This window comes from Zootoca vivipara, chromosome 6, assembly GCF_965207765.1.
Source record: "Zootoca vivipara chromosome 6, rZooViv2.hap1.1, whole genome shotgun sequence".
Lineage (NCBI taxonomy): Eukaryota > Metazoa > Chordata > Lepidosauria > Squamata > Lacertidae > Zootoca > Zootoca vivipara.
Window position 1 is genome coordinate 17,335,179 of NC_142589.1, and position 976,277 is coordinate 18,311,455.

General features: G+C 45.0%; 12 protein-coding genes, 1 long non-coding RNA gene and 2 pseudogenes across 28 annotated transcripts; 8 read left to right on the plus strand and 7 right to left on the minus strand.

The window, feature by feature from the left end:
- Positions 1 to 10,887: 10,887 nt before the first annotated feature.
- Positions 10,888 to 163,378, plus strand: SKI (SKI proto-oncogene). 4 transcript variants are annotated; one of them, XM_035118438.3, is made up of 7 exons: positions 10,888 to 12,948; positions 144,291 to 144,413; positions 146,200 to 146,318; positions 147,521 to 147,819; positions 148,283 to 148,590; positions 152,421 to 152,651; positions 157,060 to 163,378. In XM_035118438.3, exons 1-7 carry the CDS (start codon positions 11,998 to 12,000, stop codon positions 157,246 to 157,248), a joined length of 2,220 nt encoding a protein of 739 aa, XP_034974329.3. In that variant the 5' UTR covers positions 10,888 to 11,997; the 3' UTR covers positions 157,249 to 163,378. The 4 variants fall into 4 exon arrangements, with proteins under 4 accessions (XP_034974329.3, XP_034974331.3, XP_034974330.3 ...); XM_035118440.3 differs by having other exon boundaries at positions 147,521 to 147,813; positions 157,060 to 159,929; XM_035118439.3 differs by having other exon boundaries at positions 146,203 to 146,318; positions 157,060 to 159,929.
- On the minus strand, positions 150,717 to 156,263 carry LOC148685262 (uncharacterized). The gene is made up of 2 exons (XR_015950455.1): positions 156,143 to 156,263; positions 150,717 to 151,818 (listed from the first exon to the last, which is right to left on the minus strand). It is a non-coding gene; the product is annotated as an uncharacterized LOC148685262 (long non-coding RNA).
- A 19,420-nt stretch (positions 163,379 to 182,798) lies between the features above and the next one.
- MORN1 (MORN repeat containing 1) lies at positions 182,799 to 438,105 on the minus strand. Of its 7 annotated transcripts, XM_088671655.1 has the most exons (17): positions 438,022 to 438,105; positions 435,861 to 435,932; positions 435,053 to 435,151; positions 432,197 to 432,307; positions 430,318 to 430,408; positions 429,532 to 429,619; positions 405,700 to 405,796; positions 403,982 to 404,092; positions 400,123 to 400,246; positions 397,076 to 397,266; positions 369,029 to 369,147; positions 367,989 to 368,065; positions 332,815 to 332,891; positions 244,265 to 244,299; positions 213,206 to 213,359; positions 206,530 to 206,638; positions 182,799 to 182,927 (listed from the first exon to the last, which is right to left on the minus strand). In XM_088671655.1, the coding sequence occupies exons 1-16, from the start codon at positions 438,077 to 438,079 to the stop codon at positions 206,619 to 206,621; spliced, it is 1,524 nt and encodes a 507-aa protein (XP_088527781.1). In that variant the 5' UTR covers positions 438,080 to 438,105; the 3' UTR covers positions 182,799 to 182,927; positions 206,530 to 206,618. The 7 variants fall into 7 exon arrangements, with proteins under 7 accessions (XP_088527781.1, XP_088527783.1, XP_088527782.1 ...); XM_088671658.1 differs by lacking the exons at positions 182,799 to 182,927; positions 206,530 to 206,638; positions 213,206 to 213,359; positions 244,265 to 244,299 and adding exons at positions 316,230 to 321,917; positions 367,835 to 367,887; XM_088671657.1 differs by lacking the exons at positions 182,799 to 182,927; positions 367,989 to 368,065; positions 369,029 to 369,147 and having other exon boundaries at positions 206,533 to 206,638.
- A 2,937-nt stretch (positions 438,106 to 441,042) lies between these two features.
- On the plus strand, positions 441,043 to 455,362 carry RER1 (retention in endoplasmic reticulum sorting receptor 1). The gene is made up of 7 exons (XM_035118946.3): positions 441,043 to 441,148; positions 448,968 to 449,053; positions 449,691 to 449,795; positions 451,274 to 451,373; positions 452,676 to 452,754; positions 453,686 to 453,821; positions 454,548 to 455,362. Exons 2-7 carry the CDS (start codon positions 448,973 to 448,975, stop codon positions 454,635 to 454,637), a joined length of 591 nt encoding a protein of 196 aa, XP_034974837.1. The 5' UTR covers positions 441,043 to 441,148; positions 448,968 to 448,972; the 3' UTR covers positions 454,638 to 455,362.
- A 2,281-nt stretch (positions 455,363 to 457,643) lies between these two features.
- Positions 457,644 to 464,225, minus strand: PEX10 (peroxisomal biogenesis factor 10). 2 transcript variants are annotated; one of them, XR_015950457.1, is made up of 6 exons: positions 464,041 to 464,220; positions 461,313 to 461,393; positions 460,773 to 461,179; positions 459,793 to 459,968; positions 458,673 to 458,886; positions 457,644 to 457,838 (listed from the first exon to the last, which is right to left on the minus strand). XR_015950457.1 is itself a non-coding variant. In XM_035118942.3 (6 exons), exons 1-6 carry the CDS (start codon positions 464,156 to 464,158, stop codon positions 457,770 to 457,772), a joined length of 987 nt encoding a protein of 328 aa, XP_034974833.3. In that variant the 5' UTR covers positions 464,159 to 464,225; the 3' UTR covers positions 457,644 to 457,769. The 2 variants fall into 2 exon arrangements, 1 of the variants encoding a protein (XP_034974833.3); XM_035118942.3 differs by having other exon boundaries at positions 458,673 to 458,808; positions 464,041 to 464,225.
- A 14,534-nt stretch (positions 464,226 to 478,759) lies between these two features.
- PLCH2 (phospholipase C eta 2) lies at positions 478,760 to 799,585 on the plus strand. Of its 3 annotated transcripts, none has more exons than XM_088671661.1 (23): positions 478,760 to 479,143; positions 495,584 to 496,243; positions 685,218 to 685,364; positions 686,238 to 686,481; positions 687,181 to 687,310; positions 700,392 to 700,562; positions 705,940 to 706,033; positions 714,105 to 714,308; positions 715,405 to 715,525; positions 723,420 to 723,591; positions 729,381 to 729,488; positions 737,513 to 737,671; positions 752,300 to 752,392; positions 755,105 to 755,205; positions 757,383 to 757,480; positions 757,881 to 758,063; positions 759,762 to 759,869; positions 762,849 to 762,973; positions 766,740 to 766,824; positions 768,054 to 768,200; positions 772,854 to 772,933; positions 789,955 to 791,014; positions 794,372 to 799,585. In XM_088671661.1, exons 2-23 carry the CDS (start codon positions 496,156 to 496,158, stop codon positions 796,003 to 796,005), a joined length of 5,352 nt encoding a protein of 1,783 aa, XP_088527787.1. In that variant the 5' UTR covers positions 478,760 to 479,143; positions 495,584 to 496,155; the 3' UTR covers positions 796,006 to 799,585. The 3 variants fall into 3 exon arrangements, with proteins under 3 accessions (XP_088527787.1, XP_088527788.1, XP_088527789.1); XM_088671662.1 differs by having other exon boundaries at positions 789,955 to 790,294; XM_088671663.1 differs by lacking the exons at positions 478,760 to 479,143; positions 495,584 to 496,243 and adding an exon at positions 676,429 to 676,662.
- On the minus strand, positions 486,908 to 487,345 carry LOC118086486 (small ribosomal subunit protein uS19 pseudogene; annotated as a pseudogene).
- Positions 799,586 to 808,934: 9,349 nt separating the features above from the next.
- LOC118086931 (putative glutamate receptor) lies at positions 808,935 to 832,353 on the plus strand. 2 transcript variants are annotated; one of them, XM_088671664.1, is made up of 12 exons: positions 808,935 to 809,173; positions 809,479 to 809,543; positions 811,982 to 812,089; positions 816,855 to 816,886; positions 817,727 to 817,789; positions 818,153 to 818,332; positions 819,721 to 819,947; positions 822,639 to 822,730; positions 822,875 to 823,092; positions 824,795 to 825,020; positions 828,525 to 828,772; positions 830,713 to 832,353. In XM_088671664.1, exons 3-12 carry the CDS (start codon positions 812,017 to 812,019, stop codon positions 830,806 to 830,808), a joined length of 1,455 nt encoding a protein of 484 aa, XP_088527790.1. In that variant the 5' UTR covers positions 808,935 to 809,173; positions 809,479 to 809,543; positions 811,982 to 812,016; the 3' UTR covers positions 830,809 to 832,353. The 2 variants fall into 2 exon arrangements, with proteins under 2 accessions (XP_088527790.1, XP_034974923.1); XM_035119032.3 differs by lacking the exon at positions 808,935 to 809,173 and having other exon boundaries at positions 809,291 to 809,543.
- Positions 832,354 to 832,802: 449 nt separating this feature from the next.
- On the minus strand, positions 832,803 to 864,043 carry PANK4 (pantothenate kinase 4 (inactive)). The gene is made up of 19 exons (XM_035119830.3): positions 861,027 to 864,043; positions 855,357 to 855,439; positions 854,437 to 854,645; positions 853,312 to 853,495; positions 852,454 to 852,546; positions 850,804 to 850,957; positions 849,737 to 849,918; positions 848,736 to 848,817; positions 847,451 to 847,551; positions 847,006 to 847,161; positions 845,323 to 845,435; positions 843,221 to 843,308; positions 842,154 to 842,305; positions 840,390 to 840,445; positions 838,087 to 838,136; positions 836,558 to 836,662; positions 835,655 to 835,755; positions 835,051 to 835,119; positions 832,803 to 833,562 (listed from the first exon to the last, which is right to left on the minus strand). Exons 1-19 carry the CDS (start codon positions 861,160 to 861,162, stop codon positions 833,349 to 833,351), a joined length of 2,328 nt encoding a protein of 775 aa, XP_034975721.1. The 5' UTR covers positions 861,163 to 864,043; the 3' UTR covers positions 832,803 to 833,348.
- A 1,528-nt stretch (positions 864,044 to 865,571) lies between these two features.
- On the minus strand, positions 865,572 to 868,061 carry LOC118087103 (transcription factor HES-5-like). Its single transcript, XM_060276473.2, has 3 exons — positions 867,963 to 868,061; positions 867,526 to 867,691; positions 865,572 to 867,184 (listed from the first exon to the last, which is right to left on the minus strand). Exons 1-3 carry the CDS (start codon positions 868,014 to 868,016, stop codon positions 866,928 to 866,930), a joined length of 477 nt encoding a protein of 158 aa, XP_060132456.2. The 5' UTR covers positions 868,017 to 868,061; the 3' UTR covers positions 865,572 to 866,927.
- A 7,982-nt stretch (positions 868,062 to 876,043) lies between these two features.
- On the plus strand, positions 876,044 to 879,494 carry LOC148685263 (myotubularin pseudogene; annotated as a pseudogene).
- Positions 878,756 to 883,463, minus strand: LOC148685264 (transcription factor HES-5-like). The gene is made up of 3 exons (XM_088671666.1): positions 882,645 to 883,463; positions 881,077 to 881,263; positions 878,756 to 879,971 (listed from the first exon to the last, which is right to left on the minus strand). The coding sequence occupies exons 1-3, from the start codon at positions 882,705 to 882,707 to the stop codon at positions 879,709 to 879,711; spliced, it is 513 nt and encodes a 170-aa protein (XP_088527792.1). The 5' UTR covers positions 882,708 to 883,463; the 3' UTR covers positions 878,756 to 879,708.
- A 20,349-nt stretch (positions 883,464 to 903,812) lies between these two features.
- On the plus strand, positions 903,813 to 906,581 carry LOC118087696 (transcription factor HES-5-like). Its single transcript, XM_035120616.3, has 3 exons — positions 903,813 to 904,135; positions 904,655 to 904,832; positions 905,427 to 906,581. The coding sequence occupies exons 1-3, from the start codon at positions 904,070 to 904,072 to the stop codon at positions 905,657 to 905,659; spliced, it is 477 nt and encodes a 158-aa protein (XP_034976507.2). The 5' UTR covers positions 903,813 to 904,069; the 3' UTR covers positions 905,660 to 906,581.
- An 18,486-nt stretch (positions 906,582 to 925,067) lies between these two features.
- On the plus strand, positions 925,068 to 946,657 carry TNFRSF14 (TNF receptor superfamily member 14). 2 transcript variants are annotated; one of them, XM_060276178.2, is made up of 8 exons: positions 925,068 to 925,798; positions 935,617 to 935,725; positions 936,644 to 936,769; positions 938,046 to 938,201; positions 939,334 to 939,424; positions 940,847 to 941,034; positions 942,055 to 942,071; positions 943,696 to 946,657. In XM_060276178.2, the coding sequence occupies exons 1-8, from the start codon at positions 925,724 to 925,726 to the stop codon at positions 943,804 to 943,806; spliced, it is 873 nt and encodes a 290-aa protein (XP_060132161.1). In that variant the 5' UTR covers positions 925,068 to 925,723; the 3' UTR covers positions 943,807 to 946,657. The 2 variants fall into 2 exon arrangements, with proteins under 2 accessions (XP_060132161.1, XP_060132162.1); XM_060276179.2 differs by having other exon boundaries at positions 925,346 to 925,691.
- Positions 946,658 to 961,485: 14,828 nt separating this feature from the next.
- PRXL2B (peroxiredoxin like 2B) lies at positions 961,486 to 973,838 on the plus strand. 2 transcript variants are annotated; one of them, XM_035120873.3, is made up of 7 exons: positions 961,486 to 961,638; positions 966,211 to 966,415; positions 967,626 to 967,677; positions 969,024 to 969,087; positions 969,745 to 969,820; positions 971,792 to 971,910; positions 973,641 to 973,838. In XM_035120873.3, exons 1-7 carry the CDS (start codon positions 961,579 to 961,581, stop codon positions 973,665 to 973,667), a joined length of 603 nt encoding a protein of 200 aa, XP_034976764.3. In that variant the 5' UTR covers positions 961,486 to 961,578; the 3' UTR covers positions 973,668 to 973,838. The 2 variants fall into 2 exon arrangements, with proteins under 2 accessions (XP_034976764.3, XP_088527793.1); XM_088671667.1 differs by having other exon boundaries at positions 961,499 to 961,638; positions 973,621 to 973,838.
- The last annotated feature ends 2,439 nt before the right edge of the window (positions 973,839 to 976,277 follow it).

A 976,277-nucleotide genomic window follows, 5' to 3' on the forward strand; every position in this document is an offset into this window, starting at 1 on the left:
AATCAGCTGAGAGGCGCGTTTTCCCCCCATGCCTGTCGCTGGTTCGCTGGCTCCCTGAGCACACAGGAGGGGCTGAGGAGGTGACAGAAACAATGGTGGCTTACTTTCGGGGTACGTCTTACTTATCTTACTTCTAGAAAAACCCTCCCATGGCTTACTTTCTGACTACGTATTAAAAAAGGGGAAACACGGTAGTCCCAACGGTAACTGGAGAACACTCCATTGGCTACCCCAGATGTAGAATCTAGCCCTAGTAAAAGTAAAATCTACATTTGTTGTTCTGCCCATTTTTTATTTATTGATTTTGTTTCATTGTTACATTTATATCCCACATTTCTTCCAAGGATCCTCACCTCATGACAACCTAGTGTGGTAAGCTAGGTTGAAAGAGAGTGACACTGGCCCCAAGGTAACCCAGTGGGCTTCATGGCTAAGTAGGGAGTTGAACCCTGCTTTCCCAGGTCTGATACACTTTTGCCTTTGGACTCACCCACCACTGGCATGTGGCTTTTGGAAGGTTGCCCAGTAGGGAATATCGTGCTCAGATTGGAAAGGGTTCCTCGTGCCTGGTGTAGATGATCATTCACGCCCTTAGAATTCCCACATACTGTTAACCTTCCCTTCCATTTCAGACACACAGCAACTACCACAGGAACCTATCCAGATAGTAAACATTGCTGATATACTTGAGCAGCTGTTATTAAGTACAATGAGGGATGCGGGTGGCGCTGTGGGTTAAACCACAGAGCCTAGGGCTTGCTGATCAGAAGGTCAGCGGTTCAAATCCCTGCGATGGTGTGAGCTCCCATTGCTCGGTCACAGCTCCTGCCAACCTAGCAGTTCGAAAGCACGTCAAAGTGCAAGTAGATAAATAGGTACCGCTACAGCGGGAAGGTAAACGGCGTTGCCGTGTGCTGCTCTGGTTCGCCTGAAGCGGCTTTGTCATGCTGGCCACATGACTTGGAAGCTGTATGCCGGCTCCCTCGGCCAATAACGTGAGATGAGCACCGCAACCCCAGAGTCGGTCACCACTGGACCTAATGATCAGGGGTCCCTTTACCTTTTCCTTTATTAAGTGCAATGGATCCATTGTGAAATTTAAATGCTGCCCTTAAAAGAAAAGGAAACTATTATGGCAAATTTTAAACACCCTGTTTCTGAAGCCATTGTATGACAGGCTACTTCAGAGTAAGTACAGCATAAAGCAGGTGGAGGAGAGCATTTGCAATGTTTTGTCATATTTAGGTTGGGGTTGGGAAAGTGATCAGGCCATGTGAGAATAGGGGTTCACCAGCATGCACCAATTTTCATTTATAAAATCGTGGAGGGTGCACTATTTACCCCAAAGAAATTGTTCACATACTTTATTTAATGAATGAGCTCATTTTTCATGCCTCTGCCAGAAACAATAAAAGTTAGAAATATCCTCATAATTAAAATAAAGTGTTGCACAGATTTATGGTGAGAAATGTGAAATGTCAGCCTACTGACTTCACAAATAAACCTCACATTCATCAGAACAGGTTGCATTCATTAGCAGGAGAGCAGTGTGGGTCCACAACAAGCCCTGGGGGTTTTGTGCTGACCAGGAAGAGGGGGTGGGGTGGGGTTAGAAAGTGGAGAAGGTAAAATGCCAGTTTGTTTGGCTTGGAGTAACATGGCGAAAAGCAAAGTTTGTTAGGTACTCTTGTCAATGCTAGTCTGTGGATTATATAACTTAATTCTATGATGCCCTCACATATAAGAAGAGCCTGTTGGATCAGGCCAATGGAGCATTTCGCCCAACATCCTATTCTCATGGTGGCCAAACAGATGCCTATGGGAAGTCTGCAAGTATGACCTGAGCACAAGAGTACTCTTCCTTTCTATGGTTCCCAGCAACTGGTATTCAGAAGCATACTGCCTCTGATTCTCACTGTTTACATAGGATCATTGTTTTGGGTTTTGTTGACATCCATCTGTCTCGGGAGACAATGGAGGAGTGCACCTTTGGGGGTGAAGTCAAAAAGTTTACAGTGCCTGGAAGTTTACAGTGCCTGTTATGAGAGAGGCATGATTTGTTGCAGTTGGGGCAGATGAAGGCTTCTTGTTGTGCTGCTACATATGCACCATGGCTTTTCTTCTCTTCACACTCCTCCAAGCACTACGGTTGTCTGAAAGTGATTTCCACATGGCGGGGTTGATGTTGCCAGCCTTCATGTCTTGTTTGGAGACATCTTTGTAATGCAGAGTTGGACTACCAATGGGCCTGGTGCCTTGAAGCCAGCTCCCTGTAGACCACGTCCTTCAGGGATCCTGTCATCTTCCATTCGGTGGACATGACCAAGCCAGTGTAGTTATTGCTGAGACAGGAGTGTGAACCTGCTGGGAATGTGGGTTTGGGAGGGCACAACTTTGTTTGAGACTGTCCTTCCATGTGATGCTCAAAATCTTCTTGATACAGTGGATGTGGAAGGTGTTGAGGCATTGCTCCTGGCAGTTGTAAGTTGCACTTGAAAAAAACTACAGTAAAATTTAGGATTGACCCTGGAGCAGAAGTAAAGTATATCCCTGAGAGAGAATCGAAGAGAAAATCCAGGAGACAAACTAATGTGTGTTATATCAACAAAACAAGAAGGATATGAGAGCCTCTCAAGGAAATAGGAATACTGAGTATAAAAGGCAGGTACAGGGAATGATGCTAGCTTTCAGATCTCTATGGTCAACATACTGATTATGTTAATATTGGGGCCAAAGGTCGTAGCTATGGTCACTAAACGTAATAAAAATCTTAATGACAGTGAATCAACCAACTAAGCACATCACTGAACAAATGGGAATTTCCTGACATGGTTGAAGGCATCTGATGCTGCCAACACCAAGCCAGTTGTGAATATAGTGTCAGTTGTATATGTGCCATGACAATTATAGCTGATGATTAAACCAAAGGTAAAGAAGAAAGTTTATTACACGGAGCAGCTGTGCATGAATTAAAAGATGGAATGAAGCCTCAAAATAAGTTAGGTTACAGGAAACTGTTTTATACTGCACCAGACCACCGGTTCATCTGGCGCAGTATTGTTAACACTGAGTGGCAGCAGCTCCCCGGGGGGTTATACAAAGGTCTTCTCCAGCTTTACTTGGAGATGTCAAAGATTGAATCTGGGATCTTCTACCACTGAGCTACAGAACTTCCAGACTCAGTGGGTGCACTATAAAAATAAATCTGCTGGCGTTATATTGATGAACATGAATTCCCAAGACCTGAAGAGAGCAAGCATGCAAAAAACATTACAGTCTGCCCACATTCAATGACATCATTCACAAGTGTATTTAGTGCTGTGAATGCCCAGTCTAGCAGATCAAACTGGATGAAAGCAGATGAAAACTCCCTCTTTAACATGTCATATGGAAAATTGAGATTTAGTAGACTGCCTTTTGACATATCATCTGCATTGGAGTTCTTTCAAATAAGTTCATGGAATCTTACGGAGCACTGAAGAGATCATTGACAATATTCTAGTACTTGGAATTTCCAGAGAGCAGCAGAACAAAAACCTAATTGATGAGCAATAGGGAGAACATCCTGAAGCTGAACACCAACAATACTGTACAAATGCTGATTGGACAAAGTGAGCAAGTTTGGACATAACCTAGAAAGAGGAGGAATTAGAACCAGAAGGCCAAACATAAGCATAGAAGCAATAAAACAAAAGGTATCAACCTCCAAGAAGGAGCTAGAAATTATCCAGTGGTGGCTGGTGCCCTTTGGGACTGGTAGGGCAGAAAGCGCAGAGACAACTGGTAGGTGCAGCCAGAGCCAATGACAGGCAGAGCCCCCCTAATAAATAAGATAGCAGGCAGGCATGGGCTGGATGAGGGCAGAGTGAGGCTGGTGGGGCAATGACCTACTTTGTAATGGACCAGCTTCCACTGAAATCTGAGGGATGGTGAGCTACTTGACAAAATTCAAAGCAACATAATTGATATGATAATAAAGTCATTAAGGACACAGAAAGACATCAGGATACCAACGTGAAAAAGAGCTAGCAAATAAAATAAAAATGAAGGATGCCATCAGCCTAAAAACTATGCCAAAATACTACAAATAGGGGAGGCAACAAAACATTGCAGGGTGGAGCACTCCTGTTCAGCGCTCCAGGCAGCCATGTCTGTCTTCCAGAAAACTCCATTTAATTTTTCCTCTGCTGATACTCAGAATTCTATGTGCTCTGAGCATATTCAGTCCTAATAGGTCTGTTTTAGGTTTCCCCCCACTTTTAAGTTCCACCCCTTTAAATATATGTGAAGATCTACAGCTGTGACATGATTAGGGTTGCCATCTTTCAAAAAGTGAAAATCCGGACACAAAAGCTGTTCAGCTTTTAGCTAGTCACTATGTCGTCCCTCCACCCTCCTGTATTTGAAGATCATTCATGCATTTTGAAAACATAGATTGAAAAGGTGCATGCGGAGTCATAACAATAGATTCTACCACCCTCATTCATCTTGATCTGGACCATAAATTTTGTGTCATGGTCCGGAATTCTAGTTAGGACTCTCCACCACCCCAACTGGCTAGAGATCCTAGGAGAGGGCAAACACTGTCCTGCTTTCAAACACAAGGCTGTCCTTGCTTGATTTCTAAGTTGGTATATAGTGCAGTGGTTAAGTAGATGAGCTGGGAACTCAAATCTTGCCAGATCAGATAAAGAGCCTGCAAACCAACAAAGCACCTGTTCAGAAGCCTCTAGGTGGCTGTAGCAGCTACTTTCAGAAACTGAATGTTGCAAGCACTCTTTGCAAATACTCCTTTCAACAGCATTGCACACCACCACCACCTGTTTCATTCACTCTCCATTGAGCAGCACCTGGCTTCTAAATGGCAGAGAATAAGTAGATCCTCATGGTGTCAAAGGCCAGGACAAAGAGGTGTGCCTTAAGTATAGGACACATAGCTGCCAAGTTTTCCCTTTTCTCGCGAGGAAGCCTATTCAGCATAAGGGAAAATCCCTTAAAAAAAGGGATAACTTGGCAGCTATGATAGGACAAAAGCTGTATAATGAAAATGCCACACACTTTTGTGAGAAAGAATTTCCACAACTTAGGAGGTGACACAGTGAATGCCCTTTCTCGGACCACTGCTACCACCCCAAACTTCTGAAGGTGGTGAAACTGCCACAAGGACCCTCTCTGTTAATCTTAAAACCCAAGAGGGCCTGTACAGAAGAAGTCAGTCTTTCAGGCATCATTTATTGCTGCTTTTAGAACAGGGGTGGCTAACTCATGACCTTCCCATTGGCCATGCTGACTGGGGTTGCTGAGAGTTGGAGTCTTAACAACATCAGGGGGGGGCATCACTGGTACAATAGGAAAAGCCAGGTGCTACAGAGGGCGGGCAAGCGAGTAATATTGTGCAGAAGTGCTGAAAAAGGATATACTCTGTGAGTGACTAGCCACAATTTCTTACAGCTCCTATTAGAGCAGCATTCCAGAGAAACCACCTCTGACATTTTAGTTGGCAATATTTTATACATGTCTGCTCAGCAGTAAGCCCCACTGAATTCAAAGACTTACTCCTAGATAAGTGGAAATAGGATTGCACACCTACATGGAAGGAAGCAGCTTTGAGCATACTGGGACCTACATCTGAATAAAGCATAGGATTAGACTCTTAACACTTCTCTTTCAAAGAAGTCACATAAATATGATTCCATGGGTTAAAATGTTCCTCAGTGACTGAGAATAACTATTAAGGGGAAATCTGCTAGAGTTTTAGCCAAGCAACATGCCACTATATCCCCATGGTTAGTCTGCTTACTTTCTCTCTGATTTCTCCTAAATTCTTCCCTCTCCAAAATGTTTTGCAGAATAATCACCAGAAGTAGCCCAATCATCTTGTCAATCATTCACCCTCAACAACTGATAGTAGCAGAGGGTCTGATGTTGGGAGCATATTTCCTCTCTCCCTCCACTTGCAGGCACACACACATTTTCTGTGCAAGACACAGCCTATACATATATATGTACATGTCTGTTCCCCCTGTTGGGGACATGGAAGCGGCAAAGGGTGGCAAACTCTCCAGGATAGTGTGTGCAGTTTCCCCTCCAAATGAACCAGATGTGGGATGGGAAATGAGAAAGACAGAAACAAACTGCTGGCTTGTAAAATAGGGAAAGAGTAAACATTTTGTGGGTGTGTGCATGTGTTTTGTTTGTTTTTGTTGTTCTGGGCCTTTTGGAAACTGTGGATGGACTGAAGCTGGCAGGCAGAGATCAAGCAGCCACCCACCAGCCACAGGGTTCAACAGTTGAGAAGTTTACTAGAGCATTTGTGTTCCAGAAGCGATTGGCCTTTAAGTAAAAAACGAGGGTGGGGGGGCAGGAATAACTACACTATGGTGCTAGGGCCCTTCTTCTAATATTTTTCTCCCCTCCCATTCCCCCTTCCACACTGTTGAGCCCAAGGGGGGGGGGGATGAATTAACAAAAGGAAAGGAAGGGGAGGCAGTAAGGATTCGGATTCTTGACAATTCATTTCCTGTTGTTCAGTTTCCTAAAAAGAAATGCATTGCTTTCTTCTCAGTAGAGGTTGGCACATCCAGCCATTAAGTAAAATGCCATGGATTGTGTGGGTGTGATGTTGTATCCACTAGAGGCTAGTCTCTTTTCCCCATTAGGGCAAATGGGGCACTACCCCCCCCCCTTCAGTCTGCCCTCAGCCAGCTCCCATTTGCCTGCCTTCCAACTTGCAACCAGCCAGGAGGGGAGCCCTTGCTGTCAGCTTCCACCTCTGTAGTCACTGTGTTGCCTTTGTATAACCCAGCAAGGAGGATGGGGGACAGGCCTAGAATTAGTTGGCCCTGCCCATCATCGGCTTTGACTCTGTCTACTGTCGGGCACCCTGCCTTCTGCCCTACAAGTCCCAGTGGGTGTCACAGCCACACATGTTTGAATCCCACATGTATGTACCTCAAGGGGTAATTTAAAGAAACATATACATGGCCTATTTATTACTGGAAACCACTGTTCTGAAAGTATGGAATCTGTGTCACATGGACCCTTGGAGAGAACAGGAGTCAGAGCATGAGGTGTTTGATGAAGTTACTGTGCGATCCAAGTGTCCTATGAAGTAGGCCTGTCTATGTTAAAATGTGTAAATAGATAGCCAATAGATTGTCAGTGGTGGTAGTGCAGGGGCCCCAATCTACATAAAGTGTACCAGGCCCATGGAATCCTGTTAGCATCCTTGACCACATGCAGAAGGTTCAGTCACTGGCATAATCATATAAAGCTAGTGGAAGGCTCCTGTTTGAAACCCTAGAACATGGGTTGGCAAACTAAGGCCCGCGGGCTGGATCAGGCCTAATTGCCTTCTGGATCCGGCTCGCGGACGGTCTGGGAATCACCGCGTGGATCGCCAGCGCGCACGTTCTTTCCCTCTCCCTCACACGGCAGTGGCGGCGCCTGCTCCCTCCCTCCTCCTGGATTTCCCTGCCCTGCCTAGAGGAGGAAAGGGGCTGGGCTTTGTTGGTGCCAGCAGCAGCAGTGCTCGAGCGGCTGCCATTTAAAGCAGCTCCTCTCTGGAGCCCTTTCGTGCGTCGCTCATCATCCCTCTGCCGCCATCAGCCCCTGCCACTCACAAGACACAGGTAAGTAGCCACCGGGGCTCGTGGTGCTCTTATATAATCCCCCCCCCCAAAAATAGTCCGGCCCCCCACAAGGTCTGAGGGACAGTGGACCGGCCCCCTGCCGAAAAAGTTTGCTGACTGCTGCCCTAAAACATCAGTTTAGACCAGGCATCCCCAAACTGCGGCCCTCCAGATGTTTTGGCATACAACTCCCATGATCCCTAGCTAAGAGGACCAGTGGTCAGGGGTGATGGGAATTGTAGTCCAAAACATCTGGAGGGCAGAAGTTAGGGGATGCCTGGTTTAGACCATGCAGAGCAAGGTGGACCAATGATATCTGACTCATAGGGTTGAAGCAGTAAAACGGAAAAAAATGTTTTGGGATCAATTTTCAGCCTCTGTAGTGGAATTACTGGAATTGCAATTCTTTGGATTGTTCTTTGGCTGTGTCAGATGTTCAAAAGCAAGTTTAAATGAAGTTACAGAAGCTAGTTTTGAACTGTGGATCAGTTCCTATCTGGCGAAGTAGAGGTCTGTACAGTATAGGCTCTCACAGGCTCATCCAATGAAGTGTCTCCAGGGGCAAGTTTGGAAGTATTTTGCCATATTGAAACTGGTGTTTCAAGGTCCCTTGATTTTGAAGGCTAGTGAAAAAGACAGAGTGTGAGAGTGTGGAGACTTTATCCTGGATGTGAACTGAACAAAGGTACAAATTCAACTAGATACATTTAAAAATATTTGCTTTTTAATTGTTTCTGCCGTAAAATAAGTTTTGAAGTAATTTAATTGTGTTTCTCAGAACAAAGTGGAAGAAATACGGTATGTTAAATGCTGGTGTATTTGAAAGTTACATTGTGGAGAATACAAACTCACAATCTGAGACCCACACCAGGAGGGGGCAATCTTTCCTATCACTGTCATGCACACCAATTTGAGAATAAATGAATGTCTGGAGCAGTATATACCGGTAGAATATTGGGAAGGGGCTTTACTGTATTATCTTAGAAAGATGTTTAGTTTACTAACCTAACCTTCCCTGAAATTTTGCCTCTAAATGTTGTACCTAACTTTTTTTTCCAACTGCAGGATTGTTTTACACCTTTTGAAACCCTACAGCACATAGTGTTTACATGTCCTTTATATTGTGCTGTCCGGCAGAACTTATTGCTCCCATTAATTCAAAAATTTCCTGGGTACCTGGCAGATTCGCATTTTGCTTTTTTATTGCAAGACACAAATCCGTTTGTAACTTTACAAATGGCAAAATTTCTAACTTCCGTGCTGTCATACAAGAGATGTAATGGTTTGTTATATGTAATTTGAAATTCTTTTATTATAATTTTATCTAATTCTGCATATATTTTAACTTATTTTATTGTAACTAAATCGTGCATGCCCTTGTTCTTGTTATGTCTATGAGCTTAAAGCTGAAATAAAGTGATTGATTGATTTACACCTTTCTTTTTTAGAATAGTTTTTATTCATTTTTAAAGCGTTGTATTAAAACCAAATAATACTTTATATGATGATCCAATTGTTTATAGTTACCTGCCAAAAACTTGCACAAGCAGCTTACTTCAGAAAATCCAAAGGATGGTATCCAGCTAAGTCCTACTCAGAGTGGACCCTTTCAAATTAATGGACCTGTGAGTCATGTTACTGCTAATGCCTTTGCTTTGAATAGGACTAATGTTGGATAAAACCCAACAGATTTAACAGAACTAAGTGAGATGGAAAAGGAGAAGGTCCATACACACACTTTGCTTTTCCATTTTTTTTAGTAAAGGCCAGATACAACTGAATTAATCTGAACCTTGAAAAGTACATAAAACTAAAAGAGGAAGTAGGGAGGAGTGTTGCTCTTTCAACTTCCCCCTTCAGCTCTATTAACTTATTAAAAGATAGCAACCCTACTACCTTATGATCAAGGGGGCAGTGAGTGTTGGGGCTCAGAGGCTTTGTGGACACTAGCAAAGACCTCAAGGGTATTATTGTGCCCACAGGCATCACGCTGATGACCCCTGGAGTTCTTTCCACAGATACATGATTACACATATATGCGCTTAATTACAGTGGACATACAGTTGTTGCTTTCTTTGCAGGGGAAAAATATGTGTGGAAGGGCACTCACACGGTGTTATGCAGATTCAGCTTTTATTTTCTCACGTTTGTGCCTCCTGGAACCCTGGTTAGACTGTCAGACTAGGTAGGACCTGGGAGAGCAGGGTTCAAATCACCCCGCTATATCATGAAGCTCCCTGGGCATAGCTGTCAACCCTCCCTTTTTTGCGGGAAACTCCCTTATTCCAAGCCACAGCTGTCAGCCTTCCCTTTTTTTGCTGGAAATTCCCTTAGTCCAGTGCCGTTTCCCGCTGCTATCCTGGATTGTTAGATATACCGTAGACTGTCCCTGGGACAGGTGAGGCTGCTGCTGATCCCTTATTTTCAAATCCAAAAGTTGACAGCTATGTCACTGGGTGACCTTGGGCCGGTTACTACCTCTCCACTTAACGTGCCTCATAGAGTTGTGGGGATTAAATGAGGAAGATGTATGCCACCTTCAGCTCCTTAGAGAAAAATGTGGGGTATAAAACAGTAAATTAATAAGTGGCACCCAGGAGCACTGACCAGACCCTGACCCACTTAACTGCAGTCAGTGGTCTTTCATCAGACCCATAGCCTGGGGCTGCTTCTTCTGTTAAGTGCTTTCTCATTCTCTTGTATGAAACTTTGTCCACCGGCTCCAACCCCCCCCCCACCTTAAAACCCTTCCACCCCTCCCCCACAAAAACAACAACTAGGGAGAGAAGTTTGAAGCAAGCGCAAATTCATTCACAGAGCTGCCCTACCGCACGTCTCTTTCTCGCAGCCTCGAGGTCTATGAACCCAACACTTTACCCTCCCCATCGCAGCTCTGGGCTGCCTGCCCCCCGCCCGCGCCTTCTTCTGTTTCCCGGTGTGTGTGTTTGTGCGCGCACGCGCAGGCGTGTTATGTCTCGCTTGCCTTTTTGCAGAGCGGCTCGGAGGAGGAGGAGGAGGAGGTGGTGGTGGTGGAGGAGGATGAGAACAGAGCCGGAGGGAGGCGGCGCCTGTTCCTGGAAGAGCTCAGCCTGGGGAGTTGGTCACATTCTTGGCTGGGATTCAAGAGCTGAGGCAGACACCAACAAACAGTGAGGTTGGGGGGGGGCGCGGAGGGGGAGGAGTGCACAGCCAGCCAGCCAGCCTTGCCTGCCTGCCTGCCTGCCTGCCTGCATTAGCTCAGCTCTGAAACACCCTCAGTCTGGGCTGGAGCGTGGAGTTGGGAGGATGTGAGCTGCTGCGGCTCCCACATTAAAAAGGAGAAGAGGCGGAAAGCAAAGCCAGCCAGAGAGAAAAAGAAAGAACGAAGCAACTCTTTAAAAGAAAGGAAATCTTCCCTTCCCACCCCCACCCGCAGTTTCAAGGGACCACGAGTAGCAGAGAGAACAAGAGGGGGCGAAGAAGGAAGGAGACGCCTCGCTACAGTAGCAGCCGCCGCGGAATTTTGGAAGGGGGGTTTAATTTTTTATTTTTTTATTTTTTTATTTTGCTTTGCCTCACACTACATTATCCCGCTTCCGGAGATCGACCTTCTATATAAAAATACACACGCACATTATTATTTTCCTTTTAAGAAACATTTTTTTTGGTGGACATGGACAGAAAGGAGCTGACTTCCCCGACGCCAGACGCCTACGCCGCTGCTATTTGGACATCTTTCAAGACCCTCTGGTGCTATTGACTCTCTTCAGCCCCCTTTCCACGTTGTTGCTACAGATTTATTAGCAATTTTTTTTGAGGGGGGAGGGAGGGAGGTTGATCGGTCGGTTGTGTGTGAGCCTCGTGTGTGTTTGTGTGAACTGAACTGAAGACTGCTGGCTTGAATGGAGGTGGGAGGGCAAGCTACTCTTTGAGAAGGCAGTGCGCTTTTTCTTTTTATAACTTTTTTCTCTCCCCCTCCCCGAAGATATAAATATTTCCCCTGGATTGGCTCTTTTGCTCCAGTGCATTTAGAACAACAACAAAGAACCCCAAACTTATCGAGGGGGTGTTTGGAAAAGCGGACCAAAAGTAACCCACCGGGAGGAAACGTATTTTTCTTTTTTTGCGGAATAATATGAGATTCTTGAGTGGCTTCCCTCTCTCCTCCGTCTTCAATGGACAACAACAAATTTAAGAAGAGCGGCGTTTCTCGCCTTTAAAGGAAAAGAAAAATAGAAGCCTGGAAAAGATTTTAAGCGAGGTTCGGTTTAGTTTTTTGCATTGCCTTTGGTGAAAAACCTAGAAAGGAGGAGTTATTTTCTTATTGTTGTTATTATTTTTTAAAAAAGGAATAAAAAGGCGGGAGACCACCACAAAATAACCTAAAATGGAGACTGTAAGGAGCAGCTTCCAGCCTCATCCCGGCCTGCAGAAGACCTTGGAACAGTTTCATCTGAGCTCCATGAACTCGCTGGGTGGTCCAGCCGCCTTCTCTGCGCGCTGGGCGCAGGAGCTGCTGTACAAGCGGGAGAACGGCAAGGAGTCCTCGTCCTCGACGTCCTCCTCGGCGGAGCCTGTGCTCCACTTGCCGCCGATCCAGCCGCCGGCGGTGATGCCGGGACCCTTCTTCATGCCCTCAGACCGTTCGACCGAACGCTGCGAGACCGTCCTGGAGGGCGAGACCATCTCGTGCTTCGTGGTGGGCGGCGAGAAGCGCCTCTGCCTGCCGCAGATCCTCAACTCCGTCCTGCGCGACTTCTCGCTGCAGCAGATCAACGCAGTGTGCGACGAGCTCCACATCTACTGCTCCCGCTGCACGGCGGACCAGCTGGAGATCCTCAAAGTCATGGGCATCCTGCCCTTCTCGGCGCCCTCCTGCGGGCTCATCACCAAGACGGACGCCGAGAGGCTTTGCAACGCCTTGCTCTACGGAGGCGCCTACCCGCCGGGGCGCTGCAAGAAGGAGTTCTCCGGGAGCCACCACGGGGCCGCGCTCGAGCTGGAACTGACCGAGCGGAGCTTCAAGGTATACCACGAGTGCTTCGGGAAATGCAAGGGGCTCCTGGTGCCAGAGCTGTATAGCAGCCCTGGCGCGGCATGCATCCAGTGCCTCGATTGCCGGCTCATGTACCCGCCGCACAAGTTTGTCATCCACTCGCACAAGTCCCTGGAGAACCGGACTTGCCACTGGGGCTTCGACTCGGCCAACTGGCGAGCCTACATCCTCCTCAGCCAGGATTACTCCGGCAAAGAAGAGAAAGCCAGACTGGGCCAGTGCTTGGACGAGATGAAGGAGAAGTTCGACTACAGCAACCGATACAAGAGGAAAGCACCCAGGGTGAGTCCTCTTGGATTTGGTTTTGAGGGATTGGCGCTTAAATTTGGGGCTGGGGTCGCTAAAGAGTTGGGTTTCTTAAAAACTCTGCGGAGATTGCTTAAAAAGAAAGAAAAAAAGGTGTGTGAACTTCGGTGGCAAGGGTAAGGGTTGCAACTGTACAAAGACTGCAGCTAGATACTTGGTGCATCTCTAGCATGTATTATGCATATCCAGTGAGACCTACTTCTGAATAAAAATGCAGATAGAATTGGCTGCATATTTTACACAGTCCTATAGGTAGCCACTTAAGTGGCTATTGCCTGAACCATGTAGTAGGATCCTGGAAGGAATCATATGTAATCTCTTATTGGACTCCCACCAGCCTGTGGTTCAGGTGATAACTGTTTTAAATAGACCTTGTTCTCTCAGGTATTGGGAGCTACCGGTATGTAGCGAGAAGGCACTGCATGCTCACTGGGAAATAAGCCTCATTGTGTTCAATTGGGCTACTTCCTAGGTAAATGTGCATCTAGCTGTAAGAGTCCCGCACAACTCTTTCTGAAAGGAGTGATGTGTGTGTGAGAGCAGCTGGAAAAACCTGCATGCACCCCAAGGATGCTTATACCATGCATGCAAACTTAGGTGAAGCATGGCCCTAGGTGTGCAGACTCAGAAGTGAGTCCCATTGAATTCAGTGGGACTTAGTAATCAGAAAAGGATGCTTAGGATTGTACTTCTAGAGAATAAAGAATTGTCAGACTTATTTAGGAATAGAAATAGGGTTGTGCTGATAGGTTCTTAAGGTAACTCACATTGGGCTGTTTTGTCCTTTTTTCTTTTGCAACAGTCTCAAGGGAGCTGGCCTTTTCTTTTGAAATATACCCTTCAGTCTTTCTTATTTTGGGGTATATTTACTGCTGTGGACTAGCAGGGCTCTCTAATGGACTTTAACTGCAGCAGTAAAGTTGGATTTGTTTAAAAAATCCTTTTAGCCAATCTGTCTTTTTCGGAGGGGGAGAAGAGAGTCCACAAATTTACCATTATCCTGTTCACCTTTCTTGTTGCAAACTTAAGTCCTGTACATTTTATGCATCTGGTTAAACAGGACACAAAAGGTGGCTTACCATATTCTGCCCTTGGGTTTTGCATCTTAACAAACTCAAATAGGTATAGGTAGTGCTATAAATAGGGCAAGGAAAGATGACTGAATGAATCAATTGGTAATCTACAGGCAGAAATCACTGGCTTCTATCCTAAGGTTTAATCTCAAAACTTGACAAATGTAGTGAGGGAAACAGCTGAAAAGCTTCTAAATGTATTGCATTGGTAGGATAAACAAACACACAACCGGATAGATTCCAGACAGTGGAGGCTGGTCCATCAGGGCAAATGAGGCACCTCCCCACCAACCTCAGTCTGTCCTCAGCCAGCCCCCACCTGCATGCTTTCTAATTTACAACTAGCCCAGGGGGTGGCACTGCCTGTCAGATTCCTCCTCCAGTCATTGTTACCCTTGCAGAACTCAGCAGCCAAGATGATGGGGACACAACTAAAATTAGTTGGCTCTCCCTGTCATTGGCTCTGACCGCATCTACTGTTTGGGCTCCATGACTTCCTCCCTTCCAGTCACAACGGGCACCAGCCACCACTGATCCCAGGATGTTCCAATCCAGGGTACTTGCAAATGCTGTTGATATATGTGTGCAGACTACATAGTGTATTTTTGGTGCTCTGTACAGTGTTGATCTAGTCCCCCCTCCACCCCTTTTCTCTCCTGATGCTAGTTTGTGTATGGGTTGTATTTACACTAAGGAAATGGATGTGTCCTGGGACAACTGCTGTAGCAAGCTTTAAAATATGACAGGCAATTGCGGAGTCTGCCCAGCCAGACAGCTAGAAAACGTATTAGCAGAAGGTGTTTTTTAATCTGCAGCAGTACTTCAATTTCCAGACTTCTTAAAGTTGGTGACTGGGTGAGAAAGTTGGGAGGGGAGACCTTGTGTTGGCATCAATCCTGGTCAATAGGGGTACTTATGCTATGGGGTAGCTTGAAAAAAAATGCCCAGGGTCAGACAAGACAGACTCATTTAATACTTATTAAGGGAATATTCAGTTAAGACTTCTTTCCCTTCCTGGTCCCCTTTAAACTCCCACACACCTATTTTGGGGAGAATGTGCAGGTACTCACACACATCTGGAGATAAAGGCATGTGCAGCTTCTCCTTTTGGGAAACAGGCTGAATGTGCATACAAACAACAACAACAACAACAACAACAACAACAACAACAGAAACCCACCAGGCTTTGGGATATCTTTCCATTCCTGTCTACTTGGCTATTTCCCCTTTCAAAGTGAAGGAAGTAGTCCTTGTTTTCTCCTTAGTTCCCCTCCTCCTCCACAGACTCTGCATAAGAGCTATTGTAGGTCTAAAGACCCACATTATTTCTCATATGTGCTGCTAATGGCTTTTCTGTCTTCAGCTAATTATATGCTAAAAGTAGCAGTTTGGGGCATATGAATGGAAAGTGGAGGTGCACTGAGAACACAGGAGCCCTTTTTTTTAAAAAAAAATTGCATCTTTTTGAAGGCTTGTGGGACAGCCAACATCTCTCTCCATTCTGGGCAGTAATTTCTGTGCCCAAACCCTTGAGTGATCTTGCAGAACTTTCTTTATAGTGTCATGTTAGTGTTAGATGTTTGCACTGTACATATTTAGCCACCACCCCCAATGTAATGGACTTCCATTTTTATGGGTTTCACTTTTGGATATATGAAAGAGAATAACGAATTGATTTATGAAAGAAATCAGAAACTAGAATAGAAATTCTCAGTAACTTCAGGTGTGTGTGTGTGTGTGTGTGTGTGTGTGTGTGTGTGTAATGTGTGTATCTGGCCCACCACTTTTTTTTAAAGGCATCCATCAAATTAGTCAAGGATTGGTGTGAAACTTGAGACCAAATTAAAACCTTGGTGCTGATCATAATACATTGCTTGAAATAGTGTTTTCCCCATCAGACTGAAATGGGCAGCCTTTGCTTTTCGTCAATTGTGAGGCAGCTGTGGTGGGAAGAAAGCCAGGATATGCATATATCTCTGCCTGTGCCCCAAAAATGGGATGGAGTTTAAATATTATTTTACCTCCCTTCCCATGGTGAGTTGTTTCAAGACTTTTAACTTTGGCTAGAAGAACTTGTGTTTTTGCTCTTGAGAAGACTTTGGTAGCAGGCAGGCTACCTGTCTGGCATCCCAACAAAAAGCTGCTTCTCTCCCATTCATTTTTCCATCAGACATAGCCAAAGGGATATTGCATGTTTTGTGCTGTAGCAGATAGCCATGCTGGGAAGCAAAACAATAACCACACACAGAGCTGCAGGGTTGGTAGACTGTGGCCAGAAGCAAATAACATTGAAATAAAATTGAGGTCGCCTAGGGAGGAAATGGTGGTGGAAACCTAACCAATCTTGTGTTTGGCTGTTTGCATTTAACTATGTTGAAGTTCTGTCTGCATCTCATCCTTAAGCTGTGTGTGTCTTTTGCTCACAGCTGTCTGCAAATTGTGGGCCTCTGTGGGTTTTTGCCTTGTGTGCCCTGCATAATAATGATGATGATCCTTCTTGGGAGTGTGTCCCAGCTGTTGGATGGGGACAATGTGGATTGTTTGAATACAAAGAGGTAGGGGTGATCCTACCCCGCCCCCCTGGGTTTGTGGGAGTTAGCTGGTAGTAGGATGGCTTTATGTGGCTCTCCTGCAGTAAGCTTTGTAGAATAGTTCCCCAAAGTGGACTGTGAGATAAAAAACACATCTGTGGAAGCTGCCTCACCAACCACATTCTGCCCTCAGCCAGCCTCCTCCTCATAATCTAAAGCAAGTTCAGTGGGTGCTAGCTTCCTCCTCCTCAGTATTACCCTTGCAGAATTCAGCAGGGAAGAGGATAGGGACAAAATCAGAATTAGTTAACCCTTCCTGTCATTACCCCTGACCCTACCTACTGTCTGGGCTCTCTGGATTTATTCCTACCAATCACAGTAGATACTAGCCATCACTGCTCTTATACTGAGTCAGACCACTGGTGCATTTAGCTCAGGACTGGTTGACACTGACTCTCCAGGGGTTCAGATGGGATCTTTTATCAGCTGTGCCTGGAAATGCCATGGACCAACGATAGGAAGCAGGTGCTTGACCACTGAGCCTAATGTCCCTGATGTCTCTTTGGTGAGTTGATGAAAGCTTTCTGTGGTGGGTCTGTGAGATGCATTTTTCTCCTGCTGCTGGAGTCTGCCTGCATAATGCAAAAGTGGATGTTAGGCTGTAATTTGAAATCCAGTGATATTTTCCCTCCATAAGCAGAGGCAATACATCTCTGACTCCTCAGATACTGAGAACATAGGAAGCTGGTTTGTACTGCATCAGACAACCCATCTAGCTCAGTATTGTCTACACTGACTGGCAGTGGCTCTTCAGGGTTTAGGCAAGAAGTCTTTCTCAGCCCCACATGGAGATGCTGGGGATTGAACTTGGACTTTTCTACATACCATTGAGCTATGGCCTTTCTCCAGTAACACGGGATGATTCTTTCCTTTGCAAGCTTCCCAGATGCATTTGCCTGCCTAAGAAAATACTGGAATTTAGTGCAATTGTCTGCTGCAAGACAATTCTTGTGCTCACATATTGGCATAATTCTGTGTTCAGTAACACTTGGGTCTATTCCACCCATGCAGCAACCCTAGGAGGGGGAAAGGGTGTGTGTGTTTCAGCTTCTTTTGGTACCTCCCACCTTGAGTTTGGTTTCTCCTAGTATGTTATTTGTTTGCATTCCTAGGGCTTAATCATTCCTTTGTGGAGTTCTTCAAATCCCCTAAGCCACATCACCTTCTGGACTTTGTTCTTTTACCTTCTCCCCCCCCCCCCAAACACGTTCATTGTTGAGCTTTCCCTCCTCCCTGTCCCACCCCCCAAGTCTCTTAGTCTTTCCTCATCTTCTAACTGGTTCCTGCATCCTGGTCAACTGTATATGTAAAAATGATTTTGTTCAAGAATGAGTTTCACCAGTCTCTTCCCCCTCCTGCCTATATTGTTCCAATTCACAGCCTGTCTGATACATGTCTGCTCTCCTGTATGCTATGTCACTGTGGTGATGAAACATGAAGTCCTAGGTTCAATCCCTGGAAACCTGTTTGTGCTATGGAATTGCAGTCTTTAATGTGCCCTCTAGAAATTGTTTGGCTGTAGCATCCCATCATCCCTTACCCCATGCCATGTAGGAATGATCATAGCTCAAGGGGAGAGCATCTGCTTTGCATGCCAAGGGTTCCAGGTTCAATCTCTGGTAGGGCTGGCAGAAATTCCCTGTCTGAAAACTTAAACTGAGTCGCTGCCAGTCAGTGCAGACAATCCTGAGCTGCACTGAGTGTGAGGCAGCTTTCTGTGTTCACATTTTGCACAATGCGCATGTTCAGTAAAACTCTATAAAATCAAGGTTTTTCCTTTCATGCATTATATTTTTCCTACATGGATGTTGGAGAGGAGGGGAAACAGGTAAAATGTAATGCCCAGAAGTCACACACCGGATTATTTTCTTGTGTACAGTCACTGGAAATCTCTTGCCAGTTATGACTTTCATCCTGAACACTTTTGTGAAGAAAAACCGTGTCTGAAGTAGCTGTCAGATTAAGGGAAGAAAAGAGGAAATAAGCAGACACACACCTTTCTAAGCAGCAGCATTCCCTCAGGCCTGGTGTTCCCTGAGGTGGGAGGAATGTTCTGGATTGTCATATACAAACAAGCACAGCAAAGGTTCCTGCTTCTGTTTCATAATAATAATAATAATCCCTCCCAAGCCAGTGAAAGGTGTAGCAGCAAGAGATCAAAGAGCGGAAACCTATTCGTGCTGAGGTAATGCAGCTTTTGGAGTGATCTTGTGAGGCCATTGAGGCTTTTTGCATTTTGTAGTGGTTGCAATCCAGCCAGCTGGGAATTTGTGGTGGCGGCAGCAGCAAAAAGAACTCCTTGTGCCCTCCAGGGAAAATGCCTCTCCACCCCTGCAACCTTGGAACTGCTGCATGCCTTAAAGAAGAGATGGTTACACACCTCCACACAACATGTGAGCCCCCCCCCATTTTCTTTGTCTTCTGCATACCAGGCCTTTTGTGTAGATGTTTGATTGTGCAGGTGTGAATGTGAAGGATCGTGCTCCTCCCTAGGCTTTTTAGGCCATTGTGGGACAGCAGCTGTGCTAGAGTTTGGCTTAGTGTGTCGTCTTCAATCCCAGGATTGTGTTTAGGGTCTCTCCTCCTTAACCATGACCATGTAACCATTGAATGTAGACTCAGGTGACACACTAAGCTAATTCTTGCTTTATTACCATCCTGCAATGACCCCCAAAAAACCCTGGGGAGGAGCAAAGCAGCTGTGCTCTCCTTGGGAGCCATTGTGTGTATGTGCCAAGCCATAGTTTGGCTGAGCATGCAGTGTGAAAGTGGACTCAGTTTGGGGCCACAGCTGGTCCTGGAGTGCATGCTCTATGCATGCCTGCTGGCATCTGGCTGGTGGCTTGTTGGCATGTATTGGCCGGAGGAGATAGGAAGCAGGAGTGACTGGGCAGCATGCAATATAAGCCAGCCTATTGCTTTTTTAAAAATTCCTGTTCAGTTCTGTGGTGAAGCCTTGGGACACCCACAAAGTTAGAAAGCATGTGTTGGTCATGGTTCCAATCTGGTATGATTCATGAACCTTCTCCACTCCTGCCACCAATTAATAACATTAATTTATTTTAGCAGAGTAGACGTAGAACATAAATCAATTTGCCTGTCAATTAGTAAAAGCGATCTCTTAATACATATGCTTGGCTGTATTTTTGTTTTGTTTTAATGTATGGGGGACCTTGCAACACTAAGTAAGACCTATGTAAAATATAATTGCTTATGTTCCTTTCTCCACATTTTTTTCATGGGGGGGGGAAAGGAAGGCATTTTAATATATATATTTTCAAACCTGAGGAGAAAACATTTCCATCTTTGTACAGGTAAGCTTTGCATTCCATTCTGCTGCCTCAGGCAACTTTTCACACAATGGTCTTCAGTTTGCAAGGAGCCTGGAAAATAAGAGGACCAACATTAATACACTGCTGATTTGGGATGGGGGTGGAGGAGACAGTGTTTTTACATGAAGTGGGATGGGGGGGGGGACCATGAAGGGCAACTTTTCTTTGCTTACTGGAGGCGTGCTGTGTCCCCCCACTCCCCAGGTTTTATGACAAATTTTTAAGTACGTACAGGGAAGGATAAAGAACCTAGTGTATTTATAAGAGGGGCATCTACTCTAAGTATAGTTTATAAAATGCTTTGACTGGGAAGATAGGATGCACATTCTACAAATAAAAAGTATTATTAGGTCAATATCTAAGTTGAAACAAAATAAAAAAAATCCTTCCAGCAGCACCTTAAGAAACCAACTAAGTTTGTCATTGGTATGAGCTTTCGACTACATCAGACCAACACGGCTCCCTACCTGTAACAATATCTAGGTTGTTAGTGGAAGGACAGTAGCGCACATGCTTTTCTTGCAAAATATCCCAGGCTCAAATGCTGGCATTTCCATGTAGTACAGGGGAGCCCTGAGCCTGAAACCCTAGAGAGCTGTTGCCAGTCATTGTAGACAGTACAGTATGCCCCAAACTTCTGTGCAACTTACTTATGCAATTGCAATCTTGCGTGCTTTGGCAAAAAAACAAACAGAAAGAGGATGAAAGACTGGGGAAAAGGAGCTGTGTGAGATCTCAGAAGAGCTTCCAGAGCCCTCATATGACCTTCCTAGAGCCCAGAAAGCAATGGAGAGGGCTTTAAAACTGCAGGAAAACTTTGCATGGAAGGAGCATTTTAAGCCCTCCACCTTGCTTATTGGCCTATAGCAGGCATAGGCAAGCAACCTTGGCTCTCCAGATGTTTTGGAACTACAACTCCCATGATCCCTGACCACTGGCCCTGTTAGCTCGGGATCATAGGAGTTGTAGTTCCAAAACATCTGGAGGGCCAAGTTTGCCTCTGCCTGGTCTATAGGAAGGTCACATGAGGGCTCTGGAAGGCCATGAGAGGCTCCTGAGATCTTGCTCCCTCCGCATACCGGTCTGTGTTGAACAGGCAGGAATGGTTGCATGGAGGGAGCGGTTCCAGGGGTCTTCCTGACTTTACACAATTTTGCCTTTGCGTGCGGATCCCCAGAACATAACCTCTGCAGAGGTTTTGGACCTACTGCGCTAGATGGAACAATGGAACTGATTTAGAATGCCTGCTGAAAACTTTTTTAAAAAAATTCAAGCAAACCTAGACACATAATTTACTTATGTTTGTTTTAGTGTTTTTTTATCTGTGTTTTATTAATGCTTTGTGTATTTTAAGAAGTTTTGTGGATGTTAGCTGTGTTTTATTGATAATTTTGTTACGCACACCTCTTAGAGTTTTGTTATTAAGCGGACTATTACTTTTTCTAAATGACAGATGGGAATTCCTCTTCTAAGATGATGAGGTGTGTGTGTCTTCTGTAAAAAGAAAGGAAGAATGGTATTTGCATTCAATCATGTATCCAATGATCGGAAGGCCTCCTTCTGTCAGTGCAATTTCCTTCTGTGAATGGATGCGAAACAACCCAGTGTTTTTTCCCCATATGCAGGTTCAATCAATAGATTAATCAGCTAAAATGTGTACATTCAATTAAAATTTATTTGATTGGGTAGCAGCTGAGCATTTAATGAAACATTTTTGTTCATATTAGAACACAGCACAACACAACAAAACTACAACAGTGCCCAGTGAATTCCCCACCCCACATCTATGACCCATTTTCTTTACAGAAGAAATGTTCAGAGTGGTGGATTATTTTCCAAACATCTGTAGCAAAACCCTCAGTGGTCAATATGTATTTTTGTGACTAATAAGATTCAAGCACTAGCACATGATAGTAAGGTCAGTTTCTTGCTGCTAATGCAAGAAATGGGTGGCATCTTGATGCGGATTCCAGTGGCATTGCCTGACTAAGCAAGATCAGGCCTGATTAGTGAAAAGAGTAATCTTTGTGCCTTTCCATACCTCCATCTCCCCCCAACATCAACTTAAGTTAGTGGTATCATGTTAAAAGAATAAGGTCATAGACTCAGATTGCTGCTTGGTTTCCCATCCCCTTTTCCACTAGCCAGTTTGTGTAATGTCTGTCTGAAACAGTTGAGTAAGGGCATTGAAATAGCAGACAGGATATCAAGTGTTAGGAAGTCTGGGTTAAGTATAACAGAGGCTCCAGTATATGCTGATGGGTTCAGGAGAGCAATCCTTCCAGATTCAATGACAGGTTAGCTGCTGTTGAAGCGAGCCCCATCTGAGCCCCAGAAGTGTCTGTTGTCTTTCAACTCAACCATACCCTATTAATTTTTCTGTGGTTTATTAATGCTGTGGTCTGCCCAGGGAGGTGTCAGACCAGTCTCCTGATTTTGATCTCTGGACTCTTTCCTTCCTCTCTCTTCACTGAAATGGTTGCACAAACTGTAACCTCATCCTCACTCTCCAAAAGGCTTGCATAAGTTTAAGGTGGATTTCCCCCATTGTTAAATTATGCAAGCTTTAGAATGAAATATATTTTAAGCAGCTTTGCTACATTTTGTGGAGTTTGCTTTGCAAGCAGTTTATTATTTTAAATCTTTAACTGGACGTGTGAAAGAATAGGGGGGGTTACTTTATATTTGCATTCATACCTAACATTTGAACATTCAGTCCTGTTTAATATCCTCTTTTACCAGAATAGTTCTTTTAAAATATAAGGAGCAATGGGTTGTACCCAGCCATTATTCACCCATTGAAATGAATGAAACTTAAGTTAATAATACCCTTTAATTTCAGTGGATCTTCTCTTGAGTAGGACTAGCATTGGTTACAACCCAGTATCTTCTTTTCTCTGACTGTTTTTTGGTGGCTGAATGCACAAAAGCACACAGAACAGGTAGTTTCAGAAAAGTGTTGAGATAATCTTGACATAAAGGATCCCTGGCTTTGAAATAAGGTTCAGCCGCTTCAGGGAGCTCCTGTTTGTTGACTTTTGCCCAACATTTGCCTAGGAGTATTCTTCTAAAAATTAGAAACAAGGATGGAAACAAGTTTTTTCTTCAGTATTGGATTATGTCGGCTTTTAAAGTTGTTGGCCAGGATCCAAAGAACTGTGTCTAAAATTTTGAACTTTTCAACAGTATCCCTTCCACCCCCGTGCCATATGGCAACCTGCTTTTGAAATTCAGGGGAGTTTCCAAAGCTGTTTGTGATATGGCACAGGGATCTGTTCAGAGGATGATGGGTGGAAACAAACTCCTGGATGCATACAAAGTATTGAGCTGTGTTGGCTAGTTCAGTGTGCCCCAAAGCTTTGGTAATTGTTCCTGTGTGGATTGAAAATCTTCAGCTGCACCATTTGTAGGGTAAAATAGGTACTGAAATATATTACTTCACCTATGCCTCTATTTGAAATCTAGATGATTCAATTTTGTGTATTTAAACAAGGCACGTATACTTAATGGCATTTTCTTCACCTTGTTTATAACCTGGAGGTAAACTCTTAATTAATAGGTCTAGGAATTAGGAGTCTATCATAATAATACATTCAACATCAGAAGTATCGTATTGCTATAATTTATTGTGAAAATGCTATTTTCCCATATATTAGTGTGGATTGGTTTTAATAGGAAGTCTAGATTTTTATTTCCTTGTCTGTAAGTCATTTCCAGTTCCAAGAACGTGCCATCATTATGTCTCAGTCACCACATCCCAAGCGGGCCCTTTTTTATTGAGAGTCTGTACCGATGCGGTTGAACCACAAAGTTTGAGGTATGGGTTTTTCTGCCTCCATTCAGGCAGTCTCTGAGAAGGACCTCGTTTGAAACCCTAGTCTCTAGTCTAGAGAAGGGGTTGGCAACCTTTTTCAGCTGTGGGCCGGTCCACCGTCCCTCAGACCATGTGGTGGGCCGGACTATATTTTGAAAAAAAACATTGCATGAATTCCTATGCCCCACAAATAACCCAGAGATGCATTTTAAATAAAAGGACACGTTCTACTCATGTAAAAACACATTGATTCCCGGACCATCCTTGGGCCGGATTGAGAAGGCGATTGGGCTGCATCCGGCCCACGGGCCTTAGGTTGCCTATCCCTGGTCTAGAGCAATACAGTTGAGTTGTGAGGGGAGTCAACCCACTTCCTGCCTTGAGTGGGAAGGTGTGATGGGTGTGCCTCATAGGAACATTGTTACTGTTACTGTTTCACTGCTATGTTACCCTTATGGTTATTTACAAATGTGTGCATCATGGCCAGTGGGGAAAGGGATATTGGCAAAGGGGAGAGGTTTGGGGATACGTACTGATAATATTATCTTCTTTCTGCACAAACCTGTGGGGGGTATTAAGAGTATTCACTACATTTATCCGTTGCCTTATGTAATCAGCCTCTAGATGATGTACAGCAAGTGATATAAAACAAGAGTGGAAAGAAAAAATTCAAAACACAAACAGTTCAGAGTAATAAACAATCCAAGCAGCAAATCCAAGCAGTTTTTTAACATACAAAAACCTAGAAGAAGCACACATATATGCTAAAACAAACTATGGTAATTGACATCAAACTGAGTAGAGACTAACATCAATTGACGTCAAGGTAACACTAACATGTTAAGAAGATATTCAAAGGCCTGGGATAATAGAAAGAACTTTGCTGAAAATATGTTAAGTTGGTTGCCACATGGGTCTCTCTACAAAAAGGATGCCAACACCAAGCAGACATTCTGAGGAACTATCTACCTTATGATGTGAAGCAGACAAGGATTCAGGATTGGAAATTTTCTCTTGTTGAACCTGCTTCCCATATATGCTTAGCTGGTGCCAACATTGTTATCTTTTTGGCACCAGATAAATACCATGTTATTCACTTCTAGTTACCAATATTTACAAATTGTCTATCTGCATATATGTGTTGTAGAGCAGTGTGTAGGAGGACCTACTGGAAGGAATACTCATCTGAAATAGTGTGTGTATGGGGGTTTGGCTAGATGATTCTTGGTGTCCCCTTCCAACAATACAGTTCTATGCTTCTAAGAAATGAATGTATTTTCACTTAAATGAAGCCATTACTAAGAAATGTTGTTCATTAACAGAAAAGGGTCTCTTATCCCCTGCGTTCTTGACCCACATTCTTTTCCTGATGCCTGCAGTGTGTAATGCTCCTGTCTCAAAACACTACAGCAACTCTTACTTGAAAACATGCTTGGTGATAGTGTTGCAGGCTCAGCAGCATGCACAAGGTCCAGAAATAAAGATTACATGGTTTTATCTAGTGCAAGTCTTACTCAGAGTAAACCCATTGAAATTAATGGATAAGACTAATTTAGGCCTACAGTAGTAATTCCAGTGGATCTACTCTGAGTAGGATTTAGTTGAATAAAACCAACAAATGTCCTTTCTACTGTATAAATTTACCCATGTGTGCCTGCTTGGGGCTTTTGACAGAACAGAAACAACTGAAATGTGATACTACACAAAGAAGGTTAACTGAAGGAATATCTGCATTTTAAAAAAATCTTCTTTGCTTCGTAACTTGAACATTAATTCATTTTTAAATTGTTCCGTTTCTCCTCTTTGTTTGAATGGATTAAAAGTGTGACAGGAAATTAAAGGAATTGAGAATAACATATTAAGCATGTATAAGTGTTCATAGCATTTTTGCAGACTCACACCCCAAATATAGTTTTTTGAGTCACATAAACCATGGTTGGTTGCAGCCGTGTAGGCTCTTACACATGGCATTTTGTGCATAGTTATGTTTGTGTATGGAAATTAGAAATTGAGAACACAAACTCTAGGAAACCATTATTTCTAATAAGCCACTGTTGTTTCTGTTGAGTATCTTATCACAATGACACATACTACATTTGCAGTATTCTTGTAAGGCAACATCAATAAATATCTTGGGATTTGTTTTAATATTTAAACTGGGAACCTCCTCCACACTCTCTGTCCCCTTGCCCACTAGTCTTTTCCGTATGAAGTCAAAATAGGCTTAAAATAACATATATACATATATAGGCAAACGTAAAGGGACCCCTGACCATTAGGTTCAGTCGTGACCGACTCTGGGGTTGCGCGCTCATCTCGCATTATTGGCCGAGGGAGCCGGCGTATAGCTTCCAGGTCGTGTGGCCAGCATGACAAAGCCGCTTCTGGCAAACCAGAGCAGCACACGGAAACGCCGTTTACCTTCCCGCTGTAGCTGTTCCTATTTATCTACTTGCATTTTGACGTGCTTTCGAACTGCTAGGTTGGCAAGAGCTGGGACCAAGCAACGGGAGCTCACCCCGTCACAGGGATTCGAACCGCCGACCTTCTGATCAGCAAGCCCTAGGCTCAGTGGTTTAACCACAGTGCCACCTGGGTCCGTATGAACTCAAAATAGGCTTAGGATCAGTGATAACCTAAAATATGCATTAGTAAACCAACATGCCAGTTCTGCATTGCATAATGCAGAGCTGAGCAAGCCCACGTGAGTAGTTGAGAATCCATGAATGGAACTAAACACAACTGTTAATCTGGATGAGAAAAAAAAAGTCTTTTCACACAAGGAGAGGTGTTGTTTCCACATGAAGCATCTGGAGATTTGGGGCCTCTCACCCAGCTGCACTATGTATATGAGGATGCCAGGTTCATACATTTGGCTGTGTGTAAAATATCTTGGCTCTTTGGGGATAGCTTACACTTGTCAGTCAAAGACCTTGAAAAGAGCCCCTTCTATTTGTGTGCCTGTATGTTTGTCAGATTTGCATGAAAACAGCTCCTTTGTTACTCAGAAGAGACCTGTGGTTATTTAGGCTCTCCCTAGTCTCACTCCTCTGAAATCATAATCCTCTGTGACATCACAATTAGTTGCCACAGTGACCATTGTGATGTCACAAAGCAAGGAAGAAGAGTAGTGGTAAAATGATCTACTTCCCAGTCTCTGGGAGAGAGGTGTGTGTTTGTGTTAAATCCCCAAAAGGGGGAGAGATTTAGAACCGCTCCAGAGTGTTTTGCAGCGAGGCCCCATTGGGTGAAAATTCCCTGCATTGGATTCCTGCAAAGACCTTTCCACAATGTATAACTGGTTGCCAAATTTGCTCTGTTAATTATAATGGAAGACCCTCAAGGGGCCTATTTATGTTTTGGCACCAATCACCATTTGGAAAGGTTGCTGCTAAATATTTTGTGGTCAATTGCAAACCAGAATTTGCTTTCTTGGGAAAACTCCCCCCGCCCTACCACACTCCTCATCTGTTTATAGAAGGTTGGCACTGAACAATGCCTTCTCTGAACTGTGAGGTTACCATTACCAGATCACCGCTTCCCCCCCTCATTTGGATGCAGTCTTAAACTTTGCCTCCCCTCCCCTTTCCCCTTCCAGACTCTGCACAGCCTCAATGCATCCTGGGACTTCCCTTTTGCTGAATGAGCTTCTTGTGTGACAGGGAGGAAGCAAGGTCCCAGTTGGATTGATAGGAGATAGGGAGGAGAGGAGGCAGTCAGCAAGGGAGAGCAAACCAGCAGGCATGCAGTAGCAAAGGGGATATCCTGCTTTGTACACAGATTGCAGCAAGTAAGAATCAGATTCTGTTTTTGTTTTTTTTACCATTCGCGGTGCCCACAACCATTAACAAGGTAGTTTTCTGGAAAACCAGAGCAAGAAAAAAAAAAGGCATGTTAATGCGTGCTGGGAGATGAAAGGGCATAACTCATTAAACAAACACCTAACTCATTTCTTTGGAAGATTGGAAGTCATAGACCCTAACCCCAATCTTGAGAGTGTTGGTTTTAGGATGGCGTAACACCATCAACTTCAAACGATTCTGCTCTTGATTTACATTGGAGCGGTGTCTGAATCAAGCCTTGAGATGCAATCTCAGACCTTTTATGTGCCTCTTGCCATTCCTTTGCTCTGGCTGAGAAGATTAGATGCCATTTGTGCAATATCAGAGTTAGCAATGAGGTATTTTAAATCCTTTTGTGGAATAGAGGTGGTGCAACCATTTCTCACTGATGGCCAGTAGGAACCTTGCGTCTTCCTCCATTGTATACCTGCCTGTTGGTTCTAAATCAGATTTCCAGCACGATAGGAACATAGGAATGTGTCTTATGCCAAGTCATACCATTGGTTCGCTTAGCTCAATATTGTTTAAACTGACTGCCAATGGGAGATGCCAGGGATTGAAACTGATACTGTACCTCCTTGCACACAAGATGAATGCTCTGCCATTGAGCTATGACTGTTCCCTGTAGGCTGAGGAAAGAGTGCAAAATGGGTAGGTGCTAGTGTCTCAGAAAGCAATGGGGGCATCTAGGTTGTATCTTCACAGCATGACTTCCTCTGACTTGTTGGAAGGGGAGCCAGCTGTCACTTGCATTTCAAATACCACTTGCCTGAATGAACCACCCATATTGTTGCAACAGGCAGAGTGGATAGAATATTGGACTTGGGGAAGCAAGTTGCTTTTGCCTGGCCCACCTCACAAGATTGTTGCAAGGATACAGCAAGATAACCCAATTTTTAACCTTCCTTTTGAGGAAGATGAAAAATGTCATTGGGTTTTTTTGGGGGGGGGTAAGCACTGAAATGGTCAATTTTGCTGTCCCCTCTCCCCTGTTTAGTTGTCCTTCCACTCTGGAACATAGTTCTGGGCATGGGGGAAAAAACTTTTTTTGGGGGGAGGGGATATTCTTTTGCTAGAGGATAATTGAATCAGTTTATGGTGAAGGAGTTGGACAGTAAAAGGTATATCCCCAGGTGGGTGTACAAACCATTTAGCAAGTCTTTGTGATGTGTTGCTCCACATTTGGCTTTGCAAAATTATTCTGAAGGAGTTATTCCCAGAAACACAAAGGAGATTGTTGATGCTGTTGAAGAACAGTTTATTAATATACAGGAGCCGTTCTCCTCGGAAGTTCCTCCTATTGCTTGGTACCTCCTGTTTGTTTTACCTGTAGGCTTGCTTTATCTTAAGAGGAGTGTGAGAGAGAGAGTCTTGCCAAAATCATTTATGCTTTCAGTTGAATGATATGCAAATGTAGTCAATTAAGCAAGGGTTTTTTAATTAGCAGTTTAAGTTCATGTGCAAAGTGTCTTGCCTTAATTGCTTGACAGTTTTGTTGTAAATTTGTGAAGCCCCCCCAACTATCAAAACTGTGAGTTTTTTTCAGTAACATTGTTAATTCTCGTGAGTCTCACTCTGTACATTTGACCCTCATGCTTCTGTTTCTTCATTCATAAAGCTCTTTTGCAAACTGTGCAGAAGAGGTAAATTATGCCTCTTAATTACCTCTAATTAAAATATTGCTTTCATTTTCTTTCTAGAATTAATTGAGCTTTGGTGTATCAGGTCCTCCTCCGCCCCGCCTTTTCTATAGTTCTATAACAACTATAGAATTGCGTAGATTTCACTCATTCTAGCCAGGTGTCTGCAGTGCTGACGTTCAGTGTATCTTGCTGTATTGTAAGCAGGCTGGGTAACTGGTTTTCCATTCCACTTAATAGAAATTTGCAGTAGTGCTGATCTTCTGTTGTCCCTTCTTCCCCCAAAACTGCAATCCCAAGGTGGACAAAATTGGGTATTTATACTAGTACTAACTGGAAGACTTGTACAGTTAGAAAAACATTGTATTATCCAATCCTCAATCCTTCAACAAAAGAGTTCCCCTAAAATCCACTCTTTTCTTCAAAACCCCATATGGACCTTCAGGAGTACAATTGAGCACCTTTAAGAAATGTATGTTTTACCTACTTATTTAATAGGTTGACTCAATAACCAATAGTTTGCTTTTCCAGTCTTTTCTATCCTGCCTTTTGCCAGATGGTATCCAGGGGGCTCAAAATATAAAACAAAAATACATTAATAATGGCAAATTAAAACAGCCAACAAACTGATAGAGCCAGCAATTAAAAGCCACCATCAAGATAGCAAAAATATAATATAAATTGAATCTCAAGTACCATTGAAAGCCATTAGAGGCATGAGGAAGCACCATAGACTTCACCCATCGCCTAAAAGATGCCCCCTTCCCAGCAAAAACATGGCAATAGGCACATATGGTTTGGGAGTAAGTTCAGTGATTTGGGAACCTCCTCAGAGAAGCCTTTGCCTGCAGTAGCCATCACCCCAACCTCTGAAACAGCCCCCACTTCCAATACCCTCCTTTACGGTGCTGCTATTGATAGGGACTCAACAGGACAGTGGGTAGCCAATGTGTTGCCTTCCTAGTATTGTGGGGATCCCAAGTCCCATCATGTATACTTTCTGGCAGACACCTGGAGGGCAACAAGTTGGCTATCCCTGCATTAGGAAATGTTGTTATGCATTGTGTAGAGGAGTTTTTATTGCTTGGTCCACTTGTCTTCTTTGCTGTTGAATTTTTCAGCTAACATTCTAGGTCCTCATTTGCCCAGATTACAAGATGTCTTAATCAGATCATTTGAAGTTCAAGTGTTCATTAAACTGGTGCCCAGCAGCTTTGTTGTAGTTAAGGCTCAGTTGCTTTTCCCATTAAAAACAACAACAAGACTGCAAGCTCACCCCACCCTGTCTTGTGGAAGGACTTCATACCTCATCTGTTTAACTTTGCTTTAGGGTTGAAAACACTTAGGAGCAGAAAAACAGAGAAGGGGGTTTATCTGTGCTCCTTCTTCCCACTTCCCACCTCTTGGGAAAAGTCAGTTAAATCTGTGTGCTTTTATTGATGATTAAACTGGCAGTAGGCATACAAATTGTTCCTCTGAAGTTGGGTATCGGCTCAGTTTGAAAGCAGCTGGTTTATCAAACCTGTGGATTTGGAAAGGTGCTTGCTAGCTTTGTAAGCTAACAACTTACCTTCTAAGGAAAATTTAATATTTACTTTTTTAAACTATGTTTACTAGAAGTGATGCACAGCCTTGTTCACTATGACCCTGATAACAAAGGGTAACGAGTAAGGGGACACCCTTTGAATGAAGGGATGTCTGTGAAAATGAGGGGGACATCTGGCAGCCCTACTTAGGCATAATTTGCAGCTCATTTATGTGGAGCTGGCTGGGCTTTGCTGCTTTGTTTCATTTGCACAGGAATAAATCCAGAGCAATTCAGTGGAAATTGGTGGTTGTAATTGCAGGAACATGGCTTATGTATAATTTGTATACTTGTGCATTCATGACACAGTACTATATAAATAGGTCAACAAATCTTGAAACTAGCCATAGTAGCCAGGCAAAAAAAAAATCTCCATGATCTGCCCTCCTCCTTCTGACAGGGTCTTCTGACATTACACTAAGCTTAGGGCCCAGCACAACTTGGAGGGTGGGATGGGTGAGCCTTGCTAATTTCTGCCAACAAGGAGAAGGATGGTAGCTCACCTCAGCCACTCAGAAAGCAGTCTACCCCGATTTAGAGCTTATTAGAACCGCTGCATATGGTTAAAATGTGTTTAGTTGGTTATAAGTTATGAAACAATCCATGTTTTTAACTATTAATGATTGCTGTATTTGGAGTGATAAGTGTAACATTGTATTTAGAGTCCAGTCAAATCTGATATTGATTTTTGTGACGATTAAATGTGTTAAAAGAATTTTTAAGGTTTGTGTAACTTGATTTTTTAAAAATGTGTTGTATACGATATATATTCCATCTTGTGGGCTGTCACTTTGTAGGTTTTTTTTTTTTTGGTAGGGTTTGATTTCCTCTGCCCCCTCGCTTCTTGTGTGTGTCATGAGTGGAATAAGATATATCCAGATGCAATTTCATAGAGGTTTGCAAGTATATGGGAAATGAAATAAATATGCCAAGGAAAAATGTGGAACAACCTAGCCCTGAAACCCTTTAGAAACAGATAAATGGAGACGCCTCTCAGGGATAGGCACTAGAGTAATACTTTCTCCCCATTCCCTCATGTGTCTGTTTATTTAGAGATTTTTTTGAAAATTACAAAACAGCATTATATTAACTGTTACTCTTAAGTAGTTATTTAAAATATAACCACAATTTCCACTCACATATTCTCAGAGTCACTAGAGATCAAATCCACTGACAGTAAAAAACACAATATATTAAATATCACACACACACACACACACACACACACACACACACACAGTGTGTGTGTATGTGTGTATATGGATGGAGTTTAGCAGGAATTTTATGCATCCCTTTTACAAATAATTTTGAGAAATAGTCTAGATATTTCTTTTGCTATTCTGGGGTAGTGAGAACTGTTGTGTGACATCTTCCAAGGGGTCTTTGAGCCCAGGGGAAAAAACATATGATTTGAAGCAGCTAATTTTGGAAAGTGATGAAAGATAATGTTTTTAGGGTAAAAACAAGGGTTCACCATTACCTCCAAATCTCCATAAAGCTGGACTTTTATCACAGTTGAGCTCAAAATGCCTTGAATAAACTGCTACGTGGAGAAACTGGTTTTGCCAAACTTTTATTTTCCTTTCCTATTTATTTTTTTTTAAAAAAAGATGTAATAAAGCACAAAGAAATCATGCTGTACACCAATTCATTTTGCTCCCTGGTGTCTGCCCCCTTTGTGTGTTAGATTTGTTGCAAGGGGGGGGGGTTGGTAGGAAGATTGCTGAGTATCTGTTCTTTCCCTGCTTTGGGGGAGGGGGTGGGCTGGACCATGTAAATACAGTCTGTGTTGTTTAAATGTGTCAGAGGACAGGTTTAATTGCGTGACCCTCCCTCACCCGAGCTCCAGGCAGCAGATGGTCCCACACTCCTCTTTTCTTTTCATCCACGCCTTGTCGGCTACAATTCCCATGATGCCAATATTGTTTGTGTGTGTGTGTATTTGAAAAATGGGTGCTCTGTGTGTGTTAGTGAGCTGCCAAATATTCTCTATTGTTGTTACTAGCTTGGCTCTATTTTACTGACTGTAACAAGCATTAACCTCATTTGAACCCAAGAAACAAAAGTGGGGTGAGTGGGAGAAATTGGGGGGGGGGGAGCCGGAGGAAGGATGAAACTGAATTTTTTAAACTTAAAATACAGTACAAGCAAATCGAAAGCCAATAATATCATGCATTAATGGCAGCTTCAGGCTTGTAACATTCCCCCCCCCCCACACACACCTGCAAGTGTAATCTGCTACATGTCATTGACACAGCAATAGTGCATTAGTAGTGAATTTATACCGAATGGTCCACACACCATTCTGCAGTATTAGTTGTTCCTGAAATACTTTCCCAATGTTACCACACTTTGTTGTTGAGGGGGCAATCTTGCCCTAATTATAGGACTCCTTGGCGAGGAAGGGTGCGGTATCAATCCAATCAATCAATCAATCAATCAAATCAAATCAATCAATCCATAGCTACAGATATGAACCCATGTCCATGCCCAATATGTGGCTCAGAATAACATATTGCTACCATTGAATTGGAAACATCAGTTGCTTCCCCAGTTAAAGTGTATGCTTTCTGGGGAAAGGATCCCAGCTTCTTTTGGTCGTAGCTAAGTCTTTGTGATGTGCAGGAAATAGCTATGGAGCAAGAACTGCAAATACTTTGTAGTTCCTGCTGTGCATCTTGTACACTTGAAGCCTTCCCAGATGCAGTGCTAAGGAACCTTTACCTAATTCTATGCTGCCTACAGGGATGGGCTTCAAGGTGGCAGACAGAGAGAATCCCACAATGCTGAAAATTCTACCCATTTTTGTCTCTGGTGTTGTCTGTTGCTAGGGTGTCCCTCAATCCCCATGGACTGGTAGCCCTTCCTAGGAGGAGGGTTTTCCCGCCCTTGCTTTAAATAGAGTCCATTTTGTCCCCAACTTTTGTTGCCATAACTGGATATTTAACATTTATTTCCCCTTACACACCATATGCTAACCTCCATTAAGTTTTCACTCTGCAGGTTGGGCATTCCATACTTCTTAAAAAAGCTTTTAAGTCTGAGAAGAGTGGGCTTCTACAAGCCTAGCGCTCAAGGGAACACATGGCTTAAAAGGAGGGAGGGGGAAAGGATAAAGATGAGCCTTCTGCATTAGTTCTGCTGGCAGCCCACCATGGTTGCACAGCTATGGATTTTAAATAATTTAGCTAAATTCGCAGCAATGTCTGCAGCAGCAGCAGCATTGCTGGAAACCCTCGACTCAGCAGACAGACAGTCTGGCCAAGAGAATGACATGCTTGCATTCAATATCCCATCATGTCATTTGACTAAGGGATACTGTTTAAAAGGTTTACAATAGCTCTAAATCTGGGGTGAGTTACCTGTGTCCCTCCTGGTGTTGGTCTTCATCTCCCAGGGATAATGAGAGTTGCAGCCCGGTAACAACTGGAGGACCATGGGTTCCCCTACTTCTGTTCTACATAGTAGGGAAAGAGCCTGTACTCAAGAAGGCTGCACAGTGATGAAAGGGAAGTGAAAAGGGTTCATCTTCAAACCCTGCCTTATTAAATCTCTCAGTGTTTTTGCAGCCGCTAGCTCTCAGGAATGGTGAGTCATTCTCAACCTGGGAAATCATGAGAGCAGTTTAAAATGTCATGAGATTTCAAGTTAACAGTGACTTGCAGGAGCCGTTTCTGTTTTCAGGGGGATTTATGAGATTCTGTGAGGAAATGGAGACCAGACACAAACTGGAAGTCAAGATGTCTGAAAGTAGAAGCTGTTTTCTTTTTAAATGAAATTGCCAATACGTATCTCACTTTCAGTTTAACTTCACAAAATGCGAGCATTGTTAGCTCTTGTTTTCAGGGGAACAAATAAAGAAACTTGTCCTCTCATGCTCTTTAAATTTGAGACTTCTTTCTGAATTTCAGCAAACAAAAGCAAAAGCAAAAGCAAAAAAAAAAAACCACCCCAAAACCAATCTCATGCCTCTGTAGACTGAAATGCTCTGTTACAGTGTTTGCCCCCTAAATATAATGTTAATATAATTTGGAGGTGAACAAAGAGGGATTTAAAAAGGGTGTAAAGCCACGTAAAGTTTAGAAAATACCCACTGAAGAATAGTGAGCCAGAATCATAGCTGTCAAGTTTTCCCTTTTCTCGCGAGGAAGCCTATTCAGTATAAGGGAATTTCCCTTAAAAAAAGGGAGAACCTGACAGCTATGGCCAGAATGTATCTGGAATGCCTTCTGCAGAAACCCTATTGAAACAAATGGGGACTGTGTATAAGATTAGGAATGATCCCGGAACTGGTATGAGCTCTCCCCACAATTTTAATATGAACCAAAATGAAAACAAGGGAAAGTAATTATTTACTGTGATCAGGATTGGCACCATGGTGCTGGTGCATCCATTTATAGGATTTCAGGATGAGTTGGTCGGAGCAGTTCCCTTCTGCTGTTAGCTCTTCGGGTTGTTGTGCTTTTGTGAAAGGCATTGACACACAACCTCTGCAGACCAAATAACAAGAAAATAAAATAGTTCACTCTTTCTAAAGTCATCATCTAGCCACCCATCACTGTCTTTTCAGAAGCCCAGATGGTAAACAAGAGTGTGAGGTGAAAGGGGACAGGGGGTTTTGTCCTCTTTTCTCATGCCTGATTCTATTGTTTGTTTTTTAAAAATATGTTTGTGACCTTCACACATGCATGCATGCATGCATATGTGTGTGTGTGTGTGTGTAGTTTTTGTGTGTGTGTGTATAACACGCTCCATTCTAGCTTTCCCACTTTCTAAGAGGTAAGGCAGAATTTTTGTAGAGTAAAATAGATGTGACCACTGGTAAGGTTACTTAGCAGATCTAAGGACCACATAACCACAGTGAGCATTTCAGTGTGAGCATAGCTGCTGTGCAGACTTTCCCCAACATCCTTTTCACAAGGAAAATGATCGTTGTTTTCTTGTGTGATTGCATTCTGCTGCAGTGCACAATTGGCTGCTTTCTGTTCTTATCTGGTTTTCTTTTGAAGAACTAATGGCCCAGGCTTGCATTAAGTGGGTTTCTACTGTTGCCAATAAGCATAGGAAAATTGAATGTGGATTGTTGCACCTGCACCCCAGAGGCAATCATGTTTCAGCACTGCAAGATGATCCCTGGGTGTGGTTGGTCTGTGTGTGTTGTGAGAGGTGCTAAATAGTATGTGATTGTCAATGAGAGGGTGAAATTATCTAGGGAAGTAGATAAGCTTTCTAAGAGACCTGGAATTTTATCTTTGGGTTGCACCTATTCTAAATATTCTACCAGTTTTTGAGCTGCCTTTGTTCTTGTGGGAGTCTAGGGGGGAATCAAGTGAACAGCTAGAGGCTTTGACATGCAGAAATTGCTTTTGCTCTGATCAAGTATGCCTGGCAGTTAACCTTGTGTCAAAACTACAAAACTAGTCAGGATAGGCAGCAGTTGGCGAAGGTCCAGATCTGAATTTCTGGAAACATTTTCATGCAGGATGCCCACCCAGCTGCAATAGCTCATATGCCACAAGGACTTTGATGATCCATTGAGAGGCAAAGTCTTGCTTTTAAGAAGCCTGGGTTTTGTAAAGCAAAAGAGTAGAGATCCTGACTTTGCTTTCCAGTTCCACTTGATTGGAGCAAGGAGGCCAGCCATATTTTGGAAGATTATTGAAATCCCTGGGAACAGGGGTTACCAGCCTTTGTTTCAAGCATTGTTTCAAACTGCTGAATATTAATGAGGTGGTGGTGGGAGTAGTAGACTGAGAGGAGTGTGAGGTCTGGTTACACATCTCATTCTTGACAAAGGGGAGGAGGGCCCCCCTCCCCCCCTTTCCTGGCCCCACAAGAATATTGATGGAATCTTTGCTTGGGTTGCCAGGCTCTGCACTCTGTAGTTGTCATCTTGATTGTCAGCTGGGAAGGGGATTTAAAATGGACATTGTTACCCCCTCCCCTTTTCCTTGTGCTAATCTTATGTTACTCAAACCATAGAAGGGTTCATATACCTCTGAGATGCTTTATTCTGAGAACAAGGGAAGCTATGGAGCTCTTAAAAAACAAAACCCCACTACATAAAAATATTATGCTTCCAATGAGAAGTGTACTGTTGGGGTAGTACTGCTAAAATTGGAGTGTTTCCAAATGGAAAGTATTTCCTGGGTTGGTAAAGGTAAAGGTAAAGGGACCCCTGACCATTAGGTCCAGTCGTGACCGACTCTGGGGTTGCGTGCTCATCTCGCATTATTGGCCGAGGGAGCCGGCGTATAGCTTCCAGGTCATGTGGCCAGCATGACAAAGCCACTTCTGGCAAACCAGAGCAGCACATGGAAACGCCGTTTACCTTCCTGCTGTAGCGGTTCCTATTTATCTACTTGCATTTTGACGTGCTTTCGAACTGCTAGGTTGGCAGGAGCTGGGACCAAGCAACGGGAGCTCACCCCGTCACAGGGATTCGAACCGCCGACCTTCTGATTTGGGTTGGTAGGCTTCTGCTAAAATTGTTAGCCATTGGAATTGTTTTGAAAGCCCCAAGTAATCCAATGCGGGGAGGATGGACCCTTGAGGATGATGGACTTGAAAATCCCACAGAGTTGTAGAGCATATTGAACACTCTGCCTGTTTTCACGTGTCCCAGTCTTTCAGCATTTTTATTCGCATATTATCAGACTTTTTTTAATTAAAGGGGGGGGAAGAAAGCCACTGTTTTCTGATTTCTAACAAATGTACATTGCAGGGCCTTGACAATAGAGTAAGCAAGGTGCGGTTACTTGAGTACAAAAGGCAGCTTGGCTCATTCACTTGAGCACTAGGGCATTATAATGTTCAGTAATTCAATCTAAGTAAATTTGTTATATATATTCATCCTGTTTACCCCTGCCTCTATTTTTCTCCCATTCCCCAGATGTGGGGAACCATTGGCCAGCTAAACATTGCTGAACTACTATTCTCACCACCCCTTGCCACTGGCCATACTTGCTAAGGTTGATGGGAGTTGTTCTAGATTGCAGGCCCTTTCGACTGTGCTGTGTAAATAATAGCAACACTGTCACTGATGAGTATTCTCCAGGAACATTAACTGAATTCCATATTCAGCCATAGGGATGCTACTAGCCACAGTAGCTACATTGTACCTTCAGTTTTCAAGCCAATATGCTCCCCCTTTCCCTGGCCAATGAGGAACTGGAACTCACAACTTTGGTTTTGTCAAAGGCTTTTATTTTCAGATTGAAACTGTACATAAGACAAGACACAAGTTGCAAGAATCATACATTTAAATTAGAGTTGACATATTATATTTACTGTGAATGCGAGCTATCTATATCACAGAACCTAGGCAACAAAAAAAGTCACCAGAGACCGGGAGGCAGTGGTAGTTGTGGAGGTTTGCTTGAAACACCTTTGTGTGACAACTACTGGATTACAGCTAGGATAGCTTGAGTGTCTTTATGTGCTTGTTTGCATAACTCTGTGTATTACTGGAGGAAATTTAGTGGATAAACCTTTCTCCATGATTGCATCTTAATACTGGAAAAAAGCTTATCCTGTTGAAGGTATGTTTTGTCTGTGTGCTAAGGCCCAGAATAGGTGATAATCCAGGCAGTAAGGAAGAGTGGCATACAACAGAAAACACAAAAAGCAAAAGACATGAAGGCCTTCACCTCCTGGGTGAAACATCTGTGGAAGTTTTGGAGATCAAGTCCATTCTTGCCTCAGCGGAGTAACAGCAAGCAAATCTTATGGATTTAGGCATGTATCTCCTGGGTGATTTGCCACAGTGATGCATTCCAAGAGCAGGCATGACTCTTCAGAGGCAACACATTTCTACTCATTCTAACACAGGGGTAATATTTCCTTCCCTATATTTTTTAAATTTTAAATCTGGCATGAATTTCATCCCCACCTTAATGTTTTGCTCTGGGTTTGTATTATAAGGGACATGTTTGTGCTGAAACAAAAGAATTCCTACTGCTAACATGCAGGTCTGGGCAGGATCATGGCATGGCTCAGCCCATTTATCAATCTCCGCCTTGAAATCTGGAGGGGGGGGGAGTGAAAAATCTGATCCTGAATTATATGTGAAAAGCCACATTTTTGTGCGATCCTTCTAATATGTGTCTGAAGCCTAGAATTGTTATTTTAAAGATGAAATAATATTTGCTTGGGGAAATGATGGCTTGCAAACAAACAGTGCGGAAAAAACTTTTAAAATAGAAAACAACACACACACACACACACACACACACACACACACAGAGAGAGAGAGAGAGAGAGAGAGAGAGAGAGAGAGAGAGTATGTGACCATGAGAGACATGCTTCTGAAGCAGTATGTCTCCTTAATTAATCTATCATGTTTTGATCATCCATTGATTTACTTTTTACATTGTCAGTTGTATCTGTTTTGTTTTTCTTTCCAAGGTTTTAACCTTTTTAGGGGAATATTTCTATAACCATTGGTCTTGTGATGGACCCCCTTCAAATTGCAGAGGCCTCCAGGGGCATGATTTAAGGATGTGTACACACACACACACACACACACACACACACACACACACTGCTGGCCGGACCTGTTGAACCTCACATTGACCCTGAATGTACCAAGCTGCACATTCCAAGGGAAGATTGATAGTGGTGGACAAGCCACTTTTCTTGGAATTTTGTCTGCTGTTAATGATCTCATCACTGAGGAATTCTTTATAAGCTTCCAAGTATCTCCAGGGTTCTCTCATAACAAAGTTTGAACCCACCCCTCCCCCAAACATATGCTCTTAAAAGTTTGAACTTTGGGTGTAGCATGGATCTTGCTGCAAAGAGAGAGAGGAAAGAGAGAAGCAGACAATGACCCCAACCCTCTTTCTCAGCCTTCACCTTGTAACACTTTAAAATCAATATGTCATTTGTAGAATCTTGTTGGCCCATCCAATAGCAATATGATAGTCTTCCCTTTCTGTGTGGGATTGTGCTCTTTTGGGTAGAGGTAGCTAAGCATATCCAGGTAAGACAAGGGAAAGATGTCATGTATGAAACCCTGGTGAAGTGCTGCCAGTCATTGTGGACAATATTGAGCTTAATGGATGAATGGTCTAGCTAGGTATGTATAAGTCAGATTCCTGAAGCTGATGGGAATTGTAGTCAAACAACATGTGAAGGGCACCATATAGGTTACATTGCACATTGTCAAAGGGAAACTCCCCACCGGGAACAGATCGAAAGCTCTTTAACTTGAGCAGGCTGAAAGCAAAGAGTAAGGTTACCATAACTTTTGTCATAGAGCTTCAATATGCTGATGACAATGTAGTGTGTGCACACTCAGAGGATGTCCTCCAAACCATCCTAAGTATCTTTGCAGAAGCCTACAAAAAGCTTGGCCTATCGCTCAACATCAAAAAACAAAGTGCTGCACCAACAAACTCAAAACCAACCCCTCTGCAGCGTCACAAATCCAACTCAATAGTGTAATGCTGGAAAGTGTTGATCACTTCTACCTCAGCAGATACCTTTCCACAAGGGCAGACCTTGATGCCGAAATCTAGCATCGCCTGAGCTCAGCGAGTGCAGCTTTCTCCTGATTGAAGTACAGAGTGTTTGAGGACCAGGACATTTGCAGGGAAACCCAAATGTTTGTTTCTAAAGCTATCATACTACCAACTTTACTGTACACTTGTGAAACATGGACCAGTTATAAACACCATCAACAGTGTCTCTGAAAAATTATACATATCACTTGGGATGGGAAGACAGGCAAACTAATGCCAGTGTACTGGAAGAAGCAAAGATCACCAGTGTCAAAGCAATGATTCCTCAACATCAACTTTGTTGGACTGGTCATGTTGTTCAGATGCCTGATTATCGTATTCCAAAGCAACTACTCTATTCTGAACTTAAAAATGGAAAGTGTAATTCAGGTAGTCAACAAAATATGCAAATCTTTAAAAATGTAGTATAAAAACTGACAATTGAGAAGCACTGGCCTGCAAGCCTTTACCAAAGGTGTCACAGACTTCGAAGAGGCTCAAACTCCGGACGAAAGGGAGAAATGAGCTAAGAGGAAGGCACGCTTGGCAAACCCTGACCATGATGAACTTCCACCCAGAAACATATATCCCCACTGTGGAAGGACGTGTGGATCCAGAATTGACCTCCACAGTCGGACTCACTATTAAGACTGTGTTCATGGAAGGCAATCTTACTTGGCTATCAGTAATCGCCAAAGAAGAAGAAGAATTGGCTACCCCAGCCTTTAGTGCCACTTGGAAGTGCACATTGTGAAGAGCTTCCAACAAAGGTGAAAATGTAGGAAGCTACTTTATATCATATCAAATTATTTGTCTAAATTTGTCAGTATTGCTTCCTTGTACAGTACTGGCAATAGCTCTCTAGGGGCTCAGCTACAGGCATTTACCCATCCCATCACCTGTTGGGATGACAGCAGGCTTTGAATCTGAGACCTTTGGAATACAGATAATATGCTTGAACTATGGTTCATCCCCAGAGAAGTGAATGTTAGTACTTTTAGTTGCACTTTTAAAACTTGTGTGTGTGCGTGTGTGTCATGATGAGAGACAGATTGGCTAGAAGAACTGAAAACAGACACACAAATTGCTTTGCACAAGGCAAAGACTGTCTCCAAGGCGCCACTCTGTCATGACACTGGAAAATAAACTTCTGCTTTCAAAAATAAAATAAAAATACAATCAAATGTGGAGCAGAATGTCACAGCTTTCACGGAAGGGAGAATGAGAGTAGGGGAGAAGTGGGGTTGGTTTTGATATACCGTATTTAGCTCAGAGACTTTCCAGCTTGTTGGACAAGAGTATTGAGAAGCCCTGGGATTCTCGTTTTTCACTTTATCCTTCTGTTGCTTTGTGCTCTTAGGGGAACCACACCAAAGCAAGGATACAGGTGGGCAGAGTGCATAAGCCCTTTTGCTGGTTTCACAGTGGTTTCTCTCAGCTGTGTCTGGCTAGCTATGTCACTTGTGGACCACAGGCATGTGAATATGTATATCTCACTTACAAAATGAACTACTTTCACATTTGTTTTCTTTGGACCGTCTAGGGTTTATTTCTTGTGTATTTAAATGTACATAAATTATTAGACCACAATGCTACATGCTCACCCCGCTGCTCACATGCACTTTAATTATCAAAAGTAAATCACTTGCCCTACCCTTTGTAAATGTTTTGTTGCTTTACTGCTTAGAGGTGATTCTTAATTTTTATTGGTGACTCAGTGCTGACTGTGTGCATGCCCATGCTATAATTTGTTTGTATGGTTTACATATATAGTAGCAAAGTGTTTATTGAGTTGTACACTGTCCTTTAAAAAAAGCACTTGCTAATAAATGTTTGACATTCATGGACATAGGAATTCATGTGAATTAATGGAGAATGTGCAAAAACAGACAGCATATAGAGAGTTATCATACATTGTCCTCTCTGCAGGGGTAGTCTCCCATATGGCAGTCCTTTTGATCTATTTTCTTTCTCTAATATACGGCAACTTGGAAAGTATGCATATTGAGCATTCCTTTTGCAAACTTCTCTATACATGCAGCATTGACAATGTATGTGTGTCTTCTTCACTGGGTGATTGTAACTTGGAAAAAAGAGGGTACTACAGGCATCAGTCTAATGTGTCTAATTCGTTGAATCATGCCAAATTACACATACATGAATTTTTTTTGAAGAATTGAAAACTTTCTCCAGGGCAAGAATAATTAATTTTACTTACAGCAGTACTGTTGCATGTCAAAGCATGAAAATGAATGGAGGTGGTGGTGGGTGATGGGGAAAATCTTTGTCGCTTAGATGACAATCACATTTTCACACGCTCCTCCCCCCCCCCCAAAAAGCTGCAGAGCAACAGCAGCATTGGTGATACAAAAAGGAAAGGTCTGGCGTGCTTTTCTTTTCGGGTCTGGGAGCTGCTGACCAAATCCCTTCTTCATTACAAAGTTCAGGCACTTTTCTTTGTTTTTGTTTGGCATGCCCCTTTGTGTGGCTGTTTTTTCCACCCCTGACGTGACCATGGTCATCTGAGGATCATGTGACCACACTGGGGTGATCCTTTTCAGGAGAATAAGCAGATGCTATCCTGCTTATTTAAAAGCACAAAAGGATTGGCCTTTCACGGTGCCCCCTTGCATATTTTAACTCTATTTTTTCTTTCTCATCCCCTCCTCCCCAAATTTTGTGTGCGTGTGTGTGTGTGTGTGTGTGTATACATACGTATGCACATTGGGTTTGAGAACTGATGCATTTGTGTGTTGTGTTGCGTTGCGTTGCGGGGCTTTTCTTTCTGGCCTTTCAAGGGACAGAAGCTTGTTACTCCAAAAAGAAAAGAAAAATAACCAAATACATTTTCATGTTAGCTAGTGGTTACTTTCTAAAGTAGCCATGGTGTGCTGTAACATTATTGCATTACATAATACCGGGTGGCTATGCTAAGGAGGCTGGCACAGCCCCACCAGCTTTAGTCCACCCTTATCCAGCCTTCTGCCTGCCTGCCTGCATTTGTACATATAACAGGTCAAGGGGGTCGCACTGCCTGTCATTTCCCTCTTCCTCCTCCTCAGTCCCAGTGTTTCCCCTTGTAGAGCTCAGCAAGGAAAAAGATGGGGACAGTACTAGAATCAGTTTGCCCTGCCTACAGATGGGTCTACCTGCCTTCCACCCTACCAGCCCTAATAGGCACCCAGTCACCACTGTAGCAATTTTAATGTAATCTACAGCTAAAATGCTCCAGAGGACAGTATTTATTGGGTGACGGGAGGAAGAAAGGGGAGTAGCCTGTCTTGTGTCTTGTGTGGGCAAGCTTTTAAACTTATTTAATATGCAGAGAAGAGCCAAAGAGAGGGAGGGTACTATGATGCTCCTCTGCACACAAGTTCTTAAGTGGGCTTGAATGGATAATTTGTGCAGCTCCAGTCCTAGGTGACTGTGAACAGCCACATGTGCTGCTTTTGCAACAGACCTTTAGTACCTGTGCCCCAGCTACTGTTGAGAGGTTACAAGCAGGGAGCTGAGGCTGGGAGGGAGTGGTGCAGTAATAAACAATCAGGTTTGGATCTCTCTCTCCATGGGTGAAATCTGTCTCTATACCAAGTGGCTTATGCTGGTATTGTGAGCATTGTTTTCATTGCTAGGTATATAGACCACATACTTGCTTTTTATAGCTGGCTGTGATTGGCCCCACCATGTCCTGAGCCATGACCTTTCCCGCCTCCTTCTCCCCCGACCCAGGAGAGCCCCCACCTCTACTCAGCCTGACCTGCAAAGCTGAGCCGAGATGTTGTGGAGAGGGAAGATTTCCTATCTGCAGTACCAGTGTAGCCACCACTAGAGGCCGCTGTTGTGCAACCTCTCCTGTGCTCCCAGCATCCTTGGCTGTCAGAGTTTTGTGTTCGGAAACAGTGGGTTTTACCTGCTTTACCTGCCATAGGTGTGGCATCTGTCTACGCAAACTGTATGCAAACCCTCGGATATTCGCATGTGACGTTGTGTCCAAATTTCAACGCAATCGATCAAGCTGTTTCGGAGAAAGGTCGTGGGTGAAGTGTAAGTGCAGTTCCTCTCTCGGTTCCTTTGATTAATTACAAATGATGCTGTTTTGTGGAGGTTTTTTTGCATTTTTGCATTGCTTTTTTTATCCATAGTGTTTTTATGGTTAAAACAATATTTTGCTTTATTGTTAAAGGCGCTGAGAGTTGTTAGGAGGCCCCTTTTCCTGTCAACAGACCCACAACCCCCAGAATTCCTTGGAAAGAGGGATTGATTGTTAAGCTACTCAGAGTTGTAGCTGTGTGAGTGGGAATAGGGGGGTCTCCTAACAACTCTCAGCACTCCCTAACAAACAACATTTCCCATAATTCTTTAGGGGAAGCCATGACTGTTCAAAGTGGCAATATAACTGTTAGAATTGCATAGTGCAGATGGGGCTTCTCTGTGTGTGCCATGTTATTAAGTGCAGTTTTATCACTGCCATTTTTACCATTGGTCCCTAAGCCCAGCCTTTTACATCACTGGGAATAGCTTCAAGGTCTCGGGCAGTGTGTGGGGGGGGGTAAGGAGGCTCTTTCCTCAGATCCTTTTTAACTGGAGATGCCTGGGATTGAACCTGGGGCCTTCTGAATGCTAAGCAGGTGCTCTGCCACTGAGCTATTTGGGTGTCTTTCCCTGGTGATAGGGTGTGGCCCCTCTTTCCTGTGGAGTATTGTTTGTAATCTCCTCCCTGTGAGGTTTTGAAGCTGCTGTTCTGTGATAAGTTAAAAACATGTGTAGTGCACGTTTTGCAGGGTGCAAGGGCTACATTTCTTTGCATGTGTTAAGAAACTGTTTTCATGACGTCTTTGCCTCCAAGATTGCATCCATATGAAAATACCACTTGCAGAGAGTGGGAAGTACTTTTCTGTTGGATTGGAATGTTCAGCAGGGATATTGGCCAACCCTTCTATGAAAGAGCTACAATAGCTGCTCTCCTGACATGAGAGAAGTGGGTCAGCACAACTTGGAACTGGGTCAGCTGTCTCCAGCAAGGCGAGGGGGAAATCACTGTCTCGCAGATGGGCAAAGCTGTTGCAGAAACACACAAAAAAGGAGGCAAATAATAGAAAACTCCTGATTTAGGCAGTGTGGGCTTTATTCATGCTTTTAGCACAGCGCAAGCAGTTTTTACTTCCCAGATGAAAGACAAGTGTGTTGTAGGGGGTTGTCCTTCATTGAAGGTTTCAGGTGGTGTGGAATGCAACCTCCCCCCTCCTCTTTAGCTGTGCCCTTTAAGGGCATATTGCAATGGCACCCTCTTTCTCTAAATACCCTACATGAAAGTATGTTCTGGAAATGTGAGTACGAGGTTCAGGGTTATATGGAAATTTTTAGGCATTATGTGCATAGTCATCTCAAGCACAATATCAGTAGGGCATGTGACCCTCCAGATGTTGCTGAACTCCAACTCTCATCAGTGCCAGCAAGCATGGCCAGGGATTATGGGAGTTGTAGTTCAGCTACATCCAGAGGACCAACAGCTCCACACACCTGGGTTAAGAAGAAAGACTGCAGCTCAGTGGTGATTAGGCCTGGGCGATATATCAGTATATCACCCAGGACCAGTATGAGGAGCAGACCATGATGTTGGCTTCACCCAGTGGCTTATTGTTGGTGAAACCGCCACTGCTCCTGAGCCCCTCTGCTAGCAGCACCCTCCAGCAGCGCTGTTAGCAGAGGGACTCAGGTGCGGTGGCAGTTTCACCAGCGATATACTGCTGAGTGAAACCGCTGTTGCACTCTGCTCTCATAAGATGCAGAGGGAGAAACAAGCTGTATAAGCGAGGCGCCGATACAGCTTGTTCCTCCCCCTGCTTTAAACTGCTTGACTGAGGAGTGTGCAGCTGCCCTTACCTGAGCCAAACGTTTAAAGGAGCCCCCAACCTGGTGTTGGCTCCTGTAAGCCGGGGTGGGGGGTGGGGGGCTCAATGAAACGGCTGGAAGCGCAGTTGGCGTTCCCTGCAGTGAGCAGTAAAAGGAGCCCCGATGCTGGCAGAAGTGCTGGAGCTGTGTGAGCGTCTGAGTGAAACTGCTTCAGTTCCCGAGGGGAGAGCTGGGGCAGTTTCACCAGCTGCCTCGCAGGCAGAGGCCAATGCGGCTTGTTTTTTCAGTATCACGGTATATTGCCGAATCGCCTAGTGGTGATGCATATACTTTGTGTACAGAAAGTTCATATAGAATGGTTACATACATGAAAACAACTGCATGTATAAAAGCAATTAAAAATATAAATATAAAAACAGTTTAAAGCAACAACAGCACATACAAATAGGTCACATCCACGCCATACATTTAAAGCACATGGCTCCCTGCTCAATATTTATGGGAAATGCAGCTACAGTTCCCAGCACCCGTAACAAAGTTCTGAGGATTATTCAGGGGGAAGTAATGTGCTTTCAATGTACAGTATAGCGTGCTAGTGACCAAAATCAATTCAAATCCAAGACAGATACCAACCGGAATAAAGATTTTAGAAGGCTTATTGAATAAAGGTTTATAAAATTATGCATGGTGTGGAGAAACATCCACAGAAAAGTCATTCACTTCTTCTTTACATGCAAAAATGTAAAGACATTCAGTAAAACCAGCTTGGGCACTGGGAGAAACAGAATCCTGAACTAGGTAGGCTTCTTGCTCTGATCCAGCAGGGAAATTCTTACCCTGTTACGATTTTAATTCATTTATTTTTACGCGCACTGCTCGTTCTAGAGTGCATTGCACCATTTGTTTGTTTGTTTGTTTGCTTGCTTGCTTCCTTTTGCCTCTGTGCCACGTTGACATTATTTCATCCTTGCTCATGCATTTAAGGGTTTTGTGGGAATACACTGTTTTAATGTGTTGCTTTTTCTTGTGTGTGAATAATATGTTCCAGAACACACTGTAGGAGAGATTTTCCCTACTTCCCCCCGAGTTTGGTGTTTCCTGAATGGACTTTCACTGAAGCCTTGATTAAAATAATGCAGATCTCAGTACGTCCCATAAGAGCTATGAAGTTATTCCTGTTAATTGGGATTGCCCACAGCCAATGTCCCCCTTGATCATCAGTATTATTAACCCTACTGCTCTGTGCCAGTTGGCATTCAGTCTCTCCCACCCCCGATTTCCTCCTATGCAAGTGAGGGAGCACATAATAAATTAGTGCAGCCATTTGTTTGATAGTATTAGTTTGGTAGTATTAAGCTGTGATATATTACACCTTTGTTTGCATATTTCAAAAAATTTAAACCAGGTTTTTTTTAGGAAGACCCCCATCTGTAGCTTTCTAGTGACAAGTTTTTTTGAAAGTGCCTCACTCTGTAGGGAAGAAACCCTTGAAAGATTTATGCTCTCTATGCAGGGAGGGGAAACCCCAAGGCTCTCTATGCAGTTCTCCAGGCACTTTTATCTGGCCTTGTGACTCTTCCTAGGGCTAGGCCGTGCCTTCCTTGAGTGCTTTTCCCTGACTGGAATGCATCCTTGAACTCTGATAATGCTTCTTGCTTGCCTGGATAGAGAGAGAGAGTGGTGTGCAAATGTGTATAAAAAGCTACTGCACAAAGATAAATTCCATGTTTATTGCCTAGCCTGCTTTTGCCTCTGGCTCCACCCACCGCTGGCATGGGGCCCCTGGTAGATTGCCCAGATGGGAAAGCGGCCCTTTGAATGCAAAAGCTTCCCCACACTTGTTTTCGGCACAATTTTGCAGGAAGCTTTCCTGGGAATAGTTCAAGAGCCTTGGAGGAAGAGCTATTTCAATTTAAGAGTTTTGTCAGGGACAGGGAAATACCTCTTAATGCCTGAGACACTGGAGAGCAGTTGCCAGCCAGAGTAGACAACTGCAGGCTAATCTGACCTGGTTTTAAGGCAGCATCTTATGTGCCTCTGTCTGTGCATAGGTATCAAGAAAAGACAGGTTGGTGTGTTTTTTAAAGAGGCACGAGAGAGAGAGAGAGAGAGAGAGAGAATGCGACTGTTACCCATTCTCTTTCCTGGGGCCAGTTGCCACATCCAGCCTGTCTGCCTGAGTACAAAGGCCCCTGTTTTTGTTCAGGGCTTGCTTTTAAAACATGCACCAAGCCTTTTGATTTGTGTTGGGAAACGGGAGCCTCTAAGCGTTCATCTCTGCCAGAACAAAATGTTCAAGGCACTGCTGCGCTGGAGATGCAGCTGGAGGTTTCAGTATTAATACCGCATTAGCCAGATGGAAATGAGGTTGAAGGGTGTGTGTGAGAGAGAGCACATGGGAAAATGTCTTCCCTTTAAAGGAAACAGAGAGCTGAATTATACACATACAACTTTCATAATGTTACAAAATAGCAGCATCTGATTAATAAATATTTAGCATTTATGTAGCATTTTCTATTTTTTCATCTTACAATAACTCTGTAAGGTTGGTCAATATTGTCGCCTCATAATATTACAAAGGGAAGGGGAAAAGACTTTGCATAAAGACCACCATTGTGTTCATGGCAGTGGCAAGTCCCCTTCCCCCATTTGTAATTGCAATCCAATTTGTTAAGCCCCATTGAGTTCGGTGGGACTTACTCCCAGGTAAGTATTGTTTAAAGAAAGCATGCAACTCCCTTATTAGAAGAGTTCCACCAGCTACCGGTCTATTTCTGGGCATAATTCAAAGCTCTGGTTTTGACCTATAAAGTCCTATGCAGTTTAGGTCCAAGTTCTCTGAAAGACCTCATTCCCTCATAGGAACCTGACTGGGTTTTGCGATCTTTAGGAGAGGTCCTGCCACCCTCACCCTCACAGGCACCCTTGGTAGGAACACTGGAAAGGCTGCTCCCAGACTCTGGAACTCCCCACCCCCCCAAGAAGCTAAACTGGCTCCCTCCTAGTTGCCCCTCTGCCAGCAGGTGAAGACCTTTTGTTCCAAAAGGCTTTTGGGAATTGACAGCTTTTAATGAAAGGGCTCATGCCATGCTGTTTTATTGTAATTATTTGCATGTTTTAAACAGATTCTATATATGTATATGGGACGCGGGTGGCGCTGTGGATTAAACCACAGAGCCTAGGGCTTTCTGATCAGAAGGTCAGCGGTTTGAATCCCCGCGACGGGGTGAGCTCCCATTGCTCGGTCCCAGCTCCTGCCAACCTAGCAATTTGAAAGCATGTCAAAGTGCAAGTAGATAAATAGCTACCGCTACAGTGGGAAGGTAAACGGCGTTTCCGTGTGCTGCTCTGATTCGCCAGAAGCGGCTTTGTCATGCTGGCCAGATGACCTGGAAGCTGTACGCCGGCTCCCTTGGCCAATAACACTAGATGAGTGCCACAACCCCAGAGTCGGTCACGACCGGACCTAATAGTCAGGGGTCCCTTTACCTTTACCTATATATGTATATAGTTTTAATCCTATCAGTGTTTTATTAAGAATTGTTTATCTATGTTTTAAGTGATTCTTGTTTTTACCTGTAAGCCGATTCTGGTTTTTAACTGTAAGGGTATGTATAAATAATTATATAATACAACTACGACTAATAATAATATTGTAGGCACATCCTCTCAGTCTATATGTGCCAGCTCTCTTATAAATTCATTTTGGTGTGTTGTCTTGAAGACATTTAGCTTTTATCTCCAAGCATTTTTTTAAAATGTTGGTTAATGTATGGTGTGTTTTTTACGATTGGAATTCAAACACTGATATTTGTAATGAGAGAAATGCCCAGACATTAAATTTTTGGACTTCTGTTTTCAGACCTCTTCAAGTGCCACATCCACATCATACATTTAAAGCACATGACTTTCCTCAAAGAATCCTGGAAACTGTATTTTCTTAAGGGTCCTGGGAATTGTACCATTGGGAGTGGTCAACTTTCATTCCTATTATTCTTTAGGGGGAGTGCCATGACTGTTAAAGTGGTATATATGTGCTTTAAATGTATGATGTGGGATGTGATTCTGGATATCTAAGGAGTTTTATGTATTGTATCCAGAGCCTGGCGTGCTCTGGTCCATGGGGTCATGAAGAGTCGGACACTACTCAACGACTAAACAACAACAACAATCCTAAGAGAGAGTTTTTTGAGTGCAAAAATCCAAGGATAAATCTCCCACTGAAATCTGACCAAATTCTCTTTGGTTTTCATGCATTTCAGCTTCTCCTTGTGAAGGTCCTCTCATAAAAAGCCCTTGCTTTTGTTTTTGTTTTTTGTTGGCAAAATGCATTTTGCTGTGGAACACAGTTGGCAGTGGGTGAAGGGATGTTCATTACACTCTTATCACAGTAGAAATTTGTGCTTGGACCATCTGACTTCCCAATTGGAGGTTGTTGGGCTTTTTGTTTTTGCATTTAACTATCATGTGTCTTAATTATGAGATGAGTTTACCATCTCATCTCAGAAGGTCATTTGTTAGTTGTTGGTTCTGAGGATGGCCAGAAATGCACACAGTGATGGTTTAGTGTAGATGTTGGCATCTGGCAATCACTGGACCAATTCTGACTCACTGGCTTGTATAGTTTGGCACCCAAATTGCCAATCTCTTTTTTTTTTTTTTAAGATTAAAAAAGTTTTTATTGGTTTCCATTTAAAAATCACAGTGCACAGCAATAAATCACAATATGCAAAAGTACACACAAATAAAGATATAAACCTCGTCTAACACGCTCAGAGACGACGAGGCAAGAAAAAAGATAAGCCAGGGGAGAAGCTATAGGAAAAAAAAAAGGAAGAAGAGGAATGGAAAAAGGAAAAAAGAAGAGTTGAGGTTTAACTTCCAGTTACTTCTCTGTATCTCATCAATTACATTCCTTTTCATGACACAATTCTTAATTTGTCTACAGTATTGGTCTTCAGATGATCTGTTTTAGGCTCAGGTATACTCTGCTGGTTGGCTTAATTTTTTATTATTTAATTTGATTCTAGGTATTCATAAAATATTCTCCATTCCTTTTTAGTTTTCTGTTTCATCTGTCCTCTAATCCTTCCTGTAAATTTTGCAAGCTGTGCATATTCTTTCATTAACGATTGCCATTCGAGTTTGCTGGGTATGTTGTTACTTTTCCAAATTCTCGCTAGCAGAATTCTTGCAGCCACTATTCCATACATCATTAGCGTTCTGTTAGCGTTCTTTACATTTTCCGGTATTATATTCAATAAAAATACCTCTGGTTTCTTTTTAAATGTTATTTTTGTCATTTTCTTAAGTTCCTCATAAATCATACTCCAATATTTGTTTATCATGGGACATTTCCACCACATATGTATCTGTGTACCCACTTCTGTTCCACACCTCCAGCATTTATTGGATTGGCTTTTGTACATTTTGGCTAATCTATCTGGTGTTTGATACCACCTGTACAACATTTTTAAGATGTTCTCTTTTAGGTTGTAACAGGCAGTAAACTTCATGTCCTTTTTCCACAGCCTCTCCCATTGCTCCATGAGAATGTTATACCCAAAATCTTGGGCCCATCTCACCATTGATGTTTTGGTTTGTTCTTCTATAAGATCCCATTCGAGCAATAAATCATATATCTGTGAGATATGTTTCCCTTCTTTATTCATTAAGATTTTTTCAAATTTAGATTTTTCTTTAGCAATACCCAATTTTTTGTCCTCACCAAATTGCCAATCTCAAAGACAAAGGAACAGTTTGGGCAGCTGGTCAAGGGAGCTGGACTTGGGTTCAGTCCTGCAACAAAAGTTGTTATTGATTAGGAATTTGGTGGTCAGGTCTACATGCACAATTACCGGTAGTAGCCTCTTCAGTTCAGAAGCATCATAACATCTCTCCCCTCCCCTAATATATAAGGTTCACAGTTAATATTTCTGAATTTTTGGGATACTAGGGGCCTGGATTTCTTTTCTGGCCCTGCCTCTTTTTTGTCTCTAGGCTGCAGCTTCTTTGACTGCTAATCTTCCACCAGAGAAGGGAGTCTCTTGTCTAGACCTGTTATGCAGGCTGAGGATGGAATGTTCTCTGGATCAGGCAGCTTTCTATTTCATCCTTTTAATTATAGCCATACTTTGAGAGCAATGTACCATCTTGAAAACCCCAGTGATGCACAAATGGTCACAAGTAAGATAGACCCATTGTACTGTACCCCATTATGTAAGATCAGCAACCAAGGTTGCTAAATCTTGGTCTCATTTTTTTATTGCATTTGCAGAGGGGCAGCTGCAGCAGGGGGGCGGGGGAAGAATCTTGTGGCTCCTTAAAGATGAACACATTTATTTGAAGCTTTCTAAATGGAGATCTTTATCCCAGTTGGACTCTATATCAGATTTGATCTGATGGATGTGCTGTTGTTGTTTTGAACTGTTTTTATATATGCAATTGCTTTATTTATTTTAAATATATGTAACAGTTTTATAGATAGACCGTAAATATTGTAAAACACTTTGGGATGTGTCAGGAAGAGATTCATAAATGAAATAAATAATCATAACTATGGCAATAAACTTCAGTGGACTAATATCAGTTGCTTTCTCTTTTTAAGAATTCTAAAAGAGTAAAGGGTTTTTTCTGACCTTGGCTACAGAGATAGGTCTGTAAACAAGATAGGCTAGGCTATTTCTCTCTCCCCCTCCCCCACGCTTCCCTGCTATAGAATACTGCAAGGTCAGAACCCAGTGGGATCAGAGCCTTAAAGCATCACATTCAGCTGCAGTTGTGTGTCGAGGCTAAAGTGCTAAACCATTAATTTAATTACTCACAGAACAGCTCTGTCTCTCAGCTGAAATCCTTAAAAAGGCATTTCTCCACATCTGTGCCCCTGCATCTTCTGGGAGTAGCTTGCAATTAAGGTCAAGCCCAGTCCAGAGTATAGGGGTTTGATGTTTGGGGTAGCAGTGAACAGATTTTTAGAGGGGTGGGATTTATTCACAGTATGGCACTCTGCATTTGAGCTTTCCTTGTTGTTGTTGTTGTTGTTGTTGTTGTGTTTTTTAAACAGCTCTGCACAGTCCACGAAGGATGCAGTCTCAAACCATTTCAGCTGAGCTGGTGGCAGGAGCCCAGTAAAAGCTCCATTGAAATTATGGTGGTTGTGCAGCAGCAGAATGAAGCGGCAAGTGATGAAAGCCATTACAGAGTACGTCAGTGTTTCTCAAACTTGGGTCTCCAGTTGTTTTTGGACTACAACTCCCATCATCCCTAGCTAGCAAGGCCAGTGATAAGGGATGATGGGAACTGTATTCTGCAAACTTCTGAAGACACAAGTTTGGAAAATACTGGAGTGTAGATTATACTGATCTAGATGGATAGATAGTCTGACCGGTAAGAACATAAGGAGAGTACTGCTGGATCAGGTTAAAGGCCCTGCTATTCCATCACCCTGTTCTCGCAGTGGGCAACGGGCAGGGCATGAAAGCAAGAGCCCTCTGTTACTCATAAGAATGTAAGAAGAGCCTAGGTACTTTATCAGGCGAAATGCCCATCTGTTCTCATAGTGGCCAAGCAAATGCTTCTAGGATGCCACAAACAGATCTTGAGCATATCAGTGATCTTCCTACTTGTGATCCCCATCACCTGGTATTTAGAGAAGTAAATGGAGGCAGAACACAGCAATGGAGGCAGAACACAACCATTGTGGCTAGTATCCATCAATAACCTCCTCTATGAATTTTGTATGATTCTCTTGTATGATCTCGTATGATTGGTATGATTCTCTGCCTCCAGCAATGGAGGCAGAACACAGCCATTGTGGCTAGTATCCATCAATAACCTTCTCTATGAATTTGTATGATTCTCTTTTAGAGCAACTCAAGCTGGGTGTCACCACTCCATCTCGTAGAAGCAAATTCCATAGTTTTACTATGCACTGTGTGAAATCCTTTCTTTTATCTGTCCTGGATCTTCCAAGATTCAGCTGTTAGTCTTATGAGAGAGGGAGAAAAACCTCTCTCTGTCCCCGTCTCCAAATCTTGCATAATTAGAATTACAAAATAAGGCAGCTTCCTGTGTTTCCAATGGAATACAGTCATTTCAGGCAAATAAAGTCTCCCTTCATATGAGGCACCTCATGCTGAACAACTCACATAGAAGAACCTAATTTTGGTTTAGTTCATGTGAGAACATCCTCACTCTTGGTCCTGCACAAATCTTGCGTAACTGCTTCTGAAGCAGGGGAAGGTTCATCTCAGGCAGCCATGCTGACCTGCTTGACATCTTGTGTCTCCTCCCTTGATGCTGTCTGGAGAAATTTGCTTTATATTCCCTTTTCGAGTGGATAGGCCTGGGTGACATGTACTCAGCATTATAGCCTTGCAGTGGCTTGTAGCAAGACTGCTTTCTTTCGGTCCTCTCAGACAGCAAACAGTGTGTGTGTTAAAATGCTGTTCTTTCTGGGTGGGGGCACTGTTTCCTGCTCTGTATTTCAAGAGCAGTGTTGCACCTTCTTAGTCGATTTAAAGGGTTTAAAGAACTTGCAATGGATTTATCATACAGTGGTACCTCTGGTTAAGAACTTAATTCGTTCCGGAGGTCCGTTCTTAACCTGAAACTGTTCTTAACCTGAAGCACCACTTTAGCTAATGGGATCTCCTGCTGCCGCCAGGCCGCCACCACACGATTTCTGTTCTGATCCTGAAGTAAATTTCTTAACCTGAGGTACTATTTCTGGGTTAGCGGAGTTTGTAATCTGAAGCGTTTGTAACCCGAGGTACCACTGTATTAGTTTTAGGATGCTTCCAGGCTGTTGCTGCTTTTCAGGTGGGATTCAGTCACACGCCAGCCACTTCAGGTTGCGCAATTATAGTTAATGTGGAGGTCATGCACAACAAGCCCACTTCCCCCAAATATCGAACTTATTGCAACAAGAAAAAGGTGCTGGGGAAAATGTCTTTGGAAGTGTGGGATATCACTTGCTTTGATGCAGCATTGTCTAGCCTCCCTGCGGAGAAATCAGATTGAATGTTAATTTAAAAGCCAAAAACTAATGTCCAAATCAGGATAAATTCTCAATAACCAAGTTATCTGGGAGTGTCTGTAGCTGGCTAGTTGATTTAATCCAGGAGTGGGCCCCTATTTTTCTGTTGATGGCCACATTCCTTCAGGTGCAGTCCCGTGCTGGTACAAAAGTCCACCTGAGGCTCCAGGTTACCCACCTATGATATTATCAATCAGTTTAAATCTGCATTTAGGTATAAACAGTATGTTTGAGATGAGATACATATTTTCTTTGTTTTTTGGCTGATGCACACACATCTCAAATTGGAGACCCCAAAATGGACTTCTGCCACCATCAGTAGCTTTCTCTCATGTCTGATGCATGCTGAATTTGTCACCTGTTCCAGATTAGCTCCAGATTGGTGACTGCTAACTTTAGAAAGCAGACAGGAAGTGGGGGGAATATCATTAAAGATAAACTGCTTTAGCGATTACCATAGGGAACAATTAACAGGAGGCTTGTTCCCTCTTAAGGGAATGAGAGAACAGTTTCAGCTGGGTGTGCAGGATTTTGTTGAAGTCTAGAGATACTTTACTTGTTGGCAACGGAAGTCCATTTACATACTTAGGGGCTTCTTTGATGCCTGAACATTAATTCTTAAATTGAAGGGGGTTTGTACTATACCCTTACCATGTCTGTAATATACAATATATGCTTCTGATTAAATGGACTCCTAATCCACAGATCAATTTGTGAGTCTTTCAGGTGCCACAAGGCTCTTCGTTGTTTCTGCTTCAAGAGATTCACATGGCTCTGGAAATTGTTACAATTGAGGAGTGACCATTGTAAAAGAAAAAGAAGGATGGATGGTCTAGCTAGCAAACATTTTTAGAACAACCTTTTCTCACCTCTGGTGTCCAGCTCATAGCTGCCAAGTTCTCCCTTTTTTAAAGGGAAATTCCCTTATGCTGAATAGGCTTCCTCGTGAGAAAAGGGAAAACTTGGCAGCTATGGTCCAGCTGTTGGACTTCCATCAGCCCCAGCCATCATGGCCAATGGTCAGGAATGGTGGGAAATTTTAGTTCCATATCTGGAGGTCACCAAATAGGGGAAAGGCTACTCTAGAGCATCTTATAAATAAAATGCACACTATTATATTTTTCTAGGCCTCAAAAATATGTATAACATTGCCCAGCAGAAGGTCCTGAATTTGCATGTCCCATTTTTTAAAAGTGTTTTTCTTTCTAGCCATTATAGTTAGGGAGGAAATAGTTGCAAATTTAGTTACAAGCATGTTTTTCAGAAGTTTGGGGATATAGAGGGTGCTGTGATTTGAAAAGTCTGCTGGCCTCTCCAGGTGCTCCTTCCAAAAGGTAAACATGTTACAGTGGTACCTCTACTTATGAGCACCTCTGGTTACGTATCCATCAGGCTACACACCCGGCAAACCTGGAAGTATTTTTCCGGGTTTCGCCGCATGTGCAGAAGCGTTCTACCATGCCATGCGCATGCACAGAACAGGCACCTCCGGTTGCGAAAACCTCGGGATCCGACCGGAGCTCCAGAACGGATCCTGTCCGCAACCGGAGGTACCACTGTATTGCTACTTCAATAAAACTCCAAGAGGGAAGTTCAAACAGCAGTAATGACACCTTCTCAGAATCCAGAAAGGTTCCTCAGTAGCTTGCCCTTAAAGGCAGTGATTACTAGCTATGGTGGCTATGGTCTCAATCCATAGTTGGAGGCAGCATGTATTTGAAAACAAGTTGCTGAATCACAAGTGGGGAGAGTGGCTGTTACACTCAGGTCCTGCTTGCGGACTTCCCAGAGGATCATCCAGGCCCTTACATTAAGGGAAGTCCAGGATGATGGACATGATCATGAGTGTTAGTCTTTGGGGCTTAAGGTGACATACTGCAAGGAATTATTTGCTCAGAGTGGTTTGGTCCTTTGCATAGCAGAGCGTAAACTCTTGCATTAGGTGCTCAACAGGTGCACCAAGGACAAAATGGATTTGCTTGCTTTCCCGAGTGACCATCAGGAGGTGGGTGCTGCAGAGAGTGCTTTCCAGTTGCAAGCACCCTGTACGAGCAGCCCTCTGATGTGAAATGCTGCTTTTGGGCAGGTCTAAAAATGGTCCTTTGTAATGTTATAGGGAAAGTAAAATGCTGCCTCTCGTGAGTTTTCTTTCCAGGATGTGGCAAGTTGTCATTCTTTCCACCCTCACTCCTGTGAGTCAACACCTATGTGAATAGACAACCTGAGCCCTGGGAATGGCCTGATATTTCTTTCTTTACTTGGGCACTGTCCCTGGTGTCTGTCCAACTGCTAAATTCCCAACTATGGTTGAAGCATTAGTCATGTATCCACTTTGGCAGCCCGTCACCTCCCGGATGTTTCTTTAGATGGACACTTGCCTTGCGACTCTCCAAGGGAGAGGCATAAGAACATAAGAAGAGCCTTGCTGGATTGGATTAATACTCCAGCTGGTCCAACAGCATCCTGTTTCCCACAGTGGCCAACCACATGCACTTGGGAAGCCTGCAACCAGGGCATGAAGGCCTATCCTCTTCCTATTGTTGCTCCCCAGCAACAAGTGATAGAATGCCTCTGAATTTGGAGGTTCCATATAGCCACCATGGCTAACAGTCATTGATAGATTCACCATCCATGCATTTATTTTAACACCCCACCCCTTTAACAACTCCTTAACCTAGTGACCATCACCAGACAAGGCATCCCTGAGGTCACAGAATAACATCCAGTCCCATCTGGGAATAAAATTTAAAGGAGAATCCAGCTTTCCTATCTGTAATCCCAGTTCCATGTCTTTTGCAAACACATTACTCACCCCCCTCAGTCTCTCCAATTCATTGCAAAGTCATTTCAGATTTATGAGGTTTAAACAAATTTGCCTTTTTATTGCTTTTGTTTTAATTCCAGGATATATTATGCAAATTTAGTATGATTTATGCAATCTAGATTTTGTGTGTGTGTGTGTGTGTGTGTGTGTGTGTGTGTGTGTGAGAGAGAGAGAGAGAGAGAGAGAGAGAGAGAGAGAGAGAGAGAGAGAGAAACATAATTTTATTAGGGCAACACTTTGTATTTTGAGGTTGCAAATTAAGGGAGTGAATTTCTCTAGGCTCCTTTTTGAGTGACTCTGTGTGTGCACGCACACTCTTTGCATGCACACTTTGCACTACAAAATTAGTCACACCTCCCCCTCAAGCCCCCAGCCCTGTCCCATATGCTCAGTCTCATACAGAGTTAATGTGCAGGTATAAAAATAGCTGTTGCACATGCCACTTCAGAGATCCCAGTTAACAGGTGTACAGAGGATGCTTTCTAGTTGAGCTCGCATGTCTGTCAGTGTGTCTTTTTGAAATGCTCGGCGTACAGACGTGTGCTTGGGTAGAAAGAGCAGTATTGAAGCTGATTTGTCTCAAAATCTGAAACTTGTGGTTGACTTAAAATAATAAATAAATCAAAAAGTGGTTTCTGTAATGCAGCATTACAAAACTATGGCAGTAGACCTTGGACTGGCCTTCTTAGGCAGCCAAAACATAGTATCATTGGACCTGATAAGTGTGTCAGACTATCTCCAAGGTCCATTGCAATAATGGGTAAGTGTTTCATTCTCATTGCAGAAAATGAGTGCACGATCCTGCTGCATTCTTACACTTCTGCAATCTCCAGTGATAATAACATTTTGTAGACAACTTTGATTACTTGACATATCTCTCTGTGTGTGTTTTTTAAAAAAGATATTCCTGATGTAAGAGGAGAAAGATTAAAGTCCGGATGATTTGCAAAATACCCAGAGCAAATTTCCTTGTAGAGCTGCTTTTATATCTCTAAGTTGTAGATCACAGGACAAAAATGTCTTCAGACTAGAAGAAAAAAAAAGACTGTAGAATACTTACTGTCATCAATAATTTCTATAGTGTTTCCACTATATACACATATATGCCAGCACTTCCCAACCTGGTGCCCTCCAGATGTTTTGGACTACAAGCAGTTCCCATCAGCCCCAGCCAGCACACCCACTGTAGTCTAAAACAGTGTTTCCCAACCTTGTGCCTCCAGATGTTTTCGGACTACAATTCCCATCATTCCTGACCACTGGTCTTGCTAGCTAGGGATGATGGGAGTTGTAGTCCCAAAACATCTGGAGGCACAAGGTTGGGAAACACTGGTCTAAAACGTGGAGGGCACCGTGTTGACGAAAGCTGATATATAGGGTGTTACAGTTTTCATTTTATCCTCCCAACTTCTCTGCCAAGTTGGTTAAGGTTTGAAAGGCAAGAGTCTCTTGCCTAAGGCTTACCCAGTGAGTGGCCTTTCATAACTCTCATTCTTCATTCAAACCTCACCCATGTTCAGATCTTGCCCCTTTGTATCCCATTTGCACTGCTTGGCTTAAAAAAAAAAGTTGTTTAATTTTATATTCTTTACAATCCCTTACAATCCCAGTATCTGAAGAAGTGTGCATGCACACGAAAGCTCATACCAATGACAAACTTAGTTGATCTCTATGCTGCTGGAAGGAATTTTTTTATTTTGTTTCGACTACGTCAGACCAACACCTACCTGTAATTATATCACTTTAATAGTCATGGCTTAATCCCTTGTGTGTAAGTTTGGGGATGGGGAGAGAGAAAGGAGGAATGTCATAATCAAACTAAGCTCACAAGTGTATATGGAGCAGCATGATATACAATCATAGAAAACTGAGCCTAATTCTAAGTTAGACCATTGGTGCATCTTGCTCATTACCGTCTGTTGGACAGTGACAAGAGTTTCCTTATTGCATAGGTTTGGAATCAGTGGCCCATAAAGTCTGCGAACCCCTTGAGATCCTGTTGCTTCTTGACATTCTCCATAAACTAATTGTACTATTTGGGAAAATGTAAGCAATAAGTTGCAACGTGGTCAAGCTCCATTAGTGCTCGCTTTCCCTTTTTCTAATAACCATTGCGTTCTAAGTTGCTGTGGGGTGGGGCGTTTGTGGTGCTAGGATCACATTCCCTCCTAGGGGCCATATGGCAGTGGTTAAGCAAGGCCAGAGTCAATAGTAAGCAGAGCAACAAAACATGTTACCTTTTTACATTAGGTTGGTTTCTATACTTGCACACGCCTCTCCATCCCCCAGCCATGCAAGCAGGAAATCTTATCAGAGTTCAAGGACACATTATAGCCAGGTGAAAACACAGGAGAGTGTGAAGCAAGATAAGTGAGGGATGTGGCCTGGGAAGATAGACAGGGCTAGAGGGTGCAATTTGGCCTAAGTTTCCCAGCCCTGATTTAGGAACTACAGTACTATGCATCCTGGTGTGTCAGAGCAATCAGATCATGCAATCTAATTCTGAAGGTGCAATCTTTAACCCAGACATTGGGCAAACCTTCACAGTTAGTTCTTGTTTTTCTGTTTTTCCAAGCTTATTAGCAGCACTTCCAGCCACATGTGGGATTCACAAAATACTTACAGCTGAGGTCCTAATGAAGGTTTTAAAAAATGAACCACTGGTTTGCAAAGACTGTAAGAGGCCAATGCAGTGAGGCTCTGCTGTTAAGGCAGTCTTGAGCAAAAGTTGTGGGTTGGTTTTTGTGTGTGTTGTGTTTTATATTAAGGGGCAATGTTGAGACAATGCTGCGGCTGAAAATGAAAAGAGCAGGTAGGTGGAAGTGAGAGGAACATAATTAGAAAATCTGGCAGCCACTAGGCAACCTGTTTTAGGGAAGGGGGAGATTATATATATATATATAAAAGGATGTAATTAAATTTTGTTAGCAAAATAAAGACATGCAATGTTTCTTTTGTTGTCTTTAGGGTTTGTTAACCTCCCAAATGTGTGGGTGTGCACTCGTGTGTGTTTAAAGCATCACAGAATGTAGCGAGACACATGCACCAACTACCTTCAATGAAGTTGCCTTTTTGAAACCTTAACTTAAAAGACAAGAACATGTTCCCTGTTGTGCTATTCTGTGTAAAGTCTTGTTATGTTCAGGGTGATCTGGTGGAACTTTTGTTTTGAATATTAGTTCTTTGCTTGCAATTGCATCTCCAAACTTGCCCCCTGCAAAAAAGAAAAAGGGGAAAGGGGGGGGGCTAGAAACCATTGAAAACCCAGAAAATGGAAAGACTTTTTTAAAAAATAGTAGTTCTGGGTATCACAAAACGATTGAACTTGGCCCAAAATACCGTATGTCCCTTAGGAAGAGCATGGTGTGTCCATTCTTCATTCTCTTGCCATTCCAGAGGCCACAGAAGGCTGTAGGAGGAACTGGGAGCCCTGCACCTGGGCCTTGCAGACCTGTTTTTGCCTCCTCCTTAAAAATGGCCTTCTGGCAAAATAAGTTACTGAATAAGGTAAGCAGGCAATTGTTAGGCTTTTTGTAAAATAAGTAAGAGTTGGCAAGGAACCTACATCTCCCACCCAGCCATCATTAGGTAGTTTAGCTTTCTTGAGCAGCAACTGAAAGGGAGAAAGGGCAAAATGCTGTTTGAAAGCAAAATATTGGCTGTGGCTAATAATGAAAATGAATCTGGCAGGCGCCATAATAAAATGTATTGGAGATTTTATCCCACCATCCTCCCAAAAAATTCTCCTGCATAGCTTTAATTAACAAAAGTCACTGTTTTCCCCCTCTCTGGTGTTAACTTATTTATAGGCCAACCTGCATGTTAAAATCAGTAAATAACTTCCTGTGAGTGTTTTTAATAAGGATTTTGAAGAGTATCAGACTCTCTGGCACTGTTTTGATATGTTCATGTGGTTTTCATTTAGTGCAAGGACCTGAATTACATAAGCATAGTCAATAAAGCAGGATATAGCAAGCCCTTCTGTTGTCCAGATGTTAGGTGGGATAAAAAACAAGAAAGATGAGATAAAAAACAAGAAAAAAAACCCAGCAACAAACAAACACAACAACAAAACAGAAATTATGGTGTGGAGTTAACCCCATTTATGCTGAAAAAGAACCAACTTCAGTAATGCCTCCCTCCCTTGTCACCTGGTGGTAATTCTAACAGGGGAAGGGGCCGTAGCACAGTTGTAGGGCATCTGCCTGAAACCCTGGTGCTGCCAGTTTGTGAAGACATTACTAGATGGACCAGTAGTCTGATTTAATATAAGACAGCTTCCTGTATTTGTAACTAGCCAAGGGTGACCAACTAAAGAGACTGTTTACAAGCATGTGTAATAATTTGGTTGTAAGCAATTCATGTTTCTGAATAATGCAAGCAAATGTAGTGGTCTGGAGATGCTTGGGGATATTTCCACAGTAGGAGAAATGGTCTTTGTTGGTTTTGCTTTGCTGAGAGATACAGCTAAAGATTGTATGTGGGGGTTTCCCCCTGCACATGATGTGTGAGGGATGTGTACACACAGAGTAGAGTTTGGTAACAGAAGAGCCTGGCATTTGGGACAGCATTCCTCCATGCTGATAACCTGATCAAAATCTTTCTGTGGCAGGGAACTGCCAGGGACACACAGCATGCATTCCAGCACCTCTGTCCAAGTGTAACACGGTTTTGGAAGCCTTTCAAAGAAAAATGTGCGCAGATGTGTCCTTTGTTGCTAGACAGTCACATGATTGATCCGGTGCTGCTTTGAGATATAGGAAGCTCAGTGGACGCAATTGAGCCATTTGTGCATCTCAAGTATTTGGAGAGAAGCTGACAGGCCCCCTTTCCTTCTCAGTGGGAGTTGCACGAAACTCAATGCAAGTTGCTCAGGTGTTAACGGGGAAAGCAAAGGGGAGACATAGAAAATCCTAATACTGAAATACATCACCAACTTCCAGCTGTCCCAGTGTCATAAGACATGGGTTTAAAATGTCTCCATCTTAGCTGTCTCGGCTCTCCACTCCCTGCCTCCAGTAGTCTTCTGAAAGACTGCGTCAAGTCTGAGTGGTTATTTCTTTGTTGTTATCCTCCTCCTCTTCTCCCCCACCAAGTTATTAAAAAGGCAAGGAATGGGTTAATTAGGTACCGCTCAGAGCAATTGGGTGTAACTACCCTTCTTGATCACTATTCAAGACAGAAGCTGAGGCCAGTTTGGATTGTAAACAACAACATCGACCTCTTCCCCCCTACCCCAGAGGGGGGCAGACTAAACTTTATGGCTTGTTGGTATGTTTGTGTGAGGAGGAAGAAAGGGGAGGCCTACAATCAAGCATGCTGTAAATCATCTGTGTGGTTGGTGCTGGGGGAAGTCCTCCTGGGTGGGGAAGAGAGGTGATGGGGGGGGGGGGAGAATTCTAAGGTAATGAGATTATGAACTTTGGAGAGGGGTTGCTATACAATGGCCACAGGAAAAAAAGAGAACAAAAATATAGCAAAAAATAAATGAAAATGAATTTGATAGCTGACATAGCCCTGAGTCAGACATACTCAAGAGAAAGGAATTGTAGTTGGATGGTTAGAGGTTTGCTTGTGTCCTAAACTGGGATGACACATACAAAAGGCTTCACATTTCCTGCAGAAAGAATCCACATTGTGGAAGGCTTTAGGGGATATTTTTTAAGGGGGAGGAATGGGGTTTTTTGGACTGAATTTATTTGAGCAGTTCGTTCTGCGGTTTGGTTTTGGAAGAATTTTTGCTTTTCTGCTGAAGGAGTCTTTCAGGGTTTCTTCTTAGGAACAGTCTGTAACTCAGTGGTCACATCATTTGCAAGGTCCCTAGAACTCATGGCAATCCAGGGAAGCTGAATGTTGGAAGACTCTGGACAGATAAAGTATTTCCTCACACAGCACATAGTTAAATTATGGAACTTGCTCCCATAGGAGGAAGTGATGGTCACTGACCTGGATGACTTTAAAAGAGAGTTGGACAAATTCATGGCTACTGGCTATGTTCTGCCTCCACAGTTGGAGGGAGTAATGCTTCTGAATACAAGCTGCTGGAAATTGCAGGAGGATGGGAGTGTTCTTGTGCTTGGGTCTCACTTGCAAGTTTCCCACAGGCACTATGGGAACACGATGCTAGACTAGATGGGACACTGGCCTGATTCAGCAGGCTCTTCTTATGTCCTTCCGTCCCCAGGTTCAGTCCCCAGCATCTCCAAGTAATGCTGGGTATGTCCTCTGCCTGAAACCCTGGAAAGCTGCTGCCAGTCTCCGCAGACAATACTAAACTACATGGAGCAATGATCTGACTCAGTATAAGGCAGCTCCCTAGTGCAGTGCTTTTAAAAAATAGCAGAATATTTAATTGGGACCTTTATTGCACCATGGCCTATTATGTTATTGTCAGTAAAGTTACTTTGCTTTTGCACAATTGCACATACAGATTAATTTAGAGCTGTTTATTCTATGTTTTTCTCTTCAGGCAGTAAATTCATAATTTTGATCAGGGATTTTTTTAGGCTTTTAAGGAAAATTAGAGGACCAATTTGCATGCTTACTGAAAAGGAAGACTCTGCAGTGTTAGGCTGTTGCAAGTGAGATCCATATTTTAAAACTATAGTACTGTCTTTTGGAATGCTACCTTGATATATCAAATCAGACTATAGGTCTATGTCAGGGGTTGGCAAGGTTTACCTTGCCTGGGCCGGTTCACTCCAGCAGAGATCCCTCTGTGGGCCGGATCACGCCCGCAATTTCTGGCATCTGTGTAGACTCGATTCCCGGTGTCTGCGTCTGCGCAAATGCGATTTCTGGCACTGGGAAAGCGCAGCGCTGCTTTAGCGTAGCACCCGGGGACTCGCCGAGTGAGCAGCTCGGTTCAGGGGCAGCTCATGGGCCGGTTAAACGACCCCCATGGGTCGCTTGTGGCCCATGGGCCTTAGGTTGCCTACCCCTGGTCTATGTCATTATCTGCCCAATTAACTGCGGTTTGTTTTCTCTGTTTTAAATCATTTTTAGTATGTATTTTTATTGTTGCAAACTGCTTTGGGATTTCTTTTAATGGAAGAAGTAATTCTAATACATAAATAATATACCAGCCTTCCCTGAAGTTGTGCCCTCCAGATATTGAACTAAAGCTCCTAGCAGCCCCAGCCAACATGGTCAACAGTCATGACTGGAGTTATAATCCAAAATATCTGGAGGGTACCAGGTTGAGAAAAGCAGATCTGCATGGACTGTCAGTGGTTCTCAGGGTTTCAGATAGGGGCCTTTCCTAGCTCTGCCTGGAGATGCTGGAGTTTTGAATCTGGACTTTTTGCATTCAAAACAGGTCCACACAATCTGTGGCCCCTTGCATTTTTGCATATACTACTTCAAGGTTGTTACCCAAGTGAATAAGAATCATTATTATTTGCTTCCAAGCTTGGATGTGAAATCTCTCAACTGGAGATTTCTAATCAGATTGGCACACTGTTGTTGGATTAAAAACCCATGGTGGTGGCTGCCTTATTTGGAAGGCTTTGTATACCAGGTTGGGAATGGGTGGCTTGGTGGGAAGAAGAGAAGACCGCAAGTTCCTGGCTTTATGTGGGGTCAGACGGTCAGCAAGGATGATAGAAGGCTTGCAGTTGGCTAGGGTCCGCCATCTGGCAATCATAAAACCGGCAATACACATTTTAAAGAGGAGGAATGGCAAGGGAACAAGCTGCAGACAGTTGTCTTAAGATCCCGCCCCTTAAGCAGACACCTTTTTTAGAACTCCTTTTCTCTTTGCTAGTTGGGGTGTCTGCACTGAGGGTCAAAAGTTCGCACTGTCCAGATATATTCTCTCTCTCCCCCCCCCTTTCCTCTGTGGACAAACTTTCCCCACCCAGCCTGCAAGATGGGAACTGCAATAAGGGGGCAAAAGAATGCAGGCGAATCTGACTTCTCTAAGCCAGCCACTCCTTGTGCTTTTCCTGGAGGCTGGGGTCAGGAAAGATCTGATTGTTAGAAGTGGTTGGAGAACAGACAAATTGCAAATGTAGCTTGAACATTTTAGAATTCTCTGGTTAGCCAAACTGGTGAAGGCATCCTCCAAAAGCAATAAGCTGGCAAGTTCACCCTTTATCCTTATTGTTTATGGACTGTCCCCTGTTTTGTGTGCAGCCACAAATGTATAAAAGACTGCTCCCCTCCCCTCCACAACAATGTTTCCTCTAAGCCAGGTTTGAAGAATATGGCCTCCTTTGTGAGGCTTCCACTTCAACCCCATCCATGGATTTATGGATTCAATCAGAATACTCTCTGCCCTATAATGCTCCTTAATATCAGAATGCAGCATTTATCTTGCATCGTAACAGTTTAATAAACTACCTGCACAAAACTGTCCGTCAGAGACTCAACAATTGCACTACTGGCTTCTCAGAATATTGCAAGGTGTGAGGAGGGTTGGGTTGGGATTTTATAGATTTTGCCATTTTGATAATTCTCTTTGCTACCCAAAGTGGGACCCAGGTGGTGCTGTGGTTAAACCACAGAGCCTAGAGCTTGCCGATCAGAAGGTCGGCGGTTCGAATCCCTGCGACGGGGTGAGCCCCCGTTGCTTGGTCCCAGCTTCTGCCAACCTAGCAGTTCGAAAGCACGTCAAAATGCAAGTAGATAAATAGGAACCGCTACAGCGGGAAGGTAAACGGTGTTTCCATGTGCTGCTCTGGTTTGCCAGAAGCGGCTTTGTCATGCTGGCCACATGACCTGGAAGCTATACACCGGCTCCCTCGGCCAATAATGCGAGATGAGCGCGCAACCCCAGAGTCGGTCACGACGACCTAATGGTCAGGGGTCCCTTTACCTTTACCTTTTACCTTTTTGGATCCTTCATCTTGCATCCTGCAAGGGCCAAATTCAGCCAGCAGGCCTTCCATATCCAGCTTTCCCTCCCATTGATCCCTTCCCTCTGAACAGCTGCTGGTTGCCTCCCAGTCAAGGAAGCCCTTTTTCTCAAATGTGTAGACACAAGGTGAGTGCCCAAGAGTAAACTTGACATTGGGACACCAACAGCTACAAGGGAGAAACTCCAGCTCTGGCAGATAGGGACACTCTGAAAATTTCAGGAATCAAAATTATGTAATTTGTGTCAGATTCTGTGCTGGATGCATGAATCAACAAGAGTGACATTCCCTCCAACCCTTTTGCTAAACACCTTTTTGAGAATGCAGGAAGCTGCCTTATACTGAGCAAAAACATTGGTCTGCCTAGCTCAGCATTGTCTACAGTGACTAGCAGCAGTTCTCCAGGTTTTTTCAGAAAGAGGTCCCATCCAGCCCTACTTGGATTGAACCTTCATGCAAAGCAGATGCTCTACCACTCTGCCACACTCACCAGCCTTTTTCATTTCCCCATATTACAGCCAGTCTGTCTTCGTGCTTCAGTTACGTATTGTTTATTTTTTTAAAAAAGCATGCCCTCTTCAGGGGAATTGTTCTCCCTCACCCCCTTTACATTAGTGTAAGGACAAACCAGCTTCTCAAGCAAAGATAACATGTAAAGCTGGAATAAAATAACGAGGTTCAAGGTGTTATTATTTTATTGCAGTTGCCAAAGGTCTAACATGCAGTCAAACCCAGGTATATTGGCAATATGTATTTGGTAAACTCTTTTCCTCTGCAGATGCTGCATCTCCAGTGTAACAGTTTCATTCTGGAATGCAGCACTACACATCTGGTCTGCATTACCGCAGAGCTCTGTCATAAACGCCCAGAGAGCTACCTTGGCTTTTTATGTTGAAATGTTTGTATTACACAAATACCCCGTTGCCAAGCAATCTTTATTAAAAGAGCCAGTTTATGCTCCCTGCATTATAATAGAGAGGTGGGGGGGTGTCTCAGAAGGTCATATATGTGACACATCTGCAGCTCAAGTTCCTAGTCTCCAAGGCTGTGAGCTGTAGCTGTACTGGACGAAAGGTGGATGCCACTTTAGTCTTTAACCGAATTAAACTTTTAAAAATCCAGACAAATTTCCCCACCAAGATAGGGTTGCCATCTTTTCTTTTTACTATCTCTGAACCTTTATCTTTAACTGCATTATTATTATTATTATTATTATTATTATTATTATTATTATTATTATTATCATTAGCAGCAGCTTGTGCTGTCTTAGAGAAAATAACTTCATCAGCTAAATGGGAACAGGACCCATAAATACTTTTTAAAAAACGCTACATCAAGAGGCCTAGAAAATAACTGGGTTTGCTTGTTTAAGGGAAGGACTGTAGTTTAGTGGTAGATCATCTGCTTTGCATGAAGGTCCCATGTTCAATCCCTGACATCCCATGGTAGGGCTGGGAAAGGACTCCTGTTTGAAACCCCAGAGTGCTGCTGTCTGTCATAATACTGAACGAGATGGACCAAGGGTTTGACTGTGTAGAAAGGAGCTTGCTATGTTCCTTTGTCTTTTTAAAGAGAAAAATGTAAAGACACTAAGACTGCAAGCCTATATCCTGGTATTGCCGCATTGGACTCAGTAGGGTGGACCCACAGTTAGTCCTACTCTGAGAAGACCCATAGAAATTAATGTGCATGACTAACTTATGCCCATTTATTTCAGTGAGTCTACTCTCAATAGAACTTTGTTTGCTATAACTCAGTGGGGCTTTCTTATTGACCATTTTATAAGACCATCTTGGCCTATCTCCCCACAGAAAGGAGAGAAATTAGCTACTATATAGCTGCTATACATAGTGGGGTATATTCAATGTTTGTCCTCAGAGTTAGACACACTGATGCTAAGGACAAACCTAGGTCCATTAATTTCAGTGGGTCCATTCTGAGACGATCTTAGCTGGATCTAGCCCATTGCTTGTTTTGCTGTGGGGTTGTTGTTGTTTTTTAAACATAGTTTGGGATCATGGACCAGAACTTTTTGAACCGGTTCTGAAAAATTCACAGTTCTAAGCTGGTTTTCATGATGACGTTGGCTTATCCCCTTAACGACATACTATGGCTTTGCATTACATGCGAACCAGGCCTGCACAAAATAGTGATTCATTGAGAATTCTGGAGGAAGCCATGATAGTTTCCTAAATTGAGTATATACTTATAAAAGTTTGTAGTGCAGATACTCCCTGCTGCTTCTCCTCCCCCACTTCAGTGAGAGCCAAGGTTGAAATTTTGGGAGAACTAGCTTGTGTGCTTGCATTATCTGTTCCTTAAGCCTAGAGATAAATATTTTGCTCTTTCAGCTGCTTTCTTTTCTTTTTAAAGTAAAGGGCGTTTCTCACACCACTGCAGAATCTTAGTAAGAGACATCAAAGCTTGTATGGCAGGAAAAGGAAGAAGGCTGGCTGGCTAAGCTTTTTTAGCATTGTGTCAGTCGCAACTGTCTATCGGAAACCACAAAAAAAGAAGCTGTGCCTTAATCTGTGTAGACCTGCAGTCACAACATGCCTTGTTCTTGTCCAAGAGGCAACTTCCTTTCCAGCAGTATCCTTCTGTCCTCCCAAATGGCTACTTCCTCTTTTCAACTTCACTGGTGCAGTTCTGCTTCCGCCCCGAAGCATGTTGCTCCTCTGCCGTGCAATCGGGACTTTCAAGCTTGGCAGCTCCTTTGCTTGCAGAAGTGAGGTCCTCTTAGGTCATGGCATAAAGTGCATTTGCATGGGTTTGGCAAGGTGGAGGGAACGCCAATGCATCAAACCCAGTTGGCAAGAGGCCCTCTGGACGCTGTTTTAATTAGAAGCACCGTGAAAACTCCCTTTTGTGGTTTCACTTCTCAGGGTCAGAGTTGTGGGAAATGTTTTCTCCAGGTTCCAGCTGCCCTGGTTCTTTAAGGTGCATGTTCTGGCTCTTCATATCCAGGTGAGCCTAGGTGAGGAAGGAACAAGCAAGATAGCTCAGCCTTCCAGGTGTACCTGCCTCTGCCTGTGTTCCAAAAGAGGGCATGGTTGGGTAGGGAGCGTAGGTGCGGCCTAGATTTGGTGCAAGAAGATACGTGTGCTGAAATTCTCTGGCCTGTGGTTGCAAAGCACATAGGCACACTTGCTAAGGAGTCAGGCAGACAAGGAAGCATAAGAACAGGCCAAAACCTGATCTTCTCCCACATCCTGTTCTCACAGTGGCCAACCATATGAGCTCTGGTAGATCAAGTTAAAGGCCCTTAGTATTTCAGGACTGCAGATAAAGAGGTACCATTGTGTCAGGAAGGTAAACAGCATTTCCTTGCACTCTGGTACTTGTCATGGTGCCCCGTTGCACCAGAAGTGGTTTAGTCATGCTGGCCACATAACCCAGAAAGGTGTCTGTGGACAAACGCCGGCTCCCTTGGCCTGAAAGCAATATGAGCACTGTACCCCATAGTCACCTTTGACTGGACTTAACTATCCAGGGATACTTTACCTTTACCTTTTTTTACCTCTTTTGTATGTGTTTGTCCCGTGAAGTTCTGTTTTGTAATTTGGGTTATATAGATAAAATTAAATAAAAATACCTTTTATAAAAATAGATCACTGACTTCCTTAAAACACACACACACACACACACACACACACACACACACACACACGTGGCCAATGTGGCTACTGTAGGCAGTAAGATTCTTGGCAAGGATTATAGTCTGTCAGTGGCATTTGTGGTGAAGAAGCACTATATTATAGTTGCACCCTTAAATACTGTGAGGATCAGTGGGTTCCCTTTCTCTTTAAAACATAAAGAGGAAGTAGAGATGCCTACTGGGGTTATTTTTCCCAGCAACCTATGCATGACAACTGGGCTGAGCCCTGCTTCTCTCAGAGCTATTTAACAGCCCCATTGATATTCAAAGTGCATGGCTCCATTTGAATGATCTGGGCCAAAAGACCCACTGATGGTTCTTCCTCACAAGAAAAAGACAAGCTGATTCCTGCTCTTCACAACATTGCACATTCTCTTTATTTTTCAAAACCAAGGCAGGTGACTTCCTGATTCCTTTCTGATGTTGGGCTTGAAGGTTGCTGTTATTCAAAACTTCTCCCCTTCTTCCTTTGCAAGACAACAGGCTATTGATGGTTTGAATTGGTCAAAAACCAAAATCATTCCATCTCCTGTGATACTAAATCATTTTATAGCCAGAAGGCTAAGTGTTGCACCTCCCTTTTCTCCTTATTATGTCAGCTTGTTGTTGTTAATAAAACCTTGAAAGTGTGATACCTTTGCTGGTTGCAGAATCCAGTTTGGATAAACAAAGCTCATTACTCAGCACCACTGTCTTGCCACTGAGGGATTAATTCATTCAGGTCTAGTGTTATCAGTGCTGATAATAACATGAAAACATAGGGTTTCCAGGACTGCTTTGTTTCAAAGCATGGATATGACTGATCTTCACAGTATGACGAAGCTCTTCCAAAACCTAGTTAATAAAATGATATCATTGTGGCACCCAAAACTCAATTTTGCTAAATCCTTCTCCCCAATATGAACTGGTATGAATCTTCTTGGTGGCTGCCACATGATCCACATGTAGATGCATTTCTTTGTGCTCTTGCTTTCCTTAAATCCCTCGACTTTTAGTTTACAATAAAACTTGGGAGCTGAGATAAGGCAGAAACCAAAGGAACGTAGGAAGCTGCCTTATAATTAGTCAAGCCACTGGTCCATCTAGCTCAGTATTGTCTGGAATGATTGGTAGCCGCTCTCCAGAGTTTTAGGCAAGAGACATTCCCAGCTCTTCCTGGATATGCTGGAGGTTGAACCACACACCTTATGCATACAAAGCTGACGCTCTACCACTGAGCTACATTGTGAGTTGTGGGTAACGTATGCTTTCCAATGCTGCAAAGAAAAATAATGTGAGTAGAGGAACATTGCATTTATTATGCCACAAGATCTTGTGCAACCTTGCAGTAGTTTTTGAAATGTGGGACCGTCAACACCAGAATCATTGCTTGGTTTGCTTTGCTGCTGGAATTGTACCGCATTAGGGGTGCATTTTAAAACACCTCGGTGTGAAATAACATGCTTATAAAGTAGCTTGTGTGTGATAAGCATGCATAAGAAATACATAAACTTTCTTTCTCTCTCTCTCTCTCTCTCTCTCTCTGTGTGTGTGGGGGGGACGACGACAAGTTGACTGGAATTAAAAAGCAGAATGTGCTTTCAACCCATTCCCTATGCAGACTGTTAATGAGTATAAATTAAGATCCAGGGAAGGAGGGGGTATAGTTTATCCAGTGGAGTTGCCTATCGGTGTTCATGTGCAAAATTAGGTCCCATTTCACATGAGTACAGATTGAAATGATACCAGTTTTTAGCCAGAGTCCAGTTGCTCACGACAGAGTCCCTGAGATAGCCTTTCAGCAAAGAACAAAGTGTTCATCCCTTGACGCATGTCCCAGAAACCTCAAAAAGAAAGAAAGGGGGTGGGGGACAAAATCCAGAATCCTTACTTGAGCACTACACTTTCCCATCTATTCTGCAGGGTGCTTCTATCACTCAAAATGTCCCTTCTGCCCATCACAGGCTCTCATCCTGCCCCGCCATTGTAAAACACCCCAGAGTTCAAAAGGTCATAGCCTTTGCATGCCCTCCCCTACCTGCTTTTATTACTTTCCGTTGCCTTCTCATGACTTGGCATTTCATTACCATCAGCAGCTCTTGCCGAGGTATCAGACAGGTCAGGGATGGGCACTGTGTGTTTTCTCTCTCTTTTACAACACTCTCTGGTGTCTTTCTCAAGATCCCTTTATTTCTTCAGCGGCTGGACAGAGAGTATAAATAACTCCCAACCTTTAACAGGTTTGCTGGTTACTTAAGAGAGAGTGGCTTGTTTGCTTAACTGCTTGACAACTAAGAAGATTCCCCCCCCCTTAAAAGAAAAGAAAGAGGGAGGTGTACATCTCCTGAAACCTATTGTTGTGGGATTTTTAAAGTCTCTTGTCTCTAATAAAACAAAGGGGAGTGAAGGAGAGCACCAAGGGAAGAAGGGATTTTGTCTCCTATCCAGCCAAAACCTCCCCAAAATGGGGTCCTTCACTATAAGCTACTTCTGTTTCAAATATAATAAGAACAGCACAGAAACAACATAAAAAGCAGATTTGATTTTAAAATGTAGGTCAAACTGCAGCTACTCAGTTTGGGGTGTGTGCACATATTATTATTATGTATTTTTAAATCTGCATAAAGTTTAAGTATTGAAATATATTTTTGGCCTGCTTCACATCATCAGTAGCCTGCTGGGTCCTAACACCCGACAAGTGCAGTGGGGAAGCTCTCAGCTTTGTGCAGAAGGGCAGCCACGATTAAAATGGAACCACAATGGTTATGAATTACCATTGTGAATTATGGTTACAGGTAGGTAGCCGTGTTGGTCTGGATCGAAGTAAAATAAAAAAAATTCCTTCAGTAGCACCTTAAAGACCAACTAAGTTTTTATTTTGGTATGAGCTTTCGTGTCTGAAGAAGTGTGCATGCACACGAAAGCTCATACCAAAATAAAAACTTAGTTGGTCTTTAAGGTGCTACTGAAGGAATTTTTTTTATTTCATTGTGAATTATGGTTAAGAAAAACGAGCCATGGGGGCGCCCTGAAAGAGGTTGTGGCACCATAATGACTGGTGCACTCTTTTGCTTAGGCTTTTGTGAGTCAACTCCCACGTAGTCAGTGGGCTGCGGTACCTTGCGCTGCAATGAATTTGTTGTTTTTACAGGTGCTGCAAGAGCTCCCATTGTTACTGTCATTTCAAACTGAAATGACTGCACTTCTGGAATTAAATGAGATTGAGATTTTATGCATGTGTGAGAAAAAAAGGAAAAGGGAGTCATGCCAGTTATGATTAAAAGTCAGGAGATTGAAGAAAAAAAACAGAGAAAATGGCAATATGATGCAAAACCATGGTTTTTCTATACTATGTATTGAAACTATACTGTACTTTGTATTTTTAATACTTTATTATTAGGCAGAGTTGGGGTTTCTTAATTGGTGGTTGTAAGCCGCTTTGTGGGGGTGTGGAATCCTCAAAAAGCAGACCATGCATTTTTTAGCAAATAAAAAATGTTGCTTATTCCAAACAAGTTTGAGCAGTATATAAAATACATATTTATTTGTGTTTCATGATATGAGTGCTCGCCATGAAAGTTCATGGTTTATGTGTTTGATCTAATGATACTGAAAGGAAAAGTTTGAGCACCTAAACTGCTTTTTTAAACTCAGAGTTTATTTTTTGAAAACACAGTGTGCGTTCCAGGTGAACTGCTGAAAGGGAAATTCACAGAATAACTTTGGTGTGCAAATAGATGCCATGCACACATGTGTATTGATCTTTGACTCCATTTAACTGAGTGCCAATAAACATGTAGGATTCTGTGGGTTGTGTCCAGTGTTAGCCTTACTTAGAGTAGACCCACTAAAATTAATGGACCTAAATAATGCCTCTTAATTTTAATGGATGGTTTTCAGTGGGTCTGCTCTGAGTAGAACTGATATTGTATACAACCACATACCTATGGCATTTGTGCTGCTTTTGTTGTTAAATCCTGGACAGTTTGCATAACTCAACATCTCTTTTCTTTTCTCTCCCCCTTCATCTCCATCTGGTCGTGGTGCCACCTGTTTCTTCCTGCGCTGAATCTTGTACAGGTAAGTAATGCTGTACTCCTTACTCAGCGTCTGCTGTGTTAATTTCGCTGCTACCTCTTTGATGAACGTGTCCCACTTCTTGACTTGGAATAATGTATTTCAGCCTCTGAGTGACCTTTGGAGGATGTGCTTGAGCAGTTTTGCTAAGTGGTAGATGAGGATGGTGTGACATCTCAAGAGGGACTAACTGGCGGCTTTGCCAGTACTGCTGCTTCCTTATGGATACGGGCTAAAAATCAAATGCTCACTAAGGCATCTGAATGCCACAGCAATATAATATATTTTGCCCCTTGTTGTCACTTTGTTCTGGTTTCTTGTGAGCAAATCTTCAATATGGCTTGCTGCTTCTTTTTTAAATAGTAAAGGCAGTCAAGTATCTTTCAAATAGGCCAGTTGCATATTGTTTGAGTGCATGTGTGTTTGTAGTGGGGTGAGGTGCAGTTTGTTATGCAGTTTCCAAAACAATTCCCCCTCCCTTTATTCTGACCAAATATTTTTTTTAATGGTGTGGCACATTATAGCAGATACATATGGTACTTTCTCGCCGAAATATATATTGCTAGAGATAATTGAGTTTGGCCTCCAATTCTAAATATTTGTACTGAGGAAACACCAACATGACACCCTATTTTTGTGAAGCTGCCCTGGGATTATAACCAGCTGACCCTTGTGGGAAAACCTTCAGTGTTTGCAACGGTGTGAGTGTTTAAAATACTGGTGGTTAGATTGGAATGATAGCATAAGCACCCTGCTATGCATCTGACTGTGACTGTGAGAAGCGAGAGAGACAGAATTGAGCATTTGGAGATTTATGAAACCAGGGTACTGACTCAGCATCCCTTACTGCTCCCTTTGCCAATTGAAAATGATAATAGAAATTTTACACCCATCCACACCTACACAAAATTATTTATTGTAACCCACTCATTGTGCTTATGGTATGACATACAAACATAATAAGTAAATAGAATGAAATTGGAGAGGTGGACTACACATCTGAAATTGGGAGATTAATATTTCAGATGAGAGAGTTGAGAGAGATTGTGGCTTCCAGGATAAGTTTGTGTGAGAGAGTGGCCTTTCATAAGCAAGATAGCTATGCAAAATACTGTACTCCGAAATCCATGTTAGGTGCCCAGATACTCCTTTCCATAATATTACTTGTTCAGTCAGGGATGGGGAACCTGCAGCCCTACTAGTGCTGTTTCCCTTGTGTTGCATTTTAGATTTGTGAGCTCCCTGGGGGGAGGGAACATGCCCATTTGTGCTCTGTGAAGCAGACATGATGGGGAACCTGGCCCTCTAGATATTGTTGAGGACTCCAAACTCCTATCAGCACTGCAGTATCCTTCATTGTAAGTGGTCATGGATGGGTATTGTAACCCAGAAACAACTAGAGGAACACAGGCTCCCTATTGCCTGTGTTGGAGCATGGGGACAAAATAACAGTGCTCACAACTACAAGAGAAATAGCATGAATGAACGGTTAAATAGACAGCCCATATGAAGCTGTTTTTCACACCTGTCTCCTAGTATCAGATCTGGCACCTTTTGCATAAAAACTCACACCCTTTACACAGATTACTGTGTCCCTCAGGCTTTCAGAGTGACAGACTTTCCCCTTCTCGATGTCACTTGGGCAGTTAGATCCCTCCATAAGCATTGTGACATTTTAGTTGGCTGTGCTATCACCCCTTTGCTGCTTTTGGGGATGCCCTGCATCAGATTCCAGCCATTATTATTTTTAAAGTGTTATTTCCAATGTTCCATTGTTCTTGTTGTGAGGAGATCAGAAGGGCTCAGACTTCAAATATTATGATATGAATGATGGGCATCAGTTTTATTATGCGTATTTTTGTGGTGCAGACCTGTCGGAAGTTTTAATTCAGGTCCACATTGTAGTGCAGCAACATCTGGAGGGCCACATACAAATACATACAAGTGATGGTAAACATCACTATCTGAAGAAGTGTGCATGCACACGAAAGCTCATACCAATGACAAACTTAGTTGGTCTCTGAGGTGCTACTGGAAGGAATTTTTTTATTTTGTTTCAACTACGGCAGACCAACACGGCTACCTACCTGTAACCATCACTCTCACTGTCAGTCAGAGCAGATAATCCTGGACTAGATAAATGAATGAATCCTGTTATAAGGCCGTTTCTTATGGAAATATTTGGACCAGAGCTGGATATTGTGGTTTGTCAACACTTGGCAGGTCTACACAGTGGCTGCAGATGTGGCTGAGGAGAACTAGCTATTTGTCAGTTTGATAAAGGGATGGGAGAAGTGTATAAACGATTAAATGAGATGAGGAGATTGCTTCCCAGCAAAGCCTGTTTTTGCTAATGAAGAAATAGCTGCTTATCAGTCAGAAGGAGGTCTTTGAAAGCTTGTTCAAGGGTTAAAGTTACAGGCTGGAGTGCTCTTTACAGTCCTCTTAAGCATAAGGACTCCTTTGGAATGTGTGAAAGAGGCAAGTGATGTTGAAGATAAGAATGAACTCTGAACTGCCTTACTATGCTGCAATCCAATTTGTGCATTAATGTCCCACAACAGAAAGGGCAGAATACATTTCCCACACACTTGCGCTCTTAAAAAAAAAAAGTATGAGGAAACCACTTGGCTATTAAGATCCTTGAGAATAAATGAATATTACACAGACTTCTGAAGTGGAATAAAATAATTAAGTGGTGTTCTACAGTGGATCTTAAATAATTAAGCCTGGCTCATGTTTTAACTGGAAGGTGTGTTCAAACTAATTTAGCCAAATGTGACTGTTTTAAATAGTTATTTCATTTATTTACACCAGCGGAATAGTAGATAGGTAGTGAAAGTTCTTTGTGCAAAGCATTTTACATTGATGTAGCTAAATTAGCGTTAAAGTATGTGCATTCTGACACCACATTCTCAGGGAACAGTTTCCGGGAACTAGAGAGTCAGAAATGTGGTGGGAAAGAGCAGTGCACCAAGTGGCGCAGTGACAATCACTCAGTGGGGTGGGCACTTTTGTGGGAGGCAAAATCCCCATTGCAACTACAACAGGGTTCGGTAAGGTTTATCTTGCCTGGGCTGGATCAGTCCCGGGGAGATCCCTCCATGGGCCGGATCGCGTGTGAGTGTGCACGCCTGCGATTTTTGGTGTCTGTGTGCCCGCGATTTTCAGCGTCTGCACAGACATGATTTCCAGCTCCATGGAAGCGAGTCCCTGCGTCGCACTGCGCTGGTTTAGCGCAGCGCACGAGTGGGCAACTTGGTTCCGGGGAGGCTCGTGGGCCAGTCAAACGACCTCCACAGCCACTTCCGGCCCATGGGCCTTAGGTTGCTGACCCCTGAATTACAGTGTGTGATCTGACAAGGATGGGAAGGAAGAGGTGTTTAGGCTGGGTTGTGGGGGCAGGTCAACATCATCTTCCTTGGATGGGCATTTACTAACAGATTCCTTACCCCTCCACCCATATACATGCCTGTATTCTGAAAGGTTGTTCACGGTTTGATTAGCAAAACGAAGAGCCAGGGTAAGAAGCTAGGTAAGAGGAATTGTAAGGTGGTGCCTGCCATTCCCAAGTTTATGATGCTCCCAAAGCAGTCACCTAAGATACCGCTTGTGGAAAAGATCCATTTACCTACTGTGGACCCTTTTATTTTTCTCTTAGTGACCACCCACTTTTTGTAGGGAAGGGTCATGCAATTGTAAATGTCAGAGAGAAGCTTGCATGAACTTACCACTCAATTTTGCACCACCAGCCCTCCAAAATGTGCCTGCCACATGCTTACAAGTTGCAACCCCTAAAACATAGTTATGCTCTGTTGTCATGGTAATGCAGACACAATTAAAATAAAATAAAATAAATGTGAGTGCTTAGTTTTATTCTTCGACCCATTCAAATGTTTGAATAGCTTATGAATGGTCTGAATTTTATGAGGTGTTTGAAGTGCAGGTTTTGTGTGTGCATGTAGTACACAAGTTGGGAAGGTAAGTGTGCACATTCTTCTTCCCAACTTATGTATTTTGTAATGAAGAACCCACCACTAACACCCACCCTCACCCTCTTGAGCCACACTTCAGACACTAAGTAGTGCACGTGATTTTCTGCAAAGATAATCTCAGAGGAGAAGTGGGAGGAAGTAATGTTTAAAATGGATCCAAGGTTTCTTTTCTGTTGCAAGTTATTTAATTTAACACCACAGTCTGCAATCTTGCAGCTCCCTTCTGCTATAACCCTTTTTCTTCAAGGTGTCTGGACAGTGACAATGATGTATAAATGTCAAGGAAAGCTGTTCTTTTATTTCCACACTTGCATCAATATGATGCCAACTCAAATAAGGACAGGGAGTGCAAATTGTTAAGCTACTGCTGCATGGAAGGTGACGACTTCTTCTAGTGTTGCAGCACCATATGGATGACCCTAGTGCACACATGTTCCCATAGTCCAGGGCCCACTGGTAAATTCCAGATAAAAAGGTAAAGGGACCTCTGACCATTAGGTCCAGTCATGACCGACTCTGGGGTTGCGGCACTCATCTAGCGTTCTTGGCCGAGGGAGCTGGCGTACAGCTTCCAGGTCATGTGGCCAGCATGACTAAGCCACTTCTGGCAAACCAGAGCAGCACACGGAAACGCCGTTTACCTTCCCGCCGGAGCGGTACCTATTCATCTACTTGTATTTTGACATGCTTTCGAACTGCTAGGTTGGCAGGAGCTGGGACCGACTAACGGGAGCTCACCCCGTCGCAGGGATTCGAACTGCCGAACTTCTGATCGGCAACCCCTAGGCTCTGTGGTTTAACCCACAGCGCCACCCGCCACCCCCAGATAGTGAGATTCTAATTTAGCATAACATGCAAATCTTTCAAAACACAGTGAGGTTTTTAGGACTAAATTATTAAGTGCCAAGACCTCAGCCCCCCAAAGGGTCTTGCACATCACATACAGTTGATATGGAACCTAATTTCTGTCCCACGCTGTTAAGTTCTCGGGGACAGAGATGACAATCTGTGGTGGAGCCTCTGATATGATGCATCTTGAGGTCAAGGGAGGAGTTTGTCATAGAGGAGAATTCTGTGGACCACTGCTTAGCTTGAAAGGCCCATTCCAACTCCCTGTTCCAGTACTCATGGAGGTATGATATCTGTCTGTGAATCACTAATACAAGCAGGCACTGTGACAGAACAATTATGCCACTGAGAACCCCCCCCCAATAAAATAGAACAAAACAGAGCCCTTTTAATTTTAACGCCCCAGTAATATTGTTAAATGTCTTATGCAGCATGTTTAAAACCCCTGGAATCATCATCCTTACCAAGAAGAAGACCCTAGAACGCCTCTCCCTCTGTGTGTGTATCCAATTAGCAAACTGAGCCTGGCACCCAGAATCTCCTTCATTGACAATAGAGCAAGCACAGCTATCGAAGAAGTTTTATCACCCACTAGTGTATGCAGACCCATAAAAAATTGCAGCCTCTGAAATGGGGGGGGGGAGGCACAGTAGGCTTGGTTGGAGGGATTCAAGGAGGGGGCAAGGGTCACAGGTCAGGCCCTTTCTACAGGATGAACAGAAGCGGCTTTGACTCGTTAGTGAAATGACCGTAATGGATGATGGGCTTAAAAAACAAGGTCTCTTGGGAGGGTAGAGAAGGCAAGAAACAGAGAATCCCAAAGTGCCAGTATTTTAAGAAACACCCCCCCCCCCTTTCTCCTTTCTCCACAAATACTGCTGATGTTCCAAGATTCACATGCATATGTGGCGTTGTGGACAGAGAGAGTGTAGGGTTAGTAGTGTTCATGATTAACAACGAATAATTTTTTCCCCAGCTTAAAATGACCCCAAGGCAGCTTTATAGAAAAAAATAGGCTCAAGTCAACAAATTGAGGGCCATTTCAAATGATCACATCAGTAGAAGCAGTGAGCATTTTCCTTTGGGTATTCACATGTTGATACAGTCTTGTGAAATGACCCCTTGTGATAAAACTGCTAGCCTGGGGTGAGGGTGGAGAAAGGCTTGAGGGAAGGTTTTGTGTATGTTTGTTTCTTTTTCTTTTAAATAATGTGTAATAACTTTTGTTATATGAATACAGTTTTGCACTTTCTTTTTAAAATAAACTTTCACTTTCTTTGTGAATAAACAACATATTGCGCTGATCACCTCAATAAATGTTGTCTTGATTTCACCCTGTTCTTTTCTGAGTTAGTTTGAAGAACAATACATGCAAATATTATAGGTTCCACAGAATCTTTGGTCTGCCAAAGCCTAAGATGCAGGCAAAGAATGTTAGACAGGAATAGCAAAAAGTGTAAGGGTTGTGCGTTTTTTTCTAGCCGCTAATGCTGGAAATCTTGTTGCTAGTCAGCTAAAATACCTAGACCACAGAGAGCTAGTCACATGTGAGTGTTTTATTACCATAGAATTAGCTACCTAAAAAAAAATTAAATAGGCACTGCACTCCTTCTCTCTTTTTAATTTGTTCAAAGCCATACAAGGCCTTTTCAGCTTACCCGCTGAGTGTACATTTTGCTTTGCGTACCACAGCTGCCTGGTCATAGAAGGGAACCTTGAGAAAGGAGACTGTGTAGAGTTCTTTTCAAGGTTGCTTAATGATGTATTTCAAATACTAATGTGAAAAGGTGGTGGTGGGGAAAGTGAGAATGAACAGCACTTAGGATGGGCCACCCACCCCCATATGGTTGGGGAGAGGAGAATGGTTAAAAAGTGAGGTTTCAAATCCCAGGCTCTGTAAATGCCACCCACAGCTGAGTCTCTCTGACCCCGGAAGGAAATATATAACACCTTCTTCTTCTTCTTCTTCTTCTTCTTCTTCTTCTTCTTCTTCTTCTTCTTCTTCTTCTTCTTCTTCTTCTTCTTCTTCTTCTTCGTGTCTGTTTTGTGTCTGTTTTTTGTCTTTAGCTGTTTTATTGTGGAGGAGGGAGGTAAAGGGAGAAGTGAATTTAGAGAACTTGGAGATCATTCCTCTGCCCTTTCCCATGAGAATGGTATTACAGTATAAGAAGCAGGAGAGGAGGGGGGGGGGAGAGAGAGAATAAATATGAATGATAAGAGATGGGTTGAAAGTGGTGCCTGATGGGCAGCACCCTTTCAGGTTTCTTGAGCTTGCATTAATTTTTAATCACTTCCTCCAGTTGGTATGTAACAATCATCTTTAGGTTAACTTCGTGCACTGGCTCCTGTGTTTGCCGGGTTCTTGCTTTTTGCCTGCAAGCTGAGTAGGGCTGGATCTCTAAAATTAAAATGGGATGAAACATGACCTTAACATTTGGGTGAGATCCTGGCCTTGTGACACAGTGTAAAATCAGATACCTTTTGCTTGGCTGGTCTCTCCCCAACCCCCCTACTCCCTTTCACAAAACACCAGCTCCAGCCTCCTTGTGCTTCTAAGATTAATTTTCACATCTGGGTTGCAGAAGCAAAGGCAAGGATCCGTTGTGGATAATTATGGAGTTGACGTCCTCTTCTCAAGCAGCTGCTGGCATTTTTATACATGGCGTGTCTGTTACAGTTTCACCCGTAGGTTCAGGGAATTTGATTTGTACACCATTTCTCTAGTCACATAAATATTTGGGAGGATGTGTAATGTACTTATCTAGCATCTGTTTTTGTTTTTGAACCATCTAGTCCAGCAAGGATCAGGCCAAAAGCCCATCTAATCCAGCATTCTGCTGTCACAGTGGCCAATCAGATTCCCCAATAGAAGCCTTCAAACAGGACCTGAGTGTGACATCGCTCTCCCTACTTGTGACTCTTAGCAACTGGCATTCAGAAGCATACTGCCTCTGACAGTGGAGGTAGCACACACAATCTTGGCTAGTAGCCATTGATAGCCTTATCCCCTGTTAAATTGCCTAATAGCCATTCAAGTCAGTAGCCATCACTGCGTTTTCTCGTAGCAAATTCCATGCTTTAACAATGCAGTGTGTGGAAGTGCTTCCTCTTTTCTACCCTGAGTCTTCCACCATTTAGTTTAGCTGGATTTCCCCCATTGTTTGTTAGCAGGGAGAAACAAAACAGCCCAGATTGGTTGGTTCACAGTAAACCATTAACTACGGTTTATAGCAGTGGTGTCCAAACTTTTTTTCAAAGAGGGCCAGATTGGATGAAGTGAAGGGCCATGAGGGCCGACCAAAGGGCCAGGATTTTACCCCAGGAAATAAACTGCCACAGGGGCCGGATTAAACTGACGACAGGCCGGATTAGGCCCCTGAAACGGACTTTGGACATGCCTGGTTTATAGTGATGTGGGAAGTAGGCCACTGTCAAAACAAACTCTTTGCTGCTTTTAGAAATGTACAATGCAACTGTGCTTGTGTTTAGACTGCCAGGTGTCCTGCAAGGTGTAATTTAGGATAGTTTTTACGATTCAGGGATGTTGGCTGCCAAATGTAGGGAAACCACTTCATCTGTCAGAATAACAAGAGCACCTTTGAAGAGTAAGGGCCCCTATACACATCCCTTTTTATTGTGCATTCATAATGACTTGTTCTCATCATGATGGTATTGGTTTGATTAGACACGAGCCCCATTTTGAATACTGTTTTATATCTGCAGAAGTTTCAGGGCGGATGTACTTTGTTTCCAATCACTGCATGTCCTGTAACTTCCTGCTGAAATCCTGTAACTTTTCAAACTGCAAATGTTCCAGGGTTTTTGTTCTTTGTTTCTGCTCTGGTTTCTCTGGTGCTGTACTGCAAAAGGGCCCTTCTGGGCGGCAGTGGGGGGAAGCATTGCAGAACGACTAATAAAGCATAATGATGTGTGGACAGTCCAGTATAAATCCATTGCTAATGCATAATTATTGTTAAAAAATTACTTCAGTGGCACCTTAAAGACCAACTAAGTTTTTATTTTGGTATGAGCTTTTGTGTGCACGCACACTTCAGACCAACACGGATACCTACGCATAATTATTGTGTCAGTGACATTTTGGAGAATAAGTCCATCCCCCCCAAAAAATTCTAGAGGGACCCTAACAGATTTATTTGCGCAGTACTTTTTGTAGACTTGAGTCCTCTTCTAGCATCTGCTGAAGTGGACTAGTCTGTGGAAGCTTATGCCATAAGAAATTTGTTGGTGCCCCAAGGCTCTCTTGTTGCTGCAACAGGCTCCTATGACTATCCCTTTCACAGATGGATGTGTGTTCACTGCTAGGAAATTATTTAATGACAGGTGGCAACACTCAGACTAGTTCCAGTGGCTATAGTAGTTAGTGAGTGTGAGAAGAGGGGCTGCATAGTCATATTCAGAATAGTGCTCATTGAAATTAATGGACATGACAAGCTTAGGCTCATTATTTTTAATTGATCTACTTTGAGTAGAACTTAGTTGTTTACAACCCTAGTTACTGATTTATAAGTGGTTTTTTTTTTAAATAGTGTATAGGATTAATAGAGGGTGGGGAAGGTTTGATATGTGGTGTTTGCCTTTCTCAGTAGATAGTTGAGGAAAACCACACATGCCAAATTAAAAAAAATGCAGCAGAGTGCAGGTTTTTGCCATGTGCACGTGCCTTTTCTAGATAAATGTCTTCCTGTGACTTTAAGAATGTCTGCAAAATGAGTCAGCTCAGCTACAGGAGGCGTCAGACAGGCCAGGCAGACTGAGGGAGATGGGTGGGGGAGGGTGATGGTGAGGGAAGAGGTGGAGGGAGTGCGCTCAGAGGACAGAACAGCCACAGTCTGGGCTCTCAGCCTCCTGGCTAGACTGTAAAAACTTCTAATGGAGCTCCTGAGCTCAGCTCTCCACCCTCCCCTTCCTGAAGCTTGGCTGGAGGGGAGGGGGAACCTGGCTGGCTTTTTTGTCATGCTCTTCCACTGCACAGTGACCTTGCCTGCAAATAGCACACAGGAATTCAGAAGGGGTGCCTTACACTTGGAGTAATGGTGCAGGCAGAAAATGAGTGCACACATGAATGAATGAATATATATATCAGAGTGGGAATCTCATTCTGTTGCAACCCAGTTTTTCGTTCTGTGCTGAAAACATGGCTTGTGCTGTTTTAATATAAATCAGAGAGAGCTTATTCTGTGTCTCCCCCCCCCTTTCATTTCATCTGATTGCTTCTGTTGCAGTCTCCAAACATTTTCATTAAGGTGGTAGGCAAGTGGGTATATTTTTTAGGAAGGTGCCCCTTTTTTTGGGGGGGGTGAACTATGTGGATAAACAAGGAAGAAATTATCCAGTTACTCTGAACTGTGTCTGTATCAATGTGACATAATGAAATTAGTGATCACTCGGTGTGTAAAGTGTTTACATAAAGCAGAATTTAGACATTGAGTATTGAAAAGCGGACAAGTTGAAAATGTAGTGTGAAATGAGGAAATTAGAGATTCTTAAGTGTTTTTACATAAACAATTTTTAGACTTTTAAAACATATGCAAATGGAATAAGTAGACATGGATTTACGTTTTCTGCTCTAAAATATTTTAAATTTTCATTCCCTGGACAAGTTTTAAAAATAATGATTTGACCTATTGCATTACAGGATTTCCTAACTATTTTATTTTTAAAGAGTACGGTACTTCACTCTGAGTTCAGGGTTACATTGGAGTTCCATTTCTGAAATCTTTTCACCCCTTTAAAACAACCTTTTCACAATAAACACTATCCAGACATTATGCCCAAAGAGGAAATATCATCTAGTGTTGGGGCATTGTAGCCATATGTACCAGCCCTGACTTCTCTGATCTTGACCTCATTCTCAGCAAGGAGACTGAAAGGAGATTATCTTCATTCACTTGAATGTGAGTAGAAGCCTCTCTGCAATTGGTAACCCTGATAAAACAGGTCTCTTCATACCACAGAAGCCTCTAAAGGTAAAGGTAAAGGGACCCCTGACCATTAGGTCCAGTCGTGACCGACTCTGGGGTTGCGCGCTCATCTCGCATTATTGGCCGAGGGAGCCAGCGTATAGCTTCCAGGTCATGTGGCCAGCATGACAAAGCCGCTTCTGGCAAACCAGAGCAGCACATGGAAACGCCGTTTACCTTCCCGCTGTAGCGGTTCCTATTTATCTACTTGCATTTTGACGTGCTTTCGAACTGCTAGGTTGGCAGGAGCTGGGACGGGAGCTCACCCCGTCACAGGGATTCGAACCGCTGACCTTCTGATCAGCAAGCCCTAGGCTCAGTGGTTTAACCACAGCGCCACCTGGGTCCCACCTGATAAAACAGGTCTCTTCATACCACAGAAGCCTCTACACATATTCAAACAAACACAGACCTTTCCTGCTCAACACATGATGATATTATTTGATCACCTTTTATAAATCTCAAAATGATTTACAAAGGTATTATAAACAGCCAAAAATAGCTTTTGAAACAACTGAATATTTTTAAAAAACAATACAAAGTGAATACCCAAGGCAGAGACCCTTTAATCCAGCTGGAAAAACTTGTAGAAACAAAAATATCTTCAGTTGTTTGCAGACGTGCAGATAAGTGGGTGCCTGTCATGCTGTTGCACCAAACAGGGGCAACCACACTGAAGGCAGTGTTCTAAATTACTGCAGAGTGAGCTGCTGATACTTTTGGACTTGAAAGAGAAACTCTCCTGCAGAACACAATGACCTTCTGGGTATATAAAGGATAAGGTGGTCTCTCAGGTAACCTGGTCCTGCGTTGTATAGGGCTTTATTTGTTAGTACCAAAACCTTGAACCTGGCTCCAACATGGGTTGATATTTCCTTTTTCAGGCGTAATACGGTACCTGAACACACTTCTGTCATTCTGCCCGGACACTGAAGTCCAGCACCGAGGGCCTTCTGGCGGTTCCCTCATTGCGAGAAGCCAAGTTGCAGGGAACTAGACAGAGGGCCTTCTCGGTAGTGGCGCCCGCCCTGTGGAACGCCCTCCCATCAGATGTCAAAAAGAAAAACAACTACCAGACTTTTAGAAGACATCTGAAGGCAGCCCTGTTTAGGGAGGCTTTTAATGTTTAATAGATCACTGTGTTTTATTTTTCTGTTGAAAGCCGCCCAGATGGGCGGGGTATAAATAATAAATTATTATTATTATTATTATTATTATTATTATTATTATTATTATTTATTATTCTGTCAGATGACTCAAATAGCTGTGGGGAGGGAGTAAACATGGGTGCTATTGACTGTTCATCTCCTGCTTTCTTGCTGATTTTTCAAACGAATCTGCTTCTTGTTACTGAATCCTGAAGTTAACCTTTAGCCAGTATATTAAAAGGACAAATTCACAGAAGCAGGTTGTTCCACCTGCTTTCTTTCACTACCCTTTATTGTGTAATCTGTTACTGTGCCAGATGCTTCTTCAGACGTATATTAGAAATGTGTAATGTGTAAGAAAGGGGAAATTGATTATGCAGAAGTGGCTTTAATTAAAACTTGTTTTTCACGTCTGCTCTCCTTTGTTTATGTCTGTGTGGCAAGGCAACGCCACTCCCTGTAGTGGGAACTTCTTGGAGAAGTTCAGCTGCTGGTGCAATCAAAGGTAATTTTGTTTGTGCAAGATATTTATCTCTGAAGCAATGGCCAAGAATAGGGGTTAAGGAGAGGACAGGAGGCAGAAAGCACAGTGCCTCCACCTGACTGTCAATCCTTATAACTTTTTAATGGCTTCCTAATGGAGTCCCATGCCATTCTGTCTTGAGGTTTCCTGAAGTACATTGGTTACTACAGTTCTACAGCGACTTAAGGAATGAATGACAGCAAGCACTGATCCAAACAGGTGATGCATCAATTTGAGCATTTATCATCTAGTAGCTGCCTAATTCAGCATCCCCTCACTTGTTTCTGCATATGTTTCAGTTGGGCATCAAAGCATATTGTATCCAAAGTGCAATTCTTCTGGGGGAGACTGGGGCAATGTCCCAATTTGGGGATAGTTGTTTAGGTGATTAGAACTGTTCACATTACATTGGTAAAATAAGTAACCAAACTCTATGCGTTCTTGAGTGGCTTTCATACATTTTGTTTGGAAGCTAATGAGATGTGATCTTGCACGAATTTACCATACCCTTGGCTACTGGGGGACTCTTGAGAGTGGCTAGGCTTTTGCAACACATGCAGAGTTGTTCAAGGCAACTGCTTATGGTGGATTTAAAAAAAAATATTGTAATTGATAGTGACAACAATTATTGTTTCCAGGATAGCCCCAGTGTGAGATGTTAGCCACTCCAGGTCTACACTGACTGGACAATGGCTCTCCAGGAATCCTTCCAGCTGTACCTGAGATTCTAGAGAATGAACATGACACCATTTGCATGCAGACCCTGCCACTGAACTATGGATTTCCTACCTACACTAGAATTGTTTCAGTGAGGAATGTGCCAGTTTTCAAGGAAGGTGGCTCAGTTTTAGCCTTCAGGTGCAGACTGTGACAACATAACAAAATTTTGTTGGTTTTGGCAATTCATGGCACCCTTGAGTTGATAATTGAGGTTTCATTTTGTTTTGGGGAAAGCAATAAATAAATAAATAAATGCTAGGGGAAAAAAAACAGCTGGGAATGTCACCATCTAAAACAGCAGGGACAAACATTTCTGCTCTTTCTCTGGGTTCTCCAAACCGCTTGGTAAATGCCAACCAGCTTATATAGAGTCATGCCACTGGTCTATCTAGCTCTATATTGTCTACACTAGGAGCAGCTCTCCAGGGTTTCAGACTCAGAGGATATTCCCAGCACTACTTGGAGATGTCAGGGATTGAACCTGGGACCTTCTGCATGTGAAGCATGCTCTATTGCTGAGCTATGGCACTTTCCCACCTGGGTCGTTGCAGCCTCACCAGGGAAGTTTGAGAGGGCTTACGACCTGTACTTTTTTTTTCTGCAACAGTTTCTCTTCTTGATTACCTCTTTTTGTTTCTGGTTCTCTTTAAATGCCCATTACCAAAATACTTTTACAATGAATTTTTTGTCTTCTAACCCCAATGGGTCATAGTGACTTTAAAACTGCTAGAAGTATATCCTAGTCAGTTCCGTCTAGACTATTTCATTATCTAATCTGATAATCACAAACTGGAATGTCTGTGGAACTTTGTTTCTCATTTTTACAGTTTCTTAAATTATCACTTCAAGATCACTGTCAAAGTACAGCACCTATCTATATCCCTCATTGCAACTACTTTGTGAGGTGGGTTCTTGTGCCCATTTTACATATGAGGAACTAAGCTTTACTTGAATGGTAATCTAAGGCCACAGGCATGATTTTCAGGTGTGACTTTTACACACCCAATGTACAACACTACACAGTGTGGTGTAGTGGTTAAGAGCGGTAAACAACCGGGTTCGAGTCTCTTCTCCTCCACATGCAGCTGCTGGGTGACTAAACTGCTTCTGGCGCAATGGAAACACTGTTTACCTTCCTGCCGCAGCAGGACCTATTTATCTACTTGCACTGGCGTGCTTTCAAACTGCTAGGTTGGCAGAAGCTGGGACAGAGCAACAGGAGCTCACCACTGTCACGCAGATTCGAATGGCCAACCTTCTGAATGTGGCTATACCAAGTTCAGTGAAATCTAAGTTTATTTCCTAAGGTCTCTAGTGGTGCTGTCTATAACACCACAGGTTGTTTTTGAGATTTTTAAAGCCAGCCCAAGCTAGGATGGGTCTAGCAGGTTGCAATAATCTATTCTTTTATACCCACACACACCCATGAATTTAGTGTAGGACAGGGGAAAGAGGCAAGAGAGAGTACCAACACAGGTTAAAGATCTTGGCACGTGTGGAATCCAGGGGTTATCTGACCCCCTTCAAAACCTCTGTGCAAATGAACTCTTAGACTAACCTTGGAGGATTTATGAACCGATATCTGTGAATAGCGGTATCTGAAAAGCAATTTTGTCTTGATGAATGAGGGGTGGGTGCACAATCAGGTCTGGGTGGAATCGCTCGGTGATGACAAAGCCTGGAAAGATTTATTTAGGCAAGTTGCAGTAATGATTTACTATGATAATGGTCATCTACACATTCAGAAAACATTCTCTTATGCATGCTGAGGAATTTGGACAATTCCTTCCCTCACTACAATTTAATTCATAAATATTTGGCTTTGTGGGGGTGGGGAAAGGGAAGGTCTCACACCTTGTCAGCTTGCTTTTCAACCCCCTGTATGTACATATCCACCAGAAGGAAGGAAAATGGTAAAGGGAATAAATTATTAGACCTGTGGAAAATTGTACCAGTTCCAAATTAAAAATGGCACATCGTTCACTCTAGGAGCAGCCAAGCATCCTCTACCTGAGTTTGGGCCATTTAAAAAATGTTTTGGGAAGAGGGACTGGAAGAAGCAGAGAGGCCTGATGATTACGGTATATGTATATTTCTTTTCTGAGCCTAGTTTTATTTTAGAAAGTTTTCAAGTATAATCAAAGTTGATTAAGAAATGTGCCTTGTTTTCCTTAAAAATAGGAGGCCGTCTAATCTATATACCTACCTATCAGGCTGTCTTGCCAGCCAGCCACCAGCAACTCTTTTTAGTAACAAGCTACCGTATCATCTTCCACAGTTGTTACCTTTTTGACACTACCATTTCCTTGAGAGGGCATCTAAAAGATGCCGTGCTGAGTACCCTTACAAAAGGTTACATTGAACCAAGTCTCCTTAAGTGACAGTGAATATGAATACTGGGAGTGGGAAGCATGCAAACAGTCATGTTTCGCAGAATCCTTGCTCAGTTTAAATGGAAAGGTGGCAGAACCTGAGGGTTGCGTATGTATAGATCGAGCTAGCAAACATGGGAATTGGCCTTATACCAGGTTAGATATATGGATGTTAAAGAGCTTACGGGACAGAGTGGTACCCTGTAGAACTTCCACAGCAGAACTTCCATGAGACTGTCATGATCCTATTATTCTGGAACTGACTCTGCAAGTAAGAGGGGAACCACACAGCATTTTTCCTCCAACTCCCAAAAGTTACTCCCAAAAGGTCTTCCTCAAAGGGCCATGCCTCTGTGGTATAGTTCACAGAGTAAAGGGCATTAGAAAAGTTCTGATGGCAAAACCTGTCCCTTTTCAATTCATGGTAGGGAGTTTTTTTTATTTTGTTTTGCTGAAAACAATCTTCCCTCCTCCAGTTCCTGTGCCACCCAGTTCAGGAAAATCCAGCATAAAGGGAAATAAGATTCCTTAAACTGCAGTTCATGACCTTCCTTTTCTGTTTTTAGCTAACTACAGGTGCTTTTCATTGCTGTATATGGAGAAAGCAAAAGTTGCCTCTGTGCTTGCAGTTGTGTTTGGCCCTGTTGTGGGATGGACCACCCCAGGACTCATCCAACTACAGGATGTATCTGAGCACTGATCCAGATACTCATATTGTGGAACAGCATCTGATTGGGTGTAAAGCTGCCCATCTAGCCTAGTATGGTATATTCTGACAGGCAGTGGCTCTCAGGGATCTCAGTGAGAGAAGGATCTTTCTGTACGCTTCTGCAGGTGCCAGGGATTGAACCTGAGATGCAGAGCAGGGGCAATTGTGTCAGTTAATTGTATGCTTGGATGAATGTGGATTTTTTGAGCATGTAGCTCAGGGAAGGAAAAAAGAAAAGCCTTGTAACTCAGTCACAGGCAGGGATTTTACTTTTTTCTTACCTTTTCTTGGTCACATCAATCCCGACTTCTCAGAATCTGGGCATTAGAACCCTGATGAGAGTGAAAGAAAATATTCTAAGCCTCAGACAAGCAGTGGCACGTACCATCTGCCCAGAGGGACCTATCCTTTGCTTCCCTTCCCATCTGCTGTCTCCGAAAAGCACTAATGGTTCTCAGACTTCAGTGAACAAAGAAGGGAATAATATCTTGGCAGCCCTGACCTTGTTTTTCTTAGCGTGCTTTTCTCTCTCCCCCCCAACCCTGAGTTAGAGCTCTGGAAAATCGGGAAGACCAGAATAACTTAACCTGTCTTTCGTGTTCTGATAGTTTCAGAGTTGGACTCCAAATCAGGGTTCAGATCTCCCACTCAGCCTTGAAGCCTAACCTATTTTGCAGCACAGTTGTGAGGATAAATTAGAGGGTAGCAGGGAAGAGCTCCTTGGAAGAATGTAATGCAATGCATCATAAATATAACAAATAAAAGAGATATAGTGCAAAACCACAGTGCTCGTTACAGAATGACACTGGACACTATAACAGGGCATTTGAGAGTAGTGCTAATATCTGGGTGGTTATGGAAGTAATCTCTGCTCAGATGGCATGGCATGGCTAGGAGTCTTAACCTCAGTTGCAGCTTCTCTTGCCCTTTCTCCACCCGTTTCCACATGTTTCTGTGTGCCTTGTATTTTGGATATTTTGCTCTCTTTATGAAAGGCTTTTGGAAGCAAAGGAGCACAACTTTCACAGAAAGGAAGGTGGTGCAAGAAGTGGGGGACCAGGCAAGGATAAATCCATATGATTTTTGGTCAGTCATGGTGGAATGCTTCTGTGTATGTAGATCTCCTCCCCACTCCCCACCCCCAGCACTTTGGGGAGGTGGGTGGGGGGTTGGGCCTCTACCTTAATTGTCTCTTGATGAGAAAACCAAGTGGCTTAGCACCTCCAGGCTTTATGCCACATTCTAGATCCTTCTCTGTACTTTTTCTTCCTCTCCCCCCCTTCCCTCTTCAGTGTTTGTGGAGCTGGAGACTGGCAAAGGTTTGCTGTTTTGTCGGTTTCTATGGAGCAGAGAAAACATAAGTCAGCCAGGCCTAGAAGATTTTTTTTTAATGAAGGCAGAAAAAAAGGGGGTGGAGAAATATGATCCCACTGTACTCTACAGCCCAAATGTGGATTCCTCCTTCTTCAGTTGACTGGAAAAGCATTTCCCTGTCTTTTCTCTCTCCCACACCCTTGCAGCTAGAGTTGCCCAGTCCAGATGCTGAAAGTAATTTAGAATGTTTTTTTTTAAAAAAAAAACCAAAGGAGAAATTCCACAAGAGGTAGTTTCCTCCTCCATAGCACCACTGTGATGGTGGGTAGGGACACACACATCTGGTGAAATTGTAAGTTTTCTTTCTGTGTATCTTACAACAGAGGAGCCTGGACAGGGTCAAGTTGGTGAACTATAGTTGCAGACCCTGGAGAGGTAGCAACATGCATAATCTAAAAGGGAAAGGTTTCTTTTCTTCTTCTTTTTAAATGTATTTTTATTAAAGATTTCTTGGTTTACAAAAGTATGTGCAATGTCTTTTTTCAGTTTACATTTTCTACAGATCAGTTTCATTTGTTGAGACATTAGTGTTACATTAAGAAGAAAAGGGGAAAGAGGTGGAGGGGGGAATGGTGAGTGGGGGTGGGGTCTGGTGGCAGTGTTTCTATTTTGCTTAAGGTATGTGTGGGGTATTGTGTCAGCATCGCCTGTGCAGGTTCTCTTTGCTATTCACTTGTGTTCCTTTGGTGGTGAGAGAGGTTGGGATTGGCCCTAGGGTGTGGTTGTTCGTTTGTGATTGGCTGTGGTGAAAAAGGGAAAGGTTTCTTGCAAGAATTTTGAGATTACAAATTTCCCCCTTTTCTCCTTCCATCCCACTCTTTTAGGATTGACAATCTCAACTTGAAAAACGATACCTCGCTGCAGCTGTTAAAACTTATTATCTTCAAAATGTGTCTATTCAATTCTTTGCAAGTTCTGTTGGCTTGTAGAATTTGCCATTCCCCCCCCTCTTGTGCCTTTGGGCAGCTATCCAACAGGAGTTCAGCTCTCCACGCCCTTGTTTTGCTCACAACTCCAAACTTGAAGCTCTTCCAGTGAAAGCCAGGATTTTATTCCTGAAACGTTTCAGAACCTTTGTAAAAAAGAAGAAGAGCGTAACAGAACTGGAGCTAAAACCTAAACCAGATATGTTGCCAGATATTAGGCTTCATTATAATTCCAAAATGTTGGATGAAGTGCTCACTTCCTCTGGTTCCCCCCCCCCCCTTAAATTGAGCCTACAGTTTGTGACCTTGTTACGGCTTTCTTGGGCAGAAACCAGGGGAAATTCTGTGGTTAAGGCCGTTTTATGTTTTTCCTTGCTCTAGTAAAATTGGAAAAGGATTAAAAAGAAAGAAAGAGGCATAGAGAAGAGCAAAACTCTTCTGTAGGAAGGTAGTGAGATTTGCACTGCAGTCTTTTCACTTGTTTCTTCTTACGAGGGATTTCCCTCATTTTTAAATTCACTTCCCCTGGAAAAATCATAAACCCATGTGCCACAAGGTGGGGGTGGGGGTGGGAAGTGGCCCTTTCAGGTCTCCCCATCTGCCTCTTGGTTCTCTCCCCAGGCCACACTATTCACTAGCCCTATTTCATACCCACTTTGAGAGTTTTTCCATGACTAGAATGTGCCCATAAGAATGCCCATCTAGCCCAGAATCCTGTTTTCATAGTCACCAACCAGATGCCCTAATGAGAAGTCAGAAAGCAGGACCTGAACACAAGAACACTCTCCCCACATCCACTGTGGCTATTAGTCATTGGTAGCTTTCTTTTCCATTAATTTGTCGAATGCACTTTTAAAGCCATGTAACTTTTCCACATCGCTTCATTCCCCTTGATAGTTTTGACTTCTCTTTTCTGAACAGTGGTCCTCTGTTGATGCAGTAGACTCTGTTCGAAGAACAGTTTTCTTCCCTAGCCAGATGTTCTGGTTGTACAAAAGAAAGCACAGGTGCAGTACGACTATTGTGGCAACTTTTAAAAAGTCCCTGATCTAAATCCTACCTAAGGAACGTTCAATAATATTGTGCTCATTAGAGAAAGGATAAGCCACCAGAAGTCTGTAGAAAATTATTTCCTTTTAATTGTTCTCCAAGTCCAGCATGAAGGAATGCCATTCTATTCTGGCAAGAATATTTTCACTTGCTGCCCCTGAAGTCAGACCACAGTGGATACATTCAGATTCTATAAACAGAGCAAAAGTCAGAGCTGATATGTCTTTTGAAAGTTAAATGTCCAATTTTTGTACTGTAATGGCACAAGGGCAGCTCCTCACTGAGCTGTTCACCTTCACCTGCACTGTTCTGTCCCGGAGTAGAAAATACCAACAACACAGATGCAAAAATCCTCCGAAAAAAATCCCATGGGCCTCATAAAATGAAGGCATCTCTTCTCATTGCCTAAAGCAATCCAAATGCAGTGGTACCTCTACTTACGAATGACTCGACTTACGAATGTTTCTACTTACGAATGGCGCTCCGTCCGCCATCTAGGATGCTGTTTAGATAGGATTTTTTCTACTTACGAATTTTTAGATAGGGTTGCTTCGACTTACAAATTTTTTCGACTTAAGAATGTGCGTTCGGAACGCATTAAATTCGTAAGTAGAGGTACCACTGTATATTTGCTTCTTCAGCTTGCATTTAGCATGTAGTGTCCTTCAAAGTCTCTCCCTTTGTTTTCAGAGAAAAACCAATAATGCATGTATCTTGTACATCAGGGGCAAGGAACCCCATTCAGCCCAAGGGGGCAGGGACAATATGTTAGTGGTGGGTGGGGCCAGAGTCGAAGGGGCCAGAGCACCAGATGTGACTTTTGCCTTTGTATATTAGGTTATATTCCCAGCACAAAAGTCATTTAAAAATGCGAGCATATACCCCAACTAGGGGGTGCGGCTGGCACTGTGGGTTAAATCACAGAGCCTAGGGCTTGCTGATCAGAAGGTCGGCGGTTCGAATCCCCGTGACAGGGTGAGCTCCCATTGCTCGGTCCCAGCTCCTGCCAACCTAGCAGTTCGGAAGCATGTCAAAGTACAAGAGTTGCGATCTGGATTCAATTATTTTTGAATGTATTAATGTATTAATGTAATTAATGTAATTATTTTGAATGTATTCAAAATGAGCCCAATGGTCATTCACAGTAATTACTTCTTATGGGACAGTCCAGATGAGTAGAATCAAATTTAATTATCAGTTAATTATCAAATTTAATTATCAGGAGTTTCCCTTGGGGATTGTAAATTGTATGACACCTTCAGTAGATAACCACATGGTCAAGATAAGTAGCAGATTTTCTAGTGGGGTTTCCACCCACAAGTGACTATCTGGCCTGTGATGGTCTTGAATAGAGTCAAATGAATGGATTGGTGAGTTTTTCACATCCAGCTTTTAGCAGAGAATGTTTTTCTGGGGGCTTGAAAGACTGCTTGACCAATGTAGATACACCATTTTATATAGTCAGAAATTACCCGGGAATAGAAAATTTCAGATGTGGGAACCATGGACTGACTCCTTCAATAGGTACGTTGGGGAAAGTGGGGTGGAATTTGGGGCTGGTGGGCGTTGCAAGGCAATGTATCTTCTGGACCATTTCCACCCTAAAAATTATTCTCAGCTCCCTTTAGTAAACAGTGGCCTCAGTTGGCAGTTAAACAGTACAAGAGTTTATTTTTATTTCTTGGAATTCAGTAGACCTGAAATGGCTGTTAAATGTTAACTTTCAAAAGACACACACATCAGCATTCTCAGCCACAGTGAAAGTGAAGGTGGGGACAAAGTAGGCTGGAGAATTAGAGGAGATGTAGATTTTATTTTTTTGTTTCAGATGCTTCCAGAACATACTTGCTGTTCCAGCCACCTGTTTCTAAATAAATTATGCACCTTGTGAAGGGTGTGTTTGTGCCTTTTTGTGATAGATTTCACCCTTGTGGTAGCTCCTTTTCTTTGTCAGATATAGGGATCCCCTGTCACTATTTTCCTAAACCTCTTCTTGAAAACTTCTGCTCAGTGGTCTTTCGTGTAGACATTTAATAGAATATACAGACGGGGTGGCTAATCTGTAACCAACAGGCAGTGATTTCTACTGGATTTGGGGGACTCTTCACTGCCCAGTACCTGATGAGCAAGGGGGAGGGTAATGTGAAGAAATTATAGCACTTCTGGGAGAACAGAGGTGGAAATATCTCCCCCTCTTATCATTGGGGCATGCTGGCTAAGGCTGATATTAGTTGGAGTGCCAAACAATTTTCGGTGTGTGTGTGTGTGTGTGTGTGTGTGTGTGTGTGTGTGTGTGTGTGTTACTACCTCTGCAAATTCAGTTTATTGACACACAGAACAACACCTTTTCCCTCCAAGATAGAGAACTTGTGCTCCATTTTGTAAGTCATTAGAAAATATTCACACATATGTAAGCAAGCAAGGATAATTTGTTACATTGCCCTTGTAAAGGTTATGGTAAAGCCTAACGAGTTAGCGTACTTTTTTCTTAATCTAAAATATGCCCATGTTGAAAGTGTGGCGTCTGACAGTGAAAGGTCTTTATTATTGTCTTTGGGGACATGCTGCCTTTCTAGGAACTTTATGGAGCAAGGACTCTTTCCTTTATTTTTATTTTTTTAAAAAAATTGCTATTACTCAAGGCTTACACTCCAACCCACTGGATATAATAAGAGGAATCCAATTGGTGTCAAAATGGAATCCACAAAGCCAGGCTCTTGAGTTCTTAGAAGCAGGGTTCCAATGAAATCTTTATATGTTTGGAATCGTGTTGTTAAAAGTGGTGGGCATCTAGTGCTTTTTGGCCAAAAATAGCATAACTACCAGTACTTTGCTAGTACATTGTCCAAGTGAATGTTAATATGCACATGATTTTCTTTCTTTTAAATCAAACAGCAATATTAATGTGGACGTGTCTATGTGGTCCCCTGATTATGCATGTTTCCTGGGATAATGCTAGCTTTGATGTTTTTGCATGTGCTTTTTGAGCCTCCAAGGAACTTACATTACCCAGAGACCTAAAATTAGGATGAAAGTCTGTGGATGCAACCTTATATACACACATGTGGCCAGTGGTCCTAAGCATTTGCCACAAACCCAAGTGGCAGGTATAGTACTTGTAGTCTAGTTACAGCAGTTTAATTACCATAAACCTTCAAATAAATTAAGTTGCTTCAAGGAAAGAACATAGTGAGCCAGTTTGGATGATCCGATCTCAGTTTGATAAATATGCACTGTGATTAGAAACCTCTAATAGGGTTGTATCCAATTCTTGTCCTGTTCAGAGCAGACCCATTGAAATTAATTGATGTGACTAACTTAGGTCAGTGGGTCTAGTCTTGAGTAAAACTTAGTTGGATGCAACCTATAGTTCTCACATTTCATCCAGCCCGGGGGAACTATAGTTACCAGCTTTGTCACAAACCAGGATCATAGAATCGTAGAGTTGGAAGGGACCAGAAGGGTCATCTAATCCAAGCCCCTGTAATGCAGGAATCTTTGGCCCAACGTTAACTGTATCTTGGCTTGCACCTAAGCTGATAACCGTGCTTTTTCCAGAAATGGTTGTGGGTTTGTTTTTTAACTTCCTGGTTTGTTTACTTTTGTGCCGTGAAGTGGTTGCATGTACTGGTGAAAGGCTTGTGTTTTTTTGGGAAGGTACAGGAAAAGCACTGTCATTGCTAGTGATTCAGAAAGGGGCAAACACAACTGGTTTTCCACAACCATGATGAAAGCCAATTAGTACAAGCATGAGCTGGGCTAATCTCAGAAACAAACTCCTCCCACTTTGAAGAACACACAGAAACCGCTTTATCAGCTATGCATAACTGCTCCACCATATCTCCAGAATGGCTTCCCAGAAATCTGTTTATTAAGTGGCAAGTAGTAGCCTCTTTGATCACCTGGACCAAGGGCATGGGGGGGGACTGTGGCCCTCCAGATGCCATTGGACTCCAGCTCCCACCAGCACCTACCAGCTTTGCTCCAAAAAAGAAAAGAAGCAAGGCTCTTAGTAGCAACTGTCTACTGGTCATTTTAAACACTGTTGTTCAGACAAAGGAAGGACGACTTCTAAGTACAGCATGGGAGCCACTATTCCAAAATACCAAGTGAGCACATTCTCTTTTGAGACATGACTCAATAACTGAGATAAACAAAAGGAGGGAAAGGGTGAGGGAGGGCAGGAGTTAGACAGTAAGTCGGCGCGGTTACAAAGGTCATAGTTGTGCAACCTTGAAGGTACTAAATATATGCTGTATTTAGAAATAAATAACATCAGCTGTTTCATGCCTAATGATACAGTCTTTGCTTCAGAGGCATGATTTAAAGGAGGATGGGGTGAGGTTTTAAAGGAGGATGGAGTAAGTTCAGGGTGCTTTCCTCTGTGTGCTTTATGGAACTGGAAGTCGGAGGCCAGGAGCCAAGGCACTTTGCCCATGCCCAGTAATTAAATATGGCAGAAATAAACAAAAGGAAGAAAGGGGAGAGAAAAGAGGCCCCTGGGTCACCCCCTTTTACCAGTTAAAAAGAGCGATATATTCTTTTTTTCAAGGACAAAAACTGTGGTTCAAGTTAGACTAGACAGGCATGTCCAACAGGTAGATCGTGATCTACTGGTAGATCACTGGACGTCTGTGGTAGATCACTGGTAGATCATTTGCTCCCCCTAAAGAAGCTGAACAACTGTGGCTCCCCTAAAAAAAAGCTCAACATTTTACCTCCTTCCTAGAAAAAGCTCAACAACTTTCACCTGAACCCCCAAAAAGGGGGTAGATCACTGCCAGTTTTTAACTCTGTGAGTAGACCGCAGTCTCTTGGGAGTTGGCCACCCCTGGACTAGAGAACTGTGGATACAACTGGTCATGTATTTGCAGCCAGTTCAATCACCAGGTAGAAGTGTAAGCATTGCTAATTGTTTTGCATCAGGGCAACTGCAGGGAGAAGGAGAGAGTTGCTGCAACCAAACCCTCAGAATAGTTTACCCTCAGAATAGTACACTTATCAGTAGCTCTGAGGAGCCATCAGATCCAGTCACCTCTCTGTCTTTCAGACATACCCGCCACCCCCAAATCACCCTCAGGGCTACAGGAACAGAGCCAAGCAGTGCTTCAGTGCTGTCAGTGAAGTAGCCAGCTATATGAGAGGTTACTTGGGAGGTGCATGTAAGAACTTGCCTAGATCAGGGTCTGGCTGAGGGTCAGGAAGGGTTGGAGCCCCCAGCTCTCCTATACAAGCTCTCAGTCCGAGCAGCTTGAACTGCTGAAGTAATAATTTGTAATTTGCAAGCCTTGGGCTTCCAAATTTAGCCTTTCTGGACTGGGGGAAATGAATGGGGGTGAAATGATTTGACGGGATAGCTCAGTTGGCAGAACATGAGACTTTGTTGTTTAGTCGTTTAGTCGTGTCCGACTCTTCGTGACCCCATGGACCATAGCACGCCAGGCACTCCTGTCTTGCACTGCCTCCCGCAGTTTGGTCAAACTCATGTTCGTAGCTTCGAGAACACTGTCCAACCATCTTGTCCTCTGTCGTCCCCTTCTCCTAGTGCCCTCAATCTTTCCCAACATCAGGGTCTTTTCCAAGGATTCTTCTCTTCTCATGAGGTGGCCAAAGTATTGGAGCCTCAGCTTCACGATCTGTCCTTCCAGGGAGCACTCAGGGCTGATTTCCTTAAGAATGGATAGGTTTGATCTTCTTGCAGTCCATGGGACTCTCAAGAGTCTCCTCCAGCACCACAATTCAAAAGCATCAATTCTTCGGCGATCAGCCTTCTTTATGGTCCAGCTCTCACTTCCATACATGAGACTTAATAATCTCAAAGTCGTGGGTTCGAGTCCCATGTTGGGCAAAAGATTCCCACATTGCAAGGGGTTGAACTAGGTGGCCTTCATGATTCCGTCCAACTATGTAATTCTCTGATTCTGTATGTTCTTCAGTGGATGTAAATTTGAAAAAGCTGCAGTTGTATTTCAGAGCTCTGCAAGGCAGAAATGTGTGAATCAGTTCTACTGTGCTGTCAAAATCTCAACATTTTGCACCAGTCTGTGTGAATGCGCCTGCGTTTAACGATTCTCCTTTGTTTTTCTTGATGCTGAAAGCTGGATATATCATCTGGCTTTGGTCTCAAGGCTGTTTCTCCACTGATCCTGTCTGTACCCCCCTCCTCCAACCCTTTTTGGAACAATCAACAATTTAGTCTAAAATCATGCTGGATGTTTGGGCTGCAAAGTTTAGTTTATTTTGTCCCTCTTTTCAAGGACTTAAGATGTTGCTGCAGGCAGCAGTTAGTCTAGAGAAAGCGGGCTAATGGCTAGTCCGTGATGTTTGTACTTTATAAAATATTGTTTTCGAAGCTTGTTCCCTTGGCTCTGACGCCAGCCAGCCCTGTGAACTTGAGCAGCGATGTTTGATCAAGCTGACTCATTGCTATCAACCTCTGTTTCCTTGTATGTAAAACAGGATTAATAGAAAGATGTATTGGTTTCCAGATGTTACAAAGAGCTAAGTACCAGTACCATTGCTCAAAGATTTTCTGTGTTAAATCCTTGCAGTTGTAGGAGAGCATTCTGATAGGTTGCTTTTTTATTTTATTGGAATACCATGTGCAAAATGGACAAGAGAGACCGCCAGCTTTATAAGTGTCAGCTTTGCCTGTTTTGACACTGGATTTCATGGAGGTACTATTGATGTATTCTTCTTAGCCATAATGATTTTTGTTTTGTCTAACAGATTCATCTTTAGCTCACTGCTTTAATTTCAAAGGGCTTTCAAGCCCTCACCTTGAAAAGGCTATTGGTGAAATAGAAATGTCTGAAGGAAGGAATGACTTCAAATATTTTTTGGATAGGAGCATACTGGATATTTTGTTAACAGCAGCAGAGGCAGATTTCTTTCCTTCTGGCACTTCACAAACATTACATTTGTCATAGCAATAATGACAAGTATTCTAAGGTGTGGGTTCTCTGTTGCATTTACGTTTTGTGGTGCTTTGTGGCAAAATGTGGGGGCTGTTACTGTCAAGAAACAGTACTGTGCTAATAGACAAAACTAAAGAACAATGTTTTAAGTAATAACAAGCAAGTTTGCAGAAAGGCTAGTCCATTATATGGAGAGCAAGGAAGGTTTTAAACTGTTGCCTAGAGAGGCAAAGGGTCTAGTGGGCTTTCTTAATACATATCATAGCACATTCCTTGGAAGGCCTTGGGATTATAGACTGGATGTTTTCCAAAAACCTAAAAACAATTTTTTTTATTAAAAAAAACCCCTTTCCCTCATGTAAAGAATGTGTGTTTTGAAAGTAGAGGAACTGAGTCAAAGTTTGCTTCTCTACACAATTACTAGCATGGGAGATGTGTGCGGCATTCTGAATTTATAAATAAGACTTAAGTGGTTCTTAGGGAATTCCCCCCCCCAAAAAAAACCGTTAGAACATTTGGCATATTTAGCTGAATTAATGGATAAACTATATGGAAAATACAGCTTTTAAATACTTCTGTAGGTGCAAACCCTTTGTGGCTTACAAAATAAATGTTTGTCTTTTTTGCAAGAAAGCTACTTATTGTGGAAAAATAGTGGCACTCTCCATTTTGCCTGTTTAAAGAATAGTTTATAAAATTTATATTTCTTTAGAAATGGGGTATGTTTCTCATTACTTATTTAATAATTACTCTTACGTTCTTGACTGACTGTTCATGCTGTAGATGCAAAACCACTTGCATGTTCACCTTAAGAACGTAACATGCGATGTGGAAAATAGACTGCCCTTGAGATCTTGTTGGACTTCACTTCCTATCAGCCATATCCAGGGATGATGGCAGTTGTAGGCCAGCAACATCTGGAAGGCCACATCCTCCCCCCCCCACGGTATTTATAGCATTTATATTCTGTACCTTCAACATGATCATATTTGTAGACTGCTGGCCAAAATGTAGTAAAAGCAGTGTACTGTACAAAAGAATCAAACTAGCTGAACTAGTAATAAACCTCTAGAAGCCTAGGGAAATGTTTTAGCTGGACATAGTCAGACCATTGCCACATCTGCATCAATATTGTCTACGTTGCTTGGCAGCAGCTTACCAGAATTCACATGGGTGATCTAGTTGTAACTTTGAGCATCCACTTTCCATGCAAAAGGTCTCAGGTTCAATCCATGGCACCTCCATGTTGGGCAAGGAGATGCTCCCTGTCTGAAACCTGCCAATCAGTGGAGCCAATACTGAGCTAGATGGGCCAATGATCTGATGTGTAGGATAGCTTCCAATATCCTTGACTACTACCACGGGGGGGGGGGGGGTAGTCAACATGGACCCCACCAGATCTGTGTACAGTACTACTATGAAACTCTCCCAGCATGGCTGATGAACCGGAATGATGTGGAGTTGCAGATGACATCTGTAGGGCACCACATTGACTACCCCTGCTGTAAGGCAAAACAGCTGTATTATATATTGCAGATGACAGGCAAGAGACGATGACTTACTGTGTGTGAGGGGATTGGGGGCTTCCCTAGTGACCTGGTGAATTCATGACAAAAGCAAATTTAAATCCAGGGAATTTGTCATAACTCAGTCTCTTGATAGATGTGCTGCGCTATACTAAGAATGTCCACACAGAACTGAATTAAATGGGGCTCACTCGCAAATCAAGTAGTGTTGCAGTCTTGTCCCCCTTGTATTAGTCTAATCCTCCTTTAAACCAGCTTTGTGTAAAACTTGGACTTATGTTTAAACTTTTTCCTTCATTTCAAGCTGTTTCATTTCATAGTGCTCTCTAATTCCGCTGAACTTCATTCTGTGTTTCTCCCTATTTTATTTTCCTCTTTCTGAGCTGTCTCCTTCACACCTTATATTCACTTTATTCCTTCTTCCCCACCCACTTTTCTTCTTCCCCCTCCTGCTTTTACTCTGGTTCTTATGCAGCATATTTCATTGTCATTGAGCTGTAATGTATAATTCATCAAGCTGCGTTGAACCATGAAGCTATTGTATGAAAGGGAGATGGAGACAAGTTGAGCAAATGAAAGGCTTAATTCTAGTGTGGAGACTTGGCCTGCCCAGGCACAACTAATGCCAGCCTTCATTTCTGAAGAGCATGTCATTAAGCATGGGAATGGGTGGCCATTAGGACTGCAGTGTCCCACCAAAAGCAACCCCCTTTTCTTTGCTTAATCTCAGTTACTGACAATAACAGTATCCATTGTAAAGTGGCATAGCTCTTCCGAGCAGTGACATCGTTCTAATGCAGGTTGTTGGTATCTGTCTGTCTTCAGAGACAATGGAGTGCACCATCAGGGTTGAAGTCACAGGTGAGAGCTGAGTGCAGGGTGGAGACCAAAGGTGGACAAACTACTGCAGAAGTAACATGTGTCTCCCACTAGAGATACTACCCCTCCCCTAACACCCCATGCATCACTTACGATTTAGCATACGGTTACCTACTAACCCAGCACACAAAGCATACATTATAATTGTGGGTTTGCCAGGGGCACATCATAGAAACATAGGAAGCTGCCTGACACCCAAGCAGTGTTAGAAACAGAAATATGAAAGCTAGGAGCTAAATGACACTTTAAACCTAGATTATGGGTGCAACAACGGAATTTCTAGGTGCACTTTTTTAATAGCAAGAATACAAAGCTATGAATAAACTGAATGGACTGCTGCTAAAGTATTAAGTTCATTTTTCACATGGTCTAGCCCTCCCCCTCCCCCTCCCCCTAATATTCTTAAGAGGGCCTCTTTTCCAGTCTTCAGAGTGTAGCTGGAAGTGGGGAGGCAGAAAAAGGTCCTCATTTCCTTTCACTATGCAGTTTTAATCTGAAATCTTAGGCTCAGTACTGCGCTCAGAGCTCAGAAACTACTCACACTAATGAAATTCCCTGTTACAAAATGCGCCTAGAACAGTGGGAGTTTCAAACACTGCACCCAAGCCAGACCAGTGGTCCATCTAGCTCACTATTGTCTGCTGTGACTGGTAGCAACTCTCTAGGGCAGTGATGGCGAACCTATGACACGGGTGTCAGACGTGACACGCAGAGCCCTCACTGCTGGCACGCACCCCATCAGCCCATTCACGCTGTTGTTGTTGTTGTTGTTGTTTCCCCCCCATTTGTTCTCCCACTCCTTCTACAGCTTGTCTCCGCTACAGCTTGTATCCGCTGTTAAAACCCAGATCCTTTGTTGTTGTTGTTGTTGTTGCTGGTAGCCAGAGATTGGTTTTTTAACCCTTTCTGTGCTGTTTTTTCTGGTGCTTTGGCAGACTATGTTTGGGTGTAACAACGTTCGTTTTTTAAACCCGTTCTGTGCTGGTTTTTTTGGTGCTTTGGCAGACTATGTTGGTGCTGCGTGTTAGTTCCAGCGAAGGTATTATTCGTCATTTATTTCTGTTCTCTTCCCCCCCCCCCAAAAAAGCGCAGCAGCTTTGGGTGGGGTATCCCCCCAAAAAAGCAAAACAACTTTTGCACCCCCCAAAAAACCCTCCAAAACTTTGGTCACCAGCTCCCCCCAAAAAGCTCAACAACCCTGGGCACTTTGTGATAAATAAGGAGTTTTTGGTTTGGTTTAGTTAAATAATTAGTTTTTGGTTTATTAAATACAGTTATATATTACAATTATACATTTTTGTTATTTAAACTATAAATGTCGCAAAATTATGGTTTTTTTCTTGGTGACACACCACCTGAGTTATGCTCAGTTTTTTGGCGAATTTTGACACACCAAGCTCAAAAGGTTGCCCATCACTGCTCTAGGGCTTCAGACAGGAAGTCTCTCCCAGGAAGTCTCTCCTTCCTAGAGACATGGTGGATTGCATCTGGGACATTCTGCATACAAATCAGATGCTCTGCCACTGAGCTACAACCTATCTCTCCACCACCAGTCCCAACAATGCAGCTTGGGTCACTGAATCACATGAGCTGCTTGATCATTTTGGTTGTCCCTTTCTGAATCCTTTCCTGCTCTACAATATTTTTGAGGTGCAGTGACCAGAACATATACACATCATTCCAAGCACGGTTGAATCATGCAACTCCCATCATCAGCAAACTTTTTCAGCAGGGGGCCGGTCCACTGTTCCTCAGACCTTGTGGGAGGCTGGACTACCGGTATTTTTTTTGGGAGGGGGGAATGAATGAATTCCTATGCCCCACAAATAACCCAGAGATGCATTTTAAATAAAAGGACACATTCTAGTCATGTAAAAACACGCTGATTTAGAAGGCAATTGGGCCGGATCTGGCCTCTGGGCCTTAGTTTGCCTACCCATGTCCTTGACCATAGACAGGGCTTCCTGAGGCTAATAAGAGGTGGAAGTTACAATGTCAGGAGCACAGGTTCACCACACCTGCTCTAAAGGAAGACACCATTTTGTTGACTTCTTGAAAATTTCAGAAATGCAAAAAACAGTGCTAATGAAGGAGTTTGTAAATACAGTCTCACGCCCACACCAATTCTTTTTTCAATAAACAAAGCATTTATTTTAATTTAATTAACTCAGATTCCTAGAAAATATATGTTCCAAGTATAGCAACCACAACTTCCTGTAGTTTCATATGTTTGGGAGGGGGAAGGTAATTGTTGAAGCATCACCCCTGCTGCCCTGCAACATTTCCTCTTAATTCAGGATGGAAAAGTTTACTTTCTCATGTATTGATCTGTTGCAATGATAGGCACAGAGCCACAGACCCATTACTCACTCATTGCACACTCCACCCCCAAAACCTGACAAGTCATGCTCTTGGAATGTTTCCTACAGATTTACCGGCTTTAGGAAACAACTGCAGTTCCTCTACCACCCATCTGCATTTCTGTAGAGAGCAAATACAGGAGAATTAGAAGGTGGTGGTGTTTTTTTAAAGGGAGAAATTCCTTTTAGCAGAGATGACCCAAGATAGTTTGGTTTCTGAGTCATGGCTCTTCTTCTCCGCTCTGCCCCACCCTCACCATGGAAGTAAAAATATGATAAACCAAATCTTTAACAATTCTCCCCTAATTTAGCTTTTAAACCATTGCCAAGTCTGCTAAAGCCTCTCCTATCTTCCAGAGGGGAGGGGTTGCGCATGGGGCCCGCCTCGTGGTCAGCCCCCTGCACCAGCCCCTCCCCGCCGCTGCGTCATACCCCTCAGCCAGCCAATAGGGCTCACAGGGGGGCGGAGTCCAGCTCCGTTTAAGCGGCTGCTGCGGCGGGAATTTTTTCTCTTTGCTTCCTTCTCTCAGGGCGATGGGGGGAATGTGTTGGTTGTTACGTATTATTCTGATCCACTGGTTGGGTATGAACATGGGTTCAAATTCCAGTCAGCCATGAAACAACCGGTTTGGCGTGACTCATTGGATTATTTTGAGAATAAACTACAATGATATATAACTCATCCTGATATGGGGAAGGGCTATCATTGCCCAGTTAGGACTGGGAAAGATCCCAGTCTGAAACCCTAGAACGGGTGAGGCACTCATAGTCCTCCAGATGTTGTTGGAATGCCACTTCCATCATCCCTGATTATTGATCATGCTGCCTAGGGCTGATGGGATCAAGAGTCCAACTACATCTGGAGGGCCTTAAGGATCCCCACCCCTGTCTTAGAGTGCCACTACTACTCAGGATAGACAACTAGATGGAGTAATGGTCTTGATGGTATAAGGCAGCTTGGCGAGTGCTATTACACTGAGGAACTGTTTACAGGCTTCCGAAAGGCATCTGGTGGGCTGCTGTGAGAGCAGCATGCTGGACTAGATGGGCCTTTGAAATGATCCAGCATGTTCTTTGTATGTCCTTATTGGACACCCACACCCATTGGTGATCCACTGCTGACTCCAACCTACCCCTGTCTGGATTTCTATTTCTCCTTACTTTGTAGTTGCCTGTCTTCTCCAAGCATGTGAGCAGTGATGGTGATGATGATATCAAAGAGGAAGGAGCAGGGACCTCCATTCACCTAGTCCTCTTTTTTTCCCAACCACTGGTGTAGATTGAGCTCAGAGGGATGGCAAGCCAGTGGACAGCTAGTGGCAAGAAGTGGGGGACTTTCTTTTTCTATCAAGGCCTGTGCTCCCTGTGGTGGTGGTGGGGTAATTTGTCAGGGATCACATGTCAGCAATGGTTGGGTCAAGAACCCAAAATTGGGAAGGTCCACCTCTCCCCCCTCCCCCCTTTTCTCTCCCCAGGCTTGTGGCAGATGAGTGAGGGAGAAAGACAACTCACTCTTGCACAATGTCTGAACTGATCACTTTGCAGAGGGGCTTTAGAAATTAGGCCAAAGGCCACATGAAATTAAGCTGCAGGTTGTGCCCACCCCTGACCGAAATTCATGAAGATGTGAACTGGCTCATGCAAAACTCTGTTGAACAAGAACATTGGTAGTCTCATGTAGTATTTTATTGGGGGGGGGAATCTAAAAAATCCATCACTTACAAACCCTCTTTTTAAAATAAAAATAAAAACATGCACTCTTACTTAATGTACATTTTGGAAACTCATTATTTCTCCCTGAATCATTTCAATGCCATGCTAGAAAGGAGTGATTTCATGCCATTTTCTCTTCCCTCACCCCCACCCCAAAAAGTAGGTGGAATTACTCAGTACTTTGGTATAATTGTTCTGAGACCCTTTTCTGAATTTGAAGAGAAAATGTGCAGAAGAGATGTACAGCAGGCACCCAGTGTGATGGAAAGGTATAATTTGGCCACCTACCACTAGCTGCTGAAAAGTAATTTTAAAGGCTGGGTGCCGATCAGGATTAATCACCCAGTTCGTTACTGAAAAACACGTCTTTCCTTTCCCACACCTTTGTGTGTTCCTTGCTAAATAGTGGAAAGAGAGAGAGGAACAACCTATTTGACAGTATTTGCTTGGGAGAAAGATAGTCCAGCTTTAACCAAAAGGGTTCCCTTTGTGTTGACACATTCTGGTGTTCCCTTCCTATATAGGACTTGCAGAAATAATCAGTGGTCATTGCTGGTGGTGCAGAGATGAAAAGTCTGCCGCTGCCCCCTTTCCCTGCAGACTGTTTATGGGCCCTGTCAGCTCAGTTACCTTCAGTTGAACTCCATCGATGGACATGGCCAAGTGTTCCCCTTCAAATGAAGGGAGGATGGTGGTGAGGGGAAGAGCATTGTTGAAAGGAGGTGACCTCTTCGTCACCCTCTTCTGTCATCATGATGCCTTTATGGGTGTGTGTGTGTGTGTGTGTGTTAAATTCTTTCTGAACCACAACAACTTCCTATCCTCTTCCCCAAAGACATAGTGGGGATTTTTTTTCTTTTTTTCTTTTCAGCAATGCACCCCTCTCTGTCACTCTTATGTTTATTTGACTTAGACTTCATATTCAAAAGCTGTGGAGTGCCTCTTTTTTGTTTTTTAATTAAAAATAAATTTTATTTATTCCTTATGGAACGAACAGTATTGTATTTTCGTATATAATCAGAACTAAGTGACTCCCCATAGTGTAGTTGGGCTGACTTGCTGGGAGACCTTGAGCCAGTCACTGTCTCTCAGCCTAACCTACCTCACATGGTGGTTGCATGAGTAATGTGGAGAACCGTGTATGCTACCACAATGTCCTTGGGGAAAAGCAGGGAGAGGACATAGATGCAATAAGTAAATACATGTAACATTCCACCCCAGAACTGTGCAACAAGATTAATGATGTTAAATTCTCTAGAATAATCTTTTGGAGAATAGTCTCAAGAATATTCTTGAGAATATTCTTGATTAATGAGGTGTGTACATTTAAAGCAGCTGTGTAGACGTCATAGAATTTACAGTTTGTGGAGAATACTACCAGAGAATTTTCTAGCAGAGAATATTCTCGAGAATAGTCTCACCTCACATCACTAAGCAAGATTCTCTCATTGCAGTTCTCATATATGAATCCTAAGTTAGTCATGTCCATTAACTTCAGTGGGTCTGCACTGAGTAGGACTAGCATTGGACACAGCACATGAAAATCAGGTGTGAGAATTGCCAGTGAAAAGGAAAGAGGTGTGGGTGGAGGAGACTGAGAGAGAAGCATTATGTCACCAAGATTCTCCGCCAGCTGTGATGGAGCCGGACTATTGATGAATCCCTGGCTGTAGGCCAGTCTTTCCTGGACTCAAATGTAATTCAGGGAGAGGGCAGGGGAGAAGAAGGGCGGGAGGAGGGAGAGAGAACCAGACAGAGAAATTGATTGTTAGTTTAATGTGATTTGACATCAGGGAAAGTGGAAGTAGAGGACAAGGAAAAGCCACAACCTCAGTGCTACATTAGCAGCACTTTGACATTACAGAATTTATTGGTGCCCTGTTTCTCTCCTGGAGACAGACTTTTTAGAATCCTTTCCAGGGCAAGGGAAATATGGCCAAGGTTTGTGTATGAATGATATCTTTGTGTGCAGGAGACACAGCTTGCAGGCACTCTCCCTGCCCCCCCCCCCGGCTCAGCACCTACAGGAAAAGGATGGAGAGGGCAGAGCAGTCAAACAGCTGGAAGATGATATCCATCCTTGTTAAGGCCATCAGTAATTTCTCTGGATGGGGAAAGATCACAGCTATGAGTTGTCAAAGTGATCCAGAAACGTCCCTGGCTGGTTATAGAATCCTGTCCTTGACAAGAAAGCTATCTAGCAAACTGTATCTGGGCAAGTTCAAACATTTGGCTAAGTAATGATGTGCAACAGAGCCCAATTGGACTCCCTAATGTAGGATTGTTGGTAGGGTTGTCTCCTGGCAGTGTGGGAAGGGGTACAGACCTTGCTCCTTAAGTTGGGGTTGCCTTATATTATGAAATCCCTCATACCTTAGAAAATGATGGCTCTTCCAATGCTGGGTACTTGCAATTTGTTCCTTTGCATCATCGTACATATTACTCCTAATTCCATTTCATGTGTGTTGTTGCCTTGTCATAGGCTTGTTGAAGTTGTGTGAAGTATTATATTTTGAAGTGAGCATTTTGGTTATTGTTTCACACCCAATGCTTCTCTTGCTTATGTAACAGCACAATACCAACCAAATGTTGGGAATGTGTACTGAGTATTTGTGCAGGTTGTTGCTGACCACTGTGTGTTTATTTATTTACACCTTACTTTCCATCATAACATTTTACTCAAAGCGATAATATATATGATAATGTGGTGACTGCGTTTTGGACCAATTGCAATTTCCAGAACATATTTAAAGTCAGCCTTTAAAGATTGCAGCAGGAGTCCAATTTGGGCATAACTGGAGCATGTGTGACCTAGGGTCTACTAAGCACTGCAATATTTCTCGCTTTCCTTAGTATGTGGTTTGTTGGTTGCTTGCCATGCAAATAGGTATGGGAAGAGATTGCAGCTTATGTCACACACCAAGGCACATTAAGTTCTCTAAAGAGTGTGTTTCTTTTCCTCTCTCTTGTTGGTGTGGTTTAGGAGAAGTATGCAGACAGGCTTAGAGGTATGTAAGGGCATTATTGTGGAAGGTAAGAGAAAATGTCCTGTCTGAAGTAGCCACAAGATGAGAGCTCTGGGCCTGTGCTTTATACTGGGCAAGAAATCCTGTATTGTTTGCTAATTCTCTCCCAGACTGGAAAATACTTCACGTCTGTCCTCACGGAAAACATGTCATGAAAGAGTGTTTGTACGAGAGGCATCTTTGTTCATTGTTCCCCTCAGCCAGTGTAACTTGACATATTCTGCATTAAAGGCGGATGTACCTTGAAAACAGCATTTTGTTTTGAGAAAGAAAGAAAGAAAGAAAGAAAGAAAGAAAGAAAGAAAGAAAGAAAGAAAGAAAGAAAGAAACTGGAAAGCCACCTCAAGGACCAGGTCCTGAGCAGCGCTATGAAGCTAGAGCCAGATGTGAAGACAGGTCTCGAGGAGTTTAACAGGACAGCACTGACCGCTCTGTTATTTTCCCCGTTGCCTCCATGCCACACTTCAGCCTCCATAACTTCCACCCTTCCTTGCTATCTGCTTCACACCATCATCTTTTGTGGAAGATTAATTACCTGTTCATGGATGATATTGCTATCAGTGGCTACTAGCCATGATGAGGCAACAAGTCTCTGAATACCAGTTGCTGTTGTACTCATGTCCTGCTTTCAGGCTTCTCAGGGCAACCCAGATGACCACTGTGAGAATAGGGTGCTGGACTGTTTTGATGTATCCAGCTTGGACATCTTTAAAAGAGGACCAGGCAATTCATGGAGGATAAATCTTTCAATGACTATGTTCTCCCTCCACTGTTGGAGGCAATATGCCTCTGCATTCCAGTCGCTGAGAATCATAAAGTGGAGGAGAGTTGCTATTGAACTCTCTGTTCCTACTTTGGGGCTTCCTTGAGGTTGGTCACTATGAAAAGAGGATGCTCGTCTAGATGGTTATTTCGACCTGATCTTGCAGGACTGCTCTTACGTTTGCACATTTTGCTCCTCTTCTCTCCCCACCCCACCCACCCCCCGCCTCCCATGGGGCTTTGAGGTTTCTGAATGCAGTAAATAACATTTTTACTACCTTCTATTGTGGAAATGCGCATGCCTAACCTCACATTTCTAAATGGGCATATCTTGATGGCCCAGGCCAGCTGTAAAGTATGATCCAAGATCATACTATGACTCTCATGTTACACACAGAAGCAGGAGATCAAGTATGTCATGCAGGGGAGTGAGGAAACGCAAACTTGTGACATAGGTAGCCGTACTCAGAATGCACCCATTGAAAATAACGGCTATTACTAACAAGTCTCTTGATTTAACATTGGCTGTACTGTATTCTGCGATCCAGTGTGATGTAGTGGTTGGAGAGTTGAACTAGGAGCCCAGGGTTCAAATTCGCACTCAGACATGATACAACCCAGAATGGATATGTGGATTACTGGTTTGGAAAAGGGGTTTGGCTAGGTCTTATTACACGTACTATGTGTGCAGAAAACCCCAGGTTCAGTCCCCAGCATCTCCAGGTAGGGCTGGGAGAGAAACCTGCCTGAAATCCTAGAGAGCTGCTGCCAGTCAGTGTAGGCAATACTGAGGTTGGTGGATTTGGGATAAAGCTGCTTCCTATATTCCCATGGGTGATCTCTTGGTTACATGCATATGATGGTACTTCCTTAAAAGAAGGTATTTGGTGGGTTGGAGTCCATAACCCAGGTTGGGTATGGTTTAGGTTGGAAGTTGGTGCTTTTGGCCAGATGTGAGGGCTTTCTTTTGCACCCTGGCTTTCTGAGTGACTGGACTACTGCCACCCTTGTTACTTAAATGTCAAATTTGTCCCTAATATTCTTTTGAATCTTTTATGGCACTCCAATGTTGTCAAAAGAAGCTGCTCTGAATTTCTAACAAATGCCTTCTCCACCCTCACATAGTTCTTAAAAGTTCTGCAGGGTAGGGACTGTGAAGGCTCATGTGAAACATGAGAGGTGATTGCATGTTTTCTTCCATGCAGATAAGAGTGTTTTTTAAGAAAACAAAACAAAAGAGTTGTATGTTTGAGGTGTGGCATTGTTGGTTTCTTTCTTTTGCCCTGGTGTTGATGAAGCAAGTTTTTGTGAGCCAGTGTGGGAGTTGGAGAGTGGGAAGGAGAGGGTTGGTTTGGCAGGTTGATCAAATGAAGGTTTTAATCCATTTTCAATCCATCTGCCCTCTTATTACTCTCCAATCTTCTTTTGAAGATGTTGTGGGTCTCTTTACAGCGATTAAAGTACAATCCAGTTACGTGGATTCTGACGGCGTGCATCCCAGCCTCTTCATCCCCTCCACCCCAGATGCCCCATATTTTATGGTAGGGGAAAAGTGAGAGAGAGAGCAAGCAGATGGTATCAGCTAGAACTACCTGTTTGTACTGAATAGAAGTTTACAGGAGAACATCATAATGTTTGAAAGGGACACTGCAGGCAGTACATTAAGCTGCTGCCAGGAGCACCAGCTACTTCAGGCCTCTAGGTGCATGTTATGTCCCAAACTACCATGGAGCTGTCTTGCCTTAGGCAAACAGCTAACAACTACTGCACCAAAGTCATTCACTTAAAATTAATTCTCATTGTGTGGCTGTGGAGAGTACTTAGAAATCCAGAGAGCCACTCAACATGTCTGTTTGCTTGTATCTGTAGTTAGATTGATGGATAAGGTCCACTTCATGTATAGAATAATAGAATCTATCCTAGGGACCCTAGTTAGTCATGTCTATTAATTTCAGTGGGTCTACTCTGATTGGATTAGCAGTGGCTACAACCCTATATCTTCTCAATCTCTCTCTAATGACCCTTCCATCGTATGCTCACAACTGGACCTTTTAGGAAAGCTTTTCAGCCATTACTGTTTCTTTGGTTCTACATTTTAAAAAGTGCTTTTAACTGCTGTGGTTAAATCATTTTTTGATGGTGATTTGGGTATTCTCTCTAGATGCCTTGAGTGGCAAATACGTTTCTCTGCTACTGTAGTGTTTTAGTTATTACTTTAAGTTACTTTGTTAGGTGCCTTGGGCTGGTTGAAGAAAGTAGGGTGTAGATTGTATGTGTGTGTTTATGTTTGCCCTCTCCTTTCCCCCTCCTGCCTCTCTTGTCTTTCTGTCCGTCAAAAGTTAAAATTCTCAAGACTTTGGAACCATATGCGTCATTTGGGTTCTGGTAATAATGTGAAGCAGTGTGGGAAACCTTTTCTAGCCTGTTGTTGTTGTTGTTGTTTATTAAATTTGTACACAACCCTTCACCCATAGATCTCAGGGCAGTTGGTAACATAAAAATACAAGATAAAAAAACATAATAAAAACAAGAACAAACACAAATGAATAGCCTAGAAAGTGGGGTGTTTTTTTTCCTCATAGGGGAAAGAGCTGCTAAGTTTTTCTGAGGTACACAGAAATTTCTGAGGGGTGGGGTAGAGTTGGAATCGAAGGGTAAAAAGCTATTGCACAGTGCATGGGTGCAAAGCAACTATGGGGAGAGTGGGAGTTGTGGAGCCCTTTCTCTCTTCCCCTATCCACCCAAGGCAGAACTGACAAAGGGCAGTGCAAAGAAAACTCTGTCCCAAAAGCCAGTCCTGGGGTCGAGGTCAGTTATTCTGGCCTAGAAAACACAAGGCTCCCAGCAGCCGCCCTTGTCAACCCAGAGAGCGCTCAGTGACATGCATACCAGGATTTGACAATGAAACCAGAGGGGAGGAAAAGGGGGCAGGGCTATCTTTTTATAAACTACTCTGTTGTGGGAGGAAAGCCTTTCCAGCACAGACTCAGGGTAGCAGCAGTCACTCTGGGATGGCGACAGCTAACAAAAGAGCAGGGGGGGGGATGGAAAAGGGGGCTAAGGGCCCCCTTGGCGAGCTATTGTTTCCGAGCTCCATGCCGAATAACCGTGACTCCCGTGACCTCTTGGTGTGCTCTCCTGAATGAGGGCTTCAGGACACCTGCCACACCAAACAGCTGAGGCAAAAAGTATTAACGGCCTGGCTTCCCAGCACTGTTTAGCTGCTACTCCCCACCCCCCATTCCCTTGTAGCAGAAAGGATAACAAACCTTCCCATTGTCAAATCTGTCCTTTCCCCCTTCCCTCCCCCTTTCTCCCCATTCCAGTTAATGGTGCCCATTTTTTATTGGTTAAGGTTCCCATCTGCTTGGAAACCGGTTACGCTGTTAAGGAGGACTAGGGTAGGGGAGAGATTAAAACCTTGCCTCTATATGCCAGGATTATCATTATTAATAGTGGTAGCAGTATTTATTCTTTTGCAATGCCAAAAATGAGTGCAGATCTACAAACAAATATTTTTGTTCCCCAGCAGTAAATTTGCTTCTTTTTCCCCCAACCTAGATTGAGTCAGGCATCAGGGACTCTTTATGCACAGGACCTCTTTGGAATATTACCAGTGGGCTTCTGTGCACAAGAGTGGACCGTGCTTGGGCTTCGTTTCAGCACCTGTGTATAGGAAGCTATACCTTATGCTGAGTCAGAACCACTGGTCCATTTAGCTCAGCATTGTTCTGAGCACTGGCTGATGGCAGCTGTCCAAGGAGGTCTTTCCTAGTCTTATCTAGAGATGTCAGGGATTGAACATGGAGCCTTCTGCATGCAAAGCAGATGCACTAACCCCTAGCCATGACCTTCAAGACACGGGAAACTGACTGAGACTTGTGTTTCATCAGTACACAAACTGGTTGTGGCACTCTATAGGGTTTCGCTCAAGGAGCATTCCAGCCCACCTGGAAATGCCAGGGATCAAACCTGGGACCTTCTGTAGCAAAGCAGGGGCTCTACCACTGAGTTAATGTCCTTCCTTCGAAATCAAGGGGCAGCAGCAATATAAACTATCAAAACAAAGTGAGCTATCAAAAAAACAAAGTGCAGCTATCAGGGGATAACCAGCCCCCTCCAGATAATTATAAAAAGGATCTCAGAAAAGAGTAATCTTAATCATCCATCTCAAAATGGAAATAGGAGGGAGACAGACACACCTCCTGGATAAAGGACCTCCAGGTTTTGGGCACCTCTGCCGAAAAGGCCCTGTCCCCTCAACCCCTGCAAACACCAACATAACATAGAGGGATACAGAAAAGAGCCCTGTATGGTTCTGTGCCCTATAGTACTGTGTTTCAGCAGTAGCATATAGAAGTAAGCTAGATTGAAGCTGTTATGATAACCAGGGCCGCACAGGCACAGAAGCGATTTCCAGTGGCGCTGCGGACATTTTGGAAATGGGCAGGCAGCACTGGAAATCGCTTCTGCACATGTCCGCGGCTGCACAGAAGCAATTTCCGGTGCTGCCTGCCCATTTCCAAAATGTCCGCAGCGCCAGAAATTGCTTCTGCGTCTGCATAGACGCGATTTCTGGTGCTGCTCGGCAAGTCCCCGCACCGCGCTGTACTGCGCCAGTTTACCGAAGTGCACAGGGGACTTACCAAGCGGGCGGCTCGGTTCATGGGTGGCCCGTGGGCCGGATAAACAGCCCCCATGGGCCATATCCGGCCCATGGGCTGGAGGTTGACGATGCCTGCCCTGGTTCCTAATACTTCAGCAGTTATTGTCACATGCTGTCCAAACAGTTCTGGAGCACATTTTGCTAATAATACTTGATCACCACTGGCTACCTATTACTTAATTCCTGAATCCCATCTGAAGTGCTACCTGTCACCCTTTGAGGCTTAAATAGTTCAGATCTAGCTTACTTCCAAATGATACCGGGCAATTTACATCAATATAATATTGGTGGTCCATTGAGATTGGAAAGGGGACTGCACTCTGTATGAAATTACAAGGGTGTGTAGGCCAAAGGATTTTTTTCATCTCTTATTTGTATTCCTATTAAACCAAGTCCCAACTCTTTATACCAGATATAATCACAACTTCCCTAATGTTACAGTGCTTTTCTACCTCTTGTATCTGGTAACATATTTTTAAGGACAGAACCCCTTCATTTTGCCTTGGCTTATGACTTCCTGTGTGCACCTTATTTCAGGAGGCCTTTGATCCTTTAATTGGTTTCTATCCACCTGATCCCATTCCCCCCTCCCCTGGAGCTAAAATCTATTTTTCCATAATGCCTCCTTCTGCAGCTTCTCATTACAGTCCTTTAACCAGAGATCCTTATGAACTAAATTCTATTAAGTGTTGTTCTTCAATGAAATTACCTTTTAGGGCTATTTAATAAGTAGTGTACATTTTTCTCTCACTATACATTTCAGTGGATAGCCCATTGCCTCAAGAGGTTGGGGCACTTCCTATGGGAAATAAATTAGTATATATCCTTTTAGAAACTCTTTTCAGAAATAGAATGAATGAAAGAGGAATGATAGTTTTAAATTTATATGTGGGGAGAGGAGTGATATACTTCAAACTGCTACTTTTTGAACAATTAGAAAGAAGTGTTAAGTATACATATCAATTTATAAGAAAACCAATTGGTTTCATCCAGTGCTAGTCCTACTTAGAGTAGACCCATTTAAGTTATTGGCCATGAGTATATCTCTATTATACTTATTGGGTTGTATCCAACTATCTCCCTGTCTTCACAGCAACAACAAAAGCAACAACAACCCTGTCTCAAGTCACCAGTGAGCTAGGAAACTGAAGGCCTTAAAAGTATGAGTTACTGGTATATTCAAGGCTAGTCCTACTCACAGTAGACCCAGAGAAGGTAATGAAGACAACAAACTTACTGTAGGTTCATCAGCTGTGCAGTTTGTCTACCCTTGAGTATAACCAATAGGATTTTAAAACCTCCACTAACAATAGCATTGCAAACTATTCATCTAGAATTAGTGGACAGGAATGGGAGGACAGTTAGGAGAGGTGATGGACCAAGAACCTTCCCAAAGTGTTTAACCAGTAAATCCCATGACCTCTTTCCAGGTGCCCCAATTGGCTTTTCACTGGTAACTCAAGAGGTTGGAATATCTAGACCGCAAGTTGCTGACACATCATGTCAATGGAACAGGATTGGTTAATGTCAAACTAGCATGTCACTCTAGTCTATCATAGGCACCCACAAAAGCACACCTAGCTTTTTTATTGTTGCTCTAAACAGGATTATACTGATTTCTAACTGCAGTGGTTTTCTTTTCCCATCATGTTGTCAAACTGTAGAACTACTGGGCATTCTCCAGTCACATTCCAAGCCTCATAGAAATAACCAACATGGCATCAAATCCTGTGGACACACATAATAAGATGATTTTTTTAAAAATCCAAAACATGAATACAAAGCTGCATACAACCCTTTCTGATCTTGGCTGTTCTTCCATTCCTTTCGTTGTCCTAACTCTGATTTGGTATGCAGCCCATGGGGCGGTCATGCCTGCTGGCAAACAAAGGGAATTGGAAATCAGCATTACATTTGAACTCTCTCCCACCCCTTTGCTTTATTGATGCCCATAAGGCTGGACATTGTGACCACACTCTCTCTCCCCCTTTATTCAGAGTCCCCTTTGCCCAAAGAGAGAGAAGCTTAGAATACAGGCAAACCATTATTGTCTGGCAGTATGTGAGATAATATTCCTCATTTTTCTCGTTTCAAATGTGTAGGATTTCCCCTCTTGTTTCAAAATCCCAACTCCTAAAATGTCACCCAGGACCCTGCAGCTCAGATCCTTGCAACTCGACAGCTGGAATTTACTGCTTCCCACTGAGTCAATTAGGTTTTCTTCACTCCTCTCTATTCCTGTCAGTTGTGCTGGAGCCTCGCGCTTGGGGACTGGACGTCCCAGCTGCGATCATGCTTATGCTTAGCTGTCATTGCCACAAAGAAGACTGCAGCAGGGTGTGTACATAGGTGAGGATGCTAAGTGTTCCCTAATATATTGTGGCAATTCAAAGGGTGGGGCTGCAGCCCTCCCCGATATTGCAGAACTACAAATCCCATCTTCCCAAACAGTTGCCCACCAAGAGGGCCACGCCTCCCCACAGTTTCTGACAGTGGTAGGGGCTCTTCCTGCACAGGTTCTGTGTCAGCCACTGAATGCAGTGGACTCTGAGACTGAAAAGTCAACCCCCCCAATAATAATAATAATAATAATAATAATAATAATAATAATAAGAACACTAGACGCTTCCTAGGACTGCTGCATCATTTCTAATTATGCCTGGAGACATGACTGTGCTGGGATAACCCCATCCCCATCTTTGGTGAAGTCTTACTTGAATATACTAAGACCTTTTCAGCAGCTATGCACAGCTAAGAGACTGTGCAAGCAAGGAAAGAGCTTAATTCAAGAGCTTAACTTCATCCCCACCATACTGCTAATGCTGCTGTGTTTCAGCCTGTTGCCTTATCCACCAGGTTAAACAATTCCCAATCACTCTGTACAAAGCAATGAGGAAGAATCAACCAAGCTTCCCTGATTTTCACCTAGTGTGGGGCCTGCTTTGTTTTTTGTTTTTATTTTGCTGCTTGGGGAGTGCCTGGAGGCTTGCAAATAACCCTGGAGAGTCTGTCTTGTCCCTCACCTCCTCCTCCTGACTCTCCATGATGGCTTTTATGCTCCCCAGCTTTATAAGTGGTTCTTTTATGCCTTTCTTACAATTGAAAGGAAACCCCAAACAAACAAGGGGGACAACAACAGCACAGAGAGAGAGGGTAGAATGCTTGGTAATCCAGTACTGTACTACCAGCAACTACTGCAGGGAAATCCAGAGTTAAGAGCAGAAAAGCCAGGCAAGTGAGCAGGCTGCCCTCACCTCATCTCACCCTGCGGTGCTGAAAACTCTTTCTGGTGCCTGGTGTTCCCTATCAAATGTGCTTGATTAGTTGGTCGCTAGAGGGTGAGTTGAGGACAGTCTCCTTCGCTTGGAGTTGCATGCTGAGCTTGAATTTTACCCCCGCCCCTCACAACTCTTTTTATTTGCTTTGTAGATTACATTTTGAGTTATCAAAAGTGCTGCATAAACAGTGCTCTTCAACCTTGTGTCCCCAGATATGGGTGGACTACAAATCCCATCATCCACAAACATTTTAGCCTCAACTATCAAGGGTCATGGGAGTTGTAGTCCACCCTCATCTGGGAACCCAAAGTTGAAGAACACTGGCTTAGAAGATGCTGGGCATCATACTGTAAATGAGCAGCTAACCTTACTTGAACCAACTAGTGCAAAGCTTTTAAATCACATGCAGAGAATTTGCTTTCCAGCGTCTGTTTCATCTTGGTGTTTTGCATCTTCAGACTTTTTTCATTTCAAAGATGGGTAGTGGAACTTGGAGGAGGCACGTCATTAGGTTACAAACCAGCCATGTTTGCAAAGTTTTAAGAAACAAAAATCCCCCAGCCCTATGGGAACAAGGCAGAAAATGGAAAATAGATAAATAAAATTCCCATAGCAATATGATAGTTACCAGTACAAAGGTGAGGGCACCTCTCAGTTGCATATCAGGTACAGTCCATGTCCTGTTTTGGTTGATAGTTTAGTTTTTTTGTTAGTTTGTTTTAGAAAGAATGGAAGCAAACCAGAGAGGCTTGTCAAGGGTAGAGAGATTTAATGAGATAGGACCGATAAATGGTAGGGCTCCATTTTAAGAAAGAGAAATAGTAATCTGTGTGTATGGTGAAAGCTAGGGGTTGTGTTAAAAAGTTTTGTGTATCTTAAGAATCCCCCCAGATATTCTGTACATTTAGAAATGCTTTCATAAAGAAGAGGAAAAAAATAAAGTTTTCTAAGGAGAGAATGAGTTCAGCAAGGAAGAAAGATAAAGGTTCTTTGTGGGCAGAATTGCTGAGTGGTAGAACTTTTTTTTTTGTCTAAGCAAAATGCAGGATCTGCATCTCAGGAGGATTTAAAGTAGAGTTTGTCAGATATTGTTTAAGAATGCTTCTGCCACACAGTTTTAACTGCAGCATATGACCTGTGGTTTGGCATTTTCATTCCTGCAGCCCAGAGTGGTCTGGCTAGCACTGGTTGGTCTGTATTGACTTGGCAGGAAACTATTTGGGCAGTTTAATCCATGAGGCTCCATTCTAATTAGCACTTCTTTAGCTCAGTGGAAGTAGAGCAAATGTTTTGCATGGAGAAAGATCCAATCCTCAGCCTCTCCAGTTAGAGGGCCTTCAGGGTGATGGTGCTGCACTCACAGAATGCTTTCCCCAGTGTGGCTCACTTGGTGTCCATGCTGGAAGTTTTTTTGGTGCCAGGTGAAGAAGATGCTTCTCTTCTCCCAAGCTTTTTAATTCTATACATTTAGGTCTTGGAACAGTTTTGTCTTCCTTTTGTTTGTGTGATTTCCACCCCCACCCCCCAAAGTGCTACTTATTGATCTTATGCTGTTATATGTTTCAGTGCTACTTTTTATTAATTTTGTGCTGGTGTTGTTTGTATATATTGATAGCCTTTGGTACTGTCGAATTGCATTTGTATTTCATTGACTTTTAAATTGTGAGCTACGCAGAGAGCACAGTTGCTTGGGTGATATAGACATGCCTAAATAAAACACACATTTTGTCTTCAATTAATTGTACAATAAAATTAGGAGTTTAGGAAGGCATGATAGCGAGTTAGCTGATTTTCATGGGGACATGTCCCATTCAGCCATTTCTATGCTAAATCTGCCATCTAGATGTACCCTTAAATTCTGGACTTCTACTGTTTTAATAATAAAACTGCCCTATGCATGTCTACTCAGAAGCAGGTCTCATTTGTACTGGTACTTACTTCCATGTAAGAGCGCTTAGGATTAAAGCAAGGATAGCCAATATGGTGCCCCCAAGATGTTATGGACTACGATTCCCATCAGCCTTAATCAGAATGGCTAATGGTCAACAGTGGTGGGAGTTGTAGTCCAAAACATCTAGAAGGCACCATGTTGGCCACTTCTAAATAGGATTAAAGTCTAAATGACATATGACGTCCATTCCAACTTTGTGCAGCAGAATCCTAAACATGATCTACCTGCTGTAGCTCTAGAAGGCTCTGTACAAAAACTCCCTACTTCAGAACTAAATGCATTGTTCAAATTACAGATTATGTGAAAGTTATTGGATTCATTGGATTCCTCAGTCTTATGTGATTTATGAGACACACATTATTCCTCAGCTGTAGCAAATGCATTCATTTGAAACAGCACTTTCCACAAAGGAGTTTCCCATCCTGGTCAGTGAAAGCTAATGTTTAGAGCTTTTTTGCAGACTCTGGTCTGGTTTGCTAGTCCTACTCAGACCCATTGAAAACAACAGACATGACTAATTTAGGTCCATGAACTTCAATGGGTTTACTTTGAATAGGACTTAGTTGGCTACAACACAATGCTTCTATATGTGTATGTGTTTTGAGAGTTTGCTTCCACACAAATTAGGTCTCCAAACTTTTAGTGTTTTTTTAAAGGTGGATTCTAAGACGATCTGGACACCAGTTTGTAGTATGCAATGCAATCAAAGTTGGATCTGAGTAAACTTCACAGGAAATGAATGAGATAGTCTGGAAGGGTTGAGAGGAGAAACCTTGTTATGATAGGGGTGAAGCTGTGCTACGTTTAAACATTGTCATTACCAAAATTTCTAGAGCATCGAAAGCTGCTTGGAACAAGTTCCATATTCCCTCAATTGCTGCTTCATTAACAAACATAAGCCCTCAAATTCAGGCAACAGAGAGAATATAAAAACCCCATGCACACTCATACACAATTAATTTTTGAGATTTTTACACTACAGCCCTGTCTATAGTTCCCTGTGATGGTCAGGGAAAATTTTAAAAAAGCAAAAACCACCCAGGACACTAAATCCCAAGGCTGTAACATTTACAAATACTGTGCTGCTTACAGTTTACAAATTAATCAGCTCTGATGCAGTAGCCAGGTTAGAGCCTACCTTTTAAAAGGAGAAAGAGAGAGGTTATCATCAGGTATGGATTACCATTGGGCTATACAAAATTTGTTAGCCCTTTTCTGCTCTTCTTCTTCTTCATTTTATATACTGGTATATACTACTTGGTTGCCAGGGTAGTTTCTAAGCAGGTGGTTTCTAAGCAGTTTACAAGTATAAAACCAATTATAAAAATACCCATAATTAAAATACACAATAAAAGCACACAATAAAGTAATTCCATCAAAATGTTAAAATAAACACCCATAATTAAAATGTGCAATAAACAAGCCACATAAAACAGCACAACTACTAATACTATTAAAGCAGTAAATCTTGCAGTGGCCAAAACCATACTCCAAACAACAGAGGTTTTGCCTTGGACTTTCAGCTGCTCCCTCAAAGTGAGGCACATCGGGGTGGTATCTGATCCCCAATTCCAAGTGCCTCAGAAGTGCAGCATGAAAAGGACAAGCTGCAACTGGAAGGAATGACAGAGACTCTGAGTGCTTCCTGCTGCGTACAACTACGTCGCAGCTGGAGGTGGAGGCGGGTATTTTTCCTGACCATTGGCCATGCTGGCTGGAACTGGAACCCAATGACATCTAGAGCAGGCACCCCCAAACTGTGGCCCTCCAGATGTTTTGGCCTACAACTCCCATGATCCCTAGCTAAGAGGACCAGTGGTCAGGAATAATGGGAATTGTAGTCCAAAACATATGGAGGGCCTGATCTAGAGGGCCACAGGTTTCCCATCCCTGCTGTAGAGGATGCAGAATATTGCCAGGGAAAGATTAGCATTCATGGTAAACCAGAAGCAACCATTCCTAGCACAAGCTAGGGCAAGACATGGCGGCAGCTGACTCTGAAACATAGCTTTAGAGCTGGAAACCCCATTTCAGATTGTGGTTTGAAGAACCACTGCACACTTCAAAGTCTTGCTTTTTGTTGCATTGGGGATTCAATTGCTGCAAAGCAACAATTGGATGTGATCTGAAACATGAGGGAGCCCACCCATCCCCCAGCCAACAAACCAGCCTAAATCGCGCTCCTACATTGGAGCCCAAATAAAGCTTATAATTAAGGGTAATAGTGGAAACTTCATACGGCTCTACGAGGTCAAGTGGAATCTGGTTTCCATCATAAAAAGCTTCAGCCCCTTGAGGAAGCCTAGGAACAGACAGTCTATTCATGTCAACAAGGTGACCACCAAATTGGGGAGGGGGAACCAAACGGGAGTCTCTCACTCCTTTTACCTACAAAGCAGAGCCTAAGAAATTTTATTTATTTGCTCGACCATCTTTATAGGAGTAAGGAGCTATGGACTGATTAAAATAAGAAAATAAAAACCCCATTGTAAGGTGTGAGAGAGATTGTGGCATGAGGTGGGGTGGGTGGAGGAAGGGGGGGGAAAGGAGGAGGCCCCAGGGAGAAGTAAAAATGGCCTTTCACGGGGCTGAGCCCTAGATTGGGCCAGGTTCCTTGTAAAGAATGAGTCTTGGATGTGGTTGAAGGAATACCAGCAGCTTTAGCTTCAATTACGGTATATCCAAACACAAACCACATCTGCACCATATCCTTAAACCACTGTTATACTACTTAAACAGTTATGGCTCCCTGCCCCAAACAAACTGGTTTAGCAATCAACCCCTCTTCCCAGGGAACTTGGGGAATTGTAGCTCTGTGAGGGGAATAGGGGGTCTTCTAACAACTTTCAGCACCTTAGCAAACTACCATTCCCAAGATTCTTTGGGGGAAGCCATGACTGGTTAAGGTGACATAATAGTGCTTTAAATGTATGGCAAGGATGTGGCCATAGACAAAAACCTTTGATCTTGGGGAACCATCATGCAAACTTTGGTTACCATATTTTAAGAGAACAAACAAATTTCCAAAATATATACTGTATTGGTAATACTCATGCCCGCCCCACTGCCTAGTGAGTACAAGTTCATTCCTGCCCTACACTATACCTTATCCTTTGTTGTTGTAGGAGAACACATGTGGGTGTATTTGTGTCACAATTTGTTTTGACTGTGCCGGTGTGGAGCATCCCCAATTGCTTGTTCCGGAAATGAGAGCTGGGTCCATTCTGAAAGTGCCGTTCCCTCTTGAGGCAAGCAGTGTGTACAGCCAGCCAGCCCTCCCCTCTCTCTGGTTTAAGTTTTATCCTATTAATAGAGCTGTAGCAGACAGAATCCATGTGGCTGCTCAGTCACGCTGCATTGAAATAGCACTCACCCAGTTCTCCCCCTTTAGGCTTAATATCCATCATGTTACACAAGAGCTGAAAGCTGTGGCCCAGTTTCTACCTCTAGCCTCCCCTGCTGCTGCTGCTGCCGCCACCACCACCACCACCACCACATCCACCACATCCATCTCATCAGACATGTCATTTTTTGCATTTATATTATTTATTACTAAAATGACACCTCCTTGCAGTGAAAACACATACATTTCATTGAGTAGCAGCATGCAGCTTTATTGTTTTCCACTACTTTTTATTTTTAATATCAAGCTGTTACTGATGCAAAGCATGGTGGTTGGGGAACTGTTTGCTTTATATTGCAAAATCTACACTAATAATTGATTATAACAATTGATAATGATACAGGGAATCATGCTGTTTTTCAGAGGCCTCCCAGAATACCAAAAATTTCCTGATTCTGCCATTTGGCTTATATAAGGCCAAAACACCTTAGAGAAACTTTGTAGAGTAGTGTTTAGTAGATTCAGAAATAAAGTAAAATGAAAGCATAACTCAGGCTTGTTTGTTTAAAGCACTCTAACCCCAATCTTCAGTTGGAAAAAAGTATCCCAGAGTGGTTTAGAGTTATCACGGCCCTCAAGCTTACTGTCTAAAAGACAAAACACAAGAGGAAAAGGAATTGGTCAGGAGGAGGAGCAAAGCAAACTTAGGCACTAGTTATTCATTACAGAGTTCTTATAATGACCAGTTGGAATGAAAAGCATTCACGATAAGAAGGTTCCAAATTTGGTACAGTCTAAGGTGAGCAGCTGGAATGGCCTTGAATTCCCATCTCCCCTCTACTGCTGCCTGATTTGCTATAGCTAGTGGGAAAGAGCATGTGCTTTACATGTAGTATGGGTGGGGAACCACCGTTATCTGGTGAGACGGATCAGAAAGCAGTCACGTTTAATGAGCGACTCCCAATAATTTCACCTAGTATAAGGCAGGAACAGCATACTGAAGCAACAGCCTTACACCTTGCTGAGAAATCTCCCTCGTAAAGTGATGTTTAGTGCAAGTCATCATTTATAATCTACCCACTGTGATATTTAATTTTTGGCAAAAGTTTCTTGAATAAAATGCACTGAACCTTGCAGTGGATGAACAAACACTGTTTCCCCTCCCCTCCACAGCATACAGCACTCCCTCCTGAACGTGATGGCTTGTGCATAGAGCACATGATGCTTATTGCTAAAGGCAGTGCAAGAGGCTTTGGACATATAAGACAGTAATTGGCTGATTGGCTTCATCCCTGGAGCTCTGAGGAAGCTTCGGAAGCAATATCATTACTCACAGGATACAAGGGCCTTGTGAATTTGTGGGTGGAAGGTAGATCAGGATCTGCTTACTGGTGGATCTCTGGATGATTTGGAGTAGATCTTCATGGTTTTCTGGCTCCCAGTTGCTTAACAGTAGCAACAGCTAAAATGGCTTTCCTCACCTAAAATAAGCTGCTAAAATGAATTATGCTTACCAGGAACAGACTTCTGAGGTCAAGTTTCAGTGCTGCCAATAAATTCTTAAACTTAAAATGTTTTCATTGGTGCCTGGTTCTTTAATTATAATAATTTTATTATTTATCACCTGATGCTGGTCATAGAACCATATAGAATTGTAGAGTTGGAAGGGACCCTGAGGGCCACCTGGTCCAAGCTCTTGCAATACATGAATCTTTTGCCCAGTGTGGGGGGTCAAACCCACAACTTGGAGATTAAGATTCTCATTTTACAAAGGGAGCTATCCCAGGATAGATAATAAATCCTGGGTTCTAGTAAAAAAACAAACACAGAACAAGCACAAGTGGATTTGACAAAGCCTAAAATCCATGCTTTAGAATAAAAATAATATTCTACAATGACACTGGTACTTGGGTCTGTCTCTTTCTTTTCTGGACAGCTCCCTCCCCTCCCCACTCAATATTGGCAGCAAAAAAACACACATTTGTTTCTTCTGGTGATGCCTCACAAAGTAGTTGAGAAAGCAGATGTTTTTAATTCTCAATGGATGCTAACATGATCTCCCTCCTCCCCCAAACAGCAGGCGGAAGGTGCTCTGTCCCTCAAATTTGCCTTAAATCCATTTCTCTACCTGAGCCCTGGTATTTAAGCAACTCTGATTTCCTTCAGCCTACACGCTCAGGTTTCCCTAGCATGGGAGACGTTGATACTATTCGGAAGACAAATTCTAGAAAGATGCATTAGGGTGCAGAGAGACAACCTTCTCTTCTGTGTGTGGAGATTCCCCACTTGCAGTTCTTCCATTAGGACATACCAGTAATGGGAATCAGGCCTCTCGATCTATCATAATTGAGCTGACAATGCAAAGGGTTCTCCCTGTTCTGCTTGCCTTTAAGGCTCCTTATAAACAGTCTTCTTTGTGAAAGCAATGTGATGTACAGAATTCAGAACTGGTGCATCAAATCTTCCAGGTGCCACTTCACTCCTATACAATCAGAACTGTAATGATTACCACAGTCCATTAGGAAGGTCCTGTATGCAAAGATTCTCTAAAACGAATAGTGTTAATTCATCAACTGTCAGTGGCTGCTAGCGACAATATCTGTGCTCTGTCTCCATGAATACCAGTTGCTGGAAACCAAAGGTGAGGAGACTCCTCATTTGGTTATTTGGGGTTAATTGTTTTTGCCTCCCTAGCGTTCCACCCCCAACATTTTTTGCACTTCTACAAACCTAGGGGCATAATGCCTCCGTCATGGGTGTTTTGGCTACAAAACAATGCCAATAGAACAGATTGCCTCACCATTTCACCCCTCATGGTGAGCCACTGTGGAACTCCCAATATTTTTTGTGTCTTCAGACCATAGTATGTGAAATACTTTGCATGTGTGTGAACTGGACATGCATTTGCGGAATAGCTTGCTATTTTCGTATCTAATAAAAGAGCTCCAGCTGATTTGGCTATAGTTCCTCCCTAGGGTGTGCTGCTTTTGTCAAGTTTGGGTTTTCCTGTGGAACATTGTGTCCCTCACTGGATCCCTCCCTTTACCCAAATGTTGTGATACTGCCACAACATCAAATGCCTGGGAGCCAGGCCATCTCCCCAAATTTTACATTTCACTTCTGGTTTTTGAGGCATTTGGTTCATATCTTCAGACTCTGCCTGCCTGTCCCTTTCAGTGATTTAATTTTGCTTTATTTTTGCTGAAATGCAAATGTTCTGAATTTGTTGCTGCTTTTTCAAAGGCAGAATATTACATAATCATTCGTCTTTGGGAATTAGGTTTAAACAGAGAACCAGCCCGCTATTGCAGCATTCGTAGCACTAGGTTTAGCTAGCCCTTTACCTCTCCAACGTCATCATCCTTTTCCTGCATTTTAGTTCTCTATTTGCCAGTTTAAATCTGAACTGACACACTAGGTTCAAATCAAACAGCAAAATCATTGGTGCTTTAAGGTTACTTTTGGTATTTTGACCTCATTGCTTTTGCAACAAGAAGATAAGTTTGCAATAAGCTAGCTGGCCTGTTTAGTCTTTGGGATTAATTAGGAATATATTCAAGAGGACTTTTTTTGTGCCACACTACCCCGCCCCGTCAGTGATTGCAATGTGGGGTAAGTGGATGGAAAGCAAAAGTGATAAAAGCAGAGGAGGAGATCCTCAGGCCTGGGGGACCAAATACGATCCTGCAGGGCTCTCTGTCTGGTCCTCAAGTCTCTCCCAAGTCACCACCCCACTGTCTTCCCCAGGCCACACACCTCACTGGCTCTACTGCACACCCTCCAGGAGTATTTTTGCCTGGCTGGGATGTGTCCTTGAACTCTGATAATGCTTCTTGTTTACCAGAATGGAGGATTAGAGATGTGTGTGTAGGTAGAAACTTTCCTCCTGTGCAAAGGTAACCTTTATACAGTATTAGCTGCTCAGCCTGCATTTGCCTCTGGCCCCAGCCACTGCTAGCATCTGGAATAATGCCCTGAAGGAAATGTGGCTATTGGCCTGAAATCCCTCAGCCCTGTGCTAAAGCATTCAATAACTTTTCTCAGATATTCTTGGCCTTATTCTTTTACCACCTCCTGGACTATCCTACCTTTACAAGTTTGTTGGAAGGATAAAATGGCAGGGTCAGTGGGTGGAAAGACTATGTGTGCCACCACAAGCTTGTTGAGAGGGGGGGATGACATAAATGTAATGATAATTGCGAAAGCAACAACCACAATGATGTGATAAAAGGAGAAAGGTGGTGGCAAAGTGCTCTGATGGCATTCTGAAGTTTTGCAGACTGATATTCATTAGGAGGTTCATGGTTATCTGAGGACAAAGATAGCCCTCTTGCTTGAGCTGGTGTTGCTGAGAGCCACAAAGGGGAATATTTCCCCTTTTTATCTTGGTTTTGAAATTAAAATGAGATTCTCAGCTGGTGGGAGTTGGATGTGTAGCAATTTTTAAGTTTGCTTGTAAGACAGGAGGGACCTGGTGCTTCAGAGATAAGGATTCAAGACAGGAAGCTTCTCAGCCTGGGGTGTGTGTACTTTTTCACCCCCACCCCCAAATTAGAGCAAAGTGCCTTGGTCTGTGTGCTTTTTAGATTTCCAATAACAACCATCTTAGAGAAGCCATCCAGAGTTTGGAGTGCAAGAACTCAGAAGGAGGTAATTAAAATTTTACTCAATTAGCTATTCATGGATCAATCCTGATCGGACCAAGTTCAGCAGTTTAAAAGGCTATGGTATGTTTTTTGCAGACAATTAACTGAGGTTTAGTAACTTTGCAGATTATTCTAATTTGGTGCAGAATTGAAACTGTGTTGCTGATTATATGAGGAAAAAACATAGTGTTGCATTTTTCTGTTGTTAAATAAATATTATTATTTTTTACCCACCCTTCACCTTAAGGTCCCAGGATGGGTTACAACAATAGAAAATGCAATACTGAAATCAGTTAAAAACAATGTGCTGTTTTTCTACTAGCTCCCAAAAAATAATTCAAGCAGAGATTGGGAATCTTAGGCTCAGGAGCCAGATGTGGCTCTCCAGGCTTCTATTTTGCCCTTGGCACTTTCTCCCCAGGCCACACCCCTCACTTTCCCTGTTTCTCACCCTTCCTGAATGTTTTTGCCCGGCTGGAATGTCTCAATGAACTTTGCCAAATGCATCTTACTCACCTGGAAGGAGGATAGGAAAAGATGTGTGCCTTTGGCATGAGCCTCTGATTTGGCCTGTAACTTCCCCTAAGTAGATACGTGGAATTGAAGCACTCACATATTGCTCCCCTCTTAATTCCTGCCTCTTCTTTCTCTCCTGTTGGAAATGAGAGGGCGGAGATCAAGACCTCCTCCAGAGGTCTCTGTAGACAGGTGGTCTCATACAGGAGCAAGAGGCCTTTCAGATTATTACTTTTTTTTACTGATGAGCTCAGGATAACAGTGCTCAGGTTGGCATAGTGTGCAACGACAGCTTGTGGAGGAACCCGGGCCCCCCTAGCTCAGAATTGTATGCATTGCCTGACTATGCTTCTCCAGGGTTTCAAGCAGAGGCCCGTCCCCCCTGCCCCGGTGTCCTACTTTTAGATGGTGGAAACTGAACCCAGGATATTCTGCATGCAGGTCATGTGTCATGACATGGTCTAGAACAGGCATCCCCAAACTTCGGCCCTCCAGATGTTTTGGACTACAATTCCCATCATCCCTGACCACTGTTCCTGTTAGCTAGGGATCATGGGAGTTGTAGGCTAAAACATCTGGAGGGCCGCAGTTTGGGGATGCCTGGTCTAGAACCTTTTCAAACACTCTGGCTGTGTCTTTACCTGTCCTGTCCTAATTCTTTGGGACAAGGTGAGAACAGCATCCTATACAGCTAAGGGAAGGCAGGAAATAGAGATGCAGTTGAACAGAATGGAGTTTGGGTTTGGTTTTTGCTTGAAGATTTCTCCTAGTTTCTTCTTTACTCTAAGCACATACTTGCATATATCTCAGTCTCCGTCTTTCCCCCCTTGTTCCCCTGCCCCACAAAAACTTCACCATCATCATTCCTGTTCAAACAGTTCCCACACAACATTTGCCAAAGAAAATTGCCAGAGGAAAAGGGGGCATTTTTCTGCCTTGGTACCTTTGACCTCCTTCCAAGTAGTTGCAGTGACTGGCTGTTCTCCAGCATTTGGCTGTGTTGGATAGAAGTTTGTTTGTTTGTTTGGAAGGATGGAGGGGGAACCGAACGATTAGAGACAAAGATGCACCCTCCCCCTCCCCAAACAACATAGATTATAGTTTTTGCAGCGAGACCAAAAGACTGCCAAATGAGAAGGGACTTTGCTGTTGCAACAAACTTCAATGACAAGCAAGACAGCAGTTTTCTGTTGTTATTGTAACACTGTTATTCTCTATAGCACAATACCTGCATATGGCAGGTATTGTGCTATAGTCACATATGCAAAGATAGATAAGTCCTTGCCCCAAAGAACATACAATTTATCATTTACTATTTATTTATCACCTTCCGCAGACATAGCTCAACAACCTTTTGAGAGAGAGTTACTGGCCCAAGGTCCCCCAGTGTGCATATATATATCATGACTGAGGGGGTTTGAATCAAGGTTTTCATGCCCTGGTCTGGCACACTAACCACTGTGCCGCACTGTCCATATTTTGACACTGGTCAGGATAGCAAAAAGAGGGGAGGAAGAGAGATGCTGAGGATTGAACCTGGGACTTCATTGAACCTTAACCAACAAGTTGATGGTTCTGTATTTCTGGAAGTTAAGTTAGAGAAATACATAAAATTAAGAATGGGGATCTCAAGTCTTTTAAGTGCTGGTCCTTAAGAAGTCAAAAACAGCACATTCCAGATACAAGGAGGAAGTGGCAGAAGGCTTGGGGTAACCGAAAGTTATGCAGAAGTTCAACAAAATAAGGGGGAGACACACCCCAAGCATCCCAATGAGTCCTGAGCCTGCTCAATGGCCCTAAACTATTGACTGACAGGGAAAGGAACTGTAGGGGAAGGGGGATAGAGTATTTTGAAAACTGGGCAGGGGGTGGAATATACTGGAAAAGAGCATGAATGAACAGTTGCACTCCACACTGCCAAATGGATTGTAGCTCAGTGATGGAACATCTACTTTGCATGCAAAAGTTCCCAGATTCAAACCCCAGTTATCTCCAGGTAGGACTGGGAAAAACTCATTTCTCATTTATGTTAAGTTTTGCTGATGCTGGCTCCCAGCTGCCCATCTATCCCAGAATGAGCTGTGTGTTTATCATGCTGTTGTGAGCAATGATGCTATCGGATCTGAGTGGGGTGGGTGGTTTAATTCCCGCAAATCCTCTCCGGAATTATTTAGCTTGGTCAATCCTGTGGGTGTCTGGGAGTAACATCAAGGAGAAAAGCTGTTTATGTCTGGCAAGCAGCTTCTCGGAACTGTAAACCGAATCTGACTTCTGCTTAATATACAGATAGAGCAACACACCAAAGTTCCAAAGTTGTGGTTTTCCCATTGTGAAGATGTGTCTGAAGCATAAGAGAAACCAAAGTTAAAATTATAATCCTTGCACAATTTTGTTTAAAGGTGGCAACTGGAGAAGATCATGTTTATTTATTTGTACACAGTAAGCTTACTTGTTAGGCACAAACATGGGTAGCAGTTTGGTTCTCTGATGCCAGTTTCAGAAAACCAGCTTCTTTTGAGCAGAGATTTCGAACATAGTGCAGTGGGTGTGGGTGTGTACGGCCCATTCCATGCCTGTGCTTCATTTGCCCCCCTTTTTAGAAGGTGCCCCAAAGGTGTGTTTACCTATGTTTGGAAAACCTTTGAGGAAAATAACTTGGGGGGGGGGGATTAATTCCGAATAGCAGAATCAGGGGTAAATAGTAAGCCACCTACACCCCAATTTTAAGAATTGCTGAGGGGGGAGCAGCCCTCAGCAATGTTCAAGTGGTCCATGGTGGTGGTGGTGGTGAGTTTGGGAGCCACTGTATTAGAGACTGTTTTCCTTCACACAGACATACAGCATGTAGATCAAAAATTGAGTTGTTGCCCTTTGGAGTGACAGCCAGAAATTTAAAGGGTGCAATAGCAGTGCATTGTGAGTTTCTTCCTATTGTGCATTGATTAAAGGTACAGTAATTCTGTCAGAAACAAAGGTCTCAGTCCTAACTAACACACAGCAGTCTTAGCAGGCTGTAAAATAGCCCCAGTTTGGGGATAAATATATTAACCATGGCCTTGAAGAAAGCTTAGTCAACACCCAGCATACTGCAGGCTGCTGCCATGTGATCTGTTTCACAGGTGAACTTTTTTAGGCCTTAAAATAAAATTCAGCAGATGGAGGAGCATGCAAGCTATTAATGGTTCTTTAAAAATGACAATGAAGTCACCATTAATGAAATAAATATTATTATTAGTTTATTTCTGAGTTTTGCTTTCTCCTCTGAGTTTGCCATGACTCAGCTTCTTATACTGTTGCTTCATTTCTGGGACTGGTTCAGACAACCTTTGAAAGATCTGGTCTTGCCCTAAATGAAATCTCTGTTGGGAGGCAGTATGCCTCTGAATACCAGTTGCTGGGAATCTCATTTCATGAGTTGTGATTGCACTGTATTCTGCAGCCCCGCAGAGGAACAACTGGCTCTCTTCTCCCAGAACTGCCCACCACTAGGTTTGTCGACTTCATCTGAAAGGTTCAGGCCTTTAAACTACTAGGCAGTGGGCAGAAATTCATAAGCTGAACTCATTGCTTGCTATACCTTCTCAAACGTGTCTGTTGATTTTTTGACACAGATAGCACCACAGGAGTGTGCCAGAAAATGTAAAGTTCTAGATTTTTCTGAGGAATTATCAAGCTTTCTAGAAACAGAACAAGTTTCCAGGACACACACACACACACACACAGAGAGAGAGAGAGAGAGAGAGAGAGAGAGAGAGAGAGAGAGAGAAGCCATTTTGTGTTCTAGTAAGTATTGTCAACACTGAATGGCAGCAGCTCCCTAGGGTTTCAAGATAGTAAACTCTCCCAGCCCTACCTGGTAATGTCTTGAGATCGAAAGTTTTGAATGCAAAGCAGATGCTCTACCACTGAGCTTTGGTCTGTCCTACAAATGCCAGGCTGTTGATTCTTGTAGCTTAGCATTGTTGGCTTACCTTCTATATGATCCCTTTAATTGATGGCAACGCTGCTGGTAATGTGTTCTGCAATTCAAGCAGTGGTATAGGAGTAAAGACTTGAGGGCAGATGCCCCTTTAAACTTTTATCATTACACAATTCTATGCACTGCTTCTCTGTTTCCTTCTTGATCTTAGAACTTGACTATACTGTACTGAAGTTTCCTAGTCTTTTTAGTCTCCCCCAAGCTGTTTCCCGAACTTTCCCCCCTCCAGATTTCAGGCGGAGAAAGACGGGCCACAACTGTGTGTGGTATTCTTAGCCCACTGGCTCACTTCAAGGAACATTTGGCTATTTTTTGCAAAGCCGTGTTTCAAACCCCATTCCCCTCCGAAGGTCCCCCAGATTGCGGCTTGCACGACATTTCCCCATGGGTCCATTGTGGGGCGACAAAGTGGCAGCCAGAAGACAACATTGGAGAGAGCAGGACCTGGAAAGCAAATAGGCATCTCAAAATGACAGAGTGAAATATTTCCACTTGGGAAACACGAGACAGAGATGCCTTTGCTCCAGGAGTCTGGATCCCTGCCACCTGAGCCACAAAACCAAGTTTAAAAAATAAAATAAAACACTCCTAGACTGAAGTTAAGCATTACCTATAATGGATTGTTTAGACAGAGGTAGCTTTTTCTTTCTTTAAATATATACAGTCAGAATGCAGTTAAATCTTCCTTCTGCAATGCTTCTGGGCTTAAACCGAGCCATCTTGTTTATGCCTGACAGTCTGTACCAGACTAAATATTTTTTAAAGCAGCCCACAGAATATATATCCCCATACACATTTGTTAGAGTAAGTCTCAGCTTCTTACACACAGATACTTCATAATATGCCTAAATTCTGGCTATTTCCAGACAAGCCAAGAAGATAGAACTTAAGTGGGTTTATTATTTTATATAATTTTGCTTGTGTATTTGTTGCTTTGTATCTGGCAGCCATCAAAGTTCATTTGACTTAGGACAGGGTATTTTCAGTACCGTAATAGTACCAAGGACAGGGATTGCCCTGCCTATGTTGTTGGACTCCCATCTCCCTTCAGTGCCAGCTAGCATGGCCAATGATAGAGAACGTCACTAGGTTGGGGAAGGTTACATTAAAGTTCTACTCCCCACACAGCCACTGATTTGCATCCATGATGTGCAATACAGTTACCAACATAATGCAGGTGAAGGGAACTTTTGGCCCTCAAGATGTTACCAAACTACAACAGCATGACCAATGGTCAGGGAAGATGGGAGTTAAGCAACATCTGGAGGGCCAAAGGTTCTCCTCACCTGACATAAGAATGAAAAATCTGTGGCCCTCCAGATGTTGCTGGACTACAACTCCCATCATCCCTGACCATTGCCCATGCTTGCTGGGGCTGATCGAAGTTGGATTCCAACAGCTTATAGAATATATTTCCAGGAAGTTCAGCTGATTATTATTAGATTTTCCACTATACAGATGAAGATCAAGGACAACAAAGACATTAAAACTTCTAGAAACTGCAATTAAAATAGAGGCCATGATGAGTTTTAAATTGTATAAATTATAAATGAGTTTGCTAATATTATTCTATTATGTGCATTGTTGCATTCTTCTGTTAATACTTTGTAATGACTGGTGTTTTGAGTCTGGTAAGTTGTGTTCATACGTGTTTGTACCTTACACCCAATTTGCAGAAGCTAGTGGCTAATGCAAATATCTGTCTATCCATCTCTCTATATCTGGAGGGTTCAGTCTCCCCACCCTCGACATAATGCATTGAATTTAGAAGAAAGACTTCTGCTGCTTTTATTTCCCATAGAGCCCTCTTAACACCAGCACACTTTGACGCCTCTTTTCCTTTTAGCTTCTCATTTTATGAGCTGTGCTTGCATTTGACGGCACCCTGATCGTTGCCATTTTATAGTGCCACCTAAGTTTCAGTAACTCTTCTTAGGTCACTATGTGAATCAGCGTGCTAGTCGGAAGTGTCTCCTCTGCCTTGTCATCTACTCTGCCAGGCAACAGGGCCAGCAATTCCACAAAGCAGTGTGAACTGCTTCTGGAAGTGTGTGGCTTTGTGTGGCCTTCTCTAGTCTTCAGTCTTCCCTTTCCAGGTATCATTAACACAATGAGTTTTGGTTCAGGTAGTCATCAGCAGGGTCAAGGTTTGTTGCTCCATAAGTTTGTTGGTTAGTAGAAGCAACTCCTGGACTCCATATCTACCAGCAAAGGTTCACAAGTGAAAGAAATAACATTAAGAATGGTCTCCAACCACTGTCAGTACTGGTCTTGTATGCACTTCCAGATAAGAACATTGGAAGTTGCCTTATACCAGGTCAGAATATATGTCAGTCTAAACCAGAGTATTATGGTCTACTCTGACTGGTAGTAGTTCTTTAGGGCAGCCACCCCTTACTTGCTGACTAGGGTTGATGGGAGTTGGGGATATTCCCTGGAAGGAGAGGAAACATGAAGAGAATTGTTCCTTGTTTTGTACAGATCAGAAACATGTCTGTCAGCAATTTGGTAGCTTGTGGAGAGCGAAACATGACCTGGGGCTGACAAGTTCTGTAGTCCCACCTTTTAGCACATTGTTCTGGGGGTGCCCTTTCTTCATTTTAATAGCCAGCGAGGTGCAAATGGTGCATGTGCTTTGACAAGGACCTGGGAGATTTGGGTTCAAATACTCTGCCATGAAGTGTTTGCCAGTCAGGAACACTCTCCACCCAACCTACCCCACAGGACCCTTGTGAGAATAAAATAGGGGAAAGAATCATGTGTGCCATGATAAATAAATGTCCATTGGTACACAAGAAAAAATGAATCTTTGCGGCTGGGAATTCTGACCGACTGAGATGCATTAATTCAATACATTTACAGGGGCTGCAGAAATAATATCTCTCTTTTCTCAAAGAATAATTCCTATGCCCCTAAACCAGGAGTGGGGAACCTCAAGCCCTGGGGCCAAAGGCTCTTTCTGGGCCTCAGGACTCTCTCCAGGCCACATCCTACTTTATATGCTCCTGAGTGTTTCTGTCTATCTGAGGTGTCCTGGGCTGGTAATGCCTCTTGTTTGTCTGAATGGAGGATAGAGGTGTGTGTAGAAACTGCCCTACTGTGTAAGAGGTAAAACTTGCTTTTGTTGTTTTGTCCTCTTTTGCATCTGGCTCCACCCATCACTGTTTTGTGGATTCCCCTTCTCTCTCTCTCTCTCTCTCTCTCTCTCTCTCTCTCTCTCTCTCTCTCTCTCTCTCTCTCTCTCTCTCTCATATACACCAAGTCTCTGTGTCCCTCAATTACCTTTTCTGCACTGCACAATCAAGCTGTGTCCCTGGCCTTGTCTTGCACAATACCTGTTTACTCAGGAAGAAAATCAGTTAGCGTCTCCGGGGTTCCTTTGACTCTCTCAAGAAATCTAGCTTTGAGGTTTCTGGAAACCAGTATCAGACCGGCATTGGGTCTTGTGGTTTTTTTTCGCTCTCTCTCTCTCTCTGAGAAATCTGCTTCATTTTGTTTAACAAACAGCTATCAAGTAGTTGCCAAGACAGGAAGCTCCACCCTTACTCATGGTTAGAACGGATCTTGTCTCTCTGCGCAAACTATGAAAAGATAAAAGGAGGGGGAAGGGGACTACCACCTACGGCATTATAATTGCATGAGTCTAATTACTTTTGTAAGTTGTTTGTACACGTTCTTGTGCATGTTCGGCAGTGCTCTCATCTTCAAGTAATCCAAAAATGATTATTCAGGTCTCCTGAGTGTGTTTTGAAAATATTTGGGAATTATTTTGATTTATATTTAGGGGCATTTTAATATAAGGATGTAGAACGTAACCAGTTCCTGGTTGCTGGATCAGGCCAAAGGCCCACCTTCTCCCACATCCTGTTCTTGCAGTAACCAACCTGACACTTATGGGAAGCCTGCAAGTAGGGCCTCAGCACAACAGAACTCTTCCCCATTTGCAATTCTGGACAACTGGTATTCAGAGGCATACTGTCTCCAGGCATATGGTCTCCAGCAGTAGAGATACAACACAGTCATTGTGGGTATTGGGTAGTAGCCACTGATTTCCTTATCCACCGTGAATCTGCCTAATTACCTTGGTGGCCATCATTATTTCTTGTAGGCACCATCATTGCTTCTTTTGTATTCTGTGGTGTTGCATATCAAGCTCAACCCCAATGCATTTGTTATCAAGTGACATTTTCATTTATTTTCATGACATCTCCAGGAATTATAAGGGCTGGATATTTGCAAGAGTTAGTAGAATAGGAGGTGGAGTAGTGGTGGGGAAGCACCTCTCATATACCGATGACAGGCAGAGCCAACTAATTCTAGTTGTGACCCCCATCCTTTCCCCTGAAAAGGCAACATTGAGACTAAGAAAGAAGAAGGTGACAGCCAGTGCCATCCCCATAGACTGGTTGTAAGTTAAAAGACAGACAGGTAGCAGCTGGGGGGCGGGATGCACCCTAAGATTGGTGGGGTAGCTCCATTCACCTTCATTGCCCAGTACCCAGACTCAAGTCCAATATCTGTGTAAAGACTGGGTGGGAAATATATGGGGTGTGTGTGCTCTGCTCTTTTCTTTAACAGCCTGGTTGCTATGGAAAAATTGAGCCAAGGAGACCTCATGCATATAGGTCCCTTGCACCTGCTCCCAGTTCGTCAGATGTTTTCAAAGCCACAAGTGTAGCCTCCCTCCCTCCCACCGCACACTTTTCTGCCAGCTTGCAAGAGTCACTTTCACACTGGGGAGTCTATATTCTCAGCCAGACATCAACTACAGAAACTGTGATTAGTGTGAATGCTTGCAGAGTAATTACTTTATGCTTCCATGGATTGGAAACCACTCTGGAGCCACAAGAGGATATACCACCCTTGGAATGGTGCCAGTTAGAAATGGAGCCTTACCTATCTAGCATCTCATAGGTCTGTGCATATTTATTCATCACCTTTTGGGCTGTTTCACCAATATGGGAAGGAGAGGTATTACCTGGAAACTGAGAGGGAGGGAAAGTCAGAAGGTCTTTGAACAGCTATAACTTTCTCACCTGGGAAAGAACCCCTCTAATGTCCCAGAGGAACTTCGGTAAGTTAAAACACAGAAAGGTTGTTCTTTGTAGACAGGCAGGAATATTGTTGTGACATTAGCAACAATAGAGCTATTGCATTCATATACCCACAACCCTTTGAATGATTGGGAAATCGTTGGAGTAAGGAAGCAGGACAATGAGGCAAGGGTTTGTATAAGAGACTTCAGTTTGATGCCTAAGGGCATTCCTTATGGTCATTGAGAAATGATGGAATCACAATATATTCACCTGAATTGGGGGGGGGGGGAATATTGGGTATGGGCATAGTTCTGGGTCAAAAAAGCTGAATTGCAGCATTAGAGGATGATCCAGTGGGTCATCCAGCACACCTGTTGACCTTAAAGCAGCTCAGGTAGCCACAAAGTTTGTTGCAGCTTGCTGGGAACTGCAGGAAGTTTAATTAAATGCCCAACAGAAATTTTCAGCTTCACAAAATAATGGGATAATTCCCATGAGAACAGGCCACATTAGCTGGAAACTTTCCCCAGTTTTCTTGTGCGGTTTGGGGCTTCAAGGAAACCACAAACAGAAACCATCTTCTTGGCCTTAGTAGTGTTTTCATTGAGCTTCTTTTCCGTGTGTGCATGTGTGTGAATCAACTAGTACAGGAAATGCTCCCAGTTCTGGAGTGTCTATAGACATCCAGCTCAAAAACAAGCTGAAATTGTTCTAAATTAGTTTAGAGATGAGCTGCTTTGTTCAAGTGCCAGAATGCTTTCACACAAGGAAGCTGCCACACAGGCAAAAACTTCACACAAACTAGCATCCCTTTCACAGTGTTGTTAGTATATTCATTTTGCTAGTAATCATGCAGCATTTGTCCCAAGGAATCCCAAGGGAAACAACCCACAGCGGTATATAAAATAGGTTCCCAAAGTTCACCATGGTTATAGATGAAAGGAGTGGGAAAGTAGGAGTAAGAATTTCTGCAGGAAAATACCATTCCACAAGATGATGTGAAAATTAGTTCAGGAATAGGGTAGAATTTACTTGCAATAGACCCAGAGTTTGGCTGCATTTGTATTTCTGTACAGATTGTTTAGGCTGATTTGTTAAATGCAAGCCTCTTGGTATGTGAACATGTCATAGTTTGATGCTTGGGCATTTGGGAATTTCAGGAGATAGCTATAACACTGCCGAATGCCTTAAGCTTGAAAAGTCACTTCTGCTGGGTGCTGAAATTTTTGCTGGTGCATTCATCTGAAAAGAAACTAGCAGGTGCTCATGCCAGCTCTGTTATCACTTAGCCTGCTGCTTTTATTATTATTGCTTGGCCTGAAGGAGGAGGGCTGTTCTGAGAAGCAGAGGGTGAGAAATCTATTCCCACCAACCTCGCTCAGCTTTGCTACTGCAGTGCTGTGCTGTGCCGAGCTAGCAAATTTGGCCAGACATATCAAGCATGATCCTATTTGGCCAGTGCCAAAATTAGTCTGATTAATGGGGAATGACCTTCAGATGGATGGGACCAAAATTTCAAGAAGCACCTTTTGGAATCATAGCTGAAATATCTGGCTTCCAGCTTGTTTCTTTCTCAAAATGCATTGGCTGGGATCCAAAAAGCTACTTCCCGTGCACTCAAAGGCTTAGGCATGCTCAGTGGGTTGTTGATTTCTCACACTCACACACACAAACACACTGAGCTGCCTGAACACCCAATTTCTACAGATTGCTTTTGATAGTGTTCTCGGTTTCAGAAGAAGTCTGGCATGTGGCAAAATGGGGCTTCTATTCTTGAAACGCAAGTCCAAAACAAACCCCCTTGAGCATACGGTGCAGCATGTTTCTTTGGAACTCAGACAAGCACATTTAACACAGGACGGGACTGTGTAGCTGGCCCTGCAGTAAACTCTTCCCAGGTCATTGCAGTGCTTTAGGATGTACTGTAAAGGGCTTTCATTGCGGCAACTTTGCAGCCATGCTGAACTCTGGCATTGTCCTTTGGAAATATGGAGAATGCACTTGTCCGTTGGCTTTGATAATGTGATTGACAGGGAAATGCATCTGGTGAAAGGGGCTCTAGTCCACAAATGCTTTGTGCCATCACAGATTTGCTAGCCATTATGATGCAGTGAGTAAAGCATTAGTCAAAACTATTTTGATGACCAAGGTCAAGGTTGCAATCTCTTGATGTCAGATTCTTCCACAACCATGAAAGAAAAGCTGAACAGAAGTTGCTGTTATTATCTTCCAATCTTCTCCTTTACTCCCTAATCCTGATATGAATAGATATGCTTGGTTGCTGTCCAGGACAGCACAGAAATAATTGACCAGGCTGACTCATTCACTGTCATTCTAGACCACCATTCACAGGAGTGTGCAGACAATGCGGATGCATCACTCAAGAAAGCTTGGTTTTGCAAACCAAAACTGTCAAGAGTGGAGATTTGTTGATGCAGTCCATGTTGACCACTGGACAGTTTTCAGCCTCACAAGACTAGACTTATGGTGGTAGCTTTTGCAATACAAACCTAGATTACTGTCGCCACAATGGAATGTCTAAGCACTTTTTTTAAACAATGAATTTATTATTATCATTAATTTTATTTCTATATTGCTTTATACTCATGTGGTTTGTAACACATTAAAATATCAAATCAAATAATCTAGAATACAACAAATTTTAAACTTCAAGAAAACATTTCAGATCCTTCTCTAAGCAACATTTTGCTTTCCCCATATTTATTTATTTATTTGCTTAATTTATATACCTGCCCCATAGCAGAAATACTCTAGAAAGGCAGTGTGGTGTAGTGGTTAGAGTGTCTGACTAGAAACTGGGAGATCAGGTTCAAATCCCCACTCAGTCATGAAGCTCGCTGGGCAACCTTGGGTTGTTGTAGGGATTAACTGATTTTTTTTGGGGGGGGGTGAACCATGTACTCCTTAGAGGAAAAGGTAGGATATAAATGCAGTAAATAAGCCCTTCTGTTTACCTGCGTAAGAAAGCTAGGGGGGCCAGCCAGATGGAGAAGTCAGTTGCCAGCCTGGCATCCAGAGATCTCCATATAGTTGCAATTGGACCCTCTTCAGTTGCAGAACACTCATGACACCTGGGAATATTCTAACACTGTGTCCACCCAGACGGATGCTCTTATAACGTAGTATTGACAGACAGGTCTATTTCCTTCTTTTCTGCCTTGAACAGAGTGATGGTAGAAAAGCAAGGAACTGAGTTTGTGTTTTGTAAGATAATATATTTATCATTCTCCCCACTCCATCCCCCTTTCAGCAAATCTATTTAGGTTGCCTCACTTTGTACAAGCTATTTCTTACAGCTGTGTGCTTTTAAAACCTAGCTCAGCTCCCCCCCCCCCCCCCCCGCACACACTCACTAACCATCCCAATTGATTGTCTCAAGTCTGCACAAAATACTCTTTCTGGAAATGAGGAGAGTGTGGAGGGGGAAAGTGAGGGGGGGGAGAATGGGCAAGAAAGAAACACATCTCTGTACTGAGTTGAAGCACCTGCTGTGTCCGCCTCTCATTCCAGGTCCCCTCCCAGCCTAACTTCACAGCCCCAGTGGACAGGGCTGGGATCTGTCAGTGCTTGCCAAATATCATTCAGATGCTGTCACTGTTTCTTGCACAGGCAGAAACTGCAAAAGCAGAAGGAAGTTTTCTCCCCCTTCACCAATATTATTACTCCAATCATGCTGACTTCTCCACAGATTCAGAAAGTTCCCTTGCCACTCTTGAGACAGCCCAAACACAAATCCATTTTTTTTAAAAAAAAAGAAATAAAGTTTTGAAAAGGATGGACTTTGCAAATCCTACCACATTTGGCAATTGGCATGCCAGCAGCGGGGAGGGTTAGGGTTAACTCCACACAGGGTTACCGCTTTGTGTGCTCATATTGGGAGCTATCCTGGCACACACCTGTGGGGCTCTGGGTGGCTCATCATTATTAGCATAGGTCTCTTCGTCTCCAAGTTCAGTCATATCCCTTCATGAGAAGAAACTGCATGGTCTTGAAATGAAATTGACACTTCCCTCCCTGCCTTGAAGGGTAGGGGGAGAGAGCAATTACTATGAGGTCATTCAACCCACCCTCTCCTACCTAGTGATCTTGTTTATACTGGCTGGCTTTCGGGCTTTTTCCAGAGCCCCAGTTCAACCAGTAGGTACCAATCTGTTTGGCAAGCCACATTGGGGCCCTCGGAATTTATCTTCTGGTGTCTCTGGAGAGGAAAGGGTTCCAGGCGGCCAAAAGGGCTTGCTTATGCTTGCGGGTGATTTATAGGCCGAGCAGAGCAACTTGTGGAAAAGGCAAAGCAGATCTTGGCAACAGGCCACTAGAATCTGCCTGCAGCTGCGGCGCAGTGAAGTCATCAGCATAACAACCACTGCAAACAGAATAACAAAGTCTGCCCTGTTCTCATCTAAAATAATCTTTCCAATTCAAAGCCACAGCTTTAAAAACTTACCTTTCTGCATACAATTAGGAAACAAGGTAGCAGGCAAATTTGATTTGGGGCAAGTAGGGAAAAGACAGGTAGTGTTGAATGCTTTGATTTTATAGGCTTGCTTTGTTAAGAATATATTTTTAAAATGGTTTGTCTTTTAACATATACTAGAAATTTTGTTTCTCACCTCTAGCTTTTTTAAAAAGCAGTTCTAAAGTTTGGAGAACTACATAGGTCAGTCACAGAGCTTTGGGGAAACCATTCAATTTTCTGTCCAGTGGTATTCAAATCCCTTCTCCAGGAAACATAGCTAGAAATTAATTTTAAAGTGTTTCCCCAAATCTGGGTGGACATGAATCATTTATAGAAGTTGAAAACACCCAGGATGGTAAAAAAAAATCTGTTGAAAGACTTGTATGTGTTCCATTATAGAACACTAACCATGGCTTAATGTATGTAGATACACCTCTGTGAGCTAGAACACATGCCCTCAGTTGTTCTGTGACATTTTTGTTGGTTCTGATAAAGGTATAACTGTAGCTTGCCTTTAGGGTGTTTTCTAATGGACTCACACAGCAATGTACAATTTTTGTGTGCTACCTATAGTTTACCTGTGACCTGGAGTCCACAAGGAAAGAATGGTCCTGGTCACAGTACCTGTAACAATGCATCCTGTGAGACAATCTTGTGAGCTCGTAGGATAGATTAGAACAGACCATAGCTGCCAAGTTATCCCTTTTTTAAAGGGATTTTCCCTTATGCTGAATAGGCTTCCTCGCGAGAAAAGGGAAAACTTGGCAGCTATGGAACAGACACTTCTTTGCTCTTCAGATAATTGTGCCCATGTGGGTGTATTCCTGTCCAACTAGTGGTGGTTTGAACTACGTTTAATGTCTAAAAATGCAATGGAAAATGACAGGAATACAAATTCAAGCCAGTAAATCTTTTCTTTCTTCTTTTCAGGTACCATCTGATCCTCCTGCCCCCAAGAAACCCAAAATAGATGACTCCTTGCAGTCTCCAATAATTGGTGACAAAGAGAAACAGTCTAGTTGGTTACGGTCCTTGTCCAATTCATCCAGCAAGGTGAGTTTTAGGGGACTGGTCATAGGTAGAGCCTGTTTTGTGTGTTGCTGTTGTTTAGTCGTGTTAGACTCTCTGTGAGCCCATGAACCAGAGCATGCCTTGGAAATTCTCACTTTCTACCCAAAGCTTCTCATTTTTTATGTCCATGGAGTTTTCTTGGCAAAATACTGGAGTGGATTGCCAGTTCCTTCTGCAGGTGGATAAATTCTCGGCTATGACCTGCCCGTCTTGGGTGGCCCTGCACGGCATAGCTCAGGGGTCCCCAGACTTTCTGCGCGGCGGGCCGGTGCCCGCCGCGCCGACCGCACGGTGGGCCGGAGGGCAGGGGAGTGCGCGCGCAGCGGGCCGGAGGGCGGGGGAGTGCGCGCCCGTGCGCATGCGCACACGCACACGGGCGGGAAAAAAATCGCCAAAAATCGCTTGTGCGCATGCGTATGGGCCTCCCCCCGACCCGGAAGTGCACCAGAAATGACCTCTTCCGGGTCGGGAGAGGCCCATACGCATGCGCACAAAGGATTTTCGGCGATTTTTTGCCGATTTTTTAGATCGTCGCTGCGCCGCGCGCCGTGAGAGCGGGCGGCGGCAGCGGGCGGCGGGAGTCGTCGCGGGCCGGATTGGAAGGCCGATTGGGCCGCATCCGGCCCGGGGGCCGTAGTTTGGGGACCCCTGGCATAGCTCATAGCTTCTTGGAGTTATTCAAGCCCCTTTGCCACAACAAGGCAGTGATCCATGAACGGGGTTTTGTGTGTAGAAAGCCTTAAATTCAATCTCCAGCTAAAAGAAAAAGTTAGCAGGTGGTTAGGAAGCCCTTTCTGCACATGAGACTATGAAGAGCCACTGTCAGTCAGCCTAGACTCTAAAGGCAGCTTCCTTCATTTCCTACATCCATAGTCCAGAAATTTGGTTTAAAAATCTGATTTAGATTTATTTTACTCTCCTTGGGGTGGTGATGAAGAAACCATATATTGAGCAGTTCCAACACAACTGTAAAGGGCAAGGGGCCCCAAAAGATTTCATCAAGGACACCATCCATTAATTAGGTGGTTTCCAAAGAAAAACACCTTTACAGTGGGCTGCATCCTGTTAGCCCTACTCAGAATAGACTCATTGAAATTAATAAGACATGATTAACCATTAATTTCAGGCAGTAGGACTTTGTTGGGTAAAACCCAATGAGTTTAAAGACAAATTCCTCTTTTGCACTTTTTATTTTGCTTCATTCATGGTCAACTTCTCTTTTGGACCCTCTCTTTTAGTTTTAGATCTACTGGTATTTAAAATGAACAACCATAGAGGAGTTACTTTTCTAGATATTTCTCTTCCAACTAGGATAAGGTTGCAGTAAGAATCTTTTGCCGCAAAAAGGTGGCTGCAGAATATATACATACATCACGTTTAAAAAAATTAGAATGATCTAATAAACTGGGAATATAGGAAGCTGTCAAGTTAGACCATTGGTACAGCTAAACACTGAACTTGAATTGTTTTCGGTTTTATGGGCAATTTAAGAGTGGAAAATTAAAACCAGCAACAGAATGAAATTTAAGACTGTACTAGACTCCTTGAGTTGCATCCAGTGCTAGTCCTACTCTGAGTAGACCCATTGAAGTTAATGGACACAACAAACAGGCCCATTAATTTCAGTGGGTTTACCCCGTGTATGACTTTGTTGCCTAGGCCTTTTCTTTTTCACATGGACTTATAACCGCAGCTTATACCAACTTGGCCTGTCTCAATCACATGTGTGTATCTCACTGTTTCCTCTTTGTTTCCTTTTTGGCTCCAGCAGAGTATTGGTTGCATGCATCCACGACAGCGGCTCTCTGCCTTCCGGCCCTGGTCCCCCGCCGTTTCAGCAAACGAAAAAGACCTCCCAAACCACATCCCTGCTTTGATCAGAGACAGGTGAGGAGGCGGAAAGAGTGGCACAATAACCTGAGTCCAGCTCATTTTAAGCCAGTTAAGGCTGTAATCCCATTGCGGAGCTTCCTTTTACAAGTGACACATAATGTCCATTCCACATTTGCAAGGGGTTGTGTCCAACTAAGTTCCTCAAGACTCTACACCCTTTGAAATTAATGGACCCAAGTTACTCCTGTCCATTAACTTCAGTGGGTTTACTCAAGAGTAGGAGTAGCATTGGATACAGCCCAAGTAATTGATTTGGTGATGTGGCAGCACTTTGCAGCCCCCTACCCATTGATATTGGGCAGGCACCTTCACTGTATTGTTTTTTGGCACTTGCTAAAACATTTTTGTTCAAGCAAGCCTACCCTAATACGTAAGTTTGAAATGTATTTTTAAAACTGAATATTTTATTTAGATTTTTTTAACGCTAACTTGTTCTTTAGCAGCTGATGTTTATTGGTACTTTTTAATGTGTATCTTATATTTTATGAGAACTGCTCAGAGCTTTCAATGATTAAATGGTATATAAATCCTATCTATCTATCTATGCACACACACAAGAAAATCCTGCTGAAGAAAGTAGGAGTGAATGCCAGAGTAAACATTCATAGTATCAGTGTCATTTACTCACAAGCAATTTATATCACACACTGGTTCAGGCCCCTTGTTAATTTGCATTTTGTAGCACAGAAAAGGCTGCTGATTTGCCCCAGTAAATGTTTACATATTGCAACTATGAGTTGTATCTAGCAGTCCTACTCAGAGTAGACTGTCTGAAGTTAATGGTCATGACTAACGTGGAACAATTAATTTCAGTGGATCTATTCTGAGCAGGACCTAGTTGGACACAACATTATTTCTTTCTGCTAGCCTCCTAGAATATGATTGTGTTAAAGGTATGGGATATTAATGGCACAAACCAGTGATAGCCAACCTGTGGCCCTCCAGATGCCGCTGTACTTTAGTTTCCACCACCCCTGGCCCATGGCTATGCTGGGTGAGGCTGATGGGAGTTGTAGCCCCAAAACATCCAAAGAGCTGCATTTTTCCTGTCCCTGGTTTACTGCACTGATGATGAGTTGTATGTAAATCAATGCATGCAGACATCTCCTGAGCCTGCAAATGTAGTGGTGTGTGTTCCATCATTGAAGGTGTTACTTCTTTTTCTCCTTTCCAACTCCCCTACAACCCCTCTGCAGTTTGTATTCATACAAAAGTTTTGAGAATGCCGTGGCCCCCAACGTGGCCCTTGCACCACCCCCGCCTCAGCCAAAGATCGTAAGCAACCCCCCATGTGCCCCAGCAGCGACACGGAGCAGTGAGCCGTTGAACAGCCCCTCCCAGCTAAGGAAAAGGAAACATGTCGCCGAAAACCCAACCATTCCTGAACCTACGCCAACCGCTGCTGTAGCCACTGTCCCTGCCGCTGTCCCTGCTGCAGAAGAAGAAAAGGAGTCGGAAGCAGAAATCGAAGTAGAGACTCGAGAAGAATGTAAGTGTGAGTTACCCCATGTTACTTCATTTCTTATTTTCCTCTAATTCTTCCCTGGTTGTTTTCCTTGGGAACATTGCCATGGGGAGGGATGGAAGGATGGGGAACTGATGCAATTCCTGCATGGCTGGGGGCTATACTAGATTGACCCATATGGGGTACCTTCCAATTCTATGATTTTATGATTCTTAAGTCTATCTTCTCCCTGTTTGCCTTAAGGAAAGGAAAGCAGCTCAGCGGTTAGAGCGCTTGCTTTGCACAGAGAGACCCCTAACTTAAACCGTGGGTAGCCATTGCCAATCAGTGTAGCTATTACCTTACTAGATAGACCAATGGTCTGATTGGGTACAAGGCCACTTCCTATGTATGTCCTTTCTGCAAGCCAGACACACAGGTGATTTTTAGCTTTCTAATGTTGTTTTTGTTGGCGGGGGAACTGCCGCCTTTGTGTTTCTTTTCCCCTCCCCAGTCACCTCCTCTCTGTCCTCACTCTCCTCTCCATCCTTCGCTTCTTCGAGCTCAGCCAAGGACATGAGCTCGCCCAGCATGCAAGCCCCGCCCACTACTAGCAACGTCTTTGAAGTCGCCAGCCACGCTGAGCCTCAGAGTGGCACCAGCGGTTTGGAGGCTGAGCTGGAGCACCTCAGGCAGGCCCTGGACAGTGGCCTGGACACGAAAGAAGCCAAAGAGAAATTCCTCCACGAAGTTGTAAAGATGAGAGTGAAGCAGGAAGAAAAACTGAATGCTGCCTTGCAGGCCAAACGCAGCCTACACCAGGTAAGGCCATATGGAAGCATCATAAGGCAAAATGTGTGGCTTGCATCCAGCTAGGTTGTACCCACCCACCTCCATCCCCACTACAAAGGCAAGTACTACAGTCGTACCTCGGGTTACGACCACCTCGGTTTGCGAACAGTTCGGGTTACGAACTGCGCAAACCCGGAAGAGTTTTCGCCGGGCGCGCGCGATCGCGCGATTTGCGCATGCGCAAAGCGCGAAAATTGCGCTTTGCGCATGCGCAAAATGGCAGCGCCCATCGCGTTCGGTTTGCGAACTATTCGGGTTACGAACTGCGATCTGGAACGGATCGCGTTCGTAACCCGAGGTATTACTGTATTGTACCACTTTAAACAGTCATGGCTTCCCCCCAAAGGATACTGGGAACTGTAGTCTATTAAGAGGGTGTGGGTTGTTATGAGACACCCTACCCCCCCCCACAGAGCTACAATTCTCAGAGTTCCCTGGGAAGAGGGGACTCCTACCAACTCTGAGCACACTTAACAAACTGTTGTTCTCATGATGCTTTAAGCCAGGCATCCCCAAACTGTGGCCCTCCAGATGTTTTGGCCTACAACTCCCATGATCCCTAGCTAACAGGACCAGTGGTCGGGCAAGATGGGAATTGTAGTCCAAAACATCTGGAGGGCCGAAGTTTGGGGGTGCCTGCTTTATTAAGCCATGACTATTAAAGTGATATAATTACAGGTAGGTAGCCGTGTTGGTCTGACGTAGTCGAAACAAAATAAAAAAAATTCCTTCCAGTAGCACCTTGGAGACCAACTAAGTTTGTCATTGGTATGAGCTTTCATGTGCATGCACACTTCTTCAGATACACTGAAACACAAGTCACCAGACCCTTATACATAGTGAGAGGGTGGTGGGAATGGGTGATTGACTGACTGATGGCTGTTGATGACTGTTGGCATTTGATGGCATACACAATGTTAGAAGATGAGCAATTAAATAGTCCTGAGATGGTATGTTTGATGTTGTTGGGGCCAGTAATGGTGTTGTCCGGGTGTATGTGGCAGCATCTGGGTTTATTGCAGGCTCTGGTACCAGTGTCCATGTTAAGTCTGGTGGTTGTATTATTGTGGGTGAGGAGTTGTTTAAGATTGGGTGGCTGTCTGTAGGCAATGAAAGGTCTTCCTCCCAGAGCTTGAGAAAGAGAGCTGTGCTCATCTTTTAACATTATGTATGCCATCAAATGCCAACAGTGCCCTTCAGCTCTCTATATTGGAAAAACAGGCCAAACCCTACGCCAAAGGATAAATGGACATAAATCTGACATCAGGAATCACAAGACAGAGAAACCAGTAGGAGAACACTTCAATCTCCCAGGACATTCTATACAAGATCTCAAAGTAGCTGTCTTATTACAAAAGAATTTCAAAAATAGACTGGAAAGAGAAGTTGCTGAACTGCAACTTATTACCAAGCTTAAAACTATGGAGAGACCTAGTCTGAATAAAGACATTGGATTCTTATCTCATTATACATGATAAAGCTATTTTTAGCCATCTCACCCCTTGCTTTTTCCTGTAAGACCAATTGCAGTCGTTAACAGTCATCAACAGCTATCAGTCAGTCAATCACCCATTCCCACCACCCTTCTGAGTAATACCCCTCCCCACTATATATAAAAGGGTCTGGTGACTTCTGTTTCAGTGTATCTGAAGAAGTGTGCATGTACACGAAAGCTCATACCAATGACAAACTTAGTTGGGCTCTAAGGTGCTGCTGGAAGGAATTTTTTAAAAGTGATATAATAGTGCTTTTCAAATATAGTGTGGATGTGGCACCATTCAAATTAGTCATGTGCATTAATTTCAACTGATATGTTCTGGGGTATGGCTAACAGTGGATACAACCCTCTCTCCCTATCTGAAACACCCTTCTGGTCCTGAAAGTAAGTACATAAGAGCAGCCCTGATGGATTTAAGCTCAAGTCCCATCTGGTCCAGCTCTCTGTTCTCACACCTATTACAGGAAGCTCACAGGCAGGACCTGAACATAACAGCACTCTTGTGATTCCTAGCAGTGGAGGTAGAAGATAGCCATCATGGTTATGTTTTTCTTACTAGTATTCCTTATTAATAAATGAGTAAAAACAATATTTCTGAAGCAAGAATGGGTTGGTTTATTTTTTAAAAAAAGCAAACTAGAAACACCCAGACAGCTTGCAAGTGCATGCAAACTATGAGGTTTCACTTGTGTGGTTTATGGCTTAATATAACAGCTGAACAGAGCCACAGAAAACCTAGATTGTGCTCTGGGGCCTTATGTTTCATGAGACCCATTCATGGTATAAAGGAGGATCCGTGGGGTGGTAGTCTGCTTGCTGCTCCTGGGCTTTCTGGTTCTCTCTGAAGGACCTTGAGCCTGTTTCTTGAGAGCAGTCAGAGAATGCAGAGCAGGTGGAAGCTGTTCAGCTAAGCAAAACTTTTAACAGTGCCTAAACTAGGCAGAAGAGTACAGCGTCCCCAAATTCCATTAATTCTGTTGTGGAGGGGGCAAAGACTTTTCATGCAGAATGGCTGGGAAACAGCACAGGCTAGGATAACAAGTTCTGGCTTAGGAAATAAGGTTGTCAGACAAGAGAGATTTCCCATGACCCCGATGCAGTATGTTACTTAACAAAGGAAGGATTGCATCTGGAAATAGGAAGGAGAGGGGAGGGGAAGAGATATGCAACTCTGGTCTCCCTTTTAACACTAATCAGTCATAATATATAGTAAGCAAAGAATGAATGTAGGCTGTCCCCTCTGCTATCCCAACAAAAGAGAGAAAACTTTATGGTTTACGCATTACACATTTAAAGAAGTTGAGAGGGCCCCAAGCACCATGTGCCTAAAATATCTGATGCTGGACCACATAAATATGGAAAATGTCTCCATTTGGACTAATCACCCAACTCTGACCTCTGCTTTTCCACTGGCTCTGTTCTCCCTCTGAATACCATTTGCTGGGTTCTGCAGGAGGGGAGAATGCTGTTGTGCTTCTGGTTTGGCCACTGTGAGTAAAAGGATGTTGGACTAGATGGGCCTTTGGCCTGATGCAGCAGGGCCCTTCTTCTGTCTCAATGGCAAGGTCTTGTTGAGCAGTGGTGTTCCATGGACCAGTGCTGGTATGTGAGCCATTAGCTGCTGGTTCATGGTGACTCCACCACAGCCCAGGTTGGGTGGGACGCTTCAGGGATCAAATATGGTACCGGTCCTTGGCACCCTGGAGAAAAAAATAATTGCCAGTCTGTCACATCAGATAGTTCAAGAAGCCCTGTTGTAGAGAAATGTCTCCCTCCCCCCACCAACCATGGCACATCATCCCTCCCACTGGAGGCTCAGCACTTAAAATAATCAATAGACAAGACCATTAGCTTAAAAAACAAAAAAGGAAACATACAAATCATATACAGATCCAATACTGACTACCTAACTCAAATCTTAACATCAGAATGTCCATAAGTGCCTGCCTGTAATATATGTTCTAGAATTGTCTGAACAGAGTCGAGATTCTTCCAGAATTCTGTGATGTATTGGTTCTTCCTTACTGCATATGAACACTTATGGAATTCCATGCTACTGAATAAGATATCTTCATTTTCCATTGGCTAGGAACTGGTGAACACATCTATCTGCTTTATGTGGTTCTTTCCAATAGCAGGCACACCATGCTTAAAGTCCAATGTTCCTTTCTAACTTGCCCTCCAACAACCTCTGAAATGTTAAAGCTCTTGCCCAGTTATGTATTTCTTACTCCCCCATGCCACCTCTAACCACTTTTAAGGGTGTGTTTATCAAGTAAGCCATGCCTCCATCTTGTTCCAGGAGCTTGAGTTTCTACGTGTGGCGAAGAAGGAGAAGCTAAGAGAGGCAACAGAAGCCAAGCGCAACTTAAGGAAGGAGATTGAGCGCCTCCGAGCTGAGAACGAAAAGAAAATGAAGGAGGCCAATGAATCACGGATACGGCTAAAGCGGGAACTGGAGCAAGCCAGACAAGTCCGGGTATGCGACAAGGGGTGTGAAGCAGGCAGGCTGAGAGCCAAATACTCCGCCCAGGTGAGGACAGGTCCTTTGAGAGTCTCCTCAAAGAGCTCTAGGCCAAAACTTTGCAAGAGCTTTTCTTGTGGCTAAATATTCAGAAAGGCTTTGAAAGATACCATATTTTTCACTCCATAGGGTGCACCAAACCATAGGGCACACGTTGTTTTTAGAGGAGGAAAACAAGAATTTGGGAGGGAGGCACTGGAGGGGGAGCGAAGGAGGCAGCTGCAGTGGAGGGACCAGTCCGGCGAAGGGGGCGGGGGAAGCCCGCCCCCTTCCGACACCGGCTTTCTCGCTGAACGCGGCAGGGGGCGGGGTAGGCAGAGGAGATGCTGCTGGTTGCTCCCTGCCAACCCCATTTGCGAAAGCAGACTTGTTTTTGCAAATGGGGTTGGCGGGGAAGAACCAGCAGCATCCCTCTGCCACCCCCTGCTTCTCGCTGAACGTGGTGGAGGCGCAGGGTAGCGGAGGAGATGTTTCCGTGCTCCCTGTCAAACATCTCCCCACCCTTGCCTCATCTACAGCATCGCTACCGGGCTCCCCCTGCCTCCCCCCCTTCTGACACCAACAAAGGGGTGGTGGGCAGGGGGAGCGAGGAAGAGCAGCCCTCAATGGAGAAGCCTAACGGAGCCCCCACACTGTCTTTGGCTTGCGCCCTGCAGCAGGCGAGTTGGGGACTCCGTTAGACTTCTCTGCTGAGGGGCAGGCCACTGTGCACCCCTCAGCGGAGAAATTTAAATGAGGTGCGGGCAGCCAAGGGACAAGCCATGTAGCTTGTTCCTCCCTTAGCAGGATGAGGACCAGAACGCAATGGTGGTTTCACCTCGCAGTATATTGTGAGTGAAACTGCTGCTCCTGAGTCCCTCTGCCTCCAGCACCCAGCTGCAGCTTGTTTCTCACACTGGGCACTGGTAGAGTGACTCAGGAGTGACAGTACCACCCGGCGAAGAAGCCATTGCACTCTAGCTCTCGTTACAGTGGTGCCTCGCTTAACGAATGCCCTGTAAGATGAATTTTTCGCTAGACAAATGGATTTTGCGATTGGAGGTTGCCTCGTAAGACGACGAGGTTTTCTATGGCCGTGGCTTCGTCTTGCGAAGCGTGGCCATAGAAAAATGAACCTCCGACTGCAAAGTCCAGCCTGCAGTGAAAAATTGCCAGGGCTTTTTGCCGCCTGCCTTCCCCTTGGCTTGGGGAAGGCAGGCAGTAAAACACACCCGCACTTCGGCTCTGAGGGACGGAGCCCAAGTGCGGCGGTGCGGGGGCTGCGATGGCAAGCAGCTGTGTGCCAGGCGGCGGGGGGGAAGCAGCTCCCGCACTTCGGCTCCGTCCCCCAGAGCCGAATTGCAGCGGTGCGGGGGCTTTTCACACCGCCAGGCTTCGGCTCCAGGGGACGGAGCCAAAGCGCGGCAGTGCGAAAGCCCCCGCACAGCCGCGGGCTTTTTGCCGCCTGCCTTCCCCTTGGCTTGGGGAAGGCAGGTGGCGAAACGACGTCGCACTTCGGCTCTGTCTAGCAGGGGGGGAGGGAGAAGCAGAGGATCGGATCAGTCCTCTGCTTCTCACTCCCCCCCCCGCCCCGACAGAGCCGGCAACCCCGAGATCTGTGCTTTCTGTCAGCGGTGGGGGGGAGAGGAACGAACGGAAAGAAAGGGCTGCTTTCTCTCCGTTCGTTCCTCTCCCCTCACCGCAGACAGAAAGGAGACATCCCGGGGTTCGGAGAAGTGCTTGCCCAGCACTTCTCCGAACCCCGGGACCTGTCCTTGCTGTCGGCGGCAGGGGGACAGGAACGAAGGAGGAGAAAGCAGTCCTTTCTCCCTCTCCCCTTGCCGCCGAAGGATCGTTCTTCCGCTTCCCCCCCCCATCCCGCCTGTCACACAGCGGGGATCGTAGGGAGCTTATCAAGCCCTCTACGATCCCCGCTGTGTGACAGGCGGGATGGGAGGGGATCGGCGGGCGCTGCTTGGGGAAGGCAGGCGGGCAGGTGGCAACAACCCGTGGAAGCTCCGGGGCTGTTGCCATCTCCCTGCCTGCTTCCCTGAGCTGAAGCGCCCGGGGGACGGAGCCGAATTGCGGCGCGGGGGGGGGGGGGCTTTTGCCGTTTACCTTCCCCGAGCTAAGGGGGAGGCAAACGGCGAAAAGCCTCCTCCCGCGCCGCACTTTGGCTCAGGGACTGGCTTGGCGGCAGCGGGAAGAAGCGGAGGAATTCCTCCCCTTCTTCCAGCCACCGCCAAGCCAGTCAGCAGCGGGGGCTTTTCACCGTTTGCCTCCCCCTCGCAGCGCCGCAATTCGGCTCCGTCCCCCAGGCTGTTGCCGTCTCCCTGCCTGCTTCCCTGAGCCGTAGCGCATCGGGGGACAGAGCCGAAGATTGGCAGGCGCTGTTTGCCGGGGTTGACAAGCCCCGCAAGCAGCGCCCGCCGATCTTTGTGTGACAGGCGGGGCGGGGGAAAGGCGGAGGAACGATCCTCCGCTTTCCCCGCCTGTCATACAACACAGATCCGAAGATCGGTGGGCGCTGTTTGCAGGGGTTGACAAGCCCCGGCAAGCAGCGCCCTCCGATCTTCGTGTGACAGGCGGTGGGGAAGGCAGGCAGGCAAGAGTGCAAGCGCCTGCCTGCCTGCCTTCCCCGCCGCCAGTCCCCCGGAGCCCATAGGAACGCATTGATTAAGTTTCAATGCATTCCTATGGGAAACCGGGACTCGCTAGATGAAAAATTCGTTACACTAATTGACCCATGGAACGAATTAATTTCATCTAGCGAGGCACCACTGTACATTGCCCAGGCTTAGTAGGCAACAGCCATGGCTCAATGGTTAGAGATCACCTGTTTTGTGTACAGAAGGCCCCAGGCTCAATTCCTGGCATCTTCAGGTAGGGTTGGGAAGTACAAATACCAGGACATGCTTTACAAAATCAATTTATATGTAATAGCAACATGTGGGCTTTTCTGTGAAGAGAGTTTAAAGTGTTGTCATTCTGTACACCCAAAAAATTGTTAAATAGCTCCTTTACAGAAAAAAAGAAGCCAACTTCTGAACAAAAACCCTGTTAAATGTTACTTTTCCTCCTCCTCTCATTAACAGGAAGGGGAGCGGTCCCACAGTCCCTTTTGTGAGGCTTGCCAAATTTACAAGGGCAGAGAAGCAGGAAATGATGCAAATTTCCTTCTCCTCGCATCACGGGACGTAAGCGATGCCCAGACTAAACATAATCTGATTCAGAGCTTCATGTGCTGGGTGTCAACTTCCACTTTAGCTCAAGTGTTGTGGGGGCGGGTGGGGCTCCACAAAGTTTGAAGCCTTTTTTAAAAAACACACATTCATCTAATTAGGCTTTGAAGGTTCACCCGTTTGTTTCAACTTGCTCCGCTCCAGAGGGTTGCCTCTGCTTCTGACATCTGGATTTTTCTCTCTCTCAAGGGAGGAAAGGATTGAAGTTTGTGTGGGTGAATTTTGGGGTTTTGTCTGTTAATAAAAATATAATCATGCCAGAAGCCTTTTCTGTCTTACCTCCCATTCGCCATGTTGACGTGGGACGTCTGTGTTAGACGTGCTCGCCTTCTGTCTCCCCGGATTCTAATTCTGCTCATCATCTCAGTCTTAAGAAATAGCATCAGGGATGTTCAAGTCTAGATTAGGTTGGAGGTAGGTGGGAGGAAGGAATGAAGACCTGTGATTTTTCAAAGCAGTCAGAAGGAATTAGTGCACAGGCACATCCTTGCCATTTCCCTGCAACCCCCCCCCCTCCATTTGTCAGGATTTAGGTCTGGCATATTCATTTCTGAAGTAATCACATTGCCACGTTTTTTGCTCATCCTTTGAAGTATTAGAGGGGAGGTGGCCAGAGCTGAATGACTTGAAAGAGGCCCAAGACTCCAGAAGTGTTGTTTTGAGGGGTGGGGGAAGATGCAGAGATGGTAAGCAGAGAGAAGGTTTCAGGTCTCTTGCCACAGTGCAGCTGGCTTAGCAGCATCTGGAGGACACTGTTGGCTATCCTTGTGCAAGGCTGTGTATAAACCTGGAAAGATGGTGGGACAAGTATTCAGTGACCTCATTTTCTTTCCTGTATGTACATAGTTTAGAATTTGATCTAAGAACGGATAGGTTTCAGCTCTTGGACTGTGTTGCAGTAACTCAAGAGTGGGGATCCCCAGACTTGAACTGGTTCCAGACCTCCCAATCTGGTCTCTTGAAACCCCCTTCCCTTCAGCAGCCCTACTTTTACACCATGCTTGCCTCTGACCCCGCCCACCTACTGGCGTGTGGCTTTTGGAAAGTTGGCACTTGTAGCGTCCAAGATAGTTGGTATTAGGGAATGCGCTCTTTTCTGGACTTTGGTCCCGAGCCACCGAAGGTTCTATATGTCAGTTCTAATGCGTTGAATTGAGCCAGGTATCTCTAGCTTACTATCCATTCATTCATTCTAGATTGAAGACCTGCAGGTGAAGCTCCAGCATGCAGAGGCGGACAGAGAACAGCTGCGTGCTGATCTGTTGCGTGAGAGGGAAGCACGGGAACACTTAGAAAAGGTTGTCAAGGAACTTCAGGAGCAACTGTGGCCTAAACAGAGTGATCTGCCCGGCAGTGAACACACAATGAAAGATATGGACAACTAGGCCAGCGATGAAGAACGTAATGACATGGGGTCTAATTTGTAGGCCAGACTGACAATAAAATAAAATAAAATAATATGCACAGTGAGGGAGAGAGTGTGTGGGAGAGGCGCTGGGCAAGGGTCCGTGCCCTGGCAAACATGGACTTTGTTATTCATTGGAGGGCAAATGTTACTCTTTATAACAGAAGCACTGAATTCCGCCTCTTTTTTCAATCCATATAGCACAACATCTTCCTGTGCCTATAACATGAAGAGTGTTTATAACCTAAACTACTTTTTGAGTCTGCAGCAAAAAAAAAAATTATACCGTCTGGCGAGCAGCATCCATGTGAAATCAAAGACAAGGAAAGAGGGCTGCTTTCTGGGAACACTTTGGAATCATGAAAAAAACAAAACCCTTTTGTTATAAGCTATTTAAGAACACAAAACAATTGAGTCATGAAGACATGGTATTATAACCATTAACAAGATTTTTTAAAAATATATATATATATATATATATATATATATATATATATATATATATATATATATAAACAGGGAAGGGGGAAATACTTTCAATGCCTGATTTGTAATGACAAATTGTTACAGATGTTGGGTTCTTTCTTAGAGAAGGTCGTCAGAAAAAGCCCAATAATAAGCCATGACCGTTTCAATCCAGGGGATTTCTATGTGAATTTCAAATTTAGGTTTTTTTCCTAGTTTAACATTTTTGTTTTCCCCATGCTTGAACCAAGAAGAGGAAAGTCAGTGGAGGGGAAAGGGGGGTAGTTTGTATGTTTCAGTGGGGTGTAGGAGTGGAACTATATCCTAAATGAACCCAGCCTTATTAAAATTCAGTGTTTGTAAATCACGCCATAACTTTTTATATATATAAATATATGTCTGTTATTAACTGATGTGTTTTAAAGACTCACTTCAACGCCAGAGCACTTCAATTATGAGAAACGGATAGAAGAATATATAAAGAGAGCAAGAAACACAGAGAAAACACAAGACAAAAGTCGGCTGAAACATGAAGTTGCTTGTGAAAGATAAGTGGGAAAAAACAGAGAGTGGCATGCCTGCTTGGAAACCCTTCCGTTTTCCCAGAGAACTCATCCCCATGTTATCATCACCTCAGAAATTTCAGTATTTTATTGACTTGCCCAGGATCACGTGTAAGGATTTCAGTGTGGCCCACAGAGAGTGCTCAACATTGTATTAAAGAGACAAAAAAGAGGACTTTTGCTGCTGTGAATAAGCCTACATTTCTTATTCTTTAGGGGTTTTTTTGGTCTTTTGTTTTTAATGTGACAAATACTTTAATATTGGGATCTGTGCCGCAATTTCTTTCCTTCCCACTGGATATTAAAATATGCAGCAAGTAAACACACTCAGGGCAAAAATCCTATCCCCAGTGGGAGTTTTGCTTCTTCTACCTGATTGGGGCCAACACTTAGTACCCACTGGATTTTGTTTTCCTCTTGAAAAGCATTATTTTTTTAAAGAACTACAGTTTTTGTTATTATTTCCTCCACCCTTATTGCACCCCTTATGATTTAACCAACTGTCCACTGTGTTAGCAATCAAATCTCCAGGACCTACCCCCTCTCTTTTGAGAATAAGGCGGGTAGGAAATGTTACGGAACTGCAATTGTTAGAGCTCAGTGTCAATATAAGAAGCATAGGCTCAGATTTCCTACCTTTGCTCTCTGGCAATCAAGCACATCACGTGTTTCTTGATTCATGGTTGCTTGAGATCGGTGTCACACAAGCGTTCCAACATGGACTTCAGGGATCCCATCCTATCAGCAACAGGGCTATGGCAGCTGGTCGTGGCTAAACTGCCCCAGTTCAGGAATGAGCAATATTTTGATTCGTTCTTCCCTGCCAATACAGAGGTATTGATTATGTCTTTTTATTTTTTATTTTTACAGTCACTTCACAGGAATGGTAAGCAAACCGTTTACTAAGGGCGACAGTTTACTAAAATCCTTAACTGGGGGGGAAAGCCATCCCAAATTCACAGATTCTCTCTCCAAATTGCGTTCTGAAACACTGAAGAGAACTCTGCAATTCAATCCTTTTCCTGTAACCTAAATGCGGCTGTCTGTCCTAAAATTAAAGTATTGACTTTACAGTACACTAGGGGGGAAATAAAAGTTGTATTAAAAATAAAGCTGTTATTATCCATTCTAATAGCCATTGTAAGCATGAACATTGAAAAAGGAAGAAGTAAAGTGCATTTTAGTGGGGGTGGGGGTAGGGGTTGGCACAGGAAAATTTTTTAAAAGGAAGCTATATTAGAAAAATCAGGTGACTTAGAATTGAAATATGGGGAGCAAGAAAGCAACAAATATATATGGACTAATTTGCATGATACGAAGTTGTCTGCGTTTGAGGTCTTGCCCATGCTCGTATCCAATGAGTGGAATCTGCTCTCCCATCTTAAAGTGCAATGCAAACGGAATATTGATTGTGTTTATGCAGTTATTTTTTTAATATGGGGATTTTAAAATAATTTTTTTGCTTTGTATGTTTTTTCTGCAGTTATTAAAAAAACCATATGCATGGAATTAAAATCTTTGCCATACATATATATTAATTAATGGGCATTATCACTGTCTTAACGTAAAGGTGCATAACTTTTTTGTTTTGTTTTGTTTTGTTCTCAGTCGTATAAATTTCCAAGATCTATAATGCTTTTTTGTTAAGTTTGCAGTTATTTCCTTCAAGAGGCAACAAAATTACGTAGATGTGATGCACAGCTGTCTTCAGTGGCTCAAACCTACACTTGGCGATTCAGTTTCACTCTTGGGACAAGCTGCTGCTCACTGCTTGTCCCTCTCCCCTCTCCCCACCCCGGCCAGCCACCCCTCCTTTCAGCAGGGAGAGGTGTTGCAAACCCTAATTCTGGGAATACAGGGGTCATTCTACAAGACGATAATGACAAACCAGTTTCTGTGAAAGCAGCTTGCCCTCCAATACTGATCTTCCTCTATGCCCTCCAGTTGTTGTTGCACTTCAGCTGCCATTGACTCCACCCTGCATGGCCTATGGCCAGGGATGATGGGAGCTGTAGTCCCAATGACAAACAGAGGGGCCTTAAACCACAGCAGCCACAACCCATGTTTATGACACACACTTAGTTCACGCTGACTGACAGAGGCACAGCTTGGTCTTGCTAGCAAACTTGGGGGCACATTCTAGGACATTCCCTATAATCTTCTATGGAGTGAAATTGGGTGCGTTGACCAACAGGTCAGCGTGAAAGGTACAAACCCTAAAAAACATTGCCAGATTCATTGAAGCATTCACAAAGATTCAGAGAAGCCCACTGCGCCACATGACAGCCATTGCCCCTTTTCCCTCTTCATGAGAGAGTGTAAATGTTCCAAACCTTGAGGCTAGGCTACAGCAGCTGGCACAAAGCTATTCCTGTCAAAACAAACAGGAAAGGCATTGGGAACCCACAGCCTGGGCACATACTCATTCTTCAGAAGTCTCTGCTACCACTTCCAATTGTAGTACTAACCCAAATGCAAAATGCTGAAGTTTGTATCATGTCTCATCTTTTTGATATGGGCACACAACTTCAGTGCAAGCTTGTCTTTTTGCTCCCAGCCCACCAAGAGAAAAGGAGCTGTATTTATCAAACAGGAAAAAGATAATCTGCACCAACCACACAGAACTCTGTGTAGTCTTCTGCAACAGCTTAAAACAGAAGGAAGGAAAGGTCCCGTGATTTAAACTGCGTCTGTCCATCAGAATTTCACTCTTGCATCCTTCTCTGTAATGGCACAGGGCCTGCAATCCTGCTGATTTAAGGGACGTTCCACATACTATGCAAAGGCAAGCTCAACTTTGCTGCTGAATTATATACAGTACTCCACAAGAAGCTGCAACCATCCATAACTCCCTGTGAAATGTATGCTTATAACACTATAAGCAGCTTTAAAATTGTGTTTCTTGCATTCATACTTTATCTTATGTAGGTATGCACATAAAACTACTTAAGGTGTCAAGTATTAATATCAACAAATGCTGTGTTTCTAACACCTTGATCCTGGTCTGATTTTTACTGAAACCCTTGATGAAATAATTGCAATTTGTACAGCTGTGCCACATAATGATCACTCTTGAAACATCTATCTGCCAGTGTTTTAAGATTTGACTGTCTAGTAAGTGTTGAAACAGGGTGGGGGGGGATCTTTGTGACATAAGGCGGATAGAGGCAAAACAACAAAATCTCATTAGGTGAGTGAAGAATCATTTTTTAAAGACACCTTTGTCAGATCCAGATTTAAGCCATGACACATGTCATTTGGATTTTGATTGGGACTTAGTTCACTAAATATGGTGCAATCCTGTGCATGTCTACTCAGAAGTAAGTCCTATTAAGTTCAGTAGAACTTAACCATAGGTAAGTTGGATTATAGCTCAAGTCTGTATCCAACATCTGAAGGAAGCATGTGAATCCATGTGGATTTGATAGCATCTTTTCAGCCATGCGTCTAAAGTCCTGTTTAAAGGATTTCCAAGTCAGACAATAAAAGGGTAACAGAAAATTCAGCCATATCACAGCTGTTTGGGACTTATCCCACCTCAGGCTCTTGCCATCAGTTAACAAATACAATCTACCAAGAATAATTTCTGCTCAAGCGTCATTGCAACAAATGGGGCTTACCTTGGAGATGTTCCTAGCCCACTGTGTAAAAATATATATTCTCAACACTGCAGCATGGTCTCTAGTATTCCAGATCAGTAGCCGAGGTCTGAGGAAAGCTATATGTAGAAAACACAGAGTTAAGGTAATTAAAACAAAAACCAATCCAAACTCGAGGCTCCCAATCAATACATGAGAGTTCTGGGTGAACAAGGGCTCCCCCCCCCCCCGCCCAAACCATGCATCTCTGACATTGGTTTATATCCAGTGTTACATCAGAACAGCGGTCCATGAATTTTAATGGGTTCTTCCGAATGGAAAGTTGGGCACAACCCATTGAAGTGAATGGGGAAACAGCTGCCTATGCAACATTATTTTGTTCACAGCAGAGCCCCTACTCCAAAGTGCAGAGGGGCTGGTCAGGGAAGAGAAACTGCATTATCAATTCTGTAGAATATAATGTTCTTGTTTTGCTAACTTAAGCTAGTTATAGCTATGATCCTTTTACTGAAACAGAATTCGCAAATTGTAATTCCGTTTCCTTTAAGATGTTTTCTCCAAAAGGGGGAGAAGAAGTGTTTTATTACATCGGCTGTCAGTTCTCCAAATACATCAAATATATATAGATATATAGATATATATAATCTAGGTAATTGTATATTCAGTTTAATTCACTTTTTTATAAAAGATATTCAAATAAGACTTTAACGAAGGGGGGGAGGGCAGGTGAAGAATACCAACAGCAATAAGACATTTATATCTATGAACAAGCTAACAGAATAATAATCTTGCTTTTTTCCAACAGAACTAGCCAATGTAAAAAAAAATTAATTTGTAAATACTTTTTTTCATTTTGCAGTTGTATAATACGTGTATATGGTGGTGTTTACTTTTTCAAAACCTTTTTCTTACTTAGTTGTTTTAAGAGTTGTGTTTTTAAAACCAAGGAAATTTGTTAGGGGGAAAAAACAACCATAAAGAAACTTTTTTTTCTTATAAAAAAAATCAGTGTCAGTTCAACTTCCCATTATTTGCATATTTTTGTCATTCATTGTGAACTGTTTTATTAGTAAAAGCAAAGAAAATTGACATTTATTCTCCTCACATCCCCAAGCAGTCTCTGTGTTATAGAGAGGTCTTTTAAAGCAAAGAAGAGTACTAAGGAGCAAGTTTTTAATTGAGGGGGTAACGGCGCAAGTTTATTAATAGACAAAATCTTTACAGCATTTTTTTGTTACTTCCCTGTCCTCCAGCTGCTGCTGCTGCTAACTATTTTATGACTTACTCTCCTATTCTAGAACTATTTTATGTAATTAAATATGCTTTCTTGTTTATAAATGCCTGATTTACAAAAAGGAAAAAAAAAGCGTGGGGTATTTATCTATTTCTCTGTGTAACTTGATAGTCCTTTTCAAACACCCCCCAATCCCTTTTCCAACCTGGAAACAGATAATATTGTAAAATAAAGGACTTTATCAGATTATGTATGAAAATAGCTATGCTTATATATACCACAGTGACTGAATGTACAGTGTATAGGCGCATTATCAAAAATAAAATTGTTTGTGCAGAAAAAAATTAAGTCCACACACACTAAAGATATGTTCTTTTACTACTCTTGAGTAGCATGAACAAACATGCCCCAATTAATTGGTGCAATACTGCAGAAAAAATTAAACTGTTTTATAAAATTGTTTTATGAGACTATGAATAGCTCTTCATGAGATATACACCCCTGACCTCAACTGCTCCAATTGGACTGGGTATTGCAGGCCCCCACCCACACCTAAAGAGTCACCACAACCTTCCACTCACCCCTGTATACAGATCGGTGTGCCTTCTTAAGTGGTACCCTCCAGGAGATGGGATTCATCATGTGATTTTTCTGGTAAAGTAAAGCAGGGCGTCCAGATGTTGGGCATCCACTCCCACCCATCATCATGGCTTTGGGTAAGGAGACAGGGAATGCAAGTGTTGTCCATGGAAGGCATATTTAATAGCAAAAGGCCCAGAATGCAATATATTTCCCCACCCTAGCCTTCACCACCATAGCACCTTTCAGATATTTTGGCACACTTCCCTGGGCTGGATGAGGCTGGTGGGAGTTGTAGTTCAAAACATCGGGGGTGGGGGTACCAGGTTGACCAAAGGTTGCCTTGCACTAAGAGATAGTCCACCCAGCCCCAGTCCTAAAGTCCTAAGCACTCTTCCCAAGTGGAACAGTATCCCTTGAGAAGCTGTTTCCTCCAGGGCATACACTTGTGCTTACTCCTTGGCCCTGTTACCTGAGGCTCAACTAAAAAGGCCAGGGATTAAACATGGTGCCATTTTAAATGCACATTTTTCTGGAAATGTGCAAAAAAACACCATACTTCCACGATGAAACAGCAATTGCATCCAAGGCCTTTTCTCATGCTCAACCAAACCCCTTTTCAGTCTGTACATGTCCTTTAAAGTGCAGGTCCCAGAACTGGACACAATACTCAAGAGAACAAGAAGAACCAATGAAGAACTGTTGCTTCTGAAACTGGTTCAAAGCAACAGTTCTAAAATCACATGAGCTTAAATAACAAACGGGGTATTCTGCACACACACACATAGAATCTGCCATTGAGTTGGTTCCACTGCTGGTTCCAGGTCTTGAGCACCTTAGGCACCTTGAGCACTGCCCCACCAACCTCAACCAGTCCCCTCTGCTTGCCTGCTTTCTAGGGGGCGGCACAGCATGTCAACCCTTCTTAGTGTCAAGTGTACCCCTTGCAGAGCTCAGCAGGAAAAAAGATTGGGGACAAAACCAGAGTTAGCTGGCTCCGTCTCTACCTACACTACTGTTTTATCTTCCCAATGGGGACCTGCACTGGGGCATGACGTCTCCTTACACTCTTCCATGTGCCGATTCACTTGCTTCTCTCTTTGAGCACAGTCCACACCTCCCAGAAGAAAAAGTCAGGGGATGGAAGTTATTTGCTTAAGGTATTTATATACCACTTAATCATTAGCATTCCTAAGCAGCTGTTATCACCCTTCCTTGCTTCTTTTGCTGCTGGCTCACTCAGGGGCAGGTGAACAGACAGTAATGAGGAGGAGGGCCAAGAGATTCCAGGAATTGACAATGGTGCACACTAATGTTACCAGCCCCGATATGGTCCTATCTCCTAATTTACATTCTAGCCCTATCCTCTAACCATGGACATGCCTTCCTGGGACCTGGGCTCCTCTGGTGCCCTGGGCTGCTTTGGAGGATGGTGCAAGGTATAAATCTAATAACTCTTAGCACTCTTCTCCTCCAGCAGGACATATCCTTTCATCCTTTTAAGAAACTGAATGTTGGAATCAACTGTATGCCAATTTACAGTTTTAAAGAAGGTGGGCCGATTATGTTATTAAATGCTTGAAAAAAATCTGTACCGTTTGCCAGAAATAGCTACTGCTAAAAACAACCCCACACCTTTCCTAATATTGAGAGATTAAAAAGGGAGATGCAGCTAGAAAGGAAGAGCATAGAAACATATGTTTCAGCCATTTGGTGGTGCGACAAACCTCACAGGTTGCTGAGGAATGGTGGGGGGAGTCTGCTAACAGACCTGTGAAACCTATGCCCAGCAACAAAAACCACCACCATCTCTGGTGGTCCACCAATGGGTTTGATCAGTCCCCTCCCCCCCAGGTTTGTTCCCCAGCATGCTACAACAACACTCAGAAGAACATAAGAAGAGTCTGCTGGGCAATGCCCAAAGCCCAACTAGTCCAGCACCCTGTTCTCAAGAGTAGCCAGCCAGATGCCTTGGGAAGCCCCAAAAGCAGGACCCAAATGCAACAGCCTCTCTCATCACTTGTGATTCCAAGCAACTGTGGACGCAGAACAGAGCCGTTGTAGCCATTGACTGTCTTATCCTCAATGAATTTGCATTATTCTTCTTCTAAGGGCATCAACTCTAATGTATAGATTTCAGTAAGTACATAGGCATGTCCCTATTACAGAGTCAGACAATTTACCCCTCTAGCCCAGTATTTGACTAGCAGACATTCTCCAAGATAGCTACATGACTTTGTAAAATATTCAGTCACAAGTATGGATTTGCATGGTGTCAATTTTTTTTAAAGGATCTTTGAAGGAAAGCTGACAGTTTCTCCTAAGCAGGAGACAGCTTTTGTTTATTACGTTCTAAGATGCCATGAGCTGTTGCAAGGAAAGGCTGTGTTTGCCACCGAGACTGGGAATATGGAATGGTTCCCATTTCAGTAACAGTGACTGAGCCAAATATATCTCAGAAGATTAAAAAATTAATGACCCATCAGTACCATGGAAAATACAGGTTTTTCCTATAGAAAAGAAATTTAACCATTAAGGCTGCAGCTGAACATCAGTCAACTTTCTTTGCCTCAGGTTCTCCACTTCTCTCCCAATATCTCTTAGCTGAAAGTGCCAGGGATTGAGCCTGGGACCTCCTGAACACAAAGCACATGCTCTGCCTTGAGTTACAGACCTCTCAAAAAGCTGCTCATACAGAGTCAGACCCTTGAGTCCATCTACCGGCAGCTCAGGACTGTCTACACTGACTAACTGGTAATTGTTCTTTCAGATTTCGATAGCTGTTGGTAGACCATGGGGGTCATGGGTTCAATCCCCATGATGGGCAAAAGATTCCTGCATTGCAAGGAGTTGGACTACATCAGGCATGTCCAACAGGTAGATCATGATCACTGGACGTCTGTGGTAGATCACTGATAGATCATTGGTTCCCTCCAAAGAAGCTGAACAACTGTGGCTCCCCTAAAAAAAAGCTCAACATTTTACCTCCTCCCTGAAAAAACTCAACAACTTTGACCTGAACCCCCCAAAAGGGGCTAGATCACTGCCAGTTTTTAAACGCTGTGAGTAGATCGCAGTCTCTTGGGAGTTGGCCAACATTATCCTACATAATCCTCATGGTCCCTTCCTACTGTACACTCCTATGATAGATGGGGTCATTCTCAGCCCAACCTTGAGATGCTGGGGATTAAACCCAAAACCTTCTGCATACAAAGTGTGTGATCTACCACTAGATCTCTTCTATAAATATTACAGGGGGGCTGAGAGCCAGTGTGGTGTAGTGGTTAAGAGTGGTAGACTCGTAATCTGGGAAGCCGGGTTCGCGTCTCTGCTCCTCCACATGCAGCTGCTGGGTGACCTTGGGCTAGTCACACTTCTCTGAAGTCTCTTAGCCCCACCTACCTCACAGGGTGTCTGTTGTGGGGGAGGAAAGGAAAGGAGAATGTTAGCCGCTTTGAGACTCCTTCGGGTAGTGATAAAGCGGGATATCAAATCCAAACTCTTCTGAGGCAGGTTGGACCTAAACTAGCCATCAGCTGCTTTTATACATTGTAGGACAGCAACAGATGAAAATCTCTCTTCTTCTCCATTGCAGAACCCAACCATAACAACTACAATAAAATAATTTAAGCAAGCCATGCAAGTGAAGCCACTTTGCACAATACACAATAGCTTACACATTTTAAAAAATCAGATGTGGTCTGCCTGGATGGCCTCCTGCTTTTTCCATGGAGTGTATTCTGAAGAAAGGGAAACCAGCCTTTCACTGGAACTGATTCTTACCCTCCCAGATTCCAGCACCTTGCTCACTCAACACACAACCACATTAGTGCATGCTTCAACTTTCATGACCAAGGACCAAACCCTTCCTCAGCAGGTCTATCCAGCCATTGTTTACTACTTTGGAGTTTTTACTCAGCTGACAATCACGCTCATGTACAATGTCACGAATGCTGTGTCTCTTTTGCTTCCCCCTACCCATCAAGTTAAATCTTTCGAAAGCAAAGTGGAAACTTGATGTTAAATGGCAGATGCTTGCCGAGTTCAGCCTGTTTCTTTTCTTACTCTCCCCCTTCATTTCTATGCTGAGATGAAGGTGAAATTAGAAACTTGGAAGCAACCCAGCTGCCATCAAGAGCTAAATTTCTTGCTTGCAAGACAGGAATAACATATGAAGCTGCCTTTTACTGAATCCATCTGCATGGGTCCATCTAAGCTCAGTATTGTCCACACTGACTGGAAGCAGCCCTCCGGGGTTTCAGGCAGGGAGTCTCTCTCATATCTGCCTGGGATCCTCTGTATGCAAAGCAGATGCTCTACCACCAAGCCATGACCCTTACCAGTGATGAAGAAAGGTTTCTCATCCTTAGCACCAGAATGATCCTTTCATGAAGGTGCCTGCTTTGATGTAAGAGAGTAAAAGCAGTAACTCATGCTGCACTCCAGTGCATGCTTAAGGTAAAGGTAAAGGGACCCCTGACCGACTCTGGGGTTGCGCGCTCATCTCGCATTATTGGCTGAGGGAGCCGGCGTATAACTTCCAGGTCATGTGGCAAACCAGAGCAGCACATGGAAACGCCGTTTACCTTCCCGCTATAACGGTTCCTATTTATCTACTTGCATTTTGATGTGCTTTCGAACTGCTAGGTTGGCAGGAGCTGGGACCAAGCAACGGGAGCTCACCCCGTCACAGGGATTCGAACCGCCGACCTTCTGATCAGCAAGCCCTAGGCTCAGTGGTTTAACCACAGCGCCACCAGTGCATGCTTACTTGGCTGCCATTACCCGCCCATAGCTCCAACGGGATGTACTTCTGAGTGAACATTCACACCAAACTAATGAAGCCACTGTTTGCACCTGTCACCCTTTCCAAAGAGCAAAGCATGGCTGAGGAAGCTGTGGCCATGCTTGCTGGGGATGATGGGAGCTGGAGTCCCACAACATCTGGAGGGCCACAGCTTCCCCATCCCTGGTGTACAGTATGACAATATTCATGCTGGAATATTCCTGATCTTCCTGGGTAGTACCATTTCTCTCTAGTACTCTTCCATTTCTCTTTCTGGGCTCAGTAGCATCAGTCCAAAATGCTACTATAGCATACCTTATTTCTTCACCAAAGACTCCTGAACAATGTGCTACCACCTGGATCTAGAGTCATGCCTAGAATATAGATCTACGAAATCAATAAATTTCATAGATTTATGGGCTGGAGCATTTACATTTTGGTTGGCTTAAAAAAGTTTGAAGTCTTCATGGGCGGGAGCTGAGCTTAGCCTCCATTCAAAAGCGGACCCACCAATTACATTGTTACTAGCAGTTAGCAGACAAAAGCAGCAAAATCTTTTTAAATATATCAATGAACAAGAGCATACAATAGTATCTCCCTTATTAATTGGGGAGAAACAAAGCTGAAGGGCTGCACTGGAAGTCCCCATCTTCAGCTGCTGCCTCTCTCAACAATCCCTGGCTGCCTTTAGCCCAATGATGGCATTCTGATTATACTATCTAAACATACCCACCAGTCTCCCTGTCAGGATCTTAAACGTCAAAGATTCCACCACAATCTTGTGCTGTACAGTGAACAGGCTCGGCACCAGCAGCCGGCAAAGTCAGGCACAAGCTGAGGGTCTCAAGGGGCTTTTCCAGCCCAATCCAGTTACACCACCTTTCACTGTCTTCCCCACAGGACCCCCCCCGATACTTTTCAGGAGCAGGAAGTGGTACCACTTTTAAGTGGAAGCCAAGCTCAGCTCTCACCATTTTAAGTTAGCCAAGATGGAATGCCTTGATCCACAGATCTGTGAAATGGATTTGTAGAACCTGTCTAGATCTTTCTTGTAAGTAGAACTATAGATCTATAAAATCCAACAGGGGGGGGGACCATAGAGCCCAGGTTTTGCCTGAAGTTCAGTACTTGGCACCCCCAGGTAAAAGAACTCATCAGGGCTCGAAAGCAGACCTGCCTGAAACTCTAAAGGTGCTGCCAGGCCAGCTAGTAAACAGTCCCGTATGAGGTAAGCAAACCTCTAGTACACACACACAGATCTGGGAGTAAGCCCTATTGAACTTAATGGGACTAACTTCTGAGCAGATCTGGACAGAATTGCATCACAGAGAGGAAATAAAGGACTATAATCATGATTATATTCCACCTGTCCACAAAAAGTCCACAAGGTGACAAAATGGTCACTAAAAATAAGATTAAAAGTGCAGCCTAAAGAAAAAACATCCCTAAAACACAAAAATATGTGTTCTATGTATGTTTCAGTTTTATAAAACCAATAAATATCTTTTAAAAAGAAAAGAAAAAGAAAAAACATCCCAGAACAAAATGTAGGTTAAAAATGTGATCCTGCTTCCGTAGTTAAGATGGAACTTCTTTAGCAGTGACTGTGGCTACCATGAATAGTGGTGAAGCATAAAAGCAGTTCTTGTGAAAGAGGGAAAGAGACAGGGAGATAGTGTGCCCAATATAATTGCCACCTCACAATATTGTAAGCATGTTTAAGATGCCGGGGAATGCTATATCCACATTAATTCTATATACAGTGGTACCTCGGGTTACAAACACTACAGACTCCGCTAACCCGGAAGTAGTACCTCGGGTTAAGAACTTTGCCCCAGGATGAGAACAGAAATCACGCCGCTGCAGTGGCGCAGCAGCGGCGGGAGGGCCCATTAGCTAAAGTGGTACCTCAGGTTAAGAACGAAACCTCCGGAATGAATTAAATTCTTAACCAGAGGCACCACTGCACGCCAAAGGGCTGCAAACCCAGCACCCAAAGCTGCCAGTGCACCTACCATTACCTCCTATGATGCCCACTAAGGGACTTTGTAAATATCCCATCAAACCCCACCCCATCCCAATTCACAAGATAACTGTTTGCTCTTCCTGCTCACTTGCCGTTTGCACTGGCTTGGCCTCTCCTACCCCTTAAATAGACATGCATTTCATTGGATACCAGAATTGGACACCCAACTCCCTTCCGTTCTGAACAGAAGACGGGTCCAAAACTCTTCTCTCTATGGGCGATCATGGTAGCAGTCAGATGATCAAGCATTTTTTCTATTGATTGTGGGGTGCGAAAGGGCATGCTTGCACCATTTTGCATCCCCCTTCTCTTTTTAAGTTCCTTGATACGTGACAGCTATTCTGCGGCATGGTGCACAACCCACAGTATTCACCATTTTGCGGTGGGTGCCCATGCACCCCTCAAAATCCCCCGTGTTCCCACTGGACCAAAAAAGGTCACCATCCCCAAAGCTGACACCCTGAATCACAATCTCCATCCGTCCAAGCCAGCACATCAACAGCTTGGGCAATGGAGGCAAAACCAGCCTTCCACTACTGGCACAAAATGTTCCAGCCCAGGATTGAGGCCCCAAAAGGTTTTTCAATGGGTTTCTATGCCCACCAGATACATCACACCCTCCAGGGCAGAGGTGGGAGTCTGTGGGCCTCCAGATGTTGGACTACAACACCCATCGTTGCTATTGGCTATGCTGACTGGGGGTGAGGGGAGTCTGTGTTCATCAATGTATTTTGAAAGGGGGCGGGTTCCCCCCCCCCACTGCATGCCTGGTTCTAGGGCTCCAAAGAGGATAAACATCATCTCTTCACTCTCACACCCTAACTCATGAAAGCAGTGTTTGTGAAAATAGCAGAAAAGGCTCCACTCTTCTGCATCATCGACAAGGGAAAATATTAGGCCTGTCAATCAATTAAGATTCTTTAATTGGTTAACAACTGCCTGACTTCCTGTCAATTATTCACTCATATGTTAAGGATTGCATGTCAATTTCAGTGCATTTTTCTGCGCCACCCCACCCCACCCCCCAGATTCTTGAAGGAAAGTTGTCGCTTTCTCCTGAGCACAAGACAGCTTTTGTTTATTACATTTCAAGTTACCATGAATTGCTGGAAGGAAAGGCCACTGCTTTTGTCAAATCTGGGAATATGGAACATTTCCCTTTTCAGTAGCAATGCCCAAGCCAAAAAAAGACTCCGAGTATAAACAGGTTTGTAGTACATGGCCACCAACTTGGACGTCTTTAAAGAAGCATAGCACAAATTCACGGAGGATAAAGTTATTATGATTGCTACTAACCATGATGGCTGTGGTTTGCCCTTCATTGCTAGAGGAAGGAAGCCTCTAAAAGCCAGTTGCTAGGAATCGCAGGTGGGCACAGGGCAGTCTCGAGCAGGCGGGGCGCCCTGGCGCCAAGGGGTGGAGATCGCTCCGGCGCCCCCACCCTCGCAGGGCGCAGCCTACCGCCCTGGCGCACCGCGCCACCGGGGGTCTACCTAGAGCCGGCCCTGGGTGGGCAGACTGCTGTTGCACTCAGGTGATGCTGGAGAGCTTTCCATGGCTGGCCACAGTGAGAAAGGGATGCAGGACTAGATGGGCCTTTGGCTATTCTTATGTTCTCACCTGTCTTTTCCCTGCACATTCTTAGTTTGTTTCGTCTTAATCTGATATTTTAAACCTATGTCTAAAATTTGGTCACAAGTAGCTCTGACAATGTTCTAGGGAAAACCCCTGGTGGAAATATTTGAAATACATGTACAAATAACTTGGGTGCTTATCATGTTTGCAGCTGAGTGGCTCAGCACCCTTTTGGAAATGTAGGAGACTACCAGATTGGACCAGATGACCCCAGAGACCCCTTTCACCCTTAAATTTTTTGAGTCTTTAAACATGGAGCAGTACAGAGCTGTGTTAGGATGTAAAATAGCGTGACTCCACCATTTTTGAAAACGTCACCTGATTATGTGGGCAACCGTCCCAAATATGTCGGAAATATTTACAGACGTAATTGGGAAATCAGTGTACACCCTGAGCTGGATTACACAGGGCTGGATTAACCATTAGGCCATTATCCTTAGGCCCTCATACTTTTTTGGTGCTCTGTTTCCCAGTTCATTGGATGAGCAGGGGGCCAGAGTTGCTCTTGTGAAGACAGATGGAAGGGAAACCCACACTTGCAACATAAGCCCCTTGGAGAAGCAAATTGGTTCATGACTCTGCCGTAGCCAAAGCTCAGGAAAAAACCAAAGGATTGTGTCCAGCGTAGGTCTACTCAGAGTAAACCTGCTGAAGTGAATAGACAAATCGAAATGAGGTCCGTTAATTTCAGTGGGTCTACTGTGAGTAGGCCTTGGTTGGATTCATTCAACAACACACATATCTTAATCTCAGGGTTGTGGGTTCGAGTCCCAGGTAGGGCAAAAGATTCCTGCATTGCAAGGGGTTGGACTAGAAGATCCTCGTAGCCCCTTCCAACTCTGCAGTTCTATGATTCAACAAATGATTTGTGCTTGAATATTTTCCTCTTTGTATCAAATATACTTGTTCATTTAAATCCCACCACCACTACTCTTTAACTTTTATTTATTTATTGCTTAAACCCAGATACCACCACGCCAGTGGTACATATGCTTCTCTCTAACTCCAGCGAACCATCTGCTCCCCCACCCCCCACTTCCCCGAATATTAAGCAAAATTCATCTGAGAACATCTGCAGCAAAGAGATAAAACTTGCTGAAGGTGATAGGAAGGCGTACCAACCCCCCCCCCCACTCACCCCAGTAAAAATAAAATAAAAATCAAGGGCTGTCATAGTTAATGTGAATAATCCAGTTCTAAAGGCACTGTCAATGTGAAGGGGTGGGGAGTACAGATATAATAAAACCCATCTGGATGACGTACACCCCAGTGGAATCTTTATGGGATTGGCTTAGGCATACTATAAGATTACCTGACTGTCATGCTAATTCTCAATGACTTGCACTTGGGAAGAGGCAGGTTTTTCAGGAGATTTCATATGAGCAAAAAAAAGGTAGATTTTCATCGGACGTTGCTGCAGAGTTCCCCCATTAGCTAGATAAGCCCTGTATGGTGTCTTTCAGGAGCTGGGAATTTTGCCCCACACCTGTTAAGAGGTTATGTTGACAAGGTGGGGCACAAATGGCACCATTAAGCCAGTCTTAAACCATCTGACACCTCCCTGTTTGCCGGCTCCTTGAATTACAGCCCAGTTCCTTGCAGTATACAGAGACTGGCTGTGCTCGCTCTCTCTCTCTCTCTCTCTCTCTCTCTCTCTCTCTCTCTCTCTCTCTCTCTCTCTGTGTGTGTGTGTGTGTGTGTGTGTGTGTGTGTGTGTGTTCCTGACTACCGGAAGGAGGTGACTGGCACATAAGATTGTGGCCTTTAGTACTGTTGACACCGGGATCAAGCCAGGGAGCGTCCTGTTTTATAGGCAGCAATTCCCCTAAGTGGGCCATAAATACACGTAGTCACCAAGACCTATCAGCTGGATTTCGCCACCTCAACCTTGGTTTGTTTAACATACTCCCCCTCGGCAGCCTAATCAACTGATTCACAGCATTGAGGCTGACTCAAAATACAAAATATAAAAAAAATACGATAATGATAATGTGATAATGATGTGATAACAGTCAGAGCTGAATGTTAGGGACAGGGCGGGGAACATTTTTTAATCCTGAGGGCTGCATTCCCTTCTGAACAACCTCCTAGTTTCACGCACAGCTCTTTATGCTCCATTGAGGCTCTGCCTTGTCCATCCAGGGCAAGCAAGAAGCATGGTCAGAGTTCAAGGATGTGCTCTAGCCAGACAAAAAGACTAAGGATGTCAAGTAGGACCAGCGAGGAGTGTGGCCTTGGAAGGGGACCTGAGAATTCCCCATCCAAGTGTTTGGCACTTCCTCTGAGGTCAGCATGGCAATGTGCCTCTTGGCAGGCTAGTCACCTTTTTTTGGGGGGGGCAGGCTAGTAAATTTTGTGGGATGCTGATTTTCATTCTCACCTCAAAAAAAAAAAAGGATATTATAGATCTGGAAAAAGGTTCAGAGAAGGGAAACCAATACGATGAAAGGGATAGAGCAATTCTCCTATGGTTGCAGCACGAGCTTTTCACTTTAGGGGAAAGGTAAGTAGGAGGAGACAAATGTTACCCCCCCTCAATATTATCCTCACAACAACCCTGTGAGGTAGGTTAGGCTGAAGGACAGTGACTAGCACAAGGTCAACCCGTGAGCTTCATGGCTGAGTGGTGGGTTTCAGAAGGTGCCTGGTGTGGGAGAAGTGGAAGCTTTTGCCCCTCTCTCATAATATTAGAACCCATGGACATTGGATGAAGCTGAATGCTGGACAGAATCGCAGAACTGTAGAGCTGGGAGGGACCCTAAGGGCCATCTAGTCCAACCCCCTGCAAAGCAAGAATCTCAACTAGATCATATGTGACAGACGGCCAGCCAGCTTCCGCTTTAAAAACCTCCAGTGAAGGAGAGCAGGCCACCTCCCGAGGGAGTTCCGTTCCACTGGTAAACAGCTCTCACTCTCGGAAAGTTCTTCCTGAAGTTTAGTCAGAATCTCCTTTCTTCAACATAGTGCATTGTCAACACTATGAAATTAGCTTCCCAGAAGAGGTCATGGCAGCCACCAACTTCTATGGTTTTAAAAATGAGATTACACAAAATTAATGGAGGATAAAGCTGTTAATGGCTTCTAGCCCTAATGCCTTCATTCTACCTCCACCATACGTATGCCTATGAACATCAGTTGCTGGGAGCAGTGGTGGACCTCGGGGTCTTGAATTTTAGCAATGCCAAAATTTGGCGCCCCCACCTCTCGCACCCCATTCTAAATAATAGTTGGGCTCTGCGCCCAGGGCAACCAAATGGGTCACGCTCCCCTAATCCTGCCTCTGCTAGGAGTCACAATTGGGGAGAAAATGGTCATTGCACTCAGATCCTTCCTCGACCTGATGGAGCATGGCTTTTCTTATGTTCTCCCCAAGAACTCCAGGGAAAAGCTAAATTAGCATCAAAACACCACTTATTTTGGGTCTTTTTCTTGTATGCTTTCCTCCCTTTTCACTTCCCTCCTCGCCTCTCTTTTCCTCTTCCTCCCTCCACACACCTTCCCTGTATGGTTGATTATCTGCAATATTTGATGGATTAAAAAATAAAATAAAATAACCCCAAGCTGTCACTCTCGGGCTATTTTTAATCTACTGTAGGTGAAAGATCAGGAGACATTATTGGGGTCAGGAAAGATTTATAATGTCCTCAACACAGAGCTATGGGGTAGATGGTATATGGGTTGCCGCAGGACAAAGGATTGAAAGCACTGAACTCTGCCCACCGCTGCCCACCTCCCCAGAAGTCACTGCCACTGTGTTGATGATGATCACATTTATGTTTGGAGGCTAAATTCTCTGCAAGAAAGGAATTTCATAAATGTTTAACAGAGGCACCTAAATGCTGCAATGCAGCCTCTGTGCTTTCAACATGGTATGTATCTTACATATTCACATGGTTCAAGTACTGTTGGTTGCAGCCCAATGAGTTCTACTCAGAGAAGACCCACTGGCATCAACAGCCATGAATTTCAAAGGGTCTACTTGGTTAACATGGGATACAAATACTATTGGCTTATCCACATTTCCTTTTGTCCTGCTGCTACCCCCCCCCCAAGAGGGGGGGGGTGCGGACCTGCTCTTTAGCATCCAATTGGAGCAAATTCTATCCCCAAAATTCTATCATTTCAACAAGCCTGTAAGGCAGGCCCTCCAGCTGTTTTGGGACTACATTTCCCATCATCCCTGACCACTGGTCCTGTTAGCTAGGGATGGTGGGAGTTGTAGTCCCAAAACAGCTGGGGGGCCAAGTTTAGCCATCACTGGTGTAAGAGATAGCGACCTACCCAAAATCACCTGGCAAGCTTCATTGCCGAGGGTGGGATTTGAACCCTTGTCTCCCAGGTCCTAGTCAAACACTCCAACTGCTGCACCACACTGTGGTTCATTTACAATATTTGATTGGCCAGTTGTTTGGGGCGGTGGTGGGGCAGTGGGGGTTGTGCCTTCCAACCCTAGACTCCACTTCTGCACTTGCTGAAGCTGCCTACAGATAGTCCTGTTTATCTCAGCTATTTTCTTGGGATAAAAGACGGCTTCCCTAGCAGTTCCAGAGAACCTAACATCTGTTTAGCAGACACCTTTATGACACACTGGCTCCACCAGCAAACATGCTAAGATTTAGAGAGAAATAATGGTAAATCTTGCATAGGTGCGAACCAAAACACATGGGAGGCAGAACCCTGCCAAGAAAACTAAACTACCGGCTCCCCCAGCTCTGCCGATGATCCAGGAATTTATCAAATTGTAAACTGGCCAATAAAAGCAACGGCACTTAAATCATCCCAGCAGTTTCACTGCAGCAGGCTGGGTACTATGAAAAAGACTCCGCTGAGCCCTTGAGATGAAAGGATCCAGTCACCCAGTATTCTTCCAAACACCTCCCGCTTAAATTCCTGGTAGGTCCGTGGTAGGTGATTTGCAACAGAATGCTGAGAGTTTCCTACTCCCAAAGGTATAACAATGGCAAGTAAAATAAATTAGCTTCTGCTGCTTGTTTATCTCTTGACCTCAGTCTTCCACACCTGTAAAATAGGCATGTTAAGTGATTGCCTATAGTACAGAAAAAATGGGACAATCACCACCAGAACATTTGCAGTTACAAGATTTCATCAGGGCCATGCACAGACTGGAAATGAAGCAGTACATCCACCCCAAACCTTTTGCAGGTGCAAACAGCTTTGAAAGAGGGGGTTCTGTACAACCAAACCAATACCACCAGCAGCACAAATCATCATGAAGGCACAACATAAAGGGTATCTAGACTGGGGCCCCAAGAGCATAGAATTGTATAGTTGGAAGGGATCCCAAGAGGCATCTAGTAGACACCGTCCGATGCAGGAATTACAGCTAAAAAATCCCTGACAGCCATCCAACTCTGTTTAAAAACCACCAATGGAGGAGAATCCACCACCTTCCAAGATACTCTGTTCCACTGTCAAACGGTTCCTCCCATCGAAGAATTATTCCTAATGTTTATTCAGAATCTCCTTCCTTGCAATATGAATTCCTTGGCTTGGGTCCTACCCTCTGGTGGAGCAGAAAACAAGCTTGTTCCATCTTCCATGTGGCAGCCCTTCAGTTATTTGAATATGGTTCTCATATCCCTTCGCAGTCTTCTCTCTCCCATGCTTAACAAGCTCAGCACAAGGTTTGATAGCACAGATCCCAGATGCCAAATTGACTCTTCCTCCCCCGCCATTTTTAATAAAACCAACAGAATCCTTTGCCTTGGACTCTGCACAGCAGGAGAGGTGAATCAGTCGGAAAGAGCTTTTCTCCTCTGCGCAAAGGAGACTTGCAATTTGCCATGCGTGTTGCTGGGAGGAAGGGGGGGAGAGTCCAGCTCTCCAGATCTTCAAAACAAAGCAACGGCTTGGGATACAGTGACCCCCGCCAAGTGGGCAGAGGCTCTGCATGCTTCAATGGCAGCTTACCAGAGATGCTCTTCCCACTGAAATCCACATTTCATCCAACTTTGCTGATATGAGTCACCACTTAGGTACACACTAGCTTGCGGGAAAGTGCCTCAGTAGAAATGAACAGTGCAATGAACAGCGCGTGGCAGTGAATTTTGTGTCCCTTCCCCCTTTACACAGTCCCTGCAAGCCTTTCAGCTTTGCCCATGACTCAGAAGTGGATGAAAATTCAGGCGAGTTGCGGGAATGCAAAAAAAGAAAAAGGAAAAGGCCTATCTTTTGCGCGGATAGTGCCAGCCATCCTAATTCAAACACATCCCTTTAGTGTTGTTGTTTAGTCGTTTAGTCGTGTCCGACTCTTCGTGACCCCATGGACCATAGCACGCCAGGCACTCCTGTCTTGCACTGCCTCCCGCAGTTTGGTCAAACTCATGTTCGTAGCTTCGAGAACACTGTCCAACCATCTTGTCCTCTGTCGTCCCCTTCTCCTAGTGCCCTCAATCTTTCCCAACATCAGGGTCTTTTCCAAGGATTCTTCTCTTCTCATGAGGTGGCCAAAGTATTGGAGCCTCAGCTTCACGATCTGTCCTTCCAGGGAGCACTCAGGGCTGATTTCCTTAAGAATGGATAGGTTTGATCTTCTAGCAGTCCATGGGACTCTCAAGAGTCTCCTCCAGCACCATAATTCAAAAGCATCAATTCTTCGACGATCAGCCTTCTTTATGGTCCAGCTCTCACTTCCATACATCACTACTGGAAAAACCATAGCTTTAACTATACGGACCTTTGTCGGCAAAGTGATGTCTCTGCTTTTTAAGATGCTGTCTAGGTTTGTCATTGCTTTTCTCCCAAGAAGCAGGCGTCTTTTAATTTCGTGACTGCTGTCACCATCTGCAGTGATCAAGGAGCCCAAGAAAGTAAAATCTCTCACTGCCTCCATTTCTTCCCTTTCTATTTGCCAGGAGGTGATGGGACCAGTGGCCATGATCTTGGTTTTTTTGATGTTGAGCTTCAGACCATATTTTGCGCTCTCCTCTTTCACCCTCATTAAAAGGTTCTTTAATTCCTCCTCGCTTTCTGCCATCAAGGTTGTGTCATCTGCATATCTGAGGTTGTTGATATTTCTTCCGGCAATCTTAAATCCGGCTTGGGATTCATCTAGTCCATCCCTTTAGTACAGAAGTATTATTTAGGTAACGGAGAAGGCTGCTCTCTGAACATGTACAAAGTGCTGCATTTCATCACCAAACAGACTGTTCCCACAACCTAGCTTTGTGAACAGACACTGCTCAGGGATATAACACACACTGTGTAGGCAGTAAGTCCAAGGTTCGACCTTCGACAGCTTCAGGTAATGCTGGAAAAGACCCTTGCCCGACATCCTAGACAATGGAGACAGACCCCAGGAAGACGGTCCTCAGTGCCCGCCTCCTCCAGTGCAGACAGCCTTTCCCAACACCACTTGGGCCGCTCAGTGCTACTGGTGCTGCTGTAGACATTTGGTTTGGATTCCTATTTGGGAATTGTGCATGTGCTGTAATGGGCCAAGGACAAACTACTGCAGACTTGGGTGAGAAGGTGCTGCTTCGTGCTGTCTGGGGCTGATGGGAGCTGTAGCCCAGAACTTCTGGAGGGCACCAAGTTGATGATGACTGCCTTATGCAAACCATTGCCTCTAATCCTCAGCTCTAATTTTATAGTGTTTTCATTGAACTGATAGCATATTTAGGGGTTGGATTGTGTTTTTATTTTGCAAAATACCTTGTGAACATTTCTGTTTCAAAAAGGCAACCTTGAGATATTATTAACAAGCCAAACAAAGAAACCGCGCCAAGGAGACAAGCAGTGACTTCCAAAAATAGACCCACTTGCTTCGCTGTTTTCTTCTCTATCATTACCAAAGGGATAGCCAAATTTCTATAGTGTCAAGGGCCCCTGGTGGGCTCCTTATCTGGCCTCCCAGTTTTTCTGTGGCATTGTTCCAGCCCATAAGATTACTTCTAATAGTATGGGTGGGGTCATGGTTAGGGGGGAATGGAGCAACTCCCCTATGAGAAAATGTTACACTATTTGGGGCTTTTTAGATTGGGGGGAGAGGCAAGTAAGGGGAGGGGTGATGGAGGTGTACAAAATTATGTAGAGAAAGCAGAGAGAGAAAAGTTTTTCCACCCCGCCTCATAAGACTTGAACTTGGTGCCCTCAGCGAAGCTGAATGTCAGACAGGCAAATGAAAGCTCTTCACACAGCGCATAAACTATAGAATTTGCTCCTACATGATGTAGTGCTGGCCAACAACATGGATGGCTTTAGAAGAAGATTTAGATTAATGTTGGCCAACTCCCAAGGGAGTTTTTTCAGGAAGGAGGTAAAACGTTCAGCTTTTTTTTAGGGGAGCCACACAGCTTCTTTGGAGGGAGCCAATGATCTACCAGTGATCTACCACAGACGTCCAGTGATCTACCAGTAGATCACGATCTACCTGTTGGACATGCCTGATTTAGATCATGGAAGATAACTCTATCTGTGGCTACTAGCTACTCCGGCCACATTCTGCTTCCACTGTTGAGAGGCAGTATGCCTTTGCGTACTAGTTGTTAGGAATTGCAGGTGGAGAAAGTGCTGTTGTGCTGACGTCTTGCTTGCAGGCTTCCCATGGCCATTGGGTTGGCCACTGTGAGAGCAGGATGCTGGACCAGATAGGCCTTTGGCCTGACCTAGCAGCAAAGCTCTGCCTGATCCAGCAGCCTTCCTCTCCTTCAACTAGTTGCTAGAAGAGAGAAAGCCCACTATAAACTCTTTTGCTTCCCCCAGAATCTTTATTACATGCACAGTTAAATCAAGGAGTTCAAAAAGTCTGTCACCTTGGTGGGAAGGCAGGTTGGAAGATTTGTTATAGGAGGCCCTGCTAGACGCACGTCAATCAGGAGAGGCTGCCAGAAAAGGGAAGAGGTGACCTCCTGTTTGTGCTAAAAGGATTCCTTCAGAGTTAATTGACACAGTGACACAGTGATGTCTGCAGTGAGCACAAGGGTCAACTCCAGGCCCTCTAAAGACCCAAAGCCAAAGCGAAACAGAAATATGTCTTGTATAAATGGGAGAGGTGCAAGAAAAGAAAATTGATGTGGGGCTAGGAAAGCTGGTTTGTGAGTTGCCGGTTTGGTAGTATTTTTTCCTCTGTTCCTTAGCTAACTTGGTCTTGTCTGGCATTAGGCAAATAAATTTGGGGGAGAAGGCAAGCTCCCCCTCCCTCAAACAACACATGTTTTTGCTGCTCCTACAACTGCAATATTATCCCATGTACCTGTCTAACATGGGGTGTAAGAGCATTCCAATTCTGGTCACTGTGGGCGGATCTACAGTAGACATTTAAAGTACATCTAATGCACAGCTAAAGTACACAACTTCCCCCAAGAAACCTATGAACTGCAAGCTTATTAAGGGTGCTAAGAATTGTTCAGAATATTTTGTGCCTGCAATTTACATGGGTGCTACGTTCCGTGGATCTTGCCTAAGGCAGGTGTGGCAGGTGGGATTGCTAAAGTCTTTCCCCCTGGAAACCTGCCCCTTAAAGCCTCCTTTTAAATTTCCCTTCCCCCCAGCACATAAAGCGGAATGCACACAAGTTAAAAGTGTGTAAGTTGCAGTCTCACTGTACAGTTCTGTTCAGGGCACATCAGCAAAGAAACTGCAGCTGGAAAAGGTTCAAAAAAGGGCAAAGAGAACGAACAGGGGGTTGCAGCAACACCCCAATGAGGAAAGGTTACAATATTTGGAGCTTATTGGTTTTGAAAATTTATGCACAGTGTGGGGAAAGTGGATAGGGATAAGCTTTTCCCTGCTCAGAATACCAGGCCCCAGGAGCACCCAAAGCAGCAAACTGTTGGAAGGTTCAGGACATATACAATAAAGTACTTCCTCACACAGTGCTATAGTTAAACCGTGAAATTTGTTCCCACAAGAGGCAGTGAGGGCTAACAACTCAGATGGCTGCAAAAGGGGATTAGACAAATGCATGGAGGCAAAGCAGCTACTAGCCACAATGGCTATGTTATGCCTCCACTGTCAGAGGCAGCATGCCTCTGTATGCCCAGCTGCTGAGTATCACAGGCAGGGCGAGTGCAGCTCCACCCGTGTCCTGCTTGCAGGGCTTCTCAGAGGCTTCTGGTGGACCACGAGAACAGGATGCTGCAGTGGATGGGCCATTAGCCCAATCCATCAGAGCTCCCTTTATGCAAGTCTGAAATCTTCCCCTATAAAGGGGAAGAAGGAAAGAATTCATCTAAAATAAAATTACCCATGTGGATACAAAGGAAAAATAAATAAAGTGGTAATGGTGAAAGCCAGAGTTAATGAATACCAACAGCTAATGGAGCTCCCCCAACATCATACAGTAGTACCTCTACTTACATTCACCTCCAGTTACGTATCATTTGGGATACGTACGTGGCAAACCTGGAAGTATTTTTCCGGGTTCCACCACCTGCGCATGCGCAGAAGCAGTCCCTCCAGTCGCAGAAACCTTGGGATCCGACCGGAGCTCCGGAACTGATCCCGCCCGCAACCAGAGGTACCACTGTATAACCTTGGAGTGTGCATGGGCTCTGGGCATAGACCACCGATGTGAGCATAGGGGTGTTAGAACAACTCCTCAAGTGCCCCTATTTTCATCCATGAGATGTTGGGGAACAAGTGTCCCTTCAGCAAGGTGGGTTAAGCTTACTTACTCAGCTTCACAGTCCATCCCGGCATTCTGCTCTTCAGGCAAGTCAGAGGAGACCCAGGTCACTGTGCAACAGGATCCCCCAAGGAGACACTTGCTTCTGAGGAGCGCCATGACATTGCACCACCAGTCCCAAGGCCTGTGCCGAAAGAAAGAGGGAGAGGCCTTTGTCCAAGCCTGCTAGCAAAAGGGAATTTGTGGTGAGTGATTTCACCTGGGTCAACCAGAACATTCTTTTCTGCTTTGCTGTTTGGTTGAGGCAATGGGGAGGGAATTAGGGGAAGTGGTTGCACCTGGGGCCAGCTCAGTCAGATGGTTTGTCTGCTGTTTGTTCCAGACCACTCTGAAATGTGGAATTTTTATTATAGCGCTCTCTCTCTCTCTCTCTCTCTCTCTCTCTCTCTCTCTCTCTCTCTCTGTGTGTGTGTGTGTGTGTTTTTAGGGTGTTGTAAACCACTCCATGCAGGTGTGGAAAACCTTTGGCCCTCCAGGAGGTTGCCAAACTACAACTCCCATCATCCTTGGCAAATTGGCCATGCTTGGTGGGATAGGATGTTGGCTCAGCAACATCTTGGGTGGGTGGGGTTTTATTTTCTAAAGGTTCCCCTGCTGCTAGCTTATAGACTTATTTGAAGCTTGAAGTGGGATATAAATCACCTGAAAAAATAAATAAGTAAGGAACACTTGCTGGCCCTCTTAAAGCTATATACACATCATACTCAACCGGCTTTTCCTGAGTGGTGCTTGCCACAAGCTCTCTTAACTCAGCAGACAAACTCTCAAAGACCATGAGTGCTCTCTCGTAAGCTCTTGGGTTTTCTGTAGTGCCACGCTTTCCAAACAGGTTTGCTGCTGCTGAACTAAATAACAGCCACTTGACTAAGGTCAAGGAAGCTGAAGTCCGGAGGCCACACCGCCTGCCCTGACTTCCATGCCAATTATCAGCGACTTGGACGACTCGCAGGAGAAGGGCGTCAGGGAATGGATGCTGGTTATCTGAGCAGCAACAAGCAGCAATTTGTCTGTGGGGGAAAGGGACATGGGGCTTCAGAGATAAAAGTGCATTTTTGAGGGGGAGTAGGGGAAAGGAGGGTGGGTCTTTCAGAACAGCACCAGCACAAACATTCTGCTTGAATCTAAGGGGGAAAGCTGGTTTCGTCTGCACACACACACCATACGCATAAAGCACATTTAAAGCACGTCTTCCCTGCCGAAGAACTCTGGGAACTAGTTTGCTAAGGGTGCAGGGAAATGTAACCCCGTGAGGTGGTAATCTGCAGTTCCCAGGGTTTTGTGCTTTGTGTGCATGCACACACTTTAAATGTATAGTGTGCATGGAGTCGTTGGCTTTGGAGAGAATTTGAGAGTCTTAAGAGTTTCTTTAAAGTGTTTGTGTGTGAGAGAGAGAAAGAGAGAGAGAGAGAGAGATCGTTTTTTTGTTTTGAAATGATTGAATATCATGTTGTGGACTATCTTCTTTGAAGTGGCCTGGACACAATGTAAAGGAAACTTTTCCCACAGTTTGATAGACCTGCCTTCAAAGACAGCTGAATATATACCAGTATGTGAATATTCAGTATACTTCCCTGAAAAATTTATTGCTTTTGTTCTTGGATAGGTTCTGCCTTGGATAGAAAGATGTTCTGGGTTCCCTTCCCTCTGCCACATTTTTATTTCTATACTGCAGGTTTTTCCAACCTGGTGCCCTCCATATGTTTTGGACTAGAGTTCTCATCAGCCCTAGCCAGCACATGGGAGTTGTAGCTCAAAACATCTAGAGCAGTGTTTCTCAACCAGTGTGCCTCCAGATGTTTTGGGACGACAACTCCCATCATTCCTGACCACTGGTCTTGCTAGCTAGGGATGATGGGAGTTGTAGTCCCAAAACATCTGGAGGCACACTGGTTGAGAAACACTGATCTGGAGGGTTGTATCTCATTTACATTTTATACACTGCTTTGAAGGCTTTTTTGGGCAAACTGGTGCCTTTAAAATAACATTTTTTTAAAAAAATTACAAATAAAAGAACATATAATTTCAACTTGGTTGTATAAGCAGATAAACTCTACTTTTAATATCTAAGCCATAAATTTCATATATTCAGGCTAACCTGATTTTCAGGATTACCCTGTAAAAGTACCAGGTTCTTGAACCAGTTCAATCCCCGGCATCTCCAAGTAGGGCAGGGAGGGATCCAAAATCCTGGAGAGTTGCTGCCAGCCAGTGTAGACAATACTGAGCCAGATATTGTCTGGCTTGCTATAAGACAACTCCCTATATTCTTGGATGTGTAGTTCCATGAGGATGCTGGAAGTTATCTCCCTAAATTCTCTGGCGGACTTCCACACTATGCATTTAAAGCAGATTCAACACGCTTTTAAAGCACATTACTGCCCTCAAAGAATCAGAGGAACTGAAGTTCAGCCCTCACAGAGCTACAATTCTCAGCAACCTGAACAAACGACAGCTCCTAGGATTCTTTGGGGTGTGTGTGTGTGGAAGTCATATGCTTTAAAAGTGTGTTGAATATGCTTTAAATGCATTGTGTGGATCTACCCAATTTAGTGACAGTCTCTGTTCATAGATAGTAAAAAAAGGGGGGGAAAGGCTCAGTCTGGTGGCAGGGGAAACTATTTCCCCAGTTCTTTTCGAAAGTATTTCCTTGGGGGCTCTCCACATCTCTCTCAAACAGCTTCACTTCTGGCTTCTCTAGCTCCAAACAAGAATCAACTGACATGATCCAGATTGGAGGAGGGTGGTGTATCTCACACAATCAGCTTCCTGCAATTGAAGAAGTTGCTCTGGGCCCTTGGCTTGTCTTTCTTCACAGGCAGAAGCCCTGGTGGTAATGCCTTGCTGGAATCCAGGGGCTCCTGACTAACACGTTTTCAAAGATGCATCCTGGATGCCGGAAGGCTTGCTCTCTCCTTCTTGACCTGAACAAAATACAAGATCCAGCAGGAAAATATGATTTCATTCATTTATTTTGAGAATTTGTAGACCACTTGGTTGCAATTACCCGTGGTCTCTAATGCTGCATTCACATGGCCGTATTATTACTAACCAGGCCTGACCCTGCTTAGCTTCCGAGATCAGACGAGATCAGGCGTGTTCAGGGTAGTATGGCCGTAGGTGTATTATTACGTTTTTATGACTTTTTCCTAACTCATTATATTTGAGCTTCCAAATGATGTAAAAAGCCTCTTCTATAGAGCAAGTTTAGCAATCATTTCTGTGTCATTGGCTTCCAGGGGGAAAAAATCAATTTGCGGATTATATGGAAATGAGTGCTAACTTTGGGCTCTATATTCCACTATACTTCCGGAACTGGCTTTTTACATCCAGTGAAAGCTCAAATATAGTGTGGAAATTACACTAACAGTTCGGGAAACATAGTGGAAATGGAATGAAGTGCTATTTGAATGCAGCCTCAGCAGTGTGCAGGTGACTCAGTGCAATTAAATTAAAAATGAGTTATAACTATACACATAAAATTTAATTTAGAACCCTGCTGGAATTTTTTTTTAAAAAAAAGGTCTTTAGTAGGTGGTGGAAGTTCAACAGGCAGGGAGCTTGTCTATCCTTAACTGGAAGGGAGTTTCATAAAATACTGACTCCTGGTGGATATGAGTGGCACATCCAAGTCATGGGGCGCCATTAACATTGACTCCTCCCAAGTCACCTTTACGTTTCACCCAGATCAGCCTTTCAAAGTGAGGATGCCTGCAAATAGAGGATGGTCCTCTGCAAAATGGGACACAAATAAACCCTACTGTAGCCGCTGTCACATACAGCTAGGAATGGGCAAATAAGTCAATTTCGGTTTCTCTCCGTTTCTCATTCCCCCCCCATCTTAAAACTCACATTTCTACATCAGCTTGCTATTTTTATTATTATTTAAAAGTCCACTTACACATAGGGTTGCCATCTTCCATAAAGTGAAGATCCAGGCACAAGAGAATCCGATCTACACTTTCGACATGGGTTGCTATACACCCGTATTTCCCTGGACATTTTGGCTGCTTTTTGAAAATTCCGCCTGGACGCCATTTTTGGCGGATGAATCCCAGTTATGTCTGGGAAATTCCAGATGTATGGCAGCCCTGCTTAAACATTCACCAGCTTTTTAGAGCCCGTTTTTATGCACTTTTGCTGCTGATACACATTTTTGCAGAGCAATGTTCCCCAATATAATGCATCTTGGCATGTTGTTTTCATCAATATATGTATTTTTTAATGCACACTTTACCCTAGTATATGCGTTTTTGTATACATGACTCAACTAGAGAACTGCATTGCAAAATTCAGGGAAAGTGGCATTTTGAAATATGGCTTTTTTTTGTTGTTCACATATTGTTCCAGAAAGTTTGATTCAGGTAGATTTGCCTTTAACTGTGAACTGAATCCAATTCCCCCGCCATCGCCGGATCTAGAAGCGACCTAATTTAATTCAGTGTCTGTAGGACTCCTCCTACACTCTACCTCAAGAATTGCAAACACCATTCCCTTACCCCCCTCTCTCTCACACACTTACACTCTTACACTCTTTTGCTTTGTTCAAATTTTGCCTGAGGAAGTCTTCTGAAGAACTCCAAAGCTTGCTCAGGAAACTGTGACTAATAAAGGTATTATGTCACTGGGGCATTTGTGATTTATCCACCCCTCCTTCAAGACGGCAGGTAATTTTGGAATGCCTATTTTATAAGAATCAAAATATCATTTCAAACAGAAAGTAATAACTGGGGGTGGTGTGGGGTTTTTAAATATATTTTTTATTTAAAAAAACTGTTTGCAAAATTCAAAAACCCAAACCCACACCACGGCAAGGCAATTAAGGGTTATTGTCTTGTGTATTTAAAACAAAGCATTCTGCTGATATTCCTTCATTATTTGCTTCCTGCCAAAACGGTAAGGTGGGCACACAAAAGCATCCAATCATCTGTTTTGAAGTCCAGGTGTGCTTTGCAGTAGGGATGGAATTAACTGCTCATGTGTCCAATTTTTATTTATTTTTTGCCAGAACAGAAGAAGATGCTTTACACACACCATTAATCCACGTGGTTCAATACTGTTTACAATGACTTGTAGTGATTCTCCAGGGTCTTAAGACAGTGGTCTAGTTCAGCCCTTCCTGGAGATGTCAGGGAACGGAACTGGGAAAAGGAGATACTCTACCACTGAACTACAGTATTTATTATCAGTTCCTGTGAGAATGACAAACTGATTGCAGTTGCATTATTTCTATACCGGCAAGAGCTTCCTGGCACACACTTTGGACTGGTGATGCTCTATAGAACCTAGTAAGGAGTTGTTTAAACAAACACAGGTTTTCTACCTTAGCCAAGGCCATCTACAGAGACAAGGAATTCAGAGGTGTTTCAGAACTCCTGAAAATGCAAGTACATGTCCACAGCCTTGGCATGTGGAAACATGATAAGCCCAGGGAGTGCATCTCAAAGCAGACCTACATATTTGGAGGAGGGGGGATGTGGTGCAGTCTTCTTGGGACTGTAGCATTTTAAAAAAACAAATGTGGTGCATTGTATAATTCAGGCATGTCCAACAGGTAGATCGTGATCTACCAGTAGATCACTGGATGTCTGCAGTAGATCACTGGTAGATCATTGGCTCCCCCCAAAGAAGCTGAACAACTGTGGCTCCCCTAAGAAAAGCTCAACATTTTACCTCCTCCCTGAAAAAACTCAACAACTTTGACCTGAACCCCAAAAAGGGGGGTAGATCACTGCCAGTTTTTAACTCTGTGAGTAGATCACAGTTTCTTGGGAGTTGGCCACCCCTGGTATAATTGAACAAATCCTTCCTTTGGCAACACCCTGTTCCTTCATTGGGCAAAAGGGCTGGAGTCTAGTTTTCTCTCTGCCAGACTGAACTCCCCACCCCACCCCTACCCCATTGTACCAGAAGGGTTTTCTTTAAGTGGGGCAGCGTTTAAATGTGAGCTCCCCCACAGAAACAGAATATGAGTGAAAGAACTTTGATAGAGGACAATAGGACAGATGAATTAACTACGGCATAATTGAAGAAGAAGAGGACGATTTGGTTATACAAGAGGAGAAAGACCAAATTTTGACTTGGAACACCCCCCCTTTGGAGGGGGAGTTACAAGAGCTGTCTGAGGGACAGAGAACTCTTAAAAAAAATGGGATCACCCCCCTCTTTGAGGGGGAAGAGCAAGAGCTGCTTGAGTGGCAGAAAGCACACAAGAAACGCAATGGGCAAGCAAGATGGGATCATCGGGGGGAGGGCAGAGACATTTGGGTGTCAAAATATGTTAAAAAGGGGGAGGGATGAAGGAGGAAGGAATATATTCTGTATTAGGATGGATAAGAAGGTTTGAAAACTGGATTGTTGACTCTGGACATTGCTGGAATTGAAGGGAATAGCCGTGAACGAGGGAGGAGGAGGAAAAATTGAGAATAAAGGTTAAATTAAAGATTGGGAATGTAAAAAGGAATTAAAATATAAGGAAGTCCTTGGAAGGAAATTGAGGCAAGGGAGGGAAATTGTCTTAAGTTAGTTAAAATTAGGATGTAATAGTAATTGGACACATTAGAAAATTAGTTTGGGCAAGAGGATTTGGGATGGTTGGGTGTCTCCCCCCTCTCGTTGGTCCCCCTCGGGCTGGGAGCTTCTGGTGGCAGGGGGGGCTTCAGGGCTGGGGGGGGCGGAGGGAGGGGAGGGACTCAATTGGATAAAGAATCATCCCCTTGCCTCCTTTTGCCCTCCGGGACTCTTCGTGGCAGGGGGAGTCCTGGAGGTTGGGGGAGGGAGGGCGTGAGAAATGGGAATAAAAGAGAAGTTAATAAAGATTTTGGATGGTATATGAATATATGATTGGAAGGTTGGAAATAGAATGAGGATAATGATAAGAAAACTGTTAAATGAGATTTAAAATGAAAATCAGATAGGGGGGAGATCGGGGAAGCCTACATATAAACAATGTTTATGGAAAATGATTAGTTAGTAATTTTTATTATTATTTTTTCTTTTTTCTTTTCTTGTACTTTTTCTTCTTTTTTTTTTCTTTTTCTAGTTTTTGTTTTTCTTTTTTTTTTTTGAGGGGGGATTAAGTGTGGATAGATGATGGGATGGATACTCACTTTCATCTCTCCTGCCAACCTGGAGTCTCTTGGTGGCAGAGGGGGGTTCCGGGAGTGGGGGGGAGGGGTGGGTAGAAATTCAATCACAAATTGAACCACTGTCGACTGCCCGCTTTTCGGGGGATCCTCTTGTGGGAGGAGAGGGCCCGTGGAGGGGGGACAGAAGTAGGTGGAAAATTGGTTATGTATTTTTATGTATGTTCTCTTTATTATGCAAAATCAATAAAATATTTAAAAAATAATAATAATAAATGTGAGCTCCCCCCATCAGCATTCAAAAGTGGTGCACTCCCAAGAGGGCAGTACCATATGCTTTTTCTTAATGTGCAGTTTGGCTCAGACTCTCTGAGTAAGCTTTGCACAGACACAAATTTGCGATATGATTGAGGCCAGAACTACAAAAGTTAAAACTGAGGCTGTTTTCGGAGGGTTCGGATCCTCATGCTTTATTTTTATTTTTCTGGGTTTTTTTCTTTCCTTTAAAAAATACTTGTCACAGGACACTGTTCTCCTGGAGTTTATCCAGCCTACCTGCTAATTGCCAAGGGACACATCCACCCGTCTGAGACCAGCCAATTAATCAGGCAGCATCTCCGTGCTCCCTGACTGGCCGCGACAAGCCCCATGTTGCTATACAATTGACAAGTCTTCTTGTTAAGGGTCAGGAGTTAATACGTTTTGCTGCTTCCCCCCTTTCACGGTTTATTTCAGGTTTATGGAGAGTGATCAGGCTGGTTAATTGCTTGAGCTTCGGTGCAGGCCCATGAGGGGAGAGAAGCCATTGCAATGGCAGAAGTTCCTAATAAAATAAGGTGAAATAAAAGCATTGCAAATGCTAATAAAGATTCCTGCTTGGATGTACTAGCTTGATATATATATTTCTTTTTTCTTTTCTTTTTAATTGTGCAATTTAGAGAGCTGCAAGTTTTAACCAGTAGATTAATCAACTAAAGCTTTCCTTGACGGTTAGGGCCAATTTTAATTAGTGGTGGCAATTTTTAATCACTGAGGATGAAATATGAGGGCAGTGCTTGCTTGCTCTTCTTTTTCAAAGGCTATCTGGTATGTTACTGTAATCAGGAATAAAAGAAGAAATCTCTGAGTCATTTCTTCAATATTTTTTTCTGCAGTGAGAGGCAGCCAAATTGTTGGCTAAAATTTTAAGTTCAATGTTTTCGTTAAAAGAGCAAAAAGAGATCTGGGCAATCTGGAAACTTTTAAATATGGTTGATATGTCAGTTAAAATACGATTGATCAATTTTTAAAAAAGAACTCTATTGAATCCGACAACGATATCTAACTCAGCTGCAATCCTATCCACATTTACTTGGGAGAACATACCGGTAATAGGGCTTACTTCTGAGTAGAGACACACAGAATAGAATTCATTTTCAGAAAGAAGATGATAGCCTTTGTGGTTATTTGTATGTGTGTGTTTAATTTCTCTTCTGTGTTTTCAGAGCAATTTGGTTTTTATGTTTCTTGTCTTGTTGATGTCCCAGATGCCAACTGCTCCTTGTCCTGTCTCTCTGCCCCCTCCATGTATTATCATCTTAAAGCTCTGCTGGGCATCTCATTCTGAAACCCTGAGAGATCCCCAGTGATCAAGAGACCATCTCCTAATCATTAGCTTCCATGGAACTACCAACCATTCTGGGCCATTTACTATGCTAATCTATGCTATACTATAGTATACTACTGTAATCCAACAAACACTGTAATAGTAGTAACTGAGACTACGGTAGTACTGTGAGATTGTACTGATAATAAACTGTAAGCCAGAAAGAGCCCCGTTCAAACCATGTCTTGCCCATTGGTAAGCCACCAGCCCTTGACACACACCAATTATGGGGGTGATGATAAAGATGGCATCCCCTACAAGTTTTTGTTGGGATTACAGAGATAATATATGTGAAGATATCTGAATGCAAGATAACGTATGTGAAGATATCTGAATACAAGAAAAGCTTAATTTTGCTCTGTGGAAAGCATGTGAAAAGGACCTAGGAGTCTTGGTAGACCACAGACTTGACATGAGTCAGCAGTGTGATGCAGCAGCTAAAAAAGCCAATGCAATTCTGGGCTGCATCAATAGGAGTATAGCATCTAGATCTAGGGAAGTAATAGTACCACTGTATTCTGCTCTGGTCAGACCTCACCTGGAGTACTGTGTCCAGTTCTGGGCACCACAGTTCAAGAAGGATACTGACAAGCTGGAACGTGTCCAGAAGAGGGTAACCAAAATGGTCAAAGGCCTGGAAACGATGCCTTATGAGGAACGGCTTAGGGAGCTGGGTATGTTTAGCCTGGAGAAGAGAAGGTTAAGGGGTGATATGATAGCCATGTTCAAATATATGAAAGGATGTCATATGGAGGAGGGAGAAAGATTGTTTTCTGCTGCTCCAGAGAAGCGGACACGGAGCAATGGATTCAAACTTCAAGAAAGAAGATTCCACCTCAACATTAGGAAGAACTTCCTGACAGTAAGAGCTGTTCGGCAGTGGAATTTGCTACAAAGGAGTGTGGTGGAGTCTCCTTCTTTGGAGGTCTTTAAGCAGAGGCTTGACAGCCATATGTCAAGAATGCTTTGATGGTGTTTCCTGCTTGGCAGGGGGTTGGACTGGATGGCCCTTGTGGTCTCTTCCAACTCTATGATTCTATGATTCTAAGTGCAAGGGCCTCCAATACCATTTCTTAAACTAATCTTAATATCTATGAGCTCTAGAGTCATAGCTGCTGAACAGAAAACAACTGAAAGGCAAAATGAAGTATGGGTGGGGTGTCCACTCCCCTTTTCAGCAAATAATGTCTCCCTCCAAACCAACTTTATGGACCTGGCAAAGAGGAATCGAAAATATAATTGTGAGTGAAAGCTTGACCTAACCAAGAGTGTCGTTGCCACTTTGCATTAGCCTCTTTGGACTACAGTGGGTATATTTTTCACGAAGCAGCTCTGATAACAGGTGACAACCTACTCTGAATCATTATAACAAAGGATTCAATATTTGCTGGTGTAGATCAAGTACCGCTTTTTCTCCTTTCTTTATTTCCACCCTCTGTTTCTGGCTCTCTGTAGGGACTGTCAAACTATCCCTTATCATTAGGGGTATAGCTTGTGATTCATGTTCTCCTTTGGTGGCTTGAAAGGTTCCCCTTCTCCATTCAGATCAGATGCTAATGTGAAAAAGGACCAGATCTTGGTGCCTCAACCTAAACTGGCCTTGCTTTTACATAGCAATGAATTAGAGCTTATTGGGAGGGAGGGCCTAGGAATTTTTTAGAAATATTGTGATTTTTAAATGGGTAGCATAATTTGCAAGTTTGGCTCTGTCACACCAAAAAGCAGGCCAAGTCACACTTGGGTCTACCACCTAGATTCAAAATGGTGCCCAGTGTTCAAATGGCAACAAGGGCCACTGCCCGTGCACTGAGAAGCCTCATGCCAAGTTTGGTGACAATATCTCGAGAGGCAGCCAAAACCCAGGAAAGTAGTCGCATGAAAAAGGTTAAGCACATTTACGCTTCCTTATGGGGAGACACCATAGCTCAGAGCGCTTGCTTTCCATGCAAAAGGTCCCAAGTTCAATCCCCAGCATCTCCAGGTAGGAGACATCCCCATCTAAAACCCTGGAGAGTCACTGTGTAGACAATACTGAGCTAGGTGGACAAGCAAGTCTGACTAGGTGTGAGGCAGCTTTCTATGTTCCTACAGGTGCCCCACCAGCAGCCCCTGCAGTTGCATTTCCTTAATAAATGTGGGGTTGCGAAGGTCTGCCCTGAACCTTGGGAGAACTCCCCCCCCCATTTTTTTTTATAATTTCAGTTCCTCCCTGAACCTGCAAACGAAAGAGGAACTGAGCCGCAACCTGTGCATAGCTGCCAAGTTTTCCCTTTTCTCGCGAGGAAGCCTATTCAGCATAAGGGAAAATCCCTGTAAAAAAGGGATAACTTGGCAGCTATGAACCTGTGGCTTGGATGGCTTTGCCAGGCGAGTTAAGAGGTTCCCCTTTCTCCTCCCCTTTCTTCATCATCTAAAGTTGTGAGCATACCAAACTGCATTTTATTGGCTGCCAGAAATTTACAGGCTCCCCAGATACCTACCAACCCCTGGTTGAGCTCAGGAGCAGCGTTGATCTCATTAATAGGGAGGCAGGGGGGCAGCTGCTGCAGTGACCTCCATGTGGCTTAGCCATGGCTTTTGCCTCGGGCTGTAAAAGCTTAGCAGCACAGAGGCTCACAGGTCTGCCTTGGCTGTTCACTGTGCAAGGAGAAGCGAGCTGCAATCGTATTACAGGGATTGCTATATGGAAAAGCAAATGCCTCCCTTGCTCGCTTTAGGGCTACTATTAATTAGGGTTCTGTGAATAAACATTTCCCATATATATGAGGTGCTCTGCAGCAGCGCTGCCCTTTCTAGGGGGCTTTATTTTATTTTATTTACAAACAGCTCATTCATATCCAGTTTTTCCGCATGCACCCGTCATGGAAATTCATTTCATGGAGGTCAGGGCTGCCAGTGGCTGCTACCCACGACGACTGCATTCTATCTTCATGGTTGGAGGCGGTATGACTCTGAATACCAGCTGCTGGGAATCACAAGTGGGGAGAGTGGCTGTCGCCCCTCTTTAGCTCTAAATCGGAGCAAATGTCAATCCAGAGAAAACCCAAATTGCCTGACTGAGAGCTAAAGAGCAGTTTCCCAAGGGGGAGGTGCAGGGAGAAGTGAGACTAGAGGAAGAGTGGACAAGCCCATACTGGATAATGGACACAGCAAAGTTAGGGCCATTAATTTCAATGGGTCTACTGTGAGTTAAGCTTAGTTGGATACAGCCGTTGAATCATGGGTTTATGGGCATCAAGTCACCTCCATCCACTGGGGTTTTTGTGCATTAAGTCTATGGAAGTTGCAGCCAATGTGAGTTTTAATACACCCTGTATAAATTTCATTGTACCTGTAGAGGTAATTTGAAAAGAGGGACTCATTAGTGGAGGGGAATACCAGCATAAGCAACAGCTTTGATAAATGCTTTCAAGGCTTCTTTCTCAGCAAACTCATTTGCAAATGACACATCTAAATGAGAGTCTCTGACTCCAAATTAAAGAGGCGAACAAGCACACACTTTCCCCTCTAATTACTCTTCTCTGAAATCTCTAAATACCCTTTGATATTATTATAAATTCTTTCCCTTTCTGCACACCAGCATTGCACCAACCTCTATCGCTAGACTTCTCCTCATGCTCGCCCCACTCCCTCAGCAATCATCATCATCAACAACAACAACAACAACACACACACACACACACACACACACACACACACACACACACACACAAGACAGACTGGTTCCAATCTTCCACCTGCATAAATCTCACAGGGACAGCCACAAATATTCCAGCTATGTTGATTTATGAAAGCCCCAGCAAAATTTCGCCAGGAGATATATCCTGCGAGCACCATGATTGATAGCTCCTTGCAAGTCCTGTGGACGGGTGGTGGTGGAGAATTAAAAGAGACCAGGAGAAGGAAGTTTCCTTGAAAAGAAAAAAAAGGGGGGGAGCTGGCATGAGTATGGCTTGATTTCTGCCAAATATTCCTCAGCGAGAGGCCTCGTGTTTGCCTGAAGAAACTCTAGTTGAGAAAGGGGGAAACTGAACCAGCTGTAAGCCCTGTCATTAATTCAGCATTCTTGTTCCCTCTCTGTCTCCTTCCCCGTCTCTTTCAACTTCTGTCTTGTACACAGAGTTGCTGCCTGCCTGCCTGCCTTTTAAAGCCAATTCAAATAAAGGAAATTCTCTCCTGGGGCAGGGAGATGTGCAGATGTGTCCCCAACTTTTGAGGCCTTCCAGTAGGTAGAAAAGACTTGCTTATTTCAGGTCTCTCTCTCTCTCTCTCTCTCTCTCTCTCTCTCTCTCTCTCTCTCTCTCTCTCTCTCTCTCTCTCTCTCTCTCTCTCTCTCTCTCTCTCTTTAAAGTATTGTGCTCCTATTGATATTTACTGTTATTCAAATAGTTTTAGCTCTTTCTAAATGCTGTCCTACAGATTTTATCATAGAATTGTGCAGTTGGAAGGGACTCCAAAGAGTCATCTAGTCCAACCCCCTGCGATCCAGGAACCACAGCTAAGGAAAACCTAACATATGGCCATCTAACCTCTGCTTAAAAACCTCCAAGGAAGGAGAGTCCACCAGCTTCTGACCCATAGCTGCCAAGTTTCCCCTTTTCTCACGAGGAAGCCTATTCAGCATAAGGGAAAATCCCTTTTAAAAAGGGATAACTTGGCAGCTATGTTCTGACCTAGTCCATTCCACTGTCAAACAGTTCTTCCCATCAGAGATTTCTTTCTTATGCTTAGTTGGAACTCCTTTCTCCTTGCAATTTGAAACCATCCAGTGCAATGAAAAGCAAGCTTGCTCCCATCTTCCATTGCCACCTAGCTGGTTTTTTAAAAATAAAAAATACAGTTTTTATTTATTTTCATGGTGCAGAAGATAAATTGTGAGAAAACAACTGCTGCAACAGTAAAACAACAGGTAAAGGTAAAGGGACCCCTGACCATTAGGTCCAATCATGACCGACTCTGGGGTTGTGGCACTCATCTCGCATTATCGGCCGAGGGAGCCGGCGTACAACTTCCAGGCCATTTGGCCAGCATGACAAAGCCGCTTCTGGCGAACCAGAGCAGCACACAGAAATGCCGTTTACCTTCCCACTGTAGTGGTACCTATTTATCTACTTGCACTTTGATGTGCTTTTGAACTGCTAGGTTGGCAGGAGCTGGGACTGAGCAACGGGAGCTCACCCCGTCGCAGGGATTCGAACCGCCGACCTTCTGATCGGCAAGCCCTAGGCTCAGTGGTTTAACCACAGCGCCACCAGCATCACTTAATCAACAAGTAACTCGCCCTGATAAAATTATAGACTTTTATCACTCCATGTGTTAAAGTTTCATTTGGTTAATCTAAGAGATCACATCACATATTCCCATGAGTGCAGGCTGGATTCAGGCTTAAACAATATGGTTGATTCATATGGTTGTATTTTGTTGCTTTGAATTCAGAATAAAGGCGAATAAGGAGCAATGGCGTATAAAATTATGCACGGTGTGGGGAAAGTGGATGGAGAAAAGTGAAGATGAATGTTGAAAAATTGAGGACAGAGAAAACAAAATACTTCTTTCACATAGTTGAATAATGGAACATGCTCCAACAAGAAAGCCTCCAACTTGGAGAGCTTTAAAAGGGGATTGGACATATTAATGGGTGAGAAGGCCACCAATGGCTACTAGCCACAATGGCTGTGTTCTATCTCCACTGTCGGAGGCAGTATGCCAATGAACACCAGTTCCAGGTGAGGAGAGCTGCTGTTGTACTCAAGTTGTCTTTGTGGGCTTCCCAGAGGCCTCTGCTTGGCCACTGTGAGAACAGATGTTGGACTAGACAGGCCTTTGGCTCGATCCAGAAGGGATCTTCTTATGTTCTTTAGTTTTTATGATAACTGAGCATGGGGAACAACGATTGGAGCTTGAGTCACACAGTATCCACAGGAAGTATGTTTCTGAATACCAGTTGCTGGGGATTCATCAGTGGGGAAGGGCTGCCAGAGGGATGAGGAGCCCCTGGACCTCCAGGTGTTGATGGCTTTCAACTTATATCAGTCGCAGCCAGGATGGCCAATGGTTGGGGATTGTTATTATTTTATAATAATAAATAATGGAATGGAATGGAATATAAATATATTATATGGTATAATGTTATATTCCCTGCCTTTTCCCCTGATGAGACTCAAGGTGGCTTACATATAAACTTCTGAAAACTTAGATAAACCATTCATTAAAAAACAATTCAACATTGTTAGAAGTAAAACTGTGTGTGTGTGTGTGTGTATTCTGTGTTTAATATGGCCACGACAGTCAAATCTGCAAGAACAAACCATTAAACCCTTTATACAATAGTTTCACAACAACAACAATACAGTCACAGATACAGCTCCAGGTTGGAAGCACGTCCCAAGATTTGCCTCCTCTTGGTGTTCTGGAAGAAGGAAATGAGCAGCTTTGTAACAAGACAAAGTTACCAGGCAGTAGTGACATGATTTCCACTAACAACTGCAAGTCAGGCCCTCAAACAGCTGGGCTGAGACCTCAAGCCACAGAGCAAATCAAGGGAGCTTTCGCTTTCTTCGCTCTGGTGGTACTGTTTTGCTTCTCGCTGTTTCCACTCCACTCTGCACTGTCCCTTCCCCAAGTGGGTCATATCCTGTCTCCTAAAAGTCACAACGCAGTCAGCTGCCAGGGCAAAGCTGGTCAGGTCTGCTTTAGGTTCTCCTCCAGCCCAGCAGCTCATCAGCCAGCAGCAGGCAGACAGCTAGGACTTGAGGATCAGCAGCCACTCTTAGCACTGCAGTATGCTTCAGTTTCTGCTTTGCCTCAGTCATCTCTACACAGCTGCCAAGGACACTGATGACACCTGGCTTATCTGCACACTGTGATGGTCAGATAACATTTGGCATCTTTCCATCAATGCTCCATAGCTGGGCCTTACCATTAGGCAAAGTGAAGCGACCACCTTAGGTGCAGATGCTGGGAGTAAGCATATTCTTCACTGTTCTTCAATAGGTGGGTCAGGACCCACTACTGTGTCTTAGCCTAACCCAGGCACCCCCAAACTGCAGCCCTCCAGATGTTTTGGCCTACAACTCCCATGATCCCTGGCTAACAGGACCAGTGGTCGGGGAAGATGGGAATTGTAGTCCAAAACATCTGGAGGGCTGAAGTTTGGGGGTGCCTGGCCTAACCTAAGGTGGGTCATGACAGCACCATTACCATGGTAGAAAATTACAAAGTGGGTCCCCAAATGCATGTTTGGGTTAAAGGTGGGCTCTGGGTCTCAAAAGGCTGAATACAACTGAACTACTCTGATTGGCAGTGACTTTCCAGGGTCCCAGACATGGGGTATCAGGCAAGGGACATTCCCTGCCCTGTGATAACCTAAGACCTTGTGCATGCAAGACAGATGCCCTACCACTGGGTTACAGTTTTCCCCCATGTGCACATTCAGACCTAGCTTAGGGTCATTTTGATCCCGCCACCTCAATTCCTTCCCCGTCACTCAGAAGGACCAAAGGCCACCAAACAAGTTTGCTTTTTCAAACAAGTTTGAAAAAAAGCTCAACCGCAGACAAACCCAAGTTGTAATGAATGGCACTCTCTGCCAAGCAGTGGTTGCCAGGAAAGAATGAATAGATTCCAGGCACAAGGTGCAGCTCCAAAAGGGGTCTGTGCAAAGAGCTGTATGGTAGCAAGTTAAGAGAGTGTGGGAAGAGAAGTAATAATATTCGAGGCTAGCCAAGCCATGGAGGATCAAGGAAACAGAAAGGAGAGGGCGAGAGACCAATGTTCTCTGGCATTTTCTTAGGAAGATGATTATTCTGTTTGGCTATGGAAGCGATGACATCAAATTGTTTTACGTAATGCAGCTGCAGCGTTATGTAAAGAGAGGCATTTTGATCCTTCTAAATGCTAAACACACCATTAAAAGGGGGTGGTGGTTTAAGAGAGATACCAAGAGAGCAGAAGAACAGGGGTGTGTTAACCCAGATATTGCTGGACTGCAGTTCCCAGTATCCCTGACCACTAATCACACTGGTTGAGGCTGATGGAACCTAGGGATGATGGGAGTTGTAGCCCCAAAACATCTGGAGGGCCGAATTTGCCTATGTCTGGACTAGGACCTGGAACACCAGGGTTCAAATCCCGATGGCCATTAAGCTGACTGAGTGACCCTGAGTCAGTCAATGCCTCTCAGCCTAAACTACTTCACAGGGTTGTTGTGGGGATTAAAACTGGGAGGGTGAGAACCAGGGCTTTCCCCCCACTGGTACTCAGTTTCAGCACCTCTCAGGTGGGTGCCATGGCCATTATAAGAGAACAAGGGAGGCTCTCACATAGCTGCCAAGTCTCCCGTTTCCCCCGGGAAATTCCCGTTTTTCCAGCTGTTCCTAGCTGAAAAAACGGTTTTTTTTGTTTCCCCCCCGGTTTATTCTGGCGCAGCGGCCATTTTGGAACTGGGCGGAGCATGCTCAGAAGCGACTTTTGATGCTGCTCTGCCCAGTTCCAAAATGGCTGCAGTGCGACTTCTGGCGTGGCGGCCGTTTTGGAACTGGGCAAAGCAGCATCAAAAGTCACTTCTGAGCATGCTCCGCCCAGTTCCAAAATGGCGGCAGCGCTACTTTCAGTCTGCTATTTCCGGCCTGGTCCCTTATTTCTCTGACAGCAAATTGGCAGGTATGGGCTCTCATGGTGAGTTCCCGCACTTCTTTTTCTAGAAAAATATTTGTGTGATCCATGGCACACCTGTGGTATCTATAGAGGGGGGGGGAACCTATCTGTGTGGAAATGGCTGTTTCCATCTTACAGCCCCCCCCCCAAATCTGGATGCAATACATCCCCTTCAAAATGCTTTTCAGTTAATTTTTAACTCCCCTCTCTCATTTAGCAAAATGGGCTGTGACCCACTGAATTCTGTTCATGATCCCACCAAAGGTCATGACCCTTGGTAAAATCTAATCATGCCGTGATTCAAGCTAAGTAATAGCTTTTGCCCCTCTTAAAAAGTGAGTGCTATCTACCAATCTATCTAGAAATAGTTATTTCTAAAAATCTACATCTATTTTAGGCAAAGCAGCTCATAAAATGTAGACCTTTGCAATGTGTTTATCACACATCCTCTCTGCCTCTTCTAATACATTTGTTTCAGTAACAGCGTTCTAAGAAAAAATGAGCTCCCTTAATTAATTCTTGGCCTAAAAGTGGTATAATTCACACTTGGGAGAGGGGCGGGGGAGGAAAATCAATGAGTAATAAACCAGTTTATAACTTGATAGGTAGGTATTGAATGGCTATTGACTCAAGCTTACGGAAGTCTTAATTTACTCATGTCCATAGCAGCTCTGCAGAGCGGACTCTACAATTTGCTGCATCGCAGGCATTGTTTTAAGAACATTTAAGTCTGACAAAGTGTTTTGGGACTGTGAATTGGCCCTAGAAGATACCGTGTAAGTTTATCTGTTGCTGTTTTATAATATCTTAGCCTCAGGTCAAAACTGATGCTATTCAAACAATTCGCAATTGCGTGAATGGGTTTTCAATTGGAGAACAATAACAGATAAATCACAGGCCAGGATGATTCAGATCAAAATTCCACTGAGTTCAGTGGCTTACTCCCAAGGTCAGGCCACTGGTACCAACTGGCCTTGACTGTCAGCAGGCCACCGGCACGGTGCCAACTGCAACATTGATCATTTCCTGAAGGTGAGCCAGATCCATCTCCATCCAAAGAGGGCTCGTAGCACAAAACAGAATATGTGGCTTGAAATTAACACTGCCACAACAGTCATACCTGAACTTTGTGAACAGTTCTCTGATTCCCTCAAACGAGCTCTACTGAACTGCCCTGTGTTGAATCAAGGTGAAACCACATCACAGCTATGTCCTCCTATGGCAAAAGAGAGCAACAGATCCCCAACTAGTTTGACGCTGGCATAAAGGACGTGGAGCTTGTTATCGCTGCAAAGTGCGAGGCTCTTGCGAACTACAAGCACGTACCCTGTGAAAAGACGCTTGCTGCACTGACAAAGACAAGGGGTGATGCCCAGCAGATGATGTGCCAATGACTCCTGGCTAAATCTGTGCTGGAGCGTTCAACTCGCTGCTGACAGTGGCAACATTCAGAAAATATACAAAGGCATGAAGGAGGCCTTTGGACCAACAGTCAGGAAAACAACACTGTTGAAAACCTTGTCGGGAGAAATCATCACAGACTGCAGCATGCAGATGATGGGCAAACCACTGTACTCGTGGGAGAACATGGTCTCTGACACAGCGATTGACAGCATCCAGACTGCCTGTCTTGGAAGAGCTGAACGTGCCTCCCTCTCTTGGCGAGCTGAAAAACGCCATCTACTCTCAGGCATGTGGTAAAGCCCCAGTACAGAATTCCAACAGAAGTGCTGAAAGATGGCTTCAATTCCTCTCTCAAGATGCACCTCCATGGCCTTCTCTTGCAGTGTTGGAAAAAGGATCAACACCACAAGACCAAGACATGTAAGACCCCCACATTGTGACCCTCTATGAGAACAAAGGTGACCATCATGATTGTAACAGCTACCGTGGAATTTCCCTGCTCGAGTATTGTGTGGAAAGCCTTCGGCCGTGTAGTTCTCAACAGATTACATTCACCTGCTGACACAATGTGGCTTTAGAGCCGAGAGGTCAACAGTCGACATAATTTTTGCACTGTGTCAGCTGCAGGGGGAATGCTGAGAGCAGAGACGCCCCTTGTACATCGCGGGGCAGAGTCTCAAACAAAATGTGCTGTTCCAAGTCCACATTCCCAGCATGTTCGTATTGTACTCCTGTCTCAGCGACGTCTATGCTGGTTTGGTCATGTCCACAGAATGGAATATGGCAGGATCCCCAAATACGTACTCTATGGGGAGCTGGCTTCAAGCACTAGGCCCATTGGCAGTCCAACTCTGCATTACAAAGATGTCTGCAAACGAGACATGAAGGCTGGCAACATCAATCTCTTGCAGATGACCACAGTGCCTGGAGACTGTCAGGTTGTGTATCTATAACAGTGACCAGAGGAGGAATGACTGCTGGGAGGAGCACAGAGAGAAGAAACACCATGGTTCACCAGTACGTAGCAGCAAAATTGGACATCTTCATTTGCCCCAACTGGACCAAAACATGTCTCTCCCATATCAGTCTCTACAGCTACAGCAGGCGCTGTAACTCTTCAGTGGTTTGATTTCACCCCTGAAAGTCACACTCCTCCATGGTCCCCCAAAGACAGACAAATGCCAACAACAACTCCTCCCAAGCAAATAGGTATAAGAACAGCCTGCTGGATCAGGCCAATGGCCCATCTAGTCCAACATCCTGTTCTCGCAGTGGTCAATCAGATGCCCCAATGGGAAGCCCACAAGCAGGACCTAAGCACAAGAGCACTCTCCCCTCCTTTGGTTTCCATCAACTGGTCATTCAAAAGCTCTGACAGTGGAGGTAGGACATAGTCAACATGGCTAGTAGCCATTGATAGCCTTAAACTCCATGAAAATATTCTCTAGCCCTGCTGCATATACCTTTATATTGTTTGCAACCTTTAATATCTCCCTCTTTTGGTCCAACAGGAACCATGCCAAGCTTACTAAAAATGGTTAAAAACAACAAGTGTTAAAAGCATAAAACACATATAAATCTATAGTCCAGCAGCGTAAAGAATGGAAAGGCAAAGCACCACACCAAAAGTTCAGCCTTTAGAATCATAGAATTGGAGAGTTGTAGAGTTGGAAGGGGCGCCGAGGGTCATCCAACCATCTGCAATGCAGGGATCTCAACACACAGTTCCCCATCCAATTTGAAACCGTACCGGACCCTGCTTAGGTTTGCAAATGTGCTAGCAGTTCTACCCCTGCACTGCTTGGAGCCCTACCTAGCATAAAATTTCCACCAAATCCCCACAACCATAATAATCACAACCACCATTGCCAAGAGCCAGTGTGGTGTAGTGGACTGGGACCCATAGCTGCCAAGTTCTCCCTTTTTTTAAGGGAAATTCCCTTATGCTGAATAGGCTTTCTCGCGAGAAAAGGGAAAACTTGGCAGCTATGCTGGGACCTTGAGGACCGGGGTTCAAATCCCTATTCGGACATAAAGCTCACTGAGTGACCTTCGGCCAGTCACTGCATCTCAGCCTAACCTACCTCACAGGGTTGTTATGGAGGTTAAATGAGGAGAGGAAGAACCATGAACGCCACCTTGAGCTCCTTAGAGAAAAAGGTGGGATATAAATGCAATAACCAACTCTCAGCATGCTTAACAAACTATATTCCCAGGATTATTTGGTAGAAATCATGGCTGTTTAACGTTGTATAAAGGTAAAGGTAAAGGGACCCCTGACCATTAGGTCCAGTCGTGACCGACTCTGGGGTTGCGCGCTCATCTCGCATTATTGGCCGAGGGAGCCGGCGTATAGCTTCCAGGTCATGTGGCCAGCATGACAAAGCCGCTTCTGGCAAACTAGAGCAGCACATGGAAACGCCGTTTACCTTCCCGCTGTAGCGGTTCCTATTTATCTACTTGCATTTTGACGTGCTTTCGAACTGCTAGGTTGGCAGGAGCTGGGACCAAGCATAGTTTAAAATGTAAAGTCCAATGGAGTCTAAGTGTGACCAGGGAAACTCTGGCTGCACACACATCATATATTTAAAAAGCACACACACACACCACACACACACACACACACACACACACACACACACAAGAAACCTAGGAACTGTAGCTTGTTAAGGGTGCTGGGAATTGTAGCTCTTTGAAGGGTAAACTACAGTTCCCAGGATTCTTTGCGGAAGTCACGTGCTTTAAATGTATGATGAGTATGCAGCCACTTTTTAAAGGATCACATTCTCTGCTAACATGGATCTGATTGGATAGATAGATAGATAGATAGATAGATAGATAGATAGATGATAGATAGATAAGATGCCCAGGAGGAGCTGGGGACGGGGTTGAATCCATTGTGGCTTCAGTGGTGGGAGGCTTCTTCAACCCTCCTTCCCCTCTGTGGCAGGAGGAGGAAAAGAAGGAGCCGTCCACTTGAGTCTCTCACCACACTCAGCTCTGTGTTTCGCCTCCACACTTTTTGGACGTTTTGGGAGGCCTAGCCCCCACCCCCAAAATATTCAGGGGGCCCAAAAGGACCCGGCCCCCAGGATTGGGCGCCCCTGTATAGGTATAGCTATATCTCACATAGCCTGTTATCCCTTCATTGCTTTCAATAAACTCTCCATGGGTAGAAGAGCTTTGCTGCAACGTCAGTGGGCCATTAGAATCTCCCTTGCTTCACACAATCCCCAAACAGGAGAGCTGTTTTCTGTGCAAGGCTGTTTCTAATTTATATCTCTAAGGTGTGCAGCGAAGGCATGTGTACTCTGTCTAGCCACGAGGAAGCGGCTGGCGGGTAGGTTGTTCCGCTATGCTGGGTGGTGACAGTGATAAAACAAACCGGGAGCCCTGAGACTTTTGCAGTTCAAAGCCCTGACCTAGTTTTCATAAAAAGAGCTAGGGAAAGCTTGGTGGCGGTGGGGGAGGAGGCTAGGTCTGGCAGGTTCATACTGAGAGGAAATTGTTGCTACTCCAGCCTACTGCTCCCAGTCGTGGGTCATTTCTGGGAAGTCGCTTGTGCTCATAGGCTGCAGAATTCAAAGCTGCAGCAATGACCTAGTTCATGCCCAATCTTGAAAACGGAAGGATGTAGGGTGTGATATCTCGATTTCCATCCGGTTGCCAAGTGCAAGGGCTGTGTGTGTGAATCACAGGAAAATCTAAGCAACCTTTTCACGCCTGTTGGGAGGCACTTCAAGCAGAGTGAACGGATTAGGTCTGTGTGCACAGCCAAGGACAGTACCCCACTCACATTCAGTAGCGGGTAACCCTTTTTAAGCCTCCAAGCATAGTTGGTTGGGTGGGTTTGCGCATATGAAGGCTCCAGCTCAAGGGAGGCTGGTTCATTGGAGCTACTGGGGCACAACCCTTACACTGGAATTGTCAAGCAATTAAAAAACGACAACAGCATCCTAGAAGCACCTGAGCCACACACTCTTTCCTGCAACACACACATTTTATACTACCTTGAATTTATAGAGGCATTTCTGTTAATCTCCTCTATGCACCACTCAGCCAATCCTAATCCAAAAGAATAGCAGTGGTAAGGAGGTACTGCCTATGTATCTCTTAGCAGGAAAACCATGTGACTGATCGGACTGCCTGAAAGTCAGCCTGAAGTAGGAAGACTCAGGCTCCATCTGTTGTTATGAGGCCTATCTTGTCAAGCCATTATAGCCAATAGGGAAGGATTCAGGCACTAAGAACAGCTCCATGTGGTAGCATTAAACTACATTGTAATCATACTTTGGTTCTAAGCACGCAGGTGTAAACAATACATGAATCCAAGAACTGACATCATGTGGTACGGCTTAATTTCTAAATTAGAGGTATGGAGTTAATTTTGTCTGAAAATTGCACTTCGGACCTTTTACATGGAAACTCTTCCCTTGTCCATAGGTGTGTAGGGAATAATAACACACACACACACACACACACACAGGCATACCTTGTGGATACTGTGGGTTCGGTTCCAGACCATAACGAATATTGCAATAAACTGAGTCACACAAATCTTTTGGTTTCCTAGTGCATATAAAAGTAATGTTTACACTATACTGTAGTCTATTAAGCCAGGCCCCCTTGCCTGCAGGGGCAGGAGGGGAAAAACCCAGGTCCAGCTCTAGCCAGCTCCCCTCCCGTGGCTAGCAGAGGCATGACGGGTTTCCTTTTCCTGGAAACAGCTGGGCTGCCTGCAGCTGCACCCGCATCCTCCTACAGAGCAATACCTGTGAACTGCAATAAAACGATGCGCAATAAAATGAGGTACAACTGTATATATATTATAGTGATGAGGCAATGGCACTCTGAACATGTGCAATGGCACGCTTTCCTAAATAGGTGCTGCCCATGTCCTATTGTGGTGAAAACAGCAAGGTTAAAAATTACAACCTTACCAAATCAAAATGTTCCCAGACGCCGGTGCTCCAGCTGATGATTCCTTCTCCTTCTCATGGGAGACGTGGGAGTCTGCACCCGGGAAACATTACCGATGACCTTGGAAACCTGAGTGAGAAGGGAACACCAGGGGTTCAAACATAATCCAGCCTTTCACATCCTTTTGTTCAGTCTCTAGGGAAACGGCCTACATGGTTGTCTGCAACATCTCCTTTGCCCATTTCTCTGCAAAGAGCTTCTCTGCCACACTCCAACCCCGCCTCCCAAGTACAGAAATTACTTCCTGCCATTCAGAAGTTTTGCATAGGCAGAAAAAACCACCTGTAATTTATTTATTTAAGATGTCTAAATCCTGCCTTTCCTCCATGGAGATCAAGACGGCATACTTGGCTTCTTTCTTCCCACACTTTTGCTCTCACAACAACCCTGTAGGTCAGGTCATACTGACTGGCCCAAGGTTACTCAATGGACTTCAACAACTGAGTAGGGATTTGAACTCAGGCTTCCTGACACCAACACTGACTTGACTTGACTTTAGAATGATCTCTCCCCCACCCTCCCTCTTGCCACCAAATTCACTTCATAGAGATTTCTATGAGACATAGAACTAATCCCCACCACAAATTCGGAGCGCATGGCTTTCCTCAAAAGAATCCTGGGAACTATAATTTTAGGGGTGCTGGGAATTGTAGCTCTGTGAGCAGTAAACTACAGTTCCCAGAGTTCTCATGGGGAAGCCATGTGTTTTATATGGACGGTGTGGATGTGATCCAGTTGGATCTGAACCGGAAGGTGTGGGTTCAAATATGTCCTCATTTTCATGGCCTTGAGCAGCACTTCATCAGCCATCCTTAGTATTAAGGGCCGTTGCAAGGTAGGATGGGAACTTTGTACGCAGAAGGTGCCACACAGAAATGGCTCCCTCGCTTTTAAAAGGCTGTTGAAATGCTGTTGCTGCGTTTGGGACACATCCCATCCCTGTCTGCTTCCCTTTGTGTGGCTAAGATAACAGCAAATGCCTCAAAACACAAGGCTGGACAGAAGCAGGCAGGAGGGGAGAGAGAGAGAGGCGGACACGATCTGAGGAATGATACGTATATTAGGAGGCCGCGCCAAGTGGAGAACGACTGTCCAGTAATTCCCCCTCTGCCCTTATCGCCTCTTGGAGTGTAATAGCCTGTGACTAATCTCCAACCTCCCCACTTCCTCAGCCTCCTCGCTTCAGCTAGCATTTTAAAATGGACACACTGACACGTGCCACGATGCCTCTGCAGGGCTCATAATTGAGCTCTTTCAAGCACAGTGTACATGTGGGGCCGAGGTGTCGCCAGTATGCATATCATGTAGAGGACACACTTGGATCAGTGGTATAAAGGTATGAGGGCCCTTCCACCAGACACCCTTCTTATTTTTCATTCATGATGTGTGCTCATTATGGTATTGGGGCAGTTATACACAATCCCATTTTCAATGCTGTTAGCAATTGCCAAAAGTTTGGGGGTTAGCCACGCTGCTATTAGTCTCCAGTCCATGAACATCCTGTAATCTCCTCCTGAAATCCCGTACCTGAGCTTTCCGTATGCTTGTTGCTGTCCTGCTTCCGTAGTGCCCTTCGCACTGCAATAGTGCAATAACATGAGCAAAGCATCACAGGACAGTTTAAAAAGCAGAATAGTGGGTGGGCAGCCCAGTATCAATCTGCCACAAATGCGCTATTATTGCCTCCACGACTCGCAAAAACTCCACCCATCTAGAAGGGCCAAAAGGTTCCCTTCCTGCGAGCACAGTTGAGCACTGTTAAAACTCCTGCCTCAGTTGGGCAGTGTTGAAATGCCACTGTGTCTCTTGAGGAAGCCGCAGTTCCTTGCCAGCGTTCAATTGTGAGTCAACTGGGGCTCCTGCCAAACCATTATGTTCGCCTATTTTGCAAAGACATCACACAGACCCAGCTAATAACCTCTGAAGAATAAGAAACTGGGGTAAGAACACCCTCCTCCTTCCTGCCACCTGCCGAACCCTCCCTCCCTCCCTCCTCCTTGGGCCACCACCCTCCCGCAATGTGCTTGCTGACTTAGTTTTGGGGATGTGGAGTGTTTGGGGGGTTTTTTTGGTTTTTTTTTTATCACTTAGAAATTGCAGGTTCGATCACAGAGTCTCGTCTGACAGCTGGCTGGATAATTTGTCTCTCGGCTCAGGGAGGGAATGATGGAAGTCAATTTGACAGCTGCATGGCTCCCTGAGGATCCCAGACCTGGAGCACATGGAGCGGCGACAGACGGGCCGCTGCTCTGAATACCAATGAAGCGTCTGCCAGCGAGCACTGACTGGGTATGGTGAAATGAATCACACACATCCGGCTAGGGGACGATTATGGTTATTGCAGAAGGGGGTGGGAGGGTTTGGGGAGGTGGGAGGAGGGAGAGAGCAGAGGGTGTGTGGAATCATAAAACCTGAAGCCTAAGGTTCTACCGACAGCTCATCACCATCACTCAATAGGCTTCCACACTGCAAGATTCAAGAGGTCTTGTCTACATGCAAGGCATGTAATTCAGTTAAATTGGCACCCTGATCCTCAGTATTTCACACTTCTGTGCCTGACTAAAAAAAAAGTTAGGCCATCTTCACAGCATGCAGCACTGGATTGGTGCAGCAATAACAGAGCCCCCTTCCTAAGCAGTTAATTTTGGACCCTGGGCTTCATGATCTTACAGCAGCCCCCTTTAGACACTGTGTGTATTACTGCGGTTGCGAAGCATGCAATTAATATTTTTCTCATCATACTCATGCACGCCAATTCCTAGCTTTACAACTGCTTCTACATTCCTGAAGCATTAGAGCAAGAAATAGTTTGCCCTGATTAAAAAAAGAAGAATACTTTTGACCATGTGCAGTTCTGCATTTTGCTCACTTAAATAAAACCACAACCATCACTGCAGGAATACAAAGGGGACCTTTTTCTGCTTCTGATGGTAAATCCATTTACCTGGGAACACCTACTGTTGTGTTGTAGAAAAGAATAACAAGGGTTAGCTCCAAAGAAGTTGTGCTCAGAGTAAACCCAGTGAAATTGATGGGCTTAAGCGAACCATTAATTTTAATGGGTTGTTTCCAGTGTTAATCCTACTCAGAGTAAAGCCATTGAAATTAATGGACACGACTAAGTTAGGCCCATTAATTTCAGCAAGCCTACTCTGAGTAAAAGTCAACCCCTTTATAAAAAAAAGAAGAAATCGGAAGATGATGTGCTGACTGGCATCAGCCCCAGGGGGCCCTAGCACGCCCATGCCAGCCCCAATGCTGATACAGGGCCCATAGGGCCCATATGGACATATGATGCTGCAGCCATCATCTGCTGCTCTCTGGTGAAGGGGATGGGCTTATAAAAAAGTTTCACTGCTGATCACAAGCAGTTGCTTGCTGATGCAGCAACCTCATGGACAACCACACCAGTGAGCATTCCTGAAAGCAGTGGCGAGGAAATGAGATATTCTTGCACATGTTGCTTTGGGGGGGGGACATCTCATATGAATGAATAAATAGGCAGTAATAGGGGCTGTACCCCTGCTCCCTCCACTCACCAGTCACTGTCACCCCACATTAACCCCATGGTGTCAAACTTTTTTCAAAGAGGGCCAGACTTGATGAAGAGAAAGGCCGTGAGGGCCAACCAAAGTTGTTGACCGATTCAAAGTGTTGGCGCTGACCTTTAAAGCCCTAAACGACCTCTGAAAGGAACTGCTTGGATATTGAATTTGGAGAAGAGACAGTATTGGATTATGCAGAGGAACAAGATGGGCAACTACCAACTCCAGACAATGCCACAAATAATAAAGAACCTAAGTGTTGCAAAGAAGCGGAAGAAGAAGATTGGAATGCTCCACAAGTGGGAGATGTGGAACAGGATTTAGAAGTGGACCAAGGGCTCCTCGATGGAGAACCAGAGGATATTGTTGCTCTCCTAGTGAGAGAGGGAGGGCAATGTACACTCTGGGAAAGTGGTAAGGTAGGTGGAGGATGTTGGGGAACAGGTGGAAAAGGGAAGAAACAGCAAAGCTGTCTTTAAAAAGTCAGATTTCGGGAAAGGGTGGGAGTGGGTTAAAATATTTAAATGCTTGATGTTAGGCTGGATTGATTGGAAAGGTCCGATACTGGAATGAATTACAGAATTCGCTGAGCCACCTGGGAAATCTAGATCCAGGAGGGGGGGGGATGAAATTGTTTTTAGTTTGTTTAAAGGTATTATGAGAAGTTGTAATATTATAAATTGTGAATCATTGTTGGTAAAAATTATAAGCTAAGGGGAGAAATAATAGCAAGATTAAATATTGGAATTTTTTTTAGAGAGATATGAATTAATTGTTTGAATGTTAATAATATAAATTGTGGGTTTATAGATTGATGTTGAATTGAAAGGTATAGGGAGAATTGTAATAAGAGGTTTAAAATAATGTGAAAACTGCTTAAAGGTTAATTTTTAATATTTTCTTTCTTTCTTTTTTCCTTCTTTTGTTCTTTTTGTATTTTTGCTGTTGTTGTTTGTTTTTGTGCTTTTTTATGTGTGGGTGAACTATTTTGTATGGGTGGATTATTAATGTGAATTGATTGTTTTTGTTCCTTTTATAAAATTAATAAATATATATTTTTTTAAAAAATAAAGCCCTAAACGACCTCAGTCCAGTATAACTGAAGGAGCGTCTCCACCCCCATCATTCTACCCGGACACTGAGGTCCAGCGCCAAGGGCCTTCTGGCGGTTCCCTCACTGCAAGAAGCCAAGTTACAGGGAGCCAGGCAGAGGGCCTTCTCGGTAGTGGTGCCCTCCCACCAGATGTCAAAGGAAAAAAACAACTACCAGACTTTTAGAAGACATCTGAAGGCAGCCCTGTTTAGGGAAGCTTTTAATAACTATTGTATTTTAACATTTTGTTGGAAGCTGCACAGAGTGGCTGGGCAAACCCAACCAGATCGGTGGGGTATTAATAATAATAATAATAATAATAATAATAATAATAATAATAATAATAATATATTATTACAGTGGTACCTTGACTTACGAACGACTTGACAACGAATTTTTCGACTTACGAGTGGGGCAAATTGCCGTACGCTTACAAATTTCTCGACATCCGAACAGAAACCGTGGTGGTTTTAGATAGGGTTTTTTTCGACTTACGAATTTTTAGATGGGGTTACTTCGACTTACGAATTTTCCCGTTTCCAATGAATTCCTATGGGAAATCGCGTTTCCAATGGCGCTTTTCGACTTACGAATTTTTTTACCTACGAAGGTGCCTTTGGAATGGATTAAATTCGTAAGTCGAGGCACCACTGTATTCCCAAACCCCATTCCAATTCCACTTCTGTATTCTATTATGCAGCCCCAACTTGCAACCATGTCCACATCCACCCACCATGTCCCTGCCTCCTCCCCCCTCTCCTTATGTGGATCCCCCCTGGAAACCTCCTATTCTTCAGATTTGTTCATGCCCCTGCTTTCATCTTCACCCCCATTCCGATGCCCCTTATTCTTTTTTTTTGCACCCTCATTTTCACTTCCTTTCCCCCTCCCCACTGCTCCTCACTTTGCTTAATGCTCTCTTGAACATAGAACACCCCCATTTCCATACCTGGCTCTCTCTCCTGTTCTGCTTTGCACATCCCACCACAATGATATATGTTGATGTAACTTTAAGATAAATAGAATCTTAAGAGCAAGACAGTCCGTTGGCTTGCTCAGCTAGAGAAGATTATGTTCAGTTGATGAAAGTTGTATATATGGGTATCCTCTTGTTAGTAAATGTTAGTTTTGTCCTCATCCTCTTCTTTGCTCGGTAACACTGGCTCTGAAGAGGAGGAAGCTGGCAGGCATTGCCACCATCCTAGATTGGTTATAAGTTAGAAGGTTAGGGAACTGGCATCTGTCTGAAGGCAGACTCCAGTGCCCCTTTCTGCCCTGATGAACCAACCTCCACTTACCATGGCTCTGCCCTGCCACACCATCTGCTAGTGCCTGAGACCTTCTGCATGGAAAGCAAGCACTCTGTCACTTAGTTATGGCCCATCCCTAGGAACAAAACAGTCCTAGCTGGCTAGGCTAGGTTCCAGCCTCAGCCCATGCAGTTCCAAATCCCATTATACTCCCAATGTCCTTTACCAATTTCTGAGGGTCACAACCAACCACTGAATCAACTCAGCTAAAAAGCAGATGGAGACTGGGGGTGGGGATTGTGGAATGAGTTATTTTTTCCCATTTCCATTTTAACATTGCAATGGCAAAGCCATCACATTTTCTATCATTACTGGGGGCTGGGGAAAGGAGAAAAGTCCTCCCCTGCTATGCCCCCCACCCCAGGAGAATGAAAAGGAAGAGATCGGTTAATTTGATTAGGACCTGCTTAGACAGCAAAATAACTGTCCACAAAGCGATGGGGAACCCGGTGGTAAAACGATCAGTTTGGTCATAAAAAAAAACCCACGACAACCTGAGTGTGATGGAACGTTTGTTTGAACGAACACTATGGTAACTATACAGATCCTAATAGGCAAAGCTGCTCGATTAATTCAGCCCTCTAGTGAATCTGTTATCACCATAGTAACACCCTAGTATTGTTATCGGGGAACCTGCTGAAGTGTAGTGAGACGTTAGCATCTGGTAAGCATCTGCAGAGCTACTTACTCAAGTTATAGCATGACTGGAGTGAAGCTGAGGAGAAGGAACTGTGGGCTGCGGAATCTCCCGAGTGCCATATTTCAGAAGCAGAGATGCCCGCTGGGGGTCTTGTAGCGCATCTGGGATTGCAGTCTGGAAGAGGGTGGAATTCAGAGGTCTCCTAGGTTGCAAACAGAAACCCATACAGATTGCAGTGGTGGCACTTATTTACATCACAGATTTACATCTCAGATATTCTTAACTACCTTTGCATTAGAAGAAAAGTTCAAGGCGATTTACACAAATATTTAAAAAACCAACAAAAATTAGAAACGTTGTTGTCGGCATTCGTGCGTCTTGAGAGACAATGGAGTGTGCTTCTACGGATGAAGTCAAACGGCTATGGCTGCAGAGACTGGTAACTCAGAACCTCCTGCAATGCCTCCTGCATTGTTTTTACTGCATTAGCAGCACTGAAGTGACCTCTCTGGGACGCAAGCCTGGGCAGTGTATGTGGAGGTCCTGTGCTGCCCAGATGACAAGACTCGGCTCTTGGCATCACTGATGTGGTCCAAAAAAGAAAAGCAGAGCAATACATTTGGGACCAGCTTGGTTGCACAAGTTGCTGGGCGGAGGTGTACAAGATGCCATCCAAACATCTTCGGGACTCCACTCCAGATTAAGCATTGAAAAAGAAGAAAATCAAGGAAGAACGCCCCCCCCCCCGGACAGATGAGGATGGAGGTTTGCATAAAATGTGCAGGTGCTAATTTATAAGTATATAGGCAAAATCAAGGGGAGGAGAAGTTGGAAGGAAGGAACACTTGCTAGCATTAGTGCCCAGTGCCCACCAGAACTTGTAGGGCAGAAGGCAGGAAGATCAACAGTAGGTGGCACCAGAACCAACGACAGACAAAGCCAACTAATTCTAGTTTCCTCTCCCACCTCCTCGCTGAGTTCTACAAGGGCAACACTGAGACTATGGATGTGGAGGCTGGCAGCCAGGGCTACCTCATAAGATTGGCTGTAAGATGGGATAGGCAAATCTGTTGATTTTTGTTTATCTCCGCTTCTAATTTCCCCTGCTCTTAAGTCCAGTTCTCTATGTTTTGAAACCAGCTCCTCCCCTTAAAAGTCTTCACAAAAATTCATTGGCATTTTGGGGCAAAGTTATCCCAATGTACACTTTTTTATTTGGTATGCTATTTTGCCCGATAGACACATTTTTGCAAAACATAAAGCATTTCTGTATGTCACCTTCACTAATGAATGCATTTATATTCACACTCTGCCCCAGTGCATTCACTTTTGCGTGTGTTTCTAAGAACTGCATTGCAAAATTTGGAGAGATACTGACTTCAAAGGGTTATTTATTTTGTAAATAAATTTCATATTAGTTCTGGAAAGTGCAAAATAGGTAGGCTTGCCTTTAAATACAAAATGAATAAAATTTCTCCCACCGTCCCTAGACTGAGATCAGCGGGGCAGTGCCCCATTTGCACTCAACTGCTTGCTGGCAGGCATTTTAACTGTTGGCTGTCTCAGCCTTAGGCCTGCTTCCTGACGTGCCTCTGCTTCATTTTAAAGCTGTCCCCAGCTAAAGACGTTTCTGGGCTTCAGGCAGAATTAAGCATTTCCTGAGCTACCCAGCACAGCCTCTGACGTTATGGGCTGCAGCTGCCAGAGTCTCCACCCCTGCCTTTCAGAGTCTGGAAACAATGTCTGCAGTTTCCCTCCTTTCCTTTCCCACCATCTGCGCAACGATTTTGGGTTTTTTCCAGTGTCTGCCACCACCTGTGGTTCGTTAGATGACAACAAGATAGGGAAACACTTGGATCCATGAAATGTACAGCTGCGAAAGAAAAGCTTTCTGATCCTTCCAAAACTGTGTCGGCTTACATGTGGTGCTTCGCAGCATGTCTATGCATAGTTTTGCATGCACAACAAGTGTGCCTCAGAGTGGCACTTCACAAGTCATGCCAGCTCCTCAACTTTGAACATGGAGACACACAATTTTAATTTACTCCTCCCTACTCTCTCTGAAATCTGACCTCCCGGTTTCGTCTCCCCTTTCTTCTTCTTCTTCTTCCTCTTCTTCTTCTTCTTCCTCTTCTTCCTCTTCTTCCTCTTCTTCCTCTTCCTCTTCCTCTTCCTCTTCCCCTATGCTCCCTTTTATTTTTACATACAACTAGAAATTAAGGCAGTGGTCTGAGAACTGAGCTCAAAGGCAAAACGATTTGCAAGAAATCTCAAGCTGATTAAAATTGTTCTTGCAAAACATGGTCTGCTAGACTGAATCAGATCAGTAGACAAGTCCTCTACTCCTGGCAGTTATAACAAGATAAAAAGTTGCTAGGACCTAATTTCAAATGCTTCTTTCAAAGGTGAATCCTAAGAATTTTATGTCAAGTTCTCCCCAGCTTTCTTATGGTTATACTGTATCTTAATAAGGTCTTGTTCAGACATAAAACTAAATCTATAGAATAACATTGCATGAATGAGCCATGGGACTGTGTGCTTCCACCCAATCCTCTCCTCCACCATGGCCATAAGATTGGAAGCTTTCATTTCTATTTTTTTGACTAACCACAGTTTACCAATATGTGGTTAATCTAAACTATGGTTTACTGAAACCAGTTTTAAACCTCAATTCAGAGACATTGGGCCTAGGGCCTACTTTCACATCACCAATGGAGAAGATATGAAAAATTATATATGTAAATGAAAATGTACAAATAATGATTTAAATTGAATTACAACACATCTGACAGTGACGAGGCCAACTGTGCGTCTGCTACCCAGGTGCTAACTGTTGACGGGCAATTTCAAGACCCCTGTAACTCTCCCTTCTTTGTTTTTGTTTTCAAACATAAAGTCATTTTTTACACAGCACATAGTTAAACTAGGGCGTTCACACTGCGAAGAGTTAGCGATCGCCACCAACTTGGGTGGCATTAAAAGAGGATTAGAAAAAAATCATGGGGTGGGGCAGGTAAGGCTATCACAGATTGCTATCCACAATGGTATTGTTCTCTCTCCAGTATAGGAGCCAATCAACCTGTGAATACAAGTTCCTGGTGATGTCAATTAGGGAGAATACTGTTGTGCTCTTATGTATAGACGACAGCTTCAAACAGTGAATTGTTTGTCCACCAAAAAGCGGAATATTGGCCCATCAAAAAGAGCACAGTCCTGTGGAAAGTAGGACCAATGGACACTATGACTTGGATTAATATAATCTATTTCTTCTCTTTCTAGTAAAAGGGGTACAGTATCCAGAGATTTAGGGGGACAGTATTTCCTGGTACTAAGTAATTTGAACCTCTGTTTCTGCTGCCCATGGCAGACATTTTGAGCTGGCACCCACAGCACTTCCACCAATATATAAATACTGGCACCTCATTTTTTAAACACCTTCTTCCCCACACTTACCATACCTACATTAAAATAGTTCTTCATGTAAAATTGTATACCAAACCTGTTCTGCAGCATAACCAGGGTGCTAGGGGTAGGAAAGGGGCCTTTAGTGCTATCATTCTAAGAGAGAGAGAAATCATCTATGGTATTGCTGCCATTGCCTCAGGAGGCTCTCCTAGTCTTCCACCCTTTCAATGGTTTTTATTTTCCTTACAACAAAGACTGAGCTTGTTTACCTGATAGGAAGGCAATTTTCTGCTCCTGGAGATCACCTCCTAATTGCTCAAGTTCCCCGCTAAACCTAACTGCTTCCCATTAATTTTCCTCATAGGCACACCCACGCTTGCTTGCTGAAGCTGTGACTGCCACGGAACAGGTGAGCTAACCTTGTGTAAAGAGTGGAGAATCTTGAAATAAAACAGGGTTTGAGGTGTGTGTGTGTGGGGGGGAAGAGTGTGACAGGAAAGGCATTTGATCAATTCCAGCTTAGCTGTCCACCAAGCACAGGTGACAAAAGGTGTCTGTCCAGAAGGAAGAATCATGCCCAGCAACTAGTAACCGTAATATAAACTATATTGCACATTTATTAAGTGCCTACAGTGGTGAGGCCCTGTACACAGAACCAGATATGCTCACTAGCAGATGTTCAATGAGGTAGACATGGCTAGGAAGGACTTTCCTCTTTCGGTAATCATTCTAAGAGATTTACTATCCCCAGCCGGAATGGAAACTGCTTTTGTATTGGCAGTTGTTTTAATTGTTTTTATACCTGCAATTGTTTTATATATGTTGTAATGTGAAATTGCTTGGAGGTACTTTATAAGAAGAGGTTCATTAATGGTGAAGACAGCGATTTCAGGGAAGTCAATGTAAGAAAAGCCTGGCCAGCGGCCCATCTAGCCCAGCCTCATGTCCTCATAGTGTCCAGCCAGATGCCTGGGAGAAACCCGCAAGCAGGAACCAGGCACAAGAGCTTCCAGCAACTGGAGGTAGAGGGTAGCAATCATGGCTAGTAGCCATTGATAGGCTTTTGTGGCTAGCAGACAATGGTAGTTGATGGATGAACACTTTTACGATTCCTATGTTTTACTCTGGGTTATGCCTTTTGGCACATCTTGAAAACAGTGCTGAACAAATATAATAAATAAGCAAACATTCTCATGGTTGCCAATCATATGTCCATTATGGGAAGTCCACAAGCACAACTCTCCTGACAGTAAGAGCTGTTCGACAGTGGAATTTGCTGCCAAGGAGTGTGGTGGAGTCTCCTTCTTTGGAGGTCTTTAAGCGGAAGCTTGACAGCCATCTGTCAGGAATACTTTGATGGTGTTTCCTGCTTGGCAGGGGGTTGGACTGGATGGCCCTTGTGGTATTTTCCAACTCTATGATTCTATGATTCCCCACCTGTGGTTTTCCATAAGTGTGGTCCAGAAGTTCAGACATTTCTTTTTGCTTTTTGCTTTTAAAAACAAAACAAAACCAAAAAAGCTTCCTGGAGTTAAGGGGAGAAATTTGATTCGGTTCTCATTTTAGTACAATCCTATCTATTTCGCACTTCTTTCAGAATAATCTGCAGAAATGAAACACTGCTACCTTTCAAAAGTTGCACTTCTCTGATTTTTTGCAATGCAGTTCCTCAAGCAAAAGAAAGAAGGTTAAAAACAAGAGTACAAAATGTGCTTATTAAGGGAAAGTGTACTTACAAATGAAAATACCAGAAATGCATTATTTTAGGGGAAATTGCTAGCAAAAATATACATATTAGGAGAAATGCCCACTAAACTATTGATGAATTTTCATGAGAAAGTGAGAGAAAATGAAATCTCTACTTCTAAGGTGATGCTTAGGGTGACACAGTGTGCATCATAACTCAAAAACAAAGTATGTTTTCTTTTCTTTTTAAAACTCTCACTTTTTTCTTACATGCAAACTTAATTGACTAATGAATAGGCGAACTTGTGTGATTAATTGACTAACAGGTCAACTCTCTGTATGTTGACACAGTAGTAAGTCACACCATTGTTCAATAGGATTTACGGTATTCCAGACTAAGATTTATGCCAAGGAAGAAAATACAGCAATAAAAATACATAAACATATTAGAAACACAGAGGACAAATTTCTTATCACTGGTGTCGCCCAAATGCTCTTGCTTGGCTCAACAGAGAGGACATATGACATAACAGACACTAACCAATCAGTGTTGTGGGCATCCAGCTTCTGCTACAATGCAACAGAGACGTTTTTATTGAGCTTATACCTAGAGATGAGTAGGTACATCTATACACGATGCAGCAAGTGTGCTTCCACAATGGCATAAATTAATATACATTTTGATGCGCCCTCAGTGGTGGATTTTGCTTTTTTGGTAGGGAAATCCAATGCTCTCACCAAGTTGTACTTACATTGCTGATCAAATTGAAACATTGGACTTTATGGCTGGGATATGGATATATAGATAGATAATAGATTTAAATCAATTAACGTTGCAAACTTATATACATGCATATGATTCATAGCTGTCAAGTTTTCCCTTTTCTTGCGAGGAAGCCTATTCAGCATAAGGGAATTTCACTTTTAAAAAGGGAGAACTTGACAGCTATGACATGATTTCTGTTTAGAAATTTTGAATCGTGGATTTCAAATGTGGATAATTTGCTTAATTTCAAAATACAGGCAAAATGGTATGTTCAGATCAACACCATTCTCCATTCTAAATCACGACTCTGCTCCCTATGCTCCCTTACACTATCACAGTATTTTTTCTAGTATCTGTTGATAAATCTTGGGATAGCAGCCAGATTAGAACAGGAAGCTTGACACAACTGATCTTGGTGGGAGGTGCTGCTGGTTATCTTTCATCCTCCTGCTCTCCAGATGTTGCTGAAAATGCCCAGAAGTGAAACATTTGTAATTAAATATGAATCTTTCTCCTCCCTGCCCCCTGCCTTTCCTTCCAGCTGGCTGTCTAACATCAAGTAGCAGGAATAAGAGTCTATGTAATAATCACAACCGAAACTGCTGTAAAGCTTTGATGGCCCAGAATCACCCAAAAATCTATGCCAGGCTGGAGAGGAGCAGCATTTTAAGATAATCTCCAACACAGACTAAAAAGCAGTGGGGTGCTGCAATCAAGGCAATTTTGCTTGTTGTTGCAAAATTAATGCTGCCTCTGCTATAACCTTCCTACAGTTGCACACACATACCCCCGGCCTTCTTCTGTGTTGGAGCGCTTGCTTTTAACAGGATTATATAACAATGACACAGTTCCACAGCACAGTGGCTGTTTCTAAGCTTTGGTTGGTCTGCCAGCTGCAACCCTATCTGGACAAGAGATAGGCTGGGCTAAAATATCTATGCTATGGCAAACTCCAAGTTAGACTACTGTAATTCACTGTAGGCAGGGCTTCCTTTGAAGACTGTTTGGAAACTGCATTTAGTGCAGAATGCCAATACTAAATTACTAACTGGGACTGGGCATTATGGTCATGTTATAGCTATGCTGTTCTATCTCTGACTTCCAATCAATTTCTGCACTGAATTTTAAAGTGCTGCTTTTGACCGTTAAATACTCCCCCCCCCCCCACTTAGGGATGGACAAACTGCAACATTTTGTTGCAGCTCCCCCCTTTAATAAATAATGGAGGTCATATCCATCAATGGCTAGATTGAACCTTTGTGTTCAGGGGTGGGATGCCTTTCTGAGCAAACAGGAACAGATGGCTGTTTCCCATTGGAGTATTGGTGGGAGTGTTGGATGTGGACAGAGGAGACCTGAGTTCAAATCCACCCACAATTATGAAATTCACGACATGACCTTGGGCCAACCATGGTCTCTCAGATTAACCTACCTCACAGAGTTCCTGTTCTGAGGATAAAATGGGGAAGAGGAAGAGCATGTTGTACACTATCCTTGGAAGGGCACAATAAAAAAGCAACAAATAAACTGATTGTTATATCCTGCTGGTGGATTTCTCAGGCACATCTGGATGTCAACTGCTTGGGACAGAGGAACGCTGGACTAGACAGGCCTTTGGTCTGACCCTCTTGGTATCTTATCAGGAAACCGAATTATTTTAATTGCAGCCCTCTTTCTGATGCGGTTTGATTCCTCCAGAGGGAAATGCCTCAGCAAGCCAAGCGCAGCCTGCAGCATGCCTCTATAGAGCTATTCTATTTAAGCCACAGATGCTAAATGAATTCAGCAGACAGACAGAGTAATGGAATGCCAGTGTTCCAGTCTGCTGCCTTGAAGCGAAAGGGTTCCTTTTTTATATTAATTTCTCGTCTCATTTTCCAAAGCTGCCCCTGGGCTCCGTACTTTAGATGCAGGATTCTTGTCAGACTCGCTAACCTAATTTGGAAATAATTAAATTTTAAAATATTAAAGGGATTAAATGTATTTCTCCTTTCAACCGACCAACTCCTCCCTCTCCCTTCTGTTGTCCCTCTAAAGATTGGTGCATTTTGCTTTTTGGATTTAAAAAAGGAGGCAGACAGGAGTTTTGCAGGGGAGGCGGCTCGGAATGTGCTGCCGATATATCTGATTTGTTACTGCCATTTCCTTGCTGGGTGCCGACAGAGAGCTGGAGAAACAGGAGTTAATTTTATATAATTTCAATGAGAAGCTCCTGGAAAGTTTGTGAAAAGGGTGGTGAAGCCCATATCCTACTACACCAGGTTCTTGTATTAATTAGCAAGGCCCTTAACGGCTTAGATTGAGGTCTTCTGAACTTCTGTTGCCTACTGAAATTAAAAACAACGATAATAATCCACCAAGCATTTTGAACTGAATTCTGATTTTATAGTGTAACCTCATTTCTATTTCCATAGCTTGGTAGCAGAGCACGTGTTCTGCACCCAAAGGTCCTAGGACCAAGACCTGGCATCTCCAGCTAAAGAGACTACAGTAGAGAGCACCCCTGCCTCAAACATATTGGAGAGCCTCTACCAATCAGAATAGACAGTTCTGGATTGAATGGACCACTGATTTGACAGGGTGCATGTGGCATGGAGAGGAGACATTGCTCAGTGGTACAGCCCATCTGGAAACTGGCAGAAAGGTCCCAAGTTCAATCCCTGACAGTGGTAAGCACAGAGAACCCTGTAATGTGAGCAGGAACTAAAGTGATTTAAAAATTGCTATACAATGGGGAATCAAGTTCTGGGTGACACCAATTGTCAAAGCTTGTGTACACAACACACATCTGTAAAACACATTCCTTCCACTCTGCCGAAGAATCTTGGGAACCATAGTTTACCTCTCACAGAGTGGTAATTTCAAGCTCCCTTAACAAACTACACTTCTCAGGGGAACAGGTTGCCCTGCCCTAAATGCACCTCTGGAAGCAGGAGTACACAGAACTGCCCCAATACCACAAATCTTCATGAATGCACAATAAAAAAGGATGCCTGTATGGGCCCCACAATGAATATGAAAGGCTATGGGGTGGTTCAAAGCAGCCCTAACCACTTGCAGACCAAAGTTATAAAATGAGAGGCAGAACTGGTGTAGGGAAAGGGGAAGTGACTTCAGTCACAAAGCCTCGGGAGCAACTCTGGCCGTTGGGATGGAAAGTCTCTGACATCTGTCTTCCAGAGCCACATGCTACCCTCACAAACCTTGATATCTCCAAATGTGACCTCCTTGGGAGCTTACTCACTATGGGAGATCAAGCAGGGATTTTCCTAATACTGTATCCCATGACTTGCACCTTCACGTGACTCACAGTTAAAATTGCAAGAAGGAACGACAAGCGTTCAGAAATGGTGTTTGCTGCTTGCTATCACCTCAGAAAGGCCTTCCTTTGGCTGGCCACTGTGAGAACAGGATGCTGGACTAGATGGGCCATTGGCTTGATCCAGCAGGCTCGTCTTATTTGTGTGGTGTGGTGTAGTGGTTAAGAGCGGTAGACTTGTAATCTGGGGAACTGGGTTCGCGTCTCCTCTCCTCCATATGCAGCTGCTGGGTGACCTTGGGCTAGTCACACTTCTCTGCAGTCTCTCAGCCCCACTCACCTCACAGGGTGTCTGTTGTGGGGGAGGAGGGGAAAGGAGATTGCTAGCCGCTTTGAGACTCCTTCGGGTAGTAAAAAAGCGGGATATAAAATCCAAGCTATTCTTCTTCTTAGCACAGGGCTAGAGAACCTCGGCCCATCACCAAATAGTTCCCATCAGTCTGGCTCTCAACCCCACACCTTTTTGCTCCAGGTCATACTCCTCATTGACTCTGGTTTGCATAACTCTGATAATGATTCTCGCTTGCCTGGATGGAGGATACAGATGGGGAGTGTGAATGTGTGTAGAAATTAGCCTACTGAAGAAAGATAACGTTTGCTTTCCTTGTTTTGCCCTCTTTTTGCCTCTGGCCACACCCACCACCTGCTATGTGGCCCACAGAAGATGGCACAGAAGGGCATATGGCCCTTGGGCTGGAAAAGCACACACACACCCCAGCTCTAACCACCACACTTGCCACACTTTAGTCCTTAAGCCACCTGATGCCTCGTGGTCTCGTAAATCCAAATTGTCTGTTGCATCAATAAAAAAGGATGGCACCCAGAACACATAAGTGTGGGTGGGCATAAGAGTTTAAGAAAAAGATGATGTAGCAGGTTTTTAAAAAAGCTTATTAATTAGGGAATCAAAATCACTAGTCACCATTATACATTTAAGCATTTGGGAAAACCCAGTAGGGTTGATTTTGAGTCCTAATGTTGTACTTCTGCACACATAGGTGTTATGTGTTACCCCAAATGCTTTTATGCCCATTGGGGCAGAGGGAATTTGAAGTCCCAGATGCACATATTCTTGGACGTGTCAGAATTGTGGAACCATGGAGAACTGTGAATGACATCAAATATCATCTAGCCAACCCCCCTATCAATGCACTTATTAGTATTAACCTTCCCACAGGGGCTGTTTTTAACTTGCTCCTTTTTATTGTGTAGCCAGTACTGATAACTTTTGTTATAGGGTGAACTGCACAAACTGGGCATTGTGCTCATAAAACTGCACGTATTTCTTTTAAAAATGTGGAAAATGTTTATATTTGGCAAAATCTCACACACAAAAGATGCATATTTTATGAGAAGTTTGCACTAAAATGCTGATGAACAAGGACTTTTTTTAAAAAAAAAATAAACAAATCGCGAACTGTTGTGGAAATGTGGAGGACTGAATTTAAGATTGTGGAAATTAGAACCACCCACCCCTATAGATAGGAAATGAATTTGTATGCTAGCACACTTGCTAATCTCTCGTTTGCCTTCTTGGTCCTGGGCTCGGGGGACGGCACAATTGCTGCTTGGCTTGCAAGTGCTCAGCGCCACTGCACACAATCCACGCAGCCATTGCCAGGACCACCTTCCACCTGATTGCTGAATGTCTAAGGAAAGATAGGGGTAATTGAACAATGGGGACATCCGTTGACTTATTTAGATGCAGAAACAAAATATAGGGTCCTATATTTGGTTCTCCCTTCCCCCCATTTTTTTAGGAAGTGAGAAGGAGGGTCTGTGTAGGATATCTGTGTATTTAATTAGTATCATGAAGCGGACACAGATAAACGCTCTGCTTCCAGGCATAAAGCAGGACCAGGAAGAGTTTCCATGCATATTTGATCCCAAGCCATCTGGCTCGGATTCTGAGCCTTCCTAGGTCCGTGCAGATGACAAAATGCAAGTGTCACCAGAACAGGTGGTGGGATAAAATCAGAAGGAGAGATATTCAGAGTGCAAAGGAAACCCCTAGCTTAAAAAAAAATAGCTTGCTTGCTCAACTTATCTCTCAAGTTAGGCAGTGTCATGGACTCACAGTCATGCACCAACATTCCTGCATTGTTGCATGACTCGCGCCAATTCAACAGCCTGCTCTTCAACTAATGGTAGTGGGAAAAGAGGTACACTGATGTGATGGAGACATATTTTTGCTAGTGCCTTGAGCAGAGAAAGGTCTTTTCATGAATCACCTACAACTATCACCCCATTCCTTCCCAGGCAATAACTCCTTTTGGAATACAGATTCATCTCTTCTGAGCCTCTCAGTCCTAAGCTTCCTTCACAAATCAAGTGAGCATCCATTATTCCTTTCTCTCAATGCTCGGAATGAACTAATTAAGGTTTTAACTAATCCACTGGATTAATTCAAAAATATCTGGGTTATACCTGAAAGTAGCTCCTGTAATTTCCAGGTGAACTGAATGTGAATTAAGTTCCTTCTGCAGCGAGAACTTGGGCGATTTTTCATTCACTTCAATTTTAATTTTAGTTAAAGCAAGCAAGAATTATCATCACAGTGCAAGGACACATTCTGTCCAGGTAAAAGCACTTGAGGCAGGGCTGGTGAGGGAGGGGATGTTTGGAGAGGAGGTGCTTTTATTGGGAGAGGCTTCTAGGGCCATATTTGGCCCCTGGGCTGGAGACTCCCCACACCTGCCTTACTGGGTCTCAGCCTGGGATAACCTAAAGCACATTCAACAAGTGTTGGATCAAATTATTAAACTCAATTTTTCTTGACACTTTGCAGGGAGCAGTATGTGTGTAAAAACTCCTCCTAAAGATAGATAGATGATAGATAGATAGATAGATAGATTAGATGATAGATAGATAGATAGATAGATAGATAGATAGATAGATAGATAGATAGATAGATGATATATTGAGGAGTATGTGTATGCCATAACACTTTTAGGCGGGAGTGTACTTACATTTCAACAGGGTAATTGAGGTTTTTTCTTTAAAAAGTAAAGAAAAGAAGCTAAATTGCTAAGAGGTTGCTTGGCTTCGCTCAGCAGCCCTGCTGCTGCTCCCTACAGAAGAAATGTGGCCTGAATGTCCCTAGCAATGACGCTACACAATGAAATGGTTTAGATGCCATTTTTATTTCCCACAATGCTCCTGAGCAACAGCGCACTGCAGGCATTATGGAAAGTAAAAATGGCAGCTGGGCAGCTGGACACGGATGCTTAGTGTTGCTCTGAGCTGTGCTTCCCACCAATGGAGGAGGAGGCACAGAGAAATGCTTTGCCTGCCCCCCCCCACCAAAATCTTGGAACTAGTTTGGGCTCCTTCTTGTTACACATGCAGTGGGGGGGATGTTACCAGGACTGGATGTATGGATGCCATTTGCAGCATCAGCCATGTGGTGAGCATGACATTTTTTTTAAAAAAAATTGTCTTTATATTTCACATTTTCTCCACAGAGCTCAATGTGGTGTCATAGGAAGCTGCCTTATACTGAATAGGACATTTGGTCCATCTAGTTCAGTACTGTATACACTGACTGGCAGCAGTTCTCCATAGCAAAACAGACTACTGAGCCACGGCCCTTCAGTGGAGGCTGGGCCACTGGAGCAAATGGGGCACTGCCTCACAAAGCTCAGTGTGCCCCGAGCCAATCCCCACCAACCTACATCTTTAGGGTGATGGAACTGGCTGTCAGTTTCCTTCTTCTTAGTCTCAGTGTTGTCTCTGTAGAGCACAGTAGGGAGGAGGATGGAGGCAAAACTAGAATTAGTTGGTTGCGCCTGTGATTGTTTATGTCCGATATAAATAGTCCTCCACCTCTGCATATTATTATTATCACCACAACAACAACACTGGGAGGTAGGTTAAAATGAGAGCTGGTGACTGGACTTTGTGGCTGAGTGGAGATTAGAACCCTGGATTCCAACTCTCTGGCCGCCACACTGTGCTAATGTTCTTCTGCCCTATGGAGGAAACAGACCCTCAGAGGAACAGGCAAACAAAATTGCAAAGGAAGTGGGGGGGGGGAGGGAATCAGCCACTAATGCCTATTTCAATGCACAGAGCCTTGACCTTTGAATGCGACAGGGACTGTGGGAAGATGAACTTGTCCCCTGGCCTTGGACTTCTCTCAGCTCTATGTTCCCAACTGGACTGCAGCCAAGGAGAAGCCCAGCCGGCGAAAGGCTCTGGCACAGTCTCTCTTCAGCAGTCAGTTGCAAACCACTTTGCACTCTGCTGCCTCTTTGGAACATACACTCCCTTCCTTCCTGGCTGCCTGGAATATCCCCTGGGGGTGCAAGGAAAGCAGAGGAGGGGCAAAGGGGGCTTTGGGTTTCATCTGCTGGTATTCAAGGCATTGGCCCACCTCCTGCGCTGTGCATCTAGAAGCAAAAGCAAGTGGCTTCTTGGGGTCCATGATGGGAAAGAAACAGTTAAGCAGCAAAACTTCCTAACTCTGGAAATAAATTGGCAAAGCAAACATTTCTTGTTTTGTTTTGCTGCAGATGTACTCTACTTGCAGGAGTACCACAGTTTATCATGGGGACAGCTGCCTTCTCTTTTTCCTTGGCAAAGAACAGAGTTGTCGGTTTGTGTGTGTGTTTTAAATGGCAAAACTACATTTCATTGCAGAGAATAAAGGCAGAATGGCACGGCTTTGCATTTTACATGTGGCATTTGCTATTCAGAGAGAAAGTGTTTTGTTATGGCTGCTTGCATGAGCCCTCTCTCTGCACATGAGCAAAGGGAGAAAGGCTGAGCATGTTTTCATCTCTCAGGTTTTGGGGTTACATGCCCCATCTCGATAATGGGTACACGTTGAGATGTACTGTGTTTCCATTTAAACGTAAGTTACAGTAATTGTTTCTAAGTGTGCATGTTAAATGTGCGTTCAAAATTAATTCTAGATGTGCCTTATAAATGTGCATGGGAAAGGACCATAGGTTAGGGGTGCAGCACCTCAAGTGGCTCAAGGTTCCAGGTTCAGCCCTCAGCACCTCCATATAAACCTGGGAATTGTCCCATCTGAAACCCTGGAGAGCATCTGTCAATCAGTGCTGATAATATATACTGAGTTACATGGAGCAATGATCTGACTTGATAAGGGCAACAGCTTCCTATGTACATATAGAAGTGTGTGTATGTGTGGTATCTATTTGCACTAGTCCGTTGTCACACTGGTGACAGGCTGTACATGCTCCAGGGTGAGGGGAAAATCTGAAACAGGCAGGTGGAGGGGCGAGCGAGCGGGGTGGTAGGTGAGCAAGCTGGGGTTTGTGGTGGCAGGGCAAGCAAGAATGGTGGCCGGGGGTTGGGATTTGAAATGAGCAAGCAAGAGGAGCAGCAGTCAAATAAGCTGGACTAAGATAACCCTTGTCTTAGCTATTGTGCTGAGTTAGAGGAGTAGGAGAGGAGTAAAGGGGCTACAATCTCCTTCCTGGGACCTAGCAAGTTTGCACTATGTCAGAAATAGGGAACCTGTAGGGTTGCCATATTTCAAGAAGTAAAAACCAAGGCACCCGTTCAATTCAATCTGCCTTTGAAATCCCGGGAAAATGTGGACATATGGCAGCCCTAGAACCTGTGGTCCTCCAGATGTCTGTTTGCTTATAAATGTATTTATATACCGCCCTCTCACAAAACATCAGGGCAATGTACACCATCCTTTTAAAATAAAAATAAAAGCAATATAGAGCAATCATAAAAATGACTGGCTTCTCGGGAAAATCGTTAACGACTGCTTAAGCCTATTGGAATAGAAAACAAACTGTCTCCAAAGTCAAAAGGAACGATACTTGCTGAATCTCTGGCAAAAGAGCGTTGCATAGTACAGAACTAGTGGTAATGCTAAATGCACAATTTCTGGTTAAGGCCAACCGGACCTCAGTAACACGGAGGACAACTAACTAACAGTTGTACCCTGCACAATGTAAGGGAGGCCAGTGAGTCTGACATACCAACATCTCAAGCTTGAGTCACTCATCATCTTCCTACTACCACCCTCAGCAGAGGTTCTATAACAGGTGCATGGCAGGGAAGAAATTCAACAGATTTCTTTCTGCATTCAACAATGCAGAGATACAGCCTTCTTTGCCCCTGTTGACTTTCTGCTACTCTTACAGCTGCAGAAAGCACCTTTTGTCAGGAGGAGAGAGTGGAAGGTGTATTTCCACTCCAATGCCTTGTGATCAATTTCATTTCCCTTCAATTAGCATTCTTTTCTCTCATTAGATGTGTAGGGATGAGCAAATCTCTCCATTTCAGTTTCTCTCAGTTTCCCCACTCCCTAGTATTCAGGCCAGTTCTTCACATTTCCACATCAGTTTGCAGTCTCATGGAAATTCACCAGCGTTTTTATGTGCATTTATCTATAGAGCGAGATGAGCGCGCAACCCCAGAGTCGTCCACGACTGGACCTAACAGTCAGGGGTACCTTTACCTTTATCCCTATAACACACATTTTTTGTATGCAATTTTCCCTGATATAATGCATTCTTGTATGCTATTTTCAGTACTATATGCATTGTTGTGCACACTTTACCTCAGTATGTACTTTTTTTTGTATGCATGGCTTGGCTGGAGAAGTGCATTGCAAATTCAGAGAGGTGAGAATTCTGAAGGGTGGCTGTTATTCTATTTGCATATGGTAAAGGTAAAGATAAAGGGACCCCTGACCATTTGGTCCAGTCGTGACCGACTCTGGGGTTGCGGCGCTTATCTCACGTTATTGGCCGAGGGAGCCGGCATACAGCTTCCAGGTCATGTGGCCAGCATGACAAAGCCGCTTCTGGTGAACCAGAGCGCACACGGAAATGCCGTTTACCTTCCCGCTTGGAGCGGTACCTATTTATCTACTTGCACTTTGACATGCTTTTGAACTGCTAGGTTGGCAGGAGCTGGGACCGAGCAACGGGAGCTCACCCCATCACGGGGATTCAAACCGCCGACCTTCTGATCGGCAAGCCCTAGGCTCTGTGGTTTAACCCACAGTGCCACCCACGTCCTTCCTTGTAAATTAGGTAGGTTTGCCTTTAAATGCGAGCCAAATCAAATTTGTGTGTGTCCGTGTCTGTGCATGTACACACATGAGCATCTATATTCCCGTCCTGAGCCTCAGCTGTGCCTAGTAGCATTCAATCTGTTTACACACACAAGAAGAGGCAAGCAACAGCCGCTCAAGATGCTCCAGGGCAGGTAAAAAGGAAACAGAGGGCCTGTTTTGGATGCAAAGGGTAAGCTCTGCCCTCTTGGAAGAATATGATTGGTGGGTCCTGAAGGCCTTCCTCCCAACCTCCCTACAGTGTTATGATCAGCACTCAAATGCACACCCACTGAGACGTGCTCTCAGTTAATTTAATTTACAAAAAAACAACAACACAGAGGCTAAACAGCAAAGCTCATTAGCGCCAGGCAAAACACATAGCATGCAAAGCAAGCTGGGTGAAATGGGGAAGCGCTGTGCCACCATCAGCCTCCACAACTGCCTCATAGGGGGAAACCTACTGAGAAGAGTTGCTGTGCTCCTTAGACCTGGCACCTGTGAGCAGGCCTTGTTTCTTCTAATAAAGAGTCACCTTCAAAGGTAGCCCCACCTGTACAATTACACAGGCATCATCTCTGTTGTCTTTTCAACACCTACGGAAGGTCATCCTCTTTTGTTGAGAATTTTCTCAGTCTGCATCTGTATTGAACTTATTTTAACGATGTTTTATCTCTTGTTGTTGAGCCTATCTGGGTTCATTTAGGACAGGCTTCCTCAACCTCGGCCCTCCAGATGCTTTTGGCCTACAACTCCCATGATCCTAGCTAGCAGGACCAGTGGTCAGGGATGATGGGAATTGTAGTCTCAAAACATCTGGAGGGCCGAGGTTGAGGAAGCCTGATTTAGGAGAAAAGAAAGCCTATATATCTGATAAATAATATATAATAATAGTGTTCATGCACATGTTCTCCTAATAGACACATACTTTTGGTTAGAGAACTGCATTGCAAAATTCAAAGAACTGCAATTTTGAAGAATGGTTCACATGTTGTTTTGGGAAGAAGAAGAAGAAGAAGAAGAAGAAGAAGAAGAAGAAGAAGAAGAAGAAGAAGAAGAAGAAGAAGAAGAAGAAGAAGAAGAAGAAGAAGAAGAAGTTGTTCCAGGGGGCCTTGTTAGAATGCCACATTTCTCTTGATAGGAAGCAGAGAGCTTTGCCCATTTCGCCTCCTAGACAAAATTTTCTACTCCACAGACAAAGCATTTGCCAATCAGGGCCCAATCTCAGGAGATCAGGATTGAGGAGAGGGAGGATGGCAGGAAAGCCAGCCAAGTGCAGAGGAATCCAAAAAAGAGCCTGCTTCAAAGCCTTTGGCAGAGGCGCAGCTCTGCAGATGCTCTGGGCCCAGCATTTCCTAGGAAGCAAACAGCTCAATGTGCTTAGAAAAGGCTGGAGGTGGAGCAGACAGCAAAAGAAAAGAAAGAGGTCTGTGAATTAGAAATGAAGACAAAGAATGAAGGCTTCAGGTGAGCTCAGCACAAGAGGAAACACTGATGAGCACCAAGGAAGAGTACACAGGGTATAGGCTGAAAGAGGCAACAGAGCAGACAGAGTGTGGAGGGTAGAGGTGGGGAGAAATTTGACCCAGTTAAGCAAGCTTAGCTCATTCACAATTGCTGAAACAGTATGTGAATGAAAGCACAGCCATCCTTCAAAATTCGCACTTCACCAGATTCTTCAGCCAAGTAATGTGTACAAAAATGCATGCACTGGAGTAAAGTGATCCATGAAAATAACATACCAAAAATGCATTATATTTTAGATAACTGCTTTGCAAAAAAAAAAGTGTTAGGAGAAATGCACACTCACACTAAAATGCTGATGATTTTTCATGAGGATTTAAAAATAAAAATAATCATTCGCACACTGATGTAGAAATGCCAACAGCTGAATTTGCGATTGGGAAAAATGAGAATCTTGAGAGATACGTCAGTCAGCGACAGATTTGCCCATCTCTGTTTTGTGGAGATGGGTAGGGCAATCTTGGTTCAAATCCCTGCGAAAGCGTGAAGCTCCATGGCTGACATTAACCATACTTTTTAGTCCATAGACACTCCTCCTCCTAGTTCTGCATCGGCACCCCCCCTCCTTGTGCCAACCATGCTTAGCCTAAACTACTTCACGGGGTTGTTGTGAAGTTAAAAATGGAACAACCAGCCTCACTCGATACACACCACCCTGAGCTCTGTGGAAAGAAATGCGAAGGTCAAAAATAATGATGTGAACACAAGAAGAGCCCTCCTGGGCCACACCTGAGAGCTATCTACCAGGCTCTTGCTTCTTATGGTGACCAGACCAGTCAGATGCTTTGGGGGAAGCTACAGGCACAACAGACTTCATACAACTGTGTTCGCTTTGCTCCCCATCACCCTTTGCTGCACTCTAACATTAAATCTGAGTTGGGGGGCAGAGAGTTTAGAGGGCCAGTTATAGAGGGGCCTTGAGGGCCACATTTAGTTCCCAGGCCTAAGATCCCCCCACTGAGACAGAGTGGTTTAATGATCAATCCCTCTTCACAGGGAACTCTAGGAATTGCAGCCCTGAGAAGGGAATAGCGGGTCTTCTAACAACTCTCAGCACTTGTAACCAAGTCCCAGGGTTCTTTGGAGCAAGTCACGACTACTTGAAGTGGTATTGTAGAGCTTTAAATGTATCACGTGACCCCTGTCACTTCCCTCCTCCCCTACTTTTACCCTGAGTTCCAGAGCTGTGTTTGCAAGGGCCTGGGAAACTGGATGGTGCTGTTTCAGAGGAAAAGCTACTGGCAGGAAAAGGATCAAGCTGTTCTACTGCCCAGTGCAATTAGGGGCCTCCGCCTTCATGCAGTTGCAGTGGGATGTTTAGTTTGCCCCATTTAATCCCTTACAAGTATATAGAAAACGCTAGATGTGAAGGAGAGAGTATGTGCTCACTAAGCTGCATTCACTGAGCAAAATGGGTGCTGACTATAAAAGGGAACTTTGACACCTTCTCAGAAATGACCATACATGTACAGTGGAAAGAGAGACTGGCCAGTGTCTCCCTGGGGCATTAAAATAGTTTGAGATAATTCAGCAGCAAGGACAGTAATTCCCAGCTACTAAAATAGTGTAGAGTCATTTTTAGAAAAAACTGATTCGGCACGAAGGGCTTCTTTGTGGCACAAAACTTTGTGGTGCCAAAGTGTACGTGTGCATACACACACACACACACACACACACACACACACAATTTGTGTTGTGGGTGTCAACAGCATTATATCATCATCACAGCAAGCAGTTCTATCATCATCACGGCAAGCAGTTCTAGCATTCCAGGGGGAATCAGACAGCTCCCAGTTTAGTACTTGGAAGCAAACTCTCCTAGGAAATCAGGACAAAATAGGACCATGGCAAAATGAAACTGATTTGACAAACTTGAGTTAGACCTGCCCACGCATCGCTTCCAGCCAGGACACACCAGCTGCTCACATTCTTGGCTGGAAGCTGCAGGCCTTAAGTTCTTGAATGTTTAGGATCTATGGGTGATCTGCTGCTATGGCTCAGTGGCGTGTCCCTTGCATGCAAAACATGGCATGTTCAATCCCCAGCATCTCACGACAGGGGACATTCCCAGCCCTATCTGTAACCCTGGCAAGCTGCTTCCAGTCAGTGTAGACACTGCTGAGCTGGACAAACCATTGGTCTGACTCAGTACCTTCCTATGTTCCTTGCTGCATAATTAAAAGGAGGACATTCGCAGGCAAGCAAAGTCACCTTACAAGGCATCTGCTTAAAAAAAACAACTGCTTATGAGAAGACAACAAAAGATCACAAGAGTCGAAATACGTTCAAGCATCTATTGTTCAGTCACCAAAGCAAACCTCAAGAGAAAGAGCAAAGAGAGAAGAAAATATCCATAAAATCAAAAGGTGACACACAAGGAGAGGCAGGGAAAGACATATTATAATCTGATTGTTACCCTTTATAAGCCAGGGATATGAAGTTTGGAAAGAAGTTTAGTTTATTAGTGCCATATTATTATTATTTTAAAAGAAGGCAGGCCTCAATGAGTAGCATGTGTCTTCAAGCATGTAGTCCTCACCAAGGCAGTTAATTGCCTCCCCCTTCCCGCCTCTTCCTGTTTTCTTTTGCCTAAATTAAGTTACTGAACTGTGGACCGTTTAACCATTTATTCCCCATCTCTAACACTCAAAAATAGTAAAGGGCCTGGGTAGAGAGAATGCTTTGCACAGGAAACTGTGACACAGACACAGCTCCCAGAGATAGGAGACATATCAGAAGATCAAAGAGACCACTCCTATATTCTGCTGTTAATCCCTTCCCCTTCTGAAGGGCATGTTATAATTATTTCAGCCTATTCCCTCCCCCTCCTCTGTGCACCCTCCAACCCTGGGGGTCTTGTTTTTTTTATCATTAGATCTAGATAAGTTTCCACAGGAGCCCCTGCCCCACTCAAGAAACTTTGGGTAATATTACCGTAATTCTAGCTGAGGGAAATTCCCTATCTTCAAATAAGAGCAACGGGGTGGGTAACATAAAATCAAGAAAGAAGAGGGAATTAAGGCAATATTCTCTCCCTTTCAGGGGAGGGCGGAAGGGGGAGGGGTGGGCAGAAGCTCTCGGGTTCAATTCTTGAAAGATTGTCTCACCCCTTATATACCCAATCAATGGCTGCATTCTGCAGCAGAGGGCATCCTCTTATCAGGAGGTCCGTTCTGCAAAATATAGGAATTGGGTCTTTAGTGTTGTGGCACCTACCCTTCGGAATTCACTCCTGCTAAATATCACACAGGCACCATTTCTGTTGTCTTTTTGGAACCTACTAAATACTTTCCTTTTCTAGGAAGCATATTAAGTAGAGATCTTTCCCAGCCTGCATCTATATTGGAATTGTTTTATAAATGGTTCACAGTGGTACCTCGAGTTACATATGCCGTCGCCTCACGTTACAAATGCTTCAGGTTACAAAGTCCGCTAACCTGGAAGAGTTACCTCGAGTTGAGAACGGAAATCGTGTGCTAGCGGCACAGCGGCAGCAAGAGGCCCCATTAGCAAAAGCACGCCTCTAGTTAAGAACAGTTTCAGGTTAAGAACGGACCTCCATTATGAATTAAGTTCGTAACTAGAGATACCACTGTATTTATTTTTTACCACTTGCGTGTTTGCCATCCTGGACTGCATCGGGAGGAAGGGCAGGATAGAAACGTAATATAACAAGCCTTTTTTCTTCAACATCCTCATCATCCCTGGCATCTCCAGGTAGGGCTGGGAGAAACCACTGTCTGAAATCCTGGAGCACTGCTGCCAGTTCCGTGTAGACAATACTGAGCTGACTCAGTATAAGGCAGCTTCCAATGTTCAGGGGGAAATGGGGAAAAGGGGAAGGAAAATATGCCATCAAAGGTGTAAGATAGATGAATGCAGAGTGGGTAAAGAAGACAGCCTTCCACCACTTGCAGGGAAGTCCCTCCTCCAATCCTTCGCTTGCAAAGGGGACATTTATAAATAGCAAGAAAGAAGTGGAACTATCCCTTCCTTGGCTACACTTTGGGAAAGAAAGAGCTATAGCTGCAGTGCAGCCCCTTTCTGACATCCTGTAACGCCTCCCTTGCAAAGCAAGAAAGAAGAGAGAATTTCACCAATGCTGAGGTACCTGGTGCTGCCTGCTTCCCTCTGGTCTCTGGTGTCTGCTACTCCTCCTGCTTCATTGCTCCTTCTTTATTGCACATGGTGCCCCCCCCCCATCTTAAGGAGAGGGAGGGATGCAGCAGCCAAGAGTGCATCATGTACTGGAGGAAGCAGCAACTTCACAGCAAGCACATGATTGGTTATGGGCACCGGCCAGGAATCCCCCTTCCGTACAACTGGCTGTGTCCCAAGGACTCCTGATCGGCTTGTTGTTGTTTAGTCGTTTAGTCGTGTCCAACTCTTCGTGACCCCATGGACCAGAGCACGCCAGACACTCCTGTCTTCCACTGCGTCCCGCAGTTTGGTCAGACTTATGTTCGTAGCTTCGAGAACACTGTCCAACCATCTCATCCTTTGTCGTCCCCTTCTCCTTGTGCCCTCAATCTTTCCCAACATCAGGATCTTTTCCAGGGAGTCTTCTCTTCTCATGAGGTGGCCATAGTATTGGAGCCTCAGCTTCAGGATCTGTCCTTCCAGTGAGCACACAGGGCTGATTTCCTTCAGAATGGATAGGTTTGATCTTCTTGCAGTCCATGGGACTCTCAAGAGTCTCCTACAGCAACAGAATTCCAAAGCATCACTTAGGAACATAGGAAGCTGTGTTATACAAAATGAGGCTAATGGTCCATCTAGTATAGTCTACAGTGACTGGCAGCAACTTTCCATGGTTTCAGGCGCAGGTCTCTCCTAGCCATACCTACAGATGCCCTTGGGGACTGAACCTGTGACCTTTATGGTCCAGCTCTCACAAGGAAAGGTGGATGAATGGAGGGTCGATGGGTCTGGATGCCCAGCCACACTACTCTCAGTGGAAGTTGCTAAAGTAGCCTAATGTGTTTTGATCGTACACAATTTTGTCTTTAGGCTTTATGCTCTATTCCCAGACTGTAACTCCCACATGAACTAAGAGTCGCCTGTAACTGTTAACTCCGTAGATGCATGGGATAGGGGTGGAGGTGGGGGTAGGGGTGGGGATTGAAGTTGATTGAGCAGCAGAGCAGGGACTGAAAATGGACTCTGGAGAAACAGACAGACTGATCTTGATTATCATGATGGAGGTTAGATGAAGTTGCGTCAAAGCAAGCGTCACCCCACACTTGCCAGTGCATTTCCCCATCACTTTCCTTACTGCAGAATTTCTAATCTTTTGGGGAAGTAGGTCTGTTGCTCAAGACCTCCCAGTCACCTGTAACAATGAAACCTGAATTTGCCACTATGTGACTGAATGCCATTCGGAGATAGTGGAAGCCTGAAAGTGCCTTGTTTCTTCCCGCTGTTATTTGCGAAGTCCGTTTAGGTGCCAGCCTGCAGTCTGTGTTTCTCTAGAACTTCTGGGTGCCACAACAGCACACACATCAATTCTACTTGTTAATTAGACAATATTAGCCCAAAGTTTAGCCTGATCTGCCGGTTGCGCATATGGCGAAATGTTCTTATTTGTATACATGATGGAAAGGTGCCACGTTGCTGAAAGCACATTAGTTTCAATTTGCCATTTCAATAATCAATTTTTTAAATGTTAAACTTTTCCACCAGGACTTTGTACCACACCCTTTCTATCCATTTTTTAAATGAACAGCCCTGTCGTATTTTTCCAAAATCCTGCTACTTCCATCTTTGCAGCGGCTTTTAAATTAGATCTATAAGCAATAAATCCACATTCCGTTCCACGCAAAGTGACACCATACCCAGAGGTTGTGAGGGATCAATTATCTGGGCTTTTGTTTTCAGATATGATGCCAAACACCCCTTTTTCTAGGGGACCCTGACCCTTGCACACTACTACATGCGAGCTGGAATTGTTTTGGGAGACTGCAGGGCCACATCTCCTTCTGGACAACCTTCTGAGGGCCTTCTGAGGGCCACATGCCAGTGGAGCAGGTGAAGCAACCAAATTTACTTTTGTTCAGGGGACTAGTTTCTACATGCATCCCAACTAGGACACATTCCAACAAGGTAAAAAAATACTTTGGTGCAAAACAGGGCCCGTGGTTGGTGTGGCCTGGGGATAGTTCTAAGGGCCAGACAGAGAGGCCCATAGAACAACTTGGCCCCTGACCTGACGTTCCCCATCCCTGCCACAGTGCATTATTATCATCATCATCCTTTATGTTTGAAAGGTAGAAGTGGTGCTGGTGCGACCCAACTTGAAGCAGGTTAGAACTCCATCCGCTCCATCTGGTGGATTAATATCCCAAATGGCTACTACAAAAGATAAGGATTTAAACCAGGCATCCCCAAACTGCGGCCCTCTACATGTTTTGGCCTACAACTCTCATGATCCCTAGCTAACAGGACCAGTGGTCAGGAAAGATGGGAATTGTAGTCCAAAACATCTGGAGGGGGGTGCCCGATTTAAACCTTCCCACATGAAAGCACTCGTAACAGAAAAATCCCGCACTAGTAATTAATGACTAACCATAGAAATTGAGTTTTTTGTTTAATAACTGAGGAAAACTGGCACCCCCAACTTTCCCACCCCATTTGCAGGGAGCAATATTGGGGACACCATTTTGTTGAGTACAGTATTCCTGTTTGGGGGAGAGGGCAAGGAAAATTTCTGCAACAGTTCTTAGGGTTGGGAAGCTGCATAATTACCTTCTTTTAAGGTTTTTCTTTTTCTGTTCTGCTACAGTGGCAAGCAGCAGCAGCCGCTGCCGCTGGTGCCATCCTGGCTACCACAGTCCATTGCCCTCAGCAACATTCCAGCATTCTTCTGGACCACTGAGGGGGGAAATGGTGGCCACCACAACGGAAAAAATGGCAGAAAATATTCGACAAAATGGCGGTCTCTTTCAAGAAGAGCGCAAAAATACAACAGAACATTATTAGAAATGGGGGAGAAATTTTGTCTCCGGTCTAGTGTTTAGTAACTACCGTATGCAGGTGAACTGGATGGGGAGGCGAGGTTGAGGTGTGAGAAAGAGAAATAAATAAATCCTGTATTGCAAGCAAACTCCAAGGGTTAAAGGCTTCCTGGCAGCTGTTTTACTTGGAATTAGGCTTTGTAGCTGCACCCAACAGAAAAATAGCAGCTTAGGTGGCATTAAAAAAAAAATTCCCCATAGTAAATGTGTAATTAATTAGCCTTCCCACCTCTCTCCCCACCCCCAACTGAGCTAAGATTCACATAATCAGACCCTTGAGACCTGCCTCCCCCTTCCTATCAAAGTCAGGCAGCAATTCAAAGCCAAATTAATCATTCAGCAAGTAGGTGTAATGCTGCCATTTACATGATTTAAAAGCTGGAGTAGCCGCCCCAAGGCTTGTGCAGGAGAAGAAGTTTAAAGGTCAAACCAAGGCTGAGAAAACAGATTTTAGTATTATTGAAAAAAGGAAAAGAGAGGGGGGAAAGTTCTGATAGAGATCATCAGCAGAACAGCTGGAATCTGGATACCTTTTCTGATTGTGCGCCTGCGGTATCAGCAGGCATTAATCTGGACAAGTATCCGTGGAAGCTGGCCTATTAGGGCAAATGGGGCTCTGCCCTGCCAACCTCAGTCTTCTCTCAGCCAGCCTCCACCTGCCTCCCTTCTTATGAAGCCAGCCATCTTGCCATGTCCATCTTGCCCCTTGTAGAACTCAGCAGGGAAGAGGGTGGGGACAAAACTAGAATTAGTTGGCTCTGCCTGTCATTGGCTTTGTTTCTGCCTACACTTGGGCACCCTGCCTTCTGCTCCAGCAGTTGTAATGGGCAGCAGCCATCACTGGCCAGTGGTCCTACCTTGCAACTCATCAGAGCTCAACCAGATAACACATGAAGATGAAAGTACCTCTCTGAGGACATGTGGAACATATTTTGACAGCTCCCACAAATCCAGGAATAGGAAGGAACGATTTAAACCCCATACCTTCTCTTTCAAGAACTCTATACACTTGCTATGGGTAGCATTGCATCTTTATTTATCTTGCTCTTTGTTGTGGGATGCTAAGTGTAGGAAAACAGAACTGTTTTACAGTTCGAGAACCTAGCATGGGAAGTAAGCCACAACATACATGTGTCATATTGCCATGTGGGTTCTGGACTCAAGTTCTTGGTGCATCATTCTGTGTTCTAGGTCCACCATCCAATGGCATATTCACACCTCAAAGCCAAGTGTGTTAGAGCCAAACAAGACCCAACTGTGGTAGGCATGGAATTATTTTATATGTTCAGCTCACTCATTGGTTTTTTTAAAAATTACACAAGAGCTGAGCTGTGAAATGTTTTTGGACCGCTATTTTATTGGATCAGTTTTATTGGGATGAGATGTTCTATTTTATGTACAAGAACTGCTTTTGGCAGGGCTTTGCCCTGAAAGGTGGCCTATAAATATTTTAAATGAATAAAATTATAAAGCAGGGTAGGGGGTCCTTCAGTAAAAAAAGAGAGCATTCAGGGCCCATTCCTGCATTCATCTCTCATGCCCTATTTCAGTAGAGGACCCCCAGGTCCAGGGGCCAAATGTGGCCCTCCAAGCCACTCTATCTGGCCCTCAGAACTCACCACAGGGCACAACCCTCACTGACTCTGCTTTGCACCACAAGTGTTTTTGCCTGGCTGGAATATGCCCTTAAACTTCTGATAATGCCTCTTGCTTCCCAGGATGGCAGCTAGGGAGGGGTGTGTGTGCAAGTGTGTGTTGAAACGAGTCAACTGCACAAGGGTAAAATTCAGATTTGCTGCTCCACCCACCTTTGCCTCTAGTCCTACCCACCACTGCCATGTGCCCCCCCCCGAAGGTTCTCCAGAAGGAAATGTGGCCTTCAGGCTGAAAAAAAAATTCCTACCTCTCCCTTATCTTCTCAGTCATTTTTATTTTTATTTTTGGTTTGTTCCTGACTCACTTCCAGTATTGGAGGTGGTAATAGGGGAAAAATGCAAGTAGTTAATGAGGTGGTTAAAATCCCAGTTCAGTCTACTGGCTTTGGCCTTTGAGTACCTAATGTCATGGGATGAGGATGTATAAAGGACTTGGGAACATTTATACAAAATGGGACTAATGGTCCATCTAGTATTGTCTACAGTGACTGGCAGCAACTTTCCATGGTTTCGGGCACAGGTCTCTCCTAGCCATACCTACAGATGCCCTTGGGGACTGAACCTGTGACCTTTCACAATGGAAGCCTGTACTTTGTTGTTGAGCTACAGCCCTTCTATGTACCTTTTCAGCCTGTGGCCACAGATGACCAACCTCTTTTTGAGCTCAGTGAATGTTTTATGCCCTCTCTCTCCCATAGTTCACACCTTTGAAGCTGATCTCATGACGCCCAATTAGCTTTCCCCATGACCACCAGAGCTAATCCACTTTCTCCAAAAGTATCCACAATTCCCTTGGACAGGTATTGCCACCTTTATCCCTGAACCTCAGAATGCTCACCATCTTCTACGTATTCCCATCCAGACCTTGCACCAGCTGAGAGGTGGAAGGATCAGCCCCCATCGCTAACAATCTTCTTCTTTCCCAAAGCTGAGACTCCTTTTATTCACTCTGTCTTTATGAAGCAATCCATCAACGTGCTGTCATAACAAGTTGTTTGCCAATTTGAAACCCAACAGTTTGCCTCGTGTAAGTGTTAAAAATTGTCATCTTGGCAGTTTTCATGCATACAAAAGTGAGATTTCTCCCCACCTCCACCCCTCAATTTGCTTCCGCAGTGCAGCAAGTCAGGGTTGGGCTGAATTCAGGCTTGTTCAATCTACTTTGTCTTCCACTGTAACTCCAAGTTCTACCAACCAGAGTCAAGAAGGCATAGGGTTGTATTCAACAAAATTTTACTAGACCCACTTGAATTAATGGTCTTGTCCAATAATATCAGTGGATGTACTCTGAGGAGGGCTAACACTGGATGCAACTCACACAGTTAGAACAGATGTGGGAACCTTAGAATTGAAGGCCTCCCCATTTGGCCCTTGGGGTTTTCCACAAACCCTTCCCTCCCCTCCCCAGATCACAGCACTCCCTCTCTCACTCAGATTCTTCCTATGGGTCACCAAAAGAGGAGAACTCAGGCTTCAAGGCCAGGACACTGTAGAACCTGACACAGAGGTTACCTTCCTTGCTTGCAAGCCTGCCCCCCCCCCCCCGTAAAGGTGGAGGCAGTGTTTAAGGCTGCTCACATAAAAATACCAACAACATAATTCCAAGGAAATGCAATCCTACTGAAACAGCAGTAAACATAATTCCAAATGACAGCACAACACTCTTATAAAATTCACTGAATAGCTTAAAAGAAGCAATATAAAGCCAACAATTTAGAAAGAGCAGACATAAAATACATTTTAAAAAACCTAAAATTAAAATCAGCATAGCTTCTTCACTAAAATCATACTGGAAGAAGGGTGTTTTCAGAGCCTATTTAGAAGTCATGTATGTGAGTTCCACAGGTATGGGACCAACACACAAAAGGCCCGGTTTCTGGTGCCTACCTAGCAGATTGATTTTAAAAGCCAGGGCAGGAAGACAGTCTCTGAGGCCAATAATAAGGCTTGGGCAGGTGTATATGGGTAAAAGTGGTTCTTCAAATAACCTGAACACCCACAAACTATTTAGGGTTTTAAATAGTAACACTAGCACTTTAATGTGGGCAGAGATATAGTAAAATACATACTAACAAATAATAAAGAGATTCAGAATGGGACATCAATTACAGTAAAGGCTTCTCTTTCCTTGCCTGTCCTGCAACCAAGATTCAGGCTTCTCCCCGAGTCATGATATAGCCTTCATACAGAGGGATCCTCACAGCCTCCTTTATATCCAGCTAGCCCTGATCACCCTTAAAATTCTATCCACTTCTGATTATATCTCTGTAGGTCAGTAGTAGGCTGGGTCATGTGGGGTGACTGAAGGTCAGGTGACCAGCTGCTCAGTCACTTAGCACTACTTTAGGTCTGCCACTGACACAACAGCACCACATACACTTCCTTCAGTGTTAAGATGGTGGCCTTTTATTTATGTGAAGTAGGATGGACATTTGCTACAACCTCCAATGAATCAGGTTACATTGTGGAGGGCTATATCTCAACAGCCTACATTCTGCTTAGCTGTGATTCCTACATTGCAAGAGGTTGGACTAGATGACCCTTGGGAAGGATCCTTTTCAACTCTATAATTCCATGATTCTGTGCCTAAGAACTTCTATTGGACATACAAATTTTATTCTGACTTACTGTGCAGTTCCTCAGATATTCTTTTATATGAACTTTTGTAATGTGACTCCAAATGCCGTGGCGAACATTACTCCAATGTACTTTGTCCATAGCTGCCAAGTTTTCCCTTTTCTCGCGAGGAAGCCTATTCAGCATAAGGGAATTTCCCTTAAAAAAGGGAGAACTTGGCAGCTATGACTTTGTCTATATTGTTCTGTTTTCTAAAACTAAATAAAAGCCATTTACTAAGAGTCTACATGAAATAGTAGGCACAACCCAAAGAACATCAAGCTCTTTGCTCTTTTGTTGTTCTCGTTAGCTCTTTTCTAATGAGAGCAACGAGAGAGCAAAGAGCTTAGCACATGCTTAAGTAACTCCCAATGGGTTAGAGCCAGACTAAGGGTTGTAGCCAACTAACTTTTACTCTGAGTAGACCCACTGAAATTAATGAACCAAATTTAGTCATGTTCATTAATTGCAATGAACCCATTAACCTTTGAGGAGGACTAACATTAGATACAACCCTAAATTAGCTAATTTAGGCTTAAATCATGGCTCATTTCTACCATTGATTTCAACAGGTCCCAAGTTCAACTAGCTTAGGGTTGTCTCTAAGTTCTACTTAAAGTATTACTTGTTTCACCTTGAGGTCCCAGGGCAGGTTGCAGCAACATAACATTAAAAGCAGTTTAAAACAACTTACCACCAAAAAGAAAAGGTGCTCCTAAAGTATACACCTCAAGCCAGGGAGAAGAGGTGTGTCTTTAGCAGCCTCCAGAAGCTGTATAACAGGCATAGGCAAACTCCGGCCCTCCAGATGTTTGGGACTACAATTCCCATCATCCCTGACCACTGGTCCTGTTAGCTAGGGATGTTGGGAATTGTAGTCCCAAACGTCGGGAGGGCTGGAGTTTGCGTATGCCTGCTGTATGATGAAAGAGCCAGGCACACTGAGCCATTGAAATTAACGGACCGAAGTTAGTTGTGTCCATTAATTTCAGTGGGTCTATTTTTAGTAGTGGTATATACATTATTATATATTTGTTCATTGCTTTTTACAAAATGATCCCAAAACACAGAGCACCATGCACGTTTAAAATCCAAAATGTCATAGAGTAAACAGAAAGTAAAACATAAGAATATGAAAACTGTTTATCCACCAACAAAAATAATACCAGCATTAGTCCTACTCTCTGAGATCATCCAGAGGAGTGCTCGTAGCTATCCCCCCCCCCATTTCACAGATTGGGGCCAGATTTTCCTCAACCAGAAGTAAGGCATTTAGCATTGCCCATCCCATGCTGTGGAACACTCTTCCAGCAGAGATGTGGCAGACAGCCTCACACTTCACTTTCAGGCACTTTCAGACTTCGGCCCTTCAGATGTTTTGGACTACAATTCCCATCATCCCTGACCACTGGTCCTGTTAGCTAGGGATCATGGTAGTTGTTGGCCAAAACATCTGGAGGGTCGCAGTTTGGGGGTGCCTGCTTTCAGGCATCTCTTGAATATGTTTTTTGTTCTGACAGGCCTTTGCAACTGCTTAAATTTTTGATTAGTCACCTGAATGATTATCTGCATTTTATGTTTGAGACTATATCCCACTTTGGTATGTTTTAGCCTATGACCGTACAGAAATGCTTTTTAAAAAATAAATAAATAAAGAAATAAACTTGTTTATTTCCCCACCCCTTACAGTGCAATCTTGACCATGTCAAATCAGAGGTAAGCACTAGAGAATTCAGTGGGGTTCACTCCCAGATAAGTGGGGTTAGTACTGCAACTTTTGGCTTGATCCAGCCCACTGAAGTGAATAAGATAAAAACATACCAAGCCCAGAAGATTCTATGCCAAGGTTGCATATTTGCCATACTAAAAAGCAACAGCAACAAGAAAAAGGGGAAGAAACGTTTTCTTCAGAAACACTTGTTCTCTAAGGGATGGGTGGGGGTTGAGGGTAGAATTTCCCTTTTTTATTTGGCAGTATCTGTGGGTTTCTTTGAAGCATATATTTTTTGATCTCCAGAGTGCACTTATAGACAATTTTAATAATTTACAAACATAAAATGTTACAGAGACCTTACCTGTGATATACAGAGAACACCCATCCTGTATGCATCTGAAAATTTAAAAGAATAAAAGAAAAAAAATATTTCTGAAAGGTTTTTAGTAGTTCAGCCCACAATCCCTGCACTTTAAAATTTATATCAGCCCTGGAAGCAATTTACTAGTGTGGTGCTCAGATTAGCAGGGGGAAGATGTGTGTGTGTCCTTCCTTAACATAATTCACAAGCTCTACCTCCAACTCCCTCCAGTTTTTGGGAAATAATTCCCCACGTAGATTTTTTAAAAACAATAAGGAGGCCCTCCCTGCTCTGCCCTCCCACTGTCCCCCATAGCAATTCAAGTTGCCAGTCCTCAGTGTTGTAGCCGAAAACCCCCCAAACCGCTTTTAGCTGTGGTTGGAATAGTGCTGAATAATTCCTTCTGAGAATCAGAGATTAAAAAGAAACAACCTTATGGCTTTATGGCGTGGAGAACTAATACGCATCAAGATGTAAGATGGATTTCTTTCTTTGAACAAAGAACAGCTGATCTTGGGAGTTGGTTGCCAGAAGATGTGCTACTAGCCAATGGAATTGCAACATAGATGGAAGGTAGTTACGGTAATAGCCTCAAATGTTTCTGATCTTCTTGCTGAATGGGTTTGAGAGCATAAGTCAGCTAAAGCCAGCGGGTGGGACTTGGAAAATTCTATTTAAGGTTTGCACTGTTGTGAACTTGTATGTAAAGCTGCCTGAGATGGTTGCTATACGAGGATGGTTGGTTGCTATACAAATATTGTATACTTGGGATTAATGGATTCCTCAATAAATACTCCCCACCCCCACCTACGGCCAGGCTGGGTGGCGCAGGGCGGCAGGGCGGCAGGGCGGCAGGGCGGCGTGCCGCCAGGGGGGCACCGCGCAGGGAAATGGGGCGGGGCGGGGGCACCAGAGGGATCCGTCGCACCATGGCGCCAGGGCGCGAAATATACCTAAGACGGCCCTGAATGTCAGCAACTTTCAACAGAGACAAGAAAAAACCGTAGATCTCAAACCCCACAGGCAGGGAGGAAGAGATAATGATAAAATACAATTGTGTCCTGCAAGAAAATGTTGCTGGCCTTTGCTAGCAGCCACAATGACTGCATTCTACCTCCACTGTTGGAAGCAATGTGTTTTTGAATACCAGTTGATGGGAATCTACAAGTGAGAAAAGGAGCTGTTAGGTCCTGCTTTCAGGCTTCCCATAATGGGCATCTGGTTGGCCAGTGTGAGAACAGGATGTTGGTCTAGATGGGCCAGTGGCCTAACCCAGCAGGGCTCTCCCTATGTTCTTATTCACTGTACCCTTGTTGCGTAGCTTTAAAAAGTGGTCAGAAAAATTTATAGAGGAGATGGATGGCAAAGGCCACTAGTCATGATGGTTGTATATTGTTTCTGCTGTTGGAGGGCAGTATGATACTGAACACCAGTTATTGGGAATCACAAGTATTGAAGGTGCTGTTGTGCTCAGGTCCTACTTGCAGTCTTCCCATAGCCATCCTGGTTGACCACTGTCAGAACAGAATTCTGGCCTAGATGGGCCCCCAGCCTAATCCATCGGAGCTTTTCGCATGTTCTTAACCTATCTACTATATATTCTAGAAAGTGGTTTGTCTGCTCACTCTGCATTTGGACACATCTTAAGATGTCGTAAATTGGGTCCTCCCTAACAAGAGGGCACGTGTTGTGGTGGAACCTGGCAATCAGACCCTGTGTTGTGGGTGGGAACATTGGAGCCTCGATCTTGGGAGCAATTGGGCTAGAGGAACGCCAGTCAAAGCGATCGAGGGACCACTATTTCACCCGCTGCATGTGTCCCTGAGATTCTCTTTTGGGCTCAGTGCATTGGAAGACCCGCCCACCTCTCCCTATATCTAGGGCTTGCGCTTGACCTTGCTATGCTGTCGTGTGTCGCCTGTCATTGGGACAGGGGCACGGCTGGAATTTTCCCCATTTGGCTGATTGGCTGGTGCCACTTGGGTTTCGCCTGCTGCATAGCAAACCGTCACAACTTGTAAGGTTGCGGACAGGCAATGATTCAGGTGGATAGGGGTGGCAGGATGCCTAGCCATCCCTATGCGTTGAGAAGAGAAGGTTAAGGGGTGATATGATAGCCATGTTCAAATATATGAAAGGATGTCATATGGAGGAGGGAGAAAGATTGTTTTCTGCTGCTCCAGAGAAGTGGACACGGAGCAATGGATTCAAACTTCAGAAAGAAGATTCCATCTAAACATTAGGAAGAACTTCCTGACAGTAAGAGCTGTTCGGCAGTGGAATTTGCTGCCAAGGAGTGTGGTGGAGTCTCCTTCTTTGGAGGTCTTTAAGCAGAGGCTTGACAGGCATATGTCAAGAATGCTTTGATGGTGTTTCCTGCTTGGCAGGGGGTTGGACTGGATGGCCCTTGTGGTCTCTTCCAACTCTATGATTCTATGATTCTATTCCTTTAATATGGAATCCACGGACTCATGGTTGGTCTTCCCCGTGAGGGGTTGTGCCCTGAGCCTGAGTTCAGGTCTCATCTGGGTGGAGGCGTGGCAGACACCTCTGCCTGCGTCTGTCCCAGGTGTTCACCCAAGGCTGGCTTGTGGTTGGTGCCCAGAGCCAGCACTGCCTGCAGGGCTGCAGGTAGCTAGTCGAACCAGAGCCTATGCAACCACTCACTTGATTGTAATCAATAAAGTTGTGGCCTAAATTCTGCCAAAAACCAAACAATAATTTGAGTCTGTCTGAATTTATTTCTTGGGGATGGTTAAAAGGCCTGCACACGCAACTGAATTTTGCATGATGGCTCCCATGATCAAAGAGAAGATTTCCATCTATATTTGGATACAATTGAATGTCATTTTGAATCAAGATGGCAGCCTGGCCCTTTCAAACCTGTACTGATTTCAAAACTGTACTGGTTCTATTTAGGGTTTTTTAGAATTATTAAGCGGGCATGAGACTACTAGTGTATCATACCTCCCCTCCAACAAGGTATGGCAAGTCTGAGCTATCACCATCTTCTGACACCACTAAAGGTGAATTTGTGACATCACCAAACCCCCTGCTTCTCAGTCTTTTGAGTCACAGGAGATCCTAGCCACCATAAGTGGGTTGTAAGTGACACAGACCCATTTATCTATGGTAGAATAAAAATAATCACAGAAAGACCAACAGACATCTTATGAGACCAATCTATCCTCCCCCCTTTCCTTTTTGCACTTCTGCCAACCGAGTAGGTGTTAAGGAAATATGGCATGGATGTTCTGTTTTCCGAGCCATAGCATCAGTCATGAGGAAAAACGATTCCTCTCAAAAAGCTTGCATTCGCCAGATGTACCAAAGACTACATATCGCCACATCACAGGACAAAATGATCTTCCTCCAAGGGCTCTGATAAGCCTATCTTTTGAAAATCTGCCCACTGGTGAGAACAAACTCTCTGAATGGCGATGATATTCTCTCTTCTAGAACAACCCCTCCACACAAACACACACACACACTTTTAAGTGATTCATTTACTCCCACACACTCTTCACTTCAGCTGCTTTTGTTTTCCTCAGCAGCTCAATGTGTCTAATACATGGTAAAACGCGCCGTGCCAAACGTCAGCTCTGTGAGCTGTTGGGAACACACACGAATGTCAAGGTAATGACGTCGACAGCGAGGCAGAAGAGCTCAAGAAGGCCTCTCACATTCAGCACGGCTGGCCTTGCAGGCTGAAGAGAAAAGGACCCAACCAACGTGCCTTGTTCTTCTTCCCCTCCCCTCCCAACCAACCCTCTGAATACCTGGTCTTGGCCTTCCTACCTCCATGGCCACCTTTTGTTTACCTCAGTTATCCCCCGTGTGTCTATTCATGCTCAAGTTGTGGAATGTTCTCCAAAGTAAGTTCTCCTTTTAAACCCACCACCTTTTGCCATGTTGTGGTGCCGGGGCACTTTCATTCACCCCTCCCCATCTCCCCACTTTCCTCCTCTCTTTCCTATTAGCTATTTGTGTGGAAAAACAAGCAATTTATGTTCCACCTGCTCATAAACACAATAATAAAGAGAGAGAAAGAGAGAAAGGGAACAAACTGTTTTTCAGCGCAGCCACTGCCTTAGCAACCGATTAAAGCGTGTGCGGGAAGAAGAATGGAGAGTTTCAGGGTGAGAGGGAGTGCCCTTTACCGCCTCAGAAATCTCCAGGGGCTACATTCTGCCTTTAATTACATTTCCTGGAACCCTTCAAGGCTGCAGGAGTTGGTGGGTTTGCAAAGTGGAGCTGGTAATAGCAGACCACAGAAGCAGCCCCGTGTGGAGACGGCACTGGAGGAAAAACAAGTTGGGTGTGGGTGAGCCGGAGGGGGGAGCAAGCAAGCAAAACCAAGGATTGTTAGATTGAGGAAGTCGAGAACTGCATGACAAAAAAGAAGAAGCAGGGGGTGGGGAACGTCTCAAAGGTGCCTGTCTGTGTGGAGTTGTCCCCTGAGGGTTGGTGGTGTAGGTGAAAAGGGGCCACAATGCGGCAAAAGTTCCTGGCTTTGATGTGGCACACCACCACTTTCCCAACACAAGCTCCCAAACTATGCAGTGCTATTTTTCTAGAAAAAGAGGAACTGGAACTCATCATGAACACCTCCCTTGTTCTCTTAGAATGGCAATGGCGACCACCTGAGAGGTGCCGGAACAGAGTTCCTGTGAGTTCCAGCTGAAAAAAAAGCCCTGGAGCAGATTTATGGATGAACAACAACAACAACAACAACAACAACAACAACAACAACAACAACAACAAATAAATAAATAAATAAATAAATAAATACAAGTTTTCTGGATGGAACACCTTCTGATTTCATTACTAGAAAGTGCTTTCAAGATGAAACTTTTTTTTTAATAACCTTTCAAAAATGGAGAAAATACTCCCTCATGGTTACTTTAGGAAGCTGCCTCGTACTGAATCAGAGCATTGATCTGTCCAGCTCAGTACTACCTACACTGACTGGCAGTGGCTCTCCAGTGTTTCAGGCAGGGAATCTCTCAGACCCACTTGGGGATGCCAACGATTTCACCTGGGGCCGTCTGCTTGCAGCAAAGCAGATGCTCTACCACTGTAGCTCAGCCCTTCCCCTCTTGCAGTCTGTACTCTGAGCTAATGCTAACACAGTAAAACATTTGGGTTTCCTTGAGCAGAGACTACTGTAGCTGAGGGTGGGAGCCAAGACACTGGGTATATGTCTGCTGAGAAGAGTACCCTCAGACACATGTCCAGGTCTCTAAATTGTGCATTTCCACAAAAGGTTCCTAATGGGTGCATGGTATCATTATATACTTTAGTCACTAGGTGGCATTGGCCATTGTTGTATATGGGTGGAGTCAACATTTTCCTGTGCCTGTTCTGCTCTTGTGAGAGAGAGATGTAAGGTGTGTTCACAAGTTGCACTCAGCAGGTGTACATTAGCTGAGCTCCACACTTGTGCAGATATTCACAGGCGACATTCATTGAGTGTGATGTCTGCGTACACAAATAGTTGACCTGTACAAGTCAACAAGTATACACTTCTGTCCATAGACACGTGTACATTTGCAGAGACGTCTTGCAACTTTGTTCAGTGTGACATGCTTAAATTAAAAGGTGGGTGGGAGAAAACAATGATTGTCTCCAGCCTCCGTCATTGAGCTGCTTATTCTAATCTATGACAGTATGCAACCTCACTTTAAGCGCCAGGCAAAATCTTTCTTCTATAACAAGGCCTTTGGCCTTTAATTAAGGGCTTATCCACACTCCCACTTGTACATTGTCTAGAAAGCATGGGTCCAAGCATTTTTCTGCTTGACCCACACTTTCTGGGCACGGGTCAGAGTGGTTTTTCCCTTGTCCCACTTATTTCTAAGGGAAAACCTGCTCTTTAACGATAGACTGGAACAAATGGCAATCTGGGGAAACCCAAACTGCCATTTGTCTGACTGAGCCCTAAAGAGCAGTTTTCCCCAGAGGAAAGAAGCAGAACCAGACGAAGTGTGGATAAGCCCAAACTGTGGCCTTTTAGAAGTGGGTGGGATGTGTCCCCACCCCTCTTGGTTCTAATGTATCAATCTAAGGGGGTTATCTGGTTGGTTGTAAGTTTGGGTTGCCCTGGGCAAGGTGAAGTGACTTATTATTATTATTATTATTATTATTATTATTATTATTATTATTATTATTATTATTTCTGGGAATCTGTACAGAAGTCACACCTGTGTGAATTTCACTAGGGTGTGTGTTTGATGTCTGCCTCTTGCTTGGGAATGTGCAGTACACCGACAGATTGGCAGTACAAGATGTCACTACTTGAGCAAGCTCCTGCTGAAACTAGAAATCTTCCCGTGACATAACCATCAACATAAAAGGAACCGAATAAAATAGCCTAGGTTGAAAGGGGGGGGCAAAAAAATCCCCCACAAGAGTCCAAATCTGCTGGCTCAGAAAAGGACACAGAACTCCAGGCAAAAAAATTATCTGTTTTCTGCCTCTGCAATAGCCACCCCTGGTGGGAGTGGCAGAATGCCTACTCTGACGGACAGGAGGACTGTCTCACAAGGAAAGGGAGAGAGATGTCACAAGGCAGCGGGCAGCCCACATGCCTCAGCAAGTGCCATGTTTCTGGAGGAAGTCCCTTCTCTGACGCACCGACACCACCTGTCTCTTTATACCCAGTGGCATCTGTTGGCATTTTTTGGTCTGCCAATTCAATAATATCACGGTGGTTGGAGGGAGGGGGGGGAGAGGGAAAGACGCTACATTCCGGAGTTTGCAAGGGATGCCAGAGGGACAGGTTGCATCGTGGTGGGGGCCAGAGCCATATTTTTAAAAGGACTGGTGAGTGATGTGCATTTCCGTTTATACCAGTGTTATGGAGCCCCGCACAGATGCCTTTCAGGACTGACTTATATGACATACATCCCAACTAGTCCCTCTTGACCGGGAAAGGCCAATCAAGATCTCCCCTTGTGCATTACCTGGAAGCATGCCTTAATTGCACACCTGGGTTGGTCATGACCAGGCACTCAAGGCAAGATCCCACCCCAATGAATGTTATCTAGTTATCTCCTTTGCACCTCTGAATCTTTCTCCAGAAAGGGGAGCTGAAATAGCCAGGAAACAAGAGGACAATGTAAGAATATAGGAAGCTGATTTACACTGAGCAGAAGTCAGACCATTGGGGTCCATTTGGCTCAGTATTGCTTACACTGACTTGGTAGCACCTCTCCAGGGCTTCAGATGATGGCTATTCACAGCCCTACCTGGAAATGCCAGGGCTTGAACCTGGAACCTTCTGCATGCAAAGCAGGTGCTCTACCACTGAGTTAGGGCCCTTCCCAGGGATCCAAGGCAGGCTGAGAAGTCAGCAGTGCTGCCACTGCTAATATTATGCGTAAGTCCTGCTCACACACAAAAAAAGCAGCATCAAATCAAATGTTGATATCGTAAGAGACCTCCTGCCAGGGCACTAGGGAAACATGACGCACCCTGTTCTGTTCTGGCATCAAGAAGGCGTCAAGGGGAAAGGCCTTGGCCTTGTCTTGAACAATTACAGATCTGATAATGTTTTTGTTTCGGCTGCAATCTTCGTAAATTGGTGTCAGGGATGTACTGGAGCTGTCAGAAACGGTGTCAGCCACAAGAGCCAGGAGCACTGTTTGTGTGTGTGTGCGCTCTCTCTCCACCCTGTCTGCCAGCTCTAATTTGAGCATGAACAGCACCTCAAAGTGCTCGAAGGGAAGCAGCAAGCTTAATTCCCCTTATAATCAGTTAATCATAAAGCTGTCATGAATTTTTATTTGAATATATATATATATATATATATATATATATATATATATATATATATACACACACACACACACACACACACACACATACACACACACACACACACACACACACACACACACACTATCCTCTTCCTTCTTCTTTGTTGTTTCTATGCCACCAACTACCTTTAAAAACAACCCAGAAACTTCAGTGAGTTCAAAACACTGCTGTCAGGCTTCTACCTGATACTAGAACAGGTGCGGGGGATCCTTGTCCCTCCAGATGTTGCTGAACTATGACTCCCATCAGCCCCAACAAGTATGGCTAGTTGCAGGGATGCTGGGAGTTGCAGTTCAGCAGTATCTGGAGGGTTACAGGTTACCCACATATTTTTTTAAAAAAACCAGGACACCCCAAAAGTTGTTGAGCTCTCCCCCCTTTTTTTACAAAAACGCCAAAAAAACCCATGATTTTTTGATTGACTTACTTAAGATCCAGGACAAAGTGCCGCCTTTTAGAATTACCCCCAGACGTCAATTCCGTCTTTGAAATCACATTAATGTCTGGGCGTATGGCAGCCCTGCCCACATCTGTGCTAGAAATTTAGATGGGTGGCCATGTGTCCTGCTTTATGGAGAAGAGTCCTCAATTTGCCTTATATGCGAATGGCTGTCCAGACTGAAGGAAGTCTCTCATCAAATAGTGCATAGTTGTACAAGAACCTTGAACCTGGCTCAGTAGTGTATGGGCAGCCACAGCAGACTTTTGAGCCATGGAGTTAAGTGCTGGTGATAGTCTGTCCCCATCAAGTATTGGTAATATTTATAGATATAGTAGATAGACATGACAGACACTAGATAGATAAAGCAAAAAAAAAAACCTTCCAGTAGCACCTTAGAGACCAACTAAGTTTGTCATTGGTATGATTGATAGATAGATAGATGATAGATAGATAGATAGATAGACAGATAGACAGATAGATACAGTGCTTTTTCTGGGGGGGAGGATGGAGGGGTACACATACCCCTAAACATTTTGTGAATCTTTGTACTTTTGTCCATTTACTCTATTTATTTTTTCCAATTTGAACAATAAAATGGTTATTTTCTTGAGTCAAAATGAGAGTACCCCTAAACATTTTTTTAAGAAAAAAAAGCACTGGGTAGATAGATGATAGATAGATAGATAGATAGATAGATAGATAGATAGATAGATAGATAGGCACCTTTGTCAAAGCACAAGTTGATCCACACTGCTTCCCACAGTAGCCAGTCACATGGTTCCAGGAGGTTCATAGGCAAGGCATGAAGGCAACAGCCCTCCCACATTGTTACTCATAAGAACATAAGGAGGGCTCTGGAGGATCAAGTCAAAGAACCATCTAATCCAGCACTTTGTTCTCACACTTGGCAAGCAGGTGGCCATCTGTCAGGAGTGCTAGAGCTGCAAGATTCCTGAACTGAGGTTGGACCATAGGGGCTGGACTAGGCGACTCTCAAGGGCACTTCTCACTCTTTAAATTCCATGCTTTTATACTTCTCCAAATTCAGAAAGTAAAAGGAAGGACCTGATCCTGGGAAATTCCTGTTGCAAACCTGACGTTGCAGCACATAGCAAATTTTAGAAAGCCGTTTAAAAAAATTCAAGGGCTGCGCTGTTACCCCCCCCCCCACACACACACATTATTTTTTTAAACCCAGGCAGCAGCTTTCTTCCTTTAATATAATTTGCACCTTATTATAAGTGACTCACTGTGAGCAATTGTTTTCTCTCCCTTCTCTATGCTACCCCTCCCAAAGCTCTGGCATAGTGTATGCTCCCTCCCTCCCTCCCTCCCTTCCTCTCTCTCTCCAGATGCATTGCCCAGTAGAAAGCCTTTTCAAATGAAGTCTTTTAACCAAAATTAACTCTTATCTGTTCCTAGAAGGGGTTGACAAATCTGTTGGTTTTAGATTGACTTCTTCTCCAATCTTAAAACCAGTCATCCATGTTTCTGCAGTAATTTGCAATTTTAAAAAAATCCTCATGAAAATGTCATTGTAGTACGAACCTCACCCAATAGTCATGTTTTTGAATGCAGTGTTGAATAACACACACATTTTGCAATGAATTTTCCCATATACGATCTATCTTTGTATTTTGTTTTCACCAATGAATGCATTTTTAGGCACACTTTCCCCAAATATATGCTTTTTCTGTGCACATTGTTTGACTTGGAGAACTGCATCACAAATTCAGAATAGAGCAAATTTGGAAGGGTAATTGTGTTCGGTTCAAACATTGTTTCATAAAGTGCAAATTAGATAATGTCCTGTTAGAATTGGGTTCAGAAGTTGAGGCACATCTTTGTGAGCTTCCTGGGGCTCAAGTCTTCCTGTTCTGGGACTCCACCAGTGGAGCTGGCCAGAAGGAGGCACTGCATCTACTGACTCGACTGTTGTCAGGTGTTATAAGGGGGCTTCACATGCCCTTATTAAGGTCATGATTCCTCTGGCCTGGTTCTTCAGTCTGAAAAGCTTGCTTTTAGTGTGATGACCAAGTTGCTTGCCAGCTTGCTTGTTGTTCTGGCCAGTGACTTACAGTACTTCCCCTTCCCCTATTGTGTTGAAGACTGGCCTTTTGTCTGCTGGAACTTTTGCATGCCAGTTTTATCCTTGGCTATGCCTCCAGCCCTCCAGCCCTTAGTGTATAGCAATAACAATGGAACAAAGTGGCCCACACACTTCAGGTTGGGAATGGGGGAGAAATACAGCACATTTTAATGCAAACCCACCTAATTTGCACTTTCCAAAATGTCACACAAACTGAAACGTAACAACTCTGAATTTTGCAATGTTTATATATCGATCCCTTTATCCAAAGATCACAGGGCAGTTCACAGCATAAAATACATACAGCACATATGTATATGCAATAATGGAATGAAGAACCAGAGCATGTAGACAGCAGACACTGGCCAAATTTGCAGAAAACACTAAGCCGTTGTTTAGTTTGTTAAAAGCATAGGTTGCTTGTTGGGCACTCCTCACTTTGTCTTGCCAGGAGCAACAAACCACAAGTCCTGACTTAGTAGAACGTCTGAACCAGTACTTGTGGTTTGTTTTTCCTTCAAGCAAACCATGATTGAGAAGCCAAGAACAAACTTTGGGCTTTACATTGTACACTGCATACAAAAATGTGCTATTAGTAGAAGTGCACACTTAAATGCTGACAAATTCTCACGAGGACTTAAAAAAAATTCTAACTGACATCGAAATGTATAAAACTGAACATTAATCTGAAAAAATAAGGAACTGGGAGAAGCAGAAACTCACAGATCCGACCGTCCCTACTCCAAACACCCCCCCCCCACCTGTGCAGAAAGGAGCTTACACATGTGCCTATCATTGAACGCAGACCCATAGAGTATAATTTGGAGGTGCCTTCTAGAGAGCAAGAAGAAACACGGGATTTGTTTCGATTCTTCCGTCAGGATGCATTTATTTGAGGAGAGCCCTGCGAAAATCAAGGCGAGAGCTGTTTTTGTCACACTTGGAGGAAATGGATCTTAACAGAAGATAGTTCAAGGGAGCGGTGGGGGGATGTTGAAAATAAAAGCAGCCAACAAGCTGGAATTAACAATGGCGCAGAGTAACAATAGACACTAATGCAAGCGGGTTGTGGAAGGAATAGCGAATGACGTGGCACAAAGAATACATGGCAAGATCCCAAGGCAGAGTTCCAAGGAATACCAGCTGGGGCATGAACAGGGAGCTATCAAAGGGGGAGGGTGGTTTTAACAGCATCAATGGGATGGCTGGCAACCGTTCCCTTAAAGCGGTTCAGAAAACAAGATGGGGATTCTGGGAGACAATACATTTTTTCAGGGCGGGGTGTAGGATTTAAGGTGTCTGCACTGCCACCAGCTCTAGCTGATGGCACCATTCCAAGGATTTTACAAAACAGAAATGCATTGGCAAGGGGAGCTATATTCTCTCTTGCTTTTGAATATCTCCCTGGAGGCTAGCCAGCCAATGGGCTTGTTAAAGGGAGAAGCAGAAAGAGAACTTCACCTGGTATGGCTTGGGACCAAGAACTGGTGGTGTGAGCCTCGGCGTTGCATCAATGGCTTATGGGAGGGGGGAACTGAAAGAGAAGAGGGATAAAATGAAGAAGAAAGGGCAGGGAAGTCAGGCAGATCCTGCTGGGGCTGAAGGTGCACCCGAGGTTGGAAAAGGTTGATCAGAGGAAGCTGCCTTATACTGAGTGAGACCATTAGCCCATCTAACTCAGTAGTGTCTACACTGACTGGAAGCAGCTCTCCAGGGCTTCAGACAAGGGATATGCTCCACCCTTACCTGGAGATGCCAAGGAATGAATGCAAAGTTTCTGCATGCAAAGCAGATGCTCTGTCACTAAGTTTATGGTGACCATGAAAGTGGGCATTTTAGATGAATACACAGCTCTTGGTGGGGAGGACCAGGATGTTGTTGTTGTTTTTACATGGTATTGCTTTTTTGAGGGGGTAGAAAAAGGGGCAACAACAAAAAGGAATTGGATACTCAAGGTTGCCCCTTCATTTTACACACACACACACACACACACACACACACACACACACACACACACACACAGAGAGAGAGAGAGAGAGAGAGAGAGAGAGAGAGAGAGAGAGAGAGAGAGAGAGAAATACATAAAGTGTACTTCCCATTTTGTTTGAACAGTGACCTTATTTCTGCCCGTTGAGTTGGGCCAATTGTTTTTGTGATTCAGCTTTGCATCTTAGCAACACACGCACACACACCACTCTGCTAAATAAGGAGGTTTCCAAGATGCCATAGTAACATACCATTTCACCAAATGCCTGCAGAAAACTTATTTACATGTTTGAATTTAATCTCACCCACCCCTTTTCTTTCCTCCTTTTTCTTTCCTTCTGGAAACTGCCTTCAGTCTCAAAGTATTAAAGCAAATAAAACATCCCCTCCCCTTACTGAGGGCAGATTTCTAAAGAATAAATCAAACATATCTCTTTTTCTTAATGTACATGCACTAAAAGAGGACTAAACCACATGATTCTTTACTGACCTGCTTTGGGGTTTGGGGCTTTTTTCCTTTTTTGCAACAAGGTGATTCTAAACATAGCCTATGAGCCTACATAGTTATCTGGAACAGAAGGCAAAGACAATCGAGTTCATCTTTTGGCAGTCAAAACAAACCCTGAAGCAAGCAAATTCTATGCTTGGATTTTAAGCTGTGTGGCATTACTGCTAAACTTTGCCCAAGAGGAGAGAGGAGATCTGGGCAGCAGCCTTTTTTGTGTGCAGTGTGTTGTCAAGCAAGCTAATACGTTCTCTGTGTGGGGTCTGCTCCACAGAGCAGTGGGAGAGAATTCCCTCCCATCTACTTGATCAAATTGTATGGCAAGTGAGACCAGAGTTTGAAAAGAGCTGGTACTTGCCTGCGGGGCTGGAAAGCTAGCATAGGAGAGCTGTGGCCATTTCCCATATCTGTCTGTCTGCCAAGACACTTGCGGAGGCTTGATCTAGATTCCTGAATAGTACAAGCCACCAGAGCAAAGAGAGGAGTGGAGTGGCACACAGCCCTCTCTTTCTATTCTCATTTGAAAGCTACCGTTTTGGTGGCACAACCTCAGAGACACAGATGGTGGTGAAGACGCACTGTTCACTGCATTTCAGCGGTAGAGCGCCTGCTTTGCACACAGATGGTCCCAGGTTCAGTCCCTGGCATCTCCAGGTAGGGCTGGGAAAGACTCCCTGTCCGAAACACCTGTAGAGCCACTGCTGATCAGTGTAGACAATACTGAGCTGGATCATAGCTGCCAAGTTTTCCCTTTTCTTGCGAGGAAGCCTATTCAGCATAATGGAAAATCCCTTTAAAAAAGGGATAACTTGGCAGCTATGAGCTGGATGGGCCTATAGGTTTGACTCAGTGTGAGGCAGTTCCCTCTGTTCCTACAGCTCTGCTGTAAATAAGGAGCATCAACCTGCTTTGGGACTGGAAGTTTTTGAAAGTTATGACAGCCCAAGCCAGATGGATCTTTGCAACAGCACACTCCGTGGTTCAATTTGCCCCATCCCAGCTTCCAATGCAGAACTTAACTAATTTCTTTAATGTACTGACAACTCTGCAATTTCCTTCCTTCCTTCCTTCCTTCCTTCCTTCCTTCCTTCCTTCCTTCCTTCCTTCCTTCCTTCCTTCCTTCCTTCCTTCCTTTCTTAAAAAAACCTTCTCAAATATCTTGTCGCTTCCTTGAAAGGTCTTGATCCATTTTGTATTCAGAACAGAGGATTCCCCACTCTTCAAGTACGTTAACTGCAGGAAATTTTTAGGAGGCATTGACATTTATTTTGACTAACAATGGCACCGGGTTGGTATGATGACATCCAGAAAAAGAGGCTCCTTCCAGACTGTGAGTATTTGGGGGGGGGGAGGGATTCAAATGCATACCAGAAATTTGATACGTGCAATTAATGCCAATTAAAGTGTTCTTTTGTCCTATGGTAACAAATTCACTTAAATAACCCCCAAAAAACTTTTTTGTTGTTAGGAAACTGATGGGGAAATGGCGCTGAATAGTGCAGGGTGAACAAATGATTAACGGTAAGACATATATTCTTTGTAAACCACCTAGAGGTTTTATTTACAGTTAAGCAGTATAAGAATTTTGTTAAATGAATGAATGAATGAATGAATGAATGAATACACCCTGCAATCAAATCAGAATGAATGTTCATTGTCATATAACCTCTCTGCAAGCAAACCTGAATGAATGCTCAATAAAGACATTGTCTAACCTTCATGTAAACTCTGTGCAAGCAATTCAAAATGAATGTTCAATAAACAGGTTGCCTGGAGGAGCTCAGATGCTAGAGCAGGCACCCCCAAACTGTGGCCCTCCAGATGTTTTGGCCTACAACTCCCATGATCCCTAGCTAACAGGACCAGTGGTCGGGGAAGATGGGAATTGTAGTCCAAAACATCTGGAGGGCCAAAGTTTGGGGATGCCTGTGCTAGAGGCTTCAAAAGGTAGCATGGAGCAAGCTTGTTTTCTGCTACTCCAGAGGGCAGGACCCAGACCAATGGATTCAAATGACAAGAAAGGAGACTGTGGCTGAGCATTATCATAGATAGTGGATTTGTTGCACCAGAGCAACAAGCTCTTTAATTCATGTTAATTATGCAAACCTAAATTTATCATAGAATTGCTAGAGTTGGATTGTCATTCTAGTCCAACCCCTTGTCATGCAGGAATCTCAACGTATAATCTCCCATCCAATTTGAAACCATACCTGACCTTGCTTAGCTTTGCAAATGTGCTAGCAGTTTTATTGCTGCAGCACTAGGCGCATTAGGAAGAACTTTCTGACAGTAAGAGCTGTCTAACAGTGGAATGGACTCTCGGAAGGTGGTGGACTCTCCTTCATCAGAGGTTTTCAAACAGAGGTTGGATGGCCATCTGTCAGGGATTCTTTAGCTGCAATTCCAACATTACTAGATGACCCTTGGGATCCCTTCCAACACTATAATTCTGTAAATCTATTATTCTACATGGCAGTTCATGGACCAGTGAGCAGCACACAATAAAAACTAGAAGAATGGCAAATGCCACTGCCACAAGGATTGAACACTAGCTAAATTATAAGGAGCATAGGCCACTGAGACTATCCCCCGAAGAAGCCCCACTATGCTCTTGCTCTAATGTGCTGCTGGCATAGGACAACCTGAAGTGAATTGGGTCCAATGTGTTATAAATGCTCTCCACGTTGCAATTTGGGAAGTAAGAATGGTTTGTCAGAATTAAGAATGGACACATTTGTCACTTTCAATTTCTATCAGTTTTCTCATTTGTCCCCATTTTGAACCATTTCCTGCATCAGTTTGTGATTTTTGTTTAAGCCCTCGTGAAAATTCATCAGCATTTTACTGCTCATGTCTCCTAATAGGCAAATCAGGTTTTGTATGCAATTTTGCCAAATACACACATTTTTGCAAGTAATTTGCCCTAATAGGAAGCATTTTAATGTTATGTTTATGCGCATTTCCCTGTAATATACACATTTTTGTTCCCCTTTTCATTGTTGGAGAACAACATGGCAAGATTTGGAGAAGTGTAACTTTTGAAGGATGGCTGTGTTTTGGTTCAGAATATTTGTTTTTGAGAAGGGAGACTCGGGATGCAAACCAACCTGCATTTCTCCCTCATCCTTATGAGAACAAAGCTCTAGCTAAACATCACAATCCATGAAGCCACCCACAAACCTTGCTCAAAGCATTTAACCCCCTAATTTTATCTCTAATAAGCAATATTTACTACTAGTTCTAAAAAGGGCCTTCAACACTACTCCTTTTCTTGGTTTAAAGTTTCCTCATTGGGCTGAAAACCATTTCTGCAAGCCATTTAGAAACAATTGAAGATGAAAAGAAGGCTGGGATGGGGAGGGCAAAAGAAGGGAATCAATTCTCCCCATTTGCAGTAATTATGGGCGCATTTCAGTATAGCATGTTAATTAGTCTCTTGGAAGTAATTCCTCAAGTTCATACTGTGATAAAGTAAGGAATAAATTGAGCCCCTACTCCAAAGTTGCTGCTCCAGTGGGTGGGAGCCCATTGGTACATTAATTTGATTAAAGACTACCTTGTTTGGTAAGACAAGCGGCTTGAACAGCAGAGAGCAGGCATTTTTTTTTAACCAATATTAGTCGAATCCCCTCCACATCTGTGGCTCCCTAAATTATGGATACAAGATCTCTGCTCACATGACTGACAAGGTTACCAGCTGGGGCTTTACACTCGGTTCAATTATTTTATATTGTACCTTCAGGCTTCATTCCAAAGTGACTCTTAAAGAATAATCAGACACTCTCAATAGGCAATCAAACTGAAATTAGAACAAGGTTACAGACTTGGTTTCACTTGGTAAGTTGAAAATATCTAAGAGCCAGTGAGCTTTCTGTTTTATCCTTGGAACAAGGATGGGTTATTGCCATGTTCTCTATATGGGGCTGCCCTTGGGGGTGGTTCAAAGGTTGCAGCTGGTGCAGAACATGGCGGCTAGGTTGCTAGTGGGGGCAAACTTATCACCTTGCTTGCAGGATTTGAACTTCCTGCCGGTCTGCTCCCAGGCCAAATTCAGGGTGTTGGTACTAACAGGTAATCTAAGGTCTCTATACTGCTCAGGTTCAAGTTACCTGAGAGACCGCCTTATACCTTATATACTCAGTAGGTCACTGCAGTCTGTGGGGGAGCTTCTCCTGCAAGTTCCTAGGATCTCAGAAGCCTGCTCTGCAGTAACTCAGAGCAAGGCTTCCATTGTGGCTGCCCGTGTTCTGTGGAACAGTATCCTCGTCAAGACACAACAGGCATCTGCAGTTTCAGAGAACAACTGAATATAGTTTTGTTCTGGTGGGTTTTCCCAGCTGGCTGAATGGGTCTCGGCCATGGGTGTCTACTTTAAATTGTTTTTTTAAAAAATTAACTGCTGCTGTTTTCTGTGTTGTTTTACATTGCTTTTAGGCACGTGTGGAAGGTGATGAATAAATAATACAGCAAGAGAGATAATCGGTAGTACCATGCCTTCTCTTTAGCCAAATATGCAACTACATGGGGTGGCTGCCTCTTCTAGGGATCGTGACATGGTATCACAATGGATTTCAGGGGGGAGGTTCCATCTATGCATCATCACTCAAAGAAGTGAAGATGTTAGGAGACTGCCCACACTGGCCAAAGAAACTTCCTCTGCACTGGTACTGTGTAGCAGAGCAGACCACATAGTACTTCTTTAATAGTCACATTTACCTATTTTGAATTGTACAGTACAGCCCTCTACCAGATGTGGATAACAAGGACTAGCAACCAATGTCTCAGCAGGAAAAAATAATGATTTCTAAAATCCACTGCCCAGTAAGGGCAGTAAGATCAGCAAATGGAACCTGCTTAGTTTTGCCATGGCCTGATGGTCATTGGCTTGTGGTAACACAGAGGCAGGTTTCACTTTTGGCACTGGTGTTGTGGAATGTCCTTCCTGCTAAAATACGACATCTGTATTGGCATCCCGCTGGCTCTTGAAAGACACACCTATTGAGGCAAGCATTCCCCCTGAACTTGAACTTTGTGATCTAACTTGGACTAGATGACGCTTGGGGTACCTTCCAACTCTACAGTTCTTTGCATAGTTTTTACTGTATAGCTCTTTTAACTGTTTGGATGTTTACGCTATTATTTATTTATTTAGACAATTTCTATACCACTAAATACATTTAAAAAATACCTCTAAGTGGTGTATGGAAAACTAAAACAAACACAGACAACTTAAGCAACAACATTTTTTTGCAAAAAGAAACCCAGGCATAGCTCAGTTGGTTAGAGCATGGTGCTGATAATGCCAAGTTTGCAGGGGTTTGGATTAGGTGATCCTCAGGGTCCTTTCCAACTGTATGAGTCTATGAAACAGTTACATATAAAAATGCTCCTATGATACAAAATTACTAACACATATAAGTCAATACAGTATCAGTTCCTTCTTCTGACACATCTCCCCTCTCAGCCTCCTGGCTCTTCTCCCAGGACCGGAACAAAACCCACAGCCCGCCCACAAAAAACCCCACAAAGAATAAGATTCCAAGCTTGCTTTCCTGTACATTTAAGTATGAATGTTTTCAATGCTTTCACGGAATTGTTTTATTGTGCATTTTAATTACGTATGGATTTTGCAAATGATTTTACACTTGTAGGCTGATTAGAAGCCATTTTGGCAGGTAAACAGAATATCAATAAAAATAACATTACTACATGTAGACTAATGGGTTCCGAACTGGCAATGATTATGCAGGAAAGAGTTACAGTATTGGGATCTTGATGGCCACCAGTCTAAATGACTGGAAAAGGGTTTTAAACAAATGTATGGAGGATAAAGCTATCATTGGTTACTAGCCATGATGCCTATGGTCTCCCTCTGGTGTCGGAAGGTAGCACGCCTCTGAATACCAGTAGTTGACAATGACAAGGGATGAAGATTAACTACATTCCAATCTGCATTTAAGACTCAGAAGTGTGAATCAGGTCAGTTTATTGAAAAATGACGACTGAATGAAATGCTTGAGCATCCCTACTATGAATACCTCGTTCACCTAAAGTGATGCTGTTCACATTCAAGTGTGTGTCTGTGTGTGTGTTGGGGGCCTACCTTTTGCATCACATCCCACGGAGCTGAAAACAGGGGCACAGACGTTAGCACTCAAAAAAGCATCCGATGAATAGTAAACGACAGCAAACACACAAGCATACACACAACCTGCACCCCCCCCAAAGTGCAATATATTTAAAAACTTGTGAACCTCAAGCGCCTCATTCATCGGAGTGTACGGGCTCTGGCAGTTTTTGCTGCAGCTCTCTCTGCAGGAATGTAAACAGTGCTATTTGCAATGTCTATGTTATGTCTCTAGTTTGGTATAATTTCCTAAACAGCGTGGCTGCCAAGAGCACTAAGTGTGAAGCTATCAGGGAGAGAGAGAGAGGAAAGAAAGAGGAGAGGCGCTCAGAGCAGAGCAGAACAGAGCAGCTGAGACAGCTCTTCTGGAGGCTGTTGTCTGAAGAGTGGAGAGGAGGGAGGCTTCAGGGTGAAGCACAGTTGCCTTGACTCAATAGGGAATCCTGCTCAATGGTAATGCATCTGCTTTGCAAGCAGAAGGTCCCAGGTTCAGTCCCTGGCATCTCCAGGTAGGGCTGGGAGAGACACCTGCCTAAACCCCTAGAGAGCTGCTGCCAGTCGGTGTAGACAATACTAAGTTAGATGGACCAATGGTCTGACTCAGCATGAGGCAGCTTCCTGTGTTTGTTCCCTGGACAGCCTGTTCCCTTGCGAAAGAAAAAGAGAAAAACGTAATATGTAATGTGCACTGTTTGTGGGCCTCCCCCCTCCCCCGTTCTCTTACTTAGAAGTGAATTAGGGCATCCTCCAAATAATGCTGCAACCGAGTTGTAACTTGCCACATTTATTTATTGTCAAATTTACACCACAGATTTCCCCCAAGGAGCTCAAATACTTGGTTCTTTCCTTCCCCATTTTATCTTCAAAACAAGCCAGCAAGGTAGCTTAGGCTAAGAGAAGGTGACTGGCCCGAGGTTCATGGCTGTGTCTGGTTTTGAACCCTGGTCTCCCAGGTCCTAGCTTAGCCTTTGCCAACCTCGCACCTTCCAGATGTTTTGGACTACACCAGCCTCAGCCAGCATGACCACTGACCAATATCCAGCGATGATGGGAGTTGGGAGCCCAACAGGTTAGGAAAGACTGGATTAGTCCAACACTCTAGCCACTATTTTATTTATTGCATTTCATGGAGAAAAGGGTTGCTGAAGGTTACTGGCTTTGATGGCTATGTTCTCCCTCCACAGTTGCGAGGCAGTAATGCTTCTGAATACCAGTTGCTAGAAACCACAGGAGGGGAGAGTGTTCTTGAGTTCGAAGCCTGCCTGTGAGAACAGGATCCTGGTCTAAATGGGCCATTGGCCTGATTGAGCAGTCTCTTCTTTTGTTCTTGTTCATATCCCACCTTTTTCTCCAAGGAGCTGAAGGTATTGTACATGGTTCTTCACCTCCTCATTCCATCCCCACAACACCCTGTGAGTTAGTGAGCTTCATGGCTGAATTGGAGATTTGAACCTTGGTTTCTTGGGCTCCAGTCCAACTCTCTTAACCAATGCACCACAGTGGTGCTCACTGCAACATCTTCACAGCAGGTGGGGAAGGCACTGTGAAGTCCAGTGAAGGCACACCCCAGTGAAGGCTTTGGGTGCCGCACCAAGGTTTCAATCTGAGCTGGGAAGGCAGTTTTGCCGCCACCACACACCCAAGAGTGGCCCATGCTACAGGTAACTCTCTGAAGGTTGCTGCAGCAAGCAGTATTGGCAGTGACACTAGCCAGGAGATTGCTGTGCCAACCTCTGATAAGCTGTAACCAACAAAGTTGTGGACAACTCACATTAACCTCCCTGCACCCAATGCTCCCGAGCAACACACCCGACTGTGTGTGGTGCACCATTTGCCTAATATATGCAGAAGGGGGGGGCGCGGAATTCAGCCATTTTAAGATGTGGAATTCCATATCTGGGGCAGAACACACACAGTCCTACTTATATCGACTTGTGCCAACCTTGGCAACCACCTGTGCCCACCCTAAGGAAGCCCGGCTCAGGCTTTTATAGCCCTGGATATAATAAGCTCTGCGGGAGCATAATCAGGCAATCCTAAAAAGGAACAAACCCTGCCATCTACTTGGCTCGCTGCAATAACGATTAGCCTAATACGCCAGCCCCCTGCAAGGCCGCACACTCTGCGAATCCCTTTTTAATGAGCAGGGAGCATGTGGTTGCCCTCGCCCTACTGAGGAGGCCAACATTTAAAGCCTGTTGGTTCCCCCCCCCCTCTGCTAACTTGAGAGGGAGAAGATAAAGAGAGACAGAGGGACACAGAGAGATTGCTGCAGGATGGCTACTGGACATAATAACAAGCAGGGTGACTTTCCCCCCAGTCTGTTTCCTCTTCTCTCCCCACCGCCCCCAGTGCTTATATTTAAGGGGATTTCAAAATCGGCTTCCTGGATAATTCATTATTATTGCATTAAGTTGCAGCAGCTCTGGGGGAAGCAAAGATCTGGAGGCCAAATGTGGCCCTCCAAGCCGCTCTCTTCTCTGACCCCTGGCACCACACAACCCTCACTGACCCTGCTCCACACCCCGTGTTTTCGTCTGGTTGGTGTGCATCCTTGAAACACTGCCTCCTTGTTGCCTGGATGGAAGTTAATTTGCCCAGCCATCCCTTGCTCACATCATATGACGTCATAATGCAAGGAGGTAAACCCCTGATGGTTCTTTTGCAAGCGGGACTTGCATTTGGTGCCTTTTAAATTCAGAACCTGCTGATATCAGCTCCAATGGTAAGATCTCAGTCAGAACTCATCAGCGGAGCAGAGATGGTCTGCAAAGGGAATTGCTTCACCTGACCATCTTGATTGATAGTTGGGTGGCCTTTCCCACCTGTAAAGGATGCTGCAGTCAGGATCTAGTTCGCTGGCCAGATACATTTCCCCACACCCTTACATGTTGTACCAAGCTATGTTCCAGCTACTATTTTGCACCAGGTGGACCTTGGGGTTCCAGTAAGTGCAAAGTAAATCCTGTGAGCGTCTTATCTGTCTTACTACAAACTGTAACCAAGGATAGAGAAACTATGCTGTTTGACTCGAACTCCCACCAGCCACAGCCAGCATGGCCAGTAGTCAGGCATGGTGGGAGCTGCAGTCCAACAACGTCTGGAGGTCGGTAGGTTCCCTGTCTCTAAACCAAGAAGTATTTCAGCATCTTCACCAAACAGCAACCTCCAGAATTCTTTGAGGGATTTTATAACAGTTATATTAGTGTAAAACAGGTCTTATGCTTCTGGTGTAGGCATACTCTAAGGGCCTGGGAAACATTAGCTACCAGTTGTGGAGACGGTGTGTGTGTTCATCCCCTGTTATCCAAGTCAAAATGTCCAGAAACATTCTCAAAGTTTGGGTTTAGCAATTAAGAGGCTTCCCCGCCACTCCAAACCCTGTGCCTATCAGCCAATCCTTTGGATCACATTCCAGGCAAGAGACAGAAGGGAAGAGAGAGATTCCACCTCCCCTCCAGACCTTGTATGGTCTCTCCTGGAAGCCAGGCTGTTTCACTGGCTAGTCTATGGAGCTCCTTCAATTCAAAAGGGCTCATGTGAAAACAAGCCACTCATGAATGTTCTGATGCAGATTTGTATTGCCTGTGGAATCCTGGTGTCTGGCATTTGGTAGGAGAATCATAAGGCAAGGAGGTAAACCCACACGTATATTTAATAACTGAATAATTTATGCCAGTGTAGCTTGTTCTGAAGTGGTGGGGAAAGCTACAAGAATAACCTTTTCAGCTGCATCTCCCTTTGCATGTGGTCAAACTGTGTTTTTTTGTTTTCCCTCCAAGTTAAGCTAAAAATAAAGTTCCATGCAGAAACAAAACAGAGGCTGGCTTGAGTTTTTTTGCCTGGCTGGTATGTGCTCTTGAACTCTAATAATGCTTTTTGCTTGCCTGGATGGAAGATAGAGAAGGATGTGCATAAATTAGCTTACAGTACAAAGGTAATCTTTACATTTGTGGCTTCGCCCATTTTTGGCTTCTGGCTCCACCCACCATTGGAATGTGAACCCGGGAATGTTGCCCAGAAGGGGACATGGCCCTTGAGCTGAAAAAAAATTTCCTATCCCTACTTTAAAACTCCAGTAGGACACAAGCAGAGTGACCAGGTGAAAAACAGGACAAGGCTGCTGCACCTTTTAATAGATGTGCAGAAGAGGGAATCTCAACAGGTGGCAGTTGCCATGGATAAATTTCCCTCTTCCCTCATGGCTGCATTCACACCAAACAGTTTTGTTGTTGTTGGTATCTGCTTGTCTTGGGAGACAATGAGGGAGTGTGCCTTTGGGGGTGAAGTCAAACCATTGGAGGGTTACATCGCCTGCTGTGGCTGTAGAGACTGATTCAGGAGAGACATGTTTTGTTGCAGTTGGGGCAAATGGAGACATCCAATTTTGCTGCTACAGGTGCACCATGACATTTCTACATACAGTTATCCTTCGAAATGTAAAGCTATCTGGATTTTGTGATGGAGTTCTCTACCCAATGTCTACAGAACTATTTATATTAGGGAAAGTGTGCACAAAAATGCATGCATTTGTGAAAATAACATTCAGAATTGTATTATATTGGGGAAAACGTCTTACAAAAGTGTGTGTATCAACTGTGTATAAAAATATTTCAGGAAAATCCACATTAAAATGCTGTTCAATTTCCACGAGGATGCTTTTCTTTTTTTAAAAAAAAAATGCAAACCACTACATAAATATGGAGAACTGAATTTAAGATTGGAAAACCAAGAAACCACCCCCGAATGAAAAAAATTCTGCTCATGAATGACTAAGCCTTTCTCCCTGACATGCTCATTTTCTATGTACATGTAGAGCATTATTCCTTTATGCAAGTCCTTCCTCCTCTACCTCATTTCCTGAAGTAGTACAACACAGGCCCCAGTTCAACAAGAGAAACTCCGTTCCCCCCCCCCTGCATGGACCTGTTAACCTCTAAGTGGTTTTTAAGCTGCTTTTCCCACTGGAAAATTGCTGAGGGTCTGGGTGGACCACTCAATGGCTTTTCTGCCTGCTGTAGCAATTGTGCTAGGTGCTGTATGCTGCTTGATTGCACTGTACTTCTAGTGCTCTTTTTATGTCTCATGCATTGTATTACCATCTGCATTCAATAGGATCCAAATTGTAAAACAAGAAAATAGAATACTGTATATTCAATGTGACGGATGTCCCATCTCCTGTCTTCAACCACAGCCATGCTCTTTACCACCTGAATGAAGTTCAGTTCACAAACGACAGTTTCGGGACTTCTGGCTTAGATAATATGGGGAAACGCTACTCATGGCATCACAGAGTGCCATAGGGTGGTAATGACCTGAAAATGGGCATTTTCTGCTGTTGCCCCGTAGTGTGGGGTGCCGTTCTCTCTGACATACATGAAGCAGCAACCATCAGGTGCTTAAGACAGCTTATAAAAACATATATTTTTGCCCAGGTGTATCTTTTTATACATAACTGGACCCTGTTATGTGTGTTTGCACTCCTTGAATCTGTTATGTTTGCTTTTATATGCTGCTTTTTATATACTGTTGTATTGATTCTAGACTGTATATTTTTGTTTTAATGGATGTTTTTTACATGGTACATAGTGTGCACTGCTTAGAGATTTTTTAAAATATTAAGCAGTTTAGGAATAAAAAAGCAAGTAAGCAATGTTGATGGATTTTCTTAAGGATTTTTTTTAAATCACAAATTGCTCCCAAAATGCAGAGAACTGAATTTAAGACTGGGTAATGAAGAGAAACTGAAATTAACAGGTTTGGCCATTCCTTAGCCGCTCCTTGGGATATTTGCAAACTCGGTTTCTTACTCTAAATGCCAAGTGTAGCAGAAAGCAACTACTTTCTCTCCCCCCCCAAATGTTCAAGCATGTGCTCTTCATTATCAAAATTCCTTGGTATTGTTTCAGCTTGTCACTGCTGGTTGGGGATATACCGCCTTGAGCAGTTGCCATTTTTTTTATAAAGGTTTCCTCATTCCCTTCTGCTTGCCAAAATTATTGCCAAGCTGAGACTCAAGTTGCTGCTCTTTTATGGGGCACTTTAGGAGTTATTAGGTCCCATTTGAACAAAACTATGCTCTTTTTTCCACCACAAAACCAAACATTGAAGAAAGACCCCTTTCTTTATGGTCACCTTATGCATGCTCTCTCAGTGGGAACAGGCTCATAGATGGAGCCTAGCCAACAAAGGCTTTTGGTGGGAGAATTTGTGTGCGTGTGATGTCACTGCAAAGAGATTACTGTAGTGTGCAAAAGGTATGATGTCATAAACATGAGCCAGTGAGATACTGTTGGAACATTAGAGTGTATCAGGGTGGAGTATGGTTTGTAGCCAACTAGGTTCTACCCAGAGAAAAACCAATGAAGTTAACGAGTCTAAGTTAGTTGTGTCCATTAACTTCAATGGGTCTACTCTGAGTAGAACTAGCACTGGATACAGCGTCTGTGTCTGCAAGGCATACATAAGCCAGGGTTCTTGCAAAGGTCTGAAACCTCTGTAGACTAATCAGGAGGTTTCTGCCAAATTATCCCACAACAGGGAAGAGGAACCTGTAGCCCTTCTCCAGATGTAGCTGAACTCTGACCTCAATCACCCTTGGCCATTGACCATGCTGGCTGGGGCTGAATGAAGTTGGAAACCAACAGCATCTGGAGAGTCACAGGCTTGTCCTAAAAACAAGAAAAGTTGCATTAACCATCTTTTGTCTCTGCCTCATTTGTTCCAGAATACCCTGCTTGTTTTAACTGCCTGGCACGTTGCACTCATGCTTGGTGAATTAACTGTGCACTCTCCTCTTGTGTATTTTGATCATGGCTTTGTTAAAAAAAACACACACCTGCATTTCAACAATGTTGTGCAATGGGTTTTTATGTTTTACCAAACCACTTAGAAGCCATCTAGCCATTAAGCAGCTTATAAACTAACACACTAAATTAATTTAAAGTGTAGCCCAACTCCACCCCTTCCCTTCTGTTGAAATAGGGCAGCCCTCGCTACCCCGATATGCTCCAAATGTTTTTGGACTCCAACTTGTATTGGCCTTAGCCAGCATGGCCATTTTGGACACAAACACCCATCAACCCCAACCACCACATGTTCATCCATTCTGCCGCTGGCTAACTCTTGCACTATTATTCCAACTCTATGATTCTATGAGTCAATTATTCTATTTGTCCATCTGATCCAGAATTGTCTCTAACTGGCAGTGGCTCCCCAGGGTCTCAGGCAGGGAACTGTCTTTCCCATCACCATTCCATCTGACATCCAAGGTTGCACTTGGGACTTTCTACATGCAAAGCACATGGTCTGACAAAGAGTTATGAGCCCTTTCTCTTTTTTCATTCCATCATCTAAGTGAATTGATTGCTTTTAGGTATTGGTTAAGGGATCAGAGTTTTTCTTTTCCTGGACCTTTCTTCTCCTACCTTCGCAGGTTGTCGAGCCTAATCTGCCCCTAAATTTCCTCTTACAGCATGTGCAGAAACCGCCTTCTTGACCACTATGTTTATGATTGGTCTCATCCACTCAATCCACCGGAGCCTGTCTTCGCATGCAGAAGTCCCTGACTCACCGAGGCTTTGAGACCCATCAGCTACCCTGGCCTGGTTTAACCAGCCAACTGAAGCCGTTCCCAGGGTGTGGCCCCTGTTGCATGTTGACAGCTTCTGGGAGCCACAGGTGAGAGCTGAGTGCAGCTGAGTAGCTCTGTTGGCTACTACCCAATATACATAAAGATCAAACAAGAAAAAAAAAAGACTGAAGGGCAACAGCTCAGTGGCAGAGCACCTGATTCTCATGCAGAAGGTCCTAGGTCCAATCCTCACATCTCCAGGTAGGTCTGAGAATGTCCCTCACCTGAAATCCCAGAGAGCTGCTGCCAGTCAGTGGGGACAATACTGAGCAAGATGGACCAAGGATCTAATTCAGTATGTTCCTATGTGTTGCAGTGCTCTTTGCCTGGTCCCTTCAAAACAGATAACAAATCAGAACTGTACATCCAGGGAATTCTGCTGCGCAACTTCAGTGTTGAAAGCCCTATGGTAGTGCTTTAGATTAACTATACCTACACAAACCCAAACTTGTGGGGCGGGGCATAGATAAGGCATAGGAACGGTGGGAAGAAAGAGCTGCCAAATATGAGTGGTCTGCCACACAAAGAGGTGTAGTTGGCAAGCCTATGTATTCCAAGACCCACCTGGGAGGGAGAGAGCTTAGCAGGAGGCTGAAGAACTGAAGCATGATAAAGATTAATGGATTATGGCTTCAAACAAATCCAGAATGAGAGGCAGTTCCTCGTTTTGTGCCACAATATATCCCGACAGACTTACCTATGGGGAGTTTGAATAAAAGCTAATCCTGCTTCTTTCGTCCTCTGTCTTCTCTTTGGAAGGCTGGCTTAATAAAGCAATTAGCCATATGAAAAGGAAGAGACAGACGCCTCATGAAGATGGGTTGAGCTTCTCATGCCCCCCCAACCTTTATCTTGAGAACCTCTATCTTAATATGTGCACACTAAGACAGGAAAATGAAAAGGGGGGAGTCTTCCTGCAAAGTGCTCAACGTTTTGCACCCCTAGACTCAGTGCTGGGATATGTTGTATTGGGATGGGAAACAGGTGAACTACGGTTCACTACAGACCTCTCTGGATAGGCCCTAGTGGACAACCTAGCACAGGGCTACAATTCCCTGGCCAGCCTTCCCCAACCTGGTGCCCTCCAGATAGTTTAGTTCACAACCCCCATCAGCCGCAGCCAGCACAGTCACATCAACATTGTACAAACACATACAGAGTGTTTCAAGTCCAATATAAATAAGAAGTGGTGCATAAATTAGCTAAACAAAACAAAGAAAGAATGCTGTACCCAGGCTGAGAGGAGCTTAGGCCCTGAATAGCTCCCTGTCTAGCCTAGCAGTCCTTGTACATATAAAGAGAAACTCTTCTTAGCCTATTGCATTTGCTAAAATCCAGGCGTAGACAAGATGGTGCCCTGTAGATGTTCTTGGACTACAAATCCTATCATTTCTGGTGACTGGTTGTGCTGGCTGATTGGAGCCATAGTTCAAGAACATCTACCGGTAGAGGATATGTTGGCTATCCCTGTGCTAAATAGTTCTACGGTTACTCCATTTATTAATGGTGTCTTTATTGTTTGTTTTTATGGAGTTTCTGAAGGATATCAGTATTTCTGGAGGATATTTGTGTTCATTTATGTATATTATTGAGGTGGTGATGGACGCGGTGATTATTTGCATCTTGAAGCCAAAGGAGATATAATTTGACAAACGGAAATTGTGTTGTTGGTTTTTTTTTAAAAAAAATATATATTGCGGAGGGCAGCGAGCTGTGCTTGTGTGTGTCTGTGTGATGCATGCCAAAGCAGGGTGTGTAAGATAATGAGTGCTTTGGTTGTTTGGCTCCTGGATGGGTTAGATACCGTGGCACAGTGCCTTCCTTTTATAATTGCTGCTCCATGCCTATTTCCACAAAGGAATACAGGGGCACCAGCGTGCCAATCAATTAAGCAGCTTCATTGCCACTCATTATGTTAATTAAGTTTGCCCTGAGCTCATCATAACCCAGGACAATTGAGAGGAAACCTTTGAAGTACCCTGAAATAGAATGAAGGGGGGGAATGGGGACAGAGAGAAGGAGAGAGAGGGAAATTTCCTCACTCAGCAGTTTTGTTTCCTTCCCACTTTCTCTCTTGCCTACCTGCTGGAACTTGCAAATAACTTGATCTCTACTGCAGCTTTCCAGGACAAAAACAAAGCAAAATATGGTCTCTGGGTTCCAACATTAAGGGGCTGGAATTTCCAGTGTAGGGAGGGAACTTGGGTGAGCAAGCAGGTATTGTGTGTGTGTGTGTGTGTGTGTCAATTTGTTTTCATTGTTAAAGGTATTATTTGTTTCATGCTTCGCTTTTTTTGTCACTCTTATTGCTCTCCCCTTGTACTGGTTTTTATTGCGACCGGAAGTGGCAACAGATGTGTCATGGATTTGGGCAGCTCTCCTGTTGTTGGGTTCAGTTTATTTATTTCACTTCCTCCAAGGAGCTTAAGGTGGCATAAGTGGTTCTCCCCGCCTCTTCATTTAAGCCTCACAACAACCCTGTGAGGTAGGTTAGGCTGAGAGGCAGTGACTGGCCCCAAGGTCACACCCAGGGAGTTTTAGGTATGAGCAGGGATTTGAAACCTGTGCTCCCAGGCACGCTAACTTTTCTTTTAAATTTACAGAAACTACACAACCCTCTGACTGCTGCAACACTATGGGCTCTTATGTTATCTGCCCATGTGAAATTGTGAATGAGCATTTGGCCATGTAACACACTTTGCAAGGAAAAGCAGTTACCCAGGAGGCATTCATACATTTTACGTTCAACAAGTGTACAAGCTGTGTACCTGCACACACAAATTGTTGAGATGCACACTTGTACAGTTATTCACATATAACGTTCAACAAGTGCACAGCCTGTGTACATAATAGCTGAGCAATACAAGTCTACATGTGTACACACTTTCATATGAATGCTTGCGCATGCACCTGTTTTTGCCATGGACAACACTCATATCTTCCGATGCTAATCTGGCCTGCGTTTGTGATCTTTACGCTATGCACATAGGGAATGGTCCTCTAATAGCTGTTCAAACAGAGGACTGCAATGCAGGCAAACCCGGTGCTCCTGTTAGAGGGGATCTTGTGAAATGCACAGCCTCCCTTCTCAACGGAGAAACCTTCCTTCCAGATGCAGAAGCGCCTTCTCCAATACTCGCACTTACCCTTCCAAACTTGCCACTGGTATGTATGATTCCATGTGAGACCCCCATCTCCATTCATCCACCTGCCTGTCCACTCACTGTCACTCAGCAAGGAAATATTTCACAGGCCATGCTGGAGACAATGGAACTTCTCATGGGGGGGAGAAATCAGATCCTCAACCCTGAAATCCTAGCAGCTGTTGGCTACAGGAAGCAGCCCCCCCTCCACTCTTCCTTGTCCCACAAGGCTCAGATTTAAAGGGTCACAGGGAGACAGCCACTGATCAGCTTCTCTCTCCTCGCCCTCCTCCCCCCTGGACAACAGCGCTAGAACAGGGCTCTCTGCCTAGGAGAGAGAGACAGGAATAGGAAGGAAGGGGATTGGGGAAGTGAATGTGCAGATTGAAAGATAGCATATGTTCCAGGGGCAGTCTCAGCTTTCTAGTAACTTAAAAATAAAATAAAATAAGATAAGATAAACCTTTGTTATATGACATAGCACAAGGGAGCCCAGGCCAAGAAGCACAAATATCACCAGCTCCCAGCTGGAATTATAGGACTCTGCCAGCCTTTGTTTTATATTATGTACTTGTTTTAGCGTTTAAATTGTAAAAAAAAAAAAACCATCCTGGGTGCCTTGGCAGAAAGGCAGTATATAAATGCAATAAATAAACAAATAGTTGAAAACCATCACTCATCATGTACCAAGATACGATCTCATGTTGCATCATTCTTGATCCAGAATCATCAAAGGAATATTTTTATGGTAAGCTTCATTGCAAGTTTTAACAACAAGATCCCAATCTAAACGATTAAGCAAACTCAGACCTGGGATAGCTCAATTGGTAGAGCATAAGACTTTTAATCTCAGGGTTGTGGGTTCGAGCCCCACGTTGAGCAAAAGATCCCTACACTGCAGGGGGGTTGAGCTATAGATGACCCTCCAACAATTCTATGTTTCTATTATTCCTTCCCCTGGCTACTTGTTAAGGCCACATCCACTCAACACATTCGAAGCACTATGATACCACTCTTAACAGTCATGGCTGCAATTCCCAGAGTTCCCTGGGAACAGGGATCATAGCTGCCAAGTTATCCCTTTTTTAAAGGGATTTTCCCTTATGCTGAATAGGCTTCCTCGCGAGAAAAGGGAAAACTTGGCAGCTATGACAGGGATTGGTTGTTAAACCACTCTGGGAAGTAGAGTTCTGTGAGGGAATAGGAGTCTCTTAAGAACTCTCAGCATTCTTAACAACTCTACCATTCCCAGGATTCCTTGCAGGAAGACATGACTGTTTAAAGAGGTATAATAGAGCTTTAAGTGTATAGTGAGGATGGGGCCTAATGAGTGTGTTAGCATAACCAAATAAAGATTATTCTCTACCTGTTTAACCAGTTTGATATTTTCAGACCCTCAGCATTTTCCCATTTTATAGTAATTTCATTCTGTCAGCAATTAGTAAATTACAACTTTTCCAGAACCGGTTATTAGCACTATATTCTTTTCGCATCCTAATGAGAATGCAAGTGGATTTCATGGAATGGATACAGTACTGATATTTCTGACTGCAGTCATTTTCTTCTCCCCAAAATTAAAAACAAATCTTTCATTTTCTCACAACTTCACCGCATGTTGCTCATTTCCTGCTCCAAAATCTTCCTGAAAAAAAAAAGAGCTACATCTTTCTTAACCTGACCCATATTGTTATATTGTGCTATATGTCTTGCTGGCATTCGGGTATGTTCTCTAAATACAAAGTTCAGTTGCTTTCATTTATTTTATCTTTTCTTTCTGTGTTTGTAGTATTTGATAGTTGGGTCCAGGCAGACACCAAAAGAAGCCTAGCCTTGGCCCTAATAATGTTCTTAACCTTGTTCTTATGCCTGTGTCAATGAGCCCCACCAAGATGTCATGGAGGCATACCTGCCAAGTCTCCCAGTAAAAAATTGTTTCTACGCATGCCCGGAAGTGCGTAGAAGCGATTTCTGGCGCCACGGCCATTTTGGAAATGTGCAGAGCGGCACCGGAAGTCACTTCTACGCATTTTCGGACATACCGTACGTAGAAGCGATTTTTGGCACAGCAGCCATTTTGGAAATGGGCAGAGTGGCACCGAAAATTGCTTCTACACATGTCCAGAAGTCATGTAGAAGCGACTTCTGGGCCGGCACAGCACCACAGAAATATGGCCGTCGGCAGGAGCTGCTTTACGGGGGATTTACGGGAGATAAATCCATACGGGAGACCAGTGGGAAACGGTAAGAAAATAAGGGGGTTTCCTGGGAAAAACAGGGTACTTGGCAGCTATGCAAGGAGGTGATGGGGGGATTCTGAGGAGGGGAATTAGAGATCAGGGATTTGGAGCACTGGCGGATGAAGAGGAGTGTGGGGGGAGCGCCCCGCCCCCGGCAGAACGATCCTGGCAGTGTGCCATTGCGGGTACCTCCCTGCCTGCGCTGGGCGCCCTGCCCCCACAGGCGGCGCCCCCCATCACCAGGATGCACGCCCCACCCCCAGGATGTGCACCAGCCCTGCCCCCGCCTGCTCTTCGCCCCCTGGTGCTGGAGCATGAAACTCCGCCACTGATTTGGAGCTTGATGGCCCAAGCAGGGTGCGCCCAAGCAGGGTGAGGGAGGCAAAATCAGGGACTCAAGAAATACCTGAGCTGGAAAAGGGGGCTGGTGATCAGCAGAGTCAGGAGCTAGATGTTGGGAACAGGATGCTGGACTAGGGTGGGCCTGCAGCCAGATCTGGCATGGCTCTTATGTTTTTTTATGTTGTTGTTTTTAACATGGAGTTGATGTGGTAAAAGAGAGGAAACCAGAACAAATAAAGAGCAGTTCAGAGTTGTCATTATATTGGATTCCACTCTGAAATATGACCTACTAGTTACGGGCAAGAGGAAGACTATTCTGAACAGGTTGAACATATCAACTGGTGGCCCTACAAACAAAGCCAAGATGTTTAGAAGTGTCACATAAGGAAAACAACTGTTGTATATCCCATGTCTGAAATTCCTTGTGATGCTCAGCAAATCTTACCACATGATTCATGGGAATGCCATCAGGCCCCAGATTATAGCTCTAATGCAGTGATTTATTTCTAAAACCAGAAAAGGGAAGGGCAGGCAAAGGGAGGTGAAAGCCACATCCTCCGACACAAAACCAAGAAACCTTCATGCCTCATGCCAAATACTTGATGCATCTCGGTGACGAGGGCAATGCAGCACATGCTCAGATGGGCACTCATCTTTATTACGCTTTGGGTGTTTTTGTCACCCAACTGAAAGAAATCTTAACTGAGTAAACTTACAAAGTTTAACCAATTGAAAGATTAATCTGCACATGGTTGCATTGGAATGCATTAATTTCTTTGTTTTTAGATGACACTTACACATCTCACAACTAGGGATGGGCAAATCAGAAAATTAAAATCCCATTTTCCCCAAACTTTAATTCAGTTTGCTGCATTTCTCCATGAGGTTGTGAATTTTTGTGCACATCTCTCCTATGCATTTTTGCATGCAACTTTTCCTGAGATACATATTGTTGCAAGTGAATTCCCTGGATATCATGCATCTTTTGTTCATTGGTTTCACTAATGTACACATTTTTTTTCTGCATACTTTCCCCTAACATACATTCTGTATGTATGTTTTTTTGTTGTAGAGTTGGAAAAGGTTCATAAAAGGGCAACCCTGATGATCGAGGAGATGGAACAATTCCCGTATGAGCAAAGGTTGCAGCTTTTGGGACTCTTTGGAAAAAAGCAAGTCAGAGGCCACAAGATATAAGTTTATAAAACTATGCATGGCATTGAGAAAGTGGACAGTGAACCCCTCCCCACTTTCGCATAACTCTAGAACATCCATGAGTCCATATCTAGTGAAGCTGAACATTCAGGACAGAGAAAAGAAAGCACTACTTCACACAGTCAGGGGCGGAGGAAGGAGGGTTCAGTGGGTCTGGTTCTCCCCGGGTGTTACCACTGAGGGAGGGTGACAAAATGCCGGGCGGCACTCACCGTGGGGCCTGCAATGCACCCGAGCCACGTCTCTCCTAGGAGAGACGCAGTGGCTTGGGCACACGCAAGCTCCGCGCTGTCCAAATGGTCTGCCCACTGCCTCCCCCCCCCAGCTGTAGGGCAGCTGAGTGGGAGGAGGCAGGCAGACTCCGGAGGCCCCACCCCTATGGGCGGCTCGCCCCTGGGCGCACTGCCCCAGGCGCCTGAGTGGCTTCCTCCGCCACTGCACACAGTGCATAGTCAAAACTATGGAACTTGCTTCCACAGAAGGCAATGAGGGCCCACCCCTTTGAATGGTTTTAAAAGAAGAGTGGGAAAAATCATGGAGGAGAAAGCTATCAATGGCTACAAGCCATGATAACTAAGCTCTGTATCCACAGTCAGAGGAAGTAATACTTCCAAATACCATTTGCTAGAGACCACAGGAGGAGGGAGTGCTCATGTGCTCAAATCCTGCTTGTGAGTTTCCCAAAGGTATCTGGTTGACTACCATGAGAACAGGAGGCTGGACTAGATGGACCATTGGCCTGATCCAGCAGGCTCTTCTTATGTTCTTATGTTGGAGAACTGCATTGTAAAATTCAAAGAAGTGTGAAGTGTTAAGTCTCCGGGATCAATTCAAGTGTTGGCTTTAAACTGTAAAGCTTTATGCGGGTCTGTACCCCAATAGCTTCAGGACTGCCTATCCCCACATGAACTTAGTAGGTCCATCACCTGAGACCCTTCTTCATGTGCCCCCACAGGAACACAAGGTTGGGCCTTATCAGTGGTTCTTCTTCTTCTTCTTCTTCTTCTTCTTCTTCTTCTTCTTCTTCTTCTTCTTCTTCTTCTTCTTCTTCTTCTTCTTCTTCTTCCTCCTCCTCTTCCTCTTCCTCTTCCTCTTCCTCTTCCTCTTCTTCTTCTTCCCTAGGCATTTCACTCTTAATTGGTGTTCATCTTTCAGTTGGATGGGGAAAGTTGCATCAAGGCTAGAGCAAGACCTTTAGGGGTGCTAAGCACTGAAAAGATTATGGTGCTCCTTGTGTATTATTCAAAACAAAATAATGCTAAACCACAAAACAGTAAGGAAATCTAGAAAAGTTCTGATTTTTTCTATGATGTGCTTTTCTTTGAAATATCAAATGTCTAATTCTTTTTTTAAAAAATTGAAAATCCCTTATTTTTTTGTGCCCTAAGCATGCACTTAAACTGCCTATTGGATAATCCAGAACGGTGTCCTTTTTATGATATTACAGAATAAACACTATTAGTTAATAATGTTTTGCACTCTTTTCATTTGGTATTATATACCTTAAAAAAGACAACATTAGATTGCTTATGACAAACAAATTTCATTAAAAAAATTGTATTTATTGCTTATGTATTGCGAGATGCCCTTCCTGCCCGCCGGATGTTGTTGGACTCCCAACTTCCAAAAGTCCCAGCCAGTGTGGCCAATGGCTTTGAATGATATTGTAAGTCCAGATAGGAACAGTGTGTCTGGAATCCTTAACACTGAGCCCTCCCCACCACAACATTTTGTTGGGAGTTCCCACAGAGATGCATTCTGGTCCTAACATTCTGGCATCTCTTATAAACAGAGATGCATTCTGGTCCTAACATGTAATTTTATGCATTGCTATTCTGAAAGCAAGCCAAGAATACGAGGGAAGGAAATAAAATTTGGTCCTGTCCGCCCCACCCCCTGTACAAGCCCCTCAGGCAAGTACTATGTCCAAATTATGAATTTTTGCTTGTGGCCTGTTTTGGAATACAAATGCAACTGGTGGGCTTTATTTGCCAAAGTGTTATCTTTGATGGATAGAGGAGGCTCTTAGCATTCCCCACTTCTACCATTTACTATTACAGTGTAGGTACATATGTTAACAATAATTCATACTTGGCATTTGGTTTGTTCCACAATGGCATCTGCTTTGGGTTTGCCTTGTGGCCCGCACCCCGTGACACTTGGAACGAAAACAGACATACACATGTGTGTTGTGTACAAAGCCAGTGCGGTTTGCATTGTTTAAAAGGGGTGGGGGAGGGGAATGAAAGAAAAACAAAGAATAAGCAAGCAACAACCAAGGCCTTGCTTAAGCCCGTTCGTTGCCATTTCTTCACATAAAGTTTGAGCTGGTATACTCAGCAATTTTTTATCCCAACATCTCGCTAGGCATTTTGAAGGTGGAGCAATCATAGTTTGGGTCTTCCACATGCAGTAGAGGGAAAGAGGAGGCAAGGTAGGAATGGAGGAACAGAAGGGGAACCTGCTCCGTTTGAATCTAAAAATACTCTTAATAGATTTCTAACAGACTAACATAAATTACAATGGGTTCTAGCCAATGCTAGGCCTACTCAGAGTAGACTCAATGAAAATAATCAGAGCTGTGTTATAAGAATTTTAAGGTCTTAGATATATAACAAATGTTCATAAATGTACCAAGCAAACACGTACATGGATATATGGACCGTGTGTCTGGGGCAACACAGGAGGACGGTCCTGAGACCATTTTGACTCCCAAACTGACCAAATGTTTCTCTGCAAGGACGGAGTGGGTGAGGGAACCTTCCCATTGTCTCAGGAATTAAGTAATTACCATCTCACCCAGACTACCAGGAAAGGCAATCAGATAAGGCATTGTCAGATAACCTGGCGGACCGAAAGAAATAACAACATTCGAATTTCTGTTGTAGGCCATCCTTTCTGTGATGTATGTATGATGTTTCTGGGGGTGGTCTTGAGCTCCAGGACAGGGAAAGTGGGTTCTCCTTCATGGAGAGCACGTGTTGCAGTGGGGTCTAGCAGGACACCCCCTCTGCTGATGGGCGGGATCATCTAGATGGCCACATTTGTGATTAGGTCCCTTTGGTTTTTGGGGAGATTTATATGTTGCAATTTTTGAGTGACAGTCCAGAGGCTTTATAGCCTTTGCTCTCAGCATTGGGCTTTCTCTTTCGCTGAGTGCAAAGGATCACCCGCCCACCCTCCGTTTAATTAGGCTTGTGCTTTGACCTTGCTATGCCTGTCATGGGGTCGTCTGCTTTGGGGCAGGGGCCTGGTAGGAATTTTTTCCATTTGGCTGATTGGCTGGTGCCACTTGGTTTTCGCCTACTGTGTAGCAAATCGTCACAACTTGTAAGGTTGCGGTTAGGGTTAAAAAATTGGTTGGTGGAGGGGTCAGGATTGGCTGTGGCAGCCCCTCCAATGCTGCTGCTGAGTGGGTGAATTCCATTAAAGGAATCCAGGGGCTTGCCATGCTTTCGTCCGTACCCCCGACAAGGGGCTAGGGCCATGCAGGACCCCCTGGGAGCATTTGGGGAGAGGCGAAGGGTCAGACCCCTGGCTCCATTCTCTCCCCAAAATGTTTTCCCAACACTGACTTCTGCTGGCGGGCGGATGTCAGTTCTGTCCTGGGGACAGATAGTCGGAACCAATGCCTAAGCAACCATTCACTGTATTTAAATAAAGTTGTGGCCAAAATTATGCCAAAAACCTTAAGCTTAAATTTCTGTGTGAAGTGTGATTTATTTGGGGGTGCTTTGGGGACCTTTACATGCTATTTAAAAATGTCTATATAAGGGCAGCCACACCTTTGTTCTGGGTCCTCCTTTTCTCTCCTGCGTGAGGGGAGCACCGTGTTGCAACCGTTTTAATAAAGATCAGGCTTACTAGCTGCTTTACTTCTCAATATTCTCTGGTTGACCTCTGTTATTTTCTCCTACCAATGGAGAACCTACAAAGGACTCTATAAGGGCTCTTGTGTACCCCATAAGGGAAGAAGGGCAGATTTTGTTTTCAACAGATGGCCCACCCATGAGGCCAGGTGAGGCAACTGCCTCAGGCAGCAGGATCCACAGGGACAGCAGATCCCAATGTAGATCTTTCCCCATTTTCCCTGATGTAGATATTCTCTCACCCTTTCTTCCCTGGCATGGAGAGGTGGCACCATTTTTGGGGTCCATCTCTGGTGCCAAAATGTCTTCATCAAGCCCTGAAGTTAATGGACACAAGCGAATTAAATGCATTTGTTTCTACGGGTCTACTCTGAGTAGAAACCAACCCAGTAAAACCAGTTTCCCTGTCCCATTACCATTTTCCATGATAGAGTCAATACTCTATTATGTTTCCTTATATCTTATTGTAAATTCGAACAGCTAAGGGAGGGGGGGGTTGGTTTAGCTTGCATTTGCATGCAGACCCCACTTAAATTGCACTTCCCGAAACTATATGTGAATAGAAACCATCTGTCTTTCAAAATTTGCCCTTCTATGATTCTTGAAATGCAGTTCTCTAATAGAGAGGAAATGCTTCAAAAACGTGTGTTTAGCAGAAATGCACACAAAAATGCTGATAGATTTTCATGATGATTCAATTTTCAATTTTGCAGTGTAGTTCACCAAACAAAAAATGTCAGCATAAATGTTGATATTAAAATGCCCGTATTAGTGAAAATGGCATTCAAAAATGCATTATGTTGCAAAAATTCAAAACAGTATACCAAACTGTAGTTATTAGAAGAAATGTTCATTAAAAAGCTGGCAAATTTTTGTGAGATTTTTGTGTTTGTTTGTTTTTTAAAAAGCAAACTAATGTGCAAATTTGGTGAATTGAACCTTAAGACTGGAAAACCTTAAGACTGGTCTTTCCCATCACCTGATCTCTGATCCTTTCTCTTAAGTGGAGGTGCCAGGGACTGAACTTGGGGCATTCTGCATGCCAGACGTGTGGTCTACTAATGAGCTACAACCAAAGGAAGCTTCTCAACCTGCTGGCTGTATGATTTAACTCAAACCAGTGTTTCTCAAGCTTTTTCTTTTTATTTAAAAAAAGAGCTTGCATTGCCAAGTAGCCCATCCTATCTTCGCTTACTGAATGAAGTATGCAGCATTCTCTTGTTGTGTGTAAGGATTTTTCAACCCTCCGGGGCTTTGGGCAGAGGTATTTCCCAGTCCTGTTGTCTGGTTCTTTCTTTAAGTGGAGACCTTCTGCATGCAATGCAAGTGCTCTGCCACTGGGCTGTGATCCATCTCCCCGAATCCTGTATCTTTTCCAGGGCACTGATTTTAACATAGGTTCTGCTGCATCAGGCCAAAGGCCCATCTAGTCCAACATCCTGTTCTTATAGTGACCCAAGAGATGCTTCTGGGAAGCCTGAAAGCAAGACCTGGGTGCAACAGTATATAACAGGGCCCCCAAACTAAGGTATGGGGCCCGGATGCGGGCCCAATCACCTTCTAAATCCGGCCCGTGGACGGTCCAGGAATCAGCATATTTTTACATGAGTAGAATGTGTCCTTTTATTTAAAATGCATCTCTGGGTTATTTGTGGGGCATAGGAATTTGTTCATATTCCCCCCCCAAAAGTCTGGCCCCCCAGAAGGTCTGAGGGACAGTGGACCGGACCCCTGCTGAAAAAGTTTGCTGACCCCTGGTATATAATCTCCCCACTTGCAATTCCCAGCGAATGGCATTTAGAGGCATTCTGCTTCTGACAGTGACAGCCTCTGACAAGATTCTTGTCATTTACGGAAGTCAGCACGCGGCTGATTGACTGCCTCCTCCCTCAGTTTTTGAGCATGGCTGAAAATTCCCTCTGCAGCCATTTCCACATTTGGAAAACCAAACCCCTCTTGCTCCGATTCCTTACTTGGAAACATCAAAAGGCACAGAATCTCTTTGCTGGTTCATTGTGGAGGGAAGCTGACTCTTGAGTTGGGGAAAGCAAATTAAACAGTGACCTGGGACTTGCCAAGTCTCCCTCCCTCCTCCTCCTGTGTTTCATGATGCTTCCCCCTCCCCTTTCTCTCCTCTCCCAGCTGGATGGGCTTCTCAGAATGGCTAATGGCTGCCCTGCCTCCCCCCCCCCACATCATAGTGCTTCATCCGTAAAGTTAATGGCTCAGATGCCGGAATCCGGAAACCAGGCTGCTTGCCAGCTGTTTGAGTCGTCTTTATTGCTGCTACTTATGAGATAATTGGCCTGTGTGGCCCTGGTAGCAGCAGCGGCATTTGTGGACAATTAGCTTCTTTGCAGAGAAGAATAGGCCTTGATTCTGGGAGTCCTTGAGCCACTGGGCTGTGACTGTTCCCTTCCTGCTCCCAAATCTGCAAACCACAGCTTGGCATGCACTGAGGTTGCTTGGCTTTAGAAGAAGAAGAAGAAGAAGAAGAAGAAGAAGAAGAAGAAGAAGAAGAAGAAGAAGAAGAAGAAGAAGAAGAAGAAGAAGAAGAAGAAGAAGAAGAAGAAGAAAGACAACAAGCTACCAAGGTGGCCAGATGCAAAAGGGGTCAGGGCTCTGGGAATTTCAGAAGGTGTGGCTGATAGAGATGCTTGAGGAATTTGATTTCCGTGAATTTGGAAGTGAACTGTCCTGGCTTCCGCCCCCAAGTGAAGCAGCATGTACTCTTACTTGTAAGCAAGGAAGTGATCTTCATTAAAGCAGAGTAATGCTACAGACTCAGCAGCAGGAGCTAATCCACTCCCAGAGCCCTCACAGGGTGAAGGGTTGGTGGGGATGCTCCAGGCCTAGGAGCAACGGACAAGGTTCACGAGTGCAAGAAAAGTGCATGGAAGGTGAGAAGTTGTTCCAACATGTTTTCCATGCCCATCCCACCAAGCTTTAAAGCTGAGGTAGAGCACACCCCTTATTTCCTTGAGTCCTCTATCCCTGTGGAAATATCTGGGCTACAAGTGGGTGCTACGTCTGGGTGGGGGCATCTCCTTCCTTGTCCTGAGAGAGTGTGAGACCTGCTTCCCCCCCTGCAACCTGCTTGGTGACACGAGGCTGGGGCTCAGAGCTCTTCCCAGACCTTGACAGTGCTCTCCCCCACATATGGGAGGGAGCAAGTGGGACTCGGCATTGGGGCCAGATGTGTTCAGGGGGAGGGAAGGGATTCCATCTGTTTCTGACTCATCCTCCTATTCTTCGCAATCATCCACCAGAGTCTTCCAACCTGGATCTGATTCTGAAGGAGTCATTCTTGACCCTGATCCATACCTCCTGGGCTAATGTGTGGATCATAAAGTAATTATACTGCAGATTTTAAATTTCTTCAGAGCTATTGGCTCAAAGAAGGTAGAAAATGCATTAAAACATTAAAACATGATTTTTAGGACGATATACATTTAGAAATGTGTACATTAAGATAAAACAAGTATTTAAATATGCATTTCATGGTCGGTTGACTGTAATAAATGTGTATTTAATTATGCATTTTATCACTGAACTACATATTTCAAGACAAATCTTTGTACAGATTTTTATTTATTTATTTATTTTGCAGATAAATGGGGAAAGGGAAGGAATTAGGGATAAATGCACATGAAACTGACATGAACCCAAAACAAACTAATATGTCCATCATAGTTGTTAGCCTTGCAAGGCATATCTACTGAAACACCCACCACATAACTATTAAAGGTACAAGTATGTTTTTCAGAGACTTGTGGAGAACTGCATTTCAGAGGCTGGAGAACTGCATTGCAAAATTAATAGAAGAGCAAATGTCGAAGGATGGCTGCATTCTGGTTGGCATATTATTTCAGAAATTGAAGTTAGGTAAGTTTGCCTATAAATACACACAAACATATTCGTGTCATCACTTTTTTGCAAGGATTTCTCTGTTTCTTCCCATATTTGGAAATGGTACATCCCAGGCACAGTTTTACCAGCTCACTGAACATGAGGTTGAATTTGCATTGTTATTTTGTCTGATCCATATCACCTATAGTATTGTCTGAAGAACGAAAAGTTCACCACTTTGCTGAAACTAAGCAGGTGTGTATCTGGTCAGTACCACCTGGATGGGTAACCACTTGGGAGCCACATGCATGCCATGCCGGGTTCCATGACATGTAAGAAAACAAACTAATACATTACTTGCCATGCCTCCACTCTTCCTACTGGTGACGTGGAACGAAACTTGGAAATGGATGCTGTGTTTATTGTTAATTGCCTCTGGGGCCCTCTCCATGTTAGAAAAACACTCCAAAGTTATGTCAAAAACCCATTTTCTGCAATGGTTCTTCATGTTACCTAGAGATGATACATTTGTCTTGCATCCAAAGTGGGAAGAGTGGCTCCATCTCAATGCAGCTTTCATGGAGTGGCAGAGGCAACACTGTACAGTGGCTGTCCTTTTTATTTGCTGTCACCAGATGTTTTGTAATGCTAACCCCACTGTGACAGCTGAGAACTGTTTAAAGCTGGGCTAAGGCAAAGTTTTCCAATTTCTCCAGTGTTCCCTCATTCAGAGTCTTTGCAGGTTTATTATTTTTCTTTTTCTAGATAGGCCAAAGAGCAGATGTGTATCAATCCTTCCCTGTTCTCTTGTATTAACACTACACTAATTAACACTACTCCTGGTGGCAGGGTTCCCCCTCCCAACAACAATGACCCTCCCAACAACTCATCTCTTGGGAGAGTTCATTTCTAGCAAGATGGCTAGTGGAAATGTCTGTTCCCTCTCTACATCCCTTGAGACCACTGTCTCTCTCATCCCTGCTTCTGCAATTTCCTGCACCATCACTTTATTATGGTTCAACTCTGTATCAGGGCATTCGTTGTTAGCCTGTTGGTCTCCAGGCCTGTTTACTTGCAGCAGGTCTTTGTATCATTGCTTAAATGGGAGGTGTGTTGATTGCTCAACATGCAGAGCCCTCACAGGAGGGCAGGGGTTGAAGCTGCAACTGCCAGGTTACAGCTGAGGTAGAAGAAAAGCTAAAGGCAGGCAGACTTTTTAGCAGAGATAACAGAACAGCCCATTTCCCTCTGCTCTAACCTCATGACAGTTGCAGGGAGGGAGGTGCCTGATAAAACAGGGCCAATTGGGTGGCCCTGCTCCCCACCTCTCCTTCTGCTGCATCCTGATGGAATGCCTGCTTCCATTTTATTCTTTGAACAATCGTGAAAAAGTAGGTCGGGGTGAGTGATAGTTAACTGGCCCAAGGTTACTCTGTGCATTTCTAAGGTCTGCTTCCTGTGTCCTTGCTCTTCCAACTGTCCCAAAGCCAAGAGTCAGGCAGGGAGGCCCACTTGAGAGTGTTAGGAGCTTTGTCTTTATTTTGGCTCAGCTTCCTATGGTCTTGAAGCAAGAAGGCTGGTTGTTGCTTTATTTCGGAAATGGTTTTAAAATCCGCTCCCCCCCCCTCCAACACACACACACAAAGGGATGAGTTCAGTCAGAGAATTTATACGGCTGAGAGTGGCTTCCTTTTGTCAGAGGAGCCGCCTCATCAGTAATTAAGTTGTTGTTCAGCCTGAGCATAATTGGTGCTGTCTGCTGACACAGTGCTTCTGCCAGCCAGATGTTGGTTGGGTTTTTTAAAAAATAAAAAATTCTTGGGAAGCCTTTCTGGTGGAACTATTTTTAATTGGTAAATAGAAGGAAGAGAGGAAATGAAGATATTCCCCCCCCCCTTCCCTTAGCAGTATCGCTGGGCATGGTGCATTCAGGACATAGGAAGGTGTCTTATACTGAGCCCAACCCTTGGGACTATCTAGCTCACTCTGATTGGAAGCAGTTCTCCAGGGAGCCTTTTCCAGTCCACTTGGAGGTGCCGATATTGAACCTGGGACCTTAGGCATGCAAGGAAGATGCTGTGCCACTGAGCTGCAGGCCTTCCCGTATGATATAAGGAAGCTGCCTTATACCAAGTCAGACCCTTGGCCAATCTCACTCAGTAATATCTACACCAACTGGCAGCAGCTCTTCAGGTTTCAGGCATGAGCACTCTTTCCCAGCTCTACCTGAAGATATCGAACCTGGGACCATTTGCTATGCATGGAGCTACAGTCTTCCCCCAAATTTTAAAGAAGCTGGCTTTTGCTGAGTCAGAGCACTGGTCCACCTCATTCAGTATTGTCTACCCTGACTGGCAGAAGCAGCTGTCCTGGGCTTTGGCAAGGAATTTTCCAAGCCATACCTGGATATTATAGAAATCAAACCCTGTGTCTTTATGCAAATATAAAGCAACCTTACTATATGCTTGTGAAACATGGACCACTTATAAACGCCATCTCCAACTCCTCGAAAGATTCCATCAACGGTGTCTCCGAAAAAAATTACACATCACTTGGGAAGAGAGGCGAACTAATATCAGTATACCGGAAGAAGCAAAGTTCACCAGTGTTGAAGCAATGATTCTTCAACATCAACTTCATTGGACTGGTCATGTTGTGCGGATGCCTAATGATCGTCTTCCGAAGCAACTACTCTATTCCGAACTTAAAAATGGAAAGCGTAATGCTGGTGGTCAACAAAAGAGGTTTAAAGACTGTCTCAAGGCAAACCTTTAAAAATGTACCCTGTTTCTCATATTTTAAGACATACCCATAAAATAAGCCATAGCAGGATTTTTAAGCATTCAAGGAATATAAGCCATACCCCGAAAATAAGACATAGTGATAGGCACAGCAGCAATACCGGCCATGGCAGGAGGAGGAGGAGGAAAAATATAAGACATCCCCTGAAAATAAGCCATAGTGTGTTTTTTTGAGGAAAAAATAAATATAAGACATGTCTTATAATATGAGAAACACGGTAGTATAAACACCGACAACTGGGAAACACTGGTCTGCGAGCACTCCAGTTGGAGAACAGTCTTTACCAAAGGTGCCATGGGCTTTGAAAACACTCGATCTCAGGACGCAAGGGAGAAACGTGCTAAGAGGAAGGCGCGCTTGGCAAATCCACACCGTGATCAACTCCCGCCTGGAAACCAATGTCCCCACTGTGGAAGGACGTGTGAATCCAGAATTGGCTCCACAGTCACTTACGGACCCATTGTTAAAACCGTGTTTATGGAAGACAATCTTACTCAGCTACGAGTGATCGCCAAAGAAGAAGAAGAAAGCAAATGCTCCACCACTGTGCTGCAATTGCTCCTACCTAACAAACAAAGGAGGCTGAAGTATAACACATCATACAGTAGTGCTGTATGATGTGTTATACTTCAGCCTCCTTTGTTTGTTTTGACTGGCAGTGCTTCTCCAGAGTTTCAGGCAGGAGTCTCTTCCAATCTTTCCTGAAGATGGCGAGAACTGAACCTTCTGCATGCAAAGCAGTTGCTCTCCCACTAAGCCATGGTCCTTTCCCTAAAGAAATGCCACTCAGCATCCTAATGGGCTGTGAACCTGGAAGGATCATAACTCTGGTAGAGCAGTGCATTGGACAACTTGGTATTTGGATGGTTCTTGGGAGTGAGAAATATAGGAAGATGCTTTATACTGGCAGCAGCCCTCCAGTATTTCAGAGAGGGTTCTCCCCTGGCCCTCCTTGGAGAACTTCTGCATGCAAAGCTGATGCTCTACCACTTCAGCCCTTCAAGGAAGCAGAAACTGTGGGATCCAGTACACCCAGAATCACATTTCATTAGGCCCAGACAATAAATACAATTGGATGGTGACAGAAGGAGAGTTGCAGCCAAGCCACTGGGCAGCCGGGTACACTTGCCCTAGGCTTTGGAGAGCTAAGCTGGCCAGGGGGAAGCACTAGGCACTGACTGCTTCTTTGTTTAAGTACTGTATATAACAAGACTCCCGCCCCAGGCCTCAGATGAACTCTGCACAGCCCTGGTTGAAACTCAGCAGTAGGTTGCAAGCTTTGCAGACAGATACCAGGTTCAAGCCCCAACATCTCCAGTTAGGGCTCGGAATGTTCCCAGTCTAAGAGAGCTGCTTCAAATCAGTGTAGACAAGACAATACTGACTTAGATGGATCAAGGGCCTGAATCAGTAAATGAAATAAGATAGGCCTTTTCGGTGACAGGTCCCTGTTTGCAAAATGCTCTCCCCAGGGAGGTTTGCCTGGTGCCATTAATACAGATACACCTGTAGGTACCAGGGAAACTGTTTCCCCCACCACCACCAGGCCTTTGACTTTTATGGCCTCCTTGAGTGGGTGGGATGTTTTAAGCCAGATTTTAGAAACAGAATTGTCTTTCTGATTTTCTTTGTTTGGTTTTATGTCAATTTTCATGTATATGCTTACTTGTTCTGTATATTACAGTGGTACCTCGGGTTACAAACGCTTCGGGTTACAAACGCTTCAGGTTACAGACTCCGCTAACCCAGAAATAGTACCTCGGGTTAAGAACTTTGCTTCAGGATAAGAACAGAAACCATGCTCTGGCAGCGCAGCAGCAGCAGGAGCCGCCATTAGCTAAAGTGGTGTCTCAGGTTAAGAACAGTTTCAAGTTAAGAACAGACCTCCGGAACGAATTAAGTTCTTAACCAGAGGTATCACTGTATAACTCACTTTCAGTTACCTTGATAAAAAAGTGACCAATCAATTTAATAATTAATACTAAGTCCACAAGGTGCTGTAAAGGCAAATCTTCAGATCCCTTCTAGCTAATTCCCTCCCCAGCACAACTACCATAGCTGAGTCACTCAGGGGACTGAATTCAGCCTTCATTCTCTTTGCCAGGCCTTCTGCCTATGAGCAGTTTCTTTCTTATGAGCTGTTATAGAGTGTGAGACGCCCCATTGATAACAATAATAAGACCAGCAGTTAGCAGTTCTGTGGTACTTTATGGCTCTGGAGCTCACCACATGAGCATTATTTCACTAATCAGGACAAATGGAGGATGAAGCAAGGAGTTGAAACCCAAGAAGCCTGGAGATGCAGATGGCTGATGCTAATGGGAACTTGCAGCGTAGGGTTGCTAGCCAGCTCAAAATTCCAAAAATGAAAGGACACCCCGGACCCGCAATGGCTCAAATAAAAGACAAATCTCAATCAAGTGCCCCCCTAAACACGTGCATGCACCAGTTAATTGCGAAAATATTGCAAAACAACACCCTTTTGATTCACAAGCCAGTAATGTCAAAAATATATTTTCATGGCACAGTAATAATTTCTGCAATGAAAAGTCCAAATCCATTAGTTTATAAGGGCACCCCCAAGATGACTTGACTCCAAATTGCATTCCTATGGCATGGGCATTCAATGCCTCCCATTCAATTTGCAAGGCAAATCCTGAGTCTGCTATGGTGGGTGTTTAATGATAGTAGAAACCAAAAGTCTTTTGATGAACAATTGTCTAGGGAGGTAGTTCTGAAGAACAAAAGCAGTGCCTTCTGCGACATGTTCCTGACACAGTAACAGTGCATTGCCACAGTGAATTTATCCTGGTTTAGTTTTGTTCTGCGATGCTTCCCCAATGCTACCACATTATAGTTGCTATAGCACAACCAAAAGTGGGAGAGAGAAAATAAACCAGATCATTTGTGGTATAAAGAGTTAAGGTATTTAGCAGGAAGTTGAAGGATAAGTACTGCCTCCGACAGTGGAGGAAGAGCAGAGCCATCATGGCTAGTAGCCACTGATGACCCTCTCCTTTTAAACCCATCTAGGTTGGTGGCTGTCACTGCCTCCTGTGGGAGCGAGTTCCATAGTTTAGCTATGCGCTGTGCAAAGGATTTTATTTTATCTGTCCTGAATGTTCCTCCATATGTCAGAGGATAGTATCAGCCCCACCACTATCATCACCCATACCAATTTGTTAAAATATGCCGCTTGATGGCTCAAAGGCTCCACAAGTGGTGAATGGCTTATTAAAACAAAATCTACAACAAAATGCCATGAATAAATCAGGAAATAAAACAGTATAAAATAGCAAAAGATCACAACATAGGAGGTCCCCCAATAAAGCCCTCTCAAACTCGTAGGTACTCTCACTAACTGTACATATGAGTTAGGGGCCTGAACATTGACTATTTTATTTATTTTTATTTTATTTTTTAAAAAGCTCAGCTAGAAGAATGAAGGGTAGTAGTGTAATTTTAAACTATAATTTGTTTATGCGTTTGAATGTTGTTTAGTCATTTAGTCGTGTCCGATTCTTCGTGACCCCATGGACCATAGCATGCCAGGCACTCCTGTCTTCCACTGCCTCCCGCAGTTTGGTCAAACTCATGTTTGTAGCTTCAAGAACACTGTCCAGCCATCTCGTCCTCTGTCGTCCCCTTCTCCTTGTGCCCTCCATCTTTCCCAACATCAGGGTCTTTTCCAGGGAGTCTTCTCTTCTCATGAGGTGGCCAAAGTATTGGAGCCTCAGCTACAGGATCTGTCCTTCCAGTGAGCACTCAGGGCTGATTTCCTTCAGAATGGATAGGTTTGATCTTGCAGTCCATGGTACTCTATACTTCTTTCTTATTTATTTATGAAATTAATTGTTCCTCAAGTACAACCCTCAGTTGTTTAAAAATTTAAGGTGTCCTTTTAGAACAACTTCAGGATCTGTCCTTCCTGTGAACACTTGGGGCTGATTTCCTTCAGACAGAATGGATAGGTTTGATCTTCTTGCAGTCCATGGGACTCTCAAGAGTCTCCTCCAGCACCAAAATTCAAGAGCATCAATTCTTCGGCAATCAGCCTTCTTGATGGTCCAGCTCCCACTTCCATACATCACTACTGGGAAAACCATAGCTTTAATTATACGGACCTTTGTTGGCAAGGTGATTTCTCTGCTTTTTAAGATGCTGTCTAGGTTTGTCATTGCTTTTCTCCCAAGAAGCATGTCTTTTAATTTCATGACTGCTGTCACCATCTGCAGTGATCAAGGAGCCCAGGAAAGTAAAATCTCTCACTGCCTCCATTTCTTCCCCTTCTATTTGCCAGGAGGTGATGGGACCAGTGGCCATGATCTTAGTTTTTTTTATGTTGAGCTTCAGACCATATTTTGCGCTCTCCTCTTTCACCCTCATTAAAAGGTTCTTTAATTCCTCCTCGCTTTCTGCCATCAAGGTTGTGTCATCTGCATATCTGAGGTTGTTGATATTTCTTCCGGCAATCTTAATTCTGGCTTGGGATTCATCTAGTCCAGCCTTTCGCATGATGAATTCTGCATATAAGTTAAATAAGCAGGGAGACAATATACAACCTTGTCGTACTCCTTTCCCAATTTTGAACCAGTCAGTTGTTCCATATCCAGTTCTAACTGTAGCTTCTTGTCCCACATAGAGATTTCTCAGGAGACAGATGAGGTGATCAGGCACTCCCATTTCTTTAAGAACTTGCCATAGTTTACTGTGGTTGACACAGTCAAAGGCTTTTGCATAGTCGATGAAGCAGAAGTATATGTCTATGCGTTTGAATAAATGACTTAAATTGTTTTGTTTTAAGGGTTGCTGGCCTTACTGTAATCTGTGATCTTATCTCCCGGAGAGGGCAAGGGGTTGTTTTTGGTTGTTTTACTGTTCATTGATGATTTGCAACATGTAAAAGCAATAAAACTATTATAACAGGGTAAGACAAATGAAGAGTGCTCTCACATCCCTCCCACCCCTTGAAAAGTTATTTGTGGGTACTTGAAGGCACTGTCTATGCTTTGCTGTTCAAGTTTGGTTTAAAGACAAAGAACCCCAAAAAGGGGAAGCAGGGTTAGCCTTGATGTTGTACATCGGAGGCAGATTTAGGAGAGTGTGACTGGTTCACCCTGGGTGCGGAGCCTTGTGGGTGCTACAACTATGGTGAAGAATGGAAAGTGAGAGGCGGGCAGGAAGCTGAATTCTGGCATCACACAGAGTGCCGCTGAAATGTGAGACCCAATGGTCCGCCACTGTATGCATGAATAACTGGCACCTGGGTAGCAGTCTGAGCAGGTACATAGGTCATGTTGTCAGTTTCCCTCACTATGCTCAGATGATCTATTGTATTTCTATTTAAATTGTAGTAATTATTTCTGAACTTGCATCTTTTTGTATAATACAGTAGATACAGATCATAGAATTGTAGAGTTGGAAGGGACCCAAGGGTCATCTAGTCCAACCCCCTGCAGTGCAGGAATCTCAGCTAAAGCATCCATGACAGATGGCCTTCTAACCTCTGCTTGAAAACCTCCAAGGAAGGAGAGCCCACAACCTCCTCAGGGAGACTGTTCCACTGTCAAACAGCTCTTACTGTCAGAAAGTTTTTCCTGACCTTTAGTCAGAATCTCCTTTCTTGTAACTTGAAGCCATTGATTCCAGTCCTACCCTCCACAGCAGGAGAAAACAAGCCTGTTCCCTCTTCCATGTGGCAGCCCTTAAGATATTTGTAAATGACTACCGGTATAATATCTCCTCTCAGTCTCCTCTTTTCCACGCTAAACATACCCAGCTCCTTCAAGCGCTTCAGATATCTGAGCATATGCAAATGTTACCCAAATCTGTCTTTGTCCACTTTTTTTAGTGATGCATTTCCACTTTTGGGGGCCAATGGCTGAGTGGCTACCATGGGATGAATGGTTCCCACCAGGAGCAGCTTGCCTAGTGGGGCAAAACAGCAACAATAGCTTCCTGTCCATCTTTTTGCTGTGGCACACTTGGAAAAAGAAGGGCAAAGCAGTGGTGAGGTCAGGGGTTGTGTATGGATGCACTGGCATAGTCCAGCTGGTTTAGCCTTATAGAACTGACACTACCTCCTCCTTCCAAGTACATCAGGAGGGATGGGGGAAAAATTAATCTCAGTTCACTTTTAAAGGCAAATTTACCACATTCGCATTTCCTGAAACAATATGCAAACCAAAACACAGCTCTCCTTTGAAATTCTCACTTCTCTGAATTTTACAGTACAGTTCTCCAGCCACATAATGTGTACTAAAAGTATTTTCTATGGTAGAATCTGTACACAAATGCATTATACTGTATTAGGAATACAATAAATTTTTGGCTATTATTGTACCAGGTGAGCAGCTTCAGACTTCCATGCTGGTTCCATTTCCAACAACACCTTTGGGGAGATTAATTTTGTGGGGAGCCTGTATGCGAGGAAAGGGCTAAACCTCACTTAATGCTGTACCCTTGGTACGGACTAAGCCCCTTGCAGCTCTCTTTGAAAAAGCACAGTGACACCAATGTGAATGTTTAACAGCTTGTCGATTGGAAACATGTTTTTGCCAATGGTTAGAACTTCTCTGTCTGAAGTCACATCCATCTCATACACCTTTAGATATGTATGCATTTTCTCTATGTATGTTGTTTTTAAAACCAGTTTCAACTTGAGTGTTACTGTTGCTGCAGCCTGCAAAGCAGCCAACTGTATTCAGAGCTAAACAGAGGCAAGGTATGACATGCCTTTACTCCACATTCTGCTTTGGTGTCCCAGGTTAGAGCTCACATTCCAGCACTGAAGCAAGATGAACTTATTATTTGTTTTTACCCTCCTGGCTTCGAGTTCATGTTCTTCATGAACTACTTCTATTTTTAACATTTTGTTGTTTTATATTTAAATATGGATGACTGTTGCTTTAATTCATTGTTTTAATTGTCAGCTATCCTGAAGATTACTTAGGTTTGAAGGGCGGTGTCAGGGGATTGTTGCGGCGACTCTCGAGTAAAGACGCTCCAATCTGCTCTGTCTTTAAGAGCTTTATCGTGCATACTATTTGCAGTGCAGAGACATCAGAAAACATGACTGCCTAGTCTGATTCAGAACCCGGCAATGGCGCTTGTCTGTTTCTGCGCCAGCATAATAGGCTGGGAACCCCAAAACGCCGCCCCCTTGCCCCACGTCTGGGTGCATGACCCAACGTGGGCGCCGGAAGGGGCTGCGTTCCTTGTCCCGTCCTTTGGCTGGAGCGTTGCCAAGGCTCCGATACCTCGCTGCGCTGTCCTTCCTTCTCTGGCCAGCTGAGTCGGTGCCGAGGCTCTGATACGTCTTGGAGCCCCCTCTCCGCTCCGCTCCATTCCTCATTCCCTCCTCCTGACCTGCTGCTTGCGCTGTCACTGGGTGAAGTGCTGGTCAGGATGACTGGGGGAGGGTCCCTGTAGGGAGTCCCCCTGACAGGCGGGTTAGAATTGATGCTTTTTTAAAAAAACAAACCAAAAAAACCCATTCACATTTCCAAGTTCACTGTGGAATATCCTGAGGCAGGAGTGATGTTAAAAGGCTCAGGGCATTAATTTTCATGTGCTAGTTTATATGTATAGGTGCAAATGTAGGACATGTTTCAGAAGGGGGGAAACCCAAATAAATAAGGGGGTGAGATATAGGACCCAGGGGGTGCCCAACCTGGGCTGAACACCCAGAGGAAATTTTTTACTTCAATTGCTCTGCCCACTTTTTCTGCTGGCCCTGCCCACCACTGGAATGCAGCTTCCAAAAGGCTGTCCATAAGGAGGATTTCCACTCCTCCCTTAGGCGATGGCAGGGGCTAGGGTGCTTTCTTTTTGCTCTAGAGTACCAGGTCCAATTTGGGCTCAGAAGAGAAAACATATCACTCACAAAAGAGGATACTGATCTGCATGGACGTGACTAACTGGATTTAGTTACGTACTAACCACTGAAATTAATGGACCCAAGTTAGTCATGTTCATTAGCTTCAATGGGCCTACTCTGAGTAGAACTAGGGTTGGAGGCCACCCAGTATCTCACCATAGTGCGACAACAGTGACCACGTGGCCTGTACACCTGCTTGGTCTGCTGTTTGTTGCTGATAACTATTTGGTGGGTAACTTCAAAGCTACCCTCTTGCCCTTCTCCCTTCTTAGGCTCATTCTCTTTAAACTAGACTTGGACTGGAGAGCTCTTCAAACAGAGGACTGTCCTTGGTAAAACAGTAACATGGGCATGCTACTCTGGGCTGGCATCAGGAAAGAGTCCTGCTGAGTCCCTGGTGCTTGCCCTGACTCTGCCCCTTAAGGCACTGTGGCTGAAAATGCATTTGTGTAAACTAGTTCCAAGGGTTGTATCAAACTAAGTTTGACTCAGCACAGACCCATTGAAATTAAAATACCTAAATAGATTAAGTCTGTTAACTTTAGTGGGTCTACTCTGAGTAGGACCAGCATTAACTTCAGCCCCAACTGAACATTTCCATGGTGGGAAGTTGACTGCAGGCAAGCAGCAAGCCTCTGCCCCCTCTGGTAATTTCTCCCATGTACGTTCTGAACAGAAAAAGACCAAAAGAGTCATTTGCAGCCAGAATTCTTCATTGTTTGCAGAGCACGGGCTTTCCATTTATTTCAAGAAAATAAGATATCTCTCTCCCCCCCCCCCCCCCGCCTTTTCCCAACCTACAAAGACTTTAAGAAGAGAATGGTTTCAATTAAAAAGGGGAGAAATGTTCCAGGGAAAGGGAGTGGGGTGGGTAGAACCATGTTTTTTTGTCGGTTTCATGGAATTTCAGCCACCCATTGAGACATCACCTGCTGATTAAGAGAAAGGTGACTTATTCCTTTTTTGGAAGGGTCCCCTCTGGCTTCAGTGCACACCACCACAAAGGGAACAAGAAAACGAGAAGGAGCAAGCTTTGAAAAGCATAAACAGCAACCTAGAGGACTAAAACACAACACACAGAGAGAGACACAACCCTCCAAAACAATGATTCGTAAGCAAATCTGTTTCTAATGAAAACCAGGACAAGCTTCGTCAGAGTGGTACATGGGAAGAATCCGAAGATATTTGAAACATGATGGAACACGTCTCTGAGCCTCCCCTCTCAGAGAATGAAAGGTTAAAGGATGTCAGCTAGTGATGGCAAGAGAGCTGCTTTTCCATGTCTGAGCTTATATAACGGTGGGACCAACTGGCGGAAGGAAAAAGCTAGGCCGGATGTGAAGGAGATATTTTCTCAACAACCTTCTACACACACACACACACACACACACACACACACACACACACACACACACACACTGCTGCCAGTAGAAAGCAGAAAAAGAGGAAAAATAAATACCCAGCCAAGACAAGGTTGTATGAGGAGAAAGAACAGTGGCAATTGAGGTTTTCTTTTTCTTTTTTCTTTTGCTACCGCTGAGTTTCATTTTTAAAGATGTACCCACATGCAAGAAACCCATTAATATCCATGGCAACTCAAGGAATGTAGAGGAGGCTTTCAGGGTTTAGATTGGTAAGAAGAGGAACGAAGAAGCTTTCCAAGGAGAAGAAAACCAGTACACTGTGTTTGGAACACAGTAATACTTGATACTGCATTTTGTCAGGGAAAACTCTACCATTGCATACACTTCACTTGTCTGGGTTTATCCCCAGTTTTCTGATATCTGTCACTGGGAAATCTTGTTTTGTCCCTACTGTGCCTCCTGGGAACACACTGGCAATTTTATTTTTAAATTAGGAAGAATTGTATAAACTTAAAAATCAAGCAATGTTCCTTTTAGTTTACAAATAGGAGTCAAAATGTTGATGGTCAGCCACCAATTATGGTCCCTAAACAGACTCCATCCCCCTCCCATGTATCTAAGAAAATAAATACTGGCTTAAATAAAAAATGGTTGTTTTGTGAATTGTTTTGGAGGAATCCAGTTACTTAAGCAACGGGAGATTCCCCCCCTTCTTTTTAATCAACCACAAAGCACATATTATTTGCTACTTTATGCATAAACCCAGGGCCATATAGGCGAGCTAGGCAGCTACCTAGGGCCAGCCTCGCTCCCGTTGCTGCCTCGCTCCCGTTGCTGCCACCGCCACACCGCCCGGCGGCCCCTCCTGCCCCACCATAGCCTCCCTTTGTCGTCCGGAGGCAGCCTCTTGCCGACTAGACACATTTAAATTAGTGGTCATTGGCTCACTTAGGTCCATTAATTCTAATGGGTCTACCCTTGAGCATACCTTGGTTGAATACAATCCTCAATTTTTTTTATCACAGTGAAGTGATAAATTCAAATTCCAGTAATAAGATGAAACTACTTAACTTTCTGGGGTATTTTAAATTTTACCACCATTTTTCATAAATGGAATTAATCTTTCCTGTTGCAAGCCAGAGTTTTCCTGGTTTATTGCCTTTGTAAAACTTTAAGTAGATGTTTCTACTTAAAAATTACAACAAAAGCTATTTCATACATTCTGATGTATAATTACAGCCAAAGTCCCATTTATTCCCCTTGTAATCCTGAATTCGTTGTTCTATGTGTGTTGTTGTTTAGTCGTTTAGTCGTTTCCGACTCTTCGTCGGCACTCCTGTCTTCCACTGCTTCCCACAGTTTGGTCAAACTCATGTTTGTAGCTTCAAGAACACTGTCCAGCCATCTCGTCCTCTGTCGTCCCCTTCTCTTTGTGCCCTCCATCTTTCCCAACATCAGGGTCTTTTCCAGGGAGTCTTCTCTTCTCATGAGGTGGCCAAAGTATTGTAGCCTCAGCTTCAGGATCTGTCTTTCCAGTGAGCACTCGGGGCTGATTTCCTTCAGAATGGATAGGTTTGATCTTGCAGTCCATGGTACTCTATACTGCTTTCTTATTTATTTATTTATGAAATTAATTGTTCCTCAAGTACAACCCTCAGTTGTTTTAAAATTTAAGGTGTCCTTTTAGAACAACTCTGATAACTGCTTTATTTACATCCCATATATCTGAACAGTTTACACCAGGGGTAACATTCATTTTGGGGGGGAAATGGTAGAGAACGCTACAATAATTGCTTTATGCCTCTGCTGTTTAAGTAGCATTTTCTGAGAAAATGTCAGTGAGATTGGGATGTGACCAAAAAAGTCATTAGGTAAATTTCATTCTTTGAAATCTTTAAAACTAAAATGGGTGAAATAAGAACAACAAAAATAACACTCTATCCTTGTAAGAGTTACTTGGTCAATAATAAAAAGTCAAAGTTTAACATTAGCATTAAAGAATATTCATGCATCAATTAGATGGTTGTTGAAGTTCTTTCCTAACTTTTATACTGGATTCCATTAAAGTAGTCATTTTTCCTTAAGAAAGTGTCACAGAGGCCGGATGGGGCTACTTCAGAGTAACGACTCTACACCGCTCTGCATTTTATCTTTTTATTGGTGCTGCGTATTTACAGTGCTAAAGGTAGAGCTATTTACAGAGACACATCTTCTCAGCTTGAATCAGTACCTCCGAATGGCGTTTGGCGCGTTTTTCGCCAGCATAACAACTTGGGGAGACCCATCCTCTTTCCCCTACGCTTTTTGCGCAATTCCGGAGTTGGGGGGATGGGTCTGCCCCCCTTTCTTCCTCCTTCCTGTCCCACCTGGGACGATGGCTGCTCTACCCTGCTAGAGCCTTGGACCCCACTTCCTGTTTCCCCACTTGAGCTGGAGCTTTCCCTGCTTTCAGCCGCGCTCTGGGCTGGGCTGGAACTCAGGAGGGGAGGGACTTCGCGATAGCCCCTGTCCCTCACATCCACCCCCCTCCCAAGCCCCCCTTCTCCCCTCCCGAGAGGCTGCACGGGTGTCGGTGACGACTGAAAGCCTAAAAACTCCATGCTGTCCGAGCCGGTTGGTGTGAATACCTCCCCCCAGTCCCGTTGGCTCCCTCCTTCCTCCTGGGAAGACTGAAATCCCAAAAAGTCCATGGCCTCAGAGCTGGTGGGGGTGAAAATCTGCTGCCAGTCCGCCTCTTCCTCTGACCGGGTGGACCGCGGAGACGCCCATACCTCTTCCTCCGGGTCCTCAAACTCCGCTTCCCATCTCCATGGCGAACTGCTCTCTGCGACCTACTCCCCTTCTCCCTCCCCCTCCCTTTCCATGTGCCAGGGTTTGGGCCTGTGTGGGAAGAGGGCGTGGAATTCTTCCACCAAGAATTCCTCCCGTATCTGAGTGGCTGGGACCCATTCATTCTGGGATGGCGGGGCATCCTCCCATGCCATGAGGTACTCCAGGCCCCCCACCCCCCTTCGTGAATCAAGGATGGCCGTTGCTTCATTGAGTGGCTCCCTGCCTCCTCTCTCCCCCCCTCCCTCGGGGGGCTGTTTGCTGCCTCGGAACCTGCTACTTTCCCTGTACGGCGACAGCAACGATCTATGAAACACTGGGTGCACCCTCATGTCCTCTGGCAGTGCCAGCCTGAATGCCACCGGGTTAACCTGTTGCGTGACCGTAAAGGGGCCCAGCCGTCTGGGTGCCAGCTTTTTGCACCTCCCTCTGGTGGGAAGGCCCTCCGAGGACAGCCAAACCTTGTCCCCCACCCTGATGACCTCCCCTTGTCGCCTGTGGCGATCTGCCCCCTTCTTGTACGCTTCCTTGGCTCTCTCCAAGTGTTCTCTGAGCTGCTGGTGCACCGTCTCCAGTTCCTCTGCCCAATCCTCTGCCTGTGGGCCCTCCTCCTCCTCCTCCCCCTCCCTCTCCGGGAAAGATCTGAGGTCGTGCCTGTAGTTGGCCTTAAAGGGCGACACCCCTGTGGAGACGTGCACTGCATTGTTGTAGGCAAATTCTGCCAGTGGCAGGCGATCCACCCAGTCCGTTTGCCTCTGGCTGACGTAGCATCTCAGGTACTGCTGCAGAATGGCGTTGACCCTCTCCGCCTGTCCATTGGTCTGCGGGTGCCGAGCCGTCGACAAGCTGACCTCCACCTGCAGGAGGTTCATGAGTCGCCTCCAGAACCTGGAAACAAATTGGCGGCCTCGATCCGAAATAACTCTCAAAGGCAAACCATGCAGTCTGAATACGTGGTCAACAAACAGTTTGGCTGTCTCTTCTGCAGAGACCGCCCTTGCACACGGTATAAAATGGCACATTTTGGACATGAGGTCCACCACCACCAACACTGCGGTCTTGCCCCTGGACGAAGGCAGGTCTGTGATGAAGTCCATGGACACTACTTCCCACGGCCTGTGCGGTGTGGCTAACGGCTCCAGCAACCCTGCTGGTGGTGCTCTGACCACCTTTGCTCGCTGGCAGGTGTCACAGCCCCTTACATAGTCCCGAACATCTTCCCGCACCCCTGGCCACCAGAAATGTCTCATGACTAGGTGAGTGGTTTTGTCCCTTCCAAAATGACCCGCCGTCGGGTTGTCGTGCATCTGCTTGAGGACCTTACCTCTGAGCTGGGTGGTGGGCAGGTATAGGGCTCCCCTGTAAAAAAAGGAGCCCCCCGCGTTCTGCAAAGTCCGTTGCCTGCTCCCTCCCCCCTCGCAGCTCTCTGAAGATGCGGGTGGCAAACTCATCTGCTGCCGTCAGTGCTGTGAGTTCTGCCTCGCTCACCACTGCTGCTCCGCAGGACCATGCTGATGGGGGAAAAATGTGCCGGGGTGCTGGTGGCAACTCCTCCTCCATGTACTCCGGCTTGCGGGAGAGGGCATCCGCCCTGACATTCTGCTCCCCCGGTATGTAGTGGATGGAGAAGTTGAAGTGCGAGAAGAACTCTGCCCACCGTATCTGCCTCTGGTTGAGCACCCTGGCTGTTCTCCAGAACTCCAGGTTCTTGTGGTCCGTGCACACCTGAATGGCATAACAACTTGGGGAGACCCATCCTCTTTCCCCTACGCTTTTTGCGCAATTCCGGAGTTGGGGGGATGGGTCTGCCCCCCTTTCTTCCTCCTTCCTGTCCCACCTGGGACGATGGCTCCTCTACCCTGCTAGAGCCTTGGACCCCACTTCCTGTTTCCCCACTTGAGCTGGAGCTTTCCCTGCTTTCAGCCGCGCTCTGGGCTGGGCTGGAATTCAGGAGGGGAGGGACTTCGCGATAGCCCCTGTCCCTCACAGAAAGTTATTCAAGTTTCTTGATAAAGGGATGTTAAACAACTTCTTGATCAGAATTTGGGGCACACAAATCAGCAAACGTCGTATCCTGCCTTGCCTAGCTACCGTGTTTCCCCTTTTTTAAGACACCGTCTTATTACTTTTTTCCTGGCTTATTTTCAGTCGGATGTCTTATTTTTTCATTACGGTTTTTACGGTACCTTATGGTCTCCTCGGCCGGGCCAGGCTGCTGGCTCGGGGTACTGCTGGGCACTACACGCGGCACTGCTGGGCTGTCTGAGCGCTTTGAGGTGCTGGGCGCTCCGCGTGCTCCAGCAGCCGTTTCCAGGCGGCGGGGCGGCAGGCCTCCTTGGCCGGGTGGAGGCGATGCCGCTGGCTCTGGCACTCCGCCCGGCGCTGCTGGGTGCTCCACACACTCCAGCAGCTGGGCGGTGGGATGGCAGGCATCCTCAGCCGGGTGGAGGCGAGGCCGCTGGCTCTGGCGCTCCGCCCGGCGCTGCCAGGCGCTCCAGAAGCCAGTTCCGGGCAGCGGGACAGCAGGTCTCCTCAGCCGGGCGGAGGCTGGCTCTGGCGCTCTGCCCAGTGCTGATGGGTGCTCCGAGCCGCTGGGCACTGCCACAGCTGGCATGCTGGGTCCCACTGGCTGGCTGGGGCGCTCGGCGGTCTTGCTCCACATGGCATGGAGGTATGTCTTATTTTCGGGGTATGTCTCTTATTTTGCAAAAGGTTAAAAATCCTTCCATGGCTTACTTTATGACTATGCCTTAAAAAGGGGGAAACAGGGTATTTTAACAATAATATACCATTCCTTGAGAGTCCCATGGACTGCAAGAAGATCAAACCTATCCATTATTATGGAAATCAGCCCTGAGCACTCACTGGAAGGACAGATCCTGAAGCTGGAGAAGACGCTGATGCTGGGAAAGATTGAGGGCACAAGGAGAAGGGGACGACAGAGGACGAGATGGTTGGACAGTGTTCTCGAAGCAACCAACATGAATCTGACCAAACTGTGGGAGGCAGTGGAAGACAGGAGTGCCTGGCGTGCTCTGGTCCATGGGGTCACGAAGAGTCGGACACGACTAAACGACTAAACAACAACAACCATTCCTCATGATTTCATATTTCCTCTTGGACAACCAAGCATTTCTTTTGTAAGATATCAGCAACACCTCTTTTTCTTCTTCAGTGACACCAGATAATTGCCTACCTTCCTAATAAAGTCTAAACCCTATTCTTGTTTAATATAGGCATTTAACTGGAAGTGACTACTCCAGTGATAACAAATTCTCCCATCTTAAAGTTACACATCCTTAGGGTTCGTCCCAGGCTACACCCTTCAGCAGTTTTGTTTCTTGGACCCTCCTCAAGTGCTTTTCCTTGGCTGGAATTTGCCCTTGAGCTGTGTTAGTATCTCTCATTTGCCCTCCCCCTCCGTGTCTGTGTGTGTGTGTGTGTGTGTGTAGTTGAAATGTAGCCTACTGTGGAATGGTAAGAGTCACATGAATTTTTCCATCCACTTTTTTTTGGCCTCTGGCTCTACCCACCACTAGTATACAAACCCTGGAAGGTTGCCTACAAGGGAATATGGCTCTTGGGGCTGGAAAAAAAAGCTTCCCAAACCCTGATGTAGTGCTTTGTTGTAGGGTTCAATACATTTCACATTCATGAACTCTGTAATCCTTGTAACAGCCGTGTCAGGCAGTTGGGGTATTTTTATTCCTAGCTCAGTATCTTAGGCACTCTGCACCATAGGCTCTCTCTACTACTGTACTAGCTCTTGTTCACAGAATGGAAACTTCTTGACCTCCCTGCCACCAATCCACCACTGTAATGTGAAACAGCACCTCTGGATTATGCAAAAATGGGTTGACGCAGATAGAATCTTACATACTCTAACTAACAGATGTGCTTCTCTAGCCTAAGTTCTCCAATCCTACGCAGTGCGTTTTAAAATGCTTGGCAGTCATTCAAAATCCCCCAATTGTTGGAGTAATACATGCACTACCCCCCAAAATAAAAATATGAGACAAGAAATGGCAAATGACTTTTCTCAAGCGAGAAATACTGCTTTTTCATTTCAATGTGACTAGCAAATAACATTGTTGCAATCAGATGTCTCCTGCCAACAGATACTTCTTGATGGCAAAAAACCTGTTGTGAAGGAAAGAAGAAAAACAAAGAACTGCATAGGTGTTTGGTTTTAAGCCACTTGCTACCTGACCTCTCAGGGTAAAAAAAACACCCACTCAACTTTAAAACAGGGTTTGCAAAGATCAGGCCCAGTGGCCAGATGCAGCCCTCCAACCCTCTCTATCCGGCCCTCAACCCTCTCCCCTGGCCAAGTTCCTTTCCTCCAGGCACACCCTACACCAGACCTACTCCATGCCCTCCTTGAGTCTGTTACTGGCTGGAATGTCTCCTTGAACTGTGACAATGCCTCTTACTTTGCTGGATGGAGAAGTGTGAGAAACCTCTGGCTTTGCCTACTGTTGAAAGGTAAGTCTCACATCCATCAATCTACTCATGTGGCTCTTGGGAGGTTGCCCATAAGGAAATAAGGTCCAAAGGCTGTAGGCATTTTCCAACCCCTGCTTTAAAGCACCTGTCCCACATCCTTTCTCCTCCTCTCCTCCACTGGGGCTGCAGTACAAGGTGGGTGGGAAAGTTAACTCTTTCCCTGACAGGCATTTTCTGGATGAAAACTGCCCACTTCTGCAGCTGCTATTTGACCTGGAAGCTGTTAACAACTCAGCTTTCTTGCAGTAAGGTGGAAACACTGAATGCTCGCTCTGCAAGCACTGGAAAATGATCAGGGCCAAAAAATTCACCTCTGGCTGCATCCAAATAAAATATAGTTCTCCTATAAGACCATCTTATAGTGAGTGGCTTAGCTTGTCTGAGTCATCTACAACTTGTTGCTCTGCTAAAACCATTACCCAATGTAGCCTGTCTCTTCCCCAGATGCAGTACGTCGCATATGTTGGTGTGGATGTTCCTACCTTGTGGCAAAGTGTTAAGTCTAAATCAGGCATCCCCAAACTGCAGCCCTCCAGATGTTTTGGCCTACAACTCCCATGATCGCTAGCTAACAGGACCAGTGGTCGGGGGAGATGGGAATTGTAGTCCAAAACATCTGGCGGGTCGAAGTTTGGGGATGCCTGGTCTAAATGATCTTTCTAACGAGGATTGCAAGCAATGGTCCAAACCCATGAATGCTACAAGCATAATGCAAAGTGACTCGCCAAATGGGCTTGATTCAAGTGCAACTGGGATCCATGTAGACAGCTGGACTCCATAGTTTTGTGCCTAAATTTCAGTGATTCCCCCACTCCCACCCCACTGAAGATGAAAAGCTTGAAACAGAGTCAGGTTCATAGGAAGCTGCCTTATACTGCGTCAGATCATTGGTCCATCTAGCTCCGTATTGTCAACACCAGGCATCCCCAAACTGCGGCCCTCCAGATGTTTTGGCCTACAAATCCCATGATCCCTAGCTAACAGGACCAGTGGTCAGGGATGATGGGAATTGTAGTCCAAAACATCTGGAGGGCCGAAGTTTGGGGATGCCTGGTCAACACTGACAGGCAGTGGGTCTCTGAAATTTCAGACAGGGTTTAAACATAGGGCCTAGTTGTGGTCACCTATCCTATAAACACAGGAAGCTGCCTTAGTACTGTATACGGCTTTAGTTCAGTATTGTCTACTCTGACAACAGCTTTCCAGGGTTTCAGACAGGGTTTTCTTCCAGCCCTATATGGAGATGCCAGGGATTGAATCTGGGACCTCTTGTATGCAAAGCAAGTGCTCTACCACTGAGCTATAGCCCTTCATTAGTTGCTACTGGGCTTGACACTTAACAGATCTGTGCGTGCTCAAAAAGGACAAGCATGGTACTACGGTATGTCAATACAGTACAGTATTGTGTTTTAATTTGTTGGAAGCCACCCAGAGTGTCTGGGCAAACCCAGTCAAATGGGTGGTAAGTAAGTAAGTAAGTAAATATTACACCAACATCCTGTCAAAATATATCTATTGCAGCACTTCCAATGGTACCTCCAAGAAAGTGATGCTGCTAGTACTAGAACTGTCCCAAAATAATTTTCCTGCTTGAAGCAAAGGACAAGATGGCTGCTTAATCTCCACACACACACACACCATGCAGAGAAGCCAACTGAACTGGCAGCTAAATTTCAAGGCTGGTGAAGTGACCGTGTCCACCAACGCACCTGAGGGCAACTTAGGAGATGCATGGCAGGCCAAGTGGCACACACAGCTTCAATCCTTCAGCATCATCTGCTGCCTAAGGCAGCTCCCTTACTCCTGGATTTAGCTGACAATCAGAGTAACATGTATTTCTAATCAAAGGTCCTTTTCTTGTTTCTGTTTTTGGTTCAGAATTTCAGAAAAGGAGGCTGGACTAGATGTGCCATTGGCTTGATCCAGCAGACTCTTCATACATTCTTATGTTCTAATGCATGGTTAGGCAAACTAAGGCCTGGGGGCCGGATCCAGCCCAACCGCCTTCTAAATCCAGCCTGTGGACGGTCCAGGAATCAGCATGTTTTTACATGAGTAATATGTGCCCTTTTCTCCTGCCAACCTAGCAGTTCAAAAGCACATCAAAATGCAAGCAGATAAATAGGTATCGCTCTGGCAGGAAGGTAAATGGCCAGGGGCGTCACAATGGGGGGCAATGGGGGCGGTCCGCCTCGGGTTCCACTCGGGTAGGGCGCCAAGTGGCACCCCCCCGCCGCACCAAGCGGTCTTTGGGAGTTTGGAGTTGGAGGCGCGCGGCTTTGAAGTCGCTGGGGGCCACGTAATGATGCATGTGCAGCACCGAGCGGGCTTTCCACCTGGAGCTTGGCGCTGGAGGCACACGGCTTTGGAGTCGCCGGGGGGGGCGGTGATACCCCGCTATGTAACACACATGCACAGCGCAATGCTGCACATGCGTCATTATGTGGCGGGGTATCGCCGCCCCTGCGTCTCCAAAGTTGCGCACCTCCAGCGCCAAAGTCCAGGTAAAAAACCTGCTTGGCGTGGTGGGCGCACACCGAGCGGGCTTTCTACCTGGAGCTTGGCGCTGGAGGCGCGCGGCTTTGGAGTTGCCGGGGCGGCGGCGATACCCCACTATGTAACACGCATGCACATGCGGCGTTACGTGGCGGGGTATCACCGCTCCCCTGCGACTCCAAAGCCGCGTGCCTCCAGCTCCAAACTCCAGGTAAAAAGCCCACTTGGCGTGGCAGGCGTGCCGCACGGAGCGGGCTTTCTACCTGGAGGTTGGCGCTCCAAGTTACGTAGCGACGCCGTGCCCCCCGGGTGCATGGCAATTTGCCGCCCCGGGTGTCGTGGCAGCTCGCTACGCTGCTGTAAACACCGTTTCCGTGCACTGCTCTGGTCCGCCAGATGGCCACATGACCTGGAAGCTGTACGCCGGCTCCCTCGGCCAATAAAGCAAGATGAGTGCCGCAACCCCAGAGTCAGTCACAACTGGACCTAATGGTCAGGGGTCCCTTTATCTTTATGTGCCCTTTTATTTAAAATGCATCTCTGGGTTATCTGTGGAACCTGCCTGGTTTTTTGCATGAGTAGAATGTGTGCTTTTATTTAAAATGCATCTCTGGGTTATTTGTGGGGCATAGGAATTCGTTCCCCACCCAAAAAAAAAGTCTGGGCCCACAAGGTCTGAGGTACAGTGGACCTGACCCCTGTTGAAAAAGTTTGCTGACCTCTGTTCTAATGGAATGTGACAGAAGGCCCTCCACCTTTCAGCACTGGCCTGAGTACACAGAGTAGAGTACCAAGAGAGGTAATGATAGGCTATACTGCTTCAGGCTACAGTTGAAGGATTACAGTTGTATATTTCCCTGTTGGTTTGTTGTTGTTTTTTTAAAAAAAACCTGAAGACAATCACACTAGTAAAGGCCTGAGGTAGCAATTTTCTCTCTGTTTTGCTAGTTTTTCTTTGTGGGAGCCATTTAAGAAATGTGGAGAACCCTTCAGAACTGGAACCCTTCAACTGCATCTGCATCTAGAAGTGGTGTGATCTGTTCCCCCACCTCATTCTCTTGCAGTGGTGGAGGGGAGACCAGGATAGTAGACTCTTGTCTCCTCTTCTTGAAATAAGCAGAGAGGGAGCAATGCCGAATCTAAAGTTCCTTCGGCTGTTTTCTTGGCTGACGCTGAACTTCAGGAATTCCCCCGCCATCAGAAATGTTCTGGGTTGGTTTTCTATTTTTTTTTCTTTTGCTAAGGAAACAGTGCTGATCACTCTCAGCTCCAGATGTTTAGCTATGTGGTACTGGAAGCAGCTTGTGGGGATCAGGGAAGGGAGGGCTTTGGAGGTGGCTTCATCTGCCTCAGGCTGAACCTTACAGCCTCTCGGAGCTGGATGCCTGCCATCTTCTCAGAAGCTCTCCCACAACCACACACACCTCCCCTTCATCTCTAGTCCCACAGGGCTGCCAATGGCAGATTTCCAATGTTAACCCATTCAAATCACTTGCGCTCAGTGTGTTCAAGGTGTTGTTGCTGAATACTATAAGCCCAGCTATGTAGAGGAAGCACATGGGAACAGGAGAGGTCTGGTCTGGAGCAGAAGTCAGTAAGCAGAACACAGTGGGTTGTGCCAGATTTCCATGGTGACGAGGCTAAATAGTGAGGTCCTTAGAGCAGGTAAAATGTTCTCATGGACTGACTGAGGGGGGATTCTGACTCCAAGAAGTAAGGTCCTTTGAGAAGGGCCTTAGCTCAGCGGTAGAGCATCTCCTTTGGCTGCAGAGGGTCCCATGCTCAATACCTGGCATCTCCAGGTTAGGGGGCTAGGAAAAGAATGCCAAGCACCCTAGAGAGCCACTGCCAGTATAGTCCAGTATAGTCCATTTAGTCCAGTGTCTTGTTCTCATAGTGGCCAACCAGATGCCAATGGAAAGCCTGCAATTCTCCTCACTTGTGATTCCCAGCAACTGGTATTCAGAGGCATACTGCTGCCAACTGTGGAGACAGAACACAGGCATCACTAGATGTTAGCCTGCTAGATGCTAGGCTTGATGCTTTGCTGGGAAACTGCATTGATCAGCCTCTATAAAAGTCAACTTGGCACTGCAACTGGAAATAATCTTGTTCTCCATGAATCTCTCCAACATCTAGTTAAAAACAAGAACCTAAGAAGAGGCTGCTGGATCAGGTCAGTGGTCTATCTATCTAGCCCAACATCCTTTTCTCATAGTGGCCACCTGGATGCCTGTATGAAACTCACAAGCAGGACACAGGAGCAAGAACCTTCTCTCCAACCATGTTTTTCCAGCAACTGATATTCAGAAGCAATGCTGCCTCTGAAGTGGAGGCAGAGCACAACCATTATAGCTAGCAGCTATTGATAGCCTTATCCTTCATGAATTTGTCCAATTCTCTTATAAGAACATTGTTATAAGAACATAATTACTAAAGCTTAGACCAGCAAATGGAGAATACTCTGCAGGATCAAGTAAGCACTGGCAAGATAACTGGTAGGATGACTTCATAGGCTTTCCTCCCTGAGTCCCCATATTTTCTGCAACTAACCCTTGACTTTTCTTTCCTTCTTGCATCGCAATAAAAGTCACACCTTTGAGCTCTCTGGTAAAGATGTTGTTTCTGTTCCATCAGGTCTCTCTCTTTTTGTCCAGTGCATTCATGGGAAGGGAGCCCTCCAAGCATGGGATTGGATGTCAGAACCCTCCACCCCACCCCCTTCATCCTCTCCAAATTAAATTGCGCACATCAGAAGGTTGACTTTGGCAAGCTTCATTGGTGACTGCAAAATTCCATTGTTAAAAACGAGGCAAGTGCACATGAAGCCAGAATGAAAGCAACAGTCTTTTCCCGCCTTGAAAAGCTTAGCACACAAAAAAGCTGGAGGGTAGACAAGGAAAGGAATGGCTTGTGAAATCAAATTTATGGCTCCTAGGAAACCACAGCTATGGGTTTCCCCCCCTCTCATATTTTTCAAAGTATATGTTCCAAAGTGGAAATAGGTTCCAAAGCTTTTCTCAAGCCCTGTCATCTTCTGCAGGTGTTATCCAGTGTGTGTGTGTGTGTGTGTGTGTGCGCGCGCGCTAAAAATTAATAATGATGCTAATAATAATAATTAAAAACCCCACCTCTCTGTATTAGCATTTCTTGGTGATCGAAGCCAGAACAGTTATCAACAAGTAAGAAGAAAGGAAATGCTTGTTGCCAGCATTTCCAAGAACACACTGGAAGAGGAAAACTATGACCGAATGGTGCAGTTGATGCTATTAGTTCAGAGCCAGAATAAAAGAGGGTCAGAAAAACTGCTGCTTTGCTCAGAGGAGGCATGTTTTTCTCCTAACTTATTTCCATATTATTGCATTTATATCCCACATTTCCTCCAGTGAATTCAAGAGAGCATATCTAGCTCTCCCACTCTCCATAATATCCCAGCAACCATGTGCCAGCCCATCCTCAAACCTGCGGAATTGCAGTTGTCCTATCAGCCAGTCCTTGGGTCTGCGGCTACTATTGCTGAATGCCAGATCAGCTCTGAGTAAGACCTCTCTCATACATGACCTGATTATGGATGAGGCGGCTGATCTGGTCTGTATCAGTGAGACCTGGGTTGGTGAGTGGGGTGGAGTTGGTCTCACCCAACTGTGTCCACCTTGGTACTCAGGGCAGCATCAGGACAGACTTGAGGGTCAGGCAAGGGGAACTGCTATAGTGTATAGAGATTTCGTTTTTCTCTCTAGGCCAGGGTTCCCCAAACTAAGGCCCGGGGGCCGGATGCGGCCCAATCGCCTTCTAAATCTGGCCCGCGGACGGTCTGGGAATCTGCATGTTTTTGCATGAGTAGAATGTGTCCTTTTATTTAAAATGCATCTCTGGATTATTTGTGGGGCTAGGAATTCGTTCATATTTTTTTCCAAAATATAGTCCGGCCTCCCACAAGGTCTGAGGGACAGTGGACCGGCCCCCTGCTGAAAAAGTTTGCTGACCCCTGCTCTAGGCTCTCTGTCCAGTTGGGGTTGGGGGGAATCTAGTGTGTGTGTTCTTGGCATTCGGCAATCAGGACAGATCAGGGATTCTGTTGGTTCACCTCCCTCCTTGCTGCCCAGGAGTCTCCCTGCCAGAGCTGATAAAGCTGGTCTTGGAGGTGGTGTTTACTGTCTACATGAAACTGCCAAGTGGGGTCATCCAGAGTTTTGGAGTGCATTTTCAGCAATATGCTAATGGCACACAGTTCTTCTCTTTTACATCTGCAGTGGATGTTCTGGACCGTTGTCTTGCCTTGGTAATGGACTAGATGAGTCAACAAACTAAAGCTCAAGTCAGATAAGACAGACACTGTTAGTGGGTGGTTCCCTCGACTGGATGGATGGGAGGTTGGTTGCCTGCTCTTGATGGGGTTGCACTCCCTCTGAAGTAGCGGGTACATAGCTTGGGTATCCATTAGTTCTGGATCCACTGCTGTCACTTGATGCTAAGGTGGCCTCAGTGGCACAGAGTGCCTTTCATCACCTTTGGCTGGTGGCCCAGCACCCCCCTCCAATCTGAACAGGGATGGCCTAACTTCTGTTGTCTATGCTCTGGTAACCTCTAGGTTTGATTGCTGCAACACGTTATATGTAGGGCTGCCTCTGAGGATGGTTTGGAAACTTCAGCTAGTACAGAATTTGGCAACCAGGTTGCTCACTGGGACAAGATGGTTTGAGCATATATTCCCATTTCAAGGACAGTGCATTTTCTATATCTTCTTGCCTGTCCTGCAGTGTCATGCATGAAAGAAGCAGCAAGCAGTTTTCACAAACTTCTGAGAGAGAGAGGGAGGGGTGGGGAAGAGAATGATTTAGGCCAATGTTTCTCAGCAAATAGTTTTGTTAAATTTCCTACAGATGTTGCTGCAGCTCGGATGTGATTTACAGAGAGACAAGTCTGAAACAGTCTTAGAGTGACACTGGGAGGTTAACATTCCAAAATCACTGCTTGGGTACTGGAATGGATGCCAGGATTGCGGGTAGTAGACTTTTCTTTTCTTGATGCAATGCCGTTCTAATCCAAAATTCTGTCTCCGGGGATTAAATTCACACTTGGACTTCACAGCCCCTTGTCCATTGTGCTGAGGTCTCAATTAGTTGATGATGATCTCCAGAACGCAACCACAATAGATTTCATGCACTGGGCTAAGGCCAGTGCTCTGTAGCAACATCAGGCTCCCCAGCTCACCCCCAAGACCAGGATATAAGTCCAGGAGTGAGGGATCTGAATGTTAATAAAGGCATGAGCTAGGGGTAAAGATGCAGCCAAATGGAGGCAGGGAGTGGGATCCAAAGTGATTCACCAAGGACTTGGCAATCCAAGGGGTTCAAGTCAGATTGCCATTTGCTCTGATTCAGTGGTAAAACATGGGTTTTCTCGAGGAAAGCACAGGCGTGCGCGCGCGCACACACACACACACACAACCATTCAGATACAGAGATTTAAAGCACAAACCAGTGCCTGGAAAGCACAGTGCAAGAGGATGTCTGGATGAGCCCTTAGATGTGGTGCTAGATGCTGTCCCATTGCCAGTACAGGAGATTCAACTGCTAGTCTGGTAGGTTTATGTAGATGGAATGGGGTCCTGTCCTTTCTGTCAGGCAGCAAAATGTCTTCATTTGGCTCCGTTACTCTATGAATGTAATACAACACAAACAACAAACAGGGGACTTGTTTGCCTATAGATATGTGGAATTAGAAGTCCTCCAGAGTAACAAGTAGATAAGTAGATGGCGTTCCTCTGTGAACAGCCACACACAGAAACAACCACTGAAATATCACCCAGCAAAGCATCATCCAACATCACTTGCTTTTGGTAAACACCCGTGTAACCTTTCCTTTCATGGCTTTGACTGGAGCACCTGTCTGACTAGAGTATCTCTCACTTACGGTCTTGGCCAACAAACAAGATGACTATTTATAGTGTTCATAATTTTTTTTAAAAACCAAGCCATGTACCTTACCATGGCAACCAGAGTGTCCATGCGCTACCTAAGAGACAAAAAGCTTTGCCTTGTAGGAACAAAACACACACAACACAAGTGATGTCAACTCCAGCTTTTGGAACAATTTGTTTTCTAGTTTCCAAGCACCCCGTCCCCCCCCCACACTTTTGCTCAATCATGGCACACTATTTATCTGTTCTCTCTGCAATAAACCTTTATTTCCCCCTTTTTAGTGTGTGTCTACAAGATCTTGAAAATGCAGTGGGGAAGCAGGCGTACACTTGGGACGCAAATCAACCCAGTCTGATGTACCAATTCTGACATAAATAGGGGTTGTTGTTTTTTAAAAAAACACAGGACTTTTGAAAAATAGGGTGGGAGCAAAAACAGCTCTGTTGAATGTGTGTTGGTAGCATTTTACATCCATTTTAGCATAACCAAAAGGAAATTATGAGCATTACTACAAATCACGATGAAGTTTGGGGGGGGGACAAAGGTCCTCCAAGGCAACATGTGTATGCCAGATTTTGTGCAGAGCAGTAGACCTGTGGAACACCTTTCCCCGCCTTACTAAAGCCCAATTTGGAGGATCTTCTGGAACTTCCAGCTGGGTTTAGATGTTGCCTTTTGATGTTCAGAGCTTTGATACTTTGTGTGCACTGGGTGTGGGGCCCAGCTTTAGGCTGGTGGGGTCAAACTTTGTTTTTCCTAATAGAACCCCAAAACCGACCAGTGAAAGCCAGCTGCAAAATGGTGACATGGGGGAAGGAGCCAGCTTCTGACTGCACCTCACATGCCATACACTGAAATGTGTACAAATCACACTCAAGTTGCAGCAGACTGGGGATTCTAAAAGCCAAATTTAGACAGATGAAAAGGCATTTCACTCTTGCTATTGATAAACAAGTGGGAATTAGAAACATTTGCTCATTTCCAGCAGATTATACAGTGAAATGCTTTAACAATATAGGAAGGCATCATTTCCCTTCTGCCCTGCATTGATCACATGCAGCACTGTTTCCGTTTTGCTGCAATTCACCTTCTGTCAAAAACTATGTTTTTTGTTTCACTGGCCACTGTACTAAAATTATGTAACCTGCATAATTTATGTAATTAATCACATGAATTATGCAATTATATTGTAATTACGTTATTCCAGCCCATTCATTTAAGTGCGAACAAAACACTGTGCTAGTGAGAACAAAATGCTGTTAGTTACACACTGTTTGCAGACTGAAAGCAGCAACAACAGCAGCAAATTCTGATTGTATTCACTGCATTGATTTCCATTCCAGACATGGGACAAATAAGGAAACTTGGGCAATTTCTGCTCCCGTTTCCATTTTCGCTCGAATTCTTTGACATCCCTACCTGTAGATACCAATTTACCTTCTGCTCAGACCTGGCTTGCAGGATTGGCTGCCCCTGATGAGCATACCCACCCACTAGTTTCTCCAGTTCCATTGGCTAATTAAACACTTTATGGCCTTTTAAACTGTGGTCAGGGTGGTTGGTGGTATTATGTATTTTTTGCGTTTTTATATTGTGATTCATCCTGTGAATCTCAGATGAAGGGCAGTATAGATATTTTAACAACAACAGCAACAACAACGCTTGGCAGGACCACATTAGTAGGGACCGTGTGTGTGCTGAAGTGAAGAATAGAAGGTTTGTATCAACTTGCCTCCACTTCTTTTGGAAAGTATGGAGGAAACTATGTCCTGCCCCTAGCCAGGATGTGGGGTGCAGGGAAAATGTAATTGCATTTTCAATGAAAGCTGCAATGCTTCAAAATATCAGACAGATCCCAGCTGTGTTGTACCAGTTAAATGTTGCCAACAGATCCACGTTCTAACCCCAATGAGAAGAGAACTGCTGTTATCTCTCACAGCAGAGTCCTATTATTGCCATGGGTCTAACTATGCTGGAAAGGAGCAGTTCCCTGGGATCTGGGATGGATTAGTCTGGATAGCATCCAGGGTGATGCCAGACCTCATCATGGGCTGACAGAGCCCTCATTGTGCTGAGAATGCAGATTTAAGCCAAGATTTGCAATACTATTATTTTTTTTGAGGGGAGAAATGGAGAGATAAAGGAGGGGATCTAATGAGAAAGAAAAGTGAGAAGGATAATAATGTTAAGGAAGGCTGGGCATAGTAAGAGTAACATAAAGTAATTTGAAAACATTTTCATGTGTGTTTTATTTCTTTGTGGTGATTTTGACCCCCATTTTATCTCTTTTATGCTACAAAAATTATATTTTCCCATGCCTGGGTTAAACGTCCCCCAAATGGTTTTAGGACAAGTCTGCATAGAATATTTGAACAAAATCTGTAGGCTAAAACCGCTTAGTTTTCACCAGCCTTTGCCTAGAGCACTTTCTGAATTTGAGTCAAACTTGTTTTTCACATTAAATCAAAAAGTGCTCTTCCAGCATACCCTGAAATCTTGGTTATTTCACTTGACCTGCTCATGTCTAAAGCAGGGTTGTGTATGTTCCAGACAAATGCAAATTTCACTACTCTACCCCAATGCTATGATACCTTCCTGACTTGGACTCTGTACCTCATGCCACATTTTGGAGATTTGTTTGTGTATGTTCGCACGTGCGAATGCGTGCTCTGATGGAGTTGTGAACTATACAGCAATCTGTAATCATAATCCAAAAAGGGTTTTTAAAGCATTTGTTTGCTGGTCTTGGGTCCATCCTGCCTTGTGGCTCTGAGTGTGGTCAAGCAAGGCCCTGAATGCATCTTTATCAGAGACAGCTGCTCAGCTGTGGGGGTGAGGGGTGGGGAGTCAGGAAGCTGATAGGAGCTGACAGAGGACAAGGGCAGTTATTCAGACCAAAGACTAGTGTAAACCATTGCTTACTTTATTTACTTTTAACATTTACTAATAATGTGTTTTAAACTTAATTGGTCTCCTCTTGAAGAACGCATTTTAACAGCCTTTGGCAAAACAGCAACAGGTCACTACTATGTCCATCCTGCAGTAAACACCAGTAACGTATGTCAGGTTTCCATCACACTTCTCAGATTTAGTCTTCTAAACAGTCAGGAAAAAAGGAGCAAGGGGTCTGCAATGAAGAGCAGCTGTTTCTAGTCTCCAGAGAGTGTGCAGAGCATTCTGGGATATATATATATGTTTGTGTGCATGTGCATGCCTGTCAGAGAAAGCACCATCATATTACAGACAGATAAAACTAGGAGTGCTAAATCTAGCTTCTGTCAACCTTCTATCCAGTGTCCTCCCCAAATTAATCTCCTCTTTGGATAATAGATTGACTGCTTAGTCTTGCAGAATCTATTGCAAACTTTTTGAAGGTTCTGTATGTACTGGAAAATGCTAAGAGATGGCATTGCACTTCATTTGGTCTGTCAGTCTCTCACTGTATACCAAGATAAGAGAAACTAAGATACACAGAGAGCGTCCGACCAACCAAACAACCCTGCAATGCTGTCTCTTAGTATTTTCCAGTACAATGTCGGATATATTACTTAAGGTTAGATTAAATTGCAAAAAAAAAACAAAAAATGCAAAAGCAGATATTTAAAAGCAGAAGGTTGGCTATGCATCCCTAGCACATATGCCTGTTTCACTGATTAATCATCATCATTTATTTATTAGATTTATACTCCAGCTTCTGAATGCACCTAATGTTAATTAGCATCACATTAGTTTGTGTGTATTCATGGAAAACCCCGACTAGACATACTAATGGAGATGTGTGAATAAGCCTCTGAAAACATCAGCCCCAGGGAGGGGAAATCCAGACTTAAGAATGCAGCACAGGGAGAACTCTTGATGACAATCACCCTCCCTGAGGCTATTTTCCCCATTAGGAAAAACCTGTATGCTAAACGTTGACCCTTCCTACTCTCTTCCTCATGTGTGATCTATATTTGTATTTTGGACAGTCATTTATCTTTTTTGCTATGCATTTGGACACATCTTAAAATACTGTAACCAAATTTTGCATGATGGTTCCTGAGATTAAGGAGGAGGTCCTCCTTTATGTTTGGATACAACTGGCTGCCATATGGAATTATAGTGGCAGGCTGAACCTTTCAAAACTGCACTGATTTTAACCACCGATTTAAAAACTGCACTAGTTTTGTTTTGATTTTTTAAATTTTTTTCTTAGAATTCCTGAGCAAAGTTGGCTAGGAGGATGCTAGTACCGGTATACTATATGAAGTCTTTTGAACTGAGATGTCAAAGGCTGTCCTGAAGAATGCCAAAATGAGAGTGCACACACTATGCAGGCAAATCTTGGTACATTGAATAGGGAGTTAGCCAATCACATGTCCCTGATGAGCAGCATCTTATATACCATATTGAACTCATTTTTGAAGGGACAATCCTTATGTAGGCAAAACGGCACCACAAGTGGAGGATATCAGCTGGTTTAGGGCAACCTCCATGTTTGCAGAAAAATTCTTTTTAAAAGAAGTTTAAAAGGGGGCCAACCCACGTGAAACATTTCAGTGAGGACTGATCATGATCCGTGGTATGGAAAGCTGACTGCCTGTTGGAGGGGAGGGGGGAAACAGAGCACTGTGGAGTGCAGAAGGGGAAATGGAATACACTTGATAGACGATACAGATGGCTGGAACCCTGGACAGGACCACTCCACACTGCAACATTGTGTTGCAAATCCCACATGTACCTATATAGAAAATTTGTTTGTTAATAACCCCATGTTTGTTACATTTAAGTATACTATAATTTTACTGTACTTAAAGCAATATGTAATTTGTGCCATGGACATTTGTGTATGTGGAAGAAAAATCCAGAGTTTTCTGTTTTGTGAGATGACCATGGCCCCAGTTACAATGAACAAATAAATGACCAGAATATCAGATTATATGACCTTGCCTTGTCATAAGCAGTATGTTTGGCAGCTACCTCTTCTCTGGACCTTTTGCCTGCCCCCGAATTCTTTTGCAGCACCACATTGTCACCCAGCCTCTATCTTGAAGTTGTGTATTGGCTTTTTAACTGTACTTTCTTCTCCATAGGCCAGGCATCCCCAAACTTCAGCCCTCCAGATGTTTTGGACTACAGTTCCCATCTTCCTCGACCACTGGTCCTGTTAGCTAGGGATCATGGGAGTTGTAGGCCAAAACATCTGGAGGGCCACAGTTTGGGATGCTTGCCATAGGCGTTACTGGTGTTCATAAGGCATTGGGGCCACTTGGCACAATGGCTATGTTATTCCTTCACTGTCAGGGACAGTATGCCTCTGAATACCACCTGATAGGAATGACGAGTGGGGAGAGCTGTTCTTGCACTCAGGTCCTGCTTGCGGGCTTGTGATTGGGGCAATTGGCAGGCCACTGTGAGAACAGGATGCTGGACTAGATGGGCCTTTGGACTGATCCAACACAGCTCTTCTTATGCTACATTAACAGCAGCTACACAATATTAGCTGCCAGAAAGATTTGAGTAAATCTGTATTGCTATCCATCAAGTTAATATATATCACCATTCATCTCTCTTAACTGCACTCCCTTCCTCACAAAACACTGGCAGCAGGGGGGCAATGATGATGACAAACACAGATGTTATTGCTCACAACTTGTGGGCTGCCACAAGCACTTCGGGGTGGTGGAATAAACTCTTCCCTTGCCAAGTGTGGTTCGCTGCTTTACCAGTTATTCTTTTGTGTGTGCTCATTGGTGTGTATTCATCAGTCTTCGTTTCTGCATTCTTTAATCCTACAGAAGCCCTGTAAAATTGGCATGTCTTTCATTGCTAAAAATCAAAATCTCTCAAACACAAAAGGAAGTATGTACTTAGAGGTTGTGGATTAGTAAAATACTGTCTTCTTGGGGGGAGGGGGAAAAGAGTGATACCTTCAAACATGATATAACACAAGAAGGGCCCAGACAAAAATGCACCATTAATTCAGCATTCCTCTTCTCACGGCAGCCAACCAAATGCATATGGGAAGCCCACAAGCAGGACCTGAGCATAACAGCAACTCCCCCTATTTGTGATTCCCATCAACTGGCATTCAGAGACATCCTCCACTGCAGAAAGAACATAGCCAACATGGCTAATAGCCATTGGAAGCCTTGCTGTTTGTTGTTTAGTCGTTTAGTCGTGTCCGACTCTTCGTGACCCCATGGACCATAGCACGCCAGGCACTCCTGTCTTCCACTGCCTCCCGCAGTTTGGTCAAACTCATGTTCGTAGCTTCGAGAACACTGTCCAACCATCTCGTCCTCTGTCGTCCCCTTCTCCTAGTGCCCTCAATCTTTCCCAACATCAGGGTCTTTTCCAAGGATTCTTCTCTTCTCATGAGGTGGCCAAAGTATTGGAGCCTCAGCTTCACGATCTGTCCTTCCAGTGAGCACTCAGGGCTGATTTCCTTAAGAATGGATAGGTTTGATCTTCTTGCAGTCCATGGGACTCTCAAGAGTCTCCTCCAGCACCATAATTCAAAAGCATCAATTCTTCGGTGATCAGCCTTCCTTATGGTCCAGCTCTCATGGAATCAATGCCTTGTCGTGGCGAAGGGGCTTGAATAACTCAGAGAAGCTATGAGCTATGCCATGCAGGGCCACACAAGATGGACAGGTCATAGTGGAGAGTTTTGACTAAACGTGATCCACCTGGAGAAGGAAATGGCAAGCCACTCCAGTATCCCTGCCAAGAAAACTCCATGGACAAAGACAACAGGCATTGGAAGCCTTATCCTCCATGAATTTGTCTAATCCTTTGCTAGAGTCATGCAAGGTGGTAGCCACCACTACATTTTGTAGAAGCAAATTCCAGTTTAGCTATGCACTGTGTGAAGTCTGTCCTGAAACTTCCAGCTTTCAGATTCATTTGATTGCCCCAAGTTCTAGTATTAATAAAGGAGGGGGAAAGTCTCCCTACTCATTTTCCCCCCACACCATGCATAATCTTACACATCTCTATCACATTCTCCCTTACTCACCAATTTTCTAAAAAGCCCCCAATGTTGTAACATTTCTTCATGGGCGACCTGCTCCAACCCCCTTGATCTTTTCAGTTTCCCTTTTCTTTTTTTCAGTTTCCCTTTTCTAAACCTTTTGCAGCTCAACGGAACTCAGTTCCAACACCTCTCAGGTAGGTGCCACTCTAAGATAACGAGGGAGGCGTTCATGGTGAGTTTCAGCACCTCTTTTTTTTCTAGAAAAATAGTACTGAGTAGAACTGTACACAGTATTCCAAGTCATGCAGATCTAGAATACTGTATACAGTCCTGGGTGCCTCACCTCAAAAAGGATACCCTGTCACTTTTTCACTGGAGATGCTTGGAAATTGAATCAGGAATATTTTTTGCATTTAAGGCAAACACTCTTACCACTAAGCCATGCCTCCTTTCATCATATGAGGCTGTCTTATTATGAGTATGAGTCATCCCATGGGCCTAGTATAGCCCATTCCATCTGATAGCAACGCTCCAGGGTCCCTGGCAAGGGTCTTTCTCAACCCTACAATGCAAGAACCTTTTAAACATGGGTTAACACACACACTGAAGTGATACAGTCCCAAAGGACTCCACTGTTGCATGCAGCTCAACTCTCACTTGGCTATCTTTGCCATGACGCACTATTGAGTCTTGAACTGCTCATCCAGCACGGCAGAGCACGTTGCGTCTCCAACACCGGCTGCTGCCAGACACAAATATGTTCCAAACAGATCTACTCACCATTCCTCCTCCACCATAATTGCTCAGATACATTTCTGGCCTGTTCAGCTGGGGCTTTATTTTTTGAATAATTAAACCAGTTTCAGATCCTCTTTCGATGATGACAGGAGACACTCTTCAAGACTGTTGGCAGTTTTCTGCTTGCCATCTTGTAGTGGGCGATTATTATTATTTTTTAAAAGAAAAATGTACTGGGTGATCAAGAGTTCTTTTTTTAAAGAGCAAAGCTATCTCGCTGCAAACATGCAATTAGGGACGCAAGTGCAGCAGTCATAAATGTAATCTGCGATGTATGTTTTTGGCCGTTAGTTGACCATCTGCTTTGCTGGGCTTTATGGTCCATGGTTATCTGACCAAACTGTTGCACGCATGCATCAAGTTTTTTTGTTTTCGTTTTTCAAATGCACAGCTTACATAATGATAAAAAGTAGCAATTGGCTTGCAAGAATAAGAATCACTGGCCTATATTAACACAGTATGAATTAACTACAGTTCATCTGAAAGAATATCCAATAGAACCAGAAGTTTTCTGTTTCTTTGCTTTGAATTTCTCATTTTATAGCCAGTTTTATGGGGATCAAATTTTAACTATTGGTGTTGAGGGTGGGGTTATTATATTAATAATCAATTATCACAGCTCTTAAGGGGAAATAGTTCACTTGTGTCCAGCTGGGCATTAGTCGTGGTCACATCTTTCAATTTCTTTTCTTCAATTGATAACATCTTTTTTGTTTCCTTTTCAGAACCCACACTTTTGCCTCTCTTTGGCATAACCCTCAAAAGCTTGAATGCAGGTGGGAGATGCTGGCCTACGAATGGAGGTGAAGTCACTTCATGGACCATAATTACATACTCTCCTGAAATATATAAAGAAAAGCTGGGAATTAATGTGCAGGGATGGATTAACTGTTACACAATGTTTGCTGTAGGGTAGGACCCTGGAGTGCAATTACCTGGAAAACTACATAGAGATGATCATGCTTTTAAACTATGAATGAATTAGTCATCTCACACATAAGCAGCAAGTGTTACCTGTCTTTCTGTGGCCAATGAGTATTGTAACAAGTTTCTATATCTGAACTTGCAAGCTATCATGCACAAGCTACCATACGCTCTAACTGGTTATTAAAAAGCAATACATTTTAATTTAAGAAATGTTACATTGAGGATAGGACACACAACACTTCTGCTGTCTTTGCAACAATCTGTTCATTTTCAAATGTACAGGCGGAGAAGCAAGCACTCAGGAGGCAGAACTAGTCTCGAAGCAAAACCATAGCTCTCCTGACAACCTAACCAGTTTTCCAGCAGTGCCTCAAAACTGCTTCCATTCAGCTCCCCTTTGCACATGCTTTGAGAGACAAGTTTCAATCCACTAACACTGCAGCAAAGTGTGATTCAAGGTCTAGTTGAAAGGAGTGCTGCCTTCTTGGTTTAAATACGAAGGTTTACTAACAAAGGACTTTCAGGAAAGAAATTTGTTTGCCCCATTTATTGGCTGCAAAATGGCTGGAGAATTTCAAAGCGACAGGTATCATTTCAATATAAAAGTGAATAAGGAATAAAAAGTGGTGGTGGTTGGGGAGAATGTTTTGTTGCCCTAGAAACAGCTCAGTTCCTGTTACCGCTCCTTTGTGACCCATTAATCTTCTACATATTTTGGTGCCAGAATATGTAAGAAAGCTCCTACAAACCTGGAATTTCACAGCATGTGGAAAATCCTTTCAATTGGAAAGGGTTACCTCCCTGGCCGATAACTGACAGAGGCGACTGTGTTGCCAGGTCTCCTGAAGGCTATGACTTAGGAGCCCTTCTTTATAAAAGAGATCTCTAGCCTCCCCACTGCAGTACTGTTGCCCTATTTCCAATGTGTTTTCCAAACACATACTCCCATCCTTTAGCAGAAGTTGTTGCTGTTCAGTGTTCCAACCAGCCAATCTGGCCCTTCTCCTGGATACTTTAAGCTTGAAGGACAGGGGTTGGGATCATTAGGCACAGGGGACAAATGTCACACTCCAGGCCTCTCTAATTGGCCCTCAGAACTCTCCACTGTCACATCACTTCTCCACGGACTACACCCCTCACTGGCTGTGTGTCACATCCTCTGTGGGTGTTTTCGCCTGGCTGCAATGTGTCCTTGAACTCTGATAATGCATCTTGCTTGTTCAGATGGAGGAGAGAGACAGGTGTGTCTGTATGAGTGTGTCTCGATAGTAGCCTACTGTAAGAGGAAAATTAAATTAGTTCCTCTACCCACTTTCAGCTCTACACTTCTATGATTCTATGACACAGAGAAGCCTGGAGGGCAGCTTTTGGTTCTCAGGTCAGCTGTTCCTCATATCTAGTCATGGACTGGCTGGATGCAGAGGAATGGTGGGAGGCACCAGCTGGGCAACTCCCAAGAGAAGAAAGGTCAGAGGCAGTGGATTGGTGTTGGGATGACTGAGTGGTCAGAGGAAGAAGATTGGGAGGAGGAGGTGTCGGAAGCTGAAGAGGTAACAGGGCTTAGTGAGCAGCAGGAGGCTGTTGCAGACAGGTGTCCAGAAGCAGAGGTAGAAGCAGAGGCTGGAGAAGAGGGGGGTGGGCAAGAGGCAGATATCAGACAAGGTGCTGAAGAAGCCACGGTGTCCTCCCCTCCTGCTGCAACCAGCTCCCCCCCCCCATGCCCTGGTCTTCCAGAACCCCAAGTGGTATGAAGAGGGAAGAGCAAAGACAAACAAGGCAAAGAAGTCTCAAGTTGCTTGAGAAGGACACTGGGCAGGAGGAGACTTAGAGACCTGTGGGGAGGCAAGGTCCTTCAGTCCTCGCAACTGCCTCATTGGCGCAAGACCTACTGAGATGAGTTACTCTGTTTGCTAAGCCTGAGCTGTTTTGTTCCTTTGAATAGTTAACTTCACTGACACCTTGTGAGTTTTTACTGCCCTGCTCCCAACTCCCACCATGACATCCCGCCCTGCACTACTGGGTGGTGGCCTGATCCAATATGGACCACAACAGCAGAACCAACACCATATAAATATATGAGTTTTAAAAAATTAAGAACTGTGTTGCTGAATGCATGTTTGGGTTAAAGGTAGGTCCCTGGTCTGAAAAGGTTTAAGACTACTGCTCTAAGCTACGCTAGCTCTCAGAACAGCTTTTTTTAAATGTTAAGAGATTACATAATGTTAATATACCACTCTGTTAATGCTATGTTATTCACATGACAGCATTGTTCATTTGGTCTCCAGCAGCCTATATAGGCCATTCTGTTGAAGTCACACTAGGATGAAAACTGCCAGGTGCTTTGTCAAATAAAGCTTACAGGACTCAGAAAGTGCTGCCAGCAGCTGGGGGGGGGGGGAGGAACGATAACCCTGGCGATATCAATGGCTGTTCTGCTGAGGGCTGTCAAAGCATTTTACAAATGGCTTAAAGTACGGGGCGAAGCAGAGCTCAAATAGGGCTTCCTCTGGTGTGAAATGCAACATTACAGAAGGTTCTCTGGCCTGGCAGTAAAGAATACTGCACACAATCTGTATTACATGGGGATTAAAAGGAAGGAATATGTTATTCCAAGAGCTGGACGGAGGCCAGGACACCTGGGCTAGGAGCCCCTTAACTCGGAGGGAAAATATGCAATGAGATTTTGTCTTATTTTAGATGAGAGTTAACACCTCTGCAACTGTAGCAACAGTCAGAAATGCAGGAACAGGGCAAGGGACTGTGCTGTCCAAGACAGGACGGTGGCTCTGTTGCAGTCCCTCATTCGCTTTGTGATGGTGGTAGCACTGCTGTCCTCCTTCTCCCCCTCCCTCTGCTGCCCCTCATTCCTCCTCCATCATACTTAAAAACAACAACAACAACCTTTTGCTCTATGCTCTGGTAACCTCTTGGTTAGATTACTGCAATATGTTATATGTGGGGCTGCTTTTGAAGATGGTTCAGAAACTACAGCTGGTGCAAAATTCAGCTGCCAGATTGCTCTCCATGGTTTGAGCATATAGCATCAATCCCGGCCCAGCTGCACTGGCTGCCAATCAGTTTCTGGACCCAATGCAAAGTGCTGGTTTTGTACCGTAAAGCCTTTAATAGTTCAATGCATCAAGAATTGCCTCTCCCAATATGTACTGCCCCGAACCCTGCAATCATCATCTGAAGCCTTTCTTCGTGTGCCTCCTCCGCAAGAGGTCTGGAGAGCAGTAACACAAGAACGGGCCTTTTCTGTGGTGGCTCCCCATCTGTGAAATGCCTGCCCCATAGAGGATTACGTGGTGCCATCATTATACATCTTAAGATACCAAGCAAAAATATTCATTTATAGCCAGGCCTTTGACTAATTAAAGCATCTATGGCCTTTCAAACTGTCTGTGTGTGTGTGTGTGTGTGTGTGTGTGTGTGTGTGTGTTAATTTTCTTTGTTTGTTGCTATGCTATGTATTTTTGTGTTTTTATTTTGTAAACCACCCTGTGATCCTTGGATGAAGAGTGGTATAGAAGTTTAATAAATAAATGAATATTAATAAAAATATGCACATATTATATTTTGTTTTATAATGCCTGTTGTAGAGGCATTTTGGACTGTTCCAGAGTTTGCATCTCCATACTGAGGGGGTGGAGTAAAATTAGCACTGCCCCATCTAAAGAGGGTTTATTACAGAGTGAGCGCTTGGGATTGTATCCAATGTCATGCAATTCATGGACATGACTCTTAATGGTCCCCCATGGCTTGGATCCACCAGGAGCCTTCCTGTGTTCAGTATTGTGGGCTCAATTTTACGGAACTCCCTTCCAGTTGAAGTCAGGCAGTCCCCTCCCTGTTCAACTTCCAGCGCCTACTGGAGCATTTTAATAGAAGTCTTATTGTTATAGTTTTGTTAACCTTTACTTTAACCTTTACCTTTTCTGTGTTGTATTTTTTTTTGCACACCACTTAAGAGACTATTGTAGTTAAGCAGTATATAAATTGTTTAAGCAAACTTAAACCAATTTATTTCAATGGGTCTACCCTAAGTAGGACTTAACTGGATGCAGTCCTTTATGGCTACAGTCTGCTGCCTATTGAAGTCAATGCACTTCCATTGAGTTTTACTGGAACTGGGTCACATTGATGAGAATCTATCTGCAGAAACACAGTCAGGTGTATGGAAGGTTTTTGGCACTTTTTCTCTCTGTTTAATTCCTAACTGCAATGCAATTATTACTTCAGTAAACATTTCTGATTGTCTAATTACTATAAATGTTCAAGCTTTTAGAACCGAAGCTAACAGGCTTAACAAGAACATCATGAAAAAGAATAGCGCAATGCTGAAATCCATGTAAACGTTAGTGTCAAAGCCTTCATGGCCCTCCATCTCTTGTGTAGTAAGACTAGAAGGGGCAGGTGAATCTTTCAATTTCAATTTGTCTAAGTTTCTCATTTTTCCAGTTTTAAGTTCAGCTCTTCACATTTCTGCATCAATTTGAGAATTTCTATTTTTAAGTCATCCTGAAAATTCACCAGCATTCTAGTGCAAATTTCCCTTATATACAGCTTTGTTTGCTATATTTCATCTTGATATGCAAGAAGGTTTCCCTGATACTATGTATTTTTGCTAAAGTACCGGTAGGTACTTTTATGTCTGCTTTCCCGTACTATATACATATTTGTGCACATTATGCGGTTTGAGAACTGCGTCACAAAATTCAGAGAAGCACAAATTTCCAACGATACCTGTGTTTTCAGTTCAATAATAATAATAATAATAATAATAATAAACAAAAATAAAAATATGCACCCCACCCCCGAGACCATTCCATTATAACTATCCAGCCTCCCAAAATTCTAACACCTCTTGCGATGGTTTGACTCCTTTCTGTTAACAGTACAAATTATACAAATACCTTCCATATCTCCTGAAAAACATTTCTCCTGCATATTCCCTGATTTACCTTAATAGCACATTAATTTATCATTAATAGCTATATCCCACACCTCTTTATACCATTCTTCCTTTTTATATTCACCTTGCCCCTTCCACTTCCTAGCGATAATAGCTCGTGCAGTTGTCAATTTGCACCCCATCATAAATTGATAACAACGCTACCTCTGGACTTTCAGTCAACTTTAACTCTGTGATTTCTGTTATCTCCTTAAACATCCTTTGCCAAAAAGTTTGCATGTATTCTCCCATATTTCCCCCTAGCTTTGACTATTTATCTGCCCTGTTGTCTCCTTCCCCCCACCTCTTTTAACTGATCTTGTTGATCCTCAGTTTCTACTACTACTATTTTATAAACTTCACTGCTTTCCCTTTTTATAACTGTATTTTTTCTTTAACTCCTTTTTATTATCATTTTTTCAAATTTTGTATATTCTTTGCATTTATTTCCCCTTAAACACGTCTTTGTCCATTGCATCAGATGTATACTGTTAAACCAAGTTATTTTACTTCCTGTTAGAGCTTCTCTTATTTGTTATTTGCTTCTCATTTTCTCTGCTCATTCCTTTATTTTAAGTATTTTCTTCTTTCGCTTCTTTTTTCAATTTCCTTTTAAAAATTTACTGGGAAATCTTCTATCATCACTGTCACAGAGGAGGCGTTGCGACTACTCTAGAGTAACGACTCTCCAGACCGTTGCCTTTTCATGCTTTTATTGTGTGCAGGCTATTTACAGTGCTAGAGCTGTACAGGATACATGTTCTTAGTCTGACCCAGAACCCTGGAATGGCGCTTCCTGCGTTTTCTTCCAACATAAGAGTCTGGGCACCCCAAATCTCCTTCCGCGTTTCCTCCTGCGTAATTCCGGAACCGGAGGGAAAAAGGGTCTCCTTTCCATGTTTTCCTTCTCCCCCCTTTCCCCCGCTCTCTCTTCCTCGCTCACGTGCAACAGAGGCTCTGCTATCCTGCCAGAGCCCTGTCTCCTACTTCCTCCTTCCCCACTGGACTCTTCCCCCTCCCCGCTAGCTCCGCTGCTGGTGGAAGAACTGCTCCTCAAGATGGGAGGGGGCTCTCTGTACTGTTTCCCCCTCACAATCACCAACAGAGTTAGTGGGGAATTTACTGGTTTATTTTTCCTTTATCTTTCGCCTATATCTCAACGATGTTCCTTAATAAGGGATTTTGTTCACGTATATTTTTGGGGAAATGCAGATTGATAGGTTTGCATTAAAAATCTGAACTGAATTTCTCTCCCATCCCGAGAGAGAGAAATTGTATGTTGCTGCCACAGGGTTAATCATCAACAATGTTGTTTTTCCATCAGAGATTCTTTCTTTCTTTCTTTTGCCATGGTATGAATTGGAAAAAACAGAGAAGTGAGCTCAGGAATTCATCCCCCCCCCCCGATTCCTATGTTAAAGGAGCTATGAGATCATTCCTGATTGTATTAAAAGATTGCTTCCACATATCCATTTGAACAATCCATTATTTCCCCCTTAATTACTTACATGCACAGATCTACTCTGATATTTTCTTTTGTTGGCCACCTTCCTGATGCCCATAAATAGTCTCAAAAAATGCCTACTCAGAACTAACAATATGTAAGCTGAGGGGGCCTCAGAGGTTTCTCAGGTCTTATCCCTCCAGAATTCCTTGCTGTGAGCAAGAGGCACCCCACATTAAGCACCTACAATATAACAAACCGGGTTGGAAGTGGTTTAATTGCCAGTGCTTCTGCTAAGGAACAGTACTTATAGAAAGGTATTGAGAAGTATGTGTGGGTAGCTTTAAATTTGCAGACATGTCCTCAGTGGTTCCCCTGCCCCCTCAATCTTTTGTTGGCCTTGTGGGGGAGGGAAATCCATTTGCTCATGCTGTTCAATCGCCAACGAGCACACAGTACCTGAAGGGAACCACCTAAGATTCTGCCAAATAGAAGATGTCGATCACAATGAGTATAACATTTGAGAAGCAAGTTTGGGCATTCAGCTTATATGGAAGACATTCCTCAGAACTAAGAGGGGGGGGCACCAGGCCAGATGGTTTCATTCCCTACAATCTAAACTTGTGTGGAGCTGGCAGGCAATAGATGTAGCCCATGAAAACCATATGAGGCAGTGTGGTGTAATGGTTAGAGTATCAGACTAATATATGGGAGACCAAGGTTCACATCCTCACTCGATTGTGAGGCTCACTGAGTGACCTTCTCAGCCTCTCGAATGGTTGTTATGGGGATTAAATGAGAAGAGGGGAACCATGTTTCCCACCTCCTAGCTCCTTCGGGGGGGTTGTGGGATACAAATGCAGTAAATAAATTTCCTTGCCACTGCTGCATATTCATTAAGCCCTTGGCTTGGTCTCAACCACCACCAAAACCTCATCTCGAAGATGCGGTAGTGGAAGGAGCCATATGCAAGCTCCTCTGAAACATTTATGGGTAACCGTGATACATAAGTGAAAAAGAAACTCATGGTCATTCCATAAAAGAGCTTAAGAAATTGTGAACTGGCATCTGGGCAGATAGCCCCTTCATTCATTATCCTAAGATGTTGCACATACTATTTGCTAAGAGAAAGGGGGGGGGGAATCTACATTTTGTGCCAAGAAACAAAAGAGGTGAATTCTGTGACCTGAAAAATTATGTGACCTGGAGTGTGTATGTTTGCATACAATTTGCATAGTTTATTTAGCTTCTGCTAATCACAGGGTTTGCAGGCTTGCTCGCAAGGAATTGTATGTGAATTGAACCTATGCCTCTTGACTGATGGAGAACCAGTTCATCCCTCTTTTAGGCTTCTGATATTTCACCAGGCATAGCCTACCCATCTTTGCAGGTATAAAAGGCTAGAAAGATATTGTTGTTGTTAATTATGATACTCTCCTCCTCTTTCTTTTTCAATGACAACTGAGGATTTTGGATGGGGTGGCGGGGGCTCTGATTCTGATAGAGTTCCATTGCACAAGCATGGAATAAGTGACTCCAGGCAGGATCACTATTAACTCTGCTGAGAAGCCATTGACATCAGGCTCCTCCCTCTATTACCTGCCACCCAGAAGCAATCATTACATCGATTTAGCAGAAACAGCAAAGGAAAGCAGGGCTTTCCTTCAGCTGAGAGACTAGCAATTTTCGGGCTCCTCCTTTCATTGAATTGTTTCCCATTACAACTCCTGATACAAGAATTTTGCTGTTAAGAACTATTACCATTGCCATTCCTCCTCCCTCCCCATTATTTTTTCTTTCTGTGTCACGTCTTCCAGATTGTAAGCCTAAAGACAGGGGTTGTAATACTGACCCTTGTAAGATACTTTGGGAGCATTTTGTGTGTGTGTGTGTGTGTGTGTGTGTGTGTGTGTGTGAAGCTTGTGTGTGTGTTTCTCTCATATTCTCTCATATTCAAATGAATACTCAGTGATCTAAATAAAAATAAAATGAATGAATGAAAAACAGGATAATCCCCTTGGCCCAAATAAGAATACAAGGAGAACTTGCATCAGATTAAGGGTCCCTCTGCCCCAGCCTCCTCTTCTCGGTAACAGCCAGCCCTAATTCTTCTGGAAAGCCCATAATCGGGGAATGAAAGCAGCCCCGCCCCCCCGCACTTGCCAAACACTGCTTGACCCCCAGCAGCTTCAATTCAAAGCCAGACTGCCTCTGTATATGGAGGTTCCATTTAGCTGCCATGGAAAATAGTTATTGATACCTCCACCTTCCATACATTTGCCTAATAACTTTTTGACATTACAGTAACAGTTTGCTGGATCAGATCGAGGCTCCATCTACTCTGGCTTCCTGTTTGCAGCAATGGTTGGCTATGTGGCTTCTGGGAAGTCTAAAAGCAGGGCACGAAGGCAACAGGTGCTATTTAGTGGTTTACTGCCTCAGAACATGGGAGGGTTTCATTAAGCTCTCACGATTAAAAGAAATTTCTACCAATCTTCCATGCATGGTCTTTTTCTCTTATATGGCCAAACCTGCTCCAGGAACAAGAGCCGGGATAGAAAGATAATAATAGGAAAAACCCTCCCCACCAGCTCACTTATCATGTGCGTATGTGTGAGCTGTTCCGCCCCACACTTTGAGAAGGTTGCAGTTAGGATTTTGTGTACACAAGCCTTCCTCTCTCTCGCTTCCCCTCCCATCTGTTCCAAAAACAGGCTGACATTTAAAAAACAGGGAGAAAAGAACGTCATGTTGCAGCTATCAATATGGAATCTGGGCTCAGCATCTATATAGGAACCAGCACTCGCAAAAGCAGGACAATATGACTTTTAAAAAACACTTGCCAAGATCAGTGCAAGGGACAAAAAGCAAAGCACTGTATGTCGCAGAAAACATGCTAGAAGAACAAGGCTCCAAATGCATGAACAAGTTTGGGCAGAATCTGTGCAGGATTGACTCTCTTACTCTGATGTGTTGTTCCCCTGCCCCTTGCAAGCAGAATATCATCAGCCAGCCCCAGTACCATTATTGCCTTACTCAGCCACTTGTTACCACAGTAGTATTGCTGGCAGGGCTGCTAACATGATTTTTCTGGGCACCCTGGGGGAGAGAAAAGAATGGCTGAAGGTATTCTAACATTCCCTTTTACTGCTCAGGAAGACTATTCTCACCCAAAATTGTTATACAAAAATCCTGCTGGTTGTTTCTGGCTAATGTTGCTTGCCTGGTTTTCTCTCTACTGACCACAGCTATCACCAGAAATATTTGGTGGCCAAGTGCCCTTTACTTTACAGGTACAGTGCAAGGACACTCTTCTGCCTAGCCTGCTGCCCTTACTAAGCCTCTGAACAGGCTGCTATCTGGCTTCTCATCTACCATCTTCAAAATGTGCTTAATTAGTTAAAAGTTAACGGCATTAACTTTGGTAACCATTTTGCACTTAAAATATGACTTTAGATAATATGTGGAAATTCTACCTGTGGCACTGTGCCCTATAGAATACCTAGGGCAGGCATCCCCAAACTGCGGCCCTCCAGATGTTGTGGCCTACAACTCCCATGATCCCTAGCTAAGAGGACCAGTGGTTAGGGATGATGGGAATTGTAGTCCAAAACATCTGGAGGGCCGAAGTTTGGGGATGCCTGACCTAGGGTAATGACCCAAAAACAGGCATTTTCTGCTATTGCCCCTGTATTGTGCAATGTCCTTCCTTATAAATGCTTTTAGATAAATACTGCAAATCAGGGGCAGTAGTTTACAAGATATGTGGCTGCAATCCTAAATCCACTGATCTGGGAGTAAGCCTCATTGACTGCAATGGGACTTCTCAGTAGACAGGATTAGGACTGCACAGTAGAATAGGAAGCTCAAAGCCGTTTCAGAGGTACCCAATGCCATTTATGTTTGCTTATGAGAACCCAGTCTTGGCTTATAAACCTTGGATATGGAAGCCCTAGGAATTTCCAAATCAAAGTCCACCTTGCAGTTTCTTCTAACTCTTTCCCATACTGCTCGGCTTACTTATTGGTGTTGCAGGCACTGGGAAGTTAAAAGGCTCCCATAACCTTCCTTACAATTGGATCAAACAGGAAAAATAATGTTACAGCTAGCACCCACCAAACAAACAGCAATTCAGAAATGGAGGGAATCACGATTCTTAACAGAGGAGCCTAAATTGTCATGGAATGATGAATGAATCACCTTGCCAAGACACCGAAATAAAGATGCTTTGAAACAAAACCCCTCAGGACCATTCAAGTGCAGAACTGATGAAAACAAGTTTTTTTACCCTTTCAGCATCCTGACCTCTGTGACTTTGCTCCTGAAATTAACTACTTTTTCTTAAGGGGGGGGGCAGTGATTTGCACAAAATATGGAAGAGACGAGAGAGCTTGAGAATGAGAAATTATACCTGGTGGTGCTGCAATGACTTTCTGATGATTACAGCTTGCTCTAGAACCCTTCCATCCTTCAGCTTCCTCTTCAGACCTGCAGAAGATGATGGAGAAAGTGAGGTGATGGTGTCTCAGCTGTGCTGTCAATAGCCAACTGCTTATCAACTGTGCTGCGTCCTGTGGCACATAGGCTTGCCATACGTCCGGAAAATTCAGGACATGCCAAGAAATCGGACGCCTAAAAGGGCGTCTAGGGGTGGGGTGGGGGTGTTGAATTTTTAGAGATGTCAGCAATTTCCAGGGCATATGGCAACCCCTTTCTTTTTCTTTTTTTCTGCACCCGGGTGGCAGTGCAGTAGCGGAGCTAGCTGAGGGAGGGGGGAGGGCGGTCTGCACCGGGCACCACTTTCTTTTGGGATGGTGCAGCATATTATTTACTTACAGTATTTCGCAATATATGCTGCCCATCATGCTTCCATATCCAAGTATGCAGAGGCCTCTGCTTGTCTGCGGGGTCAAGTCCCCAGGTCTGCTGCATGTCCCTGGACTGGAGCGCTGGTCAGTGGGGAGCAGATGGTGAACAGCGAAAGCATGAAGCGCTTGTGCCTCCCTCACAATCCCACCTGTCCAGTCCCAGCATTTGCAGTAATGGCTCTAGCTAGGACTCAGCTGCCACACATCCCGGCAGATGCCATTTGAGGCCTGTCCAGCAGCAGAACCTGTGGTGCAGGATCATGAGCAGTAGCAGGTGAGTAGCCGACTGGCTGTCCTTGGTCTGTAGCTGGCGGAAGCCACCGGGCGTCCCACCCACGCATTCTTCCTCTCTGCTTGCACACAGGCTGGGGTCAGGGACGAGGCAGCCTGGCAGTCAGCCTGATGACCAGCTGATTGTTGGGATTGCACAGCTCAGAGAGTGCTATGCAGAAGGGTTTGCAGGTGTTGTTAATCAGATGTTTGGCAGTGCCCTGAAAACCCTTTTATGAATTTTAAGTAATTAATCTCATAATGTGAAAGAAGAGTGGAAGAGACAGAATGGTTCACCTGACTGATTAATTGGTGTACAGTGTGATAACATAAAAACAGCCTGCTGGATCAGGCCAAAGGGGCCCCATCTAGTCCAGCATCCCATTCTCACATTTGCAGTCAGATGCCTTTATGAGAAGCCCACAAGCAGGACCAGAGCGCAACAGCACTCTCATCTTGTGGTTGCTAGCAACTGGTGTTCAGAAGCATACTGCCTCCAATGGCACAGGTAGAACATAGCTGTTATGGTTAGTAGTCAGTCTGATAACCTTATCCTCCATGAATTTGTGTACTGCTCATTTAAAGCCACCCAGGTTTAACTATGTGCAGTGTAAAGAAGATATTTTGTCTGTCCCAAATCTTCTGAAATTCAACCTCATTGGATGTCCCAGATTTCCAGTGCTATGAGAAAGGGAGAAAAACTTTTCTCGATCCATTTTACTCCCAGGCTAGTGTTTACAGAATAGAAGACTTAGGCTGCAATCCTACAATCACTTACCGGGGAGTAAGTCCCATTCAACCCAATGGGGCTTACATCTGAATAAATTGTACTACAAGTGTTGGTAGCCTACTTAGTAGGAATAATTTATTCTGCTTTTCCTTACTTGATTTTTTAAAAGGGGGTGAAGGTAAAGGGGCAAGGAATAGGCTTTGCTTATATCCCAGAGGACAAGTAAAAGATTCAGAAATCACAGCTTGGAGGGGAAAGAAGATAAATAATTTAGCACTAAGAATAACTGAAGCCTGATAGTTTGCCAGCATTAGAAGAAATAAAAGAGTTTACAAGAATCTGACAATTTTTTTTTATAGAGCCTCTGGAGGGCTGAACAAATAAATAGAGAACAAGAAAAGAGTTCAAAAGTAATGTGCATAAGGAGATTTTGAAGGGAAGGATTAAAATGTGAAAACAATAGCATGCATGAATTCCCTGAGCTAAAAATCTAGCTGCCATGCATTCTTCAATATTATTTATATCTGTCTATCATACTGGTATCCTACCTTTTCTCCAAAGCAAAAATAAAATAAAAATCAACGCTTCAAAGCAGCTGTATGAGGTTTGGCTGATGGAGACATAGTGGCTGGCAGGCGTGACCTGTCCCATCACTGCCTCCACCCCTGGCCAAAGCTTTGCTTACTGAACCCCAGCAGCAGTGACAGGGACAGGCAAGCAGGGCATTGTGGTGGAACCATCCCGCAGAACTCCATCACCCTAATTTAGTCATGGACCTGCTTGTTAACTTCAGTGGGGTCCACTCTGAGAAGGACTAATGCTGGAGGCAAACTTTGGTCTCCTTGCTCCTAAGTCCAACACTATATACCGTATGTACATACACACAAACTATATACAGTACCACCTTTCAGCCCTAAGGACACCCCCCTCCGAAAAGTGGCTTACAACAATTACTATATCTTCACTATTAAAAACAGAGCATTAAAACAAGATTAAACAAATAAAACAAATCCAGAAACAGGATTAATAAAAAATGGGTAAGTAAAATAAAAACTTGGTGGAATGAAAATGTCTTGACAACCCACAAAAAGATATCCAAGTATGGCCCAGGCAGGTGGGATTTCACGGGCTGTGATATTTTTCATAAATCTCATGCGTCCTACCCGCCTCCAAGTTGTGGCTTAGTTCTACATTATTAGTAATTTGGGAGGCAAAGTTATTGTGGAGGGACTTTGTTCATACAGTTGTGCAGGTGTTAGTGACTGTGAACACAACAGGATGGGGTTTCATTATTGTCTCAATAAAGTCTTTGATGGTCCTACTCAATTTGCTCCAGCAAATGGCTGAACTGTCCATGATTTGTGATGTTAAAAGAGAGCTAGAGACAGTAAGTTGCCTAAGGCCATGTGGTGAATTCATACAGAGAAGAGATTTTAACCAGAGACTGGCCAGTCTTTAAACCTATGTTACACTAGCTCTGCACTACATAGAGCAGCTGGAAGTCATGTTTATGTATAATTTTACAGAGATAGGAGAAGACTGATTCTATACCCATGGGAAAATACATAGTTTGTGTTCTAGGCTACAACTTAAGCAACCATGATGTCTGGAGCTGATGGGAGTTGTAGTCCTCAACATCTGGAGGGCACCAGGATGGAGAAGGCTGATGTACATAGAACAAATTACACCAACACATCCAAAGGTGATAATCCTACTCATGCCTATCACACACTGTAGTGAAAAAACTCTTTTTCTAACTAGCTGGAACCTCTTCAGAGAGGAATTTCTCCATTGTCACAAACTGCCTGAAAAAGGAGTGCTGGTTTCCAATGAAAAATACTGTATCTTGTTCCATGTTGATCCAAAAGTCTGCTTGTTTTGCCATTCATTCTGTCTATATTGAATTCTTCAACTTTGGTACAGAGTTAATTTCAAACATAATCTATATTATTTTGAGGTCCATCATGAATGGAATCTCCCAGTTACAATGGATTGGGTAAGAAGTAATGGAGACAGTAGTTCCTGCTCTGTTAGCAGAGCAGACAAACCTGGGCTAGATGGACAAGTGTTCTGACTAAATATAAAGACAGCTTCATATTATATATTCACATGTTAAAGGAGTCAAGATTCCTCAGAGTAGTCATAAGTAGCCAATGTTTATGGAGAATAGGATGGAGAAACTGTGGACCTAGACTCCAATTCCCATCAGTCTCAGCTGGCATGGCCAAAGGTCAGGGATGATGGGAACTGTAATCCAGCAACATCTAGAGGGCCACTGATTCTCCATCCTTGATGCAGAATGCAAAATTAGACAGATCACCGCCTCAATGTTACAGGTAGGAAAGCTGAGGCTAAGAAAATGGTGGCTTGCTTAAGTCTGCCTAGTTAGGTTCATGGCAGCGGTGAAATTTGAAGCAGCAACTTTCTGCTTCATACTCTCAATCCACAGCAGCATGCAAAGCAATTGCAATTCCATGAGTCACTAAGTTCTGCAAGAAAAAGTCACTTGAGTATTTTGCAGAAAACAACAACAAAAGGCAACAGGATGAACAAAATTAAGGGAAGTATATATTTTTATTTATTGTTGCTGTTACAGGATAAGGCAATGACTCATCAAGTCCTTTCTTTGTCAGTGAAGTTTGTAAGTGAAAGTGAATACTCATTTGTAAGTTCTCAACGTATTTACATTTGCCGCATTTTCAAATAGCCAAGGCAAAATGTATTTTTCTCCAAACCCTTATTCAACTCCGGACTTCTTATGTCAAACCTTGGCTTAGTTCAGCGCAGTGAGGGAGAAAAAAAGACTGATGAGCAGCAAAGCAGCTGCAAGCCCCTCTCAGGATTCTGGGTGTTTACATGGTCGAGGTTAACATAGTTTGGCTTTCCATGATGTGTGAACCAAGTCAATATGTTCATATCCATTTCATAATACTTTAAGACAGGTATGAGAAAGTCATGGTCGTCCAGGTGTTATTAGACTACAACTCCCATCATCCATACCCACAGACAATGCTGGCTGGGACTAGTGTAAGTTGTAGCCAAACAACATCTAGAGGGTCACTATCCCTACTTTAGGAACTGCTGGGGGGGTCTCAATTCAAGATTTATGAGTGTTCCTTAGACTGCAGGCCTGTGTTTACCTTAGGATTTATTAAGGGTGCCAGATTTGAGGTGCAAATTGCCCAAACAACAACTGTTTCACAAATCTATGTGTTTGGTACTTTGATCCCCCATTCAGCTCTCTATGACGGTTGTGAGTGCCCTAACAGATTATCCAAACCTGGCACTGACAATGCAAAAGGATTTTTAGGTTCCTGAAGGGCAGTTACCAAACTTTCCTGATGCCTGAGGTAGTGGAAGAGGCTAAAAATATGTGTAGGTAAGTAATTGGAGACTTTTATTCCTGAGGGTGTTGCACAGATGTCCATTCAATATGGCTTAGATTTAGTGAAGTCTACCACAAAACACCTAGTTGACTATCAGTGCTTGGTTGTTCCTTCCAGCATTATAATTCAGTGAACTTTGCCCCACCAACATGAGTCTGCCCTAAACCAGCCCTGAGCTATCACTGGCATACTGTTGGTATCACTGCCTTCCACTCTACCAACTGCCACTGACTTTTGTACCTTCTTATAGCTAAGCATGGTACGCGGGTGGTGCTGTTGTCTAAACCACTGAGCCTAGGGCTTGCTGATCAGAAGGTTGGCAGTTTGAATCCCTGCGACGGGGCGAGCTCCCGTTGCTCGGTCCCTGCCCACCTAACAGTTCGAAAGCATGTCAAAGTGCAAGCAGATTAATAGGTACCCCTCCGGCGGGAAGGTAAACGGTGTTTCCGTGCGCTGCTCTGGTTTCGCCAGAAGCTGCTTAGTCATGCTGGCCACATGACCTGGAAGCTATATGCTGGCTCCTTGGCCAGTAAAGCGAGATGAGTGCTACAACCCCAGAGTCGTCTGCGACTGGACCTAATGGTCAGGGGTCCCTTTACCTTAACCTATAGCTAAGCCACCCAGAAATCAACTTACCAATAGTTTACTACTAGGGCTGGGTACATTCCTAGCTGCTGAATATATTCTGCCTTCTCTTCAGTGTAATGCTGCATTTTTAGTTCCTCCAGATTAATTTTCCTCTAGAAGAGCTTAACCATCCATTAGCATAGATTGCATTTGCAAAGGAGTGGTCCCTTCAAGGCACAGAAGATGGCAGCAGGAATATTAGTTGCCTAAATCATATTTAAACTCTGGATTAATGAAGGACTATTACACCTCTCTCTCTCTTAAACTGCTGGGGGGGGGGAGAGCTTTCAAGAAATGAAACTGCTTTCATTTCGTACATTTGGTCAACTCCTTACCATATACTGTATTCCTTTTCCCATTAGTGAAATAATTGTGAACCCAAGCGTGTAAGACAAGAATGTAGTGATTAAGAGAATGCCGAATGTGTTGGAAGTCCTGGGTTCAAATTTTTATTTTCTTTCTTTCTATTTTATTGCATGTATATCCCACCTTTTTCTCCAATGAGTTCACAGTGGTGTGTATGTTCTCCCCCTCCTCATTTAATCCATGAAGCAAGGGATGGTGATCTATACAGTAAGGGGATCCAGGGGATGAATCAAATGGGTTGACCGATAAACGTTCTGCCCCTGTGGATACCTCTAGTCAGACACCTCTTACTGTGGAGCTGCTTCTGGCACCTACTTCTGGCAGTAAATAGTTTTATCTTTCTGGGGAGGTGATTGAGAATAAGTCAGATGCTGAGCTGCTGCCTACTCTATCTCAGTCTCTATGGACATGGAGAAGACAGGACAAGCAAACTTCACAGGCCCACCCCATTCTCAGAAGTGCCTGTTTCTCTGCACCGTCCCAGGACTCCAGCCACTTCTTTCAAAAGGAAGTTGCAAGGCTGGGTGACATCTGTCTGTCTTGGGGCATAAAGGAGATAATGGAAGAGTGTACCTTAAGCGATGAAGTCAAACCACAGTACCTGCTGTGGATGTAGAGACTAATACATTTTATCCTACCGACAGTGCTATAAAGAAGGCTAGACTGAAAGACGGTGACTAGCCTAAAGTCTCCTACTGAGCTTCGTGACTGAGTAGGGGATTTGAACCCGGGTCTCACTGGTTCTGGTCTAACCACTATACCACACTAGCTCTCAAGATCAAGGTAGGAGAACCTTCATTCTTGTGCACTAGTGTTCCGTCCAAGAAATATAAGCAATAAGGAAGTGAAGTAGTACAGTGCTTCTCTTGCTTCCAAGGCTCTGTTTTCCTCATGAAGGTTCTTCCCCCTTTCTCACTCTACAGCTTTTGTGTTATATAATTATGGCCAGTGGCACACCAGGAAGGGGGTTGCATAGAGGAGGGAATCAGAGCAGCTGCCTCTGAAAGGGTTAACTTCATTCACCACCCATCCCAATCCCTGCCCCCTTGTTCAGCCATTAAGAGACCCCCACACACACTCCATATGCTCTGCTCCATTTATTATTTCTGCATTGCATCAGGGGGGAAGTATTCACACTAAGCCACAGGGATTAAAGACTGAAGCCGTAGGGAAGTCGGATCACATCCTTCATATCCATCTGTTTTCGATTCCAACCCTTCACACCTGCTTTTATTTATTATTCCTTGCTCAGACAAGACAGGGCTCATTTTTCAAATCTTAAAACCTTTTTTTCTTAAGAAAAGTATATAAAGGCAGGAGATACACACACACACACACACACACACACACACACACACACACACACACACACACAATTATTCCTCCTTCCTTCAAACTCCTATGAAAATGACACGCCCAAGGAAAATTTTCTTTTATGACATGGCAGGGTCATGGATGTTGTGGTAGGCCAGAGAAATCTTAAAAGTTGGACAGCTCCTTAAAGCACTTCTTCAGAGTGGGCAAAGTCACTGCAATAAAGCAGAAGGTGCTTCCATTAAGCTTCCATTGCTAAAGGCAGATTATTATGGAAGAGTATTTGCAGGGGTTATGTGTGGGTGTGTTAGCAAACTTTAGGCTGAAATCCTATACTGGGAGTAAGCGACCATGGATTTAATGTGGCTTACTTCTGAGAAAACACACATAGGACATCATTGTTAGGCTGATTTCTATACGAAACTACTTTTGAGAAGACATGTGTAGCACTGCACAGTTAAATGCTTTTCTTTTTCAAAATCCAGCCACAAAATCTCTGGTCACTCCTAGCCCAAGGAAGGCCTGTCTGAATAAAGGCCAGTCTTGCATTCTCTTTCCATCAGGCTTTTTGAATTCATGGAGATCCAAGACTTGAGAATGTTCATTTATGTATTTATGACATTTATATTGCACCTTTCCTGCAAGGAGTTCAAGGTGGCATACACAGAAAGTAGACAAGGCTGAGAAACTGTGTCTGGCCCAAAGTCCCCCAAGTGAACTTAATGGATAAGCAGGGATTTGAGCCCTAGTCTCCCATGCCTTAGTCCAACATGCTGTGCCAGAACTTTCCAACCTGTGTGTCACAACACATTAGTGTGTTGGCTGCAGTGCGTAGGTGTGTTGCGCAAATGCTCCCCGCGCTCCTACCAGGGCTGGAAAAGGGTTAGTTTAACCTCCGGTTTGCTAGTAAAACTGAATTACTGCGTTGCAAAATGATGTATGTTTAAAAAGTGTGTCACCAACATGAAAAATTTGGAAAGCTCTGCTCTAATTCCAGCACAATGGCTCTCATTCAGAATGTCCCTATATAGAACGGGTGCATAAAGATGCTGATCTTATAAATGTTTCCTAATAATCAAAGCTACTTTTCATCTAATGGAAAAAAAACAGCAATGACAGCTTTGGCGATAGTAATACTTAGCATTTCAAGGTTCACAGCAGTCATTAACTTGGTTAAACAAAGGTAAGCCAACTGTTGGTTGGGTTAGGCGTCTCTTAAGAATGACCCTGGGAATGTCACTATGGGCTGGTGTAATGTGCTTCCCAGCAGCAATGCACAGAGGAAAAAGATAGGTTCCTCCAGGGGCCCATCACATACTGGCATTATTTTGCTCAATGTTGTAAGAAAAAAAAGGTGGGAAGACCATCCGGCCACCTTCTCAATATGTAAGTATCACACCCACCTGAAAGAGGGAGCCCATGAAAGTCACAGAAATTATTCCCACACCTTTTGGTGGGGGATGAAGGTCCAGTGAAGGAGGGGAGGGACGCTGTGTGCAGCCCTAGTTGAAAAGCACCCTCTAAACACCCTTTAAATACCCTCTCTCCCACTTTCTCTCCAATTCATCTCAAAAATATTCTACTAAAAATATCCACAACTGGAATCGTAGCTCTGTGGCTGGCTGGAGGCTGGAAGACATGCAGAAAAGCGGCTGCTCCTGCTGCACTACCGCACGCATCAGCTGTTAGGCGGGGAGGCTGAGCAGCCTAAATAAACCCCATTGTGCCTCCAGTCTCTTCTCCGCCCTCACTCTTCAGGATCTGGGCAGGGTCTCCTCGTAAGCCACAACTCTCCAGCTCTCTCCCTGCATACCTGTTATGAATTATATTAATTATTTCGCTGCACTGCACAATGGACATGGTCACACACAAGTCAATTGTGCGCAAGTGGGGGGGGGGTACCTGCAGTATCTTAATCATGTGTTTGGAAGAGATGAAAATGCAATTTTGGCTAGCCAAAACGCAAGGCCACCTGTACCTCATACATCCACTTACAGTATATAACCTAGGAAAAAGTGGAGGGGTACATAATCTGTGGTGGTCTTTCTCACCCTGGCACCCTTCAGGTGTGTTGGTCTTATCAGTCCTGACCACCAGTCAGGCATGCTGGATCAGGTAGAAGTTGTAGTTCAAAACATCTAGAGGGCGCAAATTTGGGGAAGAATGTTCTCTGGGTAAAATTAAATAAACCACTGTGGGAATATTTGTTGGAAGGGCAGTATAAAAATACCTTAAATAACAAATAAGGTAAAATAGTTCAGTGTGGTAACGCTTTGTATGCAGAAGGACCAGATTCAGGCAACAGAATCTTCATTTAAAAGAATTTAAAACTGCTGGAAAAACCACTGGTGAGAAGATGTGTATATGAAAAAGATGTGGGGATTGATCTACAATTTTGTTTCTGAATTCTTTTTAAAATGCCACATATGCCTGGAAAGATGGAAAAGAGAGGAGAAGGATAAGAATCCAGAATCAACAGACAACTAAAAATGCAACTTTTTTTGTATTTTTGTTCAGAAACAAGAACACAGCAGATGGGCATCTGCAAACAACAAGTGCCGCTTATGGGTGAGCAAATGGGGAGATGAATTATTGGCTACTTTTTTGTACACTTCCTCTGTGGCATCTGGTACTGTCCACTAACATTTCTCTTAGTAGCTTTTTTCCTGTGTGTACAAAGTACTTTACAATTTGCTCTTCTGGCACCCTGTTAAGATAGATTAGAAGCAGAAATCTTGCACACTGCACACAACAGCATTACTCCTCCTCATTCATTTCATGGTACCTTTCTTTCCCTTCCTTTCCGTACCTCCATCAAACCACTAACTCACAGAGTCCTGCTCAAGTCCTGTACTGCTCTCAGCTTTGTAAGAAAACGGCTTCAGTCTCCAGCTAGTAAGTCATGGTGCAAAGGAGAGAGGGAGAGGTTGGCAGAATGGAAGAGGCGTATACTCATAGAATCAAAGAACTGTAGGGTTGGAAGGGACTCCAAGGGCCTTGGGGATAAGGTGAGTACTTGCTGAATGGATTGAAAGGGATGAATAAACTGCCCCCCACCCCTGGAGGGAGTGTCACCACTGCAAGTAAGCAGGGAGGAGGCAGGGAGGGAACCCAGATCCAAATCTGCCACCCCTCCCAGAGTGCTGCTTGAGATGACTGCCTCAGAAAGACTCATGATAGTATCAGCCCTGAACCTGTTAGTCTTTACGTATGCCAGAAGACACTCCACAGTTTTGAACAAAATACTATGGCTGAAGTGAACCAATGTTTAGGTAGAGTGGTCCTCTTGGTCTCTATATCTTGCAGATTAACAGTATCTGAAGGGTTGCCATGCAGAAGGATGGGGAAGACTTCTTGTTTGTTGCTCCAGAGGGCAGAACTAGGGGGTGGGGGAAATGGATGGAAACTTCAGGGAAGTGTATTTCAGCTAGAGTTGCATGACAGTGGAACAGATTGCCTTGAGGAGTGGTGAGCTTTCCTTTGCCGGAGGTATTTAAGCAGCAGCTGGATAGCCATCAATCAGGGAGGCTGTGTTTGCATCCCGTACTGAGTAAGTGATTGGGCTATATTATCTCTAAGGTTATTTCTAATCCAAACATTCTATGATAGAGGATGACTGGCAATAAGTCATTTTTCTGCACTACTGTAATGCACTGTATGTGGAGCTGCCCTTGGAGATGGCCTGGCGTCTGAACCTGGGTATCTAAAGTGGCTGCTAAGCTGGTTAGTGGGGTAGCTTGATAGGACTGTGAGTCATTGGTCCTGAAAGTGCTACACTGCTTCCAGTGAGCTACCAGGCCTAATTCAATGTACAGTGGTACCTCGACTTACAAAGGACTCAACAACCGAATTTTTCAACTTACGAATGGGGGTAATGGCCGCGTGCTTATGAATGTCTCGATATCCGAAAAAAACCCGTGGCGGTTTTAGATAGGGATTTTTCGACTTACGAATTTTTAGATAGGGTTGCTTCGACTTATGTTTTTTTCCGTTTCCAATGCATTCCTATGGGAAATCGCGTTTCCAATGGCGTTTTTTGACTTACGAATTTTTCGACTTACAAAGGTGCCTCGGGAACGGATTAAATTCGTAAGCCAAGGCACCACTGTATAAGTACTAACATATCTAATAAGTACTAACATATCGACGGCGAAGGCCCAGCCTCGCAGAGGGGTTGAGAAAAGCGAAGCCGGGCCTTCGCCGTCGCGCTCCTGCGACGTCTCTCCACCTTCGCCGTTGCGCTCCTGGAGGTCGCGCCATCCAGGAGCGCGACAGCGAAGGTGGAGAGACGTCGCAGGAGCACCCCTGCGGGGTGGAGAGAGACGTCGGCACAGGGTCAAGAGAAGCAGCCGACGCTCCAACCAGAGCCAGACGCACCGCGAGCCACCCTGGCCAGTCCTGGTGACTGGTGGTGGCGGCGGCCGCTCTGAGAAGGAGGAAGGTCGCCCGGCCGGCACCGCGGAGCGAGAGGGACGGAGAGCCGTGGGCACCGCCGCCGCGCAGCGAAACAACTCAACAAGCCTCTTGCCGCTTGCCAAGCAGGGGAGAGGCTGTGTCGTGCAGGGGCTGCGGGAGCTGCAGCAGGGGTCTCCACCATGAAGCGGCTCAGGAGTCTCCACCTGCCTCCTCCTCTGCAGCCGCTGTTGCTGCTGCTGCTGGGAGCCCTTTTCTACCCGTGAGGTAAGAACTTCTGAAGGGAACCCCCCCCCTCCGGTTTTCAGCCTCCTTGAATGAGCGCAGCGCAGCGTTTCCCATAGTCAGGAACGGATTAATCCACTTTCCATGACTTTCAATGGGAAAGTTCGCTTCGGTTTATGAACACTTCGGTTTATGAACAGACTTCCGGAACCAATTGTGTTCGTAAACCGAGGTACCACTGTATACCCAAATGGCCTGGGACCCAAGTATTGAAAATAGCCCTTTCTTGGACCTTACTATCAGCAGGTGAGCCTTGGTGATGCCACCACTGTGGTCTGCCTGGTTGGTGTTGACCCATGACAGGGCCTTCACAGTGACAGTTCCCTATTTGTAGAATGCTCTGCAACTGCTTCAGTGGGGCAACTCCTAGAAAGAGTTGCTGAGACCACTAGGCCTGAGCTGTCGTTTGTTTCCACGAATAAAGATTTAACTGCACTGGCCTCAAGTGATTTATTGTTTTTGTTGCTGACCTATGCCTGACTCCAGCCCTTATTCTATTACAACTACTACTACTACTACTACTACTAACAACAACAACAACAATACTCCTGGGTTTGGAAGTGAAGCTGTGTTTGGGTGACTTGCAGCCACATAACTGATAGCAACAGTACTGTAGATTGGAGCTCCGCTTTCCAGAACAGATATTGTTACTGTCACATCTACTGCAACACAATTGCTGAAGATCTAACATAAAATAAATAAATAAATAAATATGTGCATCGTTTTGCAGTAGCATCAAGTATCTATTCAAGTGTTAAAAAAAATAATTGACTCCATCTGTATTGGCCTAATGACTGATTAAATGACTAATCAAGGAAGTCTTAATTAAAACATTTTTTTCCCGTGCAAGAAGAGCATGGGAGAGGGGGAGAAAGAGGAGGAAAGCACTCATTAATGCCTTACAATGTGTGTCGGATTCCGTTTGTGTCATTCGCTAACAGTCGTCAAATGAGTAATTATGCACAAGGTCATTTTCCAGGGATTTTTTTTTCCTTTTTTGCATACATCATCAAGCTGATTGGATTAGGCTTTGGTGCTCGACTGGGTTCTGCAAGTGGCAGCATTTTCCCCAAGACAAAACAGGTAATTAAAGGCTGCTGAGAATAAGCATGTTGAAGAGACAATATTTCCTCTGTCACTGTTAAGAGCTGGCCTGGGACTGTGGACAGCTGTACCCGCAATCCTTGGGGCTGGGGCCAGACCAAGGAACATAGGAGCCTGCCTACGTAATACAAAGTCAGGCTATTGATCCATCTAGCTCGGTGTTGCCTACACTGACTGACAGTGGCTCTCTAGGCAAGTAGAGGCAGGATCAGGGATGCTCTGAGGTCAACATTGGGGGCTCTGCTGTGATGTGGGCCTCAGCAAGTGCTTCAAAATGCTAACTTGTGTTGCGGGTTCACACAGATACTGATTATGCAATCCTTTAGGAACACAGGGAGCTGCCTTATATGGAGTCAGGACATTGGTCCTTTTATCACACTTTTGTCCACATTGACTGGCAGCAACTCTCCAGGGCTTCAGGCAAGAGCGTCTCCCATGCCTACCTGGAGATGCTGCAGAGTGAACATGGGAACTTGTATGCAAAATGGATGCTCTGCTAATGAGCTACAGCCTTTTCCTTCTGTGTTGGAAGTCGGGCAGTGCTGAAGCCCGAGCACACATAGTCCCAGCTATGCTAAGCTGCAGCTGTTCCAGCCCAAAACTCCAGCACCTGCCTCCTTTCATCCCACTTCCATTTCCAAAACTCAAAGAGATATCTATCATAACTGCATCCTCCCCTTCCTTCAAGAAGCTCAAGGCAGAAGAGCATTTTATCCTTACAACAACCCAATGAGGTAGGTTAGGCTAAGAGACAGCAACTGGCCCAACATAACACAGCTTTGTGGCTGAGTGGTGAATAGAGGAGCACAGGCCTCACTGTTTTTGCCTGAAAACTTATCTGCAACTCCAGCCTTTTCCAACCTAGGGCCCTGGGGCTGTTTCAGAGTGTGCTGGCTGGGGCTAATGAGAGTTGCAGTCCAAAACAGCCATAGGATCCAAGGTTGGAAAAGCCTGCACTACACCACACTGGCCCTGCAAGGCTTTTCCCCTTCCCACCCTATGCTCACTAAATCAACTTTCATCAGAGCCAGCAGTTGCCAGAATAAATTAATTTGGGAACTTGTGTTGTGTTTTCGATCACATTACATAAATTCCATCGGCACAAAGCATTTCTCCGCCTGAATCAGATGGCGGAGCTCTGTGTGTGTGAAAGAGTGGGGGGGGGGGCGATCACATTTTTAAAAGTAAAGTAAGATGGCAGCATGAAACTCACTGAGATGACTTTTTCTTTTATTGGCTCCACATTTTGCTCTGATGCTTAGCAATCTTTGCTATGGAAAAACAACAAATGCCCTCAGCTGCCACAGCTGAGTTCAATTTACTTAAAACAATATATGAAAATAAGGATGGCAATCTTTTTTTCTTTTCTAAATTATATTTCGAAGGAGGGGGCAAAAAAAGGTATGTCTTGGGGACTGCATGTGCCAACTTTCCATTCGGCTGTGACTCGTGTCTTAAACATGCATGCTTTTCAAATGGTGTGTGCAGCCTAGGAAAATGCCGTTGCCATGCCAAAAGAAACTTAGTCATGACTACATGGATTGGCCTCTGCATTCTTAAGAGGCTGCTTTCTTCCATATATCCCATTGGGACATCGCAGGGCTTATCTAGATCATCAGCTAAGTCATGTCCCATGCGCATTTTAAGCTGTTGACTCAAAAAGGTTGAAAACCTCTAGCATAATTGTAAAAGGTTTGGCATAAGCATCACCCAAATGGACCCCATTGGGCTGTTACCCAAACAGAGATGGAACTTTCCACGTAATGTAATGTCACACTGAACATGCAAACAACAACAAACCACCTTCAGTAAACCATGATTCCTTGCAGCATGGGGCCTATGGGTGGGTTATTCCCTGCAGGAAATACTGTTATCATCCTCAACCTGGTGCCCTCCAGAACTATAACTCCTGTCATCCCTGACCATTGGCGCTGCTGTCTGAGTCTGATGAGACCTGGAATCCAGGGTCCAGCAACATCTGGAGGGCATCAGGCTCAGAAGGCTGTCTTAAGGAGAAGGCATGTGCATCTGTTCAACCAGAAACAGACTTCCATGAGGCCGTATCTCATGCTGCATAGAACAAAACTGTAACACCAATCGAGCAATGGCTTTGTGCCAGGATATAAATATGGTCCATTTGGAACTGCATTTTACATCTCAATTCACTGGGAATGTCACTCTGTCAATACAACCTCATTCCTGCTAGAGCATGCAGCTATGCTTGCAGGCTCTCTGCTTGTCTCTCTCTCTCTGTACATTTGATTTCTTGAAAATGGAAAACCCTAAGAGGCTTGGGGTCATGATTGCCTACCCTGACAGGAAGCCAGCTGCCAACACACTTATTGATTCTGACTGTAGATACCAGAGTTATGGTTTGTGGACGTGTTGAACTTACTTTACAATATTTCAATGGAAACTCAGATTTGAAAAGCATGGAAAATCCTGAAATGTGGATTCATACCATAATACCATCTTATAGGACAATGTGGTACCCTCCTGATGTTGTTGAACTCCAACTGCCATTAGCCCCAGCCAGTGTGGCCTAGGGTCAGAGATGATGGGCGTTGTAGTTCACAACATCTGGAATGTATCATGTTGGCTACCCCTGGTATATAGAGTGACTTATGTCAATATGCATGGGGAGGAGAGGGATTTTACTTGGAAGCTGGGGAAAAGAGACTAAAAGGAAGAATAAAACACATTCACGTGGATCAGGCACATGTGAGCTTCTGGACAACAGCCACAGACTTTAAAAAGAAAATCAGTTTTGCTAATACAAGAAGCTGCTTTAATCTGCATCCATCTAGCCCAATATTACTGACACTGACTGGCAGCAACTCTTCAGTTTCAAGTAGTGGATTCTCTCAGTTCTATCTGGAGATGTCGAGAATTGAACCTGGCACTTTCTGCATGCAAAGCAGATGCTCCATGGCCCTTTCTGTACAGCAGTTACAGTCAACAAAGCATCATAACTTTAACCTTGCAGATACCAATGACATTCCATTTTAGTTTGGAGAAAAGAACTTATTGCTTCTAAAATTATGCCACCATAACTTATTAGGAATATGTAATATCTATGAGTCAAAGAAGATATTTCAGAAGTTATTTTTCTTCTCTTTTTAAATATATATATATAACATGGAACAATGCAACACAATCCACACCTACCCTTCTGATGCAAATGAACAACCATTGCACAACTCCCAAAATTACAGGGTGATGTGTCACTCTTAATCTTCCTAGGAATGTGGGAGTTCCTGTTTCAATCACTTCCATTGTCTGAAATCTACCAGATGATAACGGAAGAACTGCCATCTCAGGCGAAGATTGATACCGTGTTTCCCCCTTTTTAAGACACTGTCTTATAACTTTTTTCCCTCAAAAAAACACACAGTGGCTTATTTTCAGGGGGTGTCTTTTTTTAAAAAAAGTGCTGGTACAACTGGGACCCACTGGCTCAGGACGCTCGGTGCTCTCTTCTGCGCGCTGCTGGGCGCGTTGTTGGCGCTGCCAGTTCCGAGCGCCTGCAGGGTGGGGTGGGGGTGGCAGTGCTTTAAACCCCCAACCCTGTAGAAAGCAATGGAAGTTATGGACCGTAACAATCCTTAAGAGGCGCAGGTCTTAAAAAAACCCTGGTATCACCCTTGAAGCACAGCCTTCCAAAGTCAGGGAGGAAGAGGTCTGTTTAGACAAAGGAAAGGATCGGGGGTGATTCTGCGCCCTGGGACCCACAGAACTACTTTAAAAATCCCAACCTGGGGGGGGGGGTCAAATAGTGAAGCCCCATAGCCCTGTAGCAACAGAAGGCACATTCTGAAGCACCCAAGCTGTTCGGTTCCATAAAAAATCCAGGAATTGTAAAATTAACAACAATAATGGGGGGCACTCTATCCAAAGAGTTAAGAAGGAATGGGAAAGTGTTGAGTTATATATGGAAAAATATGGAAAGGAAAGTTAGTTAAAGATAAAAAATAAATAATTATCGCAAGGGGGGAAAAAACATCATAAAGGGTAATAATATTAAATATAAAATAGACAACACAACAGAAAAAGCAAGTATATGACTAAATGAGATCGCACAGGAGTGAGGGAAGTGGGGAGAGAGGGAGGGGGGTAAGGAATGGAAGGAGGCAATGGTTGGAGGAGGGTATAGGGGATGAATTAAAGGAAAATTAAGACTGAGAAGCGCATGGTTTTTGTTTTTTAAAGATGCAAAGGCTTGCAATCAGCCAAAGTATAGAGCCCAACTTCCAGGAGACTGCGATCTACTTGCGGATTTATAAACTGGAGGTGATCTACCCCCGTTTTATTGGTGTTCAGGTCAGAGTTGTTTTTAGAGAGAGGAAATATCCCATTTTTGAGGTTAAAGTAAAAGTTCCTGACCTTTTTTTTATAATGAGGAAATGCTGCTAAAACTCCGTTCTTCATTCCACGAAGGGGAGAGGGGGCGGGGCCGGGTGCTCAAAGACAAAAGAAATAGAAAAGGAGATAGCGATCAAATGCAGCCTCCTGGGGATCGATGCAGCCGTCGGGAGAGGCAGGGGCTGCAGCCGAGTGCTGCTTCGCAAACAAACGGGGGAAAGTGCTTAGAACCCAGAGAATCCAGCTGAAAAACACGAAGCAGCAACAGCAATTGCACACACACCATCCCAAGCCAGCACAATAACCAAGTCCCAAAAGCAAGAAAGGACTCAGCAAACACTGCTGCGGCCGGCGTTGCTGCTGCTGACTCGGGGAGCTCAGTGCTCTCTTCCACACAGCGCCTATCACTATGGCTTATTTTCGGGGTACGGTTTATATTTCTCAAATGCTTAGAAATGCTGCTATGGCTTATTTTATGACTACGCCTTAAAAAGGGGGAAACACGGTATGTAGGTGAGGTTAATAAATGAGCCAAACGGCATGCTTACTGTAGGTTATAAAGGAAGAAGATCAATGTAAGAGACAGCTACAAGTGCACAAGGCGACCTCTGTGCCTTAAACTTTGGTCCAGACATTGAACTAGCATTGATTATAGAGGTTTCTCATTCAAGCTGCCAGTTCAAAATGAATTAAACTCACAATCAAATTTAGACTCTGGTGTCAACTCCACACTTGCGATGGGCACTTAGAAGGCTGAGCTGGGGATTTGGCAAACATTGTAGGATACAGATCTATCAACTGCGATAGTTCAGTGGAAATGTCAGAATACCGAGCGCTGGAAACAAACAACACAGAATGACTGCCATCACTTTGCTGTTACGGATATAGATAGGGTTTTTATGTTGTTATTTGCCCACTTATCTTTGGATGAAGAGCAGCATACAAATTTAATAAATAATAATATAAATTGGCCATGCTTGCTGGGGCTGATGGGAGCTGTAGTTCTGCAACATTTAGAAGGCCAAAAAGGTTCCCCTCAGCTACTCTCAGGCTTGAACCCAGTGTATGCAAAGGTCGCAGTGCCATCTTCAGACGCACAAGGGAATAGGAAAATGTGAACTTACCGTACATTTTGCTTCTTAGGGGTTCTGGAGTGGGATGTTCTCACACATGCTCCATGGCAGAGCATGTACTTTGCTTGCAGGATACGCCGGGTTCAGTTCCTGGCACCTCCAGGCAGGGCTTGGAAAGATTCCCTGTCTTAAATCCTAGAGAGATGCTGCCAGCCAGTGTAGGCAGGACTGAGCAAGATGGAGCTGATGGTCTGATTCATTATCAGGCAGCTTCCCACGTTCTTATGACAGTCTTTACCTCTGGGAAATGCATCATATCGGTTGATAGGCAAGAACAACACCTAGTGGTGACATTTCCCCTCGGCTCCCAGACCGGCCCCCAATGATTTAACAGGCGGCTGGGTTCTAGCATCCGGAGCTACTGCAAAACAATTCAAATTTTGCTTCAGATGCTTGTTTGTTTGTTGAGAGAGGGGTGCCATTTTAGACAGGGACTTGGGGCCATGGTTTGGCGGTGAGCTGAACCCCAAGCAAAAACAGCACCCCTGAGGAGTCAAGTCTTTCCTCTCTTCTGACGCAGTATCCTGTGCATAGCTTTCCCCCTTTCCCAGGCTTGGAGTGGGAGATCAGAAAGCTCTACATCTCTCCTCACCTCCTTTTCCTTGCCCCCAGAGAGGGACATAGTAGCTTCTCAGCTGCAGAAGCCCATCCTTGGCGTGGTTAGGCCACAGTTCATGGCACTCTGCAACCCTTCACCACAAGCAGACACCGTTTTGAATGCCATGAGGGGCTGCGGCCTTCTTCGACCAGAGTTTCACAGCCCTTTTTAAATTAGGTAATTAATTACCTAATTAACAACAACAATGACCCAGCAGCAACTAGAATCCAGATTTCAAGAGAGCAGCGAAGGAATTGTTAGTCAAACCCTAAAACGGTTCCATGAGGTCTCAGTTTTCCCGCCTTTTTTTTTTTTACCTCAGCCCTGTGATGTTGCTCTTGCCTGTGTTTTTGCCTTCACAGAGCCAGAGCAGGTACCCCGAAGAGAAATGGCAGCCCTCATTCTCTTGTCTTGTGAGCAAGATGCTCTCACTTCTCTTTTGAGACTCAGGGCTGGAATTAGGGCTGGAAGAATAACGGGTTTAGTTTGCTTTTCACATGGGACTGAGCCAGTCAGAATAACTTTCTTGTGGATTGGAAGGCAAACCCCAACTTCACTGGCGTTTGGGATGCCGTTTATGGCACATAAAAAAAGGTTGGACTTTAATAGGTGGTAACAACACCCTTAAAAGAATGGCAAGACAACAAAATATGAGATTATGCTTTGATGGCAAAGTCAACGTCTTTGCTACATCTAGAGAACAAAGTCAAAGGCAACACAGTTTTTGTTCAAGATGGTGCGTTTTTAGAACACTGTAGAAAAATAGGATTATTTCTCAATATATGTTATGGGCTCACAAAGTTTTGACTAAAAATGTATATACCTTTTTATATATATCTCAATATATATATTGAGCTGGGCGTAGTAATTGTGCACATACTGAATGTTTATATGAATTAAGTTGTAATTGTCTCTTGTTTGGTTCTCTTTGTTCTTCTTGGAAGCCTTGCACTTTATTACATAAATAATAAATAAATAATTATTATTTAAATAACCTTTCTCATATAAAAATACGTCCTAAGGGCTGCATTCAATGTTAATCCTACTTAAAGTAGACCCATTAATATTAATGGACATGACTAGCTTAAGTAAGTCTATTCTACTCTGAGTAGAACTTAGTTGAACACCCCCCTAAATGTGTATTTTATGTGTAAAATCTAAATGCATATTTCTTTGTGTTTTCTTACAAACAAAGGCTTAGGAGCAGTGTACAACAAACAAAAAAAGTCTGCAGAAAACGGGACAAGGCAGACCTGTGACTGAACTCCAGCAAAACTGAAATGTGACAGGATTAGGCTGCTTACTCCATCCTTAGCTGGAAAGTAATGAGAACCAAATGAACATACCGAGGGTGTGTAGTCTTTCAGACACAAATGTAATGGAGAGGGATAGCAACTCCCAGTCCCCTCACCTCCTAGGCCCACAGCCTTTTAGATGAAGATATGCTCATTTGGGGCTTCTTTTTTAGTTTAGAGAAAAAGCAAGTAAGAGGGGACATGATAGAAATGTAAAATATCATACATGGTGTGGAGAAAGTGGACGGGGAAATGTTTTTCTCCCTCTCATAATACGAAAAACCACAGAGCATCCAACAACAATGAATGTGGGAAGATTCAGGACACACCAAATTACTTCTTCACAAAGCACATGGTTAAGCAACGGAATTTGCTTCCACAGGAGGTAGTGATGGCCACCAACTTGGACAGCTTTAAGAGGACTGGGCAAATTCATGGAAGGTGAGGCCATTAATGGCTGCTGGCCACAATGGCTATGTTCTCCCTGCATTGTTGGAGGCCTCTGAATACCGGTGGATAGAGAATCATAAGTAAGGAGAGTGCTGCTGCATTCATGTCTGGCTTGTTGGTATTCCCATTGGGGCTCCTGGTTGTCCACTGAGAGATTAGGATGCTGAACTAAATGGGCCTTTGGCCTGATCCAGCATGGTTCTTCTTATGTTCTTACACAGCATCAGCTGCTGTGACTGGCAGGCACAATGAAGCCTCTGGGTTGGCCAGGTGTGGAGCCTGATCTTCACCCACTGTCTAATCAATAGAATTTTATTTCCAAGGAATGCAGCCTCCAGATCGGGATTCAGCTATGGCTGCAGATGGCCCCAAAGCAAGCAGCCTACAGTAGCATAACTTTTCATTTTACAATTGTTAGAAATGAGATGCTGATGAGTTGGCAGGTTTGGGAAATCAAAAGTAGTCAGTTGACATACATCTGAATGATCAGGGACTTCAAGCAACATAAAATGATGTTTCTAAATGGTAGTCTGTAAGGGTGGATGCTTAAGAATGCTCTTTGACCTGAAGACTGGAAGCACGCAAGCCTATGCAATCTTGATGTGCCCTGAAGCACGTCAAGGGAAGAAAAAGAAAAAGAAATATTGATAGAAAGAAGGTTGGCTGGAGCCTGTCTAAACTTCCTGATATTCTACATTCCTTCTTTTGATTTTTAGATAGCACTTATGCTATTATTTACATTTCTCCCCTTCTCATTTATTTATTGACTCCTCATTTATCTCTCCAAATGTGGGTGTGCTTTTAAAAAAGTATTTTGTATTCCTGATCCATTTTATATGGTGACAGATGCTTCCATTGGCACATTGCATTGCCTAGCTAATCTACATGTAGGTTTTTTAAGTAGGTGACAGCTCTTCCAATGATTTTTATCTTCCAAACCACATTCCATTGCAACCTGATTCCTTCCCCTCTGTTACTGTATAGGGCTGATGGATTCTTTCACTCTCTCCACTATGTTCCTTCTCTGTGCCCCTCCTCCGTCTGTTGAGTATTATCTCAACTAAGCACATTTGCAGCCCTACATTTTGCCTGAATCCTCATGGTTCATTAATAATATTGGGAAGAAGGACAATAGTTTATGCAAAACTGAAGTATTTTGGCAGCTCTGCTTCTTAGGATACTGGTGGTGTTTCCCCCCCATTTTTTTTCCTTTTTCTGTTTCCAAACACCTCTCTAGAAGACATTCCACAGCCATACTGTAAAGAACTCAGGAGAGTACTACACATAAAATGTTGCTGTTCCTTTTGTGGGGGTCTAGAAGTGTGAATTTCACACAATACTGAAGTTGATTAATAGTTTCTTATTTGAAAAAAGTTCAAAATGCAGCTCAATCAAAACATTTTTTAAGAACTAAGGTTTATATGTCCCCAAACTCCCAAGTAAGCTTTTGAAAACCCTATACTATATTACCATACCTTTCAAGGTATGCAATTCTTTTCTCCAGTCAATGGAGATTCTCAGGAATGTGTGACGACACCTGATGATAGCAAATAAAGACCTAGGAATAGGCACCCCAAAATAACTCATACATCCAGAATAGTATGGTCTACTACAAGATGGCATTCAGTCATGTTCAGTCCAAGACATTCATAGGGTACAGCACGTCAAAGAGGTACCCCTATGTCAGTCACAAAGGAATTGGATTTTACTGTCCTGGACTGATTGTATATAAAATAGGAATACTTTTTATTTTAATTTTAACTGTCAGCATATTTGGTAAGTATAGGGTTAACCTAGAGTTCTAGTGGGTGCCCCAACGTAATGTCTGGAGGGGGGAGCATATGCAGCTCTCCAGGCCACTCTATCTGGTCCTTAGAATGTTCCCAGGCTACACCCCTCATTGACTCTGCCTTGCTTATTTTAGTCTGGCTGGAAAGTGTCCTTGAAGTCTGATACTGCTTCTTGCTTGCCTGGATGGAGGATAGAAAGGGGTGTGTGACTGTGTTTAGAAACTAGCCTTCTGCATGATGGCAAAATTTGCACTCACTGCTCCACCCACTTTTCCATTAGGGTCCTGCCCACCAGTGGCTGTAAAAGGTTCCCCATCCCCTGCTGCAAGTGAAATCAATACATAGCACCAGTCTGTGAAAATGCAGCCTATAATACTCCTCCAACTGTTTGAAAGCTAAAGAAACCAACAGTGCAATTCCCATTGAGGTGGGTGCCCATGGATGCTGTGCAACATAATGGCCCATCTTTCCTCAAATGGAAATGATGATTATCTTCTTAATGGGGCTGTTGAGATGATGAATGCAGGTAACCTTACAGAGAGAAAATGTGCTAGATGTGATAAATAGCAGAGATCCTTCAGATGTAAGACTGCTGTAAAACAAATCACGGAAATTACTACTTTGTCTCTTCTAATTAAGCAAACCAAGAGCTCCAAGTACCTGTGATACACCTTACAGACAGAGGGAAAGCCAGTTGGACACCTGCTCCAAAATGAGGCTTCTTCATTCACTTCTGCTACTACAGAAGTAGTGTCTGCTAAAGAGATACTAATGAGATCTTCCTGGTGAGTTTCCTTTTGTGCGCACACTGAGCAGGGAATATAATTGTAGCTGCATCAGCCATTCATTCTTCTTGTGAAGTGAACTGTAATGACTAATCGTTCTGCTGTTGTCCTACTCTGAACCAAAAAATTGCAATTACTCTAATATTTGCTTATGTTTCTGTAGATCTGTGAGCTGATTCTTCATATTTTGGGTTTATTCTGGAGGTAAGATATATGGGGGAGGGGATTTCTTTCAGCACAAGAAAATGGCACAGTTTTAACCCTTTCGGAAGAACCATAGATCAGTCGTAAAGGAGCTATTTTTGCATGAACAAAGTCCCACATTCAATCTTGGCATCCCTCTGAAAACCTGCAGAGCTGCTGCTTGTCACTGTATATCTTAGGTGCAATGTAAGTTGACAGTTAATATGCATAACAGCTGCCCCCTGTGCACATTTACCAGGCTTCATGGAGAATATGCAGATACGGTAATCTGATCATGAAGAGGGAGTCATGCACATTCCTCCATCTGGTACGCAGGCTGAGACCCTACCTGCCTGTGGACTGCCTCGCCAGAGTGGTGCATGCTCTGGTTATCTCTCGCTTGGACTACTGCAATGTGCTCTACGTGGGGCTACCTTTGAAGGTGACTCGGAAACTTCAACTAATCCAGAATGCAGCAGCTAGACTGGTGATTGGGAGTGGCCGCCGAGACCACATAACACCGGCCTTGAAAGACCTACTTTGGCTCCCAGTATGTTTCCAAGCACAATTCAAAGTGTTGGTGCTGACCTTTAAAGCCCTAAACGGCCTCGGTCCAGTATACCTGAAGAGCGTCTCCACCCCCATTGTTCTGCCCGGACACTGAGGTCCAGCGCCGAGGGCCTTCTGGCAGTTCCCTCACTGCGAGAAGCAAAGCTACAGGGAACCAGGCAGAGGGCCTTCTTGGTAGTGGCACCCGCCCTGTGGAACACCCTCCTATCAGAGGTCAGAGAGATTAACAACTACCTGACATTTAGAAAATATCTAAAGGCAGCCCTGTTTAGGGAAGTTTTTAATCTGTGATATTTGATGTATTTTAATGTTTGTTGGAAGCCGCCCAGAGTGGAAGGGGAGGCCCAGCCAGATGGGCGGGGTATAAATTAATAAATAAAAAATAAATAATAAATAATAAATTATTATTCTATTATTATTATAAAGTGCCATTGAGATGTGCACATTCCCCAAGGCCTGTTGGAGAGCATGCATATTGGCTGGAAAGTGTCCCCAATTCCCTCTTCTGTTGTTGCGCACATTCACCACTCAACTTACATTACCTTTAACATACTGTATATAAAACTAGAAGAACCAATGATCAGACTCATTGTAAGGCAGCTTACTAAGTTCTTAACCCTGTCAAAGGCTTAGGAGCAGTGTACAACAGTGTTTCTTGAAAGTTTAGAGGAGTCAGCTCCAGCCTAGCTGCCTCAAAGTTAAGGCCTACTGCACCAGTGTCTACCAAACTGCATACAGGGAAACACATAGAATCATAGAATTTTAGAGTTGGAAGGGACCACAAGGATCATCTAGTTCAAACCCCTGGCAATGCATGACAGAATGCTTCTCCATAGAAAACTTCCCTCCACCTAGATAAGAAGTATATCAGAGTGAATGGTTCAAGCCTAAGCTTTTTGCTTGTTTATGTCAAAGCATTCAGTCATGTGAGTCCCTGTTTGCGGTCTGAAGTAGGATATTAGAAAAAATATGTTGATCCCTTCAGCAACAACTTGACAAGGCTTGGCAAGATGTTTAGAGATGACTGGTGGACTTGATGTGGCCATAGAACCGATGTAGTCCACTGGGAGCTGATGCCCATTGAGACTGGTATTGCAGAATACAAGGAGGCAAACAGGAGGTGGAGCCACAACCAATGACAGACAAAGACAGAAATGATAACAGCTAATATTAGTTTTGTCTCCATCCTCCCTCCTGCTGAGTGCCACACAAAATTTGGTATTTTAAATATTATTGAACTTTTTAAAAAACAAAACAAAGTACCCATTTTTAAATGTACTCTCAAAGCATGCATTTTCAAATGTAATTTATCCTAAAGTGCACATTTTTATATGCATTTTGGGTTCTTTTTTTAAAACAAATTTGAGAACAGCATTGCAAAATTCAGAGGTGAAATCTGGAGAACTGCATTCTGATTCACAGATTAGATTGGGATGTGTGTATCAGTTCAGTGCAATTATAAAAATTTACAAAGAACAAATTTCTAGAGCATCCCTACATGATAACCTGACTGTGACAAATAATGTCGTGGCTAGAAAATCTTATTTATGTAACAAAATTTATATACCACTTGACTGAAACAATACCTCTAAGTGGCTTACAAGAAGTTTTAAAATGATCAATTCAAAACATGTAATATTTTTTAAAGCAATTAAAATCAGCTGTAAACTAAGAAAGATGAAAACACATCAATTTCTATGTGCCTGGCTAGGCTTACCTAAACAAAAATGTTATAAACAGTTGCCAGAAAGACTACAGTGAGGCATTTGCCTGATGTCAATATGTAGGTAGTTCCGAAATATAGGGGCTGCCTATGTAAAATATACATTTCTTACAAGTGCATAATGAATATTGTGTGGCACTTGTAACAGTGCAAGTTCCACAGATCAAAGCCGTTGAGTGGGCACATAGGAAGAAAGGCAATCCCACAAGTAAACTGGCTCCAAGCAATTGATGCCTTTATATACTAATATTAACAACTTAAACTTGGCCCAGTAGCAAATCAGCAACCAGTGCAGATCTCTAAGTAGAGGGTCTATATGCTGACAAGGTCTCATTCCTGTCAGTAGTTGTGCTGCAGCATTATACACTAACTGCAGCTTCTGGATCAAATGGAAGGGAAGCCTCATGTAAAACATATGGCTGTGATCTAATATTTAAGGCACCAATGCATGAACTACTGTGGTCAAGCTCTCCCTGCCCAGGAATGGCCATAGCTGTTGTAGCAGGTGCAGTTGGTAAAAGGCGCTTCTTGCCAGAGTGTCTACCTGGGCCTTCAGTAGGACAAATCTAAATCTGGGGGGAAACACCAGACTATACATGCAGCACCTTGTCCACATCAGCTGACTGCAAAAGTTAAAACTGATCCCACAACACATCACCAACTCTGGCACTGGGTACATCTGAAACTACAAAAACTGTGGAGTCAAGGTCACTCCAAAGTTGAGCAACTTTATCATCAGAGTGTGTAGCCAGCTGGTCACAGTGGGTCCTCAAGTACTCCAGAGGACCCTCTCTGTTAGTGGGAATTAGAAACCTCTGGGATGTCTGAAATAATGCTGCTGGCCGACTTCTATAAGATGTAATTCAAGCTGCAAAATCTTAGTTTCCATTTCTTTCATGGCACTGGCTTCCTTTTTAGCCACAACCAACAAAGCTACTATTTTGGTATTTGGGGGCGGGGGGGGGGGGGAGATGGTGTTCTTGAGCTGCGATCACTTTTTCAAGATTCTTGGAATTTCAGTAGGTGCATAGAGGTATTTACCACAGTGGGCATAAACGTGATGTGCGTGTGTCCCCGCTCCAGGAATTAATTTCTCTACTGCCAATCACTGTGATCTGAAGTGCCCCTTGTTTGTTAAAAGCCACACTTTAAGCTTGATCAGTTTTTTCATCTCTACATTTTTCAACCCCTCCCACACACTTGATCCATGTTCCAGCCACACAGTGCAGCAAATTTCAGCACATGGGGCTAAGGCTGTGTAAAAAGCTATGGGAAGTTTGAGGTTACACCTCACATCTGAAAGCTGAGCTTTCTATTTAACATGCAAACAAAGGATCTTAAATTGGGTGGTGAAGGACTGTTGCAGAGAGATGGCTGGATAGTAAAAAGATAGAAAATTTCCACAAACACACATGGCAAGCAGCTCATTAGGCCCTTCCAGAGTCATGGAGGATATGGGTTTGGGGAATGTTGGACTATGTTAACCAAAGAGTTGGGGGAAACCTTTTAGGACATATAGTCAGACATTCCCCAACCCCATATCCTCCACATTTTGGACCCAAACTCCCATCAATCCCAGCCAGCATGGCCAATGGTCAAGGATGGTAGCCATTCTAGTTCAAAATATCTATAGGGCACCAAGTTGAGGAAGAATAATATAGTCTGGCTCTTTGCTTGATGCAGCCCAGACTTTGCTTGAAGACCTCAGTCCCCAGCAACGTAATTGGTGCCACTGTTGAACTGGTCTTATCAGCAATACGTGTCTCATAATCTTAGGAAGTTGCTTGTGCTTCTGACAGTAATTAACTGCACTGATATACCATATTTTCTGCAGCTGAAACAGAAGGGAATGCTACTGCAGCAGTATCAGAAAGAAGTAGTAAAACAAAGTTTTGAGTGTGGTCCAGTGGTTAGATTTAGAGTGCAGATTCCTGGGTTCAAGCCACAAAGCTTAGTAGGTGATGCTTTGGTGCGCTCTCTCACTCTCTGCCTAACTATTTTGCAGGGTTATTTTAAGGGTAAAAGGGAGACCACATCCTGAAGTGCACAGAGGAAGGGGACAATAAAGATGCTTTAAACAATACATTTTCATGTTGCTGTAGTTGCTTCTGTTTTGAGAGACACAAGAAGAAACAGAAAGTCCCAACCAAACCTGCAATCGAGAAAACATAAAGCAGGAGCTGGAAAGCAAGGAGATATGAGAAAGAGAAATTATTATTTACTGTATTTGCAGGCCGCCCTTCCACAAAAGTTCTTGGAGCAGTGAACAATTGACAATAAAATAATAATAATAAAACATCAGAAATAGAACCGCAAACTGAAAGCATGTCATAGGGGAAATCAGCACCACCACAATACGTAACAAACACCACAATCAACTCATCAGCCCTCATATGTTGAATAGAACATTACGTCAATGAGGCGGGTGAGAGCATTTCCAGCAGGATGGAATCCCACAAATCAGGGAGCCATGACTGAGAAGACCCTATTGTGACTCAGGTAAAGGATGGAACTATTAGTAGGGCCTCCCCTACAGATCTTAATGCATGGCTAAGGCAGCACTAATCAACGTGGTGCCCTCCAGATGTGGTTGGACTTCAACCCCAATCAACCACAGCCAGCATGGCCAATGGTGAAGGATGATGGGAGCTGTAGTCCAGCGATATCTGGAGGGCAATGTGTTGGCTATCCCTGGGCTAAGAAACTGATGCAAAAAAGAGGAAAGAGAAATGCCCCTTCTCAAATGACAAATTGTTTCCAATAATCCTGTGCCAATTCATTCAAGTTCTCAAGCATACTTTTGATTTTCACAGAGTTACTGTTGGGTGGTTTGGAGCACCCCAAAATTCTATGCCTGATAAATGAAGATTCTGTGTATGCGTGTGATATCCTATATAATAAAGTCCAAGTTGTCCCTGCGTCCAAGCTGTCCCGTGTGTCCCTGGGTCACTGCGCATGGGCCCCAGGGACACAGGGATTGGACGGAGAGACAACGGCCAACCGCCGCTCCGCCAACCGCCGCTCTGAAGCCCAGTCTCATGCTGGAGGTGCACGGTGAGGCGGCGGGGGAAAGAAGCGCTCCCCCCGGCAGCCTTGCCGCGCACCGCCGGCATGGGACGGCGCTTCCTCGGCGAACACAAGCAGGCAGACAGCCCGCGTGCTTGCCTTCCCCAAGGAAGCCGAAGCGGCAGCGGGCGCTGAGGGAAGCCGGCTTTGGCTTGGCGGTGGCGGGAAGAAGGGGAGGAATTCCTCCCCTTTTTCCTGCCGCCGCCAAGCCAGTCCCCGAGCCGAAGTGCGGCGCGGTGGGGGCTTTTTGCCGTTTGCCTTCCTGGAGCGAAGGGGGAGGCAAACGGCGAAAAGCACCCGCCGCGCCGCACTTCGGCTCGGGGACTGGCTTGGCGTGCGCGGCGAGGCGGCGGGGGGGGGGAGAAGCGCTCCTCCCCCCCGCCGCCTCGGCACGCAGCGCCGGCATGGGACGGAGTTTCGGAGAAGGTCTCCGAAGCCCCGTCTCATGCGGGAGGTGCGCGGCGAGGCGGCGGAGGGGGGGAGAAGTGCTTCTCTCCCCCCCCCCGCCACGCACCTCCCGCATGAGACGGGGCTTCGGAGACCTCTGAAGCTCCGTCCCATGCCGGCGCTGCACGACAGCAGCGTTCTAGCGCCCGTTTTTAAGCGGGCTGAATTCCACTAGTATATATATATATATATCTAGAGAGAGAGAGAGAGAGAGAGAGAGAGAGAGAGAGAAGAATGACTTAAGACAATTTCACATATTGCAGTATAACATATACTATCATATTTGAAGCTATTTCTCCCGATTTGAGCACTCAAACATCTCCTTTCTTACACATTAGAATGATACCAACATTTATGGAAAAATAACACAGTTCTCTGTGGGTAACAGTATATCCTGCTAGATAAACTGATCAACAATTTTCTTAATAAATGGAGAAATCTAGGGTACCAGGGGCTGTACTAGACAGTATTTGATGTCATTTCCATTCTGATGAATAGTTTTGTACCACATGTATGAATCTCTTCCCCAGCATCATTTACAGCAAAGTAAATGGAACCATAGTTCAGTAGAGCATCTGTTTTGTATGCAAAAGGTTCCTGGCATATCCACATAGGGCTAAGAATGGTACCCTGATTGAAATCCTGGCAAGCCATGGCCAGTCAGTGTAGAAAATGGGGACCCAGATGGACAATGGTCTGACTCAATATAAGGCAACTTCTGACACATCTATGTTCCGTTAGAACGCTACCCAAAATAAATAATGGGGGTCTTTGTGTTCTACATGGTTGCAACACCCACCCACCTCTTTACATGCCCGTGGCAAGGAGGAAAGCCAGCTCTTCAATCTCAGTTGATGTTTAACTAGCATCAGAATGTATCTGTTTCAAAGACAGACTGATACAGGATATTGTAGAGTTATGCAGATGGGCTTTGACCATAGTTGCTAGTTTTGCACACTAGTTTAGACTCCAGGGAAACCTAGTACAGAAAATCACAACTCCAAGACTCTTTTTTAAGAACACAAACATCTGTCGGGAAGGCTGGGGAGCGACAAGGGTTCTTTGAAAATGCAAACCAAGGCATTTCCTGGAGTAGTCTCCATGGAAACCTCCACTCCAGGAAATGCTACGGAGAATCGCAAGGCTCATTTTTAATAAGAACACAAACACACCTACAACAACTCACCAAGCTGACAAAGTTCAAGAGAGCTATATCTCTTTTTCTAGTATGCCAGAACATGAATAAAAACTCCTCAACTATAATAATTAAATAAATTTAGTATTATTTTTACTCTGCCCATCTGACTGAGTTGCCCCAGCCGCTCTGGGCAGCTACCTCTTAAATGTAACTAAGGGAAGGAAGGATAGAATGCTACCCCACTCTACTCTGCGGCTGCCATTGACATTCCTCCTCTTTTCATCCCACCTCCACTGCATCCCAAGCCTCCATGAATTGCTGAAATAAACTGGACTGAAACACAATAGCCAGAACAAGTCCCGCCTGGTGTCAGTTGAGTTTCTCTCCCTCATCTGCTCTTTCACTGACTGCAGTAACTCCACCTGTGTGTTGACTTCCAGGGAAAGATGTGAATACAGTGGTACCTCAGATTAAGAACTTAATTCGTTCCAGAAGTCCGTTCTTAACCTGAAACTGTTCTTAACCTGAAGCACCACTTTAGCTAATGGGGCCTCCCATTGCTGCCGCCGCACGATTTCTGTTCTCACCCTGAAGCAAAGTTCTTTTTTTTTTTTAAACATAATTTTTATTGATTTTACAAATTACAAAAGATGGTACATACATATACACCTTTTCCACCTTCTTCCCACCCCCCTCCATGGGTCCTCCCCTGCCACAGAAGTATCCCACGCAGGTGAACAGTCAGAAGTGGTCCATTTTATGATTGGGTTTCTGTCCTCCTCCCCCTCCCCTGCCCCCGAAGCCCCCCCCTGCCACCAGGGAGCTCCAGTGAACCAGGGCAGTACGCAGGAGTTCATCCATCCAACCATCTATTGTCATACCAAAAAAAAAGAAAATACAAAAAAGAAAAAGAGAAAAAAGAGAAGAAAAAAAAAGACAAAAAGGAAAAAAGACAAAAAAAAATTCATCATAATTGTTAAATTCATAATTGTTAAACCATATTTTGTGGGCTTCCCCACCCTCCCCCCTTCCCCGGTTTTCCTCCCTTATTTATCATCTTCAACAGTTTCATAGTTCATATTTTATAACATACACCTTTATATCTTGTACCACTTTTAAACTAACTATTATCATTTTCGCCTATTGTCCAATCACTGAGAAATCAAACTCCCATTTTTTCTTCCCGTGCCTAATTTTTACCCCTCTATAGGCCTCCATATTTTCACCTTTTTCCAGAATCAATTCACTTTTTAAACCTATAATTATTCCCAAACTAACCTTACACCCCCCCGAGTACTGGCTCCACCCCACCAATCCAGCAAGTTCCATGGTCAGCAGTCCAGTTATAGTCCTATTAACCCATCCTTACAATCACAACTTCACTTTCCCTTCACCCCACCCCCTGTTTACAGTCTTTTGCCATCCAGGCCTCCATATCAGACCCCTGAGCTTCTTCTCTTCTCTGCTTAATTTTTCCTTCTTCCCTGTGGTCATTCTGGAGTTCCAGTAAGTCCAATCGTGCCCCCCTCGAAGGGGAGGCACTCCATCCAACTTTTTGTAGAGTAAAATCATCATTTTTTTCGTGATGGGCTTCATTTTGTGTTAAGTCATCACAGTCCTCATCATTGTCATTCTCACATTCGTCTTCTTCAGTTTCAAAAGCTTCTAAGAAATCATATTCTGCCATCATCATCTGGAATTTTTGCTGTAACACTTGCCGTTGTGTCTCCTCTTGACATAGTTCTATTCTTGCTTCCCACATTAAGGTCAAAACAGTCCGCTGAAACTCAGGCGGGTACCTTTTTGTTGACATAGTTCAGTCCTGTCAAGGTCAAAACTTGTCACATGGGGTGGAATATAATCGCAGTCTATTTTCTCGACTCCATTTTAACAAGCTGGCTGCATTCTTAAAAATAAAGTTCGAACTCACATTTCAAAAGTATATAAACCAAAAAAAGAATTTCCAAAAAGTCCAGAGATAAAGATAGAAATAGAATTTAACTATAAATCCTGATCAACTCACTGGATTGTCTGGGCTGCCGGCTCCCGAGGAACAGAAAGGTCTTTCTTAGTCTTAACTTCTTTCTGCAGGGCAATCACAGCCACAGTCTCTCTCCCCTTTTACCCTGCATTTAGGGGAGATTCTCTTTGATGCCTTTGAGGAATCCTTTTAAGTTGAAATCTTCTGTTTACGGCTTCGGGTTTCTGTTTACTGTCTCTTATGTTACCGTAGGGGGGGGGGTGGCTTCCTCTTTTCCCCTCTCTCCCAGGTCCAAATTGTTGCCTTAATTTACATTCCAAAGAATCCAAATTACTCACAGTCTATTCATTTGCTGAATGTTCTTTGAAGAATTGGCCACCTCCACTTCCCAGACTCGCAGCTTCGCACTCTCAGAGCAGCAATGTCAGCCTGTCCGCCGCGGTTCACCTCCTCGCTCTCGGGGGCTTAAATAAAGCCGATCCGGGGAGGAGAGAGCCCGCTTTTGGCGCCGCCAGGCAAAATCTGTCCCCAAAAAGCTCGATTTGGGGCTTTTAAGGAGGTTTCGCTTCGCTGGAACGATTCCCTCCACCTCTGAAGCGCCGAGGTCCGCTCCGCTGTGCGGACCCCCGTCTGAGCAAGATGGCGTGGTCAACCGGAAGCCCTGAAGCAAAGTTCTTAACCTGAAGTACTATTTCTGGGTTAGAGAAGTCTGCAACCTGAAGCGTCTGTAACCTGAGGTACCACTGTACCTCAATCATCTACAGCAGGCACGTCCAACAGGTAGATAGTGATATTCCAGTAGATCACTGGAAATCTGTGGTAGATCACTGGTAGATCACTGGCTCCCCCCCCCAAAGAAGCCCAAGAACTTTGGCTCCCCTAAAAAAAGCTTAACATTTTTTAAATAATAATTTCTTATTATTTTCTTACTTTCACAACATACAACCATACAATAACAAACAATAAAAACTTTCTGCTCCGCTGAGCTTTCGACCCCCTCCCCTCCCTTTAGCAGGTAATTTATTTCACCTCCAAGAAAAAGAGAAGAAAAAAGCTAAACATTTTAATCCTGCAGCCCATAAAAAGAACTCAACAACTTTGACCTGAAGCCCTAAAGAATGGGCCTTCCTCTTCCATAAAAAAAAGCTCAACAACTTTAACCTGAACCCCCCAAAAGGGGGTAGATCACTGCCAGTTTTTAACTGTGAGTAGATTGCAGTATCTTGGGAGTTGGCCACCCCTGATCTACAGCTTGCAGGTTGGGGCCATTCATAATGTCCTTTGATAGTCAATGTTGACTCCTTTCTGGATACATGTTACCAATCAGAAAGGGGGGGGAGGAAAGATGGAGAAGTGTAGAGTCCTGACACCCTACCTTAGCCTTTTCTATGGAAGAGTGTTTGTATGTCATTGCCCCCCTTAAAGTTCACACCACCACCACGGAGACATGTGTGGGACCTGCTGGCCACACATAGTGATGGGTGATGATTGGCTCTGTTGTGAACAGCAGAATGGTTAGCAGAAGAGGGACTGGTTAGCCACTCCAGAGGCAGTCTGATAAAGTGAAAATCAATGCATATGCATATGGGGTTAGGAGAGCTGTGGGGGATGCTGTTGTGGGGGGTTCTGAAATTCATGGGAGGGCACTGCCTCAGTTGAAGAAACTGACCAGCCTCCCTGCTAAGAACACTGAGAGATAAGTGCAGTCTAGTTTCTCATGAAACAAATGAGAAGACCACAACCTGTATGGATTGCCTCATATCTCAGGTTCTACAAAGGGTAGAAACTTGCTTTTTTTGGATAGATAGATAGATAGATAGATAGATAGATAGATAGATAGATAGATATAGATAGAAAGGAAGGAAGGAACTGAAAACTGGGAATCTAGAGATTATGGCTCATCCAGTTGCTTTCGCACCTCAGTGGATGTTCATGATTTCCTCCAACCTTCTTCAACAATAAAGTGGAATTCTTACTGCCTGCCACTTGGAAATTATGGTTCTATTAATGCAACCTAAAACTGCATTAGATTTTTCTGCAGCCGCATCACACAGCTGACTCATGTTCAGTTTGCAATCACCTAGGGATCCTTCCATCTATAAGGCAATTAACACATTGCCCTCAAAGTTGCACTGAGCACCATATAACTGGAAAGGCATCTGAAGTGTTTTAGAAATAAATGAATACTTATGGTGTAGGGATGGGGCAGGGGCAGGGGCAGGGGCAGAGGCAGGGGCAGGGGCAGGGGCAGGGAATTAATAGACAGAAGGGAGATGGTGAATCAGAGCGATCCTATTGGCCAATTTCTAGTGGACCACCTAGTGGTTGTTGAAATTACTGAAAAGAATCCCAGACTGTTAACTTTGGCTCAGCAAAGGACTTCTTATTTGTTTAAGAAACAACACAAGCTCACCATTAGTGATTAGTTCTGACTTTATGATGATGAGATCTTGAGTACACATTCTTGCTTCACAAATTCAAAACACAGCAATGAGACCATAGGGGATTTTTTTTTAAGACAGTAGGTTGGGAGTGCAGCTCACTCACCACTAGGCTAGATGACACCTTGGTATCAATCTTTTGATGTTCTGAAAATGTTACTTGAAATACAAAAGGCAGTTTGATGTAGTTTGTTGAGAAAGCAGGATCGCAGACATGAATGAAAAAGCATCCCTCTGAGAAGTGGGAGATGGGAACATACCTGCTATCTCCAACCGTCTCCTGGAAAGCAGTCATTTTCTCTGCAATGGTCTTGACACTTGCCTTTTTGCCCCCTTTCTGCATGAGTAAGAGGTTTAGATAATAAATTATAAATATGGGAGAGATCAAGATCTGGTTCAAGATCACCCAGTAAGCTTTATGACTAACCAGGGTTCCAAACTAATGTTTCCAAGTTCAGCCATCTACCCACGCACTATGCTGGCTCCACAGAACATGTCTTCTTAGGGCAAGCATAAGGGATTGCACATGCTATAAGATACTGAACCCCATTTGTACTGATGTAAACCTCTAGAACGTCTTTTATATAGCTAAGCATTTAGCTCTATCCTGGGGTATACTGTATTTTATTTTATTGCTATTGCTACGGTAATGCAAATAAAGTTGCTATGTATGTATGCATCTGGTGAGGTTGGCTTCAATTTTGAGGGGCCATGGGGTAAGAGCTCTTTTGTGGGTCCCCTCCTCTTTTGACTTATTTGGGGGGCAGTGGCAACAAGCAGTGGTCTGAGAAGCCTTTGGACAAACACCAGGACACTGGGTCTAGTAGTCATTTTAATTTCACACAGTCCCCTAGAGTATCGGTGGGAACAGCGAGAGCTCTGCATTGTATGAAACACAACACCAGAATGTTTTGAAGGGGGTGGGGTTGCAGGTGCCATCACTGGAACCTGCTGTGCACTCTTTGAGGCAGGTTTCGTGGAGCCAATACTCTAGCTTCCTGGGAGGTGAGTTGCTGTAGTTTACCTGAAGGTGGGGAAGCTGGTGGGGAGGTCACTACAGTGCAAACACACCATCAAAACCAATCTGGCACAATAACTGCTTCACCGCTCCTGATAAGCAACAGTTAGTAGCAGAGGTTTTTTTTTTGCCCTGCTCAGCAAACCACTTCTAGGTAAGACATTCTTCCTTCTGGGTGTTAGAGAGGAGGAGCTTGCAATCTGGACTACTGCCAGATAATGAAATAGGAATGAAATGTGGATGTGAACTGTTGTGTCCACAAGTGTAGCTGGCTTTCCTTACTTCGTTTGGCTCATCTGACTGCACAGCAGGTCGAGGATCTCCTGGAAGAGGTGCAAGGGTGATGCTACTGAAAATGGCACGGCCGCGCTCAACTCTTTGGAAACAGCCACTTTCATTTTCTATATAAACAAAGAACAATGTATAGTCAAGGGAAGCATCTATCTATTTTCCTGCTGTGTTTAATGAGTGATCAAAACTTAAATAAATAATATTAAGTCTGTGGCAGAGGAAGGTAAATGAAACAAGACACAAGAAATGCTTGTGGCTCTCTACTGCAAACAACTTTGGGTCCCTTTCTAAAAGTCACCTTGAATATAATAGTGGAATGGAAAATTAGCATGTTGTACCTAAGCTCTCAGCAGCTGTGATTTACTCTAGCAATATCTCCAACAGTATTTATAAAATTCAGTACATTGACATCTCTCACTTCCCCCAAAGAGCAAAAGGCACCATGCCTGGTTGTCTTCTCCCCACCACCAAGAGTTTTCTTAGCAACTATCTTGCAAGGTAGAGATTGAAGCCCTATGTATGCGTCAACACTCATATGTTTCTCATGGGCATGGTGATGCATTCCAGCCTCTGCATAAAGAGTGTGACCACCTGTAGCAATGGAGCTTTTGCATGGTCCTTCCAAGCAACCCATAAACGTTCACAATTGGGTTCAGGCTGACATGGAAGTCATGTTATATTTGGGTGGTACTGGTTGCTAGTTGGGTACTTGTAATGTGGAATGGCAGCTTCAGTTGCTGCATGATAGCTTCAATTGTATAGACTCCATGAACCCATTCTAGTGAACAAACCTATATGGGACCTAGGTTCACCACAGTGCCACTAACAGTCACCCAGCTCCAAGAGAGAGCGAAGCTGGAACTTCCAGCGACATAGGATACTTTATCACAGGTGTGAGGAAACTGTGGCTCTCCAGATGTTGCTGAGCTGCAGCTCCCATAATCCTTGGACATTGGCTGTGCTTGTTGGAGCTGCTGGGAGTTGTAGTTCAGCAACACCTGGAAGGACCACAGCTTCCCAGGCTTGTTATATCATTATCAATACTGCCTAAATAATGCATCTGTGAAGGTTGTGGCCCTTTACAACTGTAATTTCTTGGCCCTTTGGGGTTGGGCAGGTCTGAACCCTGACACCATGCCACACCTGGGTAACCTTGATTTCCTAACACACACACCCCCCAACTTCACAGTATTAGTTTGATACTTCCTTTAAAAGCATATCGCACCATCATTAGACAAGTCAAATCAGGAGTTAGCAGCTGCAAAATCTTTATTGAAAACTATTAGTGCATTAAGAAATTGAAAATTATGCTGTAAGCAATATGGTTCCCATTCATTGCTCAGAACATAAATACTGCTAGTACAGCGAAAGCTAATGAAGAGAGAGGTGTTAAAAGAACGTCCTTGCAAAAGTAGAAAGGCGAACTTTTTAAATGATCAGGTGTAGATACCATGGAAAGTTGCACAGCACTTAACAATGTGAAATTTCACTGTGCTGGGTATTTAGTGCAGGAAAAGCAACCTTTCTTTTGGCCAATGAAGTGAGAGAATGGACAGGACAAAGAGTAATGTTCTGCCAGCATCAACAAGACGTCACCCAGGGAACTGATTTGTGTACACGCAGAGGTGGATTTAGGGGAGCGTAACCAGTTTGGTCACACTGAGTGCCAAGTCTCGGGGGTGGTGCAACTATAATTTTGATTGGAACATGGGAGGTGAGGGTGCTGGATTTTGGTGTTGCACAGGGCACCGCTGAAATTTGAGACCCCAGGGTCCACCACTAGTACATGAGCTGGCTTAAGAGAATGGCTGTATGCTGGCACAGGTGGCAAGTGTTATGCAGGCTCAACCCAGCGGCCTTTTGAATCAGATCCCTTCTGCCATTTTGCATTAATATCCTAGAATCTGCTACATGCCCCCAAAGGCCAATCATATGCTACTGTCCAATATAAGCCCTCATATCCTGCTGCCTTCCCTATTAGTCTGAGCAACAAGTTCTGTTTCTCTCTGGGTTGCTCCCCAAACCCTCAACTTCATCCTGCCCAGGATTGTCAGAGAATTCTGATGAACATAGAAATGGAAGTGGAAAGTGCTGGGGTTTGCTCATTCGGTCTCATGTTTGGAATGGAAATAAATCCAGTGAATACCGATCAATTGTTGTTGTTTTTAGTCTGCAAACAATACCGTACGTAGTTGATGACCACTCCCCCCCCCTTTAAATTGTGCTTTCCTGGCATTGAAATGAACGGTGTGGAAAGAATTGTATCATTAATTACATTGAATTTGTAAGTTGCATACTGTAAATAATGTTAAATAGCAGACAAGGAGATGAATAACATAGTATTTGGTGAAACAAAATTTTAAAAAATCCTTCCAGCCGCACCTTAAAGACCAACTAAGTTTTTTATTTTGGTATGAGCTTTCGTGTGCATGCACACTTCTTCAGGTATCTAAAGAAGTTGGTCTTTAAGATGCTGCTGGAAAGAATTTTTTAATTTTGTTTTGACTACGTCAGACCAACACGGCTACCTACCTGTAAATAGTATTTGGTAGAAACTGAACTTCAGCAGAATAGAAACAGTGCTTATTGTGATGAAGTCAGGTCAGAAGAGAAACCACTGCTTTCTTGCCTCCCAAATCCTGCCTTGTAGTGATTGTCCACTCTTGGATCTGTTTTCATGTGCTGTATGCAAAGAGCCACCAGGGTTGGAACCAGGAACCCTTGGCTCTGTGAGCAGGTTGCAACCAGAGCTGTAGGTAGGAGCCTCTCCCTGGGCAGTGATGTATTCTCAGGTTCTGAACTAGGCTCAGTGGTGCAGGCTAGACATTAGGTCCTCTCAGACAGGAAGGGGATCAAAGGCTAGACTGGGACTCTGCCTGAGAAACAATGCCTCCCTGGCTGCAGTGTGTCAGATCTGCATCCTTCATGTAACTCTCTCTTCTCAGCTCCTGCCTCCCGTCTGACAGCTGCCCGCAGCTCACGATAAAACCCAGTTTAATTGGAGACTCCCATCTCAGGAGTGCCACTCCTGAAATCCACCCTCTGTGTCTATTTTTATTACAACAATTATGTCTTGATCAGCAAGATAAAGGTCATTCCATCACCTTGTGGGGGATGGAATGGAGTGGAGGAAGCAGGAGCAAAATGACTAGTCTCATAATGACTGCAGAAGATGGGGCAGTTTGACCTCTCTGGGAGTGAAATGTCAATTAATTATCTTTTTTTTATAACCAACTCAATTACAACATGCTAATCACCTGTGTAGGGCATAAAACTAGGAGGAGGAAGAGAGGAAAAGGGGATGGCATGAAAGGAGAAATAGCTATAAACATCTATGACTTAGGGTGTTAGAGTCATTATTGTTAAACAGTAGGCACACCTTCTAATAATGGAGCATAAAGAATTATTGGCTGTTAATGGGCTGGTTAATGTTGTAATACTTTCTTCCTTAAAAAGGGTGCGAGGGGGTGAGATAGGGTGACTGGTCCTTGGGAGCGGCAGTTGTGTCTTATTTAAAGGTGACCAGACACAGTGCATTAGCCTTTAATGCTTCATTCAGTTACCAATAAATGCCAGTTAACTAATGAGGAAGGTGGGGAAAGGAGCGAGAAGCATGGACTTAATACACAAACAAAAGCTATGGAGCAGCCCTCACCAACCTCCTTTGGAGGTACCATGTTGGGGAAGGTTGTCTTAGGAGAATAGTATTTCCTGCAAGGCATAACCCATCCATGGGGCCCATGTTACAAAAGAAGTATGGGTGAAACTCATGGTTCATTGAAGTGTCAGTGAATGTCAGTGAAGCTCATGCCAGGTCTTTTCAGTTATGATATCCTTGGTATTAAATCATCATCATAACCACTCCTTCCGATACAGTGGTACCTCGGTTTTTGAGGGTCTTGGAAGTCGAACGTTTCAGAACCCAAACTCTGAAAACACAGAAGTAATTGCTTCCGTTTTCAAACGGGCCTTGGAAGTTGAACAGCTTCCGTTGCGTTTCTTTTCTTTTTTTCTCCACTGACTTTGTCAACCGCCCTTTGCTCCTTGGTTGTCGAACGTTTTGGAAGTCGAACGGTCTTCCAGAACGGATTACGTTCGACAACCGAGGTACCACTGTAGCGAGCTAAGCTGCTGAGAGCTGGCAGGGGTGGAGCCACCTAAGAACCACTAAGAAATGTGAGGCGGGCGGGACAGACAACTAGGGGAGAAAGGGAATGGAGAAGAGTATCTTAGAATACAGCATGGCTGCTTGGAACCCAGAGCCAGAACACGCCAACTGCAACCTTTTGTTACAGGCCCTACTTCCCCCCCTCTAAAACTGAACTTGAGCGGCCCTGTGCCTACCAGTTGGAAAATGAAATGAGCCCACTCAAAATTTCTAGCGCTGTGTGAAAATTTGCCCTCCATTTTCTTGGAGGACCTAACGTTCTCTCTAGAAACTAGAAAAAATATATCTCTTCTTAAAACAAAAGGTGGCTTATTAATGCTGCTGCTGCTACTACTAATATGAGTATGGTCAGGAAAACCCTGAAGTTTGCAGACATACAAAAATCTTCCTTAAAAAAATATTGAAGCAGGCAACCCCTCCCATCACAGCTCCTTGCAGCATGAACATGCTTCACAAGCACAAAATGTTTCAGGTTGGTTGAAAAAATACCAATATAAACTGAAGGTGGTGGTAGATAGAATTGGTTATCCTGCCTGGAGGAGGTTATGGCTGGCTGGAAACCATGAAGGAAGCTCTCATTTTTTGGATGTCAGGGTGCAATACAATGTTCTGTCATAGAAAACTGCCTTATACTGAGCCAGACCACTGAGCCATCCAGCTCAGTACTGTCTACATTGACTAGCAGCAGCTCTCCGGGATTTCAGGCAATGGACAATCCCAGTCCTGCCAAGAGATGCTGGAGAATGAACCTGGGGCTTTCTGCATGCCAGGCAGATGTTTTGCCACTGAGCTACAGCTATATTACAAATGAACCGAAGTCAAATTGTTAGGTTTTCCATAAAGAAAGTACACTTCATATTTCCAATAGGAAACACCAGCCTTCTCTTAATGTAAAACACAGGCAAAAGATTTAACAAATAGTTGGCTTTTGAGCATTGGATGAAAAAAGCACAAAACAACGAAGACTGAGATTTCAATCAAACATCTCCCTATAAAATTACATTCCACCGAGTCTTACAAAGCCAACGTCAATTAACACACAAAAGAAACCTCAATGGTACGTCAAAGCAAGGGTGTAACTTTATTTGATGAAAGCAAGGAAATGAAGGGGGCCAAAGTTACCATTCCATCCTCATAATGTTTGGTCTGTGTGGATCTTATCTAACATATGAAAACCAAGAAGGGTAAAAGAAGGGGGAAACTTCTACAGGTGTCAGTGCAAGTTTATACAACCAGTAGAACTGAGTGGTGAAGCTTTGCCTGGACTTCACTACTTCGATTGCAGGTCTGCTTGTCAGAGAAATTACTTACTGTTCTGCTACAAAAAAAATGCTCCCTGCCCACAGAAAGCGAGCATGTCAGTGTGGAGGCTAAGCGCAGAGATTTGGCTTTTCTTACAGCTCAGTGGGACAGCATCTGCTTTTGCATGCAGAAGGTCTAGGAGGGCTAGGAATATTCCCTTCCCAAAATCTTGGACAGCCACTGCCAGTCAGTGTAGACCAGGCATGTCCAACTCCCAAGAGACTGTGAGACTTGGGCGCGGAGGGGGGGGGATCGGATCATGTGATCGACCAGGAACGCCCCATGGTCAACTGGTAGATCGCGATTGACCGGTTGGACATGCCTGGTGTAGACAATACTCAGCAAGATGGTTCTACAATATCAGAGAGATATGGTGCAATATAAGGCAGCTTTCTGTGCCCCTATGGGTGGTATCCAATGTTAGTCCTACTAAGTGTAGACCCACTGAGATTAATGGCCATGACTAACTTAGGTTCATTAATTTTAATGGCTCTGCTTCAAGTGGGACATAGCTGGAGATAACCCAAAGTCCTAACAGAAGCACAGCAGTTGGCAGTTAGACCATCTGATATGCATGCAAAAGGTCCCAGCTTAAATCCTTGGCATCTCCCGGTAAAGGCTGGAAGAGACCCCCTTGCCTGCAATCCAGGAGAGCCACTGCCATTATGTGTAGACTTGACTGAGCTGGTAGCTGATTTTGCTCAATGTAATGAAGCTTCCTAAGCATAGCCCCTGTAAAGTGGGGACAATCCTCTTTCAAAAGACTTCTTTTGTCTCCCACACACATTAATGGGCTTAACAAAGAGACAGCCAACACAGTGCCCTCCAGATGTTATTGGACTCAGCCCCAGCCAGCCTGACAAGTCATCTGGAGGGTACCATATTGGCTACCCCATTTGGTGTGCTCAGCCTGAACAAGAGAGACAAAGCCGCATAGGACCACACTAGCTTGTGCAGCTGCTCCCTGTCCCTACCCCCCTGCACTTTCTAAATTGGAAGCTAAAGTTATCTTTAAACTATGCCCCCCCCCTGGTCTCAAATCCAATTTGCAAGGAATTGTTTGAAACATATTCCCCATTGCCAGGAAAACAATAGCAGTCCTCCAATTATCAGCACCTGCATTACAATTCAATGAGTTTAAATTGCTAAGGGGCTGTGGCTGATACCCTACTGACAACAATTAGCATTAAAAAACCCCCACCACATTCTGCAGTTTAAAAGCAGTGGGTGGGAATTACAAAAGGTTAACAGACTAAATATAAAAATCTTTTTGAATATAAAATCAATGCGTTTTGTTACTAAAAATCTGGGTACTGTAATTTAACCAAAATAGGGTTTAGAGTATCTGGCGCGGTTCCAGATGCAAGAGAGATGTTTTTCTTCTTCTTTCCCATTTGAAAGGAAATGCAGAGCAACCAATTGGAGAGTTTCTGCCAGGCAGGAGGTTGGGAGGGAAGGAGGGGGAGGGAGAAAAAGGAGCAGGGAAAGCTATTAAAAAAACCAAAAACCCACAAAACAGTTAAGTCCTGTCTACTCAGAACTATTGAGCTGAGATTCTTCCAATGCTGTACACACCATACATCCAATGTTATTCAACATATCCAGAAGGTAGGACCTGAACCAAAGATTCAAATTACAAGAGGGAGTGAGGAGGATTTAGATGAGACATTAGAAAGAACTCCCTCACAGTATGAGCTAGTCAGCAATGGAACAGACAGCCTTGGAAGATGGTAGACTTTCCTTTATTACAGGTTTTTAGGGAAAGGTTGGATGGCCACTAGGGATGCTGTAGAAGTGGATTAGTCTAAATCAGGAATCCCCAAACTGCGGCCCTCCAGATGTTTTGGCCTACAACTCCCATGACCCCTAGCTAACAGGACCAGTGGTCGGGGAAGATGGGAATTGTAGTCCAAAACATCTGGAGGGCCAAAGTTTGGGGATGCCTGGTCTAAATGACCATTGGGGTCCTTTCAGACTCTGAAATGTAGCCAACTAAGTCCAACTCAGGGTAGACTGATCCAGATCCAATGTAATCTGCACAACTTTCAGTTACCGGTAGCCTCATATCTTAGGAATTTGTCCGTACCCACCTATCAGTGTTTATTTACCAAAGCTAGATTAAATGCATTTCCATCAGAAGTTCTAAATGGTAGACTCAGAGGCATCCCCCTATCAGAATAGGCTTTGTTTATGTTCTCAGGACATCGATTGTATGAACCATATCCTACCTACTGCAAAGTGGGCAGTATGAGCAAGCAAGGGATCAACTGATCAAGCCCTTACTAGCAAATTTGCCAGGAAAATCTGAAGCCTCTCATATTAAATAACTTCTGAAGGATAGGTCAAATGATATTACACTGACCGTGGCAAAGTTTCTTTCGGAGGTCACAAGAAACAAAGACCATCATGCTCTAGACATGACAAAATGACTACCTCAGTCTCTTTCGCCTGTTGTTTGGTTGTTTAACTGTATTTTGTTTTGAAACTGTTTTGTGTGTCTACTCTGGGTAGGATTAACATTGGATACAAAAATCCTGTTGGTGGGCTTCCCACAGGCCACAGTGAGAACAGGATGCGGGACTAGATGGGCCTTTGGCCTGAACCAGCAGTCCCTTCTTAAGTTATTATGTTCATGTGGGTATGACAGCTCAGGACCAAAATATTAGGTGTTTATCAGTTCCTCAATTCACCCTTGAAAATTGCAGCAGATTATAGGCCAGATGCTGATATACTCTGAAGGGAGCTGGGGTTGATTCGTAGAGATGCTTGAAAAGCTCTTAGGGTTCAGGTGTGAACACTGGGTGCTTGCAATGTTCACCCAGAAGAAGAAGTGAGCATTGCAACTTCCCCAATTTCTTCTCTGACTGCACTTACAATCTGGGTTCCGTTGTTAGGAGGCAGAAAAACTTATTCCTATCCATGCTCTCCCACCTTTTACTAGCCTTTTCCCCAAACTAAAAGAAGTCCCATATATTGTAGCCTTTCCCAGAAGGGGATTTGCTCATTTTCCTGATCAATTTGGTTCCCCTTTTCTGCACCATCTCTTTTGGGAGATATCACTATGGAGCAAATAGCATGCCAGTCTCTCTTGGTGAACAGAGGATAAAAAGTTTAATGACTATGCAGTGGGGTGTCATGCTTTGCGACAAAGTATAAACCAGCTCCAGAAAAAGCAGCTGAAAGCTACCAGAGTTAAATCCACCGTCCCATTGACCATAAGTTGCAGAAGTATTCAAGTGGGGAGGGGAAGTAGATGTCTTAAGACAGGCATCCCCAAACTTCGGCCCTCCAGATGTTTTGGACTACAATTCCCATCTTTCCCGACCACTGGTCCTGTTAGCTAGGGATCATGGGAGTTGTAGGCCAAAACATCTGGAGGGCCGCAGTTTGGGGATGCCTGTCTTAAGATATAAGAATATAACCTGGATAGATCAGGTGAAAGGCACAGCTAACTAGCATCCTGTTCTCTAAGTTGCCAGACAGATGACAACAGGAAGCCTGCAAGCAGGACCTGAACACAACACTGCTCTCCCCACTTATGATTCCCATCAGCTGTTATTCAGAGGTTACTGCCTCAAGCAGTGAAGGTAAAGCATAGCCACTGTGGCTAGTTGGCACTGGTAGCCTCATCCTCCCCGAATTCATCCAATCATCTTTTAAAACAGGTGTGGGGAGCCTGTAGCCCTCCAGATGTTGCTGAACTCACAACAGCCATGGGAAGCATGTCCAATGGCAAGGGATGATAGATTTTGTGATTCAGCAACAACTAGAAGACTAAACGTTCCTCCCACTTGTTTTAAAGCCACACAGGTTGTTGGCCATCAGTATATACTGCGGGAGCAAATTCCATGGTTTAACTCTGTGCTATATGAAAAAGTACTTTATTTTGTCTGCCTAGAACCTTCCGACATTTTGCTTCACTGGACATGAGTTCTAGTATCACGGGGAGATTAATTCTACCCTATCCGCTTTCTCTACACCAGGCATCCCCAGACTTTGGCCCTCCAGATGTTTTGGACTACAATTCCCATCTCCCCCACCACTGGTCTTGTTAACTAGGGATCATGGGAGGCCAAAAACATCTGGAGGGCCGCAGTTTGGGGGTGCCTGCTCTACATTATGAATATTTTTTAAAGCACCATTCAAAAATGTAAAGTAAAGCACTGATTTGCATGGTCTGTCTCCAAAAACAATGCTTCATTAAATAGAGGTAAGGGGGGGGATTGCTTCAGACACATCCCACACTTTTTCATCACCATCATCAGCATGTTTTCTGCCATTCCCATTCCTCTGTTAACAGAGTGAAGCAAAGAGTTACTCCTGGGTTGTTGTTCCTTTAATTGTGAAAATCAGCAAACAGATTAATCATCACTTTTTAGCTTTGTTTCAGTGGAGAAAAGGAGATTACCAAAGTGTATAAAAAGGTCACAGACAGGGGAACTCTCGCAAGCTTGTTTGGACATATAGTCAAACAAAGGAGAAATAAATGTAGGCACAACCACGTTATTGTAAAAGGCACTCCAGGCCTCGACATGCTTAATCCTTTCAGACAGATCTGTGCAGCAGCAGGGCCAGATCATGGAGATTTCTGGGCTTTCCAGACAGAAACTTGCACACTGGACTTCTCCCTTCCTCTCTGCCTGCTGCAAATATTTCCCAGCATTGCCCTGTACTTATTTAAACAAATATTATGACCAAGTAAACTACAGATGGAAGGTGAACTCCTTAACCCTTGAAAAATCTTAAGGAAAGGAAACAGAAGGGGGGGGGGATAGAGATCGAGAAAGAATTTTATAAGTGTTAACCCTTCAAAGGTGCAAATGAAGGACATATCAGCCTAATATCCCCAAATGTGATGGGATTCATAGGAGGGAGTGTCACAAGGCAGGGGCAAAATTTGGCTTCATTTCATTTCACCCGGGTCAAAGACCCAATTTGGCACACACACACACATTGCACGTCTGCAAGGGGGGGGGCTGGGAGTGGGCAAATTTGTTTTAAAAGCTTCTATAAATGTAAATGTGTTATCTACCTACAAATACAAGACAACAAGTTTCCTACCTAGACCACGCCTATGGGGCAGTTCCATTTGGCAAAAGGAAGAAGCTGTAGTAATATATTTTTGCAGGTTGTTAATAAAATTCCCTAATGAAATTTTTCTTTCCAAAATGCACTGGGCAGTAATAAAATATTTTGGGCTCTTGGGGCACTTTTTCTCTTTGATTTATTCCTGCATTCATGCCCTTACCCCCACTTTCCCCCCCATATCATGCTCTATTACTCTTCCAAGGTCCTCTACCCATTCTAGGCTATTTCCAATGGGCTGTCTCCAACTAAGTCCTACTCAGAGTAGACCCTATGAAATTAATCAACCCAGGTTAGTTATGTCCATTCATTTCAATAGGCCTATTTGGAGTAGGGCTAACACAGAATATATAACCCAGTGTCCACCATAGTGGGTGATTCACAAGATGACAATTTTCAAACAGCTTGAAATAAAAAGCGGCGACAGAAGATGATGTGGGAGATTTGTGCTAGTAATGACTGTTTGAGGCATGTGAGATCATGGTTCGGCTATGAATCTACATGCCTGAGCAACTGAGTGATGAATCTACATGCTTGAATCAGGCCCAGAGTACTCAAGCAGGAGCATAAACAGCTGCCATGTAGTCAGAGCTCTACGGCAGACTACCGGTACTAGCTATGTAACTCAGCCTGCTGGCTGTTTGACAACATCTGTTTTTGCAGTCCCAGACTGGTAACATACTAAGGAGGTTTATTTGATGGGCTGCTTGCTATGTTTAACTCGGTGATAGGGACCCTCAGGCCTGGGAGCCAAATGCAACCATCCAGGCATCTGTTTTCCCCTGGCACTCTCGCCAGGCCTTGCCCCTCATAGGCCCTACTTTGGACCTCCCTTGAGTGTTTTTGCCTGACTGGAATGTGTCCTTGAACTCTGATAATGCTTCCTGCTTGTCTGGATGGAGCGCAGAGAAGGCTGTGTGTTTCTGCAGAAAATGGCCTACCTTACAATGGCAAAGTTTACATTAATCACTCTGCCCACCTCTGCTTCTGGACCCTCCAATCACTAGCATTTTTTTTTTGTAAATTACAAAAAGGAGATTTGTTGTGCTAGGGTGACAAAAGACTTTAATCAACTTTAATTGCACAAAACCTAAAGTTCTGTGGTGTGATTGAATTCCTTCCACAAAACAGCAACAGTCTCAAAGCACTCACATTTTGCTTTGTTTTGTTTCCTTCAGCGCAAGCACTGTGTAATCACCCCGTGTTCTCCAAGCCTACAATCCTTTCCAGTAGGCTAAATGTATTTCTAGACATTCCTGAAGATAATTTGTACTAGGCATGGAGTTTCTTAGAGATTTATAGCCCATCCTATTCCCAGGATGGATTACACAAATATTTAATTTTAAAAAAAAAATATGAAAAGAGAGAGAACGAGGGGCGGGAAACCTCCTAAAGCACAAGGAGTAAAGCAACATGCAGCAGCTGGACTGATGATGGTAAGTGGACGGTTCCACGTGCCAAATGAAACGTACAGAGAAAAGCATATGGCACAACTTTACTTTCTGATAGAAGATTAATCTGTTGTAGGAGGACAGAGCACTCAAGTGATTCATACAGGACCCCTCCTGGTTTTAGAATCCACGAAAAAAGCAAAGCCAAGCCTGAGCACAAGAGATTTTCTCAATATTGCAACCCTTCACCATCTTTAGACATTTTGCAAGGAAATGGAGCGAGAATGTTCAGGAGTGGGTTTATTCAACTGGCCGTCCCCAAGGGTCAGTTCAATCTTTGGTTATATTGCCAGAAGGACACCAGATTAAGAAAATCCCTACGGGATCAAAGGCAAGTATCCATGGAGTTCAGTGTTGATTTCCAAGAGCAGTTAGCCAGATGCCTTTGGGGAAGCTAACATTCAGACCTGCCTCTTGTTCTACCGTGTTTCCCCTTTTTTAAGACACCGTCTTATAACTTTTTTTCCTCAAAAAAACACACGGTGGCTTATTTTCAGGGGGTGTCTTTTTTTTTAAGTGCTGGTACAACTGGGTCCCACTGGCTCAGGACACTCGGTGCTCTCTTCCGCGCACATTATAAACACCACACTCTAGCCTACTGTGCTATCCAGGTTTTGCTGTCAACCAGGCTGGCAGCAGCTCTCCAGAATTTCAAACTTGGGGGTACCTGGGGGTTAAACCTGGGATCCTTCTGCTCCCCGGGCTCTCTCACGCCGGCCGAGGAATGAGGAGGGAGGCCGTGACCCGTCCCGCTCTGAGATGCTTGTGAGGGAAGCGCGAGGGGGACGAGGCTTGGGCCCATGCCCCTGGCGTGCGCGCGCGGCTGAATGACGAGCCGAAGCGGAACCTTTTCTCTGTGGGGGGGGAGACGCGCGCGCGCGCGCGCGCGCGCAAACACACACACACACACACACACACACACACACACACACACTGAGAGAGAGACACGCACAGGGAGAGAAAGAAAGAGACGCGCGCACACACACACACACACACACACACAGAGACGCACGGGGGAGAGAGAGAAAGAGACGCGCGCACACACACACAGAGAGAGACGGACGCACGGGGGAGAGAAAGAAAGAGACGCGCACAAACACACACACAGAGAGAGACGGATGCACGGGGAGAGAAAGAAAGAGACGCGCACAAACACACACACAGAGAGAGACGGATGCACGGGGAGAGAAAGAAAGAGACGCGCACAAACACACACACAGAGAGAGACGGACGCACGGGGGAGAGAAAGAAAGAGACGCGCACAAACACACACACAGAGAGAGACGGATGCACGGGGAGAGAAAGAAAGAGACGCGCACAAACACACACACAGAGAGAGACGGATGCACGGGGAGAGAAAGAAAGAGACGCGCACAAACACACACACAGAGAGAGACGGATGCACGGGGAGAGAAAGAAAGAGACGCGCACAAACACACACACAGAGAGACGCACGGGGGGGGGGGAGAGAGAGAGACGCGCGCGCGCGCGCACACACACACACACACAGAGACGGACGCACAGGGAGAGAAAGAAAGAGACACGCGCACACACAGAGAGCGTGCGGCTGCAGCACACACAGAGAGCGTGCGGCTGCAGCGCTCACGAAGCAGCGCTGCACTTAGGGGAAGATGGCCAGGGAGGGGGGCTGCGGGGTCAAGGCAATGCGTGAAAGGGAGGGATGGCGAGGAAGAAGTGGGGAGTGAAGTGATCGGGGCTTTAACATGCCCGCACGCGCAAAAGGGAGGCTCGGAATATGGAGATCGGTTCTGGCTGCTTCTCTTAAAGTGCCGCAAGTAACGAGCCTCTCTCTCTTTCCTCCTGCCGCTCGTGCCCTTGGTGCTTCGTGCGGCGCTGCTTCGCGCTTTGTCAGCGCTGCAGCCGCCACCGCTTCTGGGCACCCACCCGACCCCGCAGGCTTCCTCCTCCTGCCGCGGCCGGCATTGCAGGAGCTGGGTCCTGCTGGCTGGTGCTCCGTGCGGCACTGCTGCACGCTTTATTGGCACTAAAGCAGCCACCGCCGCTTCCGGGCACTGACCCGACCCGGCAGGCTTCCTCCTCCTGTCGCGGCCGGCATGCTGGGTCCTGCTAGCTGGTGCGGAAGTATGGCTTATTTTCGGGGTATGTCTTATAGCTCTCAAATGGTTAAAAACCCTGCCATGGCTTACTTTCTGACTACGTATTAAAAAAGGGGAAACACGGTATCTGAGGAGGAACCACAGCTCAGTTGTACAGTCCATGCTTTGCATGCTGAAGGTCCCAAATTCAATCCCTGGCATCTCAAGAAAGACCCTTTGCCTGAAACCCTAGAGAGTAACAGTTAATAATGAAAGGAAACCCCCAGGCTGTCACATATGAACTTTTGTGGGCGATAAATAAATAAAAGCTCTTGTGGGAGCTTCTTCGTAGCCTTACACAAGGAGGTGCACAAATAGAGGAGGTCTTCTGGATTTAGGGTTACTTAGGAAACTGTCTTAGATGGAGTCAGATCATTGGTCCATCTAGCTCAGTCGACTCTACATGGACTGGCAGCAGCTCTCCAGGGTTTCAGACAGGGGACAATTCCCAGCCTTATCTGGAGGTGCTGGGGATTAAACCTGGGACCTTCTGCATGCAAAAGCAAATGCTCTACCAATGAACTATGGCCCTGAACACCATCTGCCAGTTTCCCGCCCCACTTTGCTCACACAACACTTCTGCAATGGAGCTGAGAGCAGCCTTTTTGTAAGCGGAAAACAACTTTGCTAGCAGGATCTTTGGATCTAACCCAATAACTGTGAACAACTTGTGTGGGGAATGAAGAATAAGTAGTGATTTTTTTGTAAAGTTCAATGGTGCGTTTGGACTGCCACTATTTTGAGCGAGGAATTCAAGTGCACACTGTAAATTTAGGCTGGCACAATTAAAGTGGGTTAAAGAGCTCTGGCGCCCTGGTGCAACAAATCCACATTAAAAGAGAAATTGACTTCTTGCAGCTGGAAGTGATGGGGACATGCATTGAAAAGTGTAGGATAAACGAGATGATTAACAGGAAGACATATAAATACCCCACAAACAAATCAAACTGAATATAGGCTGAAAGCACAAAAATCAGAAGGAGTACTCAGTGAAGAACAGATATAGTCTAACCCCGGTGTAAGCTTTACACAAGCAAATCACAATGGATGCTCAATAAATAGGTCATCTGGAGGTGCTCCAAATCAGAAACATTTCCCATTGCTAGGAGAGAGATGGAAGGAGGATTGTTGGTGAAGTGTCATGAGCTACGTTTGGCGCGTCTTCACAGGAGAAGATGAGCAATGACAGGAAATAAGCTGATTTGTATGGAATTTGCTTTTCATGATTCCCAAAGACAAAAAGGAAAGGGTGAGGTGCCACAAACATTCTACATTTGCCTGTAGTCGAAACTGAAGGCTTAGCCTTCAGAGAAATCTCTGACTATCCTCAGGCAGCGTACATTGGCAATTTTATAATTTTAACACTGGGGACTACCAGTAAAACTCTGGGAAATGAGAGGACACTGGGCTTTGATGTTGGCCAGAGGCTATTGGCAGAAAATAAGTGTGTGTCTGTGTCTGTGTGTGCTTGGGGGGGGGCAGCAAACACAGAGGAATTAAAACTTATTTCAGAAGTGAACATGGTTGGGCCCAGAAAGATGACCCAAGAGCTGCAGGTTAATATTTAGATACTGTACCTATGATTTATAGCACTTCAACTTTCTTTTTGTACCATCCATGAGAACCCATTTGCTAGAAAGTAGGAGATTCAAAGCTAGAACCTTAAAGAGAAAATATATATATGAGAAGCCCTTGCTATTTTCCCTGCATAATAAAATACCCTTGGAACCAAAGCTCTGTGGGGGTTTCAGCATTATAGGATTTCCCCCTTTACTTCAAGCCTGGAGGTCAAGTAGGATGGGGGGGGAGGGAGCTTGACACATTCAGTGAGTGGCACAGGGGGCAAGCTATTGTCACCTCCGAAATGAAGATTTATTCACTGCATTTATTAGTTTCCTGCTAGCTTTATACTCTGTGCAACTCTCTGGGTACTAGAACTCCTGAATTCACTCAGACTTGCCAAATCAAGAGTTGCTGGACAGCAACATTCAATGCCACAGATCCTATTAACTGAAACTCTGCAGGCCAAGATGTAGTGCAGTGGTTAGAACAGGAGAGGAGAGATCGCCTACATAGTGCCCACAGATACACACACCCAGAGGCCCACCCTTAGGCTTGAAAGAAACATCCTACTGTTGGCATGTGTGATAGTGCAGTTGGTGGGTGGTTGCATTTGTTGGTGTATGATGCCCATGACATTCCCCCCCCCACCTTTTGCAAAAATGCTCATTGGTCCGAAAAAGGTTGGCAATTCCTAAGTCAGTGTGTCAAACTAGCACCAGGAAGACCCAGGTTCCAAATCCTTCCTGAGACACAAAACTGTATGCCATGCACTGCCTTGCAACCAATCCTACCTCATGGGCTTTTTTAAAATAATTATTTTTATTAAGGATTTTCGTGGGTTACAAAGGTAGTGCAGTGTCTCATGCATCATTTTTACACATCAATTTTACTTGTTGAGACATTATGAGGAAGGGGGGAAAGAGGTGGGTGGGATGGGGAGTTGGGTGTGGTGGATTGTCAATGTTTCTGTTTTTCTTGATATGTGTAGGGGTTTGGCGTCAGCATTGTTTGTGCAGGTTCTCTGTTGTTTGTTCGTGCTTCTCTGTTGGTGAGAGAGGTCAGGATTCGTCTTAGGATGCGATTGCTCATTTGTGGTTGGCTGTGATGATCTTTAGTTTCTTGTGTGAGTGGGGAGGGAGGATGTTTTGATTAGGTTAGCCATATTGATTTGTATGCTGACGGTAAGTTTTTGTTGTTGTCTTGTTGGGCTGTATAAGTGATGAAGGGGAACCATACTGGGGTGAAGGTGTCTTCTTCTGTTTGTCCCCGTGTCAATTTCAGCTTACTGGTTAGTTTTTCTAGTAGGGCCGTTTCCCATACAACTTGGTACCATTGGTCCATGCTTACCCCTGACAGGTCCCTCCAGTGCCTGGCTATGATGTTACCTCATGGGCTTTACTCATAAAGAGTAAAGAAATGGACAGGGCACCATGTACACAAATTGGGTGCCGTGGCATGCCACCTCTTTCACCCCTGCTTTACACAAATGGAGTTAAGGGAGGCACGGAGAACCAGGAAGCCATAGTTAACTACGTAGAGATGAGGGAGACATTTGATTTGGCTCACATTTAAAGGTGGACTTACCTAATCCTTGGAAATATGCACTTTTCGGAATTTGGCAATGCAGTTCCTCAGCCAAGTAACGTGTACAAATATGCAGACATTAGTTAAAATAAGACGCCAAAAATGGTATTATGTTAAGGGGAACTGCTTTGCAAAAATGTATTTATTAGATGCGGATGAATTTTCACATAAAGAAAACAAATAAATCCAAACTGATGTGGAAATGTGGAGAACTGAATTTAAAATTGGAAAAAATGAAATTTACAGATTCACCCATCCTTAACTGTGGTTTTCCATTACTATAGTTCATGGCTTTCAAACAAGCCAGGATTTTTAAGCCAACTTTAAACCATGGTTTCATATTATAACTTGTTTAGGAGCCACTAGCTTAGTTTTCTGGTTCAGATGTAATGGAAAGCTATGGTTAATGGTGGTTTCCTGGCTTGTCGGGCTACAGTCCTCTTGCATATTCTGGTTTATTAAGCCTGAATTTGAATGCAGCCATTCCCTGCCCCCTTTTTGGAAAGCTGCATTACAGCACTTCTTTGCAGGCTGCAAAGAAAGCAGAACAAGAAGCTAAGACTCATAGGTCTGATTGTCTCTGGCATTTCTTATGGCCTTGTTGACTTAGTATTTCTAAGAACCGCTGCCTTTGAAACCACCCACCAAATGTACCCCAAAGTTGGCATGAACTTGGGGGGGAGCATGTTTTGGAGCCTTGGTTTCCACTGACCGTTCATTTCTCAGTCTCGTAAATTCCACACAATTTAAGACATGTAACAAAATAGCCATCTTCGGTCCAGAAGTATGAGAAGTATTTTAGCTGATGCAGCAGAAAACACAATGATATAAACCAAACTTTAAAACAGATGGATTAAGAGGAACTGGACAGCCAGCAAAATCATGTTGCTATTGTCAGTGCCTGGAAACGGGCTGTACTGTTGCACTTTGTTTTATAAAACACAAAGACCGCAAGGGGACTATTCTCCCTCAGTATGAGTGTATCATTCCACTAGTACTATGTAAGACTAAAACAAACAGATCACCGCCGTTGCTTGGAGTGCATTTGTTAATGGGGTGGAGTCACTTTAAACAAAAATTTATTATCATTTAAAAGCTGAAGGGAATAAAATATTCAGATGACAGTAGAAAAACCCAACTAATATGTTGCAGGATCATGAAAGTAAAAAAACCAGGAATGGCTAGCTTAAAGTTTACTCAGAATTAAAAGCCTCATACCCAGCCGTGCTTGGGAATTCTAAGAAACAACAACAACAACAACAACAACCACTGCATTTTTGAAATCTGTGATTAAAATCAGGGCAGTTTTAAAAGGTTTTGTCTGCCACCTTGATTCAAAATGGTGTCCAATTGTATCCAAAGGTAGACAAAATTCTGCCCCTTGGAACCACCACACAAAATTTGGTTATGATTTCTTAAGAGGTGACCAGACAAACAACGTTCCAAAACATATTACAGATGAAAGGATTGTATATCCACAGGTGAATGTGCAGAAAATCTGGCAGTTAGGATTTTATATCAAGGCAGAAGCAGAGATTCTGCAAGCCGAGTGTCCAATATGAAGAGACTATCCTATAGTTCAGTGGTGGAGCACATGCTTTGTATACATAAGGTAGGGGTGCCCAAACTTTTTTCAAAGAGGGTCGGATTTGATGTAGTGAACATGCGTGAGGGCCAACCAAAGTTCTTAGGATTTTACCCCCGGACATATACTGCCACGGGGCCCGGATTAAATCGACTGACCCCCGGAACGGACTTTGGACATGCCTGACATAAGGTCTCAAGTTCAAGCCCTGGGGTCTCCAGTTAAAAGAATCAGGGAGCAGGTGATGTGAGAAACCTCTGCCTGAGACCCTGGAGAGCAGCTGCCCGTCAGAGCAGACAATATTGGGCTATATGGACTTGAGCTCTAACTCAGTACCAGGCAGTTTCCTATACAGTGGTGCCTCGCTTAACAAATGCCCTGCTTAACGAAATTTCCGCTTAACGAAAGGATTTTTCGAGCGGAGGTTGCCTCGCTAGACAAATACGTTTTACGAAAAATTCGTCTAGCGAATCACAGTTTCCCATAGGAATGCATTGAAATTAAATTAATGCATTCCTATGGGCAAAAAAGTAAAAAAAAATTCAGTGCATTCCTATGGGATTCGCTAGACGAATTTTTCGCTATAAGAAAAGACCCGTGGAACGAATTAATTTCGTCTAGCGAGGCACCACTGTATTGCTATCAGGGAAGGCTGATCTATTAGGGCAAACAGGGCACTGCTGCACTAACCTCAGTCCGCCCTCAGCCAGCCCACCACTTGCCTGCCTTCCTAATTACATCCAATCTAGGTTGTGGCCCTGCCTGTCAGCTTCCTTAATCTCAGTATTGCCCTTGTGGAACTCAGCAGGGAGGAAGATGGGGCAAAAGTAGAATTGGTTGGCTCTGTCTATCTATGTTGCCTGTTATTAGCTCTGGCTCCATCTACTGTTGGCATCTCTGCCTTCTGCACTCCCCGTCCTGATGGACACAACCGATCATCCACCACACAGGACAAAACCAGTTTAGTCAAGGTAACTGGTAAATGTTACCAAGGAGGCCCCTCCAGCAGCAGAGCGGCTTTTAATTCAGCCTTGGATTTCATTACCAAACTAGAAACGTCTAACAGGCGAGCACATTCATTTCTGAAAGCAAAAGCTCCGTGCCGTTTCTCAGAACCTTTCAGAATTCCATTTTGCTGACAGTTCATCAATAGTGCATGGGGCTGGATGCCTTTCCATTACTGTGTTATTACCACCATACTAAAAGAACAGGGAGAACGAAAGCCTCAAGGACCTCATAATTTACCCATCAGCAGAAGTTATTCCTGAGGTGTTTTGAGATTGTGCCAGCATTTTGCTCAAAAGCGAGCCATGAAGCCTTTGCTGGAAAAAGAACTGAAGTGCAAATCAAGTTGGTTGAAAGAAATAATCTACTACTGCCAGAGCTTACAAGCTAATAGAGGAAGAAATTGAAATCCAAATAGATGAATGGTAGGTTTCGTTTGCTGGTGGCATAAGCCCCAATTTTATGATATACTGGTCTGACCATCAGTTCCATTTTTCTAGTATCCAACCCAGGCACCCCAAAACCTCAGCCCTCCAGATGTTTTGGACTACAATTTCCATCATCCCTGACCAGTGGTCCTGTTAGCTAGGGATCACTGGGAGTTGTAGGCCAAAACATCTGGAGGGCCGCAGTTTGGGGATGCCTGATCCAGCCTATCCCACATGCACCCTGAAGTAAAGGCTGAGTTGGAACATACACACCCTGGTTACAAATGAACCTTTCTCAAGAGTGACCCAATCTCTCCAAAATCTCAGAGAACAGCACCCATGCCCTTGTTGCTCCCTAAAGGGGCCTTGTTGATTTTTATCTTTTGTAACGATATAGGCCAAGCAGTCTGATAAGGGCCAGCTGCTTCCAGCCTTCTCTATCTCCCTTTTCCTGGGATTCTTCAGGAGGTGATATTAGCAACAAGTCAAGGCAAACCAAGGCAGTATAGGGAAGGAGCAGTGGCAGAGTGCAAGAGAAGAGAATGAAGATTCAACAGGTGCCTTCTGGGCCAACTTTTTAAATGCCTGCTGAAAACTTCTCTATTCCACCAAACCTATGCAGGAAATTAAGAGTGAATGGTTAATCAATCTTTGTGTTTAACTTTTTATGCTTATATTGTATCTTTTCTTTTACTTTTGATATATTTTATGATATAGCAATATATAATAATAATTAATTATAATAATTTATTATTTATAGCCTGTCCATCTGGCTGAGTTTCCCCAGGCACACTGGGCGGCTTCCAACAGATTAAAATACAATAATCTATTAAACATTAAAAGCTTCCCTAAACAGGGCTGCCTTCAGATGTCTCCTAAAAGTCTGGTAGTTGTTTTTCTCTTTGACATCTGATGGGAGGGCATTCCACAGGGCGGGTGCCACTACCGAGAAGGCCCTCTGTCTCGTTCCCTGTAACTTGGCTTCTCGCAACGAGGGAACCACCGGAAGGCCCTCGGCGCTAGACCTCAGTGTGTCGAGGCAGAACAATGGGGGTGGAGACGCTCCTTCAGGTATACTGGACTGAGGCCGTTTATAGCTTTAAAGGTCAGCACCAACATTTTGAATTGTGCTCGGAAACGTACTAGGAACCAATGTAAATATTTTAATTAATAAAAAATGTATATAATATCAAGCTGGATGGACCAACAGGCTTCATATGCCCACTGAGAGCATCTTACCCAAGGGCACCAAGTTTAAGGTCCTCCCCAGCAAATTTAGCCAATGGCCAGGGATGATGGGAGTTGTAGTCCAACAATATATGGGGAGCAAAGTTGATTATCACTGTTTAAAAGCCCTGAAGAAACATGCTCTTACCCTGGGCATCCATGGGGCGGAAGGCAAGGAGGCACTCAGTTTCTCCTCCCCCACTGCATGAACCATAACCCCAGACTCCCAGCTTCCTTTTTTAAAAGTTTCTATAATTTGTAGATATAAGAGGCAAAGTTTGCTGGCACTGTTCTCCGCATTTTGCATTTTGAAACTTCCTTGCTCCCATATTTCAGTTATGTATGCATGTACGCATATTTCTTTATTTGCAGGATTGTACCCCACCCCACCCCGGAAGAAAACCCTGCAGACATCCCTGACTCCTACCCTTCTCCTACCTGGACAGGAGGCACATTTCATTCTGTAGAATAGCCCATAAAAACAGCTTCAAAGAGTCCACTCAAAGAGTGATTTTGGGGAGCTCAGGGGTCTCCAAGGAAAAGCTTTTGCTGCACCTGGTGCAAAGTCCCTATTAAACCACCCCCAAATCTAGAAAGCAATCCCATGGTTCCCCCACAAAAGTGACATTTACATATATCAGAGCAGAGTGTCCCCCACTGTCCTGCACACCCCAAATCTCTCTGCTTCAGTACTTCTCCCCACAAAGAAAATACATTTTAATCCATGATCTGAAACGTTCCTAACAAAACATGCTGGCGGGGAGAACCAAAGCAAGAGAGGGCACGTTTATTTAATAACCCAAATCTTCTGGTAATTTAATAGTGGGGGTCAGGTGTTAAATAAGGGCTCTTATAAACATTTATTTTGGTAGCGGGGGGAAGCAAAAGCCAACTGAATTCAGTATGACGAAAACAAAGCTGGTAAGAGGGGCCAGCGGAGCATATCGCACATGTTGGGGCTATCAAAATAAACTCTCTAGAGTACAAAGATAGATGCAATTTTAACTACCACTCCGTTTCTCTCCACTTTGTTAGCAAGTTGAGTGTATTAAGATGCAAATCGTGTATTTACAATGTATCAAGTTATATGGGGTGGATTTAATATTACAGTTCACAATAAACCAAAGTGATTAAACTTTGATTCAACTCCCAAGATCTCAGCATTCAGGCTCCCATGAATAATTCCAGGAATAACTGGCCTGTAAAATAATACTGGCATATTTATAAAGAAAAGTGTTAGCTCATCTGTTACTTCATGTCCTCTAGGAAACCAAAACAACAATATAGGCTGTGAATGTATATACCGTGTTTCCCCCTTTTTAAGACACCGTCTTATAACTTTTTTTCCTCAAAAAAACACACAGTGTCTTATTTTCAGGGGATGTCTTTTTTTAAAAAAAAATTATTACTGTTTTTATTACAGTACTTGTAAAATACAGTATTACAACTTGTGGCGGGCTGGACCGTGTGTGTGCGCACACACACACACACATACACATACGCCCATGCCTTCCCTCCCTCCCCGCGTTCAGATGGAGCAGGCTGGGCTGGGGAGGGGGCACCCCGTCGACACTGGGTCTCAGCTTGCGCTGAGGGGCCGCAGCCACCCTGTCAGGAAGGGCCCCTATCCCGGGGTGTCCATGACCGTGCTGCTAATGTGCCACCGCCAAGCAGCACAGAGGAGTCCTCCTCCTCCTTCTCTTACTGCTCCTTCTCCCTCCTCGCAGGCTCTCTGCTCCGCGGCGCTGCTGGGCTCTCGAAGCGTTCTGCACTGCAGCAGCCGCCGGTTCTGGGCTGCGGAGAGAGCAGGCAGGGCGAGCACACGCAACCTGCGGGAATTGATGCGCTCCCGTCTGCGGCGCGTGCAAATGGCCCGGTAGGTCGGGTCTCCACACAAGGCGCCTTCGCCGCCGTAGCTGCAGGCTTCCCGCCGGGGCCGCCTGCAAAGCGCCGCGCCGAGGCTCCCCGGGAGAAGGCGTGCAGGGGCTGAAGCCAGAGGCAGCGGGGGGCATATTCCGGCCCCGGTGATGTCAGGCCTCCCCATGGGACCGGGACCGGGAACGGGACTGGGGGGGGGAATCTCGCTCAGCTTCGTCACTCTCCCGGACAGCAGCAGCAGCGAGAGGAGTGCACGCTCGTCCCTGGCGTCACAGCCTCAAGCGCAGGCTGGGGAAGAGGAGGCGAAGGAGGCGCGCTCAGTGCGGTGGGGGCTGAGGCATGGTGGAGTGCTCCGAGCCTCTGGGAGCCGGCAGGAGGAGGAGGAGGCTTGCCGGGTCGTCACCCAGCAGCGCGCGCAGAGCACCCCGAGCCTCCGGCAGCCAGCAGCAACAACAACAATCCCAGAGGCTCGGGGCGCTCCACGCACGCTGCTGGGTGACGACCCGGCAAGCCTCCTCCTCCTCCTGCCGGCTCCCAGAGGCTCGGGGCACTCCACCATGCCTCAACCCCCACTGAGCGCGCCTCCTTCGCCTCCTCTTCCCCAGCCTGCGCTCGAGGCCACGGTGCATGCAGCCGCCTGCTGCCCAGCCTTTTTGTTCTCCTAACCCCTCCGTCTTGCCTACCTCGAGCCTCACATTGTTCGCCTCTTCGCCCGCAACTCCATCCCGAGACGCGGAAAGCTGCTTCGCGCAGCGGCATCCGCCAAAAAGCAGTGTGACTCTCGCGCCCCCTCTCCTTCCCCCCCTCAGGAGTCCAGCGCAAGGTCCGGCACTGAGCTCTGCCTGCGGGGGCCCCGGAGGATCCGCGCACACCCTTGCCTCCCCCTCGGTGGCCCTGTTCGGCGGCAGCCCACGCCGCTTGCCAGACATCCCTCTTCGCTGTGACTTCTTTCTCTGCTTCTCCTCCTCTTGCCAGCGTGCTGGGTCCCACTGGCTGGCTGGGGCACTCAGCGGTCTCGCTCCGCGGAGTATGGCTTATTTTCGGGGTATGGCTTATATTTCCTAAACGCTTAAAATCCTGCTATGGCTTATATTATGACTACGTCTAAAAATAGGGGAAACACGGTATGTATAAGATGAGTAGGCAGGTTTGACTCACTGGGACTATAATAAACCTTGATACACAGCTCTGAGTAGGTGGATTTTAGGTAGAAAGAAAAAGGGGCCCTTGTGGGTTGGTAAATAGATAGACCACGGGTGTGCAGAACCCCCCCCCCCATCTCACCCAGAGCAAAGCTATTTGGGCCCCCTTAAAATTATTTGGGTATTTCACACCAATTCACTTTAATGTGTATGGAGGAAAAACTGGAGGTGCAATTCAGATGAAATTATGCATCGCATGGGCAGAGTGAGATGCAGGATGCTTGAAGGTCTGGCTAGGACCGTTGAGAAACCTGGGTTAAAATCCCTGGTGAGTCACCCTGGTGAGGCTGGTCACCCTCTCTCAGTTTAACCTACCTCGCAGGGCTGTTGTGAGAATAACATGAGATACTTCCTATGCACACTGCCCTAAGCATCTTAGAGGAAGGGTAAGATACAAATGTAACAGGGACCCTACAGACTGGTGGGTGTCCCCCCCCCCCCGGTGTATTCTAAGACATGTCATTAATGCAATAAAAGTGCATTAGTGATGAATTTCTAATGGACCATCCACACATCATTCTGCTTTGTTAGCTGTTCTGTGAGGCTGCCCCAATGTTACTGCATTACAGCTACCCAGAAAGGCAACTTTTGCACTAAAGGTAAAGGGACCCCTGACCATTAGGTCCAGTCGTGACCGACTCTGGGGTTGCGCGCTCATCTAGCATTATTAGCCGAGGGAGCTGGCGTATAGCTTCCAGGTCATGTGGCCAGCATGACAAAGCCGCTTCTGGTGAACCAGAGCAGCACATGGAAACGCCGTTTACCTTCCCGCTGTAGCGGTTCCTATTCATCTACTTGCATTTTGACGTGCTTTCGAACTGCTAGGTTGGCAGGAACTGCTAGGTTGGCAGCACTACAGCACAACAAAAGCAGGACAAAAAATAAACCGATACATTTGTGGTATAAGAAGTTACAGGATTTCGGGAGTCAATTAATGGGCATGCACTGATTGGAAAGAGAGGGGTATATCAACCCACAAACGTTTGGAAGTACAAACAGTGCTGAAAGTTGGATCATATATAACTGGACTGATGCCATCATGAACACAAATCATCATGAATGCACAATATAAAGGACATCGGAGGGGGCCATAGATAGACCAGGTTTTGCACCTCCAGCAGCTGCAGGAGTGGCTGTGGCAAGGCTACTTCTCCCAGTCTAGCCTGGTAGGCAAACCACATCCATTCCTAATGAAGCCAGGTCTTGCAATGGCTACACGTGCCTTAGTAACATACAAACCAAATTATTGTACTGTGCTCAATGTGGGGCAAATTTGGATGAGTCTCGGGAAACTTTAGCTGAGACAGTTTGTGGCAACGAGAGTGTTGGTGGGTCCTCAACCATGGAAGCACTTGACATCCTTATTTACAACAGCTGTTCTGGCTTCCCAGAAATAACGTTAGAATAGCCCTGACGGATCAGACCAAAGGCCCACCAAATCCCACCATCCTGTTCTCCCATTGGCCAACCAGGTACCCCAATGGGAATCCTGAAAGCGGGACCTGAGCGCAACAGCACCCTCCCCACTTGTGATTCACAGCAACTGGTAATCAGAGGCATATTGACAATGGAGGTAGCCACTGTGACTGGCAGCCATCCAAACCATGGTACAGGCATGGCTGGTTAGGACACAGGAGAAGGCTTTCTCGAAGGTTGCTACAGAACTCCCCACCAAATTTCAGGCAGTGAAACTCATGAGTTTCTAATGTATTCTGTAATTTATTTATTTTATTTGTATGCCACCCTTAGTGACACAAGCATAGAGGGAGGGTGTGGAGGAGGGCTCTTACATATTTTCTTAAATAAATTTGATTTGCAAATGGTACAGTGCATGGGAGAGAGGAATGGAAAAGCCAAGCATCCTATCCTGAGCGCCTTGCACAAAGCAGTAAATAAAGAGATAAATTAAAAACTAAAATGGATAATGATGAGTGCCTGAAAGATCTGCACTGCTCCATACTGGATCCTATATTGCCACATCATCTCAGTGTGACGATACTGATACTGGTGTTCAGAAAGAGCTTTTGTTTTGTACGTCATGTTGTTTCCCTATGTGTGAAGCGGATGTCTCCTGTTTTTAATTTCTCTTCTGATACAAGTGTTGGGATTAGTGCCCCTAATCCACAGATCTTTGTATACATCCATAGCAGGCTGTAAACACTCAGCTGAACACCAGAACAGGGAGGACTGTAGGAAACTTTCTTATACCAAGTCAAACTCTTCATCTAGTATTGGCTGCTCTGACTGGCAGCAGCAATCTGGTATCTCAGGCAGGGGTCTTTCCCACCATCTGCTACCTGAGGTTTTCAAAACTGGATATGCTAGGTAAACCTGCCTTCTGCAGGCAAAGTAGGTGCTCTAACACTGACTCACCTGAGCCAGACTGCTAGTCCACCCAGCGCAGAGGCCTTTTCCCATTACCTACTAATCTGGAGAGGGCAGGGATTAAACAGGTGACTTTTATCTTTGCAGAACATGTGCTCTTTTCCAGATGCTTACTTGCAGAACTGAGGTTTACCTGGGCAGCAAGGCCTAGAAAGTGGAATAAGTTTTGAAGGGGCTGAATGAATTCAAAATATTTGAGAAAGAATGCTTTAAATGTTCATTCTATTCCCCTCTTTTCTTTCATGGAACAGGTGGCAAAATATAAGTGGGGAAGCTGTTTTTATCATTAAAGCTTGCAAAGATGTATGGATGATATGCAATGCAGAGGAGCAGGGGAATCAAAGGGCTGTCTCCTAGTCCTACTCAATAGCAGACCCAGTGAAAGTGATGGGTCCACTTAGGACCATTCATTTTAATGGGCTTATTCTGAGTAGGACTTAGCTATAACTCAAAGGAAAACTGCTCTATTCGCTAATGACCTTCTTGCTTCCTTGTGTGCACATAACAGGGCTTTAAGCAGAATCTCTACCTTGGCCTCAGAGACAAAGCAATACATGCCTCCACTCCAAAAGGCAAACTGGTGCTTTCACTACATGCCTCCTCCTCCTCCTCCTCCTCCTCCTCCTCCTCCTCCTCCTCCTCCTCCTCCTCCTCCTCCTCCCTGCAACACTGGCATACTTCCCAAGCAAAGGCAACATGAGAATGCCAATATGGTGTTACCGCTGAACACTTCCTGCCTAATTCATTTTTAACAGCATGTTTTGACTGATCAGAGAAGGAAAAACCCACCCAAAGAAGCTGCATAACAAGCAAAGGCTATTCTGTCTAATGCGGGGGGGGGGGGGAGAGAAACGTATTTTTTAAAATAAATCTATTCAAATTATTATGAGGAATGTCAATGACAAATCTCCTACAGCCTGCAAAATGCTTTTAAAGCTTCCCATTAGCATGACAAAAGCAGTCTCAAGTTGTTTCACTGAGGGGGTAGAAGATACCTTTTGTATCTCCCTTAACTGCAAAAGCCAAGCACTCAAGCTAAATCTATGATCTCTACTTACCATAGCGGTTGCTAAGGGCATCTCCTGCACCACCCAGGGGTTTTGATCCAGATTCTGGTTCTAAGGCACTTGGGAGTATTAGCAGTTCAAGCAGGGCAAGTTGATTTTCACCAACAGCAGGCAGGGCAGCTTGCGGCTTCTGGCTTCCAGACGTGACAGCCATCAAAGGATACTGAATATACTCAAATCCACTGCCAAAGGAAACAGGATTGGCATTATTTTGCACTGATAAGCTTCATAAACCTTAAAAGAAAGCAATCCAGAATTGATGTGGGATACACTATGAGGGCTGAACATGTGAAGTTCGTACAGAATCACATCACTGGTCCATGCTGGCCAACCATTCTGACAGGCAGTGGCTCTCCACAACGTCTCAGGCAAAAGTCTTTCTCAGCACACTGTCATTTTGTGATCCTTTTCATATGGGAGATGCCAGGAACTGAACTCAAGACCTTCTGCATGCCAAGCAGAAGGGCTTTATGACTCATCTAGGGCTCTTTTGGGTTAAAATATATGAAAGTTACAGGCCCAACTCTCTCTCTCTCTCTCTCTGCAGTTTGTCTGTCAGATTTGGAAAAGATGGCCTTTGGCCCTAGCTCTGTACATCAAGGTTGTTGGGATGACCTGCTTCTTGCTTGTTAGGTCTTGGTGACCTGCAGTACCAACTGCCAACAACTGCAACAGCCGTGTTAAATCCCCCCCACCAGCAGTTGCACAAATTCTTCCCTTCATTTTGATGGCGGTTTCTACTTAAATCGGCTGGAGTACAGCCTTTTTAGCCAGTGTTTTTAAAGTGCATTCCAAGCTGATGGCCTGCTGTTATTCTTACAGGGTGGAAAAGAGTGGAAAATACCTTTCTCCAATCTAAACTATGTGCCAGGCTTTCACAGGTTAGCAACCCAACTCTGTTTGAGTGCCCCAATATTAAAGAGTGCTACGACTCACAAAATCTGTATAGTGGCAGAAAAGTGTTATACACACTCAACAGAGGGAAATAACATACCAATCTAAGGTAATCCTAATTTATAAGTGATATTCAGGTGTTGTCTGGTGGGCAAGTACATATTAGAATCAGAGAAACATAAAGTTGTAGGGGATCTTGAAGGCCCTCTAGTCCAACTTCCCTGCCTGATGATGCAGGCCAGTTGTTCCTAAACCTTTTCCCTCATGGACCACATGAAAACTGATGAGCATGTGGGTGAGCCACCCAATGACTTTTCTGCCTGTTGCAGTGCAGGGGTCAACAACCTAAAGCCCATGGGGGTCCTTTAACTGGCCCATGGACCTCCTCCGCCCGCTCGGTTGGCTCCCATGCACCGTGCTAAACCGGCATGGAGCAGAGCAGGGACCTCCTTCCGCGACGCTGGCTGGCTTCCCATTGGCTGCAGAAAGCTCCTGCAGCCAATGGGAAGCTGCGCACACCTCCTCAGTGCCAGAAGGAGCGCCGAAAATAGCGTTTGCGCATGCAGGCGGCATGTGTGTGCACTCTGGCCCACCGCGGTGTCTGTGGGACCGTGAACCAGCCCAAGTCACAAAAACTTTGCCGACCCCTGCTGTAATGCACTGTGCTATATGCTGTATGAACTTTAATTGTATTTTTATTGCTTTCTTTATACCTTATACTGTACTGTATTTTATGGTATTACAATGCATACTGTACTGCATTACAGGTAAAGGTAAAGGATCCCTGAACAGTTAAGTCCAGTTGAATTCAACTATGGGGTACAGTGCTCATCTCTGCTTTCAGGCAGAGAGCTGGTGTTTGTCCACAGACAGCTTTTCCAGGTCATACGGTCAGCATGACTAAACCATTTCTAGCACATGAAACACTGTGACGGAGGCCAGAGCACAGAGAAACACCATTTAGCTTTCCGCTGCAGTGGTACCTATTTATCTACTCTTGGCAGTATGCTTTTGAAGTGCTAGGTTGGTAGGAGCTGGAACAAAGCAACAGGAGCTCACCCTGTCACGCAGATTCAAACGGCCGACCTTATGATAGGCAAGCCCAAGAGACTTGGTGGCAACATGGGAACCACAGTGCCACCCACATCCCTGCACTTCATTACAATTTATGTGGATTTCAAACTGTAGTGCCGTACAATAATGCCACCTGAAGGTTTTGGACCACTGGTGGTCCAGGGACCATAGTTTGGGAACCCCTGATGTAGGCAATCTACAGTTAGAGCATCCCCGATGGCAGTCCAGTCTCTGCTTGGAGGCCTCTGGCTTTGCCCAGCCTACCATGACATGGCTGAGATGGCAAGTGGCCCATCAAAAGAAATCAAAACACCAAAAGAGCACCAGATGCCAAGGAGTCCTGACATGTCCTGTGTTCCCAGGCTTGGTCCCCACTCCTAATTCTTGGCTGATTTGCCTTCTTCAGTTCCAACTCCTGGTGCCTGGCTCCAAACAGCTGCTCACAGCCCAGGCCTCAGAGGCCTCCTCAGCAGCTCACTAAGGATGGGGAAGACATTCTTTTTTACGCTATCCTTCCTAATTCACATTTCCCAAAACAACATGGGAACTAAAACATAGTCATCTTTCAAAATTTACACTTCTCCTAATTCTGAAATGCAGTTCTCCAACCAAAAAAAATGCATCCTAGAATGTGTATATAAGAGGGTGATGCGGATAAATGTGCATACATTAATGAAAGTAACATAAAGAATGCATGTTTGGGGGGGGGGGATCAGGAGAAATGCACAAGGAACCGCTGACAAATTTTAATGAGTTAAAAAAAACAAAACCCCAAAACCCACAAACTGACGCAGAAATGTGGCATACAAACTTGAGATTGGAAAAATGAGAAACTGCGAGAAACAAAACTGACAAATTCATCCATTCCTATCAGTGTTCCACACGCCTTATCCCATGAATTTTAACCAGATCCAGCTAGTTGTTGAGGATTACTTGGGACCTGGAATGTGCTCAAGAGAAGCCAAAGCACGTCGAGGAAGCACTTTGAGCTGTTCAGCGTGTTGCTTCTCCATAACACGAGTCTAGGGTCACAAGAATGAACGGAATGAATTCTTCCCCATGTTACTTACAAAGAGCTTTTGATTGGCTGCCTCCCAGTTTGCTCAAGGAACTCATATGAATTGGTTTTTAAACTTTCAGAAAACTGGCCTGCTTGGATACCAGCACTGATCTCCAGCAGTCGACCACTCTCACCTATCAAGGAAAAAAGAGCAGAGGGCAAATAAAACGATTATTTAGTTATTTTCTCTGCAGGCACCTGCAGTGTTAACTGTTGATCTGCACACAGAACAGAGTGAGAAAGGGGACACCTGCATGTGTTTCATTTGGTGGTTCTGTCCTCTTTCCGCATTCACCTAGGAATCATTATTTTTAATCTGCGTGAACATTTGTATTTAAATATGTATTGTCATGAGTTTGGAGGGTCAGTGGGGATTATATCCTGGGTTCCTTCCAATTATAGAGGTCCTGTAAGCTGTGAGGGCAGAATGTGTAAGAGAAAGCCTGCCAAACCAGTTCCTTTGTCAAGAGAATGACTTTGGCTGGCTAGCACCATGATTTAACATATCAAAAGAAGTTGCTCTGTGCCATAGGAACAAATGGGTGGGCCTTTCTCCCACCCACCTCACTTGAGGTATGTAGGAGAACAATAGCCAAATTATTGTGTGTTTAAGCTGTAAGGGTGGCTGCTGAAAGCTGGAGAGAGAAACATGCCGACTCTGTACTGGACTTTGGGGGCTCCCCTGGAAACCAAATGGGGCAACCCAACCTGTTGGGATGCTAATGTTGTGAGTCCCTCCATCGTATGCTCAGGTTGCATATATCTGTATATATTGTACATATGTGACAAGCCACAAGAAAAACACAAGCACAACCCCACTCTCCCCACACACATATTCCTTCCGACAACCTATTGGCTATCCATTACTAGCCTTATCCTCTGTCACAGTAGGGCATGGGACCCAGGAGCTTGTGCCAAAGGCTTCACAGAAAAGGTGGGTTTTAGGAAGGAATTTGAAGGAAATAAGAGAAGTGGCATCATGTAGGTATTCTGGGAGGCTGTTCCAAGCATACAGGACAGAGAGAAAGGGTTGAGTCTTTTGAGGAATCAGCAGAGCTTTGAAGGGTGGTGGAGCTTGAGGAGCAAAGATCACTGGCACAGATGTATCAAGATCTAAGAGTGGAGTGATAAAAGATGGAGAAAAGGCAAGGAGGAAGAGCTCTTCCCAAGGCCCTGACCTTTCTCTGGCTCTAAAATTATCTTAAAGAGGGTGCCAGGGGAAGGGCTTTAGGACAGTGGTAGAGCAACTTCTTTGTATGCTGAAGGTGCGAGTTTCAATTCCTAGACTCTCTAGGAGGTAAGGCTGGGAATTATCCCTGCCTGAAAACCTGAAGAGTCAGTGTAGATAATACTTAGCTGGCCAGACCAATGGTCAGATGCAGTATAAGACAGCTTCCTATTAGCACTGAATATCAATCTGGGACAGCAAGGAGAGATGTCCGTAGCTGCCGGTGTTCACCAGGATGGTGGTGCTGAACTGATTCCATTCCAACAGTGGTACGTCAACTGAATCAGTAAGTATGCCTCGAAGGAAGGCCCACCTTCCACAGTAAGACTAAGCACGAAGGTTTAAGATCAACATCCTTGGGGAGGGAGCCTAGCTCAGTGGCTGAGCATCTCCAGTTGGAAAGACCAAACAACAGGTGGTGGAAATGTTCCCCTTTCAGACTAAGACCCAGGAACTTTCAGTTAGAATACTGGACAAGATTGACAAAATAGTCTAACCTGGTTTTAAGGCAGCTTCCTATGTTCCTGTGATGTCCCCCTTACTTCCTACAGGTGGCACTGTATTCGGCAAACTACTCTCTACGGCAGCTTCCTCTGTTCCCTAGGGAGGTCATTCTGCAGATGGAGTCTGAGATGGTCTTCTACCCGGTCACCTTTCACCTAACTTCAGATGGCATGAGGAATACAGAGAGTCTGAATGTGACCCCAAAGTTTGGGCAGGTTCACATGGCAGAGGATGGTAGCAAGGTCCAGTATGGTTTCAAACTGGATGGGGGACCATGTGTTGAGATTCCTGCATTTCGGGGGTGGAGGTGGGTTAGATGACCCTCTGGATCCCTTCCAACACTCCAATTCTATTTGTAGATGTCCCGCTGCTGAAGCCTTTGCCAGCCTTATGCCCTCCAGATGGCTTTGGACTAGCACTTCCATCAACCCCATTCTGCACTGCCGGGAATCAGGCTGGTGAAGGCTGCGCTATTGTAATAATTGTCCTGTTACTTCAGATTACCCATTAAGAAGAAAGAAGTAGGTGTTTTAATTCAAACTGTGATGCTAGGCACGAAGGTGGGCATACGTTCCAGACAATGCATTGTAACTTAGCACCCTTCCAGCTCTGAAAACACACATACACAAGCCCACAGTCAACAGAATTGTCATCATTTCTGGAAAATGTACTTAGTCATATTCATTTAATTACAATGTTCAGCAGGTGGCCTTTACTTCTTCAGAGTAATCCAAATCGGAAAGATACAAAGCACACAAATGATTTTTCTGTTGTTAACAGAAAGCCTCCCTCCTTCTCTCGCCCCCCACCTTTTTCTTTTTGGTCAGAGGTTCGTATTGAAAAGTTTTGCCTTTGTAATAGTCTGAAGCAATAAATGAGAACATACAAAGAGCTAAGATGCCAATAAAAACGAAAGAGAACTATGTGAATCAGAACTAAACATGGTTTTCTGGGACTAAGAGGCAAACGATAACATGAAGCTTGGCTGGAGAGGCCAAAGAACAAAAGCAACTGGAACAAAAAAAAGGGGGGAAGGAGGGGGGAGAGGAGTTTCTAATAAAGGGAGGTGTATTTTTGCTGATGAACAGTAGACATCATCATCACCATAAGCCTCTAAGATAAGTGATAAATGGGAACCAGTACTGTATTCATAAAAAGAGAATTAGCCTGAGCACATACACCATACATTTAAAGTACATTGCTTCCACCAAAGAATCATGGGAACTGTGGTTTACCCCTCACAGGGCTACAGTTTCCAGGAAACTTAACAAACAACAGTTCCTAGGATTCTTTTTGAGAAGTCATGAGCTTTAAATGCACAGTGCGTACACAGTCTCATAAGGGTTATCTTGGCCCTGAACCACCTAACCCTTAACAAGTGTGTCTGTGTATGGACATTACAACCCATATTGAATCCATCCACTGAGGAGGAGGGTTAGATCATCTCCACCATCTGCTGTGGTCATAAATCCCAGCAAAGTAACCCCAGGAACTGTAGTTCCCTGGGAGGGATTGGGGCTCATGCACAAAACTACAATTTTCAGGGTTCTTGGGTTGAAAGTCATGGCAATTAAACCAGTTGATATTTGCCCACATTTGTAGTGTAGATATGCCTCAAGACGAATTTTGACAGAATCTACACTTGAAAAGCTTTTCAGTTTACACATTTGTATTTTTAGATATCTACCCAGTCTCAACCTGCTTTCTGGTATGTTTGTGTGTGTGTGATTACAGTTTATGCAAAAGAAACAGTACGCAAACTGCCTTTCGATCCAAGGCCCTTTAAAAGCCTGATAACAAAATTTAACACAATTGTTATGCACTAGTATGTATGTCAGTACATGTACTATACTTTATAAACCGCTTAGAAGCCTATTTTGGCATTAAGCTGTACATAAATGATTAAATATCCCCATCATTCTTTTTTCCTTTTTAAAGTAAAGAATGCTGGGTCCTTGGTTTTTGGATTTCTGTTCAAGATTGTGATAAGTCTTTTACACAGCACAACATTGGGTTGTATCCCATGCTAGGTGTACTCAGAGCAGACCTACTGAAGTTAATGTCTAAGTTAGGTCCATTAATTTCAACAGGTCTACTCTGAGTAGAACTTACCTTAGTTAAATAAAAAAGTTCTTACTTTCACAAATCTCTCCTTTCTCGTTTTCCAGCTGGACTTGAAATGTATGGGAAGACCCTTGCACTATCTCAGTAACCTCTGGTCCCATAATCACAATCTTCTTTGCTTGTCCTGCAAACATTCAACATATCTCGGTTAGTCAGTTTGCTGAAAAACCAAACTGGGAGTGGTGTTCAACTTACCTTTTATTCAAAGTAGACTTACTGAAATTAATGGACCTAACTTAGTCATATTTATTCATTTCAATGTGTCTACTCTGAGTAAAATTTAGTTTACTACTACCCTGGAACACACATAGGCATAGGAAGCTGAAATCAGATCAGTGTGTTGTATCCAATTCTAGTCCTGCTGAGTAGATCCCTTGAAGTTAGCAGAAGTGACTAACTTAGGTTCATTCATTTCACTGGGGCAATGAGTATAACATAAATTGATACAACCCCTAGACTCTTGGTACATCGAGGTCAGTATTGGCTCTTCTGATCAGTGGTAGCTCTAGAGCAGGCATGTCAAACCTGCGGCCCTCCAGATGTTTTGGACTACAATTCCCATCTTCCCCAACCATTGGTCCTGCTAGCTAGGGATCATGGGAGTTGTAGGCCAAAACATCTGGAGGGCCGCAGGTTTGACATGCCTGCTCTAGAGGATCTGAGACAGAGGTCTTTGCCACCCTACCTGGAACTGGGAACCTTCTGCATACAAAGCATGTGATCTACCAGTGAGCTACCACTTTTCCCTGAGTGGTGGGGATGATTTCAGGATCACTTAGGATTCAGACCTAGGTTCAGTGAGCCCTTCAACCCTGAGTACAAGTTCATTCAACAGACCAGCACAATCTGAACCCCCCGCTTAGCCTCCCCATCAGCTGTGCCAGAATCCAGGTTGTGTTCTCTGGCTCAAGGCTTCCAAGGCGATGGGAATGTGCTGCTCTGCAAAGGGAGAATGCCAGGCAATTCATATCACGCCAGACCATTCTGGAGACTTCACCCTATAAGAGCTGACACTGGCCTTCTGCACCTGAAGAAGACCTGATCCTAAGAAGCCATGGTTGCTCCAATCTGAAACCCTGTAGTTCCCAATCCAAACTCCAGAATCCCTAACATTCATATAATACTGGAACCAATACTTTCATCCACCTCTCTCTTGAATTTAAATATGTGCACACATTATTCACACCCACTTGGAAGCCAGCACTTTTCCCACACATGCTGGTGGGGCAGAAGACAGGGAGACCAACAGTAGGTGGAGCCAGAGCCAATGACAGAGGCAGTGTCACCTCTTGGATTGGTTGTAAGGAAGAAGGCAGGCAGGTGGGAGCCAACTGAAGGTAGGTTGAGGTTGGTGAGGCAATGCCCCATATGCCATAATGGACAAGCCACCACTGGGCCAAACACCAATATAGCTACAGCACACAAATTATGCAGCAGGGAAAAGAGGAAGATTTCTTCAGAAACATTTTTTTTTAAAAAAATACCCCCCCCCCCCATGCAGCATTTTCATGTTGTGGCTTCTCATTCCATTCCATTAATGGATTTCTACCCCTCCTGCCAGAAGCCTCCATGCAAAGGGCTCACTAGTGCCTTTGCTCTTTATGAGTGGCACGTCCCAGGGATAAAAACGATGCCAGCACTGCGGCTCAACTGTATGCATCAATAGGCTGAAAGGAAGGGCATTATGCGGAAGTCTCATTACGAACCTGGTTGCATAATCAAAGTACATACCAACAGGGTAGCCATTGAGCCACAGTCCATCATAGATGACACCTGAACAATGGATTATAGAGCCCTGTCCGTTGAATGTGTCATTTCTCCACTGTCCCTTCAAATAGGAGAAAAAGAAAACAGAGAGAGAGAGAGAGAGAGAGAGAGAAGATATGCGTTGGTTTCAATTTTAGACTGCAACATGGGTGACTACAGAAAGAAGGGATTAAGCCAGGCGCAATAGCAGAGCGGGTGGCCCTTGGGGGCGTCTTTAGAAACACTATTCCAAAATTGATGTGAATGTGTGGAGGGTTAGAGGCAAGGCAGCAAGGACTGGGGGAGGGCAGTCAGAACAGCAGCCCAGGATTTCAGTATCATACCAGTGACCTGAAAACAGGCATTTTCTGCTATTGCCCCTGTACTATGGAATGCCCTTCCTTCTGCCACATGTGAAGCAGCAACCACCAGTAGCATCACATGTGTCCTTTTACCCAGCCTCTCCATGACCCGTAGGATTGAACCCTGATTTATGTGTTTGAATTTCTGTTTTGTTTCATGTGCTGTGCACTGCTTAGAATTTTTTAAATTCTTAGTTTATAAATGCTTTTAAAAAGGGACCCAGGTGGCGCTGTGGGTTAAATCACTGAGTCTAGGGCTTGCTGATCAGAAGGTCGGTGGTTCGAATCCCTGTGACGGGGTGAGCTCCCGTTGCTTGGTCCCAGCTCCTGCCAACCTAGCAGTTCGAAAGCAAGTCAAAATGCAAGTAAATAAATAGGAACCGCTACAGCGGGAAGGTAAACGGCATTTCCATGTGCTGCTCTGGTTTGCCAGAAGCGGCTTTGTCATGCTGGCCACATGACCTGGAAGCTATATGCCGGCTCCCTCGGCCAATAATGCGAGATGAGCGCGCAACCCCAGAGTCGGTCACGACTGGACCTAATGGTCAGGGGTCCCTTTACCTTCAAATGCTTTTAAATAAACAAAAATGGCCTGTAAACAGAACAGAGTTTGGGGAGAGTTGAGAGTTATGGACACCTCTGATAGCATAAACCTCCCCCTCCCCCCAATAACCTTTTTAAAAATGCATTCATGGTGATTTGTGCTTATGCTGGGATTGGGATGGTTATTTGTGATTCCCACATTCAATACCACCTGCACCCGCAAAAGTTTTGGGGTATTGCATATTGCTTTCATTCCGATCAGTGCATGTTCTGTAACTTCCTGCTGAAATCCTGTAAATGCTATGGCTGGCAGCCTCTGAAGGAAGATGAGATAGAACGGGAGGGAGAAGCAAACCACTGACTTTGGCTGCAATTTTGAGCACTTGAGCCTGTGCTCTTTCCTCCTCTCTCCCCTTCCTTTTTCCTCATGCAACATGTCTTTTTAGATTGTGAGCCTGAGAACAGGGGCCACCTGGGTACTGATGTTTGTAAGTCATACTGAGAGCCTTTTCAGCTAAAGGGCAAGATATAAATGCTATAAATAAAAAAAGGGAGACCAGAAAAAAACGACAACAAAAAAGTATGGCTTTTATGGTGATGGTGTCATCAGAGTAGGCTACTTCTGCATACAGATGCCCTGGAAACAAAACTTATTGTGTGGCTTATAGATAGTTGGCAAAAACCTTTCCCCCCTGAATTCCAGAATGTGTAATTTCTGGGTGCTGTTATGCTCTATTAGACTGTCCACCACACTGCCTTTTGATCCATTTTATTTATTGATATTATTTTATCAATAAAAGTGGGAGGGTTAAGACACTCGGAAGCAGCCTTGGAAGGCTTCTTTGGTGCCAGGCCATACAAATGCAGCCCCTGTTAACAATTAGTTGCTGACCAAGATCTTACAATTGGTGGGTCAGTGGCAAGAGAGCCAACAATGGCAAACAGTGCAAAGGGCTTGCAAGCGGGAGAGAGAGGTGTGCCAATGTGAGAATGTCAGGCGACATAATGCTGGGATACAAAAAGAAAGAAAGAAACCAACCAGGGCCAAACTGAAATGGGAGGTTGGCTTACAAAGGTAGTAACAAGGGAAGTAACAAGGCATCTACCAATCTGTGGCAGCCATCAGGGCAAGGCAAGACTCCGAGAACAAGCACTGACAAAAGACATAATTGTGGATGTATAGTTTTTTCAAAAACATTGGAAGGAAGTGAGGGGATATAAGTTGGTGTGGATTTTTGTCTTGTGGGCGCAAGTGCCACAGGATACTGAGGGCTAGCAAGCCTTCCCTTCTCCATTCCCAAAGCTTTGAAGCCACTTCACTCAACTGCCTTGGCTGCAAATGAAAATCCGTACACTTATGTGTGTGTTTTGTGTGGCAGTCGGTTGAGTTCCTGGTGCTGCCAGCTGACAAGCGGTGGCTTGCGCGGAACAAAGTGCTACTATAGCTCTAAATTTATCTGAGCCAACCTCAAATCCCAGATGGATCCAGAGACTCAAATTCTGCCACTCTCTCTTTTTTACACCCTTAGCAACTAGTATCCAAAATAGAGGGGGAGGAAGAGAGAGAGAGAGAGAGAGAGAGAGAGAGAGAGAGAGAGAGAGAGAGAGAGAGAGAGAGAGAATGACTGCACGGGCAGCCCAAAAACAGGCATTGGAAAACATGTTGCTGCAGCAACTGGGTTTATTCTGTTCTTTCCATCACTCTTCTAAAGCGTTTCACAGAAATACTTCTACTGAGAATATCATTGTTAAGAGGCAAGCATTCTGCGGTGTGTGTGCTTTAAAAAGAGCCATGGCTTCTCTGCGGGTATTAGAAGCTCAGGAGGAGATGCCAGTTTATTTCGGCAACCAGGGATGCTTATTAATTTGCCTCTGGGCTTAAGGAAGTGTCCCGATTGGTAACAGCCCTGCCCTGGGACACCACTGCAGATTTGGGGGCTAGGGTGGATGCAGACAGCAAGAGATATAGTGAGGCTGAAAAGAACAGTGCTGGAATAGATGGGCAAAAAAGTATGACTTGGAGTCACTCAGCTCCCATTTCTGGATATACACAAAATCAAAAACTGTAGGAGAGTAGTGTGTTTTAAGCATATTGCTGAGGTTTCTTTTCTTTTCCATGCCCCATGAGGAGTATAACAGGTCACATGACAAAGAAGCACCCATTTGAAACAAAGCAAAACACAAAGGGGCTTATGGCTCTGGCACACACAGAAGGCCATTCAACATGCAAGGGAGCAAAGCTCAGTGAAAAGGCAAGTTTGTTGCATGCAGAAGGTGTCCCATGCTTGGTTAAAAGGGTCTGGTAGCTGGTGATGGGAAAGACCCCCCTCTGCCTGAGACCCTGGAGAGCTGCTGCCAGTTAAGAGACAAACCATAATGGGCTGGGTGGGTAAGTTGATGGACCTGGAACAGGGTATCTTCCTATATTCTTGTTCCTACAGCATCAGTTGGTCCGTATGTAGAACCAGTGAGCCCAGTATGTTGCTCTGCACTCCTTGGGCATGGGTGGGGTGGGGTGGAAGGAGGAGAGTGAAAAATAAATGGGTAAAATGAACTTTTAGGTCCCAGGCTGGCTTCTGGAGCACAGAACGTCACTTGTGAATCCTGATGGCAGTGCCTAGTTCCTCAATGTTATGAAGAAGCAGGAAACTGGTTTGTTCTAAGTGGTAAACAAATGCTTTAAACTTCCTCATATCACACACAAAGGACCTGGGAAGCACACAAGCCCAATGCTCATGTCCCTTCTTCTTGTCACAACAACAACAAAGCCAGTGGCTGTGCTTTGATCCCAAAGAGCATACTTGCAGCAATTCTTCTCCCATTTTCTGCTAGCCCGTGCTTCAAGATCTGCAGAAGACACCATCCACATTATCCTACTGATGAGCATAAGCAAAGCTCATGCATTGGCAAAGCATGGAAGGTCCTTTTCAGTTGTGGCACCCCAATTGTGGAACTGTCTCTTCTGAGAGCTGCAGTTGTTTTCCTCCTTAATGAGTGTCGGGCATGGCGTGAAAAACACACATCTCTAAGCCAGAGTGATGCAGCTTGGTTTTCTGTTAAGATTTCTGCTGTGGTTTTGTTTCATGGTCAAGATTGTTTAATAGCAGGGATTTTTATTTGGTTTTTAGTTTAAAGTTCACTGTTGGACAGATGCTCTGGGATATTTTTGTTTTTAAATGAAGGGTTAACATCACACCATATCAAGTGGTAGCCACATCACACACTGCACTTTAGCCACTTCTGCTCCCGTTCTCATTGCTGCTTATGTTCACTATGGGCTCCAGTATTTTCCTATGGTACCATTCATGTGCATTTGTGAACAAGAGCAACTGGTATGAACGAAGGAGGCGCTGGGCCTGTCAGTGAAGTATGGCATGCAAAAAAGGACCCCAGTGCAATCCTTGACACCTTCAGGTAAGGCTGGGAAAGATTCTGTAGAGCCACTGCCAGTCAGTGTAGACAAAACTGAACTAGATAGACCGGAGCGCCAACTCCACATATGGCAGCTGCCTATGATAAATTGCAATGGAGGATCAATGTGTACAGTTTCACTTCAGTACAAATAAAATTAACTTAAGTACCTGCCCTGAAGAAGGTTTAAAAATCAGACATGAAGGTTAAGGTCTCCTCTCACTCCCACTACAGCATCCAGCCCCCACAGCTGGGAAGGCGACAAGCAACCAGAGCAGAGGCAGACACATGCCAGTCAATCTGGAAGTTTATAGGAATTACCCAGTGGCTTCTCTCAATTACAGTCTGCCTAGGTCACAAGCAAGGGACCTCAAGCTTAAGCTGTTAGTATCCAACCAGCAACAATGGTAGCATTAGAAGCAGAGAATCTGTGCCTGCCTAAGTCCTGACACAAGAGTGAGAACCCAAGGGGCTGCTTAGATTACTTTGGCATGAACAACCATAGGAAACCGGCTTTATGCCACACTTGAGACAAGAGTGATTCAAATCTGCAAAAAACAAAACAAAACACGACCACCTGGGGACTGCTCCAGAATGCATCGTCACGGTCACCATGCATAATTTTTGTTAAATTTTTAAAAAGGCTGTCCATATCCTGCCAATTCTCACATTTATCCACTGTTTGCATCACCCTCTCTACTCCACCCCCCCCCCAACCCAATACAACGTGGCCTCCTACTCCATCTCCCCCTGGCATGGCTTCCTAGACCAGCCTCTTCTCCCAGATGGCAAGAAGAGTGGGGGCAAGTGTTTCTAAAAGTTGCTTAGCGATGTAACACACAGAAAGGTTTGCAAATGCTGACATTCTTGAAAGCATCCTCCGTGCTAGTCGCGTGTGGCAAAAGAGTGCCAAGCGCATGAACAGCCGGAGCAACAGAGGGGCTCTTGGGCTCAGGGTGGGAGGAAGGGGGTGGGAGGAAGCCACTTACCATCTAGACAGCAAATGGAGGGGGAGCAGCCACAACCTTTTGTTAGCTGGCTATCTCATGCTGTGGGTTTCCAATTAGAACCAACCCTTCCTTTGTTTCCATCTGGTCCTTTCCGACACCAATTAAACGTAGATCAAAGGCCACATCTATACCACTGTCAGCCCTTAGCAGTGCTCCAACACATGTTGCAGATGGCGGGGAGGGGGGGGTCTGTTTCTGGAGAAAGCAGATCAGGAACAAAAGGGCCAGAGGTTGGAGATGGGATCAAAGGTGGGGAGGTTCTGGATTGGGGATGGGATGTGTGCTTCTGTCTATGTGGCTAGAAGGCAGAAGTTGCTCAGACTGAGGACTCAAGCCTGGGACAACATCAGCTTTACAGAGCCAGTCAGGTTTGCACTGGTTCCTCAGGTCACATGGTCTGGCTGAGTTGAGCTCTAGTGACAAAGTTGACTCAAGAAGCACCCCTGTCTACCTGCCGGAGATCAGTGGCAGAGCATCTGCATGCAGAAGGTCCCGGATTCAATCCATGGTGTCTTCTGACTCTGTATAAGGCAGATACCAATGTCCATAGCTTCTCCCCATTAAATACCATTGTTTATCACCCCATCATTACTGAATATGGCAGGCAACTGAGTTACTTTGTTACGGATACAAAGACGCTTCCATTCCAGTGTAAGGCCATTTCCCATTGCTCACGGAGATGAAAAGACACAAAATAAAAGGCATGTATTGTAAACCACTGGTTTGCAATTGAAGCAATGCTTTTCTTTGACATGAATCAAGATGTGAGCTGCAGTGGAAAATTCACTTCACTCTGCTAGAGACTAAGACAGGGGTGGGACAGAGAATCTAACCACCAGAGAGCCTGGAGCAACTCAAGAGAGGTGTTAACAGATCACTAATGCCAAAGTACGCAACACATTTCCTCCAGAATAGTCTCCAAAAGCAAAGGGACTACTTCTCCAGAGCATATTTCAACTCTGTGAAGCCAATCTAGATGGCCAGTTATGAACGCAGGGGAATACACTTGGACTAAACGCATGTGCGAACGTCAGCTGCGTCCTTCTCAAAGAAAAACACCTGTCTCTTGATGCACAGTTATTGTTCTGTCTGAATCCCTGGTCACCGATTCCCTGGGTTGGAAGTGGAAAAGAGAGAAGCTATCTACTCCAAGTAGAAGCTGTCTACTCAGTTCAGGAGGGGGGGGCTGAACAAAATGATCTCAGTGGGCTCCTACTCCAAATTGTGCCCTCACCACTGCTACAGTGACTCATTTGTGTCTCCCTTTGGACCTAGTCCACACCATCACATCCTGGTCCCCGCTTCTTCGAGCTCCTGCCATCGGGAGGGAGATACAGAACAATGAAGGCGAGAATGAGCCATCTCAAGAACAGTTTCTTCCCTAGAGCAATTTCGGCCTTAAATGGAAAGTCTGGACTTTGAATTCATCTTATTTTTACTTGCCATTTCATATTGTATTGTTTAATTAATGTTTTGTAGTTATTTTAAATTTATGTGGAGTGCCTTATCTGAGTGGATGGAGCAACCGAGTAATTTCATTATTCCCGCAGGGGGGCAATGGCAATAAAGATTATCTTATCTATCTTATCTTATCTTAACAGTTCTTCTCATTGTTTGCTCTCTCAGGGGCAGCAACATGATGGTCATGTGATATCAATCCCTGGCTGCTTTCCTGAGAAAGAGGCAGCAGGGAACATACTTGCCAAGTCTCCCACTGAAAAATGCGGGATCAGCAGCGGTGCGGGACCGGAAGTTGCGTAGAAGCAACTTCCGGGGCCGCTCTGCCCATGTGTGGGCACTGGAAATAGGGCAGAGCGGCACCAGAAGTTGCTTCTATGCATGTCCAGTGGCCATCTTGGTGGTGGCCGCATGGCGGCGGCCATTTTGGTGACGGCTGCCGCTATGCGGCCACCACCAAGATGTCTGCCGGGCATGCGTAGAAGCAACTTCCGGTGCCGCTCTGCCCTATTTCCAGTGCCCACACATGGGCAGAGCAGCACCCACAATGGAGGCTCCCTGGCAGGTAGGAAATTCAGGGGATTTCAAGGATTTTTCTCCATTCGGGAGAACAGTGGGAAACAAGATTAAAATCCGGGGGTTTCCCACGAAAAATGGGATACTTGGCAGCTAAGGCAGGGAGTGTGCAAGGGGCTTGGGTCCAGCATAGCCAAAGAACCATCTCCTTATGATTCAGCCTGTCCATTAAGGTAAGCAGGGAAGATCCTCTTGCATGCCCAACCCCATCTGAGATACATTTGGTGAGAACACATGAAAGGGCTTTCTTGATTGTGGAGGCCCGAATTCCCTGCCCCAGGAGATGTGCCTGGTCTCCTTTCTGATGGTATTCTGCCCCTGTGTAAAGGTGTTCTGAGTTCAGCAGGCATTTGACCAAGTTGTTGTATGGTTGTTGTTGTTTTTACTCTTTGCCCCTAGTTTTGACCCCCCCCCTCTCCTTGAGTACTTTTGATCTGCCATTCTCCCTTTTAATTTATTTTTCTTTCAGGTTTTATATAAGCTGCATTGGGTGGTTCTGCTGTTGGGACCAGAAAGATAGGATATACACATATTTTATATAGATATGCAATATTCAAAGCAATTGCTGGAAGACTGCAATGTAAGATTTCAGAAGTATCAAGGAGGCATGTGTCAGGATTGCAACCCACAGCATGCCCTCAACTTGGGCTATAAAAGGTAAATTCCAGAGATGGAGGACTGCAATTCCATAGCAGAGCACCTATTTGCATGTAGAAGGTTCATGTTATATCCCGATAAACATTTATTGTTGGCATTTGGGAATGTTCCCTAATTACTTTAGTTCAGTTTCACTTTATTTTCCATTGCCTGCAGTTGGTAGTTCATTTCAGGAGAAGCCTACAATTGGCTCTAATATTCTCACCCCCGTTGGATGGCCTGGTTATTGAATTATTGCAATCCCAAATTCAATCCCAGCAAACAAAACAGGTAGGAGGCAATGAAAAAGATATCTGCTTGTGCCCTGCCTTGGTCTGGTGCCAGAGCCACAGGTAAGGGGAAACTAAAAGCTCAGGACAGGAGGCTGCCCAAACCCTGGAGGAATAAGGGAGCAGCAAGGGCAATCCTGTATTTTTGAGTTTTTATATTGTAAACGGCCATGTGATCCTTAGGTGAAGGGCAGTATAGAACTTTAATAAATGAAATGAAATGAAATGAAATGAAGGGTCCTAAAGAGAATCTGAGCTGAAGCACAGTGAGGCAGTATAAAGGTGGGCTTCAACAGCTGGGTCAGGAAGCAAAGCTGAGATGAAGCACAGCAGAGAATGCAAAGGTAGGCAAGGCATTAGCAGGCATCGGTTGCAGAGGGGCTGGTCAGTGTCAAGCTGTTGTGCAGAGGGTGGTTGGATGATGAGGAATGGTAGAAGCTCGAATTGGGAGAGTCTAAGCTATAGGAAGGTCCTAGTGGGTTGGGGAATGAGAACTTGGGACCGCTAGAGCAGTGTGACACAGAGGAGGTCCCAGTGGATTGGGAGGTGGAAAACTGGGTTCTGAAGAAGGGCCTAAGTGCTAAACTGTGAAGTGTGAAGGTGACTATAGCGCCTTCCCCTGTCACCTTTGTCCTCACAACAATCCTTGGCTAGGCCAATCAAGGAATGCACTTGGGTCTCTGCAGTGTAAATCTACTATTACATTAGCAGAAGACTTGGAGGTTGATCAGGATCTAATATATTGGAGAGAGTAGGGGAAAGGGGCCATTTCTAGGATTTGATTATGTTATGCAGGCTGTTAAGTTTGCTTTTCTACTCTCTTAATTTTAGATTCTTTAAGTCTCAAATTTATGTTTGATTTTAATTACGGTATGTTGTTTGATTTGATTTTTTTTTGTTTAGAATCTATGGATTGTGAGCCGCTTGGGGCTTTAATTTTGAAAAAGGGGTATACAAGTTGAGATTTCATCACCATCGAACACTCTTGCTAGTTTTGAAAACATCTTCCCTTAAGGACAATATCCATTCACAGTAAATTCCAAAAGTCCTGGAGCACATTTTTGTTGCTGCTAAAAAATGGCGATAGTATCCCCTCTTGTGACTTTTTGAGTGATTATGCAGATTGCTCTCTTCTGAAGTACAACTTAAGTTTGGCTTCATTAAAGTTTTAAAATGTATATATTGGGTACTGTATTGCTCTCTTTCAGAAGAGCATTGGGAGAGAAGGTAGGGGCAGGCAGTGTAGGGCTTCTTGAGCTTATAAATAAGGAAAAGGTGTTTTGAAATTAGTGGCAAGAAAAACATGTATTTAACTTTAAGGAAGCAATTTTCACTTAATTGATAGTATTTCTGTTTCTAACTGAGCAGCTATTATGCCTCTTATTGCAATTAATTTTAGTTACTTCAGTCTCATTGTGCATGCCTCTGACAGCATATCATTTCCCTAAGCTTCTGTTTGATTGATCCAGAGCCCAAACAACCACATTATCTGGCGTCAACTCATTGCTCTGCCTTTATTTTTAAAATATTTTTGTAGTGGTCTCACACAACAGTCTAAAACACATACAAGAGATCCATCTTGGAAGTTGAACTGGAAAGTACCTAAATGGCAGAGCAACTGTGTGATGACGCAGACAAAAGATAGACTTTGATCTGCCAGTAGATTCTGGATTATTTGCATAGCCTCCAAATAGTTCAAGAGCAGGGTGGTGAAGCATATTTACTATTCCATCATGATGCCACTTTATGAAACTGATCATGTGATTAAAGTGACAAATTCTCTTATAATCCCATCACAATATGTGGAGGATATCTGCATTTGTATTGTATATATACATACATACATGGAATTATTTTTAACATGTTTGCATTGTTTTCAAATGTATGATTTTTTTTAAAGGAGCCGCTTTCTTTTTTAATTTGTTTATGCATTTTTCAGTTACAAAGAGTTATATTTATTCCTGTTACTTACATTTTTTCCTATTCCATCTTGCATGGACTTTCCAACCTATCTTTCCTTGACATCCTAACCCAAACTCTTTGGTTTGCTGCAACTCCTTAATTCTTTCACCCTTTGTTGCTTGCTGCTGTTCATATGTAAGTTTACATTTTCACCACTTCTTTTTATATACTCTTCTAGTTGTTCCCACTCGCTTATCACCGTTTTTCTATTTGTATTTCTTGTTTTGGCCGTCATGGTGGCTAATTCTACATATTCTATTCGTTTAAGCAGCCACTGGTCTTTTGTCGGGATTTTCCTCACCTTCCACATTTTAGCTTGCTGCCGCTGCTTTTGTGTAAAGGAAGACTTTTTTTTTTACTTTATCTTGAATTTTCTATCCTATTATAGGTAACGGGAATGCTTCTGGCTCCTTGGGAAAGGAAGATTTAATCATTTTCTTTAGTTCTTAATAAATCATTCCCCAGAATTTTTTTGTGAGTTTGCACTGCCACCACAAATGAATTAACGAGCCCTCCTTGTCTGAACATTTCCAGCCTAAGTTGGATCCTCTTTTATACATTTTAACCAGTAAAGGAGCTGCTTTTAATCTGCGTTTACACTTGCTCTATGGCTATAAACCTTTTGTGATTGTCTTTTTTATATCTTACGATGCCACCTCTCTCACCACATTTCGACGTCCAACCTCCTCTACAACCAAATGTGGAAGACCTCGCACCATTATTCTACCTCGGGAAATGAATCTGCTGGTTTATCTCACCTCATCCCAGAGGTTAAGAGCATAATAAGACCCTGCTGGATCAGGTCAATCTAGTCCAGCATCTTGTTCTCATAGTGGTCAGCAAGATGCCTGTGAGAAGCCTACAAGCAGGGTTCAAGCCCAAGGGTCTTCTCCCCTCCCGTGGTTTCCAGGAACTGGAGTTCAAAAGCATTACTGCTTCCAACTGTGAAGGCAGATCATAGCCATAATGACCAGTAGCCTTTGATAGCCCTCTCTTTCAGAAAAGTCTCAGGAATCTTCAGTTAGCCCTGTATCGGGATGTCTGATGTGCTACATTTTTTAATTTATGCTATAAACCATGCAGAGTGGTTGGCAAAACCCAGCCAGATGGGCAGGGTATAAAAAAATATAATTATCATTATGCAAAGTACCGATAGGTGCTGCACCGCTGAACAATGACTCCTCCCCATACGGATGACTAAAGAGTATGTTTTATACATGTTGCCCATGTGCCCTTATTCTGATGTATCACCACAACCTTCAAGGTCCTTAGACCTGCAGAAGGCAGGGGCCATCACACCAGATCAGCCACCGTTTCCCTTCCTTGAAAACACCAGACCAGGCTTGCAAGTGGGAGAAATTGGGGACAACGCAGACGGCAGAGCCCTGGGTCAAGAAGAGGCAGGGTGTGCCTAGTTTCAGAATCCATCCCTTTAACTCTGCCTCACAGAGCGCAATGGGAAGAGCTGAAACAGCCCTCACGTATTTCTTGGTATGATGGAATCTTGAGCTTTAAAGAGAATGACAAAGAAAAAAGAAAGCTGGGAATTGGCCAATACACAGAGAAATGCAGGCCCTGCAGCAAAACTGGTCCAGTGTGCAATACTTCTCCCCATCAGTTTTCTTCCTACCTACTCCCCCAACCCCATCAGTCATCATGCCATGGACATGCTTACTGTGCTGTTTCAAGGCTTTCCCCTCCATTTGGGGTACTGGGGGGAGGGGTTGAAGCGTGTTTGAAGAATGCACTTGTGCCCAATCCCAACTACACTTTCCAGGCTTCTAGAGTGAAAAGTCATGGACGTTAAACCAATTTGATACTAGTTCAAGTTTATTTTTCACTCTTTTTGCTTATTCTAGATTAAGCTGTTACCAGGTGATGACAGACTGAATAAAGAAATTGCTGTAAAAGTGTAGTTTCAGCAGGACTATTTCCTTCTCATCTAGGAACTGTGAGCAAGCTGAACATATTGTTAAATACAGACTAATACCGTAGATGTTGATCTACAAGGATTTTGTCCTCCCCTCCCCATTCACTCTGTCTTAATTCTAACCCTTGCTTAAACCAGTTATCTGGTTTAAGGAAGCTTTCTTTTCTTTTCTTTGGGCATGCTTTAATGCCTTACCCTCAGAACTTTTTAGAGGAATATAATAAAGCTTCTGTAAGCAGCATATATTGTCCTTGGAATAACAAAGGGGTGGAGTCAGTTTTGCATGTTCTTTTTCAATGTAGATTGAAGCACAGAACTACAGAACTCTGATATACCGCATTGTGCAGTCTTTCACTAGCCAATCTTCATTGGAGGGCTCTAACTTTTAAATCACATGACAAACTCCAAGATTCCTAAATGTAGTGATTTCACTTAACTCATCATCGCTTTTTATGTGAGCTCATATATTTTTATGTTCTGTAACATTTTTATTTTATTTGTGGTCAGAAAATAAATAATATCTGGATATGGAAGCAATCCAAGCAGGCCAATTCACACCATGCCTGTTTTTCTTTCCCAGCTGACACTCCGTTGGGCTTTTGGAGGCCATAGTTCTTGTTGGGCTGGTTTTTCCTTTGCTTTCCATTACAATTTCCAGACTTACAAATGTCTGCATAGTAAGGCACTCAGGTGTACAGAAATTACTACCTTATTTTGTGGTGTCCCAGTTCTACTTCCAAACTGATAGGCACTTGACCACTTGAGTTTGCCATCAGAGCAGTGCCGGATTTACGTATAAGCTAGACAAGCTATAGCTTAGGGCCCCACTCTCTTGGGAGCCCCCCAAAAAAAATGAAAGAAAAAAACCTGGATGTACATTTCCAAAATATAAGCCTGCTCCCTATATATAGGGTGCCTACATTCTGCATGTGCAAAAGGCTTTAAATACCTATTAGGTCCACAAATTATCATATAACATATATTCAACACAAAAAACAGCAACAATTTGTTGTTGGCAAAGGACAGCTGGACATATAAAGGGCCCCATTACCTTCAGTAGCTATGGGGCTCATCAAACCTAAATCTGGCCCTGCATCAGACGGAATTATAATGTATTAACTGCCTACCCTAAAAGTGAATTTGAAAAAAATATATAGTTTTATATAAAGGTATTCAATAGCTGTGTACGAAAACAAACATACAACACTGTCTTATCAGACCACAGGTTGACCTGGCTGTTCACTGCCTAATCTAATTGGCTTCTTCTTCTTCTTCGGTGATCACTCGTAGCCGAGTAAGATTGTCTTCCATAAACACCATTTTAACAATGGGTCCGTAAGTGACTGTGGAGGCCAATTGCAATGCATCCCCAGCATCTTTTTCAAATTTGCTTTCTGAGACTCTTTAAGACTGGGGCTGCCAGGGATCGAATGTGAGATTTCCTACATGCAAACAACATGCTCTTACATGGAGCTATGGCACTTCCCCTAATAATTATTCTAATGACATCCTAATACATACACACACACACAGTTGCCACCATGCAAATCTCTGGCTTCAGCAGAGTTTCCAGTTAGCAGATGCTTTGCTGCAGCCTTTCCCTGTTGCTGCCTCTTTGTGTGTTTTGGCTGCATTTAGTTTGTCTTCTTTCCCGGAGGAAGGCCTGCTGCTTGATACACCTGTTAAACGACACGGAACAGGTGGCTAACCTTATGGGCTTCTCCCACCTGCAAGGAAGGAGCTTTTCATAAAGATTAAGAAGAAAAAGTCTTGCTATCTGCTCTGCCGAAGAAACAGCCACAACAAACAGGAGAGGGCTGGAGATGAATCTATCAATAGCTGATTTGAGAAGGAAGCATTAGCACCTTTTGAATTATGCTAGCAGCACACTGGAATCTGCTTTGCACTGCACCAGGTTGGGTGGATCAGTGCTGCTGACTCTGACAGGCAGTGAGTGGCCCCTCAGGGTCCTAGGGGAAAAGCACTGCCTAACTCTGATTCCTGAAATCTTTTCAAAGGTGATTGAAAGGAGGACATGCTGACAGACGGAAGTCTTTTCCAAAGCTGCTATCAAATAACATTTTTCTGGGGACTGAACCTAGGATTTGTATTAGGCAGAACTTTCAGCACATCAAAAGTCTGCCTCAAATTTGGAGGTGGCAGGGAAAGAGAGAACAAGGCCACCACCCCTACTTTTGTGTTTTTTTGAGGTGGAACAAATTTTCAGCTGCGGGGGCTCACCAGCACTTCCTTGGCTCCTTACTATTCCTGGCTAGCAGATATCGCTGCCTGCTGAAAGTGTTTGTTTCATCAAGCATATTTAGTGAATTTGTTTCATCATTGGTCAGTCATTTGTTCTGTACCTAATGATTTTAGAAACCTATGGTGTTTTAACTATTTCATTGTAAGTTGCCATTATATTTTTTCTTATGGGTTGCCTACTTATATTGGCTATATACAACGCTTCAGTGTTTTGGAAATCTATTTTAATCTACTAACATATTACCTGTGCAAAGCTTCTCCAACAGAGGAACAACAACAAAAAAGTCAACAATTGTTGCAAAGCTCTCCCCACTCTGTAACCACGAGGACCAGAAGCACACAGGGGTTATTTTAAAATAAAAGTTTCTCAGGAAGCCTATTTTCTGCACCAGACTCCAAGCTGTTAAGCAGAGAAAGATGCTAGATCAGGCATCCCCAAACTCGGCCCTCCAGAAGTTTTGGGACTACAGCTCCCATCATCCCTCACTACTGGTCCTGTTAGCTAGGGATGATGGGAATTGTAGTCCCAAAACATCTGGAAGGGCAAGTTTGGAGATGTCTGTGCTAGATCAACGATCCGACAGCAAGATCAACCTCACACACTTTGTTCTTCAGTTTTTCCAGCAAACTGATAATGTCCAAATGAGAAGCATTTTATGCATCAGCTTCTCTCAATTATCCTGAACGATTATTGCTGTTGGCAGACTTAGGAAGCTTTAGATCATATATATACACAGTTGTAGAATACGTAAATAGGATGACTAACAGATCTAGGAACATTCAATCCCCTGAATCTTTAATAACATAAATAAATGCAAACAAGAGCTAATTTTAACTGAGTAATGCCCTGCCGCTTCAAACAAAACTGGAAAATGTGTCGTAGCTATTATTATTTTCAAATACAACTCAAATAGAAGCTATCACACTTTCTAATGTATATAAAGTGTTCATTTCTACAGGGCTGGAATGAAGAAGATAGCCCTGTATTACTCATTACCTATATCCAGTGCCCCCCCTCCCCCAGTACTCAGTCACCATGGAGTTGTTGCAGTAAGTGCCACACTTTTTAACAACAACAAAAAAGGTGCTGGTACTGCATAAACTTGAGCACCCCCTGAAAAAAAGCATTGCCCAGGGGCATACCCAGGATCAAAACTGAGGGGGGGGGCAAGGGGCGGGGCCAAGGCACGGGAGGGGAGGGGCCACAAAGTGGGAATGTGGGTGGGGCTACGTAGCCCAGGTGAAATTGACTTGGGTCTCACTAGGCGCCGCAAAGCTTTTTGCAGTCGGAGGCGCCGGGGCTCCACTGACAGCACGCAGCCAGGGCGCTCGGTCTGGCACGCCGGGCTGCCCCCGGTGTACTATGGCCAGGACCCCGGCGGAGCGTGCAGCCATGGGCGAGAGCGGCGCTGCCGGCGGGGCTGGTGGGCAGAGGCGGAGGCGGAGCAAAGCCCAGCTTCCCATCGCGCTCTCTGGTTCCCCGCTGTGCTTGGCCTTGCCGGAGGGTGCGACGGGGAGCTGGAAGGAGGGCGCAACGCGGTGGGCGGGAATGCTGAACTCGCGCTCCGCCGGGCTGTGCTCCGCCTCTGCCCACCAGCCCCGCCGGCAGCGCCGCTCTCGCCCACGGCTGCGCTGGCCTTGTTTCTGGGGGGGCAGCAGCCCCCCTGCCCCGCGCTGGGTACGCCCATGGCATTGCCTATACCACACTCCTTATGCATGGCATTCTACCAGAGACTGCCAGAACCCCAGACTTCCTGGGGGTCTGGCCTGCAAAGGAAGAAATAGAAGAAACTAGATTTCTAGTATGTGGCAGGCCCCCGACCATGTCTCCTGGAGGGAATTCCAAATATCAGTTTTTGGTAGCCCTTTCACGCATCACGTTTGGAAATATCTAAGTTCAGCCAGTGTAGGAAGATGCTTACAGGTCAGATTCCTTATCCATCAAGGAACCATCTCCCCCTACCTCTTGTAGGAAAATTTCACAGGTGGGTGGGGCCACCCACCTGTGAATCACCTGATGCGACTGGGACTTCAAAGCACCTTGCATGACTTGCAAAAGGATGGTGCTTTGAATGTGACTGATGGGCAGGGACTTCAAGTCTGCTACACCTGATGTCACATGGGGTAGGACAGGTGGGTACAATTGGGGGGGGAGCATCCCGAGCCAAACTGGGACCCCTGCCAGACCGAAATTGGCTGATGGGATGGAGGTTCCCCACTCCTACTCTAGGTCCATATTGTCTATTCTGGCTGGCACCAACTATTTAACACCTACTAAAAACATTTTTAGTAGAGGCAAGGCTACCCAGACATATACGGTAATTTTATTGTGTATATCTGGGTTTTTTTAACTATTGGTTTTATCTGTATTTTGATATTTTTTCATGTATACTGTTTTTAAAGTCTGTTTAATTAATATTTTCATGCTAATTCATAAAAACCACTTAGAGATATTATTATTATTATTATTATTATTAAGCAGTATGTAAATTTTGCTTCAAAAATAATATAAAATCCAAGCACTGGTTAACTATGGGGTAGTTTCAGCTAAGCAGGTGAGGCAAATTCTGAGAAAGAGAGAGAGACAGAGAGAGAAAGGGAGAGCGATTCCCAACGTTAGCCCTACTCACAGTAGATCAATTGAAATTAATAGGCATGACTTAGACCCACTAATTCCCATGGATCGACTGTTGGATAGAACCCCAAGCCTCCAGTGTGTCCTCTCTTAACAGCAATCTACTTTTTTAAAAACTAAAAAGTCCCAAAAGTCTTATCCTCCCCTAAAGTGGAATGTTATCCGAGCCTTTTCTGATCCTGCCTGCTATGCAGGGAAGCAAAGATTTGCACACAGCCAGCCAAGACCAAGTTCTGAGTCTCACAGGCTTCTACAAAGCTGGCTGTTTCTTTGTTCCACCCAGAAGTGCTGGTTATTTGGTCCCCGCAATGGCCTCAATTCTGGCTGGACCTTGATTCCCTTTACCCTCTCTCTTCCAGCAACTCCTGGGCTAGCTAAGCCTAGAGCCACAACTTTGTAGCGTGGCCAGGGAAAACCTTAGAGAGAATAAGTTCCATTTTAAAAAAGCAAATGTTAGAGAGCCATCAAGTGGTAGAAAACAAGAATCAGCTGCCCGCAATTTTGCAAAGCAACGAGACACTAAAGACCTCCCTGCTTTATCACCAATTAACATGATTTCAAAAACACTTTTTTGGTTAACGATATTTCACGACTATCAGACCTCTAATACACGAAATGTAGTATACACACAATATTCTTAAGGCAACAAATATTTAACAGATCTTTTTCTATTCTGCTTTTCTTTGAGAATTCAAGGTGGCTAACAATTTCAAGTTTGATCAAAATATCTGGAATACAAATGACAAAATGTAGAATCACAGAAGCAGAATAAAGCTTCATCTATAAACAGGAGGAGTAGAGTGGGCCACTTGTTCATCACAAAAAAAGAGAACATATTTATGTGTATACTTGCAACTTTAGAAATAATTACCGTAAATTAAATAGAAACGATGCATCCCACCATAGTGGGAAAGACTATGACCAGGTGGTCTGTGTGCCTGTGCTGTCTGCTGTCCAAGTGATGTGAATTGTTGATGGTAAAGTTCAAGGCCCTTCAAAGAGGACTGCCCTCTGACAACCTTTCAGATGCAAGGAATGTCCTCTATAAAGTAGGACACATGGCCACCCTAGCAATTGCCTTTCTTTCTGTGCAGATTGCTGCTCTCTCTTCTGATGGTTCTTTCTCTTCAAATTGGACTTGGATAGGACAGCACTTCAAATACCATTTGTTTTCAAAAAGCATTTGTGTTGTATCATGTAAAGATGAGAGAGGGTTTGGCAGCTCTGAACTTAAAACTATGTTATTACCAAATAATAATAATAATAATAATAATAATAATTCCTTCCAGTAGCACCTTAGAGACCAACTAAGTTTGTCATAGGTATGAGCTTTCGTGTGCATGCACACTTCTTCAGATACACTGAAACAGAAGTCACCAGACCCTTATGAATAGTCAGAGAGTGGAGGTATTACTCAGAAGGGTGGTGGGAATGGGTGATTGGCTGATAGGAGTGGTAAATCTGTTGATGACTGTTAACAACTGTTAACGACTGCAATTGGTCTTGCAGGAAAAAGCAAGGGGTGAGGTGCTAAAGAAAGCTTGATCATGTATAATGAGATAAGAATCCAGTGTCCTTATTCAGACCAGGTCTCTCCATGGTTTTAAGTCAACGGTGCCCTTCAGCTCTCTATATTGGACCAACAGCCCAAACCCTACGCCAAAGGATAAATGGACATAAATCTGACATCAGGAATCACAAGACAGAGAAACCAGTAGGAAAACACTTTAATCTCCCAGGACATTCTATACAAGATCTCACAAGATCTTACATAAAATTTTCAGAAACAGACTGGAAAGAGAAGTTGCTGAATTGCAACTCATTACCAAGCTTAAAACCATGGAGAGACCATGGAGAATCTGGAAAGATAATAATATTTTAAGATATATTGGGTCCTCCCTTAAAGAGGGCAAGTGCTGCGGTGAGACCTGGCAACCAAACCCTGCGGGTGGGTATGATTGGATAGCCACAACACCCAATTGGTAGGTCCCTTGATCCAGGGTTCAATCAGGCCAATGGGACGCAGACTAAATGGATCAAGGGACCTATAAACACCTATGCACGTGACCCAGAGCTTTCTCTTTCAGTGCTTGCATCGGAACACCAGCAACGTGTCCGCTGCGAGCCGAGAGAGAGTGATCTACCTTCGACGATTCCGCTTGGTGATCTGTTTTCATTACTCCCCTTTCTTTCCCCCACTTTCCTTTAGCCGTTTACTTCTAATTAATTCCCCCCTTACCTCGCCTTTCCCGCCCCCCCCCCCGAGGGGCTTTTGCCCTACGGTGTTTTGGCCCCTCAAGCTTGGGAGCTTGCCGCTTCCTTTAATTGGCCAGATGGCTTCGTGCAGAGGCTCGCTCATTTCCCCGGCTGCAGCGTTGGGGCTTAGAAATTGTTGAAGCAGATTTCTTTTAACTTCAGAGAGTCCCCTCTCTAAGCGGCTGCCTTTTATTATTTGTTCAGGGGTCTGTGGGGAATTTCACCAGGCCAGGAACTCCCCCCCCCCCCGTACCAACGTGACCACCATTTTTGTACCTTCTTCTTGTAGGAGACATTGCCATCAGCAATTTGGCGGGAGCAGCATCTTGTTTTGGCAGGAGCGCCAACTTGATTGTGTGGTGCAATTTTACTTTCTTCTGTAGTTTTGCCCATTTTATTTGATTGTTAAAAATCAGGATGCCTATTGAAAGGAATCCTAGTCCTGCTCTCCCTTCTAAAAGGGTGATCAGAGGATCGCCTCAAGCTTTGCATTCAGCGCCTTTCCCGGCTGTTCCCCAGCATGCGCTGGATCGTTTGGGTACAATTGTGGCTGATCCTTGGATCAGATCCTGTGGCGCTGGCTAGATTTAACACAGAGCTGGAGTCTTTGGCTCAGCAGTTTGGTAGGCAGCTTGTTTCTCAGCCTGGCCCTTACACGTCTCCTACTGTTTTTGAGGCTCATGGTCCTTCAGATACAAGCAAAGGGAGTGAGGCTTTTGATTCCTCTGGTGCCTCCCAATTTCAACCTGCCAGGATGCCAGTCCCAGGGGTTGGCCTAGGAGTATGGGTGCCATGATACAGCGGGCATTCCAGTCCAGTCTGCCCCGTCCACAGTCTGCCCCCCCAGGGCATGGGAGTTCAGGGGCTCAGTTTGCTCAGCATGAGGGGAGGGGGAATCTTCTTCCCAGCCTAGCTCCTCGCATGCTTCTGCTTCCGTGCAGGTACAATCTGCTCCTTCAAGGGAGGTGTTCAGCACCCAGTCTTCTGAGGAGGATCTCCCAGTGCCTAGAGTCCCTTCCTCGGGTGGCAAGCGGCATAAGAGTCGGCGGTCCAAACACAAGGCCAAGAGGTGCAGAGACAGTGATTCCTCTTCTTCTACTGGTACGTCCTCTGAGACCTCTGAGGACAAGTCTGACATGGCCCTTGGCTTGTATTGGGGTCACAGGGAAGGGCTCCCAGGGGCTTGCTTTTGCAGGACGTTCAGCTGTCTGATGCTGAGCTGGTGCTGATTATTTTTTGCAATTCAAAAACTGACCAGTTGGGCAGAGGCGCCTTGATGAGGCTGCCTGCCACTGGTAAGCCTGGCCCTTGTCCAGTTAAGAATGCCAAGAAATATCTGTCACTTCGCCTGCCTGGGGATGGTCCCTTTCTGGTCCATGACGATGGGTCCTTGTTAAGGAGGCATCAATTTGCTGCAGTTCAATTTGCTGCAGTTATGCGTAAGGCAATCACAGCATGTGGCCTGTCAGCAAGCTAGTTCACACCTTATTCTTTCCGTATTGGGGCAGCTACCACCGCTGCGCATTGGGGCCTGCCCATCGACAGGATTAAGGATCTGGGCCACTGGAAATCTGAAGCATACAAGGGTTATGTTCAGAAGCGGCGTTGAGGTGCGGTTGCTAATGTTGTTTTGTTCATTCCTAGGTCCGCCCACCTTGCACATCTGGATAGTTGGGCACAGCATTGTCCACTGGGCGGCAAGAAGGTGGCAGAGTCTGAATTCGGATGCAGGCTCGGGCTCCCTGACCATGTGAGCATCTCCTGGGTGTCCAGATGAGGAATGCATTGGGAGGAGCTTCTTCCAACGGTGCGGGCGAAGGTGTCTGCGGAAGGCTTGGCAGGGGGTTGGACTGGATGGCCCTTGTGGTCTCTTCCAACTATATGATTCTATGATGGTGGTGCAGTTGGGCGAGAATGACCTGCCAGAAGCTCCCGGCTTAAGCCTGTGGACCCACATGCAGGAGGACTTGGAGGAGTTGAAAGCAGCTCTTCCTGGACTCAAAATGTTCTAGTCGCAACTGCTGCAGCAACGTGAATGGAGAGGATGTCGTTGCCCAGCTGCCACCGAGAGGGCCAGGAGGCATGTCCAGAGTGCAGTGGCCAAGAAGGTTTTGGCCTTGGGCAGGGCGGTGATCCGTCACCCGGGCATTACCTTTCGCAATGCGTCCCTTTACAGGCTTGATGGGGTTCATCTGTCTGTGACTGGGAATGATTTGTGGCTGACCTGCGTGTCAGCGGGTTACAGGATTGGTTACAGGTGTGAGTGGTTGGCGGCGAGCGCGGGCTCATGTGGCGGATAGGCTCTGGTTCAGGTGATAGGGATGGGGGAATGCTCTCGCCATTCCTATGTGAGGGTATTCCATTAAAGGAATCCAGGGACTCAATGGTTTGGTCAACTCAACCCTGTGAGGGGGTTGTGCCGGTGCCTGAGTCCAGGGGGACATCTGGGTGGTGGATATAGCCTGTTCCCGGCTTTATCCGGGTGTTCACTCTAGGCTGAACTATGCTGGTGCCCTGGGTCAGTGCTACCTGCAACGGTGCAGGGAGCTAGTCGAACCAGAGCCTATGCAACCACTCACTTGCTGTAATCAATAAAGTTGTAGCCTAAATTCTGCAAAAAGCCAAACCAAAATCCGAGTCTTGTCTGAATTTATTGTCTAAACACGCAAAAGGATGTTGTTGTGCAGGACAATATTTTAACATTTGTTGTCATGAGGAAAAATAATAAGAATGCACCCCCTCCTTTGATACAAACACTTTCAAGTTAGAGCAGTGATAACAGGTATCAAAACTGTTCTAAGATATCTCACCAGGCTACATTTCTCCAGTTAGAAGAAGAAGAAGAAGAAGAAGAAGAAGAGGAAAAAGAAGAAGGCAGCTTCCTTCATATGTGTAGGCAATATCCAAAAGCCAAAAAACAACAACACCCCTAGCCTATTGGAAAATTATTAGTAAAATTATGAAGAAGATAATGGGATATGTTACTCTTTTCAGTGTTCTTATTTATGATATTATTTAGATGGGTTTGTTAGAGGTGAATATAGAGAGTTGGCTGCTTATATGATAATGAAGCCAGAATTGTATATGCAAAAAAAGTAAACAGAGGTCACAAACCCTACCTTTGATAAAGGACTGGCTTGATAAATTATGGGGTTATGCTTTGATGACAAAATTAACATTTTAAGACTGAAACTTGTTGTTAACTAAAACAAACAAGCAAACAAACAAGATTTAAAGAGAACAAAAAACAAATTTATGACTCTTTGAAATAGAGGACTGTTCTCCATAAAATAGGACAAATGTTACCTTTCTTTTTAGAAAGTATTGGAATGGTTAGGGTATTTGCATTCTGTTGCATTAGTCAGAGAAAGGGGTCACTAAAATGGCACCCATGAAGCATGAATGCCCTCAAATCAATGCTTTTCATAGAGCCCACAGAGTTCCCTTCCTTCTGCTCAAATTAGGCTTGAAAGAACCATTCTACTGTAGCCAGTAATATAGGTTGTGGCGTGTTCTTAGTATGTGGCAAGTTGCCTGTTCTGCAAACCAGCCGAGCAAGAAAAATATGGATTGCAGAAAATTTTAAATTGCACCAACTACCATTTTAAATTGCACCAACTACCATTAAGATTCTATCTGCTTAGCTACAAATACACTAGGCTAGCTTGATGTGAGACAATCTCTGAACACATCTGACATCTTAACAGACAGATAATCAGCAGGTGCCCATTTTTTAATTTCCGACATTATTATGCATGAATGGCCTTTTTTCATGCTCTGAGCAATGCAACAGGACAAGCCATGTGTTGTAATGGATACCAGATATTCAGAAAAGTGAGGTGAGGCAGAGTGCGGGGGAGGTATCTTAAAAAGAAAGAGGGAAAATACCTAGGAAATTGCTAAGGCCAGCAATCCCATCAAAATATGAAATAAAGAGATTTATACAATATGTAAGGCTGCCAAAGGGCAGCAAGATCACACTGGTGTTCCAAACAGGCTATATTTAGATCTAGAAAACAATGAAAATACAATTGAAATTTTAAAATAAATTATCTGGGCTGAAACTTTTAGAGAACAAAATCAGTTAGGTTATTCAGCTATTTAAAAAAGACATCCACTGATTAAAAAGGTATGCAGTCTGAAGCCTGCAGCACTGACTGGATGAGAAGATGTGGTAGAATGCTCAGATGCTGCGGGAATTTAAGAGAGTTTGCAGTCCAACTTCTGTGAGGGAAGAAAAAGCTAGAAGTCTGGCTGGTGGTAAAAACCTGCACAAGAACAGGCTGAGGACAGGGATGAGGTTAAAGAATGTAGGGAAGCTTTGGAACAGGGAGCAATAGGTAAGGAGGCTCAGTGCTACTTTCTTGTAAGAAATCTCACAGTACAGATGCCCCTATAAGCCATACAAAGGGCCCTGTAGGCCGCCTAATGAAACCAGAAGGCAGGAAAGACCTCATTATTGTATGGATCCTCATGACGCTCTTACCTCATATACAGTTCCATTGGCACAGTGAAGCATTCCGTGACCTTGTCTCTGGTCCAGGATCCAGTCTCCTTCAAATTTATCCCCATTTCTTAAAACAAATAAGAAGGTGAAAATTCTCATGTTGCTTGTACAACCATTGAGAATTCAAAAAATAAATACTTACTCCAAGATGACCAAGAGAGAGAAGAGTAGCTGGCTCAGAAATGCCCCTGGGTAAGTTTGAAATTTAATGGGTTATTTATTTATTTATTTATTTATATTCTTTACATCTACTAAAAGTATCCATAGCGGCATGCAACATAATAATGATGGAAGGCACTCTACGCCACTGAGGCAACTTGAGCCTCAGGCGACAATAATGAATCCAGAGTACCTCCACGCTATTTTAATTACAGGTGCTTATAACTTAATTTTTGTTTCACTGGTTTTTTTATAGTTGTAAACTGCTAAGAATCCTATTCTGGCATTAAATGGTATATAAAATAAAATTTTGTTTGGGCACTCCCACTGCTATTTTTCTTAATGGTGCACCATAACCACTTATGCAAAACTGACACCACAAATGGTTTTGTTTATGCTTCTGCATCCTCCTTGAATTGAATGCCAACTGGTCCTATTGTCACCTACTCTGCTTGACTTTGCTTCAGGTATGAATGAATCCCTGACACATTCCATGATATGAATTGTTGCTGCTGCTTTTTGAATTGGCACTCAGTAGTTTCAAGCTAAACCTGAAAACAACATCCAATTAAGAAGAACAGAATAAGAAAGGGGGGGGGAACTTACTTGAAGATCATTTTCCCTCCTCCATGTTTTTTGTTGCTATGGAAGCTTCCTTGATATATTTGTCCATCCTTGTCAGTCAGTAACCCGTGGCCTGAAAAGAGGAGGAAAATGGTAGCAAAAAATGGAAGAAGACTTCTATGTACCAACCAAGAGCAAACCCAGAAATGTGCTCCCTAATCTCAATGTTTCTTTGTCATGTCCAAAGCAGAGCCCTCACCTCTTCCCATTCCACCCCAAGACCAAATACATAAGCTCCTGACTTGGGGATAGAGCTACTAGCCATAATAATGTTTCTCCCTCCACCATTGGGATAATATGCCTCTGAATACCAGTTGCTGGGAATCACAGGTGGAGAGAACTGTCATACTCAGTTCTGGTTTCTGGGCTTTACTTTGGGGCACCCGGTTGGCCACCGTAAGAAAAGGATGCTGAACTAGATGGGCTACTGGTCTGGTGCTGGTCTTATGTTCTTATTGCATATCTGAACATGGAGAGTGGAGGGAAATTTTCAAGTTCCACACCTGATTGTACAAGTAAGTGTGGAGGATAGGAAACACAAGTCCCTGGGGCATCCTGTCCCCCACAAGGCATTGCACAATGTCCAAAGTGATTCCTAACTTCACTCAAATGCACTTCCAACCAGTCCCTTGAATCAAATTGTGTTTCTGTGCAAACAGAAAGCACTTCCACTCCTGCAAGCCCACCCTATCCAGATTTTCACCAATGCCACCCAATGCATTGCAGTCCTGCAAAGGGTGCTACTGAAAGCTGCAGAACCCCCCCCCCCCTCCAAAAAAATAAATAAATTACGGGATGTGACATGAGGGGTATAGCCAAAAATCTGAGGAGTGTATGTTTGCTTGCATGTGGAAGTACTTTGAACTAATGCAATAGCACATTAGCATATAAACCAGTGTTTCTGATTAAACTGGAGCCTTAATCTAAATCCCAAGACTCTAGGCTGGCAAAATATATTTTCGGGCCTGAAGCAGGGAATTCAAATGCCACCTCTTACAGCCCACCAGTTAACATGAATTCACACAGGACAAAAATTCACTAGGAAATGTATATGCGGAAGAGCAGCTCTTATCCTTTCAGTGGAAATTATATCAGAAAATGTACTGGTGCATTTGATCTAACACAGGGATGGGGGACCTTTGACCTTCCAGATGCTTTTTGGCTCAACCTCCTGTTGGCCCCACCCAGCATGGTCCATAGTCTGGGATGATAGGAGCTGCAGTCCAGCAACACCTGGAAGGCCACAGGTTACCTATCCTTGGCTCTGTGCCAACTTTTTAAAATCGCATGTAAATAAACTCACAATATGGAGTTGGATGTGTGTGTGCTGCTAAGCCCTGCCCTCTCTGGCATGTCACTCTGCAAACGTGTAGGGCAAACGTGTGAATCAGGGGGGAGAATGTTTGCTTTGCATGGGGAAGGTCCCAAGTTCAATTACTGGCATCTCCAGGTAGGGCTGAGAGAGACTCCTGTGGAGAGCCACTGCCAGTCAATGTAGCTCATGTGTGGGGAGACTTTTGGCCTCCAGATGTTGCTGAACTACAACGTCCATCATACCTGGCCACTCATCATGCTAGTTGGGGTTGATGATTAGAGCTGTAGTTCAACAATATCTGGAGGGCCAAATGTTCCCCACACCTAGCATACACAGTACTGAGTTAAGATGGGTCAGTGGTATGATTCTGTATAAGGCAGCTCTCTATGTACTTGCATTCAAATAAAAAGAACACTTGGGTGGAGATAAAGAAATCTGCTTATCTCCCACTTTGCTCTTTTTAATGATGTTCCAAATATGCAACCTGGTGTGTGTAAGAGGGGACCTTTCCTAGTTCCATGGCCTCAACCCTGTCTTTCAGCTTACCTTCTCGCATTCCATAGGAGAACTCCCCTTCATATTTTCCACCATCTGCATAGTGAATGACTCCATGCCCGTGCAGCTCTCCAAAGAGGAACTGGCCAGAATAAGTATTCCCTTGAATCAAATATATGATAAAGTAAAACACAGGGAGGAAATTGCTCCGGCAAATGCGACTTAATAATCCTTGGTGTTCCAATAAAGATTTTGACCGTTCTGTTCTTGATACAAGACATTACAAGTGAATAATTACCAACCGCTTTTTATCACCAGGGCAGCTTAATCAAGAACAAAGGAAGTGTTCATTGGGTCTTTATCTTACAAACTAATGGAATCGTAATCCGTATTCCTTTAGGTCTTTAACACCAAGGTATCTTAAAATGACATTAGTGCCATATTTTAAAAAAAGAAAATAAAAGATTCGTAGTATGTTCTTTATGGTTAAGGGATGGGTAAGAAGTACTTTAATTTCATAGTCAACTTAACAGCTTTTTGATGGCAGACAGTCATTCAAACCATTCATTAAAGAGAGCAGGAATGAAGTGGCACTATGAATGCAATTAGTGCCCTGGTCCTAAGTCTCCTTGGACTACCGTAAGTGAGACTTACTTCAGAGTAAACCTGCTCAGGCCTTGCATGCTTGAGCCAATATACACCTTACCAGCTTTCTATAAACAAAAGCATTTCAAAATAAGAATAAATAAAATTTGAAACTAAAACTGAAATTGATAAAGGGTGGTTGAATAAGCAGGATTTGCATTGCATCTTTGAAACTACGGATGGTTAAAGAAGAAGAAGCCACCTGCAATTTTGCAGGAAATGTGCATGCAGTTACATGTTTTCACACAGACAGCACATTAATCTCTACACAGAAGCACCTGCCTCAATGAATTTTGCAATATGTGAAGCATGTGAAATAAGCAGGCCGCAATGAAGAAAGAATGACACCCCCCCCACTATTTATACTTCTACACAGGCATAAGAAGATGCTTAGATTGCAGGCAATAAGCTTTGGTGACAAGGAGGAATTAAGTAACCTAAATCCTATTTCAACAAAAGAGTCCATTGGCAATAGATTTTATGAGACCATATGAAAACAAACAAAATCTTAGGAAAGGGCTGTAGCTCAGGGGTAGAGCATCTCCCTTCCATGGAGAAGGTCCGAGGTTCAATTCCTGGCACCTCAAGTTAATAGGACTTCAGAGAAAAGGAGATGTGAAAGACAAAAAGCGTAAAATAAAAAAGCAACAGAATAAAAATTTCTGAAAGAAGCCATCCAACAAGATGAATAAAAAAGATGAATGTTATCCAGCCGCCCTGGAAGGTGGATGTTACAATTATGTAGCTGGGAGGGAGTGGATGGAAGGAGTTTTATACCCAGCAGGACAATTGCCTGCTCTGGTTTAAAATGGGGGCCCTCTCGGGAGAGAGATGGGAAAGGAATATTAGATGGTCTAGTGGGTGTTGCATCATGAGTCTATTAGTGCTTCAGAGATGGGAAGAGTAGGGCACATTTGTATGCTTGGCAGTTACCTTTTGTATGTGAGTTATAATATTGCCAGAGTATGAGCGGTTGCTTGATAGATGTAATGTATAATATACGCTGCCTTGCAATGCTCTTTGACTTTATTTATGTTGCCATTATGTTTAGGCATATGGAGATTGTTTATGTATTTGGTTTTTTGTTTTGTTTTTTATATAAATCATTTGACATGATTTTTATTGCACTTATTTGTGTATACATAAATATTTATATATTCTTATCTGCTGTAAACTGCTTCAGATAGTAAAAAGACTACAAATGGAAATAATAAGCAAACAAACAAACAAACAAACAGATGATGAGCAGCAAAAACAGGCCATAAATCATAGAAGTGACCCATCTAGCTTTCTGAAGCAGGTAAGCAGAAGAGCTTATTTATTACATATATATCCCAGCCTTTTCTCCAAGAAGTACATGGTTCATCCCTCTGTTAACCCCTATAATGACCCTGTGAGGTAGGTAAAGAGGTTGTAGCTGGTCCATGGTCACCCAGTGAGATCCATGACCGAGTAGGGATTTGAACCATGATCTTCCAAGTCCTAGTCTGGCACTCTAACCAGTACACCACACTGGCTTCCTGGAGTACATCTGCAATGGGGCAGCTATATAAATTAAGTAGGTAAATAAAAAATGGGGGAAGCAAAATGTTGCTTAGAGAAGAATCTGAAATATTTTCCTTGAAGCTTGAATTTGTTTTATTCTGGATTATTTGATGTTTTGTAAACTGCTTGAGATTTTTGCTTTAAAATATAAAGTGGTATAGAAATAAAATGAAAAGCAACAAAATTCATTGATCAAAAATGAATGCCTAGACATTATGTTGTGGCGACCACAACCCATGTTTAAGGTGACATTTGGCAATTAGCTTATATATCTGAGTTTCTAACACTGATACCATGGTACATTCTAGATTAAAAACCCAAAGCAGGAATGTCTTAGACTGGCACCTAAAAACTGACAATGTTAGCATTAAGCGTGTTTTCCTAGGGAAAGCGTAATTGTCCCATACTCTCACCACCTCATTCTTTTGGATTTGATGGCAATCCTCTTTTCCTAGCCTCCTGGGCTGTTAGTTTCCTAAGCCCTCACTTAAGCCACTCCCCGTTTACCTAAGGCCTTCTTCTGCTTACCTTGTCCTTTGCTCTCTTGGGCCTGGACAGTTTAGCCAGAGGCCAGGATGAAAGCATCTCAGTCAGTGACAAAGCATCAACATTTAAGAACAGAACTGCTTCGCCAATTGGAGTCAAAGGCTCTTCTGACTGAAACAAAATCCCTGAATGTATTACAATGTACAGACAACGTACCACAAAAAAACCCACCTGTAGACGCCCAGTATCTGAGTCCGTTGCCCTTAATTTCCCCATCTACAAACTCGCCTTCATAATAACTTCCATCTTTAAACAGCAATTTCCCGTGACCTGGAAAAAATTAATTTTTTTTTTAAAGTCTCAGCAACAACCAGAAACTGCCTGCCAATTCAGTGGATTGGGGACGGGGGAAATAGGTGAAATAATCAAAATAGATAAGGAGACAGGCAGTACAATACTGCACATATCTAATCATTTTTTAAAAAATGGATAGGGGTGCAGCTGATGATTTGGAGAGCAAGCAAGGGAGAGCCAGCCAGAGCGGCAACTTTTAAAAGCAGCAACTTTGAACAACTTTACTACCAATCTCCTGATACACTATGAAAGGAGAAGTAATTCTTAAGTTTTAACTCTCTCTCAACTATTTAACCCTTGCTGCTGAGCTGTAACTTGGTGCAACATGGCATGGGGGAGATGGTCGTACAGCTGCAGTGCCACTGGCAGGTGGCACAGTGGTGGTGAGTCTCCCACTGGTGGTAGTGTGATAGAGCAGGGTGGCACTTCCTGTTTTGCCTCAAGGGCAGGCAAGGACCCACAGCCCAGGTGGGGCTCGCTAGCTCAGGGAGGAGCTTGCTACCTGGAGTAGGTGAGGGTCACATGCCTCATCAAGTGTCCTGGCCAGGACACACTAAATGCGAGCACTCCAAACCACAACATTTTGTTGCAGGTCCCACTTTGTACTGCTTAATAACACCTCTTGCAAGCTAGAATGATATCAACCTCACAATGGCAGAGGACAAAGTTTGTTTGTTTGCCTTACCGTGTTTTCTCCCTTGCTTCCACTCTCCTTCATACTGGAAGAAAGAATTAGGGTAAACATAAAGTCCATAACCTGAAAGGAAGAAATGCAGAAGTATAAGATGTCCAAAAACAGCAGCAGCAATAGAAATGAGGATCTTAAATACCTAAAATAAAAACAAAGCAAGCCACTTTATAGGATAATAAAAATTGTCACAAGTTTCCTTTATGCATTGAAGAAAAATTCATACAGTTTTGAGACTCATTTAAAGATTATTTGCTGTTCTTTGCCCTTAGCAACTGGCATTCAGACACTGACCCTACACATGGAGATTCTAGTTAAGCTGTCATGGCTAATAAGCATAGACATGATTTCCTCTTAATTCTTTTTTAAAAGTAACTAAGTGACCATTTGTGACAGCAAAGGATGTAAGTTAGCTACAGGAGTGGATAAGAAAATTATTTTTGCCAATCCTGAACCTGCTCAATGGATCTAGTTTTTTAAAAGGCTCTTTGTCTTAGAAGAAAATAAATAAGGGTTTGTATAAAGATTTTCTCCGGTTCAATCCCCAGCATCTCCAGCTAACAGAATTTCAGGCGACAGGTAATAAGAAATCCCATTCTCTGCCTGAGATGCCAGAGAGCCAGAGAGCGGCTGTCAGTAAGAGTAGATCGTATTGAGCTAGATCAAGGTAACTATTTCAGGCTGAAGGTCACTTGGTCACCCCTCTGGAGGCTGCATGGCAAGAACTGCAATTCTCACGGCTGCTTTCCAAAATACGTTCCCAGCAGCTATTCTACCGTATTTTAAAACGTTTGCAACTAGCAACTTACACACATTTAATGTGTGCAGTCAGCTTTACACGTTTGACTATACAGTGTATGTATGTATATGTACGTGTATGTGTATGTGTATGTATGTATATATATATATATATATATATATAGGGGGGGGGATCCAGGAAAAAAGACTTTGGCAATCCCACCCACAATTGAACCCGATTTTGGCTTCACACACTATCCCCTGAATGTAACTCGCAAGTACATTGAGATCACTTTCATTATTATTTAATTCAGTAAAATATATTACTTTGAATGGGGAAATGTAGGGGCAGCTTAAAGGGCCACAAAAAAATCTTCTGGCATCAAAGTTCCACAGCGGGGAACCTTGTCTAAGCTGTGACTGACTGACTTTGAGGTAAGATTTCCATCATTTACACTCTATTCACTGCCCACTGCACATCACTGTCCACAGCTCTATGGAAGCTGGGGCTCTTAGTTGTTTTACTGATGTATATTGTTTTGAGATGTTTATTTCAGTTACGCTACTTAAAACGTATAACAGTTATTCTCATAGGCAGTAGTATAGTTCGGTTTTGAATGTGTAATCTGTACTGCATTTCATAAGTTGATTCTTTTTTCAATGCCATTCGTAACTCACTTAGGGTTTCCTGAAGCAGTATAAAAACTTAAGTACGGTAAATAAATAAAATTGGCCAGTTTGTTCTCCCTCTAACTATGAGACCCATAGTCTCCAAGCTGACTGCAAAGGCCAGAGCATGCTAACCCCCCCAGTTCAAGGCCAAGCGCATCAGCTGGAGAAGAGTGCTTTTTGGAGCGGGGGGACAGACAGAAACAAGCTCCCTATAGTTTCTCTTTATCTGGGCTTATAAACAGAAAGAAAGAAACAACAACTTCTTTATAAATAAAATGTAATTATTACATTTACATTACCAAGGGGCTCAAGGTGGCATATATCAACCTGTTTCTCCACAACAACCCTGTGAAGTAGGCTTAGGCTGAGGGGCTGACTGACTCACTCAAGGCCACCCAGTGAACTTCCTAGCTGAGTAGGGTTTGGAACCCTGCTCTCCCAGGTCCTAATATATGTACGAATGTACTGTATGTATATATCTATATCTATATCTATCTGTGTGTGTGTGTGTGTGTGTGCGCGCGTGCGCGTGTGTGTGTATAAAAGTAGCAAATGTGGGTGATAACTTTCCCTATGTGGCTTGTCACCTGATAGACTGCTTCTGTGCATGGAGGTTCGATTTAGTAGTCACAGCTCATGACTGTTCCAAAAAAGGCAACGCGCCCCCTCCCATATTTCTTCTCATTTAAATCCATCACGTTAACAGTCCTCCTGGGGCAAGCTATCCATTCCCGCCGCCGCCACTCACCGTCCCGACGCAGCTCTTTCACCTCCCCACAGTAGGATCCAGGCCTGGAGGCCGCCATGTTTCCATATCCCTCGAGGACGCTACACCTTAGTAACAGATTCTTACCTCTGATTGGCTGTTCGGTTGTTAGGGGGAGGGGCCTCCTCTTGCTGGCCGGGCGGGGATTGCGCGTTTGCTTACTGCGCGCGCGCTAAAGTGTAACGCGGGGTTGATTTCATGTTTCCTGCTCAGCCTGAATCTCCTGCTTTGGTTCAGTGCGAGGCTTACCTGAAGCCGGAAAGTCCCATTGAGTGCAATGGTGGGGGCTTGTTTCCGAGCGCCGGATAAGCTTGTAAAATGCATTTCCTGCGCAAAATAGTCTCGTCCATCTTTATAGCCTTTCCGGTTTTAACCTGCAACGCTGCAAACATCTGAAGAAGTGTGTATGCACACGAAAGGTCATACCAATGACAAACTTCGTTGGTCTCTAGGGTGCTACTGGAAGGAATTTTTGTTTGTTTGTTTCAACAATTATGCTGCATTCTAACCCTGGTAAAATCTAAAAAGGGAGTTCCAGACTTGATGACTAGCTGATTTTTTATGGTGGAAACTTAGTTAACTTAGTTAAGGTTTGCAATCCTATGCACGTTTTCGGAGATCAAGTCTTGTTGAATTTAATGAGACTTATTAGTAAACATGTTTTGGATCACTTCTTTAACCCCCTTTGGTGTGGGTTGCAATTTAGCCACTTAAGATTTTGTGACATCCAAATAACACCACCACCACCCTCAGGTCAGAGTGTGATGTTGCAATGTGGATCAACATCTAATGATTATTACTTATAAGAACAAAAATAAACAACTATCAATCTCAGTCAGGACATGACCCCCTTGTTGGTCTCGACCCAGCCATAGGAGGTTGGTGTTGCAAGGTATTTTGGGGTTGATCAACATGTAATCATTACCACACCCACAGGTTGCACCGCCTGTCTAATGTGGTGTTTTACAAACAAGGAGTTGTGAGAGGTCTCTACCCCGAGGGAATTATAATGGTGATCAAGCTTGTAATCACAACAAACCCGTGAGCAGTTTTTCAAGCTATACCAAATATATGAAGCGGAGAAGAAGAGCAAAGCCACTGGTTCACTGCAACAACTGTGTTTACACTGACCTTCAGGGCCACATTTGAGTATGGAGTTGAGGTTTGTGCCTGTTAGCACTAGTTAACAGATTGGTTATTTGTCAGAAGTCGGGGTTGTGTAGCACCATGCACGGTACAATTATATAGCTGAGAATTAGTAGCACATTGGGTTTTTTTATATCATCCCTCCCCACAGGGCAACAGCTTGCTTTGGTACAGAGCTGGGGGGCCCCCAGGTGAGAGAGGAAAGGAGCAACTGTGTGGCCTAATAGGTATGAGGACATAAAGCCATTAGTGCTTCAGAAATGGGGAGTCTCTCATCTGTGACTGCTTGGCAGTCATCTTATCTGTGTCGTAGGACTGTTGAGTGTGAGGACAGAGTCACACTATAGGCTTTTTGGTGTATAGTGGGGGTGGCAGACTTCATAGGTTTGCCTGCCTCTTGTGATATCATTGCCAAGCTCAGCATGAGGGTTCCTGAGGTGGGGGCAGCAGTGTTTGGATGCCAGCCGCCATGTTGAATGAAAATGGTGGACCAAAACATGACCCGATGGCACAATGGGTTGAAGCTCACAAATAGCTCTTAAAATATTGCTGTCTTTTCCCCCTATGAAGTTCTGGGCACTTCCTCTTAGTATATTTATGTATATTAACGATTTATGATGTGTCTCTGCTCATGCTCACGCTGGAAAAGGGGTATAACAGTGGGGGGGGGGGGAGAAATGGGGCAGAACAGGACACAACAGGGTGGAGTGGACTTATGTGCTCTTCACTGTTGCACGCAGGGGCCAGGAGCGGAACCGCCATGCAAAACAGTTGCTATGTGCATAGCGGTTAAGACCTAGAGGAGCTGAGGTGGATTCAGGTTATTTGGCACATTGAGCAAGGATAAAATCCCCCCACCCTCCCAAAAATAATTTCTTGCTTCCACAATAATTCCTTTTGGTGCTGTTGCTTTTTGTTTTCTCAGTAGGTACCTGTATAAATGTGTTTTCAGTGGGTTTTGTGGGGGTACTCAAGGGTACGCAGTACTGGCACCTCCCCATGTTAAAAGTGTGGCACTTACTGTAACTTTAGGGTGAGTACCAGCAACCCCCCCCACCAAAAAAAATTAAGCACTGGAATACCAGAAATTCCTAGTTGGCCTTGAAAGACTATCAGGCATTCCAGAATCACACAGAGATTTCCCATGTGTGAAACTAGAGCAATCCCAGGTGAAGAGGAATCTTTATTTGCATCAGGCACTACCCATAGCAATAAAATAAAATGTACAGAAGTGGTAAAAACTTCCAACTATAGAAAATACATTTGGGGGGTTTACATCAATAATCAAATAATAGATCTTATTCTAATTGGAAAAAAAAATCATTGTATTTTATTCTTCTTTTTTATTTTGTGCCCCCACCCCTCGGACTCCTGTGCGGGGTGGGGGAGGTCCAAAGCACTGCCCTACATCCTTTGCGGGTGGGAGACCAGGGTTCAAATCCCCAACTCAGCCACGAAGCTGTGACCTGGGGGGGGGGGTAGATTAATGAATCACTCACTCACTCTCAGCCTAGCCTCCCTCACGGGGTTGTTGTGTGACTAAAATGAGGAGGAGGAGGAGGAGGAGGGGAACTAAGTGCGCCACCTTGAGCTCGGAGGAGGAAAGGAAAGAATGAAACGAAGCGATGCGCGTTTCCTTGCTTTCGTCGTTAACGGGCTCCGGGAGGCTGCTGCGTCGCTTGTGCCTTTTCCCTAAGGAGTAAACACCACTGAACTCCGCGACTGCCAGGTGAGCAGGCACGAGCATCCCTGTGGCCGGCGCGGCCGACCTCCCACCCTCCGCCCCCGCCATCATCACCACCTCCTACTCCTCCTCTTCGCCCCGGTAGCGGAAGCTCTTCTGTCGGCTTCGCGCTGCCGCCATCTCGGCAGCAGGAGGCGGAGGAGGAGGGGTTGGCGCGGGCAGCGGCTCTGCCTGGTCAGGCGGGGCGGGAAGCGGAAGGAGGAATACCCGGCGCGGCCTGTAAGTTACCCCCGTGAGGCCCGAGGCCCCGCCGTTGCCCCGGCGATGAGGCCGGGGCCCTCCGTGAGAGGGCGGGAAGAGGACTCTCTAGGCCCCAGGCTGACGCGGGTGGAGGGGGGGGGAAGGGTTATCCTCCTTTCCTCCCACCCCCTTTCCAAAATAACGAAATTTCAGCCTTGAGGGTCCCCGCTATGGCGAGCTGGGAGAGGCGGCCCTTCTTGAGAAATCAAATCTTAAAAGCGGGGCTTTTCAGGCTGGTCTCGATAAGCTAGGGGCTGCACGAGGGAGGTCCTTGAGAAATAATAATACAGTAATTAATAATAAAAATAATGACGCATTTTTTGGCTCTGACAAACCGGGTAGTGGGTTGGGGGGCGGGGGAAGAGTTGTAATGTATTGTAAGGATTTTCAGCCTTGGGGTCTTGTCCATACCAAGAGGTTGAGGAAAATCCTTGCAAAATTACTACAAAGGGTGGTTTTGCTTTATGGGGAGCTGTGGGGCGTGGCTTAGGGGGGCCCTTGTGAAATCGTTATTATCATATAATAAATTCCCTAGTAAGTTGGGGAGTGACTTGGAGAAATAATCACAAAGTTATTATTAAGGGGGGGGATTTTTCAGCCTTGTGAGGGGTCTCCTCATGCCAAGTTGGGGACAGCAGGGCAGGTGGAGGATACTTGTCAAACTATTGTTGTTAATAAGAGGGACCCTTACATCACTGTTCCGTTACAAAACCATCTTGTGATGGGGGGGGGTGTTCTTTATTTGGTACCGTACATTGACACTTAATTCTTTTTCTTTCAATTGCTAGCCTCTCTTATTCCTCCTTCTCCCCCACTTTGCCATAGGGTCACCTTTCCTCATTAATCTACAGCCTCTGGTTTTACTTGTCAAATCTACTCTGTATATTTAGAGTACATGATTCCCCCCCACCCCAAAATTTTTTAAAATAAGGGTGCTGAGAATTGCAAGGGTAAATATTCAAAGTCATGTGCTTTAAATGTATGGTGTGGAATATGACTACATACTGCCACTCAAATGGTGATAATTATTTGGGGGCGGTTTATTCCTCTGTCTCTATAATAGCAACTGGGATATGTGTGCTTCAAATGCTAGTCTACTCTTGGCCATTGGGCTAAGGGTGATTATTTCCAATTGCACTATGTACAGTGGGATGAAGATAATCTGTTTCTGTCTTGTATGTGGAATAGAGGAGCGGGGACCCTGTTGCATGTTAAGTGTGGACAATTTAAACAAGGGGTACTGAAGCCTCCCATTTTGGGTACCTGAATTTTTAAGGTGGTGTTATTTTTCAAGTAGGCTGAGACTTCCTTGGTTTGATGAAGATGATTAAGGCCAACCTATCAGCCTGGAATTAATATTGTCCTGATGTTCAGTTGTAATCTTTTCCTCGTCCCCTGGAACAGGTTGATGAGACTACTGGGTGTGGACAGCGTATGACATACTGTCATTGAGCAATTTAGGACACACCCGGTTGTATTTTGTGGACCTTCCTTGCCTTTGAAAAGCTAGTCTGCATTCTCAGTGGATTCTTCTTTTGCAGTTGTACTCAAAATAACCCACATGGAGCGATAACTTGTCTATCTGGACCCAAATGAATCATGGAAAAGAGTGGCAGCCCCCAGTAATTCTCCTTTTCCAAGAAAAAGACCTCACCCTAGTGGGAATTCTCCTCGCAATCCCAGATATTGTTTCTGCTCCTCTCTCTCAACCCAGCTCAATATCATTCAAAGTGTGGACAAAATGTTGCCTTCGTAGGGTCCTCTACACCTTGGCCCACAATCACTGTTGCCACTGCAGCCCTCCTTCAAAGACTGTTCATGTGACTTCACGTCTGTGGCTAGATTGCTTGCAAGATTGCGTCCAGGATCATAAAGTGTAAGCAGGGAACTGTGAACAGAGTTCACTCTGAGAAAATAATTGGCAGCAAAGTGAATCTCTTGTGTTTGGTGGGGTGAGCATTTTGCACAATTGGTTTGCCATGGGGGCCCCAGGCTAGAAATGAGCAGATTTGCTGGTGCCATAATGGTTGTATGGGTTTGTTTTACGTGGCCAGAAGAGAGATAGTTAAGGGAAAGTGTAACTGCCATGCAGTTTGTTCATCCCCTGATGGCCCTCAAGCAAACAGCAATTATACCTGAACTCAAAGCTTAGCAGTAAATGTTCTTGGCTGGAAAAAGTACTGCAGTTCTGTAATGGTCTTCCATACTGTTTCTCCTTAACCTGCCTGCTTAAGGGGCAGTACAACCAGCCAGAGTAGTGGCATGGTACTTTTTCCACCTGAAACTCTCCATGTCCAACCAAGCTGCAAGGCATGTGACTGTTAGTTGGCCCATGTTCAGGAGATCTTGTTCTCATACATGTTTTATTTTACATTCTTTATTGAAATATATAAAAATTACATAATTACAAGTGCACAGGGTAAGATAAGACACAAAAAAGAAAATAAAAGAAATAGGACCCATGTAGAAAACAAAACAAAATTGTATACCAAAGTAAGTCCTTTGGAATTCAGTTTTGTATCAAAAATAAGGCCTTTGGAATTCAGTTTTTAATGTTTTTGGATTTTAACAAATTGTATATACATTTTTTTTGCTTGCTTGTGAATCGCTTTGCGTTTTTTAAAAAGTGGGAAGCAATATTATATCATTTAACTATTTATTTATTGGATTTCTTCTAAGCCCTGAACAATAATTGCCCCAGAGCAGAGTACAGCAATATAGAAATGCAATAGAAAAATCAGTTAAAGCAGTTTGCAGTCAGAAGAATACGGTAGGTCCTAATATATACCAAATCTATACAGTGGTACCTCGGGTTAAGAACTTAATTCGTTCTGGAGGTCAGTTCTTAACCTGAAACTGTTCTTAACCTGAGGTACCACTTTAGCTAATGGGGCCTCCCGCTACTGCCGCGCCACCACCACACAATTTCTGTTCTCATCCTGAAGCAAAGTTCTTAACCTGAGGTACTATTTCTGGGTTAGTGGAGTCTGTAAGCTTAAGCGTCTGTAACCTGAGGTACCACTGTATAATGTCAAAGCCTAGCGTAAAGAGGTGTGATGTCAGCATGCAGATGCTAGACACACCTCTGTTGGGAAGGAATTCCACTATTTGGGGGGTGCCACAGAGAGCATATTCAAATGTAATAAAGCTAAACCCTCTGAGGGTTACTTTGGCAGTAGACTCTATTGCGGTGTTCCTGTTCTCCCTGCTCCCCAATACTTTGGTTTTGTAACTACTGTGTGAAAGGTGCTGGCATCTGATCCTTGACGCCTGCCTGGAAAGAGAAACAGGCCTCTAGTGCTTTCAGCACTGTAGCCTTTGTAACACTTTTGGATTTATTCATTTTTAAAAACTCAGGGACAAAGTTATTACTGGGAGATACTGGTCTTCAGGCACCTTGGTCCCATGCCCGTCTGCTCAGAAGTAAATTCAGTTGAGTTAAATGTGGCTTAATCCTAGATCTGTTGGCATAGAGTTTCCCCCTTAATGGTTTTTCTCTGTACTTTTTTTCTTTTATGGCACTTGGGATTCTTGATACTTTGTTTCCCAGGCCATCCAGGTCTAATATCAGATAAGACCTTGGTTGCATCCACGCCATACATTTAAAGCACTCCTATACCACTTTAGTGGGACGCAGGTGGCACTGTGGGTTAAACCACAGAGCCTAGGGCTTGTCAATCAGAAGGTCGGCAGTTTGAATCCCCGTGACGGGGTGAGCTCCCGTTGCTCGGTCCCAGCTCCTGCCAACCTAGCAGTTTGAAAGCATGTCAAAGTGCAAGTAGATAAATAGGTACCGCTCCGGCAGGAAGGTAAACGGTGTTTCTGTGTGCTGCTCTGGTTCACCAGAAGCGGCTTAGTCATGCTGGCCACATGACCCGGAAGCGGTACGCCAGCTCCCTCAGCCAGTAAAGCAAGATGAGCACCGCAACCCCAGAGTCATCCGCGACTAGACCTTATACGCAGGAATATACAGTAAACGGTGTTTCCGTGCGCTGCTCTGGTTCGCCAGAAGCGGCTTTGTCATGCTGGCCACATCACCCAGAAGTTGCACGCTGTCTCCCTTGGCTAGTAAAGTGAGATGAGTGCCGCAACGTCAGAGTCGTCTGCGACTAAACCTAATGGTCAGGGTCCCTTTACTTTTACCTATACCACTTTAACAGTCCTGACTTCCCCCCAAAAGTCCTAGGAACTGTTGTTTGTTTAGTGTGCTGAGAGATGTTAGGAAACACCCCCCAAAGAGCTACAGTTCTCAGGATTCTTTGCAGGAAGCCATGACTGTTAAATTGGTGTAAGAGTGCTGTATTGATAGTATGAATGGGACCCTTATTATAATTAGTGTTTCCTCCAGAGACGATACACAGACATGTGAAACTACCTTATTACTGTACTGATCTACCCTGATGGAGTTCAAAGGTCTCAGGCAGAAGTCCCCCTCATTCCTGTTTTCCTAAGAATTTTTAAAGCGTATATGCCAAGGAGTGAAGTGGGGTTCGTGGGGATCATTTGCATACATATCATGTGCTTTACCATTGAGTAATGGTCTGCTAATAGGTGAGTTCCTTTTTCCATTCTGGAGATCAGTTGGAGTGATTTACAGACCACTTAGGGCTTACCTGCTGGACGAAAACAGTCCAGCTGCACTGTGTGTTGAAAGCTTATTATAGCTGACTGCACAGCGAAATCAGAGATAGGTATTTCCGTGACATTTAGTGGTCACGCCAGGTCTAGCCCACCCATAAAACAAGGTGAGGTGACTGCCTCAGGCAGCGGGATTCACCAGACCAGCAGATCTAGATGTCAGTCTTTCTTCCTACCTTGCTCCTGATGTAGATCTTCCCTCACCCATTCTTCCCTGGTGGGAAAGGAGGCCCCATTTTGGGATCCGCTCGAGGTGCCAAAGTGTCTTGGGTCGGTCTTGGGTCACATCCTGTAATAGTGAAGTCAGGTGGTAGGTATTGATATGGTTCGAACTAAAATGGGGGCCATTGAGAAATAAGGGAGACCCCTGATAAATACTAACTGAAAAGTTGGGTGTGGGGGAAGCAGAATACCCCATGTGAGTCCTTTGTTGCTTCCAGTTTCCTAGAGAAGATGGCTGAGTTGCCTATACCTTAAACAGGAGCACTTTTGCTAGGTGAGGATACACTGACATTTTGTTGTAGCACCCATTTGCAGTAGCGCCATGTACAGAGGAAATGTGGCCCTGAATATCATCAGGCCTTCAGGACAGTGTCTGACTTCTGAGTACCCAGAGTGGCACATGGCTGTGTGCTGTTGGAAACAAAGTGCTAGAGGACTAGATGGACCTTTGCTCTAATCCAGCAGGGCAATCCTTGCATCCCTCCATAGTCGTTTCCTGATTGCTTCATTCAGCATGCCATAGTACTAGAGATATGAGCTAACTTTTGCCTTCCACTAACTTCATCTAGGATGGAAAATGAATTTGACCACCCAACAAGGTGATTAGGCAGCTGCTACACCATGCAGCACCTGCCATTGAAACCAAGGTGGTTATGGGGAAGGTACCTTCTGTTTGTGGAATGCTCTCCCCAGGGAGGCTCGCCTGGTGCCTTTGTTACATATCTTTAATTCCTAGGCAAAAAATATTCTTCTTTTCCCAGGCCTTTGGCTACTTAAATAATCCATGGCCTTTTAAACTTGGGGTGTGGGGGTATTGTTTCAGTTTGTTATTATGGTATGCATTTTTGTGTTTTTATATTGTAAACCACCCTGTGATCTTTGGATGAAGGGTGGTATAAACATTTAATTAACAACCCCAATAATAACAGCTCTGTAGTCATAAGATCTGGGACCCACTTTTAACTCAGACATGAATTTCGGAACCCACTTCATAATTTTTTTACCATGTATTTTTATGGCGGCAATACTGTTGTTGTGACCCACCTTAGGTTAGGCTGCAACCCAGTAGTTGGTTCCGGAACCCATCAGTTGAAAACCAGTGTTCTGAGATGATGTCTGTGTGCTTGTGGAATTTTCTCCCCCAGGGAAGTTTCCTTGGCACCTCTTTAAGTGTCCTTTTTGACAGCAGACAAATGCCTTTGTAATATTTTCCTGGGCTTTTAGGCTCTCAGTTTAACCTCTGCTATACCCTTCTCCTTTCCCCCCTGCTTTATTTCATTTGCTATTTTACTGCGTATTTTATTCTTCTGCCTATAATGGTTTTAAAACACCCTGAAAATATTTTTGTTGAATGGTAGTGTCTAAATTCTATTAAAATCACGTAATACGCATATGACATGTTGAACAGCTGGGGTGGATTTATTTTTGGACATGTTGGTCAGCCCCTGCTCTGCCACACGGGTAGGGAAGCCCCAGTCTGCAAGCCAGATGTGCCTTAGGGGCACCCAACCTCTTCACACACCCCATAGCAATTAGATTTTTTTAAAAAGAAAAGCTTGTGTCTATCATTCAGGTTTTTTAAAAGCCTAATTGGGGTGGAGGGGCTTGGGAGTCATAGTTGCAACCTCTAAGTAATCCCCCCTCCATAGCATTTAAGCTTGGGAAACAGTCTCTCATTAGCTCTAAGACTAAGAGTGTATTATGATCCTGTGCAACTTGAAGTGTTTGTGAATTGCCTTGTTAATATGGTGAAATGATTAACTACTTGCTTATCTTTAGGCCAACCTCTCCCAACTCCTTCCTTGTGAGAGATGCTTTTTTCCTGGCATCTCTTCTTCTTACTTTTTCTGATCCCGTTTCCTCCTTCTGTAAGCACTTAATGCTGTGCCTGTATGCTCCTGCTCTGTAGCTCTGGGAGTAGAATTACTTGCACTCTTGCTTAGAGGAGCATAGCCCCGCCTCCTGTAGAAATGGCCAACCAGGAAGTTGTACCAAGTAATCCTTTTGATGATGTGGCACAGCAGCTACTGTGGAGATACTTAGAATTGCACAAAGTGTTGTTCCCCCTTCTGTCATAAATCAAGAGAACCGATGGGTCTGCATTTTGCTCACATGCTTACACTGTGCCACAAAATTGTGCTGAGTTGTGAATAGGAGTTGAAGGCCAGGCAAATATTTCAGATTTGGGTATCTTTCCTCCCCTTTTCAGTGAAAGTGGAACTCTGCATTTGAAATGGACCACAGAGCCACAGTGTTTTTATTTTGCATTTTTATGCTGTGAACTGCCCTGAGATCTTCAGATAAACGGTGGTACACAAATTTAACTAATAATAATAATAATAATAATAATAATAATAATAATAATAGAAAGGGGTTAAACAAATTCAGGTGTAGTGTAGTGGGAGACGAGGACCTTGGGAGACCAGGGTTCAAATCCTCACTTAGCCATCAAACTCAGTGGGTGACCTTGGGCCAGTCACAGTCTATCTCAGTCTAACCTACCGCACAGGGTTGTTGTGAGGATGAAAATGTGGAGGAACGTAAGAAAATCCTAGATTGCACTAGCCCATCTAGTCCAGCGGCCTGTTCTCGCAGTGCCTGTCGGAAACCGGCAAGCAGGACCTAAGAGCACTCTCCCCTCCTGTGGCTTCCAGCAGCTGGTATTCAGAAATATTTCTGCCTCCAACCATGGAGGCAGAGCTTAGCCATCGTGACTTGTAGCTATTGATAGCCTTTTCCTCCATGAATTTGTCCAGTCCTCTTTTTAAGTCAACCAAGTAGGTGATCATCCATCACTGTCCTTTCTGGGAGCAAACTCCATAGTTTAATAACTATACGCTGCATGAAGAAGTACTTCCTTTTATCTGTCCTGAATCTTCGTACAAGAGTATTATGCCAAAGCTCAGTTACATTAATGTTCTTGCTTTTGTTTCCACAGCAACAATGTCAGAAGGGGACAGTACTGGCGAGTCCATTCATGGCAAATCTTCAGTGGTCTTTAGATTTTTCACAAGACTTGGACAGGTTAGTTTCACACCAGGGGCTAAGAGATGCATAAATAAAATCAAAGGAGTTATCACTCAGGGTAGTTTAAAGCTGCAACTTACAGAAAGGAACTGCAGCCAGGCCTTTCACCTTCCACTTGCCCATAGGAGTGGTGGAAGAGGCATCATGTATCTGGGGAACTCTTGACTGGGAGCACTCAAATTGCACTGTGCACATTAAAGATTGCACTCACCATGCAGTCAGTCCTGCAGATAGTTCTCTATTTTTGAGTCCTGTTGAACTCAATGAGACGACCATGTGTGAAACGTTTGCCCCCCTTCAACATTGGTAGGCTAGAGATCCCATCATCCCTGACCATTGACAATGCTGATGGGAGCTGGAGCCCAAAAAATCCAGTGTACACTGTACTGTAATAAATAATAATAATAATAATAATAATAAATAATACCCTGCCCATCTGGTTGCGTTCCCAACAGAATATGAAAAACATGATAAAACATCAAACATTAAAAACTTCCCTAAACAGTATACAGGATTGCTGCTGTAATTGTTAGCTATACAATGCTGTTGTAATAGCTTGCAGTCTTTTGACAGGTGATGATATGCTGTTATTATTAGCAACTTGATGAATATCTTAATACTGCATTTTTTCTAGATTTATCAGTCCTGGTTAGACAAATCTACTCCTTATACTGCAGTGCGATGGGTCGCAACGCTGGGTTTAAGTTTTCTCTACATGATAAGAGTTTATCTACTGCAGGTAAGAGGACTGAGCACCACTTGCTGATCCTACTGCATGTGTGTGGAGTCACTGTTTGTTGTTTGATGGAAGCAACCGTTTTAACTTCCATTACATGCCTTTAACAGGAGATACTGAATTACATGTGATATGCAAGATAATTGCACAAATGAAATGTCACAGAACTAATATGAGTAGCATTGAAAAATATTTGATTCAGAAGATAATAGTAATGATTATTGAAGCAGTATCTTACCTTGATAAATAATGAACATAATAAACCTCCTGTAGTTTTGTGTAAGGAAAGAATGGTAATCTGAAAGCACTTCTGTGATTCTGTTTTTGTGTCTGTTTGGGTATAACAAGTGTTAAGGGTCGTCTTCAGGGCTGGAGAACCAGTGGCTTTCCAGATGTTGCTGGATTGCAGTTCCCATCATCTTTCAGCATTGACCACTTTAACGAGGGTTGATGGGAGGTGGAGTTCAACAACATCTGGAGGACCAGATTACTGCAACAGTATATGCACCTGGGAGCAAGTGCCATCAAACTCAGTGGGTAAATTTACACCAGTAGATTGTTCCATTGTTATCTGTATTTATGCCAATTGAAAAATCACCTTATGAGCTGGAACCTTGGAATCATTTCAGAGTATTTTGAGAAGCTGGACTCCTAGCACCCTCCACCCCACCTTCTGATTACTTATTTTAGCAGTGTCCTTGTTTGCCTGCTTGCCCCTGTTTAGATTAAAGCCTCTAAGCTGCAGGAAAAAATAAATTCATCTGACTGTAACAAGTGGAGGAACAAGCACCATAGGAGAATAGCAGATTTCTGCTTGGATTGCTTTTGAGCACCTCTATTTTAGCCTTAAGATGCATCTGCATTGGGAAATCTTCAGGCTCGGGGTGTTCTTGTTCATTACATTTGTTCCCCACACACTTGCATCTTTATTTGCTCCTACTTTATTAAGATCTCTGCCACCCCCCTAAATATCCTGCTTCTCTTTTATCTCTCCTTATTTCCCTTTTGCTCTCATGCTGTTTGCCTCTTAGTATGCTTTATTCCTTGCTTCTAGTTGATTTAGGTTCCCTATCCCTGACCTAAATCAAACAGCAGCTTCAAACATCTTTGATCATTGGTCATGTTTACTGGGTGTGGTGGGAACAGGATCAGGGGGATGGACAGACAGGTTCCCCAATCCTCGCTTGTTCTGGATCTGATTTACATTATTCATTTACTATGTATTGCTGTGCCCTACCATTTCAAACTAGCCAACGCGGTGCCCCCCAGATTTTTTTGGACTACAGCCCTCATCATGCTGGCTGGGGCTGATAAGGGTTATAGTTGACAATATTTGAGGAGCACTGTTGACTACCCCCAACATCCCCCTCATATAGTGAAGTACTGCAGATTGTGGGCAAGCAGTTTTGGGTAGGTAGGTGTGTTTCTGTACTTAGAGCCATGTCCTCATTTGACATTTTCTTCTTCCTTCCCCTTCCTAGGGTTGGTACATCGTGACATATGCCTTGGGCATCTACCACCTAAACCTTTTCATAGCTTTCTTGTCGCCAAAGGTAGATCCCTCTCTAATGGAGGACTCAGGTATAAAGAATATCACTAGCCCCCCTTTTCTTTTGCATGGGTGTTGGTTGTTGCATGAACTTATTATATATCAGGTGTGGGGAAGCCTTTTCAGCCTGAGGACCACATGTCAGTGCTGGGCAGGGCCATAGGCAAAAGTGGGGAAAGCAACAAATGCCTATTTCACCTTTTCCATAACAGGCTAGTTTCTGTACACACTCGCATAGCATTATTTATGCTCCATCCAAGCAGGAATGAAGCACCAGAAGGCTTCAAGGACACATACCAGTCTGGCAAAAACACAAGGCAGGCAGGGTGTGTGTGCAAACCAAGACTGGTGAGTGATGTAGCTTGGGGGGGGGGGAGTCCTGAGAATCAGATAGAGAGGCTTGGAGGTTTCTGCTTGTCCACTATGAGAAAAGGATGCTAAACCTGATATGTGCATCATGTGTAAACACAAAAACCTAGAAGATATTGGGGACTTAGGCACAGCTTAGTATGTTTTAAGTTGCACCTGCTATCTATGGGTACAAAGAGTGCTGGACTTCAGTGTGGAGTGCCAACCACTTCTCAACTTGATTGAGTGGTCAAGACTCCCAATTATCCCCACAGAAAACAGTGTATTTTGTAGTGTTTTAACATTGTATGTTTGCTTGTGGACCTGTGTGGATTTTCATAGCAAGAACAACTGACTCCTGTAAGGTTTGAATGTACGAGTTCAAGCAGTGCTAGTCACATCCTGTGGATTGCACGGCACATAGCTGAATATGACATCTTCTAGGAGTTGAGTGATTTCGTTTTTAGATCCTTGGATAAACATATAAATGATGTATTAGAAATGCTGGCAGAGTTTTGATAGAGCCAGACTTAGAATTCCTGATTTTGTATTACTTCCTTCGCTTCCCTGTGGATTAAAAGACCTCCCCTCCAATTGAGACTGGAATGACATTGCTTTCACGTTTCATACTTTGTGGAGATCTGTGCTGCAATTTCTCTTTCACGTAACAGCCCTTTGATCACCTGTTAATAATTTTTTGTTTCCTTGTAACTTTAATGGGTGAATTGTCTCTAGCACAGTCATTCATACCTGCTCTAAGTATGGTAGTAGTAACAGAGGGAGCCTCCTTATATCAGATAAGGCTGTACATTGAGCTCAGTATTGTCTAACCTGATTGGTAGCGCCTGTCCAAGGTCTCTGGGCAGAGGCCTCTCCAAGCATCTGCTACTGACCTTTGTTAATTGGGGATGCCAAGGGTTGAACCTGCAAGAGTTAAATGTAGAATAAAGCAGTTCCTAAGACTTTGCATTTCCTCCTCTTTTCAGATGAGGGTCCTTCATTACCTACAAAACAAAACGAGGAGTTTCGACCCTTCATTCGAAGGCTGCCAGAATTCAAATTCTGGTGAGTACGTTTTAATAGCAATGCAAAGGGATTCAAGTCCCTGACCCTTCGTATTTCCTGTTCTATGGCCTCTCATAGGCATGCCTTCTCTTTTGCCTCAAGCTTGTGCCTCCTTCCTTACAGTGCACACCTAACAGTCGCCCAGTTGCCACCTCCCCCAAATCTCTGGCCTTCTAGTGCCATTTCAGTATTAGCCACCTCTTCCACATGATAGGTATGCTTGATTTGAAAGCTCAACTCAGGCATCACAAGTCCAAATATCCATCAGTATTGCACTGAGCCTTAGACTTAATCGTAACATAAATCATGGAAGGAGAGAGGAAAAGGGGAGGAGGAAAAGAAGCAAACTCGGGTAACTAAACCTAGGTTTCAAAGGTCTCGGAAACCAGCTGAAATGGAAACAGTTCAGCTAGCCTGATGAAATGGTTACTGCTAGGTGACAGCTACAAGGGTCCAAAGACAGCTGGTCTCCCTGCAGACATGATAGAATCTTCTATTCTGCCTCTTAAGGCATAAGAGAACCTTCTGCTGTGTGGTGCAGGATAGCAATGCTGAGGAAGAGGTGAAAATAGTCTTTTATGACAGGAATGTTGCTGTGGGCTTGGTCTTCCTTCTCACTCCTCTCCTAGGCAAGTTTCTCCCTCAGCTTCATAGTTTTCTAGAACCATTATTTGCTGTGGATCAGCAAAGTATCATTAGAGCCTTGATTTCCAAGGATGATCAGAAGCTTCTTTTTGCAGACTATGATCCAGAGGTTAGCACTAACCATGAGTTACAGATTCAGGTGTCATAGAAAACTGTGGTCGGGGAAAACCAGGAAGTGGAGGGGAGAATGCTGGAGATCAGGAATGGTATGTGAATTGGGCATTAATGTCCTTAAAAGAATTTTAGTACACAGTCAACCTAACTGCAGCTATCTTTTCCTTCCAAGGCACTCCGCTACTAAAGGCATCCTTGTTGCAATGACATGTACATTCTTTGAGGCTTTCAACGTTCCAGTTTTTTGGCCAATTCTTGTGATGTACTTCATTATGCTTTTCTGCATCACAATGAAAAGGCAAATCAAGGTAAGAATCTAACCAAATTGTTCTTTTTTCCAGGTTGTGGATTCTCAATATAAGAGAGAGGGATTGCCCCAACATAATGGCAATATCACTGGCTATGTTGTAGCTCAAAAATTGCTAGTGGTGGTGGTTTTTTTTTTAAAGACCCCCTTAGTTGGAGTAGAGTTTGAGGCTTTGTCTAACACAGATGAGGGTAGTCTGGGGGCTGTTTCCAATGTGACCTCCCTCCAAAACCATCATTTTTAAAAAAGGAAAAAAAAGACGACTGCTCCTATGGGTCCCCTGCTGTGATACTTGAACTCAAAAAACATTTTAGTGGACAACTAGCTTAAAAGAAAATGCTAATTGTTCCCATAGGCTCCCCCTATTGATAGTGATGCCCCCCAAAGGCCTTATTTTTTAAAAAAAATAAGTGGGTTGTATCTAATTAAGTATTACTAGGAGTCGATCCATTGAAATTAATGAACCTAAGTTAGTCATGTCCATTAGCTTCAATGAATCTACTTTAGGTAGGACTGGTATTGGTACAACCCACTGTTCTTTGGCCACACCCACTTTGATATGTGGCCCACAAAGGGTTGTACATGGCCCTCAGTTCCTCCAAAAAAGATAGCCACTGCTGTTCAAATACATGAGCACATTCAGGTGTTTGAGGCGGAGTGGGCAGAGGGAGGGGAGTGCCGTGGGTGTGCTCTAAAAGCCTGTGTTTTTCTTTCCCTTTTGTTGCAGCATATGATAAAATATCGATATATACCCTTCACACACGGCAAGAGGAAATACAAAGGGAAGGAAGATGTGGGGAAGACCTTTGCTAGCTAGAAATTATACTGAGCCTGCTGACCAACTCCCTTCATTACAATTAAAAGTCCAGTTTTGAGCCATTGTAATGATGCCTCTTTCCTTCATACCAAGTCATCAGTAATAAGAGGGTGGTGACTAAGAAGTTGCATTTCTCCCTGCCCCCCTGCAGTTTATTGAGCGTCAAGACTCCCCCGCCCCTAGCAAGAGAATATCAGCCATATCATCTTGTTATTCTTTGGATATAAGTTGTTAAGTCCAAGGGCTGCTTCTGCTCCCCCCCTTTCTTTTGTTGCACAACAGGAGTCATCCCATGTTCTCAAAACATCTCATAGGAAGTACACACAACTGGTTCCTGCTCCTTGGAAGTGCAGGATTTGAGTGGCAATTTCACAAGTTTCTGGTACACATTTAGCGGAGAGTAATAATAGAAGGTAGAACATTCATTTCAAGCCCCCTCCTTACAAAAGTATAGCCTAGTGTGGAACAGGGGAGTTTCCACAACTGTATTTATTTATTTTTGGGTCCTTTGTGTTGATCTAGTCCAGAATGCATCCTGGTACACTGCTGAAATGCTTTGTGCATCTACAGAGGAAGATGAGACACAGGGATAATGTTTTCTGCTTTGTAATGTCCCAGGTTTTGACTAACAGGCTGTTTACAGGACCTCTGGTGATATTACTTAAGAGGTAAACTTGTGAACTTTGAAATAAGCCTACCCCGAGTTGTTCCCCCCCCCCCCAAAAGTGGAAAAGGAATTAATTGATTTAGCTTTTATGGTGGAAAGGCTGATTTCTTTCTGGCTCTTTCATAATGGCTCACTATTATTCTTAACAATCATGTTTTTGGGGGGCAGGGTTTGCTGGAGGCCTGGAATTAAATATATATATAAATTATGTGGAGAGTATTTTGACACATTTTATTTGATACTTAAAAAAAAACTTTAAGTTTGCTTCATGTAGCCCTCTCCAAGGTACATCTGTGGTACATCATGTAGCCCTCTCCAAGGTACATCTACACCGGCCATGGCAGACCAAGACTTTGTGGGTTTTAACACAGCTTTTAATTTTCTATGGAGAAAAATATAGAAATAAATGATCTGCATGTAAAACTTTTTCAATGTGATACAGCTATAAACAATTTTATTAAGTGACTTTTTAAAATTCCAAACTTTATTAAAAGACAGTGTCCCTTTCTTGGGTTCAGTAGTCTTTATAACAACCAACGTAAGGTACTAAATGTTAACATTTCTTCCTTTTTCTCTAAACATTATGTTGTATCCAAAGTACTATGTACCGTGTTTCTCCAAAAATAAGACACTGTCTTATATTTATTTTTCCTCAAAAAAAACACACAGTGGCTTATTTTCAGAGGATGTCTTTTTATTATTATTAAGTATGATACAGTTTAACCACAAGGTTAAACTGCCTATCGGTATGGCTTATTTTCGGGGTATGTCTTATTTTCGGAGAAACACGGTAGAACAGAACCTTGAAAATAATGGGGGTGAGTAACTTAGGTCTACTGATTTCAGTGGGTCTACTCAGAGTAGCATCAACATTGGATGCAACCCATTCTATTTAAATATTTTTGAGTGTATTTGAACTCTAGCTGTTCAAAAAACAGTCATTTGCATTGCTGTGCAAACCACAGCTACTCATGATGCAGTCTAAAAGGAAATTTTCACTTTGTATTGGGCGGAATTGTGATAAGTGTAAAATATCCTGTGCCATGTGAATTGGATCGCCCCACTTTCAGCAGTATGGGAAAAAATCAGTGTTGCCCCCACATCCACACCCCTATGTTCTTAGAAGTCAGTCATAGGGGAATCTGTTTGCATTTCTAAACAATACTATGAAACATATTGGACAAGGGACCAGAGGTATTGCAGAAGAAAATTGCAATGAATAATCCTTATCCTTAGCACTGTGCATAGAAGCAAGTTCCAGTGATATCAATTGGGCTGCTAATAAAATGGTATGGAGCTGGGGCAATAGCTAGAAAAGTAGGCTAAGTAAATTTGCCAGAGGTAAATTCATGCTCTCTTCTGTATCAGGCCTCAGCTGCATTACTCTAGGACTAAAACACCGCAATGTAGAAGGGCAGACACATACCCTCCCCTACGCAGAAATGTGTTCACGCCAGCTCTTGCTGTTGGCTGCAGGTGGTGCAGCTTCTACTGTATATTCCTTCTGCTAAGGGTGGGAAACCAGTAGTCCAATAGGTGTTGTTGATCCACAACTCTGACTATTAGCCATGCATGCCAGGCCTCATGGGAGATGGAGTCTCACAACAGCCGTACAAGATTACACCAATCTTTGCCAAACTGAATTTCTGACAGTCACTGCACAGATATACTAACCAACAGCTATAGTTTATTAGGCATAGGGGATTTTATCAGCACACAAAATTAATTTCCACATGCATGTCCTAATATCTTTTGGAATGGTAAAATGTTCTTAGTACCTCTCAGAGAATGTAGTTTCCCATAGGAATAGGCCATAGACCCATTGAGTCCAGCATTCTGCTCTCCGTGGCCAACCAGATGCCTCTGGGAACCCTGTAAGCAGGTCTTGAAGGCAAGTGCATGCTCCTCTCCATTTCCCAGTAACTGGTATTGAGAAACATACTGCCTCTACTCACAGAGGCAGAATATAAGCATTGTGGCTAGTGGCCATTAATAGCCTTATCCCCCATGAATTTGTCTTAATTCTCTTTTAAAGTGACCCAAATTGCTGGCCATCACTGCCTCTTTTGGGAGCAAATTCCAAAGTTTTAACTCTGTGCTGTGTGTACTTTCTTTTATCTCGAACTCTCCAACATTCTGCTTCATGAATGTGAACGAGTTATAGTGTCATGAGAACACTAGTGGTATGTCTAGCAGATGTCCGCCAACACTTAAAAGGGTTATACCAGAATTTAGGTAGATTTGTGTGCTTTGTTCTACAAAGAAAGGATCAATACCAGAAGTCTGTTTTGTAAGATGACAAGTTCGTATCTCCTTGTACAGGCAGTGCAACTCAAGTGTTTAGTGCTCAATTTTATCACAGCAATTTAATATCATAATATCAAAATAAAGTCTTACACTTGGTCAAAAGCTGTATTTTCGTTGGTTCCTAACACTTTGCAATCTAACAGCTGCACAGGTGGCTGTTATCGATAGTGTTGAAGATAAATCAACTTCTGTGGATGGAATTTCTCTCTGCACAGTGGGCACTCGGCCTGCAGGAAAGGAAAAATAAATATATTAACTAAACAAACATCTCCCACTACCCAGTTTCCAGCTAGCTTTTTCTGACAGTTACCTGTTTGCACACCCTAAGTTCTCTACAAATGGAACCACGGGCCTTCCCTCAGTACCAGGGGCTTTTGATGGTATGTAGAACTCTTACAGGCATAGAGCTATATTTATAGACAGGATTGTGTACATGCTGTGGAAGTGCAGAAAAGCTACATGCTGTGGTATCTAGAGCTGCTATTTAAAATATTTCTAACTCACCCTTCATTGCAATGTGATATTAAGGAAGAGTTTGAGGTGCTGGAGTCAATTCTACAACAATAAACCAGTTCTTAAAAACTAATAGGAACTAGCCCTCAGTCTGTTCATTTTGAGTTGCTTATCTAGGCCTTAAAAGTATCACTTAAAAATTAGGAACCTTTGGTCCTCCAACTGTTGAACTGCAGCTCCCATTATCCCTGACTATTGGCCATGTTGGGTGGGGCTGCTGGAATCCCAACAACATCTGGAAGACATCAGGCTCCTCATCCCCAAATTAAGGAATTGTCTTAACAGATTATCAACTGGACTCCGATAATGCAAGTGCATATTGGCACCTGCTAGAATTGAAAGTTGAGAACTCAAATCACATGTAGTTTCATCTTTTGGTAAGACATTGGTAAGAATGAAACCAAGGAGCTAGTTCAGGGAACCCACTTCTTCGGCTTCTCTCTTCCTACAGCTCCCATTTCTGCTGCGAAAAGGAAACTTGAAAGGACTTAGCTTTTGTTTTAAGAGTTCAGCATCTTAGGCGGGGGGGGGGGGGGGTCTGTGTTTACCTTGGTGTTGCACCACTCAGTGATGCATTCCCAGCAGAAGAGGTGTCCACACGGAGTGGCCGTAGTATGGCGGCGTTCTTCTAAGCACAGAATGCAGCGAGAGCTTCGGCCAAGGAACTTCTCCTCAGGCTGGGTTCTGAGAGAGGACAAAGTCAGGCACAAGTGCTCTTCAGGTTAATGTCGCAAGGGAGACGATGCTTCTGCTGCCAAGGTTCTAGCATAAGACGTCATCAGGAGAAACTTAGCATGTGACTTTGTAACAGGGTTATAGACAATGCTAGTCCTACTCAGAGTAAACATGAAAGAAAGTGACGTTACTAACATGGGTCTATTTCAGGTCATCTACTCTTGAGTAAAGGTTTGCACCCATTTTTAAAAAAGATTATGCTCCTAGCCCTCATACTTTTGACTGCTGTTCCTGGGTAGTACTGCTTGCTGCCTAAAAATAAAGGTGTGGGGAAATGATCTTCAGAGTTACTTAGCAAGTTCCAACAAGACCCAAAGCCACCCAACAAGAGCTATTTTTCCAAGGTAGGGGTAGGCATACTGTTCTTGGTTCTCCTTTTTCTTTCTTTTCCCAATATATCACCCTCTGCCATTTAAGTACTGAGAATTCCATGTACTGAAAGCCCAGTATTTGCAAGCACAATATAACCAACCCATTTGAATTACACAATTCATTTTAACCAGACCAATTACACACTGAGTTGATTACCCAGTTTTGATGCCAGGACACTGTTTTAGCCATTCTTAACACCTGTTGATTGTCAAGCACAATATTAAGTTAATCCAGGTTTTTGAACACAGCTCAGATGCTACTGCAGCCCCCTCCTTTCATTCCAGCTAATAATACTACATAGTTCAAGAACATTGGCAGGAACCTTCATACTGCAGGCCATGTTCCTTTCAAGGCTACTGTCCAAGGGTTGTGGGCCAGTGGTGCGTAATGGGCAATGGTGTGTCAACAAATACATACATTAACACTGGGTGCAAAGCAGCACCAGTGAAAGCTGTAGCCTGGACACAATTCTGACAGCTAGAGAGGGGCCTGAATATTTGATTCCCAGGCCTCTACAGTACCTCTTGTAAGCATATGGTAAGCAAAATGCCACAACCATACCTTGGGTAGGAGAGGTTACGGTGGACCTTCCATTCTTGTCTTGCCCTCTGCCTCTGTTGGAAGCTGTATGCATGGATACCAACTGTTAGTGCCAGGTGCAGCACTGAAAGGATCCCAAGAAGTCTGTAACTTGATCGAACTTGTTGGTTGTCTCCATCTAATCCTGCATAGCGCAGCTGGGAGGGGGGGAAGACACAAAACCACCACTTGATATTGATGCATTTTGTGTGATCTGTGGAGGAACCTAGAGAACTGCAGTGTGATGGCTATTCAAAGTATTGATTTTCTTTAGAGAGAATGGAAACTAGCCCATTTGACTTTTGAATCTTGAACTGTATACAGAACAGAATACCATGCTGGTATTGGTGACAGTAGCGCTGTAGAACAGCAGTGGGAATCTATGGCTCTCCAGATGTTGAACTCCCATCTCTCATCAGCTCCAGCAAGCATGGCCAGTGGTCAGGGATGACAGAGTTGTAGTCCAGCCGCTTCTAAAGGTCATAGGCACCACATCCCTAAGCTATGGCAATACATACAATTCCAAATTGACCACAAGGAGGGGATCCGTACAAAGAAGTAATATGGCACCATAGATATTTAAGGGTAGAGTGGATTCCTAGTCTTCATTATATTCCTGTTGTACATGTGGCAATGTTAACAAGAAACAGAAGCTCAGGGTGCTGAGAGACAGAAACTGGATGGCAGCCCAAACTTAAGGTTCTATCCAACCAAGTCCAATGCAGGGAAGACCCATCTGAAATTACTGACTATAACTAACTTGGGTCCCTTAATCTCAGTACGTATACTTTGGGGATGACCAGCATTGGATATAGCCCTTGGTTACGTTTGATGCTATTCCCCACCCCTTCCCCAATGCCAGTGATGGAAGTGAGAGCTGCCCACAGTATACAGTGCCAAAATATGGGATTTTAGTGTATTGCACACAGAACATAAAGGGCTATCAAATACTTTCTACTTACATATGTGATCCCTGCCATCCTTTTAGATAGGTGGTAGAAAATGCCATTCATATAGAAGATGGCCAGGTGCAGCCTACGAAGGAGTGGGATGCCTTGCCTGAGAAAATGGACCACCTGACAGAGCACCTTCCTCTGCTGCTCTGTTAATCTGCCAAGCCATTTCTGTAACCAACGCCACAAGAAAGTCCTTCCCCACAATCCACGCAAATGTCTGCTTTGCAAAGTCCTCATCTCATCGGGTTCTGTCTGAAGTTCTTGTTCCAGGTGTACTAATCCTTTGTCAAACAAATAAGGGAAGACAGTGTGCAAAGAAATCAGGACAGCCCGTCGAAGTACTGAAGGAACTCTCTTCCGCGATGGGTCCACTTGGATAATATTGACATATTCTTCACCAAGAGTTTGGTAACCTAAAGAATATTAAAAACAAACAAACAAACACAGATGACAATCCTGAAAATCTGATCAGTTTAATGTTAAGTGAAAAATGGCAGCACGTTTAGTCAGAGCACCAAGCACAGAACAATTTAGGGAGTGAAATACCTGAAAGAGTTGTGAGTGTGAAATACGCTATATCAGCAAACAGCTCAATTTCCTTCTGCCACTCCAACCAAATTCTAGCACCTAGAGAGCCAGAGAAAATGACAGTGTTAGAGAACAAAGTGAACAGAGATGCCCCGCCAAATAATTTGAATTCAATATGAGTTGAAAAAGAAATTACACCATTTTCATAGGTCAAATAATAAAACATTACGAAAGTTAAAAAATTAAGAACTGAGATTTACAAATTAACCAGTGTCTTTTGTGCAGATACAACTTCTAGAGAGGTAGAACGTTATGGCATAAGCTTTTGTGGAGTAAACAGATGCATGAAGTGTAATCCACAGGCACATATACCCACACTAGCAATGCAAGAAGCAAGGATAATAAACCATTCAAACTAGACTGTATGCAAGAAATGCACTGTAACTCAATGGTTGTAGGATAAGCAAAGATGTTTGCAATTTTCAGATCACAGACTATTGATACAGTCCTCTCTCAAGTCTCAATCACCTTTATCCATCAATAAAAGAACAGAAGAGCCTGCTGAATCAGGTCAATGGCTCATCTAGTCCAGGATCCCATTCTCAGAGTGGCCAAACAGATACCTCAACGGCAAACCCGCAAGCGGGATCTGGGCACACACTTCCTGTAATTGCCAGCTGCTGGTATTCAGATGCATTACTGCCTCAGACTGTAGAGGGAGCTATTATGACCAGTATCCTTCATATAGCCTTCTCCATGAATTTGCCTATTCCTTTTTAAAGCCATCCAGGCTGGTGGCCATCACTGCCTCCTGCAGGAGCAAGTTTGACAGTTAAACTAGGCATTGTGTTACGCAAGTTGAGGCACTTTGCCAATAAATCCTCTGGCGCCTTCACCAAATGTGTCTTCTCCTGCCATTGGTGAAAGGAGCGTCTGTTCTTACCTGCGGTGATCTCAGCCCAGGAGAGCTATGGGCAGCCACAACTAATAATGCTGGGCTAGATGGGCCAATACCCTGACCTGATATAAAGCTTTTTTTACATTTCCAGTTTCATCCACCTCCCCACCCCTCTTTCTCTCTCTCTCTCTCTCTCTCTCTCTCACACACACACACACATGACTCAGGTTACAGGTAGGTAGCCGTGTTGGTCTGGGTCGAAGTAAAATAAAAAAATTCCTTCAGTAGCACCTTAAAGACCAACTAAGTTTTTGTTTTGGTATGAGCTTTCGTGTGCATGCATTCTTCAGAGGTATTCTTCAGAGGTATTCTTCAGAGGTATCTGACAGGGTGGATTTGATTTAAATCAATCTGATTTAAATCACGATTTAAATCACGATTTAAATCACTAGTCAGTAAGGCTTGATTTAAATCATAGTTTTCTACATAAAGACTAATTCTTTCTGGTATAACTTTAATATGCAAGTAGATTTTTAGAATAACAACTTTTCATATTAGTTTTTTATCCCCAGTTTAATGGGTTATTCATATTTGGACAACTTTACTGTTGTACTTAGGAAGGAGTAAAATAATCATTACCTTAATAATAACAATTTAAATAGATTTATTCAACTGAAACAATAACATTACAGCATATGTTATTTGCTTAAACAAACATCCATGTTTGTTAACTAATTTGGCTAAACAAAATAATATATTTTAAGAAACTTAGACTGTCAGCCCAGCCTACACATGAAAAACTTAAATACTGTCCACTCCAAACAATCAGAAAAATATTGTTTCTATTCTATTCACTGAACTTCTTGAAACTTAGCACTGAAGGGGTTGTTTCTGTATTCATAGGTTTGTAGAACAATAGGATTAAGGTCTTTTTCTCAACTCTGTTCATGTTATAACATTTTTGCTGTGAAGAAGAGGCATGTGATCTCTGTTGAGTCAAATTCAGTTTTGAGAACTGCAAAAGTAAACCAAGCATCTGTGATAATATCTTGTAGGGTTAGGGTTAGGGTTAGAAACTGCCCAATAATCTTACAAAAACCTCTGGAAGAGCATGACATTGTGAATGGATTAATGGAATTTATTTACCCCAAAAATTAAACATATACAACCTTATTCAACATAATTAAAAAACTAATCTTTATTTCATGATGGAATAACCTTTGGATGGTAATATATTTTCCTCAAAAAGCATTTTATTTAAAAAAAATCCAATTTAAATCAAAAAAATCGATTTAAATAAAAAAAAATCCGATTTAAATTTAAAAAATCCGATTTTTTTTTGATTTTTTTAAAAAAATCATTGATTTTTATCCACCCTGGTATCTGAAGAATGTGCAGAGGTATCTTCAGAGGTATCTGAAGAATGTGCATTCTTCAGAGGTATCTGAAGAAGTGTGCATGCACACGAAAGCTCATACCAAAACAAAAACTTAGTTGGTCTTTAAGGTGCTACTGAAGGAATTTTTTTATTTTACACATGACTCAGATATTGTATCCAGTGTGGCTTGGGTTTCGGACTAGGACCTGAGAGACCAGGGTTCGAATCCCCGCCTTAGCCAATGAAGCTCACTGACACCTTTGGGTCAGTCACTGCCTCTTCGCCTAACCTACCTCACAGGGTTGTTGTGAGGACAAAATGGGGAGAGGGAGAACCATGCTCCTTAGTGGAAAAAGTGGGATATAAAACGCAACAACAGAAAGAAAAGAAATCCGGTATATGGGCTTCCTGTCTTGCAAAGCGGTTCAGAGGATGCAATTATTCTGCCCGGGGTCAAGACGGCTCCTTACCTGCCAGGCCCCCCAAGGCAGCCCCAGCCCCGCTTCTCAGCGCCCCTCGATAGAGCTCGTCCTTCTGGGCGGACCGAACGAGTCGTGCGGGCCCGGCTTCTACCGCTGCCGGCGACATCGCTGCCAAGGCGAGAAGGGTGCCTGTTCTGCCTGAGATGCTTCCGCAAACAGACGCTTCGCGCGGCGCACGCACTTATACGTCATCAGGCCGCTCCACGAACGAGAGAGTTGGAGTTGCGCCTAGAGAGATAGGAAAGGTTAGAGTGATGCTCACTACAGGATCTTCCGGGATAAGAGGAGCATTCCGCCGTCCCTTCGGAATCGGAAAACGTGCGCATTTTAGAGCATGTAACCCAAAAACTAAACCTTAGTACGTTTCAGTTGCTTATTTCGTAAAATTTATAAAAACCACTTGATTGAGAAAACCAACATCACACCAAAAACACCAGGCGAACAGTATAATGAAACAATAAAACAAGGCTTGAATAGCCATTTCTGCATGGATGAAATTGGAAAATATGAGGGGGGGGGAGCGTAAATCTCTCTCTCTTTCTCTCTCTATTATTTTCGTTAGCATCTATGATTGTAAGGATTTGTTTGGTTTGAGTCTGAGGCTTGTTTGTATGTGCAGGTGTGTGGGGTAGGTTGTTGAGTCAGGCCCACCATACTGTGATGGGGGGGGGGGTTGGTCATTGTCAGATTGTGCTGTATATGTGATGAAGGGGAATCACACCAAAGCAAAGGCATGATTGGAAAATATGTGTGTGTGGGGGGGGGGAGAGAGATAGATCCCTCTTTTTTGTTATTTTTGTGAAACGTCTATGATTGCAAGGATTTAAACATATGTTTATTAAGTAGGGGTTCAGAATCTCTCCCCCCCCCCCCCCGTGACTATGGAAATGTAAGTGTGCAAGTGAGAGTTTTATTTTGGTTAAATGTAAAACGGGTTTTAATTCATGATCAATTTGTAAATATTTGAAAATAAATTTTTTTTGGCAAAAAGCTAGAACCCTGAAATAATGATGAAAATGGTCAACAAGAGAATGAATGCTAACTCTACCTCGTTCCCCCTCTTTCTTCCCAGTGTCTCAACAAATGTAAATGATTTGCAAAAATGATACCTGTAAAAATATGAGAGAGACACTGCACACACTCTTGTAAATCAAGAAAACATTAATAAAAATACTTCAAAAAAACAACAACAACAACAAGAAGAAGAAGAAGAAGAAGAAGAAGAAGAAGAAGGAGAAGAGAATGAATGAATGAAAAAGTTATGGAAAAAAATCACAAAGATGCAGTGACCAAAGAGTCCAGTTGATGTGCGATTGCTGATGCGGGGGTCCTTCTGGACCAGGAAGAGGGCAGAACGGAGGCGAAATGTGAATGGGGCAGGGCTGAAAAGGGGTGACGTGTGATGTAACAGGGCAGGGTGCACTCATGCATCTGCCGCTGACAAAAGCGGGCTGGGAATGGAACCCCAGGCGAAGTGAAGTGGTCCCTGTCTGTGCACTAGAGACCCTTAAGTACATAGTCCATTGATGAAAGCTAGACAATGGCTGGAGATGTTGACAGCTGTCAAGGGGCAATTTTGTTGTTTGTGGGCAGAGATACATACTTGGCATATTTGGTGGAAGATGACAGCCGCTCATGGGATCTGTTTCTGGAGTTGCCATCCTCCACAGAGGATGGTTGTCGTTCCAGATCCTTTGGCATTGACCTTGCTGGTTTGCAGATAATGCAGATGATCTGTAATGAGGTGTTGTAAACAAAATCTGCCCTTATAGAGTCCTTTGTAGGTTCTCCATCGGTAGGAGAAATAACTAGAGAATATTGAGAAACAAAGCAGCTAGTAAGCCTGATCTTTATTGAACTGTTGCAACAGGGTGCTCCCCTCACATGCAGGAAAGAAAAGGAGGACCCAGAACAAAAGTGTGCCTGCCCTTATATAGACATTTTGAAATTCCTTGCCCTGGAGCTCCATATATCATACATACATCACAGAAAGGGTGCAGCCCAAGACCACCACCCCCAGATACATCATACCTACAGCACAGAAAAGGCGGTCTACAAAATAAAAATAAAAAATTGAACGTCGCTGTTTTTCCTGTCTGCCAGGTCATCTGATAATGGCCACTTTGCGGCTGCTTCCAGACAGACTGCTTATTGAGCAGTCATCCTGATTTGTTTGCAGGGTGATTAGACAACACTGGATATTTAAAGCACATTTAACCTGATTTGTTTGTGGGGAGGCTAGACAGAGATGCATCAGTGCAAACATCCCATACTTTCCCCATCCCTCTGCTTCAGCTCAATCTTTTTGAGATGCAGGTTAAACTATGAAATTTGCTCCTAGAAAAGGCCGTGATGGCTACCAACTTGGACGATTATAAAATAAGATTTGACATATTCAGGGCAGATAAGGCTATCAATGGCTACTAGTCACACAAGGGCTGTACTTTGCTTCCATGGTCAGAGGCACTATCTTTCTGAATACGGTGGTACCTCTGGTTACGAACTTAATTGCAGGAGGAGTGATTGCTCTTGTACCTGGGTCCTCCTTACAGGCTTCCCAGAGGCTGGAATAACGGGGCCATTGGCTTTATCCAGCAAGCTCATCTTACCAGGTTGCTTTTCTCTATCACACCACAAGAATAAAGAGGAAACTGTCTTTAAGCTTGGTCCATATTTTGGATTCTGCAAGCAGCTGGATCCCCCCTGAGACACCTTACATACTGTAGCTCATGTGAAGTTCTGTATCTTTTGGGGAAAGTTATTTGGTTCTTCTCATTGCCATTAAGATTTTTTTTTAAAAAAGTGTCTTCTCCAAAGAAAAAGAACACCACTAGGTGGTAGACTTGCACCATGCAAGCCCTTGAGTTTGTGAACCATTTCTTTCTCCGAGAGTAAGACAGAATTTGTAGTAAGCTATTATTTTAAAGTTTGTACTTACTAAGGAGAGCAGATAATTCTAATGAGGACCCCTAGCATTGCATATTATGGATGACATGCACTGTGGGTATCAGCTTTTTGTGAAAACGTGTAACAGGCATATTGGTGTGAGCTTTGTCCAATATTGTACAATGAACTAATTATCTTTTAGACGATCTCTCGCAATAATTAGTTGTCTGTGATCTTCTCTTCTAACCCCATAACACTTTGAGTTGCAAGGAAATGTTTATAATCTAGTCCTTTGATGTGAGACTTCCAGTACAAGCCCTAAGCATAAGCTTGCTTATGGTTGAAGCCTTAACCAACTGGATTTTCATTCCTCTTCCCCCAAGGCAGTTCTGATGTTCTGATGGTTAGCCTGTGACCCAATGACAAAAAAAACCCCTGTGATTTGCTTTTATTTTTAGAGCTCTCTGGGTTGTTATGCCAATCATCTTGGTAGCTTGTTTAGCTCATGCAAATAAGGATTATGAATACTGGATTATAAATAGATTTCCAAAAATTATTGTTTGTCTTCTTTTCACAAATTTGATCCTAGCTTACCTCTTCTTAAAGCTAGGTCTTAACCAGTGGTGGAGCAAGCTGATCAGGTGCCTGGGGTGACATGCATGCCCTGCGCCCAGGGGCGTGGCCAGCTGCTCCGCAGGGGTGTGGCCAGCTGCCCGAGAGGGAAGGGGTGTAGCAAGAGGGATGGGGGCAGGGCGCCTTAGGTTCCACTCTGGGGAGGGTGACATTCGGCGCCCCCCCCCCGAGTGAGTGAGCAGCCAGCCGCCGCCCAGTAAAATGCCTCGCTCGGCGGCTGGCTGCTCGCTCACTTGCTCGGCCGGCACGTGCTTTGCTTCTTCCTGCTCTGGCGGAGGCGAGGGGTGGGCCAGGGCCTCTGCGGCTCCGCCCAGCAGGAAGCTTTGACGTATCCGCTGAGGGGGGAAGCACCTTGTGCACATGTGGGCACTGGAACAGCGCTGGCGGCAAGTCGCTCCAGTGGCATGCGGGGATGGCGCCAAAGTCCTGTGCTCGCGGCTGCCGCTCGGCTTAGGAGTTGCGGGGGGCATGCTGAGCGCCTCTCCCCTCCAGGGTCCTGGCGCCGTCCCCGCTGTCCCAGCGTCATCCCTGCATGGCGCTGGAGTGGTCCACCGGTGGCACGCCGCTCCAGCGCCACGCGGGGACTGAGCTGAGGTCCTGTGCCCGTGGCTGCCACTATGACCAGAGGGTCCCGGCACCGTTCCCGCAGCGCACATGTGTGTAGCATGCATGCGTGCATGGTGACATCACACATGTGTGCTGTGCAACGACAACCCACCCCGGGTGCTGCAGCGGCTTCCTCTGCCCCTGCGCGGGGGCGTGGTGAGCTGGGGCAGGATGCTCCATGGGGCCTCCGAGGAATCTGCCTGCCTCCTCCCACTCAGCCGCCCTACAGCTGAAGGGGAGGCGGTGGGAGGACCGTTTGGGGCAGTTTGAAGCCTGCGGGCGCCCAAGCCACTGCGTCACTCCCAGGAGAGACGTGTGACTCGGGCGCGCTGCAGGCCCCGCAGTGAGTGCCACCCGGCATTTTGTCACCCCTCTTCAGGGGTGACACCCGGGGTGGCCCACCCCCACCTCACCCCCTTCCTCTCCCCTTTGTCTTAACTTCAGTTAGTCTACTCTAAGTAGGATTAGGGTTGGGTACAACCTACAGTCATTTTGTGCTCCTGATGGTATAAGGGCACACATACTGCTTTGCACCTGCTAAAGTTTCAGGGCACACATACTGCTTTGTTTTAAATCAATGCATGTCCTATAGCTCCCCGCTGAAATCCTGTAGCTTTTCATATCACAAACATTTCAAAGTTTTTCTGTCCTGGTATCTTGTAAGAGCGCACCTATAGATGATGAAAGAGTACCCCTCCCAATGTAATAACACTGAGTAAGAATAATGGGGCAAATATTAAAAACTGCTAGAACACTCCTGGATGGCTAATAGATCATGAGACTCTTAATCCCAAGGGTGTGGTTTTGAGCCCCACGTTGGGCAAAGGATTCTTGCATTGCAAGGAGTTGGACTAGGTGATGCTCGTGGTCCCTTCAAATCTACAATTCTATGATTTGCAAAGCTGAGCAGGGTCTGGTATGGTTTCAAATAGGATGGGAGACTGCGTGTTGAGATTCCTGCATTGCAGAGGGTTGGATTAGATGACCCCTGGGGTCCCTTCCAACTTTACAATTCTGTGATCTCCATAAAGTTTGGACCGTCCAGTATAAATCCACCACTGACGCACTTTTATTGTGCCAATAAAACATGTTCCGGAACACACGAAAAGAAAAGCCAACAAAAAAGTCAGGAGGGACTACACACACACACACACACATAAAAATTAATGTTTTATCTGAACTTTGTGTTGTTCTGTTTGGCATATTTTCACTGTACTTTGCTTGAGTTGTATAATAACAATAATTTATGATTTAAACTGTAAAATAGGAAGCTGCCTTATGTTGAGTCAGATTACGTTGGTCCATCTAGCTCAGTATTGTCTACACTGACTGGCAGTGGCTCTCCAGTATTTCAGGCAGGAGTATCTCCTTAAACCTACCTGGAGATGCTGGGAATTGAGCCTGGGACCTTCTGCTTGCAAGATAGCTCTATCACTGAGCTATGGCTCTTACCCTAGAAAGCTGAGAAAGAAATTCCTATATAATAAAAAGTAGGACTCTGTGAAGCAGAAGGAACTTCAAACAAGTGTAGCTTGTTAGGCAATAGACACCAGCCTAATCATAGTAGAATTGACAACAGTTGCTTAGAATGGTGTTCAAACTGAGACCTTGGAGTAAGACTCCCAACCTCTCACAGGAAAGAACAGCTGCCAGGATTAAGGTTTTTGCCTTTTGCTGTTCTGGAGCGTGATTATGCTCATCAATTCGAAGCACAGTCCTGTTCAGAATCTTTTAGCTGTCTGGCTCTTCACCTCTGAAATGTTCTTTATCAATGCATACTTATTTTGTTTTTAGTAAGCGGCGATCTCGGCCTTACTTCTGGATTAAAAGATATAGGACCGAGGGTGTTAATCAGCTGCAGGCTCTGTGATTCTCGCAACAGTAAGTGAGTAATACCATGATGGCCCCATTTTACAGTTATCGAATGAACCAGAGAAGCTAAGCTGCTTCTTTCGAGCTGTGGTGTCAGCTGAGATTGTAGCTTCATGCTCCAAGAAGAATGTTTCCCTTATCCTTTACCTGCTTTTGACCTGTGACTTGGGAATGCTGATTCCTTTAGGTTTAAACTTTGCTATTCAGCAAATGGATTCAGGAGAAGATAGCAGCAAGCAATGTGTATCCTCCCAAAATCTGTTGAAATCCACGGCCAGTCAATGTAGACAGTATTGAGTTAAATGGTCTTGACTCATAATAAGGCAGCTTCTTTTGTTCCTGTTAAAAAAACTTAAGTTAGAATACTGTAATGGGGACTAGAATCTTATTTTTAGAACATCTCCTCTGCATGCAGGCCCTCCGAGTGTCCCTATTTTTCCAAATTTACAGAAGATGTCCCATTTTCTGTTTTGATCCCGGATTGTCCTGCTTTTCCTTAGGAGGTCCCTATTTTCATCAGAGAAATATTGGAGGGTAAGGAGTTATGCCACCCATGAGCCAAGGAGGTAAATAACTATACAACCTTTAGAAGACACCTGAAGGCAGCCGTGTATAGGGAAGTTTTGTTGATGTTTAATGTTTTATTATGTTTTAATAAATGTTGGAAGCTACCCAGAATGGCTGAAGCAGCCCAATCAGATGTGCGGGGTATTACCAGTATTATTATTATTTATTTATTTATTTATTTATTTATTTATTTATTATTTTTTATCATGGAATAGGATGTCCCTATTTTCATGGAAGAAATGTTGGAAGGTATGTGCATGCAGAAAGTCTCAGGTTCAGTCCCCAGCGTCACTAGGTATGGCTGGGAGAGTGAGCTCTGCCTGAAACCTGGGTGAGTTGCTACCAGTCAGTGCGGGCAATACTGGGTTAGATGGACCGATGGTCAGACTCTGTACAAGGCAACTTCCTATTAGCTTTGGCTATCCATCGGAGACAGCAAGGAGAGAAGCTTGTAGCTGGCTATGTATGTAAGGTTTTGTTTTGTTTTGTCTGGCAAATAGTGTTGGGTACTGGACACAATTCTGAGTCCAAACCAATATAGTTTAATATTGTTGAAAGGAATCAGCTCGGCAGTTAACTTCTTCCTGTACAAACAGACAATATTTTCATTCATTATTAACTGAGAAACAAAATTTCTTTTGTGAACTGAATTTGCACCCTGGGTATATATATTCAGTGGAATGCACCAGTCTCCATTTTCCAATTTTGCCACCTACAAATAGGGTGGAAAATTTCAAGAGCCCGTTTTTTTCCACTCAGCCCCAGGGTATTGCTGTTCTGCTGGTGCACGCATTGACCTCAAATCCACTTTATGATTTTATCCTATTTACTTAATGTCAACTGTGGGGGGCGGAATTGGCGGCTGAGCATGTAAACTCCTGCGCAAGCAAGGCATATGTCCAAATGTAGAAGCCTTGAAAGCAGTGGACATCGCCTCTATGCTTTACCTCCACTGTCAGAGGTGTTATGCCTCCGAATACTAGTTAACAGGGAATTGCAGGTGGGCAGAGTGCTCTTGCATTCATGCCCTCCTTGCAGGCTTCTGCATCCCGGTTGCTGGAAACCACAGAGGGGGAGAGTGCTGTCAGAAGTCCTCCTTGCAGACTTCGGACATGCACCTGGCTGGCCACCACGAGAAAAGGATGCTGAACTAGATGGGGCACTGGATTAATCCAGCTGGCTCGTCTTATGCCAGCACACCTGTTTTATGCCAGTAGTTCCTAAAAAACAAGGAAACCCTGGGGACATGGCACAGTTTTGGTGAATCTCTACAGCTCTGGGGTTTAAAACTCCTCCGGAACGAAGGGATATCCTTTTAGACCTGGAGCTAAAGCATTCACCACCCCCTTCCAGGGCAAAAGCTCTGTATCAGTTGATGACTCTCACACCTCACTCTTCTCAGGGTTATGTTTCGTCTGGGGATTTTATAATCAGCGTTGTTGACACATCTCTGGAATGAGGCTGAGGCATCTTGCATTCCTTTCAAAATTGGTGGGTGGGTGGGTGGGAGAGATCAGGCGCATGCTTTAAGCAGGATTGACTCCGTGTTTGGGGACACTGGGTTGATGGGTGTTTATACTGATGTCAACACCTCCAGGCAGCAGGAACCCCCCCCCCCACATCCTGACTATGTCCTGTAAGGCCCCATCCACAAAATGCATTTAAATCAGTGCCCCACCACTTTAAACAGCCATGGCTTCCCTCAAAGAATCCTGCAAACTGTAGTTCCTTAAGGAGTGCTGCGAGTTGTCGGGGAATTCATATTGTCTTCACAGAGCTACAGTTTCCAAAGTACAGTCATACCTCGGTTTAAGTGCGCTTCGGTTTGAGTACTTTCAGTTTAAGTACTCCGCGGACCCGTCTGGAACGGATTAATCCACTTTCCATTACTTTCAATGGGAAAGTTCGCTTCAGGTTAAGTACACTTCAGTTTAAGTACTCCGTGGACCGTCTGGAATGGATTAATCCACTTCCATTACTTTCAATGGGAAAGTTTGCTTCAGGTTAAGTACGCTTCAGGTTAAGTACAGACTTCCGGAACCAACTGTGTACTTAAACCGAGGTACCACTGTACCCTAGGAAGATGGATGGATTTTTTAAAACCACTATAGGAATTCCTGCTCACTGAGGGGAATAAGGGTCTCCTAAGAACTCTCAGCACCCTTAACAAACTACAGTTCCCGGGATTCCTTGGGGGTGGGGGGTGGGAAGCCATGAGTGCTTAAAGTGGCATGATGCTGTTTCACATACAAGGAACAGATGGGATCTAAGTTGAGCTGTCTTTGAGGGCGCTGCCGAAACTTAAGATAGCAGGGGCCAATGAGACTTACCCATTTTAAAAAGAGAAGAAAGGCAGACGTCAGTCCTGCTGGGCTTTCGGGCCAAGGCAGCCTCCAAAGGAGGCTGAGTGCTGATGCGAATCCTGCATCCTTTAGATCCCCTCCCCAAGTCTTTTGCATTTCTCCCTTTTGATTCTTGCCTATTGATATTTTAGTTATGATGTGAGCAGCAGGGGAAGTAGGGCAGAGGGAAAGAGTGAGCCTTCGAAGAAAAACCGGGGTGGGGGGGGGGGAGGGAAGGGTGGTAGCTCAGCGGCAGAGCATTTGCCTTGCATGCAGAAGGCACCAGATTCAATTGCCAGCATTTCCTGATAGGGTTGGGCACTCACTTGTGGGGTGTCTTAGGGTTCCGTTTTCTCCCCCATGCTTTTTAATATCTATATGAAGCTGCTGGGAAAGATCATCAGGCGGTTTGGGCTGGGTGTTCATCAGTATGCAGATGACACCCAGCTCTACCTCTCTTTTAAATCAGAACCAGTGAAGGCGGTGAAGGTCCTGTGTGAGTGCCTGGAAGGCGGTTGGAGGATGGATGGCGGCTAACGGATTGAGGTTGAATCCTGACAAGACAGAAGTACTGTTTTGGGGGGGCAGGGGGGGCAGGTGTGGGGGACTCCCTGGTCCTGAACGGGATAACTGTGCCCCTGAAGGACCAGGTGCGCAGCCTGGGAGTCATTTTGGACTCACAACTGTCCATGGAGGCACAGGTTAATTCTATGCCCAGGGCGGCTGTCTACCAGCTCCATCTGGTACACAGGCTGAGACCCTACCTGCCGACGGACTGTCTCACCAGAGTGGTGCATGCTCTAGTTATCTCCCGCTTGGACTACAGCAGGGGTCCCCAAACTACGGCCCCCGGGCCGGATGCGGCCCAATCGGCCTTCCAATCCGGCCCGCGACGACCCCCGCCGCCCGCTGCCGCCGCCCGCTCTCACGGCGCGCGGCGCAGCGACGCTCTAAAAAATCGGCAAAAAAATCGCCGAAAATCCTTTGTGCGCATGCGTACGGGCCTCTCCCGACCCGGAAGAGGTCATTTCTGGTGCACTTTCGGGTCGGGGGAGGCCCATACGCATGCGCACAAGCGATTTTCGGCGATTTTTTTTCCGCCCGTGTGCGTGTGCGCATGCGCACGGGCGCGCACTCCCCCGCCCTCCGGCCCGCTGCGCGCGCACTCCCCTACCATCCGGCCCACCGCGCGGTCGGCGCGGCGGGCACCGGCCCGCCGCTCGGTAAGTCTGGGGACCCCTGGACTACAGCAATGCGCTCTACGTGGGGCTACCTTTGAAGGTGACTCGAAAACTGCAATTAATCCAGAATGCGACAGCTAGACTAGTGACTGGGAGTGGCCGCCGGGACCACATAACACTGGTCCTGAGATATCTATACTGGCTCCCAGTACGTTTACGAGCACAGTTCAAAGTGTTGGTACTGACCTTTAAAGCCCTAAACGGCCTCGGTCCTGTATACCTGAAGGAGCGTCTCCACCCCCATCATTCAGCCCGGACACTGAGATCCAGCACCGAGGGCCTTCTGGCGGTTCCCTCATTGCGAGAAGTGAGGTTGCAGGGAACCAGACAGAGGGCCTTCTCGGTAGTGGCACCCGCCCTGTGGAACGCCCTCCCAGCAGATGTCAAGGCAATAAGCAATTATTTTACTTTTAGAAGACAACTGAAGGCGGCCCTGTTTAGGGAAGCTTTTAATGTTTGATGCCGTACTGTTTTTAATATTCGGTTGGAAGCTGCCCAGAGTGGCTGGGGAAACCCAGCCAGATGGGCGGGGTATAAATAATAATAATAATAATAATAATAATAATAATAATAATAATAATAATTATATTGGGAGAGAACCCTGCCTGAAGCTGCAGAGAGCTGCTGCCAGTCAGTGCAAACCAATGGGCCCCGTCAGCGGAAGAAAAGCCTCCTATGTAACACAATTATGATGACTTAGAGGTTCGTTTGAAAATGGATTCCGATTTTAGGAAATTCCTTCCTTTAGTTGGCAGGGGAAGCGGGGCCATAACTCTTTGGTGTTCTTGCAATATATTTGGTTGTAAGCAATTTCTCTTTTTAATTGGGCACCTCCTGCGTAGACTTTCCCAGGCTGCCACTTCCAAGCTGTTAAGCAACTCCAGTGTTCTGACTTGGAGGCGGGATGATTTACAGCTCTGTCTATGGGATGCTCAGCCTGATGCTAGGTGAGAGCAGAGCTATAATTTGCAAAGAGGTTTCTGGGCTCTGTAGCAGCGAGAGGGAACCTGATGGATGAGCAATTTGCTTGTTGCAACACCAGGAACTGGGGCTTTCTTGTAGTCCTCCTTACCAGGCAATGAATCAATACATTCGTGGAGTGGGGAAGGCACTTGCACACAGCAGCTTACTGGATTATGGACTTGGTGTTGATTGCGCTCTAATGTTTTCTTCTTTTTGTACTGGCCACACGATGTCGCCATCATCAAAATGGCATCTTGTGCTTTTTCTACATTTTGTCCAAATTTCACCTTTCTGCAGAAAAATACCAAAAGTAAAAAACAACCTGCCGTACCTTGGCAGTCCCTGCCGCTGTGGACAGTCTGTAGCACATTCTTTTTTGGGTGGGCAGTTTGTCATGTGCCACGAGTGACTAGGAATGGCAGGGTGGGGGAGAGAAATCCAAATCAGTTTGCATTCAAAAGTGATCTCATCTAATTGTCGCTTTCTGAAACAATAAGTGAGCCAAAACACAGCCATCCTTTGAAATTCTCACTTCTTCGAATTTTGCGTTGTGGTTTCTCCAGCCAGCTACCGTGGACAAAAATGTACACAGTAGGGTAAGGCGTGCATGAAAATGCATCTATCTGGTGAAAAAATGACATATAAAATATTATATAATGTCTGGGAAACCGCTTTGCAAAAACGCGTATGTGAGAGAGAGTTGCATACAGAACTGTGTACGTTTGGAAAAATTCACAGTAGTTTGCCGTTGAATTTTCATGGGGTGGGTGTGTGGAACGCAAACTGTTGTGGAAATGTGGAGAACTGAACTTAACATTGGGGTGGAAAATGAAAGACAGAGAAACTGAAATGGAAATAGTGGTGGTGTTTCAGTAAGGTTGCCTCTGTTACCACACTCCTGCTTCTGTTTGCTGCTCATATGAGATTTGCATGAGACCGGTAATAATAAAATAAATGTCTTGGTCAGGGTCTGTTTATTGTCCCTTCCCTTCAGTCCTTCTATAATTTCTTACCCTCTGCTTTCTCAACTTAAAGCACCCATAATTCCTGTTGTGCTGCTGGTGTGTGCATGCCAAATTATTCCTCAGCCTCTTTTCACTGTTTTTTTTTTAATTATTATTAAAAAACTTCTCCAAGAGTTTGCTGCAGCAGGCAGGGAGGAATATGAGATGTCCCCAAGTCCAGGAGTTGCAATAAGTAAATTAGATCTCCTCTTGCTGTGCTACAGATCCCCCTGCAAACCTCTTTGCAAATTATAGCTCTGTCTTGAACAAGCATTGCATCCAAGCGATCTGTGTTGATAGGAACTCATAGTGCTCAGCGCTCCTGGCTGTACTGCAGATAAAGAAGAAACAAGGGCCTCCATGTTGCTTCCTGCTATTAAAAAAACAAAAACAAAACCTTATTTGATATTGAAAGGACTCTTGGATGGGTTTGTTTTTGGTGAAAAGCGAGAAGGGGTTCAGGACTCCCCTGCCTTCAGAGATGCAATCTGATCCCTGGATGCTTTAAGCTGAAGTTCCGTATCAGTTGGAAGGTGGAGGCTGGGAATTGTTTTAATGTACGGAAAGACTGGGAAGCCCCTCCCCACCCCACTCAGAGCACTATGCAGCCCCAGATCTTGCAAACAAGCAAACTGCCGTTTAATCCCCAAAACTAATTGAGGGAGGAGTGACTGAGGAGGGCCAGGGCAAAACAACACGCCAATAATATTTTCTGTCAGTACTCCACCAGCTGGTGTGGGTGGCGAGCAGTGGAATAACATTTAATATGATGACCGCGGAGGGGGGGGGGGAATGGGAGTCCCTGGAGCCTCGTCTTCCAGGCCACCCACAAATAAACAGACCAGAGTTATACGTTGTGAGATAATGCCCTACTATGGAAGTGGCCAATGTTGAAAGCTATGCTTTACTGTTCTGCCAGTGGATTCACTCTTTCTAGAATAGTGTACATTCCATAGAAAGGTTTTTTGGGAACTGTAGTTTAAGGGTGCTGGGAAAGATACTTTAGTGAATGGTAAACTATGGTTCCCAGGATTCTTTGGGGGGAGTCACATGCTTTAAAAGTATGGTATGTGTGCAGCCTAGCTGTTTGTGTTACCTGGATATTGACAATGGGCACTCATGGGCAAAAGAATGTACCTGGAATGTGAGTCATGTATCCACCTGCCCAAGCGGAAACTGGGCCTTAGTTTTATTTGAGAGCAGTGCCTCTGTGAGAACTAGGAAAATTAAATTTAGTGCACATGATGAACATGCCAAATCAGCACTTTGCAAAACAGTACACAAACCAAAACACAGCCATTATTATTATTATTATTATTATTATTATTGTTATTGTTGTTGTTGTTATTGTTATTAATTTTATTTATGGCTTTCAGTTTTATACATTTCAATAATTTTACAATCATTTCAACATTTCAAAACTCGACTTCCTTTCCCCCTCTTTTTGCGGTTCCTTAACTTTGTTTTTTTAAAAATATTTTCTGCATATTCCGAATTCACTTAATTTACTCATTTATCCATCTATTTAAAATATATCCTTTTATTTCTTATGTGTTGTGCCATATTACAGTTTGAATGCCCTGAAATTAAAATGGTCACACAGTGAAACAGAATATAAAATATAAAAGAGGTAATTGAAAATAAAAAAATGAATATTCAATTTCATATTGAAATATTCAACCACAACCACAGGGACCACCTGAATGAAGCTCTGAGGCAACTGGTGGCCCTGTAGGAATGTTAGAACCTGCCTTAGACCCATTGGGCCATCTAGTTTAGTACTGTCTACACCAGGCATAGCCAGACTGCGGCCCTCCAGATGTTTTGGCCTACAACTCCCATGATCTCTAGCTAACAGAACCAGTGGTTGGGGAAGATGGGAATTGTAGTCCAAAACATCTGGAGGACCGAAGTCTGGGGGTGCCTGGTCTACACTGACTGGCAGTAGGTCTCCAGTGTTTCAGGCAGGGAACATTCCCATCCCTACCTGGAAATGCGGGGGACCAAACCTGGGACCTTCTGCATGCAAACCAGATACTCTACCACTAAACTTTGGCTCTACCCCATGAACTGAACACATGGTTTTTATACGGATATATTAAAGCTGCACGTATTCACTATGTGTACATCTAAATCCATGATTTGCATGCAGTACTGCCTACGTCTAGTTCAGTCTCGTCTACTTCTACTGCCAAAGTGTCTCCAAAGTCTCGGCAGGACCTGAGATCCTTTTAACCAGAGACACTTGGGAGATTTAACCCGGGCTTTTCGACTTGCAGAGCATTATGCTGCACCACCGCGCACACACCCCTTAAAATAATAAATGTATAATAAGGATGCAGAATAAACTTTCGATGCCAGATGTTTGTGTTGAACTACTGCAGATATGAAAACCTGTTTTGTTTCTTTCCTTCTCTTCGCTGTTGCTACAACAGACCTGGCGAAGGAGCGACTACCCCTGGCAGTGGGATGAGGAAGTCCAAAACTCCAAGCCCATCCCGTCCATGTGCTAATGGTTAACCTGACCGCCCACGTGGGAGCCTGCGACTTAACAGAACATGCCTTTTATCATCCCCAGCCTGCCGGTGCACAAGGAGGAAGGCAGCACAGAACTCCCAATATAGCCACAAACAGTTTTCTTTCAGCTCCCAACCTGAAGAACAAGTTCCCGTTTGTTTGAAAACAAGAGAGAGCGAGAGGCAGAATGAAGTCCACCTAAGGCCGGTAAACTCCCTCTGCTTGCCTTTGGCCTCCTCCTCCGTCAGAACTTGTTACCTTGGAGCTGCTGGAACAAGGACGATAAAAAGTTGCTTTGTAATCTCCGGGCCCTCCTTATGCAAAATATACATGGGAGGAGCTTTTGCTTTCTCTCTCTCTCTCTCTTTTGAGATTTCTACATGGGAGACACTGTGTGTGCACAGGAGACAGAGGCATTGAAGCTGCACTCTATGTCCATTGAAAAAGAGTGAAAACTAAGGTATGTGCTCTGTACATTTCTCTCCCCCCCCCCCCGCCACCCCGCCACCAATTACTCCCCTAGATGACTTTGGTTTTTGTACTGCTAGCACTCCTTCCCCTCTTTGAAGCGAAAGCGAGTTTGGCAACCTCTAACAAGCTCCTACAAGAACAGCTTGGTAGCTTTTATGGTTGCAACAGAACCCTCTGTGTCTGGCCTTTGCTCTTTATCTGGAAGCCTAATGAAACGCGGAAAGCAGCATCCCACCTGGATGTCTCGTCGCCTTGGTATTTCATGCATGCCGCTTCTTGCTCGGTAGGACAACGAGCGGCAAACACTGTTGCTTGGGGTTCTCTAACTTAACTTGGAGAAGACCGAGGAGTTGCACTTGGGTGGATCCTTCCCTTCTTAAACGCACTTGCTTTCTTCTCCTCAAAGAGGATCTCTGATGTGATGTTGCTTTCCTGGGGAGTCCTCTGAAGCATTTGGGTTCATGGCAACCCTTTAAACCAAGAGAGAGAGAGAGAGAGAGAGAGAGAGATATTAGGTAAGACGCATCCTTTTTATCAGTAGATCTTCTGATGAGTTGCTCGTTGGAGTTCTAAGTTGCTGGCCTTCAAGGCGCTCAAAGGAAGGAAAGTCTGGACAGTGCAACCCACTTGCTAAGGGGACGGGAGTCTGTTTAAAACTGGTAACAGGAGAATCAATGCTAGTGTGGTTCTGCAGGGGCAGGCGAGCTGGTGTGATTTTGCAGGGTGAGGCCCTGAATGTAGCCAAAAGGGAAATCAAATGGCACTTGGGTGCCAATATGGTGTGGTTGCTGACCGTTCGGCATGGATCAGGGACATCTGGCCTCAAGTGTCTATTTGGCCACAAAACTTGCTGGTCAGCTTCTGCACCGGCTCTCTTTCAGTGTAACCAATCTTGCAGGGCTGTTGTGCAGATGAAATAGAGAGAGGAGCCATGTGTGCCACCCAAAGCTGCTTGGAGGAAGGGCAGGATATAAATATTGTTTACATATTGCTTTGGCAAAGGGACACTAAGGCATACGTTTAAAGCAGACCGCTTCCCCCCTGTAAACTGTAGCCTCCCCCTACCCCAGAGCTACAGTTCCCACTACCTTTGAAAAAACGATGGTTCCCAGCATTCTTTTTGGGGAAGTAATATGGGTTTTTTTAGTGTGTTGTGTTCACGTAGCTCAGAATGCAGGTTAGGTTTCTAGGACACTTTCTCATGTTCTGACCCTAATAGCATAGAATCATAGAGTTGGAAGGGACCCTGAGGATCATCTAATCCAGGCGTAGGCAAACTCTGGCCCTCCAGATGTTTTGGAACTACAATTCCCACCATCCCTAGCTAACAGGACCAGTGGTCAGGGATGATGGGAATTGTAATCTCGAAACATCTGGAGGGTTGGAGTTTGCCTATGCCCGATCTAAAACAACTTCCTGCAATGCAGAAATATGCAGCTGTCCCATTTGGGGGTTGAACCTGCAATCTTGGCGTTATCAGCACCAAGCTCTAACCAACTGAGCTAAGTTCCTATTATCCACCCACTGCCACCCACTAGCTTTTCCCATTAAGTTAACTTCCTCCTGGAATGACTTGTAGATTAGAATTTTCTCATTCAGGGAGTCTGGCATTGTGCCATTTTTTTTAAAGTACTGACAATAATTAAAGGGGAGTGGGGGGAATAGCAAAATGGTGGCATATTTGCTGTGACCTATTAAAAGTTTCCATGTTCATTTTTTGTGTTTGTGTGTGTCTGTGTGCCAGATATGTGCCTGGCTAAGTTAGGGTGGGGAAGAGAGAAGATGGGAGATATGCAGAGCACAGCAGCAGAGCAGATGATTTCTATGTAGAAGGTCCCTGGTTCATATTCCGTAGTTCATAAACTGTAGCAAAATATGTTTATGAAAGCATTTTTTTTAAAGATAAAGGTGCATTTTGTAAATTTAAAGATGTGTATTTAAATGTGAATTTTCATGATCTTTTAGAGAGAGAGAAAAAAAAAACAGATTAATGCGGAGCAGGATGAAACAGACCTATGAATAAGCACATGAGTGACACTGACAGGAAACAAACTGATTCATCCATCCCTTGAAATGGTTTTGTCTCTATAAAGCATAGATCTGTGTCTCCATTGTTCCACGTCTGACCTCGAGGCCTTTTTGCCTCGGGGCACCTTATTTACCTTGCTCTCCTGTTTTAATAGCATGGTGCTTATTGCTGGCCCGGCTTCTTGCCAAAACGTGTCACTGAAAAGAATGGAGAGCAAACCTCTCTGCAGCTGTTTACTGAATAAACAGCCTGCCGGATGCCTATCTTGTGTTTTCTGATCCAGCTTTGACTGTATTTGTGGAGCTGGGCATGGAGAAAGTGGCTTGACTGAACTGAAGGTGTGTTGCATGAAGAATAGTAGCAAAGTTCCCTTTATTTAGGACATTCATTAAGCACAAGGACCAGAAACCTCTCCCTTTAGTTGCTTAGGAGTCCTAGTCTCTACTGAGAAACTTCTGAGCTTTTTTTGTGTGTGGATTGCCCCAGATTTTGGCAAACCAGATCACATAAAACGTGGCCCTTAGCATGAACAGGAATCATAATTAGACCAAGGGGGGAACTGGAGAAACTCCCTTGCAAGGAAAGGCTACATCAGAGGTCAGCAAACTTTTTCAGCAAGGGGCCGATCCACTGTCCCTCAGACCTTGTGGGGGGGCGGACTATATTTTGAAGAAAAAAATGAATGAATTCCTATTCCCCACAAATAACCCAGAGATGCATTTTAAATAAAAGCACACATTCTACTCATGTGTAAACACGCTGATTCCCGGACCGTCTGCAGGCCGGATTGAGAAGGCGATTGGGCCAGATCCAGCCCCCAGGCCTTAGTTTGCCTACCCATGGGCTACATCAAGTGACACACTTTAGCGGGTGGCTCCCCAGATCTGGCCACTGCTGGTAGATAAATCATTTAGAAGCCTATTTTATAATAGAAGCCTATGATAATTGGTGGCTGGTGCCCTTTGGGATGGGAAGGGCAGAAGGCAGGGAGAGCAACAGGAGATGGAGGCAGAGCCAATAACAGGCAGAGCCATCCCTTCATTGATTATATGTGAGAAAGGCAAGGCAGGTGGGAGCTAGCTGAGGGCAGACTGAGGTTGGTAGAGCTTCTTCTTCTTTTGCGATTACTTGTAGCCAAGTAAGATTGTCTTCCATAAAAACTGTTTTAACAGTGAGTCCGTAAGTGACTGCGGAGGCCAATTCTGGATCAACACGTCCTTCCACAGTGGGGACATTGGTTTCCGGGCAGGAGTTGATCACGGTGTGGATTTGCCAAGTGCGCCTTCCTCTTAGCACATTTCTCCCTTTCATCTTGAGTTTGAGCATCCTCAAAGCCCATGACACCTTTGGTAAAGGCTGTTCTCCAATTGGAGCGCTCACAGGCAGGTGTTTACCAATTGTCTCTGTTTATACTACATTTTTAAAAAGATTTTCCTTGAGAGAGTCTTTAAACCTCTTTTGTTGATTACCAGCATTACACTTTCCATTTTTAAGTTTGGAATAGAATAGTTGCTTTGGAAGATGATCATCAGGTACCCGCACAACATGACCATGAAGAATCATTGCTTCAACGCTGGTGATTTTTGCTTCTTCCACTACGCTGGCGTTAGTTTGCCTGTCTTCCCAAGTGATGTGTAAAACAGGGTAGAGCAGTGCCCTGTTTACCCTAATGAAATGGCTTCCACTGCTGCTACTGCTGCTTCTGCCAATATTAATAATAATAATAGTGTTGGTGTGGGTGGGCCAACTGTGCATTCCGCTGTGGATCAATGCTCTTAAGAAGAATGGACAGTATTTCAGATGTAATGCTTATTCATATACCCTTAATTGGATGGATGTTAGGAACAATTTGTATTCACCACCAGAAAGCAGATATGACTTCTAGAGACCCAGGGGATAGACCTGAAACTCTATTCATTAATTAATGTATTAATAGGAAAGACATTCGCTGAATGAATGAATGAATTTCTAGGATGGTTCACATAAAAAGAGAGATACATTATATAAAAGAACAATCAATGAAGGAGCTGAATAAAGAACATTGGCTTGAAATACCGCATTAAGCCCAGAAACGTCAAGCTGGGGGAAATAAAAATGATCTTCACTTGAAACTGAAAAAGGCCCCAATGTAGATTCTGGGTGAGCCTCTCTAGAGGAAAGCATTGCACAAATGGGAACCCAGCTTGTAACCCAGGGGTTCCTAAACTGTGGTCCATGAACCACAAGTGGTCTGTGAGTGTCAGTCAAGTGGTCCATGGTGTGTCCACATTAAATATTCATATTGATTTAAACTGCACCTTTTTATTTCTTATATTGTATTTTATTGTACTGCAGTTTGAATTCTATGGAGCACAAATTGTAATATAGTAAAATGCAAAGTAATTGAGACGCAGGTGGCACTGTGGTCTAAACCACTGAGCCTCTTGGGTTTGCCGATCAGAAGGTCGGCGGTTCAAATCCCTGTGATGGGGTGAGCTCCCGTTGCTTGGTCCCAGCTCTGCCAACCTAGCAGTTTGAAAGCAGGTCCAAGTGCAAGTAGATAAATAGGTACTGCTCCGGCAGGAAGGTAAATGGCATTTCCGTGCGCTGCTCTGGTTTTTCCAGAAGCGGCTTAGTCATGCTGACCCGGCAAAACTGTCAGCGGCAGGGTTGTTGCAATACGGGGTGGGGCACCTCGGGCTCTACTCTGCGGGGGGCGGCGTGGCGCCCCCTCGCCACCTCCACCAATGGCTGCCGCTACTGTGGCAGTGGCCATCTCGCGGAGGCCCCAGTGTTGCTGGCCTCGCCCCTCGCTTCTTCCTGGTGGGGCAGAGGCAAGGGGTGGGCCAGAGAGCAGTGTCAGCGGCGGCCGCTGATGCTCCTTGCCGCTCTGCCTCTGCCTGAGTAGGAAGAAGCACAAAGCGTGCTACGGAGCGGGTTGCCGGCGGCGGTGCTCCAGTGCCCGGATCCGAGTATCCCGATGCTAGAGCGGTGGTGCCAGCAACCCGCTCCATAGCTTGCTTTGTGCTTCTTCCTGCTCAGGTGGAGCGGCGAGGGGCGTCAGTGAGCTACGGAGCGGGTTGCCGGCAGCGCAGTTCTAGCATCAGGATCCTCGGATCCAGGTGCTGGAGCACTACCCCGCCGGCAACCCGCTCCGTAGTGCGATGTGTGCGGCATGACATGTGCGTCGTGCATCATGACGCATGTGTCGTGACGCGTGATGCATGCGCACGACGGACGCCCCACCCCTCGGTGGGGTGCCTTCAGGTTTGCCGCCCCAGGCAGCCAGAAGGCTAGCGACGACGCCGGTCTGCGGACAAACGTCGGCTCCCTCGGCCAGTAAAGCGAGATGAGTTCCGCAACCCCAGAGTCCTCCGCGACTGGACTAAACTGTCAGGGGTCCTTTACCTTTACCTTTTAAAATGCAAAGTAAAAAAAATGAAAGAAACAATAAAAATGCAGTTAAAAAGCATGTGGCATGCAGCATAGTGCATTACAATTGTAGAAAAGTCATGAAGTGGTCCCTCCAAGATCACCAACCATTTTCAAGTGGAAAAATGTTTGGGAACCACTATTGTCACTAAGAAGGACCTCTTGCCAACATGTGTTCAAACCTGGAAGTATCATGGGTATATCAATGCTAATGATTTCCCCCCAAAAGGCAAGGAAGGCCAACAATGCAGAAAACAACAATGTTTGTTACACATGTCAAGGCAGAGGTGAGGCTGCTTTAGATATTTCTCATGGGAATATAGGAACTGTTTATATATCAGCAAGCTCCTGTATGGCTGTGGGGACATTTGAATGACCTAGAGAGGGACCAGCCTCATGGGAACTGACACTGCAATTTAACTCTTCTCCTGATATGCTCAAAGACAGACCTCTTTAGACCTGATACATATACAGTGGTACCTCGGGTTACATACGCTTCAGGTTACAGACTCCACGAACCCAGAAATAGTACCTCAGGTTAAGAACTTTGCTTCAGGATGAGAACAGAAATCGTGCGGCGGCAGTGGAAGGCTCTATTAGCTAAAGTGGTACCTCAGGTTAAGAACAGTTTCAGGTTAAGAATGGACCTCCAGAACAAATTAAGTTCTTAACCTGAGGTAAGGTAAAGGGACCCCTGACCATTAGGTCCAGTCGTGACCGACTCTGGGGTTGCGCGCTCATCTCGCATTATTGGCCGAGGGAGCCGGCATATAGCTTCCAGGTCATGTGGCCAGCATGACAAAGCCACTTCTGGCAAACCAGAGCAGCACATGGAAACGCCGTTTACTTTCCCGCTGTAGCGGTTCCTATTTATCTACTTGCATTTTTGATGTGCTTTCAAGCTGCTAGGTTGGCAGGAGCTGGGACCGAGCAACGGGAACTCACCCCGTCACAGGGATTTGAACCGCCGGCCTTCTGATTGGCAAGCCCTAGGCTCAGTGGTTTAACCCACAGCGCCACCTGGGTCCCCTAACCTGAGGTACCACTGTATATTTTTTTGTGTGTGTGTGCATGCGCATGCGTGTGTTTGGACCTACCCATGTCTCTAGGCCGTAATTTGTTTAAAGCTGATTTTAGTATTGTATATTTAAATTTCTGTAGCCTTCCCTGGGACATCATGGTGAGGAAATCCAACATTATATTTTCAAAAGGGGGCAGATAAGCCAGACTGTTTGAATCTCCTTGAGGCCATTCTAGGCTTCTTTGGTTCAGTGCATTTTATTGCTTTACATTCTCCTTGAGTTTCCTGCTTAATCATTCAAAACATTCAAGGCTGTTTAATCACCGTATCTATTCATTTGTATATGCCGATTCTGAATGGAAGCAGTGTTTCTCTAGGTTTCAACCCCTACATATTGCAGGGTGCAGTTTCAGAATAGCTGAAATGCTTTTCAAAGGCCCTCTTTTATGACCACAGAGTACCAAGTGGTGAAAGTCTAGTAAGTGTGCAGAACATGGCCATCCTCCCAGCTTTTTTAGGTTGTCGTCTTGCTTCCCAAAATGCTTGATAAGCTGTACAGTATTTACATTCCTTTGTATGGCCCTGGCTGAATCATTGCTTTGCGAGACTAAGGAGATTTCATTCCCTTTGAGCGTAAGGAGAGAGAGAGAATTAATGTTGCCTTGATGATGGTATTCACAAATTAAAGAAGAAATTAGCACAGCACTTCACAGTTTAAATACAGCATGAGGAGTATTAATGCCATTCGAAGCTGGTGTTGTTGCTAAGTTGCTTCCAGGCGCAAGCAGGAGAAAGTTACTGTAGTTCACCTGGTTTCTAAAATTCACAACAGTAGCTTGAAGTCACAGAAGTGATGACTACCCCTGTTGGCAGCTTGTTAGAGCCTTATTTTGTGGAGCAGACTTACAATGAAACTAATTGCAAATTACAGTTAAAAAATTCATGTGGATATACAGGGTGCAACTTAGAGTGTTGAACAGAAGCACTGAGCCTGTCAAACTGGAAGGTTGACTGGATTGCATAATTGATAGCTTTTGACCCAAGAGCGCCTGTGAGGTCACAAAAGAGCCACCTCCTAGGGTTATAGGCTTCCTGGATATCTCTGATTTTACTTTAGTTATATTGTGCATTCTCCAAGCCATTAATAAAAACAGATAAAAGTAGAACCATAGTATGCGAACAAATAACAATGCTAAATCTGGAGAATCTGGAGGTGCACTCCATTGTTTTTTGTTGTTGTTGTTGGGAAATCCTTTTATTTACACGAGAGACACAACTCTTCCCGAATCCCCTTACTTCAGAGGAATGAACCGAGAGGAGTGGGTGGCCCCAATTCCAGGTCAGCCGTGCTTAACGGGCTTGTAAGTTATGGGGAACTCTCTCAAATAGTGGCCAATCATTTCAGGCGAGATTTCCACCTGGTTGAAGGTCTTCCCATTGTACATGCCAACCATGCTGCCCACCATTTCCGGAAGGATAATCATGTCTCTCAGGTGGGTCTTGACCACCTCTGGCTTCTCCATGGGCAGGGCCTCGTTATTGGCCTTGCACAGCCACTTGAGGAGGGAGTGCTGCTTGCGGCACAGGCCACGGTTGAGCCGCCGGCCCTGGAGGGCGCTGTACAGCTGCATCAGCTGCTCGTAGGACATGTCGAGGAGCTGGTCCAGTTCAACACCCCGATAAGCGAACTTCCGGATACTATGCTTCTTCTTCTGCTCCACTTCCGCCATCTTGGCCGCAGTCTCCTCTGTGCACTCCATTGTTTTTTGAGGCAGACGGATGTCAACAACAACTCCACACATAATGTTTCTCCTTCTTTTGTAAAGTCTGCAATGTATTGCCCTGATCTTTACGGAGAATTAGTGCAAATAATTCACCTGACTCTTTCGTTTCTTCTATGTGCCACAAAAGACTCCCTGAATAATTGCAGAACATTGCTATAATTCATTATCTTTTTTGCTCTGTAGGAATAATTACTGCATTTCCTCCTAGTAGCCTGCAGCAAACTTTTAACTCTCCCTGTTGCCGAAGGGCAGCACCACAGACTGGTAAATAATACTCTGTGTAAACTTCATGTGTCTACTACAAAATACAGGGCACCTTGAGCTCCCATTTTTACAAGCTGCTATCATTTTCTTCTTTCTTTGCTTTATGACAAAGGCTTTGCTGTGACAGATAATGAAACCTTACAAATAGATAACTACTGCAACTGCTTTGCTATAAACACAGCTTGAGCTGCGTATGATATGATGGAGTTGGTTTTGAACAGCAGGGAGGGATAAAACACACCCCTCCTGTCTGTTGATACCAAAGAAACCTAAATGAATTAATGCTCATGTTCCATAACAGTGGAAGCTATTAACCAACAAAGCAATTAAAAAGAGTTCATAATCGACAGTGGTGATACATGTATATTAAGTTACCAAGACTTTGCATAAACCACTAAGGGATAAAATTACACATTATGGTGTTTTCGGTTTTTGCTTTTTTTAAAGGCATGCTTTATTTGTTGACTTAACATATCCACAGCCTCTGCAATAGCCAAAGTGCTCTGGGAAGGTCACAACAACATTCCCTTAAAAACAACAAGTTGTAAGCTGGAATCTGATGAATTTCAGAGGGCAGGGGGAGATCCAAAGTCTGGGTGCCACTGTGAAGGTGGTTTTCTCTTGCATCACTGAACAATGAATGTCTCCTGCTTACGGAAAGACATTGAGAAAGGCCTCCTTGTCCTATCTTAACATCTGGACAGGTCTATTCAGACAGACACTCCTTCAAGTATGTAGATCTCGAGTTGTCCAAGACCTTGAAAATTCAGAGGGTAACTATATTGGCAAGTAGTGCAAGTCTTTAAGAACTGCTGCAATATGACACCAACTGACCACTGTTTAGCAGCAATCAAGAGTTAGAGGATACATAATCTTGAGTTAAGGAACCAGAATAGGTGCAGGGATCTGAACCAGTTGCTGGGGTTCAGACCAATGAGGCTGATGGACATGAGTCCTCAAAATGTCCTTTTGTGCCCATAAGGCCAGGGCTATATCCTCATGCGTGGCTTCCCTGGAGCCTGAGGAGTCGCGCATCTCCCACAGGACCTCACTGGTCCAATGGCACAGGGAGAAAACTAGGAGGGAACCCATGGGAGAGAGGATGAGTGACCATCTTCAGGCCAGAGAGATGACCCTTTAAGAATCCACCGCTATCAACATGTGGACAGAGGTTCAAAAAGGCTTGGGGCTTCTGCACACTCTTCTACTCTTTTCATGCATGGTCTGTGCTTTAAAGCTCTGTGTCCGGGTGACCTCCCCCCCCCCCAATAGCTTTCCCTGCAATAACCCACTCCTTAAAGCATGGATAGGCAAACTAAGGCATGGGGGCCAGATCAGGCCCAATTGTCTTCTAAATCCAGCCCGTGGACGGTCCAGGAATCACATGAGTAATATGTGTTCTTTTATTTAAAATGCATCTCTGGGTTATTTGTGGGGCATAGGAATTTGTTCACCCCCTATATATATATATATATATATATATATATATATATATATATATAGTCCACCCCCCCACAAGCTCTGAGGGACAGTGGACCGGCCCCCTGCTGAAAAGGTTTGCTGACCCCTGCCTTAAAGCGAAGAGCAAACAGCTGTCAACGGAAAACCAAAATTGATGTTTGTTCCAATTGAGTGCTAAAGAGCAGGTTTTTGTGGGGAAAACTTTGGGGGCAAAAAGCACGCATGCTCGGATACAGAACTTTTAAGCGCGGTCCTGTGCCTAAAAGAGCAGGGCAAAAGATGAGTGTGGATAAGTCCTTGGTCTGTTCTCAACCTTTGTGGGAGCAAATTGCACCCTTGGTGCTCTCCGTGGTCCTGCAACTTTTGAGCCCTCTTGCCACACAGGTTCTGGCGTCAGACCTTTTTTTTTTATTAAGGAGATGCAGCTGTGCAGAGCCTTAATCTGGAATGTGTTCCCAATCTGGAGAGAAGCCACACACCAGTTTCCCATCCGAAATCCACCCTCCTAGTATCTGAGTATACAGGGGTTATAATCTGGACCCCTGTGCACATAAATGAAATTGTGTATTGTAGGGAACACCCTCTAAAGGGGTCAGCAAACTTTTTCAGCAGGGGGCCGGTCCACTGTCCCTCAGACCTTCTGGGGGGCCGGACTATATTTTGAAAAATATATATGAATGAATTCCTATGCCCCACAAATAACCCAGAGATGCATTTTAAATAAAAGCACACATTCTACTCATCTAAAAACTCCAGGCAGACCCCACAAATAACCCAGAGATGCATTTTAAATAAAAGGACACATTCTACTCATGTAAAAGCATGCTGATTCCCGGACCGTCCGCGGGCCAGATTGAGAAGGCGATTGGGCTGCATCCGGCCCCCGGGCCTTAGTTTGGGGACCCCTGCTGTAAGCACTCTTCAAATGCTCTCTCTGCTATGCTCTCTTCAATCCATATCAAGTCGGTAGCCCTAATGGTGGGGTTTCCTGCAGTCCCTTTTGGCTTCCTTATGACAGCTACATCTTCTTCACCAATCAGACACCAAGAGGATGTACCTAGGACCTGAAACGACCCTTCAACTTCCCCCTTCAGTTTAAGATGCTTAAGAAGCCTCAGTGCTGCTAGTCCCAGTTTTGTCAGTGGATAACCAAGCTTCAAAGGAAAAAGCTGCTGGATCAGGCCGATGGCCCAGCTAGTCCAGCATCATGTTCTCACAGTGGCCAATCAGATGACTATGGAAAGCCCACAAACACCTAAGCACAACCATGTTCTCCTCACTTGAGCATCTGAGAGTTAAATTCGAAATTCCTGCAGCTGGCTAAGTTTAGGCGAAGTTGAGTAAACACAATCTTCCCTGATGTTGTTATCATCAAGCATTATAATTTGGACCTGAAAAGGCTTCTGTGTTATCATAAGACTTGAGCATACAGACTTGATTATATATTCTTTTCTTAAGTTTTTGTTTTGTTTTGGAACGGCTGGCACAATCTGTATGTAAATGTCTCTCAAAGCTCGTAGGACTGTAATGGGTTTGTTTTCTTAAAGGAAAAAACCCTACTGCATCACCCTGCCATAATTGAACATGGAGAGGAGATCAGAATTAAGAGCAGCTGCCTTCAATGGATTGCTGCGGGGTGGGGGAAGAGAACAAAGTAGTTTATGTTTTTGGTAACTTGGATTTTTATGGCTGAAGGGGCCCATGTGAAGTAGTATACAGGAATTCTATTCTATTCTATTCTACTTGTATCCAACCCTTCCTCACAAAAGAGCCCCAGGAGGTAGACATATCAACATAAGGAAGTCTGGGAACTATAGTGCATGCAGGAAACTAGACATACCCAACAGATATTCTGTGGGTGTAAGTAAGAATGCCTCTTGTAAGATGGCCTTTCCCTTAGTCCAAGCTTCCCCAAATGAGAGCAACTTGTGTGCATGTGTGTGTGTGTGTAGCCTAACTGGAAAAATGTGACACCACACCTACAGTGGGGGTGGGTGGGTTGGTTATTGATTTCAGAACGAGTAATGCCTGTGGACATCAACAGATGGCCACCCTTACCTATGGGCCTCTGCCTTGGTTATATTTGCCACGTTTTGCTACTGTAAATTCCTCGAGGTCAAAGTGCCTGGAGAGGTGAACATCTGCTTCTGTGCTCTCGTGCTGTTAATTTGTATTCTGGTTTGACAGAATGGTTGGCTGGTTGGTTAGTTCCCCTCCCCCCCCAAAAATTGTTGCTGGCCCTGCATTTACACATGTAGACGCCAAGTGGTTTAGCTCTGTAGTTAACGGGCTGTGGCTACGAGAAAAGATAACGTGTTGTTACGGAGCACACATGCTTTACATTAAAGGGAGCACTTTAAAAAAATATATGTGCAGGACAAATGTGTTTATTTTAACAGTTTATATGTGCTGAACTTGCTCATGCTGCTCTATGGGATGGGTTAGCATCTGGCTTGCAGGTGTCACGGAGTCAGTGCTACAGATGTCTCCATGTCCTCAAGCAACCTTGGTTGATAAACCTCGCAAACAAATCCAGAAACATAAAGGCATCTAAAAGGGGCTGCTCTTCTTAAAAATAGCTCTATTGACCTGACCCTTAGAGCAGTGGTTTGGGAAGCATCTTAACAAACTATTTAAGGTTCTGCTGAACTGATTACACACCTGGCCTGGTGCAATGTTGCCTTTGATAACCTTTTCTTCTTCCATGAATTGGTCTGTTGTTGTTGTTTAGTCGTTTAGTCATGTCCGACTCTTCGTGACCCCATGGACCATAGCACGCCAGGCACTCCTGTCTTGCACTGCCCCCTGCAGTTTGGTCAAACTCATGTTCGTAGCTTCGAGAACACTGTCCAGCCATCTCGTCCTCTGTCGTCCCCTTCTCCTTGTGCCCTCCATCTTTCCCAACATCAGGGTCTTTTCCAGGGAGTCTTCTCTTCTCATGAGGTGGCCAAAGTATTGGAGCCTCAGCTTCACGATCTGTCCTTCCAGTGAGCACTCAGGGCTGATTTCCTTAAGAATGGATAGGTTTGATCTTCTTGCAGTCCATGGGACTCTCAAGAGTCTCCTCCAGCACCATAATTCAAAAGCATCAATTCTTTGGCGATCAGCCTTCTTTATGGTCCAGCTCTCACTTCCATACATCACTACTGGGAAAACCATAGCTTTAACTATACGGACCTTTGTCGGCAAGGTGATGTCTCTGCTTTTTAAGATGCTATCTAGGTTTGTCATTGCTTTTCTCCCAAGAAGCAGGCATCTTTTAATTTCGTGACTGCTGTCAGCATCTGCAGTGATCAAGGAGCCCAAGAAAGTAAAATCTCTCACTGCCTCCATTTCTTCCCCTTCTATTTGCCAGGAGGTGATGGGACCAGTGGCCATGATCTTGGTTTTTTTGATGTTGAGCTTCAGACCATATTTTGCGCTCTCCTCTTTCACCCTCATTAAAAGGTTCTTTAATTCCTCCTCACTTTCTGCCATCAAGGTTGTGTCATCTGCATATCTGAGGTTGTTGATATTTTTTCCGGCAATCTTAATTCCGGTTTGGGATTCATCTAGTCCAGCCTTTTGCATGATGAATTCTGCATATAAGTTAAATAAGCAGGGAGACAATATACAACCTTGTCGTACTCCTTTCCCAATTTTGAACTAATCAGTCTAAACATTGGTCTAAACACCCTTTCAAAGGTGCCTAAAAGTTGGTGGTCATCACATCATTTTTTGTAGTACAGTCGTATCTTGGTTTTCGAACAGCTCAGTTCTTGAACTTTTTGGCTCCCGAACGCTGCAAACCCAGAAGTGAGTGTCCCGGTTTGCAAACTATTTTTGGAAGCTGAATGTCCAATGCGGCTTCCGAGGCTTCTGATTGGCTTTTAAAGTATGTTGTTTGGTTTTGATCTCCCGACTTCTGATGTGCTTCTTCATCTCATAACTTGCATATGCCATGTGGTTTCTCTTCCTTCCCCTGCTGCTTCTGTCCACGCTATGCATTGTTAATTTACTCTGAGAACATAAACTGGAGCCGCTCCAAGCCCCTACTAGCTTCTATACGACAAATGTTGAAACACAAAATGGGCATCTTTACACACAAGTCTTCTAACATTTTCTTTCTGCTGATGGAAGAGCGATTGTCTGTTGGGCTGCTACTGGGTAATTAGATATGCTTCTACAGTCATACCTCGGTTTAAGTACGCTTCGGTTTGAGTTCTTTCAGTTTAAGTACTCCGTGGACCGTCTGGAACGGATTAATCCACTTTACATTACTTTCAATGGGAAAGTTCACTTCAGGTTAAGTAAGCTTCAGGTTAAGTACGGACTTCCAGAACCAATTACACTCATACTTCGGGTTAAGTACGCTTCAGGTTGAGTACTCCGCGGACCCGTCTGGAACGGATTAATCCACTTTCCATTACTTTCAATGGGAAAGTTTGCTTCAGGTTAAGTACGCTTCAGGTTAAGTACAGACTTCCGGAACCAATTGTGTACTTAAACCGAGGTACCACTGTACATCTTTGTTGGTTGGGACACAATTACCTCATTCCTCTTCCCCCAGGCACTGTTGCGGGGGGTCAAGATGGGAGGCTGTGTTTTGAACATGGTTTGGTAAGGTGTGTCATTTTTAGGGGGTGAAAAACAATGGCATTAAGGAGAGGTAGGGACGCATATAGAGCTTTTCATATAAAAGGCCCCAGGTTCAGTTCCTGATATCTTCAAGTAGGGCTGGGAGAGACTCCCTTTCAGAAATCCTGGGGAGTTGCTGCCAGTCAGTGCTGGATTGACAAATGTTCAGCTTCCCTATTCCTAGGTGATACGGGCAGGAGCTCATCACCCTATCAACACGGTAACAGATACCAAGACAGGAGGGGCTCCAACCATCTTAGGAGGTGATGGAGATGTGCTCCCCTTCTTGTGGGATATAGCAGCTATGAAGGATTTAGGAAGGAAGGCTCAGCCAAGAGGGAGGAAGGGTGGGATAAAATAAATAAAATCGATTATTCATTCAAGGGCTGGAGGCAGCTGGGCCAAAGAGGCTTCTCCTCCCTAGTGCTCAGCTGGGTGTCTGAAAGCTGAGCTGAGGAGGAAGACAGCTCCCCCCTTGACAGAACCAAGTGTCCTGCATTCTCTTGTCAAATCCTTCTGCTACTCCTTTCACTTGACTTTGCAATTCTATTGCTGCTTGTTCGTAAACATTTTGCATTTTTGGGGTGGGGGATTCCCAAGTGGTGAGTTCAGGGTTTCCTTTCTCTTTTTATCTCTCTCTCTCTCTCTCTCCTTCCACCTTGTCCCAGTTCTGAAGCTTAGCTGACCCCTTGACTTATTTGTTGGAAGCTGCCCAGAGTGGCTGGGGCAAGCCACCCAGATGGGCAGGGTACAAATAATACAATTGTTGTTGTTATAAGCCCCCTTATCTCCCTTGCAGCAGCCGCCTACAACTGCTCCCTATCCCTGGGCGCCGTGTGATGTTTCAAAATGCAGCATTTCCTTTTCCTTGAAGACCAAATAAGAAGGTTTTCTTTTCCCCTGGGGATGGCAAGAATTGGGAGTTGGTATAACGATCTCTCTCCACCCACCCCTAGTGCTGAGAGAACTGCTATTGTTACAACTTGGCTCCAACCCCCCGTTTGGAAAACACTGCTTTTTGGGATGGGCGCTTGAACTGCAATACTTCATTCCGATGGAATCTCCTGCTTGAGAACAAACCCTTAAGCAAACAGTTGACTGTGCTGACAAATCCCTTGGGATTTGCCCTTCCCTGTCCCTGCCTTCTTCTTCTGCATCCTAGGTAGGCAGATGCACACCTGGAGATACAGGCAAGATGTGTGGGTGCAGAATAGGGACTTGGGGGGGGGGAAGGGAAGAAATTCAATCCAGTCCGCATTTTAACGGCGAACCCACCCAAAACAAACAGCTAACCTTTGAAATTTGCGCTCATGGCAATTAGCAGGGCAGGATACTTATATCTGAATAAATACTATATTGGGGCAGGGGGGATTGTGAGAGATTAAGGTGGCAGTTTAAACCTGGAGTCAACCCCGGGCTAGAACTTTGGAAAGGGGGAGGAGGTTTGCTTCTCAGTGAGCAACCGGGAAGACTCTTGCCTGCATACTTTCGCTCCAGTCTCTCTACAATTGAAAGGGACTAGAGATTGTAAGAAGAGTTGAGACTTAAAGGAAAGGTCTCTAAGATAAACCTAAATAGGTCACCCCTCAGGAGTCCACCTTTTTGTTGCAACATCAGTTCTATAGCCCTGATTCTTCCAAAGAACTCTGTGACTGTTGAGAGTTCTATTTAAGAAGCTGCTGTCCTTTTCATCCATAATAAAGGCTCTCCCGCAGAGACATTACAGGTAAAAGTAGTGTGGGTAATAAAAAGGTAGCCATCATTTTTAAAAAATATATATAAAGAACATATTTATGAAATGCCCAAATGGGCAATACTGATGCATTTTTGTTTTGTTCACAGGTGTGCAACTTGACCCAGGGGAAAGGGAAAAGAAGAAGAAACGTTTGCATTTAAATACCCAGTGAACACACACAGTACTCAAAGGCCCCTGGTTTGGAAGACAATGACAATGTGACCTTTTGTTACTGCCCACTCATGAGTTTTCGCCCTCCTAACAGGAAGATCGTGGCAGAGAATAGCACTGACGAAAGACACTAGGCTCTTTGAATCCTGGGCTGCTGATATTTTGAAGGAAGCTTTTATCCAACTGTTGGGAGACCGCCTTTAGCTTCAGGAGAACCAATTGCTCAGTGTGCAGAAAATCCCAGGTTCCCTCTCTGATCTCTTCAATTAGAAGTCTTTCCGATACAGGGTCAGGAAATACCAGAACAGACAATACTGGGCTTAATTGGACCAATGGGCATGAAATAGCTTCCTAAAATCAATTCCAGTGGATTATGTTACTGCTAGAACTGATTTTCATATACCTGAAATTTCCTGGTGGTGTCTTCTGACAACTGCATACGCTCACATCTTGAACCGGTTCGAGAAAGACGAGGTCTTCTGGTTTGCTTCTGGAAACTCTGGAAGCCATGCTGGCTGATTTGGGGCAACCGGAAGACTCCTTGTCAGGAAGCATAAACTGCCAGCATTTCCTTTCCACAAATGTCATCACAGTAGGTAAGTCAAACAGAGCTTTCTGTTGTATGCCTATAAACTACCATTTGTCTGTGGAGAAGCAAAGACTGCCTCCAGGACTTATTTATGTGTAGGTTGGGTTGCCTCTCGCCATGTTCAGGTTGTCGAAGTGCCACAAATTACTTCTGTTAGTGTTCTGATGGAGGGATGAGGCTGATAATAATTTTAACTACATCTGGGCTTCTGTGGACATAATTGTAAAGCTGTTGCGTTATACACTGTGGTTTTGTTTAGTTCTTGATTTTGGAGTTGGAAGGGAAACATTTCTTTCTGCTGTTGCATAAGAGGTTCTATGGCACTATCTATTTCCAGAAGAGATTCCATAAGCTTGGGGGGCAAGTGGAAGAACAATGTTGCATTTGGTTTTAATTTTCTTTCTTGGTGTTCTATAGCACAAGGTAAGAAATAGCACAGAAGATTCATTTTTCCACATGTGGAACTTTGTCTGTTTTTGGACTACAGTTCCCACCATCATTGACCACTGGTCCTGCTAGCTAGGGATGATGGGGAGTTGTAGTTCAATAATAGCTGGAGAACCAAGGCCTTAACTGTCCTTTTAACTGTCCTTTTGCCTTACAAGCTGCAGCTGACTGATGTGAGATTGGACCTTCTCAGATTAGATACCCAGATTGTGGAAAGACCCCTCCAGACATCCTTTTTATGGGTGATTTGTGCTCATTGATGGTATTGGAGTGGTCATATGGGATCTTGCTTTCAATACTGTTTGCACCTGCAAAAGTTTCAAGGTTGACATGCTGCTTTGTTCCCACTTTGTGCGTGTCCTGCAACTTGCTTCAAAAATCTTGTAACTTCCGATGCAACAAGCATTCTGTTGTGCTGTAGTGCAAAAGTGGTCTTCTAAACAGCAGTGATATTGGTAACATTGGAGAATGATCACAGAACAACCAATGAAGTGGAATGGCATGTGGACAGTCCCTTTTGAGTTTTAGATGAGCTGTTATGACTTCTTTTTTTCTTGTTCTAACTGTGGGCACGGAATAATTTTACCCCCCCCCCCTAGCTGATTGGGAGTGTTTTCACTGATTCCATCTTGCACTTGGTTTTGATTGCAATTTTACTTATTTTTGGACTATGCTTCTTATCAGACATGTATTTATTATATTAAGCTGCCTTTGGGATGGCAATTTAGGGCCTGAAAAGCAGAGTGCAAAAAGAAACAAGTGGGAACTGCAAGAAAAGGATGCAACATGGAATGTTCTTCCATGATATGTCCCATTCCATTCTCCCTCCCTGTTGGTTTCCTGTCTGAGTGTACTTAGTCCTGTGTGGGCTGCTGCATTGTTGTTGTTGTTGTTGTTGTTGTTGTTGTTGTTGTTGTTGTTGTTGTTGTTGTTGTTGTTGTTTTGTGCTTCTGCATCTCTAAGGTTCCCCCAACCTTGCTGGTATCTCCCTCTTGTACATGGCTGGTGCAGTTTTGGATTGTGCAACTCACACTGGAAGCAGAAGGAAGGACCTCTCTCTATAGAGTGTGTTCTTATATAGAGTTGTATCCAGTGCTCATCTCATAGCAAACCCATTGAAATTAATGGCTGTGGCTAAATGAGACTCATTACATTCACTCTGTGTAGGACTGAGTTGGATACAGCCCACAGGTTTTTTGTGTTTTTGTTCTTTTGCTTGCCTGATTAATGCATGGAGGCTATGATTTGTCTTGTGTTTCCAGACTAGTAGGTAGTAGTTTAGAGACATTTTCATACAGAGAGCATAAGAATGGGAGCAGATCTCTTCAGGGGGTTGACTATATAAACTGCTTTGGCCTATATGTGAGTGGACCTCGAGCTTGCTACCAACACTGTTGGGTATTCATGCACCCACCCTTTCCTCCTGAGTTATATTCTGTTTGACTCCACCTTTCATAGTGACTGACTGAGGCATCTTTTATTAGAGAGGATACAATATGCGACCCTGCATAATAACAATCTTTATTTATGTCCACAGTGCTGTAAAGGTAAAGGTAAAGGGACCCCTGACCATTAGGTCCAGTCGTGACCGACTCTGGGGTTGCGGCGCTCATCTCGCTTTATTGGCTGAGGGAGCCGGCATATAGCTTCCAGGTCATGTGGCCAGCATGACTAAGCCGCTTCTGGCGAACCAGAGCAGCACACGGAAGCGCCATTTACCTTCCCACTGTAGCGGTACCTATTTATTTACTTGCACTTTGACGTGCTTTCAAACTGCTAGGTTGGCAGGAGCTGGGACTGAGCAACGGGAGCTCACCCCGTCGCAGGGATTCGAACTGCCGACCTTCTGATTGGCAAGCCCTAGGCTCTGTGGTTTAACCCACAGTGCCGCCTGAGTGCTGTACTATGCTCCTATTGCTACCCAAGAAATCTGTTTTTGCTTGACTCTGTATGTGCACACACACACACAATTCTCCAGATGTTTGCAGTAGGCTGACACAAAAATGTGAATTTCAAGCCACTTGCCTTACATTTTATAACCATTTAGTGCAGTCCTATATCTACTCTGAAGTAAACCACATGGTGTTCAGACGAGCTTCCTCCCATATAAGATGGTACAGGATTGTAATCTTATTCTTAGTTTTATGACAAGATTTGTGCCCAGTTCATTTCTGGTGTTCAGACTCTACGGCTGGATCTAATTGCCTTTTCAGATTAGTAGCTAGAGGTGTTCTTCTGTCCTGTAGCTCTGTACCAAGACTGCTCATTGGTTTGTTGGCTTCCTATCTCCATGGAGTCCTCTACCTGATATCCTTCAGATAGAGAAATTTAGCCGGAAACAGCAGCGTTCATTAGCCTTGTCAAAGCCTGCAAGTCTGAGAAATGTAGAGGATCTGATTTAAAATGCTGTTTATCTCCCTCTTAACTATGTTAAGATGAAATGGTGAATATGTTTATCTGGACACCATGGTTCTAAAAAATGGGGACATGCTGCATAAGTACTTTTTTTGGAAAAGGGAAATTGTACACTTAAAGTTGTATGATATTTCACCAGCAAATCTAGCAATCTCAGCACCTCTCATCCATAACCCAGCTTCCTGGCATGCTACCTTTCTATGGGCAGATTTTCATCCATGCAACCATGCAGCCTTCCAGCACTCCAATGTAATGCTATCATTCCTGAACATATAGCTTGGTTCTGAGTTCAGAATCATATTCTGTGCAAAGGTTCTCTCTCTCTCTCTCTCTCTCTCTCTCTCTCTCTCTCTCTCTCTCTCTCTCTCTCTCTCTCTCTCTCTCTGTACAGTCGTACCTTGGAAGTCAAATGGAATCTGTTCCGGAAGTCTGTTCGACTTTCAAAACATTCAGAAACCAACGCGTGGCTTCTGATTGGCTGCAGGAAGCTCCTGCAGCCAATCAGAAGCTGCAGAAGCCATGCCAGACATTCGGCTTCCAAAAATAGTTCGCAAACCGGAACAGTCACTTCCGGTTTTGTGGCGTTTGGGAGCCAAAATGTTTGGGAACTAAGCTGTTCCAAAACCAAGGTACGGACGTCTGTCTGTCTATTGGAGGTGTTGATGGAGTAGGAGCTTGAGTAGGAGAAGTTAAGTCAACTGTAGTGTGACATGTCCAACTTGATCAGTTAGTTTTATCCCCAGGTTTTCTCATTTTGGCTGTGTGTGAATATGTTCCATGCTAAAAGGGATGCTTCTAGCACCAACAGTTTGGGTAACAGAGAAGCGGTGGTGTGTTTTGCTTTGCCTTAGTTTTTGGAGGCTGGCAAATTTATGTTTTGCGGTGGGGAGGTGGAATCCTGGGAACACATCAACAATAAATAAACTTCAGGATATTTTCTTTCTTTCAAACAAGATTTTTAGTTGCTGAAAGCCTTCAGGTGGTGGCATGGGATTTTGCCTTCCCCCCTGTCAGATCCGCCTGGCTTTGAAAAAGTAAGTCAGTTAGCAAATAATGAAACTTGTTCTTGTTCAGAGATTTATCCATTAGCTTTTTCCTTCCTTGCAAAGTGTAGCAGGCAGCTGTGGATTCCTGTGGCAGGAGTATGAGATGGATTTTCATAGTATTTTCACCATGTCTGCTTAGTTTGGAATAGGGAACCTTTATTCTCATGAAGATCCACAGAAAAGTCAATTGGGGGTCTGAGCTAATGGTCTATGGAGCTGGAGCCCAGGTGGGGCAGAATATATTCCTCTTTCAGCAAACCTTCTAAGTGGAGATGTTTAGGCCACTTGATACCTGCATTAGGTGTGAATTTATTACACACACACACACACACACACACACACACACACAATTGGGTTAAATTGTACGCACACATAGAGACTAGAGACACATACACATTCTGTTTTTATTAATGCAAATGTTTAAGCGGTTTTTTAAAACATACACAATTGTTCTGTATCTGTTTTTACTACACTGCAAATCAACTCTGGATGCTTCGTGGGAAACGATTCATGAATAAATATCAATAATATGAATTTTTATCTTGTAAGCTGCCTTGGGTTTGCTTTTTTCATGAAGAGGAATGGAGGATATACATTTCTAAGTAATGAAAAATATCGAGCTGCAGCTTGAGGGCCGAGGCTGTACCTTGGTTAGTTCAGGCAACCCTGATGAGTCACATGTCAAAGATGTTCCTCTAATTGGCAGTGATTCATGGTAAATGGCCACTCTCTATCTGTGAACAAATTCATAGGCCATTGGCTCCTGAACACCTAACCCAAGAGATATTGAAGTTCTGCTGAAAAGCCGCTTATTTATTTTTTTGCAAAAAGAAGAGGAGGAGGAAATGGGAATTTAGAGTTTGTGATGAGCTCTGCCTTGCCCCCAAGTAGGAAAACCATTAGACCAGTTGTGTGTGTGTCTGAGAGCAAGCAGGTACCAGTAAGTGAGCTCTATTAACATACTGCCCCTTTCCTTGCTTTAGACTGCCCTTCTCCATTTCTTTAAACAATGACAATACTTCCCTTTGAAGTGAACGGTCACCATGGAAACAGATTACTAAAGGATGCAGCTAAGCATTGCCTTTATAAAAGAAAGGAGGGGGGGAAAGCAAGTAAGCGCAGCCTTTGGTGCTGGGAGCGCAAGAGGCAGCATCAGGTTTCTGGCCTTGGGCTTAATCTTGGCGTTCTGTGGAATGGGGAGAAATTGAATGTGTGCTGCGGAGCTGTTTACGAAAGTTTGCCATGCTTGGAAGGGGAGAGGGAGGGTGGCGAGCCATGATTTTGTTGCAGAGAGCAGCCCTGGGTTGTCAGATGTAATATTGCAACTCATGCTGTTGCAATTCTGGTGTTATCATTTCATGCAAGTTAACTCGGTGAAAAGGAAAGGACATTTCCCCTCTATTTCAACTCTTCTAGGCTTGCCTCAGCCACCTACCGTATGCTAGTGCTGTACTTTATTTGTGGAATATGAGAATCTCTGAGCACAAGCCCTCCAGGTGCTCCTATTTTCCAGGGATAGTCCTGGATTTACAGAAGCTGTTCCGGTTTCTGATTTGATCCTACTTTTCCGTAGGACACCCCTGTTTTCGTCAGAGAAATGTTGGAGGGTATGTGCATGCGCATAAAGGCACACACAAATACCCTTGCCTTCATCTACCATTGCATTGCTAGGAATGCAGAACTCAGAAGGCTCACAGAAAACCTCCAGAGTATTTTTGCAGGAGGTTTTCAGAAACCAGAACTTCTAAAGTAGACTGTCTTTGGTCAGGGTCCAGAAACTGCTGTTTTTAGAGGATGCAAGGTTTGCAGGCTTCTTAAGACACAAAGAGGGCAGATCTGCACATTTTATATCAGTTTTATACCAGTTGAAGTGACAGAAGCCCCCCCCCCCCAGCACTGGACACTTTTCCTGGGACTAACAGTCTGGTGAGATCCTAAGCTTCCTTTATGAAACTATAGTTCCCAGGGTTCCTAGGGAGAGAAGTGGTGACTCTTCAATCTGTTTTAAGTGTGTGTTGTAGAAATGCCCCATTGCTAATACAGCTGTTACTCATGTTCGCTTCCGCAAGCTATTTTGCCCTCATTATCTTAGCCTATCATTGTTGCAGCCATAATTTTAGAAGCGTTTTTGTTTCCGCTCTCTGTGCATTGTGGTTGCCATCAACAGCAGTGTAACCACTTTTGCTTTAAATCAGTGGTGTCCAGACTTTTTTCAAAGAGGGCCAGATTTGATGAAGTGAAGGGCCGTGAGGGCCAACCAAAGGGCCGGCCAAAGTTGCCTGCTTTAAATGTTCCACATTGGAAATCGGTCTCTTCCTTTGCTGAATGGCTGTGATCCTACAAGTTCACCCTGATTATTTATTTTTACAAAATCGGAGTCTGACAGTAAGTGTGCGAATAATCCCTTTCAGAAGGAGGATTAGAAGGAGGGTCAGAAAGCCAACAAAGCTTTGTATTCTTGTGTGTATTATTGACAAGGGTGCAGAGGAGGCACGGAAACAAGATATGTGGCACTGAGTATTGACAAAAACAACTGGGCCAGTTCTTAGGAAAAGCGCCCTGCTTTGCTAATTCAGCCAGTGTGCTAAATCTGTTAGCTGAGGACGAAACAGAGCCTTCCTTTTCAGAAGAATTTCACCCAATTTTCCCCATTAGCAGAGCCTTTGTAATAATGATCCCCTCTGTCTTTTAAATTTATGCTCAGATCTAAATTGATTGGCAGATTGCTTAAAATGCTAAGAAATAGTTCCCTGAGGAATACTGTATATTTAGTAGCATTTTGCATAGGTGATTTGTTGCAGAAGACTGTGATGTATATTATGTTTGTAGGAAGCTGCCTCATACCAGGGTCTTAGTCTGTTTGCCTATCTAAGCTAGTCTTGTTTACTCTGAGTGGCAGGCACTCTCCAAGTACCATCACCTGGTACCTGACCCTTGTAACTACAGTGGTACCTTGGTTCTCGAACCTAATCCATTCCAGGAGTCCATTCAACTCCCGAAACCATTCGAAAATCAAGGTGTGGCTTCTGATTGGCTGCAGGAGCTTCCTGCACTCAAGCAGAAGCTGCGTCGGACGTTCGGCATCTGAAAAACGTTTGCAAACCAGAACACTTATTTCTGGGTTTGCGGCATTCGGGAGCCAAAACGTATGCGTACCAAGGCGTCTGAGAACCAAGGTACGACTGTAGAGATGTTGGGGATTAACCCTGGCATTCTTTTGCTAGCCCAACCGTAGAGTTAAGCTGCTGGTGCTGATTATTTCTGGCATATAATGCATGGATTCAAGTCCAGTTACAGTATTTGATTTATTGTAAGTTTGAAAACTGTTGAAAAGTAGGTAATTAGGCACCTGTACTATGGAGAATTCCTGCTGATGTTGAGAGTAGACCACAATTCCTCAACCTGGTTGACTTGCCAGCAGGCCCATCCATGATGGGTGGTGGTCAGAAATGATGGGAATTGGTAGTCCAGCAACATCTGGAGGGCACCTGGTTGGGAAGGCTGGAGCAGGCTTAAGATAGCCAGTGTTGTGTAGTGGATTGAGTGTTGGGCTGGGACCGGAGGTTTCAAATCCTCACTGGGCCACGAAAGCTCACTTGTCACCCTTGGTTTCTCTGCCCAACCTACCTCACCAGGTTCTTATAAGGATAATGCGGCAAGAGGGGGAATTGTGTACACCAGCTTGAGCTCCTTGGAGGAAAGATAGGACATATCTTTAGGCACTGGGCGAAAACATTTCTCTTCAACCAGGCATTGGGCTGACAAACATTCTATGGCTTTTTAAAGACGTTTGTGAGAATGGGGATTATTGATTTGTTTTTGTTTTATTATGTAGTATGCATTTTGTGTTCTCATTTTGTGTTTTTATGTTGTGAACCGCCCTGTGATCTTTGGATAAAGGGCAGTATTTAAAATTTAATAATAATAATAATAATGGAACAATATAAATGCAATAATAGATAAATCAAAGCACATTCCCTACCCTAACCCATTCTAGTGTTTGTTCCTTGCGAGTCAGGGACCATCAACTTCCGGTTTCTTTTCCTCCAAAGGAAAGCGGCCAAATTTTCCTTGAGAAATCTCACAGTTTGGGTTTTTTTTTTTTTTACTTCTGAAAGGAAACAAGCCTTAGATCAGAGTTATGCAGTCAAAGCTAGATGATTATATTATCTGTCGTTTCTAGCAGTTTCTTTTAAACATTCTCTTCCAATTACGTTTTTTTGTGATCCTGCAAAGCTTACCCTCATCTCTGGTCTCTCTCTCTCTCCTTCCCCCACTCTCTCTGTTGTAAATTGGGTTTGGAAGGGATTTGAAAGAGATAATAAGATCATACCGGTATACATTTTAGAGCTAGAATATATAAATATATATATATATATATTCATTCACACACAGCCTAACTTTCCCCTCCCACATTCTGCTTCCCTACTGAGTATGAGGTTTAAGAAAAGCAATTCCACTAGTTTTGATTGTCTCCAAGTTTTAAATTTGCACAGTGTGTGTGTGAGATGTGTCATTTTGGAAGGATGAGCACCTTTTCAGATATATGGAAATATTTTTCAATGGTCTGTTTGAAACCAGTGGGGTGCAGGTGGAGTGTGTAGGAATTGGATTATAAACTAGGCCCCCCATGAATGGGAATACATAAAAGACCTTTTTGTTGTTGTCGTCTCTCTGCACATTCCATGAAATGTGGGCCACGGGGCAGGCAAGGAACAGCCAGCCTCTTTCACCAGGATCTGTTGGTCACATTGCTCTGTGACGCTATGTGCACCCACAAGAGCTTGGCTCTTCGGACGTCCTCCCACGAGCACTGTCTTCTGATTTAAAGCAATCTACCAGGGGAAGGCTTGCAGCTCAGTGGCAAATCTCCTGCTTTGCAAACCAAAGACCTCTGGTTCAATCCATGGGACCTGGAGAAAAAGCCCTGCCTGATATCCTAGGAAGTCTCTGCCAATGAATGATGGCAACACTGAGCTAGATGAACCCACAGTCCTGTTCCATATAAGACAGCCTCCTGTATTCCTCAGGGAATTCACGCAAGCATGCTTTTCAGTGTGGAAACAGTTCCCATATTTTCATAAGGAATAAAGTCAGTGTTCCTTGGCTCCTGCAGACAGGTGAAAAATAGCAAGGGATTTTTGATTTCAGCATATGTGTCCAGCAGAAATATTTTTTTATCCCAAACGTGAATCATAGAGTTGGAAGGGACCCTGAGGGTCATCTAGCCCAACCCACTGCAATGCAGGAACCCTGCCCACAGCCATCCCCAGGCGGACTTGAACCACCAACTTTCTGGTTAGTAGCCAGATGCATGGACCACCCACTGAGCCAAGAGATGAAATGTGTTTGTAATAATGAAGTATGCCATCCAGCCAGGCCTAATATAATACAGTGGTACCTCGAGTTACAAACACCTCAGGTTGCAAACACTTCAGGTTACAAACTCCGCTAACCTGGAAGAGTTACCTCGAGTTGAGAACTTTGCCCCAGGATGAGAACGGAAATCGTGTGCTGGCAGCGCAGGGGCAGCAAGAGGCCCCATTAGCAAAAGCACACCTCTAGTTAAGAACAGTTTCAGGTTAAGAACGGACCTCCAGAACGAATTAAGTTCGTAACTAGAGGTACCACTGTACATGAATGGTAATTCCTGAAAACATAGGAGGCTGTCAGGCCACTTATCTAGCTAGTCAGAGCGGCAGCGGCAGCAGCGGATCCCCAGGATTTCAGTCAGGAGTATTTCCCAGTGTTGGGGGTGGTTCTAGGACCTTGTGGGTGCAAAGAATGGGTCCTGCCACTAAGCTTCAGCCCCTTCCGCTAACAGAACCGTGCCTGCACAGCAGCCCAGAGCTATCTTGGAAGAACCTCTCTTTTTTCCTGATACTGCACTCCAAGGTTCTCGAGGAAGCAGGAGATTTGCAGTTCCACTCGCGGTGCAGGCTTCCGTAGCCTCTGCCGTGCCAAGGAAGGGGATGCCTGACATGTCAGGGCACATTGGAGAAATGGGTTTATTTTAATTTGTCATCATCGCTCTGTTTCTTTTTAGACTTGGCAAATTCTGGCATGCAAGAGACGAGAGAGGCAAAGCTAGGAGAGGCAATGAGGCACCTAATACCTGACAAATGAGAAGTTCAGGTTTTATCAGATATGATTCATCTTGGAGGGAACAGGAGCCTCTGCCTCCCTAAGGACACAACAGCCATTGTGATGATGGTGAAGGGAGAAAATCAGCCCTGTAATGGCAGGAGCGAATGGGGAGTTGGCTTTACGTCAAAGAAAATAAGGCTGCGCACACAGTGTATATATATGTGTGTGTGTGTGTGTGTGTGTGTGTGTGTACATTCACTCCCATCCAAAGGAGAGGATGTGGTTGTGTGAGCAGCTTGTGTCCAGGCCGCTTCTGCAGTGGATGAAAGCAGCTGACTGGATGTCCCCCTCCCTCTTTGCAAAAGGGACATACCAAATGGTCCACCTTACAGAAGATGAAAGCTGTAAAACACGTTGCAAATTAAATTAGTAGCAGCCAGTTCAGCATAGCCTTCCCTCACGAGGATTTGCTAATCTTCTGCCCCCGAGAGATGCCTAAATTGCAAGGAGGTTGTTTTTTAAATGGTTCTGTTTCTAACAATTTTCATTTCTGTAAACTGTCTTGGGTGACTTCTTTTGAAAACCCTGCTGTGTATTAATTAACAAAAGAAAATGAATTAATGACATCTGCTAGCTCTGTAGGCTAGGAAGCTCCTGTTTGCCCTTTTTTAAAAAAATAAAAAGAAAAGGGGGGCAAAGCATCTACTTTGCGTGCAGAAGATCCCAGGTTCAATCTCCAGGTAGGGTTGGGAGAGACTCCCTGTCTGAAATCTGGGAGAGCCACTGCCGATCAGTCTAGACACAGTGCTGAGCAAGAAGGACCAGTGGATTCGACTCTCTATAAGGCGATTTTCTAGGTTCCTACAGTATGTTGTTCTTCAATGCAGTGTGATTAACAGCAGGGGAGTACTAGCTGGCTTCTAGGCAGAGTAAGTGACTATGCCTCAGAATCCTTGTGGAAATTTTTTTACACTGTAAGAAGAGCAAGCTTGTTTTGAAGGGGAATTGGAAGGTTGCCTAAGAGAAGTCAGGCAGATGTTTGACTGTGTCAAACTCTTATCCATGGTCTGAGGGTGAATTCTGGGAAGGACTGCCTTGCAAATAATGCACCTGTCAGCCTCACTATCTGTTGGAGGGCACTTCTCAGATAGTGTGTATCATAAACGAACACAAAAAGTTGGGCCTCAGAAGGATTTTTATCTTCACAGTGGGTCATTCCAAGAAGGGAAGGGGACTGGTGAGCACACAAGTCTTTCCTAGTCAGCTCCTTCCAGCAGGAAGCGACCTCTGTTTTTCATGGATGATGTTTCCCGGGAGAAAGATGTCAAGAATGAACTGTGGCCTTTTCCTATTCAGGGGTTAGCTCTCTCATCTCTCCAGTTTTTAGATTGATTATCTACAAAACACTAAAGGAACGGGAAGTGATTTCTATATTACACAAACCAAAGGGTAGCTCAGCTGCTTAGAGCGTGCTGCTGATAACTTTGCGGTTTTGCCTGGATCTGATAAAGATAATGTCATACTCCAGCTGTTGCCACCGTGTTATGAAACTTGAGCAGGATTGTTGGATGAAAATGGGTGGGGTTTTATGTAGAGTTTGTCATAGCCATTACTACTTCTAGTGGGAAGCCTGCCCATGTTAGGTCTCTTCAGGCATTCATAGCAAAAGGAGCCTGTGGGAGCATGAGGGGCTAACTCTGATTGGCTAGGATTCCAGTCCCCATGCTGGAAACTCTTTATGCAATGAAGATGCAGGCTCACACAATTCTACATTGGTTTGGAAGTACTTTGAAGACTGTGGGTTATGTCCAACATTAGTCCTATTTAGAGCAGACACATTGGGATCATTTAAGAAGGATATTGACAGTTTAAGAAGGATATTGGCGAGCTGGAACGTGTACACAGCAGGGTGGCCAATATGGTAATGGTTCTGGAAGCCAGGCCTTATGAGGAACAGTTGAAGGAGCTGGGTATGTTTAGCCCAAGAGGCGATGTGATAGCCATCTTCAAATATCTGAAAGGATGTCACATAGATAATGGAGCCAGCTTGTTTTCTGCTGCTCCAGAGAGTAGGACCCAAACCAATGAATTCAAATGACAAGATAGGAGATTCTGACAAAACATTAGGAAGAACTTTCTGAAGGTAAGAGTTGTTTGGCCATGGAATGAGCCACCTTGAAAGGTGGTGGACTCTCCTTCACTGGAGGTTTTTAAACAGAGGTTGGATTAAGGTTACCAGATTTTTTTCAATGAATCTGGGGACACTTTTCAACTTCAATGGATTTTGTATGGGGACTGATTTGTAAATCCGGGGACTGTCCCCGGGAAATGGGGACGTCTGGTAACCTTAGGTTGGATGGCCATCTGTCAGGGATTATTTAGCTATCATTCCTGCATCATAGGGGGTTGGACTAGATGACTCTTGGGGTCCCTTCCAACTTTATGAATCTATGGACACAATTAACTTAGGTCCATTGATTTCAGTAGGTCTGCTTTGAGCAGAACTTAATTGGCTGCAGCTCATAATATATATCTTTGCTCCTGTTGCCATTGAGACTTCTAGCTTTTAAACTGTTTTCACAGATGGGGCCAATGTTTGTTTTAGTTGTTATTTGTGTGTGTGTGTGTGTGTGTAAGTAATATATCCTGATTTTAAGCCATCTTGGCTATTTTCTGCAAAAGCTGTATATAAATCTTGATGATAGATAAAATAATTAAAGCACTTCCACCCTGCTCAATTGGATAACCCTGCATTTCCAACCCAACACACGGGCGTCTCTGCAAACTCAGTCCCCTGACCTTGGTTTCCACAATCAAATAGCTCCTTTTGGAGAGCAGAGATTAGGTTTAACCCACATGGCCACGTATCCTAGGTAACAGGCTGTGTAGTTTAGAACTACAGTATGGAGTTTGACTCTCAGAAGGAAGGAGCTGTGCTAGGAATGCAAAGAAGAAGCTGTTAATTTCTGTTAAGATTTAGGAATAATTTTAAAGAAAAGAATCTGACAGGGCGACAGACTCGCTCTTTTTGTCAGCTGTGGTAACAACTGTGAGAGATGGCGTAAAATTTGATGAACTCCATTTGAGCCCGGGAGACAGAAATAATTCAAACTCTAATTCCTCTTTCCCCACTGTCTTGCTTGGGGGCTTGGAGGTGAATGATGAGGGTTTTTGCAGGATGAGGACTCTGGGAACGGCCTCAATAGTATCACTAGGAATGGGAGAATATGATGATTTTGGTTTCCCATTTCCCCATTCATAGGCTCAGTTCTCATTTCCACATCAGCTTCCTCATGAAAATTCTTCAGCATTTTATTGTGAATTTATCCTAAGATGTACATTTTTGTATGCAATTTCCCCAAATACAATCCATTATTGTATGCATGTATTTGTGTACTGTACCCTGCTGTATCCATTTTTGTACAGTGGTACCTCTGGTTAAGAACATAGTTCGTAATTATATGCCTTTCTAAACAACCCAACAGTAAAATCAGCAACAACTAGACCCCTGACAACCTCCTCCTAATGACAAAAGGACATGGCAAAGGAATGGTATCTGCAATATACAAAATACTACTCCAAGGTCCCACAACCCCCCTAGACGCAATAAAAAGACAATGGGAGGATGACATAGGATATGGAATCAACCCTACCCAATGGACCAGAATGTGGTCTAAACCCCCCTTTAAATCCATAAATCCATATCAATGAAAAGAAAAGAACTCACCCTAAAACTCACCTACAGGTGGTACCTAACACCAAGAAAGCTAGCAATAATACGCCCAGGAACCTCACCAAAATGCTGGAGAGGGTGCACTTCCACAGGTACATACCTCCCCATGTGGTGGGAATGCCCCCAAATCCAATTATTCTGGGCAACAACCATACGAGAAATATGTAAAATAACCTAACAAGTAATAGAAATTACCCCAGAATTGGCCCTACTAAACATCTTCCAAGATAATAATGCCCATTTATACCACAAAGACCTCATAACCCACCTACTTTCAGCAACCAGAAACGTCATTACCAGATATTGGAGAGACCTGTCAGGAGTAAGCATGGACCAATGGTACCAAGTAGTATGGGAAACAGCCTTACTAGAAAGACTAACCAACAAGCTGAAACTGACATGGGGACAAATAGAAGAGGATGCCTTCATCCCGGTATGGTTCCCCTTTATCACACACACAGCCCAATGAGAGAATGACAAAGATTTACTGCCAGCATACAAATCAGTATGGCTAACCTTACCCAAAACACCCACCCACCCCACTCACACATGAAAACAAAGACCATCATAGCCAATCACAAATGAACAACCACACCCTTGCCCCAACCCCAATCTCTCTCACCACCAAAAGAACACAAGCGAATAAAGGAGAACCTACACAAACAAAGCTGACATCAAGCCCTACAGATATTAAGCAAAACAGAAACATCGTCGCCTGATCCCACCCCCATCCACCCTCCCACTCCCTATCTACCTCACTTTCCCTCTTTCTTCTTAGTGTCTTAACAAATGAAAGTGATTTGCAAAAATGATACATGTAAAAATATGAGAGACACGGCACACACCTTTGTAATTCAAGAAATCTTTAATAAAAATACTTTAAAAAATAAAGAAAGAATGTAATTCGTTCCGGAGGTCCGTTCTTAACCTGAAACTGTTCTTAACCTGAAGCACCACTTTAGCTAATGGGGCCTCCTGCTGTCGTTGTGCCGCCGGAGCACAATTTCTATTCTCATCCTGAAGCAAAGTTCTTAACCCGAGGTACTATTTCTGGGTTAGTGGAGTCTGTAACCGGAAGTGTTTGTAACCCGATGTACCACTGTAATATGGATTTAGAACTGCATAGCAAAATTCAGATAAGTGTGAATTTTGCAGGATAGCTGTGTCTCAGTTTTCATATTGTTTTTGCAAAGTGTGAATCAGTTAGATTTGCCTTTTAAATGTGAACTGGATTGAATTTCTACCCCTTGTTTAGGTAAAACTTGTTAGGGTTAAAGACTGTAGCAGAATCATATATGATTTCTTCACTGAGCTGCTGTTGCCCAGGAACTATTTCCTGAAACGGAATTTGCAGTTTTAGCCATCAGAGAGGCCATGATTGAGAAATAAATAAGGCCTAATGCAAGGTTAGGGACCAGAACTAAGTAGTGAAATTGAGATAAATAATAATTGGAGCAGAGCATCAAAACCAGATTCACATCCGGAGAATGAAAAGGATATGAGAATTATAAGTTAGGTAAGCTCAAAGGATAAAAAGCTCAGGCATGCATGGACCAGTGGTGTGAGTGTTATGAGTAAGCTTGAATCTCCTTCCACTTTACACATGAGGCTGGCAAGATGGAAATAATGTTAAGAACAGCTAAGGAATTGAATGTGAAGGATGGTTGTGATGGTATGGAAACACAGCAGGTATGATATGTTGCCTGAGAGTGTGAAGAGTAAATGTTCAAGTCTTCACACTGCCATAAATTCATTTACAAGTGGGAGCTGTAACAAAATGTTGCAGTGTGGGGTGCTTCACTTCAGGGATCCAAGTACTCACTTTCTGTTTCCCCCTCACAAAAAGCCCTAGTCAGTCAGCATTTCACAAGCTTTGTCCTCCTTGTGCTATTTTGTTTGGGGTGTGTGTGTGTGTGTGTTCCAGCTTCTTCCAGTTTTCCTCCAACAGATTTTGTTTTGAGCACTTCTGCAGGCCTTGGCATTTCCACAAGCCTGCTGATAGATCCCTTTTGTGCATGGGCAATTCTGTTTTGTCTACATATGCAACACCACCCACAGTCCGGACACCGGAAATAGCAGGAACCATGTTCTCTTAGTACCCACAATTTCTACTTCTGCCATATGAGGGGTGATAAGGATGACCTTACAGGGTTGTTTATAAGCATTACTGAGATAATGTATGTGAAATGCTTTGAATACTTCTGAACTACTTCTGTGGTATTACAGGCTCTACTTCTGAACAGTCTTGCAGTTTTAGAAATCAGCAACTCCCAAACTGACTTAATGAACATGTACAGTAGTGATGGCCGAATCTGTCAATTTCGCTTTATTTTAGTTTCTCATCCCACCCCCATTTTTAGGTTCAGTTCTCCACATTTTTCAGCATCTGATTAGTGCAACTTCCAATACACAATTTTGCCTGTTCAAAATTCTGCCTAATATACAAAATTTTGCAAAACTATTTCCCCTAATATAAAACATTTCTGTATTATTTTGAATACTATGTGCATTCTTTTGCACAATGTGTCTGTGTATGTATTACTTGGCTGCTGAACTGCATTACAAAACTGAAAGAAGTGTGCATTTCTAAGGATGGCTGTGTTTCGGTTAGTGTATTGCTCTGGGAAATGCATATAAAATTCTTACTCCACACCAACTCCCCCCCCCCACTTCTAAAGAAGTATAGCAAAGTTTATGCAAATGTGAAGGAAGGTGGGTTCTGAAATGAAGAAACTCAATAAGGAGCCTGGATAGCTCTTGCCAAACATCAAAGGAAGAAAAACCACTAAGAATTTGGTTAAGGGGTGGGGTGTGCATTGAAGGCAAGAGTTCTTGACTAGACAAGCACACTTGGTTGGCTACATCCTGCTGGTTTGGTCCTCTGCTCCACATGTCCAAAATCTCACTCCTTGTCAGCCCTCCCTTGGTCGGTCAAAGACAGACAGAGCTACTTAGGGAGCTGTGTTTATTCATAAGTTACAATTACCTTTTTGTTTGGTCTAAGTAGAAGTCAACTTAATGTGTTTTAGCTGCCTTTTCAAAGCAGGTGCATGGGAGAAACTTAGACTCTAGCAGAGTTGCATGCTCCAGGTAGGACCAGGAAACAGACTTGTTGGGACTGCTGGAGAGTCGCTGCCAGTGTAGACAATACTTATCTGAATAGGCCAATGGCCTCACCTGGGATAAGGTACCTTCAGCCTAAGTGCTTCAGCTCAGTGGTTGAGCATGCAATTTGTGTGCAGAAGGTCCCAGGCTCCAATCCTTGGCATTTCCAGGTTGGACTGAAAAAGACCACTGCCTGAAATCACAAAAAGGCTCTGTCAGTTTGTGTAGACAATACGGGGTCAGATGATGTGATCCTACCAAGGATAAAAGAAGGCAATATCCTATGTTTCTAATTGCATGGTAGTCTTAAGTATTCAGGGGAGGGGAGGGGCATAGCTCAGTTGTGGACCATTTGCTTTGCATGAAGTCTGTCTCAGGTTCAAACCTTAACATCTCCTGGCTTCGAAAGAGTGCGGGGGGGGGGGGAGGAGGAGGAGGAGGAAACCCTTCTGAAAACCCTAGGGAGTCACTCCCAACCACTGTAGACAATACTGAGCTAGATGGACCAACCCTAACCCTGTTCTGGACCTGCACAGATGTCTGACAAGTGCATCCTTTAGCCCCTGGTTTTCATGCACCTGAAGGTTTGTGGCTTGAAGTTGACACTAGAGGGCAGTGGTGTTCTGCATTGATCGGAGGCTGTTGAATTCAATTCAAGGCTGATGAATTGGAGGCTCTTTTGCCCTGAGTCCCACATCTCAGCGAATCTGCTAAGAATCTAAACTTTGGATGGATTTGTGCAGTTTGGAAACCGTGCTGCATTACTGCCTTGTATTTCACCTGTAACATGAAATCTAGTGCACAATAGCCTAGGTTTTTATTCTTTGTAGTTGCGTTGAAATGTTCCCAATTTTTAAAGATACAACATAAGCAAGTGCCCTCTCCTGGCCTCCCTCCCCCCACAAAACCCCGCTAAACAATCCATTATACAGAGATCCACCAGCCAATCACTTATCAAGTGAAGCAAATGCATAGAAATTAATAGTCAGGAAACTAATCAAACATTTTGCAACATTTTAAGCCAGGCATCCCCAAACTTTGTCCCCCCAGATGTTTTGGACTACAATTCCCATCTTCCCCAACCACTGGTCCTGTTAGCTAGGGATCAAGGGAGTTGTAGGCCAAAACATCTGGAAGGCCACAGTTTGGGGATGCCCGTTTTAAGCTGTGATTGGGATGGTCATCTATGGATAGATCTCCTTGCATGTACAAAAGTAGCCATCAGGGAAAAGATTCAGCCTGAATTCTAATACAGTGGAACCTTGGTTTATGAACACCTCGGTTTACGAATTTTCGGTTTACGAACGCCGCGGACCCATCTGGAACGGATTAATTCACTTTCCATTACTTTCAATGGGAAAGTTTGCTTCAGTTTATGAACGCTTCAGTTTATGAACAGACTTCCAGAACCAATTACACCCATGCTTCGGGTTAAGTACGCTTCAGGTTGAGTACTCCGCGGACCCGTCTGGAACGGATTAATCCACTTTCCATTACTTTCAATGGGAAAGTTCACTTCAGTTTATGAACGCTTCAGTTTAAGTACTCCGCGGACCGTCTGGAACAGATTAATCCACTTTCCATTATTTTCAATGGGAAAGTTCGCTTCAGTTTATGAACGCTTCAGTTTATGAACAGACTTCCGGAACCAATTGTGTTCATAAACTGAGGTACCACTGTATACTAGAGCTCTATACGCACAGAGTTTTTGGGTGCTGTTATTTTGCCTCTGGCAAGTAGCCCTTAGACTCAGTCTACATCTGTAAAATCAGAAAAATAAGGATGCACCTCACAGCGTGCGCACACACATTTAAAATTACTCTGTTATATATGAGTTCCACCCACATAACATGGAAGCAAGGAAACAAGCACAATCGGGGCTACTAGTACTCTTCACTCAGAAAATGTGCCAACCTGTACATATGCTTTCCAGCATGATTCCTGTTCCTTTTAACAATTCTGCAATATTTCCGGCTTAGCATAATTCATCCTGCTTCTGTTTATTGTGAGGAAGGCAACAAACCGCACATGCCTGCCTGCCACTGGAAAACATTCAAACCCACCTCACTTGCTTTTGAGGCACCCTGGTAATTTCCCCACAGCCTTTCAATCATCTCTTCAGAACCATAAGGGCTAGGAGCCATAATCCCAGCTGAGGCAGTCGTCCCCCTTATCTCTCTCCTGACCGAGGCCACTGTAGCGCAGCTTTTGTGGCTGATGGCTCCGCCTTCTGCTCCTTCCATACTGGCCTTAGCTGGCTTTTCCCGTCTTTCCCTTGTGCGGCGAGAGGAGGGGGAGGACAGGAGCAATTGGCTACTGCCATGTTTGGCTCCACCCCCTGGCCCTCATGATGTCAGGACCTTGTGTTCATGACATCAGGACGTTGTGTCGTGCACCACCCCCCTGCAATCGTTTTCAGAAGTTGGTGCCTCTGATACAGGGTAGTCTTACCATCCAAGCGAGCTCTGATCTCCAATTGAAATAGATCAAGAATATCAGCTTTTTCAAGAGTACCTGGAGCTGGTTTGGTGACCACCTCCACAATAACCCAGTCTATATTTATTCAGGCCTTCTTTGGCCAAGGAGGACTTTTTATGGAGCAGTCTCACTGCAGCATCTTTCCGGTGACCTTAAGAGAGCCCTTTATTACATCCCTGTTCCTGCATGTACTGGTATTCCCCTTTTCTTCCAGATGACCCTCAGCCATGAGGGTCAGGAACGCAGGTGGTTGCCTATCCCTCCTCCAAGCACCTTGTCCACATTCCTGAACCCTGGAGGGTTTGCAGTGACCATGATAGGTTAGTTGTTCATCCTTCACAGGAAGAATACTTTTTGACACCCCTCCCTAAAATGACAGCTTTCTAGCTTAACAGGTAAGGTAAAGGTAAAGGGACCCCTGACCATTAGGTCCAGTCGTGACCGACTCTGGGGTTGCGCGCTCATCTCACATTATTGGCCGAGAGAGCCGGCGTATAGCTTCCAGGTCATGTGGCCAGCATGACAAAGCCACTTCTAGCAAACCAGAGCAGCGCACGGAAACGCCGTTTTAACTTCCCGCTGTAGCGGTTCCTATTTATCTACTTGCATTTTGACGTGCTTTTGAACTGCTAGGTTGGCAGGAGCTGGGACCAAGCAACGGGAGCTCACCCCGTCACAGGGATTCGAACCGCCGACCTTCTGATCAGCAAGCCCTAGGCTCAGTGGTTTAACCACAGCGCCACCTGGGTCCCCAGCTTAACAGGTACTAGAAATTTTAAAATAAGCCACCTAACCCGAGACTAACTTTCCATTAACCATCATTCTGCACAGTAGTAAAGTGCATTGGCTTCTCCTGTTTAAAACGCTCTTCCGTCACCCCCCATCGGTCTATTTTCTCTCTCGATTCTATATCCAGAGGACTTGGAGGACAAGGGCTTTCATTAGGCATCCCCCCCGATTAATTTTAATTAGCTCTACTTAGAATCCCAGTTTTTGCCTTATTAAATGAATAAATAAATAAATAAGTAAATGTCAGCACATAGGTTTTTTAAAAAAAATTATAATAAAAAACCTATGTCCTTAACACCAGGCTTCCAAAGGCTGCTGCGTTGTGGAAAACTATGGCTTGTGGACTGCAGAAATGGCACAGCATCATTGCACCATGGCAGCCAGATCCCTGTGGGGAGGGTTCTTGGAAGTGGGGGGAAAGTGTGTCATTCCAGCCAGATGCAAATAATAATAATAATAATAATAATAATAATAATAATAATAATATTGGTAATGTGGCCATTGGTCAAGGAGGAAGGGAGTTCAAGAACACCTTAAGAATCATAGCTTCCCCAGTCCTGTCATAAAGTGAGGCCCTGGCAGGTGGTAGAGATGGGGAAGAAATTTGATTGGGGTCACACTGAAAGGTGAAACTTACCTAATTCATACTTTCTGAAACAGTGTGCGAGCTGGAACGCAGCCCCCCTTTGACATTTGCACTTCTTTGAATTTTGCAATGCGGTTTTCCAGCCAAGTAAATGTGTGCAAAAAATTCATGTACTGGCAGGGTGGGGAGGGGTGGGGAAAGTGTGCATAGACATGAATACATCGGTGAAAAACCAACATATAGAAATGCATTATATTTTTGTGTACGTTGGGGAAAGTGACAAACAAAATGGGGTATATTGGGATAAATTTGCACTAAAACCCTGATGAATTTTCATGAGGATGTTTTTTTCCAGGAGGAGGAGAATCACAAACTGATGTGGAAATGTGGAGAACTGGGGGAAGTTGGGGGAGGGGGAGAAAAATGGGGGAGCAACAGAAATTGAAAGATTTGCTTATCCCTAGAAGGGTGATACCATTTCAAGCAGGCAATTGCCAGTCTGAGGGGAGGGAGCATAGCTGTCAAGTCTCCCATTTTTCACGGGAAAACCCCGTATTTAAACCCGTTTCCTGCTGTTATCCTGAATTGAAAAATATCCCGTAAACCCCCCGGATTTAGAAAGCAGCTCCTACTGGCCAGGGAGGCTCCTTCTGCGCATGTCTGGATAATGCGCAGAACCGATTTCGGGTGCCACTCTGCCCATATCTGGGCACAGGAAATCGGGCAGCGCCAGCACCGGAAGTCGCTTCCGGTGTCTGGACATGCGTAGAAGCGACTTCCGGTGCCGCGCTGCTGCTGATCCCTTATTTTTCAATCCGGGAGTTGACGGCTATGGGAGGGAGCACTTAGGAGTATTGTGCCCTCCTAGCCTCAAAATGCACATCCTCACTTCTGGAATGCAAAAGGAAGGAAGGAGTTTCATCCAGTCATTTGCTTCATCCCCCCACCCCTTGAAGAAGAAGAAGAAGAGTTTGGATTTGATATCCTGCTTTATCACTACCCTAAGGAGTCTCAAAGCAGCTCCCAATCTCCTTTCCCTTCCTCCCCCACAACAAACACTCTGTGAGGTGAGTGGGGCTGAGAGACTTCAGAGAAGTGTGACTAGCCCAAGGTCACCCAGCAGCTGCATGTGGAGGAGCGGAGATACGAACCCGGTCCCCCAGATTACGAGTCCACCGCTCTTAACTACTACACCACACCACACCACACTACACTTGAGGATAATTGCATCAAAGGAACCCTGAATGAACAGGGAACAGAAGTGCTACATCCTTCAATGAGTGAAGGATGCTGCCATTGCATGGCTCTGACTCCAGAGACCATCAAACAAGTCCCTATTGTCCTGCTTGGTGATGTTTTGACCTCATTAGAGAAAGGCTTGGAAAGGAGAGCGCTGCGTTTAGCTGTAAATTCAATGCTTTGCTCAGCCAAGGGGCCTGCCCTTTCCTTCCGCAGAAGGTTGACTCTTGTAGGCAATCTTATCGCAACTTTCAAAGCAGAAGAATAAGCTTGTACCATGTTGTAGGACTGCCTTAAAAAAAACCACTTTCTGAACCCTTGAGTGTGGATTTCCATCATTTGGTACACTTAACAGTGGGTATTTTTGCAACCCTCCCACACACTTGAGGTATTGTGTGAGGTGGTGTTGTCGGCAAGGCAAAATCCTTCACTGAGACTGTGAAACCTCGGGGGAAGAGGAAAGTGGTTTTGCCATCATAGTTTTATAAACTTAGAAGGAACAAGTGTGTGTGTATGAGCACACACATGCACCTGTGCTTGTTTCTCATGAACTGTGAATGGAGACCACTCTAGAGGTCATGAGTTGTATCCAATGGTAGTCCGACTCACAATAAATGCATCAAAGTTAATGGACTCAGGCCTTAGCTGGAGACTATCCCATACCAACAGTTCATGTCATTTTAGGGAGTGTATTCCCCACCCCCAGTGAAGAGTATTAAAAATACATTTTTGGGTGTGAGGAATTGAAACCTGCTATTATTTTGTGACTGGACAACATTTAGCTTGGTAAGTCAACGTTCGATGAAGAAGCACATAAACTGCTTTTGGAAAACCAAAGAATTTTGGTCTTGTCTTCTGAAAATGTCAGGTAATGCTAAATAATAATGAAAATAAACAACAACAACATCATTCAATGCAATTTTACACACTTTATTTTTTACTTACCAAGCAAAACTAAATTATATTAATTTAACCAAAATATCTTTTGACTTCCCAAGTCACATCACAACTTTTCAGCACCCCTCATTTTTGGAATTCGAAAGCTGAAAAATTCAACATGCCCCACCATACATTAGGTTTGTGAGGCTGTAAATAGTGGCCGACTCCTACCAGTTTTCACTGTTCCCTCCCCCTCTCATTTCCCCTCCTGTATTATGTCTATTACATTGTTAGCCTGATGGCAAGGACTGTGTGGCTGTTTGCTTGGTTGGTTTTTTTTTTTAATTATGCAACATCTTAGAAATGGACTTAAACAATCATAATAACTACTTTAAATGGAAAACTAAAATGGGTGCAAGCCATGTTTGCTTAACTAGAATACCTCCAGTGGAAGTTAGCCCATTGGTGATTGGGGGATTGCTCTACCAATCTCATTCTGTCTTCAGACAGCCCCCACCTGCCTACCCTCTGACTTAAAAGGGGGTCACCCTGGCTGTCAACCTCCTCCTTAGTCTCAGTACTGGCTGTGTGGAACTCAGTAAGGAGGAGGATGGGGAGAAAATGAGAATTAGATCCCTGCCATTGGCTCTGGCTCCACCTGCTGCTGGGCTCCTTTCTTTCACACAATTAGTAAATTGTGCGATTTCACACAATTAGTAAATTTTAACAGCAATCCACATCGAAAGAGAGGTCATCATAGTCCATAATCCATCCAATTAGTAAGAATTACACTGCCCCAAACACCTAAAATTAAAGCCAGCATCAACATTATTATAATTAGTCAGTTTATGTAATAACAAAGAAGAGGACAATAATTAGTATAGTTAAAGCAAAAGCAGAAATTCCTCTAGTAATTAACATGAAGGAAATTTGTTGTTGGTCAGAGTTCTGAATAGTGTGAAGGTCTGCCTTTCTGGTGCTCTTTGTCACTCAGTAGCTTTCCAGTCACATATTTAATTAAGATATGGTAATTAGTGATAGGAATTAGTGATGTCACACTGCACGGTGACCGGAGTTCATAATTAGAACTTCTGTGGCAGTGTTGCTGATAGTTACCAGTAATAATTATAGAGATGTTAATTGAAAAGTGTGAGACTGTTGTTATTAAGGTTCATATAAACCAGAGTTTCTACAAAAAAAGAAGACTAATTTCATCGAAGGGATGTTAATCAGGGAGATTAGTCCATTGTTAGTATAGGATAGTATACTGGAGAGAGTCACGTCGTGCATCCACAGCAGTGACCAGAGGAGGAGCAACTGCTGGGAGCAGTGCGGAGAGAAGAAACGCCATGCACCTGTAGCAGCAATACCTTCATTTGCTCCAGATGCAACAAAACATGTTTCTCCCATATTGGAGAAGATTTAAAAAAAGATCTGCAAACATGGAGTGGAATGCAACTGTCTCTGTTGGGTAAAAATTCGGCTATAAAAATTAACATACTCGCCAAAATACTACAGTATTCCTATTCCAGGCAGTACCTATAGTTAATGACATTTGAAACTTCAAGGAATGGCAGAAAGATCTATCTAGGTTTATTTGGCAGGGGAGAAAACCCAGGATAAAACATAACGCTATGATCAATACCAAAGAGAAAGGGAGTTTTGCTTTCCCTGAATTACAATTATATTTTGACGCATCGTGTTTATGTTGGTTGAAAGAATGGATTTTAATAATAATAATAATAATAATAATAATAATAATATAATTTACACCCTGCCCATCTGGCTGGGTTTCCTCAGCCACTCTGGGCAGCTTCCAACAAAGATTAAAAAAACATGAAAACACCAGTCATTAAAAACTTCCCTAAAGAGAACAGCCACTTGTTACACCTTGGAAGGGCACGATCTAAAATTTGTATGGCATGTGTGCCTGTGGTACGGGAAGGCTAGGATATATAAGAGCTTTTCAAACCACATAATCAGGAAAAAATCTTTACAGGGTGTGGGGAAAATATAAAAACCTATTAGAAAGAAAAGATGTGGCTGTCACCAACAGAAGCATTGGCAAGGGAAAAAACATTAACATACAGACAAATGTTAGACAAGGAGTACTTATAGAGACTTGCTAAAAGTCACTAGGGAGGTTTTCAAACTGAAAGAGTATGGAGAGATAAAGATCAAGTGACAGATTGGTTAAGTTGTCATCAGTTGAGTGCAATATTTAAGCTAGATAAAAAAACATGGATTTGCAGGGGTAAATTCACAGTTTGAAATGGTGTTATTAGGATCCAGGATTAAAATATTATCTAAAATGTATAATTTATTACTTGAGTGGGACACCATGGAGGAAATGGTAAAATAATGAAAAGTTGGGTCAGGGACATTGGATACAACATTGATTTTGCAATATGGGAACAACTGTGGAAAGTAACTATAAAGTTTACAGCATGCTACCTGTTAAGAGCAAACTTTATGAAGATGCAGCATAGGTGGTATTTGACACCTAGTAGGTTAGCAAAAATGTAAAAATCAATAAAAGGTAATTCTTGGAAACGCCAGACAGTAGAGGGTACCTTCTACCACATGTGGTGGTCGTGTAGTATAATTAAAAATTACTGTATTGGGAAATGATCCATAATGAACTTTGATGATGGAATGATCCATAATGTTTAAGAAATCCTTTCCTGAAAACTCAGAAGCCTTGTTGTGGTTAATAAGAACAGAAGTCACCAAAAACGAGGGAAATCTGTTCCTATATGCGACAACAGCTGCCCACATGTTATTAGCACAAAAAGGGAAAACAGATTAGGTACTGACAAAAGAGAAATGGCACATTAAATTATTAGACTATGCAGAGTTAGCAGGGGTGACAACTAGAATAAGAAATCAAAATGACGAAGGATATAAGGACGACTGGATACTGTTTATTGAATATATGGATAAGTATTATAAGCAAACAATCAGCTTAGCAGGATGGTGAGATTTTCAGCAGTATAAGAAATAACAAAAGTTTATAAAAGTAGTTGCGATAGACGGGGTGAACCAAGGAAACTCAAGAAAAAGAGGAGAAAAGAGGAACCATGGAAGGACGGAATGGGAAGTCAGGTAAGGAAGAATATCTGAATTTATCCATATTCTTTGCTATCTTAGAATTGTCACCTTCTATTTATTTCAGAGGTTCTTTTCTGTTTGCACTGTCTTTGTTAATGCTTTGCTGATGCGGAATTCATTAGAAATGCCAAAACAAAAAAACAAAAAAACTAAATTCAAGTCCAGGTGCTACATATTTTCTTCCAGGCCAACTGGAGGATTTAAATTGTTGCCTTAGTTCAAAAACCCGTTCCAGAATAAATCAATTGGGTGCTTCCCTGCTGCATTGCAAGGTCTGACAGCACTTTGCCTGTCTGCAAGGCGTGCACCAAAGCAATGCCCTGACAGCTCACTGATTTTTATCAGCAAGGGCTCAGAAGTCCTTACCTGCACCTCAACTCAGGTGCGCATTCCAACCCATATGGAGACCCCGGACAGCAGGGTCTGGAGGAGGAGGCAGTGCTCTTCCAAGCTGTGCTCCTGCCCAAGTTCTCCCTTCCTTCCTTGAATGCTCATATGCACTACAAGTGCTTCTGCCTCTTCCACCAAGAATTGAACTATATCGTACAAAGGAGGCTGAAAGGCAATGGAAGCCTTGCATGTGTGAAACTCTCCAAGGATCCATCCTGACATCGCCTTTATTTCTCACAATTATATCCTGCCTTTCCTCCAAGGAGCTCAAGGTGGCATACATACTTCTCCCCACACCTTTTTATCCTCGCAACAACCCTGCGAGGTAGGTTAGGCTGAGAGGGCAGTGACTGGCCGAAGGCCACCCAGTGGGCTTCATGGCTGAGTGGGGGTTTGAACCCACTAGACCAGGGGTGGCCAGCTCCGAAGAGACTGCGATCTACTCACAGAGTTAAAAACTCGCCATTTTGGGGGGGTTCAGGTCAAAGTTGTTGTTGGAACTTTTTTTCAGGGGAGCTGAAGTTGTTGAGCTTCTTTGGGGGGAGCCAGTGATCTACCACAAACGTCCAGTGCTCTACTAGTAGATCACGATCTACCTGTTGGACGTGCCTGCACTAGACCATACTGGCTCTTGTAGCTGCCAAGTGATGCTCATGGCAGAACGGGGGATATTAGACTCTCCCACAACCAAACAATCTTGCACTAAAACACACTTATCCAAAAGGTCCTCTTTCTTTCTTATTGGCAGTTTCTGTGGTTATTAGCAGCTTGAAGGGTTTGTTGAGCAAGAGTGACACTAACTGGTTGCGCATGGAGTGCCATTAAAGCACCAATAAACCATTAGGAAGCTCTTAGGGCATTGGGATGCCTGTGCGTGAGTGTGAGTCTGCATGCATGTGTGTAGCTGACAAGCTGCAATATATATATATGTGTGTATAAATTAATGCCAGTGGAGCAGTAATGGGTCTCCCGCAAACAGGAGATTCAATTCTCTCCCCATTTGCTGTGCTTTGGTTAATGTAATTGAGCAATTGATTAGTGTCTATGTATAGGCTGCAATTTATTTGGTACACTTTGAAATTTAGTCAAGTACATTTAGAAATTCTCTCTATTAATTAGTTCCCACGAACGGATGTTGTGGCGAGGAAGGAGAAAGATACAAAGTGGAATTTTGAACACTGGGAAAGCGAAGAAAGCGATTGGATGTGTAGCAAATCATCGAGGCAAGGCTGTTTTTGTCCAATAGCAGTCAAGAAATTGCTTCTGATCTGAGTATATTCTATAGCTTGCAAGATAGTGTTCTGCTTTGATTTTAATTTGCCACTGAGCAAAGCAATCCTAACTACAGGCAGCCGACAGTTACCCCTATTCTAGGATTACCAGACGTCCCCGGATTTGCAAATCTGTCCCCGGAAAAGATGGCAGTGGCAGCCTCAGCAGCCCGGAGCCAGCCTGGTAGTGCAGTTGGCTCTGGCTGGCTTCAGGAGCTGCTGGCTGCTTGCTGCCGTGACTCCCACCATTTTTCCTCGCCAGAAATCCCCATATGATGTGTCTTGTACCACTACCGAAGGGGAACCGGGGAGGTCCAGCGGTGCAGATCTCCTGCCCCCTTTGTTTTGACTGACCAGGGAGGGCTCGGGAGTCACAGGGGGTGGCATGCCATTGCCCAGGAGGGGCGCAAGGCGCACGGTTTCTCTGCTGGGCAAGGTGCAAAGTCCTTCTTTTGCACCTTGCCTTTTTTTAAAAAAAACTGGGCAACGGTGCGCCGCCCGCCCGTGACTTCCGAGCCTCCCCCAAACTCCTGCCGCTTTCCCCCTTTGTTTTGACTGATTAGGGGAGGCTCAGGAGTCACAGCTGGCCGGCCGTTGCCCAGTTTTTTTAATAATAAAAAAAACTGCACATTTATGTTTCATAGAGTGCGAAAGATGGGCTTTGCACCTTGCCTGGCAGAGAAACTTTGCACCTGGGCAACGGCTGCCTGCCCGCGACTCCAGAGCCTTCCCTGATCTGTCAAAACAAAGGAGGAAGGGGGCAGATCATCGGGGAAGGCTTGGGAGTCACGGGTGGGCAGCACAACCTTTTTTTAAAAACTCTGCGCATTTATGTTTCACAGGGTGCAAAAGAAGGGCTTTGCACCTTTATACAATATGCGTGTGTGCTTGGGCCCAGGGTCTTTTGCCTCACCATCCCCACTACTGACTCCCTGTTGCTACTCAGCTTCAAAAAAGAAAAAAAAGTGTTCACCAATTCAGTGAAAAAAACAACAACAACAACTGGTAACCATACCCTATTCCAAACTATGTTCAGGAGCCTGACAGAGAGAAAACAAGCCTTTAAAACAGAATCGTACCAATTTTCTTACCAGTGTAGGTTTCACTGGGTTGTTAGGTCATGAGGCTGAGCTGAAAAGGGTTTGAAAGTAGCATGCCTCTCCCTCTGCCCTTCCCCAACCCCCTTTTCCAGGAATTGCCTCATCTAAGCTGGAATGGGGGGTCTTACCCCCATCTTCAGCTAAGCTAAGGCTAAGGCCACACAGCTAGTCCAGTCCCCTGCAAAGCAGGAATCTTTTTGCCCAACGTAGGGCTTGAACCCATGACTCTTAGATTAAGAGTCTCGGGCTCTACCAACTGATCTATCTTGCTCAGCTGGCGATACACCTTTTGCAAACTTGCAAATCCTAGAAGATCTTGGGTACGGATTGATACCTTTCAGACTCTTTTCAACCCAAAGAGGAACTGCCCAACAATTCTTTTTATTTGTGTCATAGAGTTGTGTTGTGTTTTTATTTTGTTTTGGGAAACCTCGTTAAATGTTGCTTGTGTTTTTATGTAAACCTTTTACTATATTAAACAGCATACAAATTTAAAAATAAACAAGAAAGTAAGTAAGTAAGTAAGTAAGTAAATAAATAAATAAATAAATAAGGCAACTCCTTGTTTCATCTACTGTACCTTTGTGATGAATGACGACTGGCACAAGCCTGGCCTAGGGAAAACTCTTTCCAGGATAGAAAAGCCCATTGGTGAATGAGTGATCCTTTGAGACCCTGCATTTTGTTCAATACAGCACCGATTTTGTTGGGGGGGAAAGAGAGGAGGGCTGAGAGAGATCGAAAACACTATTTACCAGAGTTTAAATGTAAATCAGGGACCAGTCTATGTCACAAGGCAGATTTGCTAAGAATAGCTTGGTTAGCTGCATTCGGCGACTTTATGGAGCTAAATTCACCAGAACTATCAGTAGACGCGAATAATTCATGCGAGAGGCACTGTATGAGAGAGGAAAAGTAAAAGGGTGGCTCTCCCTGTTTACTGTTTCTAAATATTGTATTGTTTTGCCAGTAGACTTGATTGACAGACTTATTCACATTTAATGACCAAGATCTTCACAACTCCTTAGAGATAACGCTAGCTGAGCAGAAATTTGTCAGGGAGTAACAAGCTTCCCTCATTCAGTCATGTTACAGGATAACCCATGTAATGGATCTGAGAATCATCACAGGCTTTCTCCCCACCCGCGTGCCTCTTGCGATATCATGCTTATTAAGGCTGCAGTAAAAATTAAGGGCTTGTTTAGAAGTTTGTGAGCTGCCGTTTGATTGCTATGAATGAGCCATGCAACGTCTGTAAACCAGTCAGGCCGTAGGTTAGAGCCTTAGGGTTAGAGCCAGACCACTGTTCATTTTAGCTCAGTATTTCCTACACTGACTAGCAGCAGCTCTCCAGGATATCAGGCAGGGGGAGGTTTTTGGGATCCAACTGAGGAGCTTTGTATGGAAGGCAGATCCTTAACCACAGAGTTAAGAGCTCTTCCCTTGGTGTAAGGAGAGGTGCAAGAAGCAAGGCTGGAAAACCATGATTTTATTTTACAAATGCATTTCATAGAATCGTGGATCTGTAGAGTTGGAAGGGCCAACAGCTCCAGCCCCTGCAATGCAGGAACCACAGCTAAAGAATCCCTAGCAGATGGCCATCCAGCCTCTGTTTAAAATCATCCAATGAAGAAGAGTCCACCAACTTCTGAGGTAGTCTGTCGCACTAAAGGTAAAGGGACCCCTGACCATTAGGTCCAGTCATGACCGACTCTGGGGTTGCGCGCTCATCTCGCATTATTGGCCGAGGGAGCCGGCGTATAGCTTCCAGGTCATGTGGCCAGCATGACAAAGCTGCTTCTGGCAAACCAGAGTAGCACATGGACACGCCATTTACCTTCCCGCTGTAGCGGTTCCTATTTATCTACTTGCAAAGGGAGCTCGCCCCGTCACAGGGATTCAAACCGCCGACCTTCTGATCAGCAAGCCCTAGGCTCAGTGGTTTAACCACAGCGCCACCTGCACTACCAAACAGCTATTGCCACCAGGAAGTTCTTCCTCATGTTTAGTCATAATCTCCTTCCTGTCATTTGAATCCATTGGTTCAGGCCCTACCCTCTGAGCAGCAGCAAATAAGCTTACTCTATCTTCCACATGACAGCCCTTCAGATATTTGAAGATGGCTATCCTATCACCACTCAGTCCCCTCTTCTCCAGCCTAAACATACCCGGCTCCCTCAACCGTTCCTCATAGGGCTTGGTTACCAGGCTCTTGATCATCTTGGTTGCCCTCCTCTGCACGCCTTCTAGCTTGTCAATACTATTCTTAAATTGTGGTGCCTAGAACTGGACACAGTACTCCAAGTGGGGTCTGTCCAAGGCAGAATTATGTCCTTTGATCTGGACACTGCATTTCTGTTGATGCAGCTACATCATATTGTTGAATCCTCAAGGTTGGTGGGTGGAGGGACAGAGAGAGCAGACAAGTATGCTCCCTGCATACCTTTAGTATAGTTTTTGAGCTATGGGCTCTAGCTGGGGTAGACAAACCATTCAGTTTTGCATTCTCCCAGTTTCTCATTATCCCAGCCTTAAGTTCTCCCCATTTCTACATTACTTTGGAATGAAAGAAAGACAAGTCCTCATGACGACCCAGCAGCACCTCACTCTTATTCTTTCTATCTCTATATCTCCCCTCTACCTCCTGAGTGTTCAAGGATGCTCTTGAAAACAAACAAACCATTTCCTATCTCTTGGTAACACTTTTTTTCTGCTGTGGTTTTATTTTTATTTTTTTTAATTTTCAATGCAAAATTACAACAAAAATGTGTAGTTGCCCGGCAGAGAAACTGGTTTTATGGAGAATTGCAAGAGGGGGAAAATGGGTCAAGAAGAGAAACAGATTGTCCTGCCCAGCCATTTTGCTCAGGGGAAAAGCAGCACAGAGAGCAGGAGAGCGAGAGAGCATTGGATTAAGCACAAACCATTGGAGAAAAGAGGAAGGTCCCTCTCTGTTAAAAATGCAACTACTAACCAACCTATGAGTAAAAAAAACCCAGCCATTTATTTTAGCAGAGAAATGCCTATTGAAAACATCAAAGAGAAACGGAAGCTGCTGCCTAGGAAGTTGCTTTGTAGTGAATCAGACCACTGGTCCATTGAGCTCAGTATGGTCTATGTACACAGATTGGCACTGGCTCCCTAAGGTGCTGGCAGGAGTCTTCCCCAGAAGGTCTCCAGCCCTACCTGGAGACCTTCTGCGTACAAAGCATGAGATGCAACCTTTATTTCAGGACCTAAGATTCATGTGAAGCAGGGGCAGGCTGGAACTACCACATCTTTGTGCACCCAGAACAGGATTGTTTCCCACAATTTCTGATCCTTATGGGCCACATAAGGAACTTGCCTTATCCTGAGTCAGACCATTGGTCTACCTAGCTCAGTATTAACCAACAGAGAGGGCTTCTCTAGCGTCTCAAAGGGGGGGGGTCTTTCCTACTTTGAGAAGCTGGAGATGAAGCCTGTGACCTTTTACATGCAAATGCATCTCGAAAAAGGGCTGCTGCTCAGTGCTTTGCATGCAGAAAGTCCCAAATTCAGTTCCCAAATTCCCAAATTCAGTTCAGTGCTGGGAGCGACCGCTGTCTGAACCCCCGGAGAGCCACTGCCAGCCTGTGTAGACAACACATCTCCTGTCACCTGCCAATCCAAGAAAAGCTCCCCATTGTTGCCGTAGCCAGCTCTGGACATCTTGCTAAAGTTATCAACAAGCCTCCTGTTACAGCATTTCACCAGCCTCTAGATCTATGCAAACTATCAATGAGAGCTGTAATTAAGCCATCTCTTAGCCATCCAGGATCTCATCCTTGTAATTGCAAATGTTGTGTCACCTGTGTGGTATCACGTAGAGACGGTTACTTTCAAAACCAACTGGCCAGGTGGAACATACTGCATCAAACAGAATTTCACCTGCAGATCCTGCAGTGTAATCTATATCACTGAGTGCAAAGCCCACCTCTCCAGAGTGCATAGGTAAAACTGCAACAGACCTTTGCACACGTTTCAGAAACCACAAACTTGCAATTCTGACCAAAAAACCTGGAGTTGCTAAACACTTCAGTTCTGAGAACCTCAGTCTGATGGACTTATCAATTATTGCTACAGAGATGCCAACAGATCCAATGTTAGCAAAGAGGGAGAATTTCTGGATGTACACACTGGGCTCATTTACAGTGCATGGCCTCAACCAGCCTCACTTAGCTTCAGCCCCTCTGAGCTTTTTATCCCTAAAGCTCTACAACTTCCACCTTGGAAACAACCTCAGTCCATTTTTATCAAAGCAACTGATGAAGGCAGGAACCAAAACGTTTTGCCCACATAATATATATATATATATATTAAACCCTCTGTTTTAGTGATCAACTGAGTCCTAAAAGGGAACCCAGAGGAAGCTTCCATGACTAGCTTTCATTACTATCTGTTATTATTTATTCATTTATTTTATGCAGGCTCATTTAAATATGTCTATGCAGCGTACAAGACCTCATTTAAAACCAAAGCAATGTAACAAGTAAAATCAAAGCAAAACACATCAAACGAAACACAAGCACAGAATGGGTCACCCGACCAAGAAGGTTAAAAAAAAAAACAGTAAATTGTTTTCAGAAGCAGGCTTGGTGAAATAACCAAGCCCTTAAGTTGGTGCCTAAAACACATTACAGATGACACTAGCTCGATTTCATGAGGCAGAGAGTTCCATAGCCCAGGCACCACCACACTAAATGCACAATCTCTTGCTGAGGACAGTTTGACACTGCTAGGCAGGAGGGGGCGTACACAGTGGTACCTCCGGTTGCGGACAGGATCCATTCCAGAGCTCCGGTCGGATCCCGAGGTTTCTGCAACTGGAGGTGCCTGTTCTGTGCATGCGTGTGGTGTGATAGAGTGCTTTTGTGCATGCGCACAGCGTGTAGCAAGCTTCTGCACAGCGATGAAACCCGGAAAAACACTTCCGGGGTTGCCACTTTCGCATCCTGAAGTTTACATTACCCTTGGGTAACGTGAGCCGAGGTTCTACTGTAAAAGGATCTTTTAAGAACCCTGGCCCCAGGCTGTTCAGGGGTTTATAAGACTAGTAGTAAGACCGTGAAGACAATTCAGTAGTGTGCAGGCAGAAAATGCAGCTTCCTCAACACAGGTGTGGTATGTTGTCGGTAGCCAATGCCCCCCCTGCAATACCTTTGCAAATCATTGTTATAAATCAAAGAAGGGCCTCACTATTGCCTCCTTCAGAGCATCAGGCATCTCCTCATCATGCAGTGATGCATTAATCACACTGTGGACCCACCTAGTCATGCCACCTTTGCTGGCTTTTATGACCCAAGATGGACAATGATCAATGGGGCAGGTAGCCTGGTTGAATTGCTGCAAGAACCTTTTATCGTGCACATTTTAGATTTCAGGCAGCATCATTCCTCTAGAAGCCAGGAAGCAGATCACAAAGACTAAGGGGGAGTGTTTTGGTTCCAAGCTCTGCCTTGTTTTTATTCTGAAGGAAAAAATATTTTTACGAGCAGATGCTTATGAGACAAAAAAGAAAAGGAGACGAAAACCCACCTAATATTAGATCGGAGAATGTTTGTTTGTCGATTCAGTTTAAACTGGTTGGTTTCATTCCAGCAATAATTGGTGCCTAGTTTGTTCACTTAAGGAGACGACAGAAGTCTTCTCTGCTGGGGTGTCATTCCTAAAATGCAGATGTGGAGATGTGTGCTTGCCTCTGACTAGGACAATTGGCACACCGGTTCCCAGCAACCACAGTGGAAGCTGTGGGCAGAGATGCATAGAATCATGGAAACACAGAATTGTAGAGTTGGAATGAATCCTGGGCATCATCTAGTCCAACCCTCTGCAATGCAGGAAGATGCAGTTGTCCCATACGGGGATTGAACCTGCAACCTTGGCATTATCAGCACCACACTCTAACCAACTGAGCTATCCAGGCTTCCAGAGTTTTTCCAAACCCCCACTCCAGGGGCTCAGGGCAAAATTGGCCTTTATCCTGATGCAATGGGGCTCTTCTTAAGTTCTTAGGGGGTTAAGCATTTGCTCTGCTTGATGCCACCTCTGTGTGTTAATTATGTGATTTAAAAAGAAGCCCCTCAAGTCCCTGCGTTATGGACAGAGGTATGGCAAGTGTAACTCTGGACAGGCTGTCAGGGTCACCAGCCACAGGCCTTCCTGGAGCTAGGCAGCAGTGGGTGTTGAAATTTTGCGCCCCATAACAATTTTGCACCTAGCGCAACCGCCCCTGTGCCCCCCCCCAAGCAATGTCAACGATTGGAGGTTTTTAAACAGAGATTGGATGGCCATTTGTCAGATGTTGTTTAGCTGTGATTCTTGCATTGCAGGGGGTGAGACTAGATGGCCCTTGGAATCTCTTCCCTACATTTCAATGATTCTGTGACCAACAGTCTAACACAGTTCAAGGCAGCCTCCTATTCTCCTAGGGCTTACATTCCCCGAGTGGCAGATTCTGATAACAACTCTCTGGGGCAAAGGAAGCACCTCTCTGCTCGGAAAGTGTTAATCAACACAACAAAATAAATATAGAAGCAGCCGAAATGCTTTTGCCGAGCCCCCACTCCCTCTGCTCCTCCAGTGCTGTGCATCGCGGAGACGCATGCAACATCAAGAGCGAGTGAGAGAAGGGGAGCTGACAGCGACTCCTCAGTGGCTGAGCTAATAAATGGGATGAAATTTAAACTACCTTCTCATACGGTGCTGACTCTGGCTCCCGAGCTCCAGCAAGGGAAAGTGAGCAAGCGAGCAAGGAAAAAAAAGAGATAATGCCAGGAGTATTTATATTCTAATCTAGGCAATTCAACAACAACAACAAAAGTCTTATCGCTATAAGAAGACAATGGATTTAGGAACCCTACCGCAGAAACACAGTAGGTGGATTTAATCTCTCTCATGGTAGATTTCTGCAATTTCTTTTAAAGTGAGAAGGCTGTGAGTAAACTAGGGCAGACTTATTCTCCCTTGCTTTTGCCAAGGTTGATAGCCGTGGTTATTAATATATATGTATCTTGGGTAAAAAGTATGTGTGCATTGGTTTCTCTGCTCTGTTCAATGACTCACGTTATCAAGATGTGAACCTCTTTGCCTGGAAAAATATGAAGGTTTCCCTCTTGATCAGAGATGAATAGTTCCTTTCCGAAGCAGGTTCCTCAGAACAAGACCTGTGTTTGGGGAGAGGTGTCTTGTTTTTGCTTTGTTTTGCTGATTGCTTTACAGAACATGTATCTCTGGTAAAGCACACCCCATTCATAGCCAGAAAATAATGAAAGCAGAGTTCAAATACGGGGGGCTTTGGAGTATGCGGGGAAGTAGAACTCATTCTCAGATTTGGGGGCAGTGGTGGTGTTGTTCCTAGGTGCTGTCAATGTAGCATCTCTCAAGCATGCGGTGCAAAAACTTTCCCCACAGGAGATGCAGCGCTTGGGTTCCGAACAAGTATTGTGCCAAGGGATAATGTTATAACAACTTCTATGTGGTTTCTGCTGCTGGGGATATATGATTTTGCATTTGGGAGAGTCACTCAGATGAGATGACGTTATCTCCTGAGGTTTTCTGGTAGGGATGATGGTGATGTTTTGTGACCGTCGAGTTGTGCTTTTCCTACAGTAAATTACTGTACACAGCCCACTTATGCAATAATGGATGCCTTGAATGTCTGAAGGGGCTTTATCTATTTATTTATTTTTTCTGTGCATGCATGTGGACGAGAGAGTGTGCATGCGAGAGGAGAAGTGTGTGTCTTAGGCGACATGCACTTGCCAGGTGGAGGTGGCACCTTCTTCACGCCTGCCAATTTTGTCTAGGATAAATCTTTCGTAGGCAGCTTGTAAAAAGCACCAGGCAGCATGATACAGTGTCTTAAGCCATCTTGGGTAGTCATAATTAGCAGCCAGAATGAATGACAGGTAAATTGCAGCTGCCACACAGACGGAACATATCTGGAGTGGGAGAAGAAGAGGTGCTGGTGGCAGGCAGGCTTAGGGTGGCTTGTAAGAAAACGCAAGCTTATAGACCCCCCTAAGGGCACATCTACAGCTAGGCTTCGAAGGAGTGCAGAAGTGTCTTTGCGCTTCTGCAGTGTGCATATGGAGAGACTCGTACAATAACAGCCCTAGTACTCTTTCTGAAAAGAAGTATGGGTTGAATCAAACTAAGCCCTACTCTGAGTAGACCCATTGAACTTAATGGACCTAATTTAGTCCTGCCCCTGAACTTCAAAGAGTGTACTCTCCATAGGGCTAATGCTGGATACAACCCTATAATTATGCCCACACTTGCCACTGGAGTTTCACTCATAATAAAATTCAAGTAAGTTCAGGTCTTCCTCTGGATTTGTTTGGGTTTTTTCGGGAGGCGACATTTAAGGGATTTTGACAAACGTCACAAGGGTTTTTGATGAGACGAATCCTTCTTTGGATGCAGGAGATGGTTGAATTGTATCACATTTGTACTTGTCGGCATCCGTCTTTCTTGGGAGACAATGGAGAGTGCGCTTTTGTGGGTGAAGTCAAACCACTGGAGAGTTACAGCACCTGCAGAGGCTTTAGAGACCAATACGGGAGAGACATGTTTTGTTGCAGCTAGGGCAGTTGAAGGTGTCGTGCTGCTGCAGGTGTGCCATAGCTTTTGTTCTTTCTGCACTCTCCCCAGCCATCATTCCTCCCTCTGGTCACTGCTGTGGATACACAACCTGTATGGTTTCACACTCCTGCTTCAATCCTCTCTTGCTTTAGCTAGCTCAGGGTTACTTGTCACTGAGCAAGTAAAGTTCTCCCTCTGTTATACCACATAATTCTGCTGCCTGGAGACTCTAGAACAGAGGAATGAAGGAAGCTGTTTTATTCTGAATCAGACTGCTGGTTCATCTAGCTCAGTACGGTCCCCATTGAATGGCCCTTAGCTCTTCTAGGTCTTTCTGACCCTGAGACACTACAGGTGGAACAGGCTGCCTTTCAAGTGGAGGCTGGAGCAACGACGTTCCCAAATTGTCAGGGGATTGGGCTAGATAACCCCTGAAGTTCCTCACAACTCTGTGATCCCTCTTTTCTCCTGTTTTAAAGCGATGTGATTTTATCTTGTTGTATGGGGGTGTTTTTTGTTTGGCAATTTTTTAAATTTTAATTTTCTGACGCAAAAAAACCCAATAATAGCCATGATATAGAAGAGAGAGATGAGATCAGTGCTAGAAAGGAAAAGAAAGGAAAGAGGTGGGGGAGCAGTAGTATTCCAAAAACAGCATTCAAATTCCAGACAATTGCCCTTCATGACCATTTTATCCAGGAATGTCCCCCCCCCCCAAGGAATCCATGGGGAGAGGGCAACTCTTCCAGTCATAGTCCTTTAACACATTCAGTAAACGGGTGCCAACCTTTAGAAGTTTTCCTTCGTTTTTGGGATCTAGTGGTGTGTTTTATTCATAGCCTTTTATTCTATTTTAACAAAAGTTTGATATATGTTGTAAGCTGCTTAGAGTGTCCTTGTTTCGGGGGTAAAAATAAACTCAAGACATTTTAGGAACTTGGGGAGCTGCCTTATACCAAGTCAAGCTACTAGTCCCATCTATTGCCAATGGTGACTGGCAGTGGCTCTCCAGGGTTACATACAGGGACTGTTTTCCAGCCCTACCTGGAGATGCTGGGGATTGAACCTGGGACCTTCTGCATCCAAAACAGATTCTCTCCTGCTGAGCTATGGTCCTTTCCCACAGCTGACCCTTGGCATTGAAATAGGTTTCAGGACCTACATCCAGTCCAAATTGAAACCAGGTTCCCAGGCTGGAGTTAGCCACAGCTCTGCAGCCCCCCTTGCCCCACACTAGTTAAGTGTTCAAAGGCTCTCCTTGTATCTCCCCTGTTTTAAGGTCTCCAGTAAGGGACCTGACATTCCCACATAGGCAGAAAAAAAATTAGGAAGGAGACTGAGTCGCAAGCGTAAGCCTGCAAGCGTCACTTTGCCTCTTGCCTCCTCCTCCTCCCCTGCTGAGATGCAGTCTATTTTCTGGTGCTTAAGTTTCCAATGAGGCAAAGTTTTCTTGTAGGTTCATAGATCGGCTTGGCAGAGAAATGCCTCTAAATGTCTGTATCTGCACCGTCCTCGCCTGGCAGTAAATGCCAATGGCAAAAGAGCGTCGGAAGCAAGGAAAATAAATAAGTGGGACTCTCCAACAATAAACCAGGAATAAAATATCTCTTGATGGTTGAGAGCAGGGTGCCAATCACCTGGATGCCCTCAGGTTTAACTAACACTTGAAAATTGCATGCTACTGTGGATATTTCAGGCTGCTTTCACGATAATCAGGCATCCAAACAACATGACCAGTTCAACGAAGTCAGTGTTGAGGAATCATTGCTTTGACACTGGTGATCTTTGCTTCTTCCACTACACTGGCATTAGTTCGCCTGTCTTCCCAAGTAATATGTAGAATTTTTCAGAAACACCGTTGATGGAATCTTTCAAGGAGTTGGAGATGGTGTTTATAAGTGGTCCATGTTTCACAAGCATACAGTAAGGTGGGTAGTACAATAGCTTTGTAAACAAGCATTTTGGTTTCCCTGTGAATGTCCTGGTTCCCGAACACTCTGTGGGCACTCGCCACATGGATTTGATATTAGGAGGAGTAATAATCCTCCTGCCATGCTAGAAATCAGCAGGCCATGCTTCTGCAACCAGCACCATGGAGACTTCCATTGGTTTTACATCTCTGGGACCAGCTGGTGGTTTTTACTCTGCAAAGACTCGTTCAACTGAAGTCTTGGCTGTTTACTTCTTTGAACCTACACGGACAGGGCAAGCCAAACATTCCAGATAAGCAAAGACTGACTTGCACTTATCTGTCCTGTGTTGCAATACCTGTAGCAGTGCTGCATGGACATCTCTGTAGGAGATGTGATATGATAAATCCTTTTCTTTGTTTCCTTTTCTCGGTACCCACAGCAACATTTGGAGCATCATTAGGCAATACCTGGGCAGTGAGTTATATACATATACATATACATATACATATACATATACATATACATATACATACATGTAGTTTGCTTGTTGAGTTTGTGGAATGTTTATCTGGTCCCTTTTTGCTGCTTTTTGACCAGCTCTGTAGGACGGTCCAGGAATCAGTGTGTTTTTAACATGAGTAGAATGTGTTCTTTTATTTAAAATGCATCTCTGGGTTATTTGTGCAGCATAGGAATTTGTTCAATTTCCCCCACTTCAAAATATAGTCCGGCCCACCACATGGTCTGAGGGACAGTGGACCGGCCCCCTGCTGAAAAAGGTTGCTGACCCCTGCTCTAGATGACCTGTTCATTGAGCTTTCGTCTTGATTTGTTTCCATGGAGATTAGAGCAGTACTTCTCAAGCTGATGTGGTGGACTGGGAATCCCACCCCCCTCATGTGCCAAGGACCAGTAGCATTTTTGGTCCCTGAACTATCCCACCCAACCTGGGCTTTGGGAACCGGCAGCTGATAACTCGTGGACTGGCTCTTCCACTTTGAGTAGCACTAGATCAGGAAACATTGTCTATTTAATATTCATACATTCTGATTTGCTTGTGGGGAGGTTAGATGGTGTCGTGCCAAAGCAAAATTTACCCCACACTTCTCAGTGCATTTCCCTGTCACTTTCCTAAGCACAAAAAAGTCTGTTCTTTTGGGGAAGCAGGATATCTGTATGAAACCTCTCAACCAACTATAACCATGCAGCTTGAATTTGCTGCTGTGCAACTGAATCCCATCCAGAAAAAAGAGTGGCGTTCTGGAGAAAAGAAAAGGGCTCAGCTGGTATTTCAGGATTTATTTGAGCTCTCATAGGATCACTTCCCAGCCCAACCCTACGTTACAGCCAGTGTTAATTCTTCCAGGTGCAGATACAGCATTTTTCTAGTGAGGTCAATTTAGGTGCAAGATCTAGGAATGAGTGGGCCCCATTCTGCTTTCTTGGGGTTCTGTGGCTTTGTTCTGCTCTGCATCCTCTTCCTTCCTGCTGCCGTTTGATCTCCAGTTCCTGGAGGAGAGCAGGAGTGAACAAAGGGGATGCCCCCACTCTCCCTTCACTGTGTGAGGGCAAGAACTCTTGAACTGGGAGAATTTCCGAAATTAATTCCAGAACAGAAGCCTGTGTGCACAGACTGCAGATGCTTCCACCTTGCAGTTGTATTTGCAGACTCGGTGCTGCTCACGTCCGCCAGGGTGCAGGGCCATATTCCCTCGCCAGATTTGCCGCTCACATGGAAAAATCCACTAAGTGTAAAGAAACAAAATGCGGAAATTAAATCCAGATTAACCGGGGAGAAAAATATGGGATAGCATATTGATGAGAATGACACTGTGCAAAAAACTTGCATGCCTGAGTATCACCAAGTCACAATAATCAGCCATATGGATGCAGAGTGCCACAGTTTTCACTTCATCAGTATTTCCCTTCCTTCCTTTGCATTGGGATCTGGTGCAGCATAGTGGTTAAGAGGCTGAGCTATGAATGAGGAAGGCCCTGGTTCAGATCTTACCTTTTGTGCCACAAAGGCAAGAGAGTCAAGTCACTCTTTCTTGACCTTGGTCACCCATTTGTAATATGGGGGTTGTTGAAGGATTGCCCCAGGCAATGCTCACGAAGTGCTTTGAAGATTGAAATCAGTTTTAAATATTCTGTTTAAGTACTGCACTGCCAGTGTTCATGGGTGCATAGATTAGGGAAGTGCAAGTACGTCAATTTTGGTTTATCTTTATTTCTCATTTTTGCAATCTTAATCTTAGGTTCTCCAGATTTCCACATCGGGTTTGTGAATTTTCGAAAAATAAAAGTTCTCAAGAAAATCTATTAACATTTTTGTGCAAATTTCTCCCAATACACACATCTCTCTATGCAATCTTGCCTAACCTACATATTTCTCCAAAGCTATTTCCCCATAAGTAATGCATTTTTGTATGCTATTTTTATTTGTAGACACATTTTTTATGCACACTTTACCCCAGGACGTGCATTTTTGGCTGGAGAACTGGATTGCAAAATTCGGAACTTTGCTGATTTTAAAGGATGTGTGGGTTTCAGCTCATTGTATCATTCTGGAAGGTGCAGATTAGGTAATTCGCCTTTAAATGCACATTGAATTGAATTTCTCCCTCCATCCGTAGCTCATTGTGCATTATGTAATTTGAGGCAGCGAAGGGGGGGGGGAGCAGTTCCCTCTTGCTTTTTCTAAAATAAAGAAGTAGTGAAAATTCCTTGATTCCTGTGCTAGGACAGTCAGAAGAGCATGAAACTCTTAATATCAGAGTCGTGGGTCCAGCAAAAGATTCCTGCATTGCAGGGGGTTGGACTAGATGACCCTCATGGTCCCTTCCAACTTTACAATTTTATGCTTCTGTGTATGGAGTGTATATTTCCCAGCCAGCCCCATGCACATTGGACCCTTTTTGATTGTACGCTCCCCTCCACCTTTTAGTGTTTACCCAACCAATTTCGTTTTTTTTTTGTTGCATGCCTGAAAAACACGTATGCTGATGCCTCCCTCTTGTATGTGGAGCTATTTTTCTAACTGCATAAGCAACAGCACACAGTGCATGAATGCTGGACCTGGGGAAAAATTTGGATGCAGAGATTTTCAGAAACATGACTAGCAAAAAATAAAATAAAAATATGTTGCTGTTAAATCTACTTGCCCTCTCCCCTCCTGTTTCCCCCTTTTGCCAGTTGGCTGCCACTGGCTTTGAAACTTGCATGCAGTTGTGGGCACCATTTGTAGCAAACCAGTTCTGCTGGGATAGCCAGAAATGTACACAGTCCTGATTCAGTTTAAATAAATGCAGGTGAAAAGGGGTATTATATACAAAGCATTCAGCAGTTGATGCTCGAAAGTGGTCCCTTTGCCAAATCTCTCCCTCCCTCCCTCTCTCTCTCTGTCTCTCTTTGTGTGTGTGTGTGTGTGTGTGTGTGTGTGTGTGTGTGTGCAGAAATGTCTTTCTAATAACAAGGGAGTGTTGGAAAAATCAGATGCCACAGTCAGCCTAAAGAGCACATGGGAAAATGTGATTGCATGTAATTTTGTGATGATGAAAATAAGCCATATTGGTGCGCCTTTGAAAGAAACAAATAAACAAACAAATAAATACCTGGCTTGCATACAACATTGAGGAGGAGAAGTGAAGGGAAAGTTTTGCTGTGCTTTGGAGGGAGTGGGGATTTGGCTGGGGGTGTCCTTGAAAATATGGCTTAGCCTCCACTTTGAGGCAGAAGGTTTTGTCCATCTTCATGGTGCATTTTGGTTGGACCTCCTGCAAGGTGGGGCTACAGTGGGGTTTCCGCAGCGCTGCTGCCTCCCTGTAGCACTTGGGAGCAAGGATGCAAAAAGGCATAGTTTCCCCTTTCACCCTGTATTTTTCACATGCAGCACTGTTTCTGGTTTCGGTGCAGTTCACCTGTCAAAAACTACCGGTACATTACACATCTTGCCGTCAGCTGTGAAGATATTACGCAACTTGCATAGTGAATTACGTAAATTACTTTATTTCGTTCCATTCATTGTAAAGAAGCTGGTAAAATGCGGGCTAGACAATGCTACAATTCAATGGATTTGTAACTGGCTGACTGACCGAACCCAAAGGGTGCTCATCAATGGCTCCTCTTCATCCTGGAGAGTAGTGACTAGTGGGGTGCCACAGGGTTCTGTCTTGGGCCCAGTCTAATTCAACATCTCTGTCAATGACTTGCATGATGGGCTTGAGGGCATCCTGATCAAGTTTGCAGATGACACCAAATTGGGAGGGGTGGCTAATACCCCAGAGGACAGGATCACACTTCAAAATGACCTTAACAGATTAGAGAACTGGGCCAAAGCAAACAAGATGAGTTTTAACAGGGAGAAATGTAAAGTACACTTTAGCAAAAAAGAAAAAAGAAAGAAAAAAGAAAGGCACAAATACAGGATGGGTGACACCTGGCTTGAGAGCAGTACATGTGAAAAGGATCTAGGAGTCTTGGTAGACCACAAACTTGACATGAGTCAACAGTGTGATGCAGCAGCTAAAAAAGCCAATGCAATTCTGGGCTGCATCAATAGGAGTATAGCATCTAGATCAAGGGAAGTAATAGTACCACTGTATTCTGCTCTGGTCAGACCTCACCTGGAGTACTGTGTCCAGTTCTGGGCACCACAGTTCAAGAAGGATACTGACGAGCTGGAACGTGTCCAGAGGAGGGCAACCAAAATGGTCAAAGGCCTGGAAACGATGCCTTATGAGGAACGGCTTAGGGAGCTGGGCATGTTTAGCCTAGAGAAGAGAAGGTTAAGGGGTGATATGATAGCCATGTTCAAATTTATAAAAGGATGTCAAACAGAGGAGGGAGTAAGGTTGTTTTCTGCTGCTCCAGAGAAGCGGACACGGAGCAATGGATTCAAACTACAAGAAAGAAGATTCCACCTAAACATTAGGAAGAACTTCCTGACTGTAAGAGCTGTTCGACAGTGGAATTTGCTGTCTCCTTCTTTGGAGGTCTTTAAGCAGAGGCTTGGCAGCCATCTGTCAGGAATGCTTTGATGGTGTTTCCTGCTTGGCAGGGGGTTGGACTGGATGGCCCTTGTGGTCTCTTCCAACTCTATGATTCTATTCTATTATTTCACTGGAAAGGAGAAACCATACATTATTGGTGTCTGATCTTCCCAGTCATTTTCACCATTCCGGCATAGCCAAAAGATTTAAAAAAGAAAGGACCGATTTTGTAGAATTTCTGGAGGAGCATTGTAAACATTTAAAAACATTAGCAGGCCTAGAATAGCATTGGTGGTATAATTAGGGTAAAATTTGCAATAAGGGAGATGAATAAATTAAATAAAGATACAAAGATGCAGAAAGGATAAGAGGTAATGATGGGAAACCAGGGAGGAGGGTGGGGGGAAGTCTGGGGGGGGTTGAGAGCCTCCAAAAGATAATGTCTTGTTGTGTTGATATGAATCTAAAATGTAAGCAAAAAATATTTAAAATAAAATATATATTTTTAAAAGGAGACACCATGTAAATGGGAGGAGAATGTGATTGATCATGTATCATTTGAATGCTGACAGTAACAACAACAGTGGCTATTGATTGTGTTCCCTGGACTGATTTCTGTTTTGGATATGGGGCAAATATTGGCAATTTCCTCTCCTGTTTTTGTTGGAATTCTCTGACATCTCTACTTGGCTGTCCGCCCCCCCCCCTCCATATACTCCAAACATTGCAAGATTCAAAATAACCATTGACACCTCCAGTTTTTCAGGGGCATCCTGGTAGGATTCAGTTCCCAAGCCATGAGCCAGTGTCAAAGAAAGCCCATATATGTGGGAACTTAATTTGACCCTTGGCTCTGTCTTGGTTCTGAAGCTTGGGCTTGGCCCGTTCATGCTGTCTTTCCCTTTTCTCTTTCCTTTCTGGAAACACTTGGCTGGCAACCCTGGGAAGGCAGAACTTTGCTTGAATCCAGTAGGACTGCTCATACATTCTTAATAACTATTCCTATTATATAGATATATTCTCAGAAGGCGGCATGTCTTCTTAAATGTTCACATTTCTGTGATGGCCAGCAATTAGTATAGCGAGGCCAGTGCAGAGACTAGAACCACTAGGAGCTAGGTCTGAATGGAAAAAACCCTACTGCTTCTATGGTATTGGCAGAGTGTTGCTCAGAAGAAGTAAGTGTGGCTTTAGGTCGGAGGGAGTGGGGGAGAGGAAGGGATTTTTTTCTTCTCCCTTGAGAGCCCACAATCATAAGCAATAACCATCCCATTTGTGTAAAGAATTGGAGCAAACCCCAGTGTAGGGAAGAGGTGGGGAACTTCCTAGCCAAGTGCTAGGGGTTGGTGGGGCCAATATGGCCCACAAGACCCAATTTCTCCAAACCACGCCCACCAGCTGATGTTGTTGCTGACGGACGCCAGAGCGATAACCTTTTGGACCAAAGATTTGGGGCATTCTAGGCTGCAAACAGAAGCTGGGTTTGGCTTCTGTGATTTTGGGATGTCCCACTTAAAGCAGGGCAGTTGCAGGGTACGTAGGCTGCTCTTTCTCACAGCTGTCTAAACCACGGGGGAGGAGGGTGGGGACATGTTGCTGGACTCCCAACTCCCACCATTCCTGACTGTTTCTGGCTGGGGCTAATGTGATTTGGATTCTAGCAGCATCTCAAGAGCCCAGAGGACCCCCCACCCCACCCCTGGTTCAAGCAAAAACAACAGCAACCAAACTTGTTTCCATGTGCACCTTTTTGGCGCCTGCAACCTGAGGACTGAGTTGTATGTCTCCAGGATTCTCTATCTCCGCCAGCAGCATCCAGCAATTCAATTCTGTGCTTTACTGTCGCAGGCTTCAAGCACAGAGGCAATAAGAAGCTGCGGCGGAGAGAGAGGCTCTGTGTTGCTGTCATTTGGGCTTTTCATTTTCTTTCTCGGAAACATGCTCGATTTATTCCGTGCTGGAAAGAAAGCATGACATAACTGAGCATTATTTTAAATAACCATAGAGTCTGACCTTTTGATGCTAGGTTTCCCCCCCCCCCCTTAACTCCCTTCTCCAGGCTGTCCTAGGATGGGTGCCCTCATCGCCTCTCCCTCTTGATGTTACTTCCCAGGCAGGACCTCCATGTGCATGGGGCTGGCTGGGAAATGCACACCCCATACACAGAAGCATGCAATTGTAGAGTTGGAAGGGACCATGAGGGTCATCTAGTCCAACCCCCTGCAATGCAGGAATCTTTCGCTGGGCGTGGAGCTTGAACCCACGACTCTGAGATTAAGAGTTTCATGCTCTTCTGACTGTCCTAGCACAGGATTCAAGGAATTTTCACTACTTCTTTATTTTAGAAAAAGCAAGAGGGAACTACTCCCCCCCCCTTGCTGCCTCAAATTACATAATGCACAATGAAGCTAAATATAATCTGCAGATTCCATCGCTTCTGAACACATGCACACACACTTACAAACATCCACACAACTCCAGGCACGGCTTTTTTTTATCTCCCTGTACATTATGCTTTGTGTTTTTTCACTCTTATGGTATCTTTGCAGTTACCCACAGAGGCAGCTTCCAATCCCCTGGAGAACAAGGGGAGCCAAGGGGATTCTTATATGCCTTTGCCGTTGCGCAGAGGAAGCCAGCTTATCTTTTTTTTGGGGGGGGGGGGGAAATACACACACAAGCAAATTCCTAATGTGAGCAGCCTGAATCAGACTGAAAGCAATCAGTCCTGTCCTAATTCTCTGGCACATGCATTCGAAGCTGCCCCACCCCTATAAAAATTGGCTCACAATGGGGGTGGGGGGTGGGCAGGAAGCCAGGCAGCTGTTTTCAACGCCTGATAAGGGTTACCTCTGTAATAAGAAGAGGTCATCGCTTGCAGAAGCTTCATCTTTAGGGGAGAGAATAATCCTCTTTTTCATCTTTCCTCCCTTTCCCTAGTTATGTCAGAGTTACACTCTGGCTCCTTTTTAATCACAGACAAGCCAGTGCTGCTGCTGAATGGCTGGCTATTACAAAGTGGGAGCCTGTGGTGATCATTAGCCAGCTTTGCGAGCGTTTGTGGCTTTGCACACCTCTCATTCTGAAATTTCATTGCCGGCTTTTTCAGACACCTTTTTTTTTAAAAAAAAACCATGGCCTGCTGGTGGTGCTTAAAGTCTCTGTACCACCATCCTGCTAAAATGCAGGATAAGGCTTGGACATAGGGGTGGGGGAGAAATCTGGTTCAGTTTGCATTTAAAGGAGAATTTTGCACTTTCCAAAACAATACAGAAAGGGATAGCTCAGTTGGTTAGAGCATGGTGCTGACAACACCATGGTCGCAGGTTCGATCCCTGTATGGGACAGCTGCATATTCCTGCATGCAGGGGGTTGGATCCACACAGTCCCAACTCTACGATTCTGTCTATGTCTATGAAACACAGTCATCCTACAAAATTTGCACTTCTCTGAATTTTGCAGTGCAGTTCTTCAGCCAAGTACTGTAACGTGTTCAAAAATGCAAACTGCTGAGTTAAAATGTCTATGAAAATAGCATGCAGAATCGCAGTGTATTAGGAAACATTGCTTTGCAAATAATGTGCATGTTAGGCAAAAGTGAATATCAAAATATGCATATTAGGAGAAATTCATACTGAAATGCTGATGGATTTTCATGAGGACTGAAAAACAACAACAAAGAATTGCAAAGTCATGTGGAAATGTCAAAAATGGAACTTAAGATTGGAAGCATTAGAACCCAACTGTGAGAAGGCAAAATGGATATATTTGCCCATTGTTACTTGAACATCATTGTGAAGAGCAATCAATGGGGGGCAGAGCTGTAGTTCAGTGGTATAGCTCATAATTTAATGAAAAAGATCACGAGTTTAAGCCCTGGCATCTCCAGGCAGGGCTGCGAAAGTCCTCTGCCTGAGACCCTGGAGAGGTGCTGTCCATCACTGTGTAGACAATACTGAGCCAGGGGGACCACTGTGGTATGAGGAGGCTTCCTATGTTCCTACGAAGCTCTGTATAAGTTCGGGTCAACTGGTACCTTTATGGATGGGATGACCTTTCAGTAGGGGTGGAGGGAAGCACCTGCCAGCACCTGCTCGGATCAAAGTCTGTCTGACTATCAGGAAGTTGAGGGGCCTCCACCTCCTACATAAGCTCCCAGTCTGAGCCGCTTCACTGCTAAATCAACAGCTTCCTTATGGCTCTGAGCTCCTGTGAAAGTGTGTTAGGAGCTCGAGAAACGATGCAGGCACACACTTTCTCTTCTGACAGCCCCCCCTCCCAGTTCTTCACTTTGTTCCTTGCCTGGTATTCTGCCCTCGTTTGTACTCTACTCGGTCTCCTCTATCAGCTCTCCTTCCCCTTTGTGCGACTGTGATACGAAAGAGAAGATCTGGCTGGAAGGCAGCCATACCTAGAGTACCATGCTCTGTGGTTGGCTCACAGGTGCGCCCCACTGCCTATGACCTAGCCACAGACCACGTGCACCTAGAGCACTGTAGGGACAAAGCTGTACCCGCCATGTCTGTAGCTGCCCTGTGCTTTCCTTCCAGTTTTACTAATAGCAGGTGACCAAGATATTGGGCCCAAAGAATTGCACCTATTACTGATTGATAGGGATGGTTGGAGCACAGGTATATCCTTAACGCTCTTTTTGGCACCTGGCACCATTACTGCCAGCTTTTAGGGTATTCTTGCTTAACCAGACTTTGGGGCCTTTATTGTAATGCTCATCGTTTAGTGGAAAGGAGGCTGGACTTACCCTTCTTACTGTATCATTGGATGAGTGTTTTACGAATTTGGTACATTTTTATTTTTAATTTTTAAAAATGGCTTTGAATGGATTTTGCCTCTTTGAATTCTGTCCTGTTGTTAAGCTGCTTTGTGCCATTTTTCATTGTGTGCTGTGACCAACGAATGCAATGAATAACAATAATTTTGACAGTGAAGGTCTGCCGGCCCTGTGGGTTTGTATCTAAAGGCAGCAGCATGCCTGATTTTTTGAAATTTATTTTAGGAGAGCCCTGGATTTATCAGCTTCTTTCTCCTTGTGAGAAACAGGCCCATATGCTTTACCACTATATATATATATATATATATATATATATATATATATATATATATATGCATGTGGACTGAATTACAGTATATGTAATAAACCTAAGTCTACAGGAAATAGTAGCAAAACACTTAAACTGGTGTCGGGGTTACCAAGCAGAAAATACCAAAGTCAAGTGGTAATGAAGAGGCACAGAATGAGAGAGATTTGCATTTTGGCAGATTAGCAGGGGATAGATGTGTGGAGAGGGATGCTAAAATGATTAGCTAGGATGAATTGGAGTCTGCTTGAATCTAATCCTTTGGAGCAAGCTGTACGCTGCAGAAAATTTCTCTTTTTGGGCCAGTGATCCGTTGAATTCTTCAATTTGTTTTTCTTCCCTAATATGCATGAACTCCCCAGCCTTTCCATCTCCTATTTGGGAGGCCATTAGGTGGTGATGAAAGCTTTGGCTGGGGTCCAGCAGGAACTGCGCCGAGCTCTCTACTATCTGAAACATTAAGTTAAGGTTCCAGCAGAAGCTCGCAGAGCAGGATCCCTGGGATTGTCCTGGAAAATAACAACAAACCTGGCTGCCATTGCTCAGGCTGGTAAGCAGGTGCCTCTGCTTGAGCTAGGCCAGGAATAGATGTGGCTTTCTCCACTTTGCAAGGAGTTTGGTTTGGCAGCTACTGGGACCTGTGGGCAGCTGCCCTGAGTGATGAGTCGCTGGGCTGAAGACGGAAGCTTTGTAGTGAAGCTCTCTCAGGCTCTGTGCAGTCTCAGGAGAAAGTGCAAATTTCTCCTTTAACTCCAAACTGGATCAAATTTCTCCCCCATCCCTTCTCCTAACGCTCACCTAGGGTGTACATACTCCCTTCACACTTCTTAACCTATAAGCATTATATTTTAATCCTTGCAACCGCCATGGAAAGTTGGACAGCATGATTGACTCCATGGCTGTGGAGAGCCACCGAGGCCAAGAGAGAATGGATTGTCTGAGCAGGGCTAGCCCAGCCGCTAGGCAGAACGAGGCAGCTGCCTCTTGCGATGGGTGCTGGAAGGTTGGGGGAGCGGCAGTGCAACCCCTGCCATCCCTCTGCCACCCCCATTCTCCTGTCCAGAGGCAGCAGTGCTTGATCGGTGCTCGCCTGGCTTGGCTGGCTGTGTTTGCCTAATTGCCTTCTCCCAACATGTCCCTGACAGTACCGAGGGGGAAGGCCCTTTAGTGAGCGAGCAGGCAGATAGGCAAGCAACCCAGCAGGCATTATGTGTTGCTCTGCTCACATGACACTTGAGCTGCCACTGCTGCATTGCAGCATTTGTTTGAGAGGTCAGCGATCAGGCGCCAGGCAGAGCAGTGCGTAAGCAGGAAGGTGTTCAGTAGCTGTGTGTTCCACATGACTTACCCCATGTCCCAAAATTTAGTCACCTGTCCCCAGGTACTGTAGAGGATGCTGTCAGATCAATTGGTGTTGAAGGAAGAGTCAACTGCTAAGTCCGGTCATTTTCTGACCATGGAACAGGGGACCTCTCTTTCCCTTTCCCTTGTGTAAGTATGGGTGAACCTGGCAAAGTTCTCAGCTTCACATTTTTCCCCAGTTCAGTTTTCCACAGCTACAAATCAGTTTGTGTGTTTTTTAATGCTGCAAATTCTTCTTTTTTTTAAGTCCTCATGGAAATTTGTCAGCATTTTCACACAAATTCCTCCTAATACCCTGTTTCCCCTTTTCTTAATACGTAGTCATAAAGTAAGCCATGGCAGGGTTTTTAAGTATTTGAGAAATATAAGACATACCCCGAAAATAAGCCATACTTCCGCGCCGCGGAAACCAACCCCCACAGGCACCTCCACTCACAGAGTGACTCCATGCGGCCGGCACTGCAGGAGCGCGATCAGCTGTGAAGCGGCGCTCCATGAGCTCCGCTTAACAGCTGACCACGCTCCCACCTTGCTGGCTGCATCCCCACACTCCGCCTTCTCGTCCACCGCCGTCCCTGCCGCTTCCGTGCTTGCCGCCACCGCTGGCCAAGGAGCTTGGAGCGCCCTGCAGCGTCGGGCGGAGCGCCTGAGCCAGCGGCCTCCACCTGGCCCGGCCAAGGACGCCTGCCACCCTGCCACCCGAAACCGGTGGCTGCTGCAGCGCTGAGCACTCAAGAGAGCCCAGCAGCACCCTGAGCCAGTGCCCTGAGCTGTAAAAACCATGCCGGTAATAAAAAAAATAAGACATCCCACCGAAAATAAGGCACTTTGTGCTTTTTGGAGGGAAAAAAGTTATAAGACGGTGTCTTTAAAAAGGGGAAACACGGTATATGTGTTCATATCCAGTACGCAGAGTTTTACAAGCAATTGCCCCCAGTATAATGCATCTTTTGTGAGTTATTTTTATCACCAACCCATGTTTTTTTTAATGCACACTTTAACAAAGTATGTTTGGGTTTGTTTGTTTTTGTACATGTTACTTGGTTTGAGAGAACAGCATTGCAAAGTTCGGAGAAGTACGAGTTTCGAAGGAAGGCTGTGTTTTGGTTGTCATACTGTTTCAGAAAGTGTGGCTTGGGTAGATTCTCTTTTAAATGTGAACTGGACGGTGTTTCTTCTCCACCCCTATTGTGCGCCAGATCCTTCACCTCAGGCAGCAAGTTGTTTGTGGCCGGCCCTTCACCTGAGGTCACACAGCAGAGGCTAGATTCAAACTGGGGACCTGCAGGTTCATTGCTCAATCTCTTCACCGCTGCACGCCACCAACCTTCGATTCTGGAGGCAAACTCTGACAAAAGCTTCCATATGCTTACTGCTCGTTTGGCTGAGGATGCAAAGACATGCCCAAATTGGAAAACCAGCTATAATGAAGATGAAAATCTATGCAGTGTTTACAATCCCTGAACCGTATTATGTGTCTTCAGCAGCAACTTCTCTTAAGGAGGGTCATTCATCTTTAATAAGAATTGCAATCTGTTCATGCAGTATCTCTGTTTGTGTCATGCTGCAATGCTGGGGGGTTTATTCCGGAGATGGTAAACATACCCTGGAGTGTCTTTTTTTTATATTATTATTATAAAAAACAAAACAAAAACAAATGTATGCTTCTTCTCTAGAGACGAAGGGGGTGGGTGGAATATAAAGAAAACGAGAAACCTAATTACATCAAATAAGGACTGTTGCTGCAAGATCTTTGAACTTATTTCTCACTACTGGGAGCAAAGTTGCTCAGTGTGTATAAAGGGAGCGTTTTTGAGGGGAAGCAAGATTGGAGGAGATCATGCAAATTTAATTGGCCCCTTGACAGCAAGCAAGCACTGGCGGCTTTTTTTCCAAGTAGACCAGTGAAGTGATTTGGGGCAGTGCGTTGCCTTACTTTGTAGAGTTGTGTTTTTCAAGTTTGAATTAATTGCTGATCTCTGTGCATTGTGTGTGTCTTTGTGTGTGTGTGTGTGTGTGTGCGTGCGTGCAAGGTTGTTTGGGGGGAGTGGGTGGGACAGTAGTCTATATGTGTGAGCGTGCAAGTTTTCAATTCCTGGGATCCAAAGTAAAAAGATGTCAGCATAACCCCCTAAAGGAGAAGCCACCGCGGCAGAGAGGGATGTGTCCAGAGAGATTGTGGTGAGGAGCCTGTGGGGAAAAGTTTGTGTGCAAGGATGCTAATGCAAAACAACAGGAACTAAATATATGTAGCCTAATGTAATTAAGTATTAATTACATATTAAGAATGTAAGAAGAGCCTGCTGCTGGATCATGCCAAGGACCTATCCAGCCCACCCAGAGCTGGTCTTCGACCGTAATAAAGGCTTCTTCTTCTATCCAGCCCACCCCATCGGTTCTCACAGTGGCCAAGCAGGTGCCTTTGGGAAGCCTGCAAGTGGGACATAGTAGAGTAGTTTAAAATATTTATTAATGCAATCCTACGCATGTCTTTTTGGAAAAAAAGTCCCATCTGTTCAATGTGCCCCCCCTATTTATATTTAATAAGACTAATTTTGGGGTGGTGGGGTGGTTGCCACTTATTCTGATGCTTCTGGACCATTTAGCCAGAACACCAGAAGATTAATTTCCCATTGGGGAGAGAATTGACTGCATGTCTTTCCTTATAATGTTGGGAGATTTTTAGGCTGCAATCCTGTCCCTACTCACCTGGATGCGAGCCCCACTATACTGAACTTCCAATTAGATGTTGTCATGTCAAGAATTATATTCTTAAAGGTATTTTGAATATCTTCTGTATTTGAATCTGGTGACCCGACCTGCAGTTATGCTGGACTCAAAACCAGCCAGAAATTACAAAGTCAAACAGCCTGGCTTATTGTGCTTCCTCTCTTCAACACAACAGGAGCTGGGGGCGGGGGAGACTCTTTGACAGGAGCAATAGCAATAGCAACCAAGCAGAAACAAATCCTTCAACCTTCCTGGCAAGAGAGTACAGTCTCGCCTTTTGTCTCTCCCTTAAGAACATAAGATGAGACCTTCTGCATGAGGTTGAAAGAACCAACTAGTTCAACATCCTTTTCTCACAGTGGCTAGCTAGATGTTGCTGGGAAGCCCCCAAAAGGCTTCAGTACAGCAGCAGCAACCCTTTCCATTTGCAGTTCCCATCAACTGGATACTGCCCCCAGGTACAAGGCAGCCACCTGAGCTAGTAGCTATTGATAGGCTTATCCTCCATGGTTTTGTCTAATCCTCTTTTCAAGCCCATTCAGGTTGCTGGCCATCTTGCAAGGGCAAATTCCGTAGTTCAACTATGGTGCTGCATTAGTTACAGGTAGGTAGCCGTGTTGGTCTGACGTAGTCAAAACAAACAAACAAACAAAATCCTTCCAGTAGCACCTTAGAGACCAACTAAGTTTGTCATAGGTATGAGCTTTCGTGTGCATGCACAGTTCTTCAGAAAGAAGTGTGCATGCACATGAAAGCTCATACCTATGACAAACTCAGTTGGTCTCTAAGGTTCTACTGGAAGGATTTTTATTTTATTTTATTTTATGGTGCTGCATGAAAAAGTCATTTCTTTTGCCTCTCCTTCCAACATTCAGCTTCATCGGGTGACTCCACTAGCCACCCATTGAACTAATTCCTTTTTATAGGACCAATTCTTTTTTTATTAGCACAGGCTACTCTCTTCTACAGCTGCTTCTTTCAGGGTAGACATAAAACCACATCTGCTTGTTCAATTACATAAAATCGCTTTCTATCAGCCACCCAGCTAGCCCCCAAATATGCTCTTCCTCCTGGTAAGAACTAGGTCTAGTTCTGTGCTGCCCTGTCACACTGCCCCCCTGAAAGGTGCCACCTTACCTCATAATTGCTATCCCATAGCTGAAAGGGTGGAAAGAGCAAAGACTAGGATCTGTGAGTTGCTGCTTTCAAGCCACCCATTCCTGTACTGCCTCCCTCCTAGCAAATCACGCAGCTGCTCCTTGTGAGGGCCATTGACATAAAAATCACTGCATCTATAAAGACCTGCTTATTCCCAGCCTTCCTGGTCCATCATATCTCCAGCTGCGTCAAATATTGGGCGACATCTAAGTGGAATCATTAGGGAGATTGGAGAAGTGGCTTTCTTGTATATTGTTTGCCGAACACTTAACGTACTAAGTAAAAATGGTTTTTTGCCACCTTGCGAATTACCGGTAATTTTGGGGTAACAGCAAGAAAGGGCCACACCTTGAACTTCTGATCTTCCAATTCTATATCAATTCACAGTTTTCCTTCTGGATCTTGAATCAAAGCCACCAAGTTCATGACTTGGAAGGCCTTTATAATGTGTAAGCAAATGGGGCACTCCCAGCCCTCCCTTCTTGCCACTATTATATATTATTATGCTGCATACCTGAGCTTTCTTTCCCCTATGAATGAATTTACCCAATAATCTCTGCCAAACTTTAAGTTGTTTAGGCATTATAGTTATTGTCAGGACCTGAAATAAGTGGCAACTAGTTTTGTTTATGGGGGAAGTGTTCCCATCCTATAACTCCCTTGGTTCTGGTCTTATTAGAGCTGTGGCAGTCTTATGTCAAGTTAAACCATTGCTCCATCTAGCTCAGGACACTCCACGTTGACTGACAGTGATTCCAGCGGAAAAACGACTCTGCCCCTGTGGAATCGGCAACACAGAAACAGTGGCTCACATCCTTCTGTCATGTCCCCTCTATAAAAACTTGCGGCTCGATCTCATTACTCCACTCCTTCTAACTATCCCAGGCCGCCCAACTGAGGCCACGTTCTTCTTTCTTCTATCAGATCAAAATGACCTGAGAACAACAAAAGTTGCCAGGTTCATCGGGGGTGCAATGAGACAGGGTTACCTTTTCATAGAATCATAGAATCATAGAGTTAGAAGAGACCACAAGGGCCATCCAGTCCAACCCCCTGCCAAGCAGGAAACACCATCAAAGCATTCTTGACATATGGCTTTCAAGCCTCTGCTTAAAGACCTCCAAAGAAGGAGACTCCACCACACTTCTTGGCAGCAAATTCCACTGTTGAACAGCTCTTACTGTCAGGAAGTTCTTCCTAATGTTTAGGTGGAAGCTTCTTTCTTGTAGTTTGAATCCATTGCTCCGTGTCCGCTTCTCTGGAGCAGCAGAAAACAACATTTCACAATCCTCTATATGACATCCTTTTATATATTTGAACATGGCTATCATATCACCCCTTAACCTTCTCTTCTCCAGGCTAAACATACCCAGCTCCCTAAGCCGTTCCTCATAAGGCATTGTTTCCAGGCCTTTGACCATTTTGGTTGCCCTCCTCTGGACACGTTCCAGCTTGTCAGTATCCTTCTTGAACTGTGGTGCCCAGAACTGGACACAGTACTCCAGGTGAGGTCTGACCAGAGCAGAATACAGTGGTACTATTACTTCCCTCGATCTAGACGCTATACTCCTATTGATGCAGCCCAGAATTGCATTGGCTTTTTTAGCTGCTGCATCACACTGTTGACTCATGTCAAGTTTGTGGTCTACCAGGACTCCTAGTATCTTTTAAACGATAATCATAGTCATATGACTGATCCTTTTATCCATGTTGTTTTTAATTGTATATTGCGTGTATTCTGCTGCTATGGCTGTCGGCTATGCAAATAAAGTTTATTTATTGATTGACTGACAGTGGCTCTCCAGACAGGAGTTTCTCTCCCAGCCCTATGTAGAGATGCTAGAGGTTGAACATTCAGATAAATTCTGCAAAATGACTTTTTCCCCGAGGGTGATGGGCGGAGGTGGGGGAGAGAAAGAAAAATTACAGAAGAAAAAAAAACTTCTGAGAAATTTCAGCTTAGCTCTACTCTTAATGTGGTACAGTCCAGAAATAGCTATAGTGCCATGTGACCTGCTTCTTCTTCAAATCAGGCTCTCTAATGTACTGCTGATGTGTTTTCTCTCTGGGAAGTGGGGCTTTTTAATCGCCGTATGTTAAATGAAGCCAAGAGTATCAGAATGCTACTGAGGGTTAGTTCACAGGCTGCCTTTTTAATCACACGCCTTATGGTTATTGCTGCTTTTCAAAATATATGTGTGTGTGTAATTTATCTGTAACCAACTTGAAAGACGGAGGGGTTGCTGTTGAAGCTTGCAACAATTTGCTTCTAAGTAGCTTATGATGGAAAATCAATATCCATCTGTGCTTAGCAAATTAAAGTCTCTGCGACAATGAATTGCATTGTTTTTTGCTGTTGTTGTTTTTTTAAAAATAAAACACACCACACACAGCTGGCAATGCAATACAATTTGGCATTGATCACTAGGGAGTGGAGGAGCATGCAACGTTCAAAATATGAGGTGCAAAACCTGGGGTTGTATCCAACTAAGTCCTGCTCAGAGTAGATGCATTGAAATCATTGGGCTCAAGTTAGTCATGTGCATTAACTTCGGTGGATGTACTCTTGAGCACAACTCCTGGCTTTGTCTTTTCATGATTTAGTGCTCTTGCCCTTCTCTTGAAACCCAAGTGGGCTCCTCTCTTTGCCCCTCCATCTTTGTGCCCCAATGATTCACAGATAGAATTAAACAGGGGTTCAGGCCAGCATGCAAAGGCACAATATATGGCAAGCAAAGTACAACGAATGTATTCGTCACAATATACCTGCTATTACAATGCATACAGTACATGCAAGCGGTACTCCAGAACCATAAAGATAAGTACAGTGTCACAATTAATGATATATTTTCATTATCTCTGATGCAAGGGAATTCTTGGGAGTGGCGGAGCGGCTGTAGCAAACAGGGCTGGAGCCCGGTGATCCCTGTTTTGAATAGATCCTACTCCTTCAGCTGACAATATAAAAGAAAATGGTAGCAACCCAAGCCAAACAATATAGTGTAAACTTTTCTGGACCATGAGCAGGCTGACTCACCCTGTGAAGTCAGGGCACCACATCGGGTACCAGAAGAGACAACTGCTGCATGCTGGCTAGCAGAGCACAGGGGAAGCCCGCTAGTGGACATTTATGAGTAGGGACTGTGAAACATTGAGGGTTTCTTAAAAGAGGTACTACAAGAAAACAGTCCAGATCAAAAGATGTATTCGACCCATGCGGTGTGATTGTATTAAGAAGATGAACAGACATAATAAGCCGATGATCCACAGAGCAAGTGGATTGGCCATTTAGATCTCTTGGGGCAGTATCAAAGTTTCTTACCTGGCTCCATTCTATTGATATACAGAATGATGAAACAACTTGCCTACATGGTGTGTGTGTGTGTGTGTGTGTTGGGGAAAGGGTTGGGTGGGTAGATGACGGCAGCAACTGGTACCTGAATGGTGCAGCAGCAACACTTTTGGAATGACGGGAGATGTAGTCCAATACTGAATACTTCAAGTATTTCTACCGATGGTTAGCTATTTTGTGTGTTCAGAGTATCATCTTGTGTGCACAACAACGGGTGCAGTGGAAAAAGAAACAGCATGAATATATTGGTTTTAACTTAATACCCCCTAGGCCTAACTTTGCAGTCTTTCCAGTGGAGAAGATTTTGAAAGGCAAGTGCTGTATCTTCTGAAATATCTGGAAAAGAGCAATGGTTTTGTGGGGAGTTTCCCAGCAAGCTATAGGGGAAACTTCAGTGCCCTGTAAAGACACCTCTATACATGTATATTTCCACCTTCATCACCTTCAAATAACATGGAAATGTTGCCAAAAGCTGCTTATAGAGATGAAGGATCATGGAAGCCTGAAGTCTGCCCACCAATGATTCAGAACACAACCCATTCCTTGTGTTCCTCCCTTTACAGCGAAAGGCTGCACCAGGAATGTGATTATGTGCTTTTTTTTTTTGCAATATTCTAGATGTGAAGAATGTGAATTTCGGTGCCTTAGAACTGTTGTGCGGGCTTGTTGTTGGGTGGGATTCCTAGCTGCTCAAGCCTCCCCAAAGACCTTTTCAGACTCAACAGCACAAGCAACTTCCAAAACCCGCCATAACATTTACATGTGCGCTGGTATAATGGTAACTCATTTTGACAATTCAGTCTCACTCTGGCAATTCAGTCTGCAATCTTTCTGTGCCATATTGTAAGGAGACGGTCTCCCCCCCCCCCCGTACCCAGACTTTCAAGCTTTTTTTATATGAAGGGGGAAAAATAGGAGAAAGAAAATGAATCTGCTTGGATGAAAACTGAAACAATTTGGAGTAGATTGAATCTCACTTCTTCGAGATTTTTCTCCTTCGGCTTTGTGCCTTAGGGAGTTGATGTGAATTTGTGGGGTGAAAAAAAATATTGATCGAAAGAAATATCTTTTTGTCTGTCTGTTGAACCTTAGTGATTGAAGCCCACTGCAATGTATATCAACACAATTTTCCATGCTGCTGCTTCTCTCTTTTTCACTTTGAATGGAATTCTGTCTGTGTTGTGACGTTGGTGCAACCTCCTCTTGACTTTAGGATGGCTAGTTTCCTTCCAAATATTGCTGTTGTGTCTTTGGTGGGGGTGGGGAGGCTAGCTGATGACACATTATACCTCACATTCTATTCCATGTCTACACCTCGTATTATCACCTGGCAGGAAGATGGAAGCATGTTTGCATGAGAGTGCTTATCGCGGATCTCCTTCTGCCTGAACCCCAGGAATTAAAGGGGTGCAAAGATGTGTTTTCTGTTGACAAAAAGGGCGGGACTAGATATTACATTAGACTTAAGTTATGGGAGGATATATTTCAGTTGAAGATTAGGAGCAGTCCGTGTCGACAGTACTGAGCTGGATGGAGTCTGACTTGGTAGAAGACAACATTTTGTGTTCCTTTTTGATTTTAACAAGTGGAATGACTCAAAGCCCTGACCTGTTCAACTTTTTACTGGGCAAAAAACCCCACACCCTTCATTTTGAGTGGATCAGAAGTTGTTTAAAAGCACTATAGAACAAGAGACCCTATGAGTCTGGATCTTTTGGATTTGATATCCCGCTTTTATCACTACCCGAAGGAGTCTCAAAGCGGCTTACATTCTCCTTTCCCTTCCTCCCCCACAACAAACACTCTGTGAGGTGAGTGGGGCTGAGAGACTTCAAAGAAGTGTGACTAGCCCAAGGTCACCCAGCAGCTGCATGTGGAGGAGCGGAGACTCGAACCGGTTCCCCAGATTAGGAGTCTACCGCTCTTAACCACCACACCACACTGGCTTTAATTTAATTTCTTTAAATTTCCAACAATAGTTCCTTTACTTTCATTTTGCCTTTTTTCAGTCTCCCTCATAGCCTAGTAAGATTGTCTTCCATAAACATGGTTTTAACAATGACTCTGTAAGTGACTGTGGAGGCCAATTCTGGATCCACACGTCCTTCCACAGTGGGGACATTGGTTCCAGGGCGGGAGTTGATCACGGTGTGGATTTGCCAAGCGTGCCTTCCTCTTAGCACGTTTCTCCCTTGCGTTCAATATAAACTAAGGACGAACGGATGAGTCCATGACAGTTTTTTACAGGCTTATTTATAATGCCCCATTTCCACATTAATCTATGGAGTCCCCCCCCCCAACACCTTAAAGTATGTATTTTTGGTGTGCTCTTTGAGCTGAGTGCTACAATACAACATTTGTAGAAGTGTAAAATCCAGAAGACAATTATGTTCCAAAATGTGTGTATGTCAGGAAGGCCTGAATTAGGTCAGTTCCCTTAAAATGCAGACGGAATGAAATTATTCTCCATCCCTAATATAAGTTTAATAGAAACTGTGTCACTTTTTGTGTTCCAGGAGAGAATGTGTTGCAGGAGGCTGTAGGGATGGAAAAAGAGCGCTTCATTTCACTGTTGCATGTGTTTATAAATAAACCCATACCATCTTGGTGTTTTTAAGCACACAAGAAGATTCACATTTTAAAATGTGATTTATTTCTTTAGGGAAAAATTATAAACTGCTTAATCAGAGATATATGCAAGCAGTGTACAGAAGATAAATATCAATAATAAACACATATAACCGTGGAAAATAACAGCAATTATACATAATTAAATTATACACCTGGGTAGGGCTGCTGAAATAAAGAAGTATTTTGCAGGCATCTAAAACTTTATAGTGAGGGCGCCTGTCTAATGTTTTTAGCAGTGAGTTCCAAAGTGTTGCCACACTATAAGATCCACACCTCAGAGATGTGTCACAGACATTACACTGTACAGGTAAAAATGCAAGTTTGGCCCATCAAACTGGTCAAGTCAGCAAGTATGGGGTGAAGCAATCCTTCAAGCGAACCAGTCCCAAACTTTTAAAGTTTGCTAACCGTAAAATCCTGAACAAGGCTTGTTAACAAATTGGTAGCCAATACAGCAGATCCTCCAAGTGCCCCTATTTTCCAGGGATGTCCCTGATTTAGAGAAGCCTTCCCGGTTTCTGATTTGATCCCAGAATGTCCCGCTTTTTCTTAAAACATCCCTAATTTTATTGGAGAAATGTTGGAGTGTATGGTACAGTTGACAGGACTGTACACTAACTGCAGTTTCCGGACCGGCTACAAAGGGAGGACCCAGATAAAATGCATTGCTGTGATCCGGTCTTGATGTTACCAATGCCTGGACTATTGTGGTCAAGCTATTTTGATCCAGAAATTGCCACAGCTGCCATACTAACTGAAGATGGTAGAAGGCATTCCTGGTCCCTGAGGTCGTCTGCAGTGGCAAAGCTGGAGGAGAACCCCCAAACTGTGTACTGTCAGAGGTTCAGACAGGGGTCTTTCCCTGTCCTACATGGAGTGGTTGGGGATTGAACTTGGGTCCCCACCACCACCACCAGAAAAACATGCTTTCCCACTCCTTCATCACCTGCATTTTGAAGGACCATCCTAGAAGGACTGAACCATATTATTTTGCTGCATGATGCTCATTCCGTACTGTCACAAATATTCTCTTTATTTGCCGTATGCTTTGCCTTTTCTATCATTAGTACAATTTTGTCAGGAATTAGAAACTATGGGACTGCATTTGACTGTGGCTCTTAGATATCCTCTGGGGCACGTTTTGCGTTATTTTGCTTTCATAAGAACATAAAAGAAACATTTTGTTAATTAAGAAATGCCATGTCATTGCTCGGCATTATTGAAGAACGTGGGTTCTCTTGCACAGCCACAACGACTCCCCGAGGACCTTGCTAGCAGAGACAATGTGTTATTGCATTCGGTTCAGCTCAGATGTGAGTATTCCTTTAAAATGAAGAAGCTAATTTGTTAATTCCTCATCAAGGTGCTTTTTTTGTCGTAAAGCGTCTGTTGTCACTGTCTTACATGGCAAATGATTACAGATGTATAATTCTGCAACATGTGGCCAGGCTCTTGTGTCGCAATGCTGGCAGGGGACCACTCCAGTGATATCTCTCAGAGGCTCCCTGGAATTCCTTGGTCTTTCCGGTCTTCCAAAAGCACAGAGGGTGTTTTGAGCTAAGCCTGAGCCAAAATTGCTTCCTCATCTTCTTTTCCATTTGCAAGTGGCAAAACTGGAAGCATTTCAGCAATCTGGGGTTGGGGTGCAGAGGTGAAATTAGAGGCACACTTATTGACAGAAGAAAGCAGACCTGTTCCCCGAAGCCACTTGCCGGCGGCCACTAATTTCTTTCCCCAGAACCCACCTGGAAGCGACACTACGCTGTTCTCAGTTGAATCCTCGTTGACTGCACTTAACTGGAATGGCTTGGGAGCAATGTGGTCTCGCGAAGCATTGCTCCGAAAACATTATAGGCAACAAAGGCAGCTGGAAACCCCCACAAAGGGCCTTGCACATCTGTTGGTGGTATAGTTGCCCTTGTTTTCAAGTAAAAGAGAGCAAAAAACAAACCGGCTCTCCAACAAACCTCTCAGCCACCTCATTCAGCTAAATGTAGTTCTGAGTCCCATGAATTTCTTTGGGATAGAAAATTCTCTTGCCACAGCTTCAGAAGGGCTTCAAGTTCCCCCAAACCACCTCACAAATGGCAGGGGGGGCGGAAACCAAGAGCTTAATATCTGCAGGCTGCTGGCTGGCGTTAATCAGATGTGGCTTTTGCTTTGGGTGTGTGAAAACCGACGAAAGAACTGGGTATAGAATTGGTGAGAAGTAGTTATTTGCCTTGAATAATTCAGGGAAGTCTGCGGTTTATGGGGGATGGCATGTATTTTATATGCAGTTCTATCACCTGGGTAGGGAGAAGGATGAGGCATTTCACACTCTTTCTCTATACATAATTTACACTGCCTCCTAAATATGTGAATACATAATTGCGCTGGCAGGTCTGTGTCACCCTCCTGAGCCAGCTGTGTTGAGCTGTTTCCTCAGAGCGCCTCTCCTGTGTCATTTTTGCACATTTCCCCTGTAAACAATGACTTGTGCTTTTTCTCCCCGCCCCGATGCAGAAGCCTAATAGGAAGTCTTCTCCCTGCCATTAAGAAAACACACATGCACATATATACACATGACAGACTGTAGTAAACTTTGAAAGGGGGGGGGGGAAACAGCGCAGGATGTTTTGAATCAGAGGGTTCTTTAATGTGCACAGAAAATTGCATTGGCAAACAGCGGTGGGGTTGTGCCAAGTTGGTTAAGAGGAATGAACACATAAAATATTTGTTAACAGGAACAAATGCTGTAATTTGTGGTGAGAAACGGTTTCTAGCAGAGCTGGTCCAAATACTGTATGGAGTGCGGGTGGGTTCTGTCTATAAGGGGCCAAGGGACAGCATGGGGGAGAGTTTGCAAAAGATCCTAGCGCGCCTTCTAAGAAGGAACCAGCAGGCTTGGCATCATTTAGTAAAGTGTAAAGTGCTACTCTATAAAACCGCAATTGCTAGTTATCACCCGTATAGATCATGGTGTGATTTGATGATCTGAGCAAAGGCATTTACCGAGGAAAAAAACCTGCTTTCTGATGAACTGAAAACCTGAACTGAGTTATCAGTCTCCTCTCATGAACTGTTGTTTGTTTGTTGGACTTCTTAGTTGCTTGTTACCGCCCAAAGGTCTCCAAGTGAATAATAACACATTTAAAAACATAAACGTACATGGATTATATCAGGGGTCATGTTGAAATGCTAAATAAATTGGAGTCCTTGAAAAGTTGAGAAAATGAAATGAAAAGATTCCAAGAGCTCTGGCGAGGTAAAGGAATAATTTTTAGAAAGTTTTAAGTTATTGACAAATTCCAGTAGCAATCCAGTTTTTAGAAATCCAGGACAAGGCCCTGTTTCGGTTTATTCTTCATCAGCTCTAGTTTCATAGTTTCAAGGTCAAAGCGTACCATTTCATTTGATTATATCAGGGGTCTACAAACTTTTTCAGCAAGGGGCAGGTCCACAGTCCCTCAGACCTCGTGGGGGGCTGGACTATATATTTTTTGGGGGGGGGGAATGAACGAATTCCTATGCCCCACAAATAACCCAGAGATGCATTTTAAATGAAAGGACACATTCTACTCATGTAAAAACACCAGGCTGGTCTCACAAATAACCCAGAGATGCATTTTAAATAACAGGACACATTCTACTCATATAAAAACATGCTGATTCCCGGACTGTCCACGGGCCGGATTTAGAAGGCAATTGGGCTGGATCCAACCCTCAGGCCTTAGTTTGCCTACCCATGGATTATATCACTAAAAATTAATACAAAATGCCTTCATTAAAATATATACAGGTTGCTAATGAAAGGCTTTTATTTATGTTCTTAGGAACCTTAAGACAGACAACAGTATAGCAAATGCATTCTTCATTGAGAAGGTTGTAAAGCTTACAGAAAAAAACTTGCTCTTAGTGAGTTTCCATTGAAGTGAGTGGCTGAAACTCCCCCTGGATTCCAAAGAAGTATACCCTGTAATCGGAAATTGATTTTGGAAGATGAGGGTAATTGAGAATCATTTGGAAATGCATCTAAGCTTCAGAAGGGATTTGTCATTCTTAGGCTGATAGTGGATAATGATTAACATTTAGGAAGGTAAATATTTTTTTGCTTCTGTGTTCACATTAGTTTTGCTTTAGGTTATAAAACTGATTCCATTTCTTTTCTTCATTGAGAAGCACCTGTAAACAGCTTTTTTTAAATAAAAAAAAGCCACATCCTCAAATTATATTTTATGCAGTTCTTTGTAAACCTTTGACATTTTGTATACTGCAGGCAAGTCAGTGGCCTTATGTTTTCCTGCCTCTAAAGTCAGGATTTCAGTTTCCAACTCCTTACCATCTTGCTTTTTTAATTTGTTAATAGTGCCAACTCACTAACTGCAACCACCTGTATATAGGTAGAAAAAGCCTTGTGTACCTGCACACCTTGGTTTGTTCTTCTTTAATGGCACCAAGACGACACTGAACTTCTATTTCTAAACACTCGATGGCCAATTTTTCAAGTTTTGATTTTCTTAAATTAAAAATAAATAAATGGAAGATTAGCAAAATTATTTCACTCTAGAACTCCAGATGACATTAGAATGTTTATGTTTGACATGCAGAAAATGTAGTATTATGCTAAATTATATAACAGTAACAAACCCAGGTGAAGACTGCATATTTAGTCTAAATCTCCTTGAATTTCTTTTCCAGAAATTCCTGGATATTTTTTTTTAAAGAAAACCCCCATTAAGAATACATTCCAACTGGGAATTTATCAATTAAAAGTAACCCACTCAGTGACTTTTTGAGGTACTCATTGAATTGCAGAGTTGGAAGTGACCTTTCACCCAACCTGGGGCTTGAATCCACGACTCTGAGATTAAGAGTCTCATGCTCTACTAATTGAGCTATTCCTCAGAGTTTTGAGTCTCTTCAGTCATTATTTAGCCCATATTTAATAGTTCTGTTTAATAAAATATATAAAAAAGTGAGGACACACCTGAAATATGATTATGGTCCCATATCACTGTCCCACATGACTGAAGCCTGGAGAAATCCTCAAAGAAGTTGCTTTGTACCAGCCTGTATCTTTACTTAACAAAGACTGTAGGCTCTTCAAGTTGGTTCTGGCTTGTAGATTAAACTCCTTAATTTCTATTGATTTGGACTAGGTGGAATAGGTACGTATTAGGTGCCATCCATCACCTGTTAAGTGTAATCAAAAGCAGTCAGGATACGAACCAGTCACCAGGTTTCTTTGTCATGCCTTCAGGGCGCTGGCTGCCTGGAATAGCTTTTTAATTTTTTTCAACAAAAGTTGGGGAATTGTCAGTTTAGCTCATTATTTGATCCAGTTCTAACTAAATTGTACTATCCATCACAAGTTGTTATTTCAACCCAACAGCTGCAATTCCCTTTACATCACAATTCCTTGGTGTCTCCGTTTCCCTTGTCTTTCATCATGTTGCTAGGGCATAGGTGCCGAGCCTCAGAAGAAGGTGTTACAATCAGTGGATTTAGGATTATTTGGGTCCATTGATCTCAATGGATCTAATCTGAGTATGACTGACGTTAGCTATAGCCCACTGTTGCCAAGGGCGTTGATAAAATTCATGTTTGGAGTGGTGAGACTAACAATCACAGAGATGGCCCCCTCAAGACACAGTTTTTTTATTGCACATTCATGGTTATTTCTGTGTTCAGCATCCGGATAATGCACAACAAGGCACAATGGGTTGCATCCAACATTAGTAGACCCACTGAAGCTAATAGCCCTGTGTTGTTGTTGTTTAGTCGTGTCTGACTCTTCGTGGACCCCATGGACCAGAGCACGCCAGGCACTCCTGTCTTCCACTGCCTCCCGCAGTTTGGTCAGACTCGTGTTGGTGGCTTCAAGAACACTGTCCAACCATGTCGTCCTCTGTCGTCCCCTTCTCCTTGTGCCCTCCATCTTTCCCAACATCAGGGTCTTTTCCAGGGAGTCTTCTCTTCTCATGAGGTGGCCAAAGTATTGGAGCCTCAGCTTCACGATCTGTCCTTCCAGTGAGCACTCAGGGCTGATTTCCTTAAGAATGGAGAGGTTTGATCTTCTTGCAGTCCATGGGACTCTCAAGAGTCTCCTCCAGCACCATAATTCAAAAGCATCAATTCTTCGGCGATCAGCCTTCTTTATGGTCCAGCTCTCACTTCCATGCATCACTACTGGGAAAACCATAGCTTTAACTATATGGACATTTGTCGGCAAGGTCTCTGCTTTTTAAGATGCTGTCTAGGTTTGTCATTGCTTTTCTCCCAAGAAGCAGGTGTCTTTTAATTTCGTGACTGCTGTCACCATCTGCAGTGATCATGGAACCCAAGAAAGTAAAATCTCTCACTGCCTCCATTTCTTCCCCTTCTATTTGCCAGGAAGTGACGTGACCAGTGGCCATGATCTTAGTTTTTTTGATGTTGAGTTTCAGACCATATTTTGCGCTCTCCTCTTTCACCCTCATTAAAAGGTTCTTTAATTCCTCCTCACTTTCTGCCATCGAGGTTGTGTCATCAGCATATCTGAGGGTGTTGATATTTCTTCCGGCAATCTTGATTCCAGCCCTGTGTTAGTCATGTTCATTTACTTCAGTGAGTTTACTCTAAGTAGCACTATCATTCGCTACAGCCCTATAAGTTATCACCCAAGAGAATATTAAAAACACAATAAAATATTAAACAATAAAAACTTCCCTATATGGTATTTGTCCAAGGTTCCGCACCCTGTTTCTTTTTTAAAAAAATTAATACTTCCTCTTTTATGGACTGCTGATATTTTGTCCCCGCAGAAGAGAATGACATTTCTCAGGACTGTGTACTCCAGAAACAGTCAGGAAGGTGACAAGAAGCTTTTATTATTATCTTCTGTGTATTTGCAATTGCTAATACCACTGTATTACTGTTTTTTCCTTCCTGTTGTATCTTTGTTTTCTCTTAGGATTGTAACACAGATATAAAACAAAGTTTTAAAAAGAACAGAGCTGATACAAAAGTGGTAATCAATTTATTTGCTGATAGGTTCCATTTTGTCCATAAATTGAAATAAATTACACATTTTAGCAATGTATGATTGTGAAATAAGTCATGTAAAAGCCTACGCACACAAACACAGCTCCATTGTTGAACCCTCATGGTTAAGGCACAGAGCTTTCATTCCTGATATTTTTTCACTCAGAACCAAGGAACCTTGAAATGAATTGCTCTGCTGCAGGTAGTGGTGGCTTTCAACACAGAAGGCTGTCCTGAGAAATCTTGAGCAGCAGAAGGTGGAATATCTTGCTTAGCTCTCCCTATCTAAGGCTGAATAATGATTTCAGCTGGGCTCTACCACTAAATCCAAAGGCAGTGGATTATCTGAGTGCTTTGTTTCCCCCAGAGGATGGCCCAAAACCTGCAGTGTATCTAATCGGCACAAATCAACAATAGTTATGATGTGCACCTTTGCCGTAGGGGGGGAAGCAGATCACTTGTGAAGATGTCTTAGTGACAGCAGCGGCTTATCTGTCAACTTACTCTTCGCTCTCCCCCTGCCACACTATTTGGTTATTATATTTTTATCCAGGACTCGGGGCAGCTTTGCTCAGAGCTCCTTGAGTCACCCATTCAGGCACTGACCTGGCAGAGATCTGCATAGCTTTAATGATGTGCTGGCAGCATAACATATCCTCGCTGCATAGTAATTGTAGGGCAGGGATTGTCCAAACTCTGCTCCTAAGCCCAAGATAATAGTTTGTGCTGCATGCAATTTGATGCCTGGTTTTACACTGCAAGGTTCTTTTGATGCCCCAATGAGAACTTTTTGGATAGCATGAGAACTTTGGGGGGTGAGTCAAAGGCAAAATGGGAACCAAACACATTGGGTTGTATCCTACCCAAGAGCAGACCCATTGACATTCATAGATATGACTAACTCAGGTTCATTAACTTCAGTGGGTCTGCTCTGGTTAAAACTTAGTTGGATGCAATCCACTACCAACAGAAGTTCCCACCTACCCATTTTGACTCTCTGGCACCCTATCTGCATAACCTAGCAATTTTAAAATATAGACATGCTTTTACTCTTGCAAGATTGAATGTATTGCCCTTGGCTGTACTTGAGGGACGATTCCAACAGATTCCACACAAAAAAAAACACTTATCTACCTGTGGAGATGGCAGTACCAAATCGGCATGCCCTTTTGGCTTGCACTCTTTATGACGACTTGAGGAATGAGATGATCACCCCTCTTTTATTGTCCATTCCCAGCCACTGCCACAGTGTCCTTTCTCTTGGCAGATCAAGATGAGCAGCTGACAGCAAAGGTTGTAAGGTTTTTAGCTGGGACAATTAGAATAAGATCCACTATTTGACCATTGATTCAAAACCTAAAATGTATTGACTTCTTGTTTTTACTTTTTGTATATCGTATTGTTGTTTCATTGCTATGGCCAATGGCTGATGCAAATAAAGATTCATTCATACCATATCAGCAGAAGTCAGGATTGGGTGAAAATTTCCACAATCTGCCCAGAGCTCACAGTGGGTGGCTGGCACCCACAAAGACGCGACAGGCTTCAACTAGCATTTAGTGCTGCTGTTCCTGTGCTTTGGGACACTCTTCCAGTAGAGATTTGGCAGGCACACTCACTTTTGACTTTCAAGTGCCTCTCGAATATCTTTTTACGCTGGCAGATCTTTGCAGCTTTTTTTAAAATAAAAAAAATCTTTGATTAGCCAGTCTTCTTAATGATCATATGCATTTTTTTATTTTTTTTTTAAAAAATTCAGTGCTGTACACCATCCTGACAAAGGGTGGTATAAAAATAAGTTTACAAATACCGTAAATAAATAAAAATAACTGCTAGTTCCCCCAGCAAATGCTATTTGCATTAAAAAACAAACTTGTCTGTAAATCCCAAAGACACATTCAATGACACTTGGCTCTACATGACTGACGTTGGGTGTTCTTGGTTCACAGACCAGCACGGATTTCTCCTTGTTGTTAGGATACACATAGAGACAGTTTTCTCGGAGGCATGCACCAGTTTTTGGTTCAACTAAACTGTTACACTGCTCTTGGCATGCAAAGCTGCAGTGTGATACAGCGGCGCCTCCTGAGCAAACTCCAAAAGGCCTGAGCATCATCGGCGTGCCATGCGGGAACCCGTGGCACTGTGAATCAATGTTTGCGCACCCCCAGCTTAACTGCAGCAGCATAAACTCTGGCTCAACATCTCTCTTACCGTGTTGGAAACATTTCCAGCGATCTGTTTATCATCTCAGTGCCATCGTTCAAGAGAGCCACCTGCCGCTGAAAGCAACAGTAAGTGACAGGCAAATAGACTGCAGCAATGTTTTCTTCCTTTCCCTGCCTCCATTTACCCCATCAGAGGTAAATGAGTGATGTTTACAGTGCTGGTATGAATTTACTTTGTCAGATGCTCCTGCGGAGACAGGTCTGCGGGAGCTCATGGAGCTTTGTGGTGCTAGCGAGAGGTCAGCTTGTTGAAGGGAGAAACTGTTTGTCTCTTGACTGCCACTGCTCTGCTTCTGCAAGGAGGGTAAGAAGTCGGGACGAGCACATCTGTCCAGTTTGGCTCCTCTCAATATCTCATTCTTCCAACCTTATGTTCAGTTCTCCACATTTCTAGATTTTTTTTAAAGTCCTCCTGTAAACACATCAGCATTTTTGTGCAAATTCCTCCCCCACAAAATATATCTGCATTATTATTATTATTATTATTATTATTATTATTATTATTATTATTTGCAATTCATCTTTGTGTAATAGAATGCGTTTTTCATTTGTCCTTTTCATGAATATATGCATTCTAACTGCACACTTTATATTCCACTATATATATATTTTCCTACACATTGCTGGGCCAGAGAACAGTATTGCAAAATTTGGAGAAGTGTGAATTTCGCAAGACGGTTGTGGTTCTGTTTGTATATTATTTTGGAAAGCGCATATCAGGTAGGTTCCACCTTTAAATGTGGACGGAATCAAATTTCTCTGCAATCTCTAATCACAAGGAACATTGTACTTATAAAGGAGTGTGACTGAGTATGGCAGCTATACTCAAATCCAGACTGGAAGTGTTCTCCAGCCATGGAGGTCATTGGCTGCAGACTGGAGGTCTAGCATGCAGAAGGTACCACTTTTGTTGTTTAATCGTTTAGTCGTGTCCGACTCTTCGTGACCCCATGGACCATAGCACGCCAGGCACTCCTGTCTTGCACTGCCTCCCGTAGTTTGGTCAAACTCATGTTTGTAGCTTCGAGAACACTGTCCAACCATCTCGTCCTCTGTCGTCCCCTTCTCCTAGTGCCCTCAATCTTTCCCAACATTAGGGTCTTTTCCAAGGATTCTTCTAAGGTACCACTTAGGACAGAGCTAAAATTGCCTCTGCAGATCCTCCACTCGACTTGTCGCCATTTTGCTGAATATACTGTATACTTTGGAGTGTGGAGTGAAATTCTCATGAAACTCTCTTCTAAGTAGGACCTTCTGCACAGTACACTTCAGAGTCCTCAGGGACTCGTGTTCTTAGGGGAACATATACTCCAAGTCCAGATATTAGTTTTCTTGTTGAATAAACCTGTGTATAACTATTCAGAAAAAAATATTGGTTTTATCAGCCTCCTGTAGGTGACAGTTCTAGAGCTTAGGTCTCAACAGGAAATACTCTGCTCAGAACAAGGGAGCAGAGGGAAAATGCCCCCCCCCAACCAGACCATTGTCTGAGAACAAGAAATCCATATTGTGACCAGCAATGTGCATCAACCAGATGCATAGCTGCCAAGTCTCCTGTTTTTCGCGGGAAACCCCCGTATTTTGTTACCGTTTCCTGCTGTTATCCTGAATTGATTATATCCCGTAAATATCCCGTAAAGCTCCTGCCGGCTCCCGGCTGTCTGCACATGTCTGGACATGCATAGAAGCGACTTCCAGTGCCGCGCTGCCGCGTAGAAGCAACTTCCAGTGCCGCGCTGCTGCTGATCCTGGATTTTTCAATCCGGGGGTTGGAGGGTATGACCAGATGACATGTTTGCATAGCCCCCCTGAACACCTTGTACCCAGCCAGACCATTGGACCATCTACTTTTGTACTGACTACATGTACTGCAAGGGTTTCAGACAGGAGTCTTTCCTGGACGTACCTGGAAATACCTGGGGTTGAACTTTCCCCATGCAAACCACGTTCTCTGCCACTGAGCTACGCTGAAATCCTGAACCACTGCAAATTTTGCATATGGCTCCCTTGGCTTGAGCCCCATAACCAGCTCAGCACGTGATAGGTGTCATTGAGAGCCTATAGCTGAAATTAACCCCTTGTGGCATGACCCCACAGGACAAATTATGGGCTCCATAGGTGCCCTTCTGTGGCTTCTCCTCCTCCTTAGCACAGGATATCGGAGGCCTTTGATCACCATGCGACTTCTCCAGCTCTCTCCTTTCCTCAGGTATCATTTCCCCCCCCCTCTGTCTGTTCTTGTTAGGTTTTCTGAGGCAGCTGTCTTCCTACTGAGCTCCTGCTGCCTTGCCATTAAGCTCCATGAAAGGTTAACTTCAGCTCCAGCTTTTCATTGTGGCTTTATCCCCCACCCCTTCCCGGTCCCGCCCCACCCCAAAGGAAACCAGCTGGGGTCAGGCCTGGTGGCAGAGCTTTGATCTCAGCCCCTGTAGCAACGGCACAAAGTTCAGCCCTTCGCAGATACTGGAGCCTTTGTTTATTCATATATTATTTAGGCTGAGACTTGAGTAGAAGGTGCAGGGCGGGAGAGGGAGGAACATTCATAATTCATCCCCGAGGATGGAAGCTCAGGGTTCTGTAACCAGTGAGAAAGGACGCAAGTTGGATTTAGCCATTTTAGATTGGCTAGCTTTATTGGTATAGTAGAAATTGGAGTTCTTGGTAAAGTCCAGAAGTAACCGAAAAATTACAAGAACTCGGGCCAGAAAGGATAATTTCAAAAATTCTTCATAAAGTTTTATTCAGAATAACTTCCAGTAAATATCAACATCAGGACAAGGCCCTGTTTCGATGATTCTTCATCAGCTGGAATGTAAAAGTTAACATAAAACTTTGTAATGAGAAATTATTTAACACTTTAAATATAAAGTTTTACATTCCAGCTGACAGGAATGGACGCTAGGAGTTTGGGGGCTGCAGGGGCACCCCAGGGCATTTTTCCAACACTTTGTTGTTGTTTAGTCACTTAGTCGTGTCCGACTCTTCGTGACCCCATAGACCAGAGCACGCTAGGCACTCCTGTCTTCCAATGCCTCCTGCAGTTTGGTCAGACTCATGTTAGTAGCTTTGAGAACACTGTCCAACCATCTCATCCTCTGTCGTCCCCTTTTCCTTGTGCCCTCCATCTTTCCTAACATCAGGGTCTTTTCCAGGGAGTCTTCTCTTCTCATGAGGTGGCCAAAGTATTGGAGCCTCAGCTTCAGGATCTGTCCTTCCAGTGAGCACTCAGGGCTGATTTCCTTAAGAATGGATAGGTTTGATCTTCTTGCAGTCAAGAGTCAAGAGTCTCCTCCAGCACCATAATTCAAAAGTATCAATTCTTCGGCGATCAGCCTTCTTTATGGTCCAGCACTTTATGGTCCAACACTTACCCCCCCCCCCCTTAATAGCCCCTCCAAGTGTCCCATATTTTCCAGGTACAGTCCCAGATTTACAGTAGCCATACCAGTTTCTGATTCAATCCCGGAATATGACTGCCATATTCTGGCTATGTCCGGGAAATTCTGGACGTATGGCAACCCTAAATAACTATGCAAACTTTAGAAGACACCTGAAGATAGCCCTGTATAGGGAAGTGGTTTTTTAATGTTTTATGTTTTATTATGTTTTTATGTATGTTGGAAGCTGCCCAGAGTGGCTGGGACAACCCAATCAGATGGGTAGGGTATTACTACTACTACTAGTATGGAATAAGATGTCCCTGTTTGCATCAGAGAAATGTTGGAGGGGAAGCCTAACAGGGGTCAGCAAACCTTTTCAGCAGGGGGCTGGTCCAATGTCCCTCAGAACTTGTGGGAGGGCCAGACTATATTTTGAAAAAAAATATGAACGAATTCCTATGCCCCACAAATAACCCAGAGATGCATTTTGAATAAAAGCACACATTCTACTAATGTAAAAACACCACAGGCCCCACAAATAACCCAGAGATGCATTTTAAATAAAAGCACACATTCTACTCATGTAAAAACATACCGATTCCCGGACCGTCCATGGGCCAGATTTAGAAGGAGATTGGGCCAGATCCGGCCCCCGGGCCTTAGTTTGCCTACCCATGCCTTAATACAAACACTAATATAGTATACAGAAACCACCTTCTCACAAAATGCCAGGGGGTTACAGCTATATAGATTTAGAATTAAAAGCAGTACAGAACAATCATTAAAACGCTACTCTAGAAAATTCTAAACAACTGCATAGACCTCTCAGAATAAAAAACTATTCATGAGATGCCTGAAAGCCACAAGCTATTCCTCTAGCGTCTACTGCTGAAATTTGCCTCAGCCTCATTTTCATCTTCACAAACCACGAAGTTTAAATTAAAATGAAAGCATAACTGTAATTACTGATAACTCTATAAATGTTAAGTCGACAAGTTTGATACTCCTTGGTTAATGCAGGCAATATCAGTAACTGGGGAGTAAAAATGCTGGCAGTGGTGTAGCCACAAACCTCTTCAGGTTCAAGTTAAATTATACTTGATTTTGTCCTGTTGCTTTAAATCTCTCACCGTCGCATTTTGCATGAACGTTGGTGGGTGGCAGGTGAGTGTTTATATGCCCATATGTATGTGAGGAACATGCTTTCTGTTGGCGTGGAAAATAGTTATGTGTATGTCCCGGTACTACTGGGAAGAAACAGTTGCTATTGCATTTTATTGCTTTTGACGTTTCCTGTGCTTCTAAGTTACGAAAATCCACCCAGATAGTTCAGGCTTTACACAGCAAGTTTTCAAAACAAGACTCCCAGAAGAAATGCAGATTAGCTGCTTCCTGAATTTCGCTCTGAAGCCGGAAAGGTAAACACAAACCCTTTGAAAAAGAGATGCGACATTTCACTAGTGTTTTCTTATTGTTTATAAGCAGTTTCCACGAGCTGGATCCTTTTGTCGTTGTGGAGCGGGAGAAGAGGCAGGAAGGGGCAACCAAAACAATTGCCTTGTTTTAGATCAATTCCTCCACCACCTCCTCTCCTCATTATTATTATTATTGCAAGCTTTGCATCTTACATTGTTTTTGGTTGATTGGTTCTATTTAAATTCTACTTTAAGCCTCTATGGGCAGCTCATATGAGCTGGAAAAGCAGGATACAAATGTCTAAAATAAATTTGCAAACAACAGTGAGGGAGGCATGGTTTGAGGGGTGGGATAGGAAATGCAAAGGTTGCAGGTTGCCCGGGGCTGCTGAGGACTAGAACAAGGAACCTTTGCCTCTGCATTCTGGTGCCCCATGGGGCCATTTAGCCAGGGGAGCATGTCAAGAGGTCCCCTTGTTGTGCTGTGCTGCCAAGCATGGGAAGGATTCCACCCACCAAGGCAGCCAATCAGCTGCTGAAAGGGCTATCAATATTTCCAGGTCAGGCTGGGCAACAAGCACTTGAATCTGAATTCATCCAGCCAAGATGCCCAGACTGCATTCTGCATATAATTGCGTATTCTACAAATTGTGTACGGTATTCTAGGAATCTGTGTGCCTGCCAATACCTCCTCTTGTGCCTATGAAAGCTCCCAGTAAATATCCCCTCCCAAATGCACAATGCCTGGGAGGCTGCTTGCTGTTCCTGTTCAGCTCCCCAACCACACATTCAAAGCAGTATTATGCCACGTTAACAGCCATGGTTTCCCCCAGAGAACCCAGGGAACTGTAGCTTGTTCAGGTGCTGAGACTTGCTAGGAGACCCTTTACAGAGGTTACAGTTCCCAGCATCTTTAACAAACCATAGTTGTGAGGATTCTATGAGGGAGGCCATGGCTGCTGAAGTGGTTTAAGGCTGCTTTAAATGTGTGGTGTCGATGTGACAGCCAGTCTGCACTGACTTGGCCTCTTCACATTATTGAACATGCCCCCTTAAAACATGCATATCCTCCAACGTTTCTCTGATGAAAATATGAGAGCTGGACCACAAAGAAGGCTGATCGCCGAAGAATTGATGCTTTTGAATTATGGTGCTGGAGGAGACTCTTGAGAGTCCTATGGACTGCAAGAAGATCAAACCTATCCATTCTGAAGGAAATGAGCCCTGAGTGCTCACTGGAAGGACAGATCCTGAAGCTGAGGCTCCAGTACTTTTGCCCCCTCATGAGAAGAGAAGACTCCCTGGAAAAGACCCTGATGTTGGGAAAGAAGGAGAAGGGGATGACAGAGGACGAGATGGTTGGACAGTGTTCTCGAAGCTACCAACATGAGTCTGACCAAACTGCGGGAGGCAGTGGAAGACAGGAGTGCCTGGCATGCTCTGGTCATAGCTGCCAAGTTATCCCTTTTTTAAAGGGATTTTCCATTATGCTGAATAGGCTTCCTCGCGAGAAAAGGGAAAACTTGGCAGCTATGGCTCTGGTCCATGGGGTCACGAAGAGTCGGACACGACTAAACGACTAAACAACAACAAAGGAAAAGTGGGGCATTCTGGGATCAAGTCAGAAACTGGGACAGCTTCTGTAAATCTGGGGCTGTCCCTGAAAAAATAGGGGCATTTGGAGGGTCTGCACATGCCCACATTTAACTGGATGCCAGGATTGGATACCCACCTTCCCATCCCTTCTCAGCAGAAGAGAGGTGCAAAAGAGCTTTTCTCTAAGTAAGCATGGAGCTGGCTGACCCAGTGGCTGATGGGGAGGGGCATGTCTGCACCACTTTGTGGTCCTGTTCCTTTTTTCTATGTGTGGTGACCGTTTTGTGTTATGCCATGCTCCCATTGGTAGCCTTCTCTACTGCAGAATTTTTGTGACGGGTGCACATGGCGCGTTCTCAAAATTTCAAATGTGCCCGCTGGCCAAAAAAATGTGTACCACAGGCACAGCCCAAAGTTGGATTTGCCATTGGGCTCCAAGTAATTCAATGACTTTAAGGACTGTGTGCTCATTTCTTCAATCTTGCACTCTGTCTATTCTGGACACACATTGGGTTGCTAACGTCCTCTGACTAGTATGTCAAAAGGGAAACTTGTCTTCCACATGGCATGTCCCAGTTCTGAGAACAGCACTGAATAATTTTGGCTTTCCTGACTTTATCTCCCCACCAAGAGGACTCAGTGCCTTAATCGGGTGCTTCAGTGTTCAATTTGCCGCCTCATAGCCGTTTTCTAAATTAAATTTTTTTAAAAATCGAAGAGACTGTGCAATTGCATTAGTACAAATCTTCCCCAAACAATGGCAGATAATAGCACCTGGGTTATCACACTTCAAAGCAGATTAGTATAATTTCTAAGCATTTCAGCTGAGCTGTTTTGCGCTGAACAATGCATAATCTCTTTTAATACCTGGAGGTATGCCTCAGCCTTTAATTGAAATAGTAATTTTCACTATCAGGTTTTATTATTAAAAAGAAATGATGCCGCCTTGTTTTTGTGAATAGGTGGGTGCCTGGGTGTGCAGCTGGTTTCTCAGAAGAAAGCCACATAGCTCCAGTGATTGTATTACAGGGGACAACACAATTATAGGTTCATATTATAGTATTTAAACTGTACTCTGCAGTGCATAGAGAAAGAGAAGGAATGTGAGGGTTGTAGAGTTTTCTTCCATTGGAATTTCCTCGGAGTTGGCTTTGGAGCAGCCTTGCAATTGTTTTTAGGATTGAGTCAGCTTGTGATTGAACAGTACTGTCCAGCAAACAACAGCAACCTTGGTGTTTGGGTGTAGCGCAGAGGATTGTTTCTTTGTTGGCATTTGTCACCATAGATGCATGATGCCTGCAGGGGATGTGAGAAGACCAAGGAAATGGACACAGGCTTAGAATCATAGAATCATAGAGTTGGAAGAGACCACAAGGGTCATCCAGTCCAACCCCCTGCCAAGCAGGAAACACCATCAAAGCATTCTTGACATATGCCTGTCAAGCCTCTGCTTAAAGACCTCCAAAGAAGGAGACTCCACCACACTCCTTGGTAGCAAATTCCACTGCCGAACAGCTCTTACTGTCAGGAAGTTCTTCCTAATGTTTAGGTGGAATCTTCTTTCTTGTAGTTTGAATCCATTGCTCCGTGTCCGCTTCTCTGGAGCAGCAGAAAACAATCTTTCTCCCTCCTCCATATGACATCCTTTCATATATTTGAACATGGCTATCATATCCCCCCTTAACCTTCTCTTCTCTAGGCTAAACATACCCAACTCCCTAAACATACCCAGCTTGTATCAGGCCACAACTTTCTTGACTACAGGTCAGAGAGTTGCCCCTCCTAGACCCCTTTAACGGGGTACCCACATGACTAAGGATCCGGCCCAATGACTTATCCACCAAAGTTGTGTCAGTTGCTATGAGGTAGGCGAGAACCAATTTGCTTGCAGGAGAAAATTCCTTCCAGGCCCCGAATATAGCAACTGATTAACCATAACAAGGTCCTCATGCTAACTTGCCCACTTTCCCCACTTTACTGGCCTCTAACAGACTGGGTGGGAGGGAGGTAAATCCTGCGTTGGTCAGCCAAGAGGGCAGGCGGCTCCAAGTTGTCCTCCTAAATATCCCAGGGGTGGGCAGGCACAGGCCTCATGCCCATGTCCACATAGGCTTGCTGTCAAGGCCTGCTCAAGCAGATGGTCAAGCACAGCCAAGGGAGAGGGGCATCAGGCTGCCATCCCCTCCCTCAGCCATGCAGGAATAAGGTGCTCCCCTCTGACTCTGGCTGTGACTGCACCCAGGGCCGGTGCTAGGGCTTTTTGTGCCCTAGGCAAAATCACCTTCAGTCGCCCCCTGGCACATGCGTCATGACGCATGCGTCATGCCCCACGCACAATGCCGTTGACACCCCTGCGTCTCCTCCATAGGCGGGAGGAGTGTAAGCCAAAAGGAGAGCTCAGCGCCCTCCCGCCTATGGAGGGGACGCTGTGAGCTCCTCAGCGGCTGCAGCGAGTGAGGAGCGGAGGCAGCAGCAGCGCCCATAGCTGAAGGCTTCAGCTACGGGTGCTGCCGCCGCCACCGCTTGCTCGCTGCAGCTACTGAGGAGCTCACAGCGTTCCCTCCATAGGTGGGAGGAGCGCGTGCACGCACCGTGGGAGGGCGGCGGTGGTGCGGGGTTTTTGCGGGGCAGGCTGGCCAGCGCCCCCTCCATTTATGCGCCCTAGGCAACTGTCTAGTTCGCCTAAATGGACGCACCGGCCCTGACTGCACCATGCAGCAAATGACCCCCCTGGAGCCCCAGGTGAATGGATATTCTCCCACACTTTTCAGCCTTCGAAGTGCTTTACAGAACTTTCCTTTGAAGATCCACTTTTTGGGAGAAGCTACTGCTGTTCCTGTCTCACAGATATGCGTGCAAGTTTGAGACTGAATTACCGCAGGCCATTCAGAATGGTTGTGGCTCTGCAGAGTTTTGAATCCAGCTCTGTGGCATCAAAGCTCGCATGTCTCTCTTCATTAACTTATCAATGGGTTTTCTGTGGAAAAGGGTTCTCTGTCTGCACCATCAAATTCCGGCTGCTTTTCATATTTTCACCTTTAACTGTCTTGTCATTTCTACTTTGGATGTTGTTGGGAGTTCAGATCTTCCCGCTCAGCCATGAAGCATATTACTGGGTGACCTTGGACCACTCACTGCTTCTCGGCATAACCTACCTCGCAGGGTTGTTGTTGCAAGGATTAAATGAGGAAGGGGCGAACCTTATGCACCACTTTGGGCTCCTTGGATCAAAAGGTGAGCTATACATGCTATACATAACAAAAATAAAAGGGCAGTCCCAGGATGCACCTTTGCACATCACAAAGTGTCCTTGTACCTTTGAACAACAGCAGCCCTTGAATCAGCTTTGTTACTCTCTTAGATTTATTGTGCCATAAATTTTTGAAGAACTCACTTTATCGAAAGTCTTAGAAATAGGTTCTGCTCCACGAAAGCTTATGCCATAATAGGTTTGTTGGTCTTTAAAGTGTCATAAAATTCATTGTTCCTGCCACAGTGGTATGATACAGTTAGCCTTCTGGAATCTCTCTTTAGTGTCAGAATAGCCAATTTGGTGTGTGAGAAAGCTACTTTTGGAAAGAGATTCTGGAAGGGGGAAATGATGGCAGGAGGTGAGCTTCTCAAAGCTTTTGGGCACAGTTGCTCCAAATTCTAGATAAATCCACACATGAGAGCGTTAGTTTACTGCGTGTCAGAATCCAAGGTTATACCAGCAAGGAAGTGAAAATAACTGTGCATATTAACGGCGAACAAAATATATTGCTCATGTTATGCACATTATGGAAGCATAATTTGGTAGTTTTCCTGAATAAATCAACTATCTTTAATTTATTAGATGCAGGCTGTGTTCAAACATCAGCGAAAGTGGTAACAGCTTAATCAAAGTCAATGAGTTTTATTAATTGCCTTACCACAGACCATAGCAATGCCAACAGCCAAGCAGTAATAAATGGTACAAAAATTAATAGTGTAAGATAAATGCAATAATCCTACCCACTTAGAATATTTGCATGGAGGCAATTCTGCCTATGCTTAAAACGATGAAAAAGCAAAAGCACCTTCCATTAATAATACGAGAAGCATTTCACGCTTACGGCTGCAATCCCAACCCACTTATCTGAGAGTAAGCCCCTCTGAATTTAATTGCTTCTGAGTAGACATGGTTAGGACTGTGCTGTGAATTATATAAGTCTTTAGGGACTGTGACCTTTGTTTAGGTGCAGCTTGAACAAAGGAGGGTACCACAAATAGTTTGTACCTGGTGTTGGGCAAGTGGGAGAGATTGGGGAGGGGCCTTGTCTCAGTAACTGGAGCATCTGCTTTGCATACAGAAGGTCCTGGGTTCAAACCCTGACACCTCCATGCAGGGTTTGGAGAGACCTTGGACTCAAACCCTGGAGAACTGCTGTCAGTCAGTGAGACAATACAGACCTAGTGTAGTTTACTCTCAGTGTAAACTACAGTCAGTGTGGACAATACAGACCTAATGGTTTGACTCAGTAAAAAGTGGCTTCCCTTGTTCCTGTTGAACCTTTTATTTATTAGTTCACTATTTTACTAGCAGTCTCGTATCTGGTGCAGCTTGGAAATTCTAAGAAACCAAAACAAAACCAGTGGTGTTTTGAAATAAAGGGTTAAAATCAGTGCTGTTTTGAAAGGGCCAGTCCACCTTGTTGATTCAAAATGGCATCCAGCTGTATCTAGGGCTGGGCGATTTATCAATATATCATCCAAAATTGGTCTGAAGTCCATATTGTGATATTGGTTTCATAATTTGTGACCTGGCAGTATATCGTGAACTATGATGTTTATGTGTGCTATGCAGAAATCACGATGTGGAGGAAACTGTGAAGCCCACAATGCTTCCTTCCATTCCTTCAACCCTTGTTAACATCTCCTGGCTCAGCTGTCTTTTGCCTCCTACAGGGGGTTGTGAATAACGAGAGCAGGCACCAGCAAACATCATGATGCAGGAAAAACCATCAAGCCAGCCAATACCCCTACCTAGCTCCATCCTTATTTCAGGCATAGTGATGCAAAGTGATATTTCATGATGTTTAGCTGGTGATGTATTGCAATGCTGAAAACCAGATATCGCCCCGCTCCTAGCTGTATCCAAACAAAAACTGTCATTGATCTCAGGAACCACCGTGCAAAGTTTGGCAACAATATCTTAAGAGGTGTCCGGATGCATGGCAGACGCACAGATTCCCAAAATATTTGGTAGAGGAGTCACATTCACCACATAAAATGATTTCTCTCATCTAGGCTCCACATCATTTGGGTTGGTGGCTACAGATGGTCCAGCAACTGGTATTCAGAAGCATAAAGCCTCTGACACGGGAGATGGAAGATAGCCATGATGGTTTGTAGCCACTGGTCCTCCAAGAATTTGCTCAAAGATCTGGAAAAGCAGCTTACAAATTAAATTATGAATGAATTTGTCTTAAGCTCTTTTATAGCCACCCGAGTTGCCTTTGCACCTTCTTCCATAGTTGCGCTGTGTGCTGTGCAAAGAAGTCCTTTGTTTTGTCTCTCCTTCCAGATTCTAGCTTTGTTAGATGAAACCGGGTTCTAGTATTATGAGAGATGAAGAAAAATCTCTCTCTCTCTCTCTCTCTCTCTCTCTCTCTCTCTCTCTCTCTCTCTCTCTCTCTCTCTTCTCCACACCATGCCTGATTTCACGTATCTCTGTCATGTTCCCAACTTTTCCTTATCTCCCCCCACCCCCAGTTATAAAGCCCTAGCTACCGCTATGCTTTTATCACAAGAGAGTTGATCTGGCCCTGGGATTATAGACATACTATAATGCCAATATGATATGGGCAGCGTTATTTCCATTCCCTTTTCTAACAATCCGTAACATTGCATTACCATAACTCTCTCTCCCCCCCCACACACACTGGGCCAACATTTTCATTGAGCTATCTTCTGCACAAACCCAACATCTCTTTCTGGTCAGCCTGTATTTCCTAGCTTTAACTATTTTCATATCAAAACCTGCTCTGAAAATAAAAAATAAAAAATGAAGCTCTTGTGTGTTCCAACCAGGTCTGTCATCTGGAAAATTCAAGCTGTGCTGTCTCCAGCTTTTGTGTCTGCAGTTGTGGGGGGTGGGGTGGGGGTTGGGAAGGCAGGAGGAAGATTGCCAGCCAAACTCTCTGTGGTTTACCTCACTGTAAGCACTTCTCCTCAAACAGCAAGAAGGGTACGCAGAAATTATTTTGGGAGACCAATGGGGCAGAGTGGGGCTGCCCTAAGAGGGAAGGAAGGAGAATCAGGATACGTAGGATAAGACATGCCACTGATACGGTTTTTAAAAAAATTATCATCTAGGGATGAATTGCAAAAATAAATATGTAAATCTAGGGTTTGTCTTGTAAATATATATATATATATATTAAAAAAACTGACTGCAATATTATTATGCAATTTGTAGTTTGTTCATTAAGTTGATTGCCTGTCTTTTAGAAAACTTCTCACCTAAGGCCAACTCCCTGCAATGCTGGAATCACAGCTAAAGAATTACTTACTTCCAAGTAAGATATGCATAGCGTTTGTGGTTACGGGCTTATGCTGTTGGACCTGGTAGGCAGTAAGGTTGGGAGACAAGCAGTAGGTGGAGCCAGAGCCAACGGCAGGTGGAGCCAACTCATTCTGGGCTGCATTCACGTAGCAGTTTATCCTGTTTCCCCAGTGCATCCCTAATGGTTAACTTCTGCAGCATAGCTGAGCTTTCACTTGATGTAAAAACCACTTCCAGGAAGCTAATGGAATGTAGCTAACGTTTAGTGATTATTTCCATGTTATCCTTTTCCAGGAAAACAACAACTCTTTTTGCAAATAGACCCAGAAGTGAATGCTAGACATGAGCTACATTCTGCAACGTTTCTGGAAGCGGCTTTCGTGTCAAGTGTAAGCCCAGATATAATGCAGAAATTCAGAATTAGGGGGATGTTGGGGAAAGGGAATAATAAACCAATGCGTGAATGCAGCCCTAGTTTTTCTCTCTGCTGATGAGTTTTATAAGGGGAGCACTGAGACTGTGGAGGAAGAAGCTGACAGGCAGGTTGGTAGCTTCAAGAACACTGTCCAACCATCTCGTCCTCTGTCGTCCCCTTCTCCTTGTGCCCTCAGTCATTCCCAACATCAGGGTCTTTTCCAGGGAGTCTTCTCTTCTCATGAGGTGGCCCAAGAGTATTAGTTTACCCCTGGTCTATTTGGTTGACTCATTTGCTGCAGTGGCCTTGATGGCTTCAGTCAGCCAAGTTTATTTGGAAGATGAGATGGAGACTGAAATGGCATTCTGCTAACTCCTTCCTGGCAGCTGCTGGTGAAAGGAGAATGCTGTGACGCTGCTGTTTGGCGAGAGAAGGAACATGCCTCGTTAGCTGCGTCGATCACATCAGACTTTCTCCTGCACATGGGGCCTGTTCGTTCCATCCATCCCACACTGATTGCCTGTCACATTGTGGTTCATTTCAGTCACTTAATTTTCTTTCGGCCCAAGGAGCTGATGCGGAGGTGATGGAAAGTGCGGTGTGTCATTCTCATCCCTTGCCCACTGTTTAAAACACCCACAGACTCATTGCCACCTATTTCTAAAGGCCAGCAAGTCACTCCTGGGGCTAGACAGGTTGCAACAGTTCAGAGAAGGAGCTCACATTGACCAAAATGGAATGACTTTTTTTGGTTTTGTTTTAACACAACGTGGGAGATCTAGAAATGTGCATTTATTTGTTGAATTTTTCATCCCACCCTTTCTCTAAATTCTCCCTCTTTCCCATTTTACCGTCAAAATAACCATATGAGGTTGCTAAGCCTGAAAGATAGTGATCAGATCAAGGTCACTCAGATAGTTTCACTGCTGAGTGGCTGTTTGAACCCAGGTTCCTCTGCTCCTAGTCTCTAACACTGTAACCACTATGCTGTGCTAGCTATCATGTCACGAACTGCATAGTTTGGCTTCCTCTAATCTAGTGGGACTGAGGAAATCCCAGACCACACAGTCCTCTTCTTCTTTTATTTCTTGAATGTGTGTGTGTGTGTGTTGGAGTTGCATTATTGGAACTGAAGGGGAGTGTTTCTCACCCCCCCTTTCTCTTACACTACGGAGCCTAAGTGTGTAAAATCCCAAGTGTGTTCAGAATGCCAGCGCCACTTATTTTTCAGGGCTCCTCTCATCACCACACCTTCCTGTTCAAACTAAACGTCTAGCTGCCACTTTCTGTACTAGCTAGTTTCCAAAGCTGCCTTGAAAGGCAGTCCCCCCCCCAAAGAACCCCCCATATTACAGTAGTTTAACCTGGAGGTCACCAGAGCATAACAAACAAGCAAGACGAAGCAGGTGCAAATCAAAAGGCCAGTCAGTGTCCTGACCCTGAAACCAGGCACTTCATAATCCAAAGGCAAGGTGTGTGACTCTAAGGAGGAGGCAGATTACGGGAAGGCATTTCCCTCAGCATGAACATCCCCCTTCACCAGAAAATCCGGTGGCAGGAGAGGCCCTGCAGTCAGTGTGCCACCCCCTTTATAGAGTGAGGAGGTCACTCAATCTTCTGGCAAGGCATTTGAGGGTTCTGTTTTGGAATGTTCAGAAGAACCAAGGTTCTCCCAACACTGCTGGAGCTGCTAACCTCTTAAAAATCAGGCGTGGCTCCTTTAAACCACAGAAGACTGCCTTGAGCAGCGGGGTGGGGAAAGGTGCCATGGAGCAAACTCCTGGCTGTGCAGCCATTGTTATAAACCTTCAACGAGCTCCAGACCTTTGTAAGGGCAACATCTGAGGCTGCTCTGCTTAGATGCTCAGATCCAGGTGGAATATCTGCCTAGCTCCACTTGGCTTGCTGGTTGTTGCTTGCAAAAGTTTTTCTGCATGCTTGGATCTTCTGGACACCCTCCCAGTGGGGCTGCCCCTTGACTTGCATTTCCACTAGTCTATGCAGAGTTTATGGGCAGGACCGGAACAGAATAATCGGCTTGAAGGAAGCAATTTTCAAATGAAAATCTCATGAAGTTCCTGACCCTCTTCTTCATCCTTGGATAGCTCAGAGTGGATGGGATGAGTGCAGTGTCCACTGACATTTATCCGCTGAATTTACTACTACTTTTCTCTCTCTTCATAATTGGGATATAATCTCCAAACCTACTCTGTAGATAATTACAATTTGCATATTTAATGGAACTTTTATAGTCTGCTGTGTGTTCATTAAACCAATTTTGAAAAGGAACAGGATTATACAAAGCCTCAGGCTGTTTTCCCAAGTGGAATTAAGATTGCCTTTTTGCAGTGCAACCACAAACGTGTTTACTCAGAAGTCAAACCCACTAAATTCAATGAGTAAGTGGTGCATAGGATTGCAACCCTGGTCTGCAAACACCTCTGAACGCTCTCCCAAGGTGAGTGCAATGGTGAGTGGGATTGCCAACCCCTTTTTCCTGGATGCCCACCCCCTTTTATTATTTTTTTAATTGACCAATCTTGCAAAGTTGAATTCGCACAAGTTAAATGCCCATAAATTGTGATTCGATTGTATTAGTTTTATTGAAATTTTCTACTCATTGAAAAAACAATGAGAACTTTAAAGCAGAATGGAGGGAGCAATATGTGCATACTGTCAATTCTACATAGTAGCCAAACAACAGGGCATGTTGTAGGGGTGGGAGTTACTGAACCACAGGGAAATCTTGCCCCCCAGCCATATCCCACCCCAACACTCTAATCTGCTGATTCAGAAGGTCGTCGTTTCGAATCCCCACGAGAGGGTGAGCTCCTGTTGCTCTGTCACAGCTCCTGCCAACCTAGCAGTTCAAAAGCACACCAGTGCAAGTAGATAAATAGGTACCACTGTGGCAGGAAGGCAAACAGCATTTTCATGCGCTCTGGCTTCTGTCACGGTGTCCTGTTGCGCCAGAAGCGGTTTAGTCATGCTGGTCACATGACCCGGAAAGCTGTCTGTGGACAAATGCCGGCTCCCTCGGCCTGAAAGCGAGATAAGCGCCACACCCCCACAGTCGTCTGTGATTGGACTTAACCGTCCAGGGATCCTTTACCTTTACCTTTTTGCCTTATCACTGGGTGTGGTGAACCCTGGAAGCAGACCCTTGCAAAGGACAGGATTGAACCCTCTGCTGCTGCATCAGTCTGTTTGCTGTGGGGAATGAGCTGCTGAAGAAAACCCTCTATCCCATTCCTGTGGTGCAACTTTAACAGGTAGGCGGGACTGCCCACCTATCAATCATCTGACATCATCATGATGTCTGTTTACTGACATGTGGGTGACACTGCCCACTTAGCAAAGTTGGCCTTTGTGTCGTGTAGGAAGATAAAGATCTGTTGTTCTGGGCCAAAAAGATTCCCCATCCCTGATGTAGAGGAACCCCAAGTGTGCAAATGTATATTGCCAAAATGATTGCTGAGAAATCAGGGAATTGTATTGTCCCTCTTTTTTTGAGGTATTGTAAGCCATTAAGCCAGGGTACCAGGTGGCGCTGTGGGTTAAACCACAGAGTCTAGGGCTTGCTGATCAGAAGGTCGGTAGTTCGAATCCCTGCAACGGGGTGAGCTCCCGTTGCTTGGTCCCAGCTCCTGACCACCTAGCAGTTCGAAAGCACATAAAAGTGCAAATAGATAAATAGGGACCGCTCCGGCGGGAAGGTAAACGGCGTTTCCATGCACTGCTCTGGTTCACCAGAAGCAGCTTTGTCATGCTGCGGACAAACACCGGCTCCCTCGGCCTATAGAGTGAGATGAGCACCGCAACCCCAGAGTCGGACACGACTGGACCTGATGGTCAGGGGCCCCTTTACCTTTCCCTTTAAGCCATTAAGCCACCCCCCCCCCAATTTTGGCCCTTGACAACCACTGAGTTAGTTTTCCATCCAGGACTAATTGTTGCCAAATATTGGAGCAACACCTTTTAACAGAGAAACAGTCAACCCCTTCTGATTCTTTGCAGTTTTTATATGTGCCACAATAGTTCAAGGGTTAAGGGTTTCATCCAATGCAAGTCTACTAAGAGTAGACTTAATGAATATAATGGCTACAACTTTAGTTGAATAGTTGGATACAACTTTAAATCATTATGTAAAAAACAAATAAAAACAAACCTTCCACTAACCTGCAGAATCAGAGAGCAGGGCAAAGTCTGCGTCCCGTTGAACAGACTGTTGCACTATTCCTCTACTAGGGTGAACATCACCGCCCCAAAGTCCCACACCAAAGCACATTTCCATGCTAGGTGAATCAGTGTGCCATTTTCTTGATTCTCTAGCACATTGGAGATGTGTGTCAGTTTCAGCATAGCCTTCCTGATCTTTTGCTGATGAAGTTTTGCAGGTGAGATTTGGCCCTCAACACTTTCACATTGACTTGCCTGAAACTGTGTGTCCAAAGCAAGTTTCTGAGGTTAATTTCAAACCTCCCCCGCCCCAAGCAAATTAAAGAGCCAGCATCAGGCCATACAACGTGGATATTGTTCACTTTCCATAGGTTTTCCCAAACAGGCAGAACTTGAGTGTTTTAGTGAAAGATACTTCTGGCATTTTTTGGGGAAACTAATTTGTCTTTATGCTCTGAAGGAGCCCCTCCAGCTTTTTAACAACTGGGGCTTCCCTCACTTGGAAAGACCTGGTACCCTATAAAGTCTCTTCTTAGTTTGCCAACTGTCTATACTTGTTGCAGTCTCTGAATTTGGGATGATCTAAATATGGGAGCAGTGGAGATAGCTGGGTTGCCAACAATTTTACTCATTTTTGGCATACTTTCACTGTGTTGTCTGGAGGAAGGAGGAGTTATCCCATTTTGTCAGCCCTAAGGGTTTGGAAGCGGTGAGAAGGATTGAGTTCTGCTTGACGGGTAGGTCAGAAGCAGCTCCATTGAGGCAGATTGGATTTCACTGTCGTTCCTAATTTCACATATTCATTGCTTTATTCGGCAGGCACCATAGAGCTTTAATTCTGGCAAACGAAAGCTTCGCTTATTACTGTTCTGATACAAGCTTGCCCTATTGAGACAGAGTCTTCCCCCCTCCTCCACTTAAGCTTTCAATCATTTTTTTCTGTAGCTTCTTTTTCTTTTAAAGGAAAAATTAGCCTGGGATAGAAACAGGGAAGGTTTGGAATAAAAACATAATTTTCAGGGAATCATTATGATCACTGCTGCATTTCTGACTAAATCAGGACAATCCTAATCGTGCTCCAGCTTGTATATTTCTTTCTTTAAGGCTTTTAATGGGAGAGTGACATTCCTCTGTCTCAGTTGCATTTAAGTCCTTTGTTATGGGGACACCAAAGTAAGGAAAGCCCACGTCAAAATATGAGATATCCTGCAGACATTTTTTTAAAATTTGTATTGGAGCTGGTATACAGAGACACAAAAGTTCCATCTTCACATAATTAATTTCAAAACCAGCCACTTCACGGAAACTATCTAGCTGATGTTTTAGTGAGGGAGCTGCTTGCAAAGCATTCACGACACACTTGTCTACAAAGAAATTAATAAATTGTATTAATAAACTTGAGCATTAGAGCTCAAGGGCAGCTATTTGATGACATTCATAACATATAGTGCAAATTACAGGTAGGTAGCCGTGTTGGTCTGAGTCGAAGCAAAATAAAAAAATTCCTTCAGTAGCACCTTAAAGACCAACTAAGTTTTTATTTTGGTATGAGCTTTCGTGTGCATGCACACTTCTTCAGATACAATTGAAACAGAAGAGCCAGACCCTTATGTATATTCAGAGGGTTGTGGGGGTGGGTGGGAATGGGTGATGGGCTGATAGCAGTGGTAAACCTGTTGATGGCTGCTATAGTGCAAAGTTTAACTTGTCTAATCAGCAAATCGTGAGTGGGCATGGGCCACCAGGGGGCGAGCTGAGCTCACCCCTCCTGTATGTATCAAAGGGTCATGACTTGCACTGCACCCATTTTCCATTGGATCTCCTTCCATTTATATATTGCTGTCGCGTGTTGCTCTGCTCGGGCTTGCTATGCCATAGTTGATTGCCGTATTCAAGGCCAGGTTGGAATTTTCCCAGTTGGCAAATTGCCTTCAGCCCTCTGGTTTTCGCCACCCTCATAGCAGCTGTCACAACTTTGGCAGCTTAGGCATTGGATAGGCGTAGTCTTGGTCAGAGGGGAGACTGCAGTCTCTCTCTGGCTCCTCCAAAGTGGGGTATCTTGTTAAAGAGATACAGAGGAGATCCTGCTGCCCAGGTGCCCGTGCGAGGGCAAGGGGGCAACAGCACTCCCCCAGGTGCAACCCAGTGGGGGAGTTACCCCGTGATGTTGGCCAGGGACTCCCTCATTTCTGGTGCAAACCATGTCCCCTGCGGAGAACAAGTTTTAAAACCAATGAGTTGCAACGAAGGTACAGTACAGCCAATGCAAAAATAGAGTCCAGAGTGCAAGTCCTCCAATTGTCCCCTCCATATGAGAGTAAGAACTCAACTTTTCATGGGCAAACAGCATTTTTGATCAAGTATTGAGAATGATGGATGACACCTGGAAAGATGGCAGCTGAGAGGTTGGTGCAGGGCTAGAGCTCTAAGTTTGCACCTGAGGCAAGTTACTTATAACCAATTTTTTGTGTCCGTTTTAATTTTTTTGTTTTACTGTGTTAAATTAAATTCTCTTAGTGTTCCGGTTTATTGTTTTAATTTATTGTTTTATCTCCTTGTATATTGTTACCCTCCCTTAAAATTGTGAGCTGCTTGAAGTGGGGTTGGGCTGAGTACTAAACGCCAAACTCAAGATCATTTATGAGCTACAAACTACAGACTACAAACAACTCATTTATCATAATCGCTAACCTCCTATTGGAAGGAACAGGAAGGGTCTGCTGAAGCCTTTTGCCACCTCTTCCGTGGGGAGGAGTCCTTCCTCTCACCAGACTGACTTGCCTTCGGTTGATTATAGTTGGGTTACCTTGTTCTCTCTTGAATACTTGCCTTTGCCTTATCTTGTGCCTTTCTGAGTGTGTATTTTGTCCATTGCTATTTTATTTACCACACTTCCTCCTCTCTCCCTTTGATGTTGCTACAGATTTTGGTTTTACTAAGTGCATTTTATTTTAAAACTTTTTCAAAATCTTTTTTTTAAAAAAATGTCGCTGCCAGTCAATAGCTGGAAGATTATGAACGCTAGTTTGGACACAGAGAAATTGAGAATTATTATCTGTTTTTTTCCTCTCCAATTCATAAGAGAGTTCCAGTGCCTAGGTGATAAATCAAGCTAGCTCTTGCTGAAAAGCTGTTATTCTGAATCAGATTGAAGCAGTGGGATGCAAGAGCATTAATAAGCGTCAGATGCAGAAGTTTTATTGAAACATTCTAATTATGCCCCGAAGCAGAGATCCAGGGCCTCCAAATTTTATCAAGATGAATTTCATAGTGCCTTGTAATGACATTTCTTTTTTGTTATGTATGTATGTTTGTGTGTTGGGGGGGGGGAGTTCTAATTTGTGTGTGAAATGAAGACCCAGAAATTTCAGATCTTCAGTTCATATGTTGAGTAATTCCAAGGGCCACCATGGAAATGGCATTGCTGGGGGCCTTTAACACGGGAGAAAAGAACCTCTATCCAGCGAATGGAAAATTAGTCAGTGGCATAGAAGCTGCATCTGTGGCTGTCTGGGAGATTAATGTGCAGCAGAGGATGCTTAATGACTAATTATGGGCTAAGCAAAAAAAATATTTGCCATTTCTCTCTCCCTCATCCCCGTCAGTTTTCCAGATTCATCTGACTTGGTGAACGCTGCAGGTAATAGTTACAGGTAGGTAGCCGTGTTGGTCTGACGTAGTCGAAACAAAATAAAAAAAATCCTTCCAGCAGCACCTTAAAGACCAACTGTTTTTGATGCATATGATTGATCCTTGTTGTACATTGTCATTGGCCTCACTGACTTCTCCCAAGCACCAGCTTTGGGAGATGGTGACGTATCGTGCATCAAACCATTGTATTCCTACCACCTTCCCCAATGAAGCTCTGACATATCTGTTGGCTGTTGTCATTGGTGACTGGTGCCCTCCGGGACTGGTGGGGTAGAACAGTAGGTGAAGCCAGAGCCAGAGGACTGGCAGAGCCAACTGACCCCCCCCCCCCAATAACTTTTAAGTGGCATGAGCAGGACTTGCTCCTTTCAAAAATATTGCTGAGTGAGCCTTTCCGTTTTTGGTTATTGCTGTTTTTATCTGGGAATTTGATCTTTTAGTTTACTATGTAAGTCACTTCGAGGCACTTGTGTGCAAAAATGAGACATAATAATAATAATAATAATAATAATAATAATAATAATAATAATGTTGTCATCCTCCTCCCTGCTGAATGCTATAAGTGGAATATTGAGACTAAAGAGGAGGAGGAAGCAGACTGATTTTAAGAAAGAAGGCAGGAAGATGGGGGGCTGTCTGAAGGCGGACTGAGTTTGATGGGGCAGTGCCCCATTAATCCTGATATCAGGGACTGGCTCGATGATGAGGAATGGTGGGAGGCTCTAGCCAGAACCCCCTAGGGAAGCCTCAGAAAAGGAAGACTTGGAGTCAGGGGAGTGGTGGTGGGACACAGAAGACAGGTCAGAGGATGAAGGGTTGGATGCTGAGCAAGCAACAGGCTTGAGTGAGAGAGAGGGGGAAAGGCAGAAAGCATGCAGATGCAGGACAGGCAGCTGAGGAGGAGGTGGGGATTGAGGCTGCTACAGATTCACAGGAGCCTGCCAGTCCTACTGTATTCAGCTCCCCTCCTCCCTTCTCTCCAAGGGCACAGAGACCTTTGCACAGAGTGCTGTGGGGCCCCTCACCAGTGGAGTTTAAGATGGTTGAGAAGTCAAGCAGCCAGAAAGGAGACTTAGGGGGAAGTGGGAGGCACAGGTAGTCCGTTTTGGTAACTGCTTTATCAGGAGCCAGTCTTGCCAAAAGGTTTCTCTGTTTATATTCTGTTTTCTTGAATAAAGAATCAGCTTTACTGCTTATTTTTGAGTCTCCGTGCTGACCTTCAACTAAACCATCCCCGACACCTTGCAGGCAGACCTTTACTGCTTGTGGTGCGGACAAGACTGTGTCCCTTTCATTGGAATGACAAGAATAGCTTTTTAACCTGAGTAGGTGGAAATGGCTCCCACTTGGTCTCCCATCCAGGCAGCTAGTAGGGCCAGTCCCACTTAGCTTCAGCAGAGGGAGAAGGAGGACATCTGCTTTGAATACAGACGACCCAAGGTTCATTCCTCAGCATTGCTAGTTAAGAAAGTGTCAAGTACCGTAGCAGCTGGCGGGAAAGTCCTTTATCTGACTGCAAAGCGTTGTCATGACCAGGGCTAGATATACAAACTGATGTTGTTGAAAGCGGCTTCCTACACTCATGCAATGTGATCCTTACTGTCTACCCCTCTCCCGGATCACAGCTCAGTGGTATAGCACTTGCTTAGCAAGCAGAAAGTCCCAGGTTCCTGGTATCTGGTTCCTGGTATCTCCAGCTAAAAGGGTCAGGTGATAGGAAACACCTCTCTCCACCTGAAACCCTAGAGAGCAACATAAGAGTCAGAGCACATAGTACTGTGTAGGTAGATAAATGGTCTAGGTAGATTCTTATGTTCCATGATGATGAACCTCTGGGTCAGTCTGTCCTGGGTCAATAAAGAGAGCTGTCCTGTAGTTGCTAATCCATCTGTAAGTGGTTTGATCTCCCTGATAGCTTTTTCTTCCCACTCCAGTTATGGTGTTTCCCCATAGGCAGTGGGGGATGAGTTGCTGCTAAAGCTGGGCTGAATATACTCTCCTCCCTCCCCATTCCATAGGTCCATTTGTCTCCTCAAAAAGTTAGGGGAGGCAAACGGATTCAAAAAGCTAATTTTGCGAGTGGGCTTCTTCTTCAAAGACAAGGTGGATGAGGCCTTCTCCTCCTTGTTTTCGCACATGAAAACAGCTTTCCCACCTGTCAGAAGTTCCTGAGTTCCATCATGGTCCCAATGGAGCTTTCTGTTCCAAATTTCAGAGGAACCCTGCTGAGCTTCTGTGGATAGCCAAGTGGTACGGATTAAGCAGTGGTACGGATGGGTGAATCTGACAATTCTGCTGGGTGACCTTGGGCTAGTCACATTTCTCTGAAGTCTCTCAGCCCCACCTACCTCACAGGGTGTTTGTTATGGGGAGGAGGGGAAAGGAGAGTGTTAGCCACTTTGAGACTCCTTCGGGTAGTGATAAAGTGGGATATCAAATCCAAACTCTTCTTCTTCCCATTTTTCCAATCAAGTTCAGTTCTCCACATCACCTGCCACAGTTTGCTTTTTTGGGGTCAATCCCTCCCCATGAAAAATTATCAGCATGGGTGAAATATTCCTGTATTGCAGGGGATTGGACTAAATGATCCATGTGGGCCCTTACAACTCTACCTTTCTATGATTCTTGGTGATTCTATGATTCTCCTCATATGCACACATATTTGTATGCAATTTGTATGCCTAATATCCACATTAAGACGGGTTTTCCCTAATTAAGTTTTCCCCTGATAGAATGCATCTTGTACTTCTCACTAATAAAGGCATTTATATGCACATTTTACCCTATGCATTTCTGTATACATCACTTGGCATTGGAAAATTCAGAGAAGTGTGAATTTCACAGTGGTGGCTTCTCTCCAGTTCTCATGTTGTTTTGAAAAGTGTGAATTAGGTAGATTCACTGTTAAATGTGGAATGAATCACATTTCCTAGTCAGGGGCAATGTGGTTGTTGTTGCGGTAACAACAACAACAACAACAACAACGCGACAGACATTGAAGGCAAATAATCCCCACCACCACCTGAAAATTTTCAGAGTTGCTCTCAGCCGCTGGAAGAGTATTCCAGTCTTCTCTGGGCCTTTTCGCTCTACCACCTGAAACTTCAGAAAAAGTCCAGGCCAAACTGTTTAGACTGAATGAATGGAGGGAGGATCAGGATCAGGCCCTTTCCCCACTGTCCATGCTATGAACATAGGAAGCTACCTTATACTGAGTCCTAACATTGGTCCATCTTCCTCTGTATTGTCCACACTCAGTGGCAGCAAGTTTCCAGGGCTTCAGACGGGACAATTCCCAGCCCCATCTGGAGATACTAGGGATTGAACCTGGGACCGTCTGCTTGCAAGGCAGATGCTCTACCACCCCAAGTAAGATCCCAGTCCTCATGATTCTAAATGAAGAACAGTATGATGGGAATAAAGGAAGCTGCCCTAAAGTGAGCCACATCATTGGTGCATTTAGATAAGTATTGACGGCAATGACTCAGACAGGGAGTCTTTCCCAGCCCAGGCGATTGAACCAGAGAACGTCTGTATGCAGGACAGATGCTCTGCCACTGAGCTACAGCCCTTGCAGAAAACTAGCACGGAACTGCTTGGCAGGATGAGACAGCCCTGCAGACAGATATCGGCCAGCAGATCAGTACTGTACTTGCAAACCACAGTTTTCAGTCACATTGTCGTGGTGTGTGTCAGGTGTAGCTTTGCACGGTGTTCCTTTGCTCCTGGCAAAGCATCCCCTCCCAGGAGGCTGTGGCAGCTGCTGCCTTTTCAGCTGACTGCAGGTTTGTGTTCCAGGGGTGGTTACGTAAGAGCTGTTCTTCCCAGCATAACACCTGGGTGTCGGATCACAGCAGCCTGCACGTCTCAGACCACGCTGTGCAGCTGTAATCGGAAGTCCGTCACCCCAAATGATTGGTCTTGCATGGGGTCATTGGGCATGTGGATAATTTTGACCGTTTGATACTTTGCAATTTAAGCTTTCTTTCCCTTCTTCTTCTTCTTTGCTGCTGCTGCTTGGGGCAAGATTTATCTCTGTTCTCTGAACCAGCTCATTTTATCCCCCTACTAACTATCTCTCTGCCATATCCTTGCTTTTTCTTCTCTCTGTGGGACTCATAAGGTAGCCCCCAGCATTTTAAACATTAGTTGGCCCAATAAATGGGATGCCTCATTTGCTTTCAGTTTTCCATCGCAGAAGAGTAGGGCCATGTATAAAAATATAATTGCCACGTACTAGGAATGGAGGAAACTGTCAGTTTCGGTTTCCCTCAGTTTCTCATTTTTCCATCCTTAAATCCACTTCTATACATTTCCACATAACTTTGCAATCTTTTTAAAAAGAAAAAGTGCTTGTGAGACTTCATTGGTATTTACATGCATTTCTGAAAACCAGTTACCCCTAATGCTATTTGTATGTTGTTTTTACTAATAGATTCATTTTAATGCATATTTTACGCTAGTGTACATGTATTTGTAGGCATTACTTGAATGGAAAACTCCGTTGCAAAACTGGAAGGATGGCTGTGTTTTGGTTCACATGTTGTTTTTTGAAAGTGTGAATTAGGTAGGATTGCCTTTAAAAGTGGAAAGAATTAAATTTCTTCCCAATCCCCGCCAAACACCAAGGATCCATTTGGAGACCCCATGCCTTCAAATGATTCCAGAGCTGGAGAGAGAGTCCAGCTGGGACACAATGAGTCTTCCAATTCCGGGGTATGACTCCAAGAGTACCTTCCATGTGACCTGTCTCCTTCTGCTCCTGTTTCATGTTGGGCTCAAGATGGACTTCTCTTCTAACAACAAGGTTTCATCCAATTTCAGCTCTGGGAGCTGTCAAATTTTATGCAGAAGAAATTGGCAAACACCATTTGAGAAGAAGTTAGCAACCGACCAGGGATTCACATCATAAAGCCCTTTTTTTTGGAAAGAGTTCTGTGCTTGGTGCCCGAAGGGATACAGTCTGGAGACTCGACTCTGCCATTATTCAATTCAAGACAAAGCTCCAGATTTTTTTCTCCTCCTGCTAGCCTTTGCAGACTCCACAAGGCTTTGCAGTAGCTGAGGATGCTAATTTTAGAATCACGTGGCTGAGGGTTTGTGACAGTTCCCCCCCCCAATGCCTGCCCCATGTGCTGCTGTGTGTAGCCAGACAAGTGGAATAAAGGGGGGGGGATGCAAGAGCTTGCAAATCGAGAGCGGTACATTTGTTTACGCTCTGTCTCCTGAAGACCGAAAAAACCGAATCCTGTGCCCAAGTAGCCATGTTGATGATTAAAAGAACCAAGTTACAAACACAATTCTATTCTCTCATTCTTCTCTGAAAGCCTACCATTCACCGGTTTGAATAATGTGTGCAGTACAGATGCCCACTTAGCCTGTATTTGGTTCTTTTCTATAACTTATGGTGCTGGCCAGGAGGAATGCTAGACTTGTACAGAACCCCGTCCCCTGACTACTGTTGAATCTGAGACTGGCTTCTTTGATTTCCACTGCCACTGCCTGTGTGTTTTTGAGTTGTGAAATCCAGAAACATATTTAGCTTCACAGATCTTGCAGTAATAAGGGATATTAATTCACCAGCCGTTGTTGCATTTATCTTGCTTTTCAGTGGCTGGGGCAACGCAGCCAGATGAGTGGGGTATTATTATCATCATCATCATTATTATAGCTCAAGGTGGGGCATAGAGTTCTCCCCAACTTCATTTTATCCTTGCAACAGCAGTAGATTCGGCTGAGAGATCGTGGTGACTGGTCCCAGATCACGCAGTGAGTTTCATTGGCTGAGGGTGTCTTCCCACCTCCAATCCTTGCCTGACATTCTGAACACTATACCAAGCAACCGGATTTTGAACGCCAGAGTAGAATTTGAGAAGGACTGTCTCTCAGCAATGGAGGACCAGCTTTGCACAAGAAAGGTCCCAGGTCCAATGATTGGCACCTCCAGGTAGGACTGAGAGAGACTCCCTGGAAAGCTGCTGCCAGTCAATGTAGACCAGTGTTTGCAGTTCCCATCATCCCTGACCACTGGTCTTGCAAGCTAGGGATGATGGGAGCTGTAGTCCAAAAACAGCTGGAGGGACGAGTTTGGGAAACACTGGTGTAGACAGATCTGAGGTAGATGGATTGATGGCATAAGGCAGCTTATTATGTTCCTAAGCATCCTTAGATAAACAGGAGTGAGCGGCGGAGGTGAGACTAGGAGACAGCGATATTTCTCCACCCCTCCCCATAAGAATTCTAGTGGTATTTCTTACCTAAATACTCTGGGAGGTGAAGGGCAGGGAGCACATGAAGGGCACAAGGCACTTGGCCCCAGAAACCCCTGTTCATCCCTCCTTGCTGGATACGTAGAGAATCAGACTGCATTGTGCTGAACACCAGGGACTTGCCACGGGGCCGTCAGCACCAAGGCCAGCTCTCAGGTACAAAGGTGTGACTTCTAAATAGCCCGATGGGAGAAGGTAGGCTAGTTACAGATTCATGCTGGCATAAGCTGGCTCTTGAATTTAATTCTTCACAATGCAGAAGAGAATATGAAACAGGCCAAATTTCCCCAGTACCGTCTCCCTCGGACAAGGTAGGAGAAAAGTTGTGGGGTGCTACAGGGAGGCAAATGGTTGGGTGCCCAGGAGCTGCCCTCATTATTTTGGACTTAAAATAAAATGAGTGGTCCCCCCCCCCCCGCCGCTGACTTTTATACATGATTATGACATAACCGGAAAAAACAAAACAAAAAACCAGGCAGGTTTGTCTTCGACTGTGTGGCATTTGAGAAGGTTTCATCTCCTCTCTGGCAGGAATTGTTATATAAAAGCTGTCTTTAAGAAACAGAACTCTGCCAGAAAAAAACCCTCATTATAGGCTAGCTGCCATCTGTGAGATGTGCACGTCTTTGATAAAAAAAACCTGTTTCCCAGAGAACTGCATTTAAAAACAAAAAGGGGAAAAAAACTGCTCAAACCTGATCAAGCTACTTCTAATTCTGGGTCCTCTTTGCACTGTTCTTTTTACACCCTACTGAGTGTACACGCTCATTTTGATAACTGCCCCTTGGGGACATTCACTTACGTTGAAAATACAGGATATAAATTATGTAAGCAAACAAATATATCTTTAAGCAAATTTTATTCCACCCTTCAGCACAAAGGCCCACGGAGTGGCAAACAAATCAAACAGCTCCCCTCCGCTGCCTTTTATAATCACAACAGACCTGTGACATTAGGTTAGCTGAGAGACAGAAAGTGACTGGTCCATGCACTTCATGACTGGGTTGGGATTTGAATCTGGACCCCCCCCCCCAAGCCTTAGGACTTATCCAAACTTACTTTTGCCTTGCTCTTTCCATGCACAGGTTGGTGTGTGTGTGTGTGTGTGTGTGTGTGTGTGTGTGTGTGTGTGTGTAAAAAAGAGGACAAAATCTACCGGCATGGCATTTGAACACTTTGAGAACTGCAATACATCTCTGAGGATCTGCTGACCTGGGACCTGAGATGTTTTTTCTTTCTTTCATAAATGGCCATTGTTACCTCTGCTGCTTAATGTGCTCCAGCTGGCAGTGGCTGGGGACATCCTGCAGTCGAAACTAATAGTTGGTGAAGGGGCTGTTGCTGCCTCAGCAGCCCATTGCAGGCAGAAACTTGGTTAGGAGTAAGAAAAATGCAATCGGATTGGACATTAGTGGTTGTCTGAGGCCTCCCTCAGGCCATGGAAGGAAAGGGAGAAGGTGTGTAAAGTAGCTGAAAGAAGGCACAGGCAGGACTCTGCAGAGAAGAGATGGATTTGCGGCAGTAAATGAGAACAGGTATGCATTAGGGACGAGTGAATTTATCAACCTAGGTTTCTCCTTTTCCCAGTCTTTTCAGCTCTCCACATTTTTGCATCAGTTTACAGAAATGTTAAATAAAATAAATTCAAAAGCGAATTTATCTTAATGCAACCATTTAGTATGCAATTTTGCCATATATATACATTTTAGTAAACCTCCCCCCCCCAAAAAATAGCACATTTTCTGTATGCTCCACCAGCATTTTCCACAATTTCCCCCTAGTTAAATGCATTTTTCCTATGGTTTACTTGGCTAGAGCATTGCACTGCAAAGGTGTGAATTTTGAAGGATGGTGCTGACCCAATTTCCACATTGTTTCAGGAAGTGCAAATTAAACAGGTTCATCTTTAATTTTTTATTTGAACTGAACTAAATCCTTCCTCCCTTCCTAGTATAGATGCAGTATCAGTGATGGATAAAGTGATAAAACAATACCAATAAACTAAAATGAAGATGTGTTTTAAAACAACATGTAGGACCCCAAGATTACCAGTAGCTAAGACACCAAGGGATAATAATCAGCCAAAAAAAGAGGAGTGGTTTTGCAGACAAGGCTAAAGGAGAAAATGAAAGAGGTGTAGCCCATTTCCCAGGAGCGAGAAATCGACTCCACCCTATTCTTGCTGAGGAGGGAGGAGCTAAGATGAGTTGGAAGATAATGTTTTTTGGGGAAAGGGAGGCAGATAGACGAAGTTGAGGTTAAGAGTGGAGAGGCTCAGCACCAAGCGGTGAACATCTAGTCTTCCTAGGTATCTGAAGAAGTGTGCATGCACACGAAAGCTCATACCAAAATAAAAACTTAGTTGGTCTTTAAGGTGCTACTGAAGGAATTTTTTTATTTTACTTCGATCCAGACCAACACGGCTACCTACCTGTATCTAGTCTTTCTATCATTCAATAATCATAATGAACTGTGGCATTTTTTTCAGTGCAGTTGAGATCCCTTTTGCATTTAATTTTTTAATCTGCTGTTGGACCCCACTGAGTCTGCCTGCCCCTCTTTAACACACTTCCAGGGCTTCTGCCTGCAGGAAGTGGTGGCCCCGGAGATTTCCGGTTTGGCTGCTTCATGGCTGATGCACCCTGTGCAACAAATCAGGAAAACAACCCCAGGGCTTCCTCTCAACTTTGGAGCTTGAGAGGGGCAGGGGTGGCTGTGTACCTTCTGGGATGATCCCTACCTACCTTTCTTGGGAGGAGGGCTGGCCACATAGCACACTCACCCAAAATTGTATGTCATAATCGCAACCATGCGAGAAAATAAGAACGCCTGCTTATCCCAGCCTGCAAACTCTCTTGTTGCAAAGCTTTACTTAAGAAAGAAATAAAATCCAACTTTGAAATTAAAAAAGCACACCGCCAAAGGCTTAAATATAATCCTGTTAGATATGATGCCTATTGCGATCACAGTAGGCAATTTAGAAGGAAGATAATTTAAAAGAAATGTGCATTTGATGACTTTAAAAAAACCCTTCATTGGCCTGTGTGTTTGCCATCTTAATTTCCTTCTGTAGTTTTCATCCTGGCAGGGTTTTTTGTGTGGCTGTTTCTGGATTCCAAGGCCGGTTCTGATCTGGAATAGAGAATAAATAATAGAGCAGGAATGATGAGGCTGCTTCTAATCTAGCTGACTTTGGAATTACTGACTTTGCTGTGGGGATGGCCCTCCAGGTGTTGATGTAATCCAACTTCCTGGATGTGAAGCAGAGGCCCCACTTGCACTATGCATTGAAAGCAATATCATACCACTTTAAACAGTCATGGTTCCACCCTCGGAGAATTCTGGAAGCTGTAGTTTGTTTTGGGTGCTGAGAGATGCTAGGAGACGGCCGTTCCCCTTCACAGAGCTACAATTTCCAGAGTTCCTTGGGAAGAGAGATTGACTGCTAAACCACAATGAGAATTGTAGCTCCTTGAAGGGATTAGAGGTCTTCTTGCAGCTCTCAGCATCCTTAACAAACTACATTTCCCAGTATTCTTTGGGTGGAAGACATGACTTCTTAACATAGCTGGCCAAGTCTCCCGTTTTGCACGGGAAACCCCTGTATTTAAACCCGTTTCCCGCTGTTATCCCAAATAGAGAAAAATCCTGTAAATCCCCCAGATTTCCTACCTGCCAGGGAGGCTAGAACCGATTTCGGGTGCCGCTCTGCCCATGTCTGGGCACCGGAAATCGGGCAGAGCGGCACCGGAAGTCATGCGCAGAAGCGACTTCCGGTGCCGCTCCACCCATGCCAGGCGGAAATCGGGCAGTGCCGGCATCGAAAGCCGCTTCTACGCATGTCCAGACATGCGTAGAAGCGACTTCCGGTGCCGCGCCGCTGCTGATCCCGGGTTTTTCTTACCGGGAGTTGGAGGGTATGATACTGCTTTACATGTATAGTGCCGATGGAGCCAAAGACAGCCATAGAAACAGGAGACATGTTGGGGTTGTTTGAGCTCCATATCACTTTCCATTGATATGGTGTGGTAGACTAAATCCCCTCTGCCTCTACGGTTCTCGGTTGCATACATATCTGTATTTATAGACTGCCCTGTAACAAAGCTCTTGTGTGGCTTAAAGTTTCCACACTGCAGGAAATAATGTTTAGGCAGGCTGACCCTCTGATACTTTGCTTCTTAGAAACTGGCAGCTGCTTTGAGGGTCTGCAGTTAGATCTGGTAGGCTGCCTCTGCTCTTGTTGCTTCTGGTACAGCATGACAAACATACAACTCCTGGTTCTCTAGTGCATCTTCACAGATGGTGATGCTCTAGGAAATACGCACACAGTGTGCATTAGAGCAAGACTTGGGCTCCCACCAACAGTACTCAAAACTGAGAATGTTGGTTGGGGGAATCTTATGAGACTGCTAATCTCCATTTCTAAGAAGATAACAACAGCTAAGACAGACCTTCCAGTCTGAGGCAGCTATTCCCAAGAAGCCTACAGGCAATTTAAATGAAGGCAGCAGACCACATGTATTACTCCGCATTCCCAAATTATTCAGAGGTGTACTTGCAGTGCTCTCTGCAAATTTAAGTGTATCAGAATATGCCCACCCACACTTATATGGGAGAGAAATTTCTAAAAATAAAAAATGAAGGTTAAATGTGGGAACAGATCACAATTATGGATGGAAGCATAGGAAAACCATACTGGCTTTTTCTGAAAAGGGAGGTTCTATTTAGGTTCCCTGGCCATTGATAGGCTGTCAGTCATATTTTGGGTGAGATGAAGCATCATCCCCCCCCCCCCCGGCCACACAGACTTGAAGCATATACTCCTACCAATATTTTATGAGCTCATCAGGAAAGTGCTTTTCCATGTTTTCTGTCCAAGGTTTTTGTGAATCCAGCAGCGAGAATCCTACAAACAAGACACTTCCTTTTGCAAGCCCAGCAGCTTAGTAGGCTTTGTAGAGGGTGCCTTCCTTCCATGTCTAATGACTTTAATATGGCAAAGTAGCATTTAACTGTAGTTTGATATCCATCACCAAAGCATTCACAGTTCAGCTCAGTCCTGTCTTGGCAGAGTTCCGTAAACAGCGTGAATGCTTTCTTTTGTTTAATCTCCAGGGTTTCCGTGCAATTAGTTTCTGTATGGCATGGGAAAAAATTACTAACTTTTTAAAGCCCAGAATATTTTGTAATCTATATATTTTTGCTGTCTTTTTTTTTTAAAGATCCCTGCTGTTGTTTGATCCCTGCCAGGCTTCCTGCTGCCAAGGAATCCACAGCGCAGGGATGTTTAAAAGCCTTCAGCATTATTTTCTCTAGCAAGTTCTGACAAAGGACACCATGTATTTGGGACACCTATCTTCAAAAGTGGATCTGTTTTTATTCAGGACATTTATCTGAAAAAAGTTGAACTTTTCCTTTTGCTGTGGCATTGAGGATAGGCTTAGAGTTCCCAACTGGTTCATTCTCATGTTTACTTTGCATCTGTGCTGCCTCCAAGTTTTAGCCCTTGCTTTGTCATGCTGGCCACATGACCTGGAAGCTGTACGCCGCCTCCCTTGGCCAATAAAGCAAGATGAGCGCCGCAACCCCAGAGTCAGTCACGATGACCTAATGGTCAGGGGTCCCTTTACCTTTAACTTTTGGTGGGACGCAGGTGGCACAGTGGGTTAAACCACAGAGCCTAGGGCTTGCTGATCAGAAGGTTGGCAGTTCGAATCCCTGTGACGGGGTGAGCTCCCGTTGCTCGGTCCCAGCTCCTGCCAACCTAGCAGTTCGAAAGCACATCAAAGTGCAAGTAGATAAATAGGCACCGCTACAGTGGGGAGGTAAATGGCGTTTCCGTGTGCTGCTCTGGTTCGCCAGAAGTGGCTTTGTCATGCTGCCTGGAAGTTTTACGCCAGCTCCCTTGGCCAATAAAGTGAGATGAGCGCTGCAACCCCAGAGTCGGTCACGACTGGACCTAATGGTCAGGGGTTCCTTTACCTCTACCTTTTGGGCACAGTGCCATCACTGCCCCTCCCGCTGTGGGCTCATCTCTTCACTTCTGTTACTACTGGACATTTGCTTGTGATTTACTCTTCCAGGCCCTAATCCACAGCCTTTCCCAGAAGGTGAGGACAAGGCAAGTGGAGACCTCTGCTCCTTCTCCTTGCTCACACCAGTCCTTGCATTTTGAAGAGGGCCAGTGAACTGGTAGCAACGGCAAGGAGGAAGAGGGGACGAGGGGACTCGTGTGGGGGACAGCAAAGTTTCCTGCAGGTCTAACCTTGGATGCTTGCAGCCTGCTTTGCATTTCAGAATTAAGTGCCTTTTCCAATGGTGTTTATTTACTAAAAATATTTCGCACCACCCACTTATATAAAATGTCAAGGCCGTGCATGGCAATGAATATGATTAAATATAAACTACCATAAATGATCACAAAAAGGACCGGCTCATCTTAAAGAAAAAAATAAAAATGAATAGGTCAGTTGGCATGAAAAGTTATTTAAGAGACGTCTGAAGGTTGTAGCAGCAAACATTCTGCCTGAATCTCTGCTAGAAGAGTATTTCACAGCATGGGACCGATGTCACTAAACGTGCCCAGCTTCTAGTTGAAGCTAGCTGGACTTTTAAAATGTGGGGTGCAGCTAACACCACCGCACTGGGTGATCTAGACATGGGGTTGAGTAGGGATATAAGGACTCAGGCAGTCCTTAAGGTATCCAGGGCCCAAATGGCTGAGGGCTTTGTTTATTTTCAGGACACATCTTATTCCTGTGACTGTGATTTGTTTTAACTTTATATATATACTGAATTTAAAATGGTTGTAACCTGCCCTGGGACCTGTTGGTTGTCAGGGCTGGTTCAGCTGCAGGTCAGCATGGAAACTCGGAGATGAGCAGTAAAGCTGATTCTTTATTCAATGAAACAGAGAAACCTGCAGAGAATCTGGCCCCTGGTAAAGCAGTTGCCAGAACTGACGTTCTGGGCCTCCCACTTCCCTGCAGTCCTAAGCTCCATTGGTGGTGTGGGGAGACTGTGTTCGTTCCTCTGCTACTTGCAAAGCCCTCTGTCCTTAGAGACAAGGGAGGAGGGGAGCTGAATACAGTAGGACCAGCAGGCTCCTGTGAATCTGTTGGAACCTCAGCCCCCACCTCTTTCTCAGCTCCCTGTCCTGTGTCTGCAGTGCTTTCTGCCTCTTATTCCTCTCTCTCACTCAAGCCCATTGCTTGCTCAGCATCCAACTATTCTGCCTCCGCCCTTCATTCTATGACCTGTCTTCCGTGTACCACCACCACTCCCCTGGCTCCAAGCTCCTCTTCTGAGACTTTCTTAGGGAGTGATCTCTGGCTGGAGCCTCCCACCATTCCTCATCGTTAAGTCTGTCCGTGATATCAGGATGAATGGGGCATTGTAATGAAGGGCAGGTAATAAATTAAATCATAGCCTTCCTGCTTGCTGTACATGAACTGTGGCAGAAACTAGGCACTCACCAAGACAAATAGCAAACTTGTGCAGCGTTCTACACTTAGGTCGCTATGAAGGTATTCTAGTAATCTCAGTGTCTGAAGACCCAGTGAATGAATAGCACCAATGGAAGTGGACCCTCAACATTCCCCCCACCACACACAACCTGTTGTTTTTGCTTCTCTTAACCTTACCACTCTGCCTCCTCTTCCAAACTAAACCACCAAACTGCTTGCAGTATTGCTTAGACTTTTAAAAATAAATTTAATTCCCCATTGAGGCTGCATTTCAAGATGATTGATCTTTGAATGAAATGTTGGGATGGTTTCAAGGAACTCTCTTTTCATCCAAAATAAGAACTGGACAGATGGGCGCTGCATCCGTTTTCTAACGGCATCACCTCTGTGAATCTTGCTCTGCCTCCTGGCCTGCTCTTCTCATCGCTCTGGCTTGCACCTGGACCCTCTTCTACCACCACCACTACACACACACACACACACACACACACACCGCTTGAATATACAAGATTCCTCTGTGAAATGCAGCTCGCCTTTTCCCTTGCCAGCTCAGTGGTGGAAACTGCCAGCCGGCTGACAGCTCACCACTTATTTACCATAAAGGCGCCTTCTCCCTTGTTGAAAGTGGTTGATGAGCTAAGAGATGTTACCAGCTGCCTAGTAGTCCACAGCAGCCAGCAAAAGCATCCTGCCATTTTGATGAGAGATTGAGTTTTAATTATGTTTGTTGTTGTTTCAAGAAAGCAGAACTACCATTATTTACATACATCAAACACAGACACCGCTAAGCAAACGAAACTGTGGACCAGGAAAAAATTCCCGGCAACCACAGTGGCATAATATGACTTGCCCAGGCCTTTTAGATGTTACCGACACATGGTTTTTTTTATCTTAGTGGCAATCTACGGCTGATTGAATGAATGAACACATTCTAAATACCCTGCAAAATAATAAAATAAATGAAGAACACCAGTGGCAACAGTAAATGTAGACTTAGCTCCATATGCACTATACATACATGTAAAACTGTATCATACCAGTTTAAACAGCCACGGCTTCTCCAAAAGGATCCTGGGAATTGTAAGCTGTTAAGAGTGCTGGGAGTCGTTAGGAGACCTCCTACTTGTCTTACAGAGCTACAATTCCCAGAGCTTCCCAGGAAGAGGGATTGACTGTTAAAGCACTCAGGGAATTGTAGCTCTGAGGGGCACATAGATCTCCTAACAGCTGTCATTGCCTTTAGCAAACTAGGCTTTCCCATGATTCGTTGGGAGAAGCCAGAATGGTTTTAAATGGTACAATACTGTTTTGCATAGGTGCCAACTCCCAGATTGAAAAATCCGGGATCGGCATCGGAAGTCGCGCTGTGCCCATTTTGGAACTGGGCAGAACAGCATCGGAAGTTGCTTCTACGCATGCTCTGCCCATTTCCAAAATGGCCACAGCGCCAGGAATCGCTTCTGCGCATGTCCAGAGACTCAAGACATGCATAGAAGGAGCCTCCCCGGGCCAGTAAGAATCCGGGGGATTTACAGGTGGGTTTAAATCTGGGCTGCCAGCGGGAAATGGCTGGAAAAATGGGGGTTTCCCGGGGAATACGGGAGACTTGGCAGCTATGCTGCTTTGAATGTGTAGTGTAGATGCCGCTCTATGATCTGTGGTGTTATCATCAGTCATCATACAAAAGTAAGGGGCCTAAACTGTAGTGCAGTTCTACAAGCTAGCATCCAAACCAATTATAAGGAAAAGGGGGGATTTAGACTACACATTAAGAACAACTTCCTGCTTGCATGTTTCCCACTTGCATCTGATTGGCCATTGTGACAACAGCACACTGGATTACATGGGCCATTGGCCTGATCCAGCAGGGCTCATGTTATGCTTTTATGTTCTGGACAGTATGAGCTTTTGACAGTAGAATAGACTGCTTCAGAAGGATTGGAGACTCTCTTTCAGTAGTTTTTTATGCAGAGGGTGTATGGTCACCTATCAGGGGTGGTGTAGCAGTGGATTTCCTGTCATCAGCAGATGACCTTTGAAGTTCCTTCCAGTGATGCTACAAGTGGTGCAAACCTAATTGAACTGGTCACGTTGTCCATTTCATCTGTTTTCAATCACATGCATAGAAATCTCTCTTTTGGGGGTGGGGTGGGGGCTGCGGCAGTGTTGTTATATTTGCTGTATGGATGAGTTGATATCTCTAATAATATATGTTGGTCTCTGAGATTAGACCACTAGCGCTGAGATACTATAAAATGCCCATGGGTAGGGAATTCACAGTTGGAGCTAAATGGTGTATGGCTCCCAAAGAAGATAATGACCCATTTTAGAAGTGTGCCATATCACACCAGTCGCTCCCAGGCTGATTCTCACAGTGAAAGAGAGGTGGCACTTCAGTCTGAGATCGGTCAACCTCTTTACTAGGAATCATCAACACTTCTTAAGCATCCTTTATTCCCTAGCAGGTGTGTGATCGTGATTTACCGCCTAAGCAGGGATGGCTATAACCTTGTTTTGGTCTGAGAGCCAACCTTCTTCTTAAAAGTAAGAGCTGTCTAACCATAGAGCAGGTTGCCTTGTGAAGTGGTAGGCCGCCCTTTCTTAAATAGAGAAATTTAATCAGAGGTTGGAGGGTTGATCTGTGAGGGACTGATGTTGTTCCATCCTGCCATTGGTCAGGGGATTGGATGAAATGACCTTCAAGGTGAGATAAAGGAACGTAGTTCCGTGGTAGAGAATCTGCTTTGTATGCAGAATGTCCCAGGTAGGGCTGGAAGAGATTCCTGCCTGAATCCCTGGAGAGCCATTACCAGTCGGTAGAGAGCTCGAGGGGCCAATGGCCTGGCTCAATGTAAGACAGATTTAACAAAACTCATGCTTCTATAAGGTTAAGCTAAAGCTGTGTTGGAGGTGGAATAACCAATTTCTCCCCTACAAACCGGCTCATCTGATGAGATAAACATCTGGGGTCCTGTTTTGTGCCCCCTTTTCCTTCAAACAGTGGGCAGTAGGCAAGGCCTTCATCATGGTGGCATCCTGATTGCAGAGTCCCCTCCCCTCCCCAGGCACCATCATCCGACTACATTACCACTACCTTTCAGGGGCCAGGTGAAATCCCCAGTCTCCCAGATCTCTGGTGGCAAACAATATGGGTCTGCTTACCTCTGCTGCCTGACATCCTTTGGTGCTTAAGCAATATTATTTTCAGCTTGTTTGCTGTGGCATTTTAGAAATTGTTTTTAAATTGAGTTGTCAGCTGCCTCTAAGGCCCAGTGGTGTGGAACGGCAGGATGGACATTTTTTAAAACGCACAAATAAATAAATTAGAAATAAAGTTCACGTCAGGGGAAGCCGCTATCTTCTTGCATTAGCGAGTTGCATTTCGCTTTTCTAGTTTTCTGGGGCTATGATTCTAATAATACGTCTCTAGAGTAAGTCTTAATTGAACTCTCTCTGAGATTTGCTTTTGAGTAAATGCACTTAGGATGACACTGTGAGTTCACAGCAAGTTTCTTTTCTTCTAACCTCTAGACGAGAATTTAGATTTCTCGCCCTCCCCATGAAAGTTTGTTTAATCACCTTTAAAATAATCAGGCCCACGGATCTGTTAGGATTTGTTTACCCGTGGGCCCCTCAGACATGACAATGCATTCATGACAATGGGTGCTGATTGTGGTGTAGGGGCCATTATGCATGATCTAGCTTTCAATACTCTTTGCACCTGCAAAAGTTTTGAGATGGGCATCATGTTTCGTCTCCAGTCAATGCATGTCCTGTAATTTCCTGCAAAACTGTTGCAACTTTTATACCACAGTTGTTCTGGTTTAGGTTTCTCTGTCTTGCTTTGATTGCACTGTAGCACAAGAGTGCCCCTCCAGAAGACAATGATGTGCTAACATTGGGGAAGCATTGAAGAAACACTAATAAAGCAAAATGTCATTTGGATGGATTTGTATAAACCTACCACTCATGAATGGGACGCGGGTGGCGCTGTGGGTTAAACCACAGAGCCTAGGGCTTGCTGATCAGAAGGTTGGCGGTTCGAATCCCCGCGATGGGGTGAGCTCCCGTTGCTTGGTCCCAGCTCCTGCCAACCTAGCAGTTTGAAAGCACATCAAAGTGCAAGTAGATAAATAGGTACTGCTACTGCGGGAAGCTAAACGCCGTTTCTGTGTGCTGCTCTGGTTCACCAGAAGCGCTTAGTCATGCTGGCCACATGACCTCAGCCAATAGATGAGTGATATGAGCACCACAACCCCAGAGTCGGTCACGACTGGACCTAATGGTCAGGGGTCCCTTTACCTTTACCTTTACTACTCATGCAGTATTATTGCATCAATTGCATGTTGCAGAGTACATCCTGAAAAACAACAACAAAAAGCTAAAACCCGAACCCAGTTCAAATGAATGCTGTAAGGCTATAGATTACTGACAATGTGGTTTGTGTGCCATTCACTTGCACACTGGATATACAAGATATTACAGAATGAATCGGCACATATAAATACAGCTGGGAGATGATTGCATACACTCCAATATTTTCAACCCCAAAATCGGGACACCAGGAGGGGCATGCCTTTTGAACCGGCACTGTGGCGCGAATGTGCTAAAGTGCTAGACCAAAAAACAAGACATTCCGGGATGCAAACAGAAGTGGGGATTGGCTTCTGTGATGCCAGATGCCCCACTTAAAATGGGACAGTTGGGGAAGTATGTGACTGAGTTGTGCCTTTCGACAGCTAAACTCTCAATGAGAGCAGCTGCAGGTAGGTTGTGTCATTCTGAATTTGTGCTGGGTGGTTTCCATTTTAATTTCCTAGAATCCTGCCTTGGGGCATTGTGGGAACATAAAAATGGCAGCTGCCAGATCCAGCTTAATGTACACATGTTTGTATGATATCTTCCCCATCGTACTCATTTTTGCATGTTGTTTTCACCAATATATGCATTTTTGTACACATTATTTGGCTGGAGAACTGCACTGCAATATATGAAGAGGTACCAATCTGGAAGGGTTGTTTCTGTTCACATAATGTTTCAGAAAGTGTGAATTAGGTAGGTTTGCCTTTCATTGTGAACTGAATCTATTTTCTCCCCCATCCCTGGGTGTGAGAATGTGCCAATTGTAGGAGATCACATTCCCACTACAGGTCGATTTCTCTGGAGCCTCAAGTGTAGCGTTGAGCCATCTCTGAGCCTGACAACCTGGAGAATTGGAAGGCTTTAAGTCTTGGGAGGTGTGCATCTCCCTGCTTATCTCTTCCAAACTAAACATTTCCCCCTCTTCTTGCTACCCCCGCTCACGTTGCTGACAGCATGAAGACAACCTGTCTTCATGTAATCAACAAACAGCAAATTACTTCTGGGTGCATTTGTCAGCCCCGTTGAGGCCACCCGTTTGCTTCGGTCTAAATTGTGAACGGCAGAAGAAGGGAAGCTTTCACTTGGCATTTACCACAAGCATGGCAACCCTATTATGCCTGAGTTAAAAGGAATCGGATCACTTGGGCTGCTTCTATTAGCACTTTGCACAAATGCCAGCCAGCCAGAGAGCCAGAGTGGCAGAGGAAGGTGTAAGAGTGATTGCAATTGTGCCGTTCTTTAGCTTCATGTCTTGGCAGTAGGAATAGGTTGCTAAATCTTGCTTTGAGTTTTGTTTCCACTATTAAAAATGAAGTAAGTGGGCGGTATCAAACTGGTGACTGGGAGTGGCCACCGAGACCATACAACACTGGTCTTGAAAGACCCACATTGGCTCCCAGCATGTTTCTGGGCACAATTTAAATGGACATAAATCTGACATCAGGAACCATAAGACTGAAAAACCAGTAGGAGAACACTTCAATCTCCCAGGACATTCTATACAAGATCTCAAAGCAGCTGTTTTATTACAGAGAAATTTCAGGAACAGACTGGAAAGAGAAGTTGCTGAATTGGAAATCATTACCAAGCTTAAAACCATGGAAGCACCTGGGATGAATAGAGACATCGGATTCTTATCTCATTATGCATGATCAAGCTCTCTTTAGCACCTCAGCCCAGGACTAATTGCAGCCATCAGCAGCCATTAACAGCCATCTCCAGGTTTACCACTCCCATCAGCCCACCACCCATTCCCACCCACCCCCACCACCCTCTGTATATATATAGGGTCTGACACTTCTGTTTCTAGTGTATCTGAAGAAGTGTGCATGCACACGAAAGCTCATACCAAAATATAAACTTAGTTGGTCTTTAAGGTGCTACTGAAGGAATTTTTTTATTTTGCTTCGACTCAGACCAACACGGCTACCTACCTGTAAACAATTCAAAGTGTTGGTGCTGACCTTTAAAGCCCTAAACGGCCTCGGCCCAGTATACCTGAAGGAGTGTCTCCACTCCTATCATTCTACCCGGACACTGAGGTCCAGCGCCGAGGGCCTTCTAGTGGTTCCCTTCCTGCGAGAAATGATGTTACAGGGAATCAGGCAGAGGGCCTTCTCGGTGGTGGCGCCCGCCCTGTGGAATGCCCTCCCATCAGATGTCAAGGAAATAAACAACTATCTGACTTTTAGAAGACATCTGAAGGCAGCCCTGTTTAGGGAAGTTTTTAATTTTTGATGTTTTATTCTGTTTTTAATATTCTGTTGGGAACCGCCCAGATGGTTGGGGTACAAATAAATAAATAATAATAATAATCTTGTCAGTACTAGTACAACAAGACATTCTCTCTTGTGCACCACCCCCAGATTTGCTCCAGAGGTGTTGGGAGAACCCTGGAGCAGATTTAGAGGGTGTAACGTGAGGAGGAAAGGGGGAAACGTCTCACAGCACTAGTGGGATGATTGTTGTGCTAACAGAACCCGGACTTCGCATTGTTTTGAACAGAACACAGCATGTTTTTGCAAAGCCCCGAGTGGCTCTTGTGCCATTTTGTAATTGGCTTGGCTGATGGGTGGCTCAGGAAAATAAGACCATGATGGCCAGTTTACATCAGGGGTGGACAACATGAGTCCCTTCAGATGTCACTGTGCCAAAACCTGCAGCAGGGGTATGGTTTGTGTGGCCCACCAGATGTTTTTGGAACATGCCTGCCATCCCTTAGCATTTTCCATGCTGGCTGAGACCGATTGGAATGGTAGTCCAAAACACCTGGAGAGCACCCTGTTAACTACCCCTGGTTTACTTGGATCAGACCCAGGTCTATCCATCTGGTTCCTCCCGGTTTCTCTCTCTTTTTTCAATCTTAAGTTCAGGTCTCCACATTTCCACGTCAATTTGCGAATTATTTTTTTTTAAAAATATTCACAGTATCTTCTGAAAATTCTGCAATGTATTTGTGCAATTTCCCTTAATATAGTTTCCACAATATATGCACATGTGTGTGTGTGTGTGTGTGTGTGTGTGTATGCAGTTTCCCTGAACATAATGAATTTTTGTAAGTTGTTTTCACAAATGTAGGCATTTTTTATGTACATTTTACCCCCATGTTTGATTTTTTTGTACATGTACCTTCAAAGGGTAAAAACCAACACCTCATTCTGGGCTCAGAAGTAAATGGGCAGATCCTCTAGATCAGGCATCCCCAAACTTCGCCCCCCCAGATGTTTTGGACTACAATTCCCATCACCCCTGACCACTGGTCTTGTTAGCAAGGGATCATGGGTAGGCCAAAACATCTGGAGGGCCGCAGTTTGGGGATGCCTGCTCTAGATCTTTCAGAATCAGTGTAATGAGATTCCATTTGGCTGGACCAGTTAAAATTCTGACAGCCACATTCTGCACCAATTGAAGCTTCTGACTAGTCTTCAAGGGCAGCCCCAGGTACAAAACAATATTGTTACACCATGGTACAGCAATCCAGTTCATCCCCACTCCCTTTAGATAGTCATGTGCATTAGTACAATTATTTGAAAATGTGTTAAACCAACCCTCCTGTGTTTGGGGACCCTCGTTCTCGTTCTGCTGAGTGGGGCCCTGGACTTCTGCCCTGAAGTCCTGATCTGAGAGCCCTATATTTCGTCCAAGAATCTGTGTCACCAGCTACCCAGATGCTGCCAATTGATCACGAGAAGTGGGATGTGGTTTTACATGGAGGCTCTACTTACCTGTCACAGCTGATTGCCATTGGCAGATGTATCATCTATGGTTTCCTCTTTTTTAGAATGCCAGCTAAGCTAACAGCTGTCACTGCAGTGTGGGGCAATGAATTCTCAGATAATTATGTGCTGTGTGAATTACTTCTTACTGTCAGGCTTGTTACCACCAATCACCTTGACTGAGGGGGGGGGCAGTCCCTCTGTGTTATGAGAGGAGGAAAAAATACCTTCCCCTTTTTCTCCACTCCATGCATTATTTTATAAAGTCCCTTTCACACCCTCCCTTTGCAACCCTCTCCTCCTATCCTTAAGCCAAAAGGTCCCAATGCTTGGGCTTTTCCCATAGTGGGTAGGGCCCTTGCTCAGTGGCAGAGCTTCCTCTTTGCATGCAGAGGTCCCTGGCTTCAACCCCTGGCATCTTCAGGTGGGGCTGGGAATGAACTCTTGTCTCAGCCCCCTGAAGAGCTGCTGTTCATCAGTGTTGACCAGTGGTCTGACTCTGTGTAAAGTAGCTTCCTACGCTCCCTCAAAATACTGACAATCTGGGAGCGAACCGCAGTATCTTCTCCAGAAAGGGAGCACAATCTGTGACCATGGCCCTGTGCAATTTCCAGCTGCCCCCTCGGGTCAATCTTGTGGGATACAGCCTTTGTGCTTCGACTCTTCACAAGCCTGTTGCTCCACCTCTTGCCCACCTCTTGGCTGTCGCCGAATGATCTAATAAAGAAAATGTCTGTGAAGGCTGATGGGGTCAGCTGTCTTTTTTTTTTTTTTTTTTGCTCTGACACAACCCTCTAGCTTCTTTGGGGTGAGAAGCACGGTGTTTGTTTTGAAACAAGGACCACAGCGAGACAGCAAATCAGAGAGAGAGATGTAGCAGGGATCAATCAACTCACAGTGGCAGCGGGTGCAAGATGTGCACCTGTCTTTTGGCATCCCATCTGTTTCTCTTGCTCTTCCACCGGGAGGCCAACGTTTTGACAGGCACAAGGGCGTAGCCAGGATCAAAACTAGGGGGGGGCAAGCCATGATCATTCAGGGGCGGGGCCACAAAGTGGGAACGTGGGCGGGGCTACAGGGCCAGCTGGCCTGGCGACATCGTGGTGGCGGCAGCGGCGGCAGCGGCCACCTTGTGCTTCTGGGGCTGGCAACGGCGGCGGCTACCCTGCTTGGCTGGAGAGGACGGGAGGGTCGGGCAGGCAAGAGGGGGTGACAGGGTGGGCGAGGGCAAGGCAAGGCACGGCCGCAGTCATGACGGCTCCGAGGCGTTGCTGCATATCAGCATAATATTTCAACCATGTTGTGGGTTCAAGCCCCACCTTAGGAAAAAATTCCTGCATTGCAGGGGGTTGGACTAGATGACCCTTGTGGTCCCTTCCGACTACAATTCTATGATTCTATTGATATATTGCCATAGCATATGCATCATTCTGCTTTCTTGAATTGTCCTACTCCTAGGCATAGCAGCCAACTCCTAGAGGCCTAGGTGCCTCCCCCCCCCAATTACTAGTAAATACCGTATGTGAAAGAGTCATCCCCCCCCATGTTGATGGGCTTTCTATGTGGGGCTTATCTGCCCCCCCATATTTTATTAAGAATGGAAGAGGGAGGGAAGGAAGAAAGAAATAGAGAGAGGGATAACTCATATTTGTGGGTGCCTCTGGGTGACGCTGTGATGCTGGAACTCTGCAGCAAGAGGACGGGAGGGTCGGGCAGGCGAGAGGGGGTGGCAGGGCGGGTGAGGGCGAGGGAAGGCACGGCCGCAGTCACGACAGCTCCAAGGCGTTGCTGCATATCAGCATAATATTTCAACCATGTTGTGGGTTCAAGCCCCACATTGGGGAAAAATTCCTGCATTGCAGGGGGTTGGACTAGATGACCCTTGTGGTCCCTTCCGACTACAATTCCATGATTCTATTGATATATTACCATAGCATATGCATGATTCTGCTTTCTTGAATTGTCCTAGGCATAGCAGCCAACTCCTAGAGGCCTAGGTGCCTCCCCCCCCAAAAGAAATTACTGGTAAATACTGTATTTTAAAGAGTCCTCCCCCCCATGTTGATGGGCTTTCTATGTGGGGCTTATCTGCCCCCCCCCCAGTATTTTATTGAGGATGGAAGAGGGAGGAAAGGAAGGAAGAAATAGAGAGAGGGATAACTCACATTTGTGGGTGCCTCTGGGTGACGCTGTGATGCTAGAACTCTGCAGCAAGAGGAAGATACCGGTACACCTGTACAGGAGCCTTGTAAGCAGCTTTCTCTCTGCTTGATTTACAGCAGGCACGTCCAACAGGTAGATTGTGATCTACCAGTAGATCACTGGATGTCTGTGGTAGATCACTGCTAGATCACTGGCACCCCTAAAAAAAGCTCACCCAAATTTTTCCTCCTCCCTAAAAAAAGCTGAACTATGACCTGAAGCCCTAAACAAAAATGGGCCTCCCTCCCTCCTAAAAGAAGCTCAACAAGTTTGACCTAACCCCCCCAAAACAGGGCTTCCCTTCCTTAAAAAAACTCAACAGCTTTGACCTGAACCCCCCAAAAGGGGGTAGATCACTCCCATTTTTTAACTCTGTGAGTAGATCAGAGTCTCTTGGGAGGTGGCCACCCCTGATTTACAGTATACAGATGCAGGAGGAGGGGCAGACTGGAACACCAATGCTTTTTATAAACATCACTGTGTCTATCAAAGCTACAGCCCCCCCCCTTCTTATTCACTTCCTTTTAGCCTTGCAGGGCCACCTTAGTCAAATTTAATCCTCTGCACCCTCATTAAATCGCCAATAGAACTGTTAATGCGATCCCTGAATGCCCATTAACAACTCCCACTGAATAACAATAGGGTGAATAGGGTGGACCTTGCCTGAAGGGATATTCTGCTCCATTGTCTTAACTGCTTAAGTACTGGTAGCCACTTTGCTTTATTTATTTGATGTGTTTTTGTTACAGCTGTGTTCCCGCCCCCAGCAAGTGGAGAGCTGCTCTTGCTAAAGCAAAGCCCTTTCCACTTCAGTTTTTGGAGGGGCAAAGTATTGGTTATGGTCTGTAAAATACAATAATTTTTTTCTTCTAGGGGGGGGGGCAGCTGCCCCCTCCTGCCCCCCCCTGTCTACACCCATGGACAGGCATCCCTTCTCCCATCGGTTGTTTTCATTTATCCAGCCTGCCAGCCGATGTGGAATTGTGTGTGCTTTTTAAATGAATGGATGGACGACTTGGATCATTGCCCCCACCAACATTCACATAGCCCAGAAATCTCACACTTGTCAGAATGCGCCTCCCCCGAGTCAAGGAAACAGTGGTGTGAGCCTCCCCAACTGGGGTAAAACACTCCTGGCAGGACTATTTCTCTAGGTCCCTTGGGAAAAGCTGTTGCTCAGCAGCAGAGCAAATGATCTGCATGCAGACCCCGCAGCCCTGGTTCAATTCCAATCACCTCCATTTTAGAAGCTATGATGCTTGCTTCAAATCCTAGGGAACTGCTACCAGTCTGAATAGATAATACTGGTCCAGGCAGACAGACCAACGTAGACAGGTTGCTTCCTATGTAGTAGTTATTTGTGTACCGTATGTGGTGGAATCGGTGTGCCTGACCTTTTCCCAAGAGGGCAGGTCCCTGTCTTGAAGAGCTTACAATCTAAAATTGGATGTTGGGAAAACAGAGAAAATGGAGACAGTGGTAAATTGTAGGAGGCAGGGAAGTGTCTTATACTGGTCAGATCTAGCCCAGTGAAGAGTATTCTTTGGCTGGCTCTGGGTCTGGAGAGTTTCAGGCAGAGGTCTTTCAAAATACCTGCTCCCTGATCCTTTTAACTGGAGATACCGGGGTGGAACCAGAGACCTCTTGCCAAGGATGGATCTGTCAAAATTAGGTTTCACACGTGCCTGATACAAAGACCGTTCTGACTCATTTTCATTTGCAAAATACTTGCCAAAAAAAGAGAGTGAATACTTTTGAGATGCTCTTAAGGCTGTGTTCTAAATTACTTCTTTTTTAAAAAAAGCAAAAGCTAACCTTCTGGAGCAGGTAGAAGGTGGCACTGCATGGGTTGGAATGTGGCCAGATAAAGCTCCTCTGGCGGATGGAATGTGGTGACACACTGTCACTCACAGTGACAATGTACGGAGAAAAATATCAGTGCTATGTTTGGCAGGAGTGCAGATTCTGGAGCTTGCCATGTTCCAATCTAATTCAGAAAGCTGCAGTCCAGGTGAATTTGCTTTGAAATGGGGACAAGCCCCTCGCCTCACTGGCATTCCCCACGCAGACTTACCTTCTGCACGCAAAGCATGTGCTCTGCCACTGAATTATCCTGCAAAGAATGCCAGTATTATACCCAAGATTATGCCCTTCTGTTAAATGGAGCTTCATTAGACCTGTTCCTCTTCCTGGCTTCTAAAGTCACCACAGCTGCTAAGAGATCCCAGCTCAATTCCAACAGTGCTTGATTTGACATGTTACTTGAATGCCCTAATGAATAGGAATATGAATAGGAAGAATATGTTAATCTCTTAGCACAGCTTCCAGAAGAGCTTTATTTTTGACAGTGCCACCATATATGAGCCAAATCAGCTTTATGATAACCACACACCCCAGAACCTACCTTTGGTATTCTTATAAGGTTTTGCCTTGCTTGTTCAGGATTAAAGTAACACTAATAGATTTTTAAATTATTATTTCCCCTTAAAGTGATGCATGGGGTTGTGGCAGGGCCCTTTCTAAAGACCTCCAGTCCTGTTTGTTGAATTACTGGAATTCCTGCACTCCAGTAGTAGTCTCAAATACTCTTAGCCCACTCTTAAATAATACCACTATAATAAATTAAACCTAATAAATGCTGCAACATCTTAGCAAAAAACCTCTTAGCACATTGCGCTGCTTTAAATTTCCTTTTCAAGTGGATTGAGTGGAGGTTTATAAATGAGATTCTTTAGCTGATGGAACTGTCCGTGGTCCTGTAAGTTTAATTCTGTCATCTCTTAACTGGCTGAAAACCTCTCAGCTGGGAAGACGGGAGAGGCTAGCTAGGAATGATTAGGAGTAAGTGATGGGCAAATCAGTATATTTCAGTTCTGTGTCCCTTTCACATGTGTTCACTCATAAGAATGATTCATTTTATATGCCAGCCCCTCCCCCCCAATTCAGGAAATGGGATGAAGTCACTTTATTATAACTTAGGCTCTGCAACATGCAAAGGAACAACTTAACATAACAGCAGCAAGTGTGGGCAGTCTTATCATAACAAGGCTTTTAAGGGCAAATCATCCCTGGCTCCTTGCAGTCGATCAACAAAGTCATTTTGTCTTTGCATGCTCACTTTCTGGCAGGCAAAGACTTGCTGGCCCATCAATTCTTGAAGTTGCTGGAGAGTCCTGCTGGGAGGTGTCCTTTAACTGTGATATTGCCTGGGAGAGAGGGGTGTGTGGAGACTTCTGACTTTTGCATGGCTGGAATATAACCTATTGTACAAAGGTAAGCTGTTGCTCTGCCCACATGTGTGCATAAGGCCCCATCAACCACCGGTATGCAGTCCCTGGATGGTTAGCCACAAAGGAATGCAGCCCTCAAGTTAAAAAAAAAAAGTCCCCTGAGAAAATGAAGTTCCACATGCGGGGTTTCCAACACTATTAAATCATGGCCATGCCCAGACCCCTCTAGCAGAGCTGCACCTGATTATATACAAGGCCCCTTTGTCTTGACTATACAGCAAGGAAACAGGGCAAAGCCATCCCATTCCCTTCTCAGTGTCTCCATTGTTTCCTTAAAAGCCACGCTCCGCAAATATTGTTGGCATTTAGAAGAGCCGAATCAATGCAAGTATCGGAAAACTGCTTTGTCTCTTACAAACTAGCCCTCGTCCCAGGGGAGAGAAAAGCTACAAACAGCTGGACAAGACACACATTGAGGAGGTGTCTCAGCTGCCAGCCTTTTATTTCCGCCTACAGGATGTTAATAGGGATGGTTTATGCCCTTGAGATCCTAACAGGTGAGAACTGTTTCCCTTGATCTAAAAGGGCAATTCGAAAGCTTTGAGTGCAATTTAGTGTTTGAGCATTCACCCAGAATAAGAAGTCCCCCTTTGCAGCCCGCTTGGACAGAGATAACACCCGTGCAGGAAAAATAATACCCTTGTGCACTACTATCACATCTGAATTAGGAGCTACCTCTATCCTGACTATTGGTCCATCTAGCTCAGCACTCATTTCACACCAGCTCTCCAGGTGTTCTGGCTTGTCTTTCTTTTGTTAACTGTCATCCAGGGGAACCAAGATCCCCAATAACTCAGAGCTCATTTTAAAAAAAAATGGCTGCTTTAGAAGGGTCCTGCTACGTTATCCCTTTTCTACATATAGTATGGCATGTGGAAAATATAATATTTACAAAATTATGTAATGTGGTTTAGTTCCGTGAGGAATTATATTCTTTGTTGCTGCTGGTGGTTGCTTTTGTCCAGTTGATTTATTACATTTGGGCTGGCAATTTTTGAAAAGTAATTAAAAAAGAGAAAAGGACGCAGGTGTTACTCAGCCCTACCTGGAGATGCTGGAGATTGAGAGATTGAACTCAGGACCTTTTGCATGCAGAACATGTGCCTTCCACTGAGCTATGGGCCTTCTCACACAGGCACAACAGGGGACTTACTATGGGTGAATACACTCAGTTGCTGTTTTTCACATTTAAATCAAGAAAAAAAAGGTTATTGTCTTCAGGATAGCCAAAGTTGTTTTGCTGGGGATATACGTGGGTTAGAAAGCTGCCACAAACTCCTGCTTTCTAGTATATGCTTAGTTTGTGCTTAAGTAAACAATAGTGCTGTAAACAGGTGGCGCTGTGGGTTAAACCACAGAGTCTAAAGCTTGCTGATCAGAAGGTTGGCGGTTTGAATCCCTGCAATGGGGTGAGCTCCCGTTGCTCGGTCCCAGCTCCTGCCCACCTAGCAGTTCGAAAGCACATCAAAGTGCAAGTAGATAAATAGGGACCGCTCCAGCGGGAAGGTAAACGGCGTTTCCGTGCGCTGCTCTGGTTCGCCAGGAGCAGCTTTGTCATGCTGGCCACATGACCCGGAAGCTGTCTGCGGACAAACGCTGGCTCCCTTGGCCTATAGAGCGAGATGAGTGCCGCAACCCCAGAGTCGGACACGACTGGACCTGATGGTCAGGGGCTCCTTTACCTTTACCTTTAAACAATGGTGCAGTAGTCTGCAAGATTTCAATTGCCCATTGGAAACAAAAACTTGCAGGTTGTTGTTGTTGTTGTTGTTGTTGTTTGAGTTCATATACCGTCCTATACCCGGAGGTCTCGGGGTGGTTGACAGAAAAGATCACAACATAAATAATCAGAATGAAAACAACAACCCAATAACATCCCCCCCACCAGAAAAGAGCCACATTTTAGAAGGGCATTTTAATTCAAAATGCCTGCAACGGTATGCCGTTTTTGCCAATGACAAGCACTTATTGTTTGTTGAAAACAATTGGGCCGATAGCCCGGTTAACGAATAACAAAAGCCAAGTGAGCATGTGCAGAATGCTTTCTCCACCGGCACTAAGCACCCCTCTTCCTCATGTGCCGTGCTTTTCCAACTTCAGCCACTGTAAAAGAGGAGAGGGGGAAACAAATGTGGTTGCTTTCTGCAAGTTGGGAGGGGAGAGTGGATTTTTCACTGGGTCAAGGCTCCGGGGGGGGGGGGGGACAAACAAACTTGCCTTTCCAGGTGGGAATGGGGACGTTGGATGGCAAGCTGCACGTACTTGTTCATTTGTGCCTGTTCTCTGGACCTTGCTGTGTTGCAGCAGAGAAGAGGGCAACACTCCGTTGAAACTGAGAAGGTTGAAAACAAAAACACACACCAAAATCTCAAAGCAGGTCTGTTGTGGGAGGGGCTTGTCCCGAGGAGGCGAGTAACTTGCATTGCCTACAAGGTAGGAGAGAGGAGGAGGAATGTGACCTACTTCTGCAAAGGCAGACTGAAGCATATGCCAGAGACAGGAAGGCACAGGAGGCTCGGTGCTTGGATGGCTCTGAGGCCAGCAGCATCCATAGGCGCTGTGGATAATAGCGCGCTGGAACACTGGAAGTGGGCAGCGGAAGCTGATCCCGGAACAGACACACACACCCCTCTCTGCTGAGAAAAGTGCTCAGGGGAGAGCTTTCAAAACAAGGGTTTGTTTTCTCCAGATAGATAATCTCTGCAGCGAAGGTCCAATTTGGCAGCAGGTGTTTGTTTTCTATTAAACTGACAACGGAGAGGAGAGGGAGAAGGACATTAAATAACAGTCGGCGTCTTAAACAATAAGAAGAAAGGAGCGTAGTGCCAGGGATGAGAAAGGTAGCTTCATCTATCTCAGAAGCCAGACCACTAATGCTTACAGACAGGCAGCTGCCACCCAGTTGTATGGGGAGAGCACTCTGCACAAGCCCCAAGGCACTTTTCACACATTTCCAAAGTGTTTCTCGGGGATATTTGTCCCCTCCCTCAAATGCATGCTTCTTAATTTTGGTGAAGTTAATTGCACCATGGAATAAACAGGATTTCCTTCAGAGAGAATATGTTTAGAATGGGAGCGTTAGAGGTGAAATATAATGTTGGTTGTCTTTCAGTAACCTTACAGCTGCTCTTGGTCCACTCCTCCACAAATGTTTCTGGCACCACCACTGTGTATGTGAGAAGTGTGGATTAGAGAGGGAGAATAAAGGAGGATTAGATGTAGTGAAGGAGGAATGGATAGAGAGAGAGAGAGAGAGGACACTGTGAAAATCCACAAACTGACAATTTACATGACACTCAGCTTGTACACAGGAACACAGAAAGCTGGCTGAGGCCTCATCTGCACCATACATTAAAAGCACATAATGTCTCTTTCACATTCACAAGAAATCAATCTTGCGAATTTAGTGTGGCAGCACCTGCACTTTGGAACTCCCTGCCTATTGACACCAGGCAAGCACCTTCACTGTACTCTTTTTTTAGCACCTGCTAAAACCATTTTTTGTTTAGGCAACCCTATACAGATATGTAGAACATGGATGAGTGTTTTTTGCTTATTGCTGATCTGGATTTTTTTGAGTTTTAAATAGCTGTTCCTTTATGTACAGTTTTATTTGTCTGCTGCTTTTGTAAACCATTCAGAGGATTTTGTATAATCCTCTGTATAAATTTTATGTATTAAAATAAATTATGAGGACCGTGGGTTGCCTGCAACAAACGCTGTAGTCAGAGTAGACCCATTTAAATGAATAGAACCTCTGTTAGTTTATTAACACCAGTGGGTCTATTCCGCTACAACCCCCCTATCTGCTAAGTCTATTGACTACAACCCCCCTATCTGCAAAGCTTCGATGATGCGGCTAACATTCAACAACGGAATTGTTTGCATATGCAATAAAGTCATGCCAAATGGCAGGGAAGCGGTACATTTCTAGCTCAAGCAGCTGATGCCGCTCCTGTGGAATGTTACTATTCTAAGTAATGTGCCCAGATATAAAACAGAAGAGGAACCCATGAGAAAACGTTATAAAAGCAACACCCATCTTCTAGACCCCACATTCATATCCTACGCAGAACCCTGGAGGAGGGGAGGAGGGCACACACAGAGGGAGAAAGAAAAAGCTTGACATCACATTAATTTTCTTTACAGGAACAAAGGAGGGAACAATGCACATCAGATCCTGACATTGCATTGCCTGTGGGAGCGTGTCTCCTTTCAGCATAAGATGTCACTACATTTTTACCTCCTCCTTGGCTGAAAAGAGCAAAGGCACATGGGGGCTTGTGAACTGCTGCGGAAGGCACTTTCAAGGGACTGGTAATTTTTAGCTAGGGTAGGTTTGTTTGTTTTTTGTCTCACATCTTTTGTGCCTTAGAGGGAAGGCAGAACTACATCTCCCACCCTGCTGCCCCCAACTCTCCGATTTCAGCTCAAATCTATTGGGTTTCAATAATGCCTTGCTAGACCAAAGGGCATAAAACCACATTTTATCCAAATAACTCAGCATTCAATAACGTTACCATTAGAGGTCAGGGTAGGGCTGTAGGGCAAGGCTCCCAGAACCACACTCAGCAGAATGAACAGGGTGCAGCAGGTCTTGAAGTAAGTGAAGTAGCACACATTTATTTACACATTTATTGTTGGATGTTTTGATGCAACTTGGCTTGCGGGATGGGATGTGTGTGAGTATGAGTGCGAAGACAGATAGAGTTGGGGACCTCCAGATTCCCAGAATATCCCTGTAACTTTCTCTCTATGTTGACTTCTCTCTGTCTCTAATGTTAAGACTGACAGGTCTTAGGCTGCATCCTGCTTACAATTCCCTGCTCCTCCTCATGTACTTTCTCTGGTCTTCTAGGTGAGAGGTCATCAAGAATCTGTTTTCTGAGAACAAAGGGGCAAACCAAAAGTTAGCTAGGACTATAGAATTCTTTCCTATCAAGAATGTGTCTCCCCACCACCACCGGCTTGGAGTTTCAAATGGAACAAGGAACAAACTAACCCAAAGACCCCAGTAACACATCTGATGGAGACATGTATTTATGTGTATGCGTACACCACACACACACACACACACACACACACACACACACTTTCATTATTAAAGCATTAGAGTTTGGTTCAGTTTTTACAGTTTCTGCATTTTCTATTTTTTTCATGTTTGCTGGCGTTATTTCTTTATATTGATCAAGAGAAGGATTGTTCGTTAATTAAAGTTATCCCTTTCGTATCACCCTTCCTTGTTGTGAAGCTCACACATCTCAATGACCCCATAGGAAGCTCCATGGGCTTCATGGTAGACACCCATCAAGAGATTAGAATTCCCAGGAGAGCAGGTGCCTCAATTACAATTCCTTGTAATTCCTTGCAATTACAAGGAATCAGCATCTGGTTCTCTTCGTGATCATAGAAGTTTTGGTCCATTGGACACATCATTGACTCTCCGAGTTAGCAACCAAGAACAATTAAAGGCAAACATGTTCACTTGCCATGTAATGAATTGAGTTCTCTTTCCTGGGAAGATAAATATCTTCATTAGTCTTCATTTAAGGAAGTAAACAGAGTGATCATTTCTGAAAACGAACTTCATTTTCAGCACCCTCAAGTACAGCAACCAGTAACTGTTTTGTTGTTGATGATGACGGCAATAATGTCTGCTGTTATTAATTAGCATTATCACTTTTGTTTGAGACTCTGCCCTGCCATGCAATGTCCGAAATCTTCCTGATGCAGTGCATATTGGAGGCATTGAGGCAATGAGGCATTGCTCCTGGCAGGTGTAAATTGCCCGTGACTAACTTCCATAAAGCAGCATGCTCAGCACAGAAGCCTGATAGACCTTGCTCTTGGTATTGGTCATTAGCATCATACCTTTTTGGAGAAACATGTCAAACACATTTCCAAGCACAATTCAAAGTGTTGGTGCTGACCTTTAAAGCTCTAAATGGCCTCGGTCCAGTATACCTGAAGGAGTGTCTCCTCCCCCATCGTTCTGCCCGGACACTGAGGTCCAGTGCCAAGGGCCTTTTGGTGATTCCCTCGTTGCGAGAAGCCAAGTTGCAGGGAACCAGGCAGAGGGCCTTCTCGGTAGTGGCGCCCGCCCTGTGGAACGGCCTCCTATCAGATGCCAAAGAGAAAAACAGCTACCAGATTTTTTAGAAGATAATCTGAAGGCAGCCCTGTTTAGGGAGGCTTTTAATGTTTAATCAATTATTTTATTTTATTTTTCTGTTGGAAGCTGCCCAGAGTCTCTGGGGAAACCCAGCCAGATGGGCGGGGTATAAATAATAAATTATATTGTTGTTGTTGTTGTTGTTGTTGTTGTTATTGTTATTGCCATAGCTGCCTTGCTTACACAGCTCAGCCTCAGTGGAAAGATTGCTGGTTATCGTGGTGCCCAGATAGAGAAAATCATCTAACACCTCAAGCCATGTGGTCAGCAATGCTTGATGCATGGAGTGCTGGCAATGTCCTGACCCAGGATGTTGGTCTTTGTCAGGCTGATGGTAAGGGTGAGCCCCATGCAGGCTTGAGCAAAACCATTGATGAGTCTCTCTAGAGCTTCCTTGGAGTGTGCAGTCAAGGCTGCACCATCTGCAAACAATATCTCTCTGATAAGAACCTGCCACATATTTTTCTTGGGCGTGGAGACGTGCCATGTTGAACAGACCTCTGTCACTCCTTGACTGCAAGCGCACACCGTCAAACTGAAGGCATAGGAGAGCAACAAGGAGAAGAATATGCCAAGCAGAGTTGGAGCAAGAACACAGCCCTGTTTCACATGGGAGGATGGATGAACTGGCATACTAGATGGTGCTGCACAATGTTCTCATGGAAGGACACAGTTGTCTTGTGGCACCTAGGTGGGCATCCTATTTTACTGAGCAGCGTGAAGAGCCCTTTTCGGCTGATGAGGTCAAAGGCCTTTGTTAGGTCTATGAAGGCAATGTGCAAGGGGCATTGCCTCTGCTCTCGGCATTTCTCCCGCAGCTGGCACAGTGAGAAAATCATGTTGACCTCTGAGCTCTAAAGCCGCACAGGATAGACCCTGCCAGTGAGTAGCTTTAATCTGTTGAGAACTACGTGGGCAAAGGCTTTCCCCACAGTACTCAGCAGAGAGATTCCATGGTTGTTGTTACAATCATGGCGGTCACTTTTGTTCCTGTGAGCTTGGGTAGGCAAACTAAGGCCCGGGGGCTGGATCCAGCCCAATTGCCTTCTGAATCCGGCCCGCGGACAGTCCGGGAATCAGCGTGCTTTTACACAAGTAGAATTTGTGCTTTTATTTAAAATGCATCTCTGGGTTATTTGTGGGGCATAGGAATTCGTTCATTTCCCCCCAAAAATATAGTCCGGCCCCCTACAAGGTCTGAGGGACAGTGGACTGGCCCCCTGCTGAAAAAGTTTGCTGACCCCTGTTATAGAGGGTCACAATGCTGGGGTCACGCATGTCTTGTGTCACGGGTCCTTCCCCCCTGACGTTGCAAGAGAAGACGGTGGAAGTGCATCTGAGGGAGGAAATTGCAAGCTGGCTTTTAGCACTTATGTTGGGATTCTGTCCTGTCCTGGGGCTTTCCCACTGGCCTGAGAATTGGTGGCATTCTGTAGCTTGTCAGGGGAAGGAGGGACACCCAGTTCTTCCAAGACAGGCAGAGTCTGGGTGATGTCAATTGCTGTGTCGGAGACCATGTTTCCCTGAAAATGCGGTTCTTCATAGTGCCCTGCCTGTCACTTCATCTGCTTGCTGCGGACTGTGGTGATCTCTCCAGACAAGGTTTTCAGTTTTCCTGACTGTTGGTCCAAACATCAGCATAAATGAGTGGATTCCTCCCTCTTTACATGGAGAAGCTGCTTCTCTTTCCTGCCCTTCTCCATCCTGGCCCATCTTCTCCCTTTAATGTGCCTCAGGATTTGCTTGCTGTTTCTTCGTTCCTCCTTCAGCACTTTTTGCAGGTTAAAAGTGTTTCGGATATACCGTATTTTTCCGTCTATAAAACGGCCCCATGTATAAGACCCCCCTATTTTGAGGGACTCAATTTTAAGAAAATGAGGGGAGATGGCCCAAAGTTGTTGAGCTTCTCCCCCCACGCAGCTTCGGGCAGGAACACTCGCTAGATTGTTTCCCGCGGGAAGAGCCATCGGGTGAAGTTGGGCTTCCGCCAGCCAGGAGCGCAACTTCCCCCTATGCCGCTGCGTGTGGGAATCAATCTAGGAAGTGTTTCCCACTCGCTGCGGCATCGGGAGACGTCGCACTCCCACCAACCGACTGGCGGGCCGCACCGCTTCTCCCCCCCCCCCATGCCACAATCCGTGTATTGGATGACCCTAGTTTTTTGACATGATTTTTGAGTCAAAAAACCTCATCTAATACACGGGAAAATATGGTACTTCTTTTTTGGTGGTGCGGGGAGTTGTATTACCTTCTGCTCTCCAGCTGTTTTTTGCCCTCTGAGAACCTCAATTTTATTTATTTGCACACATCAGTCCCCTTTTGCTTTCTGAGTGGCAAGGGTAGCTAAGTGTAAAGCTTCCCAAATAATAATTTTTGGTTGAGACAGCCAATCTTATTTTTAACCTTAGCGGATCATTGGGGATAGCTTTCTCCAGTGACTTAATGCAGGTCAGAGAATTTGTAGGAAAAGTTCCCAATCCAGAATGTTTCACTGAAATCACACACCTAACAAAAATCTATCTCTTCAGCATTTTTGCTTACGGACTATCTCTAGGGTACAGACTTTACCTGGTTTAATACCTTTTCTGTCTTTCCAGAGAACCCGTCCATCCATTAGTCAGCAATGGAGGCTGCTCCCATTAGGGCAGATGGAGCATTTCATTTCATTTTCATTTCACTTTAAATTTGTATACCGCCTTTCTATATTACTATGCACAAGGTGGTTTACAAACTGAAAAGCAACAACAAAATAGGCAGCAAAGACCACGTACGTAATAACAGTCTGATCCAGGCATCCCCAAACTTCGGCCCTCCAGATGTTTTGTACTACAATTCCCATCTTCCCCAACCACTGGTCCTGTTAGCTAGGTATCATGGGGGTTGTAGGCCAAAACATCTGGAGGGCCGTAGTTTGGGGATGCCTGGACTCTGATCCCATACAAAAAAATTACAATAACTTTAAAATAAACAATGTATCAAATAAAGCAATATTCCATAATCTATTAGGATAGTGAACAGTAAAACTAAATATCAGCAAATATAATTAGTTTACACCAGGCATAGGCAAACTCAGCCCTCCAGATGTTTTGAGACTAAAATTCCCATCATCCCTGACCACTCGTCCTGTTAGCTAGGGATGATGGGAGTTGTAGTCCCAAAACATCTGGAGGGCCGAGTCTGCCTATGCCTGGTTTACACTTATCAATTACAATAAAGAATTACTAAACTACAGTCGATAAGGATAACGGCAAGCCACAATGCATAAAATACTGTACCACCACAAAGCATGCAAAACCATGCAAAAGGACTGGATTGCATGGCCCCTTCACCTTCAGCAAGCCCCAATCTCCCTTCCTTCTTCCTTATAAGCAGTTCAGGGGGTGGCACTAGCTATCAGCCTTTGCCTTTGCCCCAGTGGTGCCCCTTGAATAACTCCGCAGAAAGGAGGAGGAGGAGGCAAGCTTAAAATTCCTCGACTCTGCCGGCCATATAGAGCCCATCATTGGCTGTGGCTCCACATACTGTTCATCTCTCTGCCAGTCTCAGTGGGCACCAACTGCAATCCTTGCAAAGGGGCTGAGTCTCAGAAGAGGTGGGCTGTGGGCTGTAGGCAAAGACTCAAAAGGCCTTACTCCACCAACATCCTTAGTTGGAGCAGGTTGCTATGTGTGAATGTGGCCTTGCCCCGTAGGCTCCTTAAGTGGACCATTGTTCTTGTTAGGCTGTAAGGTGGGAGGGGACCTTGCATTTGGCCTTGAACTCCTTGGAGGAATGGTGGGCTCTAAATGTAATCAAATAAAACCAATTACTCCTTGCCCTGAGTCAGGGGGGGGGGGCAAATCTGTGTGGGTTAAGAGGGGAGTGGTAGTAATGCTTGGAGGAGGGGCCACCTGAAACCACTATTTAGCTTACATTCTTTGAATACAAACCATCATATCACAAACACGACTGTTTCTTTGTTGTGATGAGTCAATGTACCAGGCATGCACAATTTTTTCCCAGTTCTTCATTTTTCCACATTAGTTGGAACATTCTTATTACCTAATAGAATGCCTAGTTGATGTATTTTTGTACACATTACTTGGCTGGAGAACTGCATTGTATAATTAAAAGAAGTGCAAGTTTTGAAGGTTGGCTGTGTTTTGCTTTGCATATTGTTTAGAGAAGTACTAATTCTGTAAAGGTAAAGGTAAAGGTACCCCTGACCATTAGGTCCAGTCGTGACCGACTCTGGGGTTGCGCGCTCATCTCGCATTATTGGCCGAGGGAGCCGGCGTATAGCTTCCAGGTCATGTGGCCAGCATGACAAAGCCGCTTCTGGCAAACCAGAGCAGCACATGGAAACGCCGTTTACCTTCCCGCTGTAGCGGTTCCTATTTATCTACTTGTATTTTTTTGACGTGCTTTCGAACTGCTAGGTTGGCAGGAGCTGGGACCAAGCAACGGGTGCTCACCCCGTCACAGGGATTTGAACCGCCGACCTTTGAACCGCCGACCTAGGCTCAGTGGTTTAACTAATTCTGTAGGGTTCACCTTTAAAGGCAAAGTGAATCAAATTTCTCCCCCATTCCCTTGGTAGGACCACACACTGGTCCTGCTCTTTCTTCTGCCCTGAAATCCTGGGAACTGTTGTCCTGGGCTCACTAACTTGAATTTTGAGCATCCTTACTGAACTACAATTCCCAGAAGCCTTTGGGTGGGAAGCCATGACACTTGAACAGGTATCAAACAGATGTAAAGGTTGTAATAATAATAATAATAATAATAATAATTAATAATATTTATACCCTGCCCATCTGGCCGGGTCTCCCCCGCCACTCTGGGGCGGCTTCCAACACACATTAAAAGACATTAAAATATCACAGACTAAAAACTTCCCTAAACAGGGCTGCCTTTAGGTATTTTCTAAATGTCAGGTAGTTGTTTATCTCTCTGACCTCTGATGGGAGGGCGTTCCACAGGGCGGGTGCCACCACTGCAGATATACTAGTAACTGTAACTGCAGTTACTGGTATATCTGTAACTGCAGATATACCAGTGGGGAATTTCACATAACCTAATGCAACATATCTAGCATACCTATGGAACTGGTAGAGCATCTCTTTGCTTGCAGAACATCCCAGAGATAATTGCTGGCATCTCTTGGTAGTGCTGGGAAAGACTTCTTGCAGCGCTGGAGAGCTGCTGCCAGGCAGTGTAGAACTTGATAGAGAAATGGTATGACTCGGTGCAAAGCAACTCCCTGTGTTCCAAATATTTGGCAAATCAAATTTGGCTAGGTGTCCTCCCCTCCATCGTATCTTTTATATTTTGTGTTTAATCCCTGGAAGCTCTTTCACTATAAAACCAATCAAGTTCATGTGTGTGTATGCGCACGTGCGCAGACATAAATATAATTAATTCCTTTTATTTCACATCAAAGCAAGTTGCGCTAGTAACTATGGGAATGAAAAACCCCATTGGTGTGTGTGTGGGGGGGGGGGGGGAACAGTTGTGAGTGTGACACCCACAGACAGCAAAAGGAGAGAATTTATAGATGGGCTTGAAACTGTACATTGTTGGTATGAGGGGGTGGCATGCCAGAGAAAAGATGCTCTATTTATTTGTTTGTTTATTTATTTTGCAAAACCAACATGTGCAGGAGAACTTCCTTTGTGTGGAAAGGGCCTTAGATATAGTCCTGCTATGAACTTGTGCATGCTTTTGCACGGTTCCCTTAGATTTCTTAGGGCAGGGGAACAGGGATATGGATTGGTCAAAGGCAGAATTGACATTGTGCTGAGCAAAACTGGACTCCCAAAAATAAATTTGCCAAATGTTATTGAGGGAGCGGTAGAACTTTGCGTGGAACTCTAATGTATACATTGGGGGAAATGCACATTACAGTACTTTTTTTTATGCCATCTCTATTTATTTTCTTATTAAAAACTGATACGAAAATAGGGATGAGCTGAATTTGGGATTGGAAAAATGAAAAACTGGCAGAAACCAAGGGGCAATTAAAAACACCCTTTTAGACTGACAGCCCAATATTCAACAGTTTGGAGAAATTAAAATGCACGTGTCTGGGGAGTTATTATCAATTAATGTTGTTGACGGTGCCTCTAATCCTCGATGCTTGACAAATATGATAATGGTGATTACCTTCTGCATTAGATCCATAACAAGGAGAATATTATGTTAGCTCAGCTGTCATTCAACGATAGCTACTGAGCCCTTTCTTTGGCCTGTGATTTTGTTTACTTAATGGTGTTGCGGTCGGTTTTATTTTCTCCCCTCTTTCAATTAAAACTCTAAATAAACTAAGTAAGTAAGTAAGTAAGTACCGTAAGTAAATTTTATCCTGGTTTCCCTTCCAACAGCCAACTGAAAGCTGCTGTGCACTGCTTAGAGGTAATAGTAATTAAGCAGCATATAAATTGTTGAAATAAATACCTAAAATACTGGTTCCGGTTTCCGCCTGCAGGAATGGCGGACCTGTTTTCCATCCCTCTGACCTTCGTAGGGAATTTGGCGGTTGCTAGGGGAGTAAATGGCAACCCCCTGCCCTCTCCGGGGGTTACGGAGAGGGGCCGCTGGCCCGCGATGCCCCCAGACCCACTCCGACTGTTAATGGAGTGGGGGGAGCTTGGGCTCAAGCTCTTACGACGGCCAGGACTCCCGGACGCTAATCTGCACGGCGGGGATTTCCATGATTAAAGAAGACAATTAGGTTTAAATCTATGGACATACTTCAGAAGGAGGGGCAGAAGCGCTGTTTACTGCCGAGAAATATATGCTGCTGTGGGTGAGGAGTTAAAGGCTGTATATCATCTGGAAGAAGGATTGATGGGGACAGAGCGATAAGGGAAGTGAGTCTTTTTTTATTTTTATTTTCATATGAGTTACTTCGTACCTTCCCAGACGTGATGTCCTGGCTTGTTTGGAGTGAAAGAGAAGCAAAAGACTGTGTGAGTTGAACTTTATAAACTTGTTATTGAGCATATTTTTTGAAGATGAGGAGTTGCTGACGAGAAAAGCCCCCCTCTAGCTGGACGGAAGGAGTGCCTGGACGCATTCGGAGGATTTATGAGTTGTGACGCACTTTGAATTGGAGCAGCGACCTGAAGCTAAGTTCAGCTATAGGGCAAGGAGATCCATTAATTTACCAAGAGTCAATGCATGGTGTGAGATCTGGCTCTTCTGCCCGGAAAAGCTGTAAATTTTATAAAGATCGTTTAATCTACATGGTTATGAGAGAAAACGAAAGTGATTTGAGTTTTTTTAAGATGGCGCTGCTTCGTGTTGAGAGTCGACGCAATGACCAAGAAGATTTATGGGGTGGCTGGACTGATTAACTCACACAGGAGAAAGAACATTTGTGAAACTTTGTTTGACATTTATCTCAGCAGCTGGGAAATAATCGGTTGAAAGAGGAAAACATCTATGTGACTGTAAAGGGAAAGATCTGGATTATTATGGATTTGGAGAGACGATTTGAACTTTAGAAAAAAGACGACAGTGGACGGTTGCGAGGAATCCCCAATTTCTTGAAGTATGGGAACCCTAAAAAATTCTTTTTAGATGATTTGGCATAATATTCGGTTTGATTGATATATATGTGTATAATTTGAAATAATGAATGTGATATAATTGGTTTTAATTGGAAAAATTAATAAAAATATATTTAAAAAAAAAAAAGAAAAGAAATAAATACCTAAAATACTATCTCTGTGTGCCTCCACCCATCTATCTATCTATCTATCTATCTATCTATCTATCTATCTATCTATGTATCTATCTCTCTATCATCTATCTATCTATCTATCATCTATCTATCTGGATGTGCACACACAATGCCCACAATATTCATATTGTGTCTGTGAAACAGTACTGGAGTGGGTGTCAGTGACCATATCCACACCATAACACGTTTCTAGCAAAATAGGAGGGAAGAGTCATAGGAACCTAGAAATCTGCTTTAGTATAGACCAGTGGTCCATCTAGCTCAGTGTTGTCTACACAGACTGGCAGCAGCTCTCCGGAGTTTCACGCAGGAGACACCCCCAGTCCTACCTGCAGACATTGGATATGGAAAAGCAGGTGCTCTTCCCACTATCAGACCTGTTTTGCCACCCCTGAGTTCATTTGAAGAAGAGACCCTGGGTCAGGTTTCTTTTGCAAACAAATTCCGGCAATAATGAAATTCTCACCAGGAGACAGTCCTGGAATTGCAAAGTTTAGAATATTCTGTCCATCTGGAGTAAGTGGAAAATAACAATGTATATATTCAGGGTTTGTTTGGATTCCCCCACCTGCTGAGCTATAGTTTCCACAAGGGGGGTAAATACTACTGTACCCTTCTTTTTATATTGTGTTTCACTTAAGATGACAATGGATAACATAGAAGCCTGAATGCCTCCCTGTAAATAACAGTTAAAATGTGAGAAACCCTCTCCTGGTGAAAATGATAATAATATATATTTAATATCAACCATGCGGCAGGCAGGAGAATAATGGATAAAACACCAGGGGAGGCAGGACAAACCATGAAATGCACACTGCAGAACTAAAATGCGACAGATCTATATACCTGTTCAGGGGGGGGAGCGGGGAGGAGAACTGCCTTGTGAAAGCAGGTGAGGCAGGTGAACTGAATCCAAGGGAGGGGGAGAGAGAAAGTTCATCATATTATTATGGTCTACTAATAGCCATCTGTTGCTTGGCAGTAAGGGTTCCAGATTTGCATTCATGCCTCCTCTCATATTCTTCAGGTCACTTCTTGCAACTTCTTGCAAAAAAGACAAATATTTCGCTTCTGGCTATAATCAACAGATCTCTCTCTCTCTCTCTCTCTCTCTCTCTCTCTCTCTCTCTCTCTCTCTCTCTCTCTCTCTCACACACACACACACACACACACACACACTGCAGTAAAAAACAAAACATAAAAAACAATGGCAGGCTTCCTCTGTCATAGATAAAAGGTAAAGGATCCCTGGACAGTTAAGTCCAGTCAAAGGTGACTATGGGGTTGCGACGCCCATCTTGCTCTCAGGCTGAAGGAGCTGGTGTTTGTCTACAGACAGCTTTCTGGGTCATGTGGCCAGCAGGACTAAACTGCTTCTGGTGCAACGGAACACTATGACGGAAGCCAGAGCGCATGGAAACGCTGTTTACATTCCCACTGCAGCGATACCTATTTATCTACTTGCACTGGCAAGCTTTCTAAGTGCTAGGTTGGCAGGAGCTCAGGCAGAGCCATGGGAGCTCGCTCCGTTGCGGGGATTCAAACCCCTGACCTTCCGATTGGCGAGGCGAAGAGGCTCAGTGGTTTAGACCACAGCGCCACCTGCGTCCTCTGTCATACACCACAGTTGTCCATAGTTTTAAATGGAAATGGAAAGGTACTAATAGGAATAAGCGGAAGTGTCTCGATTTTTTGCAGGGCGGGGAGTGTGGAGAATGAATGGCTTTCCAACTGCTGTGTCAACCAAAACAAACTCCAAGATGGATTGACTAAGGCTAGCCATTGCACGAGACCACATAAGGCAGCTTCACTATGTTCTTAAGAAACCTCACTGTGTGCTGAAATCTAGCACATCCGTTTAATGCCTCCCTGATGCGCTCTCTCCTTGCTCTTCACGTGCACCCCACCTCTCCTATACACACACTTTGGGAAAGTAATTAAACAAGCAACCTCTCCATCTCCCACCTTAATGGTAAGAACCGTTTGGTATGGGAAGAGACAGGCTGGTGGCAATGGTCACTTGCTGAGATTGCCTTTAAAAAGAGAGGTTAGATAGATTCATGGGGTGTAAGAATTTGAGAATAATTCTGCTGGATCTAGCCAAAGACCCAACTAGTCCAGCGTCCTGTTCTCACAGTGGCCAACAAAGTACCCATGGGAAGCCTGCAAGTAGGACCTGATGTTCACAAGCCTACTGCCTCCAACATGGGATGTAGAGGATGGCCATCATGGTTCATAACCCGTGATAGCCTTAACATCCATAAACATGTCTAGTCCTTTCTAAAAGCCATCACTGTCTCTTGTGGGAGCGAATTCCAACTATGCATTTGTGTGAATAAGTACTTGCTTTCCCCCTGTCCTGAATCTTCCAACATACCAACTTTATTGGATGTCCACAAGTTATGAGCGAGGGGGGGGGGAGGAATCATCACCTTCTCCCTGCCATACATAATTTCACACACATCTATCACGTTTTCCCTTACATTTTCTCTAAGCTAAAAAGCCCCAAATGCTGCAAGCTTTCCTCGTAAGAGAGTTTCTCCATCCCCTTCATCAGTTTGGTTGTCCTTTCTCAACTCTATTTAAAGGAGAGATGACCAGGACTGTAAACACTATTCTGAATATGGTAATATAATAGATTTATAGAACAGTGTTGTGATAGCAGCAGTTCCTTTTCAGTTTCTTTCTAATGGGACCCCCCCCCAGCATGGATTTTGCCATGCTCACAGCTCCTACAAACTGGGTCAACATCTTCATTGAGCTATCCACTACAAGCCCTAAGTCTCATTACTAGTCGGTTGCTGCCAATTCAGACCACATGAACATAGAATCATAGAGTTGGAAGGGAAGGGACCAACCCCCTGTAATGCAGGAATCTCAGCATGCAGTCCCCCATCCAATTTGAACATCCTGGGGGGGGGGTATAGCTCAGTGGCAGAGCATTTGACTGCAATTTGAACATCCTGGAGGCCTATTGCTTGCGGGAGAAAGGAAGAGTGATGGACTTGGTGGATCTTTGCTCTGAACTGGGATAGCAATTCATATGTAGATATCTTGGGTTTATGATCCTAGCAACTGTAGGTCTCTTCTTCAGCAGGGTCTCTCCTTCTCTCCAGGTCATTTATCATGGTCTTGGGAGCACCACCAAATTGAATGACGGGGCACTGGAAATTAAAAATCCTCAAGGGCCTGGTGGGTTATCATTCCAGCTGACATGGTTTATTTCCCCATCCATTTTGTAAACTGCTCAGTCATCAGGCAAGCCAAATGATGATTAATTGATGGCATTTCAGTGTCCAAGACAGAGCTGTGCTTCTGCTTTGTTTTTTAAAACACCCTGGAAGAACATTTATGGGATGATAATTTTTAAAAAATGAATTAATAATATAATGTGGCATGCGATCCGCAGATGACATGCCATAATCACAAGGACTGGCGCAAAAGGTATAATCTCTCTCTCTCTCTCTCTCTCTCTCTCTCTCTCTCTCTCTCTCTCTCCATCTTTTTCCCCTCTGTTATTTCAGTTCAACATCTGCTTGGCAAGCCAGCAAATGAGAAATTATTTAGTCCAGCTCTGCAGATGCTGCTTTATTTATTTATTTATTTGCTGTGCTTTGCATTTGGGGTGAGGGGGGGGGGACCAGGAGCAGAATATGATTTGGGGAGCTGAAAGGGATTGGCCTCATCTAATGGCTGGACATCTCTGGAGTCTATCCATCTGTCCCTCCACACCATTACATTTGGAAAATAAGCAATGAAAGGCCAGCTATTGGGAGGGAAATGCTAGGGCCCTCTTACCAGAAAGCCCTAACTGTGATCCAGGTGGGGCTTACTCCCAGGTAAGCAGGTATTATAGGAGTGCAGCTTCAGGCACTGAGCCTGGCACATCACGTCATGTTGTGTAATACGAGGAACATCCAGAGTTCACAATGCAGATTGCCCCTGATTCATATTTCCCATCCTTGCGGAAAACTAGGTCACTTAAGCATTTCCAAAAGGAGGAAATAAATTGGGGAAGTGGGGGGAAGAGGAGAGGCAGGGGAGAACAAAAGATGACATAGATTTGCATACGCTAAGGCGCAACTTTAGAAATTACTATAATTGAAAGAGAAATACAATGTGCCTCATTAGAGAAGGGATGACTATTAGCAAGTGACCTGTGCTCTTGCTTGTCTGTTCAAGTCTGCTGCCCAGATGCTAACTATGGACGGGCAACTTCAAGGCCCTTCCTGCTGTCCCTTTTTGAGGTTCTTTTTATTTAAACCAGGTTTAGATCAGACAGCCCTGGACTATCCTTTGTAAAGCAGAAGTCACGGGCCACCCTGCAGAAAACCGAACGTACCTTCGCATACGAAGTGCATGTGTCACTTGGTAAAATGCCTTCTGACTTCATAACGTGTTATTATGGCATGCAAAGAGATTGTGCCTCACTCTAGGGTTTGACGAAGCCTAGTAGCCAATGGGAGGGCAATCAGCATTTATTAGCAGGCAATGAGCCCAAAGAAAGAACTCTTGCCTTATTCTTCAAAGAGAATCACTGCAACCATTAGCCACTGAAAGCAGTTTGCATTTTCTGGGAGACTAGTACAAGAGGATTGGCTACTCCTACTCAGGAGTAGACCCATTGAAGTGTTAACTTGCTCATTTACACCCATAAATTTCAATAGGCCTACTCTCTGAGTAGGACTTAGTTGGATAAAAGCTAGTGTTTAAACAAATTCTTTTCTGAGTGGTTGGAAATCCATGTCCGTCCCCCCCAGCATTAGATGTTCACATGCTGTGGGATAAACTCCTTTGGATCCATTTGGGAGAGGAATCTATGGACGCAATCAAGGTCGGCATGATATATTCTGTAGACATCACATATTACTGGAAGCTCAGCCGTGGTTTGCATGATGTGCATGTAGTGCCATTAAGATGCGTTAAAATAAGGACGAGGAAAATGATCTAATTATTTTTCGACGGGACAATCACTTAGTAGGCTTCTGAAGGATCTTTGGGGGTCCTGCCCCAGCAGTTTCTTTATTGTGGCGTAGATCATTTATTCGTGTCAGGCTGCCTTGTTTCTGATTGCTTTTTCAATCTCTTTTTGCTTAGCTGTCTCCCAAGGTGGTTGTTTTGGCTTCTTGTACATCCCCGATTTAATTTCACATGCATTTCCTATTTGCAAAAGCAATTGGGCTAGGTGTGGGGTGGGGGGGGGAAATGATGACCCCAGGTTACTTTTGTAAGCATAAATGAAGAAGGTAAGTTAATGACTCGTTTTTGCTCTTGCTAGTGTCTTTACCTAATTAATATGTCTTGGCCAATGTCTGGGGAAGGAAGAGAGAAGGGAAGGAAGGAAGGAAGGTAGGCCAGCATTTAATTCACAGCCATCATCATCATCATCATTTGTTATATATACCCCATCCATCTGGCTGGGTTTCCCCAGCCACTCTGGGCAGCTCCCAACAGAATATTAAAAACACGATAAAATATCAAACATTAAAAACTTCCCTAAACAGGGCTGCCTTCAGATGTCTTCTAAAAGCCAGATACTTGTTTATTTCATTGACATCTGACGGGAGGGCGTTCCACAGGGAGGGCACCACTACCAAAAAGGCCCTCTGCCTGGTTCCCTATAACCTCACTCCTCGCAGTGAGGGAACCACCAGAAGGCCCTTGGAGCTGGACCTCAGTGTCTGGGCTGAACAAAGGAGGCAGAGACACTCCTTCAGGTAGTTCTGTAGTTTTCTGTATTGGAATGGAAGCTGGATGAGAAAATGCAGAAGTGGTAAACCCAAACTTTCTGGGTGTCCTGAGATAGCAGCACACGTAGCGTAGCAAACAATGGCATCACTTGTTGTTTACCTGGATGGGGCAGCACCAGTGAGCACCTTTGCACCAACAAGAGTGCTGGATCCGTGTTTTTCTTCTCCCCCTCCTCCAGTCTTTTCACAACTGTTATTCATGGTTTATGTTGCAGAGCCTGGCATAGCAGTGCATTGGGCCACTGGCAAATCTCTACCCTCAAGAGAACGCTGCAGAAAAGGCTCACCAAAGGCACAGTAGGCAACCAAGCAAAGGCACTTTAAGTGTACGGCTGCACGAAAGGCCGAAAGGGATCTGGGGAATGAGCATTCCTCCCAGTGACGGGTTGCTGTGGCGATTGCGTTAATGATGCCACGGGGGGACTGTGGTTGATAGGACAAGAGTAAACAGCCACAATAGTAGCTCTGCTTTCCACGCGGACATTTGAGACCCGATGTACTCCTGCATGTTCTAAGGAATGATCTGCACTGAATATCTCGTCCCAACAGCGTGCCTGGCCACAGGTGCACTTGCAAAGAAGGGACCCATATGAGCTTATCTGTGCTATAGCTTTAAACTGGTTTAGAAGGCATTTCCTTTTCCCAGGGAATTAGAACCCTGGAGAAAGCAGGCATTTTTAGAATCCTCACCAAACCAGGATTCTTCAGAGGAAGCCAAAGCAGTCTCATTAGTATAAAGGCAGCATTTGTTTATGGTGTAGATATACCCATATATTTGTGTATGGTGTAGATATACGCCTGCTTCTTGGGAGAAAAGCAATGACAAACCTAGACAGCATCTTAAAAAGCAGAGACATCACCTTGCCGACAAAGGTCCGTATAGTTAAAGCTATGGTTTTCCCAGTAGTGATGTATGGAAGTGAGAGCTGGACCATAAAGAAGGCTGATCGCCGAAGAATTGATGCTTTTGAATTATGGTGCTGGAGGAGACTCTTGGACTGCAAGAAGATCAAACCTCTCCATTCTTAAGGAAATCAGCTCTGAGTGCTCACTGGAAGGACAGATCCTGAAGCTGAGGCTCCAATACTTTGGCCACCTCATGAGAAGAGAAGACTCCCTGGAAAAGACCCGGATGTTGGGAAAGATTGAGGGCACAAGGAGAAGGTGACAACAGAGGACGAGATGGTTGGACAGTGTTCTCGAAGCTACGAACATGAGTTTGACCAAACTGCGGGAGGCAGTGGAAGACAGGAGTGCCTGGCGTGCTCTGGTCTATGAGGTCACAAAGAGTCGGACATGACTATACGACTAAACAACAACAACAACAACAACAACAACAACAACAACAACAACAACAGATATACCCATGGTTGCGGTCTGTGCAGGTTGTATCTAATGGGTCTGCTCTGAGCAGTGTGGGATTTCACAGTTACACCATACAAATACAGGAATTTGTACTGGCTGTGGAATTTAGCATCTTGAGAAAAAGGATGAAAGTGAACCACTGCATTGGTTTGCATTTTCACCTGTCTGTTCTACTCTACTCAACTGGGTGGGTCCCATTTAAGAAGCAAGCTGAGCATATATGTGCTATCACGCGCGCACACACACACACACACACACACATTTCGAAAGGATGATTAGATTTTCATTTCTTAAGACACATCACACTATACATTTAAAGCAATGCCATACCACTTTAAACCATCATGGTTTCTTCCAAAGAATTCTGGGAACTGTAGTTTGCTTAGGGTTCTGAGAGTTGTTAGGAGACCCACATTCCCCAGAGCTAAAATTCCCAGAGTTCCTTGGGAAGACGGATTGGTGGTTAAATTGTTTTGAGAACTGTAGCTCTGTGAAAGTAACAGGGCTCTCTGAATTCAAGGTAGTAGTACTAGTACTGTATACCTAAATGGCTTGGGACCCAAGTAGCTAAAAGAGTACCTTCCCCACTTTCAGTCATCTCAGACCCAATGATTGGCAGGTGAGGCCTTGTTGGTGGTGCCCCCACTGGGGTTGCACAGTTGGTATTGACCCATGACAGGGCCTTCTCAGCCGTGGCTCCCCAATGTGGAATGCCCTCTTTGGTAAGATGTGCCTGTCTCCCTAATTTCAGGAGGAATTTTTTTAAAAAAATCCTGTTTAACCCAGGCATTTGATGGCTAAAAGATGCTGTCCCTGGCAACCCTGAAATCATTAGCTGTTATAATTTAATGATATTGATATGTTTGCTGCCATGGGGTCCTTTTTAGTCTAGCTTCTGGTTTCCTACTGGAAACTGGGGTCCCCCGGTCCTTTGGGCATCAGATTTGGCAGTCCAAAACGCATGCCACATATGCCCCCCCTTTTGCTGCTAGACAGGCCTGAACCAAAAGTTTGGTTATTTCTTTTTTGCATTATTCTGGTTTGCCACACAATTCTTTGGCCCTTCAGTCTTATGCAAGCTCACCTCACCTCTGGTAACCATGGTTTCCCCCCTTGAAGATTATATACTTGATGATAAAATTTCCATTGGATGCCCCACAATCTGTGTGCAATTCTATTATCTTTAAAATATTCTATTGGGTGACTCAGTTCTTTTATATACCTAGACAATCTTTTCCTCATTTGCATCCCCCCCCCCCGACTCTGGTTTAAAACAATTAACTTCTACAGTTTCTCTACAGAAATTTATATTAATATTCCTTAATGATCTCCAACCATTTTGCATGAATTTGCCACTTCTTTAAATATCCATACACGTCTCTGAAATAGTCCGGTCCTGCTTGTGTAAATGTACTGCTGTCCCCAGTGGAAAAGCTGAAATGATCCACACAAAAAATGTTTAAACCACTTATTCTGCTTCTTTTGTAACAGGTTCTGATGGTGGATATAACACAGCCATGTTCACTGCTCCTGGCATGTGAGCTGTATTAACGTAAACTGCTTTTTGATACTCAATAAGGGTTGTATCCAACTAAAGTCATACTCGGAACAAAACCTTCAATTTCAATGGGACTGGTTGACATAGCTGCCAAGTTTTCCCTTTTCTCGCGAGGAAGCCTATTCAGCATAAGGGAAAATCCCTTAAAAAAAGGGATAACTTGGCAGCTATGCTGGTTGACTTGAAGTTCATTGATTTCAACGGGTCTACTTTAGAGTATGACTTGGATAAACCACTACATTTCCATTTCTGAAAACGTTATCTCCCCTCCACCACCCACATCACAAATGTCAGGTTCTCCAAATTTTTTTAAAACTTGAAAAATATTGGATTGTATCAAGTGGTAGTCGCATGTAGAGCAGACCCATCGAAATTAATGGACATGAACGAGTGACTAACAGGCCCATTAATGCCAGTGGGTCTTCTCTGAATAGAATTTACTTGGTTGTCTTCTCTACTTCTTTATACATACATTTTCACATAGCTTGTGAAAGAAGCGGGAAAACCCTTTCCATACTAGAATTCCCCAGAGGAAAGGATGGTGTGTCCATTATGCAATGCTTTTGTTTGATCTAATTACAAGGCTTTCCTTGCATGTAGCAATCATTACCTTGACAGCACCGGTGTGTAACCTTGAGTACCCCCTGAAAAAAGCACTTTGGCCATTTTCCCCCTACCATTTGTGGGGTGGGGTAGTGGGGATGAACTGAACATGGTGTTGAAGATGGTGGGGTGAGAGAGAAATTTGGCATTTGGGTTTAACAATAAATTCCACTTCCTCAGGAGCTCTGGAAATTGTCAATGGGGGCGGGGAGGTCTCCTAACCATTCCAAGCACCCTTAACCAGCTCCACTTCCCAGACTTCTTTGGGGGAAGTCACAATTGTTTAAAGCCGTACAGCACTGCTTTAAATGTAGAGCACAAGCTTACAAAGTTTGCAAAGGATTGTTCCTGGTTCACACACGGAGGCAGCGACGACTATGAAAGGCAACAGCTGTAGTGTAGCAACTGAGACCATATATCCAATTTGCCAGGACCAGACCTCGCCTTTAGACACAACCTAAGAGATGATATATTTAGCATATTTGCGTCCAATCTGGATTCCATCCCCACCTGCCACCTCAAAACAAAAGCCTCCTGAATATATCTAACACGTTTGTTTGCGCACTAGAATTTTTAGTCACAGGGCTGGGAATTGTTCTGCCTGCTTGTTTATTATTATTATTATTATTATTATTATTATTATTATTATTATTATTATTTCAAAATTGTATTAAACTAGCTTTGTTATGTTGTTGTAGGGCACTTTGTGAAAGGTTTGTTGTTGTTGTTAAGTTGGAAGAGACCACAAGGGCCATCCAGTCCAACCCCCTGCCAAGCAGGAAACACCATCAAAGCATTCCTGACACATGCCTGTCAAGCCTCTGCTTAAAGACCTCCAAAGAAGGAGACTCCACCACACTCCTTGGTAGCAAATTCCACTGCCGAACAGCAGTGTTGTTGTTGTTGTTTTGAAACACAAGATTTAAATACCTAAATAAATAATACAAAGTCTTTTCCTGCCTTCCCCTGCTTTTCATTCCCTCCTGCTTCTGTTGTCCCTCCTCCCCTCCCATCTATTTTTGACTGCCAGCCCCTTGGGCAACAGTCTGTCATGCCTCTTCATAAAGCTTCTCTTTGTAAAGCTTGCGTACACGGATGATGCTATGTACATAATCTTAATAAATATGTAATAGACAGCAAACAGTGCTAAGTACACTCTTCATATTTGGAGCCTGCCCTCCCCTCAAATTTTAGCCCAGAGAAGCCCTAAGGCTGGGCTTGGAAACCATCCACCAACTTGGAACGCCTTAAAAGAGGGCCAGAGAACTTCATGGAGGATAAGGCTACAAATGGCTATAAGCCACAATAACTATGCTCTGTCTCCACCCTCCGAGGCAGCAATGCTTTTGGATACCACCCGCTGGAAACCGCAGGAGGGGAGAGCGCTCTTGTGCTCGAATCCTGCTTGTGGGTTTCCCACAGGCCTCTGGATGGTCACATGCTGGACTAAATGGGCTTTTGGCTTGATCCAGTAGGTCCTTCTTCATGTTCTTACTGCAATTCAGGACCTAGAAAGCAAATAACATACTGGGGATTATCCAATGCTAGTCCTACTTTGGATAGAACTGTTGAAATTGTTGGCTAACTTAGATCCATTAATTTCAGTAGAGTCTATTCTGAGACAGGGATGGCTGCAAACTTACCCATTTTGCACTTTTTGCAAGCCAGTCATACTTCCTTTGCAAATTGTGGAAATGTGTAGAATTTAAGATTGGGAAAATGAGAAAACTAGGTAACTCAACCAGTTTGTTTGTCCATCCCTGCCCTGAGTAGGACTGCCATTAAATGCAGCTCTCTGAATCCACACAAACCTGGAAAAAAACAAAAAGACTTCCACCTGTGCCTTTGGGAAAGCATCTCTGAAGGGATCCAGCAGATGCTTTTGCCAGTGCCAGCAACCATTTCTAACATTTTCTGGCCCCTTTCCCATTCTTCTTCCAGTTACTACATCCTGGCAAGCTCGCATACGAATAAAAAAACCCAAGCCGGCTTGCCAGATAGATATTTCCACCCCACTCTTCGAAAACCATGTTATTGAGTCAATAGTCTGAAGAGAACAGCTTGCGTTTGTCTACTGATGGCTTGCTTTTGAAAAGCTGAGGCAGGAGGGCAGGATTTATGGACTAAGAACTCTTCCCCCTCCCCATGATAAGACTTTTTTTTTGCAAGGGGTGAGGCAGACTTTTTTTTCTGCCATGGCTTGCATTCCCTTAGGGTAATGTGGGGTGTGAGACTCTCTGTTTTCCCCTCCTTGCAACTTGCATAAAATCAGACCAAAGGCTACTTGCAGCCCTTGAGTGGCTCATTGCCCTCCCCATCAAGTGCCCAGGGGCAAGTGTAGTTGAGATTGTATCCTTGGCAGGTGCAGAAGAGAAGGGACACATCAGAGAGTCTGGGTGGTATCCAACAAAGTTGCATGTGGAATAGACCCATTGACACTAATGGGCCTAAGTTATCCGTGTCCATTTATTTAAATGGGTGTTCTCTGGGTGGGACTAATGTTGTATACCTGGTAGCATGGAAGGGTTTCCTTGTGACCTTTTAAATCTGCTATTATTTAACTATTTCTTAGATTCTTCATGAGGTCACAATGAAATACCGTCTTAAAATCAGGGTAAAAGAGAGTGGCCCCTGAAATATATTGATCTCTGACACCAGAGGCCAGAAATTAAGGAGTGCGTCTTAAGCCTCCCATTAAAGCTATGCAACGACAGGGGGTGTAAATTAGGCAGTGGGTTTTGCCCAGACTGAGGGTCATAGTACAGCTAGGAGATATAGCAGCCAGTGGCACAGGATTGGCTGTCTCAGGTCACCTGGTTCCCTGGAGAACTGAGAGGAGGATTCTGTTCTCTAGTGTTTTGCAGTCCAGCTGTGAACTGTCTGCAGGCCCCTCTCCAACCAGCAGCCCCCTTGATGCTTGGAGTAGGGGCCTAATGTTTGACCCCACTGGTGCTTGTCCCAACCACTGACCTTGCAGGGCACAATTCCTCCCATTTTACAGGTCAGAAAGCTGAGGGCTGAGAGAAGCCACCCAGCAAATTCATGACTGAAGATCACATCTCCTGGTTCCAAATCCAGCATTGCCTTTCTTCCCCCACCGCAGTAGGTGTTGGGGAGAAAATATATATAGGTGTGAAAGAACACAGCAGAGTTGTTTTTGAGCTGACGCGCCATGTGTGGCGAAGCAAAAATTGGTAACAAATGTTTCTAGCCGAGGGAATGTGTCCCTTGGGGTGGGGGTGGGGGAAGTGGGGGCATACATCACTTGGTTAGGCACCGGTTGTCACTTCTTTTGATCCCTCCCTCTGGTCCGCTGCAAATAAATCAACCTGCGATCTTTCGGGGAAGAGCAGGCACTGAAGAGTTAATAACAAATTATCCCAGGTGGCTGATCACAAAAGAAGCTGGCAAAATTCATTGAAGCTTCTGTGCCGGTTGCGTGTGTTCATTCTCTCCCTCTCTCCCTCATTCTTTCTCTTTCTCGGTCTACCTGTCATACGGTACGTGGACCAGCATGAACCCAGGGAGGGGAGGCAGCGTCTTAAGAGAACTTTCTGCTTTTGCATTGAGGTGCATGTCTTTGCATGCTTGACAGTCGCCCGTATTCCCCCCCCCCCCCAAAAAAAAAATGCACTCGGAGGCTCAATGATGCGTCTTGCTTCGGGGCTGTGTTACTTCCTCTCTTCCACCTCCTTGACTCCCTTGCTGGAATATGGACGATCTGAACACCATTAGATGCCTCAGCCCAGATCAAGGTAAGGGAGGAATGTTTGTTTATCTCCCACCCCACTTTTTTTTTAAATCACATTTCCCCGGGGTTTGTGGTGAGATCCAGTTGCACCTTGCAGGGAAACCTTAGCCCCAGCCAGCATTCCAAGGAGACAGGTATCTATTATTTAAGGTAGCTCAGACACCTTATTGGAACAGAGGCAGCTGTTTCCCAGCTGGGGAAACTTGGCTTTCTACCTGACATTTCTAACTCAATTGCTTCCCCAAACAAGTGCACACTCCCCGGAGAAGCAGAAGCAGCCTCTTGCCCTCTGATGAGCAGCAGCAAGGCGGAGAGACAAAGTTGCGCCAGCGACCTGGTGCTTTTTCTTTCTTTCTTGCAGCTCTTTGACAAGAAGCAGTTTTGGGTGGTGGGGGATAGGAAACAAGAACAAAACACAGACCTTTCCTAACCCGACAGCTGAAGAGAAGACAGCAAAGAAGTAAATAATAATTCCTCCCAGCCCTTGAGCCACAAGTCTGTTTTTGTAAAGAATATGTGTGTGATTTTGGTGATTTGGAAAATACAGCTTCTTTTTGAAGGTTTTTTGATTTTGACAACAGAGATGCCCCCCAAACCTTCCAGGGCACAGTGTTAGACCAGAAATGCATCTAAGTTGGGTTTAACACCCACCCACTTTGGATAGTTTGCATTTGCCTTAATTGATTTTGCCAAGAGCAGGAACTTGCGGGAGAGGAAAGGTGTTGCCTTCTTCGTAGGCACCTTGGGAAGTGTGCGTAATTTAAAATGAACTTGTATGGCTTAAGGCACTGGTGTGTGTGTGTGTGTGGGTGTGGGTGTGGGTGTGGGTGTTGTATATAAGTGGAAACTCTTGCTGTATCACCCTTGGCCCAAATCCCGCAGCAGTGACCCTTTGCTGCTGCAACATTAAGAACAGCAGTCAAATGGCTTTAAATAATTCATGGCACTGTATTTTCATGCCTCTTAGCCATGTGGTGTTATGATACTTTTTTACAGGAAGTGAAAGAGGTGTGACTTGGAGCTGACTCCTGTGGGGAGGGAGCAGGTGGTGGGGAGTGTGGCAGCGATCTGTCTTCACATTTTTAGCACCTTCCTGCTTGTTCTCTACCTCCCATGCCCAATGTGTGCATGGTGTGTCTAACATAGCTATCTATACATCTATTCTGTGAAGTGAGAGCCGGGTTTGTTCATCGGTGGGGTAACAAACCGAAACCCAGAATTTGCCAAAGAGTGGTTGTGTGCCTTTCTTCCTCCACTCATCATATAAAGGGAAGCGGACACCCAGGGGTAAACACAAGCTGGAGCTATTGGCTGAAAAAGCTTTGGAAACCAGCCCTTCCTGGCCATTGGCTTTATTGATGTGGGAATGTTTATGAACATTTCAACTGCTCAGAAGTTGTCGTTCTTTTTTTTAAAAAAGCTCCTTATACCAGGGCCCAGTGTAAATGGGCAACTACCAGTATATGAGACAGTGCAGAAGGATAAACACAAACTGCATTGCACCCAAAAATACACATGCACGAATTGATGTGGTTCTCTTCCATTCTTGGTAAATGGTTTGCAACCACCACAGAGGGAAATTCTGAATGACCTTCCTTAAGATAGTTGAACAAAGGGGGAAACCAACAATGCCTTTAAAGAAAAGCTTTAAAGAAAAGCAGAGTTCATTGATCTGGAGCACTATGCGATAAGTTTTTCACTCTGACCCAGGAAAGGCTTCTGTAGGGCTCCCATCTAATCCAAAGAGTAGGTTTTTGGGAAGCAAGGGAAATTAACAGAAATACTAAGGTGGTCCACAAAGCAATATAAGATGGAGCAAAAACAGTATTAAGACATCAGCATCATTTATAGTAACCAGGAACATCAGGAGCTGGTATTAATGGAAACACCCAGGTGTATATCTTTAACTACTGGCAGGAGCAGCCCCAGAGCTGGTACTAAGCTGATTTCCAAGAGGAGATCATTCTGCACCACCACAAATGAAGCCCTTGTCTGCATCTTTGGGCAATAGACATTTGCATACCACCATGGTATATTCAACAGGGATTGCTCTGCAGATCACGGCAACACTGTATGGGAGAAAGCAGTTTCAGGCCTGGTAAGCCAAGTCTAAAAAAAACTATAATCTTGGCTTAGTGAACTGGAATCTAGTACAGCTCTTTCAGCCTAGTTGTGTTATGGGCACAGCAGGAAGCCCCACTTGGCACCCAGCTGCCCCATTCTGCACAAGCTGCAGCATCCAAACCAATCTGAATGGCAGACCTACAATAAAGCAGATGACAGCAATCCATTCTTGAAATCACCAATGTGTGAATCACACAAGCCAAGCTGTCTAGGAATGGTCATAGCCGACATCCCATCCGATGCTGGTAACAGAGGATGTGTCTGTCTGGATGTGTCTGTCTGGATGTGTCTGTCTGGATGTGTCTACCAGACTTTTAGAAGACATCTGAAGGTAGCCCTGTTCAGGGAAACTTTAAATGTTTAACAGACTATTGTATTTTAATATTTTGTTGGAAGACACCCAGAGTGGCTGGGGAATGAATGAATGAATGAATGAATGAATGATTAAATAAATAAATAAATAAATAAATAAACTGTTCCTTAAAATGGATCGCAACTAGTAAATTCTCCTATTCCCAGACCTGTGAGTTGTTTGCCCATAAAACCACTGTCTTATCAGGATTCCTTTTCAATTTATTGGTACTCATCCAGCTTGTCATTGCACTCAAACACCAGTCTAGTCATTCACAGTTACTCCTGACTCAGATGTGACAAAGAAATAGAGCCAAGAGTCATCCACATACGGATAACACTTTACTCCAAATCTCTGATGACTACTCCCAACAGCTTCACATAGATGCTAAATAGTCTTGTTCCTCTCTTTTTCCCGATGAAGGTCACCCATCAGGATGACCAAGGCCAGTTATTTCCCAAAACAGCATCTGAACAGAGACTGGAATGGATCTAGATAATCAGGATCTCCCAAGAGTCCCAAAGCTGGGTTGCCACCACCTTCTGGTTTACCTTACCCACAAGAAGGTACTCGTGGACCCACCTGGCTAACCTGAAAAGGCCATGGTAGAAAAGGTCAAGAGAGCATGTGGTTGGTCGAACCAGTGCGAGTGTCTTGTCCACATTTGCAGTCTTCAGCAACTGAAACCAGACATGATGATATACTTGCATCCCCTGCTTGGATCTGTCTTAACAATGACATTCAGGTTGCTATGGAGGTTTGAGATTTTACACTCAAAGGTGCCTAGAAAAATTGTGGCAGTGGGCTTTCAAAGGTTCTAATACTGTTCGCTGGGCCAGTCATTAACAAACCCCTCACCACTTGAAAAAAGCTTTGCTCAGAACACCACAGGGCTGCCCAAGCTCTGCAGCCGTGGAGAGGGCACTCATGAGTGATTGTGTCAAAGGCCCCTTGCGTTACTGTTCTACAGTGAGAGCAAGGCCTTGCCAAGGTCACCAGCTCTAGCTACTCCACTGCAACTTCAAGATTCAGAAATCCAACATGTTCCATAATTCTCTGGCAATGGTCCATATGGATAGGTAGGGATGTTGGGAACAGGAAGGAGGTGGAAACAGGAAGGGGATATGTAATGACAATGTGAAATAATGGAGAAGCTTCTTCCTTGGACCTTTCATACCGCAATATCTGCCTTTTGACTGAGCAGTAACCCCAACATCAAATACCTGTGCGTGGGGGGGGGGGGAAGAGACAGACAGAAAAAAAAAACATGTTCAGAGCTCAAAAATGAAATGTTCCAACTTTCCATGGATTGCACCTGTGGAAGGTGCTCTGAGACCCAGAAATGGTTATGATAATGTTGGGACTTTTTTTGTTTTGCTTCTTTTGAGCACTACGTTCTTATATCTCCCTTCCTTAAGCTCCTGCAAAATACTATCAAATTGCACAGAGTTGCATAACTTTGATGTGATTTCTGTAGGATTCAGCTTTTCTTGGTAGAAACATTTACTTCACTTGGTTATAGAATTTGTGTTTTGGCGTTCAGTGTTCACAAATCTGCAAGTGCATCTCAACGGTGGACCGCATGCTTTGGATGCAGAAGGTCCCAGGTTAAATCTTTGGAATATTTGCTTTAAAGGTAGCGGATGATGACCAAGACCCTTCTCTGCCTGAGAGAGACACCTGAACCACTGCCTGTTTATGGCAGGACAAACTCCCCATGTTCCTTACGTCGCCACATTGAATTGCTGCTAAAGCCACAAGAGCTGCATATACATCAGATGCCCTTGTGTGTGTTCGCTTTTCATTCCGAGGGAACGATGGCACCAGATTTGCACAGAGAAGCCCTCAGGTTCATTCCCTAGCATCTCCTGTGGTTGTACCCAACTAAGGCCTTTTAATCCCACTGAAATTAATGGACCCAAGTTAGTCATGTTTATTCATTTCATTGAGTCTTCTCCGTGGGATACAACCTTTGCTTTAAGGAAAGACCCAAGTCCCTGAAAAGCTCCTGCTGGTCAGTGTAGTCAATATTGAATTAGATGGGCAGTTGGTTTGACATGGTATAAGGCAGACTCCTTTGTCCCTGGTCTCTGAGACTGTGCTGCGGGGCAATCCTGGACCCTGGAACCTTTCATTTTAGGACTCACACATTCTGCGCGATAGTTTCTTCTCCCAGATTATTCATGCATGGAGTAATGAGGGCAGGAGATATTTATCAAATGTGAGCAGAGCGTGTCATCCACAGCATCTGAGCTGTTCCCATTAGTTAAACATTCTGTTGCATTCCCTGTCATTCATCTTGCCGCGTTTAGTCCTGGCTGTCAGTTCTGCTGGTGTCAGGCAGGAAACCTACCTGTTTTGTGGGGCCAGTTGTCCTCCCTGATCAATCCATCTTGATTGAGAAGTAGCAAAGCTGCTGCTTCAAAAATGTGGTTCTGCCGTAATTGGGGTTCTTCTGGGTTGCTTATTAACTGCTCAGTCCTCCAAGTGCAGTGTTTGCCTTGGGAAGGTGCATCAATTCCAAGCAACATTCAAAGGGTGTCATGCTAGATCTGCACATCCTAAGTGTGTGTATGCACATTTGAGAAACTTAACAGTGTGTAGGAATGAGCACATCAATGGGAAATGGTGCTGGTCTCTTTGAAATTCTGTGTAGCCTTTGGACTACAACTCTGATCAACCTTTGCCAGTGTGGCCAATGACCAGGGATGGTGGTAGCTGTAGTCCAAAATATCAGTAATATCATGCTTGGGAAGGCTGGTCCCCTGGATTCCAAAATGTGCTTAAATATTTGTCCCTGAAATTACATGGGATGGTGGAGTTGTGCTTAGGGATGCGGGTGGCACTGTGGTCTAAACCACTGAGCCTCTTGGGCTTGCCGATCGGAAGGTTGGTGGTTCGAATCCCATGACGGGGTGAGCGCCTGTTGCTCTGTCCCAGCTCCTGCCAACCTAGCAGTTCGAAAGCATGCCAATGCAAGTAGATAAATAGGTACCGCTGCGGCAGGAAGGTAAATGGCATTTCTGTGCGCTCTGGCACTTGTCACGGTCCTCTGTGCACCAGAAGCGGTTTAGTCCTGCTGGCCACTGTTAGGATTCATTCCCCGTGTTGCAGTCATGGGATTGGTTTTGTCACATGACGGTGTATGTTTTCATTCCACATTGTGGGAAGTGACGGAGACAGGATGTTTATATTACTGTGTTTCCGTGATGTAGGATTATGGTCCTTCGTTCTCTCTTTTTGCTGTCTGATGCTGAAGAGGAGCTGAGTTACGATGCTACATGTGTGTATATGTAAATAAACATAGTATAGCCAAACGCTGCGCTACTGAGTCTGTGCGCTGCCTGCCTATACTCTGCTGATCCTGAAATGGTATCAGTCGCTGTGATGCTGGAGAAAGCTTTTGAATCGACCGACCAGGAGGGACAGATCTTGCCAGTCGGGCATGTGTCTCTGCCAGACTCCTACTCGTGTGTAGGACCTCCTGGCAGCCATATGACCTGGAAAGCTGTCTGTGGACAAACGCCAGCTCCCTCGGCCTGAAAGCGAGATGAGCGCCGCAACCCCATAGTCGCCTTTGACTGGACTTAACCGTCCAGGAGTCTTTTATCTTTTTACCTTTACACACTCCAGTATATTTTGTTGGGATTTCCCTTGAACTCTCCCAACAGGTAGTGCTTGGTTCCATCAGTTAGAAAAAATTCATCATTGGGATAGAAACTCAGACAGGTCAGGAAGCTGTTTTATACAAAGACAGACCATTCACCCGCCAGATCGGTCTTGCTTACATTGACTTGCAGCAGCCAGGGTTCCAGAAAGGAGTCTCTTAGCCAGGCTAGGGATTGAACCTGGGGCTTCTGCATGCTAAACATGTGCTCTGTTTAGCACTGAGCTATGGCCCTTCCCTTAAGACATAGGAGCATATGAAGCTGCCTTATACAGAGTTAGACCTTTTGTCCATCTAGCTAAGTCTTGTATACCATGACTTGTAGCAGCTGTCCAGGGTTTAAAGGGAGGGGCATTCCCAGACTAACCTGAAGATGCCAGGGATTGATCCTGGGACCTTCCGCATGCAAAACATTTGCTTCCCCCATGCATACCCTCTTGCGCCTTTAAAGAAAGGCAGGATACAAATGGGGCAGAAGATAAATCCTTGTTTTCCAGTATTCCCATTCCCAATGTCCACCAACCCATTTCTTCCATTAAATCCTCCCACAGACTTCGTAGTCTCCAAACTGCACTTTCCCATCACCGATGCGTTCCCTGACATTCCCTGGCAAACCATTTGCTTTGGCTGATGCATTATTAAATTAGCAGAGTTGGCTTCATCATGGCAGTAACAGCGTAGATAACGTGTTCAAAGCTGGAGAGTTGGGAGTGATGCTTTTGGACATAGAACTAGACCCCTTCAGGACTGCAAATGTCACAGACTTAGGAAATTGCCTCTTGCAAAATGCAGGGTTTGGACTTCATTAGCACAGGAAGGCATCCAGAAGTTGGGAAGCAGGCCATTTTCAGTTGCGTTCCCACCTGCTTTTGCAAGGATTTTAAGTTTTGAAATGAGTTTCTATGAGCCCCGATGTAGGCTTGTGAGCCAGCTAATACTGGTGGTTTGCCAGTACAAAACAGCATTCCTTCTGATAATGGCCAGTGTTGTCTACTGAAAACTCCCAGGTTCTTGGTTTTTCTTTTTCCTCTCCTTTTGCTAAATCCATCTCAGCTCTGCTACATTCTGCCTCAGCTCTTCCCCACTGAACCCACCCACTAATAATAGGTAACTAAGCCCTGATCTGTAAAGCATTTATTCTCAAGAAGGGCTACAGCAACCAACAACATTGCTCTGTCAGAGGCCACAGTTTGTATGCATAGATATTGTTATAGCATACCCTCCAACCAGTGCTAGAAACTGAGAAATGAAATCTAGGAGCTAAATGGCACCTTAAACCCAGGTTATGGGTGCAACAGCGGAATGTCTAGGCATGCCTTTTTTATAACGAGAATACAAAGCTGAAAATGAATGAACTGCAGCTAAAATATTCTGTTCGTTTTTCACATGGTCTAATCCTTCCCCTGCCCACCCCAATATAAAACTAAATAGACCAATATAAAGCTAAAACAAAATAAATGCCAAAAACATCAATATACCTAATTATTTTAAAGTAAGAAACAAAGAGAGAGAGAGAAAACCACCCTGACATAAGGGATTGCAGAGGGACGTTAATCCCCTTTACTTCTCCCAACAAACTCCCCTTGAACTATTTGTAATTGAGCAGGCTTAATCAGGGGCGGAGGAAGGGGGTGTGGTGGGTGCGTTCTGCCCTGGGTGTCACCACTGATGGGGGGGGGGTGACAAAATGCCGGGCGGCACTCACCACGGGGCCTGCAGTGTGCCCGAGTCATGCGTCTCTCCTGGGAGAGAAGTGGTGCCTTGGGCGCACACACGGGCTCCATGCTGCCCAAATGGTCCGCCTTCTGCCTCCCCCCTCAGCTGAGTGGGAGGAGGCAGGCAGACTCCGGAGGCCCCACGGTGCGCCCTGCCCCTATGGGCGGCTCGCCCCGCCCCTGGGTGTGCCGCCCCAGGCGCCTGAGCGGCTTCCTCCGCAGCTGGGCTTAAACATGTCTGGCCAAAAGGGGGAAATTACTGTACAGTGGAACCTCGGTTTATGAACACCTCGGTTTATGAATTTTCTGTTTATGAACGCCGCGGACCCATCTGGAACGGATTAATTCATTTTCCATTACTTTCAATGGGAAAGTTCGCTTCAGTTTATGAACGCTTCAGTTTATGAACAGACTTCCGGAACCAATTACACCCATGCTTCAGTTTATGAACGCTTCAGTTTAAGTACTCCGCGGACCCGTCTGGAATGGATTAATCCACTTTCCATTACTTTCAATGGGAAAGTTCGCTTCAGTTTATGAACGCTTCAGTTTATGAACAGACTTCCGGAACCAATTGTGTTCATAAACCGAGGTACCACTGTATAGTCATTTTTAGATCCCCCGTTATAGTGAATGGGCAAACAGAGAGCTTCACTTGATATGCAGTTGTTCGGAACCTGGAGCTCAGATTGAAGAGGAGAGAGAGCACAGAGTGGCCTGGAAGGAGACTGGAATTTAAAAAATATATACAGGCTTGAGGTAAATCTTGAGGCATAGGCATACAAGTAATCTGAGCCTGTCAGTCTTTTGCTGTTTCCCCAATTAATTAGAAACTTTTAGCCCTTGGCCAGGGTGGGTGGGGGGTGGGGAGGATAAGTAAAACACTTGCATAGATATTGTATGGTGGGGACCTTTGTCTAGCTTGAATGTTATAAATTGGGCTTCCTTGGTGAAGGAATTTGATGGCATTTGGTGTAATTCAAGAGCACTCATTATCTCTAGGAAAGGCTGAGAGAGGTCTTAGCTGGAGCAGTAAATGCTCAGCTGTCCTTCAGGGAGCTTAAATTCACTCGCAGGTTCTTTAAAATTGTCACTTAATTAATTGGATTAATGCAACTGGGCAGCTCTTTGCATTTAAAAAGGATTCTTACAAAGCCCCATAGGATTTGAGACCCCATTAGACCATGTAAGGCCTCCACGCTTTTCAGCTTTTCAGAGCTCTTCTGAGTGAAGTGAAGGCAAGGCACAAATGATCTTGTGAAGGAAACTGCCATTGTCTGCGCATAGGGACAGTGGCAGGAATGACAGTGTGAAACAAGTGTTCGCAAGGACACGAAGAACCGGCTTTTTCAGACTTTCCCATGCAGATCTTGGCTTGCTTTAAAAATGATTTATGCACCGGTTTAGTTACTGCAGCTTTTGGCATTAACAAAGAACCACAATCAACCACATATATAGCCTGCTCTTCCCTTCGATTGTATCATATCTTGGGATGTCTTCTGGACCTGTCACTTGGCAAACAACAACAACAACAACAACAACAACAACAACAACAACAACAACATCGTCATCACCACCCAGGCCCCTCCCCATACACATTCTTAAGAAGTCCAAAATGGATTATTTAAGAGTCCCACAAATTAATCCATGAATTGCCCAGATTAATTTAGTACCTCTGCTTTAGGTTTGAATTGCGTGCCGACGTACCAAGATATCCCCCCAATAACTCACACATCACACGATATTTAAGTTTGAGGTTTTTGGCATTAATTTTGGCCACAACTTTATTTAAATACAACTGAATGTGAGTGGTTGCTTAGGCATTGGTTCCAGCCATCTGTCCCCCGCCTGGGACAGATCTGACTCCCACTAGCCTAGTAGGGGAGCCAGTAGGTGAGCACCCCCTGGGAGAGGTCTGGGCAGGGGCCCAAGCCCTTGACCTCATCCCTCAGATGCTCCCCGAGGCTCATGCGCGGCCTTGGCCCCTAACAGGGATAAATGGACAAACATGTAGGGCCCCAGGATTCCCTTAAGGGAATACCCCTAAAGGCAGCAGCAAGCATGTGAGGGGCAGGCCCAGCCAAAATACGTACCCCTCCACCATCCAATTTGAACCAATGCCTAACCGCCAACCTTACAAGTTGTGACTTATTGCAGCGTAGTAGGCAAAAACCACCTGGCACCAGCCAATCGGCCAAGTGGCAAAATTCCTACCGGGCCCCTGATCCAAAACAGGCGACTCCATGACAGGCGCAGCAAGGTCAATGCAAGAACACCTAAAATTAGAGGAGGGTGGGCGGGAGATTCGTTGTGAGCAGCAAAAGTGGGTAAAAGCTGCTCACTAAGCATATATGTAGGGCAGAGGCTGTCAATCAATCATTTGCTACATGCTAAATTCCCCAGCAACAGCACAGCCCACCATTCACACACGTGGCCATCCAAACTGACCCGCCCCACCAACCCTGGGATATCTTGTTAACCCTTCCGCAACCCATGTTTTACTTTAAGGGTAGAACCTGCTCTGCAAAGTGGTGTCAGGGAAGGCACAGCCAGGCATGGGAAGTGCTGCAGGTTGTATCAAGGCCTCTGTGCCCTGTCACATATCAAAGAAATCTTTTTTTTTTTTAAGGTAAAGGTGCCCCTGACCATCAGGTCCAGTCGTGTCCGACTCTGGGGTTGGGGCGCTCATCTCGCTCTATAGGCCGAAGGAGCCGGCGTTTGTCCACAGACAGCTTCCGGGTCATGTGGTCAGCATGACAAAGCTGCTTCTGGCGAACCAGAGCAGCACACGGAAATGCCGTTTACCTTCCCGCCGGAGCGGTTCCTATTTATCTACTTGCACTTTGATGTGCTTTCGAACTGCTAGGTGGGCAGGAGCTGGGACCGAGCAACGGGAGCTCACCCCGTTGCAGGGATTCGAACTGCATGACCTTCTGATCGGCAAGCCCTAGGCTCTGAGGTTTAACCCACAGTGCCACCTGGGTCCCTTACGTATCAAAGAAATCTTGGGTGCTCATAAATTATATATATATATATATATATATATATATATATATATATATATATATATGGAAAGGCCTCTGTGTCTTTGGTCACATACATTTAAAGCACATGCCTCTCTAGGAACTATAGTTTGTTAAGGGTGGGAATTGTAGCTCTGTGAGGTGGTAGTTCCCAGGGTTCTTTGGGGGAAGCAATGTGCTATATGAATATGGTGTGGGTGCAACCTATTATGCCCCTTCTGAGCCTAAAGTGAGCCCTCCCTGCTTCTTTGACAATTGACTGACTCTCTGGGGTAGACTAGGTTCTCAGTCCTTTTTGGGGATTGTTGGTTGCCATCGAAGAGCAAACTGTTCTCTGATGCAAGCTGTTTGCCTCTGTAGCTGCTCCTGAGGAAGCTGGTAGCATGTTGTAGTGCCACAAGATACGGCCACAGGCTCGGGAGATCTCCTGAAGCTGGGCGCCCATCTGTCAGAGAAGCTGCATCTGCCAATATCCTGCCCTGCAGATTCTGCAATGAGTATGTGGCTGTATCTTTGATGGGAGAGATCTGAACTGCAGGTGGGGCTGGCCAGGCCCACATTGGGGATGCCTGCTCAAGCTACAACATCCCTGCTGAATGGGGGATGCAAGCTGATGTAAATAACTGCTGGCTGTTATTCTTTGTTTCTCTCAGGAAAAGGAGAGAGAGAGAGAGAGAGAGAGAGAGAGAGAGAGAGAGAGAGAGAGAGAGAGAGATGGCTTCAAGCAGCCGTGTTCTTGGCTTAGGAACACGCAGGATAGCAATGCCTGCGAAGCCCCTGTAATAAAGTGTGCAAATAGTTAGTGCTTTTTGCTTCCCAAACACCCCCTGGAGCTGTTTGCTCCCCAGACATTTTCTACTAGTAGCTCCTTGGTGCAACCTGGACTGGAGAAAAGGTGTGTTGTAGTCTTGCACTGTAAATCGCAGTGGAAATTGTTTTAGTCGGCCTTTATGGCTGAAACATGGACCAGAACTATAGGAAATGGGTGCTGTGCTAGAGAAGAGTGGAAAGATCCATTTTAGGCAAAGCCTGAATTCTTTTAATGTCTTTTTCAGCATATCCCATTTCAGGTAGCAGGAATGATCAGGTCTTTCTCTTAGTCAAACATATCCAATTTGCACTTTCTGAATCACAAACTGAAACAGATCCTCAAAATTTGCCCATGTATGAATTCTCTCCAGCCAAATAATGTGCGCTAAAGATGCACAGAGTAGGGTAAGGGGCACATAAAAATTCATCTGTTACTGAAAATAAGATACAAAATTCCTGTTATATGGGGGAAATGTATCTGCAAATATATGTACATTAGGCAAAATAATACAAAACTATGTATGCTAAGAGAAATTTGTTGATGAATTTTCACGTGGACTTAAAAAAAAGGTAAACCAATGTTGAAATGTGTGAATTTAAGATTGTAAAAATGAGAAACTGAGAAAGAGAGAGAAACAGAAATTGATTCACCCTTCCCTACTCTTAGCAGATCAGCTTACTCTTAGCAGAACAGCTTTACAGAAACCTGGAAAGTTTGGTGGTTGCTGTATATGATAATCACAGTTTAGCCCTAGTGGGTTGGAGTATAAACCACCATGGAATGTAGCCTGGATTATGGCAATATTTCTTTTTATTGGAGTGAGATTCAGAGAGATGGCTGGCAAAAAGAACGGGAAGGCGGTAACAGTGCTAATTTACTCTTGGCTGTGAAAAGTTTTCTGCTAATTAAACAATTACTGCTGCAAAATGAACTGCAAAGTGAGGGGGAATTGTTTCTTAGTGGCCTTGCATAAACAACAATTGGAAAACACTAATTGTCCACACTAAATCATAAGGTTGCAGTGCACCAGATCAATATCTTTTTGATTCCACGAAGAGTTATTTGACTTTTGAACCAATTATTAGAGCTACTGTGTAGCCAGCCTGTTGGAAAAGATGTGGATTTCACGCTAGGAGGTTTCAAATGCTAGGACTGAAGATCTCTGATTTTCTCCCCTATTTTGAAGCTTCCCAGAAAGATGGCAAAAGTTCAAGAATTGTATTTTGCACTTCTGTGATGACAACACCTAAGGTTACACTCAAAGTAAACTCATTGCAATTAATCAACATGTTGATTTCAGTGGTGTCTGTTCTGAGTAAAAATTTGTTGGAGACAACCTTCAACATTTATGTTAGCATGTGTGGGCATTTGAAGGCACTAGCACAAGCATCCTCAAACTGCGGCCCTCCAGATGTTTTGGCCTACAACTCCCATGACCCCTAGCTAACAGGACCAGTGGTCGGGGAAGATGGGAATTGTAGTCCAAAACATCTGGAGGGCCAAAGTTTGGGAATGCCTGCACTAGCAGAACAAAATAATTCTGAAAGATTTCAGTAACTAGGCAGAATATATTTATGGCGCTAACGGACCATCCTTTTAATGAGGGTGAAAGAGGAGAGCACAAAATATGGTCTGAAGCTCAACATCAAAAAAACCAAGATCATGGCCACTGGTCCCATCACCTCCTGGCAAATAGAAGGGGAAGAAATGGAGGCAGTGAGAGATTTTACTTTCTTGGGCTCCTTGATCACTGCAGATGGTGACAGCAGTCACGAAATTAAAAGACGCCTGCTTCTTGGGAGAAAAGCAATGACAAACCTAGACAGCATCTTAAAAAGCAGAGACATCACCTTGCCGACAAAGGTCCGTATAGTTAAAGCTATGGTTTTCCCAGTAGTGATGTATGGAAGTGAGAGCTGGACCATAAAGAAGGCTGATCGCCGAAGAATTGATGCTTTTGAATTATGGTGCTGGAGGAGGCTCTTGAGAGTCCCATGGACTGCTAGAAGATCAAACCTATCAATTCTTAAGGAAATCAGCCCTGAGTGCTCCCTGGAAGGACAGATCGTGAAGCTGAGGCTCCAATACTTTGGCCACCTCATGAGAAGAGAAGAATCCTTGGAAAAGACTCTGATGCTGGGAAAGATTGAGGGCACTAGGAGAAGGGGACGACAGAGGACGAGATGGTTGGATAGTGTTCTCGAAGCTACGAACATGAGTTTGACCAAACTACGGGAGGCAGTGCAAGACAGGAGTGCCTGGCGTGCTATGGTCCATGGGGTCACGAAGAGTCGGACACGACTAAACGACTAAACAACAACAACAACGGACCATCAGTGGACAATAGTATGGAAACTGGATCACCAGTGGAACTTCTTCTTTTCCTGTCTGTCCAGGGGTGTTGCTGTTACATGGAGCATGCAAATATATTTAAAGCCCCTTTGTCATTGGTTACTCACCACCTGACACCTGAATGGATGTTCAAAGGATGAAAGTAGGGACATCCTAAGGAAAAGTAGGGCATTCCAGGGTCAAATCAGGTGGGATAGGAGTGAAATAATATGAGGCATGAGGAACCTTTGGCCCTCCAGATGTTGCTGAACTGCAATTCCAATAATCCCTGATCATTGGCCATGCTTTCTGGGACTTGTAGTTCAGCAGACTGAACATCCATCAACTCAGTAGTTGGAAAGAACCACAGGTTTATTTTAAGAAGCCCCAGGTACTCAAATGCAGCCTTCACAACACCTCATATTATTTCCCTCTATCTGATATTAGTAAAACATGCAGCCCTAGACATGTTTTCTCATTAAGTACAAGTAAATCTCATTAAATTCAAGAGGGCTTGCTCCAAAATGAAGTGTGTGTCTGGGGGAATGCAGCTTTAGAGAAGAAAACCGGATTATTATAACGTGAGTGGCAGCAGAAAAAAGGAGAAACATCAGCCATTATTTAAAAGGAGGAATAATCTTAACTTGAAACCTAAGTGTCAATAAGACTAGTTCTAAAGATGTATCCTTAGGAAGGATGTTCCACAACCCAAGATGCTACCTTTATTTCAAGACATGATCAGCTAGGGAGGGAGGGAGGAAATTTTTGCTTAGTCAACTTTTTTCCAAGTGAACTGACCCAATTTGTTCATCCCAGACTAAAACATGGATTGTTACATAATTATCCTCCAGAGCTCCAAATTTTGCAACTTGGTTTTTGACTCAAAAAAAGTACTAACATTTACAAGAAATTGTGTGTTTTAAGAGAAAATGTGTACAATGAGGTGAAATATGTAGTTGAATACATGTTTAAATACACTTTTGCATTTATCTATCTATCATCTATCTATCTGTCTATCTGTCTATCTATCTATCTATCATATATATATATATATATATATATATATATATATATATATATATATATATATATATCCCCATCTATCTATCTCTATCATCTAGCTATATCTATCACCTATCTGTTTGGTATGGAAACAGGGCAGAGCTGGCTTAGGGCTGAATACATGTGAAAATGACATGGATGTGGAAATAGACATATATCCTTATCATGAGCCCTCATAGAACTACAGGTGGCAATAACAGTCCCCCAAGCCATGCTAGGAAAAGAACTTTTCAGAAAAGGATCATTTTTATAAGTGCAATTAATTGCTTTGTATATATTTTTAATTGCATTGCGAAATCACTCTAAGGCACTTAATAGGAAGTGAATCATAATTGTAATAATAATTATTATTGATAACCTCTCGGAGGAAAGGTGAGCATTGCAAGCTCTGAATTCTTCTTTGGATTGTATCAATATCCAATTTGGAGAATGCTGGCTTCCCTCGTCTCTCAGTTTTCTCTTGTTAAATATAAATGGCGCAAAGTCACACTACTGCAATCAATATAGGAGAACTGAGATGCGGGGCAGGGGGAGTTGGGGAACCCATTCCCCACAGATGACTTGAGGAATGGTGGGCTCCCCACCTTAATTTCCCTCTATGGAATGTTGTGACTCCATTATATTCAGTGGACATGACTTATGCATGGGAGGTTCCATTAGATTGCATGGGGATGGAAACACAGATGCTGTAAGGGGGAAATATAAGGGTGTCCAGTGCCCATTCCCATGCGGAATGCCTGGGGAGGGTTGGTCACTACCCTCGTTCTTGGATCTTGTCCCTGCATCCTCTTTCTACCATACCGACTAATGCAGCAACTTCTCTTCATTTGTTTTTTAAGGGGCAGGTGGGAAGGAGCTTCAATGGGTGGGTGAGCTGGTAACGTGCTCTTTTGGAAAAGTTACCAGAACTCCAGCAACTTCTGCCTTAACCCAAGGCGGGCTTCAGAGGACTCACCCACATTTGCTTGCCGCAAGCTTCTGGGATTGCGCTTCTTTGTAATTCTGAGCCTGTCTTGTTCTTCTCTTTTTCAGAATCCTTGGCAGGGCATAAATTCCACCCCTACCCCCACCACACACACACACACTCCTGCAGATAGAGATTATCCGATTACTGCTTCATCCTATTATATTCAGTGTCAGGAGCAGCAGTCTATTATAACTTGAAAGGAGCATTGGACTAGTCTCAGCACCTTTGCCATCATTACTGCAAGTACTTTAACTAGCATTGAAGCATAGTTAACATACATATGAGCTGGGGTTCTTCTCCCTGCCCACTCCTTCCTTCACTTTAAGTCCAGCGTTTTATCAGAGGATGCATGTATTATTAGAGAATGCATTGGAGGAAGTTTGCTACTCTAAGGAAATGCTCCCATTAATGGATGAGGCCCACAGAAGAGCCTACATGACCCAGAATGGAGAATAGGAGATGACGGGTGCTGAGAACTAACAGAGAGGCAAAAGTGGTGAGCCCATGAGACCAGTCAAGAAAGGAAGCAATCACACGGGACTTCCGGAACGGCGCTCTGGTGACCGGGTGGAGGTTTGCGCTCCTGCTCCTTGAGGCAGACCTTTTACTGGGGAAAACCAACGGGGGACCTGGCGTAAGTCACCCCGACCTCAGGGGGGAATCCTGAGGGCAAAAGCCCACGGCAGAGCAAAGAAGGGGTTTCCTCTGAACACTTCTTAGCCTCCGCGGAGGCAAAGGAGAAGCGGAGAACCCCGGCGCTAAAGGGCAGACAGCATTCCCCAGTAGCGACGCCCCAGAAACCCGTCGAGAGAGCGTCGCGCTCTCCAGAAAACAACTGCTAAAAATAGGGCGTCTTTCCCCCGAAAGACCGGACTATTTTGAAATAAAAACCCCGGCTAGAAGCGCAAGGGGATAAGGGGAAAGACGGGAGCGAACGCAAACGCGGCTTGCAAAACGGAGCAAAAAAAGCGGAAAGGAAAAGGGGACCGCGCTAAGGCACAGCTACAGCCTGTTTATAAACCTACAAGGGACTTTAATGCCAAAAAGACTCAAAAGGAACGCGTATAAATTAATTAAAGCAGAAAAGAGACCAGATACCTTTAAGAGCTGATTGCAACATCGTCACTCCGCCGGAAATTGTGAAAGACAAAGGCAGGAAGAGGCAGTGAAAAGGAAACTGGAAACAACACGTGGGAGAGGAGCCCAGACAAAGAGGTGCAGCACAATCAAACAGCGACACATGTGGCCAAGAGAAGAATAACAACTTTACAAAGGAAAATAAATAGAGGATAGAGAAACAGAGACCCCTGGCGCCACCTGCAGGACAAGAGAATAACTGCAGGGGAGACCTAAAAACCCACAATAAGGCTTTGAAAAGGTTTTTAAATTGTAATTTAAGTGAATGGACGTTTAGACATCCAATTTAAGGGAATTCCCGTGAGAAGCAACAACGTCATACTATACAGTGAAGAAAGCGGAAAATTAAGAACAGATAAATGGGCTCCAGGAAAAATAATACTGCAAGTGGTTCAAACTCAACGCAAAGCCAACTTCGCAGAACATCGATAATAGAAGGAGAAAACAATACAGAAATGAAGGATTTAATAACGATAATGGAAAGAATGGAAAAGAATCTAGGTGACAAGATAACGAATTTGGATGGAAACATAAAAACAATTGATGGGAAGTTGGAAAGTATGGGCGCAAAAATTGAAAAAAATTCCAATTTGATCGTTGAGCTTGCCAGCCAAATGAACCAACAAATGGCTAAACATAAAGAACTAGAAACAACAATGCAAGAAATCCAAACGCAAACTCAGAGACAAGAGGAAGCAACAAAAAAAACCCAACAAGACCAAAGAGAGTTGAAAAGATTTCAAGAGAAAAATAAAGAGGAGATTGACAAATTAAGAAGGATTCAAGAGGAGACATATGATGCCCTGGCGATGCTGGAAATGAAACAAAAGGAGATGACTCTCCGCATAAAAGGGGTGAAGGAGACACCAAACGAGGAGTTAACAACTAAATTGACGAAGGACATCGCAGCATGGCTGGGGGTCGAGGAAGAAGACCTGGCTCTGGACATTGATAAAGTATATAGACTAAGATCTAATAAACAGAAAACCAAGAGAGGGCCGGGTGATTGTTTAATCTTTTTAAATTCGAGATTGTTAAGGGACAAACTACTACAGAAAGACAGGACTGACCCATTGATAATAGAAGGAGCTTGTGTAGAGATAATGAAAGAGATCCCGACCCGCTTCTTGAAAAAAAGGGACAATTACAAGTTTATGACGTCGGCGTTGAATAAAAGTAATATTAGGTATAAATGGGAATTCCCTGAAGGACTGACATTTACCTACAGAGACAGAAGGCGCACCTTTAGATCGGTGGAGGACACAAAGAGCTTCTGGAGGAAATACTGGGAGGAATTAGGCGGAGATAAACTAACAGACTGAAATAGTTCATAGACCATAGAAAAAGGACCTTTTCTTTTCCTTCTTTCTTCTATCCCCAACCGTTATATGATTTTTGAGAGTTAGCATTCCTGTCTAAGTTTTCTTGTTTTGTGTGTATATTTTAATTTTACAGGTCCTTACAGTAAAGGAACAGTAGAGAGTAGTGTGAGAGCTAATTCTAGATAGAAGGGTTGTCCAAATTGAATAAAGTAATGGAGATTAAATGTATCTCATGGAATGTAAATGGAATGAATGGAAAGTATAAAAGGAACAAGATAGAGGGGGTTTTGAAGAAGAGTAAATGGGATGTAATATGCTTACAGGAAACCCATATAGTAAAAAACCATGTAAGAGTCCTAAAGAATAGAAGATTGGGAGTAGACTTCGTTGCGGCCGGGGCTGAAAAAAAAAGAGGTATAGTTTTGTATATCAACCCCATATTGAATCCTCAAGAGCTTTTCCAAGATGAGGAGGGAAGGATACTAGGTGTGGAAATCCAAACGAAAGTGGGAAGAATAATTATAATAGGGATTTATGCCCCCAATAATAGGAAAGATGAATTTTTTAGAAGAGTAGAAGAAAGAATGTGGGATTATATAGGAGAAAATTTGATATTAATGGGAGATATGAACGGGGTAATATCAATAGAGAAGGATAGAACACAAAGAGATAGAAAAGGAGATTCAGGCAAACTCCCTTTGTCCTTCTTCCAATTAACTGAGAATTTTGACCTTTACGATACCTGGAGAACTAAAAACCCTACAGTGCAGGATATTACCCATTATTCCGAAGCAAAAAAATCCGGAGGGAGAATAGACTCCATATGGGCAACTAAAGGACTAATGTTACACTTAGAGAAGGCGGAAATACAGAATAGGTCAATATCAGACCATAATCCGGTGACAATTAAAATGAAGTTCCAAAATAAAACAAAAGGAAGGTGGAGATTTAATGATGAAATATGGAGAGATGAACAGAGAGTAATAAGAGCAAAAGAGACCCTGAAAGAGTTTTTTGAAATAAATGAAAAACAGACGAAAGATCAGAAAATGGTATGGGAAGCAAGTAAAGCCTTCATGAGGGGATATGGGATTCAACAAATGGGGAGAATTAAAAGGGAAAAGGGGAAGGACATAATGGGAATAAATAAACAAATAAGAGAGAAGGAGAAAGAGTTGATAGAAAGCCCCAAAAATGAAGATCTGCTGCAACAGATAAAGAGGCTACAAACACATCTATCAGACTTATTGAATACTGAGGTACAAAACAAAATTAAATGGACAAAACAAAGATGCTTTGAACATGCAAATAAACCCGGCAGAATGCTAGCCTGGTTGAATAAAGAACAACAAACCAGTAGGATAATAAACAAAATTGTGGATGGAAATAGAGAAATTACGGAATCAAATCAAATTAAAAATTGTTTTATAAACTATTATAAAAAGTTATATAAAGAGGGAGTGAAGGGCGAGAAAGAAATACAAAACTTCTTAGCAAAAAATAAATTACCTGAAATTAGGGAAGCAGAATACCAGCACCTTAATGGAGAAATTCAAGAAGAAGAAATAAGGACCGCGATAAAGAAACTGAAGGAAGGTAAATCACCAGGGCCAGACGGGATTTCGGCTAATTACTATAAAAATTTGGAGGAAGTTATAGTACCAAAGCTAAAAATAATCATGAATGAAGCCTTAGAAAAAGGGGAAATACCCGATTCATGGCAAGAGGCGCTGATAACTCTAATACCAAAAAAAGGTGCAGATATGAGCCTAGTAAAGAACTACAGGCCGATATCTTTATTAAATATAGATTATAAGATTTTCACTGGTATTCTGGCAAAGAGGCTGAAAAAACTACTGGAGAGGATAATAGGAAGAGAACAGGCTGGTTTTCTGCCAGGGAGACAAATTAAGGATAACATTAGAACAATTATTGATTTAATGGAGTATTTGGAAATGAATCCTAGTAAAAGAACTGCAATGTTGCTGGTCGACGCAGAAAAAGCGTTCGACAGCGTTTCATGGAGTTTTCTCCATGGAACGTGTGAAAGTTTACAACTAGGTTCAAAGTTCATGAACGGAATTAAAGCAATATACAAAAAACAGAAAGCAAAGTTATTGATAAATAATGAAGTTACGGAAGAATTTAGCATAGAAAGAGGGACCAGGCAGGGGTGTCCCCTTTCACCCCTCCTGTTTATTATGACATTGGAAACTCTACTAAAAATGCTGAAAGAAGATAAGGAAATTGAGGGAATAAAAATGGGAAAATACTCTTATAAAGTTAGAGCTTTCGCCGACGACCTAATTGTAATGACAGAAACACCAGAAAAAGGTATATTAAAAGCATTGGATGACATGAAAAAATTTGGGGAGGTGTCCGGTTTCAAATTAAATAAAGATAAATCAAAAATGATAACTAAAAATATGATTGAAAAAGAAAAGGAAGAATTGGCAAAATTCACAGGAATTAAAATAGAAAGCAAAGTGAACTACCTAGGGATATGGATCACAAATAAGAATTCAAATTTGTTCAAAGACAACTACATAAAGAAATGGAGAGAAATTAAAAACAGTTTTGAGAAATGGAAACATATGAATCTTTCCATTTGGGGGAAAGTCTCCATGATAAAAATGATAGTTCTACCAAAGATCCTTTTTTTGTTTCAAAATATACCGATAATAATTGGAACTAAATATTTGAAGGATTGGCAGAAAGATCTAGCGGATTTTATATGGCAGGGCAAGAAGGCGAGGATGAAAATGGAGATGCTAACCAGTCCGAAAGAAGCTGGGGGTTTTGCATTACCGGACCTGAAAAGGTACTTTGAAGCGGCTTGTTGGACCTGGTTGAGGGAGTGGTGTATTCTAAAGACAACTGACACTCTGGAGTTGGAAGGGTACAACAAAATTTATGGATGGCATGGCTATATGATGTATGACAAGAGTAAAAACCACAAAGGATTTAAAAATCATACGATCAGGAGAGCATTATTAGAAGTTTGGGAAAGAACAAGAGAAAAAATAATAGGGAGAACACCCTGGTGGCTGTCGCCGCTGGAAGCGAATGCGACACTAAATTGTTATAAAAAAGAAAATTGGCTGACATATAGGGAAATAACCGAAAATGATAATGGAAATATTATACTGAAAAGCTATGGAGAACTGAAAGATAAAGGTGTATCTTGGTTGGAATACTTCCAAATTAAGGCAACATTTGAAAAAGATAAAAGAACTAGGGGATTTGAAAATAAGTCAACACGATTTGAAAAAGAAATCCTGAACAGTAATGAAAAACTACTTTCCAAAATGTATAGGTTATTAGAAGAATCAGAAACAAAATTCAAAGAGAAAAATCAAAATATGCGAAAATGGGAACAAGATATTGGACATGAAATAGATATAGACGATTGGAAGAAATTCTGGAGGAACAGTATAAAGTTTACAGCCTGTTACTCTTTGAGAGAGAACTTTATGAAACTCCACCACAGATGGTACTTGGGACCGGACAGGCTAGCAAAGATGAATAAAAATATGAGCAACAAATGTTGGAGGTGCCAAAGTGCAGTCGGTTCCCTGTTCCATATGTGGTGGGCATGTCCGAATGTGCAAAAATATTGGGATATGATTCATACGGAAATTCAAAAGTTAATAAAAACATCTTTTCCAAAAAAAGTAGAATCCTACCTTTTGGGCATCCTGGGTAGTGATGTACCACAAGATAGAACCAATATTTTTCTATATGCGACAACAGCCGCCAGAGTGTTGATTGCTAAATATTGGAAAGGTACCCCTGTACCAACAAAAGGAGAATGGGTAAACAAACTGTGTGAGTATTTGGAGTTGGCGAAACTCACAGATATAATACGACAAAAACCAAAAAACAGGATAAAAAAACAATGGGAATGTCTAAATGATTATTTAAAAAAAACAGACAAGGGGACAAAAACATGGCTATGTTTGGAATAACCCTGTAAGGATAAATATTGTATATAAACTATAACTGTTAGATAGGTATAAAGGTAAGATGTTTATTAAAATATGTTCGACAGGAGAACGAAAATGTAACAAGAAATACTGTGCCGAAAGCGGTGGAAGTATTATGCCCTTGAGATGATTTTCTCAAGTGGACCTTTAAATAAATCTTTTCTTTCCTTCTTTCTTTTCTTCCTTTTCCTTTGCTCTTACTTTCTTTGCCCACTACCTTTCCCTCTTCTACCTTTACCCTGTCCCTTCCCTGCCTTCTCGGTCTTTTTTCTTTTCTCCATCCTCTGTTCATATGTCTATTTCCTCCTCCCCCCCTGGCCCTATGCCCTTCTCCTCACTCACACCCCACTCCCTTCTCTTTCTCTCTTACCCTTTCTTTCCCTTTTCGATACCTTATAATTTTGATACGTGTAAAATACAACTGAATGTTCCTGGATTGGTTCGAAGATGTTGTGTAATGTTTTAACAAATTCTTAAATAAAATCTTTTTTTTAAAAAAAAAAAAAAGAAAGGAAGCAATCAGGACCATAGACAGAGCACAGTGGATTGGATGGAGTCCAAAACCGTGTCTCCTATATTTCTGGTCCACTGAAAAAGCGTTCTTCTCCCGATCCAAATTTTGCCCTGGCTTTAGAGTTCTAATAACTTAGTCTTGTGTACAAAACGGGACATGCAGTAGGAATCCTCAGTGGCTCCAAGTTTTTCAAAATAATTTCTGTATTGCATAGAACAGGGGCATGGCTCCCTGCCTCCCACCGAGAGCCACATTCCCTCAGGGGCAATCTGCTGCAGGCCATGTGCCACTGGTGGGCAAGGCTGGAAATGATTGGTGGGTGGTGATAAGGCAAGATGTGGGCAGGGCCATCTCTTTTCCACTGTCTGCCACCTCTTTCTTTCTGACACCCTCTTCTCTCTCTTCGTTTTTCCTCCGAGATAGAGGAGGGACAGATCATTCTTGAACTAATTGCTTGCTGAGGGCTTTTGAATTCAGGCCTGCAGCCATAGGTTGCCCAACCCTGATGTGCAGAATATCATGCACCCACAGATCAGATCAGATCAGCCTTTAGCATCTTCATTTATTATGAGTGCATTTTAGCAAAAAAAGGGGGGGGTTCAACATGAATATGCATATAAGTGCACCAAGATTATTTTTGCGCCATGCTGTACCAATGTGTGGGACCACACAAACAGAATTTTGATGCAATCTCACATATGCTGTCATATTGATCTGTTACATGTGTATTTATCCACATTGATAAAACACCAGAGAGAGAGAGAGAAATCGTGATAGGAATGTATATGATGTTCTTTTCTCATTGGTTTTGGTTTTTTGCCACCGCACAAAAAAATGGGGAGCATGTGTGCATGAGTAACATCTTGAACACAGAGACTACTGTTGCAATTATGCATATTATATATATGAGGATTGAGTTTTTTCTTTTTATTTAAATATTGTACGCTTAGCATAATAATTAAGATCTTAAACTATGAATCAGGAAGCCCCCATTAAAAACTTATATAGGAGGGGCTGGATAAACCTAGCTTGAATGTCTATAATACTGGCAATGAAGAAGGGCATGCTCCCTTGTTTCCTGCTGCCCAGAGCCACATGGGCATTTCCTCTCCTCATATGGTTGTTTAGTCGTTTAGTCGTGTCCGACTCTTCGTGACCCCATGGACCATAGCACGCCAGGCACTCCTGTCTTGCACTGCCTCCCGCAGTTTGGTCAAACTCATGTTGGTAGCTTCGAGAACACTGTCCAACCATCTCGTCCTCTGTTGTCACCTTCTCCTTGTGCCCTCAATCTTTCCCAACATCAGGGTCTTTTCCAGGGAGTCTTCTCTTCTCATGATGTGGCCAAACTATTGGAGCCTCAGCTTCAGGATCTGTCCTTCCAGTGAGCACTCTGGGCTGATTTCCTTCAGAATGGATAGGTTTGATCTTCTTGCAGTCCATGGGACTCCCAAAGGTCTCCTCCAGCACCATGGTGGAGAGTTTTGACTAAACGTGATCCACCTGGAGCAGGAACCAGCAAACTACTCCAGTATCCCTCCCAAGAAAACTCCTCTGTGAGGGGGAAAGAGTACAGAGAGCCGCCCCCCATCCGGAGGAGCAGCTCCTCCACCAGCAGTAACGCCAGCGGGGAGGGGGAAGAGTCCACTGAGGAAGGAGGAGACGGGGCTCTGGCATCATAGGAGAGCCCCTGCTGCACGTGGGAGAGGGAGAGAGAGGGGGGGGAAGAGGGGGAGAAGCAAAACAGGGAAAGGAGACCCTTTTCCCCTCCGGTTCTGGAATTACGCAGGGGGAAATGCGGGAGGAGATTTGGGGTGCCCAGACTCTTATGTTGGAAGAAGACGCGGAGCGCGCCATTCCCGGGTTCTGGGTCAGACTAAGCGGGTGTATCCTGTACAGCTCTAGCACTGTAAATAGCCTGCACTTAATAAAAGCATGAAAATGCAAAGGTCTGGAGAGTCGTTACTCTAGAGTAGTCGCAACGCAACCCCTGTGACATCCTCATATGGTATCTTCCTATAATGGCCTTCCTGTACTGCTGAAGGGAGGGCCTGACAACGGGTCAAGGTTTAAGTACCTAATTGGTTCTGGGGAGCCAGTTGCTCCCCAAAAACTACTTAAACTGAGCGCCGATAGTGCGCGTGTGCGAAGCGCCGATAGAGCACTTCTGTGCATGTGTGTGGCTTCTGCGCATGCATGCACCGTGGAACCTGGAAGTTAACGCTTCCGGGGCCACGGAGTACTCAAACCAAGAGTACTCAAACCGCAGCGGACGTAAAGCAAGTTATGACTGTAATGTTTTAAAAAGTGTGAATTAGGCAAGTTTGCCTTCGAATGAGAACGCTACTGACAAGTGTTCTTCTCACCTCTGCATATACATTCAATTACCTTCTCTAATGATAGAAAACCTGCCACCTCCTTAGTCAGTCAGTTCTACTGTCAAGCAGATCTTCACATCAGAAAGTTCCTCTTAATGTTTAGCCAAAATCTACTTCCCTGCTATTTCCATGCATTGATTCTAGACCCACTCTTTTGAGAAACAGAGAGCAATCCTGCTCCATCTTCCTCTTGAAAGCCTTTCAGATAATTTGAAGACCACTATTATGTCTCTCCTTAATCTTTTCTTCTTCAGCCTGAAATTTTTTTTTTAAAATAAAATAAAATAAAAACTCATTTAAAATATGGTGCCCAGAAACTGGTACAGCGCTCCAGTGGGTCTGCCCTGCTGTAGTTTTGACAAAACATAGACTTCTTTTTAGAAAATAACTTGCGATGTTGTATGCATTATCTATTATTGTTCCTCCTATTAAAACACACCTCCTCTTTTCACTAAATAGAACTTGGGGGAAAAGAGCTTTTCTTAACCAGACATCTTTGGAATTCTTAGTTTGGTTTATGCAGATATTTTGAGATGCTTGGAGGTGGAATGGCTTATATAGTCTGCAAAGCTGAAATTGATGTATATATTATTTTTGAAAAGGGAAACAGCTTAAAACAACAACAACCAGGAGCTGAAGTGAATGCAAAATACTCAGAATGTCCCCCACCCCCAGTTTCTTTCTTTTAATAGCTTGAGGACATACTGAATAAAGAGGCTGGTGCTTAATTGCTGAGGATTATTAGCATATGTTTGTATTTTAAAAGCTACCATCCCGGAGGCGCAGAACAAAGGAAGGGGTTTTAGAAGTGTGTGCATATTGGGGATGGACTAAATGTTTTCTTAATTGGATTAGTGAATGTAAAATCTACAGATGAACTCTTTTAGGAGTCTCTTGGAAAGAAAGCCACCTGGGAATATAAAATGGGAAGTAATGCTTTTTATCAATCCTCAGACTGCAGACCCCAAGTGGCTGGATGTGAAATTTAGATGGCTGTGCACTTCTCAGAAAGTATGGGCGTGTTGGCTGTGTTCCAACGTTGTGTCAAACCATGGTTTTCAGCCACCACTGAAAAGGCCCTTTTTGTGATGCCACCTCTAGACTCCCCAAAGAGCCTCAAATGATGATCACAAGGACTGGGCCAGTTCATATGGAGAGGTGTTGGTGTCCTTGAGGTGTTGGTGTCCTGAGCCCCATAAAATGCATACGAGAACACCAAAAGAGATAAGTATTTATGAATATTCAGAGAATCCCAGGGATGTATCCAATGCTAGTCCCACTCAGAGCAGACACATTAATGGACACATCTACCTTGGGTTTGTCAATTTCAGTGGGTCTACTTTGAGTAAAACCTGGCTGGATATCACACACACACACACACACACACAGAGAGAGAGAGAGAGAGAGAGAGAGAGAGAGAGAGAGAGAGAGAGAGAGTTTAACACCAATGTGATGTAATACGGGAACCGCTGCAGACTTGGGGTTTCGTTTTGTTTTTCCATTAGAAAACCCAACCTAGCAGGTTGTTTTGAATCATTCCTGTGATCTCAGCCTGGTAACTCTATAGGTCTTCTCTTGTTCAACAATGGGCTTCCTCTGCCCCAGTAAAGGATGGCGGCTTCGTTACCTGACCTACTTGGTCGCCAGCAATGTAGGCTAATTCTCTCTAATCCTGAGCAATTAAGTGGGCGGCAGGAATGCTTGTGCAGTGTGCAAGGAGAGGTTGGTAAGACAAAAAGAATTGATGTGTCTTTGGAACTGAAAGGCTTCCCTATAGGGAACTTCACTATTCTATCAGATGTCTGTTAGCTTCCTTACATGAAAGCCTGTGATGCCCAGTGATTAGAGCAGGGGTGGCTAACATATTTTCAGGCCAAACTTTGAGTTGGTCACCCCTCTGATGGCAACATGCCAGAGGTGGGTGTGGCCACTGTGTGTACACTTGCCTGCACTCACACAATATAGCACACATATAGCACACATATAGAGACCACATACATAAACACAGGCAAGCAGCCATGCACAAACAAACAAACAAACAAACAAACAAACAAACAAACACATAGCAGTGCTGGGGGCTGGGGACACCAGACATATAGACTCGTAGGCAGGCTGACTGCCAGAGGAGGCGGGCCCAGCATTTTTTGTTTCCATTACAGTGCAGGATGAGGCCCTTCTCCTTCTCTAGCATGGTAACAAGGAGGAAGAAGAAAGCTATCCAAAGTCCTTTTTGCCTTTACAGAGGAGCCGTTTCTCTTTCTGGTGCGGGAAGATTGTATTCCTCAGGAAACGGAAAGGAGAGCAACTTTCCTGTTTCTGAGATCTTGCAGTGGTGCCACACCAGAGGGGGAAGAGGAGTCTTTGCCATGTTAATGAAGGCAAAGACACAGGGTTTTAAGAGGGTTGATATTGCCTCTATAACATTGTGGTAGGAATACTAAACCCCACCATGGGGAACCTCAATAAAATAGGAAGTGTGTGTGCAGCTGTATATCTCCCAGATGTACTTCAAGCCCCTCACCTCCAGCACAGCCACCAGATCTGTCGCTGTCCTGCAGCAGCACGGGTGTCATTACACAAAACATGTACAAACAGTTTTTCAAACGTCTTTCTTTATGCTTCCAACACCCCCTTATTTTGATTCAACACCCCTCCAATTGCACCTGAGGCTACTGCCACCCAACTGGAGCATTCCAATGCCTTTAGACAATACTCCCAGTGTAACTCTGTCTAAGGATGCATTTTAGCTTATCTTCAGATTCCCTGGTCTTCTGCATCAATCTTGCTCAGGGTTTTCTCTGCAGCGCTCAGATATACTTTGGAACTTGGTGAAGTCAACAGTTCATGGAAAAAAGAAAGTACCAAAAGAGCCATTTCTGATCAGCTCTGTTTTAGTGTTTTTGGTGTTGCTGGGTTCACAGATACTTTGGAAACTGCACAAGCTTTGCTTGGACGCAAGGTCCTCCAACACTGAGGTTGTGAAAGAAGCAGAATCTTCTGAACAGCTGCGCCATATGGATGGTGCACTAAGCTCCCTAATAAATCCATGCTCAAGGTTTAAGTTGCTCGTCTTCCCAGTGACAGGTGGGGTGTGTGTGTGTGTGTGGCTTCCCAGTGTTTGCCTGCATTCACCCTTGTACCAGAGGCTGATGACTTCTAACTGTGTCCGATTGACATAGTTTATGCCGCATGTAGAGTGCCTCCTCTGATTGACCAATGAAGTTGAAGAAAAGGCCAGTTATATTGAGGGGAGAGAGCTGCAGCATGGTTGTAGAAGAATGTTTCCCAAACTTGGGTCTCTGTCTGTTTTTGAACTACAACTCCCATCAACCCTAGCTAGCAACACCAGCGGTCAGGGATGATGGGAATTGTAGTCCAAAAACAGACAGAGGCCCAAGTTTGGGAAACACTGTTGTTAGAGGATATATGTTGCAAGCAAAGATTCCCCGAGTTAGTCCCTGTCGTCTCCAGTTAAAAGAGTCTGAGGGGAAAACTTTTATTTATTTCATTAAATATATATACATACTGTTGGAAGTGCAGCAGCAGGGCTCATTCATTTTCTTTTTAACTCAAGGGTTAATTCTGTTCTCACTGTTAGTCAGCTACCCAAGATAGGGTGAAGGTGTTGCTTAGCAACCAGTCTGTGTGGCCTGATCTTTAGTGAGGCAGAACATGGCTGTGTAGATTTGAGGGAGTTTTTCCCATGGTGTAGTTAGTCAAATGTCTCCCTGCTATATACAAGACCGGAAGGAAGCAAGTAAAAAACAACAACAACCCAACTTGTTGTTCCTTTCTTCCCAAAATATGCACTGTTTTTCTTCAATTTCGTCAGAATTTATTTGCTCTTTGGACTCCGTCTGCACTGTTTCAGCGACTTTGCTATCATATACCATCCACTCGTATGAAATATCAAGGCAATACGCAACAATATACAACTACAATAAAACATACAATACCAAAACAGTGCACAATAATCACAAAATGACTGGTTCATCTTTTTTTTAAAAAAATAATTCATCACATTAAAAAATCTTCACGTGAGATCTGATAGTTAGCTGTGAGAATCTTGGAAGACGTCAAGAAGGGGGTATTGTCATCTGGGCAGCTCAGGACCTCCATGCACACTGCCCAGGCTCTTGTGCCATGGAGAGGTCATTTCGGTGCTGTTAACACAGAGAGAACAACATGGGAGGCAGTAGTTATGAGTTCCTGGTCTCTGCAGCCACGGCAGGCACTGTGATTCTCAATTTCTCATTTTATCGCTGCTAAGATTCGTTGCCCACATTTCTTTTAAAGCCCCCATGAAGATTCGCTTGTGAAAAGGGCAATTTTTTCCAGATACTACACATTTTGCCTGCGGTACGTGTGTATGCAACAAGTCCTCTTGACACAAGGCTTTTCACGAACATGCACCTTTTTATAAATGCACTTTCCCGTAACGGATACATTTTCCTACACATTATTTCGTTGGAGAACTGCATCGTGCAATCCGGAGAAGTGCGAATTTTGAAGGATTGCCGTCCTGTTTTGAGAAGTAAGCATTAAAAACTGAACCCAGTGTCTCCTCCCCTTCCTATTAGCTACCCAATGTGTCTAGCCTGGTACATATGGCAACAGTGTGGTCAGGCACACCAAATATTAATGCAGCACACTGATGAAGTGCTAGAAGACTGATCCCTTGAGAGGTCAATTAGAGAGCAGTGGGCCTATCATATTTTATAGCCACGGGCAGCCATGTAGCCCTACTCATTAAGGTTTCAGAAAGTCAATATAGCAAGTGCGTGTCCCTTGCATCATCTCTTCATGGATACAGCTGCATTTGGCATTTAAAGTTGGATGGCTTGAATTTCAAATCAGCCTCATAGAGAGGGTCACTTTGAGAAGTGATGGGGAGAGCTGCTGCTGGATCGTCCTGAAGCAGAGTTCTAATTCTTTCTAGGGTTGCCAGACTCAATAGAGGACAGGACTTCTGTGCCTTTAATTGCCCTGCTCTCTTTTGAGTCTGGAAACTTTAAAGAGAAACCAGCAGACCCTTTGTTTAATTTCCAAGCAGAGGGTCTGCTGGTTTCTCTTTAAGGTTTCCAGACTCAAAAGAGAGCAGGGCAATTAAAGGCACAGAAGTCCTGTCCTCTATTGAGTCTGGCAACCCTAATTCTTTCTGAGGATGCAGTGCTTCAGACTGCAGCAAGAACTTTAATTAACACCCCCCCCCCGTTTCACCCAGAAAGGATCTAAATGCAATGAACAAAACAGAGGATATTTTGCAATATTTAAAAGCAAGTTACCATGCCCACCTTTACTAACAGCAACAATGGTGAGCCCCATAATAATGAACAACCCCGATGACAATGACAGTTTCTTGGATGAGCAGATCAAAATGCGGACAGTATTAAAGAAATATCAGCTAGAAAAAGTAAGATTCAGCTGGTTTGCGTGCTTGATCCCTCTCTCTCTTTTTGTTTCGAATTGCAGCAGACCGAAAGCTAGCATGCCAGGTATTTTGGCTTCCCTCTAGCCTTTCTCCTTGACATTCGATTTTGGTTTTTGGATATTGTGGGTATGCCTAACTATAAGACCTACTAAGAGTAGGTTCACTGAGATTAATGGGCCTTCAGTAGTGATGGTCATTAAATTCAGTGGGCCTGCTTTGAGTAGGAATAGCATTGGGTACAACCCCAAGGAAGATGTACTGTACCTTTCTGTGTAAAAGACAAGTTTTTTTATTTATTTAGAAATATGCTAAGAATTGGGGGTTGTCTTATACAGGGATAGTGCATAGGGGGGACGTGGGATTGGTTGCTGCCGTGAGCCGGAGATTGTCAGCGGCTATTAGGCGTGTTATTGGTGGCTGTGGCACGGGCTTGCCTTGATTTGCTGTCGCTGTGGCAGTAGGGCATGCGATTGGCGGCTTCTGCCATCGTGGGGACAGACAACAGGTGGCTTTTCTGGCGTGTGCGAGTGGCAGCGTAGGTCAGGCGGGTGAGCGATTTTTGGCAATTCCCCCCCTAAACAAGCTCAATAACTATGGGCAATCCCCCATTTTCTTTGTTTGGAGTCCCCCAATATAGGGTGTGTCTTATACACAAGGGCATGTTATACATGGAAAAATACGGTATTTCATCAGGCAAGCCTTCATCTGCAGACATCTCAGTTGAAAGTGAACTCCAGACTTTCCACACAAAACCTGGGCATTCCAGAAGAAGAAGAATAAAGTGTTTGGGGGAAACTATTATTATTTATTATTACATTTATATCCTGCTACTCCTCCAAAGGAGCCCAGGTGGTAAACATGACAATAGAGTTAAAACAGTTAAAAACTCCTAAAAGCAATTAAAGAAAAAAAATATGGTAGTGACATTTTGTGCTTTTGTAAAGTTAAGCAGCCATATAGATAAATATCGTTTCTGCATGAATTGGCCAGAAACTCAAGGAGCATAAGCAAAGGGTCTCAATCAATCCTCCCCCCCCCAAAAAAAAATGGACTGCATTGCAGGGAGTTGAACTAGATCAGGCATCCCCAAACTTCGGCCCTCCAGATGTTTTGGACTACAATTCCCATCTTCCCCGACCACTGGTCCTGTTAGCTAGGGATCATGGGAGTTGTGGGCCAAAACATCTGGAGGGCTGCAGTTTGGGGATGCCTGAACTAGATGAACCTAGGAGTCCCTTCCAACTCTACAATTCTATGACAGGGAGGGGGATGTACGACAGGTTTCTACCAGCCCCAGATAAAGGATGCAGTAGAATTGCATCCGCTGTGGAATTGTGTTGCATGCTCCAGACTGAAGGTAAGGGGCACTTTTTGCATGTCTGTACTAGTCCCACATTAAATCTGTGGGTTTTTAAAAGTCCTCCCAAAGTACATATTTAAAAGGGTGCGTTATTGCTGTTTAGATGCATATATTGATATGTTTAACCTGCCAAGCAATGGCGCAGTGTCTCTCAGAATGTGGAGAAGTGCAGTATTTGGTTGACAGTGAAGTTAGTCCAAGAGGTGCAGGTCTGGCCACTGGTTGTAGGAGCATGCAGAGATCAAATTGTTCAAAGCATCCTTACTCCACACACCATTCCTTCTCAAATTAGGAGGCTTCCAACGGAATGTCTACATGCAGGGGTAGTTCATTGCATTTCACCTCTTTAGGCAAACTGGGAAGTTCTGTCCTGTCGTGCTGCCACCGCTGCTCCCACCGTCACCATACCTGCTGTCTATACCGCCCACTCTGCTGCTATGTTCACCTTGTTCTCTGCCACATGTGCCACTGCCAGAGAAGCGCTGCCACCATTGGTGCTGATTTCAGGCAAGATCTCTCCATCTTTGGGTGAGATCTTGCTTTGGGTGAGATCTTGCTCCATATAGATTCTGATGCTGGCGCTGCTTCTCTGCCACTGGTGTGTACCCACCAGGGGGGTGCCAGCTCAAGGGCTTCTGCTGCCCGAGGCAGTGGCCTTATCCTGCCTAATGGCTGGGCCGGCCCTGTCTACTTGTGTGTGGCTGTTGTGCTCTCGAGATCTGCCTGAGGATGCTGTCAAGAGAGGCAAGAATAGTAACCTCTTGTAATAAGCTTGGGTCCCACTAAGTACTTCAGCTCTTCTCCAGGGAAGAGATAAAAGACGAATTATGCCACGTCTTATCATTGCTCAGCTCACCCTGTTTTTTTCTTCCTGGCACAATTGCCTACTGCCCTGGCTTCAGCCCCCTTAGGATGAACCAAATGTTAAGATGTATTTGTAGGCGCTGGGAACATGCCAAAGTAATCTTAAGTGTTTCGTTCCTCACCATACATCAAAGCCATCACTTGCAAAGTATTGTATGGTACAACACGGTTTTAATAGGGCTTACTGAACATATGTTACTTTTGATTTTGGAGTAGAAACTCAGAATTCAGGCAGAGTTCTGCTCCCCTCCACCACCACCCCTAAATTAGATGCAAAATTAGTTCAAAAATCCACCTATTCTTATACTATTCAACAGGAATATTTTGCCTTGCTTTTTATCCCTTGACACCATTCATACATGCTTGTTGCTTTCCCCCCTCCTGAATTTGTCATGAATCCTGCCCTCCCACCCCAATCAGGGATCACACTAAAACGCTGGCATGTTTATGTCACTTCATCACCATGAGTTAGGCTTGGCTCATAATGTACATGTCTCTGAAGGCAGCAAAGAATGAATAAGTGAATGTTTTATAAGTAGTTTGAGCTCATTTCAGCTCTTTTGCAGAATGTACCTTGAACACTGAGGCGGTTTTATTTATCACTCTTAAGGATATATATGTGAATTGCAGAGGGTGGGGAGCCTTAAGGGGACAGAGCAAAGTGTTATACAAGTTCCACATACTGAAGTGCTCTTCATTTGTGCAACCATGGATATTCTTTCCTGGACCACGTTCTACAAGTGTTCCTCTGGACTGTACCACACATTACATGCCAAACCTCCCCTCCCCTCTCCCCTGGCAGAATTTGGTGAGTTTTAGCCAAACTCTTTTCATGTCCCTTGAAAATTCTCGCATGTTTTGCCCAAGCAACAGCATCTACATTCACCTCCAAATTTCACTTTCAGCGAAACGGGGGATGGCAAAACACAAGATGCCATCCTATTATGCCTGGGATATCCACCCAGGTCAGTTGGGCACATGCAGTCTGAGAGAGACTGGCAGAGAAATCAAAAACAGAGCCTCTTTTCTTCTCTCTGGTCTCATTTTCCTGCGGCCACACTGCTTGCACATGCACACACACACTTTAAATCCCTTGAATGGATAGGGCAGAAGCTATGGCTTTGGGATTAGTGTATGTGCAGGATTTAGCATTTCAAGCAAACATGTGTTGCTCAAGCTGGATTGTGGATTGCTTTTTCTCTTCCTCCTCTCGCTGGATTGAAAACGTTCCTCTAAAGATGCTGATTAAGCAGTTCAAACTCGAGCAAGAAGGCAAGAAGATGGTTTAAAAAGGACACCTTTTGATTTGGTACGTACAGTCATCGTCGTCATCTTCTTCTTTTTAAAGTATACAACAGTATAATAATAGAGGGCGAGACTCTCAGCTGCCTGGATGGATTTGAAGTGGCGTTCGGAGCCCACTATGGCCCTGGCAAGGAGCAGAAAGAACCTCTCACCGAAAGTGCAAAAGCGGGCATAGGAAATTCATTAGGATTTCAAGTGCTCTCTCATTGCAGGATGCATGCAAGGTTGGACTCTGAGCGGTCAGAAGGGGAAGCAGGATGCAGAAGAGGCAGCCGTGGTTTGAAGTAACAGCACCCAGAGCTCACCGTCAACCAGTGACGATGGGAGGAAATCTAACGCCATGAATCGGAGGCCTTCCTTTCCCATCACCCCAACTGCCGCGTTGCCTCTCAGGGGACAAATAAGAATGGAGGCATCTCACCTTCCACCCCAACAACGTCTTAAGTGAGATCTTAATTTTTTTATTCTTATTTTTTTTGAGCACCTCAAAGTGCTAATGACTTAGATTAGCAAGAAAACAATCTCGGCGTTTGTCTTCTAGCCTTGTGGAAGGACGGAGGGAGGCCGGAGACTGAAGCTGAGAAATTGGCTGTGACTGAAAATAGCCTAGAACGACGTCTGACTTTTAATTCACAAGTAGAATTTAGCAGTCTGAGGGTTGGGTTTTCTTTTTCTTTTTTCTTTTTATGCTTTATATTTTTGTACGTGCCCTTCCACCGGGACCTTGTAGTTGCCTGATCTGAGCCTCCTGGATGTGAGGCAGAAAAACAAAACAAAAACCCTTTGCTCTGAACACAGAAGCGGCCTTGTCCTCCAAAATGGAACTCTCCAGAAGTCCTTTGTTACAGAACAAGTTTTCGGTTGCCCGCCTGGCAGAGGAGTTTTTCTGGATCGGAGGCAGCATAGTAGCCACTCCCAAATGGAAAATGGGCCAGATGGGTAAGACAGCGAACCTGCACACATCCCTGTGCTCCGCTCAAGACAATAACGTCTTAAAGGCTTTGGGGCTTAAGTGGTATTTAATGACAGCTTTGTCTATTTGTAGTTGTGGGAGGGGGTTGTACAAAGTGAGGTGCATCCTCAGGCAATCATAAGCTATAGTCGTTCTGCTTCTTCAGTGATGCATCCAGTGTGGTGTAGTGGTTAGAGTGTTGGACCAAGACTTGGGAGGACAGGGTTCAAATCCCCACTCAGCCATGAAGCTCACTGGGTGACTTTGGGCCAGTCACTGCCTCTCAGCCTGACCTACATCACAGGAGTGTTGTGTGGTTTAAATGAGGAGGCTCATGCTTGCCATCTTGAGCTCCTTGGAGAAAAAGTTGGTATATGCACAGTATAATAATAATAATAATAATAATAATAATAATAATAATAATAATAATAAAAGTCAGTTGTTAGAGATGATGTTTCAAGAACATTACTGCTTAGAACATTTGACCTATAGTTCAGCTAGTTTGGCATCTATACCATAGAAAAATATCTTGCCAAACATTGTCCAGTTTTCCTGGTTAATTTCCAGTGCGCATTTCCACAAGTGCTCACCCCCCAGCCTCAGTTTGCAGAATGTTAACTGCGCCTCTGGTACAAAAGCTATTTTGCTTTTTGTTGTATAGTCCCAGACCAAAGTAAAGGATCCTACAAACTTCATTGCAATGTGATTTTTTAAATACATGATTTAGGGATGGACGTGAACAGAGGTTCTCCCCCCCCCCCCGGCAACCAATTGCAACATGGTGCAGAGGGGAGGGAGATATTTGTTGGGATCACAGCTATGGAGGAGAGAGCAAGACCTCCTCTTCCCAACTACTGTGGTCCCAAAGAAAAGGTCCTCTCCTGCCATGCTTAGTGTTTAGATTAAAATAAACCAGGTGCAGTTGCTAATCACCCATTTAGGGTAATGCTGGGGTGGAAAATCTGTGGCCCTCCAGATGTTGTTCAGTTCCAGCTCCCATCAGCCCCAGCTAGCATGACTAGTAGTAGTCAGGGTGAAGGGAACCATAGTCCAGCAACAGCTGGAGGATCACATATTCCCCATCCCTGTGGACATGTCTACTTTGACCCTGAATGAAGTTGGGTTGGCCATAGCAGTGTCACCACACAAACAGCCGGGGGGGGGGGAGGGAGGAATCATACCATTTAAATAAAAATGCCAAGCCCTATTCTATGCAGGAAAATTTACATTGGAGGTTTTTTTTAAATTTGACCCCCGCCCACCCATTTTTCCAGCTCTACTTCTCCCAGGTGGGTCCAGGAGAGACTCCTCCCTGACATCATGGAGAGCTGCACACATTAGATTATTTAATTTCTCTTAAGTGGCATACAGAAAACAGAAGCAGCAACAGGCAACTTAAAATGTTACAAAGATATCATTACATATAAAAATGTTACATTAATACAAAGCTACTGATATACAGACTACAACCAATTTACATGTGTCCAATATGTGCACGGCCACTCAAGCGTGCATCCCAGCAACCTGGGAGTGGCCTGAAAAGGGGGAAGAAAGGGGTGGGGCATCACACACGATTACCCAGAATGCAACCCCTTGCAAATCAGGGGGGGGCCTGTACAGTGGTACCTCGGAAGTTGAACGGAATCCATTCTGGAAGTCCATTCAACTTCCAAAACATTCGGAAACCAAGGCGCGGCTTCCGTTTGGCTGCAGGAAGCTCCTGCAGAAGCAGAGTCGGACGTTCGGGTTCCACAGAATGTTTGCAAAACGGAACAATCACTTCTGGGTTTGCGGCATTTGGAAGCCAAACGTTCGACTCGCAAGGCGTTTGGGATCCAGGGTACGACTATATATGAATCGCTATCAATTCGTTTTCCTCCTGACAAACCCTCCCTCTCAGCCTCTGGGTTCTCACCCAGGACCCACACAAACTGACAGCTCATCCACAAAAGTTTCACAACAATAAAAGTTCCTGGAAACAGTGGGCGTTGCCCTAGTCTCCTGCTCTGGTCTTGCTTTTTATGGGCAGGTCCAAGGTGGATGGTACTTCCTCAGGCTGCCCACAGCTGTGTCCCATTCTGCACTCTCCACACCCATTTCCAGGTGCAGCAGGTTTGTTGAGTTTCCTGAGGGGAGGGGCCCAGAGGATGGTAAAAGGGTCTCCCTCCACTCAGCTCTTTCTTCACCCTCTGTCCTCTCCTTCTTCTCCAGCTGCGAAGGATGCAGCTCAGAATTTCCTGCAGGGTGGGTCTTTAGCTGGGATGGTCTCTGGCCTCTTCATCAGCCTCAGCCTTTGTAGTTGGAGTCAGTCAGGGCCCCGCCCTCAGAGGCCAGGTGGGAAAAAGCCTGCAAGTCAGGGAGCAGGTCTATCCAGGACTCACAGCCAAGATGAGCTCGAGGGACCAACGTCTGACTTGGTAAAAGGAAACTTGCTATATTTCTATCCTTGCTGTGGAGAGCATTCCAAAATTTTGTTATCATTCGACAAGGGTGTCTGTGTTAGTGGACTGTGGATCTCCAGCAGCTGCGACCTACAAGCAAAGTGACCATGTAAGGACAGGATTCTTATGCTTTTTTAATTGTCAAAAGTCCTTGCAGTAGTTTAATGTTTTGTGTTGAACTGGGTGGTGGGAATAATGGTTTCAGATCCCAGCCCAGACTTGATGCAAACTGGCTCATCTGGGTATATTGTGCTGCTCATACTGTGCAGGGCTTTCGGGCGGCTTACAGTCTTGCCAGGTGTAGAGGCTTCAGATCTTGGCTCAAATTTTCACTGCGCACTCCGTGGAGGAACATTGGGAATATAATACGCGGCTCGTAAGTGCTAAATAAATCATTGCACGAAAGCGGTGATTTCTGCAAGTGCAAGGAAACCTTTCCTTCATAGGGGCCAGTTCATGTTGTGTGTAGACTCCCGATGACTCTGTCCTCCATTCAATGCTGAATATGTCAGTTCCCCTTTATTAAAAAGAAGTGTGCTCGGGAATCGCTGCCACAGGTTTAGTGGCTTTCCAAGCCCTGTTAATGGAGAAGGAGTCATCTCTCAATGGCTTTATGGAACCTGCCCACTGAATACTAGTTGCAGGAGAATGCCAAGAGGAATTTGCAGTGTATTGTGGGCTTCTTGGGGGTGCTGGGTTAGCCACAGTGGAAACAGGGCTTTGTTCTGGTCCTGCAGTCATTTGCAGGTGGGACAGTGCTCCACTCATCTCGGCCTGCCCTCAGCCAGCCCCCACCTGCCTACCTTCTTACAACCGCTCCAGGCAGCAGCATTGCCTATCATCTCCCTCCCTCTTAGTCTCAGTGTTGGCCATTGTAGAACTCAGCAGGGAGGAGGCAGTTGGGGCAAAACTAGAATGTTGGCTCTGCCTGTCATTGACTCTGGCGCCACCTGTTGTTGGTCTCCCTTGTTTTCTGCCCCGGTGGGTGGGCAACATGCATCACTGTTGCATGGCGATCCTGCATGCGTAAACCAGTTCACTGTGGCACAGAGAGGAGAAAGCATGATATGCAGGCTTGGGGGCTATGCAGAGTCTGCCACCTTCCTTCTGGTATAGGGGTTGCTCAAAGGGAAAATGCAGTTTTTGTAAACAGCCTGCAGCAGTGACGACGCTATGTGTGTGTGTGTGTTTTGTGTCTCGTCTTGGCCAAGGACAGGTGTTGGGTGGACAGTACCAGGCACTGACAGACAGTCCCTTCTGCAATGCGTGCCTTATTCTTCCAGTGAAAAGCAACCAGTTTCTCAGTGTTGTTTAAGCTCCCAATATTGAGAAATAAAGCCAACTCAGCTGCGTTCTAGTCACCACCGGGGGGGGGGGGGGCAGGAGAGGAGTTTGACCCAAGTTGGTCAGCTTAATAGCTGTGAATATCTTTCCCCTTCCATTAACTGTTTTTATCAAATTTAACAATGTAAATTAGAAACAATGTGACATATTAGTGGCTAATAAATGAAACATTTCAATGTTCCCTTGTAACAGCTAAAATATAATACTAACAAAATAAAGGTCAGGATTTGGTGTAAAGATAAATCAGTATCCTATGATGTTTTTATCATTTACTGTAATTTACAATAGAGTCACAGGCAGGGATGTTGGAGAAACGGAAACAGAAACGGGAGCAGAAATTGCTGATGTTCACTTACCCATCTCGTGTTCAGAATGGAAATCAATCCTGCAAATGCAACCAGTATTTGCTGTTGCTTTGATCCAGCAAACAATATCATCCTATTATATTACTGTTGATTGTAACATTTTAAGAACTCTCTCTCCATTTTTTTTGAAGAGTGGGGGTAAAAACCCCCACTGTAAACAAACAAACAAACAATTCTCCCTAGAAAAGTATGATTTAGCCTCCAGATGAACTGATTTCAGCAAATGGACAAGGGAGTGAAATGAATTAGTACCTCCACAATAGCAAGCACGGCATAGCTCTATGTCAGTTGATACATAGCTCTTGCTTCAGGAGCCAAAATTGTAGATCTTTGTAGCATCTCTGATTTGATCCCTGGGGTGAGCTGTTGGTCCAGTGGGTTAGCAAGTTCTATCAATAAGATGTTTCTGAGGACTGTTGCTTTAACAGTGTTTCGTTTTGTGTTCCGGGACACAAGTAGCTAATAAGCCTTTAAGAAATCAGTATCCTGTACACCTTGGATGAATGCTCCTGTAATGCTTTTTGTGAACACCACCAGCATGGCTGCATTTTGCTATTCTTCTGGCCTTTCTTTGCTTTCATTCTTCTATTCTTGCACCATGAGGCTGATGGAGATGCCAGGAGGTCAAGCTAAGGATCAATAGCAAAAGAGTTCTTTATTGACCACAGGTGGCTTTTATCTTTGCCAAGCCTCATCTGGAGCACTGGCATGTTAGAAGCATGCCATGTCCTTTTCAATGGGCCAATTCACTTTCATTTTAAAATGTGGCATTGACTAAAAGCGTATTATGAGCTGGGGCCAGGTAGCGCTGGGCTGTGGGCAGCTGTCCGAGGCGAACCAGGAACCAGTGAGCCACATCCCTTCCATAGAGAGGCAGGGTTGATACACAAGCCAGAAGCCATTGGGCCCTCCTGGAGTCCTGGTAGGGACCTGGTTCGACCAGAAGATCTGTTTGGCTCAAGTGTGCTTCTAACCTGTTTGGGAAAGGTCTTGTCAAAGAGCAGTAAATCACAGCGTTCAAAGTTGGATTTAACTATTTATTAGCAAAAACATGATATTCACAGACTTGGCTGAGTGTCAAGGCTAATGAGCACAGCATCTCATCCCTGGTAGGGCTTACCCCAATACTGAAAGTCCCTGCCTCCCCAGGGCTTTTCCCAAGCAATCGGAGACTGTGCCTGCATGCAGCCTGCTGTTGCTCCACCCTTTCAGCTCTCTTCTGGTTCTGGGAGACAAGCGGGGAGGGGAGCTTGTCGCAGCAGGATGGGAAGACACCTGTGACTCTTCGCCAGCCTGACTCATCTCTGCCTGTTGGCTTCCCTTCTCTGCTTCAGCTTCTGCCTCTGATTCTGGACTTATCCTGGCCACCGACTCTCCCAGCTCACTAAGCCCTGTTACCCCTTCAGCTTTTGACAACTCCTCTTCCCAGTCTTCTCCCTCTTCTCTCTCTGACCACTCATCACCATCCCACCACCACTCCCCGGGCTCAGCCTTCTTCCTTTGAGGGTTCCCCAGCTTGTTCCTCCGACCATCCCTCTGCATTCAACCAGTCCATGGTAGGTCTGTAGCTTAATGGTAGGTCATCTGCTTTGCATGCAGAAAGCCCTAGACCCCTAGCTTCTATTCCCAGCCCTAGGTAGGGTTGAGAAGACCCACTGCCTGAAACCCTGCAGAACTGTTGCGAGTTGGTGCAGATACTACTGAGCTGGATGAATCAGTGTTCTGACTCCCTGAATTAACTCCCACCTTACCTCTGACAGCTGTCTGCATCTCAACCCTGACTCTGGGAATCATGGCTATTGTGTGATGATGTCAGTAATAAGAAAGGAAAGTAGAGGAACTTCTAATGGGCTTACAGTGTGAGCAAATTACCAAAAAGCAGTAATGGGTACTTTGGAATGAGTGACTTGTGGCATTGCTCAATCATGCAATCTGGAAACTGTTAAGGTATCTTTGCCCTCTTTTTATTCCGTGCGCAAAGCATTAATAACGGTGGGAAAGTGTTATCTGAATCAATACCCACCTTATAACAATGACTCCTGACAGTGAGAAGTTCAAACCTTCAGGGAGGAGGGGAACCTTAACTGCATAGTTTTCTAGCGTACTGTCAGTCATGTATTCAAGCAGTTTAGCCATTAATGCCAAGCCCCAAATCTCAAATGTGGAGGATTAGAGCTGGACCCGTTCTTTGCAGTTGGTGTCTTTGCAGCTACCGGTAATTCCATAGTAACTGGTAATGCCCCCAAGGAACAGAAGCCTTGCTTGGGCACTAAAAGGCTCGTGTGATGTGGGAAGAGCATGATTGTGGTCCCACTACCCTCTATGTGTTGGAGGCAGTGGAAATGGTGCACTGCCCCATCGATCAATTCAGCCGGGGGCCTGTCAACTCCCTTCTTCGTAGTCTCAGTGTTGACCTTGGATGGAGGACTTAAGTAGAAAACTCTGCCCCTTGCCTGTTTCTTTATTTGTGCTGGTAGCCAGAGAATTATAAGCTAAATTTGTGTCTCGGCTCTGAAGGTTCTTTCTGCATCAGTGCAGCTTAGAGCGAAAAAATAAAATTACTACCTACCTACTACATTAGTTCACATTTGACAAATGATATATACAATGGAGGAGGAGCTATAGCTCTGCCATAGAGCTTGCACGCAGAAGGTTTCAGGTTCAATCCCCAGCCTCTTCAGATACCAGTTCATGATCTAAAGTGGTGTTTCCCAAACTTAGGTCTCCAGCTATTTTTAGAACTACAGTTCCCATTATCCCTGACCACTGGTCCTGCTAGCTAGGGATGATGGGAGTTGTAGTCCAAAACAGCTGGAGACTCAAGTTTTGGAGACCCTGGTCTAAAACCCTGGAGAGCTGCCACCAACCAGTATAAGCAGTGCAGAGCAAGATGGACCAGTGGTCTGAATGGTTACAAGGCAGTTTCCTATCTATCTTCCAGTAAGTGAATGGGAATGTCATGCAAATCCAAGCATGCAAATTGTTATCATCTTATTGGACAAGAAAAACTAATGCATGCAGATGGGGCATCAAAGGTATGGAACAGGCTATAAGTACAATGAAAGCGAGGTATGTTGAAAGATGAACAAATTAGTGGTGGGACACTCCTTGTTTGGGGCACTGTGCAGCCCTCTCACAATTTTATTTGCTGTATTTGTATAGGCTGCTCAATTGCATCCTTAATGGATCATAAGACAAGCTACAGTATAGACCAGGCATCCCCAAACTTCGGCCCTCCAGATGTTTTGGACTACAATTCCCATCTTCCCTGACCACTAGTCCTGTTAGCTAGGGATCATGGGAGTTGTAGGCCAAAACATCTGGAGGGCCGTAGTTTGGGGGTGCCTGGTATAGACTAATGCACTGGTAAATCACCAAATTGCTTTTCTTCCCAAGAGTAGGTTACATTTCCACCAAACGTGGATAAAAACACCTTTGGGTGGTTGATACTTCTAGTGTTCATCTTTTGCGCATTTGCCAGTCTTTGTCCTACCACATTTAAAGCCATAGGCAGAACTAATTTTGAGTGGTTCTTGTTCCGGCACTTAATATGCAGTTCCATCTACCTAGTCTGGTATTCTATTCAACAGCTGGCTGTCTCACACTGAGATGCCGCCAGGATCCAGTGTGCTATTGAACCACGTTGCTGTTAATTTTTAATGCTCTCCCTTCTGTACTAAAAAAAAAAAAAAAGTTCTAAAGCAATTTGCCCCAGTGTGCCTAATTCATGTGGTCCATGGGGTGGTTTGTAGGACCAGATTTCTACACTTTTTTTTTGCAGCTACCTCCTCCTCCTCCCCTTAACCACGATCACCCATAAACATCGTATTGCCTTCAATGCATTTTGGCAATGCATTCTTTTTAAAGCAACAACAACTGGAAGACTGGGTTGTTGTAGTGTAAGTGTTATCTTATGTTACAGGTAGGTAGCCGTGTTGGTCTGAGTCGAAGCAAAATAAAAAAATTCCTTCAGTAGCACCTTAAAGACCAACTAACTTTATATTTTGGTATGAGCAAGAAGTGTGCATGCACACGAAAGCTCATACCAAAATATAAACTTAGTTGGTCTTTAAGGTGCTACTGAAGGAATTTTTTTATTTTGCTTCGACTCAGACCAACACGGTTACCTACCTGTAACTAGAACTATGGAAGGCACCACATTGAGCCGCATGAAATGGAAAGGTATCTGAAGAAGTGTGCATGCACACGAAAGCTCATACCAAAATATAAACTTAGTTGGTCTTTAAGGTGCTACTGAAGGAATTTTTTTATTTTGTTAACTTATGTGTTTTTGGTGTGTTTTTATACTGCAAACTGTCCTGTGATCCTAGGAATAGAAATTCAAATCAATTAATTAATTAATTGTCATTATTTCTTTCTCTCTTTGTATAGTGGAAAAATGTATGAGTTCCATGCAAGCCGGTACTCAGATGATCAAACTCCGAGGCAGTTCCAAAGGTCTTGTTCGCTTCTACTACCTGGACGAGCACAAGTCATGCATCCGCTGGAGGCCCTCGCGAAAGAACGAGAAAGCCAAAAGTAAGTGTGCGTTGCACTCCACTCACGTGACTCATTTCTGTGAAAGCATTTTGTTATAGGAATTCTACAGTCATATATATATATATATGTGTGTGTGTGTGTGTGTGTGTGTGTGTGTATATGTTCATAAATGTACAAGGCAAACACATTTATGAACCCAGGTGGCGCTGTGGGTTAAAGCACAGAGTCTAGGGCTTGCTGATCAGAAGGTCGGCGGTTCGAATCCCTGCAATGGGGTGAGCGCCCGTTGCTCGGTCCCAGCTCCCTCCCACCTAGCAGTTCGAAAGCACATCAAAGTGCAAGTAGATAAATAGGGACCGCTCCGGCGGGAAGGTAAACGGCGTTTCCGTGTGCTGCTCTGGTTCACCAGAAGCAGCTTTGTCATGCTGGCCACAAACGCATAAGTATATAAACCAATTACAGGTAGGTAGCCGTGTTGGTCTGACGTAGTTGAAACAAAAAATAAAAAAAATCCTTCCAGTAGCACCTTAGAGACCAACTAAGTTTGTCATAGGTATGAGCTTTCGTGTGCATGCACACTTCTTCAGATACACTGAAACAGAAGTCACCAGACCCTTATGTATAGTCAGAGAGTGGGGAGGGGTATTACTCAGAAGGGTGGTGGGAATGGGTGATTGGCTGATAGGAGTGGTAAACCTGTTGACGACTGTTTCAGTGTATCTGAAGAAGTGTGCATGCACACGAAAGCTCATACCTATGACAAACTTAGTTGGTCTCTAAGGTGCTACTGGAAGTAATATATATATATATATATATATATATATATATATATATATATATATATACCAACCTTTTGCATGATTGCCAAGCCCACCTCCTCACCTCCTTGCCATATTTTATTTTCCCCCCCAGTCTCCATCGATTCGATCCAGGAGGTCTGTGAAGGAAAACAGTCGGAGATCTTCCAGCGCTATGCGGACGGCAGCTTTGACCCCAACTGCTGCTTCAGTATCTACTATGGAGACCACATGGAGTCTCTTGACTTGGTGTCATCCAGCGCAGGAGAAGCTCGGACGTGGATCACTGGCCTGAAGTATTTGATGGCTGGGATTAGCGATGAAGACAGCCTGTCAAAGCGCCAGAGGACTAGAGATCAGTATCCTTCAGTGGAGGGCAGGGGGGCCATGCAGTTTTGATGGGCACCTTGAACACAAGTTCTTCAGCAGCCCCCCCCCCCAACACCCTCACTTCTGTTTCCCCTACCTATTTGCTTTTCCTCTTTGGGCCCAATCCACACCATCACCCAGAGGAGAAAAGGGCAAAGCAAGGGAAAGATGATTCTTCCTTTCAACATTCCCGTCACTGCCAACAGCGCAGGTGAGCAGAGAGTGACATCAGGTCACTGCCAACTAAGTCCTGATCACAGTAGACCCATTGACACAAATGGACCTAAGTTAGCCATTTCTGTTAATTTCAAAGAGTCTATTCTTTGTGGGACTAACATTGGTCACAGCTCATTGTATTGTTGGAGGAGCATTTTAGGAATTCTGTATTGCACACACTGCTTCTTCATTCGGTTTTATCTGCCTATATTTTATAATGTGATTAAGGAATGTCATCATCATCATAAATAGCAGCAGCAGCAAATTCAGGACACAGACAAGAGCAAAAGGGCCTAGGATTGATCAGATGGCTTTCCACGATTTTGTTTCTTCCTTATTTAAGTGCCTTGTGGTTTTTGAATCCCTTTATTTCTGTAGTCCCAGGCAATCAGCCTTCATTCCATTCTTCATCTTCTCCCCTTTGCTTGCCATGGCAGAGTTGTCTCTTCTCTTTTCCTTGACTCCTGCTAAATGTGGTTGAAGCAAACCTTTGACGAAGCGGACAAAAATGGTGATGGCAGCCTGAGCATCAACGAGGTGCTCCAGCTGATGCATAAGTTGAACGTCAACCTACCAAGGCAGAAAGTCAAGCAGATGTTCAAGGTAAGGGCACTCCATTCACAGCTGCATCTCTACAAGGCAGAGTGCAGGCACAGGGGGGGGGGGCATAAACTGCAATATAAACACTGAACAGACAGCTCCTTTTCCTGTTGGGTTCTTTTGATGACTGCAGACCTGTTTTTCTTCATCATTCCTACCACCAGATGTCCTCACTTTCATGCTTCTTGTATGTTACTGGCATGCGAGTCACACAATGGCCACAGAAGGTGCGACCTTCATTCTCCAGGCTTAACAGTGACCCCCCCCCCCCCCCGGAGATGGTTAGTTTCTAGAATTACCATCATTTTTTTTGCATAGCACCAAGTGTCAAGATGAGGTTTTCAGGTTCCCGATTTGTCAGAACTTGGAGAACTGTTGAGGGAATGAACCACACTAACAATGATTGGGCTTTCCACCTCTGAAAAGCAGGAGCTTTCCACCTCTGAAAAGCAGGAGTTGCTCCAGCAACTGGGATGCTTGTAAAATCCAGAATCGCAAGGGGAAGGATCTCTCCCCTGCCCTCCTGGCTGCCTGCCTTCCAGCCTGCTTCTGCTCCTCATACTCCTTTTTCCTGCTCTGGCATCTGGGGCTGCAAAGTCATGCAAGATCTTCAGGAAGGTCCCATGACATGGAGAGACAGAAGCTGTCAGCGAGGCTTCAGAGTTCAGAGCAGGAAGGGGAAATGTGGTGCAGAGAAGGCCTGACTGGCGTTCCACCTGAGCCAAAGCCTAGCTGGCCAAAGGTGTTGGGAAGTGCTCAAGGATCCAGCTGGCCACAAGGTGAAGGGTGAGGCCTCAGACTGTTCCCAACTGGGCCCTCCAAATGGAATTGCCAGGTTGTATTTAGTGGTGGAATCGTGTGCAACACATCATCCTGCCGGTTGAACGATTCAGTGGTTGTGGCTATTTGTGCTCAGGGCAAAAGGGGCTTGGGGACCTGGAGACCTGGATTTTTGGTGCACCTCTGTCCCTAGAAGCCCAACACTTGCTATGGTGGCCTTGCATCCATCATCAGAGCTGCTGCATATTTCCTATTTGTTATGAGGGCGCCCGGAACACAAGGACCATCTGTCCCTCTGAAGTGTAGCTGCTGTGCTTAGCCTGTACCAATTTGTGCTCTTATGATGATAGGCTCTGCATCTGGTGGGGTGCGGGGGTGGTGGGGTGGGTAGGAAATCTGCCACCAGGCATACAAGGGCTGCCTCTGAAGCCTGTCTCTGCATTTTGGCCCTGACCTATTTTATAATTGAATGGGGGAAGATTAAAGCAACGCTGGCAAAGTGCAGCGCTATTCAAACGTCTTGTTGCGTACTTCACAACGCTGCTGGGAATTCGGACTTTTGTGGTAGGTGAATGTGTGTGTGTGGCTTATGAAGTGCGCAGATTGCCTCAAAAAAAAGCCAATTCCTTGGTGTCAGCAGAATCTGAAAGTGTTGCTGGCACCAACAAAGATGCTGGGGATTAGGGGGGGGGGGGAGAGCAAGGAATAATTTTCCCTCCTCAAATGCCCAAATCTGCCATTGTTTGTCCAGGTAAAGAAGCTGTGCTCTGGAAGCAGAATGTGTATGTGTGTGCTGAGACTTAAAGAAGAAGGATTTCTCTTAAACAGCAGTTTTCACTTCCCCCGCAAAGCTGCTTTTGTTGATCCTTTTCAATTGAATTTCTTATATATAAAGCGGAGCTTCAGCAACTCCTGCCTGACATATCTGTTTTCCTTTGGTCTCCTTGCTAGAGCTTATTGGAGATGGAAGTTTTTTAAGTCTGTAAATACGGCCTTGCTGGATTTGATCCTCTAGCCCAGTGTTTCTCAACCTTTTTTGGGCCACGGCACACTTGTTCCATGAAAAAAATCACGAGGCACACCACCATTAAAAAAGTTAAAAAATTTAACTGTGCCGCCCTATATTGACTATATAATTATGACTGTAATTTAACCCATGTGCAACTGTACTTCGTGCCTATTTTATAGTTTTGTTTTTCATCGTTTAATTTCCATCAGCTGTCATAACTGTTCTGTTTTATATACATTATGAATATTTTTTTTATGAATAGCTTTACCTCCCCCCCCCAAAAAAAATATTACAATAGTTCAGCCAGCTATCTCCCTGTCTTGCTATTTTCCCCCTAGGCATTTTATTTTATTTGAATACGTATAGGCCCCCTATTAAGTAGGAAGGAGGAAATTAATCTCCCTCCCGCCGCCCCATGGGAGGGGAGAAGCCTTCAGACCCCCAATTCTCCTCTCCCGCGGCCCGAAGTGGTACAGTCCAGGCAAGGCTCTGCCTGCCCCCGGATTACAAGGGCGCGCGCACTTCCAGGGGAGCTGCGGGGCGGCTCAAAGGCGAAAGGTTACCTTGGCTGCTGCTTGCAAGTAATTCCGGACCGCAAAGCCCAGCGTCCGCCGCGCAGCCATGGCGAAGGACGGGCGAAGGAGGCAGGGGAGGCGGAGCAACCTCCAGTCGTTTGCACTGAGCTTTGGGAAAGAGGAGGAGAAGTATTGCTTTCCGGCGGGTTAGCGTTTCACATTGGTGGCCGCCAGGCACGTGACAATGCAAATCGCCCTTCTCGTCGCCGCACATCGCGGCACACCAGCCAGCGTCTCGCGGCACACTAGTGTGCCGCGGAACAGCGGTTGAGAAATGCTGCTCTAGCCCAGGGGTTAAGAACCTCAGGTCTGGGGGCTGAACGTAACCCCACACACACACCTCCAGTCCTCTCTACCTGACCTTCAAAACTGCACCCTCTTCTAGTGATTTTGCCTTGCTGTAATTTGTTGTTGAATTGTGATGCTTGCTTGGAGGGTGGTGATTGGTGTGTCTTTGGCCACCATTGGTTTGCAACTCCAGAAGCAATGTGACCCTCAAGTTGAAAAAGGTTCCCTGCTCAGTATGAGAAACCTGTGGCCCCAGCCTCATTTTATGTGGCCCCTGACACCTTCCAAAGTGGCTCATTCATTTCTCCCTTGCTTCAGTTTCTTGCCTCTCTGGATCCTGTTTTTGTGTATTTAGTACACCAAAGTAAGAAATGGTTTTTAACTGCTTTCCAAGACAGCAGCTGTGCTGATCTTTTGCATTTCTTTTTAATCCCCAGCATACTTATTTGAGAGTTACCCCAATAAACCCAGTGAGACATGCTTCTGAGTAGACCTGCAAAGGATTGAGACTAGTAATATAATAATAATTTATTATTTATACCCTGCCCATCTGGCTGGGTTTCCCCAGCCACTCTGGACAGCTCCCAACTGAATATTAAGAACACAATACAGCATTAAACATTAAAAAATTTCCCTAAACAGGGCTGCCTTCAGATGTCTTTTAAAAGTAAGATAGTTGCTTATTTCCTTGACATCTGATGGGAGCAGGTGCCACTACCAAGAAGGCCCTCTGCCTGGTTCCCTGTAACCTCACTTCTCGCAGTGAAGGAATCGCCAGAAGCCCCTTGGCGCTGGACTAGTAATCTGGACGTGGCTAAAGTTAAAATTGAAGCAGGGCAATCTTTTTCTGTGTTAGTTAATCTACAGCGCTTTTCTCCCCATCTGCTGTTGGCTCCCCAAAAGATTGTCCCAGGGAGCAGTGAAAGCTAGTCCATGAGTGTAACAAACAGGGCACTGCTTCACCAACCTCAAGTCTGCCCTCAACCAGACTCATGAGCTAGAAGTGACCTGCCAAGCCCTTCCTCATCTGAACAGGAATTGGTTTCTGATTTCTACCCGATATCATGCAATATTCTCTTTCTCATCTCCCTGATGTTGCTTGTAGTTGCTCTTGCTTCTGTCTCCCTGTTTCTGTGAGCTCCAAAAGCTTGCTCCTTACATATTATAACTTCGAAATAGGGATGTTTTTGGGGGGACGCAGGTGGCGCTGTGGGTTAAACCACTGAGCCTAGGGCTTCCCGATCAGAAGGCCGGTGGTTCGAATCCCTGCGACAGGGTGAGTTCCCGTTGCTCGGTCCCAGCTCCTGCCAACCTAGCACTTCGAAAGCACATCAAAGTGCAAGTAGATAAATTGGTACCGCTATAGCAGGAAGGTAAATGGCGTTTCCGTGCGCTGCTCTGGTTCGCAAGAAGCGGCTTTGTCAGGCTGGCCACATGACCTGGAAGCTATACACCGGCTCCCTCGGCCAATAACACGAGATGAGCGCCGCAACCCCAGAGTCTGTCACGACTGGACCTAATGGTCAGGGGGTCCCTTTACCTTTACCTTTAGGGATGTTTTGGAAACTATGTCAGAAATGGGAGCATATATTGCTGCAATTTGCAGGCCTGTGTGGGGTCAGGAATGGAAATCACACAAGCAAATTTGAGCAGTATTCAACTATTGTCGTGGTTGTTTTTAGCCTGCAAACATTATATAAATAATTGTGTTGGGTTTCCCCCCCCCCCCTGCCTTGTTTTCGATGCTCCCCTTCCTTTGAAATGCATTGAGAATAATCGTGTTAGTTTCAGCAGATAGCAAGATGAATAATGTGGGTTTTAGTGGAAGTCAATCTGTGGAGGAAAAGAAACAGGACTGAACAGGATGGGCGCCTTTGCCTCTTTCCATCCCTTCTCTGAAACAACCCAAGCCTTAAACCTCTCACACATAATAGTTCTTTCACAATCTTTTCCTTGATTTTCTTTTCTTTATGCACAGACCCAAAGGCCTCTTTAAAAATTACCGCTGATGTGTAACACGACAGTGTTGTCTATTAAATTGTACAGAGCTTCAGAGGCTCCCATTACATATGGACTTTATTAGCCTCCCCACACCATTAATTTTCCTTCCAGCATACCCTGTTCATTTTAATCATAGGGCCTGAGGCCACTAGAATCCAAAGGGGGAACTTGGAACACAGGAAGTTACCTTATCCGTCCATCTAGTTATATGCTGACTGACAATGGTTCTCCAGAATTACAGGCATGGGTCTTTCCTTGCCTAACCTGGAGATGCCAGATATTGAAGATGGGACCTTCTGCATGCATAGCAAATGCTCTGCTGCTGAGCTACAAGTCTTCCTAACTCAAACTGCATCTCTGCCGTGAGCAGATCATGTTTCACACACACACACCCCATTTATGCTGTTCTAGCAAATACCCACCCTGCAGAGGTAGCAGCATGGAAAACTAAATATAAAACCCATTACCATCTGAGGATTAAGAAATGAAATGCTCGCATCTGTAAAAAGAAATAGCGAGGGTGAAGGGTAACAAGAATTAAAATAGCGAAACTAGAGGAATGGATATATGGATTATCGCTAAGTGCCCATTAGAGCCTTTCAAATTAGCACCATCGGTTCTCCAAAAGTGACTTTTTAGATTCATGGGAAAGCAGAATGTATGTTTTCCCTATAAAAATGCACTTGTGAACAATCCATGATAGTTTATATTAGAGCAGAATATAAACTGGTGTTTTGATCTGAAGGCAGCCCTGTTTAGGGAGGCTTTTAATGTTTAATTATTTTATTTCATTTTTCTGTTGTAAGCCGCCCAGAGTGGCTGGGGAAACCCAGCCAGATGGGTGGGGTATAAATAAATAAATTATTATTATTATTATTATTATTATTATTATTATTATTATTATTGATAAGGCTTTTGTTTAGGAAGGCAAAGTCAGGTACTGATTGTGGGGAAGAATGATTTTTCTGATTTATCCCCCTCCCACTTACTGGGATCCAGCTTCGGTTTATTGGTTCTCATTCAGTCCATCATCAACCCCAAACGCTGGTCCTGGGCTTTCATGGCCTCACCTGATTCAGATGGTCACACTCTACCAGCCCTCCCCCTATAAAGGCAGTCCAGCAGGACAACCAATAATAATAATAATAATAAATAAATAAATAAATAAATAAATAAATAAATAAATAAATAATTTATTATTTATATCCCACCCATCTGGCCAGGTTCCCCCAGCCACTCTGGGCGGCTTCCAACAAAATATTAAAATACAGAAATCCATCAAACATTAAAAGCTTCCCTAAACAGGGCTGCCTTAAGATGCCTTCTAAAGGTCTGGTGATTGTTGTTCTCTTTGAACTCTGGTGGGAGGGCATTCCACAGGGTGGGTGCCACTACCGAGAAGGCCCTCTGCCTGTTTCCCTGTAACTTGGCTTCTCGTAGCGAGGGAACCTCCAGAAGGCCCTCGGCGCTGGATCTCAGTGTCCGGGCAGAATGATGGGGGTGGAGACGCTCCTTCAAACCAAGGCTGGTTTGATCCCAAAATCAGACCTGAATCCAAAAATGGATCAAGATATTTGGTATCTGTGCTTTCTGCATTAATCTGCATTTTTTTAAAAAATAAAATAAAATCCACATTTAAATCAGTACTTAAAACATATTTTCTCTTAACACTTTTCTTCTAAATGTATTTCCTCTCCAAATATGCACATTTAACATTTTTTTAATTGTTCTGTGAGCCCAAGACCAGTTCTCAACGTTCTGAGAAGCACATAATTGAGTGGATATACAAACCTGCCCATTCGTCTGGGAGGGGAAGATCAGAACAGTTCATCCCAGAATTCATGAAGACCAAATTCCAAAGGCATCCCTGCTTGTATAGACACTGGCCTAACTATCTCTTTTGTGTGTGGTACCATTCTTACATCAATCCTAAGAAACCACATGAAAGGGTGGAATGAATGAGGGTTCAGTTTTAGAGCCAGGCACCCTTAGAAATGTAGATCCTTTCATTCAGCTGAATGGTTGCTATTAATTGAAGTCAGCTCAGTGTCTGGCTTTCAGCCTGGCTCTACCTGGATTGGGGGTGGGGCATTGAATGCTCTGCATGGTTCTTTATTTTCTTTCATTAATCCTCTGTCTGGCTTGACGAACATGAGAGACAGTTCACTTTTTAGTTCATTATTAGAAAACTTTCTGCAGATGATATTAGGGTGGTTTGGGTTCTCCCCCTTCCCTTTCTCTAGCTTGCCTGGTTCCCTTTAGCTATTAACCTCGTTGGAACTAAAACAGCAGTGGGTGAAAATGAGACAAGGCACCATTGTGCAGTGGAGACTCATGGAAAGCGAAAAGGGCATTGAAGTGGCTAGAATATCTGTTAGCTGGGGGAAGTGCCATAGCTCGGTGACACTTCAGTTGGAAGCGATCTTAGAAGCCATCTAGTCCAATCCTCCTTGCTCAAAGCAGCCTGGGCAATGCAGGGTGCAACCAGAGCATCCTTGACAGATGGCTATCTAGCATCTGCTTTGATACCTCGCGGGTGGCACTGTGGTCTAAACCACTGAGCCTCTTGGGCTTGCTGATCAGAAGGTTGGTGGTTCAAATCCCTGTGATGGGGTGAGCTCCCATTGCTGTGTCCCAGCTCCTGCCAACCTAGCAGTTCAAAAGCATGACAGTGCAAGTAGATAAATAGGTATCGCAACAGTGGGAAGGTAAATGGTGTTTCTGTGCGCTCTGGTTTCCATTGCACCAGAAGTGGTTTAGTCCTGCTGGCTACATGACCCAGAAAGCTGTCTGTGGACAAACACTGGCCCCCTCGGAATGAAAGTGAGATGAGCACTACAACCCCATAGTCGCCTTTGACTGGACTTAACCATCCAGGGGTTCTTCACCTTTACCTTAGATACCTCCAGTAAAGGAGTGCCCATCGCCTTTTGATGTAGTCTTTCTTTCCCACTGCCAAGCAACTCTTCCCATTAGGATGTTGCTCCTAAAGTTTTGGCAAAAAAACCCTTCAATTTCCAGCAGTTTGACTTCGCCCCCCCAAAGTGCATTCCTCCATTGTCTCCCAAGACAGATGGATGCCAACCAACCACATTCTAGTCCTGCCCCCTGAAGCAACGGAGACAAAATTAGTTCCATCTTGATGTATGTGGCAGCCATTCAGATATTAGAAGGCTACTCTAAGGTTTCCTGCTATTGTCTCATCTCAGTGCTAAACATACCTGGCTCCTTCATCCATTGTTCATAGGACTTGGCTTCCAGACCCCTCACTCTCCTCTGGGCATGCTCCTGTTGGTTCCCAAACCTGGGCATTTTGTTCCAGATGTGGCCTGAACCGCACAGACATTTTGCATGCAGAAGGTACCAGATTCAGTCCCTCACACCTCCAGCGAAATGTATCTCAGGTGATGGCAGTAGCAGATGGTGTGATGGGCAGAGGCCTATCTGACCTCCTGGCAGGTGATTCACTGCTGCTTACTGGGAGGGAGAGGGAGGGAGTGCAAATTCACCCAGGTGAGCCAACCAAGCAACCCTCCCTGCTGCTCCTTTTCCTGGTAAGCAGCAGCGACGTGCCTGCTGGGAAGCCAGGTATGTGCCCTCACCCCACCATCTGCTACTGGGGTGGGGGTGGGAAGGGCCTCTGCCTGAGACCACTGCTTTTTGGTGCATCATACTGAGGCCTTCTTCGTGCATGCACATTCATCACTTGATGTCGGTAGCCTCAAGTGATGACTTGTTTATGTGAAAGGTCCATCACAGATGCAATGGCTCGGTTAGAGTATTTAATGACTCCTTTTCACAGCACTTCCAGTACCTGAAAGCAGATTCCTCCTGAGGTGGAATTTTGCTCCAATTCTTTTTTTAGGAGCTCCCGTGAAAGCCTTTGAGGGTGCTGGGTTGGTGATCCCTACCGTAGAATGAAGTCTGCATCCATTGAGTGCTGCTGTCCATTGTGCTGATTCCATATTTTCACCCAAGAGAAGTCAACAGAAATCTTAAAAAAAACATAAAATGACAGCTTTTATGACAGCAGGCTGAAATAGGGGAATGGGAGCAATATTTGGCATTGTAGATGCCAGAGGTGTGAGTGAATGATGAGGAGCTACAGCCATAGCTTACATCAGGCATCCCCAAACTGCGGCCCTCCAGATGTTTTGGCCTACAACTCCCATGATCCCTAGCTAACAGGACCAGTGGTCAGGGAAGATGGGAATTGTAGTCCAAAACATCTGGAGGGCCGAAGTTTGGGGATGCCTGGCTTACATTTTCTTTCCCCATAACAACCCCACAAGGTTAGACTCGGCGACAGCAAATGACCGAATGTCAGCTAGTAAGCCTCCTGGCTGAGTGCGGGATTTGAACTTGTGTCTCCTGGGGGAAAAGCTCAGCTCTCTGGCAACCACCACACTGGCTCTCCAACTGTTGGATTGTAATGGGAGAAGATACAGCTTCATCTAAAGAAAAGGGGGAAAAAACCTCGTCTCTTTTGGAATACCTGTCAAAAGGGGAAAAGGATAATTACCACCGACATGCGAAGGTTGCAGAGGATGACAAGATGGATGGGTGATAGGGCTGTTGTAGCACCAGTGTGTCCAACAGCCAGTCTTCCTACCTGGCATCATCTGTGCAAGTGACCCTTCAACCGAGCCGTCAGCTCCCCAGTACCTCGTTACATTGCCCAAATACAACTTGATCATGTTTCACCTGATTAAGTGTCTGAAGCGGCAAGCCCGGAAGGCGGGCACTTAATTTTCTGTGCTTTGCCACTTGACCCTTCCCTTTACTCTTTCTCTTGGCAGCTGCCTGGTTTTAATTGAAACTTCAGCAAGGCAAAGCTGCAGACTGAAGCGCTGCAGCCATGATCAGAACCACACCCTCTGTTTGGGAAGAGACGATGCTCTGTCTGTTCTGGATGAATGGCTTATTCCCCCCACCCCATTTATGCCCTCAAGCCCCCTTTCTCCACGTTTATTGACTCTGTTTGGTCTTCTCTGGTGGAACATGGTGTAGATTTGCTCTCTTAGTGGAGTGAGCTTTGCGTATATACGGCTTTGTTCTTTTTATTTCTTGTACCGAGGGTTTCTTTAGATGGGAGGAAATGGATCGGTTTTGACGTTTAAAAAAGTTGGCCTCTTTTGATGGTGTTTGTTCCTCCCCCTTTTCTGCAGCATCCTTGATAAACATTTTTGCAGTATGCAAGGTTGAGCACATCCCTCTGAGCTTCTTAGTGTAGTTACTTATTTATTGTTGAGTTGGTGGAGGCTTTTTTGGATGTAAAGATGGTGTGGGTGTTATGTGAGTTATCCCTTATGTATAGTGAGTGATTGTGCTGTGAAAAAGAAGAGAACGTGTGTGCTTGTTTGTGTGTTGAAACTTGCTGCATTTGGAAAACTAGTGCATCATGGCAAGTACTAGCCTGGCATAAGAGCTGTGAGTGGCTGCTGGGATGAGGGCAGGATTGATGCATTGCCCACTGCCCCTCAACACAGGAACAAAAGGCGAGCTTGCTGGATCAGACCAGTGGTCCATCTAGTCCATTATTCCATTTTCATAGCCTCCTGTCCTCAACCTTCCTCCCAAGTCCTCAGAAAGGAGCAGGTTCTTCTGTCCCTGGTGGGTAGAAATGGGAGAGAGATTGGATCACGTTAGCATTTACAGGCGAACCTATCAAATTCACACTTTTCAAAAGCAATGCAGGAGCAGAAATGCACCCACCTTCAAAGTTCAAACTTCTCCAAAATTTGCAGTGCAGTACTCCAGCCAAGTAATGTGTACAAAAATGCACATGCTAGGGATCAGTGTCCATTAAACTGTATATATTAATGAAAATAGCATACAAAAGGCTTTACTTTAGAGGAAGTAGCTTTGCTAAAAAATTGTATATTTGGAGAAATGTGTATATTAGGGCTGATGTGCATGCTGATGTGGAAGTGTGGAGAACTGAGCATGACATTGGAAAAATGAGGAAACAGATTTGACGAATTTGCCCATCCCTGGCCTGCACAGAGCCCTCCTCCACCACCATGTGCCCAGTTCTTCAATGATCCTCCTCAGTAACCTTCCTCCTGGACATCTTAATCTATACATGTCCATTGAGGTCTCCCTGTCTATAGAATGAGACATCTTCCTTGGTTGATGGAATATCTCCTTCAACAGTGCAACAGCACTTTCCTAATCCTGAGTCAGATCATTAGCCAACTGGGTAACCAAGACCAGCTCCTGTGTGTGTGTGTGTGTGTGTAATCTAGTCAAAGTGCCATCTGACGAAACCCCTCCTGTGTCAGGGAGTAGCAGTGAACAATACCAACGCTCCAAGGCTGGCTTGGTGGCAGCCTTTTAATTTCCCACAGAGCCCTTGAGTGCCTGATATAGCAAGCACCGGGGAATTGTGGGAAATTAAAATGGCAGCTCCCAGACCCAGCTGGCTGTCTTGGGGACTACAGGGCACGTGCCTGAGGATACTATGTGCTGGAGCATAAAAAGCTGCCTTATATTGAGTCAAATCATTAGTCCATCTAGCATTGGCCGTTGGTAGTGACTGCCAACAGCAGCTCTATAGGGTTTCAGAAGGGGCTTTCTCCTACCTGGAGATGCCAGGGATTGAAGCTGGCACATTCTGCAAGCAAAGCAAATGCTCTACCACTGAGCTACAACCCAGAGCCTGCTGGTCACACTGGTGTGAGATTAGGGGGTGGGCTTCCTTGCAGCTTCCTGGGCCACCCCAGTGGGTGGAGATAGATCGGCCAGGAGAAAAACCCAAGCCCTGGTTTCCCATGGGTGGCTGCTTTTATTACTGGGCCACCACATTTTAAGGAGGACATCTTAGGCTAGATGACCTAAAAAGCTTCTTTTCAACTCTTTGATTCTATACTAATCAACAAAGCTTCAAGTTGCTTTAATTTATTGTACAAGAAAGAGAAGGGGCATTAGGAACCTTTTGTGTTTAATGATGCTTATTTGTTACATAAGTGAGAGAGAGCTCTTGTATATTCTGGGGCACATCAAAAGCTTCAGTGTGTTGGAGTTGCTTGCTATTAAATGCCAGCAGATGCTAATGGAGTGTGAAGCTTTGCATAATGACAGCACTGAAAACAGAATCAGATGTTTTGCAGTCAAAGAAGGTGAATCAATGATCAGCAGGACGAGGCCTAGCAGAAGCAACAAACGCAGTTAAAAGCTGCAATGAGAAATCCGTTAATGCCCATTGATTTACATTTGTGAATTATACAGACAAAAGTGAATTCCAGCCTGGTCGGAGATGGCAGCAGAACTTGATTCAGAAGTGACCGTCTTGGCAGCCCTGCAGATCTGCCAGAGATCTGCTTCTCCCCACAATAACACTCATCTCAGCTGAGACATCAAAAGGGGTGATTAGGCAATGCCGTAATTGGGGAGATGTTCCCTCTTTGATAAAGAGGGCTGACTTAGATCTCCACTCAATATACAAGCATCTTTTTATAATTAGTGTGGTGGCAAAACAGAACTAGGATAAAAGCATTTTTAAAGTTTGTGTACTCGCATTATAATCCAGGAACGTCTTTCCCAACCTGGTGCCCTCCAGCTGTTATTAGGTGACTACTCGTATAAAGTGAGTTGTAGTCCAACATCTGTAGGGCATCAACATCTGGACGGCAACATCTGGGGAAGGCTGGTCTAGGGGGGGCTCATCAGAATATGGGTCATCATATGCAACCCATGTGCAAGGCCAGGATTGAGGCCTGTCAAGTAACAATGAAGAAGAGGATGACTCTGAGCATGTACAGAATTAGATTCCTTCACTACTTAATAACCACAACTGTCCCAAATATATGCAAGATTGGGGTGGAGATTTCAAGATCAATGGATGCTGTTTCTAGCTTGGGTTTATCCCAGTTGGGGCCAAACCGCTGAATACATGTGAGGAGAGAAGGACCAGGCTGCTATTTCAACAGTTGTGTGGGGGTGGGGGAGTCTGTGAAAAGTCCACAGTGAATGCCCAGTTGGTTCTGGAGAAAGAAATGGCATCCTTCACTGTCCACTGCCAGTTTCCCCCAGAATGCCTTGGGAACACACCACATTCTGAAAGATTGGAACAGCAGCCATTAGGAGGACCACTGAAAATGATCAGCACTCCTGGGAGGGAAATCAATCTGTTCCTCCCTCACCCTGGTGGGGTGCAGAAATCTGCCCCAGATTCACCACCTGCAAACTGCAGGGAGTGGGTGGGTAATTTCTGGAGCCATTTTCAGTCCAACTCTCCTCCCAACACAACCCATTTTGGAAGTTAAATACTGGAATTTGGGCTTGGGCTATATAGGAACTGGGTTCGTTTTACTCTCCACGTAGCTTAGCATTCTAAACTTCTGCTGTAGTTGTTGGCCTGCTGATCATGTCGCTTCTCAAGGGACGAGATGGAAGCCTGCTAATTGCAAATGTCCCTCTGTGCCACCAGGAGGCAGACACAGATGACAACCAAGGAACTTTGGACTTTGAAGAGTTCTGCGCCTTCTATAAGATGATGTCGACCCGCCGGGACCTGTATCTCCTCATGCTCACCTACAGCAACCACAAGGACTATTTGGATGCGGATGACCTCAAACGCTTCCTTGACACGGAGCAAAAGGTAAGTGTTGGGGTTCGCTCCTAGATCCTTTCTAAGGGTGCAAGAAGGCATTGTTCTGCCTTGACTGCACTCTGCTGCAGTTGGAATGCCAACCAATGCAGAAACAGGGTGAACTGAATTTAAGCATGGAAAAATAAGAAACTGAAACCGACAGGTTTGTTGATGCCTAGGCATGACCCTGCCCCAACTTAGGTGTTGTCGCATCCCAACTTCTCCCCTGGCAGAAAGGTTGGGATTTGGGCAGGAAGCTTGTGTTGGGCAAAATACGCACCAACCGAGTGGCAACAGCGGCAGGGTCGACGAAATAACAAAGTTGTCTTCAGTATCTTTGCTTGCTTTTATTTACAATAATATACACCACACTCCTCTACTCCATTCCTCTCATTTCACAATACATCACCACCGCACCCATGAACCATTTGGGTAGCTTAAATACAGAATTCAAAATAGGCAATTACCCAATCACATTACAGTAATCAAACTCTACCTTCCATTATTCAAATTAGCAAAAGCTCACAGGTGTGTTAACATTCAGAACAAGGTTACAAACACACATCTCTGTGTAGCACCATTGACCACATCAGCCTTAAAGGAAAAACCTAACAGCTTGTGCAATGGAAGCAAGTCGCATCATGGCTTCCTTTAACCTTAAGAAAAGGGACAGGCTGGCCACCACCCTTCCAAAAGAGACTTCACATTTTCTGCTACAAAGTGAGTTTTGCAATGTCTGCTCTAGTCTTCTCAGTGTGATTTTTATTTTTTTGCCTCCATTAAAATACATATTGAACACCAAAGTCACCTATGAAGAGAAGGTCACCCCTGAAGATCTGGGAACTTGTCCAAGCATTTGCAGACAAACATATAAATCATCTTGCAGGGGAAACCGCCCCCCCCCCCCCACAAACAAATCCTTCCAAATATTGATAGTCCCCAATAATGGCATGGATGTTTGAGGGAGGAATAAGGAATAAGGAATAACTTGGTTTCTATAGGACCATGTAGCCTGTTTGTTGAAACAAGAATAAAGCATACAAATTGTAGTCCTTTTCCCCTGCAAGAAAGACAAATACCACTGTTCTCCTCTCACCATGAATCCATGCTCACAAATTCCTGCCGGTGAAATGCTTGTCTTTGGCTGGCCTTCTGTTCAGCTTAGTGTGGACAGGCTAACACTGGGGCAAATGGAGGGCTGCCCCCCCCCCAACCTCAGCAATGGCTTTGGAATATAAAGCTTTATACAACTAGGGACCAGGGCACCTGAAAGATCATCTCGCCCCTTATATAACCAAATCTATCACTACGCTCTGCAGATGAGGGCCTTCTGCAGATGCCTTCTCACCAGGGAATATAGGAGAATATAGAATTCAGAATTTTAGTGCTGTGGTACCTACTCTTTGTAATTGCTCCCGTTTAATATTAGACAGGTGCCATCTTTATTTGTCTCTTTAGCACTTGCTGAAGACCTTCCTTTCCCAACAAGTCTTCTAAGTAGAGGTCTTCCCGCATCAGCATTGGAATTCTTTTAAATATGTTTCATGGTTGATGTTGGGGGTTTTTTAATGGCTTGTGTGTTTGCTGTCCTGTGCTCCTTTGAGAAGAAGGGCAGGGTAGAAATTTTATAACTAAATACAATCATTATAGCTTACTTTTTTGTGGACTGCAGTCCACTTCATCAGATGTATGGAGTACTACCTTAGTTACAGATGTAGATTTATACACATGCCACAAAACCATATGGCATGGATTGTAAACAGTGAAGTCAGAGGGAGTTTTGTGGTTACCCAAATTCTGGGTATTTGCTCTCAAAGATGACAAAAAAAGCAAAAAAGAAAAAAAGAGTCCAGATTTCTAGTTTGGGCAGACTTCACCACACTCAGCCGTCTTCTCCAGAAGAGCTTTCATTCTGGACTGAATGGAGCTTTCATTCTGGACTGGCAAGTATGCTTCTTCTTAATGCTCTCATAAAAACCCAAATACTTTTGCCAGCTTTTAATCCTAGCATTCAAAGGCACTTTTTGATAATAAAACATTGAGTACCACCTAGCAGATCTGGCTTGCAGTTGTTTATGCATTGTCAATTAAATGGCAGTCAACTAACATCACAGCTCTCTTGTAACGTTTACGATTTTGTTTTCTGCATTACAAGAACTAAAAAAAAAAAGCAAGATCTTACACTTTTCTGCATTGCTGCATTTATATCTCGGCATGGTTGGATAGTGATGAAAGGTGCCAGATCTTGTTTTCTAATGTTTGTGCAAAGCTCTCATAAAAAGCAAATAAACCTGCTGCTGTTTTTGCCTCTGGCAAAAATTAAGTAGCATATTCCCCCTACACAAAACCTTCCCTAGGCTTTTTGTGCCAGGTAAGTGCATAAATATGATTTCAATAGGAAGAATATTGGGTATTTTGCTGCTTTATGGTAACATTTATATTGGGCGCTGCAAATTCATTAACTTTGTATTGGTCTAAAAGCCAGGGGGTTCCCCCATAGCTGCCAAGTTATCCCTTTTTAAAAGGGATTTTCCCTTATGCTGAATAGGCTTCCTCGCGAGAAAAGGGAAAACTTGGCAGCTATGGGTTCCCCCGCTCTAAACATGCACAGAACAATTCCAGCGAATTATCCATCTGAATTTAATAGTGGTCCCGGAAAATACTTCTGCCGCCCTACCTGCTGTAATTAATCTGAACAACTTGCTTAACCCCAAGATTTACATTTAAATGCCTGGAAACTGTGAAGCAATTATAGGCTTTCTCCAGCTAAGTTCTGTGCAGAGTAGGTCCGTTGAAATTAATGAACCATATTCACGCTTAACTTCAAAGGGTCTTCTCTGAATAGGACTGGAGTTGGATGCAACTGTTTGATAGCAGTGCCTCTGAGCATGTCCAGAAATCCTTTCTCTCGCCACTGAATATACAGAGGCTTCAAAAGTCAAGCAGTGGAATCCCCCCCCCCCCAATAAACCAGGTTTTCTGCCACTCCTCTGTGGTGCATAAGTGCCCTGCATTGGGCAGTGGGGACACCTTGCTGTGAGTTTTCTTCTCCACTCTCTTCCTAAAGAACTCTCCATCTGCTTTTTCATGGTCTGTTGGAGATTCTAAATGTGTCCTTTGCTCAGATGATAATCTTGTATTTGTGACTGCTGCCCTTCTAAACAAGTTAGCATTGGTTTCCGTGTCACTGGGCTATTGATCCCCCTAATGCTGAGAAGGGGGGTGGGAATCGAATCTCGCTGCATGTTTGGGTCTGTGTAGATAATCATCAGGAGATACACCAGGTGTTTTTACTTGCTGCTCACCACCTTTCTTAGGGATGGGCCCACCGAGTTTCTGCAGCCATGTGTGAACTAGTACATGTCCCCCAGCCCTCTTTCCTTCTTTTAACCCCCATTTGGGTCTGATGAGTTATTGACTTTGTTCTGCACAACCCCCTCTCCCTCACCCTCTCTTCTCTTTCTTGCTTCCCCCTTCTCAGCCTCTCCACTGTGCTTCTTCCCCCACACCACATCTTTTCACATCTAAAGGCTACAGAAATGCATAGGCAAATATATAAATGGTAAAGGTAAAGGTAAAGGGAACCCTGACCAGTAGGTCCAGTCGTGACCGACTCTGGGGTTGTGCGCTCATCTCGCATTATTGGCCGAGGGAGCCGGCGTATAGCTTCCAGGTCATGTGGCCAGCATGACAAAGCCGCTTCTGGCAAACCAGAGCAGCACATGGAAACGCCGTTTACCTTCCCGCAGTAGCGGTTCCTATTTATCTACTTGCATTTTGACATGCTTTCGAACTGCTAGGTTGGCAGGAGCTGGGACCAAGCAACGGGAGCTCACCCCGTCACAGGGATTCGAACCGCCAACCTTCTGATCAGCAAGCCCTAGGCTCAGTGGTTTAACCACAGCGCCACCTGGTAGGGCCGGCCTAATGCATTTTGGCAGCTGAGGCGAACCACAAAATGGCACCCCCCTTCCCCATCAGGGAAGAAGGGATAAGTGAAGAATACATCAGCAACAATGGCTGGTGTCCATTGTGACTATAGGGCAGGAGGCAAGAAGGCCAACAGTAGGCGGAGCCAGAACCAATGGCTGGTGAACCAACTAACTCTTGCTCTGTGCCCATCCTCCTTTCTGGTAAGCTCCGTGAAAGCAAAACTGGCGGTCAGTGAGGAGGAGGTTGGCATCTGGTGCCATCACCTGGACTGGCTGTAAATAAGGAGAAAGGCAGGTGGAGGCTGGCCGAGAACCGAGTGAGTTTGGTGGAGCAGAGACACACCTGTCCTAATGGACCTGTGTCTTCACAGGGTAAATGTGTCCCTAGGCTGTACCACATCAGACTGCAGTTGGTGTTGTACATTACTGAGTATTCTTCCAATCTGCAACAGATACAGGTGGGTGCTTGTTCCTTGGTTTGAATCGGTACCAGAGGACCTAAACATACAGAATCACAAATTGCCTAAATGATGCAGGGGGTGCTTGCTCCTAGACAATCCATTTTTTTCTATAGTATTTTTAAAAGCACTTTCAGCACACAGTTTCCTAAGGACATCATCTCTCACCCTACAGCCTAATCATACCCTCCAACTCACGGTAAGAAAAATCCGGGATCAGAAGCGGCGCGGCACTGGAAGTCGCTTCTATGCATGTCTGGACATGCGTAGAAGCAACTTCCGGTGCCGGCGCTGCCCGATTTCTGGTGCCCAGACATGGACAGAGCGGCACCCGAAATCGGTTCTGTGCATGTCCAGACATGTGCAGAAGGAGCCTCCCTGGCAGGTAGGAAATCCAGGGGATTTACGGGATTTTTCTCTGTTTGGGAATACAGCAGGAAACGGGTTTAAATACGGGGGTTTCCCACGAAAAACAGGAGACTTGGCAGCTATGCCCCTAATAGACTCCGCCTTGGTTGTTTTTCTGGAACTCTTCCTCTTGCTTTGTGTCTAGGAACATCTGCCACATGGACTAAATTTATTGACAAGCCAAAATTGGTCCGTGTCATCTTGCCATAGGAGTTGTCTATCACCAGGACGGGGCAATCAGCATTGTGTTACTTTCTGCCCCTGGGCACTAAGGCGCCACTTGGGATGGAAGTGGCCTAGAAAATCATGCTTTGCGTTCTGTGGAGGGCAGCCTGGCAATCATTGACGGGATCGTAGCTTTCACCCTATCAAAGCTGACATTGATTGGCAGAAATGGGAATCTCACTGGCCGATTGGAAAAGAGGCAATAGGGTGAGGTGGGGGAGATGTCACACACAGCTAGAAAACCACCCAGTTCCAAAACTACTCGGAGAAAAGGATAGTTGTTAAAAGGATTTGTTGGCAATCTCTTATTTTGTGCAAAGGAGCAGCAGCAACAACAACAACAACCTTCCCTTTTGTTATTAGATGATTAATGTGACCAAGGATCATTGCCTGGAGATTATCAGTCAATTTGAACCATGTCCAGAGAACAAGGAACAAGGAGCCCTTGGAATTGACGGTAAGATTTCAGTTGCTTTTATCCGGAGAACTGAGCGGGCCTGAATGTTACTGAATAAATGCCTTAACTGGATCCTGGCCCGGGTCATTTCCCACAAAGAATGGACATTCCCCTCCCCCCACCCTTGTACCAGCTGCATTTTGCCTTCCTGATAGTACTTTCAGGGTGACGTTGTCATTCATTTCTCACCTGCCCTTTCTGTAATATACAAACCCAAGGTGGGACCAAGACCCCAGCAATGTTAAGAATAATTAACTAACCAAAGAAGAAGCACTGTGTAAATAAAAAGCACTGTGTGGCTTGAAAACATCAGGGCACCTGAAATGCTCCCCCCCCCAAACAGGAAAGTTTTCATCTTCTTTTGGAAAGTCACAAAAATTAAAGCGAGGGGCCTCAACAGGAAAAGGGGCCTGATGTTTCAACAGACTAACCGCTGAAGGTGGGGGCACTTGGTGACAGCTCTAAAAGCATTGGTGTTTTTTTTGACAAAGGTCTGGTTTTTCCCCCTGTAATGCATTTATACCCTATCCTCTGCTCACTATATTATTCTCACAACAACTCTGCAAGGTAGGTTAGGCTGAGAGATGGTGGCTGATGCTATCAGTGAGCTTCATGACTGAGTGGGGTCTGCACCCTGGTCTCCCAGGTCTTTTCCCAACACACACTCCTTGCTAAACTTGACTAGATGGACAAAGGGATTCAGGTGTTATACTCACAAGTAGGGAGAGCATGTGCATAGGGATGAATGTGCCAGCTCTGGCCCAAATTCCTATCTCCATTGTTCTTCCTGCAGAGTTGGGGTGCCCCCCCAACCCCACGATGTTAACATATTAATAGCAATTCTGTTAGATTAGAATAATATCCCAGTTTGGGGACAATGAATTTCCCTGCAACTGAAAATATAGGGAATTGTGTAGCCCCGAAGAATAGACCTATTCCCAGTATTCTGGATTGTCCTAATCAAAAACAGACATTTAAAAAGCTAAAACAAAATACATTATGGATGAGTTGACTATGAGTTGGCAGAAGGTATCTGAATCCTATTTCAAGCTGATCAGGAAATGGGGGGGGGGGCATCCAGTCCAAAGTCCTCAAATTCAGACTTCACCCCAGTGCGGCATCAGACCATTTGCTGAACGGCAAGCCACAGCACAAATCTTCCTTTGTGTTTGCCTTTGAACTCAACTACTCTGCCTGCTCTCTCTGCCTCCAGCTCAGTCCACGCAGGCTGTGTGTGAGAAGTTTTTCTTCCTAGGAAGTACACTAAGACGCTATCACTTAGCTTCTCTCAAAGCAAGGTTGCAAACTCTAGCTTCCTTAGGCTAGTAGAACCCATCAAAGTTATTTTTGAGCTGGTGGGGAGTCGTCAAAACTTGTGAGTTGGGCCACTTTTTGACTAGTAATAATTATAACATCAACATGGCACAAAAAACCCACACACCTCTGAATGGCACAGAATAATTTGTTCCTGGGATGTCCCATTAATAGTAGGCCTACAGAGCTCTTCCCTCCCAGAATGAGGAATGGGTTAATTCTGCCCTTCCTAGTTCTCTGTTCCTGTAGCGCAGAGGTTTTCAACCTTTGAGTCCATGGCTCCCTTGACCAGCTGCATTCTTTCTGCGGCACCCCTGTAGGGCTCAGGAGCCCAGTTATATCACTCCTTGCCTGCAGAGCCAACAGCCCCTTACCCCTTTTCAAACACTGCTGCCTCCCTGGTCTCTGAGCTGCCCTCTCCTGCCCCAAAGAGACTTACCTCCTCACACTGCCCTACAGGGGCCTAGGAAGCACCCCCTGGCCAGCCTCAGAGGCACCACTCACTTGCAGCTGCAGGGCCGCTGCAACAAACAGCTGTGCAAGTCTTTGGGAGGCAGAGACATGAGAGGGCATCAGAAGAAAGGAGGAAAGGAAAGAGGGACAGAGGCCAGTGTTGCCCGTTGTACCGCTGACCATCATTATCTATTTTGTTACTTTACTTTATTTTATTTTTTAATAATAATTTTTATTGATTTTACACATTAAAAAACAAAACATACATGACATGTTCTCCACCTTCTTCCCACCTCCCCTCCACGAGCCCTCTTCTGCTACGAGAGAGTCCCATGCAAGTAGACAGTCGAAGGTGGTCCATTTTATAGTTGGATTTATACCCTCCCCCCCTCCCCTGCCCCAGAGCCCCCTCTATTTTGTTACTTTATTTTATTTCACTTGCTTATCTAAAGCATTTTATTCCACTCTTACGCCCAGAGGCTTCCAGGGCAGCAAGACTTACAGTTGCAAAGGCATGGCACAAAAGGAAAAAGGAATGGAGAGGGAGAAGAAAAACAAACAAACAAAACCAGGCACCGGTTTTTAAAGTTACATAGTAGCATGGTTATTATTCATGTGGAAGAGGAAATGGAGGAGGAAGAACACTTCTACTGTAAATGAGCAGTCTGGCCAATGCTGGTTTAAGGCTTATGCATGGAAAATGCTGATTGTCATAAATAAAGTAAAGCTGCCACTTTCACAAGCAGACATAAAATATTGATGGGGTGGGGGAGCAAATATTACTGCAGCACCATCAGAGGTGCGTTCTTCGACCTTTTATTTTATGATACGTGTTCTGACATGTGAGCAATATCTCGCCACGTTATCACCAACTCCTGCAAACATCCAACTTTTTCTCAAGAACTGCCACATTCTTTAAAGTATTGATTTCATGCAATTGGATTAAGTTAGAGTCAGACTTGAAAAATGATCATGCCTTGTTTATACAGAGAAAAAGTCAGAGAAGGGGGTGATAAATGAAAGCTGTGGGTCTAAAGCTAGCCAATCCCTTCCTGCCCCTCCACACACAGCCTGGAAGCCAAGGAAACTTGAACTGGCCCAACAATTCCCCCCCCCCATCTTCCTTCTGGGGGTGTCTGATAATGTTGCCACACCAATAGATATGCAGGGAGTGTGGCCACCATCCATTTAAAGTGAGTTTAAAAATCACATGACTTTGCCCAAAGGATCAGGGGAACTGTAGTGTATTAAGGGTGCTGAGAATTGAGGGGTGAACTACAGTCCCCAGGATTCTTTGAGGGAAATCATGCATTTTAAATGGATGATGTGCACACAGCCACAAAGTGAGATCTGCAACAAAATATTGCAGCGTAACTTCCTCCCTAACTGGAATCTTGTACTTCAGGATTTCAGCTAGTCACGCTCTCTTCCAGGACACTACAAACTGTAAGGGGCTGAAGCAGAATACCCCTCTTCCCACCCCTGCACCCCACCCCAGTTTTCAATTTATTTCCAGTGGGAAAGCTAAGAAGCAGAGCTCCCTCCATTGGCCAGACCCATCGGACGTCCTCTCCTTCTACTGTCATCTGGGGGGCAGCCATTCCATCAGGCTGCCTCAGTGGGAGAGATAGGAAGGTTCATTCCATCATCTTGGTGCCCGAGTTTTGGTTTTCTTCTTCCCTTCTTGTTCCTTTTGTGTTGTGTGTCTGTGTTTTTGTTTAAAAAGAGATTGTTAGCCTACAGGTTAGTTCTGATTGTATGTAAGCTTGCTCTGGGAGCATTTTCAGCTGAAGAGTGGAGTACAAATGCTCAAAATAAGTAAAATAAACACTTTCCCACCCACCGCTGAACATTCCATAGCTACTGAGCATGCACGAGTCCTTATTAGGTTGCCGTTATTTATTTTCCTGGTGTGTGTGCCCTCTTAAAAGTTTATGTTTTAATATATTTTTTTGTACATCTGCAATCCTCATTGTTTCTCTCCTAGCATGGCAATACCTCCTTCTGGTTCCTCTGGGTCCCTACCTTGACCTGAGTTTAGTATTGGAGCAAGTGAAGTTACAACTTTTATAAGCTTAGCAAGGTTGTGTTAATCTGCCCAGAGCCAGCTCTACCTGCATATGAGGCAGTACATATTGTTGATTATTTAGTTTAATGCTATAATTATTTTTTGAGGGGGGTTGTAAGGTGGTCATGTGTCCTACGTTGCAGAGGAAAATCCTCTGTTTGAAGGGCTGGCCAGTCCATGAACCCTAAGAAGGAAGAGCAGGAAAGGGCATTGAGTGACCCACCCACAATTAAGCACCTTGGACAGCAACTGACCAGGCACCCAACTCAGCTGGTTGTAGTCTTCTGCACCATGATGAGATGCATTGCATTTATATTTAAATTACAGTGATTATATCTAAATTTGAACCTCTCTATAAAAATTACCACGTGCACATTTCATATAAAGTGGCATTTTCTTTTGCCCTTTTTGGGCGTTGATGTGTAAGTGGCTATCTTAATCATCGGTGGCCTTTCTGATTATAGCAAGGGGCAAGGGTGCATAACAAGGCACTGGTTTCCATTCTGACCTGTGTTTTCGAAACTGAACATGACCTACATTCTTTTCGGTGTAAAGGAAACATCAAAACAATGTAAAAAGTAAATGTCATTTATTAGCTATCGTTTGCAGACTGAAACGGCAACCATGATGTGAACAAATGCCGATTGTGTGTGCTTGAGTAAAATACCAAAATACACATATGTACACATATGTGTATGAGCCCTGTTCATATGTGTATGACCCCTGTTCCGCAGATTGCGTACAAACGCTAAGTTAAAAAACTGAAGAAGACCAAACCGAAACAGTATGATTACCTTGGATCACTGTCTCGCATGTTGTTATATTTTGCAAAGATAAAAACAGATATATTTCGCCCATGGAATTGGTTGACATGTTGCCTCCTTTTTTTTGGTATTTTACTCAAGTCTGCAACACGGGGGTTGTTTCATTAGCATTGATTGTGTGTGCTTGACTGATATCTATCCGTGATCAGAGATGAACATGGTGATTTCGGCTTCCTTTTTCCATTTTTATTGGATACCTCCAACATCCCTAGCTAAGGGTGGAACAAGAGAAGGGAAAGCCTTGCCTTGAGGAATGAGTGACCGAAAGCAGAGGGCTCTTTTTGACACAGGAGACATCCTGCAAGGCATTGCCTTGCCTGCATATGATGCACACATCATCAATTCCTGCCAGGAATCTTGATCTATAAACCGTATGGTCCTTGGCTAGGGAAAGACACTCTGTATGAGTCAAGGAATCATTTGAGTCAAGGAAAGACATGGAAAGGATCATCTGCATGAGGAGTTGTTGGCTGCTCGTTGCCCCCTTCCTTCTTCCCCAAGGAAAGGACTGTCCGGGAAAAGAGAGGAACATCCAAAAAAAAATATGATTTTCCTAGTGTTCTAGTATTCGGTGTCCGTTTTGAGCATTTGATTTGACTGCAAAAAAACCAAACATCTTAAATTTCAGGATGAGATTAAGTGAGACTCATATATCCTTAATGATAACAGAAACCATGAAACCTAAAGCTCAGCTGCTAAATAAGCTCAATGTACTGGAATTGGTGACATGCCTGAAGACAGGCACGCACGCACACACACAAACTTCAGACATCCAAGTTGAAGAGCTTTGCTCTTCAAGCTCGGTTGCTAGGAAGTCTATAGCAACAAAAATTGACAAAGCTGTCACACAGCCCAAGAGCAGGCACAAAGTCAAAACAGCAAAATGCTGTTGGGGGAGATTAGAAAATATATAAACCAAGTAGAGCGGGTGAGACACAGAAGGTGCAGATCACCCAGCTGAAAGAGAAAAGCCAATAGCAAATCGTTAGGAACATCCAATGGAGGGTTTTTTTAAAATCTTAAGCCTGGTTTTCCCGTGGGTCTGAGAAACCACATTGGGGGGTGGGGGTGGGGAGCTTTCAATGTGTGTAACTGGTCTGGAGAGGATTTGCCCGATCGAAATCTGCATCTGTCGCCCCAGGTGGGGCTGTTTGTTTGAAAGGTTGCTGAATGAGCTGAGGGAAAGTTTCAGTTGCTAAAAGCAGACTTGAGTTACTTTCCTCCATCTCATAAGTAGCCTTTCTTATCCCAGCTCAGTTCTCGAGGCAGGCTTTCACGGCTTAATTAATTCTCCATGGACCTGGCTAGCTCAAATGTCAGGGAATGTGCAGAAGGTGTGTTTGATCATACAGATTATTTTCTAAACAGAATGCTTGATCTTCCCTTAATATAGAGCATTTTGGTTACTTTGCCTGTGGCGCACCCGACCCTAGCAGAATAGCCTCCGTGTGTGGGATAGAGCCAGGTCTAAACTCCGGGGGGGGGGGGATGTAGGAGCCCTTTGGACAAAGGATTGATTCCCCACCCCCAGTTCTCCGCTGATTGAAGAAAGGAACTTGCAGGGTCTCAAAACTGCAGTGAAACATGAAAACGAAAATACAGCGGTTAGTGCAATGGATTTTGGGGGGTGTTATCACCCTAGGAAGCAGGCTCATGCTGTCAGAGGAGGTATCTGAAGATAAAGATGGAAGGGGAACCACTTCTATGTGAGGGGGGACCTCATGGGCCAACAATGCATTTGTGGCACTAGCCCTCCCAACTTGCAATACTGAAGATGCCTCCTTGGAACTTTTGACAACTCAAGGGGCACCACTTTCCTATTCCTTCACATCTAGACTGAGCAAGAGACACTCCAGCCCCACCATAGCCAGGACTTGAGGAATATGGCATGGGCCCTTTAAAAGTCCTGAGTCTTCCTCAGAGGGGGGTGGGGGTGGAGCCAGAAACAAGAACCTACTTCAGCCTTCATGGGCCTCTATACCAGGCACCCCCAACCTGCGGCCCTCCAGATGTGATGGCCTACAACTCCCATGATCCCTAGCTAACAGGACCAGTGGTCGGGGAAGATGGGAATTGTAGTCCAAAACATCTGGAGGGCCGAAGTTTGGGGGTGCCTGGTTTACGAGCTTCGTTGGTATCCTTGCAGCCTGGAATAAGGTATTTGGGGTAGGGGTTATAGTTCCTTCAAGTGCATTTTGAATATCTGGGATGGATTCCCTTGGGGAACATGGGGGAGATTCAGTCCCTACAGGAAAGCATGCAGACTAATTCTTAGATTGGAGGGGACGGGACACAAACATTTCTCAGAGAGTTAGAAGTAAATTGAGAGAGGCGTTGCGTCCCATGATGTATATGCACATTTGCTTGTTGTACCATTGGCTCTCGTCAAATGGGGTTTTCAGGTTTGGGGAAATAATACCAACAAAGTGTGCTTTAGCTAAGTTAGTAGCGGAATGCATGAATATCCAATATATGAGTGATCTCTCAACCAAGCACTGTTCAACTCTTCGGGGGGAAAACCCCCTCAAAGTATCTCCAAATTAATCTGCTCAACATAGGCGCCAACTCCCTGGGTGCCCGAGCACCCACAAATTTCAGCCCATGGTTGCGGGGCCAAGGTAGCACTCCTGCTGCTCAGATTAATTTATGGATGCCCTGTGGATGTCACCTTAATTAATTTGGGCTATTCCCCCACCAAATAATAAGAATAAGAATCAGATTGGGGTACATTTGTGCAAAACTAGTTTAAAGTACCTTGTAAGGAATGCGTTGATCCTAAATGTCTATGATTCCCACCCCCTAAAGCAAGCAGTTTTCTAGAGAAATTATCTCTGAGATTGCCTGCTAATTTTCAGACAGAGCTGCTCAGAAAAATAATAATTTTACTTTCCAGGATTTTTTTAAAAAAAGAATATCATCTAATCATAGAATAATAAGAATCATCTAGTCTATCATTTTAATTGTTTTATTGATCAATGTTTGTAAACCATCCTGGGATCTATTTTGACAAAGGTCAGTTTAGAAGTCCCACAAATAAATAAATAGTTCAGTGCAGGGAATCTGCTGCTACAACAACCCTAGCAGGTGGTCCCCCCCAGCCTCCGCTTGCAAAGGAGAAGGCTAGCTCCCCACCCCATGGTGGCGTTTGAAGATGGGACTTACCTGCAGTACTGCTGCCCCTAAAATACAACTGATTGTTAAAATACATTTCTTCAGCATGACTGTGGGGAGAGTTCGAGAAAGGGTTAGGAATGCTGAATTATTTGCCTGCATGGAACACTACAGGAGTTCCGTAGTGAGTGGGGATTTAGACCCAGGCCTCCCTAGGCCTTGTCCAACCCTCTAACAATTACCCCCCTACTGGCAGGTTAATTGCATCATTAATCCAGCCCACGTGACCTTCCTTCCATAGGGTTCACCAACTACATGCGCAGCCCGGCTGGGGATATCTTCAACCCAGAGCACTACCAAGTCAACCAGGACATGACTTGCCCTTTGAGCCACTACTTCATCACCTCCTCTCATAACACCTACCTCATGGGGGACCAGCTGATGTCTCAGTCCAGAGTGGACATGTACTCTTGGGTTCTGCAGTCTGGATGTCGTTGCGTTGAAGGTAAGGACCCCGAAGCACACACCCCATTGCCTACCCCCTTTTGTTAAAAAAATAGCCAGGCACTGGAGGGACCTATCGGGAGTGGGCATGGACCAATGGTACCAAGTTGTGTGGGAAACAGCCCTACTAGAAAAACTAACTAGTAGGCTGAAACTGACACGGGGACAAACAGAAGAAGACACCTTCACCCCAGTATGGTTCCCCTTCATCACTTATACAGCCCAACAGGACAATGACAAAAATTTACCGTCAGCATACAAATCAATATGGCTAACCTAATCAAAACACCCTCCCTCCCCACTCACGCAAGAAACTATGGATCATCACAGCCAACCACAAATGAACAACCACATTCTAAGACAAATCCTGACCTCTCTCACCAACAATGAAAACACGAACAAACAACAGAGAACCTGCACAAACGATGCTGACGCCGAACCCCTACACATACCAAGAAAAACAGAAACATCGGCAATCCACCACGCCCAACTCCCCTTCCCACCCACCTCTTCCCCCCCCCTTCCTCATAATGTCTCAACAAGTAAAATTAATGTGTAAATATGATGCATGGGGGGGAAAAAAAAGAATGAGACATTGCTTTACCTTTGCAACCCAAGAAAATCTTTAATAAAAATAATTATTAAAAAAAGAGAAAAACCAGAAGAAAAACAACAACAGCGCAACTGTGGAATCATTTATGTGTTCCATAGATACTTGTTTCTACCCATCATCATCCTTACAAGAGGAGATGTTCGTCTGCCATAGCAGGGTGTTTGTTTGTTTGTTTTAAATATACTATTGGCCTGTGTAGCTCAGTATTACCTTCACTGGTGACAGCAGCTCTCCAGAGTTTCAGAGAGAGATCTGTCAAATATTTAATACGGTCAAGGAACCATTAAAGAAATTACACAATATTAAAAAATGGAAAATCACAGCCTCAGAAGAACAAAGGTGACAAGTTAGGAGCTTACCATCATAGCTGGTCTAAGAGATATTACAACATTCAGATATTACAACATTCACTGCGCTAATGGATTTATTAGGAACCCCCCCCCCTTAAATCTAAACCTTCTGTTTTTGTTCTTCCCCTTTGCAGTTGACTGCTGGGATGGGCCGGATGGTGAGCCTATCGTCCACCATGGCTACACCCTCACCTCCAAGATCCTTTTTAAAGATGTGATTGAGACCATAAACAAATATGCCTTCATCAAGAGCGAGTAGGTATCCATGTGGGTGCTATATTTTAAGAACTGGGTGGAAGATCAGCCGTCATCATTAGATTCATTTATTTTGTGATGTTGGGGGAGTTGTGGGAGAGGACAGACTACTGTGTTGGGAGATGCAGGTGTATGGAAATTTGGGTTAGAGTGTCTATGTTTTATTAACGGCCTCGGTCCAGTATACCTGAAGGAGCGTCTCCTCCCCCATCGTTCTGCCCGGACACTGAGGTCCAGCACCGAGGGCCTTCTGGCAGTTCCCTCGCTACGAGAAGCCAAGTTACAGGGAACCAGGCAGAGGGCCTTCTCGGTAGTGGCACCCACTCTGTGGAATGCCCTCCCACCAGAGGTCAAAGAGAGCAACAATTACCAGACCTTTAGAAGGCATCTCAAGGCAGCCCTGTTTAGGGAAGCTTTTAATGTTTGATGGATTTCTGTATTTTAATATTTTGTTGGAAGCCGCCCAGAGTGGCTGGGGGAACCCGGCCAGATGGGCGGGGTATAAATAATAAATTATTATTATTATAATATTATTATTATTAAGAGCCAAGCCCACTGTCTACCCAACCACCCTAGGTCTTCATATTAAAGTCTGGCCCCGTATTGTCTGCCCTCCATCTAACTTTCCTTGCTCACCCTCCCACTTTCTCTAGTAGACTGATCCCTGTGAATTAAGGAACCAGTGGTGGGAGAGGGTTAGCTGGGCAACACTAGATTCCTGTAGGCATTATCCTTACAGCCTGGGTACATAGCCATTATCCCCAAAGCCCATGGGATGCATGGCAATTGTAGCTACCAATGCTTCTGAGTTAAATAAATCAAATTGGGAGACACTGGGAATTACTGTTGCTGTGGATACCAGCAGCAGTGGATCTGAGCCATAAAGATGAGGCCTAAAAGGCCTTTGTTGTCATCAGCCAGCCCTTCCCTGAAGGGCAAATTGGCATACAAAAGAGGAGCTTGTACGTACTATTGGCATTCCTCCAGGCTTCATCTTTCCAAGCTTAAAGTTGCATGCAAAAGGGGAAGGGGTCTTCTAGGGTGGAATCTACACACATATTTTTTTTAAAAAAAAGCTGTGGAGATGCTTTATTTTAAATTTAAAACATTTTGAAAAATACATTGGATTTTGCATAGCTCACTGTCGCCATCTAGTGTCACATTTGTATGTTGCACTTTACAAGACATTCTAAACGTTTTATTTGCAGCTGTGTAGCTGAGTCCTAGGTTTGGTCTTCCCGAGCTTTCTTAGCTAACTCTCGGAAGGACCCCAGGAAGCACAGGGGGAGCCAATTTCAAGACCAGCCTATCACTGTTCTTCTTGCTCTTTTTCAAAGTCTCAGGAATGCTTGGCCTAATGCGATCATGGGGGTGGGGGACCTGTAGCACCCCAGATTCTGCTGGAGTACAACTCCCATCAGTCTTAGCCAGCAAGGCTAATGGTCAGGGTTGGTGGGAGTTTTAGTTCAGTTCCCTCTGTTTGTAAGAAAGAAGGCAGGCCAGGGGGATATTAGTGGAGCAGTGTCTTGTTTGACATAATGGACCAGAGACAGACAAGTTCCACTGAAAACACGACTGCTTATTAGCAGGTAGCTGACAACCCAGTTGCTTGGCCTCCAAACTACAGGGTATTTTGTCAGGCAGGAGACAAAGTCCGAGAGTGCTTTATCCAGATGGCAGAAATGCATCCTGCTCAGATGGGATGAGATTTGTTGCCTCTGAATCTAGAATCGCTCAGATAATCAGAGAGATTTTTTATTTTAACTTGTCCTATTTGTCTGAGAATAATGGGTCTCTGTGTCAAGGTAAGTTCCTGCAGCCAGTGTTTGCAGTGGCTTCGAAGAGTGTGTGGAGAAGCTCTTTTATGTGACTTCCCTCTTTTCGTGCTTTGATTCCGCAAACTTAAAGCTGTGATAGCAGTTCCATCTGCTCTCACTGTACAAGCCAGAAGGGCTCAGGATATCTTAACAGTATTTGTCGTACTCTGACGGGATTACAATGCACAGAATTAGAAGTGCTGTTCTTCTAGAAAAAGAGGCGCCGGAACTCGCCATGAATGCCTCCCTTGTTCTCTTAGAATGGCAATGGTGCCCACCTGAGAGGTGCCGGAACTGAATTCTGGCGAGTTCCAGCTGAAAAAAAAGCCCTGAGAATTAGGAACGCAAGAAAACCTATTTGTAACCCAATCTACAGTGTCTGTTGAGACTCCAAGATGTAAGGCAGGAGGCCAACAGTAGGTGGAGCCACTTCCAATGACAGTTTTGCTGCCATCTCCCTCCTTGCTAAGTTTTAAAACGCTGAGACTGAGGAGGAGGAATCAGACAAGCCGTGCCAAGCTCTGGGGCTGAATGAGGACACTGAGGTTGATGGGGCAGTGCCCCAGCTGCCCTGCTGGACAAGATGCTACTGCCTATCTCGCTAAGCATCTGTTCCCCACAGTGGTTAACCCAATAAGTAGCTTGCAAACAGAATGTTCAGACTGCACCTGAACCTGGAGATTATGTGTTGTGACTAGTTGCAACTGAGAAACCTTGTCCCCCATGAATTTGCTGTTTCAAGCAATCCAAAGTATATACTGTTTTTTTAACGTTCTGCTGTGCGAATTCTTTGGGAGATGGGGAGCTGTGGCAGTCAAAACTGTTACAAAACAAGTCTAAATTTCATAGTGAAGGCATACTGTCAGTGCAATTCTGAATGCATATGACTCAGAAGTAAGTCATGGTGGCGTTCAGTGATAAGGATGAGGCTGTAGCTGGAAGAAGCAAGGAAGAGGGGGGTAGGGTAATGGCATCATTATAAGCACTATTATTAATTTCCATAGCACAAACATATATAAAGCATACCTATGCAATGCACAGAATTTCAGTTTAAACCAAAAGAGCATAAAAAGAGGTAGTTGCAGACAGCTGTTTGTTGAGCATCCACTGTGATTTATTTGCAGGGAGACTAGATAACATTGGCTATTTAGTGAACATTTGCCCTGATTTGTTGGTGGGGAGGTTATATGATGTTGCATCAACACAAGTGCTTTCTCACACTTTCCAGAGCATTTCCCCCTCACTTTCCTCCATGCAAAAAGTCTGATCTTTGGGGGGGGGGGGAGTGGGTTTGTTGCACTGTATTATAATAGTGGCCCCTGAATGTGCTTGCATGCGATTGGTATCCCAACTCAACCGTAGCGACAGTCTGGAAGCAAGACCATTCAAGCGGAATACATTAAACAAACAGAAATGTTAAAAACGGTTGATCTGCCAAGAAGGCTATAAAAACTATAAATCATTTTCGGAAGAAGGCTTGGTGAAATGACAAGTCTTTAGTTGATGCCTGAAGGATTATACTGGATTATACCAACTTGATTTCACTAGGGAGAGAGTTCAATAACTCTGGTACCGTTGCCGCCACACTAAATGCACAATTTCTTGCTGAGGGCACCCTGACGCTGCCAGATATCAGTGGAAGATTGCAAAGATAGTACACACAGCTCGGTTCCTCCTGCTGCACCTTCTCGGTGGATGTCCGAACAGGCATCTGTCTCACTTACCCTGTCTACACACTCCTGTTAATTCTGCATCCAGTGCTCACCCATCTCTGGTTTTGAAAGCGATGCACATATGGCGTTAGCTGCAACCCATATCTATCCTGTATCTATCCCATTGTTTTCTTATGAAATGCTGCATTTTGTTGCATTCCCCCACCCCCAAACCAGCTTCAATCCAAATTGAGAAAAATGAATGACCTAGCTGTGTTCCAAGATACTAATGTGCACAGCCTCAGGCCACGTTGCCTGTGAAGAGGTGTTGACAGTTAAAGCACTCTGAGAATTGTAGCTCCATGAAGGAAATAGGAGGCCTCCTGACGTCATTCAGCGCCCTTAACAAACAACAGCTCCCATAATTCTTGGGGTGGGGGGAGAAGCCATGGCTGTTTTAAGTGGCATCTTTTTAGTGCTTTACATGCATCATGATGTGATTGTGGCCTGAAATTCAGCGAAGAGGGTAAACTGAGCTGGGGCAGGTACTGAGCCCCATGCCTTTTGGCCAAAAAACCCCCACCTCTGTTGATTTTTTTCTTGCCTTGTGCATAGCGCATAGTGTGGACACGGCAGGCTTAGTCAGGCATGGCCGATTTAGTGGAGATGATAACGAGTAATGGCTTGCGCTGCGGCAACTGGTGTGGAATTGCCTTTCCATCATTCCATCGTCTCACCTTGAATCCACTTTTCCTCTCAAAGCCGTATGATGAGCTCCAAGCCATATGGAGCGCTTTCAGTGCCTAAGCTCAGAGAATCCAAAAATAAATACTGAAACCCCAAAGAGAGCCAGGAGATTGATTGATTGGCTTGTAAAGTCTGTCCTTTACAGTGTGGTGCCAGCGCTGTTAGACCCGGTTAATGAATCTTCCCCGGCGGGAGACTGTGGCTTTCTCTCTGTGTGTTTGTGGCTTATATTTCTAAATATAAACACCAGCAGAATTCTCAGGTTGAACAGTCAACCCCCTGCCCCCCAACTCTGGGTTGTAGCCATTGCTTAGTCCTGCTCAGAGCAGACCCTTTGGAATTAATGGAGATTACTAGCTCAGGTCCGTTAATGTCCGTGGATCTATTCCGAGTAGAACTTAGTTGTATACATCCCATTCTTTTGTGGAAGTTCTCAAACTATGATCTGTGGGCTAGGGACAGGCAAATCTGTCAGTTTTCCTTTCTGAAAATGCCCTTGGCACACTGTGTGGAGGCGTAACCTGGTGGAATCTAAGAACCCAAGTGCAGTTTGCCGAGTTCAGGGAGCAGGGCTTCTATCCATAACTGGTGAAACCAGACTCAATTATGCAAAAGAAAAGCACTTCCGAAATTTCTCTCACTTTGCATAATTTATACCGAATGTGAAGTTCAGGGTATTTCTTGGTTCGGAAATGCGAGAATGTTTAGCACATACAGAGTACCCACTAGGGTCAAGCTGAAAGTCTGAAGGTTTCTACTTCTGGCTGAAATCTGCAGCAACACTAGTCCTAATCAAAGTTAATGAACATGACTAATGAACATTGAATTTAATGAACTTGACTAAGTATCTGGCCCACTGGATACAACTGTATGTCTGTGACAGTCATAAAACAAAATGGCATCTGCTAGCTGATGTGAGAAACTTTGCCACCACCAGAGATAGAGTTGTGGCTAGAATCCCATTTTGTCACCTTTGAATGCAGGCCCTCGGAGTGTCCCTGTTTTCCAGGGACGTTCCTGATTTAGAGAAGCCATCCCAGTTTCTGGTTTGATCCCGGAATGTCCTGCTTTTCCTTAGGATGTCCTTATTTTCATTGGAGAAATGTTGGAGGGTATGGAGTTATCTGACCCCTGAGCCGTCTGAAGGCAATCCTGTATAGGGAAGTTTTTGTTTTTGTTTTTTTAAAAAAGTTTAATGTTTAATGGTGTTTTTCTATATGTTGGAAGCTGCCCAGAGTGGCTGGGGCCACCCAATAAGATGTGTGAGGCATAAATAGTGAAATGACGTCCCTATTTCCATCAGAGAAATGTTGCGAAGAGGTTATGTGAATGAGACAGTGAAATAGCAAGGGGTGGGGAACAGGACATTTTCGCTTGCCCTTACCACTGCCTACAGTGGTATGCCCCGTGGAGTGGTAAGGTCCACAAACAACAATATTCTGGAGATCCCGAGCCATAAGGTGGCTAGATTGGCCTCTACTAGGGCCAGGGCCTTTTCAGTATTGGCCCCAACTTGGTGGAACGCTCTTTCACAGGAGACCAGGGCCCTGCGGGATTTGTCATCTTTCCGCAGGGCCTGCAAGAAAGAGCTGTTCCGCCTGGCCTTTGGGTTGGATTCAGTCTGACCCCTGTGTTTTCCTCCCTCATGGTTTGGATTTATGGACTACTTAAACTGAGGCTGCATTTTAAATTTTAATATTGTATTTTAATCTGAATTTTAATTAATTGTTTTCTTTTCTTTTATGTCTTATCGTAATTTTATTGGTGTTAGCCACCCTGAGCCTGGTTTTGACTGGGGAGGGCGGGGTATAAATAACAATTTATTATTATTATTATTACAGCCCTGATAAACAATTCTTAGGGCAGTAGGGAAAATCACAATGCATGCATTCAGCTCAAGTGAGCAAAACGACCCAACTGCACATTTACAAAGAAAGTGGTGAGCAGAAAACAGCCACAGAGTGTGCTAAATTCAAGCAGATCCTTCTGTTCCTTTTTCTGTTTAAGTAGCCTGGTGGCTGATCGTAAGCAGCCTGGATGCCTGTGCAGGGAATAAATTGGGCAGTATTTTCAGCTCTTTCCCCAGCCACAGTCTTATTTATGAGATGCTATCTCAGGTTTTTATCGCCTCTGAATACTCTGAGAGTCCTTTATTAGCAAGAGCATTTTTTTCCTTTTTTTTTTTACATTTAAGCAAAACAGGAGAGCGGAGGAGGACAAGCCACAAGGCTTGCCGCTATCATAAATGTGATAATTAAGGGATATTCAGGGTGGTCTCAGAGCCTGCCAACAAGCTGCATACAATAAACTGGCTCAGGTGTCGAGATAATGATGGGCGCCAGAAGTAAAAGGAACATGTTGCTTGCTTTGTTTATGTGATCCATTATCCAGTAGTACTGACTCTTTTAACTCGTAGGAGGTAAGATGGGTACTCAAGGAGATGGAGATGACTGCTAGGGTGCACTGCACAGAGGAGGCTTCCATTTGCCTTTTATCCAGCTTGGCCATTCGGACTGGTAGGCTGGAAGGCAGGGAGCCCAGCAGTAGGTGGCGCCACAGTCAATTCCTCCTCCCTGCTGAGTTCCACAAGGAGCAACACTGAGACTGTGGAGGAGGAAGCCGACAGGCAGTGCCACCCCCTGGACTGCTTATAAGTATGGAGGCAGGCAGGTTGGTGGAGCAATGCCCCATTCTCCCTAACATACCAGCCTCCACTGGTTGGGACCCAGTTTTGGGTAGAGGCAGTATGTGTGTCTCTGTTCTGTGGCCAGGCACATTGCCTTCTCTCGATCGTACTGAATTTTACTCTACATCCATGACTCCTCCCTCAAAAGCAGGAAATGACCAAACAACATAAGAAAATTCCTGTTAAATCTTACCAATGGCCCATCTGGTCCAGCATCCCGTTCCTACAGTGGCCAACCAGTAGGCATTTAATAATAATAATAATAATAATAATAATAATAATAATAATAATAATAATTTTATTTATACCCTGCCCTCCCCAGTCAAAACTCAGGGCGGCTAACACCAATAAAATTACAATTAAACATAAAAAGCAATTAATTAAAATACAGATTAAAATACAATATTAAAATTTAAAATGCAACCTCATTTTAAGTAGTCCATAAAGCCAAGCCATGAGGGAGGAAAACACAGGGGTCAGACTAAGTCCAGCCCAAAGGCCAGGTGGAACAGTTCTGTCTTGCAGGCCCTGTGGAAAGATGACAAATCCCGCAGGGCCCTGGTCTCCTGTGAAAGAGCGTTCCACCAAGTTGGGGCCAATACTGAAAAGGCCCTGGCCCTAGTAGAGGCCGATCTAGCCACCTTATGGCTCGGGATCTCCAGAGTATTGTTGTTTGTGGACCTTAAGGTCCTCCGCGGGGTATACCAGGAGAGGCGGTCCCGTAGGTACAAGGGTCCCAAGCCGCAAACCTTGTCATTGAACAGAGGCTTGGGAGTGACTTTTATATAAAAGAAAACATGAAATTCTGACCATCTAAGCCAGGGATAGTCTACACGGTGCTCTCTAGATGCTGTGCAAACCAAGAACTCTCTTGTGTTTCGCATTTTTGAGCTGGAACCAGAAATGTTGCTGTGCAAGTGATTACAGGAAAAAACCTCAGATGTGCAACTGAACCATTTTCTCTTGTGTGGGTTTGCTCTCCTCCTCCAAAGGTATCCTGTCATTTTGTCCATCGAGAACCACTGCAGTGTGGGCCAGCAGAAGAAGATGGCCCAGTATCTTATTGAAATCCTGGGGGACAAACTGGACCTGTCTTCCGTGAGCAATGAAGATCCCACAAAGTTGCCTTCCCCAGAAAATCTGAAAGGGAAAATACTAGTCAAGGTAAGATGTCTGCTATATATTTTGGGAAGCTGTTGGTTTGTCTGTTAGCTATACACTATATTAAGATAAAATAACCACATTTCACATGATGGTTCCTGGGACAGAGGAGCAGGTTTGGATACAATTACAACCCGTTTTGAATCAAGATGGTGAAGTGAACCTCTCAAAACTGCACTGATTTTTTTTGTTTCTTAGAATTCTCAAGCAACACTGGATATGTGACTATTCCTATATGTACAGGTGAAACTCGGAAAATTAGAATATCGTCAAAAAGTGCATTTATTTCAGTAACGCAACTTAAAAGGTGAAACCAATATATGAGATAGATGCATGCCATGCAAAGCAAGATATGTCAAGCCTTTATTTGTTGTCATTATTTGTCGTTAGGCGGGTCAATTATAAATGGAATGTAATTAATGAAATGTAATAGCGATGTTTATTTTTGTATTATTGTAACTATTTGTTTAATTACTGTGGAATTTCCCAGAGAAAGCATTTGTAGAAATTAAAAGAAAAGTAAAAAATAATAAGTTGCATTACTGAAATAAATGCACTTATCGATGATATTCTAATTTTCCGAGTTTCACCTGTATATACAGAGAGACACACTTTTTGCTTAGCGTTGTTCCAATGTCTGTGTCTGAATGGAAGCCTCAGCATCAGGCCATCTTCCAGCCCGAGACTGTTCCAAATTTTAAGATTCACAGTGTGTGCTGCGGCTGCTCCTCTTTGCTGTAGCTGCAGCCAGTGTAGACCCAGCAAAGGTTTGTGCGTGTCTAAATGAATAACCATGGTTGAACAGCCAGTGTCTCTCTGGAATCCTCCTAACATCAATCAAACTCTAATGGCATGTAGCATGAAGCTTGCGAAGTTAGCCTCAGGAGAGCCAGTCGAAGTGCTGCCGTTGTAGCTTCCCCTCTCGTTACTCTCCTACGTGCCGGCCAAGCAGTCCTCATTGCCGCCATCCTTTTGTTACGGCTAGCTGGTGAAGTTGTTGAATGGAATATCCCCTGGAGTGGTGGCAAAGGTGGTTGGTGTTACTGTTTAAATCTCTTTGCAAGCTGCCTGACATTTTGATAGACATTCGAGGGCAGCAAGTGAAGTACCCTCTGGATTTTTTGGGGGGTGGTGGTGGGATATAGCAGGCAGTCTGTTAATATATCAAATGGAAAAAGCTTCCCCTGTTGGCCAGCCTGAATGTTGACTCTAATGTTCCCAGTGCCTGTGAATGGGGGTGGATTTGGTTTTGTTGACTTGGTCCATTGCAGAGGTGAATTTGATTGTGTGCTTTGCGAAGCTTGAGGTAGTCTAGGGACTCCTACAGCTCCTTACTATTTGGGGCAGAAGGGTGTCTCTGGCTGCTGTCCCCAACCTGGTGCCACCCAGATTTCTTGGGCTACAACTGCCACCATAGCCAGCCAGCATAACCAATAGTTGGGGTGATGGGAATTGTAGTCCCAAACATTCCTGGTTTGGGGAACACTGGTCTATCGTAACTAGAACACAACTGGAATCTTCTCAACAGCTGCATCGTTTGGGCCTTCCCATAAATCTCAGCTAATTCCCCACCCACTCTGCACCAAAGCTCTTAGATACAATGATAAGTCTTGTAGTCTCTTCAGGCTTACTATTTTAAGTTTACAAGCTAAAATTAAATTATACTGTCCAGGCAAGAGCTTGCAAATGAAGATGGCATTCAGTGTTATTCAAAGTTACTGGGGCTTGGGGGGGGGCATATGACATACTAATAAGAAAGAGGTTGTTTAAAATGTTACTTAGGGCTACAGAATGTAGCAGCCAGGGTGATGACAAGGATGTCCCGTTGATATGATATAGCACCTCCATTGAGAGAGCTGCTCTAGCTAACACTATGCTGTTGTGTGCAGTTCAAGGCTTTTGCTTTTAGCATTTAAAGCCCTAAGCAACTTAAGTCAAGGTTACCTATGGGACCACCTCTCCCCATATCTGTGTATCTAGCAATTGTTTTCCTGAGTGTACCACATGCGCCAGAGGTGCACTTAGCCTGTACTTGAAAGTGGGTTTTTAAGTGTCGTAGCTCCAGCCCTCTGGAATCAATTACAAGCTGAAATTTGATGCCCAGCATCCTGATGTTTAGGCAATCACTGATACCCCACCCCCCATTTTGTGACCCAGTCATTTGTGAAATATTAATTGTGCATTCCTAGGAATTGTTTTTATTTTGTGGGAATGTTTTTCATTCTTTTGTGGGAGGTTGTAATATTTCTATTTTATCTCCTTGTACACCACATTGGCTGTGCAGCCGTTTATAAATTTGTAAAACAAATTATCCATCACAAGGGTCCGAGGAAATGTCAGAGAGGTTTTTTTTAGATGCAGAGCAGAAGCAAAACAAAAGGTCTCTAAACTATCAAACACTATATGCTTTGCATCACTGTGGGAGGAGTGTATGAGACTGATATGAGCTGTGGTGTTTCCTGGAAAAAGCTAGCCCTGAATTAGAAGGCTGTGGCCTTTAAGGTATTGTCAGAGGTTATTACGGCTACTCCTGAGTAACGACTCTCCACACACTTGTCTTTCAGAGTCTTTATTGGTGCACGTTATTTACAGTGTGATGAGCTGTCGGTTTCATGTCCGCTTATTCCGTGTCAGAATCCGGCCCTGTCCCTTTTCGCCCCTTTGACCAACAGAAGAGCCTGGGGGCAGCGAATCTCCTCCCTTTTCTCCTCCTCCTTAATTCCAGTGCCGGGGGAAAAGGTCTACCCTCCGTCTTTTCCCTCTCCCCCCCCTTTCCGTCTCTCTCTCTCTTCCCGCCTGTGGAGCAGGGGCTCTTCCCTGCTGCCGGAGCCCTGGCTCTCCCTCTCTGCTTCCTGACTAGCTCCTTCAGACCCTGCGCTTCCATGGCTGCTTGGGGAGGAGCTGCTCCTGATGATAGGGGGAGGTTCTCTATACTCTCTCCCCCTTACATCCATGAAACAAAGACTCAAAGTACAGACACAGGTCTTTTTCACATCTACTCTGCTGCCAATATCAGTTTTACGCAAGTTTTAGCTGTCATGACTTCTCCCTGCAAAATAAAATCTTGGGAACTGTACCTTAGCAGAGCTTTGGTTTGGAGAGTGTGGATACGCACATGGAATTCATATTGTTGCCCCAAGATACATGCGTAAGAGGCTAATAAGCCCTCTGACATTCTGAGCACATAGTGACACTGTCACGCTAACAGAGGAGAAATTCTCTTTTTTATATAGCCTTAACTATGCCCTGTTAGTCATGGTTATCTATTTTTTCCCCCCAAAGTAAAATAAAAATAAAAATGGAGCATTTGAATCAAAATACTTGACAAACCTGAATCTTTCACAGCACAGGTTAAATTTCAGGCAAAACCATTTTTTAACAGGCACTCAACCGTAAAATCAGCTGCTGACAGACATTATAGAAGCTCCTCCCATTGAACCTCCCCACCCCCATATAAAAAAAAGTTTGACCAGCAAGAGAGGGTCAGCATTGCTGCTTACATGCTGTGGAGTCCCACAGCCTGGAGTCTTTAAAAAAAATACGTCTTGACCCCAGACCTGATGGAGCTGTTTGACTGCCATTTGTCGGCCTTTATCCACCACGAGAGGCTATTATGACTTAAGATGTTAAGATGTGCCAAAAGGAATCATAGAATTGTAGTGTTGGAAAGGGACTCCAAGGGTCATAGAGGCCAACCGCCTGCAATGCAGGAATCTCAGGTAAAGTATCCATGACCGATGGCCACCCACCCTCTGCTTACATGCGTCCAAGGAAGGTGGAAAGTCTACAACAGGCACCCCCAAACTTCAGCCCTCCAGATGTTTTGAACTACAATTCCCATCTTCCCCAACCACTGGTCCTGTTAGCTAGGGATCATGGGAGTTGTAGGCCAAAACATCTGGAGGGCCGCAGTTTGGGGATGCCTGGTCTACAACCTCCCAAGGAAGACTTTTCCACTTTTGAACAGCTCTTACTACCAGACAGTTCTTCCTGATGTTTAGTCGGAATCTCCTTTCTTGTAAATTGAAGTCATTGGTTTGAGTCCTACCCTCCAGAGCAGGAGAAAACAAGCTTGCTTCAAACTTATAGCTGTTATAAGAAAACTTAGAGCTGCTTTTTAAAAGTAGCAGTAGTAATAACAATGATAATAATATAATAACCCCCCGTAATAACACCACCACCCCATAGTGAATGGGGAGGCACACAACTTAGTTTCTTTTAACTGAGATTTAGACCTGGATCAAATTGGTCAGCCTCCCAAGACAGAACCGGACTGTTTCCCATAGTGCCGAAATGAGGTCTAAAATGAATCTTGTGGTCAGTGCATATTCTTACTGGGAGGACGTGGGTGGTGCTGTGGTTTAAACCACTGAGCCTCTTGGGCTTGCCGATCGGAAGGTCGGCGGTTCGAATCCCTGCAATGCGGTGAGCTCCTGTTTTTCTGTGACAGCTGCCAACCTAGCAGTTCGAAAGCACACCAGTGCAAGTAGATAAATAGGTACCGCTGCAGTGGGAAGGTAAATGGCACTTCCGTACACTCTGGCTTCCATCACAGTGTCCCGTTGCACCAGAAGTGGTTTAGTCATGCTAGCCACATGACCCAGAAAGCTGTCTGTGGACAAATGCCGACCCCCTCGGCCTGAAAGCGAGATGAGTGCTGCAACCCCATAGTCACCTTCAACTGGACTTAACTGTCCAGGGATCCTTTTCCTTTACCTTTACCTTCCTGAGAATGGATTTTCACTATAAGGACATAAGAAGAGGCTGCTGGATCAGGCCAATTGGACTGCAGCATCTGTCCCTATAGTGGCCAGTCAGTTGCCTATAGAAAGCCGGCAAGCAGGAGCTGAGTGTATCAGCGCTCTCCCCTCCTGTGATTCCCAGGCACGGATATACTCTGTTTTGCTGCCTGTGGCAGTGGAGGCAAAACACAGCCACCTTGGCTGGTAGGGACAGGACTGTGGGACATGTGGCCCTCCAGATATTTCTGGACCAAAATGGGTGTTATCTCAGCCCACTGACCATGCGGTTGGGGCTGATTGGGAGGTGGAGCCCCAAGGACCTCAGGATTCTGCCCCTGTGCTCTCTACACTCCCTGTGTACCACACAGAGCTTGACATTGTTCAGTTAACTTTCACCAAGCATTTTCATCCAGTCTGCTCCTGGCGGTGGCCATTTATAGACGATTGAATTTTCAAGTGCAAGAGATCAATGGCAACTCTCTTGAAGAAATTCTCCCATCTTTGAAGTGATTCATTTAGATGGAGCTTCTGATAAGTACCTGGGATGATTCTTCTCTCATAATGGATAACCTTAGGTCTTTCAGGGCCCCCCCTTTTTTTAAGGATTTGGAGGCTGTGAAGATTATCAATCAATAAATATATATTACCCTGCCTGCTTTGGACTCCTCCATTTTGAGGCATTGGTATCAAAGCAACCTGGGCCTTGGGCGAAGTTTTGGCTCTTCAAAATGACACAAACAGCATTTGAAGATGTTGCTTTTTTGGGTGCCCAAATGGGGGCAGCTATAAATTATGTTCTGCCCAAACAGTGGTATGCCTACTTGACAGGGTTGTTGTGAAGATGAAATAAGGGAGATGGACTACCCTGAGTGTACTACCCTGAGCTCCTTAGATGGAATAAAAATGCAAAAAATGAATGTGTGCGTGTATGCATATCTCTCTCTGATTTTTTTTTTTAATGCTCACTTGGCTAAGTGAGCCATCAATACAGTACTTTGTATTGATTCTTATTTCTAGTTTGTGCAGCTTAATTATGCTTTTGCCTCCCAGGGGAAGAAACTTCCAGCTAACATTAGCGAAGATGTAGAGGAAGGAGAAGTGTCTGATGAGGACAGCGCCGATGAGATGGAAGATGATTGTAAACTGATGAATGGAGACGTAAGTATTGCGATGCAGAAGGGGGCCCTTAATGCAAAAGTTGGCGCAAAGTGGAGTTGGGACTGATCTAGTGAATATCATTTGCCAGTGTTAAAGCTGAGCTGAGTAAAGGTGTTTCTGCAGGAATTGGGGTGGGGTGGGGTGCTTATTTAGCTGTGAAGAACACCCCACCCTTTTACAGTGGACTGTTCTTCAACCCCTGAAATCATAAAACTGTAGAGTTAGAAGGGACCATGAGGGCCATCTAGTCCAACCCCCTGCCATGTAGGGAAACTATTGCTCAAACCCATGACCCTGGGATCAAGGGCCTCATGCTATACCAGCTGAGCTATCCACAGGGATAAATGGCATGCCCTACTGAAACACCCCACACATCTTACCCCACAAGAACCATCTTCACAGACACACCATCCCAGACTTAAACACACACACAGCCTCCCCCTCCAGAAGATTTGCTAGGAGAAAAGTGGTGTTCTCTTCCAGAGTTTTATCTCACGTTGATCCAGGGCTGTAGATCACGGTGAAAGACATTTACTGTGGCAATATATCCCTGTGAACCACATGCCACATGCTTCGCCAGTTAAACACTCAAGCCACTAGGCCAGGCATCCCCAAACTTCGGCCCTCCAGATGTTTTGGACTACAATTCCCATCATCCCTGACCACTGGTCCTGTTAGCTAGGGATCATGGTAGTTATAGGCCAAAACATCTGGAGGGCCGCAGTTTGGGGATGTCTGCACTAGGCCATACTACCTGCGCACTTTACACTGTGCCACCGCTGTGCTCTTATCCAAAGTAAAGAGACAATGTGGTGTAGTGGTTTGATTATGGGCCTGGTTAAACATATGGCATGTGCTTGACGGGAATACACTGCCACAGGCAGAGGGTTTTTTCTAAAGGGGAAAAGAGCCTGCATGTGTTGAGGCAATATGACCTTAGCAGGATCTAGCAATACGGAAAGCCTCTGATGCTTCAAAAAGCAGTACAGAACCAGGACAATTGCGGGGAATCTTTGACGGTCCCAGGCTCTCCATCTTTCCCATATAGAGGCATAGGTAAACTCAGCCCTCCAGATGTTTTGGGACTACAACTCCCATCACCCCTAGATAATAGGACCAGTGGTCAGGGATGATGGGAAACAGGCAGGTTTGTGTGTGTTTTTTTAAAAAATAATTGAATACCATTTTTTGAAGCAGAAGGCAATGGAGAAAATGATGGCTGTTTGGTAGTACTATTACTCTTGGTTTTTTTCTTCCAGATTTGCTATCACTTATCCTCACCTTATTATTGCTACATTCCTCTTGTTGTTTTTGCCTTTATCCATTCAGCAGAATTACAAAGAAATGCATTTCCTGGACTGCTAAAGGTTGCAGGTTGAGGACTGCCTGTTTGAATGTTTGCATTTTTCAGAAGGAAAAACAATACTTCACTGCAGAGATTTTAAAAAGGGTTCTGTTCTACTGTCTCCTTGACATGCTGTTTTTTCTATGTGGTGGATTTCTTTGGTGTGTTTTTTTTTGGGGGGGGGGGACTATTCAAAGGTGCAGTAATAACAGTCCAGGAAAAGTTTTGCCTCTTGGTTCTCCTAAGTGTTTCCTTTGAGGACAAACTTTTTAGACCTGTGCTGTACTGGAGGTGGGGGGGGGGGCTTTCAAATCTTCTTTGACCTTGTCAACCCAACTATCAGTTCTTTTGTGATGTCTTACATTCCCTTTGATGGCTTTTTGTCTTCTTCTCTTTCCTGACCCATTGCACCCTTTCCAAGTGGAAGGTATCGTAAAAGCAGATTGTCCGTCATAGAGTTATAGGTTGCTTAGCTTTGAAGCAGTGTAGAAAATTGCTGCGTTACCAAACCACAGTTGTGCTGAAATGGGGGTGGGCTGTGGTGGGGTGGGGTGAGAGAGATATTGGGTGGTGGTGGTGTGGTCCTATCGCATTGGAACATTAAATGCCAATCAAAATGCTCAGCAAAACTATGAAACTCAAATTGTGCAAAATCCAAACAAAACACACACCTGTTCGTGATCAGAGACCGGGTAAAACTCAGGCCATCATTCTGTCTCACATAGGTGCACTTTGTTTAAATATTATTTATTCCAGCCATTAATAACAATGGTTTCTAAGTGGTGTACAAGCGGCTTTATAACAATGATATTAAAAATCAGTTTAAACTATAATATCAGAATTCAGTTTAAAATGCCTGGTGGGATTAAAAGAAACACATTTTCAATAGATGCTGGATGTTTGCCAGGGAGGGGGTTGCTGTCTGACCTATAGTGGAAGGAGGTTCCTTAAAACTGGGGCCACAAACTTGAACAAATGGCTGCTGGTGGACACGAGCCACACATCTGAGCAACGGGCTCACATCCTGTGTGAACTGTGTATTGTTCTTGGCAGTACAAGTGCTTGCAGGAGTCGTTCCAGGTCATACAAATCTGGAAGAAAGAAGCCTGGCCATGAACATGATCAGGACCATGAATGCTGGAAGGTTCAAGATGGATAAAAGGAAGTCCTTCTTCCTGCAGTGCATAGTTAAATGGTGGAAGTCGCACAGACCAGGAAGCAGCAATAGCCACCAACTTTTGGGTGACTTTAAAAGAGGACTGGACAAACTAATGGAGGGTAGAGCTATCAGAGGCTGCAACCTGTGACGCAGCAGGGTATTCCTATGTCCTTATGGTGCCTGTGGAAGGGTGGGCGTAGCCAGGCCAAGTACTTCAGAACCAGGACAAGGGACCTGTGCCTATCTAAATGTTGTGGGGCTAGAATCCCCATGGTTCTTGACTATTGGCCATGCTGGGCTCTTAAGAGCTGCAGTCTAGCAACATCTGGAGGATGACAGCCTCTCCATCCTTGGCTTAAACTTCCAGTTGCGGAATGGAAACTGGTGATGCAAGAGCCTCCAAGATAGATCTGCTCCTAGCCTAGGAGCCTTCTGGAGAGCTTCCCCGATGCTTAGCATCAGGACCTCCTCCTTCTGGACAGCTCCCTTTGCCTGGCTTGCAAGGCTGCGGCTGTGCGAGGAACCCCCTCCCAGGTTGCTCACTAGGCTAAATGCCAGCATGAGGGTCAAGCCCTAGAAGCAACGGGAGTAGAAAGTAATTTTGTCTGTTTTCTCAGTAGCTTGCGCAAACACTATAGAAAATCAATACTTAACCCAATTGAATCTGTTGCCGTTTGCCTGCTGCGAATCTTCCTGGGCTTCACTCAAGCACCAGCCTATAGCGATGAGAGGAGATGAAATTTCATTTTCCTTTCTCCCCTTCCCATCCCCCACAGAAAAAGAAAAGTCTTGGAGGAAAGTTGAGAAGATGAAACTAAGAAAGGAGAAATCTTCATTCCCTCTGAAGGGGCCCATCTGTATTGTATTAATGTTTCCTTTTGATTTTGTTTAATTTATATAAAAAGAAGCTGGAGCAAGGAGCCTTCACTTTATGTTGCATCTTTGTCTTCATTAGCCTTCAATTTGTTTCATCTGCTTTAAAAGGGGGTAAACACAAACAAACCAAAACTTTCTGCAAGCAACATCTGGGTTTCCAGATGCGTTTGACAGGCCCTGCTCTTGAACGGCACTTTGAAAGCACAGAAACTGACAGCTGGTATTTTGATACCATTAATCCCCATTCGGTGGCTAATTAAGAAAGCATAGGCTGTGTTCTTCTGAAGCTGCAAGTTGCTTGGAAGTTAGAGCCAACAGGTAGGAAAGATGCACACACATTCCTACTGTGCATCATAGGCTATTTAACCCTCTTCCAAGGAAGCTGAAAACCAGGCAGTTTTAGGAGGTCGTTTTCAACCCTGCACAACTTCCAGTGTAGTAGAAAATCAACATTGGGTAAAATGAAACTGATATGTACAGTTTATGGTATATTTTTTCTAGCCAAAGTCAATTCACACATGTCTCAGGATTGTAAAATGTCAGAAAACAAAGCCATGTGTATAGTATCAGGAGAAGGGCACTCAAATCCCTGAGTTGATTTGGGCTCAAAACACCACATCAGACTCTCTATTTTACCCCAGTAAGTTAACATTGCCTGTTTTTCTTCGTTGTTTCTTTTTAAGCATATTTGGAAGATTCACTTGGTTGTCTTGGCATTTTTGTGTGTTGTTGTTGTTGTTGTTGTTGTTGTTAGAGTGAAAACTGCAGTGATGTGCCTGAAATTTGGGGCTCACTGCTGGGCAAATAACAGTAAAGTAGGAGAATGACATTGTAGGTCTATTTCTGAATGAATTCTGCAGTGAAAAGTGATCCCAGGGTGGCTTTCAACCCCGTCTGCTTGGCGGAAGTTTTAATGCATAATCTACAAAGAACCTCCAGAAGTAGATCAGAATATATAACAGTACTGTTCTTTTAGAAGATACTTTTTTTTCCCCTGAGAGCTCAAAGCATTCCCCATATGATATTCTCTCTCTCTCTCTCTTGAGAAAAATACAAGTTTTTATTTATTACATGTGGGACCCATAGCTGCCAAGTTTTCCCTTTTCTCACGAGGAAGCCTATTCAGCATAAGGGAATTTCCCTTTAAAAAAGGGACAACTTGGCAGCTATGGTGGGACCTGCTGCAAAAAAGTTGCTGCGTGGAGTGTTCCTGTTGGATATTCCAATCAGCTGGCTCTACCCTTATCCACAACACATCATTCTGTTCCCCTGCTTGGTATCCCGTTCTCCATCCCAGCAGACATTCATCATTCACACACAATTTTTATTGGCTGTTCCTCCCCCCCCCCACCAAAAGAGAGAGAGAGTTTTTGTACTTTTGGAAAGTTTGGGGCTCCTCCAAGCATGTTGAGCATCCTTTTTGTTTCTCAGTAACCCTCTTTGGGCCACACAGCCAGCTTATCTCGTCATTTGAATTTGTTCTTAATATATCTAAGCGGAGTCTGTTTGCTTCAGATCCCACCAGGGTGGATTTGATTTAAATCAAATGGATTTAAATCACGATTTAAATCACTAGTCAGTAAGACTTGTTTTAAATCTTATCATTTATTTATTTATTTTACAAAAAAGACTCATTCTTGGTGGTATAATCTTAATATTTACAACCAGATGAAGGTTTCATTTGTGGAATAATAAATTTTCAGAGTTGTTTTTACAGTTATATCAAAAATTACTGATTTGGTTATACTATTAGAAATACATTGACAGATAATTATGAAATTATTGTGAGGTTTAATAAGTTAACTGTTTATATTTGGACAACTTTTCTGCTGTACTTTATTGGAAGGAGAAAAATAATCATTTCCTTAATAACAATTTAAACAATTTGTTTAACTAAAACAATAACATTATAGCGTATGTATCCATGTTTGTTAACTGATGTGGTTAAACGATTTTATTTTTTAAAAAAACTGAGTTTTAGCACACATGAAAAATTTAAAACAAATCCTTATTTCCTGATGAATAGAAAACTATCTTTCCTACATTTTAAAAATCCGATTTAAATTTTAAAAAATCTGATTTAAAAAAAAATCTGATTTTTAAAAAAATCATTTATTTTTATCCACCCTGGTTCTCGCATGTATTAAGAGCAAACTCAAATGTTGATGTGTGGAGTGCGGGCGGCCATGTGGTCTAAACCACAGAGCCTAGGGCTTGCCGATCAGAAGGTTGGTGGTTCGAATCCCCGCGACGGGGTGAGCTCCCGTTGTTCGGTCCCAGCTCCTGCCAACCTAGCAGTTGAAAAGCACGTCAAAGTGCAAGTAGATAAATAGGTACCGCTCTGGCGGGAAGGTAAACGTCGTTTCCGTGCACTGCTCTGGTTCGCCAGAAGCTGCTTAGTCATGCTGGCCACATGACCCGGAAAAACTGTCTGCGGACAAACGCCGGCTCCCTCGGCCAGTAAAGCGAGATGAGCGCCGCAACCCCAGAGTTGTCTGCGACTGGACCTAATGGTTTACCTTTACCTTTACCTTTACCTTTACAAATGTTGATGTGGAATGCTGCTGTTCATTGAGCCAGCCATGTCATTTTAAAGATCCCCTTCTATTTCCCTTCCCCATTTTCACTGCCCCATCCTTCAACATCATCTGACAATTGAACAGCCTCATATCTCATTGGACTGGTTTTGTTTTTGTTTTTGTTTTTCAGTGTGTGTGTGGGGGGTGCTTATGTACACGTGTGTGGCTGGCTTACATAATTTTTCTAAAGATTTTTGGTACTACCTCAAACCTCAAGGGGTCCCACAAGCCTTCTAATACCTCCTCCTTGTAAATGGATAGAGTTGTATTCTTTGTGTAAGGATCCTCAAGGTGGTAGTTAATCTATTGGATGAGACAAACTTGGGCCACTTTCCTGTCTAAAACAAATATTGTGCATGTGGAGTGTTTTGATCGCTCTGGAGATACTATCAAAATAATAAGAATAGCCATGATGCTCTGAGTCGGATCTGAATTGCCAGCTCCATAATACCAATGAAAGACTGAGGATACCCTGTGCTGGCCAATGAATGCAAAGATTCTGAGATGATTGACAGGGACTTGGTGCTGAATTTCTGATTTGTCTCACACCTAACTGTATATAAAATGGTTTAAAAACAGAGTCTGCAAATATGCTTTTTAGTGAGGAAGCCCCATTGAAGTAGGAGTTGTTGTTGTTGAGTCGTTTAGTCATGTCCAACTCTTTGTGACCCCATGGACCAGAGCACGCCAGGCACTCCTGTCTTCCACTGCCTCCCGCAGTTTGGTCAGACTCATGTTGGTGGCTTCGAGAACACTGTCCAGCCATCTCATCCTCTGTCGTCCCCTTCTCCTTGTGCCCTCAATCTTTCCCAACATCAGGGTCTTTTCCAGGGAGTCTTCTCTTCTCATGAGGTGGCCAAAGTATTGGAGCCTCAGCTTCAGGATCTGTCCTTCCAGTGAGCACTCAGGGCTGATTTCCTTCAGAATGGATAGGTTTGATCTTCTTGCAGTCCATGGGACTCTCAAGAGTCTCCTCCAGCACCATAATTCAAAAGCATCAGTTCTTCGGCGATCAGCCTTCTTTATGGTCCAGCTCTCACTTCCATACATCACTACTGGGAAAACCATAGCTTTAACTATACGGACCTTTTTTGGCAAGAAGTAGGGCTTACTTCTGGGTAAGCATACATGGGATTGCATTTTAAAGGGGTGGGGAACCCTAAGCCTTTCACTGTGTATATGTTCAGCATATTGCTATTTTACACTGAATTATGACCTACCTACCATTGAGTTATGATAGATTCCACATCGAGTACCCTTGGCCACCTCTATCTCAATCACAATTTCTCTATGGGTCCAGCTACCTTTAATGGCTAGTATTTGGCTCCCTTGCAAGTGATTTAAGCCTTGGAAAAACTGCACAACGATGAGTCTAAGGTTTCCTTCTGTTCCGGGAAGAACGCTAGTGGCTTGGTAACAAAGCATGTCTCGTCAAAGTTGTTCTTGTTGCTAACAGTAGTTTCCTCCCTCCACTTTCTTTTTGGTTCCTTTTCAGTTTTGCAAAGTATTCTTAAAAATATGTGCTTTTTGCTTTTCCTTTCAACAACATCACTCTGTTTGATCACAGACAACACATTCGAGGCACTTTCCCACCAAAGGAATTTGTCTTGTTGAGGGCACTTCAGAATACCTCTCCTGGGTATCGAGAAGAATTCTATCATTCTAGCAAACAGGAATAGAATGATAACTTTGCTGCCCAGTATAGAAATCATGGGGCTATATCCATGCTGCAGACTCAAACTGAGTTACCAGTCATTCTCTGGGAAGGAGGGCTGGGGATCTCAAACAGAGGGAGCTCAGCACATTCAATACTTCCCAGGATTCTTTGGGGGAAGCAATGATTGTGTAAAACCAACATCTGGTTGTAGTGTGGATATGTCCCATGAGATTACCAATCTGGTTTTGGCATGTAGTTTATTTTGAGCAAATGTAGAGCTTGCCGTAGTCTATTTGTTTCCTTTTCATTTAACGTTTCTGTAACATTTTAGTAGGCTTTGGGCTTAGAATCCAAGTGTCCAGCTCTCCTGTGTGTATTAACTCCCAACCTCCCCTTTCTTACCTGCAGGCCTCGACCAATCGGAAGCGAGTGGAGAACATTGCGAAGAAGAAGCTGGACTCTCTGATCAAGGAATCCAAAATCCGCGACTGCGAAGACCCAAATAATTTCACAGTTACCACCATGACACCCTCTGGGAAACTGGGTAACAAGCATGATTTCAAGAAGGTAAAAGGATTGTACTCTTGGGTTTGTTTGTTGCCTCATCTACTTTGCCACAAAAGACAAGCGGAAAATCGGGTTCAGGACCACTTCAGTTGTTTCACATTGCAAACACATTTGCAATGGCTGTTCCCCTGAGAAACAACAAACAAACAAACAAAAACAAACAAACACATGAACAGACACCTTTAATCCCCCTTGTTTGCAGATTCAAAGGCCCTGTTGGGCTGAGGTCTCCAGCTCCTTATATAACAAGTATGGCCGTACCTCCGTTTATGACCACAATTCGTTCCGGGAAGCCGGTCACTCCCCAAGCAGGTCGTAAACGGAGAGGCGCTTCTGCACGTGCGTGAAGCGCCAGTAGAGCGCTTCCGCGCATGCATATGCCGCGCAGTCGCTTCTGCCCATGCGCGTGCTGTGCAGAGCACTTCTGCACATCCGCACGCCACGGAACCTGGATGTAAACACTTCCGGGTCCGTGGCGGTCGCAAACCTATCGGTCGGAAACCGCAGCGGTCGCAAACTGAGGTATGACTGTATATGCCATCTATACTTTATATGCTTCCTGCAGAAAATGCAATAAGTATGGGGCATAATTAATTAAAGCTCTCAAAAGATCAATCTCTAATGTTGCATCTGTCATGTTGTAGCTCCATTGTGGGCCCATGTTTATAATACTGTGTGCAAATCTGAATGTAGGTGGAATAGCTGAGGTTGTAAACAGTTATATGAGGGGATGAGGAACCAAATCACTTGCGGTCCTCTTTGGACTGATGGATAGGGTGGCAGTCTTGCTACCCTGCCTTTCCCCTTGACAAAGCCATCTGCAATCAGCATACTCTCCTGGAAGGACTGTACCTTCTGCTTTTTCTTCTTTTTTTAAAAAAACTGCATCCAGTAGTATGCTGCTTTCAGAGAGCAAGGGAATTATTACTCCTCTTATTAGCCCTTTTGCTGCCTCTCTGCCAAGATACTCTGAGCCATTTTTCTGCACCGCTCCACTAATGTCAACATAAACGCAGTTGTGTTGCCTCAGCAGGGCTGCCTTTTCCCATTAGCGTGAGTTGTTCTATTAGCAGTGTTAGTTGTGCTTGGATAAATCTGACTGTATTTTTAGAGTAGTAGCATCCTTTTGTTTGTAAACACAAACACCCACACAATTCTCCGTCGCCTTTTAAATAGCAGCTGAAGTCTGAGAAATCAATCTATTTTGGGATAGATCTCTTTTTTGTGTCATTATTTGGTATTTCTATTCCTGGGTAGTTTTCTTTCTTTCTTTCTTTCTTTCTCTCTCTCTCTCTCTCTCTCTCTCTCTCTCTCTCTCTCTCTCTCTCTCTCTCTCTCTCTCTCTCAGCTTTGACATGCTTAAATGTTATTTTTGTTCTTTGGCTATTCTTGCCGGATAATTTCCTACTAAGGGGCCAACAGGTATTAAGGATTCTGGCCGTGGAGAACAGGATCTGCCATGGGGAAGGAACAGCGGGGGTTTGGTGGGGGGTAAGGGAGAAGGTTTAGGGATGAATGAATCGGTCAACTTAAGTTTCTCATGTTTTCAATCTTAGATTCAGTTCTTCACATTTCTACAGCAATTTGTTGTTGTTTTAAAAATCCTCAGGAAAAAATTGTCAGCATTTTAGTGAGAATTTATCCCAGCGTAAACATTTTTGTATGCAGTTTTGATTCATATGAACATTTGTACAAGCAATTTTCCCCGATATAATGCATGTTTGGACATTCACTCAGGCATGCATTTTATGCATACATGCATTAGCTGCCATTCCTACATTGCAGGCGGTTGGACTAGATGGCCCTTAGGGTCCCTTCCAATTCTAGAATTTTATGATTCTGTGATCTGTGTATACATTGTTTGCTTGGGGAACTGTGTCCACAAAATTTGGAGAACTGAGGATTTTGAAGGATGCCTGTGTTTCCATTTGCAGGCTGATTCAAAAAGTGTGAATTGGGTGATTTCTCATTCAAATGCAAACGGAGTTGAACTTCTTGCTTCAGCCTCCTGTAAGTCTACCCCTCTCCTGCAAAAAAAAAAAAAAAAAAGACAAAAGAGATTATACTTTCATCCAAAGGAAGTGGTGTCTGAAAAAGAAGTCAATTGATCATTCACATTACATGCTGGCTGTTCAAAGTTCTCTAGGGACCACCAGCTGGAAGTGTCTGGGCTAAATCCATTGGACTGAGACTGTACGCTCTGAGCTAGGGTTGCTAGATTGCAACCTGGAGACCTGCCCCATAAATGCCTCAGGAGGGGAGACACCGTCTGTCCCCATCTTCCCCAATATGTTACAAGCGGGACTGCCGTGTGCCGCATCAAGTGCAAATACAGAATCATGTGGAAGCAAGCTGCCTAGTGGCTGGTCCCTAGTAACACAGTTAATTCTGACTGATCACCGCTCTGGCGAGGACAATTGAGCTTGAGCACTAATGGGGCAATCATTGGCTTCTCTGCTAATCATGACAAATATTTATTGTCTGCCCAGATTTCCCATCCCTTTGTGTATGTGTGCATGCACCTGCTCTCGTGCCACCAGATGCGCGAAGGACACCGATGCAAAGAGAACTGGTCTTCTGCTGTTGTTGCTCTTCTTTTTTTTTATCCCCACTGTGCTAAACTATTTAATATCTGTTTGTTTCTGAGACAGCAACTGCTGCTGGCTTGATCAGAAGCTGTTGAGTGTGTTTGCCTGGGGGCAGGAGAGGGAAATGGGGAAGAGCATTTCAAAGAGGCCACCATTATTAGCAATTTATGGCTGCCATCTACGCCTCGGGATTTCTCTAAAATGAAAAGCAGATGCAACTGGGTTCCAAGAAGCCAAGTTCAGGGAGGAGGGCCATAGCTCGGTGGAAGCGGATCTGCTCTGCATGCAAAAGTCCCCAGGTTCGGTCTGCAGCATCTCCAGGTGCTCCCTGTCTTGAACTCAGGAGAGCTGTCGCCCATCAACTTAAGCAATACTGGCTAGATGCACCTGTGGTCTGATTCTGTGGAAGGCAACTTCCTATGTGTGCGAGAGTGTTCGCTGGCAAGGCTTTTGTGCCTTCTGAATCAAACCTGAGGAAGCACCGTGAAGAAGAAGCTGCCAGTAATTCTGGGGGTAGCTAAGTCGGTAGAGCATGAGACCCTTAATCTTAGGGTCACAGGTGCAAGCCCCAGTGTTGGGCAAAACATTCCTGTCTTGCAGCCGGTTGGACTAGAAGACCCTGGTGGTTCCTTCCAACTCTACAATTATATGATTCTTCCTTGGGAGGACAGCTCTCCCCAACAGATACAACACTTGGGCCCTGATTGGGGGCGGGGGACATGGAGGGTGCCTCAGTGCTAATCCTTCCTCTGATTCTATTGAGGTCAAACATCCACCATAGTCTATCCAGAGAGGACCAGCTGTGGGGCAGGTTGGGTACTCACACAGGAAGAGCGTGGTGTGAGCAGATGCTCTAGGGCTAAGTCCCTTCTGCCTTTTGTGCAGGCTCTCTCCTCTTCCTTTTGCTTCTAAGCTCACCTTTCATTAAGAGGGCGTTTCTGGCTCTCTGCTCATGAATGAAAGGAGAAGGGGGATGAATTGCTGCCTTCCATGTCTCAATCGGGATCTGCCTGTGAAAACAACATGTTTAATCTGATCTCAGATGATGTTGTTTTCTTGGTCCGTAGCTCCTGCAGGGGAAATGAAGAGCGATTTTTCATACACACCACTGCTGTTCTCTATTTTGGTTAATGCTTAACTCTGGGCTGACCTTCTGATAATATGCCCTTTAATTATCAGAAGGGCTTAAAAACAAACAACAGTGAAATTGGCATGCAGTGCGAACGGAGCTCGTTGCTTTTTGTTATTTTTGCAAAGGTATCTGCATTTGCAACACATCTATTACATAAGTAGGATGGCTTTTTCTAAGGCAACACAGGAACATTGGCAACTGCCTTATACTGAGCCAGACTCTTGGTCCATCTAGCTCAGTATTGTCTACACTGACTGGCAGCTGCTCTCCAGGATTTCACTAAAGAGTCCTTCTCAGACCCAACCAGAGTTACTGGTGATTGAACCTTCTGCATGCGAAGCAGATGCTCTCTCTCTCTCTCTCAGCTTTAGTCCTTCCCCAGCTGCATTGTGAGCTTGTAGCTGAGGTGAGGATTTGAATCGGGGACTCACTGTCTTTGTCATCATGTTCAAGAGGTGAACCACAATTTCTATAAAGCACCCCTCCGAGAATTTCTGACATTTTTTCTTTTTCTCACTCTATCGAAAATGAAAACCACTTTGCAGAATTATCTTTGTATGTTCTCAAATGTTTTTTTTAATTATTATAGTGACTGCCACCCCCACCCTCAAATACCTAGAAAGGATATTGTGGAGAATGCAAATCAGTGACCTGGTTACCTGCAGCAGCAGCAGAGAAGAGAGAGAGGAAGGAAGGAAGGAAGGAAGGAAGGAAGGAAGGAAGGAAGGAAGGAAGGAAGGAAGGAAGGAAGGAAGGAAGGAAGGAAGGAAGGAAGGAAGAGCTTGTGCTTCGCCCCTCAGAAATAGCTGGAGAATTTCTCCCCCACCCTGAGAAATCCAGTTAAATGCTCCCCTCCCCAAATCCATGCTCACAAACAAGGTGGATAATTTTGAGAGGGCTTTTTGAACACAAGGTGAGCCAGACCCAATATTTCTTTCTCTGCAAAGCAATCCCCCAGCAGCAGAAAAGTGCAGTGATCCTTCCAAATCCAAAAGCTAGGCTAAGCAGCCACCAGGGCATCTCCCAGGTATGCCACACTACAGTTCCCATTATCCCTGACCATTAGCAAGACTGGCTGAGGCTTATGGGAGCTGGAGTCAAACAACATCTGCAAGGCACCATGTTGGCTACCCTTGCCCTGAGGGGGACTGTACATTTTTTCATTGTGTTTGTTTCTACACAGCCAGAACGGAAGCTGAATCTATGCATGAGATCATCTGGATGGCTTAGAGCAGGCATCCCCAAACTGCGGCCCTCCAGATTTTTGGCCTACAACTCCCATGATCCCTAGCTAATAGGACCAGTGGTCGGGGAAGATGGGAATTGTAGTCCAAAACATCTGGAGGGCTGAAGTTTGGGGATGCCTGGCTTAGAGGATTAGAAAAAAATCATGGAAGAGAAGGCTACGTTCCACTTTCACTGTCAAGAGGCAGTACAGTATGCCCATGAATGTCAGTTGTTGGAAATGGTGCAGGGGGAGAGAGAGAGGTTGCACTCAAATCCTGCTTGCTTGTGGGCTTCCCATGGGCATCTAGTTGGCCACTGTGAGAACAGGATGCTGAACTAAATGGGCTTCCTTCCAGCAAGTCCTGCGCACTACATAGAGGGGGATCGCGCTCCCCCCGCGACTTCAAAACGGAGCGAGTGCATTGTGCCAAGCGAGGCTTTCTACCGGGAGAGTGACAGTCGCCGCCCCACCCGCGACTCCCAAGCCAAGCCCCTCCAGCCTCCCGGTAAAAAGCCCACTCAGTGCTCTTTATCGCGCCAAGTGGGCTTTTTACCTGGAGGCTGGAGGCTCGGCCTGGGAGTCAGGGGGGCACCGACTGTCACCTCCTCCAGCTCCAGGGTGGCACGCACCTGCCACACTAAACGAGGCTTTCTACTGGGAGGCTGGAGCTGGAGGCTCCATTTTGAAGACGTGGGGGCGCGATCCCCCTCTACATAGTATGCATGTGCAGCAGGGTGCGTGACACCCTGGAGCTGGAGGAGCTGACAGTCGGCGCCCCCCTGACTCCCAAGCCGAGCCTCCAGGTAAAAAGCCCACTTGGCGCGATGCGGAGTGCCGAGTGGGCTGTTTACCGGGAGGCTGCAGGGGCTCGGCTTGGGAGTCGCGGGGTGGGGCGGCGACTGTCACCCTCCCCAGAGTGGAACCCCAGGGTGGACCACCCCTATCGCCCCCTTGCTACGCCCCTGTCTCCACCCTTCTTTCCCCCCAAGCAAACTGGATGTCGACAGACAGCCCTGAATTTCTAAGAACTTGAAGAAGGGACAGTGTGTTCCCCTTTGCCAACAGAACCACTTTCCTCCCGTTCCTGGATGCAGTTCTCCCTCTTGTGATGTTCCACTGGTAGAACATCAGCCCAGTCTTGCACATGCTTACATCTTGCTATCATTCCATCACTCGAGAAACAAAAGGGTGTGTGTGTGTGTGTGTGTGTGTGTGTGTGTGTGTGTGTGTGTGAATCAGGCTTTGTTCATCCATTACTTTCGCTTTGGTGCTCAAATTTAAGCCCCGGAATGTCACAGTGGATTACAGCTTCTGAATATTCTCTGCTGCTGCTCCCTTGATGGCCAACCTACATTCCATATGCCTCTTGAGTTGAGTTGTATAACTCTCTGACGTCTCGGTGTCCTGCTCAGGAGGGAGAGAAACATCCAGGCATATCCAAGTCCTTGCTTTTAATCTCTGCACCTGAGTGGCAAAGCATAAAGATCACCTGCCATTTGCTTGAATGTTAGTTCATAAGCTGTTGAGATGAGGTCTGGAGCCTTCCTGAGTCTGTTAAGAAGCTAATTCTGGATGAAAGGTGGGGGCTGGGGGGATTGTTTCTAATCCCACAATCAAAATCCTTATAGCCTTGTTAAGATATGAGTTTACCAACAGCTGTTGCCTCGAGAGATCTTGAAAGGCTTGTCTACGTTCAGACACTCAGGTAGGGAAGGGGGATAGATTAGATTGATTTCACATTTAAAGGTGAACCTCTATGATCTGCGCTTTCCGAAACAATACGAGAACGAAAACACAGCCACCCCTTAAAAATTTGCAATGCTCAGAATTTTTCAGTACAGTTATCTGGCCCTGTGATATGTTCAGAAATGCATATACTGGGACAAAGTGTCCATACAAATGTGATTTGTATGCATTGCATTAAGGGAAATGCATTGCGTTAAGGGAAAGATCTTGCAGAAATGTGTATATACTGGGCAAAATTTCACACAGAAAAATGCATATGAGGAGAAATTTGCACTAAAATGCTGATGAATTTCCCTGAGGACTTTAAAAAAAATTGCACACTGAGGTGGTAATGCAGAGAACTGAAGATCAGAGAAATGAGAAATGGGGGGAAACCAAAAATGGGCAGACTCATCCATTCCTCCCCTCAGGCAGTTACCGAGGGGCTCCAGCATTACTGGTCTGGACCCCAACTTATACCCCCCCTTTAATCAGTTTTCTGTACGCCAGTCAGTGGCAGGCAGGTAGTTCTAGAAGGAGCTGCTATTTGCATTTCCCACAATGCCTTGGAGCAGTGCAATACCTGGGGAATTGTAGGAAATTAAAACAGCAGCTTCCAGATGCCCAGCCCACATTAGGATACTATTGTTTCCAAGAAGCCCCACTAGGCCTCCTCTAGCAGTTGGGAGGCATGACTTTTATCACCCCTGATGTGGATTAGGCCTGGAGGACAAGGAGGTGATATGATAGCCATCTTCAAATATCAGAAGGGCTGTCAAAAGGGAAGATGGCTCCGGCTTGTTTTCTGCTACTCGAGAGAGTAAGACCCGAACCAATGGATTCAAATGACAAGAAAAGAGATTCTGGTTAAGCATTAGGAAGAAATATGCCTGACAGTGGAACCGGCTCCCTTAGAAGGTGGTGGACTCTCCTTCAGTGGAGGTTTTAAAGCAGAAGTTGGATGGCCATCTGTCAGGGGTGCTTTAGTGTTGATTTCTGAATTGCAAAGGGGTTGGACTAGATGTCTCTTGGGGTTCCTTCCAACTTCACAGTGCTATGATTATAAGTCATTTAAGAAGGAAGGAAGGAAGGAAGGAAGGAAGGGAAAGAGAAAGAAAGAAAAATGTATCTCCAATCTACTTCTTTAGGTAAGTGACAGGTTCAAAGAAACCTCAGCCATAGCCCCATATTGATTTTGGGCCATTTTCAGTTGTCCAGTCATTTCAACCAGACATCTGGAATGGACTCAGAAGAAGCTCCAGTCCCTGAAACTGGCAAACATAATCTGTTCTCTCTACCCCTCCCACACTTGGCTCTAATTTTCATGTATGAAGCATTGCAAATTGAACGGCACAGACAAACGCCATGCTTTTCAGTGGATTCACTTCACTCAATTCACCTGCAAGGCGTCATGTTCTAAGTAATCAAGTGACGACAAATCAAATGCAGTTTGTGCTTGTGTGAACAAACCGCTCTGGGAGAGCCCAGCAGTCTTGATGGATTTATTTAAGAGAGAGGGAGAGAGGAAGAAAGGGTGAAGGATTGGCTACCTTTGTCATTGGGGCTCAGCTGTCTCTGTGATGGAGTGCTGCCCTCTAGAGGAGTTATGATTCACGGGCCCCAAAGACTCTCATTCATTTAATTCTGTGTGGTTCCTCCCCCCCCCCCCATCAGTAGAGCTGATTCACAGCACTTGTTCATTTTTTATTATTATTTCAATTTATCGAAGTCAACATGAGTCTACTCCTTCCGTGTCCCAGTTCCCAGCCAGGTTGGCACCATGGGACCCAGGACATTCAGTGGCGTGTTATGTGAACATGTTATTGTGAACAAGTCCTGTACATTGTGTGTGTGTGTGTGTGTGTGTGAGAGAGAGAGAGAGAGAGAGAGAGAGAGAGAGAGAGAGAGAGAGAGAGAGAGAGAGAGAATAATATATTCAATTACGTATTTTAATTGCCTTTAGTTCATGTTTTAACATATTTATTTTGAAACAATGTACAATTCATATTTGTCATAGCAATACCCAAGTATTTAACTTTTTCCCCAGTTTGAAACCCTGTTTTCTCCAGCAAAACCTTCTGGTTTTCTGTTGCCATATTCATTGTGAGTATTTTCATTTTCTGGTGGTTCATCTTAAAACCTGCTAATGTAGCAAACTCATTTAGTTTGTCTGCAAGAGTTACTACTCCAAGCAATGGGCTTTCCAGAGTTAACATTGTCATCAGCATATACTCTTAGTTTGTACTTAGTTTCTTTTTAAATCTTTATTCCCACAATTCTCTCATCTTGCCTAATGTCTCTAAGCAACAGTTCTAGGACCAGAATGAAAAGTAGCAGGGGGAAGATAGCTCTCAGACATCTTTTTCCACCACCCCAGCCTGAGTAAAGGTAAAGGGACCCCTGACCATTAGGTCCATTCGTGACCGACTCTGGGGTTGCGGTGCTCATCTCACATTATTGGCCGGGAGCCAGCATACAGCTTCCAGGTCATGTGGCCAGCATGACAAAGCCGCTTCTGGCGAACCAGAGCAGTGCACAGAAACGCCGTTTACCTTCCCGCTGTAGCGGTGCCTATTTATCTACTTGCACTTTGATGTGCTTTTGAACTGCTAGGTTGGCAGGAGCTGGGACCAAGCAACGGGAGCTCACCCCGTCGCGGGGATTCGAACTGCCGACCTTCTGATCAGCAAGCCCTAGGCTCTGTGGTTTAACCCACAGCGCCACCTGCGTCCCCAGCCTGAGTACACTCCCATTATCCTCAGATTCCCCTGTAGCTCCACAACCATGCAAGGCCATGTGGCTGCAGAGCTGGCTATAAGCCCTTGTCAGACAGCATTCCTGGGGAACAGGGCTGGAGCCACTGGAGGGAAGGCCCTGTCAACCTTTTTAAGCTTTTCTGGGACAACAACTTCCCTTTCTCAGCTCTCAGGCCCTCCTGGGGTCTTGCTTTGCTTGGCCTGGGCTTGGCTCTACTTGACCTGACCTGACCCTTGCTTCTGCTTTCCCTCTGATAATATAATAATAATAATAATAATAATAATAATAATAATAATAATAATAATAATTTATTATTTATACCCCGCCCACCTGGCCGGGTCCCCCCTGCCACTCTGGGCGGCTTCCAACACACATTAAAATACATTAAAATATCACAGATTAAAAACTTCCCTAAACAGGGCTTCCTTTAGGTATTTTCTAAATGTCAGGTAGTTGTTTATCTCCTTGACCTCCGATGGGAGGGCGTTCCACAGGGCGGGTGCCACTGCCGAGAAGGCCCTCTGCCTGGTTCCCTGTAACTTTGCTTCTTGCAGTGAGGGAACCGCCAGAAGGCGCTTGGCGCTGGATCTCAGTGTCCGGGCTGAACGATGGGGGTGGAGACGCTCCTTCAGGTATACAGGACCGAGGCCGTTTAGGACTTTAAAGGTCAGCACCAACACTTTGAATTGTGCTCGGAAACGTACTGTGAGCCAATGTAGATCTCTCTGAGCCCCAGGAGAACAAGATAATGCTTTCTCTTCAGAGTTCATCGTAAGATAAATTTCCTTTTGTCCTCACAACATCCTTGTGATGTAGGTTAAGCTCACTTGCTGCAGAGCTGGTGTGGTGCGGTGGGTGGATTGCCAGACTAGGATTTGGGAGACCAGGGTTCAAATCCCAGCTCGGCCATGAAGCTCACTGGGTGACCTTGGGGCCAGTCACTGCCTCTCAGCCTAACCTACCTCACAGGGCTGTTGTGAGTATAATCTGGGGAAGGGGAGAACCATGAACACCGCCTTGAGCTCCTTGGAGAAAAAGTTGGGGTACAAAATGCAATAAGTACAAATAAACAAAATGCCAAGCGTCATCTGGTGAGCATTGTGGGGCCCTAGTCTGCTCATGACACCAGGGATCAAGAGGCTTATATGAGCAACTTTTTGAAAACAAAACTAGAACCCCAAGATTCTAGGTTGAAATAGTGGCTCAGGTGCAAATTGATGGCTAAAGTAGAACAAAGAAAGCAGGTCAGACCACTGATCAATCCAGCCAAGTATTGTCTACCCCAGGCACCCCCAAACTTGGCCCTCCAGATGTTTTGGGACTACGACTCCTATCATCCCTAGCTAACAGGTCCAGTCATCAGGGATGATGGGAATTGTAGTCCCAAAACATCTGGAGGGCCGAGTTTGGGGATGCCTGGTCTACCCTGATGGACAGCTGTTCTCTTCCATGGTTTCAGTTTGGGAACACTCCCAGCCTTACCGGAAGATGTTGGGGACGGAAGCAGAAGTCTTCCACCTGAAGTGTTAAGAAACCTTCCATTGTGCCATGCGCAGAAGCAGTTGTCTACCACACACCAGGAGCCACACAGTGGGGTGACCTGCATATGCAAAAAACAAAAAACAAATCTACATTAGAGTTGCAAAAGAACTGCATCTCTTAACACTACAACTGACCAGGAGAGTTCCACACAGACTTGGTGAAAGGGAGCCAGGTCATAGTCACCTTTTGCATCCAAGGAATGCTGGGAGACAAATGTTTAGCAGAAAACTAATTTGGTTGTAGTGCAAAACGGCTTGTCGGGTTGCCAAAGGCTGTTCTACCGACTTATCACAGCACCACACTGGCACTCAATATTCCAACCCCCCTCCCAAAACATGCCCTTAATTTGCTGCCTTTAATTTGCATGAGAAATTTCCTTTCCGTGATGAAAATTGTCCCCTTCCTATGAATCATCTAAAGCTCTAGTTGCTTAGTCAATCAATTATAACGATGGAAACTTGCTATCCTTTTAAAGCATGGTTACGAAAACTGTTCCTCCAGGTGATGTTTTTGCTCCCATCAGTTCCAGCCAGCGGGGCTGATGTTCAAGGATGATGGTGGCCATTGCAGTCCAGCAAACATCTGGAGGGTCATTGGTTCCCTATTCCTGTTTTAGAGTGTCCCCTCTCCCCAATCACTTGATACAAATCTTCTGAAACATTTCCTAGGGATATTGTGTGCTGTTTTTAAATGGCCTGGGCTCCCAAGCAACTGGGCGTAAGGTTGCAAGTTGGGGTACTGGTGTGTAGTAGCTAGATCAGAGACCCAATAAAGCTGGCACATCTCATGAGTTGGATCCAAAGTGTTAGTGTTTAAGCTGCCTTCCCCAGGCCCCCAGCAGAGAGAGAGAGAGGTGGACTCTCTTAGGGTCATGGGCCACATTCAAGAGAAGAGGATACCTTCTTCTTGCCTTGGAAAGCGTAGTTGTTAGAGTGTCCGGCTAGGATTGGGGAGACCCAGTCCCAATCTCCACTAAGACATGATACTTAGGACAGTCACTGTTGCTCTGCCTGACTAGGATAAGAATAGGGGAGGGAAGAGGCCACGTATGCTGCCCTGGACTTCTTGGAGGGAAAGGTGGGAAATAAATGTCATACATAAATAACTGGCCTCCAGTTAATTTCCACTCTGAGAGACAGGGAGGGATTAGTAGCTATCCTGGCCCTGAAGGCTAAAGCATATGGGCTACCATCCTTAAACGGGTAGCTACTTGCGTAGCAGATTTCTTCTTTTCATTTTACGTAATGCAGCTCCTTTTGCTGTGTAGTCCTTGCATGTAGGGGGGCGCGGGTGGCGCTGTGGGTTAAACCACAGAGCCTAGGGCTTGCTGATCAGAAGGTTGGTGGTTCTAATCCCCGCGACGGGGTGAGCTCCCGTTGCTCGGTCCCTGCTCCTGCCAACCTAGCAGTTCGAAAGCACCTCAAAGTGCAAGTAGATAAATAGGTACCGCTACAGCGGGAAGGTAAACGGCGTTTCCGGAAGCTGTATGCCGGCTCCCTCGGCCAATAAAGTGAGATGAGCGCCGCAACCCCAGAGTCGTCCGCGACTAGACCTAATGGTCCCCTTTACTTTTACCTTTACTTTGCATGTAGGCTTTCCTTCAGCTAGGACTCCTAGGAATGGACCCTGCCTGCTCCCTGGGTCAATCTGAAGCAGGCTTGCTAGTATCATTCCCTGACCTGATTCTTGGTGGCAATTGTTAACAAGGCAGAACAGCTGAGTAATGTCTCATCTCGTACTGATTTCCTCTTAGCTCTTTTCATTGTTTATGAAGATGCAGGAACACATTTCTTCCCACTGATGTCCATTTAGGGTAGAGAGATTTTTCTCTCTGTATCTTCAATAATGATGTTTTGATTAGCACCAGGTTGTTTTTCTCTCCCCCCCCCCCCTTTAATGGCACCCATTCCATCCAAGGGATAATCTGTCACCCGAAATGAATAATGCAATGTGGCAAGCTTTAGAAATGGAAATGGGGAGGGCTGAGAACGCAGTCTTTAGTAGCTGACTTTGTTGGATTTTTATTAGCTTTCTTTCCAAATTGTTTATTAATGACTCTGGCTTCCATAGCCGAATGCACTCAGTTAATGAGGAGGCCAGGTGAGTGAGATTTCTGAGAGGCGCGGAGCTTCCGTTGGTTGCTGGCATGAGGCGACTAGAGCATAAAAGGCACACAGGTGATTTCTGCCTCCCTTACACAGTGCCAGCGATCTTGTTTTCCGTAATAAAATGAAGCACTTTTTAATAACCAGGAGGTTTCATATGAAAATATCTCTCTTCTTTTTAATTCTGCCCCCCCCTGCCCCCTGGACTCGCGTATATGTTAATTTCATGATGTGTTGTTTCTAAAGATGTCCTAAGCCTGCCACATTCAGAACAACTCAACTTGTAAGTGCTCCTGGTCTCTTTCCCAGAGCTTTTAACCAGCCACTGGGGGCTTCAGGGAAGCTGTCGCTAGCATACATTTAAAAGAGGACTTACAGAAACCTGTGGCCCTCTGGAAACTTTTGCTGGACTCCAACTCCCACCACCACCACCACCGGCAAACATAGCCAAATAGTTGGGGGAATTGAAGGAATTGTAGTCCAGCAATTTCTGGAACGTCATGGGTTCCTCGTGAGTTCCTATCGGACCACAACAAAACTATTACAAGCAAGGAAGCCATCTTTGCAGTAACAACTCGAAAAAACCCACCACAGTTTTCTACAGATGTCAACAAAGACAACAGTATTTTGACGTTGTTAATCTTGGTTTGTATTATTTGTGTGTGTGTGTGTGTGTGTGTGTGTGTGTGTGTGTGTGTGTATGGGACCCAGGTGGTGCTGTGGGTTAAACCACAGAGTCTAGGGTTTGCTGATCAGAAGGTCGATGGTTCGAATCCCTGCAACAGGATGAGCTCCCGTTGCTCGGTCCCAGCTCCTGCCCACCTAGCAGTTCGAGAGCACATCAAAGTGCAAGTAGATAAATAGGGATCGCTCCGGCGGGAAGGTAAACGGCGTTTCCGTGCACTGCTCTGGTTCGCCAGAAGCAGCTTTGTCATGCTGGCCACATGACCCGGAAGTTGTCTGAGGACAAACGCCGGCTCCCTCGGCCTATAGAGCAAGATGAGCGCCACAACCCCAGAGTCGGACACGACTGGACCTGATGGTCAGGGGCCCCTTTACCTTTACTATATATATATATATATATATATATATATATATATATATATATATAATTAAATTTTGTGTCTGCTTCTTTTGTGCTTCTCCTAGCAAGCATCCAGATTTGCTACCAATTTCTGGTGTTTGCTAGGCACTGTAGCTTTTGCCCATTTCCTGCCATACAGGGTTGTTGTGTGGATAAAAAGCTGCTTTAAACTGCCCTGAGCTTCCTAAAGGAAAGGTAGAATAAAAAAGCATTATACTTTTTTCAAAGAAGAAAAGAATATATATTAAAAGATGACCAGAGATGTATTCTTTCTGTAGGAGACATACAACCTAATGAAATGGCACTTTCGTACTCTGGTACCAGGTAGAATCGGAAAGTCCAAAATGCAATGAAAGAATGTTTAAAATAGTGTATTCTGTGTGCATCTGTCAGGCTGTCCACCTGCCTTCCTGTCAGTCTGTCTCGTCATTGACAGTCTTGCATGTTGTCCTTCTTTGCTGTTGTAGAACAAACATGAGGAGGATGTGGAATCCGGGGAGGATGCTGTCATCAACAAACGGCACAACCGATCGCTGATGGGGAGTTTTTCCAAACGCAAGGTTATTCATTTATTCATAGGAATAGACACAAATTATCCTGCTTTCCCTGCAAAAGTTCCAACAGCCAAGCCATTAACAAATTTAGAACAGAAAGGGGCAACCAGTAAGGGATCACATAGTGAATATGATTTCACAGTGCTATGCAGCCTGTCGTGGTTGTCACGGCTCCACCCTTCATTTTCTCTTAAGCACTCTTTCTTTAGATTGAAACTGACATGAGACTGATGTACATTCTAAAGTAACACCAATGTGCTACATTTAAGAGCAGGGCTGTGCTGAGTGTTCCCCCCTCCATGTTTATTTTTGCCCGGAGGGGAGATAAAGTCCTGAGAATCGCTTACATTTTTATGAGAAATGTTTTAAGGTGCAAATGTTGCCGTTTTTTGGTGCTGCTGTGGTGTCATTTCCCCCCCCTTTCTAGAGTGCCCCCAGGCAATCAAGGATCAAGGAACATGATGGGCTCCCTGTTTGTCCCTTTTGAAATTTGCCCCACATGAAAGCAGGGGAGCTTGGGGGCACCTGCATGGAAACATCCAAAGTGGTTGTACAAACTAGCACAAGCTATGACCCTACCGGCAGTGTACATTTAAAGCAGTACCCTATCACTTTAAGCAGTCATATCTTCCCCCAAATAATCCTGGGAACTGTAGTTTGTTGAAGGTGCTGAGAGTTGAGACACCTATCCTCCCCCCCTTAGAGAGCTACAGTTCCTAGCAGGACTGGCCCACTCATGGGGCAAGGTGAGGCAACTGCCTCAGGCAGCAAGATCCACAGGACACCACAGCCTGATGCTGAGCTTTCTTCCTGCCTTGTTCCTGATGTAGATATTACCTCAACTCTTCTTCCCTGGTGGGCAGGGGGGGCACATTTTGGGAATCCGCTTCAGGCACCAAAATGTTTTGGGCTGGCTCTGATTCCTACAGTTTCCTGGGAGGATTGAACCACTCTTGGAGGAGAATAACAACTCTCAGCAACATTGGCAAACCACAGTTGCCAGGAATTTTTGGAAGCAGTTGGTTAGAGTCTGCTGCTGATAACACCAAGGCTGCAGATTCACTTCCCGTAAGAGACAGCTGCATATTCCTGCATGGCAAGGGGGGTTTGCACTAGATGATCCTCAGGGCTCTTCCAACTCTATGATTCAAGACTGATCTGTGATTCTGTGAAATGCAAATAGGGCCAATGTTAGGTTAATTGTCTCCACAAATACTGTTATTGCTAATGTTATCTGTTGCTCCTTGTTACAGCAGTTTCAGTGTGCACTGTGTTTTAGAGTGTTTCATAAGAAGAAAATACACATCTCTGCCCTAACCTTTCCCTTTTCCTTTTCTTCAACACAATTTTATATACCAGAACAAAATAGCTCTAAATAGTTTGCACTAAGCTATTCAGTTAAAATACCAATAAAACAAATTACTTGACAAGATTTATATTATAAACTACTTATTATTCTTTTTTTAAAAAAAATAGATGCACTAAAATCAGGTGTCATAATCCACACTAAAATTACATATAATAATAATAATAATAATAATAATAATAATAATAATAATAATAATAATTTATTTATACCCCGCCCATCTGGCTGGGTTCCCCCAGCCACTCTTGCTGGAAGAAAAAAGGGTTTTTAACAGGCTCTGCAAACAATACAGTGCCTTATATCAATGGGCAAAGAGTTCCAACACACCAAAGAATCGATTCTTTGCAAGTTCAAGTTGAATCACAATGTTGCTAGTACTAGTTTGAACGTGCTATCGGAATGCAGGTACCCTGCTCTTTCATTCTAATCGAATGCCTTTTATACCTTGCTCCAGTGGGTGACTCGTGTTGGCCTAGTAAAGCAGAAAGTATTTTCCTGCGTATAAGACTACTTTTTAACCCAGGAAAATCTTCTCAAAAGTTGGGGGTCGTCTTATAAGTCGGGTCGTCTTAATATACGCAGCCACAGAAGCGATTTCTGGCGCTGCGGACATTTTGGAAATGGGCAGTGCGGCGCCGGAAATCGCTTCTGCGCATGTCCAGACGCGATTTTCGGCTTCTGGACATGCACAGAAGCGATTTCTGGCGCTGCAGACATTTTGGATATGGGCAGCGCGGGCATGTCCAGCCCACAGACGATCGTAGGAAGAGGGGTAGTCTTACACCGCAAGTATATCCCAAACTCTATATTTTAACTGGAGAAGTTGGGGGTCATTTTATACGCCGGAAAATATGGTAGATACCGCAAGCATGAAGTCTGCCTACTACAAAAAGTTGCAGTGAGGGAGTGCTGCTGTACAGGGTTTGGGACATGCCCATGTCCAGGATACTCCATTCCAACCCCCTTCCTACAACAGCCAGTTGGCATTCCAGGCCCACTGAGCATGCCCAGTCCTCACTGGGTGACTTTGAGGGTGGGGTGGAGATCTTCCTCTCAGGGTGCTCTTCCTCCTGAATATTTTTGTACTTCTGCAAACTTTGGGGCTCCATCAAGCTTCCCAATGCCTCTCTCTTATATATGGTTGTTGCCATATGGCTGTGTAGGGGAAAGGCACTCACACTGGAAAGATTCTCTCCCTGAAGCACAGTCTCTCCGAGGAGTTTCCTATGCCTTGTGGTATGTTTCCATTTGATAAGATGGGCCTCTGTAACCACACCTGGGCCTGCATGGATATACGCAAATGTCCCCTGTGGCTTGCTTTAACTCTGGATGTGTCTCCCCAATTGGTGCAGAAAAAAGGAAGCAAACTGAAAAGGGCATCAAGTCTGGAAGAGGGTGAGGATGACCTTGACTGTCAAGGGAACTTAGCCAGAGGCTCGGTACATTACAGCAAGTAAGTGGCAATGCCCTTTCTTTGAACACATACATGTGCCTAAATGGACTGGTTTCTTGATCAAGTCTAACTGGATGGGACAGTGAAATGGAATGGGTTTAGGGTGTGTGTGTGATGTTTGTAGGCCTTGTGATTGCAGATCATTTTAAAAACATACAGACCTGGGCAGGGGGGAGCTCAGGATTTTCTGAGCCGGAGCTCAAGTCTGGAGCATCAAGAGTAAAACATGACTCTTCACATGAGCAAAGAGCATTTAACTCGCTACCAACTAACCACATCCTCCTGCCACACCTGAAGGGCAAAGGATGGTCTGGAGGAAAATCTGAAGCTGCCTTAAACTGAGTAAGACCATTGGTTCATCTAACTCAGCATTGTCCACACTGACTGACAGGCTTTAAGAAAAGGGTCCTTCCCAGCTCTACCTGGAGATGCTGGGGCTACACCTGGAACCTTCTGCATGCACAGCAGATGTTCCACCACTGAGCTCCAGCCCTTTAGCTAAGACAAGGAAAGCTGCCTTATCCTGAGTCAGACCATTGGTCCATCTAGCTCTCTATTGCTTACAATAGCCTTTTCCAAACTTGGGTCTCCAGCTGTTTTCAGACTACAATTCCCATCACCCCTAGGGATGATGGGAGTTGTAGTCCAGAAAGAGCTGGCAACCCAAGTTTGGGAAACCCCGGTTTACACCAACTGTCAGTGGCTTTCCAGTGTTCAGGCAGAGGTCTTTCCCTCCTAGCCTTACCTGAAGATGTTGGGGGGGGGGGGAAGCAGGTTGAACCTGGGACTTTCTATATGCAAAGTTGGTGTTTTTGTCACTTGAGCTGCATCCAGACGAAGTATATGGACAAGATGGAGTTCCACCATGCTTTTCTTTATTCCAATCTATGATAAAATCTCCGGAGTCCAGATAATCCACCTACCTACTCACCCAGGGCTGATCCAAAACGTTTTGCTGCCTGTGAGGGACAACCTAGGGCCACTTCACCCTGTTCCTCATTCAGAAGCTGACCAGATTGTTCTTTGACTCTTACTTCAGCCTGGGTGGTTGGACATGGACTTCCACCATCCTGGAGAGCACCAGGCTAATTTAGGCATACACACAGCTCTATCCTGCAACACCTCGCCACCATTCCCTTCCCCCAGAATCTGCCCACTACCTCATGAGAGGACCGGCCCTGCATGCTCTTCCTGGCCAGAGTTATGAGAAAGTACCCTTTCTCCTTCTGCCCTGCTTTTCTCACAGGGAGTACAGTTTCCCTTTCATTGCACATCATCTCCTACCCAGAACTACATCATTTCTCTTGCTGTCCGCTGTGGTGGAATTATATGAGTGGTTATGCAAGTTACATTGACTGGGAGTCCCAACAGTGGAAGCCATGTGCACCCCAAAATTGGTGATTCCTAGAACAGGAAAAGGGGGGAATTGATCTATCTAGCAAGCTGCAAATGTTAGCCATGACGGAACAATTGCATTGTGGCGTTAAATCCTCCCCCCCCCCCGTCACCATTATTTTGTTCCACTCCATTAATTTCAGCGCAAAGGAAACACAATGCAAATGGAGAGCAGGGGGGACATAATCAATTACATATCATTTGCAGATTGAAAGCAACAGCAGCAGAAAATACTGATTGTATTTGCGGGATTGATTTCCATTCTGGACCTAGGGCAAAGGAATGAATATTGGCGGTTTCCATTCCTGTTTCTCCAACATCCTTATCCATGATTGAAGTGGACTGGTTTGTGCAAATGCACACAGGCTGCCTCGTCCGCAAAACTCCAGACACAGAGAATACATGCTTGTGGTCGTTCCCAGTCAGAGTAGACAGTACTGAGCCAGATGAACTGAATTGGTGCATAGTAGCTCTTCAAACACCCATTATGAGTGTGATCGCCACTGTAGTTGAGCGATAGAGCACATGATTTTGTGTGCAGAAAGTCTCAGGTGCTGTTTGGTGCTAAAGTTTAATCAGAACAGCTCAGAGTTGATTTGACAATGACAACATTTTGTGTTCTATTTCCATGGGCACCTATTGTTTCACCAACTCCCACACACGTTGCCTCCTCCAATCTTTTGTTTGCTTGTTTCTTGCTGCTGCTGAGGATTTCAGTTCTCTTAATTCCCCAACCCCCCCTGGATCGGAACTGACGAGCGCAATGTGCTTTGTTCCTATAGAACAAACCGACAGAAGAAAACCATGAAATTATCCCGAGCACTCTCAGACCTGGTGAAATACACTAAATCCGTTGGGATCCACGACGTAGAATCTGAAGGTAGGCGGCCTGCTATAAGGACAAAATAAGAAGGGAAACTGTGGGTAACCTTGCAGGTATACACTGCAGTCCTGTGGACCATTTTTCTAGAAGCAGGGATGGGAAAGAAGGCCTCGGTTTCTGTTCCACTCTGTATTCATCACATGCAGCCCTGTTTCTGTTCTGCTGCAGCTCATCTTCCACCCAAAACTATGTTATTCATCTCTGTCTGCTGTGGCAGAATTATGTAACAAGTATAGTTTACATTGTTATGTTATTCTACCGGATTCATTTTAGCGTAAAGGAAATGCAATGCAAATATGTAGTCCCTTGTGATCCGAAAGCAGAAACATCAGTGAATGCTGGTCGTATTTGTTAAATAACTAAAAGAGGCAATGCACTCTCCCCACCTTCGTTCCAGTCTCTTCCAGTTGGCAAGTCTCCTCTTTCAGCGAAACGAAAGCTCACCAGATCCTCCAGCAAAAGCCGGCCCAGTATCTGCGCTTCAACCAACACCAGCTGTCGCGAATCTACCCTTCCTCCTACCGCGTGGACTCCAGTAATTACAACCCTCAGCCCTTCTGGAATGCTGGGTGCCAATTGGGTAAGGAGGAGCCAGAGGCAAGGCTTTGAGGAGCGAGGAAGGTAGATGGGGAAGCAGAAATGCTTCGCTGTCAATTGGATGCTGTTTTGCCTACAAAGCCTGCTGTGTTTAAAACAAAGTGGAAACTTGCTTTGAAGAAGTTTATGTTTCCACAGAACCGTCATCCAATTTGTGAGGCCAAAACTTCTCCTGGTGCACTTTTCAATGTGCGAGTAACACTTAAGTAGAACCACACAGTAGCCTTTCTAGGACATGGTCACAAATGGTCACCTGTACTATGTCCCCAAATTTCAGCCAGTTGCCATGCACAGTTTTTCTTCTGGAAACAAAAACAAAACCGCCTGCGGCATAAAATGACCCTGGAATGTATTTAATTCTGCCTTTGGGGTGCATTTACTACCTTAGCCAATATTAGCAGATTGGGGTAGTAAAAACACCCTACAGGCTTTTCATAGACAAATGGTCAGGGAAAAGTCGAGAAATTGGCAAGTGACTTTCGACAAAAAAAGGGTTACCTGTTCTGGATGGAGTTGCACTCTCTCTGAAGGAGCAAGTGTGTAGCTTGTGGGTCCTCCTGGGCACCGTACATCTTTGTCGCTAGAGGCCCAAGTGGCTAGTGTGTGCCTTTTGCCAGCTTTGTCTAGTTCACCATTCCTGAACAGGAACACCATGTAGTCCATGCATTTGTAACCTCAAGGCTGGATTACTGTACTGCTCTGCATGTGGGGCAGCCCTTGGGTCTGGTTCGGAATTCCCTCAGATCATAGCCTTTTGCAGGAAAATAGGCCTTAGCATAAAATTACAACATTTCCGCTAAAAATAGGAACCCGTTAAAACCTACTTGAACTTGCTTTCGTGGGAGGTAATTATTTCCTTCGCAATGTTGAATTAAGTACTCCCTGAATTTATTTCTATATTCACTTGCAATTCTTGCTCTCAGATAAGATGTTAATTTTACCACTGCAGCCAAGTCCCAAACTTTATTAATTGGGTGGCCTATCACTCCTTTGCAAATTTGCATGCTTTAGCATATTCCATTTCCTCTGCTTTCTTCTGCCCTTTTCTGTGCAGCCTGCTGATTCAGCTCCATCTCTCAAAAGTGAGAAAAGTAGCTGAATGCCACAGCTCTTCACATCAGGGATATTGCACAAAATAATATATATGTGGCGCTGTGGTTAAACCACTGAGCCTAGGGCTTGCTGATCAGAAGGTTGGCGGTTCGAATCCCTGTGATGGGGTGAGCTCCCGTTGCTTGGTCCCAGCTCCTGCCAACCTAGCAGTTCGAAAGCACGTCAAAATGCAAGTAGATAAATAGGAACCGCTACAGCGGGAAGGTAAACGGCGTTTCCATGTGCTGCTCTGGTTTGCCAGAAGCGGCTTTGTCATGCTGGCCACATGACCTGGAAGCTATACGCCGGCTCCCTCGGCCAATAATACGAGATGAGCGTGCAACCCCAGAGTCGGTCACGACTGGACCTAATGGTCAGGGGTCCCTTTACCTTTTTATATATAGATATATTTACTCGTGCCTGGATCCATGGCATCAAGAAGTCTGTCCAGGCACTTTTGCCTTCAAACGTGGCTGTATCTCATTTTGCTCTGATATTTTGCTTTTAGAAATGCATTCTGCAATTTATCACATTCTCTCTCTCTCTCTCTCTCTCTCTCTCTCTCTCTCCACCCTTCCAAATATTGCAGTTGCTCTAAACTACCAGTCAGAGGGGAGAATGCTTCAGTTGAACCGCGCCAAGTTCAGTGCCAATGGAAACTGTGGCTACGTCCTCAAACCCAAGTGTATGTGTCAAGGTAAGGAGAATGTAGATTTCAGCTTTAACTAATGACGGTACCATTATTACAAGCGTGCGCTGCAACAAAATGTTGTAGTGCGTTTTCAACAGGAGTGTGCCTGTTCAGGGTTGTAGCTAGTCAACCATGCTGTCCCCAAGGACCCCGCCCCCAATTTCCTTCCCTACCCCCAGTTTCTCAACTGACATTTAGCATGTTGTGGCTACAGAGCATATTCAGTTGTCATTGGACTGTTTGGGTGAGGAAGTATATGAATGATTTTGCATCCAGATTTCCAGAGGGCAATTTTTTCCAGCTCCAGCACATGGTTTCAAACAGTATAAGCTAGCAGGGCATGTTGAATTTTTCAACTTTCAAATTCCAAAAAGAAGGGGTGCCAAAATGTTGCTACATGACCTGAGAATTCAAAAGGTATTTTGGTTAAATTAATATAATATAGTTTTGTTTGGTAAGTATAATGTTTGAAAAAATGCATACAAATCATTAAAAATGATTGCCAAGTACTTGAAGTTATATTAGATATTAATTTCTTATTTATTATGATTATTTTCAGAATGTAAAATTAAAAATTTAGTTTTCCAAAAGAAGTTTATGTGCTTCTTCATCAAACGTAGGCTTACCAAGCTTCAATGTTGTCCAGATTTGATTCCTCACACCAAATAACATATTTTTAAGACTTCTCACTGAAGAAATTTGCATAAATAAATAAATATGGAGGGAAAGGCAAGAAGTCAATGTTTAAAGAGAAATGTATAACAAATTTGGAATCTGGAATATATATGTAAAGATTTTAAAGTTTAATTTTATTTAAAAAATTGACTCCGAAAAGAAATTTGCAAACATAAAGTTTCACTGTCTGAAATGACACATCCTAATAAGACAGGGAGATAGGAATCTGCCTTCTACAGAGTCAGACCATTGATCCATCTACCTTAGTACTGTCTGCACTGACTGACAGAGGCTCTTCCGGGTTTCAGACCCAAATTGCGTGGATAGGCGGAGACCCCCCCCCCCAAGCCCTAGGCGACCCCCGGGAGGAATAATGACACCTGACAACGTGTTATGGGATTAAAATTGGCCACAACTTTATTAAATTCTCAGATGTAGGAAGACCTTGGCTTAGGCATTGGGCGTTTATCCCTCCCAGTTCCCACCCGGGGATGTGGGGAACATCAGGGTTATCCAATGTGTGTGGGGATTTCAAGCAAAGAGCCCGCCCCTCATTGCGCTGCATCGTAGGGGAGAGCACTGACAACCCATTGGCGTATGGCCAGTGCCTCCCCTCAAAGAAACCCTTTTAATGGGGAACCCTGGGATCGCCGCCATGGGGGGTGGGGGTGGGTCACCGCTTCACACACACACACACACACACCATTGAGGGAAGATAGACTAAAGGATTCTACCCAAGGCCTACAAACCGCCAAAGTTGTGACGTTTTGCAACGGGGAAGGCGAAACCTGCCAATGCAGGGAAATTCCTTCCCGGTCCCTCAGTGGCGGCCGTCAAAGCCCGTAGCAGTACCTGCATAGCTGTAAAGAAGAAGGTTAAACTTCAAAAGAAGTCACAAACTAAGAAAGGGCAGGGTGGGGGAAGTTCAGGAGCCGACTGAGGACCAGCAGGTAAGTTACACCCTCTATTGTGAGTGTGGGTGGTCCTAACTCTACCTGGCCAACTTCCTTAGCACACACACATACACCCCCGGCCGGGATTGGCTGATTGATGAGGCTAGGCGGGAACCTCCAGGTATCCAGCTCGGGGGCGGGGCAGCAAAGCCAGCTACCTTGCCTGGGGTCTAGTAGTCTCCGGGGGGGGGGGCTGCGCACAAACACACAAAAGCCACCCCCAGTTAATGCGGGGAGCGGTCATTCCCAGCTCTAGCTGGAGATTCCAGGGTCTGAGCTGGAGATTCCAGGAGATTCCAGGATTCCAGGATTCCTGAGACCTCCTGCATGCAATGCAGATGCTCTAACACTGAGCTGCAGCCCTCCCACAAAGATAAGGAAGGATAATATTGAGCAAATGCCCATGTTCCTAAAGCTAACTAATGGAGTCAGACCGTTGGCTCATCTATACCTGTGCAGTTTCCCCTGGCCAGCAACAGATCTCCAAGGTTTTGGGCATGGGACGTTCCCCAGTCTAGCTGGATATGCTAGACTGCTCTACCCTGCAGGCTTTCAAAATCCCTTCAATCCAGATTGTGCTCCGTTCCTCATTCACACTGAGCCTTTCTTTGCTTTGTGGCTCACCTGTTATGGATCTGTGTCTTTCTTCATCTGCTTAAGACCCGTTATCTGCTCTCCTGCACATGGCAGCTGAAGCAGGCATTTTGAACGGGGCTGAGCCATTGGCATTGCCTTCACACTGCGCTTCATTGTCGTGGCTGTCTGCAAGCCGCTGGGCTCTGATTAAATTAAATGGAATCTTGCTGTCTTGGCTCTGCTGACAAGCCTCTTGTCCTCTCCGCTGCCTGTGACGAGAGATGTGCACTTCTTGTTATTCCTGTATCTCATCACAGGCTTGGAAGAATTAGTCTGTGTCATTAACTTCGAATTTACTGCCTAACAAGGCAGCTTCTTTCTCTCCTTTTGCTGGCCTGTAAACGGCATTTTGTGTTTGTCTGGTTGTAATTCAGTAGCCGATCTGTGATTGCAATAATAAAGACTGATTGATTGACTTTTCCTTTCTCTCTGCTGCCCATTGCCTGGAAGAAGGAATCGTATCTGTTTGGTTTTAACAATCTCATTTGCAGCAGCACTGCTTGGGAATTCCAGCAAAACCCAAACAGATCAATGCCGTTCCAAAATGAGCACAATTGGGAGAGTTTCCGTTTGCAGAGTAGGCAACGGTCTGGCTCAGTATTAAGGGAGCTTCCTATGCCAATGGATCGGCGTGTCCAGATGTTGATGCACGTAGTGCACATTTTACAAGCAACTTAGCTCTGCCTTGAATCTCTGCATATGTTCTGTGAACTCTTCTCAGGGATCTTCAACCCAAATTCCGAAGACCCACTGCTTGGCCAGATGAAGAAGCAGCTCGTGTTACGAATCATCAGCGGGCAACAGCTTCCCAAGCCCAAGGACTCCATGCTGGGAGACAGAGGAGAGGTATGGGCCTGGAGAGAGAGGTGCAGAGAGATCTGGGAAGAGCACAGTCTGGGAATCTGCTTGCAACGCAGCCACTGTGTGCTGAGAGCCCTCTGGCAGCGGGTGTCAGAACAAATTGCTGTAGGCAGAGTCTTGGTGCCAGTGACTGCCACAGCTCCACTCGCTTTGACAACTTGCCTTTACTTAAGCCAACCTCCAGTACTGCTAAGTTAAGTGGAAAGACAATCACAGGTGGCAATGGGTGAGAATTTCAATTCCATTCTCACTGAAACTTACATAAATGGTACTTTCTGAAACACTGGGGAGAACTTTCTGGTGGTAAGAGCTGTTTGACAGTGGGATGGACTCTTTCAGAAGGTAGTGGGCTCTCCTTCATTGGAGGTTTCTAAACAGAGGTGGGGTGGCCACTTGTCAGGAATACTTTGGTTGAGATCCCTGCATTGCAGAGGGTTGGGCCAGGTGACCCTTGGGGTTCCTTCCAACTCTACAGTTCTATGATTCTGTGAAACAATGCTCAAACTGAAACACAACCATCCTTCGGAATTTGCCCTTCTGCTAATTTTACAACGCAGTTCTCCAGCCAAGTAACATGTGCAAACCCACATATGTTAAGAGTAGAGTGTGCATATAAATGCATGTATTAGTGCAGGCATGTCCAACAGGTAGATCGTGATCTACTGGTAGATCACTGGACATCTGTAGTAGATCACTGGTAGATCACTGGCTCCCCCCAAAGAAGCTCAACAACTATGGCTGCCCTTAAAAAAGCTCAACATTTTCACCCTGCAGCCCATCAAAATGGCGCTTTCCTCTTCCCTTAAAAAAACCACTCAAAAACTTTGACCTACCCCCTAAAAAACAGTCCCTGCTCCTCCCTGAAAAAAGCTCAACAACTTTGACCTGAACCCCCCAAAAGGGGGTAGATCACTGCCAGTTTTTAACTGTGAGTAGATCGCAGTCTCTTGGGAGTTGGCCACCCCCGTGGAAATGATAAACAAAAAATCCATTATATTAGGGGAAGTTGCTTTGAAAAGAATGTGTGTATTATGAGAAATTCACACTAAAACAATGATGTTTTTTTACGAGAACATGTATGTATGTATGTATGTATGTATGTATGTATGTATGTATGTATGTATACTCTCTATGCATATGCATGTGTGTAATGAATTGTTTGCAGAGTTCTTAAAATGGGCACAGGCTTTTATCTTTGCAGTCCTTTCTGATTACGGGTTTGGATCGGGGCGGAGTGGGGGGTGGATACTTCCTGCGGCGTCGTGTTTTTTTTTGGGGGGGGGGTGTTGGACAAATTATGCAACACGTTTCTTCCCCCCTGAGACTAGCAGGTGCTCAGCCTTTTGTCTTTGTGCAAAGAGGGACCGACTTTGCTTTCTTGTCCACAGAGTGCCTTTGGGGAGATGGCTGAGCACTGCCAAGATGCTCAATCAATGTGGCAGGAGCCCTATTCATTCCACTTCACAGGGAAGAAAAGGGGTTGGGGGCAGGCGGGTTGGGAAACACCTCCAAAGGACCCAGAAACTCACTGTAAATATTTATAAAGCTGCCGGGTTTGTCAGCCAAGATGGATGGGGCTTCATTAGTGCACCTCTTGGTGTCTGTTTGCATAGTGTCAAACCCCCAGTACAGGGGTGTTTTTTTGGGGGGGTGGGGAGCCAGGATTGGCTTTTACACTTTTTCACTGAGTATAAAGGGTGGAGGGGGGAGTCTACTGCATGGGTCCTCTCCTCTCCCCCCCCCCTCTCTCCGGTTGTTAGTTGGGTGCAGGGTGCTTGAGTACAAAATACAGGCTTAATGCTGTATTTTCTGAATTCTGATTCCTTCGTGATGTCCACCATGGCCGTCTTTAGCAGATGCGGGGCCAGGGTGCTAATATCCGGCCAGCGCCCCCAAATTACCAGGGATAGTGTTGGGGTGGCCGTAGCTGCACACTACCAGTTATCGGGGGGCACAACTCTCCCCCATGCCACTGCGGGAGAGTGATCCCCGCAGAGGCTTGGGAGTGAAGTTGTGCCCCTCCGAAGCCTCTGCGGGAGAACGCAGCTTCCCTCCCAAGCCTCCTCAGGAGGAGAGCGATTCCCGCAGCGGCTTGGGAGGCTTGGGAGGGAAGCTGCATGCCCGCCAGCCTTATGGTTGGCAGGGCGCAGCTAGCGGGCGTGCAGGGAAAGGGGAGGCCACTGGCAAAGCCACGCAGCTGGGGCACCCCTGAAAAGCCGTCGCCCTGGTGCGACACACCACTAAGCCCTATGGGAAAGATGACTCTGATGTCTACTTCCTTGTATTTGATAGTTCAACTGCACGTAAAGGTAAAGGTACCCCTGACCATTATGTCCAGTCATGGACGACTCTGGAGTTGTGGCGCTCAACGCGCTCTATAGGCCGAGGGAGGCGGCGTTTGTCCGCAGACAGCTTCTGGGTCATGTGGCCAGCTTGACTAAGCCACTTCTGGCGAACCAGAGCAGTGCACGGAAACGCCATTTACCTTCCTGCCAGAGCGGTACCTATTTATCTACTTGCACTTGACGTGCTTTCAAACGGCTAGGTTGGCAGGAGCAGGGACCGAGCAACAGGAGCTCACCCCGTCGCGGGGATTCGAACCGCTGACCTTCTGATCAGCAAGCCCTAGGCTCTGTGGTTTAGACCACAGCGCCACCACTGCACACACTTCACATTTATTTAGATCTGGAATGAGGCATGCGTGTGTTTTGTGCTCAAGGTAGGCCTTTCCCTGTTCCCAGGGCACCGCCACAGCTGTGGAGCAGGTTTCACAGGGAAGCCTTTATCTGAATTTAGGCTGAAATCAGAACTAAGGCCCCATCTGCATAAATATATCTAAAGCAGTCATGCCCCCCCCCCCAAATCTTGGGAACTGTAGTTTGTTACGGGTGCTGAGAGTTGTTAGGAGTCCCCCTCACAGAGCTACAGTTCCCAGAATGCTTTAGCAATCAATTCCTCTACCCAGGGAACTTTTAAGAATTGTATCTCTGTGGGGACATTATTATTACAGTGGTACCTCGACTTACGAACAACTTGGCAACTGAATTTTTCGACTTACGAGTGGGGCAAATGGCCGCACGCTTACGAATTTCTTGACATCCGAACAGAAACCGCGGCGGTTTTAGATAGGGTTTTTTCGACTTACAAATTTTTAGATGGGGTTGCTTCGACTTACGAATTTTTCATTTACAATGCATTCCTATGGGAAATCGCCTTTCCAATGGCACTTTTTGACTTATGATTTTTTCAACCTACGAAGGTGCCTTCGGAACGGATTAAATTCGTAAGTCGAGGCACCGCTGTATTTATTTACCCTTCACCCTGAGGGTGAAGGTCTGAGTTTGGAGCACAACAAATTAAAATTCAGCATTGAAAACTGTTTCTGTGATGTTTTTAATCACAACAAAATAAGGGTGGTCCTCCTTATGACGTTTAGCACCCTTAACAAATGGCAATCTCCAGAATTCTAGGGGAGGAAACCATGGTGGTTTAAAGTAGTATGGTGCTCCTTTAAATATATGGTGCAAGTGGGACCATAGGCTGCAATCGTGACTATGTCTACTCTGAAGTAAGTCCCCTTGAATTCAGGGGAGGACCATAGCGCAGTTGCGCAGAACACTGGATCTCTAATGACTAGATTGAAACAACGATTCCAGAGTAGAACATTGCAGTCAAGCTTTTTAGGGTGGCTTGTTCGGTTTTATCCCAGCATTGTGATGGTAATTGCCTACTCTTTTCCACCTTTTCCCAGATAATAGATCCATTTGTGGAAGTGGAAGTAATCGGATTGCCTGTGGACTGCTGTAAAGAGCAGACAAGAGTTGTGGATGACAATGGTACAGCTTCTTTCTCCTCGCTCTTTTCTCTCCCCTCTGCATGATCCGCGGTCTCTGATATATTCAGCACATGAGAGCAAAGTTATGCTGAAGTTGCTTGCACCCACAAGGGTGACTGGAAACAAGAATTACTTGTGTGTGTGGTGTGAAGCATAGCTGCCAAGTTTTCCCTTTTCTCGCGAGGAAGCCTATTCAGCATAAGGGAAAATCCCTGTAAAAAAGGGATAACTTGGCAGCTATGGTGTGAAGTCACCGTTGTGGGATGAGTTTTAATAGGTAGGAGAGGATATGTTGGTTGTAGTTTTTCTCTCTAGGCGTCCACTTGTGGGTTGAATGGTTTTAAAATCCCACCCTTGGCCACAATTTTTTTTAAACAACATAGGAATTAGGCTGCAAGCCTTCTTTTGAGCAAGTCCAGCTATGAAGTAAACTGGCTTCCCCCTTCTTACCCCATTTAACAAAGAACCAGGCAACAGCTTGCAAAAATAAGATTGACTTAGTTTATAATCATGCATTGGTTCACAGCAACGGTAGAAGCAAAAACTACGGAGGCAGAATATTTATATTTCCAGTATAACCAGTCTTAGGCATGTGTCTGGGACTGGAGCAAGCACAGGGTTCATCTGCCCTCATGGCTGGCCAAACAGAAGGGAGAGGAACAGGAAGCACTATATGCTCTGGGCAGGGGAAATGACATCATACAGAGCCCCCTCTACCAATTGTATTTCTATGGCCCAAGTATCTGCCTGTCACCAATACAGCTCTGTGGACATAGACGCTTCTCGTGCTAACTAGCAAGAATATGCAATTACTAGGTTTGTCTGCTGATTTCCCACCATATTTCACATACCATATTTCTCTGAAATGCCAGTTCAGCTCTGCAGCTTTAAGCCCAAAACCAAGGAAAAAATCCCTCAGCAAAGGCCACTTCCTTCCAACAACCACTCCCTGTTACCTTCTCCTTATTGTCAAAAGTGAGATTGTAAGCTCCTTGCAGCAGGGACCAGACTGTTATGCTTTTAGAAACACACCCTTTTAGAGTTGACAGAGACCTTAGTAAATGGAAGGATCTGAGATTGGTCCGCAAAGGGCCATAAATCATGGGTGACCTTGCAGCATTCACAGGGAAAACTATTTCATCCATAGGCTACTGTGAACCAGCTCTCATCTAGGATTCAGCCATAATGAAACTCTCATGCTGTCCTCCACCTCTTTATTTCCCTTTGCAGGTTTCAATCCAATGTGGGAAGAAACTCTGGTGTTCCCTATTTGCATGCCAGAAATCGCCCTGATTCGGTTCTTGGTGTGGGATCATGACCCTATCGGGAGGGATTTCATCGGACAGAGGACAATATCGTTTACAAGCATGATGCCAGGTTACTTATTTATTTTGTCTATATACAGTACCACCTTTTCTTCCGAGGAACTCAAGGTGGTAGGTGTACATTTTATCCTCTCAACAACCCTCTGAAGTAGATTAGGCTGAGAGATTGTGACTGGCTCTAGGTCACTTCATGGCTGAGTGGGGGTTCGAACCCTGGCCTCCCAGGTGCCAGTCCAGTACTCTAACCCCTATGCCACACTGGCTCTCCACAGAAGGTGGCAGCTCTTTTCTTTGAGAGAACTCATGAGCCATTTAGTAGATGCTGGTCTATTAGGGCAAGCAGTGCATTGCCTTGCTAACTTCAGCCTGCCCCCACCTGTCTGCCCTTTTGCAGTAATTCCAGAGGGTGGTCCCGGCTGTCAGGTGCCTCCTCCTTGGTCTCTGTCTTGTAGTATTCAGCTTGGAGGAAAAGGAAGGGGACCAAAGCAGAAATGCTTGGCTCTGGCTCCACCTATTGTTGGCATCCCTGCCTTCTACCCCATCAGTCTCAAATAGCACCAGCCATCGATAGCTGAGGTTCCTCTTTATCCCAGTGGTGCCCAATCCGTTCCTCTGCTACGTAGAGTAGCCCATCTGAAGGGTTGTTTAGAGCCATGTCTTCCGTCCCGATCTCCTTGTACCAGTAGATATTCCGAAGAAGGTTGGCATCTTCAATGCCTCCATGTGAAATCCAGGTCCCAGGGGTTGTTGTATGCAATTGTTAGCCCTAGTCGGCGTCAACCTGCGGAAGTTAAATGGACATGACTAACTTGGGTCCACTAATTTCAATGGGGTTTATCCTGGGCAGGACTTGAGACACAAGCCTGAGAATTTGGCTACTGTGAGGTCGCACAGGTGACAAGTGATGGAAATAGGAACAGGATTGGTCCACAGCAGCTCCCATTAAGGTCTGTAGGACATTGGGCAAGTTTGCTGGGTCAAGCAAGGGTAGGGAACCTCAGGTTTGGGGAGCCAAATGCCACCATCCAGGGCTCTCTGTCTGTTCCTTGTGACTATCTCCAAGGCCATGCGCACTGTCCTGGGCATATTCCTCACTGGCCTTGAATGGTAATAGTGCCTTATGCTTGCTGGTGTGTGTGTGTGTGTGTGTGTGTGTGTGTGTGTGTGTGTGTACATGTGTACATGTGCACATGTGCACATGTGCAGACACTACTGTTTTTTTGTGCATTCTTAGAATATAGCCTACTGTACTAAGGTAAAATGTCAGATCTGTTGCCTCGCCCACTTTCCCCCTTGGTCGCACCAAGCGCTGGCATGCAGCCTTCAGAAGGCTATCCACAAGGGAATGTGGCCCTTGGGCTGAGAAAAGCTCCTCTCCTCTGGGGTAAAGAGAAAAGAAAGGAAGAAAATCAGCTCCTTTTGATAAACTGGATTAATCTGGGACAAAGTTAGCCCCAGTACACACCTTCACCTACCATATACGTGAATAGCTCCCAGCCATTTCTTTGAGAGGGGAGGAATTAAAGCACGGTACTGGAAGATACTGGGAGGGGGCTGGCCTCTTTTGAGTTTGTGTGCTTGTCTGGATCCTCTCCCTGGTTCCTCTCCCTGCCTTTCCCTCCCACCCACCGCTAATCATAATGATGGGCACTTTGTGACTTGGTGGTTATATTTGCCAGCTCCTAATTTGTACAACTCCAGCTTGATAGGAAGGATTTCTTAGTCAATGGGGTAAACTTCAAAGCCTTTCTTGAAAGAAACCAGGGTCTATTTCTCTGCTCTCATTTTTGTTGGCCGAGCACCAGTGGCTGCAATTACCGACTATAATGTTAAAGCAGCCTGGTGGCTGAGTATCTGCAAAATTCAGAGGCTTTTAACAAATTCCCCCCTTCCTTCAAACCCTCATCCATTTCTCTCCCCCCTCCTTTTTTCTGCCTTCCCGATTCAGATAAAAGCACCCTGTGTTGTTGTTCTGATTTCCCCTCCTCCTTGTTCTCCATCTTCTTCAAAGCAGAGGAAACTTGGCAAGGGAAAAGTTTTTTTTGAGAGAGAGAGGAGGAAGGAATCCATCTGGCTTTTAAAAAGAGAGCGAAGAAAAATAAAAGAGAGAATGAATGAGAGGCATTTCTGATTATGACATTAATAATTGTTCCCAGCGGAGCAGGGAATCAATTAGGAATTCCAGGATTGACAGCTGCAATAATCAAAGAGGAATGGTGTTATTTGATGACCGGGGTGGGGTGGGGAGTTGGGGTATGGCTCCAGACTCCTGCAAATGGTCCTCTTCCCAGGCAAGTTGTAGGTGGTAGCGAGTTATTTAAAGAGCCGAAATAAACATTTGGGTGAGTGGAAGTAGGACGAAGCAAAAACAGCCCCTCTAAATACTCTGTGCAATTTATGGGCAGTGGCATGGGAGGACTTTGCTGAAAATGGATGAGGCCAGAAGTGAAATTCTCCCAACAGTTTTCTCAGAAAACTCTCTCTGCTTGTTTCAGTGACTGGTTGCACTGGGATCACTCTTGGATCAATTTGCAGTCCGTCAGTGTCCCTAGCAGGTCTCTGCAGTCTATGTTCCTGATTGTAGGATGGCCAGGAGTAACGTTGGAGAATGGTGTGGAGACTTGGCCCTTCTGGGTGCAAGGCTACCCGTGAAGCAGCCCCTCCTTTGGCAGACCCAAACTGCTTTGCCAACTTATTTCCTTCCTCCTCACTCCCTGTTGGCACCTGACCATGTGAAGTGTGTGTGTGTGTGTGTGTGTGTGTGTGTGTGTGTGTAGCTTATGGGCCCTTCTTGGTCTTCCTTTGTTCACCTCTTCATATTCCTCACTGAACCCTCAGTTAGAAATAGCGGGGGTGGTGTTCTGAGCCAAGGCTCGAACCCTAAATTTCAAGGGCTCTTAAAAAAACAACCTTGCTTCAGGTAGGACACAAGCTTTTAATGCCTTTATATTCTTCTCTGGCTCAGATCTAGATCTGGACCAGAGAAGAATTCCAAGCCCACTCCCTTGATCATTTCATTCTTCCCTGTCCCCAAAAGCCATCGCCACTAGAGCTCCCAGCATGTTTCCTCTTTCCTTGGGTTGTGGAGAGAGAAGCAGAGAAGAGAGTTTTATTTCTCCTTTTCTGCATTCACTCTGGGAAACAGAACACCTATGGTCTATAGGAGGTGGAGGGGGGCTAAACTTCTAGCATGCTGTTACCCACTGCATCATAAGAGATGCATCCTGCCAGCTCATCCCTGCTGTTGTTCCCACAGCTGCAGCAGCTTGAAGGCAGGAAAAAGGAAAGGAGGATTATATTGTTGGGGGGGGGGTTGGAGGCTGATGGGAATGGCTTTTAGGGAAGAGGAGGGAGAGTGAAGATGGGCAGCAGTAATTTTGCTGAGCCTCTTAGGAGAAAAAAAATATTTGGGGGGGGGGAGTTTTTAATAATTTCTGGTGCTGCCTCTCAGTAGACTTTTAACATGCTCCACCCAGGATTTCCCTGACCGCATTATTACAGATTTTCTCTATCTTGCACCTACCATTTCATTGTATTAAGAGGCTATTTTTAATATTAAATGGTTTATAAAGGCTTTAAAGTGAATTAATAAATATTTATGGGCAGAAAAATGCAGGCAGGGGACAGGCAGGTCCCATTTCACTGATTTTTTCCAGGGCAGGATAAATTCTCCAACTGTTTCTTGGGTTGGGAGCTCTGACCCTGACCATTAGGTCCAGTCGTGACCGACTCTGGGGTTGCACGCTCATCTCGCATTATTGGCCGAGGGAGCCGGCGTATAGCTTCCAAGTCATGTGGCCAGCATGACAAAGCCTCTTCTGGCAAACCAGAGCAGCACATGGAAACGCCGTTTACCTTCCCACTGTAGCGGTTCCTATTTATCTACTTGCATTTTGACGTGCTTTCGAACTGCTAGGTTGGCAGGAGCTGGGACCAAGCAACAGGAGCTCACCCCATCACAGGGATTCAAACCGCCGACCTTCTGATCAGCAAGCCCTAGGCTCAGTGGTTTAACCCACAGCACCACCTGGCTATTTTTATTTTTTGCTCCCACTCCAAGTACCAATGCCTGCAAACTGCATATTGACATTACACTTTGCGTTCTCCACAATGACCCCGACATGGCATTATTTTGGGGCATTTTGACCAAGGATAGCAGCCACCAACCCACCCCAAAAGGTGGAAAAGATTCAGAGAAGATTCTTCAAAGCAGCCTTTCTCTAGGTGTGGGGTGAGGGTGAGAAAGAGAGAGATCCCAGAAACTTTCTTGGATAAAAATGTCTTCTGAGAAATTTTGGCTCACCTATAGTCATTTCCAAGTAAATCCATGGTGAGTTCCAGAGATCCTTTCCACTGAATCCTCTTCCTACCTTCATTGCTTCCTTTGCCTATTTTCCTTCATATTTCTCCAACAGTTTCCCCTGGTTTTTCTGGGATGTGGGGGGGGGGGGGAGAGGAGATTCTGATCTCAACTCCAAGTTCTCTGGACTTCTGAGACTTCATAGAATCATAGAGTTGGAAAGAGATCCTGATGGTCATCTGGTCCAACCCCCTACAATTGAGGAATGTGCAACTGTCCCATGTGGGAATTGAACCTGCAAACTTGGTGTTATCAGCACCACACTCTAACTAACTGTGCTATCCAGGCCCCAGAGGAACTAGCTGGATGTGTGCTTTACCTACTTCCCTTGCTTTTGCTTTTCAGGCTATCGGCATGTCTACCTGGAAGGCATGGAGGAGGCGTCCATCTTTGTTCATGTAGCTATCAATGAGATATGTGGTAAGGTGAGTAATCACAGGCCTTGAGATGGGGAAATTTGCCCCTTTCCATTGAGGAGCATTTGGTAAGATTCTCATCTGGTGACTTGAGAGCCCTTTAAAACCATGTTGCTCTACTGTTTTTTTGTGGTGCCGGCAGAGCAATGGCAGAAAGGAAAATTTTCACCTATTTTGCTAAAATCATACTTCTCTAAATCAGGGTTGCATCTTAAACCTCATGGAGAATGCTCTCTGCTAGGAACCCCTCCACTGAATTGGGGTGAGAGGTCTCTCGCATGTCCACATGTGTGTGCTCTTGCACATGCTCACTCCTGTGGTCGTAGGGTCACCTACCTGCAGATCAAACCATATGCAAGGGTGCAGAATTTGCTTCAAAAAGCCACATGTTGTTAAGACTGCAATGTCTTATTTGCAGTCCGGAGTAATTAAGCCATGGGTTGTATCCAACTAAGTTTTATTCAGAGCAGACCCGTGGAAACTAAGGGACTCAAGGGAACCAAGTTTACCGTTTGACCCCCTTATCACAGCAGCTCCACTTGCTACCGTTCTGTTTCTTGGCACAATTCAGAGTGTTGGTTATGGCCTATAAAGCCCCATACAGCTTGGGTCCAGGCTATGCAGTAGGAAAGATTATATCTAAGAGGGATGCCCTTCTTGCAGTCCTGCTCCCCTCACAGGCATGCTTGATGGGGATGTGTGACAGGGCCTTCTTGGTGGCTGCTCCCAGACTCTAGAAGAACCCAAACTGGCTCCCTCCTTGTTTTTCTTCTGCTGCCAGATGAAGACTCTTTTATTCCAACAGGGAACTGCCTTTTTTTTTTTTAAGGAAATGGCTTTTAATAGTACTATGCTATTTTTGTTGTCTGTATTTTAAGAGATTTTTTTTAAAATTGCTTTTAATTCTATTACAGTTTGATTACTTTTTAGCAATTACCTTTTTATATTTTACCTGCATTGTTTTCATTTGCAAAAGCCACCTTGGGTCCCGGTCAGCAGGAAAAAAAAGGGCAAAATATAAATGATAAGAATAAATATTAACGCTCATTAAGTTTGACGGGTCTGCTCTGAGTAGGACTAATGTTGGAGACAACCCTAGATTTCCAAGTGGGTAGATGAAAAGAAGAGGTAACTAGTTTTCTTGGCAAAGGCAGCGAGCAAGACAGAACCCCGCTTTCCCCTTTGCCCTGTGCCCAATGCTTTCAATAATTAAGCCTTTTCAGCAGATAGAAAACCAGAGACATGAGTGAGTAGTTTTTATAAGCAGGGTTTTTCACATGTCATCTTATGAGCTGGAGGAGCCTTCCTCTCCCTCCCCCAAATTTTACCTTGAGATGGGGAAGGCAGTGGTGGTGTCTTTATATGCTCCAAGATGTCATGAACTGGCTGGATACAGAGGAATGGTGGGAGGCACCAGCTGGGGAACCTCCAAGGGAAGAAGGCTCAGAGCCCAGGGATTGGCAGTCGGATGACGATGGGTGGTCAGAGGAAGAAGACTGGGAGGAGGAGGTGTTGGAAGCTGAAGAGGTAACAGGGCTTAGTGAGCTGGGAGAGTCTGTGGCAGATAGGAGTCCAGAAGCAGGAGAGGAGAGAGGCCAAGATTGTCTCCCCCCCTCCTGCTGCAACAAGCTTCCCTCACCGCCGCTGGTATCCCAGGACCAGGATAGGCATGCAGAGGGAGGAACAGAGATATGCATGCAGGCACAGTCTCAGATTGCTTGAAAATGATCCAGGGAAGGAGGAGAAATGGCCTTTAGTCTCCATAGCTGCCTCATAGGGGGAAAGACCTACTGAGAAGAGTTCCTGTGCTCATTAGGCCCGGCACGCTTTGTTTCTTCCACTATGGAGTTAACTTAACTTACTCTGTGTGATTTATTGCTGACCCGCTCCTGTCACCCTATCCTAGTAGAACATCTTGATTGGGAGTGCTCATCCCAGCATCCTCAGCAAAAAAAGGGCACATCACCCCCCGTTTTCCTTCATGCTCCTTCTGCTTTGTGTTTTCTTGTACACTTTTAATTTTGCGTGGAGACCCCCCAAATTGATTTCATCCTTGTCAATTGCTTAGAAGCCATTTTGGCAAGCAAGCGGTATGTAAATTAGCAGGTGATGATTCCCTTTGAGGAGAAGGTCCCAGGGCTGCAAACAAGGCTGGGGATTCACTCCAAGCTTCCTCATAAGCATTGGATTCCTATAGCCAGAGTAGGTGAGGGGCAGCCACCAGATTCATCACCAGAAAACAAAACAAAGGGGTGTCCCAGTAATGTTTTACTGCTCCTCTGTGCATGTGACCATTATCTGAAGGGCTGTCACATGGAAAATATGGAGCAAGCTTGTTTCCTGCTGCTGCAGAGGGTAGGACCCGAGCCAATGGATTCCAATTGCAAGAAAGCAAGATTCTGACTAAAGGTTAGGAAGAACTTTTGGACAGTAAAAGCTGTTCGAAATGGAACAGGCTCCCTCAGAAGGAGCAGGTGAACTCTGCTTTCTTGGAGGTATTTAAACAGAGGTAGGTGCTCACCTGTCAGGGAATCTTTAGCTGTGATTCCTGCATTGCAGAGGGTTGGGCTGTATGAGCTGCATCTAGAAGACTAGTTGCAGTTATGTCCTTGCATGGTAGCTAGATCTTTCCCCTCTCGTCTCCTATATACAACACTAGAATTCACTTGGACCATAACTAATAAAGTTATGGAATATGCTTCCATAACATATGACAGGCACGTCCAACAGGTAGATCGTGATCTACCAGTAGATCATTGGACTTCTGTGGTAGATCCCTGGCTCCCCCCCCCAAGGAGCTCAACAAGTTTGGCTCCCCTAAAAGAAGCTCATCATTTTTGCCCTGCACCCCTAAAAACTATGGCTTTCCCCCTCCCTAAAAAAGTTCAACAACTTTGTCCTGAACCCCTAAAAATGGGGTAGATCAGTGCCAGTTTTTAGCTCTGTGACTAGATCGCAGTCTCTTGGGAGTTGGCCACTTGACATGTGATGATAGTGGACAACCAGCAAGCCTCCAGATGTTGTTGGACTCCCAATTCCCATTAAATTTTGGGATTTCCCCCCCCCTACATCACTCTTCATTAAAGTCTCTCAAGGTGGCATGCTATGAAAAGAATGCCAGCCAACGCCCCACCACCACCACCACCACTGCATCAGCAAATGTATAAAGTCCTACAAAATCAAAACAACAGAAGCAGGAATTAAATGGAACTTTCATGTGCTTGGGCAATATACCAGATGTTGGAAAGGGAGAAACTACTGGGGAATGTCCTTCATGTTCCTCTTGTGAGCTTCCCAGAAGAATCCTGCTGGCCACTTTTGAAAACAGGGTACTTGAGAAGATAGGTCTTTTTTCTTTTTTGTCTACCTCGACAAGGCTCTTCATATGTTTCTACATCAGTATGTTGTGTTGTGGGGCTGGGGTTCTATATCTTATTAAAACGGGGGCTTATCCACACAAAGATCCTGATTCAACTCATTGCCACCCCTGCTTGCCCTGGATATTTTTGAAAGAAAACCTTGCACTGTGTAAATTAACAACGTAATGTGTAGTTTGGCCCTGTCTTAACTGTCCCTCTGCCCATCTCTTTGAGGCATTCGGCCTCGCTTGAAAAAGCACCTCACACATTGAAACTAATTAATAAAAGACTGGGAGGTAGATAGAGGGGACAGGAATGAGATGGTTGCGGGGAGGAGAGAAAAATATAGCTCCTCACCAAAATGCAGCTTCTCAACCGTGCTGCTGCTGTTGTTGCATAGCCCTAATTAAAGGCAGGGAAAATGTGACAGGAGATGGTAATTAGGGCAAGGAAAATGTACTGAAAAGAACAAGCAAGCCTCTGTCTGGGTTCAAGCAGCTCAGGAGGAGCCAGAGAGCATCTAATTCCAGATTCTCCGGAACCTGAGGGGAAGAAAGAAGAGTCCGAGTGTTGCTTGGCAACACGTGCAAAGGATGGTCAGGCAGAGAGAGAGACAGAGAGTTCGGGGGGGGGGAGGGTCCACCTCTACCAATCTTAAAAGAAGGGAAGCCAGGAGGATAAAAGTTAAGACTTGAAAGCAACTTGAGTCTCTCTCTCTCTCTCTCCTTATAGAGCTCTGTGGGTCTTTCATACAGTTGCGTGTGAAGACCCCCCAAACCCCCTCCAAAACAAATCACACAAAATATGTGTTTAAGGATTTTCTGGCATTAATTTGGCCACAGCTTTATTGATTACAGCATGTGAGTAATCAGCTTGGGCATTGGTTCGGACTACCTGAACCCGCAAGGCAGGAATAGGACTGACAACTGGAACCTCCAGAGGTCAGTAAGGGAAAACATACTGGGGGAGCACAGAGGCGGATTTCCGCCTCTTAGTTCGCCCCAGGTGCTCCCAGGAACTCTGGCATGGCCCTACCCCTGAGAGGGGATCGGACAGAGCAAATTGAGACCCTGGATTCATTTAACGGAATTCCCTAGCAGCAGCAACAAAAATGAGGGGCAGGCACAGCCAATCCATAATCCGCTCCACCAAAGAATGAATCAATGCCTAACCGCCAACCTTACAAAGTTGTGATGATTTGCTACACGGTAGGCAAAAACCAAATGGCATCAGCCAAGTGGCAAAATTCCTACTGGGCCCCTGCTCCAAAAACAGACGACCCCTAGGCAGGCATAGCAAGGTCAAAAACACAACCTTAAATTATAGGGAGGGAGGGAGGGAGATCCGCTGCACGATGCAAAAAAGAAAGTACTTTGCCTCGTGTAGCCCCCTAGTTGCCAATCAAACCCCAACCGACAGGAAATTTTCCTCAGCAGCAAAGGGGCAACCAATGAGGTGAGGAGGTCATCCAAACGCGCCCGCCCCAGCAACAAGAAGGCAGTTTGGTGATCTCACCGCAACACGTGGCTCTCCGTGATTTGGAGGACACGATTTCCAAAGTTGAAAACAACATTCAGCTGGTTTCTGCTATCTACAAGCTGTGCAGCAGGCAGGGCACTTGTATCAGTTTGTGTCAAGGCTGGGGATGAATGAAACTACCGTAGTTTCTCATTTCCCCAATTTTACATTGATTTCTGCACATTTCTACATCAATTCGTGATTTTTTTATTTTTAAAGTCCTCATGGAAATTCATCAGCATTTAGTTGGGATCTTCTCACCGTCACTGATTTGTTTGTAATTAGCTCTAAGTCCACAATTTCCCAAGCAATTTCCCCTAATATAACACAATTTTGTATGTTGCTTTCATGCTAAGCAGGCATCCCCAAACTGTGGCCCTCCAGATGTTTTGGCCTACAACTCCCATGATCCCTAGCTAACAGGACCAGTGGTTGGGGAAGATGGGAATTGTAGTCCAAAACATCTGGAGGGCCAAAGTTTGGGGGTGCATGTGCTAAAATATGCACTGTGTGCATTTTTAGCCTTATACATGCATTTTTGTACACATTCACACTTTCTGAAACAATACATAGACCAAAACACAGCAATCTTTCAAAGGTCACCTCTCTTTTTCTCAAATTTTGCAACGTAGTTCTCTGGCCAAGCAATGTGTACAAAAATGTATATAATGGGCAAAGTGCACATCTATCTATCTATGAAATAATGTGTATCTCAGACAAAATTGTCCACAAGCATGTGCCTATTAGGAGAAATTATGAAGACTTTATATATATATATAAAAAAATGCAAACTGATATGGAAATGTAGAGAGCTAAATTTAAATGGGATAATGGGAAATGGAGAGAAACTAGAATTGGCAGGTTTGCCTAACCCTAAGTGCAGCTGGTCCCTTCCAAAAGCAGAGTTGACCAGTGGAACCAACAGTATTTGGGAGTTGTCTAATCAGGAGCTCCCGAGCACAGCTGATCCCTGCTGAAAGCAAGGCTTGCAGTAGGTGCTGATCGGCCGACTGAATCCAAGCCCCATTTTCAACTAAGATCTTCGTTTGCAGCCCAGTTGAAGCTCAAGCCGTGTTACAAAGGAACATTTTTCCTTGGGAGAGATGACTTGAACTCAAGCTGGCTTTTCAAAAGCTGCAACGAAAGAACCAGTGGAGCAGTCGGAGTGATCCTCAAATTCTTTATTTGCTTCCTTTATTGTCTCGTTGCGTTCCTGTTGCCAAAATCCGTGTTCCTCTTTGTCCTCTTCATTTGGACAAGGCTTCTGTTTTCTGAAGGGAGCCTTCCTGCCTTTAATAGCTTCCTTGACTCTGCTTGTTAGACCACGCTGGCATCTTCTTGGCTCCGCCGCCGCCTTCACTGATCTGTGGTGTGCGTTCATTGCAGATGAGCTGCTATTATTGGGGCGCCGAACAATCCATGAGCGTTCTGGAATAAATTGACCCTCTTGCTTCCTTTTACCATTCCCTTCAACTTTTTATTTTTGGGGGGGAATTTCGTCTTTTGAAATCAAATGTGATTTCCCTAACAACTGTCCACTTACATAGAGATTGGTTTTGATAGCCCTGTGATTACTTTGGCTCCCACTTAGCTCAACAACAACTTACACCAGGGCAGGCTGTGCTCATTGAGCTATGTGCTATGCAGCAGGGGGTTACGGGCTCAGTCCTGGCATTTCCATAATGGGCTGGGAATGTCACTTGTCTGAAATCCGTATAAACACCCATACTCTGCCTCTCTCCCCAAAAGTCTTTGGTATGTATGTGGCATGCCCGATGTGTCTATTACAAGCAGCAACAGAAAACTCCTCATTCACTGATGGCGTAATAGAATGGTGTCTTAACCTGGCCACCTAAAAGTCAATAATAATATTGATGCCGCATAAGTACATTGGGAGGGCTGTTCCACAGCTTGGGTGTTTGTGGCACACCAGGAAAGGTAATGATTGGGAAAGGCTATAGCTAAGGTGCAAATTAGGTCCAAACTTCAAGAAACCCCAGTCACAGACGGTGAAGACAATGCTAAGCAATGTCCTGATGCAACAAGGCAACTTCCTTACACAGAAAACAAATTATGGAACAATTCACACATCTGTGGTAGCTGTAGGGGAGGTTTCCATGGAGGGAAGTTGGACAAGTTTATGCAGGAACAGCTGATCTTCAGATACACAGGTTTCAAACCATGTACAGTGGTGCCTAACAAGACAAATTTAATTCGTTCTGTGAGTCAATTCGTCTTGCGAAAAATTCATCTTGCGAATCCCATAGGCATGCATTGAATTGTTGTTGGGTTTTTTTGCCCATAGGAACACATTAATTGAATTTCAATGCATTCCTATGGGAAACCGCAATTCACTAGATGAATTTTTCACAAAACTAATTCGTCTTGCGAGGCAACATCCAATCGCAAAACCCATTCGTCTAGCAAAAAATTCGTCTAGCAGGGCATTCGTCTAGCGAGGTACCACTGTATAGGTTTATAGGTGAAAAGCAGTGGTTTAAATTGCGCCTAGACTGGAAATCATTGAGGTTCTTTAAACTCCACGGAGGGGTGTTCTAGCTGGTGGGTCCTACTGCTGTATTTTGAGCTGGCGGAAACTTCTTCGTACTCTCCAGTGGCAACCCCATGTACAATGCACTGTAGGAATTTAACCTACATACTACTGGGGCAAAGATGCCTGCCAGATCAGTCCAGTGACCCATCTATGTAGTCCAGCATCCTGTTCTCGCAGTGGATGTCTCAGAGACCCCTGTGGGAAATGCCCAAGGAAGACCTGAGCGCAAGAGCACTCTCCCCTCCTGTGGTTTTCAGCAGTTGGTGTTCAGAAGCATTCCTGCTCTGACCATGAAGGCAGAGCATGGCCATCACAGCTGTTTGTTGTTGATAGCCTTATCCTCCATGAATTTTGTCCAGTCCTCTTTTAAAGCTATCCAAGTTGGCTGTAACCAGTATAGCTAGGTTAACTACGTAGGTCAGCAAAAGAGGTTGAAAGACTCTCTCAAGGCAAATCTAAAACAACATAGTATAAACACTGACAACTGGGAAACACTGCGAGGGCTCCAGTTGGAGAACAGCCTTTACCAAAGGTGTCATGGACTTTGACGATGCTCGACTTCAGGACGAAAGGGAGAAACATGCTAAGAGGAAGGCACGCTTGGCAAACCCTCACTATGATCAACTCCTGCCTGGAAACCTATGTCCCCACTGTGGAAGGGCGTGTGGATCCAGAATTGGCCTCCACAGTCACTTACGGACTCACTGTTAAAACGATGTTTATGGAAGACAATGTTACTCGGCTACGAGTGATCGCCAAAGAAGACAAGAAAAAGATAGCTAGGACATTTCATAATGGCACAGGCCATACTTAATTTCTTTGAAGCTTGAGCAACTTGGACACCCTTTAAGCTTTGCATGTTCATGCGCGCGCACACCATTTTACCTTAGGCTTCCCCACCTCTTGACTAAAGGCAATTTTCAGCCTGTTTAACCTCCTTTGATCAGTGCCACATAATTCTGACCCGCTTTGATTTCTCGCTTTCTGCCCGGGTGGCTTCTTGATGGATGGTTTTAATTTACAGCTGACTGACACTTCTTTTTTAAGCCCTGGCAGCAGTTTGAGGCCTTGCTGGATTCCCATCCGAACCCTGTCCACCGAGTGTCGCTCTCTTTTAAGAGCATCAAAAGCCCCCCGTTGTATCTTGCAGACTCATCCCGGCGCCTCTCCCCACCTTTCCAATTTCTTCCAATTTCCAAAGCTGATTGCTTTATTTCTTGTCTCAGTGTGCTCAAATCTATTACCTGCCCCTTGTTGCTTCTCATTACTATTTCTGTCTGCTTCAGTTTTTATTGAAGCGAAGTCAACATGTTAATTCATAGCTCTAATCTTGCTAAGGAACAAACCTTTTTTTCAGGGGGGGGGGCTTAATGAGACCATAAATCCATCCCACTGAATGTTAAACCAAACGATGTTCAAGCAATGATGACTGGTGCCTATTGGGACTAGTTGGATGGAAGGCACAGAAGCTCACACCAGGTGGACCCAAGACAGGCAGAGCCAACTAATTCTGGTTTTTGTCCCCATCTTCCTCCCTGCTGTCTTCCATCCCTTTTGCTCTGTACTGATCCCACCCTGCGACCTCTATCAGGCCACCCCACCCTGGGGCAACTGGAGACCAATCCAGGGCAGGGATAATGTTTTATTAGGGTGATTTTTTTTAAGTAGAAATTGTGAAGCAGAAGGTTCTGTGGCTCATGTCATAAGCTAATTCAGTTCCCCATGGGAAATTGAGCTTCCAAACCCTGCAGAAAGTGCAATTGAACTCCATGCCCATCAACTGAGGAATTAGTTCCTTCTCGGACACCACCTTCTCCCTTACACACACCCTGCGGGCCAAAATTGACCTGTTGGCAGTGTTGGGAAATAATTGGGGAATACCAGTTAATCCTTAAGTCTCACATGTGTGGAGAACTACAAAGAATAAACAGCTGACTGCCTGAATTCAAAAAAGTATGTGGGGCTTGACTCACTCTTTAGCCAAAACAGCCCCCAGCAGAGTTTAAAACACAGTTCTATGCAGTGTTTGCAAAGTGTAGGAAATATACATTGTTAGACCTTTAAATGTCCCAGTATTAAGCACTTGCAATTGAGCTCCCCTGCATGGGCGTACCCAGGGGGGGCAGCTGCCCCTGAAGCTAAAAGGGGGGGGGAGACAGCTCACGGCATGCGCTTTTGTCCTTCTCGGTCGGGTACATGATCTTGCCACAGCAGGGACAGCATAAGACCCCAGCAGACGGCAGGCAGACCCCAGCGGAAGGCAGCGGTGGGAGTTGCCCTCGGCTGCCTGGAAAAGGCTGGAAAGCTGCATCTGTGGCAAGGCTTGTAACACTGCAGAAGCGAGCGGGAGGAGGAAGAGGAAGAGGGAGTGAGGGAAAGAGAGAGAGAGCGCACACACACCAGCCTACCATCGGCGCGCGCTATTTTTTCCAGGGTAAAAAGAGCAGAGGCCGGCAGGGAGGAGTTGCAGAGAACCGCGTGACCGCCCCCTCCCCTCCAGGGGGTGTGGACGTTGAGCACACCTCCTGGGAGGATCCTGGCCACGTCATTGCCAGCCAGCCAATCGAGTGGCTGGGAGTGGGGGGCGTGGCTTGCCTGCCCCCCCTAGTTTTGATCCTGGGTATGCCCATGCTCCCCTGTCTCTACCCCTCTCATAGGGAATAGACCACAAACTTTAGTAAGTTTAAATGCTTTACTTACAGTAGTCACAGGTCTCGCTCATGCAGTATTCAGTGCTACAGCAAAAACAACACATGCACGTTATTCTTGGTTGCAGAATACTGGAAGTATCTTCAAACATTGAGACTGGGCTAGGGAGTTCCAGCCTCATGTGTGTGGTCAGCTTGCATGGTTCAAAAAAGAAAAGAGAGGAACAGGAAACAAAACAATACTTTCTCCCTCCTCAAAGATGAGAGGGCGTGACCAGGCCATGTCATCTCTAGAAATTTACTGCTCTGTGGCCCTTAACCCTTTCACTCACTAACTAGCATAGATATGCATTGTTATGTTTGACTGCAAAAATTCTCACGGGTGGAACCACCCTTCTGTCAAATCCCTGATGTAATTATGATATCAGATCATTGACAGATGGGGGGGGGCATTCACCTGTCAAAGTTGGTCCACTGGCTGTGGGGAGATGAAGATCTGGCCCAGCTGGTTCCCTGCCCTGGCTTCTGGGGTTTGAAAATTGCTCAACAGACTGGTGCAAAGGTGGGCAGTGTAGGAGAGGCAAGTCTGAAGGCAGTCCATGCCAAATTTGGGGGAGAAAATATATGTGCTTTTACCCAAGAGTTGTGTAACAGGTGTGTAGCTTTCACTAAAAAGGCACTTCTCCGGCCAATGTTAGTCAATGGATTTCCTTATTCTGCTGTTGCTAGGTAATGGTTTCTACCCGATTTTAGGAGTCTGAAAATATAGAAGCTTGTTGCTATGCAAGATTCTTACGGATTAGGCCTCAGTCTTGAAGAGTTTACAGTTCAGGTAGGCTGAGGTTAGAAGTTAAGTGTGAATGGAGGCAGGGAGGAGAAGTTTGTGGAGTTATGTCTGGGTTATACAGCTACTGGATTTCTGATAAGCAGCTTTTGAAGGGAGGGGAGGGGGATTTAAGGGGCAGCTGTTTAACTGTGTATGCTTTATCTGCTGAATTTCCTCTTTTCCCAATGCTAACTTTAAAGGCTAGACTTGCCAGTTGACCTAAAACAACAACAACAACAACAACAACAACAGCCAAGTTGGCTCCTTCACTTTTTGCAGCTGTACAATGCGCAGAAATCAGCCATGAAGCATATTCAGGTAGCTGCTGGAGCCCATATGCCCTGGAATAGCCCACCTCTGACACTTAACCCTCAGCTCCATTTTTTTTTAAGAATAAGAAAAAGCATTGCCGGTACCTATTATCCTCTGGCACTCAGTGACTCTCAGGTGCCATTTTGGACTGGTTTCTGAATGGCCCTGTAAGTTGGCTCATTCTGGAGCATTGTGCATATTTAGGGTTGCCAGACTCAATAGAGGACAGGACTTCTGTGCCTTTAATTGCCCTGCTCTCTTTTGAGTCTGGAAACCTTTAAGAGAAACCAGCAGATCCTTTGCTTGGAAATTAAACAAAGGGTCTGCTGGTTTCTCTTTAAGGTTTCCAGACTCAAAAGAGAGCAGGGCAATTAAAGGCACAGAAGTCCTGTCCTCTATTAAGTCTGGCAACCCTATGTATATTTGAGAGGGGGGGGACGCAAAGGGAAAGATGGCTACCACCAAAAGCCATGGTGGTCACCATCTCTCTCTCTCTCATTTTTTTAAATGGCTCTCCAGTGGAAGAGGGGCCTGCTAATAGGGGAGACACACCATAGGCGGGCAATTTGCAGTGGGCTCTCTCAACCCAGCTGGGGTTTGCATGGCCTGCTTCCCAACTCTGTAGCCATCTCGGGCAATCTCTGGGGTGCAATCTCATTTTTGCCACTAGGTTTGGCTGGGTCATGGGAAGCAGAATATGTACAGTTTGTGCTGGCTGGGTCCAGTGTAGCATAAGGCCCTGCCCACTTTGTGAATTAGCTCCAGGGCACAACCTGGGCTGTCTGGCTTGATTGTGCCAGAGAGCATTTGCTGCTCCTACAGCTAGTGAGCCTGCTCCCAGAATCCTCCATGCGACGTAGCAGCCAGGTCCAGATCCTCTTCGAATTTGTCTGATCCTCGCCAGTTGGGAGGCTGTTCCTCCAACCTAATGCAGTTATAAGGCACCCAGGTGGCGCTGTGGGTTAAACCACAGAGTCTAGGGCTTGCTGATCAGAAGGTCGGCGGTTCGAATCCCTGCAACGGGGTGAGCTCCTGTTGCTCGGTCCCAGCTCCTGCCAACCTAGCAGTTCGGAAGCACATCAAAGTGCAAGTAGATAAATAGGGACCACTCCGGCGGGAAGGTAAACGGCGTTTCCGTGCGCTGCTCTGGTTCGCCAGAAGCAGCATTGTCATGCTAGCCACATGACCAGGAAGCTGTCTGCGGACAAACGCTGGCTCCCTCGGCCTATAGAGCGAGATGAGCGCCGCAACCCCAGAGTCGGACACGACTGGACCTGTCGGTCAGGGGCACCTTTACCTTTAATGCAGTTATACTTTATGGAAGATGTAAGGATATGCAAAATGGCACATAGGTACTAAATCCAACCAGTTCTGGTGCATGAATATAGTCACTTAATATTGTGGGTCCGCTTCAGAACCCCCAGTCTTGCAGACTCCTTTGTGGGGCAGTCCAAAGAGATTTCTGCCCTTTAACATGATAAAGACGGTTAATCCAGGCACACACAGGCCATAGTGGGAGCTGCTTCTGGGCATGTGCTTCGAATGCAAGAGAGCAAATACCTGCTGAGGGGAGCAGAACTTGATGTGTAGGGCAGCCCGGGGGTATTTGTGTGTGTGTGAACAGTTCTCCCTGAGAGTTTAAAGGCCAGAAATCTCTTTTAGAAGAACAGAGGCAGTACAGCAGCCCCCGGCCCGTCTCGTAAGTACTTCTATTATTATTTTTATTTACCTTGCTGTTTCTGTGCAGACGTTTAAGGTCTTCCTCTTGAAAATCCACACAGAAACAGGATGGAATCGGTCCTTCCCCTGAGCATAACTGCGAGTAGCTGAACTTTGATGGCTCCACCCACCCCTAGTTGTAAAAAATCTGCTTTTTTTAATAAAAAAAGAGGAAAGCTATGGGTTGTATCCAAAGTCTGTCTTACTCAGAGTAGGCCAATTCAAATTAATGGGCATGGCTTACTTCTGTCCATTAATTTCGGTGGGTTTGCTCTGAGTAGAACTCGGTGGGAGACAACCCTGTGGTCCTCAGAAAGCTGACGGCTCCTTGGTCCACCATTATAACTTTCTGTACTCCAAGGGAATCACAGGGCCCTCCTACTCTTGCCTTTTAAGCTTTGCATACATCCACCTCCAAATGACTACCTCCTATTGCATTCTCCCCCTCTCCCCCTCTCCCCCCCCCTCTCTCTCTCTCTCTCTCTCAGCTTATCTGTGTTACTCGTCAGATTTCTCATGTGTGGCTTCTCTCCAGCCCCCTTCCGCTGCCACCGCCCTCCTGATGTTGCCTTTATCTCTTTGTGTAGCCTCCTCAGCTTGTTCGGTGTCTCACTTTCTGCCTTTTACTTCTGTCTGTTTGTGATTTCAGTGGACTTCTCTGTGTCAAAAAAAGTCTCCTCCTTTTAGAAGCAGAGCAAATTTAGACGCCTTGAAGGTACCCCCCTCCTCCTCCTCCCAACACAGGAAGGTGTAGTGCGCTCCTAGCGACACGTTCTGCATGCTTCTCTAACCGATAACATCATTAACATTTGGTGGTTTTCTTCTCCCTTCCCTCCCTTGTTTAGCTCTTTTTTATTATTTATTTCTTCCACTTCCTGAAAATAAATAAATTAAATCTTCCACTCATTACATGGATTGCAACATTTCCTGGAACGTTTGCCGGGCCATTGAACAGCCAGAGTGCTCTACATTTATGAAGCAGATCCAGGATAAAATATATCCTTTATAGGGGAAAACAACAACAACACCCCTCCATTGCCCTCCCCCTGTCCATCACTTACCCTCACCCATCACTTACCCTCATTCGTGGACTAGACACCATCTACTAATTTCAAAGGGGGAAATGAAGTTCCAGTTGAGCAAATTCTACCTCCCCCACCCAGATACCTCCTATCTTTTGAGGAAATCCCCCTTCAGATATAAGCGGGAATCTTTTGCCGTTTCGTTCCCTCTATGTTTGGAGAACCCAGTTCCCCCACTGTTACTTTTTTCTTTTTTCAAATATGCTGGATCTTCTTCTTAAATGACCTTTCTTTTCTTCCAACCAAATTTGCACTGGATTTGGGGCCTTGAATCACTTGTTTTGATTCAAGCGTCAATAGCTAGCCTCACTGGGACGCATCAAATGGTCTAGATGGATTGAACTGGGGGAGCCGTCACTGCACTTCACCTCATTACATCAATGGGATACTTTTCTTTCTTTGTGGGGTGGGTGGGAAACTTCACATTATTTATGTATATGTGTACAGAGATTCCCCTGCCCTCCCTTGAAGTTTGTGCCCCAAGGGGTTTTAAATTATTTGCAAAGTCTGATTACTGTTTGGATGGTCATTCTATGCACTTGCCAATTTGACTCGGTATGTATTTTGAAGTTTTGCTTCTTTGGGCTGCTCCATTAGCAGCTAGCTGTTCAGTCCCTGAAATTTGGTAGCTTCCATTCTGTTGAATCCCTACAGAGCAGGAGAATAAAGGATAGGTAGCAAAAAGCCCCAGTGAGAAAATGTTAGAGTAACAGACCTGTCTCTTGAGTTATATAGGTTGCATTCAATGTTAGCCCTACTCAGAGTATCCCCATTAAAATGAATGCACATGACTATCATAGGTCCATTGATTTCAATGGGTCTACTTTAAGTAGGGCTTAGTTAGATCAACCCTTTAATGCTATTTGCCATTTCCTTTCAAGCCCAACTACAGTCGCATAGATAACTAATCAATGTACAATCTCAAGGAATTAATCATTCCCACCTTCCTCCAAAACTACTCATCTTCCAACAGCAGCAATGGGGGAGAAATTTGACTCAGTTCTCATTTAAAGTAAAACCTTCCTAATCTGCATTTCTTAAACAATATCAGAACCAAAATACTGTGCAGCAGCCTTCAAAATTCGCCCTTCTTCAGATTTTCGCAGTGCAGATCTCCAGCCAAGCAGGGTGTATGTACCAGGGCAAAGTGTGCCTAAAAATGCAAATATGACTGAAAATGACATGCCAAAATGCATTTGCCAACTGGTTTTTGCCAATATGTGTATATAAGGCAGTATTGCATGCAAATGTGCATATTGGGTGAAATTCACACTCAAGTGCTGTCGAATTTTCACGCGAACTTTTAGAAAACGGCCAACTGGTGTAGAAATGTGGAGGACCGAACTTAACACTGGAAAATGATAAATTTGGGAGAAGATGAAATTGACAAATTCACCCATCCCTACTCATCAGTGAAGCCGTAGTAGCTTAGAGTTAGCTCTGTTCTGTTCCAAGCAGTCGCTCAACATCCTACACTTGAAGCAGACTCCTTTTTGTGTGTGTGTGGAAAGCTTCAAGTGAAACTGCCATTCACCAGCAAATTGGCAAGTGTCTGTGGAATGACCGTAGCAGTGTTGAACACTGTGTTCAGAAGGTAGGAGGTGTTTCTTTCAGACACTTGGAGGCAGTTGGGTATTGCCACTGTTGCTCATGTTGCACGTATTATAATGTTTTGCCCCCTGTTCCACTTTGACTCCTGGTCAGGAAGGTGCTGTAGATTTCTGAAGCAACGCAAATATTCAGCAATGTACCAATTGACCGGAGACCATCGTAGGACGAGTGGAGAAGAGGTGGGAAATTAATACCTGAACCATGCGGCGACCTTGGCTTTCTCAAATCAGCTGAAAAGTGTCTGAAAAGTTATGGCGTGCCCACCTTCAGTGTTACCAAATTCTAAATCTTGAACGGGGTGGAACAGATGGGGGGGCTCACCTGCACAAATTCCTTGCCATTCAGGGGTAAAGGGCACTAGACTGTGTAAATGAAGACTTTGCTTGTTTACTGTGTATACACTAACTTATGAACATGCCCAGCGATAGCCATGCATCACCAGTGCCTAAAGGTTGTGTGGTGTGTCTAAAAAGACTTTCATCACATGCTTCGTTCTCTTCCTTACCAATCCACTGGAGGGGCTACCCCCCCCCCCCGTGCGATCCTATGCATGTCTGCTCGGAAGTAATCCTCATTGAGTTCAGGGGGGCTTACTCCCAGGTAAGCGTGCATAGAATGGCAGGCTTAGTCCTTTGCAGCTCCCTCTGAACAAAATGGCAGCTTGCAGTGCCATTTCAAGGAAACCATTTTTGGAGGAGTCAAACCCTGGTAATTAAAAGATGTAGCCATAACACAGAGACAGGACTGGCTGCAGGAAGCCGAAGGGTCAGGTCCTCCCCTCCAGGAGGTAAAAGAAATGGTTCGTGAGAGTGATAGCTATGCCTAAGGCAGAAGATCCCTTTGGAAAGTGGTGGGTGGGCCACCACTCTCTGCCCCCCCTCAATAAATTGCCCAGTCCAAAGGTACTTGGAATTAAGCAACACTGACGTCAATGGGGCTTCATTTCTCAGTGAGCATGCATATAAGCCAGGCATCCCCAAACTTCGGCCCTCCAGATGTTTTGGACTACAATTCCCATCTTCCCCGACCACTGGTCCTGTTAGCTAGGGATCATGGGAGTTGTAGGCCAAAACATCTGGAGGGCTGCAGTTTGGGGATGCCTGATATAAGCTGTATGAGTAAACACGCAAGTGTCATTAGTGAATCACAATGAAGTGGCTGGTGGGTCGATTGGGAAGGGGGACTAGCAGGACGACAGAAGTGTGAAACCAAAAACTTGCAGCTCATACCTTCCTCCTCATTCTGTCTTCCAGCCCACCCTGGATAGGTGATGCTACCCATGAGGTTAATAACACCACGTTGCACATCGCTAACCTTTTGTTTCTTTGCGCGCTGGGGGAGAGAAATGCACATCTTCTGTTATGGGTGTTTTTTTTCTCTCCCTCTTATTCTCTTTTCCAGGCCAAGCAGGCTCTGGGCTTAAAAGGCCTGTTTCTCAGAAATCCAAAGCAGGCCTCTCTAGACAGTCATGCTGCTGGCCAACTCAACCGCAAACACTCCTTTAGCAGCCACATTTTACGGCGGACTGCCAGCGCGCCCACCAAGACCCAGAAGAAAACCAAAAAGGGCTTCCCCGAGATTGCAATCGACACCAAAGACCACGGCTCCCAAGGGGACGGCGAGGACCGCGAACTGGAGGACTCCTCCCTCCCTCGTTTCGACCAAGAGCCCGAATGCGGGTCCCCGGCACCCTCTCTTGGAGACGGTGTCCACAGGGAGGCTCAAGGCAAAGGGTTGAAAGGTAAGGCTCAAAGTTTCGGCAAAGGCGAAAGCCGCGCGCAAAGGGACGCGACCTTCAGCGAGCCCGTCCGGAGGTCCAACCGGGTCCGCCTGCAGGAGCCTCCTAGCGAGAAGCAGGGCGTCTTTGCCCGCTGCGCCATCAATGGATCGGGTAGGATCGGCGTGGCCACCAACTGCATGAAGTGCATGATAGGCCTGAACGAGAGCCCCGATTTAGAGTGCAAGTGGAGCGACCACGGCGACGCTCGGCCCGCCCCCAACGACGCTTCGCACTGTAATGAGTACGGCAGCCTGGCAGGAGGCGAGGAGAGGTTAGAGCTTAAAAGCTGGGGGGTCCAGGAGCAGCAGCCCAGGCCACAGCAGCCAGACCTGCGCCTGTGCAGGGCTGGCGCCGATAACCTGCCCAGGACCTGCCAGCCCTTTGCGACCTCAGGGAAGAAAAACGGTGACTCCAAATGTCACGGGGCGAAAGGCCATTCCCGGCAGAGGTGGCAGGCCCAGCCTGGTGGCAAATATGGAAGCACGGTCAACCTGGTCACCACCAGCAATGGCTCCATGTCCTCCAGCTCCAGCAGCTTAGAGAGCCTCGGAAGCCCTGACTTCCCCAAACGTTTGTCCGAGACCTCCAGAAAACAGGCGGGCACCCTTCAGAGGGAAATGAATGCCTTGTTTGCTGAGAAACTGGAGGAAATTCGAAGTAAATCCCCTATATTCTTTACTGGTAAGACCAGATCTTCTTCACCCCACCCATCCGCTTTAGATCGTGTCGTCATTTCAGTTTCCCCTTAGAAGTCCCTGCGCTGTGTTTTAATTTTGCTGTGGTAGCTCTCCGTTTAGTGTGGGCAAGGGGAGTACACACACACACACACAGCCATCAGTTCACAAATGCTTGGGGCTTCGTTCTTTCTAGATGTGCTCAGTTTTAGATGTGCATTGGTTTCTGTGATGTGCAAAATCATTTCCGGTGTAGCAAATCCTTCTGTAGATTTTTGTGGTTTGTCTGCGCGTCTCTGTCTCTTTGTTTTAATCATGTTAATGCATAAGTATGATTCTGAGATTTGTTTTCCAATCCAACCAGAGGATCATGCAAAAATAAGGAACAAGAGAACTAATTCTCTATCAGCATTTCTAGGAATTACATGCTTGGATCCTGGTATAAATGTTGGATATGGGTACGAAGAGCCCCTTTGGTTGGGGATCTAAGTTTATCTTAGGTTTCATTTCATTAATTTGTTTTGTTTTGTTTCAATGAGATACTTTTGCAGGCATCGCAGCACAAATTGGCATGCAGAGTAATCCTATGTTTGTCTACATAGAGAAGCAAGTCCCATTAAGTTCAGTGGGACCAGCTGCTCCAGTGCCAGTGTGTATAGGATTGTAGCCTTTGGCTGCAGTTTAGCTGGGACTAAGTTCCATTGAACTCAATGGGTCCTGCTTCTGAGTAGAGAAGGCACAACTTTGCACCGTAAATCAGGGGTCATCAGCTTGTGGATTCCTATGGCCTAGTCTGTTGGCCTGACACAGCAGTGGATTTTGGGAGCCAGGTGTGGATTTTGCTGCAAAAAACGGGCCACCTTTTGTAGCCCCAAGTGGTCAGGCATTTGAGTTATTTCTGTTATGGTAAACCCATCCACCCTTCTTATTCTTGTTTTTAGAAAGGTGGGCAAATGTTTTACCGCCCTTGATTAACAATTTGGCCTGGACACCTCTGGTTGGTAAAAAAAGAATTCTCAGGATCCTACCAGAAGCTTATCCAAATGGATTTTATTCCCCCTTACTTCTCCCTACTAATTTATTCCTTCTCCGCTCACCCTTTCCTGAACTAACTGTGGTTTTTTTTTTCTCCTGTGTTCTGTCCTATTATTCCACATGCAATCTCTTGTCTCTGTAGTTAAGAACTGAAAGGATGAGCAAATTACAGGTAACTGTTGAGCATCGTTAGTTTAAGTGCAGTATTGCTTGATTCCCCCCCCTCCTTCCTTTATCTTTCTGTGCTTCCCTTTTCCAACTTCTGCATGATTTCTTGAAAAAAAAATGCCATGCATGGTTTTGATTCAGTCCCTCGCCCTTATTCACCCCCCCTTTTTAATCCTATGTTATGCTGATTACATAAGAAATATATTATTGGCACTGGGCGGTACCCAACTGTCATATCCTGTCAACACAAGGAATGGTACGCTTGCACAAAGGAACTTCCCCTTTCACCTCTGCTCACATGCACCCCATACCCTCTCCCACCACCCCCCCAAAAAACACGACTCCACATTTAGTGGGTGTGCAGGGCAGGAGAAGAGAGAAAGTTCCACTGGGCAAACTTAATTCCTTGCACTGCCGAGGTGTGTTGGTTGGATATCACCCCTTAACACTGTTTCCCCAAAGCATGTGCGAGTGTGTGCGTGTCTTCAGCTGATGTGAGATGTCTTGGAGGATGGGGGAAGCAGCCTTTGATAGCCAATGTAAAGTTTTGGCAACCAGTTATTGAATCGCCACCTTAACCTGTAAGGAATTACGCATATGAAAGGAAACTTGGTCACACGTGCCTTGCACTTGGGAAGTGATCCCTCCAGCATTCTCTCCATCCTAATTTTATAAGCCTGGGTTTTGGAATTCTGACTCCCATGCCTTTGCTTAAGAACACCAGAAGACCCCGGCTGCATCAGGCCAATGGCCCATCTAGTTCAGCATCCTGTTCTCAGAGTGGCCAAGCAGATGCCTCTGGCAAGCCTACAAGCTTCCAGAGTTCATTAGGAACCCTCAGTTCCACGTTGTTGTTGTTGTTGTTGTTATTATTAAAAAAATTCAGATTTATAGTACAGAGCACTGCAGATGAAAAGTTTGCCACAACCTTCAGTTCATTTATGATTTCCCTTACCCTCTCCCCCTGCCCCCCCCTCCCCAGTATGCCCAGTATGTGCATTGGTAAAACACTGCAAGAAGACAATTTGATGTAATCACAATTGCATCGGTAATTCTTTTTTTTGGGGGGGGGGGAGTTTTGCCAATGTGTCAGAGTGCATGCACGTGTCGGTAAAACACAGCACAGAAAGAACCTTGATACAATCATGCATATGACAGCATGAAAAAATTGCCTTCCTGTCGTGTTGTTGTTTTTAAATCGGTACCTACAAGTGCATCGAGAACTAAAGGAGCTGCAAGCTATGGCAAGCTGTGCGTGCTCAAATTCCTGCACTAATTTTAGAAGTCATCCTAGTTTAAAATTCAGGAGCATTGGAAGTCAGAGCAGACCAAACCCACACGGGACAATAAAGGAATGGGATAGGGGAAATCCTACCCTCTTTTGTTTTCCTATAGGATGCACGCTTACCAGAGAAGCCAGGTCAAGCAAGAGATGGTAGGAGTGTTCTGTCTCTGTATGCAATGTGCAAACAGAGATGCACTGCCTACCTCCTCTGGTAGGGCACTACGCTGCAGGAGGAGCCAGGAGTGGAGGGAGACATCTTCCTTTTTTTTTTTCTAATGTACTCATTTTCGCAAAGCAATTTCCCTTAACACATTTTTATGTGTTATCTTCATCAATGTATGCATCAGGCTGCACACTTCACCTATTTTTCATTTTTGTGCACATTACTTGCCTGGAAAACTGCACTGCAAAATTTGGAGTGGAGGGCTGGGTTCATTTTGTGTATTTTGTCAGAAAGTGTGAATTATGTAAATTTGAATTATTTAAATGCAAAATGAACAGAAATTATCCCCTAATAGGTATGTGCACCAGGCAGAGTAGAGAGGAGTCACAGCTCTTACTATCCTCCATTCACTGAGACAGTTTGGGATGAGGGAGAGGCAAGTATCACCCAGAACGAACTGATATTCTTCCAATGAACAAGCTGTTTTGAATCTGTTCTCTGTGGATTATGGGTTGAATCCAATGCTAGCCCAACCTATTGAAGTTAATGGACACGACTAACTTAGGTTCCTTAATTTCCATGGGTCTACTTGAAGTATAATTTAGTTGGATACAACCTTATATGTATTGTGTCTGGTGTATTAGAGTTGTAGCTGTAAAAGAATTCATGCGGTAACTGATCAATCTCATTCACTGCTTCCCTTCTTCCTACAGATGTCCGCCAATTCTCAATGCAGAGGTCAGTCACTTCATTATGTAGCCTGGAGACCATCAGTGAAGAGCCCTTTGTTGCCAACGAGGACCAGCCTGCTCCTTTTTGCCTTTCTCTGCCCACTACTGCTCCTGCTAGCGATCCCAATGAAGGGTCTGTGCCTGAGAATTCCCGTGACCCATCAGATCCGCTTCAGAGAGTTCCTCTTCCGCAGCACACGGTGGTGGTTTCGGAGGACAGAAGGTCCCTTGCTCCCAGCCCAACCATCACAAGTATTCTGGGACCAAAAAACGTTAGGAGAAATGAGAAACAAGGAGGCGATGGAGGTCAGGCTGGTTCACAAACTCAGGACGATGTAGCGTTGGCCAACCTTGGGCCTCATTCTACCCATGGTTGCCAGAAGAAGAGAGATGGCATGGCTGAAGAACTGATGAATGTTGAGAGAGTGGACGAGAAGGCCAGCAATGCAGCTAGGCAACTGCAACAATGCAACGTGGAGAGCAGCACGCTAGCTTCACCTCGAGATTCTCCCCAAGTAACTCAAGGTGCCGCAGTCCCCTCCACGCCACATGTGATAGTGAGGAGGTCGAAAAGCGAAGGGCAGAACCTTTGTGACTGCTCGGTTCCAATGAGGTCCCCTGGTGGCTTCTCACCAGCAGCTGCAGTGTACTCTGATGCCACAGTGAATGACCGTATCTGGAGCAAGCTGGACTCCAGCAGTCACAGGGACAGCATGTCTTCCTCTTCCAGCATGTCCTCCAACGATACGGTCATAGACCTCTCCTTGCCCAACCTCACCCGCAAAAGCCTCCCAGACCTTGGAATCCAGCATGAGAACTTCAGAGTCATCCCCGAGAGGAGAGGCGCACGCCCGTGGTCCGCGAATGCCGCTTCCAGGAGTGAAATGCCCATGGTGACCAAGAGCAAATCCAATCCCAACTTGAGGTCAGGCCAACCCACAGAGGATGAGCTGCGCCCTAGACCGCTAGCCAAGGGTCTCGAGCTAGGGTTGCCATCCCTACCCAGAAGGCACACCTGGAGCCGGTTGTATATGGAGAGCCTCAAGCAGTCCTGCCTGAAGCCAAAAGGCCAGGAGAGCGACCAGGCCAAATCGAAAAGCCTTGGTGACCTGACCTCGGATGACATCACGTCCGTCTTCGAGGGCAAGTACCGCAGCATCAGCCGGAGCTTCATCACCCGGTCGATGAGGGAGCAGCGGCACTGTGCGGCAGCCAGGTCCTCGGCAAAACCCCTGGACCCTCTCACAGAGCGCCTGAAGAAGCTAACCACCTTCCAGCAGGAGAATGACATCTCTTCCCCTACCAGCCTCGAGCCAATTGAGTCCGAGGAGGAAGAGGAAGGGGTGGGCCTCCTCCGAAGGTCTTCATCCAGGAGCCAGAGCAGAGTGAGGTACATCGCCAACCGGGCCAAGCAGGCACAGGAGAGGCAGAGGCTGAAGAGCCTGGCGCTGAACAAGGGGAGCCCCATTGAGGAGCGAGGGAACCCTGAAGGGGCCTGCTGCTTCACCAAAGGGGCCTGTATGGACACGGCCTCCGCCGGCCTGTTTACATCCCCACTCAAGAACCAAGCTGACTTGAACCGTGACACCGAAGTCGTCTTTGTTTTCAAACTCTAACGCTGGGAAGGGCTGAACAAGCTTGATGTTTACATTCCTGTAAGAGCAAAACCAACAAACAAACCACACACACACACACACACACACACACACACACACACACACACACATTTTTAATAAAACGCACAGGATGCAAAGAGCCCTCGTCCGAGGATAGCACTTCTCCCCCTCCCGCTCCCAGCCTCCAAAGGACAATTTATGTGTGTGGAAAATTATACTAATACTAATACTAATAATGCAAATTTGTAGCATGCAATATGGGGAATGGGCAACCAGAATGTTCCTGGGGGAAGGGAATAGATCCTGCAAAGACCCCTCCCCCCCATCTTCCCTGGGAAACATGTCTGTGGAACTGCATGACCATTCTCTCTTCCTCTCTGAGATCCCTCCTTTTCTTTCCTTGCTAAGGCAAGTCTTCAATATGCGTTGGACTTCAAGCTGATGCCAGTTGCTGCCTTAATCTTCCCACTGAAGCTGCTACAACAGGGTGGAACTCTATTCAACCCAAGGGCCACATTCCCTTCTGGGCCACGTTCCAGTGGTGGGTGGAGCAAAAGGCAAAAGTGGGTGGAGCTAGTTTACACACACACACACACACACACACACACACTCAATAACCTCAGTCTCTCCATCCAAGCAAGAAGCATAAGTTAAAGGGCACATTCCATCCAGGCAAAAATATTTGGGTTGCAAAGCAGAGCAAAGCGAGGGATGTGGTCTGAGTAAATCCTGAGGTCCAGATAGAAATGCCTGAGGTTCTCCACTGACTTCAGTCGCGGAAGCTAAAGCAGCATTTGGAATATGCAAAAGCTTGTTCTGCACTTGTTTTTCTGTCTAGCTGAGAGTGGTGTGAAAGACCTGCTTGATCGTTGTTGTTGTTTTTTTCCCCTGGAGGAAATGTACTCACCGTGGGCAGCCATGTCTTTAGCATGTTACCTTTAACACTGTTTGGGGCGGGGCGTATGTGAATGCAATGGCCTGTCTCCAGCCTTTGGGACATATTCCCCAGCCATTTTGGCCTTCCTCACTTCCTGTCCCCTGCACTGCTTGCCTGTGTGAATCTTCTGCCGAGATGAGTCGCCGTACTGTGCTTCCTCTCCAGTGGAGGCTGGCCCATCGGGGAAAATCAGCCTCAGTCTGCCTTTCAGCCAGCTCTCGCCTGCATTGCCTTCTTCCTTCCACCCGGTCCAGAGGGTAGCTGTCAGCTTCCTCTTCTTCAGTGATGCCCCTGGTAGATCTCAGCAGGAAGAAGGAGGAGGGGAGCAAAAATAGTATTAGTTGGCTTAGATTGTCATTGGCTCTGACCCTACCTCCCATTGGCCTGGCAGGTAGTGCAGATCCCCAGGGCTGTCTGTAAGTAGGAAGGCAGGTTCTGCCGGAGTGCAGGCAGAGGTTAGTGATTCAGTGCCCAATTGCCCAAACACGTCAGCCTCCTCTGGAGCAGAGATGGGCGACTCCACTTAACTTCCAGCCTCTCTCGCTTTTGCATGTGTCCACTCATAAGCCTGTCTCGCGTTAACCTCTGAGATATACACCTATTTTTTAAAATCAGCATGGAAAGTTTGCATTCAGTTTGTTTGCTAAACAGCATGCATTATTTATTTTTTTAGAGATACGTTTTTTTTTAGCCTCTCGAAGCATCTGTGAAGTTCAAAAGCCAGTAAGTGAACTCCTATCTGCACATTAGTCTGGTAGGTGCAGGTAAGGTCTCTTTCTGTGTTGGAAGTTGCAAAGACCTGCCGGCTCCAGCATCCCTGTCGTGGGACCTTTGACGCTATAGGAGCTGTAGATCAGTGGCGGAGCATCTGCTTTGAATGCAGGAAGGCCCTGAGCTCAATCCCCAGCATCTCTGGTTAGGGCTGGGGCAACAGCAGAGACCCTCTGAAACGCTGGAGGGCCGCTGCCAATCAGCAGTAGTCAATGGGTGGACCGGTGGTTTGACTCAGTAGAAAGCAGCTTATTATGATCCTGCGTCTTCAGGGAAGGGCCGTAGCTCAGTGGTAGAGCATCTGCCTGGCATGCAGAAGCCCCAGGTTCCATCCCAAGCATCTCCAATGAAGCCTGAGACCCTGGCCGGTCAGCATGGACCACTGTGCGAAATGCGCCAGTGGCCTGGCTCAGTATAAAGCGACTTCCTATGCTGTTCTCAGTGGCGAGATACTAAATAAATTGGAGTCCTTGAGAGTTGAGAAAATCAGATGAAAAGATTCCAAGAGCTCTGGCCACATAGTAGATTAATTTTTTTAGAAAGTTTTAAGTTGAGAATAATAAGACAAATTCCAGTAGCAATCCAGCTTTTAGGAATCCTGGGCAAGGCCCTGTTTCGGTTTATTCTTCACAAGCGATAGTTTCAAGTTTCAAGATCAAAGTGTACCATTCATGAATTGCTACTGGAATTTGTCTTATTATTCTCAACTTAAAACTTTCTAAAAACCAAAAGTTAAAAATCTTTCAAGAATGTATAAGTTATTGTTGGAATGGCATACAAAAGATGAACAAACAAAATCAGTAATGATTGAATGGGCAAAGGATATAGGACATAATATTATGATGGAAGATTGGGAAAGGTTATTGAAAAGTAATATGAAATTTACTGCTTGTAATGTGTTAAAAGAAAACATGTATAAGATGATGTATAGATGGTATCTTGCGCCAGTGAAACTGGCGAAGATATATCATAAAAAGGATAACAAATGTTGGAAATGTAAAAAATTAGAAGGGACCTTTTACCACATGTGGTGGACTTGTCCCCGAGTAAAGAGCCGTTCAAACTCGTGCTTTTTCAGAACAGGACAAGCGGGAGCGTGAATCTTCAGGGAAGTCCAAGTAATTCTCTTTCTTTCCCGGTTTAACTACTCATTTAGGAAAAGGGGTTCAGGCAGCCAATTGTAGAACAGGCAGGAAAATGCTTCTCATTGCCTTTGCTTAGCTCCATAATAACTTGGGGGGGAGGGGGGGAATAATCATTTCCCCAAGAAATGTCAGCTAAAAATAATAATTTTGTGATGCTTCAAATGTCAGCTGTACATAGCACCTGTGGAATGACCGCTTCCTATTGCTTTCCACCCCCTTTGTTTGTTTGTTTGTTTGTTTGTTTGCCTGTATGTTTTTACACTGCCATGCAAAATACTTTTAAAATAATAATGATAATGTTTAAACAAAACTAGAGAACATTAACTCTGTTCAGAGTTACAGAAAAAGCCCATCTTTTTAAAGTTCTTGCTTTAACACACACACACACACACACACACACACACACACACACACACACACACAATCATTTATTACAATGGATGTACATTTTATCGAGGAAGAAAATGAGGGAAGAATTTATCAAGACACCTTTTTTTATTTAAAAAAAGAGAACATATTTTAATTTTCGGCCCTAATTATACAGGGCTAAAGACGGGGGGGAGGTTTTTTTTGTCAAGGGTTGTTGTTTTTTTGTTGTTGTTGTCGGTTTGTTTGTAATATTTCCTATATATACATAAATATATATATAAATATAAATATATATATTGCAAATAATTTAAAATCTATTTGTAAAACCAACTGACACAACTCAAAATAAAGATTATTTAACCTATTTGTTTCCGAGGGGTTCATCTGCCACTAAAGAAGTTTCGAGGCTGAACGGGGATTTGAACCCAGGTCTCCTGGGTCCTAGGATGGGCAGCGAGCAGCTAACTTTGCAAGGTTTGGTGGAAGGTGTAGGATTCCCTATTCTCTCCTCATCGCCAATGGCAGATCCAGGTTCTGGAGATCTCTTGTGGCAGAATGTGCTTTCAAAGTGTCCGCTTCCTGCTTACGGCTATCGATACTACCCAGTGCCTCTCCCACGGGACCCAATCCTCACCACCTCCCAGAGCAAAGGTAGCTAACCTCCTTTAGGCTAGCAGTCTTGTTGACCCTTAACATACCCTCCAGGCAGCACATGTAATTTTTTTTTTTTAAGTAGGTGTGGGTGTTTTATTGTGGTGGTGGTTAGGGTCCAGAAAACATTTCACAATGGGGCACCTATGGGAGCAGTGCCTGTCCCTTGGCACAGATCCAGGATAGTGGTTATCCCCAAACCAGGGAAAGACAAAACTACTAGGGTCCTATAAACCAACTTGTTGAATAAGGATGCTGAGCTCATTACTGAATGGGGCCCGTTAGCCTCACTTTTAGTCCTACTCAGAATAAACGCATTCAAGTCAATGTTAAGTTGCACACGAGTTTCAGCTGTTCTGCTCTGAGCAGGATTTAGCTGGAGGCAACCTAAGATGTCCATATTACTGCTGTCCAACCGATGGTTCCCTGTATAGTGGTACCTCGGTTTATGAACACAATTGGTTCCAGAAGTCTGTTCATAAACTGAAGCGAACTTTCCCATTGAAAGTAATGGAAAGTGGATTAATCCGTTCCAGACGGTCCGCAGAGTAACTGTTCATAAACTGAAGCGAACTTTTCCATTGAAAGTAATGGAAAGTGGATTAATCCGTTCCAGACGGGTCCGCAAAGTACTTAAACTGAAGCGTTCATAAACTGAAACATGGGTGTAATTGGTTCCGGAAGTCTGTTCATAAACTGAAGCATTCATAAACTGAAGTGAACTTTCCCATTAAAAGTAATGGAAAGTGAATTAATCCGTTCCAGATGGGTCCGCGGCGTTCATAAACCGAAAATTCATAAACCGAGGTGTTCATAAACCGAGGTTCCACTGTATTGAATCACTAACCATTTGGATTGGTGGTTTACCAGTCTGTTCCTAATGCGGAAGGAGCCCACAGTGGTGGTGGGAGGGCTCGAATTTGCTGCTGAACTTTTGACATGCCCCCACTTTTAGTGATTGCTGTTTGTGGCAACTACGGAATGGGCAAAAGATGTTCAGCAGGCAGTCCCATTCTACTTCTGAAGCCTATAAACCTTAACGACATTGAACAACTTGTTTTCCAAAGGCATCGGTACAGAACGCTCTCCCCAGCTTTTGTCACCTGTAATTCTGATTATTATGACGCACCGGGGATTTCAGATTGCCAGGACAGGCTTCGGCTTGAAGGAAGGAGATCAGAAGGAGGCAGAAATGTACAGACGCCAGGATTTCCCGGGGGGGGGGGGAGTTCCGTGACAGGTGAGAAACCCCAAGATGAGCTGCTTAATCTTGTTGTTTTTTAGTTGTTTCCGACTCTTCATGACCCCATGGACCAAAGCATGCCAGGCACTCCTGTCTTCCACTGCCTCCCGCAGTTTGGTCAGACTCATGCTTAATCTAAGGTAAAGGTAAAGGGACCCCTGACCATTAGGTCCAGTCGTGACCAACTCTGGGGTTGCACGCTCATCTCACATTATTGGCCGAGGGAGCTGGCATATAGCTTCCAGGTCATGTGGCCAGCATGACTAAGCCACTTCTGGCAAACCAGAGCAGCACATGGAAATGCTGTTTACCTTCCTGCTGTAGCGGTTCCTATTTATCTGCTTGCATTTTGACGTGCTTTCGAACTGCTAGGTTGGGAGGAGCTGGGACCGAGCAACGGGAGCTCACCCCGTCACAGGGATTTGAACCGCCGACCTTCTGATCAGCAAGCCCTAGGCTCAGTGGTTTAACCCACAGCGCCACCTGGGTCCCTCATGTTTAATCTAGGAGGGTTCAAATTAAATATTGGCTCACTTTCCACTGCTAAGGGGTCTTAACACCTTTTGATCATTTAGTAAAGATTTCCTGTTTGTGGGATTCTAGCGTGGTCCCCCTTTCAGTGTTTAAATTTTCCTGCTGTCCTCCCCCCAGACATTAAAAAATCCTATGGATTAGTCCAGGCATGGCCAAACTTGGCCCCCCAGCTGTTTTGGGACTACAATTCCCATCATCCCTGACCACTGGTCCTGTTAGCTAGGGATGAGTTTGGCCATGCCTGGGTTAGTCCTTGTATAAGATACGGATTAAAAAGATGGTGAAGGGCACACACAGAAGTGTGGTGAATTTCACTGGGGTGTGAAATTCCAGAAGGGAATTGGGATGGAATATGGTCTTTAAAAATCATGGCTAATGTGAGAGAAAATGCTCCAAACAGTTGGCACATCACAACTCTGGAATTATGGTGTATACTGCAGGCAAGATGTTCCCACATGGGATGTGTGGGTTATGGTTCTTACTTCCACATATGGTGGGCATGTCCCATCATTAGGGATAGATGAATCTGTTAATTCACTTTCTCTCCAATGTTCATTTTCCAGATCTAAAATTCAGTGCTTTCTGCAGAAATGTCTGAGATTACACACACACACACACACACACACACACACACAAACACCCTCAACAAAAATTGTCGGCATTTTAATGCAAATTTCTCCTAAGATAACATTTTCATGTCATTGTGAGTAAGCAAAAATGGCTGCTAAACACTGCAGAATGATGGGAGTTGCAGGGCACTGCATTGTAGGGAAACAAAGGTGATGATCGGGGCCCACTGGGTAGCCTTTTGCTGAAACCAATAGAAACCGGTCCATTTGGGCAAATGGGACACTGCCCCACCAACCCCCTGTCCGGCCTCAAACAGCCCCTGCCTGCCGCCTTACAACCAGCCCAGAGGGTGGCACTTACTCTGGCAGCTTTCATGTTGCCTTAGCAGAACACAGCTAGGAAGGGGATAGGGACAATTACCACCTGCCTTTCATCGGCTCTGGCGCCACCTACTGTTGGTCTCCGTGCCTTTCACCCTACCAATCACCAATAAGCACCACCCACGGCTTGCTGAAAGTCAACAGTCATGGGAAGAGGAGCAGAAATACCACAACTGATTTGTGAGATTCCAACCAAACATCAGGAAGAACTTTTTGACAGTAAGTGCTGTTTGACAGTAGAATGGCCTCTCAAGAGAGGTGGTGAACTCTCCTTTACTAGCTGAGATTCCTGCATCGCCCGGGTGGTGGGGCTACATGAGCCTTGGGATCCTATGATTCTAGGTTTTCAAGCAGGGGTAGGATGGCCAGCTGTCATGGATGCTTTAGCTTTGGAGCAGATGACTCTCGGGGTCTGTTCCAACTCTATGATTCTATGAAACTCAAGGCATCGCTTTAAACAAGCTGGTTGTGTGGGCCGCCTTTTCTCTGGGTGGCTCCATCTTTGGGGAGAGGTTTGCAAAATATCAAACTTAATAATAATAATAATAATAATAATAATAATAATAATAATAATGCACTGTCCATCTGGCTGGGCTTCCCCGGCCACTCTGGGCAGCTGCCTTAAAATATTAAAATTACAATCAAACATTAAAAACATCCCTAAACAGGGCTGCCTTCAGGTGTCTTCTAAAAGTCAGGTAGTTGTATTTCCTTGACATCTGGTGGTAGGGTGTTCCACAGGGCAGGTGCCACTACCGAGAAGGCCCTCTGCCTGGTTCCCTGAAACCTCACTTCTCGTAGGGAGGGAACAGCCAGAAGGCCCTTGGCGCTGGACCTCAGTGTCCAGGCTGAACGATGGGGGTGGAGACGCTCCTTCAGGTATACTGGGCCGAGGCCATTTAGGGCTTTAAAGGTCAGCACCAACACTTTGAATTGTGCCTGGAAGTGTGCTGGGAGCCAATGTAGGTCTTTCAGGACCGGTGTTATATGGTCTCGGTGGCCACTCCCAGTCACCAGTCCAGCTTGAGGTTACCAGCCGTCCCCGTTTCCCGGGGACAGTCCCCGGATTTACATATCAGTCCCCATACAAAATCCATTGAAGTTGAAAAGTGTCCCCAGACTCATGGGGGGGGGGGGGAAATCTGGTAACCTTAGTCTAGCTGCTGCATTCTTAAGACCTCCAACTCTTTGCCATCTGAGTTCTGGAGAGCTGGTGGAGATGCAGATCTTCTCCCTCACTAGTGGGCATCAGCTCGAATATTGCCTCGGAATTAGAATATTTCTTCAGTTCAGTTGTTTTCCAGAAATATTTCCCAGTAGAAGAAGAAGAAGAAGAAGAAGAAGAAGAAGAAGAAGAAGAAGAAGAAGAAGAAGAAGAAGAAGAAGAAGAAGAAGAAGAAGAAGAAGAAGAAGAAGAAGAAGAAGAAAGGGTTTCATTTTCTGGACTCTGGGATTTGCGGTAACTTTTGCTCTGACCCTAAATGTCCCTCGAGTCTTGGAATACTCTTGCTATGGGCAAAACTGAATGTATGATGTGCCGGAACTTGTCCTGTATTGTCAGTGGAATAAAGCAGCTCTAATTAATATTCGTGAGGCACCAGCTCAGAGTCTACTGCAATTTAGCATTAGCCTGAATGCTAAATTAGCTTTGGATGGTGATGGCTGGTGTGGGAGGTTGTTGTAATAAGACACAGATGTTATTAGCACAGGAGCGTTAGTGATCTTCTGCCAGTGTACATAGATACCCTTAAATATCTCCTATTCTTCTGTCAATCTCCTGGGGATTCCTCAAAACCGTTTTTAGCAGCTGGATGTGTTGTTGGACCAGCTCCCATCATCCATGTTTGGTGGGACTAGGGATGAGGGAGAAATTCAATTTTGTTTGCATTTCCATAGCATTGTAGAATTGGAGGTACCCTAAGCAACGTAGGAAATCAACCCCCTGCAACGTAGGAAAGCAAACTTATTCACATTTTCTCAAATCAAGATGCAAACTGCAACCCACACCTATTCTTTGACATTTGAAATTTTTCCAAATTTTTCTATGCAGTTCTTACCAAACACTGAATTGTACTCAGCTATTCGGGGTAGACCCAATTGCAATTCCAGGACCAAGTCAGTCACACTCATTAATTTCAATGAGTAGGACTAAAATAACACATAGCAATGCATTATATTAGGAGAAATTGCATGTGTCTAAATGTCGTCATACCTCCCCAAATATGTTTATTCGGAGAAATTCACACTAAGATATTATGAATTTTTGTGAGGACTTTTTTTTAAAAAAAAAAAGTTCACATGTAGCTTCAGAAATTTGGAGAGCTGAATCCATGTTTGGACAAAAAGAGAAGTAAGAGGAAGTGAAGTTGAGATACTTGCCCATCCTTAGCTGGGACACATTGGAAGTGAACCCTAGCAACTTCTAGAAGATGGTCACAGATTAGCAGAGGTGGGCAGAAATTCAAGTGGGTGATTGGTGAGTCACAGTAGGCGTGTGTGTGTTTCAGGATCCCTCCCTATAATTCAACAATAGTGACAATGAAGAAAGCCTGCTGCTACCTAAACTTAGGCCATTAAAATCCTCTAATACTTAATTTGTGCTAAAAAATGTAGGCCATCCCAGTATACAACTTGTGGTGTGCAATAACTAATGGAGCAGCTATTTATCACTGAGTGTTCCTTATTAGACCATCAGGGATTTTTCTCATACTCTCATATTCCGGCTAGTAGTAACAGAAAATTAAAAAGGAGATTTGAGTTGGGTGAAATGCCCATTGCTGATATCAAAAGATTTCCACCGATGTAAACAAACAAGATGAGATGATAATTATCTCCAGTTTCTTTTTAAATGGCTTTAGTGTTGCCTAATCTCCATTAACCTTTTCCCAGATTTTCCACACTGAGCATATGGTCCCCATCCCAATTTAATATTTTATGCCTCCTGACATATTCTTGGGCAAGGATTTGAGCCAATTTTGTCCTAAGAGAGCCTCTGATTGAAGTTGCTATGGAATAGTATTATGTCCTTAGTCTAATCATGTTTTGAAGATGCTGTGATCCAGGTTCAGATGGGACAGGAATCTGTGGTTTGAGTAAATATAATACCACCACCACCGCCCCCCCTCCAGATGTGCATGGAAGGTAGAGGGGATCATGCAGATTCACATTAATTACATCTCAAACATGGCATTCTGCCTCTGGATATTTTCAAACGTTTAAAAAGTTTCACTTTGGTGTATAATGTGACATTTCTTGGCTGCCTTTTTCAGTTTGTTGATATATGAGCTATTCAGTAAAATCATTGACCTTGATATCTTTTATTATGTAGCAATGGTAACCTGGAAGTAATGTTTGTAGGGCACTTAAAATGATGTTGCATTAAAATTCAGGAGCTGCTCAGCCTGGCAAAAGGGTTCACATAGGTGGCAGTAGTTCAGAAACAATCGCAGCAAGCAGAAGATGGAGCAGGCAAAGAGGGAAAGTTAAGACATATTATTTAAAAAAAACCCAGAACTAGCATCTGGAAACTGAACAGCTGGTTTGGAGAGATCCATTCTTAATTTCAGAACTTTCTGCTTGCTTTGCTCTCAGCCAGTCATCAAAGATCCAAAACAGGCTGGAGGGTGTGCTTTAAGGGTTCAGGAAATTCTTCTTCAGAAGATCATGGGAGTATAGACAGCTTCAGTCATTGATTGTCTCTCAACCATGGCAAGGTCCTGACCCACTGTTTGGGCAAATCGTAATCCACAGGTTCTGAGTCTCATTTACACTTGATGAATTTGGAGGTTCAATGATACGGTTTAGATTTATGGTTACTCCTCCTGTGTGGCTTGAACCCACAGCAATATATTCATTACCAGGGCCGGATTTAGGTTTGATGAGGCCCTAAGCTACTGAAGGTAATGGGGCCCTTTACATGTCCAGCTGTCCTTTGTCAACAACAAATTGTCGCTGTTTTTTGTGTTGAATATATGCTATATGGTAATTTATGGACCTAATTTAGGCACCCTATATATATAGAAATGAGCAAACTAGTGATATTTTAGGGAGCAGGCTAGCAGACGGGGCCCATTACAGTGGTGCCTCTCTTAACGAATGCCCTGCTTAACGAAATTTCCGCTTAATGAAAGGATTTTTCAAGCGGAGGTTGCCTTGCTAGACGAATTTGTTTTATGAAAAATCCGTCCAGCGAATCGCGGTTTCCCATAGGAATGCATTGAAATTCAATTAATGTGTTCCTATGGGCAAAAAAAATTCAAAAAAAATTCAATGCATTCCTATGGGATTCGCTAGATGAATTTTTCGTTATAAGAAAAGACCTGTGGAACGAATAAATTCGTCTAGCGAGGCACCACTGTACTTGCATCATAGGAGCCAACACAACTCAAAAAACTGTTGCTGTATGTAGGTTTTATTTTATTTGTTTTTTCATCTTATAATTTGGAAATGTACATCCAGGTCCCCCCCCCCCTTTTAAATGTTTTGGGGGCCCCAAAGCTATAGCTTGTTTAGCTTATACGTAAATCCAGCACTGTTCATTACCAAACTAGGAGTGCTTAAAAGGTTTGTCTTTATGGCCAGCCATAATGTAAAAAGATGTCTGATTGTCTCCGAGCTCATAAGAAATCAGAGACCTCCCCGGCTCTTAACTGTGTCTCCCAGCCCCCTGACATTAAAAGTAAGAATATTATATATTTTTTTTATTAATCGTTTTATCAACGAACATACAAAATACTAAATACAAAGATACAAATACAAAAAACATCAAAATACAAAGTACAAAAATACACAAATCAAACAACATATAACGGAAAAATATATCATTTCTCAACCATTTTGGTATTCATTGTCTTCCGGCTTCCCCAATTCCCTACTATCTGATTTTCATTTTTATAAACTTCTATAGCAGTTTCTAAATCATCTTCCTTATCCATCATGTAATCCCTTTAACACTTCAAAGTTAATTCATCTTCATATCATCTACCCTAATTTCTAACTTTCTAAAAGTAAGAATATTAAGGTCATTAGCTACCATGCGTAAACATAGATATTACCACTCTTCATCAGAAAAAGCTTTGGCCATTCATTTTGATAATCCATTTACATAAACATGAGGAACTATATTGAGAGGGTGTTGCATAGTCCATTTGCAGAATCTGAGATATGAGACAAAACGTTACAGCCCCCCCCCTTTTTTTTCTGAGAAATTTGCCTGGTTTCCCCTTTCAGCATTTCATTTCATGAAAAATCACTGCAGACATGCATACTCACCACCCATCTGTGAGCATCTGATGCTGTGCATTGTTATGTCAGTTTTTGCACACACATATTCCTGAAAAATATGTAACTGCCAGCCAGGTATTGAACCAGCCTATGCAGTTCAGCCACTGACCTTTGAGAGTCATGTATTAGAAGATCATTATAACAAACTGGTTGCAAACCATGGCATAGCTGATAGAATTGCAGCAATAGTTGGAGGATTCTTCTGAAATACGTTATGTTTTGGGGGAAAAAATGTTGAACTGTTTAGAAATAGTTTGGGTACAAGTCAAAATTGAGGATATCCTTATGCAGGGTGGGGTGGAATTATTTGTATTACAATAAGCCCAAAAGCCAAAGCATTGAACAGCTGGTCTTGCTGTATAAATGAAATGTCCTTAAGACAGCCAATCTAAAGATGGAAGTCCTATCCTCACGAACATTTCCAGTACAAAAGTATTGCCTTCATTGTTTAAAACACCTTCTCTTTATTTCCCTCCATTTTTGGTGCAAAGTTTAGTTTGGTTTAAAAGCAGGACCAAGTTGTTCTGCAGGCTAGGAGGCCTAGAGCAATCGTGACCAGTGTGGTTAACTACATACATAATTACTTTGGGTCTAATTTTCTAGTTCAACCATTGAATGCACTTGCAGAAAACAGGGATCATGACATTTGCACTCTAGAAAGCAACCTTTCACAGAATTGGGAGTTATTGCTTCGGCGGTTGGGGTGGGAGAAATTACGATACAATGGTAAGGGAAACACGGTGTTTCAGTGCTACTCACATAGCTAATGCACATCATGTACAAAAGTCTACCTCCATTAACACCTGAGCACAGTGAATGAAAATTACATTTCCCTCGACAGAGCATGGTTATTTGAGAGACAGAGGCCAGGCTGGTGTGGATGAACACACTCTTTGAAGCAAGAGGTGCCTGTACTGTATATTGCACATGTATTTCATTTTCTAAACTAACCTTTAGGGGTTTGGGCAGCATTTTTAGGGCAATGAGGCAATGTGTAAGCACAACAAAGCCCCTCTTTCCCCATCACTGAATGAAGCCAAAACATCAATGTTGGGGAGGTAGGAGAACCATATGGGTACAGAAGGATGCAATCAATCTACGCCAAGATAATACTTCATGTTTTCGGCAACAACAGCAGGCAGTGACATCGCTTTTAGCTGTTTCTTCCTTGTAAATGTGACCTTAACGAAACCTGGAATCTCTAACACTGACTGAAGAGCAGCGGGAGGAGTCGGACAGAAGCATTAACTGAAAACAAGCGGTGCAATTAAGAAACTGAACCCAGGTAATGCCCCATCCCCAGGTATAGATGGGATTTACGGGAATGTGTTATGATTCCCTCTTTATGGGGTGAGCAGTTGTGGCTAGGGCAGGGGGCCCATCTCTTTCTAAACCATGCAGTGAGGTGATCTCAACTGAGAATGAGCGATGGGGAAATTAAATGTTGTGCAAAGTGTTCTCCCAGCTGCGAATTGAAACAGCATTTCCCCCCCCCCCTTTTGGACTTTTTCACTCCCCACTGGGGCTCCTCCTCCTCCGAAATGGGCAGGAGGGTCTGTGGTGTGGCTGATTTATGCGATCATTCCTCAGTTCCTTCTCGCTGGGCTGCTGTTGCTGAAGAGCTGTCCGTCCCGGGCCGAAAGGAGCCGCCAACTGTAAGTGAGATGAAACAAAGTCAGCTTGCCTTTTCTATTTCCCCCCTTCATTTTTCTTTCCTGCCTGGACACATTTTTTTTCCTTTGCAAACATTCAGCACCCAGATACTGTGGACTTAGCAAGAGCACAATCTCTTCTGCCTGGCAACAACAACAACACCCCCCCCCCCCCGGTTTCTATTCCATGCAACTCCTTTTCTCTTGGTAGGGGACTATAGTTTTGTCTTCGCTCTTCCACGTTCCAGAAAATTTTCCATTTTAAAAATGTGCATCTTCACTGCAGACTTGGAAGGGAGTTTGGATGTGCCTCAATGCTCACTCAGGAAGCTTTTAGTTAGAGGCTGTGACAATTTTCGGGTAGGATTCGATTGCATGCTGGCAAATGCAGGTTGCGCAATTTTCTGTGTGCAACTTACCTGCTTCACTTAAAAAAGACAAAGAGAACTTTGGGCAATAAGAAGAGGAGTTGGAAATTGTTGGGTAACCTCCCTGGAAACAGCTCAGAACAGTTGCCTCCTATATAGCCAACTGTGTCTAATCTTCCCACAAACAGATCAGAGTGAATGATTGGGGGGGGGGAGTTGTCTTGAAGTGCCTTCATTGCACAGGTTGTCCTATAAGTGCTTTAATCTACATTGGGTTGGCGGATGTGTGACAGAACTGTGGAAGCCTGATTAATTTGGCCTCCAGGTTATCAGTTGAGCGTAGCAAAGTGGCCGTCCAATGTGACCCAATGCAAAATGTCAAGGTGGAATCTGCAAAGGAGGGGTTGAGTTTGGCTTGAAGCTCATGGAATCTCTTGCAGAGCCTGGATCCTCCCTGTTTTCCATGGTGTCCCAGGGAACGATCATTTTTCTGGACTTTACGCATGTGCCGATTGCCTCAATCTTATTATTTAAAGCTCTGTGAGATTTCACATGTAGAATATCATTTTTTTCCCACCTGTACAGTAGGGCTGGAGGGGCAAATCTGATCGAGTTTGCATTTCAAGGTGATCCTCCCTAATCTGCATGTTGGACAATGAAATTCTCCAGATTCTGCAATATAGTTTTCCAGCCATGTAGCGTGTACACAAATGCAAGTTCCTGAGCGAGGTTTTGCATAAAAACACATCTGTTTGTGATGGTAGCGTACAAAAAATGCACAGTACTGGAGAAAATTGCTTTGAAAAAATCTGTGTCTTAGGCAAACTGCATACAAAAATGTGTACATCCGAAGAAATTCACACTAAAATGCTTTTGAATCTGCAAGAGGACTTTTTTTTAATATGTATTTTAAAAATAGCAAAACGCATGCAGAACTAACCTTAAGATTGGAAAATGAGGAACAAAGGGCTACATGCAACCAAATTCCAGATTAGACCCATTGAAATTAACAGATCCATGTTATAATAACATGGCCCATCTAGACCAGCATCCTGTTCTCACAGTGGCCATCTGGGTGCCTGTGAGAATCCTGCAAGTGGGACCTGAGCACAAGAACTCCCTCCCTGCAGTTTCCAGAAACTGGCAATTCAAAAGCACGTTGCCTCTGACACTTCAGTGGGTCAACTCTAAGTTGGACGAGCATGGGACACAACCCTGGGAAATACAGTGGTACCTCAGTTTACAAACTTACTCTGTTCTGGAAGTTTGTTCTTAACCCGAAGCGGTTCTTAAACTGAGGCATGATTTCTCTAATGAGGCCTCCTGCCATCAGTGCCCTTCCACTGTTCAGCTTCCGTTCTTGGACCAAGGTAAATTACCAAACCGGGACACTCCTTCCGGTTTTGCGGAGTTCGTAAACCAAATGGTTTGTAAACAGGGCTGCTCTTAAACCGAGGTACCAATGTAGAGAAATTGACAGGTTCAGCCATCCGTACCTTCGCCTCTTTCTCTAACTCTCCTGCTTCCCTGAGTCTCTCTCTCTCTCTCTTTCTCTCTCTCTATATGTACACAAGTGCAAATCATTTGAAATGCATGTTCTCCTCCTGCACAGATCATAGTTTTGGAAGAGGACTGATGTGTAACTCCCAAAAGTGATCTCCTCATATTTTCTTGAAGCAGGTCACTTCATGCTGCTGTGACATTTCCTAAGAGGGACTCGCATAATTCGGGGGGCGGGAGAATCTTGTAGTGCAGTCCTTCTGGAACTTTATCACTTTGGAGATCTGTTCAGACCCACAACTGAATACCCTCTCTGAATATTAACAAAACAACACAGAGACACCAAACTTTTCCACATTTAGAAACGAGTGAGTGAGTGTGAGAGAAAATTCTAAGGCCAGAACCATCTTCTTTGGTGCTTGATTTCCATGGGGATTGTTTTTTTTGGGGGGGGGAGGCATCCTAGATTTAATTCCCTTCCACCACAATGCTTATCTTTCCCTGCACCGACAGATATGCCCTAGACTTGTGCCATAAATTGCAACAGCCTGATTTGCATTTTGCTGTCAACAGAGGCTCTCCCGATCAGTAGCGGCGAAGTTGAGCTGATGGACAAAACTCTCCGAGTCGCCTTTGGCCTGTGCACCACTCTGCTTTTGCTGGGAAAACCGAACTGGATAGGTGAGAAAAGAAAACTCTTCTTGAATTCTGTGTTCTAGTTTACAAAAGCTCTGAAGGCCTCAGGTTCAGTCGGAAGCCTTCCCCCCCCCTCTCTCTGTGTGTGGTGTGTTGCACCCTAAGTCCAGAAGCTGAATAAATGGAGGTGCAGGAGAGGAAGGCGCCAGGCATGATGAATAATAGGATTGTAGCATTGGAAGGGATCCCAAGGGTCATCTAGTCCAAGCCCCCATAATGTGGCAATTGCAACTGAAGAATCCCAGACAAATGGTCATCCAAAAACACCCAATGAAGGAGAGTCCGCCACCTTCCAATGTACTCTAAACATATGGAATTCCCTGCCACAAGATGCATCAATAGATCCTAATCTGACTCCGCATCCTACATCTTAAGAGATGGGCTGTAAGTCAGTGGTTAGCACACCTGCTTTGCATGCAGAAGGTCCTAGATTCAACCCCCCCAGGCAGGGCTGCTGAGAGAGAGAGAGAGAGAGAGAGAGAGAGAGAGAGAGAGAGAGAGAGAGAGAGAGAGAGAGAGAGAGAGAGAGAGAGAGAGAGAGAGAGAGCTGCTGTCTGTCAATGTAGACAACACTGAACTAGATAGACTAAAGGTCTGACTTGGTATAAGGCAGCTTTCTATGTTTCCCTCTTGTTTGTGAGCTCCTGCAGCCTCTATATCTGACCTTGTAAGCAGAATGTTGGACCATATATAGTTTGATTCAGGAAGGGGTTCCTTAAAACTTCCAGCTGCCTTTGGGAAATCCTCAGCACACCTGAGGCCATACCATTTCAGAGGGCAGGTGGAGGGCTGTACAGAGGTACCTCTGGGTAAGAATTTAATTTGTTCTGGGATCTGTTCTTAACCCGAAACTGTTCTTAACCTGAAGCACCATTTTAGCTAATGGGGCCTCCTGCTGCCGCCGCGCCGCCCAAGCACAATTTCTGTTCTCATCCTGAAGCAAAGTTTTTAACCTGGGGTACTATTTCTGGGTTAGTGGAGTCTGTAACCTGAAACGTTTGTAATCCGAGGTACCACTGTATACTTGTCCCCTTGGCAAAAAGGGTGAAAGAAAATGTACCTCAGGGTGAAGGGTGCATTAGAAACTTTCCACAATCAGGGAAGCTTTAAAATGTGGGATCATTCAGATCCTATTCACTAGGCACCCCCAAACTGCGACCCTCCAGATGTTTTGGCCTACAACTCCCATGATCCCTAGCTAACAGGACCAATGATCAGGGATGATGGGGATTGTAGTCCAAAACATCTGGAGGGCCAAAGTTTGGGGATGCCTGCTATTCACCATAAAGGTAAAGAGTAAAGAACCCCTGGATGGTTTAAAAAGGTAAAGCTACCCCTGACCATTGGGACCCAGGTGGCGCTGTGGGCTAAACCACTGAGCCTAGGGCTTGCTGATCAGAAGGTTGGCGGTTTGAATCCCTGTGACGGGGTGAGCTCCCGTTGCTTGGTCCCAGCTTCTGCCAACCTAGCAGTTCAAAAGCACGTCAAAATGCAAGTAGATAAATAGGAACCGCTACAGCGGGAAGGTAAACGGCATTTCCATGTGCTGCTCTGGTTCGCCAGAAGCGGTTTTGTCATGCTGGCCACATGACCTGGAAGCTATATGCCGGCTCCCTTGGCCAATAATGCGAGATGAGCGCACAACCCCAGAGTCGGTCACGACTGGACCTAATGGTCAGGGGTCCCTTTACCTTTACCTTTACCAGTCGAGGACGACTCTGGGCTTGCAGCTCTCATCTCGCTCTATAGGCTGAGGGAGCCAGCGTTTGTCCGCAGACAGGTTTTCTGGGTCATGTGGCCAGCATGACTAAGCCGCTTCTGGCGAACCAGAGCAACACACGGAAATGCCGTTTACCTTCCCGCCAGAGCGGTACCTATTTATCTACTTGCACTTGATGTGCTTTCGAACTGCTAGGTGGCCAGGAGCTGGGACTGAACAACGGGAGCTCACCCCATCGCGGGGATTCGAACCACCGACCTTCCAATCAGCAAGCCCAAAGGGCTCAGTGGTTTAGACCACAGCGCCACCCGCTCCCATGCATGACCAACATGAATAATAACAAAAATGCTCTATGCTGTCCTAGCAATTACCTTGAAGACTGACTCAGATATTCTGTTTGCAAATTCAAATATAAAGTGTTGTTTATCTTGCCGAAAGCAAAGTTTTTTTCTCGGGGGTGGGGTGGGGAGTGAAAATCTGATTTCAATAACTGTTTTGAGCAGATCAGCTTAACAAAATTATCTTTATTAACTTCCCCGCCACCCCCAAGAGAGGAGGTTTTGATTTATTGAGGCAGGTTTTGCAAAGCTGATTTCCACGCAGCTGCAGTGAAAATGGTACAAACTGTTTCACTTTGATCTAGTTGTTCTGCGGGAAATTTTTATAATTGGCAGCTCCGCAGATCTCTGGGAAGTTTGAACTTTGAAGAATTTACAATTCTACCATTCTAGGGGTAAAAGTCCAGCTTAGTTTGCTATTCTCCCAGAATTAAAAGGCTGCTGTGTTGTTTTTCTCTGTGTGCCAAAATACGTTTTTGACGCTTGGCTCGAGAGTTTACTTCCCAGAGGAGCTCCTCTTGCTGTTTGATGGATGACATTTGCCAAAAACATTTGAACAGAGGTGGGAGGTCTGCCAAGAAGGGGCTAAGGAGAGTGGAATATGGGGAGGGGGGGGCATAGCTCATTGTTATGGCACCTGCTTTGCCTGCGCAAGGTCCTGGGTTCAATCCCTGGCATCTCCAGGTAGCACTGCGAGAGAGACCTCTGCCTGAAATGCTGGAGAGCTGCTGCCAGTCAGTGTAGACAGTGCTGAGCTATTTGCACCAACGGTGTTAATTCAGTGCAAGTCTGCTTCCTATGTTCCTGCTCCTTGGACCAGGCCCGTACCGATGGATAAAAAGCCTCCCTGAGATTCTGTAGGCAATAACTAGCTCAGTGGTGGAACGCACACTATGCATGCAAAAGGACCCGGGTTCAAATCTGCGAGTTCCCATCCCAAAACCCTGGAAAAAAAGCTACAGTACCAGGCATGTAGATGCTGTTGATGGGTCTACTATGGTATGACCTGGAATAATATAGAAGATTCGTATTTGGTACCCGGCCAAGGGAGGTAGCTCTCGACTGGGAATGAACACAGGGTGACCATTTAGGCATTGCCAAAAATCAGAAGAAAGGAGAACACAGATTTGCATACGTTCGCTGCTTATGTATAGTTGCAAATTTAGAAGCAGACTATAATTTAAATACATCTCACCCTGGTGGGTTAGGCTGGGAGCAAGTTGCACCAGCTAAGTCTTGCTGTTGATTGGGGTGGGGGGAGCCTCAGCCCTTTGTGATCTCTCCTTAATTTGTCTTAAATCAGCCTTGAACCCTCAAATGCATAAGGACAAAGGAAGCTTATAATGAGGAAGCTGCCTTATACAGTCTTATACCATTGCTCCATCTAGCTTGGCATCATCCACTAACTGGCTGTCTGGGGTTTCAGACCAACATATCTCTCAGTCCAATCTGGAGCTGCCAGGGTTTGAACTTGGGACCTTCGTCATGCGACACAGATGTTCTGCTACCGGGCTGCAGCCCTTCCCTTTTGCAGGACAGTCCTCGGCAAAACAGGACACATTGGGGGGGGCACCCTGAATTAATCACACCTTCATTCCCTGCTCGTGCAAAGCTCCCTGATAGGCTACGCTCTCTCAGACACAGCTCCCTAATTGGCCAGGACATAGGACCCACAGGACGGCCTGCGGCACAGTCTCATAATTTCATATCAGCCCCCCGAGAAAGCCTCACGGCGTTATGCTCTGCGGCTTCTCCTGCTTTGTGAGGTTTCCGCTCACACATGCCACCTTGCGCCTCCTTTCTCCACGGTGCTTGTTCTGGGATCCCAGCAGAAAAGATCAGCGTTGGATTTGGGTGCTGTACAAATGTCCCTGTCACGAACTTTGGCCATGGCTGCCATGCGATTATTTATGGCTCCTTTCAGGACGTTGCCTTTTTCTTAAAAAAAAAACAAAAAAAACTAAACTGAATAATAAAAAGCTTGGAGGCATCCTTCTTCTTCTTTACAATGGTGCTTTGAGTGCCCCCCTTCCCACAGTGGGGGGCACTGAAGGCTTCAATGAGGCCACTTGTTCCCATCCAAGGCCCCTGCGCAGGAATCCGAAAAGGAGCCCGAAGGAACTCCTGCTGGCTCAAACGAGCGGGCGCTGAATGGGAACAAGGGGGTTCCTTTGAGCCTTTCTGTAGCTCCATGGAGAGCTGTCGTGGTGTGAGTAAAAGCCCCTTTTGAGGAGGCGTAATTTAGAGTTCAGTCCAAGATGGAGGAGGCAAAATTGATGAACCTTTTCTATAAACAGCATGAAAAGAGAGGCGGGAGGGGTGGGGCGGGGGTGGGGGAAGAGAGAGGGAGAGAGATCTGGTCCCCAGGATTCTGGAATGTCCTCATCTCTCTGCCAGGCAAGCTGGTATTTTGATTTCCTCAGGCCAGGGGTGGGGGAAGCTTTTCCAGCCATCTGGAGGCCACATGCCAGTGGCAGGCAGGTGGGAAAAGGTGCGGGGCCCGCAAATGCAACGTTTACCTTGGTGCAATAGGCAAGTTTTTATGCACACTTTCTGCCCTCTGTCCTCCGTCCAGGCAAGCGAGGGGCATTATCAGAGGTTCGGTGACCTTTCCCTTGCAGGATGGCGGACCTTGATGGTTGCAAGAATGCGATAGTTCACTGTTCCCTTGTTGTTTTGTTTTAATTTACAGGTGCTGCGGAGGATGGGGATTCCGTTAGCAGGGTACGTGTCCGTCCCTTTGGGTGTGTGTGGATTGTCTGGGGTAGGAATGGATTTGAACACCAGTGTTCGATGCTGAGCCTGGTTATGGGGCGGGAGGGATAGTCCCATGTATTAACAGAAAGAGATGCAAGTATTGTCCAAGTCTAATGCTGGTGCTCATCGCCTTGCGCATGTTTGATGTGAGAAGAACCAATGACCTTTCTGATCTTGGAGTTTCGAACAGTGCTGTGTGCGCGCAGCTTTCTTCGCTCTTCCAATGGCCTATTCCTATTAAAATCAATGGACTTGCAGCTGTCTGTTCATATCTGTCAGGGGGACTCCCTACAGGGACCCTCCTCCAGTCATCCTGACCAGCACTTCGCCCAGTGACAGCACAAGCAGCGGGTCAGGAGGAGGGAATGAGAAATGGAGCGGGATGGAGAGGGGGCTCCAAGACGCATCAGAGCCCCTGCACCGACCCAACTGGCCAGAGGAGGAAGGACAACGCAGCGAGGTGTCGGAGCCTCTGCAACGCTCCAGCCAAAGGACGGGAGAAGGAAAGCAGCCCCTTCCGGTGCCCATGTTGGGTCATGCACCCAGACGTAGGGCAAGGGGGCGGCGTTTTGGGGTCCCCAGGCTATTATGCTGGCGCAAAAACAGACGAGCGTCATTGCCGGGTTCTGAATCAGACTAGGCAGTCGTGTTTTCTGATGTCTCTGCACTGTAAATAGTATGCACAATAAAGCTCTTCAAGACAGAGCAGACTTTACTCAAGAGCCACAATGCCCTGACAATATCATTTGTTGCCCTGTGAGGGTTCTGTCCAGAAAGCGGCCAGTAAACAAATGATTTCGTTTGCAGGACTCCGCCTCTGCTGGGGAAGGCGGGAAGGACCTCCCAATGCTCTATGTCACAACCATCCTGGTAAGTCAGCTTGGCAACTTTTGTGAAAGATGGGACTCCACAAATTGGTGGTGTTATAACGCATATCAAAAGTTTTTCTTTCTTTACTGGAATCCCAGGTTGGCAGAGTGCTGTTGCACATGTGTCTGGCTTTTGGGCTTCCTGCGGGTATCTGGTTGGCCATTGTAAGAACAAGGTGCTGGACTGTTGGGCCATTGGCTTGATTCAGCAAGCTTGTGCTATAGATGACGAAAACTCGGCAGCACCTCGCAGGCAGCTGAGGTTAGGATGACCCATGAAGCTCTGCCTGTGGTCTTTGGTGGTTCTTTCTTTCACATGTGCAGACATGCCTTGTTAGCTAGGTCCCCCTTGCCTCATCCATAGGAAAAGCCTTATGTGATGGTCAAAGGAGCAGAGCTCGAGGGCTACTGCATCGACCTGCTGGAGAAGCTCTCCAGAATGCTTCACTTCAAGTACAAGGTGGGCATCGTCAAGGACGGGAGGTATGGAGCGCTGAGTTCCGCAGGAAACTGGTCCGGGATGATTGGAGAGATTGTGAGGAAGGTAAGCTTTCCCCTGAGCCCGTGTGTTGCGCATATTTCCTGTTGAAAAAGACTACGGCCACTTTGCAGCACTCATGGAAATTAATAAAAGGAAAACCTCATCAGAAGAACATGTTCTACCCCAGACATCTTGTGTTTGATAGGTCTTAACTGGAGTCCAATATGGCGGCGGCAGCAGCATCGGCCCTCCAGATGTTTTGGACTACAATTCCCATCATGCCTGACCACTGGCCCTGTTAGCTAAGGATCATGGGAGTTGTAGGCCAAAACAGTTGGAGGGCCGCAGTTTGGGGGTGCCTTACCTATGGCCTATACTATGGCGGGCAACATTTCTCCAGGAATAGGTCGTTTTCGACAAGGCTGTTGTTTACTTCTGGCAGCCATTCATTTTGCATTAGAATCTCTGACCTCCAGCGACACAGTTGCAGAATTGGACTTGTACATGTGTGTCTTCTACATGTATAACTCTTGGGGAACCATGAAATCTTGCAACTGGCTCGTCGTCTCCCCCCCCCCCCAGTCAATCTGCTGTCTCTCTTATTAGAAAATATTTGTAGTTTTGCCATAGACACAGATTATGCTTACATAACTGCCGCAGTGCAAAAAATATTCCACGAGTGGATATTTCCTTGAAGTATGTCTTTCCGGTAATGTAACGAATAGAGACCATATTCCCATCAAGCTATTTGGATGGCGATTCTGCATTTTTGTTACGATAAACTAGAATTTGTTAATCCGGTCTTAATATTGTCGGGGTATTACTTGATTCCCCCCCCCCCACAATTTCTTTGCAATGCAGACTTTTGCTGCTATTAATAGATTTGTGTAAAAGTTCTAGATCTTCTTCTGGGAATATACAGGCTGTCGCTGATGCACTCCTTCCATTAGTGCAAGGATTTTCATTCGCATAACTTACTCTCCCTCTCCTCTCCCTGTGTGTTCCCCTCCCCCTCCCCAAATCTACTCTGGAGGATTGGGGTGGGGGTGGGGAAGGACCCTGAACAGATTTAGGAGAGGAGGCAAAGGCATGGAGAGGTGAGGCTCTGTTGTGCAGGCAAAACACTTTGCACCGATGGAAGGAATGCATCAAATGCCACTCCATTGTTTTTTTTAATTAAAGTACCCCAAATATTTAGGATCAAATGACACATGCATGGGTGGATCCTGGATTTCTGAAGTAGATCCCCCCCCAACCCTGAGGGCTGACAACCCCAATCTGTTGGACCCCCTTTCTCAGTGTATCACAATTCTACTTTGGGAAGCTGCGAAATGCAGCACGGCTATCGACTGGGAACGAAGATGGGGAACAGAGCTCTGTGCATGTGTGTGGAGTCTAATGGCATTGTATTAGAAACAGTCCTCTGCCTCCTCTTTCTACCCTTTTGGTAGGAAGCCGACCTGGCGGTTGCTCCGTTGACCATCACATCAGTGAGAGAGGATTTCGTTGACTTCACCCAACCTTTCCTGCACACAGGAATCGGGATCTTGCTTGAGAAGGACCCTTCCCTCCAGGAGGCTTCCCTCTTCCATTTCTTGACCCCCTTCAGCAAGGAGACTTGGTTTGGCGTCCTGGTGGCTTACCTGTTCTCTAGCCTTTGCTTGTTCCTCGCTGCCAGGTGAAATCTCTCTTCTCTCTTCCAGATGATAGAAAGGAAGAAGCAGGTGCCTTTTTAAAAAAAACCCGAAAATGGTGATAGTTCTATTTGTACGCTGCTTTGAGTCATTTTTTTATGAGTAGAGTGACTTATTATTAAGCACAGTGCATTTAAGTAAAGACATGATAGCCAGACATATGGGCAGAGACACAAAATATTACCAATTTTTACCGTACATCTTCAGCTGAGGGAAATGGGGCAAAATTATCTTCTCACGTTGATAGAAGCAGGTGACCCTTAACCCCACAGCCTCGATAATTTATTGCATGTGCCTATAAATTCATCACAAAGCCCAGACACATCAGTGGATTCATAAAATAATAATATTAGTGATTTTTTTTACCACAAACCTGCACCTGAGGAATGTGTGGTAAAATTCGCCTCTCGGGTTGACAGAAGAAGCATATAACTTAAATAAAAACAACAACAACTGGGATGTTTTACCACAGTACCGTGTTTCTCATATTTTAAGGCATCCCCAAAAAATAAGCCATGACAGGATTTCAAAGGGTTGGTGAAAAATAAGACATACCCCGAAAATAAGCACTATCGCAAAGCCCCGACCGAGTGAGAGGCGAAGCCGCGGGACCCAGCAGGAGCTCCCTGCCTGCTTCCCCGAGCCGTAGCGCATCGGGGGACAGAGCCGAAGATCGGCGGGCGCTCCTTGCTGGGCTTGACAAGCCCAGGAAACAGCGCCCGCCGATCTTCGGACCTGTGCTGTGTGACAGGCGGGGGTGGGGGGGAAGCGGAGATCGTTCTCCGCTCTCCCCCCACCCCCGCCTGTCACCGAAGATCGGCGGGCGCTCCTTCCTGGGCTTGACAAGCCCGGCAAACAGCGCCCGCCGATCTTCGGCCCTGTGCTGTGTGACGGGCGGGGTGGGGGGAAAAGCGGAGATCGTTCTCCGCTCTCCACCCACCCCCACCTGTCACCGAAGATCGGCGGGCGCTGTTTGCTGGGCTTGACAAGCCCGGCAAACAGCGCCCGCCGATCTTCGGCCCTGTGCTGTGTGACAGGCGGGGGTGGGGGGGAAGCGGAGATCGTTCTCCGCTCTCCCCCCACCCCCGCCTGTCACCGAAGATCGGCGGGCGCTGTTTGCTGGGCTTGACAAGCCCGGCAAACAGCGCCCGCCGATCTTCGGACCTGTGCTGTTTGACGGGCGGGGGTGGGGGGGAAGCAGAGATCGTTCTCTGCTCTCCCCCACCCCCGCATGTCACCGAAGATCGGCGGGCGCTCCTTGCTGGGCTTGACAAGCCCGGCAAACAGCGCCCGCCGATCTTCGGCCCTGTGCTGTGTGACAGGCGGGGGTGGGGGGGAAGCGGAGATCGTTCTCCGCTCTCCGCCCACCCCCGCCTGTCACCGAAGATCGGCGGGCGCTGTTTGCTGGGCTTGACAAGCCCGGCAAACAGCGCCCGCATGCACTTTATTAAAAAATAAGACATCCCTTGAAAATAAGCCATGTCGTTTTTTTTTGAGGAAAAAATTAATATAAGACATGTCTTATAATATGAGAAACACGGTATGTGTATTAAAGCACGCCAAAGCCCAAACATATTGGCAGATGCAGGAAATCTCCATGATTTTTACCACACATCTCCACCTGATGTGTGCATGGTTATGTATTTTTCTAACCTGTTTTGGGATATACTGTCTATATCCCAAAAGATAAGCCAAAGGTTCAGAAATGACTTCACAGCTTTGTTTTATTTATTGCTTGGTCCACCGTTCAGTATTCTAGTGCAGAGTTGTATATTTCATGTTTCATGAAATACTAAAAACAGCAAAATGAAAAACAGACGCAGAAGGTGATACATTTTACTGGGGTGGGTGCTTAAGTTTCCCCCTTCTCTGGTAACCCTCCCCAAGGGTGCTTTTCCACCTGGAGTCACCCACAGAGAGGGCAATTTTAAATGGAAAAAATGACTGCCCCACAGAGGAAGATGGCCCGTTGAGGCTTATGGGGTCCTGCTCCACCAACTGCAGCCTGCCCCTCACCAACTGACCCTTCTTACTTACAGCAGGCATCCCCAACCTTTGGCCTTCCAGATGTTTTGGACTACAATTCCCATCACCCCTGACCACTGGTCCTGTTAGCTATGGATCATGGGAGTTGTAGGCCAAAACATCTGGAGGGCTGCAGGTTGGGGATGCCTGACTTACAGCCAGTCCAAAGAGGCTTCCTGGCTTCCTCCTTAGTCTCAATTCTGCCTAACAGGGAGGAGTAGGATGGAGGCAAAAGATATAAGAAATAAATCAAGCCTGCTAGATCATTCCGCCCACCTCTTTTAAAGCCATCCAAGTTGGTGGCCATCACTGCCTCCTGTGGAGGTGAGTTCCATAGTCTAGTTTCTTTGGCCTGCCATTGGCTGCGGCTGTACCTGTCCTTGATTCTGACTCCGCCCACTGTTGGGCCTTCTGCCCTATCGCATCCAGTGGTCACCAGCCACAGCTGGGCTCGAGCAGAGTTGGGGGTGAAGCTCCTCCCTTTCCTTGCTCCTGAACGCCGCACAAACCCGTAGTCTTGGAACAGCCACTTTTCACCTGTTCTCTCTTGCAAGATGCGCGCAGCTTGTGTGCTCCTGTATTGTAATCCATGTGTTCACCAGGGGCAGGTGAATGAATGACTGCCTTACCTTTCTGCCTCCCCCCTCCAGAATGAGCCCTTGCGAATGGGATGGAAATGAAGAGACCAGCTTCACGCTCATGAACAGCCTGTGGATTGGAGTGGGGGCATTCACCTTGCAAGGTTAGATCCCCCAAAGTCCCATAGTTCCAACTATGCATGAAGAAGTCCTTTCTTTTGTCTGTCCCGAATCTTCCAGCATTCACTTCCACTGGACGTTTAAGCACTTCTGATGTGCTTTCTGATGCTCTTGCTTCCTCCCTGCAGGTACCGTGCCCCGACCCAAGTCTCTCTCCGTACGGATAATTTCTGCCATCTGGTGGCTGTTCAGCATAGTGCTACTGACCGCGTACATCGCTGGCTTCAGCTTTGTTTTGGAGTCGGGCTCTGAGCAGATCTCCATCCAGACCTTTGAAGACCTGGTGAAGCAGGGGCATCTGGAGTTTGGGACCATGGAAAGCTCTTCCACACTCCAGTATTTCAAGGTGGGCTTGGCTATGTTTGGCTGCCAGGGATTTCGGCCCTGGGCTAAGACACCAAAAACCAGTTGTATGGAGACCTTGGCAGACTCTATACCAAATGCAGTTGGTATAGAACAGCCATAGGCAACCTTGGCCCTCCAGATGTTTGGGGACTATAGCTCCCATGATCCCTAGAGAACAGGATCAGTGGTCAGGGTTGATGGGAATTGTAGTCCCAAAACATCTGGAGGGCCGGAGTTGCCTATGCCTGGTATAGAACAAGATTTCCCAAACTTGGGTCTCCAGCTCTTTTGGGTCTCCAGCATCATCCCTGACTACTGGTCCTGCCAGCTAGGGATGATGGGCGTTGTAGTCCAAAAACAGCTGGAGGTCCAAGTTTGGGAAACCTTGGTATAGAATACAAGTTTCTGGAAATCATGAGTGCTGAGAGTGCTGTTGCACCCGGGTCCTGCTTACAGGCTTCCCACTGGGGCAACTGGTTGTGAGAACTGCATGCTGGACTAGCTGGGCCTTTAGCCTCATCTAGCAATGCTCTTCACAGGTTTTAAATGGGAATAAACTTGGGAATCTAGAGGGCTGCTTTTTTGCCTGTCCGTGCACACTGCTCCTTTGAAGGGCTCCTTCCACCCATCTATGCATCCCCTGACACAATTTATCAAAGCTGTTACTTTTCTTCTTCTTTACCTTTCATGGCTCTTTATTTTACATTTGGAGAGTCATGCCCATTAATGGCACTATATAAACGAACCAAGCAAATGAACAATGAAAAAATGAATGTAATTTTGAAGGAGGAGGGTATATGGTTGGTCTCAGCCATAGGAGCCAACTCCTAGGGACTCAGCTCCCTCTGTCCCCCCCAATAAAATATTTGAGGGGGCTGGGCCTCCCCCCTCCAAAAAGTTGACGGGCATTGCCATTCAAATGGTGTGCATGCACCATATCATGTGATTGGTTATGCAGGGTGGGGTTCACTTGGCCCCCATATGTTTTATTCAAGCTGGCACACCTAGACTCAGCAAACCACTTGTGATGGACTGGCCCATCCAGGTCAATTCATCAGAATTAAAATCTCAGACATCTGGTGGGGCCCATTACTTTATGAGTCCCATGCATGCTCTTCATCTCACAGGGGTGCCAATTTGCACCTGCTCGCTTTTCCCTGGGAATCTGGCTAAAAGTATAAATAATCCTAGCCTCGAAAAGTATGTAGAGCTGAAAGGGGAAGTACAGTAGGAAAGACTCTTCCAAAGTCCTCCTTCAGCTCTGTGTAGCTTTCAAGAGAAAAGGCAACTTTCTGCATCACCTTGTGATCAAGGGGGGCAGGAAGTGGGGTCTCTGGGTGTGCCAGGGGGACACCTAAATGGCACCACTGTATGCATGAGTGCCTTAGCGACCCCTGACATTATCGAATACCCTGTGGCTTCTTTGAATTACAAAGGCTTGTTTGCATACCCAAGTGACACGCTTGTGTGAACTGCTCGGCACGCGCTTGTGTAAATGGCAGCTCCTTTTCAGAGAATCATAGAATTGTAGATTTGGAAGAGGCCCCGGGGATTGCCCGGTACAACCCCCTCCAATGCAGGAATGAACATGCAGCTGTCCCATATGGGGATCAAACCTGCGACCTTGTTGTTGTCATCACCATGCTCTAACCAACTGAGCTATCCAGGAGGCCCTTCCTAATGTGATCCTGTTGTGGCTGCAGAACTCCAAGAACCCGATCCAGCAGTTGGTCTACGAGTCCATGAACAAGAAGAAGGACACCGCTTATGTAAAGAGCTACCAGGAGGCAATCCAGCGCGTGCTGGATTCGAATTATGCTTTCATCGGAGAGTCCATCTCTCAAGACCTTGCTGTTGCCCAGCACTGCAACCTGATCCGCTCTCCAGAGGTCATAGGGGCAAGGGGGTTTGGCATCGCCACACCAAAAGGTAAGCCACCAAAGACCAAGAATTGCACCTGAGATGTTTCAGATCACAACCTGATTGTCTTAAGCCAGGGGTAGGGAATCTTTTTCAGACAGAGGGCCACATACCCCCCTGAGCAACCTTCCAGGGGCCACATATTAGTGGCAAGTGGTGCCGGAGGCCTTAGTGGGCAAAGCAAAATATGTGAATGTTCCCTTTCTAGAGTAGGCTAGTTTTACCCATTCACACACATTTCTGTTCTTTTTCCAGGCAAGCAAGAGGCACGATCAGAGTTCAAGGACACATTCCAGCCAGGCCAAAACACTCAAGAAGGGTGTGAGTCAGGGCTGGTAAAGGATGTTGCTAAAAAGGGGGTATAGCCTGGGGAAAATCCAAGGGCCCGATAGCAAGGCTTGGAGGGCCACATTTGCCCTGTGTGTTAGGGGTTCCTCAACCGTCTTCAGCAGCGATTCTGACTTTTGTTTTTGCAGTGTCCCCCATTTCTTTGGCATTTGCCTACCCAGTTTTTTGGTAGAATTTGGTGATTCATCATCATCATCATTAACTTATTTAATTTTTAAACGCTGGGTTGGTTTGTATTAGGGCCAACTGAAAGGTAGCAAGTTGACTTTGGAGGCGTACCCAACTAAGTTCTAATCAGAGTTAGATCAAATTAAATTAACAGACCGTAATTAGTGATGCCCATTAACTTCAGTAGGTCTGCTCTGAGCAGGGCTGGCATTGTCTCCAAGCCCTTTGAATTCACTTGGAATCTTCTTCAATCTGGATGTGAAGCTAAAAAAGGGAAATAAAGGAGCATGGGGAGGGCGGAATAAACCTTGCTAGGTAAAGTCAGTAGCATAAGATGGAACAGAGGATGAGGTAGCATGCAGACCTAGGCCCCACCTGCATTACACATTATACATGTAGAGCAGCATCATGCCACTACTGGATTCTCTCAAAGAATCCTGGGAAATGTAGTTCGGTAAGGATGCAGGAAGTTAGTAGTAGTTCCTCTCAGAGCTACAATTTGCAGAGTAGTTTAAAAGGGCAATTGCTCTTCCCAGGCAACTCTGAGAATATGGTTCTGCTTACAACTCTCAGAACCTTTAACAAACTACACTTCCCAGGGTTCTTTGGGGGGGGGGAGCTATGTTTGCTTGCAGTGGTAGGATACTGCTTTAAATGTCCTTTGCAGACAGGAGCCTTAAATCTGGTGAAGTATGCATAGTTTCCACCAAAAGCTCTAATGCAGCGTTTCCCAAACTTGGGTCTCCAGCTGTTTTTGGACCACAACTCCCATCATCCCTAGCTAGCAAGACCAGTGGTCAGGAATGATGGGAGTTGTAGTCCCAAAACATCTGGAGGCACACTGGTTGGGAAACACTGTTCTAAAGGACTGTGAAGCACAGGGGCTGCTGTTTCTTTAGGCTCATGGTTCAAATGGACCTCGACATAGGACATCTAGTCCTTGCTGGTACAGGTAACCTACTGCTTCAGCATCCCCAATGGGTGACCTTCCAGTCCTTACTTTGAAATATGTAGTGAAGGAGTGTCTACCACAGGCTGCCCTCTAGATGTTGTTGGACTACAACCCTCTACCATTCCTGACTGTTGACCCTGTTGGCTGGGTTGATGGGAACTGGAGCCCAACCAATATCTAGAAGGGACTTCCATCTTCCAAGGAGTGGTTGCCACCAACCTGGATGGCTTTAAAAGAGGGTTAAGCAAATTCATGGAGGACAAGTCATTGACTGCTAAACCTGAAGACTATGCTCTGCTTCTACTGTTGGAGGCAACAGCCCTCTGAATGCTGGGCATCTCAAGTGGGGAGAGTTAGTATTGCACTCAGGTCCTGTTTGCAGGCATCTCATAGGCATCCGTGAGAACAGGATGCTGGACTAGTTGAGCCACTGACTTGATCTAGCATGGCTTTCCTCATGTTCTTATGGCCGTCTGTTCCACGGTCAAACGCTTTTCGTACTTCCAGGAAGTTCTTCCTGGTACTTAGTTAAAAACCCCTTCCATGTAACTGGAATTTGTTGGTTCAGGTCCTGACCTCTGGAGGACCACAATTTTGCTTTGCCCATCTATGACAAAGCCCATCAAATGCTGAAAATATCAACACCAGCACTTATTTGTATCTGCTTCAGGCTCTAATTGGAACACATGGGAATCTTAATGGAACACCAGGAGATTAAATTAAGGGTAGCTAGCCTTTTTTTTTTTTTTTTTTTTTGCTGAGCTATAGTCAACCTTCTGGATGTCAAAGCAGGCTTGGAAAAAGTGTTGAGGTGTGGAGATTTAGCTTGTTGTCTCCTTGACACCTTCTAATCACTAATTGGGCTTTTTCGCAGTCTTTCTCTCTCCCCTTCTTGCCCCCACCCTTTGGCTTATCACCCAGCGTAAATTAATAATTGACATAAAACCCAAGGCTTGTTTTCTGTTTTGTTGCATTGGAGTTGGGTCTTGCACTTCCAGTACTGCGTAGAAAATGACACAGAGTTCTTCATCCTCATTCTGGATTCACTTTTTATAAAAGTAGCACGAGGATAATTTGGAAAAAGATTGGGGGCCATACCTGGGGAAACCAGCAGAAAGGTCTACGGCTAGCAGTTGAACATTGAAGGTGGTATTTGCTGGAGATTAAATAAACCGCAACCTAAGGGAGTGGGTGGGAAATAATGGGTTTCGGGGAATGAATGCAAACTAAAAAGTGTTGCATTTTTATTATTGACTTTGCATTGCCTGTTCTGTTTCCAAAAGTTCTCTTCCCCCCCACCCACCCGCCATCTCAAAGAGTGGGAAATTTGCATCAAGAAAATCAAATGTGATATGGAAGGAACATAAAGTGTGGAAGCTGGGAGTAATAGGGTTATAACGGCTGCGGGGCAATAGCTATGGGAGTGCTATGAGATGACCTGAAGGCAAAACCCCAGACCACGACGCTCAGCCTTGTGATGGCGCTTGAGATTTTGCAATCACAACTGGCATTTTCAAACAGATGTCCACAGTAAACAGGACTAGCAGCCTGCCAAGGCATGGTTAAGGAAGCAAAGCTGCTCAACAGAGCCAGTTTTGAAGCACCTTAGAGCTAGACAACCTATGGCAAAGCCACCTTGTGTTCGAGTTGGGACCAAGGGTTGCATATGGCTAGACTAGAACCGTACCACAAACTCTGAAAAGGAGCAGTTAACTTTTTATGCTTGCCGAGCAAAGCGCTTTGAGATTTTCTTGAAATGGCGGTTGTTGACGCTACATCTGAAATCCTTGTGTGAGTGGGAAAGCAGGCAGTGAGGACATATACCTTATCTAGTTTCTAGCCTGCCGTTTGGGTGCACATAACCATCTTCCAAGCTTTGCCTGTACATTGTTTAAGGCTGGCCTGGCTGGCCTAAATGGTGCCTGTAGACGTTGCTGGATTCCCATCAGGTCAGGAATTAAGCATCTGGAGGGGGCACCAGGTGACCTACACCTGGGTTAAGCCAAGAGGTGAGGACCCTTCCACTAATCCATGTCCACTCCTAGGATCCCCCTGGACTAACGAGCTGTCTGTGGCCATCCTGAAGCTCGGAGAATCTGGCGATCTCGACTACTTCCGGAACAAGTGGTGGGAGAGCAGCTGTTCCGATGAAGATCACGACAAGTGGAGCCCGATAAAGCCTCAAGCGCTGGGAGGGATGTTCCTCATCCTTGCCCTGGGCCTTGCCTTGGGAATGGTCATCGCTGTGGTTGAGCTAACCAAAAAAAGCCGGCACACTGCAGATCAGGAGAAGGTGAGTTGCAGGCTGGATTTCTTGCGCTGAATATCAGTGCAATGATTATAATCCATTAGGATGTGGTCAGGAGCTCCGTATACTTGCTGGGTTACCTGGGAGAAAGTGTTTTACTTGTGCGATGTGGGCAGCCAATAGGTTTCCCCCTTGCCATGAAAGAAATTGAATAGTTTAAAGCCCTGGGGGGCTTCCAGCATATTCTGTTGTGCGTAGGCACCATTTCTCTGCACTTTCCTCTTGCCAATGGGGAGGGCTGATAGCATCCCTCAGAGCAGGAGATGTTCCTGAACAACAACTCCCATCAAGCATGGGCAGGGATGATGCGAGTTGCAGTTCAGCAATGCCTGGAGGGCCAGAGGTTCCGCCCACCTGCCTCAGAGGGCTGGAATTGACCCTGGGAGTCTTCTGTAGTTTTTCCTTTATTTTAAACAAGGTTTAAAGCAGGCATCCCCAAACTTCGGCCCTCCAGATGTTTTGGACTACAATTCCCATCATCCCTGACCACTGGTCGTCTTAGCTAGGGATCATTGGAGTTGTAGGCCAAAACATCTGGAGGGCCGCAGTTTGGGATGCCTGGTTTAAAGAGTGCTTTTAAACTGGATGTCCTTCCCAGCACATTTCCCAGAAATTTCTTTTTAACTTCAGGAAAACCCCTCAACTGGCTAGGTGAGAAATCCTTGTGTGTTATCGAGCATTTGGGGGGCAGGTTTTGGGGCAGGAAATCTTCAACTTTTTCAGGCACAGAGCTCCACCTCTAACTCCCAAATGCATCTGGTTTTTGTTTTTTAAGAACATATATTTGCAAGGCAGTAGTGCTGCTGTTGTGAGCTGCCTCAGATCACCTGACTCAATGAGACAAGTGCTGGGAGCACTGGTAAATCTGATTTCCCCATAACTCCCTACCCCTAGGAAAGCAGAATTCCCCAGCGAGCTCCTGGTGCTTGGTTCACATCCATAGTAGGATGCTTTGTGCCACAAGCAACACGTGGGGGAAAGGCTACCTTCCAGCTCAGGTGTGACCCCTCTGATCTCCCATGGGCATTTCCCAGCCTTCCTACCCGATATTGCTTTTGACAAGATGGCAGGTGGTTTGCACCTGGTGGTTTGCTCATGCAAAACTAGTCGCCTTACCCCTGAGCTAACTGCCCCTCCTCACCCCCTCACTCTACCGAATTCCCGCAGTGTTTCAGCTAAGTCACACAATGCACAAAGATGTGCATTGATCTGTTGCTCTCACACTGTTTCCTGCGAGGCTTTCAGTGCTTGCCACACACCCAGAAAAACAACATTCCATCACACGCTAAGGGTCATGTGAACTGACCTGCCGCTGCGTTTTTATTTGCAATGAAGGTGCTCATTAGAGAACATTGCGACTTTTCTTCTTCTTTAAAAAAGAGAGATTTCCTGCAGCACACTCTCTTGCCAATTGGGGGTTCCCTTGCGAAATGTTTATTACAAACCGTTTTTGTACCACCATCAATCACCTCCAACTGCTCAGCAACCCTTAATGAGAGTTTGTGAAAGAAATCAGCAGTTTCTAATTGACAGCCCTCCCAGCCTCCCGTTGTCACACTGCCCTTCCCTTTAACTTTACAGATGTTCACAGTTAGCTGATCATGACACAGTAATGTCTCATAGCCCACTTTTCTTGTACTAGTCTTAATGGCTTACCAAAAGAAAGAAAAAAAAGTAATGCACATGTGGAATTTCTGATTTACATTTAAACTCTTTGAGGTGGTGCTTCATTGAAGGTTGGTGTGGAGAGCCTGTGGGCCTCCAAGGTCTCATTGGACTTCCAGCCCCGATCAGCAGGCCTAATGGTCAGAGATGATGAGAGTTGTGGGACCAGCAATATCTGGAGGGGCACATATTTCCCCATCCTTAAGGGGAAGAAAAAAACAAACAGCACTATCCTTCTCTCTGCCTTTACTTGTGTTTAGAAATCTTGCTGCGCCGTGTTCACCAAGGAGCTGAGCCAACGTTTCCGGCCGAGAGAAGGGACGCCGCAAGAGAGCGCAGGGAAATCGAAGCCATAAGTCGACATAGGAAAAGCAAAAGGCCAAACCTTAATGAACTTCTTCTCCCCCTTTTTAAAAAGCAACTCTACTATGCATTACTTAGAGGTGCTCGCTTGAGAGATCTTCCTAACAATAGAGGGGGTGTCTGGCTAAAATCTAGCGTAGGTTCTCTGTAATAACACAAACCCTAAAACCCTCTCCATATGTAACGTTGCAAACCGCAGGCGACTGAACCAGTTTGTTCGGGGGCTTGCTAGCGCCTGGGTCCTGGGTGTTTTAACATTTTCACTCTTCCAGAGTACATGTTACCGGTGTCTGTAAACCACAGCCTTGGCAGGATGACGAATGCAGTTGTTGGAAGAACCTTAGTGAAGCTATGCAAATAATTCGTTCGGAAGCCTAAGGGGAAGCAGCAGCACCGATGGCTTGTAGGGAGTTTTGCGGGTGGCGAGTAAAGTGTAGTCCTGAGCTCCATAACAAGCTTTGTCAAGAGCAAGTTGCTAGTCCTCAAGGAGCTTGAAAGCATGCCTAATGAAAGAAGGAAATGCTGTAGACTAGGGGTGAGGGTTGCATGTGTTGTTTCAGGTGCCTGCAGATCTCCTCCCTTACAAGAAACATAAATCGTGGAAGTGTGCTCAACATGCAGAACAGATGCAGGTAGAAAGAGTTTCTTGACCTTTCCTTGGCCCAGAGCATTATTTGCATTTAGTGCTGAGTATAAGCAGCCTTAAATGGCACTCCTGTGGACCTGTTCAGCTGTGTTATTGACAAGTTGCTCAGGAGGAGGTGGTGTTTTTAATCAAATGCTTAACAGAAGCCTAGGCTTTGCAGATGAAGCTAGGGAGTGCTTCCATCGCAAAAGAGCTGGCAGGTGCCCCCAGCTATAGTAAGGACTAGTACCAACTTTCCCAAATGCCTCAATGCAGCACGGATTTGCATGCGCTTAAACTCACTGTGACCAATGTCCCCTGACTGTGTTGTGTGGTCTAGAGTTCCGACAGCTTTTCCTCTCTTTTTTTGTGCGTTCAAGCTTGCTCACAAACCACAGTGGCATATGAGCATCTTGGGGGGCAGCAGCATTGGCCCAGGTTGTAACAGCAGAGGGCACAAAGGTCTGCCACAAGTGACTTCTTTTAATATGTGCTGGGGATTTAAAGGGCAGATTAAGTTAGGATACAAGCAACCGCTACCCAGAGCTGGCTGTCTCTCTCTCCCTATCTCCCTGTAGAAGTCTCTTCTAAAACCCTCTCTGCAAGCCAACCACCTTGCCTTACAAACGGAACAAAAGAATTAGCAACATTTTTATGTATCACAAAAGTCATCTAAATAAAAGCAAGTTATGACCAAGCTGCCTCTTTGTATGTATATCCACACATCAAAGTCTGTAGTTTTTCCAAGTGTGAGAGAGAGCCAGTGTCCTGCAGTGGTTAAGGGTGTTGGACTAGGACAGGCATCCCCAAACTGCGGCCCTCCAGATGTTTTGGCCTACAACTCCCATGATCCCTAGCTAACAGGACCAGTGGTCAGGGAAGATGGGAACTGTAGTCCAAAACATCTGGAGGGCTGAAATTTGGGGATGCCTGCACTAGGTCCTGGGAGACCAAGGTTCAAATCTGGGAGCTGCTAGGAGAAAAAAGGGGGATATAAATGCATTAAACGAGAAAGCAAATTGATTTTTTGGGGAACAGGGAAAAGGGACAAGATACTTTCAACTCAAGTCACCTTTCTTAGAAGCTTTCAAAGTTTCATTTTTAGTTGTGATACGCAATCGGTTCACGAGCAGCTGCCGATTTTGCCTGCTGGTTCAGCTTTGCAGACCTTGTGAATTATTTTAACCTGTGGGGCTTCAGTGGTAGGGGAAGCTCGAGGGACAGTGTCTCTTGTAGCTAGTTTTCCTGCTTCACATTTCTAAAGCAACCCTTCCAGGCCTGCAACCTCTGAGCAAATCCTACTGAGTGGGGGTGGGGAATGGGAGCGAAGTATTTGGATCAAAAGCAAAAACAGACTTCTCCTCCAGCTCTTTAAAAACTCTATTTGGTATCTGCCAAGTAAATGGCTGGTGTATATTTAGGCCAAAATATAAAAAGACATTCTTCACTGGCATTTAAATATTTCAATATGAATGTCTCACAAAAGAAAAGAAAAAAATCAAGTCTTTTCTCATTGCAAACACCACAGCATTAAGATAAGCACTTACAAAAAAAATTAAGAGAAAACCCAAAACAATATGAGTGAGATACATAATCCATTACACACACACACACACACACACCTATATCTATATAAAGATATATACTGTATATATATGTGAACAATTGTGTGTGTTTGTGTGTCATTATATATATATATATATATATATATATATATATATATATATATATATATATAATGAATCATATTGTCGCTTTCCTTAAATCATAAAAGCACAATATAAATACGGAATTGTGTGAACTCATCTTCCCTGTGGTAATAAAAATACATTCTTTACAATTAAAGTAAAACTAGTGCAAGTCCTGTTTCCCGCCGCCGCTCACCCCCTGGAGTCTCTCCTCGCCCGATCATTTGAGGGGCACCTCATACTTGAAAATGACGCTGAAGATCTTCCCGCCGAGGCGATCGGCCAGCCAAGAGTTTTTGATGACGGCAAGCTTGAGGCTCTCGCATTTGAGGGCTGCATAGTAGTTGGTGTGGATGGCGCGGCCCATTCCTTCGATGATGACCAGGTCGGTCTTCCGCTCCCGGATCAGGTTGGCCAAACCTTTGTCTAGACGGCTGAAATGAGGTGTAGAGAGCTTGGTGAAGGGGGCGGGGGAGAGACGGGAAAGCGCTCAACTCCACGAAACCTGGGCAGGCCTTTGCGGGGGGGGGGGGGTTGCCTACCTGGTTCAGGGTGAAAGGGAGACGGAGGTGGAACACTCACACCTAACTGCACATATCACGTGACTCCCAAGACAGGTTGGAAGGGAGGCCGGTGCTGTACAGCAGTGTGAACAGATAACACTGGATTATATACCAGGGATAGGGAACCTTATTTCCCCATTACCTTTTGGTGTCAGCAGCGAGCCAGCCATAAATCACACTGTGCCAGTTGGAGCTAATAGTTATTAGCAAAAAAACAACAACACCTCACAATCTGCACAGGAGTGCCAGGCCTAATGGGCACAGCAGCTCCGCCTCCCCACAGCTGCCCAAGTCTCCTCCACTCAAGGGTTTTTTTTTCCAATCAATAGGAGACTGTGCCTGTATGTAGCACCATCTGTTTCAGCTCTCTTCTGGTTCTGGGAGACAAGGGGTGGGGGGGAGCTTCTCACAGCAGGAGGGGGAGGCACCCCCCATGACTCTACACCAGCGTGATTCGTCTCTGCCTCTTGGCCTCCCTCCTTCCATTCTCCTGCTTCAGCTTCTGCCTCCGATTCTGGAATGCTCTATACCATGGATTCTCCCAGCTCACTAAGCCCTGCTGCCTCTTCAGCTCCCAACCCATCCTCTTCCTCCCAGTCTTCTCCCTCATTTGTCATCCCACCCTCAATCCCTGGGCTCTGAGCCTTCTTCCCTTGGGGGTTCCCCAGCTGGTGCCTCCCAACATTCCTCTGTGTCCAGCCAGTCCATGGTGCCTGGCAGTGGTGGGTGGAGCCAGAGGCAAAACTGGGCGGAGCAATAAATGCAGATGCCACCCTTTGTACTGTGGGTTAGTTCACCAGCATCATCAGAATTCAAGGGCCTATTCCAGCCAGGCAAAAACAAGCAAGGAGGCTACGAAGCAGGGAGTTTTTGCAGGAGGCAGTGGAAGACAGGAGTGCCTGGCATGCTCTGGTCCATGGGGTCACGAAGAGTCGGACACAACTAAACAACATGAAGCAGGGCTGGTGAAGTTTGTGGCCCTGCCCCTGTCCTTGACAACAGCACTTTACACAGGCCGCCCGCGGTTTGCCTAGGTTAAGGGGCATGTCCAGCATTATGGTCCCATTCACAAAGCTCTTATGTCAGTGACACTTCAGAATGGGGTGGTGCGTGTCAGTTTCACGGCTGCCCCATTCTGCTTCTGGGTTTCTTCCCAAGTGGCAGGAAACTCTGACATGCATCGTGCTTTTGACGTGCTTCTGGAAACTCAGAACAACGCAGTGGAACCACAATGCTCTACAGACCCTAAAAAAGCAAACACTTGCTGCCCCCTTGTGGTGAGAAGGAGGACTTTCCCCCGGATTGTTAACATCACCTGAGCTTTTTGGGCTCGTAATATACAGGAAGGAGACCTCTTACCTGAGGTCCAAGCAGGGTGAACTTGAGCCTGTCTGTACCAAGAGCAATTTCTCTTCCTTCAAGGCAGCTCTAAAAGGAGGCAGATGCATAATTTTAAGATCAGCTTCAATGTTCACATGCTACACACTTGCCAGGTCTTGGGCTTAAAACAGTTCTTGAATATTATGCAAAATTAAGGGCCGTACTCAACGAAGCCCTACCTAGAGCAGACCCAATGAAATTATGAACCTATGTTAGTCACGTTCATCCATTTCAATGGGTCTACTCTGAACAAAACCAGGATTTGAAGCAACCCTTGGTCTTAACCAGGTGTGGAGAACCTTTGGCCCACCAGATGTTGCTGAACAAAACTTCCATCAGCCCCAGAAAGCATAGCTGGGGGTGATGGGAACTGAAGTTCAGGAACATCTGGAGGGCCACCTGGCCTTGAATATCACAGGACAAAACCCCAAAACGTTAAGCTTTTATTTAGCAGAGTATAGTTGAAACTCTGCTTCTGATCTCTCAGCAAACCACCAGCAATCCAAACTTTGCGTTAAGTCTCAAACCTTCTCTTTTAAAAGCGTGCCGGCACAAAGAGAAGAAACACCGTACTGGTCCTCACCGTATGACAGGATCTGTAGCTGCTATCCTCTCTGTAACAAGCAGGGACTCGCTGTAGGTGACATCATTTAGCGCAGGCCCAGAATTGCAAGCCAATATAACCTGTGAACACACACAGAGGGGAAAGGCAAGTGCCATATTGGCCAAGTGTGAAAAGTTCATTGCACACTTCTGTATGTGAGTTGAAGTGAAGGAATAAACTGTAGGAGAGCATCAGGAGGTGGGATTAACCTCCTAGTCCAACATATAGCTTCTACTAGAGCAGGCATCCCCAAACTGCAGCCCTCCATATGTTTTGGACTACAACTCCCATGATCCCTAGCTAACAGGACCAGTGTTCGGGGAGGATGGGAATTGTAGTCCAAAACATCTGGAGGGCCACAGTTTGGGGATGCCTGCACTAGAGCTTCCCAGCCACCAAGTGGTTCTGTATAGGATAGTTCCTTCTATCCGATCCATGAGGAGCTAAGGCAAGTTTGCTGAAACACATACGTATGTATCTTTCCCCCCAGTTACTTATGCCATTATCCTCTCAAATAATAATAATAAACTTTATTCGCATTAGCCAAAGGCCATAGCAACAATAAAACAATACAGTGTATACAGAAAAAAAGTTTGATAAAAGCACGAATTAGAATCCTGAATTATCAATCAGCTGGTGGCCCTTATTCTAATTGCCCCAGCAATGTAGCTAGCAACCTTAACTGTTGTCTGGTCATTTAGGTCTGATAGAAGGAAATGCATTGTGGCCATGGTTGAGCGCCCTGGGGTGGTTAGAAGGAGTGGGGTGATGACCTCGTTCCTCAGGTCTTTATAAAGGGAATATCCTCTCAAATAACAACATCAACAGTGATGAGCTAGCTTGAGGCAGTTTACCTTAGGCTGTCACCGTAATTCAACTGACCTCTGTTCCCCTAGAGAGCAGCTCCCTGACAAAGGGGAAGACGCCTAATATGATGTCTATTCCACTGTTATCTGCAAAAATTAAGGCACATTTATGAGGGGAGGCCTGTAAAAGAAAAAGAAAAGCATCATTCAGAAAAGCACCGACAGGCTACAGGTTAAAATATGTACACGGAGTTAACAGTACGACCCACAACCAGGTCTATTCAGAAGTGAGTTCCCATTGAGTTCAATGGATCTTACTCTCAGGTAAGTGGAGTTAGGACTGTAAGCCTAGGTTTGTCAAAAGCAAAAAACAAAAACAAAACAAAACAAGAAACAACTTTTGATGGAAAGTCTATAGGCTACTCTTTCAACAGATTTTGCCTGAGAAAAATGGCATCTGTAGGAAGATGCAGTATGTCTGCCCTAAAGCAAAAGAGGTCCATTGGCTGCTCTGAGTTTGCCTGTTCCTCAAATTCAACAAGCTCAAAGCTATGGCACAGCCTGAAAGGCAGTTGGCACCCACATCACCTTCCTTTTGGCTCCATATGGAGGGATCTCCAATCCAAATCTGTGGGGGTGGGGCAGAAGTCACAATAGTTAGTTGGTTTTTTTTTAAGGGTGTAGGTCAGTTTTCCCTCACACTACTTGGGCCAGAGCCCCCTTGGACACCAGGACATTGCAAAATCCAGAGTTATTTCTATGGATTCGCATTTTAAAACATGCCAAGCATTTTGATAGCCTTTGTAATGGTCTGGGCCAAGTCCTGTCTTCACTGGGCATTTCTAAATAGGCTATTTTATGGGATTCCGTAGGTCTGTGGCTGGCGGCCAAGTGGCTGAAACGTCAACACAGGAATCTCACAAAAAGCAGATGCTAAGCAGGGACAATGACCGAGAAGACTTTGGATTTTGTTAATGTAGAACAAAACCCAGAGGTTCTGCCATAGGTAAAGTACAAATGACTTTTTAAAAAAAGTGGCTTCCTTTCTTATACAAAGCAGCTGTTCTAGAGAGGAAATCAGAAATCTAGGGAGAATCTTGTCTATCTTCCTCTTCTAATGTCACATTGTTCTGGTTTACACTTGGTCTTACTTCATAAAATGCATGTTCAAAATCCATTTTCCTCCTATATTTAGAGGTAATCACGCATCAGAGTATTATCATCCAAACCCTCTTTGCTCCATTTTCTTTCACTTTAGTACTTGAGCTACTGATTGCATGCAAAACAGTCTTCTTGTTTATTGCGGAATGCTGTATTCTTCTGCATCCTTCTTTTATGAAATTATCTTGTCTTAAAATAAGGAATATTAAAAGGGAGAGAAAGCGTATCCGTTTCAACGATCTGCAGCTGAAAAGGGGAGACACCCCTCCCTTTCTTTTGTCCAGCTGCATTATATCCAGTAGTTAAGAGTGACTGCTTGTAGCTTGTTGTAACCTGCCTTGGCACCTTGCTAAGTAGTAGCAGTAGTAGTAGTAGTAATAATAATAGTAATAGTAATAATAATAATAATAATAATAATAATAATAATAATAATAATAATAATACCTTGAGTCGTGCCAGCCATTCATTGTAGGAATCTTCGAGCCAGGGGCGTTCTGTACAATGGCACAAAAACCAACACATTATCAAAATGTTATTGACAGGTCAATTGCTCAAGAAAATCTGAAGGGAAGCATTCTGGGCTCCTCTAATGGCCAGAGGTCTAAGGAGCACTGGAAGCTACACCCCCTGTCCTTGAGGAACATAGGAAGCTGCCTGAAACTATGTTGCTCCATCTAGCTCAACGCTGTCTACAGTGACTGGTAGCAGCTCTCTAGGATTACGGACAGGTGACATTTCCAGTCACACCTGGAGATGCTGGGGATTGAAACTGGGACCTTTTTAATGGAAAGCAGGTGCTTGGCCATTGAGCTATGGCACTATGGCAAGAGGGAGACCAGCCCGTCCTTATCTTTTGGCCAGAGGAGCAGCTAAAAGGATGTGTGTACAAGGGTTTAACGGCACAGAGACTGCCCAACCGAAGGGCTGCTGGTGTGTACAAGATATTTTGATTGGCCTGGGGTAGAGGGTGGGGAATTTAGCCTGTTGCAAGTCACCTTGAGAAGCAATCAGTCCAAAGACAGGGGTATTAATATTCATAGTAAATAAAATAATAGTGTACGCTTCAGGGCCACACCTGCACATTCAGAGAATGCTGAACCTCCCACAGCTGGGAAAAGGCCACTTGCTCAAAGTAACACTTCTGGTGCCAGAACTAAGATTGGAACATGTTTCCTTGGGTGTGCACTTTAACCTTTCCCAAGACGAGCCCGATTTCGTTGGCTCGGGCAAACTCCGGACAACGGTTTGTTATTCAATAAGGTTCTACTCTAATCCGAGTGAGTTATATCCATTCATTTCAATAGGTCTACTTGGAGTGTGACCAATGTTGGAGGTGACCCCATACTTTCAGCGCAGGACGCGAGGCGTGGGTAGGAGTTGGTGTGGGCCACACTTTGCTATCTGCAAGAGCCCAAGTGGGCGCTACCAACCACTTTGCAGAACTTTTAAATTCTCCTGCTCACATAATTTTATTTTGTTTCTTAAGACGATGCAGCCTTAAGGGCTGCCTCTCCCCATATAAACCAACCCAGATGCTGGGCTTGTTATCCGAGGCCCTTCTCTGCGAGAGGTTTGGAGGGTGACAACACAACAACGAGCCTTTTCTGTGGTGGCTCCACATTCACGGTTTCCCCAGAGAGGACCACCTGGCATGTTTGTTACATATATTTAGACACCAGACAAAAACATTCCTCTTTACCCAGGCTTTCAGCCATTAAACAATCTGTGGCCTTTAAAGGGGGGGGGCTGTTATTATGATTTTTTCGCTGATTGTTGTATTGATTTTTTATTATTATTACATGTCAGGGGTACTCCCTACAGGGACCTTCCCCCAGTCATCCTGACCAGCACTTCGCCCAGTGACAGCGCTAGCAGCGGGTCAGGAGGAGGGAATGAGGAATGGAGCGGGATGGAGAGGGGGCTCCAAGACGTATCAGAGCCTCAACACCGACCCGGCTGGCCAGAGGAGGAAGGGCAGCGCAGGATGATGTTGGAGTCTCGGCAACGCTCCAGCCAAGGGACTGGAGAAGGAACGCAGCCCCTTCCGGCGCCCACGTCGGGTCATGCACCCAGACGTAGGGCAAGGGGGCGGTGTTTTGGGGTTCCCAGACTATTGTGCTGGTGCAAAAGCAGACAAGCGCCATTGCCGGGTTCTGAATCAGACTAGGCAGTCATGTTTTCTGATGTCTCTGCACTGTAAATAGTATGCACAATAAAGCTCTTAAAGACAGAGCAGGCTGGAGCGTCTTTACTCAAGAGTAGCTGCAACAATCCCCTGACATTACACTATGTAAATTTTAATGTACACTGCCCTGGGATCTTTGGATAAAGGGCAGTATATAAATTGAAATAATAATAATAATAATAATAATAATAATAATGTCCCAACACTGACTGGCAGTAGTACTCCAGGGTTTCAGACAGGGGTCCAGCAACATCCCAATCCCTAGCCTAGAGCAAGCACCCCCAAACTCCGGCCCTCCAGATGTTTTGGACTACAATTCCCATCATCCCTGACCACTGGTCCTGTTAGCTAGGGATCATGGGAGTTGTAGGCCAAAACATCTGGAGGGCCGCAGTTTGGGGATGCCTGGCTTAGAGGCTTTTACACAGCTACCTGCTCTTAAGGATGCTCCGCATTCGCAACCAGCCGTAGGGCACCCCCCGCCCAATGATAGGGACGCCCTCTACCTGATACATGCAGATATCACAGAAAGATACCAAAAGGGAGAGTTCCTGCCCAATACCTTGCAGTTTCTCCTTGGCTTCCTCGAATCCAAACTGCGGCTCCGTTTCAAGAACGCTGGGCATCAGGGAAGAGAGAGAAAGAGAAGGAAGAATGTGAATGTGGGGGGGGGGCATGTGAGATTCTGCAGGGATGCTTGGTCCAAAGAGCTCTGCAGCTGAACAGGCATGTGCTACCCCTCCAGGATTTACTTATTAAAAAATAAACATCTCTCAGTAGTGAGCCTGGAAAAGAGGACAGCAGATATACTTTGTCCAAATTATTATTTTTTTAAAAAAGTGTAAAGAGACATTTCGAGAAGGAAGAAGAGAGCCCCACTGCAAGAAGACTGGCAGGGAGGCACATGAAAGAGTCGCCTGCAGCAGCAGACCATCAGACCACCTAGCCCAGTTTGGCCTAAATCTCAACTGGCAGCAGCTTTCCATAGTTTTGGGCAAAGGGCAGGTCTTTCCCATGACTTGCTCTTTGTAGATGCTGGGGATTGAAACTGTAGGAGAGGATTATTTCCTCTGCCACTGGACCACGCAGTAGACTCAAAACAGGGGGCTCCCTTATACTGAGTCAGAGCACTGGGTCCACCTGGCTCAGTAATGTCTACACTGACTGACAGTGGCTCTCCAGGGTTAGTCAAGAGTCTCTCCCAGCCCTACCTGCAGATGCCAGGGACTGAAACTGGGACCTTCTGCATGTGAAGCAGGGGCTCCAGCCACTGAGCTACAGTCCATCCCTAAATGAAGATAACAGATGCTAGCTATGTCCCTTCCGGCTTGTGAAAGGGGCTGTGCCCTGCTAACCTCTGCCTGCCCTTCACCAGTCCCCCACCCCCCACCTGCATGCCTTCTTGCTTTTACATCCAGTTCAGATGGCAGCGCTGGCTCCACTTCCTGTTTGGGCTTCCTGCTCCCTGCCCTACCAGCCACTGCCAGAGTTATTTCCACTAATATATAATCCATCCAGCCCTATTTATAGGTGCCAGTTTGAGAGGAAGTAGGGCTGGATTGCAATTCTTAATGCTCCATTCCCCCCCTTAATGCTCCATTTCATCAAATATCAGTGTGTGTGTGTGCGCGCGCACACACACAGATTTCAAAAATCAGAGAAGAAGTCTCCCTCTAAGAGGAGGAGACTCCACACTTCAGAAAAATGCCTTCAGTTCATCAAGGACTTTAAAAAACAGGGACTCAGATGTGTTGGAGGGGGTGAGGCTTCCTAGCATGCCCCTATCATCATCATGCTAGGGAAACAAATGCTTGATTAGTCTTACAGCTACACTAGGGTTGCCATATTTCAAAAAGTAAAAAGCAGGACACCCCAAAAGTTGTTGAGTTGTTTTTTTGTTAACCCCAAACTTGTTGAGCCAATTTTTTTTTATTATTGACTTGCCTAAGATCCAGCACAAAGTGCCGCCTTTCAGAAATCCCCCCTGGTGAAATCCCAGTATGGCAGCCTTAAGCTACACATACTGCTAGGTTCTGTATTTATCATGTCAGCAAGTTACTAACCAGGTTAAGTGCTAATGAGGTGATCTCTCATGCAATGAAGGGTGTGTGTGTGTGTTTAAGGGAATTAATCTGCCCACTTCAGTCATATGGGGAGAATTAGCCACACCCAAATACCATTAATGGAACGTAAACTGATTTGCAGATGGCAAAGCATGTCATTAGCGCACTTGCTAGAAAAAGAAGAAATAAAATACAAGGGGCATTCAAAGTCTTTTTGGGGAAGGGCGAATGCAGAGCTGCACAATGACGGTTAGAACACCTACTCTGAGACTGCTTTTGCCCCCCAGTCAAAGACGTTCCCCGCAAGAAGTCCTTTCACCAGAGCGAACTGCCGCTCCTCCCAGCCTAATGAATCCAAAGAGTCAATAACACTCTGGTAACACTTTAGGGCGATGCCGTTTTCTTTCTGTTTTACCTGCAAGAAAGTAAGGCACAAGGTGATATGTACAGGGAGGAAGGAAAAGGCTCAATTCCTTTAGAAGCACTTTATCCCACCCCCCCAAAGACCACCCCTCCAAGCTCTCTCCTTTGTGGCCTCCAATGGGATCAATGAATAACCACAGCTGACAAGAGCATATAAAAAGAGCCATTTCTCACAGAAATTGCTAAAAATGCTCAGAGGTGGATGTTTCTAGAACCCAGCAGTAACTTCTTCGTTACAAAGCAGCGATGTGAGTTTGGTGCTGGGAAGAACAATGAGTTTGACAGGATTCAGAGACGGGACCTTTTTGCTGTTGGCTCCCTAATTATAGAAATAATGAAAAGTATTATACCTGGGTCCCTGCTATAAAAGCTTTCAAATGGAAATGCTTTTTTTGGACTGCCTGTTTTTTGGAGGGTGGGGAAGGGGTGTTGCCTATTTCGTCTGTTGCTTTTTTTTAAAAAAAGGTGTTATTTACAAAAACAGGTACCTTTCTAGTCTTACATCCCTGCATCTTGTGCTCCAATTTTCAACAAAACAATTCCATCTTTTAGCAACATTGGTATCTCACAGCACTTTCTCACTACCAGAGTCATGCATACATGCAAGGCATTCATTTGTACATTTACCCCATTACTCTGGACTCTTCTTTATCAACTGCTCTGAAGGGAAAATCCTCAGAGCAGGGACCCGAATCTGCAGTTTGTCTATTACCGCTCACGGGAAAGAAAAGATTTGAGAATCTATGGGTTGTATACAACACTAGTTGTACTCGGAGTAAACCCAGTGATGTTAATACAGCTGACTGGGGTTCATTAGTTTCAATGGGTCTACTCTGAGTAGGACTTAGCTGGATGCAAGCTAAGGCTTACTTGAGCACAGCCAGAAGGTTAAGGAGGAAACACTTACCTTGGAGTAGGGATCTGGGAAGTTGAACTCATTCAAACAGTGCTCCCTTGTATCCAGCAGACTTCTAACAGTTAAGGTGCCGTAGGCACTGGGGAAGATGAAAGGGAAAGGACAGGGTCAACCGAGAAGACAGAAACCTTATACAGTGGTGCCTCGCTTAACGAATGCCCTGCTTAACGAAATTTCCGCGTAACAAAAGGTTTTTTCGAGCAGAGGTTGCCTCGCTAGACGAATTCGTTTTATGAAAAATTCGTCTAGCGAATCGCGGTTTCCCATAGGAATGCATTGAGATTCAATTAATGCATTCCTATGGGCAATTTTTTTAAAAAAAAAATCAATGCATTCCTATGGGATTCGCTAGACGAATTTTTCATTATAAGTACAGTACAGTGGTGCCTCGCTAGACGAATTCAATTCGTTCCACAGGTCTTTTCTTATAATGAAAAATTCATCTAGCGAATCCCATAGGAATGCATTGAATTTTTTTTGAATTTTTTCTTTGCCCATAGGAACACATTAATTGAATTTCAATGCATTCCTATGGGAAACCGCGATTCGCTAGACGAATTTTTCATGAAAACGAATTCGTCTAGCGAGGCAACCTCCGCTCGAAAAAAACCTTTCGTTAAGCGGAAATTTCATTAAGCAGGGCATTCGTTAAGCGAGGCACCACTGTAACTGAATCAGACCACTGGTCTATCTAGCCCAGTACTGTATACACCAAGGGTTGTCAACCTGGTCCCTACCGCCCACTAGTGGGCGTTTCAGGATTCTAGGTGGGCGGTAGGGGGTTCTACAGCACAAGCTGAATCCTTCTTCCATCGAGCACTGGTGGGCAGTAAGGAAATTTTTACCATCAAGAAAGATGCATTAGTGAGTGGTAGGTATAAAAAGGTTGACTACCCCTGGTCTAGACTGACTGGCAGAGGCTCTTCAGGAATTCAAACAGGGGATGTTCCCAGTCCTACTTGCAAGATGCCTGGGATTGAACCTGGAACCTTCTGTATGCAAAGCAGACGCTATGCCACTGAGCTCTTGCCCTTCCCCTTTCTAGCCATGCAGGGCAATTAATGGCAACTTTTGCTCTGCTAGTTATATCCATCTCTCATGCATCTCAAGATAATTAAGTGGCTTGCTCTCAAAAGGTATTCCATGGTTCTCTGGAATTCTCTTAGGAGTGAAGCAAGCAGCCAGCATTGTTGTTTTCAACACGGTTGAAAACCTTCCTCCCTCCCTAATCTTTCCAAATTAGTCTGTTTCCTTCTGCACTTTTTACTCCTTGCTGGGTTTTTAAGAGCTTCATACTGCGTTTTATGATTGGCATCCTGCTTTATATTCCATTCTTCACATTTTACGCTGGCATGCTGTTCGGTTGTATCTTATTTTTACATGTCACTGCGGTGGAGTTGGTGGTTGTTGCTTTTTTAAAGAGATCATCAGCTGCTTTGGGGAGGAAGTTCTTCAAAAAGCAAGGGATAGAGAGTTTCAAACACACATACTGTATAAAATAAACCAAAAGAAGAGTGGATAGGAGCTGAATGGAGACAAAAAAAGGACAGACAAAAGGAAAGATTTCCAGTACATATCCCAACTATGGAAGTAATTACCATGCCATGCGCTGACAGCCATTAACTGATTAGACCGTCATGGAGGGTAATTTATCAAAGGCTACAAGTTCTGTTCCCTGTATACTTCCCTTCAGTAAGCCTTTGATTTAATAGTTGTTGGAAAATCACAGGAGAGAGAATGTTATGGCCCTCGTGCCCTGCTTATGGGTTTCCCGAATACATCCAGTTCAGGAGTGTGGAAACTCAGTCCTGGGGGCCGAATCTGGCCCTCAGGACTCACTCCAGACCATACCCCTTCCCCAGTCGCACTGGCTTGAATGTGTCCTTTGTGCCTAGTGGCCATCGATAAGCAAAATTCACGGAGGATAAAGACTAGCCGTCTTTTATAGCTATTTACAAAACTGGTGGGAATTACTCAGGATGCAACAGTAGCAAGCAGCTCATGAGATGCCCAGCGATGTTTAAAATGTGCATAAGCTGGGCACTCTGTTCCGGCTAAGTCAACCCGCTGCCGTCCCGCATGCACCGACTTACAAAGGCTGCTGCCGGAGCGTCTGAAGTTTGTCCCAGTACTTCTGCCGGAACTTCTCGGCTCGCTCAGCTGCATCAACAGACTCTGGCTGGCTGGCTGCAGCTCGCTTCGCGACCTGGCAAAGGAAGGAAGGAAAGCAGAGGGATGGAGAGGCAGTGCCAAGGGCATTATTATTTGCAACTGTGGCTTTTGTTGCTGTTACATAGAAAATGAAAGCAGATGAAGCTGGGGGCAAAGATAAATGACAATGGCAAACCCTCTAGATTAGGCTAAATAGTTGCACTGGTTTGAAGAAAGCAGCTGACCAAAAACAAAACAAACAGCAAAACACATCAAAGATGCAAGAGGGCAGATAATCCCCTGACATATTTTTATTTATTTATTTATTTAAAGAAACCTCGAGTTTCTCCAAGGGTCTACACACACTGGCTTAGCTTACCAGCTAACCCAGAGATGGGAAAAATGAGGTCCTGGGGTTGGACGTGGCCCTTCAGGTCTCTCTGGCCCCTTGGACCCTTTCTGGTCACACCCCTCACCAGCCCTGATTCATAGACTCCTTGAGTAGTTTTGCTTGGCTGGAATCTGGAATATGTCCTTGGACATGTTAGCTGTTCTACCTATTTTTGGCTCTGCCCCTGCTCGCCTGGCTGAAAAATGTCTCCCTTCCCTGAACTAAGCTCTAATTCCGTAACCCACAAAACCTCTCTGACATGTAAAAATGGTTTGCAAAGTGGGGTTGAGTGCTCTTCCATTTGCACCAATGTCAAGAGCAGAAGAGAAGCAGAGGAGACCCGTCATTCGGAGGCAGAGAAACCGCTTTGCTTACAAAAGGTCCCAGATTCAATCCCTCACATCTCCGGGCAGGAGGAAACCAGCTGCCAATTCATATAGGAAATTCTGAACAGTGGTCCGATTTGGAACATGGCGGCTTCATACGAAGAACCCTTCTGGATTGGAGCAAATGTCTATCTAGAGCTCCATCAGCACTAGGTGGAGTTTCTCCAAGAAGAGGGACTGAAAATTAACCTGCTCTAGGAATTGCAAGGGTCTTCTAACAACTCTCAGCACCCCAGCATACAGCACTTCCTAGGGGTCTTTGGGGGAAGCCATGATTGTTTAAAGTAGTATGATACTGCTTTAAATATATGGTGCGTGTGGGGCCTCCTGTTTCCCTACAAGGGCCAGCCAGATCTTTCCAACATCCTTCTCCAAACTGCAGAGCAAGGGGGATCTCAAAAGAGTCCCCTTTCTTTCTTTCTTTCTTTCTTTCTTTCTTTCTTTCTTTCTTTCTTTCTCTTTCTCTCTCTCTCTCTCTCTCTCTCTGTGTGTGTGTGTATGTGCACAAACACACACACACACACTGTTGGGTGTCCCAGAAGACTAAGTGGGCTTGTGGCATCACAGCAAATTTGCACAAGCTCTCTCACTGCCCTGCTACCTTTCAAGATCTCTCTTTCAGAAGAGTGTAGGGCACAAAATGCAAACCACAAGCCAGTACATAGAAAAGATACAAGAAAAGTACCTTTATAATAATACAAAAAGAGGCTTAAGCACAAGATCTCCGTTTAAGCCTACTGGGTTTCCACAGACTTCCATGGGCTTCAATTTCCTATTAGGAAATCTGCACACACCCCTTGCAAATCCATGCAACATATGCGGCAACACATTTAAGAGAAGGCCCTCACCCCGTCCAAGGCCTCCTCGAAGCATGAGAGCCAGTACTTCCTAGCCATGGCATCGTCGGTGAGGTCAACCGTGTCCGGGATGTAAGTGGATGGATCCTTCAGCAAGGGAAGATTGACGAGCGGTCGTTCCAAACGATCCATTTCCAACATGTCAAACTTGGGAAGCGGGGAGAAAAGGTTGTGATCAGTATAGAATGAGATTAGACAGGAGACCTGCACCAACACATGTGGTTTACGCCTGGAGAAACTTGGGGAAAGAAACGCCATGGGGACCTGTGCCTTAGTGGCAATCTAGCATAACTACACGTCTTTTAAGTCCCAGGTCCTGCTGTCAGGCTTCCAATAATGGGCATCTGCTTGGCCACAGTGAGATCAGGTGGGCCTTTGGCCTGGTCCAGCAGCCAGCCTCTTCTCACCTGCGCAGCTCTATCCCAAGAAGACTCACCGTGCCGCTCCTTTCTCGTTGCATGGGGCAGATGTCTGGCGACGTGCTCATGAGCCCAGAACTGCCAGCGTAGTTTTCCCCCCAGCTGTACTGATTAGGATCTAGTAGATGGTGGGGTTGAGGAGGAGAGAAACAGAACCATTAGCTGAAGGCAAGAACATACAAGAAGATGCAGAGAGAGAGAGATTCCCACACATGCCACGGATTTACGATCTCTTGTACAAAGAATAAAAGCAAACAGCAAATAAAGCCAGGTGTTTGGGGAAGGCAATAGAACTTTGTTGGATCATACAACTGGGTTTAAAACAGGGTTTCCCAAACTTGGGTCTCCAGATGTTGTTTTTACTATAATTCCGATCTTCCCTGACCACTGGTCCTACTAGCTAGGGATGGTGGGAGTTGTAGTCCAACAACAGCTGGAGACCCAAGTCTGGGAAACCCTGGTTTAAAAAACAAAAAGGTTAGGGGGAAAACAAATGAAAGTTAACGATCATATTTACCTATTACAATGTTCTGATGGTGAATGACCATAGTCACGGTCACGAAGGGTTACATCTGACACTAGGCTTACTCAGAGTAAACCCAGTGCAGGCAACAGAACTAACCAAGGTTAATTAATTCCACTGGGTCTATTCTGAGCAGGATGCAGTACTGAGCAGGATGCAGCCCAAAGGAAATGGCCCTGACTCTTTGCCAGCAGTAAAGCTTTAAGCTGTGTGAAAACCTGGATTCCTTCTGGTGAGTGCCTGGAAGCTTTCAAGAGATGCCTATATGGTTTTATCTGGCTAGAAAATCACAAGAACAATTGAGCAAAAATTGGGAAAAGAAGAGAGACTTTTACCCTCTCCAATAATAAAACAGTGGGAACATGAGTAAACATTCTTAATACCCTGGTGAGAGGGGGTGGGGTAGGAGGAGAAGGAAGAGACTTCTCATGGACAGATGACCAACTTGACAATCCTACGTTGTGTTGGCCGATTATCCTTGTCACAACTGGGACTTGTTATGGGAAAAGTCACTGTTGGAGGCTTGACTTGCCCCCTCCTTTTTCTAGGCAGGAGGTGGTGGCGGCGCCATGTTCTGGCACAAACAGGCGGGCTGATGAGGAGGCCAAGTCTCTTTTAAAACCCACCACAGTAAATGGAGTGAGAAATTGGGAGCTCCATGCCCAGAAGTCCAAGAATGGCTGGAGCAGGAGACTTAATTTTCCACTGGCAGGCGGTTCGGACTCCCCACAGGGGATTGCAAACTTTTTCAGAGCGCTGGATTGGTGTTCTGTACTTACTGTCTTGCTCGGCTCCCTTCAGAAACGCCCCGATGGCTCCCAGGTATCCTTCATGCCTCAGGAACAAGGCCTGAACCTCTCCCTGCCACAACATGAAAATGTTTGTGTTGGGACAGCCTCCAATAGCTTGAAAAGCTCTTTTTGCATTACTGTGTTTACAGCTCTTAACAAAAGTGCAAGCACAGATCGTAAGCTGCAACCCTGACTTTGTGCAGGGATTCCAAGACCTATTTCACACAGAAATTCTGCAAGCGTAAACACGGCGCTTGAATTGGGCTTTTTGCTGCCTCCAGTCACACTGGGGTAAACAAAGACAACGGGGGCAAATACTGCAGTGGATATTTTGCAAAAACAAACAAACCAGGCAGCCACTGAGGGCATGAATTTCCCTGTCATTAGTTTTGCCTGACTCACTCATTTCATGCTAGTACTACTCAAATGCACAAAAATTAAGGGTCATTATTTAGGGCTTCCAATAAATGACACATTAAAAAGAAAGCCATGTCTCTAGACTAGCATGGCTTAGATCAGTGACTACCTGTTTCTTTACAGGCATTATGAAGCATGACAAATCTGAAAGGGTGGATTGCAGCTATTAATTTTGTTATAGTTTAATTACTTTTTAACCTTTATGTTCTCAGCTATCTGTGTTTGTTTTAATTTTTGTAAGCTGCCTTGCGTCCTGGTTCTGGGGAAAAGGCTGGACACACACCCACACCCTGCTTTACACACTCCAGGAATGGGGAGGCTGTGACCCTCCATATATTGTTGGACTCGAAACTCTGATCAGGCCAGCAAGCATAACCAAAGCCCAGGGGAGATGGGAGATGGAGTTCCACAACATCTAGTGGGCATCAGATTATTCACCCCTGGCTTAATCACACAGCTGCAAACCAAACAAACACCTTTAGTCATTCCCTGAAAACTAAAACCAAATAATAATAATAATAATAACAACAACAACAACAACAACAACAACAACAATAATAATAATTCATTACCTTGGAGAAGAAATTAATACTGTAAGTAATTGTGCGCATGGTGACTGGATGGCCTCGAATAAAAAAGCCTCCAAAATAAATTTTGTTCAGGTTGTGGAGTTTGGCGTAGAGGCAAGCCAGCTGCCCAATATCGTTGCTAATCATATGCAGCAAGCTTTTTGCCATGTCTTCTTTGGAAAATTCTAAAAAGGAGGACGATAGAGGGAGGAAAGAGATAAAAAGTAGGGGTAAACAACTTATGGTCCACAGCACAATTGTAAAAGTCGTCTGCAAGTAATCAGTTCAGATCTCTGGGAAGAGCAGACAGCCTACTGGGTGAGGAGAAAGAAAGAGACAGAGGGGGGGGGGTGAAGTGTGCCCCCTAAAAATTTGGCTCTAGCCCTGCTGCTACCTCTAGCATATGGCACCCAGAAGAAAAGACTGTCCCTTTAATCCAGAGATAGGCAAACATACCCAAGAGGATTCTTTTAGAGTCAGGGGTAGCCAACGCGGTGGTCTCTAGATATTGTTGGACTACAACTCCCTTCTTACCCATCTTTTGGGCATGCTGCCAGAGGCTGATGGGGGTTGTGGGTCAACAGGATCTAGAGCAGGCACCCCCAAACTGCGGCCCTCCAGATGTTTTGGCCTACAACTCCCATGATCCCTAGCTAACAGGACCAGTGGTCGGGGAAGATGGGAATTGTAGTCCAAAACATTTGGTGGGCCGAAGTTTGGGGATGCCCGATCCAGAGGGTCACCCCATTGGCTATCCCAGTTGTAGATGAGTAAGAATGCGTGAGAATTCATTCTGAAGGGAACTCTGGTGGTTTTCTGGAATGAATCAGGATGAAGCCAGCAGCAACTCTGGGGCTTGCTTGGTCAATTCAACACTAGACCTGCAGCCTCATCAGAATCAAATTACATGGTGAGCTCTGTCCATGGCCTACTCTGAGTAAAACCTACATACACTTCGTTTGTTTTAAAAGACTGACAGAGCAAGGCAGCAACTCAGCAGACAAACCCATGGGTTCTTTCACGGGTTTTATCACCGCACCAGCAGGACACAGTGAATTTTCAAAAGGTACCTTTGTCTGCTGTGGCAGATTTCCCGAAACTACTGGCGATCAGGTTTCCACTTAGCCCCAGCGTCTGGTAGGCTCCACCATAAACATCCTTCACAAGCATATCGACGTTTGTGTGCCGTCCCTTCGAAGCGAGCTGCAGCAACTCATCAAATTTCTAAAAAACAAACAACACCCCCGCAAACGTCGCTTGAGCACCTCTTGATGTGAAGGATAATTCTTAACCATACCTGTCATTCTGCAGATCGCACCCGAGACTACATAGGAACTTGCCTTATGCAGAATCAGACTATTGGTTCATCCAGCTCAGATCTGCCTACAATCACTTGCAGCAGCTCTCAATCAGACTGCCTTCCACAGCCCTACTTGGAGATGCTGGGGATTCAATCTGGGACCTTCTGCACGCAAAGCAGATGTTCTACCACTTAGCTATGACTAGGCCTGTTTGAGAGCCAGAGCGTGATGGTGCCTTCACCTGGCAGTATATTGTGGGTGGGGCTTGCCTGCACCCGGCTCCCTTTGTCACCAATGCCCAGCACATGGAGGGAGGAACAAGCAGCATCGGCCCTGGCCCTTGGGGCACCAGGGTGAAACCAGCACTGCTGCCACCGAGCGAGCTGAGGCGGTTTTTACCCCAGTGCCTTGTGGAGCCGGGGCCGATGCAGCTTGTTCCTCCCTCCACTTTTCAACATCACGATGTATCACTATATCAAGATGTTTGGCTGGTGATACATCACCATGTTAAAAAGCTGGCATTGACCAGACTTAGCTATGACCCTAAAGGTAAAGGGACCCCTGACCATTAGGTCCAGTCGTGTCTGACTCTGGGGTTGCGGCACTCCTCTCGCTTTAATGGCCGAGGGAGCCGGCATACAGCTTCCGGGTCATGTGGCCAGCATGACTAAGCCACTTCTGGCGAACCAGAGCAGCGCACAGAAACGCTGTTTACCTTCACGCCGTAGAGGTACCTATTCATCTACTTGCAATTTGACGGGCTTTCAAACTGCTAGGTTGGCAGGAGCAGGGACTAAGCAATGGGAGCTCACCCCATCGCAGGGATTCAAACCGCCAACCTTCTGGTCGGCAAGCCCTAGGCTCTGTGGTTTAACCCACAACGTCACTCGCGTCCCAGCTATGACCCTACTTCAACATAAATAATTGGCACAGTTCTCACGTTGCTTTTTTTTTAATGGCACATAGAGATGATTTTTAAATATTAAGCTGTTTAGAAATGCTTTCAGATTAATAAATGTTTCCATGTGCAAAACAAATAAGAAACAACATCTAGCACTTTAATCAATTAAACTGCCTTAAACAGCTTAATTCTGGTTAACTTTGAAACTATTCCGTCTCTATCATCTCTCCTAAATTCTGTTGTTTTAAGGAGACTGTTAAATGGAGTAAATTACAAAATGAATCAATAAATCATTCTGAAGCAAATAAATAGAGGAGCATTAGGTCCCGTGGACTTCCCACCTGAAGCTATTCACCGCAGACATAGATTAACTTCCTGCGGTAAGAACAAGGCCTTGGTCTAGGAAGCACCAATGCCAATTTGCGCTTCTCACTCAGAACAAGAGGGGTAGCCAAGGTGGCCAAGAGATCTTCCCTTATTAGCAACACACCCAAGCCATGACAAAATTGCAGTATTACCTTTGTTTGTGTAAGCAATGCTCCGAGACCCCAGAATGTGCCCCCTCCAATTGAGCTCCCTCCAATCCACTCAAATTTATCTTCCGTTTCCACCTATCAGGAGCAACAACAGAGATTACAGCTGTAATATCAACATGAACACATATCTCAGGGTGTGCCTGTCTGGACATGTTTTTCCCTTGGGGAAACCCAGCTTTCAAATAACCAGGAAGAGAGAGAAAGGTGGTGATCAGTACGGTATGAACAGCCTAGACAGGTGACCTATGCAAACCATGCATGGTTTTAACCAGGTGGAGCAGCCGGAAGATCTTCAATTGCAGGGCAAAAAGGAGACAAAAGGAACCACGTATTAGATGTATCTTTTAGATCAAGAGTGAGGAACCTTTTTCAGACAGAGGGCCACATTCCCTTTTGCACAACCTTCTGGGGGCAGCATGTCAGTGGTGGGCGTGGCCACAGGCAAAGGTGGGCGGAGCAATGACTGAAAATTTTACCTTTGTACAGTAAGCTAGTTCCCACACATGCCCACAGATCCCTCTTCATCCTCCATCCAGAGAAGCAGGAAGCTTTATCAGAGTTCAAGGACACATTCCAGATAGGCAAAATCAGTCAAGGAGGGTATGAAGCAGGGCCAGTGAGGGGTGTGGCTTGGGGAGGGGGGGTGGGCCTGGATGCTAGATAGCGTGGCCTGGAAGGCCAGATTCAGCCAAAGGTTCCACATCCCTGTTTTAGATCAATTGAAAAATGACAAGTCACCAGCCAGATTCCAGCCAGCAGCCTTTCCTTCATCAATCTAAACTACACTTTCCATATATGCATATGAATTATCAACTGAATTGTTAAGCTGATTTTACATACCTTCACTATGGAAACTCCCGAGCCGATATTGACTAGCAAATAAGGGAAGATATGTGGGTGGTTCATCTGAAATCGGAACTCTGGGTCTGCATCCTTCATGTATGCAAATGCCTCGTGGGGGATGTTCTTTAGCACAAAGTTGCACCCTTTAATTAGGCAGGTCATGACATCTTCTTTATCTAACCTAAAATATGAATTAAAAAAAAGTGAAGTTCCTTTTCTTTCAGCTCTATGTGCTTTACAAGACTCAGATTAATTCTGCTGTGAATTTTACCCCAATGACTTTGAAAATTGAAGTGTGCAAGTGTTGTCTCGGGCGCGTGTGTGTTGGTGGGGAATTAATCTGGGGGAGGGGGAGGGAAGTGACCAGAAGCGGGTGGTGCCCACAGCAACTTGCTCAAAACTCCAGAAGTACCCATAAAAAAGTTCCTGGTGTGAAGTCTCCCCGTCTGATCACTTAAGAGAGAATTCTCTTCGACTGGTGAAAAAGAACTGTCCTTTATGTTGTGCTCCACAGATAGCATTAATCTTGCTTGGCTATTCTGAGAGAGCAGGGAGTGGATCACCCCACTTTCAATGAGGTCTCATTCTTTTCAAGGGACCTCACACACATTCAACTCTGCAACCTGTATTGCAGGTTGCTCTGTTGCTTCCTCTCACCACAGGTAAACAAGGAAGTGGCTGTGTTCAAGTCTAGGTGAGGCATCACTCCTTCTGCAGCTACGCTGGTCTCTGTTTGCTCACAGACCACCTCTATATGCTCTGCGAAACCTACCAGCCTTCCCTCCACCCAGCCCATCAAGTTAGAATAAAAAAATTGAGAAGTCTACGCAGTGTGCAATTCTACAGCCCAGACTTGGCCAGTTATCAAGTTACAGATTCCCTTCGACTTCCAAGGTACGACAGTATAAACAGATATATGTGTATACGTATATATCTGTATGTTGCTACAGAAGCTTGTTTGGGGGCTGAAGAACAGGGTAAAAACAAGTCAAGAGAATCTGCCTCCCAAAGCAAGTGGTTTGCTTCCTCTTCATGGCAAGGCCAAGTGATCAAAGCACACAGCAGCCCATCAAAGCCAATAATAATTCCCAACACAAAGGATGCCTTTGCATTTCCACTTACTTTAGTCCCAGCTTCTTCTCAATAAGGTCTTTGAATTTGTACGCACCACCTCCTGTGGCTTTGATCACTTTCGTTTCCGTGTTGACGAGATGGTCTTTGATGAAGTCCAGGCAGGTTTCAATATAGGCGTTCTCAAACTTAATGAAATGCAGCCGAGCCGTTATCTCCTCTTGCACCGTGATTTCGTAGGGCGATTCGTGTTCTACGTCCTTCAGGGAACAGCAGCAACAACAACAACAAAAATGTGAACAACAGCCCCAACTCTAAAAAGAAAAGCAAATTCAGAGGTTGCTTTCCTTTTTTATTTTTTATTATTGCTTGTTTGGAGCATTTGTACCCCACATTTCGGCCAAAAAGGCTCCCAGATCTGCTTGCATATAATCAAGTAAAACAAGACAGTCCCTACCCGCAGGTTTGCGATTCCAAAAAGATGTGACACACAAGGAAACGGGGATAGGGAGGGAAGAGGAAAAGCAAAAACTCAGAAACCAATTTCTAAATAGTTGTTCCTATAAGGACCAGCTGGCACAGTTCAGGGGCAGGAGGTGCTTGATGCAGCGGGGTCTCCAGCAAAGCTGATGAAATGAGCCCTACCTCCTATCTCTTCCTCTGAGAAAGCCTGATGCAATGGCTGCCCCCCAAGTGACAGTCGAGGGGAGAGGAGGTCTGATGGAGCTGGCCTGTCACGGCAGAACCGATGGGAGTAAGCTCCGCTTCCTATCTCTCCCACTGAGGAAGTCTAAATTTAGCGGTCTAAATCTGCCGCAAAATGCCACTATAGCATGATTTAAAACTATTGCAATATCCACACGTTCGTATATTTTGAGTACTGTATGTTTTCTATTGTCACTCTCTTCAAATGAACATTAACAAAATCAGTAAGGATTTTGGCTGCGCAGTAATAAAAATAATAATCTTACCTTTCCTGACTGATCAAAAGATCGTACTCTTGCCACTTTATGTTGCACTGTTGAATAATAAGCCAATTTGGCCAGTGACCCACCTGCCGACAAAATAAAAATATTATAGCAGCGAGATAAGCATTTGGAGCAGCTAACATGGGGCCTCTCCAGAAGTCTACAAATCCCATCAGCCTCAGCCAGCTAAGGATGATGGGAGCTGTAGTCCAGCAACATCAGGAGAGCACTGCAGTGGCTACCTCTGGCCTACAAGATCAGGGCATGGACAGCAGAGACCTGTTAAGTTAGACCAAGCTAGTCTCAGCTGGCATGCGTCCTAGGCGGTGACCCACCTGAATATTAAGGAGGTAAGGAAAGCACAGTTATATTGATTGAAGATACAACTAATTTGCAGCTTATGCGTGTTTTACTTGCGTAATCGCAGCTTTATATGCTTGGCCAAAAAAAAGGGGGGAGCGGAAGAGTGGAGTTGCAAGGGGGTGGGAGAACGGGAAAAAAACTGTTGGCTATCCCACCCCCCACCCCCATTGCACTCACCCTGTGAGAGCGTTTGGAGGTTCAGAGAGAGTCTGTATCAGCTTTGGGAGAGACTGCAGAGGTGATCAAAGAGTCTTCAGTTGCTTTGGGAGTGTTTTTTAAAGGGTTGCATTGTCTATGCTCAATTCTGGCTTTACACGCTACCCCAGAATGTAACCCCTGCCTAAGGTGAGAGCCAACTGCTGCCTTACAATATGACCTGTTTTTAATCTACGTTATGCCAGCTTGGTTTTATATATCCTTTAAGTTGTGAGGTAATGCCTTAGTGACCAACGTAACACTTGTAAGCTTCTTTACATAATATTTTGTGCTTTAGCGAATATCATTTGAACTCCAATTAACAGTAAACTGATTGTTTTTGTAGGGAGGATCAAGCTGGTCAACAATCAAGAAGCATGCCACAAGTAGTTTAAATGCTTTCTTTTAACTGAGCTGTGAGCAATGTAACTGTTTGGCAACCTCACTTATTTTTCTGTAACTTGCAGCAATTGTTTTCTCTAGAAGTAGGGCGGTGAGGAAATCCATCTGCAGCAATATGCATAGAGCTAATGCTTCATGGGCAAGTTTGAAATTTATAGTAATGCTTTTTGGAAACCGGGGGGGGGGGGGGGATACGGTTTTCTGGCAAATGACATGTCACCAGAATAACGTGGCAATTCACTGCAAGGCACCCACAAATCAATGCCTTCAAAAGCAAGCGACACTGTGCATATGATAAATTTTACTATGCTCCACAAGTGGCAGGTCAGCATTAAGTGGGGGTCTGACCCTGGCCTCCCATGTGTTAGTCCAACATGTTCAACTTAATTTCGACTTTGACTATAGAGTTAGGTACTCATGGTATAGGACCATAATCATTCAGAAACTATAGCTAGACGGTGAAAGGTTGCAAGCCTATTACATATGTTATAACTGGAGAGTTCTTTTCAGTCTAAAATATGTTGGGGTGTATCCAACAACGCTTTACTCAGAGTAGGCCTACTAAAATTAAATTCAAAAAGGCCAGTCAGATTAATTTCAGTAGGTCTCTTCTGAGCTGGACCGACATTAATTTAGGAACAGCTCACATTATAAAATATCAAGAGCGGTATGCAGAAAAACTAAATATGAATATAAAATATGCATTGGAAGTAGCAACAGATTTTTTTTTAAAAAAAAACACAATACAAACACCAAGAGGCAATTATTTTAAATATTAATCCTTTACGGCTGCACCCTCCTCTCTCTCTTCTGTGTGCGGACCAGAAGATGGTCCCAAAAGTAGTCTAATCAGCAAAGCGACAATTATTTTACAATCCAAGGATGTGCTTAATCCGCTCTGAGCCTTCCAAGCACACCCTCGCCACGGGTTTTTTGGTAGTTCCCACCCACAATTTTCAGGATTGCCCAACGTGTAGTTATTTCCTTTTGTCAGGACTAATCTCCAGAAAGCTGCGGAAAATGCTGAACTGAAGCGTTTCCCCTTCCCCATCGAGATAAGGGAGTTGCAGCCTTCCGCAGGAAAACACAACACACAAAGGAAATTAGTATTTCACACAGAGCATAGCTAAGGCTGTGGCATCCGCTCCCACAGGTGCAGTGGTGGCCACCAACTTGGATGGCTTTAGAAAAGGATTAAACCAATTCATGGAGAACAAGGCAATCAGTAGCTAGTAGGCAGGATGACTGTGTTCAGCTTCCGCTGTCAGAGGCATTGTACCTCTGCATGCCAGTTGCTGGAAAGCATAGGAGGGGAGGAGTGATCCTGCACTCAGGTCCTGCTTGTGGGATTCCCATAAGGGGCATCACCAGGCTTGCCACTGGATGGATTACATGCGCCTTTGGTTCCAGCAGGTCTCTTCTTAAGTTCTCCCCCATTTTTATGAAATATGCAGCTCCAATACACTTTTAAAGCTGGCACATAGTTCCTTCCTAAAAGATTAAAAAAATGAAAGAGCATGCACTCCAGAATTTGAGTTGGGGTGAACAGGGATGCATCATAAGTCTGTTCAAGCTGCATGTGTTCTCAAGTTGTTGTTGTTAAGTACATTTTAAATGTTCCCCAAGGAGGCGAAAGGCTTACATGTAGAAATGTCAGACGAGAGAGAGAGAGAGAAAGAGAGAGAGAGAGAATGCAAGGACTTGCACCAAACACAGAGGGTGGTGGTGGTTGTTTTTATAATCAGGGGAACGTTCCCACAAACTCCCACCTGCAACCTGGAATACGTGAAAAAAGTTGCACCACTTTATTCTGAAAGCTGTGCAAAGTACAGAAGAAGAGCTGCTGGATCAGGCAGTAGACCTCTGAACATCCAATTTATACCAGATTCCGCAGAAAATTCTGCAAGTATGGAAGCAGGAAAGACAGCCTGGGTATCTGAACCCAGTTTTACTACATCTGCTGAATTAACATACTATTAAAAACATACTCTTTGTAGGGAGTTTGCTTTTGGTGGGTTTTTTTTTTTTTTTGGCCTTTGTGTTTGAAGTGACAAATGCACAACAAGCAGCACTGAATAGGATTCTATTAAAAACAAAGACCTATATTGATGTCCACTGTGACACTGTTCTGCAACTGTGAGTGGGGAAAAAAATTTCTAGAGTGTAACAACATGTGATACCTGATTTATGTCTAATTGGCAGAGCTAAGTGGGTGTCCAAACACTGTTTCGGACACCCACTGTGGGATGCTCTTGTGTCTGAGGTTATAGCTAATCTCCTTGCTTTAATTCCACTCTGACCTAGTGAGAAGGAATCAAGCTCTAGCATTTAACCCACATTTTTGGTTAGATGCAATAAATAAAACTATCATCTCTCTCTCTTTTTTGGAGAAGTTACACTCCACAAGGGGGCGAGGGATACCAGCTCAAGCTCTTAATGCAAACCCAATCCTTTGATTTTAATTGCGTGGTATAATTTTATCTACTGTGGGGCTTGAATTACAGATGATTCAAAATGTAAGACAAAAATGAGAACATCTTGTTCCAGCAAGACTCAGGTTTTAAACGAATCTTGAGAAAACACAACTCAGATCATTCTCCCAACAACAAAAGAGCAAAAGTAAGGCACAGCCACCAATGCTTGCTAAGCAGCAGTTCCAGGAACAACATGTAATGGCATGAGATGTCTAGCTCTTTATAAATCAGCATAATTATGTGACAAAAGGACCTCTTCTTGAAATGAGGTTTATGGCTTATCCCCACCCACATCTAATATGAAAATTGTCTCTTTTAGACAGGTAAAAGGTTCAAGTGATAGCCAGTAGTAGTCCATCTCAAAGCAGAACCACTGAAACCATTGACCTAAGCAACGTTTAAATCTATTAATCTCAGCTTTAAGTATGATTTAGCTGGATGTCCTTCATTGACAGGGATGCAGCAAAATATCAGATCTGTCCTATCCTCCTCACACACGCAAACGTTCAGGAATGAAAAACCAGGGACAAATGCAAGACAGCAGTGATAAAGGCAGGTCAGTGCTACAGTATTTACTGTCCCAAACCTAGGCCCGCTGTCCATTTCCTGGCCTGCCTCAACCGATGAAGAATAATCTGTCCTTTTCAGCCACAAATTCTTTAATCCTACACTGTAGTATAAATGAATATATGCAAAATACTTTAAACACCAAAGTCTACTGGGGAGAAAGGGTGGGATATAAATTTAATAATAGATAGGATATAATGTTATATAATGTTTAAAGACAGGAGTGCCTGGCGTGCTATGGTCCATGGGGTCACGAAGAGTCGGACACGACTGAACGACTAAACAACAACAACGTTATACCAAATAAGCAGCACTTTCAGTTTTTGTTTATTATTTGTTTATTGCCTTTGTATCCCATCTTTCCTCCAAGGTTCTTAAAATAGCAAACAGGGCTCTCCCTCTCTCTGTTTTATCCACACAACAATCCTGTGAGCTAGGTTAGGCTGATAAGTAGCACCTGGCTCAAGGTCACCCAGCGAGCTTCATGGCTGAGGGGGAATTTTAACCTTGGTCCTCTAGGTACTATTCCAACACGCCACAACCATACTGCACTGGCTTTGAACATGTTTAAAGCACGTTACATAAAATGACCGTGTAATAATACACCTCCATATCAGCAGTGGGGAACTCCACCCTCCCCCAGGCCGAGGGCCACATTCCCTCCTAGGCAACCTGCCGAGGGCCACATGCAATCAATGGGCGGGGTGGGCAGAGCAGTGAATGCAAAACTTTAACTTTACACAACAAGTGAGTTTCTACACTGGCATGCACAAAACACCCATCCGCCTACCCTCCAACAAGATGAACGCGAGGCACATTTCAAGGACTCGTTTCCAGCCAAGCAAAAAACAGAACTTAGGATAGCTCGGTCAGTAGAGCACACGAGACTCTTCATCTCAGGGTCGTGGGTTCGAAACCCCACTTTGGGCAAAAGATTCCTGCACCACATGGGGTTGGACTAGATGACCCTCGTGGTCCATTCCAACTCTCTGATCCTATGTGTGCAATGCTGGGCTGGCGGAGGGCTGGTGTAGCCATGAGGGCCGGGGAGAAAGGCCCTGGGGGCCACCTCTGCTAACCTGCCCAATCCTATTTCCCCTTCCTCCAAGGGTAGCACATTCCCCAACCCCCCATTTGGGGAGAAAACAAAGTCAAACTCCTTTCCAGTTCCCCCACCCCAAGTATGGGGGGGATACCCACGCAGCCCCCAGCCCCAAATCCTGGCGGGGTTTCCCACCCCTAATGGCAGGGAAGGTACAGCCAAAGCAGGCAACCTTGTTTATACGTTCTCTTCTCTACCTCTCCCCCGCCCCCTCCCGGCCCCTGGGCAAGGCACTCTGGGCTCCGTAGTTTTCTCGCCGCGAGCCAGCGCCGGCCGCGGTGAGAGCGAGAACTACATCTCCCAGCGTGCGCCGTACCGCCTGCTTGGCCCCGGGGCACGCCGGGACTTGCAGTCCGCTTCTCCCTCTGCTGCCACGGACCGCTATGGGACGCTGGACTACCGTTCCCGGCGTCCCTCGCGCGGCGGCGCCTCAGCTCCTCCGCGCGTTCGCCTCCCTTTTTCTCTCAGCGCTTCAAATGAAGGTGGTGAAGTGGCCGTGAGGAGCGGCGCTGGCTGCCGCCTCCGCCTCTCCGCCCTCAGCGGCGTCCCTCCCCGCCAGCCCCGGCTCACCGATGTCGATGGCGAAGCGCTTGGCGTTCTCCAGGTTGCGGAAGATCTCGTCCGGCGGGAGGGTGATGCTCTTGTCCAGGCTGCCGCTGACGCCGCCGCTGTTCCTACCACCGCCTCGCCCGCCCCGCTCCGCCATTTTGGACGCATCGACCCGCTCTCTGCGTGCCCGGCCTCTTTAGGCATGCAAATTTATGCGCATATGTTTTGCGTGCTAAATACCGGGGAGGAGGAGGGGAAAGAGGCTCCGCATACATCTAAAGGGGGAAGTGGGCGGCGCTTTCCAGAAGCTCCGCCCACGCCTCGTTGCCTTTCTCACCATTCCTGCCGAGGGGATAAAACGCTTTAGGCTGCCTCCACTCGAAATGCGCTTACTCGGGAGTAGGGACAGATGGACCTGCCAGATTCCTTCAGTTCGGTTCTCCACGTTTCCACATAAGATTTGCAAATCACCATCATCATTATTACTATTTTTAAAGCATTCCCGAAAATTATACTCAACTTTTTAGCGAGTTTTTTCTCCACACACACACATATATATATACCGTATATATTGCAAAGCACTTAACTGCAGCATGTTGCATTTTTGTATGACATATGCGTTTGTAATGGAGATTTCACGCTAGTATTTGCATTTCACTGCGAGTTACTTGGCTGGAGAATTGCATTGCAAAATTCGGAGAAGAGTTTTCACAAGAAGAAAAGGGGGGGGGGGCTTCCTGAATATCCATCACTATTTTAGTGTGAATTTGTCCTGTTCTGCACATGTTTGTATGCAGTTTTTCCTAGCATACGCGCCCCCCCCCCCGAGCATGGCAGTTCTGTATGTTTTCACAAACATGCATTTTAATGGAGAATTTAGGGTACCATATGCAGTTCTGTGCACGTTACTTGGTTGGAGAAATACATTGCAGAGGAGAGTTTGGATTTGAAAAAGAAAAAAGCCCTTCTGAATTTTTATGGAGACTTTATGATAGCATATGCATTTTAGCAAACATTTCTTGGCTGGAGAAATATATTACAAAATCCAGAGGAGAGTGCATTAAAAAAGAGAGAAAAAGGTGGGGCACTGCCTTATACTGAAATAAACCACAGATCCAGCTGGTTTACGATTGTACTTGACGAGTGGCAGCAGCTCTTCAGGGTTTCAGACAGGACATTCCCAGCCCTGCCTGGAGATTCCAGGGATTGGACATGGGACCTTCTGCATGCAAAGCAGATGCTCTGGCCACAGGGGCTGCCTGAAACATTTCGGCTCCTGAGGCAAGATGTGCCACCGCCACACATGTGATGGGGGGGGGGGCAAGCATGAAGCTCTGCAAGTACTTTCCCTCAAGGAAAACCCCTTGCAAATCCTGGCCATCAGGATGAGACCCTACCTGCCCGCAGACTGTCTTGCCAGAGTGGTGCATGCTCTAGTTATCTCCCGCTTGGACTACTGCAATGCGCTCTACGTGGGGCTACCTTTAAAGGTGACCCAGAAACTACAACTAACCCAGAATGCGGCAGCTAGACTTGTGACTGGGAGCAGCCGCCGAGACCACATAACACCGGTCTTGAAAGATCTACATTGGCTCCCTGTACGTTTCCAAGCACAGTTCAAAGTGTTGGTGCTGAGCTGACCTTTAAAGCCCTAAATCGCCTCGGTCCAGTATACCTGAAGGAGCGTCTCCACCCCCATCACTCTGCCCGGACACTGAGGTCCAGTGCCGAGGGCCTTCTGGCGGTTCCCTCGTTGTGAGAAGCCAAGTTGCAGGGAACCAGGCAGAGGGCCTTCTCGGTGGCGGCGCCCGCCCTGTGGAACGCCCTCCCATCAGATGTCAAAGGGAAAAACAGCTACCAGATTTTTAGAAGACATCTGAAGGCAGCCCTATTTAAGGAGACTTTGAATGTTTAATAGATTATTTTATTTCATTTTTCTGTTGGAAGCCGCCCAGAGTGGCTGGGGAAACCCAGCCAGATGGGCGGGGTATATTATTATTATGATTATGATTATGATTATGATTATTATTGACAGTGGGTGGAGAAGGGGGTAAACACTACAAGGATGTCTGGAACACCTCATGATGACTTGGAGATAGGGAGATGTTCTGGAGAGCTTTGTCAGGGCCTCCCGCTACCCCTTTGGGTGGGGGGTGACTGGTGGCAAAGTGGAGTGGTGGACTGCTCTGCCTTTGCCTCCTTTGCCTGGGTTGCTTCTCCAGTGATGACAGAAGCAGTGCGGCAGGTGAGGTGCTGTGTCTTGTGTTTGCAATGCCTGAGGCGGCTGCTTCACCCTACCTCACGGGTGGGCCGGTTGTGTCAAACCACCTCCATGTGGCTCTTCCCCTAAGCACTAGCTGAGCAGGCCTCTGAAAAATAAGGCATTTTTGAGGTTTGCAGAAGTATAATAATAAAGGGCAACTCCACTCCCCCCACGGTCGAATGTATTTATTAACAATGCTTGTACACTGTCCAGTAAGTAATGTTCCCTGGGCCGTGAACAATACAGAGTAAAACGCGTTAAAATATACAGTTGGATGTTCACAATTAAACCCACAGCAACAATTGGAGCTGAGCATGCTCTATGGCCACGAAACATTGAGAGATGAGTGGTGGGAGAGTAGAATAAATATCTTGGTGGAGGTCATGACTGGCTGGACAACCTTGCTAACAAATCACCTTACATTTCATTGCAGCTCCCACTTTGATCAGAGTTGTTTTTGTTTTAATGGGGAAAAGGCCACAAGATGGCGCAATGTAACTTGACAATGTTGCTGTTCCTCCTTTCTGGGGGTGGCTGGTGGGCGCTTTTCTTATGTTCTTAATCTTTCGGGGAGGGTGCCTACCATTAATATCCACTCTGGGCAGCTAACGGCACATATAAAAACATTGGGGGTGGGGTGGGGATGTTATTGTTTTGTTTCTTATTTTATTGTTTTGCTTGTTATTATGTTACGTATTTTTGTGTTTTTATATTGTTAGCTGCCCTGTGATCCTCAGATGAAAGGTGATATAGGAATTCAATAAATGAATGAATGAATGAATAGATAGATTTTTTTTAAAAAAATGAATAGATAATTGAAACAGATTAGTCACAGGAATAAGGTGGGTCCTAAAAACACACACCTGAGGTTTCAAAGGACAGGGTAAATCTTCAGTGTAATGAAGATGCAGGACATACGTCTGTGAGGAGGGAATTACACAACTTAAAGGCTGCCACAGAGAATGCCTTGAGTGAACATGGAAGGCCTTTAACAAGTTTGGATTTCTGGTTAAACCACTGAGCCTAGGGCTTGCTGATCAGAAGGTCGGCGGTTCGAATCCCTGTGACGGGGTGAGCTCCCGTTGCTCGGTCCCAGCTCCTGCCAACCTAGCAGTTCGAAAGCATGTCAAAATGCAAGTAGATAAATAGGAACCGCTACAGCGGGAAGGTAAACGGCGTTTCCATGTGCTGCTCTGGTTTGCCAGAAGCGGCTTTGTCATGCTGGCCACATGACCTGGAAGCTGTACGCCGGCTCCCTCGGCCAATAATGCGAGATGAGCGCGCAACCCCAGAGTCGGTCACGACTGGACCTAATGGTCAGGGGTCCCTTTACCTTTACCTACCTGATGGGTGGTCTTTGGAGGGTAGGGTTGCCTAGGGGAGAGCAGTTGTGGCAGTTCCAAGGTTGTTGAATTCCCTCCTTGCAGAGATGCATCTGTCCTGTGACTCTTAATTTGTTTTAAAGAGTTTTCAGTAATGAATTTTAAATATTGTATTTCGTCCTGGGACCTTTTAGTGAAGGATGAGTAAGAAAAACTGAATAAATAATAAGTGAAACGGAAAGGTTCTTGGTTAATTGATAATTTCTTCTTTCAGGTTGCAATTGGAGCCAGGCTTTCCTGGAGTCATAAGTGGGCTTTGCCCTAGCCTAGACAAGCAATGCAATAAGAAAGAAGGGAGAGCTTTCGTGCATGTGCAGAGTGTCGTTTTTGCAGCCCTGGGGAACCACAAACACCTCCACACATCTGGAATTAGGAGACAAGGGCTCCTCTACATCTGCACTGTACGTTTAAAGCAGTGTCCTACCACTTTAAGCAGTCATGGCTTCCCCCAAAGAATCTTGGGAGCTGTAGTCTTGAGTGTTGTTAGGAGACCCCTATTCCCCCCACTACAGTTCTTAGAGTGGTTTAACAGTCAATCTCTTCTCGCAGGGAACTCTGGATATTGTAACTCTCTGAGGGGAATAGGGGCCTTTCCAAACAAGTCTCAACACCACTAACAAATGCTCTGTTATGTGTGCGTACAGTTCACTAAAACTGCTCTCCTAAGCAGATTTGGGAGTCTGCCCCATAGAACACAATTGGATTAACAGTTCGGTCCTCGTAACTAAGTCTCCTGGGAAGTAAGTCCTATTGAACTCGGTTGGGCTTTCCCTCAGGTAAGTGCAGTTAGGATTGCAGCCTTAACTCATGAGTAACAATCCGGCTGTAAAGCAAAGTGAAAACTCCACACTCCTGATGTTAGAGGCCTATTGCTCAGAGTGTCCCATCTTAAATCAGAATAAATCACTGGATACACTGAAATGCATGTAAGGCAAGCTAGTTTTATTTGTTTCTCATTCACTGTGCAAAAGTGGTTTCCAACGGATTACAGATTCGGTGTGTCACACCCAACAACATTACATCATCCTCCAAGGATGGTAGCCAGCAAAAATTAACCTACCATAAAAACAATTATGGTACTGAAAGAAAAGTAAATACAATTTATACAATTAGCCTTTCATAAAAGACATCATTAAACAATTCATATTATACATATTTCAGCACTCTGGGCTGTTACGTTCCTTCCTATGAGGATAGAAAACTATGTTTCTGCCTTTATAAAAAGCATTCGTTCAACATCTCGAACGCAAACACTCTGCCTTGGAGAGTCAATCAATGTGAAGAACATCCTCTACACGTTATCGTCACAGGGTAACATTTTCCTCTTGCCACACTATACAGTCTACAAATGTTATAGAACTTCATCACAGCAGCAACATACAAAGGCCTTCTCTCCCCCCCCCTTTTCAAAATAGCCTCTTGCATTTGTGGGCACAGCCAAATAGCAGCTGTTTCACAGACTACATGTGCGTTGGAAGTCTCTACAAATGTCACAGAACTTCATTGAAGCCCTGCATCACACCTTCCTTGAGTTCTTTTGTCTGACTGAAAATGTCCATGAACTCGTAATAGCCCTTGGATGAAGCATGGGGATATGTGTGTGTTTCGAAACCTGGTATTTGCAGGGCTGGAATGTAGCCTGCCATGGAAAGGCAACACTCACAACCCATTACTCCGCCCACTTCTGCTTCTGGCCCCACCCCACTGAAATGCGGCCTCCGGCCTCCAAGGGCTTCCCACAAAGGGAATGTGGCCCTGAGAATTGTAAGTAAGCAAGCAGCGAATTTGTTGTTCAGTTTCCTAGCCTTCATTGGTATTCACCCCGGCTACCAAAATCTGGCCAGTCTGTTGCTGTGGCTGCAAGGAAGCCACACAAAGCACAGAGACTCTTGAAAAAAGAAAACGGCCCAAAAACTTCTTAGAAGTTACTCTTTTTTTGCAAACAAAACCTCAAACACACACACACACACACACACACACACACAATCTGCACACTTTCTTTCAATTAATAATAAGCATCAAGATCCGAAGACAGCACGATTATAATGATTTGTTGTTCCCCTTGGAACAGCTGCCCGGAATTCTCCCAATAAAAGGATGACTTTGCTTCATTCATTCAGAATGGTTCTTTCTTTCTGATCACTTTGCCTTTCTGAATACGGAAGGCTTCTGTCAGTCAGCTATCAATACATATTAAGCCGCGGTGCAGGATTTGTATGGCAAATTGCCAACTCCTCCTGGATGTCTTAAACGCATGTTGAGTATAAGAGCTCTCTCCTACCAAGGCCTCCACAATTTGTAGGCTGGCTTTGAGATGGCGCCTTGGGGTGACCCCTTCTGAAGCAGAGCGGGGGTAGAAAGAGGAGGGGTGTCCTTGGAAGCCACCTCCCAAGGCTTCTGGAAGTGACTTAAGAGCTTGCTCTGGGTTTCAGAGTTCGTTGAGTGGATGGCCAGGAACTGCAGAGTTTCCTTCAGGCAGGAGGAATAGCCTTTGCTGTAATCCTGGGTTCTGCTTACAGACGATGTCGCCAATGCTGTGAAGAAAGATGGGATTTAGAGGTGAGGGTGGCCACAGTGGTGTTTTGACCTAATGTACACTAGCTACGTAAAGGGCATGGCTACCCAACACATTAAACCTAGCCAACAGCCATTTCTTCTCCCTAAGGAACCTTGGGGGCTTGTCATTGTACCAAGGACCCTGGGGACCCATAGGAAGTGTCATTCTCTGAGCGGCACATGGGAATCTTCGCTGCAGTCCTCATTACCCTGACCAAACTACCCCTCCCAGAATTCAGTCGTGGTGGAGATCCATGCATTGAATATGGTATTAAACCGGTACAGGTTTCTAGCATCAATAAACAAAACCAGCACTCACTTTGGCTATATTTTAGGTAGCTGACAGTCATCTCCAGGACGTCAGCCTTTTCCAGCTTGGAGCTGGGCTGGTGTCTTTGGAATTCCTTCTCCAGCAGCAGTTTCAGTCGCTCGATGCTGCCGTTGATGCGGTCGCGGCGCAACTTCTCCACCATCGGCTTCTGCAGCTGTGAGGAGACAAGGAGAGGAAAAGAGAGAGTTAGCAAATCGCATGTGGGGAAAGGCCATGGCTCAGTTATAAGAGCGCCTGCTTGCGTGCAGAATTTAACCCCGGTTTAAACACCCCCACCCCACCAAACATTGCCACGTAAGTCTGGGGGAGGCTGTTGCCTACAACCCTTGAGCCCATTGGTCTGACTCAGTACAAGGAAGCTAAGTACAGTATGTCCATTTTGCTAGCCTTCCACACAACCCCGTCCCTTACTCTGTTACACTTACTCTGTTTTTCGCTTTGGCTGCCTGGATTTCCAGTGAAACGCCGGCTGTTGCCATGATTAACCGAGGAAAGCGAGGAAACTGTTTGGCTTCAGGTCCGCCGTGTGGAAGTGAAAGGCAGTGGGGGCCTCTATTTATATCCCCAAGCCTCATCCAAATGCCTGGGTCCAGAGTGTCTTGGAGTTTCCCACACTCCCTGGCCAATGGGGGAGTTTCTTCGGGACAATAGGGGAGGCATCTATTACAGCATGGTAAATTGACTGTGAATCGCTTTGGGATAATACCACTGTTCCCCAAGGAGCAGGTGGACTGGGGAGCTGGGGGTGGGGGGCGCGTAACAACAGGGACCAGCTTCGAGGAGGATGGGAATGTGGGAACGGCCATTATCTTCGGCCTTGGGAGCCAGAGGGACGTCAACATCTCAATATGCTGCCTTTTTCCCAGGATGGAGCGAAATTATGTGCCAGGGAGCAATGCTCAGGAAGGCTCTGTGTGCGCGCACACCTTCCTCCCCCCCCCCTTTCAACTTTCCCGTTTCCAAAAGCTTCCCTTGAAAAGGGTTGGGGGGGGGGCTAGCAGGATTTGGGAGACCCAGATCTTTCCCACTGACATCAAAGTGTGCTTGCATGAATACAGTGAGGTCGATTTTCAGAGAATAGCAACCAAAATGTAAAAGGGAAAACATATGTTCTGGGGAGGGTGTGGGGAGTGCTGGAGCATAGGTTTGTCAGCCAAAATTATCTCTCCTATGAAAGGTGCACAAGGACACTGCCTTGGAATATAGGCCTCCTCAGAGTAGAACCATTCCTATGAATGAACTTGACTAATTTAGGTCCATTGATGGGTTTATGCTGACTGAGTAGGACTTGGTTGGGTACACACATACCCCAAACACACACATATCACTTCTTGTATTTAGCTGTGCCTTCCTTCATCATCAGGCCGCAATACAATGGGTACTTAAAAAGGTAAAGGTAAAGGGACCACTGACCATTAGGTCCAGTTGTGACCGACTCTGGGGTTGCGGTGCTCATCTCGCTCTATTGGCCGAGGGAGCCAGCATACAGCTTCCAGCTCATGTGGCCAGCATGACAAAGCCGCTTCTGGCGAACCAGAGCAAAACACAGAAACGCTGTTTACCTTCCCGCTATTGTTGTTGTTTAGTCGTTTAGTCATGTCCGACTCTTCATGACCCCATGGACCAGAGCACGCCAGGCACTCCTGTCTTCCACTGCCTCCCACAGTTTGGTCAAACTCGTGTTCGTAGCTTCGAGAACACTGTCCAACCATCTTGTCGTCTGTCGTCCCCTTCTCCTTGTGCCCTCAATCTTTCCCAACATCAGGGTCTTTTCCAGGGAGTCTTCTCTTCTCATGAGGTGGCCAAAGTATTGGAGCCTCAGCTTCAGGATCTGTCCTTCCAGTGAGCACTCAGGGCTGTAGCAGTATCTATTAATCTACTTGCACTTTGACATGCTTTCGAACTGCTAGGTTGGCAGGAGCTGGGACCGAGCAACAGGAGCTCACCCCATCCCAGGGATTCGAACCGCCAACCTTCTGATCGGCAAGCCCTAGGCTCTGTGGTTTAACCCACAGCGCCACCCGTGACCCACATAGCACTTACATAGTGTTAAATCTCCACCCCTCCTCTGAGCAATTATTCAACAATTTCATTTTAATTTTTTTGATAATTAGCACAAAAAGAATCCCCAGCCATACTGCATACTTAGGTAGCCTTGCTGTGTAATTAAAAGCAAAGCAAGCAAAGTCACCTAGCCTTCAAAACAAAACAAAAACAGAAGCCCACAAAGGTCAAAAACACTATTTTTTTTCAATCCCCAAATCAAAGAAAAGAGAAGAAAGTACAAAAGCAGTGGGAGGGAGGGTGGAAGGTGGAGTGTAATGTGATTATTGCCAGTAATAAAAAGTCCTGGAAGAAGTGAAATAATTCGTAAGTATCATGATATTTTAAGCAAGTAGCACTTAGCAAGTACCATGTCCCTTCAAGCAGGTAGCCCTTAGTTGAGGGAGTTTATTCTCCTCCCTGCTCTCCCTTGGTTTCCACTTGGTTAAACGAAATCACCCTCCAATTTTTCTTCACTATCTCTTGTACTTTGGCAAATAAAATGTTTACTGTGACTAACAGCAGATCTCCAGGCTTTCAGGAATCTCCAGGAGTCAAACCTAGGGACTTCTGTGTGCAAAATAGATGCTCAGCCACTGAACTGCGTCTCTCCTTTGCCTGGGGTTGGACTAGATGACCCTCGGGATCCCTTCCAATTCGACAGTTCTGTGATTCTCTGCTTCTGAAGAGCAAAGAGACCACACCTGCCTTCCCTTTCTGAAGCCCCAGTTATAGCTGACAGGTTCTAAAGAGAAGGCAGCGGTGATGTTTATTCTCGAACAGCTTCCGCCGGCCCCAAGAGTCGGTGGACTCTTAAAGCCTCCAGTTTTATTTCAAACCTGTGAGATCAAGAAACCTATATACCTCGGCGACTTGGCTGGTTTTAAAGAATGTGCACCTCTCCTGCCAAATTGAGCAAAATCTGACCAAAGCCGGGTGGCAAAGTTCTGTGCAACACAGAAGGCTACACTTCCCTAGCTTAACACATGCAGTTTCAACGCCAGACCACCTGACGAAGAATCCTGTGTGATGCAAAAGCTTGCATATGCCAGCACCGACAGAAGCCATTGCAATAACATTGTTTTACTGATTCTGCCAGCGCAATTCTATCCATTCGGAAGCCAGTCCTATTGAATCCAGGCAGGCGCCTTAACTCCCACCATAAGTGGGGTGAGGATTGCAGCCTTCGGACACAAGCCGCTGCCTTTGGTATGGCGCTGAGGGCACACCAGCTGGGCAGGCGGGCTGCTCAAAGTCTGGTGGCGATGCGGGAGGTTCGGATAAGAAAACGGATGTACAGTGGGTTTTTTGGGGGGGTGGAATATGAAATGAGTGGATTTCAGCGATGACTGCCACCCGCGTCACAAAGACCCCGAGGGACTCCCGAGCAGGGGGCGGTGGGTGGGTTCGCCCCTCTTCATGAAATAACTCTCCTTCCTTCTCTCCATCATCTCTCCCCCCCCAAACAACTCCTTCTCCTCTTCAAATCACCCCTCCAGAGTACAGGCCAGATGGCATGAAAGGCCTAATCAGGCACACGTCTTTTGTCTGCAGTTTAACAGCATGAATGGATCAATGTGTGGGAAACAGGGATTTGCGGGCTCACACCATCTGAGGTGAACCAGGCAGTCATGCCCCAAACAGCAACCTCCTTTTTCAGGGAAGGGGGGGGGGTTGGTTGCACACACTCCCACCTTACCCCCCCCCCAAATCTCCTGCCACTGCAAAAAATCTCTTCCTTTCCACACTCACTTTATAGGCCCATTAAACCAATGAGCTTTTTCTCCTCTTCCATCTGCTGGCGGCTAAGTCCCAGGGTAAAAAAAGAAAGAAAAAAAGTGGTGCATCATTTCCATCCATCCTTTTCGTTTTGCTTTTCCCCTTGGAGGGATTGCACTCTGCCCATGCTCTGAGGCACTGGCGTTATCAACTTGACCCTTCCTTTAAATTCCTGTGACTGGATTGGGGTTGTATCCAACGAAGCCCACCCTCGAAAGTAACACGCCCTGTTCAATCGGTCTACTCAGAGTAGGCCTGGCGTTGGTTACAACCCTTTTGTAAAAACAAGCAGAAAAAACTCTAAGGGCTTTTACCTAATATAAAAAACATTAAAAATTACGGATAGAAGAGTTAATAACAAATTAACCTAAATTTTACAGGACATAAAAAAGGTCAGTAGTTTAAAAATATTCATTATGAAATAAAATTGTATGTTAAAATAGATGTTCCCATTGTATACTGTAAACTTACTTGTTAAACTTACTTTGTATACTTGTTAAACTTACTTAAGTTACTAGCAGGCATGCCAAGAAACATACAGTGTGGGTTTGAATTCCCACCTCAGCCACTAAGCTCATTGGTGGAAGTTTGGATAAATTTGTTGGGTAAAGTTTTTATTTATTTATGTTTGTTTATTTTGAGCATTTGCACCCTGCTCTTCAGCCAAAAAGGCACCCCGGGTGGCTTTTACATACAATCATTTTAAAACAAGACAGTCCCTGCCTGCAGGCTTAGCACCTGGAAGACACGATACGCAAGGGGGAAAGGACAAGGAGGGGAGAGGAAGGAACCCCCCCCCCCACAAACTCGGGTGGCAAGACTTAAACACAGCAATTCAAGGGTAGGAGGCACCTGACGGAGCTGCTCTTTCAGCAGTGCTGGTAGAATGAGTCCTGCTCCGCATCCTATTTATTGAAATAATTAAATATTCAATTATTTATTTACATAATAAACACACAAACATTTTAAGTTTGAAGATTTTTGAACATAGCTTCTCATTTTGTTAGATAATTTATTTGATGACTTGATTGGTTTTTTCTTTCTTTTTAGAAATGCAATATGTAATGCTTAGGGGACAGAGGAAGTGAAGGATGGGTAACAAACAAACAAACAAACAAACAAACAAACTTATTCTTAACAATGCTGCCTTTTCCTCCAAGCAGCTCACGGTTCTCCTCTCCCCATTTTATCTTCACAACAACCCAGTGAGGTAGGATAGGCTGAGAGGCAGCGACTGGCTCCAAGGTCACCCGGTGAGCTGTATGGCTGAGTGGCGGACTTTCAGTCCTGGCCTCCCACAGTTCAACACTCTAACCACCACACCACACTACTACCAGTTGTAGTCTGTACAGCCACATGCCTGCGCTGCTTTACATGGAAACAGTGATTTACATACATATGTAATGTATGTTATATGCCTCTCCAAGGAACTCAAAGTGCTGCACATGGCTCTACTCCAGACATAGGCAACTTTGGCTCTCCAGATGTTTTGGAACTACAACTCCCATGATCCCTAGCTAACAAGGCCAGTGGTCAGGGATCATGGGAGTTGTAGTTCCAAAACATCCGTAGAGCCAAGGTTGCCTATGCCTGCTCTACTCCCTCCTTTTGAACCCTGGCCTCCTAGGTCACCTGATGCCGATTTTTAATCATTTAGATGTTTGCGGGGTGGGAGGGAGCTCTGACTCAAGCAGACAGAAATCCGCTCAGCCGCCTCCCTCCCTCCCTCTGCCCAAACTGCCGTGCCCTTTATGGAGTGATGTTGCAGAGGTCTGCTCAGATATAAGTCCTAGTGATGTCAGTGGGACTGGCTCCCAGGTAAGAACATATAGGACTTCATCCAGTCTAAGTGAGTCCTGTTGAAGTCAATGGGGCAAGTCATTCCAGGCCCGTTGATTTCAGCAGGGAGTCAGCTCAGCTGGCTTCGACCCGATCCAATTCCTCAATCCCAACATTTCCTCAAGTATTTTGAGCCTGGATTTCTGAACCAGAATTTCCCTGAGCTGCGTCCAACTCAGAGAAGACCCACTGACATTATCAAACCTAAGCCAATGATGGACAATCATTTCAATGGGTCTACTCTGCGAAGGGCTGTCATTGGCTACAACCCCACTGGATTTTGCTTTCCCAATGCCTCCCAAATGTACCAATATGGGGCAAGCTGAACTGTAATAAAATAAAATATCATCATTATTATTCCCCTTCTCTGAGCCCTCATTCTAACCCCCCCCCCAATTTCTAGACCTTTTTAAAGAGGGTTTGAAATGAGTTGGGAAGGCCTCCCCAATGCCAGCGATTTGGTGTCAGAGAGCATAAAATTCCCAGCGTTGTTGTTGTTGGGATATATATAGAGAGAGAGTCTGGGGGATAATGCTGATCGCTCAATGTGGTCCCTGGGAAAGCAAAGCTCTCCAGATGGCCTATCAGGACAGAAATTGCCGGCCGGCACAATAGCGAGCTGCACAGCGGCACTAATGGGCGCTGTGGCCCAGGCACACTTCATTTGTCCTCCCCATGAATGTTATCAATGGGCTCGAAAGTGTGGGAAACACCAAGAAACCCAGCCCCACACTCTGGAGGTTAATAGGGGTATTGTTGGAAGAGTCCCCCTGAGCCGCAGGATCAACATAATAAATATCACCCCCCACCCGGGTCTCCCAGGAGAAAAGCTGCCAGCATTGAGGAAAGCCATCCAGAGTTAAAGGGAACAACAACAACAACAACAACAACAGCCAACTATATATTTTGCAAAATAATCATTGTCCGTTCTGTCCGTTCGCTAGTTTTGTTTTCTTTGCGTTCAGAAGCCTCTCGATAGAACTTGACATAAGGATTCCTGGTGTGTGTGTGTTGGTTTTCATCGATGCTGGGCCGCCAGCTGCCATTTTGAAACAAGATGGCCTCTTTTGGTACGGCTTCTTCCTCTTTTTGGCATAGGTACAGCTGCCTTTCGAGTGTTCCTGAGGTGGTGGTGGTCTATATTTGGGTTCTGGGAGCCATTTTGAATCAAGATGGTGGGCTGAAATGTGACTTTGGTGTCACTGTGTCCGGGTTTTTTGGCAAAGGTTTAGCACCCTCTCGAGATATTGTTGCCCAGTGTGTGGTCAGGACTGATGGGAATTGAATTCTTGCTCTTGGTGGGAGAAGAACCGTCAGGTCTAAATCTATCTTAAAATAATAAGAAACCTAAGAAGGGAGAGTAAGACAGCTGGCCTTCAATAGTTAAGCACCTTGGACAGCACACTAGATTGGTCACCTTGACCAGTTGTATTCAACCTTTTCAGACCAACGGCTCATCTTTAACTCAAGCATGCATTTGGGGACCCACTTCTTAATTTTCTGGCATGTATTTGTATGTTGGTAATGCTGCTGTTGTGACCAAACTTAGGTTAGGCTGAGATCCAGCAGTGGGACCCACACACCTGCTAAAGACCACTGACCTTGATGTCCCCCAATCTGATGAAATTAATTGCATGCCTGTTTCAATTTTAGCAGCTATTTCTAATTGTGCATCAAGTATCAATATGTTTGCTGCCTGGGACTCTTTGGGGGAAAGTGCTGGGTGGAATTACTACTACTACTACTACTACTACTACTACTACTATGTCATATGAATTCTTAATTCCCAAACTGGTATTAAGATTGCCGGAAGAAATATCAACAAACTCAAATATGCTGATGACATAACATCTTAAAAAGCAGAGACATCACCATGCCGACAAAGGTCCATATAGTTAAAGCTATGGTTTGTTTTCCCAGTAGTGATGTATGGAAGTGAGAGCTGGACCATAAAGAAGGCTGATTGCCGATGGATTGATGCTTTTGAGTTATGGTGATGGAGGAGACTCTTGAGAGTCCCATGGACTGCTAGAAGATCAAACCTATCCATTCTGAAGGAAATCAGCCCTGAGTGCTCACTGGAAGGACAGATCGTGAAGCTGAGGCTCCAATACTTTGGCCACCTCATGAGAAGAGAGGACTCCCTGGAAAAGACCCTGATGTTGGGAAAGATTGAGGGCACAAGGAGAAGGGGACGACAGAGGACGAGATGGCTGGACAGTGTTCTCAAAGCTACCAACACGAGTTTGACCAAACTGTGGGAGGCAGTGGAAGACAGGAGTGTTTGGTGTGCTCTGGTCCATGGGGTCACGAAGAGTCGGACACGACTAAACGACTAAACAACAACAACAATGTATTCTCATAAATAATACCGGTAGCAGGTGCAAATTTTATGCACATTAATTCCTTACTGTGCTCAAGTAGGATAGATGGGGGTTGGAAACCTGTGGCCTTCTAGATGGAAACTGCTCCTGGATCTGATGTGGGGGTTTTTTTTGGGGGGGGGGGGAGACAGTGCTTTCAGAGAGGGCAAGGCAGCACGAACAGCCACTGTCATTGGTAAGGAGTTGTTGCTCTTCGAGACAGCCAATATCTGTATGGATGGAATGTGTTACAAGAAAGTTAATTTTCAGAAGTTGTGCCTGAGCTTCCATTTTGCTCATGTGCCATATCTTGTAAGGTTGATTATTGAACCTTTTTTAGGGCTAATGAGGGACCCAGGGGATGAGTGACAAGGGAGTGTCCTGTAATCAAGTGGCTGATGGGATAGCAGGAACTGGAGTCACTGAAGTGCCTTCGCCAAATAGACACCCTTATCCCCTCTTCCACAACCACCGCACTAAGTATGGCCTGCTCATCATTGCTGGGATGTAACTCAAATTCTTTGGAAAGCTCCTCAGTTAAAAAGTCTATGAAAGAGGGAATGAACTGGGAAAGCAATGAAGAAATACCTCATCTAGCAGGAAGTCATTTATACAGTATGTGCCCATTTAATGGCCTTGTTAAAGGAGGAACAAGCTACTACAGACCATACTTGAGAAGCAAGAACTTGGGGCCATCGGTATTAGATGTTCCTTTGGTTGTAGTTTAAAGGACTGAGAAAATGGGAGGCGCTTCAAGCAAAGGACAGAATTCCTATGGATTAGATCAGGGGTCAGCAAACCTTTTCATCAGTCCACTCCCTTGGACCTTCTGGCAGGGGGCGGCGGACTATTTTTTTTGGGGGGGGGGGAATTGAACAAATTCCTATGCCCCACAAACAACCCAGGGATGCATTTAAAATAAAAGGGCACGTTTTACTCATGTATTCCCGGACCATCCGCAGGATGGATTTAAAAGGCAATTGGGCCGGATCCGGGCCCCGGGCCTTAGTTTGCCTACCCATGGATTAGATGTTATTCTGTAAGGACAGGAGAAATTTACTATTTGCATTGAAACAAGATAGTCACAGCAGAAGAGATGGATTTGAGGTCCTGACCAAAGGTGCTTTTCCAGGGTCATATAACTCATCTTTTTTTTGAATTTGCAAATGAAGATAAGTTTTCTGAAAATGGCTGGCTGTCTTTAATTCCCATGGCTGAATACAGAAGACAAGGTCTGCCTAACAAACAGTGGCGGAGAACATTTCTCAATGAGCATTGTGGACTGCGTGACATTTCCCCATCCCTCTTGGTAGTGCCATACAATGCTGCAGAGGATGATCTCAAGGTTTTTTTTTTTTTTTGCTGTCCCAATGCAGAACTCCAGTATTGTAATGGCTCCATCCAGAGCTATCTGTGATACAAGACGCAGTGTTAATGCTGCAGCTAATCAGGCAACTGGAGGAGGGTATGAAAGTGATGGTGAACTGGTTTTCCCAATGCTGAACTGATTTTCCTAGCTAATCATCATATCCATGTAATGCACAAATCCTTGAAAAAGCTGAAGGACACCTCATGTAGGAAAATCCGACTGGCTAGTGAGTCTAGAGTCACCCTGTGAGATAGAGCAAGCTTTGATTGCAACAAACCCACTGGCTCGAACTTATCAAGCATGTTTTAAGAGGCGCTATTCAGGTAGCAGACAAATTGTTCTCTGGAAAGAGTTCAGTTTTGGTACACTGCAGGGATGGTTGGGACCGTATGTGTCAGGGGTTCTTGCGACTACTCCAGCGTAACGACGCTCCACATGCTTGTCTTTAAACAGTATTTTATTGGTGCACTCTATTTACAGTGAGACAGGTGTGGAAAACATGTCTGCTCATTCCGATGCAGAATCCGGCACTGCCCCTCCGCGTGACTTCCTCCAACATAAGAGTCTCGGGACAGTAAACCTCCTCCCCTTTTTTCTCCTGCTTAATTCCAGAACTGGAGGAAAGGGTCTAAGCTTCATGCTTTCCTTCTTCCCCCTTTCCCCCTCTATCTCCTCCCTCCTGTGTAGCCGGGGCTCTCCCATGCTGCCAGAGCCCTGGCACTCTCCCTCCACTTCCTGACTGGTTTCCTCAGAGCCCTCGCTTCCATCACTGCTTGGGGAGGAGCTACTTCTGATGCAAGGGGGAGGTTCTCTATACTGTCTCCCCCTTACAGTATGGCACAACCAACTGCAGACAGTTTGATGTTGGACAGATGCTTTGTACACAAGTGATGCTTGATAGCAATCCAGCTGCTGAATTCTGCACCCATATTGAACTATTCTAATACTTTAGCTAAGCAACTCCATTCTGTCATCTTGGCTCTGAGCCTTGGAAGATCTGCTCCCTTGCCTTGCAGGCTTTCCCCACCTGTCCTGGGAGGGACGAACTCCAGCTACAAAAGCGAAGACTCTTGGGCTCGGGTGTTGCTGGGTTTTTGTTGTTGGGGGGGGGGGACATTGTTGCTGTTGGTTTTTTGTAGCTTTATTCCATATATTGTTATTAATGTGGTAATTGTTCAATTCTGTTGCATATCTTTTAATGCTTTAGATATTGTTTATGATTACTTTTGTTAGGTTGTAGTTGTGCATTCTTTTTTATGCTGGGAGCTGCCTTGAGCATGGTTTGAACTGTGGAAAGGCAGCATGAAAATAAAATTATGTGCGTATGAGTATAAATGCCATGAAAAAATAAAGCAAATACGTATGGAGGCAGGGCTAGAAAGTGAATAGCCCTGGGGCTTCATAGCAAGTGACTAGCGGAGGAAGGTATTGGATTGTGACCTACTCAGAGTAGACCTATTGAAATGAATGGGCTAGGTTAGTCATGCAGATGAAGGCCAATGGGTCTACTCTGAGTAGATTGTGGATTGTAGGAAAATGGAATGAACTGCCTTGTGAACGCAGCCAATGTGTTATATCCAATTAAGTTATATCAGAATAGAACTGAAAATAATGGATCCAAGATAGTCAATTTCACTAATTTCAACTGGTCTGTCTCAAGTAGAACTTAGTTGGATTACAACCCTATGATTATATAGTGGGTTATACCTGATAGGTTCGTTACAGAGGTGAGATTTGAACAGGTGTGTGTTGTTTTCTTGTTCTTGTTGTTTTGCAGCTTATTAAGTATACTACTCCAGAGCTGAAAGGATGGATTTGTTCATTGTGGAAGAAAAAAATGATTTCTTTATTGACATTTCCCTCAAAGAAATACAAATAGTATTCAACACCACATGGGATGAATGCAACATCGCTTTATAAAAGCAGTCCAGTTCGTTCGTGTTCAACAAACGTACATACGCACATTACTTTCTCCTTATTAAAGATACATAAATATGTGCTTCCTTCACAAAAGGCAGAAAACTCTCCCAAATGGGAGAAGCATAAGACACAGAGAGTGAAACCTAACACAGGGGGCGGGGACCGGAAGGCCCTTTAGATGCTGTTGGAATGCCGATTCCCATCAGCCCCAGACAGCATAGCCAATGGTATGGGAAACCTCTGAAATCTCTCCCCGCTCAAAGATTGGAGTGTGGTACACACTACAGTATCAGAATTCTCAGTCAGTGGAGCGAGGTTCCTGGAAGGTTCACTCAGAAAGGAAAGAAAGAAAGAAAGAAAGAAAGAAAGAAAGAAAGAAAGAAAGAAAGAAAGAAAGAAAGAAAGAAAGAAAGAAAGAAAGAAAAGACTAAAGCACTTTGATACAAATTACAGCTTCGAAACAAAAGCACCCCTTCTCTCTGAAGGGCAATATGAACAGAGAGCCAGGAAGTCTTTTAGTCTCCCAACAGATGCTGTTGGAAGTCCTCGGCAAGGCATTCCCTATTGTCAGAAAGCTGAAACCTTCTTTTCTTTTCTAGACTGCCAAGGAAAAGACTCCTCCTCTCTGCCACAGCAGCCCATAAGAGCAGACCCTCCGCGCTCCTTCATTGTGAAGGGATATGACTTTGCAAGAACATTTCTTGCGACAAAAAAACAACCCAACTCTCCCCTCCTTGGAAATCAAATGCTTCCTACTTCTTAAAGAGGAATCGTAAAGATTCCTTTAGGTTTTATCTGAGCTTTCTTTGCCTTTTTCTGTGTAGGTGGTTATTCTACTGGAAGTCTGTCCAGCTCCTCCTACCACGGTCTCCAGATCACCGTGGCAGGTGCTGGGGGCTTCTTGCTGGCAACTTGTTTCTTGGGTGGGGCGCGAGGAGATGGTGGCAGGCAGCCCATGGCGGGAGCCGTATCTGCGATCACGTGGACTTTGCAGAAATGCTTAATCAGCCGGGCTTGCGTTTCTCTCTTGGGCTCGCAGAAGGAGAGGAAATGCAGCGCTTCCTTCAAGCAACGCAGGTAGCCGGTGTTGAAATCGAGCTCTGGATTCTTCTGGCTCAGTGCTAGAGAGATGGAATAATTTTATTTTAATTTTTTTTAAATTATTATATCAGATGCACAGATGTGAGCACAACTTAGGTGTGCGATTATGGCTGTTTCTTTGGCTATTCATACATTTAACATGCATTGCTCCACCTCCAAAAGAAAATCCTGGTACAGTGGTCCCTCGACTTACGAAGTTAATCCGTTCCGAACGGACCTTCGTAAGTCGAAAAAATCGTAAGTAGAAGCCAATGGGGGGGGAATCGGAAGTCGAAAAAATCCTATCTAAACCTCATCCAAAATGGCGACGGAACTCTCTTTGTAACTCTAAACATTTGTACGTCAAGTTATTTGTAAGTCGAGGTACCACTGTAGCTGCAGTTTGCCCCTCACCAAGCTATAATTCCTGGCACCCTTAACAAGCTATGGTTCCCAGGATTCTTCAGGGCAAGCTCTCAGTATAGTGCGGTAGTTCTGCGAGTTGGATTTAGGCTGGGAATGGGGGTACCTGTGGCTTCCTAGATGTTGTTGGACTACATTAGACCCAGTTAGCATGGACAATGGTCAAGGATGATGGGAGTTGTAGCCCAACATCTGGAAGACCACAGGTTCTCCAACCCTAGTCTAAATCCAACACTCTGCACTACCACACCATACTGAGGGACCTTTGGGCATATAACGCATCTGCCACAGGTCAACCAATCGTCCCTCCCTGAAGAATATATCTACATTTTCCCTGTGCCGCATTCTTACACTTAAAAATGTGTTGTGCAAACTGGCCTCTGGACCTTGATCTGGGAAATCTAGCTAGGAAACAAATGACCCCACAACCCACGGCAGGCTCTGGCTTTCCACAACTCTCACTTACTCCTTGCATACAATTTTATTTTATTTTTGAAAGCAAATTTTGTCAAATGAATAAGACACTACCATAGCTGCCAAGTTATCCCTTTTTAAAGGGATTTTTCATTATGCTGAATAGGCTTCCTCGCGAGAAAAGGGAAAACTTGGCAGCTATGCACTACAGGTGCCATTCAAACCCCCTGCATACAAGTAACCTCAGGGACTTGTGAAATGTTTGCCTGACAAGGCTTGGGTACCTAAGAATGGAAATCCCACACTCACCAGGTGCCTGCATTTGATGCTGATGCTGATGCTTCAAGTAACTGACAGCCACTTCCAAGATGTCTGCTTTCTCCAGCTTGGAGTTGGGCTGATGCCTCTGGAATTCTTTCTCGAGGAGGACCTTCAGCTGCTCAATGCTGCTGTTAATCCGATCGCGGCGCATTTTCTCGACCACTGGCTTCCTCAGCTGCAAAGGAGAAAGAAGGAAAAAGGCCTTTAGGCTTCACGAAGTCAATGAATAAAACCTACGCAACAGCATTCAGGGGCCAGGGGCCATGCAGAATTTTCCAGTGCCTGTCGTTTGATTTTAGAATAGCAGAATTTCCACCTTTGCATTAGGGGGTAATTGATCTCCTAGCTCAATTCTCTCTCTCCCCCTCTAATCTAGCACATCTTAACTCACATTTGATGGTAATAGATACCCTGTTTCTCATATTTTAAGGCATCCCCATAAAATAAGCCATAGCAGGATTTTTAAGCATTCAAGGAATATAAGCCATACCCCGAAAATAAGACATAGTGATAGGCGCAGCAGCAATGCCGGCCGCGGCAGGAGGAGGAGGAAAAAAATAAGACATCCCTTGAAAATAAGCCATAGTGTGTTTTTTTGAGGAAAAAATAAATATAAGACGTGTCTTATAATATGAGAAACACGGTAGATACCTAGATAGACAGACAGACAGACGGACAGACTGACTAGATTTATCTAATCTATCTCAACTAGGGGTTCCCAAACCCTGGTGAATGGACCACTAATGGTCTCCAAGCATCATTTAGGTGATTCACTGCATGCCCACATTAAATATTCCTAGTGATTTTAAATTCCGTTGCTTCTTTTGTTTCTTATGTTGTATTAAATAGCAGCACAGTTTGAATTCTAGGGAATGCAAATTGTCATCCAATGCAACATAGGGAAATAAAAGAAGCATTAAAATTCATTTTTAATTTAGCACAGTGCATTACAGCTGCCACTACAGACAGATAACTTAGTAAACAGCCTGTCGAGACCCTCAGCAACTTGCAAGTGGTCCAGGAAGACAAAAAAGTTTGGCAACCACTGACCCATCCAGCTTAATGTTCTGTTTAACCACCCACCCAATGAACAGCTCAATTTAATATCCCATCCATCCCATTTAATAATCATTTGTTGATCCACCCAGATAATCTATCCATTCATCCTACAGTCTAATATTCTACCTACCCTTTTCTAAAATAACTGTTTGTGCTCAACCCGAGCTTTCCCTCTATCCTCCCCACAGCCTTCCTTTCTGCCAGTGTTACCTTCTGCCCAACACACACACACCGGCATCAGTTCACACATACAAGCCAGTCCTTTGATTGATGTGCACTTGATGATGGACAGCTGAATGTATGATCTGACTCTCTTTCCATGGGGGAGGGGAGAGAAGCAGAAGCAGAAGATTGAAGCAGTGCGAGGACATCCTAAACGTCCTAACTTGTGGCGTTGTATCTGCACACACAAGACACTGAGGGATGGCAGCATGTGGGGACCAGCTCTAGGGTAATGACACCTCTGCCAAGACCGGCCTGCTGAAACCCTTGCCTACCTTGTTCTTCTCTTTTGCCAGCATCCTCTCTTCCTCCACGTGGCCCATGCAGCTAGGAGCCATCCGTGACCCTGTCAGCCGAAGTCAGGCAGCTCTGGGTATTAGCTGTCTGACCCGAACACAACCCTTCTGCTCCAAAGCTCTCTGCGGGCCTCTATTTATATCCGCCAGCAGCTCAGCAGCGATGTGAGTTTTGGGCTCCTCGGCGTTTCCCACAGTCACGCAGCCAATCCCGGCACGCGGTCAGATAATAGAGGAGGCATCCCTTTAGTGCACGCTACATTGACCGTCAATGAGCCCCAAAGAGAATAGCCTTCTGCCTGTACCAAAGCCGCGCGGCAGGACTGCCGGAGGATCTGGGAAAACCTCCCCCCCCCCCCAGCTGCCTTGCCCGGGATCAATTGCATTCCAGAGTTTCAATCCTATGCTACACACATCCATAGGTGGGGAAGCAGTTTGCTGTTGAGTGTAAAAGTCCGAAGGGAAAAAGAAGCAGCAGCATATTGATCGGGAAGGAGAGAAAAGGAGAGTTAAAGTGGGCTTGGTTGTTGTTGCTGTTGTTGTTGATGATGATGATTTATTAACTGGTTGATTGAATTTGTATACTGCCCTTCATTTGTAGATCTCAGGGCAGTTCATAACATAAAATTGATATAAAAATGGCAAATATTTATTCCTTGCATTTATAGAAGTAAAGCAATAAATGGAGTTGAAGCAAAAGCCATGACCACATAATTGTAGAGTTGGAAGGGTCCCCAAGGGTCATCTAGTCCAACCCCAGGAATCACGGCTAAAGAATTCCTGGCCGATGACTGCCCAACCTCTGTTTAAAAACCACCAGTGGAGGAGAGTGTTCCACCACCTAAGGTAGTATGAATCAGGATGCTTAGGCTGCATATGCTTGACTTCTCCCACAAGAATCCTGGGAACGGTAGCTTGCTGGGATGCTGGGAATTATAGCTCTGAAAGGCGGTGAACTAGGGTTCCCATGATTCTTTGGCAGAAGCCATGGGCTTGATATCTATGATGTGTGCACAGACTTTGGTAACTGAGCTGTGGCAGTGGGGCTGATAATGCCAAGGTTGCAGGTCTGATCAATGTTTGGGACAACTGCATTTTCCTGCCTTGCAGGGAGTCAGGCTAAGATGGCCCTCAGGTGGTCTTCCAACTGTACAATTACATGATCTTATGATTCTATGAAATGCCACTGTCCATCTCCTGTCCCCGGTCAAGATGCATATCTATTCAAAACATAAGAAAGCTACCTTATACTGAGTCAGTCTATTGACTTTAGTGTGCAAAAGGTCCCGGATTCAATTCTCAGCATCTCCTTCAGATGTCTTCTAATGGTTGTATAGTTATGGTTGCATAGTTACTTATCTCCTTGGCTCAGGGGTTGCATAATTCTATACCCTCCAACATTTCTCTGATGAAGATAGGGACATCTTAAGGAAAAGCAGGACATTCCAGGATCAAATCAGAAACCAGGACAGCTCCTGTAAATCCGGGACTTTGGCCATGAAGCTCACTGGGTGACCTTTGGCCAGTCACTGCTTCTCAGCCTAACCTACCTCACAGGGCTGTTGTAGTGATTAATTGAGGAAGGGGAGATTCATGTAGCCTGTTTCTCTGAAAATAAGACGTAGCTATGAAATAAGCCATAGCATTCAAGGTAAATAAGCCATACCCCGGAAATAAGACATGGTGATGGGCGCAGCAGCAATGCCGGCCGCGGCAGGAGGAGGGAAAAAAAAGACATCCCCTGAAAATAAGCCATAGTGTGTTTTCTTGAGGAAAAATAAATATATACATACACCACCTTGAGTTTGTTGGAGAAAAGGATGGGATGTACTGGTAAATGCAAACCATTGATAAATAAAACCAAGTATAAGACACAGTCATACCTCATGATACGTCCGCTGCGGGTTGCGTCTTTTCAGGTTACGGACGCGCTGAACCCGGAAGTCCCGGAATGGGTTACCTCCGGGTTCGGTGCATCCGTAACCTGCGTGCATGCGCAGAAGCGCTAAATCATACTTTGCACATGCACAGAAGCACAGCATTGCGTCACGCGCGTGCGCAGATGCGGCGCTTCAGGATGCGGCCTTTTCATGTTGCGAACGGGCCTCCGGAACGGATCCCGTTCGCAACAAGAGGTACCACTGTACATATATTAGCAGGGTATGCCAGGCACCACCTAGGAATTTTTTAAGAAACCCACAAATACTGTGGTTTTAAAAATCGATAGTGTCATCTGTGAGTTTGGATCCATCACGCCAAGAATCAGGTGGAACCACGCAAAAGCTATGATTCAAAATGGCGCCTGGCATATATGATTGTTTTTATTTTAATGTTCTCTCGTAAGTTGCTTTGAGTTCTCCTTTCTGGAAAAAAAGTGACTAAATATTAATAAAGAAGAAGAAGAAGCTACAATTTTATATTGTAGTGTTGAGATGTATTCAAGGTTTCTATGAGGTAAAAAAAAAAAAAAAAAAACCAAAGAGTTGAGAGCTGAAGGAACTCTGAAGTTAGACTCAAAGACGCCCCAGGACTACTTCCTAATTTAAAAGAAGAGGCAGGGAGAAAGACTAAAATGATCTCTGTTTTATAACAGGTCATTGTCACAGAGGCAAAGAGAGTGAGGGAAAGAGCCCGCTCCATCGTAATCATTGTCAGAGTCTGAATGAGCTTATCTCTTTGTCCAAGACAGATGTTGAGTAGAGGCCTGCATTTCTATCCCCTACATTTTGTGGGAAAGCTGAGAGCTGAGTCATCTCAAGACCACTTGGAGCCTTTCAAGGGGGATTTTTTTTTCTAAAGAAAGAAAGAAAATGCAATAACAACAAAACGATACGAGGTGGAGGCAGGTAGCAGACGTTCGCTACCATTGACCATCTCTCTGCCCCACTTCTCTCTCTTTTGAGTACATTGTGTGTCAGATCTTCAAAGCAAAAACCACGGGAATTGGCTATCTGTATCTGAGAATTATGGATATTATAAGAGGTTTTTTAATAGTAGTAGTAGTAATAATAATAATAATAATAATAATAATAATAATAATAATAATATGGTTGTTTTGATGGATAGCCCACCCTATCACAAGGATCTGGGACAGATTATGGCAAAACCATCCAGTCCAAGGAATCTCAGCCAGATGGGCAGGGTATAAATAATAAATGATTATGATTGTGACCCTCCAAGTCTTGCTATCTGCCCTTTGGGCCTCTCCCCAGACTACATCTCTTTCTTAGTCACATCCCCCAGGCCAAAACCCTTATCAGCCATGCTTCAACCCTCTCCTTAAGTGTTTTTGCCTGGCTGGAATATGCCATTGAATAATGCTTTTTCATGCTTGCCCGGACGGAGGTTGAAGAACCTATTGCACCATAACAAAGGTAAAACTTACATCCATCGTTCAGCCTAGTACTTTTGCCTCTGGCCCTGCCCACCCCTGGGAAGTGGCCCTCGGAATGTGGCCGAGAAAGAAACACACACACACACACACACACACACACACACACACACACACAAAATGGCCTTGATGTCTCTGCTTTTGAGGTCAAATGTGACTGCACTGCATTTTACACTACAGGGTTGGTGGAGTCGGAGGTAATTTGCAAGCATTCATGGTCAATGGTTTGATAGCAATTTTTTACATTTTATTTTGTTAAACTACTTTATTTTGTTAAACTACAAGCCGCATAGAAATGTTATGAAATAAATAAACAAACCTATGCCTCCTTTTCTTTACCTTGGGCATTCCGCCTGGGTTTGCAGGGGCCTGATCCGTGGTGGTCTGGACTAGCAGTTACTCCCATCTCCGCCCCAATACCTATAATTCTTCTTGAAGGATGCTATTTCATGAAGGGAGGGAATGTAGGAAAGAAGCACTGGATGGGTGGGGTTCAGCCCTCCCCAAACTCCAAATTTGACAGCCCTACCCAGAAATTTACAGAGTGGCTTCTGAATGGGTGAGAGATGGGAGTTTGCAACAGCATTATCTAATTTTAATCTGAGCATTGTGTGTGCCATCTATCCATCTGCCTGCCTGCCTGAATTCTTACAATAATATAATCATACAATCATATAATGCAATCATGTGAAGATAATGCTACACACACTCACACATTTATACAGTGGTACTTTGGTTCTCAAACTTAATCCGTTCCGGAAGTCCGTTCCAAAACCAAAGCGTTCCAAAACCAAGGCGCGCTTTCCCATATAAAGTAATGCAAAATGGATTATTCCATTCCAGACTTTTAAAAACAACCCCTAAAACAGCAATTTAACATTAATTTCACTATCTAATGAGACCATTGAGCCATAAAATGAAAGCAATAAACAATGTACTGCAGTCACACACTCAATCAATCAATCAATCAATAGCTGAACTGGGTTCCACACACACACACACACACACACACACACACACACACAAAAGCCGCAAAAACAAAAACGCAAAATACATAGCAAAAACAGACAGACCGCAGCGTAACACTCAAAATGGAAGTGTGGCACTCAAATCAGAAGCGTAACACTCAAAACGGAGCACGTTCGGCTTCCGAAAAACATTCACAAACTGGAACACTAACTTGTGGGTTTGCAGTGTTTGGTTTCCAAGTTGTATGAGTACCAAGGTGTTTGAGAACCAAGGTACCACTGTAACTTGTTCTTCATCCAAAGGGGCTGCACACCCAATGACTGTCTCATTTTGTGTTCACAACAACCCTGTGAAGTAGGCAGGTTAGGTCTAAAAAGCTGGTGACTTGCCCAAGGCTTCTCATGGAGCCTGATGGCCGAGGAGGAATTTGAACTCGGGTCTTTTTCCGGGCCGAGTCTACCACGCCACATTGGCTGTCACTGCCAAACCGTGTTGAGCAGGCTCCGTCCTTTTCTGAGAGGGAAGACGGAGATTGACAGCTAGCTCATTCACAAAGCTGGTTAAAGCGGCAGTGGCAGTGTCAAAGAGTGTTTCCCTCCCACCTTGGAAGTGACAGCCCCTGACCCTCATTGCCGGATTGTAACTACTAACCAGATGGTCTTTTGGGAGTTGGTGTCCCCCCCCCCTTCCTCCTCTAATGCATTCAGGCCCAAGCACCATCACTAATGTCACCCGTAGTGGCAAGGCACACGTCTATTGTCTGAGCAAGGAGGGGGAAAGTGTGGGAAACTCAGCGGAACTCAAACCCACACAGCCTGGTGCTAATAACTCCTTTGTGGGGCATGAATGTGCCATGAACTCACGTGGTTCTTTCAGCCAGGGCTGGGGGTGGGGGGAGAGAACTGGGCGGTGGAAGGCAAGGGACTCGGATAAGTTTTTCTCAAGGGTTCTCATTTGTCAAGGAGGGATCCGGGGAGTTAAAAGAGGGGAGGCACGCGATGGCAGGCATTTGCAAACCGAAGTGCATTAAGTTAAACTGCGGAACTCGCTTCCGCAGGAGCCAGCGACGGCCGACATCGGATGGCCTGAAAAGAGGATTTGACAGATCCATGGAGGAGATGGAGACTAGGCATGATGGCTTTGCTCTGCCACCACAGTTGGAAGCAGCTATGCTTCTGCATACCAGTTGCTGGAGGGCTGGTGGAGGCAGTGGGTTGGGTGGGATTCCCACAGGGGTGCTAACTCTTGGTGTTCCTCTGCCTGAGATGGCTGCCTTAGCTGACCTCATGGTGATGGTTGCGGGGGGTTGGGCATCTGGTTGCCACTGTGAAAACAGGATGCTGGTCTAGATGGGTCTGCTCCAGCAGGCTCTTCTTATAGCTTGACCCATCAAGCTCTTTGTGTCTCAGGAGGACCCCAATATCTCCTGAAATGTATCTCCCGGGATAAACTTGCCAGGACCCTTAGATGTTCCTCAGAGGACCTTCTCCAGGTTCAGCCTCTGAGCGATGTTTGGAAGGTGGCAACAAGGGACAGCAAGGCCTTGTCAGGGCTGCTGGTTCCTCATCTCCTCCATGAGGTCTTGAAGGGCTGTTCCTTGGAAGTTGCAGCAGCAAGAATTGTATTCTGCCACTCTAGAGGGTAGGACCTGAACCGGTGGATTTCTAGTACAAGAAAGGAGATTCTGACCAAACATTTGGAAGGGCTTTCTGAGGGTAAGACTGTTTGACAGTGGAAAGGACTCCTTCAGAAGGTGGTGGACTCCCTTTCAGTGGAGGAAGGTTGGATGGTCACCTATCAGGCATTCTTTAGCTGTGGTTCCTTCATTGCCAGGGGAGGGACTAGGTGAATCTTGGAATTCCTTCCAATAAGGGTAGAAAAATGAGAAACCGAGAAGAATAAAAAGTGACAAATTTTATTTCTTTCATTGAGCTTGAACTGGCTGCCTTGCAGGGCCCCTTCAGTGATCCAAAAAACTTATGTGTTACAGCTGAAATGAATCCTACCCCAGAGTAGAGCTATTAATGCTAACTTAGGTTTCGTGGGTGGCGCTGTGGTCTAAACCACAGAGCCTAGGGCTTGCCGATCAGGAGGTCGGCGGTTCGAATCGCTGCGATGGGGTGAGCTCCCGTTGCTCGGTCCCAGCTCTTGCCCACCTAGCAGTTCAAAAGCACGTCAAAGTGCAAGTAGATAAATAGGTACCGCTACAGCGGGAAGGTAAAGGGCATTTCCGTGCACTGTTCTGGTTTGCCAGAAGCGGCTTAGTCATGCTGGCCACATGACCCGGAAGCTGTATCCCGGCTCCCTCGGCCATTAAAGCGAGAGGAGTGCCACAATCCCAGAGTCGTCCGTGACTGGACCTAATGGTCAGGGGTACCTTTACCTTTACCTTAGGTTTGTTAATTTTAACGGGTCTGCTCTGAGTAGAATTTAATTGGCTACAACCATATCAAATCCATCTCTCTCTCTCTCTCTCTCTCTCTCTCTCTCTCTCTCTCTCTCTCTCTCTCTCTCTCCCTCTCTCTCTCTCTCTATATATATACCGTATATGAGAATGAGATGGATTTGATATGACCATGTCCCTAATTAATGCTCCATTCACCAGTTCAGCACTTACTGTGTGACACACTGGATTCTACTGTAGGCAAAGAAAATCCATATAAATCAGTGGAGCTAAGTTACCCATTTCATAGAATCATAGAGTTGGAAGGTACCCCCAAGGGTCATCTAGTCCAACCCCTGCAATGCAGGAATCTCACCTAAAGCTTCCATGACAGAAGGCCATCCAACCCCTGCTTAAAAGAACCTCCAAGGAAGGAGAATCAATGGAGATTCTCCTCAGAGTAGGGTCAAGCATTGGGTGCAACCCACAGTCCTTGCTGGAGGGCTGATGAGGCTTTGAAGGTGTGTGTCTCCCACACTTCTGGCTTAGCAGCAAAGCCCTGAACAAGAAAAAAGAGGGTGGGAAGCTTCTGTTTAAATGCACTTCTCGGGGCCATTCACCCCCCCTTCCCACCCTGCGTGCGTCTCTGCCCCCCCCCCTTTCCTCTAACTCGCAGAAATTCCCACAAGCCTTGTCTATTGGGTGTACAAGAGGGATTTATTATTTCCTGGTTTATTGACTCTGAAAGGCCCCAGGGATTACGGCTGCTTTGCACATGAATCGCCGGAGTGTGTTGTACAAAAGGCCGGGGCTGTGGGATAATGTATTTGGATGTGGGAAAGAGCTGACCCTCCGAGATAGCAGGCTGGTGCCTGATGGTAGGAATCAATTATGTTTCAAAGGAACACATTGCTCTGGGGGTATAAGCAGGGGGAGAACCAACATTAGGGGAAGCCCTCCCCATCCATGGAAGCCCCTTCCACCCCCTCCCCTCCCAGTAACTACCCCAAAAGAAAGCATTTACATGCACATATAAATTACGTTTCCGGATCTCTCTCTGCTGCCTTTGAAATTTCTTTTGAAGCTAAACCTCTCTCTCTCTCTCTCTCTCTCTCTCTCTCTCTCTCTCTCTCTCTCTCTCTCTCTCTCTGATATATATAAGGGCAGATAAAATGCCCCCTGTTGGAAAATTGTGGTCCCACCCCCTACAACTCCTCAGGAGGCAGTGAGGGCCACCAACCTAGATGGATTTAAAAGAGGATTGCACAAATTCATGGAGGGGAGGGATACCAGGGGCTAGTAGCCATGATGGCTATGCCTGCCTCAACACTTGGAGGCAGCGATGCTTCTGAATACCCGCTGCTGGAAACCACAGGACGGGAGAGGGCTCTCGTGCTCGGATCCTGCTTGCAGGATTCCCACAGGCATTTGGTTGGCTACAGTGAGAACAGGGTGCTGGACTAGACAGGCCAGTGGCTTGATCCAGCAGCCTCTTCTCACGTTCACATGTTCTTCATGCTTGCACAACCTTAGCTCTGAGCTATACACAATTCATAGAATCATAGGGTTGGAAGAGACCACAAGGGTCATCCAGTCCAACCCCCTGCCAAGCAGGAAACACCATCAAAGCATTCCTGACAGATGGCTGTCAAGCCTCCACTTAAAGACCTCCAAAGAAGGAGACTCCACCATACCCATTGGCAGCAAATTCAACTGTCAAACAGCTCTTACTGTCAGGAAGTTATTCCTAATGTTTAGGTGGAATCTTCTTTCTTGTAGCTTGAATCCATTGCTCCGTGTCCGCTTCTCTGGAGCAGCAGAAAACAACCTTTCACCCTCTTCTATATGACATCCTTTTATATATTTGAACATGGCTATCATATCACCCCCTAACCTTCTCTTCTCCAGGCTAAACATACCCAGCTCCCTAAGCTGTTCCTCATAAGGCATTGTTTCCAGGCCTTTGACCATTTTGGTTGCCCTCCTCTGGACACGTTCCAGCTTGTCAGTATCCTTCTTGAACTGTGGTGCCCAGAACTGGACACAGTATTCCAAGGTGAGGTCTGACCAGAGCAGAATACAGTGGTACTATTACTTCCCTTGATCTAGATGCTATACTCCTATTGATGCAGTCCAGAATTGCATTGCTTTTTTTATCCGCTGCATCACACTGTTGACTCATGTCAAGTTTGTGGTCTACCAAGACTCCTAGATCCTTTTCACATGTACTGCTCTCAAGCCAGGTGTCACCCATCCTGTATTTATGCCTTTCATTCAGATGTAGCAAAGTTGGCACTAATTACCAGACAAGGCAAAGTCACATGGGAAGTTTCTGCAACCGCAACACTTCTGAAGCACAAGGTCAGTTTGCGTTTGGAGATAGGAGATTACTTTCCCCCAACTTTTTCTTCTAGTGGGTTAGAGCAGGGGTAGGCAACCTAAGGCCCCTGGGCTGGATGCAGCCCAATCGCCTTCTCAATCCGGCCCACGGACAGTCTGGGAATCGGCGTGTTTTTACATGAGCAGAATGTGTGCTTTCATTTAAAATGCATCTCTGGGTTATTTGTGGGGCATAGGAATTCGTTCATACCCCCCCCCCTCAAATATACTCCTGGCCACCACATGGTCTGAGGGACAGTGGACCAGCCCACGGCTGAAAAAGGTTGCTCACCCCTGGGTTAGAGCATGGTGCTGATGATGCCAAGGTTGCAGGTTCGATCCCCGTATGGAACACAAGCATATTCCACAAATAGGAGGTCAGACTAGAATAATCCTCAGGGTCTCTGCAATTCTATGATTCTAAGATCATCAACAATATGGATATATTTGTGTTAGCTGACCAATGGGAACTGCCTTCAACTTTCCACCTTCCTTATTCCTTTAGTTCCCGCCAGAAATCTATGGGATAGGGCAGGGGATTAATGAAGATGTTTTGGCCTACAACTCCCATGATCCCTTGCTAACAGGACCAGTGGTCAGGGAAGATGGGAATTATAGTCCAAAACATCTGGAGGGCCGAAGTTTGGGGATGCCTGGTCTAAACCACTGAACCTCTTGGGCTTGCCGTTCAAAAGGTCAGTGGTTCGAATCCCCAAGACGGGGTGAGCTCCTGTTGCTCTGTCCCAGCTCCTGCCAACCTAGCAGTTCGAAAGCACCTCAAAGTGCAAGCAGATAAATAGGTATCGCTGTGGCAGGAAGGTAAACGGCGTTTCCGTGTGCTCTGGTTTCCGTCACAGTGTTCCGTTGCGCCAGAAGCGGCTTAGTCATGCTGGCCACATGACCCAGAAAGCTGTCTGTGGACAAACACTGGCTCCCTCGGCCTGAAAGTGAGATGAGTGCCACAACCCCATAGTCGCCTTTGACTGGACTTAACTGTCCAGGGGCCCTTTACCTTTTGTTCTTTTTTTCTTTCTTAACCTTTTCAGCAACTGATATTCAGAAGCATTGCTTAACCCCCATCTGGCTGCAAATCCTGGTGTCACTTCCTAATTGTGCCGTTGGAAAGAATGATAGCTGTGTATGTGTGTATTAATAATCTAAATCTGATTTGTCTAGAGACTTAAGAACCAGAAAAGGAAGTTGAGGGAAGTCCTGGCGGGTTGGGGAATGACATTGTATTTTGTTTTTGAAATAATGATAAAATTGTAAAAATGTAATAAGAAGTATTTTTTTAAATAAATAAATAAATCTGATTTGTCTGATTTTCCCCATCATGCTACTCTCTGGCATCCTTGGACTTGCTGGTAGCTCCCCTCCCCTCCTGTGTGTGTGTGTGTGTGTGTGTGTGTGTGTGTGTGTGTGTGAGAGAGAGAGAGAGAGAGAGAGAGAGAGAGAGAGAGAGAGAGAGAGAGATGTCCTCTGTACCTTCACTTTCTCAGGCTGTGTGCCTGTCAGTCAATGCAGCAGCCAGAACAAAAGACGTGTGTCTTGGGAAACTATCATGGGGGGGGGGGGGGAGGGAGTGATGGCTTTGGTGTAGCTGGACAGGTGGGTCTTGGAGGGATGTCAAAGAATTTGTGGACGTGCTCAGCAAGCAGTAAGGCAGGGTGATTCCCACGAAAGGCAGATGGTGTCCTCCAGTAAGGAGAGAGGAAGAGGAGGAAGCCAGAAAACCTGGTTTTTAGGTGGGCTATATGCACAAGACCTGCGTGTGTGTTTCTATTTGAAAGCAGGGGGTTTATGACCCGGCATTTATGGCTGTGAAGGAGGAGGGGCAGGTGTTGAAAGTTCTTTCGCATCGTGGCGTTCAAGAGAACCCCACTTTTCTTAGACAGCGCCACATGGTCAAGAGTTTACAAATAAGGACGTGCATTCGAACACATCTGCACATCTCCTGTATTCTCTTGCACAGGAACTGACAGCGCTCAGGCCTGGAGTTCATGTTTCTTGTAACTGAAACAGAGCTGCTAAACCAGCAGATCATAGAATTGTAGAGTTGGAAGGGACCCCCAAGGGTCATCTAATCCAACCCCCTGCCCTGCGGGAATCTCAGCTAAACCATCAAACCTCTGCTTTAAAAGCTCAAAGGAAGGAGAGTCCACAACCTCACCTTCTTCCAAGAATTCAAGCATGAGATCGGTTTCCTTGATCACACCGGAAGTCTGAGAGCCAGCAAGAGCCAGTGTGGTACAGTTCTTAGCATGTGGCGCTAGGGCTAGTCAAGGGTTCAAAACCTCATGCAGCCTTGTTGGGACACCTTGGCTCACCTCTCAATGTTGTGGAGATTAAATGAGGGGGCAGAGAACCACGGACATCACCTTGAGCTCCTTGGGAGAAGGCTGTGATATATGTAATTGCAATGAATGAAACATGTAAAATAAAAATAGAAAAGGATCTGTAAAACCAGGGGCACGGGGAAGACCTCAGACATGGAGGGCCATCTCTACCTGCAGACCCTCCAAGTGTCCCTATTTTCCAGGGACAGATTTACAGAAACTGCCCCAGGGACTCAGCTAATACAACTTCAAATAAAACATTTTAAGTGTGTTGTAGAGTGTAACACTAGATGGTGATGGTGAGCTATGGCAAATTCAATATATTTTTCAAAATGTTTTTTAAAAGCATTTTCACAGCATTTTTTATATGTGTCTAGATTCCTCCCCCCCCCCAGTTTTCTGATCTGATCCCAAAATGTCCTGCTTTTATTTAGAACGTCCCTATTTTCATCAGAGAAATTTTGAAGGGTATTGAGTTATGCCACCCCTGAGCCAAGGAGATATATAAGACACCTGAAGGCAGTCTTGTATAGGGAAGGTTTTTTTAAAAAACTGTTTATTGTTTCATTATGTTTTTATATACCTTATATTGGAAGCAACCTAGTCAGATGGGCAGAGTATAAATAACATCATCATCATCATCATCATCATCATCATCATCATCATCATTAAATAGGATGTCCCTATTTTCATTGGAGAAATGTTGGAGGGTTTGTACCTGGTCCTTGTCACTCTCCGCAGGCCACACCCCCTTTTCTCAAGCCCTGCTCTGCATCCTGCGTGGCTGGAATGTGGCTGTCAACTCTGATCATTCCTCTTGCATGTCTAGATGGGCGGACAGAGATGGGTGTTGTCCATGCATGTGCAGGAACGAGCCTACTGCACAAAGGCAAAATTTGCATCCATTGCTCTGCCCGCCTCCACCCCTGTTCCCTCCACTCCAATCGCTGGTGTGTGTGGCCCTCAGGAAGCTCCCTAGATAGAAATGTGGCCCTTGGGCTGTAGAAGGTCCTGTGTTAAACCGTCAGATGCTCTCCTCCTCCTCCTCCTCCTCCTCCTCCTCCTCCTCCTCCTCCTCCTCCTCCTCCTCTGCCACCATCCCCATCCCCTGCCAGATGTTAAGCCCTCCAGAGATAAAGGCAGGGATTTCCCAAAATGTCTCAGCCCGGCTTGACAGCTCTTGATCAATGGCCCCAGCCCCACACAGTAAATGCTATGCAGATGGCCTACCCAAAGCAAGGCTCCCTTCGCCCCGGCACAAAGGAAAGTCAAACAGCATTTCTAATTCAGCTTGTAGCTTGGCACACTTCCTTTTTACGGCGGCCTTCAATGCCTTGAATAGGGACGCAGTGTGGGAAACTCAAATCCACTCCACACTCACAGTCCAGGGCCTCAGCTACACATCTGCCTGCAGCCGTCAGGCATGAGGAAGGTGGGGGAGAGTGGGGAATCAGATTAAACTGGCCGAGGAGGGGAGGAGGAAGGGGTGGAAGGGCAACAACAGTGAGGCGAAACTGCGGGAGCAATTTCACAAGGACAATTATTGCTAATCTTGATTATTAAACGCCAGTTTTGTTCGCTTGGTCTACAGGCCACAAATGCCAGATACAGTGGCTTGTCTCTGACGCTGACCCTACTCAGAGCAGGCCCATTGAAACCAATAGGCATGGTTCATTTAGTCCCGTTATTGTCCTGTGGGACTACTCTGAGTAGGACTTGGTTGGGCACAAGTCATAAACATCAAATACAGCATGGGGGCTGCTTCCAGCTAAATCCTACCACCCAGGGCAGACCTAATGGGGCTACCCTAGCCCAGTCCATTGATTCCAGTGGTTCTCCTTGGAGAAGAATTAGAACTGGATAGAATCGATGGTTTTCGTGGCAGCTGCTGCAGAGAGAAAAGCAACCACTGCAATATACATGATCAGAGGAGGTACCTCTTGAAACAGAAAGTCAGCGATCAAAGATAGTTTTAAAATACTGGCCATTATGACTCGGAGCTCATCTTCCCTTTAAGAATTGTGAGCCTGGTATGGGGGAGGAAGTGCAATTCAGTTCACATCCAACAACAACAACAACAACAACTTATTATTTATACCCTGCCCATCTGGCTGGGTTTCCCCAGCCACTCTGGGCGGCTTCCAACAGAAATATTAGAATATTTCTTAAAGATTAAAAGCTTCCCTAAACAGGGCTGCCTTCAGATGTCCTCTAAAAGTCTGGTAGTTATTTTTCTTTTTGACATCTGGTGGGAGGGCGTTCCACAGGGCGGGTGCCACTACCGAGAAGGCCTTCTGCCTGGTTCCCTGTAACTTGGCTTCTCGCAACGAGGGAACCGCCAGAAGGCCCTCGGCACTGGACCTCAGTGTCTGGGCAGAGCGATGGAGGTGGAGACGCTCCTTCAGGTATACTGGACCGAGGCCAGGGGTGGGAAGGTTTGATGTCAAATATATCAAACCTGCACTTTCTGAAGCAACACAAGGCCAGGCAATCAGCACCCATCAACAGGACCTCTGTTGACAAGTGTAAGGCCCAAGATGACTGGCACTGAGGAAGACAATGTTTTAGGTGTTGGGGTCACAAGTGGTTTTAGACAGTGCTATTTTTCTAGAAAAAGAGACCTGGGAATTTACCACGAACACCTCCCTTGTTCTCTTATAATGGCAATGGCGCCCACCTGAGAGGTGCCAAAACTGAGTTCAGGCTTAAAAAAAAAAAGGGTCCTGGTTTTAGCCACTACCAGTGTTGGCTGGTGTTGGGGACTGTTGGGGCAGGAAGCAGGGAGACCAACAGTAGGGGGCGCCAGAGTCAATGACAGGCAGAGCCAACAAATTCTAGTTTTGTCCCCTGCTGAGTCGTACAAGGGCAACTAACACTGACTGGGAGGGGGAGAAGCAAGCAGAGGGCAGACTGAATTGGGAATGTATCAGTCTCTACTGAGCACTACCATTGAATTAATTTACCTGTGCCCATATAAAAGGCGAATTCCATGCTGGGAATCATTAGGAAAGGAGGCACAACTAAATCTGCCCATATCTTAATGCCATTACAGTATCCATGGTGTGATCACACTTGGAATAGTATGTACAGTTCTGGACACCTCACCTCAAAAAGGATACTGGACAGCTGCATATTCCTACATTGCAGGGGGGTTGGACTAGATGATCCTGAGGATTAGACAACTTGATGGAGGATAAGGCCATCAGCAGCTATTAGCTCAGATAGTAATCTCAGGGTTGAGGGTTTGAGCTCCACTTTGGGTGAAGGTTTCCTGCATCACAGGGGGTTAGACTAGATCAGTGTTTCCCAACCTTGGGTCTCCAGCTGTTTTTGGACTACAACTCCCATCATCCCTAGCTAGCAAGACCAGTGGTCAGGGATGGTGGGAATTGTAGTTCAAATACAGCTGGAGACCCAAGGTTGGGAAACACAGGACTAGATGATCCTCAGGGCCCCTTCCAACTCCAGAATTCTGTGACACCTCTACTATTGGAGGTGATAGGTATCTGAATATCAGCTGCCGTGAATCACAAGCAGTGAAAGTGCTCATGTGCTCTGATCCTGCTTGCCAAAGAGCACCTGGTTGGCCACTGTGAGAAGAGAATACTGGACTAGATGGGCCATTGGCTGGCCTGATCCAGAAGGCTTTTCCCATATGGGCAAATGATGTGGGACATAATATCATGATGGAGGATTGGGAAAGGTTGTGGAAGAAGAATATGAAATTTACCGCGTGTAATATTTTAAGAGAAAATATGATGAAAATGATGTATAGATGGTATCTTTCACCGGTAAAATTAGCTAAGATTTATCACAAGCATGATAATAAATGTTGGAAATATAAAAATCAAGAATGAACCTTTTACCACATGTGGTGGACTTGCCCCAAAGTAAGGGACTTCTGGGAAAAGATTTATAATGAATTGAAAATAGTGTTGAAAAACACATTTGCTAAGAAACCAGAAGCCTTCTTACTTGGGATAGAGATGAATTACTGAGGAAAGATGTTATTTTTTTCCTGTATGCCGCAACAGCAGCAAGAATTTCAATAGCCAAGAATTGGAAGAATGAAGAATCACCAACGGTGGATGAATGGCAGAAGAAGATGATAGAATATATGGAATTGGCGGAGCTAACCTTGAGACTCCGGGATCAGAGGGAAGAAGCGGTGGAAGAAGAGTGGAAGAAATTTAAAGTTTATTTAAAGAATAAGCATAATATTGGATAGAATTAATTGAAGTGAAGGAGGTACAGAGAGGTTGTAGAAATATAAAATGTAGAGGAGTAAATATATTTAGATGTAGTTATGTTTGGAAAAGGATTTGAAATATATGTTAAGATACAATAATATAATATAAAAAAGGCTTAGTTAAAATGGAAAATAAGTTTAAGGTCAAGATGTAGAAATTACTATAGATGATTTACAATGTAACGTAGTTGGAGGAGGAATGAGGATATAGAAAGTTGGAATTTTATTTTTCTGTTTTTTTTGTATTTTTGTACTTTGTATTTTGTATGTTTTTGTTTTTGTTTGTTATAAAATCAATAAATATATTATTTTTTAAAAAACACAGAAGGCTCTTCCGATGTTCTTGTGGAGGTCGTCGCTGAGAGCACGCCATTTTGTTCTTGTAGGTCAGCTGACAGAAAGAGGGCCTCTGGGAATAAGCAAAGCGCCTTCCCTAAAATTACCTGGGATCAGACTTTGAATTCCCCACCCTGATGGCAGGGGAGGGCCATAGATTAGCTCTGGCGCATACATAGAAATCTTCGGGATCAACCTTTCACAGCTCCAGGTAGGACTGAGGGTGACCCTTGCCTGCAACCCTGGACAGCTGCCATCAGAGAGTGCAAAAACAATTGAGAGGCGAATTGTTCGGCTCAGTATTAAGCAGCGTCCTCTGCTGATCCGTTCCCCCAAACCTGGCTTCCTAGCTCCTAAGCTTCCTAGCCGCATGGCTACGGAGCTTATTCCTCTCTGCGCAGAGGAAGTTCGAAACCTCCTGAGTTTCCCACGCATCTTCTTAATGACATTCATCCTCTCCACTATGGAAGTGTGCCTGTCCACAACAAGCACATTAGCCATGGTCCTTGACTCGCCATTGTGTTCAGTGGGAAAGAGCAGAGTCCCAGAAGACCATCTGGGGAGTAGCTCCCAACAAGACAGCGACTCTCTCTCTCTTTTTTGGGGGGTGGGTGGGTGGGTGGGAAGGTTTGACTATGCGGTAAATCTCCTTTATAAAAAGGAGGGGAACATCTGGCAGAGATTGCAGAAGGGACGGGCACTTTGTAGCGGCACTTTCTCAAGGCTTGTTATCACCATCGCCGGGATCTCACGATCAAGGCGCCAACAGCCACACGCCAACGCCGGGGATGGGCAAATCTGTCCTCTGCGTTCCTCATTTCTCCAATCTTAAATTCAGCTTTCCACGCCATAATACGTTGTTTTTTAAAGCCATGAAAATTCATCAGCAATTTAGCACTAATATATGCATTTGGTAGGCACTTCTGCCTGATGTACACATTCTTTGCACGAGCCGTTTCCCCCTAATACAATACAGCTTTGCCTGTCATTTTCCACAAACAGAGGGATTTTCCTGCATGCTTGAGCCTACTATATGCATTATGGCACACATTCCACGGCTGGGGAGCTGGACTGCAAAACTCAGAGAAGTGAGAATTTTGAAAGGTGGCTGTCTTTCTTAGTTTGGGCATTGTGCATTGCTGATTATTAAACTCCTGGGGGAACTGCAGCTCTGTGAGGGGTTTCCTAACAACTTCCTGCACCCTAAACTACAGTTCCCAGGATACCTTGAGGGAAGCCATGCTTGTTCAAACTAAGGTCCCTTAATTTCGGTGGGTCTACTCTGAGTAGGACTGAGTGAAATGCAACCACCTCTGCAGGCCGCAGAATTACTACATTCCAGCCAATATCTAGTCAGGCTCTCTTACCATCCAGGGCCTCTACCCCTATACACACCGGAATGCAGAATCTGAGAGAAGACATATTTTAAAAGATGCATTTAAAAGCACAAAATTTAGTGTGGCTTATTTTCAAAAATACCGAATGAACGTGGAGAAAAAGTGAAAGTGACAGAAATCCTAAACTAGCCTGAGCCATTCCTAGTTTTAAACGTCAAGTATGGATAACTGAAATGAACGCCAATGCTTTCTGGTTACACTTCTCTCCATTTTCTTCTTGTTGCCCTTCTGGATTTGATCGTGAGCTCCTTGGGGCAGTGAGTAAGACATTTGGGCACCTGAGGTGAAGTACAAGATGGCGTCCCTGCCATGGAAGGAGTGAGTGAACGCCAGGAGGCCTCCATGCCATGCCGTTCCTTGTAGGCCGGATCTGCTGTCTCTGTGGATCCTGTCATCTGAGGTGGTTGCCTTACCTTGCCTCATGGCAGTGAGTCAAGTGCTGCACTCACTGAGGCTGCTCTATAACCAACAGCAGAAATGGCTCCTTGTTTGACGTCCATCTCTGACCTCCTAGCCGTAGCAGCAAGTTAATAATACCGGCCGACCTTAAAGGCAGTTGTACAAATAAGCAACAGCCACACTTCCCTCCTCCTTTCCTTCCGCTTATCATCATCAGAGCCAGTGTTTAGTAGTGGTTAGAGTGCCTGACAAGGATCCTGGAGACCCGGGTTCAAATACCCACTCATTCATGAAGCTCCTTGCATGATGTTGGGCGAGTCACTCATTCTCAGCCCTCCTCCTCCTCCTCCTCCCAGTTGTTGTTGTTGTTATTTGAATTTATATACTGCCCCATACCCAGAGGTCTCTGGGCGGTTCACAGAACAAAACCAAAACACAAAACCACAAAATTTATAGTCAAAACCAAAACAGCCCAATAACACCGCCTTGCAGGGTTGCTGTGAGGATAATTGGGGGGGGGGGACTGTATGTATCACCTCGAGCTCCTTGGAGGAAAGGTATGCAAACAAACAAACAAACAAACAAACAAACAAACAAACAATAATCTCACCCCACCCTAAATGAAAAGGATGGTTTTTCTCTTTTATTTTTTATTCCCCCCCCCCAATGTAGATTAAACCTGGCACTTGGGGCAGGGGAGATCAAGGAATAAACAGATCGACGTGTCCTCTAAACTAGCAAACACCCCCCTCCCCCCCAAAAATTATACCCTTCCAAAACAGAGCACATGTGCCGAGAGATTATCGGTGTGGTTTTGGAGGAGTACATGGGAGAGGAGGTCATATAAACTTTCCCACCACTTGACATAAAAGGTTTTGAGCTCAACAGCTGCCATTCCAAACAAAAGGTGGCAAGGCTTTTCAAGGCTGGAACAATTGGGGATGTGTAGGGCGGGGAGGGGGGGTGAGAAGGCGGAAGAAGAAGAAGAAGCGTGTGCTAGAGAGACAGGTCACCTTCCCCCCTTACCTGATCTCGAGGGAGGAGGGAAAGGCTTGTGCATAAGCCACAGGATGTGCTTAGTGCGAGAAATTCCATCCCATTTGCATTTAAAGGCAAACCTACGCAATTCGCACCTTTCCGAACGGGATTTGAATCAAACCGTCAGTGGTCCTTCAGAATCCGCGCTTCTCTGAATTTTGCAATGTCAGGTAATATGTCCAAACAATAGTATTCAGAAGTGTGCACATGTTACTGAAAAGAACGTACAAGAAGTTGCAGCGTTTTTTGGGGGGGGGGGGAATTGCTCTGTGAACTGCTTTGAGGTTTTGCCTTGTTTAGTTGGTTCCTAAAATTTATACACCGCATTATTAGGAAAAACCTCAAAGCGGTTTACAAAATACGTAAATAAAGCAAAACAGTGACATTATTGATAAAGAGAATTAACAACAGCAATTTAAAACATTTCAAAAAAAATTGAAGGCCTATTACAAAAAGATTAAAATGTGCACCAGCTTTCTAAATATCTGGGTAGGCTTGCAATCAAGCAGTATATAAATCTTACTGCAATTAAGCGGTATATAAATATCGTGATCGAGTGGTAAAATTATATGCATGCCTACTCAGACATTCAACAGGACTTAGCTCAGCATTAAGTAACCTTAAATTCAGAGCATCTGTGAAGTCTTCTCCAACCTGGTGCCTTGCAGATGTTTCGGCCATTGACCAGGCTTGCTTGGGCTGATGGGAGTTGTAGGCCAAAACATCTGGAAAGCAGCAGGTTGGGAAAGGGCTGGTGCAGAGATCTGCATGATTAATCTCACAGTAAGCCTCCCTCCCTTGAAATAACAAACTAACACACACACACACACACACACACCGGACATCATTAAGCTACAGCTCACAAGTCCCTGATGATTATTCATTTTCCCTTTGTATTTCATTGCGGGACTTAAAATGGCCTACATCAGGCATCCCCAAACTTCGGCCCTCCAGATGTTTTGGACTACAATTCCCACTGGTCCTGTTAGCTAGGGATCATGGGAGTTGTAGGCCAAAACATCTGGAGGGCCACAGTTTGGGGATGCCTGGCCTACATCACCCATCCTCCCCTACTATCTAAATTTATTCTCACAACAGCCCTGTGAGGCAGATTAGGCTGTGAGTCAGTGACTGGCACGAAGACTGAGCTTCACGACCACGTGACCTTCCATTTGGAAAACTTACCTGCACACACAGCATGTAGAAAGCAGCATCTTCTCCCTGGTGGGCTAGCTTTCTATGTGCAGAGTTTTGCTCTTTTTTTTTTCATTTTTTTTGATTGCAGGTGTACATTCAGTTTATCATTTGTGTGAGACCGGCGTATGGTTGGAGGAGAATTTTGATTCTGTTTGCATTTAAAGGTGAATCCACCTCGTTTCTACTTCCTGGGACAACATGAGAACCAAAACACGCTTTGAATTTTGCGACGAGTTCTCCAGCCACATGATTTCTTTGAAAATGCAAATTTACCAGGGGGAAGCATGCGTAGTTACATATAAATATGAATTAGTGAAAACCAAAACCAAAAACAAAATGCATTACACTGTGGGAAACGCATGTTAAATTTTTTGCACAATTGCATGTAAAAATGTGTCTGTTAGGAGAAATCTACACTAAAGAGCTGACAATTTTCGCGAGGAATAAAAAGAGAGAGAAAAGAACATAACTTATGTCCAATGTCCTGTTCTCATAGTTGCCAACGAGATGCCTACGAGGAGCCCCAAACTGAGGTGATTTATGATGCAATCGCTCATGAGATGACACTTCAGAGGCCTATTTTTAGTACCCACCTTATTTCTGCATTTCAAAGTTGTTTTAAACCATTGTTAATATTGCATAACAATGTGCTTCAATTGTTGTCACCCGCCCTGGGATCTGAGGCTGAGCAGCCCACAATAAATAGTAATAGTAATAATAATCTGATAACTGAAAATGTGGAAGAATGAACAAGCCTGGAGCAGTGAGAAACTGAGATGCACAGATTTTGCCCATGCCAATTCTGAGGCCTATGCACGGCACACATTTGGACGTGTGTGTGTTTTTTCCTCTCCTGCCATCGCTTGCCATACATGTACCAACAGCACCCCCGCCACTCCTCCCCGTGCCCACTAATGGCTGCGAGATGCACCTTGTGATGGCCTGGAATGTGATTAATCTGTCCCGTGGCCTCTGTGAGTGGAGGGGCAGCCTGTTCCCAGCTCCCCGTGTGTGTAATCCCTGATCCCAATCTTTCACGTAGCGCAGACTCCCCACCTGCTCATCTGGGAAAAGGTCATTATCCTGGGGCTATTCACTGCCAACGGAGCATGCAAGGCGAGCTGCTTCCCCTATTGTCTCCGCCGGCTCCTTCTGATTGGCTCCCGAGTGTGGGAAACTCGAGGGAAGCACAGACCCACAGCATCTCGGGGAGCCTGGCTGGCATAAATAGAAGGCAGGAGCAAGCCACCTCTCACAGCGTATTCGCCCAAGGATCTCCTCCGAAGCAACATCTGCCTCCGTAGCTCGGCAAAAAGAGAGCGAGGAAAGGATGGCACCTTCCAGTCTTGTCTTCATGGATCAAAATGGCCTGCTCACCCCGAAAGAGAAAAATAAAGTAAGTAAGTGGGTGGGTGTGGGGGTGCTCAAGTGGGGTGGATCTGCTTTAAGGGTGAAAGGGGGGTTTAACAGCCATTAGCCCCAGAGAACACTGGGAATCATTAGTTCTGGAAAAAGAACAGTAATGGAGAATTCTCAGCACTTAAACTAAAACCCGTCCAATTCTTTGGGGGTAACTCATAGACCCATTGAAATTAATGAGGTTAGCAATAGTTATTAGCTCCGATGAGTCTGTTCTGAGTAAGGCTAGCCCAGGGTAGAAACTTGACATGTTTTTCCTTGAAGAGATCATTTTTATTTAATGTCAAATTGATATCCCCGAACCTTCCTCCAAAGGGCATGCCAATACTAATTTAAAATCTCCCAAATGTAAGCTTCTAGTGACAAACTAATGATTTCAGAGTCTCTGTTTGTCAATGGCAAAATGTCCTTTTTTTGCATGCCACCTGCTGGGGAATCTAGCAAGTTTGAATGTCCCCACTAAGTGTATCTGTGTTCCCCCCCCCCCCCTTTGCAGCTTAGAAAGCCAGTGGTGGAGAAAATGCGCCGCGACCGAATCAACAGCAGCATCGAGCAGTTGAAGCATCTGCTGGAGAAGGAGTTTCAGAGGCACCAGCCCAACTCCAAGCTGGAGAAAGCCGACATCCTCGAGATGACTGTGGACTACTTGAGACAGCAGAGCCAGCAAACCAAAAGTGAGTAGAGCGAGAGGACCAGTTCAAAGAGACTTGAGACAAGTGGGGGGGGGGTGGCAACAAAATGTTGCAGTATATCTCTGCCTCACACTCATTGGAGCAATGTCATTTATGAGCATAGGGAGCTGCCTTATACTGAGCTAAACCTTGCCAGGCCCTGCTGGTGAATGAACCTGCCTGCCACCTTCTGCATGCAAAGCAGATGTCCTACTACTGAGCTATACAGCCTTTCCCTCAAATTCCCTCTTCCAGTAAAGGCCATTTCACACATCCCCTTCCATTTCCCATTTCCTCCAGCCAAAGATTAAAATTCTGTGGCTAAATGAGCCTATTCAGTCGTCACGAGGCTGCCTCCCCCACCCCGTTATTCTTTTGGGGAAGATTCGTTTGCACTTCTGTAAATCTTGGGGTTTCCCCGAGCATCCAAACTCTCCCTTCCCAATTGGCCCCATTTGGGCTGCCGTCCTATCAGCACTCACCACCTGAGTTTGACACTAGAGGGAGTGGCATTAGAGAATGTGATTTAAAAGTGTTCCCCACAAGCCAGCACGTGAATATTAATTCTCTCTTCTCCTTCTTCTTTTCCTTCTCTAGCATTGGGGCCTGTTCATAAAGACACACAAGTGGACTTCACCGAAGGGTATTCCAGGTGCCTACAGGAAGCCTTCCAGTTCATGTCTCGCCACAAAGTCCACGCAGAAACTCAGGCTAAGCTCGTGAGCCACTTCCAAAGGAACCAGCTATCTCTTCCTGAAGCCGTCCACTCAGCTTCCGGGCTGAAGCACTCGTCCTCCAAGAACATTCACACTCTTTGGAGGCCCTGGTAGGCTGTCCAAAAGCTGCCAGAGGACTTTGTTTCAAGAGGGAGGGCTGGACTCCATCCAATCATCCAGCCCTGGTCTTCTTCTTCGTAGGGAATATTATTTCCCCCCACTTTAAAAATTATTTATTCTCGGGGAGAAACGGAATGGTTTGGACTCGTGTAGTCTGTTGAATTGTATTTGAGCCGATCTTTGATGGGCAAAATCCACACACTCTGGAGAAGAGGGTGGGGACATGTATCTTCATAATGAAGGCGGCGTGGGAGGGTGTTATGTCTTGAACAGCAAATTATATGTTGTCAAAGTGTAGAAAGATTTTTTTCAGAATCTTGAAGCTGCCGAAGGTGGCAGCAAGACAGGGACGGGGAACTGAAAGGGCTTCTACGTGGTATGAGACCCCAGCCAGCCTAGCCAATGGTTAAGCATTTTAGCAGCTGGAGGCTCACAGCTCCCCCATCCCTGCAGTAGGAGATCATTCTCCCTTTGCCTGTAAAAAGCTTTTGGCTTTTGCTCTCTTCCTTCTCTGAGAAACCAGATTTCTGGTTTCCTGGTGGGATTATTATTATTATTATTATTATTATTTTGTCTGGTTGATAGAAACTTCAGGTCTTCTGTTTTGGACAAAAATAATGCTGTGATGTTTCGCTGAGTGTTTCTTACAGAAACGGTACTCTCTCCCTTTCTATTAAATAAGAAAAAGTCTAGTGAGGGGTTCTGATTTTTCAATGTCATACATTCTGAGAGTAAGAACGATTCGTTCTTGATTGTGGGTTTTTGTTTTTTTTGTTTCATTGAAATAATGGTGTTTCCTCTTGGATGGGGAATGTTGCCACCCGTGTCATGGGTGGTGTATGTTTTTGATTTGTTTGTTTTTTTATCCTGATGCCAGGATCAATATATTGAGTGCATACTGTGTATGCCTTTTGTATACGCCATTCAAAATAATAAAAATTAAAATGAATTGTGTGATTTTCTGGGCCTTGTTTTGTTTGGAAGTGGGGAGGAATCGATGGCCATGTTGAAAACAACTCAGTGCTGTTTTTTCTTCATATTATTATTATTATTATTATTATTATTATTATTATTAGGTAGTATCCAATGAAGTTCAGTTCAGAGTACACCCAGTGAAACTGATGATCCTATGGCAGTGATGTCTATTCACTTCAGTGACCCTACTCTGAGTATGACTAGCATGGGCTACAATCCAGGTGTGGGGAACCAGATGTTGCTGAACTACAGCTCCTATCACCCCCATGCCATATGACATGCTTGCTGTGGTTGATGGGAGTTGTAGTTCCGGAATGCCTGAGAATGTCTGAAGGACCAACCATTCCCCACACCTGCTCTCTGGGATTTCAGGCACAGACCTACCTGGAGACGCCAAGAATTGAACCTGGGACCTTCTCTGCATGCAAAGCTGATGCTCTGAGCTACAGCCCTCCCCTTAAGACACAGGAACACAGGAAGCTGCCTTATACCAAATCAGACCACTGGTCCATCAAGCTCAGTGCTGAACCTGGGCCCTTCCACATATAAAGCCATTCAGCTGCACCCCTTTCCCATTGATGTGCAGGGTACTTCACAAAGCCGATAGGCCCCTGCCCTGATGTGCCTACAATCTAGGGAGGCAATAAAGGAAGAGGAGGCACGGGATAGCAGGGATGGATATGCAAGTGTTGCCATTTACGCAAACTAAGCAAGAGCTGGGTATGGGAACAAGCAGGGTTTCCCAAACTTGGGTCCCCAGCTGTTTTTGAACGACAGTTCCCATGATCCCTGAGTACGGGTTCTGCTAGCTAAGGATGATGGGAGTTGTAGTCCAACAGAAGCCAGAGACCCAAGCTTGGGAAAACCCTGTGCTAAAGCCTCCACAGAAAGGGAGAGGAGGAGGGCTCAAAGGAGGATCATAGACTCAGAGAATCGTAGAGTCGGAAGGGACCCCAGAGACCATCTAGTCCAACCCCGTGCAAAGGATATAGGAGGAAGGTTGGAGACGCAGTAGCAGGAGGTTGGGCTAGATGACCCCGAGGTCCCTTCCGACTCTGCAGTTCAATAATGATCTAAGCTGGTGATTTTCTGGGGTGCCTTGAATGATGCTCAGGGGTGCCGTGGGCAACACTGACCTCTGTCCCTCTTTCCTTCCCTCCTTCCTCTGATGCCCTCTGGGTTCGAATTCCCACTCAGCCATGAAGCTCACTGGATGCCCTTGGGGTCAACCTCACCTACCTCACAGGGTCGTTGTGAGGAGGAAATAGGGAGGAGGAAAACCATGTAAGCCACCTCGAGATCATTGGAAGATCCAGGTGGTATATAAATATAAGGTAAGGTAATGCGGGTGGCACTGTGGTCTAAACCACTGAGCCTCTTGGGCTTGCTGATAGGAAGGTCGGTGGTTCAAATCCCCGTGATGGGGTGAGCTCCTGTTGCTCTGTCCCAGCTCCTGCCTACCTAGCAGTTCGAAAGCAGGCCAGTGCAAGTAGATAAATAGGCATCTCTGTGGCGGGAAGGTAAATGGCCTTTCTGTGCACTCTGGCTTCCATCACAGTGTCCCGTTGTGCCAGGAGCAGTTCAGTCCTGCTGGCCACATGACCCAGAAAGCTGTCTGTGGAAAAACAGTGGCTCTCTCAGCCTGAAAACGAGATGAGCGCCGCAACCCCATAGTCACCTTTGACTGGACATAACTGTCCAGGGGTCCTTTACCTTTGTTACATGAAAAAACTGCTCCTTTTCCCCTTATGGGGTACCCAAGAGCCTGTATAGGTTCCCTGTCGGTAAGAGAAAATAACAGAGGCCAACCAGAGGATATTGAGAAGCAAAGCGGCTAGTAAACCTGATCTTTATTAAACTGTTGCAACAGGTTCCCTAATCACCACACGCAGGAGGGAGGAGGAACCCTGAACAATGGTGTGCAAGCTCTTATGTAGATTTTTGAAATTGTCCACCCTGTAGCTCAAGACCACCACCCCCCCCTTACATCATACATAGATCACAGAAGGAGGCAGTCTGCAGCAGAAATCCTGCCTGTCAGGATACCTGATCATGGTCACTGACTGCATTACCTGGGCAGCCTGGGCATTCTTTAGTGATGGTAAATACTTTAGTTCCTGAGCCCAGGTCACGGGCTCACCCTATTCATACACAAATACGCCATTCAGGCAGGATTTGCAAGCACAAAGAAAATGGGAAGGAATTGACGGCTGGTCTTGTGTAGAAGTTAGCTTGCTCCTCTTCAGCTAAAGAACTTAAGAGGAATATTCCTAGGAAGCTGCCGTGGACACAGTCAGTCCTGTGACCCATCTACCTCAACAGTGCCTGCACCGACCGGCAGCAGCTCTACAGGGTTTCGGATGGTGGGGGACATTGCCAGCCCCCCCCCCACGGAGATGTCGCCCAGGACAGAAGACCTGCATGCAGAGCAGATGGTCCAATCCTGCACTATGGAGACCCCTACCCTGCCTGGAAGGATGTGGGGATGGTCTACCTTTGGGAATGGGGCTGCAGGAAGAAGGATGTGAAATGAAGATGCAGCCAAGCTGCAGGCAAAACAGCAAGTGCATCCAAGTTCTTCTGACAGAGGAGCAGGTCCAGTGGGGGGGGGTTGCCATGGTGACAAGGACCCACCCTCCTTTGTGACATCTCTTGCTTCTCCTTTAAAAGCCACAGACTTGCAGGCAACCATTGTGGGTTAGTAGTGAGGTGAGTGGAGGGGTAGGAGTTGAGGAGTTTGAGGAGTTTGATGGTTGGCGGTTGGCGGAGATTAGGAGAGGAGTTTGGTTTATTGTTATTTTTCCAGTTTCTTAATTTTGTTTTATTACTTTTATTTGATTCACTTGATTATATTCACTTTTATTTGGTTTATTATTTTACTTTTTATTTTAACACTTTTGTTTTACTTTTTTATTTTACTTTTTGTTCTATATTTTAATATTTTTATTTTTGTTCTTTATTTTAACATTTTTTATTTTACTTTTTTATTTTGTGCACATTTGTGCCAATTTTGTATATAATTTGTATATATTTATTTTGTACATAGAGGATTAGTTAGGGTTAGGTATAGGGTTAGGGCGGGGGTTAGGCTTAGGTTTAGGCTTAGGCTTAAGGCTGGGGTCAGAGTTAGGCTTGGGTGGGCATTTTAGATAGTTAGCTAGTTTAGAAAGGAGGGTGGGAATTTTTCCTGGATGAAATGTGCAGGCTGTAAGTAGGATTCCTTTCCTTTCTCTTGGTCTCCTGGGGGGCGGGGTGAGTCCCAGGATCCCCGGCACAGCCTTGGCTCTCTGGAAATAGACCTGGCCAGTCTTCTCCAGACAGCTCAGCTCCTCCACACTCTTTCCCTGCCTTCCCCTTTTCTCTGGGTCCTGGCTCTCTGGGTCCTGGCATGGCCATAGCTCTTGAACCCATAGCACTTGAGACCTCCTTTCTCTCTCTGCCAACCCTTCGTGCTCTGGGCTGTCTCTTTCCACCTCTGGTGACCCCCTATCAGATCACTGAACTGCAGAGAGATGGGAGGAATTGGGCTAGACGCCCCTCCTCACACACAAACACCCACCCCCCAAGAATCGGGGCAGCAGGCTTCTGAGTCGCTCCCTGCGCTTGTCTCTTCTAGGTTCAGGTACTTGAGGCGCCTGATCAGCCACAGCAACAGGGTGACCCCCCCCCCCGGCAAGGCCCAGAGCAGCCTGTGGCAGCAGGTGAGCAAGATGGCTCTCCTCTTTGGGACAGAGGAGGGCAGGGATGGGCTAAGGGGGCAGCTAGTCAAAAGATGCAAAGAGCCAGACGGCTGGATCCGACCTAAGGTCCATCTGGGCCAGCAGCTAGAAACCCAACGCCCCCCCCCCCCAGCAGCCAACCCATTTTGTGGAATATGATGGAGGATGCAGAGGGTTGGGCTGCAGAGCATGGCTGGGGGTGGGGGCAAGTGTCAGCTGGAGGGACACCTTCCCTGGGGAGCCACATTCTGGGGAAAGGAGACTGGGATTGGTCCCCAAGGCGTGGGGCGTCCCTCCCCTGTTGCAGGACTTGGAATCCAGGAGAAAACTCTTGGAATAGCCTTGCCAGGTGCTCAGGGATGAACTCACCTGTTCCCATGTCCTTCACTTTGCAGATGTGCTGCAGGTCCACATCCCTTCCCTAGGGGTGAGTATTGGAGAGAGGACTCCGGGAGGTCATCCAGAATTGCCAGGCAGCTCAGCTCAGGGAGCTCCGAACCGTGAAGAGCTCCAAGGAGGAGCCATTCTGGTGAGTGATGAGTAGTGTGAGGGACCCCCCATGGGGAAGTGGGGCAGAGAGGGGCTTTGGGGAAGGGGTTGTTCATTTGCCGGAGAGGACCCTATCAGCTTAGGGGATGGGGTTGCCATTCCCCAGGAAAGCCAAGCCTGGCTTTGGGGGGGTCAGAGTCATCCTCCGGAGGCCCCAGAAAGAGCTGACTTTCCTCCTGTTCGCTTCCAGGACATCTTGGGGCCCTTGGAGCACTTCAGAGATCGCCCCCTGACCCTGGCACTGGCCTTGGAGGCCCTCCTCCAGCTGAGGTGAATGGGGTCTTTGGGATAGATGGGTGGGGGCAAAATCCCGGGTGGGGAAGAGCAGGCAGGAGGGAGCAGGGGGCAAGGGAGACTCGGAGGAGGCAGCGTCTAACTCCTTCCCTTCATCTCTGCAGCTTCATGAGGACAGATTTCACCTGGGAGATGGTGCAATTGTGCACAGGACATTTGAGGCCGTGTTGAAAGTTGCCAAGGAGGAGGACAGAGAGGAATGCCCTTTGTCTTGACCTCTCTTTGCAGGATCGATCTTCTTCTTCTTCACACACTTGCAAGATTTAACCCAGCACTCAAACTCTCTCCTCTCTTTTCCTGCAGGAACTGAAGCGGCACTTCCAGCTCCTGCTGGGGGGGGGGGGGTCTCATTATGGAAGCCCCCAATCCTGGCACCCTCCTCCAGCTTCTCAGTGTAAGTGTCCCAATGGCATCAGGAGAGGTTTTAGGGTTGCTCACAGTCCCTTACCCAATAGACTGTCCCATTTCTGGGGCATGGAGTCCTCTGTCCTGTTTGGCCCCCAATTTGTCCCACTTTTGAAGTCATGAGACTTGTGAGCTCTGTCAGGGGACCACCAGGGACCAGCAGGGAGCCCAGAGGGTTGGTGCAAGGGCTCCAAGACGCTGCTGCTTCAGAGCGTTGCTCAGAAGGTGGTGTTGAGGCTCTGGCAGCGGAGGAATGCTTGGGAGATGCTGACGGCTCACAGGAACAGTGGGGAAGCTCTGAAGTGTCGGACCTGGGCGCTGTGGAGGGAGAAGGGTCAGAGACCAGAGAACCTGCTCCACAGTTGAAGGAATTTTCAGCTCCACTGAAGGAATTTTTTTTTATTTTACTTCGATCCAGACCAACACAGTTACCTACCTGTAACCACAGTTGAGCAGTTCAGGGGGGGGAGGGAACTTCCCCGCCCCTTGACCCCAGGAACGCAGGGGGGACAAACACCGGGAGCAGAAGCGGAAGTTGAGGGCTCCCAAGTTCCTTTGTTGGCACCACTCTAGACGTGCGCCACTTCTGGATTCTGACTCGGACTAGACAGTCATGGTCATTATCGCTCTGTCTTGTACATACTTATATAATAAATCTCTGTCACAGAGTTTGGAGTGTGTTACTCGTGAGAAGGCAACACAGTGCCCTTACAGCGCCCCCCCCCCCAAGTTGCTCGGTGCTGAGGCACTTGAGCCTGTCCCTGGCCCAGACTGGCCCCTGACTCTGAGACGCTCTTTCCTCCTGCAGGACCTCCGAGGTTACGCCCTTGGGGAAAGTGGGGAGGCTCAAAAACTAGCAGACAGCAGCATTTCTTTGCTGCTGCCTGTTGCCTGGAAATCCCCCCACCTCAGAGTAAAGTACCTTGCCTTCTTCTATTCATTTCTTTGGTTGCTTCCATCCCCCCAAGAGCACACACCCCCAGTGACTTTTAATGCAGATGATGCGCTGTGTGTCCCTAGGGGCAAGGATGAGGCCAGAGGCTTTTCCTGACCCCTTTCCTCCTGCTGCTGCCCTTCCACCTCTGCCTAGGAGGCTGCAGGGCCCAGGGAGGTCCTCTGGGACAAGGGATTGGGCCCAAGGCAGAGAGAGGCCCATCCTTCCTGGCTTGGGGCTGCTTCTGTGCTCTCTTGCATGCATCCAGAGTGGCTTTCGTAGTATCACTTGACCCATATTTTTCTTTCCTCTGCAGAAGACAGTAGTTCACCCGGAGCTGGCCTGCTTCCGGCCCAATCCAAAAGACGGTAAGCCCCACACCTTAGGGACAGCGAACTCCCTTGTCCCTTGTTTGCTTTAAGGTCTGTACCCAAGACTCACCTCCCAGGTCTTCTTGCTGGGAGTCCTGCAGCACCTGCTCCCTGCCTGGCAGGCCTTTCCCACCTGGTCTTCCTGAAGAGGATCAGCACAGAGAGGTCTGTCCTTTGTCTGGACTTGTCTTTGTGAGAGGCTCTTGCAGAATTCCAGCCAGGACTTAACCTCTCTCCTCTCTCCTCTCTTTCCCCGCAAGAACTGAAGAGGCACTTCCAGCGCCTGCTGGGGGGGAGGGGTCTCTACTTTGGACATGGGCAGCCCAATCATCCACACAACTTTCCAGGCCGTCCTAGAAGAAAAGAATGATGAGAGAGAGGTATGAACTTAGTATTGACTTCTCTTGACTTCTCTTGTCCCAGATCATTGGGAGCTACCAGGAAGTTGTGCTGAGAGGCTTCAGGACCATTCGGACATCCAAGCATCGGGCTACAGAGGCCATTCTGGTGAGTGATCAGTTGTGTGAGGGACCCCTGCAGGGAGCTTCAGGGATGGGCAAGCCAAGCTTGGAGTTTGGGGTTGGGGTCGTCTTCCTGACTTTCCCCCTCTGCTCTCTTCCAGGACATCCTGGGGGACTTTGACAAGCGCCCCCCTAATTCTTGGCCTGGCCCTGGAGGCCCTTTTCCAATGGAGGTGAGTTGTGTCTTTTGAATGGACGTGGTTGTGGTGGGGAGAAGCTCAGGGTGGGGAACAGCAGGCAGGAGGGGGCAAGGAGCAAGGGGCAAGGGGGACTTGGAGGAGGCAGTGTCTAAGCCTCTCCCCTCCAACTTTCCAGCTTCAGGAGGCCAAACTTCTCCTCCAACCTCTGCAGTGCAATAGTCCACAGGACATTTGAGGCACTCCTGGAGGAAGAAAAGGAGGGTGATCGGGAGGCATGTCATTGGTCTTGACTTCTCTTGATATGGCTCTTCCTTCTTCCTCTTCACACACTTCCACAATTGCACCCAGGACTCAAAATCTCTCCTCTCTTTCCCCTCCTTGCCCTTTGTAGACCTGCTGGCTTGAACATGGGCATCACCCACAGGAACTCAAGTGGCACTTCCATCATCTGCTCTGGGGCTTCTGACAGAGACCCCCAATGCTTCGCACCTCCTCCTCCTGCTTAATGTAAGTGTCCTGATGGCATTGGAGATGATAAAGGGATGCCAGGGCCTCCATGGTGGGGGCAATGGAGGGCTGCTTTGGCCCAGACTGGCTCCTGACCCTGAGATGCTCTTTCCTCCCACAGGACCTCCGATGTTACGCCTTAGAGGAAAGTGGGGAGCCAAAATACCTGGCGGCCAGCAGCATCTCTTCACTGCTGGGCTTTGCCCGAAGGTTCCCCCATCTCAGAGTAAGTAGCTCTCCTTCAGGGATTCAGTCCTTTGAATCCTTCCATCTCCCCAAGAGGCTTCCAAAGCTACTCATCCTCTGCAGTCGGTAACAGACCTAACGGAAAAAACTGCTAACTCTTCTGATGACATCAGAGAATTCAAGATGACATCAACTCTTTCTGTACCAATAGGGATGCATGATTCCCACAGGCAAGTTTCTTGGCATCCTGAGGGCATCCTGAGCAAGTTTGCAGATGACACCAAATTGGGAGGGGTGGCTAATACCCCAGAGGACAGGATCACACTTCAAAATGACCTTAACAGATTAGACAACTGGGCCAAAGCAAACAAGATTAATTTTAACAAGGAGAAATGTAAAGTACTACACTTGGGCAAAAAAATAAAAATAAAAATGAAAGGCACAAATACAGGATGGTTGACACCTGGCTTGAGAGCAGTGCATGTGAAAAGGATCTAGGAGTCTTGGTAGACCACAAACTTGACATGAGTCAACAGTGTGATGCAGCAGCTAAAAAAGCCAATGCAATTCTGGGCTGCATCAATAGGAGTATAGCATCTAGATCAAGGGAAGTAATAGTACCACTATATTCCACTCTGGTCAGACCTCACCTGGAATACTGTGTCCAGTTCTGGGCACCACAGTTCAAGAAGGATACTGACAAGCTGGAACGTGTCCAGCGGAGGGCAACCAAAATGGTCAAAGGCCTGGAAACAATGCCTTATGAGGAACGGCTTAGGGAGCTGGGTATGTTTAGCCTGGAGAAGAGAAGGTTAAGGGGTGATATGATAGCCATATTCAAATATATAAAAGGATGTCATATAGAAGAGGGTGAAAGGTTGTTTTCTGCTGCTCCAGAGAAGCGGACACGGAGGAATGGATTCAAACTACAAGAAAGAAGATTCCACCTAAACATTAGGAAGAACTTCCTGACAGTAAGAGCTGTTTGACAGTGGAATTTGCTACCAAGGAGTGTGGTGGAGTCTCCTTCTTTAGAGGTCTTTAAGCAGAGGCTTGACAGGCATATGTCAAGAATGCTTTGTTGGTTTCTCCTGCTTGGCAGGGGGTTGGACTGGAAGGCCCTTGTGGTCTCTTCCAACTCTATGATTCTATGATTCTAAGGGCCTTCACTGGCCACTTGAGGGTCCTGTTCAGCATTCCCATAGAATGAGCTGGTGTGCAAAAGCTGCACCAAAGGGATGGGGCAACCCAGGCTAAAGAGGAGGGCAGGCTGTCCCCCCCCCCCCCAACAAATCTCACAAGGCTGCTAGGTAGGAGAGCAAGAGCCAGAAAGAGTTGTGGGAGACACAGAGACTGGCTTGCTCTGTGCCAGAGCCAAAGCTGCGACTAATTGAGAAGCAAGATCTGCTGGGGTTGTCAATGCTGTGAGCCCCTCCATCCTACACTCAGGTTGTATATATGAGTAAATAAAACTATATAGCATAAAGACACCACAGTCTCTGGACCTGGGACCCCTGGAGTCTCACCGCTCAGAGACTGGGGTAGTTTGCAAATATAAACACATACATACACAATAATTTGTGCCTGTATCCCTAATACATAACTAAGCGTGTAGGGCATGTTAGTGCTTTCGCAACAGCCCACCTGTAAATAAGGAAATGCAACCTCCGTTGCTGATTTATGAAAAAAGCAACAAAGCAAATCTTCTCTGACCGTGGAGGCAGAGCAGAACCATCCTGGCTGGTAGCCATTGGTAACCATCCCCTCCGTGAATGTGTCTCGTCTTCTTATGAAGCCATGTGGATTGGTGCCCACACATTTTGCTTGGCCTGAGACATTTTTCTGCCTGTGGCAACAGAGAACCCTAGAATTGTAGGGCTGAAGGGACCCCAAGGGTCACCGAGCCCACATATCCCCCTGAAATGGAAGAAGGCAGCACACACATACACTGGTTCCATGTACGGAGTCCAGCTGGAGGGGTGGCTCAGTTTTATTCTAGCTCCACCAACTCTAGGGGCTGCAGACTAGCTTAGGGGGCTACAGTGCAGCCTGCATGGCCCCCACATGGCTCTGTCCTCCAGTCCTTTCCTGCTGCCCCCCCACTTTAGCACCTGAAGCAGCCTCATCTCCCTGCCTAACAGGAAGGCCAGCTGTTTCTCTCTTTCTTTGGCCTTCGCTATATCACAGGCCTAAATGCATAGCAAATGTTGTCAGGGAGCGGAGACAGCGAGACAAAGACTGGCAGCAGAATCAAAAAGGGCATCAGGTTGGGATTGGCAAAGCTCTCAGGCTTAGCCATCTTGTCAATTGAAAACAAAGTAGTGAAAGGAATTGATTTTGATGATGTGACTTCAAAATTTGCAGAGAACAAAGTTAGGAAAAAAGGTTTTAAGTGCTTATGCTCACAATGTTAAGTAAATAAACCAGACAACAACACTTTCAGCTGTAAGTATCTTATTTTTCCTTCTTTTAAAAATTTCAATGGGGGGGGGGGAGTGTTGACAAGAAATTTTCTGCACCGGGTACCACCTGACCTTGCTACGCCACTGGTCTGAAAAGTTCCTTTGGGCCAGCTGTGAAGAGCACCAGAGACAGACGCCCCTGCCATCCCCATCTAGAGAGCTAGGCTGCGAAAGTCTGCCTGGATCCTTCAAAGGTTTATATGGGTCAGAACAGACAGTACTGTAGGGATGGAGGAGTTGTGCCCCCTCAACCCGCTTTCCTTCCATTCCCAGCTTTGCATCCCACAATGTCTGTGCTGCAATTGTACTAAACCATGAGACTCTCACATTGGGATCTCTGCAAGGTCATTGCACTCCTTCTCCTGTATAGTTCAACACTTTCTGCCTCCTTCACAGCTGACCCAAAGGAAGTTGCAAGATCTCCCTTCCTGTAAGGAAGAGCCAATGCTGCCCTCTTGTGGCACATGCTGGGATTCCCCCTCCCCATCTTCAGTTCCCGAGCCCTGTGTGGGACTCACCAACAGACACCGGTCTTTATTCGCTGTGTATTTATCCCAGCCTTCCTGCAAGGAGCACAGGGAAGCTGATATGGTTCTCATAACTCAACCCAGTGCAGTATCTTAGCCTGGATTATATACTTAGCTTCTCGGATTTGAGCTCACATTTCCCAGCTCCTAGCACATGGGTTGTCAAACTAAGGCCCGTGGGCCAGATCAGGCCTAATTGCCTTCTGGATCTGGCCTGCGGATGGTCTGGGAATTGCCATGTGGATCACCAGGGTGCATGTTCTTTCCCTCTCCCTCACACAGCGGCGGCGCCTCCTCCCTCCCTCCCCCTCCCTCCTGGCTTTCCCCCACCCTGCCTAGAGGAGGAAGGGGGCTGGGCCTTGCTGGTGCCAGCAGCAGCAGCGCTCGAGTGGCCACCATTTTAAGCAGCCCCTTTCTGAAGCCCTTTTGTGTGCCACTCATCGTCCCTCCGCCACCAGCCCCTGCCACTCGCAAGACACAGGTAAGCAGCCACTGGGGCTCGTGGTGCTCTTACATCATCCCCCCCCCCAAATATAGTCTGGGCCCCCACAAGGTCTGAGGGACAGTTGACCGGCTCCCTGCTGAAAAAGTTTGCTGACCCCTGTCCTATCGCATGTTAGTCACTACACTGGACTTGGCTCCCCAGTCACCTTTCATCTGCCTCGCTCCCTGAATGTCCCCTTCCCTAAAATACTTTTTGTGCCATTTTAAGAACTATGGGCGAACCCGAAAACTCACCCTGTAGGTTCAGCTCCATTGGGGACCCATTTTTTAAAGAACAAAATGTCAAAAAAACAACAGCCACACACCAATTGCCCTCTTAGCGCAACCTGGGCTGCACCCAGGACTGCCTCATCAGCACAAATTTGCACCCTCCTGGAGTGATTTCACCTGGCTGGAATGTGGCCTTGAGCTCTGATGTTGCCTCCTTTTTACCTGGTGGGTAGGAAAGGGCATGTGAGTGAATGTAGGAACTAGCCTACTGGGTAAAGTTACATTTTAGATAAGATAGTCTACAAGACCCACTGCCACTCTTGCGACCTTAAACTCACTGTTGTGTCTTTGTCAGCTTGGCCAGCAGATGGAGCACATTTCACAAAATATGGTGAAGTTACAAGTGAGTCAAGAGGAACATCCGAAGAGCCTTCTGGATCAGGCCGGTGGCCCGTCTAGTCCAGCATCCTGTTCACACAGTGGCCAACCAGATGCCTGTGGGGAACCCGCAAGCAGGATCTGAGCACAATATCACTCTCCCCTCCTGTGGTTTCAGAAGCATTGCTTCTCTGACACTGGAGGCAAATCATAGTTATCATGGCTAGTAGCCATAATAGCCTTATCCTCCACGAACTTGTCTAATCCTCTTTTAAAACCACCCAAGTTTGTGGCCATCACTACCTCCTGTGTGCGAGTGACTTCCATAGTTTAACTACGGGGTCACGAAGAGTCGGACACGACTAAACGACTAAACAACAACAACAACACACGAAGAAGCATTTTCTTTTTAACTTGCTTCCTCTATTCTCAGAAGGTTTGAGGAAATATGTCCCTTTCAGTTTGACATATTTCTGCATCAGTTCATGATTTATTGTTTTATTGTTTTTAATCAGCATTCTCGCCAGCGATTCTGCAAGTATACACATTTTTGCAAGTGATAGCCCCTAAGGCCATGCAGTTTTGCATATCATTTTTGCCAGCATCTTTGTGAACACTTTCCCTGCAATATATGCACTTATGTGGCACGTTAATTTTGCATCGCAAAAATTTAGGCACCTGCAAATCCGTCAGCATTTTAGTGCAAATCTCTCCCAACACTCACATTTTTGCTTGCAGTTGTCATGGGCGGGCTGGATGCAGAGAACTGGTGGGAGGCACCAGCTGGGGAACCCCGAAGGGAACCCTCAGAGGAAGAAGGCTCTGAACCAGGGCATTGGGGGTGGGCCGATTATGAGTGGTCAGAGCAAGAAGAGGCAGCAAACTGGGAGGAAGAGGTGTCAGAAGCTGAAGGCATAACAGGATTTAGTGAGAGGGAAGAGGCTGCGGCAGAGAGCAGTCCAGCATCAGAGGCAGAAGCAGAAGCAGAGTGGGGTCAAGAGGCAGAGTGGAGGCAGGCTGCTGAAGAAGCCTTTCCTGATGCATCCAACTCCCTTCCTGTCTGGTCTCCCAGAACATGTGGAGAGATGAAGAGAGTGGAGCAAAGAGAGACAAGGCAAACTGGCCTTAGACTGCTGGGGAAGGAACTGGGGGAGGAGCCTTAGAGAGCGGTGGGAAGACAGGGACCTTCAAGTCCTTGTAACTGCCTCATTGGAGCAACACCTACAGTGGAACCTCGGTTTGCGACCGCCTCCGTTTACGACGAACTCAGAGAGTGACCGCCGCGGACCCCGACTTATTTACATCCGGGTTCCGCGTGCGCGGATGCACAGAAGTGATTTGCACAGCTCGTGCATGCGCAGAAGCGCTCTATCAGCGCTTTGGCGCACGCGTAGAAGGTACCACTGTATTGGGAAGAGTTGCTGTGATTGCTAGGCCTGCGTTGCATGTGCATTCTGTAGTTGACCTCCTTTGCAATGTTTCATTTTGAAATCTTTAAGATAAGATTTTGGTTTCCTGTTCCTTATGGTGCTTCAAATGCATCCTTTATATTTGGCTTTCTTCAGTAATGTTTTGTTCCGGATTGTGTCATTTGATGTTTTCACATGTTGCAAATGGACTTGAGATCCGCCCCCCTAAAATAAAGTGGGGCAGAGATGAAATGAATAATAATAAAACTAGAATACAATGCGTCAAAGGCCCACCATGACAGAAACCATGCAATGGAGCAAAGGGTGACTTGAGCTCTTGAGCTGATCTCGGGTGCAGCCAGAGTTGAACAATCCGACTGCTGCACACTCAGCAACTACTGAGGAGAGAACTTGGTGGGAAATACCCCAAAACACACAGGCTTCGGTCATGTATAGAAATAGCAGTCCTGCCAAAAGCTGATTTAATCATTATTTTGCAGCTCATCTATGTCAGCACCTTAACTCTTCTGCTCTTCGTTACCGCTGCCAAACTTTGTAGAACAATAGACTAAGCAAATCCTTCCTTGGCAGATAAGATCAATTCCTGTCAGTGAGATTTTGGAAACAACTGCAAGGTGTCATATGCTGGCAATAAAATGGTGAATGCTATTTTGTACTTGTAAATTGAATCTTTCCATGTTTTGTATTTTACAGCTTTGTTAACTGCTTAGAAGTTCCCTTACAAACCAGCGGTATACAAATTTTGTTAATTAAAATAAATGAATGAATGCGGCTACAGCTGTTGGTGTGATCAGGCTGCAGAAGTGTATTCACGGAATTATAGAATTGTAGAGTATACCCCCAAGGATCATCTAGTCCAACCCCCTGAATCGCAGCTGGCCATCCAACCTCTCTTTAAAAAACCTACAATGAGGAGAGTCCACCTCCTCCTGAGATAGTCCATTTCACTGTCAAACAGCTCTTACTGCCAATATTCATGCCCCCATTGCCCCTACTTTCCTACGCCTCTGCTTGCAAGCACACCTGGCGTGCACCAGAACTTGTGGGCATCCATTGAAGCTGAAAGCTGGAAGATTCAGCAGAGATAATTGAAAGGACTTATTTGCACAGCGCATAGGTGAACTATGGAACTCGCTCCCACGGGAGGCAGTGACGGTCAACACTAGGTGGCTTTGAAAGCAGATTAGACAAATTCATGGAGGACAAGGCTATGAATGGTGGCTATGCTCGCCTCCACATCTGAGAGCAGCAGTGCTTCAGAATACCAGTTGCTGGAAGCCACAGGAGGGGAGAGGGCTCGTGTGCATGCAGGTTTCCTACAGACATCTGGTTGGCTACTTTGAGAACAGGATGCCAGAGTAGAATGGCCATTAGGCTTATATTATGTTCTCACACTGAACATCTTCCTTGGCAGCTCAGTTGGTAGAGCATGAGGCTCTTAATCTTAGGCCTAGGGTCATGGGTTTCAAGCCCCACATTGGGTAAAAGATTCCTGCATTGCAGGGGGTTGGACGAGATGACCCTCGTTGGTCCCTTCCAACTCTATGATTCTATGATACAGCCTGTAATGTTCAAGAACACACACACACACACACACACACACACTTTTATTATGATTCAGAGTTTATTAATGTGAATACCACTTAATGCCAAAATAGGCTTCTATGGCTTACAAAGTACAGAGAGGACTCCTTTTATGCCAGGGTGGGAAAGCTTTTTCAGCCAGAGGGGCCACATCTAAGGGCAACTCTCTAAGGGTCACATGTCAGGTGTGGGTGAGGTCATAATTAAAAGTAGGAGGAGCAACATGTGTGAATGCTACGCTTGCACAGTTTCTGCACATGCTCACAAGCTCTATCCTCTATCCCGGCTAGCGAGAGACCCTGCTGGAGTGTTAGGTGTCAGGGAATCTGCCCCCCCCCCCATGGTAGGTTGTCAGGAATATAGAAATAGAGTTCTTACCAAAGTCTTTTATTCAATATGCACAGAGAGAGGCTTAGAAATGTAGCCTCCTGGAGTAATGGCATTGCTCCGAGTAATCTCCACCCCACTTCTCTCCTCAATCGTCAACAGCACCACTCACCTTACGGTGGCCACTTATGGCCATCTGCCTCCGAGCCCTTTGCTCTCCTACTTTCAGTGCTTGCCGGGTTCTGGGAAAGCCGGGTTCTGGAATGCTTTCTAGTGATAACGTGCCAGCCAGCTGCTCCGGCTCTACTTCCCCCTCCTCGTCTTCCATTATTTCCCAACTTTGCCCCTCATCTATCTCTGAGCTGTGACCTTCCCCAAACCACTGTTGTAAATCTATACTGTCTTCCTCGTCTCTGGAGGGTTCAAGAGGAGGAGGCGGTCTCCACCGTTCCTCCTCTGTCCATTCCCTGACACTGGGTGAGGGGTGTGTGGCCTCAGGATAGTTCTGAGAGCCAGATAGAGACAGCTTGATACACACACAGTGGAAAGAAATCCCCTAAAGAACACAAGAATACCAACCTGCCACACTGACGGCGTCCTTGGCAACCAAGCTCCAAAAGAGCGATTGGAAGCTGAAATTGGAGATCGGAACTCAGCTGTTCCAAGCCTGCCTGCTGGCAGGAAAGACTGTTTCAAAATCAATAATCCTTGAGCAACATAGCACCATTGCATGTTGAAATAGGATTGCATCTGCTTGCATTTTGTAAAAAAAAGTTAAGTCTCCTAAAATATGTCCTCTCTCCCATGGACTTTTGTCTAATATACAGGTTTTTGGGAAACAATGTCCCCTAATATGCTGCTTTATTTTCATAAATAAATACCTTTTTTTACGCACCTGTTTGCCTAGCATGCCCTTTTTTTGCATTGCAAAATCTGAAGCGGTGCAAGCTTTGAAGAAGAAAAAAGCTAGCAAGTTTCCACTTGTGTATCAGTTCACAAAGTGCAAATCAGTAAATAAATGTTGGAAGCGCGTAGGTATTCATTTCAGTTTTGGGATTTTTACCCTTAACACTCATTCTTGAAAAGAAGTCATTGACTGAGTCAGTTTCCTGCCAGTGATAGATCATATTGAAACTACACATCTACAAAATAATACTAATAGATAAGTAGATTACACAATGAGGTGGGTTTTTTTTACATGCAGCTTCCATTCCTACACATCTCAAAATCCAGTATCCATCACAATGGGGTTGGGGTTATCTATATTTACTTTAGAGGGGGCACACAGCGTTAAATCCTGCTTTGTGCTGCTTTGCCAGGGTGTTCCCTGCAAGGAATGTGCCAACAAGGCAAATCCCTTCCCCTCACCCCACAGATTACCTGGTCACCTGGTGTCATCAGGTGTGTTGGGGTTGCCCACCCCAATCTAAATGGTTGCTTCTCTTGTTCTTGTGTTGGGAGTGCATGGGCTGTATGAAATGATAGCATGTGATCAGATGGGTAGTATAGAATCCAATAATTGTAGAGTGGGTCGGTACCCCCAAGGGTCATCTAGTCCAATCTCTTGTAACCCTAAAGCAGGCATCCCCAAACTGCGGCCCTCCAGATGTTTTGGCCTACAACTCCCATGATCCCTAGCTAAGCGGACCAGTGGTCAGGGATGATGGGAATTGTAGTCCAAAACATCTGGAGGGACGAAGTTTGGGAATGCCTGCCTTAAAGAGTCCCTAGTCAATAGTTAATAGTACTGGTAATTAGCAAATAGTAGTTAGAGTAGACCCACTGAAATTAATGCCCATAACTAACTTATTTCCATTTATTTCAATGGGTTAACTTTGAGTAGGACTTAGTTTGGTTGCATCCAATATTAGTCTTCTTCAGAGTAGGTCCATTTGTATGAACAGCCATGACAAACAGGTTCATTGGTTTCTATGGGTCTATTTGGAGTAAAAGCATAGTTGGCTACAACCCTATATCTTCATAGCTTTGACCATCCAAAAGAAAGATGTTTTGTGTCACATCAGTTGCCCCGGATTTGTTGCTTTTGAATCTACATGCAGAATCTCAGGCTGGAAGCTTTTAATATAGGCATCTTGCCATGAATAGTTCCACCTCCTCCCCCCTCCCTCCCTGGTAGAACTAAGGGACCTCCAACAAAGCTGAATGTTGGAAATTTCAGGAAATCCTTCGCACAGCACTTGTTCAGCTGTGGAATTCTCTCCCAAAAAAGGCAGCGACAGTCACTATCTTGGATAGCTTGAAAAGAAGGTTAGAAAGATTCCCGGAGGAGAACAAGGCTATCAGCGGCTATGAGCCATCATGGCAATGAATGAGCTACTTTCCACATTGGAGACAGGATGCCTCTGAAAACCAGGTGGGTAGAGTTGCTGTTGCACTCAAGTTCTGCTTCCAGGCTTACCATTGAAGCATCTGGTTGTCCACCAAGAGAGAGCAGGATGTTGGAACAGATGGGCCTTTGCCCTGATCCAGAGAGGTTCTTCTAATGTTTAATTTTGGCATGTCAGGTTGCTATTAAAGATACTGGAGTGAGAAAGGGGAGGAAAAATGAGTGTGTGTGGGGGAGCTGCTATGCCTAACATTGGCTCCCCCCACTGTGACTCTTGACTACATCTACCATTCACTGGTGTGCTTTACATCTCACCAGGTGCAACTGGGACCATTCACCACTGACCCTTGGGAATCGTTGGCGGGGGGAGGGAAGGAAGAGCAGAGTGAAAATGCTTCAAATGAATCAAGACTATTGGGCACATCCCTTCTTTCTCTTCCTCACACGCTCACTGAACAGCAAGGGCAAGGAAAGGGTTGTTTGAACAGCCTAGTATTCTTAGGATCAAATTGCATCCGATGCCAGCAGAAATGTTTATTTCTCCTGTGGCTGATCCGTTATCATACAAGGGTGGACAGGTGGGGATTGTGGGGTGGGGAGAGAAATTCCATTTTGTTCACACAAGGAACTAGCTAATTCACACTTCACAAACTGACATGTAACATCAGAAACCACAATTATCCTTTGAAATTCGCAGTTCTGCGAAAGTTGCAGTTCTTTGGCCAATGTGTACAGAAATGCATTAATGGGGGGACATGCAGCGTAGAATGACACACTTTGGTGCAAACAACATGCAATATAATAAACAAAAGTGCATTATATTACGGGAAATGGCTTGCAAAAATGAGTACGTAAATTGAAACTGTATACGAAACTGCCAGGAGAAATTTGCACTAGTGAACTTTCACGACAGGAATAGTGCTTTTAAAGAAAAAAAGAACACCCCACAAATTGTTGTGGAAATGTGGAGACCTGAATCTAAGATCAGGGGAAATGAAAGATATTGAAAGGGAAAGGTTTGCCAATGTCAGCAGTTGCCTGGTGGTCAGAGTTCAAGAGCCAGGTGGTGCTTTTGCCTAGCTTCAAGTTCAGCCAACTCTTCACTGCTCCTGTCCTCCATCAACCGGGACCGATTCACTTGGACTAGAGTCAGTCATTTCCTTTCATCTTTCTGCTGCCAGGTACTTTTTTAAAAAGCATGATCAGAAGGACTGATCTATTGTGATTAGAGCCCACCTCCTGCTCCCTGTCTGCTATTTCCCGTCTGTAAACAGTTCTGGGAACACAGGATCCAGAGAAGAGTTTGCATAAAAAGGAGGAAAGGCAGACGAGCTTCAGTGACGAGAAATGAAGTGGCTGGGGAGAAATTATCTGGAACTGAGTGCGATTATTTAAGAGCCTCAGGGGAAAAGAAAGAAACCACAGCCAGAGAGATATATCTTTCTTTCTTTTTTACTTTCACTTTTGGAGCTCCGATCGCCGAGCTGTGACTGCTTCGTTTGACAGGACTCGGAGATTGCCTGGCAAGTTTGGTCTCGTTTGGTTGGAGGCCTAGAGGGCAAAGGCAGTGGGAACCGTGGGAACTTCAGAATGCAATGTTCTCGGTGCTGGGAATATGGAGTCCAGAAATCCTGGATCTATAGGAACCGAAGGGAGGTAAACACAAGATTGCAGTTAACTACAGGGTAATGACCTTTGTCTGCCTCGTGACTGGATGGAATTGGAATCCTCCTGGAACCCCTTCTTTCGGCACCATGCATCTGGTAAGCAAACTTTGAAACTGTGTGTATCCCCTCCCCTCCAGTCAGCCTATCGTGAAATAAGGGTGCAATAAAGAGATCTGCCTCCTTCCTCCTGAAAAAAATGAGGGCTTCAAGGAGAGTGGGTGTTGGGCCAGCCAGAGGATATTGCCAGCTCACTTGTTCTTAGCTGACCAGTGTATGGCTCAGTCTCCACTAGGAATGGTAGCAGGGAGAATACACCTGGCAGGTGGCAAACATCGCCTTTTAGAAATTAAAGCTTTTGTTGTTTTACCTGGTTGGGTTGGACTGGGAATTCAGGTCCCACTTGTTTTCTCTCTCTAAGACTTCCCCAGTAACTGAAAGTGAAAGGTGGTTTTTCCTATGAGCAGTGGCTGCTAGCAGGTGTTTATTCCTTTAAATCAAAAGGTACACTTGGCTTAGGATTTTAACCAATGAAATTGTTGGTAATGTGCAAATTTATTTGGGGATCAGGAAGGACCTGGAAATTTGTCCCTTTCAGTTTCTCATCTTTGCACTCATAAGTTCCGTTCTCCACATTTTCACATTGGTTTGTGATTTTTTTAAAAAGTTCACGAGCATTTGAGTGCACATTTCTCCTGATAGAACACATCTCCATAGGCAATTTTGCCCAATGTATACATTTTTTTGCAAATTGGGTCCTCCTTGCAAGAGAGGGCACGTGTTGCGGTGGGTCCCAGCAGACCAGGTCTAGGTGTTGGGGCGGGACAATTGGAGCAGCCACAACACCCTATTGGTGGTCCACCTGATGGGGTGCAATTGGGCTGAGGGCTTGCCAATCAAAGAGTCGGATGTACCAGTACTTAAATGCTGAGCTCACCGTAGAGACCCTCCTTCTCCGGTTGAGCTGCATTGCTGCAGGGGCACGGCAGGAATTTTCCCCACTTGGCTGATTGGCTGTTGCCATTTGGGTTCGCCTGCCGCGTAGCAAATCGGCACAACTTGTAAGGTTGGCGGATAGGCTCTGGTTCATGCTGATAGGGCGGTACGATCCCTTACCACCCTATAATTATATATTTGGGTATTCCTCTTAAGGGAATCCATGGACTGATGGTTGGTATTCCCCCAAGCGGGGTTGCCCTAATCCAGTGTTCTGGGCACATGTGGGGGAATCAGGGCCCAGCTGGTGCGTGCCAGTCGGGCAACCCCGTCCCAGGTGTGTACCTGGCTGCTGACTCCAGGTGCGCCCTGAGTCAGTGCTACCCTAGGTGGCTAGTCGAACCAGAGCCTATGCAACCACTCATTTGATTTGTAATCAATAAAGTTGTGGCCTAAATTCTGCCAAAAACCAAACAAAAATACGAGTCATGTCTGAATTTGTTTCTAGGCCTGGGATAGAGGGTCTCCACACGCAACCATTCCCTCTTATATAATGCATATTTGGATGCTATAGTCGGCATGGGTTGCATTTTAACAGATGCATTTTTGCACACATTACTTGCATGGAGAAGTGTGAATTTTGAAGGGCGACTGTGTTTCAGTTTGTGTATTATTTTAGAAAGTGAATTTTAGGTAGGTTTGCCTCTCAATGCAAACAAAATCTGATTTCTCCCCCATCCTTAGTAACAGCAATGATCCTGAACAATTAGGGCAGGCAAATCCCTGGACTTCAAATCCAATCACCCCTGATAACTAGCAGTGCTGGGTAGGGCTTATGAGAGATGATGTTGTTATTGGAAACCAACTTGTTGGATACCAAGTTGTTATTGGATACCAACTCAAGGGCCTCAAATCTCCCATCAAGGCTTTACATATTTAAGTAAGGCCAACTCTGTGGCACTTTCTCCCAGGTAGATGGTTGCAGGATCTGAGCCTAACAGCCTTTGTTTACTGCCGTAGGAAACCTTTTCTTGAAGGTTGCGCAAAGACAGGAATTATTGTTCGGCTTTCCTAGATCATGGCAAGATCTGTGTGTTTCCCAAACCTTGCATGTTCCACTTCTGTCCTGAGTCCTCCAGCTTCCTGGCACATCTGATCGAAGCCTGGGCTGCCTTTGAAGTCACCTTTCATTTCAAAACTGCCGTTTGCCAAATGGCATAGGAACTGATGCTGTTTTTATTTATTTAAAGAAACCCGCAAGTTCACCTAATTATAAGACAGGCACCTTGGGCTTTTGACTTCTACTTTTAGCGCAACCACAACCCCGTCTTTACTCAGGCATTGAGTATGATCCAGACATCCTCTCTCAGTGACCTTCTTTTTTTTGGTGGTGGAAATAAATGTGGGACGATGGAGGGTGTGTGTGCAAACAGTTGCGTGGGTGCAGAAGTGACTTTTCTATTGGCTAATACCTGTGGTGTCTGGTGCAATGAGTGACAAATCTTCGCCTTTCTGGTGAGTCACTCACTCTCTGTACTCAGAAAGCCACATGATTACTATTTTTAAAAGCAAAACCTCAAAAGGTGAACACTCACCTTTCAGGCCAGTCTGTATGTTACAGGAGTGCTCCTCAAGCTACCTGTTGCAAGGTACACCAAACTTCCTTTGAGAGACTGAGGATGACATAGTTGGGTGGGTGCTTTAACCCACTTTATCTCCTCTATAACCATTTGACGTGGTTCAATGGAAATATGGTGGCTACCTGAACTGTACCTGTCTTCATGGGGAACACTGAAACGTGTCCGCCTTGAGGAATGTTCACTAAGCCATTCTGTTCATTGCAAGGGCATCAAACAGAGAGAGAGAGAAGGGCGTTAATGCCAAAAAACGCCTCCCAAACCTCCAGGAATTTCTCAGAATCGCCACCTTGGCTGATGCATGAGAGCAAAGGGGGCACTGCCCCGCCAACTGTCAGACTCCCATCCCCAAACACCACGATAGAAAGTCTTGCTTGAGAGCAAGGGGGAGATCTGATTGTGACACAAGCTCAGCAGCAAGCACAAAGTCCAGAAGTCAGGATTCCCAGGTGCAAGCTGTGAAAATGTCCTGACAGTTGGCATGACCCTCCTACCAAGCTTTTAAAGTCAAAGCTGAATCTCTATTGGTAGAGCATTCCACAGGACTGAGCCAATGACATGAAAGGCTTGGTTTGTTGCTGTGGACAGGTGAGCATGCAACCAACGATGGTCTTGCCGATTATCTCAGTGATCGAGCTTGGATATCAGGGTACCCCAGACCGAAGTCAGTCAGGGCTTTGTAAATTAACACAAGGACTATGAACCTGGCTTTGTAGTAGATGGGCAGCCAGAGAATCTACTGTACAACCCACAAACTCCCTCCTCATAACCCCACTTCCATCTACTCTAAAGTAAAGGACTGTACCCCACACTGTCAAGTTTCCCAGTTTTTGACAGCAGAAGTAAAACAGAAGAAAAACTGATAGGAAGAAGTGGCCCTGAACATAACATACCTGCCCGCAGACTGTCTCGCCAGAGTGGTGCATGCTCTAGTTATCTCTCGCTTGGACTACTGCAATGCGCTCTATGTGGGGCTACCTTTGAAGGTGACCCGGAAACTACAACTAATCCAGAATGCAGCAGCTAGACTGGTGACCGGGAGCAGCCGCCGAGACCACATAACACTGGTCTTGAAAGATCTACATTGGCTCCCAGTACGTTTCCAAGCACAATTCAAAGTGTTGGTGCTGACCTTTAAAGCCCTAAATGGCCTCGGTCCAGTATACCTGAAGGAGCGTCTCCACCCCCATCGTTCAGCCCGCACACTGAAGTCCAGCATTGAGGGCATTCTGGCGGTTCCTTCACTGCGAGAAGCCAAGTTGCCAAGAACGCCCTCCCATCAGGTGTCAAACAGAAAAACAGCTACCAGATTTTTAGAAGACATCTGAAGGCAGTCCTGTTTAGGGAAGCTTTTAATGTTTAATAGACTATTGCATTTTAATATTTTGTTGGAAGCTGCCCAGAGTGGCTGGGGAAAACCAGCCAGATGGGCGGGGTATAATAATAATAATAATAATAATAATAATAATAATAATAATAATAATAAAGTTCTCTTAAGTACAAAGGTTATTTCCTGTCTGACAAGGCATCATTCACTTCTGCACCCTGTTGTGTAGCAAGATTAATGTCTCAGAGAATGTTACACACGGAGGGGAAGAAATGTTCCTGAGTCATGTTGGGTCACAATGTGGGTTTGTGGTGTCTCACTTCTGCAAGGTCTGTTGGCATGACTTCTTGGATGACAGCATCCCTTACAGCCAGTTCCATTTTTCTAGAAAAAGAGGTGCCAGAAGTAGCCACAAACACCTCCCTTGTTCTCTTATAATGGCAATGGCGCCCACCTGAGAGGTGCTGGAACTGAGTTCCGGTGAGTTCCTGCTGAAAAAGCCCTGCTTATAGCCCCCCCCCCCCCGGAGCTGTTTCCCATTGCACCATCTCGTTGGTCAAAATAATTGAAATACTGCTTTACCACATCTTCACCAGAAACTATGAAACTGGATTCTATTTGGAATTCACTTATTTGCTGGCACACATTGGCCAAATATGAACAGAGTTCTCTAGCTGAGGGGTAGGGGGCATCAGGTCCAGGCCTCTGTATTAGGCCTTGGGGACTGTCCCCAGGACACACTGCTCACTGGTCCAGCTTCCTAACTTGGATGGAGTACATCTTCGGACCCTGATAACGCATCTTGCTTATCTGGATGGGAGATGAAATGCGGCCCTCAAGCCGAGAAAGTTTCCTCACTTCTACTCCAGATGATGCGCAATACAAATCAAATGCAAATACTGTACCAAACTACATAAAATAACATCACCGTGTGTGTGTGTGTGTGTGTGTATACACAAACATAATTACACACCCACATGCAGGACCGGATTTAGGTTTGATGAGGCCCTAAGCTACTGAAGGTAATGGGGCCCTTTATATGTCCAGCTGTCCTTTGTCAACAACAAATTGTCGCTGTTTTTTGTGTTGAATATATGCTATCTTGTGATTTATGGACCTAATAGTTATCTGTATATAGAAATGAGCAAACCAGTGATATTTTAGGGAGCAGGCAGGGCCCATTACTTACATCATAGGCGCCTACACAACACAAAACACTGTGGCTGTACGTCAGTTTTATTTTATTTGTTTTTTATCTTATATTTTGGAAATGTACATCCAGGGGTTTTTTTCCCTTTGAATTTTTTTCAAGCCCCCAAGAGAGTGGGGCCCTAAGCTATAGCTTTTTGTTTAGCTTATATGTAAATCTGGCACTGCCCACATGTGTAGGGGTGTGAAAATAAAACTCTTAAGCACTTCCAAAGTAGGGACTAAAATTATAACCAAGATCAGCTTTAAGATACAAAAAAACAAAATATCCTTGATAGCTTGAAAAATGCAACATCCTCCACCATTCTGCTAATTTATTGTATTTGTATCCCACCTTTTTTTCCTTCGAGGAGCTTGAAGGTTCTCCCCCTCCCCATTTCATCCTTACAACAACCCTTTGAGAGTAGGTCAGGATGAGAGGCAATGACTGGCCCCAAGTCCCTCAATGATTCATCATCGTGGCCGAGTGGGGATTTGAACCTTTGACTCCTAGGTCCTAGTGCAGAACTCTAACCACTACACCACACTGGCTCTACACCACTACACCACACTGGGTTGACTAAAATAGCTGTGGGATCCAAGATAGCTGAGGGTTTCCTTGCAGAACTGGCCTCTGACAAAGTCAGCAGCAGAAGGGGGAAAAAACACATCCCTTTCTGTGAATGCAATGGTGCTGACCCCTAGTCACCAGATTTCAGCAGAAAGATTTCAAAAGATTCCATCATGAGGCTGCAATGTTGTGAAACCAGAATTTCCCAGCCAATGTGATTCCGTTAGTTTCGGGCTTCACTTGTAACCATGGCTCCCCCCTACCCGCATTCAGTTAGCACAGCACAGCGATTTCTCTGCCCTTCTTCTTATAACTTGTATATACTTGGCTCTGTCACGTCGTACATTTTTGTAGCTTTTTTCGCTCCCGTGCTTGCATTTCTGCCTCAGTGCCAGACCAGGAGAACCTGTGTCATCTTCCGGAATACAAGACCCATACTTACTGATCATGATCCGTCCTGGCTTGGGATGGTGGGAGTGGTAGGTTCTGCATTCCTGGGTCTGGTTATCTCCCGCTTGGGCTACTGCAACACACTCTACGTGGGGCTACCTTTGAAGGCGACTCGGAAACTACAACTAATCCAGACTTGGCCTGCTTGACTGATGACTGGGAGCGACTGCTTAGACCATATAACACTGGTCCTAAAAGATCTACATTGGCTCCCAGTACATTTCCGGGCACAATTCAAAGTGTTGGTGCTGACCTTTAATGCCCTAAATGGCCTTGGCCCAATTTACCAGAAGGAGGAACTGCACTCCTATCGTTCAGCCAGGTCCAGCTCTGAGGGCCTTCGGGTGGTTCCCTCACTGCGGGAAGGAGAGGTGCCAACTTGAATAAAGTATTGGGGGACAGGTAAGCCCTGTCCCACCTAACTGATCACAAGACATGGAACATGAGCACCATTATAATGGCAATGCCCATCAACCTGGGGCAGGAGTACCCCCTCAAATATTTAATGGGGGGAGGGCAGTGGCGGAGCTTCATGCTCTGGCACCGAGGGGGGGGCGGAAAGCAGGTGGGGGTGGGGCTGACGCGTGTCCTGGGGGTGTGGTGTGCGTCCTGGGGGCGGGGCATGCCGCCTCCAGGGTTGTAGCGCCCAGCGAGGGTGAGGGACAGCTGTGATGGCACCCCACCGAGATTGCACTGCCGGGGGTGGTGAGCTCCCCCCGCACTCCTCTTCCTCCACCAGTGGGGGAGGGCAAAGGGACCTCACCCCCTAGGAGTTGCCTCCTAGGGCAAGAAGTGACGTTAGAGAGAACCACGCAGAGGGCTTTCTTGGTAGCGGCGCCCGCCCTGTGGAACTCCCTCCTGTCAGAAGTCAAAGACAACTTTCAGAAGACTTCTGAAGGCAGCCCTGTATTGGGAAGTTTTTAATGTTTGGTCATAGAATGTTTCATTATTTTATTTATATTCTGCTGGAAGCCACCCAGAGTGGCTGGCACAACCCAGACAGATGGGCAGGATATAAGTAAATAATAATAATAATAATAATAATAATAATAATAATAATAATAATAATAAATACAGTCTGCAACCGAATTAAATACAAATCTGCTCAAGAATATTGGTAACCCCACATGACTGAACCCAGACCTTGTGAACCCAGACCCTGTGATCAATATGAAGACCTTCTTTGGGTGGGCCTTTTTAGTGGTGGCTCCCTGCTGGTGAAATGCTCTCCCCAGGGAGCCGTGCCTGGAATGGCTTCTGTCATTACCTGGGCTTTTGGCCTTGATATGATGGATGGGATTGCAGCCTTCTTTTCTTCTTCTTTTTTCTGTAAGTCCTGACTCTTGTCTGGATAGCTGTGTTTTTATTGCATGTTCTTAATTGGTTTTAATGTACATTACTTTGGGCCATTCTGTGAGAAAAGTGATTAACAACAGCAACAACAACTCTTCCTATCCTATTACTGCCTATTAAGTAGGTTTGGGATTACAGTCCTTGAATTTTATGTCAAGAATGGCGACCCTATGGGCCCCCAGATGTTGGACTACAACTCCCATCATCCTGGGTCATTGGGCATGCGTGCCAAAGCTGATTAGAGTTGGAGTCCAACAGTGTTGGAGGTGTTCAAGTTCTCCTCTCCTGCTTCATACCTACCATTGAATTTATTTGCATGCCAATTCTTCATGCAGCTGACAACAACATAGGTTTGAACACCATGACTGCAAATGCATATTCCGAAAAACGCCTTTGCAAGTCACAAAACAACTCCAGGTTTGTTTGCTCTGGGAATTTCCCTGTGCATAGGTCGATTCTTTGTTTACTCCCTCCGCACCACCCACTTTGATAGACAGGCACGGAACGCCACCTTGTGGAGAAACAAAAGGAGTTCACTATGTTTTTGACCTCCTGTTCCTTGCCTCCCCCCCCGCCCCCCCCGAACATTTTAAAAGCATTCTCTAGCAAAAAACGATTCTCGGCATGTTTACTCAGAAGTAAATCGCACTGTATTCATTGGGCTTTCTCCCAAGCAAGTGTGCACAGGAATGCATTTGATGTACGGATGGGAGAAAAATTCAGTTCACTGCAGTTTTAAAAGCAAATCGCCCTAATTCACTTGTTCCGACACAATATGAGCCTCCTTTAAAATGTGAACTTCTCCAAATTTTGCAGTGCAGCTCTCCAGGCATGGATGGATGCATAGAAAGGCACCTGTTTATGAAAATAAGAACCAAAAATGCATTGGGTGATATCTTAAGTAGCTCTGGGTTGCATCTATTGCCAGTCCCAGGGGTCAGCAACCTTTTCCAGCTGTGGGCCGGTCCACTGTTCCTCAGGCCAGGTGGTGGGCCGGACTATATATTTTTTTTTGGGGGGGGGATGAACGAATTCCTATGCCCCACAAATAACCCAGAGATGCATTTTAAATAAAAGGACACATTCTACTCATGTAAAAACACACTGATTCCTGGACCGTCCGCGGGCCGGATTGAGAAGGCGATTGGGCCACATCCGGCCCACGGGCCTTAGGTTGCCTACCCATGGAGTAGACCAGGCATCCCCAAACTGCGGCCCTCCAGATGTTTTGGCCTACAACTCCCATGATTCCTAGCTAAGAGGACCAGTGGTCAGGGATGATGGGAATTGTAGTCCAAAACATCTGGAGGGCCGAAGTCTGGGGATGTCTGGAGTAGACCCATTGAAATTCATGACTAACATAGGTCTACTAAATTTGTCCCACATTTGGTGTGCATTTAATTCCAGCCACTTGTGTTCAGAGCATTGGTGTCATCAACTGGGCTTTGAGGGCACCACCAGCAGAGGAAGTCTTAGGGTACTACGGCTGATGCAACCACACTGTACAATGGAACAGGAGAGGCAGCCCTCGGCCTGATGTTTATTGTCGAAATTTGAGAGCCCAAAGTCTGCCACTGCCATGATCAGGCCTACCTAGCCAGGCAGGTCTGAGCAACTGTCAAAGGGCAGCAAGGCTCAGTGGCTGGTGTGTGTGTTGGAGGGGAAGAGGTGAGAATCCAAGTCAGGCTGCAGAGAGGCCACTGAAGCACATCCGAACCAGGAAGAGGTTGTTCTTGCTTAGGAGAAGTTGTGAGTGCAAAAGGAAATGCTTTATGGCACTTCCTGTTCCAAAGGCTTGACATTGCCCTCAGGAAAGTCCCTGGCTACTATGCTAGTCAGTTTCTGGTCAGTGTTTGTTTTGCACGTCTTAATTTGTAAGTCTGTTCAGTACCGTTTCGGCATTAAGGTCTGATTTAAAAATAAATACATAAACATGAAAATTCGTATTTCAGTAGCTATTCAAATACATATTTAACAACCGAATCCAAACCCAAGATCTATTGGGATTAGAGAGTTTGGATGCGGTGGATGCTGGGCTTTCCCAGCTCAGCTGGGGCTACTCCAGAGTAAGGTTTCATCCAGACTTCTGTTTGTCCCACCACAGCCCACCCCCACTCGCCAGGGAAACCTGATCTTTAACATTGAATTGGAGCAAACATAAGCACTAGCATGGAAGGCTACCTAGAATGTGGCTCTCAGGCTCCCAAACCTGGACTCAGTTGAAGCAGCAACCTGATAGGAGCTTCATATCTGTTTGCTTCATAACTCCAAAAACCTGGGGGAGAAAGTAATAAGTTCAAGAGCATCCCTGTTTCCTGCTCAAATTTTTCAGGCTGCTGTGTCACATCCTTCTTTGCCTTTCCTGGGGTGGGCCAGGGGGGAACGAAGAATGCACTGAGCCGGGCACAGTGAGACTAAAGTCTCCTTTCTCTCTCGTTTTTGTTCTCCCCAAAAGAGCTTCTGCATCTTCCTCGCAACACAGCTGCTTCTCTACCAGGAAGCCTCCTCCTGTACTGATTCAGAGTATGATATCCGTGGCGAATGCTGCCCCAGGTGTAATCCAGGTAAGCAGGCACGACACCCTTGTTCTTCTCCCTGTAAACAGGGCCGGCCCATCCACTGGCCTTGTAGAGGCAGTTGCCTCAGGTGGCAGGCTGGGGACAACTGGGTGGGGTGGCAGATCCAGAAAAAAGAGGGGCGTCTTCACCGAACTTCGCTGTTTCTACATCAGCTACGGATAGGAACTGCTACCTCCTCCTCCTCTCTAGTCCCCTTTCTTCTCCCCAGTAGCCTCCAGCAAGCTGGGGCTTCTCCAGGCTGCCTCCAGTCGCCTCAGGCAGTAGTGGAGAAGGGGGTGGGGGTGGGTCACACGGGTCCTACCCATTGCCCCACTGTCCCCCTCATTCACCGGCTTAGCCACACTAGTCCCTGGCATTGTCCCCACCCAGACGTGGTTGAGGAGGCTGCTTAACAATTAGGATTCAGAGGAGGGGCGCCATTTTCCCATTTGCCTCAAGCAGCAAAATGTCTTGTGTTGGTCCTGCAAGGTCTGGCATGAACCTAGCATTCTTGAAAGCAAACCGGATCAAGACCCACATTTTTGATGGCCGGAGAATTGATGGGCATGTCCATTGGTCAAGTTGGGTGGGGGAATTAAATACAGTGGTACCTCAGGTTACAAACTTAATTCATTCTGGAGGTCCATTCTTAACCTGAAACCATTCTAACCTGAGGTGCCACTTTAGCTAATGGGGCCTCCTGCTGCCGCCGCACTGCCACCACACGATTTCTCTTCTCATCCTGGGGCAAAGTTCTTAACCCGAGGTACTACTTCTGGGTTAGTGGAGTTTGTAACCCGAAGTGTTTGTAACCAGAGGTGTTTGCGACCCGAGGTACCACTGTATTGGAAAGTTCCCCACGGTAGGTATACAAACCATGGAAATGTGCTGAACCCAACTCTACCTGAACCTCTTTATCCACAGGATACAGAGTCGAGAGAGACTGCACTTCTACTTCCAGTACAACATGTGTTCCTTGTGCTGGGAGGACATACACAAACCGGTCAAATGGGTTGACAAAGTGCTTCAAATGTCAAGAATGTGAATCAGGTAAAAATTCTTCTTGTTTGTTACCCAATTTACTTAGAATACATTGCAAAATATTAATATGAATGCATCACACACAGCACACTGGTAAGAAAACAACACCATATCAGTCTATCCAAAAGATCTGGGGGAAAGAAAAGGTTAGGTTTTTAGCTGGCGCTGAAAAAAATGCCAGCAAAAGGCGCTGGGCAGACTTCACTGAGAAGGGCATTCTGCAGACAGGGAGCCACAACTGAAAAGTCCCTCTCCCTTGTCACCACCCTTTGAGCCACCAGCTAAGTGCTCCTCAGAGTATATCTATTAAATTTAATGAACCTCAGTTATGCCCATTACCTGCAATGACTCTACTCTGAGTACGATTAGCGCTGGTTGCAACCCTCAAGGCCTTGCTCTTAGTGGATGTAAGCCAAATCTCTTCACAGAATGCCTTTGCTGCCCCCCATCTCCATGGTTTAGGGTTGTTGGCCACAGGAGTGGCAGAAGTCGCCTGAGACTTTTTTCATTTCCCACAATGCCTTTGTTCAAGGCTACGTCAGGGTTATAGTGAAATATTAAAATGGCTGCCTGCCATCGCCAGGCAGGGCCCCTGGGGACATGTGTCATCACTAGAAGGTACTGGAGGAGAGCTCTTGAGTCTGGGGACCTGTCCAAGGTGCTGAGCAAAAAAGACTAGGATCCTTTAATTATGCATGTTTATATTTCAGTGCCTTGCCTTACAGATTATTTAAATTATGCATATATAATTGGTCAATGTCACTGAACTGGTGATACATTTATTGATTTTTTTTGTAAGACCAGTGTCTGGCCTTAGCTGGCCACTTAACTGTCCTCATCAGCATCACAAAAGAATGAGCTAGGTTTAAGAGCTAGGTGATGGTGCCCTCCAGGCTAATGGGTGGGCATTTCCTTTACCTAGCTGCTAGGTAGGAGAAGAATAGCCAGATGTGTGTGTGCTGAGCTGCAAGCAGAATGGAAGCTGGGGACACAGAGTCATGCCTGATCTGTGCTGGATCCAAAGCTGCGGCTAATGAAGAAGCAAGATCTGTAGGGGGTTAATGCTGTGGTCCATCTCATGCTCAAGTTGTATATATATATACGTAGATAAAGCCATATATCCTAAAGACACTGCAGTCTCCATTGACCTTCCTGCCAAGTAAACACCTAGAACTCCTTGGTTCTGCCACCACTTGGAGATTGGGGGGGGGGGGGGAATTGAAAAATAATAACAAACATAGCAGTGGCCCCCACAAACCCTCATATCTGTGATTGTGCCTGGCAGGAGCCCATCTAAGAGTTAAAGAAGAATGCACGTATACGAAGAACACAGTCTGCTCTTGCAAGCCTGGCTATTATTGCACTCAGTTCATCAACCACGAGTGTGAACAGTGCTCAAAGCACACCATTTCTCCACCTGGTTTTAAGGTGACACAGCCAGGTAAGTCTCAGTAGAGATTTGGTGCAGTCACTATTCTGCCGATCTTAAAAATAATTTACTTATAGCTCCCATGTTCAGAAGAAAAATAATTATCACAGTGAGCATAAACTCAACCCTAATACTTAAGATGCTGTTAATACAGGGGGGTGGGGAACCTCAGAGCCAGAAGCCATATGCGGCCCTCCAAGCCACTCTATTTGGCTCTTCAGACTACCCCCAGGCTGCACCCCTCTCTGGCTTTGCTTTCCACATGACCGTTTGGCCTGGCTGGAATATGTCCTTGGACTCTGATCCGGCACAGGGGCATAGCAAGGGGGGGTGTTGGGGGCGGTTCGCCCTGGGTGCCACCCTGGAGGGGGGTGACACTTGGCGCCCCCTGCGACTCCCAAACCGCTCACTTGCGAGCGGCTGCCCCTGTAAGGCTGGCTGCCACACATGCGCAGTCTGTATGGGCTGCCACTTGCATGTGCCATTACGGGGCGCCGTGCGTGAGCGGCTGCCCCCATAAGGCCACCATGCACAAGCGGCTGCCCCTGTAAGGTCGGCCGCCCCGCACAAGCGGCAGCCCATATGGACTGTGCATGTGTGGCAGCCCGTACAGACCTTGCATGCGTGGGATGCCACACATGTGCAGTCCATACGGGGTGTTGCTCTCCGGGTACCGCTTGCTCCGCCAGTGATCAGGCCTCTTGCCTCTCTGAATGGAGGATGGTCTATCTGTAGAAACTAGTCTGCTGTATAAATTTGCATCCATTGTCCCACCCACCTTTGGTTCTGGCTCCACCAACCACTGGCATGTGTCCCTTGGAAGGCTGCCCACAACAGAATGCTGTCTTCAGGCTGAAAAAGGCTTCCTCGCCTTGGCTTAATACATCAACACAGTTGGATCACCACTGGTAGAATAGGATGTTGGATAAGATGAGCATTGGAAGGCTCTTTTTATGGTTCTTATGTGAATAGATGATTGACTCTCAAAGCAACAAGGGACTACAATAAAACACAAGGACACAAGATGTCCTTCTGGTTCAGCATCCTGATCTCACAGTGACCAACCAGATGCCCCAACACACAAGCAGGACATAAGCATGAAAGGTGCAAAGGGCTCTATTCCCCTCCTCTCATTCTTTTTCAGGCACAGAAACCAATGACACCTGGTTCGTACCCTGCCCTCCTGGGACCTATTCAGAGACCGAGATGTCCACCTCCTGTGAACCTTGGACTAAGTAGGTGCCACTAAAGACTCGCTCACAGCTGCATTTCCAGTTTGTGGCTGTGTGATGCCACATACCCTGTTTCTCATATTTTAAGACATACCCATAAAATAAGCCATAGCAGGATTTTTAAGCATTCAAGGAATATAAGCCATACCCCGAAAATAAGACATAGTGATAGGCGTAGCAGCAATGCCGGCCACGGCAGAAGGAGGAGGAAAAAAATAAGACATCCCTTGAAAATAAGCCATAGTATGTTTTTTTGAGGAAAAAATAAATATAAGACATGTCTTATAATATGAGAAACACGGTAGTCTTAATTCTACACCTCTTTCCATTCAGTGCTGTTTCCTTCCCATTATTGCTAGGAAGTTAAAGAACTAAGCATGAACTTAGTGAGCCATTATCTTGGTTTGTACAAAGCTTGAATAGAGGTTAGATTATATCCAGGTCCAGAAAAATTGCAAGACAAATAGGTCCACATTTGGCATACAAATGTGTAAATCGGATCTTACTTTATTTGCCATTTTTCACAATTCCTGAATATTCCAATATAGCTGTCGCCTGAAATAACGTATCAATTGTTTTCTCTTAAAATACATATTTAAAGATAAAAGTACACTGAGAATGGGGGAAGAAATTCAATTTTGTTTGCTTTTTGAAACAAAGCTACCCATTTTCTACTTTTCAAATCAATAGTTAATTCAGAAAAAAATTATCCTTCAAAATTCCCAGTACCACGAATGTTGCAATGCAATTCTACAACCAATGTTTACTACAAAAAAAATGTATATATCGGGGGTAATTGTGCACAAAATGCACACATTGGCGAAGATAACATACACAAATGCATTACATTAGGGAGTATTCCTTTCCACAATGTGTGCATTAGTCAAAACAGCATAGAAAAATGGGTGTAACAGGAGAAAATTGCACTAAAATGAGCAATTTCAATGAGGTTTTTTTTTTAAAGGGAAATTGCAATTTGATGCAACCCCCCATACACACACACACACACACACACACACACGAGATTTAAGATAAGAAAAATTAGAAACTGAGGGAAACTGAAAATGACTGATTCACTAATTCCTTGAAATTAGAAGGAGGAGGGAGGAAGCAAGCAAGCAAGATAGTCAGCTAACATTAACAATAACTATATCTTACTGAACCTAATTTAAATGCATAAGTTAATAAAGACAGCCTGGGTATTCCCAAATAAGTATCCAAGTGAAATTGACAATTATAATCTGTATGCACAAACACAGAAAGGTCAGAGAAATCTATCACTGAGTAGTAGGTTATCCATCCAGCTCGTTTCAGCCACAAGCAGTTGCAGGGTCCATTTTTACTGCCCTTCTGTGAGTCTCCACAAATATCAAGCATTCTTCTGAACATTCATTCCTAATTTAACGCTTTCCATTTAACTTTCAGTTGCAGTAAGGCAGGCATGATAGAAGAACGAGCAGGCACAGCAGTTTCCAATGCAGTTTGTGGATGTGTCGGCCAGAGACAGGTGCCTATGCCGGTATTTGTAGCTACTACTGCCATTCTTATTCTGCTGGTTCTTGCCTTAATATGTGGCATCATAATATGGCAATGGAGGAAGCGCATCGAAAAACGTAAGTGTGCAAAGAGTACATGTGCAGTTAAGCAAAAATGAATCCAGAATCTTCATTCCTGTGTCTTGCAAGTGGAACTCTACTTTGAGCAGTCAAAAATCTCTCCCAACCCCGCTTCATTTGGTTTTGCTTCTTTTGCTTGATTGGAGAGGACAAAGAAGGTATACTTGGCTTTTAAGCTAGAGATAAGGAATATCAGGCCTGGGTGGGGGAGTCCAATGTGGCACTCCGGGCCTCTCTAAGTGGCCCTCAGAGCTCTCTCCAGGCCACACCCATCATTGGCACTACTCTCATAGCTGCCAAGTTATCCCTTTTTTACAGGGATTTTCCCTTATGCTGAATAGGTTTCCTCGCGAGAAAAGCGAAAACTTGGCAGCTATGACTACTCTGCATTGTCAGGACCATGTCCATGGCATCTGAAGATGCTTCTTGTATGCCTGGATGTGGGGAGGGAAACTGCCAGGCGTACAGAGGTAAAATTTACATTCATTCCTCTGCCCATTGATCTATCTGGTTCCATCCTCTATTGCCATGTGACTCTTGGAAAATTGTCTGAAGTGAAATCCTTTTGATTGACAGACTTCATTCAACTTCTCTCTGTCTTGTTTGATCAGTGATGTCTCATTAACACATGCAATTTGTCTCTTTTATGGAACACCTGTGATGTGCAAAGGCTAAGGAACCACTGAGGCTCTTATTAACCTCAATGGATTAGTATGGGTTGTATCCAACTAAATTAGAGTAAACCCACTGAAGTTAATGGACCTAAGTTAGTCATACCCATTAATTTCTATGGCATACTCTGAGTAGAACTTAGTTGGCTGCAGCCTCAAGCCAACAGGTTCAAATTAGGAGAAAGGGGTTTTGTTTTTGTTTTTGCCTTTTTTAAGCTAATCATTAAGGAGGGCCTGGTCAGTGCTGCTCCTTCTATTCTCAAATGGAGGCATTTTTAGAAAATCTCATCCTTAAAAATGTCATCTACAGGGTTTTTGAAAAAAGCTCTTCTCTTCTTCTTCACAGGTGCTCCCAGAGAACAGGTGAGTATTCGTTTACATAAGCCTTTTACAACTCCTTCTCTTCTGCCCATATTCCTTTCAAAATGCAATTTCAGCATATATTAAGCATTGCTACTGCACTTTCTCTTTCCTTCTCTTGTACTGTTGCCCCTCTAAGCTCCCTGCTCTCTTAAAGACTCCCACCCACCAGGGGTGCAAACTCTATGGGGCTGAGCTGCCTCCCCCCCCAATATCTGTTGGCATGCTGCCAAGTCTCCCGTATTCCCCGGGAAACCCCCGTTTTCCCAGCCGTTCCCAGCTGGAAAAACGGATATTTTTGTCGCGGTAGCCATTTTGGAACTGGGCGGAGCATGCTCAGAAGCGACTTCCGATGCCACTTGCCCAGTTCCAAAATGGCCGCGGCGCAACTTCCGGCGCGACGGCCATTTTGGAACTGGGCAGACCATGCTCAGAAGCAGCTTCCGGTGCTGCTCTACCCAGTTCCAAAATGTCGGCAGCGCTACTTCCGATCTGCCAATCCCTTATTTTTCCGGCAGGAACTTGGCAGGTATGCTCAATGTTGAGAGGGCAGGGGATGCCAAGTGTGAAGCCAAGAGTGACACAGCTTCTGAGTGCTCCTTCTGAGTGCACGAGAGAAGGAGCCCCCGGCCATTGATGCTGACGAAGATTCAAAGTCGCATGTGTGTGACATGCGACGGACCCCCTCAATCTTGGGCAGAACTTGGGGTCTCTGCTACCCACTGCCCACTTTGCTTGCAACTTCTTTCTGGATTATCTGCCACAGGGATGGGGAAACTCAGGCTTTAATTTGTTGTATTTTATCTTGTTAAATTGCCTTTTGGTGTTTTCTTTTGTATAAAGTGACTGGTACATGTAACAAACAGATAAAGTACTGGTGAGAATCAGTAAGATGTGGGGCAACCTCTCCTGAAAGTGTCAGAGGAATTTCCTCTCCTCCCCAAGGAAGCAGCAGGAAAACCACCCCTGTTTTCTTTCTCTCCTCTTTTCAATAGCAGGGGAAGAATAGTCTCCAGAAACTGAGAGTGTTGGTGTCTACACCAGGGATGATGAACCTGGTGCCCTCCAGATGTTGCTGACTCCAGCTCCCAGGCAGCCCCAACTAGCATGGCCAATGATCAGGAGTTATGGGAAGTGTAGTCATGCAACATCTAGGGGGGCACCAGATTCTCTCCCCAGCTGGGTCTACACCCATGCATGAAAACTTGGGAACTGTGGGTAATAGCCAACCAAGTTCTACTCAGGGTAGACGCACCAAAGTTAAGGACTCCAAGTTAGTCATGACCATTAATTTCAATGGATCCCCACAGATGAGAGGACTAACCCTGTACATTTGTGAGAGACACTGGAGATCTCCAATGGGCAGTTCTCTGCACCTCCTACCAAACTGCAATCCCCAGATCCTTTGTGGGAAAACTAGGAACAGTAACTTTGGTATAAAAATGATTTCAACATAGTGTAAAAAATATCCAGTGTTTATTCAGCAAAACACCTTACCCCTTGATGGTGCTGTTGTGATCTAGAAGTGGAATCAGAGTTGGGGCTGGAGGAAGGTCACATTTCTACTTATTTGGCATTGCCTGAATCCATCAATATATTGTATTCATACAAATCTGCCTTGTTCTAGGAGGAACGAAATGGAGATTATCTTCCTGTTCAAGAGAATGACAACAATATGGTGGCACCTATGCAGGAAACGGGTCAACACCCTGGAGAACCAGCATTCACAATGGCATGACTGACCAGAATTTTTGGTTCGGAAAGCCCTGGTGCACCTTGCAAGCAACAGCCGTGGACATATGCACTGGATGAACTTTTAGAGAGGGAGAAACACATTAGTAAATGCAACAGAAAACAGGAGGTGGTTAGTTTCCTCTCTGAACTTCTCATCATCCATCTTGAAGATGTAGGTTGCAGTGAAGAAAGGGAAAGATGTGGAAATCTTCACTGAAGGACAGATCAAGGCTGAAGAGGGAACATATCTTGGGGGAAAGGAGAAGATCGTCAAACGATGAAATTCATACCAGAAGATATAGTGATGGCCACCAACTTGGATGACTTTAAAAGACAAATTCATGGAGGAATTGGATTTGTATGGACACTATTCAGGTCCTGCTTGTGGCCATCTGGTTGGCCATTGCGAGAACAGAAGGAAGGACATATTGGCCTTTGGTCTGATCCCCAACAGGGCTCTTCTGGTATTCTGAAAGAAGGTAGAGTGGGAGGTTCACTACATCAATAAAAACAATGCATTTCCTAGGGTCTGAAACCAAGCCGGAATTGGGGGAGGATTTTGCTCTGTCCCTTTGCTCCTCCTACCAGTCAGGCCTTCTCAGAGATTGGTGCTTTCTTTCTTTCTTTCTTTCTTTCTTTCTTTCTTTCTTTCTTTCTTTCTTTCTTTCTTTCTTTCTTTCTTTCTTTCTTTCGAGTTCTGACACTAATATCAGATGGTGCATGGAATGGTTGGGTGATGCCTTGTGACTGGAAACTCTCCCAGGAAATGATATAAGCTTCACTCAATATTTCTCAGTTGATGGAGGCAGGGAAACCCAAACTTACTTCCACCTGCTCTTTAGATGGGGATGAAATCAGACTCTAGGAGGATGAAAAAGCCGTGTGTGTGTGTGTCTCTGTGTGTAACATTACTCCATACTGAACACAATGAGTTCTGCTTTGCGAGAGTGTTGACAGATGCAGTATCCGGGGTCCAATCCCAGCTCACAGGCTTGGGCTAAACCCTGACGGATCATGGACAAAATGGAGAGCAACCAGCAAAGCACTGAGTGAATGGCCAATGTAACACCAGCTGTCCAAGCAACCAGACAGCAGGAAAGAACAGACTGCAGCCATAATCAGAGGCAGTATGATACTGAATACCAGCTGCTGGGAATCACAAGTGAGAAGAGCCCTGTTGCATTCAGGTCCTACTTGTGGGCTTCCCATTGAGGCATCTGGTTGGCCACTGAGAAGAGGATGCTGGACTAGACAGGCCTTTGAACTGATCTAACAGGGCATCTCCTATGTTCTTAGGTTCTCCAGGCCAACAGTCTAGGAGTTTTGCCTTTCCAAGTCTGCAGTGCCTTAGGATGTGACAGAGACATGTGTGGCCTACCAGTTGGGATCTGAAGCTGGATAGACATAGGGAAAGGGAGAGCTCTGCAGCATCCTGGGCTACTGGCGAGGCTTGGCTAGAGTCCAGGGTAGTTCACAGACAGCAAGGTCAAGAGGCAGCTGAGAGCAGTGCAGGATTCAGAGTGCAGGTGAATATCAAGACAACCTCAGACCAGGAATTGGGAAACTTTTTACAGCCCAAGGGCTACATTCCCTTCCAGGCAACCTTTTGGGGGCCACAGGCAGGAATCGAGGGGGGGCAACTAAAATCACATCTGTCTTCATTCAGCAGGCTAGTTTCTATGCACAACCCGTCTCTATCCTCATGCAAGCTGGCAAGATCCATTATCAGAATTTCAGAGCTTAGAGGTCTAGACCAGGCATCCCCAAATTGTGGCCCTCCAGATGTTTTGGCCTACAACTCCCATGATCCCTAGCTAACAGGACCAGTGGTTGGGGAAGATGGGAATTGTAGTCCAAAACATCTGGAGGGCCGAAGTTTGGGGGGTGCCTGGTCTAGACAGAGAGGCTTAGAATACTACAGCAGCTGGACATTGCATGGACAGGCGCAGTCCCCCAAACCCCAGGTGACCCCCGAGAGGAATAATGACTCAAGACAACTTGCTATAGGACTAAAATTGGCCACAACTTTATTAAGATTCAGGTGTAACTCAGGTGAGGCTGGCATTTGTTCCCTGGGCCTAAGGTTCCTACACCTGCGTTATTTGATTGATTGGAACCCAACTGGCTTTGTAAGTAATTTGAGCGCCTGCTGAATTAGAAGCTGCAGTTCTACTCTCTGGCCAGCTGCAGTGGTGGTGCTGTGGAGCAAAAGCAGTGTGGAACAGGAAACAGCAAGGCAGCAGTTCCGTCCTTTGGTAAACTATCATAGTGGGTGAATCGTGTGCTAATCTCTGACAAAGTCCCCAGCTGAAGACCCGAATGCTTTTTAGGTGTTTGGTCCAGAATAACATGAAACCTTCAATTCCAAAGAACAAGGTGATCTCTAGAAAAGCAGAGATAAATTTCCATTGACTAACTACATATATATTATGGGAGAGATTTGCATTAAAAAGAACAACTAAGTGTGCCAAGGGATGGGATGAGAATTCTCAGACTTGCAGCCGCCACCTGCAGTTAACAAAATTTCATAGGGATTCTGTATTTATATCTGCATGTGTTTTGTAGGCTGTGTTGTGTAGTGGTTAGAGTGCTGGACTAGAACCTGGGAAACCACAGTTCAAATCCCACACCTTTTTCATTGTCGTAAGGATAATATGGAGAGAGGGAGAACCATGTAGGCCACCTTGAGCTCCTTGGAGGAAAGTGGATTATAAATGCAATCATAAATAAAAATCTACAGCTGAAACATGTCATTACAGCCCTATGAATAACTGTCATGGTGTTCTGTTCTTGCTTATCTTAGCCTATAGTTGCTTAGATCCTTTGCTTAAGAATTAATATTAACATAAATTAAATGGTGCTGTGAGTGTGTGTAAATAATGTTCTATTTATTTGTCTGTCTCCCTGTGTGTACTTTCTTCCTCCACAAGCAAGTTGCCCAAAGTGGCTTACAAATAAAAAAATATTAAAAACCAAAACAGTGACCCAACTATTAAAACAGAAATGATCCAACTAAAAACAAAAAAAACTAAAAACTAAAAAAAACTAAAAACAAAGCGCTGTTCAACAGTGGAACAGGCTCTCGCAAGAGGTGGTGGATTCTCCTCCCTTCGAGGTCTTTAAGCAGAGGTTGGGTAGTGTGAGGGACAGGGGATATCGCGAAGTCCCTCCCCTCCTGAGTTCAAGCCCATCACCGACCACAGGGGAAAGCAGAGGGAGCTCCGATTCCAGTGGGGAAGCAGGAAGTCGGGTCCGAGGCTCAGGCAAGGTAGCGGAGCCAGGGTCCCAGGTGGGACAGGAAGGGGCAAGTAAGGGGGGGAGACCCATCCCCCCAACTCCGGAATTACGCAGAAAGAGGAGGGGAAAGAGGATGGGGCTTCCAAGGCTTTTGTGTTGGGGAAAGACGCGCCAAAAGTCATTCGGAGGTTCTGATACCGACTGACCACATCACTCCGTGTAAATAGCAATGACTTCAGCACTGTAAATACGCAGCACCAATAAAAGAATAAAATGCAGAGCTGCGTAGCGTCGTTACTCTGAAGTAGCCTACTCCGGCCACTGTGACAGCAACCTCCGAATCTTTTTTTGGGCTACTTTGGAGTTGCCGGGATGAGCGTGTCAGAGGCGGAGAGATGGCGGCAGATCGCGGAGAAAGCCCAGGAAGACCTGCAGCAGCTGTCGCTGCAGGCGCAGGGGGAATTAAAGGCAGCTAAAGAAGAGACTAAGAAGGTCCAGGACGACCGGCTACAACTTGCGGAACAGGTGAGAGCGCTTCAGGAAAGAGAGCAGCAATTAAGGGCGGTGGCGGTAGACCTCCAAAGCAAGCTGGATGCAGAGAAAGACAAGGCGGGAGGGGCCCCCCAAGTCCAAGTGCTGCCAGGAAGGAGAGCCGGGACCCTAGTAAGCAAGTTCAATGGAGACCCGAGGGAATATCATGGCTTTGAGACTGAAATCGTGTATGCTCTTGAGCTGCACCATAATGAGTTCCCCGATGATGAGCACAGGGTAGCGTTTATTGTGGAGCACCTTACCGGGGCAGCCAGGGAGTGGCTAAGACCGTTAATCGCAACCAAGAATCCTTGCATGAAAAATGTCAAACAATTTCTAGAAGGTTTGAAAACGATGTATTTGTCCGATAGTCATATGGACCAGACTAAGGAGGAACTTCATAATTTACGCCAAGGAAATATGACAGTTCGCGCATATTGGGCGAAATTCACCATGCTGGTGCACAGACTGGGGTGGGAACTAGAGTCGCCTCCTATGCAAGCGGCGTTCTACTTGGGTTTGCACGAGGAGGTGAAGGATGAGCTCTCGAGAGGTCCAAAGCCCAGTACTATGGATCAGCTGAGCAAAGCGGCTCTGGCGGTGGGGGTGAGACAGGAATCCCGGTGGAGCGACAAGCAAGCAACGCGCGCAAAGCGGGCTTGGTTCCCACGGTCGCAGGAGAAGCCACTCCCCCAACAACCCTTTCAAGCCACGCCTGGGGCCAGCCAGGACCAGGAGCCCATGCAGATTGATAGCGCGCGCGCGCGGGCTTTTCAAACCCCAGCGGCGCCAAGACGCAAGGAGGGAAGGGGCGGGAATTGCTTTCTCTGCAACTCCCCCCAGCATCTCATCAGAGACTGCCCACATCGCAGGGAGTGGCAATGAAAGGCGGGAACGGTGGTGCCCTCCCCCACTGACGCAGCACCACAGCAGGGAAACGGGAAAGCCTGGCTGCAGGAGACAAGGGGCAGCAGCCAGGCACAGTCAGCAGACAACAGCCCCAGCCCGCCCACCCGCACAGAGCGGAGCAGAGCCAGCCCACCCCTCCCAGAGCAGGAGTGGTTCTAGAAGTCACGCTAACGCTCCCAAATGGCTATCCATTGACGGTCCTCGCACTAATTGACAGTGGTGCCTCAGCCAACTTCTTCTCGAGAAACTTTGCAGAAGAGCACCAGATCCAGCTTCTGCAGCTGGATTTTCCTCTGCACGTGGCAACCATTGACGGCAGAGAGTTGCTGGGAGGGGCCATCACACATCAAACCCCCCCCCATGAGAATGACGGTGGGAAGGCACTCAGAGACACTGGCATTCAACGTCACCACCATCTCAGACCCCCCCATCGTCTTGGGCATGAGCTGGCTGGCGCGCCACGACCCCTCCATCAGTTGGCACCAGAGATGCATCACGTTTGGGTCGGACTTTTGTCTGGAACATTGCATGCAGCACCAACCAGGGGAGGGGCCTCCGATAGCCACGGTGGCCACCATGCATGTCAAAGGGGGTGAGGCGATACCCAAGCCGTACTGGGACCTGCAGGAGGTCTTCAGCGAAGCGGAGTCCGACCACCTACCCCCGCACAGGCCTTTTGACTGCCAGATCAACCTGGTGCCAGGGGCGACGATACCCCCAGCCAAGCTGTACGCCATGTCAGACCAGGAACTGGAGGATCTGCGCGCTTTCATCGACAAGAACCTCAAGCGGGGGTTCATCAGAGAAAGCAAGGCAGCAGGGGGCAGCCCGGTCTTCTGGGTGGACAAGAAAGACACGCAACAGCGCCGTCTTGTGGTGGATTTTAGACGGCTGAATTCAGTGACAGAGCCAGTGGCTTTCCCCATGCCCAGAGTGGACGATCTCCTGACAGCGGCACGCAGGGGCAAGATTTTCACCAAGCTGGACCTACGGGGGGCGTACAACTTGATCAGGATCCGGGAAGGCGATGAATGGAAAACCACGATGTTCACGCCTCTGGGCTCTTTTGAATATCTGGTGATGCCCTTCGGGTTGCAAGGGGGCTCAGCATGCTTCCAGGCCTTCATGCACCACGTCCTGGGGTCCCTCCTCTTCAAGAAATGCCTGGTCTTCCTGGATGACATCCTTATCTATTCCAATGACCCAGTGCAGCATGTGAAAGATGTCAGGGAGGTGTTGCAGCGCCTGAAGGAGAACCACCTGTATGTGAAGCTGGAGAAGTGCAAGTTTCACACCAAAGAGGTGGACTTCCTGGGCTACAAGCTGTCAGACAAGGGGCTGGCGATGGACAAGGACAAGGTGCAGGCCATCCTGGACTGGCACAGCCCCAGGACGCGCAAAGATGCCCAACGCCTACTAGGCTTCGCCAACTTCTACAGGAAGTTCATCAAGAATTTCTCTCGCGTTACGGCTCCCATCACTGACTGCCTGAGAGGCAAACAGAAGTTCAGGTGGACACCAGAGGCGCAAGCAGCGTTCGAAAGCCTCAAGAGGGTGTTCGCCTCAGACCAGAACCTGTTCCACGTGGTTCAGGACGCGCCCCTACGCGTTGAGACAGATGCTTCTGATAAAGCTGTGGGCGCCATTTTGTTGCAACTGGACGCCAACAGAGAGTGGAGACCCTGTGCCTTCTTCTCCAGGAAGTTGACCCAGCCAGAGCGCAACTACACGGTGTTTGATAAGGAACTTCTTGCGATCCACGCAGCGTTCAAGCATTGGAGACACTTCCTGGTGGGCGCCAAGCACCCCATCCAGGTGTGCACAGACCACAAGAACCTGGAGTTCTGGAGAACTGCCAGGGTGCTCAATCAGCGGCAGATACGGTGGGCAGAGTTCTTCTCGAACTTCAACTTCTCCATCCACTACATCCCGGGAGAGCAGAATGTCAGGGCGGATGCCCTCTCCCGCAAGCCAGAGTACATGGAGGAGGAGGCGCCACCAGCACCCAGGCACATTTCCCCCCCGTCAGCATGGTCCTGCGGAGCAGCAGTGGTGAGCGAGGCAGAACTCACAGCACTGACGGCAGTGGATGAATTTGCCAACCGCATCTTCAGAGAACTGAGAGGGGGGAGGGAGCAGGCAAAAGACTTTGCAGAACGCAGGGGGCTGCTTTTCTACAAGGGTGCACTGTACCTGCCCACCACCCAGCTTAGACGTACGGTCCTCAAGCAGATGCACGACAACCCAACGGCGGGTCATTTTGGAAGGGACAAAACCGCTCACCTAGTCATGAGACACTTCTGGTGGCCAGGGGTGCGGGAAGATGTTCGAGACTATGTACGGGGCTGTGACACCTGCCAGCGGGCAAAGGTGGTTAGAGCAGCGCCACCAGGATTGCTGGAGCCCTTAGCCACACCACACAGGCCGTGGGAAGTGGTGTCCATGGACTTCATCACAGATCTGCCTTCTTCCAGGGGCAAGACCGCAGTGTTGGTGGTGGTGGACCTCATGTCCAAAATGTGCCACTTTATACCGTGTGCCAGGGCGGTCTCGGCAGAAGAGACAGCCAAACTGTTTGTTGACCACGTATTCCGACTGCATGGATTACCTTTAAGGGTTATTTCGGATCGTGGCCGCCAATTTGTTTCCAGGTTCTGGCGGCGGCTCATGAACCTCCTGCAGGTGGAGGTCAGCTTGTCGACGGCTAGACACCCGCAGACCAACGGACAGGCGGAGAGGGTCAACGCCATTCTGCAGCAGTACCTGAGATGCTACGTCAGCCAGCGGCAAACAGACTGGGTGGATCGCCTGCCACTGGCAGAATTTGCCTACAACAATGCGGTGCACGTCTCCACAGGGGTGTCGCCCTTTAAGGCCAATTACGGGCGCGACCTCAGATCTTTCCCAGAGAGGGAGGGGGAGGAGGAGGAGGAGGGCCCACAGGCTGAGGATTGGGCAGAGGAACTGGAGACGGTGCACCAGCAGCTCAGAGAACACTTGGAGAGGGCCAAGGAAGCGTACAAAAAGGGGGCAGATCGCCACAGGCGACAAGGGGAGGTCATCAGGGTGGGGGACAAGGTTTGGTTGTCCTCGGAGGGCCTTCCCACCAGAGGGAGGTGCAAAAAGCTGGCACCCAGACGGCTGGGCCCCTTCACGGTCACGCAACAGGTCAACCCGGTGGCATACAGGCTGGCACTGCCAGAGGAAATGAGGGTGCATCCAGTGTTTCATAGATCGCTGCTGTCGCCGTACAGGGAAAGCAGCAGGCTCCGAGACAGCGAACAAACCCCCGAGGGAGGGGGGGAGAGGGGAGGCAGGGAGCAACTAAATGAAGCCACGGCCATCCTTGATTCACGGAGAGGGGTGGGGGGCCTGGAGTACCTCATGGCATGGGAGGACGCTCCACCATCCCAGAATGAATGGGTCCCAGCCACTCAGATACAGGAGGAATTCTTGGTGGAAGAATTTCACGCCCTCTTTCCCCACAGACCCAAGCCCTGGCACATGGAAAGGGAGGGGGAGGAGGAGGAGGCACGGGAGAGCAGCTCACCATGGCGCTGGGAAGCGGAGTTTGAGGAATCGGGAGACGAGGTATGGGTGTCACCGAGATCCACCCAGTCAGAGGCAGAAGCAGATTGGCAGCACATTTTTACCCCCACCAGCTCGGACGCCACGGACTTTTTGGGATTCCAGTCCTCCCAGGCGGAAGGGGGGGCCTCGCAGGACTGGGCGGAGGTGTTCACACCAACGGGCTCGGAAAGCACTGAGTTCTTAGGCTTCCAGTCGTCACCGACACCTGGGGGGGACCTGGGGAGGGGAGAAGGGGAGCTTGGGAGGGGGGTGGATGTGAGGGACAGGGGATATCGCGAAGTCCCTCCCCTCCTGAGTTCAAGCCCATCACCGACCACAGGGGAAAGCAGAGGGAGCTCCGATTCCAGTGGGGAAGCAGGAAGTCGGGTCCGAGGCTCAGGCAAGGTAGCGGAGCCAGGGTCCCAGGTGGGACAGGAAGGGGCAAGTAAGGGGGGGAGACCCATCCCCCCAACTCCGGAATTACGCAGAAAGAGGAGGGGCAAGAGGATGGGGCTTCCAAGGCTTTTGTGTTGGGGAAAGACGCGCCAAAAGTCATTCGGAGGTTCTGATACCGACTGACCACATCACTCCGTGTAAATAGCAATGACTTCAGCACTGTAAATACGCAGCACCAATAAAAGAATAAAATGCAGAGCTGCGTAGCGTCGTTACTCTGAAGTAGCCTACTCCGGCCACTGTGACAGGTAGCCATCTATCTTGTAGGATTTAGTGGAGATTCCTGAATTGCAGGGGGTTGGATTAGATGAGCTTTGGTTCTATGAAAACAGCAGCCAAAACAGATGAAACATCAAATGAAAGAATGGCACTCCCAGTTAAGTTTAAGAAGGCATGTTTTCAGCTAACTGTAGAGTACAAATAAGGAATAAGGTAACTCAAGTTCCTGAGGCAGGGAGTTCCACATAGGAAGATGCTTTGGACTGAGTCAGACCGTTGGTCCATCTAGCTCAGTGTTGCCTACATTGATTTCTGGTATGGGTATCTCCCAGCCTTACCTGGAGATGCTGGGGATTGAACCTAGGACCTTCGGCATGCAAAGCAGGTGCTCTACCACTGAGCCATGGCCCTTTCCCATATGAGGCACCACTGCATGGGATGCCCTCTCAGGTCTTGTCATGCCAATGGCACATGCAAGAAGGACACAAGTGCCATTCCCAAAAAGCTGGGCAGATTCACATAAGAGAGGAAGATGGTTCTTCAAGGAATTTGGTCCCAAGTCATTTAGGATACTAGGGAAATAGCAGCCTCATGCTTGGCTTTCCTTGGGAATTCTAAGAAAGCAGGAAAAATCAGTGCAGTTTAGCAAGACTGAGTGCATCTTCTTGATCCAAACAGCGCCCAGTTGTATCCAGATGTAAAGGAAAACCTGCTGTTGGAACTCAGGAACCTTTGTGCAAAATTTGGTGACAATATCTTAAGGCGTGTCCAAATGTAGAGCAAACCAACAATTTCTAAACTATAGAATAGATACTAGGGTGATGACTTTTTCATTTTTTTCTCAAAAATTATTTCCTGTAGCACAAATGGATGAACTTTTGCCTATTAATGACTAAAATGACGTATATTCCATTGAAATATTTAAAAAGGTTATGCACAAACCGTTTTTAATTTTTTTTGTATGCCGTTTTACTATTTCATAAAATTGTACTAACAATTCTATATATATTTTGTATCAAATTTGGACACAACACCACATTCCACAATGGGGAATGTTCTTAGCAACATAGGGTATACAAATGTCACACCTGCACAAGGTAAAAGCCCCTTTTTGGGACATCAAAATTCAGCCAGCAGATCCTGCCGGACATGCTGGGAAAAGAACCTACAGGAGAGGTAGCAAAACATCGTCCTCTAGCGGCGTCTATACTGTTACTGCAGCTAAAAAAAGCTTTCTTGTGTGTTTGATGACCCTATATAATGTTGTATATATGTGACTCTAAAGCTTGGGTTCAATTTTATATCTGCTTACAGTGACTTAAAAAATGGTCAAAAAACTGATAAATAAAATTTTTTAAATCATTTTGTGCGTGAGGTTTTTTAATCAAATCTCTTTGAAAGTAAGATTTCATCTAATCTTTCATTAAAGCTCATCAAATTATGATACAGGGAAATGAGGTTGTAAAAAAGTCATCACCCTAATAGATACTCATCACCTTGAATTGCCCTTGGTGGTAAATTTATGCAGGTACCAATTCATGAGCGCCTTTGCCCTTGCATGTCTAACAAGGTAGAATCTGTGACTCACATTCTTTCATTTTGTGAACTTTATAGTGAATCATAGAATCATAGAGTTGGAAGAGACCACAAGGGCCATCCAGTCCAACCCCCTGCCAAGCAGGAAACACCATCAAAGCATTCCTGACAGATGGCTGTCAAGCCTCTGCTTAAAGACCTCCAAAGAAGGAGACTCCACCACACTCCTTGGCAGCAAATTCCACTGCCGAACAGCTCTTACTGTCAGGAAGTTCTTCCTAATGTTTAGGTGGAATTTTCTTTCTTGTAGTTTGAATCCGTTGCTCCGTGTCCGCTTCTCTGGAGCAGCAGAAAACAACCTTTCTCCCTCCTCTATATGACATCCTTTGATATATTTGAACATGGTTATCATATCACCCCTTAACCTTCTCTTCTCCAGGCTAAACATACCCAGCTCCCTAAGCCGTTCCTCATAAGGCATCGTTTCCAGGCCTTTGACCATTTTGGTTGCCCTCTTCTGGACACGTTCCAGCTTATCAGTATCCTTCTTGAACTGTGGTGCCCAGAACTGGACACAATACTCCAGGTGAGGTCTGACCAGAGCAGAATACAGTGGTACTATTACTTCCCTTGATCTAGATGCTATACTCCTATTGATGCAGCCCAGAATTGCATTGGCTTTTTTAGCTGCTGCATCACACTGCTGACTCATGTCAAGTTTGTGGTCAACCAAAACTCCTAGATCCTTTTCACATGTACTGCTCTCAAGCCAGGTGTCTCCCATCCTGTATTTGTGCCTTTCATTTTTTTTGCCCAAGTGTAGTACTTTACATTTCTCCTTGTTAAAATTCATCTTGTTTGCTTTGGCCCAGTTGTCTAATCTGTTAAGGTCATTCTGAAGTGTGATCCTGTCCTCTGGGGTGTTAGCCACCCCTCCCAACTTGGTGTCATCTGCAAACTTGCTCAGGATTCCCTCAAGCCCATCATCCAAGTCATTGATAAAGATGTTGAACAAGACTGGGCCCAAGACAGAACCCTGTGGCACCCCACTAGTCACTACTCTCCAGGATGAGGAGGAGCCATTGATGAGCACCCTTTGGGTTCGGTCAGTAATCCAGCTACAAATCCACTGAATGGTAGCATTGTCTAGCCCACATTTTACCAGCTTCTTTACAAGAATATCATGGGGCACCTTGTCAAAGGCCTTGCTGAAATCAAGATAGGCTACATCCACAGCGTTCCCTTCATCTACCAGGCTTGTAATTCTGTCAAAAAATGAGATCAGATTAGTCTGACATGACTTATTTTTCAGGAACCCATGCTGACTTTTAGTGATCACAGAGTTTCTTTCTAGGTGCTCACATACTGTTTGCTTAATGATCTGCTCTAGAATCTTTCCTGGTATTGATGTCAGGCTGACTGGGCGGTAATTGTTTGGGTCCTCTCTTTTCCCCTTTTTGAAAATAGGGACAACATTTGCCCTCCTCCAGTCTGCTGGAACTTCGCCTGTTCTCCAGGAATTTTCAAAGATTATTGCCAGTGGTTCTGAAATCACCTCTGCCAGTTCTTTTAATACTCTTGGATGTAGTTCATCTGGCCCTGGAGACTTGAATACATCTAAACTAGCCAAGTATTCTTGTACTACCTCCTTACTTATTCTGGGCTGTGTTTCCCCTGCTGAATCATCTGCTCCATATTCTTCAGGTCGGGCGTTGTTTTCTTTCTTGGAGAAGACTGAGGCAAAGAAGGCATTGAGGAGTTCTGCCCTTTCTCTGTCCCCTGTTTGCATTTCACCATCTTCTCCTCTGAGTGACCCCACTGTTTCCTTGTTTTTCCTTTTGCTACGGACATACCCATAAAAGCCCTTTTTGTTGCTTTTAACCTCTCTGGCGAGCCTGAGTTCATTCTGTGCTTTAGCTTTTCTGACTTTGTCTCTACACGTGCTGGCTATATGTTTGAATTCCTCTCTGGAGATTTCCCCCCTTTTCCATTTTTTGTACATATCCCTTTTAAATCTTAACTCAGTCAAAAGTTCTTTAGATAGCCAGCCTGGCTTCTTTAGGCACCTTCCATGTTTCCGTCTCATTGGTATTGCCTGAAGTTGTGCTTTTAATATCTCCCTTTTAACAAACTCCCAACCATCATGAACTCCCTTCCCTTTTAGTATTACTGTCCATGGGATTTCACCCAGCGTTTCCCTAAGTTTTCTGAAGTCGGCTTTCTTAAAGTTTAGAATTTGGACCTTAGTGTGCTTGGTTGCTCCTTTCCGCTGGATAATAAACTCCAGAAGAGCATGGTCACTCCCACCTAATGATCCTGCCACTTCTACCCCACTAACCAAGTCATCACTATTGGTTAGGACCAGATCTAAAATGGCTGATCCTCTTGTTGCTTCTCCCACTTTCTGGACAATGAAGTTGTCTGCAAGGCCAGTGAGGAATCTGTTCGACCTTATGCTCTTGGCTGAGTTTGACATCCAACAAATATCAGGATAGTTGAAATCCCCCATTACTACTATCTCACTTCCTTTGGAATGCTTGGCCATCTGTTCCAGGAAGGCATCATCTGTGTCCTCAGTTTGGCTTGGGGATCTATAGTAAACTCCCACAATGAGATCACTGTTGTTTTTCTCTCCCTTAATTTTGACCCAGATACTCTCAATTTGGCTTTGAAGTTTTAAATCCTGGATCTCTTCACAGGTATACATATCCCTAACATATAAAGCTACTCCTCCTCCTTTCCTGTTTGGTCTATTTCTCTTAAATAGATTGTATCCCTCTATTACTACATTCCAGTCATGAGACTCATCCCACCAGGTTTCAGTGATGCCTATTATGTCATATTTAGTTTGCTGTACCAAGAGCTCAAGTTCATCTTGTTTATTTCCCATGCTCTGTGCATTAGTATACAGACATTGAAGACCGTTGATCATTCCCCCATGTCTCTTATTTAAGGATATTTTCGTCCCACCACTAGGTCTGCATGCTGCTTGCTCCATTTGGTCCTTGACATTTGGATGATCAAGGAATGAGCTCGACTTATTTTACCCCTTTTATCAAAATTTACACCCTTGCAATATTATTTGGAATTCCCCCCCCCCCCGAACTCTTACGAAAATTCCTTCTGGAAGATTCCTCAAGCCCAGTGTCATATGACGTGGCTAAATTCTGCACTTTAGCTATCAAGAAACGTAAATCCCTTCTATTGAATGACACATTGCAAATTCCTTTTGTGTAATTGTTTTATTTCTGGTGATGTTATTGCTGATTTTCATTTGTTTGGAATTATGATATTCTGTATTGCTGGCTTTTGCTGTAATAATAAAAAAAATGAATTGAATTGCCCTTGGTTACAGATCAGAAGCTAATGCATTAAGGAGGTCACAAGATCTCGGCACTTTCCCCCATGGTGCTGTCATATGATCACTATTTTGCAGAAAGAGGTCAAGTGCAAACCTGAAATTTAGGCTCGCTCAGTTAAAGTGGATTCAAGCATTCAGTTGCCCAGGTGCACTTAAAAAAACAACAACAGAGAGAGACTTTTGTGGTTAGGAAATCACAAGGAAATGCATTGGAATGTGTGGGAGGAACAACTGATTCACAGGAAAGATGTGTAAGCGCTGCACAAACAAATCAGGATGGGATGCCTATTGCTTACCTATTGCTATCAATGAACTGGTATTCAGAGGCCTACTGTATCTGATCTTGAAGGTATGAGGTGTAGCCATAGATGTATGGTTGACTACTTTGAGGGCAGAATCTAGATGGCCTTTGGTCTGATCCAGCTGGGCTCTTCTTATGTTCAAAGAAGTCTCATGCCTTTGGGATGGGCCTAAGGCAAAGCACTTCTGGGTGGACTTTGCCCTTTCCTGGAAGCACAGTGGCTGCAAAGATCCTGACAACAGATCAAAGTGCCTTCTAAAGGGTCCTTCCCATCTTCCCATCCATAATGCTTCAACTGCCACTTGTTAATGATCAACCATACTTCTCAACATTGGAATGATGAGTAAAGACTTTGAAATGCGAATTATTGCTGATACATATGAGCCTAGGGGTATAAGTTCTGTGACATAAATTGTACAGGGTTTGGTTCCTTCCATTAGCACCTCCCTCACTAAGCACCAGGAAAGCTCCTTAAGAATGGCGACACCATAATAATAATGTTGGCAAGATTTTGCAAGGGAAAGCACACTCCTTTGAAGTCTTTTTGAAATGTGATGATTGCTGCAAACACGCCATGCATATACAGTAGTGCCTCGGAAGACTAAAGTAATTCGTTCCGCGAGTCGCTTCGTCCTGCGATAATTTCATCTTGCGAAGCACGGTTTGCTGCAGCAAAAAACAAAAAACAAACAAACAAAAACCGCCAAAAAACTTCGTCTTGTGAGTCACCAAAATCATCGCAAAACGCTTTTGTCTTGCGAGTTTTTCATTGCGCGAGGCATTCGTCTTGTGAGGTACCACTGCAAAACACTTTTCTCCCTGCCCCAAGATGCCTGGGACACTGCACAGTAGACCTGCAACTTACGTACATTTAACTTGTGCACATTCAGTTTTATGCACTTGGAAATGAATTGAAATGAAATGGGGTTGGAAATGGGGTGGGCACCCGGGGAAAAAACTTTGGCAATCCCTCCTGCCATTGAACCCAATGCAATTTGACTATACACAATTATGACTTTTTCAGCTATTCCCAGAATGTAATCACTGTGTAAGTTGTGGGTCTACTGTGGTTAAGGGTACTGGAAATTATAGATCCATGAGGATAAACTATAGTTCCTATGATTACTGGGGAGGGGCAAATGTGTTTTAAATATGGTTTAGATGTATGTTGCGTGCACAGTCTGTGTCTTTACTTATTAAAACTACCATTATTGTGACTTTTTTGCCTGTTTTTTGCTTTTATACCATTTCTTCTTATTTTGTAAAAAAATATATTGTAATTTGAAGTAAATTAGTCTTTTTTTAAAGAAAAAACAACTACTACAACTTGATTCACATTTTCTGTGTGGTTACGATACCTCTGGGAAAGACAGCTTCATGTTCTTTTAATGGTAATCTTGAGTATTCTGTTTGCCCAGATTCCTATTTAGCTACCAGGATGAGAACACTTGGGTTGTATCCAATGTTAGACCTACTCAGAGTAAAGCCATTGTCAGTAATGAAGAGACTGAGTTGGAGACAGGGATGGGGGAGAAATTCAATTCATTTACATGTAAAGCCAATTCTATCAAATTTGCACATTCCAAAACATGACGAGAACCTTTGAAATTTCCACGTATCTGAATTTTGCAAAGCAGTTCTCCAGCCAAGCAATGTTTACAAGAATGTATACATCAGAGGAAAGTGTGCGGAAAAAATAACCTATTAGTGAAAGTAACATACTAAAATGCATTATATTAGGAGCAATTGCTAGCAAAAATATCTGCCTTAGTCAAAACTATGTACGAAAATGAGTTTATTAAGAGAATTGTAGAGTCAGAGGAGTCCTCAAAGGTGTAGTCCAGGCAGAGTTTGACCCAGGCAGAATAGAGTGGAAGAAACTTGCACTGAAATGCTGATGAGTTTTCAGGAGGATATTAAAAACCAATCAACCACAAATTGCTGCAGAAATGTGGAGAACTGAATTTAAGATTGGAAAAATGGGATAACCCTGGCTAAGTAACTGAGTAACTGACCTCCTCCCTCCTGGGGGCTGTCATACATAGGTACCTGCTAAAGTCGAAGCTGTTGCCAGGCAACAGAGGTTCCTACTGAGCATCTGGCAGATCATTGTGCTTTATTGCTCCCCATAAACTAAAATAGACCAGAAAAAGCACCTTTTAAATAACCTTCCTCAGGCATATTACAGCACTGTTCCCCTTGACCTAACACACACACACACACACACACACACACACACACACACACACAGTTCCTGCCAAGACACCATGGGAATTGACAGTGTCCTGTTATTGGTGCTGCTGGTGAGTGCTAGCTGGTTAGCATTGACCCACAACAGGGCCTTCCTGGCAGTGGCTCCCCATTTGTGGAATACCCTCCCTGCTGAGGTGCGCCTGTCACCCACATTATTAACTTTCAGGAGGAACTGAGTTACTAACCAGGCCTGTCACACACACACAATCCCAGAGAAAAGAGCAGCAGCCCAGTGGCTCCATCTTCAGCATCTACAAGATGGGCTGGCAGAGAACCCTGTCTGAAACTCTGCTGCCAGTGAGTGCCAATGGTCTGACTCAACATACAGCACTAAACTGTGTCCCTAATAACATTCCCCTTTACCCAGCCATTTGATGACTGTATCTAAAGGATTGCACCTCCTCTATGAGGGAACCCAGGTGGTGCTGTGGGTTAAACCACTGAGCCTAGGGCTTGCTGATCAGAAGGTCGGCGGTTCGAATCCCTGTGACGGGGTGAGCTCCCGTTGCTTGGTCCCAGCTCCTGCCAACCTAGCAGTTCGAAAGCACATCAAAATGCAAGTAGATAAATAGGAACCGCTACAGCGGGAAGGTAAACGGCGTTTCCATGTGCTGCTCTGGTTTGCCAGAAGCGGCTTTGTCATGCTGGCCACATGACCTGGAAGCTATACGCCGGCTCCCTCGGCCAATAATGCGAGATGAGCGCGCAACCCCAGAGTCGGTCACGACTGGACCTAATGGTCAGGGGTCCCTTTACCTTTACCTCCTCTATGACTGTGTGCCCCAGCTTCTGGACTTCTACCCAGAAGTCGCCACCACTGCCACTGTTGTTGGGCACACCCACCCCATGTCATTAAAGTTCCTGGGTGGTTTTAAAGCAAAGTTTGCTGTTGTGTATGGTTGAGATTCCTGCATTGCAGGCAGTTACCGGTAAACTATGACCCTCAGAATCCCTTCTAAGTCTATGGTTCTATGCTTCTACATTACTTTCCCCAGAAAACCCTGGGAACTGTAGTTTGATAAGGGTGCTGGGAATTGTAGTTCTGCAAGGGACTTAGACTACAGTTCCCAGCACCTCAGAATAGCACGTCCTGTTATTTGCCCTGCTAACGCGCTTCTGCCCCTGCTCAGCTTTCAACATGCAGCTAGCACAGCACTTTCTGCCGCCACCAGATGCTTCTTAATACAGTATCTACATGTTCCTCTTCGTGGGTGAAGATATCGCCTCCCCCTGCCTGGAGCTGCTGGTTGGCTCCGCCCAGGTTATGCATATGCATAAGGAGTCCTGGAGGAGGGAGGCTTGTAGAAGCCAGGGGGCGTGGCTTTTCTATCAGCTGACGCAGAGCCCATAAAGGGAAAGGGAGCGCGAGACAGGGAGAAGGGTGCAGTTTAAGAAGAGCAGAGATGGCGGTGGATTTAGCCAAAGTGGGAGCCAACACGCTGAAGCATGCAGTCAGTGGGGAGGTGAGACCCTTTACATAAGACGGCGGGGCCGCCGGGCGTGTGTGTTACGATTTTGTAATTCCGCAGCTGCATAGCAAGCGGTGAGATCTGGCGAGTCTCTTGAAATTCTCAGCTACCTGCATGGAAATCGTTGTGGTTTTGTAACTGCCTACAGTAGATATTCCAAAAGCTCTTTGCATAGAAAGCTGCCTTACGCTCAGCCAGCCTGTTCGCCCCTCAAGTGTCCTGGGAGAAACGCTGTCGTCGTCTCTTCTGCTGCTGCTTGATCCTTTTTAACGAGAGGTCCTGGGGGGTTGAACCCAGAACCTTTGCATGCAAAAGGCATGAGCTCTGCCGCTGAACTCTGGTTTAACTAGCTAACCTACTGAGCTATTCGTTTCCAACTTCCAATCTAAGAGGTTGTTGTGCGTTGTCTTTGGGCGTCTTCAGCGCAGAACTGACATGCTCTTTGCTTTAAGGGGGCGGGGAGCAGTGATGGAAGCGGATCGTGGAGAGGGTTTGAAGCAGGTCCACTCTGCAGGGGGTGGCTTAATTTTGTTGCTTTCTGATATTTCCTCCAGAAGAGGAAAGGAGGCTGTGATAGCTTGCGAGAACTGGAAACATATATATATATATATTCTAGTCAGGTTTGCGTTGTACGGTATCTGCAGGTTAGCTAGCTGTTCTGGAATGAGATGACATCTTTTATTTTATTTTTAGCAAACTAGCTATTCCTCATTATTCTGCACTCTGGCGGGTTGTGTGGTCTGACTCACCAACAGTCCTAAGGGCCAATTAGTTTTATTCCCATATTTCAGAAACTTCTGTGGTGAGTGATTGTAGGGCTGAGAGAAGCTTGCCATGTAATGGGTGAGATCTGAACTCTGAGCTTTGTGAATGATAGTTCTAAAACAACGTGTTGTGTTCGGTTAATAATGCAACCCTATCTGTCTTGATTCAGGATTATGCCCTGCTAGTTAAGTGGGGTTTACTTTTAGATAAGTGTGTTTAGGATTGCTCTAGGGGCCATAGAGAAGGAATAGAGACTGAGATAACTTTAATTCACAGTATCGCGCTGGTATAAGCTTATGCTATACTGAGTTTGACCCCTGCTGGAAACTTCATTATTTCAGCAAGCTTATTTGTTGTGAAAGTTTTACAGATTTTATCTGTATTTTAATTATTCTATTAGTTTGGTTTTTTAAAAAATATTTTTTACAGTATTGAAATTTCAAACTATAACAACAAAATTTCCACAAATCTTGAACAATTCATATATCCATATTTCTCCCCTCCCCCCTCTTTGGCTTCCCCCATATTTCTGTATTGATTTATTAAACAAATTATATACCCTGCTGGTTTTACCTCTAATATAGTTGTGAAAGTTTAGTCAAAACCTGCCAATGGGTCCAAATGTTTATACTGTCTTTTTATATAGTTTATAAATGGTTCCCACTCCTTTTTGAAATCGATATTGTCTCTCTCATGTATCCTCTCTGTCAGCTTAGCCAGTTCCACGTAGTCCATAAGCTTGGCTTGCTATTCTTCCTTGTTGGCATTTTCTCTATTTTCCATACTTGTGGTAATAAAATTCTTGCTGCTGTTGTTGCATACATAAACAATCTCCAGTTTCCCTCTCTTATATCATGATCTAAAATTCTGAGCAGGAAAGATTCTGGTTTTTTAACAAAGGTTTTTTTCAACATTTTTTCCAATTCATTATATATCATTTCCCAATATTCTTTAACCTTCTTGCATTCCCACCATACATGAAAAATGTACCATCTAAATCATCAGCAAAGGCTTTCAGCTTGAATTCATTTCCCCCCGTTTTTATCCCTTTGATCTATGTGGTATATATAAAAACTGGACAGAACGCAGCCAAAATTGGCAAAACTATTTAAAAACCACACACAAATATAATTGTGGAGAGAAACACCAAATTACTGAAGAAAGTATATAACATTTTGTTATATAGAGAGACTTTAGATGAGATGGTAAAATTGGCACAAATAAAATGGTCTCAGGATGTTGGGCATGACTAAGCCCTTCTGGCGAAACCAGAGCAGCGCACGGAAACGCTGGCTGGTTGTTGTTGTTTTGCCAAGCCATTATTCCTGCCCTATACCTATACCTATAGGGATGCGGATGGTGCTGTGGTCTAAACCACTGAGCCTAGGGCTTGCCGATCGGAAGGTCGGCAGTTCGAATCCCCACGATGGGGTGAGCTCCCATTGCTCGGTCCCAGCTCCTGCCAACCTAGCAGTTCGAAAGCATGTCAAGTGCAAATAGATAAATAGGTACAGCTCCGGCAGGAAGGTAAACAGCGTTTCCGTGCGCTGCTCTGGCTTCACCAGAAGCGGCTTAGTCATGCTGGCCACATGACCCAGAAAAACTGTCTGCGGACAAACGCCTGCTCCCTCGGCCAGTAAAGCGAAATGAGCACCGCAATCCCAGAGTCATTCGCAACTGGACTTAACTGTCAGAGGTCCTTTACCTTTTTATACCTGACATGCCAGGTGCAGAGCTGATGAAGATGGGACTCGACTGAAAGAGACACGCAGGCACCATCTACCAGCTGATTGGCACCTGGGCAAAGCCCTGCATATGCCAAGACCTGTGCATTCCTCAGCCTGGCCTTCCTTGGTCACCACTAAATAAAACATTGCATGTGAAATCCATCTGGGGACACTCCTGCCTGTTACATCAGAGTTTTGTAGGACTGGTCCTGTGAATCATGCTTTGACCATCTGCCAGGCTGTTGCTTGAGCTGCCGTTGTCAGGATTTAACAGTTCGTCAACACAGCATCCCAGCAATTACCTTCCCACTCTTTCAGTCTAAAGCTTGGGCTACCTTTCAAAACGACGATACTGCAAGCCTGATTCTGCTCTGTCCTGACCACTGGGGGCCAACGTTGACAGGCGGCAGGGAGAACCCACATGTCACCCACCTGATGTTGTGGGGACCCCAGGCGATGATGGGCAGGTGGCTTGTCCTGCCCACCTGTCAAAGTCCTTGTTGCACCCCTTTCCATGCTGTGACACTACCTATGTCACAGATGGTGTCCAAGTGGGGAACCCTTTCCCCTCCAAATTTCGGACTACATTTGCCATCATCCCTGACCATTGGCAGGGCCGTCTCTAGGCCCGGGCTGGGTGGTGCAAGGCGCCAGGACGCCTGGCCACCAGGGGCGCGGAAGGGGCGCCAAACGGCTGGTGTCTGGGAGCAGCTGCTGCCGGCGCTCCCCCACCCCCCACGGTGGCAGTAGTGCGCAGCCATTGAGCTTCCTCCATGAAGCAGAATCAGCGAGACTCCTGCCTAGAGTGGCACCACGTGCCTGCTGCCACTCTAGGCAGGAGTCTCGCTGATTCTGCTTCATGGAGGAAGCTCAATGGCCGCGCGCTACCGTCGCGTCCCAGAGCGGCTGCTGGAGGGAGGCGCCAAGGAGGGGCCGGTCCAGGGCGGGAGGCCGAGCGGCCCCCTCTGCGGGAGGTGGGCTCTGCGCCCAGGCTAGCCCTGTGCAAGGTGGTGCGCGACGTCCAGGCTCCGCCATCCTCCATCTCTGCTCCTCAGCCGCGCGCTACTGCCGCCGTGGGGTGGGGCGCCGGAGGATTCTTGAACCACGGCGCTGGATACCCTTAAGACGTTACTGACCATTGGCCATGCTTGCTGGGGCTGATGGGAGCTGTAGTCCAACAATATTTGGAGAGCCAAAGGTTCTGCATATAAACCTTAGTTTAAGCGGCACCTTCCACATGAAGCCTTTGGTTTTTTCCTCTTTAATTGTGAGGCTGAGGCTCAACAGCTTGGTACATGCTTTGGATGCAGAAGGTACTAGGTTCATTCCCTGGAATCAGTCCATGCTGATCTGCTGTCTTGTCAGTGAGTAGACAACATGGAGCAAGAGAGGCAAAGTGGGTCCCTGCACAAGGCAGCTCCCTATGTACCTTCAGGCCAAGGGTTCCAGGGAAAGAATATCTGCTTTGCATGTAAGGTTCAGTGCTGGGAGCTCCAGGTAGGACTGGGATAGACTAAAAGCAGGCATCCCCAAACTTCGGCCCTCCAGATGTTTTGGACTACAATTCCCATCTTCCCTGACCAATGGTCCTGTTAGCTAGGGATCATGGGAGTTGTAGGCCAAAACATCTGGAGGGCCGCAGTTTGGGGATGCCTGGACTAAAGCTCTGAAGAGCCACAGCTAGTCAACGTAGGCCAACCATGATGCTCTTCAGATGTTACTGGACTCCAACTCTCATCATCCTCAGCAAGAATGGCCAATGGACAGGATGATGGGAGTTGTAGTTCAGAAACTACTAGAGGGCCAGGATGATGGGATTTGTAGTCCAGAAACTTCTGGAGTAAGCCAGAATCAACAATACTGTGTTAGATGGACTTGGTAGAAGACATCTCCCTACATTTCTCAGGTGTCTGAGAAATCTGGCTCTGCAAAAAAATAAGGATCAAGCCTCTGTTATGCCCACTTTATTATATTATCCAATAGCTCTCTTGCTGGGCATTCAAGCCTCATCATGTTCCACAAGAAGGAATCTTGTGTGGGCAGCAACTCTTATGATCTTGTCTGGTTTTTCCAGGTGGTGGAGCTGAGGAGCATTTGGAGGGACTGTCCTTGCGTAGTGCTGTTCTTGCGCCGCCTCGGGTGCCAGGTGTGCCGCTGGATTGCCAAGGAAACCAGCAAGCTGAGAGAGGTGCTGGAGAGTAACGGTGTCCGCTTAATAGGTGTTGCGCCAGAAAGCCTGAGCCTGCAGGAGTTTCTGGAGGGAAATTACTTTGCGGGAGGTAGGTCTTGGATCATAGGAGCCCCATGAAGGAAGGGGGAGAGAGACCTTTTGTGGGGTGCTGTTTGATAGCCGAGCACAAGGTGTCTCCTTTGTTTGGAGATGTGTGGAAGCAGATTGGTACAACCAATCAGGAATGCTGCAAGCAAAGGTTGGATGGCTAGCCAATTGAGGATGTTGTCAGCAGAGGTTGGCTGGCTAGGCAGTCAGGGATGCTGTGGCAGCAGATATCCTTTCCATCTCGATTACATAAGCTTCTACTAACTCACCACTCATATAGGGAAGGCTTGGCTTACAACCCACCAAGCTAACTGCCGGCCACCCCTGCCCACCTCAGCTCAAAGCAAGAATGCAGAAGTCTGACTGTCAAGCCAATCATCCTCTGTGTGAGCAGTATCTGCCTTGCTAGACCTGTGCAAGGATGCTGGAAACCTCCACCCCACATTAAAATTATATGGAGCAGTTTTGTGTGTTTTTAGTCTTAACTTATGTGTAAGAATGGTGCCCTTTGGATCTTGTTGGAACTCCAGCTCCCATCAGCCTCTCTGAACTGGGGATGGTGGGAGTTGGAGTCCAACAATATCTGGGAAGGTTCATCTTGGGTGAAATCGTGTTGACTTCGTATTTCTTGAAAGGTGGATGCCGTCATGACTCTCTCCTGTCTTTTGAGACAAAGAAGCCTAAGGTATAAACTGAGCCCAACAGATGCAGTGGCTTGCATCCAGCTAAGCTTAACTTGAAATCAATAGACCTAAGTTGTTTATTTTTATTTAAAGCATTTATGCCTCATTCTTCAGCTGAAAAAGAGTGCCAGGGGGGGCTTACGTACTGCCGGTAAAACAAAACAGCCCTTGCCTACAGGCTTACAATCTGAAAAAAATGACAGAAAAGGAGAAGGGGACAGGGAGGGAAGAGGAAACAAAAAAAAACCCCAGGTACCAGTTCTTAAATAGTAGCTCTTGTAATGAGCAGCTGGCATAGAAACAGTTCAGGGGATAGGAGATGACTGATGGAACTGGACTTTCAGGAAAGCAGATAGAATGGACCTGTTTATTATCTCTTTCCCACTGAGGCAGCCTGGCAGCAGTTAGTCATCTCCATTAATTCCAATGGGTCTACCCTGAGTAGGAGTAACATTGGATGCTCCTCCAGGCTTTTAGGTGGCAGGAAATGTTAGTATTTGTATTGAGTAACTTCTAGTTTTCTTTCAGAACTCTATCTGGATGAAACCAAACAGTGCTACCAAGATCTCGGGTTCAAAAGGTTTGTTGCATTTTTAGCATGTGTGTTGTGGACTTGGAAAGTCCCATTGAGCATTATTGTTCTTATTAGTTACCCACCGTGAGGTCCCAGGGCAGGTTACGACATTAAAACACAACATTGAAAACAGTTTCAAACATCTTACAATCACTAAAATAAGGTGGGTCATAAGAATCGAGCATTTGCCTCCCTATTAACTACTATGCTTTGGATCATGGCCATAGTGCCATAGAATCATAGAATTGTAGAGTTCAAAGGGACCCTGAGGATCATCTAGCCCAACCCCCTGCAATGCAGGAATATGCAGCTGTCCCACACGGGGATTGAACCTGTGACCTTGAGATTCTGCACAGTTTAACCTCGGCAAGGGTCTGTGGCTCTTCTCCTTGCCCCTCAGGTAACTCAGGCCATTTCTGTGAAATGTGAGCTTTGGGGTTTTAAAAAGGTGTCTGGCTCTTTCCTCCTTGATGATGTAAGGCATCTTTTTTCAGACTGAGGGCCACATTTCCTTCTGGGCAACCTTCCAGGGACCGTGCACCAGTGGTGGGAGGGGCCAGAGGCAAAAGTGGGTGGAGCTACTCATGCAAAGGTTAGCACTCTATGCATACTTACACTGCATACTCAGTCCTTCACCCACGCAAGAATATTCTGCACTTTTTTCTTTCTTTTTTTCTGTGGCGTCTACCTCCCCTCTCCCCACAAACATGTTGGAATAATGCTAGGTCCAGAGCGTTGTGGAGGTTGCAAAATAGTAGCCATGCTCTCAACACAGTTTCTGCACTTGCAACAGCACCAGAAAATAAAACTGTCCTTACCACTGCTAATGGCGAGCCCCACCCCGAGAAACCTAGATATCATCTCCTCCTTCTGGAGACATTTGGCAAAATGCCACCCCTTCTCAATTTCTCCAGCCGCTGAACCAGGTAGAGAATTTCAGGATGCCATTCGCACAAACCTCCATACCAAAAGCTGGGGCATGTGGTCTTAAGAACACCGGATGTGACCTTAGACAGAGTCAGACCATTGGTCCATCTAGCTCAAAACTGTCTATGCCAGTGTTTCTCAAACTTGGGTCTCCAGCTGTTGCTGGACTACAACTCCCATCATCCCTGACCGCTGGTCCTGCTAGCTAGGGATGATGGGTGTTGTAGTTCAACAACAGCTGGAGACCCAAGTTTGAGAAACACTGGTCTACACTGACTCTACAGCACTGCAGACAGAGGGCGTTCCCAGCCCTATCTAGAGATTCTTAGGATTGAACCTGGGACCTTCTGCCTACAAAGCCACCACTCTTGAAAATAACGTTCCACCTGTGTCCCTAATGTTTTGATTTGCCTTCCTCCTCTTAGGTACAATGCCTTAAGTATAGTCCCTGCAGCTCTGGGGAAGCCTGTCCGACAGGTCATCACAAAGGTCAGTTGGTGAAGACTGTTGCTAACAGAGGAACAGTTTGACATCCCTGGGGGTTGTTAGTTACATTGGATGATGCCCTACATGAAATTGAAGGACCGCGGTCCGCCTAGCCTGCATTCTTTGCACTAGCTGCGGTGAATTTGTGGTCCCCTCCAGACAGCTCTCAAGGAGGATACAAAGCAGGGTGGGTCTAGGGTGTAGCTTGGGAAAGCCCCAGGGGCCTGATGGAAAGGCCATGAGGGCCAGATTGGACTCCTGGGCTTGAGGCTTGGCATCCCTGTTCAAAGCCTTATTGGCAATTCCCAAAACACCAAGTCCAAGTGTGTGTGTCACTTTTCTGATTTGCTGTGCTGGCAAAACGTATGTTTAAGGATTTCGGGGTGGGGAACAAGCTGCTTCTTCCCATTGTGAGCCCCCTTCAAACATTGCATTTAAATGGTCTCCAAAAAGCACTGGAAAATGTTCCAGCTGAAACTTCTGCCCCAGCATTTGGCCTCGCCGTTGAGCTAGGGACCCACCAGAAATCTGAAGGGTTGTCCTTAGACTTGGCCTCTAGCGGCACTTGGAGGATGCTGGGTAACTTCTGAAAAAGCCTCTTTAATGGGTGGGGATTGGGGCCTGGGCTTTGATCTTCTTTTCCTCCCCACCCCCCTGCAGGCAAATGCCGCTGGTATTCAAGGCAACTTTTCTGGAGATCTTCTGCAGAGTGGTGGGACGCTGATAGTTGGCCAAGGTAAGGGGGCAACCTTCCACGGCCCTGGCTCAATTTCTGTTAATGGGGATTGGTTTTTTGAACACTGCAAAGACAACATAAACTGCTTAGAAAATGTATAACATTAGCTTGTTTTGGGGAAGTGATTTAGCTCGGTGGTAGAACATCTGATTTGCATGCAAAAGGTTTAAGGTTCAATCTCCAATGCCTGCACGTAGGGCTGGGAGAATAATTTTGCCTGAAACTCTGGAGAGCTGCTGCTAGGGAAAAGTTGTGGAGAGTAGATATTAAATTTAATAATAACAAGAACAATAAGTTATTACTTCTACCCAGCCTATCTGGCTGGGTTTTCCCAGCCACTCTGGGCAGTTTCCAACAGGAGATTAAAAATACATTAAAACATCAGTCATTAAAAAACTTCAGATGTCTTCTAAACGTCAGATAGTAGTTTATTCCTTTGACATTTGGTGGGAGGGCATTCCACAGGGCGGGAGCCACTACTGAGAAGGCCCTCTTCCTGGTTCCCTGTAACTTGGCTTCTTGCAGTGAGGGAACCGCCAGAAGGCCCTCGGCATGGGACCTCAGTGTACGGGTAGAATGATGGGGGTGGAGACGCTCCTTCAGGTATACTGGACTGAGGCCGTTTAGGGCTTTAAAGGTCAGCACCAACACTTTGAATTGTGCTCGGAAACATATTGGGAGCCAATGTAGGTCTTTCAAGACCAGTGTTATGTGGCCTCGGCGGCTGCTCCCAATCACCAGTCTAGCCTGTTACATGTTAAAGGAAAACTATTGGGAAATGATATACAGATGGTATTTAACAACTAATAAACTGGCCAAGATGTACAAGACTGTATCAAGTAAATGTTGGAAATGCAGAAGTCTGAAGGGCCATTTTTTCATATATGGTGGAGTTGTAAAAAAGCAACAGGCTTTTGGGAAGTGATACATGATGAATTGAAAAAGATGGTTAAAATAGTCACCCTCCAAAAAAGCCTGAAACATTTCTTTTGGGAATAATGGCGTGGGGCTCAAAAAAGTTGGTCTAAAGTTGTTTATGTATGCTGCTACCACGGCGAGAATTCCGTTTGTGCAGAAATGAAAGAAGTTCCAACGAAGGAGTGGGACTCTAAAACTATTGGACTATATGGAGATGGCAAAAATAAGACAAAAAAAGACGAAATGTTTGTGGAAGAGTTGAGACCCTTTTCGGACATTATAGTCAAACGAAATTGTAGGCAGGACTGGAAATGTAAGCAAAGGAATGAGAATGATAAAGGAATGTGATGTAGGATATATGTTATAGAAATAAGTATTACATTTGAGGCAGCAGATAAAGGATTTGAACAGAAACATCATGGAAATAAGGATGGGAGGTCAAAATGTGAATGTATTGAAACTGAATAGATTTTTTAAAAATTGCATGAAAATCGATAAAAAATTATGGGAGAGCTACTGCCACCCACACTAGACAAGTCTTAGCTTCTTTAATAAATAAATTTGGCTGAGGAGTGGCTGAGGAAACCCAGCCAGATGGGCGGGGTATAACTCATAAATTTATTTATTATTATTATTTATTATTATTATTATTATTATTAGTTATACCCCGCCCATCTGGCTGGGTTTCCTCAGCCACTCTGGGCGGCTTACAAAAGATTAAAATACAATAATTCATCAAATATTAAAATCTTCCCTAAACAGGGCTGCCTTCAGATGTCTTCTAAAAGTCAGATAGTTGTTCATTTCTTTTACATCTGATGGGAGGGCACCAGTTTCTAGAGTTGTTCCTCTATTGAATAGCTGGCATAGTTCGGGGGCAGGAGGTGCCTGATGGAGGTGGGTCAAATGCAGAAACAGGACTCTCTCCCAGCCCTACTTGGAGATGCCAGGAATTGAACCTGGGACCTTCTACATGCAAAGCAGGGGCTGAGACACAGCGTTCCACAGCTAGTACCTGGTTACCTCTTATCTATCTTTCCCCTCTCATTCCAGGAGGGGAGAATCTGCTTTTGTATTCTGCGCAGGAGTCCCCTGGTGACTACCTTCCCTTGGAGTCTATCGTCGCTGCCCTTGGGATCTCTGCAAATGTAGAAGAGGGAGCAAAGCCTCAGGTGAGAAGCTGTCTGTCTTAGAGATCATCCTTGGTTCCTACCCTTCTTCCAAAGACTTTGGGGACAGCATATGAAACCAGTAGTCCAGAGGTGGAGCCAATTGAGGCCCTCTGCACCTCTTCCCCTGGCCTCTGCCCCCCCCCCATTACCAGCCTTTCTGTACTCTCTCCTTTAGAGTGTATATGCCTGGCAGAAAGGTTTCTCAAACTATGCTCCTGCCTCTGGTCCCACCCACCATGAGCTTGTTGCCCTGGAAAGGTTGCCCACACAGGATTGTGGCCCTTGGACTGGGAAAAGGTAACCCTATGTATCTTGTGGCAGAGAGTCCCGTAGTTTAACTACGTGCTGTGTGAAAGAAGTACATCCGTTTGTCCTGAACTGGCACTTCGTCATACAAATTTACAGGACGGATGCATTTGGAGTACTGTGTACAGTTCTGGTTGACTCACCTCAGAAAGGATACTGCAGGGCTGGGAAATGTTCAAAAGAAAGGGCCACCGAGCTGATCAAGCGGATGGGGTAAATCCCCTGTGAGGAAAAGCTAGAACAGTATAGGCTTCTTAGGTTAGGGAAAAGTCGAATTTGAGGCAATGTGATCATGAAATCATAGGGACCAGAAGAGGCATCTAGTCCAACCCCATGCAATGCAGGAATATTTTGTCCAATGTGGGACTCGAACCCACAACCCTAAGATTAAGAGTCCTATGCTCTGCTGATTTGAGCTGCCCAGGAGTGTTTTAAAATGATGCGAGGTGTAGGCAGGGAAGACTTCCCAGGGTGAGAGGCTGTGAGAAGAAAGGAAAACTCCCAGGTGAGAGCTGGGAGGGTCCACCATTTTCTGGTTGAGACAAGGGTTAAGAGCTACCTTTGAGAGAGGGCTCTGCATTTGCTTTGTCTTTCTCTGGTTTTGTTTTTATTTAGATATGTTTATTTTATTGTCTGGCCCTTCCATCAGATGCCAAGGAAATAATTGTGTAGAGTAAGTGCAAAACAGTTCCCCCCTCCTCCCTCTCCCATAACATTAGAACTAATGGACATTCAATGAAGTTGAAAGATTCAGACAGAAGAAATTACTTCTTCACACAGTGCCTGGTTAAACTATGGAACTCACTCCCACAAGGTGTAGTGATGATTGCCAACTTGGACAGCTTTAAGATGACAAGGGGACAAATCGTTGGAGAATAAGGTTACTAGCCACAAGGACTACATGCTATCTCCTCTGTCAGAGCCAGTAAAGCTCTTAATACCACTTGCTATGAAGGAGGACAGAAGGGGAGCGTGCTGTTATCCTTGGGTTCTGCTGGCAGGCTTTCCTTCCCACGGGATGCTGGACTGGCTGAGCCCATTGGTCTGATCCAATTGCAAAGTTCTTACATTTGTACCCCATCCCTGCGACAGAAAGTACTGAGCTAGTAGGCCCGTGGCCCCATCTTGGTATAAGGCAACTTCCTATACTCCCCTGTAAATGGAGGCTTCTTGAATCTGATGACGACTCTAGCAAATGTGCAATTGAAAACTTAGGCTCTTCAAAATTAGGTGGTGAAACCCTGTGATGACTTAATGCAGGTCACAGAACAATTTTTAGCGAAGTTGAGACAGAAAAACAGATGGCGTTTTAAATCTGAAGATGCTAAATATACCAGGCATTACACAGGGGTGGGAGAAGGAAGGGGGCTGAGTATTTCTTTTGCAATAAACAATTGGGCAAAGTCCCTTTCTCTGTTCTGCAGTGCACCAGCGAGGCGTGTAGCAGATGAAGAAGAAAGCGACCAAACTGCTAAGAGCCTCTTGTTCTCCTCCCCGTCTCGCCTTTTCACATTTTAAATGAAGACCAAGCTGTTTGTCATAGTAGGGTGGTGATGTTCTGTCCCGTTTTGTAAATCTGCCCGACGAAGAATGAATAAACTTGTTACCAATTGGTTACCATGCTACTGGTGTTAATCAGCTGCTTTCAGGTGCAGGGGAGCACCATGTCCTGTGATGTGCACTTGATGTGGAGCTTCCAATTTGACTGTCTTTTTCGGGGACAATTGGTGGACTTGTGCAACATGGCACCCCACCACTGCTCCTGAGAGATCTTGCTTCTCTAAGGGAACACACATGCAAATCCGTTCCTGGTTCTTTGTTCTCTCTGTCCTCCCACACCTGCCCCACATTTTCTGTGCATCCGAATTTAGAAAAGAAACAAGAGCAGCCGTTTTGTTGTTAAAAATAATAATCTGAGTCTCCATAACACTGGGATATGGATTCTTTGGTTGTCTCTACTGTATGTTGTTGGACTAGCATTCCCATCAGCCCCAGCCAGAGGATGGGCAGGGATGGTGGATGTTATCAGGGCCGTCTTAAGCACCCCTGGCGCCGTGGAGCGACGGATCCCTCCGGCGCCCCCCGCCCCGTTTCACAGCGCGGCTGTCGAACCGGCGGACCGGGAGGCCGCAGCTCGCGGTGCCCTCCTGGCGGGCCGGCACCGTGGTGCCCCGCGCCACCGGGGGTCTACCTAGAGCCAGCCCTGGATGTTATAATCTAGCAACATGTGGAGGGTCCACAGCTGCCCCACCCCTGCTTAGATCTCTTGCTCATATACTACAAATGGGCCGGCGATCTTGCAAGGGGTTCCCCCTGTAACTTTTGCTGGTGGAGGTTTGAAGGAGAAGTTGACCCGTCTCGTCAGACATTGCAATCTTCTCTGCGGACTGCAAATTAGAATGTGTGGAGTGCTTCCATGGGAGAGGCCACAGCTCAGTGGTAGAGGATCTGCTTTGTGTGAAAGGTCCTAGGTTCAATCTGCAGCATCTCCAGGTAGGGCTGGGAATGTCCCAAACCCTGGAGAGCTGCTGGCCATCTGTGGGGACAGTGCTGAGCTTGATGGACCCAATGGTCTGACACAGGATTAGGCAGCTTCCTCTGTAGGTACATGCTATAGGGGAAGAGGAATGCCTTGAGTGTTGGGAAATACGCCTCCTTGTGCTCCCTAAGGCTGTGTATGCTTCTGATGGGTATCTTTCGCTTGGAGGAGAGATGTGATATAATGGCCATCTACAAGTATCTGAAGGGTTGCCATGTGGAAGATGGAACAAGCTTGTTTTCTCCTGCTCCAGAGGATGGGACACAAAACAATGGATGCAAGTTGGAAGGAGATCCCGACTAAACATTAGGAAGAACTTTCTGGTGGTAAGAGCTATTTGACCATGGAATGGACTGCCTTGGAAGGTGGTGGATGACTTGCCTTCATTGGAGGTTTTGAAAACTAAGGTAGATGTCCACCTACACTACAGGGCTTTGGACTAGGGGCCCTTCCAAATCAAGAATTCTATGGTTCTATAATAGATACAACTGGCTTTGTGAAAATGGGGTGTTCAAGCATTCCTTCCTTATAGACATTTGTTTGGGTTGGATTGGGTTGGGGGCCGCATGCAGCAAGTGGTAGAGGACCTACTCTGCCTGTAAAAAGTCCCAGGTTCAATCCCTAGCTTCTCTAGGTAGGGCTGGGAAAGACCACCTTGTCCACTCATTTGTAACCTCAAAGGGCCACTGCAAATTGGTGCAGACCATGCTCAGTCTAGAAAGAAATGGAGTGCTGCATTTGTGCTGCTGGGCCTGCTATCTTACCCAGCCCTCTGGAGGACGTAGAGTTTCTGTATTCCAATAAGCCAGTGGAAAGCATTTAAAAGAAAAGATGTGCCAGGGAACCAGTGGATTTTAGCATCACTTTACAGCAAAAGCTGACAGGCTGAAGAGACAGTTCACCATATGAAAGCAAAGACATGTTGCTACCTTTCACAAGAGGTCATCACAATGCAAGCTGCGGGGAATTTCATGGCAGCGTACCGAGCCGTTCGATCTACTGTTGGGTAGAGGGTATGGAAGTTCCCTAGCACCTCCCCTTCTGCTGTACAGTCTCTCCCGCTGTTTTTGATGGACTTGCATGGGTAGCATATTCTAACCCCCACCACGCCTCCTGGCTGAAAAAAAAGGCATGTAGAATTGCCAGGCAGGCTTGTGCAAGCACCTCTGGGCTATCCCAGTTCCCCTATCGGCAAACTCCGTTGCTGAGTGCCAGCAGGATTGAAGCTCAAAATGGGGCCACTGAGAAGGAGGCCTTGGCATGCTTGAAACGCATGGTTTGCAGAAATTGTGTGTGTGTGTGTGTGTGTGTGTGTGTGTGTGTGTGTGTGTGTTAAGGGGAACCTAAGGGAGGCACCCTCCCTCACACACGCTACAAAAAAATCCAGCCCAATGAGGGCTGAGCAGGCTTGGGGATCATGGAGAGAGGGGGGGGGGAGAGAGAGAGGAAAATAGCAACTGATAAGGGGGGGGGGGAATGGAGTATTTGGAAGAGGACATGACTGGCTAGCACCATGAAGTTA

Coding starts and splice junctions, on each gene's coding strand:
- RER1 (XM_035118946.3), top strand. CDS start 448,973: ATGTCAGAAGGGGACAGTACTGGCGAGTCCATTCATGGCAAATCTTCA. Junction 449,054..449,690: donor TTTTCACAAGACTTGGACAG/GTTAGTTTCACA, acceptor CATTTTTTCTAG/ATTTATCAGTCCTGGTTAGA. Junction 449,796..451,273: donor TAAGAGTTTATCTACTGCAG/GTAAGAGGACTG, acceptor TCCCCTTCCTAG/GGTTGGTACATCGTGACATA.
- TNFRSF14 (XM_060276178.2), top strand. CDS start 925,724: ATGACCTTTGTCTGCCTCGTGACTGGATGGAATTGGAATCCTCCTGGA. Junction 925,799..935,616: donor CTTTCGGCACCATGCATCTG/GTAAGCAAACTT, acceptor TCTCCCCAAAAG/AGCTTCTGCATCTTCCTCGC. Junction 938,202..939,333: donor TTTTAAGGTGACACAGCCAG/GTAAGTCTCAGT, acceptor ATTCTTTTTCAG/GCACAGAAACCAATGACACC.
- LOC118087696 (XM_035120616.3), top strand. CDS start 904,070: ATGGCACCTTCCAGTCTTGTCTTCATGGATCAAAATGGCCTGCTCACC. Junction 904,136..904,654: donor CCCCGAAAGAGAAAAATAAA/GTAAGTAAGTGG, acceptor CCCCCTTTGCAG/CTTAGAAAGCCAGTGGTGGA. Junction 904,833..905,426: donor GCAGAGCCAGCAAACCAAAA/GTGAGTAGAGCG, acceptor TTCCTTCTCTAG/CATTGGGGCCTGTTCATAAA.
- PANK4 (XM_035119830.3), bottom strand. CDS start 861,162: ATGGCGGAGCGGGGCGGGCGAGGCGGTGGTAGGAACAGCGGCGGCGTC. Junction 840,446..842,153: donor GGGGCAAAAGCAGTCTCAGA/GTAGGTGTTCTA, acceptor CCTGATGCCCAG/CGTTCTTGAAACGGAGCCGC. Junction 835,120..835,654: donor GCTACAGATCCTGTCATACG/GTGAGGACCAGT, acceptor GCCTCCTTTTAG/AGCTGCCTTGAAGGAAGAGA.
- LOC118087103 (XM_060276473.2), bottom strand. CDS start 868,016: ATGGCAACAGCCGGCGTTTCACTGGAAATCCAGGCAGCCAAAGCGAAA. Junction 867,692..867,962: donor CAGCCAAAGCGAAAAACAGA/GTAAGTGTAACA, acceptor GTCTCCTCACAG/CTGCAGAAGCCGATGGTGGA. Junction 867,185..867,525: donor CTACCTAAAATATAGCCAAA/GTGAGTGCTGGT, acceptor CTTTCTTCACAG/CATTGGCGACATCGTCTGTA.
- MORN1 (XM_035119527.3), bottom strand. CDS start 438,079: ATGGCGGCCTCCAGGCCTGGATCCTACTGTGGGGAGGTGAAAGAGCTG. Junction 400,247..403,981: donor GAAAGGAGAGATTTGTGAAA/GTAAGAACTTTT, acceptor TTTCCTTGATAG/GTGAGAGTGGTCGACTGCTG. Junction 321,918..332,814: donor AGTCATTGCAGCACCACCAG/GTATAATTTCTC, acceptor TATATATTTCAG/GAGAGTATGTAATTATGGTC.
- LOC118086931 (XM_088671664.1), top strand. CDS start 812,017: ATGGACAAAACTCTCCGAGTCGCCTTTGGCCTGTGCACCACTCTGCTT. Junction 816,887..817,726: donor ATGGGGATTCCGTTAGCAGG/GTACGTGTCCGT, acceptor TTTCGTTTGCAG/GACTCCGCCTCTGCTGGGGA. Junction 819,948..822,638: donor TGCTTGTTCCTCGCTGCCAG/GTGAAATCTCTC, acceptor TCCCCCCTCCAG/AATGAGCCCTTGCGAATGGG.
- PRXL2B (XM_088671667.1), top strand. CDS start 961,579: ATGGCGGTGGATTTAGCCAAAGTGGGAGCCAACACGCTGAAGCATGCA. Junction 967,678..969,023: donor CAAGATCTCGGGTTCAAAAG/GTTTGTTGCATT, acceptor TCCTCCTCTTAG/GTACAATGCCTTAAGTATAG. Junction 969,821..971,791: donor GACGCTGATAGTTGGCCAAG/GTAAGGGGGCAA, acceptor CTCTCATTCCAG/GAGGGGAGAATCTGCTTTTG.
- SKI (XM_035118438.3), top strand. CDS start 11,998: ATGGAGACTGTAAGGAGCAGCTTCCAGCCTCATCCCGGCCTGCAGAAG. Junction 144,414..146,199: donor TGTCCAATTCATCCAGCAAG/GTGAGTTTTAGG, acceptor TTTTGGCTCCAG/CAGAGTATTGGTTGCATGCA. Junction 148,591..152,420: donor CCAAACGCAGCCTACACCAG/GTAAGGCCATAT, acceptor ATCTTGTTCCAG/GAGCTTGAGTTTCTACGTGT.
- PLCH2 (XM_088671663.1), top strand. CDS start 676,542: ATGGAACTCTCCAGAAGTCCTTTGTTACAGAACAAGTTTTCGGTTGCC. Junction 758,064..759,761: donor GAATGCTGGGTGCCAATTGG/GTAAGGAGGAGC, acceptor CAAATATTGCAG/TTGCTCTAAACTACCAGTCA. Junction 762,974..766,739: donor TGCTGGGAGACAGAGGAGAG/GTATGGGCCTGG, acceptor ACCTTTTCCCAG/ATAATAGATCCATTTGTGGA.
- LOC148685264 (XM_088671666.1), bottom strand. CDS start 882,707: ATGGCTCCTAGCTGCATGGGCCACGTGGAGGAAGAGAGGATGCTGGCA. Junction 881,264..882,644: donor TGGCAAAAGAGAAGAACAAG/GTAGGCAAGGGT, acceptor TCTCCTTTGCAG/CTGAGGAAGCCAGTGGTCGA. Junction 879,972..881,076: donor GCATCAAATGCAGGCACCTG/GTGAGTGTGGGA, acceptor CCATCTCTCTAG/CACTGAGCCAGAAGAATCCA.
- PEX10 (XM_035118942.3), bottom strand. CDS start 464,158: ATGTCGCCGGCAGCGGTAGAAGCCGGGCCCGCACGACTCGTTCGGTCC. Junction 458,809..459,792: donor CGTAACCTCTCCTACCCAAG/GTATGGTTGTGG, acceptor GTCCTCTCTCAG/AACCCAGCCTGAGGAGAAGT. Junction 457,839..458,672: donor CTGAGTGGTGCAACACCAAG/GTAAACACAGAC, acceptor CCTTTCCTGCAG/GCCGAGTGCCCACTGTGCAG.